This window comes from Lissotriton helveticus, chromosome 5_1 (assembly GCF_964261635.1).
Source record: "Lissotriton helveticus chromosome 5_1, aLisHel1.1, whole genome shotgun sequence".
Lineage (NCBI taxonomy): Eukaryota > Metazoa > Chordata > Amphibia > Caudata > Salamandridae > Lissotriton > Lissotriton helveticus.
The window spans coordinates 1,387,815,486-1,388,803,142 of NC_136065.1; the positions used below are offsets into that span (position 1 = coordinate 1,387,815,486).

At 47.4% G+C, this 987,657-nt stretch overlaps 1 protein-coding gene across 2 annotated transcripts; it reads left to right on the forward strand.

Moving 5' to 3' along the window:
• The first annotated feature begins 80,107 nt into the window (after positions 1–80,107).
• Positions 80,108–618,858, forward strand: BRPF3 (bromodomain and PHD finger containing 3). Of its 2 annotated transcripts, none has more exons than XM_078644347.1 (13): positions 80,108–80,590; positions 85,618–87,083; positions 267,641–267,797; positions 346,481–346,612; positions 415,985–416,113; positions 456,786–457,098; positions 457,199–457,480; positions 468,465–468,971; positions 520,681–520,777; positions 573,020–573,117; positions 589,225–589,322; positions 615,328–615,482; positions 615,595–618,858. In XM_078644347.1, exons 2-13 carry the CDS (start codon positions 85,636–85,638, stop codon positions 615,776–615,778), a joined length of 3,600 nt encoding a protein of 1,199 aa, XP_078500473.1. In that variant the 5' UTR covers positions 80,108–80,590; positions 85,618–85,635; the 3' UTR covers positions 615,779–618,858. The 2 variants fall into 2 exon arrangements, with proteins under 2 accessions (XP_078500473.1, XP_078500474.1); XM_078644348.1 differs by having other exon boundaries at positions 520,684–520,777; positions 615,595–618,677.
• The last annotated feature ends 368,799 nt before the right edge of the window (positions 618,859–987,657 follow it).

The window sequence follows — 987,657 nt, forward strand, 5'->3', positions numbered from 1 at the left end:
CAATTTACCAATCACTTTCAGGCCCCTACATACAGTGTGAAAGACATATCACACCTGAGCAAGCACAGGCTTCACAACCAAGCTTAGCACGTGTACCTTATTTCCACATATCCCTGGAAGGTGATTTAACTAGGGTACCTGACATACCAACTAGCCCCAGAGAGGGTAGTTTTAGAACACCAGTCCTGAATGGGCACTTATCCTTAGGAGGGGACATGCTTTTGAATCCCCAGCACAACCTTGCACTTTTGGTCTGAGGGATGATTTAGGGCTGAGTGCAAAGGAGAGAAACGATGAGGAGGAACATGAGCAGTTGACACACCTGAGGAAAGAGGCAGATGAGTTCCAAGAAGAAGTGAACACTGATAGGGAGGAAATACAATGCTCCATTAATAAACTGCAGGATAAGCTAGAGAGGAGGGAACGGCTGATACATATACGGTCACGAACACGGACCCTAAAGGGAAAGGGTGAGAACTCATATCCTGATGACATACTATTGAACACTAAACTAACTGCACCAAAAATAGTGTTGGGGGGCACAGCCATGCTACAACCATGGACCCCCTTGGAGGCAACCCAAATGACTAAGGACGCGTCTGACTCACTCACTGCCAATGTAAAATATTATGAGTGGCTTCATAAAATATGTATTGCCTATACCCCCCTCCTTCGAGATGTAGAAATGCTATTAAAAATAGGATATGTGAGCAGATGGTCTTTAGTGAAAAGTGCATTCCAAATTCCACTGTAAAGGGATTGGACCATACTGACTAATAATATGGATGTCACAGAAAATAGATTGATTAATTGGTTAGAGTCTATCAGGGACACAATTAATGGCCTAGCAGTTAAACATGGTGATTTTTCTCAAGTCACTGCCACGTTGCAGAAGCCAGGTGAGTCAGTGGCTGATTACATCTTGAGGTACAATGAACCATGGGATAACAGTGCTGGGGTACCGCGCACCACAGAGGCCTATAAGGTATTGGCTACGCAAACCCTTATGAATGGATTGCTAGCTTCTGTGGCCCATAGATGAAAACTACGCCACTCTGATTGGTCCACTAAAGGATATCACGAGTTGTGCACGCTCATCATAACTATGGAAAGAGATGGTCTTTTTAAGGTAAGGAAGGACATCGCTAAAAATGACAAAGGAATGATGTTGCAGCACGTACAAAGAGAGGAGGAGCCAGAGGGAATGTACTATAAGGGGGCACAGCAAAAACAGGATAATGGACAAGGATACCAGAGGAGAGACAAGAGTAGGGATCGGTGCTATAATTGCCAGAGGTATGGGCACTGGGGACACAATTGTAGAAATAGTAGAGGTAGAAGGGACTGGAATGAGAGAAGTGACCAGTATAATAGAAATGATAGAAACAGGAATGAAAGGTTAGACAGAAATGAGACCCAGCCATCTGCACCACCCATGCCCAGAGACCTGAAGCAGACGCAGCACTCCCTGAGGAATCCTTTCCAGGAGCAACATGGATCAGCATAGAACCACTCGGAGAGAGAGATGGGACAAACTGCAGCAACCAGAGCCCAGTGCTTTATGATGAAGGTATCAGAGACACCAGAGGAGAATCCCATATTTCAAATTAAGGTAGGAGATAACGAGATCAATTTCCTAATAGACAGTGGTGCATTCCTATCCACAGTAAGAAACAAGTTGGGTCCTGGTAGTGGTGAAACAGTCACTACTATAGCAGTAAATGGAATGATGATGCATGAAGAATTGTCAGAACCCCTACCAGTTTATGTTGATGACTTCACAATGACCCATCCATTTCTGCTGTCACCAGATGCACCCATCAATTTGCTGGGGAGAGCCCTCCTCTGCAAATTGCATGCAACATTATATTTTTCACAAAATGGGATTTACTTACAAGTACCTGAGGACAGGTTAGAATTGGCTAATAGAACACTTACTGCTTGCAAATTAAGTGAGGACTCTGTGTTATGTGCAACCCCGTCTTGTCTCTCTCTCCAACATGTTACCAATGGACTCTATTACATGGAGATTTTTATGAAAACATGTTTCAAGATCTGTTTAAATACAACCCTGACATTGAGAGTGAATTGGTCACTCATTTAGTGCAGTTGATATTAGTACCTGAGCCCATACACTGTACTGCAGCATTTTTCACAGGAGCAGTGCCTGAATGGTACGCCTACAGGGCAGACAAACATTTGCACTGCACAATGGAGTTGCTTGAGCACACATTATATGTAGGAAAAGAAGGGTGTGCATTGAGAATTGAACTAGGACTACAGGAAATGAGGTTATTTCAAGTGCCAGATTCTGAACCACATGTATCCATAGCTGTAGCACCAGGTTACTACCCAAAGGATTTGGGCCCCATGGTGAAACGCCTTCAGGACTTACCTAGAACTAAGGATTTTACATTTCCTTTAGGAATGGTGTCTGTGTTAGGAGATGGAGAATGGTGGTGTTGGACGTTGTGTATGAACAGAAAGGACAGGACTGCAGTTTTTGACAAACTTGAAGGGAATATGGCTTTACAGCTGACTATTTATTTATTCATTTATTTTTCACATTTTTAAAGCGCACTGTTACCAGACGGTGTCCTGACTAAAAACAAGGTCCGAGAGCAAGTGAACTCAGAGGTTTGGGCAAAACACAAAAATGAGGGAGGATTATTGATAACATCCCCTCCCCTTAAATTGACACTTAAAGAGAATGCTGAATTACCTTATGTCCGTCAGTACAGGCTGTCACCTCAGGCAGAGGAGGGAATAAAACCTGTGATTGAATCTCTCTTGCAATAAGGTATCATTAAAAAGACATCCAGCCCCTGTAATAGTCCTATCATTCCATTACCCAAGGGCAATACTGGGCAGTATAGGTTCATACAGGACTTACAACAGATAAACAACATTGTGGTTGCCTTAGCACCTGTTGTGCCTGACACCAATACTATATTATCTTCTATACCTGTAGAGGCAGAGTACTTTTCAGTCATTGATCTCTCCTCTGCATTTTTCAGTATTAGAGTCCATCCAGAGAGCGAGTACCTTTTTGCTTTTACAGTGAAAGATACCCACTTTACTTTCAGAAGACTGTCACAAGGTTATACTGAGAGTCCCATGGTCTATGCCCAGGCATTAAAGAGAGACCTGGATAGCCTACACCTGGAAGGAGGTAGCATCATCTTGCAGTATGCTGATGATCTACTCATGGCATCTCCATCACTTGAGGCATGTGAAAAAGACACTGTAGCGCTGCTGAATCACCTCCATGAGAGAGGACACAAAGCTTCATTGTCAAAATTCCAGTGCTGCCAAAAAGAGGTGACTTACCTGGGTTATGTGGTATCCAAAGGTACATGCCGCATATCACCTAACAGGATAAAAATGATTCAGCGAATGCAGCCTCCGTCCACCAAGAAAGGAATGCTGTCATTCCAGGGGATGATGAACTACTGCCGCCAGTGGATCCTTGAGTACAGATCCTATGATGCCATCCTGCGACAATGTACACTACAAGATGCTCCCAACAACATTGCATGGACTAATGAACTTGCAAACTGTTTTAAGAAACTGAAAGAGACTTTGTGTACTGCGCCAGCCCTGGGGCTGCCTGATTACGAACTGCCCTTCCATCTCTATGTGTCAGAGCAAAATGGCATTGCAAATGGTGTGCTGACAAAGCAGCATGGCTCTGAAAAAAGACATGTGGCATACTACTCTGTGACTTTGCCTGCAGCAGTAACTGGGCATACAGCTTGCTTGAGAGCAGTGGCATCAGCAGCTGTGATGGTAGAGAGGACGGCTCCCATTGTGTTGGACTACGCTTGTATTGTTTATGTGCCACATTCGGTACAGTTGTTGTTGTCATCTGCAGCAACACAACATTTTGCGGCGGCCAGGCAAACAGGTTATGAGGTCACTCTGTTGTCGAACACCAATATCACCATTAAAAGATGCCCACCTGTTAATTTGGCAACATTATTACCTACACTAGGTGATTCAGATGAGACCCCTGACCATGACTGTGTTGAAGTTGCAGAGACATGCACCACACCCAGACCAGACTTGCACAAACACCATTAGAAAAAAGTGACTATGAGTGGTACACTGACGGTTCCTCCAGCAGACTAACAAACACTGATTACGGAGCAGGGTATGCTATAACAACAGTAGACACCATTGTTGAAAGTGCAGCCCACCCCCTGGCACATCTGCCCAGCAAGCCGAGCTGTATGCTGTAACAAGAGCATTCATCCTAGCTGAGGGGAAAGATGTTAATATTTACACTGATTCACGTTATGCCTTTGGAGTTGTCCATGATTTTGGCCAGCTGTGGCAGTATCGTGGTTTCATAACAGCAGCAGGACGCCCCATTCAAAATGGCCCCTCAGTAAAGAATTTGCTACAGGGAATACTACTGCCCAACCGAATAGCAGTAATAAAATGTGATAAAGAACAAGGGTCCTTAGAACAACAAAACAATGAAGAGAAAATAAATATAGACCAAATGGAAATATATTGTTATGGGAAATGTCCAGCCGGACGATTTATTTCCCTGATACAAAAGTAATTCTAAAAGCAATAGAACACTGAGTGTGATAGAGGCGGGACACCGTCCGATGTCCGACTAACACACTGAGAAGACATACAACATACAAAATAACAGGCAATAGCAGGACATCTGATTAGAATAAAACATAAACCAGACAATCTAAAGTATACACATATGCAAGAAAAAAGTATAAACAATTAATGCATTTAGTGTAATGTGTCGACGACGTTTCGAACCATACTTATTAAAGGTTCATCCTCAGGACAGAGGGTAATTGCCTTAAAGTTACACATTTGCGAATATATCACTGGTAGGGATGTAAATATGCCATACCATGAAAAGAGAAAGGAGACATAAAAAAGGGAGACATAAAAGAATAAAGACATGTCATTAGAACATTGCCAGACCTGCGTGCATAGATTGCATGACTCATACCATGCCAAGGTGCAGCCGGCGACGGGGTGTAGTCCATGCTAAGTACAGGCAGTGGAAAACAACGAGGAGCAAAACTAGTGGCGCCGAGTATCTATAGTCCAGGGAGTGACTGTGGCTGGTGCATGCTAAAGTGCAATGAATAGACACGTGTGAAGCGAAGCGGCAGCGAAATAACGGGCCAAAAATACAGTGAACTGTGACATTGTGTGTCATTTGTGAGGAAGCGCTTACCAATTGCGTGGCACTCAGTTAAGGAAAATTCCTTGTACTTGTTAATTTGCTAAAGAGCAAAAAAACAACAAAATGGATCTAATGGGAAGAGAAAGGAATTCAATGGAGTGGCGCAAAATACTTCCCAAATTGAAGGTATGTAAGGAGATAATCCTACCGTTTTAGGAGTGCCCTCGATAATGGGGTCTGTGGAAGGAGGGAACGAAATTGTAATTGATTGTGCAATAAAGAGGTAGCATAGATAATAAGTGTTGCGGGGGGTTTTTCTTACCCGAAATGCGTTGATCACGGTACCCTGGTCTGGGAAAAAATGAAACGGGCGGCATAAGTGCCAGTGGTTTCATTAACATAATGCATAAAAGGTATGCAGGATATCAGCGACGGATCTCACCTGGTAATACAGATGGCAAGGCCTCAATGGGGATTCTTGCTGGCACCGGGAATCTGCGCAGCGCCTCCATGCAATGCGGGACGCGATGTAGTGAGCCGGGGAGTCACGTGGGGAGTGGGCACCCAATCGGATTGCGCAAAAAGTGTGGCGGACATTTTGGAATGGGAAAGAAAACCCATGACGCGGAGTAGTGAGGCCGGCAGTCACGTGGGAAATAAGGCCCAGCTAGAGTGCGTCAAGCGGATGGCGGCCATTTCAAAGTGGCATAGGGCCCATAAGAAAGTGGTAATATCGAAGTGAGTGATAATAAAATTACTCTGAGTGTGGGACGGGGAATTACATGCCAGTGGATCACGCTCACTCTGGACATACACTAGCACCATCCTTTCATAATAAATTAATTTTTAGCACATTTCTTACATTTTTCCATTTACAAGTGCACCAAGATGAGAAAAAAAAAATTTTAAACACATTTTAACAGTTGTATAACAGGCTTCAGTTAAAATCAGTGCAAAGAAGGGAACAGTTTGTATTTGTCAAGTGAAATTGTTAAATCAGGGAGGTCCAATCCTCAGTCCGATTGAGCCCAGTGTGAAGACTTTTAGTCTTCAAAATCCATCTAAGTTCCTCTTTGTTCAGGAGTTGTTGCAGGTTACCGCCGCGGCTGGGGGGTTTTACCAGGCAAATGATAGTCCATTTGAAATCCATTTCTGTGTGGGCCTGTTCAATGAAATGCTGTACCAGGGGAGCATTCGCAGTTCTGCAGCGTATCCTGCTCCGATGTTGGCACATCCTTGTTCGTGCCTTTTGTGTAGTTTGTCCGATATAGATCATAGAGCAAGGGCAAAAAATAGCATAGATCGCATTTGAGCTATTACAGTTTGAGAATTCTCTACGCTCGTATTTCATATCTCTGTAAATAAACTCTTTGCCTTCTATAGTGCTCTCACACATTGAACAGTTACCACATCTGACATGTCCAGTGAGTTTTGGCAGACCCCATAGTGTATCAATTGTGGTCATTTCTGCAGGGGCGGGTAGTGCTGCCCGCACCAAATGATCTTTTAAGTTCTTGGCCTTCTTAAAGGCAAACATGGGTTTTTCTAGTTGCAATTGATCAGCATTCAACACAGGCCAGTGTTTTTTGATGCTCTTAGTAAGTGAATTAGATATCGGAGAGAAGGTTGTGACACACACCAAACGGTTCTGTGGTTTTTTCGGTTTAGAGTCCAACAGAACTTCCCTCGGGCAAAACCACGCTCTTTTTGATGAAGTTTTGATCAATCTGCGGGGGTAGCCCCGGGCGCTAAGTTTAGCACTGAGTAAATGGGCCTCTTTGAAGTAATCTTCTTTTAAATAACAATTTCTTCTGAGCCTTAGAAATTGTTAGAAGGGTAAAGAGTCACGGAGCGCTCTAGGATGATTACTCTGGTAGCTCAGTAAGGTATTGCGCTCAGTAGGTTTCCTATAGAGGCTAGTGATGAGGACGCCTTCTTTCTCCTGTATGTTTAAATCTAGGAAGGGAATGTTGGTACGGCTGTTAGTAAGAGTGTAGGTAAGGCCACTGCAATTAGAATTAAGCCAGTGTAGAAAGGGGGGAAGAAGATCCTCACTATCATTCCAAATCATGAAAATATCATCAATATACCTTTTCCATAGGGCGATGCCACTATGGAAAGGGTTGGACGGGATCAATATGCGCTCACATTCAAGGTTATCCATGTACAGTACTGCCAGGTTCGGTGCAAAGACAGCCCCCATGGATGTACCTTTGATCTGGCCATAGTACTGGCCATCAAACAAAAAATAATTCTTCGAGAGGCAGATTTCCAAAAGCTGGAGAATAAAAAGTGTAGGTATGAAATGTGGTCTCGGGCGGTTGTTGAGAACTTTTTCAATGACTAACATTAAGTCATTTTGGGGAATATTTGTATATAATGACTCGACGTCCAGAGTGCAAAGCACATTGGACGTGGGGTCAAATGGATGTTCCTCTATCATATTGATCATATGGGTACTGTCACGTATGTAACATTGAGTAGCTGGCACGAAATCCTTAATAAAATAGTCCACAAAGAGTCCCAAGGGCTCTAGAACTGACCCACACCCAGAGACGATGGGTCTGCCGGGAGGATGTTCTACACTCTTGTGCACCTTCGGTAGTGTGTAAATAACCGGAGTGCGGGGAGATCTGCATTGAGGAAAAGATATTCCTTTTTGCTCAAGAAGCCTAACTCTAGGCCTTCCTTAGTGACAAGCCGAATTAAATTTTGAATCTCAACTATTGGGTTCCTCTGGAGTTTAACATAATGTGAGGGATTGCTCAATTGTCGAAGGACCTCCGCTTTGTATAGGGAAGTTCTGTTGGACTCTAAACCGAAAAAACCACCGAACCGTTTGGTGTGTGTCACAACCTTCTCTCCGATATCTAATTCACTTACTAAGAGCATCAAAAAACACTGGCCTGTGTTGAATGCTGATCAATTGCAACTAGAAAAACCCATGTTTGCCTTTAAGAAGGCCAAGAACTTAAAAGATCATTTGGTGCGGGCAGCACTACCCGCCCCTGCAGAAATGACCACAATTGATACACTATGGGGTCTGCCAAAACTCACTGGACATGTCAGATGTGGTAACTGTGCAATGTGTGAGAGCACTATAGAAGGCAAAGAGTTTATTTACAGAGATATGAAATACGAGCGTAGAGAATTCTCAAACTGTAATAGCTCAAATGCGATCTATGCTATTTTTTGCCCTTGCTCTATGATCTATATCGGACAAACTACACAAAAGGCACGAACAAGGATGTGCCAACATCGGAGCAGGATACGCTGCAGAACTGCGAATGCTCCCCTGGTACAGCATTTCATTGAACAGGCCCACACAGAAATGGATTTCAAATGGACTATCATTTGCCTGGTAAAACCCCCCAGCCGCGGCGGTAACCTGCAACAACTCCTGAACAAAGAGGAACTTAGATGGATTTTGAAGACTAAAAGTCTTCACACTGGGCTCAATCGGACTGAGGATTGGACCTCCCTGATTTAACAATTTCACTTGACAAATACAAACTGTTCCCTTCTTTGCACTGATTTTAACTGAAGCCTGTTATACAACTGTTAAAATGTGTTTAAATTTTTTTTTTTCTCATCTTGGTGCACTTGTAAATGGAAAAATGTAAGAAATGTGCTAAAAATTAATTTATTATGAAAGGATGGTGCTAGTGTATGTCCAGAGTGAGCGTGATCCACTGGCATGTAATTCCCCGTCCCACACTCAGAGTAATTTTATTATCACTCACTTCGATATTACCACTTTCTTATGGGCCCTATGCCACTTTGAAATGGCCGCCATCCGCTTGACGCACTCTAGCTGGGCCTTATTTCCCACGTGACTGCCGGCCTCACTACTCCGCGTCATGGGTTTTCTTTCCCATTCCAAAATGTCCGCCACACTTTTTGCGCAATCCGATTGGGTGCCCACTCCCCACGTGACTCCCCGGCTCACTACATCGCGTCCCGCATTGCATGGAGGCGCCGCGCAGATTCCCGGTGCCAGCAAGAATCCCCATTGAGGCCTTGCCATCTGTATTACCAGGTGAGATCCGTCGCTGATATCCTGCATACCTTTTATGCATTATGTTAATGAAACCACTGGCACTTATGCCGCCCGTTTCATTTTTTCCCAGACCAGGGTACCGTGATCAACGTATTTCGGGTAAGAAAAACCCCCCGCAACACTTATTATCTATGCTACCTCTTTATTGCACAATCAATTACAATTTCGTTCCCTCCTTCCACAGACCCCATTATCGAGGGCACTCCTAAAACGGTAGGATTATCTCCTTACATACCTTCAATTTGGGAAGTATTTTGCGCCACTCCATTGAATTCCTTTCTCTTCCCATTAGATCCATTTTGTTGTTTTTTTGCTCTTTAGCAAATTAACAAGTACAAGGAATTTTCCTTAACTGAGTGCCACGCAATTGGTAAGCGCTTCCTCACAAATGACACACAATGTCACAGTTCACTGTATTTTTGGCCCGTTATTTCGCTGCCGCTTCGCTTCACACATGTCTATTCATTGCACTTTAGCATGCACCAGCCACAGTCACTCCCTGGACTATAGATACTCGGCGCCACTAGTTTTGCTCCTCGTTGTTTTCCACTGCCTGTACTTAGCATGGACTACACCCCGTCGCCGGCTGCACCTTGGCATGGTATGAGTCATGCAATCTATGCACGCAGGTCTGGCAATGTTCTAATGACATGTCTTTATTCTTTTATGTCTCCCTTTTTTATGTCTCCTTTCTCTTTTCATGGTATGGCATATTTATATCCCTACCAGTGATATATTCGCAAATGTGTAACTTTAAGGCAATTACCCTCTGTCCTGAGGATGAACCTTTAATAAGTATGGTTCGAAACGTCGTCGACACATTACACTAAATGCATAAATTGTTTATACTTTTTTCTTGCATATGTGTATACTTTAGATTGTCTGGTTTATGTTTTATTCTAATCAGATGTCCTGCTATTGCCTGTTATTTTGTATGTTGTATGTCTTCTCAGTGTGTTAGTCGGACATCGGACGGTGTCCCGCCTCTATCACACTCAGTGTTCTATTGCTTTTAGAATTACTTTTGTATCAGGGAAATAAATCGTCCGGCTGGACATTTCCCATAACAATATATTTCCATTTGGTCTATATTTATTTTCTCTTCATTGTTTTGTTGTTCTAAGGACCCTTGTTCTTTATAATATAGTACCTACCCATGGTCCTTAGCTTATTGCGCCTTGGGTGCCCTTGTCTCTCCTAAATAGTAATAAAATGTGAGGCACACACAGGAGCTAATACTGAGATAGCCATAGGTAACGCGATGGCTGACACAGCAGCAAAAAATAGCATGTTACAGCCAGTACAGATGGTGCCTTCAATGGCAAAAAGTATTCCAAAAATACAGCTGATTCAGAGACAATTGTTGCTAGCTGATGTGAAAGAAGAACAATGGTCTGCACCTCCAGAGGAAGAAAGAGCATGGATTGATACTGGATGTGAGCCAAATGATGAGGGATTGTGGGTCCACCAGGATGGGAGGCCTGTGGCCCCACGCAGTATGTTCCTGCCCCTTACAAGGCTTGCCCATGGACCCACTCACATGGCTCAAGGAGGGATGAATGCTTTGATTAGACAAGAATGTTTTGCACCAGGGATAACAGCTTTCACTGCACAATTCTGCTCCCAATGTCTTGTCTGTGCCCAACATGCTAAAGGTCGGTCCCCCGCTACCCATGATCACTTGCCAGCACCAGAGGGTCCCTTTACCAACCTTCAATTGACTTCACCTACATGCCCCCAGTGAATGGGTTCAAATATTTGCTGTTATGTGTGTATCAATTTTCAAAATGGGTGGAGGCGTTTGCCACTAGGAAGAATGATGCAACAACTGTTGTGCGATGCTTGATGAAAGATTTAATACCCCGATTTGGGGTCATCCAGAGCATAAACAGTGACAGAGGGGGTGAATTTGCTGCTGACATTGTGGAAAAGATGTGTGACTGTTTGGGAATAGAGTGGAAACTGCATGCCCCTTATCACCCACAAAGTTCAGGCCAGGTGGAGAGAATGAACTCCACAGTAAAACATAAATTAGCCAAAACAACTGATGCAACAGGCCTGAAATGGCCAGATGCGCTGCCTTTAGTGCTGCATGCCATAAGAGCAACACCATCTAGAACAACTCTCTTGTCCCCCCATGAGATATTGATGGGGAGGCCCATGTCGGTGGGGTTGAGGTTGCCTCTCACAGTATCCCAAGCAGCACGGCTGTGGACGGATGAGCAGATTTCTGACTATGCTGTACAATTGTCAGTGGTATTGAGGCATCAGCATCTCCAGGTGAAGGAAGCTTTGCCCCATCCTTCCGTAGAACAAACACACCCTTTTAAACCTGGCGATATGGGCATGATGAGAAAAAAAAATGTTTCTCTTACTTCTAGGTGGACTGGACCCCACGTTGTGCTCCTGGTTACCAGAACATCACTAAAGTTGCAGGGCCGTCTCGAGTGGCTGCACGGAACACCATGCAGGGCTGCACCAACAATGCCTGAGGCAGAGGCACCTCTAACAGATGAGCAATGGCCACAAGTGGAGCAGCTCGTTACACAGGACAAGGGGGAGACAGACCAGACCTTTCTTAAAAACAACGCTGAGGGTCCATCATCGTGTCCCAGGAACGGTGACACCAACTAATGCTGTTGATTGCAGCAAGCAGGGCAGGTCCGTGAAACCGCCCCTGAACAAGACGACTACGGACCAGGAGGAGAAGCAGATGACAGCGCACCACAAGAACTTTCATTATTGACACTTACAGAAAGTACCCTGGAACTGAGACAGAAAGACACTGCCTAACAACATTTTAAATTCTGAAAGTGACATTTACCATTGTCCAGAAAATGCATTGCATTATGCTAACAATATTTTTAGTACCTTAATTATGTGTGTGCTACCTGTACTGCAACAACCTGCTGACCATCCCCTCATTGCAGTACATGAGAAAGTTTCTTCAAAATTGCTGGATTTGTAGGGAATTATCCAGACACCCCAGTGACCCAATTGGCCTTTATGAAGCACCAGTGCCTATACAAAATTATGCACAAGGAATAGGATGCCTCATATCCAATGTAACCTGGAATTGTGGAGAAGGAAGGATTGGATGGTACCCACGTTGTACCATATTGCCAAATATTCAAGCCCAATACCAAGTGTCTCCTACAGTAGAATACAAAGACAAGGAAAAAGCATTTCCTATATGTTTAAAGCATCATGTTTCAGGATATAACCCAGCTTCCCGATACTTCGGACATTTAAAAAGTAGCCAGTGTCCTAACATATTAGAATTTGATAATATCACAGGGAATTGGAACATAAAAGACAGACAGTTAGTAAGTAGGAACTGGACAGCTAAGGTACAAGGAAAACAAGTAAACTATACTTTGCATTACTGGAACATCACTGTAGATGGAGAGACACTATTAATAACACCTGATGGTCTTCTATATGATCCATTTATTGAGCAAAAGAATAAGCATGCTAGGGCACCAAATGTGATTTCTAAAATATTAGAATACCCCTAATGGTCCGCTCGCTGCTCATACATGGCACCTTGGGCAAATGTTACGCTTATAAATTCTTCATGGATTGATTACAAATGGTGTGATCAATTCCAAAACACTTTTCCTGAAGGGGTAGGCCTTCCTCTCAGTAAATATCACACATTGGACACACAGTTACAGGGCGGAATGTATTTTGTTTGTGGCACTAAAGCATACAAGGTGCTTCCCCGGCACTGGGAAGCCATGTGTGCTATTTCTTATCTTACACCAAACATTTCAGTTGTGCCACACATTGCAGCCCATGAGCCACTAAATTTGGGGAGTTTTGCTCATAGATATAAAAGAGATATACATGCACCTATTCTGGAAACTAGACAGGGTCTATTCTTTGAACTAATGCGTATATTTATCCCTGGATATGGGGTATATGATTTAGAATTAGCTCTAGTTAATATACCTCCTGAGCCAGCTGTAGCATTCAATGCAACAAGAGACACACTTCAACAATTTCAGATGGAAATTAACTCCGTAGCTGCCATGACTATTCAACACCGAATTGCACTTGACCTCCGGACACTACAACAAGGAGGACTGTGCATTTTATTAAATTCCTCTTGCTGTTATTTTTTAAAGAAAAGTGGAAACATAGCAAGGGTTGTGGCACAAATTAAGAATGCAGTTCAAATATTCCGTGGAGCAGGGAAAATTATAGATTCTGATGACTGGTCCTGGCTATGGTCATGGCTACCAACAGGATGGTTAAAGCACTTACTTGTAGCGCTACTGGGTATCTTTTTAACAATAGTGATATTTTTGTGTTGTCTTCAGTGTTGCTGTTCCATGGTACAGCAATGGTGTAGTAAAAGCATCCATTCAATCTCCGCAGTTAAAATTCTACCTCCTACAGAGCAGGAGCTAGCCTACAAATATCTCCAAATACAACAGGATTTAGAGAAAGCACACAAAGAAACATTTTAATTAATGGCTATAGATATATAATATAAATGCATTGTGTATTAGTATATAATTTTATCTATGTTGAAAAATGAATACCTCTTGGATGGGACTACACCAATATATACATGTTATTTAAACAGTGTGTGATGCTAGTCAAAGATAAATACTTTTTCGATATTTCTACCATATGTATATATTCATATTTTTCTTACTATTGTATTTGATATTGCTATCAAAAAGGAGGGACATTGTGGGTAAAAATATATATCTATATGTTTGCTTCAGCCAAATAAGTGAATCAATTCCATATTCTCCTCCACACTATCTCAGACCCACTGAGTTAACTAGGCTTGCTCTGACCAAACTGCTGCTCTGTGCTCCTGAACACCCCTCCCTTTAGAAATCTATTAAAGCTTGACCCCATGACCTGCATTGCCCTCTTTGTCACGTCATGGGTTAAAAGCTGTGAAAAGCCACTGAATCTTGCAGGTTGGCATAAACTTGCTTCCTGGTCCCTTGTGCCCTTATATTGCTCTCTGTCCTGGGCCTGCATGACACTTGTTGGACCCGGCCTCGTGGCGTGGTTCATCTCTGTCCCTCCACACCCTGTGAGCGTAAGCCTGTACCCCGAGTCCCCTGCGCAGCCTCCCCGTTAGTGTAGCCTGCACCCCGAGCCTGGTCGTCCTACTCCAGTTAAGCCTAGATCCCCCTAGAACCTCGACCAGGCCTGCCTTTCCCGCTCCACGTCCGGCTCCGAGCCCCTAAAACCTTACATGCCCCACAAGGCCCGGACGCCATCTTCCCTTCCCGACATCCCTGTCTCCCTGGGCCTAGCGTGACCCCGGCCCCCGCGAAACCCAGACTCCAAAGGCGCGCCAGTCCCGGATGGGGGGTAAAGGGCTCCCCGAGTGAGATAAGCCAGGGAGTTTCGATGGCACCTCCGGCCTCCCCTGAGAGTCTGGTATCTGTCACACCTTTGGCCCTCCCCTGTGAGCCAGTTTCGATCACCCCTCTGGCCTCCCCGAGGGCTGGCTCCAGACCCGCTGGGCGTCTGGGAATTCCCGAACCCATCTTTCCAAGGGATCAAAGAGCCAACCGCCGGACCTCGCCAACGACCAGCCCCCCGGGCAGGAGACCTCTGCCTGCGAGGGTCCGGAGATCAAAGAGCAAAAGGACTATAACTGGGCCCGCCCGACAACTAGCGGGCAGTTGTATCTTGGACCTGAAGCCCTGCTGATCTGATCGCGGCTGACCCTAAGAAGACTCATCCTGAACCTCTGAGCCCTGCTGACGCTGTCGCGGCTCAAGCTGAACGTGTAACCATCGGAGCCCTGCTGACGCTGTCGCGGCTCAAGCTGAACTTGTAACCATTGGAGCCCTGCTGGCGCTGTCGCGGCTCGAGCTGAACTCGTATCCATCAGAGCCCTGCTGACGCTGTCGCGGCTCGACCTCTAAGACCACCCGAGCCCTGCTGACGCTGTCGCGGCTCAAGCTTGAACCTGCAACCATCCGAGCCCTGCTGACGCTGTCGCGGCTCCTCACGAGCTTCTCCAGATCGAGCCCTGCTGACCTCGTCGCGGCTCGAGGAGTACTCTGGTCCGGCTGGACCATCGAGACCACCATCACGACCAAGCCGACTCGACTCGAGGCAGCCAGTACTACCATCATCCCGTATCCCCCAGCTCGAGGATTGAGAGCTGTGCGTAGGGTACGCCTCGTACTGACCCAGAGACTAAAAGACTGTCCCGCTTCCCCCTTCCTGAATCCTCCAGGACTTTATGGTCCCTCGACCACCGTGTATATAAGAGTGCTTCCCTCGTCTATTACTTATATAAAGAACTTGTTATTAGAATCCAACGGTGTGGTGTCTGTTCATAGTGTGGTGTGAGCTCCGTGTGTACGATCCTAGACCCGAAGTCCTCCCCGGTGAGGACCTCACAATCAAGACTCGGCAAGTTCTGGGGAAGAGGTGGGTCTTGGGGGTGTCGGGTTGAGCACAACCGGGCCCTCTGAGATCGCCCCTTCTAACATTGGTGGCAGCGTCGCGATAAGAACCTACGTCTAGGGATCATACAGCACTGACACACTACCCGAACGAAGAGCAACCATGAGCATCACCAACGACGAAACCACCTTCCAGATGGAACTTCTGGGAGATTATACACACCGGCAGCTGAAGCAGTTTTGCATAAATCGCCAAATCCCGACAACGGGACTAAACACCAAAGAGGACTTTCAACAAGCTCTAACAGCCTGGATGGAGACCGGAGCCCAACCTCCAGCACCGACAGAAGCCGATGGAGGGGGAGCCCCCCGGATCGAAACCCACGCCCCAGAGCAAGAAAGAGCCGAGTCCCCGACGCGGACTCACAGCACAGAGAGAGGTCTATCTCGAGAAGAGATGACCGACCGAGAACGCAACCGAAGCCACGAGCTAGAACTAGCCCGGTTGAAGATGGAGGTAGAACTCAAGCTGGCCGAGAAAAAGCTAGCCATCGAGCAGCTGCGGCTGCAAGGAGAACTGGAGGAGAAGAAACTCCAGCGAGAACATGACGGAAAGAAGCTCCAGCTGGAGCACGAGCGCAGCGTATTGGAAATAGAACTAAAGGCCCGGAACGAAGACAACCGAACAGCAGCAACACGAGAGTCCGTTCCCCCGGTGGAACCCAAGGTCCACATCCCCAAGGATGTGGTCAAAGAATATTACAAAAACGATGACATCCAGCAATGGTTCAAGGCCTACGAGGTCGCCATGACCTCCCACCGAGTTCCGCAGAAAGATTGGGGAGCCGGGCTGTGGGGTCGATTCCTGAGTGAGGGGAGAGACACCCTACTCGACCTACCGTCTGCCGAACAGACCTCCAACAGCCACATGAAAGAGGCCCTCCTCACAAGGTACGGGCTCACCCCAGAAATGTACCGCCAACGCTTCCGAGAATGCAAGAAGATCCCCGGCACCACATGGGTAGAATATGTCAATTTCTACAGCCGGGCCCTGGAAGGGTGGATCAAGGGCAGCAAAGTATCCACCTTTGAGGGACTCATCGACCTCATTGCGTATGAACATTTGTCCCTGAATTGCTTTGTGGAACTCCGACAGCACCTCCTGGACAGCAAGTTGGCTGACCCACGGAAACTGGCCGTCGAGGCCGATCGCTGGGTGAGCACCAGAGTACCCCGGGGGCCCGGGGGAGACTCTGGCCGAAATGAACAGGGATCTTCCCGCCAGAGGGGAGGGGGAAGTCAGAATAGACAGAGGGGATCCCAGGTAGGGTCCCCGCGCAGCCCCCCCAGAAACCAGCCTGGCACCTCGCCTCCCACAGCGCACGCAGGGTTCCCCCCAGCTAAGCCAGGGCCCCGGGTCAGCCAAATCTGCTTCCATTGCCAGCAACCAGGGCACTATGCCAATGACCCCCGATGCCCTTTGTTCAAGAAGCCCGCCGCTACAGGGCCCCCAGCGTGCCACATCATCTCAGTAGCCCTAGAAGAGGAGGGGGAGGAAGAGTTTGAGGGAGCGGACCCCGCAGCGATGATGTTAGTCTCCCTGGGTGATAGGGAGATGGTCCCAGGAGCCCCCCTACCCGACAACACAGAGAAATACCGACAGCAGGTGACTGTCAATGGCCACCACATAGGGGCGCTCCGAGACACTGGGGCCAGTATCACCGCCGTCAAACGGCACCTCGTCACCGAAGCCCAAATTGTTCCCCACATCTCCTGCAGGGTGATCGCAGCCGATAACTCCGTCCGCACCTGCCGGATAGCTCAAGTCCTGTTCGAATGGGGGGGCATCTCCGGAGAGTTACGAGTGGCGGTCCGCTCAGACATGCCCGTGGACTGCCTGCTTGGCAACGATCTAGAGAGCTCCCCATGGCAGCGGGTTGAGCAAAGGACCCACTTGGAGATGGTGGGCCTGCCCGAGTGGGCCTGTGTGAGCACCCGGTCGATGACCGCCCGAAGGACCACCCCCGAAGGGGCGACCGTAGAGGCGGCACCGGCTACCCCCGAGGACCCCGAGGTCCCTGAATCCCCTGAGACCCCTGAGCTATTCCCCGGGGAGAGCTTCCCCCCCGACGCAGGGCCCCTCGGCCCCGACGTCGAACCGACCCCGAGCTTGGACGATCTTCCTGAGCTGGCCCAGTGGCGCCAGGAAGGAGGACCGTCCCGAGAAGAATTCTGCCTAGAACAGACCTCCTGTCCATCCTTGGTTGGGCCGCGGCAGCAGGCCGCCGGTGACCAGTCCGGCTCCCACTTTGTCTATTGGGAAAACGGCCTCTTGTATAGCGAACAAAAGTCCGCCGAGCTAGGGTCAGCCCGAGTGCTGGTGGTACCCCTACGCTTCCGCGGCTTCCTCCTGAACTTGGCCCACGATGTGCCCCTGGCGGGACACTTGGGTCAAGACAAAACATATCACCGCCTAGTCACCCACTTTTACTGGCCGGGCATGCGCTCCGATGTGGAGGCCCACTGTAAGTCCTGCCCCACGTGTCAGTCCAGCGGAAAGAGCGGGGGGAAGCGCAAGGCTCCCCTCCAACCCTTCCCCGTGGTCAGTACCCCCTTTGAAAGGGTGGGAATCGACATCGTGGGCCCCCTCGACCCCCGGACCTCCTTGGGGCACCGCTTTATCCTTGTCTTGGTGGACCATGCCAACCGATACCCCGAAGCCATTCCCCTCCGAACGGTGACCGCCCCCGTAGTGGGGCGGGCCCTTATGGCCATCTTCTCCCGGGTGGGATTCCCCCGAGAAGTCGTCAGCGACCGAGGGACCAACTTCATCTCCAAATACATGAAGTCCCTGTGGCAACAATGTGGGGTGACGTACAAATTTACCACCCCATATCACCCTCAGGGTAACGATCTGGTGGAGCGATCCAACCGGACCCTCAAGGGAATGATCATGGGTCTCGAAGAGCCCCTGAGGCGTAAGTGGGACGTCCTCCTTCCCTGTCTCCTCTTCGCATACCGCGAAGTCCCCCAGAAGTCCCTGGGGTTCAGCCCCTTCGAGCTCCTCTACGGGCACCCCGTCAGGGGACCCCTCACCCTGGTCAAGGAAGGGTGGGAGACGGCAGCCCCAGAGCCCCCTCCTGATGTGTTTCGATACATTCTGGCCCTCCGGAACCAGACGAGGAAGTTCAGAGAACTGGCCGAGGCCAACCTCGAGGCCAGTCAAGGCCAGTCAAGGAGAAATGAAACGGTGGTATGACCAGAATGCCACTCTGGTCGAGTTTCAACCCGGACAGCAGGTCTGGGTGATGGACCCCGTGGAGCCCTGTGCCCTGCAAGACAAGTGGACAGGGCCCTTCAAGGTGGTAGAGCGCAAGAGTCAGGTGACCTACCTCATCGATGTAGAGTCCCCCAGGAAACCCTTGCGGGTCCTTCACGTGAACCGCCTCAAGCCCCACTTTGCCCGGCCCGAGTTGAGCTTGCTCCTCGCCACAGACGACGGGGAAGAGGAAGAAACGGAGCCTCTCCCCGATCTCCTGTGTACCAGAGAGAAAGACGGCTCCGTAGAGGGAGTGAGTCTCTCCTCCTCCCTCTCTCCCGAGCAGCGCGAGGACTGTCGCCAGTTGTTGGGACAGTTCTCGGACCTCTTCTCCCTCACCCCCGGCGTCACCAACTGGTGCGTCCACGACGTGGACACCGGGGACAGCCCACCGGTACGGCACAGAGCCTACCGCGTCCCTGACCGAGTCCGGGCCTGTATCAAGGCCGAGGTATCAAAGATGCTAGCTCTCGGGGTGGTCGAGGCCTCTGACAGCCCATGGGCTAGCCCTGTGGTCCTGGTTCCGAAGGCAGCCTCCCCCGGTGCTGTTCCCGAGCTGAGGTTCTGCGTTGACTACCGCGGGCTCAACGCAGTCACCAGAACCGATGCGCATCCCATCCCCCGAGCAGACGAGCTTATCGATCGCCTCGGGGCTGCTCGCTTCCTTAGCACGTTCGACCTGACCAGTGGATACTGGCAGATCGCCCTCACCGAGGGAGCCAAGGAAAGATCCGCGTTTTACACCCCGGATGGTCACTACCATTTCCGGGTGATGCCCTTCGGGATGAAGAACGCCCCCGCCACCTTCCAGAGACTGGTGAACCAGGTACTGGCGGGGTTGGAGGAGTTCAGCGCTGCGTATCTGGACGATATAGCAGTGTACAGTTCCCACTGGCCCGAGCACCTCCAGCACCTCTGGGCGGTGCTGACAGCCCTGAAGAGGGCTGGTCTCACCATTAAGGCGAGCAAGTGCCAGATCGGACAAGGGTCCGTAGTCTACCTCGGGCACCAGGTCGGAAGCGGCCTCGTAGCCCCCCTCCAGCCCAAGATCGATGCCATCGTGGCCTGGGAGGCCCCCACGACCCAGACGGAAGTGCGGGCGTTTCTAGGGCTCACGGGGTACTACCGACGGTTCATCAAGAGGTACGGCAGCATCGTAGCCCCCCTCACGGAGTTAACCTCCAAAAACCAGGCGAAGAAAGTCAACTGGACCTCTGCCTGCCAAGAGGCGTTCGAAACTTTAAAAGACGCCATGTGCACTGCCCCCATCCTACAGGCCCCCGACTACTCACGAGAATTTGTAGTCCAGATGGACGCATCCGAGCATGGCATCGGAGCAGTCCTGTCCCAGGTGAACGAGAGCGGCCTAGACCAACCAGTGGCATTCATTAGCCGAAGGCTACTCCCTCGAGAACAAAGGTGGCGCACCATCGAGCGGGAGGCCTTCGCGGTGGTTTGGGCCCTGAAGAAGCTGAGGCCCTACCTGTTCGGTACTCACTTCCGGGTCCAGACCGACCACCGTCCTCTCCGGTGGCTCATGCAGATGAGAGGGGAGAATCCCAAATTGCTGCGCTGGTCCATCTCCCTCCAGGGGATGGACTTCACTGTTGAGCACCGGCCTGGCTCTGACCACGCCAACGCAGACGGCCTGTCCCGATTCTTCCGCCTCAGCGAAGAGAACCCCCAAGAGGATGGGTAGTTCTCCCCGCCTTCAGCTGGGGGGGACGCGTGTTGGACCCGGCCTCGTGGCGTGGTTCATCTCTGTCCCTCCACACCCTGTGAGCGTAAGCCTGTACCCCGAGTCCCCTGCGCAGCCTCCCCGTTAGTGTAGCCTGCACCCCGAGCCTGGTCGTCCTACTCCAGTTAAGCCTAGATCCCCCTAGAACCTCGACCAGGCCTGCCTTTCCCGCTCCACGTCCGGCTCCGAGCCCCTAAAACCTTACATGCCCCACAAGGCCCGGACACCATCTTCCCTTCCCGACATCCCTGTCTCCCTGGGCCTAGCGTGACCCCGGCCCCCGCGAAACCCAGACTCCAAAGGCGCGCCAGTCCCGGATGGGGGGTAAAGGGCTCCCCGAGTGAGATAAGCCAGGGAGTTTCGATGGCACCTCCGGCCTCCCCTGAGAGTCTGGTATCTGTCACACCTTTGGCCCTCCCCTGTGAGCCAGTTTCGATCACCCCTCTGGCCTCCCCGAGGGCTGGCTCCAGACCCGCTGGGCGTCTGGGAATTCCCGGACCCATCTTTCCAAGGGATCAAAGAGCCAACCGCCGGACCTTGCCAACGACCAGCCCCCCGGGCAGGAGACCTCTGCCTGCGAGGGTCCGGAGATCAAAGAGCAAAAGGACTATAACTGGGCCCGCCCGACAACTAGCGGGCAGTTGTATCTTGGACCTGAAGCCCTGCTGATCTGATCGCGGCTGACCCTAAGAAGACTCATCCTGAACCTCTGAGCCCTGCTGACGCTGTCGCGGCTCAAGCTGAACGTGTAACCATCGGAGCCCTGCTGACGCTGTCGCGGCTCAAGCTGAACTTGTAACCATTGGAGCCCTGCTGACGCTGTCGCGGCTCGAGCTGAACTCGTATCCATCAGAGCCCTGCTGACGCTGTCGCGGCTTGACCTCTAAGACCACCCGAGCCCTGCTGACGCTGTCGCGGCTCAAGCTTGAACCTGCAACCATCCGAGCCCTGCTGACGCTGTCGCGGCTCCTCACGAACTTCTCCAGATCGAGCCCTGCTGACCTCGTCGCGGCTCGAGGAGTACTCTGGTCCGGCTGGACCATCGAGACCACCATCACGACCAAGCCGACTCGACGGAGGGGAGGCAGCCAGTACTACCATCATCCCGTATCCCCCAGCTCGAGGATTGAGAGCTGTGCGTAGGGTACGCCTCGTACTGACCCAGAGACTAAAAGACTGTCCCGCTTCCCCCTTCCTGAATCCTCCAGGACTTTATGGTCCCTCGACCACCGTGTATATAAGAGTGCTTCCCTCGACTATTACTTATATAAAGAACTTGTTATTAGAATCCAACGGTGTGGTGTCTGTTCATAGTGTGGTGTGAGCTCCGTGTGTACGATCCTAAACCCGAAGTCCTCCCCGGTGAGGACCTCACAATCAAGACTCGGCAAGTTCTAGGGAAGAGGTGGGTCTTGGGGGTGTCGGGGTGAGCACAACCGGGCCCTCTGAGATCGCCCCTTCTAACAACACTTCTATTTGTATATGTACAACCGTATTTGGCCTTGGCCACATCTTATGATTTTACTGACGACTGCACTTTCTGCCCTATACATTTGACTCTGACTATCTATGAGGGGCAGAAGAAGCTTGTTCCAAGACGTGACACTGCGTCTGCATTCTGCCTTGGCATGCCAATAAACGGACAAAGGTGCAAGAACACTTTTGGTGTTTTGTGGCAGCTGGGGTCTGTTTGCTTTGCGTCGCTCTGAGGAGGGTTGGAGGATTTATTACCCAACTTGATGGATTTATTACATAACAGTCGGGGCCTCCAGTTTCTTCTCTTGGGAGGCTGGGGACCTTCCCCCTAGGAATTACTTTGGGGCCCTTTCTTGAACTCCCACTGTTTACCCCTGTCCCCCCCCACTCTTCTGCTGGGGACTGTGCCCACTTTTGGCGGAGTCTCCCACGTGACCCTTGTGGACCCTGGTGCTGACCTCGCGGTCCGCCTCCTCAGCATGTTTCCTCGGGTTTTCCAACTTACTATCGATCAAATGCTGGCGTAGCTCTGGAAAACAGTTAGTGGACAAGTGCTCCCATGCAAACAAGTTATAGAGCTCTTCAAACATTTCCATTTTGCTACCTTTTACCCAACTATCCATCTATCTGCAGAAAAATGACTGATACCCCAACCGGATAGTTGCCTCTAGCTTCCTACAGTTCCCAAATCTCTGTCTATACATCTCTGGGGTCCAACCATACCTGGTCATCAGGGCACCTTTCATGTGGTCGTATGACATCCTATGCTCGCTGGGTAGACCTAACAATGTTATCCCTCCCATCACTTACAAAGCGACCCCACAACCCCGCTCCCCAATCCTTCTCAGGGACCCTTAGGCCATAATTGTGATTTCGTAGGCTGCAAACCACTGATCTATATCTGCCTGTCTGTGAAATTCCTTTATCACATCTTTTGGAATGTGGACTAGTGTGCTGCCACCAGAGGGATTGAGCTCTAGACCCCTCGCCTCGATCTCTAACTCCCTCAATATTCGCGCATGCTCCAATCGCATTCTCTCTCTTTCCAAGGCCACCCGGCTATTCTCTAGGTCCCTCTGACCTTCTACTGAGAGCTTGGCCATCTCCAATTTGTGCTTCTGATCTCTCTCCCTGTCCTTCAACTCAGCATGGGACAGGCCCTTGGAAGAGACGCTACTGCCAGGCAGGGCCATCCGGTTGCCCTTCTCCATCCCCGGCTGGTTCCACCACCAGCGCGGGTGCATTTTGTGCTTTGATCCAGGCCCTCAGCGCCTTTTGGTACTCCTCCTTCCAGGAGATACCAGGGGTCTCAACCTTCAATATCCAGCAGAATTGCTTTAGCTGTTTGATGTTGTAACATTCAAACCTCTCTTCTTTGAACTCGAGATCCATGGATGCGTTTTGGTCTGCACTCACTAGTAGTGTTCACCAATCACTGTACATGCGTCACAAATTCAAGTCCGAATCCCTACCGCTGACCACCAATATTAGAACCCGGAGTGTCTAGTTGGCGACAGTATGCCCCTTTGTCAAATAGAGACCCTTCGTCTACGTCAGGGCAAGGAAGTTACACGCTGAAGATAACCCCTGCTCACCCCCTTTGTAGCTTAGCACGAGCAGACAGGCTTATCTCAGAGGCAGTGTGTTAAGCATTTGTGGCCACAAAGTAATATAGATGAACCACTACAAATGGACACCACACCGGGATGTATCAAAAATAAGTAAACTTTATATATTTAACACAAGACCTTAACGACAAAAATCCACAATACGAATATGCTTTACGGTTACTCAAAAACAGGCTTTAGCTTCAAGTGTCTTTGGCAACGGATAACCACAACGGGAGTTATCGCTTCAACGCACAACAGAGTTCTTGGGGTACAACCCACATGCAAGGAGCGCAGCATCGGGCCCGGAGTCACAACTAGACTCTCACGGGACATTACCCCTAGAAAAACAGACAATGGCTCTTCTCGATGTCAGGGAGCTGCGATGTTGTGTGGCACGTAGTAGCGTTGGTTCCTTGCTTCAGGGGAAAGCGGAGACGGTGGGGCCCTAAATGTGGACCCAGACAGGGGGCGGCTTCGGTCCTTACCAGAGAGGAGGTTACAGCAGTGCCGGGATCATAGGTCATTGCTGATGTCTTTGAGTCAATGAGTGCTTGGCCACTCTTGTCGATGATCGGCTCCGTCCAGATGACGATCTCGGGCTGGTTGCAGAGTTCCTCTGTAGCAGCTGAAACCGCAGTTCCAGTTCCACTCAGACAAAAGAGGGGAAGTCGTTATTAGCCCTGTGTCTTCGAACAGGAGGCTAGCTCGACTCTAACCCTTGGAGAATATTCGGCAAGATGATGAAAGTTTCTTCCTTGGTCCTTTCTACCTCTCCTTGGCGGTGAGCAGTTTAAATATCGGAAAATAAATTTCGACCTACACTAATATCGATGTCACAATATCGAAGGGAAAGAATATCGATGTTAGGAATGTCGATGGACAGAATATCGACCCTAATGTAAGTAATATCGATTTTTTTTATATAGATGTAAGTAATATCGAAGTTAGTAATATCGAATATATCGATATTACTAATATCGATGTTACTAATATCGATATTTATATTATTGTTTTGTATTTTATTATGTTTTTAATATGTATGTGTTACATGTGTTTTGTTAAGTTTTCTACTTGTTTTAAAATATATGTATACAATTTTTATATGTTAATGTTTTTGTAAGTTATTTTTGTTGTTTAGTACCGTAGCGGGTTGTGGGTTTATATTGGAATAGGGTGGGAAGTAATTTAATTATACTAAATTACTTATTAATTTTTAGGAATTACAAATTAATTTAAATTAATGTTTGCGTTCAAGTTCTGTAGAGGGTTGTGGGTTTATAGGGGAATAGGGTGGGAAGTAATTTAATTGTAATTAAGTAATAATTAATTTTAAATAATTGGTATTGATAATTATATAATAGTTAAATAATTCATAATTGGTAATTATTTGTTAATAATTGGTAATTAATTTTTATCAATTGATTAATTGATAATTATGCTAAGTGTATTATTTTATTATTGGAGTGTGTTGTGTGTTTATAGGGGAATAGTTTTTGAATACATTGAAATGTAAATAAATCATTATTCATTTTTGGGGGTATTGATAATTAATTATTGGACATAAATTATTATTTGGTAATTATTATAATTTATGATTGTTTGGTCTGAAAATGTATGTATCGTTTAATCCTCAATTGTAATGAAATAATAAATATTATTTATTGATAAATGTAATTAATATATTAATAAGTAATTATTAATTGGTGATTAATGTTTAATAATTATTATTTTTTGTTATTACAAATATTTAATTTATCAATATTTATCATTTGGTAATTCATATTTATTGGGACGTGCCACTGACCTGAACAGAAGCTGAGGAGATTACCGTTTGACTGGAACCTGCGCCGTGGGAGGAGAACGCTGCTGCCTGTTACCTGTTGTTTGCTGAGGGAGAGCTGGGGGATTGCTGCCGTCACTGACTACCCGTGCCTGGAGTCACCCGCGGACCGCGCGCTGCCTGCCTACAACATCCAGCAGGCAGCGCGGTCTCGCGTGAGGTGCCGGCCGGAAGCCCCGCCCCCTGGGAACTTTAAAATCGGCAACGGCCCAACGGGCAGCAGGACGTGCCACTGACCTGAACAGAAGCTGAGGAGATTACCGTTTGATTGGAACCTGCGCCGTGGGAGGAGAACGCTGCTGCCTGTTGTTTGCTGAGGGAGAGCTGGGGGATTGCTGCCGTCACTGACTACTCGTGCCTGGAGTCACCCGTGAACCGCGCGCTACCTGCTTACAACATCCAGCAGGCAGCGCGGTCTCGCGTGAGGTGCCGGCCGAAAGCTCCGCCCCTTGGGAACTTTAAAATTGCCACCGGCCCAACGCGCAGCGGGACGCGTGCGGGTTCGCCCGGGAGAAGCCCGGGACAAGGGCGGGCCCTCTACGGCCCTCAGAGGCCAGAAGAGGCTGGGCTGGGCCATCCCCCTTACTTCTGACCAACTGCCCTGTGCGTGGACACCTAACTAACTCACTGACAGGTACTATCAAGACCATCGTGAATATTGTACCTTGTCTATTGCGTGCTAATATTGACTGCCTTGTCTGCCTTGTCATCTGTTTAATAGAAAGTCCCCGGTGGGTGAGAACGTATTAAATTTGATACGCTGTAATCTTAACAGCATGAGGAAGGTTGCTAAAAGTGCCAGGATGCCCACGCTATGCTCCAACACCAGACAGAAGGCTGATGCACCCCAGCCCTTACCCACACTCACAGCGATAGACAAGATGCTACAACAAACTATAGGGGTAGTAGCCACGGCAATAGTTAACACTGAAAGGAGGCTTTCACTACCACCAACCATAACCATCCAAGATTTAGGTGATGACTTCTCAGTAGTTACAACAGACGCCCCGGATATAAGCTTTCGTCTTACTTCCTCTTACGCAGAGCTTCCCTGTGCACAGGCACCCGCGGAGACCCCCAGAGGCACTGAGAACATCCAGATAAACTCAAGTCCCATGCCTGTTACAGAAAAGGCAAGACCAAGTAATATAGACCCGAAAAGGACCAAAGAAACTCGAGTAAACAACAAAAGGGAGAAATCATACGACAAATCATAATCTAGTGCCACCTATAACTAATACCACACCAGGGATACCATGTTGGGTGGCAAATATGGTAGCTGATTTAAAGGCGGATCTAGAAGAAACCATTATGACCCATATCAAACCCCTGATGTCAAAGATTGACAGAATAATATCAATAACTAATAACAGGGGGGTAGGAACTTCTAGGCCGGTGGTACAAGATGGAACACAAGCCCAGGCGGGGCAGGAAAAGGGAATCCCTAATAACACACAGACGGATAAGGCAGTACCAGTTGTTAGCCCTTCTACAAATAAACTTAAGAAAGGTACTCAAATTACTACCACAAAAAACAAAAAGGTCCTATAACCTCGAACACCAATACTTTTACTACCCCCCAAGCACATACAAACCAGGGAAAGGGAAATCCTCTAGTTTCAAATGACACAACAGGCCCTAACACAAAGGAGTGTATCATTACAGCCAAAAATACTCTGCCCAAAGACATACCTGAAAAAACAAGATCAGCTCGCTTTCAGACAATTAACCTGCCCCCAGAAGCCTTGCCTTTTGTCGTAGTATTGACAGGAGTCCCCCCCTAAAGGAGTGGAAAAGTGAATCACACTTTGAGTTAAAAAACAAATGTGTGCAATGGTTAAAGGCGAACAGACCCTTACCCCCAAACATCTCCGGTGAAATACTTGCTGTAAGAAGAGGGGAGTGGACAGGTAAAGGAATAAAAACGTTGGCAGGGGACATTATAACGATTTATTTTAGAGACACCGCTGCAGTAAATTATATATGTAACGCCCCGCTGAGTGGAACAAACACACAAATTTTCCCGTTGCACCTATCATACTTTTACCCAATTATGCAGCAAAGACCCAGGCAGATAAATAGGGCTCCTGCGAGGAGGGTCTATCACTATGACCCTAAGTATAGAACACAACAATGGCAAACACCTTGGCAGGGTACACCCATCTATGACCCTATCATATCACAGTATGCTCATTGAAATAGGTTCTGCGTTTTGGACGAGGTGGACTGACTCGTACAGGAGGAAATTAGTTTAACACAAACGGACAGGAGTACATTTGGGGAAGGGGTTTTAGGGACGGGAAACATCATACCCACCACTCCAGAAGAAAGCGGCAGTAGGAGGGTTAGTAAAGGGAACGCCTCAGAACAACAAGGGGAGACAAAGCACATAGAATCAAAGGTGATAGATAAACTGGCAAGGATGAATGTAGAAAACACACTTGTACTGAACACTAATACTACAAAAGTGGGGGAAGTCATGAAATCTTGTCCATTAAGGGAATTGGAAGGAGCGACAATGTTGGTTAGTCAGGATAGTATTAGAAATATATCATGGAATATTGCAGGTCTGGCGGCCAAATATGACTGCCAGGAATGGCGACAGTATATAAATAATTTTCAAATTATATGCCTGCAAGTGACTTGGGCGGTCGACCCTAATCAGTATAGTATGGAGGGGTATAAATGTTTCTCAGTCCCCGCTGTAAGAGCATCATCGGGGAGAGCGATTGGAGGACTACTAATATATGTAGACCTCCGTATACAAGGTGTTTGGTCCAATTATAACTGGGACTCACAAAATATGCAGGGGATAGGTTACCGCGCTAAGGGGACTAATATCCTAGTGCTAAACTGGTATAATGCGGTGGGCTCAAATGGCAGAGGAAATGTGGTAAAAGAATTGGATTCCCGCCTAGATGTGCAGATATCATCAAATAAGACTAAAAGCATCCCTAGTATAATACTCATGGGGGATTCTAACTGTCACATCTGTGAGAATCTGAGACCACTGAACAAGAATTGGTCGTGGTGCACTGTATTAAACGGACCACACTTTGCACATACTACAGAGGGATGGGAACTAGAGAAGGTAACAAAAAGGCATAATCTGGTCCACACTATGGACCTGATAGAGTTAGGTAGTAATGGAGACCCTAACCCAACGTTTAAGGGCAGAGGCTGCCACTCATATATAGACTTTGTTATGGTCTCGCCCACTCTTAAAAAAAGGACTTCTAGCATGGCAATTGAAATTAGTATTTTTAGCGATGACAATCCTCTGGTCATGGAACTAAAAGGTCTAAATTGCAAGAAACCATCATGTAAAACAGATATAACAGAAAAGGCGGTGGATCAGGGGAGGAGGCTCAAGTGGGCTAAAATAGACGGAGACAGATTTTACAGAAGCCTAATATCAGCAGGGCAAAATACTATAAACATATGCCTCGATCAAAGCATTGAGGGAGGGATTGTGGTTAGCGCATTCGAGGAAATAGCATGTCTTGTAGAAGGTCTACTAAAGACCTCTAAAGGAAGTAAAACAGTACCTGTATCGCGTTGGTTCGACCAAGATTGTATTAAGGCACATAAAGATCTCAAACATAGCCTTAAGCAGCGCCCAAGGGACAACCCCAAAATAGCCGAGTTTAGATCAAAATATAACAAGCATTTGCAATGCAATGGGTCTCGCATTAGGAAAGTTTGAGCTATTGGTATTGTAAATGGCAAAGTTTTTATTTATGTTTTTTTTTTTTAAATAGCTAAATTAATAGCTTTGCCATTTACAATGCCAATAGTTATAACTTTCGCAAATGTGATACCTATAGCATTTGTAATGCAATATGTTTTGTATTTACATGACTTAGATGGCATCCCAGAAGCACAACGGAAGCATCTAAAAAAGGAAACATTTGAAAAATAAAGGAACAAGCTTCTTGGTAAAGCACAGAGAGTAAGCTTTATAAGTAGCATCAGTGGATGTAGTGGAATAGAAAAAGTGAAGATTGGTGAGAATTCCCCAAATGAAGGCCCCACATGGAGTTACAGATTACATTGCTTCTCATTTGGAGAGAAACAACAAAAAACCCATGCTTTACTCGTCAGGCGTACAATGGAGATTGAGGACAGTTTGCCTGTTGAAAAGATGGAGGCAGATGCTTCTATTATTGCAAATATCCTGGAAAAAGACCAATCTTGTACTAGAGTGAGGGAGAAAAAGTTAGTAGGAATCAAAGTAGCTATGATGTTTTGAAGAGGAGCAACAGGCCCAAATCAAAAAGCCCTACAGTTTGAGTAAGGGGTTCCTGAAACCAAATCCTTTAAAGCATCTTGTCATGTATTCCTATAGGTTCTGAATCGATCCCCCTATTCCTGACCCTATTCTGGTTAAACTAACTATCAAGTTAACTAACAGTCAGCCCATGAGGCAAGACAAGCCCCCATGATGCAGATACCGTTATCTGACGCAGTCACACTACGGCACAGGAACGTGTTATCTGATTAGGTCATAACGCTTGAGATCTAATTAGACAAGCGACATTCCTCCAGCCCCTGATAAGGCATACGACGTTCTCATAACAAATCAAACCTATGACAACCTGGATAAAACCCTGCGGCCATTGTTTTGATTTCACCGAGAACTTTAGTAAAAGAATGTGCTAACGAGCAAGTCGTATGACATCTTTATTGACGTATCTATGTCCATCCTTACGTCAATCTCGGCACCTTTAAGGTATAAATATTGCCGATCTTGCCCTATGCAAACACACGCGTGGTGACAAGACGGAGCAGCCATACTTGCCGAAGCCGAGAGCAGAGCAGACCCCGCTGGCGCAGCCCCGCCTTCCTGACGCGCTGAGAACGAGACGCGCTGCTTTCTCCTGCCGAGAAATCCAGCACCGGCGCTTCCGGGCAGCCCTCGCAGGCAGCCTGGAATATCGAGACCAGAGAAAGAGATACCATTCCTCATTCATCCTAAATTCCAGGTACGGAACTGAATAACCCCTCACAGAGAATTCTTTAGTTATTCCCTTGGCAAAAACAAACTTAACTTAAACTGTAACTTTCTATTCCCGCCCACGCATTAGACTTAGGTCAGGTACACGGGGTAGGCGTATTTAGAAACACCAGTTGAGTACGTTTAGTCAAATGTATATGTGTATGTAAATATATTTTAATCATTTTAAAACATCATATGGCTCAGAAACCATATCAATGTTTTTACAGTATTATTTTATACTATTGCTTTTAATGTATGCACTTTACTTAACTATAAGTATTGCAATAATATCGATCCATTTCTCATGTATGAGAAAAGAGACTGATCAATAAATAACACCTTTTTATTGAACACGCCCGTCTCTTCCTTTTCTCTACATTCTGATGAGACTAAGAATGCACGTACTGACTGAGTAAAATAATTGCCTTGTGCTCACACGACTCTCGAGATTGACTCTTGATTAGGGGAGAGCAAAGTTGTCATGTTCTATGGTTGTCAGAAACTAAATCCCTTCTTGTCTAATCAGGGGAGTTAATTCTTTCCTGAACATTCGAGAAAGTTTCCAGCGAACTCTGAGCTACGCTGGCAAACCCAAAACTTAAGTCTAGTATCGACAGTAGTAGACCTAGTTAACGTCTGGCCTAGGCCTTTACTGCTGTAGGTATTATTCCAATGCGCAGAGCCTATTGGGAAGATAGGAGCTACACTACATGGCGCCCAACGCGTTTGGAAAGGGCGATAAAACTAACGTAAGACATTTAGAGTAACTCAGTCGTGCTTTCTCACTCAGACCCCTTTTCCCATTATACTCCAAAGACGTCTGGAGTGGGTGAAAGGTTATATCCTCCAAAACCTCGCAGGAGGGAACTCCTATGTATGGTTCTTGGTATAGTCAACGTTGAAGGATAAACAGTTCCAAAATATTGTGCATCTAATCTCTGTTTCCATAAAGAAACCTGATCTGCAAACAAATATAATACCATCCGGTCAGTAAAATGACTGAAAGTGATGAAGAAAGAGAGGCAGTTAGATTAGCAACTGAACTCGCAGATGCTGATGCTACCATGCAAGCAGCAGACCCGAATATAACACTCATTCCGGTCATTAAAAGGAGATCTATAACCTTAAAACTTATAGAAAATGGACTGACACCTAGAGGTGGCACAGTCATATTCGTAATTGAGGCACACGAATATCGGCAGACAGAGGTATATTATTCATGGATACATTTTCCAGCAGCTAATGCTGTAACAAAGTACTTCCACTATTACAAAGTAGAGGAACCTCCTAATGAGTACACTCCTTTCGAGGAGGTGGAAGTACCACTCAAATTCCAAGAGCATTTGCTCTTATTTGATGGCGCCCTAATACATAACAATCACATTACAAGGCTCGGTCCTTTAGGTAGACCAGGAGCAACGTGGCCGGTCTTAGCCGGATACACACCACACCCAGACATCGAAAGAATGCCTGCAGCAGAGCTGTTAATACAGCTAAAACAACTACTAAAAATCCATAGACAATTAGTTCAGTATGTAATGCGGACTTCAACAATTCAGCCAGCGATTAAACTTCCACAGCTGACCCCTCACCAGGGGAACACAAATAAAATTACACCACAGAACATCCAATCCTGCCTAGGTAAAGTTCCGGCTAAACGGGAACAAATACCATTCTGGTTGGCACAGAAAATTACCCAAATAGAGGCGGTGTTTCCCGACACCACCCCGCTAGAAAAACACAGGATTCTGACTATATGTCTCCCAATGGGAATCGCACCACACATTGAGGACTGTGACACTTGGGGTACAGTCTTTGCTTCTATCTACACAAAAACGCACGGTGTTCCATCCATTTCGGTGATACCAGATGTGCTAAAACAAATTCAAGACGAATACGGTCCAGAACCTGCTTTAACTCTTGGTATGAAATTACTAAAAGACTTCAAGCAGGTCTTGGCTATATTATTAGCCAATATAAAAGGTGAAGCAGCAAACGTGGCGATCCGCCAGAGGTTAAAAGAGACAGATATAGGAGACCAACCAGCTGAAATTGCCAGAATCATAGAAAAATCCTATGAAGAACTAGGTAGAGATAGTTTAGGTGGAATACCAGTAAAACCGCAACTGACTGAAAGTCCAGAAAAAATATTTTTTAATAATAATTCCCCAAAAAAGAACTGGGATGGAAACAAACAATCCAATCCTAAAGAAAAGAAATTCCAGTCCCGAGGAAGGTCTCCTAGGCGAAGAGAGAAATCTCCAAACCGAAGACAGAGGTCACCGCAGAGTGACCCCTCTGGGAATAGATATAACCTTAGAAATAGGGATAATATTAAAAAACCTGATAGATATCAAGACATTGATACACGTCCCTCTCAATCATTTCAGAATTCCTCGCAGAAATCGGAAAGAAGAGGACGATCAGAACAAAGAGAAGAGCACGCCAAGTCCAAAGACAAGGAACCTGCTCAACTAAAAAAGAAATTACAATTTCCAAAAAAGAAGGTAGCCAGTATCAAGGTAGTTAACAATGCCGAGAATACTGAGGACACAACAGAAAAACGGAGAATGGGCTCAGACAATGCTAGACAGCGCAGCAGAGGTGAGCATAGCTCGCAAAGTCCTTATGAATCATCTGGAGACAGTGGACACGAATGAATATCTTCAAGTGGAAACTGCAGACACCAGAGTTAGCAAACCCCACAAGATATACGAGATAACATTACGTATAGAGGGAGATAAGACTAGGAAAATAAGGGGACTATTTTGGGATAATCTCTCCAAGGGCTATGATATCCTTCTAGCTGAAAAAGACTGGCCACCAGAGTTTGTCAGGGAGTGCCCTCATGGCGAAGAAGTAATTATGCCTGCCTTCTCGAATCAAATCCCGATTCATAAAAAATATACACTTGCTAGAAAGTGGGCAGTGGCCTTAGCACCTGCTTTATATAAAAATCATGTAGGATGGGATGAGGATTCTTCTCCTCACAAAATCCAGTTAAAATCACAACCTACTGCACAAAGGCAGTACCCAATTAAGCAAGAAGCTAAAAAACAGGTAAATGAAATACTAGATCAGCTAGAATACCAGGGGGTGATTGAAACTTGCACCTCACAAATGAACAATCCTTTGTTTCCGGTCTCCAAACCAGACAATTCATATCGTCTAGTTTTGGATTACCGACACCTTAACACATGTTGCAAAACTTTTGCAGTGCAAAACTCACACAGTGCTGCACTAATGAATAACATAGTGCGCAAAAAATACAAAACAACCTTGGACATCTCCAATGGATTCTTTTGTCAAAACATAGCACCAGAGAGCAGATATTTAACTGCATTCTCAGTAAATGGCACTCAAAAACAATTCTGTCGGTTAGCCCAGGGGTACAAGAACAGCCCGGGGGTATTCTCAGCGAGAGTAACAGAATTACTACAACTATATGATGATGAAGCATTATCTTATGTCGATGACATTTACTTAACAGATGATGACTTGGAGACTCACTTGAAAAGAGTGAACACCATAATACTTGGTTTCGCTGCAGAGGGTTACAAATTCAACTTCAAAAAATCCAGAATTGCCCATCTAACAGTCCTATTCTTAGGACATGAGTTATCAAGTGAAGGCAAAAGCCTGGCAGACAATTTCCTAGAGAAATGTGCCGTAATCCAAGCTCCTAAAACACTAAAAAACCTACAGTCAATTCTAGGCTTCCTAAATTTCGGAAGAACTTACATTGCAAATTACGCAGAAAGGGTCAAACCCCTTTATGATCTAATTAAACCAGACTTTAAAAGATCCAGTTGGACTCAAACACACACAGAAATTTTGAGATCCTTACAAACAGACATGCTAATTAAAACAAAATTAGAAACACGTGATAACACACGCAATCTTGTGATTCGAGTCATCCCAGGGAGATGCGGATTCACATACCTAACCTCTAATGAGGGAGAAAAGGTACCAATTGCATTCAAATCACACTTGTACACAAAAGCTGAACAGAGATTCAGCAACAAAGAAAAAATTGTTCATGCAGTTCAAACCACAATAGCTAGAGAAAAAGACATAGCTGACGGTAGACATATCACAGTCAGAACAGCTGAATCAGCCTTTGAGGCATTAACAACACCGTGTAATTTACCATCAACAACATTGGATCCAGAATGGTTACAATGGGTAAATTCGATCACAACGGACAAAGTATACTACTTCTTTGATCCTGAACTAGAAGAAATGGAAAATCTAGAATATAAAAACATATCCTCTGCCAATCGACATTCTGCCTCTACGACATTACACCTGTGTAATCTATACAGACGGACATGCTCAACCCTCCGTTTGGGGAGAACAAGCATACAACCCCACATGTGAGATTACAAAAGAAGTGTGGCGCGGAGGTAAACTGAGACCTCTATTAACAAAATCACACTCGGTAGAAACTAATTCAGAAAAACAAACTGAAATAATAGCATTGAAAATGGCGCTAGATAAGGCGGATCGCGAATTCCCGACACTTATAGTGTCAGATTCATATTACTGCGTCAAATCATACAACAAGGATTTGCAGACATGGATTCAAAACGGTTACAAAGATGACACAGATGCACCAATAAAGCAGAAACTGCTCTGGGAACAAATAGCTCTTTTGCAAAAAGAACTACCAAAGACTCACGTGACACACTCACTGAGTCACCAGCGTGATGGCGTTCACGTTGCAGGGAATTCATTGGCTGAAACAGCCGCAGCGGCAGCCACTAACTCGGCTCCCGTAGTTCGAAAAAAGCGTACATTAAAATACATTGACGGTGAAACATTGCTGGCGGTGAAAACGTCATCAAAAGGCGACTGCTCAGCGTTACCGATCAACTATCCACTCAATTATACATACATAATCGATGCAAACTCCGTCCCTTTTGCTCGAATCCCTGGAGTGGGGGATAGAGTGATTCCAAACATGGACAGGAGAAACTTGTTAATCGCAGACGCACATATGGGCGAGGGTCTCAGACACCTCAAACTAAAAGATTCTCTGGAAGAATTACAATCACGGTACTGGCGGCCAGGCATGAGCCTGCATTACACCATGTTTGTAAAAAACTGCCCAAACTGCAACAGAGATCGCAGTGGGGAGAGAAACAGTTTAATACCTCGTCGTATCAAGGCAGATAATATTACCAGTAAAAAGAATGGCTTGCGATTAACATATACAGGCTAGTTTCCACTTATAATGTAGATCACCAGCACTCCGCTGACGTCCGGACTGTTATACAAAGATTTGCGAGTCTAAATGGCATATACGCTAAGAGCATGTTACGTTTGACCATTGTTTTCACTCAGGCACACCAGCCTGGGGGGAAACATGGCCAAATGAGCACAGTCCAGCGGGAATCTTCTCACTTCCTTCCTGAGGGTACGGGATGGTGTAAAGAAAAAACCAAGGCAGAAAGCAATCTATAATGGAAAGGATATTAGGTTCGGGAGCTGGGTGGGTCAAACATTTAATAAGTGTCCAACGTAGTCTAAATAACTTGCCAAGAAATTCTCTGAAGGGATTCAGTCCGTACGAATTATTATTTGGAACTAGAATGATTATCTCTGACCTTGATAGTCAGACTTCAGTGGTGAAAGAAAAAACCTTTGATATCAAAGACCGTTTGGCTATTTTGCAGGACTTAAACAAAACAAGAAAAGACCTGAGCAACATACAGTTGAAACAACAGCCAACAACCACTGAAGAATCACCACCTGTCCCAGCAAGACCTGTCTGGATTCCAAAAGTCGGGGATCTAGTCAGGGAGAAGATAGCGGTAAAGAAGGAATTTGGGCCTTCTTACAGAAAAGCAGTTCCTGTCTTGTCTGTCAACGGGACAAGATCAGTTGTACTACCGCCACTTGCTGGAAAAAAGGAGAACCGAGTTGTATCCATCGACCTGGTAAAACCACAACATGTGGCCGATAACAAACAGTAGGCCAAGTGGACTCCCAATAAGTAGCAGAACACCAAGGTTTGCTACCAGTACAGAGGTCCTATCAAAAAGGCTCATCACATTCGAAACGCCTACAGAAGAACAACAAGGACTATGCAACAATGCAATAGAACTCAGACTTCTGAACACCCAAATAAAGACATTTAGCAGAGACACACCAATCTATACTGAAGTACCAAGTGACAATGCAAGAAACAAAAATCCTGAACCAATTGGAACAATTGACAGAACTGCATCCGGCTACTTCATAAACTTCGATGATTCCTCTGAAAGCCTCAGTGAATCAAAGACACAGCCATCATCAAAATCCTTTAAAGACAAAGCGAAGGAACTTTTGAAACAACTGAAAGAAACATATCTGATTTCTCCATGGATTGAATTTTGGGTGGGTTTTGGTGCATTTATCCTCATACTTTGGCTCATCATGGTATTTACTTTGGGACGCTTCATTGAGGGAAAATATGCTAAAATGGACACAGCAAGTCAGAACATCAACTTGATCCTCAAACCACACACATCTTCACACGTCGAGAAAAGAGAACTTTCTTCAGAACTTTCTTCAGCCAACTTCACAGCCAATCCGATACCTGGTGGGGTAGCCTGGGACAACACTGACTATGAAATTTATGGTCCGGTCGAGATCCTGAAATATCCACACCAAATCAAGATCTCCTTGAGTGACTTTGCAAAACCAAACTCATTTGCTGATGATTGGGACTTCAAAAGCATTAATAACATGATGTCTGACTTAGTAATGTCTGCTAAATTTACAAAACATGATTATTTGCAAGGTTCTACAAATTATGATAGTATGTATTGCTATAACCATTATGGTAACCATTTTTTACATAAATCTGCACAACCTAGAAATGTTTTAAATTATAATCAATGGGAACATTGTGCTACACCTCCAAAAGGGAGCTCTAGAACCGTATATGACAAATATTCATATTTTTCAGGTTTTAACACAAGTAATGCTGAAACATTTTATTTTAAATTGTCAAACAAGACAGGGATGAAAACCATGATAACCAACACAAAATTGATTTATTCAGACTCATTCTTTGAACAAATGAATACTTTTGGATTTGATTATTGGGACAAAAATGTTGATTTGAAAAGTGTTTGGGGTACTAAAGAATGGCAAGTACAGGGTATAGAAGCTTTGTTTAGAGCCTGCATGATCCCAGAACAAATGATATTTTTAAATGACACTGTTCAACAAACCACCTGTCTTGGCTTAGCCAAAATCAAAGATTTAAATAAACCGTCTATTCCAAAGCCAACAATGTTTAGCAATAGCTCTGATACAGATGAAGAGATAGACGTAAACCATATATTAAACCAAAACAGAACATATCCTGATTGGAAACAATGGTTGATCTGGCCCACAGATACAAATAACTGTCAAGACAGATTCCTGAATAAAACACAGGGGTTCAAAATGACCAGGCCAGACCCAAGATATCCCCAAAGACATCACCCAGGGATAATAACAACCTACAGTGTGGGCAAATTATGCCTTCAATGGCTTCAAACTTCCACACTGCCTGAAATTAAGCAACACCTAAATTTACTTACTGATGGTGCTGACTTGCGTGATTTCATTCTGGGACCACGCAAACAGCGTCAAAAGCGTTTCATAGCAGCCTCTGTATATGCAGCATACAATGAGGCCTCGAAGGTTACTCAAATTGAAACAGCAGAAAGAATACGGGAAATTGACCGTATCAATTTGGAAAAATCACTTTCTGTAGTGGACAATGGGTTAATGACTCTGTCCTCCAGAATTTTTTCATTGGACAGCATTGTGTCTTCAGCAATCGACATATTATCGCAAGACTTACTGTTATTACAACATGGACAGTCACAATTGCGTTCTATTGTACAGCTTGGCTGGACGTTACAAAATCTGCGTTCAGGCTATGTGCCTTGGCGTTTAATCAACACAACGTCACTATTCCAAATCATTAACCTTACTGATAGACAAATCGGTATGGCGCAAAAGGGTGCTGATTATACAATCTCGAGCATTGAAAAACTAGAAAGATTACCAATGACAATGTCAGAACGACCTGTCAGTGAATGGATAATACACGGAATCATAAATATTCCTATCTCAACCTTCAGGTTTCAATACTGCCAAAAATATATACAGGCTGGCATGTACGAGAAATTGGGAAAGGGGTACCTTAAAACAACTTGGAACCTGCCCTATTCACATGCATGTGTCAGTAATAAAGGACAGAAAGTGTTTCTTAGTGGCAACAATTGTGCTATGTCACTAAGCGGCACGCTTCTGTGTAACGGAATTAGTTTGCATGGAGCCTGTGAAGGGAATTCATACAACCTTTCATGTCACCAGCAAGGCGCACCTGCAACAGAAATAGAACCATTCTTTCAAAGACTCTATAATGGGAGTTACATTCTTATTGTAGACCGCAGATGTTGTAGTCTTATGCCCGGGACTCCTTATCTAGTTACTACGACAGCGAAGGTCAAGTGCTGTGGACGTTCTTTGTTCCCCAGCTCCTTTCCAGACAGGGAGGCAAGGGCATGGCCCAATTTGAAAATTACTTCTATTCGAATAGATACTTTAAGCAGAATGAAAACAGTGCTTCTTCAGACGCCTACAAGGCTCACGTCATCAAAGGAAACGTATGATCTACAAGTCGCAAGGACGACTGCAGAGATACATACATTATTATCAACTAATTCCCCCGTACATTTCGCGGAAATCCTGAGCGAAATCTTAAATATTTCTGATACCACAGGGGTCTCAAAGGTATTTAAGACAGTATTTTCGATGGCATTAACACCATTCAAAGCCATACTGGGTATTTTTCCAGATTTCGTCCATTCGATTTTTGGCGGACTTCCCCTGATCCTGGGACTAATTGCAGGAATTCTATTCTTAGTCCTTATTTTTCGTTATGGCAACCCATGTCACAGATCAAACTCTCGCAGAGCAGACCCCGCTGGCGCAGCCCCGCCTTCCTGACGCGCTGAGAACGAGACACGCTGCTTTCTCCTGCCGAGAAATCCAGCACCGGCGCTTCCGGGCAGCCCTCGCAGGCAGCCTGGAATATCGAGACCAGAGAAAGAGATACCATTCCTCATTCATCCTAAATTCCAGGTACGGAACTGAATAACCTCTCACAGAGAATTCTTTAGTTATTCCCTTGGCAAAAACAAACTTAACTTAAACTGTAACTTTCTATTCCCGCCCACGCATTAGACTTAGGTCAGGTACACGGGGTAGGCGTATTTAGAAACACCAGTTGAGTACGTTTAGTCAAATGTATATGTGTATGTAAATATATTTTAATCATTTTAAAACATCATATGGCTCAGAAACCATATCAATGTTTTTACAGTATTATTTTATACTATTGCTTTTAATGTATGCACTTTACTTAACTATAAGTATTGCAATAATATCGATCCATTTCTCATGTATGAGAAAAGAGACTGATCAATAAATAACACCTTTTTATTAAACACGCCCGTCTCTTCCTTTTCTCTACATTCTGATGAGACTAAGAATGCACGTACTGACTGAGTAAAATAATTGCCTTGTGCTCACACGACTCTCGAGATTGACTCTTGATTAGGGGAGAGCAAAGTTGTCATGTTCTATGGTTGTCAGAAACTAAATCCCTTCTTGTCTAATCAGGGGAGTTAATTCTTTCCTGAACATTCGAGAAAGTTTCTAGCGAACTCTGAGCTACGCTGGCAAACCCAAAACTTAAGTCTAGTATCGACAGTAGTAGACCTAGTTAACGTCTGGCCTAGGCCTTTACTGCTGTAGGTATTATTCCAATGCGCAGAGCCTATTGGGAAGATAGGAGCTACACTACAATCTGCTAACGTACCCTTACGAAAACCTCCAAGTTTAGAATTTTGGCTTTCTGCAGGGATGTTCCCAAATATTTGAGCAATTTTATCTTATAAAACGTTGAAAATCCTTACTGAATCCCAGCCCAAAGAAATCTAGGAGATTCAAGAAGATACACGAAGATAGAGGCCAAACTCCAGTAAGGCACATGCTACAGGCCATACTAATCAAATCCAGGTCTTGAAAATGCAATGCAATAGTAAGCTCTCTTCTCTGCTGGGAAGGACACCAAAACACAAAAACAATGAATAGAAGGAACGAAGCAACAACAAAGGTGCATGTTGAATTTTCAGTAAACTCGACTCCACCAAGTCCACGCAACGCCGCCGGCCTGCGACCAGGAAGTCAGGCAGGCCGGGCGGGAAACCGGAAACAGGAAGTAGGAGGGCGGGAGCCTACCCCGCCTCCCACGGAAGAGCCGCGATTGTTTGGAGCCCCGGTGCCGAAGAAGGGAGGAAGAGTCCTGCTGCCGGTGAGAGGGGCTTCGCCTTCTTGCTGGGCTGCGAGGGCGGGGGACATGTGTGTGTGCGCGCGCGCGTGCGGCGGCGGGCTGTGTATGTGTGTGAGCGTGCGTGCGTGTGTGTATGTGTCTTGGAGTCTGTGTGTATGCGTGTGTGTGTGTGACTGTGGGGGTGGGGGGGTTGCCTGTCTGGGTGCCTGCGTGTCTGTGTAAGTGTAAGTGCGTGTGCGCGCGTGTGTGTGTCTGTGTGCATGCATGCGCGTTAGGCTGGGAGTATGGGAGGGAAGTGCACGGCGCGGCGCAGGACGGAACGTGCGCGTTCGCGCACGCGAATCCAGGAAAAAAGCTCGTACACCCTCTTGTCCTCCTTCCCCCCAGACCGATAACTATACGTCTCCAGCTGGACACATGCATCCTTTGGATGCATTACCAGCGAGACCCAAAAACGACTGAGCCGGAGCTTCCCACCCCTTCCCCCCCCCCCCCGCCTTCAGACCTTAGCACGCTCTATAAACCCCGATTGATTGACTTACCTACCCACCTGATGGTATACAACCAAGACTTCATTTTATTCTGTCCGGGACAGCACAAAGGATCCCTGAGAAATGTACAATGCAAATGAATGACCGGCTGCCATTATGATTAAGCTCGTATCTGGATCTTGAAATCACCAGAATAAGTGTTTGGAGCATTTGTTGTTAGAGTCGTTGAACGGTCGGAATAGATACACACATACTTTGGCTTTTTTATCGAGAGAAGTTGTGCAAAGCTTCAAACTTAGCAGGCATAACTAGACCCAGTCGGCTGTACTGTTCTCTTAGCACCCGAAAAGCTGACAGGTTCTAACTTTCTAAAGTTTACCCACCATGAAAACTTGTGTTTCATTTCAACCATACAAATTGCCCATTGCACTTAGCCAAGAGAGAAGCGTAAAGTAGATTAGGTCTCTTATCGACCCCATGATAGAGTAGGGCTGTCTTGTGGACTGCTCAGTTCAGAGTGGGTGTATTATTTAAAGACAAGGGAACCCAATAGGATTGGTCAGGGACCTTGGGTATCAATATGCTATTAACACAGTGGACCATAACAAGAACCAAGAATAAATATAGAAATAAGATTAGATCTATATTATGCTGTCCGGCTGGACAGGAATCTTTTTAATGTAACAAAATTTAGGCCAAACAATGAAGTGGGAACAGTGTGGGTGGCATTTGTTCCGGACATGAAGGAGGCATTTCCCCTTAGGTAAGACTGTCATCTCGAACGAAGGGGTTACTCATCAACTGTCAGGCACAAGTCTATACCCCTAGAAGTGGGAATAGCTGTTCAGTACTAGTTTAGACACTGAATATGGGCCTGGACAAAGAAAAAACTAAATGCTGTTACAGTCCAACATCAGTAAGACACATCAGTATACTGTCCTTTATTAGCTAGCAAGCTGCCTTCGTGGCTTACTATTAACATAACAGTAAGGAACCGGCACTAGATCACGTCCGTGGTGCCAAACTAGTAGGGAAGAATGTTCAATAAAACTACAAATGGAACAGGTATCCACCTTGTTTCATGACTTAATAGTCTTTCCCCTCTATGCCCCACGTTTGGAGTCCTAACAACTAAGAAGCGATTCTCAGAAAGGAACGGCTCATCACCGTAAACTTTTAGTTACACAACATAGGTTTACTACTACATTCAACCCAAGCACCCAAGAAAACAGAACAGTTCATACACCAGTGCCATGAAAACTTCAACAAACGAGTCAACCTGCTGAATCTGCACATACCCATCTATAAACCACAAAACAGCAAATACTATGAGCCCATGAGGCTCTCCTGCCTTATTTTATCCCTAAATACACCACAACACTACAGTCCCTTTATGTGGTGTACACTGACTAGACGCTAAGACCACTCCATGAAGAATGGCATCTCTAACCTACAGTACCCGTGAGTGACAAAAACAGACCTCCTTCAAAGCTCTAATTTCAGACAATGTAGAACTCATTCGCCTCAAAGCCCCCTCGTATGAAGACAACTTCCCCAATTCACTATTGAAAAAAACTCTCAGCCATCCAATCAAGCTGGAAAACATCTGAGGAGTCCAACTAGCACAAAGCGCCATAGGGTCCCACCACAAATTAGGCTTCATCTCCAATGTCTTCGCTTGCACGTTGAACCCCTGAAGAGAACTGCCCTTCTTCTAATCTAGACTATCTGGAATTGAATCTCCCAAATCCACGCACAGAGGCTAGTCAAACACTTTGCTGTTCCAAAGTCAGGTATGAGCATTAGAAGCATTACGTAGGAAAGTTGAAGGTAATTAATACTTTATAAAGCAACTAAAAATATATTCACAAACAAATAGGCCAATCAGCAAAAAGTTATCAGAGGGGCCTAGAAGGATCACAAAATGTTAAAAAGTAAATAAACACGATCATAGCTTGAACGTATGGTCTAAGAGTCCACAAGTTACTGGTTGAGTTTTGAAGACGCCTCCCGATTACGGCCAGTCTATCATTGCAAATCACAAGGCAAAATGAACAAAACCTTTTTTTTTTTTAATGGGCATCTCAGAACCCGTTAGGATTACACCTCTATCAACTAAAAGCAAGAAAAACAAGTACAATAAAAACTCACCGCCGCAGCCCGGCTTGTACAGGAAGCCAGGTAACCTGTGTTGGGACGGGGGCGGGGCCGCAAAAAAGACAGGAAGCAGACGGGAGGCTACCCCGCGCTCCTGTGCTGAAGCGCTCCTGTGCCCGTCAGCCGGAAGATTGCCGGAAGATTTGCGTGTCAGCTAGCGGGGCTCCCGTGCTCGTGGAGAGCCCCGCCTGCTGCTGAGGATGACCCGCTGCCTGCCCAAGGAGAGAGGGACACACGAAAAGAACTCGGTGAGTGGGGTGTGAGGGAGGGGGGGGACATGTGCGCGCGCGCACGCGTGTGTGTGTGTGCGAGTGTGTCTGTGTGTGTGTTTATGCCTGTGTGTGCGCGTGTGTCTGTGTGTATGTATGCATGCATGCATGCGTGTGTAAAAAGATCGTATGACTGGTGGGGGGATGTAAAGTGAAAGTAAGCAGCGCGCGTGTGGTGGCTGGCTGTGTGCGCACGCGTGGACGGAGGCGACGTGCGCGTTCGCGCACACGAATCCAGGTTAAAAAGCTTGTACACCCTCTTGTCCTCCTTCCCCCCAGACTGATCGCTATACGTCTCCAGCTGGACACATGCATCCTTGCGGATGCATTTTGCCAGCGAGACCCAAAAAGGCCCTAAAATCTCGTAAAGACAGTATACAAACACAAGCCTGGGAGGACTTAAGGGAGGCGGCTGAAAGAGGAGATATGTCTGGGTTCTGGAAAGTCATAAATACACTGTGCTTCCGGGAACCTGGCGGCCCCAAATTATTAAATACAATCTTACCTGAACAATGGTACACTCACTTCCAGAGTCTCTATAACTTCACAGGGCAACCAACTCATGATGAAGACCAGAGGCCAAATTTGACCATACGACAAAATTTTTCCATGACAGAAGTGGAATTGGCCATTTCAGGGTTAACTAAAAATAAAGCACCAGGGCCTGACGGTATACCCCCTGACCTTTTTCTGAGTAACATAGAGTTGTGGGCTCCCATTCTCACGAGGGTCCTGAACGAGGCAGTTGTGGCAGGACTGCCACGTTCTTGGTCCTCGGCAACTATTGTTCCAATCTATAAAAAGGGAATCGGGATGACCCACAATGTTACCGCCCTATATCTTTAATCGACGTGACGGCCAAGGTACTGGGCAGTGTTATTTTAAACCGTCTGCAAGAATGGGCTGTGGAAAATCAAATTCTCACAGATGTACAATATGGATTCAGGGAGGGCAGATCTACTACCGACCAGTGTTTGAATTTATATCTTTTGACCGCTAAGTATACTATTGCCAGTAAGGGAGCCATTTACATGGGGTTTATGGACCTCTCTGCAGCCTTCAACCGCGTAAACCGAGAAAAACTGTGGGCATTGATGATAAACATAGGAGTGGAACAAAAGCTAGTTGATATCCTGAAGGCCCTACACTGGAACACCTCGGCAACAGTCCGTTATAACCAAGAGGGAAGCAAGACGGAACAATTTTTATGCACGAGCGGCGTGCGACAGGGCTGCATTTTAGCGCCAATTTTATTTTCGTTATATATTAATAATCTGGACAAAGAACTATCCAAACTGAGCGTGGATTCCCCCCAAATAGGACACCGTGCGGTGCCGTATTGCTTTACGTGGACGACGCGATGTTGCTAGCCAGAACACCGCTGGGGCTCCAGAAGCTGATTGATGGATTCGTCAACTTTATGGCCACACTCGATCTACCCGCTAACCTGGATAAATCCTACGTCATGATAGCGGGAGGTAGAGCAAAATGGAAATTTGTATACAAGATAGGCTCTCACAAAATAGGCCAGGTCAAGTCTTTCTCCTATTTAGGCGTGTTATTTGATGATCATTTAAATTTTAAACCCCTGATGGAAAAACATGCAGCGAAACTGGTGGCGTCATCGGGGGCTATAATGGGCTATGGGAGAAGACTTGGAAGATGGTCACCGGAGCAAGTGCTCAACCTGTATAGGTCAATTTGCTGCGCTAAAGCAGCCTATGGATCAGAAGTGTGGGGTTTTACAAATAAACATTTGTACCAGATTCAGGTGGAGGAAAACAAGTTTTTCAAAAGAATTTTGAAAGTTCCACAGAGTACGCCATCTTTTATTACACATGAAGAACTGGGAGAGCCCTACATTGAAGGCCGAATTAAGATCAGGACACTTTTGACCTGGATTAAAATCTGGACCAACCCGGAGGCGGGAATCACGAGGCAAATTCTTAAAGACTGCCTGAACCTCGACAGAGGGGGTCATATCCCCTGGTTGCACTACGTAAAAGATTCCTTGGAGGCAATTGGCTGCAAAAACTTTTTTATTGCTCCGGAAGCCTTAAATACCCAGAACAAATCAATGGTCAAAAAACTTTTCACCGATTGGTCACTTGCTAACAGGGCTGCTGCCAAAAAATGTAAATCTACAGTCTTGACCTATTGCTCACTCAAAAAGACTTTTTGAATGGAACCATACCTCGCCGTGCTGTATAATGCACAGGATAGATTTTACATGACCCGTTTTAGACTTAATATGTTACATCACCTACTTTCTGTTCCCTCTGGATTTACCCCATCATTGGACTTGAAGGGTACCTGCGGCTGCGACGGTAGGTCTCCGCAGGATACCCTTCACTTCGTGCTGCTATGCCGTCTTTATTCTGTCCCCAGACGTAAGTTTTTAGTGGGGATTCTGAAAGAAGCTAAATTTAGACAGGCAAAAGCAGCTCTAATGTTTTTACAGGAAGCTTCTGATGCTCATACACTGTTTTGTATAGTAAGCTTTATCAAGGTGGCAATGAGGCTAAGGAACACAAGAGAAGCAAGCGATTGTAATGCCCCATAATTAGAGACTTATCTTCGGAAACCCTTTTAAATGAATGTAATGCTTTCTGGCTTTTTTTAATCATTTTTAAAGTGTTTTTTATATACTTTTAAAAATGCAATTGCTCCTGTACTTTTATGGTGTCTCTCTAAGTGCCGAATAAAGAAAATTAAATTAATTAAATTATTTATTGGTATTTATTATTATTTTATTGGTAATTAATTATTCATTGGTAATTATCATTTTTTAATTATTTATTGCTATTTGTAAATAGTTTAGAGTTATTTAATAATGAATTCATTAAAAAGTTTTTTTTATTTATAAGTATGGTATTTTTTACTTCTACGCTATCCAACACTTTCCCTACTGTTGCACTCTCTGGAGTGGGAATAGTAAGTTTTACCCTTACGCTATCCAACGCTTTCTCTACTGTTGCACTCACTGAAGTGGGAATAGTAATTATTACCCTCCCGCTATCCAATGCTTTCCCTACTGTTGCATTTTCTAGAGTGGGAATAGTCATTTATACCCCTATGCTATCCAACACTTTCCCTACTGTTGCCCTCTCTGGAGTGGGAATAGTAATTTTAACCTCTACTCCATCCAATACTTTCCCTACCGTTGAACTCTCAGGAGTGGGAACAGTAATTTATACCCCTACGCTATCCAACTCTTTCCCTACTGTTGCACTCTCTGGAGTGGGAATAGTAATTTTAACCCTGCCGCTATCCAATGCTTTCCCTACTGTTGCATTCTCTAAAGTGGGAATAGTCATTTATACCCCTACGCTATCCAATGCTTTCCCTACTGTTGCACTCCCTGGAGTGGGAATAGTAATTTTAACCTCTACTCTATCCAACACTTTCCCTACTGTTGAACTCTCTGGAGTGGGAACAGTAATTTATACCCCTACGCTATCCAACACGTTCCCTACTGTTGCACTCCCTGGAGTGGGAATAGTAATTTTTACCCTCCCGCTATCCAACGCTTTCCCTACTGTTGCACTCTCTGGAGTGGGAATAGTAATTTATACCCCTACGCTATCCAACACTTTCTCTACTGTTGCACTCTGGAGTGGGAATAATAATTTTAACCTCTACGCTATCAACACTTTCCCTACTGTTGCACTCTCTGGAGTGGGAATAATAATTTAAACCTCTACGCTATCCAACACTTTCCCTACTGTTGCACTCTCTGGAGTGGGAATAGTAATTTATACCCGTATGCTATCCAACACTTTCCCTACTGTTGCTCTCCCTGGAGTGGGAATTGTATTTTTTCCCCTATGCTATCAAACACTTTCTCTACTGTTGCACTCTCTGGAGTGGGAATAGTAATTTATACCCATACATTATCCAACGTTTTCCCTACCGTTGCACTCCCTGGAGTGGGAATAGTCATTTTAGGCCCTACGCTATCCAACATTAACTTTAGTGGTGTTTTTTATGGAGTTGGAATATTAGTTTTAATCCCTCTGCTATTTAATATTTTTTGTATTATTTTAGTTAATGTAGAATAAAATAAATGTAAAAATTTTGAAAAGTAAATAAAAAAGTTTACATTTGTTATGCATAATTATTTAATGTTCATTTATGTTATTTTTTATGTGTATAGATGTATTTGTAATTTATAATATTTTTAAATAATGTATAAGTTATTAAAATAATTATTAAAACTGATTATTAAGTGTATATAATATTTATTATATGTATATGTTTAATTGATGTTTCATTACATTTTATATATTTATTAATTTTAAACATTATGAAATATTTTTAATTATGTTTATTTTATTTATAAGTATTATTTAGTTTATTTTACATATTATTTTCAACAACAAACAAAACTATATTTTTAATAGCAATATTTTTTTATCGATATTTTTGTACTTACCATGTTGTAGATATGATGTCGATATTCTTGATGTCGATATTTTTATAGGTCGATTTTTTGACCTTCAATATTTTGTCAGTGATCTCTCCTTGGCACGAGAGACACCACCACAGGCCAACCCACTACAGCGCTCTGGCAGAGGGGCAGTACAACTCCTGCTGTCTCCGGGTGCTCTTCCTTGGCAGAGGGTAGTCTTGTTCGTTCCCAAAGTGATCCTAAAGTTCTGGGGTCCGGGCCCCAGTATTTATACCCATAAATCCTTTGTCCTCTGATGGTAGAGGGTCCTTTGCCCGGTCAGAACCAGTTCCAGGTGCATTCCACCAGTGCGTGTCGTCTTCTTTTGTCGGGGTGGGCCAGGGTCTTCAGACTCACCACAGGGAGTGAAGCCGACGTTGTGGGAGATGGCCCAGCTCTATTCAGACCCAGGTGCCTACTCCTCCCCACCACTCTCAGGACGATCAGCCTAGTGCTGTCACGCCCTACCTCCTGGATCCCTCCAGCCCTGTCACTTGCATATCCAGACACACAATACACACGCTAGCAGAAACAGACTGGATGGTCAGGCAAGAAAATAGCGTCTTTCTAAAAGGGATATTTTCAAACACAGAATGTTAAAATCAACTTTCCTAAAAGATGCATCTTATCAATCTGAGTTCAGACATACTAAACTCTCTTCTCTACCTGGTTCCCTGAGTCAGTTAGGATTATAGGTTGCTGTAATCGGAACTACCCAGTCTGGCCTACGTGGAACAGGCAGCCTTGCAATAGTGAAAAACGCGCTCGGTGTAATTCACTACCAAGTCACGCCACACACTTCAGGGCATGACCTGCCTCCTACATACAACGCACCCTGCCCGCAGGTCTTCTGTAGGGGTGACTAACACGGCGCAGAGGGAATGTTCACAGGCCGGCGAGTGGTGGCAGTCGCCAAGTCACACAGCGGCACAGGCTATGTACAGCGCTCTGCGGTGGCAGGCCGGAGTCATACTTTACGAGCTACTCCGGCGGATGGCACAACCGGTGCTGCAAGCCCACCAGTTGCTTTTGAATTACAGGCCCTGGGCACCCTTGTGCGCGAAACGAGGGTCTGACAGTAAATCAAATACACCAATCATTGAATCACAAATTAAACATTACTTTACCCAGGGAGCACTTGTACTGCGCCCTGGGCGGCAGTGGCGCAGTGCCCAATGCATCTAAACCAGCAAACATCAAAGTAAACAGAGAAGGCAATCCATCAAGAAGAGGAAGGGAGACCCACGCCAATGGTATTAGGTCTAACACTCTCAGAAATATGAAGTACTATGAAAAGAACGGGATCTCCAAAAGCCAAAATAACATATCAGATAAGTATAGGTACATGTATCACAGTAATCATTGTATTGGCGCAGAGCACATTACCGCCTTTGTTTGGCGAAGTCTTTAGATTCTTTAAAGGGTTTTTGCCTTCTTCTTTACAGGCAGGTTCCAGTAATGGCAGCAGGAGCAGAGAAGACTCTTTCCCTACTGTTGCACTCTCTGGAGTGGGAATAGTAATTTTAACCCTGCCGCTATCCAATGCTTTCCCTACTGTTGGATTCTCTAGAGTGGGAATAGTCATTTATACCCCTACGCTATCCAACACTTTCCCTACTGTTGCCCTCTCTTGAGTGGGAATAGTAATTTTAACCTCTACTCTATCCAACACTTTCCCTACCGTTGAACTCTCTGGAGTGGGAACAGTAATTTATACCCCTACGCTATCCAACGCTTTCCCTACTGTTGCACTCCCTGGAGTGGGAATAGTAATTTTAACCTCTACTCTATCCAACACTTTCCCTACTGTTGAACTCTCTGGAGTGGGAACAGTAATTTATACCCCTACGCTATCCAGCGCTTTCCCTACTGTTGCACCCCCTGGAGTGGGAATAGTAATTTTAACCTCTACTCTATCCAACACTTTCCCTACTGTTGAACTCTCTGGAGTGGGAATAGTAATTTTTACCCTCCCGCTATCCAACACTTTCCCTACTGTTGCACTCTCTGGAGTGGGAATAGTAATTTATACCCCTACGCTATCCAACGCTTTCCCTACTGTTGCACTCCCTGGAGTGGGAATAGTAATTTTAACCTCTACTCTATCCAACACTTTCCCTACTGTTGAACTCTCTGGAGTGGGAACAGTAATTTATACCCCTACGCTATCCAACGCTTTCCCTACTGTTGCACTCCCTGGAGTGGGAATAGTAATTTTAACCTCTACTCTATCCAACACTTTCCCTACTGTTGAACTCTCTGGAGTGGGAATAGTAATTTTTACCCTCCCGCTATCCAACACTTTCCCTACTGTTGCACTCTCTGGAGTGGGAATAGTAATTTATACCCTACGCTATCCAACACTTTCTCTACTGTTGCACTCTGGAGTGGGAATAATAAGTTTAACCTCTACGCTATCAACACTTTCCCTACTGTTGCACTCTCTGGAGTGGGAATAATAATTTTAACCTCTACGCCATCCAACACTTTCCCTACTGTTGCCCTCTCTGGAGTGGGAATAGTAATTTTAACCTCTACTCTATCCAACACTTTCCCTACCGTTGAACTCTCTGGAGTGGGAACAGTAATTTATACCCCTACGCTATCCAACGCTTTCCCTACTGTTGCACTCCCTAGAGTGGGAATAGTAATTTTAACCTCTACTCTATCCAACACTTTCCCGACTGTTAAACTCTCTGGAGTGGGAACAGTAATTTATACCCCTACGCTATCCAACGCGTTCCCTACTGTTGCACTCCCTGGAGTGGGAATAGTAATTTTTACCCTCCCGCTATCCAACACTTTCCCTACTGTTGCCCTCTCTGGAGTGGGAATAGTAATTTTAACCTCTACTCTATCCAACACTTTCCCTACCGTTGAACTCTCTGGAGTGGGAACAGTAATTTATACCCCTACGCTATCCAACGCTTTCCCTACTGTTGCACTCCCTGGAGTGGGAATAGTAATTTTAACCTCTACTCTATCCAACACTTTCCCTACTGTTGAACTCTCTGGAGTGGGAACAGTAATTTATACCCCTACGCTATCCAACGCTTTCCCTACTGTTGCACTCCCTGGAGTGGGAATAGTAATTTTTACCCTCCCGCTATCCAACGCTTTCCCTACTGTTGCACTCTCTGGAGTGGGAATAGTAATTTATACCCTACGCTATCCAACACTTTCTCTACTGTTGCACTCTGGAGTGGGAATAATAATTATAATCTCTACGCTATCAACACTTTCCCAACTGTTGCACTCTCTGGAGTGGGAATACTAATTTTAACCTCTACGCCATCCAACGCTTTCCCTACTGTTGCACTCTCTGGAGTGGGAATAGTAATTTATACCCGTACGCTATCCAACACTTTCCCTACCGTTGCTCTCCCTGGAGTGGGAATTGTATTTTTTTCCCCTATGCTATCAAACACTTTCTCTACTGTTGCACTCTCTGGAGTGGGAATAGTAATTTATACTCATACATTATCCAACGCTTTCCCTACTGTTGCACTCCCTGGAGTGGGAATAGTAATTTTTACCCTCCCGCTATCCAACGCTTTCCCTACTGTTGCACTCTCTGGAGTGGGAATAGTAATTTATACCCTACGCTATCCAACACTTTCTCTACTGTTGCACTCTGGAGTGGGAATAATAATTTTAATCTCTACGCTATCAACACTTTCCCTACTGTTGCACTCTCTGGAGTGGGAATAATAATTTTAACCTCTACGCCATCCAACGCTTTCCCTACTGTTGCACTCTCTGGAGTGGGAATAGTAATTTATACCCGTACGCTATCCAACACTTTCCCTACTGTTGCTCTCCCTGGAGTGGGAATTGTATTTTTTTCCCCTATGCTATCAAACACTTTCTCTACTGTTGCACTCTCTGGAGTGGGAATAGTAATTTATACTCATACATTATCCAACGTTTTCCCTACTGTTGCACTCCCTGGAGTGGGAATAGTCATTTTAGGCCCTACGCTATCCAACATTATCTTTAGTGGTGTTTTTTATGGAGTTGGAATATTAGTTTTAATCCCTCTGCTATTTAATATTTTTTGTATTATTTTAGTTAATGTAGAATAAAATTAATTTAAAAATGTTGAAAAGTAAATTAAAAAGTTTACATTTGTTATGCATAATTATTTAATGTTCATTTATGTTATTTTTTTATGTGTATAGATGTATTTTTAATGGATAATATTTTTAAATAATGTATAAGTTATTAAAATAATTATTAAAACCGATTATTAAGTGTATATAATATTTATTATATGTATATGTTTAATTGATGTTTCATTACATTTTATATATCTATTAATTTTAAACATTATGAAATATTTTTAATTATGTTTATTTTATTTATAAGTATTATTTAGTTTATTTTACATATTATTTTTAACAACAAAAAAAACTATATTTTTAATAGCGATATTTTTTTATCGATATTTTTGTACTTACCATGTTGTAGATATGATGTCGATATTCTTGATGTCGATATTTTTATAGGTCGATTTTTTGACCTTCGATATTTTGTCAGTGATCTCTCCTTGGCACGAGAGACACCACCACAGGCCAACCCACTACAGCGCTCTGGCAGAGGGGCAGTACAACTCCTGCGGTCTCCGGGTGCTCTTCCTTGGCAGAGGGTAGTCTTGTTCGTTCCCAAAGTGATCCTAAAGTTCTGGGGTCCGGGCTCCAGTATTTATACCCATAAATCCTTTGTCCTCGGACGGCATAGGGTCCTTTGCCCAGTCAGAACCAGTTCCAGGTGCATTCCACCAGTGCGTGTCGTCTTCCTTTGTCGGGGTGGGCCAGGGTCTTCAGACTCACCACAGGGAGTGGAACCGACATTGTGGGAGATGGCCCAGCTCTATTCAGACCCAGGTGCCTACTCCTCCCCACCACTCTCTGGACGATCAGCCTAGTGCTGTCACGCCCTACCTCCTGGAGTCCCTCCAGCCCTGTCACTTGCATATCCAGACACACAATACACACGCTAGCAGAAACAGACTGGATGGTCAGGCAAGAAAATAGCGTCTTTCTAAAAGGGGTATTTTCAAACACAGAATGTTAAAATCAACTTTCCTAAAAGATGCATCTTATCAATCTGAGTTCAGACATACTAAAGTCTCTTCTCTACCTGGTTCCCTGAGTCAGTTAGGATTATAGGTTGCTGTAATCGGAACTACCCAGTCTGGCCTACGTGGAACAGGCAGCCTTGCAATAGTGAAAAACGCGCTCGGGTGTAATTCACTACCAAGTCACGCCACACACTTCAGGGCATGACCTGCCTCCTACATACAACGCACCCTGCCCGCAGGCCTTCTGTAGGGGTGACTAACACGGCGCAGAGGGAATGCTCACAGGCCGGCGAGTGGTGGCAGTCGCCAAGTCACACAGCGGCACAGGCTATGTACATCGCTCTGCGGTGGCAGTCCGGAGTCATACTTTACGAGCTACTCCGGCGGATGGCACAACCAGTGCTCCAAGCCCACCAGTAGCTTTTGAATTACAAGCCCTTGTGCACCCTTGTGCGCGAAACGAGGGTCTGACAGTAAATCAAATACACCAATCATGGAATCACAAATTTAACATTACTTTACCCAGGGAGCACTTGCACTGCGCCCTGGGCGGCAGTGGCGCAGTGCCCAATGCATCTAAACCAGCAAACATCAAAATAAACAGAGAAGGCAATCCGTCAAGAAGAGGAAGGGAGACCCACGCCAATGGTATTAGGTCTAACACTCTCAGAAATATGAAGTACTATGAAAAGAACGGGATCTCCAAAAGCCAAAATAACATATCAGATAAGTATAGGCACATGTATCATAGTAATCATTGTATTGGCGCAGAGCACATTACCGCCTTTGTTTGACGAAGTCTTTAGATTCTTTAAAGGGTTTTTGCCTTCTTCTTTACAGGTAGGTTCCAGTAATGGCAGCAGGAACAGAGAACAAAAGGAGGAAGACGCCGAGCAAGTCTAAGAAGAAACCACCAAACTGATGCCCGTGTTGCGCATATTGGTGACTCTATTGGTGACTCTGAAAGCAGAAGGTAATTGAGCGAGGGCAGAAGCGGGCACGCGCTTCAACTAGAATACAAAGCACTCTTCCCCCAGGGAAGGTCAGCTTTATGCTGGAAGAGCCCTGCCTCGCAGTTGATGGAGCCAGGAGCAAGCAAGACAGTACACATCCCCCCAAGAACCCCTCCAACAGGCTTAGGTTTGTGAGGGTACCGTCTCTGGAAAAGCCTTGGCAAACGAGGGGCATCGAAGTAACCAGAAGACTCACATGTACCTTCCTCAGGCCCATACCCTTTCCAATGAACTAGGAATTGCAACCTTTGTCGCACTCTCCTAGAGTCCCAAATTTCCTCCACCACATATTCAGATTCTTCATCCACCACCACGGGTGGCAACTAGACTGGACAAAAAAACATGAACAAAAGGGTGTATCTTCAGTGTTGGGGGTAGTTTCAACTTCATGGCGACACGGTTAATTATCTTGTTGATCTTATTGGGACCAATAAAAATTGGCTTGAATTTCTGTGTGCCTTTCACTGCGAAATTGTGCGTTGATAACCACACCATATACCCAATAGAATAAACAGGATTAGAGTTACTATTGAGATCCGTGTCAGTGGAAGTGAGAGGAGGGTGTGACATCAAAGGAAGGATTTTATTACTAAGATTATGAACTTGGTGCCAAGGACATTTCAGCTTTGGCTTTTATGTATTACACATAGGGCATGATTCTCATGCGGGTTGGAAAGCTTCCTGACAGAATCGGTTTGGAAATGGTTTCCGACCCACTCGGATCGGGAGAGTTCGACCGACGGAGTAGGATGCATCCTGATGCTTCCAGATACGATTTGGTTGGACTCCCATTTACTTCAATGGGAGCATATGTTCCTAACCACATCATAATTGGGTCCTGGGTCGGGAAGAGACGTTCCCGATCCAATTTGGAAGGAGCAACTGCCATTAGGAGGCCTTCATAACCGCATCAGAATCAGGCTTTAGGTGGGAATGCATTCCTAACCGCATCAGAATAAGGCCCTTTGTTGGAAACCGCCTCTCTGTACAGTGTACTAAAATGAAGTACATTATGTAGAGAGTGCGAGGGATCCCCCAGAGAAAGATAAAGGCAACAAGTACATAATACTAACTCTCTTTTTCTGGTAGTGTGGGCGAGCAATTAGGCTTATCAGAGGACAGTGTAAAGTATTTGTGGTACTCTCCGAGGCAATAAATGACACGCACTCAAGAATAAATGCAAGACCAATTTTGTATGAAAATACCAAGAACATATATATGTTTTGAGACGCAAGACTTCAAATCAGCAATATATTTTATACAGTTTCAATACTCAAATACTTTGTATACTTGTGGTTATCGGAATAAATGCAGTACAGTTCAAAATATGCAGTACTTTCAATATCTAGGCCCTCGGCGGTCGATACCGTCAAATATTTACCATCGTATTGGCGCGTTGCAATCCTGGAAGGCTATGGGCCCGAGTGGCCTCCCTATTGAGCTCTATAAAACTACTGCCCCTGTTATCGCACCCTTTTCAGTATGCATGTATGACGAGAGTGTGTCCCAGGGTACTCTGCCCGAAACACAGAGATTAGCCATATAGTTGTCATACATAAAAAGGGCAAACCCCCGGATCGCTGTTCCTCATACAGACCAATCTCCTTACTGGACCCAGAGGTCAAGATACTGGCCAAAATTCTTGCTCTTCGTCTCTCCCCCTGTCTCCATAAACTGATTCATCCGGATCAATCTGGCTTCATGCCGGCTAGAAACACCGCGCTTAATCTCCACCACCTGTTCGGAGTGTTGGGCCGGGCCTCTACTATCCAGGAGGACTCAGTGATTATGTCCCTAGATGCTAAGATGGCTTTTGATATGATTGAGTGGCCTTTCCTGTTTGCTGTGTTGGAGAGATATGCATTCGGTGGACGGTTTTTATCCTGGATACGCCTGCTTTACTCACGCCCCCTGAACCGCATTACAGTAAATGGCGGTCGATCGGCAATCTTCGAGCTGGGTAAAGGCACGAGACAGGGCTGTCCACTATTGCCTCTTCTCTTCGCCCTGGCCCTTGAACCTTTGGCCATTTGGATTAGAGGGGACACCCTGATTCATGGACTAATCTGGTCTGTTGATTGGACGGATGAAATCTCCCTCTATGCCAACAAAATGTTACTTTATTTGGCCCGGCCCTGGTTTTCGATTCATAGAATACTCCATATTATCGCCCTCTTCCAAAAATACTCTGGTTACACGATCAATTGGGACAAATCCCTGGTCTACGGTCTGAGTGGTGAGTGCCTGATCCTCCCCTTGGGTTGTCAGGCCCAGATAGTCACAGACGGCTTTCGGTATCTTGGCATGTATATCACTAGGGACACCGGGGTCTTCCACCAACAAAACCTCGTTCCTCCTCTCCATCGTTTCCGTGCTGATGTGCAGCACTGGAAATCATTACCTCTCATACTCCTGAGGAGAGCCGCTCTCTATAAAACGATGTCACTACCCCAATTCCTCAATGCCTTGCAAAACACACCTTTTTTGGTCTCACCTCAATATTTTCAGTCTATCGACTCTGAGGTAAGCTCCCTACTATGGAACAACGGTACACCCCGAATTGCCCTAGACAAACTCACCAAGAGTTGGTATGATGGTGGAATTGTTCTGCCAGCCATTAAATATTACAACTGGACTTCACAATTGGTGGTCCTCAACTGCTGGGTGCACCGACCCAGCTTATAGAATGGATAGACACAACAGGTCTCTGGGCACTTACCTTAGGGTACTTTACATACACCTAAATACACCCCGACTTCCAACATGGTTTCTATATGACACATAGCAGTGGCAGCGTTAGGTTGGAAAGGCAAAATTACCCAGGCCACCCTGCTGCTTGAGTCCTGTCAACTAGGTATGCTCTCACAACACCCAGGTGTTACATTTCCACTTTTGTTTTTCCCCTCGACATCATTTTATTCCTTCTTCTCCTGTAATATGTCTAGAACATGGAATGTTGTAATAGCGTGTTTTGTATTGTTCTATGTTCCAGTACTGGCAGTTGTAATTATTTTCTGTTGCTGCCAGACGTGCTGTGCCTCTACTACTTGCTCAATAAATATTAAAATTTTACCTGCTTTTGGATTCCTGCATTTTACACCAGGGTTTGACAAATGGGACTTAATTGGCCTTTCGAAAGTGGGTGACCTATGGATAAAGGGGAGGTCAATCAATCAATCAATCAGTCATTTGTTAAGCGTACTACATACCCGTGAGGGTCCCAAGGCGCTGGGGGGAGGTGGGGGCCGCTACTGATCGAACAGCCAGGTCTTTAGTGTCCTCCTGAAGGTCAGCAGGTCTTGGGTCTGTCGTAGGCTCAGTGGGAGGGTGTTCCATGTCTTCGAGGCGAGGTGGGAGAAGGATCTCCCACCGGTGGTTGTTCTTCGGATGCGCGGGACGGTGGCGAGTAAGAGGTCGGAAGAGCGTAGCTGGCAGGTGTAGAAGGTGAGCCGTCTGTTGAGGTAGGCTGGTCCGGTCTTGTGGAGTGCCTTGTGTGCATGGATGAGGAGCTTGAAGGATATCCTCTTGTTGACGGGGAGCCAGTGCAGGTTTCTCAGGTGGGTGTGATGTGGCCGTGTCGTGGTACATCAAGGATCAGTCGTGCCGAGGCGTTTTGGATGCATTGTAGTCGATTGATAAGCTTGGTCGGGGCTCCTGCGTAGAGGGCATTTCAGAAGTCGAGTCTGCTGCTGACGAGGGCCTGGGTGACTGTCTTTCTTGTATCTGTCGGGATCCATCTGTAGATCTTGCGAAGCATGCGGAGGGTGTTGAAGCAGGAGGAGGCGACGGCGTTGACTTGCTTCGTCATTGAGAGCGTTGAGTCGAGGATGATTCCCAGGTTGCGTGCATGGTCGGTGGGGGTCAGGGCTGCCCCCAGTGCCGTTGGCCACCAGGGTTGGAGCCGAGGATGAGGACCTCCGTCTTGTCCAAGTTCAGCTTCAGACAGCTGATCTTCATCCAGTCGGCGACGGCCTTCATTCCTTCATGGAGGTTGGCTTTGGCGGTGATTTGGTCCTTGGTGAGGGAGAGGATCAGTTGAGTGTCGTCAGCGTAGGAGATTATGTTGAGGCCGCGCTGTTGGGCAACGTGTGCAAGCGGGGCCATGTAATTGTTAAACAGTGTCGGGCTGAGGGAGGATCCTTGGGATACGCCGCAGATGAGCTCGAAAACTTCAGAAAGGAATGGGGGAGGTGGACGCTCTGGCTTCTGCCGGAGAGGAAGGAGGTGGTCCATTCCAGAGCCTTGTCTCGGATCCCTGCGGTGTGGAGGTGTGTGCGTAGTGTGCGGTGGCAGATGGTGTCGAAAGCGTCGGGGAGGTCGAGGAGGATGAGTGCTGCAGTCTCCCCATTCTCTAGCAGGGCCCTGATGTCGTCGGTGGCGGCGATGAGGGCGGTCTCGGTGCTGTGGTTGCTGCGGAACCCTGACTGGGAAGGGTCCAGGATTCTGTTATATTCGAGGTATCGGGTTAGCTGTCTGATAATGATTTTCTTGATGACCTTGGCCAGGAAGGGGAGAAGAGAGATGGGTCAGAAGTTCTTGAGGTCTCTTGGGTCTGCCTTGGGTTTTTTGAGTAGGGCGTTGATCTCGGCATGTTTCCAGCTCTCTGGGAAGATCGTGGTCTCAAGGGAAAGATTGATGACGTTGCGTAGGTGGGGTGCGATGGAGCTGCTTGCTTTGTTGAAGACGTGGTGCGGGAATGGGTCTGACGGAGAGCCGGAGTGGATTGTGCTCATGGTCTTGATGGTGTCATCGATGCTCAGGCTGGTCCAGGCTAGCAAGGGGACGTGGTCGATGGTGTGCGGAGGGTCTGTTGTGTTGCTGTCTGTTGGGGATGTCTGAGTGTTGAAGCTGTCGTGAATGTCTGCTATCTTGCGGTGGAAGAAGGTGGCGAGGGAGTCGCACAGGGCTTGCGACGGCTGGATGTCATTGGTGCTGGAGCTGGGGTTGGAGAGTTCCTTCACGATGTTGAAGAGCTCCTTGCTGTCGTGTGCGTTGTTGTCGAGGCGGTCTTTGACGGAGGTCTTCTTGGCAGCCCTGGTGAGGGGGTGGTGGTTGTGGACGTGTCCTTGTGTGCTGCGTGGCTGTCCGGAGTTTGTTCACTGTGCCATTTCTTCTCTAGTTTCTGGCAGGCTAGCTTGGAATCCAGGAGTTCTGCGGTTAACCAGCTGGCCCTCTTGCTGGTGTCTCTGTGGGGGGGTTTCTTCAGCAGGCGAGGGTGATGGCACAGTCCTCGATCCAGCGTCTGAGGTTGTGGGCAGCGACGTCAGTGTTGGAGGGTTCGGTGGGTGGGCTGAGAGCAAGGTTTGCATGTATATTTATATTTATTTATATTTAAGAAGCTTATAAAGCGCACAGCTACCCCGATGCGGGGGTGTCCCGGCGCTAACAGATTGCAAACTGGAAAGTAAGTACAGTTAGAGGGAGGAAAACAACCAAGTTTTGAGTTTACGTCGGAACAGAGACTCCGTCTCGGAGAACCTCAGGTCCAGGGGAAGACTGTTCCAGAGTTTGGCCGTAATTACTCCAAAGGCTCTACCTCCGCTCCTGGAGCGGCGAAATCTAGGTACTACCAGGAGGCGGAGGCTGTTGGATCTCAGCGTTCTGACAGATTGAGAAAGTTGAAGTCTTCTTTGCAAGTAAACCGGGCCAGAATTGTTAAGAGCACGGAAGGCCAGGACAAGGGCTTTAAACTGAATGCGGTGGGAAATGGGGAGCCAGTGAAGTTTAATACGGTAAGAAGATACCGAGTGGCGGAACGGAATATTTCCAATCAGTCTAACCGCAGCGTTTTGTACCATTTGTAAACGATCTGTGAGGTAACGGGGAGCGCCGGCATAGAGACTATTAGCATAGTCTAGATGCGACGTGATCAGAGCGTGAACGACGGTCTGACGAGAATCCAATGGAAGATAAGGAAAAAATTTCCGAATCATACGGAGTTTGCCGAAGCAGGCTGAAGAAACTTTGTTGATCTGGGCTTTACAAGATAGGGCAGTATCAAATTGGAAACCAAGGTTGCGTACCGTCTGGGCGGGGATAGGGGGGGGGTTCAATACAGGTGGCCACCACAAGGAGCTGGGAAGTGACGTTTTTTGGTTAAAAAACAAAACCTTGGTTTTGTCGGTATTTAAAACAAGATGGTTTGCGGCCATCCATGAACAAATGTTACTGAGACAATTCCGAAAATTAGAGAAATTAGAGTCAGAGTGATCTAGGAATGAAAATACCAGCTGAGTATCGTCAGCGTAGGAGATCACTCTGACCCCCCAAGATTCCACCTCCCTAGCAAGAGGGCTTAAGTAAACATTAAAGAATAAAGGGCTCAGGGCAGAGCCCTGAGGCACTCCTCACAGCAGAGGTTTGGCCTCAGATTCAAAGGGACGGAGAAACACTTTCTGTGTCCGGCTGGTAATAAATGATCTAATCCAAGTCAAAACCTTGCCGCCGATGCCCAACTGTCGTAGGCGGTCAAGGAGTATTTCATGAGACACAGTGTCGAAAGCGGCGGACAGGTCTAGGAGGACCAACATGGCCTCCTCGCCCCTGTCCACACACTCGCGAATGGTCTCCGACACCTCAAGAAGAGCGGTCTCAGTACTATAGCCGGTTCTAAAACCCGATTGGGAGTCGTGGAGCAGTTTGTTAGCTTCCAAATAGCTAGCCAATTGGTACTGAGCCGTCTTTTCCAGGATCTTTGCTGGTTTAGGCAGTAGGGAAATCGGACGGTAATTACAAAGTTGTAAGGGATCAGCTGCTGTTTTTTTCAGAATAGGAACCAGCATAGCCTGCTTCCATGCCAAGGGGAAAAGACCCGATTTTAGCGAAGAATTCCAGATGGAAAGGAGAGGGTAGATCAGGACAGGGGCAAGGTTGCCCATCACTTTCGCGGGAGCCGGGTCTAGGGGAGATCCGGATTTGCCTTGGCTAAATAGTTTGGTGGCCAACTCAAAACTGAGCTCTTCAAAGAAATTAAATAGACCTGTCTGAAACTCGGTGTCGCGGAGTGGAGGAGGAGCCAGGACTGGTTCAAAAGGGGCAATTAATTTAATAATTTTTTCCTGAAAAAAATCAGAAAGATCATCGCAAAATGTCTGACTAGGAGGGCAGGGAGTCGTCAAGGCAGGAGGGCTGACAAAATCCTTCACAATTTTAAAGAGGGATTTGGTAGAGTTCTCGGCATTCCTAATTAGCTGAGAAAAGTAACTTCTCATCGTGGAGCGTTTAAGTTTTTGAAATTTATTCAGCGCCAACTTATAAGTCGCTTTAGAGTCGATATCATATGTCTGCCGCCATTTACGCTCCAATTGTTTACACCGGGATTTTTCCTCTCGAAGAGCAGGGGAAAACCAGGGGGCAGAGGGTCTGGATCTAGAAGAGGTAATGGGATTGGAAGGGGAAATAGTATCGATAGCGGCCAATAGTGAAGAATTATATTTGACTACTTCTTCATTGAGGTCCCTAGTTGAGTCAAATTGATAGGAAAAACAGGGATCGAAGGCATCGCAGGTGATTTTGTGCCATTTTCTCCCCGTCACTCCCTTCAGAGCGGAAGGTTGGGGCGGCGTAGGGACAGAAAGATCAAAAGGAAGAAGAAAATGGTCCGACCAGGTAAGGGGCAGAGATGGGAGGGAGGAAATGCCAGGATGATTTGAAAATATTAGGTCAAGAGTGTGCCCGGCTGTATGGGTAGGGCCTTTAACTAGTTGAGGCAGAGTTAATCCTTGCAATGTCTCAATAAGAAGAGTTGCTTGAGCACACAAGGGGTTATCTACACGCAAGTTAAAATCACCCAGTATCGTAATGTAGTTGGTCTTCGGTGATTTTGCTCCAGCGGCGGCGGTGGATCTGTTGGGTGCGGTGGTAAGTGGTGGGTTTCTGGAAGGTGAAGTGGATGCAGCGGTGGTCGATCCAGAGGAGTTCGGTGGTGTGGCTGACGGAGCCGTGCGGGCTTGAGTAGAAGACGGGGTCGAGCATGTGGCCGGCGTAGTGGGAGGGCATTGTGATGAGTTGTCTCAGTCCGAGGTTGGCGAGGTTATCGATCAGGGTTGTGGAGTTGTTGTCGTTGTTCTCAAGGTGAAAGTTCAGGTCTCCGAGGAGGATGTAGTCAGTGGAGGTCAGGGCGTGCGTGCTGATGAAGTCAGCGATGGAGTCACTGAACTGGGGGCGGAGTCCGGGGGGTTGGTAGATGAGGGTGCCTCTGAGGGTGGAGTTGGGGTCTGTGTGGATCTGGAAATGCATGTGTTCGGCGGAGCTCAGCGCGTCATCGGTGCTAGTCGAGACCCTGATGCTGTTCTTGTGGACGATGGCGATTCCTCCTCCGACTCCGTTGGTGCGGTCTCTGCGGGTGACCTTGTAGCCGTCTGGGATGGCTATGGCGATGTTGGGTGCGGAGGAGTTGTTCAACCAGGTCTCTGTCAGGAAGGTGACGTCTGGGGAGGTTGTGTTGAGCAGGTCCCAGAGTTCGACGGCATGTTTGCGTGCGGAGCGGGTGTTCAGTAGTATGCATTGAAGGTGGTTGAGGTCTTTCTTGGCGGGTGGTTCGTCGGCTCTGTGGCTGGTGTAGCAGCAGTTCCGGCAGGTGAAGGGACCGTGTGTGCATTTCGGGGCGGCCTTGAAGCAGTTGTGGGTCAGTCCGGGGTTGAGAGCGTACAGCGTGCTGTCGTCGTAGTGGCGGCGGTTGTCATGGCAGGTGCGGGTGCCAGGGGTTCTGGCGCTGGCCTCGGTCCAGGTGCGGACAGGCACAGATGGGCTTGCCGCATGCCATCAGCGTGACCTCGCAGCGGCCGGCATGTATGGGGAGGTGGGAGTGAGGAGCAGCTGGGAGGCGGGAGGCATGGACAGCGAATGGGCAGTCAGGGGGGCGGAGCCGCAGGGGGCGCAGCGGCGGGGGCGACGAAGGAAACAGAAGGCAACAGGGCACAACAATTGAGGGGGAAACGAGTGGCACAAAGGGCAGAAAGGTCACAAAAGGGCAAAAGGTCACAGAAAAAAGTGGGAAACGAGTGGCACAGAAGGCAAAAGGTCACAAGAAAAGGGCAGAAAGGTCACAAAAAACGGGGAGAAATGAGTGGCACAGAAGGCAGAAAGATCACAGAAATGCAGGGGCAGCTAAGCAACAGAAGGCACAAACGGGCAAACACCACGTACAGCCAGCAGGGGAGACAGACAGCAGAAGTCACAGACACAACAATGAAAAAGCAGTCACTACAATGGGAGCAATGAAAGAAAATACAGGCAATACAATGGAGGTTGATCAAACCTACAGCCTACCACTGGCCACCAGGGATGAGGCGCAGGTGGTAGCCTGCGGGTGGAGGAGGGCCTCGAACTTCCTCAGCAGCGGCAGCTGGGGCAGGGGCACACAGGCGGTGCTGTGCGGAGTGGGAGCAACCTACCTGGAAGGGTCAAGGGTCGCTCTCCTCACCGCGCAGAGGCCGGCCTATATGGGGAGCTGGTAGGGAGGAGCAGCTGGGAGGCGGGAGGTGGGGGTAGCGAATGGGCAGTCAGGTGGGAGGGCCGCAGGGGACGCAACGGCGAGGGGCACAACAATTGAGGGGAAAACGAGTGGTACAGAAGGCAGAAAGGTCACCAAAAGGCAAAAGGTCACAAAAAACGGGGGGAAACGAGTGGCACAGAGGCACAAAGGTCCCAAGAAAAGGCAGAAAGGTCACAAAAAACGGGGGGAAACGAGTGGCACAGAGGCACAAAGGTCACAAGAAAGGGCAGGGAGGTCGGAAAAAACGGGGGAAACGAGTGGCACAGAGGGCAGAAAGGTCAGAAAGGTCAGAAAAAACAGGGGGATACGAATGGCACAGAGGGCAGAAAGGTCCCAAGAAAGGGCAGAAAGGTCACAAAAAACACGGGGAAATAAGTGGTACAGAGGCACAAAGGTTACAAGAAAGGGCAGTAAGGTCACAAAAAACGGGGGGAAATGAGTGACACAGAGGCAGAAAGGTCCCAAGAAAGGGCAGAAAGGTCACAAAAGAACGGGGGGAAACGAGTGGCACAGAGGGCACAAAGGTCCCAAGAAAGGGCAGAAAGGTCACAAAAAAGAAATGGGGGGAAACGAGTGGCACAGAGGCACAAAGGTCAAAAGAAAAGGCAGAAAAGTCAGTAAAAACAGGGAGGAACGAGTGGCACAGAAGGCAGAAAGGTTACAAGAAAGGGCAGAAAGGTCACAAAAAATGGGGAAACGAGTGGCACAGACGCACAAAGGTCACAAGAAAGGGCAGAAAGGTCAGAAAAATGGGGGGAAACGAGTGGCACAGAAGGCAGAAAGTTCACAGGAATGCAGGGGCAGCTAAGCAACAAGGCAAAAACGGGCAGAAAGACACGGGGCAGCGAGGGGAGCAGAAGGGAAACCAGGCAGAGAGACACAGGGGCAGCGAGGGGAACAGAGGGAGAGAACGGGCACAGACCACGTACAGGCAGCGGGGGAGACAGACAACAGCAGTGAATGAAAAAGCAGTCACTACAATGGGAGCAATGAAAGAAAATACAGGCAATACAATGGAGGATGAGCAAACCTACGGCCTACCACTGGCCACCAGGGTTGAGGTGCAGGTGGTAGCCTGCGGGTGGAGGAGGGTCTCGAACTTCCTCAGCAGAGGCAGCTGGGGCAGGGATAGACAGGTGGTGCTGTGCGGAGGGGGAGCGACCTACTTGGAAGGGTCTAGGGGAGGTTATCCCGTTTGGGGACTTACAAATTCAATATCAACTTCAAGCGGAGGAAACTTTCAGATACCTCCAGGTACAAAGTGCTCTACATTAAGCACTACCCAAAGGCTCTGATCTGCCAGCCTCCTCCCCATTAGAAGATAGGGTATTGGATGATTATCTCCCATAAAAAGAAGTTTAATTAATTAATCGCAAAATTCTGAATAACTTGCCTGATTCCCTGGGTAAAATATGTGCAAAATGGACTGGTGAGGTGGGAGAGCTTGACAAAGAGGACTGGAGGGCGGGCTTGGAAACACCCCGGGAGGTGACTATCCGTTCCCGCTTCAAGGCCGTACAGCTCATAATATTCCCCTAGCATATTACACCAATTCGGCACTTGTTAAGAAGGGCCTTTTAGCCTCCCCGGCCTAGCCCCGTGGCTATGGGCAAAAGGGAAATTGTTCACATCAATGGTGGGAATGCCCCAGCCTTCAGATATGTTGGGGATGTGTTGTGCCAGCCATGTCTCAAATATGTCATAAAACGATTGAAGCCTCCCCACATCTTTGCCTATTAAATATTTGGGAGGCTACAGACTTAACAAGGTTTGAACGGATCTGGGTCACATTAGGTTGCATGGTGGCAAAACATAATATTGCCAGAACATGGAAGGGTGGGGTTGGATTGCGACATACCGATTGGGAATCAGACATGGATCAGTGTTAGCAAGCGAGGAGAGGGCGGCCGATGAAAGCTGGGGATGCCCTGGTAAATGGACTAAAATATGGGGCCCCTGGAACGAGAGTAGAGGTTGTATCTGTACCCCATTTAATGATGCGCTTTCTGATACTGTAGAGAATGAAACACCATAAGTTTCTTATGTTGCATAGGCTGATGATACAATTGACTTGACTTTGATCCAATGTACTGTTTTCCTTTGAATACAATTTCTGTTTTCCTCAGTAACGTTTCTACGTCTTGGAACTGCACCATTTTTGTGTTTTTGTTGTTTTATGCATACTTCTTTAATCGAAAGATTTTTGAAAAAAAAATAATAAATACATAAATATTTACCATCGCGGTCGGCAGGAAAAGCAATGGAAGTGTATAGCTGTAATGGAGTTTAGTCGGCCGTCAAAATGGTTACTGTCGTGGTCACTGGAAGCCAAGGGATTCGGACACTGCCAACCCAGCGGTGTGGCTGCTGGTGGATGGTGTGGATTCTAGTAACAGAGGACCGCCAACTAAGTTACGGATGCGGTCACTGGAAGGAGGACTCCGCCAAGGAGTTTCGGATGACCAAGGTCCCTTGGAATGTAAGAGGTCATCTTCACCAGTGGGATGAAGGTCTTTGGGGGCCCAGGACAAGGTACAGCAAACAGTCTGGTTGCACCTGGAGCAGCTGGAGACCAGGTAGTAGCCAATGGGCTGCCTTCCTGCAGGGTGTCCACTTCCTCTTTTTGCACACCCCATGTGCGGGGTGGGCATATCCTGACTCCTATTAGGCTACTATCCCCATACTCAAGATAGCGGATAGTGAAAAGTGGGGTTTACCATGCCTGCCCCACCTGAGGGGGGTACAGCGTGAAGGCAGACCCACATCCTACTTTACCTAATTTTCCCACAAGTCATCTCGCTAAACGTTGAGCAGGACTGGAGGGTTGCCATCTGCTTCTAACATCAGTGGCTGGGGGCTGAGTTCAAAGGCGGCATGGCCTTTGAAGTTCCTGCTTCTACCAAGGCAGATCCTGCAGGAGGGAAGGTGTGACCAAGCTTTGTTTCTGGATCCGTAGAGTGCTGCTCTCTACCCAGGGGTCCAGAAACATATCCGGTGATGGCAGGCTGGTTAAAACTAGACAGGGATCATACCAGTGGTTGGTAAGGTTTCAGGGAACCCTCTGAAAGGGCCTCCTGTATGAAATTATTAATAAATCCGATACTGGAATCAGCAAGGATTCATTAAGACAAGATGTTTGATACCAAACATCTTAGAAATCAGTGAAGCCATCATGGTGCTAGGAAATTCCTGTGTACAAGTATATAGCCCATGTATTTTCTATGGCTTCCCTGTTCACTTACAACACCCAGGATGGACTGAACATTGTAGGGGCATATCTGCTCATGCTGATATGCCCTCACATGGGATATAATGCGCCCTGCCTTATGGCTAAAATGCCTTCCGTAGGGGTGGCTTACCTATATCTTATGCAGTGTAAGGGTAGCATGGTACACAGGGCTGTTTGTCATGCCGACTCTTCGGTTTGTCCTGCACCTGGACATGCAGCCTGTGATAGCAGCACCACCTAGTCTGGGTGATGGGTCCCTAGGGGACCTTCTTCCATCCCCATGCCCTGGGTACCAGGCGTACCATTTACTGGGGCTTACATGGGAAACAGACGTTGCGCCAATCGTGGTACACTTTTAGGGAAAGGACATCTGGCACTAGGAACTAGGTTAGCAGAGACTCAGTGCACTTACAGTTAGAAATTACATCAGACATCAGGCAAAAAGTGGGGGGCTAACCATGTAAAAAGAGGAACTTTCCTACACACTTGCAGAGGCATTCCAAATTGAAAATGCCTTTTCTACATTACTTTTGGCACCCGTATTGAAGCACTGAGGTTGTCACTGCTGGTCATTTTGCACATGGTGACCACTAATGTAATCTTGTCTGATGTTGTCACTAAACCAATTCTAGTAATGTTAGTAGCTAGTGATGACGTTCATTGAATATAAGTCGCTCTTATCATAGGAAAAGTTGGAGACGCTAGTCTAGACATGCCGTGGGATAAAATCTGTATGTAATAGTAATGATTTGCTTTCCATGAATTAAGGAAAATAATGTATGTTTATGACATAAAGACAGAGAAATTAAGATTCTGAAAACGCCTTGTTACAAAATAGCAGCCACACATCGGTGATACTTTCCACCTCATATCTCATCATACATTAACCACCCCCACGAAATGCTGCTTTCAAGGACTCCTTTTTGGACTCAATAGCTAACACTACTATCGATCACAATCAATGTATTCTGGGGAACCTCAACACGTGGTTAAATAGGCCACCACACTGGAACACGTTCCTTTCACAAATGTGTCACTTGCCCCACTCATTCAGCTAGGCAACCCTGTGATGCTATATTTGCTTCAATTGTCTTAATCTTTGTCTTTTGAAAGGGACGAATTGAATGGCACGATCATCACACTGTCCATTTCTCACTGACATTTACAATCAACCCTTCTAGAAGCTCTACAACTACCATAGCTACTACATTCTGGAAGACTCCCTTTGCTCCACCCTAGTCTGCATAGGATAGGTCTTCAAAACATTGACAGGGGCTTTTAACATATTTTCCCCCTCTGAAATGCTTCTGATCTAACAAAAGGAGAGCTGGTTTGTTCAACTTGAATGTTAAACTACAAAACAAACAGAAACCAGGTCCCTCAAAAGACTCAGAAAGAAAATGCTCAGCACTAATGATTTAAAAAAAAATCAATTCCAAAGAAACAACAAAATCTAAAGCTTCCACAACTATAAACTTTTACCTACGCTCATTTTCCCATCGTTTAAATGCAAGACAGTAGTCAACTCTACTGATCCTGCAGCCACACTTTCTCTTTTAAAGACCTCCTAAGTCCTCCAATTATTTAATTAAACACAGAGCCAATTATATATCTCTCTTTTAAATGCATTCACCCAACCACATTCCCTTGGGGGGACATTAATATACATTGGGGTAATATCAAATCTAAATTCTTCGAGGTTTTACATAACATTACAAAGATCTTCAATATGATGCACCTCTTCTCCCAACCAACTCACACTAAAGGCAGGAGTCTAAACTTGATCATGCGCTCCTTTGAGAGTATCACTCATTGGACTCCCTCAAAAGCTGACTGGTGCGATCACCTCCCTGTTAATTTACCCAGTCCACTCAGTTCTACTTTGATCTCTCGACTTCTCCAGAGAGATAAATTCCATGTATGCAAATACAGAAACTTTACAGAGAAAACACAAAGATTGATACATTTGACATTGACTCTGACATCAATATTTTAATACATTGCTTGACAGTTGTACAAATATTTGGTGACAAGCTGTGGGCTCCCAAAAGATGGAAATACACCAGGAACATGCCCCACAATTAATGCAGGTGTTCGTCAGGAGCGGGCGACCTCAATTTACTTGTGAACCGCTGTTGGGCTGGAACTTTGAATCTCACAGGCGCAGACACGTCTTTTCAATATAGCAGGCAGGACAACAGAGATAGATATGGATAGTACTAGCAGGAGTCATAATGCGAGCCCCACAGAAACCCAAGGCTGACACTAAAAATGACCAGTGGAAGAAAATAAAACTAACAATCTTAATATGGTGTAGTATGCATCATTGATAGTACAATCGTTTGAACTGAAAATCAATAAGCTTGTTCAAACTGCAAATTTGCAAATGCAGCAACTATAGAGAATAAACCATCTGCTTTCAGAAGATCGATTAAAGATGGCTGCTGTCCGGCCTTCTGGTGAAAGTTCTGCTGCCTCCAAAAGCTGGGTAACAACAAGGGGTATACACTTCCTAAAGCACGAAGAACGAAAACACAAAAAGGTCGGTGCTTAAAACAGAGGACCCAGATGAAGGCATCTGAATGCTCAGGAACAAGAGCCCTCACACACCAAAACGGGTGTCATGCTTCATCGTAGGACATTGCTCCTCATCTGGCCAGCCCGACGGGCACCCAAATAGGGGGCTGTTTGCTGGGTTTTTGCCATATGTGAAGCTAGGGTGTATGTGAAAGGGTTCTCAACTGTAGATTTGTCTGAGTGAGTTAAAATAGGGTAAGAAGTACCCTAACTATATTTGTATTCAGTGGGTCTCCTTGTCTAGGTTAAAATCAGATGTGATGGCTTTAACCAGAAGTAGTGGTCTATATCAGCTCATAACAAAGTATGTGAGTTGGTCGACATGTTTCTTGCAATAGTAGTCAAAGTGATCACGGGCAATTCATCAGAACCTAGATTCCTAATCTACACAGTTAATGGGAATATTATCTTGATCAGTGTGTATTTATCGAATCACTTCCATCAAATTGTAGCAAAATATTTTATACCTCTAGTGGTGGTAAAAAAAACAACCTGTTGTGGAAATATAAAAACAGTTTATACAACTACCATATAGTTGAATAATAGGCATAAGTAGCCGTGGGGAACACAAAGGCTGCCGATAAAACACATGTACTTGCAAGTCAGCCCTTAATAGTAAAGGTGCCAAGATCACAAGAGTGAAGACTACTTAAAATCAAAGTGACACACATGAAGACACCACATAATAATACAAACAAGCACTGCGTCCATAGGTTAAACTCACCCAATTAGGGAAGTCAGAGGGCCCCCACGGATGGATGCAGAGACCAAGCTAAATTTTAGCTGGCTAGAGACACAAATGTAGCGAATAGCTTTTAGACAAACATCTTGGAAGCAACTCGGGAGCGACAAGGCTGAGTCCCACAAGGCTGAGTCCCACAGACAGGGAGGGTCCATAGTACTTACTGTGTCCTGATGCAAAGTGAGGATGTGAAAATTCCCCGTCTCAGTTACCTCGGAGATGAGGCAGTGGAGAATGGGGCAGGAACAAGTACACGTGGAGCTTAGTAACAGGTGTGCACAATTGCGACTGCCCATAGCCGCGCCTGGAGAGTAACGCTGGTACAATGAAAAGGCGACCCGATGCGAGGGCCCTATTGGAAAGGGGTGTGTGACATAAACACCCCTTCCTTATTACAAAGGTCATTCCAGGAAAAAGAGGGTAAGGAGTGGAAACTGTAGATTTGGGGTAATTGCCTAGAGAGTAGTCGCTTTAAATATATATCACGGTTAGACGTACGCCCATAAGCGGTTCTTCGTGGCAACATGGGCGTCATGTTGGGTGCGACGCTGGGGAGGGACGTTGCCTTAACCCGCAGAGGGAATATCAGTGGGGTGGCAAACCAAGGTCACAATACCTGGATAGCCACTTAATAAGTCCCAAATGGGGCGGAGAGTGTTGTGAGCACTGTTCCCGCTAACCTGCACGCCTGTGCACCTATGTCTCCCAGAGCGCGCAGTGTAATATGCGAAGCGCGCAGACTCAGCTGAGGACAGTTCGCGCCGCCGCTTTTGAAATGCGTGCGGCGCTAAAGGCAGAGGGAGACCACTCGAAGTTTGTCAGCAAATGGCTCCTGCTGCATTTCTTTTGTTTAAAAGGACGGCTCTGGGGCAGATTGTGTGCTTTTCAGGTTTCGCCTAGCGAAGGCTGCGCTTGCGCAGTCTCGCTGGGAGAAACTGATGTTTTCAGAGAATGGGGCTTGAACCCGCCCCTCTTCTCCATTGGCTGGCCTCGTAAATGCTGGCCAGCCATTGGAGGAGAGGGGCGTCACTCAGTTCAAGCCCCGTCTTTTTCGGATTCGGGGGCGTGTTTTTTGCAGTTTTTAACTCTGAGACGTCATCCGTCACTCAACTGCAAAAAACCAGGCCCCCGGATACGAAAATGGCGGTGCTATTCTTATGCCATTTCTGCCCGACTGCCGCCGGAAGAAGTCGCCGAGTCCTCCGCCCCAGCCGCTGAGTGCTTGCTTTTCTGCCTCCCTTGTTCCTCGTTCTGCTCGCTGCTCGCTTTTCGCCTCCCCCCTACCCCCCTATTCCACGTTCTGCTCACTGCTCACTTTTCGGCCCCCCCACCCCCCTGTTCCTCACCCGCTAGCTTTTTCGGCCCCCCCATCCCCCTGTTCCTCGTCCCGCTCGCTTTTTCGGCCACCCACCCCCCTGTTCCTCGTCCCGCTCGCTTTTTCGGCCCCCCCACCCCCCTGTTCCTCGTCCCGCTCGCTGCAGTGACAGCGCACTGGAAACCGACTGTCCCCACTGCAGTGACAGCGCACTGGTAGCTGTAATTATTAGTTACATCAGATTTGCATCGGGCCATGATTTGATATTGTACTTGAAGCTTGGCTCATGTTGGTACCACTAGGCTGGGAACAGACCCCCCCACCCCGAGAAGTGACAGCACGTTAGGGACTCCTACCTTTTTGACCGCACTGTGTCTTTACAATGTGACCAGGGCAAGAGACTGGCCATACTGCAGTGACCGCGCAAGGGAGTGAATGAGGGCAATTTGTATTGCGCTACTAAAACCCGAAGGTGTCAAGGCGCCTACCAAAACAGAACAAGAAAAGGGCAGGGCACAACTATAGGTATGTCCGCACAAAGAGATGGGGACATACCTATAAGGATGGAGCTAACCTTTAATGCAGTGAGGTCACACCCGGTGCTAGTAACTCACACTGGGAGATAGTCTTACCCCGGCAATATTATACCGGGAGCTACCTTTTACTGCAACACGAGCACACTGCGAGCTGCGCTCACTCAAGGCCCATCACACTGGGAGCTAGCCCCTGCTGCTGTCACTGCGCACACGATTGTGTCCCTTACTGCAGGGACGTCTCACGAGAGCTGCACTTACTCCAGTCCATCACACCGAGAGCCCCTGCTGTAGTCTGCGCACAGTGACAGCGGTCTTTACTTCAGTGATGGCTTCATGTGTGCGTTTGTTGCAGTCACTGTCCACAGGATGCTGTCTCTTACTGCATCACACTGGGCGCGCCTACCGTTGCATCAGTGCCACACTGCGGCGGCCTTCACTGCACTGTAATTACTCTTTGCTGCCCACACTGCAGTGAACTGATGCCCTCTCACGCCAGTGACACCGCACTTGAGAGTTTTGGTCACTGCGGAGAGAGACTGTGTTCTACGCTACTCCCACCCCAGCATCCCCCATGACACCTCTGCAGCGAGGATAGCCTCCAGTGAGCCCTCCCCTCACTGCAGCGCCCCCCTCCCCCACTTCTCCCCCGGGCACATCTCTCCCCCCCCCCCCAGTAGCACTCTGTCCCAGTGCACGTTACTTCTGCCGACCTCTGCGGATCTGGAGCACTCCCCCTGTCCATCTGAGGTGTCCTCAGTTCGTCACCTCTGCTCGTCTGCACATCTCCTCTGGGTGCCACATGCCCATTTCTTTACCTCTTTCCCAGAGTAGATCTCACCCTCTGATCCATCTCCCATGGAGATCTCGCTGCTACAGATTCCCTCGCAGGGCACACCACCCATGGAGAGCTCTGTCGCAAGACACATGCCACCCTCTTTGTCTCGTCCACGTCATACCCTGCAGATTTCTTGCCCGTTTATGTATTTATTCCCAAGCAGTGATGCATGCACAGGCATGCTGTGTGCAGGGACACAGAGGCCACCACCGTTGAGTGGGCTAAGTGCGATAATTGTGTTTTTTCACCCAATTATTATGAGGGATACAAATGCCCGAGTATGCCCCTTATTCCATTAATTGACAAATTAATCCGCGCAAATTCGGTGTTCAGCCCATGCAGTGATGGAGTATAGCACGAGTGAGACCTAAGTGCATGCAGTGACGAACTGCAGTAGCACGGGAGCGACTAAGCACTGACGGAATGTAGCACAGGTATGATCTTCAGTGCATGCAGTGATGAAGGAAGGAGTATAGGTCAGTGTGATCTCAGTCCATGCAGTGACCAAGTACTACCACTGGCATGAACATGCACTGACCGAATATAGCACAGGTATGATCTCCAGTGCTTCCAGTGACAGAGGGGTATATGGTTCAGTGTGAAGCTATTGACATTGTAAATGACAATGCCATTTATTTATCTGTTTTCACAACCAACACATAAATAAAAAAATTGTCATTTACAATGCCAATAGCTCTAACTTTGGCAAAGGCGAGACCGTTGCATTGTAAATGCTTGTTTTAAAAGTAATCATGTTAATCACAGCGCCCGTGTGCGCTGCAATTAACCTGATTACTTTAACAAAGGCACACAATCTGCCCCGCAGCTGTGCCCTATTAACAAATGAAAGGCAGCAAATCTACCAACATGACGTGTGCTTTCAGGGGTTTCTAAAAGCACACGTCCTGGCTGTAGACTTGCTGCATTTCATTTGATAATAAAGTGGGGCAGATTGTATGCCAAGCTCTATTTACAAATGAAATGCAGCAAGTCTACAAGCATGACGAGTGCTTTTAGAAACACCTGAAAGAACACGTCATGCTTGTAGACTTCAGAGACGTTTTTTAGGCATGGCCGTGGGAGGGGGAAGGTGGGGATACAGTGTTTCAGCAGCCTGGTAGGTTCCGTCTGCTCTTCGCCCAGGCCATCAAGCTACCGGTGGAGTGGGTGAGGACAGACATACAGGTATCTGAATGGGGCCCCGGAATCTCAGATGAAACTGCATTGTATGCCATCGAAGGCCTCCTCTTTTTGTCTGACCCGCAGCTGTCAGGCCCACGAGCCCTAGAGATATTGAGTTTTTTTCTGTAAATACTCTGGTCTTCATATCAATACTTCCAAATCTACCCCATGGGGGATCAGTCGCATATGTTAACCATGGCAAGTGTCTTGCAGGTGTGAGCACTGGACTTTCGATATTTATGTCTATACATCACGGAGGACAGCCAGAAGGCCTCATATGAAAACCTGCGGCCTCACCTTGCTAGACTGCATAAAGACTGACTTCTGGGCCCCACTCTCAATCATGGGCAGATCTGCGATTTTCAATGGTCGGACTCCCTGTCTTTAATTTTACCTATAAAACTTTCTATAGCCCATACTTAAGATCTTCTTCACTAACCTAGATGAAGCTCCGCAACACTTCTTATGGAAGGGGTGACCAGCTAGTATCGCACTATCCAAATGCTATAAAACAAATTTTGAGGGCGGCCTGGTCGCACCAGACATACAGTCATATACAGAGCCGCACACCTGATGGTTCTTAGTGAGTGGTGGTCTGGTAGATTAGATACTCCAGCATACTCGGAGAGAAGGGCCATACAAACCACTTCAATTGCACACACCCTCTATTAGGGCACCCCTCCCCCGGCGCGTCCCCCATCGATGACGGTGGTGTTCTAGGTCAAGCTGGACGCTCTCCAACGTACTTTTAGCATGGAATAAATGCTTAACAAGGCGAAACAGCACTGTGGGCGGGATGCTGGCTCCTGCAAGTAACGTTATGACAGAGACAACCATCAGATCGTTCCCCGATCTCCAAATAGAACACGACATCTACCAACCTCAAATTACCACTTTTTACAGCTAAAAGATGCACTCCAAACCTTGCATCTACGGCATGAATGAGCTTCTAGAGGTTAGCCCTCTGGAGGCGCTCACCATTCCTATCCCGCAGTCTTTGCAGACCCTCAGAGTGACATGGACACAAGACCTTGAACAGATTGATGACAACTGTCCAGAGACCCTGAGCTCCCAGTGAGAGGCAGCTAGTGCAGCCCAATATTGGTGACACATTCTACATTGGGGGAGGTGGGGTGACTGTCTCCCTGACGTGCCTATGTTGCTCTGCTCAGCAGGGTGACTTCCTCCACACAGTGTGGGGATGCCCAGTCCTCTTTTCTTTTTGGACTGGGGTCCTGGTCCATCTGGAAGAGGTTCTGGGTTGGCCCATTCCAAGGGATCCCAATTTGACTCCACTACACATTTCAGACAGTGTTATGGGCAATAGATACAAAAAAAGTGTTACTGTGGATTGGACATAGAAAGATACTGGCAAAGGGAGAGAGGCTGGTCCCTGGTGGACTGGAAATAAAACTTGCACAGATACATGGATCTGGAATAAACAATTTACACTGCCAGAGGTTGCTCACAGAAGCATGAAATGGTCGGGGGGGATTAATCCCGATACCGGGGATCACACTCATACATCTCATCTCTCTCCTCGATGTCCTAGACTATGACATGCTGACATACAGGACTCAAGCAGAAGGGCCAACACACACTCCCGAGATGGAGAACCGGGGCATTCATCAATCTGTCGGGAAGAACTAGGGGGGATTTACAAAGCAGTCATTTTCTTTTTTTTTTGTGATTACTTTGGCTACTGGGCATTCCATAGAATTTATTATATTGACTTATCTGTACAATGTACTACAGATATTATTACGGAAAAATCAATGAAACATATTATAAATAAATTAAAAAAGCCCTATCTAAAACAAACAGAGGTCAGAGTCAGACTGGCAGCATTGTGAGTGCAGCGATTTCCAGCTCCTCAACTGCTCCCAGCCTCGCTCACTGCCTGCAGTCACCATTTCAGGTTGTGACTCCATCCCTTCTTCTCCTTCTCACCACAACTCCCCATCTCTCCTCAAAAGGTCCAGGTGGTGTGTAGTGCATACACTCGGGGTAGGAAAGAAACAGAACGTGGTTCACGTTGATTTCATTCCAACGTGATCCTCACCAATCCTGGAGCTGATCTCAGCATGAGAGAAGCCCCAGGAATTGTTTGAGCAGGCTCACCTAGCGCTCCTTTTGAGCCTAGGTCCCTGTGCCTGCAATACCCGGCAGGTGACCAGCTGTGCGTTGTGAAGTGTGTATGTCTAGCTGGCCAATCTGACATGCGCACTGGTCAGCCAGCTTAAAAAATCACCCCGATCCTGCTGCTGTCAACAGTTCTGTCCCGGCCTGAAACTCCGCCACTCACCACTAGAACAGTGCTTGCGTGCCTGACTGCCTATGATAATTATAAGGCAGCAACAATGGTATGGTCTGAAGGGTGGGGGAGAGTCGCCGCAGGGGGGGCATTGTTCCTCCGCCTTTTATAAGGAACCGCCCTTGGGGGTCGTATTAGATACAGTGCCCTGGGGGCCAAACTGGCGCGTGTGCCCATTTTCTTCACACAGCGCAATATCATTTTAGGCCTAGCACCTGTTTGTTTTTAGGTCGAGCATGGGCAGCGCATGTGCTGCTCTGCGAGGCATGCTGTATTGAGGTATGGCATAGAAGCTCTGCCCATTTCCCGCCCAACTTGGCTCCTGTTACTGTCCTTACAAAATCGTTGGTTTTCATTCATGAATAGGCTTAGTAGTCCCTCCTTGTCTGCATTTGTATTCTCCCATAACAACTGGACTTTTTACTTGTGTTGTTACACAGTCTGCTTTATCTAGTGGGTGAGCACTGTTTTCTTTAATGATCTTCCCTATTTCGCCTACGATGTTGCAGCACGCCGCCGCCACCTTTTATATCATGTCATTTACTCATGTATATTTTCAATTTCAGTGCAGTCCGTTTTAACTACAGCGGCTGCCCTTATTTCTTTAAATTACGGCGTGGTCCACTTTCACTTTAGCAGCTGTGCTTATTCATTTATTTAATTTACAACTCAGGCCGCTTTCACTTTGGCGGCCACACTTATTTATTTATTTAATTCACAGCGTGACCACTTTCACCTCAGCGGCCGCGCTACATAAGTTTTCTTTCTTTCTTTATTTTTATTACACTTGGGGTAAAAGCGCCCCACAGGCATTTTCACTTTAATGTTGGCCGCGCCCCTTTCTTTAGACGCTCGGCCTGGCTCCTGGCGCACATAGCCTTTGCTGCAGCGCACAAAGACCTTACAGTGCTGCACACAGAGGAAACAAATTAGAGGCAACATTGGTTGTGAGCGCCATATTAAAGGAGACAAAGGTAGGGGTTGGCCGAAGTTGCAGTGGTCTCAAATCGGGGGTCATATGGGGAACTTGTTGAGCAAACAAGACAAGAATGAAGGGGCGGAATATCCCTTTCCTGGATGGATCAGTATACATCAATGCATCAAGTGAAAACAAACAAATCATTGTGTACCAATGATTCCGGTTATTCTATGAATCAAGGCATTGATAACGGTGTCTGTATGGGTGGACAACCAATGGAAATTATAAGTATAGTGTGCTGCACAATGAAATTAAAGTGAACATAAGGTATAATAGATGTCTCAGTCTGTAGGTGGCCAGTTAAGGCGTATCAAGTGGAGAACGATGGAGCAGGGGGTCAGTCATCCATTTCACTACATGGTATATCTTCATTGCAGCCGACCTTATGGGTCAAAGGGTGGAATATCCAATTCTGCTAACTTCTGAACACTGTGCCTTTCATTAAGTGTTGGTTTGCTTCTAGTATGGTCCAGCGAGTGTCCACAGGGTTTGATTTAGATCGATAAAATGTGCTAATTTTAGTGGTCAGTTTTTTGCAGCGGATTTTGCTGCAGTGTTCCATGATTCTCATCTGGACGGGTCTGGTCGACATCCCAATTTATTTTTTGTCACATGGCCAGGTAATTATGTATACCCAATTTTTTAATTACAGTTTGTGTGTCTTTTGGATCCAAGTTTGTGTTGCATCAAGCCTGATTTCTTTACGGACTTCAGTAAGGGGACAGACCGCACATGACCCACAGGGAAAGTGACCCCTTACTGGGGGAAGATCCCAAAGAGGGCGTTGAGCAGACCTTGTGGGTTTTCGTAGTCATGTGTGGACAATCATGTCTTTAAAATTGCTTGTGCGTTTGTAGGTAAAACTGGGTCTAGGAAATTTCAGAGTACCCAAGAGAATCTACATCACCCAGCACCTGGAAGACCTCCATTGGCTCCCAGTCCAGAAGAGATGACCTTTCAAGCTCCAGGCCCATGCCTACAAGGCCCACCACGACCAAGGACCAGCCTACATGAACCAATGCCTGTACTTCCAAAGACCCACCCACCTACCTCTCAGGTACCTCTGCTCTGCACACCTCACTCTCTCACAGGTCCCTCACATATGCCACACTGGAGGATGCTCCTTCTCCCATCTCACCACCAAAGCATGGAACTCCCTCCCCCTCCACACCGCACCCTCACTGACCCACTTCAGGAAGGAGCTCAAGACCGGTCTCTTCGAATGAGACCCGCAGAAAGCGCCTGGATATCCTCTTGGGTGATAAGCTACGCTTACAAGTACTACTTGATTGATACAATGGTCCAATGTTTTCTGATTTTTTTTGTACGTCGTTGGAATTAGGTGTGAATGTGGTGACACTTGTTATCACATCTTAGTGTATGCAGGTATGTGGTTCTAGCAGGGCTGCCATGTTGTTGGTTCTTGACCTCTTGTGTGCTGTTTTTACACCATGGAGTGGATAGTCACGTGCCACCAGATTAGGGGTCAGAAATTGTGCTTGTATCTCAAAGTCTTGCGTGGTGCTGCAATTGCGGTGGAGCCACAGATATTGGCCAAATGGGACGTGGTTCCTGAGCGCTTTCAGGTGATGGCTTCTGTATAAAAGCAGACTGTCTGTGGGTTTCTGTATGTAGTGGTTGTCAATCTGCCCTCCGTGATGGTGATCAGAAGGTCTAAGATGTTCTTTGTGAACTTTAAGTAGGGACTGAGCGTATTCACCTAGTTGCAAAAGTTTTCACACTCAATTCTGTCTTCTTTCAAGAAGATCAGAATATCATCTATATATCTGCTGCAAAGTAAAATATTCATCAGGTTGGTCTTCTTGCACCAGCTGAAGTGAATTGATATTTTCTTTGGCACCTTTTCTGGGATTGCTGAATGTGCCAGGTGAAGTTTACAGGGGTTTAATATTTTTTGGGACAAGTTGGCCCGGCATATTTTTGACACTGGGAATTTAGTTACGAGGGCACCTAAAGGACAACCATTTTCTGCGAGGCATAAAAATTGTCTCAATATATACGAGCATATTTAAGGTTTCTGGGCATTTTCTGTGTCTCTCATACGTGTAAGCGCAGTATCTTTGTCTATTAAAGCAGGCTTGGTATTTTTCTGACTGCGTTTTTATTACAAGGGCACGATAATGTTCTTATCAGTTACAAGGCAGCGGGGAATAATATGGGGTGGATTCTAATTTTCTATGATAAATTACCAAAAAAATGCACTGTTTGTGAGCCTCACATTACATGAGGAAGGTTACTGTTTTCTGCAACACCGGAATGGTTAAAATTAAAGAATCCTAGCCTTTTTCCGTGACACGAATAATACAGTGCCTGCGTTTTCTTTAACCTTGCTGAAGGGGTTGGTATTCTCTGCGACACCTGCAACGGGGGAAGGCGGGTGACTGTGGTGTTCGGATCGTTTCCTTCTGGGGAAAGAAACTACAGCCGTCTGAATATTCTGTTGCCGGTATCGGTAGGCCCCTCCTTCCCGGTTTTCTCTGGCTTGGAAGGGAAACATGTAGGCTCCGGCCGCCGTACAAGCGCGCGCCGGTCCCGCCTCTGGGCAGTACACTGAGTCCGGCTCCAAGAGACCCCCTCCCCCGCCTGGCGCGCGCTTCAGTGCGTCTCGCGCGCGCCTTCCCCTCCAGTATTGCTTCTCTCGCGCGGCCTTGACGCTCATGGTGCCCGTATCGCCCCCGTGAGGCTGTGCTGCGCGACGGCGGCGCCTGCCCCCCCACCAATCCAGTTCACACCTTTTCCAGTCACCACGTATCGTCTGCCCTGGAGCACCCCCCCACTGCTTGCCCCTCCCCTGGGTAGGAAATGCCAGTGTGACCAGCAGTCTCCACGGAAGAAGCCGGACTAACGCTGGCGGGGCGCCGGGACCTAGGGGATGTGGCGGGTGGGGCGGAATCTGATGCCCCTCCTGGGCCGGGAGGCGAAAGCACGACCCCCGGTTGCAAGCCCCAGGTGAGTGTCAAATTACCCCTACGCAAAGCACAGGTATTTATTATCAGGTTTAAAATCTGTCGCCATCTTGGTTTCTTTTCTGAAATAAATAGCCCCGCCCTTTCTCCCTGTTTCTGAATGGTGATTGGTGGATTTTAAAGCGGCGGAGACAACCTTCTTCCTGGATGCAATAGGGTTTCTTGGCCGCCTGTCACCCAGATGGGGGCTGAATGTTGTAATTGTCTATCATGCCTGTGCATCACTGAGAGTGGGCGGAATTCCTTTAAGGCAACGAAGCTAATTGGTTGGCTGCTGTTCCTGTCTACTCAGAGTAAGGGAGGAGCCTGGTTTAAAGAGACAGTGATGATCTGGAACGTTCTTTAGGAACAATTTAGAGCTATGGAAGGTGATAGGTTAACTCATTTTATGGGCGGGTCATAACAGGGTTAGCATGGGAAGCATGTGATTTTAGAAGACCTTTTGGGACACAAGTCTGACTTATTTGGTGTGAGGTTAACACTTTGAAGCACAATCTAAATTGTGACCTTCCACATTAACTTTATCGACTTCACTGTAACTTACTTATGGTATAATCAACATTTACTATAGTTCAGGTACTCCCAACAAGTAAAAGCCTTTAGGTTCATGAATATGCGAGTTTAGGCTGATCCAGCAGAAGCCTACAGCATACCCATGGCATTGAAAGCCATCAGAATGCATGTGGTTAGGTTTTTTCTGTAGTTTGGCCCAGAGCATGGTAGTTTAGAAGTACACTAGCTTGAAACCTTATTTGTTTTCGCAATAAGAAAATAATAAACAATTCCATTTTCGATTAATTATATATAAAACTATTATTGATGCTGTCTATCCTGCAAACCCAACTAGTTTGCCGCTCTCAACTGATTATAGTCTCTCTGTGAGGTCAATCATTTGTAATCATATGGGAACATAGATTGCACAATGGTGTTTATTAGTGTTTCGTAACCTATTAAGATAACCTCGTGTTGTGGAAATCATAATTTTATACATTAGATTGTGGTACAGTTGTCTCAGTACCACAATCCATGATATGATTGAAAAGTAAGCTATTGAGGCATTAATAAAGACAATAGACCGAAAGCTGTTGGAGACCCTGAAGGTACCCTTCAGTGGCCCTAATGTGTTTTTGAGATGCAAACATGGATCAGCAAAGTTACAAAGAATTGTACTCACTCTAGCTGCCTGACGTCCTAAGCCTATTGAAGGATTTGAAAGCAGTAAGTGCTACGTAATAGTGCTCCTGCGGCCACATAACCCATCAGAATATGTATGGTTTAGATGTTGTGTCCTGACGTTTTCCTAGAGTTTGGCCCAGAGCATTGTTGCTCAATATATGTGCTCTAGCCTGTAACCGGGTTTGTTTTCACAATAACAAATGACTAAATTCAATTCACAATAAATTATTAATACATTTCTTCAATGTTTTATTGATGCTAGCTGTCCAGAAAATCCAACTATTTTGCAGCCCTGAAGAACAGATTACGGTCTCTCTGTGAGGTCAATCATTTGTAATAATATGGGAACACGGATTTCACAATTGTGTGTAATAGTGTTACAAATGCAATTATGATAACCTCTTGTGTTGTGTACGTCCTAATGTGCTGCATTAAATTGTGCTACAGTTGTCTCATTACCACATTCATGATATGATTAAAAGAAGGCAATTAGGTCAGCCATTCATAGAGATAATAGACCAAAAGCTTCGGGAGACTGGAGGTAACCTTCAATGTCCGTAGTATTTATTTGGGCTGCAAACATGGTCCAACAAATGTTATGTTATGTTATGTTAAATTAATTTGTAAAGCGCGGCTAACACCATTAAGTTTCTTGGCGCTGTGCTGGAGAGTGGTGAGAAGAATGTGAGGCGGAATCTAAAGGTATGAGGTGGTGAAGAGGAAGGTTTTGAGGAGTGATCTGAAACCAGAATATGAGGGTGCAAGTCTGAGAGAAAGTGGAAGGGAGTTCCAGAGGGATGGAGCCAGAAGAGAAAACCTCAGGCCCCCATGTTTTTTCCTCTTGAACCTGGGAACGGATAACAGGGCCATTTGGGATGAACAAAGTTACAAGTTACAAAGGATTGTACTCACTTTAGCTGCCTGTGCAGATTTTCCACGCAGTAAGTGATACCTAAAAGTCCTCCAATTCACAATTGCAAGGTTCCCCACCATAAAAAAAACTTTTTTCACCTTCAGTAGCGGTTCTGATGGAAGTCCACTCACTACATAAAGGACATTGGAAATTAAAAATTCTCTGGTAGAGAAGTATAGACGTAATTCAAGCACCATGCTCAAGGTTTTGAACTTCATTGCATTTGGCAGCTTTCTCATAACAAGCATTTGCAATGCAATAGGTCTCGCATTAGGAAAGTTTGAGCTATTGGTATTGTAAATGACAATTTTTTTATTTATGTGTTGGTTTTGAAAATAGCGAAATTAATAGCTTTGTCATTTACAATGCCAATAGTTTTAACTTTCCCAAATGTGACACCTATAGCATTTGTAATGCAATATGTGTTGTATTTACGTGACTTAGATGTATTGATATTACAAATAACAATGGCTTTACATTTTTTTAATCATTAATACTTAAAAGTTATTGTAATTTGTAATGGCAATAGCTTTTGTAAATAACTTTTGTGAAGATTATATGCGGGATATAATAGTCGAGACCTAAAAACTGGCTGTTGTAAAGAGGTAAGAGAGCACGGTTGTTTTTTTCAGAAGGCTATAGAAGTAACTTTTGGGGCTCAACTTTTGTTTTTCTGTTTTCTCACAACACTACTGGACGTACTAGTGAGACTAAGCATAGTGCAATTGCTTGATGCAAGAATGTGCAGTAGAACTTCTTAGATCTGTAGGGACTGATGGTCATTTGTACTGGGTCCTTGGAAGCAGATTAGGAGATTCTTATTGCATGAAGGCAGAAGTAGGACCTTTAAGCAGACAAATTGACTGCTGGCACTTTCCCCAGTAATGTCCTGTTTGTTTTACCACGTTAACTTAAGATGCTCAATATCCCTATTACCCTCTTTTTGTCACATACTTCATCCAGCAGCTAATTTCTTCCAAAATGTTAATTGTATTTTCCTGTTGTATTTCACCCCCAAGTCTGCTTCTAGGGCACAGTACATCACACAAGGCTCAGCTGTTTTCCAAGTCATACATTGTATGTGTTGCAGAAACGTAGCTCGCACAATTTCTCCTTGAAAATCAGTAATGTGGAAAAAACAAACTGATTAGCTTGAAGATGGATTCCAACATTGATGAATCATTTCATTCCTTTTTTCAACTACAGCCAATTATTGTTTGCATCAGTGACTCGTCTACCCAGTGTATAAGTTTGAGGAATGTTTTTTATACCTCTTTCAGTTGTCTAAGTGCCATGGGAGAACTTGTGATGCAATCTGGATCTTCTCTCCGGACAATAAAGCAGTTTTCTCTCCATAATGTAATTGTTCTTTCTACTCTTACATGTTCAAGCTTTGGTTCCTTCACTTGCATGCAGAACTGAGTTCTGCAGTCTATTAAAGACAACAGCCTTACTTTCTTTCCTCAGTAACATCAAGTTTTAAAGTACAGAACTTTTGGAATTTAATTTCCACATAGATTTTTAATCAATTCAGTACGGGATCATATAGATTTTTTTCCTTAATTCCTTAAATCTGGCAACAGGTGTTTTTATTTGGGACATTTGAACCTAGTAGCATAGCTTATTAAAAACACTTTCTATATCTGCTTAGCCATGGCTAGGTTAGAGGCTTTAAAAAACCCAACCTGTTCTTCTGGTGTGGGTAATCTTCCCAATATGGATTTAAAAGTTAACCTTTTCAACTTGATCACCTACTTAGCAAGCTTAGATGTATCACTGATCTGAGGCTGTACTAATGTTACGTTCTATTCCTGGTGGCTTGTATATTCGTCAGTGTAGTTACTAGCATGCAAACTCGGTGATTATGAGTACGTAATTTGTTATCACATATGAATTAAGACATCTTTGTCTACAGTCATGTTTTGTTTGCTTTCATAAATGTATGCCTCTTAGCTACTTTTTAAAATCTGTCCACCACCCACCTCATAGGACATAGTTAACTCATTTACAGTGCAAAAGTAATCTTGACCTTTGAATGCCAAAGACACTGACACATCAAAGGAAGAATTATTGAACAGTGATTATGTCTAGACCAGGCCCGCAGCACTTGATAATTTGTTGATTGAGCGAGCGGTCTTTATTTGCCTTATAAGTCACTAAATAAGTCCTTACGACATAGGTTGGGGCTGGACCCTGTTGCATGTTGTAAGTGTAGGAATATGAAGCTTCCTTGCTTGGGTTTCAGAATGTTTCTATTGAAATAATTTGAAAAGAAGCTGAGTGAACCTTAGTTCAACCAGAGCTAGATTCTTCCTCAATTTGTCTCGAAGACAGTTGCTAAAGTTCCTTAAGCTTTCTTTTAGTTTTACATCCTCCAGTGGACAGTCAACATGAACTGAGAGAGGCTGCCTTAAAGTGAAAGTACCTTTTTATTTCAGTGTAGGTCCGCATATCTATAAAAGCAATTTCCTTAATTTTTTGTCTTTAAAAAAGGGAAAACCAATATAGCTTTGGTTGCAAAACTGCTGCATATGCTTATAAGCTTTAAAACATTTTTTATTTTCAAGTGGCTGTTCTTGGATATTGAGATAAAATATGACTTGAACAATAAAACATAAAGGAACTGTTTCTTTCAGGTAGGCGTTGTTAGTTTGTAATTAGAGGGTGTCTCTTTCAAAGTGTTCCAGGTTTTGGCACCCAGGTGGAGAAATTCAGTGCGTAGAAATTTAATGAAGAAAGCCATAGTGGAGAAATGGTATTACAGGAGAGTAACTTTTTCTTCTTTGGCATATGCATGTGCTTTCATTTTTATAAATGTTTTGAAAGTTTAACATATACCATAGTTCTAAACAATGTATCTTTCTTCTTTTTGTAACATATTTTTACCCATTTAACCCGTATTTTCGTGCTATGTTTTGCAGGCTCTTGCATTTGGAGCCATGAGGAAACCCAGGAAAAAGTCCAAACTCAACCCGGAGGGGAGGCGATCGCCCTCCCCTTACAGTCTAAAATGCTCACCTACACGGGAAACCTTGACGTACGCCCAGGCGCAAAGGATTGTGGAGGTTGATATTGATGGACGCTTGCATCGTATTAGCATTTACGATCCTCTGAAGATCATAACTGAAGATGAGTTGATGGCCCAAGATATCACAGAATGTAACAGCAACAAGGAAAACAGTGAGCAGCCACTTTTCCCTTCTAAGTCTAAAAAAACACCTTCCAAGGGTAAAAAGAAGGAGACCTGTTCTAAGCATGTTCCTGGGACCTCCTTTCAGTTACCTCAGCCTAGTTTCCGTGTAATCGACCCAACCTGTCCCTCTGAAGCGCCTCCACTTCCGGCAGCATATTATCGTTATATTGAGAGGCCAACTGAAGAGATAGAGGCAGAAGTGGAGTATGACATGGATGAGGAAGACCTAGCTTGGTTGGAGATGATAAATGAGAAAAGGCATGATGAAGGTTACAGCACAGTCTCCCCTGATCTCTTTGAGATGCTTTTGGACAGGCTAGAAAAGGAGTCATTTTTGGTAAGCCGCAACAGTGGTAACCAGCAGTCTCCAATCGATGAAGATGCTTGCTGTTGTGTGTGTCTGGACGATGAATGTCACAACAGCAATGTCATCCTCTTTTGTGATATTTGCAATCTGGCTGTGCATCAGGAGTGCTATGGTGTGCCCTACATACCAGAGGGACAATGGCTGTGCCGGTGCTGTTTGCAGTCCCCCTCCCGCCCTGTTGACTGCATCCTATGCCCTAACAAAGGTGGGGCATTCAAACAGACTAGTGATGGCCACTGGGCACATGTGGTATGTGCCATCTGGATCCCTGAGATCTGTTTTGCCAACACTGTGTTCCTAGAGCCCGTTGAGGGCGTTGATAACATTCCACCTGCCCGATGGAAGCTGACATGCTATATCTGCAAGCAAAAAGGCATGGGTGCTTCTATCCAGTGCCACAAGGTGAATTGTTATACAGCATTCCATGTGACTTGTGCCCAGCGCGCTGGGCTTTTTATGAAGATTGAGCCTATGAGGGAAACTGGCATCAATGGTACGACATTCACTGTGCGCAAGACTGCATACTGTGATGCACACTCTCCACCAGGGACTATAAAGAAGGAAGTGACTAATGAAGAAGAAGAACATATTACCGTAGAGACAATGGCAGAATTAACGGCACAAGTAAAAGCGGAGGTAGTTGAGGTTGAGGAAGATGAGATTAGGAAGGACGAAGAAGACGTGGAGTGTGATAAAGGTGCCAAAAAAGGATCCCTGAAGAAGGGAAAAGTGAAGTTAAAACAAAAACTGAAGAAGGATGTTTGTGACACAGTTGAGGGCCATTCCTCTTTTCCAATGCTCACAGTTGCACAGATCCCATCGTGCAGGTGAGTTTCTGTGTAAAGTTCTCATTAATGGTGCTAGTGTTATATTGTGAACGCTGTCTTTCTAGCCTCTGCCATACAGCGTTTCAAACTAAAACAGTGGCATTCAGCACTACTAACGTCTGTGGATTTGTGGTAACCAAACTTGTAAAGATGAGGGATGCTTTAAAGGAGGTAGAATTTGGTGGTGGGCGGCCAGTGTTGAATTAGTATAGACACTATTAAAGGTAGCAAAGATGTGTTCTACAGGCTGAATTTGAGTAAAAATCTGTGCAGGGTCCCAGCGTTTTTCTTAGTCGTCTTCCACCGACACTGCCAAATAAAAGGTATTGCATATATGTAGGCCCCTGTTCTCGATTCTACTTCATCCTTTCACTACTCTACACTTCTTGTTTCTTCATTTAATTTTTATAAGTTCTTTTATCCCTTCTTTTGCCCTATGTTATTGTGATTGTGTTTCTCTTCCTCCTTTGTTCTCCTTTTTCTGACTTTCATTTCCTTGTGCTGGTTCAAAATATGATGATAAAAATCAAGTCTACGCCCCGATATATCACTGTCGAATGCCCATCTCTTGCAATCAGTTATCGGCAAATGAGCTGGTAAAATAAGTGTAACCAGTATTTTTTTCATTTTTACAACACAGCAATTAAATGCAGAATAAAGAATGAAAGGAAGTTGAAAAAATGGCTAGATAGTGGGGTGTTATGTGGACATTAGAAAGCAGATACAATTTACTCCACAGAGATTCAGCTTTTAACACTGTCCAATGATTCTGATGTCTGTGTTATTTAGTTGCACTTTATAGGACAGAGTAGTCCGGTATTTTGAAAACCTCCGCATGATATTCCATTAGACTGCTTGTATCTAATTGTTTGACTGAACACAGAGGGAGTTAATAATATTAGATTGTTAACTTGAAGGTAAATGAAACCTGAGCTCATGTCCACACCGAAAATATTATTCAAAATGAACCTCATTGGAATAGGAGCCTAACGCTTTGTAAGTGACCGAGGTTATACAAGGACCCCTCCGTGCTTCTTCTGTGAAAGGCATTCATTCATACGACACACCGAAAAGGAGTTCTTAGTTTGCATATTCAAATATGACGCACAAAACTGTAATGACGAAGAAAAAAAGAACATTTTGAGGCCACCAAATTAGGCTTTGTGTTAACAGTAAACAAGGGTGTGCTTGTGGAGCATGAAGATTTGTTTTTGTATAGTTTTTAGGTCTCGGCTAAGCGCGCGGAAACGCGTTCTCGCCGAGAACCTATTGTGGCCGTGTCTGCTTCCCAGGAGACAATCCTGGCCACGCGCATCGCCTTGGAGGCGATTTGAAACTGCCACGCGCACGCGAACGCGCGCTGTGGCCAGGCGCTGTCTCCTGGGAAGCTCAAAACACCATACACGCATGCGCATACACACAGACATGCGCACAAGGGCACACGCACGCACATACATACAGAGACACACCCCCCCACACACATACACACACGCGCGCACACACACACAAGTGCACCGAGGCGCCCCCGCCGCCACCGTCACCGTCGCACACATACATACACACACGAGCATACACACACACACACACACACACACACGAGTGCACCAAGCCCCCCCAGCCCTTTGGAACTTACCTGGCCAATCTCAGGGGACTCTGCTCTCAACACGCGGCGCGCAACCTCCTGCTGGCGGCCCCGGGGCTCTCCACCGCTCACAGGAGCCCCGGGCCGCGAGACGCATTGACTCCGCCTGCCTCCTCTTCCGGTCCGGACGCGGCCCCGCCCCCGGCGACCTTTCCTGACTTCCGGTGCGGCCGCGGCGGGAATCCGGGGACATTTTCTGACAAGAGCACTTATCCATGCTGGCTTGACTCCATTTGATTCTTTTTGTTAACTGGCCCACGTTTAAATCAAGAGAGCAGCCTGCTAATTTGTAATTTGTAATTCTTGTGCGTCATTGCTCCTATGTTGATATCTATGGAAATGGGGAGGTGGTCACTCACTTGTTTGCTGGACCTTACAGGTTATTCGTCTTTTTAGCAGGTCTTTACTTAAAAAGATATAGTGTAGAGTTGATATGTCTTTGAAATTGTGAATTGATTTGCACCCTTTGGTCCTTTCTAAATTGGATTATCCCAGGTCAAATTCTTTGAGGCAAGCTTGTAATAAGGTTTGTTGATGGTCGCCCTGGGTAGCCTAACACTGGCCCATGTCTCGGGTGTTAAAGACTCCAACCACTATGCACTTGTGCATCAGTTGCTCATATAAGAATGTTTTTACTTGTTCAATGATGTTCTTGATATTGGCCCTTTTTACATTACATTGAACTATTGGCATTGTAAATGACAATGCCATTTATTTATATGTTTTAAAAACAAAACCATAAGTAAAAATAATGTCATGAGCAATGCCAATAGCTCTAACTTTATCAATGCCGAGACCATTGCATTGTAAATGCTTGTTTAAATGTTTTGTGGGTACATGGGTAGCACAATATGAATAAGTGTGTTTTTGTTTGCTCTTGTGTTTTAGTTAAATCCGTGAATACTGCTAATTGTTGTACAGTCACAGTTTTTCTAATATGCAGGGCCAGAGGAATAATCTGATTTTGCAGTCGTAACGTTTTCTGAATAATTATGGATTTGCCACATCTAGCACATAATCTCCCATTTGCTGCATCATCTGCAGAAGTTAACAAAAATATTGTTTCTATCTCAAACAGATCAAAAGTTAAATAAAATGCATCAATACATGTTGCGCGCAGTGTAAGGCCCTTCCCAAAGGTTGACCGGTCACTTTTCTGTTGGTTATTGCCTTTTGGTGGTAAGCTGGTAATAATGAGGTGAAACCTTTGACCAGACAGAGTTAACATGTGTAAAAAATGACAAAATAATGAAGTAATACTGTCACAAAATGTGACACATTATGCCGCATATTTTGTCTTTAGTCGCCACATAATTTAGTCAGCCCTGTCACATTATATGGTGCTCACCTGCCACATAATTCCAGTGTCCCTGCTGTAATAATATAATACGTTTTGTCTGTTTTACAATCTTGCTGTCACTTCCTCACTTTTCTTAATAAAGAATTTATTGACATTTAACATTAACAAAGCGAAAGGTAAAAAGACTAAGTAGCACTTTTATATCCATTAAAAGGAGCAAGTAAGGACACATTTCTTACATACTATATACATAATGCATAAAGGAAAGAAGTATACAGTTGTCTTCTAAAGGCTTAGTTTAGGAATTCATATTTATGTGATAATCGTGTCTCCCAAAGAAGTTTGCTGTAACAAGCGCTTCTGCAGGAGAAATGTATATTCTGAAAAACAGTTCAGAACCCCAAGTTTTAAATAGAAGATATTTAAAGTATTAGCATCAAAAATATTATACTATTTCTTTTGAACCATAATACAACTAAACACATCCGATTATAGAGATCGTTAGTGACTAGACTAAAGTCGAACCATGTGCCCTCTTGGTAATAGCCAGTGATTCTATTATGAAACAAATACGTGGTCTGTTTTGTTAATCACCAAGAATTAACGTCGTACCCTCGCTTGTTAGTGTGAAATGCACTGGGAGACATAAAAAAAATCCCACGTTCCACTCCTCAGCAAAACATTTTCCTAACATAATGAAAGCGGTAAGAAACTAAACCTGGAGATTAGTAAAACAACCACAGTGGTGATGTTTTTTCAAGTGTTTAGAAAACATCTGACATTTTTGAAGATAACTACTTTCGAAATTACTGCATTCCAGTGCTAATACATTGCACTGACCCACACAGCTGTAAATGGTACACATTTGATAAAATTCCCTCCCGCCCATTAACTTAGCTGCTACAGTGCTTTCTTTATAATTCTGGATTTTGTCAGCACAGCTATCAAACAGACTCATTGATTTCAATATACATAGTAGGCTTTGCAGTAGCCCCCTTCCATCCATCGGCTTACTTCAACCATTCTTTTTCAATCGTTTACTTGCCAATGTATCTATTTTTTACTGAGATCTTTTGAGTAATCATATTTCACCATATACTGTTGACTGTTTGATTGCAGCCTTCCACCTCCTCTTGAGTGCAGGAGAGAGACTACTTTACATCTGTAGACCTATCTGCTCCTGCTTATTTGCCTTGCTTTAATGTGGTAACACACATTAAAATCGGATCTATTGGCTTTGCCAGTGCTTGTTATCTGGAAGATGCAGGTCCTCATTTGTCGTATATAAGCAGCAGCTCAAGGGCTTGCTGAGAAATTTGAATTGTTACAGAAGTACTGAACTCCACCCTCTAGATATTCATCTAAAACACTAGACTACAACCTTGATTACAATGATCAAACTATTCCCCTCCGCTGGATCCTGAATGCCCTGAATGAAACGTATTGTGTGGGCTTTTAGGTCTTGCTTGAGGCAGCTCTCATGCGATAATCAGTGTATGGTACTTTTTTATTGTCGTTTTTTAGGTCGAGTCTAGCGCAGCGCGCATGCGCTGCTCGGCGAGGCATGCTGTAGCTGCTATATGTGGTTGAAGAACCTCCCATTTTTCCCATTGGCTTCTGTTAGTGCCCTTCTTAAGTGCCTGCTATTCCTTGGTGGATATGGTAAATTAGTCCTGCCTTTTGCCGTTTTGGACCCTCCCAGCCGACTACCCCAGTTACTGGGGCATTGCTTTGTTTTTTATATATGTTTGTTCCTGACCACTCTCTTTTCCTTTCCCTTCTGCTCATCAGCAGGGCTTCACGGATGCACTGATATTCCCTTCTGTCTGCCTGTTTGTTTGTGGCTTCACGGCAGAGAGACCTCGCACTGCGAATTCCTCCGCAACCCCACCCCACACTCCCCCGCAACCTTCCTCTGTTTACTCCAGCAGCGGCAGCATATGTAGATGGTTAACCCATTCTTTCCCCCTTGTTATTAATGGATAACAGTGAACTAGGGCGGAGTCAGTGCTCTGGTGAAGCAGACCATTAAGTCGTAAATTGCCTAGGTGATGTCAGACTGCAAAGCCTCCAGCCTAGGAGTGTAGCCCTGGGAGCGGTGGAATCCTCCACTTCTGCTCTCTATTCCCAGTTAATCTGCACGCTCTACAAGGGTGCCCCTAAGGCATAACATAGACTCTTGTGCACACCTGTGCCCCGACTCATGTCTAGCGCACTGCTGGATGCCCCTATGGCCACAGTCCTGGTGAAAGCAGTGGCTCTAAGTTTCTACAGGACCTACAGCCCCTCGGAGAAGCCCCCTGGTAGGCAACACAACGCATTGCTTTCCATGTTCATTTACTGCAGCTGAAGTATCTGCTAAATTAAAAGGAGCAAATGTTGCTGATCCTTGTTTGTAATACCTCTTTTAAAATTGAAAGGGCACGCACTTTCATAGTCTGTGTTAGGTCTGCATTTTTCACAGCATAGCCAAATAACACCATGGTTGTCTTTAATGTGAAAACTAGTGCGTTTTAAATGCTTGTTTTTCTCGGCATTTTTAAAATGCGCTGCATGTAGGCGTGCGGGCATGTTGGTTCGCTAAACAGTTGGAATAGGCACTTGGAGCCCAGTCAGTGAGCAGTTGTCACAGTCTGATCTTCGTCGCTACCACCTACAATGCAAGTGATACGCAACACGTCAAAGTTAATAGGTAGTACATCTGTCCGCCTCTTCTGAGCATGCAGATAACTAAAATGGAGTTCACTTTAGTTTGGAGTAAAAAAACATGCCTCTCTCAAGAATGCTTAGAAGCAAATAAGTCATGCATTGTGTGCTGTACAAACAAATCAACACAAGCCTTTATCTCACGTTTCTTTTAAAATGTATACCGTTGGCCGGGGGCCCGTCGGTCAACTGCCCCTGCCTGGCCCTGGATCCATCAATAGTGAAAGGTGTGAGAGAGCTAGATGGACAGGAAGGGTGAGGTGCGCAGAATTTACACTTTGTCTTGCCACACTGTGAGTTGTTAGCTAGCACTTTGATGTTAGAACGCGCTCTAAAGTGTTGGGGAGTCGAGTTCAGTTAGTGAGCGCCCAGTGCAGCTGACTCAACGTTGGGCCCCACTACTGCTAAGAGTAGGAATGGGCCCAGGCGTGTTGCCACGGTTTCCTGCCTTCCCCAAGCCACCCTTCCACTTGTCTGGCTTTTTAATGGTCTTTGTTAATAGTTTTACATTGCAGTCTACTCGGTCTGTAATTCGCAGCAGTCCAAATCTGTAGTGAAGATATTAATTGTGGAAGACCGATGCCACCCTTTTTCCGCTTATTGTGAAAAAAATCTGCAGAATCTGGATAGCTGGGAAATCTAAAAAGATACTTAATTTTTTTTTTTTTAACAACAACATTGTTTTTTTTTTTAAAACAGTTTTTATTGCAGACTTATGATATACAGGGTACATGTATTTAGGTATCGTTTTCCTGCTCTCAGCGCCCCTCAGCATTCGTTGACTGTTGTACACGGCCTTCAAGCCCACAACCCGGAGGTCGGGCGGCGTCATGCAACGTAACTCTAATCTTAGTGGTGCAGTGACAGTTGCAGCCGTTTCGTAGGGAATTCCCTTGTCCGCATTTACTTTTCTCCCCTCTCAAACCCCCCCCACATCAAATTAACATTCCAACTCCCCTCCCATCCCCCTATTAGTCCCTCCACCTACGCCTGAGCTCGCGGTTAGCCTGCGTTCATGAATGTAGTCAGGAGTCAAGAAATGTCTAAGTGATAGATGTATCCTGTGTGTTGTCGGGGGCTGTAGTATCTAAGTTGGGAGTGCCCTCTCTGTCTAGGGATGTGCTGTCACGTAAGGCTTGCACAAGCGTTTCCCATGCCGCTGCTGCCTCTAGCGCTTTGTCATCTACTTTGCGGCGAACTTGTTGATATCGGAGCGTGCTCTCACAGGCTGCCCATTTCAGGAACTCATTAACCCATCGCCTGTATATAGGGCCCGTTCTCGATTTCCAGTTTCTCGTTATTTCTCGTTTGGCCAAGAGAAGGCCCTTATCTATAAATTTACTTGTGATCTTATTTTTCGGCGTGTGAGGGAACCAGTGCAATATACTCATGGGCTTATCATAATGTAACCCTCTGTCCGTTACTTCGTTAAGCGTCTCGCCAATCTCCTGCCAGTATTCTCGCAGGTGAGGACAATCCCATAGCATGTGGCCCAGTTCCACTCGCCCCGCAGTGCATCTAGGGCATTTCGCATCAGTCACCCCGAAATATTTCCCAATTTTACCAGGTGTTAAATAAGCTCTATGGAGAACATAAAAGTCTATTAGCTGGAAGCGTGCATTTCTTGTGCTCTTTCGTGCTCGCCTCACTATTTGTGTCCAAGTCGTGTCGGGGATCTCCGTGTCGAGGTCCGATTCCCATTTAGCTTTCAATGTCGTCAGCGGCTGTAAAGTCTCCCGGAGCATCCTAGAGTAGAGGCATGTCACCGCTTTATAGGTGCCTGCTGCCATCATGGTATATTGGCAGGCCATGGATGTCGTGGGTTCCAAGAGCCCTTCCCGCCAGAGTGCCTGCATGGCCCTGGTCACCGCGGCGTGCAGCAAGTATCCCCCCCTCGGCAGGTCGAAACGGTTTTGTAAAGCCTGATACGGTAGTAGCACCCCATCTTCGTACAGGTCCCCAATCATTTGTAACTCCGCGTCCTCCCAGATCTGTGACTGCGACCAGTCTCTGCCGTGGGGGAGCGCCGTCACCATTCCCAGCGGTATCTCAGGCGCGTACGGATGACTCACGCCCGCTCGACGCTGTGAGCGGTTCCAGCAAAGCCTGAACGTTTGCTCTTCCAGGGACAAGTCTCTGAGGGAGAGCTTTTGCTGCAGTGTGATATAAGCCAAGATATGGCGTGGGGTGCCTACGTCCCTCTCTTGTTCCGGGACTCGGAACACCCTCGCTACCTCCTGCATAAAAATCTGCAATTGTGCAGCTAAATAGTAAAGCTCGAAGTCAGGGACCGCCAGTCCCCCCTCGTCCTTCGGGCGCGTAAGTGTAGCTAGCGCTATTCTGCGCCTGCTGTACCCCAGATAAACTATGTCAATTGCGATTTCAATTGCTTGAAGATGGATCCGGGTATCCACACTGGGAGCGTACGGTAGTAGTAGAGGAGGCGCGGTAACACAGTAATTTTTAATACAGAAATGCGACCAGTCACCGACAGTGGTAGGGTGGCCCAGAAGGACATGCTTCCCTTCAGTGCTCGGATACAACGGCCCACGTTACCCTCCAACATATCCGCCGCCGTGTGGTACACGTGCACTCCGAGATATTTTAGGCAGGTGGGTTCCCACTTGAGCGATGGGCGGTTGTCGGGACGTGCTACTCCCTGTCTCAGAGGGAACAGGCAAGTCTTGGACCAGTTAACTTTCAGTCCTGAAAGAGAAGTCTCTCTGCACCCTCCAACGCCTCCTCCGCGTTTTCGAGGAATAGCAGGAGGTCATCTGCGTACAGCGAGATAAACTGTGGGCCCCTCCTGCTTACTATGCCTCTATAATGATTTCCCGTCCTGGTTTCAGCTGCTAAGGGTTCTATTGCCAGGGCAAACAGCAGGGGGGACAGGGAGCAACCTTGTCGAGTGCCCCGGCCCACTGGGTATTGGTGCGATATGAGGGAGCCCGCCCGCACTCTCGCAACTGCTGATGTGTACAGCACTCTCGTCCAACGGATGTAGCCGTCGCCAATGCCGAATCGTTGCATGACTTTGTACAGGTACTCCCATTCCAAGCTATCGAATGCTTTTTCTATGTCTACTGATAATACCTAGGGCATTTGGGCTCCTGGTAGTGGATCATCCAGAAGGCTTATGAGTCTCCAAATATTTATGGTAGTTTTGCGCGTGGGAATAAATCTGGAGTCGTTGTGGACCAACCCAGACATGTACTGCAACAGTCTGGTCGCTAGTATAGTACTCAGGATTTTGTAATCGGTGGTCAGCATAGATAGTGGCCGATAAGAAGCCGGACTATGGCTCTCCCTCCCCGGTTTCAGCAAGGGAATTATCAGAGCTTCGCACACGGATTGGGGCAGTCGGCCATTGGACTTGGCCTCGTTGTACACTGTTTGGAGGCGCGGGGCGAGCAGGTCCAGGTATTTACTGTAAAATTCGATGGGCAGGCCATCCAAACCCGGGGTTTTATTACGGGCCATTTTTTTCACAGCACTCCTGATCTCCCCAACATCGATATCCCTGCCCAGGGTATCGGCCTGCTCTTGATCCAATTGTGGCAGTTGGAGCCCCCCAAGGAAGGTGTCAATATCACACTCCCTTCCCTCCAATGCGCTTTTATAAAGGGTCTCATAATAGTTGTGGAAGCTGTTCAATATCTCCTGCTGGGTGTATAGTGCATGTCCTCCCTCCCCTTCTAGGGTAAGGATAGGGGGCTGCGCTTGTCAGGGTTAGCTAACCATGCTAGGAGGGTCCCAGCCTTGTCCCCTTCCGCATGCGCTCGCAGCAGGTAGGCCTTCTGGTCGAAGCTACGGAGGCGTTCCGCCTCGCCTACTACTGCTTCCCTGGCTGCGCTAACAGCCTCTTGGAGCTCAGGGTGACCCCGCCGTGCCACCTCCGCTTCCCGCAGCTGTTTCTCCGCCTTGTCAAGGTCATCTAATAGGGTCCTATGCGAATTTCCCTATACATTGTCCTCGTATGACAACCTTGAAGGCATTCCACTCCATCGCTCTGGACGTGGTGGTACCCTCATTTTCGGCAAAATAATGTGTGATCCCCTCCTCGAGCGCCGCCCTGAACAGTGGGTCGTCTAGCGTGTCCGGTCGCAGTTGCCAGGTAGGGACCCGCGAGATCTCAGTCATCCAGTCCCGTATCAGCAGCATGGGGTTATGGTCAGAGATCGTGCGGGTGAGGTACTCAGCGCGCGCTACGGCAGGTAGCACAAGCGGGGAGCACAATGTCGAGTCGAGTCGAACATGGAGGTCATGCAAGCTAGAATAATACGAGTAGTCCCGTGCAGTTGGGTGTTGCGCGTGCCAAGCGTCCGCCAATCCCCACCTCTCCTGCCATTCAAGCCTGCCCTTTACAAGTCGATGCACCGGGGAGTCTCTCAGCGGTGGGTGGGATCTATCCAAAGCAACATCCATCACCGAGTTAAAGTCCCCTCCTAACATAATAGGGCCCGCTAAGTATGTCGCAAGCGCTCTTGAAAGTCTCGTTAAGTAAGACAGCTGATCAACGTTGGGTGCATATACGCTACATAAGACTATATCTCGGCCTCTAAGTTTGCCCTCAACAGCCATGTATCTGCCTTCAGGGTCTGTGATGTGCCTAACCACCTGGAAGGGAGTGCCTGCTCTGATCCAGATTAACGCGCCCCTTGCAAACGCGGAGTACGTGGTATTAAACACCTGCCCTCTCCACCTACGCTGCAGCGCCAACCCCTCCTGTTTTGTCAGATGTGTTTCCTGCAGGAACGCAATATGGACTCCCCTACGAACCAGGTAAGCGTGAACCCTATGCCTTCTCGCCATGATGTGCAGACCCCTCACATTCCAGGTTATACAACTCAATGTACCTGAGCTAGCCATAGTCCCACAATGACCAGAACAGTGCAGCACAGTTTCGAGCCCTAGCGCAGGCGGTGGTATCCACCCAACAGAACTTCAGGTGGGCATTCTCCCCCTCTTTACAGTTCCCGCCCCAAACAGAACCAAACAAACTCCATCGGAGAGCATCCCCAACCGCCCTCCACTCCCTCCCCCCCGGACTAGGACCCAATTTCGAAGCATTAGCTCCCATCCAAACTCCAAAAATAAAACAACTCAACTTCCCCCTAATCCGCAGTTGACACCGCGGTAGCCTTATGGGCCAATAGGGTGTAACTCGGGCCCGAAGGTGGCTACTAAAGTCCCATCCCCCCGCCCCACAATCCCCTCATAATTGCATGCGGTAATCCCAATCCGTTTTGCCATACATTTTGCGTCGTTAGGAGCAGACCCCCCCAGTTACCATCAGTGGCCATCTCGACCAGCGTCCTTATCAGGGTCCCACGATTTCCTCCGATGTCTGCGGCGTTACTATCGGTCCTTTAGCGCCATTAACATCCGATAGGTCCGTTTCGGATCCCGTGGCGAGGGCTTCCGAGTCTGTGCCTCGGTGTGACTTGGCTGCATCAGACCCCGCCAGGTCCGCTACTGCCTGCAGCGCTGCCCTCCGCTCTTCGTCCGTCTGAGACCCCGTGGGTTTTCTGGATCCCTGTCGACGCCTGCGGAGCCTCTTTGATTTGCACTCTGGGAGCCGGCGTCGCTCCTCCTCCTCCCTGAATTTCGCTCCATCCGTTCCTGCTTTGTACGTTTCCCACCACGTCCAGGCTTTTGCCAATATGGGGAAAAAGATTGTCTTATCATCTACTACCACTCTGAGCTTGGCCGGGAAGAGTAGAGAGTATCGGATGCCTTCGGCTCTCAGTTCCCTTTTAATGGATAAGAAGGAAGCACGCAGTTTCTGGGTCTCCATAGTGTAATCAGGGAACAGCGTCACGTTGCAATTGTCCACTTGAAATGGGCCCGCATCCCTGGCCCTCTGGAGCAGCAAGTCCCTGTCCCTATAATGCAGCAACCTGATCACCACCGGTCGGGGGGGTAGGCCCGGCTTGGGAGGTCTAGCCGGGACCCGGTGCGCCCGCTCCAGGGTGAAGAATGGTGAGAGTCCCTCTGGAGCCACCATCGATCGAAACCAATCGTTCAAGTATCCGACCATATCTCCACCCTCCTCTTTTTCCGGCAGGCCCACCAGATGGACGTTGTTGCGCCTGCTGCGATTTTTGGCGTCCTCTGCCCGTTTTTCAAGCGCCTGTATCCGGTCAAGTGCGTCCGCCAGCCTCACCTCCGCCGATTTATGAGCCGGGACCAGCTCTTGCAAGGCATCCTCCGTGCCTCTGACTCTGTCTTTGAGTTTAGCGTGATCTGCACGGAGGATCCCCAACCCTGTTGCCACCTGCGCAATGTCTTGTTGCAATGCTTCCTTCGTTGCCGCTATGGCCTCCAGAATGCGGTCCTGAAGTTGCTGCAAGTCGGTAGGACCCGCCACGATGCACTCTGGCGTTTCGGAGCTAGTAGCCCCCTCCTGGGCTTCCCCATCATGCCTCTGCACCAGCCGATCGTATTGCCCTCCAGCGCCAGTGGGTCACAAGCAACCCCTCGAAGGGGGAGTGCTCGGCAGGGGTTCCCCCAGAGCCGGTGTCCTCCGAAGCCTGAGCTCCAATGCAACCGCAGCTCTTCCAGTAAGTCAGCACGTAGGGGTCAGGTAGCAGCGATGTTTCAGTAAACTCCCAGCGCGCGGCCGCCTCCAATCTCACCTCTCAGCCCCCGCTTCTCTCAGGGGCCAGGGACGCGAGGCTCCCCCCAGTAGGGCGCCGCTACTCCCAGCTCGGCCTCCAGCGCCGCAGCAGCCGCCCAGGCAGCAGCCGCGCAGTAGCACAGAGGGTCCTCCAGTTCCTCCTACGCCGCCCCTCCGAGCCTCTCGGTCATCTATTCCCGCCAGGAGCGTGTTTCAGCCGTCAATGCGCCGCTGATCGCAGGACCCAGGTCCGCTAAGATGCGCCACCGCCCCCCCGTGAGGGTTTCAGTACCCGACAGTGCTAGGGCATTGTGGTGTCGCGTCCTTCCCTCCGGCTTGCTTCCAGAGTAACCCGCTATCGCAGCTTGCGCAGTATGTAGTACCTGTGAGAACCAGTCCTCTCCCCCGCTGCACTCAGCGGGTGTCAAGCCACGGTAGCACTCCTCAGGGCAATGACTGTAGACCCAACACCGTGTGCATACGCCCACGGTACTCCTACCGGGCAGCTCGTTCTGGGGGTCCCAGGCACTTCCTGCAGTCCAATTCGGTCCCCACGCCTCCACTTTCTCAGAGCACTGGCGCTCCCCGATTGTCCCGCAGCCGCTCTCTGCGGCGGGCACAGCCCGCACCACTCCGCCGGCCAGGAAGTCCCTTCAGCGTGGCCGGTCCCTTGCGGGACCCGAAGGTATTCAGCGCCTTCCGCTCTCCTGCCGGTCTCCCCCTCTCCAGGCCCCTTCCAGGTGCACAGCGCTCTGTCGCTCGCGCCCGAGGGTGCACCCAACGTTCAGGGCAGACAAGCCGCCCCCCGCGCGGCCAGGCGGCAGCAAAGACAAGCCGCAGTTGTGAGGGATCCCAGCTATTCTCGTCAGCGGCCTCCGGTAGACTCCTCAGTGGCCGGTCTGCGCTGCGGCCGCCATTTTGTGGAGTTCCGTGTCCGGCAGCCGGCAGCCGATGCAGGCCTCACCGTAGGGGGCAGCTAACACCGATGCACAACACAGTCCCGGGGATATCGTTATTAACCCCGTCCTGCACCCCAGCACTGTGCTCTCGCCAGGTCCTCGCGGGTCGGCCCGTCAGCGTCAGCAATATCCGGCCGCGACCTCCGCCGCCATCTTGGGCCGCCCCGTCCACCAGGCCAGTCAGCTCCTCTTTCGAGCTTGATTGCCGTCGGAGAGTCTCCCCTGATGGCTCCCGGGGTGCCGCTACTGCTCCGAAGAAGTTTAGCACGTTGACGGTGTCAACATCGCGGGAGAACGCCCCCGATTACAGGATATTAGCGGGGATCAGGCGCGGAGCTCCGGGCTCACGCTACCAGTCCCTCCGGCATCCAAGCCACGCCCTACTTAACAACAACATTGTTATCCGTTTTTATAGGAACAATATGGGCAAAGCCCGACAAGTACAATGCATATAATGAAGAAGACATAGATGCCCAAATTTAGGTTTCGATATAAACTTGGCCTGGAGAACACTAGGCCAGGTAATTAACAAACCACACCGAACCCAGCTAACAGCTCATAATTGCATGATTGTAAGATATATCAAATGAGAGCGATAAGAATTATCTGCCTCTGATGTACAGCTGTATTGCATGGTGTCTCTTGAGGGCTTATGGCGGTCCGTATCTGGCAAGGGAAGGGCAAGATAATGCCTCAATATGTCACCCAGTGGGACCAAATCTTCCTATGGTTCTGTGGGCAACCACATGCTTGAAAAATGACCACTTCGGCTACCATATATTTGTCTAAGGCCCTTTTCCACTCTCCTAGCCCCGGTGGGGCAGATGCCTTCCACTTCTGGGGAATGTCCCTTTTGGCCAGGGTAAGGCCTAGGAAAAGGAGGTGCTGCTTGTAGCGATTACCTCCAATCTCGTCTGTGCTGTGAAGGAGCAGTTGACTGGGATCAAATGGAATGGTCCAAGCCAGCACCTAGGTCAGGCAGGATGCCACCTTCTTCCACAATGGTTATATTACCTCACAGCTTCATACTGTATGGAGAAATGAACCCTCCTCTTTTGTACAGCAGAGTCACTGGGGGGGGGGGGGGGGAGAGGGATAGGATAACCCCATCTTCCACAATCGGAATCTTGTATAGTATATACGGTGGAGATATTTAAATTGTATAAGGCGGAGTCTTGAAGAGACCACGGCATGTCAGGGATAGCTAGGGCGTTGGTCCAATCATCGTCGGTCAAGGTCGGCACTTCAATTTCCCAGGCAGCCCTGGTCTTATGTAATTTAGTGTGTGTATGCGTGGTTAGAGTCTGATATATTTGCTTAATTTTATGCGCTCCTAGGTCCTCCATTATTAACCAGCCTTCTAGCGGGTGGAATTCTGGAAGGGACTTCAAGTGTCAAATGTGGGGATTACGTGTTTGAAGGAAAGAAATTAGGAACTAGTGTTTGAAAACCATGGACATAAACGGACTAGTGACAGCACAGACTATAGTGAGACAGGAACCATGATACAAAATTATTTTATTAAATTTTCATTGTAGTAAAAAAGCACAGTTGTCATTAGGATATACATAGTTAATGTGTGCATGCCTTCATTAGATATGTGACTTGTTGTCTACATATATAGACTACTGTTGTCAGATCCTATACAATTTTTATAATGGTGTAGTTAGAATTGGGATCTATACAAGGCTGATTTTAGAAATATTTATACATTAAAACATGGCTGAATATGTCAACTACGCGCGTTTCGGCTGGAGGCCTTCATCAGGGAGCCATGTAGATATCCAAGTGGACCTGTACATATTTAGAAAGATATAAACAATAGTAGTGCTTGTCAATGTCCGTGAAAAATCCTAAATATATACATTTTCGAAAAAATACAATACACATTTTATAGTGATACATTTATACAGTGTTAAGGCATAAGGATACTAAATGCCATAAAGAGAGCAAACAACAAGAACCTGGCCTAATATTTACAATTATATACAATGGGTTTTATAACCAGTTTTAGATTAATACATTTACTAGATAACAGAAGCAGACACAAATATGCTGTTTATCTAACAAACTGGATTTGGCATATTTGACAATGGGAACTCTCAAAGATTAGCATCACTTGTGAGGGGTAGGGATGAAATCTAAGGGGGAAAAAGCCCGTGAGATATGACAGAGAATAGTGGGAGCAGGATACAAGGAAAGAAAATGCAAGGGAATGGATGAAATTAATACCTGAACATGTGATTGGTATTGGTTCTCACATAGATGGATTAGATTAAGTTGGCACGGATAGATGGTCTATCTTGATGATTTTAGCTGTTGATCAATAGTAAATTAAATTAGTGAAGGGGCATATATGTGAGAGACACAACATGCAAAAATGCAGACATTTTCAGTGGCAATGAAGACTATATACATATTGCCAAAAATAGATGAAGTACCTGTGCAGTATATCGTTGATCTGTGTTCTGCACTTCAGATTTCACATTTGTGAATAGCCTCTGTTATTTAAACTATGGAGTAGAGAATGACCGCTTTAGAGATTTTGATAAAGTCTGCTATTGATGTAGGAGCTTGTGGGCACGAAACTGAATAGAAATAGTAATGATACCTGTGTGGGTGCTCTTGGTGGACCAGAGACTCCACGCTGTAGGTGTTAAATAGATGATGGAAGATGACCTATGTATCAAGATATACATATATATTAGGTGTGACAAGTTAAATTCAATCAGGAAGAGACATACACAATATTGTGGAACCACATAAGTACCTGATGCTTTGGTCTCGTGTTTCTATAAGGAGGGGTCTGTTGGCAGCTCTGGTTGCAAAAACAATCTACATAATTGGACAGAGCATAAGCAAATTAGACTATTTCCTGAAGGTTAACATAGTCATTCACTTAAACGGGGTCAGTTGTATGTTTCTTCATTATTACCTGTGAAATATGCCAACGACGTGTATTTAAGGGGGTCCTTGAGCTGCAGAGCGGAACGCCGACGGTTGCCGTCCCGTTGTTGGTAAAATGTCGTCGCACTCGCAACGTTACTGCAGGAGGGCGCATAAAGGGGAAAACGTTTGATGGAGACTGTTCTTATTGTGATATTCTTCCCTACTCTGGGCTTATTTGTATTATTGTGCGTGTTTACCTTCATTGCGTGTCAGCGCGGTTGTGAGTGGGGTCTGTCGGCTTCACGGTGTCGGCCGATGATTGCCGTCCTCTTATCCGCAATGCATGGATGCGAGATATAGCTGGAAGGGAGGAAAGGGACAATGGGGCCAAAGGTTGGTAATTGGCTGTGTCAGACACGGCATGTCAAGACACCCGTTCGTGGGACGTGCGTATATGTATTTCGGTTCTTACCTGTTAGTTTGTTTTCAGCGTATTTCAATAGTGGGGTCCGGTCGGCGTTCGTCTGCAGGCGGTCACGGGAGGGATAGACACAAATGCGCCAACTGAATTTAAACAGGGCAGATCACTGTGAGTGGTCAATCCATGTAATTATTTGGGATGACATAAAGGTAAAGAAAGGACTATGTTTATGAAAGTCCTTATTCCTAGCGGTGAACTCGCCGCCATCTTAGAACGGTGAAATATATATTCAGAGGTGGTGGAAGATCGATGAATAATCATACCTATAGCTTTCTAATGCATGACTCCAGATGTAAAAGAGTCAGAGAAATCACTATCTGGATGTCTGCTTGGGTGTGCGAGATATTGTGTGAATGTTGCTATTCAAGGTAAGAATACTTAGTGTGTCACTGAAAATCAGCAGACATGTTGGAGTGGTTGGCACGTTTTGGTTCCTGAATAAGTGTGTTGGGTGATTATTCTAGGACTGTCCAAATTGTTTCAGAAAGGACAACCAATTAATGATAGTGCATGCTGAGCAGTGCGCAAATAATCTGGGATTATAGGGATTCTAGAGAGTATCTATACCGTTTTAACCATGATTGTAAGTGAGTACTTGGTCCCATGGGATTTCGTTGTTCATCCCCTTGGTATATGTTTCCAAGGTGAATATCCAATATACTTCGCGACATTTGCGTACCTGAGTGCTGAGAGTGCCAGATGTATTGTTGATTTTTTCTAAAATAAACCAACGAATATCATTCGAATTGTGTTTGGCCTCTTGATAATGTTTGACTAAGGGGGCTAATTGTTTGCCTGTGCGAATGGCCGATCTATGCTCGGATAAACGTGTAGACATCTTCCTGGCTGTTTCACCAACGTAGCCCTGATTACATGGGCATAGTAAGAGATATACTATGTTGGTGGTTTTGCAGTTCGTTAAGGTCCGGGAGCAAATGTTTCTGTTGTTGAAATTCAGTTCTTTAGTTTCAACTGCAAATTGGCAGGCAGTACAGTTAAGGCACTTATAATTGCCTATCACTGGTTGTTGATCAGTGAGCGTTCTTTGCCTGGGGGTCGTTTTGATGTTAGATTCCATTCTTGATCTTACTACCAGATCTTTAAGGTTTTTGTTTTTACGGTATGCAAACATTGGCTTAGCCAATTGGCTTTCTTTAGGTTTTGTTGCATTAAGAATATGCCAGTTGGAGAAAATGATCTGTTGGAGCTTCGCATTCATGGTAGAATGTCTGGTTACAAAGACCATTCTGGATTGTGGCTCCTTGGTTTGAGGTGTCAGTAGATGCTGTCTATCAAAAAAGCGTGCTCTTTTGTATGCATCACGCACTAGGCGTTTGGGATATCCTCGGGTTATGAATTTCTGCTTCATATCAATTGCCCTTATGTCAAAGTCTGTGACAGAGGAGCAATTCCTTCGGACCCGAAGGAATTGGCTAAAGGGGATGCTTGATTTCTGCATGGTAGGGTGGTAGCTGGTGTAATCAAGCAGTGTGTTGCGGGCGGTTGGCTTGACATATAGATCCACACTGAGATAGTTGTCCTTACTGATGATGTTAATATCTAAAAACTCAACTTGTTTCTGGCTGAATGTGACAGTGAAACGCATGTTTGTGTCGCATAAGTTGAGCCATGATACAAACGTAGATATAGGTTCTGTTTCTGAAGTCCAAATAAAAAAGATGTCGTCGATATAGCGAGCCCATGATGTGATGGACTCGCTAAAAGGGGCAACATCATTATATATAAACTTGGACTCGAACTCAGCCATATAGATGTTGGCTACCGTCGGTGCGCATGAAGCCCCCATGCTGACGCCTTTGGTTTGTCGATAGAGTGAGCCGTTAAAATCAAAGGTATTTTCCGATAGGACTATTTGCAGGCACTCCAGAATGAATAGTTTTGGACAGTCAATATGATATGTGTCAATGAACCATGAGACAGCTTGAATAGCTCCTAGTTGCGGAATATTTGAATATAGGGCCTCTATGTCCATTGTTGCTAACCACTGTTTTTTGGGGTTAAATGAAAGAGATTCCACAATATTGATAATGTCTCTTGTGTCTTTGATGTGGGATGCAGTTTTAGTGATATGGGGCCTTAGGATGGTATCTATGTACTTAGATAGGGGTTCCGTGATGGATCCAATGGTGGAGACTATGGGTCTATACGGTGGATCATGGCTGTTTTTGTGTATCTTTGGGACCCCATATACTGCTGCCATTTTGGGTTGGCAAACATTAAGAAATTGCCATTCCTTCTCACATATAGCGTTATCGTCAAGAGCCTTGGTGGTTAAGGACAGAATCATAGATTGAACTCTTTTGGTTGGATCTTTTTGAACCGGAATGTAATGGTTGGTATCATTTAATAATGTTTCCATGTTCAATATATATTGGTTTGTGTCTATCACCACAATACCTCCCCCTTTATCACAACATTTAATCGTGATAGTTTTATCTGTTTTTAGTTGTGCAAGGGCTAAATGTTCTTCGTGAGAGATGTTAAACTTGGGGGGTGCTATGTATTTAGTCGCTGCTGTAAGTTTGTTATACACTACGTGTTCAAATGTGGCAATTTCCGGCGATACTTGCTCTAAGGTTGGTAAGAAAGTCGAGGCGGGTTTGAGGCCTGATAGATTGGTGGTAATATCCGTATCTGTGGTTTTTGATTCAAAAATTTTTTGAAGTCGGATCTTTCTGAAGAAGGTCATAAGATCTTTGAAGAGTTCAAATCTATTGATGTTGCAGTGGGGCACAAAGGAGAGGCCTTTAGTTAGTAGTGTCTCTGTGGCTTGGGTTAAGGACTTACTGCTCAAATTAAAGATGGGTATTTGTTCTAGTCGCGCCAGTACTGTACATGGCGGGTCACTAGAAATTGATTGGGATTGGAGTAAATTCCCGGAGCTTCCTGGTAGTTCTGAGGTGGAGGGGGATAGGTCTGCATGAGAGGGCCTGGGTATTGATGGTTCAGAGGCGGCGGATAGTGCTGGTTGTATTGTTGGGGATTGCCTCTGTATCGTTGTTGGTATCTGGGTTTCCAGCGTCCCTGGGGGTTCCCTCGCCTGGATAAAAAAGGCCTGTTGCCTCTATGTGGTCCTCCCCTTTGCAATGTTCCCTGGTCTGGGTCACTGGTATTGCTCTCATTATCTGACCCTGATGTATTGGAAAAAGTGGTCACCTTTTTGGGTGCACTAGAGAGGTTGGAGGCATAGCTGTTGTCGCCAAGTGGTTCTGGTTGGTAGTAGTTGTCTGCTAGATAAGGATAGACTTTCTCATTACTAAAGTATTGGATATCTTTTTTGAGTTTGTCTGTTTTCCTTTTTAGGAGATAGTCACTATATGACTGTAGGTCATTCTCCATTTCCTCCAATTTTTTAATTGCATCATCCTTAGCTGTATTATTTTTAAGTTTGTGCTCTAAGTCTGTTATTTCTGTTAGGAGGGTCTCTACTAGGTGTTTAGCAGTCTCGACAATCAACATCATAAGATCCCGTGAACATCTACTTGCTATAAGGGACCATCGCTCTAGAAATCTTTTTATCTGGACAAAAAGCCCTGGAATATTTTTGACCCGTAGGCCTTGTGGAATAACTCCCGCTTTTAAATATTGCAGCATGAACTGGCCATGCAATTCTATTCTTTTTGTTTTTTTCTTTAGGGCCAGCAGTTGTTGATATTCAGTATTTTGTAAGTTAGAACAGATAGGTGTATCAGTGGTAGCTAATTCACCCACCATTGATATGAAATCCTCATCAGAGAACCCAAACGTGGGTAGTTTATCCATAGTGGATGGGTGATAGGGAGGGGGAGGATGGGGAGGGGGTGAAGGGGTGAACCTAGGGAACCAGGGTGTGTGGGGTGGACAGATGAAGGGAGACAGTAAGGGAAACGAAACCAATGCACAGAATTAAGATAAAAAGGGTACAGGTTCAAAGTGACATAACAAACAACTAAACTAAAATTAAACTTAACCCCCGCACAGACAGGCTGTGGAGACAATGTTTGTAAGAAAAAGGGGGTATCCCCGACTAGAGTTCCTAATACGGGATAAATACAATGTTTGAAGGAAAGAAATTAGGAACTAGTGTTTGAAAACCATGGACATAAACGGACTAGTGACAGCACAGACTATAGTGAGACAGGAACCATGATACAAAATTATTTTATTAAATTTTCATTGTAGTAAAAAAGCACAGTTGTCATTAGGATATACATAGTTAATGTGTGCATGCCTTCATTAGATATGTGACTTGTTGTCTACATATATAGACTACTGTTGTCAGATCCTATACAATTTTTATAATGGTGTAGTTAGAATTGGGATCTATACAAGGCTGATTTTAGAAATATTTATACATTAAAACATGGCTGAATATGTCAACTACGCGCGTTTCGGCTGGAGGCCTTCATCAGGGAGCCATGTAGATATCCAAGTGGACCTGTACATATTTAGAAAGATATAAACAATAGTAGTGCTTGTCAATGTCCGTGAAAAATCCTAAATATATACATTTTCGAAAAAATACAATACACATTTTATAGTGATACATTTATACAGTGTTAAGGCATAAGGATACTAAATGCCATAAAGAGAGCAAACAACAAGAACCTGGCCTAATATTTACAATTATATACAATGGGTTTTATAACCAGTTTTAGATTAATACATTTACTAGATAACAGAAGCAGACACAAATATGCTGTTTATCTAACAAACTGGATTTGGCATATTTGACAATGGGAACTCTCAAAGATTAGCATCACTTGTGAGGGGTAGGGATGAAATCTAAGGGGGAAAAAGCCCGTGAGATATGACAGAGAATAGTGGGAGCAGGATACAAGGAAAGAAAATGCAAGGGAATGGATGAAATTAATACCTGAACATGTGATTGGTATTGGTTCTCACATAGATGGATTAGATTAAGTTGGCACGGATAGATGGTCTATCTTGATGATTTTAGCTGTTGATCAATAGTAAATTAAATTAGTGAAGGGGCATATATGTGAGAGACACAACATGCAAAAATGCAGACATTTTCAGTGGCAATGAAGACTATATACATATTGCCAAAAATAGATGAAGTACCTGTGCAGTATATCGTTGATCTGTGTTCTGCACTTCAGATTTCACATTTGGGAATAGCCTCTGTTATTTAAACTATGGAGTAGAGAATGACCGCTTTAGAGATTTTGATAAAGTCTGCTATTGATGTAGGAGCTTGTGGGCACGAAACTGAATAGAAATAGTAATGATACCTGTGTGGGTGCTCTTGGTGGACCAGAGACTCCACGCTGTAGGTGTTAAATAGATGATGGAAGATGACCTATGTATCAAGATATACATATATATTAGGTGTGACAAGTTAAATTCAATCAGGAAGAGACAGACACAATATTGTGGAACCACATAAGTACCTGATGCTTTGGTCTCGTGTTTCTATAAGGAGGGGTCTGTTGGCAGCTCTGGTTGCAAAAACAATCTACATAATTGGACAGAGCATAAGCAAATTAGACTATTTCCTGAAGGTTAACATAGTCATTCACTTAAACGGGGTCAGTTGTATGTTTCTTCATTATTACCTGTGAAATATGCCAACGACGTGTATTTAAGGGGGTCCTTGAGCTGCAGAGCGGAACGCCGACGGTTGCCGTCCCGTTGTTGGTAAAATGTCGTCGCACTCGCAACGTTACTGCAGGAGGGCGCATAAAGGGGAAAACGTTTGATGGAGACTGTTCTTATTGTGATATTCTTCCCTACTCTGGGCTTATTTGTATTATTGTGCGTGTTTACCTTCATTGCGTGTCAGCGCGGTTGTGAGTGGGGTCTGTCGGCTTCACGGTGTCGGCCGATGATTGCCGTCCTCTTATCCGCAATGCATGGATGCGAGATATAGCTGGAAGGGAGGAAAGGGACAATGGGGCCAAAGGTTGGTAATTGGCTGTGTCAGACACGGCATGTCAAGACACCCGTTCGTGGGACGTGCGTATATGTATTTCGGTTCTTACCTGTTAGTTTGTTTTCAGCGTATTTCAATAGTGGGGTCCGGTCGGCGTTCGTCTGCAGGCGGTCACGGGAGGGATAGACACAAATGCGCCAACTGAATTTAAACAGGGCAGATCACTGTGAGTGGTCAATCCATGTAATTATTTGGGATGACATAAAGGTAAAGAAAGGACTATGTTTATGAAAGTCCTTATTCCTAGCGGTGAACTCGCCGCCATCTTAGAACGGTGAAATATATATTCAGAGGTGGTGGAAGATCGATGAATAATCATACCTATAGCTTTCTAATGCATGACTCCAGATGTAAAAGAGTCAGAGAAATCACTATCTGGATGTCTGCTTGGGTGTGCGAGATATTGTGTGAATGTTGCTATTCAAGGTAAGAATACTTAGTGTGTCACTGAAAAATGTGGGGATTACGAGCATGTCGCAACTGTGGATAACGGTGGAAGTGGGATTTATGTAGGTGAAACTCAGTTTGTAGTTGCTGAAAGGATTTGAGGATGCAACCGTGCATAAGATCACCTAAGGTGGATATTCCAATGAGATCCCATTTACGGAAGCCCTCCAAGCCAGAGACGGAATGTATGTAGGTTCCCAGCCGAAGGGGGGTTGTTTGCATAAGTTTCCCCATCCAGCTCATGGTCTTCACTGTGCGTCTCCATAGCTGTATGATGGTTTTGCTGGCGTATGGCCCCATAAAGAAGATAAGGAACCTTTTACCCCAGTAGGAAGTCAGGGCGCCCAGTCTGAAAAGGACAGGCTAAAAGAGAAAACTCGCGTCATGCCTGCCGCGGCCACAGACGCACCGCCAGGAAAAGCCTCCCCACCCCCAGCTGTGGCCGCCGGTGCCCGCGATGCTGCCTCCTGTTTCCCCGACGGAGCCCGCCCTGGGTGGGGAGCGTTAGGGCGCCGCTGCCTGCTTCCCATGCACGTAGCAGCAGCATCCCCGGGCGGAGGCTGAGGCTGCGGGAGTGCCTGCCGGCAGAGGATGTACGGCTGAGAAGGGAGGAGCCCCTCTCCCGCCCGTCCCCGGCTCTGCCCATGACTGTGCCCGGCTCCTAGCCGCCGAGGGCGGCCGGACCCGACACCCCGGCTCTGCTCCTCTCTGGGTGCCAGCGGGGGGAGAGCGAGACCCCCGCTACCCGTGCCAGCAGCAGCCGAGGGTCAGCAAAGCCTTCAAAGTGGACGCGGGCGGGGAGTTCACGGGGAGGCAACATGGGGAACACCGCGTCCTGCTGCGTGTCGTCCAGCCCCAAGCTGTGTTGAAATGCCCATTCGAGGCTGGAGTCCTACCGGCCTGAGACAGACCTGAGCCGGGAGGGCAGGGGCCTGCAGCACATCAGCGACCGGGAGAACATGGATGGTAAGAGGAAGCGCCAGGCTCTGCTTCATGGAAAGAGCACCTACCACCCACCCACAGCTATCCATTGTGCTAAACAACTCTGAGTGTGTGTGTGTGTGTGTGTGTGCGTGCGTGTGCTTGTGCGTGTGTGTGTGTGTGTGAGAAATATATAGGTTGCAGGCATGTACTCCAATGTCAATGACGGGGTGCACAGTATGTGCCTGGGCAGCGCTTGAACTGCATCCCATGATGGAGGGTTAGGCGACGAGGTCACGACTGGCATTCATTGCACTGCAGAGACAGGCCTGTTCACTCTGTGCCCTGGGGTTCGATTGGCACAGCGAGCTAAAATTGTTTACAGAATCACACAACATGTCCAAGTGGTCGCGCCGGGATTTAATCCCAGAATTTTCTGTCACAATTCAGTGGTCTCCTCTTTTCTCTAAAAACTGTCTCTTGGGAGCTAAAGCACTACCCCGTGACTATTAATGCTGACTCGAAGAATATAAATCGGATTACAGATCATCTTGACACTCATATTAAATATTACATCATATTTTCTCCTGGAGAGAGACCGTGAAGCCCATCTTGCATGTAATCCCCAAACTTATTTTACCTTTCGCGTTCTGCTTTTATTTTAGACGATTTTGGTGCAGCGAGCACACAACACGAATTTTAGATTTGATTAGTTGCCATATTGCGTAAAAGAATTACTTCGTCATTTAACAGGAAACAGTTTTTTTTCTTTAAAGAACTGTATTAGGGAGGGGCAAGGGAGGCCAGCACCCTAACCCGGTAGGCAGTAATCAATAGGTGCACAGAGCAGAGCGAGAAACCTGCCTCAAGCCAGACCACGCCTTCTCTCACTTCCCCACCTGTACCTTCGGCACGGGTGCAGTTCACAGCCCCAGGAAATCTGGACACTGATTTATGAGGGCTCGTTTTGGTTGGCCTTCAGTTCAAGGCGAGGTGGAAAGGGTTGTAGGACAAAGCACAGACAGGAAGTGAACTATGGCATCGCATCCTAATCCGCTACATCTGTACTTAGTTAATATCCGAAGGGGATACAAATGCATAGAAAAAGTAAAGGCTGCTTAATTCTGTCTGCACTGTCAAATATTTGAAAACACTATAACTGCTGATAATAGGTAGTTGGTGTTTTTTTTCCTGTGTCGGGGGAGGGGCTCTGTGTGTGTGGCTCTGTGTGTGTGTGGGAATGTGTGTGGCTCTGTGTGTGTGTGTGTGTGGGGCTGTGTGTGTGTGTGTGGCTGTGTGTGTGTGTGGCTCTGTGTGTGACTCGTGTGTGTGGCTCTGTGTGTGTCTCTCTGTATGTGCGTGGGTTCAAATGAAATAGGTCTGCGAGAGATTAAGCTATTGGCATTGTAAATGGCAATGCCATTTATTTATCTGTTTTCAAAACCAACACATACATTTTTTGTCATTTACAATGCCAATAGCTCTAACTTTTGCAAAGGCGAGACCGTTGCATTGTAAATGCTTCTTTATTATTTTCACCTGTCCGTAATCTTTATTTTGCCAATGCTTGTAATAGATTTCTGCATGGATAGGACAATATAGGTTTGAGACTCGGCTGTAGATTTGAACCGTCTCATGCTAACATTTCTGTTAGTTTCTAAAATGACAGCAGACTCCAAGATCTCCGTTAGGCTAGTGCTCGGAGACACACATTGGCATTGTAAACCTTAGACTGTGACCATACATCTATACCAATATCGTGGGACACAAGGAGCTCTACCTGTGTATTGCAATCGTAAACTGCCAATTGGGGAACATCTCATTCAAAATTTCTGTTTTTATTCTTGTCAGTTTCCTGAACAGCAGTACACTCGGAGATCAACACTAGGCTAGTACTCGGAGACAAATATTGGTATTGTAAAACTTAGATTGCGACCATACGTCTCTGTCAATATTGTGTGACACAAGGAACTCTACTAGTGTATCTCAATCTTAAACTGCCAGTCGGGAAATTTCTCACACAAGCATTTCTGTTTTTATGTCTGTTAGTTTCCAGAACGGCAACACACTCCAAGCTCTCTGCTAGGCTAGAACTCAAAGACAAACATTGATCTTGTAAATCATAGATTGCGACCATACATCTCTACCAGTATTGTGGGACACAGGTGGATCTACCGGTATATATATATATAAATCCTAAAATGCTACAATGTCTAGTGTTCTAGTTTGTAGCTCTGTCACCCTGCGCTACTGAGGAACCTTAATTCAGATATGTGACCCTCTTGTAATTCCAACACTTCATGCCTCCACGTAGCTCTGCCAGTATACCTCACTACTGCTCTGCAGCTGCCCTGCAGCAGAGTGGAAACAGTATTCCTTGCATCTCTACCAATTTACTTAATTGTGAGAAGTTGAACGGAATGTTATTCTAGTACAGGAACATACACAGCCCAGTGCATACACCTCAGTAGTGTCTGTTGTTCCTGTATGTACAACATCTCTACTACTTCTCCTCACATGCAGAACTCTATTTAACAATATGCCACGATGAGTGGGTATCGGTGATAACGTCACTGATGACGACGAGCATAAGTGGCAGATCTGGGCTTGATTTAGATGCCATCGCAGAGTTTGAGTTCTCTATTGGGACAAGATGGCAGTGCTGGCCCGTATGGTTGATCAAGGTGAGACACAGCACGGAGTGAAATTGTAGGCGAGTATGCGCTTTCCGTTGGCCCAGTCATTATATTGCAAGCACAGCTGCCAACCTTTCAGTTTAAGATTTCTAAGTTTTAGAGTGCCTATGTGTGACATTAAGAAAACTTACTTAACACACAAAAGATTTTCACCTTAGTACATCTGATTATATCTCTGTATCAAGAAGTATTTGTTAAAAGTGTTAGTTTTAAAAAGGAATTGAGAAACATTCCTGCCCCTGCCATGATGATAATGCTTTTAGTGGGCTAAAGTATTAACAAGCATTTACAATGCAATGGTTTCGCCTTTGGAAAAGTTTGATCTATTGGCATTGTAAATGACAAAGTTTGTATTTATGTGTTAGTTTAGGAAATAGAGAAGTAAATGGCATTGTTATTTACATTGCCATTTGCTTAATTTCTCTCAAATGTGAGACTTATTGTATTCTTCTTCTCCATGGTGCAGGATAAAAAGTGCTGAAGTACTGACTTTTCCATAGGCGCCTGTTGGCCCCCGTATGACGTGTGTGACACTTTCTGCTGCTTGGGTCTCGGTTTTTTTAGACAACAGAAGGATGCATTCTGGGACTTGTAATTTCACTTTTAATATTGCATTTATAGACTCAAAATATCCAGCGAGCAAATAATGTAGACTTAAAATCAGGGCAGACATACGATGCCACGTGTGCTATAGGGCGATGTAACAGCTATACTTCTTCACTGGGGAAGTATAATGTGGTTTACTAGCAACTGTGTATTTATTACACAGTACCGTGTGCTATGTAAATACTGCAATTATAAAACAGAGCTGTGTATTTAAACATCTTTAACAGTCTTGTAAAAAACGTGTTTCTTTTCTATGTTGATATACCGTAAATTTTATTCTGTACATATTTTTTATCTGTGAACACTGGTGAAAAGTGCACAGCCAAATACTTGCTTACTGTTCTTTGAGCGATTTTTAAAACGGAACACATTTAATACCTTCAGTGCTATGCACTTGTGTAGTGTCTATGATTTTCATTGGTCAATTAGAAAAAACGCTTTTGAGACTCTTTGAAATAAATGCATCGGTGCATTCGTCTTTGGGCGTGGGGTATATGTGGAATGTTTAAATGCTAAATTACAAAGCGTTGCGTGGACGAGCGTCACTGGGAGCTCAGTGCTGCATTTTTTAACGAGACCCTGCACGTTGAGATCCGAGCTACCGCGGGCACTTTAGTTTCATTTGAACACCAATTAGGGAGATAGTTGCAGCATTCTCACTGCATGTAGTACACCACGGTTCAAATGAATGGCCTCTGCTTCTCATGCTCACAGGCAGCTCAGCTGAAAGACGGTCTGGTTGACCAATGCTATTTAAAAGCGTACCCGTACTTAAGAGCATTTCTTGCAGAAAAAAACAACAAATTAAATGCAGTGTTCCTAAATGGTAATTACATTCGCCTCGAGGGTAGGGGCAACGTAAAAGCCACTCACACTTAACATTGTATTCGCTTTATTAACATGAGAACCACGTATAAAGTCCATTAAGTTTTCTATGAAACGCAATAACAATATGTACCCGCTTGCACTGGGCGCAGTTGCGGACCCCTCACCAGTTAGCACTGGCTCGAGGGCGTTCAGCGTGCACTTCTCTCCCACACAGGGTCAAATTGCAGCTTCCAAGTTCCTCACACTGGGACATCAACAATTAGCGCCACAGACTGCCTGTCGTGGCGAAAACAGACAACAGCAACAAGACACGGAAACACGTGAAACAAACATGGAAAAGACATGAGACAAGGGCAACAAAGACAACACCACGGAGTAATGGAAAACATGAGAGGACATGACAGCCGACGAAAGCATTCCATTGACGGAAAACAAAGACAACAGCAACGAGACACGGAAACACGTAAAACAAACATGGAGAGGACATGAGACGGGGACAACATAGACAACACCACGGGGTAACGGAAAACAGACAACAGCAACAAGACACGGAAAAATGTAAAACGAACATGACACGGGGGCAACAAACACAACAGCACGGAGAAACGCAAAAGTTAAAAGAAAATTAGCTTACCTGATCGCAAATACACAGTACTTCCTGGCAACTTAAAACTCGCAGCCCACTCCAACAGAAGACACTTCGAAAAAGACAAAAACATGACCGAAAAAAAAAAGAAAAACACGCCCACCGCCGCATGACGATCGCAAGAGGGCGGGATGAGTAAAAATCGCGGGAACGCCCACGAATCTGCTCCGGCAATGACGGACAGATCGCTCTTCCAATGGCTAGCCTCCATTTATGGAGCTAGCCAATGGAAGAGAAGGCGGGACCAAAGCCAGTATGTTCTAACATTAGATTTCGCCTGCGCGAACGCTGCTGCGCAGCGGACGCCAGGCGAAACCTTAAAAGATACAGTGGTCCCTCATCGAACCATAGCGGCAGTGAAAGTGTCTCCTCTAGCCTCTGAGACAGCCATTGTTCACTCCAGGTCTCTACACACATGGGTGACACATTAATTTGTTCTCACGTCATTCCCTGATGGTCTTCGACCACTTGGTTTAATCCTCAGTTACTTCCTCTTACCAGTGTGCAATTATTTCTCGGGCATGAATTGCTAATATCCTGATGATGATCCTATTATTTTGTAAGGATCGAAACGTCGTTGACTCCCGCACATTGACCCTACTGTAATGTATTTAGTAATGAACATACGGGCAGAAGAGCTGTTCTGAATTGTGACTTCTCTGTTTTTTTTTATTTCTGTCACATACCAGTGCCCGAGTTTCCTTGTTAATTTAACTAATTGTCGTTTGTGTTTTCACCCACCTATTTCATGAAACTGTTTAATAAATGAGATTTTAATCTGTCTATTGGACACCGTTTATGGGCATAATGTTTTCCCATTGCATTATCAACATATGGCCTGATAAGGGAACACTGTTCCTTTAAAATACTATGTACCCCATGTCCCTTGATATCTATGGGTTTCCCTTATTCTTTATATACATTAGTGAGCTGAAAGGCAGTCATTTGTAATAGTACCCAATATGTGATCTATATTCTTATTATACACAGATAAGAGACTCATTATAGTTTATTAAATCAAACACAGAACAGGTTTTTGTAACTCGCACACCATGAACTCATGCTTTTGAAAGTGCTCTGATATGTAATAATTGACAAAAAGGAGAATCAGTGACAAAGCATTTGCCTATGATCACACAATTTGGTCACAGGGTGGCTCGCATAGATCCGAGATGGGAGGTTTTCAGTGACTCGCACACCTCTAGGGGCCATATGTACGACAGGATTTTGCATGCGCAAACGGGTTTGCGCATGCAAAATCCCTGAGGGCCATGTATTAACACGATTTGGCGAGTCGCAAAAAATTGTGACTCGCAAAATAGTGTTTAGCGACTCGCCTTTAGGAAGGGGCGTTCCAAGGGAGTCCCTTCCTAATTGCGACTCGCAGACCTATGTATGAATGTTTTGTGACTACAATTGCGGTCACAAAATTCTCGAAATTTACCGCCCTCTTCAAGAGGGTAGTAATGCAGTCGCAGATGGGAAGGGGTCCCCTGGGGACCCCTTCCCCTTTGCAAATACAGGGGAAAATATTTTTTAGGGGCAGGCAGTGGTCCCAGGGACCACTACCTGCCCTTAAAAAATGAAAAAAACGTTTCATTTAAGACAAAAAAAGCATCCCATTTTCCTTTAAGGAAAACAGGCTGCATTAACGCCGTATTCCTGCTAACGCCGTAAAAGACTTCATCCCTTTGCTCCTCCCACTCTGGACTAAAATTATCAGTAGCTCACTTCAACAAGGAACCATCCCTGACTCCCTCAAAGTTGGACAAGTTACACCTTTACTGAAGAAACCAACAGCCGACCCCACTGATCTAAGCAATTACCGTCCGATTACCAACATTCCCACTCTCGCCAAACTTTTAGAAAAATGCGTCCAAATACAACTGACAAAGCACATAGAACAGTTTGATCTCCTCAACCCACATCAATCAGGCTTCCGAGCAGGGCACAGCACTGAAACAGCTATGACTCACATAATTGACGACGCCCTCCAAATTTTAGATCAAAATGATACCTGCCTCCTCATCCTTCTTGATCTCTCTTCAGCATTCGACACAGTGAAACATGAGAACTTACTCGAACTCTTAAACACAAGAATGGGCTTCTCTGGGACTGTTCTTCGTTGGTTCACTTCCTTTCTACACAACTGGTCTCAAAAATTCAAGAGCAAAAACTTGATGTCTTCCCCAGTACCGGTATCGTTAGGTGTCCCTCAAGGATCCTGCCTATCCCCTACTTTGTTCAACCTAGTTATGGAACCTCTTACCACCCTGCTACAAGCATCCAATGTACACTTTCACATGTACGCCGATGACACTCAACTATATCTCAAGTTACAATCCCCCAAAGACATCCTGAGTCTGAACTCAACGATCAGAAGCACCCAATCTTGGCTGGCCGATAACCACCTCAAACTCAATGCTATGAAAACGGAGTTCCTCCTAATCTCACCTCCCACGAAAATATCTTCCGCACAAACATGGCTCAAGCACCTAACAGCACTCAATGTCCAACCGACCATCGTGGATTCAGCAAAATCTTTAGGCATAACACTTGACACCAACCTCAACATGCAGCAACATATCAGCAAGGCAACTAAGGGGGCGAACTTCCAAATAAATACCGTGAGAAAACTTAAACCCTTCCTCCCAGCAAAAGACTTCCAAACCGCAGTACAAGCACTAGTCATCCCTCGCATAGACTACGGCAGCGTAGCCCTCTGAGGCCTCCCCCTAACTACAACTGCACCCCTCAGAGCGCCACTAAACGCTGCAGCAAGACTCATCACTGGATCAAAAAAACATTCACATATCTCCCCTGACTTTAAATCCTTGAACTGGCTGCCTCTTGAGGCCAGAATACAGCTGAAAATTGCCTGCATGACGCACAAGGCAATACACCTGAAATCACCCGGCTACCTCACTCATAAGTTGACAATTTCCAGCGGGTCCAGAACGACCAGAAGTACAAACAATCTTCTGCTGAAACCTCGAAGATTCCGGTAGGAAAAAACTTACAAACGCTCCTTCTCAGGAATGGCGCCTAGGATCTGGAACGCACTCCCTCCTGAAACCAGACTCATCTCCTCCACTGTTCTTTTTATATCCTTATGGCTAAATACACTTGAACAACTATGTTTGATTTACAATGCTTCGATCAGTATTACCGGTCCGATTCCTATGCACATGTGTTTTTACTTGTATTAGACCAAAGTGTTTAGATTCTTGCTCCCTCATATCTGTATTATTTTCTATTTCTGTATTGTCTACATTGTTTTGATGATCTACGTTCCAACTATGCCATGCTACCTCATACCTGTACTATATGTAATATTTTTATTATTTACATTAACTTGATGACCTACCTGCCTACTATGCTCCCTTGTTTCCCTACCCTTCCACCTGCCTTTGTAAAGCGCTATCTGCAAAGATCTTGTTCGCGCTATATAAAACTTTCAAAATAAAATAAAAATAAATTAAAAAACTGCTTTATTTAATAGCCGACCCAGGCATGGAGGTCTACTGAGGCCAGCAGGCCACCACTCCTGGGAGGGCCTGCTATTCTCAATGGGGTCGCAAATTGCAAGTGCCTCATTAATATTCATGAGGCATGCAATTTGCGACCTCATTGAGAATTTCAAACAGTGTCTCAGACACTGTTGTACATTGAAAATTGCGACTTGCAATTTGCGACTCGCAATCGAGCGCAAATTCCGAGTCGCAATTTCCAGTGGTCGTACATCTAGCCGTAGGTATTATCAACGGCATCTCTGAGTATCAATCACTTTGCATTTTAGGAATATTTTAAAAAGCCAGCTGTTATTGAAGTGCTGAAGCCTGAGGTATTACACACTTATTCCATGCTAATTAAGACTACTTTTAATTACATTTTAACTAGTTGTGTATGCTTCAGTGTTTCCTTCTCTTTCAAGGCACAATTAATGCGATTGAAAGCCTAACCTTCAGTGCAGCTGAGATCTGTAAGAAAACCGACAGAGTGAAAAGAAAGTCGGCTTCTAGAAATCAGACTACAGGCCTCACGCCTCTTGTAGCTCACCGCCTCCTGGAATTAATATTAATCTGCTGCGCCGGTGGGAGGAGACCGGGGCGAGGTCTGTCACCTTCTAATGCACACGGATCATAGATAGTACCAATTTTTACTTTCATTAATGTTTCTAACAGCATAGTGCAGAGATCAAAACACACACACAGTGTGATGGACCTACGAGTGCCTTTGGAACTCTGAAGAAAATTGCAACACTGTGTTAAAGTTGTTACTAACATTTTACGTTTCTACAAATTAAGTTCTTTGCTAATTGTTGAGTTGCAATGGTCCACTACATCGGGCTCCAAAATGTTTCTTCCCCAAACGCCTTGTTTGTGGTTTTTTTTTTTTGATGATGCCAAACAGCATCGGCAAAAACATCGTGCTTTAAATCAATCATGTTCAGGACTGCCAAAAAGTCATTGGCAAAGCCAATAGATCCCAAAGGTGAGACCTATTGGCGTTACCAATGCTTGCTAAAATTCAGAATGCAATTTGTGCCAGATATTGCAGTTGAAGGTGTCTTGGTTAATGTTGCATTTGATGAGTGTCTGCCAGTCCTGTGGCAGAGGTCTTGAAACTTAGATTCCAATTTATCGTCCATGCCCTTATTTTCTGCCGTGTATTGAAGCACCATTGAAAATATATTTTGAAGTATTCAACTTTTGCTTGTTATGATGCATATTCTTTATTGACGAGGACTCCTGAAAATCACTCACTATCTAGATTATTTTTTATTGAAACTTCACAAAGTCAGTACTTTTAGATTTTTATTATTTTTATGTACTGACATTAGGTCTGAATTAAAAAAATATTTATAGTTTTATTTTTATGGAATTACTATGTTTATTTTATGTGGACTTTATTTTGTAATTGATTTCATAGGGTTTTTAACCCCATTAATCAAAGTCATTAAAATGTAAACTAAAGCCAGGAAGAGGCTGGACTTCATGAAGTGAATTCAGATTGTGTCTAGTTGTCACTTGACACTTTTGTCTGGTGTGCTTTAATAAATTTGGTAGTTTGGGAGCTTTGTAGATGGTTGTGAGAGTGACCAAGACTTGGTGTTAGTTCGGGTTGGGATGGTTACCTGAACAGTAAATTATGTATTTTCTTCCATGGGGCACTCTACGAAATGGCAAACAAACTCTGGTATATGAAGCTGGGATTCAAACTTAATCCTTGAAGTTCTGAAGTTAGCTGTTTAGCCACTATACCACAAATCTTGAGGAAGCAGTAATGCTAATCACAAGACTTCACATTTGAATTCTCCACTTAGGAAATAAAATTCACAGACCAATAGCGACATAAGCAGATTCTGCTACTTAACATACTTTAGTTGCAGAGGCGCAGTTTATCAATATTCCCAACAACGGGTCTCAATAGACATTATCACTTGCTTCTCGCTGACCACCTGTTCCCGCAGTATTGCTGTATGGCATCTTTACAATATAATTCAGCAGCAATGGTTTACCTAACTACTTGAGGCAATAGTTAATGACTTTATCATGACCCAAATCTGACAGGGCACAGCAATGGTTTACCTAACTACTTGAGGCAATAGTTAATGACTTTATCATGACCCAAATCTGACAGGGCACAGCAAAGGACATTACACCTTCTCACACAGTATATTGTTCAACATAGGACACCACACAGTACAGTTTTCTTTTACTTGGTAAATACTACATTTGTTTCTTTTCACTGATGTCTCGGGTAATTTTAGACAAAGTGCTTCTTTGGTGGATAGTATCCCTTATCTATAACTTGTTTTCTCTGGCATTCTCAGCAGCTGCCTCCTCATAGCTTAAGTAACTAGTAACTACTTTTATTAAGTGAAGTGGAATTAATTAAGTGAAAGGTCACTGCCATTGTTGGGACACATACTGCATATGTATAACATTGTGATAGAAAGCGTGCATACGTATTCCATGTGGAATGTGAGGCGACGTGGATTCCTGCAGCATCAGCTGCAGCCTGGGCATGGCACTGAGGGTAAAAACAACGCGTTCCTGACTTACCTGAGAGTTGATCCTGCTGAATCGTGTTGGATCCGTTGTGTGTTGTTCAGTGCAGTGTTAGAGGCTAAACCTTTTTTGGGAGAATTATGCGATATCTTTTGGTTTCGTTCTGGCAAAGTGGTAAACTACACAATCGCACCATTTCACTGTGTACCTACTTCTGATCCCAATTTATTTTTTTGTGGCATTTGCATGCCATGTAAATTAGCGTGGAGCTGCATGCTTAACTGTGGGTCGGACTGTGCATGTTCAATACAAACCTAATCGTCTGTAGAGAGACAAGCAAATTGACGTGTAAGATTTTTGGAAGGTTGAGATGCAATATTGTAGAAACACCATATTGATGATGTTGTTAGTATCCATCTTTGAGAACTGGAACGTTTTTTAATTATTTATCATTGAAGTGATGTTAAAGCAAAGCATGGTCATTTATTTCATTTTGCCTGCATTATTGGTGACAGTCCCACCTGTATCAAAAACTGAAGGCTGCATTTCAAGCCTGCACTTGTGGTGACAGGCACAGCTCTACAGAAAATAAAGTTTAAAAACCTCATTAGATTGACTGGACACACTAGTACTTGTGATATACGCAAACAAGGAGTGTTTTATATATTTTGTTCTAAGAGGGCAGGAACTCACCCACGCAGGGTCACCTTCATGGAGAAAATAGCACCCCTTCAACCATTGCTTCCTGTTTCAGGTACTTCACTGAATTGGCAAAAGTGGCGGGAATCCTGAGGCTTATTTGGAGGCAATTGATGGAAACACATTTCTAAAAAGGAAAAAAAAGCATGCTTAGTGTACAGTCTGAGTCTGGAGGGTCGAAGTATTTGAAAAGACTGTTATGAGTGAGGATGGGGATGCTGTGGCTGTTATGTATAATTACGCATCTATTATCAAAACTGAACAAAAAATGTAGTCTGCTGAAGAATACTGTTTCAGAGCAGTGACAACAAAGATTTGGTAGTGGTGTTCCCTAAAAGAGAATGACCGCACCTTCACATACAAGTTAAATGGAGTAGTAGTTTGGGACACAGAGTTATTAGGGATATGTTGAATCCAGTCTGAGTGCTAAGTAGACCACCGTCACTCACTACCAAGAGTGACCAGAAGCAGATCTAAAAGACCAGCAAATACAACAATGCACAATTGGGTCAGTTAAGCACTATCCTATGATCAGTGTCAATAATTGATGTATTAGTCAAAACAATTATACATTCCAAGTATTTATAACGTTACACATTTTATCAACAATAATCTCCTTGAGATAAAATGGCCAAGTCAAAGTCCTTTTAAGTATGTTCTTTCGTTCATTCATAAATATTAGAAGAAACAGCCAACACGTGTTTCGTCGGTACCCAGTTCGTACCACGACTTTCTCAAGGCTCAAAGGATATATATATATCTGCTTGAATTAATTTATTACATGCTCATCTGCTAAAACCCATTTCGGCCGTCTGATACGGCCTTGATCACATGATGACGCAGCACTATTTTTTGCCCCATAAGTAAAGTGCAAACATTAGATAGCGAAAACATACTATCCTGTTGTATCGCCTTGCGGTGCATCTATTTGGTTACAATAACATTTTTGAATTGCATCAATCTAGCCCAAGTGGGGTTTAAAAATCTGCACCACATGCATCACATCACCTAATGAAACATAATGCAATATTTATTTCCCTACTTTTACTTCCTTTGTCTAATTAGAGTGGGAGGTTGTATTACAACTAACCTACTCATAGACAAGTGTACATCTCTTCCTCAGCATTGAGGCCATTCAGAATCTTACTGTCTACGTTTATAATATATGTGGTTTCCAATTGCCTTAACAATCGTTCTCTGTTACCACCTCTGTATTGTACTTGTATTGAATCTATCACTTAATATTGCAGCTGAGTCACATCAGTATAATGTTGTTCATTGAAATGTCTGGCCACCGGATATGTGAAATTTTTATTTTCTATGGCCCTCATATGCTGTAAAAATCTCTTGTGTACCTGGAGTGTGGCGCTACCTACATATCATAGTTTGCAACTGCATGCCAATCCATATACAGCATAGTCTGTTTTGCAGTTGTATACTCCCTCTATTTCAGTGGGCTTAACATAGAATGGGATTACGAACTCTGAGATGTTAACTCCATTTTGACAAGTGTTACATCTGCACTTTCGGAACCATTTCTTTTGTTGTATCCAAGTACTCCGAACTGTTACTGGGCTGCTTTTGACTAATGCATCTTGCATTGAGTATGCTCTTCTGTAATTGATTGAGGGGTTTCTTGGCATCAAGTGGCCTATCACTGTTTCTCACTTAATCAGGTGCCAATACTTACGGATTAGGGTTCACAGTGCCTTATCCTGGGTGTTATATGTCATGATTAGTCTAATAACTGTGTTGTCTATGTTCTTCCTTTTATGTGAGAACACAAGTGAATCTCTCTGTTTTTTGTTTATTGAGTACCTTGTAGTCTCCATGAGTTCCCTGACATACCCTCGCTGTCTAAATCCGATTGTCATTTCATCTTGACATAATGACGCAAATTACTCACGGCTGCAATTTCTCCTGATACGTAGCATCTCCCCAACTGGGATGCTAGTTTGAAATTTCTAAGATGAAAACTCGTTGCATGCAAGGTTTCATTCAATGGAGTCTCCTTCCTGAATAACGTGGTTTCCATTTTACCACCCTCTATGAAAACGTCTACATCTAAAAACTTAACTCTGGTTTGACTTATCTGGCTTGTGAAGTGTACATTTACACCATTGCTGCTAATCCTTTTTACAAATACATTTGTGCCCTCCACAGAGCCACATCAGATACAAAATTAATTATCAATAAACCTGGTCCAAAGTATCACATGCTCATCCCAGTCCACCTTGTGGTCACTGAGGAGCACCTGCTCCTCCCACCAGCTCATATGCAGATAGGCATAGCTTGGGGCAAATCAGGTACCCATCACTGTTCCCCTTAACTGGGGGAATACTTCCCTATTAAATAAAAAAATAACTGTTTTCAGAGTCACAATGATTCATTGATAATAACATTTTAGTATGTTTGCATAAACTTAAAGGTCGTCCCTTGAGAAAATGTCCCACTGCATGCAGTCCGTTTTAATAATTAATGCTTGTATATAGCGTTGTCACTTCCATTGTTACGAACACATAATCATCTTGCCACAGAATGTCATAAATTCTCTTAAGGACATCCCAAGTGTCCTTTATATATGATGTTAGGCTGCTCACATTGTCTTGGATAAAAAAATCAATATACTTGGAAGTGTTATCAAACTGCTGCCTCTTGCAGAAATAATGGTTCTCCCTGGTGGTTGTAGAGATTTGTTGTGCACTTTCTTAATTAGATAGAATACTGGGATCTTTAGGATGATCTTTTCATCAAAACATATATTCATCCTGATTGAGCAGGCCTGCTTTTCTCCACGCAATCAATTCACTCTTATATAAGATCCTTGCTTTACCAACTTCACTTCTGTTGCTTCTGGCATAACATGCAGTATTGTTTATTTGTTTGTACACTTCAGCCCTGTACTGTATTTGCCAAATAACAATAGTACTTTCCTTGTCAGAGTTCCTTATGACCAATTGTTTTTCTGCTTGCAGCTTCCTTATCAATTTATTATAATGTTTTTGACAAGAATTTTGTCTCATCCATGCTTCACTTGTTTTACTGTGCAGTTTTTTAACCCCTTCAAAAATCAAGTATTTGAACACATCAATAGAGCAATAGAGTCTCGTGGTGTTATTGGTTTGAAGTGAGTGTTGGCTTCCCCAAATACTTTCAACGGCATTGATTCAATATTATATCTTGGTCCATAAAGTATTCCTAAATTTTCAATGATTCATTTTCATACTCCTTTAACCCCTTTTCTGCTAGCTCCTCCCCCCTGTGCTAAGCCTTTTTTTGGGGCTTTTTGGGGTAGTTCGCACTTAGGCCACTTTAACGTTTTGTCCATAAAAGGTATCCAAGCTAAATTTGCGTCCTTTTCTTCGAACATCTTGAGGATTTTAAAGGTACCCAGTTTGTGGATTCCCCTGGAGTGACCGAGAAATGAGCCAAAATACAGCAAAATGTTTTTTTTTGGGGGGGGGGGGGTTGCTGCAGAAGAAAGCCTATGTTTTTTTCCCTGCAAATGGTGATTTTAGCACCACAAGCCCTTCATTGATACCATCTTCCCAGCTTTCAGGAACAGGCAGACTTTTTCTACTACTCTATTTTTTCAGCTTTTTTCGACCTCCTTCCAGTTAATGGTAGAAATCGGCAAGAAACCAAAAATGGATCCCGGAAAGCTATGGCTTTCTGAATAGTAGACAAAATTGTGAATTCAGCAAGGGATCATTTGTGTAGATCCTTCAAGATTTTCCTATAGAAAGTAACTGTTAAAATGAAAAAGGAAATTGAGTTGAAAAAAACAGCCATTTGTGCCTGGGTTTTCACCTGAAACTTCTTATAACTATGGCACATTTTTTTTACAGCAATATACGTGTGTCTGCTGGACCCTTCTGTCTGCGAGGATATATAGGACTTGTGGGTTCACCAAGAACCCGAGGTACCCAGACCAAAAACTGAGCTGCACCTTGCAATTCATTTAGTAAAATAAAAAGAGTGAAAAATAGATATGAAGGAAACCTATGTATTTCAGAGATGGGAACAACATCTAGAGTTTAGAAGCAGTGGTTATTTTCTAATCTCTGAATTTGTGGGTACCCCTTCTAGCACATGAATTGGAGGGTATTTTTCAAAATGACTTCTTTTTTGCACACAGTCTTACATTTGGAAGGCATAAATGCATAGAAATACAATTGGTAAGAACACTTGTTCTACTATTCTGTGTTCCACTAAGTATCCTGATAAAAAATGGTACCTCACTTGTGTGGGTAGGCCTAGTACCTGCGACAGGAAACAGCCCAAAATACAACATGGACACGTCACATTTTTGTACTGAAAATAACCCTTTTTTTGCAATGTGCCTAACTGTGGATTTTGGGCCGGTGTGGCGCGATGAAGAAGGAGACAACAAGACAGGGAATGGTTGCTAGAGTGTTTTATTAAAGGACTCAGAACTATAGGACAGTGTCTTTTAAACAACAGAAAAAATAGAGGTCGTCTTCACTCTCTCTTTCTTCAGAGAGCAGGATTTCTCCGGGTTCAGGCTACCGAGTACAGGGGGGTTGTTCGCTCCGTGTAGTGGTGCCCAGGTCCGGGAAGCCAAAATAAAAGAAAACTAAGGCAAGGTCAGGAAAGCGTTTGTGTTTTAAAACCAGTCAGGGACAGGGAGTGAGGGACTGTACAGCCGACCACCACCGTGATTTGCGCTAGTTCTTTTTCCCAGGGATTTATACGCTACGAGGCTTTGTTGGATCTCAGCGCGGTCAGCCTACTCAGGAGCCCGGTGCGTCTGCCCCTTACCCCCGCTCTTCCCATACCCCACACAGCCCCCCGCTGGCTTCGTACCTTGTGGAGCCACGACCCTCCTGGGCCGTGGCTGCTTTCAGCGCGGTGCCGGCAAAGGCCCGGCTCCCTCTTTTCGTCATCCTTTGTCCTTCCACCAGACTGGAGCTCTTCTCCCTTGTCTAGACAGGTCAGTAGCTCTCTGAGTCCTGGTGCGATGTAAAAAGTCTGGACGCCGGCTGTTCCTCTCCAGCGTCTCCAAAGCGAGCTCACCATTCCTCCAGTCTCTTCCTCTTTGAAGTGGAGTAGGATCATGTGACCAGGTCACATGGTCGGCAGAGGGAGCCTCTGGTGGAGAAGCCTTAAAGGGATAGTGTTTGACAGGACCAACAGCCGGGGCCGGAAAACAGAAGAGGGTACATGGAGACGGGTAAGGGGGCAATTGTACGTGTAATAAGTCCGAGGAGGCAGGGTCATTATTCGGCACCTCGTCACAACTGGCAACTGGGGAAACCTTGCAAACCTATACATTTTTGAAAACTTGACTCCCAGGTGAATCCAGGATGGCGTGACATGTGTGGCTCTCTCCAGGTTCTGTTACCCAGAATCCCTTGCAAACTTCTAAATTAGTTTTTTTTTAAAAAAGGCTATTTTTCCTCATATTTCTGTGATGGGAAGTTCTGGAATCTACAGGGAGCCACAAACATCCACCCACACATCATTCCCCCAAGTCTCCTGATAAAAATGGTGTACCTCACTTGTGTAGGTAGGCTTGGTGGCCCCAACAGGAAACCGCCCAAAACATACTGTGGAGACTTCAAAATTATCGATCCAAAAACGACCTGGTTTTGCAAGGGAGTCATCTACCTTTTTGGTCCCGGGCTCGTGGATGCCCCAATGTTTTGCTGCCCAGAATCCCCTGCAAACCTCAGTGTTCCTCCTGGTCTCCAGATAAAAATGCTACCTCACTTGTGTGGGTGGGCCAAGTGGTCATGACAGGGAAGGGCCCAAAACGCATTGTGGAGGCATCAGAATGATCGATCCCAAAACGACCTGGTTCTACACAGGGGGAAGCACCTGTGTTTTTGATCCCAGGCTCGGTGATCATCTAAGGAAAACTACCAAACCCAGACATCTCTGAAAACTAGATGCGGGGGCATTGGCATGCCCATTCTGAGCAACTCCATCCATACACAAAGTAAAAATAGTCCCTGGCGTCTTGTCGTCTCTCTCTCAGGGGAGCAGATCGGGTGCTGTTGTACATATCTGCCCCCCGGGAGGGGACAGAAAGACTGTGATCCTTTTTTAGGTCTCGGACCGTAGGCTGCGCTTGCGCAGTCTCGCTCCAAGATTTAATGTTTCTTAGTATGGGAGCTTTAACCCATCCCTCTTCTCCATTGGCTGTCTTCCTAAACGGAGGGCAGCCATTGAAGGAGAGGGGCGTCACTCCGTTCAAGCCCCGTCTTTTTCGGATTCGGGGCGTGTTTATTGCAGTTTTCTCGCCGTGACGTCATCCGTCACTCAACACCAAAAACCATGCCCCCGAATGCGAAAATGGTGGTACTTTTCTGACCAAATACACAGTCTCTCGCCCGTAAGCACATACACGCACCCACACATGCATGTTTATTTCACTGAAAAAAAAGTTCAACGTTATTGTTCAGTAAATTCAGAGCCCCGCCCCCTCCAAATTTGCCAGTTATGGTTTGCAGTGCACTCCATAACTCATACCATCCGCCGTGCTTTATTTTTTAGTCAGGCAAAGTGGTGAAGCGGTATAAACAACACACGCATGAATAATGTAATAGTAATTACCAACATTTCTACTAATAAAATTATCAACATTAGTATTATTACGGCTACTGATTTAATTATTAAAATTAGTCCAATTAATAATGATGGCGCTGCTGAAGTTATTTTATTATGATTCTGCTGCTGACTGGGTGAGCGTGCGTGCGCTGACATCCTCCTCACCAGGCCCCTGCTCCTTCTACTGTGACCTGCAGGGGGCGAAAGTGCCTCCTCTGAGGAGCCCCACCATGGAGCGGAGAAGCGACCCCGAGGGAGAGCCAGGAGCGGCAGAGCAGCAGTAGCCCCGAGGGACGGGGCCCTCCCCCGCTCCAGGCGCCCAGGCTGGAGCAGAACGGCAGCCCCACCGGGGCCCGGGGCCGGCCCAACGGCTCCATCAACAAGTCCCTGGCAGGTAAGTCTCTTGAGGCGCCTTGAGGCCCAGCGAAGAGTGCTCTTTGCAAAGCGCCAACCAAAAAACAAAGAGCTGCCGGGCCTGCCGGGAGGATTGAGGTGCAAAGGTCCAGGTTTGTGTGTCTGCAGGGCTGCACTACAGGAAGAGCGACGCAGGCTGGTACTCTCCCCACCCCCAGCCTGCGGCGCCCAGCGGAGTGGGTGGCATTGTGTAAGCACCTGTCATTGCCCCAAGCACGGGGTTGGCAGGTCCATGCCACAGCTAGCTGTTTCTATAGACGGCACCACTCTTTAACTGCTTCCCTGTGTCAAATACGATGCAAGGTGGTTTGTTTTCTTTGCGATTTGTCTCTATCCTCTGATGTTCTGTTAATTGTTTACTCGCATAGCGCTTAGTTAGACCCGGGGCCCTTCCAAGCGCTCAGAGTGACCCAGAGCTCTCATGCTAGTAACAACCATTGCGTTTTTTAAGAACTGCTATATAATCAACGCGCTGCTTATGTGATGCGTGAATTAATCTGCATGCCTGTTTTTAACAGAGCAGCTATGAGTGTTCGCCTGTTTCTAAGCGCTATTATAATTGTCTTCTTAGCTAATGGAGACACAGGGTTGCAATGACCAGAACTAAGTCAATAGGGCCAAGTGGGAAATCCAGTGCTAGAATTCAGATGTGTTTGTCTCACAGCCGCGCCCCCCTTCGGATGGTCTGGGAAACAAGCATAGTATTCTTAACGGTGTCCTGGGAAGGGGGCGGTTCTCTCTTTTCGGAGACTCTCGAGATGAGGAGCAGTCACTCTTCCCTTAACCCCTCTTAAAGAAGTTCCGTCTGCGGTGATCGGGTGTCAGCGAGTGCTGTTCGAAAAATACACGCAAGCAGACAAACTATTTGTATTTAAAAAGTTCAAAACCCCACCAAACAAATACATTTTTCATTTAGGGAACACCATTTTAAAGGACGCGTTCATATCAGCGTATAAACTTTAATATTACTTTGCTGAATGCATTTTTTCTCAGTCACAGTAACGGGGGTTCTGTGTTGAAAAACTATTAACAGTGGTGCGTAATTTTAATTCTGAGCTCTCGCGATGCGTTTGTACAAAACTTAAAATAAGTACGCACCTGGTTTTATACCACAATCAACCAACAATCTGCGCCGAATATAAAACTGTATAACATGTCCAAAACCTGCATTTTTTTCTGGCGTGTGCAATGGTTTTGCGAAGTTGATGCATAAAATAAACTGTGCATCGCATAGTTTTTTTAGAATAGTTGGGCCCTTTTCTGATAAAGGCTGTTCATTTGGCGCGATAGAGAGATTTGGCAAGAAAAAAAGAGCCACTTGGTTGTGCAGAAGCGGGCCGGCCCGTCTCCAGAAACTATTATTCCGCACGCGCACCGCTCTTGGTCTGGATGGCTCAAGAAGGACAGAGTGAAAGGGTCCGCCGAGATTCTCTAGCACCGCCAGGACGGCGTCCTGCAACCTAAACCATCCAATGAACGGTGATCCAGACGCGGAGTGGCCAGGATTCCCATGTGTCCGGCTTAAGCCACAGAAGAGGGCGAGATATTGTATCAAACCCTCAATAGGGGGTCTCACATAAGTTCAGGATTGTTGAGCTTATGTCAGGGTTCTATGAGCTCCTCATAAATTACATTTACACGCCCACTCAATGTACATGGAACTCGTGTAGGTAGTCACTGGTTACTTAACACGGATTCCTCCCTCCAGGACCTATGCTGGTCATCATTAAATGAAGCTACCAAGTCTGCCAGGGGTCTCATAATACTGATCTATGCTGCACTTTGAAATGACTAGTTTGCAGCCAGTGGCACTAAGGCTCTTTACAGGGTTAACATGTCTGCCACCGAGATCTGTGTGCACCCTGCAGCTCGCAGGTTCAATGCTGGCCAGTTCAAGCTGTTCTAAACCCGAGGAAGAGGAAATACACAGCAATGAAGGATCACCGCTTCTTTACAGCTCCCAGAATCTGCCAGGCTCCGGCGCTAAAACGATTATTATTCGTAACATCGAGCGCATTCGCAGCTTTATACGCGTCAAATGCGAGCGCTCTGTTAGAAAGCAGAGGTAGGCATATTTTCAGACACTTTTTTCCACTTTCGCCAGTCATTTTTTTCCTAGCGATTTACTGCTGTGGTTTGATTTTCCCTTTTAAAAAGTTATTGACCGAGCATTTTGTTTTTTTATTCAGAATTTAAATATTATAGCGCACTCCTCGTTTTCGAATTCTATGTCAAACACACCTCGACCAGCCGTAAAGGCAAAGACAGGAATCCTGGGGTAGAAAAAGCATGTGTGTGTGTGTATGTGTGCGTTGGGGATGTTTGTGTGTGTGTGTATGTGTTATTGTGTATATGTGTATATGTGTCTGTTTGAGTGAGTGTGTGTTTTAGAGAGAGATCGAGAGGGATTAGACAATGATTTAATTCCTGCAGTTTAGGGTCATTCCCCCCTAAGAAGATTTTTTGCTCCCTTGTGTGTATTAATGAAAGATAGAGAATCATAATAAAAATAATAACATCATATGGTATACAGAAACCTGCACAAATGCATAATTAAACACACCACTAAAAGCAATATCATGTAAGATACCACACACTAGACAAAATGAACATTTGAACTAAAACTCCAGACAGAAGATCAGGCTAACTGAACAGAAGTAGTCCCCTATCTGACGAGTGCTGCCTGAACTGCAAGGAAACACATCGCTCTCTCCACTGAAATGCTGGCGAATCACAGCACGATGCTGGGTGATTTTATACAGGGTTCTCGTAAATGCCTAATAGTTTACTCAAGTTTTTAATACTGTGGAATAGCCTTCTTATGAGAGGTGTCACTTTTTACAGAAAAGGTGCTAATACATATGGATGCAAAGAGATTTTCTTGGAATCATTCAGTGTGGCTATCGTTAAATCCAGGGTTAAAATGAGTGTTTGTGGAATCCATAATGCCCATCTTAGCCAGTGGCCCACATGCTATTGGTGAGGGAGATCTGTAGTGTTTTCAACTCCTAAAGCCTTTTTTGTAAGTTATTTTATCTTACTCCTACCTTAGATGGGATTTACTCCGTTTTCAGTAGTAGGATAAACTTAGTCATGGAAAAATGACTTGCGCTCAATTTAGTTTACCTGACTGTGAAAGACTGTAGGTCATAAATGTTATGAAGACAGACCCCTATAGATGATACCTAAAGCCTCCTAATATATCCCAATATAATCCTTAAGACAGCTAACTCCCAGACTTAAAAAAAAAAACAACAAAAAAAACACACGCAGTATGGCTTATCATCAAAATAAGCTGTCTTTTTGTCATTGTGAGTCCCAGATTATGGAACTCTCTTTGGATATCATCTGCTTGGAAAGCAATTACTTAAATGTAATAGTAACCCAGAGAATCAATGTTTTAAAACTATGAATCGGGGAGTCTGCCTTGAGAAAAGAATGCAGTGGACTGATCGTCTGATGAGTTTTACTCTTCCATTGATGATACTAAGAAATCTGAGGAAATGCAATGAACCATTTTTGTCTCGCACTGTTTTTTATTTGTAATTGATTTGTACCTCATCTTGTTATGAAAGTTGAGTCATTCAAAATTCTCCATTTGCTGTTCAATAAAGGGTAAATTAAAGGTATGTTTTATGATAAAAAAAACATGATCATGGTAAATAATAAAACCTTTCCAACTGTTGTTTTACTCTGTGTCTCTGTGGTCACAAAACTTCAGCCACCAGAGATGAGACAACATTTTATTCATTTAGTTTTTTATTAGGTCTCGGCCTAGCGTACACTGCGCAGCAGTGTTGCGCAGCCAAGATTTTATGTTTACAAGTATGGGGGCTTGAACCCGCCCCTCTTCTCGATTGGCTGGCTTCCTAAACGGAGGCCAGCCATTGGAGGAGAGGGGCGTCACTCCGTTCAAGCCCCGTCTTTTTCGGATTCGGGGGCGTGTTTTTTGCAGTTTTCTCGCCGTGACGTCATCCGTCACTCAACAGCAAAAACCATTCCCCCGAATGCGAAAATGGCGGCGCTTTTCTGACGCCATTTCTGCCCGACCGCTGCCAGAAGAAGTAGAGAAGCTGCCGAGTCCTCCGGTGAGTGCTTGCTTTTCTTGCCTCTTCTTGCCTCTGTTCCCTCGTTGTCATTGTTTTTCTGGCGTCTGCTCCCTCTGACGTCTTCACTACTGCCTACTGCCTCCGATCGCTTTCAGTGCATAAAGTTGCACTTACCTTCTCCAATCGGAAGGCAGAAAGGTATTAACATTTCCAAGTTGAACTGTTATACCGACCCACCACCACTGCTGCCCACAATTACACACCAAAAATACAAACACAGAATTTTTTACCGGACAGGTGAAATTGCCTATATGTGCATGGAGGCTGAACGCTGGATTCAATGTGTGCGCGCTGCTTATTGGGCAATTTCTGGGTAGAGAAACTCTGTGTGACTGTAGCAAGCCAGAGGTCTGTCTCCTCTGATTGGGCCATTATAAGCTAGGCAAGATATCAAAACATAATGTTGTCTGCATAACGCTTACACGTCCGGAATCAAAGCACGGTCCTAACTGTTGTTCTAACTGCCCAACTGAGGGTTGGGTGGCAGTCACCGCCAGCAGTGGGGTTCGGACACTGAGTTTTGCGCCCATCTCTACTGCATGTGCATAACCCACTCAGCTATCTCGCTTAGGTACATCAGCTCCTCCGATGACCCCTGACATTTTGCAACCAGGGTGAGTTCTTCCCAAGGACGCCTCCCGTGGTGTGAGCAGCAGCGACTCTACATATGAAGTGAGGTGTCGATTACACTTGAACCATGACCCCCCGCTAGTGAGGTGGCGATAGTCCATGAAGTTCCATAGATTGACTTACACTCAGCGGCAGTGACGCAAGCCAAACCATAGCATTACAGTCTCAGTGTCTCTAGGTAGACATACAAAGCACCCCAATGCAGGGCAAAGCGGTGTATTTCATCTTCACGGGCACGGTGCTGTTATTTATTCAGAAGCCTCTAGGCACTCACAGACGGGGGCCAGGGAACATTGTGCTGCACTTTAATTCACAGACAGTGGCCAGGCAGCCCTACTTTACCATTAATTCTAGAAGGGAGCAGCCCTGGTGCCAGAGAGCACGCTGCCGCCATTTCATTTCAGGCATCTATAGGTTCCCAAGCGTCTCCCCATATCGCGTTACTGATCACCACAACAGTAAAGTCAACACTTAGGTTACCACTGAGAATGGCCAATCAAACTAGAATCACATCACCATACAGGGTATAGTATTTAGGGGTTGCCCTTAAGTGTGGTACATACACGATTCAGTCCTTAAACAAGCTTTTGCAATGCAAAAGGTCTCGAATTTGAGACAGTTTAAGCTGTTCGCATTGTAAATGACAATGCATTTTATCTGTTTTAATAACCCGTTTGTTGGCGTGCTCCATGGTGAATGCACGTGCGGGGCCCTTAACGGAGGCAATGAATTAATGTCTTTGCATCTGGTCACTGCTTTACTTAGTTTCCGCCATACGTTTCCTCGACCACGCTAGAAATCATTTTACCTGTTGTGGTGCTCTAATTTCCGCCCGTCTCATATTTTGGATCGGCACGTTACGTGTGTTCATGGACTCGTCACAAAGAGGGTGTAGATTGCTGCTAGACTAGTGAAAGGTCCCTTGCTGTGGAGGTGGTGTCCACTCCAGGTAAACATCCGGTACTTGTTGATTCTGGCAGGTCGAACGCCGCCTGATTGGCAAATCTGTTTAGTGGGCAGTAGTCCATACAATGCGAAATGCAAGTGTGAATTGGTAGACAATGGTCCCACAATCTCTTCACACACTGAGTCCTAGACACTGATTGCTCTGCGAATCATCCGAGTCACACACAGGTGACCAGACAACAATGGAGAGGGTCCCAACTTGTTTGGTGTTGGAGGCGGTGAATTTAAAGTGCCTCAGTCCCGGCACTGCCCCTCTTTAGGCGATGAACAACAATGTATAAACTGGTAGGTCTGGGTCTCAGCAACCTGTATGCTGTATGATTAATGAGTGTACATTGGCTACGTAACCCTAGGGATTGCAATGCAATAGGCCTCGCATTATTAAAGTTTGAGCTATTAGTGTTGCATTATTTAGCAATGCCAATAGCTCACACTTTAATAATGCGAGACCTATTGCATTGTAAATTCTTGTTTATGGAGGCATCGGCATGCCAATTCTGGGCAGCCCCAACCCCTAAAATAAGAAGAAAAAATTGCACCCCTGAAGAAGATCAGGGGCTATTGCCCCCTGGGGGGGCAGAACGACTGTGCCCATTTTTTTAGGGGGTGGGGGCATTGGTACGCCCATTCTGGACAGCCCCCATTGTTTTTATTTTTTTCAAAACCGTATTTATTAAAAGTTCAAGCAAATCAAGTGTACAGCCCTCCAAGAGCAGGAGAACACGTCAGTATGCAAATGACAGTATAATATACGCATAGCTCAAACTTTTGACTAGCCCCAACCCACCCCATTATCCCCCCCACAACAGCAACAGTCCCAACTACCCACCCCTTATCCCGCCCTAACCCGAAGCACGTGATCACAATCAGCTGCAGTATACAAAAGGAAAACACCAAGTGTCTTGGAGCCATCCAGGCCCCGAGGTCTCAATCATCGGACAGATCAACGTCCGTTTCAGCAGGAGGTTCCAATGTCAGGTCTCTATAGTCCGCCCACCGCTTCCAGATCTTGTAATGTTTCCGAGGGCAGCCCCTGGCTTCAAACACTGGCAATTCCAGCCCCATGAGGAAGTCTAAGCCCGCCTTCCAGGCGCTAAGCGGGGGGGCGCGGTCACTCTTCCAGGCCCTCGCCAGATCCCTCTTGGCCACAACAAGGCCTAGCAGAAGGAGATGGCGCTTATAAATGTTACCACCCACCTGATCCAGGACATGGAGAAGACCCAACCTAGGTGTACGGGGTAGCTCCCATCCCAGCACCTCCGACAGGCAGTCCCACACCCCACCCCAGAACCGGGCCAGGCCCACACAAGACCACACAGTATGCACCAAGGTGCCTCTCTCAGCCCCACAGCGCAGGCAATCTGGGGAAGCAATAAGGCCCGCCCTCCACAGTCTCTCTCTGGTGTAATAGGCCCGATGCAAGTATTTATATTGTATGAATCGCAACCGCACTGCTATAGCCGTGCCCCGGGGGGACTCCAGCGCCTCCCTCCAGTCATCCTCATCCAACGGACCAACATCCACCTCCCAAGAGGCCTTCAACGACACCAGGGAAGAGGAGCAGTGAGTGACCAGTGTTTGGTAGATTTTTGAGACTTTTTTATCCCCCAGGTCTCCCATGAAAAGCTTAGCCTCCACGGGGCTAAAGTCCGGAAGCTGGTCCAGCTCCACCAGACTCGGCGCCAGAGCGTGACGAAGCTGTAGATACTTAAAAAACTGGGTCTTGGGCATCGCAAACTCAGCGCTAAGCGCTTCAAAGGATTTAAGGGTAGTCCCGGTAAGAATATGACCAAGCGACGAGATCCCTATGGAATCCCAGCCACCAAACCCTTGCAAGGAGGCCAGTGCAGGGAGCCGCCCGTTGTTCCACAGCGGAGTTTCGGCCGTCAGTCGTCCCCACCAGCCCATTCGTCGCAGCGCCGCCTCCAGATCAGGAAGACCACTTGGGTCACATGCGGCAGCGACTTCCGCCGCCCTGCCGAATACAAGAGTGTATGGAGCGAGGCATCTCCCATCAGAAAGTGTTCCAGGGCATACGCCGGATCGTCACGACCACCGTACCACCACTCGTTTAAGACCAGCAAATGAGAGGCTTGATAGTACGACAATATGTCGGACGTCGCGAGACCTCCACAGTACGTGGACAAAAAGAAGGTCCGCAGTGCCACCCTAGAAGCACCCCCAGCCCACAGAAACCGGCCCAACAAGGAGTTCACCCGCCGGAACCACTGCGGGTCTACCCTGTACGGATGATTTTGCAGCTGGTATAGTAGCCTAGGGAGGGCCACCATCTTAAAAATAGCAGATCTGCCATAGATATTAAGAGGCATGCGCGACCACGCTTTGACGTCGGACTGAACCCTGTCCCACACCGGTTGTACGTTGCGCTCCCACGCAATAGCGGCAGACTCCGACAGGAAGACGCCCAAATATTTCAGGCCACCAACCGCTACCTGCAGGTCCGCTGCCCAAGGAGACACCTCGCGCCGGCCCCCCAGCATCCAGAGAGTCGATTTGCGTGGGTTAAGGTAGAGTCCCGAGACGTCCCCGAAAATGCGCATTATCTCCAAAATACGCGGGCCCGAACGATCGAGGTCCGTCAAAAAGAAAAGAACGTCATCCGCATACAGTGCGATTCTGTCCGTGAGGCTCGCACTCCATACAAAGCCGCGAAGCTGCGCGTCAATGCGCACCCAGGCCGCCAGCGGCTCCATGACGAGCGCAAAGAGATACGGGGACAGGGGGCACCCTTGCCGGGTTCCCCTAGCAATCGGGAATTTCCCCGAAATGGCTCCCGAGACACGTACCGAGGCTGTGATGTTGGTGTACAACAGTTTGACATACGAGACAAAAACTGGACCCAAGTTGAGGCGCGGTAACAGAGCAAAGAGGTATGTCCAGCTGACAGAGTCAAACGCTCTGTCGATGTCTGCCAGTAGGAGCGCCGCCCGCTCCCCAGTCGCCCCCATCGCACCCACCGCCACCTGTGCCCGTCTGATGTTGTGCCTTGTCGCTCTGCCCGGCATAAACCCCGCCTGATCCGGGTGGACCAGATCTGCGACATACGGGAGAAGACGATTCGCCAACGCCTTAGCCAACAATTTAGCCTCAAAATTAATGAGAGATATCGGGCGATATGACTCGTGTCTGTCAGGGGGCCTGCCCGGTTTCAGGAACACCACTATTTCAGCCTGACGCCAGTCTACCGGCAAGCAACCACCCTCCCGAGCCGCTTCCAAAGCCCGTCGATAGTGTGGTCCCAACTGCAAATGAAATTGTTTGTAGAATTCACTGGGGAAGCCACTCGGTCCAGGCGCCTTACCCGTGTTAAGTTGTCCTAGCGCGTCGCCCAGTTCCTCCGCCGACAGGGGAAGGTCCAGAGCTGTCCTGGCCTCATCCGATATCACCCGGGGGGGGAGGTCAGCTATAAATTTGTCAATTGCCTCCGGTGGGAGACAATCCCGCGAAGCGTATTGTACCTCATAATAGTCGGCAAAACTCGCCGCAAGCGCAGCCGGGTCCGTCATGGCAATCCCCTCCCCATCTGTAAGGCCTGGCAGAGAGATCGGCTGTAGAGTTTGCTGACATAATCGGTGGAGCATAGAGCATGATTTGTCGCCCCACTGGTATACCCTACTCCGCGTGGCCAGCCAGGCCTGTCGAGCCTCGTCCAGTAGGATCGAAGCATAGGAACGCTGAGCCTGGAGAAGCAGCCTGAGCGCCACATCGCCCGCATCGCCACCACACTGCCCCTCCAGAGCCCGCACCGTAGCCGCAGCCGCCACAATGGCCTCTTGACGCTTCCGACGGGCGGCAGCACACCAGGCGATGTCCACGCCCCGCAGCGTAGGTTTCATGGCCTCCCAGACCGTCACGCTGTCCATGCCTTCGGTCAAATTCTCCCGCCAATACTGGGCTATCGCTACGCGCATGTGAGTCGTATATTCTGCCCGCTGGAGATGCCACGAAGACATCCGCCAACGGAACGGCTGATGGGGTTTACAGAGCGCAATCCGCACTGCGACCGGGGAATGGTCCGACAAACCTCGAGGCTGAATCACGGCCTGCTTCACCCTATCGAGGAAGGCCCCGGGTACAAACACACAGTCTAACCGGGAGAAGGAGCCATGCACTGCTGACACATATGTGTATTCACGCGTCCTGGCATGCAGATGTCGCCATGCATCCACCCAACCTAGCCCATCGCTTAACGCTTTCAGACGTGTAGGGGTAGGCGCCCCGGCGGCCACCTGCATTCTCTGCCTGTCCAGACTCACATCCACCACATCATTCCAGTCACCCCCTATCACAGCCAGGCAGTCTGGGATATCGGCCCACAAATCAAACAGGCGCTCCGCCAGAGACCACTGCAGGGGAGGGGGAGCATACACACTGCCGAACACCACAGGTTCCACCCCAATCATGCCCTTGACAAACACAAACCTACCCTGGGGATCAAGCCAATGGCGCTCATGAGTATAAGAAAGTCGTCGATGAATGAGGACAGCCACCCCTCTCGACCCCCTGGCAAAGCCTGCATGGAACACCTGGGTAAAACCAAAGCGTTGTAAGCTCAGTACTTTCGTCCCCAACATATGCGTTTCCTGCAACAACATGACATCCGCCGAGTCTCTCTTACCCCAGCGCAGTACTGCTCCCCTTTTAATTTTGTCCAGCATTCCCCTAACATTCCAACTAAGTATCCTCATGGAGCCACCAACAGGCGCTGTCACCGGGGAATCACCCATAGTCCCGGTGGGAGAGCATCAGGAAACCCTCGGACCTAGCCCAAGCACCACTCAGCATAAAAATCACAGCAGCAAAAATCACGTGCATCCCTACCCAACTACCCTGTACCCCCCCCACCCCATTCACCAACACAACATCCCCAACTACTGAACCCCCGCCTATTCCCCCACCCCCACCCCTATACCTCAAGAAACAGTGAAGTACCTGTCGCGGCATAAAGAGCCTCGGGCCCAAAACAGAGCGCCCAAAGCCCCCCAAGCCAATGGATCCCCTTACCCCCCCCAACTATCAGCACCTCCCCTTAGGGCCCCCCTCGAACAGGAGAGGAAAAGGCCGCCCATGGGTCAGCACCCCGAACCCCATTAATCACAAGTGGCCCACCGCCTAAGCGCGGCGGGACAGATCTACAACAGACATCACGCCCCCCCTTGTGTCCAGCCATGGCCTAGACCACACCATACCATGCGCCAGCCCAACAATTAGTAGTGTACCCCCAGGGCCACCAGCCAAGGCCAAAGACGAATGTCGCTCAGGAGACAAGAGGGGGACTCTACGACCCTCAGGTCCCAGTCCCAGACTGAGCAGTGTCTGACTGTGCACCATCCAGCAGGCCACCCCCGGATTGGGAGCGTCGCCGCGACCTGGACTTCCTGTGTCTCCTGCTCCTGTTGGAGGATTCGCCCCTCTCCGGCGACGACCCCCGCGACGCTCCAGAGTTCAGGCCCGGCTGGGCATTTGGTCGGATCCTGACAGTCTCATCCGTCCAGCTAAACACCGCCTCCGGGGTGTCAAAGAAGTGGGTCTTGGAATGAAACACTACGCGCAGACGGGCAGGGTACATCAGTGAATACTGAATTTTCAGTCCACGTAACTTGGCTTTCGCATCCTGGAAGGACCGGCGCTGCTGCTGCACCAGCCTGGTATAGTCCGGGAAAATCATAATCCTGTGACCCTCGAACGACAAGTCCTCCTTCGCTCTCGCTGCTCTAAGAATAACATCCCGGTCATGAAAGTTGAGGATTTTGGCGATGACTGGACGTGGTCGCTCTCCCGCCGGCGGTTTCTGCGCCAGGGCCCTATGGGCGCGCTCCACTACAAAGCAGCGCGACAAGGCGTCCGGGGGAATCCAACTCTCCAACCAGCGCGCCAAGAATACATCCATGGATCCCTTCTCACAATCCTCCGGAAAGCCCACAAAGCGCAGATTATTTCTTCGCGCCCTTCCCTCCGCATCCTCGACACGGAGCGCTAGCCCTTTTTGGATCCTGGCCATGTCCTCCACTTTCTTTTTCAGGGTCACCACATCCTCCTCCACCCCTGTAATCCGAGTTTCAGTTTCTGTGATGCGGGCCACAGCATTGCGGAGATCTTGACGCAGCAGCATGACATCGGCGCCGACCGCCCCAATTTTGGCATCAAGCATGTCCCTGGACTGCGTAATGGCGGCCATCAGGGCCGCATTGTCAGGGCCTGAGGTCTGGCCACCTCCGGAGGCCCCAGACCCTCCGCCGGGCCCGGTGAACTTATCAATCGGCCCCTGCTTGGTGGACCCGGTGCCGCCCCCACCTCTCGTCATGGTCAGTGGCAGGGAAGAGGGCCTCCCTTCCCTCGCTGTGGGCCCCTTGTCTACGGCAATTCAACAGCAGCGTCCAACCGGGGGAGCCAAGGAGACTCCGTCGGGGCTAGCACGCCGTTCCCAGTGGGCAGTCGCTGCACCAGGTCAGGGCCTCCAGGAACCCCGGTTCGGGCTTCGCCCAGGAATGTCTCAAGAGCCCAGGATGTCCAGCCCCGTCGTCCACCAGGCCACCCCACAGCTCACTCGCACCTCACAGCAGCTGATGAAGCAGGGCAGGCACCCGGGTCTTCACACCGACCAGCCCAGATCACTTCCCAGGGCACAAGTCTCGTCACAGCGCCCCAGCGTAGGTCCACCAGAGGGAAGGAGGAGGGGGGGGGGCACTCACTGTGTGTCTCGGGCTATCCGCAGGAGGCCTCCAGGCACTATCCGGGCAGCAGGCTCGTCCCTCAAGGCAACTCCAGGTCCAGCCCTCGCAGTCCGAAGTGGCACGCAATTCTCCAGCTCCCCGGCTGCACCGAGCCCACCTCTCCGACCAAGAGCCAGGGAACCCCGGCAGGCAGGCTGCAATGTCACTCCAAAGCCCCAGGGTGCGAGGCAGGATCCAGCGGGGACCTCCTCCGTCGTGACACCGGCCCCAAGCAGGCCCGGGAACTGGCCAAGGGAGGCGCGCCCCAGAGCGCACGGTATGGGGAACACACGGGGCCACCGGGCAGTCGGCTCGAGCCGCTTCAGGGCCCCCCCAGACGTGGGCAGCGGACGCCGCGCACAGCAAGTGCCACACCGGCACTAGGAGCAAGCCCCAGCGACCCTCGGTCCCCCTGGCTCGGACCGGTCCGGGGTCGCGAAAATCGAGGCCCCGGTCTCCCGGGGTCCGCACAGGCCGCGGCGCCCCAACTCCGCCTCAGGAACACCCCGGTGCAGCCTCCAACGTCCTAGGCACCCCCAGCTGGTCCCGTGGGCTCCGGCGCCGATGCGTCTGGGCGGGGGAATCTCCTCCGGCCGGCCCGACCACTGGCCGTCGGCCCCGGGTTGTGAAAATTGAGGCCCCGGCTCCACTCGTGGACTGCAGGCCGCACCGCGCTGCCAACAATCTCGGATCACCGGAGCCGCCGATGACGCAGGGCGGCACACCGGACAGGTCTCGGTGCCACCCGGAACACTCCTAGCACAGGTAGGGCGGTTTGCGGGGCTCGGGGGCCAGGATAACAGACGGACAGTGTTTGGGCCGGCGGGAGCTCCTCTAAGCTGCGACCGCCATCTTCGCCCTTCAAGCCACGCCCCGCCCCCATTGCTTTTTAATAAAAAAAAAAATTCTGGTGTCTAGTGGGCAACTCCCATCTGCCCCCTGCAGAAAGACAGTCCCTTTTGTTTTTCTGGTGGGTGGGGGCATTGGCATGCCCATTTTGGACAGCCTTCACCCCTACGCCTTAAAAAAGTAATCCCTGGTTCTAGTGGGCCTTTAGGCAGATCATGGATAATAACCCCGGGGGCAGAAAGGCCGTTATGATTAGTGTCTCGGTTGGTGGGGGCATGCCCATTGTGGGCAGTCACTGCTACTCTTTAAAAAAAAAAAACAATAATCCCTGGTGCCTAGTTGACTTTCTCTTTTCCAGGAGGCCAGTCGGGATCTTTATGCCCCCATTTTCCTCCCTGGGGAAGGGGGGGGCAAGAAAGGCTAAGTATGGCCATAACATTTTTAGGGGAGTAAAGGCCTTTGCCCAAGGGGCTGCTCTCCCGATGTCAAGTGGTGGATCCCTGCTTGGGGATCGCCCTCCTGCAGCGATCTCCTAAGTAAGGGTACCATTAGAAAGGGTAAATTCTTCCCTTTCCAATGATAATTCTTCCGTCTGACTAGGTGCTTGGGAGGCTGAGATAGTCCCACGAGCTCATAGGCAGTGAAAGTGAAAGGAGATGATCGGCTCATTTCACTTTCACTATCAATGCAATGACATCAGTGCTACATGCGCGCTGATCGTCATTATATTTAATAAAATTAAAATGCCTACGGTCGCTCTTCCCCAGCTCCCGAGGCAGAAAAAGAAGACCGGAAATCCTTTGTCTGTAAACAGCAGAGGGATTTCCTGGTTGTGTGCAGAGGACGGAACTGTTCCATCCTCAGCACACGACCACCGTAGCTGAGGACAGAACCGTTCCATCCTCCGTACAGAACTGGTTAATTCTTTCATCAATTGAATATCAGAGGTTTTTAGATTTGATGATCAGCATCACATATTGTTTCTCATGTGTTAACAGGTTTTTTCTTTGACAAGGGACATTTAATTAAACTGAGTTTACTTATAAATTTAAAGATGTCAATGCGTGTTTTACTAAATTTGAAAGAGTTTCGGGACAAAATGATAGTCCCAATAACAAAATGTGTTCTTCTGCCTTGCTTAAAGTAATATCTGAGAGGTTGATGATTGTTTTAGGACTTCTTCCTGTTACTTCTTCTTCCAAACTTGCCTCTGCTTTGATTTTCCTGTTGTTGATAAAGTTTCACTGCATTCGCCTTCTCAACGTCCTTTGGCGTTTTTGTGTTTTGGACTGCGTGGTCTTGGTGTTTGCTTCCGATCTATCTGTAAAAAATGCAATTCGTCAATTACTGATAGATTTATGGTTACTGGCATGACTCCACCTGATGCAGTTGCACTCCCCTCTGGGTTGTTATAATTTCGAAGTGGAGTTCTAATCCTATTTCCCCAGTTTTGCTTCCTTGCAACGGCCTATTGTTTTCAAATAACATTTTCCTCTTGAGGTTATCAAAGCAGTGTACAAAGTTAAATATCTGCCCTCTTTCGTAGTCCTGTCTGCTTCTCATAAATGTTTGTGCTTGCGTTGTTTAATTACTTCCTCATGCTTCTTTATACGGTTGATAATGTCTTCCAGATATTTCTTTACCCGCTCTTGTTCTTTGTCCAGCTTGCCACATAATTTGTCTATTTGTTGTTGCATTGCTGCTCTCTCAATTTCAGCGTACTTAATCAAGATCTTGCTTAATCGATTGAATGCTTCAATGTTGTTATCCACCCACTCCTTAAGAATCTCAGGATTGAGATTCTCAAATGTAGGGGCTGTTAAAATCCTCAGGACTTTCGGTATGCTTTGCATACGTAAATATTTCTGTAGGGATTTATGTCCCACCACTTTGTTCATTTCACATATGTTTCTAAACGTGCTTTAATTTATATTTAGTATCTCCTTCATGCAGTCTTACTGCGCACCCTTGGTTTTCTGCATTGAATAGCCTCCCTTTCACTCAGCGTGTTGTCAGACATGTCTAAATCGTTAATACTTCAGAGACTGGCATGATTTGCTTTGCTTCTGTGCACAATTAGTCCAACAGGCTGTTTCTCTTCACTCACATTGAGTCTCTTACCTCCTGTGTACGTGAATGTACAACACAAGTCTACAGACTTTCTGTGGTACACCCGACACACTGTCTGGTTTCGTCAGTCTGCAGGGAGGTTTCAGCGACTGCTTTCCTCAGCACTTTGCCAGATTAGCTGCTTTGCCTCATGAAGGAGGGTCTTCAAACGGAGACAGTAATTTCCTCATTCTGCTTTTTCGCAACTCGAAAGAATTGGCTACAGACACCAAAAATACTACTTTAATTAATTTATCATGTACATATTATGTGTGTAAATATATCTATTTTTTATTTTTTTTTATTTTCAAAAACCTTTATTGTACATAATAGCATGTGATACAATGCAGCACATATCGTCAATCCTCCAATCGAATTAGTGCTATACATACAATAACAATGTTGCACTTCACAAGTCATCCCCATCCCGGACCCCTCCCCACCCCCTCAACTACCCTTCGAGTCCCCCTAACTCCCCATCGACAGCAACCAAAACAGCCGAGCTCGAACGAGCAAGCCATATAGAAAGTTCCAAAAACCATAAGAGTCATCACGCCAGGTAAGTGAATGTCTCGTGCAAAACCGCAGATGTACAGAGTCCGTTGGTAATATGCCAGAGCAGCAGCAACCTATGGGCATCCCGTGCCTTCCATATCCTGTCTTATAGGAACATTTCTTTCACCATCCCTTGCACACATCCCATCCCCTCCTAGTCCACCACATCCGCCCCAGCATCCCCATCCTCCGTTTGCTGACTCAGGAGATATGATGTCAGGGGCCCCCAGATGTCCTTGGGGCGGGACTTCATCAGCAATTGTTCTGTATATGCATGGAGGTACTCCTGCCATGTGGTTAGATCATTGATCCAGGCCTTAAACTTAGGCGCCCTTCCCTTACCCCACCTACAGGCAACCTGCCTTCTTGCCAAAAGCAATCCCAGCGCTAGGAATTTCCGGTATGGTGTTTTAATGTCTCCAACTAGCCCCAATAGTGCTCTAAGAGGAGTGGACTCGATCTGAGTACCTATCATGAAAGTTAGGCCCCTGAATACCTCCTCCCAAAAATTAGCCACCCTGGAACACCTCCACGCCAGATGCATAAAATCAGCTTCACTCTGACCACAGCGCCGGCACTTGTCATCTTCCCGAAGGTGGAACCTATACAACCTCGTCGGGGTATGATAACGCCGGTGTAAAAACTTATAGTGCAGAAAGCGCAGCCTACTACTGCTAGAAACAGCGTCTGTCTGGAGGCAGGCCGCCTCCCACTGGTAGTCCGTCAGGGGGCTATCAAGATCCTCATCCCACTCCCGTCATGTCTGAACTGAGCGAGGGGGGGGGTGCACTACGGACCCTCTTATATAACAGTGAAATGACATGTGCGGGAGCATCCGGTTGCAACAGGAGATGAAGCGACTCAAACGACTCCGGCTCTTTCGGTAAATCTGGTGTCTTAGCCCTAACGCTCTGTGTAAGTCTAGTATAAAGGGACACATCCATGAACGAGGGTTCGCCCTCCCCGAAGAACTGTTCCTTTGTGCGAAATGCCCCCTCAATATACAAATCTCCCCAAGTCTTATACTGCAGTTTATCTAACAGCTTTTGGCATAACTTTTCAGTCGTAACCGGCAGCAGAGGGCAATGGCACCCTAGGGGAGTACATCAGCTGCACCCCCTCAGCATGTGCCAACCAGCTCCACGCCTTCACTGTACAGTCCATGGTGGATGGATCCCTTTCCCTCTCTTTAAGTGGAGTGAACACATATCCCTCTGGAGGAACAGGGGCCATGTACCCATCCTCCACCGCGAGATGGGGCATGTACGGGGGTGGGTGAAACCAGTACACCGCAAAATGTGCTTGCGCGCTGTAATACTGTTCGAAATTAGGAACATCAAATCCACCAAATTGCTACGGTAGCATGAGTGTAGCCAGCGACAAACGTGCTTGCTTGCCCCCCCCATATAAGACGCGCCAGTTGCATTTTGGGTGTTTTAAAGAAAAATTCGCCTGGGTGGTAAGGGATATTTACGATTAAATATACAAATTTGGGCAGAATATTCATCTTGATCAAAGATATTCGTCCTGCCATCGAGAGGGGCAATTTAATCCACTTGGAAACATTATCTGTCACCCTGTCTATGGCTAGCCCGTAGTTAGTGTGCATTAGCACATCTCTATCCTTGGAAATATGAATGCCCAGATATTTAAATTCTCCCGTCTCCCATGCTAACGGATAGTCCAGCTGGTGTGGGAACGTTGTGTCCGTCAAGGGAAAAACTGCTGATTTACTCCAATTTATTTGCACCCCAGCTATGGCCCCGAACTTTGTGATCTCCCGTAAGACTGGGTTGAGGTTAACCTGCGGTCTGTGGATGTATAGCGTGATGTCGTCCGCATATAAAGACACTAGTAATTGCCTAGAGGGGTATATGAGAGCCTTGTGGTTATGGTGCTGTCTCAGCTTCGCAGCTAGGGGCTCTATAGCCAAGGCAAAGAGGACTGGGGAGAGTGGGCACCCCTGCCTCGTTCCTCTGGTAATCGGAAAAGCCTCAGAGCGCGCGCCATTAAGGAGAACCCTGGCACACGGTTGTGCATAAAGCAATTTAATCCAATTGACAAAGGAGTCCGGCATACCCATATAGCTCAATGTCCCCATCATATAGTCCCATTCTACAGTGTCAAACGCTTTGGTGGCGTCCAAAAAGACAGCCACCGCATCGCTATTAGGATCAATATCCTGAAGTACAGCCAGAAGGGTCCGCAGGTTATGGGCAGTGGCACGGGTTGACACAAAGCCCGACTGATCGGGCAGTACCAACCTTCCTAGGAGTAAATTAAGTCTTGTCGCCAGAACTTTTGCCAATATTTTCGTGTCACTATTGAGAAGCGACAGAGGCCGATATGATTCGCAATGGACTGGGGACTTTCCTGGTTTCAGTAGGGGCATTATCTCTGCTTCCCTCATTTTTGTAGCCAATTTACCTTCTTCCAACGCCTCATAATATAGACTGCTTTCAATATGGGAGCTAAAATAGACACATACGTTTTGTAAAAGTCAATGGGAAGGCCATCGGACCCCGGAGCCTTCCCAGACGACATAGACATAATTGCTTCCGTTATCTCATCCACCTCCAGGTCCAGAGCCAGGAATTTACGCTGCGTTTCCCCCAGCCATGCCAGTGCGGTGTCTTCAAAGTACCCCCGAAGATCTAAGGGAGAACCCCTCTGCAAAGTGTAGAGTTTGGTATAATATGCTACTAAAGTGGACATCTGCCCAGGGAGATTCCTGTGCATTCGCCCCCTCATCCTGCAGCTCAGCCACATAGTTATGGAATGTAGGCGGCCGCACCGCATTGCCCAGTGCCCTCCCTGGTCTGTCCCCCTCCCCATATACTCTTGCCACCCAGTGCTTCCCTCGGAACTTACACTCCCGATCAGCTGCTTCCACATACTCCGTCATCTTCCCCCTCTACTTAGCCCGCAGTTCACCTGTGTCTCCAGCTCCGGCTATTTCCTGTTCCAACGCTTTCAGCTCCCTTTCCAACGTGAGCAGTTCCCTACGAAGGTCCATAAGAATCCCTCCTCCCTTGGAGATGCACCAGCCCCGCACAGTCACTTTAAATGCCTCCCACACTGTTGTCAGGCTTGACACCGAATCTACATTCCTAGTGAAAAACTCATTTCTTGCTCCATCTCCGTTCTAAACACAGCATCCTGCAAATGCCAGGGGTTCAACCGCCAACTAAGATAGGGGGACTGATCTATTGGGGTCAGGATCGTCACCAGGACCGGGGAGTGATCGCACAACGTACGAACTAGATGTGTCGCTGTATCAATCCAGTGTGCCATACTCCTCGCCATTAGAACATAGTCCAATCTAGCCCAAGTGTTATGCACAGCCGAGTAATGTGTTCCTTCCTTGCGGGAGGGGTGTATGTGGCGCTACGCATCCAAGAAATAATCTGTGTCAAGGATATCAGAAAGGGTGCGCTGGGCAGTACTCTAGTGTGCTGGCAGAGCATGTGAACAATCATGTGTGGGGTCTACCACAGTGTTAAAGTCCCCCCCCTAATAACACAGGTGGATCCAAGCGTGGTAAGTCTACCTCTCAGCATGAGTAGCGGATGCACATCGTCTGTATTAGGGCCATAGTAATTCGCTATGGATACTGCATGTGAGTTCAGCTTCCCCCAGAGGAGTCAAAACCTACCACCAGGGTCCGCCTCCATCCCTCCTAGCACAAATCAAACCCCTCGTTTTATAAGAATAGCCACCCCTCTGGAGTAGCCCGAGTATGAGGCAAAGCATCTATGAGCCGCCCATTTAGTCGCAAACTGGGGAGCGCTCCCCTTCTGGAAGTGGGTCTCCTGCAGGAGTGCAATATGGACATGATGACGGTCGAGATACCCCAACAATTGCCGCCGTTTCCTCGGATCATTCAATCCCCTCACATTCCAAGAAATGATGTGAAGGGCATATCTAACACCTACGCCTGCAGTCATGAGGTCTAACAATTCTCATCTGGCTCTTGCTGACCTCTGGCTTAGCTCGTAAAAATTTAAAATGCGACCGTCCTCCCCCGGAACTCCCACCCCCCCCACTCCGGCGCCCCCAACATGCCGAGTACTACCGCCCTCCCCCACCCCAAAGTCATAATCATTCAATACAGAATTACTCCTACAACACCTTTCAGCCCCTTCCCGATCCCAACCCGCACCAGCTTCCCCAACATGCCGGATGAGGTCCTCCTCCCCCCTCCCACCTGCAGTCACAAAATGATGCATACGCTCCCCTAAAGAGCAACTAAATCCCGCAATAGGGGTAATGCCCACATGTGGGGGCCACTAGTGGCTCCTACCGTGCCCCCTCTACCTCCTTATTTCACCCGTCCGCCCACCCACTTTACTAAGCGGGTAGCATTAACGGGATGGAGGCGAGGTCCCGGACAGTATAAACGTTTTAACAACCAATATACAGTAGTTATACATCACCAACTCTGGACAGTCCACAAAAAGTCTCTTTGCCTTGACACTGCGTCGGGACGAACGCCGCATGGACAAGATATCAATCCGGATCCCACAGCGGCGACTGGGACCGGGAACGTCGGCGCAATGCACTTTCCTGGGATGAGGCCCTACGGTCCCGCCTGAGATACTCCTCTAACTGTTGAGGGGAAGTGAGGAAGTGCTGTTTTCCCCGGTGATGGATCTTTAGCTTGGCAGGATAAAACATAGCATACTTTATTTCCTGTACTCGCAGCTTTTTCTTCACAGCGGAGAACTTACGCCGGGCCTCCTGCACATTCTGAGTAAAGTCAGGATAGAAGGCCAAAGTAGTGTTCTCGTAGTGTACTTCGCCCTTCTCTCGAGCCAAGCGCAAGACAGTGTCCCTGTCCCGATAGTTCAAGAAGCGCACTATCACCAGACGTGGTGGAGCACCCGGTGGTGGCCTCGCCGCCAGTGACCTGTGGGCGCGCTCGATAGACATGTGCGCGGAAAAGGATTCTTTCCCAAAGAGTTCCTCCATCAGACGCTCTATAAAGTCTTCCATCCTCCCTGTATTTGTCGTTTCCGCCAGACCCAATACCCGCACGTTGTTTCTTCGGGAATGAGCCTCTAATTCTTCATTTTTGTCCGCAATGACTTTAAGGAGTTTGTCCATCTGGAGCGCATGCTGCTTGGTGGTTGCTGCCCCGTCTTCCAGCCCCGATATCCTCTGTTCGGCCTCCTTAAGCCGCTCGTCATGTTGTGCAAGTTTAGCCACCACCGTTTCGAGCCTAGTGTTCATGGCGTCCATCTTAGAGTCTATAGAGGTAAGGCTCTGTTGCATACCCACCAATATTGGTTTCCAATCACCATCTCCAGATTCCGGCGGGTGGGGATCTGACCACTCTTTGGAGCTCGTTCCTGGCGTCTTCAGCATGTCAAAGGACAGCTTGACCTGCTTAGCCTCCGCTCTCCCCATGCTGGTCGGCCACTCAGCACAGGCGCACGGCACGCGGGACCACAAGAAGGCTCTCTGCGCCGCTGATCGTGTCCACGTCCTTCACCCCCAACTAGACACGTGGCGCTTTGTTGTATAGTCAACTAGAGCGCACTGCCACAAAATGGATGCTAATGTGCTCAGGGCGTTTTCTGTGAGAATTGCACACTCCACGGACCAGTCCGTCCACTTGTTGACCTGCCAGTCAACAAGTGGAATCTAGAAGGGACCTCAGGCCCGCGATGCTGGGATATAATCCAACCATCTAATAGCAACTGGTCGGAATCTGGGCCAGAGCTGATATATTACCGAAGCCCGCACAAAATGTCGGCACGTTGCTCAATCCAAGACGTGGTGCTCTCCGCGCTCCGGCGTGTCTAGCATGTGTGCCCCCGTATCCTCGTACGCACTTACAAGCGCAGTCTCCGGGGCTCAATGTCAGCGCCACTCTCTCCTCCGCTTACCGGGTGCACGTCCCTCACTCTCAGCCAGGAACTTGGCGTGAAATTATGTCGGCAACCAGAACGCACTTTCCCAAAATGGATGCCCATGTGCGCCAGGGGGCGCCTGTGATAGTTGCGCACACCACAGCGCTCACAAACCAGCAAGTGGACACTAGACTGGATCCCAGGCCATCAATGCAGAGCTATGATCCACCAGGTCATTATCAGCTGGGCAGCGTCTGTGCCAGGGCCAATATGCTCTGTAGCACTCACAAAATGGCGGCCTGTTGTTCAGCCCGAGTCGCGGCCCTCACCTCGCTCAGGCGTAGTTAGTATGTGCACCTCTTCGGCCCCACACACGTGTGTAAAGGCAGTCGACAGGGCCCAATATTAGCGCAGACGCCCACTTCTCACCCAGGCACTCGCGCTCCTCACCGATCCAGGCTCCGGGGTCGCGGCCCTCTCCTCACTGTTCCGTCTGCCGCGTCCAGGTTCTGACCGTTTTCCCAAAGGCCCAGCGCGTCTGCCACTCAGCAGCCGCTTTCGGGCACCGCATGGCTTCCCTGATGCCTATTCAGTGGGTCCGCGACTCCGCCGCGAGCCGCACCGTCTTGCAGCCACACTGTCTCAGGGAAAGCAGCACGCCGAGGCCTACACAGCCGCGGCCTCACCCAGGCGCCACAGCCACCAATGTCCTGCTGGACTCTCCCTCACTACGCCGCGACCGATCTCCGTTGCCCGATTCTCAGCACAGCAGCCGTCTCACTTCAACAAAAGCATATCGCCAGAACCAGCTCGTTGTCCGCTGTCCAGAGCTGCAGGTTGCAAGCCACTTTGGTCATGAGGATGGGGATGATGCAGGAATTACTGTCCGGCCCGGCTAGTGCCTCACAGAAGCGCGGCCATTACGGTCAAGCGCCACTTAGCGCCCCCTTGTGTGAATATATATATATCAGAAAAGCATTAGGCTGACAAGGCAAGAAGGCCATCCTTAGGCCAAGCCTAAATTGAAAATAGCAAAAGCGCTGCAGCACCTCAGCTCTTTCTGAATAAGGTATGGTGTCATGTTTTCTGATATAAAGCATTGATGATCACCCTGATTGAGCTCATAGTTTTGTATAGTAGTAGTGTACGTATTACTTTACCAACGGAGCATAAGTGAACTTTGGGATAGCTTTAAGAATCATTGTCTGAATGTTTTGTGCTCTTAACTGATATTGAAAAAGTTGTTTTACGTGAATGACACTGAATAAGTAACATTGAACACAGTGCGCCGTCATCCAGTATGATTAAGTATATTTGTTTAATGGCATGCGTGTTCACGTTAAGTTATATTTTCCTAAAAGAAAACGGATGCTTTTATAGTCTCTTGATTTCCAGTTTATTTATCTAATGTAAATGTGATAGTGTGCTGTTACTGTAGGATTGGTCATTTGTGTCTTAATGTATATTCTTTGGAGTGATCTACATTCAGTGGTTCCGGTTTTGTTGGTTGGTTGGAAACTGCTTTACGCAGCCCCCAGGTTTCCTCAACATGCTGAAAAAAGAAGAGGAAAAGACGGATCAGGTCAGAGGGAATGAGGGAGGAGCTTTGTACTATGCTTGTACGACACCAGTTGGTGGAGTGTAGTATGCTATTGATAGCCGAAGTAGGGTTTGGTTGGCTTGACATGAACGTGGGAACAAAAGAGGCGAGAGAGGAGCACTTGTGTGTTTCCTGCATGGCCCATTCTCTTTTTCCCTATGGTGGCCTAGTTATGCACCTGTGGGCCTCATTTCTTTTGCACACATTAGTACATAACCAAGCCTGTGTTTGTGCCACATTGCATTTTCACACAGAACCTGCATATGTTTTTGTGTTCTGTTCATCTCCTGGGATTTAATCTGAACACATAGACGTTGCCAAACAACAGTGCCCCTTGTTATTCTTTCTGGTGAGGCCCTTGCACTTAGACATAACACGGGAAGCAGCTGCTGTTTATGAGCAGACATGTCTTGTCATATAACTAAGGACAGAAGTTTTAAATAACGCTCACTGAGTGATGTTCCTCGGTCTAGATTACAGTGTCAGCTCAGATGTAGAACGTCCATCTATGTATGCTAAGGTACAGTGTCTGCCACTAATCCCAGGGATCCTTGATATATAATCATTTAGCTTCAGTAGGAAAGGGGAGGGGGTTTAGGCTAATCTGTTTTATATCATGACAGGACTTTTCATATTATATAGTTTGTTAACCACGCTAGCAATATTCATGCTGTCCATTTGTGTTCTAATTGTGGCACAAATACTGCACAATAGTTTAAATAAATAGTCTAAACTTCCTATGTGTATCTTGTTTATCTTATTGTGGACAAGTAGAAGTGAGAAAGTGTGTGCTGTTACTGTGATGCCTGAAAGGGTGATCAAGAGTGTTGTGTTCTGTGGTGCCAACTCATTTCTTTCTCTGGAAGGTTTACGAGGGCAAGTGAGGCACTACATAGCTAGTCGGTCTCAGGCTCATGGATACCAGTATGGAGGTATGGTGACTCATTCCGTACATGCAAATGTTCCATGGCCCCAAACATAGTTTTGGTCCGGAGCAGAACCCCAGCAACACATGAAGGTGTGGGCCGGAGCGCCATGAAGTAGTCTGTGGGAGAGAGAATCAGCTACACGAGTTTGGGATATGGCAAATAGCCTGGCAGAGTGTACAAAGTTAGAGTAGTCAAGTTTCAAAAGTACACAAGAAAAAGCCTTGTAGTAATGAATGGAGAAAGATTTAGGATCCGGATGTGTGTGTGTTTCTCTTTATCTTTCTGTTAATTGAATCACAGCCCCTCACATGGTAAACAATCAAGGTAAGTTTGAGGAATGCGTAACCCTAGAGAATCACAGGGGAAGACAGACGCGCACTCTCACTTTAAAAAAACAAAAACTCTTTATTGAAAAGCATAAGCTCCATACATCATAAAGTAGAGAGAAAGTCGACCCATTAACATTTGGAATGCACACATTTCTCCTTGGTCGCTCCCTCTCTCCTCTTGGCAGCTGTTCCCTAGCCCCTCTTTCATTCTTACCTCATGTACTCTTGCCAGGCCCCCCACACTTCCTCCCATTTTTTGGGACAATCTCTATCTTTGTAGATCACTTGTTCTGCCCTTTGGCACCAATCCAGGTCTGCTCTACAGTCTTCAATACCTGGTGGGGGAGAGGGGTGGTCGCATCCCGTACACCCTCACTATATTCCATTTGGGCACCCCCGCAGCCAGATCTAATGTAGCTAGGCCATGTTATTTCCATGGTAATCACCAGGATCAACCATTTTGCATCCAAGGGCACCTCCACCAACATGATCCGGGACATTATCTCTGTTGCTCTAGTCTAGTAGTTCTGTATAAGTGGGCACTCCCAAAGAAAGTGAAAAAAGTACCATCCTCTCCTACACAGCGGAGTCATTACCCTACCTATTTTATGTAATAGCGTATTTGAGTAGTAGGACTTGTGTAATATTTTGAAGTGGTCCAACCTGAAATAAGCATGAATGCTATGTCTTTCGGGCTCTGGAGAGCCTCCACCCAATCCTCATCATCAAGGTCTCCCAGGTCCCCTTCCCATGCCATCCTCAGTGGATCCAGTGGTTTGGGGGAGTTATTGAACAGTTAACGATAGATCCCCGACATCCCCTTGTCTGGCAATGGTTCTGTGAGTATACGGTCCTCCAGAGGCAGTGCTCTCTTTCCTGTATGTGGAACCGAAGGGTGTGTCCCAACTTTAAGTATCAAAAGCGCTCCGATTCTGCTAGAGCGAACTCCTGGCTTAGGTCTTCAAATCAGATAATGGCTTGGTCCCTCCAGATATCACCCAAGTGTTCTATGCCCAGCAGTTCCAACTTCGTGAATCCCTTGAGTCTCCCACCTCGGACAACAAGTGACTGTGCCAAAGCGGCGTCAAACCTGTGAGTCTCCCTGTCTAGCCCAGGAATCTTGTGGCTTCCCTCCAGACTCTAACCACTGTCTGTGTATGTCTCTGTCGCTCTTTGCCCGGTAGAGGAGTTCCCTCCCTCCCCCCATCCCATAGCCTCTCTATCTACTTTGCTGGGTCTTGGCAGTCAACAAAGACCCACTTATTGATCACAAGGAGCTGTAGGGCCAGCAATATCTCAAGATGTTCAGAACTGGCAGCCCCCCATCGTATACCCCTCTTTGCAACTTGATCAGCCCTATTCTTGGGGCTTCCACCGCCATAACTGTTGTACCTTCTGATGTTTTTAAAAAAAATACCTCCGGTGGGATTCTATAGGGCATATTTTGCATGAATTACAACAGTGGTAGGCTAATCATGTTATAAAGAGCAGCTTTGCCCGTTAGCGGAAAACTGTGTCAATGTGTCACATCTCCCCCGAGCCTCTCTAATGGGGGAAGATGTTTCTTTGGAGTAACTCCCGAGGATCTAGTGTAACATATATCCCCAGGTAACAAAACACTTCCAAGGCAATCTGTGCCCAACAATCCAGAGGCAGCCGAGGGCTTGATCCCGAGAGCAAGTAGATCACCGAAGTGGACCAATTTATCATGTAGTCTGAATGGTCCCCAAAAATGCGGAACACTCTCATAATCCAAACTGTGGAGGAAAGGAGTTGCGTAACATAAAGAAGGACATCATCCGCGTAAAGGGGATCCGTTCCTCCCTGCCCCCGGGTGCCTGAATCTCTTGTAGTATTGGGTCTTGGCAGACTCATGCCGCCAGTGGCTCGAGCACTATAGAAAATAGCATGAGGGAGGGGAGAGAGGGCATCACTGGCGAGTACCTCTCTGCAGTTTAAAGCTACAAGATCTCATACCATTGACTCACACCTTGGCCATGGGGGACCGATTAAGTATTTAATTCAAGCACAAAACCGTGGCCAGACACCCAACTTCTCCAACACAGCAAACATGTAGTTCCACTTGACTGAGTCAAACCCCATTTTGGCATCTAGGGCCATTTGGACCACCTGGTCCTCTGTCTGAGATTCCGTTAAGTAGAGTACTCCATCCAAGCATTGAAGGTTGAGCCGAGTACTCCTACTCAGCATAAAACCTGACTGATCGGAATGCGCAATCGAGGAGGCAACCCCCTGCAACCTCGTTGCCTGGACCTTCGCCAGTGCTTTGGCCTCCACATTCAACAGGGAGATCGGTCTATAGGACCCACAGTCCATTGGAGGCTTGCCCTCTTTATGTATGAATACTTATTGTTTCTTTTCTTTGGTCCTCAGGTAGGTAGTCGTCTGTCCGTAACTCCTTAAGCATCGCAAGCATAGTCTTGGCCCAATGTCAGCCAATCATTTGTACTGCCTAACCGATAAGTCGTTGGGGCCCGGGGGCTTTCCTGACTGTAACTCCCGCAGCGCTCGCAGTTTGTCTTCCGTCAGACTGCCTCCAAGGTTTCACGATGGTCACCAGTTAACTCCTGAAGGGAGACATCCTTGAGGTCGGTACAGTCCGCAGCCATTATGGAATTCATGAAGGTATATAGGACCTCATTGTAGGAGGCAAAGGCCTCTGCTGTGGCTACGTGTGATATGTGCGTGGTGCCCGATCTGTCTAGTACTGTCAGTACCTATGAACGTTCCTTATCTTGCCTGTCCAGCCATTGTAGAAGCTTACAGGCTTTATCTCCCACATCATATGAGCAACTCTGTGTCTCCAGTGCATGTTTAGGTGCCAGATTCTCCACCAAGACCCAGGTCCTGTTGGCATAGCTGCAATCGGCGGCAGTGCTCTGCACCCCCGTAACTTTGTCCACTTCCTCTTGTTCCTTTTCCTTGGCCGAGCACTGCAGTCTTATCTCTTTTGTTCTCCCCCTCCCTTGAGCACCTCAACACCCTCCTCTGACCACTATCTTGAACGCCTCCAAAGACTTAGCGCTGACGTGACTGAGCCCTGTATTTCTTTCAAGTATAAGTCGGCACATTCACGTGGTTTGTCCCGCGTTTTCCTATCCTGCAGGTACCAAGTGTCTAGTTTAGGGGGCGTTTGAAACTCTAGCCGGGCCCCGCATCAGGACCTCCAATGAGGAATTGTCTGAAATATCTCTAGCGTGATGTAATGGCAACCTGAACCTGGATACCTGGGTGCTTGGAGCATGAATATATGGTCTAGGCGGAAGAAACTACAGTGCGAGGGGGAAAAGTACATGTAGTGTTGTTGCTGAGGATTATATTCCCTCAACAGGTCCGCCAGCCCTTGTGCAGTTTCAAAGTGAGGCAATGGTCCACCCCCAAACAGCACCACCCGCTCTGTCGTTCCCAGCATCCATATCTACTCCCAAGACCAGGTTCCCAGATAGCAATGTCAGTAGCAACTCTCCCAAGTCAGCGGAAGGTCAACCCATGAAGCTGTGGTGGGACATATACTGAGCACAGGTTTAGTATGGCACCCTCTCAAGTCTCCAACAATGCCACAAGCAGCCGGGAGCATCGTGCCTCACCTGATGAAGTGTAAAAGGCAGCGTTTGTTTAATAAAGATCACTAGTCATCTATAGCCTGTAATGTTCCCGGCGTGGGCCTGCAATGTATATCCATACTCGTCTAAGGCTATGTACAGTTTACCCCTCTGGTGTGTATCCTGTAACATCAATATGTCGGGCCATGTCCTTTCAGTTGTTGCAGGACCAGTGTACGTTTTATCTTGCTACTTAGACTGTTTTCATTCCAGGACCAGCTGGTCAAATTACGTGTAGCATTGTGTGTCCCGACATGGTAACCATCTAGGAATTTAATCCTTTGCTGCTCTGGCTGGTGGCACCCGCCCTCTTCATGCACCAACCTATCGTGAAGCCCCTGTCTCTCCCTCTACCCTCGCTAAAGTGTGTGTTGTTTGAAGCTAAAACTGCTTTGAACAATACCAGTAAATGAATCCCCAAAAGTCCGCCCTCCCACCTACCCCGAATTGTGAGTTCCGAACCACCCACTCCCCAAACTTGAAGAGTGCTTTTATCCCCTTAGTGAACACTTAGTAACTGGGTTAGGCCATAGCCACCTAGTTGGTGAAAGTTCAGATTATGCTGTAGCATTCCCTATGCAACAGAAAAGTACAAATACTACGCCAGTGCTGTGGCAGTCATTCGCATATGTGTTGGGTTCCTGTTTGTCACTCCTCCCAACTGCCTCGCCGAACGTGCACATCAAGTTAAGCATATTACTGTGCCTGCTCCCTGTTACTCACAGCTCTGCAAAGAGGGTCACCGCAGGTGGTATTTATGCGTCATGTGAAGAGAGAGGGCTTTGTCTATGGTGTCCTGCCAAGGGGGAAGTACTCCACTCCCTGTTCGCCCTGGGCCGGTTAGGTCGATGTTAATTTTTCGCTCCCCTACCAGCCACTCTCCAACCCTGAAGCCAGTCCAACGCCTTCTCAGGTGTGGTAAAGTGCCAAGTCTTTCCCTCAGCAATTACTTTCAGGTTGACGGGGGAAAAGCATCATGTACTTGACTTCTTTGGCCCAATCCACACCCCACCACCCCGTGGCCATTCCGCTAACTGGCATTACAAACTTCAATCATGCAGTAAGTTGAACACACACCGCGCCAAGTCGTCTTTAGTATTAGTGCATATCCGCTAGTGCCTTCTGTGCAGGCAGTGTCCAGGTGGCAGCTCTGCGGGCAAGGCGTGCTTTTTAGTAGTGGCCAGAGAATGTTTTCTGAGGGGGCATCAAGAGTGTGGGTGAGCCCCACTACTTAAATAGCTGCTGGGGGTGGTTAGACCCCAGTGGGCAGAGCAAGGGTGCCACCCCACTCCAGACTCAATGGTCACCTCCCACTCTCTCCGAAAGAGGTAATGCGCCTGAGCGAGAGGCCTCTCAATCGCCCCCGCAGTCTATGAGAAAGAGAATAGGGGGCACCCGGCAGGTCTATCGTATCCTCCGGCCTCTGCTGTTGATTCAAAGACCCCCTACTGTCATTGCACGTTGGCAGTGCTATAGTGATCAGCTCCGAGCTTGCCCGGTCAATACTGTTAGGCCCCAGGGCACGCTGTCTCACTAATAAAAGCCTAACCCTCTGACCCGAACACCAAAGGCTAGGGGCTCCACCATACCCTTCACTAGGCCCCCGGCAGTCAGGATGGACAATCTCGTTCCGACGGGGGCTCTCTGCTGAACGACCCAGGGAAGGGCCTCCCTTCCTATTCCCTATCTCAGAAATGGCAGGCAGATTACGGCCTGGCCACCAGCAGCTGTTCAAGTCTCCCTCCAAAAGCACAAATCAATTTCTGTGCCCCCAGGTCTAATACCCGCTCATCGTAGCTGAGTTCCTCGCGCCATACCTTGGCTAATTGCACTCCTTCACCTCACTTTCCTATAGCAGCTCCGGATGTTGTAGGTCTGTTGCGCCACCTCTCCTCCCTCAAGATGGGCAGCCCCCCACCCCCGGTCTGAATTGTACGGCCCCCATGCCCTCTCACTGAGCCTCTTGTGCCCCTTCCACCATCGTCCTCAGTCACGTGGAGCCAGTCACACAGTTCTGGCAGGATTGTACACGGATGTCCAGGGTTTCTCCTGGGTGGCCTCAAAGCCTTTCTTGCTTGCGGCCATCTGCACCGGCAGCTAGCCATCCACCCACATGCACAATCACTGACAGTCTCTGTACATAGACTAGCAGCATCTTCCTTATCAATACATTTACCTTCTGGGCCCAAAGGATGAATGGTGAGTTGATGGATGTAGGGTCATTGTTGGTTGCCATGTTCATTGGTTAGAATAAATCTAATTTTTTTTTGTTCAAATGAATGTCCATTAGAGTGAATGTGCGTTAATTTAGGCTCAATTTTAGGTGTTCCAGATAGCTAATAAAGTATGCTTAGTACAGTCTCTTTCTTATAATGCCCATTTCATTCTCGCCAAGGAATGAACACACTTGCAGAACTTGCATTTATAATGGCTTTGTCAAGTATTGTTTGTTTGTTTCTCCAGATACTGACCAAATATGGGGTTGCTTTTTCCAAGCACACCCAAATATAGATAATTCTTGAATATGCTTAAAGTGTGTTTTCCCAAACAGTTCATGGATGCCTTAGTTTATATAGGAATTTACAAGACGATAGCATTCAAGACGGACATTAACTTTTTCTACTAATGAACAACTGCCTGCCCTTGAAACTCCAACTCACCCTGCCTTTGCTTGTCCCTACTGTCCGAAAGACAATTCTTCACCCTATGTATTATTGGGCCTGCAACCGGAAACTATTGATCCATTCTTCGGTTGCCAAGTTGGAGTAATAAACTAGCCCTCTTAATATGTTGATGTCTCTCAGCCTTCAAACATTTCTTCAATTGTCCCTTAAATGGTGTTTTAAATCTAGAATGTTAAGCACTCTGAGCCACCTAGTACACAAGCCATATACCTCAGATAACTAGCTTCAGGGTTATGCCTATGGGTATCAGCTTAAGGCTGTTTCCCGATTTTCTGATTGAAAACATACAAAACTCATCTTTCACCTGATTGACAACATAAAGCAAAGTGACAGACGGCAGCCCCCTGTTGATGGGAACTGTGTATCACTATCCAGTGGTCCTTCATGTTTCTCTTATGAACCATTACTACAAACTGGAACAGCCAAGTATTCCACTCCCTGTGTAATATTATAAGGTAAAGCTTGGTCTGGAGTCAGTGTTCATCTTAGCTGAACAAGCATATTTCCTGTTTGCATGATATATCTCCTGGGATTAAAACAGTTTGTGTAAAATACTTAGGTGTCTGCTAACCCTCTCACATAAGTGGTTATGATAAATATGTTGGATAATACCCAACATTTGCAGTCCGTAAACTAGGCAAGTCCTCTTACCTCAAGTGCCACCTCCATTTACCAAGGCATATCTGTCAAGACAATGGGTCACCAGGCAAATCTGTAACTTGCCTATTAACCCCTATCTCCAACTACCATTCCATGAATTGTAAACTTCCCACAAGATGCAGGACTAGATGCTACCAGCATCTTAAACTCTGAACTACAGGGCATCTAGTACCAGGTTTCACCCCACACCCATTGGAGAAAAGATAACATCGATCAAAGGCAACTGTGCTAATGTGACCTGGTGCTTTTTGCAACACCATCCCATTGGCAGACATATACCACCCTGCCTTACGTTATCTGCAAAACTAGAATCCGGACCCTCCTAACACCACCAGAGAGGGAGAGACAGCCAGCTATTGAGCATAGTGAGAATCTTAATGTTCATTTCTTTTCTCATCATAGCCATCCTTATCTACACTAATGCTGTGTGCCAACTCCCTCACCCCCTCCAAGCTAGCAGATTCATTTTTACCTTCCCTCCTATATCTTTTCTGAAACAGGACCTCTTCTACTGTCTCATTTGGATGCCGGGTTACAAATCAGTAACCCGTCTGGTGACAGTTATGCTACCTTACACCATTTACCCTGCTCGCCTTTCCTCTGAATTGAATAATGCTATAGATCTCTTTAAGAATATAATGGAAATCATCCTCTGCTTCCAGTTAAATATTAGCTCAAATTGCTCCCCCATTTGGTATCTGACGTTTTCTTTGCACAGAAAGCCGTAAGTTTTCTATTTTAAGATCATATGGGTGAGAGTTTGTGATAGCGATGGTTTTCACTCTGTTGAAAGATAATTATTGTCTAATTGTACTTTTGCTTAACACATTCTCTGTTCTCATAGAGGTGGAGTCCTGCCAGAGTGTTGTAATGAACGTATGGCCTTTGTTCAACTAGATGGGATCATCTTCAGATTGGCCAAGAAGAGCCCTGATCGTGTTCTGTTAATACACTCTTTCATAATAGAGCCTTTAGGTACACCCATGATTCTCAAATTATTCCTCTTGGACCTGTTCTTCAGATCATCATGTTTTCTCAGAGTATAATTGTTCTAGCAGTAATGTCCTGGTATAAGGTACTGCTTGACCGTTTAACATTCATCTAGAATGTCTTCGATGAAGTGGGCCCTTTATCCTTGTTCTGAAACATGTACTTATTGCATTGAGACAGGATTTTACCTCAGACTTTCTGCTACAACTGTCCTTTTTAATTTCTCTAAAGACATTTTCTATAAAGCTTTTAGTCACAATCTCCTTAATAGGGGATCATGCAGGGTGTTATAAATGAGACCCTTTGTAATGATTGCTGTAGTCTTTGGTAAAGAGTAAAAGAATTTGTTCCCTTGAGAATATTTTCAACAAAAGCTAAAACATAGCCTCAAAAGTACATACTATCTATAATAACTCATATAGTCACAGAGGTGAAAGAATTAACATATTTATTAGACTCAATTTAAGATTAAAAACAATGCATTTATATGTCTATACAAGTTGTAGTACCTAATTGAATTATAAAAGAAAATAGGAAAACGATAACACATGTATTGTGACCTGCACAATAAGAAAGACAGACAGAGATTTGTAAAACACACAATTGGTAAAATACTATTGGTACATTTAAAACTGCCAATAATTCACACCTATGTTTTACCACTTTAACTTTTTAGATATAAACATTGATGATGGAGGCTTAAATTGTACTGAACAAAACCGTCGACGCGTTTCGGTGGTTTGGAGTGAATGTAGTCCACCTTTATCAAGACATTCTTTAGTTGTCTGTCGAAATGGAGGGTCTGTACAATTTCCCTATTGATTTGTATCCTACGAGATGTTGCAGTTCTCTATGAAGCGACGTTATGGTATAATTTTTGTTCAGATGTTCCTTATTAGAAGGTTTTTTTTGGTGACAATCCTCCTATCGGAATAGCTTGGCAGATGTCTCATGGATTTGTATGGGAGGAACAGGAATGGAAATCCCGCTGCTGTAGGTTGCTCGTCGTTAGTCTCTCCAAATGTGGATATCTTACAGTAAACTGGAGTGCTGCACTTTGTATAGGTTATGGTGTGCCTGAATTAGGGAGGCTGTCAATTCGAGCTCCGTTGATCTATTGTTATTTAAATAAAAAAAATGTAGGAACGCCACTACTATCGGGACCAGGTTGCCTCCGAAAGCCAAGTGCTCCCGCTGATGATAGGGATTCCGTATTGAATACAGACTTATCAAAGTGGGAAGACTTAGTGCAAACGTATAGTAATGGTATGTAGCAGTGGATCAGCGAGGCCAGGGGCAGAGGCGGTTTTCAGGAACCAGCAGCTTCTTGAACTAAAGGTGGGAATGTGAGTGCTTCATGCAAGGCGTGTGGCACCTCATATATGCAAATATTGACATGGAATGTGCAGGATCAGTTGCAACTTAATTACCTCCTGCAAGATTCTGATTGTAGTACGCTTTTTATCTCTTTCTAGGAGCTGGGCCCTCCTTATTCGTCCCTGCCACATGGGGGTTGTGCTCTATTTGCTGTTTATGCCTTCTTTAGAGTAGTATAATTCAGTGTCTGAGCATCAACCTTGAGCGGTGTAGAAGGTCACTTTTTACTCTTGAGATCTCCTCCGCAATGGAGAATCTCAAGCTCATACTCCCACTGTCCTTGTCTCTCTGTCTTCCACAGTCCAGGTGATGCCAAGTACCATAATTCTTTTGAGATGAGGGTTAGTTTATAGGGTTGATACGAAAATGAAACTTAGTTTTTGAAGGTGTGTTGAGAAATGTATGCTTAAAGGTGCTCTTTGAGTGGTCAGTTTTACAATAGCGATTAGAAGCTCGCTCCCAAGAAAATCTTCTTTTAAACTATGAAACCTTTAAACAGTGTTTAGCAGCCTTGACATGTGTAACCACATCTGCAACTCGGGAGGTTTTTGAAAGTAGAGTGAATTTTAGTCAAATATTTAAAAAGTTGCAGCCAAAGAATAACTATAGTGACACTGTTGTGCCACATTTAATATATGTGATTGTATATAAGGAGAATGAATGGTGGGTATTTGTGTATTATGATCCTAGGTCCATTGAGAGGTTCTACTGACATAGTTACAAATAAGGCTCCCTGTTTTCTGTTTTTACTGATTTTTACAGATAAATACAGACAGAAAACATTAATTTTCGTGTCTGTACTTATTTTTAAATGTGGATAAAAACGGAAATTGGGTTGCTTTTTGAGTAATTCTAAATACTGTCTGCCATGACTGCTAGTCCAATAAATGTGTGGCTTGATAGATAAGGGGGTTAAAAAAGAAAGGGAGTTTAGTAAAGAGGCTTTAGCAGCCTTGACATGTGTAATCACATTTGCAACTCAGGAGGGTATTGAAAAAGGTTGATACTGAAATTTGCATAATTTCATATAAATGCACTGATTTATCTTCTGCGGGTGTTCACAGCACTGAAACCTGGCAGGCATTCAAGCATGAGTGCATATTTATCGGTTAAATGAATGGGGAAATATACTCATTCCAGCTTACTTTTTCCACAAAACCCAAAATAAATCTGGATAAATACAGATAAAATTAGCAGAAAAATAAATATGGATAAATACAGATGGAAATGGCAAACAAATAAATACCATAAAACCGGGAGCACTAGTTATAAACCACAGTGGCAAGTGGCATTTAAATGTCATCAAAACTCCATAATCTGTTATCTGGTTTTTTGTATATTTTTTGTTTGAAACAGGTAATTGTGGAACTAAGCGCTACCTAATACTGGTGTGTATTGTATCCTACAGTACGAACGTCTAGAACAATTCTGATTCAAAACCTAAAAACACATGGCTGTGCACCTTATTCACTGATCAGGCATTTCAGACAAGCTCACAATCAGTACCCTCTACCTGCAATACTTGCTGTATATGGTTGTGTTCAGTACCCCTGATCTCACCTAGCGCCATGTCTCCCCTGTACTATGTCTAGTGTACCGCCATGGCGCTGTGACAGGATAGAAAACATTAGACTTACCATCCTGGCTGCAGGGCTTTGTCAGAGAATAAATCTTCATAGAACATTGTATCATTAGACCAAATGTGACCAAAGCCTATTTAACTTTCTCATCTTGGACATACTCATGTTTGGGAACTGGTTCTTAGTTTCTTAAAACAGTTGGCCTTTTTAAATGCCATATTGTTTTTTGCCTGGCCCTCTCCAGTTCTGGATCAGAGCTTCGTTGCTGACCGTTTCAGGACTTGAGAGGTATAACTGTGATACCAGCAAAAAAGGCAATTAGTTAGCTGTATAGGACAGTTCTTTGATTGGTGACCTAAGCTGTGGCTGGGTCAGATAGACCTTATATTTCAAAACATAGTTTATTTGGCACATAAACAAATAGTTAAACTACTTTATGATAACCTCAGTTATTTATAAGCAACCAATCTTGCAACATTGAGAGTGAAGTCTCTGTTCACTTCTTGGTTGAAAAGATCTATACATTTTGTGGTGTTATAGTTTATAATCTTTGTACTATAGCATAGTAATGTAGTCCTTTCATTATTGGCCACGCTACAATGAAGTAAAATGTGCTCAAAAGTCTCTAGGCTAGAGAAACAAACCTGAAATTTGCTCACATTCAGCAACATCCCATTCCAGGACCCCACAACTTTCATTAATGGGAGCTGTTGGAGCCATAAACCATAGCTTCTCAGACCTGGGTCCATTTAAAAACTCCAGAGTGTTACAAGAATAGGTACATATTATGTCCTCCGCTGGAAAAGAACAGGTCGAAAATAGATTATAAAGTCAGAAGCAAGAGCCCTCTCCAGGCTTATCGATTGGGTAGTTTGCCGGCACTTCACCGCGTTGACCGATTACCGCTCACCTCGTGGTTAATATCCGTAGTACCTAACGGGTATGATATTAACAATGTTGACGTTGATTACTTTTGCCTAAATGCAGGTATTATACACACCACACATATCTAGTGGATTTTAAGATTGGGCAACATTTATAACCACGATTCTGGTCCCACATGCATATAGATTAGGAATGTATTCTGTTTGGTCCTGGCAGATTGCCGCATATCCTTAATACATTAGGGCAATAAATATGCTGACCCTGATTTAAACCTCAAAATACGAAGGAACATTACTTCCGTTACTGTTTTGTTTCTGTTTTTAACTATGACAAGATTCACCAACAGGATAAATTATCTTTTGGTGCCTCTTAGTCATTTTAACCTTTAACTTTTTATTTTCCAATATACACATCTTTTTATACAGCACCTTTTTTCAAAAAGACCTCTAGCAAAGAGCCTCCTCATTGCTGCTCTTTAGGCACTCCAGCACTGGCCTAACGAGGAGCTGCCCAGTAGGGTGGGTGAGGGCTCTTGCTCCTGATTTTCTAACCTACTTTTGACCTGTCCTTTTCTAGGGGATGACATCATATGTACCTACTCTTTTAACACTTAGGAACTGCATACCCCTTTTCTCTGAATTAAGTTAATGAGCACGTATCCTGGACCTTGATTGCTTCAGGTAACCCCCCATGTTTGATATCCATTTCAAAGGAAGAATACCTCCTTTGTGATTTTTTAAAGCTAAGATACCCATCATCCTGAGCCCTGGCCTATTGATAGTCCTTTGAGATTAGATTAGGGCAGCGTTTCACTAAATTGGGTCGGAGCCCACTGGTGGGTTGTGAGCGGATTTTGGTGGGTCATGTAAGTCCTGCTCTACATGTAAGTAAAATAAGTCATTAGCCCAGTGCAAGGGTACCGAACAATGTCCCTAAGCCCAGTTTTAAAACAAACCCTTTGAAAGAATATCCAAGCAAGACGCCGGAAGAACCTTCCAGGATTTGTTACAGCTGTTTTTTTACAAAGCCATTTTAACAGAGAAAACGTTCTCTGTTTGCGATCATACACACTTGTGAATAACTTAACTTGTGAAAAGCGAGAAATATGGATGTGGTCTAACGCCAGAGCTGCAACTTTGGATCTGGGGAAACTGGTCCGACTTGGCTCAACTCTATTTTTTTCTGGGCAAACCATCTAATCTCTTGTGGTTATAATAAAAAGAATACCATCGTGTGGAATCTGGTGCTTATGTAAAGTGCTCCAATGCCCTGAGGTCATGTTTGTGCTACATTGCATTTTAAAATATATATGTATGGAGTCTAAAATGCACCACCGGACCTCATTTTAACACAAAATGGGTATATGCCACACTCTACTATGCTAAGATCACTGGTATCAGCCCCAGGATTTCTCAGAAACGTTATGATTTTAGTGAACGTTTGCCACAGGCCAGCATCACACTTTGAAAAGTATCCCTGCTCCAGACAGTAGTGCAGTTCACAATCTGCCACTTTTGTGGGTAGACATATATCTTGGCCACGTCTGATGTTGAAGAGCATGGTTAAGGCCATGACGTTTACAAACAATTGCTGTTATTTCATTAAAAACACGCCCCACCTCATGTCCATTAAAACTAGGTGGGTTGCGAAAGTTTTCTGTTCTAAAAAATGGTCTGTGGTTCTAAAGTTTGGGAAGCACTAGAGTAGGGTATTGTGTGTATATTAACCAGCAACCAAATATATTAGGTCTGATTCCTCAGCCCAGCTGCTCAAATGGTGCAGCAAGGGGTTTCATTTCAAACTTTCAGCTGGGAGTGTGGTATTCCTCTCGGCCATTCTTATTTGAACCAATAACTTGATACTCTCCAGGATTGCGGGCCTTGAAAGAGCATATTCTGAGCTCCAGTCTAATGGCCTGAACTCATGAAATTTCAGAGCCCATGGCATTTCTGGGCAGTGGTTGTCAAACCATTTGACTAGAGATTGGACCCAAATTGAGTAGCCATTTGATAGATATGCCATTACCTTTCAGCAAGCTCTCATGATAGTTTTTGATTTTGCTTGTTTGGTGTGCCTGCGTGGTCCCAACTCAAGTTGCAACCAAATACTAATTTAAGAATATTGTATTCAGTCATAATTTAGAGCACAGATTCACCGTATTTCAAGCTAGGTTGCTTACTGTAATTGCGAAGGGGATGACCAGACTATTTTGTTAAGAAGCAGACCACAGACCGGCAGGTAACTGTTTTTAGTGGACCTTTAATTGGGAAATGGTTGATGTTCAAATGACATAGGAGCACACTAACTTCTCAACTCGGTGTGTTTAGTAAAGAGTTGGTAACGTTACATTCTACCAAGGGAAAAGTGTTTACACTGATTTGAGAACTGTCACATTTTACAGCATGCATTTCCGCAAATTGGTTTCCGGTTTTATGATATTCTTTGCTCATAGCGTAACCGCATATTCATATTTACTTCATTGAAACATTTAAAATAATCTTAATTTTATCGTTTTAACAGCTATCTTATTTGCTCTGCTTTGGCATCCTTATATGTAGAAAAGAATAAGGTGTCTATTAAACGCACCTTGGAAAAAATAAATGTTTTGATTGAGTTACGTTCATCTTTCCACTTGCTAGGTCTGTGTCTTCTCCCTCAACAACAAAATCGAGGAATAGTTTCTAAATTAGGGGGCTCCTGCAAACTACTAACATTTGTTAACGGTGTGGGTGTGCACATATAAAACTCACTGAGCGCAAACTGGTATTCATTCTTCTTTTTTACACAGGCAAAATCAATTCAGCATACTAGAAAATAATACAAATCACTCAGAGCCATTATAAAAACTTCCTTCTCCTGTTTGGTACACATTTTGCATTAATATATATTAAAAAAACACACGCATCACATATTCTTCTTTCCATAATTCTTTTGAGTGATGCATTTGTGGTTGAGCTTTTGAGTGTTAGCAAACATAAAGCTCTAAAGAATAGACTGTAGCGGCTATGATTTTAGTCAGTAAAAGGCTGAGGCACTGTCGTAGTAATTTCTCTTTGGAGCTGCGTTTGTCAAGGAGTCCAAACTCTGGGGGTGATTATGATGGAGGGCGGATCACCACTGCCCGGCCGGCGGTGGCGACCTGCCCGCCATCCAAACCACATGTAGCCCCGCCATATTATCATGGCGGGGGGTACCCCGGCGGACGGAAAGTCCTTCCGCCGCTTTTCCGCCAGCCGGCAATCGTCACTATTGCCAGCCCGGCGGAACTCGGGCATAATATGGTGGCGGTGCCTAGAAGGCACCGCCATCCATATTAAGATGCCTGGTGGTAAAGACCTTTCGCCACCATGGAAAGGCTGGCAGGAATTGCTTTGGGGGCTTGTTGCAGGTCCCCGGGGGAGTGGGAGTTGGGGCCTGCACTTAGGGGGTACCCATGGTACCCCCACTTCATTGCCATTCACAAGGTAGCAGGCACCGCGCTGTGCCTGCCACCTTGTGCATGGCAATGCACAGCATGCCTCTGTGGCATTGGGGCGGGTGCTGCTTACATCAGCACCCACCGAAATGCTGTAGATGCGGAATGCGACCGCCAGTGTGGTGGTTGCATCCTAATTGGCGGTGCGGGAGCACCGCATCGCTGGTGGCCAGTCCCAGCACCGCTAGGAAGTCCGCCCGCCATCCTAATGGAGCCCTCTGTAACAAGTTACCTGCTAAATTTTGCTGGATTTCCCCTTGCCCTTTGAATCAGCTACTTGGGAGTGCACTTTTGTGCCCACAGGGAATTGCAGTGTCAGCTTATTTACCGCAAGTATTTCTCGATCGATATAGAGGGCCAATGGGTTTAATGCTATATGGCTGGTAGTGGCTAGGAATGCCAGTTCGATATGTTACGTTGTATCTCGACTCCAAAAGCTGCTAGAACTGTTTGGCTCGCTTTGTTGAACATCCTTGTTTACACTCATGAATGGACATTGATTTTTATTGCACGTTACGTTGTATTTTTAGTTCCTACCCTACAGTCAGCCGCTAGTTTAAATATTGATATTTTTTTTGTAAACATTTTTAGGTCTCGCCTGTCAACGCGCATGCGCATTGAGCCGAGCGAGACTATAGGGGCTTAAACAGAGCTTACCTAGACTGGCGATTTGATGCAGTGCATGTGTACTTTTAACTCAATGTGCACCACATGCACCACCACCGCATCCACCACCACATCCACCGCATCAACCACCACATCCACCACCACATCCACCACCACCACATCCACCACATGCACCACCACCGCATCCACCACCACATCCACCGTATCCACCACCACCACCACATCCACCACGTCCACCACATCCACCACATCCACCACCACATCCACCACCACATCCAACACATCCACCACCACTTCCACCACCACCACATCCACCGCATCCACCACCACCACATCCACCGCATCCACCACCACCTCCACATCCACCATGACATCCACCGCCACATCCACCACCACATCCACCACCACATGCACCACCACCACATCCACCACATCCTCCACCGCATCCACCACCACCACATCCACCACCACATCCACCACCACATCCACCACCACATCCACCACCACATCCACCACCACATCCACATCCACCACCACATCCACCACCACCACATCCACCACATGCACCACCACTGCACCCACCACCGCATCCACCACCGCATCCACCACCACATCCACCACCACCACATCCACCACCACCACATCCACCACCACCACATCCACCATCACCTCCACATCCACCTCCACATCCACCACCACATCCACCACCACATCCACCACATCCACCACCACCACCACATCCACCACATGCACCACCACCGCATCCACCACCACATCCACCACACCCACCACCACCACATCCACCGCATCCACCACCACCACATCCACCACGTCCACCACCACATCCACATCCACCACCACTTCCACCACCACATCCACCACATGCACCACCACCGCATCCACCACCGCACCACCACCACATCCACCACCACATCCACCACCACATCCACCACCACATCCACCACCACATCCACCACCACTTCCACCACCACCACATCCACCGCATCCACCACCACCACCACATCCACCATCACCTCCACATCCACATCCACCACCACATCCACCACCACATCCACCGCCACATCCACCGCCACATCCACCGCCACATCCACCGCCACATCCACCACCACATCCACCGCCACATCCACCACCACCACATCCACCACACCCACCACCACTACATCCACCACCCCATCCACCACCACCACCCCATCCACCACCACCACCGCATCCACCACCACCACCACATCCACTGCATCCACCACCACATCCACCATCACCACCACATCCACCACCACATCCACCACCACATCCACCATCACCTCCACATCCACCATGACATCCACCGCCACATCCACCACCACATTCACATCCACCATGACATCCACCGGCACATCCACCACCACATCCACCACCACCACATCCACCACATGCACCACCACATCCACCACCGCATCCACCACCACATCCACCACCACCACATCCACCACATCCACCACCACCACATCCACCACATCCACCACCACCACATCCACCACCACATCCACCACCACTTCCACCACCACATCCAACACATCCACCACCACCACATCCACCACCACCACCGCATCCACCACCACCACATCCACCGCATCCACCCCCACATCCACCACCACATCCACCATCACCTCCACATCCACCATGACATCCACCGCCACATCCACCAGCACATCCACCACCACATCCACCGCCACATCCACCGCCACATCCACCACCACATCCACCACACCCACCACCACCACATCCACCACCACATCCACCACCACCACATCCACCACATCCACCGCATCCACCACCACCACATCCACCACATCCACCACCACATCCACATCCACCACCACTTCCACCAACACATCCACCAACACATCCACCGCATCCACCACCACCACCACCACCACATCCACCACCACCACATCCACCACCATCGCCACCTCCACATCCACCACCACATCCATCACCACATCCACCGCCACCACCACATCCACCACCACATCCACCACACCCACCACCACCACATCCAGCACACCCACCACCACTACATCCACCACACCCACCACCACCACATCCACCACATCCACCACCACTACATCCACCACCACCACCACCCCATCCACCACCACATCCACCACATCCACCACCACTACATCCACCACCACCACCACCCCATCCACCACCACATCCACCACCACCGCATCCACCATCACCACATCCACCATCACCACATCCACCACCACATCCACCATCACCACCACATCCACCACCACATCCACCACCACATCCACCATCACCTCCACATCCACCATGACATCCACCGCCACCTCCACCACCACATCCACCACCACCACATCCACCACATGCACCACCACCGCATCCACCACCACATTATTTACAAAATTAAAAGCCATTGTTATTTGTAATATCAATACATCTAAGTCACGTAAATACAACACACATTGCATTACAAATGCTATAGGTGTCACATTTGCGAAAGTTAAAACTATTGATATTGTAACTGACAAAGCTATTAATTTTGCTATTTTCAAAACCAACACATAAATAAAAAAAGTGTAATTTACAATACCAATCGCTCAAACTTTACTAATGCGAGACCTATTGCATTTCCAATGCTTGTTTATTGTCTTTTTTTGTGATAGAGAACACAGACAAAACATGGTAAGTGCCATCTCATACAGTGTGAATATTTTCCTTACATGTGGTAATAAGCAGGGCATACATACATATGCAGTATAGTGTGCAATCTGTGAGGTGTTGCATGCTTTCAAGATTGATTGTGTTGCTTCAGTCTTTGCAGCAGTAGGTTATAGATGCGTCTGTAATTGTAGCGTTCATGAAAATGAAACAACAATTTAAACCCCCCAACCCTTTGCCCCATCCAGCCTCCCCAGTCGAGAAAGCATTGATGTGGTAGTGTAATGTCAATGTCTAGTGTAAAGCAAATGCATATTAAGAAGTGGGGCCCAGATTGTCACAGGGAATGACAGTAGTTTGGGTCCGAAGATATGCATACAAACTATAGCTGTTGACAATAGGGTTAACTATGGTGTGGCTGAGCTGTTGCTGTCATAGTTCTCATCTCGTTTAAGGTCCTCCAGTAGACCCTCCTATGCGCGGTCTATCTCTAAAGGGCCCCTCCCACGTTTGGCATCTCTCATCAGTGTCATACTCTCATATTCAGTCCAGCGTGTGAGGTCGATACTCCATCTCTCTAACTGTGGGCCCCAGACATTTTTCCAGTTAGTGGTTGTCTTTTATCTAACATCAGCACCAGATCTATAAATTTGGTAGTTACTTTTTCGCTTGGGTGGTCTAGGATAAAAGCCCAAAAGGCACACCGATGGAGACAGTTATATATTGCGGACAGTGATGTTATTAGTCAGTCAATACATCCGCCCAGAAACCAATAACCTGTGGCCAGTCCCATACCATATCTAATAATAGGGCACCCCCCTCGCCAGATCTAGAGCCCTTTGCCTGGGTAGTATTGAAATATTAATGATTTTTTCCTGGTGTTAGATTTGCGCTATTAAGGTACAAGAAATGAATTAATTTACCAGGCGTTTCTTGATACCTGGGGGATAGTAGTGAGGACCAATGTCCAGTCTGCATTAGATTAAGTATTGACTCTTCACCTTGGTATCACAAGAATTTAAAGACTTAAATAAGAGAAATACACATTTTTTAGTAGTTCTTCAATCATACGCTTGGGATTTCAGAAAAAAACACTTACTTACTTTAGATTTGTCCAGTAACTTCAAGCCTTCTGGTGACTGGGAGAAGATGTGTGGTGCACACCTGCCATCAAACACCTTTTATTTTCATTGGTTCCCAACATAGCTGATATATTTCTTTGAAATATATAAAAAAAACACTTGGCACAATTAAACCCTTATAGTCCCTGCATCACTATCTTCTTCCAGTCACTTCTTCAGAGATTATAAATGTTGAAGCACTTTTCTTTACTTTCAAATTGTGACCAAACTGAACCAGATGTGGTGGACTGCCTTGATAAAATACCCATGCCCTATGCCATTGATCTGTTGTAAGTCAAGCTTCAAAAGCATTCCATATAATTTAATGATGATGTTACCAAGACTTTCCGAATTACTGTGATATTCACAATTGTATTTGCCCCCTGAATGCTGATAAAATTTCACTTACACCACTCACATTTTATTTCACATATTTAATCATTTCTCTGACAAGTTGATTTCTGGATTTCCCAGTCCTACAGAGTCTACATCAATACATTTGGGTATTCAATTTTTCTTTATTAGTTTCTTGTGATAATAACCTTACCATCCAACCTCTCCTCATCCTCTTGTGAGCAACCACTCTGTAGAGGACAGATTTATGTCTCAACTTGATATAATTGAGTGCCCTTCAGGTGATCAAGCAAGAATATTTTTGGAGATTCCTGGCTTTTTAGCTGAGCAATTTTACAATGAAAACCCTTCTGAACTTCTCCTAGAATTAGTACATGTCCCTATTGAACTATAGACAATGAACAGTTCCACATAATGCTGTAACCATATCCATCAGTGTTAATGTATCCTCAGTAGGTCCTTCCTTCTTCCAAATGAGGCAGAAACAGATAAAGTGCTATTTCCTTTCATGTGGCATATGAGGTTGTAGCAAATAAGGTGCAGGTATCAGATAACATAAAATCACACGAGGCTCATTGTACAATGCCAATATTAATACAAATTATGAAAAGGGATAAAAACCACATGGTCGACCAAGCATCTTTTCGTCCATGATAAACAATCACAGCAGGTCCCTCAAAGAGTTAGATATTACACCCCACCAAACAGGTGCCATCCCATTAAAATATCAGTGATTTCCTTCTACTGATGGCACATTTTAACAAGCATTAGAAATGCAATAGGTCTCGGATTTATTTGAGTTAGAGGTAATGGCATTGTAAATGGCAATGTCTTTTATCCATGTGTTATGGAGTGTATGCATGTTGTGTGTAGTAGAAATATGTCGGTTGGATTGGAATTGTATCAATGGTGGCATGCTGCGCTTTAGATGAATTTGTTTAAAAGTGAAGTGCACCATACTGCGATTGCTACAATAGTTTATTGTGGATGCGTTAACAATTGATGTGTGCACTGATGGCTGTTGGTGTGTGTGCCTGTAGAAATTGTTCACTGATGGCTGGTGGTGTGTGTGCTTGGTGGAAGCGTGCACTGCCGGCTGGAGGTGTGTGTGCCTGGTGGAAGCGTGCACTGACGGCTGGTGGTGTGTGTGCCTGGTAAAAGCGTGTACAGATGGCTGGTGGTGTGTGTGCCTGGTGAAAGCGTGCATTGATGGCTGGTGGTGAGTGTGCCTGGTAAAAGCGTGCACTGACGGCTGGTGGTGTGTGTGTGTTTGGTGAAAGCGTGCACTGACGTTTGGTGTTGTGTGCCTGGTGGAAGCCTGCACTGACGCATGGTGGTGTTTGTGCCCGGTGAAAGCGTGCACTGATGGCTGTTGGTGTTTGTGCCTGGTGAAAGCGTGCACGGCTGGTGGTGTGTGGGTGTGTGTGTGGTTGTGTGTGGTGGTGAGTGTGTGGTGGTGAGTGTGTGGTGGTGAGTGGTGGGTGAGTGTGTGGTGGTGAGAGAGTGGTGTGTGTGTGTGGGGTGTGTGTGTGTGTGGTGTGTGTGTGTGGTGTGTGTGTGGTCTTATGTGTGTGGTCTTATGTATGTGTGCGTGGTGGACTTGGTTCAAGTGTTCGTATCCTGCACACTCACACACTGCTCCTACACACTAACACACTGCCCCTACACACTCACACACTGCTCACCCTGCACACTCACACTGTTCACCCTGCACACTCACACTGTTCACCCTGCACACTCGCACACTGCAGTCACTGTCACTCTGCAGTCACTGTCACTCTGCAGTCACTCTGCAGTCACACTCACTCTGCACTCGCAGTCACTCTGCACCTGCACTAAATCTGCACTCACTCTGCACCTGCACTCACTCTACATCTACACTCACTCTACATCTGCACTCACATTTACTTTGCACTCACTCTGCACTCTGCACTCACGCTCACTCTGCACTCACTCTGCACTCACTCGCACTCTGCACTCACTCTGCACTCACTCGCACTCTGCACTCACTCACACTCTGCACTCACTCTGCACTCACTCTAGCAATCTCTCCCATCTGCCCCGCAGGACTACTAGTGGGCTATGCACCATTGTAAACTACCTTCTATGGGTCATTTTGAGGTCTCAATGCTCCTTCTACCAGAGGAGGGCTAAGGGTTTCACAGCACTAACTCATCTACTAAGGAATCAGCAAGTGTTGCATTTTCTGTAAAGGGTAAAATACACAATTTTCAGGATTTGAAACTGAAAAATACCTTATTGTCAATGTCTTATCCAATAGACAACTGCTACCAGTGCCATGGTTCGAAATGACGAAGGGTTTGTACACTGCTCAAATGCGTAGCAGTGCACAACATTATTTAACACGCTTGAACTCAACTCAACAATTCAAATGAAGAGGAAGCAAGCAGACAAAAATGGCAATTTGGACACCAGCTTAACGAAGGCAGCATAACAAAACCAATGGATTATGTGTATGTGACATTATTTTAGTTGCACACAATAACTGCAAGCTATATACACTGCCACCTCTCCTCAAATGCTTAATGATATTCCTGAAACACTTTATAAATAACTAAGAGCTCCAGGAGGCCTGCAAGGTCCACCCGTCTGCCGCATGCCACTGTTCTACACAACCACTGCAATGACAATCCGCTATACTAGGTCAAGTAATGGAACATTGGCACCTTTGGCCCACACCAACAGCCATAGAGGGATCTTGAGCAGTCAGAGGAGATCTCATAAACGTCAGCAGGAACGCACCAAATACATCTGCACAGGCACCAGAGACGTCCAGGGAGGTCACCCCGAGGACCAGTGAAAGAGGTCCACTGCAATGACAGAAAAGTTAGTGGGAACACAAGGGGTCCATAGGAATATCGAGGAGGAATACAGGAACATCAAAGAAAGGCCACAGAAAGAACAGAGAGGGCTAGACGCAGGAATTATGGGGGTCCACAAGAACACTAGCCGAAGGATGCACAGAAATACTGCTATTGGGGCCACAGGAACATGAGAGGGGTGCCTTAGGGACATACAATTGGGCGTTCGGAACATGAAAATGCATCACAGGACTGTAACAGGGAATGACAGGAAGGCGACGAGTAGTCACAGCTAGACTGTAGAGGGCCACACTATGACAACAGCAGTTTAAAGCAACATACAAGAAGGCCTCAGAATCTAGGCACGCCCCTAACATCCATATGTCCAGAACATGGAGAGGTGTGAACAGGAGCGAGAGTAGCTGCGATGTGTAAATTTTATAACATTCACACACCACAGATCAAGAAAATGTAGCACCAAGGGGATTCACAAGCATAACAAAATCAAGGTGCACAGTCCATGGAAATACCAGCTTGAAGCGCGTTCTTAAGAAATGTCAGAAGGAACGAGGAACATCTATTAAAAAAAAAAAATAAAGATTGTGCTTTTAGTGTGAATAAAAGTACTCAATAGATATGCCTGTGGAATAATAGCTAAACTAACGATAAACAACACACCCAGAAATACTCACGAACGCCATGTACCACAAGACAAAAAGCCACAGAAATGCTCTAAGAAAGTGCAAAGAAATACTCAAGAAGTCGCCCCTTCTTGGCAGAGTCCTATTTCTAAAACGTATTTTTAGAAATTTTCATTGCCCAAGTGGATACCTTCATTTGAGGCGTGTGGGAGTGTTCTGGCAAGAAGCTTCCAATAAAAGTATGTGCAGAACAAACAGCATTTACAAAGGGAGCTAAGACCTGGCGTGCCAGGAGTATCTAAAGTATTTGGGATTCTCACACTGCTGAAGAATGCGCGAGGTGATGTCTCCGAAATCCATAGAAGGCCTCATCCTCCAGCGGCCAGCCTGTTTGAAGCATCTTCTCACGCAGAGGCTTTCAACGCGGCCACAACACCTCAAGGAACAGGAGCAGAGGGCAGCGATTCCGCCCTCGCTGCAGTGAGAGCAGCAGCAGGGCCATCTTCACACCACCAAGACCCAGCACCCGGGGGTACCCTGCAGCCCAGGCTGGCATGGCAGCACAGGCTCAAACATCATCTGCTGTCAGTGATCTGTTTTTGTTTCAAAACCCCTTCAGTTCCACTTTTATGAGCTTGTAATGTTTTAAAAATGCAGAGCTGGCTGAACACTGTGCATGAAAGGAGGCTCTCGGAACTTGAGATTTATGGACCAAATAAAACGCAACGAAAACCCGACAGCAAACCGTGTGAGGCTCTGGGTGGCAATCCGGTCCCTCGCCGGTCTGTGTATGGGCACGTGGCAGTGTGAGAGAGAGAAAAAAAAATGCACGGCGAAGAGCGGGACGGTTCGTGGAGGCACGTCTGCGCTGCGAGGGGGCCTGGCCACGAGAGCACACAGCAAAGAATGGTGCACGCGCGCCCAGCATCTGTCTTTAATTACCACGGGCCCTGACAGCAGCGATAATTGAAGAAATATGCCCTTCTGCTGCGCGTGTCCGCACGGAATATGCAATAGGCGGAGCTGCTCTAACGCCTATGGCCTATTGCGTGCTCTCTTCCAAAAACACACGCACGAGAAGGCCAATCGAAATGCAGCTGCCATAAAAAAAGGACGAAAAATCACGAGCAGCCAGGAATCTGTTAGGTAGCTTTTCCGAGACCCTCACACAAGGACTCTTAGGCTCCGCCTACACTGCTACGCAGTGTGACGTAGGCCAGAAGCCCTAAAAAGGAGCAAATATTAATACAATTGGTTAGGGCTTCAAGTTGCTGGAAATAGACCAGGGCTAATCCAGAGTTTATGATTCCTCGTTTCCTCATAATAAGAATGAGAAACCTTTTGGTGAGATCAAAATAAAATTGACAAAAAAGGGTAAAATACAGCAAGCTCTGTGGGGAGGATTCGTCATAAGGGCATATCAATACATTAGATGACTCGAATTGGCCGAGGGAGAAGCCAAGGTGCTATCTCACGAATTTTAGCTTAAACCTAGTTAGTAATAATCTGTCCCAGGAACTATCATTCCATTCCAAATATGGTTCCAGCGTTAGTGAGCTAAGAAGCTCAAAATCTTCCCTGACAGTCGGTTTATTAAATTCAAATTCCTCACTGAGAGCTTTCACCCTTTGAATGTAGATTTCACCCAGGCCAAGTCAGTGTTAGATGTAGCAGTTAGGTTGGAGAAAAGAGTTGACCGTCCCAACTTCGTAAATTCTGACTTAATATAGCTGAACTAGGGGATTTTCAAGCCTCTCTCGCAGAAGACAGCCATTTATGATCTCCCTATTTAGCGATGCACGTGGGTTTGCCCAAATAGAACACTACATGAAGAGGGACCAACTTGATATTATCTTCGGCATAATCCATCCCAAGATTCAGAAGTCGCCTATATTCCCTGTTTTGCTTGCCTTGGAGGGGACTGAAATTAGAATAACCCCAGATTCCTGAGACATATGTGAGGACTAAGAGGCATTTTCTCCTATAGACCTCCAGGAAGGAGGGTTGCAGGTTTTTCCAAATACTGTTGGCCAAATTAAAAATACACCCCACCGAGGTTGCAGATTTCTGACCCACTTTAGCAATAGCGTCCACAATTTCCTCTTGCATCCATAACTATGCCCAAATATGAGAAATCTTGGGTCTGGGCAACCGGGCGATCTTGGAAATATATGCCCCTCATCTTGTGTTGTATAGGCTTGCAAATCATAATAAAGGTATTAGAATGATTGGCAAATAACCTAAAGTCACCATGAAAGACACACATTCTTGAAATAAAATATTAAGGCCGTTGGGGTTCTAGAGAGGGAAACTGCATCATCTTCATGTAATAAAACTGGGACCTTTTTCCTGCATCCGATATTGAATTGGACAGGCCTCTGCCTAGGCCATTAATATATAAAAGAAACAATAAAGGAACCAAGACACAGCCCTGACACATTCTTTTCCCTAGCTAGAATCAGACTTAAAATCTGTAACTGATGTATGCTTTTTTTTGTGGGGATAAAGATCTTATCAGGCATGGCCTATCACCCTAATATGTAATTTATGTTCCCTTGAGAGCAGTATAAAGTGCAAATTATGCAAATGAATGGATATTGCTTGGGAAACCCCCATATTGATAACATCCACATGTTGTCATTTCTATAATTTATTTAATGTGTGCTGCCAATCGGGATAGAACCTGGAAAGTCTTAGCTTGACACTTTGCTTATACTGAACTGCAGATCTTCAGAGTGCAGCTCTGCTTCAGAAACCATAAGTAAGGAGAGTCTACTTCCCTCTTGAAAGCAGAATGGTATTGACTTTAAAGGACACAGCCACATGGGGTGAGTCACAGATAAAGCTTACATTAGCTTCCTCAACATCTTTGCCTGCGCCAGGATTGTCAGCTTGCTCATCTACACGAGCTCTTGAGTTTGGGCTGGTGACCTGAAGTTATTCTGTAAATCTCAGTCTTCAGTGGCAGGACCAGCCTTCAAAGACAATACTGTTGTTGCCTCCTTGGTTGCCATCATCAAAGGGCTTGCAAAACAATAGCTTGCTGCCTCCATCTGTCATGGACTCTTAAAAATAATTTGGTACAGTCTGCCAGGACATACATTAGGGAGAAGATGACAAAGATGCCTCCAAAATTGCCAGCTTTGAAGAAAGGCATAGGAGTTAGAAGCTGCTGCTACAAAGGTATTACCAGCTTTTTCTACTTTGTTTGGCATACGTGAGCATGCTAGTCAAGAGGAAACTGAATGTGTTGCTCAAACTGGATGACTTCCTAAAAGGGGCAGTTATAAATCCATATCAAAAGTAATACAATCCCCTGTTTTGACTACCACCAATAGTAAATCAGAAATATATTAAGTACATTCCAACTCAAATATGACTTATTTGTGCTTCTTACACTCTCCCTTTGAACAAAGAAAGCAAGGAAATATGTCATTCAGACTTCATCTTCCAATCAGGGCTGTTAGTACTACAGATCTACTGTCCTTGTATTGGACAATCTAATGTTACCCGGTGGTTAATCTAGTAGATGGCTTGTGAAGACGGTTGGAGGCTTAATACTTAATGCCAGAAGGTGACTTCATTTTGAGTTGGTGGTGAACTCCACCATTGGGCGGGGCATTTTATATTTCCTGTCCGGTGTAAACTGTTATAGGTCTACCTTCACTGGGGCCAGATCTAATGTGATAAACAGAAAGAAAGCTTTAACAAGTACTACTGAGTAAAGTGCTTTAGCTCCACCCTCATGTTCGTTTACTTGAGTACAGCATGCGATTAGGCAGGTTCTGTGTGCTTCCACTGGAAAAGAGTGCTTTTATTGTAGTTTTTGCTGTGTGAAAGCTTATGCTCCATACAGCAGGGCTGAGTTGCTTAGGGCAACAAGCCAATGATCAAGTCTTTATGCCTTATCTTTGTGTTAGTAAAAGTAATGACAAAGATACCAGGCCGGACATGTTTATTGTGAGAAAACTATTTTAGAGCCATTAGGTGTTTAAGAGTTGATTGTTATTGCACAGATTACAGTAGTAGGCAAGAGTTTTGGTGTGTGGACACCTGCTCTGACCAACCCTGGGGGTAGGCGATACACACTTTGACAATCCTCGTTGACTCCTCTTAGGTAAGGTTGTATATTTTTCTGCTAACTCTAATTTTGGAAATGTTTGTAATGTTATGACTTGGTTCCTGATGGTTGCCTTTTTAAGGAAAAGTATACTTAATATGGTGACATACCAATCACAAAGTCTGCAGGTCTCGTTGCTTCATTGTAAACCTTATGTCAGATGTCATAGTTTGGATCTGTTTATTATGAAAAGTTATGACAAAGGGCACATTGCTACTACACAGTGTTTAAGCTTGTAGACAGGTATTGTGTTACATGGAGTCTGAAAGATTTCTGTAGGATGCAAGGGCTTTCCTGTTAGGCACACCATCTGACAAACCTGGGGGAAGCAGATTTACACTTTGATAATCCTTATTAACATTCCCCCTTCAAGATAGGCTTATAGGGTTTTGCCAACTCTAATCTTGGACTCCTTTGCAATTATGCGATCCTATGCCTGATGGTTCCCTTGTTAGAAAGTATAAGTGTGATACTGTAGCCATGATCTGTTCATTTTGAAAAATGATGATGCATCTACGTGAAAAAGAATCGAAATTTGCCTAGCAGTGTAACGGTAAGTTTCAATTCTATTAAGGACACGGAGGCGAGGATTATGCTTTTGTACCTTCTTCGCTGTTTTATTACAAAAGTCACAGCAGCCAAAAACATACCAAATAACAACAGCCCTGCCTTAGAACAAAGGATATGGGCAAAACAGAAAAAACAATGTCTATCAACTACAACTCCCATGAGTAGTTCCTGGCAGTCCATATTATAGTCCTTTCTTAGTCTCCTCTGCAGCTAGACAGGACGTCCCCTTCATGACCACTTCCTCTTTCTTCGCGCGAGGCACGTTAACCCTTCCACGCTCATGACGAGCTGGGCTCGTCATGAGGTAGCCTCCTCGCACGCTCATGACGAGCCCAGCTCGTCATGAAACATGGGAATGATCAAATCTCAGCACAGGAGGGGAAAATGCATAGCATCGATGTGGTTAAGTCATTACTGATCCTGCTTGGCACCATCATTTCCTATCAAGAAAAAATGCCACAGCGTCAGCAGTGAAAGGGCATCCAAAGCACGTAAAAAGCAACACTGTGCAGTTACATCAGCATAAAACTGGAAACTGAGTACTTACTGCAGTACGGGCGGGAAATCTCCGCAGGGGACCGGGAGGGATAATCCTCGCCTCCGTGTCCTTAATAGAATTGAAACTTACAGTTACACTGCTAGGCAAATTTCGATTCTATGTCAGGACCGGAGGCTTCAGATTATGCTAGTTTAAAGCTTACTCACCACCAAATGAGCAATATCAATCACCGGTTTGAAGTAAAACCTTTTAAAAGTGGAGTCCGAAGACCAATCCGCCGCTCTCATCAGATCCTCCAATCTGGCTCCTAAAGAAAACGCTTTCTAGGCCATGGCCCCTCTAGCTGAATGTGCACCGAACTGTTTCGTGTCAATGCCTGCTTCCTGCATGATCCACCGTACCCATCTGGCGATGGTGGGAGAAGAGACAGCCTTGTGCGGCTTTCGCAGCGCGATTAGTAGCTGTCGTTCGCCCAGAGGGCGAAGTTCTAAGGTTAGGTCCTCATAAACCTTTAGACACTGAACCACACACAATTTGGGAGAGTCCTCGAAGTATGGGTAAGAAATCGACCTTGAAGCACACTTCGTGCGACGCCCCAATGTGAAGACCACCCGGTCAGGGGAAAAAACTCTCGCCGTGACATCCAAGGCGCGCACATCCGACACTCGTCTGCATGAAAGCAGACATAGGAGCATTGCCAACTTCGCCGAAAGTTCCTTTAAGGATAGATACTTATTCGGCGTCCATGACAAGAAAAGGTTGAGCACCAGGTTAACATCCCAAAGAACCGAATAACGCGGTTCTGGAGGCAAAGACAGGCGAATACCACGCAGTAGGCGACAGACAAAAGGATGCTCTCCTAATGGTGCCCCCGCCACTGGCTGGTGGCCCGCCGAGATCGCTGACCGCATCGCATTGATAGTACGGTAAGCCAGTCCTGCCGCGGCCGACTCCGACAAATAATTCAATGCAGGAACGACGCCTGCGACCAAGGGATCCAGGTCCCGTCGAAGACACCAGCGGGACCACTTATTCCAGGCAGAGCGATATCGTTTTGTCGTGCTGCCTGCCCAGGCCTTTGAGAGGAAATCCTCAGCCGGTCTCGAAAGGCCCGGGAGCGACCAACGTTGCCCGAAAGTCTCCACGCCATGAGGTGAAGAGAGCTCTGAGTGAGCAGATGATGGAGCTCCCCGTCCGCGTTGAGAAGAAGCCGCGGAAACCGGGGGAGTAGGATTGGAGAATCCCAAGAAAGTTCCAGAAGAACCGGAAACCACACTTGAGATCTCCACCAAGGAGTCACCATTACCGTCTCCGCCTGTTGGCGGCGCAGATGGGCCGCCGCTCTCAGTATCATCGAGAACGGGGGAAAAGCATACGACGTCTCCCGGCTCCAGTCCTGGAGGAAAGCGTCCGTGGCCTCTGCTAGAGGGTCCGGCCTCCAGCTGAAGAAACGCGGGAGCTGGAAGTCCAGACGGGACGCAAAGAGGTCCACCGAGAACGGGCCCCAGGTGTCGTCCAACCACCTGAACACTTGTGGATCGAGTTTCCACTGACTGGAGTCCCGTAGGTACCGGGAGTGCCAATCTGCCACCTGATTGACTTGGCCCGGCAAGTATTCCGCCGTTACCGAGACCTGGCGCGCCAGGCACCAATTCCAGAAAACCTTCGCCAAGTCCGAAAGGGCTTTGGAGCGAGGGCCGCCCAAATGGTTGACGTATCGCACAGCCGAGATATTGTCCATGCGAAGCAAGACGCAGGAACGAACTGTGTCTTTGGTCCAGCATCGCACCGCGAAGGACCCGGCCAATAGCTCCAGACAGTTGATATGGAGCTCTTGTTCCTCGGATGACCAGGCGCCGCCTGTAGAAAACTCTCCACAGCGAGCGCCCCAGCCCGCACGGCTGGCGTCGGACTCTATCACCAAGTCCGGGACCGGGCCGAAAATCGCCCGGCCGTTCCAGGCTTCCATGTGCGCAAGCCACCAATTCATCTCCTCCTTCACCTCGTCCGACAGGGGAACCACCTGATCGTACGTCAGGCCCCGCCGGAGGTGATGTGCCTTGAGGCGCTGAAGGGCTCGATAGTGCAGGGCCCCCGGAAAGATTGCCTGGATGGAGGAAGACGCAAACAAAAATTGGTTCTGGTATCGATGGTATCTGGTATCGATGTCCACAAATCGATACCATTTTTGGACCGTGACTTCTTTTAATTTTAATTTTTGCTGTAAAATTGTTTCACTGTATTATACACTCAAATCACTTGTTCACGTTTAATTCACTTGTGCACTTTGTTTTGAAATCTATTGAAATCTATTGTATGGACAACCAATCTTTTAAGTGTTGAAATGAATTGCTGTAAAGAGATAGATGAATAAGAACCTTTCTCTTTTTTGAAAAATGTGTGGTGTGTGATTTTCCAATTCAAATACTTCTAAGTACAACTAAGTAAGAAAAGTTGTTGCAATATATGCTATATAACTAAGAAATTGTTCACTCCCCGACAGAACCAATTTTTGTTTGCCATTGCCTACCCAGGTTCTGAGGGTTACTGGGTTACCCCATTATAATTAATGGATGGAGGAAGACAGCAGCCCCACCACCCGGGCAATCTGACGGAGAGATGTGTGCGAACGCGAGATCGTTTGGCGGAGGATGTGGCGGATCTTCCCTAGCTTCCTTGAAGGAAGGCTTAGGGTGCATTGCACTGAATCCACAGTGAAACCGAGGAATACCACCGACTGGGATGGAACTAGAACAGACTTTACGCTGTTGATCACAAAACCTAGCCCCTGGAGTAAGGATATTGTTTGGCGCAGCTGTAGATCCAACTGCTTGGGACACTGAGCCATCAGCAAGATGTCGTCCAGATAGACTATCATCCGGATACCCTGGCTCCGCAAAACCTCCACCACCGGCCGGAGAAGCTTGGTGAAGCACCAAGGGGCCGAAGAAAGTCCGAAAGGAAGGGCGGTAAACTCGAACACCTGATCCCCCCACCGGAACTGCAAAAAGCGACGGTGCGGGGGATGAATGGGAACCACAAGGTACGCGTCCTTGAGGTCCAGGCGTACCAACCAATCGCTCGGAAGTAGTACATCCCTCAAAAGATGGATACCCTCCATCTTGAAATGCCGGTAGACCAACCAACCGTTGAACTCCTTGAGGTTGATAACCGGACGTTTCCCACCATCTACCTTGTCCACCAAGAACAAGTTGCTCAAAAACCCCGCCTGGTGTCGAGTAGACAGGTAGATTGCGCCTTTGCGAAGCAGGTCTGAAACCTCTTCGTCGACCAGGCGTGCGTCCGCCGAAGAGAAAACGATAGGAGGAGGAGGCCTGACCTGTCGGGGCTGATCGTAGAATTCCACGTGGAAACCTCGGACAGTCTGCAAAACCCAGGCGTCCGCCGTGATCGCGGCCCAGGCCTCCGGAAACAAGGCTAGACGACCCCCCACGTGGACCTTGTCCGCCGAGATTACACTCACCGTTGGAGGAGTTCCCAGCAGTATTCTTGAATCCACCACGGCCACGGAAGCGTTGTCCTCTGGTTGGATAAAAGTTGTTGTAGTTCTGCGAGGAGTTATACTGCCCTCGCCCGGAGCCTTGATTTCTGTTGGTCGCTTGTTGACCACCACGGCCGGTCGCGCGGCCCCCTCCGCGACCGGCCCCCCTGGAGAAACGCTGGTGGAAGACCCTTTTGATATTCCACTGGGCCCTATCTAGGGATGTGAAGGTATTAACGAACTTTCCAAGTTCATTGATAAACGGTTCTCCAAAGAGACCCCCTTGGGCCACTGCCCCCGCCTCAGAAGAGGCCAGATCCCCTAACTTAGGATCAAGTTTAATCAGGAGGGACCTTCTGCGTTCTGTGGACAGCGCGCAGTTCGCGTTTCCTAGGAAAACCACCACTCTCTGCGCCCAGTTAGAGAGGACTTCAGGGGAGATAGTCGCCCCAGACACTTTGGCCTCCTCAGCCATGTCCAAAATTTTTGTTATGGGGCCAATGGCATCTAACAGCTTATCCTGGCAAGCCCGCCAGGAGCGATCAATCCCTTTCCTAGGGTCCTTAACAAATTTCGCTAGAAAGGTAGCCATTTTTGGATCCAACTCTGGGGTCAGGGCAACCTTCCCCTCAAGCGTAGGCCTGGGGCATTCCCCGCGCAAACAGCTCCTCGCCTCCTTTTCTAAGGGCTTGCGGAGGCGGCCAGCGACAAACTTCGCCACCTTCTCCCCAGGGGCCCGGGTCCAGCATACCTTAACTGTCCTGCGGAAGCTCGGCGGCGGAGCCCGAAGGCTGCCAAGAACGCTCCGACCCTTCGTCGTCATCGGTGTCCGCCGGGGTGGTTGGCGCCGGTGACAAAGGAGCTGAACTTGCAGGGCCACCCGAGGGGCCCGGGGTCGGGGAGGACGTCGGGGCGGGATCTATCGCCTTCGCCAAGAATGCGTCGCGCAATCTCTCGAAAGCGTCTTTATCCACACCGCGCGGCGCACTCGACACCCCTTCCTTACAGGGTTTCTTAGGAACTGGAAGAGAACTCCCCGTCGGGGCCGTAGGATTAGCTGGAACCCCCAGGTGTGCCTGAGTCACCCTCTCGCACTCTTGTATGATACGTTCCGAGAGGCGCTCCTCCATAGGTCCCACAATCTCCGAAACGCAACTATAAATAGAGCTATCTACGGCTTGGTAAAACTCGTCATCATTGAGGTAGCCCTGCGACTCCTCTTCCTCATAATACTCGTCCCCCATCTCTCCAGATGCCTAGTAGTACCAGAAAGCCCTACGTGCAAGAAGGGACTAAAGGTCTGCCTGAAGGATAGGGTAGCAGGCTATAGCCTGTACAAGAATTTGGGTCAGAACAAGCCTGCTCGCATAAGGTGCCCAGCAGCACTGAGAATATAGGGAGGCACTCACCCCACTAGCGCGCCGGCCCTCTTTGAAAGACCGGGCCTCTGTCACCTTCCTGCGCGCTAGAAAAACTATTCACAGGAAGCTTTATAGCGTCTAGTGCCTTTGGACGCCCGCAGACGGCAGCGCGGTAAAACCGCAATACAGACCCCAGACGGGGCGTCAGTAACAGAAGTGGGGCTGAATACAGGCTCTATGAGCGTCAAGGTGAGGTGACCGGGCGAGCAATCGGCAGAAACGTCCTCCTCAGCGCGGCTCTCTGACGAGATACCGCGCCGAGGAGAACGAGACGCTCTGGCTCCCCCTAGCGGCCGGAGGCGGCCGAAACGGGCAAAATCGCGTAGGAGCAAAACAATGCTTCCGCGATTGGCAAAAGGAAACGGAGCACAATAATCAACCCCACAATAAAGAAACACGCAAATAGGCAATACAGAACAACCCCCAATAATCCACAATCATAAACCAATTGAGGAGAAAGGGGAAAACAACTTAACTGGCTGCAAAGCAGCGAAGAAAGAGGAAGTGGTCATGAAGGGGACGTCCTATCTAGCTGCAGTGGAGACTAAGAAAGGACTATAATATGGACTGCCAGGAACTACTCATGGGAGTTGTAGTTGATAGACATTGTTTTTTCTGTTTTGCCCATATCCTTTGTTCTGAGGTAGGGCTGTTGTTATTTGGTAGGTTTTTGGCTGCTGTGACTTTTGTAATAAAACAGCGAAGAAGGTACAAAAGCATAATCTGAAGCCTCCGGTCCTGACATAGAATCCTACCAATCATCTTCCAGTCATCTTCCAGTCATCTTTATCTAGTGGCCTTACATCTGCCTACCGTACAGTATGAAGGATCTCTATTTTATCTGGGGCATTATTACTTTAAATTCGGTGTATCTGAGAAATGTGTTTCTCTCCTATGATGTGTCCCTTATAGTCCCGGCCCCTTGACATATTTGTAATTTATTTTAACATTGTTTTTGTGTCAGGTTTTCCGGTAAATATCATTTGGAAACATGGGGGAAGTGGCTGTTAGCAGAGGATCTTTACCTCCTGACAGAGTGTTGCTAACAACAACATCTTAGGACTTCTTCAGCAAAGAAAAATGGGTCATATGCCAAACTAATCCGAAAGATAATGTTATCCAATGGGAGAAAATTCAGGTTGCAGGTAAAGTACGATCTTGTTACTTTTGTAATCCAGTACTGGGCTCCTAAGTCCAGCACTGGGGTCTCAACTTAAAACAGGTAGATAATTGCGTTTCAGTATTTCGTACGATTTTTAAAGAATATTGCAAGTTTTCAAAAGTAGATACTTAGAAGAAATTTCATAGAAAAACAGACAATGGATTCCTATGGAGAAAATACAGATTACTAGTAAACCCGGTAAGGATTACTTTTGCGGTTCAGTACTGGGCTACAAGGTGCAGTACAGGCTTCTCCACTGATCACAGGTGAGTACTCCGGAATTCGGGTGATTTTATATGAATATTTTTAGTTTCCAAAACTTCACACTTAGAAGATTTTTCGAGTCAACCCAGTCAATGTTATCCAATGGCAGGTAAGTGAGTTACCGGTTTCCAGGTGAGTGCTTGGCTGGTGAAGTTAGGGTTCTGGGCATAGACTCAGGGGTCCTCCAGGGTCAGGGAAGTACAGTTAGTTCACCCCCAGCGGCACAGGGGCGGCCGGGTGCAGCGGTAGTTAGGCCAATGTTATCCAATGAGGGAAAGGGGGCCTCCAGTCGGTGGTTGCTGGCTAGCAGGCCACGCAGCTGTGGGAGCTGGGCTCCTGGTCACTAGCTCAGGGCAAAGGGGGAAGTAGGACAGGACAAAGGTGGCACAGCCAGCGGCACTCGGGCGGCTGGGTGAAGGGTGCTTTTGAGCCGTCGGGCGCTCAATGTTATCCAATGGGAAAGGTCAACAAGCATTTGCAATGCAATAGGTCTCGCATTATTAAAGTTTGAGGCATTATTTAGCAATGCCAATAGCTCAAACTTTAATAATGCGAGACCTATTGCATTGCAAATGCTTGTTTTTTTAAGCAGGTGGCGGACCTTGGGTAGGAAGCAACATGGAGGTGCACTGGTGAAAGGTGGGATCAAGCCAGAGCCATGCGTGTGAGAGACGCAATATGGAGAGGGCAGGTGGACTCAAGCAACATGGAGAGCAGAACTGGGGGGCCGAATCAACTGAGGGCACGGATGCAAGCAAAGCTAACAGGTGATAGAGCAGCTTGCAGTTGGAGGGGAGAAGCACGAACAAGAGCAGTACACAAGCTGGAAAGCGCATGCTCTTTTGTGGAGTTCTTAAACAAAAAAAGGGGGGGGGGGTAGTACTTCAAAAGTGAGCAGAGGAAGGACACGAGGGATGCGTCCATGCTCCAGGGGCAGGCCAAACACAAGAAATGGAATGAACGCATAAGCAGACCAAAGCAAACAAACAAGCATGAAAATAAAGGCAAACAATGGTAAGCACTGGGTAGCCTCTATGCCCACTTTAATGTAACGACAAACTTCGTAAAGGACAGTGCAAGCGCTGTTTAGGAAGTGAGACCTAAAAACTGCTAAATATACAATCAGCCACACTTTAATGCATAAAGGACTTCAAAGCAATGGTACCATGGAAGTACCAAACACAAATTCAAACCAGGAGAATAATGTAATGGATGGACTTGGTTTGGCACACAAAGGAATTCCCATAATAATGCATTGGGCCTAGAAATCATGTAAAAATCGAGCATTGGATTACAATTCATTACAACGCTAGGTACGGAAACGAAATGAAATCATTGGAAACCAGCTCATATGACTGCATTAATCTCTCATGAGCACTCGGTTGGATAGCTTGATTGATAATCCTCATTTTACTGGACCCATTAGAAAGATCATCCTAACACAAGCATTTGCAATGCAATAGGTCTCGCTTTTGTGAGAGTTTAAGCTATTAGCATTGTAAATGACAATGCCTTTTATTTTTGTTTCAAAAATCAAAACATAAATAAAAGGCATTGTCATTTACAATGCCAATAGCTCTACCTCGCGTAAATGCGAGAACTATTGCATTGCAAATGCTTGTTTCAGCTTTGCTCTTGGGTTCCAAAAGTGATAGATTTGTTTAAGATTATAATATAATTAAAATATGTCTTTAGTCATGTCTAAAAAAACCTACATACTGAATATTCTCGCAGCGCTTTGATACTAGATGATGTTGTCACTATTAGGTTATACGAAGAGGCCAGCTTCAAGCGCATTACCGACTGTGCTATTGTTCCGAATGCTTACGAAGTGTACACGGGTGGAGCGATATGAGCGTTTGATTTAATTAGCATTTTTTTAGGTGAAACAGTGTAGATACACGTCCGAGGGTGCCGTAGAGCTATGCAAAGCGCAGTATTATGAAAGCCTGATCTGTGATGTCATGCGCAATTCGTTTGAGATGGTTCTGATTTACATAATCAATATGATACATACAGGCGCCAAGGGCATAAACCACGAGGAAGAAGGACACGTGTCTTATACCTGTCACCTGAACCCTTAAACGACATTACTGCACCCTAAAACGTGTTCTACTCGCGTATTTATTTTTTTATACAAGAAAAAATTACATATGAAATACGTGTGAATATATCGGGAAAACTAAAATATTTTTTTTCTGGGGAATTATGCGTGTTTTACTGCTCTTGCATATTTATATATTCGTGTAGCGCTCAGTGTCACTGTGAAACAGCTTCTGTGCTCTGTATGGTAGGTGATGCCCTGTTTGTGAAAAGCAACCTATGGTGCTCGTGCAACCCCCTCCTGCTGAGTGAGACATCTTCCGTGAATTATGTATTTTGAAACACCTATCTGTGTAGTAACACCAGCCAAAGATGTAAAATAGATTTGCTGCTATAATATGGTGACGTAGATGTTAGCATAGCTAGGGTAAGTGGTCGGTGCACTAGAACAACATTCACTGTTAGGATTTTTAACATAAAGCCCAAACGTGCACACTTGGCAAGGCAACACGTCTGCCCAAAAACGGAATGAGATGTCATGTCAGACGATCATGTCACGATATGACATGTTGTACGGGGACGGTACAAAAGGGGGTGGTGATGGACGGAGCATCTGAACAAATCAAACACTCACACCCAGTCAAAAGATCTGGGTTTAATCCATCACCGTTCTTTGGCCCACTCTGCCACCCCAGTTCAGACATGGCCATATGCAAATCAGTCTCACCCTGTGCCTCATGGGAACAGTCCAGCCCGAACTGCCAAGCCATGCCTTCCCTGGACCGGAAACAAGCTTCCGAGGACCGGTTTCTGGCATTACAGCCGTCTTCAGCCCGGCTTGCTTGAATCCAGTGGCAAAGTGAGCAAGGGACTCACGTCTGAGCATACCCTGCCACACTTATGGCGAACAAAGGCGTACAAAAGGGGGTGGTGATGGACGGAGCATCTGAACAAATCAAACACTCACACCCAGTCAAAAGATCTGGGTTTAATCCATCACCATTCTTTAGCCCACTCTGCCACCCCAGTTCAGACATGGCCATATGCAAATCAGTCTGACCCTGTGCCTCATGGGAACAGTCCAGCCCGAACTGCCAAGCCATGCCTTCCCTGGACCGGGAACAAGCTTTCGAGGACCGGTTTCTGGCATTACAGCCGTCTTCAGCCCGGCTTGCTTGAATCCAGTGGCAAAGTGAGCAAGGGACTCGCCAAGGGTCTTGCCACTGGATTCAAGCTGGAACATCCAGCACACATAATACTGCAATGGTGCTTTTTCAAGACTGTACCAATGAAGTAGCTACTGTAAAACAAAATATGTCCGCTGTAGGCATGAACAAACGAAGCTGCAAACTTATATCCCAAATGCATTGCTAACGTGTGCAAAATCACTACAAACCATCAACACATCCCAGTCTACCAGAAAGTTTCAAAGTGTTGAGGACATAGAACATTTAAAAAAAAAAATCTTTTTATCAACAAAAACTCAAGAGACCACATTATACAGAGACAATAGCATGAGGACAGTAGTTGCCATGTACATGAGATTGTAGTTAACACTTTCTCGGGTTGGCTAGGCCCCTCCGTTATTACGCTTCTTACTACATTTCTTGGTCCCACAGCCCTCTGTATCTCCTCCACGGCATCCACACCCTTTCCCATTTCTTAACACACCCCCTACTCTTATACACTGTTTCCTCCGCCCTCTGACACCAATCAATAAACATTGGTCACTTGTAGCAGATGACATCAACCAGAACTCACTCCCACTACATTCATTCAGAAGAGCTAAGAACATCAGAGACTGGGTGGTGCATTCCTTTTCGGATTCCGTGAAACCTCCCACAATTCTATCCATGTGGAATCTCCCTCCGATTTTAGGACACCACAGATGTGGGTCTTGTGCCGCCTGTGCCACCACAATTCAATCGAAGGAGTTTATCTATAAAGAGCGCACTTTCAATTTAAAATCATACACCAATTGCAATACTAGTAATGTCATTTATTTGATACGTTGCCCTTGTGACCAGGTATATATTGGACAGACACAACAAAAAGTTAAAGCAAGGATCCTGCAACATGGTAGCAGGATCCGTTGTGAGGTACCAGGAGCACCTTTGGTTTAACACTGTAGAAGCCATGGACATACTCCAGATGTCATGAAATGGATTGTACTAGAAAAAGTGGTACGGGGTCCAAGGGGTGGAAACATATCCCAAATTCTCAACACTCGGGAATCCAAATGGATGTCTATTTTTTACTCCATTAATAATGGCCTAAATGAATCAGATAGCAGCCACGCACAAATGGCGACACTAGGACGGTAGCAAAATCCTAGCAGTGATTAAAACATTTATTTAGGTAATATCATGGGTATGTGTTTATGGGACCTGATCCATATGTGGCCGCTTTCACCCTCGTGCCTGAGAGGTGCGCGAACACAGCCATATTAGACTATGGTTCGCTTTGTTATGAGACCAACAAAAAAGACCCCGTCCAACGGAAGTCAACGTGTGTCAGTTACTAGGGAAAATAGAACAGTCTAACAGTTGGGTGTTTGTCACTAGCAGATGCTTCTGCTTTCCACTGTTCGTTACACGTTTTTTGGTTGTTTGTTTTGGACACTCTCTTTCTACTTTCTTTGAGAATCAGGTGACTACCGATGATGAGACAGGGCTTGTCTGGAAATTACATACCAGTTACCCCGTTGGTGGTGTTTCCGTGAGGTGTCACTTGTTTCTCGCACATTTTTTCTAAATAGATTTTTGGTCACACATTATTGAGGTGGATTCCTGGTATTGACCTCGGTGGGTCAGACAATCTGTTGTTGTTCTGTATATCTGTCAAGGAAGATGGGCCTGTTTTAACGTAAACTTGGGCGCAGTGCAGTGAATTGTCCCCTCATAAATTGTAGGGGCGTGGAATAGGTATCAGTACACATAGACTGTTCTATTTTCCCTAGTAACTGACACACGTTGATGTCCATTGGACGGGGTCTTTTTTGTTGGTCTAAATTTGAGTGGAGGGCGACCCAGTCCGATTTTCCCTCTTAGCTCCCATTGAGATTTTGATCGCTTTGTTATGAAACAACAATAAGCTGCCTCTTCTGTATGTGTTTATTTGTAAATGTGTATTATATATATTACCCATATATAATTCCGCCTACACCTTCCTGTGTTGAAAGGTGCGCGATGGACTCACCTATTTGGGTTATTATGGTTATTCACCGAAGTAAGAATTGACAATGTTGATGAACTACAGACTTTGTTTTAATTTGCAATCGTTTCGTGCATTATTTTGGAGTTGGGTTTGTGGCCATTAATAATGTCTGTAACAGTCCAACGCTTTGTTATTCTCTGCCAGTTTCTAGAACGCGGGCCCCCACGGCATAGTCTGCCTTCTATTTTCTCACGCATCATGCGTCAGTACGCGGTGGAGCGCCGACGTCTATGAAATACGTCCTGTCTGCGCGCGCTCCACCTCTGTTTTCAGAAGAGATTTGTTTCCTTCGACGGTGTACCGTTTCCAAGGTAAGCCCCTAGACACTTTGAGATCGCGTGTATATGCGGTCCGATGACGATTCCGTACAGTGAGCCTAAAATCCGCCTTCTCTATTCAGTTTCAGGAGACCGCAGATGTGGCTCAATGGATTTAATTAACATATAGCAGGACTGTAATTCTCTAGCGACGCTTCTATAAGGTAGGCTCCTGGCTCTAGGAAGGCAGATTCGGCTTTCCCGGTGAATATGTTTTAAGCCACGCATACCTGTAATTTCATATATATTAATTCTACGAATCCACTGTCTACTGTTGTAGGTGTCTAAGACCGCTAATGCGGCTGTTCGCCATCCGTCCTAAATTTGATTTGATGTACTGTGACTACATACTACACCCTAAGAACACTGGTACAATATATTCGCCATTCGTTTGAAGGTATGACGGCGTGATACTGGATACCTATGTTCAGTGTACTATGTTGGCTAGATAGATAGCGCTAGTAGTTCTACATCCTCTAGTATTGTATCCACAGAATACAGGGATCGCTGCTGGGGCCTGTCCTGTAATCATGCAACCAACTTGATTCATGAAACCTGAGTTTTGTGTGAGTGTCACATTTTAATTGCATGTAATCTCTGACCCTCCGTATGTATATATATATAGTAGTCTTCTATGAGTATGATGACTGCAATGGCATCATTGTTTCAGCTAGATTAATGTCTGAAACCCTACATTAATTTTCCTAAGACGCAAAGAAAGTTTCTCTGATCTAACCTACTGATAAGTTAATACATCAGTCGTTGAGGTGCATTTAATTAACCTACCTTTCTCCTCACGTCCATGGCTTTTGATTAGTGCCGTGTTCTGCACCCCTGAGTGCATGTTTTAACTTTTGGTATATCTTATTCACTCACCCAATTCCCCTTTTTTAACAGAATTACTTGCCCCGCCTACCTCACCACGTCCTGATGAAGACCCCGCCCTTAAGGTTTTACATGTACCTAACCCTAAATTAGGGGTCGAAACGTCGACGATACCTACCCGAACCAGCTTGCGCTCCCATCAACAAATTGAGTAATACTTATGTCGCTGGCATGGCGTTCTGGACATTTCATTGAGCATTGAGTGCTTTGACTGTACTACTGGCTAATCCTTTAAGCCAGATCAACCTGTTGTATACATTTTATGATGCATTAATTGCTTATTTGTTGTATTAATGATCTACTTTGCACATCCCTCCCTTATATTCACATTCCCCTCACACACCCTTCCCAACCCTGGGGCACTATCGCAATTATTTGACTGTGATGAATATATTGCATTGAAAAGCACATTGTGATTAAATAACAGTGTGACAACTCAGTTGTATATACGTATTTTTATCTATCCACTCGATAGGCAGACTCTTCCATCCCAACATAGACCCAGTCATTAATTACCTGCAGTTAGGAGGCCCAATAGTACAGCCTGACATCCGGAACTGCAATCCGTCCATCAAAGACACCCCTATGTAGCTTATGTAGAGCAATTCTCGTCGTCCCTCCCGCCCACAGCAGCAACCGTACCTCCTGCGCTATACGCTTAAAAATCGTCTGCGGTATCTGAAAGGGAGTGTTCTGCAGTATATAGAGAAGCCGTGGTATTATCAGCATTTTGGATAAAGCCGCCCGTCCCATAAGTGAGAGTGGGAGCGAACACCAATGACTAACATCTGCGGTAAGACGACTCATTTGAGGCCCCATGTTTTTCGCCAAGAATTCCTTCTGACCCTGGTGATGTATATTCGCAGGTATTTAAAACCACCCAACTCCACCGTGGCCATGCACCCCAGAGGAACCCTGTGGGGTGGGGTCCCGAGAGAGGCAAGATCACCGACTTTGACCAATTAATATTGTACCCCGAATAGCTACAGAACAACTCAAAAATGTGAAGGACTCCCGCTATGGAGTAATATGGCCATGCCAGCAATAGTAAAATATTGTCGGCATATAGGGAGATACGTTCCTCCCAATCCTCCGGTGCCTGCAACCCCCAAATCTCAGGATCTCTCCTGACCCAGTGATCCAGGGGCTCCAGCGCCAATGCAAACAGGAGCGGGGAGAGAGGACATCCCTGCCGCATGCCCTGCCGGAGCTGAATGGATCTAGACAGGGCACCATTCACCCTCCTGCGCCTCCTGCAGCATATCTTGGAGCGGGGGCAATATTAAGGTTGCCTGGTTCTTGTAGATTTCAACCGGGAGCCCATTGGGTCCGGCCGCCTTCCCCGACTTAAGCGCGCTCAAGGCTTTACCCAACTCTTCTTCCATGAGGTCCGCCTCAAGATCGTCATACGCCTCCGGGGGCACCATTGGCAAGTTAAAATCCCTAAGAAATTCCTCACAGTCAGCTGCCGACCTTATGCTCACCGAGGTGTATACGTGCTCGATGTGTGTCGCAAAGGCCTCTGCAATGTCTGTAGACATGGATCTTTTCTATCTGACGCTGCTGTCCGCAAAGCTGATTTAACTGAATTCGTCATATTGCGTATTCGATGCAGACTGAAGGATGAAGACAAATCTGTTGCTCTGTGGGCTGTAATTCATGTTCTGATCTCTGTCTCACTGAAGAAGGGTGGGCTTTTGCCAATAATACAATTTCCAGTTGCGCAACAGTATACACATCTCTTAAAAAAAAAATCCAAAATGTGCATGCTCCGCTTCAATACCAGCCTACCCTGCCAATATTCTGCAAAAAAAGGTGTTTTCCATATTCTAACTGACATTTATATGAGCAATTCAGTAGAGTTTGATGATCTTTATCCAATGATGACAAAGAAAAAGAGGGTTTGGGCCAATACAACGTCACCAAGGCTAGGCCACTTGCAATCGAACAACAATAGAATTTCCAATGCTGACAATCCTTTAATACATTCACTTGTTTCGTGGGTGTGGAAATTAATTACTGTGATCACCATTTATTTTTTCGTATTTTGGAATATTCATAAATCATTTTTGTATCAGTTGACCAGTATACATGAAAAACAATACCAGGACTTTTTTTTCAATCACATTAATAACCCACAAAACATTGAACTCAAATCATTGCTTACACATGGGAAAAACATCAGCAACCTATTCACACCTAAGTAACCGTGTATCTTGGTTCGGAATTTAATAGCTCACCGAGAGCCACACTAATTTAATCATTCACCTAGCTCCTATCGTTTGAGGAAAACCAGACGGAAAAAAACTAGAATTCAATTAATTTTGCCAGGGATATATTCTTTACATCATTTCAACCTAATCATGTTCCCTGTACATCAATAATGTCTTTGAAACACGTTTTCTGGTGTGCAACACTGTCAATGCATTTCAAACGCAAATTAATTTGGGGTTCTCTTCAAGACACAGAACGACTGTATACTGTAAAAGAAAAAAATTATATTCTTGGTGTTTAGTGAATTTTGTGTGTCGGAGGTTAAAAGGATTGTCTGTGTTCCTAAACTGTTTACCTTAACTCCTTGTGTGCTACCGTCGGCCGACGGGAGCACTACCTCGCTAGTGCTGCCGTCGGCCAACGGCCGACGTGGCCCGCCTATTTTGCGGAAGTGCCGCACTGCTGCGAAATCACAGCCGCGGCAAAGGGGTTAATTGTACTGCAGAACCGATAGTATGCTGCTCCCAATCTTCTTTCTGTGGTAATGTCCCAATAATTTTGATAAAACAAATACGTGGGTGGGTATTTAGTTATGGGCCTAAGTTGTAAAGAACTGGAAATTCATCTAATCAGGACGAACTCTTGTGCACGCACTTAAATTTAGTAGTGTACAGCCAACTTGACAGTGGTGGGCTGCATCTTTCAGGCAGAATCGACTCAAATGAGTTCTGCAAATATATGCATATGCCAGCAAGTGTTCAAACCAACAAATGTTTTGATAACGCTGAACACAGTTAAACAGAAACCATTTGACGTCTGCTGACAATTGCTGGTAGCATTTAGGGTGGCTGTGTTGTAAACTCTTGATGAACTCCTGTCTAATTTGAGCAGGTGAATACAATCTTTCATAAATGTTTGTGAAGAAATTGAAACTGGGAGCAACACTCCTCCAATGTTTCCAATGCACAATTAAAATGGGGATGCCAGTAAACTACATTATTGCACTATCCGGCTCATAATTTTCCTGCATGCTAGACTGGAGTAATCTCATATCTCAAACAAGCCAAACAGAAAATGCTTACTTCTCTTCTCTTTTTAAATGCTTGTGAATTCTTTCTTTAAGCAATCAGTCGTTCGTGGAAGCAGGCATTCATCAGTTGATTCTTCCTGAAACCGAAGAATGATGCTGTAGGTTCTCCTGTTTAAAAATGGCAGCGTCTACAATCACAGTTTAAACCAAACATTTAGCTTTCAGTCGCACAGCTTTCCAGGCTCTGGTAGTAACGAACGGTATCCTAGGGGCAGACTCTTATTTGAAAGTTCACCTTTCTCTGTCCTGTTGTGAATTGTGGCCAATCTGGTCTGTGGGGATGTCTAAAAATCCAGTATATGTTCTTATTCTCACAGCCCAACGGCATTATGGGACATGTGGTGTATAAAATCTAATTAGTGGTAACAAATGAAAAAATTTGAATAAAATGTAATTTCTGCGTGACTTATTAGTCAGAATGAAGTGGTCCGTTAAAAGTCATTCTCCATGGAACAGTCTGTACTCGTGTGAAGGCTAAAGATCATCAAAATTCCGAAACACTGCCCAGGACATGATCCTGATACCTAGATCAAACAGTATTTTTTTTAATCCTTGTGAATTTCTCATCAATTTTGGAGTTTGTTCATCTCACTCAAACCTTCTATTAATTTATTAAACCACAATGTAAAATAAGCTTCTTTTCTCATCAGTTGCCTCTCCAAGTTACCTCCTCTTGTGTCTGGTGGTACAACTAAGTGATGATTTTCCCAAAACTTGTCACCTAGTGGGACAGTAGTGACTTTGCGACTAATGCGCGACTTGTGTTGTGTATTTCTCTGTCTCATTTTTTGGTTGGTTTTCCCTACATAGAGTTTGTTGCGTGTGTAGTTGATTCCATATACTACATTCTTAGTTTTGGAGTTAGAGACATCTGTATGTCTCCACTTAATATCTCTCTGTACCTTGGATGGTTTGGTTGCAGCATGTGCATGTGCCACATTTATGATGGCCTTTTACTGGTGTCTAATTCTACAATGGTCTCAGACTACTTTTGAGTGTGGATGATGATGTGTATGCTCGTACTACCTGACTTCCTACACTACAATCTTTCTTCAAGGCGAATAAAGGCCTCTCAAAAGACTTATGCGATTTAGAAATTAGAGGCTAATTTTTTAGGACAATTTTCTGAAAATGGTTCTTCTGTGTGCAAAACGTGACACACAAACCAGCCAGTCTGTGATCTTTTTAGGTCAACAACGTTTCCCAAGTTTATCCAGGTTCTTTTCATTGAATTCTTAAACAGTCTTTTCGGGCAGCCATGAAACAAGTGAATGTATTAAAGAATCGTCAGCATTGGCAAATCAGTTTTTTATCTAATGATGGGCGTTTTCCACATGACAAAAGTAGTGTTGCAGTGTGTAGGAAGTTTTCTCAGTGGTTGTGGCATAGAAGATGCACTTAATGAGGCTGAAATCTTTGGAAGCAAAACTGTCCAGTCAGTATTGAGCGGAACTCATTATGTTCGTTCATTACAAGGTATGCTCGTCATATCTGAGACTATAGAAACATTGCGTTGGAATGCTTTCTATTAGAAGAATGCCACGTTAGGTTTTGCAGATCTTATCTCAGAGGTTAACAAGGTACTGGGTGCACTTCATTGAAAAGACCTAATGTAAAGCCAGGCTATGATCAATATACTCAGTTTAAAATCAGAAAACTGTGGGCCCGATTCACAGAACTAACTTAAGACAAAATCCTAAACTTACTACCATTTTGGTATTCACAGAAGGCACATACTCATTTTGGTATTCACAGAAGGCACTTACTCATTTCGGTATTCACAGAAGGCATTTAGGAGTCCTAAAGTTAGGAGTCCTTACTTTACTACTCCTAAACTGAGAACAATCCTAACTTTAAGACTTTCGGTATTTACAGAAGGCATTTAGGAGTCCTAAAGTTAGGATTAGGAACTAGCGTATCTAACACTGAATTAATCCATTTATTAAAGGTCTCATTAGGGGTGAAAACATCACCTTCTAACCTAGAAGCAGACGTGTCCAGAGCTGCTTCACAGTTTATAATATCCAGTTTAGCCCATTGTCTGGTTGATTTGACTTGAGCTCTATTAGCTTTGGGCATTACTGAACTGGGAATATAAATGGAACCAACAGGTGATCTGACCAGGTGACTTGCAGAGGGCATTCACCGTCATGGTCGGATTTTTGTAAAGACCCGGTCCAGGATGTAGCCCATAGAAAGAGTAGGCATCGTAACCAATTGTGCAGCTGAATTGCTAGTAAATCTGATCTAAAATAACTAGCCTGTATGCATGACTTATCTAATATATGAATATTCAGATCCCCCAGCAGCGTAAAGTTGGCTGTCTGAAGGCCATGTGCCTCTACGATTTCTGGCATGGTCTGTACAACCCCTGGTGGGCGATATAGGGGTAATCCAGAAAAGGTATATTTCTGTGAAAGTTTTATTGGAAAAAGCTTATTTTCACAATCTGCAATGTTGAGAGGGGACAACTTGAACTCCAGATTATCTTTAAAAATGATGGCTAAACCACCTCCTTTCTTGCCTGATCTGTCATTTTTCGTAGTTGCATAGCCAGGTGGTACAATATGTGGCCAGCTATCCTCATTCAGCCATGTCTTTGTTAAAAATAGAACTTTGACGACATGTTGCTCAACACTACACATTCTCCACGGGCACGTTACGTGACTTTTTGGGAGCAAGTTTTAGGTAGGGACATTTCAGACGGTGAATGGGCACATATCTGGAGAGACATCTCTAAGCACAATAAGTCCATGGCTCTCCCGGAAGGTCACTAGAAAACCTTACATGATTGGTACCTATACCCTGCTAAGCTACAGCGATTTTTTTCCAGACACCTCAGATCTCTGTTGGCGGGGATGTGGGCTACAAGGGGATTTCAGGCATATATGGTGGGATTGCCCTAAGATTTGACCTTTTTGGGACGAGATTTTATCTCATATCAAAGACATATTGGGTTACCCAATTCCGGGTTCCATTGACTTTGCTCTCCTTGGACTTAGAGACCCTATTCTAGTCAGGCAAACTAAGACCGATGAAGCGATTATGTGGATGTGTTTGGGGTCAGCCAGGCTCACTATTACAGCCGCATGGAAGAAGACAGATGCCCCGCCGACATCGATGTGGCATGCCCGACTGTGGAGTATACTTTCCATGGAAAGTCTTGCGGACATCTTCCGGGACAATCACGAAGATTTTGTGCTCCGCTGGGGCCCTCTGGTGGCCTTTCTGTCTCGGGGCCTGCCTTCTACGGTCCGGGCCATGCACCTCTTCCAACTATACGTTTTCCTTTTTGCCCCGTTGGCCCCAGGGGACTCCTAGACTATTTAGTCTGCCTTAATCTCTGCACTAGTAAATATGCCAACGTTCAAATTTGCCTTCGATGTATTATTCTTATATTCCTATATTTTTTTTTAGTCACCACCGGGTGGGGGGGGGGAGAAATTGTTTGTTATGGGGGAGGGGGGTTATATGTTCTTTAATCCAGCATCATTCATTCTGTGCGGGGATGTAGCAGGTCTGGGGATTTTGCGAAGCTGAACCCACCATAGCTATTTGTATTGCTACCCCAGACACTACAAGCCCTCTGGTGCCCTTGCGGTCACTATCCTCTATGTTATGCTTTGTTTGATGCTCAATAAAAATAAAAATAGAACTTTGGGGCGATTGTCTTACAGTAGAGTGTACAGCTCGGGCTATGTTTAGGGAGTGATCTACAGTTTAGAAGGAACATTTGCCAGCCAGTAACCAGCTGTTTGAAAGTTGTATTTGATTTCCCTACAGCATTGGATTTTTCAGTAGCTCTGCATGCAAATTAAACAGACCAGTGCAATTTGCACACTTATTGGGCATGGTATCAGGGTCCAAGCAGTGAGGCCAGTCTTTACTTTGCATGTTAATAAACCTTTTCAAGGCCTCAGAGGTGTAATGTACATGATCTGGGCTTAAAGGGGAAGAGTTTCTGGCTCTTGGCCGCCGACAGGCACAGACTTTCTTGTCTTCGGCACGCGGGTGGTGCGCCCGCTGTGCACGTCCGCTGCACTGCAGTGCATGGGCCTCATTAAGTAGTTATTAGGGGTAAAAGGAGCTGGACCGTCAACCAAGATTGCACCCGCCGGTGTGCTAATGGAAGGTAACTGGTTCTCAACACGGCCATGGAGGACTCTGCACCAAAATTCCCAGAGCACCAGCTTTGAGATGCAAAATCAGCTTCTGACTAACAAGGCAGTAAGTAAACTCCTTACAAGCCCCCCACCCACTCATCTTGTTCTAAATGAACCGTAAATAGCAGCTTAAGAAAATGTGTAAACATGCGTTTTGATACCAACAGTGCAGAGATAGGCAGTTAAGTGCAGAGCTTAAAAACATGTTAAAAAGAGCTTTAAAACAACAATGAGCCTCACTGTATATTGTGAACATGGCTGTGGAGTCACTGGTTATTGTGTTTCGTGAATTTGATTGCATAAACTACCTGAGATATGGGTTCTGATATGTGGAAAGAGTGAAGAAGCTAGTGGTGGAAAAACCATACATGTACAGTAAATTCATCCACAGACATTTTGTGGTGAAAGACAGAGACGGAAGGTTTAATGCTGTGGGCCAGATATGAAACTGGAACAGACGATCCAGAGATCACAGAAACGTTCCTTAGAGAATTTTTGGTCAGACACATAAAAGTGAATATGTTGCTCAATGACAGCTAGTTTACCATGAAGTCCTTTCTATTTGCAATGTTTTCAGAGAGATGACAAATTCAAAATTAATGGACCATCGTGAAACTGTTTGTCACTACAAACTTGTGGGAAAGAGAGGGAAACGTTTTAATAAATATGTTGACAGCCTTCTTCATTTCATGCAGCAGCAAGGAAACCCCTTTGAAATGACTGAGCCTGTGTGACTAAACAACTTTGTGACCAAACAGTATGTGGCTGTCGATATAAAGAAATGTATATTAGATGTCCTGGAACATAGACAAAAACGTTATGCCGAACTGAAGTTATAGAGATATGTATTAAAAGAGAAAAGGCTGTTTGACATAATTACTAAAGCTAAACTTCCACACTTTAATTACCATATTAAGAGTTTCGGCCGGCCAACCAGCCACCACAAAACAAGTTAACAAAAGAACAACTTTCGGAACCACATAGAGAGATGGATATAGCAAAAAAAAACAAAAGGGGTAAATTTATTAAGGACATTCTGTTGCGTGATCTTCTTCCAACAAACACATTATTTAATGGAGATGCTGCAACCAAACTAATGAAGCATAAACTCGAACAATAGCTCGAAAAAAAAACTTTCACCTGAAGAATTTCAATTTGAATAAGTGTCCTTATTGAGAAAGGCTGTTGTTGTGGACTAAATGTCACAATTGCAAATGGTCAAGATTTCATCTATGCAAAACTTCAGAGAGGTCGTTCAGACTGTTCTACAGATTTTGAAGTCGGTGTGTACCATGCAAGACCTCCACATTGTCTTTGACAGTTAACTTGAATCTATCAAAGAATGTGGGAGAATCAGATGAATGTCTACAAGTGGAACAATTGACCTTGCCAGCATCAAAAATTCGACACCCATACCTGTGCAACTTGTTCAATTCTGTACATCAACATCGAACAAGATGAACTTGGAGATGTTGACTCGCAAAAATATTACTGATGTTTCAGTGAACACGGAATTTCCAATTATTGCAAGTGAAATGATTGCCAATTAGGAGTTGGTGCCCTTAGCGATATATTCAAAAAGTATGAGCCATATTGTTCAAGAACTTAACAGCAAATTTGAGGAAACTGACCTTCGTGTTGTGCCACGTGTTAAGTGGGCTATTCGTAATGGTTCCAATCGAGTCATTGTGCTGTCAAATGACACTAGGGTTATTATTGTGCTACTTAGATTTGTTGCAATGTTCATAAGTCAAGGATTGTCAGAGTTATGGATACGTTATGGGACAGGTGAGAAAAGACACTTAATCCAGCTTCATGTTCTGTAAAAGAAACTTGACCTAGAGATGCCCAGTGTTCTTATCAAAGCACATATTCTTACAGGTGATGACACTATGAGCAAAATTGGAACAAAGCTTTGAGCTTTAACTGCTGAACCTGTGAAGTTTCTAAATTGATATGCTGAGACAGAAGAAGAATGTGACTTTAAAGACTTAGAAAAATATCTTGTGTATGTGTGTAGAAAAAGTACACACATTTGACGATCTTTGGTACTGTAAGTTCAAGAGATCAGTCTTGCTAAGTGATCTTCCACCGACGTCATGTTCTGTGCGTGGACACATTAAAATAGCGTTCTCCTTGATCAGAAGATGTGTAAATATTTTGGCCCAGGCATATGTAGAGAAAGACCCATATAAATTTGGTTGGGAAGATATTGATGGTGCGCTAAACCCTATGAAAGTTCTAAAGCCTCTACCCCCAGAACGTACATTTACTTGCAAAACCTGTGCTTCAAAAAGATGTCCCTGTTGATATGCTCTTCTCAAATGTTAAACATTCTGCAAAGATACCACAAGCGATTGCCAAAACAAATAAATAAAGTGAACTATGAAAATGTGTCTAAAACAGGAGTGCTAAACATTATATATATTTTTAGGGCTCGGCCTACATCCCACGAAGTGGGTGTGGCCTAAGAGTCCTTTTCTGAGGAGTTCCAAAATCTAACCTACGAATTCCAGAGAAGCGCGTGAATTTTGTTTGTTATTTATGGCAGCTGCATGGCAATTGGCCCTCGCATGGCTGTGTTTTTACAAGCCAGCACGCAATCGGCCATAGGCTTTTGAGTTGCTCCGCTTCCTGCATATTCCGTGCGGACACGCGCAGCAGAAGGCTATATTTCATCAATTACCAGCTGTCAAAGGCCGCGGTAATTGAAGCCAGATGCTCGGCGCGCATTCACCTCTTTCCAGTTACTTTTTTTTCAGCTGTGTGTGCGCGCATGCTGGCTCCATGCCAAAGCTTGTGGGCCCGTGGTAATTGAAGCCAGATGCCGGGCGCGCGTGTCCCATTCTTTGCTGTGTGCTCTCGTGGCCAGGCCCCCTCGCAGCGCAGACGTGCCTCCACGAACCCTCCCGCTCTTCGCCGTGCATTTTTCAGATGCCTCCGGCTACTCTCTGCTCTTCGGTCGCAGACCCGACGAGTGCCCTGACAGGCGCTTGGAAGAGGCTCGAGGACTTCAAAGCATGCAATTTAAGTATGATGTCAGGCCAGGCAACACATTTCTGGCATTGCTTCAGTATGCTCTGTCTTCAGAAACACGCTGCAAGATTAAGGATATCTTTCCATATTTATGGGAATGTTTTAAGTTGATCCCCCGTAGAGCCCTCTAAATAAATATGTGCTGCAAAAGACTAAGCAAAACGCACTGCCAGCCCCGGTTGAGCTGTTGTGTGTGTGAAAGCGCACATTCCTTTCCAAAACAGATGTGTTGGGAAACGTCTCCCCGCGTCTTCCTTCCTGCTCTTCAGAGGCTGCGGTCAGTGCACCTGCGCAGCGCGTGTGGCGTCGGGGCAGTTGGGCTTCCCCGCTAGCAGGGGCGGAGGAAACTCAGGGACGGCGCTTCGCACTTACTCTAGGTGAGGACGTGCGGGTGAGTGAAGATGTGTACATTAGGCACACTCATTTGACGATGCGCCACAGAAATAGTACTTATCCTTTTACACTGCACCACAGCTAAGGAGTGAAGGTGATAAATCCTGCACCACGAGAGATAACCCCCGTTTTAAACAGTGCGTGAGGAGATGTAGTGTCTGTCAAAAGAATAGCTTACGTTTACAAATATTAGGTCTATGTGCAACAGCCAGCACAAATTTGGCTGTATGCGATCACGAACATTGCCATGCCTCATACAACTGCCCAGCAACTAATGCATTCTTCCACTACCCTCCCCCTCTCGCCATACACATCCCCACCCTCTTTGGCCCAATGGACTACAACCCCTTGTGGGCTCTCGCCTCCAGCTCTTGTCTCACAGTTCTCTTGGGCTGTTTACCCTTCTCTGTGACCCATCTAGTGCTTTAAATGGGAAGTACCAGGGCACAATTCGAGGGTAGACAGCGTCTACCCACTTTTTATGCTCGGCCTACGTCCCACGAAGTGGCTGAAGAGTGAGTGCGAGAGCGACAGTGAGTGCAGAGTGAGTGTGAGAGCGACAGTGAGTGCAGAGTAGAGTGAGTGCGAATGACAGTGAGTGCAGAGTGAGTGTGAGAGTGACAGTGAGTGCAGAGTAGAGTGAGTGCGAATGACAGTGAGTGCAGAGTGAGTGTGAGAGCGACAGTGAGTGCAGAGTAGAGTGAGTGCGAGTGACAGTGAGTGCAGAGTGAGTGCGAGAGCGACAGTGAGTGCGAGAGCGACAGTGAGTGCGAGAGCGACAGTGAGTGCGAGAGCGACAGTGAGTGCAGAGTGAGTGTGAGTGCAGAGTGAGTGCGAGAGTGACAGTGAGTGCTGAGTGAGTGCGAGATTGACAGTGAGTGCGAGAGTGACAGTGAGTGCTGAGTGAGTGCAAGAGTGACAGTGATTTCAGAGTGAGTGTGAGAGCGACAGTGAGTGCAGAGTAGAGTAGAGTGAGTGTGAGTGACAGTGAGTGCAGAGAGTGCGAGAGCGACCGTGAGTGCGAGAGCAACAGTGAGTGCAGAGTGAGTGCTGAGTGAATGGGAGAGTGACAGTGAGTGCTGAGTGAGTGCGAGAGTGACAGTGAGTGCAGAGTGAGTGCGAGAGTGACAGTGAGTGCAGAGTGAGTGCCAGAGCGACAGTGAGTGCCAGAGTGACAGTGAGTGCAGAGTGAGTGACAGAGAGTGCAAAGTGACAGTGAGTGCAGAGTGACAGTGAGTGCAGAGTGACAGTGAGTGCAGAGTGACAGTGAGTGCAGAGTGACTGTGAGTGCAGATTGAGTGCAGAGTGAGTGCGAGAGTGACTGTGAGTGCAGAGTGAGTGCAAGAGTGACTGTGAGTGCAGAGTGAGTGCAAGAGTGACTGTGAGTGCAGAGTGAGTGCCAGAGTGACAGTGAGTGCAGAGTGAGTGCCAGAGTGACAGTGAGTGCCAGAGTGACAGTGAGTGCAGAGTGACAGTGAGTGCAGAGTGACAGTGAGTGCAGAGTGACAGTGAGTGCAGAGTGACAGTGAGTGCAGAGTGAGTGCGAGTGACTGTGAGTCCAGAGTGAGTGCGAGAGTGACTGTGAGTGCAGAGTGAGTGCGAGAGTGAGTGCAAGAGTGACTGTGAGTGCAGAGTGAGTGCAAGAGTGACTGAGTGCAAAGTGAGTGCAAGAGTGACTGTGAGTGCAGAGTGAGTGCAAGAGTGACTGTGAGTGCGAGAGTGACAGTGAGTGCGAGTGTGAGAGTGAGTGAGTGCAGAGTGAATGAGTGCAGAGTAAGTGCAGAGTGACGAGTGAGTGCAGAGTGACGAGTGAGTGCAGAGTGACAGTGAGTGCAGAGTGACAGTGAGTGCAGAGTGACAGTGAGTGCAGAGTGACAGTGAGTGCAGAGTGACAGTGAGTCCAGAGTGACAGTGAGTCCAGAGTGAGTGCGAGAGTCACTGTGAGTGCAGAGTGAGTGCCAGAGTGACTGTGAGTGCAGAGTGAGTGCCAGAGTGACTGTGAGTGCAGAGTGAGTGCAGAGTGAGTGCGAGAGTGAGTGCAGAGTGAGTGCAAGAGCAACAGTGAGTGCGAGAGCGACAGTGAGTGTGAGAACGACAGTGAGTGCGAGAGCGACAGTGAGTGCAGAGTAAAGTGAGTGCGAGTGACAGTGAGTGCAGAGTGAGTGCGATAGCGACATTGAGTGTGAGAGCGACAGTGAGTGCAGATTGAGTGTGAGTGCAGAGTGAGTGTGAGAGTGACAGTGAGTGCTGAGGGAGTGCGAGAGTGACAGTGAGTGCAGAGTGAGTATGAGAGCGACAGTGAGTGCAGAGTAGAGTGAGTGCGAGTGACAGTTAGTGCAGAGTGAGTGCCAGAGTGACAGTGAGTGCAGAGTGAGTGCCAGAGTGACAGTGAGTGCCAGAGTGACAGTGAGTGCCAGAGTGACAGTGAGTGCAGAGTGACAGTGAGTGCAGAGTGACAGTGAGTGCAGAGTGACTGTGAGTGCAGATTGAGTGCAGAGTGAGTGCGAGAGTGACTGTGAGTGCAGAGTGAGTGCAAGAGTGACTGTGAGTGCAGAGTGAGTGCAAGAGTGACTGTGAGTGCAGAGTGAGTGCAAGAGTGACTGTGAGTGCAGAGTGAGTGCAAGAGTGACTGTGAGTGCAGAGTGAGTGCAAGAGTGACTGTGAGTGCAGAGTGAGTGCAAGAGTGACAGTGAGTGCAGAGTGAGTGCCAGAGTGACAGTGAGTGCAGAGTGAGTGCCAGAGTGACAGTGAGTGCCAGAGTGACAGTGAGTGCAGAGTGACAGTGAGTGCAGAGTGACAGTGAGTGCAGAGTGACAGTGAGTGCAGAGTGACAGTGAGTGCAGAGTGACAGTGAGTGCAGAGTGAGTGCGAGTGACTGTGAGTCCAGAGTGAGTGCGAGAGTGACTGTGAGTGCAGAGTGAGTGCAAGAGTGACTGAGTGCAAAGTGAGTGCAAGAGTGACTGTGAGTGCAGAGTGAGTGCAAGAGTGACTGTGAGTGCGAGAGTGACAGTGAGTGCGAGTGTGAGAGTGAGTGCAGAGTGAATGAGTGCAGAGTAAGTGCAGAGTGACGAGTGAGTGCAGAGTGACGAGTGAGTGCAGAGTGACAGTGAGTGCAGAGTGACAGTGAGTGCAGAGTGACAGTGAGTGCAGAGTGACAGTGAGTCCAGAGTGACAGTGAGTCCAGAGTGAGTGCGAGAGTCACTGTGAGTGCAGAGTGAGTGCCAGAGTGACTGTGAGTGCAGAGTGAGTGCCAGAGTGACTGTGAGTGCAGAGTGAGTGCGAGAGTGAGTGCAGAGTGAGTGCAAGAGCAACAGTGAGTGCGAGAGCGACAGTGAGTGTGAGAACGACAGTGAGTGCAAGAGCGACAGTGAGTGCAGAGTAAAGTGAGTGCGAGTGACAGTGAGTGCAGAGTGAGTGCGATAGCGACATTGAGTGTGAGAGCGACAGTGAGTGCAGATTGAGTGTGAGTGCAGAGTGAGTGTGAGAGTGACAGTGAGTGCTGAGGGAGTGCGAGAGTGACAGTGAGTGCAGAGTGAGTATGAGAGCGACAGTGAGTGCAGAGTAGAGTGAGTGCGAGTGACAGTTAGTGCAGAGTGAGTGCGAGAGCAACAGTGAGTGCAGAGAGTGTGAGTGCAGAGTGGGTGCGAGAGCGACAGTGAGTGCTGAGTGAGTGCGAGTGACAGTGAGTGCAGAGTGAGTGCGAAAGTGACAGTGAGTGCAGAGTGAGTGCGAGAGTGACAGTGAGTGCAGAGTGAGTGCCAGAGTGACAGTGAGTGCAGAGTGAGTGCGAGTGACTGAGTGCAGAGTGAGTGCAGAGTGAGTGCGAGAGTGACAGTGAGTGCAGAGTGAGTGCCAGAATGACAGTGAGTGCAGAGTGAGTGCAGAGTGAGTGCAGAATGACAGTTAGTGCAGAGTGAGTGCAAAGTGACTGTGAGTGCAGAGTGAGTGCGAGAGTGACTGTGAGTGCAGAGTGACTGTGAGTGCAGAGTGACTGTTCCAGAGAGAGCAGGGTATGCTTGTACGCTTACACGGTGCACTGACACACAGGAGCTAAAACAAAGAACAGCTGAACACATGTCTTGTTACACAAGGTTCCAAAACACAAATGTAGGTTACACTATGCTTAATTCCACAAAACTCACGCTATATACGGCTGAAAAATAGCACAAGGCGAGGATAATGAAATTCAACAGTACTGCGACAGCATGGCTTACAGTGAGTGCAAGAGTGACAGTGAGTGCAGAGTGAGTGCCAGAGTGACAGTGAGTGCAGAGTGAGTGCCAGAGTGACAGTGAGTGCCAGAGTGACAGTGAGTGCCAGAGTGACAGTGAGTGCAGAGTGACAGTGAGTGCAGAGTGAGTGCGAGTGACTGTGAGTCCAGAGTGAGTGCGAGAGTGACTGTGAGTGCAGAGTGAGTGCGAGAGTGAGTGCAAGAGTGACTGTGAGTGCAGAGTGAGTGCAAGAGTGACTGAGTGCAAAGTGAGTGCAAGAGTGACTGTGAGTGCAGAGTGAGTGCAAGAGTGACTGTGAGTGCGAGAGTGACAGTGAGTGCGAGTGTGAGAGTGAGTGAGTGCAGAGTGAATGAGTGCAGAGTGAGTGCAGAGTGACGAGTGAGTGCAGAGTGACAGTGAGTGCAGAGTGACAGTGAGTGCAGAGTGACAGTGAGTGCAGAGTGACAGTGAGTGCAGAGTGACAGTGAGTCCAGAGTGACAGTGAGTCCAGAGTGAGTGCGAGAGTCACTGTGAGTGCAGAGTGAGTGCCAGAGTGACTGTGAGTGCAGAGTGAGTGCCAGAGTGACTGTGAGTGCAGAGTGAGTGCAGAGTGAGTGCGAGAGTGAGTGCAGAGTGAGTGCAAGAGCAACAGTGAGTGCGAGAGCGACAGTGAGTGTGAGAACGACAGTGAGTGCGAGAGCGACAGTGAGTGCAGAGTAGAGTGAGTGCGAGTGACAGTGAGTGCAGAGTGAGTGCGATAGCGACATTGAGTGTGAGAGCGACAGTGAGTGCAGATTGAGTGTGAGTGCAGAGTGAGTGTGAGAGTGACAGTGAGTGCTGAGGGAGTGCGAGAGTGACAGTGAGTGCAGAGTGAGTATGAGAGCGACAGTGAGTGCAGAGTAGAGTGAGTGCGAGTGACAGTTAGTGCAGAGTGAGTGCGAGAGCAACAGTGAGTGCAGAGAGTGTGAGTGCAGAGTGAGTGCGAGAGCGACAGTGAGTGCTGAGTGAGTGACAGTGAGTGCAGAGTGAGTGCGAAAGTGACAGTGAGTGCAGAGTGAGTGCGAGAGTGACAGTGAGTGCAGAGTGAGTGCCAGAGTGACAGTGAGTGCAGAGTGAGTGCGAGTGACTGAGTGCAGAGTGAGTGCAGAGTGAGTGCGAGAGTGACAGTGAGTGCAGAGTGAGTGCCAGAATGACAGTGAGTGCAGAGTGAGTGCAGAGTGAGTGCAGAATGACAGTTAGTGCAGAGTGAGTGCAAAGTGACTGTGAGTGCAGAGTGAGTGCGAGAGTGACTGTGAGTGCAGAGTGACTGTGAGTGCAGAGTGACTGTTCCAGAGAGAGCAGGGTATGCTTGTACGCTTACACGGTGCACTGACACACAGGAGCTAAAACAAAGAACAGCTGAACACATGTCTTGTTACACAAGGTTCCAAAACACAAATGTAGGTTACACTATGCTTAATTCCACAAAACTCACGCTATATACGGCTGAAAAATAGCACAAGGCGAGGATAATGAAATTCAACAGTACTGCGACAGCATGGCTTACAGTGAGTGCAAGAGTGACAGTGAGTGCAGAGTGAGTGCCAGAGTGACAGTGAGTGCAGAGTGAGTGCCAGAGTGACAGTGAGTGCCAGAGTGACAGTGAGTGCCAGAGTGACAGTGAGTGCCAGAGTGACAGTGAGTGCAGAGTGACAGTGAGTGCAGAGTGACAGTGAGTGCAGAGTGACAGTGAGTGCAGAGTGACAGTGAGTGCAGAGTGACAGTGAGTGCAGAGTGACAGTGAGTGCAGAGTGACAGTGAGTGCAGAGTGACTGTGAGTGCAGAGTGAGTGCAAGAGTGACTGTGAGTGCAGAGTGAGTGCAAGAGTGACAGTGAGTGCAGAGTGAGTGCCAGAGTGACAGTGAGTGCAGAGTGAGTGCCAGAGTGACAGTGAGTGCAGAGTGACAGTGAGTGCAGAGTGACAGTGAGTGCAGAGTGACAGTGAGTGCAGAGTGACAGTGAGTGCAGAGTGACAGTGAGTGCAGAGTGAGTGCGAGTGACTGTGAGTGCAGAGTGAGTGCGAGAGTGACTGTGAGTGCAGAGTGAGTGCAAGAGTGACTGTGTGCAGAGTGAGTGCAAGAGTGACTGAGTGCAGAGTGAGTGCAAAGTGACAGTGAGTGCAGAGTGAGTGCAAGTGACTGTGAGTGCAGAGTGAGTGCGAGAGTGACTGTGAGTGCAGAGTGACTGTGAGTGCAGAGTGACTGTTCCAGAGAGAGCAGGGTATGCTTGTGCGCTTACACGGTGCACTGACACACAGGAGCTAAAACAAAGAACAGCTGAACACATGTCTTGTTACACAAGGTTCCAAAACACAAATGTAGGTTACACTATGCTTAATTCCACAAAACTCACGCTATATACGGCTGAAAAATAGCACAAGGCGAGGATAATGAAATTCAACAGTACTGCGACAGCATGGCTTACATTACAAACAAAGTCTTGCAGTTGCCCATTGTAAATGACAATGCCATTTATTTAACGATTAAGCTATTGGCAATGTAAATGACAATGCCATTTATTTATGATTTTAAAAAAAAAGAAGAAATGTCATGAGCAATGCCAATAGCTCTACCTTTAATGATGCCGAGACCATTGCATTGTAAATGCTTGTTTTATATTGAGATCATAAACATTGTTTGGTGTATACATAAAAGGATTAAAAACTCTTATTATTTGTTTCATAGCTATATGTCTTTTCTTCCTTTATTATAGTCGCCATTTTGGAAAATGGCAGAAAGGTTGATCTGTGGAGGTATTTCCTGTTTTTATAAGACTACTTGACCCCAAAACATGTGTTTTGATGCCAAAATGAAGTATATAGGTCTCATTGTTCCTGAAATATTACATCATCACTACAACACATCCACTATTTTTAAAAATGTCGTCCAGAAAAATTCGGCCCAGAACAGCTATGTTTACCCGAGCTAAATTACTTCTCTAATGATCCAAAAACACAAATCAAAAAGGAAAATCTCTGGACAACAATTTTTTTAAGTAGGTAGATCAGGGGGCCAGGATTATTAGTGATGCTACCCTGAATTGGACTGTAATCAAGCGATCCTGTCAGTCATTTGTACATGGTTTGATAGTCCATGTTTTAACTACAGATATTTACACGTTTGTCATCTTTGAAATTCAAATTCTTTTGCTAGGTCCCCAAAGAATTTTCTATTGTGTATATTCCAGGCGGTTCCCACTTTAGAGATGCATTTTTTGTCGCAGTCTGTGAAACCCTTAGGAGTATCCATTGTCTTGCTTTAACCAGTTGCCTTGCCAAAGTAGCGTCTCTGATGTTTCATTTTTTTTTTACATCTAATCCATTTTAATGCTTTGTCCCAGCAGTCGGACACGAACCTAGTGACTGTAGGCAGCCGACCCACACGTCCTCCTTATATATAGAGCTGCTGCTAGGACTTCAATTCAGTGTGCTCAATAATAATAGCTGGATAGTCTCTTCAAACATCCAGTTATTTATCACAGGTAGCTTGGCCTCCGAATTGTATAGTTGGGCACCCAATCTTGCCAGTCCCCTTAATACCATGACAACATGCATTTGATAAGTGTCACATTAGGTGTCTTATGTGCCCACATAAATACCAGTTTCTTTCCTTGTGTGTGCTTTTAAATTGTTCAGGAATTGGAAAGGGGTTATTTCCTATGAACCTTTCCTTTATTAAACTAAATCTGACTTCAATGAAGGAGTAAACCTACTCCTTTTAAAAGTAAAACATAACAATTCATCTTATTACCTCACATACATGATTGCAGGATTTTACATTGTAAATAAAATGTATGTTAAGATAAACCTAAAGCTTTGCTGTTAAATATTCTTACTGACAAAGTGGTTCATGATTTTAAATGCTAAGATGGATTTTAGCTGCAGTTAATTTTACCACAGTGAAAGTAACCTGCTTTTATAAATTTGTTTAAAATATTTATCAGAGAATTGTTTAAAAGGTAATTGAAAATCAGAATCCAAAATAAAGTCCTAGATAATTTCCAGGCTGAAGCAGTAACAATCTTGTGGCTGTGCTGTTCCAACCCTAATCCTAAATTTGAGTCTTTGACAGCTGTTTTTAAACTGCTATATGGTTGGTGATGGGTTCTAGAACGTGATCCCATCTCTTCTGATATGATCTCTTTGCACTGACTCCCTTTCCATTTTCTTTCTGTGTTTAAAGTAGCCTGCATTAATTGAGGCTTTACTCCGGGAAAATTCAAACTCCAGCGTGATGGAGGTGCTAGGATAAAACACACTATATCATGCAATCCTACATTTTGCATTGCAGCACCAGGACTCTAGAACTCGTCGTTTTTTTATTCATAAGAAGTGCTCCAAATCTTCTTTTTTATGTGTTGTGTTTGACACCCAATTTTACTTTGTATTTGCTTATTGCACATTACTATGTGTACTTGACAGCTTTTTGACATCTTTTAGGGGTAGAAAGCGAATGCTCTATAAACATCATTATTATATGCTTAAGGTCAATGTGTAGTAGAGAACATACATTTTTACGCCTGAAGCTAAAAGGATATTTTTTTCCCTAATGCTTTTCACTTTTCTGTTCCACCAAAAAGAATTCCATAAAGACAGATAACGTAGTTACTAAGTTTCACACTAGTCAGTCATATTTTGCTTTATTCGGTATCATGACAAAGAAACATCCATAAGAGCAATTACACAAAATGTAAACATCTCTCGAATACATTTCATTTCAAGAATTAAGAACATAGTCCAATACATTTAAAACCATTACTTAAAGTTATAAAAATGATCTGACAGTAATATATTCAATTTGTTAAATATGCAAATATGGTCTTTAACCTTTATGTATGCAAGTATACCATGTTTACCATATTAAGTTCCAGTATCTAATTATTCTCAAGGTACATACTAGCCGTGCCCCTAAGCTATGTGTGCCATTTGACTTGTTCTAGGTATTAGTTAAAATCATACTTTTTCTAACATAGAAAGGGGCCCATAAAAATAGGGACATTCTACAACAGATTTCAAGGGAAGGCAAAGATTGTAATTACAAATAAGCAGGACAACACTGTGTGAAGCCTAATTGGTTTAAAATGGGTAAAATGTGCTGCTTCCTTTGTGGAGAATAAAATGTACACACTAAAGTTCAGAATTAGATGATTAAGGCGTTCCCTGGAGACAATGCAAACATGAGGTCCCGTTGTGAGTTCTAGGCAAAAGCAAAATCCCAGACCACATCGGCACAGACATAAAGCAAAGCTACAAGTGGGAATTGGACCACACTGTTGTATATAACATATTCCAGGACTAAAGTCCTATTTTTTTTCTCCATCACAACTTAAGAAAAGAAAAGATGCCAAACCTTGTATCCTGATGCCTTCAGTGTATGAGCTGGAGCAAAGGATTTCTTGTTTATTTGATACCATCTGTAGGCCAGAAAAATCACGTAATTCCGGTGCAGTAAGGTTCTCAGTGTCCCATTGTGGGCTAGACAGCTTTAGTGTTTGGACTTCATTTACCTGTCTGAAGACCAGTGTCTTCCCCTGTCAGTAGTTCTTTCATTACTGACCAGTAAGTAATTTGGGCAGGTACTGCACCACGATCCATCATCTATGATCCAGTGAGATTGGGCCCTTAGTTCTAATGGAAGATTATATGGAGATGTTAAAATTAGCTTAGACCACCTCTACAAGACGGAGCTACAGGAGAAAATGGAAGCAATTATTAATTTGGTTTTGTGCCAACAATCTACAGTTGACAGGATATGGCCTGCCACATACCTTGATAAGGGTTTATTTGCCACTACAATTACAATTGCATAGAGCACAATAGTTGTTCACGACTCTATACTGGTATTAGCGAAAATTTAAACTAGAGTACATTCAAGAAAAGGATGAATCTGGCAATAGTTTTTGACTTTTTTCAGTTTATGACGTTGTGGGAATATCTGCCCCAACCGAATTCCAAAAGCAGCTTTTGTCCCCTGTTGTAGAGAAGCAAAAGGCTAGAAGAAGACTCCAGCAACTGGTGGAGCTTAAGATGCTAGAGCACTGTTGGAGGTTGATGAGGGAGAACCAGCAACTCATCCGGTTACAATACAAATGCATCTGTGTAGAATGTGCCGTCCGACTGTCTTCCTTTTCAGGGGGATCTAATAGAGGATGTAGTATATATCAAATAATTAGTACAAGAGCAGATATTGCTGATCTATCTGCTTAAAGGTATTGTACCATCTTCATGCACTACTTCTTGTGACTACATCTTTTTGGATTAAAGCCTGAACACAATAAAAAGCATTGGTTCTTCCTTTTCTGGCTTAAGTCTCTAGAGTACACATTGGTTATGAAATTATAAGAATTACATATGAGTAGACATTCTAAAAACTAGGTTTTAAAAATAAGAAGTAATATAGTAGAGCCCAGCATGAGACCTCTTTAAGAGCATTCTCGTATTAGTGGGTTTCAGGCACCACCTTAACAAAAAAAACTAGTATCAACCTCAAAAAGTATACTTCCAGAACCGTTAGTGAAAGGGAAGATGGAGCCAGCAACCACTAGCATCCTTTGGCAAACACTATGCTAATAAGCAGTGAATGTGATCCTCTACTGCCACTGACACAAATACCTGTGTGAGGAGATGTTTTTTTCTATTTTCCTGCCTGTCGGAGTATAAAAAATAAGGGAACTAGACACTGTACAGAAATAATTCACTTTGATTCTGAGCAGTTCCTATAAACATTTAATATACAAACTCCTATCCTTTGCAATTGAACAAGCTGGTTCAAGAGTTATGTGCTTCTCACATAAGACTAGAGTTTCCAATTCAAGAAAGAAATTAAGGTTTCTACTACTGCAAGGGTCATGGTAAAAAACTAAGAAAGCTACCATATTAACTTGCCAAAATGTAGAACTGAAGTGTATTCAGATTAGGAGAAAGCACATGAAACCGCAAAGTTTGTGTTGAATAAAAATGCCTTGAGCTTTTTTTTTTAATTGGGGGATGGGGGTAGATATTAGATGGACATCTAGAAGAAGAGAGTCCCAAGTTGTCATGGATGTAACTTTGGGAAGCCTGAGTGCCAACTCCAATGATTAAAGATTTATGGTAGGTACTACTTTGTCAAGAGTCTTTATTTTCCACAGCTGAAGTAGGCCATAACAGTTACCAACACAAATGAAAGCACAACCTTTACATTTAAAATCTACAATTAGCATTAGAATTACAAACAATAAACTTGTAAGTAATCATTAAATATCGACAATTTTGCGATTACAAATATTAATGAGGCCAAAAAGAACCTCTCTTCAGTTACAGGGAAAACATTAACAAACTAAATGCTGCCCAGACCATTACATTGTCACATGCAATGAATATTAATTTATTGTCTGACTGATAAAAATCATTACAATTAAAACACATTTAATAAAACCTGCATTTTAGCAACTGTACATATATTGTAAAATAATCTTCTACCAGTCATAATAAAAAATCTGTGCAAGGTAATACCAAAGTGCTTAGCTTTAAACCAATTAATTTCACAGAATGCTAAAAATTCATATCTGATCATTGCAATCATTACAGTTATGACAAGTAAGTTAAGTAATTGTTTAAATAATCTTATATCAATAATGTACAAAAACATGTGAAAGGTAATACCAAAGTTCTTAAGTTTAAACCAATTCATTCTGCATTGTGCTAGAAATTACTATCTGGTTATTACAGTAATTGCAGTTAATGGGATGTTACGACCAAGAAAATTATCCTGTTGTCTGTTCTCATGCAGGACGCTACAGCTTCATTAAACTTTATGATATTATATTTGATAAAAAGCAGGCCTAAATAAATTTAATGATTGCTTAATGTTTGCTAACACAAAAACAAAAAATGGGTTATTGTTTCTGAAACCTCCCAAAGAGGTTCAGCACAGTTGCCCAAGTATTGGACTTTGATAGATTCCCATGCTTTGTATCATTCCCCCGTCGTCGAAATGGGAGACTCGGTAAATAGAAAATACCATAGCAGTAGGTACAAAAGAGAAAAATAGGCCTAGGCCTCATCTCATTTTGTAGCCTATCCCCCTCTTTTTGTAAAAGAGACCAAATAATTGCAACAACCAATCAGAGTAGCCTCACCCCATAGAACCCTCCTGAGAGAGCCTCTGATTTTCTACCGCAAGTTGTGCGAATGGAGTCTCCACTGAGCTCTGCTCAGTTTTTCTCTTCAGATTGGATTTTTCTCTTTACTCCTCAACTCTACTATGTCTGATGAGGAAAAGAAGGCTTTATTTAAAGCCTGTGCAACCTGTTCAATGAAAAGGCTGTACATAGAGGACAAGCATAAAGACTGTATATACTGCTTGTATCCTGATCATAAGGCCACGGATTGTAAGATCTGCAGGACTTTCTCCACTAAGACCTTGAGAGACCCTGTTAACCTGGCTACAGAAAATGAAGTCTCGTAAGGAGCTTCTGTCATCTGACAGTGAAGGTTCTTCCTCAGCTGCGTCTTTCAGAAGATCTAGGAAGAGGGGTAGGTCTTCCCCTTCAACTTCAGCTGAACCTTCTGTTAAGGCCTCCCAAAACACCTCTGATAGGTCTGAAAGGCCAAGTCCCAAAAAATCTCCTCACTGAGGTGTAAAGGAGAGGCCGGGACAAGTTGCTGAGGTGCAAACATCAAAGAAGGTACTTCAGAATACTTCTGTTGCTTCTCCATCAGCTGAAAAGGAGAAGGTTTTCAAGAAACTAGCGTCTGTCTCTCAGGAAGGGAAATCAGATAGAAAAAACCGCCCGACGACGACGAAGTCTTCAGGTACGTCGACGACGACGACATCTAAGGTACATCTGGTTTCAGTCACAGCTCCGTCGACGGTAGCTTCGTCGACGGCGGCTGCAGTGTTATCTCCGTCGACACTTCAAGTTCCTTCGTCGTCGTCGATGATGATGACATCTTCGCCGATGACGCCGACGATAATGTCGACGGCCACGACGTCGATGAGGACAACGTCGACGACAGCTGCTATGATACTGACGACGAGCTCGTCGACGGTACCGTCGACGATTCAAAAAGTCCAGATTTCGATAAGAAGGCAGCAGATCACTCCTGAGATGGCTTCTCCACGTAGAGTGACACTCTTGCCACCAACTTTGCTCTTGGATGAAGAGCTTTCAGAGGAGGAAGATGGTTCTTACAGGGATGATTATAGCCCATCCCAACTTCAGGTGAAGTACCAGGACTCAGATTCTGAAGATTACTATACTGGGGAAAGGCATTATGAGCGACAAGATAGACCTCAACATCCGTCTCATCAGTATATGGTGGCTATGCCTTCCTCTGTTATTACGGAGTTGCAAATGATGTTACAGGACTACAAGCAAAGGTTCCCATCTCCAGCTACTGAGCAACAAACGCAGTCACCTCCTCCATCTATTCCTGCCACTTCTTCAACTACAGTGGTTCCTCAGGTGTCTCAACCGCCGGTTTCGGAGCCTAGAGAAAGCCGCCAGGAGATTATTGCTGTTCAGGATGATGATGATTCATCTGACGAGGATCAAAATATCCTCGTCCCGGATCCTGATAAAGAGTGGGACTACTATATCATTCCAGATCCGGCCTCACCATCACCGGATCCTGTTGACTCTCCAGCTGACATCGGAGGTTTCTATAACCTTATGGAGAGAGCGTCCAAGAGGTTTGGCCTTCCAGTTACGACCGTACAGTCAGACTGTTTCCTTTATGATTTCAAGGAACCTTACAGGAAGTTCATCCGTTCAATCCCAATCGTGGAACATGTATGGTCTGAGGGTACTAAGGTGATGCACAATCCGGCCACAGTCATCCCTGTTCTTCCGCGGCTAGAGAAGAAATATAAAGCACCAGAGAACAGTCCTGCTTGCCTGACAGGTCAACCGAAGCCGGACTCAGTTATTTCCCAGGCAGCTCAAAGAAAATCTAAGAAACCATCAGCGCCCTTTACAACTCCACCAGATAAGGAAGGTAGACGCCTGGACAATGTGGGCAAGCGATTCTCCTCAATGTCTAGCCTTCTAGTTCGAGCTGCGAATGCTCTTGCAATCTTGGGTAGATATGAACGCCAGATGTGGTGCGATTTATCCCCGTTTGTGGATCAACTTCCAGATGGAGCCAAGGTAGAGGCTAAAAAGATCTTTGAGGAAGGAGAACGTTCTTCTTCAGAAGTAATAGATTGTGCTATGGATATAGCTACCACCGCCTTTCGAGCCTTGGCAGGGTCAGCAGTTTTAAGACGTCAGGGTTGGCTTCGGGCTACCTGGTTTCGCCAAGAAGTTCAAAATAAGATCCTGGACTTACCTTATGATGGAGATATGCTTTTTGGAAAGCATAGAGACGATGGCCTTCAAGACATCAAAAAGGACATGGACACGGCAAGGTCCTTGGGGACATTGCAATACCACAAGTTTCCTTTCAGGGGTGCTAAAGGGAGAGGTTTTTCATCGTACAGAGGTGGTAATCAACAACGCTACTCCTCTTATTCTCAATCCTCCCAGTCTAACAAGCCGCAATACTCGCAACGCCAAGGTCAATCGGCGTCTTTCTCTCGTCAACCATCAAGAGGACGACAGGGTCGTCAGGGATGAGATACTTCTAAGCGGCAATAGCGGCTTCCAGGCTCTGCCTGCTGTTCTTCCCCCTCCACTATCATCAGTGGGGGGCAGGATATCAAATTTCCTCCACAATTGGCAGATCATTACATCAGGTCGGTGGGTCCTTAACATCATACAATTTGGCCACACACTTGAGTTTCAAGATTTTCCACCATCCAGAGCCCCTCGCGCCACAGAATCAAAACATCTGAATCTTCTACGTCTCGAAGCTCAGCAACTACTTATCAAAGGAGCGATAGAAAAGGTTCCTCAGTCCCAACAAGGAAAAGGTTTCTATTCCAGGTTTTTACTGGTTCGCAAGACAGAAGAAAAGTGGCGCCCAATTCTAGACCTGAGGGAGCTCAACACCTATCTCATAAAACTCTCACTTCGGATGGTTTCTCTCCAGGATATATTGCGTCTCCTGAATCCTGGCGATTATATGTCAACTCTAGATCTCGAGGACGCATACTTTCATGTTCTCATCCATCCGACCCACTGGAGGTATCTTCGCTTCACAGTAGCCAAGAACCACTATCAATTCAAGGTCCTGCCTTTCGGACTTTGATCTGCTCCGCGGATATTTACAAAAGTACTGGCCTCAGTAGCAGCATTCCTCTGAAGGCAGTCTCTGCAGGTGTTTCCCTACCTGGACGATTGGCTGATAAAGGCCCCATCTCCTCAAGCAGCCACAAGGGCAGTCGAAGATTATATTCAACTCTTCAATCTCTTGGGTCTAGGTCTCAACAAAAGCAAGTCTGTCCTTCTTCCATCCAAATCGGCAAGGTTTCTGGGTGCCATCCTGGATACGACTCTGTGCAAAGCTTTCCCTTCAGGAGAGAGACAGAACAGACTGATTCTTTCTGCCAACCGATTGCAAAAGAAACAAACTCTTTCAGTCCGTCAATACAAATCCCTTCTAGGATCGATGTCATCTTGCATTGCCTTAATTCTGCACTGCAGGCTTCACATGCGCCCCCTGCAAGAACAACTAGACTTGCAATGGCGTCAGACAGAGGGATCGTTCGACGACAGGATAAAGATCACTGCTATCATGAGGAAGGCGATCAGGTGGTGGACTACAAAAGAAAATATTGGGAAAGGTCTCTCTTTCACGATTCCTCCTTCTCCGTTAGTTCTGACCACAGACGCCTCTCTAGAGGGCTGGGGGCGGTAATGCAGGACCTGAAAGTAAGCGACCACTGGTCCCAAGAGTTACGCAGCTCCCATATCAACCTTCTGGAACTACGGGCGATTCGGCTGGCTTTGCAGGTGTTTCTTCCAAAAGTTCGGAATTCCACAGTCCTGGTCCGTACGGACCATACTACGGCCATGCATTACGTGAACAAGCAAGGCAGAACGAGATCCAAACTCCTTTCAAAAGAAGCTCAGTAGATCTGGGAATGGGCTATTCGTCATCAGATATTTCTCTCAGCAGAACATCTTCCGGGTTCCCTCAATACGGAAGCGGATTCTTTGAGCCGCCTAAGGTCGGTCTCTCACGAATGGGAACTGGATCAGAGAACTCTCGAAGGAATATTCTCTTGTTGGGGCACTCCTCTTATAGACTTGTTCGCGACCCCAGAAAACAAGAAATGCCAATTCTACGCAAGCAGGTTTCACCATCAAGAATCTTTGGGGAATGCTCTTTCGATAGCCTGGTCAGGCGCATTTGTTTACGCCTTTCCTCCAATTCCCCTGATTCCAAGAATACTGAGGAACCTCAAGATGGAGCCTTGCACGATGATTTTAATAGCTCCAGCTTGGTCCTGCCAATTTTGGTTCACAGAGCTCCTCCTTCTGTCTCAGGATCAACAAATTCACCTGCGTCCCATTCCAACCCTGTTGACGATGTCCCAGGGCCCAGTAATGCATCCGGACCCGAGTTCCCTTTAATTGACAGCTTGGCTCCTGAGCACCGAGAGTTCAGATCTTTAGATATCCCTCAGGATTGCAAAGAAATTTTAGCTCAGGCTCGAGCCCCAAGTACGAACAGAACCTATCGAGCAAAATGGAAGCGTTTTTGTGCATGGTGCCACAAAGAAATTCTTCATCCATTCACTTCAGTTCCTCATAAGATCTTACCGTACATTTTGTCTTTGGCCAGGTCCGGTCTCCAACACTCTTCCATCAAAGTGCATCTGGCAGCGATCTCTAGGTTCAGACGAACAGCCTCTGGCCCTTCTCTCTGGTCCGCGAGAGTGATCAAACATTTCCTGGAAGGTCTATTCAGGGCTTTCCCTCCGGTTAAGCCTCCTCCTCCATTATGGCAACTCAACCTGGTCCTCGCCCACCTCATGAGGGCTCCTTTTGAACCTATTCATAAAGCGGAGATGAAATTTTTGTCATGTAAGGTGGCTTTTCTTCTAGCGAGGAGGGTTGGAGAACTTCAAGCTTTCACAATTGTTGAACCTTTCTTACAGTTCAAGAATGACTCTTTGATTTTGAGAACAAATCCGAAATTTATTCCAAAAGTCCCTTCGGATTTTCATTTGAATGAACCTTTTGTTCTAAAGTCTTTTTTTCCTCAACCTTTTCGACTCTGGCGGAAAGATCTCTACACACTTTGGATGTCCAAAGATGCCTGAAATTTTATCTCCAACGCACAAGGGATTTCAGGAAGACTTCTCAACTTTTTGTCGCTTTTAGCGCTCCAAGAAAAGGATTGCCCCTGTCAAAGCAGGGGATATCACGTTGGATTGCCAGCACGAAGCCGCTGAGGGGATGGATCAAAGCTCATTCTACGAGATCAGTGTCTTCATCTTCGGCTCTGTTCTCTGGTGTCCCTATCAAGTACATTTGTAGGGCAGCTACATGGAGCAGTGCCCATTCATTCACAAAACACTACTGTTTGGACTCTTCCACAAGGGGTTAGACAGCAGTCGGACAAGCAGTCCTGAGGAATCTATTCCAGTGAGCGGTGAGCTTCCCTTCTATCCCGCCTTCCTTTATTGCACATTTTGTATCTAATAACATTGCTCATCTATTGTTACAAAGTATTTTGGCTATCTATGATAATGCTTTTACTGTAATGTGCTGTTATGCATGTAACAAAATGTGCATTTGCTGCTTACTGCTAGCTACTCTGATACAAAGCATGGGAATCTATGAAAGTCCAATACTGGGGCAAGAAAACAAGTTACTTACCTGTAACTTTGGTTCCCCAGTATTGGTACTTTCATAGATTCCCATGCACCCACCCGCCTCCCCTGGGAAAGCTCAGCCTTCAGCAGATGTGATTACTATTACATAACGGCTATGAAAATCTGAGGCTCTGAGGCTCTCTCAGGAGGGTTCTATGGTGTGAGGCTACTCTGATTGGTTGTTGCAATTATTTGGTCTCTTTTACAAAAAGAGGGGGATAGGCTACAAAATGGCCTATTTTTAGGGCCCGGGCCTACGTCACCACGAAGTGGGGGCGGAGTTTCCGAGCTCTTATGTATTAGAAAAAAAAAGAATTCTGAAAGGGGTCCGGGCTGCCACATTCCAGAAAGCGTGCGTTTTTTGCGTGTGGTATTTTGCCATGTGCATGGTAATTGGTCCAGGCAAGGCTGTGTTTAAGTAAGGCAGCACGCCATAGGACTTAGGAATTTGTCAATGTCCACTTCCTGCATAAAGTGTTCGGACACGCGCAGAAGAATACATAAATCCTCAATTACCAGCTGTCCGAGGTGCCGGTAATTGAAGGCAGATGGTGCTGGGAGCGTGTGCACTGCTGTGTTTTTTTTCCCTTCAGCTCTGTGTGCGCGCATGAACAGCCGGCCAGCAATGTAGAGAATCACATGCATCAGATCTGTTTTATTTAAACAATTGCGATCGCGGAAGTGATCTCTTTCTGTGCTGCTTGTTTAAACAATTGCGATCGCAAAAGTGATGCTTTCTGTGCTGCTTGTTTAAACAATTGCGATCGCGAAAGTGATGCTTTCTGTGCTGCTTGTTTTTCGTATGTAATCTTGTTCTTCTACGAACTCGATGGTAGCGGAGTATCCCATCCTCACCCTCTAGGTCACTTCATTAATTTTCCACAAGTCCGCCGTGTCTGTTGGCGAGTGCAGATTGGTAGTGCAGAGTGCAGAGTGGTAGTGCAGAGTGGTAGTGCAGAGTGGTAGTGCAGAGTGGTAGTGCAGTTTGGTGGTGCAGAGTGCAGAGTGGTAGTGCAGAGTGCAGAGGGGTAGTGCAGAGGGGTAGTGCAGAGGGGTAGTGCAGAGGGGTAGTGCAGAGTGGTAGTGCAGAGTGGTAGTGCAGAGTGGTAGTGCAGATTGGTAGTGCAGAGTGCAGAGTGGTAGTGCAGAGTGGTAGTGCAGAGTGCAGAGTGGTAGTGCAGAGTGCAGAGTGGTAGTGCAGAGTGCAGAGTGGTAGTGCAGAGTGGTAGTGCAGAGTGCAGAGTGGTAGTGCAGAGTGGTAGTGCAGAGTGCAGAGTGGTAGTGCAGAGTGGTAGTGCAGAGTGCAGAGTGGTAGTGCAGAGTGCAGAGTGGTAGTGCAGAGTGAGAGTGCAGTTTGAGAGTGCGAGTGGTAGTGGTAGTGCAGATTGAGAGTGCAGAGTGCAGATTGGTAGTGCAGATTGGTAGTGCAGAGTGGTAGTGCAGAGTGCAGAGTGGTAGTGCAGAGTGCAGAGTGCAGAGTGGTAGTGCAGAGTGCAGAGTGGTAGTGCAGAGTGGTAGTGCAGAGTGGTAGTGCAGAGTGGTAGTGCAGAGTGGTAGTGCAGAGTGGTAGTGCAGAGTGGTAGTGCAGAGTGAGAGTGCAGAGTGCAGTTTGGTAGTGCAGAGTGCAGATTGGTAGTGCAGAGTGCAGATTGGTAGTGCAGAGTGCAGATTGGTAGTGCAGATTGGTAGTGCAGAGTGGTAGTGCAGAGTGGTAGTGCAGAGTGGTAGTGCAGAGTGGTAGTGCAGAGTGCAGTTTGAGAGTGCAGAGTGGTAGTGCAGAGTGGTAGTGCAGAGTGGTAGTGCAGAGTGGTAGTGCAGAGTGGTAGTGCAGAGTGCAGAGTGGTAGTGCAGAGTGCAGAGTGGTAGTGCAGAGTGGTAGTGCAGAGTGGTAGTGCAGAGTGATAGTGCAGAGTGGTAGTGCAGAGTGCAGAGTGGTAGTGCAGAGTGGTAGTGCAGAGTGGTAGTGCAGAGTGATAGTGCAGAGTGGTAGTGCAGAGTGCAGAGTGGTAGTGCAGAGTGGTAGTGCAGAGTGGTAGTGCAGAGTGGTAGTGCAGAGTGGCAGTGCAGAGTGGCAGTGCAGAGTGGCAGTGCAGAGTGGCAGTGCAGAGTGGCAGTGCAGAGTGGCAGTGCAGAGTGGTAGTGCAGAGTGCAGAGTGGTAGTGCAGAGTGCAGAGTGGTAGTGCAGAGTGCAGAGTGGTAGTGCAGAGTGCAGAGTGGTAGTGCAGAGTGGTAGTGCAGAGTGGTAGTGCAGAGTGGTAGTGCAGAGTGCAGAGTGGTAGTGCAGAGTGCAGAGTGGTAGTGCAGAGTGCAGAGTGGTAGTGCAGAGTGCAGAGTGAGAGTGCGAGTGGTAGTGCAGAGTGCAGAGTGGTAGTGCAGAGTGCAGAGTGGTAGTGCAGAGTGGTAGTGCAGAGTGGTAGTGCAGAGTGGTAGTGCAGAGTGGTAGTGCAGAGTGCAGATTGGTAGTGCAGAGTGCAGATTGAGAGTGCAGAGTGCAGATTGGTAGTGCAGAGTGCAGAGTGGTAGTGCAGAGTGCCTAAAACACATTGCCATTTACAATGCCATTATCTCTAACTTAAAACAAACCCGAGCCCTAATGCATTCCTAATGCTTGTTCTCTTTTGTACCTACTGCTATGGTATTTTCTATTTACCGAGGCTCCCATTCCGACGACGGGGGAATGATACAAAGCATGGGAATCTATGAAAGTACCAATACTGGGGAACCAAAGTTACAGGTAAGTAACTTGTTTTCATCTGCTCCCTCGACTGCCTTTGATGACCACCTTTTGAATATTTAAGCTATTTTGCACAAAATGATTGTCATATATGTTTGTGGGGTCATGGCCTTATGGTGGACGTGGTCTTGGATTCCTGCCTCTCCCCTGGTGGTATGAGCAGACCTATTGCATTTTCAGTAAGTAACATAATCGCCACTATACACATACAGATCACTTCTAACCAATGCATTGTGTCTAATGCTAAGATTCTTTTTGGATCATTACAATCAGCACAATAAAGACAAATAATTAAAATGAACATTTAAACCAATATACATATACATTTTTTCAATGTTAATCATGTGCAAGATAGTACTGATAAATACAACAAGCTATAGGTGTTTACCATTAAATTGTCATCTTTTGGCTTCATTAGCTGTCCCTATTTTACCATAGGGCATAAATGCACTTTTTATTTGAGATCAAGTAAAAGGAAGGCACATAAAAATGAAAATTTAAAAATGTGAACATTCTTTCTGCCTTGGTCAGAAACTTAATACACCAGCAGATAAAAGGGGATTGACATGCCCGTTAAACATAGCAAAAGAGCTGAGCAACATTTTCTTACTCCTGCTTTTAAAAACAATGGTTTAAAATAATTTGATGTGCGTATAACAGGTTGGAACATACACAAACTATATGCAATAAAGTTTCTTGGGTATACATGCAGAGTCTAAAGCGGCGAGTTACCCATTGTTGCAGCCATTTAGGAGTGCCGTCCCTAGTTGCGTATCTGCCAAATCTTAACTTAAGCAATGTATCCTTCATATGTGACAGGACGGATGTAGACCTAGAAGGCTAAATTTCCAGTTTCTCGTTGCAAGTTTATGACTGTCCATGCTTGCTTCTTGGCTGCTAATGCATCCTTCGCAGCAATAAATAAAAGTTGTTTTATTGCATGGTTCAAAAAGCGCTTAAAGCAGACTCTATTCATTTCTGGAGGTCCAGATATCTGTGAATTAAACTTATGATGGCACACTGATAAGTAGGATATCCAAACACCAGCATATTTAAAGTTGTTTTTTTCTTGGCAGCACATATTTGCTAGAGAACCAGGCTCAGATAAATATAAGGAGTGTAAACATTTTAGGAAAGTGGCATGCTCACTAGAGCTTGGCTTTGGTGACCAAACTCCAATCGAATTTCTGCATGGCCAATGTTTTTTGGAATCCCAAAAACAGACTTAAAAGGCTTGATATGCAACAGGTCCAGTAATTTGGCGTCCTTCCCTTGGAAAATGATTGAATCATAGGCTAGCGCTGGGATCAATTTAGCGCCCATGATTTTCACCAAATGATCATATGTTTGGCACCTTAATTTGTCTCGTAATGATTTAAAAGCAAATATGGAGGGCAGTTTTATGTAGCTCTTTAAAGAATAAAATGACCTTTAAATGAAATGTTATCATCAAATAAAAAGCCTAGGTATTTGTAGCTCCTAACCGATTCTGTAGGCATCCGTTCCCCTTACTTTCCATTACCGAAATGTGGAAGTAGACAGCCCTATTAATATTATTTTAGGTTTCTTGATACTCAGTTCCAGATAATTAATTGTCATATGTTAGTCAAAGGATGTGATTAATCGGTGTAAGCCTATAGGGGTCTGGCTAAGTAATATGGTGTCATCGGCATATTGTAGACCTTTTAAATGACAGTTTGCAAATTTAGGAGATGGAGCCTTAATATTAGCTAGAGGCTGATACAGATCCGCCATGAAAAAATTGAATAAACACAGTGCAAGCACACATCCTTGTTACAGGCCATTGAAAATGTAAATTCACGGTGTCAAACTAGTTCCATCTCACAACTTGGCCTGAACCCAGGTATTATTATAAAGGAGGATAATCAAATCTAGTAATCTTCTAGGTACTCCCCATACCGCGAATTGTTTCTATAGCAAGGTTTGTGAAACTGTGTCAAAGGCTTCTTTTAGACAACAAAACAAATGTACAAGTTTTGCTTATTAAGAATTGACCTCTCAGCCATCAGAGTTAGGGTCATTATGTTGGTAATTGTTGACTGGCCCTTAAGTAATCCCAATTGATTGATTGGAGGTAAGTGCTGTGATATTTCCCATTCTTCCAGTTTCTCCAATAGTCAGGAGGCAAAAACATTTGCCTCAACATCTGTCAAAGCTATTAGATGGTAATTTGTTGGATTTTCAGAGGGACCACTTTTATAAATACGCTACCTTTCCATGAGTCAGGAACTGATTTTATCCAAAGAATCTCATTATATAGTGGAGTCAAGACCCCTTCCCACAGATCTGGGTTAGCTCTAAAGCCGGTGTTAGGGAGGCAGTTTGGCCCCAGATCCCCATTCAGCTATGCTGACTGAGAAAAGTTGATACTTTTTCTTTATTTAGTGACTCCGCACCTAATGATGTTGTTATATCATTCTAGTTACTTAAATTCTTGGGAGGTTGTATATTTCCATTGTCAACACTTCCCCATTGATCTCTAAATAATTCTGGGGAGAAGTTATCCCAGAGAAATCTATGTTCTGTAGGAGATGCAGCATATGAGCCGTACAGGTTAGTGATGAAGTCTGTTCTGTGATATTAGCACTACTAGCCTTGTTGCCACTATTTTCGAGGTTCGGTAATTATTCCCCAAAAAAGGCTTGGTACTATTTGACTTACTTGCACATAGCAGCTTATTCCATAACTCCTGATGGTAAGCAGTCTTTGCCTTCCATAATTTTAGCTTATATGAAAAATTTCAGTTTTTATTTAAGGTGACAGTGTGTTAATGAATGTTTCTGACGTAAAACTGTCCATGTTGCTCTATTAAGAGCTTTCTTTTGTTGGCACAGCATAGGGATGACCCACTTATTATGAGTATGTATGAGTGAATTAGCCTTTCTTCTATTTTTTGCAAAACATTTTTTAATTAAGGATTTGCAGATGTAATTCCATTTATCCACCATCAATCTTTCAGTTACTTCATCAGAGCAGCTGGATCTAATTTGTAATTCAGCCAGGCTAATTATTTTGGCCTGTTTGTTAGACAATCTTTTCAAATTTTAGGAAGATGGTACTTGGTGAAGAACATTGGATTTCTGCATACGGCAAACAGACCGATCCAAAATGAGCACTTGAGGATTGTGATCACTGTCTACTCTTGGTGTTACTGTATATCCAACAAAATTGGCAGTCCACTCCTTTTGATGATGGTATAGTTTATTATAGAGCTATGATTGGAGTATTTAAAAGTTGGTACTATAGTTGCTTTCCATGGGGAGAATTCTTTAAGCATTACTAGGCCAAGTTGTCATAGATGATCACAACAAAACTGAGCAATGTTACTTGTTGGCTTATTAGATGGTTTTATTGAAATTCGATGAATATTTAAATCATGGGAGGTGATTAAACTTCCAGTTGGCTGTTGATGGGCTTGTGTTTTAACAATTTCCCACAAAGTAAACAGCGGGTCATTTTGTTATTTCTCCACCTGCTCAAATAGATGTTCAATAAAATCATTGGCGAGGGAAAAGGTAATTTTACACAGTGCAACCATGTCAGTTATAAATTAATTGCCTAGACCTTGTCATCTAATTCTGTGACTATCTATATTGAAAGCCCTCATTTGGCACAGCCATGTTGTGATGTACGGCTGGCTGTAAGGGGAAATTCTTGGTAGCCAATAATTGAAGTACCTTGCTCTTTCCATGTTTCTTGAAACATCAGTATTTCATAGTTTTGTAAAAAGGTTATAATGTCTGGATCTTCCAGTAGCCTTGCAAGACCATGCCCGTTTCAGGAGCATAGTCTTGTGCGTGGTGGACATTTGTGGCTTAGCGGAGTTGTTCAGACATCAGTCCTCACTGTCAGATTTTGTTTTAGATAAGATTGACGATAGCCATGGCTAGTCTCCCAATAGCTTCTCATAACAGGGGGAGTTAACTGTTTTGAGCTATTAGTTATGGGTGTAGGCTGCCCTTCCCTCTTTGATGGCTCTGGGAGGATCAGTAATGTTGGGTAGTTTGAAAGAACAGATTTCTTGACTTCAATTCCCCATTCTGTGAAGAGTGATTAGCCTTCAAATACTTAAGTTACAATTACGGTATTTGACCATGTGGTAAAAGTAGATTTTGTGAGGGATTAAAGGGATCTTGTTGGAATTGACTAATTCAAGGTCGTCTGACGTCAGATATGATAGAACTGGAATTAAAGCTATCATTTTTAGTATAGTTCCTCGATTAAGAATATCATGCCGACCTCTGGATTCGTACCAAGGGTGAAGAATAATCTTGATATTAATCGCATGATTAATTTGACTTGCACCTTCATATGAACCATTGATGTGCTCCATACCTGGGCTCTGACCTTTGATCGTTGGGCTAATCAAAGTTCCCTTTAGACAGCTTTTTAGACAGCTACGAACTACTTAGGCGGAAGCGACGATTATTTTTTTTAAATTGTATTTCTTTTTACTTTTTACTATTTACCTTGCTCCCTGCACCTTGCCATACTCTCTTACAGCACTTCTCCGCGCGCAGCTGATTTGGACGCTGCCGCGGGTCGCAGAAAGGATTGCCGCCATTCTGGGGAAGCCCTCAGCCCAGGCCATGCCCACGTACGCTAGGCCACACCCCTCCTTTTCCTCCATTTAATCATGTGTCTTTCCCGGCCGCGCAGCGGACGGGCGCAGTCGGCGCGCCGAAGGCGCGCCAAAGGCAAGCCCGTCTGCGCCCGTCCGCGCCAGGCCGGGCCCCGGGGCCCTCCACCCTGCCTGTCCCCTCTATTACCTACCTAACCAACTTTTGGCATTCCATGACGACTGGCCCATTAGCCCTTCAACACTGACTCGGATTGCTTCTCTCGGAATAGCCCGTCATGATTGCTCTAGTCCTGCACGTTGTCATTGTAGTTGCCATAAGGAGCTGCCTCGTCCGGCTTCGCCTCATTTTCGCCCCAAACTCATGACCGACCCTCCTCCCATGGCCTCAGTCTCCCTTCTTAACACCCGGTCTGCGGTCAAGCATCAATTGGAACTCTTTGATCTCCTTGACACCCTTAAATCCGAGATTTTATGTCTCACCGAAACCTGGTACACGGCCGCGTCCATGCCTGATATCCTTACTTCCCTTCCTGACGCTTACTACATTCTTCGCTCCGACCGCCCGGAAGGCAAGACCGGCGGTGGAGTAGCAATGATGTTACGCTCAAATTTTCAATTTCAAACTCTCACCCATCATCCTATTATTTCAACAGATTTTTTAGTGGTGCGCTCCACGAATCTTGCGTCCCCTCTCACTATTGTGCTCCTCTACCGCCCCCCTCAACTCATGCCCCATTTTATCCCAGCTATACAAGATCTACTAGCCACCCTGGTAGTCAATAACTCTGCCGTTCTCTTGTTGGGTGACTTTAATTTCTGGCCAGGTGATCCTCATGAGAACACCATGTCCAAGGATTTTTCCGATACCCTTCATTGCCTCAATTTCATGCCACATATAACTGTCCCTACCCATACTCACGGGCATATTCTCGACCAGGTCTGGTCTGCCAATCTGTCAATTTCCACACCCACCATATTCCCCTGCGCCTGGTCTGATCATTCCCTGATCACATTCTCGGCCCCCTTGAGGGAGACCAACACCCTCCTCGTCCCAAAAATATATACGACCGCAACTGGAACAGGGTAGACCTGGCTGGCCTAGGTCATTCCTTAGCCTCCTCTGCCCTACCTTGATAGACCTGCCCCCGAATAGGCAGGTAGAAACTCTGGACAACTGGCTCTCAGAGGCCTGTAACCCTGTCGCCCCACTCAGACTAATCAGAATGCGTCGTCCTCATGACGCAAATAGGTGGTTCACCAATGCCCTGAAAAATCAGAAGCTGGCACTGCGACAGGCTGAGCGCCACTGGCGTTGCAGATACTGCCCTGACCTCAAGATATCCTATTTGATTCTCCTTCGGGCCTACAAAAAAGCGATACTCACCGCCAAGCTAGAGTATTTCTCTCAGAAAATCAATCAGGCAGCAAACAAAAATAAATCCAAAGAGATTTTTTCAATCGTACACGAGCTGGCTGCCTCTAATAGAGTGGTATCTAGACCCATCCCTTCCCAATCCCTCTGCAATACTCTCAATGATTATTTCATTGAGAAAATCATTATCATAAAACAAAATATACCCCCTCTGTTTGTCTGTCCCTCACTTCCCCCGCCCCCTTCCTTTTTTGACCAATTTCCGTTGATCTCAGAAGAAGCGTTTCGTATCCTCCTGGGCAAAGTTAAGACGGGTTCTCCCGCTCATTTTTGCCCGGCACATGTCATGAGGGAGATCTTCTCTTGCTGCCCAGTCCCTCCTATCACCCTGCTTAACACCTCTATCACTTCAGGAATTGTACCTGATGCTTTTAAATCAGCCACGGTCATCCCCATCATCATCATAAAGAAATCTGGTGTCGACCCTACTGTTTCCTCCAACTTTCGACCTATTTCGCTCCTTCCACTCCTGAGCAAGATCTTAGAGAACCACATCACCTCTTCGCTCTCTACCTACGTTGAGGCTCATCACCTCCTGGCTGACCACCAGGCTGGCCTCCGTCCGGTACACTCTACGGAAACTGTGGTCCTCTCAGTGGTTGATGAGCTTAGACGCAGTGCTGACATCAACTCCCCCCAGGCCTTAGTTCTACTCGATCTATCTGCGGCCTTTGACAGGGTCGATCATTCCATCTTACTCGACCGTGTCAGGGGTGCCGGCCTACAGGGGGCAGCCTTATCCTGGCTCACCTCCTTTTTAACTGGCCTTTCTCAGGCTGTTCGGTTGGAGGGTTTTCTTGCACCCACCCATCCTGTCACCTGTGGGGTACCCCAAGGCTCTTCTCTTTCCCCTCTTTTGTTTAACCTTTACATATATCCTCTGATTGTTGCTTTACAGGATATGGAGGTGACGGTGTTCAATTACGCCGATGACCTCCAGCTCATTTTCAAACTTTCCCCTTCTCCCGATTCAGTTTCCAGGGTTCACTCCACTCTTACTTTCATCTATAATTGGATGAACCTCAATCATCTTAATTTGAACCCCGATAAGACGGAGCTGGTCCTTATCGGTGGTCCCTCTAACCCGTGGTCCCCTGTTTTTTGGCCCCCCCCATCCTCGGTTCCCCCCCGTCCCCCTCCGCCTCTGTCAGAACTCTCGGCATCAAGGTCAGCCAGGACCTCTCTCTACGCCCCCAGATAAGCGCAGTAGTCTCCTCTTGTTTCCTCTCCCTCAGAATCATCCGGAAAGTCTCGCGCTACTTTTCGGCTGAAGCTCTCAAACTTGTTATTTCGGCTATGATCCTTTCCCGACTAGATTATGGTAATGCCCTATATGTCGGCATTCCAGCCTATGAATGTCGTCGGCTGCAGCTTATTAAAAACCAGGCAGCGCGCCTCGTTTTTAGGCTCCCCAAATCTAGTCACATCACCCCTCTGCTCAAAACTCTTCATTGGCTCCCTATAAAGGAGCGCTCACTTTTCAAGCTGGGTTGTCTGACCTATATGTCGTTAGCTGGCACTGCTCCTGCCTTCATTAGATTCAAGATCACTGCATATGTCCCGGCTAGACATCTGCGGTCTTCCACACAGTTTCTCCTTCTAGTCCCCCGATTTCGTAAGAAGAAATCGGGTGGCTCTAGATTTTCGACACTTTCCCCCCTCTTTTGGAACTCACTCCCTCTGACAATCAGATCTATCCCTTCTTATCTGGATTTTCGGGCTGCTCTGAAAACCCACCTTTTCTCCTCTGCTTACACTCTTTAAATCTCCCCCCCCACCCCCCTCAGTTTTAGTTTCTGTCTACAGCGCCAAGAAACCGTTTGGTAGTAGAGCGCTATACAAAATCCTTTCAACTTCAACTTCAACTTCCCTGAAAGGGTGAAGTTATTAGTGAATCAGTGGAATTTCTTCCACTTTCAGACCTGTGAAGTTGCTCAGTTTTGTTTGTGTTCGAGGCAATGAAATGTACTTTTATTAAATTCTTTTTCACAGTATTTTGGTTTGGAGCCATGGATATTTTTGTTTGGCAATCCTCATTATTTATCGGTGGTGGTAGGCCTTTTTCCCTCTTATCATGGTTTGGCCATTCTGCTATTTTCTGCCCAGTTTGAGAATTAATTACATTTTGCCTGATTATGATTTAGGGAGTCGTCTCCCATCTCTGCAGCTTTAGGCTGTAATTTATGGTTAATCTGGGTAGTATATTTAAAAATAGAAAAGCAATCATTTGGCTTCTCTTCTAACCTTGAAGGAATTGCTGATTTCTTGGCTTTATTTCAACACTTTCTAAGCCTTTTTCTATTCTTTCTTGTTAGGCATTTGAAGCTTTTAATACATGTATTACGTTGCTTTCTGACTCCTGCACTGAGGGTGCAATTTCAACCTTTGCCATCACATAAACATTCTGAGCGTTAGATGTTTTGCTGTGTTGGGATTTTACTTCTCAGTACTGGTTGCTCAATTTTACATGGTACAAATAATATATGGAAGAATGGCGAAGGATACTTAAAATACCGTTATTTTTGTGAGCATAAAATGCGAATGCATTAGTACTGCCCTCCAGCCATAGGTACATCTTTAAAGAGTCTAGGACTTTATTTGCAGGAGAACATTTTAAAAAGTAAAATGAGAAAAAACACCTAAATAGCCTATCCCCTTCATCTGGATACAACCATAAATAATTTTACATCATTTACACATTTAGGCGCTATAATTCAGTGTAAAATTGGGGTCAATTGAAGAGCGTTACACAAAGTCAAGATTGAGATCCTCTGCAATCTTCTTATAGCTTAAATCCTCTGTTTTTTTCCACAGTCACTGCTACTATATAACTGGGCGCCAGCACAAATGTTACACATGTATCCAATGTGCCATGATCCTTTGTCCTAATTTCAGCGCTGAAAGGGGGTTGATCATTAGATTCAAACTGAGTGATGGTCGCTCAAGCAGATCTCAAATTCTAGAGTCTGAGTGTCCGGTTAACAAAGTCATTACAGATTTAGGGGTTGGTGATTGTAGGAATTCATGATATGGTTCAAAGGTCGACAATACAATATTCATGCAAGGAGACTCTGAAGCTAGGAATAAACTTTGCACTCTCTGCAGATCCTACAGGGCTGTCAAACGTATAAGACCATATCTCTTACATGGTTGTTAAATGCCCAAATATTCAGATTGTCAGGTTCACCATGTCATTTGGGGCACCTGTTGAATCTACTGTTGTCACGTGTTACCGCAGTTTATGGTCAATTTCAAGTTGCACATTGAAATGCAATCTCTGGAAAAATACTTAAATCAGAGATGGTTTACATGGGTTTAGAATCATTGTGACTAGTCCCTGTCAGTTGAACTCCCCCTAAGAAACTAGGGTGAAAGAGAATAACTGTGTCTTCCTTTGGATTGGAACAGGGTTACGTGCTCGCACAAATTCAAGGGTTTTAATGAAAGGTTGAGGCACAATTCAGACTTTCCAGAGGGTAAGTCCTTGAATGTCTTCTGCTAATCCACGAGTCTCTGAATGTTCAGACCCCTTTTAGTTTAGTCATTGCTAGCTGGTCTGCAATGTCCTCCTGGGTCCTTGGTGGCATCCTTACATTTGGCTTCCTGCATGCCGGAATTAGTTATGTCACGCAGCATCCATTCATGGAGGGGAGTGAGGGGGTCCCAGATATGCAAGACTGCACAGATTTACTGATAGTCAGCAGACCCCTCTTCATGGGGGGGTACAGATCACAAAGCATGTCAGTCAGATGTTAATGACTGTCTCCGATAGGCTTGTGATAGGACAGTAGTGGATCACAAATCCAGTCAGTGCAGCTACCTTTAGTTGAGCCAAGTTCAGCATTCTGCTGTGGAAGAAATATAACCATCGTCCCTGTTTCTCAAAATTAGATGCGTCTGGGCAAATAGAATATCAGGGTTGCCTACAAAGTTGATGCAGAATGTTAATCACCTGTTTGAGGGAATTCAGTTCGGCAACATCTTGTAACAAATCTCACTGGTGCTGCTTCCTGATCCCAACCCTTGTAGAATTTGCTTCTTCCGCAGACTTTTGCTTTATTGCTCTACCTTAATGGTTTCTTGTATTGTGAGATGTTTGTACAGTACAAACTGGAGTAATATCCACAACCCTTGAACTCCGCAACCTTTAGTATGCCGCAGTCTATTAAATGGCTTGTATTGTACAGTGCAGAGGGTTTTGCTTAGCTGTTGGATTCACCACAGCCATCACAGTTTGGAAATGGCTACATCCAATCTTTGCAGCTAATGTTCTTTGAGAAAGACTTTCTCTGATAAAATCTGACCACTTTTGTCCTCACTTATCCATTATTTCCAATTGCTGTTCTCTAGCATTATTAGGAATTAGTTCACAGTGAATGGTGGGCTTTGATTTTCTCCTTCATTTCTGATGATTTTCGATGTGTTTGGTGTGATAAGTTTGATTGGTATGGCTGTGCGGTTTTTACAGGCTCATTCATTGAAGATCCAAAATCCTCCATTTCATCTTTCTTTCATAAATTCTCACAGTCTGTCATTCAGAAACTCCCATCTGTTTGGAAAATATTTCAGCGTGGTTTTGGGTGTTTAGGAATACGTGTATATGTTGAGTGTAACTTAGTTTCTATGGCTTTGTTCCTGAGCCCCTTCCTCTCTCTATTTCCACAAACTCATTCATTGACAATCCTTACCTCTTTACTTTTGTGTTGGAGATTGGAGGCTTCAGCAGTGAACTGTATAATTGTGTTTTAGTTTTGGAAGCAGGAGTAGGTATTACGTTCTAATATGTTTGCTAGTCCATATCTATTTAATCTCACTTTTTCTTGTCTTGATTTTGTTATTTTCCCCAGTCTGTTTATATTAAATACTTGGTATTGTCTTTCCCGAATTATATTCATTTGTTTTGTCTTCCTTAATGTGTCCATCTACCAACCTTTCGCATTCCTAACTTTGGGATCCCCTTTCCTGGTCCTTCCAGGTGAATGATGTAGTGACATGGCACGTGTGCATGCACTGAGTGGACATGGTATGGAATGTTGAGTATGGATGCTGAAAGAAAGTAATGATGTATAGAAGGTTGGGGTGTATTTGTGCTGTGGCAGCCTTGCTGCTAATTAAAATTGGAGCAAGCACGGAGCTCTGGCAGGAATTATGATGCTGTTACTCCTGCCTAACTTGCTGTTACTAGGGCCTCCTTCCTCTGTTGGTCTAGACCAGGCTTCTCCATTGAGTAGTTTGTGAGCTACTGGTAGCTCTCCCGCTACCTATAGTTCTCCTATGTGCTTCGGAATCAGAATATTTTGCTTGGTTGAACTAATATGTGTGTGCAAATACTATATATTCAATGCAGAAATGTGTATATTGACAGAACTCATAACCTGATGCTTGAAGAAAAATGGTTGCATTTCGAAAATATATTTAATGCTGATTTTTGGATGATTAATCATGTGAGGAGACTTACTACTAATATTATTACTTTCGTGGCAGGTGCCCTGCTGTTGTGGCTATCATGTATTATCTTTAAACAAAAAAAAAAGAGCGAGGAGTAAGAGAGTTTACCGCATTCAAAAAGAATATGTGTCCGCAAAACGTATAGGTTTTAAAAGAACCACCAACCTAGTTGGTGGCATGCTTCATCATTGGGTTCCTACCTAGGATGCCGACTACATCCTAGGTGTGCTTCGACGCCTGATTACAGCGGAGCTGGTTTGAAGTAGTGACAGATGGTGCAGGTGGTGAGTTAAAACTGTCTACAGGATCCCCTTCCTTACCAGGAGTATTTTAATAATAGGGTCCGGTGGCAGGATTAAAAAAAGCAGAACTGCAGATATCTGGGAGAAATAATTGATCTCCTGGATCCTAAGAATTAGTCTACATGTTTCAGCAAAAAGAAAATAGTTAGTAGAATGCTTTCTTCAGGACCATAGGTGAAACCACCCCCCATATAAATTATTTTTAGGCTTCAGAATGTTTTGAAAACACACACACGCTAAGGTGTGCTGAGTAGTGGAGAAATTCGCTTTTTTTATTCTCTCGGGTAAAAACGTAATTTACGCTTTTCACCTGACTCATTGTACCTGTAAGATAAAAGTGCAATAATCGATAATCACAAAAACACAATTGATTTTGATGCAGTCTATACTGTAGGGTATCTGTAGCGTATCTCATATACTATATTTGGTAGCATACCAACTAAACATTCATCTTTGCATGCACATTTGATTCCAATAATTAATCTATACGTTCAAAATTTGATATAAAGAGCGCTAGTGCTTGTTATTTATTTGTACAGGTGATTCACGTGTGGGATATGCTTGGGAAGGCGTGCACATTGGGTCTTAGTTTATACCCTAATATTATAAGTCTATCCCCACCAACATTTTGGTAGTTATGGCTTTGTCTCGAGTCAGTACCTCTTAAAATTATTAAGTTAATCATCTTGTTTATTTGTCACAGTGACCCTCATTGTGGCAGAGAATTGTGTTAATGATGAAAATAATGTATTGTGCCAGACTTTTTAGAAAAGATAAACACCCAGCCAAATCTGGCATAATATGTGGAGTATGATGAAATTATTACAAGAGATATGCACCTTACTTATGTCGCTCTAGGATTTGGCAAAATGGATCTCGATAGGGAAAAATAGAGGAGAGTGTTGGTAATGTGAGCCGATTTTTGGTTGAAACGTCCAGAAATACTCAATGCTCCCCTTCTTCCCACTTACTTCGTCAAGGTCACCTGCCCTCGTCGGACACCTATTCCATGATCTTTGTCATTTTTCAGCTCGCTGTGGATGGCACTGTGCTAATCCTATGCTTAAAGACTTTGATAGAAAAGCAGACATTTGAGGTGAGCAAATACAGTCTCTGGTGTTGTAGAGTGCTATATACAGTAGCTGCTCTCCACCTAAACTTGGGAACTACCCAGAGTTCTCTACTCCTTTGTGTGTGTGTGTATATATATATATATATATATATATATATATATATATATTTTTTTTTTTTCAAGCTCCGTTCTACCAGGAATCTCGGGGCACTCGTCGGCGGGTGCTGTAACGCGCTGGTAACCGCGTATCAATATATTAGCTCGGTAATCAATTTCCTTTTTGAAAAAGATCTAAGCACTCCGGGTAAGTTGCAGAGTTTTATTTCGCCAGAAATTGATTACCGAGCTAATATATATATATATATATATATATATATATATATATATATATATTCCTTTCCCCGCAGTGCATTTCCTTGTGCACTCCCAGAGTAAATCAGCGATGTCCAGCCAGATAATGTAGTTCAATTGCTTTTGAATAACAGCCAAACAAGCAACAGAACCCTATGCGTTTCGGTCACTACGGAGACCTTGCTCACGGGACTGTTAAGGAACCACAATGTTTTTTACAAGTGAATTAATAAAGTAAGTCCAACCAATTACATCACTTCCTGTTCCTAGCACAGAGCATTGTGGGACATGTAGTGCAGCCTTTCGACAGTATGTAAACCATCATTATTCCTTTCATAATATCTTAATACAGCTCATTCACTGTGCAATCACTGTTTTGGAAATTTTATGGATTGTAACCCACAATACATTGTTGCATCGAATCAAGCAAGCCCTCTGGTGGGCATAATTGGTACTGCTTGACACCGGAACAAGTGAAACGAGAAGCAGCGAGTCCGGAGGGAGCGTGAAACTCGGACTAACTTCGAAACGGTGAGCGATCCTCTGTTTGCTCCGAAATTGTGTAACATTGTATCAAAGCGAGTGATATCGCTGGCTGATTTCTGAAAGCGTGCGGCTTATTCTAGGAAGGAATCGAGTCAGTGTACTCGGGGAACTGTTCCCTTTAAACTTTATTAAAGAATTAGAAGCGCATGCAGAGTCCGAGTGAAACGCGATGTGGACAAAGTAAAAGCCAATAAATCAAAGAGTAAAATACAGCATAAATTACAAAATCGCCAGCACACTATGGAGAAGAGGGAGGCAAACAGAAATGCCCTAATTGAGACATTTTTTGAAGAAGGGGCAACGACCAGCACCCATGGGGCATCAAGCAATGCACCCAAGCCGGATATGGAGAATACATTGCGCGCCTGGGAGAAATTGTCGAAGAAAGAGATTAATAAGTGGTGGGAGGTGGCATCACTAAAGAAATACTTAGAGGTGAAACGCTTTCCACGAGGCTTGTGCATTACTTTGATGCCTAACCACCAAGACACCAGCAAGAGCTGGCAAACCCACACTGAAAACGGAAGAGCGTTTGCAGAATAATAGCGCTTTTAAACTTATCTTTTACAAAATCCTTTGTGCACGATTTTAGAGAGTGTGCCACACGCAAATTGTTTAATACTATTTTAAATTCCATCCGGAGTGCTGGTCTCGATTCCTGTGCCTGCCCGCCTCGGTCCGACTCGGTAATTCATTACCGTTGTGCGGAGGGCGGACAGGTGAGGGCCAGGCACTTCCGGGAGCGGTCAGCGCTCTAGTGCTCTACTGGGGGCTATTTAGGCGGAGCATTAGGTTAGCGCAGCTGCGGGGGAAGACAGTGGCAGTGTCCCACTCCGCTTGCTGGCTACTGGAAGAGCTGGCAAACCCACACTGAAAACGGAAGAGCGTTTGCAGAATAATAGCGCTTTTAAACTTATCTTTTACAAAATCCTTTGTGCACGATTTTAGAGAGTGTGCCACACGCAAATTGTTTAATACTATTTTAAATTCCATCCGGAGTGCTGGTCTCGATTCCTGTGCCTGCCCGCCTCGGTCCGACTCGGTAATTCATTACCGTTGTGCGGAGGGCGGACAGGTGAGGGCCAGGCACTTCCGGGAGCGGTCAGCGCTCTAGTGCTCTACTGGGGGCTATTTAGGCGGAGCATTAGGTTAGCGCAGCTGCGGGGGAAGACAGTGGCAGTGTCCCACTCCGCTTGCTGGCTACTGGAAGAGCTGGCAAACCCACACTGAAAACGGAAGAGCGTTTGCAGAATAATAGCGCTTTTAAACTTATCTTTTACAAAATCCTTTGTGCACGATTTTAGAGAGTGTGCCACACGCAAATTGTTTAATACTATTTTAAATTCCATCCGGAGTGCTGGTCTCGATTCCTGTGCCTGCCCGCCTCGGTCCGACTCGGTAATTCATTACCGTTGTGCGGAGGGCGGACAGGTGAGGGCCAGGCACTTCCGGGAGCGGTCAGCGCTCTAGTGCTCTACTGGGGGCTATTTAGGCGGAGCATTAGGTTAGCGCAGCTGCGGGGGAAGACAGTGGCAGTGTCCCACTCCGCTTGCTGGCTACTGGAAGAGCTGGCAAACCCACACTGAAAACGGAAGAGCGTTTGCAGAATAATAGCGCTTTTAAACTTATCTTTTACAAAATCCTTTGTGCACGATTTTAGAGAGTGTGCCACACGCAAATTGTTTAATACTATTTTAAATTCCATCCGGAGTGCTGGTCTCGATTCCTGTGCCTGCCCGCCTCGGTCCGACTCGGTAATTCATTACCGTTGTGCGGAGGGCGGACAGGTGAGGGCCAGGCACTTCCGGGAGCGGTCAGCGCTCTAGTGCTCTACTGGGGGCTATTTAGCCATCGCCTTACAGGAAGCGCGCAGCGATTGCGCGCAGCCTCATTTCAGCCGAAGACCAGCCAAAGAGCTGCCCGTCTGCGCCCGTCCGCGTCAGGACGTGGCGCCGGGGCGGGATTCTTACATCATGCTACCCCTTCGCGCTGACAAACACATCAGGTATGATTCTACATTCCTGACCTCATTGAGGCAACTCTCTGCCCCATGTATTGCAGAGGGTAACAGATCCTGTTTTAATGGCCCGTTCTCGTGCAACAAATGTCATTATACTTCAATGTATTTTAACAACTCCCATGACCCTCGTAAATCTTTCACTGACTTGCAATGCATCCTTATGAATGTTCGTTCAATGCCTAAACACCAAACTGAGATTTGGGACCTATTACATTCTCTGGCCCCAGACCTATGTTTCATTACTGAAACTTGGTTAAAACCCCATACGGTATCTGCCATTACTCTGGGAGTACCTATGGGATACAAACTTCATCACTCCGACCGCCCTGATAAAACTGGCGGGGGCGTCGCTATAATTTACAAAGAGTCTATTAAATTGGATGTTTTAGATAGACAATGTTGCAGAGATATGGAAACAATGGTTTTTAGAATTATTCTCCCCAACAGAAAGACCATTAAAGGTGCACTTGTTTACCGACCACCTCTTCCATGCCCCAGTTTCTCCACATCTCTTTTAGAGATACTTGGCCCTCACATGCGGGCCAATGAAGACTTTCTTCTCCTTGGAGATTTTAATATCCACACTGACCAATGTGAATCCACAGGGACAAAAAATTTGGCGACTGATATGACAACTATCGGTCTTACACAAAAGAATCAGGATCCCACCCACGAAGGCGGTCACTGTATCGACTTAATATATACCAACTTCGACAACATATTGTGTCACAAACCTATCCAAGTCCACTGGTCAGATCACTTTTTATTGCAGTTTACTATTTTTAAAGTTAATAAAGGTCCCCCAAAGAACTCCCTCCCATCTACCACACGCAGACAGTGGCACAAACTTACACTGGATGCGCTAGAAAAGGCGTGGGAAAAACCCGAGATCAGAGATATTGACAAAATAGAACAAAAGCTAACCGTGCTTCATCAAACTCTGACGGTAGCCATTGATAAAATTGCCCCTATGAAAACATTCAGACAATTTCCTGTGGCTAAACAGGAAAAATGGTACACCGAGGCCCTAAGAAAAGAAAAGCAAGAATGTAGAAGGATAGAGAAGAGATGGAGGAAATCACACTCTGAAGATAATAAAAAGGCACATCGTGCAGCCCAAGCCAACTATTACAAACACATCAAGGCTGCCCGAAAAAATAACATCGCCCAACAGCTTATGGAAGCTGATCACTCTCCCAGAGAACTATATAGGATTCTTGACACTTTTGTAAAACCTACGGCATGTATATGCCCAGATGATTTCTCACAAAGTTTATGTGAAGAAGTGTCATCTTACTTTGAGAATAAAATAGAATCCATTTATGGAAAAATCCTAGGATCCCAGCCTAACAGCAATTCCCAAAATGCCTCCACCCTCAATGAGAATATAAACCTTACCCTAACTACATTCCCTCCTATTAACACTGAAGAGCTTGATACAATAATGACCCAAGTCAAATCTGGATCTCTGGATGACCTTATTCCTGTTAAAATCTTAACCCCCCTTCGTACCCTGTTAGTCCCCTACATTCAGGATATCATCAACCAGTCTCTTAAAGAGGGAAAAGTACCAACTGAATGGAAAAGAGCAGTGGTGAACCCAATCCGCAAGAATGCGGCCCTTCCATGGACGGAGCTTTCCAACCTCCGTCCTATCTCCCTTCTACCATATTACAGCAAGATGGCCGAGAAACATGTCAACGCACACCTGTCCAACTACATCGAGGCAGCGGGCGGCCTAGACCACTCACAATCTGGTTTTAGGCCCAACCATAGCACCGAATCAGCCCTTCTGTCAGTGACAGATAACATCAGAATGTCACTTGACAGAGGGAGCTCAGTGATTCTGGTGCTATTGGATTTGTCCGCTGCCTTCGACACGGTGTCGCATGAGGTTCTTCTCGGCCGGCTGAAGGGAGTTGGAGTAGAAGGGACCGCCCTTGCGTGGCTGGAAAGCTTCCTTGAGGGCAGACAACAAGGCGTCAAATTAGGCTCCTACAAATCTGTCTGCAGGAAGCTCACCAAGGGGGTGCCACAGGGCTCATGCCTAAGCCCTACGTTATTTAACGTATACGTGGCCCCCCTGGCAGAGATCACTAGATCTCACGGGTTTTCACCAATCTCCTATGCTGACGATACTCAGCTGCTTTTCCCCTTTCAAACCATTACACCCGCAGTCATGCAATCCTTCCAAGACGGTATGAGAGCGGTGGCAGGATGGATGGCCCAGAACTTCCTCCAATGCAACGTGACCAAAACTGAGGTCATGCTGTTTGGAGGGGCCACCCTGCTCTGGTCCCCGGAATGGTGGCCACCCGAGCTTGGACCTGTCCCAGCGCCCAAACAAACCATCAAAAATTTGGGGGTACGCCTAGACCAAACTCTGATCATGAAAGATCACGTTAGTCAGGTTGCGGGAACGTGTTTCCGTACAATTGGTCTTCTACGGCGTATCTTCCCTTTCCTACCAAACATCCATAGGAAGACGCTGGTTCAGGCACTAGTCCTAGGACGGGTGGACTATTGTAATAGTCTACTCATTTCTGCCAACCAGGAACAACTTTGCAGACTGCAGGTGGTACAGAACACCGCGGCAAGACTTATCCTGAATGCTCCCCCCCGCACCCCCTCACGCCCCCTCCTTTCCCATCTTCACTGGCTCCCAGTGCAACAGCGGATCCAATTTAAACTTTGCTGTATCATGCATAAATGTATCTATGGCTCTGGTCCCAAATATTTGAAGGATATCTTCCTTCCTTACTCACCTGGACGCACTTTACGCTCCAGCAACACTATGTTGCTATACATACCTAAAGTAAACAGAGCAAGACAGGGTGGCCGTGCCCCCTCCCTTAAAGGTCCTATGCTGTGGAATTCCCTCCCTCCCTTGATAAGACAAACTCCTCACCTCTTCAATTTCAGGAAGAAATTGAAAACTTACTTATTCACACAGGATTAATTTAGTTTCCCTTCTGTCTTTTCCGATTTATGGTTTTGCCTAACTCACCCAGAAGCCACGCGCGGAGATACCCCTTCGGGGCTGATTCTCGCGCGTTACAAGACTATAAATAAATAAATAAATAAATGACCTGTCGAGTGAATGGGATGAATATATTTTACAATCATCGCTGGGCCTAATGGAAATTCTAGTAAGACACATTGAGATAGCCCTGGATAAAACCACCAAACAATTGAAGGAAATGGAGAAAGAATTATCTACTGTAGACATGAATCCTGAATTTAAAAAATTTAAGGAGGAACTTGAACACTACATAGAAAAGGACGAAAAGACCGTACGCATGAGAAAGCAGTCCACATTTCAAAGGGATGAGGATGATTACCAGGAAGGCCGCATATTCACATATGCAAGAAAATATGATAGATTCAAACAAAATGAAAAACTGGATTTGACAGCCAATACAGGGAGCATGTCCTTACTCACATCAACAGATGCCAGTGCGAGTGAAGGGGAGGTTGAACAAAGAGACATAAGATCTAAATGTTCTTTTTTAGACTAAATGAAGCTGGCATTACAACAGAAAACTTGGGAGAAAACAATGGCTACGCCAGCAGGAAACAGCTGAGGAAGAGGGAGAGGACGTGGAACTATCCACAGAAACCAACAATTAGAGGCAATCGGCAACAAGTTTTGGTGCAAATCGCGTGGGAACGATGACAAAGAGTATGCGTCAGAAATGGAATTAAAAGATCAGGAATTGGAAGCAGCTCCCAGAAGTCCAGGTCAGGAGCTGGAAGTAATCAGTTTATCAACGAAAATCCTAACAGAAATGGAACTGAAAATTTTAAAACGTGGCTTGAATTTTTGTCCTACAAACAATATAGATCTAGCGGAAACCAGGATAGATCCATATAAATTTCCCCGGAAAATCAAGTTGGCAAAATTGTTTGCAGATAATCCAAATATGGATAAACATAAGAAAAACATACCAGTCCTAGGGATGGAGTTAGCGTCCAAAGACGATAAACATTTCGTTACACTAATGGAACTCGATCAAAATCCAGAGTGTGAAAGGGGAGAGATACGTTCCCACTGTGTACAAATGGGAGCGGGCAGCAGTAAAAGAACGCAATCTAAATTCTACCCACAATTACCTCCGGGTAACAAAATGGATACATTCTACAAATGTGTAATTAAAGATCTTTATCACACTAAAACAACCTAAGAACAAAGACAATCTCTTATTTGATGAGCGGGGTGCCTTAAACAAATTAAAAAGGGATGATAGAATTGAAATAAAAATGGCGGATAAAGGAGGAAATGTCTTCATCCTGGAAAAAGAAGCATACATGCGGGAGGCATACTCTGCTCAGAAACAGAGAGTATTATGAAAAATTGAAATCTAACCCCACGACTAAATGGAAAGAAGAACTGGATATAAAATTGGACTGCTGGTCACAACACAATCTGCTGGATGAGGACGAAGTTAAATATCTAAAAATAGCCCGTCCCAAAATGGTGACAATATACTTTCTTCCAAAAGTCCATAAACATCCCACGAAGCCACCAGGGAGACCCATAATCTCGGCCAAGGGGGCATTACTGGAGCCAATGGCAAACTATCTGGATGTATTTTTATTACCATATGTAAAGGAAGTTACATCGTACCTTCAAGACACTGGTGATCTGTTGAGGCGGTTACAAGAAACCCCATGGCAGTCTACATACAAGTTGATCACTATGGATGTAATATCTTTGTATTCCAATATCCAGAATGACATTGGTCTGAGAGCATGTGAACATTTGTTGATGGATAGAAATATTCAATTCACTGATCATAACAACATGCTACTAAAAATTATTCAACTTTGTTTGGAACAGAATGTATTTATGTTTGGGGAAGAGATTTTGCGCCAAACCAAAGGTACTGCAATGGGTTTTTCTTTCAGTCCATCGTATGTCTGTTTAACCTTGGGATTATGGGAAAAGACCTGGGCATGGAGCAATGAGAATGACCGATATGTAAGCAAGACCATAGCATTGTTGAGGTATATCGAGACCTGCTATTAATATGGGATGGCACTCAGGAAGAATTTGCGGAGTATTTCAAGATATTAAATTAATCAGATTTTAGGCTTAAATTCACATATGATATCAGGAATGATAGGGTGGTGTTTTTAGATACTGAAATTTTATCTTGAATAATGAGGTACAAACAACTTTACATCGTAAAAGTACAGCCACTAATGCAGTTTTGCATGCTCAAAGCTTTCATCAAGCAAGTCTACGGGGAATTTCTCAGGATAAAGAGGATTTGCTCAATGGAGGAAGAATAGATAAAACATCAGAGACAAGCAACAACAAGATTTGAAAAAAGAAAGTATAATCCTGGGATTATCAGAACTGCTCTACAATGAACAATGAACAATGTCAGTCAACAGAACAGAGCTACTGAAAGAAAAACAAATGGAAGGAAATAATGACAAAAAAACCACGATTAATAACCACGTATTCCACAGCTAATCAACAACTAATTAAAATTTTACAAAAGAACTGGCATATACTGCACATGGATGCCACAACATCGGAAATTGTGGGGGATCACCCCAACATCACCTACCGAAGGGCAAGGAATCTGAGGGACCAGTTGGTCCACAGCCACTTCCAAAATAAAAAAAAAACAGAAACATGGTTGAAACCCAAAGGTTTTTATAAATGCACCAGATGTAAGGTGTGTAGTATTGCCCAAAACACAAAAGAAATCATGATGGCCAACAAACGTGTGGAAAATTCAACAGTATCAATTGCAAAAGTCCGGCTATATACATCATCAAATGCCAATGCTCTTTGAAATATGTTGGGGGCACGAAATGTGAGTTGAAAAAACATATTTTGGAACACGTTCGTGCCACCATCAACACTGATAGAAGCAACGCGGTAGCCAAATACATGAAGAAGGAACACGGTGACAATTGGAAAGATCTCAAATTTTATGCTGTGGAAACTGTTGGAATACATCCAAGAGGGGGAGACCGTGAAAAAATCCTCAGACAAAAATAATCGAAACATATCCTTAACTTTCGAACCTTAACTCCACATGGACTGAACCAGGATGAGGAGTTACATTACCATCTGTAAAAAGAACTTTTAGCGTGCTGGTACCCCTGAATATGACTTACTGAAAAATCGAGGAAAAATCGAGGGCGAAAGAGACTGACCTCCGTCTTAGTTTTTATTCGTATTTTTATGTTTACGTTTAATGTTTCACTCATTGACGTATACCTGACACACATATAAACACAGGGTCGGCGGGATAACACAGAGAAGTAATTACAAGGGTGTTCATCCCTTTATTGATAGGTTTATCAGAGGATTGAGACTACTTATAATACGAAAGATCTAAAAATTGGAAAAGGATTAAGGATAAGGATACTCTGTTGTATTACCTGGAGAAGTGAGATATACCCATTGCAGGGACTTAAGAAAATTGAATTGATTAGAGTTTTGACCCACTGGAGGGCTAAATAGAGGTAGGGTAGATATATGAAGTTACACTGAGAATCAAGCAGTACCAATTATGCCCGCCAGAGGGCTTGCTTGAGGCGATGCAACAATGTATTGTGGTTTATATATTGGAATAACCAGAAATCCATAAAGTTTCCAAAACAGTAATTGCACAGTGAATGAGCTGTATTAAGATATTATGAAAGGAATAATGATGGTTTACATTTACTTTCGAAAGGCTGCACTACATGTCCCACAATGCTCTGTGCTAGCAACAGGAAGTGATGTCATTGGTTGCACTTACTTTATTAATTTACTTGTAAAAAACAGTGTGGTTCCTTAACACTCCCATGAGCAAGGTCTCCGTAGAGACCGAAACGCGTAGGGTTGTGTTGCTGGTTTGGCTGTTATTAAAAAGCAATTGAACTACATTATCTGGCTGGACATCGCTGATTTACTCTGGGAGTGCACAAGGAAATGCCCTGCGGGGAAAGGAATGACAATTTATTGGCGGCTGGGCTCTGCCGTACCTTGGATGCACCGCCATAGAGCGCCGGGAGCCTGAAAGTGGGATATATATATATATATATACATATATATATATATATATATATATATATATATATATATATATATATATATATATATTCACTGAAAAAACCATAGGTTATAGACCATATATAGTTAGGAATTAGCATTTAAAAAACCTTATTTTACTCACACAAAACCATTGAAATTCCATATATAGTTAGTTGCACTAACTATATATCGCGCACCCGCAATCCACTGCTGATCATGTCACATATTACATCATTCATGACATGGTCAGTGACATCACTGATGACATCACTGATGACATCTCAAATGACATCACTGATGAGATCACTGATGACATCATCCAGTGACTGTGTGTTTCTGTAAAGTTTAAATATGTTTTACATATTGAAGAATGAGTAGATGTATAAGTGTCTGGACGAAGGATTTAGTAGGTGCATGACTGAATGTATGAGTGAGTGATTAAATGTGTCTCACTGAGTGCATGGGTTAGTGACTAAACTGTCTTAATTTGTGCATCCTTATGTCTGTTGTTCTGTAAACTGCTGCATGTGTTGATCAGTACCTATATGATTAACTATATGGGTTATTGATTGATTGTCTAAGTATTTGTATGGGAGACTGAGTGTGTGTGTGGCTGGCTGGGAGGTGTGTGACTCTGTGCAGATCAATGTGTACTTGTATCAATGATTGTATAAGAAAGTAAGTATGTGTTAGTATATGTTTGAAAATGTAAGGTGCTCTATGTTTAACTGTATAGACAAGAAAATGGAAGTGTGATTGATTCTTTACAGGACTGACTAGGTGTGTGAGTAACTCCATGGATGAGTGGCAGAGTGTGAGTGTCTGTATAGGTGTATGAGTGCATATGATAGTGTTGTAAAGATGAGTGATTGTATGTATGAATGATTGTATGGGTGAATGAGTGAATGTGTGTGTAGACGTAGGAATCAGTGAGTACGTATGTAGTAACTAGTATTGGTGTGTCAATGGTTTCAAAAATTATACTCTGTATTTAACACTGGGTGAAACAGAGGTTATATTAAAATGTGAGGAGATGCATTGTATTGTCACATGAATGATATCATCAGTGATGTGGTCATTGATGTCAAATGAGATGTCATCAGTGATCTCATCAGTGATGTCATTTGAGATGTCATCAGTGATGTCATCAGTGATGTCACTGACCATGTCATGAATGATGTAATATGTGACATGATCAGCAGTGGATTGCGGGTGCGCGATATATAGTTAGTGCAACTAACTATATATGGAATTTCAATGGTTTTGTGTGAGTAAAATAAGGTTTTTTAAATGCTAATTCCTAACTATATATGGTCTATAACCTATGGTTTTTTCAGTGAATTTTCAAGGTTTTGTAAATGCTAATTCCTAACTATATATGGTCTATAACCTATGGTTTTTTCAGTGAATTTTCAAGGTTTTGTAAATGCTAATTCATAACTATATATGGTCTATAACCTATGGTTTTTTCAGTGAATTTCAATGGTTTTTTAATAGCAAATATCAAAACCTTTACAATGTATTCTTCTTTAAATCGAAAAATATTTTTTACATGTTTTTAATACAATTTTTTTTTTAATTTTTTTTATTGTTTCGCTCCCGGTACGCGAACCGGTTAGCTTCCCGTTAGCTCAATGCGGAGCCGCGACCCGGTCCGCGAACCGGTAAACGTTCCGTTTGCGCAACTGTCGCGTTAGAAAACAACATCGTGACGCGTCGCGTCCGCATGACGTTTCGCGTTGTCGCGTGATACGTCATATGACGTGCTACGTTACGCTGCCCAGAACGCTTCCCGGTTCGCGGACCGGGCGCTACCCACGCAAAAAAAACAAAAAAACATATTTTTTTTTTTGCCCCGCGGGGCCCTTTTAAAACCTCCACATTAAACCTAGGGGGTCAGGGAGGATCTAGTATGCCCCCTTATGGTTATTTTCCCCTTTGTTTTGGCCTCCTCTTGTCTCTCAATCCTACCGAGAGACAAGATGGCGGCCGCTCCGGACTGTTTAGAATGTTGACAGACACCGGAGAGCCAATCAGCTTCGCTACGCGAAGTTCTGGTACGCGCCCCGGTCCGCGAACCGGGGAGCTGCCCGGTCCGCTGTTACAGATATATATCTTTTTTTAAACGTTAATTTCTCAAAATCCACTGGAGCACATATATTGAGACCTACAAAAGGCACATCGGGCTACCAGTCCCTACAATTTTGCCAAGTTTCGTGCAAATCCATTCAGCCGTTCGGGCTAAAAGTGAGGCCAACCGCCCTATGGAAAACTCAATGTTAAAAACACGTTTTGGGACCCCCCTTTTTTCTCGCCCCCCCCCTTGACGAAACCCCCCCAAATTTTCAGGGGCTGCTCAGAAACAAAATGTTCCATTTTCCAGAAAATTTCAGCCAATTCCGTCCTCAAACGCCAAAGTTATTAGACATAGAATTTTCAAAAATCCCATAGGGAAAAAATCCTAACTATATATACCTACTGGCGACCGCCAGTAGGTAATATATCTATATATATATATATCCTACTGGCGGTAGCCAGTAGGTATATATAGTTAGGACTTGTTGGGAATAACTTTGGCGCTGGTTGATGAATCTTCACAAATTTCTCAAAGAAGATGGCTCGCTCCGCTCCTCTCCTTCCCTGAAAGTTTGGGGGGGATTAGTCAAGTGGGGGCTGAGAAAAAAGGGGGGTCCCAAAACGTGTTTTCCCCATGTTAATTTCCATAGGACCTTTAGACACAGCTTGAACCGCTGAAGGGAATTACACCAAACTTGTCAAAATGGTAGTGTCTGGTACGCAGATCACGCTTTTGGTAAAATAGTGTAAATCCCTCCAGTGGTTCCTGAGAAAATTAAAAGAGAAAACAGTTATATATCTGTAAGCGAGCACCGTGCGCGCACCCCGCGATTTTTCGGAAAAAAAATTTGGGGGGGGGGGCGCTTGGGGGGCTTCTCTCTTTTATTTTCATCTTTTTATTTTAATATCGAGGGTGCCCACTCCTCGTTTTACAGCCGAGATCACCACCGCGGCCCGAGCCGCCTCAAGATGGCTGCTGCCTGGTTGTGGGCGGGGCCAGGAGGACGTGGTTTCCGCTTCCCCCTGCCTGGGGGAAGCCTTCGATGTGCCCGCCGGTCTCCCGTGCCGAGGGGGAGACCGGGTAATGCTGCCGGCTGGTGCGGGGCTCCCGTGTGCTGAGGGAGCCCTGGGAAAAGAGGAGACGCCGTCCGCTTCCCCCTGCACACGCCGTGTTGATGAGTTCATGTCGTCGTTGGCATAGCGGGAGTGCCCCAAGACACGAAAACTGAGGTGTCTTATCAAATTGGTTTGGACCTTGCGTGTGGAAGGCTTTTGTGTCGGTGGCCTAGATGGAGTGTGGATATCTTGTTTGCGGATGGTATATGAGTGCAGTCTGACTTGGCTTAGTATTTTTTTGCTTTGGGAAAGTTGGGAGCGTGTACAGTTTTGGGGTGTCTGTATAGCTCTATCCGTTAAGCGTGGCGTTGGGGTGGGTTGTGCACTCCTTTAGTCTGTCTTGTCCTCAGCGTTGGAGTAGGTTGTGCTTTTAATGTTGAGCGCTTGTACAGCCTGAGTTGCCAGGTGGTTGTGTATGTGCAGGCCAGGGTGTTCTATTTGCCATGTTGGTGTCTGGGTTGTTGGCATACCCCACCGACCTGCCGTGCTCGGAATAGGCAGTGAGCGCCTGCGCTAGGAATGGAGCTGCAGGCCCCGGGCGGGGCTCTGCTTCCTGCTGCTTCTATCTTGCCTGGGAAGCTGCCTCCGCTGCTCTCTGCGAGTTACTGTAAAGTATCCGGCCCTCATTAGCCGCTCGCCCTCTGCACTGGAAGAGCTGACTGTCTAGCCTCGGCAATAAATAACTTGTATTGAAGAGGAAGATTGTTTCTCCGTAGATATTTTCCGCTAGTTCCCTTGCTCCTTTTTTGTTGGGCGATTTTTAAGTACTAGGTTATCCGTATTTTGCTTCTTACAAAAAAAATATTTTACATGTTTATAGAGCGCGCGAACTTGGCCCGAGGACATTAGAGCGCTTTACATGGGCACTAGATTCCATGACGTAAGGTTGGATTAATTTTGTTTTTGTTGTTAGGCACTGGAAAGTTTGTGATTTACCCCGAATTGCGGGATGATGAGCAGACGCAGGGACTTGAAACTGTTAAGGCTTTCCCAGTCGACAACTCTGGCCACATATCATTGCCTTCTCGTTGAGCCTTAAACTCCGAATTCTGTTTAGGCAACTTTTGTAAGACGAGTCGTTGTGGTGTTGCGTTGAACCTTTGCCCGAAGGTGCGAAACTACAGTTTGCATAAGTCACATAATCAGCCGCGTAATCTACTCTTCTGGGATCCAGCTTGATGTGGTTATATTTTGTTGGCGCACAATTGTCATTTTGCTTCATTTAATGTAACGTTTGCTTTTGTATTTTGCTCACTTGTAATGTTCTCATGTATCAGTTCTGTTCCTATTGTGAATCGCTCTGACACCTTCGGGTAAAGTCCGCGCTATATAAAAATGCATAAATAAATAAATAAATAAATATAATCACGGGTTGTGGTGGGGTTATCAAGCCTCTCTGGCCCCACCCCTCTGCCATGACGAAAGGCGCAAGCGTAGATGGAGACTGGGTCTAAACACGCTACATCGAAGGCTGCGCAACAGTTTTTGCCCCGTCAGTGTTCATAAATGCTGCAGGCTGCAATGGTATGATTCTGTGATGTACTTCAAATAAATTGCAATAGCATTCAACACTGGGTCACAGATTCGGTCCAGACAAGAGAGCAGCGCGCACTGGAGAGCAGGAGTACAAGGCAGAGCACAGCACTGCAGGTAGTTTTATTCACTTACCTTAACGGAGGTCAACAAATCGCACTTCAACACGGCACAGGCAATGATTGAACTGGAGGCCCGGGGTCAGCCTTTCTTGTGTAAGATTGATAGAATAAATATGTTTAAATGCTACGTGTTGTGGGCGTGTGGTGATTGACAAGTTTTATGTGCCTGCCAAGCAGTTACTCTGCAGAAACAAGCGGAGGAAAAAGGCTAACACGTGTAAAAGAATTTGCTTGCGGATGTTTGGTTTAGCATGAATTTTATATGGGGGCTTCTTATAAGATTGTTTTTATCTTGTTCCTCACTTTGGTATGTGCTGACACCCATAAAACATCCAATTTAAAAGAAACAAAACTAAAGTAAACTCAGTTTAAAGGTGTGAATGCTGTCCAAAATAAAGAGTAGGAAAAACGAAGTGGCAACATTTTTCCCAAAAAGGTGCCCCTCTCCAGCTTAAATCATAACTGCTCTTCAGACTTTGTGATGGTTAAAGGAATGTGGGCTGCCTTTTTTGTGGTAGGAACCATCTGTTAGTGCACCTCCTTATTTGGAATCCCTTTTTTGTTTAAACAGTGCACAGTTTTATAATAATTATCTTACAAATGTGAAGCCTTGCAATCAGTTACATTTTAATACTTAAGTAAAATTAACACTTGTTCATTTATTAAAATTAGTGATTGCAATCTGTGCCATTATTAACTTTTGCTACTTGTCAAATAGCACGTTCCTCCAGACAACACCTCTCTGTCTATAAAGGCTTTAGCCTTCCCCTCCTACGTACAGGTTGTTGTCACAGGGTTCTTTGGTGGCTGATGAGTTAAATTTAGGAAAAAGAATATTTTATGGAACACACAATCTTTTTTCAGATAATTATGTTACAAGCAGTGCCTGGTTTACAGTGATCAACTGGATCCAGTGTACTTAGCAGTGCAAACATGAGGATAAATCCTATCAATGAAAGAATGCTTTTAACTTAAGTTGGCCATGCAGGTATAACTCACCTCCCCCTTTGGGGAGATTGCAGTCGCTCACTGGGTTCACTCTCTTAGGCAAATGCATGGGTTCATCTGGAGCCCTACCACTATAAAACTTCACCAGCCACCACTGAGTCAGACACAAACCATTATTTCTTGAACGGATTTGAAAGGGGGTCGTTCCGACAGAGCACACAGGGGTTTATTGGACACGCTCTGCGGCACCAGCGCACCCCAGGCTCAGCAGGCCCTTGGTGTGCACTGAGCACATCTCTTCGGTGTCAGCCCGTGCAGACTGGGCAACGTGCTCTCCAATGACAGTGGATTAAAGATTCTGGACATGTACCAAGAGGAGTGGACGTCTGCAGTGTAGATGCATTACAGCAGCTTGACATAAAATGTAATATCCGGCACCTCAGGCTTGCATAATTTTTCAAAGACAAGCAACAGGCATCTTGTGTTCGTCAATTTCCCTACAGCATCCTATATCCTTACAGTATGTAAAGCACAAAGCAGTACACTGCATCCTCATCACGACTCAGCATAGCTACCAGTGTGTGGCAGGGTTCAATATTATGAGCTAGCTCAGAGCTGTTGACAATATACCGAAGGCTGAAAGGCTGAGTGACAGCAGGAAGTGGAACCTGTGACCTTTACATTTCAGACAGATCTCTTAAGCAGGTGCATGATCCACGGTGCTATCCAATTGACTAAGGCCACAGCTCTTCTGACCCTGTAACAGCTGACCCTGATATACCTTTGCTGCACAACGTGAAACCAGTCTGTCTAAACATAGGACTCACACTGCACAAGCCTTTTCGAGTTCCAGGCAGCCGGTCTCCATCAACATCTGACATAACAAGATAACCGGGCTCTAGTAGGTTAGCAGCTCACATCACTCCAAAGAGGGCTCTTTTACACTACTATTCTGTGGGGCAAATGGGTGATTTTCATTGCTTCCTTAAAGGCCAGTGGCATCTCTTGCTACACCCCAGTTTATTCTTTCATGTTCTACTCACTCGAAAGTATCACACGTGTCCTTCCTGCACAATTTTATCCTTGTGGAAACTACATCAATATGTTTGATATTGCCAAATGAGCAGAGTTCAATAGCAGTAAATCTGCAGACACCATATATTTTGTGTTTGGGAGCTTTTTAGTTCGAAGTTTGAACTGGTTTAGAACTTTCTAAAATCGACAATCATGTGGCACAGAGATGTTACTGATGACCTCTGTTCAACTGTTGTAGATGGAATTATCATTAATTTAGCAATGTTTCCTATTTGTCGTAGGCCACGTTGGTGAATCAGTATAGGTACGTTTGGGGGAATGATTCTGACTTGGAAAATAGAGCCAATGTTAGTCCATATTCTGTTTCTTGGATTCCTTAGTGAACATCAACCCATGCTCAGAAAGCATACATTTTATTCAGCAGATTTCTATCTTTTTCATTTCTCTGGATGCATTCAACAGCAGATGATAGTTCTCTAAATGAATGGAAATTGTACAGCTAGTGGACATTTGAGAATCTGTCAAATTACACACCAAAGCTATCCTGTGGAATAATTCACAGCCTTTAAATTTGTTTTCAGACATTCCACAAACTATTCCTGAGAATATATATTACCTAATGGCGGTAGCCAGTAGGTATATATAGTTAGGACCTAGTTTCCATAGGAAATCCCCAACATTCTATTGGGAATAACTTTGGCGCTGGTTGATGAATCTTCGCAAACTTCTCAAAGAAGATGGCCCGCTCCGCTCCTCTGGCACAATCAGGGGGGCAGAAGCAAGAAATACGGCACAATCAGGGGGGCAATAGGCAAGAAATACGGTACAATCAGAGAGCATCTTGCTCCAGTCCAAAAATCGGATCCCTAGGGCTGCTCAGGTGGTCCCACAAGGATATTAACATATTTAAACGTTATCCGCTAATAGAATTAGCATTTTAAAAACCTTGCAAATTCACTGAAAAAATCATAGGTTTCAGGCCTTATATAGTTAGGAATTAGCATTTAAAAAACCTTTGAAATTCACTGAAAAAACCATAGGTTTTAGGCCTTATATAGTTAGGAATTAGCATTTAAAAAACCTTTGAAATTCACTGAAAAACCATAGGTTTTAGGCCTTATATAGTTAGGAATTAGCATTTAAAAACCTTTGAAATTCACTGAAAAAACCATAGGTTTTAGGCCTTATATAGTTAGGAATTAACATTTAAAAAACCTTGAAAATTCACTGAAAAAACCATAGGTTTCAGGCCTTATATAGTTAGGAATTATCATATAAAAAACCATTGAAATTCCTCCTATATAGTTAGTTGGACTAACTATATATGGCGCACCCGCAATCCACTGCTGATGATGTCACATATTACATCATTCATGACATGGTCAGTGACATCACTGATGACATCACTGATGCTGAAGGGGTGAATTGTCGGTTGGCTGACTTTCTTAAGTTTCTTTTTTTTAAGATTTCCTATGTCCTGTGGGGGTCCTGGGATGCAAAAAAAGTTATTTGTTGTTGGCCAGTGGGGGTATCCCTACCCTGCCACTTTTTCTATCCTTTTAAAAAAAATCTAAATGTTTTCAGAACTCGGGGACAGTGCCGCTAAGTCTCCAAAAAGCGTCTGCAACATTTTTTTTTCATGTTGCAGCTGCCAATCACATTGTGTGGTCCTGCAGGACCGACCGATCAGAATGCTCGTTTTAATGTTTCCATCGGACTCCTACAGCGACATATCTTTACACTTTGAACCTAAATTTCTCTGAAACGGATGAATATAGTTACACCAAATCCCAGAAAGCATGCATTCTGATGCAAGATCTGACTTTCTCCAAACTTGGGTGTAATTCTGTTTAGCTGTTTTTTATGTACTGTTCAATTCCTCTGATGAAAAATACATGGAGAAAAAAGTGTTGTGGGACTTCTTCACCCACCCCTCCCCCTACTTGACAAATCACCCCAAAACGTACAGTTTTTTTAGGTTGGGGGAGTTTCATAAAGATTAGTCAAACAGCGCCAGCGTTATTAGCAAAACAAAAACAGTCCTCCTCCTATGAAAACTCTGACTCCTATATAAATACACTGTGGAGAGTGCCATTGTGTAAGATATATATATATATATATTATATCACACTTACCTCCCTTTAATTAAACCCTAAAATCAACCTTAAATCCCATTACTTCTACCCACCGCTGAACCCTAAAATTACTCTTTCCACTTTACTTCTTCCCTTTGCTAAACCCTGAAATTACCCTTACAACCCATTAGCTTTACCTGCATCTAAATCCCTTTTTTAAATAACAAATTTTATACTAGGAAAAAAACGTTACCGTTGTGGTAAAGTACTGCATTGTAAAGGATGCGTGGTAAAGATAAAATCCTAGAATATACACTTACTTGCATGATACCTGCGCGGGAAAGGCTGCGTAGTAAAGGCTGAGAGGTTGTACTCTTAACGGCTGGTGCGGTCGACCTCAAATCTGGGGAACCGGATTCAAGTCTCGGCAATGGCGCTCAACATCCTGTGATTCTTGGCAAATCACTTAATCTCCCCATGCCTAACAAAAATGAATGTGTCCTTGTGTAACGCAACTGGTGCTCATGTAATGCAGTCTGATACCCGATACCTTCGAGTCAAGTTTGTGCTATTTAAAACTCCCAAAAAAAAAGGTATTTGTGGTAAAGACAGTCTGTCTGTAAAGAAAAAGTTAAACTATGCAAGGGTTTTACTACTGTGTCTGTCAGTGGTTCAAATCACAGCTGCATGCCTTCCAATAAAATATGACTCATTTTTATATTCCTTGAAAGATCCGAACTGGCACCATATTGGAAAAAAACAAATATATTCGAGGCATATGAGCTGTAGATTGTATACTTGTGAAAAAGAAAAAAATCCCTTTAGGTAGATTTCATTACAGACTATATAGTCTTTTCAAAAATTCACACACCCAGAAATTACACTCTTTCAACTTGCTCTTCTGCCACACCTGAAGATTGGACCATATGTAACAGGGGAAACCACTACAAAGGTTAAAATTTCACATACATTTATTGTTCACATAACAACATTTTCATTAAAAGAAGTTGCCCAACAGTCATTATGCTCGATATCTAAAGGATTAATGGAACTCAATACATTAAAAATGAATCAAACATAACATAAAAACATGTAGAGAGTAAAAAAGCCAGACAGATATAATATGTCTTAACAATTACCACATCCGTCATGAAACAATATCAATAGCATGGAAATATACAGTTTATAATTAGCTTTCTTTAACCAATGCCAGATAGGCGGATTGTGTACTAGAATTTGGCGTCAAAATTTTGTTATGTGAGCAATAATTGTATGTGAAAATTTAACCTTTGTAGTGGTTTCCCCTGTTAAATATGGTCCAATCTTCAGGTGTGGCAGAAGAGCAAGTTGAAAGAGTGTAATTTCTGGATGTGTGAATTTTTGATAAAATTGTATAGTCTGTAATGAAATCTACCCAAAGGGATTGTTCTTTTTTCACTGTATAAGTGCCCTATACCTTTTGGGTATTAAGGGGCCCCTCTTTTCCTAAGCGATTGTATATTTGTGCATAGATCGCCATCTGGTGTTGGGCTCGGATGTTTGCACTTTGTTTTTGTCTTGGAAGAAGTCTTTGTGGTCACGAGGTAGGTGACTCCTCCTTAGGATGATAGTGCGCATGGGCATCGACTCCATCTCGTTTTTTACCGCCATCGGGTTCTGATGTGTATTGCGCCTCTCTAGTTTTGGATCGTCTTCGAACCTTTTTGACGTGCAATCCTTACCACTTGACAGTATTGTTTTCGATCGTGGTTTCCCTTTCGACGCGCACTGTACAAATCCAACAACTTTCATCGACGCTTCGACGCGGGCCGGGTGCCCTACCCGCGCCGACCACGCCAGCAGTCAATGGAATGGACTCCATTTAAAATATGCCCCAGCTGTGGTGCTAAATTCCCACACACGGACTTACATGAGGTCTGTAACCTCTGCCTCTCCCCGGAGCACGAAGAAACCAGCTGCCAGGCCTGTTGATCATCCAGATCAAAGAAAACGATTTGTGACCGTCGGGCTCGACGGCACAAGATGAGACGCGGCACTAGTCCGGTGCCAGATATCTTCGAAGATGAATCGGAATTCCAACCCGGCGCCGAAGAAGAAGGACACATTTCAGTCTCTGAAGCAAACGACTCAGACATGGAAGAGGACTCTAACATCACTCCGGGTCAACGAACTGTGAGTAACGAGCCCCAACAGCCCACAAAAACACCAAAGACTCTGGTTACACATTCGCCTTCGAGCTAAGGTCGACACCGTGATACTATTTCAGACGCCCCTCCTTCGAGCTATGAGCTATGAAGCATAAAGACAAGCCCTCCGGCTCGGGATCAAGCCAACTCCCTGCAGGTGTCGACCCCACATCTTCGGCACCGAAACACAAGGCTAAGTCTGACGCTCCAATGTTGGCACCAAAGACATCTTCGGCACCGAAAGATTCACATGAACCAAAGACTTCGGAGCTGATTCAACCAAAAGCTTCGGAACCAACACCGGCTAAACCGAAAGCATCGGAGCTGAAACCAGTTAAAGAAATAATTTCGCAACCAAAAGAAAATCCTTTGGATCCGAAACAGGGGAAAACCAAGCTCTCGGACCCTAAACAACCCGCACCTAAGGGCACCGATCCTAAAAAACACGGAAGCCCTCCTAAACATCCATCCAAAGAATTTCCTCCACAAGACTCTTTGGATCCGAAGCAAAAACAGCTGCATATTGACCCAGACACTGTTAAACTTCGAGTAACACTTCCCAAAAAACGGAAACTAGACCTCCCTGAAGACTACCACATTCCTCTTAAGAAAAAAGACATGGGTACTAACCCCTCTCCCCCTTACATACCTCCCTCTCCTCCACCTTTTAACCCACATCTGCTAATTTCACCAGCAAATTCACCACCACCACGTTTTTCACCTGGGCCACAGGATGATAATGATGGGGATGGGGATGAAGACGGAGATGGGAAGGGGAAGGGGATGGGGATGATAATCAGGACAGCATTCCACAGGATCCAGACCCCTGATATGATAAAGACCCGGATCATACTAATGACCCCGAACTATATCCCTCTAGACCATCACCACCCGATAACAATATTGGTTTCGCACAGCTCATTAATAGAGCTGCTCAATACCATGCGGTGGAATTACATACTGATCCCTTAGAAGAAGATTTCTTAGTGGAAACTTTTGCTCCCTCACAAAAAAAACACAAACACTCTGGCCATGCTCAAAGGTATGATAAAACACACCAATGAAGTATTCAAAGACCCTGTTAGAGCTAGAATACTGACACCAAGGGTAGACAAAAAATATAAAGACGCTCCTGCAGACCCAGTTTACATCAGGGTTCAGGTACCTTTAGATTAGCTTGTTGTTTCAAATACACGGAAAACGGCAAATTCTCAGACAACAGGTGACGCCGCTCCACCTGACAAGGAATCAAAACTTATAGATGCATCAGGCAAGAGAATCGCAACTCAAGCTGCCAACCATTGGCGCATTAAATGCACAAGCTCTCCTGGCGCAGTATGATAGAGCTCACGATGACGAGCTAGAAAAACTGATATAACACTTACCAGACCAATACAAGGATAAAGCCCACAACCTCATTCAAGAGGGTAAACTTGTCACAAACGCTTTCATCAAATGTGCCCGTGATGCAGCGAATACACCCTCACGTGCCATTAACAACAGCGTTTTGCTACGCCGACACTCTTGGCTTCGAATCCCAGGGTTCAAACAAGAAATACAGTCAGCACATCTTAATCAGCCATTTGATCAACAACACCTTTTTGGCCCCACAGTCGATTCTTCATTGGAGAAAATGAAGTAAGACACAGAGACTGCTAAAGCCATAGGGGCATTACAACTACCCTCTAATAGAGGTTCTTTTCGTCGATCCTTTTATAGGGGTGGCTCAAAGATGGCTGCATCAGAAAACACCTCCTCATCTTATAAAAGCCCCAACCAATCCTCCTCATCCAGAGGATATTTTCAGGAACGATACAGAGGGAATAACAATAGAGGAAGGGGCAGGGGAAACTCCACCCGCACTTCCCCTACCACCAAAAAGTGATTTTCCTCCACTACCCCTGAACATTCCATTCTTGTCGGGGACGTCTATCACAGTTCCTACCTGTCTGGAATTCAATCACAACAGACAAGTGGGTAAGACGAATTATCCAGTATGGTTACTGCCTAGAAACTCACATCTACCCCCCCCAAACATTCCTCTCAGACAACGTCCTATGTCCACGGAACATCTTACACTTCTCAAACAAGAGGTTCTCTCTCTATTACAAAAACATGCAATAGAACCAGTCCCCTTGCCTCACCAAGGCACAGGGGTTTACTCCCTCTATTTTCTAATCCCAAAAAAGGTCGGCTCTCTCAGGCCCATATTGGACCTCAGACATACCTCTACATTTAGTCAGACCACTTCCTCATGGTCACTCTTCAACAGGTGCTCCCACTATTTCAACAAGGAGACTTTCTCTCCACACTGGATTTAAAGGACGCCTACTTTCATATTCTCATTCACCCCGCTCACATGAAATATATCAGGTTCATCGTAGATGGTCAATACTAACAGTTCAAGCGCCTCCCATTCGGGGTGACTACAGCACCCAGAGTCTTCACCAAGTGTCTCACAGTAGTTGCAGCCCACTTAAGACAGCACATTCATGTTTTCCCTTATCTAGACGACTGGCTCATAAAAGCCAAGTCACACAGCAGCTGTGTGCAACACACACACAAAACAGTCCAACTGCTTCACCACTTGGGATTAACGGTAAACCTCACCAAATCCCACCTTCAACCGTCCAACATACAACAGTATCTAGGAACTACAATAGACATTTCAACAGCTCCAGCAAGCCCCAACCTAGTCAGGATAAGTGCCATACAAGCTCTGAGACAAAAGTTTCAACCTCAACACTCACTTCCAGCGCGGTGTGCAGTTAATCTGGATGATGGCCTCTTGAATTCTCATCGTCCCTTGTGCAAGACTCCAGATGCGTCCCTTACAGGAGTGTTTGGCACGTCAGTGGAACCAGGCTCAAGATCAGCTAACAGATCTGGTGTTTTTCAACAACCGCACCCATCGCTCTCTACAGTGGTGGAACTCACAAAACCTTTCCAAAGGACGCCGTTCCTCGACCGGGTTCCACAGGTAGTGCTAACAACGGACGCATTGCTCACCGGCTGGGGAGCTCATCTTCAAACCCACACCATTCCGGGCATATGGACCCCTCAACAAAAACAATTCCACATAAATTACCTGGAATTTTGTTAGCATTCTTCCGAGCGTTAAAATCTTTTCAACTCCACCTCCTGAGCAAAGCTGTCCTAGTCCGTACAGACAACATGACAGCAATGTATTATAAACAAAAACAGGGGGGGCACACTCTCTGCAGCTTTCACACCTAGCTCAAAGCATATGCAGATGGGCCATTCCTCAAAACGTATATCTCCTTGCAGAACACCTCCCAGGAGTACACAATCCAATTGCGGATGTACTCAGTCGCCAAAAACAGCAGATCCACGAATGGGAACTTAATCCTCAAGTTCTGCTTCCATTCTTTCAAATGTGGGGCCACCCAGAAATAGACCTGTTTGCCACACACAAAAACACAAAATGCCCAAGCTTCGCATCCAGGTATCCACAGCCATTGTCCAAAGACAATCGCTATGGATGAACTGCTCAGGCAAATTAGCTTACGCTTTTCCGCCTCTCCCGCTTATTCCGCTAGTAGTTCGGAAGCTCAAACAGCATTCACTCACAATGATCCTGATTGCTCCGACATGGGCCCGACAGCCATGATTCACAACCCTATTGGAACTATCAGTAGTTCCTCATCACAAGCTACGCCCCTAACCCCAGCTTCTCACTCAGAACCATGGAGAGATAAGACATCCAGATCCCAGTCAACTCAACCTTGCGATCTGGCACCTGAAATCTTAGAATTTGGCTACCTCAATTTCCCGCCAGACTGCATAAACATCATTAAAGAGGCTATACGTCCTACCACTAGAGCTTGCTATGCCGCAAAGTGGAAAAGATTTGTAATTTACTGTATAAACAACCAAATCAACCCACTAGATGCTTCTTTTCAAAACATCATCTGTTACCTTTTGTATCTACAAAAATGTAACCTAGCATATACATCCATTAGACTACATCTCGTTGCCATAGCAGCCTATCTCCAAAATAGACAACACTTGTCTTTGTTTAGAGTACCAGCTATCAAAGCTTTTATGGAAGGACTTAAAAGAATAATTACACCTAGAGTTCCACCGCTCCAGTATGGAACTTAAATGTGGTCCTTACCAGACTCATAGGTCCCCCATTTGAACCTATGCATAAATGCGAATTACAATTTTTCACCCGGAAAGTAGCTTTCCTGGTTGCCATCACCTCTCAGTATACTCCAGGTATTAACCATACAAGAACCATTACTACAAATTCACCATAACAAAGTGATTCTTAGGACTAACCCAAAATTTCTACCTAAAGTCGGGCCTGCTTTCCACCTTAACCAGTCTGTAGAACTCAGTGTTTTTCCCTCTTCTAGACTCCGTAGCAGAACGAGCAGCAACTTGGTCTACACCACACACCTTCACAAAACACTACTGTGTAGACGTGCAGGCAAAACAACAAGCCAGGCTGTAGTAAGAACACTTTTTCCAACTACTGCAACAGATACAGGTAGCCACGGCTAAAGAGGTAACTGCCTTATAGTCTATGCCCAAGTATACGATTTATGCATCTTTTCTTGGCATGTAGAGCTGTAGATTTGTATACACCCATCCGCCTCCCTGGATACCTCTATCTGTTCCAGTATTATCTTACTTAGATGCATTACACATGGACATCCTTTTCTATTTTTTTCTAACTCCGTCATAACCCTCCCTGGCAAAACAATCTGGAGATGGAGTCGATGCCCATGCGTACTATCGTCCTAAGGAGGAGTCACCTACCTCATGACCACAAAGACTTCTTCCAAGACAAAAACAAAATGCAAACATCCAAGCCCAACACCAGTTGGCGATCTATGCACAAGTATACAAATCTACAGCTCTACATGCCAAGAACAGATGCATACTGGTAAGTAGCATTTTCCTTACAAACCTTTACCTGAGTTTGAGTGCTTGAATTTCTCTGCCCCTTAGATATCTGAGAGCTTACTCTGGTCTTACATTCAAGTCCACTTAGTGGAAAATCCAGCTAGAAGTTGTGAGGTTTTGTGACTTTGGAACAGTTTTTCTTCTTACCTGAGCCAGGTGGCAGACCTCTACAAATTTAAAAAGACAATGAAAGAGGTTACTTTTTCTTAGAATTCCTTTAGGTTCCTTTAAGTTCTTGAGGCTTGCAGTTTCAGGTGTATTAATTTGATAAACAAATCAAGTTTGCAGTTGGTGCAAGGGAAATATGAACCTCTAAATGAAATTGATCTGTGTCAACTTCACAAGATCACCTTTAACCAAAAAGCCCTAAAAACACAATTCTTACAATTCACAAAACTTGACTAACCAAAAGTAACGTGCTCCAGTAGGAATTTTATTCTATAGTGTTGGGATTCCTAACATTTGCTGGTCTTTTTGGCTGAAAACAGTTGATAAATATTTTTTGTGTGATTTCTGAAATGCCATTTGGAAAATGTGATCAGGCGTAGTTTAATAGGTAGATTGAAGTTGACACCAAGATTTAGCTAATATCAGATGTTACAATGTGGGTCTTTACCCTGCGGATATTAGAATGCATTAACCTTTACAACCTAGAGCTTTTCAACAAATTCTTTTATCCTGTATTTCATGAATTTAAGCCTGATATTCTTGAATACATAAAGAATTTATAGATGTATCTTTTTGAAATAAGTTTATTAATATATATTTTGGAGAGTACCCCCCCCCCCCACCCCATGCCCCTTTTTCCTTTTTATATTTGGGGGGAGGGGAGGCACTGAAACCTCACTTTTTTCCATCCCCTTACCTCCCATTACCTTTACCCACCCCTCAACCCTAAAACCACTCTTTCCTCTCTTTACCTCTAGCCACCTCTTACCCCTTAAATCACCTTTACCTCAACACCCCTGAATCTTAAATATATATATACAATTGTTATTTAAAAAAAAATATATATATATATTCAGGTGGAGTAAATTTCAGCATGTAATGGATGCAGGATAAAAGTAAAAACCTTTTTACATATACTTACATTGTGGTATACTTACCTGTGTGTTAAAGACTGTGGGGGGATAACGACCAGTGGGTAAAGCCTACTTACCGATATCAGCTCTTTCAATTTACATATTGCACAGGGAAGGAATTTTCAGGTCTTTGTGCTCCAAGAAATAAGTATATACATGGGAACATTGAGAAACATGCATGGCACTGTGCAGTCAATCTGTTATCAGATGCTAGTTGCTTGTGATGTTGTGTCATGAGATTTGTAAGTTGCCCTAAGGCATTTCTATTTAGCGATTTTTTTATGAACTGCCTAAGATTTGCGTGGTTTGATGCTTCCCATAGAGAATATATGTTCTTAGAGTGTTAAGGGATGACAGAGTGTATATTATTCATAGAATTGGTCAGCTCTCATCTTTGTGTTCTTTCAACTTATTTTAGGTTAAGTAAAATCTTCAGTGGCATTTCCCTCCAGAAGAAGAATCAGTTCATGCAGCGACTACACAGCTATTGGCTACTGAAGAGACAATCACGACACGGTGTCCCATTGATTCGGCGCCTGCATTCTCATCTGCAGTCCCAGAGAAATGCTGAACAGGTAGTGTTGCACTTCCAAGTAAGATAGTCTAGGTCTTTGTGGACACATTGGTTGAATAAATTTGACATCTACGTTTGTTTTGCACGTCGGTAGAAGTAAATTATTTGTTCAAGAGTGTAGTAGCTTGGTATCACTTACACTCTGGATTGAGTCGTGCACGGTTAAGCATCCACATTTTTCCAACAACGGTTCTCCATTGTGGGATCTTTATTAGCAGTCAAAAGCATTTGAATAGTCCCAGTCATGTGCTGATTGAACGATCAAGTCCATGTGCAAGATCCCTGATCACTTCATAAATATAAATTTAAATATTTTGAATGGATCTTACAGGCTATATTTCATTTGTGTTTACTTTTTAAAAAAATGCCTAACTTAGAATTACCACTGCTCTAAATTAAACATCTATTCAAAGTTAACTTCACTGTCCCCTTTTCATTAAATAGAAACAAGTAAATAAAGTGTCTGTGTCTTGTGTATCTCTTGATGAGCACACGTAAATTATCACTTTACTTAAGAAGTCTTTCAGTGACTTCCACTTTTTTACCTTAGAAACCAACAGTTGCTGAATTGTTTTTAATGGAAGAGCCCAGTTTTCCTAAGAAAAAGAACAAGCATTTACAATGCAATGGTTTCGCCTTTTGAAAAGTTTGAGCTATTGGCATTGTAAATGACAATTTTTATTTATGTGTTGGTTTTGAAAATAAATAAATAAATGGCATTGTCATTTACAATGACAATAGCCTAATCTCTCGCAAATGCGAGACCTATAGCACCTATAGACCTATAACCCCCCTCACAGTGATTCTTAATTGGACATAGTATTCACAATAGTGGTGCTCAGAGAGGACCATACGTAATAGATGGATATAATGAGGTCAGGTGTGTCCGATAACTATAAAGTTTAGAGAAAGGGGAATCATTAAGACCTGCCAAAATTACCTGCCCCCAAGAGGCACAAACTGGTGTTGCCACATGGCACCACATCACTTTATGCCTCACTTCCATTCCTGTGCTTTTCATTCAACAAACCTATGCATTCTGGGAGTTGTGGTTCAATTTGTCAGGCACCACTTAAAATATGAATTGAAAAAAGCAACATCTATTGCTGGAAAAGGTGAGAGGACATGTAGTGTTTGCTTGCTCGTCGTATGATAATCTAAATGTTTTTTTTTGCGTCAGACGAATAGACCTGTGCCACATTTTGCTTTGCATTATGGGACTTGTCGTACTGATGTCCTTGCCTTCGGAGTAGAGGTAAACAACTCTGGATTGGGCGAGTTACACCTGGGACCCTTAAACTCTAAAAGAGCAATACTTTCCTCGTTTAACTGTAAACCGAATTATTGAAATGTGAATTGCGCAATTGAAATATAAGAGGTTACACCGCCATACTGAGGGGAAAGGGGCACAGGTCGGACTCGGGCAGTGACATGCCAGTCACAGGTAGGATGATCCGATGTCCTAGTAAATGTATTTATGAGAGCAGAGTGCTCATTGCCAAGGGTCACACAAAACAGTAGCGCGCACAGCAATCTAACAGGCAACGGGAGGGGGGGGCGGGAACGGGCAAACGGACAGCGGGAGGGGGGGTGGGAACGGGCACAAGAAGGCAAGAAAAGTAAAACAGCACTCACCTGGACATCTTCCGGCGGCAAATGAGCAAAACATGGCGTCCCCCCAAAAAAAAATAACATCCGCCCACCGCCGCATGACGTGCTAAAAGGGGCAGGATGAGAAAAACATCGCCGGAACGCCCACGAATCGCTTCGGACCATGACGGACAGATCTCACTTCCAATGGCTAGCCTCCACTTATGGAGCTAGCCAATGGAAGTGAGAGGCGTGACAAAGGCACCATACTCTTCTCAAAAGTTTTCGCCTGCGCGAACGCTGCTGCGCAGCGGACGCCAGGCGAAACCTAAAAAGGACATTGCAACGTGTCTTATACAGCCACCTTGGCCTGCTTCTCCTCCACCTCCTCCTACATCCTAAACCTCCCTCACCACCACCACTTCTTCATGACATCACTCTCTTAGTGATACAGGAGACATTATTCTACAGGTTTCCCCTCAGTCTGAAACTGAGAGATGACGATGGTCAACAGCCCGATGAGATTCATAGGCCAGCTACTTCATTGACCTCTCCGTAGATAATGATCCAGACTTTTACCCAGCTAAGCCATCACCACGGATGATGCAACTTCCTGCCAGGAACTTCTAGTTAAGGCAGCTACGTATCTCAAAGCCCGCCTAGACAACAACGCACACAACAGCAAAGAGCTCTTCAACATCGTGAAGGAACTCTCCAAACCCAGCTCCAACAGCAACGACATCCCACCATCGCAAGACCTGTGCGACTCGCTGGCCACCTTCTTCCACCGCAAGATCACAGACATCCACGACAGCTTCAACGCCACGACCGCCCCGGCAACCTCCGAAACCCCCACCCTCACGACCACCACCCGCACCAACCGCCTGATCTCCTGAACCAACATTAACAACGACGACACCATCAAAATCATGAACTCTGTCCACTCCAGATCCCTGTCAGACCCATGCCCACACCACATCTTCAACAAAGCCAGCACCACCATCGCACTCCATTTCCGGAAAGCCATCAACATCTCCTTCGAGACAGCAACCTTCCCGGAGAGCTGGAAGCACGCCGAGATAAACTCCCTACTAAAGAAACCCAAGGCGGACCCCAAGGACCTCAAGAACTTCCGACCCATCTCCCTGCTCTCGTTCCTGGCAAAGATCATCGAGAAGGCTGTCAACAAACAACTGACCAGATTCCTCGAGGAGAACAGCATCCTGGACCTGTCCCAGTCCGGGTTCCGCAGCAACCACAGCACCAAAACTGCTCTCATCGCCGCCACCAACGACATCAGGACCCTGCTAGACAACGGAGAAACCACGGCCCTCATCCTCCTGGACCTATCCGCCGTCTTCGACACGGTCTGCCACCGCACACTATGGACATGCCTCCACGACGCTGGGATCCAAGAGAAAGCCCTGGACTGGACCACCTCCTTCCTCTCCGGCAGAACACAGAGCGTCCGCCTTCCCCCCTTCCGCTCCGAAGCCATCGAGATCATCTGCGGTGTACCCCAGGGCTCATTCCTCAGCCCAAATTGTCCAAGAGGGTTGGTTAATTTCAAACAGCTTGATCAGATATGCCCTCGACTCATTGGACATAGCTGCCAGGGTTATAAATACAAATATACTGCTCCGTAGACACTCTTTGATTTGCATATCTGGTTTAAGCCAGAAGTACAGCAGACATTCCTTAACTTCCTTTTGAGCAACAACATCTGTGTGGTTCCCAGTGAACCAAACATTAGACAAAATTGAAAAGGAGTTTGAGGCTGCCAAGTCAATGGGGATGCTTCAGACCCCTACTCCTTGTGTGACACCATCAGATGCCTCTACCTTTTCCTACAGGCAACAGCATCACACCTCCCGGTCAAGGTGATATTACACAGGCACATATAGAGGGAATAATTCCAATCCAAAGGGAGTAGAAGAGGTGCCTCCACTCGCACCACACCCTCCCCTTCAAAACAGTGACTCATTTTTTCATTCTCCCGGACCATGTAACACCTGTCGGGACGACTACAACAGACCAGTGGGTGTCTGGTTCACCGCACTACTCGAGCTTTCACTAGTGCCACACGAGAAGCTTCCCCTCAACCCGGATCTGTCAGGCACTCAAATCCAAAGGAACTCAACCTTATGAGTTGACTCCTGAGGTCATAGAATTCAGTTACCTAAATCTCCCACCAGAATGTATGACCATTCTCAGAGCATCTTCTAAATCCACAACCAGGGCGTGTTACGCTGCGTAGTGGAAAAGATTTGTTTTCTACTGCCATGGTAAACACATTGACCCGTTTGTTGTCAAGGTTGATAGGGTTCCTTATGTGTTTTTTAAAATTTTGTATGTGTTACTCATTTGTATTGTATTGTAATTGCATTTATATAGCACTTACTACCCCTGACGAGGCGTTCAAGCGTTTTTCTCGTCGAGTAGCATGCCACTCAGGAACCCATAAAGGATTAGCTGTGAATTAGTATAGTAAAATATTAAAGTAAATTTAGTGGTGGATATGTTAGTCAGTTATTTGGATTGAGAAGGATAGTGGAGGGATGGGAGAGGGAAAAAGGTTTGTATTTATATAGCGCTTGCTACCCCTGATGGGGTGTTGAAACGCTTTTTCGGTGAGTAGTACGCTACTCCGAAATCCATAAAGGATTAGTGGTGAATTAGTATAGTGAAATATGAAAGTAATTTGAAAGGTGGATATGTTAGTCAGTTATTTGGATTGCGAAGCATAGTGGAGGAATAGAAGAGGGAAAAAGGTTTGCTTTTGTATAGCACCTGCTAGCCCTGATGAGGTGTTGAAGCGCTTTTTCGGTGAGTAGCACGCTACTTTAGAACCCATAAAGGATTAATGGTGAATTTGTAAAGTGAAATATGAAATCAGTTTGAGTGGTGAACATGCGTGTTTGTTATTTGGATTGAAAAGGATAGTGGAAGGATAGAAGGGGGAAGGTTTTGTAATTTGTTTTAGTTTTGGAGCTCATAGCAGTAGGAGGAGGCTTGGGATGAGTAAGGCTTGTTTTGGGAGATCAGAATAGTAAAAGAGGTATGAGATGATGCAAGGAGGGGTAGAGTAGGGAAGAGTATAGAAATTGTTATTTTGGGGGTCATAGTGATATGGGGTTTGGGATGAATGAGAGAATGGAGGTAGAGGGTATATTGATAGAGGTATAAGGTGAGAAATAGAATAGTGCATTGGATAGAGTAGTAGAAAGAGGTTTGAGATGAGTCAGAGAGTTGAGATATTTAGAACGGTATTGGGTTAGAAATAGGGTAGTGCATTGGATATGCTGAATTAGAAGAAAATAAATAAATGCATAGATCCATAAGTACATGAAAGGTATATAGATGCATAAAGGAAGGTAGTTTGTGTAGGTTAAAGATGCATTAAATAAACTCCGGCTATCAAGTGTTGTTGTACTTTAAATTAATTTGAAAATAACTCTTTTTTTTCATTCAATAGTGAAGCAATTGTAGATAAATAGTTATGATAAACGATGTATTTATTTATGTAGTCACTTATATACATGTTCAAAATATAGAATAATGTAACTATCCGTAATATGTACATTTGCAGAACTAATGAATATCTATTTTTTTTTACCATAATTATTCTACCCATTTATACAAACCAATGCACATATATAGATACTTATCTATAATCTAAATAAATGCTTATGTATGGAGGGATAGGCTGTATATTTCTGTTTACGTACGGTGGTTATGTGGGGCAGAGCCAATTCTTGAGTCATTTTCTGAAGATAAGGTGGTTATCCTTGGATCTTATGTTGGGGCGTAAAGACTTCCATAGTTTGGCTGCTTGAACAGAGAAGGATTTGACACCCATGTTTTTTTTTTCTTTTACATTGGGATTTTGATGCGAGTTGCCACTCTAGAGTGGAGGTTCGTTTGTTGAATGTGTTTGGTGATTTTATTTCTGATGAAGAGCGGTCGCGTTCCATGTATCGTTTTGTGGGTGATTCAGAGCAGCTTGAACGTGGATCATCTGGCAGCCGGTAACCAATGCAGGGCTTTCAAGGTAGAGGAGATGTGGTCTTGCGGTTTTATATGTAAGAGTAGTCTGGCAACCAAGTTCTGAATCCGTTGTCGTGTTTTCATGGTCGTTAAAGGTGATCCTTGGTAGAGACTGTTGGCGTAATCGAGTTTGGACAGAACAAGGGAGATGATAACCTGGACCTTATGTGGAAATCCCAAACGGGGGAAGATTCATCGCAGAATTTTTATAGTAACAAAGCTTGATCTTGCTAGTTTGTCCACTTGGGCATTCATTAATAACTTGGAGTCCAAGGTAAGTCTGAGGTTTCCTACTTACTTTGATACTTTAGGAGGTGTTCCCAGATCATCAGGCCACGTGGCAAGTGGGTCATAATGTTTCCAATCGCGACACATGAGTATTTCCATTTTAGAAGCATTCAATTTGAGATGGCTCCACCTTTCCATTGATCCACGGCTCTGAGACAACAAAAAATTGGAGAGTTTCCAGTGTCTTTGGGGCATTCCAGTTGTAGGAGTATTTGCGTGTCTTCTGAATAGTTATAGCATGTGAGGTGAAATTGATTGATCAGTGCTGGTAATGACTTCATGTCGATGTTGAATAGTATGGGCGAGATGATAGAGCCTTATGGGACGCCTGCTTTTGTAAAGTACGGTTTGGATGAGAAAGGGAGTATGGATGACATTAATTCTGTTGCAAAGGTAGGATGTGATACAGTCTTGAGCAGTCCACTCTATGCCAACTTCGTAGAGTTTTTATATCAGAGTCCCATGGTCAACTGTGTCAAACGCAGCCGAGAGGACCAAGAGAAGTAGCGCAGCAACCCCGTTGCAGTTAACTGCATTCTTCAAGTCATCCCAAATGGCTAGAAGGGCAGATTCTGTGCCTCTTCCTGGACGGAATCCCGTTTGGAAGTCTGAAAGTATGGCATTATCTTCAATGAATTATTGTTATTCTGTGGTATATAAATTAATTTTTTCTATTTAATATATATTTCCTAAATTCTTGCACAGATGGCATAAAAGACATTTTATACTTCGTACTGTATCTCATGTTGCTGCTTGTTGGAATTTTGTTAAATGATAGTTTTTTAGTACCTTGGTTATCTTCTAGGATTGTCAGATCTCGTGTTGGTGGAATATTTTGCTATAAATATTTAATTGCAAATTTGAATCTTATCTCATTTATAGGCATGTATTTTTGATATTATGTGTACCTCTTCGGAGTTCCGTAATCATAAATAAATAAACTTGAAACTTAACCCTTTTGATGTAACTATGCAAAACGTTACCTGCTGTCTACTGCATTTGCAGTGTTCTGGACTAGCATATCCTTCAATATGCTTGCATCTAGCTGCAGTAGCTGTTTACCTGCAAAACAGACAACATTGATCACTGTTCAAGATACCAGTTATTAAGGCATTCATGGAATGTCTTAAAAGATTAACTCCACCCAGGTTCCCCCCTGCACCTGCTTGGAATCTCATTATTGTACACCCTAGACTTACAGATGACCCATTAGACTTTGAGCCCTTGCATAATTGCCCTCTCTAATTTCTGTCTTGGAAGGTAGCCTTTTCAGTAGCCATCACTTCTCTTAGACATGTCAGTGAGCTCCAGGCACTAACCTTGAAAGAGCCTTTCTTCTGACTACACAGAGATAGGTTAGTCCTTTGAACTAACCCAAAATTCCTTCCAAAGGTAGGTTCTACTGTTCACCTAAATCATTCAGTTGAATTAACTGTATTCTTTCCTCAACTTGAGAAAATAGCAGAAAGAGCTCTTCATACACTAGTTGTTAAAAGAGCTTTAATGTACTAAAGTGACAGAACTTAAGAGTTTTGTAAAACCAAGCAACTCTTTGTGCTCTTTTCGCCCCCTGACATAGGAATCTGCTATTTCTAAATAGGACATGTTACGCCAAAGCAAAAGGAACTTTGCCACACCTCCTAGAGCCCACTTTACCTGCAAAATAGGAGCTCCTATGGCTTTCCTGGGTAATATACCAATAGTTGAGATTTGTAAAGCAGCTACATGGTCAACCCCACATGCTTTCTCTAAACATATTGTGTGGCTAAATGATCATGCCAGCAAGCAAATTTAGGACAGACCATGCTACTTACCCTTTTCCAAACAACTGCAACACCCACAGGTTAGCCAACGCTTTCTGGAGGGCCCTGCTTGATAGTCTTTGCAAAGCAGGTGCATCTACAGCCACACATGCCATTGAACTGATTATGTTGCTTTCCCTGCAAGCATCTGTTTGAGGCATGTGGTGCTGTAGATTCACATGTGCCCACCCTCCTCTTCAAACACCTGCGGCCGTTGCAGTACCTTCCTACATTATAATATGCATGGTCATCTCTTTACTAACACACTCCTTCTCAGCCGACTGCAGTAAAACAATCTAACCATGGAGTTGATGCCCATGTGCAATATCACTGAGAGGAGGAGTCACTTTACCTCGTGACTCAAGAGACTTAGTTGAAGAAAAACTACTTGAACACATCCACACCCAACACTAGATGACAGGACAATGAAGAGTATGTGAATCTACAGAACTGCAGGCCACAAACAGATGCTTACAGGGTAACATAATCATTTTCTTACATTGTTTCCTCACTGTTGTATTCAGTTGTTCAGTCTTCTAAATTTATATGACCCACCTACTAACTCCTCTGCAACTTGTAGTCCCCATGTATCATTCATGTAGTTGGACAGAAAAATGGAGGCTGAGAGCTTTTCCTTGGCCAAACAGTATATACAGCTAGTAGGTCTTCAAATAATGTTATTATTTCAGTTTTAAATCTTTTTATTCACATTGAACAAAGATATAATGTGTAACAGTTGCCACAGTACTCAGCAGAAGTACAACGAGTTACCTCACCTTACTGCTGTTCAATCAATCAATATTTCTTTATTTTAGCTGCTCACTGCCATAAAAGATCACAATAAACTAATCCATCTAACATTCGATACAGTCCAAAAGGAAAATGTACAATGATGCAATTAAAGTGACTGAGTAAAATAATTTCAGATTGTCAGCATTAAAAGAATTAAAAAAATGTTAAAGTAAAGAAAAAAGGGCCTAAATACAGATAATCACCAAGTTATTCAGTCAATAACCAAATCATCATCATAACTAAGACCATTCCTACGAATACGAATCAACATCATCATGATTGTCTAGTGCCTAAAGACTCATTTTATTTAGTTAACATTTCTTGATACTCATCTCATAGAAGAAAATTTATCCACGGTTATCATATATCTTAAGCTTCAATCTACATGCAAATAATTAGCCTCAGCATTAGCTTATTAAAATAACTTCAATCCTCTCCTTGGGACAGTTGATCCACTAATATGGTGTCTGAGTCTCCAGGCTACAACAAATATTTGTCCGCAGCAAATGCATATAGATCTGTGCTATCTGTGTTAAGATTCTACGGGCGTTTTCAAAACTTTTCTCTCCCCGTTTTCTACACGCAGGGACAAAGATTTCCTAAAGCCCATGTATGTGAGGCACAAAACCATGATTTGTGCTACTGTTTTAAGAAGAGATGTTCAGCCCTCGCAATTTGGAGATATTCTCCGCAGCCCACTCCAAATAATGCTATGCTTGTTCACAGGTAAATCACATATCAAAACTTTAACTATAGAGATGCCGCCTCAGGGTCTTCTATTTTGTCAAGAACTTCTTTGAATTGAGGAGCACATTTTATTTCTAGAAATCTTTCTGTTAAATTACCTGAGCAAAACCTCAGGTAATGTTTGTTATCAACAAAAGCTCTTCATATGTTCCACCATCCCCTTGTTGCAAAAAGAAAGATTATACCAAAGCTCACTCAGATTAAGATTGGAGAGCTAAGTCTTCATAAATTTGAGCCAAGGTGTTCTTGCATCAACATCCAGATCTTTACATTTCTTAAGCGCTAGTTGATAATGTTTCAAGTCTTCAGATGACCACAGCCTCAACCTCAGCCTCAATATAGTAGACTAGGATTTACATGTCTGCAATATTCTACTCTGCCAAATCCAGCCTGAGAGGAATCAGAGGGGTACTTTATGGGAGCCCAGAAAGAGAGCGAATAAAGCTTTTCTCTATAATTACCAATTGAGATACATTACTGACACCTCAGAACCAGATAGGGCTCCACTGACTGCTTTTGCACGGTATATCTGTAGTGCTGATGATAAGAGGCAAACGTTGTAAGATTTTTAGACCCTCAATACAGTCCCAGCACTGTGCTGTAGCAACACCTTGTTTTTGAAGGTTTGTGCCGACCACAAAAGAGTGTTTGTTAGTCTGACCCCAAGATAATCGAACTCCTTGACTCCCTCCAAGGAGACACCTTGAGTGTGTTTTATTGGTGTTTATTTCTAGTCCAAACAAGTCACAGAAACTGGCACATTTTCCTAGCAGAGTTTGCAGGAGCCTTGGAATTTTTTATAGAAAGAGAATATCGTCCGCAAACAGGAAAGCTGGAATCTTATCACCTTTGTATTTGGGGGTATCATTATCACAACTATACAAATACTCAATCACCCCATTAATGTAGAGAGTAAATAAAGTTGGGGTAAGCTCACAGCCTTGGCAAACACCTCTTTGTTATGATTTACTGCCGGCTCCCCTTTGATACCCATCTAACCTGTGCAAAGTTGTTACTATTCAGTCGTACAATCAGGCTTAACAGTGGATCTGGTAAGTCCACTTTTTGCAAGCCAGTCAAAGCAGGCCCCTGGGAACAAGGTCAAAGGCTGCCCTTAAATCAATAAATGCTACTTTAAGGTGCTCACACCTCCACTTTACAGTCTTCCAGACCAGAAGGGAAAAGCAGAAAACTTGATCAATTGTACCAGTATTTTCCCCAACCCAGCCTGCAACTGGGAGGAAACCTTTGACTCATGCATCCATGTCTTGGACTCTTCCTAAAATCTGCCTACTAAAGATTTTTTGGCCAGTGTTAATAAGACGAATAGGTCGATAGCTAGCCGGATTTTCCCTAGAGCTCTGTGTTATTACTTTGTTAATAAATTGAGCTACTGACCCCAGACAGTCATTTCCGAGTGGTACAAATTATTTGGGGTCTTGTCTAATCCAGCGGCTTTATCCCCTTCGTAGAATTAATTGCCATCGCCGTTTCATCTAGCGTGAAGATGATATGGTGTGTTCGGCCTTCGTCTTTACCCATTAAGGACCTGCCAGTAGTATCAACAGTGTCGACACCCTGATCAGCTAATGTATACAGACCTTTTTTTTTTTTAACACACTTTATTATAGATTGCAAAGTCGGCATGGTGAAAAACAGGGTCAAAAGGTATCGTACAATCTCTTTTTCAAATTTACCCCCTTCAGTCTATAAAACAAATAAAATCAAAGCACCATACCCAGCATCGTACAGTAGATCTCGTCAGAAATTGAACATATTACATGTTCATGACCCAGCCTATCAATGGAGGAATATGCTCAGGGTAAATCAGATAACAGTGCAATAAAGTGCATTAGCTATTATTAAACAAGAACGCTCCTTAACCTACTACCCAAGCCAAATGTATATAGATCCTTAAAGTGCTTAGACCATACTTCGTGTTGGATAGAGAATTCATCTATCTAAATAGGGTCAGCACTGCCCTGTGAAAAAATGGCAGAATTCCCACTCCTACTGTATTTCAGGTTATCAGTGAAATCGTGCCATTTCCTTTCCTCCCACTTCCTCTTGCTGGTAATTTGTGTGAACGTATACTTTTTTCTGGTAGCTAAAATCACATCTCTCGTTTCCCCCTTTGATTGCTTTGGTTTGCTCAGGCATAGCCTTCCTGGATAAAGTGTTAAACTAGCCGGCGCCTGCAACCACACTTTTAGGTGATAAGACCAACTTGGTAAATTGGTCTTTTAAGTGATTTAACATGCGACCATGGATAACCGTAATAGGGATTCCCTCAGGGGAGGATTTAAGATATGGGTCTAATAGGTCGGCTACAATTCCATAGATTGTACCACATTTCCCAGGGGAGTTTTAATACATGGCCGTGTAATAATCCTTCTGTTGTTAGAATGGAAGACCGGGGAAGTCTGAATGGAAATCTTCTCCCTAACCTTGAAATGGATGCCTGTTAACGGAAGTATGAGGGCATGATCATTAGTATCAGTCCTATCAATCACCATCAAGTCCCCCATATTTGCCCACAGGCATAGATCCAGAAAAATTTTGCTTTTACTCTCGGCCCTCTAAAAAGTATGCCTGGGAGTATGGTCGGAAGGTGATTGATAGTTGCATGCTTGTAACCCATGGGCTAGAGCAACTAACCCTAACTGGGAGGCCACAAGGGTTGTCTTTTCTATATAAAGGGTATCTAGCTCAGGAATGTTCCAGGCCCTATCTTCTTTCATCAGCTCATTTAGGGTTCTTTGTGGCTCAAAGGTTGTGTTAAAATCACCCGCAACTAATAAAAAGTGATTATTAGTGACTTGATTAAGGTAGTCGGCCAGAACCTGTACGTTGAAGGGACATTCTTGCCATTAGTACATCTAATGTAAACATTACAACTTTTTACAGAGAGAATATCTCTTAGAAGAAATTAGTAGCCCCAGTATATTTGGGGATCTTCTATACAGTACCTTGGTGTTTAAAGCAGACAAAATCTTTATTTCACTTGCCACGGACAATCCTTGAGAGGAGGGATGAATAAGATCACCTTCAACAACTGGATTGGCAAAATAGAAGATCTTACTATCTCCCACAACCTCCTTTTCCAGGTGGCCCACCCACGCCACTATGTGAGTGAACAAAATACATAAAACATGAAAACAAATCTTGTTCATTAGTTGGCTAGTATTTTCGGTGGCTTGAGGATCAAGTTTGGGGATGTTGGCTAAAATAACCACATATGGTAAAACAGCTGGTGGTAGATGCAGCACTGAAGAGGAATCACTGTCTTTCTTTGGAGCTGATGAAGTGGATGAAACCATTGAGGAAGCCTGAGGGGGAGATTGTTGCTGGTATTCTGCACAAATATAGAACTATGTGCAGGAGTATGGAACCTTGGTGTTTAGGGACTGGGTCTTCCTACCACCTTTGTACCCGCAAACCCAGGACCGACTAGCTATAGTGCCTCACTTGCTCTCTTACTCATTTACAGAGAAACAAATGATTAGACACCCCAGAACACAACACTCCCAGATCTTTCAGGAATCCCGGTAACAAGACACACCCTTTCGTTCACACTGTTGTACTTGTCCACAATAAGGTCTGACAGAGATACAAAACAGTTTAAAATATTTATTTTAACTAACGTGCCCGAACATGCAATATAGGCGCCACAAGCAGGAAAAGGCATAGTACAAATATAGTCAGCATAGCAGCTAGTCCATATTTCACGAAGGGAGATGTCATCATAAAAAGACAATGGAGAAAACTCTATAGTGCCTAACCTCCCTCTCCTTGCTAAGAAGAAGTATTAATATATAATAGAAGATCTACTTCATATGTGCTGTCTTGCTCTTCTCCCTCGAAAGGTCCCTCTCCAAGTGTGTGATACCTATTTGTGTATTCTAATAAAACCCAAGTACATTTGTCCATACAACAGCTGCATCAGTATGTTTTGTCTAAGGGCTAAGGTCTGGCCAGAACAAAATAACAAGGGGCATTGTTGTTCGACCTTGCTCATAATGTTCAGTCAGAATCCCAGGAACATGCAGAGAGTGAACACAGCAATGAGTTCTCATGTGAAAGCAGTCATTGAAATATTGCAAAAATAAAAAAGTGTAGTAACGTGCGCAAAATCAGCAGCTGCAACGTTCTCATGCTAAGTTAGTGAAAACAACAATGTCCATATGGGCCATGTGACACCCTCCCCATGGCCAGGTCGTTAGCCCTGTGCTAAGACTGAAATGAAAAGTAATCAGAGGTAAAGCGTCCCTGTGTTATTCTAATTATGTAAGCCAAGAAGTCCCATTTTTTTTTTGCCAATTGGGCACTCAAAAAACCCATCCATCCGTGGTTATTCTTGTCTGTTCTTTCCATTGAAAAAAGGTATGCCATCCAGTTGAGTAGATCAAACGAGCACACATGCTCCTCATATCCAGAGGCTGTTAGGAGCATCTCAGGACAACCTGTATCAACTTCGATGAAACTCTGAGCAATGAAGCGATGTGCACGGGCACAGATACTCAAGTCGGCCGTTGGCTCAAGCAAAGGATCGCACAACAGGTGTCTACCCATGCCACATTCCTGGTCATGGGCCTTCAGTGGACCCATTAACGTATCGTAATCCAGGGTAGCGCGTGTGGTTTCGGAGAGTCAGGCATCCAGGGCCCATTGAAACGGGCACCGGAGGCAGTGGAACACAGGTTGCATGCAGGTGAAGTAGGTATAACGGAAGGTCAGCCAATAGTCGATGGCAAAGGAATTCACTGTCATAGATCCAAAAAAGCTGCCACATTCGATCATGGTAAAGCTGCAATTGGGCCTGGTTTGGCAGCTCCACAGATCGAGCATCCATTGCGAAGCAATAATAGAAGAACCAGCAAGCCGCAAGTCAACAGGAGCACCAGGGGAAACCCTCCAAAGGCGCTGGAAAAAATAGAATGAATAAAGGCCGGTATTACTCCAAAAATAGTTTGAAAGGAAGAAACAAGCCGAATCCCACAAGTTTAACAAAGTGGACAAGGCCATCAGTATCAGACGCATTAAATATTTGGTATATTATTTCTCCAAAATGGAGTCGGAGATTGGTGTTTAGCAGCGAGTGTATCTGAATTGCAGGTCTCGCCACCTGCAATTCGAAGGTCTCCCAAGCTGATGTGAGAGGGACTACTTGTTGATACAATAGTGCTTTGATCTGCTTTTATTTATTTATTGAAATCTGTTTTCAAAGTTGGAAAGGAAGGCCAAAGCGAACTATCTACAATCCCATGCGAGGTGGAAATAGGACATTGCTGCAACATGTAACGCGTTGTGAAACCGTTATCATATACGGGATGCCTGCCCTTAAGCCACAGCAGTCGTGGTTATTCAAAATAAGATATCCGCCGTTAGAAAGTAAAGTTAATGCAGGAATGAGAGCCGGGACTGGGGTCCCTTTAAAAAAACAAGCCAGATTAGGGGCCGAAACGTTACAGGCTCTGTGCAGCTCAACTTGTTTACAGACTAGAGAATATCATACTGTGTCATCACAGTCCTCCCTTGTAAGGGTAACTTCCTTCTCTGCGCGCTGACATCTGTAGGTGAAAGGTAAAAACCATAATTCATGAATATAATGATTGCCTAGGAGCTCATATCTACCAACGGGATGATGCTTCATGCATGCTGTGAACTGACAAAGTGAGATAGGCAGGGAAATAACCCCATGTATTAACCACATGGCTGAATCAGTCTCGGCTACCGAAAACGGTAACTGTTCTTTCTGATGGATACTTCTGCCTGTGGATTCCTCACCTTTTGAATACCCCCTGCACCAGCATTCCGTGGGAAATTCTTTCCTAGCTCTCCCACGTCGACAAGGACGTCACAATAGACCGGCTCAGCTCGCGACACCGTATGACATCATCGGAGCCACAAAAGGACCTCGTCGGCTTGCTGACGTCCGTTCCCTTTTTTCCGCACTGTCGACGCTTAACGTTTTTTTTAGGGTTCTCCATTTTCAACTAAGAAAACTTTGTATCTCTTGTTTGTTTGTTCCTGATGGCTACTTCTAGGAAGACGGGTTTTTAACCCTGCATGGAGTGTGGCGGGCATATGTCAATCACGGACCCGCACAGTGCCTACCTCTGGTGTTTGTCTTTTTTTAAAAGTCTTTTTTATTAGCAGTATAGGTAAGTACAATTGCAGGTATTACAACTCAACCATAAATTCTACAGTCCGATATGTACACATACCTCTAGTATCAAGTTCAACAATTATACGTTTTCAATTTTAATCCCAATACTTCCATGCTGAAACTCCCCCCACCCTTTCCCCCCACACCCGGCACTCGAATGTAAGCACACTTAAACTAGATGTCGTATGGCTCTACCTAGTACGGCTGTTTTCAAGTTTGGACACCACTCAGATCCCCCGGGATCACCTACATAATAATTGCGTAATGTTTCTGTACATTACACCTAGAATAGCATTCCTCCATCTGAATGCAATTTTGCGCTAACAATAGAATAATCCACACACACTGTTAAACACATTAATCTTCATCCTAATCGGCTGCTCATGGTGAGTCGGACGCAATGTCCCCTTCCGCTTCAAATGCCCCAAGTGTAGCATGCCAATGCAAGGATATTGGGGTTTTCCTGAGTCCTCTACGCTCCTCGCGCTGCAGTGTCTCTCCCTCTGCCTTCCCCCAGCGCAATACCTCTGCCCTCCATACCTCTGGGTCAGGCGGCCTAGCCGACTTCCAACGCATTGTTATTGTGCGCTTCGCAAGTAGCAGAGCCAGATCGGCGAACCGTGTAGCTACACTTTTCCTGCGCTCTACAGGTCCTAGCCCTAATATGGCATATTCTATGGTGTCAACCGGTTTGGAAGGAGCCAGTTTAAGTAGCGCCTCCTGTATCGTTTTCCAGTAGTACCCTAATTTCGGGCAGTCCCATATCATATGTATCAGCCTTGCATCCTCTGCACCGCATCGGGGGCAAGTATCAGCCGTGTTAGGGAACATAGTGTGTAATCGGTGAGGTGTTAGGTACGGCCTGTGTAGAACCATAAGTTGGATGAACTTAAACTTCGGGTTTCTAGACACTTTCTTCGGGAACTTGAGGATCCGTTCCCATTCCTTATCCCTGACCGGTCTTCTTAAGTCTCCCTCCCATTTGGCTCGTAGAGGCTGTAACGAGGGCGCCCTCCCTGCTCTAATGCCATGTGTAAACCATTTAGTCAAGTGGCTGCCCGCTCCCATGAGATACTGCATCGTCAGTAGCGGATTCTTAAGGGGCTCTTCCCCATTCGGTGCCCATGTCGTCTCTACATACCGACGCACTCCGGCATGCAAAAGGAACATTCCTCCCGGAGTATGATATACCTCGTATAAGGCCTCGAAAGGCATCATCCGGCCATCTGCAAACAGATCCCCAATTTGTGTCGCTCCCGCTTCGTGCCATATGGTGAGTGTTTGGTTCGACAGCAGCCCCGTCCCCAGTGGAATACCTAATAGTGGTATTGTTGGGGCGTATGTGGACGTAGGAGACGTGTATTTCACTGCCTTCCTCCAGTATTTAATCGCAAGGCGAAGCAGCGGAGGTGTCAAAACAGGGACCTCCGAACGAGGCAGTAGTAGGGTATGGACATTCCCCCTTGACCAGTCCGCCCTCGACATGTCTATTTCATGCAAATTACGTCCGGCCAACCAGTAAGCCAACCACTGTAGTTGACAAGCATAGTTGTATGCCCGTAAGTCCGGGACTCCCATACCTCCCATATCAGTGGTGAGCTGCAGCTTGGACAGGCCGATGCGTCTCCGCCCGAGCCCCACACCAGTTCCGTTAGAATCGTATCCAGCGTCCTAAGCAGTATAGCAGGGATCACGAATGGCAGGTTCGTGAAATAGTAGATTAGCCGGGGTAGTACAACCATCTTGGAGATGGCCACTCTGCCCGCCACTGACAGTGGCAGCGCGGTCCAGAATTGTACCTGCGATTTCAGTGCTGCTATTGCCCTTCCCAGGTTACCGTCGATCATGTCCCCAGCTCCCCGATATACCTGAATCCCCAGGTATTGGAAGGTTGTGTCCGCCATTTGGAAATTGTGTGGTGCAAAGGACAGTGGGGCGGTCGCACCAGTGGCATTGAAGCAGTATCCATAAGACTTAGGCTCGCTAATGGTGAGGCCCGACAATGTACGAAAGTCCTCATATATTTCGGGGATGGGGTCTAGGTCACCCCTCAGATCCCGTAGGTATAGAATGATATCGTCTGCATATGCCGACACCACGTGAACTGCTCCGGCTCGTTTTATGCCCCTGTGGTGTGCCAGTTTCCTAAGTTTACAGAGCAATGGCTCCAGTGCCAGAATAAATAAGAGCGGGGACAGCGGGCAACCCTGCCTGGTACCCTTTGTAATGTCCAATTTCGCCGAGACGCACCTGTTCATACGCACCCGAGCTGTCGGATGGGTATACAACAATTGGACCCAGGCAATATATTCGGCCGGAATCCCAAACTTTTCAAACGTCGCAAACATAAAATCCCATCGAAGCGAGTCGAATGCTTGTTTCAGGTCTAGCGAAATACAGCCCTCCGTTCCCTCGCCCGCCTGTTCGTATAGCATGAGTTGGCTTAGCCTATGTAGATTCATAGCCGTACTTCTGCCAGGTACAAACCCGCATTAGTCGGAGTGGATTAATTGTGGGATGTATTGAGCCAGTTTCGTCGCTAGGATCTTACTCAATACTTTATAAACTGTGTTCAGTAAGGATAGGGGCCTGTAATTAGCTAGGTGCATTCCATCTCTGCCTGGTTTCAGGAGTGAGACTATCAGTGCCTGTAAGGACGACTGTGGTAGTGTCTGAGTTCGTAACGCCTCCTGATATACCACCTGCAGGCGCGGGGCAAGGAGGTCTACATAGGTCCCATAAAACTCCGCTGGGAGGCCGTCTGTCCCGGGGGTTTTATTCCTAGGGAGCGCTCGTATAGCCTGGCGGACCTCTGCAACCGTGATAGGGCGCTTCAGGTCCTGCTTTTGGCAGACCTCAAGTCGCGGCAGTTTTAGTCCCTCCATGAACTCCTCAAATGGCGTTACAGAGAGTTGTCGGTGTGGGCCGTACAATGTGGCATAGTAGTCCCTAAAAGCAGTGTTAATGTCCATTTGTGTCTTTGCTGGGAACCCCTTTAGATCAGTAACTTCTAGTATGGGCAAGTGTGCAGGGGTATCACGTATGATGCGGGCCAGTAAAGGCCCTGACCTTTCCGCTTGTGCATGCTGTCTACAAGTGTATTCCCTATAATGCAGTACACGCAGGTCCTCTAGTAGTTCAGCGTGACGTATGTGTGCCTCCTGGAGAGGCGTGAAAGGCAGGTTCGTACTCACAGCTTCACTTTCAATCAGGGCCAGTTGGCCCTCTACTTCCTGGAGGCTTTCTATTGCCGACCCTGTGTTCACGCTAAAATAAGTTGTAATGGCATCCGCAAGTGAAGTCTTACAGACAGTGTCTTCCAGCAATTCCGCATTGAGGCGCCATGTCGGTATGGGCGTCGGGACCCTGCCCCACTGTAGGGTGACTTCCACTGGGCTATGGTCAGATAGGGTCTTACCCATATGTTCCGCTAAGAGAACCGCCTCTAGCAGGGGCCTGGTACAGAAAACTCGGTCTATTCTAGTGTGCAATCTATGAGGCGGGGAGTAAAAGGTGTATTCTCTGTTTAACAAGTGTTTGCTACGCCATGTGTCTGCCAGATCCCACCCCACTGCCCATTGCACTAGTGCGTCTGCCTGCCTTCTACTCTCAGTGGCATGCAGAGGTGGGTGCCACCTATCCAACGATATATCCAATACCGTGTTAAAATCCCCGCCTATAATCCACTTGTATTCCGCCCAATCTGCCAACACACCATTCACGCTGGCTAAAAAGTCTGATTGACCGGAGTTCGGTGCATACACACTGCCAAGCACAACAGGAGAGCCGTCCAGCAAACCACGCACAAAGACATATCTACCCTCCTTATCTATTCTCTGTTCCACCATCTTGAAGGGTACTGAGTTCCTGAGCCAAATTGCCGCCCCCCTTGAAAACACAGAATAAGAGGTAGCAAACAGCTGACCCTTCCATTTCTTGAGCAGTTTTGCGCTCTCCGCATTGTTCAGGTGGGTTTCCTGGAGGCAAGCAATCATGACACCTCTCCGGTTAAATTACGCCAAAAGTCTGTGTCTCTTGTGAATGGCCCCCCTGCCTCGTACATTCCAGGTGCACAGTTTATAGGTATTAAGGGTCCCCATGACTGTCTGTGGTGGGCGTGTCCATCAAGCTTCGAGGTAGTAAGGCCATGTGTATGGTGTGCATTGAACCAAGTGCCGGTAGAACGTATAACTCCCTAACTTTAAGGTCCCCAAGTAGGAAAACCCGAGGTCCAAACCTTGGTGCACAACATGGGCAGCAGTCAAACCAGAACATGTCTATATGTTGGGGGGTGTTGTCCACGTACACCTGCCCGGTACCTGCTGGTGGTGTTACAGCGTGCCCTAAGCTGGTGTGTTCCCATTTCCCGTTCACCCATTTTCGTCCCTGTGTGTGCGGTTCATACATTACCCCCTGAAGTCTTCCAAGGGTGCAGTCAAAGATCGTTTGCCATTTGCGCCGTGATCTTGGGGAAGAGCTGCAGGCTGTCCGCAGAGCCGGACACCTCCGTGTGTGTCCCCGAGGTGCTGCCCATATCCGTTGTGCCTCTGGCATCGTGTGCGGCCAGAGCTGCCTCTGTCAGCTGGACTACGTTCGTCCTCTTCCCAGACCGATTCGACTTTGTCCTCCCACTCGTTGACGATTCCTTCACATGGTCCTCTCCCGCATTGGTCCGCTGACGTTTCCCTGGTGTGAGGGTTCGCCACCCTGGTCCTCTTCAAATGGATCTTGTGTAGTCGGCGGTGTCAGAGTCACCTCCATCCACTCCGCTGCCTCCTCGGGGGTGTCAAAGAAATGCGATTTATTCTCGTACAGTATTTTGAGGCGGGCAGGGAACAGCAGGGCATACTTCAGATTTCTGCTCCACAATTTTCGTTTCACTCCTAGTAATGTAGACCTGGCTCGCTGCACTGCCGGAGTGAAGTCTGGGTATACTGAGATGGTTTTATCCTCGTACCTCAGCGGCGCTTTTTCTCTTGCCACTCGTAGCACTGAGTCACGGTCCTTATAGTGCAGGAGGCGTGCTATCAGTGGACGCGGTGGCGCCCCCGGCTTAGTCGGCTTCGCAGGCATTCTGTGCTATCTTTCCACACTATACATCGGGGTTAGAACCTGTGGGCCGACGATCTTCTTCAGCCAGTCTTCAACGAACTACGTGGGGTTTCTTCCCTCGCTTCGCTCCGGAATTCCCAAAATTCTCACATTGTTGCGGCGAGCCCGCCCTTCCACGTCATCCATTTTGTCCCACAGCAACTTGATCTGTTTCTCCATGTTTTCTATCTTCGTGGAGTGGTCCGTCTGCTGTGGTATCAGGTCGTCAAGCGCAAGCTTATGTTCCGACACCTTCTCAGCCAGTTTGTTGTGGTCAGCCCGAAGGAGCGACAAGTCAGTGGCCATAGTATCCATCAGCAATTCCAGTACTTCTCTTGAGGCCCTTATTTCGGCTAGTATGAGGTCCAGTTTGGCATCTTGTGTACCTTTGCCGTCGGTGGTATGATGTCCATGTTGGAGGAAGCCAGCGGGTCTTCCGATCCAGTGGACTGCATGTCCGCAGTAGTGCCCTGGTCCTGCGTTTTGGTCCTGTGTTTCCCCATGGATCTTGTCTGCAGGGTGGCGGTGGCCCGGTCTCACCAGCCCGTCCGGTGAAAGTTGCGTGTCTGCGGGTGATTGCTCACTTTGCATGTGTAGCCTCTCTCACCGGTACATGCAGTGGTCCGGTGGTATATGCACTTTGAGTCCGGAGGCACTTCCAAACAGCTGTTAGGTCCCGCTAATGTCACAGGCCAGTACTCGTGTAGAGCGGCGCAGGTGTCTTCCCCCCCCCCCACCCGCAGGGGTTAGCGCTTCCCACCGCTCGGTGGGTCAGGCAGTTGTCGCTTACCGCACCTCTGGAGCAGCTCCGCGCACACACCGGGCCGCCGCTCGGTCACACTCCACCGGTGGGGTTCCTCGAGAAGGGCGTCTCAGTATGTATTCCAAGGGCCTGCGGCGAGTCTTCTACGCTGCTATGCACCGTGCACGGTGCTGTAGTTGTGCCCACCGCCGTGTAGGTGACCTCACGCGAATGCCAAGGCTCTGGGCTGTGTATTCCGCCCTGTGTGCCCTGAGGCCGTCGTCTCAAAATGGCGCCTCGCGCCTCAGCCCGGGCGCGAAAGCAGACTCCCCTCTTGATCCTGTCGCAGAGCCTGCCTGGAGACAGCACTCACCCCACGGCGCACAGCGGTGCACTCCGGTTCGCCCCCGACAGCACCTCTAGTCGGCCAGGCCGCCCACGCAGTCGCGGTCTCCCAGTCGGCGGCGCACCGGCCGTCCAGTCCGCGCGCTCCTAGCGAGCGCCTGGATCCGGGCCAGGGGACACGTTCACTCCGTCCCGGTTCGAGCCACCTCCGTGCAAGGTTTTATTTTGCCGGTTCTGTCTTCCGGACGCCTCAGCTGGGCCGCGCAGTGCTCACTCCGCCGGTCCCTGTCTGTGTAGCGCCGGTCTCCGCCAGTCAGCTCGGCTCACCAGCAAACTCCAGGCCGCGGCTCGGCTCGGGGATCCAGGCCGCAACAGCGCTTCCAGTCGCCCACGTCCCCAGGTGATGTTATGGGACGCTTGGTCTTCTCTGCTAGTTAGCCACCCCTAAAGCGTCTCTAGGGGGCTCAGTTGGGTGGTCGGGCGATGCAGGATGTCAGGATAAACAGCAAGTATTTCGGGCGCAGGACAGAGCTAGTTCGCTACACGTCCACCATGTTCGGCTCGTGGCCACGCCCCCCACCTCTGATGTTTGTCTTCGGACCATGATGTCAAAGAGTGCAGAATCTGCAGAAGATGAATCCCAAGGCGATTAAGGAACATGAAGCCAAGCTGTTCATGGCCAAAGCCAAGGAGGAGAAGTGGGGTTGGAAGAGTGTGAAGTCTTCATCTTCTCACACTTCGAAGTCGAAGAAACATAAGAAATCTAAGAGAAGACATGGCTCTCGGCATCGTTCTTTGAAGGCCAGGGCTTCGAGGTCGTCGACTCCGGCTGAGTGACCTCGAAGGAAGGACTTTATCTCTCCATCCCCTTCTCCTCGGGTGACGCCGGTTCCATCTTCGATTCCGGGGGCCCCGGCTTCGAAAGGTTCTTCGCAGCATGAAGATTCACCGGCTCCAGCGACGTCCCCGGCACCTGGGGAGTCCTCTCCAGGCCGGGTGGCTTCACCTGTGCGGGTGACGTCCCCGGCTCCGCAGCCTCCAGTTCGACCTCAGGAAGGTACGGATCCATATCCTCCTTTTCCTGCTCCTGGGTCAGATTCTTCGCATTTTCCCAATGCGATGTTTGGCATGTTTGCCAGGGCCTCTGCTCCATCCGGCGCGCCTACGGGCCCCGTGGGTCTTTTGGCCTTTAACCTGGGTGTTCCTCAATTTTATCCCAAGGCACCCTTCATGCCATTCTTGCCGGCGACTCCGGCTTGGCATTTCCCGGCGTCAAGATCCTCCACTCCGGCTCCTCGGACTCCTTCGGCTGTTGAGTTGGCGCCGCATCGAGTTCGATCGGCGTCATGGTTTGAAGCCGAGGCTTCTCCGTCGATGTCTTCACCGGTGCTGTGTGTGGCTCCACCGATGCCTGTACCTAAACAACGTTCTAGGAGAGAGGCGCAGAGGCTCCTTGAAGAGGAGGAATATGCACAGAATCAGGAGGAAAGGGAATATGCACAGAATCAGGAGGAAGGGGAGATTGTTGACTCTATGGATGAGTTTGAAGGCCTTCATAAAGCTAGTGACCTTGATACTTCTCCTGAATATAATCTTTCATCTGCAAGTGGAGGTGTTGTACAGGACATTGCTCCATATCATGTAGTCATAAGGAAGGCAGCTGATTTACTTTGTCTTTAGCTTCCCTCAGCTGAGGTAAAATCTTACAGAAGTTCTAAACACATCTTCGTCAAGTTCTGAGCCGTTGCTTCCCTTTACAGATGCTTTAACTGAACCAATCCTGGAGGTGTGGCAGACGCCTTTATCTGCTCCTGCGGTTTCTCGTTCCATCCCGAGAAGGTACAGGCCTGCCCCATGTGATCTGGCTTTTTTATCATCACATCCTATGCCAGAAAGTTTGGTTGTCCAGGCTTCTTGTTCGAAGCAGTCTTCTGGTTCTTTCCCTACCATTCTGGGTGATAGGGATTCTAAAAAGATGGAGCAAGCTGCAAAGAAGGTGTTTTCTTCTGCAAGTATGGTTCTTAAGTCCACTAATGCAACTTGCCTTCTTGGACGATATATCCATGCTTTGATGGACTCAGTTGTGCAATTAGCTCGAAGTTGCCTGAGGAAGAGCGTGCCAATTTCTTAGAAGTCCTTTCGGATTCGCAGGCTGCAGCATGTCAGGTGATTCAGTCGGGCATGGACACTGCCGACTCTGTGGTTTGTGTGATGGGGTCTTCTGTGGCTGCAAGGAGACAGGCATGGCTTACATCATCTTGTTTCTCTGCTGATGTTCAGGCGACTTTACTGGATTTGCCCTTTGATCAGTCAAAGCTCTTTGGTTCAAAGGCAGATTCAGCCTTAGAGCAGGGCAACTGCAAGGTCTCTGGGTCTCCAGGTGCAGTCTAGAGGATACGGCTACAAGCGGTATCGTGGATTTGGGAGGTCTGCTTCCTTTCGTGGCCGCCAACAATCTCAACAGAGACAGCAACAGCAGAATCCCTTGTACAAGTCGTACAGAGGAAAGAATGAAAGAGGCCTCAGGGGTGCAACTCCACAACAATCCTCCTCCTCTACCTCTCCTCCCGCCACCGTTGGTACAGCAGAAAAGCAGTTCTAGACCCCCCCATCTTAGAACATGTTGGTCAGGTTGGAGGTTGGGTGTTCCACTTTCTACAAGATTGGAGTCTGATCAAGTCTGATCGTTGGGTCTTGAATCTTGTAGAGAATTGGTACGCCCTTCCCTTTTTGGAGTTTCATCCTCCTTACCCTCCTTGCCAGGGTTGGTGTTCAGAGGACCACTTACTGCTTTTACAGCAGGAGGTTCTTGCTTTGCTTCAGAAAGGTGCGATAGAGGTGATTCCGGAGCAGGGAAGGGGTCAGGGTTGCTACTCCCGGTATTTCTTGATCTCCAAAAAGGACGGTCGCTTGAGACCAATCTTGGACCTCAGGATTTTGAACCTTTATCTCAGGCAGGAGGAGTTAAAAATGTTGACCTTGGCTCAGGTTCTTCTTGCGCTGCAACAGGAAGACTGGATGGTGTCCATCGATTTACAGGATGCGTATTTTCATCTTCCCATCCTGAAGTCGCATCGGAAGTATCTCCGGTTCACGGTAGGGTCGCAACATTTGCGGTACTCCCATTCGGTCTTACTTCTGCACCTCGAGTCTTTACAAAGGTGATGGCGGTGATAGCGGCTCATCTCAGAAGGCATGGGGTTCCTGTTTTTCCCTACCTGGACGACTGGCTGTTGAAAGCAGAGACTCCAGAGTTGGTTTCACGCCACTTGCAAGTGATAACTCATCTGTTGTTCAAATTGGGTTTTTCGATAAATGTCCCCAAATCTCACCTGGTGCCTTCTCAGTGCAGCCTGTTCATAGGGACAAAACTGGACACTTCTGTGTGTCGAGCATACCCGCCTCCGCAGAGGATTCTCGACATTCAGGAAATGATTCCTTTATTTCAGAATGGAGAGGTTGTTCCAGTCCTGAAGGTCCTTCGCCTGCTCGGTCTGTTTGCTTCCTGCATACTGTTGGTTAACCATGCACGCTGGCACAAGAGGTTACTCCAGTGGTGCCTCCCCAGGCAGTGGTATCAGCACAACGGAGATCTCGGGGAGAAGATCAGAATCTCCAGAGAAGCTGCAGTGGAGCTGACTTGGTGGAGTGTGCAGTGCAACCTGGCTCAAGGAAAGCCCTTTTAGTCTCCTCCGCCAGTGGCCACAGTGATCACGGATGCCTCCATTCTAGGGTGGGGTGCTCATCTGGGGGATCTGAAGGTCAAAGGTCTTTGGTCTCCATAGGAAAGGTTTCTTCATATCAATCTGTTGGAATTGTGGGCGATACGTTTGGCACTAAATGCTTTCCTTCCTTCCCTTTGCGGTCAGTCGGTTCAGATCCTAACAGACAACACTATCGCAATGTGGTACATCAACAAACAGGGAGGTGTAGGGTCGAATCGTCTCTGCGGAGAGGCTCTGCGACTCTGGTCCTGGGCTCAGGGCCAACGGCTTTGTGTGTTTGCAAATCATCTGGCTGGTGTGCTAAATGTTTGTGCGGACAGTCTCAGTCGGCGTTACACAGCCGATCACGAGCTGCGGCTTCATCCGGAGGTGGTCCATCGCATCTTTCAGATGTGGGGATTTCCTTGGTTGGACCTGTTTGCCACTCACGAGAACGCGCACTGTCAGTTGTTCTGCAGTCCCCAGTTTCCGTTGCAGGGGGCTTTGGAGACGTGTTTCGATTGATTTGGAGTTTGCAACTCCTTTACGCGTTTCCTCCCATACCATTGATTCCTCGGGTTCTGAGGAAGATTCGCCAAGACCGGGCCCAAGAAGGGTGTGGTACACAGATCTACTTCACCTCTCATCGCACCCTCCGCTCCGTCTCCCTCTCAGGGCAGACCTCCTCTCGCAATCGCAGGGGCAGGTTCTACACCCCCACCTCCAGAGCCTCCACCTTCATGCCTGGAGATTGAACGGGGCAACCTGAGTTCCTTCTCTCTCCCGCCGGATATAGTGGATGTTATTTTATCGTCCAGGCAACACACCACTAAGTCAGTTTACGCTTCCAGATGGTCCAGATTTGTTAAGTGGTACGGAGTGAGAGACATTGATTCTCTTAAGGCCTGTTTGTGCTGTAGCTACAGTCAAAGGCTATTTGTCGGCTTTGTCGGCCTTTCTATGTTTGCTGGACCAGCCGTCTTTATTTAAATCCCCTAATGTCATGAAGTTCATTAAGGTCCTTACAAATACGTTCCTTTCCACACCTTTTATTATGCCTCAGTGGGATTTAAATCTCATTCTTACTTTTTTAATGGGTTCTCCATTTGAGCCTCTTCATTTTTGCCCTTTGAGGCGTCTTTCTTTTAAAACGGTTTTCTTGATTGCCATTACCTCGGCTCGGAGGTTAAGTGAGCTTCAGGCGGATAAGTTGGTTCTAAGGACCAGGGCTGCTTTCCTTCCCAAGGTGGTTTCCCCTTTTCATGTGGGATAGTCCATTACTTTACCCACCTTCTATCCTCCCCTCACCCTTCCAAGGAGGAGGAGAGACTGCATCTTTTGGACCCTAAGAGAGCTGTCAGCTTTTATTTGGATCGGACAAGAGATCTGAGGCTGGACGATCATCTCTTCGTGGGCTATGTTGGGAAGATAAAAGGCAAGGCTGTGCACAAGAGGACTCTTTCCTGGTGGATTATCTTGTGCATCAAGATTTGCCATGCCCTGGCCAAGAAGGACCCCCCTGAAGGTATTAGAGCTCATTCCACCAGAGCTAAGTCTACTTCTTCTGCTTTGGCTAGAGGAGTTCATGTTCTTGATATCTGTAAAGCAGCAACATGGGCCTCCCTCCACACCTTTGCAAAGCGTTACTGCTTGGACTCTGAGGTTAGGAGAGATGGCCATTTTGCGTGTTCTGTTTTGCAGGATTTTTTGGTCTAGTCAGGTGGACACCCTCCTCCAGGAGAGGTACGGCTTTGGGAGTCTATTCAAAAGGTGAGGAATCCACAGGCAGAAGTATCCATCAGAAGAACAAGTTATTTACCTTTGGTAACGCTTTTTAGGTCTCGCACCTGGTGATACAGCGCGAAGCGGGACAGGAGATGGGCACGCGCAGGCTGCAGATCGGATCGGGGAACGCGCTCGCTCAGCACGTAAACTGTTCCCATCTCCTGTCTCCCTTGCAAGCCTCCTGCAACCAATCAATCAAAACACACACACACACGCGCGCGCGCGTTCCGGGCTCAGCTCGCGCACAGGTTAAAAAAAATCAGAACCAGTTATTTGTTGGCTCGCCCACCTCTTAAGATTGAATCCCTCACACATGACGGTCTCAAAGATTAGATGAGGTACTCTAGAATTTAGTAAAGAGGCACCCAGTTCTCAGCAGCACGCAGTTTACCCACTCAGCTGCCTCAGCACCTTATTGGCATTTGCAATCAAAACAAATATTTGTAAAATCAAACAATATCGTCTGTAACCAGTATAGAGACAAAAGTAAAAGTAAAGTAGGCACTGGTATTGTATATTGACAATGATATCATTTTGTTTAAAGCTCTTCCTATATATTGCAGCTTTATAGCGCCGTAAATTACAATGATGTTACCACACTGCCTTACACGATGACCTGAATAGCAGAGGAGGTACTGGTAGCAGAAATGAATACCAACGGGTGACACTGGTTCTGAGACGCTGCGGGCTCTTAACGACAGATGAAGTCAGCAGCATTCCTGGATTTCTTAAAGTTTGTCGGAGGGGAGGAGGGGGCGTGGAATTTGCAACACTCATGAGGCGTTTTTATACATTTTGGTTATCCATTCGTTGTGGGCAGGAGATGGGGAGATTACCAGTGACGGAGGCGTTTTTCACCCTACTCGTCTCCTCTGTGCACAACCCTCACCCACCCTCAAACACCCTCACTCACCCACACACCCTCACTCACCCTCACTCATCCCTCTCACACCCCCTCACACCCCCTCAACCTCACACCCCCTCACCCTCACACCCCCTCACACCCCCTTACCCTCACTCACCCTCTCACCCTCACACACCCTCTCACCCTCACACACCCTCTCACCCTCACACCCCCTCACCCTCACCCCCCTCACCCTCACAATCCCTCACCCTCACCCTCACACCCCCTCACCCTCACGCCCCCTCACCCTCACACACCCTCACCCTCACACACCCTCACACACCCTCACTTACCCTCACACACCCTCACTTACCCTCACACACCATCACACACCATCACACACCATCACACACCCTCTCACCCTCACACCCTCTCCCCCTCACACCCCCTCACCTCACCCTATCACCCTCACACACCCTCACATCCTCACTCACCCTCACACCTCACCCTCACACACCATCACTCACCATCACACCCTCACACCCACATCCTCACACACCCTCAATCACCCTCACACCCGTACCCCTCTCACAACACTCACACCCTCAATCACCCTCACACCCTCACCCTCAGTCACCCTCAGTCACCCTCACACCCCCTCACCCACACATCCTCACACACCCTCATCCTTACACACCCTCATCCTTACACGCCCTCACTCACCCTCACACCCCCTCACTCACCCTCACACCCTCACCATACTCAAACTCCACACTACAACTCCACACTACAACCTCACCCTACAACTCAACCCTCCAACTCCACCCTCCAAATACAACATCCAAATACACCCTCCAACTACAACATCCAAACCCACCCTACAAATCCAACCTCCAACTACAACTCCAGCCTCCAAATCCACCCTCAAGACAACTACAGAACCCAAGTCCACCCTCAAAATCAAATCAAACTCCACCCTCCAACTCCACCCTCCAACTCCACCCTCCAACTCCACCCTCCAACGCCACCCTCCAACGCCACCCTCCAACGCCACCCTCCAACTCCACCCTCCAACTCCACCCTCCAACTCCACCCTCCAACTCAACGCTCCAACTCAACGCTCCAACTCAACGCTCCAACTCCACGCTCCAACTCCACGCTCCAACTCCACGCTCCAACTCCACGCTCCAACTCCACGCTCCAACTCCACGCTCCAACTCCACGCTCCAACTCCACGCTCCAACTCCACGCTCCAACTCCACGCTCCAACTCCACGCTCCAACTCCACGCTCCAACTCCACATTCCAACGCCACCCTCAAACTCCACCCTCCAACTCCACCCCTCAACTCCACCCCTCAATGCCACTTCACCAATCAATGCCACAACACCACTTAATGCCACAGCACCACTCAATGCCACAGCACCCCACAACACAACAGCACCACTCAACGCCACAGCACCACTCAACGCCACAGCTCCACTCAACGCCACAGCACCACTCAACGCAACAGCACCACTCAACGCAACAGCACCACTCAACGCCACAGCACCACTCAACGCCACAGCACCACTCAACCCCACAGCACCACTCAACGCCACAGCACCACTCAACGCCACAGCACCACTCAACGCCACAGCTCCACTCAACACCACAGCACCACTCAACACCACAGCACCACTCAACACCACAGCACCACTCAACACCACAGCACCACCGCATCACTCAACGCCACCGCATCACTCAACACCACTCAACGCCACAGCAACAGTCAACGCCACAGCAACACTCAACGCAACAGCACCACTCAACGCAACAGCACCACTTAATGCCACAGCATCACTCAGCACCACTGAAGGTCACAGCATCACTCAGCACCACTGAAGGCCACAGCATCACTCAGCACCACTGAAGGTCACAGCATCACTGAACGCCACAGCATCACTCTTTGCAACCAATCAACAACTGGTTCTAATATGTTCTCTCAATGTTTTAAGCTTTATTAGAAATGTTACAAAATAATGTTAATGTTCGAGGCATATGGGCTGCAGATGGTACATTTATGAATAGATCGCCATCTGGTGTTGGGCTCGGATGATTGCACTTGTTTTTCTTCTGGAGAAGTCTTTGTCGTCATCGATGACTCCTCCTCTCGGTGTTAGTGCGCATGGGCATCGGCTCCATCCTTAGATTGTTTTTTTCCTCCATCGGGTTCGGATGAGGATAGAAGCGATCCGGATCGACTTTGATAAAGAAAGTTATATTCGGCGCGTAAACATTTCCAATTCGACGGTATTGGCTATCGAACGCGACTACACTTCCATCTCGACGCGTTTCGAAGAACGACGACTACGAGAAGACCAGCTCGACTTAGTCCAGCCCGGAGTCCATGGAAAGGACTCCATTCAAAAAATGTCCAGCGTGTGGTGCTAAGTTCCCACACAAGGACCTACACGAGGTGTGCAACCTCTGCTTGTCCCCTGAACACGAATCCAGGGACTGTGAGGCCTGTGCAGCATTTTCCTTAAAATCGACGATTAGAAACCGTCGAGCCCGAAGACACGAGGTATCGAGAATGCAGTCACAAGCAATCCCGGAGCTGTTCGAGGACCAGCACCCAGAAGAGGAGGAAGAAGAGGCCGACGAGGCGGGGTCTGAAGCGGACGAGTCCGACGTCGAGGAAATCGACGTCCAACAAACCGTGAGTGACGACGTCCCTTTACCAAAGAACAGACCCCGCACGGTGTCGACCCCGCCCTCGAGCCCGGTCAGACAACCGAAAAAAGTTTCCGACGCCCCGCCTTCGGGCCCGGCAACGAAACCGAAACACTCGGTCTCCCATCATGGGGGTTCCGATAAACGACCCACCCGGACATCGACACCGAAGCTCCATATCAAGGAAAGCTCGAAGTCGAAACAGTCCATATCGACACAGAAACATGCTTCGACGTCGAAAACACCATCAACACCGAAGACATCCTCGACACCGAAGACATCGGATCCGAATAAAATCTCGGTGCCGAAAATACAAATGGACAGTCAAAAGAAAAAATACCTTTCGGACCCGAAAACTGCGGTACCGACACAGGAATATAAAACCGATCCTAAACAAAAGACTCTGTTTATTGATCCACAAACTGGCAAGGTAGTCACAGAACTACCTAAAAAGAGGAAAAATGAACAATCGGACGACAAAACTCCTCCGAAGAAGAGAACAATGGGGACAAATACAACTCCTCCCCCTTCTCCACATCCTAGAGACACACCCTCTTCTCCTATTCCTCACAATAGGCCAGCTATTCCTCCCACACGACCATCTACACCTACAACAGATGTAGAAAGTGACACAGGGGAGGGAGAACATCCTGGGGATGATGGACACAATCCCAGAGGACGCAGACCCATGGGAACAGTACAATGTAGGGTCAGATAACGATAACGACCCTGAATTGTATCCGTCAAAACCTTCACCTCCTGATGATAATACTGGTTTTGCGCAACTCATTAATAGAGCAGCAAAATACCACAAAGTAGAACTACATGCAGAACCTCAAATAGAGGATTTCCTATTAGAAACACTACCTGCTGCACAAAGAACATCAGGAACACTACCAATGCTTAAGGGCCTTCTCAATCACACATCAGAGATATTTAAAGACCCGGTGAGGGCTAGGGTACTGAACCCAAGAATTGATAAAAAATATAGGGCAGCTCCAAAAGACCCAATATTCATCAAGGGACAAATTCCTCTAGACTCACTAGTGGTCACAAACGCTCGTAAGAGAGCAAACTCTTTATCTACGGGAGAAGCTCCACCTCCTGACAAAGAGTCTAAGCTAATAGATGCCTCTGGCAAGAGAGTTGCATCTCAAGCGGCAAACAGCTGGCGCATAGCTAATACACAGGCACTACTTGCAAGGTATGACAGAGCGCATTATGATGAGTTAGAGAAACTCATCACACATCTCCCTAAAGAACATCAAAAGAGGGCAGATCAACTCATACAGGAAGGGAAGTTAATTACTAACACTTCAATCAAGTGCGCCCTAGACGCGGCAGACACTGCAGCAAGATCCATAAACACAAGCATCATGTTAAGGAGACATGCATGGCTCAGGGTTTCAGGGTTCAAGCAAGAGGTGCAAACTTCATTACTGAACCAACCTTTTGATGAGAAAACACTTTTCGGCACAGGGACAGATGAGGCCTTAGAAAAGATGAAAAAGGATACAGAAACGGCTAAATCAATGGGAGCATTGCAACAGTCGACCCAAAGAGGTTCCTTTCGTAGGTCCGCCTATAGAGGAGGATCCAAAAATACAGGTACAAGCCAGCAACAAACCTCTTTTACACCGACATCACCCAGAGGTAATTCTAGAGGTAGTTACAGAGGTAACAACAGCAAGGGTAGAGGACGCGGAAACCACAACAACCGCTACTCTCCAACCCCAAAGCAGTGACTTCATACAGCTCCCCCCAGACCATATAACACCGGTCGGGGGACGACTATCACAGTTCCTACCTGTCTGGGAAAACATCACATCAGACAGGTGGGTGAGACAAATTATCCAACATGGTTATTGCCTGGAACTCACATCTACCCCACCAAACATCCCCCCCAAACAGCGTCCAATGAAACAAGATCACTTAACACTGTTAAAACAAGAAGTACTATCTCTGTTACAAAAGCATGCAATAGAGAAGGTTCCAAAGCAACAACAAGGAACAGGAGTATACTCCCTATACTTCCTAATTCCCAAAAAAGATGGGTCTCTAAGACCAATACTAGACCTAAGACCTCTCAACGCATACATAAATTCGGAACATTTCCACATGGTCACGCTCCAACAAGTACTTCCTTTACTGAAGAAAGGGGACTTTCTTTCTACACTGGATCTAAAAGACGCTTACTTTCATATCCCGATTCACAAAGCCCACAGGAAATATCTAAGGTTTGTGGTAGAAGGACAACATTATCAGTTCAAAGTCCTTCCGTTTGGTGTCACGACGGCGCCAAGGGTGTTCACAAAATGCCTAGCGGTGGTTGCAGCCCACCTAAGAAGACAACAAATACATGTCTTCCCATACTTGGACGACTGGCTAATAAAGGCCAAGTCACAAGAAGAATGTCTTCAGAACACACAGAAGACAATTCACATGCTGCACCAACTAGGGTTCACTGTGAACTACACAAAATCACACCTGCAACCAAGCAAGGTTCAACAATATTTAGGGGCTACTATAGACACAGAAAAAGCCAAAGTATACCCCAATCCAGTCAGGATCCAGACAATCATTACAATCATTCAAAAATTTCAGCCACAACACTCATTAACAGCAAGAGTGTTCATGCAGCTATTGGGGATGATGTCATCCTGCATACTGCTAATACCATATGCCAAACTACAAATGCGTCCGCTACAAGAATGTTTAGCGACACAGTGGAATCAGGCTCAAGGACAGATTACAGATCTGGTGTTGGTAGACGACCGCACACACCGCTCTCTGAAGTGGTGGAACACAACAAACATTGCCAAGTGGCGGTCGTTCCTAGAACCAATTCCACAGGTGACAATAACAGCGGACGCATCGCTCACGGGATGGGGAGCGCATATGGAGAAATATACAGTACAAGGAAGATGGAGTGTGCAGGAAAGAAAGCTGCACATCAATCATCTAGAACTACTAGCAGTGTTTCTAACATTGAAAGCCTTTCAAATGCATGTTACCAACAAAGCAGTCCTGATCAGAACAGACAACGTGACAGCAATGTATTATATTCTAAAACAGGGGGGGACGCACTCTCTCCAACTATCCAGTCTAGCGCAGGAAATTTGGAGATGGGCCATTCCTCAAAACATCTATCTGTTAGCAGAACACCTACCAGGAGTTCAAAACCAGATGGCAGACATCTTAAGCAGACAGTCGGAACAAATACACGAATGGCAACTGCACCAACAAATACTGCAACCATTCTTCCAAAAATGGGGACAACCAGAGATAGACCTCTTTGCCACTCATCAGAACGCAAAATGCCAAAGCTTCGCGTCCAGGTACCCACACCACCTGTCGCAGGGCAATGCGTTATGGATAAATTGGTCCAACAAATTTGCATACGCTTTTCCCCCTCTCCCACTAATCCCATTAGTGGTCAGAAAGCTGCAACAACACTCAATGACCATGATACTAGTAGCACCCACGTGGGCACGACAACCGTGGTTCACCACGCTCTTGCAACTCTCACAAGTGCCACACCAAAAGCTAAGAATTCTACCCATGCACCTGACACAGAACCATGGAGAAATAATGCACCCAGATCCCAAACAACTGAACCTAGCGATCTGGCTCCTGAAATCCTAGAATTTGGATACTTAGATCTACCCCCAAATTGTATGGAAATCCTTAAGCAAGCGCGACGTCCCACCACCAGAGCATGCTACGCAGCTAAGTGGAAGAGGTTTGCTATATACTGTACAACTAACAATATCAACCCTCTGGACGTATCAACAAAGGAGATTATTTGCTACTTACTACACTTACAGCAATGTAATCTCGCGTACACATCTATCAGAGTACATCTAGCAGCTATAGCAGCGTACCTACAAAACAGGCAGCACATATCCCTGTTTAGAGTACCAGCGATTAAAGCCTTCATGGAAGGCCTTAAAAGAGTCATTCCACCAAGATTACCACCTTCCCCGGTCTGGAACCTCAACGTAGTACTCACCAGACTAATGGGACCACCTTTCGAACCTATGCATAGGTGTGAAATACAATTCCTTACATGGAAGGTGGCCTTTCTTGTAGCCATTACCTCACTCAGGAGAGTAAGTGAATTACAGGCATTGACGATACAAGAACCATTCCTACAATTACATCAGAATAAAGTGGTTCTTAGAACAAACCCAAAGTTCTTGCCTAAAGTAATTTCAGCATTTCACATCAATCAACCGGTGGAACTACCAGTCTTTTTCCCAAAGCCACAGACGGTAGCAGAAAGGGCCCTACATACACTAGATGTCAAAAGGGCCATTTTGTACTACATAGAAAGGACACAAAATTTCAGGAAAACTAAACAACTATTTGTAGCATTTTCCCCAACACATAAGGGCAATCCTATCTCTAAAGCAGGCATCGCTAGATGGATTGTAAGATGTATACAAATATGTTACATAAAAGCAAAGAGAACATTAAATGTTCCTCCTAGAGCTCACTCTACACGTAAACTAGGAGCATCTATGGCATTCATAGGAAACATTCCCCTAGATGACATATGTAGAGCAGCAACTTGGTCTACACCACATACCTTTACAAAGCACTACTGTGTTGATGTGCAGGCTGCACAACAAGCCAGAGTGGGCCAAGCTGTATTAAAAACTCTATTTCAAACAGTTGCGACAGACACGGGTGACCACCGCTAGGGAGGTAACTGCTATATAATCTATTCATAAATGTACCATCTGCAGCCCATATGCCTCGAACGGAATATGCTACTTACCAGTATGCATCTGTTCTTGGCATAGAGGGCTGCAGAGTGGTACATGCCCTCCCTGCCTCCCCGGAAACCAGTGTCTGTCCCAACATTGTCTTATTTAGATACATGTACATGGGCATATCTTTATGTATTATACTACACTACTCCATCTAACCCTACTATGGCAAAACAATCTAAGGATGGAGCCGATGCCCATGCGCACTAACACCGAGAGGAGGAGTCATCGATGACGACAAAGACTTCTCCAGAAGAAAAACAAGTGCAATCATCCGAGCCCAACACCAGATGGCGATCTATTCATAAATGTACCACTCTGCAGCCCTCTATGCCAAGAACAGATGCATACTGGTAAGTAGCATATTCCATTTCACTTCTGTTCTTGGATTTTCATCACAGTAAAATACACGGAACATAATTTTCCCATAAGTTATTTACAAAAGTTTAAGCTATTGCCATTATACATTACAATAACTTTTATTTAAGTATTAATTATTAAAACAAATAAAAGCCATTGTTATTTGTAATATTAATACTTCAAAGTCATGTAAATACAACACATATTGCATTAGAATGCTATAGGTGTCACGTTTGCAAAAGTTAAAAATATTGGCATTGTAAATGACAAAGCTAGTAATTTCCCTACTTTCAATACCAACACATAAATAAAATATTTGTCATTTGCAATACCAATACCTCAAACTTTCCTAATGCGAGACCTATTGCATTGCAAATGCTTGTTATCCCAGCCTGCCCTCCCAAGCACCAACACATAAAAGCAAGAATGTGTTGGTGCTCACCTGAAAAGAGGGGTGTCCGTCTGGGGAGGGGGTGAGGAGGAGGTGCGACAGAGGGCTGCCCCCTTCCCTCTCACGCAGATGTTAGCCGCTGTCTTCTCATCTTGCAGTGAGGCACTAGCTCCCAGCAGGCACACACGCACTGCATGACTTCACGGCATGGTGGCAGGCGCGAGGCGCTGGACGGGCACTGCAGGAGTTAACCGGAGCGCTGCTTCTCACAGGAATGGTGACAGGGGAAGCCTCTGCCTGGCTGCAATCCCCTCAACATCTCCTGCTGCAGCAGCAACATGCACAGCCCTGGGAGAGCGGGGTAACACGGGCAGAGCGCGCACGTGCAGCCCGGGCACAGGAGCAGCGCCTCTCCCGCTCTGCAAAAATCTGCTCATCCTTTCATCCTCCTGGGCGCTGTGGCCCCCAGAGCTCACTGGAAAGTGTTCGGCGTCCTATTCGTTCCTGCGCTTCTTCTGGCTCTCACAGGTAAGAGATATTTTTGTATTTTAAAGAACGCGCCCTGTGGTCTTGGCTTTTTACTGCTGCGTGTGCTTTAGATAGCGCTTACAATTTGCGCTCACCTAGGGTGTAGATGCATCCCATATGTTTAGATAAATAATACAGTTGTGGCATAGTGAAAGCCTGCTTTGCCCAGGATCACTCATACTGGTGATGCCGAGATTCAAACTCGGATCATTCTTCTCTCTACTAGGCAGCAAATGCTTGTATGGCAGGTACCTGCAGTGTGCACTGGTCATGAAATGTCTTAAAGATTACAAAACACAGGCTGAAATACGTTCTGAGAACAAACAGAGCACTGACACCACGTTGACAGAAATTAGAAGAGGACGTGTTGTGCAAATGTGTCAAAATAGATATAGATACCAAACGTCCCACATTGTTGACAACTTTAGCTAATGCCATCTTCTAAACCAAGAACGCATTGCACCATGGGACCTGTAGTTTCGTATTAACGTGTGTACGTAAAATCTTAATGTTCACAGAAGTTCAATGTAATGTGTTGTGTACTTGTTCATGGAAACCAGTAATACTCGTGTGACACCCTCAGTCAGTCCTTGTATTTGGTTGTAAGCTAATTTTTATTTTTTTTACCATATTCTAAATCCAAAACTGCATTTACCAGAGTACTACTTATTATTAGCTAAACGGCCAGGACTAGCGGGAGATGTCATACACCAGAAGTGTGCCTTGGCACCTGTTTTAGACTTTATCTGGAACTTGTGTTTACTTTTTCTCTCTTTGACATTTTGTTAAGATAAGATAGTTACTGTTCTCTGTTTCCTAGTGTACTGTTTGCTAAAATGTAAATTCGGTTTATTACATGGCTGCACGCTAGAAAGAAGTCACGTGTCCGGTTTTCAAGGGAGATTGTTGCCACCTCGCTACATTTCATCACTTTACTACTGACCCCTTCCTGGGCTTTTTCTGAGTCAAATCATTGTGCTCAGCTGGATCAAGCCAAGACTACAACTCCCAGAATGCATTAGGTTGTCAAATGAACGTATAGGTCTGGGAACCTGGCACTTTAATGATAGGGAACGTCCCAATGGGTCTACCACGGATATTCAAACAGAATCCAACCGTAAAGGTACCTGGTTTTCCAGGTCCATGTGGAATGTGCTGCTCTAGTCCATGTTTTTCCTTCCATTCTGAGACTTGTTATGTCTACTACTCATTCTTGTGTCCTACGTGCTGTACCAGGACGTGTTTTCTATTGAATGATATTAATCTCCAAATGAGCTGAAGGAAGATGAAGTCCATCGAATGAAATATGGAGCATTGGTTTTGAAAAGGACTTGTGTAGCTGTGTCAGCCTACGAGTTCTTACGTCAGCATAACTTAATAAGCAGAAAACATCCCATATCCAGGTCCAGTAATGTATGTGGCAATGGAGTACCAAATTATGGAACAGGGGTTAAATTAAGCAGCAAGAACATGCAAACTATGCAGCACATTCTGTATGAGTACCACTTGCTGTGTCGTTGTTTTACAACTATTAATAATGTACAAAGTGTTATTATTATCATTTGTACACAAAAAGTGATGGGTGGAATGCTTGAATCAATCTCAGCCAGTGGTAATTACCTGTGCCACATTCCAGTCCATCATTTGTTACCCACCATGCTACCTAAGTTTGCCTCAGCCATATTTATATCCGCTTTGACTCGACCCCAGGGGAACAGTCCACCCCAACTGTCAGGCCAGATCCTCCTTGAGCTGAAGCACAAAAAAACACAACTGTTTTCTCCCTTATTAGAGTTCATCAGTCAGATATAGCCTGGTACGAAAATATACCCAAACCCCCCACTTTTTAAATATACATTTGTAGCTGTTTACCACCTGACTACAGCAATCACCACCTGAACAAGCATTTGCAATGCAATTGGTCTCGCATTTACACAAGTTTCAGCTATTGGCATTGTAAATAACAATGCCTTTAATTTATGTTTTAAAACCAAAACAAAAATAAAATGCATTGTTATTTGCGATGTCAATAGCTCAAACTCGTGTAAATGCGAGACCTATTGCAAATGCTTGTTCTGGTGGTTACACTATCTGCCTGTGGATTCCTCACAGTCTCATCCGCCTCTCTGTTGTCCACCTGCTTCTCCCCAAAAATGTTTTGTTTTAATCATGTTTATGTTTTAATAATGAGAAATGCTTTTCCCTTGCTATTTCTCTTTGCCTTTATTGATTATGCATTTGTGATTTTACATATGTGTATACATTTGATATGCTATGTATGTATTTGAAAATGTGTCGGTCTGCCTGTTTGCCTCGGTGGCACTGACGTCAGCACGCTGACAAGGTCCTTTTGTGGCTCCGATGACGTCATACGGTGCCGCGGGCGGAGCCTGTCTATTGTGAAGTTCTCGTCGACGTGGGAGAGCTAGGAAAGAATATCCCGCGGAATGCTGGCGCGGGGGGTATTCAAAAGGTGAGGAATCCACAGGCAGATACTGTATCCACCAGAAAAATCGTTACCGAAGGTAAGTAACTTGTTCAATATATAGCATGTGTATGTGGCATCTTTCAAGGACATTCATTTCTGTTTATCAGTCAAATTAAATGGCAAAAACAGTGCAGAAGCCTTCAAATAATCCCGTGGCCCTTTTCCATTTTTGAGTGTTTGCAACGTCCAAGCAAACTGCGTTACAGAACGTAACTGAATTTGACCATGATACAAAATAGACACTTCATGTTGAACAATGTCAATGAAAGATGATACAATATTATCCAAAGTGTACATACAGGAAGACAGTGTGTTCATACTATTATCTACTACTGCAATTACTTTTTTTAAATTAGCCTGGTCAATTTGGCAGAGACGCACCGCAGCTTCCATCTGGGACAGTTTCCATAATTCATTATATACGGGATGAATAAAACTTTTTGTTCGAGGGGACTTTGAACCTAAAAGAAAATCTGCCAAATCGGTGTCACCTGACAAACGAGAAATGTGTTGCTTTACACACTATAGTGTGGAATGTTCTAACCATTGCTGGCATAATTTATCCACAGAGTATGTGCTAACTGTATGCAAATGTGGGAAGCGTGGATCAGGTGTACTCTTTTTAAAACCTTTTGTAGTATACAAAAAACGTAATTGACATGCATTTGAAGTTGTCGGCCACACTTACCATCCCAAGGGGTCAATATTGGAAGAGTTAAGTGGGCCATTTTGAAATAAGACAGCTAGGTCTTCAATTGTGTAGTTAGTGTGTGTTTGCCCTGTATCATTTGGAATCAATAATGGAATGTAGGGATTATTTAGATTTTTGGCCGTGGCTAACCCAAAACAAGTAGTCTGTTGTACTGTGTGTAATTTAAGAATAACATTTGAGACAGTATCAGACACGTACGATGCAAAGCTTCAGTGCCTTGTACTTGTCAATCTCTAGTACCCCACATGGATTTTAAATCAATTGTGTCCTTCCAATGTTCATAACCCTTCACGGACAAATTGTTTCTGAAGGACATGGAGTAAACCAAATTAGTGTGTGTTAACATAAATTTAGTTTGGGGCAGTCCCAGTCATCTGAATGTATGTCAGGCAAAATCACATCCCCAAAGGAAACGCGGAAGGCATTATGGAATGTTCAAAATTTCGGTCGGGCTATGGGTTTCGTATTATACTTTATCCCAGACAATGCCATCAGCTACAAGGAACGCTGATATATTAAAAAGGGCTTTATCTCTTTTCAGTATATGTGACGATGTACGAGGGGCCAGAACTCCGTCAACAAAGTTCACAGCAGAGTGTTCAGGTAATTAATGGCCATTAATGAGTAGAAAAGACACAGTCATAAATCCGATCCACATGAAAAGGAATATGATCGTAAGCACCATCCAGATCTATGTCCAGGGCGGACCAAGTAAGTCTTTTTGAACCAGGACTTGAAAAGGCTGGCATGTGTAGGGGTTTTTTGCCACAGACGAGGACAAAGAAGATGTTTCAGAAGAAAAACTGTTACGGTCCATATAATAACCGCTGGACCTCAACAGCGGGGGTAGTGCAGCATCTGATGGATCATGTACGGTACTCTCAGGATTGTCAATTATGACCTCAACCAGAGGAAAAGCATACTCGATGTCTGCAGTGTTGGAAGGAGAAGGTAAAACAGGCAAAAAATCAATTGAAGTTTTCATCTCCCCCTCCGTTACTTGGGGAGTAGTCGAAGACGCTGACTCCATCGGATTCAGTGAAAGATCCCGGCGTGGAATACTAGGAGGCATACTATTCAGTAACGGCCAATTGGTGTAGTTTGACATGTTCGATTGAAATGCAACGATTCTCCTTACGGACAGGTAAAGGAAGGAGAATCACAGTACGGGTGCCTTTTAAGCCAAGGTCTCTGACCGGCGCACGGTTGCATGGACCAAATTCTTTTTTGTTCTCCACCTTTTCTCGGACCCAATCTCCACCTTTAGGAAGCCAGCCAGAAACAGGAATCAGCACCGCTGGATCTGCGTAAGAGGGCAACTGGGCTCTTCCTTGGGAATCACAAGCTGTTTGTAGATCCTGTAACACAGCACAACGATTATCTATGTCAAAGGTTGCGTAAGCCGCCACAACGTCTAGACCATGGGTACTCACAAACTTTCTCTCGGGGGCCAAATTTACAGTGTGGTTTGTGTCCGAGGGCCGCACCGGTGGGGGCGGGGTCAGTGGGGGAGGGGGCAGGGCTAGAAAAAAAAACTGACCATGAGGTTTATCACAGGTCCCTGCAGCAGACGCCTTCGTCCACTGAGCCACCAGTCCCGGCATACACACATTTTTCTCTCTCCCTCTCCCTCTCCCTCTCCCTCTCCCTCTCCCTCTCCCTCTCCCTCTCCCTCTCCCTCTCCCTCTCCCTCTCCCTCTCCCTCTCCCTCTCCCTCTCCCTCTCCCTCTCCCTCTCCCTCTCTCTCTCTCTCTCTCTCTCTCTCTCTCTCTCTCTCTCTCTCTCTCTCTCTCTCTCTCTCTCTCTCTCTCTCTCTCTCTCTCTCTCTCTCTCTCCCTCCCTCTCTCTCTCCCTCCCTCTCTCTACCTCTCTCTACCTCTCTCTACCTCTGTCTCACTCACTCTGACTGTCTCTCTCCCTCTGTCTCACTCACTCTGACTGTCTCACTCACTCTCTCCTTCGGTGTCACTCACTCTGACTGTCTCACTCACTCTCTCCTTCGGTGTCACTCACTCTGACTGTCTCACTCACTCTCTCCTTCGGTGTCACTCACTCTGACTGTATCACTCTCTCTTTGTCTCCCTCTATCTCTCGGTTTCCCTCTCCCTCTCTGTTTCCCTCTCCCTTCCTCTATTTCTCTCTCCCTCTCTCCTTCCTTCTCCCTCCTTCCCTCTGTCTCCCTTTCCCTCCTTCCCTCTGTCTCCCTCTCTCTCCTTCCCCCTCCCTCACTCTGAGGTCTCCCTCACTCACTTTGAGGTCTCCCTCACACTGAGGTCTCCCTCCCTCACTCTGAGGTCTCCCTCACTCACTTTGAGGTCTCCCTCACACTGAGGTCTCCCTCCCTCGCTCTGTCTTTCCCTCGCTCTCCCTCTGTCTGCCTGTCTCCCTCCTTCACTCTCCCTCTGTCTCCCTCCCTCGCTCTCCCTCGCCCTCTGTCTCCCTCGCTCTCCCTCTGTCTCCCTCGCTCTCCCTCCCTCGCTCTCCCTCTGTCTGCCTGTCTCCCTCCCTCACTCTCCCTCGCTCTCCCTGTCTGCCTCAGTCTCCCTCGCGCTACCTCCCTCGCCCTCACCCTGTCTGCCTCTGTCTCCCTCCCTCGCCCTCACCCTGTCTGCCTGTCTCCCTCCCTCACTCTCCCTCGCTCCCCCTGTCTGCCTCAGTCTCCCTCGCTCTCCCTCGCGGTGCCTCCCTCGCTCTCCCTCTGTCTGCCTCTGTCTCCCTCGCTCACTCTCCCTCTGTCTGCCTGTCTCCCTCCCTCACTCTCCCTCGCTCTCCCTGTCTGCCTCTGTCTCCCTCGCTCTCCCTCGCGCTGCCTCCCTCGCTCTCCCTCTGTCTGCCTCTGTCTCCCTCCCTCGTTCTCCCTCTGTCTGCCTGTCTCACTCCCTCACTCTTCCTCTGTCTGCCTGTCTCCCTCCCTCGCTCTCCCTCCCTCTGTCTCTGTCTCCCTCGCTCTCTCTCCCTCTGTCTGCCTGTCTCCCTCCCTCTCTCTCCCTCTGCCTGCCTGTCTTCCTCCCTCTCCCACTGTCTGCCTCTGTCTCCCTCCCTCGCTCTCCCTCTGTCTCCCTCGCTCTCCCTCTGTCTGTCTATATCTGTCTCCTTCCCTTTCCCTCCCTCTCCCTCTTCATCTCACCCTGCCTGTGTGTGCCCGGGCTGAGACAGCTTCTGGGCATACACACACACTCAGCAAGTCAGCCAGCCACACCCGAGCACTTAACAGGTCTTTAAAAGACCATTCGCATGCTAATGAGGCTTTGTTCACCTCTTAGGCCCCTGCAGCCCCACTCTAAAGGAAATCGCCCGGCCCTCACAGAGAGTGTCTGCATCACGCTGCAGCAGGGGTGTTTGCTGAGATTCTTTAAAAAAAAAAAAAAAAACACGGGTACGATGTCTGCACGGTCCGCGGGCCGCCAGGGAAGGCTTGCCGGGCCGCCCCTGGCCCGCGGGCCGTACTATAAGTACCCGTGGTCTAGACTATCAAGGTCTTCTACAAACATTTTAATGCCAAAGAGCATTTTTTATGGGTTCGCCCACTAGGGAGATTATTGAGTGCACGATGAACACCAGAGAGATGAGTCAGCCAACCCCTACCAGTACCTAAGACTCACTGTCAAAGGTTGCTTTAAGTCACGGTTCATGCTTTCCACCACAGAATTGCCCTCAGGCCGGTATGTAGACGAAAATTGCACATGCACCACCAGAGACTTCGTCACATCCCGGTAAGCCTTAGAGGCAAACGCAGGACCTTGGTCAGAATGGAAGGTGCCACAAGAAAATGTCCAGACAAAAACATGCAAACCTTTAATGACAGTTCGAGCATCAGCACTGTGTTGCGGCCAAACCCAAAGGAATCTAGTGCACGAATCCACTGCACCCAAGATGTGTTTATGCAGTGTCAGATGTCAAAGGACTGCAGTGATCAAGATAAATGCAGCCAAATGGCTGATTAGAGATGTAAACTTGAGTGTGGAGTGGACGAGCAACAGTAGAAGGCTTAATTTGTTGACAAATGTCCCAAGAATTTTTTTTACATGCCTGTTGATATAAACCACGCCATCAGAACTGTTGCTGTAAAAGAGACACTGTCGCTCTTACTTAGGCATGCGCAGGAGCAACGCCTTCATGAGCGGCAATAATCAAAGAAAGTCTGCTGTCCTTGTTGGGATTCAGCCGATCCGCAACAGACTGGATAGCTGCAAAAGGGACTTGAACGGACGACAAGTGGTATGAGTAACGTGAAGTAAAGCCTTGGGGAAATTCCGTTCCCTCCTTCATCGCAGCAATAGCAGCTAAAATATCATCATGAATTTTAGTCACGGACCTTGTGACTGCTGCTAATGAACAAGTGGCTACTGCAGATTTGGCTGCCTCATCAGCCAGTGAATAACCCACAGCGTGTGCATCCACGCGCTGGTGACCCAAAGTGTGGATAACATGTGTGAGTGTCAATCGTTCCTTAAGAGCGGCCACTCTAATGCAAAGCGTTTTATACTTAATTGCTCTACCTTTAGAATCACGAAAGTCAATTTGAGTCCAGAAGAACAAGTTGTCATTGAAGAATTGTGCAAAGTAAAATGAATCACACACAATAAGCGTAGGAACATTTGGATCAGCAAATTCAAGAGCCAAAACCAAAGCACGTACCTCCGCCAATTGAGCCATGCAGGCACCAAGAGACTGTGTGTGCACCAAGGAGGATTTAAAATCCCCATCAACAATTTTGCCTGCCACAATTTTGCAGGCCGCCGAATAAGCATGTTTAGAAGCAATGGCCGGCTGCATGAACCATTAGTGTAAATAATGCATTTGTACTGATCAAGAGGAAGCAGTCACAGAGGAGGTGGGTGAACATGTTCATATTGTAAAAACTTCTGTGTCTGCAAAGAAGGGTCAAATATAAAGTTGACATCAACAGACGGCAGAGAACTAGCCCATTGTATCCAGCGTGGCTGCAAAACTTTGGAATTCGGAACACTTATAACTGCTTTCAAAACAGGTACGGCGAGACCATGAACATGTGTTTACCCTGAGCCAGCGAGCGTTCTTTCAGAATCAACATCTGGACAGCAGTCAAAACCATTTCTGTAGAATAGAAACACTACTTGCTGAAGTGTACAAATGCAATCTATAAGCTATGGGGACCATGTTGCCTTCATTGAACGTCAAGTAAGTGAAATCCAACGCTCCTGGTACAATCCGTATGACCAAATTAGTAGGATTGTCTCGTGTTAACAAGAAGTTGGTCGCAAGCAGATCAGACCGCAGAGACCGAAGAATTGCTGTATGTTCCGGAAGCCAACAGGAAGCCGAAAAAGAAGGTTGTATCAAAGAGTAAAGTGGTTTGATGCGCTGGGCATAATCAGGAATGTAAGTCCTCCCGAAATTCAAAAAGCCCAGCAAAGATTGTAATTAGAGTAGAGGGAGGTTGCAATTGAGCACATTTCTCCAGAAAGTGGGGAGCTAACCCCCTACCTTCATTGGTGAGTTCGTAACCCAGAAAAAGAACTGTCAAACAGGCAATATGTGACTTGGCAAAGTTGAGTTTGTACCCCAAGTCTGCAAAAGACATTATGATGCGGTCCACACACACAAGATGCGGTATCAGTTTCATCATCTGTCAAATAAATGTCACTTTATAAATAAATAAATACAATTGACGTATGAGAAAGCATCAGGGTCAATTTAATTTAAAACAGACATTATGTGTGCCGCAAAACAGCGTATACCTTTTATGATTGCCGAGGGCGCTGTCAAGTCACGGCTATCAAGAGCCAAATTGTGACTATAAAAAACCATTGGAGATATCAAGAGTCGTTTAAATTTTTTACGAGCAATGTTATTCACTAACGCAGAGCTGTGTGTATTCTGTACCGCAAAGGTACGAACATGACTGTTCAAATGACGGTACTCCAAAACAATACGATATGAGCCGTCCGGTTTTGATGTCGGAAAAAGAGGATTGTTCATCGATGAAACACAGGGTTCAACCACACCCTAGATATTCCAATTGGGCCAAAAGTTCACTTAAAGACGCTTTCGCGTCTTGCTTAATTGGATGTTGGGGTTGGGGTTGTGGCATTGATCACAAGAGAATTTCATTTGCTGGTGAATCCTGATCCCAACCAACCTGATTACGATACACAGTCGGAGCAAGGGCTAATGCCCACTCTGACGCGTAAGCTTGTTTAGCCTCTTCCGAGACAAAATGCAAAAAACTCAGGAGAATAACATCCTCCCCTCTGGGGGAAGCCAGAACAAATGGGGGTGCCAATCAACCTTTGCCATCAAAATATCATAGTAATAAGTAAGGTTGTCCCAAAATACCGCCTTGATTCCGTGTTTAATATCACCTTCAATTTGGAGGCCTATCTCATTAAGTCTATCAGGGGGTGCAACTCTTGCGTCAGATGTTTCCACTGTAATGAATGTGTCAGTTGCTTTTGCCTCGAGACACTGGTGGAGTGCCTCCAGCACTCACTATGGTAACTTCCGCCACGCTACGAAGGAGTGTTACCACCCATCTCCAATCTAGGAGCAGGGTTCTCACCGTCTAAGGCATGCTTTACAGTCAAAGTGGCAACTTTCTTCTTCTGAAATGGGGCGCGATATTGAGGTTTGTCCCTCCGGTTTGGCTTTTACGTCAAGCTGGTGCTGCAGGTCACATCGTGGCTGCATGGACTCGCCTTGTCTGCCATCCTGACGCTCTTCCCCACCGAAATGTTGATCCGATGATTCCAGAAAGGAACGAGGATCAGGGATCTGAAACCTCTCAAGAGGCGTAATTTTAGAGCAGTCGCGTAATTAATATCTACGTTCAGAAGCATCCGGTGCTGGCGAACGAGCACAAGAGCCTGGCTTCTGCTGTTGCTGCCGCAGATTTTTGTTCCAAGCCTTTTTAGGAGAGACTGGACGATTCTCCTTTTCTGTAGGTGGTTTATTTTGTACCTGAGTAAAAGGTCTTACTCCCAAACTATCACGACCCAATGATGTGTACACATCTGCAACTGCTGCTGCCTGCCAACGTCCGCCACTGCCAATAGGCGTTGATGCACTTGTAAGCTGACTGCCTCACCTTTGACATTGGCCTGAATCATATGGTAAATCATCTCTATTTTGAGGCTGTTTCCCCATCACCAAATTAATCATAAGGGGGCTAATGACAAGACCACCACCATGTCCAGGGGGCTGAGGAGCGGCTCCAGCCGGAGCCACTTGAATATTACGTGACATAAATTGTATGACACTTCTGTGTATATAAATTATATGATGTATGAAACTGACATAGCTCTGCGAGTGTAACATGAAGATAATTTGGATGTGGTGTAAAACCAGCTAAAACAGGCTAAGTGGCCCCATCGACCGATAAGGGGCGTAAACGGACCACTGAAACAGGGTGAGGAAGGGCGCCATTAAACCAGATGGTATGCTCCCAGGCCGTTTACAGAACTTCAAGAAGGTTCAGGTTTAGGGATTTGTAAAGTGCATGGCTACCCATAGGCATCCCAGCGCTAGTATGAAACAAGACAGGGAAATATCCAGCACATTGGTTTAGGGGAACAGCCATGTTTTTAGTCTCTTTTTAAAGGTCACTTCATTCTCAATCATTCCCAGCTCTGGGTCCATACTGTTCCACAGCTTGGTTACCAGGAGTTTGAACGACCTTCCACCGCATCTAAATCTCTTAATTCTGGTGGTGTTCATCAGAAAATCTGATCCTGATCTGAGATGACGACGAGGTGAGTACTGGGAGATCAGATCTCGTTCCAACGGGGGACCTGTTCCGTACATAGCTCTACGGGCCAAACAGAGGGACTTGAATTTGATCCTGGGATGGACCGGAAGCCAGTGTAGCTCCCTAAGGGAGGGTCTTACTGACTGATGCCTGCGTATCTTCAGGAGCATTCGGGCTGCTGCATTCTGTACTACCTGTAGTCTGTCTGTGACATATTTGGGGTGCCTAGGTATAAGGCGTTGCCGTAGTCAAGCCTCGACACCACCAAGTCTTCAACCACCGTCTTCCTTGAGTGTTCTGGAAGACGGCTAATTATTTTTCTGATCATTCGGAATATCCCAAAACAGGTGCTCGAAAGTTTGTTTGCTTGGATCTCCATCGTTAGGTTCTGGACCAGCCACATCCCCAGATTTTTTATGGAAGTTGTAGGGGGTAGGGGGGTGGACCCAATTTTGCTGGCCAGGGGATATACGAGGGTGGGCTGAAGTTACTGCCCAGGATCATAAGCTCGGTTTTATCCCCATTCAGCTTAAGCCTACAGTCGGACATTCATGAACCAATCTTTTCCAGGCAAGTGGCTAGTTGCCTATGGTCTGAATTGATGGAGTCAGAGATTGAAACCAATAGTTGTGTGTCATCAGCATATGACACAATGGAGAGACCGAACTCCTGTACTATGTGAGCTAGTGGACTCAGGTAGATATTAAAGAGGGCCGGGGTCAGGGAAGATCACTGAGGAACCCCCATGGGGCTGAGAAGGAATCTGAGAAGATTCCGGTCTCCACACATTGGAAAGATCTACCATTCAGGAAAGAGGCCAACCATTGGTTGGCAGTACCTCTGATTCCAATATCCTTGAACCTGTTGACCAATACAGCATGGTCTACTGTATTGATCCAGTAACATGATCACGGCGGCTCTTCCCTGGTCTAAGATGCTAGTTGTGTGTCATCGGCATATGACACAATGGAGAGACCGAACACCTGTACTATGTGAGCTAGTGGACTCAGGTAGATATTAAAGAGGGTCTAGCTCAGGGAAGATCCCTGAGGAACCCCCCATTGGGCTGAGAAGGAATCTGAAAAGATTCCGGCCTCCACATATTAGAAAAATCTACCATTCAGGAAAGAGGCCATACCTCTGATTCCAATATCCTTGAACCTGTTGACCAATACAGCATGGTCTACCGTATTGATCCAGTAACATGATTGCAGCGGCTCTTCCCTGGTCTAAGATGCCTTTTAGTTTTTCGGTGACAAGTAAGGCTCACTCAGTTCTGTGTTTTTGTCAAAATCCCATCCCGGTCTGGTGTATGGACCCATTGTCTTCTAGAAATTGTGAGATAATGCTGTTCACATGTTTCTCCGTGATCTTACCAAAGATGGGTAACAGTGAGATTTTGCGATAGTTTGCCAAAGAGTCAGGGTCGAGTTGGGTTTTTTTCAATAGAGGTTTTACAATGGCATGCTTCCATTCTTTGGGCCCTGTACCACTTTTGAGGGATAGGGAGATGAGGTAGGAGAGTTGAGTTAGGACACATTTCCCCCTTGAGCGAGAATATGAGGTGGCGCCGGGTCTCGGGGGAGGGGGGGAGGACCCTGTTTTAATATTCTGTAACAGGGACCCAACCTGTTCCTCACTTAGTTTGGGGAAGGTGAGTAGAACAGGAGGCGAGGGTACTGACTGTTCTGTATTTTTTAGAGGTTCAGGAGAGGTGTTGGGGGTTTTGGTGGCTACCGATGTTAAGCTTATGTTAGGGTGGAGTGAATTATAAATATTTTCCACCTTAGTCAAATGTAGAGAGGGACTTTACCATTTTAAACCGCTCCTTTGAAGAGTTGGAGGACTTCTCAATTTTTTTCTTCGAAAAAGGCTTTCCTGATATTCTTATGATATGGCTGGACAGCTAATTTGTAGGCTATTTTAAGCTCAGGGTCATACGTTTTCCTCCAGCTTTGTTCTAGCTTTTTGCAGCTTTTCTTTTGAGCGACCAGCTCAGGGCTGAACCAGGACGATCTATTGAAGTTTTTGATTTTATTGGACCTGGCTTCCTGAAATTCTGATCTATGGATCCGTTTATCCAGGATAACCAATTTGTATTGGGTTCTTCTAAATCTTTTGATTCTGGTGGGGTAGATGACTCAAGGTCTGTAATCCAGGCTTCGGGAGCCTGCCTTGGCCATTCTCTCCCAGTACAGGGCTAACATTTTTGGGCTCTGTAATGTGGGGTTTAGGAAACCGGATTGGAATGTAGAAGTGGTCTGTCCATGGGGGCTAGTGGCTCCAGTCTGGGGTCATTTGAGAAAATGGGGTCCAGAGGGGTCCAGAGTATGGCCCTTTTCGTGAGTTATAAGAACAAAGAGGAGCCCCTTAGAACCAAATGATTAGGGCACTATACAGTGAAAAAAGGGCAATATCCCTTGGACCCTATGACACTCTCTAATATACCATTCATCTACACCTCGCATTCAACCTGGTATATACTCACCCTTAAACCACATACACACTCAAGAGAATTATGCCATATATCTCCTGCAAAGAATACTTAAATCAGGTTTACAAAAATATAAATCGATTTATTAATTAAAAAGCAAGAAATACTACAATAGAAGTTAAAACAAGGAAAAAACCCTCTACCTAATAGAAACAAAATATCATATTACTGAATCAACATTATACACATGGGTCAAAAAAAAACAATCACAAGTTAATTCACAGTTCATTAAAAAACACAATAAAATGACACAAGAGAGTACATAGCACAGACACACTCAATATGTCCTTTGCTTGTTACACATCTGTATTTCAACATTGATTTAGGCGTGGATCTTGGTACGAAATACTCGTTGATCTCCGCCTTTCTCACAGATTGTGTAATGTAATGAACGTCGACGCGTTTCGATGTATGTATTGTTTCACCGTCTTTATCAAGACAAAACGGTCAGTTAGGTCAGTTCCATTAAAAAAACAACTTCTTTCTCAACAAATATGATGAGCTATAAACATTATGACTAATTCTGGTACAGTAGGATGGACCTACACTTTTTTTTTTTAAAACATCGTATAGTCATACCCTGTCCCACACTTGTCAGTAATCACTTCTACAAAAATAGGTCCACATTGTTTACACCATACCATAGTTGAATCCAGAATAATCCTAAATCTATGTAGGTCGCAAAGATAACCAAAAGGTTTGTTTTGTTAGGAATTATATGGCACACATCTCTTATTCTCATTTAAAACACTCTATTAATTCAAAATAATTCATTAGGATCATGAGAGCAATCATCTGCAGATAACTGACAACATAAAATGCCCACACATACAGTTCTAGCCAATTCGCTGGTCCAAAACAAAAAACAGAAAAGAAGAGAGGAAAAATGTATTAACATTCCTCACCGTCTATGGGCAATATTCCTTGTTGCCGCGATACTGTTCAAATGATACGAAGTATGGTATCTCAACTCTATGTTCCCTGTTATGTTTATTAAGAATATATCTGTGGAGGCATAGTAATATAATACTATTAATATCACCATATTATATACTTGGATTACTTTAGGCAAGAGGAGATAATGGGAGAAAGATCTCACCTGAATGATAAAAACCGCACGCTAGATAGACACAATATATTGTGGCCAAGAAATCTGTATTATTTCCATTTATGTGCGAAATCTAAAACACACATAAAAGGTGGTTCAGTTTATTTGTAAACTTATGTGGAGCTTTATTAGCTGGATTTCGGGATTGATATCATGTTACTAATATTACCTCATAAATGTCCTCCGCACCAAATAATTTCTTTAAATTTTTAGTAGGGCCCCTAAGCCTCCTTTCCGGATTGGAATGAAGAAGTGGTCTGTCCATGGCATACGTTTGGGGGCTAATGGCTCCAGTCTGGGGTCATTTGAGAAAATGGGGTCCAGAGTATGGCCCTTTTCATGAGTGGGCAGATGCACCAGTTGTGTGAGTTGTAGGGCATCCAAATCGGTTAGACATCTCATTGTCGAAGGATTATTTTTATTGTCCAAATGGATGTTGAAGTCGCCTAGCACAGGAAAGTTGCGTTTCCCTATTATCATGCTGGCCAAAATGTCTGGTGCGGCTTCTAGGAATGGTGTACAGGTCCCTGGTGACTTGTAGATAAAGCCGCCTGAAAAGGAGCATGCCGGGGTGGGAGATCGTCTAAAAGCAAAGGTCTCACACTGAGCAATATTGAGGGGGGTGATGACACAGGCTAGATGTGATTTGCAAATAATAGCGATGCCCCCTCCTATTGTACCCGCTCTGTCAAGGTGATATATTTCAAGCCCTGTGGAAGGGTGTTTAGAATATCTGGGATGGCGCTTTCTCGGAGCCAGGTTTCCATCAGAAATAGAACCTCCAGCTCTTCCTCCTCTATTAGGAGCCTAATCTCGATTGCATCTTTTGGGAGGGATCTGCAGTTAATTAGTCCCATCTTCCAATAATTGATGTGGTCTGTCTTTCCCCTGCGCCCTTTTCCTGTTGCCTCCTGGACTCAGCTATGAATCCGCAGACAGAGCAGCTCAGGGGCTCGTTGGCGACCAGAGAGTGTAGGCAGGAGGGATGAGCTCCTGTATTCAATGCCCAGAGCTCTTTATTTGTATTTTTTATAGGTTTTGGAGGAACCCAGGTGGTTTGGGCAGGGTTCCTGGTTCCGGACTGGCGCACACCGGCGCAGAGGGGCTTGCAGCGACGTCATCCCGGTCTTAAATCCAGACCCGGGAAGTGCCTTTGCATGAAAACTAGACCGCCAACTCTCAAAATACCGTCTGTCTAGTGGCCTCCCGGAAGTGAGTGTTTCCGGCGTATAATTCTCCCTCCACACAATCAGCTACAGCAGCTGCGGTGGACCGGGGAGAATCAGGTGCAAGAGAGTGTGGAGGTATTTAGAGCAATTCCTTTAAAAAAACGAGTTATGTGCAAAATTTAAAACTTTTACAATCGTGCCAAATTCAGCAACGTACAGAGTGCGCTAGCAGCGATGTAAAAACCTCAAAAGGGCGATAATTCCACGGAACTGCGCCTGTTGTATATTCATGAAAGAAATTATCATTCCCATCCACTACGGGAAATGTAACCCAAGAGTAGAAAACTTTGAAGCGATAAGCCGCATCCAACTCAACAACAAAGATAAAATCTACTCCCGCATTAGGGACTCCACGTTGAGTCAAGAATATGCAGTAATTGCAGCGGGCTTAGGTGCCGCAATAGCGACTGGTTGTGCCATATTAGTAATGTGATAAAGAAACTGGGAAAACAGTTGTGCAAAATAGGGTAAAGAAAAACCTTTTAAAATCCAAGCTTGTAAAACCTATACAGATACAAATATTGGAGGCTAAGCCCCCACACCACGGACATCTCCGGAAACAGGTGTGAGGGATTTGTGGACAAGCACAAGTGCTACTCAGGGGTCTCGTGAATAAGTACCCGACCAAACGTTGGTAGCACAATGTTGCAGGGATTCTGCAAAAATACAGAACGATGTGCAGGAGTATGGGATCTTGGTGTATAGGGACTGGGTCTTCCTACCACCTTAGTACCCACAAACCCAGGAGCAACTAGCCATAGTGTCTCACTTGCTCTCCTATTCACTCACAGAGAATCAAATGATTACACCAGAACACAACACTCCCAGATCTCTCAGGAATCCCGGTAGCAAGACCCACCCTTTCGCTCACACTGTTGTCCACAATAAGATCTGACAGAGACACGAAACAGATTAAAATATTTATTTTAACTAACGTGCCCTAACATCCGTATACGTGCCACAACAAGCAGGAAAATGCATAGTACAATTCAGCATAGCAGTTAGTCCATATATCATGAAGGGAGATGTTGTCATAAAAAGACAATGGAGAAAATACTATAGCACCTAACCTCCCTCCCATTGCTAAGAAGAAGTATTATTTTATAATATAAGAGCTCTGGGCTTTGCCAGCAGACCCCACACCTTAGCCTAAAGATGGTAGATCTACATCATAGGTGCTGTCTCGTTCTTCTCCCTGGAAAGGTACCTCTCCAAGTGTGTGCTACCTATTTGTGTATTCTCATAATACCAAAGTACATTTGTCCAAACAACAGCTGCATCTGTATGTTTTGTCTAAGGGCTAAGGTCCGGCCAGAACAAAATAACAAGGGGCATTGTTGTTCGACCTTGCACATAATGTTCAGTCAGTCAAAATCCTAGGAACAGACAGAGAGTGAACACAGTGATGAGTTCTCATGTGAAAGAAATCATTGAAATATTGCAAAAATAAAAATGTGTAGTAATGTGCGCAAAAGCAGCAGGCAAGCTGCAACGTGCTCATTCTAAGTTAGTGAAAAACGACAATGTCTCTATGGGCCACGTGACAAGATGGTACACGGGTCTGTTGGCGGAGTAGAAGGGAGAGCTGGGGAGGGTGCTATAAAGTTATATTGGCTACTTTGACACCTATGGTAGATGAAATACAGGCAGCAAAAGGTCTACTGGCACTATTACATTGCTGCCTAGCAATGGTTCCATGTCCAGGATCCGCTGTCATGGACAGTTTCCTTTCAGTTGCTGCCAGTCGTTTGAGGATAGGCGAAATCATGGAAAGAATAAATAGAATGTCAAGCATGGAAAATAACAACAAAAAAATAAACTGAAGCAAATATAATCTCGGTTGGAAGGATGAGAGTACTGCATCAATGGGGAAGGAATCTGTTCAATAGCAAAAGTCTTACTTCTTTTTTGAAGAGGGATGTTGAAGGGTTGGAACTGGTCTCCGGAAGAAGAGAGTTCCAGATTTTTGGGGCAATTCTGGAAAAGGCTCACTTATAGTGTTTCTTTTTGTTGAATTTGTGAGTCTTCATTAGAAGGGAACTTAGGCTTTGAGAATATCTATTGCTGCAAGATAGGGTCAGTTTCTGGGTCAAGTAGGAAAGCATGTTGCGGTGAAAAGCTTTATGGCTCATGCAAGTAATTTTGAGAGGAATCCTAGCCTCATAAGGTAGTCAGTTCACTGATTTGGAGGTCAGTGTTAGTATCATCACTTTGTTTCGAGCCTATGATGAGCCAAGCGGATGCATTTAAGGTAGACTTTAAAGGTGCTATTTTGTTTTCATTTTCAGTAGGCCCATGAAGATAGGACTACCCACAGCATAGTTTAGAGATCACAAGTGCTTGATCTGCATGTCTTGAAATTTGCATTGGGAAGGAAATGTTTTAGTTTCATTAATCTGTGCAATTGATGATACGCCTCTCTGGCGGAGACGCTGATGTTCTGCATGGAGAGGTTACTGTTCGAGATTATTCCTAGGGATTTTGCTGATTCGATGATATGTGGGGTACAGTCCAGGTCTGTAAGATGTGGGAACCATTCTTTTATGTTTGGATTGATATTGGGCCGGGGAATAATAGGAATTTGTTTTCGAGGTGCGTTAAGTTTGAGGGGGTTACGAGTCAGCCAATTTTGTATTTTAGTCAGAGTATTATTAAGGATACTGATGTCTTTGGGTGAGGCAATTTTCATGCAGAGTTGAGTGTCATCAGCATACATGTGCTAAGAGATGTTGGAGAATTTGAGGATTGCGGTCAGGAGCTTCATGGACAGGTTATACAGGATGGGGTAGAGCGTTTCGCTTTGGGGAATGCCAAGCGCGACTGGCGACTGATTGGATAGAGCGAGGTTGATCAAAACACATTGATATCTGTTATGTAGGAATTAGGAAAACCATTTTAACACGGTACCGGAGAGACCCATCTTGCATTTCAAGAGGTTCATAAGTGTCTCATTTGAACCATTGGTTGGATGTTTTGATCAGGACTCTCTTTAATTGGCTGAGGGTAGTGGCATCCATGATGTTGGACATGGAGTTGATATAGTGATCAGTGAGATCTTGTGCATCATACATGTTGGGGTGGGTGTCATCTACAGGGACACCATCCGCATCAAGACCAACACCGACGACACCCTGACAACCGCCGAACACCTGCACTTCCAGATCCACACGGACCCCAAAACCACCCTCAGAGGCACCCTCATCTACCGACCCCCGGGACCACGCACACAATTCAGCAAAGACATCGCCGACTTCATCAGCCCGCACGCCCTCCCCTCCGCTGACTACATCCTCCTGGGGGACATCAACTTCCACCTGGAGAACAACAACGACCGCAACACCACCACCCTGCTCGACAACCTCGCCAACCTCGGTCTCAAGCAGCTGGTGTCCACCCCCACCCACCTCGCCGGACACACACTCGACGCCGTCTTCTCATCCAGCAAAGACATCACCTTCAGCCACGCCACCGGACTCCACTGGACGGACCACAGCTGCGTCCACTTCACCTTCAAAAGAACGACGATCCACCACCACCAGCAACAGGTTGCTCGAAGAAGCTGGAACAAGATCACAGCCGACCAGCTCGCCACTTCCCTGAGCCAGCACCCTCCCGCCAGCTCAGCGAACCCCAGCCAGGCCGCCGACAACCTCACGAAATGGATCAGCAACTGCGCAGACGAACTCGCCCCACTGAGGACCCCGCCCAGCAGACCCGGCAGCAAGAAGGCCCCATGGTTCACCGACGAACTCAAGAGCTCCAAGAAGAACTGCCGAGCCCTCGAGAAAGCCTGGAGAAGGGAACCAACACCGGACAACATGACCACCCTCAAGCTTGCCACCCGGAAGCACCACCAACTGATCCGCGCCACCAAGAAAACTGCATTCAAGGACCGGCTGGACAACAACGCACACAACTGCAAGGAACTCTTCAACATCGTGAAAGAGCTCTCCAACGCCAACGCCGGAAACAACGACATCACCCCATCGCAAGACCTCTGCAACTCCCTCGCCTCCTACTTCCACAACAAGATCGCGGACATACACAACAGCTTCAGCACTCAACCGACGCACGCCGCGACCGAACCACCGCCCCCCACCACCACCCTCCGCGCCTGGACCCCGATCAGCACCGAAGACACCGTCCGCATGATGAACTCCATCCACTCCGGATCCCCAACCGACCCCTGCCCTCACCGCGTCTTCAACAAGGCCGACGCTGTCATCGCACCCCACCTGCGGGACATCAACACCTCCTTCGACACCGCCACCTTCCCGGAGAGCTGGAAGCACGCCGAACTCAGTGCCCTACTCAAGAAACCTACAGCGGACCCCACCGAACTCAAGAATTACCGCCCCATCTCGCTCCTCCCGTTTCCAGCCAAAGTCATCGAGAAGACCGTCAACAAACAGCTGGCCGCCTTCCTCGAGACGAATGGATCCCTCGACCGCTCACAGTCTGGCTTCCGAGCCAACCACAGCACCGAGACCGCCCTCATCGCTGCCACCGATGACATCCGAGCCCTGATGGACAACGGAGAAACAGCGGCCCTCATCCTCCTAGACCTCTCCGCGGCATTCGACACTGTCTGCCACCGCACCCTAGTGCAGCGCCTCAGCAACGTCGGAATCCAGGAGAAGGCACTGGAATGGATCATCTCCTTCCTCGACGGAAGAACACAGAGAGTCCGTCTACCACCGTACAAGTCAGAGGCCACCGAAGTCATCTGCGGCGTCCCTCAAGGATCCTCGCTGAGCCCCACCCTCTTCAACGTCTACATGAGCCCCCTTGCGGCCATCGCACGCCAACATAACCTCAACATCATCTCCTACGCTGACGACACCCAGCTGATCCTCTCCCTGACCAACGACCCCGCCGCCGCCAGAGCCGACCTTCACGAAGGGATGAAAAACGTAGCCGAGTGGATGACGACCAGCCGCCTGAAACTGAACTCAGACAAGACGGAAGTCCTCATCCTGGGCTCCTCGCCCTCCGCCTGGGACGACTCCTGGTGGCCCCCCGCCCTGGGCACCGCACCCAAACCGACAGACCACGCACGCAACCTGGGCTTCATCCTGGACTCCTCCCTCTCCATGACCAGACAAGTCAACGCCGTCTCCTCGTCGTGCTTCAACATCCTGCGCATGCTACGGAAGATCTTCCGGTGGATCCCCACCGAGACCCGGAAGACGGTCACCCAGGCCCTCGTCACCAGCCGACTGGACTACGGCAACGCCCTCTACGCCGGAACCACCGCCAAGCTACAGAAAAGACTCCAGCGGATCCAGAACACCTCAGCCAGACTCATCCTCGACATCCCACGACACAGCCACATCTCCGGACATCTGAGAAACCTGCATTGGCTCCCCGTCAACAAAAGAATCACCTTCCGTCTCCTCACCCACGCACACAAAGCCCTTCACGATCAAGGCCCGAGCTACCTCAACAACCGCATCAACTTCTACGCTCCCAAACGTCATCTCCGATCAGCCAGTCACGCCCTCGCCGCCGTCCCCCGCATCCGAAGAACGACAACAGGAGGAAGGTCCTTCTCCTACCTGGCCGCCAAGACCTGGAACTCCCTCCCGACCTGCGACTGACCCAAGACCACCTCTCCTTCAGGAAGAAGCTCAAGACCTGGCTGTTCGAGCAGTAGCAGCACCCCCCCAAGCGCATTGAGACCCTCCGGGTAAGTAGTGCGCTATACAAATGTCTTGATTGATTGATTGATTGACTGTCACTGATAACCAACAGCATGACTGGGTTAATCTTATGGGTGTTTCTAATCCAATGTTTGGCTTTTTCAGGTTGATGTCTGGAAAGAAGTGCCCTTTCTGCTATAAAGAAGGGGATGCTGTAGTGGTTAGTCTAGTCACATGGTAGGATAGATTCGAATTGTATGGCGTTCTCTTTTGGTATGATTAAGTCTAAAACTGCCCCTTTATCATGAAAAGGGCTATTGCAGGCTTGAGCAAGTTGAGGTCATGGAGGAAGGATTTGAAGCTCTTCATTACCGGGTTCTTAGTATCGTTCCAGTGAAAGTTGAAAGCGTCGAGAAAAATCTGTTTGTTGTGCTCTCCGTTATTAGAAGAGATGATCTCCATGATTTGCTCGATGAATGTGTGGTTATCTCCTGGAGGATGGTAGATCGTGTGCAGTGTGCACGTTGAGTTGTCTTTGGTGGAAATGTTGATTCTCAGATATTTGCAAGAGGACATTGACAAAGTATGGGTTTGTTTTATAGCAAGATTGATCTGGTAGATGGAGGTGGTGCCACCCATGGGTTGGCCTGAGCAGTTTAGTCGGATGATGTCATGAGTAGAAGGGACAAAGATGTCTAGTATATGGGATATGGATTCATTCAGCTAAGTTTCAGTGTGTATTATTAGGTCATGGTTAGGTTTAAGGTCCGCTATGTCAGCCATGTATTTCATTGCTGAGTGACAATTGAGTAATAAACATTTTAGGTATGTTTTGGAAACATTGGTAGATGAATGTGAAATAGGGACTTGTTTGAGGTTTGTTTTAATAATGGACCTAGATCTAGGATGCAGTTTCGTGAGAGGGTGTGTGATAACTGTCCAATTATTTTTCTGTTGCCACATCATAGTAGATCGGAGCGGGGTTTTATGTGATTAGGAGGGAGAGCATATTGCTAATCGATAAGTGTCCAACCAGCCTGTTGTGTCGGGAGGAATGGTCTGTATTTTGTTAGCATCTCCAACTAGGTTCAAGAGCCCTGGTGCTGGAAGGGATAGCTGCAGTAGGGCAGTGGGGAAAGGGATTCTGTGGTTCCGGCGGTGAGTCATTTGAATTGACCAATTATGTTCCAGATGATCTGCACTAGATTTAGGATGTCAGCCCTTACCAACTGTATATCTGATGTTATCGTATCGAGCGTAGAGTAGTGTTGGGAGGTACTATTGAGACTGAAGGAACTGTTAAACTGATGGGGGGGGTTTGTTCATGATTTTGGGAGTGAGGGGGGATTGAGGTAGTGGAAAAATGAATTGGGTAAGTCGGGGGGAATGATGATGGGATTCTGGTCGGAGTCATATTATGATGTATAGCTTGGGGGTTAGATGGAAGATGCTCATGGAGGCTATAGGTATTGATACTCCAGTTTGATTATATGATTAATTCACTACTTCCTTAACAACAAATTCTTAAACCACGAATTCCTAACCACAAACAATGCTAAACCTCTACCTTCCTGAACAACGACTTCCTGAACCACGATAAATTTACAATTATCTCATTACCCGATACCACTCACTGCTTTGAAAAACGCATTTTTGAAGCATCAATAAAATCGAAGAATTCATTAGTTTTTCTTTCTTATAATGCCGTTCTAACTACAAAACTACAGCAATAAACAGTTAGAAACAATAAAATAACTGCAAACAAGGGATAAAATAATGCAGAATTTTTGAGCCCTGTTAGAGACAGTGAGCATGAGGACTACCCCAGGCCCACAGCAAACCTGTAGGACCTGGCTAAGAGGGCACTGGTGACCCAACTACGGGTCACTCGGGAGAGAAATCGCAGCACTATGGTGGTGGAATCTAACACCAAAAGTTAATTAAGTTTGCAGTAGGCCTCCGACCAACATTATAAAAACACTATTTTGGTAGTTTTGCAAATGCACGTTCTGTGCACAAGTTGCTTTTTTTATTTTAAATGTACTCTCTCGTTAAAAAATCACGAGTGAAAAGGCTAATCTCTAGTATAGAAAATGGTTTGCCTATGGGCACGATTCGTGAAAGAAACAAAAGCGGGGGCTCGACGGCCGTCACTTTACATCCAGATATGCACGCGGAGTGGGGAGATTTTCCTTTTTCCGGGTCCCACTAGAACAGCTTGACTGCCAGGCCTGCACCGCACTTGTCCGGGACAGGAAGCTTAAAGTTCGCAGGCTGAACTTCTGCTCTCGCCCCAGCGAACGTGCAAAATAAAAGAAATCAAAAGCAGCCACAAGTTTCCCAAACTACACGTGCCTGTCATCCATCGGAAAGGTAGCTAAAACAAAGAATTCACGGCAAACAAACCCAAGCTGGAATCTTGGTGCACGTTACCTTCAAGCAACACGATACACGACACATGAACTTTGAAGCTGCTCGCCTGTCCATGCTGCGAAACACTTCCGCCTCGCTCCAAACCAGGAAATAGGGGTGGGAGAGGAGACTCCATTAACCACTACTGAGATCGTACCTGGTAAGTTTATTTCGTTGTTCATGTAGTCGTTGTTCATATAAGCCGTAGTTTAATCGAGTCGTTGTTCAGGTAAGGTCGTTGTTAAAATTCTTTGTTGTTAATGATTCGTAATTAAGGCTGTTTCCCTCCAGTTTAGCTCCCGACTTGTGGGGGCATTGTGATTTTGCGATCTTACTGAATCTAAAAAGATGGATGGATGGTAGTTCGTAGGATCCACTATCAGAGTCTTTACATTGGATGGCTGATTAGAAGTAATGTACATACTTTCCCAGTTGAGAGCACTGCTGACACAGGGGTCACTAGTAGGTTGGGAAGAAGAGTTGTGGAGAGATGTTGTCCTAGGGCATGGTCGACACTCTAGAGTGAGAAAGGGGTATTTTGGTCTGCAGTTATACCATTGGTTGATGAGTGGATGTCTGCCAGGGGAAAGAAGTGGGATGAGATGAGGGGGAGTACAAGGGATGTTATTATGAATAGGAAGGGAATCTGTGAGGCATTCGGATGATGGGGCGGGCTGTATAAGTGTCTAACTTGTTCTTGATGTAGGTACATAAGCGATTGTTGGAGACTTCCAGATTGTGATTGGATGATTGAATGAGCACGATGCTATTGTTGTAGATGGATATAGTGGCTTCTGCATTGCACAAAAGTGAGAACGCGATAGTGAGTTTATAGCCGTGGGGTTTTTCTTGTGGAGGTGATGTTTAGTAATGAGGATGGCATAGGAGTAAATGGGAGAGAGGAGCAAAAATACAACACACAATAAAAATCGTGGGACCACTGTAATGCCAGCATCTCGGAGGGCCTTGGTGAGTGATACGTGACTTATAGATGGGCGTATATATAGACAGTCATTGGGGTAAGAATACTTGCATTGCTCAGCAGTGCATTGAAGTATGCTACACTAGGATAGACTATGTTCTCTTAGACAAGAGGCTTTTATAGGGAACACCAGATGTAAGGCTATAACCCATTACGCTATCAGATCATAGACCAGTACAATGAATTTTGTATCAAACAGACTAAGTAAGGAAAAAGTGGATTGGGAAAGGGCACCTAAATGAAACCCTGTTGAAGGACCTAGTAGTGATAGATAATATCAAAGAAAGTATTAGCCACTATATAAAAGAAAACCACAATAATGATACAAGTATGGTCACAACATGGGATGCCCTGAAGGCTTTGCTGCAGGGGTCAATTCACAGCAGAGGTGGCCTGCTATAAAAGGATGAAAGAAGCTCTCTTGCATCATTTGAGGGAGGAATGAAAACTGCAGAAGAGGAGCACAAGCAATCACAGCCACAGAAACTTTAGAGAAAATTCATGCAATCAAATAGAGAGAGGTGATTATTTAGTAGCGAAGATAGATAAAAAATATTACGCATTGGGCAATAAACCTGGTAGGTTGATTTCTGATCTCTTGAGAGCTAAATAAACACGTAGTTCTATCAGTGAGGTGTGAAACACTAAAGGGGGTTTATGTAGGTTACATTAGGAGAAAGCTAAGTGTTTCTTTGGTACTATTCAACACTATGCCAAAGACTGAACCAAACTCCAGGATCGGCAGGCATCTAAAGTGGAGGCAGGTTTTCTGAAGATTTCGCCAACAGATAAAAAGGAAGTTAAAAGGTCACTGGATAAAAAGGAAATATGAAAACCATAAGAAGTCTGAATTGTTAAAAGCGCCGGGGTCCAATGGCTTTCCAGCAATATTTTATAAACTGTTTACAAATCAACTGGTGCCATTAATGCACTAAGTATACTTTGAAATGTTCGAAAAGGGGCAAGTAGCTTGAACAATGTCTTGAGTCTGTGATGTCACTAAATTTGAAGCATGATAAGCCTAGTCACATTTGTAACTCATATCTGATAGAGACTTCTAGCTGCAGATTCCTTAGTTTTGAATTTCCCTGGTGTCAGGATGGATCCGGAAACTTTTGCTGAGCAATACCCCTTACACACGACATCGGAAGGCTCTATTCAGCTCCGCGTGATGTCAGCCGCGCCGTTAACGTCTGTTATGATATTGCGGTGCCTATATAGGCGCCACCCAGGCGCGCAGATGTCAGTTCTTGTCTTGCTGCGCCAGTTAATTAAGCACTGATCCGGGAAGAGCTACCCCTCTGCCGCTTTTTGTCAGGCCTTTTCTCAAAATTTTGGGATTTTCCGACTTTGTGTGCCAGGGATGTCTTCGAGGAAGACCGGTTTCAAGCCATGTGGAACTTGTTGATGTCGCTCACCGATCTCCACTGCGTATGTCTGTGGTGTCTCGAGCGCGCCTACGATACAAAGTCGTGTTCGGACTGTCGAACGATGGCTCCGAAGACCTTGAGAGAGCAGGCGATAAAGTTACTCGCAGCCCGACAGTCAACATCATCAAGCGAGACTCTGAGGAGGTCACGTCCCGATCAAAAAAAGAGGAGGTCGCAGGACCGCTCACGGAGCCCAAAGTCCTCTTCCTCCCATTCGAGGTCCTCGGAACACTCAGGGAAGAGGCATAAGAAGAAGTAGTAGTCCAAGCGGACTTCGTCTTCACCTCAACTGTCGTCCATTGTCGAGAGAGGTAGGGAGCACCTCCACTCTAGGTATGGCTCCGCGGAGCCGGAGCCAGAGTTGACTTTGCGTCTCCCACCCTTTCTGGGAGCCAGAGCAACTCTTGTTCAAATAAAATAAATTTTACAAGGCTATGCGTCGCGTATATTAGCGGAACAACGCCGCTGGTGAGCCTTCGGACCACGCGGACTAGGAAGGGGCCCTTTGGGTTCGACGCCGTCCGCTCCAGCCACGACACCGGTGGGGCCCCAGGGATCCGATCCCATATCTAGTTTGACACCGGTCATGCCAACGCGACGCGATGCAGATTCCGAACTCGGTGCCTACGATGTCACCGATGCCCATTATGGTGCAAGCCCCATCCTCATAACCGACAACACAGCGCCGGAACGGTGTCGATCGACGCCGATTCTGATGTCGACAGAACCCAGAGGGTCTATGTTGTCACCTGAGCATTTTGAGGATGCACTACTCTCAGTAGAGGAATGGGAGGGTCTGGGGAACCTCTTAAACCCAGGAAGTCTCTGAGGAGAATTTGGACTGGTATGGGGAACTTGGGGAGGCCAGTGGACTGGATACTTCTCCAGATAGTGGCATGATCTTTCTGCCATCAGTGGCTATGGAGGAGGGATCATCCTATGCCATTGTGGTTAAGAGGGCAGCCAAGGTCCTTGGACTGCAGCTACCCTCAGTGCAGGTCAGGACTAATCTCCTGACTGAGGTGCTTCAACCTGAGGCTTCCACTTCAGAACTCTTGTTGCTCTTTAAGGAGGCACTTACGGACGTCCTTCTAGGAACATGGTCCAAACCTGGCACAGGGGTTCCTGTCACGGGGCCGATGGAGACATTGTCGACATCACTAAGTTAGCATGGGTACAGCAACCATGTTGCAGATTTTGCGCACGTTACTACATGGCTTTATTTTTGCAAGATTCTGTTTATGCCTTTCACATGAGAACTGTCTGCTGTGTTTGTTCTCTGCCTGTTCGTGGAGTTTAGTCTGAACATTGTGAGCAAGATCGATAAACAATGCCCCTTGTTATTCTGTTTTGGTCAGGCCCTAGCACCAAGACAAAACACACTAACGCAGCTGCTGCTGGAAGCTCGTACTTTGATATTGCGGGGATACATGTTTAGGTAATACACACATGGAGAGGGACCTTTCCAGGGAGAAAAGCAACACGCACCTGCGATGTAGAAATACCATCTATATTCTAAGGTATGGGGTCTGCTGACAAAGCCTAGAGATCTTCTATTAAATAATAATACTACTTCTTACCAAGGGGAGGGAGGTTAGGCACTATAGTACTTTCTCCATTGTCCTTATATGATATCTCTCTTTATGATGTATGGCCTAGCTGCAATGCTAACTATATTCATGATATGCATTTTTCTGCTTGTTGTGGCACGTATACTGCATGTTAGAGCACAATAGTTAAAATAAACATTTTAAACTATATTTGTGTCTCGATCAGATTTTATTGTGGACAGGTAAGAGAAGGTGAGCGAAAAGGTGTGCCTTGTTACCGCGGTTCCTGAGAGATCCCGGAGTGTTGTGTTCTGGGGTGTCTAATCATTTGCTTCTCCATGAGTGTGCAGGAGAGCGAGTGAGACACTACAGCTAGTCGGTCCTGGGCTCATGGGTACTAAGGCAGTAGGAAGGCACAGTCCCTATATACAGAGGTCCCATAATCCTGCACATAGTTCTGTGTATGTGCAGAATCCCTCCAACACTCCTGTGAATAGGACGATTGCAGGCCTCCATCGCCCAGCACTGGGCGACCCAAAGTTCCTCAGCCAACATCCCACCCCAGAGAGTTTGGTTGTGCTGGCCTCTACGTCCCAAAGCGCATTCCCTTCCGCCCATCCGGAGAGGGAATCCAAGAGGCTAGATTCATTCAGAAAGAAGTTGTTTTCTTCCTCCAGTCTGGCATTGCGGTCGGTGAATACTGCATGATTACTGGGCGTTTCTCCCATTCCCTTTGGGAGGCAGTTGCTCAACGTTCTGCTACAAGTCTCGGAGGAGGCCCGGTCTGTGCTCTCCCAAGCTGTCAAGGATGGGAGAGATGCAGAAAAATTCACCATACGGTGTGGCCTAGATATGACCGATTCCCTGGGTAGATTGATTTAAACGATGGTGGCCTTGAGGCGCCAAGCCCGGCATTGAGCAACTGGCTTCTCTGGCGATGTCCAAGCCAATGTGATGGAAATGCCTTTTGATGGAACTCAGCCCTGGTCAGGTTCAAGGACAATCTAGCTACGGCCAGTGCCTTGGGCCTCTCCTCCATCCCCCGGGGCCAGTCTTCTTTTCGCCCCTTTCGTGGCAATGGAAATGGTTTCCAGCCGCGTCAACCCTATCCCAGCCACTGTCCCTCACAGACTGCCCAAGCCTTGCGAGGATGTGGACGTGGTGTTTTCCGAGCTTGGAATGGAGGCCAGAAGTCGTCGACCACACTGCCCCCAGCAGTCGCAGTTGCAGTCTCCAAGCACTCCTAGGCTGATTCTTCAGGACCGCACTTCTCCAGTTGGTGGTAGAATTCGTCATCATCTCCCCCACTGGAGACCCATAACATCAGACAAGTGGGTCTTGCAGATGGTCCAGGAGGGCTATTCTCTACCTTTTTTCCTTTTCTTCCTCCTATTTTGCCAAATCAGGAAGATCATTTAAAGTTGCTCCGAGAGGAAGTTACGTCTCTCTTGCCCAAGGGAGCTATAGAAAGGGTACCGGTTTCAGAAGTAGGCAGTGGCTGTTCTTCCCGCTACTTTCTGATTCCGAAGAAGAACTAAGGGCTAAAGCCCATTTGAGATCTTCGCACTGTCAATTTCTTCCTCAAAAAGGAGAAGTTCAAAATGCTTACTCTGTCTCAGGTCTTGTCTGTCCTAGACCAGGAAGACTGGATGGTAGCGTTGGACCTGCAGGACGCGTATTTTCACATTCCCATCCTGCCGGGCCACAGGCGTTACCTGCGGTTCAAGGTAGGCCACAAGCACTTTCAGTTTACCATGCTCCCCTTCAGCCTTACCAGTGCCCCTCGGGTGTTCACCAGGGTGATGGCGGTGGTTGCAGCTCATCTGCGCAGGTTTCGGGTTTCAGTCTTCCCCTATCTCGAGAACTGGCTGTTGAAGGTGGCCTCACCCACACAGTCGTCTCCTAACGTCAGACTACGGTGAACCTTCTGCGTTCGCTGGGGTTCTCTATAAATGTGCCAAAGTCACACCTGATTCCTTCTCGGATGCTCCCTTTCAGCAGAGCTGTTCTGGACACCGTACAGTTTCAGGCTTATCCTCCCGAGCAGCAAGTCTAGGATCTTCAGGCTATGATTTCGATATTTTAGCCTCTTTCCTGGATTTCGGTGAGACTGACACTGGGGCTGTTGGGCCTCATGGCCTCCTGCATCCTGTTCGTGAGACATGCCAAATGGCGTATGCTGGCTCTGCAGTGGGACTTAAAGGTCAGATGGGCACAGCATCGGGGAAATCTCACCGTCGTGGTTCAGATATCGGAAGGAACTACAAAGGATCTGCAGTGATAGTTAACGAACCACGATTGGGTCAACAGCAGACCTCTCTCCATTCCACAACCTGATCTCACAGTTGTGACAGATGTGTCACTTCTGGGATGGGGCGGCCATCTGGGAGAGGTGGGGATCAGGGGACACTGGTCTCCGGTGGAGACAGGGCTTCACATAAATGTATTGGAGCTCCGAGCGATTCGGTTGCCATTGAAAGCATTGCTTCCCTCTGTCAAGGGGACGTTAGTGCAGGTGTTCACAGACAACACCACCGCTATGTGGTACTGCAACAAACAGGGTGGTGTGGTGTCGTGGGCCCTTTGTCGAGAGGCTCTTCATCTCTGGACATGGCTGGAACAGCAGGGTAAAACCCTGTTGGTTCAACGCCTGGCAGGTTCTCTGATCACCAGGGCGGACAAACTCAGCCGTCGATGCCTAGTGGATCATGAGTGGGGTCTCCACTCGGATGTGGTGCAAGGGTGAGACCCTTGGTTAGATTTGTTCCTCTCCGGAGAGAATGTGCAGTGTCAACAGTACTGCGCGCTGGAGTTTCCAAGGCAGCTATCGCTCGGCAATGCCTTTCATCGCGAGTGGAGCACCGGCCAGTTGTACGCCTTTCCGCCCATACCACTCCTGCCTGGGGTTTTGAAGAAGATCAGGAACGACTGGGCCCAAGTCATTCTTGTGACTCTGGACTGGGCGAGGAGTCTGGTATCCGGAGCTTCTAAGAATGAGTACCGATCCTCCTATCAGGCTGCCCTTTCGGGAGGATCTTCTGTCGCAGCAGCAGGGGAGGGTTCTCCACCCGAACTGTTCAACTCTGTGCCTCCATGCGTGGAGATTGAACAACGACAGTTGATCGCTTTTGACCTGCCTCCCGAAGTCTCTAACTTTATTCTGGCGGCCAGGCAGCCCTCCACTAAGAAAATATACGCCTGCCATTGGCAGAAATTTTTATTATACTGTACGAAAAGGTCCATTGATCCTCTTTCGGATTCTCTTTCTACTGTCCTTTTATTCATTGTAAACCTTGCCTAGCAGGGCTCTGCTTTGGGAGCTCTCAAGGGTTACCTTTCTGCTCTGTCTGCTTTTTTGCAGCTGCCAGACCAGCCAGCTCTCTTCAAGTCTCCAATTGTAAATAGATTTCTAAAACGGCTGGCTAACTTAATTCCACCCACGGCCTTTGGTATTGGCTGTGGCCTTGGCTCTGGGTGTCTCAGCCCAAGACATCTGTGAGGCAGCCACGTGGGCTTCTTTGTACACATTCGCAAAACATTACTGCCCTGATGGTCAGGTGTGCAGGGACAACATTTTGCCCTTTCAGTCCTGCAGACTTCTTAGTTTAGGATGCGAGTCTGCAACCCACCGCCAGCATAGTATGGCTCGGGTATCTAATTCAAAGGTAAGGAATCTGCAGCTAGAAGTCTCTATCAGATGAACAAGTTACTTACCTTTTGGTAACGCATTATCTGGTAGGGACTGTATCTAGCTGCAGATTCCTTACAGCCCCACCCATGCCTCCCCACTTTTGCGGACTTATATTGTAGGACTTGGGTTGAATGCTCCCCCCACCCCCCTTTCAGGACCCTAGTTTCACACACGACTGCGTCAGTTACTTCGTGGCTCTGCGCATCTGGCGTGAAAAATCAAAAAGTACTGACGTCCGCACCCCTGTGTGCCATCTATATAGGCACCGCAACATCATAAATGCCGACCTCACGCAGAGCCGATTGGAGCCACACAACATTGTTCACAAGGGGTATTGCACAGCAAAAGTTTCTGAATCCAGCCTTTCGCCTGGGAAATTCAAAGTTAAGGAATCTGCATCTACATAGAGTCTCTACCAGGTAATGGTTACTGAAGGTAAGTAACTTGGTTATCAGCCTTTTTTGTTACTTAGCTGGAATGGTAATATATTAAACAAGACAGCCACACACCTGTTTCAGGTGATTCTGAGGAGGATCATAGTCCTTGACCAGACTGGTTTTATTTTTGGGAACAGGTAAGCAGCCCAGCTTTCCTTTGACACTCAACAGACATTTGGCGGGGTTGGCTGGGTCTTTATGTAGGATGTTTTACAGGAGGTGGGTCTAGGAGAGAACATGATGAAATCACTAGTGGCGGGATATTGCAAGCCCACAGTGAGCGTGTTGATACATAACACTTTTACAGAACAATCCCAATAATTAGAATAACTTAGAGGATAGGATGTGGCTTAACGGCTAGAGCTACCAACTCTGAAGCTGGGGAACCAGGTTCTAGTCTGGTGGTAGGCTCAAGCATTCTGTGATTCTGGGCAAATCACATATTCTCCCCATGCCTAAAAATGTATGTGTCTGTCTGTAATTCCACTGGTGCTCATGTAAAGTGCTATGATACCTTTGGGTCGAGTTTGCGCTATAAAAAACTTGACTGTGGTGTTCTCTGTCACTGCTTCTGCTTGCTCCTACCTTGGAACCCCTCCCACAACAGATTAGGAACAATATCCATATAAAGGAGGTCAAATTGGGTGGCATAAGACCAAGCTCAGCATGTTTTTAAAAAAATATATTTTGGTCTTTCTAACAGACCACAAAACGTCACTTAACTCGGGTGATGGAAGAACTCTGGGAATATCCGGCTTTAAGGTTAATCTGAACAAGTTGCAAGGGGTGACAATCTCAATTTCTAAAGCAGCTGTTCATGAGCCGGGCAAAACTGGGTCCCCTAAAATGAGCAGAAACTTTAATTAGGTATTTGGGGATAAACTTAGCCGAAACAATAGCTATAAATAAAGACATCAGTTTATAAGGACTGACTAAAGTATTTAAGATCGAGTTAGAAAAATAAGACTCACTTAAAATTAGTGTACTGCCAAAAATCTGATATGTGTTCCAAACACTGGCACTCTGTAGTAAAAGGGACTATATTGCACACATACAGAATATGTGCATGGGTGTCATTTAACAAGGACAATGGCCCAGGCTTGGCAAAGAGTCCTGCATTACCCATTAAGCAAGGGGGCTTAGAGTTCCCAATTTGCATAGATAATACCTGGCAGCCCACTTAAGGTATCCTGTAGAAAGGATAAAGAAAGAAATGGAAAAAGGCTGGTCCCTTGATAGATCACACACCCTTGGTAGATGCAATCTGTGGAAAATACTGTATATAAAAAACACTGCTGTATAGTTCATCTATCACAAGTGCCATCTTGAGAGGCTATGCAGTGATTTTCAAATGGGCTCGGCATCACACCCTTTGCCTTTCACACCATTGTGAGGGAACAAAGAGCTTGCACTGCGGATGGGACAGACAGTGCTTCCAGAGCTGGGTGGAACACGATGCATTGCACTGCAGGATGTCTTTAGTGCTGGAGAGGTAAAACCCTTCAAGCAGATGCAAGAGGAATTTAGGCTCTCAGAGTTGAAGTGTTACAGTTGTGCCCGAATATGGCATTGAGTTGTAAGCCTTCTCATCAGATAAGGAACTGGGAAGTGATTGATGCTGATCAGTAGGGCAATATACAAATAAGAACTATCTATGTTGCTACACATGCAGGGGACAAAAAACACTCTATAAAATCCTCTGTAGTTGGTACTACTCCCCAGATTAACTAGGCCAAATAGGACATTGAGGAAGTGGTTGGGGGTACGGAAGAAGGGGGTTTTCACTGTGTTGGATGGGTGTGGAGAAATCGGTACGCTGACGCATGTATTGTAGTCATGTAAAAAACTGTGTTCCTTTTGGGAATGTGTGCTAAACCCGGCTGAAGAAGTTCCTGGTTTCCAAACAAGCAGTATTGGGGTTATGGGGGTAATGCAGATGTAAACTATGTGGATTGCTAAGTTGTGGTGGGTGTTGTCTATGGAGAAGATGACACACACAGTCCTGGGGAGGAAGAAGAATGTGTTTTGAAACCAGTGGAGTATTCTATTGCACCATTTGAGCAGAAACGTTGACTAATTGCGCACATCGGTTATGGGGGTAATGCAGATGTCAACTATGTGGATTGCTAAGTTGTGGTGGGTGTTGTCTATGGAGAAGATGACACACACAGTCCTGGGGAGGAAGAAGAATGTGTTTTGAAACCAGTGGAGTATTCTATTGCACCATTTGAGCAGAAACGTTGACTAATTGCGCACATCTATGGCACGCGCCGTATCTTCAGGATTCTGAATGGGCCCTATGTCTCTTGGACATTCGACAGGCTTTTGATTCTGTTGAGTGGGATTATTTGTGGATGGTGCTCAATCTAGATGGGATTGGGAGACGACTTTATAAGGTGATTGAAATTGCTTTACTGTAGACCAAAGGCTATGATCCGCCTCTGGAATCCGGTTTCAGAAGGTCTAGAGCTCCAGCGGGGTACTCGTCAGGGTTGCTCCCTATCACCACTTCTTTTTGCCCTTGGGATGGAGCCTCTGGTGTTGTTCTTAGATGTCGGATGATGCCATGGGTTATCCGGTTGGGGACAATGGTTTGCGTGGTGTCCATGTATGCAGATGACACTATGGTATACCTCCCACACCCTGAGGCGGCCGTTCCAGAGCTCCTTAGGGAAATCTCGGGACTCTGTCTTAACCCTGGGAAATCAAAACTTTTCCCCATGGGAAGCCGTAGTGATACTACGGCTCCGACCCCCCTCGTCGAAGTAGGCACTACTGTTTTGATGGATGTGGCAGAGGCAGAGGCGGAGGCTGATGGGCTAGTGGAGGTGGAGGTGCTCACGGATCAGACAGAGCAAGGCTCTTTTGAAGACATTGATGCAGCAACGGAGGACGAATTGGGAGAGAAGGGTGAAAAGGAGGATTGTTTGAGCAACGTAACAAAAATACGTACTAAAAAAGGGCAAAAACAGAAAAATAAACCAAGGGCAAAGAAATGCGGCAAAGGTGGTGGTTTATTAAACAAATATATGGCAAACAATTGTCAAACTTCGTTAAAAGCTCTACAGAATCAAAGTCCACTAAGAAGATGGATTGAAGCAAAAGGGTTAGTCAAAAATATGACGCAGAGACTCTCAGGGGGTAGCTCTACAGAACTCATACTTAGCAAAGAGACTTTACCTAACACCGCTAGCTCTTTCAATCTAGACAGCTGCTCCTTAAATACTACACTAAATCCACTGCCTAACACATTTAATATACCTAATATACCGTCGCCCGACCCAGCACTATTGATGACGTCCGAGTCTATTGTAGAATCACCTATAAAAGAAGCGGATATGGTACAATCTTCTGCAACCTCTATCGCAGTAACAGCGACCCCTGCCACCCTCCCCTCTTTAGGAGGCCCCTCACTCGAATCTTTACCTCTTCACACTAATTTGGAGATAAACAAACAAACAAACATCTCTAAACAAAGACTAAACCTAAGCCAAGAATCAGCCGACCCCTCTTCTTTAGATATAATATTACAACTATTGGGCAATCAACGGGCAGAAGCACAGGAACATTATTTACAACTAAGGGAGGACAATAGCAAAGTCCAATCAACCTTACAAGAACTCTCCACTAAATTTAGGGGTTTCTCGCAAGATATTGAGGAATTACAACAACGGGTGGCTTCGCTGGAAGAAACAAACCTAGAGACAACATCTGCATCCGATAAGCATGAGACTCAGCTTGCTACACTTCAACAAAAGATTAAAGACTTGGAGAATCGTCAGAGACGCTCAAACCTAAAACTTTTTGGCATACCGGAGGGCGCAGAAGGCTCCGACCCGAGGGCTTACCTAGTGGGTCTGTTCCAGAAAGCTTTCCCTGACTTAGCCGACTGGGACTGGGATTCACAATCCAGCGAGCTCATCGCCTTCCTCTGGTGCAGAGAAATAGGGAGAACCAGTTCCCACGCCCCTTTCTAATCTTTTTTGGAAACTTTCTACTACGCCAGGCCATATGGCAGAGAGCCCGTCCTAATACCCCTGTAGCCATTGGAGAGCTCTCAATCTTTGCCCGTTCCGACCTCAGTAAAGAAACAATGGACAGACGATGGATGCTTCGAAAATTAATAGACCCGATTAAATCCAGTGGAGGTCAGGCCTTTCTCCAAGAACCAGCACGTCTCAAGGTTATCAAAGATGGTCGCACTCACTTCTTTTTAGAAGTTAAAGAAGCAGAGGCTTATCTAGCTGATATTGGCGGGGGCAAGAATAAGACTAAGAATTAGTTAAATTCATCACTGGCCTCACTGGTAGACTAACGATTACTAGAAATCTCCATTGTTAAGCACAATGACTATAGGGGGGATGGTTTAATCTTGTTTAATTTTTTTCTTTCGCTCTCTCTAAAATATATACACTAGTTAAATGTTCAGAGTATCCTTTATACACCTGCCGATAAACTGTTAAAAGAACAAGTAAAGGGATGGTAGGGACTCCTCCGGGCGACCTGCCACGTACGCTGCCCCTACAGTGGCAGCAGATGCAGAGGGATGGCTCTTCCCCGGCTGGGGCAAGAGCTAGGGGGGAGGGGGGTTGGTGGGGGGGGAGTCTCCGCACTATGGGGGGTTGAGGTGGGGAAGGGAAAAATCAAGAAAATTTGTTTGCAGGCTGAGGGGGATGAGGGTGTGGATTTACACTATGAAATCAGAACTTTTTTGCATATTAATAGTACTAAAAGTATGCTATATATGAGGCTATGTGGATATCATGAACATTATTTCGGACAATTTGAGACAGGCTTAAAATTAAGGATCTTACTTCTTCACTTTTTTAGATGTATGAAATAAAATGCTTAGCCTGGAATGTAGCAGGGCTAAATAGCAAGAACAAAAGATGCTTGGTTAAAGAAGAATTGAAAATGCATAACCCCCATATTATTTTTCTATCTGAAACACATATTGCGGGGAAGGATAAAAACTTGCTTAACCATCTGGGGTATGATATCATAGTTTGTTCAACTTTTGGACAATCTATAAGAGGGGTTGCTATCCTCAAGGACATACGATTTAGGGCCGAAATAATACAAACTTTTTGTGGTAAGGACGGCAGATGGGCAATAGCGCAGATAAGCTACGAAAATGCTAAATATGTCTTATGTGTGGTTTACGGTTGCAACACAGACGAGCCTACTCTTTTCGATCAATTGAATATTAAACTTTTGGGCTTGGAGGGAGAACTTATTATCATGGGGGATTTTAATTGCGTCATGGACTACAGAATAGACACAACCAGTTCTGGCCGCCATCAAAGGATGCACAAAACTAGATCATCTATTCTTGATTTATGCCGCGTACACAATATTAAAGACGCTTGGCGACATTTACATGCTAATAAACCGGGATATACATATTACTCCGCCCCTCACAAATCATGCTCAAGGCTTGACATGGCATTAATAAGCGATAACCTACTGAAAAATAGCTCTATGGTTCTATATCCTCGAATTTCTTCTGATGATAATGCTATATTATTGATAATTAAAACAACAAATTTTAGAATTACTCCTAGACCATTCTCTTTTCCGAGACATTTGATCTCAGATACATGCTATATGACGCAACTAAAATCACACCTCATTGAATTTATAGACATAAATACCAACTCAGCTTCACCTGCTGTGGTATGGGATGCCTGTAAGGCAAGTATCAGGGGCTTTACTCAGGCTTACGTAATTAGACAAAATTTCGAACATAAAAAAAATAACGACTTATTGATGTCGAAAATAACTGCCCTAGAAGAACAACTATCATCAGCACTCCGGTACAACCTAACAAAAAGCATAGAAATTGGCCTTAAACTTTGCTCACTCAAAAATAAAACTAAGACAAAATTTATTCAGAAAAGCACAAATAGTTTGCGTAAATTTAAAATAGCACAATATGAGGGGGGCGACAAAATTGGGAACATTTTGGCTTACAAAGTCGCCGAGGACAGAGCTAACTCTACAATTACAAACATACGGGGGCTGGCAATAAAGTTTATACCCAACCTCAAGATATTTTAGAACAATTTGCCGATTTTTACAGAACTCTATATACTCCAGAAGTTGACCATAATCTAGACGACATACACAAATATGTTGAAGACCATACTGGGGATATTCAGAACAGCCTAGAGTTAGACTCATTGTCTGATGACATAACAATGGCCGAACTACATCAAGCGATAGCTCTATTACCCGTAGGAAAAGCGGCGGGGGAAGACACCATACCTTTAGAAATATATAAATTATGTTTAAAAGAGCTCGAACAATTATTTCTGAAAGTCATCCAATCTGTAGGCTCAGAAGGAAAGACACCCAAGTCCTGGAATAGGGCAAAAATAATATTTTTTTTGAAAAAAGGCAAACCAAAAGAAGAGAGAGGGTCATACCGTCCTATCTCTTTAATAAACGCAGACGCAAACATTTTTGCAAAAATATTAGCACTAAGATTGGCTCCTATTATGCCCCAAATCATTAACCCACAACAACATGGCTTCATAACTGGAAGAGACACTACCATACATGTCAACATGGCTATAACAGCATTTGATGTAGCGGAGACTGAATCCACCCCACTCGGCATGATCTTACTAGACGCTGAAAAAGCTTTCGACCGAGTGGGGTGGGACTTTCTCTGGTGTATATTGTCTAGAATAGGATTTGGGGGACAATTCCTGAGGAGTATACAAGCTTTGTATGATAATCCAGTAGCATACACCAGCTATGGGGGATTGATATCCTCAGATTTTTTGATCCTACGAGGTACCCGTCAGGGTTGCCCCCTATCTCCTCTTTTATTTGCCCTCTCATTGGAGCCTTTTTTGTCGGCCCTCCAATCTCAAACTCAGATTGCACCTTTTAGATCAGGATCACAAGAACTAAAAATAACTGCATACGCCGACGACATCGCGATCTATACTGAAGATGTCGTCGAAGCACTAAAGGGAATAGCATTAGAAGCCGGAAAATACGGTAAGGTGGCGGGTTACAAATTAAATCTACAAAAAACGCATGTAATAGCTAATTACACACCAGCAGTGGTTAGGCCTGAGATTTGCCACACTGCTACATATCTTGGGGTCAAAATAACGGCTAAATTACAAGAAATTAACAACATAAATTACAACGAATTAACTAAATCAACCAGCCTACTATTAAAAAAATGGCATAGACTACCTCTGAACCTAACTAGTAGAATTAATTTAATCAAGATGAAGGTTTTGCCCAAATATGTGTACCTATTCCGATCTATACCACTAGCGTTAAATAATCAATTTTTTAAAAAACTAGATGGAGTACTCAGTAGTTTTATTTGGGGATATAAAAAGGCAAGAAGATCATTGGCTCGTATGAAAAATAACACGAATCTTGGCGGGCTAAATTTCCCCGATTTCAAATTGTACTTCTGGTCCGCTTTTGTTATCCGCCTCCGCTCTTTATTAAATGAAAGAAAGGCTTTGTTCTTTCATTCTTTTATGCTAAAATCCGACTCGAATATGTTTTTGTTTAGAACTAATGACCCCAACTACTATAAAAGGGTTAGATTTAAGACTGTAAGAGACCTAACAAAGATTTGGGGTAACATACTTTCTTTCTGCAACACCAGCTTTTTTCACCCTAAGCTTTCGCTATGGGGTAATCCGGGTCTCCCAAATATTTTTAACGACAACACTACTCGCTGTTGGCTAAGATCAGGAATCACGGTTCTAGGGGATCTATACGGCATACAAGGATTTTTAGATTTCAACACCCTCAAATTATTGTATGACCTACCTGAAAACAAGAGGTACAAACATCTACAGATACATGACTATCTGATCAATAAAAAACAAATATTGGAAGTTACTGAATGCGATATCTGGTCTTGTCTATATTCATCCAAAAACAAATCTACAATAAGCGAAGCATACAAGCTTCTTGCTGGATTTAAATTAAATGACTGTATCAAGCTGGCTGACAAATGGAGCAGAATGTTGGGCTCAAATATAACACCTAAACAGATAGAGAACTCTCTTACAAATATTAACAAACGAGTACGATCATCTAGTCTAAGACTACAACAATTCAGAACAACCTGTATGCTATACTACACCCCAGAAAGAATCTCTAAATGGTCCTCTAATAACATTCACAGCGATCGCACAAAATGCCCCAAATGCTCTACTGAAGCAGCTGATTTGGTACACATTTTATTTTCCTGCCCGAACCTCAAGACTTTCTGGCGCGACATTGAAAAAGTTCTGAAATTGAAACATATTCAGCTGCCCACATTCACGGCCACCTCTGTCCTGCTAGACACTTACCCTGTATCTTTCCCGCAGGCTGCTCTGGCCACGATACTAATGTCCTGTGCTAAGCTAACTCTGGCCAGAGCTTGGATTAGCTTAGAAACACCTACGGTTTGGGACTGGTGGGCCTTGGCAACCGAGATACATTCAATGGAATTAGCTTTAGCAAACATTAGGGGCTTACGAACATTGAAAAAGCATGAAAAAATCTGGGGTACTTTTGTAGAATGATGATGTTTTACTTTATTTTCTTGCGGAACGGGGGAGGGGGGATGGAAACTGGTCGAACAATACAATTTGTATCATTGTTGAAAAGAAATTGCTACTATCTTCTTGTTTGCTTACCCTCTTCTTTTCTTTTCTCTCTTTTATTTGCTTTTGCTTATGCTCTACATGGAAGGAATTTATGTATGTTAAAATTATGAATTTACGCTTTAATGTACTTATTCCTCGCCTGCCTGCAAACAATAAAAACAATATAAAAATAAAAAAGGGAAGCCTGCATGACTCAGCGGACAGTGAACTACCTGCGGTGAGAATGAGCTAGGTCGTAGACATGGTACGATACCTAGGGGTAAGGCTAGCCCACACATCGAGAAACTATCTAGAACGCAATGTGGGGAGATGTGCGACGGGGGTTCAAAACTCCATTGAGTTCTGGGTTGACCTCCCCCTGTCATTGATGGGACGAGTCGCCTTAATAAAAATGGTGATTCTTCCACGCTGCTTATACATTATACAAAATTCTCTCTATTGTGTCCCTTGGAGGTATTTTCAATGGCTGGATCGCTTGCTGGTTGACCTCTTATGGGGTTCAAAACAAAGAGGGGTGAAATTGCATACATTACAGAGGACTTGGAAACGAGGGGGGTTGGAGGTTCCTAGATTGAGCCTTTACGATATGGCGACACAGTTACAACATGCAGTACAGTGGTTGGACAACAATGATAATTGGGAGAAGCGGCTGCTGGACGGAACATATGGTAGGACTCCTTTACCAGATCTCCTTATGAAAGGATCAAGGGTAGCCGACCAATTTCCCTATCTTATTAGACACATGGCTGTGAATTGGGAGATGGCGGTGACGACAATAATAAAACGAGCGCCATATGATCTCGAAGCCCCGTTATGGGCAGTGGTACTGTTTACACGAATAGGTCAAACTATGATTATTACTAAATGGAAGGAGGGAGGCTGCTGTTGGATCGGAGATTTGTACTCAGGACAGCGGTTCCTTACAAGAGAAGAAGCAACATCCATGTTTCATTTGGGCAGGGGCCATTATCTTCAATATACGAAGATCTCCGCTGAGGTATGTGAGCTCTGGCCAATGTTTCCGGAAGAACCGCATGTGACTATCACTCTTCAGGTTCTTACGTCCCTGGGAAGCAGCCGCAGACTGGTGTCTCATATATATATATATATATATATATATCTGCAGAACCACCTCCGGTTCAGGCAACCTTCTAGTAAGACCCACTTGACTTGAAAGCTTGAAAGGAAACGTAATATGTGCTGATTGGATAATTTGTAAATCAGCTAGAAACATGTAAACTCTGTGCTGCAAGGGTTGTGTTTATTTGCAATATTTTGAAACCAAAATCTATTCAGTGAGAAATGGAGATACGTCGATTTTGATGGCAGTCCAAATTCTAATTACACATATTCAGAATTATGCTTTGTCGGAAATGTATCAATGAGCATGTTGTAATGACTCGCTTTCTTTATTGGGTCTTCTGCAGAAGGAACATGATGAGAAGACAAGTGCAGTGAAGGAAGAGCTGATGTACTGGCAGAAGTTGCGACATGACCTTGAGAGAGCAAGGCTGCTTATTGAATTGATCCGCAAACGAGAGAAACTCAAGCGGGAGCAGGTAAGTCCAAATAGTTATACTTCCCATGAACATCAATAACACTGGTTGAGTTCAGACCGCCATGTGCTCAAATATTGCTGATAATAGTACACTGAAGTCTGCTGTGCACTGCTCAGACAGCTTTCTGTATTGACTCTCTTATTGTCTTTGTATACAAACGCTGAGTCTTGATGTAAAATTTCAATGCTTGTTTAATATTCCGTTTTTGGAAAAAGAAGAAAGACAGCCAACGCGTTTCGTTCTGAAAACAGAACTTCTTCAGGGCTGAAAGTTTAAAAAACATATAAAAAGCAATGTTGGTGCTATAAAAGACAACACAATAAATACAAACATTAACATTGTCAACACAAATACAACAACATATACCCAAATCACAAAATTATTTCATATATATAGGAAAATACCTATTATCAATATTAGAAAAGACATACAAGTACTGTACAATGTATATTCACGATGACCTTGTTAAGAGCCAAACTAATACTAAGCTCTTACCTATCTACTCAATTTAATAAAAAACATTTATTTGTTTAACCAGACTCAAATTGCGTCACTCAAAAGACCACAATTCAGAAAAGCTGCAGGAAAAATAATTTGTGCCTCATCATTATTGTTGTTTTGTGACTCCAAACTATTAAGACCAAAGCTAAGAAATCACAAAATGATCCATGTGTACATTTGCAACAAGGATGCCATATCAAGCCATGTCAATTCATCGTGTAACGCCTCAGCATTTTATAGTCAATGCAATCTTAAAAACAACAAGGAATAAGGTATTTGATGGTTCGAGTGACATTTCCAACCATCAGTGAAGCAAATGGTAGATATGCCGAACTGGATATCCTAAACATGCATATCCCAAGCAAATCAATCCCATAAGAATAGGATGGCGAATGATAGTTTTCAATTGCGCCAGCTGTGTAGAACAGACCCAATGTTAAGGCAATACGCATTCTTTAAAGCAGAGGAAAATATATACAAAACATGCAACAAATCCTACCGAAATGGTTGTTCCAAAGAACGGTATTTATCCACCACAAATAAGGGGAAGTCCCTTGGGTGCTTCCAGTCCCTATTTATTCCTATTCATCCGATTTATCCAGACAGGGCACCATATTAAGAGTGTAGCATTAGCTTTGTTCAAACCGTGATCGTTTCTTGGGTCCTAACGGCACTGCGGAGTATATCTCCACACCTCTAACACAGGGGCAATTTCTTGGAAAAATTTAAAAGATCTGGAATAAAGAGAGTGCAAATAAGCATATATCTAGGCGCACTTCCTCCTAACGCATTATTAATATACTCATTTATTCTATATGTTAGGGGACTTCGGCCTCAATCGGGATCCAGAAATGCAAGCTGACCCGAAATACGGCGAAAACATGTTGACAGGAGTGATTATACGGCACGGGAAAAACGGCATATATATTAATGCATGCCAACGGAAATAAAAAATAGTCTGCTACTCGTATCATTATTTGTACTCAAAGCCTACCTTGAGATACAAGTCCTTCGTGTTTTAGGAGAATATAAGTATTTCCATATTCCACAATCCCAAGCGGTAAGTATAATAACGGTAATCACCTAGGTTGTGGAATTAAAAAGACAAGGGGTATTAGCCAGACCCAATAGGCTTAATAATCAAATGTCTCTACTAGGTCGAAATATAATATAAACGGCATATAAAAGCATGTATCTGAGTTACACTACAATACGTTACGGTAACGAAGTTATAACCGACAAGTCAGGTAAGAATAATTTATCAATTGGCCTCAGTACAATCAAACATATGAACGGGTAAAGTGCAATATCCATAGCATATAAGTCTTTTTGTTAATTACACAGCAATGCGTGGGAAATTCGATTGATCTTACCACATTACATTGCGCTATATAAAATTTCACTGGTAGAGCAAAGTAGGAGTTCTATTAGGTAGCAGAGAAACACGACTCGAAAAAACATACAGAAAAAAAAAATCAGAAATGAAAGGTAACTGTAACATACCCAGTTTGTTGATCACGATGAATCAACACCGCGGCGTTCTGCAATTCCGAAAAAAACGCCGTCCCCGCTTACCCGAAATTCCACCTGTGATAGGTTAATAAAGCAGGCGCCACCTAACACGTGTCTATGTGCGTCATGGGCCCAGTAGTTCATACAGTATGGGGTAAATGGTGCAGCCATCTTAGCAGTGTAAAGAAGCATTTTAATTATGCTGGGAGTATTTTACATTTGCACAACATTTCCTAATTTCACCTTATTTTTAGTTTAGAGCCCCCAAATATTATGATACATGCTAATCTGTGTTGGCGAAATATATATTTATCTAATATTGTTGCAATTTTCATTTCATAAGAGCACCCGTGTAAATTGCGAAAAATCGAAGTCCGTCTAGCCGGTGCCGTATAATGTATTGTAATGGGACCCTATCTTAAGTTGAAGTCCATCAATTTTTAATTTAGACTAAACCCATGATGCGCTAGGTCGTATGTACACATGCTATAATGCAGATTGTTGACCACACCACTCCCTATAATTGACCAACTTCGGCAGATATCATGTGAGTGATGGTAGAAGACGCAGAGGCAAGATATATATTCAGCTATGTAACGGCTATTAATAGATAAAATAAGTCACTCAGGAGAAGCCAATAAATCATTAACATTACTGTGAACGAATAAACCACATCCAAAAATAAGTGTCCTAATTAAGACATCTAGGCATTGGTTATTATTTCGTAGGAAGCGGAGGAATTAATAACATTCCTCCTCTTCCTACGAAATAATAACCAATGCCTAGATGTCTTAATTAGGACACTTATTTTTGGATGTGGTTTATTCGTTCACAGTAATGTTAATGATTTATTGGCTTCTCCTGAGTGACTTATTTTATCTATTAATAGCCGTTACATAGCTGAATATATATCTTGCCTCTGCGTCTTCCACCATCACTCACATGATATCTGCCGAAGTTGGTCAATTATAGGGAGTGGTGTGGTCAACAATCTGCGTTATAGCATGTTTACATACGACCTAGCGCATCATGGGTTTAGTCTAAATTCAAAATTGATGGACTTCAACTTAAGATAGGGTCCCATTACAATACATTATACGGCACCGGCTAGACGGACTTCGATTTTTCGCAATTTACACGGGTGCTCTTATGAAATGAAAATTGCAAAAATATTAGATAAATATATATTTCGGCAACACAGATTAGCATGTATCATAATATTTTGGGGCTCTAAACTAAAAATAAGGTGAAATTAGGAAATGTTGTGCAAATGTAAAATACTCCCAGCATAATTAAAATGCTTCTTTACACTGCTAAGATGGCCGCACCATTTACCCCATACAAATGTCTGAACTACTGGGCCCATGACGCACATGGACACGTGTTAGGTGGCGCCTGCTTTATTAACCTATCACAGGTGGAATTTCGGGTAAGCAGGGACGGCGTTTTTTTCGGATTTGCAGAACGCCGCGGTGTTGATTCATCGTGATCAACAAACAGGGTATGTTACAGTTTCCTTTAATTTCTGTTTTTTTTTTTTTTTTTCTGTATGTTTTTTCGAGTCGTGTTTCACTGCTACCTAATAGTACTCCTACTTTGCTCTACCAGTGAAATTTTATATAGCGCAATGTAATGTGGTAAGATCAATCGAATTTCCCACGCATTGCCGTGTAATCAACAAAAAGACTTATATGCTATGGATATTGCACTTTACCCGTTCATATGTTTGATTGTACTGAGGCCAATTGATAAATTACTCTTACCTGACTTGTCGGTTATAACTTCGTTACCGTAACGTATTGTAGTGTAACTCAGATACATGCTTTTATATGCCGTTTATATTATATTTCGACCTAGTAGAGACATTTGATTATTAAGCCTATTGGGTCTGGCTAATACCCCTTGTCTTTTTAATTCCACAACCTAGGTGATTACCGTTATTATACTTACCGCTTGGGATTGTGGAATATGGAAATACTTATATTCTCCTAAAACACGAAGGACTTGTATCTCAAAGTAGGCTTTGAGTACAAATAATGATACGAGTAGCAGACTATTTTTTATTTCCGTTGGCATGCATTAATATATATGCCGTTTTCCCCGTGACGTATAATTACTCCTGTCAACATGTTTTCGCCGTATTTCGGGTCAGCTTGCATTTCTGGATCCCGATTGAGGCCGAAGTCCCCTAACATATAGAATAAATGAGTATATTAATAATGCGTTAGGAGGAAGTGCGCCTAGATATATGCTTATTTGCACTCTCTTTATTCCAGATCTTTTACATTTTCCCAAGAAATTGCCCCTGTGTTAGGGATGTGGAGATATACTCCGCAGTGCCGTTGGGACCCAAGAAACGATCACGGTTTGAACAAAGCTAATGCTACACTCTTAATATGGTGCCCTGCCTGGATAAATCGGATGAATAGGAATAAATAAGGACTGGAAGGACCCAAGGGACTTCCCCCCCTATTTGTGGTGGATAAATACCGTTCTTTGGAACAACCATTTCGGTAGGATTTGTTGCATGTTTTGTATATATTTTCCTCTGCTTTAAAGAATGCGTATTGCCTTAACATTGGGTCTGTTCTACACAGCTGGCGCAATTGAAAACTATAATTCGCGATCCTATTCTTATGGGATTGATTTGCTTGGGATATGCATGTTTAGGATATCCAGTTCGGCATATCTACCATTTGCTTCACTGATGGTTGGAAATGTCACTCGAACCATCAAATACCTTATTCCTTGTTGTTTTTAAGATTGCATTGACTATAAAATGCTGAGGCGTTACACGATGAATTGACATGGCTTGATCTGGCATCCTTGTTGCAAATGTACACATGGATCATTTTGTGATTTCTTAGCTTTGGTCTCAATAGTTTGGAGTCACAAAACAACAATAATGATAATGATGGCACAAATTATTTTTCCTGCAGCTTTTCTGAATTGTGGTCTTTTGAGTGACGCAATTTGAGTCTGGTTAAACAAATAAATGTTTTTTATTAAATCGAGTAGATAGGTAAGAGCTTAGTATTAGTTTGGCTCTTAACAAGGTCATCGTGAATATACATTGTACAGTACTTGTATGTCTTTTCTAATATTGATAATAGGTATTTTCCTATATATATATGAAATAATTTTGTGATTTGGGTATATGTTGTTGTATTTGTGTTGACAATGTTAATGTTTGTATTTATTGTGTTGTCTTGTATAGCACCAACATTGCTTTTTATATGTTTTTTAAACTTTCAGCCCTGAAGAAGTTCTGTTTTCCGAACGAAATGCGTTGGCTGTCTTTCTTCTTTTTCCAAAAACGGAATATTAAACAAGCATTGAAATTTTACATCAAGACTCAGCGTTTGTATACAAAGACAATAAGAGAATTATTTGGCGCTCTATTTTTTGACTGGATTGATTTACTGAGCGGTGCTTTTCCGAAATTGGACAAAAAATTGACATTCTTACCCCAGGTTTGGGTGGTGCTCTGAGGACAGAGGGCATTTGGAAACAGCACGCCTAAGGTTGAAGATTAATTTGATTGGTGAACATAGGATCGGTGCCTTTCTTTTTTGCTAAAAGGTCCACTGTCCAAAGTGTTGTTGTATAAGCTTTCTGTATTGACTTAGCATGGGATGCGTTGTGTACCCTGCTAACTTATGCCAGCAGGTCTCTACAACCTCTTGCTGTTCAGTAAGGCAAAGTTCTCCCTCACTGGATCTTTTTTTGAAAAGAGTAAAGAATGCAGAATATGCCAACCTATGTCTGGGATCCGAGGGCTCTTTTAGAATAGATATAATCTTTTTCATAAACTTAGATATAAACACATTTTTACAGCTCGTCGGTAGGCTACCGTGACTTAATTTTAAATTTACAGATGCCAACAGAACTTAAAATGACACTAGAGGAAAACTTAGGGCCTGAATTTGAGTTTAGTGGATCAATTTTACTTTAGTGACGCAGAGAATAATACCTCTGCCTTCCCGAGGAACTTCCGTCCATCAAATTTAGAGGTGTCTGGTGACTGTACAAACAGCTCACTGCATTTACAGGACCCACTGTCGTGGCAGTGCCTGTCAACATAGGAAACGTTTGTCGGATGGTACCATCATCCATGACAGCCGGTTGTCAACATTTTCAATGTCTTTTGTTTTTCAGAAACAATCTCTGAAACTGGAGCTTTCTCCCACAGTTTGGGATCATTATTATATTTTTCTTTCTCCTCACCCGCAGGTTTTTCCTGGTGGGGACAGACCGGAAGACATAAACATTACAGTATTGATGGTAAATAGGACAGTCGAGAGTCCTATTCTTTTGGTCCATTCTCCGTCACTCCGTCAAGCTGTCAGAAGGTGTATTCCGTCGACAGAGCCAACGGGAGCTCTGCTGATAGAATGCTTACATTTCGTCTGACTTTAAATGAGGCAGGCGAACTGAGGGTTTAGTTTTAGTTCACAGGATTCTCCGTTGTGTTTGCAACGGAGTACTGTTCTGGCCAAATTCTAAATTGGACCGTAAGCTACTATTTATATCTTTCATGCACCTTTTAAAAGGAAAATGAAAGAAAACCATGTAATTGAGATAGCCAGCCCTCACCAATCTGAAATCAGCCACTGCTCTTGTAAGAGGTTCAGCAGCACCACAATCTCATCATGTCTTGAACTGACAGTTTACTTCTATTTTCTAGCTCCTGTAATCAGGATCTCAGTACATAGATTTGTATTAATGTCTTTCCAAAAAACACATTTTTATTTTACCCGAATGTCTAGGGGATAGAATAATACGTTTCCAGCAATTGGTGACTGGAATGTGTGTTATTCCTTTCTTGTCCTCTCAAGAATGTCTTCTCTGTTTGTGAAGTCCTTTGGGAAAAATAAAGCTAAGACTGAGCCCAACACATTGTGCTTAGTCTGTCATGCAGAGCACTGAAGGATAGAGTGGAGATTTATCTTTGTGGCAGACGAGAAGAATTCAGAAGATGCTTGGAAGCATACAAACCATCGCAATGGGGAGGGGTGGGGGTCTAACCGCCATGCTGGACAGAGCGGTCGGAAAGTCCTTGGCCCCAAGAAATCAGCTTTTGTCTGCTGCCTTGGTGCCCATCCTGCCTACTAGTTAGTCGGTGCTTGACCCAGGGCACCTCTAGATTCCGCAGAGGGGTCTCAAAGAGACCAAAAGCTGCCATGGTAACTGATGATGACTCCGGCTGCACCGACGAGCGTAGACCAATTTTGGCGGTTGCGCGAAGAACTCAGCCAGTAGGTGCATCCCTTTAAGTCAGGTCTGAGCTTGGATGCCACCTGAGCTGTAGAATGCCCCTAATAAACGGCTCCCAGGGCTGCTATATTCTGTTGCCCTGAACGTCCGACAGCCTGCTTCCCTAATCTGCCTATTGCTTCCCATGCGAGTGGGTCGCCAGTGTGGAGGAGAGCACTGGGAGACTTGTGGATTCCCCAAGCTGTTTAACCTTCTTGATTGGGACTGGCGCGCAGCACCTCCAGCAGCCTGTGACCCTGCTCTGCTGCCCCACTTAGGGGAGACGTCCACTGGGAGCAAACTCTATAAAACCAGCCTCTTTACTGTACAAATCATTACAGTGTTTGTCCCTGCGACCTGTCAACCAGACCAAATCATTGAAGCGAAGCAAGCTCTGCCACACTCCATTTTCTCTTCCTCCTTCCCCATTGTGCATGCACTATCAGTGATAGGAGGACTGTACACTCCGGACCTGTGATACCAGGAGATACCTTGGTGCCTAAACTCAGAACACCTACTTGCAACCAAGGGGAACTCCTCCTAAACATCCCCAAATGGGCATTCCCTATGACAGGGGCACTGCAGCAATAGGAAGGAAACAGACGGAATCCACCAGTTGAGTCTGAACTTTTTGTTCTGGGACCCACATCTTAAACTCACACAGCCGAACTGAGTGCACCTATGGGCAGGATCAAGAAATTTAAGACACGGATTGAAAACCAGAAGGGGAGGGCCAGACAGAAAGTGGACCAGCCAGAGCAGAGAGTGTTCATCTATACTCACATGTCTGGAAGACTGGCTACAAGAGGTGGTAGCCCCAGAGGGCCTGGCCCAGCATTATGCCTTCAAATGAGTGCACAGGGTGCCGGCTCACCCCGTGCCGTCCCCACACCTCATTCAGTATAGAGATCGAGACTTCCCGTTACGACAGGCATGAAGTATCAGCCCCTTCAGGGTTGATAACGCACAAGTCTCAGTCTTCCCTGATTTCACTGCTGCAGTTCAAAAACAGATGGCTTCCTTCAGGCCGCGAAATCTACTCGCCTACTCGCTATGGCGAATACGTTTTTATCAAGGTGAGCTCATTTTAGGGCTCACTGGCCACTTTTGGCGAGCTGATGTTTATTACAAGGGTTCTGTTATTTCAGAAATTGAATGAGCAATAAAGAAGTCTTTAAAACTTGTTTTTATGTTGTCACATTTGCTCTGCGTTGAGAGATCGAGGTGAAATGTCAGCTTATCTCTTACAATTTGCAGTCAGAAAAGGAAAAGTAAACACAACCTGCAGGATAACATAAGCAGGAAAGTTAGATGGTTTTGTAAAGTGAACTGTCTGATAATCGTACAAAGAGTGTGAAATGAACGGCTGTAGGATGTCCATTTTTCTCTAACACACATTTAAATAGTGTGTAAATAAACTATCCAAACACATCAAAATATATTTTTATAGTTATGAAAGTACTTTTTCGAAATTCTGTGTGATGAATAACGTTTTTTGACAGGATGAAAAACAATCAAAACACTTTACTTGGACATGTGCAAATGACAAACATTTTTGCTGAGACCCAATTTCCACAGACTATTGTTTATACGCTATATAGGTTTTTCAATAAAACTGCATGTTAATGGGAAAGTATGTGGCCATTTCAATGTAAAATATGATATTTGTAATTGTTAATGCGCTATTAAATCATGCTTTAGTAATACATTTATTAAAAGTGAATTTTTAAAAATGAGCTGAGAAACGCTCTTGCCTCCGCCCTGATGACAATGCTATTAGTGAACTAAGAAGCAGGCCAGGAGTTATGTGTACCCTATAGGTGGGCTAGTTTCTAATTATACAGGGATCACACAATTTGAAACCAGGTAGGTCGAGTAGTTTATTCAAGTCACTAGATCTGCAGTTCTAGTAAACTTGTAATGGTTTTTCGAGGCCTGAAGCGTAACCCTATGCTCAGGGAACATTCTTATTACTCAGTAATGCATAACCTCTTTGTCCGTCTAGACAACTTGCTTAGTAATGGACTGTTATGTGACAGGTAAACACGCTCTTAAGTACCTCACCAAGAACCATTCGGAGCACAACCCCTTCCTATCGACGCTTCGCTGGGATTCCCCTAGATCACCAATCTCGTCCTGAGAGCTCAATACGGATGCCCTGGAAGACCGTGTCTTTCAGGACTCCTTCGCGACTACCCTCCTATTATTGGGTGGAAAAGAGGGCACTGCATCCTCATTCCTGGCTGAATGGGAAGCACTCAAGGTGGGTATTCGGGACACAGTATATCTACAGGGATCCACACTCAACTAAAACCCAAGATCACACAACACGAACAACTGCTTAATGCACATGACAGGCAAGGACCCTTTGAATCCTTTGAGCACCAACTGGCAGGCTCTGTCGAGGAGAACTTACTATCGTAAATAAAGAAGCTAAGGAACATGACTGTTGTTAATACATTACTAACGCCCATTGCCAACAAGTTAGGACTGGGTGACTATTCCATGGCTCGCAAACTCCCACAGACATCAAGTCGAAATATGATCTTTTATCGACCCCACTGGACACAGAGGGTTTACAGAAGCAAAAAAAGTGCCACGTTCTGGTAGTATTACTCTCTCCTGTCCATTGCCTGACCTGGTCCTACCCCACAAGACCTGCACTCATGTTGTAGACTCTGCGACTCATAGGTTGAGGCATGACATAGCCATCCTACTTGGGGAAGACATTCAGGTTCAGGGGGTGAGGGATGCTATCAAGGCACCGACCAGGGGTAAGTAGTGGGGACCGATGGATTACTTGCCGAATTTTATTAGACTTTCATGGATATCTTAGCTCCCATACTGACCAAACATTACAACACCGCAAAAGACCTCAGTGCCATCTTCTCACCATGCGTGAAGCTGTGATCATCCTGCTTCTAGAGCGATGCAAAGAAAAGGATCTTGTCCCTTCTTACAGGCCATTATCTATGTTTTTTATTTTTATTTTTTAATGTGGACTGTAAAATACTAAGTGAAGTCATGGTAAACCGATTGTTACCTCAGCTCCAGAACCTGATATATCTGACTAAATCTTGTTCATGTTTTACATTCTTTTCTTTCAGAGTACACCAAGGCTTTAGCACTGGCAGTTGACATAGAGAAATCTCTTAACTCCATATGTTAGGACTTCCTATACATCCCTAGGCCCATCATGGGCCTGAGTAGCGGTTTCCTTACATGGACGAAATTTTTATACAGAGCTCCATCTGCACACGTAAACACTTGTGTGTTCATTTCGTACCTTTGTACCATTGAAAGAGGCACCAGACAGGGCTGCCTGCTGTCTCCAGTGCCGTTTCCATGGCAGTGGAGCCCAGTATGTTGACAGACAGGGCCACTCTTTCTGCGGTCTGTGCCTTGGGGAAACCTTCATGTACATGTCTCTTTATGTGGATGATGTGCTGCTCTATCTCTGTGGGGAGAGATTGGATGTAGAGAGCATTTGCACAGCACTCGCCAAGTTTGCTGAAATATCCGGCCTGCAGGTGAATTGGGGAAAATCCACAGTCTACTCCATACATGCTCATCAATCAGAGGCTAGACTTGCAGAGCACGGGGAGGAGATACATTGGAAATTGTGTACCTTTTGCTATTTGGGAGTACAAATCTATCACTTAATCCCAATTATTTGAAGGTACTACACGGGCAGCCCTGGCTTCTCTGTGTCAATCTGTTTCCTTCTGGGACACATTACCCCTGTCTGTTATGGGTCGAGCTGCTCTGGCGAAAATGGTGGTTCTTTCACAGGTATTATACTTATCCAGTATTGTATAAGATTTACATGCTTGGAACATTCCCCGTTGTTGAAGTGGGAGTCCCAATGGTGGGATTCCCACTTTGATGACGGAGATTGATTCCAGCATGTGAATCTATGAAATCTACCAATACCGAATAACTGCAGTTACAAGTAAGTAACGTTGTTTTTTTTGTTTTTTTTTGCATCTCTTTCCATCAGTGAACCATGGGCTGTCTTTTGAGCATTTTTGCTGTGGGACACAAACAAACGTAGGATCTTGCTGGCCATACCCGACTCCCTGCACCTGAGGGCAGACTATTGGTCCCAGACTTTGAGCTATACTACTTGGCAGCGCAGCTCACCTGGGTAGGAGGGAGGGTCCGGAGGGCACCCCTGGGGCAGGGGAAAACTTGCCCTCCCACCATGTATCACATTGCTCCAGCTGCTAGTCTGTGCCTCGTGGAAACTGCAGGGCCCTGTGGATGACATTTTGATTGCTTTGATCAAATATACCTCCAGCGGACCCAACAGCCTGTAAACTTCTGCTTGCAGCCTTTGCTGCTATACATCCCTGGGAGATTGGGGTAAACTACGGGAGTCGGAGAGAGCTGGCTTATTTTACTTAAGGGGACTTGTTGAAACTGATATGCTTAGGGACGTTTGAGGCATGTGGGCTGCTGAATTCATATCTTGTGCATAGATCGCCGCCTAGTGTTGGGTCCGGATGATTGCACATTGTTGTCCTGGAAGAGTCTTCGAAGTATCACAAGATAGGTGGCTCCTCCCTCGGACTACAGTGCGCATGGGCATCCTCTCCATCCTCAGATTGTTTTTTTCCGCCATTGGGTTCGGATGTACTTTTCTTTACTCAAGTTCGGAAACTTTCTAAAGGCCAAAAGGCCTTCGGGGTCGTCGGTATTGTCTTTCGATCGGTGCAGAGTTCTTGTTCCAGTTATTTCGAGCAGTACGTCGAGGAGAGCCGCGTGGCCTTTTCGACACCAGAGGCCCGATCGTCGATGGAACGGAGCCCGTTCAAACGATGCCCCCTCTGTAACTCTAAGTACCCGCACATCGATGTACACCCGGTGTGCAACAAGTGCTTATCACCCGACCACAATGAGGACAACAGTCTAGCTTGTGCTCCATTCCAGTCAAAGAAAACGCTTAGGCTCTGACGTGCGGCGAGGCAAACGATGTCGAAGCCAGCGCCCACCCCGGTGAATATCTTCAGTGAAGAAGACGATGAGGTCGTCGAGGCTCAGGATCCAGGACAGCAGTCGGATCCCGGTTCGGAGCATGACTCCACATATTATGAAGACATCGATGATGAAGGCGATAATGAAAACGACGTCGAGGTAAGGGACGATGTATCCCCCATCGGATGCCGTCGATGACGACTCAAGCGATGAACCAGGCCCAACTGTGGGTACGAAGCCCAGAACAGACACTGAAAGGCTTCCAAGGGCTCAGGTCGAGGCATCGCCGGAATGCCTTAGCCAAGATCAAGAGGAACGTTCGATAGCCCCGCGTCTCGGCCCGGCTAAGAACATATCACACGAGCCATCGGTCGCACTACTGAAAGCGAAACCGAAAGCCATCGAGTCAAAATCGAAACCGAAACTGCTGAAGACAGTCTTCGGATCGAAGAGTTCGAACATGTCGGATTCTACAAAGAAAGCAAGTGTCGACGACCCTACGAGGTCAAAAATGAAGGCCGTCGAGCCGAAGATCGGTGCGCTGAAATCCATCACCAAAGTCAAGCAAGTCGAACCGACGAGGTCGACGGACAGCGACCCTAACAAGGGACTCGAGTCTCGGAAGGTTCTCGATCCGAAGCAACGAGTCGACAGGCCGAAGCTCGTCAAAGCCCTCGAGCCGAAAACCGAAGGCGCCTCGAAGGAGCACGTCGAACCGAAGCAAAAGAGCGTGCCTCCGACGCCTCACACACCGAAGTCAACGCAGAGCCTGCGGCATACTGACGAAAGGGCTGCGTCGGTTGGACCTCTATCGACGCCGGCCCCGAAAAAGGTCAGTCTGTCTATAGATTCGCAGCCACCGATAAAGTTTGGACTGCCCCCAACTGCACGCCCTAAGGCGCTCGATCCAAAAAAAGGGGTCGAGACACCCAGGTCGGTGTCAACTGGGAAAATAAGTCACCCCCCAGAGGAGAACATTGTATACTAAGAGCCCTCCTATGATGAACAGTCGAAGCTGTATATCGACTCAGAAACTGGCACACTTTCCATCTACCAAAGGAAGATCAGGTCGGAAAATCCTATCGAAACATATAAAATTCCACTCAAAAGGAAAAGGGATTCTTCTACATCGCCTGTCCTTTTTGAGACTGTAAGCTACCACGGCCAGGACACTTCTGCATACTCGTCCACACACACTAATGAGGATGTGGGGTATGACTATGGTGGACAATATGATTACCCTGCGGACACAGATCAAGATGACCAAACTCAGCCATGGGCAGACACTATTGAAACTGGGGAGTCACAGACTATTCCTGATACTCCTTCTTATCCTGTCAAAACTTCCCCGACAGAAGATACAGCTGCGTTTAACGCATTAATAGAAAGGGCAGCACTAAATCATGATGTGGAAATGCATGCTGACCCAATTGAAGAGGACTTCTTGTTTGACACTTTCTCCGTTTCAGAGAAATCTGTTAAGACATTGCCAATGTTGAAAGGTGTTCTTAAACACACAGGAGACATTTTCAAAGAAACCACAAGAGCAAGGGTTATTAACGCTAGGATTGAAAGGAATTACAGACCGGCGCCTGTGGACCCTACATACATTAGGGGACAGCTGCCATTGGACTCTTTAGTGGTATCAAATGCTCGTAAGCGTGCCAACTCACAAACTACTGGTGATGCTCCTCCTCCAGACAAAGAGTCTAAAATCTTAGAAGCATCTGGGAAAAGGGTAGCTGCTCAAGCAGCTAATATCTGGAGAATTTCAAATACACAGGCCCTATTAGCCAGATACGATAGGGCGCATTATGACACACTAGAGCAACTGCTACAGCATTTGCCTGATGCCTACAAAGAGGGAGCAGAACCACTTATACAGGAAGGGAAGCTAATATCCAACGCATCCATTAAATGTGCGCTTGACGCAGCAGACACCGCAGCCAGGGCCATCAACACAAGTGTCATGCTCAGGAGACATGCTTGGTTGCGCATCTCTGGCTTCAAACCTGAGATTCAAACCACATTATTGAATCAGCCTGTAAACCCTGATTTTTTATTTGGTCCTGATGTGGACACAATCTTAGAGAAGATTAAAAAGGACACAGAGACATCCAAATCCATGGGTGCCTTGCAGTCACAACAATTCAGAGGCGGCTCCTTTCGTCGCTCCCGTAGCAGAGGAGCTACAAGAGGCCAGGCATCCCAGCAGGCTCCATACAGTAAAGGGAGCACGCAAACCACCTATAATAAGAACAATAGAGGTGGATACCGTGGCAACAGCAACAAAGGCAGAGGCTATGGAATAACAACACCAGATCCTCCGCCAATACCAAACAGTGACGCCTTGTCACTGCCCCCAGACCATGTAACACTGGTCGGGGGACGATTACAGCAGTTCCTGCCAGTCTGGGAAAGCATTACCACAGACAGGTGGGTGAGACAACTTATTCAGTACGGCTATTGTCTAGAGCGAACGTCCACTCCACCCAACATACCCCCAAGACACCGTCCTATGTCCGCACAGCACGTACACTTATTGCAGCAGGAAGTCATCAGCATGCTGCAAAAAGGGGCCATAGAACTCGTCCCTATACAGCAACAGGGTACCGGGGTGTACTCGCTGTACTTCTTAATCCCCAAAAAGGACGGGTCTCCCAGGCCAATACTAGACCTCAGGCCCCTCAACCAATACATCTTGTCAGAACACTTTCACATGCTCACTTTACAGCAGGTTCTACCATTACTCAGTCAGGGAGACTTCCTCGCAACATTAGACCTAAAGGATGCGTATTTCCACATACCAATACATCCCGCACACAGGATGTATCTCAGGTTTATCATACAAGATCAGCACTACCAGTTCAAGATACTGCCTTTCGGGGTGACAACTGCCCCAAGGGTGTTTACCAAGTGCCTAGCGACAGTAGCGGCGCACCGACGGAGGAACCATATTTACGTCTACCCCTATCTGGACGACTGGTTTATCCATGCAAAGTCATCCCAGCAATGTGCCGACCACATGTCCCGCACTATTCACCTCCTGCACAGCCTCGGATTCTCATTAAACTACACAAAGTCTCATCTCCAACCCGCCCACGTACAACAGTACCTGGAAGCCACAATAGACACTCTGGCAGCAAAGGCTCAGCCAAACTCAGCAAGAATCAACAGCATTCAATCGCTGATCCAGGGATTCAGACCCCAACACTCGCTCCCGGCACAGGTATTTATGCAGTTGATAGGCATGATGGCCTCCTGCATCTTCATAGTCCCTCACGCGAGACTACACATGCGTCCCCTTCAGGAGTGCTTAGCACAGCAGTGGAACCAGGCTCATGGACAATTGAAAGACCTAGTGTTGGTGACCGGTCGCGCATACAACTCTCTGCATTGGTGGAACCCACAAAACCTTTGCAGGGGTCGACCGTTCCAAGAGCCTGTACCACAAATAGTGCTGACAACGGACGCATCTCTCCTGGGATGGGGAGCGCATGTCCTCCATTACACAGTCCAGGGGCTGTGGACAACCCAACAAAAGAAGATGCACATCAACCTGCTGGAACTGATGGCAATCTTCATGGCAATGAAGGCGTTCAAAGTACATTTGTGCAACAAAGTCATGTTGATCCGGACGGACAACATGACTGCCATGTACTACATACAAAAGCAGGGAGGGACACACTCTCCACGGTTGTCACATCTAGCGCAAAGCATGTGGAAGTGGGCCATTCAGAGGAACATCTTCCTCATGGCGGAACACCTCCCAGGCACGGACAACTAGATGGCGGATCTGCTCAGCAGACACAGCCACCAGATGCACGAGTGGGAGATACATCCCTCAGTGCTGCAGCCGTACTTCCAGCAGTGGGGTCACCCAGAGATAGACCTGTTCGCCACAAAGGAAAACGCAAAATACCAAAGCTTCACCGCCAGGTTTCCACATCCGCAGTCTCAGGGCAATGCGATATGGATGAACTGGTCAGGCAGATTTGCGTACGCTTTTCCACCAGCCCTGCTCATACCGCTAGTGGCAGGCAAACTGCGACAACACTCAATGACACTCATCCTAGTTGCTCCAACGTGGGCAAGGCAACCATGGTACACCACGTTCATGGAACTTTCCGTGGTGCCTCATCAAAGGCTGAGATTAACACCCAGTCTTTTCACGCAGAGCCATGGCGACATTCAGCACCCAGATCCGCAACAGTTGAACCTTGCGATCTGGCTCCTGAAGTCATAGAGTTTGGTTACCTGAACTTGCCTCCTGACTGTATGAATATTATCAAAGAGGCAAGAAGACCTACTACCAAGGCATGCTATGCGGCGAAGTGGAAACAGTTTGTCATCTATTGCACCAATAATGACATAAATCCGCTAGACGCATCTACTCAAAACATCATATGTTACCTGTTGCATTTACACAGATGCAATCTGGCTTACAGTTCCATACGCATACATTTAGCTGCTGTGGCAGCTTATCTTCAGAACAGGTAGCACCTTTCCCTCTTCAGAGTGCCTGCTATTAAAGCTTTCATGGAGGGACTCAAACGAGTAATTCCTCCTAGACACCCACCTTCACCTGTCTGGAACTTGAACGTAGTTCTCACCAGACTAATGGGACCCCCTTTTGAACCGCTACACTCGTGTGAGATACAGTTCCTAACGTGGAAAGTGGCCTTTCTAGTGGCGATTACATCCCTTAGAAGAGTTAGTGAGCTGCAAGCTCTAACTATTCAGGAGCCATTCATACAAATTCACGCCAATAGGGTTGTGCTACGAACAAACCCTAAATTTATGCCAAAGGTGGTATCTCAGTTTCACATCAATCAAGCTATAGAACTGCCAGTGTTCTTCCCAAATCCAGATTCAGTGGCAGAAAGAGCTCTACATACCTTAGACGTTAAAAGAGCTCTCCTGTACTATATCGACAGGACAAAACTTTTCAGAAAAACTCAGCAACTGTTTGTTGCCTTTTCACCACTGCACAAAGGCAACCCCATTTCCAAATCAGGTATAGCCAGGTGGATTGTTAAGTGCATACAAATTTGTTATCAGAAAGCTAAACGCACATTAACAGTATCCCCAAGAGCGCATTCAACACGCAAATTAGGGGCATCCATGGCTTTCCTAGGAAACATTCCTCTAGAGGACGCAGCCACATGAAATACCATACATACATTTACCAAACACTACTGCGTAGATGTACACTCCAAACAGCAAGCGGCTGTAGGACAGGCTGTTCTCAAGACTCTTTTTCAGACTTCTGCAGCTGGCACGGGCAACCACCGCTAAAAGGGAGACTGCTATACATTCTATGCACAAGATATGAATTCAGCAGCCCACATGCCTCGAACGGAATATTCTACTTACCAGTATGCATCTGTTCTTGGCATGTAGGGCTGCTGATATTCATATCGTCCTCCCCGGTGCCTGTCGCAGCTGTAGCACTCAGAATTAATGGCTAGCATGGACATCACTTACTGTATCATACTCCATCCCTGCCACAATGGCGAAAAACAATCTGAGGATGGAGAGGATGCCCATACGCACTGTAGTCCGAGGGAGGAGCCACCTATCTCGTGATACTTCGAAGACTCTTCCAGGACAACAATGTGCAATCATCCGGACCCAACACTAGGCGGCGATCTATGCACAAGATATGAATATCAGCAGCCCTACATGCCAAGAACAGATGCATACTGGTAAGTAGCATATTCCTTAAAGAGCCCAGCGGACGTGTTTGGGCTCCCCTCCACCGTATTCTCCTATGACGATGTCTCTGGCTGCACCGCCGAGCGTAGACCAAGATGGCGGTCGGCCGGAGAACTCAGCCAGTAAGTGCATCCCTGTAAGCCGGGCCTGAAGCTTGGATGCCACAAGGGCCACGCTGTGGGCACACTGGAAACTTGCTGCTGCTGAGCCTGCGGTACACAGTGCTCTAGAGGTCACTTGCATGGCAGTTGGTAAAACTAGGGTGATTTCCCTACTCTAAAAGGAGCTGGTACGACAGGCTATGGTCGACCTTCGGGTTCAGCATGACCGATGGACACAGAATGTTTGCACTCCCATAACTGATAATGACTGGGATGCCAACCTCGAGGCCACGCCACAAACACCTAGAAATGCCAGATTCAAGCTATACAATATTGCTTCCTCCACAGAGCCAACCTTACCCGTAAGAGGATTAATACAATGTTCCCTGAAGCACACATGCCATGCACTCGATGCAACATGGAGGATGTGGACTTCTGTCATATGGTATGAAATTGCCAATAGCTCTGCACTTACTGGAATACCGTAACGTGATACATTGCCATAGCTACAGAGCAGCACATCCTGACAACTGTAACCTATTGCCTTTTGGGACTCTTTCCCAGACCCTGAGCAAAAGCACCAATGACCAGATGTAAGGACTCAGCACTAGTCCTGGTACGCTTCCAATTTGAAATCGCCTGGAAAGCCCCTCAGGAACCTAGTCTTACGTTGTGGCAAGCAGAGTTGATTGAATGGACAGAGTGTGAGGAAGCAGCTCCAGTGAGGGAAGTGCGATGAGGAAGCTGGTTTCTGGAGTATGCACAAACATGGGATTCTATATTATAGGACTGCCCCAACTAGACGGCTCTGGCAGACTTCACACACCCCCTGAGAGTGAGGGGGATTCAGACTAATAGTACAACCCTGACCCTTGCCCATACTCGCCTTATTCTCCTTCTAGCAGGTTCTCCATGGGGCTCACCCTACACATGTACACATGACACATTTAGAGTAGAGTTGACGATACATCTCCAACATCAAGGTCCCCCTTGACTTCACCTTCCCCAGCAGGTAGATGAATGTTTCATTAGGTGTTCTTAGTGTGTGCTTGAGTTTTGCAGCCCTTTGCGTATTACTTATTCCCACCCTGCCAAAAGGACCACTTTTGCATCAAGATTACATTGAAACCTCTGCTACTCTGCAATGGGTTTCTCTTATTGACGGTCCTTTCTTGACTTCATCAAGAAAGAGGACTCTGAACAGAGTAATTCCATCATCTCAAGTGCTGTTGTTTAATCAATCAGTATCAATTGTGACCAACATTGCCTTGCCTCCTCCAAAGCCTCAATGTGCAAAAACCTTCATTACTAAAAAAAAAAGAAAATGTCATCACACAGGCGATCGTCCATTCCTACAGGACGTGCGCAGACTTCAGGTGCTGAGTGAATGATTAACCTGTATCCACATACCGCATTTAATTGGCGTTTTAGCGCGAGTAGGAGCTATTTGGACATTCCGCCTAGCGGTGCGGTCTGGGTCTCTTTAACCTTGTTGTGTTTTTAATTTGAGCCTGTTCTTTTACCTGCGTGGAGCTTAAGTCTGGGATTCTTCACCCGCTCAGCTGCCCCCGCCCTCAGGGCTTTTAACTCATAGGCTCTAGTTCGAACTTCCTTTCTTCGCTCTGCATGCCCTGCTAAACCCGCCTGACTATTACCTCATCTCCTCTGAGCTTAGCTTCCCCCATCGCTGGTGCCTCTTCGACACAGCCCGATCCGACGCCGGGTTTCTCGTTCGAGCGGCGGGCTTGTGTTGAAACGAGCCACCTGATCTTCCATCATCTGATCCACAGGGGCGGAGCCTTACCAGAGGCGTCACGGTTGGGGACTACAATGCCCACATGTCAACTGGCCGCGCAGTAGACGTGCGCAGACTTCAGGTGCTGAGTGAATGATTAACCTGTATCCACATACCGCATTTAATTGGCGTTTTAGCGGGAGTAGGCGCTATTTGGACATTCCGCCTAGCGGTGGGGTCTGGGTCTCTTTAACCTTGTTGTGTTTTTAATTTGAGCCTGTTCATTTACCTGCGTGGAGCTTAAGTCTGGGATTCTTCACCCGCTCAGCTGCCCCCGCCCTCAGGGCTTTTAACTCATAGGCTCTAGTTCGAACTTCCTTTCTTTGCTCTGCATGCCCTGCTAAACCCGCCTGACTATTACCTCATCTCCTCTGAGCTTAGCTTCCCCCATCGCTGGTGCCTCTTCGACACAGCCCGATCCGACGCCGGGTTTCCCGTTCGAGCGGCGGGCTTGTGTTGAAACGAGCTACCTGATCTTCCATCATCTGATCCACGGGGGCGGAGCCTTACCAGAGGCGTCACGGTTGGGGACTACAAAGCCCACATGTCACCCTGGCCGTGCAGCGGGCGCGCCTAAGGTAAGCCCATCTGCGCCCGTCCGCGCCAGACCGGGGCAAGGGGCATGTGATGCTGCTCAGATTTTTAAATATTCTTCTTCCGAGCTCGTGGCGTGTCAAGGTGAGTGGTCTATCTCCAATCATACACAGGCCAAGCTTAGTTTATTTGGCCTCTACACTTGTTTCAACCCTCCCTGTCCGGCACCTAGAGCGGAGTAAGTTTCGGCCCTCACAGATAGCGGGACGCTGCCTACGGTCCCCCCCCTTGGTTGGCCCTCCTGTGTCTTTCTCGTCATGTTTGCTCAACACCCGATCTTTAGTTAAACACCATTGAGAGACGTTCAGTTTTCTCAATCAGGTTCAGCCTGACTGACTGTCGTTTCCTGTCTGAAACCTGGCTCACCCCCTCCTCTTTGCCCGAAATTTTAGCTGCCATTCCCGACAATTATTATGTTTTACACTCAGATCGTGCACCTGGTAAACATGGTGGGGGGGGTGGCTGCTATCATTCACTCAAGATGGTCATTTTCTTTAGTTCCTTCTCCGGTGATTCCTGCCGTGGACTATTTAGTCATGAAAACATTGTCTGTCTCTCCTCCGCTTGTCTGTGTCTTATTTCATCGCCCTCCTCATTCTTTGCCCGCTTTTTCTACCCTGGTAGGGGATATCCTTGCTAACCTGATAGTAAATAATGCACGCATTGTGATCCTAGGTGATTTTAATTATTGGCCCGGCAATCCTCTGGAGAACTCCCAGACCAAGGAGTTCTCGGACTTACTCACTCATTTGAACTTGACCCAACTGGTTGAGTTTCCCACCCACAAATCTGGTCACATCCATGACCAAATCTGGTCAGCTAATCTGGAGGTTTCTCTACTTTCAGTCCTCCCCTGTCTGTGGTTTGATCACCATTTGATTTCCTTCCCCTTTTCATTAAACCCTATTGTTAGTACCCCTCCTCCCATTAACATGTCAGGAACTGGGGACGAGCCAATATTAACGCTCTGTGTGCCTCACTCGTCTCTTCTAACTTATTAGATGGTGACTATTTAGATCTATCTCCCCATGATCAGGCTTTGGCTATTAACACCAGGCTAACTTCATCTTGTGACGAGTTGGTCCCCTTGAGATCAATTCGACTTTCGCGTTCACACAATTCACAAAAGTGGTTCTCTTCATCGCTCCAAGCAAAAAACTCCAGCTTAGACAGGCCGAGCGTAAGTGGCGTCGGGGCTATGACCCAAGTTGTCCTACTCCACTATTCTCAGGGAATATAAAAAAGACATCCTTTCTGCTAAAATTCAATACTTTTCTGCTTTGATTGCATCCTCCCCTAACAAGCCTAAGGAATTTTTTTTTTCCATTCTCAACAGTCTGTCCAAACTTGATAGAGTGACTGCTAAACCCCTTCCGTCCCAAGATTTATGTGACTCCCTCCATGATTTCTTTTTCACTAAAATTTCTACAATAAAACAACACATTGCCCTTCCTCTTCCTTTGATCCCCTCTTCCGCCTCCTAGCACACACTCGATTACGCACTTTCCTCCTATATCCACTGAGATCTTTCTCAGTTTAGTGAATTCTACGAAATCGGACTCTCCTACTGACAGCTGTCCCTCACATATTCTCCGGAACATCTTTTCAATTTGCCCTGACCCACCTCTTGCCCTTCTTAATAAATCCCTGTCATCAGGCGTTGTCCCTAGTCTTTTTAAGTCCGCCAAGATCGTACCGGTTTTGAAAAAGGCTGGGGCTGACCCTACTGTCCCTTCTAACTTTCGTCCCATCTCCTTGCTTCCTTTCTTGGGCAAGTTGTTAGAGAGACATGTAACTCATTGTTTGAGTTCCTTTATCGAAGCCTCCAACCATCTGGACCCTTATCAGGCTGGTTTTCGGCCTACTCACTCGACAGAATCAGTTATCCTCTCGGTCTTGGATGATTTAAGAGTGAGCGCTGATCATGGTTCTTCCCAGGCTCTGATACTTCTGGATTTATCAGCAGCATTTGACACGGTTGACCACTCTCTTTTGTTCGACCGTGTCAGATGCGCTGGCATCTCTGATGTTGCCCTAAGTTGGGTCTCTTCGTTTTTGGAGAACCGCCAACAGGCGGTCCGGCTGTCCCCTTTTTCTTCTCCTCCCCGAGCGGTAACCTGTGGTGTTCCTCAGGGCTCCGCTCTTTCTCCTCTTCTTTTTAATCTTTACATTTTTACTTTAATTTATGTTTTGTGTCGTCAGGAGGTCACAGTGTTTAATTACGCTGATGACCTCCAACTTATTTTTACCCTTTCCGCTTCCCCTGATTCTGTTTTCCATTTTCAGAACATTATGATTTTCATCCAGGATTGGATGTGCACGAAACATCTAAAGCTAAATCCCGACAAGACGGAGCTCGTCTTGATCGGAGGGTCGCCCAATCCTTGGTGCTCCAACTTTTGGCCTCCTTCTCTTGGACCTGCTCCCTCTGTTTCTAAATCTGTGAAAAGCTTGGGCATTAAAATTAGTGATGACCTGTCGATGCACACCCAGATCAGCATGATTGTTTCTTCTTGCTTTCTATCTCTCCGTACTATTCGGAAAGTTTCCAGTTTTTTTACCATTGCCGCTTTGAAGTCTATCCTCCTGGCCCTTGTCATCTCTAAGGTGGATTATGCCAATTCTCTGTATATTGGCATCCCTGCCTATGAATTGCCCCGACTTCAGCTCATTCAAAATCAGGCTTCTAGGCTGATTTATAGTCGGTCTAGATTCCACCATGCTCTTCCGCTTCTTAGGCAATTGCATTGGTTGCCGGTTACTCATTGATGCCAATTTAAATTAGGATGTCTCATTTTTAAATCTCTGGTGGGCTTAGCTCCCCATTATATGGCATCCAGGCTCCTAATTTATACTCCAACTAGAAACTTACGGTCGTCGTCAAAAAACCTTTTGGTTGTTCCTCGCTTTGTCAGGAAGAAACATGGGGGGGGTCGTGTTTCTCCTTCTTGGCGCCCAGGTTTTGGAATGCCCTTCCTGACAACCTTCGATTTTCTCCATCATATTTGGAATTCCGCAAAGGTTTGAAGACATGGTTATTCATCAGAGCGTTTGAGGTCCAAGTTGTTATTTATGTGAACTGCACGGTACTAGCGCCATGAAACCTTTTTGGTATACGTGCGCTCTACAAATTTCCCCAACTTCAACTTCAACTACAGGGCAAAAGACATGGTCATGTAGTCGAAGATGTGAACATCTTATAAAGTGCCAATGTTAGACCTGGCATCATTGGCGTGAGTCTCTCTTCCATTTTTTGACGGATTGCTTCCTCTGTTATGATATGTTTTTGCTGGATTTATGCTTTGGGCCCTGTGCCACTGCTAATCAGTGCCACCGTGCAAGTGCTCCCTATGTTAAATTAATGTACTAATTGGTTATTCCATGGTTGGGTTATTTAATTTATCTGTCAGCCCGTAGTACAGTGCACCATGTGTGTCCAGGGCTTGTAAGTCAAATGCTGCTGGTGGGCTTGCAGCACTGGTTGTGCCACCCACATAAGCAGCTTGTAGAGTGTGTCTCAGGCCTGCCATTGCAAGGCCTATGTGCAGTCTAGCACTTCCATGTCCACTTGGCCAAGTGCACCCACTTGCCAGTCCCTAAACCTTCCCTTTGCTTCATATTAGACACCCCTATGGTAGGCCCAAGGGCAGGGTGAATTGTAAGTATAAGGTAGGACATGCTCTGATGTGTGTAGTATGTTCTAATAGTGAATTACAGCCATTTTTGTTTTTCACTATTGATGGCTACCTGTTCTCATAGGCCTGAATGGGCAGTTAGATTATTACATTCTTATAATCCTAACTGACTCAGGGAACATGGTAGAAATTCGAATTTAGTATGCCTGAACTCAGAATAATAAAATACATCTTTTAGTAAAGGTTATTTTAATATTCTGTGTTTGCAAATACCACTTTTATAAAGCAGGTATTTGCTTGCCTAATCATTTGAGCCTGCCTCTGCTGAGTTGTGTATTCCTTGTCTGCGTTTGTGAGTGACGGGGCTGGGGAATTCCAGGAGACAGGCTGGGACAGCCCAGTGGTGAATAGAGAGATTTACATCCAGATAGGAGGGAGGAGTGCACCTGGGACCTGAATAGGGCTGGGACTTCCCTCTACAATGCTGACTCCACCCCCTGTGGCTTGTCTGATGTCTCTGCCCTGCACTGTGAAAGGAGAGAAGGAATCATGTCAACAGAGTGCTCCAGAGCTGTATCTTCCCTCCCCTGTGCTGGCTCCACCTCCTGTGGGGCGGCTGATGTCTCTGCCCTGCACAGTGAAAGGAAGAGGAGAGTTATGTAAACAAAGTGCTCAGGAACTGGTTTGGACTAGGCAGAGGCCTCTATGCCTTCAGAGAACAAAGGATTTTGGGGTAAAAATATTGGGACCCTGATCCCAAGAAATTAGATCTCTTCTGGAACAAGAAACCTTTCTGCCAAGAAAGCTACAGGAGTTTGGACTGCCCCTCTGCCAGTTTGCTGGGTTGGCCTGCAGTGGTTGCTTCATTGCTAAGGTAAAAGATAAGGAACTTTATAAGGACTTTCATCTACAGAATATTCTCCAAGGGCTTGAACTGTGCTTGCCTCCTGCTGAAGTCTCAGGGAGAAAAGACTTCACCTTCAGCTCCCTCCTGAATTTCCTTGCTGGGAATTCTGACTCCAGTCACTTGCGTGTCGCTGGGAGCTGGAAGAGCAACGCATCGAGAAGAAGCGTGTTGCCACTGCAGCTGAAATCATCGCAACGCCGGAGAAGCTAGCCTTTGCCGCATCTCCCTGGAAGCGTGTGTTCATCGAAGCTGTCTGCTGTCGCATCACCGGAGAAGCGTGACGCCATCGTGAGAGTCGCCATAGCATCACCGGAGAAGCGTGTCGTAGGGCCTGTCGAGGCTCCAAAGTACAGAGTTGTCGCAAGGCTGCCAGGGCGTAAATCGCATCGTCATCGCATCGCCGCACCAAGGGCGCCATCTTCTCGCATCGCAACTTGATCATCGCATCGCATTGAGGCGCCATCTTGTGCACCGCAACGGGCCTGCAAGCCGAGAATCTATGCATCAGCTCCGCCGGTAAGGCTCACGACGAGTCCCCTACTCTGCGCAAGCATTGAGGCAGGACGCAACCGTTCCCCTGGATCACGGAACCAACGCATCTCCCCTTTTGCGAGCCTTTTGTTCACTTTGCGTTGCGCATCCATGTACTTTGTTGAGAACTTTGTCGCATTTAATAGCAACTTGATCTAAGAAACTTTAATCATCTTTTAAGTAATCTTAAGTGTAGTATTGTGGATTTTTGTCGTTTGTGGTCTTGTGTTTAAGTCTATATAAAGAATACTTATTTTTATAAAACCTGTGATGTGTCCCTCTGTAGTGTTATTACTGTATTGCTGTGTATATTCACAAATGCTTAACACACTGCCTCTGGGATAAGCCTGTCTGCTCGTGCCAAGCTACCAAGGGGGTGAGCAGGGGTTATTAAGGAGTGTAATCCCCTTATCCTGACTTAGAAGTAAGGGTCCCTATTTGGACAAAGGTGAATACCATTGCCAACTAGAGACCCCCAGATCTAACAGCCAACATTTGTTTAAAATGGAGTGCACACTTGGAGGGTGTCAGAGGTGTCTTACATTCTCACAGGAGGTTGTGTACTTCTCATCAAATATAGAAAATTGATCTGAAACAAGTCAACATTCTCAACAATCCTGACTGACTCTCCTAAATTAACTCCAGCTTGTGACATCAACACTTTTCAGTGTTTTCTGACTATCTCAATCAAGACACTAGTAGTTAGCATACCTTTTGAAGCACAGTGAAAAAGCATGGAATATGTTGCTATAATTTTCAGGACTCTTAGAGCAAGCAGTGGCTCTGATTCTAACCCTTGCTTCAGCAAGAACGATCAGATACAGAAAAGAATAACGTTGTCTCACTCCTTAGGAAAGTATGCAGCTTATCTGCTACTTCAACAAAGGCTGCAAGCGCAATAAATTTACTGAGACACTATGACAGGTTTGTGCTGGAATAAGCACAAAAAGTCACAAAAATCCTTCCCATTAACACTAAATAAGACTTTCCAAAAGTTCGAAATGAACGTTCTCTCGTAGGGGATTTCCATATATAGTCCTAAGCACTTTAATAGTCACGCCTACGTGTGGGGACCCCGGAGCACTTCTTTAGATGTATCTTCTTAAGTGGGATTTTACGCCTTTCTTAAGCCTGCAAAGACACTTAAGCGATAGAGACAATAAAGCAGCCTAAATAAATAGGCTACACTGGCAGCATCTTCATCATGAAGTGAAAAAAGGGAGCCAGTATACTATACTTAGCACCATTTTTTTCCCCTCAAAGATATGTTTATTGTTTTAACAAGCAACATGCGACAATCCCGCAAAACTTCCCACGCAGGGGGTAGCATCATATTAAAGTCAAAGAGCAAGAGACCAGAACAGGCCTAGAACCCCGCCTAAATTAAGACCCCTGGCTTACAAGACCGCTCTCTAAGGGTTACAGCTTCTAGTCAGAATGGGGCTTTCCCAGCAACCTTCCATATGGAGAAGGTTAGTATCAGTACTGGGGACGTCCATGCTCCAGTCGGCAGTGAGAATGACCGGTATTTTCCATGAGAGGGCGGCATCCGCCTCAGCCTGAAGCGCAAGGGTGGAGCCCCTCCCCGTGTATTGCTTCCTATGGGTATTGTCGTTAAAGAAAAAGAGAATAGAAGAACATAACGGCATAAATCGCAAATAAACCCTCCCTCCCACACCCCCCTCCCCCCAGTGGTGGCGGCAATGCGCAGGTCTAGGGATCAAACAACTATAGCTCCGTGGTCTCAGAGCTGGAAGAGGTGAAGGGCCCTAACACTAGCGGGGCAAACTGCTGATGGAAGGCATTTTGAAAGGAAGGAAACCAGAGGGCCCCACCTACACTCAAAGTTTTTAAAGTCATCTCTAAAGATATCAGCCAAGCGTTCTAAACTCAACAGTTTCCATAGGCAGGAATGCCAAAGGGAGATGGCCGGGGCCTCCCTCTTCTTCCACGCTGCCGCTAAGGTGAGTTTGGCCGCCCCAATACTGAGCCACATAATCTTTTTATCCGCAGTAGTCTGATGTTCCAAGGCTGGGTCTCGTAGCCCAAAAAGAGTAGTGGCCATAGACGTGGGGATGGGGTAACCTAGCATTTCTTTATTATGGGCTAAAATTTCCTCCCAGAAGGGTCGAATAATGGGGCAGTCCCACCAGATATGCTGAAAGTCCCCTAAGAACCCACATCCTCTCCAACACCTATCGGAGGTACCGGGGAAAATCTGTCGGAGCTTGGCCGGATGCAGGTACCAGTCCATCATGGTCTTCATGTGGGCCTCTCTAAGTTCTAAGGAGTGGTTAAACCTGGAGATGTTCGACCATAAATGTGACCACTCCTCATCAGTAATGTCTTGCTGGAGAATCCCCTCCCACATATATATGTAACGGGGCCGGGGTGTGATTGCCGTGGATAGCAAGAATCCGCAGATGAAGGAGATGACACCTTTCACCGAGGAGGTCCTCATGAGGAAGGCCTCGAATTTCGTGAGGGGACGTGTAGCTGCATCCCGCACCAGAGGGGTAAGTGCCCAGTGGAGTAGTTGCGCATGGTGGTACCTCTCGGCCTCTCCCACCCCATAATCCCGCTTACAGTTATCAAAAGTGAGGGGGTCGAAGCTGTGGAAGAGGTGTGTTAATGCAAGGCACCCTCCCTCCATGCTGCAAAGGGGGCCTCCCCCAAAGCCGGGGGAAAAGCAGGATTGAAGTGGATTGGTGTGAATGGGGAGGGGAAGGTCATCCACCTATCGTCCCTGGACACCGAGTCCCATACTTTCAAGGTTGTGCGAGTGGGTGTGCTGATATACACATTCCGAGGTCTATCGCACTTAGGCCTCCAGAGCAGGTCCCAGATGGTCCTCCCCGCAACACTACGATCCATATGGAGCCAATGTTATTGTACCATATTTTAAGTGTTTAACACACAGAAGAATCCCTTTCACAAAACTCCTTTTTAGGTCTCGGCTAGAAGCGAGCGAAGCTCGCTCTCGCCAAAGACCTATAGTTAGCGTGTCAGCTTTCCAGGAGGACAGCACTGGCCGCGCGCGGCGATTTGTTAAGGTCACGCGCACGAGAACGCGCTCGCGGCCAGGTGCTGTCCTCCTCGAAAGCTGCCTCCCTTCCCCGTGCAGGGCGGGCCGCCGCGCTGCCTGCGGCGACCCGGAAGCATTGCCGGCCAAACCGGAAGTCGGAGCCAGATTACCCTGCGCTGCAGTCCGACACAGACTGGGGCTTCACACCGCCCTCGTTTTTCTTCCAAAAGACTCCTTGTCCTGGGAAATGAATGAGCGCGCGCCGGTGCCTCAGTCACCACTGTCCACGCTTTTCAGTCAGCACAGAGGAGAGTCAGCCCTGTAGTCCTGCCCGGGTCTCGCCCTGCTCAGGGGCTCGTCACTGCACCGCTAGACGGGGGACGCCAGGCGGTGGGAAACCTGGGATTGCAAAAAAAAAGGGGGAATTCGCCGGGTGCTGACTCCCGGCTGAGATGTGCACAGAGACCTCGCGCCGCTGATTCATTCACTTGCTTAAAAGGAGTGAGGGGGCAGAGCTCGCGCTCACAGCAGCACCAGCAGCAACCCCGGCCGCACCTCCCTCCTCGCGCGCTCCACGTGGACTCGACCTCCCGCAGCAATGCGAGGTAAGCAGAAAAGTTTTTCAAAAGTTTTTAATTTCCACTTTCTTTGTCCTTGTGGCACAGACTGTATTTTAATCTTCAAATTTAGGTGGTGGGGGGAGACAAATGATTTTAGACAATGAGAAAAAACATAATGGGAAAAGCATCTGTTATAGTAGCAATTTTGCACTGTTTGCCCGGCAGTCGGTTAAATGTATGTCCAGTTGAAGCCGAAAGTTTAAGAAGTGACACTCTCAGATCCCCCCCCCTCCATCTAAGGTTTTTTTTATCCACTGAATTAACACTCTAGAACAAGGAGTGCAGGGGAGGTGTGGTTTTGTGGCTGAATAACTGTCTTCGGAGCTCGGCGACCAAGCTGCAATTCCGGCGCCGCCACTTGAACCGCAGCCATGTGTGATTCTAGTTAAGTAATTGTATCTCCCTATACATCGAATGAAAACAAACGTAGGGAGTAATGTAAAGTGGGCGTTTTGTACCAAGCTCCTGTGTGGATGGAGCGGAGACTGCATAACAGTGGATTGTGAGTCGCTTTTTGCATCACCTGACATAAAATTAAGAAAATAAGGATAAAAGGGCAGCTATCGGGCTGATGTAAAAATATATTTTTAAGGATACACTTTCACGTGGTCAGGTCCCTAGTGTCTGTAATCACAGCACCCTTTAGGGCCACCCTGGACCATTGTTATAGCTATTTTTTGCTTTGTTGAGACAGTGCACGTAAAGGAAGAGTCTCCAGTCGGTTTACTTTCCGGTTAAATAAGAAATTGGAGTTATTTCTTAGTAGCTGGACAAATGCCCTTATCTAGTGGCTACTGTACGCTCATTCTCTCTTCTTTCTCTCACCCCCTTCTCTTTTTTGATTTCCTCTTGCATTGTTTCGCCAACAAGTCTCTTTCCCTAAAACTGTGTCCGAGATTTGGAAGACCCATGTGTGCGCTCTGAAGTGGCCTCAGTCATCTCCCGAGTCAATCAATAATAAACGAGTAGGTCAGGGTGATATCTGTCTCCTGCCTGGCCCGTGCGTGCCTGTTCTTTTTTCCATCTCTTGCAAAATACAGATCCTGCAGGGCAGATAGCCCCATCTGGCTGCCACGCACTCTGGTAGGTTTACACTTCTTAGAACCAAGAGCCATCTTCCACATGGGGGTCTTGCAGAGAATAGATACCAGTGTTTACTTTTCAAACCTGCTGGCCCAGCTATCGCTGCACGGGATTTAATATTTCTATAGTGTGCAACAGGGGGCTCGCTTTTGGTACTGGAGTATTAATTTCAGGCTGGAGGCAGTTCTCCTGATAATCATATAACAGGATAGATAATACTTAGCTCAGTGCTTAATTTGTAAATAAATAAGTGCCAGAGACCTAGTTATGAGGCCACTGCAGCTTGCACCACCCATGGCCTCTGCCAGCGCTGCCAAGTGTGACAATTCAGACTGTTCCCAGCCCCTGAAGCTATAAGAATGGCTTGGGTGAGGTGTAGTCTTTTTCAATGCACATTCAATAATAAACAACTGTTTACCACACACACATAAATACCCACAACCACACCTAACCAAACACACACAACCACACGCACAGCCACATGCACAACCACACAACCACACACACAACCACACACAGAACCACACACACACAACCGCACAATCACACACATACACACAACCACACGCATACACACAACCACACGCACAAACACTCCACATAATTTGACATCAATCCACATAATTCAACTAAACAACACAATAACACAACACACCACATACATCTAATCCACGCTACAGAACTCCACATCATGCCACAAAATTCTACAGCACACCACATAATTAAACTCCACCACATACCATTCCACAACACAAAATACCATTACACATAATTACACTCAATAACACACAATCCCACTCCACACAATTCCAGTAAACTCAATACCACATAATTACTACCCACAACATTCCACCATGCCACATCATTTCACTACACAAATACAATCCACACCACACAATTTCACGCCACACAATTCCACAACTAACAATTCCAATCCAACCCACATAATTCCACTACACACCACATGCATACACTCCATAACACATGGCTAAAAGACATTGCCATTTACAATGCCATTAGCTCTAACTCAAATAAATCCGAGACCTATTGCATTTCTAATGCTTGTTTTATGATAGAGATGAAAGGAGTGGACAGAATAGCCCCATAGGCTGCCATTATATGTCTTAAAAATAGAAGCTCTACCTTTAAGAATCCAGAGACCACCAGTATCCCATCATGCACAGCTAGTGGGAGTTACTTCAGGTTTTATTTGCGGATCCTGCTATCAAGACCCTGGAGCATTGAGCTCTACCAATTATGGTTGTTTCTTCAAAATTCACTTTGGAATTTAACAAATAGATACTTCACTCGACGTCTTTGGTCTTTCCCTGCGTTTTTCTGTCTTTTTCTGACAGGAATGTTTGCAGTTTTCACTCAAAAATGCAATCTCCTTTTGATAAGTGCCCAGACTGTAGTAGGAAGAAGGCCAAGACTGATCCTCACAGAGTGTGTATGCTATGCCTGCCTGCTACTCATGTTCCTGACTCCTATTCTATCTGTAAAACTTTCTCTAAGCACACTCTGCATGACAGAGCAAAGATTCGACTTCAAGGAGCAGAAGAGTGACGAAAACAGCAGGCCCAATCTTCAAGTGGGGCTTCAGAGCGAGGAGAGGGTCAGTGTCAGATCTCAGAATAGTTACCAGCACAGAGCCACTAACCTTCAGGAATAAATGCAGCAGGGGTGATGTAAAGTTCCCAGTTCCCACTAAGCATGTAACGCCCTTCCTCTGCGGGACAGCATGCAAGGGAAAGGGAAAATAAAAGATAAAACAACAAAAGGTAGCGGTCCGCTACTTAAAGAGCTTTTTCGATTCTTATCTGTAGATGAGCGAACCTTCTTACTTGGAAAATCACACAGCCTCTGGAGGTACCCTGCACATGGAAGAAGGGACAGCCGTTACTCCCATCAGACTTGCCCAAGTAGAGCCAGAGAAGCAGTACTAACTCCCTACCACCCCAACTAGACTACTTACAGGCTCTACCCAGGTGAGGCGGTCTGTAAGCAGGTGAGAAGCAAGTGTGGCAGTCGACCTGGCTTGGGAAAAGTCAAGCTGAAATCCAAGGTACAGATTGACTAGAGTTAAAAGGCCCCAAAACAAATAAGAGCACGGAGGTCACTCTCTCCTTGAGAGTGCATGCTTGCCTCACGAAAGAATCCTCAATCCAGACCAGCAAGCCAAGCATGATGAGTTTCGCACACTACCGGTAGGATGTTTGTAAGGAAGGGGAACAAATGAAGATCGAGTAGAGATGGCAGTCCACAGCCAGGGAATGATAAGACTCACGCGATGCTGTGAAGGGAGACACAATCCAAGGGGGCTTCGCTGCCCGACACAGACGTGTTCCAGGAAGGGCCACAGGTATGTTTGCATCAGGGCAAAATTCGGTAGAAGACTGGTGCTTCTGTCCTCGGAGTTGACCAGTGCCGAAATAGTCTCGAGAGGCACAGGCAGGCCTATCGAGAGTGCTTCAGTTTTCCTGTCCTGTTTACGGGTGTGGCTGCTGAGTACTGGCAGCAGCGTGGCGACAGCTCCCACTGCCGACGGAGACTCTTTGCCAGAACAGGTGGGCTCCTGCACGTGTGTACTCCCAATATCCTCGGGATACCGATCACGACACAGCGGTCCTTCGTGGTCACGGTGAAAAAATTCCGCAATAACACTCCTTCAGTGATCCCAGGGAGAACGGCTCAAATCCATGATTGACAAGCACCGGTTCGTCCCAAAGTAGGGGCTTATATAGGCAGCCTCGACTCCTGGAGAAAACCTGATGGTTGCCCTGTGGCATGTTGGGGCTTGTAGTTCGTTCGGTCCCCGTGTGCACGCCACTCCACGGAGGATCATAACAGTCAGTCCTCTACCAGGGTTCTGTCTTCAGCCTCTGGTGGGCTCCCCACCTTAAGAAGGGCTAACAAACAGCGTTGTTTGAGGACGATGACGTTAAGAGGAGGTACAGCGCCTACCTGTATCAGGGTCAAAACGACGTTGACGTTCCGCGTCAAGAAGAAGATTTTCAACGTCGATTACGAAGTTGACGATGAGACCAGCTCGGTTGGCATCAGGAAGCACACTGCATACGTGGCACCTCGCAGGTCGCCGTTGAGGACCTACTCACACCGTCACAGTCGATTGACATTAAGACACCACCATCGATCGTCGTCGAGACACTACAGACGGTCGACTCCGAGAGGTCGTTGATCAACGTCAAGACACCATTGTTCGACGTCAAGATGAGATCCTCCTTCGAGGCAACATCGAATTTCGCCATTGATGAGTTGATTGATGTTGAGGGGGACGGATGGAGCTTCTTCAAGACTTCAGGAGGCACGGAAAATGGGAAGGCTGCTTTACACACCAGATTCGGAATACTCCCGAACCTATTCTCCATCTAGGAATGTTCACTCTCCAACGCCGCCTCCTCAGCAGTCTCCACTTCCTCTGCCAGATGTGGAACCTAGACTTCCAACACCTCTTCTGCCTCCTCTGACACCGCCTCCACCAACACAAAGACCAAGGTCTAGGTCTCACATGACGCATTGGTCTTACAGTCACAGACGCATCTCTACTCATTCACATCGTCGGTGTCATGGAGGAAGGTCTCATTCCAGGCATACAAGAGACACTTCCTCTTAGAGCACAGGGAGATATACTCCTACACTGTCAGACTTTCCTCCCCAGAGGATTTCACCAGTTGATGATATTTCCACCTTTCAAGAGTTTCTGGTGCGGGCTGCTTCCAAATGAAACATTCCTGTGTTCACTCCTAAACCAACAACTTCCGTAATAATTGAGACTCTTCAGCAAAAACACGCTTCATGTCCCTTGCTTCTTCTGGTGCCGGGCCTCTTAGAACCAGCTGTGGAACGTTTTCTGACACCCGCTTCAATTAAGTCGGCTCCATCCAGGCTGCAAAAGAAAAAATACCGTCCTCCAGAGGAGCACCCTACTTTCCTAAGCACTGACCCAGATTCAGATTCTGTAAATATGGTTGCGGCGCAAAAGCAACATGCTAAAGCTCCAACCTCTACAGTGCCACTAGATAAAGAGAGCTGAAAAATAGACTCAGTAGGGAGGAAGGTTGGCAACACAGCAGCGACTACCATGAAAGCTGGTAGTGCCATGGCCTTACTAGGAAGATATGACCGGGCACTGTGGGAATCGCTCCAACAGTTTGCAGACTACCTCCCTAGAGACAAAAGAGAGGACTTTAATGAGATCTTGACAGAAGGTCTTATGGTCTCAAACCAAGTCATAAGCACAGCAGCGGACACACCCCTTCTTGCTGCTCATGAGTATTGCCATGGCGTGGCACTTCGGTGGCACTTATGGCTGCGCCTTCTGTCGCTTAAACCTGAATCACAGCAGCGAATCCTGAATCTTCAGTTTTCAGGTACAATTATTTTCGGCACTCACGCAGATGAGGAAATGGCCAGGATGAAGGCAGAAATTGAGACGCTAAAATCTGTTGGCTTGGAAAGACCGAAGGAGCAGCGTAAATCTTTCAGACCTTTTCAATGCTGCTATTCTGCACAGAGGGTTCAAACCCCTCGGTAGTATCAGGGCCACCAGTCAGGTATGCAACAGCAGTACTAACGCTCCTACCAGCCTTATCAGAAACAACAAGCAAGAGGAAGATCAGGACAGCAATCTGCTCAAGGAGGCAAGATGTCAGCAGGGTCAAACCCCTGAATCCTGCCTTCCTCTTTTTCCGCTATCCGCTCCGGTAGGGGAAAGCATCCAACATTACTTGGCAGAGTGGTAAAAAATCACGCAAGACAATTGGGTGCTGAATATTGTTTGCAATGGATACTCTCTCTGATTTATCAGCCCTCCACCGTCAATTCCGCCGAAACAATCCAGATTCCAACTGCACCAATACAATTGGAGGTGAACATTCTCTTGCAGAAACAGGTGGTGGAACCTGTTCCTCCTCTACAACGAGGCACGGGGCTATACTCAATATCCTTTCTTTTCAAGAAGAAATACAAGAACGAGTTCAGGACCATTCTCGATATAAGGACGGCCAATTCGGTTTCGGAGAGAAAGGTTTTGGATGCTAATATTGCATCAAATTTACCCTTGGCTACATCAAGGGGATTGTTTATGCGCAATCGACCTTCAAGACGCATACTTCCACATTCCCATCATAAGGAAGCATTGCATGTTCTTGAGGTTTGCAGTGGGGAACAACCACTATCAGTACTGTGTACTTTCATTTGGGCTGAAGTCAGCACCCAGGACTTTCTCTAAATGCATGGCAGTGGTAGCAGCCCATCTGAGGAAACACAAAATGTTCGTTTATCCCTATCTAGACGATTGGCTAATTAAGGCATCCATGTCTCAGGAGGCTCAGCTGCACTTCAATTGGACCTCCAAACTTCTCCTTCGGTTGGGACTTCATGTCAAACTCGATCCCTGTACAGTGCCTGCAATATGTGGGAGCATCAATCAATACTTTCACGGCAAACGTGTGTCCTTCAGAGGGGGGACGCTTACCGATCCTTCGGAAGGCTCAGGCTCTCATGGTAATGTCTCACCCAACCGTGAGAAGGTCTCCTCGCTCCTGGGCTCGATGGCAACCTCTATATATCTCACACCGAATGCACTCCTCCACATGAGGCCCCTGCAGTAATGCCTGGAAGACCAGTGGGACCAGCGAACAGGAGATTGGGATGACCAGATTTGATTGTCTCAGCCTGCCCTCCTGTCCATCAAATGGTGGTGCTATCCCACCAATCTACGACAAGGGATCCTTTTCACAAGGAGATACCTGTCCAAACCATAGTCACGGATGCCTCTCTCCAAGGATGGGGAGCCCACACAGGCCAACTTCAAATTCTGAGTAAATGGTCATTCAGAGAATCCACTTACCACATCAATCTGCTACAGTTATGAGCAGTTCATCTGGCGCTGAAAGCCTTTCAGCCATCACTCTGCTCTAACTCCCTACTTGTCCAGACGGACAATACAACAACAATGTACAACCTTTTAAGTGTTGAGTTTTGCAAGTTTAAAATATTCACTAAAAATCAACCACCTGTTATAAGGAGAGATCCCAGTGCTGTATCTTTCAGCCCAGCACTGAACCTGAAAAGTAATTATAACCGGGATTTACTGTTAACTCAATTTTCCTCCGTAGGAATACATTGCCTGGTTTTTACCAGAAAATCCTCTAAGTGTCAATTTTCCAAACTTACAAATATTTGTTAAAAATCGCCTGTATAACAAAATCGATTTCTTTCAACTGTTTACAGGAAATGCACCAGGGCTGAATCTAGGATCCAGATTAGAAAAACATACGTAAAGTGATACTACTGCATTTACTTAAAAACCTCCATTGAGCTCAATGATATGTTGTGTTTAAACTTGTGTTGCATATTGCAACAACTGTAACTATTGCATTCAAAAGTCAACTGCTATTTAAAAGTATTCTATTGCAACATCTCATTCTGAGGAGGTATTTATGATACCTACTGTGGTTCTAAAATAAAGTAACTATATATTTTTATATACAAAACAATTAGCCTAGAGTTCAGTTCTTTTTTTTTTTTTTTTTTTTTATAAAGTTTTTTTATTGGAAATGAACAGCAACAATAACATGGTACACAAGGCAAAAAAGGAATGGAAATACAGTCATGGATCCGCGTACGCGGCGCTTCAGCAATGTAGCTCACATAATACAGCATAGTGTTTCAATGGGAGGGGGCAGCGAGGAAACCAGCAGCAATACAATGTAATCAATATCAGGAATGTCAATCAGGGGGACAAGATGGCTTCAGGAAACAAATCTTGAGGAGGGGCACATATATTGCCACGATATGCGTTCCATTGCGACCAGATTCTACCCCACTTCTTGGGCCGTCCACGCGACAGATAAACAGTCTTCTCACGAAACATGCACCAGTCCATATTCTCCGCCTACAATGCTACAGTCGGAGACCTATGGGAACCCCAGAGCTGTGCAATATCTCTTTTGGCAATAGCGTTACCAAGGGTCGCCCAGGTAATCTGTGCCGCATTGTAGTCGTTGGGCTCCCAGACATTCAGGAGGCAGCGCCTAGCCTCTGGCAGCAGCGCCACCCCAGTGACTCTCTCCATTACAACATGCACACGGGACCAAAACTCAACCATCTCCGGGCATTCCCACAGAATATGAAGAAATGTACCAGTCATACCACAGCCACGCTTACACAAATCATCAGAAGAGTATCCCATGCGTACCAGACTCGGGCCAGTGACATACACACGGTGGAGGATCTTAAATTGAACAAATCTAAGGCGTGCAGGTATGGCAACTTCTTTTGGCGAGGACAGGGCGGACTGCCAGTCCTCATCATCTAATTCCAGACCATCGGCAATCCACGAGGCCCTCAGGCGCACGAGCAGGTCAGCCCTGTTATAGATCAGCTTCTTGTAAATTAAGGAAATAGTGCTGTCCGGCACATGTCCATCAAGAATACGATCCTCAAGGGGTGAGGATTCAGGGATAGCTGTACCCACAGCAAAGATCGACAGTAGGGCATGCCGGACTTGAGCGTACCTGAAGAATTCCCTGTCCCCGAGTTCATACTCCGCCTTAAGCGCAGCAAAAGTCTTAACATCACCTTTGGACCAAAGATCCCCCACCTTAGTGATTCCGATCATATCCCATTTGTCAAACCCATTTGTTCGCCATAAATTACCCAGACATTCAGAGTCATACAAGGGGGTCACTCGAGTGAATCGATCCTTCCATCCCAAGGCCGCATTCGCATCATGCCACACACGTACCGCGACTTTAGTTGGGCCAGTCAGTGATGTACAGAGCCTCCTAGAATACAGCGCCCTATTGAAGTTCCCCCCTGGCTGAAGGTGTTTATCCATTGCGAAGGCAGGGGCGGGACCGGGAACATACGTTGCGTGGTTGACCGCACTCAATCGGGAGGCCCAATAATAGCGCCTGATGTCAGGAAGGGCGATGCCCCCGTCATACCACGGTAGCGGAAGTTTAGACAGAGCAACGCGTGCACGGCCATCCCAGATCAGTTGCCGTTGTAGACTCTCCACCTCCCGAAAGTAACGAGAGGGAACGGGGTCAAACGAGTTCTGGAGCGCATACAAAAATCTAGGCAGCGACATCATCTTAAAGAGAGCCGCACGACCTAGCGGTGACAGTGGCAAATGACACCAACGTGTAACATCCAGCTTCAGCCGTTGAAGAGGGGGCTGCAAGTTGCGCTCATACCGAACGGTGGGGTCCAGGGAAACATATATCCCCAGGTACTTAAAACCGGACTCAGTGACTTGAATCGGGAATCTACGAGGCAATGGGGGGAGACCACCGGCCAAAACATAGACACGGGACTTAGTCCAATTAATAACGAGTCCCGAGTTCTTCCCGAAGGAGGTAAGAACATCGAAGAGCACGTTTAAGGATTTCTGAGGGGAAGTTAAATATAGGAGAATGTCATCCGCGTATAGCGAGACACGATCCTCGAAGTCGGGAGACCACCGAATGCCTTTTATGGAAGGCTCCCAACGGAGCCACTCTGCCAATGGTTCCAATGCGAGGGCGAAGAGCAGAGGGGACAGCGGGCAACCCTGCCGAGTGCCACGTCCGAGCGTAAAAACACCGGACGCCTTCCCGTTAACCACCACCTGGGCAAGGGGCCTCTCATAGAGAAGTTTCACCCAAGCGATGAACACGGGGCCGAATCCAAATTTTGAGAGGGCCGCCCAAAGATAAGGCCATTCGATAGTGTCGAAAGCCATGGTAGCATCAAGGGAAGCTAAAATGGCAGACTCTGTGAGAGTCCCAGCCCTCGCGAGAACTCCATGGAGTCTCCGAAGATTAGGGGCGGTGTTACGATGAGGAATGAAACCGGCCTGATCCGGATGGATCAGGGCCCCGATCACCTTAATCAAACGATTAGCTAACAATTTAGCTAAAATTTTGGGTTCGGCGTTAAGCAAAGATATAGACCTATATGAGGCACAGCGATCCCGAGGCTTTCCCTCCTTGTGAATTACCACAATCGTGGCAAGTCTCTGATCAGCGGGAAGGGAACCCGAGTCCAGAGCCTCAAGGAACATTGCCTTCAAGTGGGGCGCCATTTTGTAGGGTCGCAGTTTGTAAAGTTCAATGGGTAGTCCTTTGGGGCCCATTGCTTTGCCCGAGCGGAGGGAACGTATAGCCTCCGCTACTTCATCCACCGTGAGGGGTGCATCCATGAGGTCTCTGTCGTCGCCGGAAAGGCAGGGCAACGAAATATCACGAAGCAACAACCGGGAGTCTTCCTCGTCCCTGTCGCAGACAGAGGCATACACCGTTTGAAAGTGATCAACAAAACACTCAACAATCCCAGCAGGGTCAGTAACACACTCACCATTCAGCCTCTCAATCACGGGGACTACAATATTCGCTCTTTCCTTCTTGTCAAGCCAAGCAATCAGTTTACCAGCCTTGTCACCCACATCATACATCCTGCCCTGTTGCTCCCTGTTCATCACCTTGGCCGCGTCTGTGACGACGGACCTATAATCGGCCTGCTTCAGACTGAGGGAATGCATTTTTAAACGTGTTACTCCTGTATCAAGGTCACTCTCTAGTGCAGTTATCTCAGTTTCCAGGCGCACAAGCTCCTCATTTTTGGCCTTTTAGGTAACGGCAATCAGTGAAAGAGAATGCCCACGAATAACAGCCTTAAAAGCTTCCCACAAGGACACAGAAGAAAAAACAGACCCCACATTGTCATTAAAGTAGTGATCCACGGCTTTAACAAGTTCAGAATGGGTTTTTGGGTCACGAAAGTACCAGGGGTTAATAGGAGCCACTCTGCCTGCGCTGCCCACACCCATCGCAAGCCGAAGCCACAAGGGGGAGTGATCAGAAATACCCCAGGGAAAATGGCGAACCTCATTGATGGAGGAGGATTGAGCCGATGGCATTAGAAAATAGTCCAACCTAAAAAGACTACCATGTGCCCCAGAATGGAAGGTGTACTGAAGCTGTGTAGGGTGCAACAACAACCGCCAGCTATCGACGAGCCCAAAGGTATCAAGGAGGTCACTCAGCCACATCTGGGAGCTGGCCAAATCCCTGGGGGGAAAATGGTCAGATGTACCAGAGACAACGGAGTTAAAATCCCCTCCGAGGATGAGAAGGCCCTCAGGCAACCCCAGTAGGACCCCACCCAAGTCGGCATACGTGGAGGCCTGAAGGCCCGGGGGTATATATACCGAAAGTACGGAGAGTGTCTTCCCTTCGCATCTACCCGTGAGCGCAGCATAGCGCCCTCTATCATCAAGTATAACTTCATCAATTTCGAGGGGGAGAGAAGAACGAATAAGAATGCCAACCCCCCTGGAACCAGAGGTGAAACCAGAGTGAGCAACTAGACGGTATCCACGTCTGTTCATGGCTCGACACGTATTCCCTATAAGATGCGTCTCCTGTAGAAGAACGACATCGGGAGAATGGCGCCTAAGGAACTGCAACACCACCCCTCGCTTTATCCTGTCTCCCAACCCATTAACATTCCATGACAGTAGTTTCAACTCACCACCCCCCATCCCCAAGAAGAAGCAGAGCGCCCCCGACACAGAACCCGAAGACCGAGACAATTAAAGAAAACAGTTGAATGCCTTGTGAACTAAAACAACCACACACACACACACCCCCGTCCCCTCCAACTGAGACCCGTTACAACACCCCCACCCTGCACCCCTGCGTTAGACTCAAAATCCACCCCAACTTGCAGTGTGCCTGACACTGTCGGGGCGATCGAAGAAAAACGTTCGTTCCCCATGCTCAATTCGAAGTCTGTTCGGGAACAGCATGGCGTACTTGAGGCCCAAGTCCCGTAGTCGTCTCTTGGCTCCCTGGAATCCCATTCTCTGCCTCTGAACGAATTGGGTAAAGTCCGGATAAAAGTTCACGGTGGCATTCTCGAACTTCACAGGGCCCTTGTCCCGAGAGGCTTGCAGGATGGCATCTCTATCCCTGAAGTGGAACAGTGTAGCAACGATAGGTCTCGGGGGGGGGGGGGGGCACCCGGCTGGGCCTTTCCGCCAGGAATTCGATGTGCGCGCTCGACCGCAAAGAACTTAGTGAGTCCGGCGGGAGCAAGATAATTGGTAATCAGATCTTCCACCAGGAGGTCGGTTGCAGAAGCCTCGGGATTTTCAGGGACCCCAACAATGCGCACGTTGTTGCGACGGGCCCTGTTTTCATAGTCCTCCAGACGACGGGCCAGTACATCCCGGGAAGAACGCAGATTCCCAATCTCGGTCTGAATGTCCGTGACATCAGTGGTCAGGCTGGAGGTCTTCAGATCCAACGCCTTGTCCCTCTCATTAGTCTTTGCCAGGTCCGCTCTAATCAGCGTAACATCCACGGCCACCGTGTCGATCTTGGAGGCAAGAGCCTCATACTGTTGCCCCATGGAGGCCTCCATGTTGGTGATTGCACTCATCACGTCTTGTAGCGACACTCCTGGTGTCGTACCGGAGGCAGCCTTAGGGTCACCAGGCGTACGGCCAACACTACTGGGGGAACCCTTCAATTGGGAGTAATGATCCATGATATTCGTCTGGGTCTGTCCCCCTCGATGAGGCGTCTTGATCTTGCGTCTCTCCGTCTCAGGTCTGGCGGCAATATTGGAGATAGGACCCCTCAGGGGTCCGCGCGACCTGGTGAAAATGGCCGGCCGGGATGTAGTAAAAAACAGTGAAATCGGCCAAAACCAAAGTAAATGCCAATAGCGCAGACTAAATGGCAAAACGCCAGGAGCACACACCACGGTGCGAGGGCATCAGGCAGGGCCAAGGGTAGATCCAAGCAGCGTTTCAGCCGATCATTGCCGGGAGTAGGAAAACGAAACTGAAAGTCAGACAGGAGACCGCTGGAGGGGAGACCCCTCTGGCCGATGTTATTCAACTACTCCCCGTCTGGCAAAGCGGCCGAGCCCCTGGTCTGGCCACAGGGCGGGCCGCAAAGTTTGAGACGGCGTAAAAGTGGACCCCAACGTCCGATTTCAATTCGTCAAAGAATGTCGGGATCAGCAAGAGTTCGTCTTCAAAAGCCCATCTTCAAAATCAGGATGTTATGAGGATATGTGCGAAGGGCGGCGCGGGTCTCGGGAGCCCTCTGCTCACACGACCTTCTTGGATGCCCGCGAAGCTCCTCCTCCTAGAGTTCAGTTCTTGAGTGTGTGAGACCATTTGCTGACTGAGTGTGTACAACAAATGCTTTACACTGTCCTCTGATACTGCCTTACTGCTCGACCAAGCTACCACTTTAGAGAGTACTGTTATATCTAACTTTATCCTCTGCCATACCTTTGGGGACTGTGGTCTCTGTGCACACTGTACCTTACTTTGGTCCAGTATATACAGAGCCACTTTCTTACACATGCAGCAAGAGAAGCGGCATTACTAACAGAGTTAAAGTTCCACAATGGCAGCAACGTACCGATAACAAAACCAACCCTTTCCACTGCATAGACAAACTACAGAAAGAATGGGTGGTCACCAACATCATCCTCATCATAAAGTTAATTTTGGTTGAAAAAACAACTTAAAAACAACAAATAAATTCATATCTCAGAAACAGAGGTAAAATATCATCAATAGTTAAAGCAATTAAAAGTTTCAAGATAGCTTCTAAGAAACATCTACGCATTTAGTCAGGACAATGACTGTTAGCTTTAATTACGAAGAGGAAAAAGCTACACACAACAAACAAAGGAGTAGAGATTAGCTGCATATATGACAGAGCTAAACTACAGTTAACAAAACCACATCACATCATGGTGTAAGATTTCTTTACCCATTTAAGATGTAAAGAAGAAAAAAGTGTATCAGTGTCTTAATCAAGGAATGGTCACTAAGGTATATATTCATAGCAGTAGCAAGCACAGAACCTTTCAGTAAAGATGTCATAAAGTGAATGATACCCGTCCTGAGCCTGGTTAGTAAAAAGCTTTCATGATCTTCTGAAATCTGTTGCATCGTCCCTGAAGTTTGCAACAATAAATGAGAGCTAAAAGGGGGCTTGCATGGTTCAACAGAATCTCTATAAATGCACCTCCATTGTAAAAATTTATTCCTTACCTTAAGATTATTTTCTTCCTATGTGACCCAGATGACATAAACAATTTGGGCCGGCCTAGTTGGAAGCATACATGACTCATCAACTCGAGCCAAGGAATTTTGAGAAAAATATCCAGGTTCATACAATCCTTTTTATTTTCACAGTTCAGCTGTGTAGCTCTGCTCTGCTTAGAAATACTGAGACCCACAGAAGTAAAGATGCCTATTTAATTCTGTCCTCAAAATGAGCACCAGCCCGGTTTCTCAGTACATGGGAGAATTTCAGTGCTATGAAACCTAGAATCTGTCTGCAAAGCCTATTTTCTTCCGTCTTGCGACTGTCCATATTAGTGAACCCCAGATGCCAGCACCATAACGCACAGCTGAAATACATTGCTTCTATAGATATCCATCATGTAATTTATTGGCTTATCACTTAGCCCTGCTGCAGAATTAAACATAGTCCTGAGGGGTGTACAAACCTTAATCTTATTCACACAAGTTCTTACCAAAAACGGGAACTTCTGTGCTGTAAGCACAACAGCAGCTTCCTTTTGAATCCAGAGCTCAGTTCACGTTAGTTTGCCACATCACCCACAAATCCGTCCATCCAGCGACATCCAGCTTTGTGGCTGAAACTCTCCAGTGAATAGTATCTTTGTCTTAATCATGGTAGTGCGAACAGACTTTTGAACTTTGAACGTCCTGCCTTGCACACTCTTGTCTCAGAGACATTTACCCCTCTGATGCTGCGGACTCAACTACCCTGTTCCTGTCTGTCATCTTTAACTTGTATATTTATCTGTGTTTATTTTGACCTTCCGCAATACTTGACTCTCTTAAGTTTGTTTAGTTCAATTCAACAAGCTTTATTCGGTAAGTACAACAACCACAAAAGCAATTACAAGTTTAAAATAGATTCTAAGAACAGTGTCGACCATACATGATACGATCCAATTAGTTACATGTAAATCAGTTAAGAGGCACAATGCTTTTTCTTACATCACTTGCTTTTTGAATATATGACGCAACATAAATTATGTTTTATAAAAAGTGGTTTCAAATAAAAACGCCTAAAATACAGATAAAAATTGCAAAAAAGCACAAAGTTCATTGTTTAGATTTCTCATCACAAGGGCACAGGGTAGTGGGACGCATTTTCATTGTGGGGAAAGCGACTAAGTATTTTTTTTTTTGTCCTCATTTGCCATCCCATGTTCCAAAGAAAGAAAAAACACCGACCACCTTGGGTGTCCATTAGGTACCAGGCAGGAACCTTCTCCTTGCCAAGCTCAGGACAAATGTACCAGATTGGCGGAGGATGTTTTCAAGGAATTTTTGCTCCATCTTAGGCAAATATCAGCCTGCTAGACCAGGTTTGTTATCGAACTGCTTGAGCCCTGCCACCACAATGTCCATGGAGTATATAGGCATAATCATCGGACCCGGGGGAAAAAACAAACAAACAAACAAAAAAAAAACAACCCCGGGCTGATCTGGTAATCGTTCTGTCTCCACTGAACCAGCAGATTCCAAAAAGTAAGATTACGTTTATAAAAAAAGTTCCTGCTGGTCCTGTAAGATTGTCATCCAACCCAAATATTATTAATGACAAGGTGATGGAGATTGATGTTTTAAGAATTGAGTCCAGGGTGACCTTTAATTCATCCCAGAAAACAGTTAGGTGCGGACATTCCAGGAACATATGTATGTCGGAGGCTGCGGGGAGGAGGCACTTATTACAGCACTTTCCTGGCTGGAATTTGGAAAGCCTTAGAGGGGAAAGATAAGAGCGATGTACTGTGTACAGGTGATTTCGCCTCAACCACGCTGGCTTAACAGCTTTATGAAGAAGGGAGAAGGATCTAATCCAAAGGTCCCCCTGCACACCCATGTCCAAGCCCCACAACTCCTCAGGGAGAGAGAAATCCCCATCTACCTCCTCCAATATTGTCCAGTACCAAAATGCCAACTCCTTTCTTCCCCCTTGCTTCTCTACCAATTGTTTTTCCAAGAGGCAGTCCTTCCCTATTTTAATCTTTTTCCTGGACAACTCCCGGACCCAGCTAGCAAGTTGCATATATTTAAATCTCGTTAAACCGGGGCCAACCCTTTTGTACAACTTTTCCCATTCCACCAGCGTTCCTCCTGCTAATAGTTCACCCCATCTAAGGATCTCAGCTTCCTTAACCGGGACTGCTAGGCTGTCTTTCAAACATAGGGGAAGCCCCAGGGAATCCCAAATCGGAGCAAAGTTTGAAAAATAGGCCAGCCCTAGAGTTGTATTTATTCGCACCCAGTCTTTTACCAGGGTTTGTAGAGTCTTTAATCTTACTTTCTTTAAAAATCTCTGATCACCAAACTTAAATAAAAATCCATATAGTGGCAGATTAGCCCCGGCTAGCATGGCTTTCAACATTTTCCCATTTGAGGAATCTGATGGTACTTTTAATAGCATCCTTGAGTGGGTTAGTTGGAAAGCCCAGGCATAGTACTGTCGGTCTGGCAATGCCAACCCTCCCTTTTCCCTCCTCCTCCTTAGTTTCTTCCATGCCAGTCTAGTTGCTTTATATCTCCAAATTAAAGAATGACTTTCCTGCTGGCATTTTTGAAGTTGTTTTTTATCGAAGGCTAATGGGATAGAATTGAATATAAATGTGAATATGGGGAGGATGGACATTTTTACCAGACTTGTTCTCCCAAGAATTGTCAGAGGGAGAAAGGACCAAGATTTTAATAATGCCCTGCATTCTCGAAAAACCCAATCTAGGTTGGTCTGAGCTAACTTGCTGATGTACTGAGTGATCCTTATACCCAAATATCGCATGGAAGGAGACACTCTGAGGTTTGAATTGTCTAGGTTCCAAGTCATGATCTCCGTCTTTCCCACGTTGATTTCATATCCGGAGATCCGCCCAAATTCCTTTGCCCTTTTTACAACTGTGGGAAAAGCCTCAACCGGGTTTGTTGTATAAACAAGAATATCATTTCATTTGATAACTTTATTTCGGTCGTGGACCATGAAAGTGCAGATAAAATACATACAAGCACGATAATAAAATCCATAAATAAATAACAGTTAAAAAATTATTAAACCACAAGTTTGTCCCAAGTTATCAGAATGTTATCAAAAAAGGGGAGTAAAAGAAATAGGAACCCTAAAGGGGGGTTGCTCCAATTAGGTCCTTGTCAAAAAGGTAGTCCTTCTGCGGCACATACCGTGTAAGAAGCGGGAGACAGCAAAGACAATGGGGGGGAGGTATCATATATTAAAATTCTGCAAGCCTAGGTACATTGTCTAAGTCCCAGGTTTCTACACAGAGGGGCCAACCAGCATTTCCGTATTTTGTTATACGCCGAGCAGAAGAACAAGACATGAATGATATCTTCTGTGCTATTGTTACATGCTGGGCAACTTCCCTCATTTGAAATAATCCATTTGGAAGTCAGCCCCCTGATGGGCAAACAGCCATGCCTTAGTTGAATATATAATTTTCTCGCAAGAGGAGGCTGTATTAGATCTAAAAAATCCTCCTTCTTGGGCACAGGTTTCACTTGCAGGAATTCAATTGTTAGCCTGCCCTGGGATGCCGAGCTGAGTAGCGTGTTGAGGCTGTTGTTTCTCAAGATAGCCAACAGTTCTGACCTCTGGAGCCTAGGACAGCTCACCTCCGGGGACTCCCACAGTTGGGGCAAGCATATCATCGGCATAGAGTCCTACCCGCTTCACCCACCCTCCGAATTCAAAAGGGAGAATATTAGGCTCCTCTCTGAGAACTTGCACAAAAGATTCTATATATATATATTGAAAAGGAGAGGGGAGAGCGGGCAGCCCTGCCTAGTACCCCTCTTAATTTGAAAGGGCTCAGTACAGGCACCATTGATCATAAGCCTGGTCTTTGGGTCCCTGTATAGCAGGCTGATGACTCGTGAGAACCTTTCCCCAAACCGAAACTTTCTCATTACATCTGTCAAGTAGGGCCAATTGACTCTGTCAAAGCTTTAGTGGCGTCCAGGGTCAAGATGCCCAGGGGAAGAGAGAAGGTTGAGACGATGTCAATTGTGCCGATCAGATCATAAGTAAGATCTGCCAGCTGGCGCCCCTGTATAAATCCCTTCTGATCGTCGTGTATTATTGAACCGATCTCGCTCCCCAGCCGTGTTGATAAGATGGCAGCGAAGATCTTGTAGTCGTCGTTTAGGAGCGAGATCGGCCAATAAGACCCACAATCAGGCGGGTCCTTTCCTGGTTTGGGTATCAGGACGAGGGTTGCCTTCCTCCATGACTCAGGGGGTGCTACGCCTTCCATAAAGATGTCGTTAAAGAGGGCCGTTAATGTTGGAATAATAACGGAACCCAGGACACGGTATAACTCCCCTGGTAGGCCGTCTGGTCCGGCCGCCTTCCCGCATTTTAATCGATTGATAGCATTACGGACTTCTGTCTCTGATATTTCTTTGTCCAGGCGGTCCCTTTGTTCTGATGAAAGGGAGGGCAATTCGATCTTGTCTACCCATGCTTCCCTTGCCGTCACATCTTCTGTGATCTCCTCCTTGTAGATATTCCGGAAGAATTCCTGAAAGGCACTTCCAATTCCTAGGTTTGAGGTTCTGGCAGTCGCTCCCCCCCCCACCCTTATTTCCCTAATATATTTTTTGGCTTGGTCTGATTTAATTTTCCAGGCCAAGATCTTTCCTGCAGCCTCTCCATATTCGAAATGTTGGAGCTTGCTAGCATCCCACCTCTTAGCCACTCTACTTTGAAGTACATTTTCTAAGTTTTTCTTTAACTCCACCCACCTCTCTTGGTCAGTAGAGGATCGAATGGTAGATCCACTCTTCTGATCTATAATTGCTAATTTTTGCTCTATATTTGTGATTGCTTCTCTGTATTTCTTCCCTCTATAGGAGGCTCGGTTGGTTATACATCCCCTTAAATAAGCTTTGAGTGTTTCCCATACAGTAGCAATCGTGGCAGAATTTAGATTGAGTTCCAAAAATGAAGTGGACTCCGTAATAAGAAAGCTAGTCTCTTCATCCTCTAGCAGAATCGTCCGGTCAAAAGACCAGGTGGTATGTCTAATCTGCTGGGAAAGAGTTAAGGAGAAGAGAGTGGCTGAGTGGTCTGATAGATGCAAGGGTAGATAAACCAGGTCCTTCAGAGCGTCTTTGAGGATGTAACTGAAAAGAGCGTAGTCGAATCTCGATTTATGGTTATATTTGAGGTTCTGAAAAGATACCCCCAGAATGTTACCCGCTCTCTCCCTCCATACATCCGCAAGTCCCAAGGTTGTCATAATTGCTAAAAGGGTTTGCCTGGATTTGGAATGCGTCAATGCTCTGGAGTTGGGGGACTTATCTAAGGTGGGGTTTAGAACAAGATTAAAGTCTCCTACCCATATCATCGGGTCTTGGTAGGAAATCAGGTAGCTCTGAATTTTGTTCAGGTGTGAAGGATCATCTAGGATTGGGCCGTAATATCCCACCAAGGTGAATGGCCTACCATCCAACCGTATTTTGGATATAAGCCATCTCCCGCTAAGATCCTCCTGGGATTCTGTGATCTGAGCTTTAGCCTGTTTTTTAAAAATAATGAAGATCCCACGTGTGTTTGTGAAAGCGACTAAGTATTGTACTATTCCTAATCTCAGCTTAATCAAAACAAAGTAATGTGAGGGCTTGGTAGTTATAGACAGATAATCTTGAAAACCTGTTCTGCGTTCGATTGTATGGTAAAATATCAATGTGGATTGCTTCTCTACTACTCTCATGCGGATCTCTTTTTTATGGGCCAAAAACATATCCTTTATCTCCTGTTTTGGTTGAGTTATCATGTGTCCTGGATTTACATAAATCTGAAACTTAAATAATTTACTATATGAGTCAATAATGTATTTTAACCAGGGGATACATGAACTTTTATCCAGGAGTAGACCATCCTTGATAAAGGTTTGAGTACATTTAATTTCATCTTGGGCCCAAATAGATCTCCATGACAGTAGTGGCCGCACAGCACTCGGATCTGATACATAATTTAACCCTACTTCTTGATGAATTATTTCAATTGTGCCCCGCCCCCCCCCCCCAACACATCTGGCTATATATATATATATATATATATATATATATATATATATATATATATATATATATATTCTTTCACTCCTTCTCCACAGAATATAAAGTAGGCACCGACACTGTATCAAGGATTATTTCTTTATTCCATACCGTAGACGCGTTTCAACGGACCCAGCCGCCTTGGTCACTACATCCAATATATAATATCTACCATATCCTTTGTACGGCGGTTGCCTAGTTTTGATGCAAATCTGAAAATCCCATGTGTACTCCTAATCATCTTTGAAAGGACGTTGGTTAATTCATGCGTCCAGTTCCTATTGCCTGTGTAAGTTACTCCCAGGTAGCAAAAATTATCAACAGTTTCCACTGCTATGCTATTAATGTAATTTTTTTCGTATTTCTTGCGTTTAGGATCACACACCATGGTAAAAGTTTTTGCTTTATCGATAAGCAATTTCCTACTAGTAATAAAAGTCCTAAACTTGTCCATTAATCGTTGTAGGCCAACCGGAGTTCTAGAGAGCAACACAGCATCATCTGCATAAATCAGGACTGGTAAGGGACTGCCAGCAATTTGTGGTGCATTCGCCTGCACCGATCGAAGGGCTTTGTCAACCTCATTTATAAATAGTTTAAAAAGCTGTGGTGCTAAGACGCAGCCCTGGTGAATACCACGTTTGACTTCAAAATTTGGTGTGCACTTACCACACTGCCCATATCGAACTTTGCATAACAGTTTCCAATAAAACCTTGCAATAAAAAAGATTTAATGTTTGGGAGCTCCAAGGTTAAGCAAAATTGGCCACAAGATGGTATGATCAACTAGATCAAAGGCACTACTAAGATCTGAAAAGCATAAATATAATCTCCCCTGCTTTGCACACGTATATTTACCTATTAAAAGTTCTAAATTAATGCATTGCTCTATCGTTGCTAGCCCTTTCCTAAAACCATATTGTACTGGGGAGAGTATCTCATTCTCATGGGCCCACTCTCTAGTTTCACCAGTAATACTTTGTTCATCACCTTTACTGATGAGTCTAGGAGCAAAATGGGGCGAGTTTTTATCTTTCGATTTGTTGCCTTTTTTATAAATAGAAAGAATAACTGATTGACCCCATGTCAACGGTATATACTCTATTACTGCTAAATTAAAAACTCTAATAAGGATGGGTCCCTATAAATCTATCACTGCTTTATAAACATCTACTGGGACACCATCTGGGGGGTGCTTTCCCGCCCCTGCTTCCAGTCAATCCTATCTTTACCTCACCAATTGTAATATTTAAAGATATAACTGGCCACTTACTCTGTGTTGGACTTTGGCCCTAGATGCTTCATGGTCTAGAGGATTAAAAATACTTGAGAAATGTGTCACCCATGCTTCGTAATTAACATGGGATAGTAATTCAGGGAATGAGTCGCACTTTAAAAACGGCAAATTCACAGTTTCTTATTGTTAGCTGTGTCTGCTGCCATGAATAACTTGTCCCATGCTAACTCCTGTAACTCTCTTTTCCTTGCTTTAAGGACAGATTTGTAATTAAGACATACATTTTTAATTAATTTGTTATTCCTAGGTTTATTATGTAAAGCCTGCTTCAGTTGCTTTCAGGCCTGGGTACAAGTGTGATCAAACCAACCTCTACCTTGTTTACTTTTTTACCTAGAGGGAGCAGTCAATATCCCTTCAATAACAGTATTAATTTTACTAAAATTGTCTAATAACTGGGGAGGGCTAACATCCTCATTAAGGCAGTAGGAAGTCTCTGCACCACATTTTGTGATAATGTCATACAATACTTTTGTCTGAACCACATCCGCCCCTTTTGATTTGTGTTCCGTTCGATCTAGTAGGGGCGATGTTAATAATAGTATTTTGGTGTAATACAACTTTTGAGCCCCAGACAAGTGCTGACATTATAATGCAATTATGCTCACTAAGTACTAACTGGGTAATCCTTGGGGTGCTACACATATGATTAATACTTGTTGACATTAACACATGGTCAATAACGGATGCAGCATTCCTGCCTATAAATTTTGGTATTAAACCACCACTAGTGTCACAAGCACACTGTAACAATTCGAGGTTGTATTTGGCCATCATGGAGTTTAAGGCTCCACCATAATCATTGTGTCGAAAATGTATACAATCATCACCCTCCTCATTCCTATTCCCACAAACTTTGGTCATAGACAATGGGCATGTTTGCGTGTTAAAATCCCCAACCAATATGATAGCAATATTAGTGTTGATCGTACTGAGCAAATGATCAAGCCCTTTGTCTAGCTCAAATACAATATTATCGCGAGGTCAATGGAATACATTATTATAGTAGTTAGCCATAACTACGTCCCTACAATCTTAACAAAGCATCCACATGATCTGGGAGTGTGCTCCAACTGTAACAACTCTTTTAACAACAGCCAGTAGCTTATTTGAGATAAGGATAAATAAAAACTCCTTTCTCTCTACCTGCAAGGGACGTTACTGCCTGTAACCAGTATGAGGTAAACCCTTCTATATAAATGGAATCAGTACACCACGTTTCTTGGATACAAATTATGTCAAGATTGTTAATAAAATCTAGCCATCCTAGTGAATCCTATTTGTTCATTATGCCGGCGATGTCCCAAGTTGCAATTGTATATCCGCTTTCTATTATCTTCCCTCGGTTGACATTAAGGCACTCGCATTTACTTGCCGTACCTACACATGTATGCTGTCTATGTAAGTGACAGCAATTAGTTCATTTTCTGGTAGATTAATAGCAACTGTGCCCCAGCTTCATAACCAACTATAGATTCTCCAGTACAAAGGGGCTCCATGCTGGAGGAACGGGCACCCCTTTGTCAATCATTATCTTGTAGAGTACTCAAGGCTTGGTATCTATTTGACACTGATAATGTGTATTGGGGTGAGTTGTCCGATAAGGTATTGTGCGAAAATTACCTCCATCGACCGCCCTATATTGTGTCAGCCTTAAATGTCTAGAGAAGCAAGCATTGAAAATGCAATAGGTCTCGCCTTTCATTAAGTTAAAGCCATTTGCTTTGCTATAGTTCAAGTTCAAGTTCAAGAATTTATATAGCGCACTACTCACCCAGAGGGTCTCAAGGCGCTTGGGGAGGGGATTCATTATTTATCGAATAGCCAGGTTTTAAGTTCTTTTCTGAAGGAGATGTGGTTTTGTGTAAGGCGGAGGTGAGTAGGGAGTGAGTTCCAGGTCTTGGCCGCCAAGTAGGAAAAGGATCTACCTCCCATGGTGGATCTTTGGATACGCGGAACTGCGGCGAGGCCTTGATTGGAGGATCTTAGTTGGCGGGTGGGTGTGTAGAAGGATAGTCGAGTGTTGAGGCATTCGGGCCCTGTTTTGTAGAGGGCCTTGTGTGCGTGGGTGAGGAGACGGAATGTTATTCTCTTGTTGACGGGAAGCCAGTGGAGGTCTTTCAGGTGGCCGGAAATGGGGTCTTGGCGAGGGATGTTCAAAATGAGTCTCGCTGATGCGTTTTGGATGCGTTGGAGTTTTTTCTGTAATTTGGCTGTAATTCCGGCGTAGAGGGTGTTTCCGTAGTCTAGTCGGCTCGTAACCAGTGCGTGGGTGACAGTCTTTCTTGTCTCGGCGGGGATCCAATGGAAGATTTTTTTGAGCATACGAAGTACGTTGAAGCAGGAGGATGAGACGGCGTTGACTTGCTTGGTCATCGAGAGTGAGGAGTCCAGGATGAAGCCAAGGTTACGTGCGTGGTCTGTGGGTATGGGGGCTGAGCCCAGATCCGAAGGCCACCATGAGTCGTCCCAGGCAGAGGGGGATGATCCTAGGATGAGCACTTCCGTTTTGTCTGAGTTAAGTTTCAGGCGGCTCTTTTTCATCCATACGGCTACTTCTTTCATGCCTTCGTGAAGATTGGTTTTGGCGGTGTTGGGGTCTTTGGTGAGGGAAAGGATCAGCTGTGTGTCGTCAGCGTAGGAGATGATGTTAAGGTTGTGTTGACACGCGATGGAAGCGAGTGGACTCATGTAAACGTTGAAGAGGGTGGGACTGAGTGATGATCCTTGTGGTACACCGCAGATGACTTCAGTGGCCTCTGATTTGAATGGGGGAAGTCACACTCTCTGAGTTCTCCTGGCTAGGAACGAGATGATCCAGTCCAGGGCTTTTCCTTTTATGCCGATATTGCTGAGGCGCTGTATGATGGTGCTGTGACAGACAGTGTCGAAGGCGGCGGAGAGGTCGAGAAGAATGAGGGCCACTGTTTCTCCGTTGTCCAGTAGTGTTCGGATGTCGTCTGTTGCTGCGATGAGAGCGGTTTCGGTGCTGTGTTTGGCTCGAAAGCCGGACTGTGAGGGATCGAGGGAGTTGTTGGATTCGAGGAAGGTGGCGAGTTGGCTATTGACGGCTTTCTCAATGACATTGGCCGGGAATGGGAGGAGGGAGATGGGGCGGTAGTTTTTGAGTTCAGAGGGATCTGCTGTGGGTTTCTTCAGGAGGGCGCTGACTTCGGCATGTTTCCTGCTTTCTGGGAAGGTGGCAGAGTTGAAAGAGCAGTTGATGACATCACGGAGATGGGGTGCGATGATGGAGTCGGCTTTGTTGAAGATGTGGTGGGGACATGGGTCGGTTGGCGAGCCAGAGTGGATGGAATTCATTAGGCGGATGGTGTCTTCAGTGGTGATTGGGTTCCAGGCGCTGAGGTTGTTAGAGGGCGGTTTTGGTTCTGAGGGGGGTGGAGAGGATTGTTCGTTGGAACTGTTTTCGAAGCTGTTATGTATGTTGGCAATTTTGTTGTAGAAGAAGGAGGATAACGAATCGCAGAGGTCTTTGGAGGGAGTGATGTCGTTTGAGGCTGCGATGGGGTTGGTGAATTCTTTGACAATGTTGAATAGTTCCTTGCTGTTATGGGCGTTGTTGTCGAGTCGATTCTTGAATGCTGATTTCTTGGTGGATCGGATCAGCTGGTGGTGTTTGCGGGTGGCTGCCTTGAAGGTGGTCATGTTGTCGGTGGTTGGGTTTTTTCTCCATGTTTTCTCGAGAGTGCGGCGTAGTTTCTTGGATTTCTTAAGGTCATCGTTGAACCAGGGGGCCTTTTTGCTGTCTTGTTTGGTGTGATGGTTTTTCAAGGGTGCTAATTCGTCAGCGCTGTGAGTGATCCATTGTTTGAGTTTAATGGCCGCTTCGTTTGGGTCCGATGAGAGGGCGGGTGGGTTTTTGTTGAGCGATGTGAGGAGTTGGTCGGTGGTGATTTTGTTCCATTTTCTTTGGGGAATAGGTTGAGGGGGGTTGTGGGTCGAGGTGGTTTTGTAGCTGAAGTGAACACAGCTGTGGTCCGTCCAATGGAGAGCTGTGGTGCGATCGAAGGAGATGTGTTTGCTGGAGGTGAAGATTGGGTCGAGCGTGTGTCCGGCTACATGGGTGGGGGTGTCAACAAGTTGTTTGAGGCCGAAATTGGCCAGGTTGTCAAGAAGGGTGGTGGAGTTGCTGTTGTTTTTCTTTTCCAGGTGGAAGTTGAGGTCTCCTAGTAGAATGTAGTTCTCGGAGGCGAGGGCATGTGGACTGATGAAGTCAGTGATGTCTTCGCTGAATTGTTTACGGGTTCCTGGAGGCCTGTAGATGAGGGTGCCTCTGAGTGTGGTCCTAGGGTCGGTGTGGATCTGGAAGTGAATGTGTTCGGCGGTTGTGAGGATGTCGTCGGAGCTGGTCGTGATTTTGATGGAGTTCTTATGGACGATGGCGATTCCTCCTCCTGTTTGGACGGCGCGGTCTTTTCGGATGATCTTGTAATTGTCCGAGATGGCTATGGCGATGTCGGGTGTTGATGATGCGTTCATCCATGTTTCAGTAAGGAAGGCGACGTCCGGTGATGTAGTGTCGAGTAGATCCCAGAGTTCGGTGGCGTGTCTGTGGATTGAGCGGGTGTTCAGCAGGATGCATTTCAGATGGGTGGAGTCGGAGCTGTGTTTGGGGTTAGTGGAAGTGGTATGGGTCTATACAATACCATTAACAAAGCAAATGGCTTTAACTTAATCAAACGCGAGACCCATTGCATTTTCAATGCTTGTTCTTGTATGTGCATTGGTTGTGCAGGGTCAGACTGGGACAAAGAAACAGGTCTGGATACCAAAATTAAAGTATCCGCCAACAGTGAATCAGTAACTTGAAATAAATGGGCCTCAATCTGCAGAATGGGACACCTTTGATCTTGGAAAGGCACGCTGTTTCCAAGGTGTGGGAGACTGTATGCATTTGTGCTTGCTGCAGGCAATGTTTGTGATAACATCGGGAAAACAACAGTAAAAACCAACCCCACACACCATATAACCGTCCTACGAACAGCCCAAAAACTGGCCCCGACGCTGATCTGTCAGTCCAGCGCTTCTAACACTGCCAGATTGCCCCATGGGCCAGTCCGTCCTGTCCTATGATGTGCCTCTGTACATATAGATGGGCACAATTATGCTTTCTGCCTGTTGGTATGTGCACTCCAGCTTGTTGGAATGCATACCTTTATGCCTGCTGACCTGTGTCCGTAGGTGCCTTGACACCTTCTGGACTGTGGTTCACGAGTAATGGTCCGTGTGTTGGCCCATGTGAATGGGAACACAAATCTTTGTCTGGTGTGTTGCATGTATGATTGTAGGTCTGTGGACAGGCGTGTACGGCACTGACCAGCCCATTCCGTCCCTCACCCATCTCTCTAGCCTTCTGTCAGCCCATCTTCTCCTCAGTCCATGTGTCTGTGTGTGTGTGTGTGCCAGTAAGTGTGTTGTCTGTGTCTCTGTGCATGTGTGCTGTTCATGTGTAAATGTGCCTCCGTGTGTTGTTTGTTTACATATATGCATGTTGAACTGTGTTTATGCGTCTGGATATGTGTTGGTTTGTGCATATGTGTGATTGTATGTTTGTTGGTTCATGTATGTGTAAGTGTCCATGTCTGTCAGTCTGCGTCCTGGGTGGCTGTAGGTGTGTGATCTGCATCTAAAAGCACGCATCTTTGTTGTGACTGTGAGTATAGAAGAATATACGGAGGGGGCCCTGCTGACTTTAGGGATACGTCTGCGGTGGGGTACATCGGCCTTGGCTCCTCTTAAAGAACTGAGCAGTTGTGTAAGAATCATATGTGTGTGACACTGTGAGCAGGCATTTTTCAATGGTTTTGTGCCGGGCTCAGAGAGGAGATGCAGCGCGCACGTGACCCACATACATGGAAAGAAGCTACAAACAGTTTCATGCCAGCCAACTCTGCCACAGTTTGCAGCAGGACCCCGAATTATCTGCTTTTCAAATGTGTGTATTTTTTTGCCTCCTGCACGTCCGTATTGAGAGATCTTTGTGACACCCTTCCACACCCCCACCAGAGCACACAGGCAAAGGCTGCTGACGCACGAGTACTAGGTAGGACACACGCACCTATTCCTGCGGAGGCGCGCGTGCAGCTGGTCTCTGGGGGTCAGAGCATACAAACTGGAAATTAATTAACTTTGTCATTGGTAGAGGGTCCCAACAACGTCTTTAGGCAGGCTCGTAATAAATAACATGTACTTTTATTTATTTGTGTTTGAAGCGCTTATTACGGCGAGCCGACTTTTTTCTCTGAAATATTGTTAATGCACCCATCTCGCTCCTCGGCGCAGTCTACTGGGCTAAAAGCATAAAACCGAACAAAGTGCGTTAAATGCATGTGTTTACATCCTCACAATCCGCCTTAAAGCAACCACGGGCGTGAAACACACCCCTCTCTCTTACCTTGGTACGTCGGGCGCACCTCGAAGACTGTCGTTAACTGCAGCAGAAACTGCAATAGGAAGCATAGGGCCGCCTTCCTGGAAAACATCTTCTCTTCAGACCAGAGCTCCAGTCAGGATATAGGGAGGACGGCTGGGCTGGCGCGCAGTGCACGCGCGCATGGCAGTGTGCTTTCACTTTAAACTGTGTTTAAAGTGAAAGCATGCCATGTTTAAAGTGAAAGCACGTGTGTTACTGAAATAATAAACAAGCGCAGCGCAATGATGCTTGTCTCGCTCTGCTTTGGGCGAGCGGGGTCAGCGCCGTCCCGAAAGCGAAAGAGGATCACGCTGGCGCTTGTCTTTATGGGGCCATGTGTTTGGGATCAGAACAATGATTAACCAGCTTTTTATATATCAGGGAGATTGTTTTGTCAGGAAGGTATCCATCTAATATCCTGTCTTCAAGGGGTGAGGCCTCTGGCTCTGTCCCCTCAGGCAGTGCTGAGAGAAGGGAGTGACTAACCTGCCCATAACGAAAGTATTCAGAATTTGCCAGTTTATATTCTGTTTGCATTTCCTCAAATGATTTGATTTCCCCTTCCCCCAAATATCGTTGATCGTAGAAATCCCTATTAGGTCCCATTTGTCAAAACCTTTTGTCTTCCAGAGCCTACCAAGTTTTTCGGAATCTCATAGTGGGGTGGCTATAGTCAGTTTGTTTTTCCAGCCATGTGAAACCGTGGCATCATGCCAAATCTGAACCAAATGCTTTGTTGGCCCAGTTAATGCTAATCTAGTCGGCCGAGAGTACAATGCTCTGCTATATCTACCCCCCGGAAGGAGCCATTTATCCATAGCCTATCCAGGGTCATCAACCCGGCCATATGTGCCGTGGTTAATAGCTGCTAGTTGGGAGGCCCAGTAATATCTTTTGATGTCTGGAGGGCGATACCTCCATCATACCAAGAAAGTGTTAATTTGTGTAAAGCAATGCGGGGCCTGCCATCCCACAATAAGCTCCGCTGCAGGCTCTCGATCTCACGGAAGTATCTCAAAGTCACTACATCCATGGCATTTTGCAAATCATAAAGAAATCGAGGAAGAGCCATCATTTTAAAAAGGACTTCTCTACCCATCTAGGAAAGTGGAAGCTTCCTTCAGTTAGAAACATCACTTTTGAGCCTTTGCAAAGGGTGGAGGAGATTTCGGGAATATCAAATCGAGGGATCTAGAGAGACAAAGATTCCTAAGTATTTGAACCCTTCTGTGTTGAGCTGTATAGGACAATGCCGTCGAGGGACAGGAGGGTCTCCCCTCAATATGAACAACAAGGATTTCTCCCAGTTTAATGAAAATCCCGAATTTCTCCCGAAGGAGGCCAGGACATCGAATATAACAATGAGGGATTTCCAGGGAGAGCCCAAATAGAGTAGTATGTCATCTGCATACAGGGATATATGGTCCTCCCATTCAGGGGACCACCGTAAACCCTTAATCGAGGGTTCCCAGCGTATCCAAGCGGCGAGAGGCTCCAGTGCCAGTGCAAAAAGAAGGGGGGACAGCGGGCAACCTTGACGGGTGCCCCGCTCCAGGAAAAAGGGAGAAAAGGGAGCCGAAGTTCTGTAGTTTACAACAACTTGAGCGAGCGGTTCTGAGTACAGCAGACATATCCATCCGATGTGTTCGGGGCCAAATCCGAACCTGGCCAGAACTGCCCATAAATAGGACCATTCAATCGTGTCAAAGGCCATTGTTGCGTCAAGTGACGCAATTATGGCTGGTTCCCGCAGCGTAGGAGCTCTGGCCAGTACCCCATGCAGTCTACGCAGGTTTAAGGTTGTGTTCCTATGGGGCATAAAGCCGGATTGATCAGGGTGGAATAAATCACTGATAACTTTTATCAGTCTGTTCACCAGAAGCTTGGCCAGAATTTTCGGCTCAGCGTTTAATAGAGAGATAGGCCTGTACGAAGAACAGGCTGTTTTGATCTTACCCTCCTTATGAATCACCACTATTGTGGCTATCCTCTGATTCCTAGGGAGAACACCCCTGTCTCTTGATTCAACAAACATTTCCTTCATGTAAAGTGCTAGTTTATCTGGTTTAAGTTTATGAAGCTCAATGGGGAGCCCATTGGGACCCAGCGCCTTTCCAGAGTTTAGGGAACGGACGGCCAGGGCAATTTCATCAGTTGTTAGTGCACTGTCCAAGAACTTCCAGTCTTCAGGGAAAAGACAAGGGAGCCGTATGTCTCGGAGTAACTGATGGGAGTCATCCTCTGAGCGAGGGGAGACCGATGCATAGACTGCCCTGTAGTGGTCAGCGAATTTATTATCTATATCCTGAGGTGCGGTAAGTCGTTTACCTTCTTCCGTTAGAAGCTCTGGGACAAGGCGCGAACCCCAGTCTTTTTTATCAAGCCTAGCGATAAGCTTCCCTGCCTTGTCCCCCAAGTCGTAAAGCCTGCCCTGCTGCTCCCTACCTAGTGCCTTAGCCCTCTCAGTGACCAAAGCTTTGTAATCGTGTTGTTTCAGGCTCAGATGATGAAGTTTAGTTTGAGTCACACCCAGGTCCAATTACCCTTCCAATCTACGAATTTCTGTCTCCAACTCCACCACCTCTCTCTGTTTCTCTTTTTTAGAGCCAGCTATCAGAGACAGGGCCTGATAACAGTTTTAAAGGCCTCCTATAGGGACCCGGAAGAGGACACAGATCCCACATTGTTAGCAAAGTAGTCCTCCAATGCTGCGATGAGATCTTTGTGAATTTTAGGGTTGCGCAAATACCACAGATTTATTGGGGCCATCCTACCCGCTGCACCCCGAGCTACAACTACATGGATCCACAGTGGAGAATGGTCCGAAATGCCCCTAGCTAAGTGTGAAGCCTCTGTGATGTAGGATGCTTGTGCAGCAGGGACCAGACTATAGTCCAGTCGCGAGAGACTATTATGAGCTCCAGAGTGGAATGTATACTGCTTTTAAACTGGGTGGAGCAACCTCCAAGTGTCAATTAGGCCCATTGCTTCTATAAAGCCTGGCAGCCACCTCATTGCCCTTCCCGTTTTCCTGCGGGGGATGTCTGTCTACCATACCAGAGACGACTGCGTTAAAGTCGGCCCCTAAAAGTAAAAGCCCATCAGGAAGTGAAAGGAGGACCGTCCCCAAATCTGCCAGCGTTGTGCCCTGTAATCCCGGGGGAATGTAGATGGATAGAAAGGTTATACACTGACCCTCCCTGTGACACCAACATATCTGCCACTCCCATCTTTCCAATGTGGTAATGATTGCCAATGGAATGTCTTACGAATCAGAATGCCGACACCTCTGGAGCCCGACGTAAACCCTGAGTGTGCAATCAAGGTATATCCCATTCTGTGTAATGCTTTGCATGAATTTCCAACAAGATGTGTCTCTTGAAGCAGCACCACGTCTGGCACCTGCCTCTTGGGAAACTGAAGGACTACACTCCGTTTAATTTGATCCCCCAGCCCGTTAACGTTCCAACTCAGCACCTTTATTTCTCTACCCCCCATCATCTACCCGGTACAGTCGGCAAACCCCTGCATTTCGCCTATAGAACCAAATTATTGAGCTGATGCTACCAACAAACCACCCAACAAATAAACTAAACATTTCCCCCCACCCCGCTGCCCTGCCTAATGGGCTACAAACTGCCCACTGAAAAATGTAGAGTGCCTGTCGTCCCAAAAATTCAAGAAAGAAAAAATGGAGACGGTTCGGCCCCACCTCCCCCACCCTCGACCCCTGTCTAAACAACTGGATCCCCCCGAGCCCCCCATCTCGGCACCCGGCCAATCCTACAGAGAGTCATGCGACAGCCTGGAGGCTTCACAGTCACTGACATCCACCACACCTCAGTCAAACCAGGGGGCAAAAGATAATCCTATTCCTGTTCCGCCATCGCCTGCTCATCCATCCTGTCAAGTGTTTCCAGGCCATCTCGTGGAAGAGTGTCCATCCAGTCGGCCACTGTATCTGTGGTGTCAAAACATCAGGCTCGCCCGTTGGCTTCCACTCGCAAACGTGCTGGGAACCTCATGGCGTATTTCAGCCCCCTGTCTCTCAGTTTGACAGCCAAAAAGTTGGGGTGCTGCTTCTGAACCGCCTGAGTAAAATCAGGGAAAAAGGAGAGGGCAGCATTCTCATATTGGAGGGGGCCCCTGGTCCTCGCCGCCTGCAGGATTGCGTCTGTGTCCCTAAAAGTCAGGACTCTGGCGCTCATGGGGCGTGGAGGGGCCCCAGGCTTCGGCCTTCCCCCCGGGACTCTGTGGGTCCTTTCAATCGTGAAAAAGTTACTCAGGCCTTTAGGTTGGAGATCCTTGAGGATGAGATCCTCCACAAATAAGTCCGGGGAGGGGCCCTCCGACCTCTCAGGCTCCCCCAAAATACGGACGTTATTTCTCCGTGCCCTTCCTTCATATTCGTCCAGTTTGCGTTCCGCCAGTTTGTGCGAGGATTGAAGAGCACGCATATCTTGTTGCAGTTGGGACACGTCGTCTACCAAGCTGGCCATCTTAATGTCAAGTGACTTGACCTTCTCGTTAACCCTGGTAAGGTCCGCTCTTATTAAATTGACTTCAATGGACACCGTGTCCAGCTTGGAGTCCAAAGAAACCATCTGTTGTCCCAGGGAGGACTTAGTACTGTCTAATGCCGCCATGACATCTTGTAGCTTGATTTCCGCCACCGGATCCGGGGGCACCCCAGCGGAGCCAGCCAAGGACCCCAAGCCGGAAGGCGAACCCTTCGTCAATGTATACCGGTCCAGTTTATTAGATTGCACTGTCTTCGGGCCCTTCAGTCCCCTGGAAGAATGTCTCTCTCCCTCTGGCTTGGACGCCATTGTCTGTGGCGATCACTACACAAACTGGCCACCAGTCTGACCACTCAGCGCTGGAGATTGTGACACGGTAAGTAATCCGTCACTGCCTCCTCCTCGTCAGGGTCTCCAAGCAAGCCCTTCACCAGTGGGGGACCTCTGTCATCAAATACTGACTAATTTAGTTGGAAGTCACTAGCTCCAAGACACCTCCCCTGCCATTACTCCTCCCTAGGGTCACCGCTAGTATCAGCTCCTAATGCGTTGTAGGTCTTTTGCAGCCCCTCGGTGGGTAGTGGCCTCCCCTCTGTTAATTGGCCGCAGTTAACTCTGTCCCCCTTGAAGGACGCGGAGACCAATGACCCCGACCTCACCGGAGCAGTCTCATAGTCCTGCTTGGTCCCATTCACTAGTTGACTGGCGACTGCTCACTGGGGGATAGTCCGGGTGGGGCCCACCTTGCGGCCCCGATCCACACCCACACCCGACAAAGCCAGGACGCTCCCCGCCAGCCTCCGCCAAAGTGCGATGTGTCGCTGCTTTAAGCGCTCCCCCAATGCCACAAGTCACTGTTTGAAGGGGGAGGCAGAAGCAACACAGTGCCACTGATGCAATCTACGGGGGGGGCACAGTGTGACCCCGATCTATATCCACCCTCAGCCAAGGCCAAGCAGCACTGCAACAGTCTCCGTGGACCCAAGCGGCCGTGTAGATCAGCCGTGTTTTCTTACGCTAAAATGGAAGGGAGGGTAATGGTTAGCCATTCGTTGTGCTTGGTTGCGGTGGGTCAAGGGAAAAGTAATATTGGAAGAATCCCCAGAATACCTGAATTGATTCAGGTATTCTGGGGATTCTTACAATATGACTACACGGCCGCTTGGGTCTAGGCACTTTCAGGTACGTTACACAACTTCTTGCCTACCCATATTCATGAATGAGCTGCTTTTTCAATTGCTAAACTGGATATGCCTATCTTCACAGTAGCACCCCTTATTCTCCCTAGTACCTACCTGCTACCTGCAGAGGACCCCTAAGCAATACCCTACAAGCATCCACAGCTTTCCTTCAAGGACAAGTTAAAGAGGACTTCGCTTGTTCGGATGTCCACCCAGGTACTTATACTTGCTCCCTCACTTGCCCCCCCCTTGTTGCCCCCCCCACCCCTTTTCCCAGTCTGGTGCCATACCTAAATTCCTCCCCTTTCCTTACAGCACTCGTAAATTCAGACAACCAAGTCCTGATGAGGATCCGAATTAATCCGGATCGAAATGCCGTCGACCAAACAGCCTAAATAATAGGCGCACTCCTCCCCTGTGGCTCTACCATTAATTGAAATTATTCCAGTCTATTGTGATATCACATTGTCACATGCGCCGTTGAGCCACTCACTGTAAATTTCGAGCACCTTATGCACAGTGCGCCACCAATGCTGTTCACCTTCACTTGCGTCGCCACTTGCACTTTTTTACACGTTTATGCACCAAGTTTTCATGTGGTTGTCATCCAATTAACCTATGCAGTGCTGTTCTTAACTGTATATTTCCGACCCTGAAACTACTGTTATGATATAAAGATGAATAACTATCTATTGTCATACAAACGAATTTTTCTCCTTCTTTCTTTCTAAGTAATGCTATGTGCATGCTTGGTATAGTTGTCTATTGAATCCTACCACTCAGGACACTGTTTTTTGTTGCATTGTTAGATAATTCAGCACTTTACGTAATTTGCGATAATCGTTCAGTCCTCTAACGTTCCACGACAGTGCACGGAGGGAATCAATTGCTCTCGGAGCAGTAGCTCTGCTAGTTGTTGCCATCTGCATTTCAAATCTAGTAGTGCATCCTGACATATGTAGCGTGCATGTATTATATATGTTACAGTCAAAGTGTGAAATCCCGCATTCTATAGAATGCCTAGGTAATGTATAGAATGCCTGAAAATCGAACGTCAAAGTATGAAATGATTGATATTTTATACATTGCCTAGGCATTGTATACTTTGCCGGATTGTCTGCCGGCAAAGTATATAATACGCCTAATCCCGCCATTTTATTCCCGCCCAGCAATGTGTGAAATCCGGCATGGTATAGAATGGCTAGGTAATGTATAGAATGCCTGAAAATCGAACATCAAAGTATGAAATGATTGATATTTTATACATTGCCTAGGTATTGTATACTTTGCCGGATTGTCTGCCGGCAAAGTATATAATACACCTAATCCCAGAGACAGCACAAGTTATCAGCAATCGAGGGGCAGGGACAGCACAGGTTATCAGCAAGAATAAGTAATAATATCCTGTGGTTTTTTTCGTAGTTTTGTTCTTCCAGTTTCAAACACTTATTAATTAATAAAGGCTTCTCATCTTGTGCCCTTTTAACACTTTGCGTAAAGGGTACTGGTCATTCTGTATAACGCCTAGGAATTGTATAGAATGCCTAGGAAAAGTATGTAACATTTTCATCAAAAACGTATATTTCCTAGTTTGCCTCTAAACCATCAGGCATTCTATACATTACCTAGGCATTCTATACAATACCGGGATTTCACACTTTGCCGAATGCCTAGGAATCTCATCTTGTGCCCTTTTAACACTTTGCGTAAAGGGTACTGGTCATTCTGTATAACGCCTAGGAATTGTATAGAATGCCTAGGAAAAGTATGTAACATTTTCATCAAAAACTTATATTTCCTAGTTTCCATCTAAACCATCAGGCATTCTATACATTACCTAGGCATTCTATACAATACCGGGATTTCACACTTTGCCGAATGCCTAGGAATCTCATCTTGTGGCCTTTTAACACTTTGCGTAAATGGTACTGGTCATTCTGTATAATGCCTAGGAATTGTATAGATTGCCTAGGAAAAGTATGTAACATTTTCACAAAAAACGTATATTTCATAGTTTGCCGAAAACCATCAGGCATTCTATACATTACCTAGGCATTCTATACAATACCGGGATTTCACACTTTGACTGTAACATATATACCGTGCAAAAACCGAACTAACATCAAAAACATTACCCCTACCTTTCCTCCTCCTCCCACAGCAGACCACCCACAACTCGGTTGCGCAGCATCCCCTAAAACACCCACCCGTTATCCCCTGCCTCCCGTGGGCAGAGGTCACTCTATGTGCAGTAAACTGTCAAATGCAGTCGTTCTCTTGTCCCAACCTCCGCACGCCAACTTGTAGTTTCGCAGCCCCCACTATAGAGCACTCCGAGTCTGAGTAGACTGGAGCTATGTAACGTAATCTATCCCATTTCCCTGGCCAGTACCCTGTGGCCTGAAGGGAGGTCCCTGTACCGCTCGTTGTGACTGAGATAGTACCACTATTTCTAGCACCAGTCTAAGTTACGCTCTTCTGTTGCAGTCATCAGCATCTCAGTCGTAAATATGTAGCAGTCCGCTGGGTACAAGCTCGTCTGTGTAATATATGGAGTCCCAGCACACCCCAAAAAAGTGCCTCCAGCATAGTCTACCTGCACTGTACCAGTCAAGTAATCAGCAGTACATTGGCTTTTTGCCCCCAACACCACTTCCTCCTCCCCACACCCGCCACACTCCCATAATACTTATCAGCTGAAAGTAAGTAACTTAGTGTCAGTCTTGCTCCTCAACCGATTCTCCAGCCGCTTCGCCCAGTAGGTGTTGTTCCTGGCTCTGTCGCTGTTCTCTGGACCAGCCTTTTAGTGCCTTCTGTAAGACCTTCGGGTCTGTAAAGCTGTGGGAGCGACCTTGTTTGTTCACCCGTAGTTTAGCAGGATACAGCATGGCATAATCCAGGCCCAGATCGCACAGCTGCTTTTTCATGGGTACAAATTGTCTACGTGCTTCCTGCACTCGAGCGGTGAAATCCAGGAAAAGCGAAATGGTCGATCCTTCGTATACCAATGTTTGTTTTTCCCGCACCAATCGCAAGGCGGCATCTCTATCCCGGTAATTGAGCAGTTTTGCTATGATTGGATGCGGCGGGACACCCGCTGGCTGACGAGTTCCCAGGGAACGATGCGCTCTCTCCACCACAAACATATTGAAGAAGACACCTTCCCCCAGAAGGCTTACCAATAGCTTCTCTACGAAGTGTTCCATGTTACCAGTTGTTGTCGTCTCCGGAAGACCAGTAATTCGTAGATTGCAGCATCTCGAGTGAACCTCCAAATCCTCTGTCTTGTCTTGCAGGACTCGTATGACCCTCCCGAGCTGTTTGTGGTCCGAGTCCAGTGTAGTGTGCGCCTCTTCTACCTCCGTGAGTGTCCGCTCTGACATATCCAACCGCTCCGCGTGCTTATCCAGACGTTCCACCATTCTGTCCATCCGGTACGAAAGGGCGTCCATTTTTGTGCCTTGGGAGGTTATGCCATTCTGCAAACTTGTTTCCATCGATAGGAGCATACTCCGGATATCTGGGTCGTCCTCCGCAGGGGTTAAAGTCCTAGTGGCCTCCTCAGTCGTGGCGCTGTGTGACTTAGTGCGTTTCTGCTCAAAAGTGAACTTGGGTTGCGTTTTATCCGTTCTGCCCATTGTCTCCTCTGGGTGAGCCGATTTGCTAGGGCCCGCGTTTCTGCCACCCCTAATTCCTATCTGGTAGAGGCCGGCCAGAGGCTATTAACTTTAGTTGTTCCCAGCCCTGTTGTCGACAGTGATCAGGCAAGATGCCCCTTCTAGCTAGTTCGTTCAGTTGTTCTGGGGACTAGTTACCTCATCTGCCGCTAGTCTTGTCGTCACTGACCTCCAGACTGCGGAAGTGCCAGTACCCGTCCGGCCGTGCTGTGTTGCCTCCAGTCGCTCGTCCGGTCTCCGACTCCTCTCAGGAATTCGCCTCCCGTGCTACACTCTGCTTGCTCTCCACAGCACAGCTCTGACTCTGCGCTTCTTTATGCCAAGTCAGGCCTGGTATCTCTGTGGCCGTAGTCTCTCTGTGAGTGTGAGCCTCTGTTCAGTGTCGCCTTAATTCAGCCGGCCTGGTACTCCTGTGCGGTGCTCCTGGGGACTCAATATTGCTGGATAGGAGCCACTCACCGGGGTGCAGATCTGCTCCACGCTGCACACTTCACTCTGTTTGGTGCATTGTCAAGCCCCAGCTGCAGGCGCACCCCCTGCGCACCTACTACAGACCGTGGGGATCCCAAGGCTAGTGCCACTTTGCAAAATGTTGGTTCCCCGTAGTGGCAAAGCCCTACCCGTCTCCTCCACTTGAGGCTCCTTCAGTTGTTTCCCCAGGTCCTCTCAGCAGGAACTCCCAGAGCCTGTTGCAGCGTTCTGCTTCTGCTGCCTGGCCACAGACTACTCAGCCCTAGCGACCGCTCATATGCTGGGGGTCACCGAGCCGTCACCAATGCTGGGTTTCATAGCGCCATTATCACTCTGTGCTGCATGTGCGTTGGCCCGGCGTGCTCCCCAGCACAGCTGGAGTCCCCAAGGTCCGATGTTTGCCGCTGGTGGAACCGGACCCCCAGAGTTGAGAGGTTCGGCCGGAACCAGCAGTCGTTCGCGGCACGTACGTTGACGCTGCTCCGCCCCCTGGGCTACTCGGGCCGGGGATTACAGGCCTTGTGGTCGCTTGTTAAGAGCTGCAGTAGCTCCGGATAGAAGGGGGTGAGAGAGTTCGAAGTTAGGTCCCCATATCGCGGGTGTGCTCCGGTGACTGAATTTGAGCCGGGAGATTGTTGAGCAGCAGCAAGCTGTCGGATATATCCAGGATATTGTGTCGGCGTTACGGAGCTCGAGACTCAAGCAGCCATCTTGGTCGCGAGCAAGCTCCGCCCCTCTCCCCCCTCCCAGAGTTTCTCTTAGCACGTGGGGAATATCGATCTTTTCTTTTCTGACAGAGAGGGTGGATGTGGTATTTGAAGGCCGTCCCTATATAGGGTGGGCCGTAATACAATGCCATGTGAGCTGGTGATCTATGTGTTTCCTAAGACATAGCCGTTGGCTAAGCCTACCAAAACCAAAATTCTAATCCAATCCTTATCTCTATCCTAATACTAAATCTAACACTATCCTTTACCCTAGCTCTAAATTTAAAGCTAAGACTACTGTGATGAGTTAGTGGATGGAATCCCAGTGAACACCTTAGGAGTTAGGGAGTTTCTGGAATCTTGTGTTCACTGTTTGTACAGGTTTGTGACATATTGTGAGGTAGTATGTGAACCATTGCAGGATTGTCCGAGTACCCTGCTTGTGTTTCCAAGCTGTGGATAAGAGCTACATTTTGCTTCTGTATCAAGTCTGCAGAGTGTATGAGAAGGATATTGTGTCGGTGGTCATTTCTGTTATTGAAGAAGATAGTGTGGGCATCGTCAACCAGTTTACAAGTGTCTGCTTCCATTCTGCAGTGTAGTTTGAAACTGGATTGGTAGTGCTGTAGAAGATTATTCTGCCAAGGCGTTCTTGTACCTCAGGGGTAACTGCATTTTTGATAATTTTTCCTATGAATTTATAGGGCCGAATTTGGTGAGGTATAAGGTTGGTTATATTAGTAGGGATACGATGTGTCCTGTGTTAGGTGCATCCAGAATGGCCCTTTTGACTGAGGGCGGAATTGATTATGCTGAAAAAGGGTGTGTTTGTATCTCCTTCAGCAAATTTGGCCATTGAAGATGTTAGAATGTCATCATGTGTTGGCCTGGAGAGAGTTCTGGATGTTGGAGAGTTCAGTCTTTGGGATGGGGTTAAACTCAGTTCTTTTTTGGGAGATATAGTGATGGAAGAAAAGTGAAAGAGTGGACATCATTGTTGTGTTGTCAGTTTTGGAGTGGGTTATTTTGATGTGTTGCATGATTTCCAGAGTGATGATTGTGTAGAAGGATTCCTTCATAGATTTAGTATGGTAGTCTAGTATGTTGAAGTCTCCAACCAATGTAGGGTCTTAGGAGGCTGAGATGATTAGTTCTGAAATTTTGTCTTAAATGTCTTGGCTCTGTGGTGGTCTCTAGAACAGACAAACAGGAGGCAGTCCAGGTTGCTGAGAAAGTGAAGTGACAGGTGAGAAGTTCAAATGACTTGGGTGCCTTAATTCTTGGTGTGCTGGAGCCAGGTACACTTATATATGACAGTGAGTCCCGTCTTATTTAGTGCGGGTGGTGTATATGTTGGGTGCTGCAGCCTGTAGGGATAAGAAAGTCTAGAATGTGTGTGGCTTGGAGTGTGAACCAGTGTCTGAGAGATACTTCTAACCATATGTAGCTACACTCCATCACTTCCAGATCAGAACGTAGCCTTCACAGAGCCGCATACTGGTGCAAGGGAGCACTGTTATGAAATGTTTTCAGAGCCAGTGTGGCTCTTGTGGAATATTGTGACTTTTTACAAAAAAGTTGAAATCTAGATAACAAGTGACTAATTTTCCATATTTATTTACCCTTTCACTGTTCTATTCAGGTGAAGGTGCAGCAGGCTGCTTTGGAACTCCAGCTAACTCCATTTAATGTGCTGTTGCGTACAACATTGGATTTACTGCAGGAGAAGGATCCGGCCCGCATTTTTGCAGATCCTGTCAACCTGAAAGAGGTGAGTAGCCTTGCCTGAAGAGTATGGCCACTTTTCTGTATTTAGCCATTTTGGGGTGTTTGTGGAAACCATCCTACTACTAGAGTACTCACATTTACATTGGGTGCTGAACATGAGCTTGTGCACTGTGATTGATTAATCTTGAGTGAATTAATTGTTGAGGGAGGTTTTGAAGAGACAAATAGCTATTGCAGCCTTTGAAAGTAGATGATCTTTCTTCTCCAGTGTATGTGATGTTATTTGAAATGTATCTTCCTGTCTGTTTCTGTGTAGTGGTTATGTTTGGGAGGAAGTACAAAGCTATATTTCCCTATTTCCCATAGCCTTCTATTTCCCTCGGTCAGGTTGAGTTTTTCACCTACTTGTGCGTAAATCGAATGAAAACATCTTATTAGATTGCACAGCCATTCCTATTTGTAGTGTGTTCCCTTCTAATCTTGTGGATGGAGCAGCGGTAGTTAGGGGATTGTCTAGTATGTGGCCTGGCGGAAATATATTCTCTAACACTAACAGCCCACATTTGGTGAGCGCATTTAGGAATATAAAGGTGTTGTTTATAGCTTGAAGAACTTTTCAGTGATAATGGATGGGTGTGAGTGAGATAAATGTTAAAAGAAGCTAATTGGCTATCTTAGTTTCTCTTTTTCTTCCTGCCTTCACATGACCCTCACTTGTTTTCAGGCATATGTGTGCACAAAATTTTTCTTTTAAGATAATGGTTAGGCCTGGGCGTAGTTCACGGCGTTCCGCTACACAGAACTCCGCAATGTGACAAAAAAAGTCAGTCGAGTTCCGCAAGTGGCAGAGTGCAGTGCGAACTGCGATTCGCAGAATATTCCTGCCGCTCGGGTAGGTTTTCTACTAGAGTGGTCGCTTGCTCTCGCCAATTCACCATTGGCGATCACGAGCAGGGAAGCTGATCTTCCTGCCGCTCGGGTAGAAATTCAACCAAGCGGCATCTCGTGCTCGCTAACTTACAATTGGTGATTGCGAGAGGAGAAAAAACTACAAAAATTCCACGAACAGAGCGCAGTTTACCGCCCAGGATTAGTAATGGTGACTATTTTTATTCCCTGTCAAAGTCTGTTACAGCAGCATCCATGGTGATTGAATTTACTTATCTTATTTTTTCTGATGCATAATATTTTGCTGGTAGATTACAAGTTTTCAGGTTTGTGCACTGTCTTTCTTTTTATATGTCATTCCAGTTTTTTATTTTTCATGTTGGGACGCTTGGGACACTATTTCAAATCCTGCAGTTTTCTTAGTAGATGATGATGGTCACAGGTGAACACCATGAATGAGTCCATTAATCTGATAAGAAACATGAAATAAAGTAATATAAACATTACCAAGTACTCAAACTATAGCACGTTCTAGAAAGTTACATATTACTAATAGTTTTTCTTCAGTGAGAAAAGCCCAGTTAGAAACATACAATTATTTTACTGGACATAGTGAATGTATTTCTAATTAGTTGATTCCAGTTCACCCCTGAGCGGGCAAATAAGAGAACATCGCTAATGAAATTGAATTCAGCTGAGGTAAAGTTTAGCTTTACTAGTCTAGTAATTTCTAATACACTCCTATTGACAACCACAATATGTGCAACAGATATTTTGTATCTAGGTTTCCAGGCCAACTTTTGATCATGTAAAGAGTGCGAAACAGGATAGGTGGTAGTAGGAGTACAATTATCTTAATAGCTGCTGTGTTAACGAGGCAGGTATGAATATCAATCTGTTAGATTGTTTTTTTCCGCCTTTGGGTTCGTACGTGTGCGCCTCTCCTCTGGTTCGATACAGTTGTCGGGCTCTTCTCTGATACCGTCAGTATTGTTTTCGATCGCCGTTCGATCACTACTTTTCTCCTTATACCATCAATGTCGAATTTGTCTTTCGACCACGGCCCCCTAGGCTTTTGCACTTGTGGGTGGATTTTCTCTTCAAGGTTCACTCCAACGGACGTCCAATTGGTGATCGAAGGACACCTTTCGATTTTTCCTTTCTTGTCACGACAAATTTCCACGCACTGACCTACACCTAGTGTGTAACTTGGGCGTATCTCCTGAACACGAGGAAGCAACCTGTGAGGCCGGCGGGTTTTTTTCAGATTTAAAAAAAACACTGAGAGAATGAAGGGCTAGAAGATTACAAATGTTTCAACAGGGCGTAGAGGATATGCAGGACCTCTTTGGTTTGGAAGATCCAGAACTCGAGGTAGAGGCAAATCCATCAGCTGCAGATGAATGCAACATCTCCCAGAGGAACATAAAGGAAGGGCATACCAGATTACATCGGAGGGCCAACTCGTATCCAACACAACTATACTTTCACCTGAGACCCCTAAACAATACATTCTATCAGAGCACTTCCACATGGTCACTCTTCAAGCTGTCATCCCGCTTCTACAACTAGGCAACTTCATTGCCACACTGGACTTAAAGGACGCCTACTTCCACATTCCAATTCGCCCAGCAGATCGTCAGTACCTCGCATTTTCAGCTCAATGTGCTTCGATTCGGGGTCACCACAGCCCCCAGGGTGTCACCTCAGCTATCTCATCTTGTTTAAACTATCTGGAGTTATGCTCTCCAACACAATATATACATACCTCTTAGCGGAGTACCTACCGGGGATGGGCAACGACTTTGGGGATCTCCTCAGGAGGAGACAACCAAGTCCATGAGTGGGAGCTTAACCCACCAGGCCTCCACCGATTCATCCAGCAATAGGGTCACCCAGACATAGACCTATTCGCCACAGCAGACAATGCCAAATGCCCAAACTTCGCCTCCAGATTCCCACAGTCCAAGGGCAACACACTATAGATGAAGTGGTCAGGGATATTTTCTTACACTTTTCCACCTCTCCCACTGCTTCCGTTTGTGATTCGCAATCTTCGACATACGTCTCTGGCACTTGTTCTATTGGCTCCCACATGGGCCAGACAACCGTGGTTCGCCACACTACTAGACCTTTCAGTATTTCCACACCAGATAATAACCAACTGGCAGGACCGTCTAACCCAAAATCAGGGAATAGTAAGACATCCAAACCCCAGATCTCTCAATCTTGCAATTTGGCTCCTGAGGTCTTAGAATTTGGATACTTAAATCTACCTCAACAGAGTATGGATATTCTTCAAGAAGAAAAACTACTAGAGCCTGATGTGCGGCAAAGTGGAAACACTTTGTTCACTGTTGTCACTCAAAGGATGTAACACCTTAACAGCAAAGCGTCAAGACATTGTCTCTTACCTTCTGCATTTACAAACCTCTGGGATAGCCTACACTTCCATAAGACTACACCTAACAGCATTTGCAGCATATCTCCAAAACAGGAAACAAACTTCTATATTCAGGATTCCTGTCATTAAAGCTTTTCTAGAGGGCCCCAATAGAGATATCCTGCTTAGGGTTCCTCCAACACCAGGTTGAACCTCAATGTTGTATTAAAAAGGTTAATGGGTCCCGCATTTGAACTTTTGTACTCATACCGTCTCCAGTTTCCAGCCCAGAAAGTCAATTTTCTCATTGCAGTCCCTTTACTCAGACGTGTCAGTGAGCTTCAGGCATTAACTCTAGAAGAATAATTCTTCCAACTTCATATGGACAAATTGGTACTACATACCAACCCTAAATTCCTACCAAAAGTGATCTCACAGTTGCACTGGACAGGTATGTGGAGGAAGAGGAGTTGGAGGCGGATAACCTCCCCACTGCTTATAATATAGATACTCTTCTCTGCTCAACATGTACATGTATTTTTATGTCCCCTGAAGAGGACATCCCTCTTCTTTCAAGTCCTCATTTTGATGAGGTGTGTGTATTTGGGGCACTTGTCCATAAAGCAATCTAGGCATTGGAGTTGTTGATTCCGTCTGCCGACCCCAAATTCAGCATGCTTGTGGAAATCCTCAGCTATTCTCCTCAGTTCCAGAACCTCTTCTACCTTTTAACAAGCTCTCCTAAAACAGGGGCTGGCTGCCTGGAAAAAGCCCTTTTGGACCAGGCACTTTACAAGTAGATTGCTTGGTGCATTATGCCCACATCGGCTGAACCAAAATTCCTGTTGACCCAAACATCTGCAGGGAATTTGGTGGTTCAAGCATCTTTACCAAAACTGAACCCCACGCTTTAACTAGGACATCACCAGATCATGGTATCAAGTCATAATGCCTTGATTCCATGGAACACAAAGTTTTACTTCAGGCAGTTTTACTTTGGGCACTGCTAAAGCCTTGTGTCTCTAAGGACGATACATTCACATCCGGTGCAAAATGGCAAAGGTAACTTTAATAAGCCCCCCGAACATGTAAAAGGTCTGTTTTCCGAGTTGGTAAGATGGTCAACGGCCTGCATGCCACAATGCAAATTCTCGCACTGTGGCCTGTTCTCTGGTTCTAGTTTTTACTCCACACAGGAGGGATGCGTAGAAGCTCTTAAATGCATTTCCTGGGGGTGTTCTGTCTCCTCTAAAGGATATGCCTTTTGATATGAGGAGACTCTTTGGTGGGTACCTCCACCCAATATCCGCTTTGATTTGCCTCAGTCACTCATTTTCCTGTTAATAAAGAACCTTCACAATGATTCACTGGGTGATCCTACTTATTCACAAGGGGTATGTCCTCCCCATTCAATCTCCTTCTGCCAGGAAGTGCAGTTTATCCAATGATTTTATCTTGGAGGTAGAACTTCTTGCTTTCCTGTGAAAATGGGCCATTGAGGAGGGTGCAGTGGACTCAAACCCATCTGGGCTTGAAGTTCCAGAACCTCTTTGTTCACCATGACAAAATCAAAACAATATTTCTGAGTTGGGTACTGCTGACCATAAATGCTTAGGATTAGATGGTGTATTTGGAGCTCCATGGCACCTATTTCCATCCCTCAACCCTCAAATCTCACAGGCATAACATCCACCTCATGGTTGGGGTCCCAACAGTGGCAATTTTAGTACCTACCCTAGAGTCAAATGACTTTTTTTCCAAGTCTCCATTGAAGTGCTGGCTGTGGCGGCCTCACTCATGAAATCACACGCTCATGTATTTGTATACTTTCACAGTCAGCAGTTGCAGGCAGAGTTTTGCTGCATTTTTGTTTGAGCACCTTGAGTGCACCATGACCCTGCATCATCAGCGGAACACCCACTTTGTTCCGACGCATAGAATAGCATTAATTAGAATGGTTCTGTATGCCGCCTGCATGATCTAATGTTGTTTTCTTTTTTGTAAACATATTTTTATTGGATTTTCAAGGGACATAATGGGGAATTGCAGGCAGTAAACATGTGAAACATCGGATATATCCATGGTACGTTTCTGAAAAACTGGAACCCCTGCATAACATTTAAACCTCACAAAATAGATTAAGTTGGGATATATTCGACCACCAGTAACAATTTAATAGTGTCTGATCAATTCAGGGACCGGAATCCTATGAGGGAGCCATTCTATACAAGGTCTGTGTTCGGTAGAGGCGGTAAATCAATACCACAATAATTTGCCCATCAGGACCATATTTTCCTGTGTTTCTGGGGGCACCCCGAGCCTGAAAAACCGCTATTTCTGCCCCCATGCAACAGTCTAGGGTCTTCTTCCAACCACCAATTGTCGGGGGGGATGTAGCCTTCCACTGCTGTGCGATGTCACCCTTGGCCAGGGTGAGGGCCAGGAAGAGTAAGTGCTGTTTATATTTGTTCCCACCAATCCCGTCAGTACTATGTAATAAAAATAGTCTCTGGTCAAATAGAAGGTTCCATGATACGACATGATATAAGCAGGACTGGCCAGGGCTTCTGTCCAATCATCATCCGTCATGTCTGGTAAATCTCTTAACCATCCAACCCGTGTCTTATGGAAAGTAGTTTAGGCCTGGGTGGTCATCGCCTTGTATATCTGACGTATTTTGTGTGCTCCGATGTCCCCCGCAAGCATTCTCCCTTCAAGGTGGTGAAATTCAGGCAGAGTTTCAAGCGAGTGCAGTAGGGGATTGAGTGCGTGTCACAGTTGGAGATACTTATAAAACTGTGTATTGTGCAATTGAAACTCTGTCTGCAGCTGTTGGAAAGATGTGAGTGTAGTTCCCTGCATGACATCTCCCAATGTAGATATATCCAGTAGATCCCACTTCTGGAACCCCTCCAAAGACGTAACAGGGCGCAGATATGTGCCGTGCCATAGAGGAGCCATACCTGTTATGCGGCCTTGCCAGCCCATATGTCGAACCGCATATCTCCATATTTGAATCACTGCCCTGCTGGGAGCTGGCATAAGATCTACGTTTGTGTGGTTGTATAGGAGCTGGAGAAGGGGGTTATGCTCCATTGCCCTATGCTCCAGTTTATATGCCGGATTCGAGGGTGAGTAGTGCCACCATTCGTTAACAACAAGCAAGTGGGATGCTGCATAATAAGTATGAGTACTGCGTGCAGGTGCTCAGTGCTACCCTAATCGCCCCTCCATCCCACAAGAATTTATTGTGGATGGCGTTAATTTGTGAGAACCAAACGTGTGGTATGTCATAAGGAAAGTTCTGAAACCTATATAGAATATGAGATAGAGAGACCATTTTAAAAATCGCCGACCGCCCATACAATGATAGCGGAAGGTGAGACCAAATCGCCATCTCGTTCCGCAGGCCTGCCATGAGTGGGGTGATGTTACGGGCCTACGAGATTTTCGGGCTGGGTGAGGCAAAAATACCCAGAGATTTGAAGCCTGCAGTCGCATGCGACAGCTCTGCTGCCAAGGTGTTGCGGGCCTGGTCCCTGCACACTGGGAAAATAACTGATTTGGTGGGATTAGTATGGAGGCCAGATGTTTTTCCAAATACTCAGAGAATTTGCAGGATACGGGGGCCTGAGAACCAAGGGTCTGTCATGAAGAACAGCACACCGTCGTCATGAAGTACGATTCGATTAGCGCAAGACCTCGACCACTCAAATCCTCGGATCACAGGGTCACTCCGTACCCATGCTGCCAGGGGCTCCACTGCTAGGGTGAGAGTAACGGTGACAAGGGGCAGCCTTGTCTTGTACCTCGGCCGATCGTAAAGGGGGACGACCTGTGACCCGCCACCCTGACTGAGGCGGTTAGATCTGTATATAGCAATCGTATATAGGCCTGAAAGTGTGGGCCAAAATTCACTGCTTCTAAGAGTGGGAATAAACATGTCCAATGGAGAGAATCAAATGCTTTATCAATATCAGCGAGCAGAGTCGTCGCAGGTTGACTCAGCTCCTGGGCCTTTGCCAGAGCATTATGGACCCGCCGTATGTTGTATCTGGTGCTGGATTGGTCAGGATGAATCAAGTCCTGGATGCATGCAGGAAGGCGGAAAGCGAGGACTTACCCAGAAACTTGAGTTCAAAATTTATGAGAGAAATGGGGCGATATGACGATGGGTCTTCGGGTGGGAGTCCGGGTTATAAAAACAGAACGATCTCTGCATGTCACCAGTCCAAGAGCCGCACCTGTCCGTAGTATTCCTCATCTAATGTCGCCAGGAGATGTAGGCCAAGAGCACCCATGTGTGACTTAAGGAATTCAGCGGGAAATCCACTGGGTCCAGGATCTGATGTTTTAGACTTTAAATCTGATCTTCATTTTTCAGCTTTTTATTTAATCTATTGGGCTTGACTCCTTCCTGTTTGTATTGCATGCCAGATGGCTGGCCATATCCCATCAGTGGTGTCTCTGGAGTGAGTGGCTTCAGCATCATAGGTGTCTCTCCACTCGTGTATTTCTTTCACTTGTTCTGTCGGGGTTTGTATAGTAGATGTGCCCCTCGAATTTCAGAGTCGAGCATCCCTTCAGTGCAGCGCATTCATAGCTTAAGTTGTTACAGGCATGCTTTTGTTGGGTTGGCCCTTCATCTGAGGGAGATGACAGTTCAAGGCCCTTAGTGCTCATGTGATCACTAAATGCACATCAGTGGGCTGGAGTTGTGAGCCATTCGCCATACTCTGAAGACATTTTTCCCCTCCATCTTGGGTCGTCTTGTGCATACCCTTTTGGACAACATTACTGCCATCCATTATATCAGGTGGTTGGGCAGAGTGGGTTCATTCACTCTGTGCTAGAAGGATTTGTGCTTGTGACTTTGTAGACGTCTACTGGTTATCTTTTGAGTGACAGCAAATCTTGCAAGCATGGTGGCAGATCGCTGTGAGTAGTTTATCTCACAAATGGGAGTGCTAACCTAATGTGACCATGTTCTCGCAGCTGGAGCTTCCCTTCATCAACCTCTTGGCAAAGGCTCCGTACCGATAATACCCTATCCGTAGCTTATGTTGGCTGCAGATACACATGCTGTGCACACTCCTGCCATCTAGTGTCGAACTGGACTTTAACAAGTTTTTTTATTAAGAGAGTCTTTTTATTGTTGGTGTGACGTCGAGTCTCCACTTCCTCGAGGGAAAGTGCATGTCCAATGCTCCTTTGTTAGATTCATAATTTCCATTCTCAAGTTCAAACAGATTGCATTGGAGCACTGTGCAGCTTCGACGCCTAGGCAGTCTGTGGGTGTCTAACAGCTTGGGAAGCGCATCTACTCCTCGGATACGAGTACTACGAATAATCGGCGACTAGCGAAGCAGAGTTCTTCAGACGATGCAAAATTTCTACCGTCGACTTCTCAAAACTGCTTTCAAGTATCCGTCGAGAATGTTCAGCTCCAGGTGATGAAGTGTAAAAAAGACAGTCTCTTCCATAAATGCTCTCAGTGTGGGGCTAAATAAGCTTACTCAGACACACACCATGCCTGTAATCTCTGCGTGTTTTGCCAGAACACAAGGAACTGGACGACGCAGCCTGTTCAAAAACAAAAAGACACTTGATGAGGTGAGACCGACGATTAGCCCATAATATGGAGATGGCAGTTTAAGCAGAATTTTCACAAGAAGAAGAGGAACAACAACTTCAATCCTCCGGAGACGAAGGAGGTGGTGATGCAACAGAAGGTGCCATCGTTGCCAGTCCACAACATTTTGATTTTGAGGACTCCACCCAGCAAGATGAAGACAACGTCTGAACCTTGCTAATCATGGAAATGACACAAGAACAGAGACCATTGGGGCTGGGCCTCAAGATGAGGAAAACGCCATGGGCAGTGGGTACTTAAGACTCACCCCACATACATAAAGTAAGCGCCCAGCCCTCCCACTATCACCTTAGTGCACCACAACCTTCAGGTTCTGGCTGATCCAGAGAGTGTGCCTTGAAGCCAAGACAGGACTAGTCACTACTCTACCCCATGCAGGCTCCAGGCCAAAGGGACAGGCATGGAGTCGAGTCTCAGCTGCACTCTGTGCAGAAAAAGACATCTGCTCCAAAACGGTGCCTACTGCTCGCCATCCGTTGGCAATAGCAAAACCATTGGAACTGAGCAAATACACGGTATCGAAACACACCTTATTGGTGCCAAAACACACATCAACTCAGGAGCAGGTATCGGAGCGCAACCACAGTCCGGCTCCAAAGGCGGCTATGGCATCAACGACTTCGACAACAATACGGCACACCTCTACTGAGGCAAAGAAAAAACATGCTGAAACAGCTATTCCAACTAAAAAACCTGTGGCATCTGACACTGTAGGGAATGTTTTTGAGAACCTACAAGAGATAATGTGAAAAAAGCAACAAATTAGAAAGGAACTTTTGCCGGAAAAGACAGGATACTGATATACCTCTTGTAAACAAATGTTGAGAATACTTTGGGATACTAAGCCACATTGTGACTAACGCAAAAATGAGCCATGTATGAATTGTGCTTCACAAATTGCAATTCTACAACCATGTACCCCTTTTTCTCCCTTTTGTCTTTCCACAGAGACCATACTAGGTCTTTTTTCATGACAATTTTTCATGATAATGCCTCACTAAGGGCCAACTCAAGCCCAGAGGCAAAACAGAGCAGCCGATTTTTGCTGTTAAGTTTTAGGACCATAGGCATTTTACATTTAGTTTAGAATTGAGCATTTTTGTAGGGATCAACAGAGGTCCTGATGAGTAGGCAGGAGGGGTCTGCCTATGAAACATGTCATGTCGACAAAGTAGACTACACTTGCAATTCTACTTACTAACCCCTTTTTAATGTTCCCATCTTGCGAAGCCATTAAAATTAATTTTTTCGACTAGCCAGGGAATTTTTACCCTTTTTTACACCACCATTCACGTAAACAGGTCCCTACACTCCCTAACACATATCACTATCCTTATCACATCACATAGCCTATTGTCAAAAAATAGAAGTGCTCCCGCGTCACTCGTAGGTTGAAGCACGCCCCGCCCCGTAGAGGGACGGGAAGACCCCAATGATGGGAGAATGACACTATGGGATTCATAGTGTGTGAGGGGTATTTTAAAAACACACAGTGCCCTCATTCTGCCACCCGCAGAGAGGCCTAATTTTCACATTGTAGTTTTTCACAAGTTTAGAGAATATCATATAAAATTAGTCACCACTCACATTGATAGAATCCCATTGTTTACAAGTCTAGTTCAGGAGGGTGATTCTATCATCTCCTCTACACTTCCCCAATTGATTTTTTGGAATTACTGATATACCTCAGCAAATTCTAAAAAAGACAACAACAAAGCATAAGGCCACAAGCCCTATGCCACTGGACTTGAATTGAGCCTTTATCATCATCTTCCACACAGTCAATAGAGGAAGAAGTAGGGAGTCAAATTTACTATACTCATGATGACTCGGATTCCCAAGGAGATCTGCCACATAGCCCAGACCCATGGGATGACTGTGACATAGTGCTACCAGGCACTGACATAGAACCCCCAATGCAAAGTAAAACATCTCCCCCAGAAGATACATCATCATACCACAGTGTTTGTCAAAGAGCAACTGATTACCACTTGTCAAAATGCACACCACAGAGGAGGAAACTGACTTCTTAGTGGAAGCACTCTCAAAAACAGATCATACAGTTCAGTATCTCCAAATAATAGGGTCCATGCTTAAAGTTTTGACAGAAATGTTTAAAGACCAGAGACCTTACTCCGTGTATAGAGAGGAAGTACAAACCCTCACCCAATCACCCTGTTTACGTTAGGGGACATCCAATAGCTGATTACCTGATAGTGACAACAGCTAGAAAGAGAGCAGTTTCTCAAGCCACTGGAGACGCGCCACCTTCTAGTAAGGATAGTAAGCGTAGTGATGCAGCAGGAATGAAGGTTGCAACTGGACATGCCAATCACTGGTGCATTGCTAACTCAGTGGGGCTCCTGTCCAGATACAAGAGGGCAACATGGGAGGAGATTAAAGCTTTTATTCAACGTCTCCCTGTACAGTATAAAATGAAAGGGAGAAGACCTAGCTACAGAGGGTAGACAAGTGTCTAATGCAAGCATATGTTGTGCCCTAGACAGTGCAGACACGACTGCAAGAGGAATACATTTCTCTATTCTATTAAGCAAACATGCATTGTTACGCATCTTAGGTTTTAAGCCGGAAGTGCAGCAACATTTACATAATATCCCATTTGATGGGGAACACCTACTTGGACCAGACGTATGCTCCCAACTAGAGAAAATTACAAAAGACACTGAGACTGCTAAATCTATGGGAGCCTTGCAGATTACAACGCCGAAACAACATTCCTTTCTGAAGTATCAGGGAAGAGGAGCTTCAAAAAAATACCACTCCCGACACCCAAACTTATCAAAAACAGCAGCAGCAATACCATCACCAAACTGGGGGAAACTATTGTAGGGGAGAATTCAAGCCAAGAGGAAAAGGGAGAGGAACGTCCATGAGCCTCTACCTCTAATCAGTGACATACCTTCCTTCGCCCCAAGCATATAACACCGTCGGGAGAAGGCTACAACAGTTCCACCAGTTGTGACCAGAAGTAACATCAGACCGGTGGGTGCGGTACATTATCCACAAGGGATATTGCCTAGAACTAAAAAGCAATCCACCAAACTTTCCTCCTTACAAACAAATCCTCAGCCCGAAGCATGTACACCTTCTCAAAGAAGAAGTAAAAGCTCTGCTGCAAAAGGAGGCCTTAGAGCCTGTACCACACAGACACCAAGGAAAGACAGTGTACTCCCTATACTTTTCAATACCCAAATAAAGATCGGATGCTTAGACCAATACTGGATCTATGACTGCTCAACTTACACTCCTTATCAGAACACTGCTGCATGGTGACACAACAAGATGTGATCCCACTACTACAAAAAAATTACTTCATGACAGCACTCGATGTGAAAGACACACACTTTCATATACCAATTAATCCTGCACATCACCGGTTTGTGGTAAGTGGTTGTCATTACCAATTCAAAGTATTACCTTTCGTAGTGACAATAGCCCTAAGGGTTTTCACAAAATGTCTAGGTGTGGAAGCAGCCCATTTAAGGAGACAGAACATCCATGTATTCCCATACCGCAGTGAAATCGAAGTTCCTCCCAGATGTGGTGGAATGTACAGCCAGATATAGACCGACATTAGATCATGCCAAGAAGCAGTGAGAATGTGCATTGTGGTCCTCACTCCATAGTGCTCTGGTTGCAAAGGACAATAGGTCCTTTGGAAGGAATCCTCCCTTTGCCTGAATGGACCGAAGTCTATCCTAGAATTCACTCTACAGCCAGAATGGGTATCTTATTTTGGGGACCTGTACTTTCTTGGCAGCAAGAGGCTGAGGTGAACGTAGCCTTGTGGAAAAATCTATCACTTGGCACTGTAGAAGTTGTCGAATTTTCATTATCTGAAACCCAGGTAGCCATTTGTTCTTGCATCCCTGCCAGAGCTCCTGGCCCAGATCGAATTCCCAAGATTTATACAGAGAAGACATAGAAACATGGGGTTCTTATATCAATATTTTATCCACTGACATTCTTTCAGGCATGGAAATCTCCCCCTTGTGGAACTTAGCTGAGATTATCCCTATTTTCAAGAAATCGGGTAGGGTCATTCCGGGTAGTTACTGACCCATTAGACTAATCGATTCTGTGTAGATATCTTTTTGCAAGCAGCTAATGGCCCATATCCAGGATTGGATCTCGGAATGCCAATGTCACTTGGGGAGACAGGTGCTTCACTACAGCCACTGCCAAGTTATGGAATATCCTCCCACTGCATATCAAAACTGCCCCAACCCTCATCAAATTCCGAAAGAGCCTTAAGACATGGCTTTTCTCCTCTGCCTAACTACCCTCAAAGAGTATGGAGTCCTCTGATCACTAGCGCCGAGACACCCTTAGGGGTATTTGTGCGCTTTAAAAATAGCAAAAATAAATAAATAAATAAATTAGCCTAGATCAGATTTTTTGTTTCCTTTGTATTTACTGGAAAGCAGTTTTCATTAAAGGGGGAAGTTGTATGAAGCCTTTTTGGATCTGTGTACGGTATTTGATCTGGTCCCCCGGCGAAAACTTTGGAAGGTGGTGGCAGAGATTGGGATCCCTCCAAATGTATTGGATATTCTTATCGGGTTACACTCAGCGAACAAAGCCCAAGTTAGGTAGGGACAACTAACTGAGCCCTTCTCGATAAATAGAGGAGTTAGACAGGGGTGCGTTTTAGCACCCACCCTGTGCTCACTATTTATTAATAGAGTAGTAGGTTTTTTTTTTACAGAGATGATTGTGATGCCCCGAAAGTCAGAGAGAGTAGGGCCTTTGCCCTTCTATTTGCCAACGATAAGCTATTAATATCAAAGTCTCTACAAGGGCTACAACAGTTATTAAATGATTTCACATGTTTTGGTGACAAGCGTGGTCTGGAGCTCAAGAACTTAAAAACAAAGTATATGGTATTTTCGAAAGGCACCACAAAGACAATCAAGAGATACATGTATGTTGAGGGCCACACTATTGAATTAGTCCCTGTCTTTGATTATTTGGGGATTCGGGTAACTCCAAATTTGTTTTGGACCCCCCCAATATAGAGACAGCACATGTGTCCCTAATTCAGCAGACTGCCCATATAACTAAGATCCATAGAAGTACGATGTCTAGGGAAGTGGCCCCAGCACTAGCAATATATAACACAAAAACCCTAAGAGCGAATGTGTGGTGCAGAAATTTGTGGGAGTGGAAATACTAATTGTCTCTCTGTGACTGAACATCGTTTTATAAGATCACTCCTCAACCTGCCAGTTAGCACCCATTGACCCCTATCCTTTGACTTGGCCCAAAGAAAAATTGGACTGTAAGCACTTACTGTTCAGGCACCACCTGTGAAGGACTGATGATCTTGCCCCCTATCGAGTGGTTGTCAGAGACCTTATGATACAAACCAGGATAAGTAAAATGCCATGGTTTCATTCCCTTTGTGAACTATTGAGGGAATTGGGGCTGGAGGAATATTGGATACATCCGGAGGAGTTGAATATGATTTCAAATAGTAGGGTAAAGGCCACTTCTCTTCCAGGGGATACTCATCAATAGTCATAAGCACTGAATAGTCCCGCCCACGTGCGGGGACCCCGGTGCAATAGCCAATAATATGCATATATCTATCTATATATATATATATATATATATATATATATATATACATCCAATATTTATAGCTAATATGCATAAACATATACTTATGCAGCCTGAAAACATTACTAGGCTCAGAACTGCCATCATTGCATTTAAATCTTTTACTTTGAAAAAATAAAGACATATAAGTCATAATATACATATGATATATATAAAGAAAACTGCCCTGAGTTTGCTTTGAAACACACAACCTTTATTTTCAAAGGTAAAAAGGCAAGATCATAGAGGCAGATTAACCTAGAAAGGCTGCATAGAAAACAATTGGAAAATTGGTGCCATGTCTTTAAGACCTCAAGGAACCCCCAGTCTCCCATCATGCACCACAGGTGACAGTTTGGGCAGTTCTTTTTTCCAGCTCCTTCTGTGAGAATCCTGGAGCATTGAGCTCGCCAGTTAGTGATTTTTTATCACTTTTTTCTCGTTTAAAGTGAACTTTTTTAGTTTCACTCTACGTCTTTACTACTTAGCTTACTAATACTACTATTTTTTCTGACTTTTGGCTATTTTTTCCTGTCAAAATGCCGGCCATATTTATTAGCTGATCGGCCTGTGGAAAAAAGATGGCTAAGTCAGACCCTCACTCGGTCTGTATTGCTTGTCTACCTTCATCTCAAAAGCCAGACCAGTGTTACCACTGCAGCAAGTTTTCTAAAAGAACCCTTAGGGAAAGGGAGAAGATTAAGCTGCACTCCATTCAGGAGAGAGGAAAAGAAACAGTCAGTGGGTGAGAATAACATCCCACAAGGAAGCCCTCCTGTCAATCAAGGTTGGAGCGCAAAGAAAAAGGTGAGAAAAGGAGACATCGGTCTCGTACCCCGTCGAGGGGCAGATCGACATCAAAAATACCTTTGTGCTCCGAGTCGGTGTCAAAATCGACATCGAGACGTCCTTCGCTGTCGAGACAAGGTGAGAAGACCCATAAGACATCAAATTGTAGGCGGTCCAAGTCTGGCTCCCCTACGACGTCAAGAGGCCGGGACTCTACGTCGACACATCAACGTTGAAGCCCTGCACTGAGAGGGACCTTGGCAAAATCAAGATCGCCTCCGACGTCGAGAGGTCCAACTTGCATCGACGTCAAGCCGAACACCTAGGGCTTCGATGCGGGATAGACACAGGCATTCGACGTCAAGACACATGATGTCGACACATCTGTCACCGAGGAGGTCACCGTCGAGGAGACAGACGTTGAGATCGCAAAAGACGCCCCCTGTGTTTAGGAGAAGATCTAGGTCAACATCGAGGAGGTCGCACCGAGGTAATCACACTCAAATCATGGGTCTCCGCCTGCAAAGAGACCTAAAGCGAAGTCGAGGGATCGTTCGATGCGAGACGCCCAGGTGGTGACATCAAGGAGGGCTTCTTCATCCCCAGGGCTTCAGATAGTGCAAGTCACTCCTGAAGCGTCTCCAGCCCCACCAACTAATATCTCGCCGAGTTGGCTAGGGGGCATCAGAGAGTGGAAGATCCGCAGGATTACAAGATCCAGATCACCTATAATTCAGTTTGTACACTCTTCTGATTCTGAAAGTCATCACGTTCTCCTAGGAGTGGGCATCAAGATCTCGACACCGCTCTCCTAGAAGACGGAGCCATAGATCTTCTTCATGGTCTTCAGACTCCAAGGCTGATTATTCTCCTACTCTGTCTTCCTCTCCTCTGAGTAGAATATCGCCCATTGATGATATCCTGACCTTCAATGTGGTTCTCTGTCGAGGGGTTGCGAAACTTCACATTGAAATGCCTGTCTCCACCACTAAGACATCAGTCATCTTTGAAACACTAAACCATAGGTCTTCCTGTAGACCATTGCTTCCCCTAGTGCCTGGCTTGCTGGAGCCTGCTCTGCAAAAATTCCTTACTCCAGCATCGGTGGGGGCGGCCTCATCTCGAATCACTAAAAAGTATAAGCCTCCTAAGATCGACCCCTTCTTTCTGAGGGCTGACCCTCCACCTGACTCCGTTATTGTTTCAGCGGCACGGAAGAATCAGACAGGGGCAGCATCGTCTGGGGTGCCCCCAGATAGATACAGTAAGGCCATGGATTCTGTCACCAAGAGAATGTGTACTACCTCAGCCTCTTACATGAAGGTAGCCAGTGCCTCGGCCTTACTGGGTCGGTATGACGTTCTTTGTGGGACTCTCTTTCACGCTTCCCTGAGAAGCTCCCAAAAGAAGACCAGCAAGATTTCCAGGAAATCCTGCATGAAGATGGCTTGGTAGCCAATCAAGTTATTAGTGCAGCGACTGATGCTTCTGATCTCGCGGCCCACGGTTACCCACATGGGATTTGTGCCCGTCGCTCTGCCTGGCTAAGATTGACGGGTTTGAAGCCAGAGGCGCAACACCGCAATCTCAATCTCCCCTTCAATGGCACATTGCTCTTCGGCTCTCATGCTGATGACGAAATGTCCAGGATGAAGTCCGAACTGGACACGGTGAAGGCTTTTGGGCTCGAGAGGAGGAAGACTTTACGTGTCGCTACCGCCCTTACGATCGACGACAATACCAGCAGAGGGTTCAAACCCCTCAGTGGTCCTCCCAGCAAAATCAAGGAAGATCACAATCCTACCTGCGTCATCCTGGTAGAGGACGAGGAGGGAACTCCTGACAGTCTATGCCTGCTGCCAAGTAACAACAGAAGCAGTGAATGCTTGCTTCCCCTAACTCCGTTACCCACTCCGTGGGGGGGGGGGGGGGGTCCGTTTCTACCTGGAACAGTGGACCAAAATCACACTAGACAAGTGGGTGCTGAATATTGTAAAGAATGGGTATTCCATCAGGTTTAAGCCCCATCCACCTTCTATTCCTCCTCAAAAGACTGTCATCCATCGCATAAATCTTCTAAGAGAAGAGGTGTCCGCCCTACTCCTAAAGGAGGCCATCGAGGAGGTCCCAAGGCATCAACGTCGGCAGGGGATCTACTCCCAATAGTTTTGGGTCCCAAAGAAAGGTGCAAACAAGGAGTTCAGGCCTATACTAGATCTCAGGCATCTCAACAAGTTCATTCTGATAGAGAGGTTCAGAATGCTGGCATTACATCAAATAATCCTGCATCTCCATCAAGGGGACTGGATGTGTTCCATAGATCTTCAAGATGCCTATTTCCACATCCCAATCTCTCCAAAGCATCAGCAGTTTCTAAGGTTTCGCATCCAATCAAACCACTTCCAGTTTACTGTCCTGCCCTTCGGTCTGAAGTCGGCTCCTCGCACATTCTCAAAGTGCATGGCAGTAGTAGCTGCTTTCTTGAGGAAAAAGCACATTTTCGTCCACCCTTACCTAGACAACTGGCTTTTCAAGAGTGCGTCTCCAACTCTTCTACAGCAGCACCTCGCGTTCTGCATTCAACAACTGCATCGGCGCAGTCTACACGTAAATTTTAAAAAATCCATCCTCAATCCAACACAGAGGATACACTACCTGGGCGCAACTTTGGACACAGTAAACGCAAGAGTGTATCCTTCGGAGGAAGGACTATCATCCATTCTCCACAAGTGTCATACTCTCCTGAAGATACCTCAGCCCACGGCCAGGCAGATCTTATCTCTGCTGGGTTTGATGGCCTCGTGCATTTTTCTGGTTCCAAACGCCAGACTTCACATGAGACCTCTACAGCAGACTCAGGAGGATCAGTGGTCACACATCTCCAATGGTTGGGAGGACATTTTAACTCTACCTCTGTCTGTCCGGCTCTCCATCAAATGGTGGATTCGACGGACTCATCTCCTCGTAGGAGTCCCTTTTCAACAGGAACTGCCCAAGCAGACTCTGGTGATGGGTGCGTCCCTTCAGGGATGGGGCGCTCATATGGGACAACTACAGATCCGAGGACTGTGGTCAGAGAAAGAGCAACTATACCACATAAACATGCTGGAACTCAGAGCGGTACATCTAGCGCTCAAGGCGTTTTTTCCTTCCATCAAATCAGCTACTCTGCTTGTTCAGACGGACAATACAACAACAATGTACTACCTGGACAAGCAGGGGGGCGCCAGGTCCAGACCCCTGTCGCTGGAAGCACAGGTGATTTGGAAGTGGCTTCTGGCACGAGACATGAAAACCTCTGCAATTCACTTACCAGACGTCCTCAACGTCCAAGCGGACGGTCTAAGCAGGCATTTCGCAGAAGCACATGACTGGGTGCTACAACAGGAGGTGGCGCACAACATCTTCTGCAGCTGGGGAACACCAGACTTCGATCTCTTCGCCTCCAGGTACCCGCAACAGGTTTCAAGGGGAATGCTCTGTTGATAGACTGGTCAGAGACATTACTCTAGGTCTTTCCACCAATTCCCCTCATTCCCATGGTGATCAGGAAACTGTACAATTCCAAAACAGAGATGATCCTGGTTGCTCCAGAGTGGCCTCGCCCATGGTGGTACCCCGACCTTCTTCATCTGTCCAAGGTACCTCACAGGAGGTTGCCATGTCATCCGGATCTGCTGACCAGGGCGGGCGGCAAGGTTTCCATCCCAAACTGCCGTCTCTGAGGTTAGCAGCATGGCTCCTGAGTCCATCCAATATGGACATTTAGGTCTCTCTCAAGAATGCATGCAGATCTTGAAGGAAGCTAAGAAACCTTCTACGAGGAACTCTTATGCGTTTAAGTGGAAGCATTTTTTACATGTGGTGTACTGCTGAAGATCATTACCCTATTTGTGGTCAGGAACAGGTACTGTTACCATACTTGCTGTATTTGGCCAAAGCAGGTTTGCAATACTCCTCCATAAAGGTTCACCTGGCAGCGATAACCGCATATAGAAAGTCTCCCACTCAGGCTTCATTCTTTCAAATGCCAGTTGTTAAGGATTTCCTGGAGGGTCTCAAGAAAGTCTATCCTCACGTTAGGGCTCCATCTCCTCTCTGGAAGCTGAATGTAGTCCTCTCTAAACTAATGGGTCCTCCATTCATACCCATTCACAAAGCTTCCCTTCAGCATTTTTCGTGGAAGACTGCTTTTCTCGTGGCTATTACATCTGCTCAGAGGGTAAGTGAGATACAAGCACTCTCTAGATCTGAAAAAGTGTTAAAATTCTATCTTGATAAAATAAAAAGTATACGAAAGTCTGACCAACTGTTTGTGAATTATGGTCCGCTAAACACTGGTTTCCCTGCCTCTAAAAGGTCCATTCCTAGATGGATAGTGTCATGTATCATGTTATCTTATCAACTGGCACAAAAGCAGCTCCTGGGCAAGGCGAGAGTGCATTCTAAAAGAGGTAAAGCTGCTACGATAGAGAATGTACCTATTCAAGAAATTTGTATAGCAGCCACATGGCGTTCAGTTCATACTTTCGCACCCCATTACTGCCTTGATTCTGACACTCAAGCGGATGCTCAGTTGGTCAAGCATCCTTGAGAAATTTGTTTGGGTAATATATTTTGGTAAAATGGTTTTGATATGCTGGTATTCGTCCGCAGGGTACGGGGATGGGCTTGCTGCTCTATTCAGTGCTTATGACTTTTGATGAGTATCCCCTGGAAGAGAAGGATATGTTACTTACCTGTAATCCTAGTTCTCTTCCAGGGGTATACTCATCAATAGTCGTAAGCAACCCTCACTCCTCCCTGGACGAATACCCTGTCCATATTTATGTACCTGTTACCCATACTGTGATTACACTGATATACGCAGTCCAAAAAACTGACCTAACTGTCACCTGTGGTGCATGATGGGAGCCTGGGGGTTCCTGGAGGTCTTAAAGATACGGCGCCAATTTTCCAATTGTTTTCTAAGCAGCCTTTCTAGGCTAATCTGCCTCTATGATCTTGCCTTCTTGCTTTTGAAAATAAAGGTTGTGTGTTTCAAAGCAAACTCAGGGCAGTTTTCGTTATATATATCATATGTATATTGTAACTTGTATGTCTTTATTTTTTCAAATGTAAAAGATTTACATACAATGATGGCAGTTTTGAGCCTAGTAACATGTTTTCAGGCTGCATATGTATATGTTTATGCATATTATCTATATATATATGGGATTTATGTGTGTATATATATATATATATATATATATATATATATGCATAATATTGACTATTGCTCCGGGGTCCCTGCACGTGGGCGGGACTATTCAGTGCTTATGACTAATGACTGAGTATACCCCTGCAGGAGAACTAGAATTACAGGTAAGTAACTTATCCTATTTGGGAATCAGTCCTGGTGAAGGATGTGTTTAATCCCCTTGGGCTCACTTACTCGAGAATTTGTAGATTTTAAACCTTTCCCGCTCTTTGAGGACACTATTGATGAAATTATTCCCCCACTTGCAAGGAAGTTTTCCTCCAATTTATATATGACTCTTCCCACTTAATTGTTTTGCAACTAGTGGCGTTGCAATGTACTTTCTGATGCTTTATGCCTGTCTTGCAAGGGAAGCTCCGAATCGTTAGTCCATCTGCTGTCTTTTTGCCTATATTGTAAGAATTTGTGGGCCAAGTAGATTATCCCCTTGCACAAGCTTATTGGACCCGGACATTATGTAGAAGTGCTTAGAATCCTTAGCACAGACACTACCAGAGTAGTGGTTTTTAGCCTCGCTAGATTCTCGTTGGCTCTATGGATTAGACTATCAAGGTGCCTGGTCTAATATATCTAGATTCTAGTTTTTAAAAACATATATTCTATATTAATGATATGTATTTTTTATATGGTTTTAATATTTATATGGTATTTTTAAGTGTCCTTTTTATAGACTGCTTTCTGTTTTGGCATTTTATAACCACCCTGGCATATGAAATAATTGTATTTGGTTGTGATGTACTTATTAAGATCTTTGTGATCGAAATAAAGTTATGATGATGATGTATTGCAATACCTAGACGATTGTCTGATCAAGAGTTCAAGCAAGCAGAGGTGCTTGGAAGACACACAGGCCACCTTCAATCTGCTACACAAACTGGGCTTCACAATATATGCCACAAAATCCCTCTTATAACCTCTACAGATACAGCCATATTTGGGAGCGCTACTGACTCTTTTTTAGCCACATCGTCACCTAACTACCAGGGCAGTGTTGCACCTTCTTGTCACAATAGCCTCTTGTATAGCAATAGTCCCACATGCCAGACTACAAATGTGCTAAATATAGGAGTGTCTAGCATCTCAGTGGTCACAAGCATAGGGTCATTTGGAGGATCTAGTGTTGGATTTGTACTTAGCCGAACCTTGTCTGGGAAAGAATAGGACATTTTACCCCAAATGCTTTACTCCGCAGTGCCACTATCCCGCAGTTTTTACACCGCAAAATCTTTTACAACGCAGGGCTTTATACCACAAAATATTTTTCAGCGCAGGGCTTTATACCGCAAACTATTACAACGCATTCCCTAAAGTAACGCCATGGTGGAGTTAGAATAGTAAATTTCATTGTAATGGGGAATGCGTTGTAATATTTTGCGGTGTAAAAACTGCGGGTAATGGCACGCAAAGTTAAAGTGTGCGGGGTAACGTGTCCTATTCTTTCCCAGATAAGGTTTGACTAAGTACAAATCCAAAATTCCTACCAGACATCTCTCCTTTTAACCTAAATCCAACACTAGATCTGACATTCTTCTCTCCCAGACCAGAAACAGTGGCAGAACGGGCCCTTCATACACTTGATATTGATCAGGACCTCATCATTGAGAAAACTAAACAAGGTAGACAGACACAACAGCTATTTGTAGCTTCTCAAATCCTAGGTAAGGTAATTCCATCTCAAAAGCAGGGATTGCAAGCCGGATTTTCAAATGCACCAAAATGTGCAATATAAAAGCAAAATGAAATCTGCCAACCGTTCCAAGAGCACATTCTACAATAAAGAAATGTGCATCAAAGGCTTTTTCAGGGAACATTCCACTATTAAGATGTCTGCACAGCAGCTACATCGACAAACCCACTTACGTTTACAAAACACTATGTGGATGTTTATGCCAGACAGCAATCTCTGATAGGGCAAACAGTTTTAGGTACATTATTTTAAACAACTGCACTATCTAATGCCTAGAGCCACCGCAAGAGGAGTACTGCTTTACAGTCTTGTATTACATGTGTATATGCAGCCATCACGTGCTGCGAATGGAGTATGGTACTGTAAGCATCTATTCATAGCCTGTAGTGCTGTAGGTTTACATGCGCCCTCCCGCCTCCCAGGCAGGTATAACATGGGTTCAGATGTACACATATATGTATTATTAGAGTATTACATTCATGTTCAACTGCAACTACTATCCTACAATACTACAGCCTCACTCGCCAACATGGCTGGGGAAATATTTATCAGTCTAACAAAGGAGCCGTTGGACATGCGCTTTCCTTGATGAGATGGAGACTCGACGTCACACCAGCAATAAAGACTCTCTTGAGAAAAACAACTTGGAAAGGCCAAGCCCAACACTAGATGGTAGGAGTGTGCATAAAATGTGAATCTTCAGCACTGCAAGCTATGATTAGATGCTTACAGGGTAAGTAGCATACTCCTTCTTCTGCATCCTGCATTTGCAACTACATCATTTCTTTGGGAGCACCCCCCAACTAAGCTGGTCTCAGGGCCTTTCTGTGCATGCATTTTCATTCCACTACGCTTGTAGTTTCTGCAGAAGGTTCGGTGGATGATGCACAACTTCTCCTCATAGGCATCGATTGGGCAAGAATGATTTGACATGCAGATCAGTTGGAATTCGGCAATCAGTCTACCCTTTGTCTGCTATCCAGAACAGATCTGCTTTCTGAGCAAGGTGGTCTGGTCAGGTCCTCCAACCAAGTCCTCAGACACTTCATTGGCATTCATGGGGAATGAACGATGCTACTTAGAGCCGTCAACTTACAGACAGATGTAGAGGATTTCATCTCATCTACCTAGGAGCCAACTACCAAGTCTGTCTGTACAGTTCACAGGGACAAAGCTGTTTCTTGGTGCCAGCAGCAGACTCAATCCCTTATAAGGCTGTATTTTCTGGTGTCCTGTGCTTTGCGCTGTCCGTTATTCAACAGGACAAAGAGGTTTCCACAGTCCAACGCTATTTATTGCTCTACATGCATTTTTCGGTCTTCCCAACCATTCTTTCTTGTTCAGATCACCACTGGGATCATGTTTCTTGTGAGGTTTACTGTATATGTTTGTACCCCCTGTTGTTCTCCGTTGTGGCTTGAATTTGGTTCTGACTTTTCTAATTTCATCACTGTTCAATCAACACATAGTTGTTCTATTCATCAGTTTTAATTCTAGTTACTGTTTACCTGGTGGTGATTACTTAAGCCTTTACGGTTGGGGCGTTGCTGGCCCCATTGGTCCAGCCGATTATTACTTTCTTCTACTCAGTCTGGTTCTATAGTTTGCTATTCTTATCTGTTCAAAGGTGGAGTATCCTTTCCCCATGAACCAATCGATTACTCTTTCTGCTTTCTTCCTCCCTGCTCATCCTTCTAAGGAGTAGCTGCACAGATTAGACCCTACGCCAGCAGCTTCCTATTATGTTGAATATGATCAGACAAGAAATGAATGAGTGAATGACCGGCTTTTTACAGGATTTGTTGGGGTCAAGAAGGGCAAGTAGAGACCAAATGTACTATATCGTGTTGGGCCACTTTTTTTGCATTAAGATCTGCTACCCTTGGCTCCCTCTATAAATGCCCAGGTGGCTTCTACTGCTGTCACCAGGGATATCTTGGTCGCTGATTTTAGCCAGGTGGACACTTGGTCTTCATTACATACGCTTAGCAAATTTTAATGTCCAGTGGCTTAGCCATGTGATGGATACTTCACTAGAGCTAGGTCACATGATTTTCTTGGTTAAATCAACAAGGGCTACCCCATAAAGCCACTATTCTGCTACCCCAATCCAAAGAACGATCAATAATAATAATAATAATAAAGGAAGTCTTATAATGCGCGGACTTAGCCCAATGGGCATCAAGGCGCCTAATTCCAAATCCAGCTCACGACAAAAACCAGGCAGCTCAACCTGTGTAAGCTCTCGAAAAGCACCAAGTTTTTAAAGCCTTTTTAAAGAGCGCTAGAGAGGGGAGGACCTTCAACTCCCATCGGCAGGATGTTCCAAAGCTGTGGCGCGACGACGGAGAAGGCCCTAGCTCCCCATCTGGAAAGCTTAAAACGAGGGACAACAAGTTGAAGTAGTCCCGATGAACGCAGACACCTTGTAGGGTGATAGCGAGTAAGCAGATGACTGATAGCGTTCTTAGAGCCGTCCTCGAGAGCTCTATAAGTTAGACACAGAATTTTAAAATCAATTCTGTGCTGAATGGGAAGCCAGTGAAGGTCTCTCCTCGCAGCAGTAGCAGAAGAGGCCCTGGGTAGATCCAGGACAAAGCGTGCAGCAGCATTCTGCACAATTTGCAGACGGTGAATAAGGCCCTTGTTGGATTCCATGTAGAGAGAGTTGCAGTAGTCTAACCTGGAACCAACAAGGGCAACTGCAATCTGCTTGCGTGCTTGGAGAGACAGATAGCTGCGGATTCTGTTGAGCGTCTTGATCACGCCCCAGCAGGTCGAGACGGTCCGGTTCACCTGTAGGGACATCGAGAGTGAAGTGTCGAATACCACACCCAGATTTCTGGCAGATTGCGAGGGAGTGGGGCAGATGCCAAGAGAAGTAGGCCACCACTCACTCGACCAAATATCTTGGTCCTTTCCAAAGACCAAGACCTCAGTCTTGTCGCCATTTAGCTTCAGGAAGTTGGCAACCATCCAATCTGCAACGTATTGCATACAGGACCTGAAGCTAGAGGCAGATGATACGACAGAGGACTGAGTAAGTGAAACCATAATCTGGGTGTCATCGGCGTATGATACCACCTCCATCCCCTGAGATCTTACCAGCCTAGCAAGGGGGGCCACATAGATGTTGAACAGGGTCGGACTTAATGCCGACCCCTGTGGCACCCCACATTGCAAGGATGTGGCTGGGGAGAGGTGGTTGCAGAGCATCACTCTCTGTTCCCTATCAAGGAGAAAGGAGTGGAGGAGACTCAGGGCCGAACCCGTGACACCTGCCTCCCTAAGCCGAGATGTTAAAATGGCAGGAGACAAGGTGTCAAATGCGGCCGTGAGGTCCAATAGCACAAGAACAATAGTTTGTCCGGCATCCACCTTGCGTCGGATGTTGTCGACTACAAAGGTGAGAGCAGATTCTGTGCTGTGATGTTTTCGAAATCCATGCTGGGTAATATCAAGATACTCCGCAGCTTCAAGGAAGGAAGAAAGGTGGCAATTCAAGTGTGCTTCCAAAATTTTAGCCGATGCAGGGAGCAGAGAAATCGGTCTAAAATTTTTCAAGAGGCCAGGATCAAGTGAGGGCTTCTTAAGGAGCGGCCTCACAATGGCCTTCTTCCATGTTGATGGAAAAATGCCTTGGGCTATGGCCTTATTCATCACCTCAAGTAAAGGGGGCAGGAGGCTATCCCTGCACTCCTTTAACTTTTTTAGAGGCAACGGATCCAATGGAGAGGAGGACTTCGTTTTGTCAAGGAGAAGATTCAATCCCTCCCGGGACATAGAGGGAAAATCAGAGAGGAGGCTAGGAGGAGCGGTAACCAGTGACTCGGAGGAACGGATACCTAATAGACTGTCTTCATCCAAAGAAAGACGTTGTACCTCTAAGGAAGTATGGATATCAGAGATCTTTTTATGAAAAAAGTCTGCAATATCGTCACAGAGCCGTTGAGAGCTGACTACGGGGTCAGGGAGTTGAAGGGAACATAATGAGTCCGCAATTTTAAACAGCTCCCTGGAAGAAGTGAGTGAGCTGGTCAAATTAGAGAAGTATTCCTGCTTCTCTATTACCACTTTTTGCTTATACTCCTGCAGAGCAGACTTATGTGCCTCCCTGTCTATGGGATCCCAGGATTTCCTCCATCTCCTCTCACTACTTCTGCAGCCCTGTCTTAGTAGTCTAAGACGGTCAGAAAACCATGGCGCAGATGGTTTCCGCCGGGCTACATATTGTAGGGATGCGGGGGCAAGATTTTCTACTGCTTTAGTGATGGAGTCCTGCAGATCTTGTGCTGCCTCATCCGCATCTTTTAGGGAGAGGGCCTCTGGTGTAGGAATAAAAGGAGCAATAGCCTCATTGGTAAGAATTCTAAAATTTCTCCTAGAAACAAAAGGGTTAATCCCCTTCTTAGTCAGATTAGAGGTGGAAAAGGCTAATTTGAGGGGGACCGCAAAATGATCAGTCCACACCAACGGTAGAGGTGTACCGCTGGAGAGTTTTGGATCATTAGAGAAAACCCCGTCAAGAATGTGACCTGCTGTGTGAGTAGCCTTGGAAACAAGCTGAATAAGATCGCAGGCCCCAAGAGATTCAATCAGTGATGACGTATCCTTAGCGTGGACCTCATCAAGATGGAAATTGAGGTCGCCTAAGATGGTGAAGGAGGGCTTTCCAAAGTAGGGTTCAATAATCCTCAATATGTCTGAGACAAAATTAGCTCTATAGCCAGGCGGCCTGTAAATCAACATACCCGTGAAAGAAACTGTAGGGGCACATGTGATACAGAAGTAGAGAGCTTCAAAGCGATCTTGGGGCGAGGAAAGTGGCTTAACCGTACATAGCAAGGAGGATTTAAAAAGAATAGCAATACCTCCTCCTCGGCGTTTAGATCTATCAAGCCTATGCAAGGAATAGCCCTCAGGGATGGCTAAAAGAAGGTCATGGCCAGAAGAGTCAGAGGCCCAGGTCCCTGTAATAAATACCCAATCAGGCTGTCTTTCATCCACAAAGTTGTGAAAGGCAAGATTGTGTTTGATTAAAGATCGCGCATTTACTAGAAATCCAGTATTATGAATAATAGCAGGCCTTGGGGAGAAGGGACAGGGGATAGTCGTGCCGCTAGCGAGAGGGTGGAATAGGGAAGAGCAGGCCCTACAGCGTCGCGAGTGTAGTATCCCTAGCGGGGTAAGACCATGTAAAAAGGGGCATGCGCGTGGGGAATCAGCCTCTAAAAAGGTTTCCCCTGGATGTAGTCTAGCAGCAAGCTCAGAGACTGGAAACAAAAGGCTCCTAACTTTGGGCTGATTTTCTAGCTTTGAGACCTCTCTACCTCAAGAGGCCCCCTTGGTTCCAGGAAAGCCTTTGTCAAAGGGCACCACACCTCCGTGCCAGCCCACACTTGCTTGGCCCCGAGTCGCTGAAAACCCACCCTTGAAGTTTAAATTGGCACCAAAGTTTACTATGAAAGACACTACCAAGCCTACTCCGAAAAAACCTTGACACGAAGCTTGCGTATACCACCTCAGGAAGTCACACATACGCCACAGTCTACATCGGCTAGAAAATGAAAGTTCACTTTTGAGGAACGAATAGCAGGATAAAATGAACTCCTAAAAGAGTAGGGTCAAAGCCGGTAGCCCTCCACTACAGTGTCCTCCTCTCACTCCCCAGCTTCCCATCTCGCACTCAATTTTTTTCCTTGCCTCATGAATCTGTCCACTCATGTCACACAGAGTTGAATTCAAGGAGTCCCTATGACACACAGAACCCTTATCTAGAGGGGCCGACATGGGGGGTGGGGGGTTTGGAGGGTGATATCTGTAAAGATTACCATGTTGACCTACATGATGGCACAGGTTTAGAGCCATACCTCATCAAAGCTTCTCCTCTGGATAATACGCGATGAACCAGGCTGTCATTCAAAGGGCTGCAGCACATCCAAGGTAAGCTGCTGGTGGCAGAAGAAGAGGATGACTTTTTGGTTGAGACACTCTCCAAACAGAAAGTTGCATACAAGTATTTACTAATGCTGAAGAGCTTGACCAAATGCAATGCAGATAACCTTGAGGATCTTGAAGAGGGTAGAGCTATCACACCTAGGGTGGAAAAAAGTACAAAACAGCCCTACATTGCCCCCTCTACACCCTTATTGTCATGTGATGCAGAGGGTTTGAATTTAAAAGCAAAAAATTTAGAGAAATTCAGTTAATAATACAAAGATAATTCTACCCCCACTTGAATGGGTGGATCTTCCGCCTGTGACACAATACTCCCCTAACGAAATATGGAGACGTCAAATTTTCAGAATGAAAAATGATTTATTTTGCACTGTAGTTAACTTAGAATCTGGTCGGTAGGTCAGCCGCCTGCAAACCTCAAACGTTATCTAAAATCACAAATTTTCCTTATATTTCTGTGAGGGAATCTGTGAAGATCCCCAAAATTCGTAGCACCCTGCGTTCCAACACTTCTCCCAATGAAAAAAGTACCTCACTTGTGTGGCATGACTTATAACGCGCAGCAGGAACAGATGAAAACTGTGACAATATGAAGTCAATGTTTTTGTCTGTTCCTGTCAAATTTGATAGGGCCAGCTGCCCAAATGGAGTTTCGTTTTTCTCAGATAAAGTATGGGATCGCTTGGTTGTAGGGATTGTGCAAATCCCCACAAACTCCAAAACCTTCCCTCACAGAAATGTGAGCAAAGTGCATGATCTTAGTCAAAATTTGAGGTTTGCAGGTCATTCGGTGTAAGAAAACAGGTGTAAGAAAACATAGTTTGATCCACACAAGCTGCACAACCTTGGATTTGTCTGTGTCCAGGTTTCAGAAATGCCCAGGATTCATAGGGTTACCTGGTTGCCAGTTGACCCAGATCCCAATAGAGCAGTTATTCACCACGGCACATTAACAGGATTTACCCTCACTGTCAGAAATACACCCAAAATAATCAAAAGTTCTTCTCACTTGCCTCAGCAATGGGATGCTCTAGGCCCCAGAGAAACAACAGTTGTCTGGGCTTTAGGGGTGAGAGGCATGCTTTCGAGTAAACCTTCAAATCATCCCCTCAGGACGGCTTAAAGAATGTTGGGGGGAGGTTAAAGCCACAATATATATTGTACTTTTTTTTTTTATTTAGCCCTGGTGATTAGTGGGCTTCTGTAGTAGGGGGTCTCTGCGTATAGTCATAATCTAGTGAATAGTCCCTCTCATGAGCGTGGACCCCGGAGCAATCAAAAATAATCTCTTAAGCTGTCTAAAAATGCAGTCCTGCAAAGATACTTACGAGAGAATTTAAAGACATATAATGCAGCCTATATCCACAGGCTACACTGTCCAGTACTTCAACTAGACATTCTACATTCCACCAAAAACCACAACCAGCACAGCTTGCCATGTTTTCTTCAGAGAGAAAACTTCCCCTTTTACCAGTAAAGCCTCAGGAATGATAGAGAGGAAGGAGAGGACAGACAAGCCCCATAGGCTGCTATTATGTGGCTCAAAAAGGCATACCGTGCCTTTAAGAAAACTTTCTAGAACTTTCTCAGTATCCCAGAATGCCCAGCAGGTCCCATTTACTTTCAGTTCTTTTTTCCGGCTCCTGCTAGCAGGCCCCTGGAGCAATGAGCTCTCCCTTTTTTGGGTATATTATAGAATTTTTTGCACTTTTAAAGTGTGTGAGTGTTTACATTCAACGTGTTTTGGTGCCCTCTTCCTCTTCTAGTGTTCTGAGCAGTTCTTTTTTTATCAAAAAGCAGTTCTTTTTATCAAAAATGCCTGCATTATTTGATAAATGCCCGGAGTGCTCGAGGAAGAAGGCCAAGTCGGACCCACACTCTGTGTGTATCCTGTGCCTCCCTTCTACTCATCTCCCTGAGAAGTGTGAGATTTGCCAGACCTTCTCCTCCAGGACCCTGAGAGACAGAAAGAAGATCAGGCTCCAAGGACTGGAAGAAAGAAGGCTGCAGAGTCAAGGGTGGGTCTGGGCAGGCTGGATCTGCTTCCTCTGCCCATGCTGAGGCCTCTGGGGGGCTTCCCAGTGTCAAAAAGGCCAGAAAGCGTTGACGTCGATACCATCGACGACGGCGTCGAGAGGCATGACGGCGATCTGCTCCCCGTCTCCCCAGGGCTCTGGGTTGAGGCGACGTCGATGTTCGGCATCGAGGGGACATTTCGAGACCGCCGTCGAGGTCGCAGCCGAAGACGTCATCATCATCGACACGTCGATGTCGTGAGGATTCCAGACGGCGTCGGCGCTCGCCGTCGAGGCGACACCACCTTCGCCCTTGGCTTCGACTCGGCAGGAAGGTGTGCGGGACGGCCGCTACCTCTATGAAAGCTGCCAGTGCATCTGCGCTGTTGGGGCGCTATGACCGGGCGCTTTGGGAGTCCCTCCAACAGTTCGCCGACCTCCTCCCACGGGACAAGAAGGAGGATTTTATGGAGATCCTGAATGAGGGGTTGCTGGTGTCGAACCAGCTGATCAGCGCTGCTGCAGACTCGTCGCTCCTGGCAGCCCACGGGTACTGCCATGGAGTTAATCAGAGGCGCCACGCTTGGCTCAGATTGACATCCCTGAAGCCTGACGCCCAGCAGAGGGTGGCCAACCTGCCCTTCTCGGGCGAGACTCTATTCGGTAAACACGCCGACCATGAGATGGCCCGCATGAAGGCGGAGGCCGAGACTCTGACGGCGGTGGGCTCGGAGAAGCCCAAGGACCAGAAGAAGAACTACCGCCCGTTCCAAAGACGGTACGGGGCGCAGGGCAGAGGGCGAGGTCAACAGTCTGGACAGCAGCAACAGCAGCATCAGTTCCAGAGGAAGCCCTTTCAGAAACGTCAGAGGGGCAGGGGTGGTCAGCAGTCTGCCACCGCGACCAAAGGCCCGGCCGGGTCTAGGCCCTGAGCGTTTACTTCCCCGTCATCCGTTACCCACTCCGGTGGGGGGAAGCGTTCCATATTTTCTGGCAGAGTGGAGAAACATTACTCCGGACAAGTGGGTGCTGAATATTGTTTGCAATGGATACAGTCATCGGTTCACCGGCCCGCCTCCAGCAATTCCACCGGTTTGCTCGCAGCTTCAGTTGCGCGAGCTCCAGGCAGAGGCAGATATCCTGTTAAGGAAAGGGGCGATAGAAGACGTTCCTCTGTCCCAAAGGGGAAGAGGTCTGTACTCACGGTTCTTTCTAGTCCGCAAAAAGGACAAGAACGAGTTCAGGCCTATTCTGGATTTGCGACAAGCAAACAAGTGGATTCGCAGAGAAAAGTTTTGCATGCTGCCTTTGCACCAGATTTACCCTCAGTTGCAAAGGGGAGACTGGCTGTGCATGATAGACCTACAGGATGCGTACTTCCACGTACCCATTGCACAGAAAAACCGGAAGTTCCTGCGATTCCAAGTCGGCGCCAATAACTATCAATACACAGTGTTGCCGTTCGGGCTGAAGTCAGCGCCCCGGACGTTTTCCAAATGCATGGCAGTGGTAGCGGCACACCTGAGAAAGAACAAGGTGTTTGTCTACCCGTACGATTGGTTGATCAAGGCATCTTCCTTCTCGGAAGCTCAAGCGCACTTCCAGAAGACGTCTCTTCAACAAGCTAGGGTTGCACATCAACATGTCCAAGTCTGTCCCGACTCCGGTCCAATGCCTACAGTACTTGGGAGCCACCATCAATACGCTGTCTGCAAGTGAGTCTCCGTCGGAGGAAAGACGTTTATCACTCCTTCGGAAGGCTCAGGCTCTTATGACCGCTCCATCTACGACAGTGAGGACGGTGTCTTCTCTACTGGGATCGATGGCCTCCTGTATCTTCCTCACGCCACACGCACGGCTTCACATGAGACCACTGCAGGAGTGTCTGGAGGATCAGTGGGACCAGAGGAGAGGCCACTGGGACGACAAGATACGACTGTCTCTGCATGCTCTACAGTGTCTGAAATGGTGGTGTTCAGCGGAGAATCTCCTCAAAGGGGTTCCCTTCCACAAAGACATTCCCACTCAGACGATCGTGACGGATGCTTCTCTCCACGGCTGGGGAGCGCATTCCGGAGAGTTACAGATACAAGGAACGTGGTCCCCGACGGAGTCCACGTATCATATCAATTTCCTGGAACTCAGAGCGGTTCACTTGGCACTGAAGGCCTTTAATCCGTCCTTCCAGACCAACTCTCTGCTTGTACAGACGGACAATACGACCACGATGTATTACCTCAACAAGCAGGGGGGCTCAAGATCGCGCACCCTGTCGCAGGAGGCGCAGGCGATCTGGCACTGGCTTCTTGCCAGAGGGCTGACGATAACGGCTACTCATCTACCAGGTGTGCAGAATGTTCAGGCCGACGCACTGAGCAGGCTGATCCAGGAAAACCACGAATGGGTCATAAACTACGAAGTACTCGGAGACGTCTTCGACAGGTGGGGCACTCCAGACGTGGATCTGTTCGCCACCGCCGAAAACAGCAAATGCCGAAACTTCGCATCCAGGTGCTACCAGCAGGGAACGCTGGGGAATGCGCTATGGATCGACTGGTCGAACAGCTTTCTGTACGCTTTTCCACCCATTCCCCAAATTCCGGCGGTGCTCATCAAACTAGCCCAGTCCAGGGCGCGGATGATCCTGATTGCCCCAGAATGGCCCAGGCAGTGGTGGTTCACGGACCTGCTTCACCGCTCCCTCCTTTCTCACATTCGGCTACCGTGCCGGCAGGACCTTCTCACGAAGTTCGGGGGGCAGATGGTGCACCACAACCTCTCGTCTTTGAGTTTGGCGGCATGGCTCCTGAGATAGTGCAATATGGCCATTTGAATCTCCCTGCAGATTGTATGGACATACTGAAAAAAGCCAAGAGACCTTCCACTAGGACTTCTTACGCGTACAAGTGGAAGAGATTTTGCATATGGTGCAAGTCCAAGAACTATGATCCGACGACATGTAAGGAAGATGTCATCCTTCCATACCTTTTACATTTGGCGCAGTCTGGCCTTAATTGTCATTCCATTAAGGTTCATCTAGCTGCGCTGACTGCCTACAGGAAATGCCCTTCACAGACCTCCTTCTTCCAGATCCCTGTGATCAAAGATTTTTTGGAAGGATTGAAGAAAGTGTTTCCTCCTGTCCGGCTTCCTTTGCCTTCATGGGAATTGAATGTGGTGCTGTCCAGATTGATGAAGGAACCTTTTGAACTCATTCATAAGGCTTCGCTGCAGCACCTGTCCTGGAAGGCGGCGTTCCTCGTGGCCATTACATCGGCTCGCAGGGTGAGTGAAATTCAGGCGTTGTGTTGCCAAGAACCTTATACTGTATTTCATGCTGCTAAGGTTGTTATGCGTACTCACCCTAAATTTCTTCCTAAGGTTATTTCTGATTTCCATGTTAACCAGACCATAACTTTCCCTATGTTTTTTCAGAATCCTTCCTCTCCAGCGGAAAGGTCTCTACATTCCCTGGATGTCAGGAGGGTGTTGAAATTTTATCTGGATAAAACCAAAGATATTCGTAGGTCAGACCAATTGTTTATCAATTATGGGTCAGTCAGGACAGGTCTTGCTACCTCTAAACAGTCCATTTCGAGGTGGATTGTGTCCTGTATATAATTGTGTTATCAAAAGGCTAATAAGACCTTAGGGGGTAAACCTAAGGCTCATTCCAACAGGGGCAAAGCTGCTATGACTGCTTTGCTACTTTATGTTCCCATTGCAGAAATCTGCAGGGCAGCCACGTGGAAGTCGGTCCATACCTTTACTAAGCACTACTGTCTGGACTCTGATGCCAGGGCAGATGCTCAGGTTGGGCAGGCTTCGCTGCGAAATCTGTTCGCACAATAGTGGTGTTGTACTCTTTCTCTCCACCGCCGCTTTTGTGTGGGGATGGGCTTGCCATTCTATTCACAAGATTATGACTATACACAGAGATCCCCTACTACAGAAGGAGTAGTTTCTGTCCTGTAAGTCCAGTTCTGTAGTAGGGGTATCTCTGTTCTAGTCATAAGCGTCCGCCCTCCTCCCCGGTGGAGACAAATGTTTATGTTCGGAATGCTACAGGTCTGGCGTTATACGCCTGCAAAAAGAACTGAAAGTAAATAGGACCTGCTGGGCATTCTGGGATACTGAGAAAGTTCTAGAACTTTTTCTTAAAGGCACGGTATCCCTTTATGAACCACATAATAGCAGCCTATGGGGCTTGTCTGTCCTCTCCTTCCTCTCTATCATTCCTGAGGCTTTACTGGTAAAAGAGAAAGTTTTCTCTGTGAAGAAAACTTGGCAAGCTGTGCTGGTTGTGGTTTTTAGTGGAATGTGGAATGTCTAGTTGAAGTACTGGACAGTGTAGCCTGTGGATATAGGCTGCATTATATGTCTTTAAATTCTCTTTTAAGTGTCTTTGCAGAACTGTATTTTTAGACAGTTTAAGAGATTATTTTTGATTGCTCTGGGGTACACGCTCATGAGCGGGACTATTCACTAGATTATGACTATAACAGAGATACCCCTACTACAGAACTGGAGTTACAGGACAGAAACTACTCCTTACTTTCCAAAACCTCGGCATGATCAGCTTGCCTTCCACCGCTTAGTGATGGAGCCCAGAAATAGCTAATCCTAGGGGTAGTTTTCGTAGTAGCGCTACGCATATCTACGTGAAGTGCACTACGCTAGCTACACGTAGCTAGGCGAACTGCGTAGTGCACTGTGCAAAATGCTGTTCGCACTGATTGCACAGTGCCGGATGCTTGTCCGCACTGTGCAGTCATTGCAAACTGCATCTTGCACAGTGCAAACGGTCGTTTTCTGCCGCTTGAGTAGATTTGTACTCGAGCGGCAGCTTTCTCAACGCGGACCGGTAGTTTCTCATCGCGAACGGTCGCGTGCAAACCCGACCACTCGCAATGAGAAACCTGACCTCCCTGCGTTGAGAATCTCACCGGAAGTTTTCTTTTCCACACTCGCGATCGGCAACTTGACGTTGCTGATCGCGAACGTGGAAAAAGTCTCGCCGGGATGTTATTTTGCTCGCTCGCGGTAGCCAACTTGAGGTTGAGGGCTGCGAGCAAGCAGAAAATGCCCGCTACGCTACATGTTTTTGCACTGTGCTACGTGCAATTCGCATAGCGTGTGGTTGCGCAAACTACGCGAGCGTAGCGTAGTCCTACGCCCAGGGTTAAAAATAACAGTTTTTCTCATTTGTTCTCCCAGCCCCCACTCTGGACTTCGATAAATGTTCACAATCACTCCATGCGAGGTTGCCATTTTCAGATTAGCACAAAAAAGGAAAATAAAATAAATGAAAACGAACATTGAATGACAAAGGAAACGAAAGACACCCAAAAAACTAAAAACGCTGGTTTTTCATTTGGACTTTGTTCACATACGCATGGGTCAGAAAATGTACGTTGGGGTCGAGGGGATTGGGAGTGTCACCTAGAGGAGTTCCTCTTCTAGATTTTGGCAAAGTGCTGCGATATAAATGCCTGAAAGGACAAACATAAGGTCTGTGCCTAGAAAGGACCATACGTTCAAGGGATGTAAGACTTGCAGAGGAGTTCCTCCCTAGAACTCTTAAAGTACAGGAGAAGCAAAGATGGGAACAATATAGCATGATGCAATCCAAACACGGCTCCATTGAGGATCTTGGACTGTTAAGTGATGACTAAACAGAACGGACACAAGGGGAAGTTTTGACATTGAGGAACCCTACATCGCCTCTATTAAAAAAAGGTGCCGAAAAAGATATCAAAGGACATAAAGCATATGAAAAAAGCATGCTCAAAATGCCAAACGGTTGCAGAGGAAAAGAGTATAAATTCAAAAGTGCTTAAAAACACCCTTGGCCAAATCTGCAGGCAGTCAAAGGAAAGCTAAAACCCAAAAAAACACCTGGGTCAAAACGTAAACGCACCGTAGAGGACAAACTGTGTCTCGACTCCGAAAGAGTATTGAGAATGGAAGAAGGAAATGTAGTCAAAGGAAACAACAGACTCTGGAAAAAAAACACTTTCTTGATGCTTGACTGCAAACCAGGGCGCTTGACATAAAGAAGAAAAAATGTTGACTCAAGGCTGAAATGGCAGCCTTAATACAGAAAAAGGAGTTTGATGAATCTTTCCAGTGGTTTAGGATCCGTGCTAGAACACTGAAGAGTGGCACTGGAGATGAAGAACAGGTTTTTTCAGAACCCTAGCAACCCCCAAACCTTAAGAAGAGAGGAAAAGCACTTCTAGAATGAGAAGAAACAGTAGCATCAACCAATACAAGGCACATTAGGCTACAGCAGGAACATTGATCATAAGCTAAATCAAACCAGCACCAAAAGAATATGACTGAAAAATTGAGGACAATCAAGGTGAATGACGGAATGGTAGACATTCATCAGAGTTAAGTTTGAAAGCAGCCAACAGGTTTCCCAGTTGCGCTGCAATTGCCAGTGGTGGAACTTAGATCTGCACACTTAATCTTGGCCTCCATCACACTTGAACACAGAACCACGACTTCCCAAAACTCAAGAATGATCACAGTTGAAAAGGGCATTGGAGGTAGCAACCAGCCTCTTAGTGACGTCAGAACATTTCAAACTCTTGAAATTGATTAAATCCAATGGACTCCAACCAGTGAGAGGAAACAGTGTGCATAACTGACTGTGTCAAGGAAGCCTTGACGCGGTGTACTAAAAAGACCAAATTCTCTAGAGGGATAATTACAACATTAATATATGAAAAGAACTGTCTTCAGTCAGATTCCTAGTCTTATTTCAGGGAATTTTCAAATAAACACGTGAATCTAGGAAATATACTACTGATAGAGAACAATAGGCTTCTCCATTTGCTGTTCGTTTTGTACACTTGGTTGCAGTAAAATGTATTGTTTTGTACACTTGGTTGCAGTACAGTTACATGTTTTGGGAGAAGAGTTGTTGGCTCTGCTGCAATCTTCTCTTCTCTTCTCTTCTCTTCTCTTCTCTTCTCTTCTCTTCTCTTCTCTTCTCTTCTCTTCATTTTATTTTATTTTAGTTTTGTCCCCATTCGTACAGCTCCTGCTGAGTTTTCTTTTTATACCCTGGATGCAAATAGTGTTAATTTTTAGAGGCAATACATAATTGACTCTTCTTGCATGATGCACTAATAAATGGCCACTCATCATCTTTAACATCACATTTGCAAATCCCTCACCATCATAACGAGATCAGTTGTCTTTATTGACCATCCTACCTAGTACTTAAAAACTGCAGTTGAAATTGGTAGAGAAGAAATGTCAGATGCAATTGTTTCGCTAGTCTTCAACAACTGTTGCTTCTTTCACACTCAACTTGTACATAAAATGATGTTGGGTTGGGGATCTGCTCTCCCACTCATTCCTTTGTACAAGAAGAAAAGGATAGGCAATCATAGTTGTGAGCTGTTTCAGAGGACTCCTCTGTGGGCACTCGTATCTTGTATTTGAAAGCACAGAAATCAAAACAAATAATCCTTCAGAGGATGTCTGGGACTTCCAAAGCAAATCTCAAAAAGCGGTATGGGGGTAGAAAATCAATCTCGGAAAATCAAACCCAGGATATCATCAAATCCGGCTCAGCACTGGACCCTTGTCCTTTGAAAACCTTACGCCCAGTAATGGATATCTTGATTCCGGTTATAACCCAGATCTGTAACTTAATGTTCCGAACTGGAATCTTTCCCACCCCTCTAAAAAAAACCTTGTTGAAGCCACTCTTGAAAAAATCTGGCCTAGATAAAGCAGAGTTAAAAAACTACAGGCCCATAGCTAACCTTCCATTTCTAGCCAAAGTGGCAGAAAAAGCCATGAACACTCAACTTGCGGAATTCATCGAGCAAAACCAGCTGCTCGATGAAACTCAATTTGGATTCCGTAAGTTTCATGGTACTGAAACAGCGCTTATTAAGGCAGCGGATGACATCCGACTAATCCGAGATCAAGGGGGATCAGCACTATTGGTGCTTCTAGACCTATCGGCCGCTTTCGACACGGTCGACCATAAGATTTTGGTCGACCGTGTCGAGGGGATGGGCGTACGGGGCCTAGCCAAGAATCTACTGACATCATTTCTGGCGGACAGATCTCAGGCAGTCGCCTTGGGACAATTCGAGTCAACAGAGTTGTCCTTGCCATGTGGGGTACCTCAAGGTTCATCCCTGAGTCCGACGCTTTTTAATATCTACGTGTCGGACCTCGCTAAAACCATCAAAGCGCATGGGATGAACCTTACCTCATATGCTGACGACACCCAGTTGATTCTGACGGTCAGAGATGATGGGGAAACAGTAGCGGAGAGTTTTAAGGCAGGAATGCTGGCCATCGGACGATGGATGTCCGGAAGCCGCTTAAAACTGAATTCGGAAAAAACCGAAGTGGTAACTTTCGGTCACCTTAGCCCCAGCTGGTCTTCGGCATGGTGGCCACCATCTTTTGGAGTTTTGCCTAAACCAACAACGAAGGTGAGAAACCTAGGTGTCACCTTCGATGATAACTTGAATTTTATGGCTCATGCCAACCAGACGACCTCGGTGGCTTTTTACAAGCTACGCCTGGTAAAAAAGATCCTGCCATTTCTCCCTGAATCTGTAGGCAGGACCTTGGTAAGCGCCCTTGTCCTGTCGGCACTAGACTACTGCAATGGCTTGTTTGCCAATGCCCAAATCAGGGTCATCAAAAAAATGCAGCTAGTACAGAACGCTGCGGCCAGGCTTCTCTCGGGTGTCCCCAGATTTAAACCAATAACTAACACCTTGAGAGATCTTCACTGGCTCCCAGTAAGGAACCGAATAAAGTTTAAGACCTTGTGTATTGTGTATAAAGCCTTGCACCAACAAGCCCCACAATTTCTGAGAGACCACCTCACGCTATATCAACCTTCCCGGCCACTTCGGTCTGCTAAGATGAACGATCTGGTAGTGCCACGTACTAAATTAGTTAACTGGGGAGATAGACGCTTTCTGGTGGCTGCCCCTAAATTGTGGAATACACTTCCGCAATCCATCACATCTAGCCCAAATCTGCTGTCATTCAGGAAACAGCTGAAAACATGGTTGTTCAATCTCTAAAGTCTAGAAGCCAAAGTTAGGAGAGTCTGCAGAGTACAGCGCCGAGACGCCTGCGGGCAATTGTTCGCGCTATATTAAATGCCAAAAAATAAATAAATAAATAAATAGATAAACAGGAGGGGCTAACATGTTGACATTTAATACAGTAATATAATGTGTTTATCATGAGCATTATTGTGAAAAACTAACTTTGTTTTCAGTATTATTGTCTTATAGAAGGATACTACAAATACAAAGAGTTTTAAAACAAAAGTTTGATTATCCCTTTTAAACACGGTGTACAAAGGATAACGTTTGTAAGTGCAGCTATAGGATTGGCATGGTTTGGTTGTATACTCTAATGTGACTGCTGCCTGTTTTTGCAGAAGCCTTATGACTTTGAAATATAATTGTGTGTTTTGTTCAATATGTTGTAAACTCAAAATGAATCAGTTTACCTATCCATCAAAATCTTTCTTCAGCGTTGGGTGTCTTCTGTAATTCCTAATCAAACCTTTCCGTCCTGGTGTGTTCCATACCATACTGTTCATGCTGTATATGAAAATTTAAATTGTCAGGTGATGGGGAAGCAATACACGTGGAAGCAGAATACTGTGTAAGGCAATTCAGAGATGAAGGTTTCACATAGTGTTTAAATATCATCCCTCTGTCGCTAGAGGATTTTCTAACCCTTTTGAGTTTTTTTAAAGATACTAATACTGGAGAAACGTAATTCAATTCTAGGTAAATACTACTTTTTATCTTTCTGTATGGTTGGCAAAGGTTTGTGCATAATTTTTATATACTGTGGATTAGGTTATATGCAAGGGATTTTAATGTCCCCATATGTTTGTGTAAAGGGGAAGTCTGTGTGGGTTGGTGCACATGTGTAATCTTTGTAAACTTTTGCGTGTATGGCTGTTGAGTCATCAACCTCTTTATTTGAGGTGAATATATAGTGCCAATTACAAAGTAAGAATACAACGGTAATCGATGAAAGCAAATCACATGGGGACACCAAACATTGTAGAGGGCGAAATGGAGAACAAAGCAATTTTACAATTGAAACTTTTCTGGTTGCTTAGATAGCAAGTTTTGGAAAATCTAATATCATGAATTAAAATATCAATTGCACAGCTTTCCATGGTGAATTTTTGACCAACTGTGAAAGGCATGGTTGTTAGATCCAGAAAAGACCCTGAAGTTTAATCCCTTTGCCTGTCTGTGTAGGCCAGCCTCCGGTTTTTGCCTATGTTCCGTCTTTTTATTTAAGGATGTCTGTCTATGGTTGTATGTGGTATCCCCGATGCGTGGTTCCTTTATTTCTGTGCAGGTGTGAGCTCGGGGTGAATTCTGGTTGCCTAGTAAATGGTTTTTGTAATTGTACAGGTTTTATATGTTTAGGTTCCAGATTACCTGGAATTCATTTCACGGCCAATGGATTTTGCAACTATGAGGCAGAAAGTGGAGTTGCATCTCTATCAAAACCTGGACGACTTTGAGGAGGATTTTAACCTTTTGGTTACCAACTGCATGAGGTATAACTCAAAAGACACTGTTTTCCACCGGGCTGCTCTGAGAATGAGAGATGTGGGAGGAGCAATTCTTCGGCATACACGGCGGCAGGCTGAAAACATAGGCTATGAAACAGAACTGGGAATCCATCTTCCGGAGTCACCGAAAAATGAAGATTACTACAAATTCTCATGGGAAGATGGTGAATTTAAATCTCTAATTTGCCTCACCTTTATAGATTCATTCTGAAACCTTCCCATCCTAACGTTTCATTTTTTGTTTTTTTCCCTATCGTCTTGCAGTGGACAACATTCTTATGCCTGAGAACCGGGCTCACCTATCATTGGAGGCTCAGTTAAAAGAGCTTCTGGAGAAACTGGATCTTGTGAGTAGTATGCGATCCAGTGGAGCCAGAACCCGGCGTATGCGATTATTGCGGCGTGAGATCAACTCTCTACGACTAAAGACATCGCAGCAGCAAAGCCGGACACAACCCAGTGGAGAATCACCAATGTGCCTTGAGAGAGGCACTCAGGATGAAGAAAGAAATGTGACTGTAGAACGTGATGGAGAAGCTGATAAAGGTGAGGTGCTGTAATGAAGAAAGAGTTGTTTAAGTAAGATAATAAATGGGACACAATTTATTATTACCGGTTGTAAAAATGTGAACTGTTTCTTTTTTACATTTAGGATTGCAATTCAGTATGATGAATAGAAATTGATTAAGGTTAGAGCATGGACTTCCTGATCAGTTTGTTCCCAGTGTTAAATATGGAGTGGAAGTTGGAGTTGTCTTGTATATGCATCCTGACAATTTCGGTAGCTACTGGGTAGTGTATGAGAAACAAATAAATAACAACTTTACGTTTCAAAGATTTCATTTGGTTTTTTAAGGTTTAAAGCTCCCATCCTTTTACACCCCATGAGCCAAGCTGTTTCAGTACAAAGTGTACATTAGAAATGTAACTACTCGTTATCTGATTAGTGGCAGCTTCTTTAATCTTGAGTTTCACTCATGTCTTGTAAATAGACTATCGTGGAGGTTTGCTGGTAATCCCACCCCAGCTAAATACTTCAGAATGGAATTACAGATAATGGTTTTACCAAACTTAGGTGCACAAAACCCAATCACAGTTCCACCTGCCAAAATAAGATCAAATATATGATGAGTAACAAGCCAGTCATTGAGGAAAACATGCAGAAACGGGTGCAGTAATGTCACACCCCACATTCTAGACCAAACAACTTGGCATGTTAACAGTGGGACAATAGTGCACTGAAATAGTGATTTTAATGTGGATTTACCTACCCACTATTAACCAGGAAACTTGTTAGTGGGCACTAACAGTCTAAACAGTGGCAGTAATCAAATTCTCCTTGGGTGTGTCTAGTCTGTTAGATTTATTGTTGTAAACAATAAATGAACTCCATGCTGTAGAGAGCTTGACAAACTGTTTCTATGTAGATATGGTTATTAATGTAGCTCATGCCTAGCTAGAAGCAACAAATAAGTGAATTATTTACTGGTCATAATTGTTCGAAGTCTAGAATACCTTATATCATTCATTAAAATAGGTCTAGAATTCCACTTGTTTGTAATAGTCTGTTTCTCAACAAGACATAATTCGCTAATGAGACTGCATCTTTGATTTTAGGGGGTAGGTTATATGCCTACAGTTCACCGAATAAAATAATTAGGTGATCTACTGAGAGTGTCACCTGTAATATACTCTAAGTTCACTGCTGACTAGCTCATCTATTTATAACTCTTTCAAAAAATTCCAGATACTAGAATACCATAACCAAATATGAAGTGTCGTCTTTTGATCACGTCCTTTTTGTGTTTCTCCACGGGCCTTGCTTTCACTGTGCAGATTCTTGAAGTCCTGTAGAACCCATGCGTGAGAGTAAAAAGCACTGATGCTAAAAGAATTTTTGTTGTAAAATATACAAGATTTATTGTAAGCCTCCCTTCTGGGTTACAGTCTAAAAAAGATATCAAACAGAATATAAAATACCATCTGTGATGGCAGCATACTTAAAAAAATCAACAAATAAACAGTCAAAGTGTTGTATACAAGGTCGACGCGGCGTTTCGGTGTTACTCAAACTTGACACCTTCTTCAGGACAAAAACATTTGACTTCGTATCTATAAACAAATAACATTATTTTAACATCATTGCATACTCTGTTTGTTAACATTGTCTACATGCCCTCTTCTAACACAACATATAGTCTGATTCATTCATAGTTATATTAATCCCAACTTTCTGCCTTATCCCTGTCCTCGACTAGTTGGTTAAGTCTCACTTGACATCCGGTTATCCCCATTGGAAGTCCTGTCTAATTCATTTGAGTATACACGGTAAGTCATATATACCTGTGTCTTGCGTATGAGAAGCTTTTCAATTGCTATCTCGCTTGATGACTATCAATCACCTGGATATTTCAGTAGTCTTACATATAATACAGCAAGTCTGTAGATGATACAAAAACAACAATGCTCTTCCTTAATTTTCTTATTAGTATTTAACATGCCGCAAAACTGGGGCAGTGGCTGTATTATTTACCTTGACATTGAGACCCAGAGTTATCTATTGACACGGAGGAACCACCGTTGTTGATAGAAGGTGCTCCTTTGTAGATAATTTAATTTATCGTGCCCTGAATATAAAAAGATCACGTGTCATGGGTATATTATTCATTATGGTGTGCCTTTCTCAAAGATATGACGGGAAATACCTATTTCGTTACTCACCAGTTTGATGTGGGTATGGACTCTGGCTGTGGTTGTGTTAATTATCCACACCTTTCCAGATCCTTTTGTATAGTCAGGTAGTGTTATATCTATGAATAAAAGTATATACAAGGTTGTAATTCTCAATTTTCTAATCTACATCGATTTCTGATCTTATCATTTATATTAGATATATATAGCTGCTTTGTAAGAAAGATTCCTGACTGCTTAAATTAATTTGGGGCACCCAATTTTAACTTGTGGATGATATAGGCAATACTATGAGAAATCATTAAGGGGATGCCTAGTCATTTTTATTTTATTTTCTAAATTGCACATACAGCACTTTATGTAAACCCCATTTTGCTCACTCTCATCTTTGCGATGTAGTTACAAAGGGATAGTAGCTATGTCTATAACTGGCTGAATACTATTTCGGATTGCAGAGTCTAGCCTTATTCTATTCTGGAGGTAGTCACCCCGGAGCACGTATAACCGCATACCTTAATTTTTCGAATCGGCCTCCCTGTTCCTCCGTGTCGTTCTTCTCCTCTCGATCGGAAGTAAGATACCTAGTGAGCTAGAAGGCGTTTTTATGCTGCTTCTGCCCGTACTGACCCGGAAGTGTTAACGCTGATCTGCGTATTTGGATCTTTAACTACTAACCCATTTTTTAGTTTTAACCCTGTAGTCTGCCTTGTTCTATCCCTTTGGATAACTCACTAAGAGCTGATAAACCGGAACTCTAGAGACCTTTACATAGCTCTTTCTCAGCGATTCCAGTCTGCTACAACGATAACAGGGACTTCCAATTTTGTTTGACAGAATATTCCCCCTCCCTCATAGACATAATAGGGGATCCTCCACATTGTTTGAACTTGAACCCATGCATGACCCATGCATGACTTAATAGGCCTTCTAATAAGGAGAAGAGTTTCTAGCCTTTGATTAGATCATTTGTCTCCCAATTAGACATGAGAGAGCCACTTACAAGGCACCTTTTAAGGATAACCACAGACTATATAATGCTTTTCATACAGTCATTGCTTTTAAATGTATCTTGTGTGGCTGTCTTGAATGCCTGGCATGATTTTATTGAACATACGCTAGACACCCTGGGGCTTCGTACTCTTCCATTGGTTCTATTTGATGGTCATTACAGGTTCCCAGGACCTCCCTTCAACTCAGAACTGCACTCAGAACTATACCTGTGGAAGTTGAACTTGTAGCAATTGGTTATTAGACACCTGGGCTTTCAGCCTTTTATCCCACAATGTTGCTGCATAACAATTAACAATATATGTAGACCAGTGTATTATTTCTAAACACTTCATACTCTTCCCAAAAACTCCTTCAAATCATCAGAGGGCTTACTGTTTTTGGAATCTAGGGAGTACTCTTTCTCCATGCTCCAAAATCATATCTCCATTAGGCTTGGGTGAAGTCTTCACACAATTGAAGAGAGTTTACTAAATAGGAATATATCGTAAACTTCTATTTCACTGCTACTATGTCTTCATTTGTCATGATGATCTTAGTAATCAGTGAGGCATACAGAAAGCTATAACTGTTTTCACATACCCACAGTATTCTTCAAAGTGACTTTGTTGTGACTATTAGGTACCTGTCGGTTGCATGTTTGCGTGTGTAGTTACATTAAAAATGTAGTTGATCGGCTTGATAATACTTGTTGGTGTCTGGGTGCTGATAGAGAGTCCTCTCCTCGCTTTGGGAATCCTCTAGGCATCTTAGGCCTTTGGCAATTCCATATATCGATAGACAATTTTACCGGTATTTGTCTAAGTCCTCCTTTCTCCAGAACCACCATGGGGTGAGCACCAAAAACCTATAAGAAGTATTGCATTATGCTTATCTTCATCAAGTCAGCATAAAAATATTTATCTGGACTTGCATAATATGCTATTCCATTATTGCAAAATATGTACCCATATGTTTTGACCATTTGACGGGTAGGTGAGGATTAAATTCGGAATATGCTTCCTTGACATTCAAGTTAAGTCAAAATAACTTTATTCGGTACCAAGACCATAAACGTTTGATAGACAGACATTACAGTTTAAAAATGTATAAATCCTTATTAATAAAATCAGATAAATAAAAAATAGCACCACCCATAAAATTTCAAAATAATTATAATTACACTGTAAAAGATTTTCCTCATCCTATTCGTTTGCTATTGTTCATAACGCTTTCCAAATGGCCATTGCAACTTTGAAATAATTTGAGACCGCAACACAGATAACAGGAGTAACCAATGATTGCAAATATTGGAACCCATCAACGTATGTACAGGGCCGGATATCCCTTAAAAGTGGTGCTAAAAATGTTCCCCTTGCTTCTTTGTAGAGTGAGCAAAATAACAAAGTGCAGCTTGCTCTGGGTTGCCATATTGTCGGAAGGACCAGGAATGAGTTTGTCGGCCCACCCAGATTGTCTTGGAAACGCCACTAGAAAGTGCAATGTGCCTCAGCGCAATCTGGTTAGAAAGAATTGTGTCTGTACATTAATAGTGAAAGTTCAATAAAATTGCTAATTGGTAGTGAACGTACAAATGGGACCTGTCGCCTCCGATTGCACGTGGCGCGCAGTTGCCCAGAAATGATGCGCCTCTTTTATGATGGCCTTGGCGTTTGTTTGAATACTCGACAGATTGTCAAAGTACTCTCCCAGGCCTATCTCAAATAACCTTTCTCTCACAAATCGAAGCCAGGGTATCGACAGTGCTCTGTCCAAGTTGGTACAATCTTTAATCACCTCCCTAGAGAACAATAAGTCGTCCTCCGACCAGATTTTGGCCCATAAGAGCAAAGGGGCGATGTCAATGCGATTTTCTACATAGCCTTTTTATAAACTTATTTTCCGTAACTTGTAGAGGGCGACTTTTATGGTGCTCCCAAACCCCTGCCCCGTTAGACCTAACAGATAAACATTTTGCTTTATATAAGGTGACCAGCTCAGTCACCCGCTTATGACCTAGCTTGCGGGCAAAGCGGAAAAGCCACTCCACTACCCTGCTTGTCTGCTGATCTCTTGCAGTGGCAAGTGGTTACCACTTCATCTCGTTGTTAAACATGTTCCGTAAATAAGTAACATTTTCCAGCTTCCCAATACTCTTACCCCTTACAATAACATTTCTGTTTTTTGTCCTTTTAGGGCCACACACCATGACATAAGATTTTGTAAAATTAACCTTTAGGTCAAGAGCCAACATAAAATCCGTGAAGACATTCAGTGATTTTTGTAGCTGTGTGCCGTCAAGGCCATGAGCATGGTGTCATCCACATATGAAAGTAGCGGGTGTGATTTTCCCCAGTACTGGGGAAATCAATTTTCTTTCCTAATAAAAATGCCTCTAAACCATTAGTATAACTCAAGAAAAGAAAAGGAGCTAAAATGCACCCCTGCTGCACACCCTCTGTGGAGACAATGGTCCTAGTCTTTTCCCGCTGTGTACCATATCTTGTGGTCACAGTGGTGTTAGCATGAAGTCTTCTCAGAAGGGAAATCAGTGCTTCCTCTATGCTCATTTCCCCCATTAGCGAACAAAATTTCACCCTGTTAATGGTATCAAAAGCACTGGACTAGTCCATGAAGGCCAGGTTGATAGAACCTCTCCTATCCCTCATGTACTTGCCCATGATCAGGGACAAATTGAGGCACTGCTCAGTGGTACCCATCCCCCTCCGGAAACCGTATTGCGTTTTTGAAATGACCCCCTTGGAGCTTGCCTAAGCCTCAAGTCGAGCAAGGACAACCTCCCCCCCCCCCCCCAGCACCTAGACAGTAGCATAGATGAGAGAAATTGGCCTATAAAAGGCGGAGTCTTTCCTATTGCCCTTTTTATACACAGGTATGACAATGGCCTCCTTCAAAGAGGCTGGGTAGGGGGCAATCACAACTGATTTAAAAACATTAGTCAACAGGTGTGCCCAGAGGTTGAGATTCCTTTTAAACAGATCTAGTGGGACCCCATCTGGACCTGGGTCTTTCATACATATTCCTTTTGCTAAGGCTTCTTCAACCTCTGCCACTATGAGAGAGGCACTAAAATGGGAGGCCAAGGTTAAATCCACGGGCAAATCCTCACTACTCCCAGTTAGCTGCAAGCAGTTTGCGTTAACTGTGGCCGAGAAGTGCGATTCCCAGGCATCGCCCAAAATCAATGAACCCATTTTTTTCACCTCCTCCGTAAATTGTGGCTGGTTAATAATATCCCAAAAACTTTTACTGTCTTTAAGGGCACTTGCTTTCTCCAAGTCCTCCCAGGCTAAACGCCTCAATTCCTCTTTTCTTTTGTTAATGTTACTTTATTAATCGTCTAGCACATTTAATTTGGGTCCTTTTACAAGGGCTTGCCTGAAACGCAATTTTTAAATTATTGTGGGCATTAGCGCAATCAGCGTTAAACCACAGTGCCTCTTGAGACTCCTTTAACCTAACATGGCGAGTTAGTCTATTATCTACGTCTGGACAGATCCTTTTAAAATCGCTAACAATCTTGGCTGAGGGAGAACCTTGTTGGAGGCACCACATTATCAGATCATAATTTATTTTGACCGTTTCAGCCTCAAATTGGGTAGGGTTTATCTTGCCCCAATTTAATCTTACCCATTTATTGTGGTTGTAATAAATCAGGCGACCATCGGCCATCCCTGCCTGAGCTGGTATGTTAAGAAAGACAGTGAGTGGGTTGTGGTCACTAGAATAATTGGGTACCACCTTGAAGTCACTGACAAACAATGAGAACTCCCTAGGAAATAAACATAAAATCAATAAAACTTTTCCTGCCACCGCCAACAAAAATGGGATACAGGATTGAAGAGCTGCTAATCAAACTATCTAGGTTGTTCTGAATGATAATAAATGTAACGCCTCGCCCTGCGGTGTATGGATAAAATGCGCCAGAGGGTAGCCCTCTGTAGCCAAGAGGCCACAAACTCGATTATTGCTATGCGCACAAGATGTACAATTAAAGTCCCCCACCCAAAGGATACATAATGACTGCCACTTCCCAGAAGCATTATTCATTTCATTCTGTAAATCTTCTATAACATGACTGCTATTTGAATCAAAAATATTATAGTACCAATTTACCAATAATAACCTGACCTGCGTCAGGTTTGAAATCATAATCAGTTGAAACCAAGGCGAAAACTTACACAGAGGGCTTTTATGGAACCGTATTTGACTGTAATTAGTGTTACAAACCCTCCTTTTGGCCTCCTAGCCGACGAAGAGGTGGCAAGAACAATAAAAGCATGATATCCGTCCAACAAAATGCCCTCTTTAAGCCATGTTTCCTGCAAGCAGATGATGTCAAATCCACAAATATACTTCAACCAAACCTCATCTGATAATGTAGGGCGAATACCTGCAATATTCCAGGAAATTAATTTAAAAGGAAGGGTGAGGTGACCCTCATTAATATCCACTGATGTAGAAGTAATAACGGGAGTATTAACTAGAGCTATCTGGCCTAACCCCTCACCTTCACAGTTATCCTCAGTAATTAGGTTTGGGGGTTGGGAATGGTTTGCAGGGTTGTTCATATTCTCATTTACAGAAGTATAATCATACAAATTTGTGCCAGAGGATTTTGGGAGTTTTATATGGCCTAGTGCATCTTCATGTAACACTTTCCCTGAGTCAGAATACTGGAAACCCCTACTTCTGTTGTCGGCTGGATGTCCAGTTCGTATAGTCAGTCAGTCGATCTCAGTCAAACCTGAGAGGGCATCTAAACTTTTGGGATGGGTGAAGAGTGGCTGAGTGGGGGGGTATGTACTCTGTCTTAGCTGTACAGGCCGCTGACTTATTGAAGAAACCTGGTTGGGGGATAGAAAAAACCCAATGGGCGCACCTTTATCAATTCGCCAGGTGAATCCCTGAGATGTTTTAGAGCAAAATGCACACACCTCGCGTCACTAAAATTTAGCACAACCCACTCCCCTTGTATGCTTTTGGTTGGGCAACCCACCTAACTCACCCGCCTGGCCATGATGATATATCCAAACCAGTTTAAATGAGAGGGAGTTTTCTTGGAACACCAGTGTACTGATTTGTTTATGAGGCTTTGACAGCATTCTTGTTGACCGGGAGATAATAACGGGACCCCCGTCAGAATCAAAGTGTAGGGTGTACTTTCTGGGGGCAGGTTTAATGTTTTTGAGCCCCCATCCACTTGCTGAACCTTGTGGTCGATTGTTTATAATTGTAGCTCCAGGGAGGGGTCTACCTCCGCCCACCGGGTCAGATCTTATTCGGTACGGGGGCCCATGTCCTAAGTTTAGACTATTTCCATTGGCGTTCCCTGGGATGCAAAATCCCTTGGTATCATAGCCGGGGGGCTAATATTTGTGGTATTGGGGATAGGATCTTGGAAGGGGACCATATTACTTGAAGTAGATGTGGCTCTTATGGGGGCCATCCCAGTCGAGGAGACACCAGAAAGAACAACAACCTGCCCTCCAGCTATGCTGCTTAATTGAATTACCCTTTCAGCCTGCTTTTTTATGGCAAATTTTCCGCTAGCTCCTGAAGAACTCGGGTTAGTTGCTCCTCTACACTGACCAATCTAGTTAGAATAGGTGCCAAGTCCTCCTGAACTATTTTACTAAATTTTCCAATTGAGATATCAAGCCCATCCTGTACATAGCTTTTTCCCCCTCCTGTACGAGATTTACACACACTTCCTAGTGTATGCGTTTGTTTAGTTCTCTTAGTCCTTGACGACTGGCCATTTAAATTATGGGCGACCCCTGCCATCTCAGTTTGTTTCCTCTTTCCGCCTGGTGCTGTCTGTGCTCCAGTCAGCTCCACAGTTGAGCAGATGGTAGGCTCAACTTCTTCTTGTGTAGCACACAGCTCACCCTGGCTCAAAACTATAGCAGTGGGCGAGATTGGAGGTTGAGGCCTTTAGTCAGTGACTATTTCAGGGATGTTCCAGCTGGAGATCATGTTAATAAGAACATAGGGAAGTGAATCGGGGCTTGGGGCTAAGGAAAGTCTCCGCTCTGCACGTTCAATTTCTTTGCTAATAGCCCCTACCGCCTTTTGAAGGAAACCATCAAGAGTAGTGTCACAAGTTTTTGGGGCAGGTGTAGGCTTCCGTTTCCTCATAGTTCAAATTACCTTGTGTCTGCTCAAAATAGGGGGAAATGGTATGGTTACCTTATACCGTCACATGGCTTCAGGAGCAGGATATCACCAACACAGGCCTAAAATCAGAGTCGGAATTTAGCAGGGCCAAGAGAATGGGCCCAGCCTCCTCCAGGCTCTGACGGACGCAGATGGGCCCGCCTAGCGCGTCACGCGCCACTGGAGCCCGAGGATGCCTTTATGTGCTTCCAGCGCGTAGGTAAACGCGTTGGGGCCTCCTGGCGCTAAGGATGGTGGGGGATGTGTCCCCCCAGAATAAGGTGCTGGTACTGGCCGGTGGCGGGCTCCCTTGACATTCACTTCAAAGCCTAGGTCTTTATACACCAAGATTATCTTTAATGGTTTAAGGAGAGAAGGTTTCAGATTACACAAGACTGTCTGTAAACATAGAACGTTTAAAAGATTTATTTTCCCAAAGCACACCCGTGTATTGTACTTTGTAAAGGAGTCCACTGCGAGGTAAATAACCCTGAGGAGTGTAGACAACCCTACCTGTTCCCCTTGTGAAGGAGGATATTTTCTGGCAGACAGCCAATCATAGATACTTGGCTGCTGTTCTTGCACAGTTGGTAAAATGCCTCAACATAAGCTCTAGCTCAGATCTCATCCATGATGGACCCAGTCAAATGCATTCTGTGCATTCAGTCAACCAAGCAAAATGGTCTTGTTTTTACATTTCCTCGCCTTCTCTCCTAAATATCTGATCGTACAAGTATTGACACAACCTCGTCTTTTAAACATAAATCTAGCCTTGTCCGGGTCCACTACAATTGCCTTCAGCAGAATACTGTAGATCAATAATGCTCTAATTGAGTGCAGTAGGCCTAGGAAAGGAGTACTCTACCATGGCTTTGTAACTAATGGGATTACAGTTTCTGACTGGATTTCATATACACTACTGTGCAACAAATATAGTTTTGTTGTGCGCTGTGGGGAGGTTAACACAGATCTGTTTCAAACATCTTATAATATGGCGGTACTCCCATTAGAATTTGGGAACTGTTACATTCAGTGATTTGCATTGCATGGACTCCTTAATAACGAACATTTCCTGTAGCACTCTTAATCATCAAACCACTGTGGATAATTACCCTGCTTTACCGGACCAGGGTAATCTGATGTATAAAATATTTATGAAATCCTTCAAGTTCTCCTCCCCTGGATATTGATATCTTTATTAAAATATCTTACTCTTGGGCCAATGTGGTTTCAACCTTTACACCAGGAATCAACTAGCTTTTCTCTTTTTGCCCGACTCATAAAATTCCCATTTCCTCTGAAGAACAGCACAATGTGTGCTGTCCGACCAGGTTACATTTAGATGATGTATTAAGTGTGATCCTTTTAATGCTGATTTGTAAGATGTCATATTGACAGTGTAAGGTTGACGAAAGAAGGTTTGTTTTAGCAGGATATATACTCAATATACAAATTAATGTAGTATGCTGTGCATGTTACTTGTTCTTGAAAGCCTTGTAGACACTTTTTGATGCAATATTGGGAGTTGCTGTGTTTGATAAACAATAGTAGTTTAGTGATGGGCCCACATATAATGAAAACTTTTATGTATCCTGTAAACCATTACATCAGCTGACACCCTATTATTTCCTTGCATTATCTTTTCTAAAATGCTTTCTATTCCCCACTTTAGCTGGCGATACAAAGCCTCCCATGCCTCCAATGCTTGAGCCAACAGGGCCTGCTCCCACTCTGTCAGATGTGGATTCTCATCAAGATCCCCCAACATTAAAACCTATCAGTGAAAGCCGCCCACTAAACCGCTTGCAGAAACGACTTAAGTCAGACAGCCAGCTTTGCAAAAAGAAAACAGTGCAGCGGGGGAGTGCGAATTTTCAACGCCTGCTAAGTGATAACGGCATAAACGGTCTAGCTCTTCAGGCAGAGGATGCATTTTCTGGCTCCCCTTTCTGTGGGGTCGGACGGAGGACGTCTGTCCTTTTTAAAAAAGGCAAAAATGGTGTCAAGCAGCAGAGGAGCTTGGACTGTGCAATAGAAAATGGAGAAGACTTTAGCCAAATGGGACAATTGTCCCCTAGCAGTATGGAGGAAGGTGAGCAGCACTGCCGTAAACATCCTGAGAGCAGGAGCTGTAGCGAGAGTGATGAAGAGACTTCAGCCTTGTTGTCCCCAGACTCTGGTGAGTTTCCTTTGTATTTCTCTTGAAAGTATTGCAGAAGTTTTAGTGGTGGAAGACAATCTGTGGAAATATTCACATGTTTTTCGTCTCGGCTTCTAAACAGCTTTAAAAAAATGTGTATATATAATACACTAACTGGCTGACATTCAAATCTAGCTAGAAACTTTGTATGCCTTTTACCTTTATGAGAATGCTTGATTTAGGCATAATTTCTCTGTCTATGCAGTTTAATTGTTTTCAATGGCATAATGCAGTCCGGCTCATTTACAAATATATTTTTAAAATGTAGATGCACGGTTACTGAGATGCAACCTTTTTGTAAGATTTTATTAGCATTTTCAATTCCTGCATCATAGGATCTTAATTGATAACGGCTGAATAATTGTGCGGTGCATGCTTATACCCTAAAGCAATTTTCCATAGATATGTTGTCCATTAAATATAAACACAGGGTGCTAGTGTCTATATGACGAGCAGCACCCTTTAGGAGCCAATCAGATAATTCTTCTCATTCGCGTAAAGAGACCGCTTGTAATTATGCACTATACAAATGTCACTTAACATTACATAACAGATAACGCATTTCATGCCTGCATTGCAACATCTTAAGTACACAGAGGTTTGAAAGTGCATAATAGCAAAGAAAAAAATATAAACCTGATAGACATTTATTGAAAAAACTGAGAAAAGGGAATCCTGTCCCTTTGAGAGTCCAAGAACTTTCCCTATCCATGATGCATTGTACTGGCAGTTCCATCACAGAGCAAGTTCTTTTTTCTGGCTCGTGTAAATAGGATCTCATGAGACAGAACACACCTCAGATTTTTTGACAGGATTTTCAATTGGCTCTACTATTTTTGTTTCACACAACATCTTTTAAATCCAGCTACAGAGTGAAATTATTTTCTCCTGTATCCGTAATTGCTTTCCATCAGAATTCCTCTTGAAGAAAAAAGGCAGTCTCAAACCCACATGTGTTCTGTGTGGTATTCACACAGTGAGGGAATAAGACTCGGAGGTATGCTCTGAGACATAGGGAAAGGATTAAGCTTCCTCTTATGCTCCCTCTAGAAGTAAGACAGCTACTGATAAGGACTCCTTTTGGAGGAGTTCAAAGGACAGAAGGGCAGAGTGGTAAAAAGTATCACTGACATCACCACTATTGATGTCGCTCAAGACCGACATCAAAGCTAAGGGCATTGATGCTGAACGTATTTGTGTGATCTTCTCAGTCTAAAGTGGGTTCGACCATATCAATACATTGCTGCCATTGAGACTAAAGACAACATTCACACAGAGATTGGACAATGACAAAATATAAGGGATATTGATCAGCTTTGACGGAATCTCTATCCATGTTGAGGAAGACCCAACTGTCATTGTCAACAGTTACATCATCACTGTTGAAGAGGAAACAACCCTTAATGTCAAGGAAGACTTCGTAGCTCTTGACATATTAGAGACAACAGTGAACAGATTTGCCTCATTCACTTTCACTTTCGATGTCAAGAACATCCAGAATGGGAGACATCTCCCTCTCCATCTCTGTCCATGCCAGTGTCAGGCACTCTTTCATTATCATCTGAAATCTCAGTAGCCTCCTTGAAATCTCTACAGTCTCCAAGGGTCACCTCATCAGACCACAAATCTATGGTTCTCTACTTCTTCTCTCTCTCCAACACTAAAGAAAAGAAAACTTTCAGACCATACAGGACACTACACTTCAAGAACATTTTTAACAGTAAGCATTTCAACAACTCGTCAGGCCTTCTCACTTTGGATCCTCATCCTAAACCATTAAGACCTTTGTGACACACTATTCGATTTGGGGACCCACTTCAAGAACCTTTGCAATTCTCGCCACCAAGAATGTCCAAGACCACATTAAGGTCTCTAATGGAAAAAGCTGCGAGATCTCCATCTTTTTCTTCTAGACTAACATCATCGTTAAGGGATATATTGTTTACGCCACAGAAAGAAGAAAACAGATCCCTGACAAGTTCTAGTTCTCTCGTAGGGATTTCCATGTATTGCCATAAGCATACATTAGATATATCTTCTTAAGTGGGTATTTTTCGCCTTTCTTCAGGAAGGCCTGCAAAGACACTTAATAGATAGAGAGACAATAATGCAGCCTAAATAAATAGGCTACACTGGCCGTATCTTCATCTTGAAGTGAAAAAAGGTAACCAGTATACTATATTTTGTGCAATTTTTGTGGTGTTTAACACACAGAAGAATCCCCTTAACTAAACTCCTTTTTTCATGATAGAGATAGAAGAAGAGGACAGAATAGCCCCATAGGCTGCCTTAATATATCTAAAAATTGAAGCTGGGGGAGGAGCTACGCTAGCAACCAAGATGGCCGCTTAGGCTCCCGGCTCCGCCGACCTCCGTATCCTGCCAGAAGATCCTGTCGATAATCCTGATTTAACGCCCGACCCCCGTGTAGATGAACCGCTGCTCACCCCGACGGTGCAATTCCGAAGATTTAATTCGCTTGGGTGACGGAGCTGCTTCGAGAGGACGTTTGCGGCCTAATCCGGCAGGAGAGCCGGGGCCTCGAGGTTTGCTCTGCCCGTGTCGTAGTTGAACAACATTGGCCCTGGGAGCCAGTCAGGGTCCGGTCCACCGTGGTGGGGGTTTTTCCTTCGCCCGATCTCGACGGCGCTCATTTTGCCTGATCAACATTGAGGGAGGAGTGACGTGGCACGACAGTAACCGGGGGTGGAGGTCCCTGACCCACGGACCCGGTGTGACTCGGCCGGGGTTCGGTGGGTCGGGGTCTTCGCTCGCGCGAACGAGCTGCATATTGTTGCCGCAGAATCCGGTCAGCCCCCTCCGACGCCGTCCGTTCCGCTCCTGTCTGTTCCCCCCGGGGAAGCCGGCTCCTCGGGGGCAGTGAACATGATCGTTGTTGAGCGTGGAGGGATGAATCGGACGGAGAGTGAGCCATCGCTAAAGACCATAATGGCAGCCATCGGGGCATTTCATACACATGGGGATGCCCTGTTTGACAAAATGATGACAGGCTTATTGGCGATGGAGTACGTGGAACCGGACCCTGCTACATCACAGGTATTATCACAAGCTGCGATTTCGACTACAACCATTTTGATTTCGGACGAGGACCCCGTGCGACAAGAGGAGCAGCAGCCCTTGGTTGGTCTCTTGGTAACTCCTGAACCCAGTGTTTTGAACGTATCGACCTGTTTACCATCATTGCTAACTTTGGGAAAACCGATTTGTGTCCCCTCCCCGGAGAATCCTTTGGGCGATGGTCCTTGAACTTCTGTTTCATCCTCTCCCACTTTAGTGACTTTACGATCTTGGAGAAAACTACATTGGGACTATCGGTCCGTAAGGGAGTGTTCCTACGCTGCTGCAGTGCTTGGCCACTTGATGACTTTGAATTGTATTGTATTGCATTTCTTCAGACTCCTTTTTTACTTTGATTCGCCTGCTGAAGCGATGGGAGGGGTACACACAAAGGTTCGGAAGGGCCAGGGTTGATATTGATCGACTGTTGTTGGTATTACGGCCCTCATGGATGTGGAATTTGTGGCTGTTTGTCTCGCGGGAGGTTGGGCGGTGCGTCACGGCTCCCCCTGATTTAATTTCTTTGGGACTATAGATATTCTGAACTTTTTATCATAGGGGGCGCTGGTTTCTGGCAGGGGGGAAGGGGACCGGGAGCTTATATGGAAATGCCCTCCTCCACCCACAGTCTCTCTTTTCCTCTTTTAGAACTTAGTTAGTTGGGGCGACAGGCACACTGCTTGGGGGGTTAGGCGATAGCCGTTGCAGGGGTGCAGGGATGGGTTTTTTGTTTTCTTTCTGTTATCGCTCATATGGTTTTTCCCTTTTTTTCGATCTCTTTTTTAGTTTTTCCTTATACGTAATATTGTCGAAATATCCTGAATTTGTGTTTTTTTACATTCTAGTATCTGACTGTCATGAATCTTTGCATTTATGGTTTTATGGGTGAGAGGGTCTTGGGAGTCCGCATTTACATTGTTTATCGATTGTAATGTTGCAAGTCATATTTCGAATTCATTAGCGCGGGCCTCTCAGGGATTCCTCTGTTGCTCCACGTCTATCCTGTTATGGTTCCTGTTCACCCTATTATTCTGTATGTATACATGGCACCGGATATGTCTATTCCTTTTTATTTTCTTGTCTCAAAATAATAAAAAGATTTATAAAAAAAAAAATTAGAAGCTGTGCCTTTAAGAATCCAGAGACCACCAGTATCAGTTCATTCAGAGCGAGTGGCAGTTACTTCAGCTCTTTTTTACGGCTCCTGCTATCAGGACCCTGGAGTATTGAGCTCTACCAATTTTTTTTTTCTAAATTCACATCATAATTTAGCTAATAACTACTTCACTCGACGTCTTTGGTCTTTCCCTAAGTTTTTTTTTTCTGACAGGAATTTTCACAGTTGCCTCTCAGTAATGACATCTATTTTTGATAAGTGTCCAGACTGTGGTAGGAAGTAGGCCAGGACTGATCTTCATAGAGTGTGCATACTATGACTGCCTGCTACTCCTGTTCCTGATTCTTGTTCCATCTCTAAAACCTTCTCTAGGAGCACTCTGTGTGACTGAGAGAAGATTCGACTTCAAGGAGCAGAGAAGCTACGGAAACAGCGGGCCCAGTCTTCAGGTGGGACTTCAGAGTGAGGAGAGGGTCAGTCTTCTACCAGGGCACTGTCTTCAGGCTCTGGGGGGGCTCCCCAGCAGAAGAGGAGCTGAAAAAACGGCACCGGTCCTGGTCGAGGACAGTGACATCAAGAGGAAGTACAACGCCGACCTGTTGGCCATCCACACAGGGCTCTAGGTCCAAACGACGTTAACGTTCCATGTTGAGAAGAAGAACCCCGACGTCGATTACGAAATCGATGGTGAGACCGGCTCGCACACGGTAACACCTCACAGGTCGACGTTGAGAACCTTTTTACACTGCTTGACGTTGAGACACCAACATCGTTCGACATCCAGACACCAACGTCGAGCCACGTCCAGGCACCACCCTCGTTCGACGTCCAAACACCCCCGTTTATCACTGACACCGTTGACACGAGAAGTCCTCGATCAACGTCGAGGGCTCTCTTTCGAGGCGACGTTGAAGGTCGCAATCGACGAGTAGATTAACGTCGAGGGGGAGAGATGGATCTTCTTCAGGGCTCTGCCACCTTCTTCAAAGCTTCATAAGGCACAAAAAAAGAGAAGGCTAATGCACAATTCCCTCCCCTACTCTTCCTCAGCAGTCTCCACCTCATCTGCCAGATGCAGAAGAAAGACTTCCAACACTGCATCCTCCTCCACCTCCCCCACCACCACCACAAAGACCAAGGTCTAGGTCGCACCCGAAGTATTGTTCCGGTAGCAATAGACGCTCCTCTATTCGTTCCCATCGTCAACATCATGGTGGAAGGTCTCATTCCAGACACACCAGGGACACTTCCTCTTTGAGTACAGGAAGATATTCTCCTACGCTATCGGACTCACCTCGCCGAGGATTTCACCAATTGATAACATTTCCACTTTCCAAGAGGTTCTGGTGCAAGGTGCTGCTAAATTAAACATTCCAAAGTCCACCCCTACACCATCAACTACGGTGATATTTAAGACTCTTCAGCAGAGACATGTTTCTCGTCCCTTGCTTCCTCTGGTGCCGGGCCTCTTAGAACTGGCTGACACCCTCGACAATTAAGTCAGCTCCATCCAGACTGCAAAAGAAATGCCGGCCTCCAGAGCAGGACTCCACATTCGTACGGACGGACGAACCCAGCTCTGGACTCGTTGCAGCAAAAAAGCAACATACCAAGGCTCAAACCTTTACAGTTCCACCAGATAAAGAGAGCCAAAAGATAGACTCAGTGGGAAGGGAAGTGTGCAACACAGCAGCGACTTCATGAAAGCTACTAGTGCCACAGCCTTACTAGGCAGATATGACCGGGCACTATGGGAATCGCTCCAAGAGTTTGTGGACTACCTCCTTAGAGACGAGAGAGAGGACTTTAATGAGATTTTAACAGACGTCTTATGGTCTCTTATCAAGTATTAGGCACAACAGCAGAAACATCCCTTCTTGCTGCACATGGGTATTGCCACAGTGTGGCACTTCGGCAGCACTCATGACTGCGCCTGACATGGCTTAATCCTGAATCACAGCAGCGCATCCCGAATCTCCGGTTTTCAGGTACAACACTTTTCGGCACTCACACCGACGAGGAGATGGCTAGGATGAAGGAGGAAATGGAAATGTTGAAAACTGTTAGCCTGGAAAGACCTAAAGAACAGCATAAATCTTTCGGACCATTTCAACACTGCTATTCTACACAGAGGGTTCAAACTCTTAGGTAGTATCAGGGCCGACAGTCAGGTACGCAACAACCGTACTAACGCTCCTACCAGCCTTATCAAAAACGTCAACCAAGAGGAAGGTCAAGACCGCAACCTGCTCAAGGAGACAAGATGCCAGCAGGGTCAAAGCTCTGAATCCTGTCTTCCTCCTCTTCCGTTACCTGCTCCGGTAGGGGAAAGCATCCAACATTACTTGGCAAAAAATCAGGCAAGACAGTTGGGTGCTGAATATTGTCAGATTCATCAGCCCTCCACCGTCAATACCTCCGAAGCAATCCAGATTCCAACAGCACTACTTACAATTGGAGGCGAACATCCTTTACAGAAACAGGCGATGGAACCCGTTGCTCATTCCCAACGAGGATCAGGCTAAACTCAAGATTTTTTTTCTTGTCAAAAAGAGAGACAAGAACGAGTTCTGGTCCATTCTCGACCTAAGGACAGCCAACAAAGGGATTAGGAGAGAGAGATTTCTGATGCCAGCATTGCACCAAATTTACCCTCAGCTACATCGAGGAGATTGGTTATGCGCAATCGACCTTCAAGACGCATACTGCCACATTCCCATCATAAGGAAGCCTTGCACGTTTTTGAGGTGTGCTGTAGGGAACAACCACTATCAATACTGTGTACTTCCATTTGGCCTGAAATCAGCACCCAGGACCTTCTCCAAATGCATGGTGATGGTTGCGGCCCATCTCAGGAAACACAAAGTGTTTGTCTACCCCTATCTAGATGATTGGCTAGTCAAGGCTTCCATGTATCAGGAGGCCCAGCTACACTTCAATTGGACCTCCTATCTGCTCCTTCTGTTTGGTCTTCATGTCAGCCAGGCGAAGTCAAGCTCTATTCTTGTGCAGTGCCTGCAATATCTGGGAGCATGCCTGCAATATCTGGGAGCATCCATCGATACTCACACAGCAAACGTGTGTACTTCGGACGAGAGACGCTTATTGTTTTTTTTTTACAGAGTTTTATATAGCGCGAACTTGACCCGAATCGGGTATCAGAGCACTTTACATAGTATCAGTTGCATTACATGAGGACACATTTATTTTTGTTAGGCACGGGGAGAATAAGTGATTTGTCCAGAAACACAGGATGTTCAGCATCATTGCTGAGACTCGAACCCAGTTCCCCAAATTCGAGGTCGACCGCCCTAGCCCTTAGGCCAACACCTCTCCCCAATCACCGGGGAGGAGAGCCCGATAATGTAGGAGAATATGTTCCTGTACTCAAAGAGGAAGTGTCCTTCGGAATGCTCAGGCTCTCATGGCAGTGCCTCACCCGACTGTGAGAAAGGTCTCCTCGCTCATGGGCTCCATGGTATCTTGTATATTCCTCACACCGGATGCACATCTCCACATGAGACCTCTTCAGGAATGCCTGGAAGACCAATGGGACCAGCGAACAGGAGATAGGGAAGACCGGATTCCATTGTCTCAGCATGCCCTCCGGTCAACCAAATGGTGGTGTTATCCCACCAGTCTTCTACGAGGGATCCTTTTCCACAAAGAGATACCTGTTCAAACCTTAGACATGGATGCCTCTCTCCTGGGATGGGGAGCACATACAGTCAACTTCAAATCCAGGGCAAATGGTCACACAGAGAATCCACTTACCACATCAATCTGCTAGAGCTACGAGCAGGTTATGTGGCGCTGAAAGCCTTTCGGTCATCACTCTACTCCAACTCCCTGCTTGTCCAGATGGACAATACAACAACAATGTAGTACCTTAACAAGCAGGGAGGCTCGAGGTCCAGACAATCATCTCGGGAAGCCTAGACGATCTGGAAGTGGCTTCTGGCCAGAAACCTGACCATAACAGCAACTCACCTCCCAGGTATTCAGAATTCTCAGGCCGACCCTCTCAGCAGACTCCTTCAGAAAAACCACGAGTGGGTCCTAAATAACAACGTGGTCCACGATATTTTCGGAAGATGGGACTCTCAGGAGGTCGACTTGTTGTCACCGCAGAAAACAGCAAATGCCAAAGGTTTGCGTCGAGGTACTACCACCGGGAACCCTGGGGAATGCACTATGGATCAATTGGTCAGGCAGATTTCTCTATGGCTTTCCTCCAGTTCCCCATATCCCGGCAGTCCTCATCAAACTGTCGCAGTCACAGGCCAAAATGATACTCATAGCCCCGGAGTGGCCACATCAGTGGTGGTTCACGGATCTCCTTCACCTGTCTATCCGTCCACATCTCAGGCTTCCATGCTGATCAGACCTACTAACGAAGATCAGGGGCCAGATGGGGCACCCCAACCTCTCCTCTATGAATTTGGCAGCATGGCTCCTGAGCTATTACAGTATGGACCCTTGAAATTACCTCAGACCTGCATAGACATCCTCAAGGAAGCAAAGCAGCCATCTACACATTAAGCTTATGCTCATAAATGGAAGAGATTCTGTATTTGGTGCTCTTCGAAGAATGAGGATCCTACCTCTTGCCAGGAAGATGTCATCCTTCCATATCTGCTCCTTCTGGCACAATCTGGCCTTCAATTTTCGTCCATTAAGTTTCACTTGACTGCCCGAACTGTCTACAGGAAATGCCCTTCACAAACAGAATTCCTGTCATCATAGATTTCCTGCAGGGTTTGAAGGAGGTTTTCCTCCCATTAAAAGTCCTTCTCCTCCTTGGGAGCCTAATGTGGTCCTCTCTCTGCTTATGCAAGAACATTTGGAACCCATTCATAAGGTGTCTCTTCAGCATCTGTCTTGGAAGACAGCTTTCCTTGTGGCTATTTCTTCCGCCCGCAGGCTTAGTGAAATCCAGGGACTTTGCTGTCAAGAGCCCTACACAGTCTTTCATTCATCTAAAGTAGTTATGAGGACTCATCCGAAATTCCTTCCTGAGTTTCATGTGAACCAGATGATTTCCTTACCTATGTTTTTCCAGCATCCATCTACTCCAGCGGAGAGATCTCTTCATTCCCTGGATGTTATGATTTCAACATTCCATTTGGATAAAACTAAGGATCTACGGAGATCTGACCAGTTATTTGTAAACTATGGCTCTCTCCGTACAGGTCTAGCGACTTCCAAGCAGTCCATCTCCAGATGGATTGTTTCCTGCATTGTGGTAAATAAATAAATAATACCCTATTTTTGAATGTATAAATGAATAACAGATAGCTCAATAAATAAGAGTCAAGATTCGAGGTAGTAGGAGTTTCGCAGGTTTATTACAGCATAAAGGACAGGAACAGGACAACCTGCATAGGAATAGGATGGCAGGGCCCAGCAGCTGCCGGGGCTGGATCTGGGATGAGCGCGCTAGCATTTAATAACAATACACAAGCATATATAGTAAAACAGTTGCATTACAGTACATATGATAGGCGGAGCAGTGGGTGGAGCAAAGGGTGTGACGCGTAGCAGTCGCGAAAGATAAGGGTGAAAGTGGGTGTAACAGGGCGTATACATAGACATGTGATGCAAACGTAACAGAATATGTCATGAATGGGGCGGAAACATGGAGGGGGCTACCTAAGGAGCCGGGACCTCTAACCTGGTGGTGCGCGCAAGCTGGCAATGACGTATCACTAGGAGAAGCTGGGGGCTATGAACTCTGTGCTAGGAGCAGAGACTGAAGTCTGGAGAGTCAGGGCGACATGTACCTAAGCAGTATCTAGTATCTGATGTTTAGAGAACATGTTGATATAAACTAGAAGTCAGGAGGGGAAAGGCTAACTTGATTCTAAGACTGGACCATGCATTATTCTACATGTAGTGCGTGATGAAGAATATGAAATGACCATTAAATACAGTATTTCTCTTACATGGAGCCGGAAAGGCTAGACAATGACGGAAACTATTGATGCGATTCAGTAGCTTAGGAATGCAGAGAAGGAGGACTGAACTGATAACTGAAACTATAACATACTCTTGGCAGACTCAGAGGCAGAGCCAGGCTGAACCGGGCACTGCGAGGCAGGAAGTAAGTGAAGGGTCGAGGATACAGGTGGGGGCTGTATCGCTCCTCAGCGAGGGCTCAGGAGACAGCAGCTGAATCTGGTGTCCAGGCCCTTTTGAGGCCTAGAAACGGGGACTTTATAATGGAATAACGTGCACACTGAGAGACGTGGCAACGTAGCTTTACATAGGCCTGATATTCGTAGTATTCACGAGGACTGGAAACTGACATACTAGAGGTGGACACAACTATAATTGCGTCATTAATCGGACATGGGGAATGCATATGCATATTTAATCATGCACACATAACATATGATGGATGACACGTAGGGACACAGAACATGGCAGAATTTACTTTTCCACATTCCCTCCTTGTCACTACGTTTCCATCAGGAAACATCAATATTCATGATACCATCTATCATTTCATACAGTATCATTTGCTCGTCTCGAATTATCCTGGAACGGGATTTAGAACGGGGCTTGGGATTAGGAATACAAGAGGTAGCACAAATGCCGCAAATCGCAGGGCCACATTGTATACAGAGACAGCAGCTGAATATGATCGCTACTGCAATACCTAGGAAGGACAAGACTTTCCATCCCCAGGCGGAAATTATATTCCAGAACCAACCGGACCATGTCCAGGTGCCTGGATCTTGGTGTATCAGATGGGCAATTTTATGGAGTCTGGTTATAGCTGAATAAACAGACGGCGCGTTATTTGGAATGAAAATGCAGCAACTAGATCCGATGACTCTACAGGCCCCGCCCCTATCGGCCAGTATGACGTCAAGGACGAGACGATTCTGTAAAACGACAAATCTCATAGCAGATTGCTCTTCGGTTAAGTTACCTAGAGCAGAGGCAGTCTCATTTACTACAGCTTCGAGGGTTCTTGTTAACCTACGGATCAGTTTACTATTCTGGATAGGTCCTATAAAGAAGAAGAAACCTCTGTTGAAATCTGTATACTGTTCTAGAGCAGTTTCAGTATAATCGACAATTGGGGACTCCCTTCTACGTCTAATGTGTACTAGATGTGTGTTTCTATGATAATCAGGTGGGGCTAGGAAAACTGGTGGCAGTAGGAAGGCAATGTAACAGGTTCCCTCCCAATCGAGGGGCAGACGAACATATGCAGTTTGACCACAAATAAAATAAGAATGACGTGAAGCTTTGAAAATAGATTTCCCACTGTCACTATACTTGACAATAGTAGTACAATCACTATGTCCTACATGTACAGAACCATAATTTCGGACACATAATTCGCCTTTGACTGGTAATACTGAAATAGCAGGTAAGTCTGGGGTAGTATCAGACTGAACATTCAGGACCATGAAATTCGAAGAATAGTTACCTAAATTATACACTTCATTTTCTAGATCTAAACCTGTTCTGTGGGGGAGACCTTGCTTGTCTGGGAAACATGTATTGTTAAGAAAAGACATATCTGTTGAGGATGACGTTAATGTGGACCATGCTCCACACGAACCATTATGTGAAAATGGATAAGGAAAAAGTGGCAGAACTCCCTTCGGTGTCTGGAAAGGGGGGAGTCGACCACACACCCAACAATTAGTGGCATTGCTGGTCTGGTGTGAGTAATGTAACATGCGGATGAAAGAATTATTTTTCATAGCGAGGCGGTAAGAGAGTTCATGGGGAGGTAGGTCACTAAACATGTGCTCTACAGTAGCATTAGAAGACATATTTACATGAGGAACTGGAAGATACAGGTAAAATGCATAACTGGTGCAGGAAATCATAATGCTGAGAAACAATATGAAACTTAGAAAAACGATACATCGGATTGAGTTTTGACTGACTCTCTCACTATGGGGGTCTATTTTATACATGTCAGAAACAGTCTAACCGTTTCACCTAGGGGAGGACTTAGACAATCAAACTGACTGACTTATTTTACTAGACCGGAGTTTTAACTTATACTCCTGTTGCGGAGTTTCCTCTAACAGGGGGGGTGTAGTAACATTGTCTTTTGCGGGACAGTCCTTAAAAATGGTGCTTTGGCAATCCTTCAAATCCTGGGAAATGTTCTTTAAGACGGGTTTCAGTCCATAAAACTTTTTTATATGAGAAAGGTGCACCCAGCCTTTGCGACCTTCCAACGGCTGTACGGGTGGTGAGGAGGACCTGTCGGGGCTCCTTCCAGCGAGGCTCCAGCGGACTTGATCTGTCAAAATTCCTCACCAACACCATGGATCCTGGAACGATTTCATGCGGTGCCACCTCGGTATTGTCTGGAAATGCGGCGGCAACCTGTGAACGACATGAGTTGAGGGCAGACATCAAGGAAGCTAGGTAATCTGTCAGCATATTACTTGAAACATCGGTAATACTTCGGGGTCTAGGAGTACCCCACATATTTGGGGGGCGGCCGAATACGACCTCATACGGGGACAGACCTGATCTGGAATGTGCGACCATGCGCATATAAAATAAAGCGACTGGCAGAGCTACTAACCAGTCCACACCTTTCTCTTTGCATACTTTGGCGATACGGATTTTCAGAGTCTGATTATGTCTCTCTACGAGACCGGCTGCTTCAGGATGGCGTACACAATGAAACTTCCACTGGTACCCTAACAACAGGGAAACGTGCTTCATGAGTTCAGATGAGAATGGCTGACCGTTATCAGAATATACGACTCTAGGGAGTCCATAACGGGGGAAGAACTCACGAACCAACTGCTTGGCAGTGGTCGCGGCTGTGTAATCTGGGACTGGATATGCTTCTGTCCACCTGGACAAAGCGCATACAACTACAAGGACATACTTGAAACCTCGACATCGCTCCATCTGAATATAATCCATCTGGAGGACTTCAAAAGGGTGGTCAGGGGGCTGGAATCCACCTTGTTCCACCGGGACACTTTTACCTGGATTAAACTGACAACATATCATACAGGTACGGACTTTCTGCTTGGCTGCAGCTCGTAAATGCTTGTTGAACCAAATATTCTGGATACTGTCTAACATAGCTTTTTCTCCTAAATGTGCTGGACTATGTGCGGTATTAATAATGACTTGAACCATAGAGTCGGGGAGAAACCATGTTGCTCTACCCTTCGTTAACCATCCTTGATCTGTCTGGACCCCTCCTTGTTCGGACCATTTCTTAATTTCTTCGGGAGTAGCATGTAACTGTATGTCTATGACATCTTGAGTAGGGTCCTTAACTGTCATACATGTAGTCGGATCTGGAGTATGTGTCTGATTAACTGGAATGTCTAGAGTCTGTGCTGTAAGCTTGGCTGTGCGATCTGCTAGATCATTACCTTGGGAAATAATGTCAGTAACTTTCGTATGTGCTTTGCATTTCATGATAGCGATAGATGTCGGTAAATGTAGGGCATCTAACAGAGCTTGAATAAGGAGACCATGCTGAATCTTGGTTCCATGAGAAGTCATGAAACCTCTCTCCTGCCAGAGCACTCCGAAGTCGTGTACAACTCCAAATGCGTAGCGTGAATCTGTGTAAACATTAACTTTCAAGTTCTTGGCGTGTATGCAGGCTTGTGTCAGAGCAACTAGCTCTGCTGCTTGAGCGGACAGGGTGTCAATACGGTGTGTCTCAATAACTTCAGTGTCAGTAGTCACTGCATACGCGGCGACTAGTTCTCCTGTACTTGTTCTCATACATGAACCATCCACATAAAGTGTCAGGTCGGGGTCTGGTAACGGAGTATCTGTCAGATCTTGTCTTGGCTTTGTCGTAATGTTAACTACTTCCACACAGTCATGTGTGGCAGAATTCGAAGTAACTGATGGTAACAGTGTAGCAGGGTTCAGGATGTTGCAGCGTCTGATTTCTATGTGTGGCTGGAACAATGTCAATTCATAACCTGTTAAACGTGCAATTGTCAAGTGCTGAGTTTGTGTTCGGTTCAAAAGAACTTCCACAGAGTGTGGAACTTGTACTGTCAGGAAATGTCCTAAGACTATGGAATCACTTTGCCTGATAGCTAGTGCTGTGGCTGCAACTGACTTGAGGCACGCAGGCAGAGCCTGGGCTACAGGATCTAATGTGCTCGAGAAATAAGCACATGGCTTGTATTGTCCTGCTTGATCTTGTGTGAGAACAGATAATGCTGTACCTTCACGTTCAGTAACGAAAAGTGTAAAAGGCTTACTGTAGTTCGGTGTCGCTAGAACTGGAGCTTGGCATAAAGCTTTCTTTAACTCATTGAAACTAAGTGTATGTTCAGATGTCCAAGGGAGGACAGTCGATACGGCTGCCTCCTGTGTCGTTAACTGTATCAGTGGTTTGGCTAGAAATGCATACTGAGGAATCCATTGTCTGCAATAAGAAGTAAGGCCAATAAAAGCACGTACCTCCTTCTGGGTCTTGGGCTGAGGAAGACTCGCTATTAACTGGATACGGTCTGGTGTCAACTGCCTACCCCTCTTGGACAGTAAGTGTCCTAAGTATACCACTTGCTGGACACAGAATTGAAGCTTAGAAGGGGACACCTTGTGCCCCATCTCGGCTAGGAAATACAAGACTGTAAGGGATGCTTGCTCGCAAGCACGTTCAGAACGGGCTGTGATCAGTAGATCATCGACATACTGGAGCAGGGCAGTGTCAGTTGGCATGTGAATGTTGTCTAGTTGTCTCTTAAGTGCTTGACTGTAAATACTAGGACTTTCTGTGAAACCTTGAGGAGCTCGTGTGAATTTATAGCTCCTTCCATTTAAACAAAATCCGAAAAGGAACTGGCTGTCTGGATGAATGGGAACACTAAAAAACGCGTTCTTGAGGTCGATTACAGTAAAGAACGTGGCTTCGGAATCAATGGCTGTTAATAGGGAAGAGATGTCTGGGACAACTGGGTACTGAGGAATAATACACTTATTAAGCTCTCGTAGGTCAATCACTAATCGATATACTGGGGGTGCATTTGGATCAGTACGTTTCATGACTGGAATGATCGGAGAATTGCATACGTTGGAGTCAGTTTCTACAACCACTCCTTGAGCAATAAGCTCGTCAATAATTTTGGATAAGGCTGCTACAGCCTCAGGTGGCAATCTGTACTGTCTGATTCGTGGTAACACTACACCTGGCTTGAGAGTCACACGATAGGGTGCGATTTGCATATAACCTACATCAGTTGGACCTTGCGCCCATAAGTGCTGTGGAACATTAGACAGTCTTGAATCAAAATCTCGTAATACATAGTGACCCTTAAAGTCACGTAGGAACAATCGTATTCCCTCTGGGGAACAGCATATAACTGCACCTAACTCTTTCAGTGTCTTAATGCCTAATAGATTTTCTGGACATGACTTAGTAAGTAACAGATCAGTAGTGCGGGACAATGGACCTACTTCTAGAGAAACTGGCTTTGAGATCTCATTTACGATAGGCTTTCCTGAAAATCCAAGGGAAACATTTCTTGAGCCTGAGAGCGGAGCCCCTGGAACTTCGGCGTGACTAATTGTGGTCCTACTTGCCCCTGTATCAATCAAAAACTTTCTGTCTTTCCCTAATACTTGACTATGAACATAGGGACCTTCCTGATCTACAGGTATCTCGATGAGAGGCAAGCCTACCTCCCTCTCTAGGCTGTTTCATGAATACTGTTGGTACTCTGGATACTCAGACTGTGCATACTGGTACATCTGCTGTGTGACATGCTGTGTTGCAGCGATAGGCTGCGGTGCTGTAACTGTCTGTGGTGCATTCTGTGGCTGAGGAGTCTGTGAAACTTGTTCTTGTCTAGGCGGACGTGGTCTTTCTTTAGTCTTACCAGTAGCTATGTTGTGTTTCAGAACTGCACACTCGTTTATAAAATGACCTGGCTGTTTACAATAATTGCCATTCCCTTTAACGGGAGCTGCAGGATGACTGGTTTGATTCGGACCCCTCTTCTGACTGTCTTGAGGAACAGATTGTGCAACTAGTACTTTCATTTTCGTGTCTTTCATACGTTTTCTTTCATGTTCTTGCTCTTCTCTGATTCTATTCTGGTGGTATTGGAGCATCTGCAACATCTGGGACGGGGTATTAGCTTGCCAGGTACTTTCGACTTTCAGAACTCGATTTTTAATTGGTGAACTTGAATTCTCGACTAATTTAGTAACAAAAAGGTGAGGGTATGACTCACTACTTGTCTTGAGGCCACTGTTGATGCTAAAACATTTCTCGAATCTAGAATAAAAATCACTAATATCTTCGTCTTGTTTCTGTTTACAGGCTGAGATTGCATCCCAGTCTTCCTTTTTAGTTGTTAATAATCTGGGTAAAACTTGAATCAATAATTCAGGTAATTCTTTACATTTATCTCCGAGACCGGTACCTGGTACTCGTATCTTATCTTCAGCTTCTAGGACTGCCCAATCGATCTTTTTCTCTCCCACCTCCCAGTCTTTTTCCTTGAGCTTTTCATACACCCCTGCGGGCAACAGAACCTTTAACATTTTAATTATATCTGGATACGTGTATTCTCCCATACGGAGCATGTCTTTTAATTCTCTATGGAACCCTGCTGGATCTTTATCATGACAGGGAATTAATTTCTTCATCTCCAGAAGTTCCATCTTTGTGATCGGAGTGTATACAAACACTCGCTGCATTTCGCCACCCGTTCCTCTAACTGGGTGGACTTCTCGTAACGGATTCTGTATGTCTATGTAAAATGGTTTACTTTCTGGGGGTGAGACATGAACAAAATGCGGGTTCAGAAACGTTCTATATTTGTGGCGCTGTTCTAGAATGACACTAATTAAATCGGTACCTAGACCTCTCCATCTATACTGGAGTAACTCGTTCAGGATATCATGTAACGGACCTGGATCAGAATGTTGACCCTCATACAGAGTAATGAGGTGCTGAATCATATACATACCCACCAGTCGTTGCTCGGCTGGGGGCATTTTCAGAAACATTTGTGCCACTATTTCGTCTGGAAAAGTGGTAGAATCAGTAATCCATCGGACTGCTGATCGGGCTAGTTCTTGTTCATGCATAGTACTTAACTCACTGTAACCGATTCGTGATTTCAGAATGTGATCGGTAGCTTGAAATACTTGTTCTAGAGAACCTTGGTCTGGTACTGGATGATGGAACGTAGACTTGGGTTCTAGACGTAAATGGCGATCTGGAAATCTAGGTTGTCCTACATACGCTATTCTGGCGGAATTCTCGTCGTCTAACTCTTCAGTATCAGAGTTACTTTCTTTCTCGTTTACTTGTGCTGCTTTACGTTGTTCGTGTAACTTTATTATTTCATTACGGATTTTCTTGTACATACTCTCCATAGCACCGATAGTCTTGTGCTTACCCTCGGCTATACTATTACTCCACTTCATCAGGGCTTTCATTTCGGCCTGATTTTTGGACGGGTAATCTTGTTCTCTTATTAGACAATTAATCAGAAACTTTAATATCATGAGCTGGGTCTCAGCTTTCCTTTGGGACATGACATCACTAATACTTTCTGGATCTTCCCCTGTACGGATGAAACGATATATTCTGTCTAGATCTTCCTTCATATCTGGTAGGGTGACTAGATACTCGGCCACATTTCTTACGCGTAATGAATATAAAACCATATCATCTTCGCCTGGGACTGGGTCATAGCAGCATTCGGCAAGGGATTTTCTTATTTCTGCAACAGACAGTCTGGGCGTACGTTGTGACGCTTGCATATGTAATTCGGCTGCCGTTAAACGCTTATGTGGCGGCGGGGTTCGAGGAGGACCTCCTCCTGCGGCCCCTAGACTAGAATCATCAACTGATGCTTTTCGTCCTGGCAGGGTGGGAAATTGGAATGTGGGCTGGACTTGTATGGCGGGCTGGACCGGGGGGACCGTAACAGGTACTCCGGTGTCTGGAGGAGCGGGAAGTGCCTGATTTACAGGGACTGGTGGAGCGGGAACAGGATTTGCATATTCTGGGACTGTGTCGTCCAAATAGGACGAGATGAAAATATCAGCTGCGGTTGGTTTGTGACGTAACTTGATCGGAACTAGTGGTGGCGGAAAATTACTGGATGCCTCCGGGGTCGCTTTTGGCAAGCCCTCGGCAAGAAGAGGATACATACCCTTAATGAGGGCATTCCTCTGTCTGTCTGACTGTTCGGCTTTGACTTGTTCACCTATCTCGATTAGTTCTTTTTCTTGTGCTCGTTCCGAGGATTCTCTACTTAATTCTGACTTTCTGATTTCTTTTTTGGTTCTTTTATGAGCTTCTTTACGCCATAGCTCGATGGCATCTTTCTGTGATTGTCTGGCTTTCTTTTTCCATAATGCCTCTTCTACTCGCATGATGCACTCGGCATCCCATGTACCCGATACGGGCCATCTATACTTTTCTTCTAACTGTTTTGTATACTCTACCCATAAATCTAGATATAGTATGGCACATATGCCATGCTTCTGATACATAAAATGACCTGGACTGTCCCTAGGCGGGACTGGAACTGCTTCCTCTAACAAACCCTTTCTAGTTTTTAACTGACGTAATTTTGAAAACAAGGGCATGACTGGACTGTAATCTAGACACAATACAATACACAATGAACACGATACTTATTCCCCATTCATACCACGACATTAAAATACATGAAAAACATTTAGAAATAACAGTTCGAACAGAATACTACCTGGAATACGGAACACAGAATAAATGACTTTATATGAATTTTCTCGAGAACAGAACTGACTGGAACAGAAACTAGATGCACTGCTGAAACAGTACGAAACTTACCGGTCTCATAAAGAGACACGTCAGGACCCGCATCCACCGAAGTGGACACTTCGTTTGTGTGTCTGGGTACCACCAACCCACGGACCAGAGTCAATTAGATTGACCCTGTCTAGATACTACCCCAGTAATGGTACTCACCGGGCAGCAAGAACGGAAGGCCTCGGACTGGACTGGACTGCTTCGACGACGGACAACGAACTTCGGACTTAAGTTACGGGTGGACCTCCGGATACCTCGGACCTTGGACTCTTGGCTTGGGCTCTGGTCGGGACTCGCCGCATTCCTCCACCGCCTCGTCTGGATGCTGGACCGCCTCCTCCGTCTCCTCCGTGGGCCTGAGGGATACTTGAAGCAGAAATATCTGCACGTGCACGGTATGGTTCCGTCACGGCTGCAGAGGGTCAGGGGGCCGGCGTGGCTTCACCGGCGCGTGGGGAAAGGGCAAGTCCCTATTCGGGCGCCATTATGTGGTAAATAAATAAATAATACCCTATTTTTGAATGTATAAATGAATAACAGATAGCTCAATAAATAAGAGTCAAGATTCGAGGTAGTAGGAGTTTCGCAGGTTTATTACAGCATAAAGGACAGGAACAGGACAACCTGCATAGGAATAGGATGGCAGGGCCCAGCAGCTGCCGGGGCTGGATCTGGGATGAGCGCGCTAGCATTTAATAACAATACACAAGCATATATAGTAAAACAGTTGCATTACAGTACATATGATAGGCGGAGCAGTGGGTGGAGCAAAGGGTGTGACGCGTAGCAGTCGCGAAAGATAAGGGTGAAAGTGGGTGTAACAGGGCGTATACATAGACATGTGATGCAAACGTAACAGAATATGTCATGAATGGGGCGGAAACATGGAGGGGGCTACCTAAGGAGCCGGGACCTCTAACCTGGTGGTGCGCGCAAGCTGGCAATGACGTATCACTAGGAGAAGCTGGGGGCTATGAACTCAGTGCTAGGAGCAGAGACTGAAGTCTGGAGAGTCAGGGCGACATGTACCTAAGCAGTATCTAGTATCTGATGTTTAGAGAACATGTTGATATAAACTAGAAGTCAGGAGGGGAAAGGCTAACTTGATTCTAAGACTGGACCATGCATTATTCTACATGTAGTGCGTGATGAAGAATATGAAATGACCATTAAATACAGTATTTCTCTTACATGGAGCCGGAAAGGCTAGACAATGACGGAAACTATTGATGCGATTCAGTAGCCTAGGAATGCAGAGAAGGAGGACTGAACTGATAACTGAAACTATAACATACTCTTGGCAGACTCAGAGGCAGAGCCAGGCTGAACCGGGCACTGCGAGGCAGGAAGTAAGTGAAGGGTCGAGGATACAGGTGGGGGCTGTATCGCTCCTCAGCGAGGGCTCAGGAGACAGGAGCTGAATCTGGTGTCCAGGCCCTTTTGAGGCCTAGAAACGGGGACTTTATAATGGAATAACGTGCACACTGAGAGACGTGGCAACGTAGCTTTACATAGGCCTGATATTCGTAGTATTCACGAGGACTGGAAACTGACATACTAGAGGTGGACACAACTATAATTGCGTCTTGAATCGAACATGGGGAATACATATGCATATTTAATCATGCACACATAACATATGATGGATGACACGTAGGGACACAGAACATGGCAGAATTTACTTTTCCACAGCATCTTACTCTGTTACCAAAAAGCTAATAAATCGCTTTCCAGTAAGGCTAAAGCTCACTCAACCAGAGGGAAGGCAGCTACTGCGGCCTTGCTGCGCAATATACCCATTGCAGAGATATGAAAGGCTGCCACCTGGAAATCTGTTCATAAATTCAATAAACAATACTGCCTGGACTCGGATGCAAGGCAGATGCTCAAGTAGGGCAGGCTTCCCTTCGGAACCTATTTGCTTAAATCTGCATATCACTTTTCTCTGTCTCTCCCACCGCGTTCTATAGGGATGGACTTGCTAGTCTATTCAAGTGCATATATACTTTTATACATGGAAATCCCCTACAAGAGAAGGAACAGTTTCTTACCTGTAACACCAGTTCTTACGTAGAGGTATATTTCCATGATAAGTCATAAGCAACCATCCCTCCTCCCTGGAGGAATAGACAGAGGGATCCATAACATCCAAAATGCATTAATTTCTCATGGCCCTGAAAAAGAACTGAAGTTACTTCCACTGGCTGTGCATGATTATACACTGGTGGTCTCTGGATTCTTCAAGGCACAGCTTCTATTATTAAGACATACATTTGGCTGGCTATGGGGCTATTCGGTCCTCTCCTTTCATCTCTATCATGAAAAAAGGAGTGTTGTGAAGGGGATTCTTCTGTGTGTTAAACACCACAAAAGATGCACAAAATATAGTATACTGGCTACCTTTTTTCACTTCAAGATGAAGATGCGGCCAGTATAGCCTATTTATTTAGACTGCATTATTGTCTCTCTATCTCTTAAGGCTCTTTGGAGGCCTTCCTCAAGAAAGACGAAAAATATCCAGTTAAGAAGATATATCTAAAGAAGTGCTCAGGGATCTCCGTACGTGGGCGCTAGACTATTCAAGTGCTTATGGCTTATCATGGAAATACCCCTACAAGACAACTGAAGTTAGAGGTAAGAAACTACCATCACTCCATGTGGACTCAAATGAATCTCATTCCTCCTACACTCTTATGTCACCATCGGCATCCCTCTCTTGAGGCTCACCCAGAGATGATAAAACTACCTTCCGTCTAATCTTGCCGAAAGTAACTTTGAAGCTTAATATCCCTCTAGAGCTTTCTCAGCATACTGTGTCAATTACCTTAAGAGTCATTGCACCTGAGAGCAGCTCCTGAGCCTCTTGTTCTATTGGTAGCTGCTTTTTTGGCTATATCAGAAATTCCTGACACCTGGTTCAGTCGAAACCGCAATCCTCCTCTGCTTAAAAAGTACAGAACTCCTCATCATGATTATGATTTTCTGAAGTCTCAAGCAAAATCAGACTCTATAATAATCACACCATTTAGGCATAAACACATCTCATATCCAGAAACCATCCTACCCCAGAGAGAGGGATTAAACGATCGGATGCTAGAGACAGGAACATTTGAAGGATGGCTGTAACATATCTTAAAATCATCAGTGCAATGACTCTCCTGGAGAGATAACTGTGAGAAAATATGGATAGCCTGAGCTCTTTCATGGATGATTAGTCAAGGCATTGCCAACAAGATGTTTAAAAGGGGGTCAGTGAGAGTTTGGGCAATTTAGGAATCTGAGTGGGTCCAAACGAAATCCGCAAGACCATTTTCCTGGCTTAGAAGGTGGCTGAAACATGTAGACCATGCCAAAGATGCTTGAGTGATTGTAACTCGAAAGCATCACCACTTATTTTTTAATCTTTCCCTACAGACCCATATTAAAGATAAAGACCATGGTACTGTGTACGCAGTTTAATATTTTAGATCGACACCCATTACACTAGTGCTCCCTCAAAGAGTGATGTTAGAAGCACACTCCAATGCTGTCTACTTCAATAAGCACTCTATGATGAAACATGTCACTGTAATTATCAGTGGGTGAGAGTTCATTTACATAAAGTAAGGTATTTTCTTGGGTGGATTTAGGGAGTTCTCATTGCCTAAACTAGTGGGCTGTCTCATGATTTCTCATTGACTCTGATCCCTCGTATTGGTACCTCTTGATGGCTTGGTCATATTTTCTGTACACTTTTCCTCTAGGCAAGATGATTTTAATAGATTTTAATAGAGCCAGACTGTGCAAGACAATGGTGATATCCAAACCTTATAACCATAGCTCCCTTAGATCATACAGGACACTACCATTCAAGTCCAATCTGTTGAAAACACTTAAGGGACAGGTTCAACACCCGAAGTTAGATTCATTGAGTTTGACTGCATAACTCCTGAGATCAGACAATATGAGTGACAGAACAGTAGGCATGACCTTATTGCTTGTCAAGGGGACGTTATAATACTTAACCCTTTGCATTAAGTGTGAGAAGTTGGCCTGATATATGATGCTCACTAGTTCTAGTGATCACCTTGTATCAGTCCAAACAACCCTTATGGTGATTGGTTGTAAATCAACCTTATAGACCAGCTATCCTAATGGTAGCATGGACAAAGCAGTCTTAGGCTAAACTCTTTTGGCATGTGAAGCCAGCTGTTTTACCACATATAACCCCTTGAATACCAGATGAAAGGGCACCACACAGGTTGTTCTGAAAATAAACAGTCTATTTATTAATAACAAACACCTCTGAACTCTTTATGAGATCAGAGGGCTAAGCACATAACAATCTCTTAAGAATAAACACAATAAGTCACACAAATTACAATGGTGCCCTAGGGGCACGACAAACCATATACTAAGTAAATGGTATAAGTAGAACGATTTAGAAAATGAAGATGCCCAGAGGCTCTAGGTTCGCTGGGACTACCCTACCCTAACCTTAGGTAAGTATCAGGAGGCCCACGGGACGCGTGTGCAGAGTGTGACCTCACACGTGGGATGCGGAACAAAGTAAATGGGCAGAACAAATTACGAAAAGGTAAGTAAAAGACAGTTCCTACTAGTTACGACTAAAACGACTGGATTTCTGGACACTAGGAGAGTCAATCTACCCTTGAGCACCGAAATGCTCTTGTTACCTCACCCACGGGCTGCGGGTGCATAGGTGTCAAAGTGTGTTGGGTTTCCGCGTTGAAGTCAATGGAGCCTTGAAGAAAGATGCTGCAGGCGACCAGGAGGAAGATGTCCGGTGCGATCCACGGGTGAATCGAGGAAGAAGAGGACCTGAAAGCAGAGGGGACAGTGTTCAAAGTTACTAGCCAGTGACCGGTGTGGAACCAGGAGGGAACCAGAGGCTGTCGTCGCGATCAGGTGAAGAGTGGACGCTTGTCTCTGCAGCCACGTGGACCAGGAGGTGTCTTCGACGACCAGGATGGAGGCACGAGCTGTCCCACGCAGGCTCTCGCTGTCGGCGGTGTCGGATCCGGATTTGGAGTCAACAGGTCTTGGCAAAGGCAACCCACGCGGTGAGTGGAAACGGCGTCTGGAGTGGACCAGGAGGGTCCGGGATGCCCCTCTTTTGGAAGGGAGCAAGGGCCAGTCTGGAGCAACCAGACCAGCAGCGTAGATTTCGTGGATCATCGTCTAGGAGGTCACTAGCCAGCCGGCAAGTGACCAGACAACGCGTCGAGCAGCAATCAAGCAAAAGGGCCCCATGCAGATCTCGTGGATGCTGGAGGGCTGGTCTTTGGTGCAGGAGCTGCTCGGGGCTGGGGCTTCTCAACCCAGGATCAGAACAGGTGGGGGCCAGTTGGGTCAGCTCACAAAGGCGGCAAGCCTTTGAAGCTTCCCCTTCGTGGACTTTGCCCATCCTGGGGGAGGAGGCTTGGGACCTCTGCCCAGGATGTGCTTTGTTTTATGACCCCAAGAGTGGGAGGCTGTCGACCCAGGGGTCCAGAAACATGTTTTGGGGGGGTGGCAGCTGGCAAGCAGCCAGGACACTAGAGTCAAGTTGATTTTCAGGGGGCATCTCTAAGATGCCCACTGAGTGCATTTTGCATTAAATCCCACACCGGCGTCAGTGTTGATTTAAAGTGCTGAAAAGTTTGATATAAAATGTCCCTGTTTCATTAACGCCATTATGGTGCTGTGGAGTTTCTAATGACAAACACCCAGACTATATACTCTTTATGGTTCTACTGCACTTATAATATCTACGAATGGACTTAGACACTGTAGGGGTACAGGGCTCATGCACCTGTATCCTCACCAGTGGCATGGTGTACCCAGCTAGAGGGGTGGCTGATCTGTGCTATAGGCAGTGGTTTGTAGGCATTGCACACAGGGATGTATGCCATGTTGACTCACTTTGTTCTTCACCAAAACACGCAGCCTGCAATGGCAGCGTGTGTGCGTCAGGGTGGCACAATATGTGCTGCAGCCCTCCGAGGCCTTCTCTGGTCACAGGGCCCTTGGTACCCATGGTACCTTTCACAAGGGACTTGCATGTGGCCGGAGAGTTGCCAATTCAGTGTGCAACAGTTCCGTTTTAGGCAGGGCCGGCTCTGGGGCGGTGCGATCGGTGCAACCGCACCAAGTCTTGACTTGGGGTGGGGGCGCCATTTTTTGAAAATGTGTATCATTTTAAAAGCACCTGCTGCCTCGTTTCTGGCCTCCAGCAACTTTCAGACATCAATTGAAATGTCAAGAGAAGTCCCGTGATTAATCGTCTTCCTGGAAAGAGACGGAGGTTTGTCTAGTGGAAATTTTGACTCATCCTAAGGTAGCGCAGAGAGTTAAAATGCCTGCTGCTAAGAAAGTATTCCATGCAGATAACAAAGTGCATATCATGTAAATAGGTCAGTGGGTTACTGCTTCTGTAAGAGAGCTCCTTTTGTTACTTGTCGTTTCTAACTCAAAATCCTAATATAAAATATTGAGCTATTAACTGTCACCCTAGAACTGCTGCAAACTGCATGGTATATGTTAGAGCTATATGTTTTTTTGCCCAGTCTTTCATTATCCTAATCTTGTGAAAAGGGTTCATTTGGGTAGAAAACAATTCTTATTATGAAAGAGAGCCCTCCAAGTATCGATGACATGCCACAGTACTGCCTGATGTAACATTTCCTAAACACTGATTTACACATATACGATTGTCTCTGTGCAATGTATGTGTGGTATAAACTGCTCTGGCACCTTACACTGGTATGAGTGGTGCTATAAGGGTGCTAGAATTGTTAGGGAAGAATTTTGTGGTACAACTTTGAATGACATATGTACGGATTGATGGGCCATCTGTGTGATGGCTATGCAAACAATGAGGAGTTGAAAGTCTGCATGAGGATGAAAATAATAAAAATTCTTTAAAAAAAAGAAATGAGTGGTGCTATAAAACTAAATGAATCTGAGAGACAGTGGTTATGGAGATTCGAGAGGCACTGTAAAAGGGTGGATCTGTTACGGAGGTGGTCATTGGGGGTGGGGCGCCAACTGACATTGTCGCACAGGGCGCCACCAGCGCTAAAGCCAGCCCTGGTTTTGGGGAAAGAACATAGGCCCTGGCTACCTGGTTGGCAGGAACCCAGGGCACACTTAGTCAAAAGAGCATCAACATCAGGCAAAATGTAGTGAGCAACCATGCAAAAAGGGGCACTTTCCTACAGTCACTATGTGGGTCTACGTTGTACTGCGTTCTCAGATGATGTCTACTCCTCCCTAATGGACATGCTGTTTAATGGGTCTCGCTTGTTCGGAGACAAGGCTGAGTCTGCCCTTGAATGCTTTAGTAAGAGTTGGCCCACCACTCGATCTCTGCGCCTTTCTACCCAGTCTCGCCAGCAACACATCCAGCATTCCTTTGGTGGTTTTGGCTGCTACATTCCCTATCGCAAGCCGCTCCTTCCCTAGCAGTTTAGTAACAGAGCTCATGATGCCCACTACCCCCAAGACCAAGGTCAACTCATTCTATCTGGGTAGAGATAACTACACGCAGGTGGGTCCTCCAAATGGTTTTCAGTGGCTACACCCTGCCCTTCCTCACGTCCCGTCTCACCTTCCACTATCTACTCAAAGACGGGCAGAGGACTTTATCCCCATTTTGCAGCAGGAAGTGCCAGAAGCAGGCTACTTTCTGGTGCCCAAGAAGAACCTCCGTCTTCATCCTAATTAAGACCAGTGCCCTCTCAATTTCTTCCTCTACAAGGTAGAAATTCAAAATGCTCATCCTGGCCCAGGTCTAGTCTGCCCTCAACCCTGGAGACTGGATGGTGACGTTGAACCTTTAGGACACCTATTTCCATATTCTTGTCCTGCCGGCCTGTCAGTGCTACTTGTGGTTCGTTAGCAGAGAGGAGCTGTGCTCCCCTTTGGTCTCACCAGCTCCTTTCGGGTGTTTACGAAAGTGATGGCAAGGGTCGCAGCACATCTTCGGAGGTTTGGGTGCCAGTATTCCCCCGACCTGGTTTTAAAAGCGAACTTGTCCCAGGCAGTCGTTGACCACCTTTAGCTGACGGCAAATCTCCTGTCATGTTGAAGATTACAATCCACATGCCAAAGACACACCTTTGTGTTTCCTTTCATCTGAGCAATTCTGGACAAGTTTGAGTTTTGTGCATTTCCCCTGGGAAAGAGAGTCAAGGACATTATGCATTTCAGTGATTTCAACTTTGAGGCTGCTGGGATTGATGACCTCCTGCATCCTGTGGGTCAAGCACACAAGGTGGCCTTTGCGGGCTGCAGTAGAATCTGAAGTCACAGGAGGACCTCTCCAACCACGTCTAGATTTCAGAGAAGACTGGGAAAGATCTGCAGTAGTATTCTCAGGAAGATCAGGACAGACTGGGCCCAATTCATACTAGTGGCTCCGGAATGGATACTGAGAGTGTGGTATCCGGTACTTCTGGGCTCGGGCATTTGTCCTCCGATCAGGTTGCCCCACTGGGAGGATCTGCTGTCACAGCAGAAAAGTCAGATTCTCCATCCTGGCTTTCGCAATCTTCCACCTGCATGCATAAAAATTGAGCGGCGACAGCTGAACACCTTCAGTCTTCCTCTGGAGGTGGTTGATTTAATTTTAGCATTGAGGCGTCCCTCGATGTAAATTGTATATGTCTGTTGTTGCAACTCATTTGTGGTTTGATGTGGCCCTCACCAGATAGACCCTCTCCACTTCAAACTGTGTGATGCATTGTTATTTGTTCTGGGTTTGTCCAGCAAGGCCTTGCCATGGATGCAGTTAAAGGTTATCCTTTGGCCGTCTCTTCCTACTTACGGTTAACTTATCAGCTTTCTTCAATTAACTCTCTTTAATTAAGTTACCTGTTTTGAGGTTTTTTTGATAAGCAAGTGTTTATTACCTTTTAGTAAGCTTGAAAGAAATACAAAGTGACAGAAAACAAAACAGTATGTTCCAAGAAGCGCCAGTAAGATGAGAGTAGGATTGACACAGGAAACACCTCAGATAGTCAGTTGTTCGTGTTGTAGAGCCCCAGTCCAAAATAGTCCCACCACTTGCCCCATTTCTTGGTATGTTTCCAGGGATAACCTCTCGCTGGTAAATAGTTTCTCTATGTTGGGCACACCAGAGCGTAGGAGGATTCGGGGACCTTCATTTCCTGGTGATATCCCTCTTTTTTTGACCAGGGTGGTTATGCCCTCTAAGACTTAGTCACCCCAGGGTCCAACGAGCTCCTCCATGATGCACAGCAATGCCAATCAAGTCGTTAACTCAGTCTGTTGGGACAGGCACATTGCAGAGGGGCGATACCAATTTGATGCGTTTTTTAAGGACTGCAGCATTTGTTAACCCCTGCTCCATTTGTGATGCCCCAATGAGATCTCAATCTTGTCCTTACACATCTAATGTCTACACCTTTTGAGAGCGCCACAATTGTCCTTTATGGCTTCTACCAATCAAAATCTGGCTGCTCGTTGCCATCAACTCTGCACGACGTTTGAATGAGCTTCAGGCTCTTTACCTACTTCCCCAACATGCTGGTTTTGTGTACCATAGCATCTTTTCTTCCAAAAGTTGTGCTGCCGTTCTATGTCACCCAATCTATCACCCTACCGGTTTTCTATGCTCCAACTCAACCCTCTAAGGAGAAGAGACTCCATCGCTTGAACCCCAAGCAAACACTTACGGGCCTATTAGGATGGCGAGTTAACCTGAGTCCACCCGCCATCTTCGCTGTGTTGGGAACGGCCGCCAGACGTGCGGCGGTCCGCAGGGCTAATTAGGATGTGAACGCCACCCTGATGGTCGCATTCCACAATGCCAAAGTGCCATGGTGTGCATTTCTGCGAACAACGTGGCAGGCGCAGGACGGTGACTGCCATCTTGTGCATGGAAATGGAGGGGGGTACCATGGGTCCCCCCAGGTGCACCCCCCCACCCCGCAATGGGCCACCAGAGCACATTCCCGCCAGTCTTTCCATGAATGCCGCCATGGAAAGGCCTTCCACCGCACTCATCATAATATTAATGGCGGTGTCTGCTAGGCACCGCCACCAAATTGTGTCCCAAGTCCGCCCGGCTGGCACGATTGCTGGCCAGCGGAAAAGCGGCGGACGCACTTTGCGTCCGCCGCGATACCCCCGCCATTATAATATGGCGGGGGTAAATAAGGTAGGGATGGCGGGCGGATTGCCACCGCCCGATTCCCTAATCAACCCCTTAGTGTTTACATTGATCGCATCAAAGACCATTGGGTGGATGATCAGTTCTTTGTGCTGTTCGCTGGTCCCAAAAAATGAAAGGATGTGCAGAAGGGAACCATCGCACGCTGGGTTCTGCTATACCTTAGTGGAAAGTGGTACAAAAGAGGGTGGTGATGGACGGAGCATCTGAACCAATCAAACACTCACACCCAGTCAACAGATCTGGGTTTAAACCATCACAGTTCTTTAGCCCACTCTGCCACCCCAGTTCAGACATGGCCGTATGCAAATCAGTCTGACCTTGTGCCTCATGGGAACAGTCCAGCCCGAACTGCCAAGCCATGCCTTCCCTGGACTGGAAACAAGCTTCCGAGGACCGGTTTCTGGCATTCCAGCCGTCTTCAGCCCGGCTTGCTTGAATCCAGTGGCAAAGTGAGCAAGGGACTCACGTCTGAGCATACCCTGCCAACTTATGGCGAACAAAGTGGTACAAAAGGGGGTGGTGATGGACGGAGCATCTGAACCAATCAAACACTCACACCCAGTCAACAGATCTGGGTTTAATCCATCACCGTTCTTTAGCCCACTCTGCCACCCCAGTTCAGACATGGCCATATGCAAATCAGTCTGACCCTGTGCCTCATGGGAACAGTCCAGCCCGAACTGCCAAGCCATGCCTTCCCTGGACCGGAAACAAGCTTCCGAGGACCGGTTTCTGGCATTCCAGCCGTCTTCAGCCCGGCTTGCTTGAATCCAGTGGCAAAGTGAGCAAGGGACTCACGTCTGAGCATACCCTGCCAACTTATGGCGAACAAAGTGGTACAAAAGGGGGTGGTGATGGACGGAGCATCTGAACCAATCAAACACTCACACCCAGTCAACAGATCTGGGTTTAATCCATCACTGTTCTTTAGCCCACTCTGCCACCCCAGTTCAGACATGGCCATATGCAAAGCAGTCTGACCCTGTGCCTCATGGGAACAGTCCAGCCCGAACTGCCAAGCCATGCCTTCCCTGGACCGGAAATAAGCTTCCGAGGACCGGTTTCTGGCATTCCAGCCGTCTTCAGCCCGGCTTGCTTGAATCCAGTGGCAAAGTGAGCAAGGGACTCACGTCTGAGCATACCCTGCCAACTTATGGCGAACAAAGTGGTACAAAAGGGGGTGGTGATGGACGGAGCATCTGAACCAATCAAACACTCACACCCAGTCAACAGATCTGGGTTTAATCCATCACCGTTCTTTAGCCCACTCTGCCACCCCAGTTCAGACATGGCCATATGCAAATCAGTCTGACCCTGTGCCTCATGGGAACAGTCTAGCCCGAACTGCCACGCCATGCCTTCCTGGGACCGGAAACAAGCTTCCGAGGACCGGTTTCTGGCACACCTTAGTGGAAAAGCAGTCTGCAAGCCCATTCATCCAGGGTCAAATCTGCTAACACTGCGTTGGTACACGAAATCCCTATCCTCGACATCGAACAGGCAGCTACATGGGCTACCCTACACATGTTCGCGGACCACTATTGTCTGGAGGGCCAAGTCTGTCAAGAGGGGCATTTTGTGTTCTCTCACAGACCCGCCTCCAATATGCACCGCTCTGGTATCTATTTAAAAGCTATTTAAAAGCTGAGGAGTCAGCAGCTAGAAGTCTCTATCAGAAGATCAAGTTACTTATCTTCGGTAACGCTGTTTACGATAGCCACATATGCCTCACGAACCCCCTCATGCTTCTTGTTCTGTGATTGGACTCTGTCCACTGTTAATAAGATCCCAAGTCTAGGATGCCCAACACTGGTCTACCAATTTTTTTGTCGGACTCCACATCTGGAAGCTTTGACAGTCTCAAAAGCAACTGACTTCCCCATGCAGGGTGGTGCCTATAGAGGCCCCACTCGTCACTTTCGTAGCAGAACAGTGTCCATGCGGAGCCGCATGATGCCACCTTCCAGTATGCAGAAGCAGCACTGAAACGTTTCTAGGTCCAGTTTACCACATGTTTGCCTGGATGCCTTGAAAGCGTACCCGGTGGCCAACCATTTGATCTGGAACTTTTTTGTACCTCAGTGGGTGTTTCCTCCAGATTGTTCAAGCACTGGTGCTGGACGAGCCTGAATGTTTCCATTAACAGCACTCTCTGGTGCAGTGTAATGAAATGCTTCTTTTTGTATGGTCAACCCCAGGTTTTCAGACTGATGCTGCTGTTTTTTCGACCTTGAGAGTGCATTGAGGCTGGCTAACCAGACCGCTTTGCCAGAGTGGGGCATACAGTTTTAAGTACACTATTTCTGACCACTGCTACAAATACAGGTTAGCCACCGCTTTGGGAGATAACTGCTATATAATCTGGGCACTGCATATGATCTACAGCTCATATGCCTCAAACGGAAAATGCTACTTACCCAGTATGCATCTGTTCTTGGCATGTAGAGCTGTAGAGTCCTATGTGCCCGGGTACCTGTACCTGCTGCAGTAGCATCTTACTTAGATGCATGCATGGATAGATCCTTTTACTACTCTTACTAACTCCATTATCCCCCTCTGCGGGAAAACAATCTAACAATGGAGTCGATGCCCAAGCGCATTGTCACCGAAAGGAGGAGACACCTACCTTGTGACTGGAAAGACATCTTCTTCAAAGAAAAACAAAATGCAAAAATTCAGACCCAACACTAGATGGCAATCTATGCACAGCATGTGACTGTACAGCTCTGTATGCCAAGAACAGATGCATACTGGGTAAGTAGCATTTTCCTTCTATTGTTTTTAATGGCACAAAAATGTGTAACCATTGACAACCACTGTGTCACTGTGTATTGAAATTACTTGAAAACACTGGGGAAAAAACAACCAGAATTTACCAAAAATAGAAACTGAAAACAGGACAGCCTATCCATGAGATTAGTGTCTGCTATCAGGGGGATCCACCCGGTGTTCCCAGTGAAGCCCTAGAGGGGGCTCTTTGCCGAGGGTCCTTTATAATAAGACTCTGTAATGAAGTGTAAGTGGAGGTGCTGTGTGTGTGTAGATTGATGTAAGTATGTTATAAAAAAGAACTAAGAGAGACTCTGAAATGTTTAATTCGTGATCTATTTTGTTATAAATAAAAACAAAGAGTGACTGTGTTGAAGACAATAATGAAAAATGTCCCAGCTAACGTAACAGAGAGCTTCAATTCTATCAAGGACTCGGAGGCTCGGATCATGCTTTATTTTCTTCACTTTAATTTCACAGCAGCCATTTTTAAAGTAGTAAACCAAACCTCAGTTCCCCGAATCCACAGGGAAATTGGTAAAAACGAAGAACAGACAACATAGTTTATCAAGTGCCATGATCCAGTCAGGAGTCGGGATCCACCCATAGTCACTTGTCTATGCCCTGGTAATCCTTTTTTTTCGCTGCTCGCAGGCAAAGATGTGTTTTTTTCCTTCTCTGTTAATGATGAATGATTATTGACTGTATGCCTGCTTCGGTATGCATGTTCTATGAGTCACAGGACCATGTTTGCGCTCTTATGTGACTGACATAATATTTTAACTGGTTTGAGTTGGCAGAGTGCAATGTTGCAATTTGGCTGCTAGGTGGCACGGTTGTAGTGCAAATTCTCTGGTTTGTGATGTGCAAGTTAGGAAATCCTGTCAGGATCTAGAAACATCTATGAACAGAGAAAAAACTTTCAGTCACCTAACATTAGGGAATTAGGAGCACATTGCGTAAAATCCTAACAGAAGCACATTACTTACTTGTTACGGGAGGTGAAGTCTGGAGTCTGTGTCCGTGGGTGGGATAATCCTCTCCTCAGGGTCCTTAATAGAACATAAACTTTCAGTTACATTAGCTAGGATACTTTTCATTATATATGTCAGGACCATAGACTCATATTATTTTAGTTTAAAGCTTACTTACCACCAAGTGAGCTATATCTTGGATGGGCTTAGAGTAGCACCTCTTGAAGGTAGAATCCGAGGTCCTATCAGCTGCATTAATAATGTCTTCTAGACTTGCGCCTAGACTGAATGCCTTGGAATCCTCTTGCGGAATGGGCTCCCAAAATCTTGAGATCAGTGCTCTCCTCCTGCATGACCCACCGCACCCAATGTGCAGTAGTGGGCGGCGAAACCACCTTATGCATTTTCCAGAGAGCAATCAGGAGCTGTCGCTATCCCAGAGGTATAAAATCCGCTGACATTTCCTCACATAGCTTCGGCGACTCAAGAAATGCCGGGGACTCGATAACCCTGGTGTGACATTTAGTCCGTTGACTAATAGTAAAAGATACCCCCGTGGGAGAAAAGGCTCCTCCTGTGAGATCTAGGGCTCCAACATCCAAAACAATTTTACATGATATCAAACAGAGAAGCATTACCAGCTTTGCCGGAAGCTCCTTACGTGACAAGAAATTATTTGGTTGCCAGGATAGAAAAAGGTTGAGTACCTTATTAACCTCTCACAGCTCAGAATAGCGCGGTTCTGTCAGAAGAGATAATCTGATACCTTGCAGCAGCTTTCAAACAAAAGGATGCTTCCCCACTGTGGAACCCTCCACAGGTACATATCCTGCTGATATTGCGGAACGGAAGGTATTTATGGAATGATAGGGCAAACCTACCTGGCCAGACTAGCCAGAAAATTCAAGATCTTGAACTACGTCAGCGCCCACGGGATCACAACCCCATCGCATACACCCACGACACCATTGCACCCAAGCTGATCGGTATCTCCTGACCATGCTGTCAGACCAGGCCTTGGACAAGAAGTCTACAGCGTATGCTGAAAAACCTGTGATTGAACATTTACTCCTAAATCCTCCACGCCATCAGGCATAGGGACCCATCCAGCACCATCTGATGTGGACACCGATCAAGTTTGAGAAGAAGATCTGGAAACTGGGTCGATGAATTTGAAAATCCCAAGAAAGTTCCAGAAGAGCCGGAAACTGAACTTGCAACTTTCAATTCAGGGTGATGAGAACCACCTCCACGTGTTGCACCCTGATCTGAGCCGAAGATGTCATGATCTTTGCAAATAGTGGGTATGCATATTCTCTCACCTGCCCCAATCCTGCAGGAACACAACCATGGCAGCAGCCAGATGGTCCGGCCTCCAACTGATGATCCAGTCTGGGGGCAAAAAGATCCTGTGAAAACCTCTGGGTGTAACATTTATAAACTGGAATCTCAAAAATGGCGTGAGTGCCAGTCCGCCACCTGGTTCTCCTGACCAGGGAGGTACTCTGCTGTCACTGATATCTGGTGGTCGAGGTAGAACTACCAAAAAGTTGTCACCAGATCTGAAAGAACTTTTTACCCGGTCCGCCCTAGTAATTTATGGACCTGACAGCGAAATATTGTCTATTTTTAGAAGGGCAGATGTCTTATTTCTGTCTCTGCTCCAGCACCGGACCGCAAAGGATCCCGCCAGAAGCTCTAGGCAGTTCATGTGCAATGCTTGCTCCTACGGAGACCACAACCCTCCTGTGGGAAAATCTCCAAACCGAGCACCCCAACCTGACCTACTGCCGTCGGATTCTATAACCAGGTCAGGAGCTGAACGAAGTATAGCTAATTCGTTCAACGCCTCCATGTGGGAGAGCCACCAACAAATTTCTTACTGTGCTTCCTCAGATAGAGCAACAGAGGGAAAATACGGGAGGCCTCTCTGCAGGTGCACTGCATTCAATCTCTGCAATGCCCAATAATGCAATGGGCCCAGGAAGATGGCCTCAAATTGATTCGGCAATTATTATGTATAATGTGTTGTGTTATAATGTATCTTTTATGGCTAAAAATAGCCGAAATAAATGAAATGAGATGGCCTGAATGGAGGCCGACGGGCGATATACCAGAGGGGCACCCTCTGGCTAACGTTCAGCGCAACTAGTGCGGACCTTGGACATCTTCCGAGACGGCAGGCTCACAGTGACCTCGGTAGGGTCTATAATGAAACCCAGGAATGTTGCTTTCCGAGAAGGTTCCAGAGGAGACTTTTTGGACATTGATGACAAAGCAGAGGCTTTACAAGAGGTCGACCGCTATTTCCACGTCAGTTGTTGAGGATCTTGTGCCAAAAGAAGCATATCGTTGAGATACACAATTCAGTGAATTCCCTGCACCCAAAGGTACTCCATGACCGGTTTGAGCACCTTCATGAAGCACCAAGGAGTGAAGAAAATACCGAAGGGCAGAGTTTTGAAATAGAAGACTCGGTGCCATACATACTGCAGGAACTTCTTGTATGGAAGAAAGATTGGCATAGTGAGATACACTTCCTTCAAATCCAAACCGACCATCCAATCCGCTGGGCACAGGCCATCCCTCAGGAGATGAATCCCAATCCATTTTGAAATGGCGGTAAACCAGCCATTTGCTGAACTCGCGTAGGTTCAACACCGGATGCTGACCCCCCGTCTGCTTGGTCTAATAACATATTGCTACGAAACCCTGTGGGTAAGGAGATGTAAGACAAAGAGCTCCTTTCTGTAGGGGGAAGGTAATCTCTGCGTCCACCAAGTCTTCTTCTTGCCTTGAAAACCAGATAGGTGTGGGCTGCGTCTTTTGCCATTGGAGCCCACAGAACTCTATGTGGTAACCCTGTACAGTCTGCAAAACCCAAGCATCGTTTGTGATTGTCTCCCACACATTTACAAATTTGGCCAGGTGACCCCCCCCCCCCTCTTTTAGGCGGGAAGAGGTAGATACACTTGCTGGTATTTGAGGCAGCATCGGCACCTTTGAAACCACAGCCTCTTGAGTGCCAGCCGCGGTGCTTGTAAAAATTACCATAGCGGGTTTGATCTTGGAACTGGCCTCGCCTGGAGCCTTCCCCTCTCGAGTTTTGGAAGGACTGGCTAGTCGAGCTGCCCTTAACTCGACCAGCCCCACGGAAAACCCGGGAGGAGAATACCTGCTTAACCCCTTCCACGCTCATGACGAGCTGGGCTCGTCATGAGGTAGCCTCCTCGCACGCTCATGACGAGCCCAGCTCGTCATGTAACATGCGCTTTACAAATTCTCAGCGTGCGAGCGGAATTCCGCCCGCACGCATGCGGTTAATAGAAGACTGGGCTTTATCTTATGATGTGAAAGTGTTAACAAACTTCCTGAGCTCTTTAATAAAAGGCTCCCCAAAAAGTCCTCCCTGGGCTACTGCCCCGGCTTCAGAATGTGCGAAGACTCCCAATTTGGGGTCGACTTTGATGAGAAACAAGCGTCTCCGCTCAGTAGAGGGTGTGCAATTGGCATTACAGAAGAACATTACTGCGCGCTGAGTCCAACCAGAGAGGGCCTCCGGGTAAATAAGGGCACCAGATGCTTTGGCATCTGCAGCCATATCTAGGATCATAGTGACAATGCCAAAGGCGTCCGAGAGTTAATCCTGACACGCCTGTCAGGACCTGTCGATCCCCTACTTGGGATCTTTAAAGAATTTCGCTAGGAAGGGTGGCCATCCTTGGGTCTATATTTGGGGTTTGAGCCAGCTTTCTAGCCAGAGAGAGGAGAGGACATTCTGTCTGGACGAGACTACGCACCTCCTTCCACATGGGAGTGCAAATCGTACTCGCCACATAATTTGCAACCTTTGAGGAAGGTACCCATTCAGGCGACCATGGTTGGGTGACCTGTTCTGTGTCCAGCATGTTGGAGCCATCTACCAAGAACTCAGTGTAGTGGAAGGGCGCCATGGTCTGGAGGGACTGAGCTCTTCATCAGTGTCCCCATGGGTACCATCCCCAGCCCCATCGGCCTGAACCAAAGTTAGAGGTGCCTTAGGCAGAGAGCCAGAAACGCCTTGCGCAAACGCGCCAAAGCATAATGGTCCACCCAATCTTCACATGGGAGTTTGGCTGGAGTAGGCTGATCATCTAGTGGATCTGTCTGCAGGGGATTGGGGTTATATTAGCTGGGTTCTGAGCCCAATGCGTACATTTGTGCTCAATCTTCTGTGTCAGGCGCTGCTGCATGGGGCCATTGCCTCCTCCACCACTCTGTAAATGGACATGTCTACTGCATCATAAAACTCATCCTCCCAGGGTAACTGGGCCAGGAGATCCTCGTCTCACTGCATGTCTCCTTGCTCTGACTTCCTCCCAGCAAAGGGTGGTAAAAGTGCAATGGTAGCAGTGTACTGTTACGTGCTGCAAAAAAGACCAACGCTAGGTCAAGGAGAGCAGGAAGATTTAGAGCCTCCGAGCAGTCTCAGGCAGACTGCAGTTTAGGTGCTGGGGTACAGAGCCGCAACTCAGTAGGGGTCCAAGCCCCGGGACACCACCGTCCCTGGAACAATAGAAAATTTAGGGTAGATAATGCCACTTGGGAGTGTGTCCCCTAAAGGCATTGGCACAGTACAGACCCCATGGGTAGGGTGACCAGGCGTCTGGGATTTGCCCGGACAGTCCCGGTTTTTCAACAGCTGCAGATTTCAGGAATTTAAGCTCATGTCCCGTTTTTTTAGGTCTTGCATAGCGTTGCCGGGCAACGCTCTGCTCGCTTTGCGAGGCATGCAGTATTCAGTGTAGTGGGGTGAAGCTCCGCCCACGTTCCAAGCATCTTTTCATTGGCTTAAATTGTAAATGCTGCTTTCTCATTCGTTTTCAGCTTGTTAGTCCCTCCTCCTAACAGCCATGTCGTAATTTTCCATGGCTATCGGCCCCTTTACTTTAAATACTCTTTTGTTCCCCTGCCTCCCCCCATTTCCTCCCGCAGTTTTTGACTTCTCAGCCCACCACCACCACCCCCTCCCATTCCTGCCTTCTTTCATGCCCACACTTTTGTTTACAATTCAATAGGGCTCGCGTAAATACGAGTACTATTGCATTTGTAAGTGCTTGTTTTCTGCTGGGATTGGCTGCCTGAGTTCGCACTATATTTTGCCTGACCTGTCCTATCCTGTCCAGAACACATGCGCATACAACGTCTTTACACGTCATACACGGGCCAATTCAGAAGGCAGAGACAGCACAAGCAGGTAACCAAAACAGGACAAAGGGAAGCGCGGTGCGGGTCACCTGCGAGGCATCGGTTATTTACGGGAGATACCTCCTAGGGCACCAGTCCTTCCTTCGCCTAGAAGGTGCATGCCCCCTTTCTGAAAGGCTAGCCTTAGGCTGCTGTCCGGTCTCGCTTACTCCAGTGACTGCACACTCACGGTGTGATCTTAGCGAAGATGCGTGGGAGGGCACATTCACTTTATATGTACACCGCTGGGCATAGCCACGAATTCTTTGTTATTGATGTCCACGCTCGAGGGGAGGCATACACGCAAACTGCTTGTTTTATGTGGATATACAATAAAACGTATTCCCCTTTAGAGTCATGCCATGTTTTGCTCAGAACAAGACGCATGTCACCACTTTCATAAATTAACCAGCACTGCAGGTTTTTTATTGGTGCATGCGTGTCATGTAGTGCAGGCAGACAGCCGCCTGAGCGAGGGGCCCTGAGGCACATAATACCTAAGTTTAAAAGGGCCTGGGGCCAACATGGGAAGTCACCATATACCCCAAATACAGGACTGAAAGCAGTATATTGAGCAGAAGGGCCCCAGCGTGGTACTAACATAGACTTGAGAGTTAGCGCGTCAGTGGTCGATTCTGATTGGGTAATAAATGAATATAACATGCAAGTCTTTAAGTGAAATCACTATACAAGCACCAGGCTGTTGTTAGTAATCCTGCGCACGCTTCCCAGGTTGGGTCTGCAGCGCAACGCCTCGAGTAGAATAAGGTCTTGGACAGCAACCCCCCCCCCCTCCCCCCCCCCCCCCCCCGGCCTCCGCAGAATGTGATAAGGGACCCCGTAGTTTGTCATGTTTCGTAGATATCCAATGGTTTTGGACTGAACGTAGAACCCTCCCCCCCACGGGGTGTGGGTGCCCCTTAAAGCCCCCCCCCCTTCTCAGGGGTCTACTTTAATCCCCTGTCTTGTACCGCCTCGATGTATCTCACTGGAGTAGTGGACATGGCAGTGTTGGAACGCGACTGGCAAGAGCAAAGCTCGGAACTGTTCAAAATCGTTACGAGGCGCTGTACGGGTCTTTTGGTATGTGGCAAAACAGTGCTTAGCTGACAATAATGAATACATCCGAAAACATTGCAGAAATGGCGTTTCCGGTGCTCACATTACCGGTAGCTATTTTTACAACATTTTAAGCATGTTTGCAGATTATGGGAGTATGAACGGAGCAAACAGTGTTTCATCTGGTTATCACAATTCTCCCCAGTAAAATCCTGTTTGTTTTCTTTTCTTCCTACAGTCCTGAACCCCTGCACTCTGTCAGGTTTCACACATCTACAAGTTAACAAAATATCACACAACAGGCACTCGCTTTTAACATTTCAGAGCTTGTCCTCGAAAACCATCGAGAACCCATTCTAAATACGTCATAGAAAGAGATCCCAGAACCTTTTAATGAATGAGCTCCTCTTGTGCAGCCTGTCAATTAGGAGCATGCTGGTGTCTGCACACTGTGAATGTGCAATCAGTGGCCATCCATTAGGAGCCTCGATTAACTCAAGGGAGGCGATTCTCACTGACCGGAGTGTTGCAGACGGCCGGGCTTGGCTCCGCTGTGTGTTCCTGGCCGGGCTTGGCTCCGCCGACCTCTGTCCCTGGCTGTGGTGTTTGAGGGCCGGGCTAAGCTCCGCTCGTGGCCTGGCCGGGCTTGGCTCCGCCGTGGCCGCTTGAAACTACAACCCCCAGCAGCCTCATCGCGGCAAGGACGCCGCTCTCGCAAACAGGAAGCGCCTGGAGGCGCATAAAGGATCCCTTGCCACAGAGTCCAGGGGGAGGCGATTCTCACTGACCGGAGTGTTGCAGACGGCCGGGCTTGGCTCCGCTGTGTGTTCCTGGCCGGGCTTGGCTCCGCCGACCTCTGTCCCTGGCTGTGGTGTTTGAGGGCCGGGCTAAGCTCCGCTCGTGGCCTGGCCGGGCTTGGCTCCGCCGGGGCCGCTTGAAACTACAGCCCCCAGCAGCCTCATCGCGGCAAGGACGCCGCTCTCGCAAACAGGAAGCGCCTGGAGGCGCATAAAGGATCCCTTGCCTCCTCGTCCCGCGGGACGCGCGCGGGCGCGCCCGGGAGAAGCCCGGGACAAGGGCGGGACAGTCATAGACAGGAAGAGACAGGGCTGGGCCATATGTCCTGGCCAAAACAGTATCTGGACCTTTGGAGCCCAGGGACATTTGTAACTGGTAAAGTGCCGACCTAGATTATTGCTATAGACTTGTTTGTACTGTTTCGGATACATATTTGGCTGTATTGTCTCCCCAGTATTGTTAATCTTAGGTTATAGGTTAAACCATGCCAAGTGGCACAAAGGAAAAATTTATCTCGGGGGTTGGCCCCATTGATAATTACCTCGTGAAGATGGTAAATAAAATAAACAACGATAGGAGGGCCTCCTTGGGGAGGGGTAGTCCCCCCAATCTTAACCAAGATCCCCCGATCCTTCTGGAGAACCCCCTAGAGACTGTTACTTCCGATTTGAATCCTACTGGGGTAACTACGGTGGTAGCCCAGGTTCACACCGAGCCCCCAGAAGTTGATCTAAATATTGTAAGCGATGAAAATGAAGAAGCATTGCCTATCACTAGACCTGTTAGAAATTGCAGGAAACAACTAAACAAAAGGGGGGGAAGTATTCTAAAAGAAGGGTAGATACCCCCTTAGCAGTTCAGAATAACACTGATGTACAGGACGAAAGTAACGTGGTCAGTAACACATTAAGTCCAGATCAATTTGCTGAATTACTTCGCTCTATGGAAGCTAAGTTTGAAGCTAAATTAGAACAGTTTGTCCTCGACAGTGTTACTGCCGAAGTAAAAAGGTTAGGAGGATTGCTGTCTAAACATATATCAATGGCTGACAGCACTAAACAGGCGGAAAAAGGCTTAGGAGGGCCTGAGCAGGGAGATAGAGGTGGGACAGAGCAGGTAGTGAGAGTGGATAACCAGCAGTTTTCTACCCAGCATTCAATTAGAACTGACTCAGTTACATCAGCCCCTACTACTGTAGTGAATGCAGCCACACGACCAACTACAGGGCCTGATGTCACACCTAGCATTAATCCGGCTAGGAGATGTAAATCTATAAACCTTCCGCCGGAGTGCATCTCCTACGTAATCGTCCTAACTAATGTTCCTGCCCATGATACGCAATTTGCCCAGACACCTGAGGAAACGCACGACTCCCTTAAAAATAAAACTGTGTCGTGGTTGAACATGAAGTGTGGTTTCCCTATAAAATTTGCCCCTGACATTATTACAACTAGAAGGGCAAATTGGATAGTGCCCTCCAGAAAGACGGGTAACGGGGACTGTGTAATTGTAAACTTCAGACACCCACAACACGTGGCCACAGTTCTGTTAAGGGCCGCCTCCCTGATGTATGATGCTAATAGTATCTGTGTGCGACCTTTTGGGTTTTTTTATAAGCAGCCCACTAGAGTGCCCCCACATAGTACGAGAATTAGACCACACACTCCCGTCATGGCCCAGACGCCGGGTTCAATTAAAAGACCTGGAGGAGAGAACTATTTTAACTATGGGCCTAACATTGCCACACATAACAGATTTGACACACTTTCTGGCCTAGAATCGTGCGATTGACGAGAAGTTAGCGAGGGACCAAGAAAGGAGTCCTTCACAGGCTTGGTTTCCTCGGCTCCTGAACACCTCACTTTGATTCCTCCCACTAACCACTGTAACCCCGTAACTATGTATAACTCTGAGGGGGAAACGGTTAAGATGTTAAGCTGGAACGTTGCTGGCTTGCGTTCCAAGAGAGAGGACTGTAACTGGCTGAATCTTGTTAAGCAACATGATATCGTGGCTCTTCAAGAGACATGGGATAAGGATTGTGATTTCTGGTTGAACGGTTTTACCTCGTACTTCATCCCTGCACTAAGATCTTCAGCCGGGAGAGATAGAGGGGGGCTGGTGTTACTGATATCTGTGAATGTAAGGGGGAAAATTAAAAGAGTAGACTGTGCCTCACCTAATTTTCTTATTTTGGAGCTAAATCCCACAAATAACACTAAATTAATTCTAGTGAATTGCTATAATTCGCAGCAAGGGGATTCCCCAAATGAACATTTGGTATGGTTGACTGAATTTTTAAAAGTTCATAACGCAAAGCAAACCACTTTTTGCCAATATATCTTGTTGGGTGATTTTAATGTGCATTTATGTAGTCAGAATTGTTTATTAATTGATAATGATGGGCCAGACCTCACATCCCCGCAACATTTTGAGCACTCCAGTAAGGGCGAAGCTCTGGAGAACCTTCTGTCTAATAACGATCTTTTTGAAGCAGGGTTTCCCGACAAAAGTACTCGTGTTGCCACCTATATAGGCAGGGATTGTGAAACAATAATTGACTACATATTTCTTTCTTCAGGACTTTTAAAATACGTTATTTCCTATAATGCTATACCGTCTTCTTTTAGTGACCACAATCCAGTGGTAATTGAGTTGATTAATGTTTTTTTTTCTTTTAAACAAAACAGTTTCGACACTGGCTGCAGGGGAAGTTAAAGCCAAAGACCAGGGGAGGAGGGTAAAGTGGAGTAAGGTGGTGCCTGAGGACTTTTTTAATACCATCATTGTTAAGGCCGCTTATGATTTAAACATCTGCGGAGATCCCCTTTTTACTGGGAAGGAGGTAATAACCTCTTATGAAGCTATTTGTTCCCAAGTAGCCAAAGAACTTACGTCCAAAAGCAGACCTACCAAAAATAAACCGGTAAAAGGCTGGTTTGACCATAACTGCACTAAATCCCATAATCTCCTCAAAAAAGCTCTTCAGGAGCTACCAAGGAACAAAGCCTTGGTTGCTCAGCGTAGAAGAGAGTACGCAAGAGCAGTCCATGAAAGGAAAAAGGAAATCAAACATGAAGCGTGGGAGAAGCTTATGGACAAAGCAACTTTAAAAGACAGTGCAAAATTTTGGTCTATCATTAATACGCCCCTGTTTTCCAATACTCAGAACAACGTTTTAGAAGTAAATATAGCAGAGGAGGACTGGTTAAGCCACTTTGAACAAATCTATGGAAGCCATCTTGAGATAGATATCTTCGTGGCCCCAGCCTCAGAACCTCCTGTCATGCCAGTAAGATTTCATCTCATGGAAGTTGTTAAGGCAATTGAAGGCTCAGCTGGACGAAAGGCACCAGGCCCTGATGGGGTTCCCACAGATATGTACAAGGCAAACCCGTTGTACTGGGCAAACATCTTGACTAACGTCTTTAATACCTTGGCCTATGTAGGATTCCCTAAATCTTGGTCTCGATCGACAATAATCCCAGTATTTAAGAAGGGCCAAAGGGGAGACCCCAGATGCTATAGGCCCATATCCTTGTTGGACTCTTCCATAAAAATCTTGGGGAAGGTCATTTTAGAAAGGATAACTGGGTGGGCTACTGACAATAACATACTGTCAGATGCCCAGTATGGCTTTAGAGCGGGGAGGAGCACGGAGGACCAATGTCTGAACCTACACTTAATATTAGCGAAATACACTAAGGCGGCTAGGGGCTCTATTTTTTGGGGTTTTATGGACCTGTCCACGGCCTTTGACCTAGTCAATAGGTCAAAGCTGTGGACAATGCTCCTGGAACTGGGCCTCGATCGGCCTCTTGTGTATTTTTTGGCCGAGTTGCACAAAGACTTAAATGCCTCAATTAGGATGACAAATGAGGGGAAATGCACGTCAAGTTTTAAGTCCGGTAGAGGGGTGCGACAGGGATGCATCTTGGCCCCCATGTTGTTTACACTGTATATAAACTCGTTGGAGGTAAACCTGTTAACAGCGACTCCTGACATTCCACGCATGGGAGGTACACCGGTTCCGGTGCTCCTATATGCGGATGACGCTATTTTATTAGCTAGGACCCCTCTGGGCCTGCAAAGATTGCTGGACTCATTCGGGGACTTTATGAAAAGCCTGGATCTGGTAGTTAACTATGGCAAATCTCATGTCATGTCATTGGGTGCCTCAAAGAATAAAGTGAAGTTCTTTTACTGTGGCGGAGAAGTAATCACCAGAGTGAAGGTATTTACCTACTAGGGAGTAGTTTTCGACAATAGGGGCTCATGGTTCCCACAGCTCTCAATAAAGGTAAATGCTGTGAGAAGTTCTTCAGCCGCAGTGTTAGGTTTCGCCAAAAGGTTGGGGGGGAAACCTTTTGAGGCGATCTTGGCTATTTATAAAGCCAAGACCATATCTATAGCAAGATATGGGGCATCAATATGGGGTTTTACCAAATCCGACCTAATACAATCAGAGGAAAATAAATTCTTACGGTCCCTTCTAGGCCTCCCTCAATCCACAGCTACCCACTCTGTCCATCTTGAATTGGGGATAGGTTACATAGTAGACATAATCAAAATAGCCCCCATACTGCTTTAGATCAAAACCTGGCTGAATCCGAACCTTTCCCTAAATCATAAGATCCTAATGGACTGCATCAACCTTGACAATAGGAAAGAAATCCAGTGGTTGTCCTATATGAAAATGTTAGCGATGTATATGGGGCGACCTGAGATCTTTTCTAATCCAGAATCTTTATGCAAGGCTGACCTAGAGTGGGTAAAAATTAACTTTTTTAAGTTAAGGGAGGCAGAGCGGGAAGCGGCAGAACTAGGTAAAATATCGGTTAGGGGCCATGCCCTGGTTACTTTGTCATTAGCGATGCCATCCTATCTGTCTATAGTGACTAATTCTTTTCATAGATGGCTACTGACAAAATTCCGGCTTAACCAAATTCATTCTGTACTTTGGGATCTGGATGGTTGGAGAAAACCGGAAGATGCCGCCCCGGGTAAATGTGACGATTTTTCGCCCCAAGACACCATGCACTTTATGTTTTTCTGCCCTTTGTACCATGAGGCAAGGAAAAGGTTTATCTTTCCACTACTAAAGAAAATGAATTTTATCCAGTGCAAACCTGCCTTATTGTTTTTACAATTGTTGGAATCTCCAGTATCTATGTTTTGTGTTGCTAGCTTTCTTGCCGCGTCAGTAAGAAATAAGAGGGATAGACAGAAAGCCGCACAAGCAATCCAACTTTTTTAATACAATGACTTTTTAGTTCAATCAATTGCCTTAATTTTAGAAATTATTGTTAATTTTGGTCTAATGAACTTGTACTGTATTCTTATCTTGTATATTACAATTTTTATCAATTTTTACATGTATAGCATACTTTTATGATTTTAAGTAATCGAATAAAGTGGTTTGACTGACTAACTCAAGTGAAAAATCCAAAGGGATCTTCACTAGGATCCGAGTGTGGAGATTTTGCTTGAGGATATTCAAGAACAGGGCCTAGTCCGGTCTCCACAAAGACAGTAGTAATGCATACACGTGTTGCTGTTGTATATCCCAAACCAACTAGCCTGCAATGCATGCAATATATCGGATGCAATCTGAGGAAGACTAAACTTCTGCCTGCCTCTTCCTGGCGCACGCCTCGTTCCCTGAGAATGAATACATGGTATAGGGACCACAAGTGACCTTTTCATATGGGAGTACTTCACCTACTCATATTACCGAAGATAAATATTAGGGTAAAAAAGTATGATGACAGCCCTATTTTTTTTGTTGCTCTCTTCACTTTATTGGGCCACACAGCCTACTGCAGTTTGGCATCTCTTTGCACCCACTTTTGCTCAGTTAAACTGGCCACAGGTTCACCACAGTGATATAGAAATAACTAGCAATGATTGGGGCTGAGTATGGAGATAGCCTGACCACCTGCCTTGAAAGCAAAATACCTCTCCAGTTGAGCCAGCCAGCCAAATAATAAAGTCATCATTCATTCTGATGAACATCATTTTTTGTCATTTTCTATAGCACAAACTCGACCCTAAGGTATCAGAGCAGTTTCATGAGCACCAGGTACATTACAGATGGACACATTCATTTTTAGGTCGTGCCTGGGCAGCGCATTGTGCTGCACTGAGAGGCATGATGTGTTCAGTAAGGACTTGAAGCTCTGCCACTCTCTGTCTATATTTTTCATTGGCTTGTGTCATTGTCCACTGTAAACAGTGGCTTTTCATTGATCAATAGGCGTAGTAGTCCCTCCTTAGTACAGTTTTTTCTCATTTTGTAACCACCCATGACGTCACCCCCTGGTACGTGTTCTGTTACTCAGTAGGCTTTAATTACAGCCTCCGAGCACTATTTTCTCAAATAGCTTTCTTCTGCTTGCTGTTTCAGGCAGGACAAACTCTCCCAACGCTTTTTTTATTTTATTTTTATAGCACGGGCGACAAACGCATTTGCAATGCAATAGGTCTTGCATTTGCAAGGGTTTAAGCTATTGGCATTGTGTAAATGACAGTGCCCATTATTTAGCTGTTTTAACAACAACACATAAATTAAAGGCAATGTCATTTACAATGCCAAACTCTCATAAATGCGAGACCTATTGCATTGCAAATGCTTGTTTGAGAGGGTCGGCTGAAAAGGGTTGGAGGTATTTTTTATGTTTCGCAAAGCAGGGATAGCAGCTGTTATAGGAAAGCAATTTAATTAATAGGCATGCAACTGGCTTAAACAATGGCCTTTCCTGTATTTTCTTACTGCCTTTTCTGTAATTTTCTGCTGAGGAGCTCTGTCATTCTGTGCACATTGTTCCCCCTGGCTGCGTCCCCCAAAACCAGCAAAATGCCACCTGTGCGGGAATGATGAGGAAAACATCTTACACCTCATCACTATCTGCAAGGAGCTGCAGCAAGAACGCAGGAACCTGTTGAAACCACTATTTAACAAACAAGCATTTGCAATGCAATAGGTCTCGCATTAGGAAAGTTTGAGCTATTGGTATTGTAAATGACAAATTTTTTATTTATGTGTTGGTTTTGAAAATAGCGAATTTAATAGCTTTGTCTTTACAATGCCAATAGTTTTAACTTTCACAAATGTGACACCTATAGCATTTGTAATGCAATATGTGTTGTATTAACGTGACTTCGATGTATTGATATTACAAATCAAAATGGTTTTTACATTTTTTTTATAATTAATTCTTAAATTAAAGTTATTGTAATTTATAATGGCAATAGCTGAATCAAAACAAAAGAGTCAAAGATAACACCGGATGTACCAGCTAAAAGTCAATTCATAACAGTAGTAAAGAAAGACACTGTGTGTTAGTTTAGTGACAGTGCACAAAAAACTTGTGAAAAGAGTAAACACTGTATATTGAGTGAAATGAAATAAAATAAAGTGGGCACAAACCATGCCCGTGTGTTATATTGCAAAGGGTGGAGTGAAAATGCAACTGTATTCGGAAAAACAGTGACACAGTAAAACCAACGTGTAGCACCGTGCGCTCTAAACATAGCGTGTCATGATGCAGGCGATTTGTAACACACTTACTCAAACCGGAAGTGAAGGAATAGCCTGCTACTATATTTCCAACCGATAGCAGTAATGAATCTAAGTCAATGGAGATAGAGCCCCAATGTTAGCATTAGCGATTACAAATAATAATAACCTAATGTGTGGCAAAATGCTAGAAAAATATACTCACTAAAACACTGCTCTAATGTTGCCACGCTGGAGATTGAAACTCGAGATGGGAAATCTAAACAAGACGGAGGGCATTGCTGTGGGGAGAGGGGAGGAGAAATGAGACACGGCGGGCAGGGGAGGGGGCGGAGCGGGGAGAGCGGCATGAGGGTGTGAAGCAGCAGGGGCCTTTGAAGTGAAGCTAAGCTTCACTTCAAAGGTGTGGGAGGAGTGCGGCTCAGGCAGAGCGCACGCTGGGGGAAGCTTGTGGGGCGGAGCGGGAAGAGCTGCTGGGGAACATATGGCTGGCGATTTGATGCTGTGCACGCGCATTTTAGGTCAATGCGCTTGCGCATTGACCTAAAAGCGCACGGGCACAGCATCAAATCGCCAGTTAGTTAAAGTCTGTTTAAGCCCCTATAGTCTCGCTCCGCCAGGTCGCGAGACCTAAAAAGGGATCAGGTCCTGCAGGCAAGCAGTCCTGGCTTGCTTTTCAGGTGACGAAGTCCAAATGGCTTGTCGACTGGTAAAATATATCGGAGCCGCAGAAGCCAGAATCAACTCAAAAAAAGAATAAACGGATAAAGAAAGCGCATTTTCCACACCCCCAGAGCTAAAATACTCGGAGTACACAGAGGCACAGTTGGCTCACAGGAACAAACATGGACAGACTACCAAAAAGCACGAGCGTACGGGGAAAAGGAATGTGGACTGCAACGCACTCAGAAAGGGAAAGGGGGTCAGGTTACCCATAAGAAACCTCCCCCGAGGAATCGCAGAAGTGCCTTAGTGGTGGACGAACATTCCTCCCTAACTATTTTTTAAATTCTAATTTTTAGTACTGTCTAATCGATATTTTTTCCTTTTTTAACTTATCACAAGTACTATTCCCTAGGCTGCTATAGATATTCTTAACTGCTTTTATTGCTGCTGGTTTTTGTAATGGTTTTTATTAACTGTACAATAAAGTATTACTTACTTACTGTGCACATTGTTGAAGTAAAATGGTAGTCCTTCTTCTATTTTTAGGAAATGTCCCGGTTTTTTGCTTTAAAATTCTGGTCACCCTACCCATGGGGAGACCAAGAACAGGCAAACCTAACAAGGGATCTTAGACAGGGTGTCCTTGCATGTAATGCAGGCTTTACAGCCTGTATAGATCCTCGTAAACAAGGGCATCACTTTCCAGGGGCAGGCAGAGGCACTGGCATGCGTCGCGCGATTCTGGATCCTGACAGGAATTGCAAAACTACGCATCACAAACCAAAGAGAATTCATGCTACAACATCGCCACCTACGGGTCAGAGGGCAACACTGCACTCTGCCAACTCAAACCAGGGAAAATATAATGTCAAAGTCTCTTAGGAGCGCAAGTTTGGTGCTTGACTCGTACCACATGCATACCGAAGCAGGCATACAGTCAATAATCATCCATCATTAAGAGAGAAGGAAAACAACACTTATCTTTGGCTGCGAGCAGCGAAGAAAGAGGATTACCAGGACCGAGACAAGGGACTATATGGTGGATCCTGACTCCTGATTGGATCATGGGACTTGATTATGTTGTCTGTTCTTCGTTTTAACCAATTTCCTTGGGGTTTCTAGAAATGTGGTTTGGTTTACTACTTTAAAATGGCTGCTGTGAAATTGAAGGGAAGAAAGTGAAGCATAATCCGAGCCTCCGGTCCTGACATAGCGTCCGGTACCGCTCACAGGACCCTTTGTTTTTATGTTTAACAAAAGGTCCCACTTATTAAAACTTTCAGGGTCTCGCTTCGTTTTTTATACCACACTTACACCAATCTACATCACACAGCACCTCCGCTTACCCTTCATCACAGAGTCTTATTTTAAAAGAGCCTCCTCGAGGGGCTCGTTTGGCATTGCAGGGCAAGCCCAATGAGGAGCTACCCGATGATGAAGCATGACACCCATCTCGGTGTGTGAGGGCTCTCCCCCATCCCGACTTACTGCGTTTTCTGTCACTTTTTCTGATTCTTTTAGGAGCTGCTTACTCCACTTGTATACAGGCTATTGTTGGTACAATCCGTGAGAGCTGCTCTTTGTACCTCAGGCACACACACTCATTTTATTTTAATTGGGGTTTCAACCATTCTTTTGGCATGTTCTCCTGACCAATTTAGTGTGTGCTTTTTGTGTATTTTTGATAGTTCTATTGACAAGAGATGCTAGCTGGTATGAATGTGCTTCTCATAGACCTTACTAGTTTGTCAGTGAGGCCCTCTCTTTTCTTTAGTGTTATGGTTTGGTAGTCTTTGCTTGCACACATGACAGTAGTGACTTGAATGAGTGGCTAGAAGTGAGGGCGGTGATAGTAAGGTCATAATTTCTATTGCCAATTATAGAGTAAGCCTTGGAGGACAGATTTAAGAATAATGAGGGTGACTCTGGTAAGGCGACGGACAGTAGTCTGTTGCTCCCATGAATGACAGAGAGTCTTAATTGGCACAGGCGTTTTTTATTTTTTTATTTACAGGAGTTGAAATAAAGTAACACAGTTAATATAGAATCATTGTAGTTTTCCATAAGGCGTGAGCAAATATACTCTTATGTTACATGTTATCGAGACAAATTGGTTGCCAGAGTTGGCGTTCCTAAACCCACCACAATCAATGAATTTCATCTTGGTAAGATTGAGTTTCAGATATATGTATGAGATTCATGTCTGGATTCAAGAAAGCTAGAACTGCTGACAATACACTGATATGCAGTTGTGTGTTATCAAATTATTTGTGGAGTGAGACCCTTTGGTTTGCAAGCAGGACACATAGGGACTCCACCTAGATATAAGGACCCTGCTGGATAAGAGGGCATTATTTTGCGAACTAGAAGTATCAGGGAAGACCTAGTTTATTGAGGATTACATGTTGATGAACTGGTGACAGGTCTAAAGGAAGGGGCAGTTCAGGACTTTGAATCTAGATCAGAGTCTTGCAGTGAGTTGCTTTAAATACGACTGACTGGTCTCATTTGTTCTAAATCCAAGATCTGAAGTGCATCATCAATTAGAAGGTAGGGGTGCAAACATAAATCCTTGATTTTTGGAGGCAAGTATTAGCTAGTGCTAAAAACATTATGGCTCTGTCCTGAATTTGGACACAACGGTGGAAACTTAAACTGGTAATGCTTATAGTTACCCATGGAACTAATGTGCTTCCTGTGATTTATTTCTTATCAGAGTGTGCAAGTAGGTATCCTCGAGGTCTATGGGACTCAGCAAGGTTATGATATTGTAATGTACCTGATGATTATTTATCGTTACAAATTGGTTGTTTGTTCTTCAAGTTCTAGTCTATTACTACATTCTTTAAAGAGGTGCTAGGACGTTTTTCTGTGCAAACGTCTTGAGTGATAATGCAAAAGCTATATACATTTTTTAAGGTTACATACACAGTGGGGAAGTCAGGCATGTTTTGCAGCAGTGATGATCTAGAATAAGAGGTCATGAGTGGAAGTATCTGAGGATAATATAATGGCGACTTAGAGATACCAATACTTACAGTGGAGCAAACATGTACATTCTGGTGTGGTGTACGATTAATGGGTTGGGTTAGACTAACACATGGAAACAATGACTGTTACATGTAAGGTGCCGGTTTGCAGCAACAGTAGTGAAACAAAGCCCAATTTAAAGGACATAAAAGTTCTTGGATTTAGGAAATAAAGTATAGTAAGTATAATGTGACCAAAGACATTAATAGATGCCCAACAGGGCCACAGTGTACTAATTTTGCAATTAGTGTGTATTCCTTGGGGCAGTAAGGAAATGTTAGAACTAGGTACTGAGGCTTAGGCCTGTTTATGTGCTGTGCATGTGGGACTTCATTACAGTAACAAGAAAATAAATATACCTGTTGTAGTTTGATGGGAAATGCTTTAATGATAACTAGGTAAATTAAAACAATTGCAGCGTCACTCGTGTGATCATTAACTAGCAGTGCTCAGACCTTTGTTTGTGTATTCTCAGCAGGTGTGCCCAATGGCTTTGGAAACCATGCAGAGAGTGGGTCAGAATCTGAGTGCAGCTCCGTCCTTGGCAGTGGCCTCACCTTTGAGTCCTGTAGGTAAGAGGCGGCACAGATTGTCTAAACATCCATTTTTTAAATCCCTATTTTACATCTGGCAAAGCCAACTCATAGTGTTCAATACACAGAGATTGGGGGTTTTGTTACCCCTTCCTTTCAGACACCGACTTGAGACTTTGCTAGTCACGTCTTGGATCAGCCCAAATTAATATTTTCGTAGCACTGCCATTCCATTTCCTGTGTGGGTGTATCCTTCCACCTACTAGCAGGCGCGGTGCATCCATTGGGGCGTTGCCCGCCCGCAGCTCCCTCGGCGTCTCTGAACTTATGTAAACTGACTCAGTTTACTTAAGTTCAGCGATGCCGAGGGAGAACTGACAATCATGTCAGTCAGCATGACGTCGGACCACCCACCCCCTTCAGAGTCTGAAGGGGGTGGGAGGTCCGGCATCATGTTGACTGACATGCATTGTCAGACCATTCAGGGACAGGCAGCAGCACAAGTGCTCATGAGTGGGGAAGGTCAGAAAATCCGTGCCCAGTCATGCGCACTTGTTGTTTGCACTGGTTTGCGCATGCCCATTAGGAGCCCCTTGTTGTCCTAATGGGCAGGTGGCGGGAGAAGAGTAACCATGCTCTAAGCCAATCCTGGCGCTGCTGGAGCAGCGCCAGTATTGGCTGAGGGGTTGCCACTTCAGTGCTGTTTTGTTTGAAGAGGCGCCAACACGGACCCGGCCGAGAAGCGGCGGGAACCCCGGACCGGTCAGGTAAGATTTTTTTTTTTTTTTTAAATTCCCCCAGTAGCAGCGTCTGGATCGTCAGTGTGCCGTTTGTTTTCCATTACTTTCAGTTTGTGGCACTTTGTGCGCGCCTCTTTGGACATGGGTGGCGTCACTGTGTGGTTGTATGCAAGTTAGAACGTCTTTCACAATACTTCCCCTTGTGAGGGAGCGCACTAGTCTGAAGAGGAGAATGGGTTTGGGGCTGCTTACAACATCGAGTATTACTACATCTGCCTGAAAAAGTGAGCAATGCATTATGTTGTGATTCATAATTATTGACTGTAATCTTAAATCATAAACTGTCAAAACTGGTTAAGGCAGTGAAAACCACCCAGACAGTACTTTTTAGACAGGAATACGAGGGGGGTTATCAATAATATGATTGTGGAAGGGGCTGTTACCACTTTGACGTGACGGCCTTCTTTGTTAGAGCAATTAAATGTATCCTGGCATTCGTGTGAATCCTTCAGTGTATTACAGTTTGAGGGAGCCATTCTCCACTTCTGGGGAGAGAGACAGGATGCAAGGTGTGAAGGGTTGAGGGCTGCGTGGGGGCAAGGGTGAACAAAACCTTTAGATTTCGAATCAATATGGCAAAACTTGTTTTTTTCAAACTAAAATGCTGCACGCAGCACTTTTTATTTTTATTTGTCACTACAAGGAGTGTGAAGACAACACAGATCTTTGACAGTTTTAATACAAAGTTCAAACATGTTTTTCGTCTTATGAGGCCCTGTCTACTGCTATGCCAAGAAGGGTCATATGAAAACTATAAAATAAACGTAAATTCAAGTGAAATATCTGGTGGACGTTCGAGTGCGGTCTATTGGGGGTATGTGATGAATATTCCCATGTGTATAAAATGTTCGCCCTCCGACTGACACATTTTATGTTTTTTTTTTAAGGCTGTGTTCCTTAGTAAAATTGCAAAAAATCGTGATAATATAGGACTGTAAAAATGTGATTTTTTTTTTTTTTAGCTTTGAAATTGTTTTGGTCCATAATTAGTAATGTGAATTTTTCAAATGTTAAGAGACGCATAGGTTTTATAGTAAAGCAGACATTTCTTAAGGGTATGGGTACATGTCAGTTTGTGGTGTGTGTGTGTTAGCAGTACACACATACGCACATGTTCGTCAGTAGATTGACGTTGAAAAGTAAATGGCAGCAGCATGAATGCCACTGGTGTCTTTGAGACGTGAGCATGCGCTGAGACCGCTGCATTGCTCTTGGTGGTGTATAATGGTGGAGGTGGAAATGCACTTTGGGAGGTATTCTGGTTGCTGAAGGTCTGGGGGACTGATGGGGTGGGGGAGGGAAATTGTGCAAGTGATGCGTGCATCACATTTGCAACCCCCTGAGGGTGCCAGTTTTGAATGAGAGCCAGATTTGCTGCGAGTGGGTCGGTCCCTTGTACCAGAGTTGCTCAGCTGTAGTGGCAGTGTGGTTGTCTAGTCTATTAATGCAATAACTGCACTTTCACAATTGCTTCATTAACCTTGCTTCTCAAATTTGCTTGAAAATGCACCATTTACCCACTCTTTTTTTCAAAATTTTCAAGAGGGGGAACCCCAGAACCACCCTTAAGATGTTCGGGCTCGCTCGCCCGCCACGGTGCACTCCAACACAAAGTTTATGCCGCACCACTTTCAAATGTCACCAGCTGCCCCTGCCTGTTAGGAAATGCATGAGGCATTTAAACCTGAAAACTATCCTCAGTGATTACACTTTTTGACACAATCAGTTCCTTATCTCATACCTGCATTCTATACAAAAAATATTTTTTTGTCCTTTTTTTCACTGCTAGACACATTACTTCACAGGGGAGTGGCATTTCCTTTGCCTCATCCCCAGGACAAGCTTCTGAACAGCAAATTTTCATGTTTATGTAGTCCACTGGACACGTAGGCTGAGCTGTTTATTGCCTAAAATCTTTGGTAGCCAGTTTACTATACAGCAGTAGGGTTGTGGGAAAGAAGACTGTTGCTAAGGCACGATATATAAATTAAATTAGGAGTAACCCGATATTCCTAGGAAACTGGGGTACTGTAAAATAGCTAAAGATGCACATTGATTACTTTCGACTTATTCAGAGGGGATCAATTTATAAATCACCCAAAGACATAAAGGATAAATGACTACTGAAATAGTTAACAACAAATCAAGTAATATTTATCTAGTCATACTTTTAACTCCTCAAGAAGGAATCACAGGTGCTACAAAAAGAAAGGTGTTGGCTCATTTCTAATATGTTGTGTATGTGATTATTTCTCGTGGAGATTAAAGTAGGGCTATATTAATGTTACTTTATTTACATATTTATGTACACATTTATTCTCTCATTTTGCTCTCACATTTATATCTTATTATGACTTTTGGGTGAATCATTAATTGGCCTCATAAAAATGTTTGGGTACCTATGAATAAGTCCTAAGGAACCATGGTGCACCTATAGCTAAGTGAGATATGCCTCTACATGCTCAAAATATTTGAAATTGTATGTGTGGTTCCTTATCGTGGAGTCTTCACTATTAGGGTGAGTGTTTGAGGGAACTACAGTGAGCTTAAAGCTCATCTTGCATTTCTGACTGTGGTGCCAATGTAAAAACCTATTTACAGAATTTAAGTTGTGTATATTGTAATACTCCCAGAATGCTTTTTGCTTATATGTGAATACATGCATTATTATGGAAACAGTATTGGGGGTAATTAAAATGTACCCAAATATAACTAGCTACTTGAAGAAAATAATAGATCTGAAAGAAACACGTTAGTGATAGATTCCTTACCTTAGAATTACCCCCAGGCATCAGACTAGATCCGGAAAGTTTTAGTCAGCAGTACCCCAACGTGTCGTAGGTGTCGTTGTACGGCTCCGCGTACGTCGAATGCCGGGCAATGGCTCCGAAAACTTTGCGGGAGCGGTCCCAAAAGTTGCTGGAGGCCCCGGAGTCAGCTCCGCGCCGTTCAAGGCACCGGTTCCGCGGAAGGTCGAGGTACCGGCCGCTGAGCCACCACCACCATCGTTCGGCGAAGTCTTCGCACTCAAAGTCAGGTAAGGCAAAGCATAAGAAGACGAAGAAGCGTTGTCGCTCTTCGCCTAGCCTGTCGCGTGGCATGGCTGAGGGTGCAGGGGGTGCCACCCCCACGACTCCAGCTGAGCCTGCGCAGTTGCCGATGGCCTATCCGTCCTTCCCGGGTCCGTCGGCGACTCCGGCCCAGCTACAGGACTTCCTGTCAGCCATGGCCTGCCTTTTTGGCTCATCGGGCCCCGTCGGAACGCCTTTGGGCCCTGTGGGTCTGACTGGGGGTCCTCGCTCTTCTTCGTCGCCGGCTCCGGCCCCAACGTCGTCGCTGACTCCGGTCTCTATGCCGCGAGACCCCCATAGATCCATGCATGGATCCCAGCCGATGTCGGGTGGCCTCGTACGACCTCCACCGACATCGACATCTATGGCACCACCACCGGCATCGGCCGGCTTCATGGCCGAAGCCGTCCCCTGCTTCCACGCCGACGTGGAGACAGGCGCCGGACCGGTGTCGGTCAACGCTGATGGGGAATTTCTATCACTTTCTCCATCTGCCTCCCTCTTTTCTGCCTGCTCAGCAGGTAGGGGAGGACTGGGAGGGGTCTGAGGACCCTCTTGCAGCCCAGTGCGAGCTAGACCCAGACTGGGAAGAGGATTTGGAGAATGCAGGTGACATGGATTTTACTCCAGAACCTGAGGAGGGTGGTACATATTCTGTGGTGTTGCGTAGAGCAGCCGAGGTGCTCCACCTCGAGCTCCCTACAGTGGCCGTTAGGACTAACCTCCTGGTAGAAGTGCTCCGGCCAGCCTCTTCCTCTACGGAGCCGCTGCTGTCCTTTAATGATGCACTTTCAGACGACGTTCTTTTAGGCACCTGGTCCAGGCCCAAAGTAGGGGCACCTGTGGATAAGAACGTGGCCCGACGCCATCGCCCAGCCCCGGACGACCCCATTTTCTTCTCCCAACACCAAACCACTGAGAGCTTGGTTGTCCAAGCCTCTGCGTCCCCGAGCGCATTCCCTTCCGCACCTCCTGACAGGGAATCCAAGAAACTGGAACAGTTTGGGAAGAAACTGTTTACTTCCGCCAGTTCAGGGCTGCCGTCTGTGAACACTGCATGCCTCTTGGGCCGTTATTCCCATTCTGTGTGGGACACGGTTGCCCAGGTGCTGCCTCAGTGTCCGGAGGCGGTGCTCTCCCAAGCTATTGCTGAGGGAGAGGCGCAGCCAAGTTCACAATTCGTTGTGGCCTTGATACTGCCGACTCGCTGGGCAGGGTGATTTCGACGACAGTGGCGCTACGTCGCCACGCCTGGCTGAGGACAACTGGTTTTTGCGGGGCTGCCCGGAACACTCTAGACATGCCCTTTGATGGCGCTCGCCTTTTTGGCGACAGTGCAGTGCGTTGGAGCATTTTCAGGACTCACAGGCTACGGCCAAGTCCTTAGGCCTTTCTGCCACTTGCACTCCTTCCGCTTCTGCTTTTTGCTCCTTTCGTGGCCAAGGAAGGGGCGTCCAAACATGTTTGTTTCAGAGCCACAGGCCTGCGCAGCAACAGTCTCAGTCCAGCCGCGGGACCCACAGAGGTGGGTCACGGGACCAGGGGTCGGGTCAGTCCACCACCTCCCCTGCCGCCACTGCCTCCAAACCTTCATAGTCCAGTGTTCCAGATCCATCAAACACCAGTGGGTGGCAGGATTCGCCATCACCTCCCCGACTGGAGCACCATCACTTTGGACAGGTGGGTTTTACTGATAGTCCCTAAGGGGCTACTCCCTCCCCTTCGAGACTACCCCTCCAACCATGCCACCTCAGTACCACGGCATGCCGGGGATCACTTGGTACTTCTCCAACAGGAAGTTGCGGCCCTCTTGGCCAAGAGGGCCATTGAGCGCGTTTCGATGCCAGAAGTAGGTCATGGTTGTTACTCCCACTACTTCCTTTTTCCAAAGAAGGACAAGGGCGTGCGTCCTATCTTAGACCTTCGGAACGTCAATCGCTTCCTCCGGAGGGAGAAGTTAAAGATGCTCACACTTGCTCAGGTCTTCTCTGCCCTAGACCCGCAGGACTGGATGGTAGTGTTGGACTTGCAGGACGCTTATTTTCATATCCCCATCCTGCCGGCCCACCGGTGTTACCTGCGGTTAACGGTACGCCACGAGCACTTTCAGTTCACCGTGCTCCCTTACGGTCTTACCAGCGCCAATCGAGGGTTTCAGTCTTCCCCTATCTCGATGAGGCAGTCGTCTCCCACCTCCAGACTACTGCCGACCTCCTGCATTTGCTGGGATTCTCTATCAATGTGCTGAAGTCGCCCCTGGTTACCTCTCAGAAGCTCCTCTATATCGAAACGGTTCTGGACTCAGCGCATTTTCTGGTTTATCCTCCCGAACAGCGAGTCTGGGTCATTCAGGCTATGATACCGATCTTTCGGCCCTTGTCCTGGGTTTCGGTCCAGATGACCTTGAGGCTGCTGGGCCTCATGGCCTCCTGCTGACCAATCATGCCAGGTGGCATATGCGGGCTCTGCAGTGGAACCTGAAGTTCCCGTGGGCACAGCATCAAGGGTACCTGTCCGAGCACATCCAGATCTCAGAGGACACTGCACAGCAGTTGCAGTGGTGGCTCACAAACGAACATTAGGTAAGCGGCAGATCCCTCTCCATTCCCCAACCAGAGCACACAGTGGTGACGGATGCGTCTCTCCTGGGATTGGGTGGCCATATGGGAGAGGCGGAGATCAGAGGCCTCTGGTCTCCGGCGGAGTCCAGGCTCCATATCAACTTTCTGGAGCTCCGGGCAAGCCTACTTGCACTGAAGGCATTCCTTCCCTCTGTCAAGGGGAGAGTAGTGCAGGTGTTCACAGACAACACCACCGCCATGTGGTATTGCAACAAGCAAGGCTGGGTGGGGTTGTGGACCCTATGTCAGGAGGCTCTGCGCCTCTGGACATGGCTGGAACGTCAAGGCATTTCCTTGACTGTTCAACACTTGGCAGGTTCCTTGAACTCCAGGGCGGACAAACTCAGCCGCAGGTGCATGATGGATCATGAATGGCGTCTTCACTCGGAGGTGGCTCAAGGTCTCTTTCAACAGTGGGGAGAGCCTTGGTTAGATCTATTTGCCACCGAAGAGAACGCACAGTGTCATCTCTTCTGCACGTTGGAATTTCCAAGGCGGCATTCGCTCGGCGACGATTTCGTCACGAGTGGACCTGGGGTCTATTGTATGCCTTTCTGCCTATACCACTTCTATCCACAGAGTGCTGAAGAAGATCAGGCGCGACCGGGCCCAAGTCATTCTTGTGGCCCTGGACTGGGTTCGAAGAATTTGATATCCCAAGCTACTCAATATGAGCATGGATCCCCCGATCCGACTGCCTCTTCGGGAGGATCTTCTGTCGCAGCTTCTGTCGCAGCAGCAGGGTACTGTAATCCACCTCAACCTGTCCAGCCTCCACCTACATGTGTGGAGATTGAGCGGCAACAGTTGATTCCTTTTGACTTGCCTCCTGCAGTCCGTGATATCATTCTGGCAGCCAGGCGTCCCACCACTAAATCAGTGTACACCTGCAGGTGGAACAAATTTGTGGCATGGGCACAGCAAAGGCTGTGGATCCCCTTTCTGCCCCTCTTTCAGAAGTCCTTTTGTTCCTTCTTTCTCTGGCCCAGCAGGGCTCTGCTCTGGGCACTATTAAGGGCTATCTTTCTGCAATTTCGGCCTTTCTCAGGCTCCCTGATCAGCCCTCTCTTTTCAAGTCCCCTTTTGTGATAGATTTCTCAAAGTCATTACTCACCTTTTCCCTCCTATTCCGTTTGTGATGCCGCTGTGGGACTTGAATCTGTTTTTTACCTATTTGATGTGCGCTCCCCTTGAGCCGCTTCACAACTGTCCTCTTCGTTTATTGACTTTGAAGACTGCTTTCCTGGTTGCCTTCACCTCCGCTAGGCGCGTGAGTGAGCTCCCGGCTCTTTCCTGTAAGCCTCTTTTTCTGTCGGTCCATCCAGACAAGGTTGTGCTTCGCACTCGTCCTTCCTTCTTGCAAAAGGTTGTCACTGCCTTCCACATTGGGCAAACGATCACCTTGCCCACCTTCTTTCCGCCTCCGCACCCTTCCAGAGAGGGAGAGAGGCTCCACCATCTGGACCCAAAACGTGCGCTTTCATTTAATTTGAATCACACACAACAGTTCCGGGTGGATGACCAGCTCTTTGTTGGCTACGTGGGCGCCAAGAAAGGCCGGGCTGTACACAACAGGACTCCATACCACTGGGTCGTCTTGTGTATCAAAGCCTGTTATTCTCTGGCTAAAGAGGAACCTCCGGTGGGGTTGTGCACCCATTCTACCAGGGCGACAGCAGCTACTACTGCATTCGGACGTGGTGTCCACCTGCAAGACATCTGTCAGGCAGCCACATGGTCCTTGCTGCACACTTTTACAAAGCATTATTGTCATGACAGTCAAGTCCAGAGAGACGGCTTCTTTGGCCGTCCTGTTCTCCGTGACTGTCTGGTGTGATCTTTGTTCGCACACCCACCACCGTGGTTGGTTTTGCTGGACTATCTATTCTAAGGTAAGGAATCTAACGCCAACGATGTACGCGGAGCCGTACGACGACGCCTACCGACGCGCAGTGGTAGTGCTGCCGAAAACTTTCCGGATCCAGTCTGACGCCTAGGGTAATTGTAAGGTAAGGAACCTATCACTAACTAATGTTTCTTACAGATATATCCTTACCGAAGGTCAGTAACTTGTTCATCAAGGTTATAGGTATTCAATTACAATGTTGTGCAATTTTTTTATTTTGATTGACATTTCTCTATTGCATCGTTTAATAAAAGGTGTTTGAATGACTGCATTTAAAACATATATATTAGATGAGAATCATTGTAAAACCACCGAGGTCTACATTATGGACAGCATGTAAAAGATATTAAAGTAGTACTCCATTTGTAAAGAAAGTCACAAAAGTGCTCTTGCATTTCTATAAACTTGCATTTGTGTACAGTCACAGCTTTAAAGAATTCACAAGAATTTACAAAAGTAGGTCTGGAAACCATTCTCCTAAACAATTTTGTGTGAATTCCATTTCCATATGAGCAAATAGACAACCTTTTGGTCATGCAAAAATCTGCTGAAAAAGTGCTGACTTACTATTTACACTTTTCCCTGCAGGGGGAATGTATTCTCCCTCACTGACCCAAAAGCCCCTGTCGCCTGCGATGAACTAATTTTCCATCACCACTAGTTCTGGGTTTTCTTGTTTTGTTTAGGAGAATTGTGTTCCCTTCACATATGTGCATCCTCACCAGTCTGTTTATTTGCTTACCATATGGTAGGTTGGAAACTTAACAAAGCACTTAATAATACAATGAATTGTTCAGTATTTACTGTGAACTACTTAATCCTGATGTCCTGAAAAGCAACCCATGTGCATCCAGATAGCCTTGCTTGAGTTGAAACTAAAATTGCCAAAATTCATGATTCAGTCTTCAGCACCGTAGAACTATATCTCTTACACGCATTTTTCCACCACTGTTATACTCTTTCTTGTCATAAAGACCTCTAGAAATCACAGAGTTGATAAGCGAGGCTTCCAAAACAAGAGGCTAAACTAGCCACAGATGACTACTTTAATCAATTCTCCCTTCTCTCACACATACACAAATAACATGAAATGCCTCTTTGTGCTCTGGAGTAGTAAAACATGCTGTCATCACCACTTCCTAAAAGAATAACAGTTGGCCCAAACATCTTGTCAAACTCTTGGCCAGTCTCAGACCTCCCACCCATTTTCTGTCAAGCCATTTACTATGAAGTGATCAGTTCATGTATAGAATAAGAGTACATTGAGCTAAATTGATTCCTCCTTGACAATTAGACTCTATAGGTTGCACCAGATGAGCCCTAGCTAACATAATGGAGTAAATCTTCGTTTCCATGGACAAAGACAAGAAAACAGTCCTTGTACTCCTCTAACACTCTGTGGCCAACAATACTGTCGACCATCCAATACTGGTGGAAAGGCAAAGGATACGCAAATTAGCACATAGTGCTGCTAACTGACTAGAACAGCTGTAGCTGACTTCATAACTGGTGAACCAGGTTCGAATTCTGGCCCTTGAATTCTGTTATTCTGGGCAAATCATACAACGTCTCCGCACCTAATAATAACGTCTTGTTCTCAAGTAAAGCAGTCTAATGTCCTTGGGCCAAGTTAGCTCTGTATACAAGTAAAAAAACAATAAAAAAAGAGCTTGACCAATGGTGAAGAATGGCTGGATCGACTCTGTTTTTGTTTTATTTATATCTGCAGTAAAGAAAAGTTAGGATCAGGTCAATTAAGTCCAGGTAACCTGCTGCATCCCCCTGTTGCTTGATGTTCTTCTACTTGCCTGCTCAGCTACTAAACTTGCACCAAGTCGACTACCAAATGAATCTGGATGGTATACAAATTCTCTTGACAGCCTTTCAGACAATCCCACAACTATCATCTCTTGAACCATGTACTCCACAGGATTTGGAAGAATGTCCTTTTTTATGCGTTTTATATAGCGCATACTTTACTCGAAGGTTATCAGAGCGCTTTACAATTGAACCAGTTACATAAGAACTACATACTTACATGAATAATATAAAAGATACTAACAGATAAAGTCTAAACTCCCAAAAGAATGGTAGTAAGTACAAAAATCTACTACAGATATTAGTGGTTAGAGTTAAATATGTACAAGTTGAAAATTCACTAAAGATTACATTTTAAGAAGCGACAAGGTTGGACAATTATATATTAAATATTTACAGAGCATGATCGCCTCGCCGGCCGTTCAGCCAGGTCTTCGGGGTTCTGTTACACACACGGGCAATGGTCTTGGGCCTGGAGGGATCCCTGAGCTGGTGATGGGCGTAGGGGTAGAAGGCCGCGGAGTGGTGGGCATAGACGGCATGCAAAATCCTGGGGCTGATCTTTGGCTTGTGCTGGGCTCAGGATGTGGGAAGGGAAGGGCACTCAGAGCAGGCGGTTCTGTGCCATGAAGTTCAGTCTCCCGCCGGGCTCAAGCACCCATAGCGCCACTGGTTCCTGACCTCCATGCCGTATAAAACATAGATGCTATTTTTGGGCTTTCTATGTTTTCATTTTCCTCAAGGTCTAGGAATCCTCTACCTGTGGCCTCCTTGCCTTCCAAAAAAAAATCATAAATATTGGGATACGTTGACTTTCCTTTCCTGGCTGTTGTAGCAGCACATCCTCCTAGTCAGTGTATTTATATCTAACCTTTAGCTGAACTTTTGGTTATTTAAGGAGAGAACAATTAGATATGTCAAGCTCACAAGCAAGAAAAGGCGCATTTGCTGCATAATCAGTGTCTCATTACAGCTTCTCCAAATTCAAACATTTTGGGGATTTACTCCTAGTTTAGAGGTGCCAAAGGCTTACCCGACAAAAGAGACTGCACATCCTCCAAGAGTGATAAGCAAACCAGCAGTCTTGATCAACTGTGGCCTGATAGGGCTAGTGGCAGTGTTGACGTGGGAGCAACACAGACTACAACAATGGAACAAACACACTATTGCAGAGCATACTTTATATAGATCCTGAGGCCCAACGGACCATCACGACGGACGCTGTGGAAGGTACACATACGAGACTTGATAAATCAGGGCAAGTGGGCAGCTAATGATGCCCAAGACCATATAAGAAAACTGAGCTTCACTAGAATGGCACGAGCAGATTTTCCAAAAAGTATGTAGCGTTATTACTTTGCATGACAATGGTGTATTACATTCAGAAACATGGAAGCCCACACTCTTCAGTTATCCAGAATGGCACAACTGATTTGGCATTGGGCACACACTCATCAGGTTTGCCTTCTAGCAAATCTAACAGGGGTGGATAACAATTTTTCAGACCTGTCGAGTAGACCCATAAATGAGAGATGCATAAATACCTAAACAAAAATGTAGACAGGTTGGAAATCCCAGAGAGAGACCTGTTCTCAACAAATTAAAACAAGGAGTGGCCGAGGTACATCTGGAGATATCTGAACTCCAGCCACTGATAAATGAATGTTCTGTGTGTATTTACTTACACTTGTCCTCTTTTACCTCAGCTATCATGTGCCATAATAAAGATACTTGAAGCCCCTGTGATGACAGTCCTCATTTCTCTGTGGGCTCATTTTTTTTTCGCCTTTTTAAAGAAAACTTAAATAAATCCATTTTGCAGGACACCGAGCCTGACAAACTTGTTTTGCCAGGAAGGAGGACAGCTATTAAATCTATCTGCCTGTCACCCTAGAGCTTATAATTTGGATATTTAAATCTTCTGAAGGAACGTATAGACATCTGAATTACAACATCTGAACACTAGAATATATTGTGCAGGAATATGTAAACGTTTTGCAAACTACTGTGTCAAGTTACACACTGGTCCCACTTCAGAACAAGACATTATCAAATATCTTTAAAAGTTACGGGGCTGGCTCTCTTGCCGATATGTATTCAATTAGGAGCTGGTGTAGCTTATTGCAGAATGGTTAGGATGAACCCATTTCCAAATATTTTATATTAAAGCCTTCATGGAAGGTCTTAAGAAATCGTCCAACCTAAAATGGGGATTTGTATATTCTTCTTGCAATACCTGTGTGTCAACATTCCAAACTGGCACTCTCCTACACATTACAGCAGTTCATGTGGAAGACAGTAATTTTATTTTCAATAACATCTTTGCTTACATATTCAGTGAGTACAAATGTTAAAAGTTGACAAATCATATTTACAGCTATGGAAAGAAAATGTTTTTTACGTTCCCCCTCCCCCCCCCGTTTGTACCTAATGTGGTGTCATATCAACCTGTTGAATTGTCTTTATTTTTTAATAATCCATAAATTGGGGTAAAAATTTGACTTCAATGGATCTCCATTGAAATAATAAGAAGTGAATAGCTCTGATCACATACGGGATCCTGGAGTACTTTAAAAAATAACAATATGCTCTTTTCTCTAGGAATGACATTTTCCCCCTTATAAAATTAAAACAATTTAGGCAGTGTATTGTTGGCAATTTTGGCCAGTTTTCATTATTTTTCTTTAAAAAAAAAAGATAGCCGATCTAAATTCATAACAGATCACCAAATAAAGAATGACAATAAAAACCCGTTCACAAAAAGTTTCTGAAGTAAAGTGACAGAAAAGAAGTGCAATATACCTGGATAGGCTGCAGGCTAAAGAGGCTGAAAATACATCACTACTCCTTTACCACCAATATCTTGTCATGCCCCATCAGGGACTGTTGCTACAGTTCATTTTTCCAGGGCTTCTGGATATAGGATCCTGGAGTACTGAGCTCAGCCTATTTGGCTTTTGTGTTGAAAAATCTTTCCCGACCTTTGCATAAAGCATTTTGTTCAACACCTTTCATCATTCGGAGTATGTATTTTTTGTTTGTGACAGAAAATATGTATTCTTCATAGAAAATGCCATCTTTATTTGTAAAATGCCCTTCCTGTGGTATAAAGAAAGTGCAGACTGATCCTTATGACATCCCCGTAACTTATGTGCCTGATGCCCATTCTCCTGAGAAGTGTTCCAGCCTCAGAGGAAATCAAGAAAAACCCTCCAAGACAATGGAAGATTTACCTACATGGTCTTGGAAGAGGATCAGTGATGTAGGCAAGTCAACCTCTTGGAGGCATGGGGGACATGGTGAGGTTGCTACCATTGTCATAGCTCTCTTCTTTTTGTAAGGACTCCACCAGAGGAGGATCTAGAGAAATATCCAGGCATGAAAAATATTGTTCCCAGCTGACGTTGACAATAGACTGTTGCCGCCTTCTTGCCCTAGAGGGCAGGATCGATATCTGGACGTTCTAGGTTCTGTAAGTCACCTAGACTATCGATGTCGGAGTCAGCCTCATCATCGAGACATTCAACACCAACTGTGACGTCGAGCAGGTGGCACTTATCTAAGCAGCGGTTAAGGAAGCTCAAGATAAAGGAAATTTCCACAGCTTCTTATTCCAGGTATTCTTTTGCATACTTTCTTTCTTGGGAGGTATCACCACTGAATATTTCATTCTCACCCTTGCCTCCTAACTCTCACCCCCAGACACACATCCGTGCCAACTTCTGTGCCTTCTGCACCTGTTCCATCTACTTTTGTAGCATCTGTAGTATTTCCATTTTCACTAGTGCCACCACCCACACTTCCATCAGTGGAGCACCCACAACGTTTAGCACCTTCTTATCAAGCTGAATATTCCTCTGCCCACAGTGTCAACCTCATCTGTCATTTTTGAGGCCCTGTATTTCCTCTCGTTTTACAGATTTTACAACATGCAGTGGACCTCTTTCCGACAGTAGCTTCCACCAAGAAAACTAAAGCTAGGCTGAAAAAGAAACACAAGGTCTTAGATCTGCTTTTCTAAGAGCAGACCCTCAAAAGATTCAACGATTGTGCTGGCAGCAAGAAATTACCACTCAATTGCACTGACTTCTTCTGTAAAAGGAAAATAAGCACTTGCTTAGATCCTTTAGGACAAAATTGTGTGGGACTTCTGCTACTGCCATTAAAACTGCCAGTACAACAGCTTGACCTGGCAGATATGAGGCTGCACCTCCTCTTGCTTGCACACCTTCCGTATGTAGAAACATCAGGTGGCTCCCCGTCAACACAAGAAAGGCCGTCACCCCGGCCCTTGTCACCAGCCTGCTAGACTACGGCAACGCTCATTACTCCAGCATCTACGGTCAGATTGTCAATAGACTCCAGACCATACAGAACCCTGCAACCAGACTCATAATAGACCTTCCCAAATGAACCCACATCACACCCACCTCAAAATTTCCACTGGCTCCCCATCTAGAAGAGATGGCAGTTTAAGCTTCTGACACATGCCTGCAAAGCTTATCTGATAGAGACGTCCAGCCGCAGATTCCTTAACTTAGAATATCCCCAGTCGTCAGACTGGATCTGGAAAAAATTTCCGCAGCAGCACGTCTGCGCGTCGGGGTTTACCCCCCGCTCCGCCCTGACGTCGTCTACAGCCGTATATGCCCCTCCTGGAGTGCTAACGTCAGTTTTCTTCTTTTCTGCGTCCGAGCGCGGATCCTTGAAAACCAGCAGTTCCATGGCCTGGTTTTTGGGCCTTCTACGACACCTTTGGTGTCGTGGGAACAGTGTGTAACGCCGTCCAGATTTAAGGCTTGTGAAGCTTGTGCGCATCAGACGCCTGTCAGAGGATGAAACCAAAGTCCCTGAGGGCGCATAACATAAAGTTGCTGGCCGCATGGGTGTCTGGTCTGGCTCCCTCCTGTGCCGCTCTTCTTCTTGGGAGTAGGCTCATTCCCGAGGTCGCTCCCGCAACTGCTGTGCAACAACAGGTAAGCGTAAGCACAGGTGTCGCTTACAGAGATCTTCATCCACTGTCCCTGCCGCCCATTCCACTCGCACTGCGCCAGGTGAGGGTGCACGGCAGCCTCATTCTCCTTACCCACCCTTTCCGGGTGTTGGGGCAAAGCGTGCCCAAATGGAGGCTTATTCAAAGGCACTCCAGGCTTGTTTAGAGTCGGCCCCTCTCCCTGGTGCGCCTTTGGGTCCCACAGAGGTAGCTGGCACTCATGCCGTGTCTTCGTCTGTGGACGTTTTCCCGGCACCGCCTGTGTGCGTTGACTCCAATTCCGGAGCCGATGCAACGCCACCGAGCCAGGGCCCAGAGCATAGCCCACCCAGTCAGTCATCGCATAGCCCTGTGCGACTTCCTGCGCCGACGTCAGAGACGGCGCCGGCGATGCCCAGGTCGACGCCAGGTATTATTCCAGGCTCGATGCCAGTTCTGGCACCTCGTGCTCCCTCCAGGCAGGTTGCCGTGGGCTCGGCGTCAGTCGCTGTCCAAGTCGAGTCTTCTGTGGAGGTCGTCGACGTCGAGGCGACTCTGATGCGGCGTCATTCGCCGCCGGTGTCGAGTCCGCTTCCCTTTGTGGTTGCTCCCCCGACTCCTCTGGCAGCAATAGGTCTCCATCATGGCGTCCGCTGACGCTAGTGCTACTATTTACGCCTCTACGCTTGGAGCCTGATGTTTCCTGGACTCCCCTGATCAAGGGGCCCAGGTTCAAGTACCTTGTGTCGCCTGGCCTTCGGGTCAGTCTCTGGCTCCTCCACTGCTCATGTCCAGTAGAATTAGCCTTCAACCGTCTCCCACTGACAATTTGTTATCTCCTACGCGGATGTCAACTGAGTCTAGTGCTGCCTTTGCGCGCGCTATTCATGGGGCTTCTGCTGTGCTTGGCTTTCAGCCTCCTATGGTGCCTCTTCTCTCTGATCCTTTGTTGGATCTGCTCCATTTGGAGCCTATCGAAGTAGAACTTTTGCTGCCCTTCGGAGACTCTTTACTTGATATCCTGCATGGCACATGGTCCAGACCCTCTTCAGGTGACCCTGTTGATCGGGCTATTGCTTGTAGACACCGCCCTCCTCCGGGTGATCCTCTTTGTCTGTCTCTTCACCCAACAGCTCAGGGACTGGTTGTTCAAGCAGCTTTTAATTTACAGTCTTCAACCTCTTTGCCCCTGTTTTGCAGCATGAATCTGTCTGGATTCACTATGCTGTGCATTATTCCGCGGTCTAGTGGTTGGGTCCGGAATCGTAGTCTTTTCTTTTGGTTTTCGTAGCCCAGGTGGGCTTCAACGTCCCACCTTTGGTGTACTTCCTGTGACGTCTGCACGCTTCCTGCGGAAGCTCCCAGGTTTGGGCGCCATCTTCAGATTCTTTTTTCCACCTTTGGGTCCGGATCGTTCCCGAAAGGGCTCCATAGTTTTGGAGAGAAGAAAACGCAGAAAAGAAGATTTTGCAGGAAAATCAAGCAAAGACGACGACGAGGAACAACACGATCGAACACGGACGACGAAGGAGAAGGGGAACTTCGTAAACTTTGACGTCCAATGGAGGATGCGCGCACAGGGGGCCCCTTGAGCATGAGAAATGTACATGACACCATTTAAATTCTGCCGTAACTGCCATCACAAGTACGCGCAGAAGGACCAGCACCCGGTTTGCAACCTCTGCCTACCGGTCGACCACGAGAGCAAGGACTGCAACACCTGTTCCGCCTTCACGCCGAAGACTCTCCGGGTTAGAGAGCGTCAGAGATGAGCCAATTACAGCATGCAGGGGAAGGGCTAACCACCGTCCCTTCGAGACCTGGGGCTATCAAGCAACGAGGAGGACTACGCCGCCGAAGAAGACAACAGCTACACGGTCGTAGAGACCGATAAGAAGACTTCAAAGGAGGTAGGAGAGTCGATGACCCCAAACCCCCTGAAAGACCCCCGAAGGTCTTAGCAAGACTCTCGAAAAACGGAGTCAAAGTCCTCGAAAAGAGCACTGGCCCCGAAACCCTCGACGGCCGCAGATGCATCCAGGGGCACGCAGCACAGCAGATCCTTAAATAAGGACTCCCAGGTGGCAAAGACCGGCGAAAAGCCAAGGTCGTCGAAGAATGTCGCCGAAAAGGAGCATTCGTCTTCAAAAGACAAAGACCCGAAGGGTGCCTCGGCGTCGACCAAGGATCCGAAACTCTTCTCGACGTTGAAGAGATCGGCCGAACACTTCGACGCCGAACAGGCAGCCGAAATGGAAAGGAAGAAAAGATGGCTCGAAGCAGAGAAGGATAACATCCTGCAGAGGAAAAGGGAATTCGATGAAAGAATGAAGAGCTTTGCGATTTCGCCAAAACAGAAAACGGTAATCGTCGAATTGGAAGAGGAGGACGACTTCGAGGCCGAACAGCCGCCGAAAAGTCCTGAGAACCTGGACCAAGCAGAGGAAGAAGCCTCCTACTACGAGGAGGAGGGCGACGACGATTGACGAACGATCCTCGGCTCAATATCCTCGGGGGACACAGGACCTGGAGTGGCAGGACCTCGACGCCGAAAATCCAGAAGAAGGCGTAGACTCGTACCCTTCGAGGCCTTCGCCGCCAGACGATATTGGGGCCTACAATATCGCTGTCAAAAATGTGGCAGCAGCTTTTGGAGTTAAGCTGGAGGAGGAGAAGCCGAAGCAGACTTCCTCTTGGAGACCCTGCTCCCCACACAAACTAGGAGCCAGTACCTCCCCATGCTGGACAGTGTCATGACCCAAGGGAGAGAGGTGTTCAAAGAACCGGCAACTTGCAGGTCAGTGACGCCGTGGACAGAAAAGAAGTACAAGCACTCCTCTAAGGATCCTCATTACATCAGAGGATCGGTGACGGCGGACTCCATCATTGCGGCGACCGCCAGAAAAAGGGCTAATGTGTCAGCAACAACAGGGCCACCACCAGACAAGGAAAGCAGGAGTATGGACCTAACAGGGAGGAAGATAGAGAGAAATGCGGCAATGCACTGGCGCATGGCAAACTCTAACGCCCTGCTAAACAGACACCAGTACCAGATTCTGGATGAAATCGGGCAGCTGCTCAAACATCTACCAGATGAGTACCAACAGAGGGCGACACACCTCGTCGAAGAGGGAAAAAATGTGGCAAACTCTTGCATTAAGACAGCCTTCGACGGTGCGGACACGTCCAGCAGGCTGAGGATGTCGGGAATAACGGAAAGGAGACAGGCCTGGCTCAGAATATCAGGTCTCAAACCGGAGGTGCAGAACAAGATCCTAAACACCCCGTTCAATGGGGAGACACTGTTTGGGGCACCAGTGGATGAAAAACTCACCCAATTCAAAAAGGAGAACGAAACGGCAAGGTCCATGGGGGCCTTACAGTTCAGGGGCACAAAAAGGGGTACTCCGTCTCGGAGGCCAAACGGAAGAGGGGTAATCAGCCAGGAACCTCCCACCAGACCTTCCAGCAGTCCAACCGAGGGGATAGCCAAACACAACAAGGGCATCAAAAACAAACCTGGCACTCCCAGCAAAGGCGCCAGTCCTTTCGCGGGAAGGCGCACGGACGTGGACAGAATAAAAGAGGGGGCCACCAACCCACCTCTAAGTGACTTCCACACGCACTACGTGCCCACCCACACAACACCTCCCAGGGTGGAGCACGACAAAACAAACACAGGATTACATGGACAGAAAACCAACGACCATGTAACACCAGTAGGAGGCAGGCTAAGTCACTTCTTCAAGCAATGGAAGAAGGTAACAACGGACAAGTGGATACCCAACATCATCCAGTTCGGATATTGCATAGAACTGGAAAGGACACCGCCAAACAGGAGACCAAAGAGAAGGGCGCAGTCAGGAAGAGACCTAGAGCTACTTCAAAAGGAAGCGGAAGAACTCCTCCAAAAGGAGGCCATCGAACCAGTACCCTACAGAGAAAGGAACAGGGGAGTATACTCACCATACTTCCTGGTTCCAAAGGTGGACGACACACTGAGACCCATCCTGGACCTAAGGTTCTTAAAGAAGTACGTAAGAACACAGAAGTTCAAAATGACGTCCCTGCAAGAGGTCATTCCTCAGGTAAGAGACGGAGACTTCATGGTCACCATAGACCTCAAAGATGCCTACCTGCATATCCCAATGAACAGGCGGCACAAACACCTACTGAGATTTGCCATCAACAAACATCACTACCATTTTCCCCCATAGCCATGACTCTCGCAGTCGGGTCCACATACATGGCTATGAGTGCCCTGATGGCTTTCTCCCCGAATCCTCTTCCTGCCAATATCCCCCAGAGAAAGCCCCAATCAACGCGATCGAACGCCTTCTCTACATCTAGCAGGATCATGGCAATCTCCCCCCCCCCCCCCTTTGGCAGCCTGGGCATCAAAAAGGCTTATAGCTCTACATGTATGGTCTGTTGTGCCCCGGCCTGGGACAAACCCATGCTGCCACGGGGAGACGAGATCGCCAATGATCCTGCCCAACCGCTTGGCCCAGATCTTTGAGTAGAGCTTTGTATCGGTATTTATCAAGGATATCGGCCGATAGGAACCCGGCTTCTCTGCTGGTTTACCTTTCTTATGGAAGATTACAATATTCGTTTCCCTCCATGAATCGGGTACAACCCCAGAGTACACAATTCCATTAAATAGATCAACTAACATTGGTACAATCTCGCGTTCCAATGCTTTGTACACTTCCAGGGGTATCCCATCTGGGCCAGCAGCTTTTCCTGGAGCTAGCTCCCGCAGGGCAGACAGCACTTCAGCATATGATATATCTTTATCAAGGTCCGCTCTGGTTACCCCATCCACACAAGGACCGTTATCTGGGTACTTCTGCCCCTGGTTGTTAACATTTTTACCCACATCATACAGTTCTTTATAAAAATTCTGAAACACCTTTAAAACATCCTTAATTTCTGTATAGGTATTTCCATCTTCCTCAATACAGGCAATGTGATTTTTTGATTTTTCCTGCCTTAACCGAAGTGCAAGGGCTCTACCCGCTTGCTCTCCTGTTTCATACCTCTTTACTCTGGAGGCTTGAAAGTCCCTTATTGCCCTTTGTGTTACTTCCTTCTGTAAAGCCGCTTTAACAGTCACCAAGACATTATAGCTTTCTTTACCATCTCTCCCGGAGGCAATATCTGCAACATGCTGTTCTTCCACGGTGGAGGGTTTGCCCATAAGTTTCTCTACCTCCATCCTATCCTCTTTTCTGAGTCTTGAAGAGCAACTGATCGTCTCTCCACTTAACTCAGCTTTAAAAGCCTCCCAGACCCCATCCCGTGATGTACTGTACCTATTTGCTGCAAAATATTGTCCCGCCCATTTATTCAAATGATTAACAAACCTGTCATCTGCTAACAATAGCCTTTCAAATGACCACGAGGATTGAATCCTCTCCACTCTTCCCCAATCGTAGATAAGCAACAATGGATTGTGGTCAGAGAGCACTCTTGGAAGTTTGATAATCTCTACCTTCTCTATTTCTGAGTTGGAGATCAAGATGTAATCTAATTTCGAGTACTTCTGAGCAGGATTTGAAAAGTAAGTGTACCCTGAGTTCAGGGGTTCTTTTGTTCGCCACACATCTAACAACCCGTGCGAGCTAATAAGAGCCTGGACTGATCTAAAAACTCTGGTTTTCCGTCCTACATAAGATATGCCGTTATCCCATTCTGATGAGATATTAAAGTCTCCTGTGACTAACAAAGCGGTGGGCACACCAGCCAACTCTGTTTCTAAGTAATCAAAAATTTCAGGATCATCATCATTTGAACCGTAAATTACACATATTGAAAAACCTAAATCCATCTCAGCAATTGCCCATCTACCATTACAATCCGTTCTTACTTTCCTGGCCTTGCCCAAGGCGGTTCTTGCTAGTATGGCAACTCCTCTGACCATTGATGATTGAGTTGAGCATGCAACTAGTTCAAAGCCATTTAAAAATAATAGATTTCTCTTAGCCCACGGAAGATGGGTTTCCTGAAGACAGAGAATGTCTATTCTATTATACTTCACCACGGATTCTAGTCGCTGTCTTTTCTTCCAGTCATTTAAACCAGCCACATTCAATGTACAAATTCTAATGCTTGTCATCTATTTGAACATAATCGCCTACAATGAAAAACTGATCAGATATTTCTTTTAAACTTATTTGCTCTCTTTGATCTTTTTCCATATTGCACCATTTCCTTCTTTCCTTGATTTTCACCCCAGCCTCCACCCCTCCACGCTCCCGCCCACCCAACAACCCAACCCTCCGTCATCCCAATCCCTCCACCCCCCAACCACCCTACTCTGTGAGGCGCTCAGATCTGTCTGAGCGTGTGATGGATCGCGGTGCATTCGGTGAGGACTGCCATAACAATCCGCCAGACAGTTACAAATCATTAGAGCTCCAAAAAAAAACATTACCAATTGACACAAATCACATATTACATACAGCGACAGCCGATAGCCAGCACCCAACTACCCATACCATCATCTTTAAGACAAAAATTAATTTCAGTCAGCGTCTTAATTTGGTTTCCGATGGAATCCAAATATTCCTTCGCTTTGATCTCTGAAGAGAAAAACATTGCTCTCCCTTCATTAATAATTTTAGTTGCACAGGATTTATTAAAAATGCCTGCATCTTTTTGTCCTGAAAGGGTTTAATCAAGTTTCTCAGGCGCCAGCGTCTTTCTACCGTCGTGTGGCAGAAATCTGGTCGCACAAAAAACGAGAACCCTTCGCAACATCGTTTTGTGTTAGGTCTTGCTAAATCGGATATAGCTTGTCGTAAGTAAAAATTTCCTAGAAAGATCAGGATCGCCCTGGGTTTATCCGCTGCTTTCATGCTCTTTTTGACTCTGAAGGGGTACGATGGACTCTCTGTAGCTCGCTAGACCAGTTCCAATCCTTAAGCTCTGGAAAAGCCTGTTCGAGGAGTTTTAACATGAATGACCTGATGTCGGACCCTTCTGATCCCTCCGGAACTCCAAGGACTCTCAGGTTGTTTCTACGGAGCCTGTTCTCCATCTCCTCAAGCTTCCATTGGATGTCAACAACCTGAGAGCTTTGTGTGTTATCTTTAGCCACAGCCAGCTCGACTTCTGCTTCTGTTGAGACAATCCTGTCCTCCAGATTTGATACTCTATCTCCTGTATTGATACAGGCCTTAGATAATTTCCTGACCATGCCCCTCATTTTTCTCATAGCTGCTTGCGATTTACGGCTTTCTTGACGTGTCTCCTCTCTATGGGCTAAAATCTCTTGGTGGATTGTCTCTAATAGAGACATTTGAGTTTTTTCAATACCCGGGCTGTCCTGTGCGGATGCAGAGGGAGGGTGATCCCAGCTGAGTTCACATCGGGGGTCTTTCAAATCTTTAGCTGTATCTGTTGATTGTTTCATTGCCGTTGCAGGGTGTTCCGATTCGAGATCACTGTCAGAGTCCCCCAGGGAGCTACAGTCACCATCCCCATCCTCTTCAGACCATTCCAAGCCGTCAGAGGCAGAGAAGAAAGCTTCACTTTGAGCTGCAGCCGTTCCTGCTGCAATGGTTTCACACACCTCTCCCCGATCTAATGGCCCCAGCTCCTTACCGCCAACTTCCAGACTATCTTTAAGACTCTGTGCTTGTACCTGTAGTTTAGCCTGTTTTATTGCTTGTCTTAGGGGATCAGATGTTGTCCCAACAGTCACTGCCTGATCCTTATTGAGGTTGCAGAGATCTTCCCCTTCCTTGACCCCCTCAGGTATCACCACTTTGCCCTGCATCAATTTTTCCTCATCAGGTTCCAAATTAACAGTTTTGCAGCTCGCATCTTGTGGGGCTTGAGTTGATTCAATTTCGACCTCCATCTTTTCGGACAATTCGGGAGCCCCCCTGCTACCTCTGGCCCCTTCTCCTTACCGGATTTTGTTAGCATTTCAGCTATTGAGACTGCAGCCTGGCGGGTCCGGGTCAGAGGTTGTTTCTCCTTGGAGTTTTCCGGTGTTTGAACTCCATTCGTCTTAATAACGCCATCCTCCCGAGGAAGATTTTTCTTCTTCGCGGCCGCTTTTGAGTTTTGATTGATTTTCGGGGCCATTACTGAATTATGAGCAGCACTGAACCTCCGCCGCCTGCAAGAACGGCCAGACAGCATCCACTTCGGGCGTTCCGGGCCCTTCTCGGAATTCTCCCGCTGCGGCTGTGCTCTCCGTGTCAAGCTCTGCCCTCCTAGGAAGCTGCGGCGTTTCGAGCTGAGAGAGCCGAGAGAGAGAGCCAGCAAGGTGGTTGTCAGCTCCCGCAACACACGAACCGCTGAGCCGCGACAGGACAACGCGGCTAACATCACCCCCAACAGCGCCTCTGGACCTCTAAATCAGCAGGAGAAGGTGAGCAGTTAGTCGGGCCATTCGGTCGTCATATACAGTCCATTTCGCTCCTTTCACCGGCAGCCTCACCGCAGCACCGCTACAGCCACGTCTAAGTGGCCGCCATCTTGCCTCTCGCCAAATTGAGGAGGGGAAATCCATTGAGGAGGGGAAATCCTCAATGGAACCAGAGCAAGTAAAAATCTTCCTGGGTGCACAGATTGACACTATACAGAGCAGGGTGTGGCCCAGCGACAAGAGGACACTGGCCCTATTGAAGGAGACGTACCTCTACCAGAAGGGGCGAGCTCTGATAGTGAGGACAGCAAGCAAAATCATGGGCATGATGGCCTCCTGCATACATCTGGTCCCAAATGTACGGCTCCACATGAGACCATTCCAGGAATGGCTGCAAGAACAATGGTCACAAGCTACAGGAAGTTGGGAAGATCTAGTGGTGTAACGCACGCAGTGCAGGAGGAGATGTCGTGGTGGAACAAGGAGAACATAACAGAAGGGAAGCCTTTAACACCACCGACCCCAACAGTGACCTTCACCACAGTCTCATCCCAGAAGGGATGGGGGGCTCACATGACCAAACTCAGGGTGCGGGGCCTGTGGACTCCAGCGGATGCGGTCAAACACATCAACTACCTGGAACTAAAGACAGTGTTCCTTGCCCTGAAGCCTTCCAAACGAAACAATACGGCCAGAGAGTGTTGATCCAGACAGACAACACGACAACTACATCACAAAGCAGGGAGGAACACAATCAGCACCACTATCGAAACTAGCTCAGGAGATATGGAGATCGGCAATACCGGTAAAGATAGACCTGCTAGCCATACACCTACCAGGGAAGGACAATGTGGAAGCAGACTGGCTCAGCAGGCAAACATCGGCAACCCACGAGTGGGAGCTCAATGCACAGGAAACGCAAAGACTGTTCAGAAAATGGGGAACACTGACAATAGACCTGTTTGCAACACACCAGAATGCAAAATGCCAAAGCTTCGCATCCAGGCAACCAGGGGAAGGATCCCTGGGGAATGCCCTATGGATAGACTGGTCGCAAACATTTGCCTACGCTTTTCCCCCCGATACCACTGATACACAGGGTACTCAGCAAGTGCAGAACCAGCAGCATTACCCTGATCCTGGTGGCACCACAGTGAGCCAGGCAGAGCTGGTACTCACAGATAATGGAAATGGCACAGGGTGCACCCCCACAGGTTCGGGAAAAGAAAAGACTTACTCACCATGCAAGGCGGAGAAGTCCTACATCCAGAGCCAGAGAGTCTCAGTTTAGCGGCGTGGCTCCTGAAGACTTAGAGTTTGTGCACCTAAAGTTACCTGAGAGCACCTTGAGGGTACTACGAGAGGCAAGAAGACCTAGCACATGACTGTGCTATGCGGCAAAATGGAAGAGATTTACACTATGGTGCCACAAGAAAAAGCTACACAAGAAGATTACAAGAGAATCAGCGGTGTTACGATATCTCACACACCTGTTGAAGTAAAACCTAAGCCCCCCCTCGCTTAGAGTGCACCTTGCAGTCTCTTTACATCACAGATAGTGAAAAGATTCCTAGAAGGGGCGAAGAGGATCGCACCTCAATTTAGTGCTAACAGAGCTCATGAAGGCGCCCTTTGAGTCGCTTCATAGGGCATCACTACAAATGCTAACTATGAAAACAGCCTTCTTGGTGGCAATCACCTCGCTGCGCAAGGGTGAGCGAACTACAGCCACTAACACTACAAGAACCCTTCATCCAAATACACAATGATAGGGTGGTAATGAGAACTGACCCACACTTTATGCCAAAGGTGGTATCGAGGTTCCACATCAACGAAACAATACAAATACCAAGCTTCTTTCAGAAGCCAACAACAAGCGCAGAGAGGGCACTGCACACTCTGGACGCTAGAAGGGCAGTAATGCACTACATAGAAAGGACCAAGGAGCACAGGAAAACAAAGCAGTTCTTTGTGTCCTTCGCAAGCAGGTACCTGGGTAAACCAGTAACAAAGGTAATAATCGCACGATGGATTGCACAGACCATACAATTAGCCCACAAACAGGCAGGCCAAGAGCTAGCAGAGGGGGCACAAGCCCACACTACTAGGAAGAAGGGAGCAACAATAGCCTTCCTGGCTAACACACCCATTCAAGACATATGCCTGGTGGCAACATGGGCTTCAGTGCACATGTTCACTAAGCACTACTGCGTGGATATACAGATGAACAAGGAAGCACAAGTGGGACAAAAGGTGCTTCAACATATATTCAACAACCAACGCTCATCTTCCACCCAGCCGCCACAACAATAACAACCCGCTACGAAGTCTATGCACAGCATAGTGAATCCAGAAAGATTCACGCTGCAAAACGAATAGTTTCATACCTGTCGGAGTAGTTTTGCAGCTTGAAGATCTTTCTGGATTCACTAGCGAGCCTACCCACCTCCGCCAGAAAGATGAGGCTGGAGAAGAAAGTGGTAATACAAGGACAAACAGAAAACAGACAACTTGAAAGACAAGCGGGGAAAAAGTTACTTACTTGAAAAAATACAGAAGAAATTGCCAAAGGATTCACAAACAGAACAATCCAAGAAAGAAAAAAAAATCCGAAGATGGCGCCCAAAGGTGGGAGCTTCCGCAGGAAGCGTGCCGACGTCACAGGAAGTACACCAAAGGTGGGACGTCGACGCCCACCTGGGCTACGAAAAAAACACAAAGAAAACACTACGATTCCGGACCCAACCACTAGACCACGGAATAATGCACAGCATAGTGAATCCAGAAAGATCTTCAAGCTGCAAAACTACACCGATAGGTAAGAAACTATTCGTTACCTCCCACCAGGGAGTCTAGGTGGCTGGATGATTGCTTTTCGCCTTTGCCAGCGCAGGCGTCCGGGCTTTAAATACAGCCTGTGTGTTTGCACGCGCATCCTCCGGTCTTTGGGACTCAATTGCTCACCTCCTCCCTTCTATTCCAGAAGGTCCGCAGACAGAATTGCTTTGTCTACTGCTGCATGGTAGAAGCATGGCACAATTCTCCCTTAGGTCATCCCTGGATGCAGCTGACTCTGTGGGACGGGTCCTTGCTCGCGCTGTGGCTTTACGCCACCATGCTTGGCTACGAGACAGTTGCTTCCCAGATCATATCCGGGATGCACTCCGAGATCTTACATTCAATTGCGTGGATCTTTTTGACCGCCACGCAGATTCGGCAGTCTCCCGTCTCTTGCCAGGGCTGCCATAAATCTGGTTGCCATGTTCGCTGCTTTATTTTCAGGTGCCCAACCTAATGCTCAGGTTGGTTTTTATTGTCCGGTTATTGTTCATGGCCGGGTTGCCATCTCTATGTTCGTTTGGCGCATCTGTTTGGCTGATTCTCTTCTATTCAGTCCTCTGAATGTGTGAGTAGCCCAAGAGGACGTCCCTTCTGGGGATTAGCCTTACCCTATGTGGGGTATTTCATGGCATTGGGTTCTGCCTTTGCCTTGGTCCGCTCCTATGGAGTCTACAAGCAGACATCCTGCTGGAAGTCTCGTGTCTCTTACTACGAGTTTCTCGTATAACTTGCTCTATTGCACATTGTGTTGGTCTGACTGTACTGCATTGGCACCTGGCTTGGGTTCCGTGCTGTGTGATGTCTATCTCACATGCCTAGTGCGTCACCTTTTTGTGGCAACTCGTTCACGAATGAAACCCTATTTGCCGCTGTGCGGCCTGCTTTTTGTTTTTATTGGTGCAACTTGAACGTACAGCCCCTTTGGGTTTGTCCCCCAAAATGGTGGATTAGCAGATGTTCTCCGTACGAGTGTTTTCCACGCTTTTGCTTGGATTCATTCTGTGCATTCTCAGAGGGGCATGTTTTCCCTGGATACTTGCTCCTTGAGGTCCGGGTCCTTTACATTTGTCCTCACTTTTGCCACTGTAGTGACTAGTTCTTTTTCCTCCTCTGTCTTGCAGGGGACTGTGGTTCCTCTCAGGCAAGGGGCAGGAATTTCTTACTGCTCTAGACATTGCCCTACCCAATTTCCGCATGTCTGTAAGTATGTTGAGGGTCCTCTGGACTCTTTTTGGGTCACGTTTCATTGTTTCAAAGTTTTTCCTCATGCTCTGTATCTGCTCTGTGTTCTTACAGAAATGATTTGTGCAGGCGCTTTCGTTCATACAGTGTCCGTGGTTCCTGGCCTGGTCCATTGGTATCACCAGCTCTTTTGGTGTCTGGCTTGATGGTGCCCTTCTTGGGCCATTGCCCTCTTGCCTTCTTGCAGTTGTGGACCTCTGAGCCACTATGCTACCCTACGGGTAGTCTTTGCTTACTGTGTATGGTTCCAGTGTCCACACGGCATGCTTAGGTCCCTTCCGGTCTTCGCTCTTATTGGTTATCGCTCGACTGCTTGTTATCAGCCCTTCGCATATTTTGACAACACCGCCTAGTCCGGGCGTGTCTTGTGCTTTGGTACTACTGGCATCTTGTGCCCATGGATTGGCATTCTGCCGCTGCTGTCACTTGTGTCTTCTGGTACCGGTTTCAACAGGGTTCTTTGTCGCTGTTGTACATATTGGGCTGATGTTCCATGTCTCTGTCATACCAGTTGCCGTCTCTCGAGACTTTGCTGCAATTGGCACGTTGCATCCGGCGGTTCTCACCCGCTCGGGTCAGCTCTAATTCTTACGAAGTCATAACCTTCTTCTTTACCTCCAGCTTATCTGGTATATGGTTTCTTCTCCATGCTGGGTATGGGTCAGCCTATTGCCACTGCTGCCCCACGGGCCTTTACAGGTACAGGTTCCACAGTGCGTTTTACCACTGTTTTTCTTGGTCAACCGGTAATGGGTTTTGCTCTTTGTCGAAACCTCGGATCCTGTGGATCCTTCAAACCCTGGGTTGGTTCATCTCCTTTTTTGAAGTTATGAACTCTCACTTCGCCCCGAGTATTCTGGCTGTGTTTTCCTTCTCTCAACCCGGTGTACACAAAGGTTTTTTTTCATGCTGTTCTTGACAGCATGGCTACTAGTGCCTCTGCCTCCCATGGCTTTCCGCTCTCTTTAGAGCTTTATAGTCTTGTGGTTAACTGCGCTAACATTATTGTCCTCATTGTGGGTCGTCTCCAAGGTTAACAGTGCTGTTAAGTTACCTTATGGACGACTAAGTTCTTTCGGGAACTTGGTGGGTTCAGTCGCAGACCCGCCTCTTCTATGGGTATGGCTTCGGTATCTATTCTAAGTTAAGGAATCTGCGGCTAGACGCTCTATCAGATGAACGAGTTACCTACCTTCGGTAACAATGTATCTGGTAGAGACTTAGTCTAGCCACGGATTCCTTAATGCCCGCCCGTGTTCCCCGTTCTGCGAGGACCTTTTCAGGTTGAGGCTTTCTATACTCGCCTCCCTTAGGATGGCTTGCGCTTTGGCAGGGTGATATATTCTCTCACTCCAACACAGACTGCTTTGTTCTGTTTCTCTGCTACTTTCCGCCCATTCTCTAAAATTAGGCGGTATGTTAATAGATCATGTGTTCCTTCCAGCCCTCGGCCTGGTTTGTAGGGTATGAAATCTATTCACGCTTTTTCCCACCATCCTGATTTCCCCTTCTACATTGCCTTATGGTCTTTGCCACCTCTGCGGCCTTTTCCTTCAGGTCCCATCGGCTATGTACATTTATGGATATTTAATTGGGATTGCGACGTCTCTTTTTGGTGACGTCTTGTGGTGAACTCTTCCTAATCTAGTGTTCCGGACCTGTTCTCCTTCATGGGTTTATTTTCAGGATGTGGACTTTCTATCCTCTGCCAGGCTGTTTTTCCACATCCTTGTCTCCTTTTAATGTTGATTGAGCCGTCGCTCTTGTGGGGTGGCTTTTCAGAGCACTGCTCTGTCTCACCTGTCGATTTCTTCTATTTTTTCATTATTTTTACACACTGTTCCCATATTCTCACAGTTTTTTGGGTGATGGCTCCGCGTTCTGACGCGGACAAGTTTCTCAGACAAAAATGGACGTCCGCGCGCCGGGAGGGGCATATATGGCTTCGCTGACATCATGTCCGTGGATGATGTCAGGACGGAGCCAGGCGGCGCCACCCCCAGCATGCAGAGGTGCTTCTGCGGATAATTTTCCGGATCCAGTCTGACGCCTGGAGATATTCTAAGTTAAGGAATCTGTGGCTAGACTATGTCTCTACCAGATACATCGTTACCGAAGGTAAGTAACTCGTTCTACATGACAGACTTACCACAACCACCACGTAAACCTGCATAAACCCGCCAGACACCTGCGCTCCTCCAGCCTGAGCCTCGCACACTTGCATCCATCGCAGCCTCAGTGGGGGTCGGTCCTCCTCCTATATCACCGCTAATATATGGAACTACTTGCTTCTTTGCCTACGAACAGCTCCCTCCCTGGCGGACTTCAGAAGCAGACTCAAGACCTGGCTGTTCGACTAAGACCTGCGAAACTTAAGATCCCGGATGCCCTCAGGAGTGATAGAGCTGCTCTATATAAATACTGATTGATTGATTGATAGGACAGATTACAATGGGTTTCATTACAAACTGTCTTTGACAAACTCCCTTGAGAAGACAGAGAGGGGTTTCACTTTTTATTAGAGTGAATGATGGTCTCAAATTGGATCATGCAGTTGTGCAGTCTTCTGTCCTTGCTGATTATGGATTGTTTTATGGTTTAGCCATACAAAACTCTTCATCTTAATTATGTGAAAATACAGCAGAATTATGCAAGATTATGGGAGAAGCATAACCCAGCATATAATGCTGATTTAAAAGCACAAAATTAACACTTGCGTCCAAAATGGACCTGAGAATGTCAGTCAAACAAAACTTTATTTGGTTTGTTACAACCATAAAAGTACAATTTACCTCTTATCATAACATTAAAAAAACACAGCGGTATCATAAAAAGATATAGCACACCAAAACACATATCGTTCGCATTCTCTTAAAATCGAAGTGTTAAAACATTCTAAATGATTAAAATCAATTAATTCATACATATACATCAAATCCTTCATATATATGGCAGGTAATACTGTAATCCTTGATAGTTCCACCTCGTGTAATCCTAAGGGGAGCACATTTGGTGCTTACTCTGTGCACTTGAGGAACACCTTAACTTTATTCATATATTTCCCCATAGCACAGGCTATATCTAAATTCCCCATTTTCACCAAAAGGTTAACAGCTTGCATCCTATTCCTGATCTTATAATTTTTAAAAATTGGACATAAAATCTCCCTTCGTATATCTAAAAACCTCATACAATCTAATAAAATATGTAAAATATCAAAGGTGGTACCTAATATACAAGTGCATCTACCATTGCAATCTATCATAAGGTTTCGAACCCCATTATTCGCATAACATGGGCTTATCCCAATTCGCATTTTTAAAACTTGCGAATGTATTTTCCGGTTAGAAAATATTGCTAGAAACAGCAGAAGACAAACAGCGGCTGCCGCTTGAGTTTGCTAAGCTCGCTGTTCCAGTAGTAGGATTTGTTTGCCAACTTAGTCATAATTACATGAACGAGTCTCACAATTTTGCTTCAAAAGAGTAACACAAAATTGATTCAATTAAATTGGTGAAATAAAAATTTCGTCCAGCTCTAATCTTAAACTTCTTTCTAGAATTACCCTTGTGATTCTCAAGCTGGTGAGGGAATCAATCAAATAACCAGGATGGGGACCTTGAAGGCTTAATATGTAGAAAGAAGACAGGATACCAGAACAATTACTGTCCTTATGATTGCTGGTACTTGCCTCATAGGGTTCAAACTCATTAACTGTTTCAACGTTAGCAAGCACAGTACTTAAAATTATACTAACCTAAGATGTTGTAAAGGGGCAGCAGTGGCATCCCTAACTTCGCCCATCTCCCTCTTCCATGCACCACTCCTCTCTGAAAAGCTTCATATAACATTATAGTGGCAAAACATCACAAAAGAAAGATGGATGCTGAATATTTTAAAACATGGATATTCTCTGAGGTTCAGATTGTCTCCTCCAGACATTTTTCCAAAGACGTCTTCCAACTGGATGAACGTTCACCCTGCTAGAGAAAGAAGCTATAGAATTGGCCCCATCTTCCCAAAAAGGAAATGAGCCAAAACAACAATTCAAACCTATTCTTGATTTGAAATTGCCCAACAAATGGAATAAGAGGGAAAGTTTGTGGTGCTGACTTCTTAAATCTACCATTAACTCAGACAAGGAGAATGGAAGTGGGCTATACACCTTCAAGAGTCTTACTTTCACATTACTGTGATATAGAAACATATAATGTTCCTGAAGTTTTCACTACCTATATGTGGTTGTTTGATTTGGAGTCAACTTTGTCCAAAACTCATTTTCAAAATCTATGGCACTAGTAGCTTCCCACCTGAGAAGACAAAGATTTTTAGCTACCCATACTAAGACCACTGGGTGATAAAAGTTTCAAAATCCCAAGAAATGTTGTCTCATTTCCAAACAACTCTAGAAATTCTAAATAGTTGGGGATGCGAGTCAATTACCCAAGTCCATTTGAAGCCAGTACGTCCATTCACTACCTAGTAGCAGTTCTGGATACTGAGGTGAAAAACCTTTGGAGGAGAGACTTCTCTATATGTCCGGAGTGTTGAAATCTGAAGACGTCACAAGTAATGGCTCATCATATCCAGCATTTTTCTAGTACGTCTCTTTCATGTTCTCTCATGGTCAGTTGAAGCCCTTCCAGCAGTGTCAGGACAATTGGAAATGCCAGTAATCCGGACAGTTGGGAATTTAATTTTCGAGGCATGTGTGCTGTGGATACACATGCTTTGCATACTTCTGCCATTTAGTGTTGGGTCCGGATGTTTGCAAGTTGTGTTTTTTCCGAAGAAGTCTTTCCTAGTCACAAGATAAGGTGACTCCATTGTTATATTATTTTTTTCCTCCCATCGGGTTCGGGCATGTATTGTGGCACTTCGGTTCACCTCAATGTGCAGTCCTCTTTACCCTCAATGGTATTGTTTTCGTATGCGTTTCCCACCTCTCCGCGTATCGTTTCGGAGTCTACTTTTCGATCGAAAAGCTTCATGATGACCTTTGGGCCTAACCGTGTCATGTCAGCTCTCGGTCGATGGAACGGACACCGTTCAAATTCTGCCCTCAATACCACACAAAATATCTGGCAGTGACTCACACAAAGTGTGTAATTTGTGCTTGTCTCCGGAGTACAAAGAAGAAACTTGCCACGCTTGCAGATCGTTTTGATCGAAGAAAACTCTTCGTGAACGCCAGACTCGACGTCGGGAGATTCAGCGTCAAAGCATCGAAAAGACGGCGGACATCTTCGGTGAAGAATCCAGTCAGGAAGATGTTGGTGCATCAGTGACAGAGGAGGAAGAAGCCTTCTCAGTTCAAGACTCTGACTCTGAGCTTGAGATAGACCTCGATGCTGAAGAACTGCCGCAGGGACAAAGTGACCCGAGTACGGAAGACCCCTTGCCCCACCAACTCACCCACAAAAAACATAAGGCTTCATTACCACCTCTGCCTTCTGGCCAAGGTCGGCACCAAGACGACATTTCCGACGCCCCGCCTCCAGAAACACCCAGTCAAGCTTTCCAGCTCAGTACCAAGTCACCAAAAATCCTCCTCGGAACCAAAGCCTTCCGGCTCCAAACACAAATCCGGCTTGAAGCCGAAGCTCTTGCCAAAAACAAAACAGCCTTCGAATCCTGATCTAGACATTGTTCCACCGAAAAATTATCCCAAACAAAAGAGACTGTATATTAACCCTGAAACAGGCCGTATTCATACTAAAATACCTCAGAAACACAAGCTTCCTGTTGAAGATATTCATTATAAGATTACTTTAAAAATGAAGTCTGTTGCGACCAGTCCTTTTCATCCACCAACGCCATCCCCTCCACCACCCCTTCTCCACCCTCAACTCCTTTGCAAAACACACCTCAGGATTCTCCACATTCTCACCATGATGATGATATTGATGATGGGGGTACACATTTACCATTGGATCAATGGACAGATTACACAATTGATCCTCCAGCAGATAATGATCCAGATCTTTACCCTTCCAAGCCATCTCCTCCAGATGACAATGTTTCCTATCGAGAACTCATTGCCAGGGCTGCACAATATCATGGGGTGGCCTTGCACAAAGAATCATTAGAAGAAGATTTTTTGTTCGAGACTTTAGGATCCACATATAGGTCGTCACAAACATTTCCTATGCATGATGAGACACGCTGACAAAAATTTTAAAGCCCCTGTTCGTGCACACATCTTGGCTCCTAGAGTTGACAAAAAGTATAAAGCCTCTCCAACAGATCTAGTATTTATCAAAGGCCAGTTGCCATTAGATTCCCTAGTAGTGTCTAATGCTCGTAAGCGAGCTAATTCTCAAATATCAGGGGACGCTCCTCCACAAGATAAAGAGTCCAAGTTATTAGAGGCTTCTGGCAAGCGCGTAGCTGCTCAGGCCAATCACTAGTGCATTGCAAATACGCAGGGACTTTTAGCCAGATATGCCAGAGCACACTGGGATGAAATGGAGCAATTGCTCCAATATCTCCCAGATTAGCATAAAACAAGGGCACATGATTGGGTAAATAAGGGAATAAGGGTCGATCGGGCACTAGAAAAAATGAAAAAGGACACTGAAGTCGCCAAATCCATGGGAGCCCTTCAGTCCCCTTCAAACAGAGGAGCCTTATATTGTTACGTTTATAGAGTGGGGTCCAAAACCACATCCTCAGGCCAAAATACCTCCCCCTACAAGGGTAATAATCAGTTCTCACCTCCAAGAGGCTTTTTTCAAGGAGGTTATAGAGGGAACAACCCTAGAGGGAGGGGTAAGGGTAACACATCCTGTAACACCCCTTCCCCTAATAAGAAGTGACTTACCCACGCTTCCCCCCGACCATACCACACCTGTCGGGGGAAGACTTCAACAATTTCTCCCCATTTGGCAATCTATAACAACCAACAAATGGGTGATTGGAATTATCCAACATGGTTATTGCCTGGAGCTTACCAAAAATCCTCGCTTTCACAAATTGCCTCCACAACATGTGCAATTGCTCGAACAGGAAGTGCAATCTCTCTTATTAAATGAGCTATAGAACCCGTTCAAGTACAATACCAAGGTTCAGGGGTTTACTCTCTGTATTTTCTGATTCCCAAAAAGGACTGTTCCCTAAGACCTATTCTGGATCTCAGAGAATTAAACCGATATATTCACTTTTACAAAAAGCAGATTTTATGTCTACTCTAGACCTAAAACACATATTTTCATGTTCCAATTTACCCAGCTCATCGCAAATACCTCAGATTTGATAGCAGGCAAGCATTATCAATTCAAAGTACTTCCCTTTGGAGTGACTACAGCACCCAGGGTATTTATCAAATGTCTGGCAGTAGTCACGGCTCATCTCAGGAGGCAACATGTTCACATCTTCCCTTACTTAGATGACTGGCTCATCAAAGCGAGCACTTGCCAAAACTGTCTGCGACATACTCAAATCATAATAGACCTACTCCATTAACTGGGTTTTATGGTCAATGCTCAAAAATCTCACCGGCATCCTTAACAGATGCAATCTTACTAGGAGCCACTCTAAACGCAGTCAAAGCTCTAGCCTCTCCCAATGTAGCCAGAATTCACAACATTCAGTCTATAATACTACAGTTCGAATCCAACCTAGCCTTACCTGCTAGAGTGTTTATGCAACTGCTGGGAATGATGGCGTCTTACACCGCAATTGTACCCCATGCAAGACTTCACATGTATCCCCTACAAGAGTGTTTGGCACGCCTGTGGAATCAGTTACAGGGTCAATTAACCGATCTAGTGTTGGTAGACAGCCGTACCCCTCGCTCTTGCAGTGGTGGAACCCACAAAATGTATCAAAAGTACGGCCTTTCATCAACCCTTTTCCACAAACTGTGCTCACAGCAGACGCATCTCTAACAGGTTGGAGTGCCCATCTCCAAGATTACACATACAAGGCCTGTGCAACAAGCACAAAAGCCTCCACATCAACTATATAGAGATTCTAGCAGTCTTTCTAGTGCTCAAAGCTTTTCAAACTCACCTGATGGGCAAAGTTCGAAACATAACAGCAGTGTACTATATACAAAAACAGGGGGGGACACTCTCTCCAACTGCCATGCCTCTCTCAAGCAGCGCTGGAATAACATCCGAGCCCGGTGGCGGAAAAAAACAATCTGGGGATGGAGCCGATGCCCATGCACAGTATCACCCAAAGGAGGAGTCACCTATCCACACATTTTCACCCACCCCGCGTTCTCCAAATTCTTCTGAGAAAAATGGTACCTCACTTGTGTGGGTCGGCCGAGTGCCTGCTACAGGAAACTGCGCAAAACGCAACGTGGGCTCACCTCAATTTCGCAGTGAAAAATGACCCTTTTTTTTGCAAAGTGCTTAGCTGTAGTTTTTTAACCCTAGCTCTGCCGGCACCTAGGGAAACCTAGCAAACCTATACATTTTCGAAAACTAGACACCCAGGGGAATGGAGGATGGGGTGACTTGACTGCCTCCCAACAGGTTCTGTTACCCAGAAACCCTTGCAAACCTAAGAAATTGTAAAAAAAAACTAATTTTCTCTATATTTCTGTGGTGGAACGTTCTGTAATCTGCGTGTATACACAAATTTCCTTCCACCCCGCGTTCCCCAAAGTCTCCTGAGAAAAATGGTACCCCACTTGTGTGGGTCGGCCTAGTGCCTGTGACAGGAAACGGCGCAAAACGCAACGTGGTCACACCTCAATTTCGCAATGAAAAATGACCCTTTTTTGGCAAAGTGCCTAGCTGTAGTTTTTGCACCCTAGCTCTGCCGGCACCTAGGGAAACCTAGCAAACCTATACATTTTTGCAAACCTAAAAAATTGACAAAAACACATTTTCCTCACATTTCTGTGGTGGAAAGTTCTGGAATTTGCGTGGATCCACAAATTTTCACCCACCCCGCGTTCTCCAAATTCTTCTGAGAAAAATGGTACCTCATTTGTGTGGGTCGGCCGAGTGCCTGCTACAGGAAACTGCGCAAAACGCAACGTGGGCTCACCTCAATTTCGCAGTGAAAAATTACCCTTTTTTGCAAAGTGCTTAGCTGTAGTTTTTTAACCCTAGCTCTGCCGGCACCTAGGGAAACCTAGCAAACCTATACATTTTCGAAAACTAGACACCCAGGGGAATGGAGGATGGGTTGACTTGACTGCCTCCCAACAGGTTCTGTTACCCAGAAACCCTTGCAAACCTAAGAAATTGTCCAAAAAAAAAATTCTCTATATTTCTGTGGTGGAAAGTTCTGTAAACTGCGTGTATACACAAATTTCCTTCCACCCCGCGTTCCCCAAAGTCTCCTGAGAAAAATGGTACCCCACTTGTGTGGGTCGGCCTAGTGCCTGTGACAGGAAACGGCGCAAAACGCAACGTGGTCACACCTCAATTTCGCAGTGAAAAATTATTCTTTTTTGGCACAGTGCCTAGCTGTAGTTTTTGCACCCTAGCTCTGCCGGCACCTAGGGAAACCTAGCAAACCTATACATTTTCGAAAACAAGACACCCAGGGGAATGGAGGATGGGGTGACTTGACTGCCTCCCACTAGGTTCTGTTACCCAGAATCCCTTGCAAACCTAAACAAGCATTTACAATGCAATAGGTCTCGCAGCATTAAAGTTTGAGCTATTGGCATTGTATATGACAATGTGTTGCATTAATTTGTTAGCAAACTCTGAATTGGTGTATAAAGAGGATTTGCAAACTGTCAAATGTTGCTGAATAGTAAGCAACGTTGTGAATAATATTGTTTGCTAGTTATCCTTGGGTACCAGAGTACTTCACTTGAGACAGAGGTATTATGTTTAGACTACGGGTGCCGGTGCATGTTTTGCCACTAGTGTCCTTCCATGTCTGGTGCTCTGCAGCAGTTTCAAGAAGTTATTGGAGTTTCTTGTTGCTCAAATGGCTGTATTTTCTGATATTTATAAGTTTCCCTAGTCTTCATTGCATGATGTTCGCTTGCGAGAAAGTGATGTGCTTGCTGGAAACACTGTATTTTCTTTAACTGTAACGGTCTTTGATCTGTGACACCTTCCGAACAATCTGCCTCAATTTCTGAATGTCACCATCGTCATGGATTCCAAATTTATGTAGCTCGAACTCGACCCTGTATTTACATTACACATTCAGGGGAGATTAAGTGATTTGCCCAGAATCACAGGATTTGGACACGACCTCGAACCTCGAACCCTGGTTTCAGCACCAGAGTCGGCAGCTTAAGCCGATGGGCCACATCCTCTCACCAAGCACAGGGCCTGGGGCCGAGTGTGTCAACACACCAGGGCCTCTGGCTCTGGCAGGAAGCCCAGGGTTCCATCATTAGACAATGCGCAGCAGGTGGTGCTGGGGAAGGGTCGCGGCTGCTTTAAAAAGCAGGAGACTGAGAGAGCCTCCCTCTAGACATCAACAACCACAGAGAAGGCAGTGGCGGCCCCTGGAGACCCGGTGCTGTCGACGAGTTTCGGCGCAGTCTCTCCAGCTTTTGAGCGCTATCTCTGCTGCTACTGAAGTGTAAGTACGCAGCGCTACTGGGGACAGGGAGAGAGGAAGGCGCTAGGGGCCCAGGCTATCATCTAAGGGGCCAGAGGCGGCACCGAGGGGGCTTACTAGCAGGTAATGGGCACAACCAGGGCACCTCTTCCGAATGCACACGCCCTCCCTGGCTACTTTCACTTTTACCTCTTGCACCAAAGAGGGTTGTGGCTGTATCACGAAACATTTAGACTGGCGCCGTTCCATGCATGTCCTGGTGGTAACAGGCGGTACTCGTACACCCTCCCCGTACCACGTGTAATAGAGGTGGAAATGTGTGACAAATGTTTATGCCTGTTGATTATGCAGTGTTTCTGTTGCGGTGGTGAATTGTTGTTTTTGGTGTGCTGTTGTGCTTTTGTGCATCTTTATTTCAATGTTTTGTTGTAGGTTTGTACTGCGTGGTGTTACTATTTTCTCTTTTTAAGTGCGTGTTGTGTTTTATTGATTGTGTTCTAGTTCAGAGAGGTCTGCGAATGCTGCTACACTCCACTCACAGACGCAGTTATTTTCCTTTAAAGACCCCATGAAAAGCAGCCATTCGCCACAATCGGGGGTGCCACAACCGCTGCTGGTCTTGCGCTGTTCAAGACGCCAGTGACCCCAAAGTGTGGCCCGGACCTGTCTTGACTCAGCAGCTGCGGGGCGCACTTCATGCACCTCCACCAGGGGGAAGTTCGGCACTTTGGTCCTTCTCAAAGCATAAGGTTGGGGCTCAGTCAATAACATCTCAGTAAGTTGGTGCACACGCATCCAACTGTCGGTCTTTCAGTCTACATGTCTGTTGTGTCTAACCACGATGACTCGCTTCCTCTTGCGTTACACACTAAGTGAAGCTCTGCAGGAAGCAGAAAAGTGGTATCTGCGATTACAAAGAATTTTATATCAAAATCACAAGCAGAGCTTTAAATGGTCGCGTACTCAGTTGCTGAGTACCAGCACTTTAAAAAAAATGTGTAAAGAAGCACTGCTTTCACTTCTCTGCCGGGGCGCAATACTTTTAATGTGGGAGTGCACAGAACTAATCAACAGCAAACAGATAGTGGGGTGTTCGGGTGAGTACCTGCACTTTAATTTCTAACACGGAACATTGGCTGTGTAAAATCAAATGAGGGGGGGGCAGCGGGGGGGTCTTGGTGTGCTCGTGTGTGTGTGTGCGCGCGTGTGTGTATGTGTGCGGCGGGGGTGTCTCTGTGCGTGCGTGTATGTGCGCTCGTGTGTGTATCTGTGTGTGCGCTCATGTGTGTGTGCGCATGCGTAAGCAGGGGGAGGTGTGGCTGTGTGTGTGTTAGAGCTTCCCAGGAGACAAGAGATGTGCACACGCGCGCGCAGCCCGCTCCGATCCCATTTATGCACGTGGCCATCTCTTGTCTCCTGGGAAGCTGAGCCGGTGACTATAGGTCTCTGGCGAGACCGTGCTTTCGCGCGGTAAATCGCCACGAGACCTAACAAAGCTCCATCTTTTAAATATGACTGACCTTCCTCTGACAGGGCTGCATGTAACTTGTGTTGGTCACACCTGGCTAGATTTCCATAGCCCGCAGGCAATGTGGGTGTAATAGTGTCTTTGCCAAGAAAGGGAAAACTAGCCGGTAATTTCAACATAATGTCTGCAGATTCATCATAGGATGTTATCTCTGTAAAAATAATGATCATAGAACACCTTTACAATATAAAAGACATATTTAAGTGATTGTGACTCTAGTTGTGGTTTAGTTTTACTACGCGTGAAATTGCCTATTTCTTTACTGATAACTTTCTCAGTATTTTACAAATCTACACATAATTTGGCACACAATTTGCATATTCATCTAAGTTCTGATAGGTCAAGTTGTATGCAGCTGGTTACATATTCAATGTGTGGCACATTTCCTTTAAAACGTGGCCTGGTGTAGTTAAAAGGGGATACAATTGTAGACTTCCAATATGCAAGTATCACTGCTGAGTAGCAATTTACATTGGAAAGGCTTTTTTTTCATTTGTAATGTTACCATTGGATGAATCTGTTTGACATTTTGCAGACAGACACTTAACCTATGTATTCTATTTTTGCTATGTCAGGTTCCTTGAAGATCTGTCTATGCTGGAAAGAAAAAAGGTGGTTGGTGTCAAGAACAGTTTGATTTGCTAATAACTTGGGCTCGATTTTGTTGGATTCGCTCAAAACATGATACCATAACTGGGCTTATAAAGTACCTTATGGTGTCTTTTTACATTTCAATAGATTCATAAATGCCATCAAAGTTATTAGAAACGCAACCTTTGATACGATGCCCGCTTTAAATGTGCTGTAGGGCAGGTCCTGCACCCAGGATCTGTTGCCCAAGGCTAAAGGCTGCGCTCCTCTGGTTTGTGTAGAGTTGACATTAGTGGTGGGAAAGGGCAAGGCCTACATTGAAATCACACTGCGCTCTTAAATGCTCTATGAAGCTGGTTTGGGAGGGATGATTATAATACAACCCAAAACGCACTGACAAATCTCTCAGCACTGCCACTTTAGTTCAAGCAGGCTCTACAATAAAGATTACATAATTGTGAAACAGAAATAATTCTTGCTGTACTGAATTAACTATGAATGCTATGCCTGTCTTTCAGGCTACAGTTTGAGGAAGGAGATATTAGTATAGATCTAAAAGCCCATTTTGGGCTCTGAAATGTAGCCCGAGTTTACTTTGGGGCATACCATGGGTTCTATTCCCAAAGCTGAAGATAAGGGATCGGTACATGGCCTTGCTACGGCCAGGGACAGCACTCCATTCTTGCTCCTAGTTGTCAGGGTTGTACACAGTTGGTTCTGTTCCTACAAAGGCATACAGCAGGAGCTTGTCTCAGTCGAGGATGGCAGACTTGAGAGTGCCAAGTGTATCCCCTCGTCCTCTGATGGCTCAATATCACTCGACCTCGAGTGACATGTCAGCAACCCTTCACAGGTTGTGACCAACACCCTTTCCCAACAAATCACAGGTGACAAAATGCGAAAGGGCGTTGGCTTGCAGCCTGTGAAAGTGATTGACATGCAGTCTCGGGAATACAGGTTTTATGCCTTTGACACCCGGACTGCTCGTAAATATGACACTTCTAGTGCCTGGAATGGGACGTCTCTTCTGACCCCGCAAAAAGTGTAGGCCAGGGCTGATGCTAGGTCAGCCCTTAACCTGCATAGGGAGTTTTAAAAAAAACTGAACTGCTGAGGGATGTGCTCACCAGAGCAGGTGTCCCACTCGAAAATGCCTGGCTCCCTGAATCATCACAGCAAGTGCAAGAGGCAGCTTGTCACCTAAGCAGCATCCTGCATGGGCTTAAGGCCCTTATTTGGTTACAAATGAACCACTTCTGTGGATGATTCTTGTTCTTTGCAATTACTAACCACATACCTTCAACAAGTATTAGTAACAGGAGTCCGGACCCAATGTTTCACTCGGGGGGCAGGGGGCTGTCAGATGCACTAAAATATGTTCGGTCACACAAAACCCGGTACGCATGGTCATCAGTGAACAGTACTCAGACTCGTTTGGTGCTATGTAAAGCGCTCCGATACCTACGGTCTAGTTCTTACTATAGAAAACTGCAACTAGAAAAATAAAATTAAAATAAACTCATTGTGAATGACAGTGTCCGAGTCGAAAAGATGGGATAAATTACCTGGCTTGTACCAGCGAGTATAGTATCGGTCCACAAGTGACGACGCGTCAGTCGGCGGTAGCTCACGTTCTGAAAGCACGTCCATGGTGACTGCTAAGTGCTAATCGCCATAGTGCGAGAGACCCTCCTGATTATTGTACAGCCCAGATTTTGCCATTTTAAATGGTGTGCGCACGAGTCTTTCTTTCTGGATTTAGACCAGTTAAGATATTTTCAATGAAGTTTACAAAAAAAAAGTCTGAAGTTAAGTTTTTGTTTTGTCTTTATGCGGAACTAAACGTCCGTACCCAATCGGAACTAATCGTTCCGAAAGCACGTCATTTATTTGTGTTGTGTGTACGTTCTGCAAGTAGATTACAGTATATGTCCTAACAGGTACCAGCCCAAGGTTTACTATAATTTTCCTTAAAGGGTATTAGCCCCAAGGTTTGACGGCCAGTACGAGAGAGCGTATTTCTGCACTGCGTGCTAGATTTTTCACTTTTTTATAGGTTTACATTGTTAAACCTATAAATAAGTTCCTCAATCTGCAGTTGCTGTGTTTACTCGACAGGTTCTTTTTTTTTTTTTTTTTTTTTTTTTTTTTATTGAGAATTTTTCCCCCATTTTCTTTATGGCATGGGCAGGGCACATTTAAATACAGAACATTGAAACATAGGATTGTAATTATACACAGAAATTCAGACAATAAAAACAAAATCTAAACACTTTCTTAATCTTTTAAGAATCTTCTCCAGACATCCATCGAATAAAGGGTTCCCAGATTTGCATACCCAACTTCCTACCCTTTTTTCCCTTTCTAGCATATATGGCTGTTTCTAAATTTTGTATTGACATTACTTTTCCTAACCATTGGTGATATGATGGTGGGTTAGGCTCTAACCAAAGAGAAGCCACTAACAATCTCAAGATCGCCATTGCCACAAATATAAAAATTTTACTGTTCGACAACACTTATCCCCAATAACATAGTGGCTGGTGTTAACTCTATTGTTATTGACATTGCCGCTTGAAAGAAATTCACAATATCCTGTTTCAGTTTATCTAGGTGGGGACAAATTGCGAAAATATGTATCAGACCAGCATCTATACTTCCACATCTAAAACATGTAGTACCTGATGTACCACCCCATTGAGCAATCTTCGCCGGCGTATAATATAGATGGTATAACATCTTATAGTGCTGGGCCTGAAGGGACGACGAACATAGCGTTTTTCTCCCCATTTCCAATGACTCGGTGAAAATGTCCCCACCTGTTTCCAAGTCTAAAGACCATTTGTCTACCCATTTCTCTAAATCATCTTTCTTTAGAATTGTCATTTCTAAATAGAACCTTTTAATAGTGCAACTCGACAGGTTCTTAACGATGAGTACCTGGCAACCCGCATTTTCCAGACGGATGGCTCTTTGTGTTCAACAGGAAGCCAGGCAATCTGTTTTGGGACGGGGGCGGGCCGCAAAAATACAGGAAGGTGACGGGAGCGCTCCTGTGCCCGCCGGAAGATTTGCGTGTGGAGATTTGCGTTGTGTTGGCGAGAATGACCCGCTGGCTGCCGAGAGATAGAGGGACACGCGAAAACAACCCAGTGAGTGGGGGCGGAATGTATGCGCGCGTGTGTATGCGTGTGTGTGTGCGTGTGTAAAAAGAACCCGATGACTGGGGGGACAGGGGGGATGTGTGCGCGAATGTCTGTGTGCGTGCGTGCGCGTGTGTCTCTGTGTGCTGTACGAGCTAGGGGAGACTGGAGATGGTGAACGCACGTGCGACCTGATCCGATTACGACAGGTTGCGCGTTCACATCTCTTGTCTCCCGTACCTCGTTGAAAGCAGAAACGATTGCTATAGGGTCTCGCAGCGACGATCGCTTCGCGATCGGTTCGCAGGTGCGAGACCTAAAAATTGACAAACAAAACATTTTCCCCACATTTCTGTGGTGGAAAGTTCTGGAATCTACGTGAATCCACAAATTTCCACCCACCCCGCGTTCCCCAAAGTCTTCTGAGAAAAATGGCACCTCACTTGTGTGGGTTGGCCTAGTGCCTGCGACAGGAAACGGCGCAAAACACAACGTGGTCGCTCCTCAATTTCGCAGTGAAAAATTACCCTTTATTGGAAAAGTGCCTAGCTGTAGTTTTTGAACCCTAGCTCTGCCGGCACCTAGGTAAACCTAGCAAATCTATACATTTTTGAAAACTAGACACCCAGGGAAATCCAGGATGGGGTGACTTGACTGCCTCCCACCAGGTTCTGTTACCCAGAAGCCCTTGCAAACCTAAAGAATTGTAAAAAAAAAAAAAACACATTTCCTCCACATGTCTGTGGTGGAAAGTTCTGGAATCTACATGGATCCACAAATTTCCTCCGACCCAGTCTTCCTCCAGGTCTCCCGATAAAAATGGTACCTCACTTGCATGGGTGGGTCAAGGAACCGCGACAGGCAAGGGCCCAAAACCTATTGAGGTGACATCAAAATTACCTATCACAAACCAACCTGGTTTTGCAAAGGGAGTCCCATGAGTTTTTGGCCCAGGGCTCAGCGGCCATCTAGGGAAACCTACCTAACCCACACTTTTCTTGAAACTAGACACCCAGTGGAGTCCAGCGAGGTATGGCTTGCGTGGGTCCCCCATCATTCTGCTACCCAGAATCCCCTGCAAACCTCAAATTTTGCCGAAAAATTCATTTTTTTCTCACATTTCAGTGGTGGAAAGTTCTGGAATCTGCGTGGATCCACAATTTTCCTCCCTCCCAGCGTTCCCCCAGGTCTCCCGATAGAAATGGTACCTCACTTGCGTGAGTGGGTCAAGGACCTGCGACAGGCAAGGGCCCAAAACCTATTGAGGCGAAATCAAAATTACCTATCACAAACCAACCTCGTTTTGCAAGTGGGGTCCCATGAGATTTTGGCCCGGGGCTCGCCAGCCATCTAGGGAAACATACCTAACACACGCGGGGGAGTCCGGCGAGGTATGGCTTGCGTGGATCCCCATCATTTTCCTACCCAGTATCCCCTGCAAACCTTAAATTTCCCAGAAAAATTAACTTTTTTCTCAAATTTCTGTGTGGGAAAGTTCTGGAATCTGCGTGGATCTAAAATTTCCTCCCACCCAGCGTTCCCCCGCCCAAAACGGGCATGCCAATGCCCCCACCCTAATTAAATTTTGCCAAAGAAAATCCCTGGCGTCTAGTGGCCTTTTTGCCCCCCCCCCCAGGGGGGGACAGAAAATCCACTAGACGCCAGGGAGTTTTTTCGGCAAATTGTAATTAGGGTGGGGCTGCCCAAAACGGGCATGCCAATAACCCCACCACTGGGGGCAGAAAGGCTGCAAAGTTTGCAGGGTGGGGGCATGGACATGCCCTTTATGGGCAGCCCCCACCCTAAGAAATTATGCGGCATAAATCCCTGGGTTCTAGTGGGTTTTTGCCCCCCCGGGGGCAGATTGGGGGCTTCTGCCCCCAAGGGGGGGGGGCAAAAAGACTAAATGACACCAAAACAATTTGGGAGGAGCAAAAGCCCCTGCCCAAGAGGCCGCTTCCCCCTCCCTGGTGTCTAGTGGGTGGATCCCTGCTTGGGGATCGGCCTCCTGGGTCGATCATCAAGCAGGGATCCACTGGGGAGGGGTACCATTGAAAAGGGAAGATTCTCCCCTTTCCAATGATACCTCCCCCGTCTTTCTACGTGCCCCGGGGGCTGAGGTAGCCCCCTGAGCACGTAGAAACTGAAACTGAAATGAGCCTCTTGGCTCTTTTCAGTTTCGGTTTCACTGAAATGACGTCGGCGCGACGTGTGCGCTGATAGTCATTGCAGGGAAACCAGGGAGGGCATCGGGAGCTGGGGAAGCTCTTCCCCAGCTTCCCGAGGATTTAGGGAAGAAAAGGGCTTTCCTCTGGTGCCCGCACTAGAGGGATTTCGGGGGCTGGGTGTCATGACGAGCTGAGCTCGTCATGAGCACACGAGCACTGTGTGCCATGACGAGCTCAGCTCGTCATGATCACCCAAGTGGTTAACGCAAATTGATCTTTTTATCACACCGAACTATAATGTTACTTTAACCTTTGTTTTTTGGGTACATTTCTAGGGTTTTGTTTAAAGTAAATAATTTTTTTAGTGTATGTATGGTAGAATAAATGAAGAATATATCCTGATTGTAAAACAAAAACATCTTTAACAGGTTACGTGGATGACACACTTGGTGTGAACCCCCTGGGTTTTCTTCTGGTATGAAATATGTCAAAAAGGAGTTGAGAATTTAATATCAAGTTCCCTGTTTTCAGAATCTGCCTATTTCAATACTGGACAGAAACAAGCAAACACAACTGGCAACACAAAGTTGCTTTAGACACTAGTGATGTTTCTTTGACATAACAAATATGTTGGTTCAAAACAATATGCAAACATACAATATAAATTAAATAACATGCTACAAAATAGCAGTTACAATTATGGATTATAAAATAATTAATTGAAAAATAATAGGTTAGCTTGTATAGAGCACAGAATATCTAAATTTTTTAGAAAACTCAAAATCTGAAAGAGACACGTTAGTGATAGATTCTTTACCTTAGAATATCCCCAGGCGTCAGACTGGATCCGGAGAATTTTGCGTAGCAATACCCATGCGCGCCGGCAGGCGTCATCCGCGGCTCTGCGTCCGTCATCGGCGTCGGCGTCGTTAGCGCCAGAATGACTTCGTCGGAGTACTTAAACGCCGCCCTCACGTGCTGACATCAGTTCTTCTTTTTTCCGCGCCAGCTAGCGCAGATCCGGTGAAGCTCTACCCCTTAGTTATTTTTTTACTAGACTTTTTAAACCCTGTGCCAAGTGCGACCGACTGATGTCGGTTACCGACCCCCATCCCCGGTGTCTCAAGTGTTTAGGCCTCGACCACGACGACCGCACCTGCTCCGACTGCCGGGCCCTGACGTCTAAAGCTAGGCGGGAGTGGTCCCGCAAGCGACTTGAGCTCCGGCAGTCGGCCCCGCACCGCTCCAGGTCCCGGTCCCACAGGAGGTCGAGGGACCAGTCGCGGGGTCGGAGCCCTCGCAGCTCCAGGAGTGGACATTGGTCGTCAGGATCCAAGTCCTCAGGTAAGAGGCATGAGAGGTAGGAGAGACGTCATCGTTCCTCCGACCCACCCCGATGCTCGCGCGATGTTCGGGTAACACCACCCACGCGGCTCCGACGGAGTCGCGGACGTCGCCGCCTGCCCCACACCTTCAGGTCCCTGGGCATGATGCGACACCAGAGGAGGTGGAGCGGTACCTCATGGCCATGAGGTCCCTCCCTCCTCAGCCGGGTTCCGTGGCGCCTCCGGGCCCAACGGCCCCGGCTGGAGGGCCTAGCGGGTCGGGTGCTTCGGCCCCGACGCCTTCAGGTGCTTCGGCCCCGGCGCCGCCGGCGACTTCAGTCCCGGCGCGGCAGGCCCTCACTGGATCTGCTTCCAGATCCGGGTCGTCGCCGGTCGACCTCACAACCTCACCGGCGCCGGCCCTGCGGGTGTCGCCCTCGGCGCCTACTATGGACGCCGTCCCCAATCCTACCCTCGGTCCGGTTCCGGCGCCGCTCTCGACGTTGTTTGGAGATTTCTATTTCCACAAATCGGCCCCATCTGTTGACCCTGAACTGCAGGAGATGGGTGACGAGGGTGATTGGGAGGGGTCTGTGGACCCTCTGGCACAGGAGTGCCAGTCTCAACAGGACTGGACATATGAGCTTGGGGAGGCCAGTGGACTTGACACTTCGCCAGACACTGGATTTGTCTCCCCTCCCACCGTGGCTACGGAGGAGGGGGCTGCTTACAGTGTAGTGTTGACGCGGGCAGCCAAGGCCTTACACCTTGAGCTCCCCGTCGCGGCCGTGAGGACTAACCTCCTCACTGGGGTCCTTAAACCGCAGGCAAGCTCCACTGAGCCTCTGCTGCCGTTTAATGAGGCCTTGTGTGACGTTCTTGTGGGCACTTGGTCCAAGCCCGCCACACATCCGCCTGTGGATAGGAACGTGGCCAGACGCTACCGCCCGGCCCCGGGCGACCCTTGCTTTTTGTCCACCCATCCCACCCCCGAATGCCTGGTCATCCAGGCCTCCAATTCCCAGACCGCATTCCCGGTGGCTCCGCCCGATCGGCAATCCAAGAGGTATGAACAATTCGGGAAGAAGGTGTTCTCGTCCCTGAGTTTGGGACTGCAGTCAGTCAATACCGCATGCCTCTTGGGCCGCTACACCCACACCCTGTGGGACACAGTCACGGACGTGCTGCCACAATGTCCGGAGGAGGTCCGGGCAAAACTCACCCAAGCCCTTGCGGAGGGTCGAGATGCAGCGCGATATTCCATCCGGTGTGTGCTGGATACCACGGACACACTGGGCAGGGCGATGGCAACGACGGTGGCAGTTCGACGCCACGCCTGGTTGAGGTCCGCCAACTTTTCGGCCGATGTCCAGGCCACTCTTCTGGACATTTGGCAACAAGGCAGACCATGCGCTTGAGCGTTTTAAGGACTCCAGGGCTACGGCCAAGTCCTTGGGCCTCTCGGCCCCACGCCAGCAATCGGTTGCCTTTCGCTCCTTTCGTGGCCACGGAAGGGGCGCCCCCACACATGCTGCCAGCCACGCACCGCAGAATGTTTAACAGCGCGGTGGTGGCCGTGGAAACCGCCGTGGCGGCGGTCGGGGACAACGGCGAGGCCAGTGCACACCTTCCCCCGCAGCACCTGCCTCAAAACCCTCCTAGTCCGTGCTTTCAGGCCCATGTGACTCCAGTGGGGGGCAGGGTTCGCCATCACCTCTTCCACTGGCGCACTGTCACGTCGGACAGGTGGGTGCTGCAAATCGTCCGAAGGGGCTACTCCTTCCCCTTCGAGGTGACCCCTCCAGCCATGCCACTGCAATTCCACCACGTGTCGGGGGATCACTTGCAACTTCTGCAAGAGGAAGTCACGGCCCTCTTGGCTAAGGGGGCCATTGAGCGTGTTCCTGGGCCAGAGGTAGGGTGTGGTTGTTTCTCCCACTACTTTCTGGTACCCAAGAAGGGCAAAGGGGGCCTACGCCCTATCTTGGACCTACGGAACGTCAACGGCTTCCTCTGAAAGGAGAAGTTCAAGATGCTGACGTTGGCTCAGGTCTTAGCTGCCCTGGACCCCGGAGACTGGATGGTAGCGTTGGACTTGCAGGATGCTAATTTTCACATCCCCGTCCTGCCGGCCCACCGGCGTTACCTGCAGTTCACGGTAGGCCACGAGCACTTTCAGTTTACCGTGTTCCCATTCGGCCTTACCAGCGCCCCACGGGTGTTCACGAAAGTGATGGCGGTGGTCGCAGCTCATCTGCGCAGGTTAGGGGTGTCAGTCTTCCCCTACCTCGACGGCTGGTTGTTGAAGGCGGGCTCACCCCAGACAGTCATCAGCCACCTCCAGACTACGGCCGACCTCCTGCACTTGCTGGGGTTCTCCATCAACGTGCCGAAGTCACACCTGTGTCCCTCTCAGAAGCTCCTCTTCATCGGAACGGTTCTGGACTCTGCGCAGTTTCGGATTTATCCTCCCGAACAGCGGGTTCGGGATATTCAGGCTCTTATTCCGATCTTTCAGACTTTATCCCGAGTCTCGGTCAGGTTGACGCTGCGGCTTCTGGAGCTGATGGCCTCCTGCATCCTTCTGGTGCATCAAGCCCGGTGGCGGATGCGGGCTCTGCAGTGGGACCTGAAGTTTTAGTGGGCCCAGCATCAGGGCAACTTGTCCGACCATGTCTTGATCTCGGAGGGCACTGCAAGACAGTTGCAGTGGTGGCTCAAGGACCGCGATTGGGTCTGCGGCAGATCCCTCTCCCTACCCCAACCGGAGCACGTAGTTGTGATGGATGTTTCCCTCCAGGGCTGGGGCGGCCACATGGGAGAGGCGGAGATCGGAGGCCTCTGGTCTCCGGCGGAGTCCCAGCTCCACATCAACCTTCTGGAGCTGCGGGCGATCCGGCTTGCACTGAAGGCATTCCTCCCCTCTGTCTGGGGGAGTGTAATGCAAGTGTTTACGGACAACACCACCGCCATGTGGTACTGCAACAAACAGGGCGGGATGGGGTCGTGGACCCTATGCCAAGAGGCTCTGCGCCTCTGGCAGTGGCTGGAACATCAGGGCGTGACCCTGGTGGTTCAACACCTGGCAGGTTCTCTGAACGCCAGGGCGGACGAACTCAGCCGTCGGTGCATGATGGATCACGAATGGCGTCTGAACTCGGACGTGGCGCAAGGTCTCTTTCAGCAGTGGGGAGAGCCTTGGTTAGATCTATTCGCCACAGAAGAGAACGCACAATGTCATCAGTTCTGCACGTTGGAATTTCCAAGGCGGCACTCGCTCGGAGACGCTTTTCGTCGCGAGTGGAGTTGCGATCTATTTTACGCCTTTCCGCCTAAACCACTTCTGCCCAGAGTGCTGAAGAAGATCAGGTGCGACCGGGCCCAGGTTATCCTTGTGGCTCCGGACTGGGCACGAAGATACTGGTATCCTGAGCTACTCAGCATGTCAGTCGATCCCCCGATTCGTCTGCCTCTTCGGGAGGACCTTCTGTCGCAGCAGCAGGGGACGGTCCTCCACCCGAACCTGTCCAGTCTCCACCTACAAGCTTGGAGATTGAGCGGCGACAGTTGAGGCCATTTGACTTGCCTCCTGAAGTCTGTAATGTCATTCTGGCAGCCAGGCGTCCCTTCACAAAGTCGGTATACGCCTGCAGGTGGAACAGATTTGTGGCATGGTGCACAGCAAATTCTGTGGATCCACTCTCTGCACCCCTTTCTGAGGTTCTCCTCTTCCTTCTTTCTCTTGCCCAGCAGGGCTCTGCTCTGGGCACTGTCAAGGGGTACCTTTCTGCCCTTTCCACCTTCCTAAGGCTACCTGATCAGCCTTCCTTGTTCAAGTCCCCCATTGTAAATAGGTTTTTGAAGGGCATCACACACGTTTCCTCCTGTTCCTTTCCTGATGCCCCAGTGGGACTTGAACCTTGTACTTACTTACCTAATGTGTGCTCCCTTTGAGCCGCTCCATAACTGTCCTCTTCGTCTTCTTACTTTGAAGACTGCTTTCCTAGTTGCCATCACCTCTGCCAGGAGAGTGAGTGAGCTCCAGGCTCTTTCTTCTACACCTCCTTTCCTCTCTGTCCATCCGAACAAGGTTGTGTTGCGGACGAGACCCTCTTTCCTGCCCAAGGTTGTCACGGCCTTCCACATCGGGCAGTCCATTACCTTGCCCACCTTCTTTCCACCTACGCATCCCTCGAAAGAGGAAGAGAGGCTCCACCGTCTGGACCCAAAACGTGCGCTCTCTTGCTATCTGGATCGCACACGCTAGTTCCGGGTGGATGACCAACTCTTTGTTGGTTACGTGGGCGCTAAGAAGGGAAAGGCGGTGCACAAGAGGACCATCTCTAGGTGGATCATCTTGTGTATCCAGGCGTGTTACTCCTTGGTTAAGAAGGAGCCCTCTGTTGGACTGAGGGCTCATTCCACTCGGGCCACGGCGACTACCACTGCCCTGGGCCGAGGAGTGCCCTTGCAGGACATTTGCCAGGCAGCTACGTGGGCCTCGCTTCACACGTTTGCAAGACACTATTGCCTGGACAGCCAAGTCCGGAGGGATGGCTTCTTTGGCCGTTCCATCCTCTAGGACTTTCTGGTGTGATTATTGGTTCGCAGACCCACCACCGGGGTTGGTATTGCTGGGGTATCCATTCTAAGGTAAGGAATCTATCACTAACGTGTCTCTTTCAGATGCACAAGTTACTACTTGTGTAACGATATATCTGTAAGAGACATTAGTTAGTGATAGATTCCTTACCGACCCACCCATCCTCCCCGTTCTGCGAACCGATATCTAGGGTTAAGGTCATCCCCTTTCAGGGCCCTAGTTTCATGGCACCAGTGTTGGTTCTATCATCGCTCTGCGTATCTGGCGCGGAAAAGCTGTGTATCAGAACTGACAGCGAGCGAGGGCGGCGTCTAAGGACTCCGACGACGTCGTTCCGGCGCTAACGACGCTGACGACTGACGCGGAGCCGTGGACGATGCCTACCGCGGCGCAGGGGTATTGCTACGCAAAATTTTCCGGATCCAGTCTGACGCCTGGGGATATTCTAAGGTAAGGAATCTATCACTAACTAATGTCTCTTACAGATATATCGCTACACAAGTAGTAACTTGTGCTACAACACCACAACAACCATTATGTTGCTATCTACAATCCCACTATTATGAGAGCATGGGCTCACCAAAAAGAAGCAGAACTGGGACAAGAGTGTGTTCAGGAATCTCAACCTCTTCCCTTTGCTCAAAGGTAGCTAGTATTCAAATGTCCTTCAAAATCTTCCAAACATGTGCCTTTTTTGAGTGACTGGCCAAATGAGGTTGTGCACACTTTAGAAAGTCTTCATGATGTAACTATTCATTTCACTTTGTTACAGTGGTCTATCTCCTCCTAAGCGCAGTAAAGGAAAGCCAGCACTTTCTCGGGTCCCATACCTGGAGTCTGTTAATGGGGACGAGGATTACAGTTGCACAGGTGAGACCAATTTCTTATACCAATGATAAGGTGGAGGGTAGGAAATGGAGCTGGCCAGACTTTGATTGTTGAGCCAGCTGAACTGCTGTTTATGAAAAGACATTGAACTTGCTATTAGTTTTACATTGATAGTAAGGCGTTGGACTAATATTTATGGGGCATGTTGTGCCGAAGGATGCTTGGCTTAAATCCTGTTTTATTGGCTCCTAGTTTGTAAGAAATGGGCAAAGTGTTTTGCTGAAACTGAGTGTCTTGGATGGATGTAGGGTGGTGATTGGCAAGCACAGGTGAATGGTTTTGGGGGGTGCTTAATGTATAAAAACAAAATAAGTGCAAGGGCCCTTGTCAGAAGGTCACCGCAGCATACACCACCCATTGCCACTACTGACAATGATAGTACCTACACAACTACTAACCATGACACTCCTACAAGTGTGATAAATCAGACCAATCCAGACCCCAAAGCTGTAAGAAAGGCTTAGGCGGCAGGTATTAGTTGTTTGAATTTATATTGGATTAATAAACAACTGTTGTTCTACTCATCTCTGAATTACACAGACAGCGCCTCCATGTGGCAGATGTCATAAGACCTGGGGATAACAATTAAGTGCTGGTGCCTAACACCGGAAACCACTGGCTCAAATTAAGCACTGGTTTTGGGTGCATTTAGGGTGATGTGTGCCAGACAGATGCCAGGATACTTTGTTTGGGTCATTCAGGGGAATGTGCTCAGTCAATACATAAAGAGAGTATTTGGCCAAAGCAAGGGGGTGAGTTAAATTGTTTAACAAACAATATCTAGGGTGTAAATGGTCTTTTAAGTAACCAGGTTTGGTAGATTTGTTTATTAGAAATAACTCCACTTGATGAACAAATTACACTGCTCTTCGTGTATCAGTGATTCTTGTTTCTTGCTTCTGTCTAGGTAAGGCGTGTTAGGCACTGTCCATGCCTGAAATTTGTTTATTGTTGATTTTCTGAGAAGGGCATATAGAGAGCTAAGTGTTTTGACAGATACTATACTTTCTGGAAATTTGTACCAGTTTAAAAAATCCACCTCCAGTCTAGGTCCTGGGGGCATTGTGGAAATGTAGGAGGTGGGTGTACTGGGCCCCCCTCCTAAGGCTATTCAAAGCCCCGGGGACTGCCACCTCCCCGGGGCAGTGTCATTAATAAATGCGGGGAAGCCTCGTGGCAGCCCTTGGTGACAGCCACCTTCCCGGGACACATACAATAATGAATGCCACGCCCCCTTTCTCCTCCACTGTGCAAACGTACCTCCTGGTGCGCTTCTTGTTGGGGAACGAATTCCATTTTACTCCTGAGCGATTCAGGACTAAAGTGGACTACTTCCCCCAAACAATAGTGCGCCAGGAGGCGTGTTTGCAGAGCGGTGAGAGAAAGGGGGATTGGCCTCTGACAACTTCTCAGCAATCCAGCTTGAGGGTCTTACAGGGCGACAGGAGGGATAGATGTCCCCGAGGATCCTCACGAGCTAAGGGGACTTCATCCCCCTACTAGTAGTCCCCCAGGAGGCGTGTTTGCAGAGTGGTGAAGACAGGGGGCGTGGCCTCCGACAACCTCTCAGCAATCCGTGGGACTTATTGGAGGTAACAGGAGTGGTAGTTGGCTCCAAAGGACGTCCTTGGGGGCCAACTACCCCTCCTGTAAGTCCCACACAGCGGGATTGCTAAGAGGTCTTTGGAGGCCACTTCCCTTTTCTCCACCACTCGTGGTGAACTACTGGTTGGTGGGTGAAGTCCACTTTACTCCTGAGGGACCTTGAGGGCCAAGAAGCCCTCCTGGTACCCCCAGAAAGACCAACACAGTGGGACTCCTGAGAGGTATTCGGAGGCCCAGGCTCCATGCACCAGTACTCTGCAAACGCAACTACTAGGTTCGAGGCATGTGTGCTGCTGAATTCACATCTATGCATTGATCGCCGCCTAGTATTGGGTCCGGATGATTGCACATTGTTGTCCTGGAAGAGTCTTCGAAGTATCACGAGATAGGTGGCTCCTCCCCTGGACTACAGTGCGCATGGGCATCCTCTCCATCCTCAGATTGTTTTTTTTCCGCCATTGGGTTCGGATGTATATTTGCTTACTCAAGTTCGGAATCGATAGAAAACTTTCTTTGGCCAAAAGGCCTATAGGTATCGTCGGTATTGTCTTGCGATCGGTGCTCAGTACTCATTCCAGCTCAATTTCGAGCCGAACGTCAGCGACGTAGGCCTTGTCGACGTTCGAAATGGAACGGAGCCCGTTCAAAAGATGTCCAGTCTGCAACTCCAAGTACCCTCATATTGACGTCCATCCGGTGTGCAACAAGTGCCTGTCTCCGGATCACGATGAGGCCAGCTGTATGGCCTGTTCTCGGTTCCGGTCCAAGAAGACACTTCGCCTTCGACACGCGGCGCGAAAGGAGGCCCAGCACACAACGCCTGACCCAGTCAACATCTTCGACGCTGAAGACGACGAAGGGGTCGAGCATGAAGTTCAGGAGAACCAGTCGGATCCTGCATCGGAGGTTGACTCCAGCTATGACGCAGTAAATGAAGAATTGGTCGAGGATATCGAAGTCGTCGACGAGGTAGGAGACAACGATGAGCCCTATGGGGCCGTAGACGAAAGCTCCAGCGAAGAGCTAGGCCCGACCGCTGGTTCGGAGGCCTGCGACGAGACACTCGATAAGGCTCAGGTCGAGGGATCGCCTCAAGGCCTTACCCAAGATCAAACAAGTAGTTCTACAGCCTCGCTTCAAGGCCCAGCTACGGACATTTCTAAAGAGCCGTCTGTTGATCGACCAAAATCGAAACCAACAACATCAGTGTCCACAAAACCGAAAGCACCGGAAACCAAATCGAAAGCGAAAGTGCAAGTAACTTTGCTCGTATTGAAGGCTTCTGAGCCGTCGGCTTCGACGCCGCCACAGGGTGCGATCGGGCCGGATAAGCCGCCCAAAAGGGTCGAGCCGAAATCCGGGGCGCCGAAAAAAAAGGTCGTGGACATCGACCCAAAGAGGTCGGCGCCGAACACCGTTGATACCGCTAAAGGAGCCAAAGCGCAGGACGCTATTGATCCTAAGCGTCGACTCGACAATCCCAAAGTCGGCAAGGACATCGAGCGCACAAAACACCGTGGCTCTAAAGATCCCGTCGAGTCAATACGGCCTTCCGCCTCTTTTTTGAAGCAAGTGTCGGACTCGCTGCAGCGTATAAAGGATAAAGCCCTGGCTGTCGAACCAAAGGCCGCTCCACCCCCAAAATCGGTCGACACCGCTCCAAAGGCGTCGGCGCCGATAAAGTTTATACTGCCGGTACCACCTAAAGCGTTCGCCCCACTTACGGGCATCGAGCCAGCAAGGAAGGTGTCCATGGGGAAAAAGTCTACAACAACTGAAGTGGCCATTAAGCATCGACCGCCTCTCCAGGAAGACCAGCCGAGGCAATTCATCGACGCTGAAACTGGTAGACTTTCCATTCACAAGCGGATAATCGTCCCAGAACAGCCAATGGAGTCCTACAAAATTCCATTAAAGAAAAAGAGGGATTCAGCAACTTCACCTCTTCTGTCTGAACCTCTGCACCCATGTGGCCAAGAACCAGAATTTACTTCGCCCACACATTCAGATGCAGATGCGGAGGAGGCTTACAATCAGGAGTACAATTATCCTGTAGACCCAGACGAACACAATGAACCCTGGGCGGACGCTGTTGACCCAGGGGAACCACGTCCTAACACTGACAGCAATGTCTATACTGTTAAAACATCACCAACAGAAGACACAGCTGCGTTCAACGCACTTATTGAGAGGGCAGCAAAAAATCACGATGTCCAACTCCATACTGACCCTATTGAGGAGGATTTCTTGTTTAACACATTCTCCACTTCTGAGAGAACTGTCAAAATTCTGCCTATGCTAAAAGGTGCCCTGAGACACGCTGGAGACATCTTTAAGGACACCACGAGGGCCAGAGTAATAAACCCCAGGATTGAGAAGAAATACAAACCTGCACCTGGCGACCCTACATATATCAAGGGACAGTTACCACTTGACTCTATCGTTGTTTCCAATGCTCGTAAACGAGCAAATTCACAAGCCACGGGGGATGCTCCTCCCCCTGACAAGGACTCAAAAGTGCTCGAAGCATCAGGGAAAAGGGTGGCAGCTCAAGCGGCCAATGTCTGGCGAATCTCCAACACACAGGCGCTCCTAGCCAGATATGACAAGGCTCTCTATGATACACTTGAAACCCTGTTACAACACTTGCCAGATGAGTACAAACAGGCAGCTAAAATGCTAATTCAGGAAGGAAAACTTATTTCTAATGCATCCATTAAGTGTGCACTGGACGCAGCTGACACTGCGGCCAGGGCAATTAACACCAGCGTTATGTTACGTAGGCACGCCTGGCTGAGAATCTCTGGTTTCAAGTCAGAAATACAAACCACCATTCTCAATCAACCAGTTAACCCTGATCACTTATTTGGCCCAGAAGTGGACACCACCTTAGAGAAAATCAAAAAGAACACTGAGACTGCAAAGTCTATGGGAGCTCTTCAGTCCCAGCAGTTCAGAGGTGGTTCTTTTCGTCGCTCCAACAATAGAGGAGCTTCCAGAGGACAGGTGTCCCAGCAGGCACAATACAATAAAGGGGCCACGCAAACCACCTATGGCAAAAACAATAGGGGCGGCTATCGTGGAAACAGCGCCAAAGGCAGAGGTCGTGGAAACAACAACTCCCGATCCTCCGCCACCAACAAACAGTGACGTCTTGTCGCTGCCCCCCGACCACATAACACCGGTCGAGGGGAGACTACAACAGTTCCTGCCAGTCTGGAAATCCATCACCACTGACAGGTGGGTAAGACAGCTTATCCAGCACGGTTATTGTCTAGAGTTAACATCCACTCCACCCAACATACCCCCAAAACACCGTCCTATGTCCGCAGAGCATATGCAATTATTGCAGCAGGAGGGGTCAGCATGCTGCAAAAAGGAGCCATAGAGCTCGTACCTGTAGAACAAATAGGTACAGGGGTGTACTCGCTGTACTTCTTAATCCCAAAAAAGGACGGGTCCCTCAGGCCCATCTTAGACCTCAGGCCCCTAAACATGTACATCCTTTCGGAACACTTCCATATCCTCAAGTTACAGCAGGTCCTACCGTTGCTCAGTCAGGGAGATTTCCTCGCAACACTAGATCTCAAGGATGCATATTTCCATATACTGGTACACCCGTCACACAGAAAATACCTCAGATTTACCATTCAAAATCAACATTATCAGTTCAAAGTTCTCCCCTTCGGAGTCACGACAGCACCCAGGGTGTTTACCAAATGCCTAGCGACAGTGGCTGCACACCTGCGGAGACAAAATGTCCACGTCTACCCTTACCTGGACGACTGGCTTGTCCAAGCAAAGTCGGCCCAGCAATGTGCCACCCACATGTCCCACACCATTCACCTACTTCACAGCCTGGGATTTTCACTAAATTATCCAAAGTACCACCTTCAGCCCGCACACGTACGGCAGTACTTGGGCGCTACAATCGACACTCTGGCAGCCAAAGCACAGCCGAATTCAGTGAGAATCAACAGCATTCAATTGCTGATACAAAAATTCAGACCACAACACTCGCTTCCAGCACGAGTGTTCATGCAGTTGATAGGCATGATGGCCTCCTGCATCTTCATAGTCCCGCACGCGAGACTACATATGCGTCCGCTTCAAGAGTGCTTAGCACGTCAGTGGAACCAGGCTCACGGACAGTTGAAAGACCTAGTGTTGGTGACCGGTCGTGCGAACAACTCTCTGCATTGGTGGAATCCACAAAACCTTTGCAAGGGCCGACCGTTCCAAGAGCCTGTGCCACAGATTATTCTGACAACGGACGCATCTCTCCAGGGATGGGGAGCTCATGTACTCCACTACACAGTGCAGGGACTATGGACGGTACAGCAAAGGAAGATGCACATCAACCTTCTGGAACTGATGGCAATCTTCATGGCAATGAAGGCTTTCAAGGTACACTTGTGCAACAAAGTGGTGTTGATCCGAACGGACAACATGACGGCCATGTACTACATACAGAAGCAGGGAGGCAAACACTCTCCACAGTTGTCTCATCTAGCTCAGAGCATGTGGAAGTGGGCCATTCAGAGAAACATCTTCCTCATGGCAGAACAACTCCCAGGCAAGGACAATCAGATGGCGGACCTGCTCAGCAGGCACAGCCACCAGATGCACGAGTGGGAGATACATCCATCAGTACTCCACCCGTACTTCCAGCAGTGGGGTCATCCTGAGATAGACCTATTCGCCACAAAGGAAAACGCAAAATGCCAAAGCTTTGCCGCCAGGTTCCCACATCCACAGTCGCAGGGAAATGCGATATGGATGAACTGGTCAGGCAAATTTGCGTACGCTTTTCCACCAGCACCTCTAATACCGCTAGTGGCACGCAAACTGAGGCAACACTCGATGACTCTCATCCTGGTTGCTCCAACGTGGGCACGCCAATCATGGTACACCACGTTTATAGAACTTTCCATGGTACGCATCAAAGACTGCACCTCTCACCCACACTCTTGACGCAGAGCCATGGCGACATTCAGCATCCAGATCCGCAACAGCTCAACCTGGCGATCTGGCTCCTGAAGTCTTAGAATTTGGCTACCTCAACCTGCCTCCTGACTGTATGGATATCATAAAGGAGGCACGGAGGCCCACAACTAGAGCATGCTATGCAGCCAAGTGGAAGCGTTTTGTCATTTATTGTTCCAATAATGACATTAATCCGCTAGATGCATCTACTCAAAACATCATCTGTTATCTATTACATTTATACAAACGCAATCTGGCCTACGCTTCCATTCGTATACATTTATCTGCAATGGCAGCTTATCTCCAAAATAGGCGGCATCTCTCGCTTTTCAGAGTGCCTGCCATCAAAGCCTTTCTGGAAGGACTCAAACGAGTTATTCCGCCCAGGCACCCACCAGCACCTGTATGGAACCTAAATTTGGTCCTTACCAGACTGATGGGTCCCCCTTTTGAGCCTCTCCACTCATGCGAGATACAATTCTTAACGTGGAAAGTAGCTTTCCTTATAGCAATCACATCGCTAAGACGCGTTAGTGAACTTCAAGCACTAACTATCCAGGAGCCTTTCACACAAATTCACTCCAACAGGGTAGTACTACGCACTAACCCTAAGTTTCTGCCTAAGGTGGTTTCACAGTTCCATATGAATCAAACAATAGAACTACCAGTGTTCTTCCAAAACCCAGATTCAGTGGCAGAGAGAATGCTCCACACACTAGATGTAAAAAGAGCTCTCATGTACTACATTGATAGAACAAAAGACTTCAGAAAAACCAAACAACTGTTTGTTGCCTTCTCACCGCAACACAAAGGCAACCCCATTTCTAAAGCAGGTATAGCCAGATGGATCGTTAAGTGCATCCAAATTTGCTATCAAAAGGCTAAGCACACTTTAACTATTCCCCCAAGGGCCCACTCCACACGGAAGTTAGGGGCATCCATGGCTTTCCTGGGGAACATTCCCTTAGAAGAAATATGTAAAGCAGCCACATGGTCTACCATACACACATTTACTAAACACTACTGCGTAGATGTGCACTCCAAACAGCAAGCAGCTGTAGGCCAGGCTGTTCTAAAAAACACTTTTTCAGACTGCTTCAGCTGGCACAGGCAGTCACCGCTAATGGAGGGACTGCTATGTATTCTATGCATAGATGTGAATTCAGCAGCCCACATGCCTCGAACCGAATATGCTACTTACCAGTATGCATCTGTTCTTGGCATGTAGGGCTGCTGACATTCACATCGCCCGCCCGGCGCCTGTCGCGGCTGCAACACTCAGAATTACTCTTAGCATGGTCATCACTTACTGTACTACACTCCATCTCTGCCACAATGGCGAAAAACAATCTGAGGATGGAGAGGATGCCCATGCGCACTGTAGTCCAGGGGAGGAGCCACCTATCTCGTGATACTTCGAAGACTCTTCCAGGACAACAATGTGCAATCATCCGGACCCAACACTAGGCGGCGATCTATGCATAGATGTGAATGTCAGCAGCACTACATGCCAAGAACAGATGCATACTGGTAAGTAGCATATTCGTTTGCAAACCAAAGAAATTCCCTGAAAAAGCAAAGGTTACATGGATGTTACAGTTCGGAAACGGGAAAAAAAATCTTTAGAAATTCACTGAAAAAATCACAGGTCACAGAGACGTTATAGTTAGGCTCAGGTGTCACTCGTACAAAACCAGAAAAATCCAGCCGTTATAGTTAGTGAGCTAACTATAACTCGCACCCCGCAATGCACTGCTTATGACCTCACATATTTTATATATATATGTATGTGTATATATATATATATATATATATATATATATATATATATATATGTATATGTTTTCCAAGGTAAGCCTGATGCTTCAAGGACGCACTCCCAATCACAGCTGATCACAAGGAAAAATTGCAGAAGAAAACCGGAAACTGCATTCCAGGTAAAATTACTTTTTATTTTCCCAACGCGTTTCAAGGCAGCAGCTGATTTTCCAAGTTACTAACTTTCCCCAGGGGGACACCTTTTCTACACAGAGCCGGAGCCCAACTATTAAGCTGCATATGTTTAAACCTCGATAGGCCGGGGCCTACTCTCTCCCGTAACTCTTCCCAAGACAACATTAAGCCCCCTGCCAGCAAGTCTCCCCACCTCAAAATCGCGGCGTCCTTCACGGGAATCGCCAAACTGTCCTGAAGACAAGATGGTGTACCTGTAGAGTCCCACAAAGGTGCAAGATTTGAAAAGTAGTAAAGCCCTATTTTCTTTCTGATTAATGACCAAGCTCTAGCCAAAGATTGGAGAATTTGTAATTTTACTTTTTTGAAATAATTTTGGTCCCCGAACTTAAACAGGAAACCGTCAGTTGGTAGATCAGCACCTTCTAGCGTGGCCCAAAACATTCCTCCTCTCGATGTATTAGAGGGTGTTTTCAAAAGCATTCCAGAGTGCGAGAGCTGAAAGGCCCATGCATAATATTGCAGGTCAGGTAGTGCCAGCCATCCTTTTTCCCTCCTCCGCCTTAACTTCTTCCACGCTAATCTAGTGGCTATATATTTCCAAATGAAGGAATTAACCTCCCGTTGACATTTATCTAGCTGTTTAGTATCAAAGGCCAAGGGGATTGTATTAAAAAGGAATGTATATTTAGGGAGAATAGACATCTTCACTAAATGTATCCTCCCCAAGATGGATAAGGGGAGGTAGGCCCATGACTTTAACTGTTTCTGACATTCTTTAGAGACCCGATCTAGGTTGTTTTCAGCGATTTTGCCAACCTCCTGGATAATTCTAATTCCGAGATATCGCATGGAGGAAGCCACGTCGAGTTGTGTATTAGTGATGTTCCAGGCCATTATTTCAGTTTTATTTGCATTTACCTCGTAACCCGAGACCTTGCCGAACTCCTCCGCCCTCTTAATAACTGTAGGAAATGCTAGGTCAGGGTCAGATGTAAAAATAAGAATGTCGTCTGCGTAGAGGGCTACCCGCCTTTCCCACCCTCCAAATTTAAACGAGGGAATATTAGACTCCTCTCTAAGAACCTGAGCAAAAGGCTCGATATAAAGGTTAAAGAGGAGGGGGGAAACCGGGCAGCCCTGCCTTGTGCCCCTTGTAATTTTGAAGGCCTCCGTCAAAACGTTGTTAACAAGCAATCTAGCTATTGGGGCCTTATACATGAGTGCTATAACTCGACAGAAACTGTCTCCTAGATTGAGTTTTTTTCTTGACCCCAGCCAGATAAGGCCAGTTCACCCTATAAAAGGCCTTGGTTGCGTCCAAAGTGAGGATGGCCAAAGGAAGAGAGAAGGTAGAGGCGATGTCTATGGCCCCGACTAGATCGTGCCTGAGGTCAGCTAATTGACGCCCTTTTATAAAGCCTTTTTGGTCTTGATGTATAATTGAGTCTACTACACCCCCAACCTGTTAGACATAATGGCGGCAAAGATTTTATAGTCAGTGTTGAGGAGTGAAATTGGGCGATAAGACCCACACTCTGTCGGATCTTTCCCTGGTTTGGGGATCAAAACTGTTGTTGAATCACTCCATGAATTTGGAGCATCCTCCCCCTTCAAGAGGATACTGTTAAAGAGAGTCGCCAGAGTTGTAATAACAGCTTCACTAAGAACCCGATAAAGTACCCCCGGTAGGCCATCGGGGCCAGCCGCCGTCCCTCGCTTAACTTGCCCGATGACCTTACTCACTTCTTCCTCCGAAATCTCTACCTCCAAACGCCTTCTTTGCTCAGATGAAAGTCTATGCATGGAAATTTTAAGAAGCCAAGAGTTTCTTGCTAAATAATCTTCACTGATGTCTTCCTTATAAATAGCCTGGAAGAAATCCTGGAATGCACTCCCAATATCAGAATTGGAAATCCAGGGAGCTGATTCACCCTCCACCCTTAGCTCTCTGATATAGTTTTGCGCTTGATCTGATTTTATTTTCCAAGCGAGGATCTTGCCTGCTGCCTCTCCGAATTCAAAATGGGAGATTTTACTTGCCTCCCATCTCCTAGCGATCCTTTCTGGGTCATATCATTGTTAAGTAATGGCTGTGCTCTGCAGCCTCCCCAGCCAGGCCTTTTTTTGGCATTTTAGCAATTTCTGAAGCCATCTTCGTTTAGGAATAATAGAACAAGTTTAGGGAGCACGAGTATTGCTTACACTATTTGCTTCTGCCGACAATGAGTGTAGGTTCCTGTCCCATTCTTTGTAATTACGATCTCAACTAGTTGCTTCCTGCTGAGGGCCTTTCACCTGTTCAGATGTCAACTGGCAGTGTTCCATGTACAACACGGGCTCTTAACTGCAATGTAACTGTAATGAAGGAACAAAGAACCTAGGTGGACGTTAAGATGAAAAACACTTAAAATGTAGGGTGTTAATCCTTGGCCATAGGGTATCCCCGTGGTCTTCCCCAAGAACTTTGTGGTTGCTTTTCATGTGGCTGAAAAAATTCTACTCTGGCCATACCTGGGTAATTGCCTAATCAGAAATTTGGAGAGAGAGTTAGCAGAGGCCAGCCTGGTCTTCATGACTTAATTTAGTTTTTGTTTCTTAGTAAATTACTCAGGATCAGCACAAACATGATTAATTGGGCCTGGCCTGCACTTCTATCTTCAAAAGAGAATATTATATATCAGTTAGACCCTTGCTCAGCTTCCTGGAAAACATTGATATATATTGTCTTGGTTATTCGAACTGCTTCATAGGTCACAGGCATCTTGCATCAGAGAAGATCCCGTACAAAGTGCACAAATGCTCTCTGCAGCTTTACCTTGCAGAGCACTGGAGATAGTTGCTAAACAATCTCTCCTAACCTCTTACAATGCACATATCTCTAGTGCTGACACCAAGATGTTGGGCCCATGATCCCTGTTTTGTAATGGGTGCTCCTTCTGCCTGCAGCATCTATAAATTCCAGTCATCAATATTTCATCAAAGTTTTGGTGGTTCCCTATAAGTATATGTCCATTATTATTGTGTGGGGCAGAACAGATTTGTCCATCAGCATAAACATTCTGGATCTGAAAACATTTATTCTATCCCTGAAAGCCAGACTGAAAATGCAAGAGCTTTCTTCAACATTCAGAAGTGAGGAATCATGCTCTACCTGCAGTTTGACTGTTTGGCTGTACAAAGGTGAGACTAGAGTATCATCCAAGCCATGTTCCTGTTCGTCTCCACTATTGCAGATGTCGCCATACATGCGTACCATGTAAAGCACTTTTACACCACATAACATAAGCACTTGTTATAAAGATGCATGTAAACCACATGGGCCCATAATCACATAAAACACTGTGCCACTAGGCACTTGTCATTGAGAAGGCACATAACACATCAGACCCCACCGCACTAGGCGCTTGTTATGACATCACATAAACCAATTTGTCATTTTCAATGTGAGATCACATGTACCATTATGTTATTTTCAATATAGTCATGTCAGTATAACTCTTAATTGACCTGTAACCCAATTAGAGTACATCTTACCAAAACAAAATGCAATACTCATTTGTAAACCTCCCAACACTTGTGATTAAGTAAACCTACCTTAACATGCTGAAGAGCATATAATCCCCCAAAAAGTGAGTGAGATTGGAATTGTAACAAACAATGAGGGAGGTGATGATTTTGGGGTCCCGCTAACCTAGGGCGAGGAGTAAGTAGATGACCTGAACAGAAAGAGCACATCACGCTGAATGATTTAGTGGTGGTCCCATGCTCCTAGGACCACCCCAAGCACAGTTATGGGCAAAACTTCAATCAAAACCAAAGACCCCGCAAAGCATTATGGGGCTGGATTCCACAGTGCAATGAACAACATAGTATCAGCTCTCTCGTTGATCTGGGAGATCCGCAGGGGCTTTAGGAATGGGTTCCTCTGGGTCTGGTGGAGGTGCCCATCCCACCGGGCACCTCAACAGTGGTCTGTGGTGGAGGGCAGCTCGGGGAGCCAAGCCCCGGATGTCCTCGCCAGCTCCCTGCCCCAGCAGCACCCCGCCCCAGCAGCACCCCCGCATTCTGCCGCAGGAGCCGGCAAAAGGTATAGAGGTTTGCCGCTGGCAAACGGCAGCCCTCCGCAGTCGCCTCCCTCTCCCCACAGGCACAGGGAGCAGGGAGAGCGGACCACGCGGGCGAGGCAGTGGCCCTCCTCTGGCCTTACTCTCTGGGAAGCACGGCGCCCCCTCCTCAGGAAGCACACGGGGGCCCGGTGATGGGGTCCTGGCCCCTTTACCCTAAGTCAGCCCGGGGGATGGGGTCCCCGTGTGAGATGGAAGCATGGGGAGGGGAGACACACGCACGCCCCCTCTCCCAACTTAACACGTTAGCACAGCAGCTCTCCCCTGGACCCTGGCCCACCCTGGGGGAATCCGATAGAACGGCAGTGGAGCTCCACGTTCTCCTTTAGAAGGGCATAACTTGGACCCTGTTGGGCCGATTTGGACAATCTAGGGCTCATTTTACTCCTTGCAAGGTATCAAAATAATTTAATGGAAATTGGTGCAACGTGATTTGGCATGAGACACTTTCTCAAGTCATGAAGTGATGCCACTTACACCACTTCCTTAAAGGTTATGAAAATGAACAAAAGACTTTGTACAAATTAAAAAAAAACCACAATCTTTACAATTCTTACATGTCACTCTGTGGTCTTGGGGAGATTCGAAGGTTTCAAAAGTACCTCCCATAACCCGTTCGCAAGAGGGAGTGGAAGGAAATGCTTGTCAGTGGAAACATTTGCTGTGCTCTTAAGTCAGTAGATACCACATCACAGAAGATGAATACTAGCATCCTTCTCTGCTGCCATGCATTGCTTAGGGTGTCCAGGTACAGCCCAGAGGTTCAACACCACCTCATTAATGTTCCCTTCGATGGAGAAGATTTGTCTGGACCCCAGTTCGATAACATTCTCGAAAAAAATAAAAAAGGACACGGAAACACCTAAAGCCATGGGGACCCTATAGACACCAATGGCTAAAGCTACTTTTCATAAGGAGGGGGAGAAAAGTCATCAGCCTTGTTTATTAAATGGATAGCAAAAAGAACAATTAATGGACAGAATGCAGAACAATGTCATACATTCACCCCAGTACAGAGATCTGGACCTAAATCCATCGTTTTTTTGCTCACCATGCCATTCCAGTTTGGACCCAGCCATATGCAAATCTGTCTTGACCCTGCACCCAAGGAGAACCGTCCAGACTGAACTGCCAGGCCAGGTCCTCCCTGGACTATTAACAAGCATCCTAGGACCGGTTTCAGATTGATACCGGCAGCAACCACCCTTTCTAGAAAGCCAGGTGTCCAAGGCCTTTGGAAGAGGTGGCTACCTTGGTAACAAGTGAGGGAAAGGTTAAGGTGGCTGCAGCGGGGTTGCCTCCACCTCAAAGCAAGGTTTTGCCCCTCATTCCCCAATCACACAATACCTGTCTGCGGAAGGTTGCAATTATTCTTTTGTCAGTGGGAGGAAATACCCTAGACCAATAGGTCTCAAGGTAGTACGCCAAGAGTACTGCTTTAAGTCCCACACACCACCACCAAACATACCAACTCTTTGCTGTGCATTGTATCAAGACCATCTTAAGGAAATAAGGCCCTTCTTATGAAAGATGCAATCAAGCCAGTGCCTCCACACAATTCAACCCCCTGTACTTCTTCATACCGAAAAAGGCTAGAACCCTGTGGACCATGCTAGATCTCAAGCCTCTCGAGAATTACATCCTGTTGGAGCCTTCCAAAATTACCACCCTACAGAGCATGATTACACTGCTGTGCAAAGGGGAGCACATAGGGATCCTTAACCTGAAGGACGCTACTTCAACATCCCCATCCATCTTGCGTACACCAATACCTGTGCTCTCTGGTAAGTGGACAACACTACCAGTTAAAAGTTCTTCCCTTCAGGTTCACAACAAACCCAAGGTTATTTACCGAATGTCTAGCGGTCATGCTGCACAAAAGACTGCACATGTGTCCACTGCAAGACGGTCTACCAAGGCAATAGTCACGCCTGGGATGATATGAAGATCATCTCGACTTTGCAGATTGGCTGACTTGACCTGTTTCTGTCACAGGCACTAGGCCAGGCTACAAAAGTAGGGTACCGTTTTTATAGGGAGCAGTGTGGAAACGGAGGGTGGTAGGAATTTTGTGGATCCTGCAAATTTCTGATTTTACCCCCTCAGAAATATGACGAAGATGTGCAATTTTAATAGGGGTGGGCGGAATTTGCTTAGTTGCGCTGCGCAAAGCTCCGGGATATGGTAAAAAATCTCAGTGAGTACGCAGAAATTCTGCAAACACGTGGAATTGATGGTTCGCAATGCTTTTTTCCTGTTCGTGAACGCTGTTTGCGGGCTCGGGGGGAAATATCTCACAAACACGCATTTTGAGAACGCGAACAAGCAAACAATTCTGCAAAGCCGCGGAATGCAGAATTTTGGGCAATTCTGTGTTCTCCGCAGAACGCGAAATTACCCAAATTCCATGAACGGCATGTAATTTAACGCCCAGGCCTAAATTTTAACCGAAGTTTGATGTTTACATGGCATTGTGGTTAAGAGAAAGTTTTGGGACCCACGCAAGTCTCGCCACCCTGGACTTGCCTGAGTGTTTAATTTAAAAAAATGTCTTCCTTTGGTTGGTTTCCCTTGATGGTGGCTGAGCTCTGGCCCAAATATCCAGCTATCAACATCCATGAAAGTAGGTCAATTAAGTAAACGTAGTGGGATTGATGCAAGCAACACCATCCTGGTCTCCCCTGGGTGTCTAGTTTTCGGAAATGCCTGAGTTTAGAAGAGTTTCTTGGGTGCCAGCAGACCCTGAGCTCAAAAAGAAATTGTGATTCCCCTCCTTTTTAAATTTCTTCACAGCCCAAGTTACCAAAAGAACCGACCTAAACACTGGCTCTTTCAAGCCAGCTCATAGTGCCCAGCGGGCCAATCCAAAACTGCTGCTACCAGATGCAAACCTTTGTTATAGTCTCGAATTTTCTTTTACAAACACTGCAGGTTACCAATTTCTTTATAATATGTGTTCTGTCTGGAGGAAACTTGGTCTTTTGATTGGTTTGTTACAGTGTGGGTTATGGATTTTCATAGACGTGTAGTTCTCTGTTAAAGCCTTTGTATGAGGGTGGGGAGAGGGAAAGTCTTTTGTGGCACTTGAGGATTATTGTGGGGGATTCCAAGCGTTACCTGGGGGTTAACAGTGGCACTGTTGTTGTCTAAAAACCATAATGTGATGTTTTATGTTTCTTGGAGACCATGGTGGATGCTGGTGATACATGGGTGTGGAAAATGGTTAGGGTTTTTTTTTTACAGTACATGAATTTAATGGTGGGTCATGAGAGTCCATAGACGTGGTAGTATCTGACATTTCATTGCAGATTTATTGACAATGCATGTCAATGGTGTTGCACTGGATATTCCAACAGTACCTAGAGATTGTGGTGATGTTTCTAGTCTATTTCTTTAAGTCTTTCTTTGTGTCTTTCAGGAAGAAACCTTTTGATGCCATTTGAGAGGGGTATTGAACTAGAACCCTTGGAACTTGTTTGGGCAAAGTGTCGAGGATACCCTTCGTATCCTGCCTTGGTAAGCGTTCCCGGTCTTTCTTTCTTTTTCCAGCCTGCCATACTTGGGAGGTACTGTTGTGTGAATAAAACATTTAGGAAATGAATAACTGAGTGGACATAAATATACATGCAAAAAGACCAAAGTCGAGGAGTAAATTATTAGAAAAATATATATGTTTCTAATAATTTAGAAAAATATATATTTCCCAATGTACACTTATATACTTCCCAATGTCACATCTCATTTTCACCTTAACCAAACAGTAGAGCTCCCTACCGTTTTCCCTCACCCAGACCCTGTTGCCGAAAGAGCTCTTCATACATCATATGTTAAACGAATTCAAATGTATTACATTGAGAGAACCAAAGCTTTTCGTAAAACTCAGCTACAATTTATTGTTTTTGCTAATCCCCATAAGATTGAGTCAATTTGAAAGCAGGCATATCTAGATGGATTGGCAAATGCACCCAAATCTGCCACCTCAAAGCTAAAAGACCATTGCCTGTTTATCATAGACCACTCTCTACCCATAAGAAAGATGCAAGAGTTGCTTTCCTAGTAAATATGTCCAAAGCTGATATTTGCAAGGCAGCGACTCCACATATTTTATCTAAACAATATTTTGTTGATGTCTTAGGCTGCTGGCAGGCTACAATTGGCAAAACAGTCTAGAGAACCTTACATCAGGCATTTGCATTCTCCTCTGGCTAACCACCGCTTACGGGTACTACTTTACAGTCTATGCAGAACTTCTGTATGTACAGCCACACCACACTTGCTAAAAACGGAAAATGTTACTTAACTTCTATGCATATGTTTGTTGAGTGTAGTGCTGTAGATGGACATGCATCCATCCACCTCCCCAGGAGTCAGTGGAGGTTGCACATGTCCTCATCCGTACCATTTAATCCTCATACATATAATATGCATGGCCATCATACTATCCTCACTTTCCTGGCGATACATATGCTCACCTCCTATGCGAAAAACAATCTAACAATTTAATCAGTGCCCATGCTCAATACTTTCATAGGGAGGACACACTTGTCACCCAGTGATTCAAAAGACATCTTCGAACAAAAACAACTTGCAACATCCAAGCCCAACACTAGATAGCATGAGTATGCAGAGCATGTGAATCTACAGCACTGCACACTACGAACAGATGCTTACATGGTATGTAACATTTTCCTTCTGTTGCATTTCCCTTATACGCCATCAGTAGCTTATATATTCATGATGTGTTTTATGGGTTTATTGGTATACGTGTATTACAGCCTTCAGACATGGCTGCCATTAGACGGCCCAGTGACCAGATGTGGAGACTTGATAAGCAACCCAGAAGTGACAGAGAAAGAGGAATCTAAAGGACAATTGATGAAGGCCTGGAGTCTGACCATGATAAGCCAAAAAAGGAGATTCCTCAACTGAGGTGTAATAGAAAACTATTGGAGGTTGACAGGAGCAGTTGTGTGGCCTAGAAAGTAGGGTGATGCGGGTCTGAACATTTGTTGATGGCCATTCAAGTCACAAAAGTGCCCATATGTGATAGCCAAGAAAATCAGGTGCACACCTGTACACCTTTGCCATCGTGCGGTGTCAACTCTTCAAATATAAGGGAGTCTGTGCTGTAAATCGGATACAGCAGGTTCACTTGTTGGCAACCTTCATGACTTTTATGAAATATTTTTTTAATTGATCTTTTCTTTTATAGTTTTTCAAGATGATGGTGAAACATCCACCTTCCTTTTTTGCTTATCCTTCTCCACAAATATGGAGCTCTTAGTGGAGATTGCAGAATTATTCCCACCATTTCATTTTTCATAGATGAATTGCTGTGTTTGGCCTGGCTGTACACTGAGCAGAGAATCCCCGGCTCTGTGTAAAAGGGCCAGAGCCTGGAAACGGGTTATTACTGAGTACCTAAACCCAGGATATGAAGACCAGCGCTGAAAGTGATTCTCTTCAGTGGTGGCTCCTCTACTAAGGCGGAGGAGCATCGCCTCACAGTTTTTAGGTTTCGCCCTGGCATTGCAACTGCGTAGCAGTTGCTCCGCCCAAGGGCGAAATCTAATGTTAGCTCTATAGTGGCGACTTGACACCGCCCCTTCTTCCATTGGCTAGCTCCATAAATGGAGGCTAGCCATTGGAAGAGATTGCCCGTCAATCACGTTTTCAAGAGAAAACGCGATTCGGGGGCGTTTCTGGGTCTTTTTTTAAGCCCGCCCCTTGTTGACGTGTGTCACGGGCCGCGCTGTGATTGGCTGCAGGCCCGGGACACCCCAGTGACGTCATTTCCCGGGCCGCGCTGTGATTGGCTGCCAGCCCGGGACACCCCGTGACGTCAGCCAATCACAGCACGGCCCGGGACCTGACTTGTCTTTTCATGAAAGAAATGAGCAGTCTTTCTTCTGTGGAGTAAAGTTTGGGTTACATTTTTGTCCTTCATCTCTGTTCCCCAAGTACGATCATTATTTTTTTGGTTCGTCCTTTCTTTGTGTTCATGGGGAAGCGGGTTTCTTGTCACCGAGATAGTGATCCGCGTCCTCATGAATATTGATGATAAGGCGGGGCACACTTGTACTGTACTAGTGGAAATGGAAATGCTTGAAGGACGTTTACCCCCTCATGAATAATGATGATTAAGGGGTGGGCTGTACGAACACTGTGCGGGTCACGTTCAGCCACCATGGCTCCTCCAAAGCAGCTACACCCTGCTATGAATAATGAATATAGAAACATCTCATGAATAATGAATACAGTAGAGGGCGGGGCTCTGAGGGCTTCCGCGTGTCTCCGCTGCTGTGCCAGAGCGGCTCTGTGGGAGCTGCCGGCGGGAGGCGGAGCGCTCAGCTCTGGCGGGAGTCAGACCCTGAGCCGCTGGCCATGGCCGTGTGGACCCGTGCTTCCAAGCAGGGCCTCCTGGAGCTGCTGCTGCGGGAGCGCTGGGTGAGAGTGCTGGCTGAGCTGAGCGGGGACACCCTCGCACTCTCCGCCGAACCCGGCTCCGAGGGGCAGGGACTGTCCAATGGCACGGAAGGGAGTCCCGGGGGCGCCCCCGGGAGCCCTGGGCGCGTCCCGGAGAGCCCTGGGCGCGTCCCGGAGAGCCCTGGGCGGGGAGCGGGTAACTCTCCCGTCCGCAGTGCGGGTCCTCAAGCAGGAGTCCGGCGGGCTGGGCATCAGCATCAAGGGCGGGCGCGAGAACCGCATGCCTATCCTGATTTCCATGAATCTTCCCGGTACTGGCGGCGGAGCAAAGCCACGCGCTGAGCGTGGGCGACGCAATCCTGGCCGTCAACGGCTGCGACCTCCGCGAGGCCACCCATGACCAAGCTGTGCAGGCGCTGAAGCGGGCCGGGAAGGAAGTGACCCTAGAAGGTAAGAGCAGAGGGGACGGCTCCGGATTGTGAGAGTTCAGAAAAGTGTGAGCTGGCCTGAGATCCCACATATTTAAATTTGGGTCACTAATTTCTGAGCAGATGGGCCTTACCCATTTTAGGGTGGGATCTACGCTCTGTCTTATTCCTTGTAATGTGTTACTCAGTCGCCATAACCCTCCCATATCTTTGGTATATTCTTCACATCCCCCTCCAGCCCCCACCCCCTACATCCCCAAATAAAAACGAATTCTGACTATAATGGCTTTGACAACATGCCGAGGACAGGTACGTTCAGTTTTGATTGATTAAGCGAGAAGAATGTCAGTGAAGCTGTATAAACAAATTATTGCTATTAATGTTATTGACTGTACCATCAGAAGACTAGACCAAATAATCACAGGGACTCCAGGAGGAACAGCGTAACCTTAAAAGTGTCTTATCAGAAGCACCCGGTTATGTACAGTATTTAACCTATGCGTAACTGTTCAGAACTTTTGTTAGCGGAGGATTGCCTGCTGGCACTGCATGGGACAGCGGAGAGAGGATGTCATGCTGGGTGGCAATATGTGGAAGGAGGAACAGCTGAAAAAGAGATACCGATGACCGGCCCATCAGTCAAAAGGGGCCTGTTTTCCTCTGTATTTTTACGCCATTATTAGCTGTTTTGCCCCTCTCCTGACCCGTGGGTTGGACAAAGCTCATTGACATGTCTCACAATTCACGATCTGCTGCAGATCGTGTCCCCAAGTTAGTTTAGTGGTTTATCTCGATAGTCCCTCATCATATTACTGATCACACTCCACTGTTTGTGACAGGCTCAGTGTGTTTTTAAATGTCAGTTTCAGTTTTCCCGAAAGTATCCCATCCTTGTACTGATAAAACGGTGTGCTGTGAAAAGTCTTGAATCGTGATTTGTCAGTGTGGACTACTTTAGTTTTGATACACACGCCTCTCTTGTTTCCCATTCTTCAAATCACCGAGGGAATAATCTGATGCACAGCAGCAGAACTACTTCAAGTGAGATCTCCAGTTCAAGTGCTGGTCATTTTTTTGCAAAACGTTCTCAGTTTGTGTCAAAAATTCAAATTAGCATAGCTCCAGATTCACCAAAGGAGTAGAAGCCATGAATAAAGCACTGAACACGAAAACGTCAGTAAAACTGGACATTGAACAACTGTGTGCGTTCATGTTGTCTAAGTGTGTGTGTATGTATATGTATATGTATATATATTCACTGAAAAAACCATAGGTTTGACACCAGTTATAGTTAGCTGGAAATTTTACTGATATAAAACCAATGAAATTCCACGTTATAGTTAGTTGGACTCACTATAACTTGCGCGTGTAATGCACTGCTGATGACGTCACATATTACATCACTCATGACATCACTGATGACACCATCCTTGTGACACAGTGACAGACCTCCTTTCACTGTAATCTAACCCTTGAAACACTTATTCAAAAATAGAAACAAAAATTTTCAAAAAAATGGAGATACCCATACCAGTTACAACAACCAATTCAATAATTCCACCATCTATATACACATGCACTAATTCACCAACAGTTCTATATAGTCACTCATACATATATTCACTAATCATATGTAGTGATACACCTACACATCCTGTTACACACCGACAGTCATCCAAAAGTTATTCACACACATACTCACACATGCAAATAAACTATTGAACACCCATTTATTTGCATAAACAGCTATACACACACTACCACTTTACTTCTAAGGAAACTTACACATACTTACTCTCTTAAAAAATCACTTATAGAAACACATACTAATTTAAACAGGAACTCTTACAATCCCTCACTCTCACATATACTCACTTATATACATCAATATTCACATATACTAGATTAAAACATATGTAGTTACTGATAAAGACACTAATAAGACAGTCATTCACTCACTAACACAGACATATACACACTCATCCACCCATACAGTCCTGCACATATGCTGTCTTCAAAACACATACAAACAGAGACTCAGTCATTCTTGCATCTATGTACTAAGTAATACTCCCACCAAAGCATGCAAACACTCATACTGATACTAAGAAAAACATCTAATAACCTATATACATACACATGTACCTACTCATCAACCCATGCAGCGACTTATACACAAAGTGAAACACTAATACATATATTTAAATATTTAAGCATTACTCACTAATATATGTATTCACTAAGATATTCAATAATATATACATATATAACACATATTTATTTTTCAGAAAGACACACATTCACTGGATGGTGTCATCAGTGATGTCATGAGTGATGTAATATGTGACGTCATCAGCAGTGCATTACACGCGCAAGTTATAGTGAGTCCAACTAACTATAACGTGGAATTTCATTGGTTTTATATCAGTAAAATTTCCAGCTAACTATAACTGGTGTCAAACCTATGGTTTTGTCAGTGAATTTCATAGGTTTTGTAAATGCTACTTCCTAACTATAACGTGTGTAAAACCTATGGTTTTTTCTGTGAATTTCATTGGTTTTTAAAATGCTAATTCAGAAATATCTCGTGTATACAACCTATACTTTTGTCAATAAAGTTCTGGCAATATTTATTTCAGAAACAAGCCGTTTTCTTCACTGTTCAAGTTGCATAGAGACTCCTTGTAAAGCGATACAGAATTAGAAAGTCTGTACCTTGCCTTTTTTTCAACGCATTAAAATTTGCCTGTAAATAAAAATAGCCTTTCTAAACTTTCGTGCACGACCCGGTGTGCGCACTCTCGGCAACAGTTCTCAATAAAATGGATAGCGCATTTCCAGGCTTTCGTGCGCGACCGACTGCGCACACCCGCCTATATATTTCGTGAAAACTTTGCAATCTGAACTTATTGAATTTCTTCATAGACCCATCAAAGAACTTATAATACGTCACAGAGACTAAACCTAGGCTTCTTTTTTAATATTATGACAATTTTCATTAAATGGAGCCGAATGTCTTTTTAAACTTTCGTGTGTGACCGAATGTACACACCTTGGTATTTTAAAAAAATATATAAAATGTTTTATACTTTAACAATTGTATGCTTGAATCGAGCTCAGAAGATATATTAAATCCGGATATGTTTGGATTTACTCCTTTTCACGTTTTGAAACTTCGCTGAATTAGACCGCTACTTCCAAATGGCGTACGTGACCAGATACTATCACCGCGTACACGTCCTGAGACGCGCATGTGAAGTCATGTGACTTGAAAACAACACTTCCAATTGGTTCTTAGTAGTTTCTATTCTGCAATTTACACGGAGCACTCCACCCACTTCTCTCACTGTCTTTTCTACTCTCAAAAGAGAACGACGTTCAACTCCCTTCGGAAGACTTTGCTGAAATGGCTGCCGCCCCGCATTCATCTTCCGAATCTGAAGGAAATGAGCGACTACCTTTAAAAAGAAAAAAGGAATCTTTTATTTGACAATTTTTCACTTATCCTGAAGAACAAAAGAAAGTGAATGCGCCAAAAGTTACCTGCACGATATGCAATTCGGTTCTCTCAAGAGGAAATCCAAGAAAAAAATATTCCTTTTCCATACATACCATGGTGCGGCATGTCAAACAAGTGCACCCTGTGGAATTTGCACAGGCATCGACAAGAGCCCTGGCCACGCTATTACCATAAGAGGTGGCCAGCACATCTTCTGGTGGACGACCTGTATCTCCATCGAGTGCTGTGATGGACTTGAGACCATATCTTGCAAAGGTGCACATGAAATGCAACGAGTGTTGGGAAATTCTTCTGTACGGAGAGCAGAGCCTCATTCTTACTAAACTAAAAATTGAGAGTCATAAATGCCCCGAGAAAAGATAAATTTCTTCATTTAATTTTGATCCTGTGTCACACATGAAAATGTTGTTGCAAGTTAAAAAAATCAAAAACTGCATGACACTGTTCCTGTCAAGGTAGCATAGCTGGCGGCCTAGGGGTGGAGGACCGTTGTGCAAATACCCCGGGGAGGACTCTGGATATGTTTGGTCCCTGAGATTCTTCGATGTCACTGCCTTCCACAAATGGCATAAGTCCTGGATGTTCAGTGCCATACTTGAGGGTTTGACCTAAAGACACGTCCTGCGGTGCCCTGGTCCAAAATCAAAAACAACATAACACTTGTTTTAAAAAAAAAAAAATGTTCTTTTCAGAACTAACTCATTGTACTAAAAACAGCTCCAGGAGCATATTATAAAGGGGGTTTATCTCCCCTTTTTTGGCTTTCGTTCGTGCGCGACCGTGTGCGCGCACCCGCCTATATATTTCAGGAAAACTTCGCGATTGCAACTTATTAAATTTCTTCATAGACCCATCAAAGAACTTATACTACGTCAAAGACAGTAAACCTAGGCTTCTTTTTTATTATTATGAACATTTTCATTAAATGGAGCCAAATGTCTTTTTAAACTTTCGTGTGTGACCGAATGTACACACCTTGGTATTTTAAAAATAAATATAAAAGGTTTTACACTTTAACAATTGTATGCTTGATTCGAGCTCAGAAGATATATTAAATCCGGATATATTTGGGTTTACTCCTTTTCACGTTTTGAAACTTCGCTGAATTAGACCGCTACTTCCAAATGGCGTACGTGACCAGATACTATCACCGCGTACACGTCCTGAGACGCGCATGTGAAGTCATGTGACTTCAAAACAACACTTCCAATTGGTTCTTAGTAGTTTCTATTCTGCAATTTACACGAAGCACTCCACCCACTTCTCTCACATCTCTACCCTGTTATCTGCAATTGTGAACATCAAAAGGAGCTGCGCTACGCCCCTGTAAGAGGCCTCACTCCCACTGCTGCAACGGCTTAGCAGTCCTCCAGATGCACAGGAACAGCCCCTCCGATCCATTGAAGTTCTGTGTCGGTCTCAATACCACTTACGAAATGAAAATAAGCACTGAAGAATATTTATGCTGTAGCAGGAGGAGTACTACATGCTTGCAGAATGCATTCTATTACCTATAAAAAAGTGAAACACCCACGCTACAATCATATAGAATACTTCCTCTAAAGAAGCCTGTGAATAACTTTCGAACATCAGGTTAACCTTTTTTTACTCTCTCATCATTGTTAAAGATAAGTATTTACAATACTATATTAAACAATGCCATGATTTTTCCTTTTTAATTTTAAAAATCTTGCAATCTTTCACAAACCCAATACTCATGGCTTCTTTTTCGTGACAAAAATCTTGCAATATTACATACCTACATAGAATAACAGAAAAAACATAACACTACAAAGGCCAAACAGTCTACTAAACGCGGATTTGTAACCTATGGGGCAGATTTATGTTAACTACTTCATACCCAGATATGCACCAGTTAATGTACACCACAGTATGGTAGTGCTCCGTTACCCATGGTGTGCCACATTTGAAATGTGGCGCACCATGGTACAAAAACACCATACATGCGTAACACATCTGTGCTCAAAAACTAATACATTGCTAGAGTTGCATCGCAACTGTGATGCAGCTCCAGCAAGGCTCACCAATGCACTATATTCACAATGCTGCGTCAATACCTACGCCTGCTTCAAGCACATGCACAGTTTTGAAACAGCATGGGCCTGAAAGTCACTGAGTGAAATATCATTCATTACAGTCAGCCACTTTCAAGACGCATTCCTTCAGAGGAACACTTACCGGTTATTAGAGGTAGATCGTCCGACTCCACCGGAGGAGACCCCTAATAAAAAAGACATATATATAAAATGCGGACTAGCCGCTGTATCGTGCTAGCAAACTTTAACTTAAAAATCGTTGGAAAAAACAAAAGGAATCGAGCAAAATCAGTAGGCCACTGATAGGATCTCTTTTTCACCTCGCTAAAATAGAAACATTAGGAACAACCCCTCATGAGAAATACGAAACTAGTGAGAGAAACCGAGCTCGACGCCATGATGGCTGCAAGATAGCTCGGCTCCGCCGCCCACCCCGCCCAAAATAACGACAAACCCTATACAAATATTATAAATAAGTACAACACACCAGCAAAGTAACAGGGTAAAACGTTTTATTAAATAACTATTTACATGGCAGCCTGCTGCAACATGAAAACAACACTTCCAATTAGTTCTTACTAGTTTCTATTCTGGAATTTACACGCAGCACTCCACCCACTTCTCTCACTATCTTTTCTACTCTCAAGAGAGAACAACGTTCTACATTTTTCGGAAGACTTTGGTGAAATGGCTACCGTATCTCATTCATCTTCCGAATCTGAACAAAATGATCGACTACCTTTAAGAAGAAAAAAAGAATCTTTCATCTGGCAATTTTTCACTTATCCTGAACATCAAAAGAAAGTAAATGCACCAAAAGTAACCTGCACGATATGTGACTCGTTTCTCTCAAGAGGAAATCCAACAAAAAAATATTCCTTTTCCATACATACCATGGTGCGGCATGTCAAACAAGTGCACCCTGTGCAATTTGCAGAGGCATCGACAAAAGCCCTGGCCACGCTATTACCATTAGACGCTCAGTCCGCTTTATTCTCTTCTTAATAGCGTGTTGCGCATGATTTAAACTACGATATTTTAAAAGCATTGTGAGAATTGATTTTACAAATTTTTCCTATTTGTGACACTAGACTAAAATAGTGCACACACTTGCACACATACACGCTGAAAACACATCATTACCTGAGCACTCGCTCGCTTCCCCGCCTCCCCGTGATTGTGTATCGGGGAGGAGAACACCACTTCCGGGTTTGCTGAGCGGTTAGCGCTCTAGCGGACAGGCTGACGGGGCTATTTAGGCTGAGCCTTCATTTTCCGCGCTGCGGCAGGGGGGACAGTGTGAGTGTTTCCCGGACCCGCTGGCCTGCTTGGACGCTCAGTCCGCTTTATTCTCTTCTTAATAGCGTGTTGCGCATGATTTAAACTACGATATTTTAAAAGCATTGTGAGAATTGATTTTACAAATTTTTCCTATTTGTGACACTAGACTAAAATAGTGCACACACTTGCACACATACACGCTGAAAACACATCATTACCTGAGCACTCGCTCGCTTCCCCGCCTCCCCGTGATTTGTATCGGGGAGGAGAACACCACTTCCGGGTTTGCTGAGCGGTTAGCGCTCTAGCGGACAGGCTGACGGGGCTATTTAGGCTGAGCCTTCATTTTCCGCGCTGCGGCAGGGGGGACAGTGTGAGTGTTTCCCGGACCCGCTGGCCTGCTTGGACGCTCAGTCCGCTTTATTCTCTTCTTAATAGCGTGTTGCGCATGATTTAAACTACGATATTTTAAAAGCATTGTGAGAATTGATTTTACAAATTTTTCCTATTTGTGACACTAGACTAAAATAGTGCACACACTTGCACACATACACGCTGAAAACACATCATTACCTGAGCACTCGCTCGCTTCCCCGCCTCCCCGTGATTGTGTATCGGGGAGGAGAACACCACTTCCGGGTTTGCTGAGCGGTTAGCGCTCTAGCGGACAGGCTGACGGGGCTATTTAGGCTGAGCCTTCATTTTCCGCGCTGCGGCAGGGGGGACAGTGTGAGTGTTTCCCGGACCCGCTGGCCTGCTTGGACGCTCAGTCCGCTTTATTCTCTTCTTAATAGCGTGTTGCGCATGATTTAAACTACGATATTTTAAAAGCATTGTGAGAATTGATTTTACAAATTTTTCCTATTTGTGACACTAGACTAAAATAGTGCACACACTTGCACACATACACGCTGAAAACACATCATTACCTGAGCACTCGCTCGCTTTCCCGCCTCCCCGCCTCCCCGTGATTGTGTATCGGGGAGGAGAACACCACTTCCGGGTTTGCTGAGCGGTTAGCGCTCTAGCGGACAGGCTGACGGGGCTATTTAGGCTGAGCCTTCATTTTCCGCGCTGCGGCAGGGGGGACAGTGTGAGTGTTTCCCGGACCCGCTGGCCTGCTTGGACGCTCAGTCCGCTTTATTCTCTTCTTAATAGCGTGTTGCGCATGATTTAAACTACGATATTTTAAAAGCATTGTGAGAATTGATTTTACAAATTTTTCCTATTTGTGACACTAGACTAAAATAGTGCACACACTTGCACACATACACACTGAAAACACATCATTACCTGAGCACTCGCTCGCTTCCCCGCCTCCCCGTGATTGTGTATCGGGGAGGAGAACACCACTTCCGGGTTTGCTGAGCGGTTAGCGCTCTAGCGGACAGGCTGACGGGGCTATTTAGGCTGAGCCTTCATTTTCCGCGCTGCGGCAGGGGGGACAGTGTGAGTGTTTCCCGGACCCGCTGGCCTGCTTGGACGCTCAGTCCGCTTTATTCTCTTCTTAATAGCGTGTTGCGCATGATTTAAACTACGATATTTTAAAAGCATTGTGAGAATTGATTTTACAAATTTTTCCTATTTGTGACACTAGACTAAAATAGTGCACACACTTGCACACATACACGCTGAAAACACATCATTACCTGAGCACTCGCTCGCTTCCCCGCCTCCCCGTGATTGTGTATCGGGGAGGAGAACACCACTTCCGGGTTTGCTGAGCGGTTAGCGCTCTAGCGGACAGGCTGACGGGGCTATTTAGCCCTCGCCCCTTCTGAGCGCGCAGCGTTCGCGCGCAGGGGAGCCGAAGATAACGCCGAAGAGTAGCCAAAGAGTGGCCCGTCTGCGCCCGTCCGCGACTGGACGGGGCCAGGGGCCACCTACCCTGTCCTTGCCACTATGGACTGTTGCAGGTCAACCCCCGTAATCAGGTACGCCTCACACACTCTGAAAGCACTACAACACCAAGAGAAATATACTTGTACCGCTAAAAGTTTACGCTGCCCAGAGGGCCCTTTTTCATGCCTCACTTGCGGATTTCAGGCTATGGACTCCTATATTATTGCTGGACGGCCCACTCACAACATAGGCCCCCAAGGAGGCGTAAAAAGCTTTTTGTTGAACCTTAGATCCCTCCCGAAACATCATACACAATTATGGGATACCATTCATAGTATTCAACCAGAGATTTGCTTCCTAACGGAAACTTGGCTGAAACCCCACACTACCCCTACCATCACTCTGGGGATACCCACAGGATACAGAATCCTCCGGCTTGATCGACCTGTGAAAATAGGAGGTGGAATTGCCATCATATATAAGGACACTCTGAATATCAGAGTCTTAGACCAAGTCATGCTACCTACCATGGAAGTGTTAATTTTCCATCTGGCATTCAGCTCCAAGGTATACTGGCGAGGAGCATTAGTTTACCGTCCGCCTGGGCCTAATGCGGGGTTCTCTCTTGCCCTCACTGAACTGTTAGCTCCTCATTTGAAAGCTAACGGAGATTTTATTCTCTTAGGAGATTTTAACTTTCATGTTGATATTAAGGATCACCCGGACACTAAAGTCTTTCTTGCGGACCTTGCTCTCTTAGGTCTCCATCTTAGAAACAGTGAACCCACTCACTCAGGTGGCCATATTTTGGACTTGATTTTCACCTCACATCCGAATGTTCACTGTTCTTCCCCTAAATACATTTTTTGGTCTGACCATAAACTGATTAATTTTTCTTTTACCCACCTAACTAATCCTATGAAGCGCTCGCATTCCCAGCATATTAAACGCAGACCCTGGCATAAAATAACTTCTGCTAAACTCATGCAAACATGGGAACAGCCAACACTCTCCAACTCTGACAACATCAATACTGCTCTCTCTAAGTTTAATTCCACCCTGATGATGGCTATTGACACTCTTGCCCCTCAGAAAAACGTAAAAAAACCTACCATGGCCAAAAGGGAAGCTTGGTACACCGAGGCCTTAAAAACTGAAAAGCAGGGATGCAGAAAATTAGAGAAAATTTGGAGACGAACAGGCAAGGAGGAAGATAAAACCCGTTATCTGGAAGTAATGACCTCCTATTATAAAAATATCAAAAAGGCCAGGAAAGTAGGCCTTACAGCCCAAATTGAAGAGGCAGGTAACTCTACAAGAGAGCTTTTTAAAATCATTCGGACTTTTACTAATCCTGAGGTGTGTGAGAGCCCAGACACTTTCACCCAGGTCTTGTGTGATGATATATCTCAGTTCTTTGAGGACAAAATAGAAGGGATTTACAAAAAAATCACTGCAGTCTCAGATCCTTTGGGAAACGAGGTCCCTGAAATGTCCCCTATACTGACCCCTGTAACGACCCTTCGGGTAATCCCAGAAATAACTCTTGAGGGCCTGACCATACTTACTCATCAAGTAAAGACTGGCTCCCCCACTGATTTGCTACCTGCCAAACTCATCTCCCCTCTTATTGACATAGTAGGACCTCCCATCCAAAAATTACTTAATCTCTCCTACACTGAGGGCCTGCTCCCATCTGCCTGGAAGGAAGCGGTGGTGAACCCCATACGCAAAAATTCCATCTTGCCCTGGTCTGAACTCTCCAACCTTCGTCCGATTTCTCTCCTTCCTTACATCAGCAAACTGGCAGAGAAGCATGTAAACACCATTCTTTCCAGCTTTATCGAAGCGACAGGGGGCCTGGACCAATCACAATCTGGGTTCAGGCCCAACCACAGCACTGAATCAGCCCTTCTTTCTGTGACTGATCAGATCAAAATGTCACAGGATAGAGGTGGCTCCATGATTCTAGTGCTGTTGGACCTGTCTGCAGCTTTCGATACCGTGGATCATAACATCCTTCTCAGCCGTTTGCAGGGAGTAGGAATCGGAGGCTCTGCACTATCATGGTTGGAGAGTTTCCTTTCCGGGAGGTCACAATCTGTCAGCCTGGGCCCCTTCCGTTCCACCTCTAGGGGGCTCACGAAGGGGGTGCCACAGGGCTCGTGTCTCAGCCCAACATTGTTTAATGTCTACGTGGCCCCCCTTGCTGAGATTGTGCGGAAGTATGGGTTCACACCGATCTCCTATGCTGACGACACCCAGCTCCTCTACCCTTTTAATTCCCTTGACTCTAGAGTCAAAGAGAATTTTGCTGAGGGTATGAGGGCGGTGTCACATTGGATGGCGACGAACTGCCTCCAATGCAATGTCACAAAAACCGAGGTCATGCTCTTTGGTAAAGCAAGCATTCTCTGGTCCCCTGACTGGTGGCCGGTAGTTCTTGGCCCTGCACCCACATCTAAACATCATGTAAAGAATCTTGGGGTAAAGTTGGATCAAAAGCTAACCCTGAAGGAGCACACCAACCACATTGCAGGACTGTGCTTTTATACTATTGGTCTACTTAGACGTGTCTTCCCGTATCTCCCTGCCACCTATAGAAAGACACTTGTGCAGGCTCTAGTGACCAGTCGTCTGGACTATTGCAACGGCCTGCTGACACTAGCAAATGCTGATGCAATAGGTCGTCTGCAGGTAGTCCAGAACACGGCAGCAAGACTGGTCATGGGTGCACCAGCTAGAACCCCCTCCAAACCCCTGCTGAAGGAATTACACTGGCTCCCTATACGACAACGCATTGATTTTAAGATCTGCTGCACGGTCGATAGGTGCATTTATGGTGTAGGTCCTAAATACCTGTCTCAATCTCTGGTGTTATATCAGCCGAGTAGGTCTCTTCGCTCAAGCAACCAAGCGCTTTTAAAACCTCCGGCCACAAAGAAATCCAGACAAGGAGACCGTGCCTTTTCATCGGTTGGACCTGCCTTATGGAACAATTTGCCACCTGATGTTAGATCAACTACCAACTATCTATCTTTCAGGAAAACATTAAAAACCCTTCTTTATCAAGAAGCATTCCTGTCCACTTAATTCAACTAGATGCTGACTGAGATTTCTATAGCTGGCTCAGCGCGGAGATACCCTTACGGGATTGATTCCAGCGCTATAAAAGAAATTAAAATAAATAAGGTGGCCAGCACATTTTTTGATCGACGACCTGTATCTCCATCGAGTGCAGAGATGGACTTGAGATATTTAACTATATATGGTCTATAACCTATGGTTTTTTCAGTGAATTTGCTCCGCCGCCCACCCCGCCCAAAATAACGAGAAACCCTATGCAAATATTATAAATATATACAACACACCAACAAAGTAACAGGGTAAAACGTTTAATTAAATAACTATTTACATGGCAGCCTGCTGCAACATCGATCCAAATGCATGGTTTTTTCAGTGAAATTCCTCCGCCGCCCACCCCGCCCAAAATAACGAGAAACCCTATGCAAATATTATAAATATATACAACACACCAACAAAGTAACAGGGTAAAACGTTTAATTAAATAACTATTTACATGGCAGCCTGCTGCAACATCTCCGCCAGGAGACGGCGTGGGGTGCACTGGAAGGGAGAGGCGGCGCGAACGAGCCTCCCCCACCTCCCCAGGTGGAGGTTTCTCAGCTACACCCCAGCGCTTCACTGATCTCCTTGTCCTCAGTCAAGCATCAATAGTAAGATTTTCATAGGTGAGTGTAGGTTCATAGTTTGCCATCCACAGACTAAAAGCCTGGAGTGGCAGTGAAAAAACCATAACTAGGTAAGAAGGAACGCAGAGGCTGTAGGAAGGACTCTGCATATGCTTGGTCCCTGAGATGCTTCGATGTCACAGCCTTCCACAAATGTCATAAGTCCTGGATGTTGGGTGCCATAGTTGAGGGTTTGACCTAAAGACACGTCCTGCGGTGCCCTGGTCCAACCATCACATATACCTGCGCCAGGAGACGGCGTGGGGTGCACTGGAAGGGAGAGGCGGCGCGAACGAGCCTCCCCCACCTCCCCAGGTGGAGGTTTCTCAGCTACACCCCTAAAGACACGTCCTGCGGTGCCCTGGTCCAACCATCACATATACCTGCGCCAGGAGACGGCGTGGGGTGCACTGGAAGGGAGAGGCGGCGCGAACGAGCCTCCCCCACCTCCCCAGGTGGAGGTTTCTCAGCTGCACCCCAGCACTTCACTCGACATAGGCGGCCGGCTCCCGGGGTCCGGCGGAACTTTTAACCTTTTGGTGACTCTTCCATTCTGGACCTTGTCCCACAATCCGTTTGACCTGAAGACACGTCCTGCGGTGCCCTGGTCCAACCATCACATATACCTGTGCCAGGAGACGGCGTGGGGTGCACTGGAAGGGAGAGGCGGCGCGAACGAACCTCCCCAGGTGGAGGTTTCTCAGCTACACCCCAGCGCTTCACTCGACAAGCTGAGTTGCGCCCGCTCCTGCGGCACAGTGCCTCGCTCGGCCAGCTGAATTACGCCTGCTCTTGCTATACAGCGTCTCACCCGCCATCCGGCTGAATTACACCCACTCTTGCGGTACAGCGACAGGCGGCTGCCACGGAGCTCAGGAAATGGCGGTCGGCTCCACAGACTTGGGCCTGGCCTGCAAGGATGGCTCTGGACAACCCTGGAACTCGGACGCTTGACTGCTACGGCATGGGCCCCATTCCCAAAAGCGTCCCATCAGCCTTGAAGATTCTACAAGAGTCACCGGGGCCCCCGACTACCGCAGAGTTCCGGTGGGGAGCTTCTGCCATGATTGCTCGCAGAATGGCCACGACGTAGCCACGGGGTGCTCTCATGCTGACGCCAGCTTCAGTCTGAAACTTCCAGAAACACTGTAGACTACCAATTCAATCAGTTCCGGTGGAGCCCCAACGACGTATCGCGTTGTTGCATAATGCGTCATATGACACGCTGCGTTAGCGCACCCGGAAGTGCTCCGAGGCGCGAAGCGCAGCTTCCCGGAAGCAATCCGGGGCGCGGCGCGGAGCGCGTAACGTAAGCATAACAGGTCATGTGACTTGTTAATAAAACTTTTCATTGGTTTAGAAATATTTTTTGTCCCAAATGATGAAAACCCCTCCTTGTTTCCTCTTGGCTCCTGCCCCCTCCCCAAGTCTTGCTCGGCCAGCTGAGTTTCGCCCACTCGTGCAGCCTACGACATGGATACGCCGGGGCGTTATGGATCAGTATGAGCAAATATACACTTAGGGATTCACAAGCAACAACAAGCCTTTGTATTTGGGGCTCTAAATCAACAACAGTGAGAGAACAGAACCGAACTAAGCACTCAGGGGCTACGTTTAAACGTAACATCATCTCCCCAGAGGTACATCACCTTACACACACATGCACTCTGATCTCCTTGGCCTCAGTCAAGCATCAATAGTATGATTTTCATAGGTGAGTCTAGGTTCATGGATTTCCATCCACAGACTAAAAGCCTGCAGTGAGAGTGAAAAAACCATAACTAAGTAAGAAGGAAGACAGAAACAGAATCTTCCTCTGCAACATCCGGCTCTGCATCGCTACTTACTTATAAATGCAGAAAAAACTCAATTAACACAAGGGCTCTTTTCAGAGCCACCTTATATCAAAGCACTCAAACTTCTGATTTATCTCCATTTTCACACTCTTCTAAATAAGTGTGCGCGCCCGAGTGCGCGCACCCCGCAATTTAAAAAAAAAATATATATATATATTTTCGCCTTTAAGGACCTTACTGCACACCCTGAGAAAACCTACGCAGCAAAACAATCTCTACCTTCTCCCCTTTCCATGTTCCAACGCTTTCAAATGAACAATATAGTTACTCGCAGTGTGAAAATGGCGGTCAACAGTTCCTGATTTCCTTCGAATCGAACGTTAACACACGTCACGCAGCAAAAAAAAAAATCCGCTCGCGCGCAGCCGCTTGAGTGCGCGCACCCGTGCGCGCTTACAGATATATAATTGACTTTAACTTTAATTTTCTCAGCAACTACTGAGCGGATTTACACCATTCCAAAAAAAGCGTAATCTGCGAGCCGGATTCTACAGTTTTGCCAAATTTCTTATAAACCCATTCAGCCGTTCGACCTGTAGCCGTGTCTAAACGTCCTATGGAAAATAACATGGAGAAAACACGTTTTGGGACCCCCCTTTTATCTCAGCCCCCGCTTCACCAATCCCCCCCAAACTTTCCGGGAAGGAGCGCAGCGGACCGAGCCATCTTCTTTGAGAAATTCGCAAAGATTCATCCACCAGGGCCAAAGTTAATCCAAATAGAATGTTGAGGATTTCCTATGGAAACTAGGTCCTAACTATAACTACCTACTGGCGACCGCCAGTAGGTAATATATATATATATATATATATATATATATATATATATATATATATATATATATAATACTTTTTCCAATAAATATTTTTTCAATTCCTACTTAACCGACACAACCTTCCATTTGAATAAATGTACACCAATGAATTGGCTGATACTAACACATGTTAAAGTGCCATGAACCAGAAAAAATGGTGGTGTATAGGGCATATAAAAGCTATTACCCACCAGCAACCAAACTCTGTCTAGTTTCGGGATTTGGTATACAGTGCAAACCAATTCCTTCCACTCACAGACACTTTTAAAACAAGCATTTACAATGCAACGGTTTCGCCTTTGGAAAAGTTTGAGCTATTGGCATTGTAAATGACAACATTTGTATTTATGTGTTGGTTTTGAAAACAGATAAATAAATGGCATTGTCATTTACATTGCAAATAGCTTTAACATTTCCAAAGGCGAAACCGTTGCATTGTAAATGCTTCTTTAGCATTAAAATCAAGGGAAAATAAAATGATGATAACCTGCGTTATCATTTTATTTTATCCTACTTCCGGCAGCCTTGTGTGAGGGGGCGGGGAGAAGTGGTAGCACCGTCCTAAGTGCGTAGTGACTGCTTGGCCAGCCCGCGGCGCTCAGGCTAGCCAAACAGTTTTGCGCACTTCGCAAGGTCTCTATGTAAGGAGTTTGGTGTTATGTTTTACGCGTCGGCCAGTAACGCGTTACAGAGGCCCCCACGCTGCAAGTTGGCCCCCACTGTACTGGCTGCTGCCTCGGCAGCTGTGTGGCGACGTTCAAGGTATTGAAAAAGTTGGGGCCCACCTCTACTTACCGGATGGAGAGAAGACGGTTGCGAAGTGTTGACGTGGTCTGGGGACCCGGGGAAACACTCAACACACATCGCAGCAGGATATTGGTTTTAACAGCACCTTTGTTTATTCAGCACGCAGCAAGGTCACGTTGGCGTTATTACAGCCCCCAGCATCAGTCACCTGAAAGCCTACAGCATTCTGGGACAAGTAGTTCACTTCCAATTTGAAAACCCGGAGTAAGTGAGCAGACACACCTGGTGGGGGCGGAGCTGCTGCTGTCCTATTACAACGCAGTAGGACTTTTGAATGACTGACCTTGAAAACCTCCTGAACACTGCTTGGCACTGAGGAAGGCCGTCAGGCCGAAATGCATTTGCCGAAAATAAAAGTGTTTCTCCGTCATTCCCCTGTGTGGCCTCTGTTCTATCCGTGAGGAAGGAGTTTGGTGTTTTATATATATATATATATATATATATATATATGTGTGTGTGTGTGTGTGTGTGTGTGTGTGTATGTATATATATATATATATATATATATGTGTGTGTGTATATATATATATATACATACATATATGTATGTATATATATATATATATTTTAATACCTGCTTCTCCCCTCCCCCCTCCTACCCCACTACATCCGATCCATGTTGGCCGCCTCTGATTCTCTTCCAGATTTGAGTTTCAGTAGCAAGGTAGAAGAGGGTGAGATTCTCCTCCAAGGAATCCTCATCAATAGTAATTAGTATGTCTTATCCTACCTATGAGGTCGCTTTTCAAATATATGTATGTGAGGAGTGGTTTTCGAGGTGCAGAGCATGGTGGCTTTCTGGTGCGCTCTCTGTCCGCTTCACCCTTTTAGGCCCCATCATGAGTGAACACCAGATCCTGGGATATAACGAGACCTGGAGGAGAAGCTGAGTGCACCTGAGTGATGAGCGGAGCAGGGAGATCGAAGCTAGGGTCACCAATAGTCAGTGCTCTCTGTGCAGAGGCTGCAGCCATATTGCGGCCCTGTGGAGAATTATTAGATTGGCAGTCCATGATAGGACTCTGCCTGTGTCAATGATGTGAGCAATCAAAGTTAATTATAAACGTTAGCCCCACCTTTTTTCTAGATATAGAAGAGCCACACTGAAAGGAAGTGTGCCCCGTCCCTGAAAGAAGTAAAAGCTATGATTGTAAACAAGAATATGGCAGTACTTCAGATTGGTACACCCCCCCTATCAGCTGATGCCAGTCCCAGACGGCACAGTGTTTTTCCTTACAAGTAGAGGTCCTACATTTTTTAATAGGTATCTGAAACCTGGTGGAGGGAAAGCATCTGAAGGTATTTCCTGAGAGCCACAGACCTTCATTTGCCTAGTGCACCATCTGGAGCATAGGTTGTTACAGCCACCTTCGCATGGTTCCTGGGGCTCGACTCGGTGGGTGCTATGGAGTTAATAACAAAAAGACCTACAGAGCTGCCTCTGTAACCTGCATGATAAAAGTTGCAATATTTTTTTTTTTTTGCAGAGTTTTATATAGCGCGAACTAGACCCGAACTGAATCAGGTATCAGAGCGCTTTACATAGTACCAGTTACGTTACATGAGGACACACATTCATTTTAGGCACGGGAGATTAAGTGATTTGTCCAGAATCACAGGAGGTTTTTGGCGTCGTTACCGAGACTCGAACCCAGATCCCCAGGTCCGAGGTCGAGCGCCCTAGCCGTTAGGCCAACAATATGGTCACAACAAATAATCCAACATGGATTGCCTCTCTCTGACTTGATAAAGGTCTTCAGGCACATGGTAAACAGGAAGTCACAAGATTTGTAAGAGGTGGAGGAACTTAAGGCATTGTGGAACAAATGCAAAGACTTCAAAGACTGCTCCCAGAGAGACAATATAGGAATTCGAAATGTAAGTGAAAATGAACGGTCAGACAAAGTCTAGTATTGCAAACAATCGTTCCGCTCTATCTTTAAAGAGGATCATTCCTTTGAAATTACCATCACAGGTGTCCATAGGGTGGGAGCCCCAGATATACTCCTGGAGCCCGTTGCGGAGGTATTGTCCCTAAACTATTGTTCTCGCCACTTAAAGACAGGATTTTGAAATAAGTCAGGAAGCTGGACCCTGTCAGTTTCCAGGATCAGACCGTTGCTTTTTTCAAGACAGATTGCAGAGTGCTTTGATCAAACCCTGAATAACCATTGAACTATGAAGAAGGCAGATTAGTTACACAGGGACCTTCCCATTCACCATATAGTTTCAGATGGACTCTAAACACCCCTTACTCTTAACTTAGATACGAACAGGTGATCGTAGGTCCAGCTAAAGAGAGTCAATGCGTGGCGACCAACGAAGAGGAAAGTAGTATGACGAAGCCTAAAGAAAATTGGAAAAAGACATGAGCCTCAGGAAGAGCAACTCACCAGTGAGAACGGGAAATCAAAGTACTTGGTTGGGTAGGTGTGATATAGCTGCAAGTTGTGAACTGCTAAAGGGGGGTAAAAGTCTACGAAGTAGAGGAGCAAATAGGAGAAATGTACAAGAATTAGACTTTTCTTTTTTTATTGGTTATCTCTTACGCAGATTGAATGTAGTCAACTAGACCATGAACACTATAATTGACTCCTACTCTCAGTTAATGTTGGTGCTATGGATTTGTGAAAGAAGGAGCAGTATGAAGCGGTTGGGGGAGTTGGGAAGGAAAGTAGCAGATTATCATGTGCTTCACCACCACGTGGGGGAGGCATATATCGAGGCATATATCCCGTTTCTGCTTAGAGAAGTGGTGGGTGTGGGAGGGGAGAGTGGGATTTGGGAGGTTGTTTGAGGGGGGCAGTTGTGGATACAGAATCAGAGAATTTTAGGTTGAATGTCCATAGAGGTCAGTAGGAAACAAGGCCACTACACTATGGCCCTGTTAGCGTTCCCTGACAGCTTATCCTTAGAATCATGGTGAGAGTCCTGTCATGGACTATGCGAGGTCTGAATTCCCCTATTATGCAGCATATGTGGAAGGAGGTTCTCCCAGATGTGGTGTGTTTACAAACGTCCCATTCGCGATCATTGAATGTGCACCACATACAGAACAATGTCAATCTCATGCAGTTTTTTTCAGCTACAAATAAGAAAGGGGTGTGGGGGGCTTATGATATCGATACATAAATATTTTCTATTGAAAAATGTGAAAATAGTAAAGGATATGAAAGAGGGTCATTTCATCTACCTGCCCCAAGCTGCCCTTTCATATTCTTAATATATTGGTCTCATAACGGCTCAAGAAGCCTTTGTGTCAGAGATCATAACTAAAATAAAAGCATTCAGTCAGAACTTATCCCCCACCTTGTTGAAACGTTTTACTCCTTCCCCCTCTCAGCTTCGGGTTCCAACCATTATGACCGAGGACCAAATAACGCTAATACAGAAATAAGGCGACCTGGTACACTGGTGTGAAGCGTACCATCTTATTGCTCTTTTAAATACAGATGCCAAAATCTTTACAAAGATGTAATCAAACAGATTGATGTCTAATCTGCTATATTTAATGCATCCGGGTCAATCAAGGTCTACCCCTAATGGACAGACTGCAAATGTTATCCAATAGGTACTTCATTATTTATTAGATGAACTATAGGAATGTCCCTCTCACTGTCCTCTCATTATATACTGAAAAAGCATTCAGCAACAAGTTGGCCTTTTCCTCACCAGATTCGTGAGAATGTAGGATTGCGTCAACATTAATTGACATGGGTATAGGTCAACTGTAAAAACACACGGGCATATTTATGAGTCTCTTTGCTCTGCTCTTGCACCACACAACATTGTGCAAGAGCGACGCAAATTAGAAATGAGCTGTGTAAAGCCACACAAGGCCACCTTGCTTGGTCTTGAGTGGCTTTATAAATCCTGAATACTGCAGCTCAAATCACTGTTGCATTACTCTGGCCCAGGGAGGCGTTTCCATGGGTGTTGCGTGGGTTTTCCCATGCAACATTCATGGATGTTGATGCAGTTCCAGATTTACCAGAAGTGGTAGACCTGAAAATGCGCCAACAACCTAAGCTTCCCAGGTAAGGCGTAACAAGGAGAAATATGTTTATTCCTCCCTGAAATACTGTTGTCACTCTACATCACTTAGGGCTAGAATGTTTTTGAGTAATATCCTAACACGAAAAAAAAAATTCTCACAAAATGCCTTCACTGTTTGTGAAATGCCCTTCTTGTGGTGACAAGGTGGCCAAGTCAGACCCTCACAACCTCTGTATTCTGTGCGTTCCTGAAGAACATCATCCTGATGACTACTGCCATGGTCAGATGATGTCCTGGAAGACTTTATAGGATGGGCAGAAGAACAGGCTTCATAGCCTGTTCCAGGGTCTACATCTTTCACTTCAATGAGGTCTGAGGAGCAAGGAGAAGGCAGACCCTTTTACTCTCTGCATGGACAGTGAGCCAAAGGGAGACAACCTCACAGAAAATGGTTCTGCTTCCTCTCGATGTCGAGGTCCATGATGTCGAAGACAGGTACAGTAGCAATATGCTCGCTGTCAAGACATTAGACGGCAAAGCACTCCTCTAAAGCAACTGCACATTCAACATCTGGTTCACTTTCAACATTGAAACGGTCATGGACGTCGAGCCCCACAGGCCATTTCTCATTTAGACCACAGTTGTCGTCATGTACCTCTGGTCTTTAACCTTCTGGATTGCGGCTAAGACATCTACGCCGAGAAGATCACTGCATTTAATTGCTGAGTGGGTGCAACAATTACAAAAAAGTGGAAGCTTCTTCCCACTGCCTACAGGTCCTGTCTCCCCTAGCTTCAGGTGAGGTCCCATACGCTCCTGTAGCTGGACCATAGAGGCATGGGAGCTATGAGAAGGCCAGTTTGCTGGTTCTTTACTAGGATTGCTTCCAGTCAGACACAGTGGGGTTGCGATTAGATTTTAGGGGGACTGTGAAGGTCCATGCAATGAGTGCATATGCCTAGCTGGATGTCCCAAACGCCACCCCCTCATTCAGTGGTGGGTAACAAGACATTGGGTTCATTTCTATCAGAAGAGGCATAAATAATGCTGAAATGTGCATTAGTGGTGACCATTTAAATAGTTTCCACAACCTAGATTGCAAAAAACTGCACATTAGAGTAGGGAGCTTACGTGTAATCCCATGGGACCTGGGCAGAGTCTTACGTGTGGTCTTCTTGCCAAGAATGTAAAAAAGTGAACAAGTGTTCCGAAGAATATTCTGCAGCGTACAATGAGTCCTCCACTTCGCAACATGTTTTGAGAAGAACTATCACATGTTCCATAAAACAGAAAGTAGCTATTTTGTAGCTATTTAGTCTGTATAAAAATTGTGCTCATGTTTAAATTGTTATGTCAAGTGGTCTGTCATGTCTTGGGGTATAATCAGGGCTCTATAAACTGCAAATAAAGAAACAGCTTGAGGTACCCGTTCAGTGCACAATGGAGGAAATAAGCCTTACAGACTTTGGTGAGCAAGTTACTTACCTTTAGTAACACTCTTACTGGTAGAGACTCTACCTGCAAGATCCCCACCTTTTGAATACTTCCCTCGGTGTCAGTGGGTCCTGAAATTCTTCAGCTGTGTGTGTGTCTGTCTGTCCCTGGCAGCTCCCCGTCAACATCATTCTGCAACAGATGTAAAATGCCTGGGCCTTTATATGTGCCACCCTTGCGAGTTGGCAGTTCTGCACCCACGGAGCTAAACCGATTGGTCAGGACCAGCGTGCAGATTCCTAATGTGGGATAGTTTTATGTGTTGAGACCAGTTCATGGAACAAGTAGGTGGGAGGGTTGTGAGGAATATGCGTTTAGATAGAGTATCTACCAGAGAAGCAGCTGCCAAAGGTCTGTAACTTGTTCTTCTGATAGAGACTCATAACCGTAGATTCCTCACCTTTTGAATGGATACCAAAGCAGTACCTCTTAAATGGTGTGTCCATCAACTGGCTCAAACCAAAACGTCCTGATGGACTGAGTGAGTAAAATTTCCTTCTTGGCGGGCCTGCCAGACAACAGTGCTTCATGAAAGTTTACAGTGATGCCCACATAGTGGAGATTGGTACTATGAACAGAATGACCAATAAGCATTATGGGAGCAATTTGTCATTTTGTTAAGTCTTGAGCTATGTGTGTTGGAATTTGTTTATGGGAGGAGACCTACTGCGTTAAGACCAGGGGACCCAGGATCAGGCTTTGGCCTCACGCTAGACTCAACATTCTGTGAATTCAGAAACATCACTTCAATCTCTCTGTGCCCAAACTGTGTGTAAAATGTAATTTGTGTAATCCCCCCCTTGATGTACACAATGTTGGAGAGGTTCTCACTACCCCTCACATAATGTACAGCTCTTCGTAGCTTCACAGCTAGCTTGTATTAAATATATACCATTACATACATCCTTGTGAAATGTGAACATATGTGATACATATACGTAGACTCACACTTTCTCTTAACACCTCCAATATTACTGCCCCAACGTCTAGTTCTAAATAAAGATTAAAAGAGTCTCAGCACGAAACTATCACTAGGTAATCAGTGGTACATGCAAGATGAAAGAGTGGTACTTTATTTTTAACAAAATAAACATATATACATTTTTAAATAATGATTTTTTGGAGTAGTGACAAGTTTGTTTTGGACTTTAAGCTAGGAATCACACATCAATATGAAAACAGTCTCTGAGTAAGGTAATTGCTTAAATTCTGCATTTCTCATATATTGCCCCTTGTTCTGATGTCTAGATTATTGATAGCAACATGCCACGTGAAGGACTCTTGCACAATGGAATCCCCATCCCAGTTCCACCACTCGATGTGCTGAAGCTGGGAGAGCAGCGGCAAGCAGAAGCAGGAGATAAGCTCTTCTTGGTCCTTTTCTTTGACAATAAAAGAACCTGGTGAGGAATACTCTTTTGTTAACTACTCAGTATAGTCCTACTCTTTGACCAGTCCCTGCTAGCCTCATGATGCCATCTCCTATGGTTAACTGTCTTTTTTCCGTTTTTGTAGGCAGTGGCTTCCTCGTGATAAGGTGCAGCCACTCGGTGTGGATGACACAGTAGACAAGCTGAAGATGTTGGAGGGTCGTAAAACCAGCATTCGCAAATCTGTGCAGGTGGCATACGACAGGGCCCTGATCCATCTGAGCCGCGTGCGTGGAGACCATTCCTTTGTCACTTCCAGCTATCTGTAGAGACTATTGAAGTCTGGTTTGCTGCTTATCACTCGCCACCTGCAGGCAAAAAGGAATCCTACGTTCCTAGAAAAAAGATCTTGGTGTGGTCCTTCATTGAGGGTGGGAATCACCGTGTGGTACTGAAGCTCCAACAGGAGACCATGGAATGTACAAAACATTTTACTGACTAGTGGTGGGAAAGCAAATCTTCCTTAAATTTCCCCATGAAGGACAACTGCCAAACAAAGGAGGAATAGAAGCATGAAGAGGACTTTAGGGTCATTGTTGCATGCGGGAGTTGCATTGCAGTTTTTTACCTCCTGCGCTGTACTTCATGCCATTTACAGTTGTGGGTCTCAACCTCCGGCACTCAAGAGTTCTTATGAGGATGTTTGTAATTAAATCTTTAGACTTGTGCCAAAATTGCAGAAGTTACAACAGGCTGTAGCTGGCCTTTTCTATCTACCACACTTCTCCAAATTACTGCTTTTGACTTGTTCCCCTGTATTTTGTCATGCTCAGGTAACACATGCTTAACTGATGCTTGGGTTAGGTTTTGTCACATTCAGCAATGTGGCTTGGGTTTTGTCACTTTTGTCTAGGCATAAACGTATTTGTCAACATTTTTATCAACCATGCAAGTCTGTGCAGGGTCTTGACATTTAGAGCCATTCCTACTGCAGTGAAGACCTGCCTATGTGTTAGACCTACCACTAAATAAGTCTCAATAAGACTACCTGGTCCTGGACCTTCGAGCTATGTCTGCTAGAAAGTGGGCTTCAGTCTTTGAGCCACATATGCTGCTGTATGAGCCTGGCTTTTGGGGGCATGGTTGCTGTTGTGTGGGTGGGCTCTTGAGCCAATCACTCTACCAGGAGCCTGGACTCTAAGAACATATGTTGCCATGTTGACCCGGATAGTCCTGCTTTGATCCCCTGAGCATGACTGCTGGCGTGTGGGCCCACAAGCTGGTGTGGGGGCCCAGCTCTGAGGACAGGCTACTACCTAGGATTTGTTTGCTGATGCTTTTAGATTTGTCCAAGAGTAGGGCAAGGCCATTAGGCACGGCCCATGGTTTGCTTGCCTGCATATTAATGCTGTTCATATGTGACTTTTGGAACAAATACACAATCCAAGGAAGAGATGGACAGTTATATGGGCATCATCCACTTCCTTCCACTGAACGAGCTAAAGCTATTGCCAGATCCACAAACCTCCGACACCTCGTCGTCATTTTTAACCTTATCTCAGATATATACACACACTCATATTTGATTGCCTTCTTTTTTTATAAATCATTAATTTATTTTAATAACCGTTTTTATTGCCCAAGATAGGATACATTTAAAATATATTGTATTTGGTCACTGCATAGCTGACTAGAATTCTTAGTGGCCCCACTGACGATGGGAGTAGATCCAAATTGCTACTGTTTTTCAGGCATTTACACAGGCATGTCCAACCAGGCATATGTGATGTAATAGACTCTGGGGAAGTTAGGTTGAGAGTTGTCACTTGTTCAACACTGATGTGTATGAGAAATGTGCTGACAGTAGTGTTTGATGTCTATTACCAAAGATGTAATTTTGGGAGTTGTGATGTTGAAATTAACAAATGGTTAGTAGTGGGTTGCTGATGCGAGACTGTTGCTTTCATACATCCTGATTTCAGTCTTAGGCATATTTGAAAACAAAAGGCGTTCAACATTTTTATTATTTTGAGTATTCTACATCAATTTTACTCTGAAAATGGCTAAGGTGAAAACAAATAGACTGAGAAAGGCAGATGTCCGACTTTGTGGTTCAAATTTGGCTCAGATGTCTGCAAGTGTTAGATAAATGTATGTCAGTATCTATGTGGATGACATTGTGAGTGGATGGAGATGTGTGTGGGAGTGTTTATGTGTGTGTTTAGAGATTGCTTTTTCAGATATTTAGGAGTGAGAGATGTTTGGTCTTTAACTCAAGTTGCATACTCTTTCAATCTTCCATACATTCGCCACGCAGTGTAAGAATCTTCTTTAAATAATATATCTGTGGTACAGTAAGATCAAATGGAAATACGTTCTTTTTACAGCCCACATCATCAACCATACATAAAGCACTTATTGAACGGAGGCCCAATCTGCAGTTTGGACCTTAACTGAAGAAGTGTATTCTGGCCTCTTCAACTCTCTGGAAACGTTTTTGGATTGGTTATTTGGTCAGCCTAATCCTATTTCATTAGTCAAATTATTTTACTTTTCATTTTAAAGACATTAGAATATGAAATGGAGGGAATGTAATCACTGCCATATGTGCTCTGCTGACGTTTTTACAATCCGCAAAAGTCTTAACGTTGCAGCACGAGCCTGCAACCTGGAAAGAAAATCAATCTGCAAGGAATATCTTTAGGTGCAAGGACTTTGGTACACCTTTCTGATGCAATGGAGGGTATCAGAAATTGCCCGAGAGGGAGACTGGGACTTGGGGAGGGCACTGTAACATGTAAATAGGTGTAAAATATTAATATAATTTATTGCAGCCTGTTGTTCCCATTCTTGTAGTCCTCCGTTATGTGGCAGGGTGCGTGATCTTGTGCCCCATTTAACAGAGAATGACACTTTTCTAGGTAGTAGCTCAACTGTGGACTTTGTGACATGTGTCTATCACTGTTTTAGACCTTTTTTCAATCCCCTTTTAGACTTTGTGTTGGTGGCCATGCACCAGAATTTTAAGTGTTGCTGTCAATCTGTTGTAAAGCACAGAGCATTCTATTTATTGCAGAAAGTGAGTCTTTTTGCTTTCTAGAAATTTATATCAGAGGAGTTCTAAATGTATGCTTGTAAAGAGAAAAATGCAAATTTTACCTACTATAGCCTCACCGTCTGAAACTCTATTTTCTCTTCTATTAAAATAAATGTTCTATTGTTAATCTGTAACTGCATAGGCCTGAAACTTTGCTTTTCCTTTTCTGCACCTGTGTCGCTAAGCCAATGTTACACTCGATAAAATATAAATCTTTTGTAACCAGTGTAATAATAACTGGCCATGAAATACAACTTATTGCCTCAGTGTTATGTCATGTCACATCAAAATTAAAGTCACTTTTACTAAGGAATACAATAAGGTATTTTCTGGGTCAAAAAAAACAAAGCTGAGCGGAAAGAAAGCATATAGAAACGGCATGACCATACTTCATAGATGATTGAATTCAAGTTAGGGAGAGCCACAGATCAACTTAGTAAAGGGGATTATGACCCACACAATAAGCGTGTCAAAGACAAAGTAAAATGGTAAGGGTGTAACACAGGGCTTCGACTCAACTTAAAGAATATAATTAAGTTTGGATAAATAGTCTGCTACTCAACTTTGAAAGAGGAGTGCTCGTAAAAGATGACCTCAAATCAACCTCCAAGCCAAAATCAAAAACCACAGAACTACTAACTGTACGAAACTAGGTCTTTATATAGTGGACCAAAAAGAGGTACACTGTGTAAAGAGTCCAGGCAAACCTCTAAGGAATTACAGAGGCACAAATGGCAACCCAAATGCTCTCTTTTGTGTTAGTGTGGGCGAGCAATTAGGCATATCATATGGCAGTGCTAAGCATTTATTGCATACACGAAGGCAGTAAATACGACACACATTCAATAAAGAAATCCCACACCAGTTTATAAAAATAATACATATTTGTATATGAATTTAGATACCAAGATCATTGGAATCAGGTAAGTACTTTTCAAGTTATTAATTTTTACAGTTTTCAAAAGTTGACTGCAATTTTTGTGAGCATTAATGTCATCATATTGAGGGTAAAACATATAATACATTCAGACACTTGAGAGTGACTTACGGAACTGTTCTCCAAGACTTAAGGTGAGTACAGGGCTAGGTCCAAAGCCACATCAACAGGTCACCTCTGGAGGCTCTGGGACGTCTGGGTTCAGAGGTGTGTCACAGCAAAGGGTGTCCCATTCTCTTCAGTGGGGAACGGTCCACGGTCTGGGAGAGCCACAGGGGAGCTCGACCCTTTAAATGCTCAGGCACATGGGGACAACTTTGTTCCACTTCTCCTCTGGCTGTGGGGCTCAGGTGCAGTGGTGTCTTTTGTCATCAGGTCCGGTGCTAGAGTCTCTTTCGGTTGGAGGGGGCCTGCAGAAAGAAGCTGCAGGGAGCAACTGAAAGTCCAGTCCGGCCAGACCCAAGGATGGGCTCGACTCTTGTGGCTCCTGGGATCCCGTTGATATAGTCACCTCCCTTGGACTCGGGCTCTGAGGCGCAGGTGTAGAGGTACTTTGAGACATCGGGTGGCAGCAGTCGCAGACTCACTTTCCTTGTTTCTGCTGCAGAGGGGAAAACAGGACAGCTGGGCCACTCTCGATGTGTATCTCACTGTCCCTGACGTGCAGGTCGTTCTTCCTCACCATTAGTGTCCAGACTGGACACAACAAGCCTTGGTTGCTGCATGGTTTCCATTACTCCAGGTATTGGTGTTGTGCGGCTCTGGTCAGTCCTGGCAGAGGACAGATCTGACCTGTAGGAGCACTGCTAGCTCTTCCTGGGTGGCTGCTGAAGGCGGTAGGTCTGTGTACCGGGCGTTGCTTCTTTGGTGCCTGCGGCTGCAGGGGAGTAGCTCCTCTGCTCCAAGGGGGTTTCTTTGGCGCTTGACAAAGCACTGGCATGTATCTGGGGTTCTTGGAGTCTCCACAGCAGCACGACGAGTTGGTTGCTCCACGAGGGTCGGTTGCAGTAACAGGCTGGCAGGGTTGGCACCAAGTCAGTCGTGCTCCTCAGTTCCCGGGTCAGCAGTCTTATTCTTTGTTCACATCTTCTTTTTGTCTGTCTAAATCTGAAGACCTGGTATCAGGAGGTCTCCTAAATACTCTATTTAGGAGTGTTAAGGGGAATGAGGGGTAGTAGCCAATGGGCTACTTACCCCTGGGGCACTACACCCCTTAGATGACCACTTCCTTTGGTGAGTGGGCATCACCCTGTCCCAGAATTCCTAATTCCACCGCGCACAAGATGGGGGGGAAATTCCTAATTTCGTGTTCACTTAAAGTTGGTCACGCTAGAGGTGTGCCCAGCCAGGCAGCGCAAGAAGCCTCCTGCATAGCTAATTTTCCCACCTGTCCTGGTGCCAGATGGGCCCAGGGCAGGGGTAGCATTTCACCTAGCTGGGGAAGCCTTAGGTCTCATATCAAATGCGTCAGAGGCCTTTGAAGTCTCCAACCTTGATATGCTGATTTACCAGCCTTCCTGTCGTGTATTCACTTTTTGAAGCACCTTGTCACACTGCCTGTGAGTTTTGTGCTGGATCCCTTAAGAGTGGCACAAGATATGCTGCAGCTCTTAGGTACCCTTTTTGGTACCTATGCCCTAGGTACCCGAGGTACCACTTACTAGGGACTTGAAGGTGTGTTAAAGGCCTGGTCACTTGGGGATCAATTAACCAGTTGTCTTGTTGTGGGGAGTGAACACTGGCTCTGGGGACCTGGTTAGCAGGAACTCAGTGCACTTCAGTCAAAGTTGCATCAAATACCAGGCAAAACGCTTGGGGACTAGTGCAGCAAAACCCCAGTTTTCTACAGTAGCTTATACAAGTTGGACGACTTTGCGTGCAGAAGAGCCACCACTTAACTTCAAAAGATTGTTGAAATAAAATAAATCAACTTCCAAAGAGAATCGAGTTCAAGGATTGGATCAAAAAAACGACTTTTCACTCGCATAAAAACCTCACCCACAAAAAGTGAATTAGCTCACTTACAGGGTGCAGGAAGCTGGCTCTCTATATACTGTACCAAAGTAAGGTATAGTGTGCACTGAGTCCAGTGGATACCTAGAGGCTTTACAGAGGCTAAAGTAGATAATACTAATGCTCTATTTCGTGGTAGTTTGGGCGAGCAGTTAGTCTTATCAGAGGACAGTATTAAGTATTTGTTGTACACACACAGGCAAGAAATTATTAAACACACTCAATGACTAAGTCCGAGACCAATGGTATTTAAAAATATTACTTTTAGTGTATTTATTTTATAGAATCAAAGATACTTTGTTGGAGTATAATACATTTTGCAATGTCACAGTACAATGTTATCCTATGGGAGGAAACACAATCAGCAATATATAGGTAAGTAAACGATTTACGATATTGAGCTTTTGGATAAAGAATCAGTACGAGGTGAGGTTCAGGTAAGTGACCTCACTGCACCACCACCGGCACAGGGGCAGCTTGGTGCAGAGGTCAAATTCAGGATCTGGGTGCCAATGTTACCCAATGGAGAAAGGGCAATCGAATGGGTACTACTTACACGTAAGTAGAACGGTTTGGTAACCCAGTCTTCAGGGGTTAAGGTAAGCTCAGGGGGGCTACAAGGATGCTGCCAACGTACACTCTCAGCGGCACAGGGACGGCCGGGTGCAGGGTGCCAACACAGCGTTGGGCGACCAATGCAAACAAATGGAGGCTCTTGAAGTCGGAAAAAGGCTGCAGGCTCAGGCCAGGAGGCTTGACGAAAGAAACCTACAGCTGTACAGGTAAGTTGGGGTGGGCTAGAGCTTCTGAACACAATTGGTAATTCTCCCCAAGGCAGTTGAGGGGGGGGTCTTTGGGTAGAGGCTGCAGGCGTCAATGTGGAGGCCGGCAGGGGTCAATCCACAAGGGACTTTTGCTCAGGATCACTAGGGCCTGCTGTAGGGGTGACTTACCTATGCCTCTTGCAGTGCTGGTAGGCCTGGCACACAGGGATGTGTGCCAGGTCAAACACAGGGATTTGTGCCAGGTCGAATTCTTCACTTTTCTCTGTACTAAAACACGAAGGCTACAATGGCAGTGTGCATGTGTTTGGTGAGGGGATCTCTTAGGGTGACACACTACATGCTGCAGCCCTTAGAGACACTCTCTGGTCACAATGCCTTTGATACCTGGGTGGGCCACTTGGACTCAGGCCGTGGTCATCGGGTGCAGAGGTGGTTGGTTTTGCAGTTCCACTGGCAGAGCACTTTGTTTTTAAAGTCGTTTTTCTTCTGGACAGGTCTACTGTCAACAAGAGATTAGTAGTCATTTTAGAAAGCAGACAGTCCTTCCAGGGTCCTGGAGTTCGCTGGACTGTGCGATGAGTCGTGCTTCTTTAGCAGGGTCTTTGAGGGCTGCAGACAGGCCGGTAGGCCTGGGGCCAGATCAGTTGACGTCTTCAGTCTTCGCTGCTGCATGGCTCTTCTTTGTCCTTTGTAGGTCATCAGTAATCTGAGGATTAAGGGTCAATGGTGCCCCTGAATAATCAATTTAGGGGCACTACAGGGGTTAGAAGGGAGTCGTCAATGGACTATCTCTATTTATGGTGTCTACACCGTTTGTATGTCCACACCCTCTGGGGAGGGGGCATACCCCTCATCCTATTGGCTAGAATCCTCTAAACCAATGTGTGGGGATTTTGAAAGGAGGGGGTCACTCAGCTCAGTGCACCTTAGGGGTTGCCATGGCTGAGAGGGGACACACTTCTCCTGCTTAATAATTTTCCCGCCAACCTTGCTGCCAATCGTGGGGGGCGGGCTTTGCCACTAGCTGGAGAGGCCCTGGTCAGCATGACAAAGGACAGGAAGCCTTTGAGTCTCACCGCCTTTAAATGCTGTTCCTGCTTGGGGGTAGATTTGAGGCACCTCCACACAGAGCAGTATTTGTTTCTGACCCATGAGAGCAAAAGACTCCCACCACAAGGAGTCACAAACATGTCTAGAAGTGGCAGGCTGGTGCTGACCAGTTAGGCACACACTAGTGGGTTGCTAGGTTTTCAGGGGGCTCCTCTGAGGTGCCCTCTGAATGCATTTATTAACAAATCCAGCACTGGCATCAGTGTGGGCTCATTAATCTCAGATGTTAGGTACCAAACATCTTGGAATTCGGTGAAGCCATCATGGAGCTGTGGAACTCGTAGTGACAAGCTCCCAACCCATGTACTTGGTAATGCTTCACTGTGCACTTATAATATCTAAGAATGGACTTAGACACTATAGGGGCAAATCTGCTCATGCAGTTATGCCCTCACAAGAGGTATAGTGCACCCTCCCTTAGAGCTATAAGGCCTGCTGTAGGGGTGACTTACCTATGCCTCTTGCAGTGCTGGTAGGCCTGGCACACAGGGATGTGTGGAATAGTGAGACTAGACAGAGTCTGGAATCATCCCCTGTGGGCACACATTAGATCGTCTTCTAAGTAAAGAAGACTTCCTTAGCAATTTTTCTCAAATGTTCATTTTATTTGAAGTTGTCTTTCAAATCATATTAGTAGTTTTTTATCTTTTTCCAAACAATTTGATAACATCAGGCAATGTCCATTTCAAATAAAATGAACATTTGAGAAAAATTGCTAAGGAAGTCTTCTTTACTTAGAAGACGATCTAATGTGTGCCCACAGGGGATGATTCCAGACTCTGTCTAGTCTCACTATTCCACTATTGTATAGACGTCGTGGGACCCTCGACGTCACCCTTCTGGTGCACCAGAACCCCTTCTAAATTTTGGTGAGACATTGAACCAACCTTTGAGCTGTGCATCCACCCAATATTAATTGACACAGGGATTTGTGCCAGGTCGAATTCTTCACTTTTCTCTGTACCAAAACACGAAGGCTACAATGGCAGTGTGCATGTGTTTGGTGATGGGGTCTCTTAGGGTGACACACTACATGCTGCAGCCCTTAGAGACACTCTCTGGTCACAATGCCTTTGATACCTGGGGTACCTTTTACAAGAGACTTATATGTGGGTACAGTTTTGGGAAAGAACTCAGGCACTGGGAACCTGTTTAGCAGGAACTTAGTGCACATTCAGTCAAGATGCATCAGAGTCAGGCAAAAAAGTAGGGGGAAACCATGCCACAGGGGGTACTCTCCGACACAGATTGATTATCCTAACCAATAAAAAAAATCCCAAAAAGAAACTCATGGAGGTTGTATCTGAGAGGCTACAGGAGGTGTACAATCAACAGTATGTGGAAGCAAACTTAGAAGTCTAAAGAATGACAAGGGCAGACAAGCAAGCGCACTTGAATAACCTTGCCAGCCAAGCAGAGGAGGCAGCCAGTAGAGACAAGCATTTACAATGCAATGGTTTCGCCTTTGGAAAAGTTAGAACTATTGGCATTGCTCATGACATTTCTTTTTTTTTTTTTTACTTATAAATAAATGGCATTGTTATTTACAATGCCAACAGCTCTCTCAGCCCACACAGCTCACACAGCCCACACAGCCCACACAGCTCACACAGCTCACACAGCCCACACAGCTCACACAGCCCACACAGCCCACACAGCCCACACAGCCCACACAGCTCACACAGCCCACACAGCTCTCGCAGCCCACACAGATCTCACAACCCACACAGATCTCACAGCCCACACAGATCTCACAGCCCACACAGATCTCACAGCCCACACAGCTCTCACAGCCCACACAGCTCTCACAGCCCACACAGATCTCACAGCCCACACAGCTCTCACAGCCCACACAGCTCTCACAGCCCACACAGCTCTCACAGCCCACACGGTACCTGTCAATCAATGTCCAATAGCTTAACAGGAGCACTCAAAGCAAAACTCTTCTTAAAGCACCAGGAGAAATCCGGTTTCAAGTGGCCCTCTGCCGGTGGTGTGTGCAGGTTAAATGGATAGGTCAATAGTATATATCAGCATGAATACTATACAACAAAAAGCGAGAGTTGACTTCGGCCTCAGCTACCTTTTATTTAGATACAATCTATCAAAACCTGTCACTTCATCATACAGCCCGAAAACCAGATAAACCATTTCATGCTACGTAATGCAGAAAAAGTCGAATTTATGGGCTAGAAACTCATCTCTCTTTTCAACTGCCTACAAAAAAGATTAAAGTCCCAAACGCTTGGCAGGGCAGTATAACAAGACCAGCGTATAAGACAGCGCGAAAAAACCTCCCTAGCGATCACAAAACCATGCTCCTCGGTACTGCTGTGGAAATATTTACAAAACACACTCTTTGTAGCTCGCGGGACTGAGCACACAGAAATCTCCTGCCCTCACTTCACTATGTGGTAAGAGTGGATTTGACACTGCATTCAACAGACAGAATAGAGTGGCCAAAGTTAAAGAAACAAATTTGGACACTTAAGCCTTTCCAACCGCTTTAAAAAGATTATGATTCAACAACACATAGGTACTTGGGGAGTACGAGCAAGTTAGTGCTTGAAATCAGGGCAATTAAATGCCTAGCCTATTGCTCTATGCAGGAGAATGTTTGTAAATGTGCCCTTGTTAGAACTGGCTATTTCTGGTAGGCTAAGGCTGATGCCAAAGCCAGGCAGAAACCACCATTCTAGTCAGGGCAAGGAAGTCACACGCCAAGATAACCCCTGCTCACCCTCGAGGTAGCTTGGCACGAGCAGTCTAGGCTAAACTAGGAGGCGATGTGTAAAGCATTTGCTTCAGCGCACAACAGCGACAACATACTAGGTACACCACAAAAGAGACTCCACACAAGGTTATATTAAAATAACTTTTGTATTGTCAAAGCATATCAGACAGAAATCACACATGTACATTGTGCCAACTGGCACGGCAATATTCACAAGGGATTATTTACAAGACAGGGCCACATGGGCCACAGTCAGAATCAACACTTTGCAGATATAGAAATACTTGTCAGAAATTAGAATAAAAGTATATAAACTTCACTGTAACACAAAGTAACAGTTATCGATCACATCCAGTAACTACTGGGAACAGGTAAGTACCACCTACGCAACCCTAAACCCGTAGGAGACTGTCACGCAGGGGACCAGGACCTCACTAGGACCACCTGTACTAAAAAGAACAACCCCCTAAGTATCACTCAGCATTTAGGGGTCTAAGAAAGAACACATTACCCATGATGCATAAATATACATTCAGAGGAGTAGTAAAGAAAAACACATAATGCATAAACCTACACATTCAGCGGTGTTAAGAATAAAGCACATGATGAAATAAAAATACATTCAGAGGTACCAGAATAATACAGTAGCGCAAACGTCACATGATGTCTAAAAACATTCAGAGGTGCAGGAATAAGACATGATGCAAGAAATCACATTCAGAGGTGCAAATAACCATACAATTGTGCAAGACCTACATAAGCCACCATCTGTGGCAGTCCCTAGGCCAACTGGCCTTGTTGGGGCTAGAACGCCCTGAGTCTCAATGTCAGAGCCTAAATGATGCAGGGGCCCACTACTTGCTGGGCCCCTGGGAACACTCACAAGGGCCTAAACGCTGCAGCTGGCACTAAGTGCTGCGCAGCTGGGAAGGCCTGGCACCACTGTGCCCTCGCTGTCCCACACAGGGACTCTCTCCTGAAATTGCACCTAAACGGTGCAGCTGCCCACTAATTGCTGGGCAGCTGGAGATTCAAAACTGTGCCGGGGCCCTCACTGGCCCTCAGGCGCCCACTGCGCCATGCTGGAGCCACACAGGCTCTACCAACACCTAGGTCCACGTTGGAGCCACACAGGCTCTACAAACACTGGTGTCCCCCCCAAGAGCCTCACTGGGCTCTAATCACAATTAAGGGGTCGTTGGAGCCCTCCCTCGGGGGCTCGACATCAAGCACCTGGCCCCCGAGCCTCTCTGGGCTCAAAACACACAAGATGAGGCCCCTTGAGCCTCTCGGGGCTCTAGATATCGTTGGGGCGGCCGCTGCCAACCGGGGCCGCCCTGCTCCACCAACTAGGCCCCCCGGGATAGAGGGCAGGACACGGGCCATCGAGAGAGCCTACGGGGCTCTCAACACATCGCGGGAAGCAGAGAGGAGCGGCCCGCTGCCTCGATCAGGCACGGCCATCCGCAGAGCTCCCCGCCTACCCCCAGCCCTTCAAACACTCACCGGGCTGGTCGAGGGGGCTCTGCCTCACACGCGGCTTCCTCCGCTGGGCTCTCCTTTGCCGGCGCTGCTCTCTCGGCTCCTCTCCTCAGCCGACCGGACTTCCTGTCTCTGCAGGGCTCCCTCGGCACACGGGAGCCCTGCCAACCGGCCGCCTCGTCTCCCTGGGGCTCCCTCAGCCGAGAGGAGCCCCGTCCACCGCCGCCATCTCCCGCGCCTTCCTTTCCCCTCCACGCCGACTGCGGGACTTCCGGCCGGCCGCGCTGAGATTGGCCGGCCGGCCGACCACTTCCGGGTCGCTGCGGGCAGCGCAGCGGCCCTGCTTTTTAGGCAGGCAGGCGGGGAACCACGATCCGAGGGGTGGCACCCTCGATACAACCAGCACCCCATAAAAGTTGAAGTGCTATTAAGCGCTTGGGGCCAAGTAGCGCTGTGAAGACAAATAAAGCGCTCTCCAGCGCTTGGGGCAATAAAGCGCTCCAAAGCGCTAGAAAAATTGGCAAAGCGCTCCCAGGCGCTAGGAAAGGCAAAATAAAGCGCTCCTAAGCGCTATGGACCAGCAAAGTCTTCCAAGCAATGCAGCAGGCGAGGGGACAGTCAGAAGGAGTCCCCCAGCAGTCCATCAGCCTCCAGGGGCTGGGCAGCGCCCGCCCCGGGTAGATTCCCGTCAGCAACAGAACAAGACAAGAACAACTTGGAAGGGAACACAGCCCCTTCTTATACACAGAAAAGGCTTTGAAGTCTTTGTGTAAGCGAGCCCCTAAGCCCTGGGTGTATCTGGTTTCCCTCTCCTGTCAGCCTCAGGTCAGAGGTGACAGTGGGCCATCAGGAGGGAGAGCCATCAGGGGTGGGCCGACAGGCACAGCCTGGTTCCACCAGACGCTCTTTCCTCCCATCCCTGACAGCAGATGGGGGCCTTTCATCTACGGCTGACTCAGACCCCCTCCTCCAGGGCCCTGCAGACCCCGTCCTACTCACCAGACAGTCCATCTACCAGCAGGCCAGGCTCATCAGCCAATCACGTGCCAGCAGACTCACTACACAATTATGCCAACTTCTAAAAGTGGCGCTTCTAGACTAGACACAGCCATGCCGCATACACCATTCTGCAGCATTCATTCTCACGAGTTCACACATATCAAACTCGACCCTGCACTCCCCATGCATCAGGAATCTACCATGGGCATACATATTCCCCATTCATTCCTATGGGAGGGCAGGTCACTCACCATCCATACACAGAGAGCACACGCACTTTACACTGTACCACAGTGAAAAAGTGCGCAGAGGCCTAAAATCACCAATCCAGGTTCCAGAAACAGGCTAGGAAAAAGCAAAAAAGTCACGGGGTGAACCTGCCCAAAGGACCGGATCCAACACATCCCCCTTCCAGCCAAAACGCAGGGTAGACCAATCACTACACTGATGGTCTTCAATGCTTTGGGCGACAAAACCACGGACACGGGCCTGCACGGCAGGGACACCGTCCAGTTTTTCGCCACTCGGAACCCACATAGATTTCCCTCAACAACAGCTCTCTGGCACAACTAGGATACCCCACTGGTACACCCTGGTCATCCACAGCCAGGACTAGGCCCTAGGCCATCCAAATATCACAGGTCCTAACCAATCCACAGAGTGGGGGGCAGTAACCCCTGGCACACAATAGCCAATCTCCACTCTCTCTCTCTCAGGGTAGCTACAACTACCACTGATCCAACAACCTAGGTTCCACACCCTCAGGCTGACTAGAGGTCACGGCAAGAATGCCCCATCCTACCTCTACTCCACCAATGTTAGAACTGGGGGTCTCTAGTTGGCAGAGGTAAGTACCTTAGCACTCACCAGAACACAACTCTCCTACCAGATCAGGACCTCACTCCGTCACTGGTCTACCACCTGGAAACTATTCCACTTCTGAGGTACAAAGCACACAGCACAGTCCCTCTTCAAGCAGGTGGGGGGACACAGCACACAGCAAAGTCCCCTTTCCTCTACCTTAGTAAAAACCAACAAACTGCAGGTGGGCCCCAGAACACACAGCAAGGGCAGCCCCCTCAGTCTCTTCAGCTGATCTACTTGGGTAGAGATTCCTCTTGACCTAGAAGTTTCCTAATCTCCCAACCTAGGATCTAAACCCTCAAGTTGCACCGGGGTCCGAAGTACACCGTCCTTCTGCACCCCCTTCCAGTTCCATGATGACAGGCCCAGTATGTCTCAGGCTAGACAGAGCACACGCCAGCGGCGTAGCAGCGACACACTCTCCTCCCACCGGGGTCAGAAGTAAGGACACCGTCCCTCTGCACCCCTCTCCAGAGTTCTGCACCATCCCACCTTGGAGCGGTACCCCTGGAAGCCAATAACCGGTCAGGACACTGACTACAGATGCCCTTCCCTCCAGGTCAGGCTGAACCTGAACCTGGCCTCCCCCCCTCCGCGGGGAACGACCTCCAGAGGCCCCACAAATGGTCAAGCACTCTAGACGGTCAAATGCCCAGCGAACCAGGACTTCTGCACCCTCCACTTAGGAGCGGTACAGCCCAACACCAGGACCGCCGGAGTTCTGATTACAGACAATCCCCGTCCTCTAGACACAGGAAGATCCTCTTCAAATGACTTGTAAGTACAGCCTAGGCCCCTGACCTGGCGCTCCCTTAAGGAACCCTCCAGGCCCTGAGACAGGGTTTCGGGCCAACGTGGGACACACCGTCCCACACTCACTCCGCCTCCACTGAGACAGTACGTGAGCCCCTACACCCCTACCATCCTAATGGGACTTAGCCGGGCTACACATGAACCTCTTCACCTACACAGGATCATCAGATACACAAGCCACTACTTTTAGAATCACTCCCTAATGTCTCTCTAAGACATCTAGCACACCGCCAGACATCCACCTTCTTGTCCAAATGCCTCTGCAGGACCTCCTGCACACCACCAGAGGTACACCTCACGTGCAAGCTCCTTAAAAAAAAACTCACACGAACCCCTCCAGTTCAAGACACCACTCATCCACACACTCCCCCTCCAGACTGGTGAGACAGTTCCTCACTGCCTCTGACTCTCAACCTGTCACCCTCTTACTGAGCACCAGGCACCATACTCTGGGACTGGGAATGGGAATTCACGCACTGGACACATTTAAGCTACCACCACTGGGTCCTACTATACTGGGGAACCCAGACACACACACTACACTCAGGGAATAACCACCCTCCTGAGCAAGCAGTTTCTCCTCCACCCTCCCTCTCTTCCATCTACCCACACAGGGACAAGAACAGGGATTGGACACTGGACCCAGCAAGGGATTCCTAATCTATGGGAACCTCCCCTCTCTACTGGCGTCCCGCCCTGTCATTTTCTCTCATCTGTCACTAAACATAAAGCGCAGGAACACCATCTGAAAATGACACTCTTGAGGAAAAACAAAATCAAAAACGATAATCCCAAACATGTGACTATCTGAAAAATGCAGAGTTTTTGTAATGTAGTCAGTTGTCGCTATGGCACTGCCCAAACACACGTCCAAATCCGCACCGCTGACCCACCAATGTTAGAACCGGCTATTTCTGGTAGGCTAAGGCTGATGCCAAAGCCAGGCAGAAACCACCATTCTAGTCAGGGCAAGGAAGTCACGCGCCAAGATAACCCCTGCTCACCCTCTAGGTAGCTTGGCACGAGCAGTCTAGGCTAAACTCGGACGCGATGTGTAAAGCATTTGCGTCAGCGCACAACAGCGACAACATACTAGGTACACCACAAAAGAGACTCCACACAAGGTTATATTAAAATAACTTTTGTATTGTCAAAGCATATCAGACAGAAATCACACATGTACATTGTGCCAACTGGCACGGCAATATTCACAAGGGATTATTTACAAGACAGGGCCACATGGGCCACTGTCAGAATCAACACTTTGCAGATATAGAAATACTTGTCAGAAATTAGAATAAAAGTATATAAACTTCACTGTAACACAAAGTAACAGTTATCGATCACATCCAGTAACTACTGGGAACAGGAAAGTACCACCTACGCAACCCTAAACCCGTAGGAGACTGTCACGCAGGGGACCAGGACCTCACTAGGACCACCTGTACTAAAAAGAACAACCCCCTAAGTATCACTCAGCATTTAGGGGTCTAAGACAGAACACATTACCCATGATGTGGGAAACACATTCAGAGGAGTAGTAAGGGAAAACCACCTAAGTATCACACAGCGTTTAGGGGTCTAAGAAAGAACACATTACCCATGATGCATAAATATACATTCAGAGGAGTAGTAAAGAAAAACACATAATGCATAAACCTACACATTCAGCGGTGTTAAGAATAAAGCACATGATGAAATAAAAATACATTCAGAGGTACCAGAATAATACAGTAGCGCAAACGTCACATGATGTCTAAAAACATTCAGAGGTGCAGGAATAAGACATGATGCAAGAAATCACATTCAGAGGTGCAAATAACCATACAATTGCGCAAGACCTACATAAGCCACCATCTGTGGCAGTCCCTAGGCCAACTGGCCTTGTTGGGGCTAGAACGCCCTGAGTCTCAATGTCAGGGCCTAAACGATGCAGGGGCCCACTACTTGCTGGGCCCCTGGGAACACTCACAAGGGCCTAAATGCTGCAGCTGGCACTAAGTGCTGCGCAGCTGGGAAGGCCTGGCACCACTGTGCCCTCGCTGTCCCACACAGGGACTCCCTCCTGAAATTGCGCCTAAACGGTGCAGCTGCCCACTAATTGCTGGGCAGCTGGAGATTCAAAACTGTGCCGGGGCCCTCACTGGCCCTCAGGCGCCCACTGCGCCATGCTGGAGCCACACAGGCTCTACCAACACCTAGGTCCACGTTGGAGCCACACAGGCTCTACAAACACTGGTGTCCCCCCAAGAGCCTCACTGGGCTCTAATCACAATTAAGGGGTCGTTGGAGCCCTCCCTCCGGGGCTCGACATCAAGCACCTGGCCCCCGAGCCTCTCTGGGCTTAAAACACACAAGATGAGGCCCCTTGAGCCTCTCGGGGCTCTAGATATCGTTGGGGCGGCCCGCTGCCAACCGGGGCCGCCCTGCTCCACCAACTAGGCCCCCCTGGATAGAGGGCAGGACACGGGCCATCGAGAGAGCCTACGGGGCTCTCAACACATCGCGGGAAGCAGAGAGGAGCGGCCCGCTGCCTCGATCAGGCACAGCCATCCGCAGAGCTCCCCGCCTACCCCCAGCCCTTCAAACACTCACCGGGCTGGTCGAGGGGGCTCTGCCTCACACGCGGCTTCCTCCGCTGGGCTCTCCTTTGCCAGCGCTGCTCTCTCGGCTCCTCTCCTCAGCCGACCGGACTTCCTGTCTCTGCAGGGCTCCCTCGGCACACGGGAGCCCTGCCAACCGGCCGCCTCGTCTCCCTGGGGCTCCCTCAGCCGAGAGGAGCCCCGTCCACCGCCGCCATCTCCCGCGCCTTCCTTTCCCCTCCACGCCGACTGCGGGGGGCGGGACTTCCGGCCGGCCGCGCTGAGATTGGCCGGCCGGCCGACCACTTCCGGGTCGCTGCGGGCAGCGCAGCGGCCCTCCTCTTTAGGCAGGCAGGCGGGGAACCACGATCCGAGGGGTGGCACCCTCGATACAACCAGCACTCCATAAAAGTTGAAGCGCTATTAAGCGCTTGGGGCCAAGTAGCGCTGTGAAGACAAATAAAGCGCTCTCCAGCGCTTGGGGCAATAAAGCGCTCCAAAGCGCTAGAAAAATAGGCAAAGCGCTCCCAGGCGCTAGGAAAGGCAAAATAAAGCGCTCCTAAGCGCTATGGACCAGCAAAGTCTTCCAAGCAATGCAGCAGGCGAGGGGACAGTCAGGAAGAGTCCCCCAGCAGTCCATCAGCCTCCAGGGGCTGGGCAGCGCCCGCCCCGGGTAGATTCCCGTCAGCAACAGAACAAGACAAGAACAACTTTGAAGGGAACACAGCCCCTTCTTATACACAGAAAAGGCTTTGAAGTCTTTGTGTAAGTGAGCCCCTAAGCCCTGGGTGTATCTGGTTTCCCTCTCCTGTCAGCCTCAGGTCAGAGGTGACAGTGGGCCATCAGGAGGGAGAGCCATCAGGGGTGGGCCGACAGGCATAGCCTGGTTCCACCAGACGCTCTTTCCTCCCATCCCTGACAGCAGATGGGGGCCTTTCATCTACGGCTGACTCAGACCCCCTCCTCCAGGGCCCTGCAGACCCCGTCCTACTCACCAGACAGTCCATCTACCAGCAGGCCAGGCTCATCAGCCAATCACGTGCCAGCAGACTCACTACACAATTATGCCAACTTCTAAAAGTGGTGCTTCTAGACTAGACACAGCCATGCCACATACACCATTCTGCAGCATTCATTCTCACGAGTTCACACATATCAAACTCGACCCTGCACTCCCCATGCATCAGGAATCTACCATGGGCATACATATTCCCCATTCATTCCTATGGGAGGGCAGGTCACTCACCATCCATACACAGAGAGCACACGCACTTTACACTGTACCACAGTGAAAAAGTGCGCAGAGGCCTAAAATCACCAATCCAGGTTCCAAAAACAGACTAGGAAAAAGCAAAAAAGTCACGGGGTGAACCTGCCCAAAGGACCGGGTCCAACACATCCCCCTTCCAGCCAAAACACAGGGTAGACCAATCACTACACTGATGGTCTTCAATGCTTTGGGCGACAAAACCACGGACACGGGCCTGCACGGCAGGGACACCGTCCAGTTTTTCGCCACTCGGAACCCACATAGATTTCCCTCAACAACAGCTCTCTGGCACAACTAGGATACCCCACTGGTACACCCTAGTCATCCACAGCCAGGACTAGGCCCTAGGCCATCCAAATATCACAGGTCCTAACCAATCCACAGAGTGGGGGGCAGTAACCCCTGGCACACAATAGCCAATCTCCACTCTCTCTCTCTCAGGGTAGCTACAACTACCACTGATCCAACAACCTAGGGTCCACACCCTCAGGCTGACTAGAGGTCACGGCAAGAATGCCCCATCCTACCTCTACTCCACCAATGTTAGAACTGGGGGTCTCTAGTTGGCAGAGGTAAGTACCTTAGCACTCACCAGAACACAACTCTCCTACCAGATCAGGACCTCACTCCGTCACTGGTCTACCACCTGGAAACTATTCCACTTCTGAGGTACAAAGCACACAGCACAGTCCCTCTTCAAGCAGGTGGGGGGACACAGCACACAGCAAAGTCCCCTTTCCTCTACCTTAGTAAAAACCAACAAACTGCAGGTGGGCCCCAGAACACACAGCAAGGGCAGATTCCTCTTGACCTAGAAGTTTCCTAATCTCCCAACCTAGGATCTAAACCCTCAAGTTGCACCGGGGTCCGAAGTACACCGTCCTTCTGCACCCCCCTTCCAGTTCCATGATTACAGGCCCAGTATGTCTCAGGCTAGACAGAGCACACGCCAGCGGCGTAGCAGCGACACACTCTCCTCCCACCGGGGTCAGAAGTAAGGACACCGTCCCTCTGCACCCCTCTCCAGAGTTCTGCACCATCCCACCTTGGAGCGGTACCCCTGGAAGCCAATAACCGGTCAGGACACTGACTACAGATGCCCTTCCCTCCAGGTCAGGCTGAACCTGAACCTGGCCTCCCCCCTCCGCGGGGAACGACCTCCAGAGGCCCCACAAATGGTCAAGCACTCTAGACGGTCAAATGCCCAGCGAACCAGGACTTCTGCACCCTCCACTTAGGAGCGGTACAGCCCAACACCAGGACCGCCGGAGTTCTGATTACAGACACTCCCCGTCCTCTAGACACAGGAAGATCCTCTTCAAATGACTTGTAAGTACAGCCTAGGCCCCTGACCTGGCGCTCCCTTAAGGAACCCTCCAGGCCCTGAGACAGGGTTTCGGGCCAACGTGGGACACACCGTCCCACACTCACTCCGCCTCCACTGAGACAGTACGTGAGCCCCTACACCCCTACCATCCTAATGGGACTTAGCCGGGCTACACATGAACCTCTTCACCTACACAGGATCATCAGATACACAAGACACTACTTTTAGAATCACTCCCTAATGTCTCTCTAAGACATCTAGCACACCGCCAGACATCCACCTTCTTGTCCAAATGCCTCTGCAGGACTTCCTGCACACCACCAGAGGTACACCTCACGTGCAAGCTCCTTAAAAAAAAACTCACACGAACCCCTCCAGTTCAAGACACCACTCATCCACACACTCCCCCTCCAGACTGGTGAGACAGTTCCTCACTGCCTCTGACTCTCAACCTGTCACCCTCTTACTGAGCACCAGGCACCATACTCTGGGACTGGGAATGGGAATTCACGCACTGGACACATTTAAGCTGCCACCACTGGGTCCTACCATACTGGGGAACCCAGACACACACACTACACTCAGGGAATAACCACCCTCCTGAGCAAGCAGTTTCTCCTCCACCCTCCCTCTCTTCCATCTACCAACACAGGGACAAGAACAGGGATTGGACACTGGACCCAGCAAGGGATTCCTAATCTATGGGAACCTCCCCTCTCTACTGGCGTCCCGCCCTGTCATTTTCTCTCATCTGTCACTAAACATAAAGCGCAGGAACACCATCTGAAAATGACACTCTTGAGGAAAAACAAAATCAAAAACGATAATCCCAAACATGTGACTATCTGAAAAATGCAGAGTTTTTGTAATGTAGCCAGTTGTCGCTATGGCACTGCACAAACACACGTCCAAATCCGCACCGCTGACCCACCAATGTTAGAACCGGCTATTTCTGGTAGGCTAAGGCTGATGCCAAAGCCAGGCAGAAACCACCATTCTAGTCAGGGCAAGGAAGTCACACGCCAAGATAACCCCTGCTCACCCTCTAGGTAGCTTGGCACGAGCAGTCTAGGCTAAACTCGGACGCGATGTGTAAAGCATTTGCATCAGCGCACAACAGCGACAACATACTAGGTACACCACAAAAGAGACTCCACACAAGGTTATATTAAAATAACTTTTGTATTGTCAAAGCATATCAGACAGAAATCACACATGTACATTGTGCCAACTGGCACGGCAATATTCACAAGGGATTATTTACAAGACAGGGCCACATGGGCCACTGTCAGAATCAACACTTTGCAGATATAGAAATACTTGTCAGAAATTAGAATAAAAGTATATAAACTTCACTGTAACACAAAGTAACAGTTATCGATCACATCCAGTATTACTGGGAACAGGAAAGTACCACCTACGCAACCCTAAACCCGTAGGAGACTGTCACGCAGGGGACCAAGACCTCACTAGGACCACCTGTACTAAAAAGAACAACCCCCTAAGTATCACTCAGCATTTAGGGGTCTAAGACAGAACACATTACCCATGATGTGGGAAACACATTCAGAGGAGTAACAACACAAGATTTATCCTGAGCTAACACAAATATCACTTTGCATTCAAATGACAAATTACAAGTCGTTATTTGTTGTCTTCTTTTTCTTTCTTTATTTCATATGTAGGTTGTTCACAAAACCTCCTAGCCGACACGTGTTTCGTCTGATAGGGAGTTAATCCACAGACTTCTTCAAGGCTGATATAGATCAGTTCAGTCTTTAGTTTCTTATTCAACACCCCTGCTACAGCGTCATGGGGGTGCAGCTCTCCTCTTGTTTTTATCACGTTAAATCGGCCCGTGGATAGCAAGAATCAGTCTCTCTCCACTTTATATTGTAAGGGTATTTTCCTCCTTAGGACGGTATCTCGTCCTCCAAACAGGGGTTTCTGGCGTGCAGCTAAAGACTGAACTGATCTATATCAGCCTTGAAGAAGTCTGTGGATTAACTCCCTATCAGACGAAACACGTGTCGGCTAGGAGGTTTTGTGAACAACCTACATATGAAATAAAGAAAGAAAAAGAAGACAACAAATAACGACTTGTAATTTGTCATTTGAATGCAAAGTGATATTTGTGTTAGCTCAGGATAAATCTTGTGTTGTATTTGAGGGCATTGACTGGTTCAATCCTGCTGTGTTTAGATTGGTGGCCTAAACTCTATCCTTCGAGCTTGTAAATACGTTCCTCTAGAGTAGTATCACTATTACCCGGCGCAATCATAACCCAGCCATCAATTCCTTTGTTTGCCATTCAGAGGAGTAGTAAGGGAAAACCACCTAAGTATCACACAGCATTTAGGGGTCTAAGAAAGAACACATTACCCATGATGCATAAATATACATTCAGAGGAGTAGTAAAGAAAAACACATAATGCATAAACCTACACATTCAGCGGTGTTAAGAATAAAGCACATGATGAAATAAAAATACATTCAGAGGTACCAGAATAATACAGTAGCGCAAACGTCACATGATGTCTAAAAACATTCAGAGGTGCAGGAATAAGACATGATGCAAGAAATCACATTCAGAGGTGCAAATAACCATACAATTGCGCAAGACCTACATAAGCCACCATCTGTGGCAGTCCCTAGGCCAACTGGCCTTGTTGGGGCTAGAACGCCCTGAGTCTCAATGTCAGGGCCTAAACGATGCAGGGGCCCACTACTTGCTGGGCCCCTGGGAACACTCACAAGGGCCTAAATGCTGCAGCTGGCACTAAGTGCTGCGCAGCTGGGAAGGCCTGGCACCACTGTGCCCTCGCTGTCCCACACAGGGACTCTCTCCTGAAATTGCGCCTAAACGGTGCAGCTGCCCACTAATTGCTGGGCAGCTGGAGATTCAAAACTGTGCCGGGGCTCTCACTGGCCCTCAGGCGCCCACTGCGCCATGCTGGAGCCACACAGGCTCTACCAACACCTAGGTCCACGTTGGAGCCACACAGGCTCTACAAAAACTGGTGTCCCCCCAAGAGCCTCACTGGGCTCTAATCACAATTAAGGGGTCGTTGGAGCCCTCCCTGGGGGGCTCGACATCAAGCACCTGGCCCCCGAGCCTCTCTGGGCTCAAAACACACAAGATGAGGCCCCTTGAGCCTCTCGGGGCTCTAGATATCGTTGGGGCGGCCCGCTGCCAACCGGGGCCGCCCTGCTCCACCAACTAGGCCCCCCTGGATAGAGGGCAGGACACGGGCCATCGAGAGAGCCTACGGGGCTCTCAACACATCGCGGGAAGCAGAGAGGAGCGGCCCGCTGCCTCGATCAGGCACAGCCATCCGCAGAGCTCCCCGCCTACCCCCAGCCCTTCAAACACTCACCGGGCTGGTCGAGGGGGCTCTGCCTCACACGCGGCTTCCTCCGCTGGGCTCTCCTTTGCCGGCGCTGCTCTCTCGGCTCCTCTCCTCAGCCGACCGGACTTCCTGTCTCTGCAGGGCTCCCTCGGCACACGGGAGCCCTGCCAACCGGCCGCCTCGTCTCCCTGGGGCTCCCTCAGCCGAGAGGAGCCCCGTCCACCGCCGCCATCTCCCGCGCCTTCCTTTCCCCTCCACGCCGACTGCGGGGGGCGGGACTTCCGGCCGGCCGCGCTGAGATTGGCCGGCCGGCCGACCACTTCCGGGTCGCTGCGGGCAGCGCAGCGGCCCTCCTCTTTAGGCAGGCAGGCGGGGAACCACGATCCGAGGGGTGGCACCCTCGATACAACCAGCACCCCATAAAAGTTGAAGCGCTATTAAGCGCTTGGGGCCAAGTAGCGCTGTGAAGACAAATAAAGCGCTCTCCAGCGCTTGGGGCAATAAATCGCTCCAAAGCGCTAGAAAAATAGGCAAAGCGCTCCCAGGCGCTAGGAAAGGCAAAATAAAGCGCTCCTAAGCGCTATGGACCAGCAAAGTCTTCCAAGCAATGCAGCAGGCGAGGGGACAGTCAGGAAGAGTCCCCCAGCAGTCCATCAGCCTCCAGGGGCTGGGCAGCGCCCGCCCCGGGTAGATTCCCGTCAGCAACAGAACAAGACAAGAACAACTTGGAAGGGAACACAGCCCCTTCTTATACACAGAAAAGGCTTTGAAGTCTTTTGAAGTCTTTGTGTAAGCGAGCCCCTAAGCCCTGGGTGTATCTGGTTTCCCTCTCCTGTCAGCCTCAGGTCAGAGGTGACAGTGGGCCATCAGGAGGGAGAGCCATCAGGGGTGGGCCGACAGGCACAGCCTGGTTCCACCAGACGCTCTTTCCTCCCATCCCTGACAGCAGATGGGGGCCTTTCATCTACGGCTGACTCAGACCCCCTCCTCCAGGGCCCTGCAGACCCCATCCTACTCACCAGACAGTCCATCTACCAGCAGGCCAGGCTCATCAGCCAATCACGTGCCAGCAGACTCACTACACAATTATGCCAACTTCTAAAAGTGGCGCTTCTAGACTAGACACAGCCATGCCGCATACACCATTCTGCAGCATTCATTCTCACGAGTTCACACATATCAAACTCGACCCTGCACTCCCCATGCATCAGGAATCTACCATGGGCATACATATTCCCCATTCATTCCTATGGGAGGGCAGGTCACTCACCATCCATACACAGAGAGCACACGCACTTTACACTGTACCACAGTGAAAAAGTGCGCAGAGGCCTAAAATCACCAATCCAGGTTCCAAAAACAGGCTAGGAAAAAGCAAAAAAGTCACGGGGTGAACCTGCCCAAAGGACCGGGTCCAACACATCCCCCTTCCAGCCAAAACGCAGGGTAGACCAATCACTACACTGATGGTCTTCAATGCTTTGGGCGACAAAACCACGGACACGGACTTGCACGGCAGGGACACCGTCCAGTTTTCGCCACTCGGAACCCACATAGATTTCCCTCAACAACAGCTCTCTGGCACAACTAGGATACCCCACTGGTACACCCTAGTCATCCACAGCCAAGACTAGGCCCTAGGCCATCCAAATATCACAGGTCCTAACCAATCCACAGAGTGGGGGGCAGTAACCCCTGGCACACAATAGCCAATCTCCACTCTCTCTCTCTCAGGGTAGCTACAACTACCACTGATCCAACAACCTAGGGTCCACACCCTCAGGCTGACTAGAGGTCACGGCAAGAATGCCCCATCCTACCTCTACTCCACCAATGTTAGAACTGGGGGTCTCTAGTTGGCAGAGGTAAGTACCTTAGCACCCACCAGAACACAACTCTCCTACCAGATCAGGACCTCACTCCGTCACTGGTCTACCACCTGGAAACTATTCCACTTCTGAGGTACAAAGCACACAGCACAGTCCCTCTTCAAGCAGGTGGGGGGACACAGCACACAGCAAAGTCCCCTTTCCTCTACCTTAGTGGAACCAACAAACTGCAGGTGGGCCCCAGAACACACAGCAAGGGCAGCCCCCTCAGTCTCTTCAGCTGATCTACTTGGGTAGAGATTCCTCTTGACCTAGAAGTTTCCTAATCTCCCAACCTAGGATCTAAACCCTCAAGTTGCATCGGGGTCCGAAGTACACCGTCCTTCTGCACCCCCTTCCAGTTCCATGATTACAGGCCCAGTATGTCTCAGGCTAGACAGAGCACACGCCAGCGGCGTAGCAGCGACACACTCTCCTCCCACCGGGGTCAGAAGTAAGGACACTGTCCCTCTGCACCCCTCTCCAGAGTTCTGCACCATCCCACCTTGGAGCGGTACCCCTGGAAGCCAATAACCGGTCAGGACACTGACTACAGATGCCCTTCCCTCCAGGTCAGGCTGAACCTGAACCTGGCCTCCCCCCTCCGCGGGGAACGACCTCCAGAGGCCCCACAAATGGTCAAGCACTCTAGACGGTCAAATGCCCAGCGAACCAGGACTTCTGCACCCTCCACTTAGGAGCGGTACAGCCCAACACCAGGACCGCCGGAGTTCTGATTACAGACACTCCCCGTCCTCTAGACACAGGAAGATCCTCTTCAAATGACTTGTAAGTACAGCCTAGGCCCCTGACCTGGCGCTCCCTTAAGGAACCCTCCAGGCCCTGAGACAGGGTTTCGGGCCAACGTGGGACACACCGTCCCACACTCACTCCGCCTCCACTGAGACAGTACGTGAGCCCCTACACCCCTACCATCCTAATGGGACTTAGCCGGGCTACACATGAACCTCTTCACCTACACAGGATCATCAGATACACAAGCCACTACTTTTAGAATCACTCCCTAATGTCTCTCTAAGACATCTAGCACACCGCCAGACATCCACCTTCTTGTCCAAATGCCTCTGCAGGACCTCCTGCACACCACCAGAGGTACACCTCACGTGCAAGCTCCTTAAAAAAAAACTCACACGAACCCCTCCAGTTCAAGACACCACTCATCCACACACTCCCCCTCCAGACTGGTGAGACAGTTCCTCACTGCCTCTGACTCTCAACCTGTCACCCTCTTACTGAGCACCAGGCACCATACTCTGGGACTGGGAATGGGAATTCACGCACTGGACACATTTAAGCTGCCACCACTGGGTCCTACCATACTGGGGAACCCAGACACACACACTACACTCAGGGAATAACCACCCTCCTGAGCAAGCAGTTTCTCCTCCACCCTCCCTCTCTTCCATCTACTCACACAGGGACAAGAACAGGGATTGGACACTGGACCCAGCAAGGGATTCCTAATCTATGGGAACCTCCCCTCTCTACTGGCGTCCCGCCCTGTCATTTTCTCTCATCTGTCACTAAACATAAAGCGCAGGAACACCATCTGAAAATGACACTCTTGAGGAAAAACAAAATCAAAAACGATAATCCCAAACATGTGACTATCTGAAAAATGCAGAGTTTTTGTAATGTAGCCAGTTGTCGCTATGGCACTGCCCAAACACACGTCCAAATCCGCACCGCTGACCCACCAATGTTAGAACCGGCTATTTCTGGTAGGCTAAGGCTGATGCCAAAGCCAGGCAGAAACCACCATTCTAGTCAGGGCAAGGAAGTCACACGCCAAGATAACCCCTGCTCACCCTCTAGGTAGCTTGGCACGAGCAGTCTAGGCTAAACTCGGACGCGATGTGTAAAGCATTTGCGTCAGCGCACAACAGCGACAACATACTAGGTACACCACAAAAGAGACTCCACACAAGGTTATATTAAAATAACTTTTGTATTGTCAAAGCATATCAGACAGAAATCACACATGTACATTGTGCCAACTGGCACGGCAATATTCACAAGGGATTATTTACAAGACAGGGCCACATGGGCCACTGTCAGAATCAACACTTTGCAGATATAGAAATACTTGTCAGAAATTAGAATAAAAGTATATAAACTTCACTGTAACACAAAGTAACAGTTATCGATCACATCCAGTATTACTGGGAACAGGAAAGTACCACCTACGCAACCCTAAACCCGTAGGAGACTGTCACGCAGGGGACCAAGACCTCACTAGGACCACCTGTACTAAAAAGAACAACCCCCTAAGTATCACTCAGCATTTAGGGGTCTAAGACAGAACACATTACCCATGATGTGGGAAACACATTCAGAGGAGTAGTAAGGGAAAACCACCTAAGTATCACACAGCATTTAGGGGTCTAAGAAAGAACACATTACCCATGATGCATAAATATACATTCAGAGGAGTAGTAAAGAAAAACACATAATGCATAAACCTACACATTCAGCGGTGTTAAGAATAAAGCACATGATGAAATAAAAATACATTCAGAGGTACCAGAATAATACAGTAGCGCAAACGTCACATGATGTCTAAAAACATTCAGAGGTGCAGGAATAAGACATGATGCAAGAAATCACATTCAGAGGTGCAAATAACCATACAATTGCGCAAGACCTACATAAGCCACCATCTGTGGCAGTCCCTAGGCCAACTGGCCTTGTTGGGGCTAGAACGCCCTGAGTCTCAATGTCAGGGCCTAAACGATGCAGGGGCCCACTACTTGCTGGGCCCCTGGGAACACTCACAAGGGCCTAAATGCTGCAGCTGGCACTAAGTGCTGCGCAGCTGGGAAGGCCTGGCACCACTGTGCCCTCGCTGTCCCACACAGGGACTCTCTCCTGAAATTGCGCCTAAACGGTGCAGCTGCCCACTAATTGCTGGGCAGCTGGAGATTCAAAACTGTGCCGGGGCCCTCACTGGCCCTCAGGCGCCCACTGCGCCATGCTGGAGCCACACAGGCTCTACCAACACCTAGGTCCACGTTGGAGCCACACAGGCTCTACAAACACTGGTGTCCCCCCAAGAGCCTCACTGGGCTCTAATCACAATTAAGGGGTCGTTGGAGCCCTCCCTGGGGGGCTCGACATCAAGCACCTGGCCCCCGAGCCTCTCTGGGCTCAAAACACACAAGATGAGGCCCCTTGAGCCTCTCGGGGCTCTAGATATCGTTGGGGCGGCCCGCTGCCAACCGGGGCCGCCCTGCTCCACCAACTAGGCCCCCCTGGATAGAGGGCAGGACACGGGCCATCGAGAGAGCCTACGGGGCTCTCAACACATCGCGGGAAGCAGAGAGGAGCGGCCCGCTGCCTCGATCAGGCACGGCCATCCGCAGAGCTCCCCGCCTACCCCCAGCCCTTCAAACACTCACCGGGCTGGTCGAGGGGGCTCTGCCTCACACGCGGCTTCCTCCGCTGGGCTCTCCTTTGCCGGCGCTGCTCTCTCGGCTCCTCTCCTCAGCCGACCGGACTTCCTGTCTCTGCAGGGCTCCCTCGGCACACGGGAGCCCTGCCAACCGGCCGCCTCGTCTCCCTGGGGCTCCCTCAGCCGAGAGGAGCCCCGTCCACCGCCGCCATCTCCCGCGCCTTCCTTTCCCCTCCACGCCGACTGCGGGACTTCCGGCCGGCCGCGCTGAGATTGGCCGGCCGGCCGACCACTTCCGGGTCGCTGCGGGCAGCGCAGCGGCCCTGCTTTTTAGGCAGGCAGGCGGGGAACCACGATCCGAGGGGTGGCACCCTCGATACAACCAGCACCCCATAAAAGTTGAAGTGCTATTAAGCGCTTGGGGCCAAGTAGCGCTGTGAAGACAAATAAAGCGCTCTCCAGCGCTTGGGGCAATAAAGCGCTCCAAAGCGCTAGAAAAATTGGCAAAGCGCTCCCAGGCGCTAGGAAAGGCAAAATAAAGCGCTCCTAAGCGCTATGGACCAGCAAAGTCTTCCAAGCAATGCAGCAGGCGAGGGGACAGTCAGAAGGAGTCCCCCAGCAGTCCATCAGCCTCCAGGGGCTGGGCAGCGCCCGCCCCGGGTAGATTCCCGTCAGCAACAGAACAAGACAAGAACAACTTGGAAGGGAACACAGCCCCTTCTTATACACAGAAAAGGCTTTGAAGTCTTTGTGTAAGCGAGCCCCTAAGCCCTGGGTGTATCTGGTTTCCCTCTCCTGTCAGCCTCAGGTCAGAGGTGACAGTGGGCCATCAGGAGGGAGAGCCATCAGGGGTGGGCCGACAGGCACAGCCTGGTTCCACCAGACGCTCTTTCCTCCCATCCCTGACAGCAGATGGGGGCCTTTCATCTACGGCTGACTCAGACCCCCTCCTCCAGGGCCCTGCAGACCCCGTCCTACTCACCAGACAGTCCATCTACCAGCAGGCCAGGCTCATCAGCCAATCACGTGCCAGCAGACTCACTACACAATTATGCCAACTTCTAAAAGTGGCGCTTCTAGACTAGACACAGCCATGCCGCATACACCATTCTGCAGCATTCATTCTCACGAGTTCACACATATCAAACTCGACCCTGCACTCCCCATGCATCAGGAATCTACCATGGGCATACATATTCCCCATTCATTCCTATGGGAGGGCAGGTCACTCACCATCCATACACAGAGAGCACACGCACTTTACACTGTACCACAGTGAAAAAGTGCGCAGAGGCCTAAAATCACCAATCCAGGTTCCAGAAACAGGCTAGGAAAAAGCAAAAAAGTCACGGGGTGAACCTGCCCAAAGGACCGGATCCAACACATCCCCCTTCCAGCCAAAACGCAGGGTAGACCAATCACTACACTGATGGTCTTCAATGCTTTGGGCGACAAAACCACGGACACGGGCCTGCACGGCAGGGACACCGTCCAGTTTTTCGCCACTCGGAACCCACATAGATTTCCCTCAACAACAGCTCTCTGGCACAACTAGGATACCCCACTGGTACACCCTGGTCATCCACAGCCAGGACTAGGCCCTAGGCCATCCAAATATCACAGGTCCTAACCAATCCACAGAGTGGGGGGCAGTAACCCCTGGCACACAATAGCCAATCTCCACTCTCTCTCTCTCAGGGTAGCTACAACTACCACTGATCCAACAACCTAGGTTCCACACCCTCAGGCTGACTAGAGGTCACGGCAAGAATGCCCCATCCTACCTCTACTCCACCAATGTTAGAACTGGGGGTCTCTAGTTGGCAGAGGTAAGTACCTTAGCACTCACCAGAACACAACTCTCCTACCAGATCAGGACCTCACTCCGTCACTGGTCTACCACCTGGAAACTATTCCACTTCTGAGGTACAAAGCACACAGCACAGTCCCTCTTCAAGCAGGTGGGGGGACACAGCACACAGCAAAGTCCCCTTTCCTCTACCTTAGTAAAAACCAACAAACTGCAGGTGGGCCCCAGAACACACAGCAAGGGCAGCCCCCTCAGTCTCTTCAGCTGATCTACTTGGGTAGAGATTCCTCTTGACCTAGAAGTTTCCTAATCTCCCAACCTAGGATCTAAACCCTCAAGTTGCACCGGGGTCCGAAGTACACCGTCCTTCTGCACCCCCTTCCAGTTCCATGATGACAGGCCCAGTATGTCTCAGGCTAGACAGAGCACACGCCAGCGGCGTAGCAGCGACACACTCTCCTCCCACCGGGGTCAGAAGTAAGGACACCGTCCCTCTGCACCCCTCTCCAGAGTTCTGCACCATCCCACCTTGGAGCGGTACCCCTGGAAGCCAATAACCGGTCAGGACACTGACTACAGATGCCCTTCCCTCCAGGTCAGGCTGAACCTGAACCTGGCCTCCCCCCCTCCGCGGGGAACGACCTCCAGAGGCCCCACAAATGGTCAAGCACTCTAGACGGTCAAATGCCCAGCGAACCAGGACTTCTGCACCCTCCACTTAGGAGCGGTACAGCCCAACACCAGGACCGCCGGAGTTCTGATTACAGACAATCCCCGTCCTCTAGACACAGGAAGATCCTCTTCAAATGACTTGTAAGTACAGCCTAGGCCCCTGACCTGGCGCTCCCTTAAGGAACCCTCCAGGCCCTGAGACAGGGTTTCGGGCCAACGTGGGACACACCGTCCCACACTCACTCCGCCTCCACTGAGACAGTACGTGAGCCCCTACACCCCTACCATCCTAATGGGACTTAGCCGGGCTACACATGAACCTCTTCACCTACACAGGATCATCAGATACACAAGCCACTACTTTTAGAATCACTCCCTAATGTCTCTCTAAGACATCTAGCACACCGCCAGACATCCACCTTCTTGTCCAAATGCCTCTGCAGGACCTCCTGCACACCACCAGAGGTACACCTCACGTGCAAGCTCCTTAAAAAAAAACTCACACGAACCCCTCCAGTTCAAGACACCACTCATCCACACACTCCCCCTCCAGACTGGTGAGACAGTTCCTCACTGCCTCTGACTCTCAACCTGTCACCCTCTTACTGAGCACCAGGCACCATACTCTGGGACTGGGAATGGGAATTCACGCACTGGACACATTTAAGCTACCACCACTGGGTCCTACTATACTGGGGAACCCAGACACACACACTACACTCAGGGAATAACCACCCTCCTGAGCAAGCAGTTTCTCCTCCACCCTCCCTCTCTTCCATCTACCCACACAGGGACAAGAACAGGGATTGGACACTGGACCCAGCAAGGGATTCCTAATCTATGGGAACCTCCCCTCTCTACTGGCGTCCCGCCCTGTCATTTTCTCTCATCTGTCACTAAACATAAAGCGCAGGAACACCATCTGAAAATGACACTCTTGAGGAAAAACAAAATCAAAAACGATAATCCCAAACATGTGACTATCTGAAAAATGCAGAGTTTTTGTAATGTAGTCAGTTGTCGCTATGGCACTGCCCAAACACACGTCCAAATCCGCACCGCTGACCCACCAATGTTAGAACCGGCTATTTCTGGTAGGCTAAGGCTGATGCCAAAGCCAGGCAGAAACCACCATTCTAGTCAGGGCAAGGAAGTCACGCGCCAAGATAACCCCTGCTCACCCTCTAGGTAGCTTGGCACGAGCAGTCTAGGCTAAACTCGGACGCGATGTGTAAAGCATTTGCGTCAGCGCACAACAGCGACAACATACTAGGTACACCACAAAAGAGACTCCACACAAGGTTATATTAAAATAACTTTTGTATTGTCAAAGCATATCAGACAGAAATCACACATGTACATTGTGCCAACTGGCACGGCAATATTCACAAGGGATTATTTACAAGACAGGGCCACATGGGCCACTGTCAGAATCAACACTTTGCAGATATAGAAATACTTGTCAGAAATTAGAATAAAAGTATATAAACTTCACTGTAACACAAAGTAACAGTTATCGATCACATCCAGTAACTACTGGGAACAGGAAAGTACCACCTACGCAACCCTAAACCCGTAGGAGACTGTCACGCAGGGGACCAGGACCTCACTAGGACCACCTGTACTAAAAAGAACAACCCCCTAAGTATCACTCAGCATTTAGGGGTCTAAGACAGAACACATTACCCATGATGTGGGAAACACATTCAGAGGAGTAGTAAGGGAAAACCACCTAAGTATCACACAGCGTTTAGGGGTCTAAGAAAGAACACATTACCCATGATGCATAAATATACATTCAGAGGAGTAGTAAAGAAAAACACATAATGCATAAACCTACACATTCAGCGGTGTTAAGAATAAAGCACATGATGAAATAAAAATACATTCAGAGGTACCAGAATAATACAGTAGCGCAAACGTCACATGATGTCTAAAAACATTCAGAGGTGCAGGAATAAGACATGATGCAAGAAATCACATTCAGAGGTGCAAATAACCATACAATTGCGCAAGACCTACATAAGCCACCATCTGTGGCAGTCCCTAGGCCAACTGGCCTTGTTGGGGCTAGAACGCCCTGAGTCTCAATGTCAGGGCCTAAACGATGCAGGGGCCCACTACTTGCTGGGCCCCTGGGAACACTCACAAGGGCCTAAATGCTGCAGCTGGCACTAAGTGCTGCGCAGCTGGGAAGGCCTGGCACCACTGTGCCCTCGCTGTCCCACACAGGGACTCCCTCCTGAAATTGCGCCTAAACGGTGCAGCTGCCCACTAATTGCTGGGCAGCTGGAGATTCAAAACTGTGCCGGGGCCCTCACTGGCCCTCAGGCGCCCACTGCGCCATGCTGGAGCCACACAGGCTCTACCAACACCTAGGTCCACGTTGGAGCCACACAGGCTCTACAAACACTGGTGTCCCCCCAAGAGCCTCACTGGGCTCTAATCACAATTAAGGGGTCGTTGGAGCCCTCCCTCCGGGGCTCGACATCAAGCACCTGGCCCCCGAGCCTCTCTGGGCTTAAAACACACAAGATGAGGCCCCTTGAGCCTCTCGGGGCTCTAGATATCGTTGGGGCGGCCCGCTGCCAACCGGGGCCGCCCTGCTCCACCAACTAGGCCCCCCTGGATAGAGGGCAGGACACGGGCCATCGAGAGAGCCTACGGGGCTCTCAACACATCGCGGGAAGCAGAGAGGAGCGGCCCGCTGCCTCGATCAGGCACAGCCATCCGCAGAGCTCCCCGCCTACCCCCAGCCCTTCAAACACTCACCGGGCTGGTCGAGGGGGCTCTGCCTCACACGCGGCTTCCTCCGCTGGGCTCTCCTTTGCCAGCGCTGCTCTCTCGGCTCCTCTCCTCAGCCGACCGGACTTCCTGTCTCTGCAGGGCTCCCTCGGCACACGGGAGCCCTGCCAACCGGCCGCCTCGTCTCCCTGGGGCTCCCTCAGCCGAGAGGAGCCCCGTCCACCGCCGCCATCTCCCGCGCCTTCCTTTCCCCTCCACGCCGACTGCGGGGGGCGGGACTTCCGGCCGGCCGCGCTGAGATTGGCCGGCCGGCCGACCACTTCCGGGTCGCTGCGGGCAGCGCAGCGGCCCTCCTCTTTAGGCAGGCAGGCGGGGAACCACGATCCGAGGGGTGGCACCCTCGATACAACCAGCACTCCATAAAAGTTGAAGCGCTATTAAGCGCTTGGGGCCAAGTAGCGCTGTGAAGACAAATAAAGCGCTCTCCAGCGCTTGGGGCAATAAAGCGCTCCAAAGCGCTAGAAAAATAGGCAAAGCGCTCCCAGGCGCTAGGAAAGGCAAAATAAAGCGCTCCTAAGCGCTATGGACCAGCAAAGTCTTCCAAGCAATGCAGCAGGCGAGGGGACAGTCAGGAAGAGTCCCCCAGCAGTCCATCAGCCTCCAGGGGCTGGGCAGCGCCCGCCCCGGGTAGATTCCCGTCAGCAACAGAACAAGACAAGAACAACTTTGAAGGGAACACAGCCCCTTCTTATACACAGAAAAGGCTTTGAAGTCTTTGTGTAAGTGAGCCCCTAAGCCCTGGGTGTATCTGGTTTCCCTCTCCTGTCAGCCTCAGGTCAGAGGTGACAGTGGGCCATCAGGAGGGAGAGCCATCAGGGGTGGGCCGACAGGCATAGCCTGGTTCCACCAGACGCTCTTTCCTCCCATCCCTGACAGCAGATGGGGGCCTTTCATCTACGGCTGACTCAGACCCCCTCCTCCAGGGCCCTGCAGACCCCGTCCTACTCACCAGACAGTCCATCTACCAGCAGGCCAGGCTCATCAGCCAATCACGTGCCAGCAGACTCACTACACAATTATGCCAACTTCTAAAAGTGGTGCTTCTAGACTAGACACAGCCATGCCACATACACCATTCTGCAGCATTCATTCTCACGAGTTCACACATATCAAACTCGACCCTGCACTCCCCATGCATCAGGAATCTACCATGGGCATACATATTCCCCATTCATTCCTATGGGAGGGCAGGTCACTCACCATCCATACACAGAGAGCACACGCACTTTACACTGTACCACAGTGAAAAAGTGCGCAGAGGCCTAAAATCACCAATCCAGGTTCCAAAAACAGACTAGGAAAAAGCAAAAAAGTCACGGGGTGAACCTGCCCAAAGGACCGGGTCCAACACATCCCCCTTCCAGCCAAAACACAGGGTAGACCAATCACTACACTGATGGTCTTCAATGCTTTGGGCGACAAAACCACGGACACGGGCCTGCACGGCAGGGACACCGTCCAGTTTTTCGCCACTCGGAACCCACATAGATTTCCCTCAACAACAGCTCTCTGGCACAACTAGGATACCCCACTGGTACACCCTAGTCATCCACAGCCAGGACTAGGCCCTAGGCCATCCAAATATCACAGGTCCTAACCAATCCACAGAGTGGGGGGCAGTAACCCCTGGCACACAATAGCCAATCTCCACTCTCTCTCTCTCAGGGTAGCTACAACTACCACTGATCCAACAACCTAGGGTCCACACCCTCAGGCTGACTAGAGGTCACGGCAAGAATGCCCCATCCTACCTCTACTCCACCAATGTTAGAACTGGGGGTCTCTAGTTGGCAGAGGTAAGTACCTTAGCACTCACCAGAACACAACTCTCCTACCAGATCAGGACCTCACTCCGTCACTGGTCTACCACCTGGAAACTATTCCACTTCTGAGGTACAAAGCACACAGCACAGTCCCTCTTCAAGCAGGTGGGGGGACACAGCACACAGCAAAGTCCCCTTTCCTCTACCTTAGTAAAAACCAACAAACTGCAGGTGGGCCCCAGAACACACAGCAAGGGCAGATTCCTCTTGACCTAGAAGTTTCCTAATCTCCCAACCTAGGATCTAAACCCTCAAGTTGCACCGGGGTCCGAAGTACACCGTCCTTCTGCACCCCCCTTCCAGTTCCATGATTACAGGCCCAGTATGTCTCAGGCTAGACAGAGCACACGCCAGCGGCGTAGCAGCGACACACTCTCCTCCCACCGGGGTCAGAAGTAAGGACACCGTCCCTCTGCACCCCTCTCCAGAGTTCTGCACCATCCCACCTTGGAGCGGTACCCCTGGAAGCCAATAACCGGTCAGGACACTGACTACAGATGCCCTTCCCTCCAGGTCAGGCTGAACCTGAACCTGGCCTCCCCCCTCCGCGGGGAACGACCTCCAGAGGCCCCACAAATGGTCAAGCACTCTAGACGGTCAAATGCCCAGCGAACCAGGACTTCTGCACCCTCCACTTAGGAGCGGTACAGCCCAACACCAGGACCGCCGGAGTTCTGATTACAGACACTCCCCGTCCTCTAGACACAGGAAGATCCTCTTCAAATGACTTGTAAGTACAGCCTAGGCCCCTGACCTGGCGCTCCCTTAAGGAACCCTCCAGGCCCTGAGACAGGGTTTCGGGCCAACGTGGGACACACCGTCCCACACTCACTCCGCCTCCACTGAGACAGTACGTGAGCCCCTACACCCCTACCATCCTAATGGGACTTAGCCGGGCTACACATGAACCTCTTCACCTACACAGGATCATCAGATACACAAGACACTACTTTTAGAATCACTCCCTAATGTCTCTCTAAGACATCTAGCACACCGCCAGACATCCACCTTCTTGTCCAAATGCCTCTGCAGGACTTCCTGCACACCACCAGAGGTACACCTCACGTGCAAGCTCCTTAAAAAAAAACTCACACGAACCCCTCCAGTTCAAGACACCACTCATCCACACACTCCCCCTCCAGACTGGTGAGACAGTTCCTCACTGCCTCTGACTCTCAACCTGTCACCCTCTTACTGAGCACCAGGCACCATACTCTGGGACTGGGAATGGGAATTCACGCACTGGACACATTTAAGCTGCCACCACTGGGTCCTACCATACTGGGGAACCCAGACACACACACTACACTCAGGGAATAACCACCCTCCTGAGCAAGCAGTTTCTCCTCCACCCTCCCTCTCTTCCATCTACCAACACAGGGACAAGAACAGGGATTGGACACTGGACCCAGCAAGGGATTCCTAATCTATGGGAACCTCCCCTCTCTACTGGCGTCCCGCCCTGTCATTTTCTCTCATCTGTCACTAAACATAAAGCGCAGGAACACCATCTGAAAATGACACTCTTGAGGAAAAACAAAATCAAAAACGATAATCCCAAACATGTGACTATCTGAAAAATGCAGAGTTTTTGTAATGTAGCCAGTTGTCGCTATGGCACTGCACAAACACACGTCCAAATCCGCACCGCTGACCCACCAATGTTAGAACCGGCTATTTCTGGTAGGCTAAGGCTGATGCCAAAGCCAGGCAGAAACCACCATTCTAGTCAGGGCAAGGAAGTCACACGCCAAGATAACCCCTGCTCACCCTCTAGGTAGCTTGGCACGAGCAGTCTAGGCTAAACTCGGACGCGATGTGTAAAGCATTTGCATCAGCGCACAACAGCGACAACATACTAGGTACACCACAAAAGAGACTCCACACAAGGTTATATTAAAATAACTTTTGTATTGTCAAAGCATATCAGACAGAAATCACACATGTACATTGTGCCAACTGGCACGGCAATATTCACAAGGGATTATTTACAAGACAGGGCCACATGGGCCACTGTCAGAATCAACACTTTGCAGATATAGAAATACTTGTCAGAAATTAGAATAAAAGTATATAAACTTCACTGTAACACAAAGTAACAGTTATCGATCACATCCAGTATTACTGGGAACAGGAAAGTACCACCTACGCAACCCTAAACCCGTAGGAGACTGTCACGCAGGGGACCAAGACCTCACTAGGACCACCTGTACTAAAAAGAACAACCCCCTAAGTATCACTCAGCATTTAGGGGTCTAAGACAGAACACATTACCCATGATGTGGGAAACACATTCAGAGGAGTAACAACACAAGATTTATCCTGAGCTAACACAAATATCACTTTGCATTCAAATGACAAATTACAAGTCGTTATTTGTTGTCTTCTTTTTCTTTCTTTATTTCATATGTAGGTTGTTCACAAAACCTCCTAGCCGACACGTGTTTCGTCTGATAGGGAGTTAATCCACAGACTTCTTCAAGGCTGATATAGATCAGTTCAGTCTTTAGTTTCTTATTCAACACCCCTGCTACAGCGTCATGGGGGTGCAGCTCTCCTCTTGTTTTTATCACGTTAAATCGGCCCGTGGATAGCAAGAATCAGTCTCTCTCCACTTTATATTGTAAGGGTATTTTCCTCCTTAGGACGGTATCTCGTCCTCCAAACAGGGGTTTCTGGCGTGCAGCTAAAGACTGAACTGATCTATATCAGCCTTGAAGAAGTCTGTGGATTAACTCCCTATCAGACGAAACACGTGTCGGCTAGGAGGTTTTGTGAACAACCTACATATGAAATAAAGAAAGAAAAAGAAGACAACAAATAACGACTTGTAATTTGTCATTTGAATGCAAAGTGATATTTGTGTTAGCTCAGGATAAATCTTGTGTTGTATTTGAGGGCATTGACTGGTTCAATCCTGCTGTGTTTAGATTGGTGGCCTAAACTCTATCCTTCGAGCTTGTAAATACGTTCCTCTAGAGTAGTATCACTATTACCCGGCGCAATCATAACCCAGCCATCAATTCCTTTGTTTGCCATTCAGAGGAGTAGTAAGGGAAAACCACCTAAGTATCACACAGCATTTAGGGGTCTAAGAAAGAACACATTACCCATGATGCATAAATATACATTCAGAGGAGTAGTAAAGAAAAACACATAATGCATAAACCTACACATTCAGCGGTGTTAAGAATAAAGCACATGATGAAATAAAAATACATTCAGAGGTACCAGAATAATACAGTAGCGCAAACGTCACATGATGTCTAAAAACATTCAGAGGTGCAGGAATAAGACATGATGCAAGAAATCACATTCAGAGGTGCAAATAACCATACAATTGCGCAAGACCTACATAAGCCACCATCTGTGGCAGTCCCTAGGCCAACTGGCCTTGTTGGGGCTAGAACGCCCTGAGTCTCAATGTCAGGGCCTAAACGATGCAGGGGCCCACTACTTGCTGGGCCCCTGGGAACACTCACAAGGGCCTAAATGCTGCAGCTGGCACTAAGTGCTGCGCAGCTGGGAAGGCCTGGCACCACTGTGCCCTCGCTGTCCCACACAGGGACTCTCTCCTGAAATTGCGCCTAAACGGTGCAGCTGCCCACTAATTGCTGGGCAGCTGGAGATTCAAAACTGTGCCGGGGCTCTCACTGGCCCTCAGGCGCCCACTGCGCCATGCTGGAGCCACACAGGCTCTACCAACACCTAGGTCCACGTTGGAGCCACACAGGCTCTACAAAAACTGGTGTCCCCCCAAGAGCCTCACTGGGCTCTAATCACAATTAAGGGGTCGTTGGAGCCCTCCCTGGGGGGCTCGACATCAAGCACCTGGCCCCCGAGCCTCTCTGGGCTCAAAACACACAAGATGAGGCCCCTTGAGCCTCTCGGGGCTCTAGATATCGTTGGGGCGGCCCGCTGCCAACCGGGGCCGCCCTGCTCCACCAACTAGGCCCCCCTGGATAGAGGGCAGGACACGGGCCATCGAGAGAGCCTACGGGGCTCTCAACACATCGCGGGAAGCAGAGAGGAGCGGCCCGCTGCCTCGATCAGGCACAGCCATCCGCAGAGCTCCCCGCCTACCCCCAGCCCTTCAAACACTCACCGGGCTGGTCGAGGGGGCTCTGCCTCACACGCGGCTTCCTCCGCTGGGCTCTCCTTTGCCGGCGCTGCTCTCTCGGCTCCTCTCCTCAGCCGACCGGACTTCCTGTCTCTGCAGGGCTCCCTCGGCACACGGGAGCCCTGCCAACCGGCCGCCTCGTCTCCCTGGGGCTCCCTCAGCCGAGAGGAGCCCCGTCCACCGCCGCCATCTCCCGCGCCTTCCTTTCCCCTCCACGCCGACTGCGGGGGGCGGGACTTCCGGCCGGCCGCGCTGAGATTGGCCGGCCGGCCGACCACTTCCGGGTCGCTGCGGGCAGCGCAGCGGCCCTCCTCTTTAGGCAGGCAGGCGGGGAACCACGATCCGAGGGGTGGCACCCTCGATACAACCAGCACCCCATAAAAGTTGAAGCGCTATTAAGCGCTTGGGGCCAAGTAGCGCTGTGAAGACAAATAAAGCGCTCTCCAGCGCTTGGGGCAATAAATCGCTCCAAAGCGCTAGAAAAATAGGCAAAGCGCTCCCAGGCGCTAGGAAAGGCAAAATAAAGCGCTCCTAAGCGCTATGGACCAGCAAAGTCTTCCAAGCAATGCAGCAGGCGAGGGGACAGTCAGGAAGAGTCCCCCAGCAGTCCATCAGCCTCCAGGGGCTGGGCAGCGCCCGCCCCGGGTAGATTCCCGTCAGCAACAGAACAAGACAAGAACAACTTGGAAGGGAACACAGCCCCTTCTTATACACAGAAAAGGCTTTGAAGTCTTTTGAAGTCTTTGTGTAAGCGAGCCCCTAAGCCCTGGGTGTATCTGGTTTCCCTCTCCTGTCAGCCTCAGGTCAGAGGTGACAGTGGGCCATCAGGAGGGAGAGCCATCAGGGGTGGGCCGACAGGCACAGCCTGGTTCCACCAGACGCTCTTTCCTCCCATCCCTGACAGCAGATGGGGGCCTTTCATCTACGGCTGACTCAGACCCCCTCCTCCAGGGCCCTGCAGACCCCATCCTACTCACCAGACAGTCCATCTACCAGCAGGCCAGGCTCATCAGCCAATCACGTGCCAGCAGACTCACTACACAATTATGCCAACTTCTAAAAGTGGCGCTTCTAGACTAGACACAGCCATGCCGCATACACCATTCTGCAGCATTCATTCTCACGAGTTCACACATATCAAACTCGACCCTGCACTCCCCATGCATCAGGAATCTACCATGGGCATACATATTCCCCATTCATTCCTATGGGAGGGCAGGTCACTCACCATCCATACACAGAGAGCACACGCACTTTACACTGTACCACAGTGAAAAAGTGCGCAGAGGCCTAAAATCACCAATCCAGGTTCCAAAAACAGGCTAGGAAAAAGCAAAAAAGTCACGGGGTGAACCTGCCCAAAGGACCGGGTCCAACACATCCCCCTTCCAGCCAAAACGCAGGGTAGACCAATCACTACACTGATGGTCTTCAATGCTTTGGGCGACAAAACCACGGACACGGACTTGCACGGCAGGGACACCGTCCAGTTTTCGCCACTCGGAACCCACATAGATTTCCCTCAACAACAGCTCTCTGGCACAACTAGGATACCCCACTGGTACACCCTAGTCATCCACAGCCAAGACTAGGCCCTAGGCCATCCAAATATCACAGGTCCTAACCAATCCACAGAGTGGGGGGCAGTAACCCCTGGCACACAATAGCCAATCTCCACTCTCTCTCTCTCAGGGTAGCTACAACTACCACTGATCCAACAACCTAGGGTCCACACCCTCAGGCTGACTAGAGGTCACGGCAAGAATGCCCCATCCTACCTCTACTCCACCAATGTTAGAACTGGGGGTCTCTAGTTGGCAGAGGTAAGTACCTTAGCACCCACCAGAACACAACTCTCCTACCAGATCAGGACCTCACTCCGTCACTGGTCTACCACCTGGAAACTATTCCACTTCTGAGGTACAAAGCACACAGCACAGTCCCTCTTCAAGCAGGTGGGGGGACACAGCACACAGCAAAGTCCCCTTTCCTCTACCTTAGTGGAACCAACAAACTGCAGGTGGGCCCCAGAACACACAGCAAGGGCAGCCCCCTCAGTCTCTTCAGCTGATCTACTTGGGTAGAGATTCCTCTTGACCTAGAAGTTTCCTAATCTCCCAACCTAGGATCTAAACCCTCAAGTTGCATCGGGGTCCGAAGTACACCGTCCTTCTGCACCCCCTTCCAGTTCCATGATTACAGGCCCAGTATGTCTCAGGCTAGACAGAGCACACGCCAGCGGCGTAGCAGCGACACACTCTCCTCCCACCGGGGTCAGAAGTAAGGACACTGTCCCTCTGCACCCCTCTCCAGAGTTCTGCACCATCCCACCTTGGAGCGGTACCCCTGGAAGCCAATAACCGGTCAGGACACTGACTACAGATGCCCTTCCCTCCAGGTCAGGCTGAACCTGAACCTGGCCTCCCCCCTCCGCGGGGAACGACCTCCAGAGGCCCCACAAATGGTCAAGCACTCTAGACGGTCAAATGCCCAGCGAACCAGGACTTCTGCACCCTCCACTTAGGAGCGGTACAGCCCAACACCAGGACCGCCGGAGTTCTGATTACAGACACTCCCCGTCCTCTAGACACAGGAAGATCCTCTTCAAATGACTTGTAAGTACAGCCTAGGCCCCTGACCTGGCGCTCCCTTAAGGAACCCTCCAGGCCCTGAGACAGGGTTTCGGGCCAACGTGGGACACACCGTCCCACACTCACTCCGCCTCCACTGAGACAGTACGTGAGCCCCTACACCCCTACCATCCTAATGGGACTTAGCCGGGCTACACATGAACCTCTTCACCTACACAGGATCATCAGATACACAAGCCACTACTTTTAGAATCACTCCCTAATGTCTCTCTAAGACATCTAGCACACCGCCAGACATCCACCTTCTTGTCCAAATGCCTCTGCAGGACCTCCTGCACACCACCAGAGGTACACCTCACGTGCAAGCTCCTTAAAAAAAAACTCACACGAACCCCTCCAGTTCAAGACACCACTCATCCACACACTCCCCCTCCAGACTGGTGAGACAGTTCCTCACTGCCTCTGACTCTCAACCTGTCACCCTCTTACTGAGCACCAGGCACCATACTCTGGGACTGGGAATGGGAATTCACGCACTGGACACATTTAAGCTGCCACCACTGGGTCCTACCATACTGGGGAACCCAGACACACACACTACACTCAGGGAATAACCACCCTCCTGAGCAAGCAGTTTCTCCTCCACCCTCCCTCTCTTCCATCTACTCACACAGGGACAAGAACAGGGATTGGACACTGGACCCAGCAAGGGATTCCTAATCTATGGGAACCTCCCCTCTCTACTGGCGTCCCGCCCTGTCATTTTCTCTCATCTGTCACTAAACATAAAGCGCAGGAACACCATCTGAAAATGACACTCTTGAGGAAAAACAAAATCAAAAACGATAATCCCAAACATGTGACTATCTGAAAAATGCAGAGTTTTTGTAATGTAGCCAGTTGTCGCTATGGCACTGCCCAAACACACGTCCAAATCCGCACCGCTGACCCACCAATGTTAGAACCGGCTATTTCTGGTAGGCTAAGGCTGATGCCAAAGCCAGGCAGAAACCACCATTCTAGTCAGGGCAAGGAAGTCACACGCCAAGATAACCCCTGCTCACCCTCTAGGTAGCTTGGCACGAGCAGTCTAGGCTAAACTCGGACGCGATGTGTAAAGCATTTGCGTCAGCGCACAACAGCGACAACATACTAGGTACACCACAAAAGAGACTCCACACAAGGTTATATTAAAATAACTTTTGTATTGTCAAAGCATATCAGACAGAAATCACACATGTACATTGTGCCAACTGGCACGGCAATATTCACAAGGGATTATTTACAAGACAGGGCCACATGGGCCACTGTCAGAATCAACACTTTGCAGATATAGAAATACTTGTCAGAAATTAGAATAAAAGTATATAAACTTCACTGTAACACAAAGTAACAGTTATCGATCACATCCAGTATTACTGGGAACAGGAAAGTACCACCTACGCAACCCTAAACCCGTAGGAGACTGTCACGCAGGGGACCAAGACCTCACTAGGACCACCTGTACTAAAAAGAACAACCCCCTAAGTATCACTCAGCATTTAGGGGTCTAAGACAGAACACATTACCCATGATGTGGGAAACACATTCAGAGGAGTAGTAAGGGAAAACCACCTAAGTATCACACAGCATTTAGGGGTCTAAGAAAGAACACATTACCCATGATGCATAAATATACATTCAGAGGAGTAGTAAAGAAAAACACATAATGCATAAACCTACACATTCAGCGGTGTTAAGAATAAAGCACATGATGAAATAAAAATACATTCAGAGGTACCAGAATAATACAGTAGCGCAAACGTCACATGATGTCTAAAAACATTCAGAGGTGCAGGAATAAGACATGATGCAAGAAATCACATTCAGAGGTGCAAATAACCATACAATTGCGCAAGACCTACATAAGCCACCATCTGTGGCAGTCCCTAGGCCAACTGGCCTTGTTGGGGCTAGAACGCCCTGAGTCTCAATGTCAGGGCCTAAACGATGCAGGGGCCCACTACTTGCTGGGCCCCTGGGAACACTCACAAGGGCCTAAATGCTGCAGCTGGCACTAAGTGCTGCGCAGCTGGGAAGGCCTGGCACCACTGTGCCCTCGCTGTCCCACACAGGGACTCTCTCCTGAAATTGCGCCTAAACGGTGCAGCTGCCCACTAATTGCTGGGCAGCTGGAGATTCAAAACTGTGCCGGGGCCCTCACTGGCCCTCAGGCGCCCACTGCGCCATGCTGGAGCCACACAGGCTCTACCAACACCTAGGTCCACGTTGGAGCCACACAGGCTCTACAAACACTGGTGTCCCCCCAAGAGCCTCACTGGGCTCTAATCACAATTAAGGGGTCGTTGGAGCCCTCCCTGGGGGGCTCGACATCAAGCACCTGGCCCCCGAGCCTCTCTGGGCTCAAAACACACAAGATGAGGCCCCTTGAGCCTCTCGGGGCTCTAGATATCGTTGGGGCGGCCCGCTGCCAACCGGGGCCGCCCTGCTCCACCAACTAGGCCCCCCTGGATAGAGGGCAGGACACGGGCCATCGAGAGAGCCTACGGGGCTCTCAACACATTGCGGGAAGCAGAGAGGAGCGGCCCGCTGCCTCGATCAGGCACAGCCATCCGCAGAGCTCCCCGCCTACCCCCAGCCCTTCAAACACTCACCGGGCTGGTCGAGGGGGCTCTGCCTCACACGCGGCTTCCTCCGCTGGGCTCTCCTTTGCCGGCGCTGCTCTCTCGGCTCCTCTCCTCAGCCGACCGGACTTCCTGTCTCTGCAGGGCTCCCTCGGCACACGGGAGCCCTGCCAACCGGCCGCCTCGTCTCCCTGGGGCTCCCTCAGCCGAGAGGAGCCCCGTCCACCGCCGCCATCTCCCGCGCCTTCCTTTCCCCTCCACGCCGACTGCGGGGGGCGGGACTTCCGGCCGGCCGCGCTGAGATTGGCCGGCCGGCCGACCACTTCCGGGTCGCTGCGGGCAGCGCAGCGGCCCTCCTCTTTAGGCAGGCAGGCGGGGAACCACGATCCGAGGGGTGGCACCCTCGATACAACCAGCACCCCATAAAAGTTGAAGCGCTATTAAGCGCTTGGGGCCAAGTAGCGCTGTGAAGACAAATAAAGCGCTCTCCAGCGCTTGGGGCAATAAATCGCTCCAAAGCGCTAGAAAAATAGGCAAAGCGCTCCCAGGCGCTAGGAAAGGCAAAATAAAGCGCTCCTAAGCGCTATGGACCAGCAAAGTCTTCCAAGCAATGCAGCAGGCGAGGGGACAGTCAGGAAGAGTCCCCCAGCAGTCCATCAGCCTCCAGGGGCTGGGCAGCGCCCGCCCCGGGTGGATTCCCGTCAGCAACAGAACAAGACAAGAACAACTTGGAAGGGAACACAGCCCCTTCTTATACACAGAAAAGGCTTTGAAGTCTTTTGAAGTCTTTGTGTAAGCGAGCCCCTAAGCCCTGGGTGTATCTGGTTTCCCTCTCCTGTCAGCCTCAGGTCAGAGGTGACAGTGGGCCATCAGGAGGGAGAGCCATCAGGGGTGGGCCGACAGGCACAGCCTGGTTCCACCAGACGCTCTTTCCTCCCATCCCTGACAGCAGATGGGGGCCTTTCATCTACGGCTGACTCAGACCCCCTCCTCCAGGGCCCTGCAGACCCCATCCTACTCACCAGACAGTCCATCTACCAGCAGGCCAGGCTCATCAGCCAATCACGTGCCAGCAGACTCACTACACAATTATGCCAACTTCTAAAAGTGGCGCTTCTAGACTAGACACAGCCATGCCGCATACACCATTCTGCAGCATTCATTCTCACGAGTTCACACATATCAAACTCGACCCTGCACTCCCCATGCATCAGGAATCTACCATGGGCATACATATTCCCCATTCATTCCTATGGGAGGGCAGGTCACTCACCATCCATACACAGAGAGCACACGCACTTTACACTGTACCACAGTGAAAAAGTGCGCAGAGGCCTAAAATCACCAATCCAGGTTCCAAAAACAGGCTAGGAAAAAGCAAAAAAGTCACGGGGTGAACCTGCCCAAAGGACCGGGTCCAACACATCCCCCTTCCAGCCAAAACGCAGGGTAGACCAATCACTACACTGATGGTCTTCAATGCTTTGGGCGACAAAACCACGGACACGGACTTGCACGGCAGGGACACCGTCCAGTTTTTCGCCACTCGGAACCCACATAGATTTCCCTCAACAACAGCTCTCTGGCACAACTAGGATACCCCACTGGTACACCCTAGTCATCCACAGCCAGGACTAGGCCCTAGGCCATCCAAATATCACAGGTCCTAACCAATCCACAGAGTGGGGGGCAGTAACCCCTGGCACACAATAGCCAATCTCCACTCTCTCTCTCTCTCAGGGTAGCTACAACTACCACTGATCCAACAACCTAGGGTCCACACCCTCAGGCTGACTAGAGGTCACGGCAAGAATGCCCCATCCTACCTCTACTCCACCAATGTTAGAACTGGGGGTCTCTAGTTGGCAGAGGTAAGTACCTTAGCACTCACCAGAACACAACTCTCCTACCAGATCAGGACCTCACTCCGTCACTGGTCTACCATCTGGAAACTATTCCACTTCTGAGGTACAAAGCACACAGCACAGTCCCTCTTCAAGCAGGTGGGGGGACACAGCACACAGCAAAGTCCCCTTTCCTCTACCTTAGTGGAACCAACAAACTGCAGGTGGGCCCCAGAACACACAGCAAGGGCAGCCCCCTCAGTCTCTTCAGCTGATCTACTTGGGTAGAGATTCCTCTTGACCTAGAAGTTTCCTAATCTCCCAACCTAGGATCTAAACCCTCAAGTTGCATCGGGGTCCGAAGTACACCGTCCTTCTGCACCCCCTTCCAGTTCCATGATTACAGGCCCAGTATGTCTCAGGCTAGACAGAGCACACGCCAGCGGCGTAGCAGCGACACACTCTCCTCCCACCGGGGTCAGAAGTAAGGACACCGTCCCTCTGCACCCCTCTCCAGAGTTCTGCACCATCCCACCTTGGAGCGGTACCCCTGGAAGCCAATAACCGGTCAGGACACTGACTACAGATGCCCTTCCCTCCAGGTCAGGCTGAACCTGAACCTGGCCTCCCCCCTCCGCGGGGAACGACCTCCAGAGGCCCCACAAATGGTCAAGCACTCTAGACGGTCAAATGCCCAGCGAACCAGGACTTCTGCACCCTCCACTTAGGAGCGGTACAGCCCAACACCAGGACCGCCGGAGTTCTGATTACAGACACTCCCCGTCCTCTAGACACAGGAAGATCCTCTTCAAATGACTTGTAAGTACAGCCTAGGCCCCTGACCTGGCGCTCCCTTAAGGAACCCTCCAGGCCCTGAGACAGGGTTTCGGGCCAACGTGGGACACACCGTCCCACACTCACTCCGCCTCCACTGAGACAGTACGTGAGCCCCTACACCCCTACCATCCTAATGGGACTTAGCCGGGCTACACATGAACCTCTTCACCTACACAGGATCATCAGATACACAAGCCACTACTTTTAGAATCACTCCCTAATGTCTCTCTAAGACATCTAGCACACCGCCAGACATCCACCTTCTTGTCCAAATGCCTCTGCAGGACCTCCTGCACACCACCAGAGGTACACCTCACGTGCAAGCTCCTTAAAAAAAAAACTCACACAAACCCCTCCAGTTCAAGACACCACTCATCCACACACTCCCCCTCCAGACTGGTGAGACAGTTCCTCACTGCCTCTGACTCTCAACCTGTCACCCTCTTACTGAGCACCAGGCACCATACTCTGGGACTGGGAATGGGAATTCACGCACTGGACACATTTAAGCTGCCACCACTGGGTCCTACTATACTGGGGAACCCAGACACACACACTACACTCAGGGAATAACCACCCTCCTGAGCAAGCAGTTTCTCCTCCACCCTCCCTCTCTTCCATCTACCCACACAGGGACAAGAACAGGGATTGGACACTGGACCCAGCAAGGGATTCCTAATCTATGGGAACCTCCCCTCTCTACTGGCGTCCCGCCCTGTCATTTTCTCTCATCTGTCACTAAACATAAAGCGCAGGAACACCATCTGAAAATGACACTCTTGAGGAAAAACAAAATCAAAAACGATAATCCCAAACATGTGACTATCTGAAAAATGCAGAGTTTTTGTAATGTAGCCAGTTGTCGCTATGGCACTGCCCAAACACACGTCCAAATCCGCACCGCTGACCCACCAATGTTAGAACCGGCTATTTCTGGTAGGCTAAGGCTGATGCCAAAGCCAGGCAGAAACCACCATTCTAGTCAGGGCAAGGAAGTCACACGCCAAGATAACCCCTGCTCACCCTCTAGGTAGCTTGGCACGAGCAGTCTAGGCTAAACTCGGACGCGATGTGTAAAGCATTTGCATCAGCGCACAACAGCGACAACATACTAGGTACACCACAAAAGAGACTCCACACAAGGTTATATTAAAATAACTTTTGTATTGTCAAAGCATATCAGACAGAAATCACACATGTACATTGTGCCAACTGGCACGGCAATATTCACAAGGGATTATTTACAAGACAGGGCCACATGGGCCACTGTCAGAATCAACACTTTGCAGATATAGAAATACTTGTCAGAAATTAGAATAAAAGTATATAAACTTCACTGTAACACAAAGTAACAGTTATCGATCACATCCAGTAACTACTGGGAACAGGAAAGTACCACCTACGCAACCCTAAACCCGTAGGAGACTGTCACGCAGGGGACCAGGACCTCACTAGGACCACCTGTACTAAAAAGAACAACCCCCTAAGTATCACTCAGCATTTAGGGGTCTAAGACAGAACACATTACCCATGATGTGGGAAACACATTCAGAGGAGTAGTAAGGGAAAACCACCTAAGTATCACACAGCATTTAGGGGTCTAAGAAAGAACACATTACCCATGATGCATAAATATACATTCAGAGGAGTAGTAAAGAAAAACACATAATGCATAAACCTACACATTCAGCGGTGTTAAGAATAAAGCACATGATGAAATAAAAATACATTCAGAGGTACCAGAATAATACAGTAGCGCAAACGTCACATGATGTCTAAAAACATTCAGAGGTGCAGGAATAAGACATGATGCAAGAAATCACATTCAGAGGTGCAAATAACCATACAATTGCGCAAGACCTACATAAGCCACCATCTGTGGCAGTCCCTAGGCCAACTGGCCTTGTTGGGGCTAGAACGCCCTGAGTCTCAATGTCAGGGCCTAAACGATGCAGGGGCCCACTACTTGCTGGGCCCCTGGGAACACTCACAAGGGCCTAAATGCTGCAGCTGGCACTAAGTGCTGCGCAGCTGGGAAGGCCTGGCACCACTGTGCCCTCGCTGTCCCACACAGGGACTCTCTCCTGAAATTGCGCCTAAACGGTGCAGCTGCCCACTAATTGCTGGGCAGCTGGAGATTCAAAACTGTGCCGGGGCCCTCACTGGCCCTCAGGCGCCCACTGCGCCATGCTGGAGCCACACAGGCTCTACCAACACCTAGGTCCACGTTGGAGCCACACAGGCTCTACAAACACTGGTGTCCCCCCAAGAGCCTCACTGGGATCTAATCACAATTAAGGGGTCGTTGGAGCCCTCCCTGGGGGGCTCGACATCAAGCACCTGGCCCCCGAGCCTCTCTGGGCTCAAAACACACAAGATGAGGCCCCTTGAGCCTCTCGGGGCTCTAGATATCGTTGGGGCGGCCCGCTGCCAACCAGGGCCGCCCTGCTCCACCAACTAGGCCCCCCTGGATAGAGGGCAGGACACGGGCCATCGAGAGAGCCTACGGGGCTCTCAACACATCGCGGGAAGCAGAGAGGAGCGGCCCGCTGCCTCGATCAGGCACAGCCATCCGCAGAGCTCCCCGCCTACCCCCAGCCCTTCAAACACTCACCGGGCTGGTCGAGGGGGCTCTGCCTCACACGCGGCTTCCTCCGCTGGGCTCTCCTTTGCCGGCGCTGCTCTCTCGGCTCCTCTCCTCAGCCGACCGGACTTCCTGTCTCTGCAGGGCTCCCTCGGCACACGGGAGCCCTGCCAACCGGCCGCCTCGTCTCCCTGGGGCTCCCTCAGCCGAGAGGAGCCCCGTCCACCGCCGCCATCTCCCGCGCCTTCCTTTCCCCTCCACGCCGACTGCGGGGGGCGGGACTTCCGGCCGGCCGCGCTGAGATTGGCCGGCCGGCCGACCACTTCCGGGTCGCTGCGGGCAGCGCAGCGGCCCTCCTCTTTAGGCAGGCAGGTGGGGAACCACGATCCGAGGGGTGGCACCCTCGATACAACCAGCACCCCATAAAAGTTGAAGCGCTATTAAGCGCTTGGGGCCAAGTAGCGCTGTGAAGACAAATAAAGCGCTCTCCAGCGCTTGGGGCAATAAATCGCTCCAAAGCGCTAGAAAAATAGGCAAAGCGCTCCCAGGCGCTAGGAAAGGCAAAATAAAGCGCTCCTAAGCGCTATGGACCAGCAAAGTCTTCCAAGCAATGCAGCAGGCGAGGGGACAGTCAGGAAGAGTCCCCCAGCAGTCCATCAGCCTCCAGGGGCTGGGCAGCGCCCGCCCCGGGTAGATTCCCGTCAGCAACAGAACAAGACAAGAACAACTTGGAAGGGAACACAGCCCCTTCTTATACACAGAAAAGGCTTTGAAGTCTTTTGAAGTCTTTGTGTAAGCGAGCCCCTAAGCCCTGGGTGTATCTGGTTTCCCTCTCCTGTCAGCCTCAGGTCAGAGGTGACAGTGGGCCATCAGGAGGGAGAGCCATCAGGGGTGGGCCGACAGGCACAGCCTGGTTCCACCAGACGCTCTTTCCTCCCATCCCTGACAGCAGATGGGGGCCTTTCATCTACGGCTGACTCAGACCCCCTCCTCCAGGGCCCTGCAGACCCCATCCTACTCACCAGACAGTCCATCTACCAGCAGGCCAGGCTCATCAGCCAATCACGTGCCAGCAGACTCACTACACAATTATGCCAACTTCTAAAAGTGGCGCTTCTAGACTAGACACAGCCATGCCGCATACACCATTCTGCAGCATTCATTCTCACGAGTTCACACATATCAAACTCGACCCTGCACTCCCCATGCATCAGGAATCTACCATGGGCATACATATTCCCCATTCATTCCTATGGGAGGGCAGGTCACTCACCATCCATACACAGAGAGCACACGCACTTTACACTGTACCACAGTGAAAAAGTGCGCAGAGGCCTAAAATCACCAATCCAGGTTCCAAAAACAGGCTAGGAAAAAGCAAAAAAGTCACGGGGTGAACCTGCCCAAAGGACCGGGTCCAACACATCCCCCTTCCAGCCAAAACGCAGGGTAGACCAATCACTACACTGATGGTCTTCAATGCTTTGGGCGACAAAACCACGGACACGGACTTGCACGGCAGGGACACCGTCCAGTTTTTCGCCACTCGGAACCCACATAGATTTCCCTCAACAACAGCTCTCTGGCACAACTAGGATACCCCACTGGTACACCCTAGTCATCCACAGCCAGGACTAGGCCCTAGGCCATCCAAATATCACAGGTCCTAACCAATCCACAGAGTGGGGGGCAGTAACCCCTGGCACACAATAGCCAATCTCCACTCTCTCTCTCTCAGGGTAGCTACAACTACCACTGATCCAACAACCTAGGGTCCACACCCTCAGGCTGACTAGAGGTCACGGCAAGAATGCCCCATCCTACCTCTACTCCACCAATGTTAGAACTGGGGGTCTCTAGTTGGCAGAGGTAAGTACCTTAGCACTCACCAGAACACAACTCTCCTACCAGATCAGGACCTCACTCCGTCACTGGTCTACCACCTGGAAACTATTCCACTTCTGAGGTACAAAGCACACAGCACAGTCCCTCTTCAAGCAGGTGGGGGGACACAGCACACAGCAAAGTCCCCTTTCCTCTACCTTAGTGGAACCAACAAACTGCAGGTGGGCCCCAGAACACACAGCAAGGGCAGCCCCCTCAGTCTCTTCAGCTGATCTACTTGGGTAGAGATTCCTCTTGACCTAGAAGTTTCCTAATCTCCCAACCTAGGATCTAAACCCTCAAGTTGCATCGGGGTCCCAAGTACACCGTCCTTCTGCACCCCCTTCCAATTCCATGATTACAGGCCCAGTATGTCTCAGGCTAGACAGAGCACACGCCAGCGGCGTAGCAGCGACACACTCTCCTCCCACCGGGGTCAGAAGTAAGGACACCGTCCCTCTGCACCCCTCTCCAGAGTTCTGCACCATCCCACCTTGGAGCGGTACCCCTGGAAGCCAATAACCGGTCAGGACACTGACTACAGATGCCCTTCCCTCCAGGTCAGGCTGAACCTGAACCTGGCCTCCCCCCTCCGCGGGGAACGACCTCCAGAGGCCCCACAAATGGTCAAGCACTCTAGACGGTCAAATGCCCAGCGAACCAGGACTTCTGCAGCCTCCACTTAGGAGCGGTACAGCCCAACACCAGGACCGCCGGAGTTCTGATTACAGACACTCCCCGTCCTCTAGACACAGGAAGATCCTCTTCAAATGACTTGTAAGTACAGCCTAGGCCCCTGACCTGGCGCTCCCTTAAGGAACCCTCCAGGCCCTGAGACAGGGTTTCGGGCCAACGTGGGACACACCGTCCCACACTCACTCCGCCTCCACTGAGACAGTACGTGAGCCCCTACACCCCTACCATCCTAATGGGACGTAGCCGGGCTACACATGAACCTCTTCACCTACACAGGATCATCAGATACACAAGCCACTACTTTTAGAATCACTCCCTAATGTCTCTCTAAGACATCTAGCACACCGCCAGACATCCACCTTCTTGTCCAAATGCCTCTGCAGGACCTCCTGCACACCACCAGAGGTACACCTCAAGTGCAAGCTCCTTAAAAAAAAACTCACACGAACCCCTCCAGTTCAAGACACCACTCATCCACACACTCCCCCTCCAGACTGGTGAGACAGTTCCTCACTGCCTCTGACTCTCAACCTGTCACCCTCTTACTGAGCACCAGGCACCATACTCTGGGACTGGGAATGGGAATTCACGCACTGGACACATTTAAGCTGCCACCACTGGGTCCTACTATACTGGGGAACCCAGACACACACACTACACTCAGGGAATAACCACCCTCCTGAGCAAGCAGTTTCTCCTCCACCCTCCCTCTCTTCCATCTACCCACACAGGGACAAGAACAGGGATTGGACACTGGACCCAGCAAGGGATTCCTAATCTATGGGAACCTCCCCTCTCTACTGGCGTCCCGCCCTGTCATTTTCTCTCATCTGTCACTAAACATAAAGCGCAGGAACACCATCTGAAAATGACACTCTTGAGGAAAAACAAAATCAAAAACGATAATCCCAAACATGTGACTATCTGAAAAATGCAGAGTTTTTGTAATGTAGCCAGTTGTCGCTATGGCACTGCCCAAACACACGTCCAAATCCGCACCGCTGACCCACCAATGTTAGAACCGGCTATTTCTGGTAGGCTAAGGCTGATGCCAAAGCCAGGCAGAAACCACCATTCTAGTCAGGGCAAGGAAGTCACACGCCAAGATAACCCCTGCTCACCCTCTAGGTAGCTTGGCACGAGCAGTCTAGGCTAAACTCGGACGCGATGTGTAAAGCATTTGCGTCAGCGCACAACAGCGACAACATACTAGGTACACCACAAAAGAGACTCCACACAAGGTTATATTAAAATAACTTTTGTATTGTCAAAGCATATCAGACAGAAATCACACATGTACATTGTGCCAACTGGCACGGCAATATTCACAAGGGATTATTTACAAGACAGGGCCACATGGGCCACTGTCAGAATCAACACTTTGCAGATATAGAAATACTTGTCAGAAATTAGAATAAAAGTATATAAACTTCACTGTAACACAAAGTAACAGTTATCGATCACATCCAGTAACTACTGGGAACAGGAAAGTACCACCTACGCAACCCTAAACCCGTAGGAGACTGTCACGCAGGGGACCAGGACCTCACTAGGACCACCTGTACTAAAAAGAACAACCCCCTAAGTATCACTCAGCATTTAGGGGTCTAAGACAGAACACATTACCCATGATGTGGGAAACACATTCAGAGGAGTAGTAAGGGAAAACCACCTAAGTATCACACAGCATTTAGGGGTCTAAGAAAGAACACATTACCCATGATGCATAAATATACATTCAGAGGAGTAGTAAAGAAAAACACATAATGCATAAACCTACACATTCAGCGGTGTTAAGAATAAAGCACATGATGAAATAAAAATACATTCAGAGGTACCAGAATAATACAGTGGCGCAAACGTCACATGATGTCTAAAAACATTCAGAGGTGCAGGAATAAGACATGATGCAAGAAATCACATTCAGAGGTGCAAATAACCATACAATTGCGCAAGACCTACATAAGCCACCATCTGTGGCAGTCCCTAGGCCAACTGGCCTTGTTGGGGCTAGAACGCCCTGAGTCTCAATGTCAGGGCCTAAACGATGCAGGGGCCCACTACTTGCTGGGCCCCTGGGAACACTCACAAGGGCCTAAATGCTGCAGCTGGCACTAAGTGCTGCGCAGCTGGGAAGGCCTGGCACCACTGTGCCCTCGCTGTCCCACACAGGGACTCTCTCCTGAAATTGCGCCTAAACGGTGCAGCTGCCCACTAATTGCTGGGCAGCTGGAGAATCAAAACTGTGCCGGGGCCCTCACTGGCCCTCAGGCGCCCACTGCGCCATGCTGGAGCCACACAGGCTCTACCAACACCTAGGTCCACGTTGGAGCCACACAGGCTCTACAAACACTGGTGTCCCCCCAAGAGCCTCACTGGGCTCTAATCACAATTAAGGGGTCGTTGGAGCCCTCCCTGGGGGGCTCGACATCAAGCACCTGGCCCCCGAGCCTCTCTGGGCTCAAAACACACAAGATGAGGCCCCTTGAGCCTCTCGGGGCTCTAGATATCGTTGGGGCGGCCCGCTGCCAACCGGGGCCGCCCTGCTCCACCAACTAGGCCCCCCTGGATAGAGGGCAGGACACGGGCCATCGAGAGAGCCTACGGGGCTCTCAACACATCGCGGGAAGCAGAGAGGAGCGGCCCGCTGCCTCGATCAGGCACAGCCATCTGCAGAGCTCCCCGCCTACCCCCAGCCCTTCAAACACTCACCGGGCTGGTCGAGGGGGCTCTGCCTCACACGCGGCTTCCTCCGCTGGGCTCTCCTTTGCCGGCGCTGCTCTCTCGGCTCCTCTCCTCAGCCGACCGGACTTCCTGTCTCTGCAGGGCTCCCTCGGCACACGGGAGCCCTGCCAACCGGCCGCCTCGTCTCCCTGGGGCTCCCTCAGCCGAGAGGAGCCCCGTCCACTGCCGCCATCTCCCGCGCCTTCCTTTCCCCTCCACGCCGACTGCGGGGGGCGGGACTTCCGGCCGGCCGCGCTGAGATTGGCCGGCCGGCCGACCACTTCCGGGTCGCTGCGGGCAGCGCAGCGGCCCTCCTCTTTAGGCAGGCAGGCGGGGAACCACGATCCGAGGGGTGGCACCCTCGATACAACCAGCACCCCATAAAAGTTGAAGCGCTATTAAGCGCTTGGGGCCAAGTAGCGCTGTGAAGACAAATAAAGCGCTCTCCAGCGCTTGGGGCAATAAATCGCTCCAAAGCGCTAGAAAAATAGGCAAAGCGCTCCCAGGCGCTAGGAAAGGCAAAATAAAGCGCTCCTAAGCGCTATGGACCAGCAAAGTCTTCCAAGCAATGCAGCAGGCGAGGGGACAGTCAGGAAGAGTCCCCCAGCAGTCCATCAGCCTCCAGGGGCTGGGCAGCGCCTGCCCCGGGTAGATTCCCGTCAGCAACAGAACAAGACAAGAACAACTTGGAAGGGAACACAGCCCCTTCTTATACACAGAAAAGGCTTTGAAGTCTTTTGAAGTCTTTGTGTAAGCGAGCCCCTAAGCCCTGGGTGTATCTGGTTTCCCTCTCCTGTCAGCCTCAGGTCAGAGGTGACAGTGGGCCATCAGGAGGGAGAGCCATCAGGGGTGGGCCGACAGGCACAGCCTGGTTCCACCAGACGCTCTTTCCTCCCATCCCTGACAGCAGATGGGGGCCTTTCATCTACGGCTGACTCAGACCCCCTCCTCCAGGGCCCTGCAGACCCCATCCTACTCACCAGACAGTCCATCTACCAGCAGGCCAGGCTCATCAGCCAATGACGTGCCAGCAGACTCACTACACAATTATGCCAACTTCTAAAAGTGGCGCTTCTAGACTAGACACAGCCATGCCGCATACACCATTCTGCAGCATTCATTCTCACGAGTTCACACATATCAAACTCGACCCTGCACTCCCCATGCATCAGGAATCTACCATGGGCATACATATTCCCCATTCATTCCTATGGGAGGGCAGGTCACTCACCATCCATACACAGAGAGCACACGCACTTTACACTGTACCACAGTGAAAAAGTGCGCAGAGGCCTAAAATCACCAATCCAGGTTCCAAAAACAGGCTAGGAAAAAGCAAAAAAGTCACGGGGTGAACCTGCCCAAAGGACCGGGTCCAACACATCCCCCTTCCAGCCAAAACGCAGGGTAGACCAATCACTACACTGATGGTCTTCAATGCTTTGGGCGACAAAACCACGGACACGGACTTGCACGGCAGGGACACCGTCCAGTTTTTCGCCACTCGGAACCCACATAGATTTCCCTCAACAACAGCTCTCTGGCACAACTAGGATACCCCACTGGTACACCCTAGTCATCCACAGCCAGGACTAGGCCCTAGGCCATCCAAATATCACAGGTCCTAACCAATCCACAGAGTGGGGGGCAGTAACCCCTGGCACACAATAGCCAATCTCCACTCTCTCTCTCTCAGGGTAGCTACAACTACCACTGATCCAACAACCTAGGGTCCACACCCTCAGGCTGACTAGAGGTCACGGCAAGAATGCCCCATCCTACCTCTACTCCACCAATGTTAGAACTGGGGGTCTCTAGTTGGCAGAGGTAAGTACCTTAGCACTCACCAGAACACAACTCTCCTACCAGATCAGGACCTCACTCCGTCACTGGTCTACCACCTGGAAACTATTCCACTTCTGAGGTACAAAGCACACAGCACAGTCCCTCTTCAAGCAGGTGGGGGGACACAGCACACAGCAAAGTCCCCTTTCCTCTACCTTAGTGGTACCAACAAACTGCAGGTGGGCCCCAGAACATACAGCAAGGGCAGCCCCCTCAGTCTCTTCAGCTGATCTACTTGGGTAGAGATTCCTCTTGACCTAGAAGTTTCCTAATCTCCCAACCTAGGATCTAAACCCTCAAGTTGCACCGGGGTCCGAAGTACACCGTCCTTCTGCACCCCCTTCCAGTTCCATGATAACAGGCCCAGTATGTCTCAGGCTAGACAGAGCACACGCCAGCGGCGTAGCAGCGACACACTCTCCTCCCACCGGGGTCAGAAGTAAGGACACCGTCCCTCTGCACCCCTCTCCAGAGTTCTGCACCATCCCACCTTGGAGCGTTACCCCTGGAAGCCAATAACCGGTCAGGACACTGACTACAGATGCCCTTCCCTCCAGGTCAGGCTGAACCTGAACCTGGCCTCCCCCCTCCGCGGGGAACGACCTCCAGAGGCCCCACAAATGGTCAAGCACTCTAGACGGTCAAATGCCCAGCGAACCAGGACTTCTGCACCCTCCACTTAGGAGCGGTACAGCCCAACACCAGGACCGCCGGAGTTCTGATTACAGACACTCCCCGTCCTCTAGACACAGGAAGATCCTCTTCAAATGACTTGTAAGTACAGCCTAGGCCCCTGACCTGGCGCTCCCTTAAGGAACCCTCCAGGCCCTGAGACAGGGTTTCGGGCCAACGTGGGACACACCGTCCCACACTCACTCCGCCTCCACTGAGACAGTACGTGAGCCCCTACACCCCTACCATCCTAATGGGACTTAGCCGGGCTACACATGAACCTCTTCACCTACACAGGATCATCAGATACACAAGCCACTACTTTTAGAATCACTCCCTAATGTCTCTCTAAGACATCTAGCACACCGCCAGACATCCACCTTCTTGTCCAAATGCCTCTGCAGGACCTCCTGCACACCACCAGAGGTACACCTCACGTGCAAGCTCCTTAAAAAAAACCTCACACGAACCCCTCCAGTTCAAGACACCACTCATCCACACACTCCCCCTCCAGACTGGTGAGACAGTTCCTCACTGCCTCTGACTCTCAACCTGTCACCCTCTTACTGAGCACCAGGCACCATACTCTGGGACTGGGAATGGGAATTCACGCACTGGACACATTTAAGCTGCCACCACTGGGTCCTACTATACTGGGGAACCCAGACACACACACTACACTCAGGGAATAACCACCATCCTGAGCAAGCAGTTTCTCCTCCACCCTCCCTCTCTTCCATCTACCCACACAGGGACAAGAACAGGGATTGGACACTGGACCCAGCAAGGGATTCCTAATCTATGGGAACCTCCCCTCTCTACTGGCGTCCCGCCCTGTCATTTTCTCTCATCTGTCACTAAACATAAAGCGCAGGAACACCATCTGAAAATGACACTCTTGAGGAAAAACAAAATCAAAAACGATAATCCCAAACATGTGACTATCTGAAAAATGCAGAGTTTTTGTAATGTAGCCAGTTGTCGCTATGGCACTGCCCAAACACACGTCCAAATCCGCACCGCTGACCCACCAATGTTAGAACCGGCTATTTCTGGTAGGCTAAGGCTGATGCCAAAGCCAGGCAGAAATCACCATTCTAGTCAGGGCAAGGAAGTCACACGCCAAGATAACCCCTGCTCACCCTCTAGGTAGCTTGGCACGAGCAGTCTAGGCTAAACTCGGACGCGATGTGTAAAGCATTTGCGTCAGCGCACAACAGCGACAACATACTAGGTACACCACAAAAGAGACTCCACACAAGGTTATATTAAAATAACTTTTGTATTGTCAAAGCATATCAGACAGAAATCACACATGTACATTGTGCCAACTGGCACGGCAATATTCACAAGGGATTATTTACAAGACAGGGCCACATGGGCCACTGTCAGAATCAACACTTTGCAGATATAGAAATACTTGTCAGAAATTAGAATAAAAGTATATAAACTTCACTGTAACACAAAGTAACAGTTATCGATCACATCCAGTAACTACTGGGAACAGGAAAGTACCACCTACGCAACCCTAAACCCGTAGGAGACTGTCACGCAGGGGACCAGGACCTCACTAGGACCACCTGTACTAAAAAGAACAACCCCCTAAGTATCACTCAGCATTTAGGGGTCTAAGACAGAACACATTACCCATGATGTGGGAAACACATTCAGAGGAGTAGTAAGGGAAAACCACCTAAGTATCACACAGCATTTAGGGGTCTAAGAAAGAACACATTACCCATGATGCATAAATATACATTCAGAGGAGTAGTAAAGAAAAACACGTAATGCATAAACCTACACATTCAGCGGTGTTAAGAATAAAGCACATGATGAAATAAAAATACATTCAGAGGTACCAGAATAATACAGTAGCGCAAACGTCACATGATGTCTAAAAACATTCAGAGGTGCAGGAATAAGACATGATGCAAGAAATCACATTCAGAGGTGCAAATAACCATACAATTGCGCAAGACCTACATAAGCCACCATCTGTGGCAGTCCCTAGGCCAACTGGCCTTGTTGAGGCTAGAATGCCCTGAGTCTCAATGTCAGGGCCTAAACGATGCAGGGGCCCACTACTTGCTGGGCCCCTGGGAACACTCACAAGGGCCTAAATGCTGCAGCTGGCACTAAGTGCTGCGCAGCTGGGAAGGCCTGGCACCACTGTGCCCTCGCTGTCCCACACAGGGACTCTCTCCTGAAATTGCGCCTAAACGGTGCAGCTGCCCACTAATTGCTGGGCAGCTGGAGATTCAAAACTGTGCCGGGGCCCTCACTGGCCCTCAGGCGCCCACTGCGCCATGCTGGAGCCACACAGGCTCTACCAACACCTAGGTCCACGTTGGAGCCACACAGGCTCTACAAACACTGGTGTCCCCCCAAGAGCCTCACTGGGCTCTAATCACAATTAAGGGGTCGTTGGAGCCCTCCCTCGGGGGCTCGACATCAAGCACCTGGCCCCCGAGCCTCTCTGGGCTTAAAACACACAAGATGAGGCCCCTTGAGCCTCTCTGGGCTCTAGATATCGTTGGGGCGGCCCGCTGCCAACCGGGGCCGCCCTGCTCCACCAACTAGGCCCCCCTGGATAGAGGGCAGGACACGGGCCATCGAGAGAGCCTACGGGGCTCTCAACACATCGCGGGAAGCAGAGAGGAGCGGCCCACTGCCTCGATCAGGCACAGCCATCCGCAGAGCTCCCCGCCTACCCCCAGCCCTTCAAACACTCACCGGGCTGGTCGAGGGGGCTCTGCCTCACACGCGGCTTCCTCCGCTGGGCTCTCCTTTGCCGGCGCTGCTCTCTCGGCTCCTCTCCTCAGCCGACCGGACTTCCTGTCTCGGCAGGGCTCCCTCGGCACACGGGAGCCCTGCCAACCGGCCGCCTCGTCTCCCTGGGGCTCCCTCAGCCGAGAGGAGCCCCGTCCACCGCCGCCATCTCCCGCGCCTTCCTTTCCCCTCCACGCCGACTGCGGGGGCCGGACTTCCGGCCGGCCGCGCTGAGATTGGCCGGCCGGCCGACCACTTCCGGGTCGCTGCGGGCAGCGCAGCGGCCCTCCTCTTTAGGCAGGCAGGCGGGGAACCACGAATCGAGGGGTGGCACCCTCGATACAACCAGCACCCCATAAAAGTTGAAGCGCTATTAAGCGCTTGGGGCCAAGTAGCGCTGTGAAGACAAATAAAGCGCTCTCCAGCGCTTGGGGCAATAAAGCGCTCCAAAGCGCTAGAAAAATAGGCAAAGCGCTCCCAGGCGCTAGGAAAGGCAAAATAAAGCGCTCCTAGGCGCTATGGACCAGCAAAGTCTTCCAAGCAATGCAGCAGGCGAGGGGACAGTCAGGAAGAGTCCCCCAGCAGTCCATCAGCCTCCAGGGGCTGGGCAGCGCCCGCCCCGGGTAGATTCCCGTCAGCAACAGAACAAGACAAGAACAACTTGGAAGGGAACACAGCCCCTTCTTATACACAGAAAAGGCTTTAAAGTCTTTGTGTAAGCGAGCCCCTAAGCCCTGGGTGTATCTGGTTTCCCTCTCCTGTCAGCCTCAGGTCAGAGGTGACAGTGGGCCATCAGGAGGGAGAGCCATCAGGGGTGGGCCGACAGGCACAGCCTGGTTCCACCAGACGCTCTTTCCTCCCATCCCTGACAGCAGATGGGGGCCTTTCATCTACGGCTGACTCAGACCCCCTCCTCCAGGGCCCTGCAGACCCCGTCCTACTCACCAGACAGTCCATCTACCAGCAGGCCAGGCTCATCAGCCAATCACGTGCCAGCAGACTCACTACACAATTATGCCAACTTCAAAAAGTGGCGCTTCTAGACTAGACACAGCCATGCCGCATACACCATTCTGCAGCATTCATTCTCACGAGTTCACACATATCAAACTCGACCCTGCACTCCCCATGCATCAGGAATCTACCATGGGCATACATATTCCCCATTCATTCCTATGGGAGGGCAGGTCACTCACCATCCATACACAGAGAGCACACGCACTTTACACTGTACCACAGTGAAAAAGTGCGCAGAGGCCTAAAATCACCAATCCAGGTTCCAAAAACAGGCTAGGAAAAAGCAAAAAAGTCACGGGGTGAACCTGCCCAAAGGACCGGGTCCAACACATCCCCCTTCCAGCCAAAACGCAGGGTAGACCAATCACTACACTGATGGTCTTCAATGCTTTGGGCGACAAAACCACGGACACGGACTTGCACGGCAGGGACACCGTCCAGTTTTTCGCCACTCGGAACCCACATAGATTTCCCTCAACAACAGCTCTCTGGCACAACTAGGATACCCCACTGGTACACCCTAGTCATCCACAGCCAGGACTAGGCCCTAGGCCATCCAAATATCACAGGTCCTAACCAATCCACAGAGTGGGGGGCAGTAACCCCTGGCACACAATAGCCAATCTCCACTCTCTCTCTCTCAGGGTAGCTACAACTACCACTGATCCAACAACCTAGGGTCCACACCCTCAGGCTGACTAGAGGTCACGGCAAGAATGCCCCATCCTACCTCTACTCCACCAATGTTAGAACTGGGGGTCTCTAGTTGGCAGAGGTAAGTACCTTAGCACTCACCAGAACACAACTCTCCTACCAGATCAGGACCTCACTCCGTCACTGGTCTACCACCTGGAAACTATTCCACTTCTGAGGTACAAAGCACACAGCACAGTCCCTCTTCAAGCAGGTGGGGGGACACAGCACACAGCAAAGTCCCCTTTCCTCTACCTTAGTAAAAACCAACAAACTGCAGGTGGGCCCCAGAACACACAGCAAGGGCAGCCCCCTCAGTCTCTTCAGCTGATCTACTTGGGTAGAGATTCCTCTTGACCTAGAAGTTTCCTAATCTCCCAACCTAGGATCTAAACCCTCAAGTTGCACCGGGGTCCGAAGTACACCGTCCTTCTGCACCCCCCTTCCAGTTCCATGATTACAGGCCCAGTATGTCTCAGGCTAGACAGAGCACACGCAAGCGGCGTAGCAGCGACACACTCTCCTCCCACCGGGGTCAGAAGTAAGGACACCGTCCCTCCGCACCCCTCTCCAGAGTTCTGCACCATCCCACCTTGGAGCAGTACCCCTGGAAGCCAATAACCGGTCAGGACACTGACTACAGATGCCCTTCCCTCCAGGTCAGGCTGAACCTGAACCTGGCCTCCCCCCTCCGCGGGGAACGACCTCCAGAGGCCCCACAAATGGTCAAGCACTCTAGACGGTCAAATGCCCAGCGAACCAGGACTTCTGCACCCTCCACTTAGGAGCGGTACAGCCCAACACCAGGACCGCCGGAGTTCTGATTACAGACACTCTCCGTCCTCTAGACACAGGAAGATCCTCTTCAAATGACTTGTAAGTACAGCCTAGGCCCCTGACCTGGCGCTCCCTTAAGGAACCCTCCAGGCCCTGAGACAGGGTTTCGGGCCAACGTGGGACACACCGTCCCACACTCACTCCGCCTCCACTGAGACAGTACGTGAGCCCCTACACCCCTACCATCCTAATGGGACTTAGCCGGGCTACACATGAACCTCTTCACCTACACAGCATCATCAGATACACAAGCCACTACTTTTAGAATCACTCCCTAATGTCTCTCTAAGACATCTAGCACACCGCCAGACATCCACCTTCTTGTCCAAATGCCTCTGCAGGACCTCCTGCACACCACCAGAGGTACACCTCACGTGCAAGCTCCTTAAAAAAAACCTCACACGAACCCCTCCAGTTCAAGACACCACTCATCCACACACTCCCCCTCCAGACTGGTGAGACAGTTCCTCGCTGCCTCTGACTCTCAACCTGTCACCCTCTTACTGAGCACCAGGCACCATACTCTGGGACTGGGAATGGGAATTCACGCACTGGACACATTTAAGCTGCCACCACTGGGTCCTACCATACTGGGGAACCCAGACACACACACTACACTCAGGGAATAACCACCCTCCTGAGCAAGCAGTTTCTCCTCCACCCTCCCTCTCTTCCATCTACCCACACAGGGACAAGAACAGGGATTGGACACTGGACCCAGCAAGGGATTCCTAATCTATGGGAACCTCCCCTCTCTACTGGCGTCCCGCCCTGTCATTTTCTCTCATCTGTCACTAAACATAAAGCGCAGGAACACCATCTGAAAATGACACTCTTGAGAAAAAACAAAATCAAAAACGATAATCCCAAACATGTGACTATCTGAAAAATGCAGAGTTTTTGTAATGTAGCCAGTTGTCGCTATGGCACTGCCCAAACACACGTCCAAATCCGCACCGCTGACCCACCAATGTTAGAACCGGCTATTTCTGGTAGGCTAAGGCTGATGCCAAAGCCAGGCAGAAACCACCATTCTAGTCAGGGCAAGGAAGTCACACGCCAAGATAACCCCTGCTCACCCTCTAGGTAGCTTGGCACGAGCAGTCTAGGCTAAACTCGGAGGCGATGTGTAAAGCATTTGCGTCAGCGCACAACAGCGACAACATACTAGGTACACCACAAAAGAGACTCCACACAAGGTTATATTAAAATAACTTTTGTATTGTCAAAGCATATCAGACAGAAATCACACATGTACATTGTGCCAACTGGCACGGCAATATTCACAAGGGATTATTTACAAGACAGGGCCACATGGGCCACTGTCAGAATCAACACTTTGCAGATATAGAAATACTTGTCAGAAATTAGAATAAAAGTATATAAACTTCAGTGTAACACAAAGTAACAGTTATCGATCACATCCAGTAACTACTGGGAACAGGAAAGTACCACCTACACAACCCTAAACCCGTAGGAGACTGTCACGCAGGGGACCAGGAACTCACTAGGACCACCTGTACTAAAAAGAACAACCCCCTAGGTATCACTCAGCATTTAGGGGTCTAAGACAGAACACATTACCCATGATGTGGGAAACACATTCAGAGGAGTAGTAAGGGAAAACCACCTAAGTATCACACAGCATTTAGGGGTCTAAGAAAGAACACATTACCCATGATGCATAAATATACATTCAGAGGAGTAGTAAAGAAAAACACATAATGCATAAACCTACACATTCAGCGATGTTAAGAATAAAGCACATGATGAAATAAAAATACATTCAGAGGTACCAGAATAATACAGTAGCGCAAACGTCACATGATGTCTAAAAACATTCAGAGGTGCAGGAGTAAGACATGATGCAAGAAATCACATTCAGAGGTGCAAATAACCATACAATTGCGCAAGACCTACATAAGCCACCATCTGTGGCAGTCCCTAGGCCAACTGGCCTTGTTGGGGCTAGAACGCCCTGAGTCTCAATGTCAGGGCCTAAACGATGCAGGGGCCCACTACTTGCTGGGCCCCTGGGAACACTCACAAGGGCCTAAATGCTGCAGCTGGCACTAAGTGCTGCGCAGCTGGGAAGGCCTGGCACCACTGTGCCCTCGCTGTCCCACACAGGGACTCTCTCCTGAAATTGCGCCTAAACGGTGCAGCTGCCCACTAATTGCTGGGCAGCTGGAGATTCAAAACTGTGCCGGGGCCCTCACTGGCCCTCAGGCGCCCACTGCGCCATGCTGGAGCCACACAGGCTCTACCAACACCTAGGTCCACGTTGGAGCCACACAGGCTCTACAAACACTGGTGTCCCCCCAAGAGCCTCACTGGGCTCTAATCACAATTAAGGGGTCGTTGGAGCCCTCCCTGGGGGGATCGACATCAAGCACCTGGCCCCCGAGCCTCTCTGGGCTCAAAACACACAAGATGAGGCCCCTTGAGCCTCTCGGGGCTCTAGATATCGTTGGGGCGGCCCGCTGCCAACCGGGGCCGCCCTGCTCCACCAACTAGGCCCCCCTGGATAGAGGGCAGGACACGGGCCATCGAGAGAGCCTACGGGGCTCTCAACACATCGCGGGAAGCAGAGAGGAGCGGCCCGCTGCCTCGATCAGGCACAGCCATCCGCAGAGCTCCCCGCCTACCCCCAGCCCTTCAAACACTCACCGGGCTGGTCGAGGGGGCTCTGCCTCACACGCGGCTTCCTCCGCTGGGCTCTCCTTTGCCGGCGCTGCTCTCTCGGCTCCTCTCCTCAGCCGACGGGACTTCCTGTCTCTGCAGGGCTCCCTCGGCACACGGGAGCCCTGCCAACCGGCCGCCTCGTCTCCCTGGGGCTCCCTCAGCCGAGACGAGCCCCGTCCACCGCCACCATCTCCCGCGCCTTCCTTTCCCCTCCACACCGACTGCGGGGGGCGGGACTTCCGGCCGGCCGCGCTGAGATTGGCCGGCCGGCCGACCACTTCCGGGTCGCTGCGGGCAGCGCAGCGGCCCTCCTCTTTAGGCAGGCAGGCGGGGAACCACGATCCGAGGGGTGGCACCCTCGATACAACCAGCACCCCATAAAAGTTGAAGCGCTATTAAGCGCTTGAGCCAAGTAGCGCTGTGAAGACAAATAAAGCGCTCTCCAGCGCTTGGGGCAATAAAGCACTCCAAAGCGCTAGAAAAATAGGCAAAGCGCTCCCAGGCGCTAGGAAAGGCAAAATAAAGCGCTCCTAAGCGCTATGGACCAGCAAAGTCTTCCAAGCAATGCAGCAGGCGAGGGGACAGTCAGGAAGAGTCCCCCAGCAGTCCATCAGCCTCCAGGGGCTGGGCAGCGCCCGCCCCGGGTAGATTCCTGTCAGCAACAGAACAAGACAAGAACAACTTGGAAGGGAACACAGCCCCTTCTTATACACAGAAAAGGCTTTGAAGTCTTTGTGTAAGCGAGCCCCTAAGCCCTGGGTGTATCTGGTTTCCCTCTCCTGTCAGCCTCAGGTCAGAGGTGACAGTGGGCCATCAGGAGGGAGAGCCATCAGGGGTGGGCCGACAGGCACAGCCTGGTTCCACCAGACGCTCTTTCCTCCCATCCCTGACAGCAGATGGGGGCCTTTCATCTACGGCTGACTCAGACCCCCTCCTCCAGGGCCCTGCAGACCCCGTCCTACTCACCAGACAGTCCATCTACCAGCAGGCCAGGCTCATCAGCCAATCACGTGCCAGCAGACTCATTACACAATTATGCCAACTTCTAAAAGTGGCGCTTCTAGACTAGACACAGCCATGCCGCATACACCATTCTGCAGCATTCATTCTCACGAGTTCACACATATCAAACTGGACCCTGCACTCCCCATGCATCAGGAATCTACCATGGGCATACATATTCCCCATTCATTCCTATGGGAGGGCAGGTCACTCACCATCCATACACAGAGAGCACACGCACTTTACACTGTACCACAGTGAAAAAGTGCGCAGAGGCCTAAAATCACCAATCCAGGTTCCAAAAACAGGCTAGGAAAAAGCAAAAAAGTCACGGGGTGAACCTGCCCAAAGGACCGGGTCCAACACATCCCCCTTCCAGCCAAAACGCAGGGTAGACCAATCACTACACTGATGGTCTTCAATGCTTTGGGCGACAAAACCACGGACACAGGCCTGCACGGCAGGGACACCGTCCAGTTTTTCGCCACTCGGAACCCACATAGATTTCCCTCAACAACAGCTCTCTGGCACAACTAGGATACCCCACTGGTACACCCTAGTCATCCACAGCCAGGACTAGGCCCTAGGCCATCCAAATATCACAGGTCCTAACCAATCCACAGAGTGGGGGGCAGTAACCCCTGGCACACAATAGCCAATCTCCACTCTCTCTCTCTCAGGGTAGCTACAACTACCACTGATCCAACAACCTAGGGTCCACACCCTCAGGCTGACTAGAGGTCACGACAAGAATGCCCCATCCTACCTCTACTCCACCAATGTTAGAACTGGGGGTCTCTAGTTGGCAGAGGTAAGTACCTTAGCACTCACCAGAACACAACTCTCCTACCAGATCAGGACCTCACTCCGTCACTGGTCTACCACCTGGAAACTATTCCACTTCTGAGGTACAAAGCACACAGCACAGTCCCTCTTCAAGCAGGTGGGGGGACACAGCACACAGCAAAGTCCCCTTTCCTCTACCTTAGTAAAAACCAACAAACTGCAGGTGGGCCCCAGAACACACAGCAAGGGCAGCCCCCTCAGTCTCTTCAGCTGATCTACTTGGGTAGAGATTCCTCTTGACCTAGAAGTTTCCTAATCTCCCAACCTAGGATCTAAACCCTCAAGTTGCACCGGGGTCCGAAGTACACCGTCCTTCTGCACCCCCCTTCCAGTTCCATGATTACAGGCCCAGTATGTCTCAGGCTAGACAGAGCACACGCCAGCGGCGTAGCAGCGACACACTCTCCTCCCACCGGGGTCAGAAGTAAGGACACCGTCCCTCCGCACCCCTCTCCAGAGTTCTGCACCATCCCACCTTGGAGCAGTACCCCTGGAAGCCAATAACCGGTCAGGACACTGACTACAGATGCCCTTCCCTCCAGGTCAGGCTGAACCTGAACCTGGCCTCCCCCCTCCGCGGGGAACGACCTCCAGAGGCCCCACAAATGGTCAAGCACTCTAGACGGTCAAATGCCCAGCGAACCAGGACTTCTGCACCCTCCACTTAGGAACGGTACAGCCCAACACCAGGACCGCCGGAGTTCTGATTACAGACACTCCCCGTCCTCTAGACACAGGAAGATCCTCTTCAAATGATTTGTAAGTACAGCCTAGGCCCCTGACCTGGCGCTCCCTTAAGGAACCCTCCAGGCCCTGAGACAGGGTTTCGGGCCAACGTGGGACACACCGTCCCACACTCACTCCGCCTCCACTGAGACAGTATTTGAGCCCCTACACCCCTACCATCCTAATGGGACTTAGCCGGGCTACAAATGAACCTCTTCACCTACACAGGATCATCAGATACACAAGCCACTACTTTTAGAATCACTCCCTAATGTCTCTCTAAGACATCTAGCACACCGCGAGACATCCACCTTCTTGTCCAAATGCCTCTGCAGGACCTCCTGCACACCACCAGAGGTACACCTCACGTGCAAGCTCCTTAAAAAAAACCTCACACGAACCCCTCCAGTTCAAGACACCACTCATCCACACACTCCCCCTCCAGACTGGTGAGACAGTTCCTCACTGCCTCTGACTCTCAACCTGTCACCCTCTTACTGAGCACCAGGCACCATACTCTGGGACTGGGAATGGGAATTCACGCACTGGACACATTTAAGCTGCCACCACTGGGTCCTACTATACTGGGGAACCCAGACACACACACTACACTCAGGGAATAACCACCCTCCTGAGCAAGCAGTTTCTCCTCCACCCTCCCTCTCTTCCATCTACCCACACAGGGACAAGAACAGGGATTGGACACTGGACCCAGCAAGGGATTCCTAATCTATGGGAACCTCCCCTCTCTACTGGCGTCCCGCCCTGTCATTTTCTCTCATCTGTCACTAAACATAAAGCGCAGGAACACCATCTGAAAATGACACTCTTGAGGAAAAACAAAATCAAAAACGATAATCCCAAACATGTGACTATCTGAAAAATGCAGAGTTTTTGTAATGTAGCCAGTTGTCGCTATGGCACTGCCCAAACACACGTCCAAATCCGCACCGCTGACCCACCAATGTTAGAACCGGCTATTTCTGGTAGGCTAAGGCTGATGCCAAAGCCAGGCAGAAATCACCATTCTAGTCAGGGCAAGGAAGTCACACGCCAAGATAACCCCTGCTCACCCTCTAGGTAGCTTGGCACGAGCAGTCTAGGCTAAACTCGGACGCGATGTGTAAAGCATTTGCGTCAGCGCACAACAGCGACAACATACTAGGTACACCACAAAAGAGACTCCACACAAGGTTATATTAAAATAACTTTTGTATTGTCAAAGCATATCAGACAGAAATCACACATGTACATTGTGCCAACTGGCACGGCAATATTCACAAGGGATTATTTACAAGACAGGGCCACATGGGCCACTGTCAGAATCAACACTTTGCAGATATAGAAATACTTGTCAGAAATTAGAATAAAAGTATATAAACTTCACTGTAACACAAAGTAACAGTTATCGATCACATCCAGTAACTACTGGGAACAGGAAAGTACCACCTACGCAACCCTAAACCCGTAGGAGACTGTCACGCAGGGGACCAGGACCTCACTAGGACCACCTGTACTAAAAAGAACAACCCCCTAAGTATCACTCAGCATTTAGGGGTCTAAGACAGAACACATTACCCATGATGTGGGAAACACATTCAGAGGAGTAGTAAGGGAAAACCACCTAAGTATCACACAGCATTTAGGGGTCTAAGAAAGAACACATTACCCATGATGCATAAATATACATTCAGAGGAGTAGTAAAGAAAAACACGTAATGCATAAACCTACACATTCAGCGGTGTTAAGAATAAAGCACATGATGAAATAAAAATACATTCAGAGGTACCAGAATAATACAGTAGCGCAAACGTCACATGATGTCTAAAAACATTCAGAGGTGCAGGAATAAGACATGATGCAAGAAATCACATTCAGAGGTGCAAATAACCATACAATTGCGCAAGACCTACATAAGCCACCATCTGTGGCAGTCCCTAGGCCAACTGGCCTTGTTGGGGCTAGAACGCCCTGAGTCTCAATGTCAGGGCCTAAACGATGCAGGGGCCCACTACTTGCTGGGCCCCTGGGAACACTCACAAGGGCCTAAATGCTGCAGCTGGCACTAAGTGCTGCGCAGCTGGGAAGGCCTGGCACCACTGTGCCCTCGCTGTCTCACACAGGGACTCTCTCCTGAAATTGCGCCTAAACGGTGCAGCTGCCCACTAATTGCTGGGCAGCTGGAGATTCAAAACTGTGCCGGGGCCCTCACTGGCCCTCAGGCGCCCACTGCGCCATGCTGGAGCCACACAGGCTCTACCAACACCTAGGTCCACGTTGGAGCCACACAGGCTCTACAAACACTGGTGTCCCCCCAAGAGCCTCACTGGGCTCTAATCACAATTAAGGGGTCGTTGGAGCCCTCCCTCGGGGGCTCGACATCAAGCACCTGGCCCCCGAGCCTCTCTGGGCTTAAAACACACAAGATGAGGCCCCTTGAGCCTCTCTGGGCTCTAGATATCGTTGGGGCGGCCCGCTGCCAACCGGGGCCGCCCTGCTCCACCAACTAGGCCCCCCTGGATAGAGGGCAGGACACGGGCCATCGAGAGAGCCTACGGGGCTCTCAACACATCGCGGGAAGCAGAGAGGAGCGGCCCACTGCCTCGATCAGGCACAGCCATCCGCAGAGCTCCCCGCCTACCCCCAGCCCTTCAAACACTCACCGGGCTGGTCGAGGGGGCTCTGCCTCACACGCGGCTTCCTCCGCTGGGCTCTCCTTTGCCGGCGCTGCTCTCTCGGCTCCTCTCCTCAGCCGACCGGACTTCCTGTCTCGGCAGGGCTCCCTCGGCACACGGGAGCCCTGCCAACCGGCCGCCTCGTCTCCCTGGGGCTCCCTCAGCCGAGAGGAGCCCCGTCCACCGCCGCCATCTCCCGCGCCTTCCTTTCCCCTCCACGCCGACTGCGGGGGCCGGACTTCCGGCCGGCCGCGCTGAGATTGGCCGGCCGGCCGACCACTTCCGGGTCGCTGCGGGCAGCGCAGCGGCCCTCCTCTTTAGGCAGGCAGGCGGGGAACCACGAATCGAGGGGTGGCACCCTCGATACAACCAGCACCCCATAAAAGTTGAAGCGCTATTAAGCGCTTGGGGCCAAGTAGCGCTGTGAAGACAAATAAAGCGCTCTCCAGCGCTTGGGGCAATAAAGCGCTCCAAAGCGCTAGAAAAATAGGCAAAGCGCTCCCAGGCGCTAGGAAAGGCAAAATAAAGCGCTCCTAAGCGCTATGGACCAGCAAAGTCTTCCAAGCAATGCAGCAGGCGAGGGGACAGTCAGGAAGAGTCCCCCAGCAGTCCATCAGCCTCCAGGGGCTGGGCAGCGCCCGCCCCGGGTAGATTCCCGTCAGCAACAGAACAAGACAAGAACAACTTGGAAGGGAACACAGCCCCTTCTTATACACAGAAAAGGCTTTGAAGTCTTTGTGTAAGCGAGCCCCTAAGCCCTGGGTGTATCTGGTTTCCCTCTCCTGTCAGCCTCAGGTCAGAGGTGACAGTGGGCCATCAGGAGGGAGAGCCATCAGGGGTGGGCCGACAGGCACAGCCTGGTTCCACCAGACGCTCTTTCCTCCCATCCCTGACAGCAGATGGGGGCCTTTCATCTACGGCTGACTCAGACCCCCTCCTCCAGGGCCCTGCAGACCCCGTCCTACTCACCAGACAGTCCATCTACCAGCAGGCCAGGCTCATCAGCCAATCACGTGCCAGCAGACTCACTACACAATTATGCCAACTTCAAAAAGTGGCGCTTCTAGACTAGACACAGCCATGCCGCATACACCATTCTGCAGCATTCATTCTCACGAGTTCACACATATCAAACTCGACCCTGCACTCCCCATGCATCAGGAATCTACCATGGGCATACATATTCCCCATTCATTCCTATGGGAGGGCAGGTCACTCACCATCCATACACAGAGAGCACACGCACTTTACACTGTACCACAGTGAAAAAGTGCGCAGAGGCCTAAAATCACCAATCCAGGTTCCAAAAACAGGCTAGGAAAAAGCAAAAAAGTCACGGGGTGAACCTGCCCAAAGGACCGGGTCCAACACATCCCCCTTCCAGCCAAAACGCAGGGTAGACCAATCACTACACTGATGGTCTTCAATGCTTTGGGCGACAAAACCACGGACACGGACTTGCACGGCAGGGACACCGTCCAGTTTTTCGCCACTCGGAACCCACATAGATTTCCCTCAACAACAGCTCTCTGGCACAACTAGGATACCCCACTGGTACACCCTAGTCATCCACAGCCAGGACTAGGCCCTAGGCCATCCAAATATCACAGGTCCTAACCAATCCACAGAGTGGGGGGCAGTAACCCCTGGCACACAATAGCCAATCTCCACTCTCTCTCTCTCAGGGTAGCTACAACTACCACTGATCCAACAACCTAGGGTCCACACCCTCAGGCTGACTAGAGGTCACGGCAAGAATGCCCCATCCTACCTCTACTCCACCAATGTTAGAACTGGGGGTCTCTAGTTGGCAGAGGTAAGTACCTTAGCACTCACCAGAACACAACTCTCCTACCAGATCAGGACCTCACTCCGTCACTGGTCTACCACCTGGAAACTATTCCACTTCTGAGGTACAAAGCACACAGCACAGTCCCTCTTCAAGCAGGTGGGGGGACACAGCACACAGCAAAGTCCCCTTTCCTCTACCTTAGTGGAACCAACAAACTGCAGGTGGGCCCCAGAACACACAGCAAGGGCAGCCCCCTCAGTCTCTTCAGCTGATCTACTTGGGTAGAGATTCCTCTTGACCTAGAAGTTTCCTAATCTCCCAACCTAGGATCTAAACCCTCAAGTTGCACCGGGGTTCGAAGTACACCGTCCTTCTGCACCCCCCTTCCAGTTCCATGATTACAGGCCCAGTATGTCTCAGGCTAGACAGAGCACACGCCAGCGGCGTAGCAGCGACACACTCTCCTCCCACCGGGGTCAGAAGTAAGGACACCGTCCCTCTGCACCCCTCTCCAGAGTTCTGCACCATCCCACCTTGGAGCGGTACCCCTGGAAGCCAATAACCGGTCAGGACACTGACTACAGATGCCCTTCCCTCCAGGTCAGGCTGAACCTGAACCTGGCCTCCCCCCTCCGCGGGGAACGACCTCCAGAGGCCCCACAAATGGTCAAGCACTCTAGACGGTCAAATGCCCAGCGAACCAGGACTTCTGCACCCTCCACTTAGGAGCGGTACAGCCCAACACCAGGACCGCCGGAGTTCTGATTACAGACACTCCCCGTCCTCTAGACACAGGAAGATCCTCTTCAAATGACTTGTAAGTACAGCCTAGGCCCCTGACCTGGCGCTCCCTTAAGGAACCCTCCAGGCCCTGAGACAGGGTTTCGGGCCAACGTGGGACACACCGTCCCACACTCACTCCGCCTCCACTGAGACAGTACGTGAGCCCCTACACCCCTACCATCCTAATGGGACTTAGCCGGGCTACACATGAACCTCTTCACCTACACAGCATCATCAGATACACAAGCCACTACTTTTAGAATCACTCCCTAATGTCTCTCTAAGACATCTAGCACACCGCCAGACATCCACCTTCTTGTCCAAATGCCTCTGCAGGACCTCCTGCACACCACCAGAGGTACACCTCACGTGCAAGCTCCTTAAAAAAAACCTCACACGAACCCCTCCAGTTCAAGACACCACTCATCCACACACTCCCCCTCCAGACTGGTGAGACAGTTCCTCACTGCCTCTGACTCTCAACCTGTCACCCTCTTACTGAGCACCAGGCACCATACTCTGGGACTGGGAATGGGAATTCACGCACTGGACACATTTAAGCTGCCACCACTGGGTCCTACCATACTGGGGAACCCAGACACACACACTACACTCAGGGAATAACCACCCTCCTGAGCAAGCAGTTTCTCCTCCACCCTCCCTCTCTTCCATCTACCCACACAGGGACAAGAACAGGGATTGGACACTGGACCCAGCAAGGGATTCCTAATCTATGGGAACCTCCCCTCTCTACTGGCGTCCCGCCCTGTCATTTTCTCTCATCTGTCACTAAACATAAAGCGCAGGAACACCATCTGAAAATGACACTCTTGAGAAAAAACAAAATCAAAAACGATAATCCCAAACATGTGACTATCTGAAAAATGCAGAGTTTTTGTAATGTAGCCAGTTGTCGCTATGGCACTGCCCAAACACACGTCCAAATCCGCACCGCTGACCCACCAATGTTAGAACCGGCTATTTCTGGTAGGCTAAGGCTGATGCCAAAGCCAGGCAGAAACCACCATTCTAGTCAGGGCAAGGAAGTCACACGCCAAGATAACCCCTGCTCACCCTCTAGGTAGCTTGGCACGAGCAGTCTAGGCTAAACTCGGAGGCGATGTGTAAAGCATTTGCGTCAGCGCACAACAGCGACAACATACTAGGTACACCACAAAAGAGACTCCACACAAGGTTATATTAAAATAACTTTTGTATTGTCAAAGCATATCAGACAGAAATCACACATGTACATTGTGCCAACTGGCACGGCAATATTCACAAGGGATTATTTACAAGACAGGGCCACATGGGCCACTGTCAGAATCAACACTTTGCAGATATAGAAATACTTGTCAGAAATTAGAATAAAAGTATATAAACTTCACTGTAACACAAAGTAACAGTTATCGATCACATCCAGTAACTACTGGGAACAGGAAAGTACCACCTACGCAACCCTAAACCCGTAGGAGACTGTCACGCAGGGGACCAGGAACTCACTAGGACCACCTGTACTAAAAAGAACAACCCCCTAGGTATCACTCAGCATTTAGGGGTCTAAGACAGAACACATTACCCATGATGTGGGAAACACATTCAGAGGAGTAGTAAGGGAAAACCACCTAAGTATCACACAGCATTTAGGGGGTCTAAGAAAGAACACATTACCCATGATGCATAAATATACATTCAGAGGAGTAGTAAAGAAAAACACATAATGCATAAACCTACACATTCAGCGGTGTTAAGAATAAAGCACATGATGAAATAAAAATACATTCAGAGGTACCAGAATAATACAGTAGCGCAAACGTCACATGATGTCTAAAAACATTCAGAGGTGCAGGAATAAGACATGATGCAAGAAATCACATTCAGAGGTGCAAATAACCATACAATTGCGCAAGACCTACATAAGCCACCATCTGTGGCAGTCCCTAGGCCAACTGGCCTTGTTGGGGCTAGAACGCCCTGAGTCTCAATGTCAGGGCCTAAACGATGCAGGGGCCCACTACTTGCTGGGCCCCTGGGAACACTCACAAGGGCCTAAATGCTGCAGCTGGCACTAAGTGCTGCGCAGCTGGGAAGGCCTGGCACCACTGTGCCCTCGCTGTCCCACACAGGGACTCTCTCCTGAAATTGCGCCTAAACGGTGCAGCTGCCCACTAATTGCTGGGCAGCTGGAGATTCAAAACTGTGCCGGGGCCCTCACTGGCCCTCAGGCGCCCACTGCGCCATGCTGGAGCCACACAGGCTCTACCAACACCTAGGTCCACGTTGGAGCCACACAGGCTCTACAAACACTGGTGTCCCCCCAAGAGCCTCACTGGGCTCTAATCACAATTAAGGGGTCGTTGGAGCCCTCCCTGGGGGGCTCGACATCAAGCACCTGGCCCCCGAGCCTCTCTGGGCTCAAAACACACAAGATGAGGCCCCTTGAGCCTCTCGGGGCTCTAGATATCGTTGGGGCGGCCCGCTGCCAACCGGGGCCGCCCTGCTCCACCAACTAGGCCCCCCTGGATAGAGGGCAGGACACGGGCCATCGAGAGAGCCTACGGGGCTCTCAACACATCGCGGGAAGCAGAGAGGAGCGGCCCGCTGCCTCGATCAGGCACAGCCATCCGCAGAGCTCCCCGCCTACCCCCAGCCCTTCAAACACTCACCGGGCTGGTCGAGGGGGCTCTGCCTCACACGCGGCTTCCTCCGCTGGGCTCTCCTTTGCCGGCGCTGCTCTCTCGGCTCCTCTCCTCAGCCGACCGGACTTCCTGTCTCTGCAGGGCTCCCTCGGCACATGGGAGCCCTGCCAACCGGCCGCCTCGTCTCCCTGGGGCTCCCTCAGCCGAGAGGAGCCCCGTCCACCGCCACCATCTCCCGCGCCTTCCTTTCCCCTCCACACCGACTGCGGGGGGCGGGACTTCCGGCCGGCCGCGCTGAGATTGGCCGGCCGGCCGACCACTTCCGGGTCGCTGCGGGCAGCGCAGCGGCCCTCCTCTTTAGGCAGGCAGGCGGGGAACCACGATCCGAGGGGTGGCACCCTCGATACAACCAGCACCCCATAAAAGTTGAAGCGCTATTAAGCGCTTGAGCCAAGTAGCGCTGTGAAGACAAATAAAGCGCTCTCCAGCGCTTGGGGCAATAAAGCGCTCCAAAGCGCTAGAAAAATAGGCAAAGCGCTCCCAGGCGCTAGGAAAGGCAAAATAAAGCGCTCCTAAGCGCTATGGACCAGCAAAGTCTTCCAAGCAATGCAGCAGGCGAGGGGACAGTCAGGAAGAGTCCCCCAGCAGTCCATCAGCCTCCAGGGGCTGGGCAGCGCCCGCCCCGGGTAGATTCCCGTCAGCAACAGAACAAGACAAGAACAACTTGGAAGGGAACACAGCCCCTTCTTATACACAGAAAAGGCTTTGAAGTCTTTGTGTAAGCGAGCCCCTAAGCCCTGGGTGTATCTGGTTTCCCTCTCCTGTCAGCCTCAGGTCAGAGGTGACAGTGGGCCATCAGGAGGGAGAGCCATCAGGGGTGGGCCGACAGGCACAGCCTGGTTCCACCAGACGCTCTTTCCTCCCATCCCTGACAGCAGATGGGGGCCTTTCATCTACGGCTGACTCAGACCCCCTCCTCCAGGGCCCTGCAGACCCCGTCCTACTCACCAGACAGTCCATCTACCAGCAGGCCAGGCTCATCAGCCAATCACGTGCCAGCAGACTCATTACACAATTATGCCAACTTCTAAAAGTGGCGCTTCTAGACTAGACACAGCCATGCCGCATACACCATTCTGCAGCATTCATTCTCACGAGTTCACACATATCAAACTGGACCCTGCACTCCCCATGCATCAGGAATCTACCATGGGCATACATATTCCCCATTCATTCCTATGGGAGGGCAGGTCACTCACCATCCATACACAGAGAGCACACGCACTTTACACTGTACCACAGTGAAAAAGTGCGCAGAGGCCTAAAATCACCAATCCAGGTTCCAAAAACAGGCTAGGAAAAAGCAAAAAAGTCACGGGGTGAACCTGCCCAAAGGACCGGGTCCAACACATCCCCCTTCCAGCCAAAACGCAGGGTAGACCAATCACTACACTGATGGTCTTCAATGCTTTGGGCGACAAAACCACGGACACAGGCCTGCACGGCAGGGACACCGTCCAGTTTTTCGCCACTCGGAACCCACATAGATTTCCCTCAACAACAGCTCTCTGGCACAACTAGGATACCCCACTGGTACACCCTAGTCATCCACAGCCAGGACTATGCCCTAGGCCATCCAAATATCACAGGTCCTAACCAATCCACAGAGTGGGGGGCAGTAACCCCTGGCACACAATAGCCAATCTCCACTCTCTCTCTCTCAGGGTAGCTACAACTACCACTGATCCAACAACCTAGGGTCCACACCCTCAGGCTGACTAGAGGTCACGACAAGAATGCCCCATCCTACCTCTACTCCACCAATGTTAGAACTGGGGGTCTCTAGTTGGCAGAGGTAAGTACCTTAGCACTCACCAGAACACAACTCTCCTACCAGATCAGGACCTCACTCCGTCACTGGTCTACCACCTGGAAACTATTCCACTTCTGAGGTACAAAGCACACAGCACAGTCCCTCTTCAAGCAGGTGGGGGGACACAGCACACAGCAAAGTCCCCTTTCCTCTACCTTAGTAAAAACCAACAAACTGCAGGTGGGCCCCAGAACACACAGCAAGGGCAGCCCCCTCAGTCTCTTCAGCTGATCTACTTGGGTAGAGATTCCTCTTGACCTAGAAGTTTCCTAATCTCCCAACCTAGGATCTAAACCCTCAAGTTGCACCGGGGTCCGAAGTACACCGTCCTTCTGCACCCCCCTTCCAGTTCCATGATTACAGGCCCAGTATGTCTCAGGCTAGACAGAGCACACGCAAGCGGCGTAGCAGCGACACACTCTCCTCCCACCGGGGTCAGAAGTAAGGACACCGTCCCTCCGCACCCCTCTCCAGAGTTCTGCACCATCCCACCTTGGAGCAGTACCCCTGGAAGCCAATAACCGGTCAGGACACTGACTACAGATGCCCTTCCCTCCAGGTCAGGCTGAACCTGAACCTGGCCTCCCCCCTCCGCGGGGAACGACCTCCAGAGGCCCCACAAATGGTCAAGCACTCTAGACGGTCAAATGCCCAGCGAACCAGGACTTCTGCACCCTCCACTTAGGAGCGGTACAGCCCAACACCAGGACCGCCGGAGTTCTGATTACAGACACTCCCCGTCCTCTAGACACAGGAAGATCCTCTTCAAATGACTTGTAAGTACAGCCTAGGCCCCTGACCTGGCGCTCCCTTAAGGAACCCTCCAGGCCCTGAGACAGGGTTTCGGGCCAACGTGGGACACACGTCCCACACTCACTCCGCCTCCACTGAGACAGTACGTGAGCCCCTACACCCCTACCATCCTAATGGGACTTAGCCGGGCTACACATGAACCTCTTCACCTACACAGGATCATCAGATACACAAGCCACTAGTTTTAGAATCACTCCCTAATGTCTCTCTAAGACATCTAGCACACCGCCAGACATCCACCTTCTTGTCCAAATGCCTCTGCAGGACCTCCTGCACACCACCAGAGGTACACCTCACGTGCAAGCTCCTTTAAAAAAACCTCACACGAACCCCTCCAGTTCAAGACACCACTCATCCACACACTCCCCCTCCAGACTGGTGAGACAGTTCCTCACTGCCTCTGACTCTCAACCTGTCACCCTCTTACTGAGCACCAGGCACCATACTCTGGGACTGGGAATGGGAATTCACGCACTGGACACATTTAAGCTGCCACCACTGGGTCCTACCATACTGGGGAACCCAGACACACACACTACACTCAGGGAATAACCACCCTCCTGAGCAAGCAGTTTCTCCTCCACCCTCCCTCTCTTCCATCTACCCACACAGGGACAAGAACAGGGATTGGACACTGGACCCAGCAAGGGATTCCTAATCTATGGGAACCTCCCCTCTCTACTGGCGTCCCGCCCTGTCATTTTCTCTCATCTGTCACTAAACATAAAGCGCAGGAACACCATCTGAAAATGACACTCTTGAGGAAAAACAAAATCAAAAACGATAATCCCAAACATGTGACTATCTGAAAAATGCAGAGTTTTTGTAATGTAGCCAGTTGTCGCTATGGCACTGCCCAAACACACGTCCAAATCCGCACCGCTGACCCACCAATGTTAGAACCGGCTATTTCTGGTAGGCTAAGGCTGATGCCAAAGCCAGGCAGAAATCACCATTCTAGTCAGGGCAAGGAAGTCACACGCCAAGATAACCCCTGCTCACCCTCTAGGTAGCTTGGCACGAGCAGTCTAGGCTAAACTCGGACGCGATGTGTAAAGCATTTGCGTCAGCGCACAACAGCGACAACATACTAGGTACACCACAAAAGAGACTCCACACAAGGTTATATTAAAATAACTTTTGTATTGTCAAAGCATATCAGACAGAAATCACACATGTACATTGTGCCAACTGGCACGGCAATATTCACAAGGGATTATTTACAAGACAGGGCCACATGGGCCACTGTCAGAATCAACACTTTGCAGATATAGAAATACTTGTCAGAAATTAGAATAAAAGTATATAAACTTCACTGTAACACAAAGTAACAGTTATCGATCACATCCAGTAACTACTGGGAACAGGAAAGTACCACCTACGCAACCCTAAACCCGTAGGAGACTGTCACGCAGGGGACCAGGACCTCACTAGGACCACCTGTACTAAAAAGAACAACCCCCTAAGTATCACTCAGCATTTAGGGGTCTAAGACAGAACACATTACCCATGATGTGGGAAACACATTCAGAGGAGTAGTAAGGGAAAACCACCTAAGTATCACACAGCATTTAGGGGTCTAAGAAAGAACACATTACCCATGATGCATAAATATACATTCAGAGGAGTAGTAAAGAAAAACACGTAATGCATAAACCTACACATTCAGCGGTGTTAAGAATAAAGCACATGATGAAATAAAAATACATTCAGAGGTACCAGAATAATACAGTAGCGCAAACGTCACATGATGTCTAAAAACATTCAGAGGTGCAGGAATAAGACATGATGCAAGAAATCACATTCAGAGGTGCAAATAACCATACAATTGCGCAAGACCTACATAAGCCACCATCTGTGGCAGTCCCTAGGCCAACTGGCCTTGTTGGGGCTAGAACGCCCTGAGTCTCAATGTCAGGGCCTAAACGATGCAGGGGCCCACTACTTGCTGGGCCCCTGGGAACACTCACAAGGGCCTAAATGCTGCAGCTGGCACTAAGTGCTGCGCAGCTGGGAAGGCCTGGCACCACTGTGCCCTCGCTGTCTCACACAGGGACTCTCTCCTGAAATTGCGCCTAAACGGTGCAGCTGCCCACTAATTGCTGGGCAGCTGGAGATTCAAAACTGTGCCGGGGCCCTCACTGGCCCTCAGGCGCCCACTGCGCCATGCTGGAGCCACACAGGCTCTACCAACACCTAGGTCCACGTTGGAGCCACACAGGCTCTACAAACACTGGTGTCCCCCCAAGAGCCTCACTGGGCTCTAATCACAATTAAGGGGTCGTTGGAGCCCTCCTTCGGGGGCTCGACATCAAGCACCTGGCCCCCGAGCCTCTCTGGGCTTAAAACACACAAGATGAGGCCCCTTGAGCCTCTCTGGGCTCTAGATATCGTTGGGGCGGCCCGCTGCCAACCGGGGCCGCCCTGCTCCACCAACTAGGCCCCCCTGGATAGAGGGCAGGACACGGGCCATCGAGAGAGCCTACGGGGCTCTCAACACATCGCGGGAAGCAGAGAGGAGCGGCCCACTGCCTCGATCAGGCACAGCCATCCGCAGAGCTCCCCGCCTACCCCCAGCCCTTCAAACACTCACCGGGCTGGTCGAGGGGGCTCTGCCTCACACGCGGCTTCCTCCGCTGGGCTCTCCTTTGCCGGCGCTGCTCTCTCGGCTCCTCTCCTCAGCCGACCGGACTTCCTGTCTCGGCAGGGCTCCCTCGGCACACGGGAGCCCTGCCAACCGGCCGCCTCGTCTCCCTGGGGCTCCCTCAGCCGAGAGGAGCCCCGTCCACCGCCGCCATCTCCCGCGCCTTCCTTTCCCCTCCACGCCGACTGCGGGGGCCGGACTTCCGGCCGGCCGCGCTGAGATTGGCCGGCCGGCCGACCACTTCCGGGTCGCTGCGGGCAGCGCAGCGGCCCTCCTCTTTAGGCAGGCAGGCGGGGAACCACGAATCGAGGGGTGGCACCCTCGATACAACCAGCACCCCATAAAAGTTGAAGCGCTATTAAGCGCTTGGGGCCAAGTAGCGCTGTGAAGACAAATAAAGCGCTCTCCAGCGCTTGGGGCAATAAAGCGCTCCAAAGCGCTAGAAAAATAGGCAAAGCGCTCCCAGGCGCTAGGAAAGGCAAAATAAAGCGCTCCTAAGCGCTATGGACCAGCAAAGTCTTCCAAGCAATGCAGCAGGCGAGGGGACAGTCAGGAAGAGTCCCCCAGCAGTCCATCAGCCTCCAGGGGCTGGGCAGCGCCCGCCCCGGGTGGATTCCCGTCAGCAACAGAACAAGACAAGAACAACTTGGAAGGGAACACAGCCCCTTCTTATACACAGAAAAGGCTTTGAAGTCTTTGTGTAAGCGAGCCCCTAAGCCCTGGGTGTATCTGGTTTCCCTCTCCTGTCAGCCTCAGGTCAGAGGTGACAGTGGGCCATCAGGAGGGAGAGCCATCAGGGGTGGGCCGACAGGCACAGCCTGGTTCCACCAGACGCTCTTTCCTCCCATCCCTGACAGCAGATGGGGGCCTTTCATCTACGGCTGACTCAGACCCCCTCCTCCAGGGCCCTGCAGACCCCGTCCTACTCACCAGACAGTCCATCTACCAGCAGGCCAGGCTCATCAGCCAATCACGTGCCAGCAGACTCACTACACAATTATGCCAACTTCAAAAAGTGGCGCTTCTAGACTAGACACAGCCATGCCGCATACACCATTCTGCAGCATTCATTCTCACGAGTTCACACATATCAAACTCGACCCTGCACTCCCCATGCATCAGGAATCTACCATGGGCATACATATTCCCCATTCATTCCTATGGGAGGGCAGGTCACTCACCATCCATACACAGAGAGCACACGCACTTTACACTGTACCACAGTGAAAAAGTGCGCAGAGGCCTAAAATCACCAATCCAGGTTCCAAAAACAGGCTAGGAAAAAGCAAAAAAGTCACGGGGTGAACCTGCCCAAAGGACCGGGTCCAACACATCCCCCTTCCAGCCAAAACGCAGGGTAGACCAATCACTACACTGATGGTCTTCAATGCTTTGGGCGACAAAACCACGGACACGGACTTGCACGGCAGGGACACCGTCCAGTTTTTCGCCACTCGGAACCCACATAGATTTCCCTCAACAACAGCTCTCTGGCACAACTAGGATACCCCACTGGTACACCCTAGTCATCCACAGCCAGGACTAGGCCCTAGGCCATCCAAATATCACAGGTCCTAACCAATCCACAGAGTGGGGGGCAGTAACCCCTGGCACACAATAGCCAATCTCCACTCTCTCTCTCTCAGGGTAGCTACAACTACCACTGATCCAACAACCTAGGGTCCACACCCTCAGGCTGACTAGAGGTCACGGCAAGAATGCCCCATCCTACCTCTACTCCACCAATGTTAGAACTGGGGGTCTCTAGTTGGCAGAGGTAAGTACCTTAGCACTCACCAGAACACAACTCTCCTACCAGATCAGGACCTCACTCCGTCACTGGTCTACCACCTGGAAACTATTCCACTTCTGAGGTACAAAGCACACAGCACAGTCCCTCTTCAAGCAGGTGGGGGGACACAGCACACAGCAAAGTCCCCTTTCCTCTACCTTAGTGGAACCAACAAACTGCAGGTGGGCCCCAGAACACACAGCAAGGGCAGCCCCCTCAGTCTCTTCAGCTGATCTACTTGGGTAGAGATTCCTCTTGACCTAGAAGTTTCCTAATCTCCCAACCTAGGATCTAAACCCTCAAGTTGCACCGGGGTTCGAAGTACACCGTCCTTCTGCACCCCCCTTCCAGTTCCATGATTACAGGCCCAGTATGTCTCAGGCTAGACAGAGCACACGCCAGCGGCGTAGCAGCGACACACTCTCCTCCCACCGGGGTCAGAAGTAAGGACACCGTCCCTCTGCACCCCTCTCCAGAGTTCTGCACCATCCCACCTTGGAGCGGTACCCCTGGAAGCCAATAACCGGTCAGGACACTGACTACAGATGCCCTTCCCTCCAGGTCAGGCTGAACCTGAACCTGGCCTCCCCCCTCCGCGGGGAACGACCTCCAGAGGCCCCACAAATGGTCAAGCACTCTAGACGGTCAAATGCCCAGCGAACCAGGACTTCTGCACCCTCCACTTAGGAGCGGTACAGCCCAACACCAGGACCGCCGGAGTTCTGATTACAGACACTCCCCGTCCTCTAGACACAGGAAGATCCTCTTCAAATGACTTGTAAGTACAGCCTAGGCCCCTGACCTGGCGCTCCCTTAAGGAACCCTCCAGGCCCTGAGACAGGGTTTCGGGCCAACGTGGGACACACCGTCCCACACTCACTCCGCCTCCACTGAGACAGTACGTGAGCCCCTACACCCCTACCATCCTAATGGGACTTAGCCGGGCTACACATGAACCTCTTCACCTACACAGCATCATCAGATACACAAGCCACTACTTTTAGAATCACTCCCTAATGTCTCTCTAAGACATCTAGCACACCGCCAGACATCCACCTTCTTGTCCAAATGCCTCTGCAGGACCTCCTGCACACCACCAGAGGTACACCTCACGTGCAAGCTCCTTAAAAAAAACCTCACACGAACCCCTCCAGTTCAAGACACCACTCATCCACACACTCCCCCTCCAGACTGGTGAGACAGTTCCTCACTGCCTCTGACTCTCAACCTGTCACCCTCTTACTGAGCACCAGGCACCATACTCTGGGACTGGGAATGGGAATTCACGCACTGGACACATTTAAGCTGCCACCACTGGGTCCTACCATACTGGGGAACCCAGACACACACACTACACTCAGGGAATAACCACCCTCCTGAGCAAGCAGTTTCTCCTCCACCCTCCCTCTCTTCCATCTACCCACACAGGGACAAGAACAGGGATTGGACACTGGACCCAGCAAGGGATTCCTAATCTATGGGAACCTCCCCTCTCTACTGGCGTCCCGCCCTGTCATTTTCTCTCATCTGTCACTAAACATAAAGCGCAGGAACACCATCTGAAAATGACACTCTTGAGAAAAAACAAAATCAAAAACGATAATCCCAAACATGTGACTATCTGAAAAATGCAGAGTTTTTGTAATGTAGCCAGTTGTCGCTATGGCACTGCCCAAACACACGTCCAAATCCGCACCGCTGACCCACCAATGTTAGAACCGGCTATTTCTGGTAGGCTAAGGCTGATGCCAAAGCCAGGCAGAAACCACCATTCTAGTCAGGGCAAGGAAGTCACACGCCAAGATAACCCCTGCTCACCCTCTAGGTAGCTTGGCACGAGCAGTCTAGGCTAAACTCGGAGGCGATGTGTAAAGCATTTGCGTCAGCGCACAACAGCGACAACATACTAGGTACACCACAAAAGAGACTCCACACAAGGTTTTATTAAAATAACTTTTGTATCGTCAAAGCATATCAGACAGAAATCACACATGTACATTGTGCCAACTGGCACGGCAATATTCACAAGGGATTATTTACAAGACAGGGCCACATGGGCCACTGTCAGAATCAACACTTTGCAGATATAGAAATACTTGTCAGAAATTAGAATAAAAGTATATAAACTTCACTGTAACACAAAGTAACAGTTATCGATCACATCCAGTAACTACTGGGAACAGGAAAGTACCACCTACGCAACCCTAAACCCGTAGGAGACTGTCACGCAGGGGACCAGGAACTCACTAGGACCACCTGTACTAAAAAGAACAACCCCCTAGGTATCACTCAGCATTTAGGGGTCTAAGACAGAACACATTACCCATGATGTGGGAAACACATTCAGAGGAGTAGTAAGGGAAAACCACCTAAGTATCACACAGCATTTAGGGGTCTAAGAAAGAACACATTACCCATGATGCATAAATATACATTCAGAGGAGTAGTAAAGAAAAACACATAATGCATAAACCTACACATTCAGCGGTGTTAAGAATAAAGCACATGATGAAATAAAAATACATTCAGAGGTACCAGAATAATACAGTAGCGCAAACGTCACATGATGTCTAAAAACATTCAGAGGTGCAGGAATAAGACATGATGCAAGAAATCACATTCAGAGGTGCAAATAACCATACAATTGCGCAAGACCTACATAAGCCACCATCTGTGGCAGTCCCTAGGCCAACTGGCCTTGTTGGGGCTAGAACGCCCTGAGTCTCAATGTCAGGGCCTAAACGATGCAGGGGCCCACTACTTGCTGGGCCCCTGGGAACACTCACAAGGGCCTAAATGCTGCAGCTGGCACTAAGTGCTGCGCAGCTGGGAAGGCCTGGCACCACTGTGCCCTCGCTGTCCCACACAGGGACTCTCTCCTGAAATTGCGCCTAAACGGTGCAGCTGCCCACTAATTGCTGGGCAGCTGGAGATTCAAAACTGTGCCGGGGCCCTCACTGGCCCTCAGGCGCCCACTGCGCCATGCTGGAGCCACACAGGCTCTACCAACACCTAGGTCCACGTTGGAGCCACACAGGCTCTACAAACACTGGTGTCCCCCCAAGAGCCTCACTGGGCTCTAATCACAATTAAGGGGTCGTTGGAGCCCTCCCTGGGGGGCTCGACATCAAGCACCTGGCCCCCGAGCCTCTCTGGGCTCAAAACACACAAGATGAGGCCCCTTGAGCCTCTCGGGGCTCTAGATATCGTTGGGGCGGCCCGCTGCCAACCGGGGCCGCCCTGCTCCACCAACTAGGCCCCCCTGGATAGAGGGCAGGACACGGGCCATCGAGAGAGCCTACGGGGCTCTCAACACATCGCGGGAAGCAGAGAGGAGCGGCCCGCTGCCTCGATCAGGCACAGCCATCCGCAGAGCTCCCCGCCTACCCCCAGCCCTTCAAACACTCACCGGGCTGGTCGAGGGGGCTCTGCCTCACACGCGGCTTCCTCCGCTGGGCTCTCCTTTGCCGGCGCTGCTCTCTCGGCTCCTCTCCTCAGCCGACCGGACTTCCTGTCTCTGCAGGGCTCCCTCGGCACATGGGAGCCCTGCCAACCGGCCGCCTCGTCTCCCTGGGGCTCCCTCAACCGAGAGGAGCCCCGTCCACCGCCACCATCTCCCGCGCCTTCCTTTCCCCTCCACACCGACTGCGGGGGGCGGGACTTCCGGCCGGCCGCGCTGAGATTGGCCGGCCGGCCGACCACTTCCGGGTCGCTGCGGGCAGCGCAGCGGCCCTCCTCTTTAGGCAGGCAGGCGGGGAACCACGATCCGAGGGGTGGCACCCTCGATACAACCAGCACCCCATAAAAGTTGAAGCGCTATTAAGCGCTTGAGCCAAGTAGCGCTGTGAAGACAAATAAAGCGCTCTCCAGCGCTTGGGGCAATAAAGCGCTCCAAAGCGCTAGAAAAATAGGCAAAGCGCTCCCAGGCGCTAGGAAAGGCAAAATAAAGCGCTCCTAAGCGCTATGGACCAGCAAAGTCTTCCAAGCAATGCAGCAGGCGAGGGGACAGTCAGGAAGAGTCCCCCAGCAGTCCATCAGCCTCCAGGGGCTGGGCAGCGCCTGCCCCGGGTAGATTCCCGTCAGCAACAGAACAAGACAAGAACAACTTGGAAGGGAACACAGCCCCTTCTTATACACAGAAAAGGCTTTGAAGTCTTTGTGTAAGCGAGCCCCTAAGCCCTGGGTGTATCTGGTTTCCCTCTCCTGTCAGCCTCAGGTCAGAGGTGACAGTGGGCCATCAGGAGGGAGAGCCATCAGGGGTGGGCCGACAGGCACAGCCTGGTTCCACCAGACGCTCTTTCCTCCCATCCCTGACAGCAGATGGGGGCCTTTCATCTACGGCTGACTCAGACCCCCTCCTCCAGGGCCCTGCAGACCCCGTCCTACTCACCAGACAGTCCATCTACCAGCAGGCCAGGCTCATCAGCCAATCACGTGCCAGCAGACTCATTACACAATTATGCCAACTTCTAAAAGTGGCGCTTCTAGACTAGACACAGCCATGCCGCATACACCATTCTGCAGCATTCATTCTCACGAGTTCACACATATCAAACTGGACCCTGCACTCCCCATGCATCAGGAATCTACCATGGGCATACATATTTCCCATTCATTCCTATGGGAGGGCAGGTCACTCACCATCCATACACAGAGAGCACACGCACTTTACACTGTACCACAGTGAAAAAGTGCGCAGAGGCCTAAAATCACCAATCCAGGTTCCAAAAACAGGCTAGGAAAAAGCAAAAAAGTCACGGGGTGAACCTGCCCAAAGGACCGGGTCCAACACATCCCCCTTCCAGCCAAAACGCAGGGTAGACCAATCACTACACTGATGGTCTTCAATGCTTTGGGCGACAAAACCACGGACACAGGCCTGCACGGCAGGGACACCGTCCAGTTTTTCGCCACTCGGAACCCACATAGATTTCCCTCAACAACAGCTCTCTGGCACAACTAGGATACCCCACTGGTACACCCTAGTCATCCACAGCCAGGACTAGGCCCTAGGCCATCCAAATATCACAGGTCCTAACCAATCCACAGAGTGGGGGGCAGTAACCCCTGGCACACAATAGCCAATCTCCACTCTCTCTCTCTCAGGGTAGCTACAACTACCACTGATCCAACAACCTAGGGTCCACACCCTCAGGCTGACTAGAGGTCACGACAAGAATGCCCCATCCTACCTCTACTCCACCAATGTTAGAACTGGGGGTCTCTAGTTGGCAGAGGTAAGTACCTTAGCACTCACCAGAACACAACTCTCCTACCAGATCAGGACCTCACTCCGTCACTGGTCTACCACCTGGAAACTATTCCACTTCTGAGGTACAAAGCACACAGCACAGTCCCTCTTCAAGCAGGTGGGGGGACACAGCACACAGCAAAGTCCCCTTTCCTCTACCTTAGTAAAAACCAACAAACTGCAGGTGGGCCCCAGAACACACAGCAAGGGCAGCCCCCTCAGTCTCTTCAGCTGATCTACTTGGGTAGAGATTCCTCTTGACCTAGAAGTTTCCTAATCTCCCAACCTAGGATCTAAACCCTCAAGTTGCACCGGGGTCCGAAGTACACCGTCCTTCTGCACCCCCCTTCCAGTTCCATGATTACAGGCCCAGTATGTCTCAGGCTAGACAGAGCACACGCCAGCGGCGTAGCAGCGACACACTCTCCTCCCACCGGGGTCAGAAGTAAGGACACCGTCCCTCCGCACCCCTCTCCAGAGTTCTGCACCATCCCACCTTGGAGCAGTACCCCTGGAAGCCAATAACCGGTCAGGACACTGACTACAGATGCCCTTCCCTCCAGGTCAGGCTGAACCTGAACCTGGCCTCCCCCCTCCGCGGGGAACGACCTCCAGAGGCCCCACAAATGGTCAAGCACTCTAGACGGTCAAATGCCCAGCGAACCAGGACTTCTGCACCCTCCACTTAGGAGCGGTACAGCCCAACACCAGGACCGCCGGAGTTCTGATTACAGACACTCCCCGTCCTCTAGACACAGGAAGATCCTCTTCAAATGACTTGTAAGTACAGCCTAGGCCCCTGACCTGGCGCTCCCTTAAGGAACCCTCCAGGCCCTGAGACAGGGTTTCGGGCCAACGTGGGACACACCGTCCCACACTCACTCCGCCTCCACTGAGACAGTACGTGAGCCCCTACACCCCTACCATCCTAATGGGACTTAGCCGGGCTACACATGAACCTCTTCACCTACACAGGATCATCAGATACACAAGCCACTACTTTTAGAATCACTCCCTAATGTCTCTCTAAGACATCTAGCACACCGCCAGACATCCACCTTCTTGTCCAAATGCCTCTGCAGGACCTCCTGCACACCACCAGAGGTACACCTCACGTGCAAGCTCCTTTAAAAAAAACTCACACGAACCCCTCCAGTTCAAGACACCACTCATCCACACACTCCCCCTCCAGACTGGTGAGACAGTTCCTCACTGCCTCTGACTCTCAACCTGTCACCCTCTTACTGAGCACCAGGCACCATACTCTGGGACTGGGAATGGGAATTCACGCACTGGACACATTTAAGCTGCCACCACTGGGTCCTACCATACTGGGGAACCCAGACACACACACTACACTCAGGGAATAACCACCCTCCTGAGCAAGCAGTTTCTCCTCCACCCTCCCTCTCTTCCATCTACCCACACAGGGACAAGAACAGGGATTGGACACTGGACCCAGCAAGGGATTCCTAATCTATGGGAACCTCCCCTCTCTACTGGCGTCCCGCCCTGTCATTTTCTCTCATCTGTCACTAAACATAAAGCGCAGGAACACCATCTGAAAATGACACTCTTGAGGAAAAACAAAATCAAAAACGATAATCCCAAACATGTGACTATCTGAAAAATGCAGAGTTTTTGTAATGTAGCCAGTTGTCGCTATGGCACTGCCCAAACACACGTCCAAATCCGCACCGCTGACCCACCAATGTTAGAACCGGCTATTTCTGGTAGGCTAAGGCTGATGCCAAAGCCAGGCAGAAACCACCATTCTAGTCAGGGCAAGGAAGTCACACTCCAAGATAACCCCTGCTCACCCTCTAGGTAGCTTGGCACGAGCAGTCTAGGCTAAACTCGGACGCGATGTGTAAAGCATTTGCGTCAGCGCACAACAGCGACAACATACTAGGTACACCACAAAAGAGACTCCACACAAGGTTATATTAAAATAACTTTTGTATTGTCAAAGCATATCAGACAGAAATCACACATGTACATTGTGCCAACTGGCACGGCAATATTCACAAGGGATTATTTACAAGACAGGGCCACATGGGCCACTGTCAGAATCAACACTTTGCAGATATAGAAATACTTGTCAGAAATTAGAATAAAAGTATATAAACTTCACTGTAACACAAAGTAACAGTTATCGATCACATCCAGTAACTACTGGGAACAGGAAAGTACCACCTACGCAACCCTAAACCCGTAGGAGACTGTCACGCAGGGGACCAGGACCTCACTAGGACCACCTGTACTAAAAAGAACAACCCCCTAAGTATCACTCAGCATTTAGGGGTCTAAGACAGAACACATTACCCATGATGTGGGAAACACATTCAGAGGAGTAGTAAGGGAAAACCACCTAAGTATCACACAGCATTTAGGGGTCTAAGAAAGAACACATTACCCATGATGCATAAATATACATTCAGAGGAGTAGTAAAGAAAAACACATAATGCATAAACCTACACATTCAGCGGTGTTAAGAATAAAGCACATGATGAAATAAAAATACATTCAGAGGTACCAGAATAATACAGTAGCGCAAACGTCACATGATGTCTAAAAACATTCAGAGGTGCAGGAATAAGACATGATGCAAGAAATCACATTCAGAGGTGCAAATAACCATACAATTGTGCAAGACCTACATAAGCCACCATCTGTGGCAGTCCCTAGGCCAACTGGCCTTGTTGGGTCTAGAACGCCCTGAGTCTCAATGTCAGGGCCTAAACGATGCAGGGGCCCACTACTTGCTGGGCCCCTGGGAACACTCACAAGGGCCTAAATGCTGCAGCTGGCACTAAGTGCTGCGCAGCTGGGAAGGCCTGGCACCACTGTGCCCTCGCTGTCCCACACAGGGACTCTCTCCTGAAATTGCGCCTAAACGGTGCAGCTGCCCACTAATTGCTGGGCAGCTGGAGATTCAAAACTGTGCCGGGGCCCTCACTGGCCCTCAGGCGCCCACTGCGCCATGCTGGAGCCACACAGGCTCTACCAACACCTAGGTCCATGTTGGAGCCACAAAGGCTCTACAAACACTGGTGTCCCCCCAAGAGCCTCACTGGGCTCTAATCACAATTAAGGGGTCGTTGGAGCCCTCCCTGGGGGGCTCGACATCAAGCACCTGGCCCCCGAGCCTCTCTGGGCTCAAAACACACAAGATGAGGCCCCTTGAGCCTCTCGGGGCTCTAGATATCGTTGGGGCGGCTCGCTGCCAACCGGGGCCACCCTGCTCCACCAACTAGGCCCCCCTGGATAGAGGGCAGGACACGGGCCATCGAGAGAGCCTACGGGGCTCTCAACACATCGCGGGAAGCAGAGAGGAGCGGCCCGCTGCCTCGATCAGGCACAGCCATCCGCAGAGCTCCCCGCCTACCCCCAGCCCTTCAAACACTCACCGGGCTGGTCGAGGGGGCTCTGCCTCACACGCGGCTTCCTCCGCTGGGCTCTCCTTTGCCGGCGCTGCTCTCTCGGCTCCTCTCCTCAGCCGACCGGACTTCCTGTCTCTGCAGGGCTCCCTCGGCACATGGGAGCCCTGCCAACCGGCCGCCTCGTCTCCCTGGGGCTCCCTCAGCCGAGAGGAGCCCCGTCCACCGCCACCATCTCCCGCGCCTTCCTTTCCCCTCCACACCGACTGCGGGGGGCGGGACTTCCGGCCGGCCGCGCTGAGATTGGCCGGCCGGCCGACCACTTCCGGGTCGCTGCGGGCAGCGCAGCGGCCCTCCTCTTTAGGCAGGCAGGCGGGGAACCACGATCCGAGGGGTGGCACCCTCGATACAACCAGCACCCCATAAAAGTTGAAGCGCTATTAAGCGCTTGAGCCAAGTAGCGCTGTGAAGACAAATAAAGCGCTCTCCAGCGCTTGGGGCAATAAAGCGCTCCAAAGCGCTAGAAAAATAGGCAAAGCGCTCCCAGGCGCTAGGAAAGGCAAAATAAAGCGCTCCTAAGCGCTATGGACCAGCAAAGTCTTCCAAGCAATGCAGCAGGCGAGGGGACAGTCAGGAAGAGTCCCCCAGCAGTCCATCAGCCTCCAGGGGCTGGGCAGCGCCCGCCCCGGGTAGATTCCCGTCAGCAACAGAACAAGACAAGAACAACTTGGAAGGGAACACAGCCCCTTCTTATACACAGAAAAGGCTTTGAAGTCTTTGTGTAAGCGAGCCCCTAAGCCCTGGGTGTATCTGGTTTCCCTCTCCTGTCAGCCTCAGGTCAGAGGTGACAGTGGGCCATCAGGAGGGAGAGCCATCAGGGGTGGGCCGACAGGCACAGCCTGGTTCCACCAGACGCTCTTTCCTCCCATCCCTGACAGCAGATGGGGGCCTTTCATCTACGGCTGACTCAGACCCCCTCCTCCAGGGCCCTGCAGACCCCGTCCTACTCACCAGACAGTCCATCTACCAGCAGGCCAGGCTCATCAGCCAATCCCGTGCCAGCAGACTCATTACACAATTATGCCAACTTCTAAAAGTGGCGCTTCTAGACTAGACACAGCCATGCCGCATACACCATTCTGCAGCATTCATTCTCACGAGTTCACACATATCAAACTGGACCCTGCACTCCCCATGCATCAGGAATCTACCATGGGCATACATATTCCCCATTCATTCCTATGGGAGGGCAGGTCACTCACCATCCATACACAGAGAGCACACGCACTTTACACTGTACCACAGTGAAAAAGTGCGCAGAGGCCTAAAATCACCAATCCAGGTTCCAAAAACAGGCTAGGAAAAAGCAAAAAAGTCACGGGGTGAACCTGCCCAAAGGACCGGGTCCAACACATCCCCCTTCCAGCCAAAACGCAGGGTAGACCAATCACTACACTGATGGTCTTCAATGCTTTGGGCGACAAAACCACGGACACAGGCCTGCACGGCAGGGACACCGTCCAGTTTTTCGCCACTCGGAACCCACATAGATTTCCCTCAACAACAGCTCTCTGGCACAACTAGGATACCCCACTGGTACACCCTAGTCATCCACAGCCAGGACTAGGCCCTAGGCCATCCAAATATCACAGGTCCTAACCAATCCACAGAGTGGGGGGCAGTAACCCCTGGCACACAATAGCCAATCTCCACTCTCTCTCTCTCAGGGTAGCTACAACTACCACTGATCCAACAACCTAGGGTCCACACCCTCAGGCTGACTAGAGGTCACGACAAGAATGCCCCATCCTACCTCTACTCCACCAATGTTAGAACTGGGGGTCTCTAGTTGGCAGAGGTAAGTACCTTAGCACTCACCAGAACACAACTCTCCTACCAGATCAGGACCTCACTCCGTCACTGGTCTACCACCTGGAAACTATTCCACTTCTGAGGTACAAAGCACACAGCACAGTCCCTCTTCAAGCAGGTGGGGGGACACAGCACACAGCAAAGTCCCCTTTCCTCTACCTTAGTAAAAACCAACAAACTGCAGGTGGGCCCCAGAACACACAGCAAGGGCAGCCCCCTCAGTCTCTTCAGCTGATCTACTTGGGTAGAGATTCCTCTTGACCTAGAAGTTTCCTAATCTCCCAACCTAGGATCTAAACCCTCAAGTTGCACCGGGGTCCGAAGTACACCGTCCTTCTGCACCCCCCTTCCAGTTCCATGATTACAGGCCCAGTATGTCTCAGGCTAGACAGAGCACACGCCAGCGGCGTAGCAGCGACACACTCTCCTCCCACCGGGGTCAGAAGTAAGGACACCGTCCCTCCGCACCCCTCTCCAGAGTTCTGCACCATCCCACCTTGGAGCAGTACCCCTGGAAGCCAATAACCGGTCAGGACACTGACTACAGATGCCCTTCCCTCCAGGTCAGGCTGAACCTGAACCTGGCCTCCCCCCTCCGCGGGGAACGACCTCCAGAGGCCCCACAAATGGTCAAGCACTCTAGACGGTCAAATGCCAAGCGAACCAGGACTTCTGCACCCTCCACTTAGGAGCGGTACAGCCCAACACCAGGACCGCCGGAGTTCTGATTACAGACACTCCCCGTCCTCTAGACACAGGAAGATCCTCTTCAAATGACTTGTAAGTACAGCCTAGGCCCCTGACCTGGCGCTCCCTTAAGGAACCCTCCAGGCCCTGAGACAGGGTTTCGGGCCAACGTGGGACACACCGTCCCACACTCACTCCGCCTCCACTGAGACAGTACGTGAGCCCCTACACCCCTACCATCCTAATGGGACTTAGCCGGGCTACACATGAACCTCTTCACCTACACAGGATCATCAGATACACAAGCCACTACTTTTAGAATCACTCCCTAATGTCTCTCTAAGACATCTAGCACACCGCCAGACATCCACCTTCTTGTCCAAATGCCTCTGCAGGACCTCCTGCACACCACCAGAGGTACACCTCACGTGCAAGCTCCTTTAAAAAAAACTCACACGAACCCCTCCAGTTCAAGACACCACTCATCCACACACTCCCCCTCCAGACTGGTGAGACAGTTCCTCACTGCCTCTGACTCTCAACCTGTCACCCTCTTACTGAGCACCAGGCACCATACTCTGGGACTGGGAATGGGAATTCACGCACTGGACACATTTAAGCTGCCACCACTGGGTCCTACCATACTGGGGAACCCAGACACACACACTACACTCAGGGAATAACCACCCTCCTGAGCAAGCAGTTTCTCCTCCACCCTCCCTCTCTTCCATCTACCCACACAGGGACAAGAACAGGGATTGGACACTGGACCCAGCAAGGGATTCCTAATCTATGGGAACCTCCCCTCTCTACTGGCGTCCCGCCCTGTCATTTTCTCTCATCTGTCACTAAACATAAAGCGCAGGAACACCATCTGAAAATGACACTCTTGAGGAAAAACAAAATCAAAAACGATAATCCCAAACATGTGACTATCTGAAAAATGCAGAGTTTTTGTAATGTAGCCAGTTGTCGCTATGGCACTGCCCAAACACACGTCCAAATCCGCACCGCTGACCCACCAATGTTAGAACCGGCTATTTCTGGTAGGCTAAGGCTGATGCCAAAGCCAGGCAGAAACCACCATTCTAGTCAGGGCAAGGAAGTCACACTCCAAGATAACCCCTGCTCACCCTCTAGGTAGCTTGGCACGAGCAGTCTAGGCTAAACTCGGACGCGATGTGTAAAGCATTTGCGTCAGCGCACAACAGCGACAACATACTAGGTACACCACAAAAGAGACTCCACACAAGGTTATATTAAAATAACTTTTGTATTGTCAAAGCATATCAGACAGAAATCACACATGTACATTGTGCCAACTGGCACGGCAATATTCACAAGGGATTATTTACAAGACAGGGCCACATGGGCCACTGTCAGAATCAACACTTTGCAGATATAGAAATACTTGTCAGAAATTAGAATAAAAGTATATAAACTTCACTGTAACACAAAGTAACAGTTATCGATCACATCCAGTAACTACTGGGAACAGGAAAGTACCACCTACGCAACCCTAAACCCGTAGGAGACTGTCACGCAGGGGACCAGGACCTCACTAGGACCACCTGTACTAAAAAGAACAACCCCCTAAGTATCACTCAGCATTTAGGGGTCTAAGACAGAACACATTACCCATGATGTGGGAAACACATTCAGAGGAGTAGTAAGGGAAAACCACCTAAGTATCACACAGCATTTAGGGGTCTAAGAAAGAACACATTACCCATGATGCATAAATATACATTCAGAGGAGTAGTAAAGAAAAACACATAATGCATAAACCTACACATTCAGCGGTGTTAAGAATAAAGCACATGATGAAATAAAAATACATTCAGAGGTACCAGAATAATACAGTAGCGCAAACGTCACATGATGTCTAAAAACATTCAGAGGTGCAGGAATAAGACATGATGCAAGAAATCACATTCAGAGGTGCAAATAACCATACAATTGTGCAAGACCTACATAAGCCACCATCTGTGGCAGTCCCTAGGCCAACTGGCCTTGTTGGGTCTAGAACGCCCTGAGTCTCAATGTCAGGGCCTAAACGATGCAGGGGCCCACTACTTGCTGGGCCCCTGGGAACACTCACAAGGGCCTAAATGCTGCAGCTGGCACTAAGTGCTGCGCAGCTGGGAAGGCCTGGCACCACTGTGCCCTCGCTGTCCCACACAGGGACTCTCTCCTGAAATTGCGCCTAAACGGTGCAGCTGCCCACTAATTGCTGGGCAGCTGGGGATTCAAAACTCTGCCGGGGCCCTCACTGGCCCTCAGGCGCCCACTGCGCCATGCTGGAGCCACACAGGCTCTACCAACACCTAGGTCCACGTTGGAGCCACACAGGCTCTACAAACACTGGTGTCCCCCCAAGAGCCTCACTGGGCTCTAATCACAATTAAGGGGTCGTTGGAGCCCTCCCTGGGGGGCTCGACATCAAGCACCTGGCCCCCGAGCCTCTCTGGGCTCAAAACACACAAGATGAGGCCCCTTGAGCCTCTCGGGGCTCTAGATATCGTTGGGGCGGCTCGCTGCCAACCGGGGCCACCCTGCTCCACCAACTAGGCCCCCCTGGATAGAGGGCAGGACACGGGCCATCGAGAGAGCCTACGGGGCTCTCAACACATCGCGGGAAGCAGAGAGGAGCGGCCCGCTGCCTCGATCAGGCACAGCCATCCGCAGAGCTCCCCGCCTACCCCCAGCCCTTCAAACACTCACCGGGCTGGTCGAGGGGGCTCTGCCTCACACGCGGCTTCCTCCGCTGGGCTCTCCTTTGCCGGCGCTGCTCTCTCGGCTCCTCTCCTCAGCCGACCGGACTTCCTGTCTCTGCAGGGCTCCCTCGGCACATGGGAGCCCTGCCAACCGGCCGCCTCGTCTCCCTGGGGCTCCCTCAGCCGAGAGGAGCCCCGTCCACCGCCACCATCTCCCGCGCCTTCCTTTCCCCTCCACACCGACTGCGGGGGGCGGGACTTCCGGCCGGCCGCGCTGAGATTGGCCGGCCGGCCGACCACTTCCGGGTCGCTGCGGGCAGCGCAGCGGCCCTCCTCTTTAGGCAGGCAGGCGGGGAACCACGATCCGAGGGGTGGCACCCTCGATACAACCAGCACCCCATAAAAGTTGAAGCGCTATTAAGCGCTTGAGCCAAGTAGCGCTGTGAAGACAAATAAAGCGCTCTCCAGCGCTTGGGGCAATAAAGCGCTCCAAAGCGCTAGAAAAATAGGCAAAGCGCTCCCAGGCGCTAGGAAAGGCAAAATAAAGCGCTCCTAAGCGCTATGGACCAGCAAAGTCTTCCAAGCAATGCAGCAGGCGAGGGGACAGTCAGGAAGAGTCCCCCAGCAGTCCATCAGCCTCCAGGGGCTGGGCAGCGCCCGCCCCGGGTAGATTCCCGTCAGCAACAGAACAAGACAAGAACAACTTGGAAGGGAACACAGCCCCTTCTTATACACAGAAAAGGCTTTGAAGTCTTTGTGTAAGCGAGCCCCTAAGCCCTGGGTGTATCTGGTTTCCCTCTCCTGTCTGCCTCAGGTCAGAGGTGACAGTGGGCCATCAGGAGGGAGAGCCATCAGGGGTGGGCCGACAGGCACAGCCTGGTTCCACCAGACGCTCTTTCCTCCCATCCCTGACAGCAGATGGGGGCCTTTCATCTACGGCTGACTCAGACCCCCTCCTCCAGGGCCCTGCAGACCCCGTCCTACTCACCAGACAGTCCATCTACCAGCAGGCCAGGCTCATCAGCCAATCACGTGCCAGCAGACTCATTACACAATTATGCCAACTTCTAAAAGTGGCGCTTCTAGACTAGACACAGCCATGCCGCATACACCATTCTGCAGCATTCATTCTCACGAGTTCACACATATCAAATTGGACCCTGCACTCCCCATGCATCAGGAATCTACCATGGGCATACATATTCCCCATTCATTCCTATGGGAGGGCAGGTCACTCACGATCCATACACAGAGAGCACACGCACTTTACACTGTACCACAGTGAAAAAGTGCGCAGAGGCCTAAAATCACCAATCCAGGTTCCAAAAACAGGCTAGGAAAAAGCAAAAAAGTCACGGGGTGAACCTGCCCAAAGGGCCGGGTCCAACACATCCCCCTTCCAGCCAAAACGCAGGGTAGACCAATCACTACACTGATGGTCTTCAATGCTTTGGGCGACAAAACCACGGACACAGGCCTGCACGGCAGGGACACCGTCCAGTTTTTCGCCACTCGGAACCCACATAGATTTCCCTCAACAACAGCTCTCTGGCACAACTAGGATACCCCACTGGTACACCCTAGTCATCCACAGCCAGGACTAGGCCCTAGGCCATCCAAATATCACAGGTCCTAACCAATCCACAGAGTGGGGGGCAGTAACCCCTGGCACACAATAGCCAATCTCCACTCTCTCTCTCTCAGGGTAGCTACAACTACCACTGATCCAACAACCTAGGGTCCACACCCTCAGGCTGACTAGAGGTCACGACAAGAATGCCCCATCCTACCTCTACTCCACCAATGTTAGAACTGGGGGTCTCTAGTTGGCAGAGGTAAGTACCTTAGCACTCACCAGAACACAACTCTCCTACCAGATCAGGACCTCACTCCGTCACTGGTCTACCACCTGGAAACTATTCCACTTCTGAGGTACAAAGCACACAGCACAGTCCCTCTTCAAGCAGGTGGGGGGACACAGCACACAGCAAAGTCCCCTTTCCTCTACCTTAGTAAAAACCAACAAACTGCAGGTGGGCCCCAGAACACACAGCAAGGGCAGCCCCCTCAGTCTCTTCAGCTGATCTACTTGGGTAGAGATTCCTCTTGACCTAGAAGTTTCCTAATCTCCCAACCTAGGATCTAAACCCTCAAGTTGCACCGGGGTCCGAAGTACACCGTCCTTCTGCACCCCCCTTCCAGTTCCATGATTACAGGCCCAGTATGTCTCAGGCTAGACAGAGCACACGCCAGCGGCGTAGCAGCGACACACTCTCCTCCCACCGGGGTCAGAAGTAAGGACACCGTCCCTCCACACCCCTCTCCAGAGTTCTGCACCATCCCACCTTGGAGCAGTACCCCTGGAAGCCAATAACCGGTCAGGACACTGACTACAGATGCCCTTCCCTCCAGGTCAGGCTGAACCTGAACCTGGCCTCCCCCCTCCGCGGGGAACGACCTCCAGAGGCCCCACAAATGGTCAAGCACTCTAGACGGTCAAATGCCCAGCGAACCAGGACTTCTGCACCCTCCACTTAGGAGCGGTACAGCCCAACACCAGGACCGCCGGAGTTCTGATTACAGACACTCCCCGTCCTCTAGACACAGGAAGATCCTCTTCAAATGACTTGTAAGTACAGCCTAGGCCCCTGACCTGGCGCTCCCTTAAGGAACCCTCCAGGCCCTGAGACAGGGTTTCGGGCCAACGTGGGACACACCGTCCCACACTCACTCCGCCTCCACTGAGACAGTACGTGAGCCCCTACACCCCTACCATCCTAATGGGACTTAGCCGGGCTACACATGAACCTCTTCACCTACACAGGATCATCAGATACACAAGCCACTACTTTTAGAATCACTCCCTAATGTCTCTCTAAGACATCTAGCACACCGCCAGACATCCACCTTCTTGTCCAAATGCCTCTGCAGGACCTCCTGCACACCACCAGAGGTACACCTCACGTGCAAGCTCCTTTAAAAAAAACTCACACGAACCCCTCCAGTTCAAGACACCACTCATCCACACACTCCCCCTCCAGACTGGTGAGACAGTTCCTCACTGCCTCTGACTCTCAACCTGTCACCCTCTTACTGAGCACCAGGCACCATACTCTGGGACTGGGAATGGGAATTCACGCACTGGACACATTTAAGCTGCCACCACTGGGTCCTACCATACTGGGGAACCCAGACACACACACTACACTCAGGGAATAACCACCCTCCTGAGCAAGCAGTTTCTCCTCCACCCTCCCTCTCTTCCATCTACCCACACAGGGACAAGAACAGGGATTGGACACTGGACCCAGCAAGGGATTCCTAATCTATGGGAACCTCCCCTCTCTACTGGCGTCCCGCCCTGTCATTTTCTCTCATCTGTCACTAAACATAAAGCGCAGGAACACCATCTGAAAATGACACTCTTGAGGAAAAACAAAATCAAAAACGATAATCCCAAACATGTGACTATCTGAAAAATGCAGAGTTTTTGTAATGTAGCCAGTTGTCGCTATGGCACTGCCCAAACACACGTCCAAATCCGCACCGCTGACCCACCAATGTTAGAACCGGCTATTTCTGGTAGGCTAAGGCTGATGCCAAAGCCAGGCAGAAACCACCATTCTAGTCAGGGCAAGGAAGTCACACTCCAAGATAACCCCTGCTCACCCTCTAGGTAGCTTGGCACGAGCAGTCTAGGCTAAACTCGGACGCGATGTGTAAAGCATTTGCGTCAGCGCACAACAGCGACAACATACTAGGTACACCACAAAAGAGACTCCACACAAGGTTATATTAAAATAACTTTTGTATTGTCAAAGCATATCAGACAGAAATCACACATGTACATTGTGCCAACTGGCACGGCAATATTCACAAGGGATTATTTACAAGACAGGGCCACATGGGCCACTGTCAGAATCAACACTTTGCAGATATAGAAATACTTGTCAGAAATTAGAATAAAAGTATATAAACTTCACTGTAACACAAAGTAACAGTTATCGATCACATCCAGTAACTACTGGGAACAGGAAAGTACCACCTACGCAACCCTAAACCCGTAGGAGACTGTCACGCAGGGGACCAGGACCTCACTAGGACCACCTGTACTAAAAAGAACAACCCCCTAAGTATCACTCAGCATTTAGGGGTCTAAGACAGAACACATTACCCATGATGTGGGAAACACATTCAGAGGAGTAGTAAGGGAAAACCACCTAAGTATCACACAGCATTTAGGGGTCTAAGAAAGAACACATTACCCATGATGCATAAATATACATTCAGAGGAGTAGTAAAGAAAAACACATAATGCATAAACCTACACATTCAGCGGTGTTAAGAATAAAGCACATGATGAAATAAAAATACATTCAGAGGTACCAGAATAATACAGTAGCGCAAACGTCACATGATGTCTAAAAACATTCAGAGGTGCAGGAATAAGACATGATGCAAGAAATCACATTCAGAGGTGCAAATAACCATACAATTGTGCAAGACCTACATAAGCCACCATCTGTGGCAGTCCCTAGGCCAACTGGCCTTGTTGGGTCTAGAACGCCCTGAGTCTCAATGTCAGGGCCTAAACGATGCAGGGGCCCACTACTTGCTGGGCCCCTGGGAACACTCACAAGGGCCTAAATGCTGCAGCTGGCACTAAGTGCTGCGCAGCTGGGAAGGCCTGGCACCACTGTGCCCTCGCTGTCCCACACAGGGACTCTCTCCTGAAATTGCGCCTAAACGGTGCAGCTGCCCACTAATTGCTGGGCAGCTGGAGATTCAAAACTGTGCCGGGGCCCTCACTGGCCCTCAGGCACCCACTGCGCCATGCTGGAGCCACACAGGCTCTACCAACACCTAGGTCCACGTTGGAGCCACAAAGGCTCTACAAACACTGGTGTCCCCCCAAGAGCCTCACTGGGCTCTAATCACAATTAAGGGGTCGTTGGAGCCCTCCCTGGGGGGCTCGACATCAAGCACCTGGCCCCCGAGCCTCTCTGGGCTCAAAACACACAAGATGAGGCCCCTTGAGCCTCTCGGGGCTCTAGATATCGTTGGGGCGGCCCGCTGCCAACCGGGGCCACCCTGCTCCACCAACTAGGCCCCCCTGGATAGAGGGCAGGACACGGGCCATCGAGAGAGCCTACGGGGCTCTCAACACATCGCGGGAAGCAGAGAGGAGCGGCCCGCTGCCTCGATCAGGCACAGCCATCCGCAGAGCTCCCCGCCTACCCCCAGCCCTTCAAACACTCACCGGGCTGGTCGAGGGGGCTCTGCCTCACACGCGGCTTCCTCCGCTGGGCTCTCCTTTGCCGGCGCTGCTCTCTCGGCTCCTCTCCTCAGCCGACCGGACTTCCTGTCTCTGCAGGGCTCCCTCGGCACACGGGAGCCCTGCCAACCGGCCGGCTCGTCTCCCTGGGGCTCCCTCAGCCGAGAGGAGCCCCGTCCACCGCCGCCATCTCCCGCGCCTTCCTTTCCCCTCCACGCCGACTGCGGGGGGCGGGACTTCCGGCCGGCCGCGCTGAGATTGGCCGGCCGGCCGACCACTTCCGGGTCGCTGCGGGCAGCGCAGCTGCCCTCCTTTTTAGGCAGGCAGGCGGGGAACCACGATCCGAGGGGTGGCACCCTCGATACAACCAGCACCCCATAAAAGTTGAAGTGCTATTAAGCGCTTGGGGCCAAGTAGCGCTGTGAAGACATATAAAGCGCTCTCCAGCGCTTGGGGCAATAAATCGCTCCAAAGCGCTAGAAAAATAGGCAAAGCGCTTCCAGGCGCTAGGAAAGGCAAAATAAAGCGCTCCTACGCGCTATGGACCAGCAAAGTCTTCCAAGCAATGCAGCAGGCGAGGGGACAGTCAGGAAGAGTCCCCCAGCAGTCCATCAGCCTCCAGGGGCTGGGCAGCGCCCGCCCCGGGTAGATTCCCGTCAGCAACAGAACAAGACAAGAACAACTTGGAAGGGAACACAGCCCCTTCTTATACACAGAAAAGGCTTTGAAGTCTTTTGAAGTCTTTGTGTAAGCGAGCCCCTAAGCCCTGGGTGTATCTGGTTTCCCTCTCCTGTCAGCCTCAGGTCAGAGGTGACAGTGGGCCATCAGGAGGGAGAGCCATCAGGGGTGGGCCGACAGGCACAGCCTGGTTCCACCAGACGCTCTTTCCTCCCATCCCTGACAGCAGATGGGGGCCTTTCATCTACGGCTGACTCAGACCCCCTCCTCCAGGGCCCTGCAGACCCCATCCTACTCACCAGACAGTCCATCTACCAGCAGGCCAGGCTCATCAGCCAATCACGTGCCAGCAGACTCACTACACAATTATGCCAACTTCTAAAAGTGGCGCTTCTAGACTAGACACAGCCATGCCGCATACACCATTATGCAGCATTCATTCTCACGAGTTCACACATATCAAACTCGACCCTGCACTCCCCATGCATCAGGAATCTACCATGGGCATACATATTCCCCATTCATTCCTATGGGAGGGCAGGTCACTCACCATCCATACACAGAGAGCACACGCACTTTACACTGTACCACAGTGAAAAAGTGTGCAGAGGCCTAAAATCACCAATCCAGGTTCCAAAAACAGGCTAGGAAAAAGCAAAAAAGTCACGGGGTGAACCTGCCCAAAGGACCGGGTCCAACACATCCCCCTTCCAGCCAAAACGCAGGGTAGACCAATCACTACACTGATGGTCTTCAATGCTTTGGGCGACAAAACCACGGACACGGACTTGCACGGCAGGGACACCGTCCAGTTTTTCGCCACTCGGAACCCACATAGATTTCCCTCAACAACAGCTCTCTGGCACAACTAGGATACCCCACTGGTACACCCTAGTCATTCACAGCCAGGACTAGGCCCTAGGCCATCCAAATATCACAGGTCCTAACCAATCCACAGAGTAGGGGGCAGTAACCCCTGGCACACAATAGCCAATCTCCACTCTCTCTCTCTCTCAGGGTAGCTACAACTACCACTGATCCAACAACCTAGGGTCCACACCCTCAGGCTGACTAGAGGTCACGGCAAGAATGCCCCATCCTACCTCTACTCCACCAATGTTAGAACTGGGGGTCTCTAGTTGGCAGAGGTAAGTACCTTAGCACTCACCAGAACACAACTCTCCTACCAGATCAGGACCTCACTCCGTCACTGGTCTACCACCTGGAAACTATTCCACTTCTGAGGTACAAAGCACACAGCACAGTCCCTCTTCAAGCAGGTGGGGGGACACAGCACACAGCAAAGTCCCCTTTCCTCTACCTTAGTGGAACCAACAAACTGCAGGTGGGCCCCAGAACACACAGCAAGGGCAGCCCCCTCAGTCTGTTCAGCTGATCTACTTGGGTAGAGATTCCTCTTGACCTAGAAGTTTCCTAATCTCCCAACCTAGGATCTAAACCCTCAAGTTGCACCGGGGTCCGAAGTACACCGTCCTTCTGCACCCCCTTCCAGTTCCATGATTACAGGCCCAGTATGTCTCAGGCTAGACAGAGCACACGCCAGCGGCGTAGCAGCGACACACTCTCCTCCCACCGGGGTCAGAAGTAAGGACACCGTCCCTCTGCACCCCTCTCCAGAGTTCTGCACCATCCCACCTTGGAGCGGTACCCCTGGAAGCCAATAACCGGTCAGGACACTGACTACAGATGCCCTTCCCTCCAGGTCAGGCTGAACCTGAACCTGGCCTCCCCCCTCCGCGGGGAACGACCTCCAGAGGCCCCACAAATGGTCAAGCACTCTAGACGGTCAAATGCCCAGCGAACCAGGACTTCTGCACCCTCCACTTAGGAGCGGTACAGCCCAACACCAGGACCGCCGGAGTTCTGATTACAGACACTCCTCGTCCTCTAGACACAGGAAGATCCTCTTCAAATGACTTGTAAGTACAGCCTAGGCCCCTGACCTGGCGCTCCCTTAAGGAACCCTCCAGGCCCTGAGACAGGGTTTCGGGCCAACGTAGGACACACCGTCCCACACTCACTCCGCCTCCACTGAGACAGTACGTGAGCCCCTACACCCCTACCATCCTAATGGGACTTAGCCGGGCTACACATGAACCTCTTCACCTACACAGGATCATCAGATACACAAACCACTACTTTTAGAATCACTCCCTAATGTCTCTCTAAGACATCTAGCACACCGCCAGACATCCACCTTCTTGTCCAAATGCCTCTGCAGGACCTCCTGCACACCACCAGAGGTACACCTCACGTGCAAGCTCCTTAAAAAAAAACTCACACGAACCCCTCCAGTTCAAGACACCACTCATCCACACACTCCCCCTCCAGACTGGTGAGACAGTTCCTCACTGCCTCTGACTCTCAACCTGTCACCCTCTTACTGAGCACCAGGCACCATACTCTGGGACTGGGAATGGGAATTCACGCACTGGACACATTTAAGCTGCCACCACTGGGTCCTACCATACTGGGGAACCCAGACACACACATTACACTCAGGGAATAACCACCCTCCTGAGCAAGCAGTTTCTCCTCCACCCTCCCTCTCTTCCATCTACCCACACAGGGACAAGAACAGGGATTGGACACTGGACCCAGCAAGGGATTCCTAATCTATGGGAACCTCCCCTCTCTACTGGCGTCCCACCCTGTCATTTTCTCTCATCTGTCACTAAACATAAAGCGCAGGAACACCATCTGAAAATGACACTCTTGAGGAAAAACAAAATCAAAAACGATAATCCCAAACATGTGACTATCTGAAAAATGCAGAGTTTTTGTAATGTAGCCAGTTGTCGCTATGGCACTGCCTAAACACACGTCCAAATCCGCACCGCTGACCCACCAATGTTAGAACCGGCTATTTCTGGTAGGCTAAGGCTGATGCCAAAGCCAGGCAGAAACCACCATTCTAGTCAGGGCAAGGAAGTCACACGCCAAGATAACCCCTGCTCACCCTCTAGGTAGCTTGGCACGAGCAGTCTAGGCTAAACTCGGAGGCGATGTGTAAAGCATTTGCGTCAGCGCACAACAGCGACAACATACTAGGTACACCACAAAAGAGACTCCACACAAGGTTATATTAAAATAACTTTGTATTGTCAAAGCATATCAGACAGAAATCACACATGTACATTGTGCCAACTGGCACGGCAATATTCACAAGGGATTATTTACAAGACAGGGCCACATGGGCCACTGTCAGAATCAACACTTTGCAGATATAGAAATACTTGTCAGAAATTAGAATAAAAGTATATAAACTTCACTGTAACACAAAGTAACAGTTATCGATCACATCCAGTAACTACTGGGAACAGGTAAGTACCACCTACGCAACCCTAAACCCGTAGGAGACTGTCACGCAGGGGACCAGGACCTCACTAGGACCACCTGTACTAAAAAGAACAACCCCCTAAGTATCACTCAGCATTTAGGGGTCTAAGACAGAACACATTACCCATGATGTGGGAAACACATTCAGAGGAGCAGTAAGGGAAAACCACCTAAGTATCACACAGCATTTAGGGGTCTAAGAAAGAACACATTACCCATGATGCATAAATATACATTCAGAGGAGTAGTAAAGAAAAACACATAATGCATAAACCTACACATTCAGCGTTGTTAAGAATAAAGCACATGATGAAATAAAAATACCTTCAGAGGTACCAGAATAATACAGTAGCGCAAACGTCACATGATGTCTAAAAACATTCAGAGGTGCAGGAATAAGACATGATGCAAGAAATCACATTCAGAGGTGCAAATAACCATACAATTGCGCAAGACCTACATAAGCCATTATCTGTGGCAGTCCCTAGGCCAACTGGCCTTGTTGGGGCTAGAACGCCCTGAGTCTCAATGTCAGGGCCTAAACGATGCAGGGGCCCACTACTTGCTGGGCCCCTGGGAACACTCACAAGGGCCTAAACGCTGCAGCTGGCACTAAGTGCTGCGGAGCTGGGAAGGCCTGGCACCACTGTGCCCTCGCTGTCCCACACAGGGACTCTCTCCTGAAATTGCACCTAAACGGTGCAGCTGCCTACTAATTGCTGGGCAGCTGGGGATTCAAAACTGTGCCGGGGCCCTCACTGGCCCTCAGGCGCCCACTGCGCCATGCTGGAGCCACACAGGCTCTACCAACACCTAGGTCCACGTTGGAGCCACACAGGCTCTACAAACACTGGTGTCCTCCCAAGAGCCTCACTGGGCTCTAATCACAATTAAGGGGTCGTTGAAGCCCTCCCTCGGGGGCTCGACATCAAGCACATGGCCCCCGAGCCTCTCTGGGCTCAAAACACACAAGATGAGGCCCCTTGAGCCTCTCGGGGCTCTAGATATCGTTGGGGCGGCCGGCTGCCAACCGGGGCCGCCCTGCTCCACCAACTAGGCCCCCCTGGATAGAGGGCAGGACACGGGCCATCGAGAGAGCCTACGGGGCTCTCAACACATCGCGGGAAGCAGAGAGGAGCGGCCCGCTGCCTCGATCAGGCACGGCCATCCGCAGAGCTCCCCGCCTACCCCCAGCCCTTCAAACACTCACCGGGCTGGTCGAGGGGGCTCTGCCTCACACGCGGCTTCCTCCGCTGGGCTCTCCTTTGCCAGCGCTGCTCTCTCGGCTCCTCTCCTCAGCCGACCGGACTTCCTGTCTCTGCAGGGCTCCCTCGGCACATGGGAGCCCTGCCAACCGGCCGCCTCGTCTCCCTGGGGCCCCCTCAGCCGAGAGGAGCCCCGTCCACCGCCGCCATCTCCCGCGCCTTCCTTTCCCCTCCACGCCGACTGCGGGGGGCGGGACTTCCGGCCGGCGGCGCTGAGATTGGCCGGCCGGCCGACCACTTCCGGGTCGCTGCGGGCAGCGCAGCGGCCCTCCTCTTTAGGCAGGCAGGCGGGGAGCCACGATCCGAGGGGTGGCACCCTCGATACAACAGCACCCCATAAAAGTTGAAGCGCTATTAAGCGCTTGGGGCCAAGTAGCGAAGTGAAGACAAATAAAGCGCTCTCCAGCGCTTGGGCAATAAAGCGCTCCAAAGCGCTAGAAAAATAGGCAAAGCGCTCCCAGGCGCTAGGAAAGGCAAAAAAAGCGCTCCTAAGCGCTATGGACCAGCAAAGTCTTCCAAGCAATGCAGCAGGCGAGGGGACAGTCAGGAAGAGTCCCCCAGCAGTCCATCAGCCTCCAGGGGCTGGGCAGCGCCCGCCCCGGGTAGATTCCCGTCAGCAACAGAACAAGACAAGAACAACTTGGAAGGGAACACAGCCCCTTCTTATACATAGAAAAGGCTTTGAAGTCTTTTGAAGTCTTTGTGTAAGCGAGCCCCTAAGCCCTGGGCGTATCTGGTTTCCCTCTCCTGTCAGCCTCAGGTCAGAGGTGACAGTGGGCCATCAGGAGGGAGAGCCATCAGGGGTGGGCCGACAGGCACAGCCTGGTTCCACCAGACGCTCTTTCCTCCCATCCCTGACAGCAGATGGGGGCCTTTCATCTACGGCTGACTCAGACCCCCTCCTCCAGGGCCCTGCAGACCCCGTCCTACTCACCAGACAGTCCATCTACCAGCAGGCCAGGCTCATCAGCCAATCACGTGCCAGCAGACTCACTACACAATTATGCCAACTTCTAAAAGTGGCGCTTCTAGACTAGACACAGCCATGTCGCATACACCATTCTGCAGCATTCATTCTCACGAGTTCACACATATCAAACTCGACCCTGCACTCCCCATGCATCAGGAATCTTCCATGGGCATACATATTCCCCATTCATTCCTATGGGAGGGCAGGTCACTCACCATCCATACACAGAGAGCACACGCACTTTACACTGTACCACAGTGAAAAAGTGCGCAGAGGCCTAAAATCACCAATCCAGGTTCCAAAAACAGGCTAGGAAAAAGCAAAAAAGTCACGGGGTGAACCTGCCCAAAGGACCGGGTCCAACACATCCCCCTTCCAGCCAAAACGCAGGGTAGACCAATCACTACACTGATGGTCTTCAATGCTTTGGGCGACAAAACCACGGACACGGGCCTGCACGGCAGGGACACCGTCCAGTTTTTTGCCACTCGGAACCCACATAGATTTCCCTCAACAACAGCTCTCTGGCACAACTAGGATACCCCACTGGTACACCCTAGTCATCCACAGCCAGGACTAGGCCCTAGGCCATCCAAATATCACAGGTCCTAACCAATCCACAGAGTGGGGGGCAGTAACCCCTGGCACACAATAGCCAATCTCCACTCTCTCTCTCTCAGGGTAGCTACAACTACCACTGATCCAACAACCTAGGGTCCACACCCTCAGGCTGACTAGAGGTCACGGCAAGAATGCCCCATCCTACCTCTACTCCACCAATGTTAGAACTGGGGTCTCTAGTTGGCAGAGGTAAGTACCTTAGCACTCACCAGAACACAACTCTCCTACCAGATCAGGACCTCACTCCGTCACTGGTCTACCACCTGGAAACTATTCCACTTCTGAGGTACAAAGCACACAGCACAGTCCCTCTTCAAGCAGGTGGGGGGACACAGCACACAGCAAAGTCCCCTTTCCTCTACCTTAGTAAAAACCAACAAACTGCAGGTGGGCCCCAGAACACACAGCAAGGGCAGCCCCCTCAGTCTCTTCAGCTGATCTACTTGGGTAGAGATTCCTCTTGACCTAGAAGTTTCCTAATCTCCCAACCTAGGATCTAAACCCTCAAGTTGCACCGGGGTCCGAAGTACACCGTCCTTCTGCACCCCCCTTCCAGTTCCATGATTACAGGCCCAGTATGTCTCAGGCTAGACAGAGCACACGCCAGCGGCGTAGCAGCGACACACTCTCCTCCCACAGGGGTCAGAAGTAAGGACACCGTCCCTCTGCACCCCTCTCCAGAGTTCTGCACCATCCCACCTTGGAGCGGTACCCCTGGAAGCCAATAACCGGTCAGGACACTGACTACAGATGCCCTTCCCTCCAGGTCAGGCTGAACCTGAACCTGGCCTCCCCCCTCCGCGGGGAACGACCTCCAGAGGCCCCACAAATGGTCAAGCACTCTAGACGGTCAAATGCCCAGCGAACCAGGACTTCTGCACCCTCCACTTAGGAGCGGTACAGCCCAACATCAGAACCGCCGGAGTTCTGATTACAGACACTCCCCGTCCTCTAGACACAGGAAGATCCTCTTCAAATGACTTGTAAGTACAGCCTAGGCCCCTGACCTGGCGCTCCCTTAAGGAACCCTCCAGGCCCTGAGACAGGGTTTCGGGCCAACGTGGGACACACCGTCCCACACTCACTCCGCCTCCACTGAGACAGTACGTGAGCCCCTACACCCCTACCATCCTAATGGGACTTAGCCGGGCTACACATGAACCTCTTCACCTACACAGCATCATCAGATACACAAGCCACTACTTTTAGAATCACTCCCTAATGTCTCTCTAAGACATCTAGCACACCGCCAGACATCCACCTTCTTGTCCAAATGCCTCTGCAGGACCTCCTGCACACCACCAGAGGTACACCTCACGTGCAAGCTCCTTAAAAAAACTCACACAAACCCCTCCAGTTCAAGACACCACTCATCCACACACTCCCCCTCCAGACTGGTGAGACAGTTCCTCACTGCCTCTGACTCTCAACCTGTCACCCTCTTACTGAGCACCAGGCACCATACTCTGGGACTGGGAATGGGAATTCACGCACTGGACACATTTAAGCTGCCACCACTGGGTCCTACCATACTGGGGAACCCAGACACACACACTACACTCAGGGAATAACCACCCTCCTGAGCAAGCAGTTTCTCCTCCACCCTCCCTCTCTTCCATCTACCCACACAGGGACAAGAACAGGGATTGGACACTGGACCCAGCAAGGGATTCCTAATCTATGGGAACCTCCCCTCTCTACTGGCGTCCCGCCCTGTCATTTTCTCTCATCTGTCACTAAACATAAAGCGCAGGAACACCATCTGAAAATGACACTCTTGAGGAAAAACAAAATCAAAAACGATAATCCCAAACATGTGACTATCTGAAAAATGCAGAGTTTTTGTAATGTAGCCAGTTGTCGCTATGGCACTGCCCAAACACACGTCCAAATCCGCACCGCTGACCCACCAATGTTAGAACCGGCTATTTCTGGTAGGCTAAGGCTGATGCCAAAGCCAGGCAGAAACCACCATTCTAGTCAGGGCAAGGAAGTCACACGCCAAGATAACCCCTGCTCACCCTCTAGGTAGCTTGGCACGAGCAGTCTAGGCTAAACTCGGACGCGATGTGTAAAGCATTTGCGTCAGCGCACAACAGCGACAACATACTAGGTACACCACAAAAGAGACTCCACACAAGGTTATATTAAAATAACTTTTGTATTGTCAAAGCATATCAGACAGAAATCACACATGTACATTGTGCCAACTGGCACGGCAATATTCACAAGGGATTATTTACAAGACAGGGCCACATGGGCCACTGTCAGAATCAACACTTTGCAGATATAGAAATACTTGTCAGAAATTAGAATAAAAGTATATAAACTTCACTGTAACACAAAGTAACAGTTATCGATCGCATCCAGTAACTACTGGGAACAGGTAAGTACCACCTACGCAACCCTAAACCCGTAGGAGACTGTCACGCAGGGGACCAGGACCTCACTAGGACCACCTGTACTAAAAAGAACAACCCCCTAAGTATCACTCAGCATTTAGGGGTCTAAGACAGAACACATTACCCATGATGTGGGAAACACATTCAGAGGAGTAGTAAGGGAAAACCACCTAAGTATCACACAGCATTTAGGGGTCTAAGAAAGAACACATTACCCATGATGCATAAATATACATTCAGAGGAGTAGTAAAGAAAAACACATAATGCATAAACCTACACATTCAGCGGTGTTAAGAATAAAGCACATGATGAAATAAAAATACATTCAGAGGTACCAGAATAATACAGTAGCGCAAACGTCACATGATGTCTAAAAACATTCAGAGGTGCAGGAATAAGACATGATGCAAGAAATCACATTCAGAGTTGCAAATAACCATACAATTGCGCAAGACCTACATAAGCCACCATCTGTGGCAGTCCCTAGGCCAACTGGCCTTGTTGGGGCTAGAACGCCCTGAGTCTCAATGTCAGGGCCTAAACGATGCAGGGGCCCACTACTTGCTGGGCCCCTGGGAACAATCACAAGGGCCTAAATGCTGCAGCTGGCACTAAGTGCTGCGCAGCTGGGAAGGCCTGGCACCACTGTGCCCTCGCTGTCCCACACAGGGACTCTCTCCTGAAATTGCGCCTAAACGGTGCAGCTGCCCACTAATTGCAGGGCAGCTGGAGATTCAAAACTGTGCCGGGGCCCTCACTGGCCCTCAGGCGCCCACTGCGCCATGCTGGAGCCACACAGGCTCTACCAACACCTAGGTCCACGTTGGAGCCACACAGGCTCTACAAACACTGGTGTCCCCCCAAGAGCCTCACTGGGCTCTAATCACAATTAAGGGGTCGTTGGAGCCCTCCCTGGGGGGCTCGACATCAAGCACATGGCCCCCGAGCCTCTCTGGGCTCAAAACACACAAGATGAGGCCCCTTGAGCCTCTCGGGGCTCTAGATATTGTTGGGGCGGCCCGCTGCCAACCGGGGCCGCCCTGCTCCACCAACTAGGCCCCCCTGGATAGAGGGCAGGACACGGGCCATCGAGAGAGCCTACGGGGCTCTCAACACATCGCGGGAAGCAGAGAGGAGCGGCCCGCTGCCTCGATCAGGCACAGCCATCCGCAGAGCTCCCCGCCTACCCCCAGCCCTTCAAACACTCACCGGGCTGGTCGAGGGGGCTCTGCCTCACACGCGGCTTCCTCCGCTGGGCTCTCCTTTGCCGGCGCTGCTCTCTCGGCTCCTCTCCTCAGCCGACCGGACTTCCTGTCTCTGCAGGGCTCCCTCGGCACACGGGAGCCCTGCCAACCGGCCGCCTCGTCTCCCTGGGGCTCCCTCAGCCGAGAGGAGCCCCGTCCACCGCCGCCATCTCCCGCGCCTTCCTTTCCCCTCCACGCCGACTGCGGGGGGCGGGACTTCCGGCCGGCCGCGCTGAGATTGGCCGGCCGGCCGACCACTTCCGGGTCGCTGCGGGCAGCGCAGCGGCCCTCCTCTTTAGGCAGGCAGGCGGGGAACCACGATCCGAGGGGTGGCACCCTCGATACAACCAGCACCCCATAAAAGTTGAAGCGCTATTAAGCGCTTTGGGCCAAGTAGCGCTGTGAAGACAAATAAAGCGCTCTCCAGCGCTTGGGGCAATAAAGCGCTCCAAAGCGATAGAAAAATAGGCAAAGCGCTCCCAGGCGCTAGGAAAGGCAAAATAAAGCGCTCCTAAGCGCTATGGACCAGCAAAGTCTTCCAAGCAATGCAGCAGGCGAGGGGACAGTCAGGAAGAGTCCCCCAGCAGTCCATCAGCCTTCAGGGGCTGGGCAGCGCCCGCCCCGGGTAGATTCCCGTCAGCAACAGAACAAGACAAGAACAACTTGGAAGGGAACACAGCCCCTTCTTATACACAGAAAAGGCTTTGAAGTCTTTTGAAGTCTTTGTGTAAGCGAGCCCCTAAGCCCTGGGTGTATCTGGTTTCCCTCTCCTGTCAGCCTCAGGTCAGAGGTGACAGTGGGCCATCAGGAGGGAGAGCCATCAGGGGTGGGCCGACAGGCACAGCCTGGTTCCACCAGACGCTCTTTCCTCCCATCCCTGACAGCAGATGGGGGCCTTTCATCCACGGCTGACTCAGAACCCCTCCTCCAGGGCCCTGCAGACCCCATCCTACTCACCAGACAGTCCATCTACCAGCAGGCCAGGCTCATCAGCCAATCACGTGCCAGCAGACTCACTACACAATTATGCCAACTTATAAAAGTGGCGCTTCTAGACTAGACACAGCCATGCCGCATACACCATTCTGCAGCATTCATTCTCACGAGTTCACACATATCAAACTCGACCCTGCACTCCCCATGCATCAGGAATCTACCATGGGCATACATATTCCCCATTCATTCCTATGGGAGGGCAGGTCACTCACCATCCATACACAGAGAGCACACGCACTTTACACTGTACCACAGTGAAAAAGTGCGCAGAGGCCTAAAATCACCAATCCAGGTTCCAAAAACAGGCTAGGAAAAAGCAAAAAAGTCACGGGGTGAACCTGCCCAAAGGACCGGGTCCAACACATCCCCCTTCCAGCCAAAACGCAGGGTAGACCAATCACTACACTGATGGTCTTCAATGCTTTGGGCGACAAAACCACGGACACGGACCTGCACGGCAGGGACACCGTCCAGTTTTTCGCCACTCGGAACCCACATAGATTTCCCTCAACAACAGCTCTCTGGCACAACTAGGATACCCCACTGGTACACCCTAGTCATCCACAGCCAGGACTAGGCCCTAGGCCATCCAAATATCACAGGTCCTAACCAATCCACAGAGTGGGGGGCAGTAACCCCTGGCACACAATAGCCAATCTCCACTCTCTCTCTCTCAGGGTAGCTACAACTACCACTGATCCAACAACCTAGGGTCCACACCCTCAGGCTGACTAGAGGTCACGGCAAGAATGCCCCATCCTACCTCTACTCCACCAATGTTAGAACTGGGGGTCTCTAGTTGGCAGAGGTAAGTACCTTAGCACTCACCAGAACACAACTCTCCTACCAGATCAGGACCTCACTCCGTCACTGGTCTACCACCTGGAAACTATTCCACTTCTGAGGTACAAAGCACACAGCACAGTCCCTCTTCAAGCAGGTGGGGGGACACAGCACACAGCAAAGTCCCCTTTCCTCTACCTTAGTGGAACCAACAAACTGCAGGTGGGCCCCAGAACACACAGCAAGGGCAGCCCCCTCAGTCTCTTCAGCTGATCTACTTGGGTAGAGATTCCTCTTGACCTAGAAGTTTCCTAATCTCCCAACCTAGGATCTAAACCCTCAAGTTGCACCGGGGTCCGAAGTACACCGTCCTTCTGCACCCCCTTCCAGTTCCATGATTACAGGCCCAGTATGTCTCAGGCTAGACAGAGCACACGCCAGCGGTGTAGCAGCGACACACTCTCCTCCCACCGGGGTCAGAAGTAAGGACACCGTCCCTCTGCACCCCTCTCCAGAGTTCTGCACCATCCCACCTTGGAGCGGTACCCCTGGAAGCCAATAACCGGTCAGGACACTGACTACAGATGCCCTTCCCTCCAGGTCAGGCTGAACCTGAACCTGGCCTCCCCCCTCCGCGGGGAACGACCTCCAGAGGCCCCACAAATGGTCAAGCACTCTAGACTGTCAAATGCCCAGCGAACCAGGACTTCTGCACCCTCCACTTAGGAGCGGTACAGCCCAACACCAGGACCGCCGGAGTTCTGATTACAGACACTCCCCGTCCTCTAGACACAGGAAGATCCTCTTCAAATGACTTGTAAGTACAGCCTAGGCCCCTGACCTGGCGCTCCCTTAAGGAACCCTCCAGGCCCTGAGACAGGGTTTCGGGCCAACGTGGGACACACCGTCCCACACTCACTCCACCTCCACTGAGACAGTACGTGAGCCCCTACACCCCTACCATCCTAATGGGACTTAGCCGGGCTACACATGAACCTCTTCACCTACACAGGATTATCAGATACACAAGCCACTACTTTTAGAATCACTCCCTAATGTCTCTCTAAGACATCTAGCACACCGCCAGACATCCACATTCTTGTCCAAATGCCTCTGCAGGACCTTCTGCACACCACCAGAGGTACACCTCACGTGCAAGCTCCTTAAAAAAAACCTCACACGAACCCCTCCAGTTCAAGACACCACTCATCCACACACTCCCCCTCCAGACTGGTGAGACAGTTCCTCACTGCCTCTGACTCTCAACCTGTCACCCTCTTACTGAGCACCAGGCACCATACTCTGGGACTGGGAATGGGAATTCACGCACTGGACACATTTAAGCTGCCACCACTGGGTCCTACCATACTGGGGAACCCAGACACACACACTACACTCAGGGAATAACCACCCTCCTGAGCAAGCAGTTTCTCCTCCACCCTCCCTCTCTTCCATCTACCCACACAGGGACAAGAACAGGGATTGGACACTGGACCCAGCAAGGGATTCCTAATCTATGGGAACCTCCCCTCTCTACTGGCGTCCCACCCTGTCATTTTCTCTCATCTGTCACTAAACATAAAGCGCAGGAACACCATCTGAAAATGACACTCTTGAGGAAAAACAAAATCAAAAACGATAATCCCAAACATGTGACTATCTGAAAAATGCAGAGTTTTTGTAATGTAGCCAGTTGTCGCTATGGCACTGCCCAAACACACGTCCAAATCCGCACCGCTGACCCACCAATGTTAGAACCGGCTATTTCTGGTAGGCTAAGGCTGATGCCAAAGCCAGGCAGAAACCACCATTCTAGTCAGGGCAAGGAAGTCACACGCCAAGATAACCCCTGCTCACCCTCTAGGTAGCTTGGCACGAGCAGTCTAGGCTAAACTCGGAGGCGATGTGTAAAGCATTTGCGTCAGCGCACAACAGCGACAACATACTAGGTACACCACAAAAGAGACTCCACACAAGGTTATATTAAAATAACTTTTGTATTGTCAAAGCATATCAGACAGAAATCACACATGTACATTGTGCCAACTGGCACGGCAATATTCACAAGGGATTATTTACAAGACAGGGCCACATGGGCCACTGTCAGAATCAACACTTTGCAGATATAGAAATACTTGTCAGAAATTAGAATAAAAGTATATAAACTTCACTGTAACACAAAGTAACAGTTATCGATCACATCCAGTAACTACTGGGAACAGGTAAGTACCACCTATGCAACCCTAAACCCGTAGGAGACTGTCACGCAGGGGACCAGGACCTCACTAGGACCACCTGTACTAAAAAGAACAACCCCCTAAGTATCACTCAGCATTTAGGGGTCTAAGACAGAACACATTACCCATGATGTGGGAAACACATTCAGAGGAGCAGTAAGGGAAAACCACCTAAGTATCACACATCATTTAGGGGTCTAAGAAAGAACACATTACCCATGATGCATAAATATACATTCAGAGGAGTAGTAAAGAAAAACACATAATGCATAAACCTACACATTCAGCGGTGTTAAGAATAAAGCACATGATGAAATAAAAATACCTTCAGAGGTACCAGAATAATACAGTAGCGCAAACGTCACATGATGTCTAAAAACATTCAGAGGTGCAGGAATAAGACATGATGCAAGAAATCACATTCAGAGGTGCAAATATCCATACAATTGCGCAAGACCTACATAAGCCACCATCTGTGGCAGTCCCTAGGCCAACTGGCCTTGTTGGGGCTAGAACGCCCTGAGTCTCAATGTCAGGGCCTAAACGATGCAGGGGCCCACTACTTGCTGGGCCCCTGGGAACACTCACAAGGGCCTAAACGCTGCAGCTGGCACTAAGTGCTGCGCAGCTGGGAAGGCCTGGCACCACTGTGCCCTCGCTGTCCCACACAGGGACTCTCTCCTGAAATTGCACCTAAACGGTGCAGCTGCCCACTAATTGCTGGGCAGCTGGAGATTCAAAACTGTGCCGGGGCCCTCACTGGCCCTCAGGCGCCCACTGCACCATGCTGGAGCCACACAGGCTCTCCCAACACCTAGGTCCACGTTGGAGCCACACAGGCTCTACAAACACTGGTGTCCCCCCAAGAGCCTCACTGGGCTCTAATCACAATTAAGGGGCCGTTGGAGCCCTCCCTCGGGGGCTCGACATCAAGCACCTGGCCCCCGAGCCTCTCTGGGCTCAAAACACACAAGATGAGGCCCCTTGAGCCTCTCTGGGCTCTAGATATCGTTGGGGCGGCCCGCTGCCAACCGGGGCCGCCCTGCTCCACCAACTAGGCCCCCCTGGATAGAGGGCAGGACACGGGCCATCGAGAGAGCCTACGGGGCTCTCAACACATCGCTGGAAGCAGAGAGGAGCGGCCCGCTGCCTCGATCAGGCACGGCCATCCGCAGAGCTCCCCGCCTACCCCCAGCCCTTCAAACACTCACCGGGCTGGTCGAGGGGGCTCTGCCTCACACGCGGCTTCCTCCGCTGGGCTCTCCTTTGCCGGCGCTGCTCTCTCGGCTCCTCTCCTCAGCCGACCGGACTTCCTGTCTCTGCAGGGCTCCCTCGGCACACGGGAGCCCTGCCAACCGGCTGCCTCGTCTCCCTGGGGCTCCCTCAGCCGAGAGGAGCCCCGTCCACCGCCGCCATCTCCCGCGCCTTCCTTTCCCCTCCACGCCGACTGCGGGGGGCGGGACTTCCGGCCGGCCGCGCTGAGATTGGCCGGCCGGCCGACCACTTCCGGGTCGCTGCGGGCAGCGCAGCGGCCCGCCTCTTTAGGCAGGCAGGCGGGGAGCCACGATCCGAGGTGTGGCACCCTCGATACAACCAGCACCCCATAAAAGTTGAAGCGCTATTAAGCGCTTGGGGCCAAGTAGCGCTGTGAAGACAAATAAAGCGCTCTCCAGCGCTTGGGGCAATAAAGCGCTCCAAAGCGCTAGAAAAATAGGCAAAGCGCTCCCAGGCGCTAGGAAAGGCAAAATAAAGCGCCCCTAAGCGCTATGGACCAGCAAAGTCTTCCAAGCAATGCAGCAGGCGAGGGGACAGTCAGGAAGAGTCCCCCAGCAGTCCATCAGCCTCCAGGGGCTGGGCAGCGCCCGCACCGGGTAGATTCCCGTCAGCAACAGAACAAGACAAGAACAACTTGGAAGGGAACACAGCCCCTTCTTATACACAGAAAAGGCTTTGAAGTCTTTTGAAGTCTTTGTGTAAGCGAGCCCCTAAGCCCTGGGTGTATCTGGTTTCCCTCTCCTGTCAGCCTCAGGTCAGAGGTGACAGTGGGCCATCAGGAGGGAGAGCCATCAGGGGTGGGCCGACAGGCACAGCCTGGTTCCACCAGACGCTCTTTCCTCCCATCCCTGACAGAAGATGGGGGCCTTTCATCTACGGCTGACTCAGACCCCCTCCTCCAGGGCCCTGCAGACCCCGTCCTACTCACCAGACAGTCCATCTACCAGCAGGCCAGGCTCATCAGCCAATCACGTGCCAGCAGACTCACTACACAATTATGCCAACTTCTAAAAGTGGCGCTTCTAGACTAGACACAGCCATGCCGCATACACCATTCTGCAGCATTCATTCTCACGAGTTCACACATATCAAACTCGACCCTGCACTCCCCATGCATCAGGAATCTACCATGGGCATACATATTCCCCATTCATTCCTATGGGAGGGCAGGCCGCTCACCATCCATACACAGAGAGCACACGCACTTTACACTGTACCACAGTGAAAAAGTGCGCAGAGGCCTAAAATCACCAATCCAGGTTCCAAAAACAGGCTAGGAAAAAGCAAAAAAGTCACGGGGTGAACCTGCCCAAAGGACCGGGTCCAATAGCCCTCATAACCGTTTTATGTTATTATGACAACGATTTCACATGTCAAGTCTTAAAGGTTATGTAAAGTAAACTATGGAAATGTTTCAGCAAAAATGTCATTGTTGGCGGTTGTAGTTGCTAAGGCTTGAATTTGGTTTTGAAAGACTAGGTCGTAAAATTAAAGAAGCTTTTTTTAGACTGTGATAAGGATTTAGGAAAGGGGAACCTCTCACCTGCTTCATCTTTTGTTAACGTAAGCTAACAACATCCTAGCAGACACAGGCCAAGCACACTCCGTTATCAGTGGGGTAAATATCAGTGAAAATAAACTGCTTAGCCATAAACTATCCCCGCTCTCTCCACTTTCCCTGGAGGGGTCCGCTCTGAACTCTGCCCATTCAGGTAATAACTCTCTACGAAAACATGGCTAGTGAATTGTGCCAAAGGGAGCATAAGGGGAACAAAGCGGGCATGGACTGCTAGACAGATGGGTGAGGGGTGTACACAGTGTAGGAGAGAGAGTACAGGAAGAGAGTGTGAAAAGGAAGTGTGAGTGAGCCACAATGGCGGTGGGACTGATTAATTAGATGCATTGTGTGTGCCTATGTTGGCTATTTGACTACGTTCTGCGACCTCGCGGCTGTGTTAAATGAATAAGTAGGAAATAGACAAATGACAGGATAAACTCACCATGTCTCAGCGGGAGGGGGGTGGGGCGGGTAAGCTAACAACATCCTAGCAGACACAGGCCAAGCACGCTCCGTTATCAGTGGGGTAAAAATCAGTGAAAATAAACGGCTTACACTTACACAGTGCCTGCATCAAGAGCCCCCACCCCCTTCACACGGGCTGCCCTGCTCCCCGTGCCCCCTGCGTGCGCCCGAACACAGCAGCTGTGCAGTGCGCTTCTTTACAGTGAGCACTGACCTCCACTGCAGTGTAAACGGCTGTTTTGTAGTGTGCAGTGATCACTGCAGTTTGAACGGCTAGTCTCTACAGTGTGCATTGAACTCCACTGCAGTATAAACGGCTGTTTATTAGTGTGCATGGAGCTGGACTGCACTATAAGCAGATCTAATTGGGAGTGTGCACTGAGCTCCACTGCAGTATGAACGGATATTCTCTGTCTGCACTGAGCTCCACTGCAGTATGAACGGATATTCTCTGTCTGCACTGAGCTCCAGGAGAGTATGAACGGATATGCTCTGTCTGCACTGAGCTCCAGGAGAGTATGAACGGATATTCTCTGTCTGCACTGAGCTCCAGGAGAGTATGAACGGATATTCTCTGTCTGCACTGAGCTCCAGGAGAGTATGAACGGATATTCTCTGTCTGCACTGAGCTCCAGGAGAGTATGAACGGATATGCTCTGTCTGCACTGAGCTCCAGGAGAGTATGAACGGAGATTCTCTGTCTGCACTGAGCTCCAGGAGAGTATGAACGGATATTCTCTGTCTGCACTGAGCTCCAGGAGAGTATGAACGGATATTCTCTGTCTGCATTGAGCTCCAGGAGAGTATGAACGGATATTATCTGTCTGCGCTGAGCTCCAGGAGAGTATGAACGGATATTCTCTGTCTACACTGAGCTCCATTAGAGTATGAACGGATATTCTATACAGTGTGCACTGAGCTCAACAGTGGGATAAACAGATATTCTGTACAATGTGCATCGATCTCCGCTGTAGTAGAAACAGCTATTTTCTCTACAGTGTACACTGTGCTCCACTGCAGTGTGAACGGCTATTTTCTCTACAGTGTGCACTGAGCTCCTCTGCAGTGGGAACGGATATTCTCTGCAGTGTACACTGACTATACACTGCAGCGTGAACAGATATTCTCTACAGTGTGCATTCAGTTCCACTGCAGTAAGAACGTAACTTACTAGTGTGAACTGAGCTTCGCTGTAGTGTGAACGGATATTTAGTGCAGTGTGCATTGATCTCCACTGCAGTGTAACCGGATTTTCTCTACAATGTACACTGACTATACACTGCAGCGTGAACATTGAAGTGTAAACATCTATTCTCTACAGTGTGTGCCGAGCTCTCCTGCAGTATGAACGGAATGTTTCTACAGTGTGCACTGAGCTTCGCTGCAGTATAACCAGATGTTCTCTATAGTGTACACTGAACTACACTGCAGTGTAAACGGATATTCAGTGCAGTGTGCTTTGAGTGAATTGGGCCCATACACATTGACTCAACAGCACACCTTGGTTGGTGGGCAGTCTGGACTCACCTCTGAGGGGAGTACGAGTTCAAGTGCAGTCTAAACACAAACGTACCCTGGGAGGAGAGGGGGGGGGAGAATTTCTCACAGGGATAAAATCAGAATCAATGGAAATTAACAGGAGTGATGAACTGCACCTCTCCTATATACATATACAGAGAGAGGGGTGAATAACATGCAGATTTATCCGCAAGTCACAGTAAATACCCTGACGTTTTCCCTTTAAAATGGCAGGAAGTTTCACCAGCTGAAATGTCTACAGGCGGGTAACTACTTCCTGATGCGCCCTGCCCTCCTCTCCCCCTGAAGCGTCTCTTTAGTCACAACTGAGGGCAATGGGCCCTGTCAAGGGTCAACCGTGGGGGCGTCGACGAGCCGCTATTATTAGCGGGCCTTTAATGCATTGATGTGCCGCAACAAAGCACCCAAGAGAGTGTGACAGCGTGCAGTTTATTTATTCCAAATAGGCCGTGCCAGGCGGTGCGGCCGTAGTTGCAAGGAGATTGGTGCCGTGCTGCAGGGAGCAGTGCAGTGTTTCTGTGATCAAAGTGGTATGCGTGCTGCAGGAAACTACAGTGAAGGATGTGCTGCAGGGAGCGGTGTAGTAATATTGATGAAGGTGGTATGCGTGCTGTAGGAAACCGGTAAATTGGAGGTGACGTGCGTGCTGCAACAGTGGAGGTGGGACGCGTGCTGCAGGAAGTGGTGCAGTGCTGGTAGTTGGTATGCTGCAGTGCTGGTAGTTGGTGTGCTGCAGTGCTGGTAGCAGGTGTGCAGCAGTGGAGGTGGGACGCGTGCTGCAGGAAGCAGTGCAGTGTAAGTGATGAAGGTGGGACACGTGCTGCAGAAACTGGTGAATTGGAGGCGACAGGCGTGCCGCAGCAGTGGAGGTGGGAGGCGTCCTGCAGGAAGTGGTGCAGTGTTGGTAGCAGGTGTGCTGCAGCAATGGAGATGGGCCGCAGAATGACCAAATAAAACCTCGACGAGCCAAAAAATAAACCCCGCCCACCGCCGCACTGACGTAGGCAAAAGGGAAAAATTCTACGGAACGCCCACGAGTCGCCTTGAAGAATGACGGACGCCTCTCTCTGCCAATGGCTAGCCTCCATTTATGGAGCTAGCCAATGGGAGAGTGAGGCGGTGCCCAAGCCACAATACTCTAACAAAAGATTTCGACCTGCGTCGAAAAGCTGCACGGCGCAGCTTTTCGCCAGGTCGAAACCTAAAAAACGGGGTAAGGTCTTCAAGATCATGAAGGTAGTCCGTGTTAAACTTTGTGCAACATACAACATCCCTGTTATGGAAAAGCAAGGCAGCCTACTCATAACAGAGAAAGAGCAGTAAGCACCCTAGGCCGAGTATTTCAAAGAAGTCTTGAACAGATTGGTACCAACAAGTGAAGTGAATATCGAAGATGCAGGGATGGAATTGGATGTCAACACGGCCCCATCAAAGAAAGAAGACAAGAAAAGAATCACTGCCATCTGATCTGTGAAGAACAGAAAACTTCCTGGCCAAGACAATCTAAATGCAGAAATGTTCAAGGCAGACCCTGAAGAACAAGTAACTTACCTTCCGTAACAATATATCTGGTAGAGACATGTTTTAGTTGTAGATTCTTTAGCTTAGAATTTACCCTAGGCGTCAGTCTGGATCTGGAGAATTTTCAACAGCAGTACCCTTGCCCATGGGTAGGTGGCTTTGGTCGGCTACGTTTCCGTCGTCGGCATCGTGGGCGCCGGGATGACATTGCAGGATCTATATAGATGCGTCCACGCGCGCGGATGTCAGTTCTTAACACGACTTTCCTCGCCAGAAGCGCAGAGCCATGAAATACACTAACCACTATTACGTCAAAACTAGGGCCCTTTAGGTGAGTCCCTATCCCTAGAAATCAGTTCGCAGAGCGGGGAGGATGTGTGGCCGGTAAGGAATCTACAACTAATGTGTCTCTACCAGATACATCGTTAATAACGGTAAGAAACTGTTAGAAATGGGGGTCTCTAGTTGGCAATGGCTGGCCACTGTCCATGTAGGGACCCTTCTTCCTAAGTCAGAGTAAGGGGGCTACACCCTTTGATAACCCCTGCTCAACCCTGTGGTAACGTAGCACGAGCAGCTAGGCCTATCTCAGAGGCAGTGTGTAAAACATTTATGATCATACACAGTAACACAGTGAGAAACACTACAAAGGGCCACCACTCAAGTAGTCATAAAAAATAAGTATCTTTATATATAGACTTAACCCAAGACCAATAACGGTAAAAAGCCACAATGCTGTAAAGTAGTATTATTCTTGAAATGCTGTAAAAATAGTTCAGTGTGTGCAAATAGGAGTTCAGTTCAAGGCAGTGGTCTCGGCGACCCTTTTACTTACAAAGTACCTGGATTTCGTAGCAAAACCAACAAAATGTCGCAAACGAGCTGTAGCGATGATTTTCCTCATGCAAGGCCGGTGATGCGTTGAATCCTTGCCGCAAGGGGAAATGATGCGCTGGGCCTGTCGCATGTGCGATCCTGTTGCGATGAAAGAAAATGGCGCCCGCGAGGGAGCGACGCTCTGGGCATGATGCGAGGAAAATGGCAGACGCACGGCGCCCGCACTGCGATGCGATGATATCGATGCAATGATCCGGGGTGAGCGAGCACTCGCAAAGCCTGCAAACGTGCGATGCAATGATCTTCGGGTGTTAGCGAGCACTTCGTGACCCGCAAGCGTGCGATGCGATGGTTTCAGGTTTAAGAGTGCACAGCGGCAGCAGCCCGGTGATTTTTCTGACACTCTTCAGCTGCGGAGGCTCGCAAACGGGCGTTAGCGGCGATATCAGCTCTCTTTTCTCTGGAGTAGAATTATAGGCCCTGGAACTCACAGGGGCCTCACCTTCAGATAGAAATCCTCGCAGGGAGGAATCAGGAGGCTGGTGAGGGAGTCAGATGTGCCTGTGACTCCAGGGTGATTGCTTTAGCAAAATACAAGTCTCTCAAAAGTCCTTTTCCTTCTTCTTCCAAGTCCAGGGGAAACTACTGCTGGCCAATCCAAGAAATAGCGCACAAGGACAGTCCTCTCCTGCAGAGTCCTTCAGTGAAACGGACTGAGGTTCTTCTTGACATCTAGGAGCAATCTAAAAATCAGGGGTTTGGGCACAGATATTTATACCCCAAAAGTCTTTGTTCTCAAAAGTCTCTAGTCACTGAACCCAGCCAGAACCAGTTCTGCTCAGGCCTGGAGCACTTTGTTTACCAGGCTGCATCCTTCCTTTCAGAAAGAGGGGGTCTGCCATCAGACGCACAGTAGGAGGTGGAGCCAGCATTCACTTTGCCAGGCACAGCCCTATTCAGGTCAAGGAGCTACCCCTCCCCAGTACTCAATGCAGATCTCTCTATTCAACCCAGGTCTGACTCAGTCTGCCTTGCCCCTCTAAACCCAGATAGTCAATACACATAACAGCAGAGCATACTGGAAGGCTTAGGCAAGAAAATACCTACTTTCTAAAAGGGGTATTTTCAAACACCGAATATTTAAACTAACTTTGCTAAAAGATGTATTTTATTTTTCTGAGCTGAGGCATAGTAAACTCGAATTTGTACCATGTTCCCTGAGTCAGTTAGGACTATACGATTTAATAGTCAGACTGCCCATTCTAGTCTATGGAGAACAGGTAGCCTTGCAGCAGTGAAAAACAAAATGGAGGGTAATTTACTACCAGGACATGCTACACATATCAAGCCATGTCCTACCTTACACACACAATGCACCTATCATAGGGGTGACTGACATCATGCCAAGGGAAGGTTCAGGGGCTGGGAAGTGTGGGCACTTCACAGCCAAGATAGCAGTTCAGAACAGCACACAGACACTGCAGTGGCAGATCTGAGGTACCATTTACAAGCTGCTTCTGTGGGTGGCGCAAACCAGAGCTGCAGGTCCACCAGCAGCATTTGGGTCACCAGCCCTAGGTACACACAGGCCACACTACTAGGGACTAACAGGTAAACCAAATAAGCCAATCAGACATATACCAATTCACAGTCATATCATATTTACACAGGGAGAGCATATGCACTTTAGGACTGATCAGCAGTGGTAAAGTGCCCAGAGTCATAAAACCAACAACAACAGGTCAGAAAAAAATGCAAGAGGAAGGCAAAAAGTTTAGTGATGACCCTGCAAAAAGGGCCATTTCCAACAGTAACTTGTTCATCTGATAGACTATTAGTTGTAGATTCCTTACCTTAGAATAGATACCCCAGCAATACCAACCCCGGAGGAGGGTCTGCAAACCAAGATTATACCAGAAAGTCCTGGAGGACCAAACAGGCTAAGTTCCCGTCCCTCTAGACTTGGCTGTCCAGGCAAAAGTGTCTGGTAAACGTGTGCAAGGATGCCCACGTCACTGCCTGACAAATATCAAGAACTGGGACTCTGCATGCTAACGCAATTGTTGCAGCTGTTGGTCTAGTAGAGTGAGCATGCAACCCCACAGGAGGTTCCTTTTTCGCTAATGCATAGTATATTTTAATGCAAAGGACAAGCCATTCAGAGATGGTCCGTTTTTGCACAGCCTGACCTATTTTCTGGTGCCCAAATAGCCAATGAAGAGTTGATCATCCATCCGGAAGTCTTTGGTATGATCAAGATAAAAAGACAACACTTTGAGGTCCAGATGGTGGAGTCTCCCTTCTTCCTTGTAGGGATGCGGGGTGGGCAGAGTGATGAATTGTCACACATGAAAGGGCGTAACCACTTTAGGGAGGAACAAAGTCTTCGTTCGAAGCACCATTTTAGCCGCATGGACAGACAGATAAGGGGGCTTGGAAGACACAGCCTGTAGCTCACTAACTGTGAGCAGAGGTGATGGCAATAAGGAAAGCAGTTTTAAGACTGAGAAGTCTGAGAGGGTAATTATGGAGGGGCTCAAAGGGAGCACACTTAGAAAGGTCAAAACCAGACTTAAATCCTATTGGAAGATGAAGGAAACAAGTGAGTAAGGCCCTTAAATAACTGATTTACAATGGGAGACTTGAATAAGGAAGGCTAATCTGGAAGTCTCAGAAAGGCAGAGTTTAGCTGCAAGATAACCTTTAAGGGTGCCCAAGGCATAGCCCTGCTGAGCCAAAGAAAGTTTGTACAAGAGAAACTCTGGAAAGGGGATCAACAGCCTTTGCTGTTCACCGTGCCACAAACTTGTTCCATCTACAGGCGTATACCGGTTTATGGAGGTACACCTGGCTGCTAAGATGACATCATAGACTTCGGGTGAGGGTCGACAGCTGTCATTTGCCGACGCTCAATCTCCACACAATGGGGTGGAGGCTGGACAGGTTCCAGTGAAGAACGGTCCCCTGCTGCTGCAACAGAAGATCTTCCTGAAGGGGCATTTGGATCGGAGGATCAATGGCCATGCTCAGAAGGTCCGAATACCAGACTCTTCATTCCCAATCTGGAGCCACAAGAATGACTTGAGCCCGGTTGTGCTTGATCTTTTTGAGCACTCTGGGCAGAAATGGTGTAGGCGGAGAGGCGTAGAGGAGGCCGAAGCTCCATTTACGACAAAAACTGTTGCTGAGCGAGCCTTGGAAACTCCAATGTTCCGATACATTGCGGGTTCTCTTTGGTGACGAACACATCTAACCAAGTCTCTCCCCATTGCTGAAAGAGGCCTTGTACCACCTCTGTATGGAGACCCATTTGTGATCGACCAGGCACCGAAGGCTGAGTTTGTCCACTCTGGCGTTCAGAGAACCCGTCAAGTGGTAAACCAGAGTTATGCCCTGATGTTCCAGCCATGTCCAGAGGCAGAGAGCCTCCTGACAAAAGTTTCACCATCCCACCCGCCCTGTTTGTTACAGTACCACATGGCGGTGGTGTTGTCCGTGAACACCTGTACCACTTTCTCTTTCAGATAGGGAAGTAATGCCTTTAGTCTCAGTCTGATCCCTCAGACCTCCAGAAGGTTGATATGGAGACTGGACTCCGCCGGAGACCAGGCGCCTCTGATCTCCGCCTCTCCCAGGTGGCCACCCCATTCCAGGAATGACGCATCTGTCATCAGTGTTAGATCTGGTTGGGGAAGGGAGAGGGATCTGCCTCTGACCCAATCTTGGTTTGTTAGCCACCAATACAGTTCCTTCTGCAAACTGGACGCAGTCAGAAAGATTCCCCTGTTGCTGCGCCCTCTGGAACTTCAGGTCCCACTGTAGAGCCTGCATATCCCACCTGGCGTGATCCACTACCAGGATGCCATGAGGTACAGCACCTCAGAATCATTCTCACTGAAATTGGTTATAGAGACTGAAACATCGGTATCATAGCCCGAATATCCCAGACTCGCTGTTCGGGAGGATAGGCCCGAAAATGCACAGAGTCCAGAACCGCACCCATAAAAGGGAGTGTCTGAGAGGGAGTCAGGTGTGACTTTAGCACGTTGATAGTGAACCCCAGCGAGTGCAGTAGGTCCGCTGTAGTCTGAAGGTGGGAGACGACAGTCTAGGGCGAGCTCGCCTTCAACGGCCAATCGTCAGGATAGGGGAAGACTAGTACCCATGATCTGCGCGAATGAGCTGTGACCACAACCATGACCTGGTAAGCCAAAGGGGAGCTCTGTAAACTGACAGCGTTTGTGGCTCACCGTGAGCCATAAGTAACATCTGTGGGCAGGCAGGACGGGGATATGGAAGTAAGCTTCCTGCAAGTCCAATGCTACCATCCGGTCTCCTGGGTCGAGGGCAGAAAGGACCTGGACCAAAGTGAGCATCTTTAATTTCTCCTTCCGAAGGAAGAAGTTGAGGGTCCGGAGTTCTAAGATCGGACTCAGTCCTTTTTGTTTTCTTTAGCACCAGAAGGTAGCTGGAATAACAACCGCATTCTACGTGCACAGGATCCCTTTCTATGACCCCTTTGGACAAGAGAGACGCAACGTCCTCGCGGAGAGGCTCCAAACAATCCTCCGACATTCGGTCGTAGGAGGGTGGCATGGCGGGAGGGGTAGTCTAGAAGGGGAGGAAATAGACCCTTCAGATGACCTGCAGAACCCACCTGTCCAATGTGAAGGATTGCCAGTGATGGCGAGTCCTGCGAAACTGGACGATGATGGGCCTAAAACTTCAGACTTGGAAAGTTTGGAGGCGGTGGCAAGGGGGGGGGGGTTGACTAGCCACCCGCTGGCTCCTTAACCCAAGAGAACGCTAGGTCCCTCGTCCGCTGCTCGCAGACTCTAGACAGCTTGCATGACTTTGTGGCTGGGCTGGGCAGAACGTGGCTGAGTGCCCCTTCTGTAGCCACGAAAGGCCGACTGAGGTTGCTGGAAGGTAGCCGTGAGGCCCGAGGATCTGTCCATAGCTCGGGAATCCTTGATTTGCTCAAGCGATGAGTCTGCCTTGTTGCCAGAAAGGTGAGTGCCATCAAAGGGCATGTCCATCAAAGTAGACGGGACATCCCCCCGAGAAGCCGGAAGTCCTCAACCAGTCGTAGCATCTGAGTGCTATCGACGAGGCAACAGTTCTGCCCAGTGAGTCGATGGTGTCCAGTCCGCAATTTAGCTGCATCTCCCACATCTGCAACTACCTGGGAGAGAACGGCCCGGGCCTCCTCCAGGCGCTGAGACACCACCTGCATAACCATATCCCAGATGGTATGGGAGTATCGGGCCAAGAGGCATGTGGTAATCACCGACCGCAATGGCAAACTGGAGGAAGAAAATATCCTCTTCCCAAGGTGGTCAAGCGTCTTGGATTCCCTACCTGGGGGTGCAGACGGGAATGGAGCCATTGCATATGAGGCTTGGTCAACCAAGCTCTCAGGGGAGGGATGAGGGTCCCCCAGAACGGGCGGTGACGGTAGGCAATTTTCCTATAAACAGAAGCACTTGTGCTGGGCTTGGACCAAGTGACCAGAAGGACATCGGTGAGGGCTTCATTGAAGGGTAAAAGGGGTTCTGAATTTGTAGCCGCAGGCTGAAGCACCTTTGTCAGGAGGTTAATCCTGACTGCCACCGAAGGGAGTTCGAGGCGAAGGACCTCGGTTGCCCTTCTCACCACCACGGCATAAGAAGCTCCCTCCTCCGTAGCCACGGTAGGGGGGAGAAACCGAGCCAGTATCAGGGGAGGTGTCCAAACCACTGGCCTCACCCAGGCCCATCCACCAGTCCATATATTCTTTAAGCTGGTCAATTAAAAGATCCGATGCCCCTCCCAGTCCTCTTTTCCACCTCCTGGCACAAAATCCACACCAGGTATGAACACATGGACAAAAGTCCTTCCGGTGTCAGAATCTACGCGGAGCAATGTCGGTCCAGCCCCGATTCCACGTCGGGGACGAGGATAGGGTCGACGCTGATCAAGGGCACCGTCGATGTCGGGAAAGGTCGAGTAAGATCGACTGGCATCACTCCAGATCCTAGAACGGCTCCATGGTGGCACTGCGGAGTCAGGGCCGAAGCCGCCTGTGTGGAAGGCCTAGGGCCCCCAACCGACTCTGAGGGGCTTGAAGGCACACCAGCAGAGCTGTGCTATCTAAAAATGAGGTAGAGGGCCTCATAGAACTTTTGAATTTGGGCAGGAGACGCCCTGGCTCCCGGAAAAGCAGGGAGGCGCTGATTTGTCTCAGAAGGAGGCTTCAGGGACGAAGCTTTCGGGCAGCGACGCTCAGAGTCCCACATCGCGTCAGCCGACTGATGGGGTGAAGTCGAGAACGCCTGTGCTTCCTCAACCTCTTGTGCTTACCTGACATCCTCAATGACTTGGAATGCGTCGAGGAGTGCGGGGTCTGTGACCGTTCTCAGGACCTTCCTCCCGAACGAAAATGGGAACGACGCGGAGCTGAGCGCCGGACCTCCAACAACTTTCGGGACTGCTCCTGCAAAGCCTTCAGATTCATAGCCCAGCACGTGGAGCACAACTTCGGGTCATGGTCGAGTTCCAGGCACCAGAGGCACACGAGGTGTGCATCCGTCACGGACATCATCCAGTGGCAGGAGCCTCCGGGCTTGAAACCTGTCCTACAAGAAGCCAACAAGAAGCCGAAAGAAGCTAGCCAAAAAATGGCGAAGGGGTAGCTCTCTCTGGATATATGCTTAGGCTGGCGTGGAAAAAGAGCTGACAGCGTGCATGGGCACCATCTAGATAGGTCCCAAGACGGTATTCCAGCACCCACGATGGATACAGAGCAGATTTTTGCCACCGATTTACAAGATGGGGTACTGCTGTTGAAAATTCGAAGGTAAGGAATCTGCAACTAATACAGGATCCGCCAACCACTGTTTAAGTTTAATTGGGTGATTATTTAAAACCTTTGCACTAAAAATAATAAAACAAAATACATTTGGTAAAAACATTAAAGTGCTAGAAAAATCTGATGCAAAATAGAGGTGACTTCAGTGTCCATTACGCTGAGCGTAAAAACAATAAAATAAAGAGAGGCTGATTATTACAAATTTAGTTATAAAATTTCACCACATGAAGCTCCAGGCCTGATTCATATTTTTGCCGGCTGATAGATCATTATAACAAGAAGACAATGGTTTCTGTGGAATAGTATATATCTATATATAAATATACTAGTGCACAATCGCCATAGGAGGGTTATAATGATGTCATAGAGAGAGGGACCAGACACACTAAGGGTTTTGTTATACACATATGTTTGTATTAGTCACATCATATACAAAAATTATACAAAAAGGAAAGCATTTGTGAAGAGGTGTCCCAAGTGTAGCATGAACCTAACAGTTAGGTGACACAATGAGACAATATTTACAAGGTTTCAAGTATGTTTTCTACTGAAAACGACCACATCTGAAATTTTCACAACATATGCAGTAACTTTATACAATAATAAGTGTTGTGTCAGTGGTTCGTTTTCATCAAAATTGTCGACAGCATTTCGACCCTCTCTAGAATGTGGGGTCTAATCAGGACTTATGATACTGGGGACAGCCGTAGAGGGTGTAAACTGGTGATCACGATGTTAATGTTAATGTTGCTTATAAAGCGCAAACAATCATCCTGAGTAGGATATCACGGCGCTATAATGTTTGTGGTGGGCCGTAGGCTAATACAGAGTGGTTTGTCTTAATCTGGTTTGGGGAAGAGAAAGGTTTTCAGTTGCATCCTAAAAGATAGGTGACAATCCGTCAGCCTGAGGCTCATGGGCAACTCGTTCCATTTGGTTGCGGCTAGGTGGGAGAAGGCCCGTCCACCCATCCTAGCTCTCTTTACTCGGGTAGTTCGATGAGGAAGAGGAGATGTAGGTCAAATTTCTGAGGCATCTGTCAATCCTTGCGCCACGGTGCGCTGTATTGTAGTTTCAACAAATAATTATGTTGAAATCACGACGAGCCATACACTCAATATCCCAGAATGCACCAATTTGGAAATTATCCATTCTTATATCGTGAAGAGATGGCCGCCGCGGTCACAAATGAACCGCTAGCGAGCAAGAAGCAGTGGGTGATGCAGCAGGAACAGACCTCGGTCTAAAAGGTATTTGAACTACGGACGCCCTCACAAGGCTAGATTTTAGAAGCCTATGTAGCAATTAGTAATTCCAAACATGCTTCGCTTACAGAAGTCGGCGAACTCCGTGATTGAGAGACGCAAAGAATAAAACAAGTGGGAACCTGATTTCCACAGCCCCGGCTGGGGCCGTAGGTGTGGGCCAGAGGCGAGCCCTTGTCGAGCAAAATTACAGGTACAAAATCATCTGCTCGAGCGAAAAGCATGCCATTGTGCTAATTCATTGTGAAAAACGTTGCACTCACGGGTACATTGTTCATACAGGTACACGTGCCACTTATGAGGAAGAAATAGAGTAACCGCCAGCCATTTTCAGAACAGGTATGACTTAAACGCCAGTGGTACATATGAGTTTGAAAAGACTATAGTTGTTTAATCCTGGGTGCCATAAGTAAGATATATGTTGCTCATCACAGGTTTAATCACAAGAAACGAAACTCCTCTGCCCCTCCTGATTTAGCAAGATCCACAAGATTGAGGTATGGATCCTTGTTTTGAATAGATCTTTCAGCAATGCATTATAAGGATGCATGGTGAATGTGGACAACCCTTCTTTTTTGTCCCCCACCAGATTGCTTGTTTATAAGAGTTACCGATGGAGACCTGAAACACGGATGTTGTTTATGAACAGAAATTAAAGCAGGTCATATTCAGAAGAATATATAGGTACATTTAAGTTTACCCACACGGTGCTAATGAGTACTTAAAAAAGAGGCAAATAATATAGTAAAACGATTTCCTTACATTCCAACAGATTATTAACAAACGCCCTGATGATAGTTTGGATACGCTTGGTCCTTACTTGAAACGCGTCGGCAAAACCAGCAAGAGCTGGCAAATTCAACAAGAGTCAAAACTTAGTGTGGTTTAAAATAATATTACCTCATGGTTGTTTTCTCTTGTCTTTTTCTCTTGTTTAAGAAGTAGCTCGCTTGATGTAAATAACTTTTTTAGTATGGAATGGTTAAATACATTGTAAATTTGTAGGCACGGTAATGTGCATTTTTTGTTGAATGTAACACTTGATGTTTGAATATGTGTTTTATATAATCCGTTTGTATAATTTGAAAGTGTTTTGTGCTTAATGTAAAAAGTAATTGTGTTGTATTGTGCACTCTTTTCTGCCACTTTGAAATCTTTTTTCTAAATAATTCTTAAAAAACAGGTATAAATAAAAGTACCATACCAGGTTTAATGAGATTGTTTATCTGGTATTCATTCATAGAGTCATTGAGAAAGAGGGCATACTTGTTTTTGTCAGTATTGTAAATACGGCGCATCTATAGTGGCGCAAGGGTTTCTCAGCGTGGCGCAGGGAAAGTGACGCATGTTTACAGATGCGTAACTTTCTTGTAAATCTGCCCCAAAGTCTGAGAGGAAATGGTGCTGTTCCGGCATTCTTGGGCCAATTCATGCTGCAGTCCAGGAGCCAGAGAGTGATGGACCAGGTACTTGTGGGGCCTTACTATGATGGCTATCAGATCTGGTGCATTCTTCGAGGTGACGCCCAGGAGTGAGCCAATCACTCTGAAGTGACGTTGTAGTCACAAGGCTGGTCTTGGTTGCTCGGCAACCATGAGCGTCCTAAGGGTGTTACTCGCTACGCGGACATAACAGAGTTTAAGCAGAGGCTCGGGGATTGTTACCGCTTGGAAAAAAGAGGGGCGTGGGCTCAAGCGTGATGGATTTTATTGCGCCCTAGCAAACCAGTGGCCCGCTGTTGATGATATTTATGAAAACCAAGGCTAACAGTGAGCTATCCCGCTTGTAAGATTTAACCCTGTGGCTACAACGTCACTTCAGAGTGATTGGCTCACTCCTGGGCGTCACCTCGAGCCCCCTCCCTGACCACGCCCATCCCGGACACGATTCGTCCTGCGTTAACGTTCTCATACATATGGTGTCTGGGCCCCGCTTTCCCATCTTCGGGGTCCAGTAGAGGGTGATGCAGGTACACTGAGGGTGCCGAGCGTCGAGGGCGTGAGTAGATCCAGTGATTCCACGATCAGCTGACCGCTAAAGCTAAGTACCGATTCCTAAGCCATTGACTCATTGTATGTATCTCTCCTTTCTTTGACAAACACGCAGGGTGTGCCAATTACGTCCCCCCCCTCCTGTGACCCATGGTGTTTTACCTTAACACCAACTAAGTGAGACATTTTTAATTTATTTAATCCACGCGATCGACCTGCACTATTACTTTGATCGCCAATCGGAAATAAAACATCAGTTTTTATGCAACTCACAACCTAGCTCGTACCACGAATAGCACGTAACACTTCCTTCTGGATAGTAGCTAAACCCAGGGGCTAAGGTGGTGATAACTGTACGGTTACTATTCACCACTACTGTCTCTGAACCACATTTGGAGCACTAGATAACCATGGATACCATTGGAACAAATACTAAATGTATGTCGTGTTCTATATGTTTGTCCACGTCTTTTTCCATTTACAAGTGCAGAAACCGAAAAGTCGAAGCCTCCTAAACCAGGAGTGATTAGAGAGACAATTCTCTCTTCCTAATTTTTTGCACTTTTTCACAGTTTTTTATTTTCACTTTCACGTCCCTAGGTTAGGGTGGGCCTTAGCGTGCTCATACCGCCAGGGTTTAGTACACCTTGATAGTCCTGAAGAATTGCCTGGTAAAATTACACCATTTCACGGCAAGAAACATGTCGACTGATATCTAGGAATCTGCCACTCAACTAAATGTGGACTGCTTTCATACACATAGATTTTAATATAAAGTCTTTAGTGATCATAGAATAAATTTTCTTTTTGATACACTACAGACAAATTTTAATACCTCACCATTCACTAGTTTAGTTTGCACCAACATGTCCTAAATCTCACTAACCTGCTCCGCAGTAGATCTGGCGTCGTAGCACACCAAGGAGACATTTGGTCCCCTTGGTGGAGCCCGATGATGAAGCATGTCATCACCAGGTGGTGAGTGAGGGCTTTCCTTAAACGTCCTAAGTGAGGCCGTTTTTCTCCCTTCTTGTTGCTCCCTAATGTGGTCCAAGTACAACCATAAGACACTCTTTGTTTGTTTATTGACTATAACCGGGGAATAAGAGTGTCAGTCTACTCTCCCTTTTTGTTCATTGATACTTAGCAGCGCAGAGCTGTTCTTAACGAGCGCTCTTTTGGCTCTTTTAAGAATTTTATCTTCCAGTGTCTCCTTACCGTGTGGTCACTATGTCTAACTTAGGACTGACATATTCTGAATCAGAGGTGGCTGACTTATTGTCTGGCTCCAATCTGTTTGCTGATCCAGCAATTTCACAGGTGTTAGCCCATACTTCTGAATGGGAAAAGCTGACGGAAGTAAAACGTGACAGAATACGTACTGTCCTCCATGGGACAATACTAAAACAGTATCTCCTTAAAAACACGGCCCCTAGAGGATTACTAGTTACGAATGCGCCACGTATTTTCTTGAACGACGCCACCTTCCGAAAGGAATGGGCCATGATCGCGTGGCATTGTACCCGCGACTGGCTCGTTTTAATTATAAAGACAGCCTTAAGACTTTCAGAGACCCTCCAGGTCGAAATCCAGGAGACCGAGTCTCATTTCAAGGCAACGATTACAGGTTACAAAAAAAAGCTGGACGAAATAAATAAAGAATTAAATGAGTATAAGGACAACCTTATGTAAGCCAAAGTCACTAAGTTCCAAAAGGACCTAAAAAAGTTTGAATTCGAAAAGGTTTACCCATACTCAGCAGCCTCCTTTACACCACCCACAAGGAACCAAAGCAACACTGATCCATCGGATAACGATTCAACCAATAGCAGTGGTTCCAGTAGTGGGTCCCACAAACAAGGTAGAAGACGAGGCAACAGAGGAAATTGCAATGGTAGAGGACGTCAGGGCTTCCATAATCAGCAACAAAGATGGCCATTACCACCAGAGATGACAGGAATGGGCCTCCAGTTCCCCTTCCAACAACCTCCATATCCAATGATGGATTGGAACCCTGGATTTATGCCACCACCCAACTTCCAACATCAATACCGCCAGCCTTTTTTAGAACAGGGCAGGAGAGGGAGAGGGAAGAGTAGAGGGTCCAACCAAGTGTCATGGGAAGACAACGATGCAGTGAGCAATCATACCCGCAACAGAGAACAGCAACCGGGAGTGAGCGGCCTATAAGCCTGATAACCAATCTCTCAGACAAAATTCTGTCCTCAACCGAAATAAAGGTCCTTGAAAGAGGCCTTGGTTTTGTTCCAACTACCCGCCCAGACAAATTCAAGCTCCACTGTGAGATCGCTGCTCAAACTCAGGGCGTTCTTTGAAGGCAAAGAAGACCCCATCCTTACCTGGATCGTCAGAGGCTGGCGGAGAGGAACTGTGAACCTGTTGGTGTAAAACACGCAATTTAGTTGTTAATTCGCACAAGTAGTCAAGCAGTACGGGGTGCTCTATTTCGCTGAGTTTCTTTGGCCTTGGCACGCCCCAGACGTTGGCTGGGCGGCCAAACACTATCTCATGGGGGCTAAGTCCTAACCTGGAATGGACGGTCATTCTGGTTGACAAGAGTGCTAGGGGCAAGGCGTCAGGCCATTTAAGACCTGTACAGGCTTGGATCTTGGCTAATTTGAGCTTTAAAGTGCCATTGTAGCACTCTACTAATCCAGCTGATTGGGGGTGATTCGCAGAGTGAAACTTTTGTTGTATGCCTAAACACTCACACACTCTCTTCATCACGCGTCCTACGAATTCACTTCCATTATCACTCCAGACGATTCTAGGCATGCCGAATCTCGGGAAGAACTCTTTGACAAGGGCTTTGGCAGTTGACAAGGCAGTATTGTCCTTAAGGGGGTACGCTTCCACCCACCTGGAGAAAGCGCAAACAACAACGAGCACATACTTCAGATTGTTGCATCTCTCCATGTGAATGAAATCGAGCTGCAAAACCTCGAACGGATACGTTGGAGGCGCAAAATGACCAGCTGGAGTTGGGGTTCCCCTACCGGGATTGTACTTCAAACACACCATACAGTTTCTGACCACATTCTCTGCATATTTTGGGATATTGCTATTCTGACATACTGGGGCCAATAGCTTACATATTCCTCTCGAACTGATGTGCGCAAATCCATGAGCCATTGTTACTACTGCAAGTACATAGGCGTTAGGTAATAGCCATCGCTGGTGTTCTGACAATTCGACCCAACAACCATTCGCGTCTAATCTACCTTTACTTTCTCTCCATTCATTTACCTCTTTCTCAGTTGCCTCGGCTTGTATAGATTTCACGCTTTCGATGGTGTCCTCACACATTCCCACATCAGTAATCCATCTAGCGGGACCTACAACATACATCCGACTCATTGTGTTCCTTGCAGTCTCTTTCGCAACCTCATCTGCAAATGCATTCCTGCGGCCAACATCGTCTTGAATCTTTTTGTGTGCACTGCATTTTACAATGGCAACTTGCAGTGGCAAGGTCAGTGACTCGAGGAGCTCATTAACTAACTGACCATGTTGTATCTTTGCACCATGTGACGTAAGAAACCCACGTTCACGCCACAATCTCCCAAAACTGTGAGCCACGCCAAAGGCGTATTAGCTGTCAGTGTACACATTCACTCGCTTTCCTTTCGCTAACACACATGCTCTGGTAAGCGCAATCAATTCTGCGGCTTGTGCAGAATTGTGGGAAATACGCGCGGTCTCTATAATGGTGTGTAATGTCGTTACGGCATATGCTGCAGTCGTATCACCATTCGGTAACTTGAAGCATGAACCATCAACCCATAAAGTATCGTTGCATTCAGGAAGGGGAGTGTCCTGTAAGTCTACTCTCCCTTTTGTCTCTTCTTCTGTCCTAAAACAGCAGTCATGTTTATCAATCTTGTCTGTTTCTGTCGGAATGGGTAATAACGTTGCGGGGTTCAGTGTATCACACCTCTTTATGTGGATGTGACTTGCTAGCAGTGTAAGTTCGTAACTGGATAGTCGAGCGCTAGTAAGATGTTGTGTCTTCGTCCTGTTTAGTAAAATGTCTACTGCATGCGGAACCATAACGATCAGAGTATTATTCATGACTAATCCAGCGGATTGTTGAATGCCGTCAGCTGCTGCGGCGGTAGCCCTCAGACAACTTGGTAGGGCTTTAGCCACAGGGTCTAGAGTTGCCGAAAAATACGTGCATGGGCGCTGTCTGTCCCCAAAATGTTGTGTTAAAACTGATAATGCACAACCTTCCTTCTCATGGACATATAATGTAAAAGGCTTACTGTAGTTGGGGTTTCCCAACACAGGAGCCGAACACAATGCATCACGCAACTCGTGGAAACTCGTCTGACAATCTTCAGACCAGGGCATAGGATTTGGCGTGTCTTTACAGAGTAGTGCCAGCAAGGGTTTAGCTAGTAGTGAGAAATTCGGTATCCATTGTCTACAGTACGATGTAATGCCCAAGAAGGCTCGAACCTCTCTCTGTGTCCTTGGGGCACTCAGTTCTGCAATTGCCTGTATTCTTTCTGGTGTCAGTCTCCTTCCCTCCTTCGACAAGATGTGACCTAGGTAGGTTACTTCTTGTCGGCAAAATTGTAGTTTGGAAAGAGAGACTTTGTGCTTCATGTCACATAAGTTACGTAATAATGATAACGTAGCTTTCTTGCAAATCTCTTCAGTGTCTGCAGCGATCAGCAGATCGTCTACATACTGAATCAGAGTTGAGCCATTCGGTAGAACAATCGTGTCTAGTTGTGTTTTCAGGGCCTGACTGAATATTGATGGGCTTTCGCAGTAGCCTTGAGGAGCGCACTTGAAGCGGAAGCTTCGTCCTCCTAAATTGAAGCCAAAAATATCTCTACTCTCCTCAGCAATCGGGATGCTGAAGAAAGCGTTCTTCAGGTCAATCACGAGAACCAATTTGCTGAAGCTGGAACCATCGTCAATAAAGCAGTAATGTCGGGGACAACTGGAAACTGTGGGATAACTATCTTGTTCACTTCTCTGAGGTCGATCACGAACCTATACACAGGGGGCTGTGAAGGATCGGTACGCTTTAAGACCGGTAAGACTGGACTGTTACAAACATTTCCTGTTGTTTCTTAGATGACGTCTTTATCAATCAGGTCATAAACAATCGTCAATAACGCCTTTTCACATTCGCTAGATATTTTGTATTGGGGAATACGTGGCAACCTAACGTTGGCTTTCAATGTTATGACATACGGTGCTATCTCCAAACGACCTACATCATTAGAACCGTTAGCCCAAAGTATATCAGGAAGTGATGACAATTCAGTCGGAATATTTTCTTTTGACACATACATTGGAGAAACGACTTTCTTACCTAAAGTAAGTTGTACTCCCAAGGGTGAACAGTACAAAGTCGCATACAACCTTTTTAGCAAATCCAAACCTAACAAATTTTCACCGCAACCTGTTGTAAGAATGAGGGGCGCTTCTAATTCGCACGGGCCAATAGAAAGAGATATAGGACTAGAGATCGGGTTTCTAACAGGGGCGCCAGAGAAACCTACTGAAACATTCATTTCGCCAGACAAAGGTGCGCCAGGAAGTTTCGAGTGCATGATAGAACTTTTTGTAGCACCAGTATCCAGCAGAAATGGCTCTGACACTCCTGAGGTAATTACCTCGACATAAGGTCCATTCTGATCTACTGGAACTGAAACAACTCCCTCTCTTTGTCCACGGCTGTCCTAGCAATCGTTACCCTCATTTTCGTGTTCGGTGTAATAGTCGTCTGCATAGTACTGAGCTGACCTAGACGATGTATTATTCTGTGGGTCAAAGCTGTTCATCGAATTCTGAGGCGGAAAAGAAGTTGTATTCTGGGTGAAATTTCCACGGCCCCTACCTCTTGGGGCATGTTGAACACCTCTTCCCCTTACACCTGAAGCACCGCTCAAACTTCGCGCAAGAGCCGGACAATCACCTTTAAAGTGACCCTCTTCTTTGCAATACGCACATTGATTCGGGCTATAAGCAATACGCTGATGGGAAAACTCGATTCCTTGCGCGTTTCTCGAATACTGCTGTTGTTGTTGATAATTGGGCTGACTAGCCGTACGAGGCGGATAGGCTTGCTGGAGAAGAACTTTAGTTTTTAAATCTTTTGTCTTTTTGTCTACTTTATCTAGCTCGTCTTTGCGCCTATTTTCATAGTACTGGGCTGTAGCTAAAATTTGCGCTGACGTAGAGACAGCCCAAGCACTCTCTGAATCTTTCAGTTTATTACACAGTTCAGGGATTAAATTATGTACGAATTTGTCTACAAACAATCTTTGACCACCCTCGGTAGCCATATCTTGACCACTATGATCGGTGAAAGTCTCCTCAAATCTTGTGAAAAAGTCAGACACATTCTCATCTTTCTTCTGCTTGCATGCAGATAGCTTGTCCCAGTTTACGCGTACTTCAGGCATTATGGTTTTCATGTACGCGATAATTCTACCGGGAAGTTCAGCTATTAACGGCTCAGGTTTAGAACCACCAATTTGTCTAGCATCTATAGCGGTAATGTTCGCCCATGAGTCACCTAGTTCTTGGTCATGGTTCGTATGACGTATTTTGCTCCATAAAGGATGTGGAACAACGTTCCCAAACAACATGTCTATATCCGCTAAATTCATTATACATGAGCTTGCAGTTTGCGATAACTCCTTATAATACCCAGTCGGGTTTTTACGAGGATCAGGCAGTGTCTGTTTGAGTGCTAAGACATCGGATCTTTTCCAGGGGACATGTACCCATACACGCTGGAAATGAGGCAGAATTGGTGGATTCGCATTCGCATCACCTTCCCTCCAAACCGGAGGAACCTCTCTCATGGGGTACTGTCTCGCTCTTTTCCCACCTGGTGCATCGTCTTCGTGACATGATCTAGAGACGTTTCCCTTACTCCTATAAGAGAGCAATAACTCTATCGCTTTCTCAACATCTGCACCTATAATCATACCTTCATAGAACTTAAAGCGTGTACGCCATAGTTCGTTCATAGTGCATTTGGAATCATTCGTCTCCAAATCTTCGCCCAGATATACACACATCTCTTCGAATACGTATCTCTGAGTGGGTGCATTCCATTGACGGAAAACTTCCATAACAGACTGAACATCATATCTAACAGTATCCGTAATCCATTTACGGGCTAGTTCATTCAGCACTTTTCTTTCCTCGTAGTCAGGCAGTTGACTACGGGACTGTCTATGTTCTGTTTTAGGGGTCGTTTTAGGCGACCCGAAGAAAGGTGAAAGCAGACCAGTGACGGTACCTGTCACTCTTGGTCTAATAGAAGGAGAAGCTTGCGGAGGGGCAAATGCATCAGAAAAAACAGGCTGAGGCAAAGAAGAAGTAGAGGCAATAGCAGAGGAAGTTGAAGTAGTAGCAGACGTAGTATCATAGACAATAGCTGGAGCTGTAGGCAAAGTCGTAGAAGTAGATGGAGTAGGTAGCTGAGACGGCGGCCTTTGAGAAGGCTGCGCCGGAGAAGTAGGAACCAGCTGAAGAGGAGCTGGCGTTCGTGCAAGAGCTGGGTTACATGCGCCGGGGCGCGGTATAGTAAAACGCTTTGGCGTTGTAGTAGCGTCTAACGCATACGGTGGAGGTGAGCTTAACAAGTGGGACATTAATGGATCTTTCTCGGATCTCTCCTCTTGACCTTGTCCCTTATTTGGTAACATCGGGTAGCATTTATCTACTGCTAGTTTCTTGCTCCTAAGTATTTGTTCGCTTTCTTGCTCTTCCTCGTTATCCCTGTATGCAACGGCAGCTTGCACCATTGACATACCTCTTTTATTCCTTTTTGCTAATTTTATTTCTTTCTGTTTGGCTTCTTTGCGCCATAAGCGGAAAGAGTCAAACATCGCCGGCCGGGCTTTTCTCCTGAATAATTTGACCTCTAGGTTATCTAATATTTCTGAGTCGAAACTACCATATTGGGGCCATTTTAAAACACCATCCTTGCGGGTGTATTTTATCCACACTTCATTATATGTGATAGGACCTACGCCGTGCTTTACATAGAGCGCATACGTTGGAGTTCCAATCGGAGGAACCGGACAGGAATCCTCTAATCGGGAGTCCTTACTATAACCAAGACAAAACAAGTTTCCAAGTCTGCTAAAACCAGGCATCTTTGCTCACTAGTCTAGCTTCAAACTTCAAAGGATTATCTGTTACGATATTTCTGGTGAATACACAAGTCCTTCGGCTTTGGGGCTTGCAAGTACCAAATCAAAGCGTATCTCAAGGATACCAAAAACTAAGGACAAACTAAGGACTGGGAGACGCTCCACTTATACTTAACTGAAGTATTTGAAGATCGGTGACGTCGCTAGAAGACTCGTCTATCGTTTCGCTCTACCAAGGATCACTGGGTCCAAAACAAGGCGATAGTCAGGGCAGCAGTCCTTCGTAGCCGTCGGGACGCGGGGAACCTCGCAGCAAAGACCTTCGGAACCACGTCGACATACAGGGGTCGCTGAAGTGGCTGGCCGTCCTCTGGAATTTTCACACGAAGCTCCTCACGAACATCTGGCTTGGACCGTCGCCGCTTGATACCGCCCCGAGTTGGGCGCCAACTGAGGTGCCGGGTTTTTAAGAACCCGGTGGTGCCAGGGGATAACACCCGAAGACCTCTAAGTTCTCCCTTGTTCCGGACCACAGAAACACGGAGTCTTCTAGTCGCAGTCAGAGATCAAGTTTTATTGGCAGCTACCAAGTAACAGGTGTCCTAGAAGCACGACAAACACAGGTCATGTGTTCTCAGGAGACTGTCCGTTTTTACAGAACCAGCCTTCTCCTTATATACAAAAACAATAGCTGCAAGCAAGAATTCTTGAGTTTACGATATGGCTATACACATATTTCTACAATAATACAAAAGAGCGAAGTCATGTAGGCAAGCCCGTATTTTAGATGTCCAATTCGTGATAGATTACTCAGCCAAGCCCGGAACTCCCATCAGATATCGGTGAAGCCCCAATAAAAGAAGGTACCTCCTAGTCATAAAACTGGCCATAAACAGGGAACGCGGACAGGTGTGTGTGTGTGTGTGTAGAAAACATGATCTGTACGCGGTGAATGGTTTGTGGTATGTTGTGCATTGATGCTATCGTGTTTGGCCACTGGGCGAGGAGCTGCCCAAACAGGTTTGGCTGGAGGCAAGGGAGTCAGTTGGGACAGGTCAGGGGGGAGTCAGGGAAGGTGGACGTGTCCTTTTTAGATCAAGCTCGACCTTTAATTGACTTATCATGAGGGCAAGACGCAAGATGGATACCGTTTACAAAATGGAGTCTGAGGGGTCGGGACGGAAACTACGATTCAGGGGTGTTAGCATGCCTCGATCATGACGCAAATGCATAGGAATGATGTCCTAATCATTATCGGTTCGTCGACACCAAATTCGTCATGGTACGTTGATGTTTCGGGACACGGGTATCGGACCTCGATACCGGGACAACAGTAGGGTCCAGAATTTCAGAACCACACTCTGTCACGCTTCTGTGACCATTACCTAAAACCAATTGTGCAGAGTACTCCAACCTACCTTAAGGACACCAAGAACCTCCTCCAGGTGCTTCAAGACCTCGACCTTACAGGATATACAATAACATTGGTCACACTGGATATAGAGAGCCTCTATACCAGTATCCCGCAGGACGATACCATCAAAGTCTTAGGTACTGCTCTCAACTCAGTCACCTGGGATTTTCAAACATCAAAATATTTCATCCTGAAATGCGCTACACTAGCACTAAAAGAGAGCTTTTTCTCGTACAAAGGCAACCTCTTCCTACGATGCGCTGGTACGTCGATGGGCAGTACATTTGCCCCCAGTGTAGTGGGCCTTTATGTAGCTGGCTTTGAGGCAAAACACGTCCTACCCCCCAACTGTCCGTTTGCCGAGTCTATAATGGTCTGGAGACGCTACATCGACGACGTCCTGGTAATATGGACCGGCAATGATGAACAACTACAGGCTTTCTTGATCTGGATCAATACCCTGGATCCAAATTTGAAATTTACTTTCACGACCAGCAAAACAGAGGCAACATTTTTGGATGTGACAATTAGTGTCACTGGGACAAGACTGACCACGAAAACTTTCCATAAACCTACTGCTCGGAATAACTTCTTAGAATTCACGAGTTTCCATCCCCGCCCACTGAAAGAAAATCTGCCATACGGTCAGTATTTGCGACTGAGACGCAACTGCTCCGACCTACAAGATTTTAAGACTCAGTCTGCCGACTTGACAGACAAACTAAAATCTCGAGGCTACCCAGCGGCAACACTGAATAAGCGCTACAAAAGAGCACGTAACCAGCCACGAGAAGCCCTACTGGAGGACAAGATCAACATCTCCAAAGACATACCACTAACATGTGTGACTACATACAGTACCCTCCAACTACATGAAGAAGTCAATTAACAAAAATTGGAGAATCCTGTCTAGTACTAATAAAACGTAGGAAAAACCACTATTTTCTTTTAAGAAAGGTCGCAGCCTAAGGGATGCACTCGTCCATACACGACCTAAAGCCACTGCCCCGGATACAGTGAGATCTATCACAGACACCTGGAACCTACCAAGAGTTACTGGCCATTTTCCCTGCTCCAACTGCAGTGTCTGTCACCTTACCACACAATCAAAAACACTTGATCTCGAACCTGGGAAATCATGGATACAAAGAGATCACACAAATTGCAATACGCAAAACGTGGTATACCTGATTACGTGTCCTTGTGACCTACGTTACGTAGGCATGACGAGCAGAAAGGTGAAGCAGAGAATTTGTGAGCATCGCTCAAACATCAGATGTAAAAAACTAACAACCTAAATGAGCAGACATTACTTAGAACTAAACCACACAACCAATGATTTACAGTGGACCATAATTGAACATGTGAACAGTGGCGCCAATATAAACAGTCGCCTCTTTGAAAAAGAACAGAGGTGGGTCTACGGGCTTGGGACCCATCTCACAGGTCTGAATGATGAAATACCTTGGAATGCTGTGATCAAATAGACACTTTGTGAGTCCTATAGTTGATCACTCGAATCTGGTACATTCTGTCTGTGCAATTGTACATATGCACAATATATATAATTAATTTCCACCTTCAGCTGTATCGTGAGTCTCACACAGCAAATCACTCTAACATAAGCTAGGGTCAGTCCATGATTGGACTTTCCATTCAGTAATTTATATGATTTTAACAGCCAGTAACCCAAAAATAAACAATCTCTTTGCTGTCTAAGTGGGTTTGCCCCGCTAAATCTTACAAGCGGAATACCTGACTGTTAGCCTTGGTTTTCATAAATATCATCAACAGAGGGCCACTGGTTTGCTAGGGTGCATTAAAATCTATCACGCTTGAGCCCAGACCCCCTTTTTTCCAAGCGGTAACAATCCGCGAGCCTCTGCTTAAACTCTGTTATGTCCGCGTAGCGAGTAACACCCTTAGGACGCTCATGGTTGCCGAGCAACCAAGACCAACCTTGTGACTACAACGTCACTTCAGAGTGATTGGCTCACTCCTGGGCGTCACCTCGAGCCCCCTCCCTGACCACGCCCATCCCGGAAACGATTTGTCCCGCGTTACCGTTCTCATATATACGGTGTCTGGGCCCCGCTCTCCCATCTTCGGGGTCCAGTAGAGGGTGATGCAGGTACACTGAGGGTGCGGAGCGTCGAGGGCGTGAGTAGATCCAGTGATTCCACGATCGGCTGACCGCTAAAGCTAAGTACCGATTCCTAAGCCATTGACTCATTGTATGTATCTCTCCTTTCTTTGACAAACACGCAGGGTGTGCCAATTACGTTCCCACCCCCCTCCTGTGACCCATGGTGTTTTTCCTTAACACCAACTAAGTGAGACATTTTTAATTTATTTAATCCACGCGATCGACCTGCACTATTACTTTGATCGCCAATCGGAAATAAAACATCCGTTTTTATGCAACTCACAACCTAGCTCGCACCACGAATAGCACGTAACACTTCCTTCTGGATAGTAGCTAAACCCAGGGGCTAAGGTGGTGATAACTGTACGGTTACTATTCACCACTACTGTCTCTGAACCACATTTGGAGCACTAGATAACCATAGATACCATTGGAACAAATACTAAATGTATGTCGTGTTCTATATGTTTGTCCACGTCTTTTTCCATTTACAGGTGCAGAAACCGAAAAGTCGAAGCCTCCTAAACCAGGAGTGATTAGGGAGACAATTCTCTCTTCCTAATTTTTTGCACTTTTTCACAGTTTTTTATTTTCACTTTCACGTCCCTAGGTTAGGGTGGGCCTTAGCGTGCTCATACCGCCAGGGTTTAATACACCTTGATAGTCCTGAAGAATTGCCTGGTAAAATTCCACCGTTTCACGGCAAGAAACATGTCGACTGATATCTAGGAATCTGCCACTCAACTAAATGTGGACTGCTTCCATACACATAGATTTAATATAAAGTCTTTAGTGATCATAGAATAAATTTTCCTTTTGATACACTACAGACACATTTTAATACCTCACCATTCACTAGTTTAGTTTGCACCAACATGTCCTAAATCTCACTAACCTGCTCCGCAGTAGATCTGGCGTCGTAGCACACCAAGGAGACACTCGGTCCCCTTGGTGGAGCCCGATGATGAAGCATGTCATCACCAGGTGGTGAGTGAGGGCTTTCCTTAAACGTCCTAAGTGAGGCCGTTTTTCTCCCTTCTTGTTGCTCCCTAATGTGGTCCAAGTACAACCATAAGACACTCTTTGTTTGTTTATTGACTATAACCGGGGAATAAGAGTGTCAGTCTACTCTCCCTATCTCTCTTTTTGTTCATTGAGCCTCTAACGTACGCCATACCACAGCAGATAGTTCTCCTGATAAAGAGCTTTTATTATACTTTAACCTGCAAGATGGGAGATAGTAAGTATAGCTTCTAGTTCAAGACCAGTGTGAGACAGGGATGTGTGATGTCAGCGCTGCTCTTCAACCTAGAAATCAACTGGGTGGTGTGACGCACAACTGAAGACCGATCCAGAGGCATCAGATGGACCTTATTCTCTACAATAAAGGACCTTGACTATGCAGAGGCCTAGCCTTGCTCTCGCTCCCGTACCAGCATATGTAGGAAAAGATGTCTCACCTCAACATCTTTGTACAGCAAGTGGGCCTGAAGATCAACACAAAGAAATCAGAAGTCCTGCCACTTAATATCCCAAATTCTTCACCAATCAAGGTTGATAAAGAATTCACCTATCTAGGCAGTAGTATCAGGCATGGTTGAGGGGCAGGTAGTGACATTAAGAGCAGATTGAACAAGGACAAGGATACTGAACAATGTGTGGAGGTCATCTCAGTACAGCACCAACACCAGAGCTGCATTCTGTCCGCATTCTTGTATAGGTCAGAGTGCTGGCAGATGATAAAAGCGACATCACCAAACTGTACCTTTCACACCGTAACCTGAGAACAATTTTGTACAATTTCTGGCTGCGAACCATCTCTAGCTGCTCACCAGGCGCAAGCACAAGAGCTGGACACCATCATAATGAGAAAAGATTAAGCTGGATAGGACACACTATCAGAAGAGAACAGCTCTCCATCACAAGAACATCTCTCCACTGGAACCCCGAAGGCAAACATAAGAGAGGCAGGCCAAAGACCACCTGGAGACGAATAGTGGAAACAGAAATGAAGACCCTGAACCACAGTCAGTGCACAATACAGACACTAGCCCAAGACAGACAGAAGTGGAGTTCCTTCCCTACAGGCCATTTGGCATAACGAGCAGTAAGAAGTATGGAACTCACAGACAGGGAAAGGGAATGTACCAACTAACACTCATGCAGGATACGATGGCTGAAGCAGTTCCCAGGAAGAGTGAATAATCACAGTAAGATACTGGGCCCAGTCAATCCCTAGATTTATTAAGCAGTTTAAGTCACACAATGTGCTCAGTTAACTACCAGAATGGTAAATCTCAGCCTCAAGATGGGTGAAGTAAAGGCAGGGACAAGTGTTTTCAACTTTACTAAATATGAGGATACACATAAACTAAAGATACCTTTACACTGGGCATAGAAATAACATATTAAAATAAACTTGTTCTAAACAAAGTATGTGATTCAAACCTTCTATGGCTGTCACCTCTTCAAAATTAGGGTCCTGAGTGCTTTTTCGAACAGCACTGTCTAAGTACAGGCTTGGAGGTACTGACTGCCATTACAATGTGCATGCACACATAAGAGTTAACACATCTCCCAACACCTCCTACGCAGGCTGAAATAATGCCTATTCAATAAAGTGAACTAAAAGAATAGATTCACTTTCAAAATGAGACAAAAAATGTAGGGCCTCATTCACAAGAAAGTGCTGCAGGCCTGCACCATGCTGCAGCACTTTCAAAGCACATGGATGCGTCAAATCTACAAGAATATGACTGATCCCTTTGCTTGCGCACAATTAGCTGCCATGCTCAGACGCAAGCACCCTTTCACCATAGTGCAAGGATGCCTGTGTCAATGTGATGATTGTTTATGTGCAGGAAAGTGTCCCTACCTGCACATAACAAATCTGAAATGGTGTTTTTCAAATTCTATATTTGCATATAGAACTTGTAAAATATATTTTTTTAATGATTATTTATGTGCAGGAAGGGAGACCTTCCTGCACATAAACAATCATAAGAGGTGATTTCTTCGTTCTATGCGTGCTGCAGAATGCAGCACGCATAGAAAGAGTAAAAAAAAGAATACATTGCTCCTTGTTGCGCTTCCCTATGCCTCCCCTGGGGAGGCGTAGCATTCAGACGCGTTTCCAGGTTTACGATTTCCTGGAAATCAGGTTCCATTGGTGTTGCCTAGGAACTGCAACAGCCATGGAACTCTCCTTTCATGCAAAGTGCTGCATGTAAAGGGCCCGTATTTACAAGGACAGGAAAAGCCACGCTGGGTGGCTTTTTGTGCCTTTGTAAATATGGGGCAGGAAAACGCCCCACCAGTGCATCACAAATAGTGACGCACCAGCAGCGCAATGGGCTTGTAAATAAGCCCCTTAAAGTTTGAAATAAATAGTAAGAGGTACTCATCACTTAGCTTTGGCATCTGAATCAAAAAGCTTGTGTCTATTCTTCCATGTCAGTGAAATGCACATGTTTATGGTTGGTGACATACATTTAAACAAGGAGGGCAATATAGCACTCAACACATTTTTTTTGATAATCAATTTTTTATTATCATTCTAGAAAGCAAACAAACAAAACAACAGCTCATAGCATACAGGATAAAGCAAATTCTGTCCCCAGCAGGCAATAAAACCCACAGCCATGGTAGGAATAATCAGGCAAAGCCACCCAAGCTGGAGAGCTGTGCGTTATTAAATGTGAGAGCCAGTACAAGGAGTTTAAGACAGTAGGTTCAGTCATTTGCCCCATACCCTGCAGAACTTCACCGGACAGCCACGTGCCTCGAAGAGGGTTCCTCCTGGGCCACGCACCAGTCTACCCCTCAGCACCATCTCCTCAGGGCAGGGGGGCCGGCCTGAGCCCAGGCCGCCATGATATCATGCTTGGCCACTGCAACCGCTGTCCCCAGAAAGTGTTTATCTGCTCTAGAGCCATCTAAGCCATCAAACACGCCCAGGAGAAGACGCAGGGGGTCGTGAGGGACCTGCCAACCCAATGTTTATGTGAGCTCGGACTCCACCCTTGACCAGAACGGGGCGAGGCCCAGGCACAGCCAGACCATGTGGTAAAAATCAGCCGGGGTCCGGCCGTATTGGGTGCAATCCGGGGAGGAGCGCAGCACCGCCCTGTGCAGTTGCACCGGAGTAAGATAGGCCATGTGTAGATAGTAAAGTTAAATGAGGCGGAGTTTAGAGGAGGTTGTGAGAGTTTTGAGAGCCATAAGGGCGTCGCGCCTGTCCGCATCCTTTACGGGACCCAGCCATTCCTCCCAACAAGCCCACAGTGAGGCTAAAGTGGTTGGGCCATTGTTCGCCAGGGAGCGATATATCAGGAGACACCCCTCCTCTTCCCAGGTTTCCAATCATAACCTGTGCCTCCAACGGGCTAAACTCAAGTAGTGATGTGCCTGGTGAGACATGGACCGCGAGGGCATGGCAGAGCTGCAAGTACTTGTAGAATTGGGAGGTGTGAAGGGAGTGACGCTGCTGGAGGTCAGGGAAGGCCCTGTGAGCTCCCACCCACACATCCCCCCCAGGAGAGAAATCCCAACATGGTCCAACTGTCGTAAGCCTGTAAGGGTCGTCGCCTCTCGCAACCATGTGCCCTGCCAGAGAGGTGTGTGTTGAGTGATTCGCTTGTCCCAGCGCGTGTGTCGCTGGGCGGAGCGCCAGGCCACTAGGACCGCCCTGGTGATTGGTGGTATCGCCTGTGGTATGGGATCCCTGTATAAGTATGCTTGAATATGAGGAAAGTCCATGTCTCCAAGTTCAGTCCGATAGGCCGGGTCAGACCACCCCCCCAGTGAACCAGTCATGGACCATGAGGAGTCTGGTAGGCAGGTAGTAGAGGTGGAGATCCGTCATACCCATGCCTCCAACAAAGGGCGGGATCCTGCAGCGGGCCAAGGTGATACGTGGCATCCCCCCCACAAAAACCTCTTAATCAGCCCATCAAATTCTCGGAACCAACTTCCCGGGAAGTGAAAGGGGGTATTCTGAATGATATATTGGAAACTGGGGAGGTTCATCATTTTAAAAAGCGCCCCTCTTCCAAGGGTTTTAAGTGGTAGGGTTTGCCAGCGCTTAAGGTCATTTTTAGATTTTGTGACCATGGGGGTAATGTTGAGTGTCCAATCCAGCTCCGGGAGCAGAGCCACCCAAATCCCAAGGTACTTGAACGACTGTCTCCTGATGGGGATATTCGATTGCCAGTCAAAGCAAGCCTTTAGCAGATGGAGGGGTATCAGAGTAGATTTGGCCGGGTTGAGTCGCAGGCCTGAGACGGTCTCAAAGGCCTGGAGCACCTCCAGGCAGCGGGGGCCAGAGCTCTCCGGATCCGCCAAGTAGAGCAGGACATCGTCCGCATAGAGAGCGATTTTGTCCACGTGGTATGAATCCAAGGACCAGCCCCGAATTCAGAGATTACTTTGTATGAGCAAGACCAGGGGCTCCATCACCAGTGCGAACAGGAGGGGTGAGTGGTGGCAGCCCCAGTGCGTGTCTCTCTGAATTGGAAATGCCTCTGAGGTGGCACCGTTGGTAAGAACCCTGGCTTTGGGATTGGAATACAGGACGTGGACGAGGAGTCAGAAAAGGGGGCCAAATCCCATCGCCACAAGGACATCCACCAGATACCCCCAGTCCACCGTGTCAAAGGCCTTTTTGAAATCTATAAGTTAAAGTGCTAGGTACGGTGTTAGACAGTGGCGGTGGGCCAAAGCGAGGTGGAGGCACCGTATGCAGTGTCTGATGCAGTGTCTGGTGCAGCGTGCTGTCATGAAGCCGCACTGATCCGGATGGACCAGCTTGTGCAAGAGGGGACGGAGATGCTGGGACAGGGCTGTGGCGAAGATCTTCATTTCAGTGTTGATTAGAGAGATCGGACGGTAGTCCGCACAAGTGGCAGAGGGTGGTTGAGTCTTCGGGATTACAACTATGGTGGCCACGTCAGTCTCGGGGGGGGGGCTGGGGGGGGGGGGACGAGCCCGTTTCAGCAACATGTTGAAAGAGGTCCACCAGTTGGGGCACCAACAAGACTGTATAAGCCGCATAGTATTCCTGCGGGAAGCCATCCGGCCCGGGCGTCCTCCCTGGGTTCAACAAGGAAATGACCCCCTGTATCTCCTCCGGGGTAAATGGGAGATCTAGATTTGTTAACTCTGCCTTGGTGAGGCAGGGAAGTTGGACACCGTTCGTACCAGCAAATCCACAAGAGTAGCGAGCAGAATATAGCTGGGCATAATAATCCGCAAAATCCTGCGTAATGGCGGGTTCCGGTCACTTCCCGGATTACAGGGATTATCCTGTTGGCCATGGGGTAAGAAACCAAGTTATGCAGCAACTTCCCGTTTTTGTCTCCCCAGCCATAAATATGGGCACGGAGAAGCGCCAAAAAATCTTGGGAGAATCAAGGGAGATCTGTCGGATTTCATCTCGAATCATTGCCAGAAGCCTAACAGGTTGAGCTTCAGCAGTGTCAGAGAGGGTCAGTTCCAGCCGCGTGACCTGAGCCGAGCCAGGCGAGCGCAATGCGCCGCTCGCTTCACATGCACCAGGCCCCAGGCCACGCCATGGATGGTGGCCTTGCCGGCCTCCCAGAGTGTGCCCGGAGAGGGGACCGATCCCTGATTAGTAAGAAAATAGTGGCGCTACTCCACCTCTATCGCGTCCCTGACCTCCTTATCCTGCAAAACCACGCGTTCAGTCGCCAGACCGTCCGCGGCACCCCCTTAGTGTAGTGACATAGCCGAGTGATCAGAGATCCCCTGTGGGAGAATAGAAATATTTGAGACACTTTGACAGTCGGTGGCGGGTAGGAGGAACAAATCGATGCAAGAGTGTATGTGGTGGGCCACCGAGGTATGAGTGTATTGTGTCCCTCGGGGATTCCAAACCCTCCAGACGTCACACAAACCAAGAGCAGCCAACCATCCAACAGCTTCCTAGCGTGGGCCAATCGTACTGGGGAGGGTGTGCCGGTTGCGTCAAGTGACAGTTGCATAACCTCGTTGAAGTCGCCCCCAATTATTGTCTGACCCACGGGCAAGGCGGAGATTATGAGTGTGAGGTGATGGAGAGTGGAAGGGATAGTCGTGGGCTGGACATAAACAGAGACTAGGGCCTGCCTCTCTAGCCTCCCAAACACGGTCACATAGCGGCCCTGTGAGTTGGTCGATACATGTTCAGGGGTGAAGGGGAGCCCCCTTTGTACTAGCACGGCCACCCCCAGATAGAGCCTGTGTGGTGCCGGAGTACCACACCCTTTCGAACCCTAATCTCACTAGAAAGGGGCACCGGGTTCCCAGGAGGTGCGTCTCTTGAAGGAGAAGAACCTCGGGCCCGTGACGCTGGGGATATTTAAGGACCACTGTGCGTTTGATGCGGTCTAGCAATCCATTCACATTCCAGGACAGAACATCGAGGGGCCTACTGCTGGCAGACATCCGGATCGCAGACGATGCGTGGACGGAGTGGGCCGAAGGGGCCTGGGCCCCGGGCCTCAAGGGGAACAATGCTCTGCCGCCAGGACGCAGAGGTGTGACTCACCCAAATGTTGTGCTGTCTGTCGGTGGCAGTTTAGCGTGTAGATGTCATGGTGCTGTAAACAACATAAGGCAATGGCTCAAACGGAGCTGGGTCAAGAACAACCCTGGGGACAATGGTCCCCCCTCTCCCTACCTTATACTTCTTGAACCGAAGCATCTGTCGCCCTGAAACGAAAGATAAATTAACAATAACAAATGGCTAAGCTAAAACGCCTAGCAGAGCACTTTGTGGCAATGGTGAACCCCTTCACAGTGATGGATATGGTGGTGTCGTCAGCTTGCTGTTAAGTGAGCAGTGTTCGTGGTAGTTCTACTCCTATACTGGTCCGGTGGAGGTCCTGCTAGTCGGACTTCAGCCTCCCCACCGAGGCCCTGAAGCGGGGGCTTCTAGAAAGATCCGCATCTGCTGAGGCGGTGCGAAGGGCTCCAGATGGATCCGGACCACAGTGCAGATTGTCCATAAAGCTGGCACGGCTCCGGTGATGGAGAGTTGGGGGGGTCCCGCTAGTGTCCTACATCTGGGCACCAGGGCCCGTGACCTCGATGCCTTTCCCTGCCGGCCCCTCTCCTTCAGGACCAGGTGCGCCTCCGTTGCTGCTTAGCAGGAGGCCGATCTGCGTGCTGAGAATTTAGCAGGATGGCGGGGGAGCAGGTTGAACCCGTAGGGGTCGTTCCTCAGTGAGCCAGGTCCAGGCGGCTTGTGGGGTGTCAAAGAAAATTCTCTTGCCCTGGAAGACAACTCGGAGGCAGGCTGGGAAGAAAAGACCATACCTCAGGTCCAGGTTGCGAAGCTTTTGCTTGACATCAGCATAGGAGTGGCGCTGGGCCTGCACCTCCCTTGTGTAGTCTGGAAAGAGCATGATGGTGGTGTTTTGGTACCTCAGGGGACCATGGGCCCAGGCCCGCGGAGGATGTCACCCCTGTCCTGGAAGTTGAGGATCTCACGATGATGAGGCAGTGTGGAGCACCGGGAGGCAGCTTAGGCACCAGTGATCGGTGAGCGCTCTCAATCGCAAACCAAACTGAAAGTGCATCTTTGGGCATCCAGGATTTTAGCTACGCCTCCACAAAGGAGTCCACGTGGCCCTGCTCCACCCCTTCGGGTAACCCACCAGGCGCAGGTTGTTCGGCATCTTCTGCTCTATGGTGGAGCTCCGAGTGCAGGTCTGCAGGTGTTCCACCTGGGTCTTCAACTGCCCAAGCCTGTCCTAGACTGTGGATAGGTTGGACGCCACCTCAGAGATTCGCGCCATGGCGTTACGAAGGTCCTGACGTATAAGGGCCATGTTCACCCGGACCTCACCTATCTTGCTCTCCACCGAGGACTGGGAGGCGCCGATAGCCTGTAGGATGGTCAAAAGGTCATTCTCCGGGATGGAGGGGCCCCTCAGCATCCCGTCCACCGAGTTCCGCTCGGTGGTGGTGTACTGAACCATTTTAGTTTGAGTTTGTGGAGCGGGTGTCTTAGGGCCGCGGACACTACCCATCGCGGCCCTGGGAGGAGGGCCACAGATGCCCGGGCAGCAGGGAGACACAGGCTCACGGGGCCGATGGTCCCTTGTGTGGAAAGAGCAACGTGGGAGTCCGCCCTCGGATCCAATCGCTGCAGTCACTCCCACTCAGGCTCGTCGGTGGTGGAGGGCGACTCAAGCAGCGCCGGACGTTCAGCCCCTGCCGCCCGAGATGACGGCCGGTCCGCCTCCTCCCTGGATGTTCCGCAGGAGCTGAAGGGCAGGTCTCGCCTGGTCCAACCCAGCACCGCCAGGGCTCGGTCCAGGGCGCAAGGAGGGCGTAACCAGGGACAGAGGAGGGCCACCGGCAGTCCCGCAAGAGGAGGCATGAGGCGGATGAGATTGTGGACTCCGGAGTGGAATTTGAAGGCTGTCCAGGGCAGGCCATGTCCATGAGGAGCCACAGGCAGTAATGGGGTGGAGGGAGCAGGCAGCAGAGTCAAGGCGGCCAATCCACCGCAGAAAGCCGGGGGAAAACAGGCCCAGTAATGATCAGGGCTGTGGGGTGGATTCGAAGGTGGGCAGCCGGGGACGTCCCGAGTGCAGAGCCGCCCAGGGGTGGGTGACTGCTCTTAATTCCAAGCAGGGTAAGGCGGACTCCGCCGATTCGAGGAGCTAACCAGTCAGCAGTAGAGCTGGAGTAGTGCTGGGGTGGTCCCCGGATGGCAACTGAGGTCGTTGTTCCCTCCCAGAGGGAACCGTACGACAGGCCCCAACCTCCATCACGGCCAGGGCAGCAAATTGGACCACTGATTCCTGCTAGCACCGCATCATGTACCTGGTGACCCCCCAGGGGCATGCAGGGGTTTTCCCAGCGTGGTGTGCCCAGGTCAGGGGTGAAGACCAACAATGAAGGCCATGCAGTCCCAGTCCCCACGCACAAATCCATGTGGCCGAGGCGTACACCCATGGCACGCTCTAGTCAGTTCTTCAGCCCCCTTGCATGTTCCACCTGCCACAGGCCATCGCAGTCCCGGCAGGTACTCCCCCAGCGGGGTCCAGTGCTCAGTCGGGGTAGGCATGTTGTGCGGAGGAGGGAGGTACCGCCCGCCCCAATAGCAAGAACGGTCGGTCGCCAGCTCGTCTTCACCAGGGGCAGCACTTGGCGGGAACGGGCCTCTCCACTTGGGATCGATGATCTCCCCTGCCACAGGCTAGCTGCACCGGAGGACAGGGGGCCCCACCCTGGGCCCGCAGCACAAACAGCAGCCGGTGCCCCGACCTCCAACACGGCCAGGTGCAGCTCCGTAGGCACCAGCCCGCGCCCCGGGACCTAGAGAGCAAGTTGGGGCAGGTTAAGCTTCTTTCCCCCTCTGCCGGCCACATGCTGGCTAGAGCTCAGGAGGGTGTCTGGAGTCAGCGGGGAGAGCAGTTCCTCAGTGAGGCCCCCAAGTCCCGCAAAGAAGCCAGCAGCCACGTGGGAGTGTTCACTGGCCGACTCCAGGCCCAGGTCATGGCCCAGGGGGCGCAGCAATGCGGCCTTCAGGCATCCCCGGGAATGGGGTTGGCTCCGTTGCTGCGGCAGGCCCCGTCTCTGCCCGCAGATCTGGTGTCTTGTGGGCTCCCAGCCGGATTGGCGTCTTCTGGGCTCGGTCACAGTCAACTGGCCGCTGCGGTGGAGTCCGACTCCCTTGCCCAACAGGCACCGTCAGGTGACTTGGGAGGCAGGAGTAGCACTGCGGCCGCCGCGATGGTCTCCGCTGCAGTTCCACAGCACTGGCAGGTAGGCAGGATGGTTCCCAGGCACTGGCAGCTAGCAAAAAGGGGAAAGGTAGTCGCAGATGGTGCTGGATACTGGAGCGGATGACGGAGGGGTCCAGCGCACTCTTAGAGTGCGACCGCCATCTTGATGCTCCAAGCCGCCACCCCCCCCCCAATTTTTTTTTTACATATAATGACTGTCAGCATTTATATGTGAGAAATCTGGTGTTCGACGTTCCAAAGCAATCAGAAGTCAATTCACCAAAATTGTGTCACCTGAAACTTTCAGATCTGGTGTCCTGGTGCCCTTAATGCGGATCCTCAAGCTTGGAACCAAGTACCCCCTATTAGTAAATACTCTAGCATGGCAGGGCAGCCCATGGTTGATTCCGGGAGGTCCTGTGAGCTAGAAACTCAGAAATAACACATAATAAATCAATGTCTGAAAGGAAAAGTATTTTAATACAGACAACTAAATACAGACTAAATTACAAATATGTACAAAATGGCGGATGGAAAAACGAATTAAAATACACCCTAAAGGCCTCACAAACTACATGGGCTATACGCTAATAGATGGTCATAGAGGTCAACTAATCCCCTAAATCCAGAGTAGACCACGTAACTCAAAGGCACCTTTGAGGGCCTGTGAGGTAGAACATCACAACTCCTATAATCGCAATATGTCTAGAATGTAGATGCATATTGCAACTCATATGTGGATGGCCTTTATAAAATACCTGCTGGCTAGTCATAGGTTGTACCCTAATATTTCAGCAAGGAAAAGACTGACTTTTTAGTATGCATTATCAAGTCAGTGCTGCTGTGACCGACATTTTCAGTGGGACCAGCTTCAGCAGGAAGCAGCCAGTGCAACCATGGACAATGGACGGCTACTTTGGTGAATTGTCAAAGACCTGACATATCATCAACTACACTTTTTCTCCATTTGTGCAGAAGGCTTTTTTCACACTATTTCTCCAAGGGCATTCCAAACACATGGAGGCGATTCAAAGATCAGGTTTCCAGAAGAGTTTCCTCTATGTCCCTATGTTGTGGCAGAGATCTCCATATCATCTGCACAGGAAGTAACATCACTGACTTCCCATCTTCCATCTGCACCGGAAGTGACGTCACTGGATTTACCATCATACATCTGCACAGGAAATGATATACTACTTATGTCATTTTATCGTACTTTTATGTACAATCATGTGGGACCTTTCTATTACATGGCACTTGCATGATTTTATTTTATAAAATTGAATAATGTAAATATAGATTAACATCAATGGATTACGCATCATCCAAATGCACAGTAAGAGACATCACTGATTTCCTGCCCAAATTACAGTTTTAAGGAGAAGCTAAGCAGGAGGACTCATTTTCATTAACCATCTGCACAAGAAGTGAGATCACTGGATTTCTCATCATCCATCTGCACAGGAAGTGACCACTGCATTTACCATCATCTATTTGCACAGGAAGTGACTTCACTGGATTTCCAAATCTATATTAAAACAGGAAGTGACATCCCTCACCCACAGCACTTCACTCACCAAACCAACAGCACCCAACACCATGCTCTTTCACAAGCTCAGTCCTGCAACCACCCACACAACACTCTGCGCTCACATGCATGCTCATCAACACCTGCATGCTCACTAAACACACCACAGAGATCTGGGATCTGCTGACTGACAACACCCAGACCAAGTTTTCCCTCACAGAAATCTGGCTGAACCCAGCATTGGCACCGGACATCGTCACAGCCTCCCCCACCTGTTTACAAGGTCGCCAGGCAAGACATATTTCACAAGCCTTAAGGCGGAATGGTGGCCGTCAGCTGCACTACCTCCATGATTATGTCATCTTCCAACATGGAACACCTGTCGTTGAAGCTCCAAATTCACAGCCAACTTCAGCCTAAGTGGCACTCTAATCTACAGACTACCAAAACCATACACCAAAATCTGATAGCGACTTCTGGCCAGAGATTCCATACACTAGAATTATTCCCAGGCGTCAGACTGGATCCAGAATTTTTCTCATGGGTAGTACCCTTGCGCACCAGTAGCTGGCACCATTCAGCTCTGTGTGGCGTAACCCCAGCGAGCATACATCCGTTTTTTCATGAATTTCCACACCAGGAGCACGGAGCCATGAAGAATGCACCACCGATGTGTGAAACTTGTGCCCAGAGAAGGAAATAGCCCTGTTACTATAAATCCATTCACAAAGTGGAGAGGATTGGTGGGTCAGTAAGTAATCTGCAGCCAGTTAGTCTCTACCAGATAAGCTGTTATCAAAGGTAAATAACTTGTTTATCTAATAGAGACTTCTAGCTGCAGATTGCTTACGTTAGAACAGATACCCAAGTAATACATCTCGGGAGGAGGGTCAGCGAACTTGATTAGGCTAGGAAGTCCTGCAGGACTGAATGGGCGAAGTGCCCATCGCAAAGGACCTGACCGTGTAGGTAGTAGTGCTAAGTGAACCTGTGCAGTGAGGCTCACTTTGCTGCCTGCAGATATCCAGGACCAGAACTCTGCATGCTAATGGTGTGGTTGCCGCCTTTGCTCTGGTAGAATGAGCACGCATTACCTCTTGTCCAATGCATAGCAGATATTAATGCAGAGGTCCATGAGGAGCTTTTAGTACCCACTACTTGGAAACACACAAATAAAAAAACCTTCCCAGAAGTCATATCTTTCTTCAAGTTCCTTAGCAAGTAAGGGTAGCTAGCTCTTGAGACCGAGTCCATAAAATTCCTCGGACAAGTTCACTGTCCACACGCTCTAGACGGGTGCCTCAGCCATGCTGGCCTGTCCTCTTCTGATCCCATTCTTCCATGATCAAAACAAATAGCGTGACCCCTCAAACCAAGGGGACAGGGTTGTCGAGGCAGGGTTATCTAGACCAAATATGTAAGGAAATACCTCTTTTTGTATGGTCACCCCAAGGTTTTTCAACTGGTGCAGTTGTCTTGTTTAACTGAGAGTGCACTGAGGCCTGCTAATCAGACCTCATTGCCAGTGCCCTGATATCCAACTTAACTGTAAGTCCCTAGCATATGGTACCCTGGTACACAAGGCATGTAGGTTAGAGAGGTACCCCAGGGCTGCAGCACTGGTTGTGCCACCCTGAAGGTCCCCCACTGTAGACTGGTAGAGCAGTTATACACTGCTAGCCCGACTACATCCCCTGTACACCTGTCACCCCTCTGGAACGCATGCCGAGGTCTAAGGCTGGGTGCAATATATGTATTTTACATGTCCTGACAGTAAACATGCAAAACTACCATCTTAATTGGGGAAAGACGTGGTCGCCTAATTGGTGATCATACAGCTGTGCTAACTTCTGAACAGTTCAACCAAAGTGGGCACTTCGAGGTACTTGTTACAGTAAACCCGACGTATTTCAAGTCAAAGTGAATGTAACTTGTTGCAGTGTGCAGCTTTCACAAAGCTGCCTCTATATTGCTTTTAAAACTACTGCGCCTTCCCAAACACACATGGAGGCTGTTCCACAAGACAACTTTCTGTTCTCCTGGAGGGACATGCCAACAGCTCTCAGGAAAGGGAACAGGGAGGGATTGCAGGTCAGGGAGGTGTTACCTCCCACCTGCAGGAAGCCTCTTAGGTGTCAGCCCCAAAAGGCAGGCTTCAAAGGAGAAACCTCCTTTGAAGGGCAGATGTGTAACACTAGTGGGAGGGCTTCTCCCTTGTTTAAGCTGTCATTCTGGCATGGGGAGCAGAGAAGGGAAACCTGTAGCCAAATCGGTTTTCCCAGGGTGTGTAGCTCTGAGGCAGCCACACCCCAGGAGTATACGAGTGAGGTCTGAACACTGAGAGAGGGGTCTTGCCATCTTGGGAGTGGGCAGAATGGTGCATCCTGGTATAGCCAGATGCTGCACATCACAGAAAGTGGTTACCAGGTGAGAGGGAACCAGGCAGTCCATTCCCTAACACTTGCATCCTGCCTTGAGGGCACTTTCCAAGCATAACAGGGACACCCTTGCGCAGCCGAGTAGGGGCCGGCGCTGAGGGACAGGGACAGGGGCTTACAGCCCTTCATAGCCGCCATCTTAAGAGGGCTAAGGGGTTTGCAGTCTAGCTGCAGGACGCCTCCCACCCTCCTCTGCGCCATATAAATTTCACATGTCTCTACGTCCGCGCAGCGGGCGGGCGCAGCGGGCGCGCCAAAGGCAAGCCCGTCTGCTCCTGTCCGCGCCCGACCGGGACCAGGGGCCACCCCCCCTGCTCATTTACAACGACAAAGGTTGATATACAGCAAGGACTCCCTGTACCAACTGCGTCCCTCTACGCTAGTATGCTGCCATCACCACTTTAATCCCTTGGAGACCCCTCATTGCTGCCCTCATTGTAAGGCTGAGATAACTAACCCATCCGGTTTTAAAGGATTATCATATGTTTCTTCTTAACTGTAGATCTCTTCCAAAACACAGCCTAGAGATATCTTTGTTGTTGGAGGAGCACACCCCGGATGTAGTCTTTTTAACTGAGACTTGGCTGACCCAAGACTCCCAGTATGATCTAGTGCAAGCCCTTATCCCTGGCTATCAGATAGCCCGATTAGATTGTCCGCAGGGCAAAGGCGGAGGACTCGCGCTCATTTATAAGGACAGTTATATATGTCGCTGCCTGACGGAGTCTTTTTCTGACTGTGAAAGTCTCCCCTTTGTCATCGAATTTTCACCCAATAACAGCTTCTCTGGCATTCTTATTTACCGCCCCCCTGGTTCCATAAAACAATTTCAAACAGATCTTCCATCTGTTGTGGCAGAATTGGTTACATCTCCCTCAAATTTTACTCTATTCGGAGATTTTAATATCCATTTTGATAATACTTCAGACACTATCGCCACAGGAATGATAGCCAGCTTAGCTGCTATTCAATTAGAGCAACTTGTTTTGGGTTCAACGCACATTAAAGGTCATCTTTTAGACCCTGTATTCAGTAACAGCGAACATTTGAAAGTGGGCAGTATTAGCCATCTTCCCTGGACTGATCACTTTTTGATCTCTCTAATTTGGACTGCTCCTAAATCTCCATTTCTCACCCCCCTTCTACGAACAACTTGAAATTGGTCAAAGCTCAGTACAGATAAATGGACCAGTACTCTTATTGCTTCTAGTCCCCTATTCTCTTGTGACCCTTGTATTAATAACAGGTTGTTTGACAGTTGGATCACAAGCTCCCTGGATTCCGTACTTCCTCTTCGCACTTCTGGCACAAAAAGGAAGCAAAAAACAGCGCCCTGGTACTCAGAAGAGCTCAGCGGGAAAAAACGCCTATGTAAAAGAATAGAAAGAAAGTGGCGTATGTCCTACGACCCTACGGACAAAGCGATCTATAGGGAAGCCATTAGGACCTATAAAAACGAAATAAAAACCACACAGTCTGCCTACTATACTGAAAAGATTAGATTGGCTAAGTCCAAGCCTAAAGAGATCTATCAGATAGTGAAAACACTGACTAGGCTGCCGTCTCCGTCGACAGGCAATGATAATTCATCCTCTTGATGTGACGAACTGGCTAATTCTTTCTTTTTGAAAGTAAACACAATCTACCTTTCTTTTTCAGATCCAGACTTAGAAGTGTCCACTCAAAAATCGGATCTACCTATAGAGTTAGAGACCTCCCTTCAAAAAAATTACCTGACCCATTTTCCTTTGCTGCACCTTGACACTCTTGAGCCTTTAATAAACCAAATTAAATCGGGATCTCCATGTGATCCTGCTCCTCCTGGCGCTCTGTTCCTAGCCAATAAAGTCATCCTCCCCACACTTATGGAGTTGCTGAACTCTTCCATAGTAAGTGGGATGGTGCCCAGGCCTGGAAGCATGCCATGGTTCGAGCATTGTTGAAAAAACCCACTCTTGATCCGACGAATTTTAATAACTATCGTCCAATATCACTTCTTCCCTGGGTAACCAAGATCTTAGAGAAACATATTAACATCATTGTAACTCAGTACTTCGAGCATAACCACCTGCTCGACGTTTCCCAGACAGGCTTCCGCCCCAAACATGGGACAGAGACTGCCTTGTTGGCTGTGACAGAGGAGACAAGGCGGATCCTGGATCAGGGAGGGTCAGTGGCAGTGATCCTCTTTGATCTGAGCGCCGCCTTTGATACGGTAAACCACAAGATTCTTTTAAACCGTCTCCTCGACTTGGGAATATCGGGAGAAGCCCTGGCCTGGTTCAGGTCCTTTTTAAGTGATCGCACGTTCCAGGTCTTTGAAGGTACATCGGTCTCCTCTGGCAAGCCACTGGGATGTGGGGTGCCGCAGGGCTCTTCATTGAGCCCTACGCTCTTTAATGCATATATGAGCCCGCTGGCTGGGATTGTGCGTCCGCATGGTATTAACATCATTACCTATGCGGACGATACCCAGCTAGTGGTCTCCCTTGTGCAAGAGAGCAGCCCACTTCCACAGTCCAATCTAACAACATGCCTGGAACAGGTCAAGAGCTGGATGACGAAGTCCTGTTTGAAGCTCAATGATGATAAAACAGAGCTTATGCTCCTAGGCCCCTCAGCCCCTTCTACCTTGGAGCTGCTATGGCCTCTGAGCATGGGCACAGCTCCCACCCCCAGAGACAATATCAAAAGCCTGGGGGTGTGGATGGACAAATCATTGACCTTCGATATGCAGGCAACTAAAGTCTCTGCAACCTGTTTTGGCCTCTTGAGGATGATTAAAAGAATTCTCCCTCTTCTTCCCTTGGAGGCCAGGCAGATAGTTATACAGGGCTTAATTCAATCTCGTCTTGACTTCAACAATGCTCTGTACCTGGGGGCGCCGGAGTACACTTTACAAAAACTGCAGCGCACCCAAAATTGTGCAGCCCGCACATTGCTTGGAACTCCCCGCAGAACCTCAATAAAATCTGGCTTAAGAGCGTTGCACTGGCTGCCCATTAGAGAGAGAGTTAAGTTCAAGGCTATGTGCATTGCCCATCAAGCTTACTGGAAATCTGGTCCAGAAATCAACCACCCTCTGGTATTACCCTACCAACCCACTAAAGCCCTTCGCTCCACACATGCCTTCCTAGCCCAAGTTCCTAGGATCCGTAGAGCGAGGGCCGGAGGTCGATCCTTTGCTTATAAAGCCCCTAAATTATGGAACACTCTACCCCTCCATCTTAGAGCTGACTCCAATCTGTTGAGCTTCCACAAACAGCTCAAGACTTTTCTTTTTAATTAGTGGGATCTTTCCCTGCTCTTTTTTTCTGAAGGCACGGTTGTAGTTCTAGCGCCTGGACGCCTCAGGGCAGCTGCTAGCGCTTAATAAAACTGGTTTTCATTTCATCATTTCATTTCATTTCATTTTCATTTCATTTCATTTCAACTCTGGCACCCAGACCTCAGATCTCAACCGACCTGGAAGAAGGACTGCCCTGCTGCACCAAAGGACCAGTAAATAGAGGCTGCACCATCGAAGAATGCATCGGCTGAGAAAGATCGGCTGTACCTGCTGTGTCCTGCTCTCCTGGACTCAGTCAAGAGACCCCCAAGAGCCAGCCGACTGCCCTTCTGTTCGCACCACAGGGACACAACATTTGAAGTGGCTTTCTGGTGCAAATTGGTAGTCTAAAGTCTTGAAGCCACTACCACTCCTGTCGTGTAGCACCAAGGACCACAACCCGATGCACAGTCATGCGCCCGAGTTCGCTGAGCCCAGGGGTGCTTTCAGAGAGTTGCTGGGACCCTCAGAAGGTGAGTTATTAGCCCAGAGAGGATTGGCCTGTGACCGCGACACAAGGCGACTGGTAGTCCAGTTGTGACTGAACTTTGGCCAGGCCGGAGAGGACCTCGTGGGATGTCAACCCTGCAACCAGCACCCCGCACAATCTTCATGGACCTAGGTGTGCCTGCAAGAAGTCCCCCATCGATTGCGTCGGAACCACAGCATCCTTTGAGCGTCTTCAGAATATTCCTACATCCCTTGCATGAGGACCACTCCATAGGAATCCATTTAAGTGTGAATAACGTGCCTGGAACTCTTGAAGACTGCTTCTTCTATGGAGGTAACTGACTTTGTTGGTCCCACTGACCAGCTAATAATTCTGCCCGACCACATTGACACTTGCCCAAGTTTTCTTTGAAAAAGTTTCTGAATGTCATATTCATTGAATTTGCCAAGGCTTGTTCACAGTTGAGTGAAAATGCTTTAATTTTTAATTTCTTGTAAAATCCGTATCTCCTGTGTGGACCTTTTTCGTTGAGATGTCTAAATTCTTATAAAAATAGTCTATTTTTGTAAATTGGTGTTGGATCTTTTGAGTGGTGCAATTCTTTGCACTTCTTCCTCTGTGTAAGCCTTGCTGCTCAGTGCCACAGCTAACCCGGGTTGAGCTGAGGGTTTAACAGATGAAACCTACAGGACCTAAAGGTGGTTGGTAAGTCTATTGCACTGTGAGGTCATACAAACACACCATATCTTGCGCCCCAATTCCTCACAAAATAAATAAATGCTCCTCTTATTAAACATTAATACATACCGTGATTTGTACTCCAGAAACATGTAATCTCACACCATTCACATGTATAACCTCATACTGGAAAATATAGCAAAATTGAATACCAAGATTTGGAAAAATCAACATGGATTTTTTAATCAAACAATATATTAAAACATGCTTAGAATCACATACAGAAGGTAGAAGCCAACGAGCCAACATTGAGCCTAATATATAGCTGCATCAGGGAAAATCAAGAAGAAACTTGTTTGGATGGTCGCAAAACCAGACGAGCCACAAACAAATTACAGGGAGCTGTGGTTGAAAATCGCATCACTGCCCTGTAGACAGATCTAGTGCAGTTAAAAGACCAAACAGAAGCTCATGTTTCACAAATCTCAGACATAAAATGGAAACTTGAGGATTTTGAGAACAAGCAGATGCAAAATATCCTGCAGGTTTTGAGCCTGGAAGAGGGAATAGAAGGTAATGACATAAGGGAGTTTGTGGTTAATTGATTAAAGGACCCTTTCCTGAGCTAATATCCTGGAATCAAGAAGTTCAAAGCGTTCATTAATTTCGTCGTTAAAAAAGCAAAATCAACAACAGGGAGATGGAGTGGCCAGGCGTAGAGCCATTATCATTTATTTAATTACATTTGTGTTCTTGCAGGCCCTCTTGGAGAAAGCGTGCTCTCACACTAGACAAAGCTTCGAAGGACATTCCTTCTTCACCAGGCCAGATTTATGTCAAGTAACAGTGGAAAGAAGGTGGAGGCTGAGACAACTGATTAAGCCATGCTATAAAAAGGGGGCTGAGGCATATTTGATGAACCTGGCTCGTGTCAAGATTATTTTCAAAAATAAGACTCCGGTATTCAGATCAGAGATCAAAGCTAAAGAGTCCATTGATTAATTAGTTGGCACAACTTGAATGGCAAGAGACACAACTGGATACTAATTAGTTTATTTTTTTCCTTCTTTTTTTTTCTCTGGCATAAGGTTTACCTCTTTTTTCCAGCTCTTACATGTCTATTACTAGTGGGTCTATAGTGATGTTATTCTTTATCTTTTTTGTTCGCTCTTTTTAAGTATGTCTTAATTTAGGACTAGCTATGTATATATGAGTCTGGCTAAGTTATGAGGGGGTTTCCTTTGACATAATGGCGTAACTGAAATGTAGTTAATTTTCGTAGTCTCATGCCTTGATGAGGATAATAGTTTGTTTATTTGTTGCAAGCTGGTGGAAGGACGAGCACAGGATCCATCACTCAGACCAGGTTGGGCCGGATTGCTTCTTGGTGTAGGAAACTGAGGGGGGATTGGTCAGAGTATAGTGGTTTTTTTTTTTTTAGGGGAGGGTTACAGGGTTGATTTGGAGGGAGGGAGGGTGATTGCTGAATGCCAAGAGGCCAGCGGAAAAACTACATTTTGCTCTGTTTATGGACCAAATGTAGACAACACTACTTTATTAGATTTTTTTTAACACTTAGGGGCATATTATCAAGGACCGGTGTTAAAATTATCGCCATTTTATTGGCAGGAAACTGCCGATAAAACGGCGATAATGGGCTTGATAATACGCCCTTGTTAATTCCCATAGAAGCCCATGTTAACACAAGAACATGGGCTTCTGTGGGAATTAACAAGGGCGTATTATCAAACCCATTATCGCTGTTTTATCGGCAGTTTCCTGCCGATAAAACGGCGATAATTTTAACACCGGTCCTTGATAATATGCCCCTGAATTGGCCTTCCAGTAAGGAATATATCGCCCACATGAACAAATGGATCCCCGAATTCCTAGACTGCAACAGAGGCAGTGCCTCAGCTGGTATAGTTAGAGATACACTAAAAAAGGGGGAAAACTCTTAGCTTTAGTTTAAGCCGTCAAAAGACCCAATCCTGGCTTTTGAAAAATAAGTATAGAGAATTATGGGAGATGGAGGCTCAATTGATAGTGGCTGTTTCAGAGGGGGCTAAGCTACCAGAAATTCAATATAGGATTGCAATAGTTAAATCTGCCATCAAGATTATTTCAGCAAATAAGGCAGTGGAAAAGTACACAGCATGCAAAAAGGAATGTAAACGAAAATATTGCAGTGTGGGTCATCAGCTGGCAGTGCTGACTAGACAGAAATCAGTGTATCGAGAAATTGCCGAAATTAGGAATAGATCAGGCACATTTTTTACCCACCCTGAGAAAATTTGTGGAGTATTTCGGGATTTTTATGAATAACTGCATCATGTTGGTGGGTTAGTGATGAGAATAAAATAAAGAAATACTTGCATTTCATTATTGGAAGTAAAACTAACGCAGAGGATTGTGAATATTTGGACGTCTTTTTTGGTAAAGATGAAATCAAAGATGCTCTTAAGGCCCTACCCTCTGGTAAGGCTGTTGGTGTGTAGACAAAATTCCACAGCAATTTTATATGTTTTTTTTCCCAGTCTAAGAAGCCAATTTCGTTGAAACCTTTTTGAAGGTACAAAAAGGGCAACATGCACCCGATTTTTGGGCCGGACCAACATAGTGGTGTTCAAAAAGAAAGGGAAACCCCCTCAAGATCCCTGGTCATTCAGACCTATAAAATTAATAAACAGTGGGGCATATTCTCAAGGAGCTATCGCCGAGTTAACAGCACTTTATCGCAGCCAAAGTTGCAATAAAACTAACGCCCCATTCACAAGCTGGTGCCAACAGCCCATTTCACCAGTTTACCTGCGAGCGCAGCCGCAAAAAACATCGCCATAGATGACCCCCGCAACTATCGCTAATGAGATGCAGAGTAGGCGTTCCCGAGCAAAAAGCCGCAACAACACCACTCCGCAACATTCTCAACGACCAGCCAGATCGGCGATAAGATGACTAAACATGCGATGAGGCGCGTTAGCAGCAGGAAACTAACACCTGCTCTGACCTGATGTAAAGTCGGACCACAGCCTGCACCACAAACGGGAGCCAAGGCCAGAGCCACACCTGAAGAACAACGGATGCCATGCAGCCACCGAACATGCGGGACGGACACCCAAGAGGGCCACAACACCCACCACCACCCCCCCAGAACCCACTTGTGCCCCCTGGCAACACTGCACACAATAAGCGCTACAGAAAGCGCACGTATCCCAGCAATGTGCAGGCACTAGTGGACCACCAGGGAATGTCCGCCAACATCGCCGCCTCCCACCCTGGCAGTGTGCATGATTCATACACCTCCAACAGTCCATCATCAACCTGCGCCATCAGGATGGCACCCATGATAATGCACTGCCTGTTGGCCAATACCAAATGCACACACCTCAAGTCCACATTCATGCAACTCACAACACAGGAAATGCACATCAACGGCATGGCACCTAAGCCACACAATAGCAGGATGTCGGAAGAGGTGGGGGCCATGCATGTGCGAAGGAGGCAAGTTACCCATGAATGAGAATGTACTCAATGCCAAGTGTGGTGTGGATGTGATGGCCAGACTGCGGTATGCTGACCACACACATAGCCATGTTGACAGACCCTGCTGGTGTATGGAGTGTAGTGGACAGTGGACGCAACCATGTCACCCCAGCCAGTGGTGAAGATCGCGGGACTGTAGCTTGTTACGTTCCTACTGTAAGCATGAGCGGAATGGGCTGGCCCGGTGTACGCCCGGACAGCGTAGGGGTGTGAATAAAGGCACGTAACCCTGGGCGTGGTCCTCTTCCAGAATGTCCAACGTCCCTGGCATGGCAGCGCCTCTCACCCCGCCATGAGGCCGACGCCGTCTTCGTGAGCGGAGTTACCTGCGATCCTGTGCACCTGCTGTACCCTGGGCTGCTGGTCCCCGAACCAGTCCTGCCTGCCCCTGCGCACCCATGCCTCAATGCCCACCTGCCGACACCGGCTTGTGTCGAAGAGGGCCCACCACGTGCCGGTGCTTGCTCCAAGCCCGAGGCCCACGACTCTGGCAACCTGCAACAACGACACGGCCTCCGCAAGCGAAGGCGCGCAGGACTCCTTTATTGTTTACGTACTCTACCGTATGACACAGTGGACTAGTAGGTCACACATTTGGAACGGAGTCTTGATTACACCATGGCAGAGGACGAACTTTATTACTGACTGGCAATCACTATACTCCCTTCGATGTGGTGCCACCAAGTCTGTGATCAGCATCACAACCACACGTGCACGTGGGCCCACACGGACTACTGCCCGCAGGCCTATGCTGCGCTCGAGTAGGTCACAGATTTAGAACTGGACATTGATGATTCAAAGGCAGAGTGCATATCAATGCACGCAAGGAGAGGCGTAAGTGGATGAAGCGTTGCATATGCGAGGAGAAAAGGATCATAGTTACGGAGATTATTGGACCCTACCGAAAACTGCCCTTATGTCACTAACTCTGTGCATCGCGAGCCATCGAAGCCTGGCAGTGGGCCACTGCTGACCGCTGCCTCCCACCTACACGGCAGCCTAGTAGGTCACAGAGTCCTGATTTAGCAATGGGGGAGTTCATATCAGTGTACCGGCATCATCCCAGACTGCATACCCTCAGCCCCGGTGCCACAAAGTCTGTTCCCCGACAATCATGGACACTCTCTGGTTGAACTTTGGTGGCGTCTGAGTCTATGGACTAGTTTTCATCCTCATGTAGCTGATACCAAATTGTTGGTGGCAACGAGGCTGTCGCTTTCCACTCACCACATTTATTTGTTCCGGATGAGATAAAACCTTTGCATTAAACCCTGGAGGACCCCTTACATTGTCCCTCGCTACCCTCAGTCACATTCCCCTTGGAGCTCGATGAGGACCCACTCAGTCCGCATGGCCCTACCTCAGTGGACCGCAAGTCACCGTCCTGTGGTGGGGTGCCAGTGCTGGCCGCTGTGCATCCGGGGCCACTAACTCTGTGCTGGTCAGGCCCAGGACCCCTTCTTCTGAGATGTTGGATGGCCTCTGAGGCGATGGTTTTGGGGTCATCAACGCCATGTGTCTGTAGGCCTGTGCTGTCCGCTGCCTCCGGCCACAAATGCGCCCCACCAGGGCTCACACATTACATCGAGTCCAGACCGGCCCGAACGTGGCTTAACCGCAGGAGGCACACGCAACCATCGCCAGAACCACCTCCATCTGCCATCTGCCAGAGTCCAAATAGTGGTACTGACAGACTAACGGAGTTGCTCGCACCTGTCGTGGATGCCATCCTCTGCTTGTTACCGTGCTCAGCACGCCAGTTGCCACTAACTCAGTGCACTGCAACCCATGGACCGTCACTTATTGAGTGTTGTGCTGTGGAGATGTTGCCCAGCAATGTCACCTCAGGTAGTGCGGGTGCCCTGGGACATTGATGTGGAAGATGATGAAGGTCTAACACACCCCACTGCATCTGCATCAGGAATATCCAGACGGGAAACAACACCAGACATTTTCTTCACATGAGTGCGCTCAGCTCTAGTGCCCCTACCTCAGTACACTGCAACTCACGGACACTTCTATTTGTATGTTGGGTGACCTCTGTACTTGCTCCGGCTTCCTCCATGTTGCTCAGCAATTGACTGTTTTGCAGGTTTATATTTTTCTGTTGCACTGGTGTCCATTATTCAGGTTGCAGCCAGCACCAAAAATTCCGTCCTGGCTGGCTTACACACACCCCACACATCCAGCACAGGCATCACTGTACATGTGGCCCTGCCAATAAAGCTGCCGGGCGCATGTGCCCGTAGCCAATTCAACATGATATCTGCATGTGTCCCTTTGGTCTTGTTGTATGCGTGAGTGCCCGGACACCTACCACATTACTATGTGCTGTGTACAGCGGATGCAAACATGTCACAGCAGGCAGCAGGTTGGAGCTTGGAGATGTAGCTTTGTGGATAACCACTGAAGTCGTCAGGGGAGTGGACTGGGCCGTCGTACGCAAGGTCAATGAGGGTGTGTGACTGATGTTTGCGTGCCCATGGGCGTGGTTATGTACTGGGTATGTGCATCTGCATGTGTCAATGGCAGTGTGGGTCTCCGGTGTAGGTGGTCCCTGAAGGATGATGGACACCCACGTCTGTGATCTAGTTCGCCTTCCATGGGTTCGGACCCCACCCAAACCTGTTCGGCCACCTCCTTCTGGCGTTCTGACACCTGGCATCGGGTTGCCATCTGTGGCTCAATGAAGTGTTGTGACCCAGCCGTGCTTGCGGGTGCTTCCTGCTGTGTGGTCTGTTGCAGGGTCTGTGTTTTCCTCTGCGTAGCTTGGCTGCCCTGGTGGTGGGTTGAGTGGGAGGTCCATGGGCTGTTGGTGGGCGTCTGTGCCGATGGTGTGGTGGTCCTCTCCAACATCACTGATGTGTGGTCTTCTCTGCTCTGCTGGAGGTATTGTGTGTCGATCTGCAATGTGAATGGGAGATGCATGGTGACATTGTATTGACATGTATGTTGGTGCATTGTTCTTGTTTACATGCCGACTGTCAGACAATGTACATTGTGACTGTTTGGGAGGTGCAGGATTTGGATGCGGGACCGTGTACATTTGGACTACATGACGGATGTGTGGTTGTATGCGTACATTTCCTTTTCACAGTTTCCAGCTCTGTCAGATGTAGTAGGTCTGTTTCTTCGCGTGTGCGGACCCAGTTGTGTCCTCTGTTATGCAGAGTCGTGTTTGCGTGTTGAACCACATTGTCATCACTGTGGGTGTGCTGTTCTTGCTTTGTGTGTGTGCTGGAGTGTGCTACGGGGTACATGGTCATGATTCTGGGTCATTGTGGGTGTGCAGTGTGCTACACATCGTTGTGCATGTGTGCCATTGTGCCCATATTCCACCGTCCCCCCAGTCCCTGGTGGTTACTCACCCTGTTGATGTTGTATCAGGTCCTCCCGAGCTGTGTCCGGACTCCCGACTCCTTGCATCGTCTCCACACTGATGACTGTGGCCTCCTTTCCCTCCAGTTCCTCCTGCGGCGCAGGACTACCGCCTTCTGTCGCCGTTGCTGCCTTCCTGTTGGGAACGGCTTTGTGCCTGTTTCCGATTTAGTCTGGTCTTATGCCAAGACCAGAAGAGCTCTCCGATATTTGATGTTACCTCGGTTGAGAGGTGATTGGGCTGTCCTTAATTTTAAATATTATAATGGGGCTGCCACCTTGAAATTCATTAACTCCATCATTGGGGGTGGTTTGGATGATCATCAGTCATGAGAGAGGGTATTCCCACCATATATAAACTATTAATAGGGGACGATGCTAAAAGTAGTTTCCTAAAGAATGTCGAGCCAATTTATTAGAAGAAAGTCAAATTTAAGACTCTTCAGACAGCTTTTAAGATCTGGGCAGTTATAAGAAGGAAGATCAGTATTGGACGATACAGCTATCATACACTCCTATCCAGGGGTTTCTACTTCTTTCTTTGATATTACAAGATCCATTATGTCTTAGCTGGGAGGCTAGAGGGCTTGAGACATTAAGAGACTTTTGTTGGGAACAAAATCGCTACATTCGAGGAGCTGCAGTTGATTATGGGATTGACAAGAGGGAATTTTTTTAATATCTTCAGGTCTGAGATTTTCTCTCTAAAAAAAGGGGTTGGGGGCAATCGGATTCACTAAACAAAAACGAATGGAGCTGATCTGTAAAAATCCCAGTTGTACGATAAGCAAAGGTTATGACTTTTTGGGCCGCTGTCTGTATGACGATCTCGAGAAACATCTGGGGAAGTGACAGAGGAGGTTTGATACTACAGATTGTAGCTACCTCGAATCACTTGAGCTGGGTCATATTTTACTGTCTGCTAGGCTACAGGCGCAACATTATAAGACGCTATTGGATCTGCAGTACACTCCAGCAAAAATTGCAAAGTGGGGGGGAGGGGATTTCAGGGGAATGCTGGTATCTGCTGTCCACGTTCTCAAAGTCGGGCAGCAGACTTTAGATCACATGTTTATCACTTGCCCAGCATTGGATTTGCTTAAGCAGGTTTTTGAGAACGGTACTGCAGCCAGATGTTACCCTAACCTCTCAATTAATATTATTGAGAATGCACAACAATATGGGTTTTATCTCAGGGCAGTTTTTTGTTTTTATAGCCATGGCAGTAGTCCACATTTGTATAGCAGCAGCATGGCTCTACCTAGCTCCTCCTACATTACACCAATGGTTAGCAAGGCTACTCTATATATATATATATATATATATATATATATATATATATATATATATATATATAATCAGGAAAGTAAGTTATACAGTTGAAAAAGCAAGAATGCTAGTAAAGGTGGAAGTAGACCTGGGTTTCCTTCCAGGACTGGGTAGGTGTATGGTGTCTTGAACACGCAGCCTTAAGTATCAGTCTCTGAGAGTTGTCTCATACATGTTTGAAATGAAATTGGATGAATTTGGTCTCTTCCTTGACATGTGATACACTATATGCACTTCATTATTAGGGTTTGTTATTGTTTATATTGTTTATGCAGTGATAAGGAAAAATGATTGATGGATCATGGAAATTTAATTTGTTTGATTTTGGTCATATTTAATTTTTCTCCTCTTGTGGTTATAAAGAAAACTATAAATTAAAAATATGAAAAAAAAAGATTCATATAGAAGTGCAATACTCATACCACATATCACAAAGAAGGCAGATTCATCTAAGACAAATTAATCTGTCTTAAAACATATACACCTCTGTTTCATATATCACTCAGCGTGCACGATTTCTAATTAATTTCATATAGGATATCCAGTGTCTGTAGATTGTGTATTAATATTTTGTCAACAGGTTTCAGTGGAATTGACAAATATATATCTTTCATAAATAAAAATGAACAATTTCTTACAACATCCAGTGTAGTTTAAATCATATATAGCAAACAGGCATCTGGGTATTTACTGCATCCCGCACATACATCATCCGAACAAACAGGGCCACTTCATCATGCATCAAGGATAGCGGACTTTATTTATTTCTCCTCCACATGTTAAGAACGTGATACAATAAAGCTCTGCATGGACTGGAATCAGGCTCAGTTTTCAACTATATTATGGGAACCTCAAGTTCACTCAGGTTAAAACCTTCAAAGTCGTTACCTTTCAGGGGGTTCACTCCATCCAGTCACCCCATGCTTGTCCGTCTTCACTTATTAGATAGAAGATTGCCCATAAACCAAGGAAATTATTTCAAACATTTACCAACCTTCAGATGGAAGAAAGGGGCAACTTCCTCAGCAACAACAGTAGCCAAATTAACATAGTCAATGTAGCAGGAAGAGAAAAAGGCTGAGAGGAAAAGCTAACTGATCTCTTTCGGCTGTGTGTCGTGGATTGTCAGAGTTTGAAGCAAAGTTGACAGTGAGGTCAGGATCAAGAGGATATTGTACATCTGTGGTATATAAATAAATAATACCGGATCTATTTTTGACTGGATATAGTAATAACAGATAGCTCAATAAATAAGAGTCAAGATTCGAGGTAGTAGGAGTTTGCAGGTTTAATACAGCATAAGGACAGGAACAGGACAACCTGCACAGGACTAGGATGGCAGCGCTGCCGGGGGCAGGATCGGAGTCGGCGTAACATTTAATAACAGTGCACAAGTATATATACTAAAACAATTGCATTACAGTACATACAATAGGCGGAGCAGTGGGTGTGGTCAATAGCAGCCGCGAAAGATAAGGGTGAAAGTAGGTGTAACAAGAGGCGTGAACATAGACATGTGATGTAAACGTAACAGAATATGTCATAAAATGGGGCGGAAACATGGAGGGGGCTACCTAAGGAGCTGGAACCTCTAACCTAGTGGTGCGCGCAAACTGACAATGACGTGTTACTAGGAGAAGCTGGGGGCTATGACTTCTGCGCTAGGAGCAGAAACTGAAGTCTGGAGAGTCAGGGCGACATGTACCTAAACACTATCTAGTATCTGATGTTTAGAGAACATGTTGATAGAATCCAAAAGTTATCGGGTAAAGGCTAACAGACACTAAGACTGGTGCATGCATTATTCTACATGTAGTGCGTGTTGAAGAATATTAAATGACCATAAATACAGTATTTCTCTTACATGGAGACGTAAAGGCTAGACCATGACGGAAACTATTGATGCGATTCAGTAGCTTAGGAATGCAGAGAAGGAGGGCTGGACTTACCGCCCCATCTCGCTCCTCCCGTTTCCAGCCAAAGTCATCGAGAAGACCGTCAACAAACAGATGGCCGCCTTCCTCGAGACGAACGGATCCCTCGACCCCTCACAGTCCGGCTTCCGAGCCAACCACAGCACCGAGACCGCCCTCATCGCCGCCACCGATGACATCCGAGCCCTGATGGACAATGGAGAAACAGCGGCCCTCATCCTCCTAGACCTCTCCGCGGCATTCGACACGGTCTGCCACCGCACCCTAGTACGGCGCCTCAGCAACATCGGAATCCAGGACAAGGCGCTGGAATGGATCATCTCCTTCCTCGACGGAAGAACACAGAGAGTCCGCCTACCACCGTACAAGTCAGAGGCCTCCAACGTCATCTGCGGCGTCCCCCAAGGATCATCTCTGAGCCCCACCCTCTTCAACGTCTACATGAGCCCCCTCGCGGCCATCGTACGCAAACACAACCTCAGCATAATCTCCTACGCCGACGACACCCAGCTGATCCTCTCCCTGACCCACGACCCCGCCGCCGCCAGAGCCAACCTGCACGAAGGGATGAAAGAGGTAGCCGAGTGGATGACGACCAGCCGCCTGAAACTGAACTCGGACAAGACGGAGGTCCTCATCCTGGGCTCCTCACCCTCCGCCTGGGACGACTCCTGGTGGCCTCCCGCCCTGGGCACCGCACCCAAACCGACAGACCATGCACGAAACCTGGGCTTCATCCTGGACTCCTCCCTCTCCATGACCAGGCAAGTCAACAACGTCTCCTCGGCGTGCTTCAACATCCTACGCATGCTACGGAAGATCTTCTGGTGGATCCCCACCGAGACCAGGAAGACCGTCACCCAGGCCCTAGTCACCAGCCGACTGGACTACGGCAACGCCCTCTACGCCGGAACCACCGCCAAGCTCCAGAAGAGACTCCAGCGGATCCAGAACGCCTCAGCCAGACTCATCCTCAACATCCCACGAACCAGCCACATCTCCGGACATCTGAGAGACCTTCACTGGCTCCCCGTCAACAAAAGAATCACCTTCCGCCTCCTCACCCACGCACACAAAGCCCTACACGACCAAGGCCCGAGCTACCTCAACAGCTGAGTCAACTTCTACGCTCCGAAACGCCACCTCCGATCAGCCAACCACGCCCTCGCCGCCGTCCCCCGCATCCGAAGAGCGACGACAGGAGGAAGGTCCTTCTCCTACCTGGCCGCCAAGACCTGGAACTCCCTCCCGACCTGACCCAAGACCACCTCTCCTTCAGGAAGAAGCTGAAGACCTGGCTGTTCGAGCAGTAGCGGCACCCCCCCCCCCCCCCCCCAGCGCCTTGAGACCCTACGGGTATGTAGCGCGCTCTATAAGTGCCACTGATTGATTGATTGATTGGACTGATAACTAGAATCATAACATACTTTTGGCAGACTAGCAGGCAGAGAGCCAGGCCGAGCCGGGCACTGTGAGGCAGGAAGTAAGTGAAGGGTCAGGAATACAGGTGGGGGCTGTATCGCTCCTCAGCGAGGGCTCAGGAGACAGGAGCTGAATCTGGTGTCCGGGCCCTTTTGAGGCCTAGAAACGGGGACTTTACAATGAAATAACGTGCACACTGAGAAACGTGGCAACGTAACTTTACATAGGCCTAATACTCGTAGCTTTCACGAGAACTGGAAACTGGCATACTAGAGATGGACACAACTGTAATTGCGTCTTTAATCGATCACGGAGAATACATATGCATATTAATCATGCACATACAACATAGGATGGGGAACACGTAGGGACACAGAACATGGCAAAATTTACTTTTCCACATTCCCTCCTTGTCACTACGTTTCCATCAGGAAACATCAATATTCATGATACCATCTATCATTTCATACAGTATCATTTGCTCGTCTCGAATTGTCTTGGAACGGGATTTAGGATGGGACTTGGGACTAGGAATACAAGAGGTAGCACAAATGCCGCAAATCGCAGGGCCACATTGTATACAGAGGCAGCAACTGAATGTGATCGCCACTGCAATACCTAGAAAGGACAACACTTTCCATCCCCAGGCAGAAATTATACTCCAGAACCAACCGGACCACGTCCAGGTGCCTGGATTTTGGTGTAACAGATGGGCAATTTTATGCAGTCTGGTTATAGCTGAATAAACGGACGGCGCGTTATTAGGAATGAAAATGCAGCAACTAGATCCGATGACTCTACATGCCCCGCCCCTATCGGCCAGTATGACGTCAAGGACGAGACGATTCTGGAGCACGACAATTCTCATAAAAGATTGCTCTTCGGTTAAGTTACCTAGAGCAGAGGTAGTCTCAATCACTACTGCTTCAAGTGTTCTGGTCAATCTACGTATCAATTTACTATTCACGACAGTACCTAAGTAGGGAAAGACACCTTTATTGATATCTATGTATTGTTCTAGAGCAGTTTCAGTATAATCGACAATCGGGAGGTCTCTCTTGTGTCTAGTATGTACTAGGTGGGAGTTCCTATGATAGTCAGGTGGGGCTAGAAAAACTGGTGGCAGTAGGAAGGCAATGTAACAAGTTCCCTCCCAATCGAGGGGCAGACGAACATATGCGGTCTGACCACAAACAAAATAAGAATGACGTGAAGCTTTGAAAATAGATTTCCCACTGTCACTATACTTGATGATAGTAGTACAATCACTATGTCCTACATGTATGGAACCATTATTTCTGACACATAATTCGCCTTTGACTGGTAATACTGACATAGCAGGTAAGTCTGAAATAGGATCAGACTGAACATTCAGGACCATGAAATTCGAAGAATAATTACCCAAATTATAAACTTCATTTTCTAGATCTAACCCTGTTCTGCGGGGAAGACCTTGCTTGTCTGGAAAACATGTACTGTTCAGGAAGGACATATCAGTTGAGGATGACGTTAACGTGGACCATGCTCCACACGAACCAGTATGTGAAAATGGATAAGGAAAGAGTGGCAGAACTCCCTTCGGTGTCTGGAAAGGGGGGAGTCGACCACACACCCAACAATTAGTGGCATTGCTGGTCTGGTGTGAATAATGTAACATGCGGATAAAGGAATTATTTCGCATAGCAAGACGATAAGATAGTTCATGAGGAGGCAGATCACTAAACGTATGCTCTACTGCAGTATTAGAAGACTTATTTACATGAGAAATTGGAAAACATAAATGCAATGCATAACTCGTGCAGGTAATCATAAGGCTGAGATATAGCAGGAAACATAAAATAATAATGCAACTTTTAGAGTTCTCACTAACTCTCTCTCTATGGGGGTCTAATTTAAACATGTCAGAAACCGGTCTAACCGTTTCGCCTAGGTGAGGAATTAGACAATCAAACTGGCTGACTTATTTTACTAGACCTTAATTTCAACTTATACTCCTGCTGCGGAGTTTTCTCTAACAGGGAGGGTTTTGAATCAGTGTCTTTTGCGGGACAGTCCTTGAGAATAGTACTTTGGCAGTCTTTAAAATCCTCGGAAATGTTCTTGGAAACAGTCTTTAGTCCATAAAACTTCTTTACATGCGACAAATGCACCCAGCCCTTCCTGCCTTCCAGCTTGACGGCAGTACGGGTGGCCAGGAGGACTTGCGTGGGCTCCTTCCAGCGGGGCTCCAGCGGACTTGAACGATCAAAGTTCCTCACGAGAACCAGACTTCCGGGAACGATTTCATGCGGTGCCACCTCGGTATTGTCTGGAAATGCGGCGGCAACCTGTGAACGACAAGAGTGTAGGGCAGACATCAAGGAAGCTAGGTAATCTGTCAGCATATTACTTGAAACATCTGTAATACTTCGGGGTCTAGGTGTACCCCACATATTTGGGGGGCGGCCAAAAACGACCTCGTACGGGGACAGACCTGATCTGGAATGTGCGACCATGCGCATATAAAACAGAGCGACTGGCAGAGCTACTAGCCAGTCCACACCTTTCTCTTTACAAACTTTAGCAATGCGGATTTTCAGGGTCTGGTTATGTCTCTCTACTAGACCGGCTGCTTCAGGATGGCGTACACAATGGAACTTCCACTGGTATCCTAACAACAGGGAAACGTGTTTCATCAGTTCAGATGAGAATGGCTGGCCGTTATCAGAATATACGACCCTAGGGAGTCCATAGCGGGGGAAGAATTCACGAACCAACTGCTTGGCAGTGGTCGCGGCTGTGTAATCTGGGACTGGATATGCTTCTGTCCACCTGGACAAAGCGCATACAACTACAAGGACATACTTGAAACCTCGACATCGCTCCATCTGAATATAATCCATCTGGAGGACTTCAAAAGGGTGGTCAGGGGGCTGGAATCCACCTTGTTCCACCGGGACACTTTTACCTGGATTAAACTGGCAACATATCATACAGGTACGGACTTTCTGCTTGGCTGCAGCTCGTAAATGCTTGTTAAACCAAATGTTCTGGATACTGTCTAACATGACTTTTTCTCCTAAGTGTGCTGGACTATGTGCGGTATTGATAATGACTTGAACCATTGAGTCGGGGAGAAACCATGTGGCTTTTCCCTTCGTTACCCATCCCTGATCTGTCTGGACCCCTCCTTGTTCGGACCATTTCTTGATTTCATCGGGAGTAGCATGTAACTGGATATCTATGACATCTTGAGTGGGGTCCTTAACTGTCATACTAGTAGTCGGATCTGGAGTATGTGTCTGTGTCGGATTAACTGACATGTCTGGAGTCTGTGCTGTAAGCTTGGCTGTTCGATCTGCTAGATCATTACCTTGGGAAATAATGTCTGTAACTTTCGTGTGTGCTTTGCATTTCATGATGGCAATGGATGTCGGTAAATGTATGGCATCTAACAGAGCTTGAATAAGGAGACCATGCTGAATCTTGGTTCCATGAGAAGTCATGAAACCTCTCTCCTGCCAGAGCACTCCAAAGTCGTGTACGATTCCAAATGCGTAGCGTGAATCTGTGTAAACATTGACTTTCAGGTTCTTGGCGTGTATGCAGGCTTGTGTCAGAGCAACTAGCTCTGCTGCTTGAGCAGACAGGGCGTCAATACGGTGTGTTTCTATAACTTCAGTGTCAGTAGTCACTGCATACGCGGCTACTAGTTCTCCTGTACTTGTTCTCATACATGAACCATCCACATAAAGTGTCAGGTCAGGATCTGGTAATGGAATATCTGTCAGATCTTGTCTTGGCTTAGTCATAGTGTTAACTACTTCCACACAGTCGTGTGTGGCAGGATTCGAATTAACTGACGGTAACAGTGTAGCGGGATTTAGAACGTTGCAGCGTCTGATTTCTATGTGTGGCTGGAACAGTGTCAGTTCATAACCTGTTAAACGTGCAACTGTCAAGTGCTGAGTCTGTGTTCGGTTTAAAAGAACTTCCACGGAATGTGGAACTTGTACTGTCAAGGAGTGTCCTAATACTATGGAATCACTTTGTCTGATAGCTAGTGCTGTGGCTGCAACTGACTTGAGGCACGCAGGCAGAGCCTGGGCTACTGGATCTAATGTGCTCGAAAAATAAGCACAGGGCTTGTATTGTCCTGCTTGATCTTGTGTGAGAACAGATAATGCTGTACCATCACGTTCTGTAACAAAAAGTGTAAAAGGCTTACTGTAGTTTGGTGTAGCTAGAACAGGAGCTTGACATAGAGCTTTCTTTAACTCATTGAAGCTAAGTGTATGTTCAGATGTCCAAGGGAGGACAGTCGATACTGCTGCCTCCTGTGTCGTTAACTGTATCAGTGGCTTGGCTAGAAATGCATACTGAGGAATCCATTGTCTGCAATAAGAAGTAAGGCCGATAAAAGCACGTACCTCCTTCTGTGTCTTGGGCTGAGGAAGACTCGCTATTAACTGGATACTGTCGGGTGTCAACTGCCTACCCCACTTGGACAGCAAGTGGCCTAAGTAGATCACTTGCTGGACACAGAATTGAAGCTTTGAAGGGGACACCTTGTGCCCCATCTCGGCAAGGAAATACAAGACTGTAAGTGATGCTCGCTCGCAAGCACGTTCAGAACGGGCTGTGATCAGTAGATCATCGACATACTGGAGCAGGGCAGTGTCAGTTGGCATGTGAATGTTGTCTAGTTGTCTCTTAAGTGCTTGACTGTAAATGCTAGGACTTTCTGTGAAACCTTGAGGAGCTCGTGTGAATTTATAGCTCCTTCCATTTAAACAAAAACCAAAAAGGTACTGGCTGTCCGGATGAATGGGGACACTGAAAAACGCGTTCTTGAGGTCAATTACGGTAAAGAATATTGCCTCAGAATCAATGGCTGTCAACAGGGATGAAATATCTGGAACAACTGGGTACTGGGGAATAATACATTTATTGAGTTCTCGAAGGTCAATCACTAATCGATATACTGGGGGTGCATTTGGATCAGTACGTTTCATGACTGGAATGATCAGAGAATTACATACATTGGAGTCAGTTTCTACAACTACTCCTTGAGCCATGAGCTCGTCAATTATTTTAGATAAGGCCGCTACAGCCTCAGGTGGTAATCTGTACTGTCTGATTCGTGGCAAGACTATACCTTGCTTGAGAGTCACACGATGGGGTGTGATTTGCATGTAACCTACATCAGTTGGACCTTGCGCCCATAGATGCTGCGGGACATTAGACAATCTCGGATCAAAATCTCGTAAAACATAGTGACCCTTGAAGTCACGTAAAAACAAACGTATTCCCTCTGGGGAACAGCAAATAACTGCACCTAGTTCTTTCAGTGTCTTAATGCCTAACAGATTTTCTGGACATGATTTTGTAAGTAATAGATCAGTAGTGCGGGACAATGGACCTACTTCTAGAATAACTGGCTTTGAAATCTCGTTTACAATAGGCTTTCCTGAAAATCCAAGGGAAACATTTCTAGAGCCTGAGAGCGGAGCCCCTGGAACCTCGTCGTGACTTATGGTAGTCCTACTTGCCCCTGTATCAATCAGAAACTTTCTGTCTTTTCCTAATACTTGACTATGAATATAGGGACCTTCTTGATCTACAGGAATCTCGATGAGAGGCAAGCCTACCTCCCTCTCTAGGCTGTTTCATGAGTATTGTTGGTACTCTGGATACTCTGTCTGAGCATACTGGTACATCTGCTGTGTAACATGCTGTGTTGCAGCGATAGGCTGCGGCGCTGGAACTGTCTGTTGTGCATTCTGTGGCTGAGAAGTCTGTGAAACTTGTTCTTGTCTAGGCTGACGTGGTCTTTCTTTAGTCTTACCAGTGGCTATATTATGTTTCAGAACTGCACACTCGTTTATAAAATGACCTGGCTGTTTACAATAATTGCATGTCCCTTTAACGGGAGCTGCAGGATGACTGGCTTGATTCGGACCCCTCTTCTGACTGTCTTGTGGAACAGATTGTGCAACTAGTACTTTCATTTTCGTGTCTTTCATACGTCTTCTCTCGTGTTCTTGCTCTTCTCTGATTCTATTCTGGTGAAACTGGAGCATCTGTAACATCTGGGACGGGGTACTAGCTTGCCATGTACTTTCGACTTTCAAAACTCGATTCTTAACTTGTGGACTTGAATTCTCGACTAGTTTAGTAACAAAAAGATGAGGGTATGACTCGCTACTCGTCTTCAATCCACTGTTTATAATGAAACATTTTTCAAATCTAGAATAAAAATCACTAGTGTCTTCATCTTGTTTCTGTTTACAGGCTGAGATTGCATCCCAGTCTTCCTTTTTAGTGGCTAACAATCTGGGCAAAACTTGTATTAACAGTTCTGGTAATTCTTTACATTTCTCTCCAAGACCGGTACCTGGTACTCGTATCTTATCTTCAGCTTCTAGAACTGCCCAATCGATCTTTTTCTCTCCCACCTCCCATTCTTTTTCCTTGAGTTTTTCGTATACCCCTGCGGGCAACAGGACCTTTAGCATTTTAATAATATCTGGATACGTATATTCTCCCATACGGAGCATGTCCTTTAACTCTCGGTGGAACCCTGCTGGATCTTTGTCGTGACAGGGGATTAATTTCTTCATCTCTAAGAGTTCCATCTTTGTAATCGGGGTGTAAACAAATACTCGTTGCATTTCACCATCTGCTGTCCTGACTGGGTGTACTTCTCGTAACGGATTCTGTCTATCTATGTAAAACGGTTTACTTTCTGGAGGTGAGACGTGAACAAAATGCGGGTTCAAAAACATACTATATTTATGACGCTGTTCTAGAATGACACTAATTAAATCGGTACCTAAACCTTTCCATCTATACTGGAGTAACTCGTTCAGGACATCATGTAACGGACCTGGATCAGAATGTTGACCCTCATACAATGTAATGAGGTGCTGAATCATATACATACCCACCAGTCGCTGCTCGGCTGGGGGCAGTTTCAGAAACATTTGTGCCACTATTTCGTCTGGAAAAGTGGTAGAATCAGTAACCCATTGGACTGCTGATCGGGCTAGTTCTTGTTCATGCATAGTACTTAACTCATTATAACCGATTCGTGATTTCAGAATGTGATCGGTAGCTTGAAACACTTGTTCTAGAGAGCCTTGTTCTGGTGCTGGATGATGAAAGACTTTCTTGTGTTCTAGGCGTAAATGTCGGCCTGGAAATCTAGATTTACCTACATACGCTATTCTGGCGGGATTCTCGTCCTCTACCTCTTTGGTAGGAGAGTCATTCTCTTTCTCACTTACTTGTGCTGTTTTACGTTGTTCGTGTAACCTTATTATTTCCTTACAAATTTTCTTGTACATACTCTCTATACTACTGATGGTTCTGTGCTTACCCTCGGCTATATTATCACTCCACCTGGTCAGGGTTCTCATTTCGGCCGGATCTTTGGTCGGATAATCTTGTTCCCTTATTAAACAATTAATCAGAAATTTTAATATCATGAGCTGGATCTCAGCTTTCCTTTGAGACATGGCTTCGCCAATACTTTCTGGATCATCCCCTGTACGGATGAAACGATATATTCTGTCTAGATCTTCTTTCATATCCGGTAGGGTGTCCAAATACCCGGTCACCCGTCTTACACGTATGGAATATATAACCGTACTATCATCGCCTGTGACTGGATCATAGCGGCATTCAGTAAGAGCTCGTCGGATTTCTGCAACGGACTTATATTTGGGCGTACGCTGTAACGCACGTTCATGTAACTCGACTAACGTTACACGTTGGTATGGCGGCGGGGTACCAGGAGGACCTCCTCCTGCGGCCCCTAAACTGGAATCGTCGACTGATACTCTTCGTGCTGGCAGAGTGACTGATGTGGCGGGAAGTTGTACTACGGGCTGGACCGGGGGTACCGTAGCAGGTACTGCAACAGGTGCCCTGGTGACTGGAGGAGCAGGAATTTCATCATTTACAGGAACTGACGGAACAGGATTTGCATATTCTGGGACTGTGTCGTCCAAATAGGACGAGATAAAAATATCAGCTGCGGTCGGTTTGTGACGTAGCTTGGTCGGAACTAATGGTGGCGGAAAATTACTGGATGCCTCCGGGGTCGCTTTTGGCAAGCCCTCGGCAAGGAGAGGATACATACCCTTAATGAGGGCATTCCTCTGTCTGTCTGACTGTTCGGTTTTAACTCGTTCACCTATTTCGATTAGTTCCCTTTCTTGGGCTCTTTCTATGGATTCTCTACTTAATTCTGACTTTCTGATTTCTTTTTCGGTTCTTTTATGAGATTCTTTGCGCCATAACTCGATGGCATCTTTCTGTGACTGTCTGGCTTTCCTTTTCCATAATGCTTCTTCTACTCGCATGATGCACTCGGCATCCCACGTACCTGATACGGGCCATCTATACTTTTCCTCTAACTCTTTGGTGTACTCCACCCATAAATCTAGATACAATATGGCACTTATGCCATGCTTTTGATACATAAAATGACCTGGACTGTCCCTAGGCGGGACAGGAACTGCTTCTTCTAACAGACCTTTTCTAGTTTTTAACTGACGTAGTTTGGAAAACAAAGGCATGACTGGACTGTAATCTAGACACAATACAATACACAATGAACACGATAATTTCACCACTTTCATTCCACGACATTAAAATACATGAATGACATTTTAAAATAACAGTCTTGACAAAATACTACCTGGAATACTGAAAACAGAATACATGAATTTTCTCGAGAACAGAACTGACTAGAACAGAAACTAGATGCACTGCTGAAACAGTACGAAACTTACCGGTCTCATAAAGAGACGCGTCAGGACCCGCATCCACCTAAGTGGACACTTCGTGTTGGATCTGTGTACCACCAAACCCACGGACCAGAGTCAATTAGATTGACCCTGTCTAGATACTACCCCAGCAACGGTACTCACCGGGCAGCAAGAACGGAAGGCCTCGGACTGGACTGGACTGCTACGACGCCGGACGGACACACTTCGGACTTCTGTTACGGGTGGGCCCCCGGATACCTCGGACCTTGGACTCTCGGCTTGGGCTCTGGTCGGGACTCGCCGCGTTCCTCCACCGCCTCGTCTGGATGCTGGACCGCAACCTCCGTCTCCTCCGTGGGCCTGAGGGATACTTGAAGCAGAAATATCTGCACGTGGCCGGTATGGTTCCGTCACGGCTGCAGAGGATCAGGGGGCTTGCGTGTCTTCACCGGCGCGTGGGGAAAGGGCAAGTCCCTATTCGGGCGCCATTATGTGGTATATAAATAAATAATACCGGATCTATTTTTGACTGGATATAGTAATAACAGATAGCTCAATAAATAAGAGTCAAGATTCGAGGTAGTAGGAGTTTGCAGGTTTAATACAGCATAAGGACAGGAACAGGACAACCTGCACAGGACTAGGATGGCAGCGCTGCCGGGGGCAGGATCGGAGTCGGCGTAACATTTAATAACAGTGCACAAGTATATATACTAAAACAATTGCATTACAGTACATACAATAGGCGGAGCAGTGGGTGTGGTCAATAGCAGCCGCGAAAGATAAGGGTGAAAGTAGGTGTAACAAGAGGCGTGAACATAGACATGTGATGTAAACGTAACAGAATATGTCATAAAATGGGGCGGAAACATGGAGGGGGCTACCTAAGGAGCTGGAACCTCTAACCTAGTGGTGCGCGCAAACTGACAATGACGTGTTACTAGGAGAAGCTGGGGGCTATGACTTCTGCGCTAGGAGCAGAAACTGAAGTCTGGAGAGTCAGGGCGACATGTACCTAAACACTATCTAGTATCTGATGTTTAGAGAACATGTTGATAGAATCCAAAAGTTATCGGGTAAAGGCTAACAGACACTAAGACTGGTGCATGCATTATTCTACATGTAGTGCGTGTTGAAGAATATTAAATGACCATAAATACAGTATTTCTCTTACATGGAGACGTAAAGGCTAGACCATGACGGAAACTATTGATGCGATTCAGTAGCTTAGGAATGCAGAGAAGGAGGGCTGGACTGATAACTAGAATCATAACATACTTTTGGCAGACTAGCAGGCAGAGAGCCAGGCCGAGCCGGGCACTGTGAGGCAGGAAGTAAGTGAAGGGTCAGGAATACAGGTGGGGGCTGTATCGCTCCTCAGCGAGGGCTCAGGAGACAGGAGCTGAATCTGGTGTCCGGGCCCTTTTGAGGCCTAGAAACGGGGACTTTACAATGAAATAACGTGCACACTGAGAAACGTGGCAACGTAACTTTACATAGGCCTAATACTCGTAGCTTTCACGAGAACTGGAAACTGGCATACTAGAGATGGACACAACTGTAATTGCGTCTTTAATCGATCACGGAGAATACATATGCATATTAATCATGCACATACAACATAGGATGGGGAACACGTAGGGACACAGAACATGGCAAAATTTACTTTTCCACACATCAAATGCATAATCTTAAGCATATTTCTCCCTAATGGGATTCTCCCAATTCCCACCTCTTCGCTTATAGTTAGTTGCTCTATAAACAGGAATAAAGAACAATGGGCAGCATGATCTAGTGCCCCACTATACGGAAAAGGAGTGTGTTAGTCTTATAAAAAGGTTTAGTATAGCCATAAGGGACTTCAATGAATCGCCATTCCAGTCCTAATCTCTGCAAGACCCAGGAGAGGAAGATTCAGTCCTCCTGGGGTTGAAGTCCTCCTCAGCATAAAGGGATATCAAAACAATCTGGATCACTTGCCGTTAGATCACCCTCTTTACCCTGTCATGCATCTGTCTTCCCACTATAAAGCCCGGAGTGGACGAGTTCAGGCATGAGGGCTTCTAGTCTTGTTGCTACTATGTTGGCAAAGAGCTTTAAATTTGTGTTTACCTGAGCGAAAAGCTGTTAAGATGAGCATAGCTTAGGGTCTTTCCCCAGTTTAAGTATGAGGGAAATATCTGCTTCTCCATTACTGGGAGTACCCCTGACCCTCTCTGCCCGATCACTGAACAGAGTAGCCAGTTTATGTACCAGGGTATGTGCAAAAGCTTTACAGAAATGTCCTGTGAGACTGTCAGGCCGAAAGGCCTTTCTGGCCTGTAATAAGCTAATGGCAGCAGTCACCTCTTCTGTGGTTATAGGGCTGTCAAAGTCATCCCTCTGAGAGATATATATGTGGGATTAAGGTGATCCTGTCAATGTTCTCCTCTTGAAGGCCATCTATATGGATTCCTGTTGTGTATAACTCTCGTAGGTTTGCATTGTTTGTTACAAGGAAATGGCTGTCAGAGGTGATTATCCCTGGCACAAACCCATTTTAAGGCGTCTTAATTGCGAGCTCATTCTGTTTAATCGGTCATGGGGTTTCTTCCTTGCCTTGCCTCTTAAGACCTTAACTCTCCTATGTCACTGAATGGTATAAAGTCTATCAGGTCATTTCTTATAGAATTTATGAATTTTAGGGACCATGCCTCCCTGACACTAACTATAAGTATTAAAATAAGGGGATGTGAAGACATATTATTGGCACCCAATATTGCAGTAGCAGGGAAAGATTTTATAAGTATCAAATGGACTAGGATTGCTGAAAAATCTCTTTTGGAAAAGGTGGGAAAAGCGAACAGGGAAAGTTTAATTGCTTGTACCAATGCTGAACCACCCCCAGAAATGGTTGTGGCAGCGTTTGGAAAGCTCACAATGGCTATAACCTCTAATCTAAATAGGGTCAATAAGGATAATAAGTAGCAGAACATAGGATGGTTTGACCATGAATGTACACAAGACACGCAATTGATGGACGGAATGCAGAACAAATCAAAACATTCACCCCCAGTCAAGAGATCTGGGTTAAATCCATCATTCTTTTGCTCACCATGCCACCCCAGTTTAGACCTGACCATATGCAAATCAGTCTTGACCCTGTGCCTCATGGGAACAGTCCAGCCGAACTGCAAAGACAGGTCCTCCCTGGACCGGAAACAAGCATCCTAGGACCGGTTTCGGTGTTTCACCCCTCTTCAGTCAGGATAGCTTGATTCCAGAGGCATAGTGATCCCAGGACCCACATTCTGGCTAGACTGTTCCCATGAGGCACAGGGTCAAGACTGATTTGCATATGGCCAGGTCTAAACTGGGGTGTTTACCAACTTTCTAATCATTGAAATACCATGATTAAGTGTGGACAGTTTAAAGATACCCTTAAAGATCTAATACCACTAAATACATATTTTCCCTCAGAGAAAGCAACTGAAAAATACGGTTCTTCTGAAGAAAATCATCTTGAAATTCCCAATGGTCCCAATTCTCCTGTTTGGAGATTTTAACACAGAAATCACCAGCAAGTCTCCAGTGGATGAGGCATATTACAAAAGGAAAATGGTTTGGGTATCCTAGATCAAATCCTAGGTCAAATACTGGTCAATAATCCTGGAGATGTCAAAGTCACCTGGTTACCTAGCTTGCCTCTATCCTGTGGCCTCCAGTTCCTGCTTGTTCCAGAATCATCAAGTGACACTGCACCTTCCTGGGTTTTCCCTCTAGGGTTTTCCCACTCACCGTTCCAACAGCAGCCCAGCCCACCCCAGGACCTACTTAATGCAGGCCGCGGCTCGTCCGCATAGCAGACGCATGCATTGGGTGTGCTGAAGGTGAGCCAAATCACACCCATCTGTGCCCGGACCATGCTCAGTGCCATGACCCCCTGGCCCTCCTGCCCCCAGAAGGTACACCATCGCCGAGCTCTCCTACACCGACCTTGGATGCCATAACACTGCCACTGCGCCGACCCACGCTCCATGGTAGGACCTTTCGTCTACACCCACTGCCACTTCACGTGCCACTGCACACATACCAGCCCTACCCTGAACACACCACCTGAATAAAAACACCAACTTTCATGTGCACTTCTCAACACATGCTCACTATGCAAGCATTCCACTGAGTTATGGGACCTCATCGCCACCCTCACACCTGACATAGTCTTTGTCACTGAGACCTGTTTCAAACCCGCATCCACCCCAGATATTGCCACAGCGATCCCCGACATATTAAATCACTCACCAGGGCCATACCAATAAGCCAGAAGCAGAAACAGGTATCATCCACAAAGAAACCATATTGTGTACCGCCACCATCGACAACATCACCACCCCCATTGAACTTCAAGCTCCACATGGACCACAAGACTACCATCAGAGGCACCCTTGCATACCGAACCCCAGGCCCACATTCCAGCTTCTGCAACATCATTGCAGACTTCATTACGGCCCTAGTCTTAGACTCCAAGGACTACATCTTCCTCGGTGACCTAAATTTCCACATCGACGACCCCAATGACAAAAACACCGCTCACCTACTCCACAGTATGAGCAGCCTTAGATTGGCACAGATCGTCCACAACCCTACCACACAGTAGGCACACGCTGGACCTAATTTTTACCTCCAGCAACTGCGTCAAATACAGCCATGTTACCGAACTCACATGGACCGATCACTCCATCGTCCACTTCGGCATCTCCAGCCCCCACACTGCCCCCCCCCCAAGATGACCAACACTGCTGACCAGAAGTGGAATAACATTTCAGAGACCAGATTGGCTAACACCCTCTACACCTCCAGACTTGCTATTCCACCAACCTCAAACAGGGAGTGAAAAACTTCAAAACCTGGATCACCAATTGTGCAGACAGCATTGTCCCCATCAAGAGCAACATCCAAAGAAAATCCTCTAAAAAGGAACTGGTACACCCAAGAACACAGAACAACGAAACGAGACAGTAAGCAGTTGGAGAAGTGATGGTGCACCATCAAGAACACCTCCGACAGGGCTGCCTTCAAGACCTCCCTCAACCTCTACCACGGCCTGCTGAGGGCAACAAAGACAACAGCCATTGCCACATGCATCAAAACCAGTGCAAACAACGCCAAGGAAATTTTCAACATCGTTAAGTAATTCTCCAACCTGGCTGCCAGCGAAAACAAGATCACACCCTGACGGGAGCTGTGCAACAACCTCACCCACTTCTTACATGACAAGATCTCAACCATATACAGAGACTTCGAGCCCCAACCCACACCTTTGGACTTCACCAACAGATATGCCACCACCGTAACAAACACGAACCACACACTGACCACCTGGAACATCTGCTCCACTCAAGACACCACCTGCAGCATGAAATCCATCCACTCAGAAGCTCCCACAGATCTATGCCTGCACCACATCTTCAACCACAGAAACCAAAGGATCAGCCAAGAACTCACCACCTTACTCAACACCTCTATCAACCCCTCAAAATGTTCCGATGCATGGAAACACGCCAAAGGCAGACCACTAATCAAAAAAATCTCTGCTGACCCCAGTGAACTGAAAAACTACTGGCCAATCTCCCAGCTCCCATTCCCAGTGAAGAAACTGGAAAAGATCATCAACAATCAACTCATGACACACCTGGAACAGAACCAGCTACTCAATGCCTCCCAATCTGGCTTTCGCAGCAATCACAACACCAAAACTGTCCTTATCGCAGCCGCCAACAACATCCGAACCCTCCTCGACTGAGGACAAACAGCAGCTTTGATCCTGTTTGGCCTCTCGGCAGCCTTCGACACACCGAATCCCACCGCACACTGATCGAAAGACTCTTCCACATTGGCATCCAAGGAGATACACTGAGATGGATCACCTCCTTCCTCACCGGAAGAACCCAGAGTATCCACCACCCACCTTTTACCTCTGAACTCAAGGAGATCACCTGCGGTGTCCCACAGGTTACATTCCTCAGCCCCATGCTCTTCAAAGTATATATGAGCCAACATAGTCAGATCCTACGGTCTCAACATAATTTCCTAAGCAGACGACACCCAACTCAACCTCTCACTCACGGACGACCCCACTACCACCAGAACCAACCTCCACAGATGCAAGACAAACTTTGCAGACTGGATGAAGAACAACTTCCTGCCGCTGAACACAGACAAGAAAGAAGTACTGATCTTTGGCAACAGCAGTAACACATGGAATGTCTCCTGGTGGCCATCAGACCGAGGACCTGCACCCACTCCCTCCAGCCATGCCAGAAACTTGGCAATCATCATTGACAAAAATCTCACCATGAAATCACAAATCTACTAGATTCCCTGACACAACATTCATGGCCAAATTTGTATTACTGCGCATTCGCTCTGTGTTACACACTGCCTTTCCAGGCTTTCCTCTTGAGCCCCCGTCGTTCACCCCACTGTCGCTGGTCATTGAGAGCGAAAGGGGAGTCCACCTAATCTCTAAACTTTATAAGGCTTGTGCAGCTATTGTCCCACTAAATGATGACAGGATCCGTAAAGACTGGGAGAATGATCTGGGCAATCAGAGAACGGATGACCAGTGGGCGGCATGCTGCGAAGTCACAAAGAATGTTTCCCTCAATAGCCGCCACAAATTGATTCACTTCAAATTTCTCCGCAGAACATATGTCACTCCAGCTAGAGTTCACAGAATCGGCCCCTCCAAAACACATACTTGCCAAAGATGCGCAACCCCACACACTGACTTCGCTCATCTTGCATGGTCTTGCCCTCGCATACACACATATTGGGTGGAGGAACACAAGACATTGGGTAACATGATTAACTTATTAATAGAACCCTTGCCGGAGATTTCTCTCCTAAGATATGTGGTTCAATTCCCCCGAAATGTTTGCAGGTTCGCAGCCATCTGTTGACTGCTGGGCAAAAGAGAGGTAGCCATTCATTGGGGTGAGAAGTCTGCTCCCACAATTAAGGGATGGATGAATAGCCTGTCCTCCTGCATCGTGAGAAGTGAAATATACGCGACCACAATCTCCTCCGCCTCTAGACCTAGAGACATATGGGGCCCTTTTCGAACCTACCTTGCATCATTACAGCAGGACCCACTTACTCAACGGGAGCATGGTATCGTTCCCGATGGGACAGGATAAATGGATGCATGGCACACCAGGCTCCAGCACTGCAATCTTCATGTCACCTCTTTCACTCCTGATATTCGTAATTGGCTACAGAATGTAGAGTTGTTTCATCTTTGTGTAATCTGGATTAGTGAATGAGTCTGAGGGCCCAACCTTCACGTATCATATGGTATAGCATATTGGAAAGTACGGATTATGATGTACCTGATATGAGCCATATGTAGTGCAAATGTACATTTTAATTGTTCCCAGTAACTGTCTGTATTTATGCATATATGTCCAGAAGTTTTGTGTTCAAATGCTAAATAACGTTTTTTTTAAAAACATTGAGAAGACGACGCTCTGACTCCCTTTCACTTGCCCATACTCCAGTCATCTATCAAAGCAGAAGTGGAGGAATCTCTTACTCCCACATAGCAGCAAAGACCTAGAACAGCCTCCGCATGCACCTCTGGACCATCATCTTACTTCCGGAATTCCGAATAGCCCTCAAGACCAGGCTGTTCGAATAAGCCTCCGGGGCCTACAAGCGCCTGGATACCCTATTGGGTGATTAGCCACGCTTTATAAATCCTGATTGATAAACAAGCACTGGAAAAGCCAATAGGTCTTGCCTATGCAAGAGCTACTGGGGTTGCCAATATAATTTAGTCATGTTGCACATCAATATGACTGCTGTTTAGCATGGCTAAAGGATAGTAGTGTAAAGGAGAGTGGCATGGAGTGGAGTGTCATAAAGTAGAGTAGACCGGAGTGTTATGGAGTAGTGTGGAGTGGTGTAGAGTTGAGTGGAGTGGAGTGAAGTGCAGTACAGTGTCATGAAGTGGCGTGGAGTGAGTAGAGTGTCGTAGAGTTGAAGGGTGTGGAGTAGAGTTGAGTGGGGTAGAGTGTCAGAGTGGGTAGAGTGGAGTGGCATAGAGTGTTGTGGAGTGGCAAAGTGTGGTGTGGAGTGGCATAGAGGGTGTTGCATAGAGTGGAGTAGATTGTGGGAGAATGGAGTGGCATAGAGTGAAGTCGGGTATGAGAGTACAATGGTACAGTGTTGTAGAGTTAAGTGTTGTAGAGTTAAGTGGTGTAGAGTGGAGTAAAGTGGCTTGAGTAGCATAGAGGGAGCTGTATAGAGAATGGTAGAGTGGAGTAGGGTAGAATGACATAGAGTGGAGTAGAGCATCAGAGTACAGCTTCATAGAGTGGAGTGTCGTAGAGTGGAATAGAGTGAAGTGGCATACATTACAGTGGTGCAGAGTAGATTTGTGTGGAGTGCATTGACAGAGTGCAGTGGCGTAGAGTAGACTGTTTCAGTTTAGAGTAAAGTGACGTGGAGTGATTCCAAGTACAGCGGAGTGGTGCAGAATAGAGTGTAGAGGTGTAAAGTAGAGTGGCGTAGGGTGCAGTGGTGAGGAGTAAAGTGTTAAAGAATAGATTAGAGTGGTGTGGAGTGATAAAGTGTAGTGGCATTGAGTGCAGCAAAGTGGACTGGTGCAGAGTAGAGTGCTGTGGCGTAAATTGTAGTGGGATAGAGTAGAGTTGTGCCGAGAGCAGAGGCATAGAGTAGAGTGGTGCAGAGTAGAATAGAGTGGTGTAGAGTGCAGTGAGGTAGAGCGCAATGGTGTAGAGTGGCATAGCAGACAGTGGCGTAGAGTGCAGTGGTGCAGAGTAGAGTGTGTTGAGTTCAGTGGCGGAGAATGCAGTCTTGCAGAGTAGAGTAAAGTGACATAGTAGAGTGGCACAGAGAGCAGTGACAGAGTACAGTGGGGCAGAGTAGATCAGAGTGGAGTACAATACAGTGATAGAGAGCAATGGTGTAGAGCAGCATAGTTTGCAGTGGTGTAGCATGCAGTGGCGTAGAGTACAGTGGTGCAGAGTAGAGTGCCATCTAGTTCAATGGCCGAGCGTGCAGTCTTGCAGAAGTGGGACATAGAGTACAATGGCTTAGAGTAGAGTGGCTCAGAGTAGAATAGAGTGGTGTAGAGTGCAGAGTGTTGCATAGTAGAGTATAGTGGCGTAAAGTGCAGTGGTGTAGAGTAGTTGCCGTAGAGTGCATTGATTTTGAGGAAAGTGGTGTTGCGTTCATTTGTATAGAGTGCTGTAGTTTATAGTACAGTGAAGTAGCGTGGAGTGGTGCAGGGTAGAGTACAGTAGCCTAGAGTAGTGGCGTAGATCGTAGTGGCATAGGGTGCAGTGGCATAGAATAGATTGTTTCAGAGTAGACTGAAGTGGAGTGGTGCAGGATAGAGTGCAGTAGTATAGAGTAGTGGCGTAGAGTGGAGTAGAGTGCCGAAGAGCGCAGTGACACAGACTGTAGTAGAGTGCCGTAGAGTGGATTGTTTCAGAGTGAAGTGGCGTAGAGTGGAGTTGTGCAGGGTACAGTGGAGTGGCATAGTTGAGTAGTAGTGTAGAGTGCAGTGTTGCAGAGTAGAGTGGCATAGAGTGGGATGGCACCGAGTGGAGTGGTGCAGAGTAGTTTGGATTGGCCTAGACTGGACTGGTGTATAGGGCAGAGGCTAAGAGTTCAGTGGTGCATATTAGAGGGGGGTAGAGTGCACTGGCATAGAGTAGAGTGATGCAGAGTAGAGAGGCATATAGTGAAATAGTGTAGAGTGTCGCACCAGATGCTGGCAGTGCTAAAGCCAGCCCTGGTGGAAGGCCATTGTTGTTTCAGTGGAACATGCTCACCTATTTTATTGTTGACAACACAAGTATCCGCCAAATGGTATAAAAGCTATGTTTTGATATAAGCAGGACGTTTAAGGCTGAAGTTTAAATAATGCAGTGAGTTTCTGGGTTCCTGTTTGATGTGTTCAGGAAATCAGTAATCTGTGTTGTGTAGGTTTTTATGGCACGGTGCCACTATATGTGTTTGCTCATACTGAGGCTATTGCTCATTAAGTGCAGTTGTATAGGCTACACCTTTTGACTTGCTCATGCGTTTTACTATTGAAAGGGTTTCGAACTCTGATTTGCTGACTGCAAACAGAAAGATCATTAGAGGGTCACTTTAAGCAAAAGCCATCAGTGCTTTGATAGAAGAGCCTCAACATGAATATCTGTTTGGCACTTATGCTACAGCCTTGTAAATTGAAGCATAGAGGGGCACGAAGGAGCAAGATCCATGGGGAGAATAATCTGCATTCCTCTTGCTTTCCTATAAATTCTCACACTTTGAAGTCACAGAAAGAAAAGTAAACACCAAGCTCTCTCGGAATACGAGCCTGACATTTGTTCTTTGTGTTTAAAGGCAAAGCAAATGTGACATGATATAAACAAGATTTAAATGCCTGTTTACAGAAAGTGAGATATCGTAAGGATACAGTAAACAAGTCTTGGGCAAGAGAAGGGCGAGCTCAAGCTAGACAGACTAAATCAAATAGAGCCCGCAAATAGAAAGCAAGGAAATGTGAGTTACAAACTACAAATCCAGTGGTAAGCAATTGCCAGAATGCATTCTCAGGGAAGCTTTCTGAATGTCCCCAAGACGATTTCAACAAACCAGACACCTGCGCTGTCTGGTAGGCTTCGTCCTAAAAATTGGCTACAGCCCTTGGAACGTTTAATATGACAATAATAAATGGTGTTTGTATTGTCTTGTTGGCAAAATGTCCAACAAATAAACAAATGGCAAATGACACAGCAAGTATAAATTCTCCTCAATGCCCCCCCAAATAAAACTTGTGAAAGGAATAGATCTTTAACAAGAAAAAACAACATCTGAAAATATATTTAAGCTTGCATGCTCCTGACCGACAATGGGCACTCTAGAAAGGGCTTATCACTTTATATAGTCCTTTTGGGATCACATCTCAGTAGGCCTTATTTCTACACTGAATATATTCCATTTCATTTGACTTCTTTTTAATCATTGATCAAGTTTAGGGTATTTATTCAAGCTGGCCAGAATACCACAGGAATGTCCTACAATAGGTAATCCTTTAGGAGGCCCCCTAGATGCCGCAAACCTTTTGTGAGCTTGTGGTACTATATATTGCCGGTGTGTTCCATAACTTAGGCCACCACAGCGATAAAGATGGTGTTTCTTTTTACATGTAGTAAGCTGCTAAGGCATTTTTGCTACACCCCAAAAGATCCACATCAGTGGAGATCTAGCTTTGTTTGGGTTTTAATTCAGGTGATCGAAGTCCTAGGATAATAAATGCTAAATATTTCAGTATCGGATAACCCAGGAAATTTTACATTGCAGAGAGAGCCCAGGTCAGTTTGACCTATGTGCAGTTCCATCAGAGGTGCTTAAAATCTCCCAGCAACCAGTATCCTCTCCAGCATACCTAGTTGGTATATGTGGGTGACATTTAGCCAGAACAGAATGGCAAGAGTACCAATCAAATGTCACTTTGTAAAGTTTCTTTTCTACAAGTTATGCTGTGGGAGAATTTATGAACTTCCTGGCCTAGGACCTTCCATTGGTCATCACTTACTACAATCCACAGATTATTACTGAGAATCTTGTAGAAGTAGGGGGCCAGTAGCAGAGCAGTCAACAGCATATTGTATAAAGTGGTAATTCAACCCGTGGCATCCCTGTCCGTTTTTTTAACATTTCCATTTGTTCAATTGGCTAGAGTTCTCTAGTGGTGAACCTTTTGGCATGTGGGCACATGACCCAGGGCCGGATTTGGGTATAGTGATATTGTTCGGTTTTATTTTGTTTGAAAAGTTGCTTTCAGGGTATATGTGTTAATAAATCCATCACTGGAATCTGTGTCAGTTTATTAATACAAAGTGTTTGATATCAAATATCTTTGGTTTCAGTGAAGCCATACTGTAGCTAGGGAACTCGTAATCACCAGTGCCCAGTACATGTACTCAAGATGGCTTCTCTGTTTAATGTCCAGTAATCGACTTGGAAATCATAGGGGCATATCTGCTCATGCAGATATTTCCTCACTTATAATATAATGCACCGTGCCTTAGGACTGTAAGACATGCTATAGGGGTGACTTACATATTTTGCACACAGTGTCTGCAGGCATGGCACACAGAAGGTGTGCCATGTTGTGTCTTCGCTTTTGTCTGCACCACATCACGCAGCCTGCAATTGCAGTTTGCACAAATATGGTGAGGGGTCTCTTAAGAGGGCACAATATATGCTGCAGCCCTTAGGGACCCTCTTTAGCATTCATGCCCGAGGTTTCCTGGGTACCATTTACTAGGGTCTTACAGGGGTGCTATTGGTATTGCCAATTGGGGGAACAATTGTACAGTTTTAGGGAAAGGGATCTGGCACCGGGGACCTGGATAGCAGGAACCCAGTGCACTTTTGTCAAAATTGCATCATTTACCAGGCAAAACGTGGGGTTAAAGATGTCAAAAAGGGGCACTTTCCAACATCCCCCTCCCCATAGCCAAATGAAAAAGAATGAGACTAACCTTTCCCAAGAGAGTTATCATCATCTAAGTGGAAAAACCTGGAAAGGCCATCTGCATTGGCATAGTCCGTTCCAGGTCTATGCTCAACTGTAAAGTCCATACCATAGGGGCGTGGTTTGAGCGCCGACCGGGATGGCGGTGTGAGCGTGCAGCTCCGCGCCGAGTCCCCATAATTCTCCTGCTGATCTTGCCTGTAGTGCCTCTGAGGGCACGGATTCACCACAGGAGGTGATTGCTGAGCGGACAGGAGGGTTTGGATGCCGGCGGGACCTCGGGGGACGAGCGGAGATCCAGTCCCGGAGCCCGGAGGAGCCGAGCAGGAAACAAAGACAAAGATGGCGGCGTGAAACTCCGGAGAGACCCGGTGACGGAGTGCGCCTGTACAGCGCTGGTGTTCCGGTGGCTGCCCAGCAGAGAGAGTGGAGCGGGGGCACGACTGAGGGCGCCTTCGGAGCCGAGGGAGGGGGGCGAGCCCATCGTGATCACGGGCAGTGGTGAGAGCGGCGCCCCATCCTAGCGGCTGGTGTATGGCGGACTGATATTGGGCGGCGACGCCTGCAACTGGCAGCGGTCGAGTGTGCGGAGCGCTGGCCTGGGTCTTCTGGAGGGGGCGGCACGAGCAGGCAGACCCGGCAGCTCGTGGAGCAGACGGTGCTGGCGAGCAGCAGACTCTGATACCGTAGCGGAAACGGGATCGGAGCACACATGGCTAAGGACCCTGACCCTCCGGGGAGCAAGGCAATCTCCGAAAGCGGCTGGGAGTGAGAGGGACTCTGCACACCGGTGGGGGCCACGGGGGGCCCGCAGTGCTAGCTGACGCCGCCTGCCTAGACCGATCCAAGTGTGGAGGGGGGGTAAACTTGGAGTGAGAACTGAGGCAGCACCGTTGGCCTGCCGCAGTGTGCTGGTTCGGGCGGCCGGCGCGATCGGCTCTGAGGGGGTGCCCACCTACTTGCTTGGGGAAGTGCTGCTGGCTCGGGCGGCTGAATTGGATGGTGGCCCGGATCCCTGATGGCGCTCTGGGGATAGGACAAGTGGCGTACGGCTCTGAATTGAATATAGTATCCAGAGCCTGAAAGAATGTTCTGGGGACACGGACGATAAGAGGAAGGGGCTTGAACTATCTTTGAGGTTGTGTGTGGGGCCATGGTAATCTTGGACACTGTCTCCTCTGGGAAGAAGCAACAGGAGGTGTGCCTGTGGTAGGGGCATCGTGGTTAGCGTGGCCATAGGAGGTGGCCTGGGTGGTGCATCTAGCGCGACCAAGATGGCCGCTACTGGTGGGGTTTCGAGCGCGTCCCAAGGCCAAGATGACGCAACCGCCTTGGTCCAAGATGGCGGAACCCGAGCTTCACAGGAGGCGTCAACACCGGAACAGAGGTTGAACCTGCGCCTCGATGCTATCCTGGAAGCGATTACCGCGACGAAGGAATCGCTACATCACGATATAGCGCAGGTTGCATCGGGGCTGGGCCTCCTGAGAGCGGACCATGCCAAGCTCTCAGACAGAGTGAAAGAAAATGAACAATTACTCCAGGAGCTGAAGCCTGCGGTGGTGACGGCGGAACACAAACTGACGGATATTCTTGGTCGCTTGGCGACTCTGGAGCGACGGGCGGAGGATGCTGAAAGTCGTGACCGGAGGAATAACGTGAGGGTGGTGGGCCTTCCGGAAAAAATTGAACGAGATGACGCGGTGGCGTACATGGAGGACTGGTTTAAAAAGGTCGTAGCACCTGAGGGTCTCTCTCCTTTCTTCTCCCTGGAAAGAGCGCATAGGGTCCCGGCAAGACCGCCCCTAGAGGGCCGACCACCTCGACCGATGGTGGTGAAACTACTGCACTATAAGGATCGCGACCTCTTGATACAAAGAGCACGGTCTCAGGGCCCCTTCCAAGTGGGCAATAGCAAAGTCACAATCTTTCCGGACTATACGCAGGAAGTTCAGAAACACTGAGCGTCCTTTTTGTCGGTTAAAAGAGAACTGAGGGAAGAGGGGATTCAGTACTCCTTGCTCTTCCCTGCCAAATTAAGGGTGATCCTCAATGACAGGACGCACTTCTTCCAGACTCCGGACGAGGCATGGTCGTGGCTTGAACTGTACCGTGCTGGAACGGACCACACGAACAAAAGCGGAAGGGAAAGGCCTAAACCGGTCCGGGTTAGGAAGTCGCAGCGCATTCGCTCACGGAACAAACTCGAGAGGGCCTTGCGAGACACCCAGATGGCGGATGACAGGAAGGGAGCGTTGGCTGCGACGGCGAGCATCACAAGATCGCAACAGGAAAAGACATCGGGGGGGTCGGACTCGGAGGAGGAAGGAGGGAAATCTGGAGCAGATGAATTGGAAACGGGGAGTGTGAAGGGACCGGAGGTCACCCCGCAGACTTCGGATGAACTGTTTAACGAGTGACATCTCAGAGAACCCAGTTTGTCTGGGGAACCTGTTGGGACAGACTCTCCGGACTTTTGGTGACCTCTCAGGTATGGGGCTGAGCAGGCAGCGTGGGACTGAGGGCGCGGGGTGGGAGCTCTGCCTGCCCTGGGTCGACGCTCTATCACCCTCTTGTGGCCCTTAAGGCCGTCTGTGGTGACGACCACAGATTAGTGTGTGTGTGTGGTTTTGATGGTTTGGAACGGGGCTGAAGCTGGGTTATTAGGTCCTGTCCTGGGGAGTGGGATGTGGGGTGTTTTGTGGGGGGGTTTGAAGGGGAGATGCAACTGCTGCAATGCGGGGAACAACTGTAAGATGGTGGTACTGTACAGAAACATCTATTATGGGGTCGTTACCTAATGTGAAATGTATCACATGGAATGTCCGTGGTCTTCAAACAATGGTGAAACGCCACAAGGTGCATGCTTACTTGGTGAGGCGGGGTGTGCAGATTGCAATGCTTCAAGAAACTCATTTGACTAAGAAAGAATGCGGAGCCTTACAGAAGAGGTGGCGAGGTCAGGTGTTTGGCACGACATACTCGGCGTTTGCCAGAGGGGCCCTAATATGGATAAGAGCGGGGACGCCATTCCAAGTCACGAACCAGCGGGTTGATCCCGAGGGTAGATATGTAGCGGTCGAGGGCCGACTTTACGGTAGGGAGGTGGTCCTGTGTAGTGTATATGCCCCCAATTCTGATCAGGCCCGCTTTTTTGATGGCTTAACAAGTTCGCTGGCCTATTTCCTGGCGGGTCCTGTCTTATTAGGGGGCGACTTTAACTCAATCACTAATGTGGAACTGGATAGGTCGCATCCACCATTAGTCGACTCCCCAGTGCGCAGGCTAGCAGCTCACAGGAAAGATTGGCAGGAGAAGTGGGGACTGATTGATGTGTGGAGGGAGCAGCATCCTGAGATAAGGGATTACTCCTACTTTTCAGCAATACACGAATTGCATGTTCGTCTAGACTCGGTGCTGTGTAGTGGTGCCTTGGCGACTGTGGTGACACATACTGAATATCTGACCAGGACATTATCGGATCATAACCTCTTATTGGTGTCGGTACAATGGCAACGGGCGAGGTCGGCAGTCCCGTCATGACGGTTGAGACCTGAAACACTAGAGGATTAGGTATTCAGGGACACGGTTCAACAGGGCATTGACCGCTACTTTGCGGAGAATGAGGGCTCAGCCACGTCGCGATCAGTAGAGTGGGATGCGATGAAAAGTGGTGGTGAGAGGCGTGTGCATGGGTAGATTCTCGAATGTGAGGACGGCTGTCTTGAATGATCTGGCGAAAGCGGAAGAGGTGTTGCGAGGCCTGGAACGGCAGAGGCCTGAGCGGCCGGATCTCCAGGAGCGCTTGGTGGAGGCTAAGGAGGTAGTGGCGACTGAGACTGAACGGCTGCGGTGCTATGATTATAAGTTGTACAACATTAAGGTGCATGAGGAACGAGATAAAGTGGGTGCGCTCCTTGCCAAGCTTGCCGATCCGGAGCCTAGGGGGTGTCCGATCATGAGTATAAGAGCAGAGAGGGGGGAGGTAGTCTACTCCCAATCGGCAGTTCTGGCGTGCTTTCAGACCTATTATACGGGACTGTATGAATGCCACCTGGAGGCGGGGGGATCTGAGATAGGCGACCACTTGGCCTTGATCCCGCTACCGGTGCTGGACAGCGAGGAGGCGAAGGCACTAGGAGGTCCTATAACGCTAGCAGAGGTGAGAGGGGCTATTAAACAGATGGCTCGAAATAAAACCCCAGGGGTGGATGGCTTACCGATAGAATTCTATGCCACATTTGTTGACACCCTAGCACCGAATCTATTGATGGTGTATTTTTCGGCAAAGGAATTGGGATACCTACCTGAGTCGATGAGGGAGGCTCTAGTAGTACCATTGTTGAAGCCAGGCAAAGATGCGTTGAATGTGACATCTTATCGACCCTTGTCTATGCTGACGGTGGATTATAAGATCTTGAGTCGCATCCTGGCCACCAGGTTACTGCCGCACATGACCACGCTGGTGCATAGGGACCAAGCGGGATTTATTCCGACTAGGAATACCTCCATGAATATACGACGGCTGGTCCGAATTTTGGATGGTGCCGGGACCTCGGCTCTTGACTCCGTGGTGTTGGCAGTTGATGTCGAAAAAGCTTTCGATAGCCTTGAGTGGGAGTACCTAGATGAGGTGTTGCTGAAATTCGGAGTTGGGGAGGGATTCCGGAGATGGACTAGGGTGCTTTACACGTCAGCCAGGGCGAGGGTGCGCCTGGGGCCGCTCGTGTCTTCGGTTTACCCTGTTTGTAGAGGGACGAGACAGGGCTGCTCACTGTCCCCCCTGCTGTTCGCATTGGCGATGGAGCCACTGGCGGCACGGGCGAGGTCGGGCACCATGTACAGTGGGGTCGCGCTAGGGCCAGAGTCGCATTTTATATCATTATACGCTGATGATCTGCTGCTGTACTTGGCAGACGATGGCCGAGCCTTAGAGGGAGCAGTGGATATGCTAGCTGAATTCGGTCGTTTGTCAGGCCTTAAGGTGAATTGGTCTAAGACCTGTATATTCCCGTTGCGGGCGGGCACACCCTGTCCCCCACTAGCAAGAGAGGTAGTGTGGGAGCCATCCGGCTTCACCTACCTGGGAGTGCGCATTTATCACGAGGCTGCGGACCTCTTGGAGGGGAACATAGGGCGTTGCATCCGCGCACTGAGGGGCAGCATGGAATTTTGGGCCTCCCTCCCTCTGTCGGTATTGGGCCGCGTGGCATTGTTGAAGATGGTGGCGCTTCCGCGGCTGCTTTACTATTTCCGAACACTGCCGGTGTGGATCCCTCAGCGGGTCTTTAAGGAACTGAAGATGCTGGTGACGGGTTTCCTCTGGGGCCGTGGCCGGCGTAGGGTGGCGTTGGATACCCTGACTAGGCCTAAGTTTGAAGGAGGGATGGCAGTCCCCGACTTTGAACTATACTATCTGGCGGCACAACTTCAGGTCCTAACGCAGAATGTTGCTAGAGAATTCAGGGGTCCTGTAAGTGACCGTGGTACTGGTATACAAAAGTGCATCCTATCTTACATAATCATGCAACAGAAATTAGACTCGAGGGATCTTACGGTGGAGGAGAGGACGCTTAAATTGTGCTGGCAAAGGAGTCTGAAAAGATCGGACAGAGATCAGCCGTATGCACCGGAGATACCGCTGGGGATGCTGACCGCGCTGCCGCATGGGGGCGATTGGTCCCAGGTTCTGGAATGGGAGGAGTTGGGCTTACAGATGGTGGGGGATCTGTACGTTGATGGGGTGTTGGTTCCCTATCAGACGTTGCAGGAGCAGTTTGGCTTGCCTGACGGTACTTTTCTATTACACGCGGCGGTGGTGGCAGCGATGCAAAAACATTGGAGGGGAGGGCTTGCCGAGCCGGAAGTGACCATGGCATGCCAATACGTGGTGATGGCAGCGGGCACTACTAAAGCGGTAACTTGCCTCCTCACGAGAATGTTGAATGAGGGGCTGGTGCCGCTGCTGGCTCTGAAGTCGCGATGGAAGGACAGTATAGGCAAACCCATACCGGACGCGGACTGGGGCCATATCCTGAGGCGGACGTGGAAGGGTACGAGAAACGCACGATTTCAACAGGTGCATTTCTTCATAGTGCATAGGGCATACCTGACCCCAGAGAGGATAAAGCAATATTTCCAAGTATTGGACGCAAAGTGCCTACGATGTTTGGCGCCTGGGGTTGATTTGGATCACCTGTTATGGGGATGTCCGAAACTAGGGATGTACTGGCCGGAAGTGGGGGAACTCTTGAATGCGGTAACGGGTGTACAGTCATAATATCGAGTCAATTATTTCGACTGGACAGAATATCGAGTAAAAAATATAGAATGGACATAATATCGACTAGACATAATATAGACAACAAAAATATCGACTAGAGAAAATTAATATCGAATAGAATGGACATAATATCGAATCAAAAATATAGAATGGACATAATATCGACTAGACATAATATAGACAACAAAAATATCGAATTTAAGGTAAGTTAATAATAATTTTTATTTTTTGTGTAATATAAGTCTGTAGCGGGTTGTGAGTTTATAGGGGAATAGGGTGGGAAGTAATTTAATTCTAATTAATTAAATATGTTAATTTATTTATTGATATATATTTAGAATTAATTGTTAATATAATTGGTAATTAATTATAATTGATTAATTGATAAATATTTTAATTTTAGTAATTTATTTTCTGTAGCGGGTTGTGGGTTTATAGGGGAATAGGGTGGGAAGTAATTTAATTATAATTAATTAAATATGTTAATTTATTTATTGATAATAATGTAGAATTAATTGTTAAATAATTATTAATTGGTAATTAATTAAAATATAATTGGTAATTAATTATAATTGATTAATTGATAAATATTTTAATTTTAGTAATTTATTTTCTGTAGCGGGTTGTGGGTTTATAGGGGAATAGGGTGGGAAGTAATTTAATTATAATTAATTAAATATGTTAATTTATTTATTGATATTTTTTTCAATTAATTGTTAATTAATTATTAATTGGTAATTAATTAAAATATAATTGGTAATTAATTATAATTGATTAATTGATAAATATTTTAATTTTAGGGTTCAGGGTCAGTTTTCAGTTTTTGGGTAAAGGGGTATTTTTAGGGTTCAGGGTCAGTTTTCAGTTTTTGGGTAAAGGGGTATTTTTAGGATTCAGGGTCAGTTTTCAGTTTTTGGGGTAAAGGGGTATTTTTAGGGTTCAGGGTCAGTTTTCAGTTTGTAGGTAAAGGGGTATTTTTAGGGTTCAGGGTCAGTTTTCAGTTTTTGGGTAAAGGGGTATTTTTAGGGTTCAGGGTCAGTTTTCAGTTTTTGGGTAAAGGGGTATTTTTAGGGTTCAGGGTCAGTTTTCAGTTTTTGGGTAAAGGGGTATTTTTAGGGTTCAGGGTCAGTTTTCAGTTTTTGGGGTAAAGGGGTATTTTTAGGGTTCAGGGTCAGTTTTCAGTTTGTAGGTAAAGGGGTATTTTTAGGGTTCAGGGTCAGTTTTCAGTTTTTGGGTAAAGGGGTATTTTTAGGGTTCAGGGTCAGTTTTCAGTTTTTGGGGTAAAGGGGTATTTTTAGGGTTCAGGGTCAGTTTTCAGTTTGTAGGTAAAGGGGTATTTTTAGGGTTCAGGGTCAGTTTTCAGTTTTCGGGTAAAGGGGTATTTTTAGGGTTCAGGGTCAGTTTTCAGTTTATGGGTAAAGGGGTATTTTTAGGGTTCAGGGTCAGTTTTGGGTTTTTGGGGTACAGGGGTACTTTGTAAAAATAAAGTAAAATTACATTTAAATTACATTTATTTAATAAAATTAAATTATATTAAATTATATTATAATATTTTTTATTAATTTATATTCAAAAAATTATTATATACTTACCAATACTTATGTTGTAATGGTATGCGTTGTAAAGGTATATGCGTTGTAAAATCTTGCGTTGTAAATGTATGCGTTGTAAAAGTTTTTGCGTTGTAAAAGTTTTGTTGTAATGGTAGGCGTTGTAAAAGTATGCGTTGTAACGTCATACATCCCTGGAGTGGGAATAGTAATTTTAACCTCTACGCTACCCAGCGCTTTCCCTACTGTTGCACCCACTGGAGTGGGAGTAGTAAATTTTACCTCTACGCTATCCAACACTTTTGCTAATGTTGAACTCACTATAGTTGTAACAATAAATTTTAAACATTTTCTAAAATGTTATATATGTTTATTTAATAATATGTTTAAATATATATATATATATATATATATATATATATATATATATATATATATATATATATATATATATATGTGTGTATGTGTAATTTTTGGTGATATAATTTTTTTAATTATATAAATTATTTATTAAAATTATATTTTTTTATAATTATTTCTAAGTTTATATTAAATATATTTATTACTATATTAGTTTTAACTTAATTTTAAGACATTTTAAAAAATCGATATTTTGACAGTCTATATTTTTGTAAGTCGATAATTTGGAGTCGATATTTTGGTACTTACCTGTTTGAAGATAGGGAGTCGATATTTTGTCAATCGATATTTTTGACTCGATATTTGTGTATCTCGATATTTGTGTCGTCGATATTATGTCAGTGATCCGCGGTAACGGATAGGGAGGTGGACTTTGATATGGCAGCGTGTCTACTGCTCTGGTTCCCTCATACTAAACACACGAAAATTACGAGTACATTTATTGATCTGGGACTCATGCTAGCTCAGAGAGAGATAACTTGGCACTGGAAATCTAAAGAAGGCCCGTCAGTGAGGAGATGGATGAATGAGCTGTTGAAATGGTCGGGCTGTGAAGGCATTATCAGACTGCGGCAGGCTACTAGACTTGGCAAGGAGAGCTGCTTGGAAATGGCGAGAGCCTGGGAGATGGTGGTTCAGGCATTGCGTGATTACATGGTAGAGGATTAAGTGGAGGAGCACTAACGGATAAGGATTCCATGTACACTTAGTGATTGCAAGCGACTCCTGATGAGTAATGAGCCCCAGAGTTAGTACAGATTTATTGTGCCCGTATTAGCAGCAGTTGAGGGGGGGGGCGTTTTAAGGGAGGTAGTTTAGCATAGCGACACGGACAAGAATCGGAGGATAGACCTTAGGACTGACCCAGGAAGTGGGGGGCACCCGAGGAAGTAGGCAGGCACCCTAGCAGTAATACTGGGGGGACCCGTGAGGAGGACTCTGGAGTGATAGGGGTGGGTCTGTATCGGACAGGGTAAGGGCTGATGACGGTGTCCCCATGAGAACTCTGAGTCTGCTGGTTGGTGCATGACGGGGGGGATGTTAGGGGGGTAAAAGCGGATATTGAACGGTGAAGCTGACCGAATGCCTGGGAAAGGAATACACGGAAGCATCTTCTTGCGAAGGGTAGACCTGGCGCGCCGCCCAGCCTCCGGGATGTGGGCTGATTGGCTGTGTACGATATAATTGTCGCTTTCAGATTTGTGATGCTATATGTGTGATGGTTGGCCTACTCTGAGGTCTTGTATCTGATTCTGCAATAAAAATAAATTAAAACAAAAAAAAAACAAAAAAAAGTCCATACCATATAGGGAGCTGGACCATCTTAACAGTTTGGGGTTTTCACCTTTCATATTTGCATCAGCCATCTGAGAGGCCTGTGGTCAGTTTGAACAAGAAAGGGAGTACCAAACAAGGATGTTCTCAACTTCTTCATCGACTAAACCACAGACAATGCTACCCTGTCTATGGCACTCCAATGCTTCTGTCTGGGGAGTAACCTTCTGCTAATGAAAGCAACAGGCTTGTCAAGGCCATCATAGTTGGTCTGGGATAGGATTGCTTCTATCCCATGTTCAGAGGCATGTGTCTGCACTATGATCTACATTGAATAATATAGAGCTTTTAGATTGGTGCAGAGTGCATTGCTTCCTTCAGAGTGTCAAAAGCCTTTTGACAGGTCACTGTCCAGTTTACTTTCTTTGGCATCTTCTTGGAGGTCAATTCTGTGAGGGGTGCCACATTGGAACCATACCCCTTCACAAACCTCCTGTAGTGCTCAGTCAAGCCAAGGAATGCCCAGACTTGAGTCTGGGTGGTTGGAGCTACCCAGTCCACAATTGTCTGGGTCTTGGGCTGTACGGATTAAACTTGGCCTCCACCTACGCCCTCGCTGGCATTTGCTTGCCTTGATAGATTGCACTCTGCAGAGCCTCAAGGACCTTTCAAAGGTGGACAATGTGATCCTGCCAAGTTGCACTATAGACATCACTATAATCTAGATCTGCTGTACTAAAAGCTTCCAACCCAGCAAGGACTTTATTCACCAACCTTGAAGATGACAAGGGCATTCTTTAGTCCAAATGGCATTACTGTTAATTGGTAATGTCCACCTGGGGTAGAGAATGCTGCCTTTTCTTTTACTTTTACTCCAGGGGTCAGACCAATCGGCCAGTACCCTGATGTTAAATCAAAAGTACTGAGAAACTTGGCTGCCCCTTGCCTGTCATGAAGTTCATCTGTCCTTGGGATAGGGTAGGGTGTGTATCTGCCTTAGTGACAGCATTGAGACCTCGATAGTCCCAACAAAACCCCCAGCTCTATGTTACCACCCTTAAAATGGGGACCAAGACCAGTCAGTACAAAGTTTATTGTGTAGATTACTTATAACTAAAACAATATAAAACATTAAAAAGGCATTTTAGGCTAAGAAAAAAAAGAAGAATGATGGGTCTGTGCAGTGGCTGGCACGTGGCGCCCAAATGTAACATTCAAGGTATGAGACGGTTTAAATTTAAGATATATGAGTATTTCAAAACTATGATAAGAAAGTTAGTTTCAATTATTTAAACAAGGAATAAAAAAGAAATATATAATTTTTCTAAATCAACCGCAAAGTAAAGTAAATGCATGACAGAAGTTAAGGCTCAAGTGCAAGGAGGTCAAACATTACTATGCTTAATGTCCGAAGTGCCAAGGCTAAAATATGTCAATCCACTAACATCTCTATGCTTAATTGTGTGTTTTGCCTAAAATTTGCCTATTCTTGCCAGTTCAAGGGGAACCATGGTACTAAAAATCCAGTTCATTCCGTTATTGCATGTTCTTATACCATGGGTTAAAAAGGGCGGCTTCAATAATGTTCGCCGGGGCACGAGCAACGTCGGGCAACTGCAGACTTGATGTAAAAAGGTTTCGGTTTTGTAGCCACAAAGTCTACACTTGACTATCTTGTAAAGCATTGGCCAGTTAGGGTTGAAGTCTTTAATGCGTAAAGCCAACATCTTTGCTGCCAGAATTTGGGTCAGGCAGGCTTTTCCAATTGTGCAATTGAGGTATGATTGGGCCTGAAGGCCAACTTGGCTATCGTTATTGTATGATAGTGCAGATGGTAATACAGCCCTAAGTACTTTTCTAATTGGGGCTGAGGTGGGACTTTCAAGGGCTGTATGTAATTGACAGAGTCTAGTTGTAATCAGTGCCGCCTTATCCTTTAGGTGCGCCATTTGCAGAGAACCATGTACCCAAGTAGTTATAGGATTTGGCTCTTGAGATTTTTAGATGACTCAATGACCAGTTTCTACTTGAGTGTTTTTGCGTCCTTCCAAAGGATAGCACCTTTGTTTTTGAAGTGTTTACTATCATTTTGTTTGCTTTGTTGTATTGGTGCAATGAATTTAATGCTCTCTGTAGACTTATTTTTGAATTGTCTAACAGAACTATAACATCTGCATACTGCAGTATTGTGGTCTTAGTTTTGCCAATTTTTGGATGGATTAAGTTTGCATTGTTGAGAGCCCTGGACATGTCTGCCGTGTATAGATTAAACAACATGGGTGCAAGGACGCACCCTTGTTTTAGCCCTTGGTTGGTGGGGAACTTCCTGGTCAGCGCAGTATCTGACAGCTTAACTCTTACCCAAGTGGAGGAATATAAGGAAATGTTGGCGTTAAGCAGACTGCTTGGAATTCCCCACACCTGGAGTTTTCTCCATAAGATACCTCTGTCCATTAGGTCAAATGCTGACGAATAGTCCACAAAGCATGCATGAAGGACTGAAGATTTCCGACTAATTGCCTGGTGGGCAAGATAAGATAGGGTAATTATGTTGTCCAGTGTGGAGGAGTTGGGTCGAAAGCCTGTTTGGCAGAATGGAATAATTTAATTTGTTGTTGCCCAAGTTTCCAACTCAATTAGGAGTGTTGCTGGATGTATGATGTTACAACGCGATCAAAATGATCGAGGTACATCACAACGCATCTTTTACAACGCAAGTTGTTACAACGACTTGCGCTGTAGGGTGTTGGACTTAGGAATAGTAAGATTTACTATTCCAACTCCAGCCTACGTACAGTAGGGAAGGCGTTGGAATAGTAAATCTACTATTCCCTAGTCTAGAGCGCCCTCCAGCGCAAGTCATGGTAATGACTTGCGTTGTAAAAGACTCGTTGTAATGGCACCGCGGTGTTTTGACCGCGTTGTGAAGGATGTTTACCGTGTTGCTGCGTAGATCTTGGCCTCAATATCCAATAGGGCTGTTAGACAGTAGTTAATAGGATCCTGTCTGTCCCCCTTATTAAATATTGGGTGCAATATTGAACCTCTCCAACTGTCGGGCACTTGATGGAACTTGGCACAGGTGGTGAACAATGGGGAGAGCAATGCAGGCCATAAGGCTAAATCTTCTTTAAATAGTTGAGCCGGGAGACCATTTGGGCCAGGTGCGCCTGAGGCTCTTATTTTGCGTAGTGATTTTTGAGTGCTGTTATTTGTATATATGGAGACACAGTGTTTTGTGTCATCAGTAGACTCTAGGGGCCTCATTTATGAGGCCTTGCGTCAGTTTTGCGCTTCCGATGCGTCACTTTTTGTGGCGCATCGGCAGCGTAAAACATGCCTCCTGTTGCGCACTATTTACAAAGCGACGCATCTAAGCAGATGCATCACTTTGTAAACCCCTGCGCTACATTATACCTGCGTCAGGTATAATGTATGCAGAGGGGGCGTTCCCCTGCAAAAAGCCTCGTAATAGTGACGCAGTGAAATCTATGAGATTTCACTGCGTCACTTTTAGGACGCTGTTGCGTCAAAATCTTGCGCCTGCCTCACAGCAGGCATAATACTGACGCAAGCCCTTTCACATGGGGCTTTCCCCATGTGAAAGGGGGCTTTCCCCATGTGAAAGGATGCATTGCTGGAGTTGTGTCACTTTTGTGACACACTCCAGCAATGCGTCACTTTTGCGCTTACAGATACGTCAGAAATACTGACGTATCTGTAACTCCTTGCGCAATGATGAGTCATATTGTAAATATGACGCATCATTGGGGTCGCAAGGAGGGCGCAATGAAAAGTGGCGCATCGCTTTTTTCTCGCAGCGATGCGTCACTTTTCATAAATGAGGCCCTAGATGTTCAAACGGGAAGATTATAGAATGATCAACTACATATAGTTTTTTTACGTGTGAGGACCACAGGGCTTCATTGATGGTGTTACTCCTTGCAACTTCCTGTCCTGTTTTGGTTTTGATATGTCTCCATAAATCAGCCTGGTTATGCTTGCTCATTATAGAGTACATATATAGCCAATCCTTTTCCCTCTGCTTGTTTTTCTCTTGCCAAATCAATTGTTTATGTTGTTTTCTTGAGACTTGAAGTTCCAATAATAGCACAGCGTTGGCTTGTTCATTCCGTGTTATCTTACGTGCCCTCGTCAACTTTCGGATGCGCCGGGAGCTAGTCAGAATAAGTTGATATTTGTGAGAGGATTTTAACTGCTGGCGCCCTCGACCTGTGCGGGAGTTCATTGTTTCGTGGATGCCCCAGGTTATAGATCCCCAATGCTTTAGAAAGTATTCACCACTTCGGGCCTGCAGGGACTGTCATGTATCGGCTTTCCATAATGCTGGTTCCCGAAGGTTGACATGTCCCCATTTTATTCTCTGAATTAGGTGTACTGATTCATCGTTACAAGAGGTGCCCAAAACCTTATCACTTTTACATTTAGATAAGTGAATATTAAATGTTGTGCGAAGAGGAAGGTGTTCACTGTCGTTTGTAGGATGTACAACGAAGCTCACAAGATCGTTCATGAGTTTTTCAGAGGCAAACACGTAGTCAATAGTGCTTATCCCCCTAAAGGTTTTTATAGTCAGAGTTGGTACTTCAAAGTTATTAGCTATGGACTGTGCAGATTTTAGCCCGTGTTTACTTAAGGTTTTGTTATTTGAGAACTTAGGGGATTTGAGGGTGGACTAACGTTGTCAGATATTTCCAGGTGTCTCAAATTGAAATCTCCGCAGATTATTTTTTCATGATTAGAGTGATCGCAGAGAATTTGATCCAAATTATCACTCAGCTGGCTTAGCCTTGTTGCTCGTGATGGTCCAAAGCTATTGAAATAAACGTTGATCAGAAGGATCTTAATTAGTTGCGCGGATGTCTTGGAGCTATGCAGTGCGAGTGCTTGAAGCATCTTATCTTGAGGTGGAATTGGATGTGTTGTTAGTTTCATGTTAATATTAAGGTATATTGACAAGCCACCGGAGGGCCTCCCAAAGATGTTTTTTTTATTGCTACTTGGTGGACCCCTTGGAAGCCGACGATTGTTATTGGAGTAGAGTCCATGTTTCTTGGAAACACAGGATGTCCGATGCCATCATTAGTGATTTTGCTGTGTTTAAGCTTAAAAGTCTTCATAACCCAGCAACGTTCCATGACAGAAGATTTATCTAATGATGTGGCTCACTGCTAGGTATTAACTGTGGCTTCTCTAAATGAGAAAAAGAGCGCCTGAATCCAGTTGGGTTGTTGATCTCCCCTAATGGGGCCTATTGCTGTTTTCCTGGTCAGGCCCCTTGTTGATGAGTAGGTGCAAGAGATTTGTATGTTGTCTGTCCGTAAGAGACGAATGAGTGCCCAGTCCCCTTTAATATACTATACGGGTGGGCATTTGGGTTGGCTGAGTCAAATAACTTTTTTAGTGGGGCTGGGTATTTGGACGCTTGGATTTTTTGAACTCCTATGCCCCATTCTTCTAAAATGGCCTTACAATTTAATATATCTTCTGCCATTAGATTTGTTTTTAATGTTATGAATGTGGCTTCCCTCCCGTTGCGACACTCTGGGGTGGATTTAAATTCCACACTCAGAATGTCCTCTGACGTTATCTTTGACTGAATGGGAGTTGCCTGGAACAATCTTAATATGTTTGATCAATTCAATACATCGTGGCTCCCTTCCGAAGGATAGTGCGGGATGAGGGCCAGCTTAGATGGTCGATCCTCACCCGGGCTCTTTTTAAGTTGACCTTCGTTATGAGGATGGGCGAAGAGAAAATGGTAATTGGTGAATAGTCTGATTTGATCACTCCCTGGTGATAGTCTTTGTGGATCCATGCTATTTGTCGCAGGAGACGCCGCCCGTCCTGGGAGATGGAGCGCCCTCTGCGTTTGAGTAGAAGGAGCTGAGGGTCGTGATATTGGACTTTGGTCCATAATAGAACTTAGTTTGTCCTTGGGTGAAGAGAGAGCTGATGTTGCTGTAATTACAGGTGAAGGAGCAGTTAATTGATCTAGTTGTAGGTCTTTTAGCTTATTGCAACTATTACTAGGCTGAGTTTCCTACTGGTCTTGCATAAGTAAGGGTGTTCCTGGTTGGTGTGTTCCTGGTATAATGAGTTCTGTGACTGCATTTTGTACCGTGATAGAGACAGTATTTGGTTTGAATAGAACCAGTGTTGAAACCAAGGTTGCGTAGGATGGAGTAACAGGGGCTTGGACAGATCTTGGTGCATTCTTCATTTTTCCACTGCTTTTAAACAGTGGGTATACATTGAGCAATTTGCTGTCTAGTTTTACTGGTTTGACTGAAAGCTGGTTTGAAGAGCGTTCTCTCACTGCTTTATTTCTGCCCTTTTTTAGGCTCTTTTTGATAGGGCAGAAGACCTGTTATTGTCTGCGGTTGGGATTTTTCAATTGTGATAGCCTGGCGATTTTTTGTCCAATTCTTGCAGTGTGGAGGGTAGAGCATCCCCCTGGAAGTCAGGTCCTGCCAAGGTATACAATGAAGATTTTGTAAGAGCTTTCTTTGGTGGCATTGCACCCGGCTGTGGGGTTTCCCTGTTGGCTACCTCCGGAGAAGTAGTTAATCGTTCCGCGAATTGTCAGTTTTCCTTCTCTTTAGGTTTTTGATCAGGCCTGCTGACAGTGCTACTTACTTGTTGTTGTAGGGCCGATTTTATATCCATTATCATTAGATTAGGAACATCAGGCATCGTGCATCATTTCTCCGCAATTTGGTGGCATGAGCATGATGCACAAGGGGATTCTTTTTCATCGAAATATTTTAACCTCTCCTGCAAAGAGCTGACGTTTTCCTCGATCTTTAATATCGAGATGGCCAATGTTTGAAATAGGTCAAGTTGTAGTTCCAATTCGCCATATTGCCATGTCAGGGCATTTACTGTGTTGGCTAAGGTGGCGTTTATGGAGGCTAGTAGAGAGTCTTGTTCTGTATTATTTTTTTTTTTTTAGTGGCCGATAGTATTAGGCTATCAACGATGCTTGCGCTCAAATTAGAGCTTTGGGCCACTGAAAGTTGGAGCTCGTGTTGCTCTGGTATTTTACCAGTCGTGGTATAAATCATAGTATCATTGTCCTTGACCTTATTGCAAGGAAGAGCCCCGGGTTGGTCCTGACCGATGTCAGATCCCCCGCGAATACCTTTTTTGAGGTTCGTTGTCTGCTTGTCAGTTCTTCCAGTGTTACAGCTTACTGTGCCGTATTGTCCTGGGCATCCTGTTCTTTTGTCCCCTAAGCAGTGGATCTGAGCAGTTGTGGTTCTGCAGTTTGGTTTGAGATGGGGGTGTGCTTTAAACTGGCAATTGGTAGTGGTTGAGAGACTAGTTGTGAGGCAGATGCCGTTTTCAGCTCTTTGGTCTGTTTCCATCATTCTAGGTGATAGATCAATGTCTGCCAGAAAACTATCCAGAAGGCTTCCCGAGGATATGTCTATTACTGTACTGTTTATTGATTGTTGGAGCACCTGAATGTAATTACTATTAGTTCTAGGAGACGGGGTTATAAGCGATATTATATCAACCATGGGGGCAGGGGGGACTACCGACCTCTGTTGGGTTCCTTTTTCCTGGGTGTGTCTAAGAAGTCGAAGTGTACTGACTGGGGAGATTTCTTTTTTAATAATCTGTTATTAATTTTTTCCTTTTGATTTCTGAGATACTTCTGCTGCTCGTATAGCTGGCCCTTTTGCTGTCTGTGTGGGCCCTAGCCCTGTGTTTAAGTTTTGGTGTTAGTATTGTTACACTGACTGTGTCTTTGATAGACTTTGAAGCTACCAAGATCTCCGAGGTCGAGTGATTTGTCTTGTTCTGATTGAGATTAGACTCTGCACCATAAGTGGAGGGCATGCAAGATACATCATGAGTTGTCGTTAGCTCTTCAGTTGTTTTGATTGATTTTGGACTTAGCCTGTGTAACTTGGGTTTTTGGTCCTTCCTTTTTTCCATGGCTTTGGCTCTGCGTTGGTGAAATATTCTATGAGATAGTTTCCATACTTGAAGGAAGGGGTATGGCCTTCTGGTGGCTTCACAATTGAGGACCTTTGCTGAGCTGTAAGGGTAGCTGTTTCTCTTGGTGGACTGTACCTCGGGGGAAGCCATTTAGAGCAGTTGTGAAAAGGTTTCACTTAGTGTATCTGTGATAGGGCTGCAGGACTGTCTGTGGTTATGGCTGTGTTTGTGGCGGTAGTTTGAGTTTGAGATGAGGCTTCAATTACAATGGCTATGGCTGGCGAAATTTGATTTAGTTGCACCGCTGCAGCAACTAGTAGGCCACTCCACAGGGAGAAAGGAGAAGAAGCAAAAAAAAAAATTGTTCATCCAGTTGGAATTTCCTTCCTTTGTCCTTTTTTCCCTTTTCCTTTATCTGATGTTTCCAGGTAGGCCGGTCACCCTTCGCACCGTTTTCGCGGTTTATTACCTGAAATAGTCCAATTTAGTCTGCCCGTGGGGCTGCATTCCCCACCAGCAGTACTCCGGTCTCAGTGCTGAGCCTGGCAGCCAGCTACCAGACACAAGCAATCTCAAGGCGTTCTCGGGGCAAGAAAATAGGGCAAGGCAAATGCAGGACAAGCCTCGACCCCTCGGCCCCTCAGATCAAGCCCGGTTGAGGCGAGGAAAGGAAAACAGCTAGCGAGGGACCATACCCCCAGTTTCCAGTCAGCCGCCTCTGCCTCGGACGGGTGGGTCGGGGGGAGCCGAGGCTCGGAAGCCCTCTGCTAGCTCCCACCGCCGATTACCTGGCTCAGCCTTGACCGCGCTCGTCAGCCCCAAAGGCCCCCCCCCCCCGGGTTGTTAGCTCGTTAGCGGGGGTTACGGGTGGGCAGAGGGCGTTTAATCTCCGTGAGCCTCCTGTGCTCCTGCGCTCCTCCTCTGCTCCGCACCGCTCAGCTGTGAGGTCTTGTGATTCGTCTCGTGCCCTAGCAGTCCACCAATGTCGTAGATCACACCCTGGTGACCAAGACCACTGGGCTAGCTAAAGGACTTTCAGAAGGTTCAATCCTCCCTAACTCCAGCATCTTGCTGACTTCAGCCCTGGTGCTTTCCTTCACTTGGTCAGACTGTCTGTATACTAATTTTTAACAGGTATACTGTCAGCAGTGTTCACATCATGGGTACACCAGCTAGTCTGACCAGCGGTGAGGGAAAAGAGCCCAACATACTGCTCCAGGACATGCCTGTAGTCAGCTTGCTGTTGGGCAAAGGGGGTGTCTGAGAAGACCACGCCATCAACTGACCCACCAGTAGGTCTGTGGAAGAGGAGATCAGTGAGAGGTTCACTCTCTTCTTCCAGATCCTCATCAATGACCATCAGCATGGTCACATCAGCTCTGTCATGGATAGGTTTCAGGTGGGTCACATGGATGCTCTGTGAGGACTCCTGCTAGTGCCTAGGACAAATAAGTAGGTGACCTCACCTTTTCTTTCAATAATAGGGTAAGGACTACTTCCTATGTCCTCGAGTGCCCTTGGTGCTACAGGCTCTAGTACCCACACTTTCTGCCCTGGTTGAAACTCCACCAGTGCAGCCTTTTGGTCATACTGGAGCTTTTGGAGCTCTTGGCTGGCCTCCAGGTTTTTGGATGCTTTCTCCTTGTACTCAGCCATCCTTGAACGTAAGCCAAGTACATAGTCCACAATGTCTAGCTTAGGCTCTTTAAAGGTCTTGCCCAGCCTTCCTTAACCTGACAAAATGTCCCCTTACAGAATGACCAAACAGAAGTTTAAAGGGACTGAAGCCCACTCCCTTCTGTGACACTTCTCTGTAGGTAAAATGCAGACATTGCAAAAGGACATCCCATCTCCTTCAGAGTTTTTAGGGAGTTCCATTATCATGCCTTTCATGGTTTTGTTGAATCTGTCAACTAATACATTGGTTTGTGGATGATATGGGGTAGTGCACTTGTAAGTCACACAACATTCATTCCATGGGGTCTTTAGGTAGCCATGCATGAAGTTACTACCTCTTTTTGACACCACCTCTTTAGGAAAACCCACTCTTGTAAATATATTAAAGAGGGCCCTGGCAACAGCAGGAGCAGTGACAGTCTTAAGTGGAATAGCTGCAGGTTACCTGGTGGTATGATCTACTACCTCCAGCATAAATCTGTTCCCTGATGCTGTTGGAAGGTAAAGGGGACCAACAACGACAACCGCTACCCTTTCAAAGGGAACCCCAACCCCTGGAATTGAAATTAAGGGGACATTCGTGTGGGTACCTGCATTGCCATTGGCTTAACAGTTAACATAAGAGTTACAAAACTCCTTCGCCTTCTGGGACATACCTGGCCAGTAGAAATGGGTGACTCACCTACTTCCAGTTTTGATCTGGCCAAGATGCCCAGCTAAGGGGCTAAAAAGAGTAAGAACTCTCTGTACTCCTGTGGCACTACCACTCTCCTAGTGGCACCAGGTTTGGGGTTTCTGGCCTCAGTGAACAGTAGTCTCTCCTACCAAAAGGTTTGGTTGGAGCTACTGACATCACTCTTTTCCTGGTCAGCAGCTTGCTGTCTCAGACTCTCAAGATTGGAACGGGTCCTCTGTCCCTGGCACATCTCTTCTCTAGAGGGCTCCACTGGGCCTGGGAGGTTTGTTATATAAGGCCCGAGTTCCTGGGGCTGATTTCCCTCTGGGGCTGCCAAGTCTTCTCCCTCAGCAGATGGTACCGGAGCTTGTGCCTGAACTGAAATTGGTTTCCCAGACTTCCTGACTTTTCTCTTGGAGAATTGGGCTATTATTCAAGGCTCCAACTCCTCTTTTTCACCCTGGGTTTTACTTTGTGCTCTGCTTTTCACACACACACCCATTCAGGTATTCACAGCAAGGCTGTAGGGGTTTACAGCTCTGCCTCAGCCCAAGCTGAGGACCCCAGATCATTTCCTAGCAGACAGGCTATAGGAATAACAGAGAACAAATCCACCTTCTTTTGACCACTGACCGTTCCCCATTCTAAGGACACCATTGTCATGGGATGGACCTTAGTTTGGTTGCCACTATTGGTGACTGAACAGAGACACAGATGCAGCACTGCTAAGGGACTGAAAATGTGGGATTACCAATGAGAAATTACTGACGGGACCACCAGAGAAGCAGATAGCAGCACTGTCTAGAAGACTTAAAATGAGGAATTGCTGGCAGGACCAAAAAGCAGCTGCATCACTGCGTAGAGGACTTAAAAATTGGGAATTACCGACGGGACCAGGGAAGCAGCTGCAGCACTATCTAGAGGACTTTGAATGAGGAAATACCGATGAGACCATAGAAGCAGCTGCAGCACTCTCTACAGGACGCAGAATGAGGAATTACCGGCGGGACCATAGTAGCAGCTAGCAGCACTGCCTAGAGGACTTAAAATGAGGAATTACTGACGGGACTAGAGAAATAGCTAGCAGCAATGTCTAGAGGACTAAGAATGAGTAATTACTGGCAGGACCAAAGAAGGAGCTGCATCACTGCCTAGAGGACTAAAAATGTGGGAATTACAGACAAGACCAGAGAACCAGCTATAGCACTGTCTAGAATGAGGAATTACCACTGAGACCGGAGAAGCAACTGCAGCACTGTCTAAAGGACTTAGAATATGGAATTACCACTGGGACTAGAGAGGCAGCTGCAGCACTGTCTGGAGGACTATGAATGAGGAAGTACCACTGGGAAGAGAGAAGTCACTAGCAGCACTGTATAGAGGACTAAGAATAAGGAGTTACAACTGGGAACAGAGACGCAGATGTAGCACTGCCTAGAGGACTAATAATGGGGAATTGCCACTGGGAACAGAGGCACAGCTGCAGCACTGCCTAGGACTTAGTATGAGGAGTTACCGACTGTAGTAGAGAAGCAGCTAGCAGCACTAGCTAGAGGACTAAGAATGAGGAATTACCGCTGAGACCAGAGACAAACCTGCAGCACTGTCTAGAGGACTAAAAATGGGAAATTATCACTGGGAACAGAGACATAGCTGTAGCACTGCCTAGAGGACTTAGAATAAGGAATTACCGATGGGACCAGAGAAGCAGGTAGCAGCACTGTGTGGAGGACTTAGAATGAGGAAGTGCCACTGGGAACAGAGACACTGCTGCAGCGATGCCTAGAGGACTTAGAATGGGGTAGTTACTGAGAGGACCAGAAAATCAGATAGCTGCACTGTCTAGAGGACTTAAAATGAGGAATTACTGGCCAGACCAAAGAAGCAGCTGCATCCCTGCATAGAGAACTTAAAATGTGGGACTTAATGATGGGACCAGAGAAGCAGCTGCAGCACTGTCTGGAAGACTGAGGATGAGGAAGTACCAACAGGACTAGCGTAGGCGATAGCAGGACTGACTAGAGGACTTAAAATGTGGGAATTACCGACGGGACCAGAGAAGGTGCTGCAGCAATGTCTAGAAGACTTAGAATGAGAAATTACCAATAGAACCAGAGTCGCAGCTAACAGCACTGTTATGTTCCCTAAACGTACCCCAATATATGCTCATGTAGTCACCTAACCTTTCACCTATATTGTTCCCTATCATTACACTACATAACGGTTCTTGGGATTGACCTTTTACCTAGTTACGGTACGGCTTACAAGACGTAGGGTTTTCTCTGAAAACTAGCCTCATCTATTATGCATGAGGATTCTTGGAAACTCAGCAGGACTACCATCGCCTGCATAATAACTATGTGCAAGGGTAATTCCATCCGTCATCCTAGGTCCGACATGACACAGCAAGGTAGAACCCCTGAGGGTACCACTTTGGGTATATAAACACCATATTTTGCTGAGGTTGTCAGAGGAAAAAAGGACTTCCATGCCGACACACTGACGCGAGATGCTGAGGTTCCTGCACTCAGACACACCAGCTCGCAGTAGTCTAACATCCCTTGCAGGGTGTCCATCTTGAGACCAAGACGGGGTCCCACAGTCTCACACTTCAGGTAATGGGGTTGACTTTATCCTAGAGGGATTCTTGGCTTTACACCCACATACATGCTAGGTACACTTAGGTACATCTAGTTAAGGTTGCATCGTAGGAGTATGCATTTATTACTGTCATGTATTTTATATCCTTGCCTGTATTCATTGTTTTAGCACAGTGGTAGAAATCTACCATCCTTTTACTCTGTTAGTGCTTATAATCATTTATATCTGTTACTGTCTAATGGTTGTTTCAGCACACCTATTTTACCCTAGAATGATGCTGGTTCAATAAATGCTTTTTGGAAAACGTCCCCATCGTTTATTCTGTGCATCTCTGGGAGATTGAGTGAGCACGAGTGACTTAGCGAAAAGTATTGCACTGTTTCCACGATCCTGAGGGATCAGGGTTGTCATGTTCGATAGTTGCCAAGAACTATTCCCTCCTTGTTAAGACGGGTTTCTAGTGGCACTGTGAGCTAGCTGGTGTGCAGGCTAACATACCCGGTGTGGGTGTCTAGAATCAGTCTGGACACCAATCCTACAGTGTATGTTGTCTAAATGCGCAGATCCTATATAGGTATTAAAAAGTACACAACACTGTCTAGAGGACTTAGAATGAGGATTTACCGACGGGACCAGAGTAACAGCTGCAGCACTGTCTAGAGGACTTAGAATGAGGAATTACCACTGATATTAGAGAGGCAACTGCAGCACTGTCTGGAGGACTTAGAATGATGAGTTACCACTGGGACTAGAGATGCAGCTGCAGCACTGTCTGGAGGACTAATAATGGGGAATTACCACTGGGATGAGAGAAGTAGCTAGCAGCACTGTCTAGAGGGCTACGAATGAGGAGTTACCACTGAGAACAGAGACAGAGATGCAGCACTGCCTAGAGGACTAAGAATGAGAAATTGCCACTGGAAACAGAGACACAGCTGCAGCCCGGCTTAGAGACCTTCGGATTAGGAATTACTGATGAGACCAGAGAAGCAGCACTGTCTAGAGGACTTAGAATGAGATATTAACTGTGAGACCAGAGAAGCAGCTAGCAGCACTGTGTAGAGGACTGAGAATGCAGAATTACCACTGGGAACAGAGACACAGCTGCAGCGCTGCCTAGATGACTTGGAATGAGGAATTACCAATAGAACTAGAGAATTACTGATGAGACCAGAGAAGCATTTAGCAGCACTGTGTAGAGGACTTAGAATGGTGAATTTTCTACGGGACAGAGAATCAGCTAGAAGCACTGCCTAAAGGACAAAAAATGAGCCGTTACCACTTGGAACAAAGACAGCTCCTGCACGGACCGGAGGACTTAAAATGTTGAAATTACCAATGGGACCAGACAAGTAGCTGCAGTACTGTGTAGAGGACTTAGAAGGAGGAATTGCCAATGAGATCAGAGAAGCAGTACTGTCTTGACAACTTAGAATGAGGTATTAACTATGGGACCAGAGAAGCAGCTAGCAGCACTGTCTAGAGGACTAACAATGAGGAATTACCACTGGGAAAAGAGACACCGCTGCAAAACTGCCTAGAGGACTTAGAATGGTAGCGTTACTGATGGTACCAGAGAAGCTGCTAGCAGCACTGTCTAGAGGACTAAGAATGAGGAATTACCAATGGAACAGAGACACAGCTGTAGCACTGCCTAGAGGACTTAGAATGAGGAATTACCGATGAGACCAGAGAAGCAGGTAGCAGCACTGTCTAGAGGACTTAGAATGAAGAATTACCAACAGGCCCAGAGAAGCAGCTAGCAGTACTGTCTAGAGGACTTAGATTGAGAAACTATTGAGAGGACCATAGAAGCCCTGCCTTGGGGACTAAAATGTGACAATTACCTATGGGACCAGTGAAGCAGCTAGACGCACTGTCTGGAAGACAGAACGAGCAATTACAGACAGGACCAGAGTAGCAGCTACAGCACTGTTTAGAGGACTTAGAAGGAGGAAATACCGAAGGGACTAGAGAAGCAGCTAGCAGCACTACCTAGAGGACTAAGAATGAAGAATTACCACTGCAGAACAGACAGCTGCAGCAGCTACAGCACTGTCTTAACTGGATGCCCCAGATGACGCGCAGCGGGCATGCCGAAGGCGTGCCTAAGGCAAGCCGTCTGTGCCCGTCCGCGCCTGGACTTCGCCAGGAGCCAAGGACCCTGGTCATTTTATTTTTAAGCAGGGCCCTACTCCCCTTTGGTTCTATTCTAGGAGCTGCTGGATTTAAGGACTGACTCCACACTCTCATGCCAGACTGAGACCTGGCCAATCCCAGAAGGACCCTTCTCTTGCCACGTCTGTAGGTTTCAGGGTAACTCTGTTGATACTACGCCGATTCACGAGGTACCTCACTGCTTTCACCCCAGTGTTGGTTCCCCTACCCTTGAACCCGCCACCATCTTTGGCCATAATAAAGGCAAACCCCACGATAAGCCACAGAAGAAATGGAAAAGTTTGCTATGTAATATCCAATCCCTGCCCTAGTATTCTATTGAGGTTTGGAATCTACTGTCCTCAGCGCAGCCCGAGCTGGGGTTTCTGACCAAAAGCTGGCTTAAGCCTCATTCTGTTCCTTCCATTGTGTTAGCCATACCCAAAGGCTACAAACTTATTAGGATGGACAGTCAATCAAAGGTGGGGGGATGGAATTGCTATTGTGCAAAAAGATAGCATTAAAGTCACTGCACTGGACCAGCATTGCAATGCCATTATGGAAGTACTAGCTTTCCGGATAGATTTCTTCTCCCCAACCTAGCTAGAAGGGGGGTTTAGTCTATCGACCCCCAGGCCCCTTAGCTGAATTCTCATTACAACTCACCGAATTAATAGCTTCCCACCTGATTTCGTGCAGCAACTTTTTACTACTAGGTGATTTTAACATTCACAGTAAATGCACGCTGACTCACAGACACTTTTGGCAGACCTAGTCCTCTTGGGCTTATTCAAGCTCAATGAAGGCCCCATTCACATAGCAAGCCACACACTGGACATTATCTCTTCCAGTATTCAGTGTGAACCCCCCCCAACAATTAACTTGGTGTGACCATGCGTCAATTGAATTTTCTCCAAGGGAATTGAAGGGATCTAACCCTGTCACTTACTACACCCACAGACAATTGCAGAAAGTCACCCCAGACAGCTTTCAAGCCTCTTTCTTAATGCCACGGAATATTGCTTCGGGCAATATAGAGGAAGCTCTGGCCAAATAGAAATCTGCTGTTTCCATTGCTATTGACCACCTTGCAACATTGAAATCACTCCCTAATCACTCTAAACGCCCTCAGACTGCCTGGTTCTCTTCTCAGCTGCGAGTAAAGAAACAACTCAGCAGGAAATATGAAAGACTTTTGCGCACTACCCACAATGAGAGGTATAAAGATCAGTTCTGGCCACCCTGTCCAGCTACCATTAAAATATAAAAACTGCGCGTAAAGCCACTATTGCATCTCAATTAGCTCAGGCTGGTAGCGCCTCTAAAATCTTACATCACATCCTCCAGTCTTTTATCAATCCCAAGGCCTGTGAGAACCATGAGGCACCCACGCAAATGCTATGCAATGATATTGCACAATACTTTTCGCACAAAATAGAGCTTATCTACGAAAAAATATTCCTGTCAGGAAGCCAGCCCCTGGCCTCAATGACATCGAATCAACCAGAACAGGCAACCACTCAGTTGCTAGACGACTTCCCTCCGTTGACCTCGGCAGATGTAGAAACACTGATTTGCACGGTAAAATCAGGGTCCCCCCTCGACGTCATCCTGGCCAAAGTTGCCACCTCTCTGGCCCATCAACTGTCTCCTTTTATTAAATATCTTCTCAATCTCTCACTGAGAGAGGGCCACGTTCCGTCAGAATGGAAAGCAGCATAGGTTAGGCCTATTCGTTAAAACACCAAGGCCCCTGTGACGGATCTTTCCAATCTCTGCCCCCATCTCGCTTCTTCCCTTCCTGAGCAAACTATTGGAGAAGCAAACATCAACAAACATCTCTCCAACCATGTCGAAATCGCTGGTTGCTTACACTCTTCCCAGTCAGGCTTTAGGCCCAAATACAGCACTGAATCAGCTCTGCTAGTGGTCACGGATAACATCCGGATGACACTAGACAAGGGCCACTCTACAATACTGGTGCTGTTGGACCTCTCTGCCGCATTCGAGACGGTTTCACATCAGATATTGCTGAGGAGATTGAAGGAGATTGGATTAGGAAACTCTGTCTTTCAGTGGATGAAGAGCTTTTTATCTGCTCGCTCCCAGATCGTTAACCTCGGCCCGTATCGCTCAGCACCCATGGAGTTGTCCAAGGGAGTACCTCAGGGCTCATGCTTGAGCCCCACATTGTTTAATATCTATGTTCCCCCCTTGGCCAGTCTCCTGAGGATGCATGGGTTCACCCCGATATCCTATGCTGATGATACACAGCTGCTTTTTCCTTTCGACAAATTTACTCCATCTGTACAGTTGGCCTTCTCTTCTGGTATGAGAGCTATTTCACACTGGATGAAGAGTAATTGTAAGAAAGTGGCTCTGTATACACTGGACCAAAGTAAGGTACAGTGTGCACAGAGTCCACAGTCTCCAGAGGTTTGGCAGAGGCTAAAGTTAGATATGACCTTACTCTCTAAAGTGGAAGCTTGGTCGAGCAGTAAGGCAGTATAAGAGGATAGTGTAAAGCATTTGTTGTACACACTCAGTCAGCAAATGGTCTCACACACTCAAGAACTGAACTCTGGGCCAATTGTCATGTATCAAAATATATAGTTGTTTTATTTTAGAACCAACAAGGTATCAAAATATACTTTCTCATTAGTTAAATACTTTTCAAATAGGCAAGAGACTTTTTGATTACAATAGTTACAGTTGTTGCAATAGGCAACACAATTTCACACACAATGCAACATTAAGCTCAATGGGAATTTCTAGTTAAATGCAATTTAGTTACTTTGTAGATTATTTGTCTAACCACAGGACTGGATCCTAGATTCAGTCCTGGGACATTTCCTGTAAACAGTTAAGTAAAAGCGTTTTTGTTACAGTAGTGATGTTTATGGAATATTATTGTATTTAAAAAGTTGACACTAAGAAACTTTTTCACATAGAATCACCAATGTTATCCTATTGGAGGAAATTCACTTAGCAGGTAAGTAGGGTTATCATTACTTATTCAGTGTTGGATCCTGGATCCAGCACTGAGGTATCTCCTGTAAATAGTTGAAAGAATGTGTTTAAGTCATACAGGCGATTTTTAAGGAATATTTGTAGATTGTGAAAATCGACACTTAGAAACTTTTCTGGTGAAAACCAGACAATGAATTCCTATGGAAGGAAATTCAAGTTACTGGTAAGTACGGTTAAAATTACTTTTCAGGGTCAGTGCTGGGCTAAAAGATGCAGCACTGGGTTCTCCCCTGATAACAGGTGAGTAAATCGAAATTCGTTGTTCAGCTGATTTTAGATGAATATTTTAAAGTTCCAAAACTCCACACTTAGAAGAATTTCCAAGTGAAACCAGTCAATGTTACACTATGGAAGAAAAGTGAGTTATCGGCTTTTGGGTAAGTACTCGACTGGCAGAGTTAAGGTTCTGGGCATAGACTCAAGGGTCTCCCGGGTCAGGTAGGCACAGTTGGTACACCCTCAGCGGCACAGGGCAGCCGGGTGCAGAGGTAGTTAGGCCCAATGTTATCCAAAGAGAGGCAGGAGGCCTTCGGTTGGTGGCTGCTGGCAAGCAGACCACGCGGATGTGGGAGCTGAGCTCCTGGTCACTTGCTCAGGGCTAATGGGGAAGTAGGTTAGGAACAAGGTTGCACTGCCAGGGGCACTCGGGCGGCTGGGTGCAGGGTGCTTTTGAGCCGTCGGGCGCTCAATGTTATTCAATGAAGAACTTGGAAGGTGAACAAAGGCTGCAGGTTCGGGGACAGAGATTCTTCAGGAGCGACCAACACTTCGAGGGGTAAGTTGGGATCTTGGAGGATAGGCAGGCACCCAGGAGTTGGGCACAGGGGGCCATGGGGCGCCGGGTGCTGGGTGTCTTTTGACGTTGGGAAATCTTACCTTCTGATGGTCGCGGTTGTAGGGTCCTTTGCTGTGAGGCTGCAGGCGTCGTCTGGGTCGTCGAGGAGGGTCCTTGGGCACTGGATTCCAGGTCACAATCGCCGAGGGGACGTCCTCAGGTTCTTTGCCAACTCAGACACAGGCCGGCATCGGCGGGTGCAGAGTGTGCTGGACTCGCTGTTCCTGACTGGCACCAGGGGTATTGCTGTTTGAGCAGAACCACTGCTCATGGGAGTCCCAGTCTTTAATATGTTCAAGGCAGGCAGGTCCTCCTGGGTTTTCAAGGTTGCTGTCTGCAGGACACGCCAGGATTTAGCAGGAGCAGGTTCAAGAATCGACAGGCCTGTAGGGCCAGTTGGTTTCGTTCTTTTGTTAGCAGCTGCACGGCAGGTCTTCTTCTTCTTGATCTTCTTTCTTGTTTTCAAATCGGGATCTGAGGAAGGAAGGTACAGTCTGCACCTAAATACAAAATTTAGGGGCGTTACAGGTAGGGCAAGGGCAGGGACCAATGGTTTTCCTGTTCTGGGGTGAGTACACCCCTTATACTGCTCCTCTTCTGTGGGAGGGGGGGCAGGAGCCTATCTCTGATTGGGCAGGGCTCCCCATCCTTAAGATGGCCGGAGCCCGAAGTTGTGCTTCGCCTCGACTCTCCCACCTGAGGGGTGGAGTTGGCACAGGCTGGCACACCTCAAACAGTGTTTCCCGCCAGTCTTCGCGACAGAGTGGGGAGGTCAGAACCGGTGGGGCTGGTTGCTGAGTACAGCAAGTCGTCTGGAGAAGCTCACAAAAGCGGCATGCCTTTGACGCTTCCCCTGCCCACCTGGGGGAGAAGACCTAGCACCTCACCCAGGATGTGCATTGTTGCAAGCCCAGGAGAGCAAAGGTTCTCTACCCAGGGGTCCAGCAACATGTCTGCTGTGTGGCAGCCAAGGCAGCATCTCAGACAAGACGTGGATTGTAGGTTAGGTTTCAGGGGGCATCTCTAAGATGCCCTCTGTAGTGCATTTTACATTAAATCCTACAGTGGCATCAGTGTGGGTTTAATGTGATGAGAGGTTTGGTATCAAACTTGTCAGTCTTCAGTGTAGCCATTATGGTGCTGTGGAGTTCGTAATGACAATCTCCCAGCACCATATATTCCTAATGGCATCACTGCACTTACAGTGCCCAGGAATGGCCCAGGTTATTGTAGGGGCACAGGGCTCATGCACCTGTGCCCACAGCACTGGCATAGTGAACCCAGCTAGAGGAGAGCAAAGGTTCTCTACCCAGGGGTCCAGCAACATGTCTGCTGTGTGGCAGCCAAGGCAGCCTCTCAGACAAGACGTGGATTGTAGGTTAGGTTTCAGGGGGCATCTCTAAGATGCCCTCTGTAGTGCATTTTACATTAAATCCTACAGTGGCATCAGTGTGGGTTTAATGTGATGAGAGGTTTGGTATCAAACTTGTCAGTCTTCAGTGTAGCCATTATGGTGCTGTGGAGTTCGTAATGACAATCTCCCAGCACCATATATTCCTAATGGCATCACTGCACTTACAGTGCCCAGGAATGGCCCAGGTTATTGTAGGGGCACAGGGCTCATGCACCTGTGCCCACACCACTGGCATAGTGAACCCAGCTAGAGGGGTGACTGAGGTATGCCAGGACAGTGGGGTTGTGGGCATGGCACACCGAGATGTGTGCCATGTCGACTCTCTGTTTAGTTCTGCACCAAGTCACTCAGCCTGCAAAGGAAGTGTGTGTGTGTCAAGGTACAGGGCCCCAAGGGTGGCACAATAAGTGCTGCAGCCCTTAGGCTCTTCTCTGGTCACAGTGCCCTGGGTACCATTTACCAGGGGCTGACCTGTGGCCAGAGAGACCAATCGAGTTTAGGTTTCAACACAGTTTTAGGGAAGGAACACAGGCCCTGGGTATCTGGTTGGCAGGAACCCAGGGCACACTCAGTCAATGTAGATCTGCCATTCAGCAAAAAGTGGGGGCATATCATGCAAGAAAGATGGCACTTTCTCACAGTAAACTCCTCCAGTGTAATGTTGGGAAAACAGAGATCTTGCTCTTCGGAGAGGCCCTCTTATTATGGACTCCTGAATGGTGTCCGGTTGATCTGGGTGCTCTGCCTGCCCCTAAATCCCTTTTTAAGAACGTAGGCATCTGCCTGGATCAAGCCCTTACTCTGAAGGAGCATGCTGTTTAGACAGCTGGCTCCTGTTTCCATACATTGGGCCTATTCCGCCGAGTCTTTCCTTTGCTCCCCGATTCAACTCGGAAGACTCTGACTCAAGCACTTATATTAAGCCGTCTGGACTACTGCAATGGTCTGCTGATCTCCACTAATGAGACCTCGCTTAGCAGACTGCAGGTAGTCCAGAACACGGCAGCGCGATTGGTCCTCAACACCCCCCTCAGGACTGCTTCCCGCCCTCTTCTCTTGCAGCTTCACTGGCTTCCAATAATCCAATGGCTAAAATGTAAAGTCTGCTGCACCATCCATAAGGCGTTATCCAATCTTGGTCCCACCTATCTCTCGGAGAAATTTACACCTTACCTACTCTCCAGGCCTCTCCGCTCTGGCTCCAAACATCTTCTTGTGGTTCCCTGAGTCAGGAAGGCTAGATTAGGGGGGGAAATGCCCTTTCTCATCTAGGCCCCCTCTATCAGAACAAGCTCCCCCTGCATTATAGACAATGCCCTGACTACCTACAATTTAGGAAGTTGCTCAAGACCACTCTTTTCTGTCTCTGATTCAGCTGTAGTAGCACTATGCCCATGTTGCCCATCCGAAGTGCAGAGATATCCCATCGGCGGTCGATTCAGGTGCTATATAAATAAATAAACCCATTGGCCGGAAGAAAAAAGGCCAGCATTATACTGTCTGGGTTTAACAGATGAGATCAAGGACCTCTTGGCCCAGATAGACCCCTGACCTGATAGTTGTGAAGAATTAATAGCCCTTACTTTACACTCAGATCATAGGTTAGCAGACTGCAAGGGCAATCAAAAACAGGGAGACTTACGTCCACCTACCAGATCCAAAGAGAAAAGCACACCTAGTTTACCCAACACTAGTAAGCCTATAGAAATAGGGGGTATTAGAAAGCTCCTCATTCAAGAAGAAAAGAATCTCAGACGACAAAGTGGGCAATGCTTATATTGTGGAGAGTAGGGCCACTTTGTACGGGAATGCCCATCTCGTCCTAAGACACCAGGACAAAAACTGTTTCAAGGTGCCAACACTTAGGGAAACTAAGGAGCTCAGGGGACAAACAGGAGAATGCCTTGGGTATAAATCATGTGGCTATTGAACAATCCATAGCAAATACAATGCAAGTCTCATCCCCACACCTGGCACTCCATGCGCACCTATCAGTGGGCCCCCTCCAGGAAAAGGTAGTGGTGATGATGAACTCCAGAACAACTGGCAACTTTATAGACACAAAGTGCTTTTCACAGTCCCTATGTCAGGACTGGCCAGAGGAGGAGAGAGGGAGCCATGACACCTGTATTACAGGTTGAAAAGTTTGGACACTGGGCAGCAAGTAAGATGTCAGCAAATGCATGTACTGACACCTAAGAGCAATCAAGTTAGCCATTTTATCCTTCCTCACTGCCATACTGCCAGCATAACCGTTATGATTTACTCAAGACAAAGGGGCAGATTTACAAGCCCCATGCGCTGCCGGTGCATCACGTTGCGTGACGCACCGGTGGCGCAGCCTGCTAAGGGATATTTACAAGCACAGGTAAAATCACCCTGCATGACTTAACCTGTGCTTGTAAATATCGCCCCTGTTCACGCAACACTTTGCGTGTTAGGGGCGGGGCATGGGTTTTGGTGTTCACACTTAACACCCATGTAAACTGAGGCATTTCCAGGTTTACGAGAAATCGTAAACCTGGAAATGTGTCAGTTTGCTGCGCCACCATAGGGGTGGCGTAGCCAAGCGAAACGAGGAGAAATGTTTTCATTTCTCCTCATTTTTTCCTCTTTCAATGCGTGCTGCATTCTACAGCACGCATTGAAAGAGGAAAATGCCTGCCGTGATTGCTTTTGTGCAGGAAGGGGCCCCTTCTTTCACAAAAGCAATCTCCCCATGGCGCAGGCATCCTTGCACCGTGGTGCAAGGGTGCCTGCGCCAGTGCATGGCAGCTGTTTCTGCACCAGTGCAGGGGGAGAGCACAGGAATGCGACATATCATTGTAGATATGTCGCATTCCTGTGCTCTGAAAGTGCCGCAGCGTGGTGCAGCCAAAGGGCTTGCGGTGCCGCGCTGCAGCACTTTCTTGTAGATCTTCCCCAAAGTACTTTAGATAGTGAGAAGAAGCCAGGATATTTAATGAAGGTTGGCACTCGAACACAATGTGCACGTTGATCCTCAACATTCATCAGTCATATAGGACAACTTAGGAGATGTCCGTTATCGAGATATTCAGTGATGTCACAAATAGCACATGCGCGACTTCCAGCTGAATATGAATTTTGTGTTATGAGGCATGCCAGCAACAAACCTCTTTGCAACCAGTGCCAACTTCAAATGCTAAAGCCTTCCCTCAGGTGCCATCAAAACAAGTAGACAAATGTTTCTGGTTTCCCTGGTGCAAATAATATCTGAATTATTTTCCTCCGGGGGTCTCGGATATCTCACTTGATAACAAGACACAGGTGTACCATTCTCAAGTACGTTTAATTGTGCCAGCCAGTCCCAGACATATCAGGAGTGCAGGACTTCACTAAATATCAGTCCAACTGTCTAGGGCTTTCAAAACTTCTTTGCTTACTGGCCAAAGGCAACACCCACTGCAAACTAGCAACTTGACAAATTGTCTTCTGAGATATTGGGTTAGATATCATGTAAGCCTGTATGATGGTACCAAAACAACCATATTTTTCTACAAGATGGCCATCCCATAGCGATCCTGATGCTGAACACAACCCATCTAGAGACAGTTGTCTTTTGTACCACTTTGCCTTTTGTAGCCCCAGAGAAACTGAAGAAAAGTTATTTTTCATTGAAACTTATCATTTTCCGACATATACAAATCAATGCCATTTCCACAGTTGTTGCTTCACAATCATGTTAATAATTCAAACGTTTGGTAGCATCTTGTCATGGTATACACAAAAAACATGTGACAGCGCCACACAAAATTTACAGAGTGTCTGACTAGGACATATTAGTCTGCTTGTGACACAGTTTCCCAGAGTGCAGATGTATCCATCCCCAGAAAGCACCTGAAAACATATAAACAATGTGGTCTAACCGCTAACCTTTCAACCCAGGCCAGTTGGAACTATGCCATCGGGAGTATGATTAGGGGCAACAGGTTCCAGGTTCTGTAAATATGTCTTAAGAGGATCCCAGATATCTTTTGGTTGAGACTTAGGTGGGAGCAATGTGGCATACAGTTCGCAGTTTGTGTTGCAAAATGTGAGACTAGCAAGCCATGCACCCATTGTAGGAAGCAGTTTGCCACCTCATCTACGAGCTATCATGCGCTTAGCCAAAAGCAGCGCCAGCGAGATAAATTTGCATAGCTTCTTGGGCATATTAGAGACATATCCCAGGCGTGCAACTTCCGGGGAAGGGTCTATTTCCAACAGTCATCAGGGATATTATTTAATAAATAGCTACTTGGAGCAAGTCCATGTCAAATGGGGAAAGTCAGCATAAGGGCTGCCGCACTCTTGGCAATTGTGAGGCCGGGACGGGTCAATAGTGTGAAGTTTGGACAGCGTCATATACGATCTCCATAGGTATTTAAAATGTATCAGCTTATGCCTTAAGAATGGGTGGACAATTCGTTCCGCTCACGGAATTTGCGAATTTTTGGCAATTTTGCAATCCGCGAGCCGTGCGAAATTGCCCAAAAATCCGCAATTCGCGAGTTGGCGGATTTTTTTTTCTTGTTCGCGCTTCAAAAATACAATCTTGCGCGCACGGCATTGACTTACCATAATTCTGCGTTCGCTGATGAGTTTTCCTCCCTGTTTGCGTACGCTGCGAGATTTTGGTAGCTGGCCGAGCGACGCCGCGATTGCGGACACGTCATTGCGCGCGAACACGTCATTGAGACCCGAAACAGGAAAAAGGCATTGCGAGCAGGCTGGTTAAGTGGAAACAACATGTTCATGACCGTTGCGACCGCATGCGCAAGTTCTCGTTCCCGAACTGGTTAAAAAATCTCGTCAACTCGCAAAAAAAACTAAAAAACGCTAGCTCGCGGAATTTGGCGGATTTTTGCGAATCACGATTACTAATTTGCGTATCGCGAATTCGCAAATTCCGCCCATGCTTATTATGCCTAATGTTAAGGGAGATTTCTCTAATCTGCTTACAACAGAAAGCCCACTTGTCGTCCAGGATAGGATGACCCAGATCGCACACCCAGGCCATTCGAATCTTAGTGTCATAGCTCGGGATCAGAGCCATGCTGGCCTTGTATAACTTAGAAATCAATCGATTCCCGGCAGAGTTAGATATTAAAAGGGATAGATACTCGAAGGACTGCGGCTCAAGTGGATATTCCGATATTTTTAGCATGCAGAGCCTTGCGCACCCTGCTGAAAATAAACGGATCCATAAAAGTCAGTTCGGCTGTCCGACCCCCTACAGCACTATCAAATAAGTGCCCATCTGGGAACAGGTCACCAAACTTTATCATGGGATGAGATTTAAGCACTCGCAAAACTAATTTCTCTTCTATGATAGGGAGCCATGGATTGTATGCTATGGAGATTTCGGAAGAGTACAGGGATCTGCTCCCCGTCACTCGCGTCAGTTTACGCCACGCCCAGATCGGGGTGGACACTGTCTGAAGGTCTCTAGAGTCGTGAGGAAACCCCTGGGGTAAAAAGGCATGCAGCGGAGTCGGGAGCACCAGGTCTGATTCAGGCCTACTGTAGGGAATACGTGCATCTGGATGGTACAATGAATGGGCAAAACTACTCTGTGCCACTAGGTAATACATTCTGAAGTCCGGGGCCCCCATCCCGCCCACTTTCATATGGCAAAGTCATGGTTTCCCATCGAATCCTAGGTCTTTTGCCACCCCATGCAAGCCTGATGAGATGTGATCTAAGGGTCTTAAAAAAACTGTCTGGGAGCGGACAGGGAATGTTATGGAACACGTATAGAAAGTTCGGAAGAACTACCATCTTCATAAGTGCAATTCTGCCGGACATAGAAAGTGGGAGCCTTATCCATCGTTCCACCTGCGCCTCAAGATTGTGTATAGCTGAACCGTATTCAGTCTCACCATCTGGTCTGCATCTCTATGAATCTGGAAACCCAAATACCTGACCGAGTCATGACATCATTTCAGTGGGAATTCGCATTCCCATTCAGTGGTGCCTGTTGTTAAAGGGAGTAGCTCGGACTTACTCCAGTTTATAGCCAGTCCCGAATACCCACAAAAGCGAAGAATCTCTAATAAGTGGACCCAGATTGTCCGGCGGTTGGCGGACATACAACACAATGTCGTCTGCATAGAGCAAGATGAGGAGAGGGCCTGTATCGAACTGGATACCTCTATGGAGATGTTTCTCTTGAAAGTAGCGGACCAAAGGGTCAAGAGCCAGTATTAAAAGTAAAGGGGATAAAGGGCAACCTTGCCTGGTGCCACGTGTGAGAGTGAACGGGGTAGACAGAGTGCCATTCAGTCTTGCTGTGGGTAAGGCGTAAAGTAATGCCATAAGCTCTATAAAACATTTGGGGATGCCTAATTTCCTCATCATGGCCCATATGAAAGGCCATTCCAAGGAGTTGAATGCCTTTTCTGAATCTAGCAGGACTGCCGCAGCCGGTACCTGCGGCGCAATTCTGTGGAGCACTGCAAACAATGTATGTAAATTTAGCGCTGTAGACCTATGGGGAATAAAGCCAGACTATACTGGGGAAATTATGCGATCCAAGAGCAAGGCCAATCTCAAGGCAATCATTTTGGCAAGGATTTTATAGTCCAAATTCAAAAGAAATAGCGGGCTATAAGAGCCGCATCTCAAAGGGTCCTTGTCAGGTTTTGGCAGCAAGACAATTACGACCTCATGGAGTGTGGGAGGCAATGATTTTTGTTCCAGGGCTTCATTATAGACCTCAAGAAGGTACGAGGCAAGTGTCTCTTTATAATGTTTGTAAAATAAGCCTATAAAGCCATCCAGCCCTGGCGCTGTAGTACCATTTAAGGCATCTGTGGCGCTAACAATTTCTTCCTTAGAAAATGGCTCTGCTAAAAACTTCTGCATATAGTTCTCTAATCATACCATAGCGATCTCATTTAAATAAGTCCTGCGGTCGTCGTCATCATGCATTGCGCGTGTGGTGTATAAATTTGTGTAATATTGATGGAACTCATCCCTGATCTCGGCTGGGTCCTTGTGAATCTGCCCATCGTCAGAGCGGATGGATGCAATGTAGGCTTTCCCCACGCAAGGCCTCAAAAGTTGCGCCAGTGTGTGTCCCGGTCTATCCCCTACGCCATATCGCCTGGGGGTAGCATATTTCCCCAGAAAATGTGTTTCACTGTCAGCGGCTTCCCTGAATTCCGTCAGCAATAGCAAGCGACTGGCCTGCTTAGCCGGGGTCGGGTGTTTAAGCTGTTCGTCAACCAAGACCTTAAGACGGACCTCTTGTTATATTCCATATAGGTACCCTATATAGGCGCAGGTAAACACGGCAACCTTTCACCTATACCCTTTACAACATTTCATACATAACCTTTCATAGGGACTGACTTTTTACCTAGATACTACACTGCATTCAGAACGCGAGTTTTTCCCTGGTTCGATAGTCATACATTAAGCATGAGGCTTCTTGGAAGCATAGCAGGGCTCACAGCAGGACGAACATCTGCTCAATAATATCTATGTTAAAGTTCAAGCCCGACGTCATCCTTTAAGCCGACACGGTAACACAGCAAGGTAGGACCCCTGTTGAGACCTTTGGGTATATATACATCATGTCTTGCTTAGACAGACAGAGGAGACCATGACTTCCCGGCTGACACACTGACCAGAGACGCTCAGGTTCCTGCATGCAGATGCTCCAGATAGCAGTGGTCTAACATCACTCGAGACCAGGACGGGGTCCCATATTCTCTCCTTGATCAGGTAATGGGGTTGGTTAGACCTTAGAGGGATTCTTGGCATAACGCATAACACCTAGACTAATGTTAGGTATATTTAGGTACATCTAGTTAGGGAGACATCGTAGGAGTATGCACTTTCTTATCATGTGTTTTATGTACTTGTATATAGTCATGATTACTGCAAAATGGTAGAACTGTACCATCCCTTTACTTTCGTAGTACTGCTAATCATATATCTCTGCTACTGCCTAATGGTTGTTACAGCAAATCTATTCTACACTAGAATAAGAACTGTTCAATAAATCCTTATTGACACGCCCAGACTGTTTATTCTGTGTATCTCTGAGACAAACGAAGTAAGCACGAGTGACTGAGCGAAAAGTAGTATATTGCTTCCACGATCCCGAGGGATCAGGGTCGTCATGTTCTGAGGTTGCCAGAAACTATTCTCTCCCCGATAAGAGGAGATTCTAGTGGCGCTGTGAGCTAGCTAATGCAAACAGGTTAACATATCCGGTGGGGGTGCTCGGAACCAGTCTGCCACCAAACCCAAAGTTTATGTTATCAGAACACTCAGATCCTGTATTGGATATATAAGAAATACACACCACTCTATGTGAGCAATTGTACTCCTCAGTGACCTGAGTATCCCAGCATGCTTGGCAGTGCATTCCCCTCTTATGTACGGCTTGAATGCCTCCCACACAGTCGCCCATGTACTGACGGGGCACACATTTAGGTCTAAGTATCTCATTATTGACTCCTGAATCTCTGCAAAGAATACCGTGTCGTTTAAAGCCTGTCCCTGGAACCTCCACTGACTTTCACTACCCTCTGGTCTGGGAAATCGGATATGCATGATGACCGGTGAGTGATCGGAGTACGTTCTAGGGAAATGGGTCACAGACCGGAACCAGGGGGCCATTGTGTGTGAGACCAGCCAGTAGTCTAGACGCGTCCAAGTGTCGTGGGGGCCCGAATTGTGAGTGTCTGCAGCATCGGTGGGGAAACGCTTGCGCCATAAGTCCACTAGACCGATAGTCACAAATGTCACCAATCACCCTACTGGCTTGGGTTTTTGTGGCAGGGGAATCTGCTGTGCTTTCAATTTCCGGCTGCAAAAGTAGGTTAAAATCCCCCCCTAAGCATATGTAGTCAGCTCCTAAGGGAAGCAACAGGGTGTGCAAAGAATGAAGAAAATCAGGGTCATCCATATTCGGCGCATAAGCTTCCCTGCTACCAAAGTGAAACGACCTGCTCTATCAGTATGCACGTTATATAGTTGGAAAGGCAGCCGTTTGTGTATAAGTATGGCAGTTCCCCTGGAATAAGTGCGGTAGTTCTCAAAGTAGCGGTCAACCCCCAGCTAGAGGTAAACGTTGAAGAGGCAGTGGGGGATAAATGTGTCTCCTCTAAAAAAATAATGTCAGCCTTGTGGCGCTGTAAATAGTTTAACACATGTTTCCCCTTCCTGGTATTGTTCAAACCCCGCACTTCCATGTAAGGAAGTTAATGTCAGAAACAGTAGAGAGCCTACCCGCCATCATCACAATTGGTCAGAGCTACAAAGAACATGGTGTTATTATTAGTACGTGCAACGTGGAACGGCATGGCAAACAAGTTGTGTCAGGAACAAATGATACCATCTAACTAAAGAAAGACCAGCCCCCCCACTAACCCACCCACCCATCCCCTTGTTCTCGATCTAGGGGAAATCCCATAGCCCTATAACAGTTCAAAGCAAATATCACAAGTATCAAACATAAACATAGCAAGAATGTGCAAACGCACAGAGGAGAGGCAACGCCTCACCTTATCACCGGAAACCTTTAAACAGGCAATAAAAAGAGTTCAGTTTAGTCAGAGCCCAGAGTCCAGTTCCCGAACTATCTTGAAGAGGACAAACAGGAGAAAGAGAATACTAATACACTCAATACTTATCAACGTTCTGCAATGATACAGTCTTTCAGCTCGCTGAAAACAGTTCCATACTGGTTCCAGAGTTCGGCATCGAGGGCGAACGTTCTGGTGTAGGCAATTTCTTTGGCGGCCCAGCGTTTGCTCGGATTCTGAGGAATTCTTGGGCCTCGGCAGGGGTTTCTAAAATCCTTGACCTGCCCTCCACATCTACTTTCAGTTGCACAGGGTACAGCATTCCGTAATTTAGTCCTGCCTTGCATAGCGTGGCCTTGATTGGTGCAAATTTTCGGCGGGCCTCCTGAACCATCGTGGTGAAGTCCAGGTACAAGGAGATGGAAGAGCCCTGCCAGTCCGGTGACCCACGTTCCTGTGCCAACTGCAAAGCAGTGTCCCTTTCTTTAAAGTTCAGAGGCCATGCCAAAGATAGGGCAAGGTGGATAGCCAGGGTTAGGCCGTGGACCAAGGGATCTGTGCGCCCGTTCGACAACAAAGGTAGCAGTAAAGGACTCGCGACCAAATAAGTCAACTAGAAGGCCTTCAAAAACCCATCCAATCGTCCCGTATTCGTGGATTCAGGCACCCCTCCCATAATACAAACGTTGTTGCGTCTCCTCCTGGCTTCAAGGTCCTCATTCTTTATGGCAATATTCTTCAATAGGCCTTCCATCATCTCCAATCGTTTAGCAGCATGGGCCATGCCATCCTCCAAGTCTGAAATTCTGCCCTCAGCAGTGTCAAGTCTCTTGTCGTGCTGATCTAGTCTAGCCCCCACTTTGTCGAGCCGTTTGTCAAGTGTATTAAATTTGTGCCTCCGCCTGCCTTTTCAAAAGTGAGTTTCCCCTGTTTCGGTTCTCCCGACTAGTGTCGCAATGGACCTGGAACAGCTTGATCTAGTTATCCTGCTATTGCCCCGTCGAGTCCGTTACAAAGACATTGATCCACCTGATGCACCTCCCATCTCCTTCATACGCAGTAGCCCCCAATGTGGGCATCAGGCCGTTGCCAGCATAGACCATCTGGCTGTCTCCACCACAAGTCGGGGATCGCTCCGCAGTTGTGGCCTCACAGGGTGGTGGATCGTCTCCAAGCAGTCATATAAACGTGGGGAATTAGACACACAGTCAATATGAGCACAATAGGCGCCTCCGAGCTTTCCCACGCTGTCCAGTTTTAGCGGGAAGGGACGCTGAAGCAAATGAGGCAATGGTGGGAGCCAAGTCTAGCAGGCTGGGAACTGTCCTCAGTCTGGCCCACTTGGAGTGTTTAAAGCCTCTATGAGGGGGCGCAATATGTCCTGGGCCGTGGGAAAGATATTGTTGGGTACCATTTTAGGACCCTATTGTAATTTTCCAGATTCATGCCCTTATATAGGTATAAAATACCATATCCCTATATAGGCATAGAAATCATAACCATATTTGGCCTTAGCTCATGCAGTCCAAATACGGCAGGGATACTTCCACTAGTTCCGAAAATCTACAACGATTTCTTGGAAAACTCGGCTTCAGCAGCAAGGGACTTCCCCTTGCTCGAGAACTGACTTGGCTGAGAACTCATGGAGTTCTCAAAGATCTGAGACTCTTTTATGACGTTATTATGTCCACCTTTACGTCAAACTCGGTAACTTCAAGGTATAAATATGCCCACACTTGCCTTAGCAAACACACAGTGGTTTGGAGCAGTTCGACTATCTACTTGCCCGACGCATCCTGTTACAGCAAGTGCCGAAGGAAGCCGACCCTCCAGCAGGCGCACTCAGAGAGACGCTGTCTTTTCTCTTGCCGAGAAATCCAGCTCCAGTGTTTCCAAGCTCTTGGGAAATCGAGTCCTGAGCCTGACCTTCTTCATTCTAACCAAGGTACGGAGCTGATTAGACCCTAAGAGAAATCTTGGACACATTCTTGGCAAAAGAATACTATATTTATGCTACACCTCACTTACTTCTTCCCTCGTACTCAGCTTAGGTTAGGTACATCGGGTAGGCGTATTTTAGAAGCACCAGTTGAGTACTTTTAGCCTCTGTTATTTATGTATGTATTTGTTTATGGTTTAGGAACCATACAATGCTCTTACAGTATTATTTTATTCTACTCTTTCTACTATATGCATTATATTTTGCAACCAGTTTTACGATTGTAGCAGTTCATTTCTTATGCCTGAGAAAGAAGACTGTTCAATAAATCCTTTTATTGAAAACGCCCGTCTATCTATTTTCTCGTCATCTCTGGTGAAACGAAGCATGTACGATTGACTGAGTGAAATATCGATCTATTGTTTCCACAACTCTGAAGATCAGTTTCATCTTGGGGAAACAAAGTTGTCATGTTTATGCGGTCAGAAACTAATCCCTTCTTGTTTATTCGAGAAAGCTTCTGGTGACCTCTGAGCTAGCTGGCACTCACAAATTAAGTCTAGTATATTCGATAGAGACCTATTAGACATCAGTCCTACGTCTAAACTATAGGATATATTATTCCAATGCGCAGAGCCTATTGGGAATATAGGAACTACACTACATGGCGCCCAACGTTTGGTAAGGCACTAATTTAACGCTAGATACTAGAGTAACTCAGTCGTGCTTTTCACAGAGACCCCATTTTTCCCGTAAAATACTCCAATAGACGTCTGGAGTGGGTTAAAGCAGTGTTTCCCAAACTGGGGTCCGCGGACCCCCAGGGGTCCGTGACAAATTCCCAGGGGGTCCGTAGGAACCAGTTTTAAAAGCAAGGAAAAGTTTCTTGTATAATTAGCAGCTTTCAAGCAACAATAAAAGTGTCAAGATAATGCCAGTGATTAATGTACCTGCTGGAGAGGGATGAGAGTTTTGTTCAGTGGCAGCTTTGACTTAACTAATGTAGCACAGAGGGTTAATGTGCCTACTGAAAAGAATGTGTAACATGCATTTTAAAAAGCAGTATTTTATGTGCACAGGTCCGTGGTTACTGCTTTTGTCACAGAGATTCTTTTGTTACTGTGCACTTCATAAGTGACAATCATAATCTAGCAGAGGGACCTATAAACTGTCATCAAAGAGCTGATTGCAAACTGCATGGTACCAGTTAGTAACTTATGTTTTTCCCCAGTCATTCATTATCCTGATGCTGCTAAAAAGATTTATTTGGGTGGAGATACATTTTTAATGCTAAAGTCCGTGCTAGTCACTGTGTTATTTTCTGAATCCTGAGTTTGTACTTTCCCAGACCAAGCACTATTTAAAAATGCCTACCAGTATGAATGACATGTGAATACGACACCTTGTAGTCCCCTTTACATTATGTAACATTTTCTTTACACTGATTTACATGTATGATTCATTGTCTCTTATATGTGTGATGTAAAGTGCTCTGACATCCTACAATGGTATGAGAGATGCTATAAAACAAATGAAATACATGTGACAGTGGGGCTATTCCTTCAAAATAAAATACTAAGGGCCAAGTGTACGACCCGTTTTTGTATGCGCAAACGGGTTGGACCCCCTTCCCTTTGCAAATGTATGCAAAATTATTTTTTAAGAGCAGGTAGTGGTCCCAAGGGCCACTCCCTGCCCTTAAAAAATGAAACAAAAACGTTTAATTTTCTATTTTTTTTAAATGCATGGAAAACGGGCTGCATGTTTAAAAAGAAAACTTCATTATTTAAAAGCAGTCTCAGACATGGTGGTCTGCTGAGCCTAGCAGGCCACCATCCCTGGGAGGGCTTGTATTCCCAATGGGCTGGCAAATTGCGAGAGGCTCATTAATATTAATGAGCCTTGCCATTTGCGACCCCATTGGGAATCCCAAATAGTGTTAAACACACTGTTGTACATTTCATTAAGCGACTCGCAATGTGTCGCCAATTGCAAGGCGCTAAATGAAATGGTTGTACATCTGGCCACAAAATCCTTAGTACTTTAAGTATTTGGTTTGTGTGCACATGTTTTTTTTTCGAATTACTGTTTTAATATTTGAAATGTAACTCATACAAATTGCTTGGGGGTCCCCGGCATCCAGTGGTGACTCAATGGGGGTCCTCAGGAGTCAAAAGTTTGGGAACCACTGGGTTAAAGGATAAAATATCCGCCATAACTAAGTAGAACGAAAAATCCTATGTATTAGTTTTTGTTTTTGTTCAACGTTGAAAGGATACAGTGTTCCAAAATATTGTACACCTTATCTTTGTTTCCTTGAAACTTGATCTGCAAACTTTCAGTCAACAAAATGGCTGAAAACGAAGCCGGTAGAGCTGCAGCAGCAGCCCGACCAGGTTTTAACACCACAGGGTTTAATGAAGACGACAATGATGCTATAATCATCCCAAAAAACTTAAGGAAAAACATAGCTATAAAGCTTATGGAAAATGGCCTATCACCAAGAGGTGGTAGGGTAATTTTTGTCATAGAGGCACATGAATATCGTCAGACAGAGGTATTCTATTCATCGATTGTCTTCCCTGAAGCAAATCCAACAACACATGTGTTCCACTTCTACAAAGCAGAGGAACGTCCAACGGAATACGTTCCTTTCGAGGACGTTGAAATTCCACTAACTTACCAAGAGCATCAGCTCTGGTTTAAAGGTGCCCTACAACATCAAAATCACATTACCAGGCTCGGTCCACTAGGTAGACCAGGAGCAACATGGCCGGTACTAGCCAGCTATACACCACATCCTGCCATTGAACAAATGAAGGGTCCAGAACTGTTAGCTCAGCTAAAACAATTAATAAAAATACATAGACAATTGGTACAATATGTCATGTGGACTCTAACAGTCCAACCTGCTATAAGGATTCCACAGCACACCCCTCAGCAGGGAAACACAAACAAAATCACACCACAGACTATACAGTCAGTCATCGGTAAGTAGCCCGCAAAACGGGAACAAATTCCATTCTGGTTAGCTCAAAAAATTACTCAAATAGAGGCAGTATTTCCCGATAGTACACCTCATGAGAAACACAGGATTCTAACAATCTGTTTACCAATGGGGATAGCACCACACGTGGAGGACTGTGACATTTGGGGTACAGTCTTTGCTTCAATCTATACAAAAACACATGGTGTCCCGTCTGTGGCAGTAATACAAGACGTCCTGAGACAGATTCAAAATGAATACGAACCAGAACCGGCCTTGAATCTTGGTATGAAATTACTGAAAGATTTCAAACAGGTCTCAGCTATTTTATTATCTAACATTAAAGGTGAAGAAACATCCGTGGCAATCCGCCAAAAATTAAAAGAACTCGATATTACTGAGCAACCGTATGAACTTGTCAGAATTATTGAGAAATCCTATGAAGAACTAGGAAGAGATAGTTTGGGAGGGAAACCTGTAAAGCCCGAACTAACTGAAAATCCTGAAAAAGTTTTTATCAAAAATAATCTAACTACTCCTAAAAAGAAATGGGAAAATAGTAGACAGTCACTTCCTAAAGAGAAGCGTTCTCAGTCCAGAGGTAGATCTCCTCAAAAAGAGCACTCTGAAAAGAGGTATAACCTCAGAAATAGGGATAATTTTAGAAAACCTGATAGATATCAAGATACTGATACACGTTCCTCTCGTGCCTTTTAGACTTCCTCGCAGAAATCAGAAAGAAGAGGACGATCAGAACACAAGGAAGAACGTGTGAAGTGAAAAAACGATCAACACAGTCCAAAAAATAAGAAAACTTAATTCTCCAAAAAGAAGGTAGTAAGTATTAAAATCAGACATGCCGAGGATCTTGAGGACACAACTCAAGAACGGGGAGTGGGCCCAGACAATGCTGGACAGCACAGCAGAGGTCATCATAGCTCGCAGGATCCTGAAAGATCATCTGGAGACAGTGGATCTGAATGAATGCAATCAAGTTGAAACGGCCGACACCAGGGTTAGTGTACCCCATAAGTTATATGAAGTAATGCTCCGGATGGAGGGGGACATAACTAGGAAAATAAAAGCACTCTTTTGGGAGAAGCTGTCTAAGGGTTATGACATTCTTCTAGCTGAACAAGACTAGCCACCAGAATTTATCAGGGACAGCCCATATGGTGAAGAAATCATTATGCCAGCCTTCTCCAATCATATTCCTATTCATAAAAAATACACTTTTGCCAGAAAATGGGCTGTGGCCCAGGCTCCAGCATTATATAAAAATCATGTGGGATGGGATGAGGACTCTCCTCACCATAAAATCCAGTTACAAAATAAACCTACTGCTCAGAGGCAGTATCCAGTAAAGCAGGAAGCTAAAAAACAAGTCAGGGAGATCTTAGATCAACTTGAATACCAGGGGGTGATTGAAACATACACCCCGTCAATGAACAATCCTTTTTTTCCTGTCTCCAAACCAGACGAAACATATCGTCTAGTTTTGGATTACAGACATTTAAACTCCTGCTGCAAAACCTTTGCAGTACAAAATGCACACAGTGCAGGACTGATGAATAACATCGTGCGCAAAAAATATAAAACAACATCAGTTATTTCAAACGGTTTCTTCTGTCAAAATATCGCACCAGAAATCAGGTATTTGACCACTTTCTCAATAATGGGGACACAGCATCAATTTTGCCGTCTCCCCCAAGGATTCAAGAATAGTCCAGGGTTATTTTCAGGCTAGAGTAACAGAGTTACTACTAATGTATGATGATGAGGCATTATCTTATGTCGATGACATCGATCTACAGACGATGACTTGGATGTGCACTTGAAAAGAGTGAACACCATAATACTTGGGTTCGCTTCTGAAGGGTACAAGTTCAATTTAAAAAAATCAAGAATTGCCCACCTCAATGTCCTATTCTTAGGATACGAATTTTCAAGTGAAGGCAAAAGCCTGGCGGCCAACTTTTTAGAAAAGTGTGCGCTGCTCCAACCTCCAAAAGCGCTGAAAAACTTACAGTCAATTCTGGGTTTCATGAATTTTGGAAGAACTTACATTCTAAACTACGCAGAAAGGGTAAAACCTCTCTACGAATTAATCAAACGTGATTTCAAACAAACTAATTGGACTCAAAAACACACAGAAATTTTGCGTTCAGTGCAAACAGACATGTTAGCAACAAAACATTTACAAACATGCGACAATGTACGCAACCTTGTAATCCGAATCATCCCAGGGAGATGCGGATTCACACACCTAACCTTTAATGAAGGTGAAAAGGTACCAATAGCTTACAAATCACACTTGTACACACAAGCTGAAATGAAATTCACTTCAACAGAAATAATTCTGACAGCGGTTCAAACTGCAGTGGCAAAAAAGAGAGCCCTGGCACAGGGAAAACGCATAATGGTCGTTACGCCTATATCTGCCTTGGAGGCAGTGACAAAAGCAAGCATTCCAAATGCAAAAGCTTTACATCCAAGATGGATACAATGGGTTAACTCTCTTGCTGCAACAGACGTTGAATAAGATTTTGATCCCTACTTGAAAACTCAAGAATTTCTCCAATACGAACAAGAATGTCCTCTGCCCACTGAGATTCTTCCTCTAGAACATTACGGATGTATAATCTATACAGACGGATCAGCACAGCCTGCAATTGGGGGTAAACAAGCTTATAGCGCTGCGTGCGTGATTGTAAAAGGTCGCTGGCACGATGGTAAATTCAGACCCATGGTCACAAAAACTCAATCACTAGGAGACTGTACAGCTCAGCGAGCTGAACTCCAAGCTTTCAAGATGGCGCTGGTAAATACCGATCGCGAATTCCCCACACTCATAAAGTGCGATTCGTATTACTGCGCCCAGTCTTACAATGAATACTTGCAGAATTGGGTTCAAACTGGTTTCAAAGACGCAAAAGGTGGCTCAATCAAGCACAAAATGCTTTGGGAACAAGTAGTTATTTTGCAGAAAGAACTACAAAAGACTCACGTGATCCATACACTGAGTCATCAGCGTTATGGCGTTCACGTTGAAGGGAATTCATTGGCTGATGAAGCCGCGAAGGCAGCTGTACAAACGGCTTCCGTAGCTGCAATCACTTGTTCAAAAACAAAAATAGACAGCGAAATAATGCAAACTGTCACTGCTTCAATAAAAGACAGTGGTAAACCACTACCAAAAGGCTTTCCACTCAAATAGTCATATATAACTGATACAAATGATGTTACGTTTGCTCGAATCCCTGGAGTGGGGGATAGAGTAATCCCAAACATGGAACACAGGTTTGGACTGATCTTAGCAGCACATGAAGGGCTAGCCTCTGTACACACAGGTATTTCCGCCACAGTTTCATTATTAAAGCAACAATACTGGTGGCCGCACATGAAGAAACAAACCAGAAACTATATCTTGGAATGTGAAATTTGACAGAAAATAAAAGTTTCAACAGTGAAACGCCCGGCGCAGACACCCCTTCTAATTTCAGATAAACCATTAGCATGCATTTACCTGGACCACTGCGGTCCCTTACAGAGGGATGGCAACTATAAATATATCATGGTTGCAGTGGATTCCTTCTCAAGATTCATTTGGATGTGGCCTCAGCGCTCGGCTGACGCCCGAACTGTTATAAAAGATTTGCGAGTCTTTATCGGCACATATGCAATCGGCACGCTACATTCTGACCAGGATCCTGCGTTTAGCTCCAAAGCTTACAAGGAGGCCATGGCCAATTTTGGCCTTGCATTGCGATTTTCGAGTCCATTCCATCCTGAGGGAAATTCGGTTGTGGAGAGAAAAAAACATGACATAAAGCAATCTATAACAGCTAGGGTGTTAGGTTGGGGTGATGGGTGGGTCAAACATCTAAGTGTCAAACGTAGTCTTAATAACCTGCCAAGAAATTCTCTGGGTGGAATCACTCCATGTGAAATGCTTTTTGGTACTAGAATGTTGGTTGAAGACCTCGACCGTCACACTTCAGTGGTAGAACAAAAACCCTTTGATATCAAAGATCGTTAGGCTGTTTTGCAGGACTTAAATGAAACACGAAGAAGTCTAAGCAACACATTACAGAAGCCAACAACCACTGAAGAAAAAACACCTGTCCCAGCAAGACCTGTCTGGATTCCAAAGATTGGGGATCTAGTCAGGGAAAAGATCGCAGTCAAGAAGGAATTTGGGCCTTCTTACAGAACACCAGTACCTGTCTTAGCAATCCACGGAACAAGATCAGTGTTACTGCCGCCCCTTACTGGAAGAAAGGAGAACCAAGTCGTGTCCATCGACCTGGTCAAACCACATCATGTGGCCTATAATAAGTAGTAGGCCCAGTGAACTCCAAAGATGTAGCAGAAGACCAAATCTCGCTACTATCCAAGAGGTTCAAACTGAAAGACTCATCACCTTTGAAGAATCTACAGAGAGTAAAAAAGGACTATGCAACAAAGCCATGGAACTTGTGCCTCTTGAAACCCAAATAACAGTTTGTCAAGACACTCCCGTCTACAATGATGTAGCATCTGACTATACTAATATGTCAAGGGAACAAGCAGCTCCAACGATTTCAAATAATCCGGATGCAATACCAACAACTGACAGAACTGCCTCTGGCTATTTCATCAACTTTGATAATTTTTCTGAGGGTCCCAGTGAGCCTGAAACAACGCCAGCAAATAAAACTTTCAAGGAACAATTAACGGAACTTTGTCACCAGCTTGCAAATACATATCTGGTTTCACCATGGGCTGAATTTTGGATTGTGTTACGTGTACTTCTTCTCTTACTATGGCTGATTTTCGTTTTAAGTTTGGGAAAGCTGATAGATGGAAAATACAGTAAAATGGACACAGCAAGTAAGAACATCAACTTGCTTCTGAAGCCACACAAATCATCTCATCGTGAACAACGAGACCTATCATCAGTGAACATCACAGCCGTTCCTCTACCTGGTGGAATAGCATGGGATAGGACTGATTATGACATTTATGGTCCTGTCGAGCTGCTGAAGATTCCACACCAATTTAAGGTTTCCTTGAGTGATTTCGTTTCACCCAGCACATTTTATGATGATTGGGACTTTGAGACTGTTAATAACATGATGGCAGACTTAGAAATGACAGCAAAATTTACAAATCATGATTACTTAGAAGGTTCATCAGATTATGAACAAATGTATTGTTTTAATCATTTTGGTCACCATTATTTGCACAAATCTGCAAACCGTAGAAATGTTTTAAGTTATAATCAATGGGAACATTGTCCAACGCCACCAAAGGGTAGCTCTAAACATTCTATAGACAATTTCCATACTTTTCAGGGTTCAATACCACAAATCCAGAAACATTTTTCTTTAGAAATGTTAATAAGACAGGCATGAAAAGTATGTTGACTAATACTAAACAGATCTATTCTGCGGCCTTTTATGCTCAGTTGTCCACATTGGGGTTTAACTTTTGGAAAGACAACATTGAGACAAAAACTGTCTGGGGCACAAAAGACTGGCATGTACAAGGTCTCGAAGCATTATCCAGAGCCTGCATCATCCCAGAACAACTGTTGTTCTTAAATGAGACTGTTCAACAGACATCTTGTCTTGGCCTGGCTAAGATTAAAGATTTAAACAAACCGTCCATACCTCAGCCCACACCTGATAGTAATAGAACTACAGATGAGGGAGTAGAGGAAATTATATTTCAAAACAAAACAGAACAAATCCTGAATGGAAAAAATGGTTAATCTGGCCCACAGACACGAATATCTGTCAAAATAGATTCCTGAACAAGATACAAGGGTTTACAGTAACTAGGCCAGATTCAAGATATGTCCAGAGACAACAACCAGGGATAATAACAACTTACAGTGTAGGAAAACTATGCCTTGAGTGGCTACAGAAATCCACACTTCCAGAAATAAAACAACACTATCTTTGCTTAAAGATGGCGTTGACTTACGAGACTTCTTACTTGGACCTCGTAATCCACGTCAAAAACATTTCATAGGGGGAGGAGCCAAGATGGCGATCGGGATGGCTGCATAACCGCTTGGCTCCGTGAGCGCTCTCGCCCCGCACATATATCCTGGCGATAAACCTGAGCAGTTTTTGCTACATTAAGTAGGAGAAGGGAAGCGTTCACTTACCGTCTGCTTTTGAGGCTCCGCCGTGCAGTAGACCCGAAGAACTGTCTCCGTCTCTTTGGCGGCCTTCGAGGTGCTGCGGCCGGGATCTCGAGTGAGGGGAGTGTCCGGCCGTGATTGCAACGCCAGCGGCCTCTGGTCGCGATGGGAAGCCGGTCGGAGAGAACCTGAGAACTGCGAGCCGGAAGAGGTGATACCAACCCACCCCAATAGTGGGCTGCCCTGCGGGAGGTGCGGAATAGCCGGGACGGCGAGAGTCCATGATGCCCAGTTCCCCTTCGGTGTGATACCCGGTTATGTTAACAGCCCTCCCTGGGGACCGGTGGGTGACTCCCATGCAGCGGGGAGCTTGTTTAGCCTTTCGGTGACTCTCCTTCCTGCTGCCTGCCCTGACTGTTGAGATCCCGCTGTGAATCCTGCTGACCCCGGGGGTCGGGCCCGCTCCTGAGGTGCGGTGGAGGGGAAAGAGGACGTGCCGGCTGAAATGGCGGATGGTGCTTTTCCCGTGCACCCCTCGCCCGGGCAGAGACACCGGTGCGCAAGAGAACCCCGAGGTCTGGCTATGCGAGAAACCGCCCACGCCCAAACACATCTTGGCTGCACTAACAACCTTGCAGACAGCCCTGATCCGGGAGGCCCGCAATTTGGGACAAAGGATGGCCGCCATTGTTGTCCCGCCATCTTGTAACGGCACGGATCGCTCTCAAGGAGGGGCCGCTGTGTCTGCCTCTGCTTCATCGACGTATTCCCCGGATGAGTCTATCTTCTTGGAGACGTGGATAGATCTGGTCCCTGCGCCTACTGTGGATGCATCTGTGGCGCATGTGATTGTCTCACCCGGGCCTTTCTCTGATCAGTAAGTGGAGGAACAGCATCGATACATGGCTTGGGCGGCCCCGTCGGGGTTTTGGCGCTTCCCGCTTCGTGTGTTTCCCTTTCCGTGTCTGGCGGGACTGTGTTCGGACTCGAGACTGTTGGCGGTGTTGACATTGTTTCACTCAGACTTCCGCCATGCATCATCGGCGAAATTTCGGTGGCTGGGGTCCTATGGAGCGGCGACACTGCCTGATCTTCCCGGTGTACTCGGACCCTTTGTGCTACTCTGTATCCCATTTGGGGGATGGTTTGACGTTGGTACTATTGACAAAAGTGGCCAGGGGTGAATTTGATTGGAACTTGGAGGGACTCATGGCTGGTTGATGGTGATTTGAGGGGCGCTTTGCGGGGGTGTCATTGCTTGCGTTTTACGTGATTGCTGCTACCTGTGCTTCTTTTACCATTACTGTTTATACGATTTTTGCGCGCGGAGGTGGGAGGGGCCGGATGACCGGATCGAGGGCCCTTCTCCTGTATTTTTTCTTTTCTTTTTCCCTTTTTTCTTCTCTATATTTCGGGTCTCTTACTTAGGGCGACAGGCACGCTGCTGGGGGGGTAGGCCGTAGCCTTTTGCAGGGGTGCAGGGTAAGGGTTGGGGGATGGGTTTGTTATTTTGTTCTATCTTGTTTCTATGGCCCATTGCCCTTTTCCTTTTTCGATGTCGTCGTCTTCCATGTCTCCCATATTGTGTTTTGCCTTGAGGGGTGGGGCTAGTGCGCATGCTTACTTGGTGTCTATTGCATCTATCCTGATTCATATACCCCTCCCCCATCCTTTTCATTTGTGTACATCACTGGCGTAAAATCCTTGCTTTGGTTAGCTGTATTAGGGGTATGTGTAATTACGCGACATTGATTCTCATTTTATTTTCCGTTATTATAAAATGAACCGTCTTCGATCCTTCTTATCGCATGGTACTTTAACTGTATGGTATATCCTGGATGCTTCTCAGCTCTTGACCTCCGGACCGCTATATGTTATTCTAATACAATATATTTTTTAAATCGATTTGAATAGCGCCCGGCCGGACTGGTTGTAGGCCCATGTTTGTATCTCCGTCTCATGCCAATAATGGTTCTTAAAAAAAAAAAATAAAAAAAAAAAATTAATAAAAAAACATTTCATATACGCCGGTATATACGCTGCTTACAATGAAGCATGGAAAGTCACGCAAATGGAAACAGCTGAAAGAATACGAGAAATTGATCGTATTAATCTAGAGAAAGCTCTCTCTGTAGTTGACAATGGGTTAACAACTCTGTCATCCAGAATGTATTCTTTGGACAGCATTGTATCCTCTGCCATAGACATAATAGAACAAGACTTGCTAATGTTACAACACGGCCAGTCTCAATTACGTTCTATTTAATCCATAACCGTTCTTTAGCTCACTCAGCCACCCCAGTTCAGACATGGGCGTATGCAAATCAATCTGACCCTGTGCCTCATGGGAACAGTCCAGCCCGAAATGCCAAAGCCATGTCTTCCCTGGACCGGAATCAAGCTTCCCAGGACCGATTTCTGGCATTACAGCCGTCTTCAGCCGGGCTTGCGTGACTCCAGTGGCAAAGTGAGCAAGGGACTCACGTCTGAGCATACCCTGCCAACTTAGGGCGAACAAAGAAAAACCAAAGGTGGTGATGGACGGAGCGTTGACAATAAAAACACTCACCCTCAGTCAACTGATCTGGGTTTAACCCATCACCATTCTTTAGCTCACTCCGCCACCCCAGTTCAGACATGGCCGTATGCAAATCAGTCTGACCCTGTGCCTCATGGGAACAGTCCAGCCCGAAATGCCAAAGCCATGTCTGCCCTGGATCGGAATCAAGCTTTCTAGGACCGGTTTCTGGCATTACAGCCGTCTTCAGCCGGGCTTGAGGCACAGGGTCAGACTGATTTGCATATGGCCATGTCTGAACTGGGGTGGCAGAGTGGCCTAAAGACCGGTGATGGATTAAACCCATATCTGTTGACTGGGTGTGAGTGTTTGATTGGTTCAGATGCTCCGTCCATCACCCCCCCCCCATTGTACCACTTTGTTCGCCCTAAGTTGGCAGGGAATGCTCAGACGTGAGTCCCTTGCTCACTTTGCCACTGGAGTCAAGAAAGCCCGGCTTAAGACGGCTGTAATGCCAGAAACCGGTCCTGGGAAGCTTGATTCCGGTCCAGGGAAGACATGGCTTTGGCATTTCGGGCTGGACTGTTCCCATGAGGCACAGGGTCAGACTGATTTGTAGACGGCCATGTCTGAACTGGGGTGGCGGAGTGAGCTAAAGAACGGTGATGGATTAAACCCAGATCAGTTGACTGGAGGTGAGTGTTTGTATTGTCAATGCTCCGTCCATCACCACCTTTGGTTTTTCTCCGTATCTTAAACATGTCTGATACCAGTGGTATTGTACATGTATTTAAGGCGATTTTTTCGGGACTGTTAGCACCGTTTGAAGTAGTCCTAGGCATTTTTCCAAACTTTGTACACTCTGTGTTGGGCGGCCTGCCTCTCATCTTGGGACTCGTAGCAGGGATACTATTTTTGTTCCTTCTTCTCCGATATGGCAAGTCCAGTCACCAACGATACCCAGATAATCATGGAAAATGCTTTTCTGGCGATCCAGTATCGTGAACGCATTACACAGATCCTTGGCTTGGCTCGTTTAAGATATCTGAATACCACATGGTTTCTCTCATTCAGACCAATCTGGCAAGATTGCATCTTACCTGTTCTACGAAGCCTGCTTTGTGGAGAGGAATGCGTGTTAGATATCTGTCTAGCAATTCCATCGGCAATGCCAATGGATGTTGACGCATTACTGGGTCCGGTAACGACTCATGTGCTGTGTTGCCCCAACGGCTACCAATCCTGATGACAGCATTCATTGAGATCTCACCGGCAAATCCAGCTGAAGGTGAGATACACGGACCAACAGGCACACAGGTACCATCTGCTATGAACATTGCTAACGCGGCTGATGCTGACGGCGATGCTTCACATCTGTGTACAATTGCTCTTCTTAATGAAGTGGTTCAACTTTCTACTACAGTGGTAGACGATTTCTTTGCCAACCTAGATGATTTAATGTTTTCTCCTGACACCGAGAATAACTTTTGAAGTTAGCACACTGCATTCTATGAACTCTGAATTTGACATTCGCTTTTTCATAACAACGGCTTCTAAGTTTGGAACTCCATTTCGCTACGGTTTAATTTGATTTTTTTTCTCTCCCTTTCCAAAACTGAACTTTGGCACAAAGTAATCTGCTTAAAATAGAACTATTCTTAGAGAACAAGAATTCTTTGAATACTTCCTTGGAACAATTTAGACCTTATCTACAAACCAACACAGTTGATATACTCTGCTATGGGATGGTCTCGATTTTTTTTCTGTAACTAAGAGCCATTTCATAAATGTAATTTCGTGATTCATTGGGTTAGCATTTCCCATATTACAATGACATAATTTCCTTTTTAATGCGTACTATGCAAATGCTCATTTTTCCATGTGCAACCATCTCAAATGCATTTTATATGAATTTTTTGAGGTTTGTACACACATGCTCTAGTTTATATGTTTTAGTGCTTGATCTTAGATGAACATGATAATGTGAAGTGGGTGTTGTGTACCATTTTAGGACCCTATTGTAATTTTCCCGATTCATGCCCTTATATAGGTATAAAATACTATATCCTTATATAGGCATAGAAATCATAACCATATTTGGCCTTAGCTCATGCGGTCCAGATACGGCAGGGATACTTCCACTAGTTCTGAAAATCTACAACGATTTCTTGGAAAACTCGGCTTCAGCAGCTAGGGACTTCCCCTTGCTCGAGAACTGACTTGTCCAAGAACTAATGGAGTTTTCAAAGAATTGAGACTCTTTTATGATGTTATTATGTCCACCTTTACGTCAAACTCTGCAACTTCAAGGTATAAATATGCCCACACTTGCCTTAGCAAACACACGGTGGTTTGGAGCAGTTCGACTATCTACTTGCCCGACGCATCCTGCTACAGCAAGTGCCGAAGAAAGCCGACCCTCCAGCAGACGCACTGAGCGAGACGATTTCTTTTCTCTTCCCGAGAAATCCAGCTCCAGTGTTTCCAAGCTCCCCTTGCGGCGTGTTGGGAAATCGAGTCCTGAACCTGGCCTTCTTCATTCTAACCAAGGTACGGAGCTGATTAGACCCTAAGAGAAATCTTGGACAGATTCTTGGCAAAAGAATACTATATTTATGCTACACCTCACTTACTTCTTCCCTCGTACTAAGGTACATCGGGGTAGGCGCATTTTAGAAGCACCAGTTGAGTACTTTTAGCCTCTGTTATTTATGTATGTATTTGTTTATAGTTTAGGAACTATACAATGCTCATACAGTATTATTTTATTCTACTCTTTATACTATATGCATTATATTTTACAACCAGTTTTACGATTGTAGCAGTGAATTTCTAATGCCTGAGAAAGAAGACTGTTCAATAAATCCTTTTATTGAAAACGCCCGTCTATCTATGTTCTCGGCACCTCTGGTGAAACGAAGCATGCACGATTGACTGAGTGAAATTTCTATCTATTGTTTCCACAACTCTGAAGATCAGTTTTATCTTGGGGAAACAAAGTTGTCATGTTTATGCGGTTGTCAGAAACTAATCCCTTCTTGTTTATTCGAGAAAGTTTCTGGTATATTCGATTGACCTAGTAGACATTAGTCCTACGTCTAAACTATAGGGTATATTATTCCAATGCGCAGAGCCTATTTGGAATATAGGAACTACACTACAATATAAAGGCTTACCCTCTCACAATCGGGGATCCCGCGATGTTCATGAATGCCCCGTGGTGTCCGCAGCAGTAGAGGCGCAACAAGCCCGCAATATGCGCCTCATTCCGCTCCTCACTGCCAGGTTGCGGACGCGTCGAAGTCATGGTGATAGCCGTAATTGAGGCCGTGGCTCGGTGGCAGCACGCAGGCCACAGCATGCACCACAAAGGCGCAGTGGCCCCAGACCCTCGATTGGTGGCAGAGAGCTCAGTCGCACCGACGCTGTGGTGTATTTCGGCGTGTGGACTTCAGGATGGCCGTTGGTTTCAGAGAGTATGGCGGAGATTGGAACTATAAGCCATCTTGGTACGCAGTTCGGCCACTCCCCGAAACTGAAGAAAAGTTGATTATGTTATCTGCAGTCTCTGGTTTGGTCTATATTGAAAATAAGCACCCTCTTAGGATAAAGGCGGTGGATTTGGTCTTCCTCCATTGAAGGATGAGGCTGTGCATTGAAAGCTGGCAATGGTCATAGATTGCCCTATGGGCAAGAAAACATTGAACAAGAATGACACATTTATCAGCAGGACTAATTTATCAGAGGAAAAAAGATGTATAAGGTGGAATCACTGACATGGCCTGAAGTTCTCTCACTCGCCTGCCAATGACCCTTGACCCTCCTTCAGGGCCGGTCGCTCCACACACTGCGCGACTCCCCGTGAGTGTGCCAGGCTTCACCGCTGCTGCCACGAGTTCGCCGCTGCCCTGCAGCTGAGCTTCTGGCTTTTCTCCTGTGCCGGTTTTCTGCCCGTGTTTAGTCGCTGCCCCTGCTGAGTATTATATTTTGTTATTTGTATTTCATTTTTATGTCTCGGTGCCCGTTTTGCCCTGTGTACTTGCCCCCTCGCCTCCGTTTTTCCCGCTCTTCTCTCCCCCCGCTCCTCGCCGCTGATCCCCTGCGGCCCCGCCCCTTTCTCTTCTGTACCCCCTCCCATTCGCCTCCCTGCTCCCGCCTCCAACTGCTCCTCCCTCCCACTTGGCCATTTATGGCGGAGTCCATGCAGTGGTGAGCTGTGACCCTTGACCCTGCTTCAGGGCTGGTCGCTCCACACACTGCGCGACTCCCCGTGAGTGTGCCAGGCTTCACTGCTGCTGACACAAGTTCGCCGCTGCCCTGCAGCTGAGCTTCTGGCTTTTCTCCTGTGCCGGTTTTCTGCCCGTGTTTAGTCGCTGCCCCTGCTGAGTATTGTATTTTGTTATTTGTATTTCGTTTTTTTGTCTCTGTGCCTGTATTTCTGCCCGTTTTGTCCTGTGTACTTGCCCCCTCGCCTCAGTTTTTCCCGCTCTTCTCTCCCCCCCGCTCCCCGCCGCTGATCCCCTGCGGCCCGCCCCTTTCTCTTCTGTACCCCCTCCCATTCGCCTCCCCGCTCCCGCCTCCCAGCTGCTCCTCCCTCCCACTTGGCCATTTATGGCGGAGTCCACGCAGTGGTGAGCTGTGACCCTTGATCCTGCTTCAGGGCTGGTCGCCTCACACACTGCGCAACTCCCCGTGAGTGTGCCAGGCTTCACCGCTGCTGCCACGAGTTCGCCGCTGCCCTGCAGCTGAGCTTCTGGCTTTTCTCCTGTGCCGGTTTTCTGCCCGTGTTTAGTCGCTGCCCCTGCTGAGTATTGTATTTTGTTATTTGTATTTCGTTTTTTTGTCTCTGTGCCCGTATTTCTGCCAGTTTTGTCCTGTGTACTTGCCCCCTCGCCTCCATTTTTCCCCGCTCTTCTCTCCCCCCGATCCCCGCTCCTCGCCGCTGATCCCCTGCGGCCCCGCCCCTTTCTCTTCTGTACCCCCCTCCCATTCGCCTCCCCGCTACCGCCTCCCAGCTGCTCCTCCCTCCCACTTGGCCATTTATGGCGGAGTCCACGCAGTGGTGAGCTGTGACCCTTGACCCTGCTTCAGGGCCGGTCGCTCCACACACTGCGCGACTCCCCGTGAGTGTGCCAGGCTTCACCGATGCTGTCACGCGTTCGCCGCTGCCCTGCAGCTGAGCTTCTGGCCATTTCTCCTGTGCCGGTTTTCTGCCCGTGTTTAGTCGCTGCCCCTGCTGAGTATTGTATTTTGTTATTTGTATTTCGTTTCTTTGTCTCTGTGCTCGTATTTCTGCCCGTTTTGTCCTGTGCACTTGCCCCCTCGCCTCCGTTTTTCCCGCTCTTCTCTCCCCCCGCTCCCCGCCGCTGATCCCCTGCGGCCCGCCCCTTTCTCTTCTGTACCCCCTCCCATTCGCCTCCCCGCTCCCGCCTCCCAGCTGCTCCTCCCTCCCACTTGGCCATTTATGGCGGAGTCCACGCAGTGGTGAGCTGTGACCCTTGACCCTGCTTCAGGGCCGGTCGCTCCACACACTGCGCGACTCCCCGTGAGTGTGCCAGGCTTCACCGCTGCTGCCACGAGTTCACCGCTGCCCTGCAGCTGAGCTTCTGGCTTTTCTCCTGTGACGGTTTTCTGCCCGTGTTTAGTCGCTGAGTATTGTATTTTGTTATTTGTATTTCGTTTTTTTGTCTCTGTGCCCGTATTTCTGCCCGTTTTGTCCTGTGTACTTGCCCCCTCGCCTCCGTTTTTCCCGCTCTTCTCTCCCCCCGCTCCTCGCCACTGATCCCCTGTGGCCCCACCTCTTTCTCTTCTGTACCCCCTCCCATTCGCCTCCCAGTTGCTCCTCCCTCCCACTTCGCCATTTATGGCAGAGTCCACACGTACGCGCAGCGGGCGTGCCAAAGGCAAGCCCGTCTACGCCCGTCCGCGCCTGGACCGCACCCAGCGCCAGGACCCCTGGCCCCTGACGATGCCAGCCCACACGACGGACCTTCGAGGCCGCCACGCTCCACGCACTCAACGCCGGCAGGTACCCCGCCTGCTACCGAGCCACCCCGAAACGCACCCACGGACCCTTCACCTGCCAAGCCTGCAAATTCACCTGCCTCCGAACCTGCACCGCACCCGCCAAGCCAAACACCAGCAACAATCACCTCAAGTGCATCCTTCTCAAAACCCGCACCGTCCACAGACACGCCGTCGAACTCTGGAACCTCCTCGACACAATATCACCAGACGTCGCCTTCCTCACAGAAACCTGGATGAACGCCTCCTCAGCTCCCGACATCGCCAAAGCCATTCCGGAAGGATACAAGATCACCCGGAGGGACCGCGTCAACCAAACCGGAAGAGGAATCGCCATCGTCTACAAAAACACCATCCGAATCACGACCAACTCCGACGACACCCTCGCCGCCGCCGAGCACCTCCACTTCCAGATATACACCGACCCCAAGACCACCCTCAGAGACACTCTCATCTACAGACCACCGGGACCACGCACACAATTCAGCGATGCCATCGCAGACTTCGTCAGCCAGCACGCCCTAACCTCCTCAGACTACATCCTCCTCGGGGGCCTCAACTTCCACCTGGAGAACAACAATGATAGCAACACCGCCGCCCTACTGGACAACCTCGCCAACCTCGGACTCAAGCAACTGGTGAACTCCCCCACCCACTAAGCCGGCCACACGCTTGACCCCGTCTTCTCCTCCAGCAAGCACGTCTCCTTCAGCCAATCAACCGGACTACACTGGACAGATCACAGCTACGTCCACTTCAACTTCAGGAGAACCACCACCCACCACCACCCTCAACAGGCCCCCCCGAAGAAGCTGGAGCAAGATAACCGAGGACCAGCTCACCACCTCCCTCAGCCAGAACCCTCCCACCAACACGACGGACCCCAACGAAGCAGCCCGCAACCTCACACAGTGGCTCACCAACTGTGCCAATGACCTTGCACCGCTGAAAACCCCTCCCAGCAGACCAGTCAGCAAGAAAGCCTCCTGGTTCACCAACGACCTCAAAAACTCCAAGTAATACTGCCGCACCCTCGAGAAAGCCTACCAGTCTACAGAAAACATGACAGCCCTCAAAAACGCCATCCGCAAGCAGCATCAGCTGATCCGAACCACCAAGAGGGCAACATTCAGAGAAAGACTAGACAACAACGCCCACAACAGTAAGGAACTCTTCAGCATCGTCAAAGAGTTCTCCAACCCCAACGCCTGCAACAACGACATCAAACCCTCACAAGACCTCTGCGACTCACTCGCCTCATACTTCCACTGCAAGATCGCCGACATACACAACAACTTTGACGCACAGACCACGCACCCAACCACCGAACCAGCGCCCCCCCCATAACCACCCTCTGCACCTGGACCCTGATCAGCACCGAAGACACCACCCGCATGATGAACACCATCCACTCCAGCTCCCCAACCGACCCCTGCCCACACCACATCTTCAACAAGGCCGACGCCACCATCGCACCCAAACTCCGGGACATCATCAACACCTCCTTCGCAACCGCCACCTTCCCGGAGAGCTGGAAACAGGCCGAGCTCATCGCCCTCCTGAAGAAACCCACCGCGGACCCCATGGACCTCAAGAACTTCCGCCCAATCTCGCTCCTCCTTTTTCCTGCCAAGATCATCGAGAAGACCGTCAACAAAGAACTCGCCGCCTTCCTCGAGACAAACGGATCCCTCGACCCCTCGCAGTCTGGCTTCCAAGCAAACCACAGCACTGAGACCGCCCTCATCGCAGCTACCGACGACATCAGGTCCCTGCTCGACAACGGGAAACAGCTGCCCTCATCCTCCTCGATCTCTCAGCAGCATTCGACACCGTATGCCACCGCACACTAATACAGCGCCTCAGCAACACCGGAATCCAAGGAAAGGCGCTGGAGTGGATCATCTCGTTCCTCTCTGGAAGAACCCAGAGAGTACGCCTCCCCCCCCTTACGATCCGCGATCTCCAAAGTCATCTGCGGCGTACCTCAAGGATCCTCGCTCAGCCCCACCCTCTTCAACGTCTACATGAGCCCCCTCGCAGCCATCACACGCCAACACAACCTAAACATTATTTCCTACGCTGACAACACACAGCTGATCCTCTCCCTCACCAACGACCCCGCCACTGCCAGAGCCAGACTCCAGGAAGGAATGAAAGACGTCGCGGAGTGGATGAAGACCAGCCACCTGAAACTGAACTCAGACAAGACCGAAGTTTTCATCCTGGGATCATCCACCTCCGCCTGGGACGACTCCTGGTGGCCCCCTGCACTGGGCACCGCCCCCAAGCCCACGGACCACGCACGCTACCTGGGCTTCATCCTAGACTCCTCCCTAACGATGACCAAACAAGTCAACGCTGTCTCAGCATCCTGCTTCAACACCCTGCGCATGCTCCGAAAGATCTTCCGGTGGATCCCCACCGAAACCAGGAAGACGGTCACCCAGGCCCTCGTCACCAGCCGACTGGACTACGGGAACACTCTCTACGCTGGGACCACAGCCAAACTACAGAAAAGACTCCAGCGCATCCAGAACGCCTCTGCACGACTCATCCTGGACATCCCCCGTCACAGCTACATCTCTGCCCATCTGAGAGACCTGCACTGGCTCCCCGTCAACAAGAGGATCACGTTCAGACTCCTCACCCACGCACATAAGGCTCTCCACGACATGGGTCCCAAATACCTTAACAACCACCTCACACTCTACACACCCACCCGCCAGCTCCGTTCCGCCAGCCTCGCCCTCATCCGACGAATTCGCAGAGCCACCGCCGGAGGAAGATCCTTCTCCTACCTGGCGGCCAAGACGTGGAACTCCCTACCCACCCACCTACAGCTGACCCAGGACCATCTCTCCTTCAGGAAACAACTCAAGACCTGGCTATTCGAGCAGTAGCGGACCCCTCCCCTCCCAGCGCCTTGAGACCCTAGCGGGTGAGTAGCGCACTATACAAATATGCTTGATTGATTGATTGATTGAATGTTATGGCAATGAGAAATGCCTTCTTGATAGTGCAGGAAGCGAAGAGGACATCTGTACATGGGCTGGAAGGGTATGCACTTGAGGTAAGGAAATTGAGGTCCCACTGCAGCGTTACAAATGGTGTTGGCAGTAACATGCGGATGAATTCCTTCAGAAAACATATCTCAAGAGGTAACTTGAAACAACAAGGTTCATCAGTTCGATGTTAACGACTGTCAGTCTGCAGCTGTGCTCCCATTCCTCTATTTAGCTTGATGATTAATTTGTGGTGGGTGGGGCTAACTAATAGCGCATGCAATGTGTGTGGTGTTGGCTGTTCTTCTGGGAGTGTGGAATAAAGTGCCTTCACAGCTGGCCAAAGTCTGTGGTACGTGGAACAGTGGCATCTTGTTTTTTTATGTATTGTAGATCATCAGCCGGAAGGAATTTGCCATTCTGGGTATCCCACATTTGTAATGTGGTAGAATACTTCGTAATGGGATTGGCTGTGCATCTCCGTCTTTCACCGCTAGATGTGGGATATATGCAGTAGGGTTGTACCAGTAATGTGCGAATTGTGCTTGGGCACATGGATAATATAGGTACAGATCTGGAGCATTATATCCCCTGTTCTTGTGGTCCAAAGTGAGTATTTCCCGCCCTACTCGAGGCTGCTTTCCCACCCCCACAAGCCTTACCAGTAGAATGATAAAGTACTTATAGAGCGGGTACCTACCCTGAGGCATCAGAGAGCTAATCACAGTGGCGGATAGATAAGCCAGCTTAGTTAGGCGGAATTTTGGAAAAGCCAAGTTTTGAGGAGTTTCCGAAAGGACAAAAGGTTGGGCTCCCAACGTAAGTAAAGAGGACAGGTGTTCCAAAGATTGGCAGCGTTGTAAGAAAAAGTTGAGACCATATGTTTTTAAAGAGCTGGCTGGGCAATATGATTGGTATATTACTGAACAGATACAAAAACCTTGGTAATATTATCATTTTGAAAAGTGCGACCCGATCTGCCATCGAAAGCGGCAACCTTATCAAGCAAGTTACTTATTGTTCCAGCTTGTTGTATCCCTCACTATCAGTTCTGGGTCCCTTTGAACTCATACCCCTTGATACTTGAAAGGTTCTGTGGTCCATTCAAGGGGATATCCAAGTTCATGATGGGTGGTGCACCCAGTTGGAGCGACTATAGTGGATTTATTCCAATTTATACTAATCCCAGAGAATCGCTCAAATCTACTGAATTCATAGAGAATTGGTGCGAAATGCTGCTGCGGCTCCCGAATGAACAGCACCAAGTCATCAGCATACAGCGATATATTAATGGGCCGCAGCATGAATCGCAATGCTGACGCCCTATAGCGCTTTCTAATGATACATGCCAACGGCTCCAGCATCAGGGAAAACAGCAATGGGAAGAGAGAGGACACCCCCACCTCGTTCCACTGCAGATCTGTATGGGATCAGATGTTACCCCGTCTGTCCGGATTCTCTCCACAGCATCAGTATAAAACAGCCACACCCATTACAGTAGAACTCAGGCAGCCCCATTCATTGCAATATCATGAACATATAACTCCACTCAATGGAGTCAAATGCTTTGGCAGCATCTAACATGACTGCTGCAGCTTGGAGGTCGGGGTTCAGCTGGTGGTACAGGGCAAAAATCATACGCAAGTTATGCGATGTAGATGCACAAGTTACTGACCTTCAGTAACAATATATCTGTAAGAATCATTAGTAGTGATAGATTCCTTACCTTAGAATAATCCCCAGGAGTCAGGCTGGATCCGGAAAGTTTTTATCAGCAGTACCCCTGTGCATCGGTAGGCGTCATTGTGCGGCTCCGCTTGCGCCGTTGGCGTCACTGGGACAACGTCGTGGAGCTACTTAGATGCGCCCACGCCCACTGACATCAGTTCTGTACACGACTTTCCACACCAGGAAAGCAGAGCCATGCAAGTAACTGACCACTTGTGCCATGAAACTAGGGCCCTAAAAGGGATGACCTTAACCCTAGGAATCAGTTCGCAGAACAGGGAGGATGGATGGGGCAGTAAGGAATCTATCACTACTAATGTTTCTTACAGATATATCGTTACCGAAGGTAACTTGTGTATCTGAAAGAAACACGAAGTGATAGATTCCTTACCTTAGAATAGCTACACCAGCAATACCAACCCCGGTAGTGGGTCTGCAATCCAATATCACACCAGAAAATCCTGGAGAACAGAACGGCCAAAGAAGCCATCTTTCCGGACTTGGCTGTCCAGGCAGTAATGCTTGGTAAACGTGTGCAGCGAGGCCCACGCAGCTGCCTGGCAGATGTCATGCAAGGGAACTCCCCGTCCCAAAGCAGTAGTGGCTGCCGTCGCCCTAGTAGAATGGGCACGTAGCCTCACCGGAAGCTCCTTTTTAGCCAAAGAACAACAAGCCTTAATGCATAGAACGACCTATCGAGAGATGGTCCGCTTGTGCACGGCCCGACCTTTCTTGGCTCCCACATAGCCAACAAAGAGCTGGTCATCTACCCAGAACTGTTGTGTGCGTTTAAAGTAGAAGGAGAGCGCTCGTTTTTAGTCCAGACGGTGGAGCCTCTCTTTCTCTTTAGAAGGATGCAGAGGCGGAAAGAAGGTGGGCAAAGAGAAGGTCTGCCCGATGTGAAAGGCAGTGACAACCTTTGGCAGAAAAGATTGACGAGTCCATAGAACAACTTTGTCTGGATGGACAGAGAGAAAAGGAGGTGTAGAAGAAAGAGCCTGGAGCTCACTCACTCTTCTGGCAGAGGTGATGGCAACCAGGAAAGCAGTCTTTAGAGTGAGAAGACAAAGAGGACAGTTGTGAAGTGGCTCAAACAAAGCACACATCAACTAAGTCAGAAGTAGGTTTAAGTCCCACTGAGGCATCACGAAAGGGAAAGGAGGGAACATGTGCGCAATGTCTTTCAAGAATCTATTTACAACAGGGGACTTGAAAAGGGAAGGCTGATCTGGAAGCCGTAAAAAGGCAGAAATGGCAGAGAGATATCCCTTGATATTGTCCAGAGTTAAGCCCTGCTAGGCCAAAGATCAGAGAAATATAAGGACCTCTGAAAGAGGAGCAGAAAGGGGATCCACAGCCTTTACTGTGCACCATGCCACAAATGTATTCCACCTGCAGGTTTATACCGTTTTAGTGGCGGGACGCCTGGCTGCCAAGATATCACAGACTTCGGGAGGCAGGTTAAAAAACGTCAACTGCCGCCGCTCAATCTCCACGCAATGAGGTGGAAGCTGGATAGGTTTGGGGGGACAGAAGATCCTCCTGAAGAGGCAGGCGGAGCAGGGGATCGATCGCCATGCTGAGTAGCTCGGTATACAATACTCTTTGAACCCAGTCTGGAGCCACAAGAATAACTTGGGCCCGGTCGAGCTTGATCTTCTTCAGCACTCTGGGTATAAGTGGTATAGGCGGAAAGGTGTATAGTAGACCGCAACTCCACTCGCGATGAAAAGCGTTGCCTAGCGAGTGCCGCCTTGGAAATTCCAACGCGCAGAACTGAGGACATTGCACGTTCTCTTCGGTCATGAATAGATCTAAACAAGGCTCTCCCCACTGTTGAAAGAGACCTTACACCACGTCCGATTGCAGACGCCATTCGGGATCCATCATGCACCAACGTCTGAGGTCGTCCACCCTGGCGTTCAGAGAACCTGCCAGGTGTTGAACCACCAGGGACATGCCCTGATGTTCCAGCCATGTCCAGGGGCGCAGAGCCTCCTGACGTAGGGTCCACGACCCCACCCCGCCCTGTCTGTTGCAGTACCACATGGTGGTGGCGTTGTCTGTGAACACCTGCACTACCCTCCCCACAACAGAGGGAAGGAATGCCTTCAGTGCTAGTCGGTTTGCCCGAAGCTCCAGAAGGTTGAAATGGAGCCGGGCCTCCGACAGAAACCAGAGGCCTCAGATCTCCACCTCTCCCATGTGGCCGCCCCATCTCAGAAGGGACACACACGTCACCGCTGTGTGCTCTGGTTGGGGAAGGGAGAGGGATCTGCCATTGACCAATCGCGATTCGTGAGCCACCACTGCAATTGTCGTGCAGTGCCCTCCGAGATCTGGACTTGATCATACAGGTTGCCCCGATGCTGTGCCCACTGGAACTTCAGGTCCCACTGCAGAGCCCGCAAATGGCATGATCCATTAACAGGATGCAGGAGGCCATCAGACTCAGTAGCCGGAGGGTCATCCTGACGAAACCCAGGATAGAGGCTGAAAGATCGGAATCATAGCCTGAATATCCCGGACTCGCTGTTCGGGAGGATAAACCCGAAACTGCACCGAGTCCAGTACCGCTCCGATGAAGAGGAGCTTCTGTGAGGGAATCAGGTGTGACTTCGGCACGTTGATGGAAAACCCCAGCAAATGTAGGAGGTTGGCCGTAGTCTGGAGGTGGGAGACGACTGTCTGGGACGAGCCTACCTTCAACAACCAGTCATCGAGATAGGGGAAGACTGAAACCCCCGATCTGCGCAGATGAGCTGCGACCACCACCATCACCTTCGTGTACCCCCGAGGGGCGCTGGTAAGGTCAAAGCGAGCACGGTGATTAAGACTGTTTTCTTATTAATTTCTGACTTTTTATATGAGATTGTATAACCATGTTATGTGGTTTTTTAATTTTTAATTTTTTTTAAAATTGTGATAATGTGTTAGATTGTAACCCAATTGGGAGGTAAATAAATCCTTATGATCATTTTTTAACGACAAAAAACCTCTTCCTGTTTGGTATATTTGAGTGCGTTTGTAAGTTCATTTAGTTGCAGTATAGTGCTCCACCTAGTAGGTATATCTGCCCCTCAGAGAGATTGGTAGAGAATATTATCCCTCTGAAACCAGACCACGTTCATAAGTACTAAAACCAGCTATCTGCTGTCTTGCCAGACAGGGATTTCCAAATTTTTCTACTGTTCTAACCCCCCTCCCTGTTGTAAAATATCAGGGGTACCTCCTATTTGTTTTGCCCAATGTGTTGTTGCGCCAGTGGGGGAGATAATGGTGAACTCTGCCACCCACAGGCTTTTGGTAGGCCTGAAATAACGGACTAGGAAGGCTTTGCAGGGGATGCTGCGGGGGCGGAGGTGGACTGACCCGCCCGCTGGCCCTCTGAAACGCCTCGACGGTTCCCACGTCCACGGCAACACTGAAGTTGTTGCTGCGGTGGTCTGTGGCCCAGCGAACGTGGTGGGGCACCCCTTCTGTGGCCACGAAAAGAGTGAAAAGCAGAAGGCGAAGCAGGCCGAGTGGCCGACAGGCCTAAATATTTGGCCGTAGCCCGGGAGTCCTTAAAGCGCTCCAACGCACTGTCTGCTTTATTGCCAAAGAGGCGAATACCATAAAAGGGCATGTCAATCAGAGTGTTCTGGACATCCCCTGAGAAACCAGTTGTTCTCAGCCAGGCATGGCGCCTAAGCGCCATCTTCGCGGAAATCGATCTGCCCAGTGAGTCGGCGGTGAACGTATAATGAACTTCGCTGCGTCTCTTCCAGCAGCAATAGCCTGTGAGAAGACTGCCTGGGCCTCCTTCGGGCACTTAGGCAGCACCTTCTCAACCGTGCCCCACAGAGAGTGGGAATAGCGGCCCAAGAGGCATGCGGTGTTCAACGACCGCAGCCCTAAGCTGGCAGATGAAAACAGCTTCTTGCCAAGCTGCTCCAGCTTCTTGGATTCCCTATCCGGAGGGGCGGAAGGGAACGCGCTCTAGGAAGTAGAGGCTTGGACAACAAAGCTCTCAGGGGTGGGGTGTTGGGAGAGGAAGAGGGGGTCGCCCGGAGCTGGGCGATGGCATTGGGCCACGTTCCTATCCACAGGAGGTCCTGTGTTGGGCCTGAACCAGGTGCCCAAAAGAACATCAGACAATGCTTCATTAAAGGGCAGCAAGGGCTCCGAAGAGGTTGCTGCCGGCTGTTGCACTTCTGTCAGGAGGTTAGTCCTGACTGCCACTGTAGGGGTGTGAGATGGAGGGCCTCGGCCGCCCTATTCAATACCACTGCGTAAATGGCTCCCTCCTCCATAGCCATGGTAGGAGGAGACAGCATGCAAAGGTCAGGTGGGGTGTTGAGACCATTGGCTTCCCCTAAATCCTCTACCCAGTCCGGATCATAAGCACACTCCTGTGCTAGAGGGTCCTCTGACCCCTCCCAGTCCTCCCCTTCCTCCGAAGTCTGTGGAACAGGCTGAAAATAAGAAGTAAGGACACAGGGCAAAAAGGGCCCCATCGGCGTCGGAATCGGCGCCGGGCGAGTGCGTTCCGGCACGTGTCCTGGCTGAACCTGGGGACGACGTCGTCCCGAGGAGCGGGCGGAGTCGGTGGTGGTGCCGGGGAGGACGGCGCCGGTGGAGGTGTTATTAGGTAAATCAGCATCGACAGGGGTCCGATCCTGGATCCCAGGGGGTCATGCGGCGTCGGGCCGGAGCCGCCAACGACACCGGGGCCGGAGCCGCCAGTGATGGAAGGACAGGACCACCAGAGTCGGGCCATGGCAGCAAGAAACTCTTGCACACAGAAAAGGAGGGTAGACCAGCGGCGATGTCGTAGGCTCTGCCAGTGCCGCGGGGGTGGCACCACCTGCACCCTTAGCCGTGTCACGCAAGGGGAATGTGAGAGCGCCGATGCATCTTTGACTTCTTTTTGGAATGCTTCAACCTACCTGACCCCAAGTGCGAAGACTTGGATCCAGAAGAAATATGGTGACAGATCCGCGACCGGTCCCTTGACCTCCCGCGGGACCGGGACCTCGAGCGGCGTGGAGCCGACTGCCGGACTTCCAGCAACTTTCGGGACTGCTCCTGCAAAGTCTTCGGCTCCATGGCCTGGCGGTCGGGGCACGACTTGGGGTCGGGGTCGCACTCCAGGCAGTAGAGACACATGCGGTGTGGGTCCGTCACCGACATCATGCGGTGACAGCCCCCACAATTCTTGGAGCCGGGCATTCCTACGACACCAGGAGTCGATCGACTCGAAAAAATGAGACAAACGGCCTTGAAAAACTCAGTCAAAAATTGACTGGGGGTACTATCCCTTCCCTGATCTGCGCTTGCTGGCGCGGAAAAAGAAAGAACTGATGTCAGCGCACGTGGGCATGTCTAAGATGCTCCAAATGCGTCATCCCAGCGCCAATGACGCACGCGGAGCCGCACGACGACACCTACCGACGTGCAGGGGTACTGCTGATGAAAACTTTCTGGATCCGGCCTGACGCCTGGGGGTAATTCTAAGGTAAGGAATCTATCACTACATGTTTCTTTCAGATCTGTTCGGTATGAAATCAGATTGGTCCGGTAGGACCATATTTTGCAGCAAGAGTTGGCGTGTTGTGGCCAGTATCTTTGCCAGTATTTTGGCATCTATATTTAAGAGTGACAATGGCCTATAGAATTCACATCTCAATGATGACTTATCCTGCTTGAGGAGGGTGATTATTAGGGCTTACAAGTCTAACATGTGTGGTATTAACACATACCCAAACTCTTTATAGAACTCGCTTGTGAGCCCGTCCGCCCCGGAGCCTTTCTGTTTGGCAGGGCCTGTATTGCTGCACGAATCTCAGCCTCCTCAATTGGTTGACTCATGAATTCCCATTGCCCTTTGGATAACCAAGCGAGCTTAATGTCTGCCAAGTAATGATCTAACTAGCAAGGATACGTCTGCCCCTTCAAAGTATAGAAGTCCACGTAAAACCTCTGAAATTGTGTTAGTATTTCCCACGGATCATAGTGATTTCCCCCTGTATCGTCCGTGAGATTTTCTATGGTGTTGATCTCTTCTCATCTTTATTCTAGCTGCTAAATTGTGGCCTGGTCTCCCGCCCTCCCAATACGCTCTTGAAACATGCATCTTCGACAAGTATTGCATCTCTCCGCAGCCAGCTCATTATATTCCGTCACTAGGTCTCTGGTTTTAGCCAGTGTGTCTGCGCATGGGCTGGCCTCCTGCTGCAGTTGCTTTAGTGCGACCTCCAACTGCTGGAGTTGTCCCCGGATATCCCTCAGTATGCCCTCTTTTGTGCTTATACATTTTCCTCCGATGGTGGCCTTAAAGGCTTCCCAGAGCATGGCAGCCTCACTTACCAAAACCCTTATTTATTGTAAGTACTGTGTGATCGGCTCTCTAATTGTGACTTTGTAAATTGGGTCTAGCAGCGCATCAGCCCCAAATCTCCACGTGAATTAGTGGGGCATGCTCACCAGGACATGCAGTCTAAACTTGACCGGATTGTGGTCTGATAGTTTTCTGGCTAACTGTCCTAGGTCTGTCACCCATGCACTCACCCTACCGCTCAGTAATTATCTAATCTCGACCAGCTTCCGTGTGCAGTGGATGTGTGTGTACCCCCCAGTCTGTCAGAGTTGTGGACCCTCCAAGCATCTATTAGGCCCAGCTCTTCTATCCCTTCCCTGATAATGTGGGACCCCTTGGGAGAATGCCCTGCCTGCTGACTAGATTTATCTTTGCAGGGAACCGGGCGCGTGTTCAGGTCTTCCCCCACACTATTTCTGAATCCAGCCTACCACGCAGCACACTCAGTATTCCTGTATAAAAATCTGGCTCACCTGTGTTCAGCCCAAAGACATTCACTATTGTAAAGAGTTTCCCAAGCATTCTGCCATGCAATATGGCATACCTCCCATTGTCATTTGTTATAGATTGATTTACCGTAAACTGTGTGCCTTTTTTTATTACTGTGAGCACTCCCCTTACATATGACGAGTAGGATGACGCAAGCTTGAACCCAGCCCAGTGTGTCCCCACCCTAGATTCTGTGTACCTCCTTGGATGTGTCCCCTGGAGCAGAGCCACCTGAATATTGTGTCTATTGAGGTAGGCTAATACTTGTCTGATTTTCTTGGGGGAATTCAACCCTTGTGCGTTCCATGTCATACATGAGAGCGTCACGTTAGCGACTGTGTCCCTTCCGGTCATCGAAGGCATAACACAAATTTCCTTAAGTGTGAGTGAGCTACAATGGGAGCAGATTTCTTTTTTTTTTGGTTGTAACTTTTTATTACATAAAACAGAAAAAACACATCAACAAACAGTCAAGGCAATGTAGCAATAGTACATCCATTAGGCTTGTGCTCAAGGAGGATGGGAGACACAGGACAACAGGAGAGAAAATTCTTCGAATGCAGATAGGGAGGGGAGGGGGGGCAAAGGCAAAATTGCATATAAACATCACAATGTGCCACAGCTAGAAGGAATGCAGGTCAGGGCGATTGAGAAGGACTAGGAATTTCTGCGAGTGGGGGCGTACAGATACCTCCCCGGTATGAGTTCCACTGGTTCCAAATCTTTCCCCATTTCCTGGGCCTGCCTCTTGCTATATACACTGTCTTCTCTCTGAACATGCACCAGTCCACACTCTCTTTCCAAGCAGTCACTGTAGGCGGCCTCGGGGACCCCCACAATTGTGCAATATCTCGTTTGGCAACCATATTGGCAAGAGTCACCCACCGAAGCTGCGATACGTCATAATCATTCGGACCCCATACATTCAACAAACATTGCTGGGCTTCTGGCATCATCACAACACCCGTTACTTCACTCATCACATCATGTATACGATGCCAAAAACGCACCACCTCAGGGCACTCCCATATTATATGGAGATAGGTGCCAAGGAGACCACAACCACGCCTACACAAGCCATTCGTGGAATAGTCCATATGGATCAGACGGGGGCCGGTGACATAGATTCTGTGGAGGATCTTGAGTTGGACCAGACGGAGGCGGCCCGGAATCGCAACCTCCCTGGGAGAGGAGATCGCGGATTTCCAGTCCTCATCATCTAGTTCAATACCATCAGCAATCCAGGTTTCACGAAGGCGATCCAGCAAACTCGATCGGTCATTAATCATCTTTTTATAAAACAATGAGATAGTACTATCCGGCACATGACCATCCAATATACGATCTTCGAGGGGGGAGGATTCCGGAATATCACTACCCACAGGAAACACTGAATTCAAGGCATGGCGTACTTGAACATAGCGAAAAATGTCCCTGTCACTCAGCTTATATTCCGCTTGCAAATCCGAAAAGGTCTTCACCCCTCCTTTAACCCAGAGATCACGCACTTTACTAATACCGATCGTGTCCCATTTATCAAATCCCTTCGTCTTCCATAGGCAGCCCAATTTTGCGGAGGCATAAAGCGGAGCAGTGCCTGTTAGTCTGTCGCTCCAGCGCATAGCCGCAGTCGCGCTATGCCATACCCGCACGGCTATAGCGGTAGGTCCCGAAAGTTGTGAACGGGAGGATCCCGAGTAAAGCGCCCTATAATAGTCTCCACCCGGGAGCAGCAACCTGTCCATTTCAAAGGCCGGATTCAGTGCCGGACCATACATCCCATGGTTGATGGCAGCAAGTTGGGAAGCCCAATAATACCTACGAATATCCGGGAGTGCTATTCCGCCATCATACCAGGGAAGTGTTAATTTTGGAAGAGCGATGCGCGAACGTCCGTCCCATATCAATTGCCTCTGCAACGATTCTACCTCCCGAAAATATTTCGACGGGATCACATCAAAACTATTCTGAAGTGCATATAGAAATCGCGGTAAGGACATCATTTTAAAAAGGGCCGCTCGCCCCAAGGGAGACAACGGTAATCTACGCCAGCGCACTACATCCGAGCGCAACCTTTGGAGTGGGGGGGGGGAGTATATTACGTTCGTAGCGAACCTCCGTATCCAGCGAGATAAACACACCCAAGTATTTAAAACCAGACTGTGACAACTGGATGGGGCAGCCCAGCGGTAAACGAGGGACATCACCTGCGAGCACGTAGATATAGGATTTTGACCAGTTGATAACGAGGCCCGAGTTCCTCCCGAAGGAGTTAAGCACGTCGAACAATACGTTAAGCGATTTTTGGGGAGATTTGAGGTACAATAAAATATCATCCGCATATAGGGAGATACGATCTTCAAATTCCGGGGTCTAACGTATGCCCTTCAGTGAATGTTCCCAACGTAGCCAAGCGGCGAGTGGTTCCAACGCAAGAGCAAAGAGAAGCAGGGATAACGGACAGCCCTGCCGCGTGCCCCTCCGAGAGCAAAAGGCATGGAGACACGACCATTAACCACCACCTGCGCCAGTGGCGTTGCATACAGGAGTTTGACCCAACCAATAAAGCCAGCGCCAAATCCAAACTTGGCGAGCGCGGCCCAAAGATACGACCATTCAATTGTGTCAAAGGCCATCGTGGCGTCCAAGGATGCCAAGATGGCCGGTTCACGCAACGTCGGGGCCCTCGCGAGAACTCCATGCAAACGTCGTAAATTTAATGCCGTGTTACGATGAGGGATAAAACCCGACTGATCCGGATGGATCAGGTCGCTGATCACTGTAATCAGACGATTAGCGAGTAGCTTGGCGAGAATCTTAGGCTCCGCATTTAAAAGCAAAATGGGTCTGTAAGACGAACAGCGATCCCGTGGCTTGCCCTCCTTGTGGATCACCACAATGGTCGCAAGACGCTGATCCCTAGGAAGGGAGCCATTTTCTCGCGCAGCCAAAAACATATCTCGGAGATAGGGAGCCAGGGTATCAGGGCGCAATTTATACAATTCTATAGGAAGACCATTGGGACCCAGAGCCTTGCCAGAACGAATGGAGCGAAGCGCGAGAGCCACCTCATCCACCGAGGGTGCGGCATCCAGACAATCCCGATCTGATTCTGACAAACACGGCAGTGCTATATCTTTAAGCAACAATTGAGAATCCTCTTCGGGTCTGTCAGACACCGAGGTATACTCCTCTCGGAAATAATCAGCAAAGCATTCAACAATTTCAACAGGGTCCGTTACACGCACACCATCCAATTTCTCAATCACAGGAACCACACGACTCGCTCTCTCCTTTCTGTCCAGCCAGGCAATCAATTTTCCTGCTTTATCGCCCACATCATATAATCGTCCCTGCTGTTCCCTACTCATCATATTGGCCGCATCAGTAACCAAAGTTTTATATTCCAATTGTTTAAGGTGGAGAATATGCAATGTCTCTCGAGTCACATCTCGCTCCAATGCAGTCTCTAATTCTGTAATTTCTGTCTCGAGATGAACAATTACCCCATTCTTACATTTCTTGGCACACCCAATCAAAGACAATGCCTGTCCCCTGAAAACAGTCTTGAAAGCTTCCCACAGCGAAACAGGTGAGGACACAGAACCCACGTTTTCAGCAAAATACAGATCAAATGATTTAATCAATTCAGTGCGAGTTTTGGGGTTAAGAAGATACCAGGGGTTAATCGGGGCCATCCTTCCTTCAGCGCCTGTGCTGAAATTAAAATGAAACCAGATAGGGGAATGGTCTGATATACCCCGAGCCAGGTGTCTAATCTCTCCAATCGAAGGGGATAGGGCAGCCGGTATCAAGATATAATCCAATCTGGAAAGACTACCATGTGCTCCCGAGTGGAAGGTAAATTGAGTCTGCACTGGATGCATTAGCCTCCAACAATCTACAAGCCCCAGTGTTTCCAGAAAGTCACCCAACCAGGATTGCGCAGCAGGAAGGTCTCTGGGCGGATAGCGATCCGCTCTGCCAGAAACGACGGAGTTAAAATCACCACCTAATATCAAAACACCCTCAGGGAGATCTAATACCATCCGCCCCAAGCCTGCAAATGTCGTGGATTGTAGGCCAGGAGGAACATACACCGACACCAACGAAAGGGGAGCAGATTTCTTGATTGTCTGCAAGCTATAGTGAACAACCCTGTGTCCACTACCCACCCCCCTACCTCCCACGTCAGCATCCCAATCATGCTGAAGACAAGGTCCCCCAGGTTCTGCAACACCCAACAGTAAACAGTACTTATCAGTTCAGATGGGGTTCTCTCACTAGGGGTTTGTCAGGAACCCAAACAGCCTCCATGCCGGAGGTGGCCAGGGGAATCAAACACCAGTCATCCTCATACTCTTCATATATAAGATGATAGTGGTTCCTTCCCAGTTCCACACAGTCTATACATGCAGTTGCATCTCGCATCCAGTTGATTAGTCTGAATCGTCTACTTTCTGCGAACTTTGACCCCGTTTGGTCTGCGCAATTCTTTTCAGAAATTCCTGCACCGCCCTTGGAGTATTGTATATTTTGTGCTGTCCATCGTACTCGATCGTAGTTTGGCTGGGTATAACATGGCGTAAGTTATGTTCACTTTCTGCAGTTGTTTCTTTACTGCTTGGTACTTTCTACTCACCGCTTGAACATTAGCCGTGAAATCTGGATAGAAAGCAACTTGGTAGCCCTGGTAACTCTGTTCCTTCTTCTCTCAAGCCAGGCGTAGTACTGTGTCACGATCACAGTAATTTAACATTTTAGTTATGACAGCACACAGGGCCACCGCGGGGATGGTTTCGCCTACGTGCTCGCTCCACAACCATAATGTGCAAGTGGCTCTCCCAGCCGAACAGATCTATGAGCATCTGTTTCACATAGAGCTCCATCCTGCCGGTGTTCGTAGTTTCCGGAATGCCAATTATGGGCACGTTACTGCACCGTGAGCACCCTTCTAAGTCTTCATTTTTGGCTTGTATAATGCTCAGAAGCGTTTCCATTTCCGTGCATTTGCTGGTAGTGGCTTATATGTCGTCCTCCGCTGTTGACAGCCTTTTCTCCGCGAGTCTGGATGCATGTTTGAACCAACACATGGACTCCATCTCAGCCAAATTGATCAGAGTGTCCATTTTGCCATCAATAGGCGTTGATGCATGGCCTGTAGTGTTGCCTCAAGCAGTGAAGTCCCATGAGATTCCAATTCGTGCTCAGTCTCTCTCTGGTCTTCCTGCGCAGATTTTGCAGTTCTCTTCGTCTCAAAAGTGAGACAGGACTGACCCATCACTGTTTTGCCCATGTTTATCAACCACTCTGCGCCAGCCTTTCGCATCCCAGTCGAGTGATGGTTAGTTCCCTGGTCTATGCCTTGTGTCTTTACGGCCACTGGACAGTGTTCTGGCCCCCTCCTTTGGAGCGACGGGGGGCCTGACTTAGAAGCGGCTATGAGCTAGCTGCCCAATGTGCCTCCCTGAATCCTCGCCGCTACACAGCCATCACAACTCCACCAGGCTCACACAGTCAGTCTCACATGTGCAGAGGTTGCGGGGTCTGGTCCTCGAAAGCCTCCTCCGTGCGCCTTTCGTTACTTCACAAGTGCCCATATATGCTTGCAGCAGCCGCTCACCATCATATCCCCTAGGGGGCTCTGACGCAGTGTGCGCCCCTCCCGGGCAGCTGCAGGATATCTTCTCTGCCCTGGGATGCAGGTGGGGGCCCACCACCAGGGGATGTTTCAATGCGGTGCTGCAGCTGCTCTCACGCTGGCCCCGCTGCTTCTCCCTTAGCCGGCGCAGGTTCTGCTCTTTTACGCTGAGGCCAAGCGCATGGCTTATACTTTGCAGATCTGCCTTCCGCTCACCCCCGTATTTCCTGCGCTTCAGGTCCGATTATGGCCCAGTACCCCCCAGCCTGTCCTCGGCGTGTGCGCACTATGTGGGGGAGCGAATGGCCGCACTCTCAGCACCACTCACTTCTGCGGCCTCAGGTCTGCAGGGCTCCTGGCGCACTGTTCACCTGTGTCACTTTCCCGAGGGAGAGCTCTGTGTATGTGCACTGCCACGCAGCACCAGCTGGTGCAGCCTTGCATCCCTTGTCCAGTCTCCACCAGTCAGCTTTTCAGACTCTGGGTCAGCCGGCGCTAGCTTCACTGCCCACCGAGAACACCCCGGTGTAAGGCACCGGCCCCACAACCAGGACCTAGGCTCCATCACACTCAGGACGCCTCTGATTCTTCTTCCACTTTGCATGCTCCCGCAGGCACCGGTTTCAGCGGCCTACGCGAGGGTCAGGCCTAGCACGATGTGCCTCGCATACTCCAATCCCGCCATTGCAATTCCGGAGTTCTCAGCAACTTGTGGCTCCGGGACGAGCTGGGTCACTGCCGCATACAGGGGACTCACTTTTAAGGATTGAGAGTGCTGGATGGGCGGATTTTGAACAGATTGCTGTTGCACGGCCGGCGCAGCTGCACTAATGTGCGGCCATCTTGCTTCGGGCTTTCTAGCGCCCCTGCCGAAATTAACTTTAACTATTGCCACAGCAAGGCCTTGCTCAGCTAAGGAGAAACAAAACAGGAAAACATCCGATAACTGCGCATTCAAGGGTTGGATATGTCAAGAGGAAAACCAAGCGACAAACTTCTGCCAGCGTCCTACATAAACAGATTTTGTTGATGGATGCCTGGCTGCGAAGATAAACACCAACAACTTTGGGAGGTCAATCAAAAGCCATCAGCTGTTGCCGCTCAATCTCCACCCACAGACCTGTGCGTTGTGCAAGCTTGGGTGCAAGACTCGGACCTACTGCTGTGAGAAACTATCCTCCCGAAGGAGCAGCCTCGATCGGTGAACAAATGCCCATGGCTGGAAGCTCCTGGTAGTACCCTTCCCTCGACCTGTCCGGGGATGCTAGGATGACCCGAGTCCATCTCGCGTGATCATCAGGGAGGGGAGGGAAGGAAAGGTGTACAGGAGTCCTGACCCCCAATTTTGACAGGAGTATTAGAGCGAGGACTGCCTTGGGAACTCCAACATGCAAAAGTTTTGACACTGCACATTCTCTACGGTGGTGAACAGATACAGCCAGAGTTCTCCGCATCACTGGAAGATGCCCTTTGCCACCTTTGAGTATAACTCTCATTTGTGATCTACTAGGCAACATTGGCTGAGTTCACCCGCCAATGAGGGGATTTTGGGTTTCTGGGCCAACTTTGGGTTGCTTCCATGGTTACTGGGTCTGCCTTAAGGTGTGTTGTTTGATGCTTTATATCTCTTGTAAAGTCTGAGTATCACTGCTGTCACTGTTGCAGGTTCTGCATTCATTTTATGACCTCTTGCCACAAATTGCTTTGCCAGCTCTTCTGGATGGCTCCATGAAGTCATATAAAAAGCAATTTCATTAGTTGTCACTGGGAGGTCAAATCTTTTGATGTCCTGTCCATTAGGGCGTAGAAACTTTTTATTTTTAATTTTTTTTATTGCAGAGTCATAGGGATCCATTAACAAACACTCAGGTACTCCAGATACTGGCCACAAATAGCACATCATACTCTCAGCAGATGGATATACGGCCATTTAGCCCACACCCCGGAGGTAGGGCGGCGAGTTTTGGTAAAGCGCTGTTGGTGTAGACCTACATATATGTCTGAGCATTCAAGGGCATTCCGAGCATCTGCTTTTTTTCTCTTTTGCTAACCCCCCCCCCCCCAATGAACAAGAAAAACACAAGTTATTTGCCTCCAGCAGTGTACATCCAAAACTTTGCAACCGTTACACATCTCCACCCGCCCCCCCCCGCCAGTGCCAGTGATGCCCTTCACAATTCTGAGTCAAAAATCGCGGGTATCGTATGATAGTCCACTAGTCCAGTAGCATTTGACACCCTCTCTGTGTAAATGTCCCATTTGGCCTGGTAACCAGTTCCACATCCATCCAGGGAAGCCCTCCCTCACAGCCCCCCATCGAACCCATGATAGTGTCTCCACTTCGACCAAACTCTGCGGAATTTTTTGGGACATCCCCTGGCCTTATAAGTTACCCTCTCGGCTGCCATGTAGAGATCTAGTCCTCTTCTCTATTCCTCCAGGTCCGGCGCTCCCCAGTACTTTGCGATGTCCCTTTTCGCAACCACTAGTGCTAAGACCAACAATATAAGAAGTGGACGTGTCAAATCTACCTCGTTGGTCATGCCTAACAGTGCCAACTTGGGATCTTGTGGGATCGAAGCCCCGAGGACCTCCCCTAATTCTTTAAAAACCCGGGTCCAGTATGTTTGTATTATAGTGCACGACCATATCGTGTGGTAGAAATCCCCTACTCCCTGATGGCATCTAAGGCAACGTGGGTTCTCTACTTTCCCCATCTTGCATAGCTGCTGTCTGTCATAGTAGGTTCTATGGAGTACATTCAACTGGATCAGTCGCAGTCGGGACTTGATTGCCACCTCCCGGGGATGCATCAGAACTATTTCTCAATCCAAGTCCTCCATCTCGCCTACCTCCGCCTCCCCTATAGTAGAGATGCCAATGTCGTCCCACCTTCGGAAAGCTCGCAGTTTGTGCAGATCCGCCAACCACTGGCAATGCCACAATGGCGTTTGTCGTGTGGGTTTCTTATCCCATCCCATGCGTCGGTTGGCCTTCGTCCATGCGGAGAGTGTAACGGACGTGGCCGGGAGGAGGGAAGTTTTCCTAAAGGTTCCATAGAGATAGAATAGTAAGTTTTTGGGCGACATTTTCGTCCGTTCCAGAGCGTATGTCGGGTGGTCCGCCGGGGCATGAAGCCAGTCGTTTATTGGCGTTAGATGTTCCGCCCAGTAGTAGGCCTCTAGATTAGGAAGCGAGACCCCACCGCTGTACTGATGTCTCTGGAGCGTGGACAGGGCCACCCTGGCATGCTTGCCCAGCCAAAGGAAGGAACGCAGATCCGCATGGATCCTGTGAAAGACCGACGTCGGTATCGGATAGTATTCGTTTTGCAGAGCATATAGAATTTTGGCAGTGTGACCATTTTATACATGGCCGCTCTGCCCAGGAGTGTCAATGGGAGCTGTCTCCATCAGTTCATATCTGCTACTGCGTTAAGTATGATCCGTTCCACGTTTCTACTGAACGAGAGGGTCTCACTCACGGTGATATAGATCCCGAGGTACTGGAAGCCCTTGGTAGTCGTCAGTAGGTTTTCTGGTAGGTTCCCCCATCTGTCACGACCCTCAGGGTTATAAAGTACTGATTTGTGCCAGTTTATTTTGTGTCCAGCCATCCCTCCGTATCGTTCTATTTCTCGGAAGAGCTCTGGAATCGAGGTTACTGGTTCGGTTACGTAGAGCAAGACATCGTCTGCGTATAACGAGATTTTTTCCGGTATCGAGACCGCTTCGCTTCTCGTAAAGCCGCGAATGTCATCGTTTTGCCGGATCCTGGCGGCAAGCACTTCTATTGTGAGCGTAAAAAGGAGGGGGGACAGAGGGCACCCCTGCCGGGTGCCTCTCTGAATCTGAAACTCGCGCGAGAAGGTCCCGTTCACCCGCACCCTGGCTCTCGGGGCAGTGTAGAGGAGCTGGACCCACCGAATGAAATTCGGCCCGAAACCAAACTTATGTAACACTGCGCCGAGGAAGGGCCAGTGTACCGCATCGAACGCCTTGTCGGCATCCAGGGAGAGGAACCAATGGGGGTCGCTGCGGTCCCGTACTTCTTGTAGCCAGTTATGGGTCCTTCTAAGGTTTAATTTAGTGGCTCTATCTGGTGAGAAGCCTGACTGGTCTAAATGAACCAGACCTGTGATAACTGCTCTCAAGCGGGCTGCCAAGATGGTTGTTAATAGTTTCACTTCCGTGTTCAGCAGGGAAATGGGTCGGTATGAGGCGCAACTCTCTCGTGGTTTGCCCTCTTTATAGATTGGGACAATTGTAGCACTAGCGAGGTCTGGAGGGAGCTCTCCCTCTTCAAAGGCACCAGCAAAGAGGCTCCTAAGATGGCGTGACAGAAGGTCTGCCGCTCGCTTGAAGAGCTCCGCTGGGAAGCGATTAGGGCCCGGGGTTTTGCCCGGTCTCAATCTGGCAATGGCCTCAGTGATGTCATCTACCGTTATGTCTGTCTCTAGGGCATCCATGGACTCAGGGGGCAGGACTGGCAGGACTGTGGCCTCTAAATACTGGAACGCCTCCTCTGTGGTAGCAAGTTCACGGGCTGCATAGAAAGTTTCAAAATGTGTGGCAAACGTTTCGGCTATCTCCGCATCAGTGTTGACAGTTGCGCCATCCAAGGCTTTTACACTGTCAATCCACCTCGCCGCCCGCTCTTTCCGGCTGAGCCACGCCAGGAGCTTCCCCGACTTGTCCCCTGCATCGTACAACCTGTGAAGGGTGGCAAGGGACTGGGTCTTCGCTTCGTTGGTTACCAGTTCCCTGTATTGTTTCTGAGCATCTAGAAGCCGTCAAAGGGTCTCTGTGTTTTTACGGGTCAAACAGTCCCGTTCCCCCTCTAGGATAGCCTGTTCTAGGGCGGCCACCTCTGCCTGAAGTCTCCGTCTTTCTTCACCCAGCCTAGAGTTTATCCTGTCCCTAAGTACCGGCTTCAGGGCTTCCCACAGAGTAACACTTGAGTCAACCGTACCCTCATTTTCTGCCAGATATACCTTAATGTCAGCTCGGATGCCTCTAAGTATGGTCGCGTTTTGCAAATCCCAGGCCGCCGGACGCCAAGAGCCCGTGTGTCTACCCTGGTCCCGTCCCACTCTCACATACAATGGCGAGTGATCTGATATGCCCCTGGCCCTGTATTCTGCAGTGTCGTCTGCTGTCAGGTATTGACGGGACATAAAAATGTAGTCGAGTCGTGAGAACACCCTGTGCACCCCAGAGTAGTATGAGTATGTCTGCTGTGTCGGGTGGAGCCACCTCCAGATGTCTGTCAGTCCTATGGCGGACATCTGACTGCAGAGTGTGGTCTGGCGCTCACCTCTATTCATGTCTCCAGATCTGTCGAGTGCGGTGTTCATAACATCGTTAAAGTCTCCTCCCACTACTTGTATCGTATCAGAGGTATCCAGAGTATATGAGTAAGCGATGTGAGTGTACGGGGTTGCAGTTTAGGTTGCGCATAGACCGAGACTAGGATGTAGGTGCGTCTGTTCCAAGTGCCCTGCACTCCGGCATAAGTGCCTTGTGGGTCAAGCCAGGTGCGGGTAATGCAAAATGGTGAGACTTTTTTAACAATGACTGCCACCCCTCTAGAGTCAGAGGTATATCCCGCATGTGCTAAGACCCTGTGTCTCCCCCTAGCAATAAAGGCGCACTGAGTACCCTTGAGGTGTGTTTCTTGCAGGAAGGTGATGTCTGGGTCCACCCTCTTAATGTAAGCGTTTATCAAGCCTCTCTTGAACTTAGAACCCAGGCCATTGACATTCCATGTTAGGATTCTCAGTCTCCTATCTCCCTCTCTTGGGGTGACTACGGTACTTGCCATTGGACTGCGTGGTAGCTGAGTGTGGCCTGACCCTGGCATGTGCAGGTGATGTGTGGGCTCAGTGTGCGCTGCTGCATGGTTCCATTGAAATTGTATCCCCCCCAACTTCCCCCCCCCGGCCCCCTATCCGAACAAACTTGAAAACCCCCTCTCCCACCCCACTCCCCACCTCCCTCCCCTTCCAGTCGTATCCTTGGCCAGGACATAACTTTCCGTAAGAGTAGGCCTGTCGCCCACCCACAAACACCCTCCCTATCGAGCCCCCAGAAAACCAAGAATCAAAGAACAATAAAACTTGTAGAACAGGGAAGCGTGTCAACTTGCGTGCCCTCCACCGCCGGGCTGCCCTCTCCATGGTCCAAGCACACCACAATTCAACGATCGTGTCATCGGGAGGATATCTGCACCCCACCGGGTATTCTCCATGGTCCAAATCTCAACAGTTCACGATTTGGAGTCTTGTGTCTCTGATTCAGGCGCACTTTGCGTGTCCAGCACTGAGGCGCCGGCCTGCCCCGAGGAGTCATGTTCCATATGCCGGATCGCCTCCACCAACGGGTGTACCGAGCTCGACCCCTCTCCCTCCTCCTCTCCTCCAGAGGGACGGCTCCCCAAGCTCTCTTCCTCGTCTCCTTCTGAACGAATATCACTCCTGAGGCAACTGAATCTCGAGCCTGGCACAGAGGTGCCCCCTGGCGATGATGTTCCCCCACGCCGCGTGTCCCCTAATCCCCGCTCCCGGTATGGAGTGGCTGGCGTCTGTCTCTTCACCCTCCTTGACTTCCGTCTCTGTGGCTTTGGGAGTTCCCACTGGGACCTTTGCCTCACTACTCTGTCCAGCTCTTCTCTCCCTGCAGTCTCCCTACTATTGAGGATAGGGCGCTCCTCAAGCCACTGCCATGCATCCTCCGGGTGCACGAAGAATATCGATTTGTCTTTGTACAGTACCTTCAGCTTAGCGGGGAAGAGGAGCATGTATGAGATGTGCAGGGTTCTCAGTTTCGCCTTAACCGCGCCGAAGGAGTGGCGTTGCTTCTGAACCTCCTGGCTATAGTCCGGGAAGATCATTATTGTTGAGTTTTCCAGTCGGATCTCCCCCTTTATCCTGGCCTCTCTTAAGATCAAGTCTCTATCGGCGAAGTTGAGGAAGCGGGCGATAACCGGCCTCGGCCTCGCTCCCTCAGGCGGTTTTGCCAGGAGGGCCCTGTGTGCTCTTTCGATAATAAAGCATGGGGAGAACTGCACATCTGGGAAAGTCTGCAGCAGCCAGGTGCGGAGGAATGACGCCATGTTCGTCCCTTCTATACCTTCTCTAAAGCCCATGAAGCGCAGGTTGTTGCGTCTTGCCCGGTTCTCGGCGTCATCCACCTTCCAGAGCAATTGGCGGTGGGAGGCCTGCAGCTCCACCATGTCTTTTTTCAGGGTGGAGATCGAGTCCTCGTTCTCTCCAATCCTCGTTTCCGTCGCCGTTACTCTGTCAGACAGCTTGCGGCAATCTTGTCGAAGTAGTGTCACTTCCAAGCCCACTTCCCCGATTTTGACCTCCAGTGCCGCTCGGGACTCCTGGATATCCGTCCTGGAGGCCTGTATGGCCTCCAGCAGCATCGTCGTGTCAGTCCGCACCCCAGGCGTCACTGATAGAGGCTCCGTCTGAGGCCTTGGTGCCGCGAAGTTGTCCATAGGTCCTAGTTTCTGTGTCTTCGGAAGCGTATCTCTCTTGCCCATGGTTGGTCGCGGCTCCGGGGTAGGGCCCCTCTGTGTCCGGGCCTCTCCGTTGTTCAGGGCATCTTACGACTTGCCAGCTCTTCCGGCGTGTGCCGGTCGTAGGGTATGCAGTCTCGGGCCCCTCTGACCTCCGCCGCTCACCCCCGCTTCTAGTGAGGGACAAACGCAGAACCCCTCAGGGGTGGGACCCCGGCCGTATCGGTACCCCTGTTCAGGCCTCTTTAGGCTGGGCCGATACCCTGCAAGAGGTCGGATCAGTCCCAGAGGGCGCGCAGATGGTCACCCCTAGTCCATAGGCCCCGGGCTCTGAAGGGTGATGGTCGGCTAGGGATTGTTGCAGTGTCTCAGTGCTGAGCAGGATCACCCCCAGCCTCGTCCGTGTGAGCGTCCCTCGCAGGCTGCTCCCGGCCCCCGGTGTGTGTCAGCCACTGCTCTGCCTTGGGCAGGGTCACCACCAGCCTCGTCTGATCGAGCGTCCTCCGAGGGCTGCTCCCGGCCCCCGGCGCGTGTCAGCTATTTCTCAGCCTTGGTTTAGGGCTCCGGCGTCGCGGCCGCCATCTTGGTAAAGCGGAGTCGGCCTTGGAGTGCCATCCGAGCACCCCACTGGGTCTCACTCTCGCCGCCTCGTCCCGCTCGCAGACGTCTCCTGGCGGGCACCGTCGTCTCTCAGCCCCTGGGGCGAGCCAGCCGCCTCTCGCTAGTCGGTCAGGGCTCCATGGCCGCCATATTGGTAAAGGGCGGCCGGTCCCTTCGTGCATTGCCTGCTCCCGCCGGATCTGTCCACTCACCGCCTTCTCTCCGCACGGGCGCTTTCAGCGTTCGCCGGCTCCTCTCGTCCTCCGGCGTCTGGCAGAGGCTCCCTGCCCGGTGCTCAGGGCTCGGACGTCGTGGCCGCCATCTTGCCCGCGGAAAGGTCTTTTTCCAAGCTCTCAGGCCGAGTCGGCGCCCCTCATGCAGTCAGGCGCTTCTCCGCTTCGAAGTCAGGTGCACCGGCTTCGGGGGTCGGGGTGCTTTCGTTTCGGGTGTCTGGCGCTCCGGGAAGTGTGTAATTTGTCGGATTTTGCTGCAGCACGGCAGGAGCTCCAGCGCCGCACGTCCTACTCGGCCATGCTGTTGGCCACGCCTCCGGGCGTAGAAACTTGAGATGTCAACCTGTGGTGCAGTCAACAGTAGTACAGTTAACAGAATGACAGATGTGGATTACTTTATTTTAGGAGATAGTGCGCTGGCAGAGTTGGTGATGCTTTCCTATTCTTCTCTCTCTCAGGTGATGGAGATTATGTTCTCATATTCTCTTTGTATTTTTTATCCGGCTCCTTTTGTGAAAATGGAGCTCCCTCACTTGCTAAATTACTGCCTTCATTCTTAGTTGTTTCCATGTTGCGTTTTAACACATTTTCTCCTTTGAGACCTTGAAACTTGAGCCTGATTGACCCCTAAGGCAGGAGCTTTATTGCCCTAGCCCTTTGGATACACTTCTAAACTCTTCCCTCTTGGTAATTAAGATTCTTGGCTGAAAATGTCTTGCAAATCTTGCATCCCTTGGTACATGGTCAATGTGAGGGCAATAAATGCATTTCTGTAGGGGGTATCAAAGAGCACCTACATTTTCCAATAAGTCACATTGTTTGAGCCGGCTCACTTTTTTTTTTTTTAAATAGCTATTTTTCCATTTTTCAATTCTGATCATTGCCTATGCCAGAAGTAGAAGTGGGGAATCCCAACATAAACCACCTAAGGATAGGGTAGATGCTAAATTTCTCAAGAAAAAAAAAACTAGTTTTACCTGTCGGAAGATATTGAAGAGCTCTGTAACTGCTTTTCCACACAACACTTATTAAAAATGCTAAGTGAAATGGCCTCTGGGAGGTTATTTTCCAAATAGGTGAGAGTGATTCTAGAGTGCTTCTGATTCGAACTGCTACTCCAAAGTTACAGAGGGGCATACCTTTGAAGATGGGGAATAATTCAAGCATGTGAACCTACGAAAGATCCAATGCAGGGGAACAAGTATAAATCTAACCACCTCTTAGACATAATGCCTGCAAGAAGAGGCAGATGGATAGAAATCATACCCGATTCTCAGAGCACAGCTCACGACGAATGTACGGACATAAGTGAGAGGCTTGCAGTCCATCAAACATTCAATTCTGTCCAGGTGCGAAGATAAAGCCTTCCTCTTCTCGAAGGACTTTTCCCACTATAAATTGAGTGGGATGGCGAGCAAAGAAGGAGGAGTTGAGCTTGGGGAAATATACTTGCTGGACAGAGACTGAGATTACAGGCTTCAAACATGGGTTGTACCACAATCCCTATGCCCACCTAACAATCTAAGGTTCTATCTAGTGCAGAGGCTTTTGTGGCAGAGAAATCCGACCAATATGTCATAATTTTCAATAACAAAAACAACAATTGATGGACGGAATGTTGCACAATGGCAAAACATTCACCCCAGTCACAGATCTGGGTTTAATCCATCTTTACTTTGCTCACCACACCACCCCAGTTCAGACATGGCCATATGTAAATCAGTCTTGACGATGTGCCTCTTGGGAACAGTCCAGCCCGAACTGCCAAGCCATGTCTTCCCTGGACCGGAATCAAGCATCCTAGGACCGGTTTCTGGCTATCAGCCATCATCAGCCAGGATAGCTTGATTCCAGTGGCATGGAGAGCACGGGACTTGAGCATACTCGTCCAACTCGGGGTGACAAATTCAAAAACAACAATTGATGGACGGAATGTTGCACAATGGCAAAACATTCACCCCCAGTCACATATCTGGGTTTAATCTATCGTTATTTTGCTCACCACACCACCCCAGTTCAGACATGGCCATATGCAAATCAGTCTTGACCCTGTGCCTCATGGGAACAGTCCAGCCTGAACTGCCAAGCCTATCCTGGCTGAAGACCGCTGATAGCCAGAAACCGGTCCTAGGATGCTTGTTTCCGGTCCAGGGAAGATATGGCTTAGCAGTTCGGGCTGGACTGTTCCCATGAGGCACAGGGTCAACACTGATTTGCATATGGCCATGTCTGAACTGTTCCCATGAGGCACATACTGTATATATTGTATGGCACAAAATCTCACTGAGCACTAATTGTCACAAATCTTCACCTCGTGCACCACTGTATAAAACTGACAGCCTTTTTTTACCTTCAAATGATAGTACTTATAAATTAATAAAATTTATAAAGTATCTTGCAAATTCTTCAGATGGTTTGGATTCCGCTTTCTACTAGATAATTTGTAATTCTGTTTTGATTAACTCATTTTTTACAATGAATGAATATGTTGTGTATAATGAGATATAAGGGAAGAAATTCAGTGCACCCGAAAGAACAGATTGTCCATTATTATCCATCTACCACCAGATACATTATGAGGCAATGGGGCAGGCCATTTACCCAATTTGTTCGTTTTACTTTGAGTGTCTTCACAAAGCCTGTGCACTTTGTTCATATCTGCCTTGGAATAATCCCTTAATTTTTCAGTGACAAAGCTGGTTCAAGTTTGAGTTGTTTATTGTGTTACCTTTAAATATTGGTTATTTATTTAATTAATGTACACTTCAAATGCTCAGTTAGATTGTGATTTATTTTCCTTGTCGTTTTTAAAGTTGGTGTCATAGAGTAGGATGGTAACATTCCAGCTGTCTGCAATGTGAGTGTTTTGCTAGGTGGCGATATATTATTGGCTCCTTTGATGGGCACAGAGTATCTGCACTTCTTTAAGTCAATTTTTTTGCTGTGTAATTTTTTTTGTTGCGGTATTTGTCTGGTGTGGCTTGTATTATTTTTGTTTAGGTTGTGTGGTTATTCTGTGACTATTTTGTTGATGATGTGTTGCTTCTTGAGCTTTTTTGTTTTTTATTACACTTGCATTTTACTGTATTATTTGTTGTAATGGGCTCTGTTTTGGTTGTTTTGTTGATATATGTCCATTTATGTTTTTTGTTGTGTTGTAATTTTACTTTGTGTTATGTCATAGTGTGGAGTTAGAATTGTCAAGAAGTTTCCGTTTGAACTGATGCCAGCCACCCTTTAGAACTAAACAAACAGGCCACGAGCTGAAAAATCATTAAGTCTGAAACCATGCGCTAGATTACTTGGAAAGGATTCCTCTCCTCTTCACTATGGCAAACCAACACAGATGCTTCACTAAAAACACCACAACTTCTGAAAGGGAACAGCATTTCATTGAGTGGTAGACACCAGTCTCAATGTGAAATATCATACTTGACCTGTCAGCAGAGATGATGAAACTCTTCAGGCCTGCACAGCTTCTGAAAGATGTCTAAAAAATAACAGCTGAGGGCATCACTGAACAATTTACAGGATACGTGTTTTCCTTAAGTTCTCACGTCTAACAGTTTACCTCTGCTTCCATAGAGGTAGTCTTTGATTCAAATTAGTTCAGCAATCAGTAGCCATGCAAACATCTTAATACTGCTTGACAACCCAGAAATTCTCTAACATAATATATGAGTTTTCTTTTATGAATGCCTAGAAGAACTGATTTTTTTGGCCATTTATCACAGAAATAGTGAAATAGTGAAAATCGCACCAAAATATGCCAATTTTTTTACAATTTATTCACGGGGGAGAACCCCCCCTTTTTGGCATCGGTCTCGCTTGCTGCGCTCGCTCGCATACGTTGATTCGTTCTGCTTACGCCTCACCCATTTCAAATCCCACCAGCCGCCCCTGCCTACAATACTTATGTCAATTTTCAAATAGTATAATGTCAGGAAAGCAATTATGAGTACTTGGGTTGGAAACTCGACAACTCAAGTTCCAGAGCACTGTGATGGCTTCACTGAAACCAGGAGTGCTTGGTACCAAAAAACTCCTTTTAATAACTCCACACTGATGCCAGTGTGAAATTGATTGTACCATGTACTCAGAGAGCACCTCATAGGTGCTTCCTGAAAAACCTACCGACCCTGGAGTGGGCACAGACTTGCTTTAGGCTGCCTGCCACACAGAGACATGTTTCTGGACTCTTGGGTGGTGAGCCTCTGCTCTCAGGGACCAGAAACAATGCACATCCTGGACAGAGGTGCCACATCTCCTCCCCCAGGGTGGGCCAGTGCTCACAAGGAAAGCTTCAAAGGCCTGCCATCTTTTTAATAAGACCCCCAGCCTCTGCTGCTATCAGCAGATGGCAGCCCCCGGTTTACACCCCCACTTTGAGTGGGAAAACTGGAAGGAAAACCTAGAATAGAATGTGTGCCCACCTCTGCCATCTCTACCCCTAAGGTGGGGGAGGCGAGGGACAGCACATCTTTCAGTCCCCGCCATCTTGAAGATGGGCAGACCCCTCCAAATCAGGGCTCGGGCTATGCCCCCTCCCACAGGAGGGTGGCATAATTGAGGGTGTAGACACCCCAGGTATGGTGCCCATTGGCCCTACATGCTACTCCCCTAAAACACCCTTAAATGTAGTAGTTAGGTGGTTCCTCAGACCTGAAAACTAGCTCTGAGACAACCTAAGAAGAAAAAAAACATCCCTGCAGACAACAATGAAGACGACTGCCTTGGCCCCAACCCTACTGTCCAGTCTCCAGCTTCGTCGAACCTGCGACCTGTCTTTCAGCCAGTGACCTCTGAAAACCCTTGGAGGACTGCTGCCTTCGAAAACCACTGCCCAGAAGAAACAAACTGCTGCTGGTGGTGTATGTTTGGTGCTGTTTGTGGCCCCGTGCTGGTCCTAACCCCCAAAATTTGGCCACTGGAACCAATCTACTTACCTGCAAGAAGTTGGGCTCGAAGCACCCCCAGTTTCTCGGGAGATGGGGGACGAGCCTCCCAAATCCTCAGAGGCATTTTTTTTCATGTGTAATGACTATCGCGCACATGGCGCACTGACGTAATTACATATGAAACTGAAATGAGCCTATCGGCTCTTTTCACTTTAAGTGCTTCGGTGCTCGTGGGGCTATCTCATCCCCAAGCACCAAATCACAAGGGGGAGGTACCATTGGAAAAGGGAGAATCTCCTATTTCCAATGATACCCCTCTCTAGTGGATCCCAACTTGGGAATCGCCCTCCTGGGGTAGGGATCCACCCACTAGGCACCAGGGAGGGGGAGCAGTCCCTTGGACAAAGGCTTTTGCTCCCCCCATAGTTCAGTTCAGTTCAGTTCAGTTAGCTTTATTCGATTTTGTTTAAAAACCATAAAAGCGTCAACAATACATAGATAAACACCATAAGGTTACATAAAACATCAAACATTTCATTACAAAAATAGTAAAACAGAATTAAATAGGTATATCGAATCAGCTAATCAATATACATAAATATACATAAATTACATTTTCAATAATCAACTTTAGAACAAGGGCATTAAACAAGCTGCAGTGACATCCTCTTAGTGATGGGTTTTTTAGTATACAATTTTTAAAACAAAAGTTGAAAACCAGTAAGGACTAAGAGATTAAATGGCTATTGGTGTAACTAAATATACCGGGGGCTCGGGTAAAAATCGTGCAAATCCCAAGTTTGAATGGTGCCATGTCTCTCCTTAGGGGGGCGAAATCGTAAGTAAGGGACGATATTACTGTTCTTGAATTCGACTAGCACCAGGTCCCCAGCGATGTCCTTGGGCAGCGAGCCCAACCACCCCACCCTCCTGATACCCAAAATGCCACCATCCAGCCCGGGCGGCAGAGGTCTATTTTTCCGCAACCAGGCGATGGCCTTGTCTAGCAGGTCCTGCCGTGACTTGTGTGTTCCCTTGGTGATGGCAGGAACCCCAGAGAGGATAGACACGTATGGGGCAGCCTGTGGAGGCAAGTGGATACATGGCATTCTTGCCAGGGCTAGACGAACCACCATATGAGTTAGTGACGGGGGTTTTGAAGTTACTTTGTGCTCTATAGAAATTGGTATACAAGGGGGCCGTAGTTGATGTTCGCCATTTTTACAGGTATTAGACTTGTACTTTTCAGGGACAGTGACAGTGGGAGGGTTTGTGCAGGCGGATACATCCAATTTGTTATTCGGAAGAGGATACTTTTTTATTGCTTCCTCGATGCTATTCAGCCTATCCCCCAACTCATTTATTTTTGGGACCAAAGGCGAAATAACAGTTAACAAGAGTTGCTCAATTTGAGACAGTAAAGTCATTTGGGGAGGCAAGACAGGGTCATCTTGCTTGGCCGCGGCCATGTCCAGCGCTGATGTAATTAAATTGGAGGGAGATAATGTTGGGCCACTGCACGGATGTTGTATATTTGCATTATTCGCAGTGACAATGTCGCTGTCGTGTTTCCCTCTAATGGTGTGATCCAGGGATGAGGCGTTTACTTGTTTCTGATATTTTAATATAGGTGATGATGAGTCCCGTGAGAAGTCATTAGAGATAACACAATTAGGGCTCACAGTAGGGGAGGTTATAACAACATCTGGTGCGTACTTTGTGCCACACAGGGCGTTGAGCTCCTCCCAGATGGACATAGTGTCTATGTCAATGAATGAAACGCCGATATAGTCAATATAAGAATTAAAGCATCACAATACCTCCTCCCGTGGTGGATCAAGTGGGGTGGCCCGTCCCGTCCTCCTCGGGTCCTCTGAGGGCCACAGAGGGCCCGCCCTTTGCCCGGGCTTCGCCCGGCGTCCCGCGGAGCGGAGCGGAGCGCTGCTTTAAAGGCGCCTCCTGGCGCTATCCCGGTGTCAGAGGGCAGCGCCGCCGCTGAGGCTACCGGGAGATGTAGTCCCGGGGCGGCGGCGCTGTAAATACCAACAGCGTGACTCCTGGCGGTGGCGGCTGCAGTGGGGGGGCCTCCTCTCCTCCCCCTCCGAGTTATGCAATGTCCCCGCGCTCCGCCGAGCGGAGCGCTGCTTTAAAGGCGCCTCCTGGCGCTATCCCCGTGTCAGAGGGCAGCGCCGCCGCTGAGGCTACCGGGAGATGTAGTCCCGGGGCGGCGGCGCTCTAAATACCAACAGCGTGACTCCTGGCGGTGGCGGCTGCAGTGGGGGGGGCCTCCTCTCCTCCCCCCTCCGAGTTATGCAATGTCCCCGCGCTCCGCCGAGCGGAGCGCTGCTTTAAAGGCGCCTCCTGGCGCTATCCCGGTGTCAGAGGGCAGCGCCGCCACTGAGGCTACCGGGAGATGTAGTCCCGGGCGGCGGCGCTGTAAATACCAACAGCGTGACTCCTGGCGGTGGCGGCTGCAGTGGGGGGGCCTCCTCTCCTCCCCCCTCCGAGTTTGCTCCCCCCATAGTAACTTGGGCATAGTGAGTCTTTCTCCCCCCTGGGAGAAAGATGGGGGCAGTAGCCCCCAATCTGCCCCCTCCGGGGGGGATATGGAACACTACACCAGGGATATATATTTTTTTTAAATAGGAGAGTTGGGGGCTGCCCACAAAGGGCATACTAATGCCCTCAACACAAAAGGGACAGTCCTTCTGCACCCCCAGGAGGCAGATGGGGATTAGTAAACCCGGTCTGCCCCCAGGGGGGATAGAAAGCCCACTATACACCAGGGATATTTTTTTTATACTAAGGGGTGGGCGGCACTATAATGCCCCAACCCTCCCAAAAAGTCTTTCTGCCCCTCCTGGTATGCAGATGGGGGTAGAAAGCCCACTAGACAACAGGGATTTTTTTCTTTTTAAATAAAAGAGGGGTGGGGCAGCCCACAATAGGCATGCCAATGCCCCCAACACAAAAGGGACAGTCTTTCTGCCACCCTGGGAGCAGAGTTAGGTCATCACCCCTGACCTGCACCCCGGGGGCAGAAATCCCACTATACACCAGGGATTTTTTTGTTTGAAAACATAGGGGTGGGGGCTGCCCTTAATGGGCATTATGATGCCCCCACCCTTCCAAAAAATTGGGAGTCTTTCTGTTCCCCCCAGGGTGCAGAAAGCCCACTAAGCAAAAGAGATATATTTATGGGCATGTTAGGGAGCGTCCCCTTAGGGAAGGGTTGCTCCTATTTTTTTTTGTTAACACATTTGGCTGCTGCTGCTGCTGCCCCTCCACATGGAGCAGAGCAGCAATATTTGTATTCACACCTGCTCCCAAGGGTGGGCAGAAAGACACTAGAGAACGTTTTTGTGTGTGTGAACTGGATTTTAGCTGACGGTTTGTGTTTACTGGCGTTTGGCTGGCGGTGTGTGAACCTGCATTTTACTGGCGGTGTGTGTGGACTTGTGCTTAGCTGGCCATGTGTGTGGTAGAACGCTTGGTTAGCAATGTGCATGGACTGTCGCTTGGCTAATGATCTGTGTGAATGGCACATGTCTGGCGGTGTGCGTGGACTGTCCGATGGCTGGCGACGTTCTAGGATGGTGCTTGCCTGTCGGTGTGCATGGATGGTGCTTGGCTGGTGGTATGCATGGATGGCGCTTGGCTGGCGTGGAGCCTCCCGTGTTTTATTACCCAGAATCCCCTTCAAACATCAAATTTAGCTAACAGTTCAACTTTTCCTCACATTTCGGTGTGGAAAATTTGTCAGACTACTGTGACGGCACAAATTTCCCACCACCCAGCGTTTCCTTCAGTCTCCTGAAAAAAATGATACCTCACTTGTGTGGGTGCCCTAAGCAGAGAAACTAAAAGTTTAAAATGAAAAACTGAGGGGGGACCAAAGGTCCAGAAGAGCAGGTTTTTTAATACTTTTTTTTAGGCTGACTGCTTTGGGCACCCACACGAGTGAGGCATCATTTTTATCGAGAGACTGAGGGGAACGTTGGGTGGTGGTAAATTTGTGCCGGCGCGGTGATCTCACAACCTTCCCACACAGAAATGTGAGGAAAATGTTCCCTTTTTGCTAAATTTGAGGTTTGCATGAGATTCCGGGTAAGAAAACGTTGGGGGAGCCACACATCAGGGACTCCCCTAGGTGTCTAGTTTTCAGAAATGTCTGGGTTTGACAGATTTCCCTAGATAGCTGCCTAGCCCGGGAACAAAACCGCAGGTGCCTGCCTTGCAAAACCACATCGTTTTGTGATGCATAATTTTTATGTCTCCACAATATGTTTTGAGCTATACATATTGGGCCCTTCCCTGTCCCGGGTACTTGGCCCACCCACGCAAGTAGTACTATTTTATCGGGAGACCTGGGGGAATTGCTGGGTGGTAGGCAATTTGTGTCGACCAGGTGATCCCACAACTTTACCACACAAAAATGTGAGAAAAGTGTGATTTTTTTTAAATTAATTTTTTTTATTTAATTTCAGGTTACAGGAGATTCTGGGTAAGAACACATTGAGAGATCCACACAAGAAACACCTCCCTAGATTTCCACAGGTGCCTAGTTTTCAGAAATGTCTGGGTTTGAAATGGTTTCCCTAGATGGCCGTCAAGTCCGGGACCAAAAACGTGGATGACTCCCTTGTAAATCCAGGTTGTATCGCAATACATCATTTTGATTTCTCCACAATAAGTTTTGAGCCATTTCCTGTTGCAGGCACTAGGTCCACCAACAAAAGTTAGCTACCTTTTTTGAATCGGTAGACTTGGGGGAATGCTGGGTGGGTAGAAGTTTGTGGCTCCTCGCAGATTCCAGAACTTTCCATCACAAAAATGTGAGGAAAATGTATTATTTTTTTTAAAAATAAATTTTGAGGTTTGCAAACGATTCTGGGTAACAGAACTTGGTGAGAACCACACAAGTCACCCCATCCTGGATTCCCCTAGGTGTCTAGTTTTAAAAAATGTACTGGGTTGCTAGATTTCCCTAGGTGCCGGTTTAGCTCAGGACCAGATTCCACAGCTAGGCGCACTCTAAAAAAGGGTCAGTTTCCACTAGAAAAATGTCCATATTGCGTTTTGAACCGTTTCCTGTTGCAGACACTAGGCCTAACAAGTGAGGTATCATTTTTATCTGCAGATTTGGGGGAATGCTGGGTGGGTTTCAGTTTGTGGCTCCCCATAGATTCCAGAACTTTCCATCACAGAAATGTGAGGAAAATGTTTTTTTTGCTTTTTATTTTTTGAAAGTTTGAAGTTTGGAAGGGATTCTGGGTAACAGGAGCTGGTGAGAGTCACACAAGTCACACCGTCCTGGATTCCCCTGGGTGACTAGTTTTCAACAAGCATTGGAAATGCAGTAGGTCTCACATTTGTAGGAGTTAAAGCTATCGGCATTATAAAAGGTAATGTGTTTTACATCTACTTCATAGGAGCCGCTGCATCAAAATTACCAGGTAACTACTAGGTGCTTGGTGTGATCCTATCTCCCCAACTTCACAAAGTAGCTGGAAAGGCAATGAGGAAGCACTGTAACAAAACAACATTTTAAATTTACCTAAACTATAGGTGGTAACCTACTGGGAGTATATTTCTGACTTTTGCTGGCATATTAACATTAATACACACACAAGAATATATGCCCGTTTTGATAGACCTAATGGACAAAAAAAACAGTTCGCTCAATATTCACAGCAATGAACTAGCCGGGCTGCAGGCAATAAAGGAGGTGCATCAGGACCAGTCATCCTTGACATACAACCATACATCATGAACACAGATACACACCAACCACCAATCAAGTTTAGGTGATTTTTTGGGCCACACAAATGTACGCTGTGTACACAAGGCCTCTAAAGATGAGTGAGTAACAACAAAGGGGAATTAAACCAAGAAACAGTTGTCCTGGTCAAATCTAGAGTGATAAAAGCATTTAAAACACAGTAACTTCACACGTTCGTTAATGTAAAGCGTATTCTCTAGCACCATCACTTTCCCCATTCTGTGAACAGAAATCATATACACTTCTTCCAGTCAGGCGGTTTATTACAAAGATTAACATGTGATAGAGGTGCCACCACACTGTTCTTATCCGGAGAAAGAGGCTCGGGCATCGGGCATGAATGAGTCGGCTCTTTTAATGAATATTCAGCAGTACATCATGTTCTCCTACCACCAGTTAAACAGATGTGAAACCTAAGCATTTGTACAGTCAGAAGAAGTATTTCCTGCGTGGAAGCATCACAGCTTGCACAACTGTGCTCTACAGTAACCCCAGACCCGCCTGATGCGGGGAATAGTGGAAGTTCTACTACATGACGAATGCCTGCTTAAGGCGCCTGCAAGAACCAGCTTCCTTATAGCCGCTCCAAGCAGCAATTTAGAACAGAAATGACTAAGGAGCTGGGCAGGCGAGTACATTTCACATGAGCAGAGCTGCATTACATAAATTCTTCACATTCCACACATGCATCAGTCAAGATTTCTTTAAATCCTTGCCAGAAATTGAAGCGAGAGCTGCACAAAATAATCTCTTATAAGAAGACACGCGGCACCATAATTAAATGGGGGGAAAAACGATTTGAGCGGGCTGCGCGGCTTGTCTCGCTGGTGCATAAGGCCCCATTGTGAAAGTGAAAGCGCGCTACCAAAAAAAAACAAGCATTGGAAATGCAATAGGTCTCGCACCATTAGAGTTAGTGCTTTTAGAATTGTTTATGGGTTTTTTTTGTAAATGTTTAGCATTTTTGTTTCCTGTAGCCAATGCTAAAGAATTACAAATAAAAAAAGCCATAAATATTTATAAAAGCTGTAACTGAAATGGTCTGAGAGCTATTGCACTGTGTGAGGGTGAGGTGTTGAGGGTGAGTGAGGGTGAGCGTGAGGGTGGGTGAGGGTGAGTGTAGGAAGGTAGATCCCTGACTATGGTTGCCCCCAACTTTTTGCCTGGTGTTTTGCTGGTTTTCTGACTTAGTTGACCTGGGACCCTGCTATTCAGGGCCCCAGGCCTACTGCTCTCTCTGTAAAATGGATTCCATGTACCTTAGGTACATATCTAAATTGGATACTGAGTCACCTTATCAGTCCCTGTACAGTGTACCTTAGGTACCCAGGGCATAGGTGTACCCAGGGCCTACCAGGGGCTGCAGCATGTATTATGCCACCCCTGGCTGGCCATCCAAATCTGACACAACTGGCTGCACGACAGCTGGGGCAAGGTGGTGTAATCACCCTTTGCTTTAGATATAGTATACCTATATCTAACCCTAAAATGGACACACAGATCTCCTATCAGTCACTCCTATGGCAGGCCTTAACAATCCTGGAGGCAGAGTGCTTGGAATCGTGTGAGATGGTGCTCTGGCATGAGCTGAGCCTGTCTGCGGCTTTCGGGATCCATCCCTTAGCCGTTTCCATGATATCGCATACCATATACTCTTAAGTGCATTATAATCCTCGCGGTTATATGCCAACTCTGGTATCGCTTTATCAAAACATGTCGAGTAAGGTGTCATACGAATTGGAATACTAACCCCTCGCCAATTCTGGCGACGGGGTTAGCATTCCACCCTTCTAGAGGGACACGACATGCATGTAACCTATAACCCGGTTAAAAGTCAGACAGAGCCTTAGCATCCACAAAATGGATGCTGCCACCGAGACACAAGTCTGCCCTCCTGCTGCTGGGAGTCCTCCCAGAGCAGGAGATAAGGACAAAGGGTTTCCTGCCAGGGGCGGTGCCAGCGCCGTCCCAGACAGGGTTTTGTGTATTGTAGGTAGGCAGGGCTTTAGAGGAAGGTGACTGCACGTGGCACCCCGGTGCTCACTGTGCATAGGCTGGCTGGAACCAGTTCCAGGGTCACTCCAGACCCTGTGCTGGGGAAAAGCCCGCCAAGGAAGTGGGTGTAACCACCCCCCTCCTAGTCCCACCCATAGGGCAGGACTTAGTCGCGTGCCAGCCCCTTTTTACAGGATAAAGGTAGGAACTGGCCCCCTTCCAAATCAGATCATCTTTGAATCCTGAAACTACTTTCCACGAAAGGAACTCAAGACTTCTTCCTAAGATTTCTCCCTTGTGACTAAGGAGTAGTCACCCTGCATCCGCAGGCACCATCTAAAGAACACTGCGGTCTGCTGCAAGTCCTTCCTCCGGAATCCGACTGCCCAGCTCGACGAGACCCGGCTTCCCTGGCACCTCTGACCTCTACCCGCCTCTACAGCCCAGCTGAGAACCGTGGGTGCGACGAGACCTCAAGGGACCGGCTATCTGCAAGACTGCACGACTTCTTTCCAGCACGCCCGCCGAGTGAATTCCTGGTGAGTGCTTTGGGGTCCGAGAAGCCCCACCCTGAGCAGCTCCAGCACCGAAGAGCAGCCCCCCAGCATCTCCACGATCTGCGTGGGGCCCTTCTGCTTTTTGCTGCTCACCGCGTTGTTTGGCTACTAGCCCGCTGGCTTGTGGCCTTCCTGACGACGCCCGACGACATTTCTGCTGCTGGTCTGGTTGCTCCAGACTGGCCCTTGCTTCCCTCCATCGGAGAAGTACCCTGGACCCTCCTGGTCCGCCCAAGACGCCATTTTAGGTCCACCGCGTGGGCCTTGCATTTGCCAAGACTTGTTGCCCAATCCTGGGTCCAGCGACGTCGACAGCAAGAACCTTCGTGGGACAGCTCGCACCTCCATCCTGGTCGCCGACAACGCCTCCTGGTCCGAGAGACTGCAGAGCCCAGCAGCGCCCACTCACCTGACTGCGGTGACTTCGCCCGGTGCCATCCTGGTGCCCACTTAATCACTGGCTAGTGATTCAAGAACTTGGTCCCCTCTGCTTTCAGGTTTTCTTCTTCCTTGATCCAGGCTTGGATCCATCGAACTTTCCTTCACTGGTCGCCTGCCAGCAACTTCTTCCTTCCAGGCTCCTGGTCCGGCAACGAGATCCCCGACGTCTTTTCAGACCTATGCAGCTGCAGCCCCTGGGCTAGGTAACTTCGGCACTTCGGTGTCCCAGCATAGCCTCACTATCCTAGGGTCAGGATCCACTGTCGTTTTCTTCCTACCAGGTCGGGTTCGCCCGTGAACACTAACTTTGTGAATTCTAGCTTCCATAGACTTTGTCCCGCATCCCGCGTGAGAGTGCACACTCTGCACCCGAGTCCCCTGGGCCTCCTAGTAGTAATCTAACGATTCCCTAGTCCAGTCCTAGCGATTCCAAAGCCTATTAGAACTGTTACTTACCTGCTAGTAATTCGCATTCCACTTTTAGAGTATATGGTTTTTCGTGCCCCTCGGGCATTTGTGTATAACGTGCTAACTTAAGTATTTTCGTAAGAGTTTTGTTGTGTGCCTAGCACCCTGTCCTCATAAAGAGTACAGGGTTGTTGTGATTCTAATAAATACATTGTTTATTTTCATAACACTTGTGTGGTGTCCTTTCACTGGGTGTTCAAGGGGTAATGTGATGGTAAAACAGCTGGCTTAACACGCCCTCTAGAGTCTTAGCCTTAGACTGCTCGTATCCATGCTACTAGGATAGCTGGTCTATAAGGTTGACTTACAACCAATCATCAATAAGGGTTGTTTGGACTGATATATAGTGATCACTAGAATAGTGAGCACTGCACATCAGGCCAACTTCTCACATTGGTGAGCAGCGGTTGGGATTTGAGCTTGCTGTTGTTTTACCACACATGCCCTAAGAATATCTTGTGAAAGATCACATAAGTACTAAAGGTACATATAACTTAGCTTAGAATACTCTGAGTTCTACTGAACCAGCTGTTGTAGCTCCTAGGGCTTAGCACACCCTAAACTACAACTCTAGCAAGGGATCAGTAGGCAAACATATAGTGTAGGTAAGTGCACCACTTACACCTCACTAGAAAAGCATGTCTACCCAGGGAGATTCTACTGAGACTCCCCTGGTCAGTGTTGACCCTCCACAGGTCACTTCAAGATATGCAGCTCTCAGTTTCCAGGAGATGAGACAAATCTGTGTCTCCAGGAAACTGAAGCAGGGGTCTAACCCCACCACTCCCTTTCTGATAGGTCTCTTAGAGACATATGATGCCAGAAAGCTTTCTCAGTTACATGAGAACATGCCAGCCTTAGAGGGAACCTCTGGGGATCCAGACCTCCCCAACACTGATTCAGCAGTTGAGGAGGGGGATCAGGAGGAACTCTCTGGGGATGAGGTAGACAAAGGTCTTGAGGTAGTCAGAAGGCTAACTAGGACCAACTTAGACTTACTTGGGCTAGGATCTGGGGGACCCCCAGTACTAACCCGAAGTGGGCCTAACCTTGGAGTTAGGAGAGATAGATCTCTTTCTAGGGACTCCAATAGATCTCTGCACTCTAATGCCTCTTCTCAGGGGAGAAGGAATCCTCCACAGAGGAGATTTACTTCCCCTCAGAGAAGGGAGCATGAAGCTAGGATGAGACAAGCTGAACTGAGGATTGAAAGGGAAGAAATTGCCCTGGCCAAAGAGAAGCTTGCCCTGGCAAGAGAGCAGCAGATGAGTGGGTTAGCTCCCACTGGTGGCAGCAATCTCCCAAGAGATAGAGAGAAGGGTTTAGATACTAAACACCTGACAAAGATAGTGCCCCCCTTTAAGCAAGGGGATGACATCCAGAAATGGATGGCTGCTCTGGAGAGGGCCTGCACTGTGCAGTGCATTCCCCAGAGTCAGTGGGCAGCTATACTGTGGCTCTCCTTTGATGGCAAAGGTAGAGATAAGCTCCTCACTACTAGAGTTGAGGATGCTAACAATTACCAGGTCCTGAAAAATGCACTGGTTGATGGGTTCGGTTTAACCACTGAGCAGTACAGGTTGCTGTTCAGAGACACCCAGAAAACTCAGTCTCAGGACTGGTCTGACTTTGTTGATTGTGCCACTAAGGCTTTGGAAGGCTGGCTACTGGGTAGCAAGGTTACTGACTTCACAGGATTGTATAATCTTATTATGAGAGAGCAAGTCTTAAATAATTGTCAGAACCAGTTATTACACCAGCACCTGGTAGACTCTGATCTGACCTCTCCACAAGAATTGGGTAAGAGGGCAGACAAATGGGTCAGAACCAGGATTAGGCCCAAGAACCAAGGTGGTGACCAGAAAAAGGAATCAACCAAGCCTCAAGAGAAGGGTGGGAATAAATCTACAGATCAAACCACATCAGGGCCCCAAAAATCCTCTGAGGGGGGTGGGTCCCAGAATCCTTCCAACGACCAGAAGAAACCTTATTGTTATCCCTGTAAACAGGTGGGTCATTTAAAAACTGACAGCAGTTGCCCAAAGAATAACAATAAGGAAAACATACCCCCAAGTAACATTCCCAAACCTCCTGTTACTACTAGTAGTAATCCCCCAGGTGGTGGGAGTGCCCCCAAGAATTTGGGTGCATTTACTTTGGGAGTTCCTGGGGACTCTGGCCTAACCAGGTCCCCAAACTTAGATACTCTTGTCTGTGAGACTGGCATGGGGTTTGCCAACTTCACAACTTGTCCCAACACTTTGGGCAAGTACAGACAGGAGCCCCTCATCAATGGTATAAAAGTTGAGGCCTATAGAGATACAGGGGCTAGCATCACTATGGTGACTGAGAGTCTAGTCCCCTCAAGGCAACTTTTACCTGGTGCCACATACCAGGTGGTAAACATTGATGGAGTGAAGAAAACTCATCCCATGGCAGTAGTAAATCTCAGCTGGGGAAGTGTCACTGGCCCCAAGAGAGTGGCAGTGACATCCAACTTGCCTGTAGATTGCCTACTGGGGAATGATTTAGAGACCTCAGCCTGGGCTGAGGTAGAGCAAGAAACCCATTCTAGAATGGTAAACCCCCATGGTAAGGTTAGTGGGGCAGTGTTAGCCACAGCCCCAGTCCAAGATGTCCTCCCTGAACAGGTCAGGAGGGTTGTGCCAGTCACAACCCAATCTCAGACAACTTCCTTCCCAGAACAGGTTGTCAAGGCTGTCATGGTAACAGCCCACACCCAAACTGAGCCCCCTCCTGAAAAGGTTGGGAGAGTTGTGATGGCCACAGCTCAAACTCAGACAGATGATAGTGTTGTGAAGCCTGAAACTATGGATCACTCCACTCAGACAGAGAGTATTGAGGAGGAAGAGAAATCTCCCTCCCACCAGACTTTAGGAGAGGATCAGCCTCCTCAGGGAACTGATCTGACCCCTTGTGAAGAAACTGCCACAGAGGTAGTCAGGCCTAGCCTGGCAGAACCCCTGATGTCAGTGGACCCTTCCAAGGTGGGACCCAGTCTGGAGCAGGTAACCTGCCCCTCTCTACCCTGCCTCAGCCAGCCCAGGGCTGTAGAGGTCAGGGAGGCCAGTGGTGGACCCCAAAGGGCCCCCTGTCCAAAAGAATTCCCCAATCAGCAGATTAAGGGCACTGAAGCTAGTAGTCCTAGCCAAGTGAAAATAAAACCAACTCCTGAGGGATCCCCCTTAAATTTAGTTAGGGACCTCCCACAGATGGACACTGTTGGGCACAGCCAAACCTGGGACCTGAGGGCCCCAAACCTGACCTGTCCCTCCAGTAAGCCAAACAGAGGGACCCAACCTCCAGCTGTAGGTAGCCAGAGGTTGACCCTGAGAGCCCAAAACAACTCAGTCTTGGAAAGAAAGGCCTCTATGGTGGAAAATGATTGGAGGAAGCTGAGCCCAAAATTAGTGGAGCCTCACTTCAGTACTCCATTGCAGCACCAGCCTTTTACTTTGCCAAAACACACCACAGGTAGAGATTCCCTATGGTGGAGACCCTCAGACACCCTTAGGGTGAGGGATTGCTTAGTGGACCATGAGATAGGGGGTAACCATGCCAGTGCTGGTACTTCCTTAAATGGCCACTCAGGCAATATAGGCTTACCTGGCAAGGCTAGCCTTATCTCCTTTCGTTTGGGGGGGGGGGTTATGTAGGAAGGTAGATCCCTGACTATGGTTGCCCCCAACTTTTTACTGGTGTTTTGCTGGTTTTCTGACTTAGTTGACCTGGGACCCTGCTATTCAGGGCCCCAGGCCTACTGCTCTCTCTGTAAAATGGATTCCATGTACCTTAGGTACATATCTAAATTGGATACTGAGTCACCTTATCAGTCCCTGTACAGTGTACCTTAGGTACCCAGGGCATAGGTGTACCCAGGGCCTACCAGGGGCTGCAGCATGTATTATGCCACCTCTGGCTGGCCATCCAAATCTGACACAACTGGCTGCACGACAGCTGGGGCAAGGTGGTGTAATCACCCTTTGCTTTAGATATAGTATACCTATATCTAACCCTAAAATGGACACACAGATCTCCTATCAGTCACTCCTATGGCAGGCCTTAACAATCCTGGAGGCAGAGTGCTTGGAATCGTGTGAGATGGTGCTCTGGCATGAGCTGAGCCTGTCTGCGGCTTTCGGGATCCATCCCTTAGCCGTTTCCATGATATCGCATACCATATACTCTTAAGTGCATTATAATCCTCGCGGTTATATGCCAACTCTGGTATCGCTTTATCAAAACATGTCGAGTAAGGTGTCATACGAATTGGAATACTAACCCCTCGCCAATTCTGGCGACGGGGTTAGCATTCCACCCTTCTAGAGGGACACGACATGCATGTAACCTATAACCCGGTTAAAAGTCAGACAGAGCCTTAGCATCCACAAAATGGATGCTGCCACCGAGACACAAGTCTGCCCTCCTGCTGCTGGGAGTCCTCCCAGAGCAGGAGATAAGGACAAAGGGTTTCCTGCCAGGGGCGGTGCCAGCACCGTCCCAGACAGGGTTTTGTGTATTGTAGGTAGGCAGGGCTTTAGAGGAAGGTGACTGCACGTGGCACCCCGGTGCTCACTGTGCATAGGCTGGCTGGAACCAGTTCCAGGGTCACTCCAGACCCTGTGCTGGGGAAAAGCCCGCCAAGGAAGTGGGTGTAACCACCCCCCTCCTAGTCCCACCCATAGGGCAGGACTTAGTCGCGTGCCAGCCCCTTTTTACAGGATAAAGGTAGGAACTGGCCCCCTTCCAAATCAGATCATCTTTGAATCCTGAAACTACTTTCCACGAAAGGAACTCAAGACTTCTTCCTAAGATTTCTCCCTTGTGACTAAGGAGTAGTCACCCTGCATCCGCAGGCACCATCTAAAGAACACTGCGGTCTGCTGCAAGTCCTTCCTCCGGAATCCGACTGCCCAGCTCGACGAGACCCGGCTTCCCTGGCACCTCTGACCTCTACCCGCCTCTACAGCCCAGCTGAGAACCGTGGGTGCGACGAGACCTCAAGGGACCGGCTATCTGCAAGACTGCACGACTTCTTTCCAGCACGCCCGCCGAGTGAATTCCTGGTGAGTGCTTTGGGGTCCGAGAAGCCCCACCCTGAGCAGCTCCAGCACCGAAGAGCAGCCCCCCAGCATCTCCACGATCTGCGTGGGGCCCTTCTGCTTTTTGCTGCTCACCGCGTTGTTTGGCTACTAGCCCGCTGGCTTGTGGCCTTCCTGACGACGCCCGACGACATTTCTGCTGCTGGTCTGGTTGCTCCAGACTGGCCCTTGCTTCCCTCCATCGGAGAAGTACCCTGGACCCTCCTGGTCCGCCCAAGACGCCATTTTAGGTCCACCGCGTGGGCCTTGCATTTGCCAAGACTTGTTGCCCAATCCTGGGTCCAGCGACGTCGACAGCAAGAACCTTCGTGGGACAGCTCGCACCTCCATCCTGGTCGCCGACAACGCCTCCTGGTCCGAGAGACTGCAGAGCCCAGCAGCGCCCACTCACCTGACTGCGGTGACTTCGCCCGGTGCCATCCTGGTGCCCACTTAATCACTGGCTAGTGATTCAAGAACTTGGTCCCCTCTGCTTTCAGGTTTTCTTCTTCCTTGATCCAGGCTTGGATCCATCGAACTTTCCTTCACTGGTCGCCTGCCAGCAACTTCTTCCTTCCAGGCTCCTGGTCCGGCAACGAGATCCCCGACGTCTTTTCAGACCTATGCAGCTGCAGCCCCTGGGCTAGGTAACTTCGGCACTTCGGTGTCCCAGCATAGCCTCACTATCCTAGGGTCAGGATCCACTGTCGTTTTCTTCCTACCAGGTCGGGTTCGCCCGTGAACACTAACTTTGTGAATTCTAGCTTCCATAGACTTTGTCCCGCATCCCGCGTGAGAGTGCACACTCTGCACCCGAGTCCCCTGGGCCTCCTAGTAGTAATCTAACGATTCCCTAGTCCAGTCCTAGCGATTCCAAAGCCTATTAGAACTGTTACTTACCTGCTAGTAATTCGCATTCCACTTTTAGAGTATATGGTTTTTCGTGCCCCTCGGGCATTTGTGTATAACGTGCTAACTTAAGTATTTTCGTAAGAGTTTTGTTGTGTGCCTAGCACCCTGTCCTCATAAAGAGTACAGGGTTGTTGTGATTCTAATAAATACACTGTTTATTTTCATAACACTTGTGTGGTGTCCTTTCACTGGGTGTTCAAGGGGTAATGTGATGGTAAAACAGCTGGCTTAACACGCCCTCTAGAGTCTTAGCCTTAGACTGCTCGTATCCATGCTACTAGGATAGCTGGTCTATAAGGTTGACTTACAACCAATCATCAATAAGGGTTGTTTGGACTGATATATAGTGATCACTAGAATAGTGAGCACTGCACATCAGGCCAACTTCTCACAGTGAGTGTGAGTGAGGGTGAGTGAGGGGTTGAGGGTGAGTGAGGGTGAGGGGTTGAGGGTGAGTGAGGGTGGGTGAGGGGTTGAGGTGAGTAAGGGTGAGTGAGGGTGAGTGAGGGTGAGTGAGGGTGAGGGGTTGAGGGTGAGTGAGGGTGAAGGTGGGTGAGGGTGGGTGAGGGTGAGGGGTTGAGTGTGAGTGAGGGTGAGGGGTTGAGGGTGCGTGAGGGTGAGGGATTGAGGGTGAGGGGGTGAGGGGTTGAGGGGTTGAGGGTGAGTGAGGGTGAGTGAGGGTGAGGGTGAGTGAGGGTGAGGGGTTGAGGGTGAGTGAGGGTGAGGGTGAGTGAGGATGAGGTGTTGAGGGTGGGTGAGGGTGAGTGAGGGTGAGTGAGGGTGAGTGAGGGTGAGTGTGAGTGAGGGTGAGTGAGGGTGAGGGTGAGGGGTTGAGGGTGATTGAGGGTGAGGGGTTGAGGGTGAGGGTGAGTGAGGGTGAGTGAGTGTGAGGGGTTGAGGGTGAGTGAGGGTGAGGGTGAGGGTGAGGGGTTGAGGGTGGGTGAGGGTGAGTGAGGGTGAGTGAGAGTGAGGGGTTGAGGGTGAGGGTGAGTGAGGGTGAGGGTGAGTGAGGGTGAGTGAGGGGTTGAGGGTGAGTGAGGGGGAGTGAGGGTGAGGGTGAGTGAGGGTGAGGGTGAGTGAGGGTTTGAGGGTGAGGGGTTGAGGGTGAGTGAGGGTGAGGGGTTGAGGGTGAGTGAGGGTGAGGGCATTCACATGTACTGCGCGTGGGTGTCCTTCCTTTCCTGGAAATGCTAACTTTACTGTCTTAAAAGAAAGTGAAAGCAAAGCAGACTAAAGATCGAACAGAGATCGTCGGGGACTTTCCACTTCGACGCAAGTGTGGCTTTGTTCAGCTGTTAGGCAGAGGGTGTTTGTGGAGTGTGGGCGGGGCTACCTGTATTTGATGGGTGACATCACCTTTCGTAGGAGTTTGGAGCTTAACATTGGCCACAGGCTAAGCCAATAGGCCCTAGAGCCCTAGTCTTCAAACTTTTTAAGCCACCGCGTCAATACATTTCATTAGGGCTCCCAGGCGAGCGTGGGAAAGGAGAGGAGGGGAGAGCAGCAGAAGAAGCCGAATGAGAGAGATCGAATGAGGAGAGAGGCGGGGCAGGAGCCCGCTTGTTAATAAATAATCCCCGGAGGTGGTGATATTTCCCGGGATTGTGACAGAACATTTCTCGCTGCACCAACACAAACAGAGGCAGCGAGAGACATGTCACCGGGGGAGGGGGCGGGTGTCTGCGCGCTGCTCCGGGGACAGCGGGGGAGGGGCGTGTGTGCGGTGCTGCTGGGGAAGGCATGCGGGGCTGCTGAGCAGGGACAAAGGCAGAACAAAAACGGAGGTTGGATGGGCAAAGGAAGAAAGAGGTGACACACGAACTGGAATAAATAAAACTAAAAAGTAGAAAATTGGGGATATTAAATAGAAAGGGGTGAAAGAGGGGGAGGCAGGAAAGTAAACGGAGAGCGGTGAGACAAAACGAAGACGACTTTCAGGAGGCGAGCGCGGGAAAGGAGAGGAGGGGAGAGGCGGAGAGGGGAGAGGTGCGACACGGCAGGCAGGGGAGGAGAGTAGGAGGAGGAGGGGGGAGGAGAGTAGGGGAGGCACAGAAAGGTCTTCTGCTCGATGTTAATGATAGCCAAATGGCATATATATAACCCAGACGGGGCTTATTTACAAAGCCAGCGGGGATCTTCAAAGGGTGGCACAGCTCTTGCCCCGGTGGAGCAACAATGGGCAATGCAGCCGTCCAGGACTGTGTAGCTATGGAGAGCACAATATTATACCATTAGTTGCCCGAGGCTATGCCATGTTAGCTACAACTGTAGGGTGTTTGTAACACGAGCTCCAGACATTTGTTTCCACGCTCTAGGCATTGACAGTTATAGCCGCTCAGCAAAGCTTCGTGGTGCCTTTGTCTGGTGGAGCGCGGAGCGTAGATGATTTAAAAGGCAGCTGAGACATGCAGGATGAAAGAGGAGTGTCACTGTAGAATGCTGGAGATGAGAGGGACTGCCAGCCTAAGATCCAGGAGGCGAGAAAGACCGTCAGTGTGGAGTGCAGGATTCGAGAGAGACTGTCAGTGTGGAGTATAGGAATGAGAGAGAGCGTCAGTGTGGCGTGCAGTATTCGAGAGAGACTGTCAGTGTGGAGTATAGGAATGAGAGAGCGTCAGTGTGGCGTGCAGTATTCGAGAGAGACTGTCAGTGTGGAGTATAGGAATGAGAGAGAGCGTCAGTGTGGCGTGCAGGATTCGAGAGAGACTTGTCAGTGTGGAGTGCAGGAGGCGAGAGAGACCGTCAGTGTGGCGTGCAGGATGAGAGAGAGACTTGTCAGTATGGAGTGCAGGAGGCGAGAGAGACCGTCGGTGTGGCGTGCAGGGGACGTAAGATATTGTAATTGCTGGGTGTACGAGGCGTGGGAGACTGTCATGTAGGGTGGGTGCAGCAAATGAGAGAGATTGTCAGTGTGGCGTGCAGGATACGAGAGAGACTGTCAGTGTGGGATGCAGGAGATAGAGACACTGGAAACGAGAGACTGTCAATGAGGCGGGAGAAACGGTCATTGTGGGAAGCCGGAGTTGAAATAGACTCAGCGTGGGACGCCTGGGATAGGAGAGACTGTCGCTGTGAGATGCAGAAGATGAGAGGCAGTGTGAGTGCAGGTGTGTGGGTAGGAAAGGACGGCGTGTACGTCATGAGTGCGGGCACGGTTTCTGTGGGGTGAAAGGGAGAGGAGGGCTGCTGGTCTGGGAGGGTGGTCTGTTGGAAGAGGGGGTCGCCGTGGGAGGCACTGATGACGCAGTACTGAGGGAGAGAGTCCGTATTTGCACCGAGTGGTCGTCGGAGGTGTGAGGGCACAGGCCGCGGTGCCCGTGACATTGTGAGTGAGGATACGAAGCCGGATTTGACGGACGGGATTGTGACAGAACATTTCTCGCTGCACCAACACAAACAGAGGCAGCGAGAGACATGTCACCGGGGGAGGGAGCGGGTGTCTGCGCGCTGCTCCAGGGGACAGCGGGGGAGGGGCGTGTGTGCGGTGCTGCTGGGGAAGTGGAATAAATAAAAACTAAAAAGGAGAAAATTGGGGATATAAAATAGAAAGGGGTGAAAGAGGGGGAGGCAGGAAAGTAAACGGAGAGCGGTGAGACAAAACGAAGACGACTTTCAGGAGGCGAGCGTGGGAAAGGAGAGGAGGAGAGAGCACGGCGGGCAGGGGAGGGGGCGGAGAGGGGAGAGGTGCGACACGGCAGGCAGACAGGGGAGGAGAGTAGGAGGAGGAGGGGGGAGGAGAGTAGGGGAGGCACGGCCTAGCGGCCGTGCAATCAAGAAGTGAGGGGGCGGGAGAGTAGGCAAGGCAGGCGGCTGGGGGCATGTGCACGCGCTTTTAAGCTCAATGCGCATGCGCATTGAGCTTAAAAGTCACGGGCACTGCAAGGAATCGCCACGATTCCTTGCAAGTTGGACAAAGAGTGGATAAGGCCCCATAGTCTCGCAAGCTCGATGCGCATGCGCATCGACAGGCGAGACCTAAAAAAGCACCCGCCACTGCTAAAGCTGGCGTCCCACCAGTGCTCTTTAGATTAATTAGGCAAAGAGTTCTGTTGAAGGGCTAATGCAAGCAATACAGTAAGCGCACACGTAAAATATCCTGTCCTGATGGGAGGTTACAGAAGAATTTCTGCTTAAAAGGGGGCGGTTGGGCACAAGCTCCGTGTGAGTATCAAAAAGTTTGTGAAGTTGTAGCGTGCCTCGGAGGTATCATCTAGTCGAACTTGAGGTGTGTCAGCAAATGTTTGAAAAATGCGTTCCCTTAATCTTGGGAACGACCCTCTGGGCGCTAAAGAAGAAGACAGGGAGGCACTAAGGAGGGACTAATAAGCCTATTAACAAATCAAAAGCCAACATTTACAAAAGACAGTCAGAGCAGCCAATTGAAAAGCGGCGGAACAACCATACCTGAATGCAGCTTGCCTTGCAGAGACCGCATGCGCTGCCCAGGCTCGATCTTAAAATGTACAGGTTTGCTAGGTTTCCCTAGGTGCCGACTGAGCTAGGTCCCAACGTCCACAGCTAGGCACAATGCGAAAAAAGGTTCAGTTATCTGAGGAAAAATGCTGTGTCCACATTGTGTTTTGGGCCGTTTACTGTCGCAGGCACTAGGCCTACCCACACAAGTGAGGTACCGTTTTTATCAGCAGACTTGCGGGAATGCTGGGTGGGTGGAAGTTTTTGCCGACCAGGTGATCCCACAACTTTCCATTACAGAAATGTGGGAAATTCTTTTTTTTTGTTGTTTTCAAGTTTGAGGTTTGCAAGGGATTCTGAGAGCCACACAAGTCACCAAATCATGGATTCCCCTGGGTGACTAGTTTTCAAACATGTACAGGTTTGCTAGGTTTTCCTAGGTGCCAGCGGATCTAGGGCCCACATCCACAGCTAGGTGCATTGCAACAAAGGGTCAGATTTCACTATAAATATGTGATGTGTCCATGTTGCCTTTTGGACCGTTTTCTGACACGGAAACTAGGCCTACCCATACGTGAGGTATCATTTTTATCAGCAGACTTGGGGGAATGCTGAGGGGGTGCCAGTTTGTGGCTCCCCACAGATTTCAGAACTTTCCATCACAGAAATGTGAGGAAATTCTTTATTTTCTTTTTTTCTTTACAAAGTTTGAGGTTTGAAAGGGACTCTGGGAAACAGAACCTGATGAGAGCAACACATGTCACCCCCACACGGCTCAGACGGAAGCAAGTGAGACCCAGGACATGTATACAGTGAGGGGCGTCTTGTCAGGTTCGTCGACAGCAGCAGGGGAAGGGGGTGGCGGGCGGAATTGTTGACGGGGGACTTATGTGGTAAATAAATAAATAATACCCTATTTTTGACTAGACTTATAGCATAACAGATAGCTCAATAAATAAGAGTCAAGATTCGAGGTAGTAGGAGTTTCTGCAGGTTTATTACAGCATAAGGACAGGATCAGGACAAACTGCATAGGAACAGAATGACAGGGCCCAGCAGGACAACTGGGGCCCAGCAGGGGAAAAGAGGCCCAGCAGCTGCTGGGGCTAGGTCTGGGATGAGCGCGCTAACATTTAATAACATAACATTGACTTATATACATAGCGCAAACACATAGCATTACATTGCAGTAGGCGTAGCAGTGGGTGGAGCAGAAGGCGTGACACGTAGCAGTCGCGAGAGATAACAGTAAAAAGAGGTGTAACTGGGAGTTCACCTAGACATGTGATGCGAAACGTAACAGAATATGTCATGAATGGGCGGAAACATTTGAGGGGGCTACCTAAGGAGCCGGGACCTCTAACCTAATGGTGCGCGAAAACTAGCAATGACGTATTACTAGGAGAAGCTGGGGGCTACGAACTCTGTACTAGGAGCAGAGACTAAAGTCTGGAGGGTCGGAGCGACATGTACCTAAACCCTATCTGGTATCTAATGTTTAGGGAACATGTTGATATAAACTAGAAGTCATGAGGGGAAAGGCTAACTTGATTCTAAGACTGGACCATGCATTATTCTACATGTAGTGCGTGATGAATATTAAATGACCATTAAATACAGTATTTCTCTAACGTGGAGACGAGAAGGCTAGACAATGACGGAAACTATTGATGCAGTTCAGTAGCTTAGGAATGCAGAGGAGGAGGACTGAACTGATAGCAGGAACTATAACATACTTTTGGCAGACTCAGAGGCAGAGCCGGGGTGCACCGGGCACTGCAAGGCAGGAAGTGAGTGAAGGGTCGAGGATACAGGTGGGGGCTGTATCGCTCCTCAGCGAGGCTTTCAGGAGACAGGAGCTGAATCTGTGGTCCGGACCCTTGTGAGGCCTGGAAACGGGGACTTTATAATTGAATAACGTGCACACTGAGAAACGTGGCAACATTACTTACATAGGCCTGATATTCGTAGTATTCACGAGGACTGGAAAATAGCATACCAGAGGTGGACACAACTGTAATTGCGTCTTTAATCAGAAATGGGGAATAACATATGCATATTGATCATGCACACATAACATATGATGGATGAGGCGTAGGGACACAGAACATGGCAAAATTTACTTTTCCACATTCCCTCCTTGTCACTACGTTTCCATCAGGAAACATCAATATTCATGATACCGTCTATCATTTCATACAGTACCATTTGCTCGTCTCGAATTGTCTTGGAACGAGATTTAGAACGGGGCTTGGGACTAGGAATACAAGAGGTAGCACACATGCTGCAAATCGCAGGGCCACATTGTATACAGAGGCAGCAGCTAAATATGATCGCTACTGCAATACCTAAAAAGGACAGGACTTTCCAACCCCACGCGGAAATTATATTCCAGAACCAACCGGACCATGTCCAGGTGCCTGGATCTTGGTGTAACAGATGGGCAATTTTATGGAGTCTGGTTATAGCTGAATAAACAGACGGCGCGTTATTTGGAATGAAAATGCAACAACTGGATCCGAGAATTCTACAGGCCCCGCCCCTATCGGCCAGTATGACGTCAAGGACGAGACGATTCTGTAAAACGACAATTCTCATAAAGGATTGCTCTTCAGTTAAGTTACCTAGAGCAGAGGCAGTCTCATCTACTACTGCTTCAAGGGTTCTTGTTAACCTACGGATTAGCTTACTATTTACAACTGTGCCTAAATAAGGGAAAACACCTTTATCTATATCAATGAATTGCTCTGCGGCGGTTTCAGTATAATCGACAATCGGGAGATTTCTCTTGTGTCTAGTGTGTACTAAGAAAGAATTCCTATGATAGTCAGGTGGGGCTAGAAAAACAGGTGGCAGTAGGAAAGCAATGTAACAGGTTCCCTCCCAATCGAGGGGCAGACGGACATATGCAGTTTGACCACAAATAAAATAAGAATGACGTGAAGCTTTGAAAATAGATTTCCCACTGTCACTATACTGGATAACAGTAGTACATTCACTATGACCTATATGTACAGAACCATAACTACGGACACATAATTCGCCTTTGACTGGTAGTACTGAAATAGCGGGTGAGTCTGGAGTAGTATCAGACTGAACATTCAGGACCATGAAATTCGACGAATAATTTCCTAAATTATATACTTCATTTTCTAAATCTAAACCTGTTCTGTGGGGAAGACCTTGCTTGTCTGGAAAACATGTACTGTTAAGAAAAGACATATCTGTTGAGGATGACGTTAACGTGGACCATGCTCCACACGAACCATTGTGTGAGAATGGATAAGGAAAGAGTGGCAGAACTCCCTTCGGTGTCTGAAAAGGGGGGAGTCGACCACACACCCAACAATTAGTGGCATTGCTGGTCTGGTGTGAATAATGTAACATACGGATAAATGTGTTATTACGCATTGCGAGGCGGTATGAATATTCGTGAGGAGGCAGATCACTAAACATGTGTTCTACTGTAGCATGAGCAGACATATTTACATGAGGAACTGGAAAACACAGATAGAAAGCATAGCTGGTGCAGGAAATCATTAGGCTGATGAGTAATATGAAACTCAGAAAAACGATACATTTCATTGAGCTTTGACTGACTCTCTCACTATGGGGGTCTATTTTATACATGTCAGAAACAGTCTAACCGTTTCACCTAGGGGAGGACTTATACAATCAAACTGGCTGACTTATTAGACCTGAGCTTTAACTTATACTCCTGTTGCGGAGTTTTCTCTAACAAGGGAGGGGTTGTAATAGTGTCTGGTGCGGGACAGTCCTTTAAAACAATGTTCTGGCAATCCTTCGAATCCTGGGAAATGTTCTCGGAAATGCTTTTGAAGACTGGTTTCGGTCCTTTGAAAAGTTTTACATGAGAAAGGTGAATCCACCCCTTCCTGCCTTCTAACTTGACGGCAGTTCGGGTGGTCAAGAGGACCTGACGTGGCTCTTTCCAACGTGGTTCCAGCGGACTTGATCTGTCGAAATTTCTGATCATCACAAGGGATCCTGGAACGATCTCGTGCGGTGCCACCTCGGTATTGTCTGGAAATGCGGCGGCAACCTGTGAACGACATGAGTTGAGGGCAGACATCAAGGAAGCTAGGTAATCTGTCAGCATATTACATGAAACATCGGTAATACTTCGGGGTCTAGGAGTACCCCACATATTGGGGGGGCGGCCGAAAACGACCTCATACGGGGACAGACCTGATCTGGAATGTGCGACCATACGCATGTAAAACAGAGCGACTGGCAGAGCTATTAACCAATCCACACCCTTGTCTTTACAGACTTTTGCTATACGGATTTTCAGAGTCTGATTATGCCTTTCGACTAGTCCAGCTGCTTCTGGATGGCGTACACAATGGAACTTCCACTGGTACCCTAACAACAGGGAAACGTGTCTCATGAGTTCAGATGAGAATGGCTGGCCGTTATCAGAATATACGACTCTAGGGAGTCCATATCTAGGGAAGAATTCACGAACCAACTGCTTGGCAGTGGTCGCGGCTGTGTAATCTGGGACTGGATATGCTTCTGTCCATCTGGACAAGGCGCATACAACTACAAGGACATACTTGAAACCTCGACATCGCTCCATTTGAATATAATCCATCTGGAGGACCTCAAAAGGGTGGTCAGGGGGCTGGAAACCACCTTGTTCCACCGGGACACTTTTACCTGGATTAAACTGACAACATATCATACAGGTACGGACTTTCTGCTTGGCTGCAGCTCGTAAATGCTTGTTGAACCAAATGTTCTGGATACTGTCTAACATAGCTTTTTCTCCTAAATGTGCTGGACTATGTGCGGTATTGATAATGACTTGAACCATAGAATCGGGGAGAAACCATGTGGCTCTACCCTTCGTTAACCATCCTTGATCTGTCTGGACCCCTCCTTGTACAGACCATTTCTTGATTTCCTCGGGAGTAGCATGTGACTGGATATCTATGATATCTTGAGTAGGGTCCTTAACTGTCATGCATGTAATCGGATCTGGAGTATGTGTCATATTAACTGGGATGTCTGGAGTCTGTGCTGTAAGCTTGGCTGTGCGGTCTGCTAAATCATTACCTTGGGAAATAATGTCAGTAACTTTCGTATGTGCTTTGCATTTCATGATAGCAATAGATGTCGGTAAATGTATGGCATCTAACAGGGCTTGAATAAGGAGACCATGCTGAATCTTGGTTCCATGAGAAGTCATAAAACCTCTCTCCTGCCAGAGCACTCCGAAGTCGTGTACAACTCCGAATGCGTAACGTGAATCTGTGTAAACATTAACCTTCAGGTTTTTGGCATGTATACAGGCTTGTGTCAGAGCGACTAGCTCTGCTGCTTGAGCGGACAGAATATCAATACGGTGTGTTTCAATAACTTCAGTGTCAGTAGTCACTGCATACGCGGCGACTAGTTCTCCTGTACTAGTTCTCATACATGAACCATCCACATAAAGTGTCAGGTCAGGATCTGGTAACGGAATATCTGTCAGGTCTTGTCTTGGCTTTGTCGTAATGTTAACTACTTCCACACAATCATGTGTGTCTGGATTTGAACTAACTGATGGTAACAGTGAAGCAGGATTCAGGACGTTGCAGCGTCTAATTTCTATGTGTGGCTGGAACAGTGTCAATTCATAGCCTGTTAGACGTGCAATTGTCAAGTGCTGAGTTTGTGTTCGGTTTAAAAGAACTTCTACTGAATGTGGAACTTGTACTGTCAGGGAATGTCCTAAAACTATGGAATCACTTTGTCTGATAGCTAGTGCTGTGGCTGCAACTGACTTAAGGCACGCAGGCAACGCCTGGGCGACTGGATCTAATGTGCTCGAAAAATAAGCACAGGGCTTGTATTGACCTGCTTGATCTTGTGTGAGAACAGATAATGCTGTACCTTCGCGTTCTGTAACGAAAAGTGTAAAAGGCTTACTGTAGTTCGGTGTAGCTAGAACTGGAGCTTGACATAGGGCTTTCTTTAACTCGTTGAAACTAAGTGTATGTTCAGATGTCCAAGGGAGGACAGTCGATACGGCTGCCTCCTGTGTCGTTAACTGTATCAGTGGCTTGGCTAGAAATGCATACTGGGGAATCCATTGTCTACAATAAGAAGTAAGGCCGATAAAAGCACGTACCTCCTTCTGGGTTCTGGGCTGGGGAAGACTCGCTATTAACTGGATACGGTCGGGTGTCAACTGCCTACCCCTCTTGGACAGCAAGTGTCCTAAGTATACCACTTGCTGGACACAGAATTGAAGCTTCGAAGGTGACACCTTGTGCCCCATCTCGGCTAGAAAATACAGAACTGTAAGTGATGCTCGCTCGCAGTCACGTTCAGAACGGGCTGTGATCAGTAGATCATCGACATACTGGAGCAGGGCAGTGTCAGTTGGCATGTGAATGTTGTCTAGTTGTCTCTTGAGTGCTTGACTGTAAATACTAGGGCTTTCTGTGAAACCTTGAGGAGCGCGTGTAAACATATAGCTCCTTCCATTTAAACAAAATCCGAAAAGAAACTGGCTGTCTGGATGAATTGGAACACTAAAAAATGCATTCTTGAGATCAATAACAGTGAAAAACATGGCTTCGGAATCAATGGCTGTTAACAGGGAAGAAATATCTGGGACAACTGGGTACTGAGGAATAATACATTTATTAAGCTCTCGCAAATCAATCACTAATCGATATACTGGGGGTGCATTTGGATCAGTACGTTTCATGACTGGAATGATCGGAGAATTGCATACATTGGAGTCAGTTTCTACAACTACTCCTTGAGCCATGAGCTCGTCAATAATTTTGGATAAGGCTGCTACAGCCTCAGGTGGCAATCTGTACTGCCTGATTCGTGGTAACACTACACCTGGTTTAAGAGTCACACGATAGGGTGTGATTTGCATGTAACCTACATCAGTTGGACCTTGCGCCCATAAATGCTGCGGAACATTAGACAATCTTGAATCAAAATCTCGTAATACATAGTGACCCTTAAAGTCACGTAGGAACAGGCGTATTCCCTCTGGGGAACAGCAAATAACTGCACCTAACTCTTTCAGTGTCTTAATGCCTAATAGATTTTCTGGACATGACTTAGTAAGTAACAGATCAGTAGTACGGGACAATGGACCTACTTCTAGAGTAACTGGCTTAGATATTTCATTAACTATGGGTTTTCCTGAAAATCCAAGGGAAACATTTCTTGAGCCTGAGAGCGGAGCCCCTGGAACTTCGGCGTGACTAATTGTGGTCCTACTTGCCCCTGTATCGATCAAAAACTTTCTGTCTTTCCCTAATACTTGACTATGAACATAGGGACCTTCTTGGTCTACAGGAATCTCGATGAGAGGCAAGCCTACCTCCCTCTCTAGGCTGTTTCATGAATATGACTGGTACTCTGGATACTCAGACTGTGCATACTGGTACATCTGCGATGTAACGTGCTGTGTTGCAGCAATAGGCTGCGGTACTGTAACTGTCTGTGGTGCATTCTGTGACTGAGGAGTCTGTGAAACTTGTTCTTGTCTCGGCGGACGTGGTCTTTCTTTAGTCTTACCAGTAGCTATGTTGTGTTTCAGAACTGCACACTCGTTTATAAAATGACCTGGCTGTTTACAATAATTGCAGTTCCCTTTAACGGGAGCCGCAGGATGACTGGCTTGATTCGGACCTCTCTTCTGACTGTCTTGAGGAATAGACTGTGCAACTAGCACTTTCATTTTCGTGTCTTTCATACGTTTTCTTTCGTGTTCTTGCTCTTCTCTAATTCTATTCTGGTGGTACTGGAGCATCTGGAGCATCTGGGACGGAGTATTTGCTTGCCAGGTGCTTTCGACTTTCAAAACTCGGTTTTTAATTTGTGGACTTGAATTCTCGACTAATTTGGTAACGAAAAGATGAGGGTATGACTCACTACTTGTCTTGAGACCACTGTTAATACTGAAACATTTCTCAAATCTAGAATAAAAATCACTAATATCCTCATCTTGTTTCTGTTTACAGGCTGAGATTGCATCCCAGTCTTCTTTCCTAGTTGTCAATAATCTGGGTAAAACTTGAATCAATAATTCTGGTAATTCTTTACATTTATCTCCAAGACCGGTACCTGGTACTCGTGCCTTGTCTTCAGCTTCTAGAGCTGTCCAATCGATCTTTTTCTCTCCCACCTCCCATTCTTTTTCCTTTAACTTTTCATACACCCCTGCGGGTAGCAGGACCTTTAACATTTTAATGATATCTGGGTACGTGTATTCTCCCATACGGAGCATGTCTTTTAATTCTCTATGGAACCCTGCTGGATCTTTGTCATGACAGGGAATTAATTTCTTCATCTCGAGGAGTTCCATCTTTGTGATTGGAGTGTATACAAACACTCGTTGCATTACGCCACCCGCCCCTTGGACTGGGTGGACTTCTCGTAGCGGATTCTGTCTGTCTATATAGAATGGTTTACTTTCTGGGGGTGAGACATGAACAAAATGCGGGTTCAAGAATGTTCTATACTTGTGGCGCTGTTCTAGAATGACACTTATTAAATCGGTACCTAGACCTCTCCATCTGTACTGGAGTAACTCGTTCAGGATATCATGTAACGGGCCTGGATCAGAATGTTGACCCTCATACAGGGTAATGAGGTGCTGGATCATATACATACCCACCAGTCGTTGTTCGGCTGGGGGCAGTTTCAGAAACATTTGTGCCACTATTTCGTCTGGAAAAGTGGTAGAATCAGTAATCCATCGGACTGCTGATCGGGCTAGTTCTTGTTCGTGCATGGTACTTAATTCGCTATAACCGACTCGTGATTTCAGAATGTGATCGGTAGCTTGAAATACTTGTTCTAGAGAACCTTGTTCTGGCGCTGGATGATGAAACATAGACTTGGGTTCTGGACGTAAATGGCGATCTGGAAATCTGGATTTTCCTACATACGCTATTCTGGCGGGATTCTCGTCTTCCTCTTCAGGATCAGAGATACTTTCTTTCTCGCTTACTTGTGCTGCTTTACGCTGTTCGTGTAACCTTATTATTTCTTTACGAATTTTCTTGTACATACTTTCCATGGCACTAATGGTCTTGTGCTTACCCTCGGCTATATTATCACTCCACCTTGTTAAGATTCTCATTTCGGCGGGATCTTTAAACGGATAATCTTGTTCTCTTATTAGACAATTGATCAGGAACTTTAATACCATGAGCTGAATCTCGGCTTTCCTTTGAGACATAATTTCGCCAATGCTTTCTGGATCATCCCCTGTACGGATGAAACGATATATTCTGTCTAGATCTTCTTTCATATTTGGTAAGGTGACTAGATACTCGGTCACCCTTCTTACGCGTACGGAATATAAAACCATATTATACTCGCCTGGGACTGTGTCATAGACACATTCGGCAAGGGCTTGTCTGATTTCTGTAACAGACTTATTACTTTTAGGAGTACGCTGTGATGCTTGAGCATGTAATTCGAGTGCTGATAAACGCTTGTGTGGCGGTGGGGTTTGAGGAAGACCTCCTCCCGCGGCCCCTAGACTAGAATCTTCGACTGACATTCTTCGTGCTTGCGGGGTCGGTAATTGTAACGTGGGCTGAACTTGTATGGCTGGCTGACCCGGGGGTACCGTAACAGGTACTCCGGTGTCTGGAGGAACGGGAAGTGCCTGATTTACAGGGACAGGTGGAGTGCGAACTGGATTTGCATATTCTGGAACTGTATCATCCAAATAGGACGAAATAAAAATATCAGCTGCGGTCGGTTTGTGACGTAGCTTGGTCGGAACTAATGGTGGTGGGAAATTACTGGGTGCCTCTGGGGTCGCTTTTGGCAAGCCTTCGGCAAGAAGAGGATACATACCCTTAATAAGGGCATGCCTCTGTCTGTCTGACTGTTCGGCTTTGACTTGTTCACCTATCTCGATTAATTCTCTTTCTTGGGATCGTTCTTGGGATTCTCTACTTAACTCTGACTTTCTGACTTCCTTTTCCGTTCTTCTATGCGCTTCCTTACGCCATAACTCGATGGCATCTTTCTGTGACTGTCTGGCTTTCTTTTTCCATAATGCTTCTTCTACTCGCATGATACATTCGGCATCCCATGTACCCGATACGGGCCATCTATACTTTTCTTCTAACTGTTTGGTATACTCTACCCATAAATCTAGATACAATATGGCGCTTATGCCATGTTTCTGATACATAAAGTGACCTGGACTGTCCCTAGGCGGAACAGGAACTGCTGCTTCCAGCAGACCCTTTCTAGTTTTTAACTGACGTAACTTGGAAAAGAGCGGCATTCTAAACTTGAATCGGAACACAATACAATACACGAAAAACAATAACAATTGGGAAAACAATTCAGGCATACCACGACATTGGAAATACATTAAACAATATCATAACATAACAGTTCGAACAGAATACTACCTGAAAATACTGAAAACAGAAACAGAACAGAATTCTCGAGAACGGAACAGACTAGAGTTACTGGATGCACTGCTGTAACAGTACGGAACATACCGGTCCCATAAAGGAACGCATCAAGACCCGTATCCACCTAGGTGAACACTTCGTTTGTGGGCTTGGGTACCACCAACCCACGGACCAGGAGTCAATTTAGACTGACCCTGTCTAGACACTACCCCAGCAATGGTACTCACCGGGCAGCACGGAACGGAAGGCCTCGGACGGGACTGGACTACGACGAACTTCGGACTTCGGACATCAGTTACGGGTGGGCCTCCGGATACCTCGGACCTTGGACTCTCGGCTTGGGCTCTGGTCGGGACTCGCCGCGTTCCTCCACCGTCTCGTTCGGATGCTGGACCGCCTCCTCCGTCTCCTCCGTGGGCCTGAGGGATACTTGAAGCAGAAATATCTGCACTTGGCCAGTATGGTTCCGTCACGACTGCAGAGGGTCAGGGGGTCGGCGTGGCTTCACCGACGCGTGGGGAAAGGGCAAGTCCCTGTTCGGGCGCCATTATGTGGTAAATAAATAAATAATACCCTATTTTTGACTAGACTTATAGCATAACAGATAGCTCAATAAATAAGAGTCAAGATTCGAGGTAGTAGGAGTTTCTGCAGGTTTATTACAGCATAAGGACAGGATCAGGACAAACTGCATAGGAACAGAATGACAGGGCCCAGCAGGACAACTGGGGCCCAGCAGGGGAAAAGAGGCCCAGCAGCTGCTGGGGCTAGGTCTGGGATGAGCGCGCTAACATTTAATAACATAACATTGACTTATATACATAGCGCAAACACATAGCATTACATTGCAGTAGGCGTAGCAGTGGGTGGAGCAGAAGGCGTGACACGTAGCAGTCGCGAGAGATAACAGTAAAAAGAGGTGTAACTGGGAGTTCACCTAGACATGTGATGCGAAACGTAACAGAATATGTCATGAATGGGCGGAAACATTTGAGGGGGCTACCTAAGGAGCCGGGACCTCTAACCTAATGGTGCGCGAAAACTAGCAATGACGTATTACTAGGAGAAGCTGGGGGCTACGAACTCTGTACTAGGAGCAGAGACTAAAGTCTGGAGGGTCGGAGCGACATGTACCTAAACCCTATCTGGTATCTAATGTTTAGGGAACATGTTGATATAAACTAGAAGTCATGAGGGGAAAGGCTAACTTGATTCTAAGACTGGACCATGCATTATTCTACATGTAGTGCGTGATGAATATTAAATGACCATTAAATACAGTATTTCTCTAACGTGGAGACGAGAAGGCTAGACAATGACGGAAACTATTGATGCAGTTCAGTAGCTTAGGAATGCAGAGGAGGAGGACTGAACTGATAGCAGGAACTATAACATACTTTTGGCAGACTCAGAGGCAGAGCCGGGGTGCACCGGGCACTGCAAGGCAGGAAGTGAGTGAAGGGTCGAGGATACAGGTGGGGGCTGTATCGCTCCTCAGCGAGGCTTTCAGGAGACAGGAGCTGAATCTGTGGTCCGGACCCTTGTGAGGCCTGGAAACGGGGACTTTATAATTGAATAACGTGCACACTGAGAAACGTGGCAACATTACTTACATAGGCCTGATATTCGTAGTATTCACGAGGACTGGAAAATAGCATACCAGAGGTGGACACAACTGTAATTGCGTCTTTAATCAGAAATGGGGAATAACATATGCATATTGATCATGCACACATAACATATGATGGATGAGGCGTAGGGACACAGAACATGGCAAAATTTACTTTTCCACAGACTGTTTGAGTGTTATTATGGATGGAATCAATTGCAGTTAGCATGCATAATGCGGCAGGCAGCCACAGAGTAAGAAGAGACATGAAGGAGGAACCGGATGCCCGGAAGGGCAGGACATTCTGAAGAGCCAGGAGGGAGTCACAAGACTAGGCAATATTATGTATGTGCACTGCTGAGTAACAAATGTCAATAAAATTTGTTTAAAAAAATACACGTCACCCCATCCTGGATTCAACCGGGGTTTCTAATTTTAAAAAAATGTACAGGTTTGCTAGGTTTTCCTTGGTGTTGGCGGAGCTAGGGCCCAAAATCCAGTTTAATGAATGGCTCCTGACAGCGGCCGACTGTGTTGCACCGGAAAACTAGTGATGATAAAGAGATCAAAGACATTGCCACCTTGGTATAGCCTTGAGCTTAAATGTCTAAAAGTAAACTGCAGGAGAGCTGAACGTCTTTGGAGACAAGACTATAGCAATGATAAGAAAGCAATCTATAATCTTGCCCTCCAACAGTATAAGGAAGCAATTATTGCTGCCAAAAAACTATTTTTTACAACCAAGATTGAGGAAGCTGGAAATTCCACTAAGGAACTTTTTCAAGCCATTAAACTGCTGGCTAAATCACAGCAGGAGAACACATTCAAACTAGATCAAGCCATGTGCAATAAATTGGCTCTATACTTCCAGAACAAGGTGCAAGTGATTTATAACGACCTCTTGAACACTTGGATGTTACCGGATAATCAATGCCAACTGCTTGGTGAGGTTGGATCAACCCACTGCGTACTATCCTGCTTCCAGACAATCACAAATGATGAGGTACACAAACTTCTCCTCTCTATAAAATCCGGTTCACCTAAAGACCCCTGTCCTCCTGCTATTATGCACCTGGCTGCTAGGAAAATCTGTGACAAGCTCACCCCACTTGTCAACCAAGTTTTGGAATCGGGTAGCTATCCAGTATGCTGGAAAAAAGTAACGATCAGGCCAATTCTCAGAAAGTCGACTCTAGACCCTACTGAACCTGTCCAATCGCTGGCCTACCAATAGTAACTAAAATTCTGGAGAAGTCAGTTAACAAGGTGCTGACTGACTAGCTAGATGCCAACAATCTGCTGGACTCTACACAGCATGGTTTTCGGTCTTGTCACTCTACAGAATCAGCCCTGATCACTGCAACGAAAGAGATCCGGAGAATAGCAGGTGGAGGGGGTAGAGTAGTCCTTGTACTTCTAGACCTATCAGCAGCATTTGACACTGTGAATCCCATGGTGTTAGTGCAGCGGCTGAGAACACAGCCCTGACCTTCCTTTCATCCTTTTTGGAGGGGAGGGAGAAGAGTCTGTATTAGGATGGTCTGCAATCGGATAGTTTTCAACTTCCATTTGGGATCCCACAGGGATCTGCTTTATCCCCGACAATGTTTAACATCTATGTTACTCCTCTGGCCAGACTCATCAGGAGGCATGGATTTGCCCTGGTCTCTTATGCAGAAGACTCTCAGTTTGTGATTTCGATATCTAAGCAACCTGGAGCCACAGCTGCCAGATTTTACACATGTCTCACTGAGATCATGACCGGGATGAACCATAGCTTCCTGAAAATGAACACAGATAAAACAGAGGTTAAAGAATTTGGCCGGGCCGACCCCTGTGGAATGATTCCTTGTGGCCGGTTGGAGCGGGGAATGCCTATGGTTAGGCACCTCGGAGTCATCTTCGATGACCAGGTGAACTTTTCTCCCCAGGTAAATAGCCTCACCTCCTCTTGCTTCTATTAAAAAAAATTTGAAAAATCTTCCCTTTTATCTCACAGGAATTGCAAAAGACGGTGGTGGTGGCTCTTTTGCTCTCCAAACTGGACTATTGCAATGCCCTGTTTCTGGGCATTGATAAGACCCAGATGAGAAATTTGCAGTCCTTACAGAATGCGTCAGCAAGGTTGCTTCTAAATATACCTAAAGGACAATCAACCTCGGTAGGAATTAAGTCACTGCACTGGCTTCCCGTCCAGCAGCGGGTGGAATTTAAGGCCTTATGCCTTGTACACAAAGCACTCTACGGTGGAGGTGCTAAGGACATTCAACATTTTTTTTTACCCTACACCCCCTCTTGTGCCCTTTGATCTGCCAATTTAGGCCTTCTCCAGACTGCTAGGATTAGGCAGGCAAGATGGGGTGGCTGAACTTTATCAAATTCTGCGGCAATGTTATGGAATAAAATGCCAATGGCCATGAGATTTCAATCAAATCGACCGTCCTTTAGGAAGGAACTGAAAACGTGGCTGTTCACATGTTTTAAAACAAATGTTATTTACTGAAGTTTTGTATAGCGCTGGCTGGACCCGAGGGTATCAGAGCGCTTCACATCAAAAACACACATAAAAGAAGAACAAGGAGCCCAGGCGGACATAAAGTCAGTACAACAACAACTTGAGCGGAATACGGGATGGAGATCAGGAGCGAATCATCCGGCTCTGGGTTCAAAGAGAAGGCGGCCTTTCGCAGTCAGGCGTGGGGTTCTCACTACGAACCAGAGCGCTCTAGAAAGAGGGCTTTGAGTAGCGTCTTGAATTGCGGGAAGGAGGCGGTCATTCTGATGTGGGGGGGGGATGGAGTTACAGATTCTTGGGGCATTGCCCGCAAAGGATTTATTCGCGGTTTTGTGTTTCTGAGATTTCAGAGGGATGAGTAGGAGTGTGTTGGAGCTTCTGAGGTTCCTGGATTGACCGGCCCTTTTGAGTTTGGAGGCCAGGTATTCTGGTTTGCCTGAATGCAGTGCTTTATGTGTGAGGCAAGCCGTGAGGAAGTTGGCTCGTTGGTCTATCGGGAGCCACTTCAATTCCTTGAGTGCCGGGGAGATGTGCTCATATTTTTTTGTTTCTGTGACCATTCTTGCTGCTGCGTTGAGGGTGGAGGTGAGAGGTCCCAAGTGCGATTTGGCTGTTCCAGTCAGCACAGCGATGCCATAGTCAATTCTGGAGAGCACTAATGCCTGAGTGGCTTGTTTAAGGTCTTTAGGGGGGAGGAAAGGCTTGATTTTGTAGAGAAGTTTCAAGTTCAGGAACGCACTTTTGGCGGTTTTTGAGATGTGTTTCTTCATGTCCAGTTTGGGGTTGAGCGTGAACCCTAGGGATTTTGCGGAGTCCGTTGGCGCTAGTGAGACATTGAGGGCATTTACCGCTTTGAGCCATTCCACTATTAGGGGGTTTTCATCTCTGTTTGAAATGAGGAGTACTTCCGTTTTCTCTTCATTAAGTTTGAGGTGGTTGGCTGAGAGCCAGTGTTGGATCTCCATGAGTGTATCGTTTAGTCTGTGAATGTCTTCAATCAAAGTGGTTTCCAAATAGAGTTGAGTATCGTCTGCGTAGAGATGGAAGGGGATGTTGGAGTTCCTTAGAAGTGAGATCAGGGGTTCCATGTAAATGTTGAAGAGTTGTGGGGAGAGTACTGACCCTTGAGGAACTCCTCTGCTGATGGGGAGGGGGTCTGATTCGCAGCTGTTGATCTGTATTCTTTGAGTGCGGTTGTTGAGAAAAGAGGAGAACCATTTTAAGATCGTCTTTTCGATGCCCGCTCTCTCCTGGAGGACCTTGAGTAGCAGGGTATAATCCACTGTGTCGAACGCGGCCGATAGGTCAAGGAGGATGAGGAGGCTACATTGGTTGGAGTCGAGTGACATGTGCAGATCATCTAGGACATTTAGGATTGCGGTTTCAGTGCTGCAGCCCTTTCTGAATCCTGACTGGTGTAGGTCAAGTAGATTGGTGTTTTATAGATGTTGTGTTAATTGTGAGAGCACACATCTTTCCAGAATTTTGGATAGGAGCGGAAGGTTCGAGACTGGTCTGAAGTTGTTCATGTCCATGTGGTCAAGGCTCGTTTTTTTTTTTAGAAGTGGCGTGACTTGTCCTAGTTTCAGGCAGTCCGGAACGGAGCCCTCGCTCATGGAGCTGTTGATGATTTTGCCCCATATTGTCACATACACCAGCGCCAAGACGCCGTGGCAATCGAACGCTATACAAACATATATCATATCCTATCCTAGTTAGGCACATTGCAAAAAAAAGGGTCAATTTTCACTGGAAAAATGTGATGTGTCCACGTTGCGTTTGGGGCAGTTTCCTGTTGCAGACCTACTAGGCCTACCCACACAAGTGAGTTACCATGTTTATCGGGAGACTTCGGGAAACACAGAATAGTAGAAAAAGTGTTATTACTATTTGTCTTTCTATGCATTTCTGCCTTCCAAATGTAAGACAGCATGTACAGAAAAGGCATTTTGAACAATACCCTCTAATTCACATGCTAATATGGGTGCCCACAAATTAAGAGATGCACAAATAAACACTGCTTCTAAACTCCATATCTTGTTCCAATTTCAGAACAACACATGTTTGCTTGATATCGTTTTTTCACTCTTTATATTTTACCCAATGAATTTCTGTAAACCCAGTACACAATGAAAAAACATTGCAAGGTGCAACTCAGTTATTGGCTCTCGGTACCTCGGGTTTTTGGTGAACCTACAAGCCTCATAACTCCGCAACTAGAAGGGTTCCACGGATGTAATGCTATATAGCTTTCAAAAATCTACCATAGCTAGAAGAAGTTACTGGTGAAAATGGAGGCACAAATGGCTTTTTTCAACTAAATTTCAAATTTCTCCGGTCCAGGCCAGCACTGTCCCCACCAGCTCCGCCTCACTGCCACAGCCTAGAGTCCTCAAGCTTCGCAGGGTTCGCGCCTGCAGCCCGCCAGTCCCGTAATTTTGACTACACTTGTAACCTTTCATTTTACTGTGCCTGCTCCCTGATTATACTCCTGTTGTTTTTTCCTCCCTCTTGTCCATTACTGTGCCCTTGTGTTAATTACTGGGTCAGTTTCCTCCGCCTGGTTTTCCCACCGCTGCTGTCCCTGCGGCCCGTCCCACCCCATCACATCCCCCGCCTGCCTCCCACCTCGGATCCCGCCCCACTCCCCTACTTATGGCGACCGGTGTACGGTTGCGCCTAAGGCAAGCCCATCTGCGCCTGTCTGCGACCCTGGTTCTCCTAGACCCCACCGTTATGACTCATCCACACTCCATGCACTCCATCTCAGAAGACAAGACAAATTCGCAAGATCCTCATCGAACACCACCCATAGACCGTTCTTTCGCAGACCCTGCCACAGATCCTTCACCATCGACAAAGCTCCCACCACCCCGAAGGCCCTCCTGATGCACGCACCGCAAAAACTCTGCCTTGCATCCTCCTCAACTTACGCTCCCTGCATCGACATGCCATAGAAATCTGGGACCTGATTGACAGTCTATCGGCCTACGTCGCTTTCTTCAAGCAAACCTGGACCAACGCCTCCTCCGGGCCAGACATCGCCACTGCCATCCCCGATGGCTAAGGAATCCAGAGAAGGGACCGCCCCCACCGCCCAGGAGGAGGACTCGCAATCACACACAAGACTCCCTTCTGACTCTACACACCCAGCAGGAGTGACCCCCACTACAACCCAGAGCACCTCCATTTCCAGATCCGGACCAGCCCCAGGACCACGCTACGAGGCACCCTCATCTACACACCACCAGGGCCCCACGCACAGCCCGCAACTACCATTCCAGAGTTCGTCGCACCCCACGCCATCACCTCCACGGACTACATTCTACTCGGAGACCTGAAGTTCCGCCGCGACAACGGCAAAGACTCAGACTCCACCACTTTCCCTGACAACCTCACCAACCTCGGACTGAAGCAGCTGGTCAACACGCCCACCCACAGAGCTGGACACACACTCGACCCCATCTTCGCAGGAGGGACAAACATCCGCTTCAGCCACACCACCGAGCTACCATCATGACCCGGGATCCCGCCACCGTCAAACACATCACCGCGACCATCAAGAAAACTCACTCAGGAGCCCCTTCTGACCCCAGCCCACCTCACATATTCCACAGGGCCTCCGCCGCCATCACACCCGAACTAGGACGGACCATCAACGCCTCCTTCAGATTCAGAATCTGCCCGGACGACTGGAAGCGCGCGGAGGTTAAACCCCTCCTCAAGAAACCAACAGCCGACCCTACGGATATGAAGAACTACCAGCCCATCTCTCTCCTCCCCTTCACGGTGAAAGTCACAGAGAGACTAGTAAACGCCAAGCTGACCGCCTTCATTGAAGAAAACTCCATCCTAGATGCTTCCCAGTCTGGATTCCGCAGCAACCACAGCACTGAGACCGCACTCCTCGCTGCCACTGACGACATCTGCATTCTACTCGACCAGGGGCACACCGCAGCCCTCATCCTTCTAGACCTCTCCGCAGCCTTCGGCACCTCTCACATCGCACACTCACAACCAGACTTCACAACGCGGGGGTACAAGGAACCGCCCTGGACTGGATCCAATCCTTCCTCACTGGTAGAACCCAGAGGATCAGACTCCGTCCCTTCCTCTCCAAACCCACCAATATCAACTGGGAAGTACGCCAAGGATCATCACTCAGCCCCACACTTTTTAACATCTACATGGCCCCCCTTACCTCCATTGTCAGACAGCATGGGCTCAGCATTGTATCTTATGTCGACGACACCCAGCTCATCCTCTCACTCACAAAGAACCCTGAAGACATCAGACTCTGTTTCCAAGAGGGAATGAAGAACGTGGCAGCCTGGATGAAAGACAGCTGCTGGAACCTCGGCATCATCCTTGACTCCTCCCTCTCCATTAACCGACAGATCAACGCTGTGGCCTCCACTAGCTTCAACTACATGCACATCCTCGGCAAGACCTTCAAATGGATCCCCCCCGACTGCAGAAGGACCGTCACCCATGCGCTCATAACAAGCAGACTGGACTACGGCATCGCCCTCTATGCCGGAATCAACAGAACTCTTCTGCTCAAACTCCAAACCATCCAGAACGCCGCAGCAAGACTCGTCCTCGGAACCCTGCGTGACTAACACATGACCAAACACCTACAACGCCTCCACTGGCTCCCTGTCAAGAAGAGGGTCACCTTCAAGCTGCTCACCCACACCTACAAATACCTCTACAACATTGGACCCAACGAGAGAGTATCTTTCCACGTACCCAAGAAGAATCTCTGCTCCGCCGACTTCGCCCTGCATGTCCCCCGCATCCACAGAAACAGAACGGGCGGGAGAGCCTTCTCCTACATCGCAGTCAAGACCTGGAACGAGCTCCCTGTGAACCTCAGACACTCCCTAACCCTGTACGCATTCAGAAGGGACCTCAAGACCTGGCTCTTTGACTGATCCGGAGCCGCCCCCCCTAGCGCCGTGAGACCCTCACGGGTGAGTAGCGCGCTATACAAACCCGATTGATTGATTGATTGAAAAATCTTGAAGGGTGTACACAAATGACCCCTTGCTGAAGTCAGAATTTTGTCTACTTTTCTGAATAGTATAGCTTTTTGGGATCCAATATTGGTTTCTCACCCATTTCTACCACTAACTGGAAGGAGGTTGAACACACAAAAAATAAGAAAATTAATTCCCAGTAAAATGCCAAAACTGTGTAGAAAATGTTGATTTTCTGACAAAAGTCTGCCTGTTGCCAGTTACTGATTTTAACACCACAAACTCTTTGTTGATTCCATTTGCAGGGAAGATCCCAGACGCTTTCTTCTGCAGCATGTTTATCCCTTTTTTCCCCGAAAACCCCCACATTTTGCTGTATTTTGCCTAATTTCTCATTTCCCTCCAGGGGAATCCACACACCCCTGGTATCTTTAGAATCCTCAGGATGTTGGAAGAATAGGACGGAGATTTGGCATGGTTATCTTATGTGGACAAACCATTATGGGGGACTAAGCGCCAACTACTCTAAATAGTCAAAAAGGGGCACGGCACAATGGGGGGTAGAGGCCCAGGAGCGAAGGAGTTAAACCACATTATTATTTTCCTCCATAGGATAACACTGAACCGTTCAGAAAGTGCACTAAGTGTTGACTTTTTAAAGTGAAAAACATTTTAGTTAAAAACATACTTACATTATTGCGAATATCTTGGTCTTAAAATAAAATACAAAGCTTATTTATCTAAAATTGGTGTGGATCTCCTGTTTGAGTTGTGTGTCCATTATTGGACAATGGTGTCAATAGACGTCTTACTCATCCACTGTGTTAGGCCTAAGGCTGCTCTCCCACACTACCACTAATAGAGCACTTTGGGTTTTACATTAGGCCCTGTACACTTTTGGGGAACCCCTTGGCTCTGTGCACGGTATAACCACCTAGGCGTATACCATATACAGAGGTAGCTTCCTACAGGTAAGTCAAGAAATGTCCATGTACATAAATAGAGAAAAGAATTTGCAATGTCAACAAGCGTCCGAGCAGGAGGGTGGGTGCATGGGAATCTACAGCACTACATGCCAGGAACAGATGCTTGCAGGGTAAGTGACATATTCTGTTTGAGGCATGTGCGGCTGTAGATACACATGCTTTGCATAGACTGTAAAGCAGTCCTTCTCAGAAGCAGTAGCTAACCAGTGGGAGTTGCAGCTATTTGATTAAGTGTACATAGCACTGCCTGACCTACATTAGCGTGTTGGCGTCCACACACAAAAATGTTTAGTAAAACTGTGGTGTAGAACAAGTAGCTGTTTTACACACGTCAGCTATTGGAATGTTTTCCAGGAAAACCATAGATGCTCCTTTCTTTCAAGTAGAGTGTGCTCCATCAGGTGTAGGTATAGGTCTGTTTGCTATTTCGTAACATGTTTGAATGAACTTAACTATCCATCTGGCAATACCAGATTTGGATGTAGGCTTTCCTTTATGAGGTGGTGAGAAAGGAACAAATAGTTGTTTGGGGTTTCTAAAAGTTTTAGTCCTATGAATGTGGTAGGTGAGAGCTCTTTTGACTCTAATGAATGGATAGCCCTCTCCGCAACAGAGTCTGTTTGAGGGGAAAAAAGGTAGCTCAATTCATTAAGGTGGAAATGAGAGACAACCGTTGGAAGGAATTTTGGGTTGGTGTGGAGGACCACCCAGTCTCTGTTCTTCCTAGGCTAATGCCTGGAGCTCACTAACACGTCTGAGTGAGGTAATAGCAATTAAAAATGCCACCTTCTGAGACAGAAATTAAAGGGGGAGGAATGCAGGGGCTCAAATAGAGGGCCCATAAGTTGTGTAAGAACAATGTTAAGATTCCAGGAGGGTGCAGGTGGAACCCGTGGTAGAATTACTCTTTTAAGGCTTTCCAAAAAGGCTTTAATGACTAGTGTTTTGAATAAAGAAACAAGTTGCCTATTTGGAATATAAGCAGCAATTGCGGCGAGATGTAACCATATGGAGGGGAATGCTAGCCCAGACAGTTGTAAATGAAGCAAGCAACAGACAATGTTGTGTATTGCGGCATTAAAAGGATCAATTTGTTTTGAATGACATCATACAAATCATTTCCATTCAACCATGTAGCATGCATGAGTGGTAGGTCTATGGGCTTCTTTAAGAACGGTCATACATTCCGGTATGAGATTGAGGTACCTCAATTCTATGATCTCAGGCACCAGATCGCCAGGTTGAAAGACTTGGGATCTGGGTGCCTGATTTCTCCACAGTTCTGAGTGAATTCGGCCATTTGGGGAGCTTCTCATTGGGGAACTGTAGAGAGGTCCAGTACTGTTGTGAACCAGGGCCCATGTGGGTGCTACTAGTGTTACAGCAAGAAATGTTTGCCTGATCTTCTGAACCAGAAATAAAAAGGAAAGAGAGAGAAAAGGTGTAGGCAAATGCCCCATACCAATTCTTCCACAGTGCGTTGCCGCTGGATAGAGGGTGTGGGAACTTGGAAGAGAAGTTTGGCATTGTCCACGGCTGCGAATCGACCTATTTAATGAAATCCCCATCTGTGGAAGTATAGGACGACGACTAGCAGGTAGAGTTCCCACTGTTGAAATTGTTCCCGGTTCCCAGAAGGTACTCCGCTAACAGATGAATGTTGCGATGGACAGCCCGGCGCCAAATGTTCTAAGATAGGAAAGATAATTGAGGAGAACATGCCCCCCTTGTTTCTGTAGGTAATACATGGCTATCATATTGACCGTCTGGACTAGGACAATCTAGCAGATCAGGTGAGGTAGGAATGCTTTCAATGCTAGGTGAAGAGGTTGACGTAGTGATGCAGAGACCCAGGTGTTTGGTCTCCCAAAGACCCTGTACTGTGAGATCCTGCAAGAGTGCACCCCATCCCTTGCATAAAGGGTCCATTTGTAACAGTGGTAGTGGAACAGGGTCGAGGAAAGGCCTCTCCTGTAATTGGTTTTGGGAGCTACACCACTGCAGAGTGATGAGTGAGGTGGTCTATCAACACTAGATCTTCCAAATAACCCTACGACTGAGACCACTCTTGAGCTAAGTATTCCTACAACGGTCGCATGTGCAGTCAAGCTTCAGGTACTATGGCAATGCAAGAGGCCATCATCCGGAAGAGAAACAGGACTGCTTTGACTGAGTTGATTGAAATTGGGGTATTAACGCTCAGAAAGACTGGATTTACATTATTGGGATAGGCTAGGCCTACTTGTGGGTTTACAATAGCCCTTAGATAAGGTTGAACCTGTAGGAGTTGAAGGTGAGACTTGATGAAATTGATGGTAAACCCTAAGAGATGGAGCAGATTTATTGTGACATGAGTGTGGCGTGGAACCTGCTGGTGAGTGTTGGCTTTGATAAGGTAATCATCCAGATATGAACAAATGTGGATTTTCTTGTCAACATAGGTGTGCTGCTAACCTGCAAGGCACTTGGTGAATACCTGAGGTGTGGTAGTCACCCCGAAAGGGAGGACTTTGAACTGATAATGTTTGCTGCCCACCACAAACCTGAGATATCTGCGATGTGCTTGGTGTATTGGTATTGGTATGTCTAGTGTAACCACAAAGTCCCCTTGGAGAAGTGGGATCACATCTTGCAAGGTTACCATGTGGAAGAGCTCTGACGGGATGTATTTGTTTATGGGCTTAAAGTGTAGAGTTGATCGTAGAGAGCAGTCTTTTTGGGGTTTTAGCAAGTATAGAGTGTGTACTCTTGAACCCTGGTGACTTATAGGGACAGGCTCTGTGGCTACTCTGCGAAGGAGAAGCTGACCCTCCTGTTTGAGCAATGTTTGATATTCCCGTGATAGCCTTTGATTGCTAGGTAGAATGTTGGGAGGTGTGGTAATGAGGTCCAGACAATAGCCATGTTGGATAATGTCCAGCATCCATTAGTCTGATGTAACTGTTTGCCATATGAGTTGGAAATGTTGTAAGCGACCTCCAACTGGTGTTATGTGGCCGGGAGATAGAAGTCATTGTTTGGTTGTGGGTATTTGTGAGAAAGTGGCTCTATATATACTGGACTAGAATGAAGTACAGTGTGGATAGAGTCCACCAACCCCAGTGGTATAACAGAGGTAAAAGTCAGAACTGACAATACTCTCCAAAGTGGTAGCTTGGTCAGGCAGTAAGGCAGTACCAGAGGACAGTGTAAAGCATTTGTTGTACACACTCAGTCAGCAAAAGGTTTCACACACTCAAGGACTGAACTCCAGGCCAATTGTTTTTATATCCTCAGATATAGTTGTTTTATTTTTAGAACCAACAGTTATAAAAATATACTTTTCTCGTTATGAGTACTCATGTCATTACTTTGCAAAGGAGCAATAAAGTTTGTGCACACAATTAATATAGTATCGACAGTAAGCAACACAATCCTAAAACACACTATAGCATTGAGCTCAATGAGTTTTCCACATGTACGTACAGTTGATTACTATACAGATTACTTTAGTAGTCCCAGGACCAAATCCTAGATTCAGTCCTGGGGTCTAAGCTGAAACCAGATTAGCAAAAACGTTTTAGTTACTGTAGTGAATTTTCATAAATATAAAACTGTTTTAAAAGTTCAAACTTTTCAATGTAAATTTGACAGTGTTATTCAATGGGAGAAAATTCAGGTTGCAGGTAAAGTACGATCGCGTTACTTTTGTAATACAGCACTGGTCTCCTGTGGCCAGCACTGGGTTCTTAACTTAAAACAGGTAGGTAATTGCGTTTCAGTATTTCATATGATTTTTAAAGAAAATTTCAAGTTTTCAAAAGTAGACACTAAGAAGAAATTTCATAGAAAAGCAGACAAGGGGTTCCTATGGAGAAAATACAGATTACTAGTAAACCCGGTACGGACTACTTTTACGGTTCAGTATTGGGCTGAAAGGTACAGTACTGACTTCTCCCCTGATCACAGGAGAATATTTCAGAATTCGGCTGATTTAATATGAATATTTTCAGTTTTCAAAACTTCACACTTAGAAGAAATGTTATAGAAAAACAGTCAATGGTTTCCTACGGCAGAAATTTAGATTGCTAGCAGACACGGTTGTGATTACTTTTGTGGTTCAGTACTGGGCTACAAGGTACAGTACTGGCTTCTCTCCTGATTACAGGTGAGTACTTCGGATTTCGATATTCGGCTGATTTTAGGTGAATCTTTTAACATTTCAAAACTTCACACCTAGAAGATTTTTCGAGTCAAACCAGTCAATGTTATCCAATGGCAGGAAGGTGAGTCATCGGTTTTCAGGTGAGTACTCGACTGGTGAAGTTGAGGTTCTGGGCTCAGACTCAGGGGTCCCCCAGGGTCAGGTAGATACAGTTAGTACACCGTCAGCGTCACAGAGGCGGCCGGGTGCAGAGGTAGTTAGGCCCAATGTTATCCAATGAGAGGCAGGGGGCCTTCGGTTGGTGGCTGCGGGCTAGAAGGCCACACGGCTGTTGGAGCTGGGCTCCTGGTCACTTGCTCAGGGCAAATGGGGAAGTAGAATAGGGTACAGGTTGCACTGACAGCGGCACTCGGGCGGCTGGGTGCAGGGTGCTTTTGAGCCGTCGGGCGCTCAATGTTATCCAATGAGGATCTTGAAAAGGGAACAAAGGCTGCAGGCTCGGGGACGGTGGATCTTCAGGAACGACCAACGCTTTGAGGGGTAAGTTGGGATCTTGGAGGATAGGTAGGCACCCAGGAGTTGGGCACAGGGGGCTGTGGGGCGCCAGATGTCTTTTGAGGTCAGGAAATGTACCCCCTACTGGACGCGGTCGGAGGGGTCCTTTGTCCTGAGGCTGCAGGCGTCGTCAGGGTTGTCGAGGAGGGTCCTTGGGCACTGGATTCCGAATCAGAATCGCCGGGGGGATGTCCTCAGGGTCTTGGTTCACTCCAGCACAGGCCAGGCTTGGCGGGTGCAGAGTGAGCAGGGTTCGGGGTTCCGGGCTGATGCCAGGGCTTGTTACTTGCTTGAGCAGTACCACTGCTCGTGGGAGACCCAGGTAGTCACAAGGCAGTCAGGTCCTCCAGGGTTTTTGAGGTTGCTGACCACTGGAGATGCCGGGGTTTAGCAGGAGAAGGTTCGAGGGTCAACAGGCCGGTAGGGCTGGGGCCAAATCAGCTGGTGTCTTCCTTTTCTTAGCAGCTGCACGGCAGGTCTTCTTGTTTCTTGTTGTTCTTTCTTGTTTCGGTATCTGGATGGAGGAAGGAAGGTTCAGGGAGCCCATAAATACTAAATTTAGGGGTGTTACAGGTAGGGCTTGGGCAGGGACCAATGGGTCCCTGTCCTGGGGGGAGTACAACCCCTAGCCTGCTCCTCTCCTGTGGGAGGGGGGCAGGAGCCTAGCTGGGATTGGGCAGGGCTCCCCATCTACAAGATGGCCGGAGCCCGGGGTCGTGCTTCATCTCGCCTCCTCCACCTGAGGGGTGGAGTTGGTAAAGGTTGGCACACCCCCCTTCCTGACGTAGTTTTTCCCACCATTCTTCCCGCCAGAGTGGGGGTAGAACGGGTAGGGGCCAGTTGCTGGGTACAGCAAATGGTCTGGAGAAGCTCTTACAGGCGGCATGCCTTTGAAGCTTCCCCCTGTCCATCCTTTTGGAGGAGACATAGCACCTCGCCCAGGATGTGCATTGTTGCAGGCCCAAGAGAGCGGGGGGCGGCTCTCCACCAAGGGGTCCAGCAACATGTCTGCTGTGTGGCAGCCTCTGCAGCCCCTCAGCCCAGACGTGGATTGTAGGTTAGGTTTAAGGGGGCATCCCTAAGATGCCCTCTGTAGTGCATTTTACATTAAATCCCACACTAACATCAGTGTGGGTTTAATGTGCTGAGAAGTTTGATATCAAACTTGTCAGTGTTCAGTGTAGCCATTATGGTGCTGTGGAGTTCGTAATGGCAACCTCCCTGCACCATATACTTTTAATGGCATCACTGTGCTTACAATGCCCAGGAATTGCCCTGGGTACTGTAGGGGCACAGGGCTCATGCACCCGTGCCCACACCACTGGCATAGGGCACCCAGCTAGAGGGGTGGCTGATGTATGCCAGGGCAGTGGGGTTGTGGGCATGGCACACAGGAATGTGTGCCATGTCGACTCTTTGCTTAGTTCTGCACCTAGACACTCAGCCTGCAAAGGCAGTGTGTGGGTGTCAAGGTACAGGACCCCTAAGGGTGGCACAATAAGTGCTGCAGCCCTTAGGGGTCTTCTCTGGTCACAATGCCTGGGTACCCAGGGTACCATTTATTAGGGGCTGATATGTGGCCAGAGATGCCAATTGGGTTTAGGCTTTAGTATAGTTTTTAGGGAAGAAACACAGGCCCTGGGTACCCGATTGGCAGGGACCCAGGGCACACCTAGGAAAAGTGCATCAGGTATCAGGCAAAAAGTGGGGGGGGGTACTGCAACAGGAACTCACTTTCTCACAGTATTGTTCAGAGTGGGGAAGCACCCCTGCCTGTAACTCTGGAATTGCTACTTCTGTAGGCCTGTCGGAAATAACCCCAAGGGGAGGTATGTTGACCCTGAGTGTGCTGGTACAAAGTGGAGGGGTCAGAAAAGGTTGCTTTGAGACCTCCATGTTAGTTTGGGCGGTGATGGGAAGCAGTTGTTTGGAGAGCCCTCACCGGAGGACCAACCCGATGTTTTTTATTGAAAGACATGTTGAGCACATTCTGTTGATCTTCTGTTTTAAACCAGAAATGCAGAGCCATACATGCCTTTGTAGCAGGATACTATTATTAATACCTTTAGGTGCCATGTCAACTGGATCCAAGGCATAGCGGATTGAGGAGCTGGATGTAAGCTAGCCTTCAGAGACAAGTTATTGGCCACATTTCTTGTGCTTATCTGGGAGGTATTGAAGGTCCTCCATCTCATCCTGAACATATCGCGAAAGAAGGCCCATAGAACTGGAGATACGCCAATGGTTGGCCGATTGTGCTGCAACCTTTTCACCGCTACATCTACACATTTGCTTTATCGGGGGGCCGGGCATCTCAGCTGGCTTATGAGTTTGCTCACTTGCGCGATGGTGGTGATGACCAGGGAGACTGGTGGAAGTTAGCCCTGATGTAAATGGGATCAGATGGAGAGGCCTTGTACTTCTTATCCATCCCGGGTGTTATAACCCTAGCCTTAATAGGATCTTTAAAGATGTTGTCCTTATGCCTAAGCATGGCCTTTAGCATTGGGAGATATTGTGTAGCCCAGTGAGTGGAGGAAAGGGCCTCGAGAGGAAATCTTCTTCCAGGGGTTCTTTATGGAGTTCCACTTGATGGAAAAAAGCAGCTCTCCCTATAAGCTCTTGATAAGATGTTGATTCATCAAGAGGGGAAGGTGGGGCGGATAGAGATCTGGGTCTGTGTCCCCTGGTGGATTGATATTATAAGTATTACAGGAGTCAATATGTGGTTGTGTACCAAAAGTGTCCTATCCCCATGCCCTGCTGTATCAGAATGTGGAGACCCCAGAGGTGAAATATGGTGTGGGTCCCCTGTAGAATGTGGTGGAGGAGGTGAATGTACTGCAAGAGGTAAAGGACTAGTGGCATTGTCTACCTTCTTGCGGTGTTTCGTAGGAACCAATACATCCAGAGCCTCCTGGAAAGACAACTGTCTTTTGGGTGGTGGAGGAATCGATGCCGAAGATCTGGCAGGTATGGAGCTTGATGAGAATCGTTTTTAGGTCTCGCGACCTATCGATGCGCGCATGCGCATCGAGCGGAGCGAGAATTCAAGCGGCGAAAACATCATGAAACCACCAGCTTTTTGCTGGCGTTTTCATGGCGTTTTCATGCAGTTCATGTGAACCACGTGTTCAAACATGAACGCGCATCAGCCTCCCTCCATTTGCCGCAGAGCACATCAAAGGGCTTCGCCCAGCGTGCGCTCTGCGGCTTCTCTGCTTCTCCTCCCCTAATTAGTCATTTTCGCCGCTCCCCTGCGCGCCGTGTCGCATTTCTCCTCCCCCTCCCCTTCTCTGCCTTCTGCCTTCCTTTCCCGGCGCACGCATTTTTTTTTTTTTTTACAAGCCAAGCCGGCGGTAAACTGAGGTTTTTTTTTACTGAGTTTTATATAGCGCGAACTAGACCCGAACGGAATCAGGTATCAGAGCGCTTTACATATTTTCCTTCTTTGCTTTCCTTTCTTTAGAGTCCCCTCCTTGCAGCTCTGGAGCAGTTTAGGGTTAAACATCACCCAAGCAAGCAGTGTGACATAGCATCATGTTCCCTCTTTCCCTCACTCCAATTCCCTAAAGTATTCCCCCCCCATGCCCTGTCATTCCCTCTTCAATTGTGTTGCAGCGCTTTAAACGTCTTAAACGCAATAAGCACTATACAAGCCAACACATTACATAAAGTGACATCCTCCCCTCGCCACTTCTGTGTACCTTTCCCCTTCAGATGCAGCGCTTTGACTCTATCTGCCTTGGCGGTAAACTGAGGTTTTTTTTTTGCCGAGTTTTATATAGCGCGAACTAGACCCGAACGGAATCAGGTATCAGAGCGCTTTACATATTTTCCTTCTTTGCTTTCCTTTCTTTAGAGTCCCCTCCTTGCAGCTCTGGAGCAGTTTAGGGTTAAACATCATCCAAGCAAGCAGTGTGACGTAGCATCATGTTCCCTCTTTCCCTCACTCCAATTCCCTAAAGTATTCCCCCCCATGCCCTGTCATTCCCTCTTCAATTGTGTTGCAGCGCTTTAAACGTCTTAAACGCAATAAGCACTATACAAGCCAATACATTACATAAAGTGACATCCTCCCCTCGCCACTTCTGTGTACCTTTCCCCTTCAGATGCAGCACTTTGACCCTATCTGCATGTGGCATAAGCACTATCTATGCAAACTGCTGACATATTACATCAGGTTTTCCTGTTCCCTCTCTCTAATTCCTTTTCTCCTTCCACTTGTTTCTCCTCACCTTTACTGCTTCCTTAAAGTACTAAGTTGCACTATAAATGTAGGGCAACTTTACTGTCGTATAATAAGCAGCCAACGTGACATAACTTCCAGGTTCCTTTCTTCTCACTCTCCGGCTCCCTCCTGTGTCCACTCCTTCCCTTGCTTGCCCCCGCTCTGCGCATGCGCCAGCTGTTTGCAAGCGTTTATTAACAAAAGGAAAACATAGTCTGGGAATCACAGAGGCGGGTAACAGGGGGTCCTCAAGCATTGGCATTGCCAATAGGTCTCGCTTGTGGGACCTTATAAGTATTTAGTTTTGCAGCACAATATCCGATTATGCAACAAGGATATTGTGCTGCAAAACTAAATACTTATAAGGTCCCACAAATGCGAGACCTATTGGCAATGCCAATGCTTGTTTTGTCTAGCATTCAGTTTCTCTTGAAGTATATGGAGGATTGGCTCCCCTAGTCAGCCAGAATCAGGCTTCGATGTCGACTTTGAAGGTTTCAGACACAACACAGGTTTCGGCACTGAAGATCTGCTTGGTGTCGAAGCGGTAGACGTAGACGGTGGTATTCGTTCCAAGACTGAAATGCTTGTTGCCAAAGGTTTTCGCGTAGGTTATTTTTTCAGCGCCAAGCTCGAAGACAGGATGTCTGAAACAGTTGCCTAGGGCCGTTCACGGCAGTAGTGGACCGAAGGCCTCTGTATGATTTTCCAGGGGAGCTGAATGTCTTTTGGACTGATCGAAACGGTGTTGAGGGACAGGGGGTACCGTACTCGCAGACTGCTGAGCCGTCATTAAGCCCTCCATCTCCAGGTCGGATTCCGAAATTGCCCTTGACTGAGAACACCTCTTCCTTTACAACCGATAGTTGAGGGTTTTCTTCCTGCTGGATATCGTCATGACCAAAAAGATCTGGAGTGTCCTATATGCTCTTCTACAACATTTTTGTCAAAAATCTTTTTATTCAGCAACATCAGTAAAAACACATATTGAGTACAGCAGGGCGCACATGTCCCAGAGTCAAATCTGCCAGCTAATGAGAGTTCAGTTGCTCATAGCTCTAGGTCTGAGACAGCCCCCCAGTGATATTCAAAGCTGAGAATTATTTTATATCGGGCAAACATCGCCAAAAAGGAACCACATATGCAATCAAGAAATTACCAAGAAAAAAACATTAAGAAAAAAGTAAATAAGAGAAAAGCCAGAACCCCCCCAGCCCTCCCCTCCTCCCATACCATGGTGGTGGTAAGAACCGTACAGGTGTAGAGTAAGGTGCACAGGTGGATCGAGTGTGCATGGATGCAGAAGTGAAGACATAAATGTGCGTGGATTAGCGAGCGCAGATGTCAGTTCGTGACAAGGGGATTGGAATTGGAATAAGTGCATGGACCTTAAGGAGGGAGGGCAAACAGCCGAGGGCAGACCTCTGGAAAGGTAGGATACCAATGGACCCGACCTAGCGTTGAAAGATTTGAAGTCATCCCGGAAGATATCTGCTAGGCGCTTCATTGAGAGAAGTCTCCACAGCCAAGCATGCCATAATGAAATCTCTGGCGCGATTTATAAATTACGGGGTAAGCTCTGTGTCGGAGTCGCTTCGCTTCTGACTTTTTCAAGTGCGTTTCCTGGAACGCCACTACCTCAAATTGACTGTCGTCAACATATTTCTAGACTTTTTTGCAGTTTTTGTGATAAGTTAAGGCCTTTAATGTTCCAGGATGCTATCAAAGTCATCCCAGTGATTGAGAGAACCCCATTTGCCCATTGATCTCCCTCCCAAGTGCCACCCCGCACAGAATTTAACCCCTGCAGTGGTGGTAGTCTCCTTGTCCACCAGAATTCGCCCTCACGCACCCAGAAGACCAGTCTCTCTCCAGCACCACCACCAGGTTCCCCCCTTCCCAAAACCAAATCCCCAACAACCCCATAGAAAAATATGCCTAGGCACCAACAGGCTCTTGGCAGGAAGCGTCATGAAGACGCGAAATAACATGATAACATGATAACATGTCGAGCAAAACGGCCAAGGCTCGCACCCCCTGCTGCCATGCTGCTGTAGGAGAGAGAGTACTTTGAAAAGCGGGTGGTAACGGTCTCACCGCTGCGATGTGGTTCGGAGAGCCGGCGCAGTCCTTCCACAGCTTTGTTGATCTCTCCCGCTGGGGCCACGTGGTCCCACAGGAGCGTGCGGAATGGGGATCTCAAAGCTCCAACGTAGAACTAGTCCTCTGAGCATCCCACAATAGTCACTTTGATGTCGATCCATTCTTCAAGACCATTTGCCATGAATGGGTCTCCCGTCTGGATTGGCTCTCACCGGTAGAGGGACCGGGAGTGTCCCACTCCATTGGCACCGGGAGGCCGAGGAACCGCAACCCCTCGTTCAGCTCAGTCACATGATGGGTCTTGTTCCGATACTCAAAGGTGAGGCCAAAAGGATAGATCCAGTGATATTGGATGCGCTCTTCCCGAAGCTTGTGACAGGTCGCATGGATTGTCGATGAGTCAGTGTGGCAGTCGCGAAGTCCTGAAACAGGGCGCATTTATATCCCTGAAAGGAGGCCTCGTCTTTCTTCCTCGCCGCTCTCTGGACCGATTGCAGTCGCCTGTCTGAGCCGGCCCCACTCGAACCCGGTCAATCTTGATCTTCAGTTTACGGGGGCCAGCAGCTCTGAGAATAGCCCTACGACAAAGGCCTTGAGATCAAACCCCTCTGCACCCTCCACCAGGTCTCGGATACGTAGGTTGTCCCTCCAAGACATGTTCTCCAAATCTTCCGCTTTCAAAAGAACTTGTTGCATTTGGGACTGAAGCGCTAGCTGGGATTCGTGCAGGTGCGAGAATGAGCCTCAAGAGCTGGTGCCTGCTCTTCCACCTCTAGCACCCTGGAGCCCACTGCGTCCACATCTTGTCTTAGGAAGGTCAATTTCTCGGTGAGGTCGGTTTTCTATTGATCTACTGTAGTGTGTAGATCTTTCTGCATCTCTTGGCAGAGGTCTTTTTTGAAGTCTTTCAATGTGGCTACCAGGTCTTCCCTAGTGAGAGCCATGGTCCCTGCCTGGTCCAAGGCAGCTGGAGGATGAGTCTTAGCCGTGGCAGAAATATAACTAGAGACCTTGTTTGAAGACTTCTTAGGTGGCATAGGGGCTGTGCGGCGAAGTAGGGACCAGGTCCGATCGCAGGAAGGAGCTCTGGGAAGTCCCCTTGACTCTTCTTGCACCCTGCGTAGTCACAGGCCTTACAGTGATTAAGGGGAGCCCCCAGGCATCTTAAGGTCAGGCAGCATGTGGGAGCATCCCCAAGTTTTTGAAGCAGCCAGCGGAAGCGAAGCCCACCATGGAGGGGGTGTAGGAGGGAGGGTGTACTGCCCACCTCCACTCCTGCGGTTTAGTGGTGTAGCCCAGAGAACCTCTGGGGCCAGATCAGGACCCTGGCGCCATCTTGGAGTCAGGTAAGGCACCCATGTAGACCTCTCACAGCACAAAAATCTAAATTCAGCCAAATGCTTAAAAAGTCACAGGCAGCCAGCGATGATAGTCTCTAGCCTAGGCGGTGAGCAAACCATCGGGCATACTTCCAGCTCTCACCTCCAGTCTCGGTCCGTCGCTTGGTCCGCCGGAGATAAGGCGGCAGCGCAGGCAAGCAGCGGCACATCTAAGCTGTCCTCATGAAACTGGAGCTACTGCGGCGATCAACCTCCTCTGCAATTTATCGCTCGTAAGACGGAGGCCTCATGCAGGTAAAGATTTGCGCCCCCACCGTCTCACGCTGCTCACACTCTCAAGATGGCAAACGCTCCGGCCCTGCGTCTCGCTGATGGACTATAATCCTTTCATAAGGGCATCGGCAAACTCCCCACCATGCTCCGCGTCAGCCACATCTCTTAGCACAGCAGCTCCGATTGTGTTCAGCTCTCTATCTGGCCCTGAAACCACTTAGTGCAGCCATTGGGGTCCGGTGCTGAAGCAGCATTTTTGAAGGGTTTTCTTGGGGTGAAAGGAAGAGCAGGCGTCACAATCAGCTTCTCGATGTTCCGGCAAAAGGCAAAGACTGCAGACCTGGTATAAGTCGGTACGCGGGTACTTCCCCTGGCAGAGAGGACAATGACGAAGGGAGTCAGTTCCATCAATAGCAAGGCATTTTTCGAAAACGAAGGACACTGGAGAAGGCCCAAAAGGGTGAGGCAATATTTGGAAACACAATCGAAAACAATACCGACGAAGGTGAAGATAGGGAGCGAACGAAAAAGTTCACTGTGACTATGTTGAACCAAAGCGCAGGCACATACGTCCAAACCAGACTGTGGAAAGAAAATAATCTAACAATGGAGTCGATGTTCATGCACGTATTACGAAGTGGAGGAGTCACTACCTCGTGACTCAAAAGACTTCTCCAAAGAAAAAACGTGCACACATCCAGACCAAACACTAGATGGAAGGAGTATGGCAATCATGTGTATCTATAGCCACACATGCCTCGAACATATATTTATTAAAAGTGAGTTTTTAAACATGACCTGGGAAACACTCCTGCCCCAGCCCTGATGACAATGCTGATAGTGAACTAAAGAGGCAAGTAAGGGATCATGGGTACCCTATATGTGGGCTGTATTCGTATTATACATGGAGCAAATGTTTAGTTCATTTAATCAAACAAAAGAGGCTTGTTTTGTATAGTAGAAATGCTGAACTCACATATTTGAAGGTGCTCTCAAATGTGATAATGAAGCAAAAGGTGGTATGTAAAGTAAAATATTTGCCTAGATCACCCAATTCCAGACCAGTTTACAGGTCAAGTACATTACAGTTGGGTCGAGTAGTTTATTAAAGTTACTAGAGGGGCGTGGCCAAGATGGCGGCTCTGTAGGACGCAGGACTCTGCTCCTTCGGCCTCCGTCATTCCATAAGCTTTGTAATTGCCCCATTCCCCGCACTGCAACAAGCGGGAACCTGCGCGACACAGACTCCTGATCCCTGCGATGTACCGGAGAGCCAGAATTGAGGTCGCCTGAGCGCTCCGGCAAGACTACGCTGCGGACTGCCCTGGGGTTCCCGCAGTCAGGATGGAGGCCGTGGGATCGCGGTCTGGCAGACTTCCGCCCCAAGCACCATGAGCCCAGAAGGAGCCGGTGCTCCCGCTCCACGTCGGCAGCTGTCAGTGCCACAGTGCTACAGGCAGTGGATTCCTGAAACCGGGGCCGTCCACCGCACGGAGAGGGGAGCCAGGCCTTGAACGCAGCCCGCCCGGAGACCGCCATTTTGTTATCGTCCAGGCCAGTGCTGATAGCCCTCATCAACTTGGACCGCCATTTTGACTCGTGGTGGCCTGCGGCCTACGGGGGCACAGGGACGGAGCCTCTCCTATGCAGAAAGAAGGTAAGGGACCAGCATCGGGACCGCAATATCTGAAGCAGGACAAGCCGCCTACAGACAGATTGCCTCGCTGTCCGGGGTGCTGTGCTGTGCCTGGGGAGTCAGCCCTTCAGTTGCATCCACGCGGCTCTTGGATGGTGGTCCCGGGGCTCATTTAGCAGCGATCTGTGGGGATCCTGGAGCAGGGCACAGGTTGCCCTGGCTGCGGCACGACCTAGTCTCCCAGCCACAACGGAGAGCGTGACCAGGTGCTGGCACCTGATAGACACCCAGAGAGTGGAGCGCTTCCCAAGCACTAGACTCTTTGCCTCTAAAGCGCCCACGTAGCACTTCCTGGAGCAACCCCTAGGGTTGATAACCTTGCAGGACTGTTACTTCTCGGACCATCACTGCCCTGCTGCCCAAGGGCGGCGGCTGGCTGTGTGGCCAGGAGGCCTATTATGAACCGGCTCCCCATCCTAACTAGCGCGCAGGTCCCAGATCGGCCGCAGAGCGGGGGTACCTCAGTTGTCGCGGCAGGTCCACGCCGTCCTCCAGCGCAGTGTTCAGTCGAGCGACTCGACCTGCGGTGTGGGAGGCCCCTGGGACAGGCACTCATTGTATCTGCAAAGACGCCTTGTGAAGGGACCACTAGTCTAGACGGCTCACCACACTCTCCGCACCATACCGTCTAAGGACTGCACCCGGAGCGGGCACCGGCCGACACCACTGGGGCGGCGGCAGCATCCGCCTGAGAACCTCAGAAACTCTGCACCCCTGGCCCTGCGGACTGGCCCTGAGCACGCCAGATCGGCCACGGTGCAGCGGCAGCTGCCTGCTTTCCTGACTGACAGTTCAGGGAGCCAGGAGACCCCTGTATCTGGTGGCGGTGGTCTGCTGCAAGACGCGGCCTACACTGCGGCCGCCATCTTACAATTGCCCATGCTCCTGACTTGCTCCTACACGGGCCGGCCCCACCGAAGCTGCGGCATCAACTTCCAGACAGCCTAGAGGAGCAGCAGGCTGACGCGACATCTCGGGAGAACCACAGGGCCCATCCCTCAACCACTTATCATCTCTGGGACCCTGCTCAGCACAGGTGAGGCTCCCGTTCCGCCATCTTGTCCCCTACCCTGTGGTGGATTGTGGGGTCTGGGACACAACTGCGGGTGACCTCCAGGTCTCTCACTAAGGAGAACGTGCACTGAGGACCAACCTGGGACATAGCGGCATCTAGTCACTTAAACTGGACAGACCCCTCGCCCGTCAGCTGACAACTTGCCACTCTCCTGTGAGTCGTGTAGATCTGGGTGTCGGGACTGCTGCTGCACCCCCCAAACGACACTTAAACAGTTGTCCACGAGACTTAGAGTGCCGCCAGACAACCTCTACAGAAACAGTGCTTCCCTCCCACCCACCTTGTGTAGCTATGTGATCGGGGTACTCTCTGCCTTGGCTAGTGCCCCCCAGCTTGGCAGCACTCTGGACCTTGATCGGGGGGAAGAAGTGGGCCCATTGGACACCGCAGCTGGGCACTAACATCACACTGCGCACTGCTTGCTCGGGCTCTGACCCACAACAGGGGGTCCACCGGCGACGGGCGCCAGCTCTAATTACACTGCGGCTTTCTACTGAACTTTCACGACTTGACGGGCTCCACACGCTCTGCACCCTTTGGACCAGTCCTGTAGTGGGAGCTGTGGTAAAACGTCCAGATTGTGATTAACCCTCTACCAGTCTTCTACACTTCGTTGGGCAAGGATGGCATCGACCAGAGCCCGGAGAGAGAAATCCCTCAAAGAACTTTTGCTCAAGCAACCGGGGGCTCCGAGACGTCCCAAGGAACATCTAAAGACCAAGGGCACACAGACTCCTTGACCCCCACCAGGTAGGTTGCTCCCCCTCCGCACAGCACCGCCTGTGTCTCCCTGCCCCAGCTGCCGCTGCTGAGGAAGTTCGAGGCCCTCCACCACCCGCAGGCCACCACCTGCGCCTCATCCCTGGTGGCCAGTGGTAGGCTTGTCCATCCTCCGCTTTATTGCTTTTATTGTATTGCCTGTATTTTCATTGTTGTGTCTGTGACTGCTGTTGTCTGTCTTTCCCCACTGCCTGTACGTGGTCCGTGCCCCTTTTTCTTCCCTCTGTTCCCCTTGCTGTCCCCGTGCTCTCTCTGCCCGGTCTTTCCTTCTGTACCCCTCGCTGCCCCCGTGTCTCTGCCCGGTTTTCCCTTCTGTTCCCATCGCTGCCCCTGTGCCTCTCTGCCCGTTCTGCCTTCTGTTCTTAGCTGCCCCTGTATTTCTGTGTTCTGTATTTTGCCTCTGTGCCACTCGTTTTTCCGGTATTTCTGTGCCCTTTTGCCTTCTGTGCCACTCTTTTTTCCCCTCGTTTTTGTGCCCCTTTTGCCTTCTGTTCCACTCATTTTTTGTGCCCGTCTGTGCCACTCGTTTTTTCCCTCGTTTTTGTGCCCCTTTTGCCTTCTGTTCCACTCGTTTTTTATGCCTTTTGCCCCTTGTTCCACTCATTTTTTGTGCCCTTCTGCGCCACTCGTTTTCCCTAGTTTCTGTGCCCCTTTTGCCTTCTGTTCCACTCATTTTTTGTGCCCTTTTACATTCTGTGCCACTCGTTTTTCCCTCGATTTTGTGCCAATTTTTCCTTCTGTTCTCTTCGTTGTCCCCTGCGGCCCACCCTTCTGACAGCCTACTGCCCATTCGCTGCCCCCGCCTCCCAGCTGCTCCTTCCTCCCAATATATGCCAGCCATTGCACAGCCCCGCTGCTGGCATGCCGAAGGCAAGCCCGTCTGCGACCGTCCGTGCCTGGACCAGCTCCAGAACCCCTAGCCCCGCACCCGCCACGACGACCGCCGCCACTACGACCCCAGCACTCTGCACGCTCTAAAATCCAGACGGAGCCACACCTGCTTCAAGGCCGCCCCGAAACGTACACACGGCCCCTTCACCTGCCAGAATTGCAGCTACACCAGCCTCAGAGTCGACGAACCACCCACCAAGAAAGACCCCAACCACCTCCGATGCATACTACTGAAAACCCGCTCTGTACGCAAGCATGCCGTTGAGCTCTGGGACCTGCTCGACACAACATCCCTGGAAGTCGCCTTCCTGACAGAGACCTGGTTTAACGACTCCTCCGCACCCGACATCGCCATAGCCATCCCAGACGGCTACAAGATCACCCGCAGAGACCACACCAACGGAGCTGGAGGAGGAATCACCATCGTCCACAAAAACAGCATCAGGGTCTCGACTAGCACCACCGACGCGCTCAGCACCGCCAAACACATGCATTTCCAGATCCACACAGACCCTAACTCCACCCTCAGAGGCACCCTCGTCTACCAACCCCCCCGGACCCCGTCCCCAGTTCAGCAACTTCATCGCCGACTTGATCAGCACGTACGCCTTGACCTCCACCGACTACATCCTCCTCGGAGACCTGAACTTTCACCTTGAGAACAACAACAACTCCACAACCCTGATCGATAACCTCGGACTGAAGCAACTTGTCACAACGCCCACCCACTCCGCCGGCCACACGCTTGACCCAGTCTTCTCCTCAAGCCTACACGTCTCCGTCAGCCACACCACCGAACTCCTCTGGACCGACCACCGCTGCATTCACTTCGTCTTCCAGAAGCCCACTACACACCACCACACCCAACAGATCCCCTGCCGCTGCTGGAGCAAAATCACCGAAGACCAACTACACGCAAACCTCGCTCTCAGCCCACCCACCGAACCCTCCAACACCGACGATGCTGCCCACAGCCTCAAACGCTGGATCGAGGAATGCGCCAACACCCTCACCCCGCTGAAGAACCCCCACACGGGGACACCAACAAGAGGGCCAGCTGGTTCACCCCAGAACTCCTAGCCTCCAAGCCAGCCTGCCGGAAACTAGAGAAGAAAAGGCACAGTGAACAAACCCCGAACAGCCACGCAGCACACGAGGACGCCATCCACAACCACCGCCTCTACAAAAACGCACACAATAGCAAGGAGCTCTTCAACATCGTGAAAGAACTCTCCAACCCCAGCTCCAAAACCATAGACATCCCACCGTCGCAAGCCCTGTGCGACTCCCTCGCCACCTTCTTACACCGCAAGATAGCAGACATCCACGACAGCCCCAATAGACAGCAACACAACAGACCCTCCGCACACCATCGACCATGACGCCCTGCTAGCCCGGGCCAGCGTGAGCATCGATGACACCATCAAGACCATGCGCACAATCCACTCCCCCACCAAGTCTTTAACAGAGCAAGCAACTCCACCGCACCCCACCTGCGCAACGTTATCAATCTCTCCCTCGAGACCGCGACCTTCCCAGAGAACTGGAAACACGCCGAGATCAACGCCCTACTCAAAAAACCTAAGGCAGACCCAAGAGACCTCAAGAACTTCCGGCCCATCTCTCTGCTCCCCTTCCCGGCCTAGGTCATCGAGAAAACCGTCAGACAGCTAACCCGATACCTCGAAGAAAACAGAATCCTTGACCCTTCCCAGTCAGGGTTCCGCAGCAACCACAGCACTCAGCCCGAAGCTGTTCAACATTTACATGGCCCTGCTCGCACACGTAGCCCGACAGTATGACCTCAACATAATCTCCTACGCCGATGACACTCAGCTGATCCTCTCCCTCACCAAGGTCCTCATCACCGCCAAAGCCAACCTCCACGAAGGAATGAAGGCCATCGCCGACTGGATGAAGACCAGCCGTCTGAGGCTGAACTCGGACAAGACAGAGGTCCTCATCCTCGGCTCCAACCCTTCAGCCTGGGATGACTCCTGGTGGCCAACGGCACTGGGGGCAGCCCCGACACCCACCGACCACGCATGCAACCTGGGAATCATCCTCGACTCAACGCTCTCAATGACCAAGCAAGTCAACGCCGTTTCCTCCTCCTGCTTCAACACCCTCCGCATGCTCCACAAGATCTACAGATGGATCCCGACAGATACAAGACAGACAGTCACCCAGGCCCTCGTCAGCAGCAGATTTGACTACGGAAACGCCCTTTACGCGGGAGCCCCGATCAAGCTCATCAAACGACTACAAAGCATCCAAAATGCCTCGGCAACAAGAGGATATCCTTCAAGCTCCTCACCCACGCACACAGGGCACTCCACAAGACCGGCCCAGCCTACCTCAACAGACGGCTCTCCTCAACCACCAGCTACGCTTCGCCGACCTCTCACTCGGCATCGTCCCACACATCCGAATAACAACCACCGATGGGAGATCCTTTCCCCACCTCGCCGCCAAGACATGGAACACCCCCCCACTGAGCCTACGACAGACCCAAGACCTGCTGACCTTCAGGAGGATACTCAAGACCTGGCTGTTCGATCAGTAGCGCCCCCCTCCCCACCCCCCCGCGCCTTGAGACCCTCGCGGGTATGTAGTGCGCTTTACAAATGATTGATTGACAGACTCCGTTGACGAGGCAGACAGCCCAGCCACAAAGGCCTTCATGCTAGAACTGTTTTCCGCCATAAAAGAGGACATCTTAGAGCTGAAGAGGCAGCTCGCATCAGATCTCAGGGAGGTGCGCCGAGATGTCGATGAGGTGGGTGAGAGAGTAGCTGTGCTGGAGGAGCATGAGTTGGTGAGAGAAGATGATCTTCACCAACTGCAACAGGAGGTCCTCCGTCTGAGGGACTAAAATCTAGACCTCCAGGCCCACACAGAGGATCTTGAAAATCGATCCAGAAGAAATAACATCTGCATCCGCACAGTGCCCTGGAAGGCAGAAGGCGATGACTTGTGAGACTATGTCATGTCCCTCTTCCAGCAAATCTTGGGTGAAGACTGTCCGCAAAAAACCCAGATGGATCACGTCCACCATGTGGGCCTCCCCAGAGGTGGAAAGGCCCCCCCCACCCGATGTGCTAGTCTGTGCGCATGACTTTCAGCTGAAAGAGCAGATCCTATGCCTGGCGAGAGTAGCCCAACCGATTCAATTCAGAGGGCACACACTGGCCTTCTTTCAAGACCTGGCAGCGTCAACTCTAGCCAAACAGAGGGAATTCCGTGTTATTACATCCCACCTTCGGAACAAGGGGATACTGTACTCTTGGAGCCATCCCTTTCGTATCATCTTCAAGTATCAAGGGAAGTTGAGGCAGATACACACTCTCTCTGAAGCTATGGACCTCCTAGGAATTGCTGCTGACACAAATCGAACGCCAAGGAATTATCCCTCAAAGCATGACAAGAAAACACTCCCCCGTTGGCAAGCCTTCGGCCTCCACAAAACCAGGCCTGGAAGAGATGGCGAAGGAGTGCAACTCAATCCTCCCAACACTCTTGCAGTTCCAAGATCACCTGCGCACACCGTGAGCCACCCTCACTTATACCAAGGGAATGGGAGTGCTATTGCGGAGCCGGAGGAGCCCTGGAGTGGTCCACCCTTTCAGACTCCCTGGACTCCCCCTTGCGACTCGTAAGCTGCTTGGTACAGAGTCTGGAGATTTTCTATCAAGGCTCCATCTCCTCCGGATATTTTCCACCAGACAAACTTTAGTCTCTTGTTTCTCCTCATTGTCCCAAGTCTTGGTCAAGTGACGTATGGTTTTCTTATAGGCCACCACATGATTACTCTCTTCTGGGACTGTGCCCTCTTGGGCTGTAAAGTTGTGTACTGTTCATGTTGGGGTTTTGTTTTCTCTCTCTCCTTTTTTGTTTTCTTTGTCTTTTATTTTGGGGACTTTCCGTATCATGCGTTGCAACTATTGCTCCTCCGTGTGTGCCTTCGCATACACCAGCCCGCTTCCTTTGCAGCGCTCCTTTTTGGTCCTCTGGAGAGGTGAAAAAGAATGGGGTGGCCATTTTATTGGTGGCTAAATTTGAGGGCAAAGTCTTATCTACCTTCTATGAGTCCAAGGGGAGGGTTTTAGCTCTTAGGATTCAATGGGGCTCGACGGTCTTCACCCTACTCAACATATACACCCCCAATTCACAGCCGGAGGCATTCCTCCGCAGACATTTAATGGAAGGGTTGGCGTCGCCGGACTAAACGTTAGTGGTAGGTGGGGACTTCAATCTGGTGATGGATAACGACTGGGACAGGTCAGGGAAGCGCTACACGCAGATAGGAGCCCTTTTGCTTGAGGGGAAACTCTAGCTTACTGAAAATGGCCTCCATGATGTCTGGCACCTGCAACATGTCGATACGTGCGACTACACATACTACTCGCAGCACATAAAACATATGCAAGACTAGACAGGCTACTAATTTCTGATACACTCCTCCCCAGGGTTCAAGACTCATCAATAGCTGTACGCTTCCTTTCGGATCATGCACGTGTATCTCTCTCCCTGCGGCCCGAAGGAATTGGGTATGCACCTTCTCGTTGGCAGCTCCCCGTGGGTCTCCTGCACTCCCCTGAAGTGGTAAAGGAGGTGCGCTCCAAAATCAAGGAGTATTTTTCTCTTAACGACAACAGCGAGACCTCCCTGGCCGTGGTATGGGACGCAATCGAAGCAGTTCTGCACAAGCATTCATGGCCATCTTCTCGGCTGAGACACATAGACGTAGAAGTTCACTCCGCTCTTGAGCAGGAGGTGAAAGAACTAAAGGCGACCGACAAACGCACAGGGGCTCCTCGGGTGTGCGATGGAGAAGAAACAAACCCTCCTTAAACGTCTCGACTTAGACAGGGCCGAACACGCCCTAATCTGCCTACGGCACAAGTTCTACTTGGGAGGGGACAAATGCGGGAAGGTGCTAGCACAGAAGCTGCGCGCCAGGGTGGTTGCAGGGGCCATTCCTTGTTTCCAAAGCTCTATGGAAGAGAAACTTCATTTGGATTCATAGATTGTCGAAGAATTTAGCTGATTTTATCACACCCTTTATAGCCTCGATCATCAGAATGTATCTGACGCCCGGGATTATCTAGCGGCAAGCCAATTCACCCGCCTCCCAAATGCGGAAGCGGACCCTCTCAAGAAGCCTATCTGACTAGATGAGGTTATCGCCGCCATAGCTAGATTGAAGTTAGACAAATCGCCTGGGTACCCAGCTCTTTTTTACAAAACGTTTTGTCACAAACTGCCCCCCCTCCTCACTCGTCTATTCAATTCCTTTCAAAATAGTGGGGCCATGACGGACTATGGGAGAGGCAGCGATCTCTGTGCAACTTAAACCTAATAAAGATCCGAGACATTGCAGCTCATATCGCCCAATTTCGCTGCTCAACATAGATGCGAAATTACCACCAGGAATACTTGCTGCGCGGTTAAATCCCCTTATGGCTGGCCTTTTCGACCCCGACCAAGCAGGATTCATTCCCACTCGGCAAGGAAGTGAGAACACCAGGCGCCTCCTGCACATCATCGACAGTGTTCATCGCTCTCAGGTTAGCCCAGTGCTCTTCTCGGTCGACGCGGAGAAGGCATTCAACAGTGTGCTGGCCATACCTGTTTGACGTCCTCCGTAGTTTCGGGTTCGGTCCCCGTTTTCTCAAATGGATACAGTTCATTTATCAGTCCCCTCAGGCGTTTGTTCGGTTCAATGGGGTCTCCTCAGCTCCTTTTAAAATTGGTCGGGGCACAGGCAAGGGTGCCCTCTTTCGCCCCTTTTATTCGCCCTCTACATGGAACCTCTTGCACAGAAGATCCGAGACCATGCTGATATTCAAGGCCTATAATTTAGGGGTGATTACCACAAGGTAAGCCTATGTGCCGATTATATCATCCTCTCCCTCATGCAGCCACTTACCTCACTTCCTGCACTGGTGGTTGAACTCGAGGCCCTTGGCCGAATTTCGGGCTTTAAAGTGAATCTCACCAAATCCCAGGTACTTAACCTGTCCATACCACAAACACAGATGGAGGCACTCCAACGATCTCTCCCTTTGCAATGGTCACATGATCCTGTTCCATATCTGGGCATTCGCCCGACTCCCTCGATTCCACGCACACTGGAAGTGAACTATAAGGCTCTAGTGGCGCAGACGCGAAGAGCCCTCGACGGATGGGGGTTCGGTCGCATTGCAGCGGTCAAGATGACTATTGCCTCGTATTTTATATTTATTCCAGACCCTCCCATTTACTCCGCCGCCTGGTATGGTGCGGACACTACAGCTGGCTTTAAATAATTTCATCTGGGACAAGAAGAAGACGCGCCTTTCATTGGCGCAACTTTCGTGCTCCAGAGACGATGGAGGGGTACGGTTACCTCTCATTCATAGCTATGTACAGGCTGCACACATCTGCACTATGTGCTGGAATGGAATCGCCCATTGTTAGAGAAGCACTGGACCATCATGGACCAGGCGGTAGCTGGCGCAAATGTCTGGCGAGAAATTTGGCTTCCCCGTCGCCTCTGCTCTTGGGGCCTTTATTCATCCACGGTTACGGCTGCCACCATGAAGGTGTGGGACAAAGTAGCAATCGCAAAAGGCCTCACTACATTTCCCTCCGCTATGACGCCCCTAGTAGATAACCCAGACTTCCTTCCGGGTGTGAAATCCGCGGTGGCACAGAGTTGGAGAGAAGCGGGCTGAAGAGACTGGGCCACCTTTTCTATCTTCAGGGCATCATTCCGTTTAGCCGTGTGTACTCCGATCTTGACCTCTAGTGCTCTGACAAATACTATTATTTACAACTGCGACACTGGTCTGCCTCTAGGACATGCCTTTCGCAGGCCTCGTGCAAGCTTACCCCTTTTGAACAATGGGTAGCAAAGAAAGAAGATGATAAACACCTCATAACTGAACTTTATTTGCTCCTCCAGGTCAGAAAGGGACTCGCACTCGCGGACAACTTAGGCTTGATGCAGAATTGGCCAGGCCCTCACAGACAAGGAATGGGGTAACATACATTATAAAGCACACCACACAGCATATAACACAGCTGGGACGGAATAAGTGTTTAAAGTCGCAACCTATTGGTATCTCACCCCTGCTAGGATCCACCAATGGAACAAAACTCACACGGAGAAATGCTGGCGTGAATGTGGGATGTCGGGCTCCCTAGCGCACTAGAGCGATTCTGGGAATTGGTTCTCAATGATATTGATGCGGCATTTGACACAGAGATACCTCGCTTCCCAGCTGACACCCTTTTAGGGCTTTCCAATCCCCCTACCTTCCCTCTGCGGTCGCTTCGCGGCACACAAATGGCATTGGCTCTCCTTGCGGTGCGACAGGCGATCCTAATACACTTGGGCACTACAACGGTGCCACAACACTTTGCATGGTTACATAGGTTGTGAATGACCTTGACAATGGAACGGCTCTCCCTAATCCAAACTCAGATGGGCGAGAAATATACTGAACTCTGGGTGCCATTCATTGCTTTGCTATCGAAGGATCTCCGTGAGGTCACCTGCCCCAAACGTCTGCAAGTTCTGCACTTGATACCTTCCCCACCAGCTGCACAGACCACTGCAAATAGCGTGAAAGGGAGCGGGTGGGTTATTGGAGCGCAGCTCCTCTATAGCACCGTCACTTAGAAGCGGTGTCCCCCTTATTTTCCCTTTTCTTTTGGCTTCTTGTTATGTGGAGGGATGGGTGGCTGGTCTCCTTTTTAGGTCGAGCGTCAGCGAAAGACCTATTGTCAGCCGTATTTGGGAATGTGGACACGAGAGGGTGCACGAGCGCAGATTTGACCTCGTGGGCGTGCACGGCGCCGTGCCCCTCTCGTGCCTCACATTCCCGTGAGCACACAGCCAGCTTCCACACCCCTGAACACACCACACATGCACACGTGCACACGCCACCGCCCCCCCACCACACACACACATACATACAGACACGCACGCATACACACGCTGCCGCCCCCCCCCCCCTGCACGCACACACAGACACACACCCCCGCCCCATGCATCGGGAGATCTGCCATCCCCCCGAATCTCGGTACTTACTAGTTAGGCGCCGGAGCGGTCAGCGGAATCCCCACCTCTTCCTCCTCGTACTCCGGCCCCTCTAGAGTCAGGCTCCTCTGCAGCTCCGGAGGCTCCGGGTGGAGGAGGCAGTGGTAGGAAGGCAGGCCCGGCTTCAGGGGAAGGACCGAGAGTGGCTGCAAAACCGGCAGCTTCCCCCAGACCGGGGGCACATCCTCGCCAGCCTCCGCCAACATCGCAGGGAGCGGTGGTTGCAGGCCCCCAGCGTAGGAAACGGGCCCCCGCGGTGCGCACACTGGGAAGAGCAAAAGGGGAGGAGACCCACGGCACGCGACATGGCACAGGGAGGCGGTGCGTGCCAGGCCTCCATCGCTGCCTGGAACGTTGCGCGTGCTCCCCAGCCTGTCGCGAGCACGCCTCCTTTTGGTTCTATCCATGCCTCCGATTTTGGAACTGTGACTAGGTAATGAAGCATCAATAAGTGTAGTGTGGTTAAATAAAATCTACCCCGAGTATCTGTTACAGTATTCAGGTGTTCTTGTATTCCCTGTTGCAAGGGTCCTAGGCAGTATCTATCTACGGTCGGCTTCACTCATTAGCGCAATTCTCTATCAGCCTCCCCTTTTCCCATATAAACAGTTCTAAGTTTGCTCCTTTCAAGGGCCCCCTTGGGAAACCAGTCGAAATGATTTAAAACCGGCCTAAATAAATACTGACTATCTTCTTGTTATCAGCGCAGGGGTGCGTAACGAGGCAAAGAAACACATTTGACGAGTCTGAGAGGCGCCGCCTGCTGTAGTTTTTCCCTTTCAAAAATAATCCAGATCGCATTTTAACACCATTAAAGCGTATTTATATATAGTTCTAACGGCTGCGCCGGGGATTAGCTGCACTTTCCGCCTTCACCTAGAGAAAGATGCTCCAGTGACAGACCCTTGGAAAAGTCCAAAATGACAACCGTATCTGGAAAGTGCTGTGAGATTTACTGCCGCTGCGTCTCCGGTGCAGGGGTCCCCTGAGGCCCGCACCGCATACAGGCACGCGCCTCTGATACCAGCATCCTGTTGGCTTCTTATAGCCTAAGGACGTGTCCACTTTAACACTTCGGGCGACTGACTGTACCTCTAACGAGTGTGCATGTTTATTTAATGTCAACACGTAGTAGCGCAATCGAGTGACACGCGGGAACACTTCTGCGAACAAGGGACGGCTTTGCTTACTTCATTATGGATTCCGTGAAATTTCATAACTCTGTGCGGATAAGGTAACATGGCGCTATAACAAAACTGCCTAAATAAATATCAGGAGGTGGTGTTTGACGATGCTCTTTTCATATTCATTCTGGGGGCTGTGCTGTGATTGGGGTGTCGGGTCACTGCACATTGCTATGAAAGGCCTGTGATGTATTCCTATAGGTTCTGTATCGATCCCCCTATTCCTGACCCTATTCTGGTTAACAAGTTAACTAGCAGCCATCCCATGATGCAGAAACCGTTATCTGATTACGCCAGACCACGGCACAGGAGCGCGTTATCTGATTAGGTCATAACGCTTGCCATCTAATTAGGCAAAGCAATATTCCTCCAGCCCCTGATAAGGCATACGGAGTCCTCAAAACAAATCAAACCTATGACAACCTGGGAAAAACCCTGCGGCCATTGTTTTGATTTCCCCGAGAACTTCAGTAAAAGAATGTGCTAACGACCAGCTCGTATGACATCCTTATTGACGTATCTATGTCCATCCTTACGTCAATCTCGGCACCTTACAGGTATAAATATTACCGATATTGCCTTAAGCAAACACACGCGGTGGTGACGAGATCGGAGCAGCGAGACTTGCCGAAGCCCAGCAGAGAGCGAAGCCCACTGGCGCTGCCCCGCCTTCCTGACGCGCTGAGAACGAGACGCTGCTTTCTCCTGCCGAGAAATCCAGCTCCGGCGCTTCCGAGCAGCCCTCGCAGGCAGCTTGGAATATCGAGACCTCAGACGAGAGATACTATCCCTCAACCATCCTAGATCTCAGGTACAGAGCTGAATAACCCCTTACAGAGAATTCTTGAGTCAGTCACTTGGCAAAACAAACTTAACTTAAACTGCTACTTTCTATCCCCACCCACGTATTAGGCTTAGGTCAGGTACACTGGGGTAGGCGTAGTTAGAAGCACCAGTTGAGTACTATTAGTCAAATGTATATGTGTATGTATATATTCTGTCCATTTTAAATAACGTATGGCTTAGAAACCATATCAATGTTTTGACAGTATTATTTTATAATTCTGCTTTTATTGTATGCACTTTACTTAACCATAAGTATTGCAATAATATCGATTCATTTCTCTTGTACGAGAAAAGAGACTGATCAATAAATAACATCTTTTATTGAACACGCCCGTCTCTTCCTTTTCTCTACAATCTGGTGAAACTAAGAATGCACGTACTGACTGAGTAAAATAAGTTGTCTTTTGTTTTCACACGACTCTAGAGATATACTCTTGATTAGGGGAGAGCAAAGTTGTCATGTTCTATGGTTGTCAGAAACTAAATCCCTTCTTGTCTATCCAGGGAGGTTCAACTCCTCCTTGTCTATTCGAGAAAGTTTCTAGTGAACTCTGAGCTAGCTGGCAAACCCAAAACTTTAAGTCTAATATCGACAGTAGAAGACCTAGTTAACGTCTGGTCTAGGTCTATACTATTGGAGGTATTATTCCAATGCGCAGAACCTATTGGGATAATAGGAACTACACTACAGGCCAATGTCTACACAATACATTTTGTTGCTAAACCAATGTAAGGCTGTGAAACTGCAGAGCGCGGCTGGGCTACCGGCAGCTAGTTTTACGTTTTGCTGTGGTCTACTTCCCATGCGTGTAATAACTTACTATGGCACGTTTCGTCACATGTTGGCTGTATATGATGGAAGACGCCATGCAGAACACACATGGCCTCTCTGTACATATTCTGTGTGTTCCAGATGTTAAATGGATTAGGGTCCGCAAGAGAGCTTCCAGGATGTAAATCCTGTATACAAGTACTTCAGCCCAGTGTCCACGTGGTCTGTAACCGGTAGATTTGCTGTACGTCATAACATACCTTACAATTCTAGGATTTCCTCATTGTGTCTGCACCTTCCTTGATGTGCAGACTAAATGTGACGCGACATAACAATATTGTGTATAAAACACTCCATGGCGACCTATATGAAGCTCCACTGTACAAGACAACTTACTTTTCAAGTGGGGAATGATATCGTTGATATAGAGATATGTAACCAAGATAACGCCCATGTATACAAAAAATGCCCTTTTTATTGGCACGGCCACTTATTTGTAGACCTACTGTACGACAAGCGACACCTTCCAAGTGTTGAATGACCTCATAGTTTCAGCATCTTCTGTGACTTACAGACCAATAGTAGATGTTACATAATGGCCTGATGTATAACGACCCCTATGCCTTCTGTATATCTGTGTATGTGTTGACTGACTGTATGATGTGACATACATTCCAGACGTAAATGGACGTCAGTTTATCAGCATGCCCTTTGGCGTAGGAGCAGACTCTACAACATCAAAAACCAAGCAGGCGTAGCTTGGTGTATTGCGCCTGCTCATTAGACGGGTAGTTGAGTGGTGGCTGCACGCTGTCCTATTTGGCACTTTGAGTCTGCGACCTTTTCAGATGTTTTAGCCGGCTGTGGTGTGTGCCACCTCTTGGGTGTTTGACAACATGTGACTGTGCTCTCATTCACCCTCACAGGTCCATTGATATCTGCACTATTGAATTCTTTAAAAGATGTCCTAGCTCGTCAGATGCACCCCCCCACTGCTTGTGTTTATTTAGTTGTTTCCTTTGTGGTCAGACCCTGCTTTGAGCTGATCAAACAGATGCTCCTCGGATGCATAAAATGGTACTTGTTTTTGAAGCCTGGATTTTCGTTTCCCTTGAAAGATGTGTGTGGCTGCTCCTTGGCCAGAGATAGTCTTTTTGATGGGGTTCCTTGAGGCAAGGGGAGGGCAGAAACCAAGGATTCATGATTGGAAAGTGGAATTCAGAAGTGACTTCTTTTTTCGCCTCCCTGTGTTGTCGTAGCCATGCTGTGCTTCCGCTTGAGATGGGTCCTCTGTTGAGTTTCAGGGAGTGTTCTTGTGTTGTGCCTTATACTGTGATGTGTATCGGTTGTGTCATACAACCCCTCCCTCTCACCCTCACACCTCCTCACACACCTCCTCACCCTCACACACCCTCACTCACCCTCACCTACCCTCACTCACCCTCACCCTCTAACCCTCTCACCCTCACACCCCCTTACCCCCACACACCCTCACCCCCTCACCCTCACACCCCCACACACCCTCACCCCCCTCATCCTCACCCCCTCACCATTACAAACCTCCTCACCCACCCTCACACCCTTCACCCTCACAACCCTCTCACCCTCACTCACCCCCTCACGACCCCCCACACACCCTCACACCCCCTCACCCTCCACCTCACCCTCACACACCTCCTCACCCACCTCCTCACCTTCACTCCCCCTCACCCTCACACCCCCTCGCCCTCACACCCCCTCGCCCTCACACCCCCTCGCCCTCACACCCCCTCGCCCTCACACCCCCTCGCCCTCACACCCCCTCGCCCTCACACTCCCTCGCCCTCACACACCCTCGCCCTCACACACCCTCGCCCTCACACACCCTCGCCCTCACACACCCTCGCCCTCACACACCCTCACCCTCACGCACCCTCTCACCCTCACACACCCTCACTTACCCTCACACACCCTCACTTACCCTCACACACCCTCACCCTCACACACCCTCACCCCCTCACACACCCTCACCCCCTCACACACCCTCACCCCCTCACACCCCTCACTCACACACCTTCATCCTCACACCCCCTAACGCTCACACCCCCTAACCCCCACACCCCCTAACCCCCACACCCCCTCACCGCTCACCCTCACACCCCCTCACCCACATTCACAAACCCTCATCAGCATAGCATAACAAAATATAGCATAGCATAACAAAACACAGCATAACAAAACACAGCATAGCATAACAAAACACAGCATAACAAAACATAGCATAACAAATCACAACAAAACATAGCATACATAACAAAACAGCATTGCAAAGCAAAACATAGCATAACAAAACACAACAAAACATAGCATAGCATAACAAAACACAACATAGCATAACAAAACTAAGCTTAGCATAGCATAACAAAGCATAGCATAACAAAGCCTAGCATAACAAAACATAGCATAACAAAGCATAGCATAACAAAGCATAGCATAACAAAGCATAGCATAACAAAACATAGAATAGAAAAACAAAGCATAGCATATTAAAACAACAAAACATAGCATAACAAAACATAGCATAGCATAACAAAGCATAGCATAGCAAAACACAACAAAACAGCATAACAAAACACAAAAAAAAGCATAGCATAACAAAACGAAGCATAGGATAGCAAAACTAAACATAGCATACATAACAAAACAGCATTGCAAAGCATAGCAAAACAGCATAGCATAACAAAACACAGCATAGCATAACAAAACACAACATAGCATAACAAAACACAACAAAACATAGCATAGCATAACAAAACACAACATAGCATAGCAAAACTAAGCATAGCATAACAAAACATAGCATAACAAAGCATAGCATAACAAAGCATAGCATAACAAAGCATAGCATAACAAAACATAGCATAACAAAGCATAGCATAACAAAACATAGCATTGCAAACAAAACATATAATAGCATAGCAAAACATAGCATACCAAACACAACAAAACATAGCATAGCATAACAAAACATAGGATAGCAAAACAAAGCATAGCATAATAAAACACAACAAAACATAGAATAGCATAAAAAAACATAGCATAGCACAACAAAACATACCATAGCATAACACAACACAGCATAGCGTAACAAATCAAATAATAGGACAGCAAAACATAGCATAGCATAGCATAACAAAACAAAACATAGGTTAGCAAAACAAAACATAGCACACAGCATCACTCCGCACCACCACAGCATCACTCAGGGGCACCACAACATCACTATGCGCTACCACAGCATCACTGAACGCCACAGCATCACTCGTTCGCCATCACAACATCACTCGGCGCCACCACAGCATCAATCTGTGCGACCATTCAACAACACCTGGTTCAAATATGTTCTCTGAATGTTTCAAGCTTTATTACAAATGTAACAAAAAGATGTTAATATTTCACTTCTGTTCTTGGATTTTCGTCACAATAAAATACACTGAACATATTCTTCACAAAAGTTATTTACAAAACTTTAAGCTATTGCCATTATAAATTACAATAACTTTTTTAAAGTATTAATTATGAAAAAAAATTAAAAGCCATTGTTATTTGTAATATCAATACATGTAAGTCCCATAAATACAACACATATTGCATTACAAATGCTATAGGTGTCACATTTGCGAAAGTTAGGCCTACTGGCATTGTAAATGACAAAGCTATTAATTTCACTATTTTCAAAAACAAAACATAAATAAAAAATGTGTCATTTACAATACCAATAGCTCAAACTTTCCTAATGCGAGACCTATTGCATTGCAAATGCTTGTTCTCTTTATTGTTGTTTCCACCTCTAGTTGACTCTTGTTTTGGGCCATACTGATTCTGTAGATGCATGCCACATGGTGGTCGTAGTCTGGATTCAATTTACGCCTACCTCCGGGATGTTGGCCCTATTACAGAGCCTCCACCAGTACGCCCTTGATAGCACTGTAGGTAGCCGCCGGCCCACGTGCGTTGTAGGCAGAAGGCTGTGTACAACATATGAGTCACCTTTCAAATGTCTAATAAAACAGATTTATTCCATAAAGTTACTAGACCTGCAGGTCTAGTAACAGTTTAATGATTTTTCGAGGCCAAAAATCGGAAAGGAAGACAAAGTTTGCATAGCCACTAATAACACTGGATCATGTCTTTCCTGTTCAGTTTCAAGCTCTGGATGATGCAGAGTGTTTTGTGCAATCAGAGACTCCAGATATTAAAGATGATCAGGAAACGGAGACCCCATGTCCAAAAAAATCTGAAAAAGGCAAAGTAGTAGTACCACTCAGATTCAGGAGGGTTCTCACTGCAGAAAGTAGACTAAGGAACAATCTCTGTCCTCAAGGGTTTTTCTTTGGGATGGAGGGAAACAGTTGGGTCAAATATTCCTGTGAATGTGCGTAAAAAGTATGACAGAAAATGTACATGGAGATGTGCACATGGCTGTTTGCTATTGCATTAATGTTTGAGCACCTGTACATAACCAAAAATTGCTCCCCTTAAAAGGATTATGTTAGGAGAGGAGTTGGCCCAGCGGCTAGGGCGGTCGATCCAGAATCTGGGGAACTAGGTTTGAGTCTCGGCAATAATCTCCCCGTGCCTAACAAAAACAACAAGCATTTACAATGCAATGGTTTCGCCTTTGGAAAAGTTAGAGCTATTGGCATTGTAAATGACAAAATTTGTATTTATGTGTTGGTTTTGAAAACAGATAAATAAATGGCATTGTCATTTACATTGCCATTAACTTAATCTCTGCAGTCACTCTGCAGTCCCTAGCACTCCATAGCACTCCCTAGTCACTCTGCACTCCCTAGTCACTCTGCACTCCCTAGCACTCCCTAGTCACTCTGCACTCCCTAGTCACTCTGCACTCCCTAGCACTCCCTAACACTCTGCAGTCACTCTGCACTCCCTAGTCACTCTGCACTCCCTAGCACTCTCTAGTCACTCTGCACTCCCTAGCACTCCCTAGTCACTCTGCACTCCCTTGCACTCTGCACTCCCTTGCACTCTGCACTCCGCACTCCCTAGTCACTCTGCACTCCCTAGTCACTCTGCACTCCCTAGTCACTCCCTAACACTCTGCAGTCGCTCTGCACTCCCTAGTCACTCTGCACTCCCTAGCACTCTTTAGTCACTCTGCACTCCCTAGCACTCCCTAGTCACTCTGCACTCCCTAGCACTCTCTAGTCACTCTGCACTGCCTAGCACTCCCTAGCACTCTGCAGTCACTCTGCACTCCCTAGTCACTCTGCACTCACTACTCTGCACTCCCGCCTTGAACAGGGCCAGCACGTACTGTCCCATGAGGGCCGCCTTACCATCTGACAAACGTTAAGAGTCAAGCAGGGTTAACCGTGACTGTTGGCCTGCTCGGGGACATTATCTCCTGTTCCCAGATACTTGCGGATGGATAACTTGGTTGGCCATCTCTGCCAAACAAAAGTGTATGTTTTAGAATTAAAGACATACAGGCCTGTCAGCAGACATTTACCGGAACTGTCGTACACTCTTAGAATACCCCCTTCTTTCCCACTGAGGCAGTGTCAAGCACCCTTTGTCACAGCAGTTCTCCCTTAAACCGTGTTAGAAACCGTGTTAGAAGATGCCTGCGAGGCATAGCTTACAACATCTGTATGCCCAGGTGCTTAGATAATGCACTGACTCTCCATCCTCCTTCTGCAACACCACCACTAAGCCCCATATCTCTTTAACAAATTGAGCGAACAATGAGCCCATCGCATTGGTTACATCCTTTTGCCTTTTTTTCTCTTTCCCCCTCGCCCCCCCTGAAAAACCTATCCTTTCCTGATGCAATAGATTTCAAGCAGTTGGACTCGATCTTCATTGGCTCTAGAGCTGAGTGGGTAAATGGGAGTAGGAGTGGGGTCTTCATCCGCCAAAGGTCGATAACATTAGTTATTTGTTTTTGTGGGAGTTTTACATAGCACAAACTCAACCTGAAGGTATCAGAGCGCTTTAGTGAGCATCAGTTGCGTTACAGGCGGACACATTCATTTTGCTAGGCACGGTAATCACGTGATTTGCCCAGAATCACAGGATGCTGAGCGTCCCTGCCAAGACTGGATCCCTGTTCCCTAGCTTCTAGGTCGATTGCTCTAGCCGTTATGCCACATCCTTGCAATCCCAATCCCATTCACTTGCCAAATAAATCAACGCAGTAACAATGTTAGCATAGTACTTATAACTGTAAAAAGAAAATGCCCCGTGTTCCAAAAAGGGGCTTCGTCTCTACTCTCTACAAGCCTTACCTGGATCCACTCGTGAAGGTCACTCGGCGGTCCTCTGCGGTGTAATAGTGCCCCAGGAGGAGGGTGGAGAGGGTGACGATGACCATCCAAAAGAGACCGCAGCTGTTCAGCCGGGGAGCCCGGGGGCAAAAGACTTTCATTCCTGGAGGCTTCGTTTGGGGGTCCTGCCCCTCCCCTTAACAGTTACTTCAGGCTGTGCAGGAACGGGAGAGTGGGGTCCTGGGACCCTCTAAGAGAGCGCGGTGAGGCAAAGGACTTCTATCATGTGTACTCTGCGGCTCACCTGTTCCAATCTCGGCAGGTTAATGCGCCGGCTGCAGACCTCTGTGCGGGCCGACGAGGTCAAAGTTTCCAGTTCCAGTAAAAGTGTAGGGTGGGTTAACGCGCCGACTGTGGAACTCTGTGTATGCCCGGGAAGCTACAAATTCGAAGCCCATCAGGGTGGCGGTAGGCGTACAGCTAAATGTACCCTCACTTGCCTGATGGATCCTTTGCTACTGAAAGGCGACGCCTCTTACAGCCTGCAGCGCGGCTCGTATGCAAGTGATTCACACACTGCCCGGCCTCGGTGCGCTCCATTGATTACAAAATACTCGCACTTGGTAAGGTAGTTGTGTGTAATATGTTCCAAAAAAGCACTTAAATATTCAAGCACATATTTTAGATTGTATTTTTAAAGCATTTGAGGGCATAAGTATCCGCATCGACAATCCGGGTCAATATATTTTCCAAAATAGAACTGACTCTGTGTGCACTATGCGTAAATTACAAACGTCTGAAGATTAGGTAGCGCCTCGGGAAACACCTAGTTACACCATGGGGCTACTCTGCTGTTGACTGCTAGCGCTAGCCAGCCCTGGTGGCGGGAGAGCGTTGCATGAAACATTGGGCACATGGGAGCAGCTCGCGCAGGAAGGACAGCAGGCCTGTATATTTGACACAGGACGTACTTAGAAACCGACCAGGTTTCTTTAGGCCCGTGTGACCATCCAGTCCAATTGGACCCACAGTCTATCAGGAATGAACCAATGAGCAAGGCGACATTGAGCCGACCAGTAAGATCGGACGCTTGGATGGGTGACCGCGAGACACTTTGGGGCAGATTTACAAGCCCCTTGCGCCACTTTTGCGTCACTTTTAACATGAGAAAAGTGGCGCAAGGGGCTTGTAAATCTGCCCCTTTATATCTACACTGCATGTGAAGGGGAGACTGACCAATTAGCGTGGAGACTGAGGTGGACCAATGAACAAGCACATAGAAATATACCATTCCACCGTGTGCAAAGATAGGCATCAGTGAGCGATATCTGGGCCCTTCCACAATTAAACTTAATTGATACGTGTTTGGTTTGAGAACAGGATAACCATTTTACAACCAAGACAAAAAGATGCACATCCGGTGAAGTGAATATGTAAAACGTTCTTGTATAGCGCGCAACTCACCGTGAGGTGTCATGGCGCTAGCAGCGAACGAAAACGGTAGGCCAGACAGCAATCCCAGACTAGTAGCCCCATGAGTACCTTCCTCAACCCACTAACACAAAGTCTTGAATCTTGAGCTTTCACCTCATTGTCAAAGCACAGGCAGGTAGGCTAAAATGGGCCCTTCTGTTGCCCCGCCTTGAAATATGCAAGGATACATGCACCCTCTCGCCCCTATTTAAAGCAGCTCTTCATGGACTATATACATGCACTTTAAAAAGAAGCTCGGCCCTTTTTCTTCGGGGTCACACAGACAGTACATTAATACTCACACAGCGTTCTGGGCATGTTGCTGGGGCAGGTTTTCCGCGTGCTCGAGTTTAGAAATCCAGATGCTCTCAGTGGGAGTGCTGCAGCTGCCGTGGGTGATGGTCGGGGTGGTGGAGCCCGCTAAACGGCACTTTCTGTCTCTACGGATCGAAAGTTCACGAAAGGACTAAACGGGCACGGTTAGAGGTCTGTCAGGTTACCTAAGTTCGGCATGTTTAAAGGGACAGGATAGAAGGCCGGAAGCCTAGTGGCAGGATTAAAAGGCCAGGCAACCCAAAATGGCTGATCTCAGCGTGGCATGAAAGCGGCTGATCTCAGCCTGGCATGTATCTATGCAGGTGATCTCAGCCTGGCAGCACCACGGGTGTGTGATCTCAGCTAGGCAAGATCTCAGGCTGGCAGGGATGACGGTGTTCTGTAAAATGGAAGCAGTGCAGGCTACCTCAACCTGGCAGCCCTGCGGGTGATCTAAGACTGGCAGCAGTTCAGGCGGTCTCGGCCGTGCAGATAGGGGAGGGATCTCCAAAGTGGCAGCACAGCAGGTGATCTCCGGCTGGCAGGTGTAAAAGTGTTCTCTTCCACAGCAGCAATGGAGGTTAACTCGGTGTGGCAGCGGTGCAGGTGTGATCTCCAGCTGGCAGCGTTGAATGTGGTCACAGGTCGACAGCCCCGCAGGTGTTTTAAGACAGGCAGCGATGATGTCAGGCTGGCAGCAGTGCAGGAAGGACTTCAGGCTGGCAGCAGTTCCCAGACTGGCAGCAGCGCAGGTGATTTAAGACTGGCAGCAATGTCGTCAGGCTGGCAGCAGGACAGGAAGGACCACAGGCTGGCAGCAGTGCAGCGGTTTCCAGACTGGCAGCACCAAAGGTGCTGGCAGCGGTGAAGTGGTCTCAGGCTGGCAGCAGTTTCCAGTAGCAATGAAGGCGGCCTTCACTCTGGCATCATTGTAAATAATAGCCATGCGGGTGGCAGGGTAGCACTAGCTTCTCTCCGGACTGGCATCGGCGAGGGTGGTCTCCAGGCTGCTAGCAGAGCTGGCACCGGTGAGGAAGGCCTCCAGGCTGCCAGCAGAGCTGGCATCGGTGAGGGTGGTCTCCAGGCTGTCAGCAGGTGCTCTCAGGGCCGGCCGCAGCAGGTGAAATTCCAGGTGGCAGAATCCGAGCACACGAGAAATACAGACTGGCAGGACTGGCTAATGCGCCAACTTTAACTGTCCTTTAAAGCGCTTCTTCCTTTTTATACCGTTTTATTTAAATAAAAAAAGACACCTAAAAAGCCCCACCCGCCCAGGAGACGCCAGTGCGTCTGCAGAGGTGCCAAGTGAAGCTCTTTGCACCTTGAGCCCCTCCCCTGTTCTACAGTGCGACGCCCCCCGCTGACATAAACCAACGCCACCCTGCGGGCCCCTTTGATGTGCTTATTTGAAAGAGGCGGCATTTGCATGCAAACCATCACCTTGTTTTAAAAAACATCCGACATCTTCGTACTTTACGGTTGAAGGCCGTCTGGGGGAGGGGGAAGACATGTTAACAAACGTCCAGACCAGTGTACTTTATAAATGCACACGCTGTCAGCATCTCCCTCTAGAGCGGACTATGACTAGATCTCTCCAAGTGTATCCATCTCTGAGGGGGGCGGATTAGGAGGGAGAAGCATCATTGGGCAAACTCACCGTATACCATGGCCCCTCCCGTCTCGTGCAAGAAGCGAAAGCGATGGTTTTTGAAGAGCCATATGGTGAGGATGGTTAGAATAAGCAACAAGCACCTACGAGGACCTATGAGGACACGGGGGGGCGGGAGAGGGCACGGGGGGCGGGAGGGGCGGGAATGGACAGCGCATCTGAATCACGGACGGCAGGAGGGAGCGGGAGAGGACACGGACGGCGGGAGGGGGCGGGAATGGACAGCGCATCTGAATCACGGACGGCGGGAGGGGGCGGGAAAGGACACGGACGGCGGGAGGGGGCGGGAATGGACAGCGCATCTGAATCACGGACGGCGGGAGGGGGCGGGAGAGGACACGGACGGCAGGAGGGGGCGGGAATGGACAGCGCATCTGAATCACGGACGGCGGGAGGGGGCGGGAGAGGACACGGACGGCGGGAGGGGGCGGGAATGGACAGCGCATCTGAATCACGGACGGCGGGAGGGGGCGGGAGAGGACACGGACGGCGGGAGGGGGTGGGAGAGGACACGGACGGCGGGAGGGGACACGGACGGCGGGAAACGTGCACAGGACAGCGAGGGGGGGGGCAGAAAGGCACACGGAGGGGGCGGGAATGGACAGCGCATCTGAATTCACTTTCAGTGAAGGGGGAGGGAACGGGAAAAAACGTAACTCCGCCCTGGGAAAAAATCTCCGGAACGCCCCCGAATCTGGTCCGGCCTTGACGGACAGATCCGGCACCCAATGGCTAGCCTCCATTTATGGAGCTAGCCAATGAGAGCCGGGGGACGTTCCAGAAGTCCTTATTGTCGACATAGGATTTCACCTGCGCCGAATAGCTGCGCAGAGCGCAGCCTTCGGCAGGCGAAACCCAAAAATGAATGTGTCCTCATGTAATGCAACTGGTGCTATGTAAAGGTTCTGATACCTGATTCAGGTCAAGTTCGCGCTATATAAATCTCTGTAAAATTAAATTAAAAATTAAATTAAAATTACTTAACTTGTAAGCATCTGTTCTTGGCATGTATAGTTGTATAGTCACATGCTTTGCATACTCCTGCCATCTAGTGTTGGGTCCGGATGTTTGCAAGTTGTTTTTCTTTGAAAAAGTATTTTTCAGTAAGATGTAAGGTGACTGCTCCTTTCCATGATAATGCATCAACTCTGTTGTTAGATTGTTTTCCCGCAAGAGGGTGAGAATGGAATAAGTAAATGAAGTATAGAGATGTCCATGCATATGTAATGTAAATAAGAAGAACTGCACCAACAACAGGTGTCCATGGAGGAGGGAGGGCGCATGTGACTCTACATGCCAAGAACAGATGCTTACAGCGTAAGTAACATAATCCGTTCGAGGCATGTATGTTGTAGATCCACATGCTTTGCATAGACTATATAGCAGTGTTCTCCCAAAGCGGTGGACAATGAGTAGGTGTTGCAGTTGTTTGAAAAAGTGTTTTTAGCACTGCCTATCCGACATTAGCTTGTTGATGTGCTAATACATCCATACAATAATGTTTAGTAAATGTGTGTGGTGTAGACCCTGTTGCTGCCTTACGTATGTCACCTATGGGAACGTTACCTAAAAAGGCCATGGATGCTCCTATTTTTTAAGTGGAATGTGTTCTAGAAGGCATAGATAAAGTCCTTTTAGTGTTAACATAGGAAGTATAAATACATTTAACAATCCATCTAGAAATACCAGATTTAGAGATAGGATTGCCTTTATGAGGTGGAGCAAATGCAACAAAAAGTTGCTTTGTTTTACGAGAATCTTTTGTCCTCTCAATATTGTATAATAGTGCTCTTCTGACATCAAGTGTGCGAAGAGCCCTTTCTGCTACTGAATCAGGTTGAGGAAAGAAAACATGTAACTCAACTGATCGGTAAATATGAAAAGCAGAAACTACATTTGGAAGGAATTTTGGGTTTGTACGAAGAACTATTCTATCTTTATGAAGTTGAAAGAAGGTTTCTTCTAAGGTTAATGACTGTAGCTCACCAACTCTCCGTAATGAAGTGATCGCAATAGGAACAAGCATTTGCAATGCAATAGGTCTCGCATTAGGAAAGTGTGAGCTATTGGTATTGTAAATGACAATTTTTAAATGTGTTGGCTTTGAAAATATATAAATTAATAGCATTGTTAGTCACAAAGCCAATAGCTTACACTTTCCTAATGCGAGTCCTATTGGCTATGGCAATGCTTGTTGGTAGCAAGCAAGGATAGTGCTGTTGTGGTCATAACTACAGCCCTTTCTGTGCTCTCCCTCCCGGGTGTCTCACTCTAATGTACTAATGCTGCAAATGCAGACCTGTGTACGTTGCCAGTGCTTGTTATGGAGGGTATTTGCTGCAACAGGCCTGGGGAGTAAAGGAAAGCAGAGGCCTATGGTGCTTTAGTAACTGTGCCAAGGTATGTCATAGTTATGACAAGTAGCCCTTACTTACAGGGGAGGAGCACACATTTAAACTTTGCTCCTATGTCTGTTTCAGTTGTGATCAAATGCCCTAATTGAGTAGAATTGTACTCAAAGCCTTTTTTGTGATATTGTGCTCTAAAGAAGGCTGAAATGATGTGGTGCCCCAGGAAATCATTGGGACTCAGTGCCCATTATTGTATGCACCTACGGTCGAATTAGTTACACAAAATACCCTCTGTAGTCGTACACGGTAATGAATCGCGTTTTAGAGATTCTGGATCTGAGGACACAGTCCAGATGACAGAACCTGCGGCCTCACAATGTTCCTCAACATAACAACTAAACAGCAGCAGCCATTTTACCATTAGGGGAGGTTTGTAACTGGGAATTTAAGGCAACATTAAAAATCCGTAACTATGAGGGCAGCCACACAGCGTCTCAGTGGTTTGTTTTCACTAAATTTGCACGACTAAATATAGCACTCAAACATTTTGAAACAATTGGTCGGGATTTTCCAGAAACGCCGCCATGCTACTGAAGGCACACGGACAGCCACTATTTCACCAGGAAAAATACTGTACGGGAGAGTTAACAAAGTTTGTGTGGCAGAAAATGCCCCCGGAATCCCGCCGCGGCCGCCCCGGAAGTCAGGCAAGGTCGCCTGTGACGGGGGCGGGGCCGCGTCCGGACCGGAAAAGGAGGCTGGCGGAGTGAATGCGTCTCGCGGCCCGGGGCTCCTGGGAGCGGTGGAGAGCTCCGGGGCCGCCAGCAGGAGTCTGCGCAAGTGTTGCGGGGCTCCCTTGACCAAGAGGGAGCCCCGGGAAAGGAGATGGCAAGAGCTGCAGCGTGAACTCTGCGGAGGGGGCACGAGGCACATGCCCGGTGCCTGCCCCTGCCGCGTGCTGAGAGCGGAGTCCCCCGAGATTGGCCTGGTAGGTTTAAAAAGGGGCTGAGGGGGGCTCCGTACGGGCGGTTGCCCTGGCCGACCATGGCCCGGGAGGATCACGATGAAGCGCGCATTGCAAGGGAATTGTGGCCTAACCGAAAGCGAAAGCGCGCCCACACAGCAAGCAGCCAGCAGCCAAAGCGCGCTCACAAGGACAAATCCGAGGCAGAAAAAGCGCGTGGCCGACTCGTGTCTCACATTCCCAGAAGTCAGTAACATTAGTTGTCGAGCTTGGATGCATGCTTCGCATGCTTTTTCCAGCTCGACCTAAAAACAACCTCCCTTGAAAGAAATTGTAATGAACAATTGTGTAATGGCTCAAAAAGTGAACCCATGAGTCTTGCAAGAACGATGTCAAGGTTCCAAACTGGTGCAGGTGTTACCCTGGGTGGTATAACTCTTTTAAGGCCTTCCGTAAAGGCTTTAAATACTGGAACCTTGAACAAGGATAAATGTTGTATGTTCTGAAGATATGTGACTACTGCTGCAATGTGTAGCCAAAAGGATGTATGAGCTAAGCCAACTAGCTGTAGATGCAAAAGGTAGCCAATAATATTTTGAATAGATGCATCTAGCAGATCACTAATGTTGTTGTTACAATATATAACAAATCTTTTCCATTTTGCTGCATAACATGCTCTGGTGGTAGGTTTTCTTGCATCTTTAAGAATTGTCCTACAATCTAGTGGTAGGTTTACGTATCCAAACTCTATGGCTTCAGGAGCCAGATCGCTAGGATGAGCTCCTTGGGGTTTGGGTGTCTGACAGCTCCATGGTTCTGAGTGAGAAGGCTGGAAGGCAGGTGCAGCTTTTGATGTGGAACCACTGACAGTTGTAACAGTGTGGTGAACCACGGTTGACGAGCCCATGTGGGAGCCACAAGAATTTGTGTGAGTAATGTCTACCTGAGTTTCCAAACCAAAAACGGAAGGAGAGGGAGAGGCAGAAAAGAGTAAGCAAATATCCCTGACCAGTTTATCCATAGGGAATTGCCTTTGGATAGAGGGTGTGGGAAACTGGAGCTGAAGTTTGGGCATTTTGAGTTGTCTGCTGTGGCAAAGAGATCTATTTGTGGGAATCCCCATTTTTGGAAGCATGGAAAGAGAACCTGGGGATGAATTTCCCAGTAGTGTATTTGCTGCTGCATTCTGCTGAAGAGGTCGGCAATTTGATTGTGTATGCCTATGAGGTGTTCTGCCAAAAGATTAATTTTGTGATGTATTGACCAACGGCAAATGGTCTGAGAGAAGCATGATAGTTGTAGAGAGTGTGTCCCCCCCTATTTTTGTACATAGTACATGGCTGTCATATTGTCCGTACGGACTAGGACAAATTTCTCTTTGAGGTGAGGCTGAAGAGCTTTTAGTGCTTGATATACATCTAGAAGCTCCAGGCAGTTGATGTGGAGACTTTTGTGCCTGTTGTCCCATAGACCCTGAATTGTTAGGTTCTGTTGATGGACACCCCAGCTTGTGAGAGATGCTTCCGCCGCTAGTACGATTTGTGGAATAGGGTCGATGAAGTGCCTCCCTTTTGATAAGTTTTGCATGTTCCACCACTGCAGAGAGCGATGAGTGCGGCTGTCTACCAACACTACATCTGTTAATTGACCCTGTGCTTGATTCCACTGACGTGCTTAACATTCCTGTAGAGGACACATATGTAATTTTGCATGAGGCACTACTGCAATGTATGATGCCATCATCCCTATTAGCTGCATGAAAGTCCCGATTGTTAGGTATTGGTTGGTCTGAAATTGTACTAACAGAGTGATTTTTTTTTTATCCTGGCTGCATTGGGAGAGGCTAGAGCTGTGTGTGTGTTTAGCGTCGCTCCCAGGTAGGACTGCATTTGTGAGGGTTGATGTGGAGACTTTCGCGTATTGACAGTAAATCCAAATTGATGGAGTAGGTCTATTGTAGTCTGAGTGTGTTGTAAACACTTTTGCTGTGTGCTGGCTTTGATGAGCCAATCATCCGGATATGGGAAGACATGTATTTGCTGTCTTCCATGATGATCTGCTACTTCTGCTAGACATATGTGAACACTCTGGGTGCAGTAGCAACTCCGATTGGGAGTATTTTGAACGGATAGTGATGTACTGCTATGACAAATCTAAGATATTTGCGATGTGCCGGATGAACAGAAATGTGGAAGTATGCGTCCTTTAAGTCTAGAATGGACATAAAGTTGCCTTATAGAAGTGGAAGCACTTGCCGCAGCGTAACTTTATGGAAAGGTTCTGACAGTATGTATAGGTTTAACATTCTGAGGTCTAATATTGGTCTTAGGGACCCAACCTTTTGTGGGATTTGGCAGTACAGTGAGTAAACCCCTGACCCTTGGTGTTGTAATGGAACTGGTTCTGTAGTTTTTTGTTAAAAGAGCTTGTACTTCTTGTTTGAGGAGCTATTGGTGCTGTAACAAAGTTTGTGTGAGGTGGAATATTGGGAGGATTGCTGTTAAGGTCCAGGCAACAACCATGTTGGATAATGTCTAATACCCAATTGTCTGATGTTATTGATTGCCAAATGTGAATTTTTTTTTGAAGTCTTCCCTCGACAGGTGTAACTCGATTAGGGGGAATTGTAGGCAAGTCACTGCTTATTGCGAGATGGAGAATTACGTGTTGGTGTGCCTTAACCTCTGCCCTTGAAATTGTTTCCTCAGTACCCGCCTTTATAGAAGCCTCTAAATGTAGAGGGTTGTGTGCTAGATTTATATTAGAACACATTAGAGACTGAGGAATTACCATTGGATCCTCCTCTATAAAATGAGTGGCGAAAGGAGCCTCTGTTAGATGGGGGACTAAAGTACACCCATCTATTTTGCCGCCTCTGTCTTTTTTCATTTTTCGAG

What these genes read in the sequence shown, in the direction of transcription:
- BRPF3 (XM_078644347.1), top strand. Translation starts at nt 85,636, where the DNA reads ATGAGGAAACCCAGGAAAAAGTCCAAACTCAACCCGGAGGGGAGGCGA. An exon ending in ATCCTGTCAACCTGAAAGAG is followed by an intron (nt 416,114 to 456,785) that starts GTGAGTAGCCTT and finishes TTATATGTTTAG; the next exon opens with GTTCCAGATTACCTGGAATT. An exon ending in TTTGACAATAAAAGAACCTG is followed by an intron (nt 615,483 to 615,594) that starts GTGAGGAATACT and finishes CCGTTTTTGTAG; the next exon opens with GCAGTGGCTTCCTCGTGATA.